At 45.3% G+C, this 1,027,827-nt stretch overlaps 2 protein-coding genes across 8 annotated transcripts; one reads left to right on the top strand and one right to left on the bottom strand.

The window, feature by feature from the left end:
• The first annotated feature begins 105,926 nt into the window (after window positions 1–105,926).
• Window positions 105,927–110,609, top strand: LRRC10B (leucine rich repeat containing 10B). Its single transcript, XM_069223245.1, has one exon. The coding sequence runs from the start codon at window positions 107,556–107,558 to the stop codon at window positions 108,501–108,503; it is 948 nt and encodes a 315-aa protein (XP_069079346.1). The 5' UTR covers window positions 105,927–107,555; the 3' UTR covers window positions 108,504–110,609.
• A 109,026-nt stretch (window positions 110,610–219,635) lies between these two features.
• On the bottom strand, window positions 219,636–834,239 carry SYT7 (synaptotagmin 7). Of its 7 annotated transcripts, XM_069223238.1 has the most exons (13): window positions 833,026–834,239; window positions 609,864–609,967; window positions 467,577–467,659; window positions 454,036–454,167; window positions 453,105–453,329; window positions 432,476–432,844; window positions 414,539–414,652; window positions 351,548–351,680; window positions 274,205–274,475; window positions 272,939–273,108; window positions 272,269–272,383; window positions 270,579–270,778; window positions 219,636–221,575 (listed from the first exon to the last, which is right to left on the bottom strand). In XM_069223238.1, the coding sequence occupies exons 1-13, from the start codon at window positions 833,057–833,059 to the stop codon at window positions 221,471–221,473; spliced, it is 2,055 nt and encodes a 684-aa protein (XP_069079339.1). In that variant the 5' UTR covers window positions 833,060–834,239; the 3' UTR covers window positions 219,636–221,470. The 7 variants fall into 7 exon arrangements, with proteins under 7 accessions (XP_069079339.1, XP_069079341.1, XP_069079340.1 ...); XM_069223240.1 differs by lacking the exon at window positions 454,036–454,167 and having other exon boundaries at window positions 833,026–834,232; XM_069223239.1 differs by lacking the exon at window positions 414,539–414,652 and having other exon boundaries at window positions 833,026–834,110.
• Window positions 834,240–1,027,827: the final 193,588 nt, after the last annotated feature.

The following is a 1,027,827-nucleotide window of genomic DNA, read 5'->3' as shown; positions in this document are numbered from 1 at the left end:
TACAGGGGCAAGGACCATGCTAGAGTAAACAGGCGTAGTGTAGAGCTGAGTAAATTGTTATAAATTGGAGTGGCGTCTTGTACAGTACAATGGAGTGGTGTGTCGTAGAGTGTTGGAAAATGTTGTAGAGTGGAGTAGAATGTTGTAGAGTGGATTTAAGAGTTGTATGGTGGAGTGACGTGGAGTAGAGTAGAGTGAGGTACAGTATAGCAGAGTGGAGTAGGATAGACTGTCGTACAGTTGAGTGGTATAGAGTAGTGTATAGTGGAGTGCTGTAGAGTGCAGTATTGGAGTACAGTGGAGTAGTGCTTGATAGAATAGAGTATAATAACTGGGGGGAGCAGTGTAGAGGGAGTTACATAGAGAGTTGTAGAGCAAAGTAAAGTGTTGTAAAGTGCTAGAGAGTAAAGTAGAGTGTTGTACAGTGGCCTGGAGAGAATTACATTGCTGGAGTATAGTATCATACAGTGGAGGGGCACAGACTGTTGTTGAATGGAGTATAGTATTGTTGAGCCGAGCATAGTGGAGTGGTGTAGAGTGGAGTGGTGTAGTGTGGAGTGGTGTAGATTTGAGTTATATACAGTGGAATAGCGTAGAGTACAGGGGCATAAAATGGAATAGCATACAATGGAGTGCTGTAGAGTGGAGTGGCATAGAGTAGAATGTGGTACAGTGGACTGGCGTACGCTGGAATATCGGAAAGTGGAGTGAAGCACAGAGGAGAGGCGAAAGTAGAGTGGCCTAGAGTGAAGTTGCATAGAGTGGAGTGGGGTAGAGTGAAGTGGCATACAGTGGAATAGCGTACTGTGGGGTAGAGTAGAGATGAGTGCCATACAGTGGAGTGGCATACAGTAGAATAGTGTAAACTGTAGTAGCATTCACTGAAATAGCATAGAGTGGAGTGGCGTACAGTGGAGTGGCATATACTGGAGTGCCATCGAGTGGAGTAGGGTAGATTGGAATAGCCTACAGTAGAGTGGTGTAGAGAGTGGACTGGCATAGAGTGTAGTGGCATAATGTGCAGTGTGGTTTAATGGAGTAGCATACAATGGAACAGCGCACTGTTTAGTGGTGTATAGTGGAGCTGCATAGAGTGGCGTGGCATAGAGTGGACTAGGGTAGAATTCAGTGGTGTAAAGTGTAGTTGCATACAGTGGAATAGCATATAGTGAAGCAGCGTACAGTGGAGTCAGGTTAAGTGGAATGGCGTACAGTGCCATGGGAATAGAGTAAAGTGAGGTATTGTGGTGTAGAGTGGAGTGTCGTACAGTAGAACAGCGTACAGTGGAGTGGTGTAAAGTGTAGTGTGGTAGGGTGTAAAGCATACAGAGGAGTAGCGTACAGTGCAGTGGCATAGAGCGGAGCAGCATAGAGTGGATTGAGGTACAGTGTAGTGGTATACAGTACAATAGCGTAGAGTGGAGTGTTGTAAAGTGGAGTATAGTGGTGTGCCTGATAGTGAAGTGTCATAGAGTGTAGTGGTGTAGAGTGAAATAGCATATAGTGGAGTGGGGTGCAGTGGAGCGGTGTAGAATGGAGTGGAATATCATACTGTGTAGTGGCAAGAGTGGAGTTGCAAACTGGAATAGCATAGAGTGGAACAGTGTAGAGTGGACTAGAACAGAGTGCAGTGGCGTTGACTGGAGTGGCATGAAGTGGAGTGGTGTATACTTGAGTAAGGTAGGGAAGAATGGTGCAGAGTGCAGTGGCGTACACTGGTGGGGCGTACAGTGGAATACTGTATATTAGAGTGGTGTACAGTGGAGTGGCGTAGGTTAAAGTGGCATAGAGTGGAATAGCATAGAGTGGAGTGCCTTTCAGTGAACTTATGTACAATGGAATAGTGTAGAATGGATTGGCCTACAGTGTAGTGGGATACAGTGCAGTTGCATAGACTAGAATGTTGTAAAGTTGAACGGCATTCAGTGGACTAGCTCGCAGTGGTGTACAGTACAGTGGCAGTCAGTTGAGTATGTTAGAGTGGAGTGGTGTACAGTGGAATGGTGTATTGTAGAGTGGCATACAGTAGAGTGGCATACAGTTAAGTGGCATACAGGGGAGTGTTCTAGTTTGGAGTGGGGTAGAGTGGAGTGGCATACAGTGAAACAGCATAGACTGGAGTGGTGTAAAGTGCAATGGCATAGAGCAAATACCATAGAGTGGTGTGGGGTACAGTGGAGTTGCGTACAGTGGAATAGAATAGAGTGGATTGGCATACAGTGTAGTGATGTACAGTGCATTAGCATAGACTAGAGTGTTGTAGAGTTGAGAAGCATACAGTGGAATAGCAGACAGTGTTGTGATGTACAGTCCGTTGGCTTACAGTGGAGTGTGTTAGATTGGAGGTGGGTACAGTTGAATAGCTTAGAGTGGAGTAGCGTACAGTGGAGTGGCATAGCGTGGAGTGGCGTATAGTACAGTGTAGTGGCATAAAGTGGAGTAGCGTACAGTGGAATGGTATACAGTGGAATAGTGTAGACTTGATTAGGGTACAGTGGAGAGGCGTAGAGTGGAGTGGCACTGAGTGGAATAGTGTAGAGTGGAGTGTGAACAGTGGAGTAGCATACAGTAGAGTGGCATTCAGTGGACTGAGGTCAGAGTAGTGGCATACAGTAGAGCAGCACAGAATGGAGTTGCACAGAGTGGAGTGGAATACAGTGTAGTGGTGTAGAGAGCAGTGTTGTAAAGTGGAATACCATAGAGTGGAGTGTTGTAGAATGGAGTGTTGTAGAGTGGAGTGGGGTAGACTATACTGGCCTACAGTGTAATAGTGTACTGTGGAATGCTGTAGAGCAGAGTGCTGTACCATGGAATGGCTAGAGTGTAGTGAGTGGAGTGGTGTAGAGTGGAGTGCAATACAGTGGAGTGGTGTAGAGTTGAATAAGGTTGAGTGTTACTGGCGAACAGTGTAGTGATGTAGAGTAGAGTGGAAGATAGTGGAATAGAGTGCTATGGTGTAGACTGGAGAGGCACAGAGTGGAGTGGTGTGGAGTGACACCGAGTGGGGTGGCATAGAATGGAGTGTCATACAGTGGAACAGAATAGGGTGTAGGGAAGAGTGGTTTGGCGCAGAGTTGAGTGGCATAGAATTGAATGAAGTACAGTGTAGTAGAATACAGTGGAATAGCATATATTAGAGTGGAGTATGGGGGAGTGGCGTACAGTTCAGTGACGTATACAGGAGTAGAGTAGAGTGGCATGGAGTGAAGTGGCACATAGTGGAGTGGCACAGAGTGGAATGGGGTAGAGTGGAGTGGTGTACAATGGAGCAGCATACAGTGGAATAGTATATATTAGAGTGGCATACAGTGGAGTGGCGTAAAGTGGCTTGGCACAGAGTGGTATAGCATAGAGTGGACTGTCATACAGCGGAGTTGCATTCAGTGGAATAGTGTAGAGTGTATTGGCATATAGTGTAGTAGCGTACAGTGTAGTGGCATACAGTGGAGTGTTGTAGTGTGGACCGGCATAGAGTGGAGTGAGGTACAGTGTAGTGGGGTACATTGGAATAGCGTGGAGTGGCATAGAGTGGAGGAGCATATAATGGAGGAGCATACAGTGGAAAAGCGTACAATGGAGTGGAGTAATGTGGAGTGACGTAGAGTAGAGAGGTGTGCAGTGGTGTGCCATACAATGGAGCATAAGAAAATAAGGGCCAGATGTAGCAATTTGCATGTCGCTATTCCGAATGTTGGATGGTGTCCCTGACACCATCTGCGACTCGCAGGGGGGTCGCAAAAGCCCACCTGATGAATAATCATGAGGTGGGTCGCGCCCCCCTTGCGAGTGGCGGCCCTCACAGGGATGGTGGCCTGCTGCATACAGCAGACCACCGTGTCTGTGACTGCGTTTTAATAAAGCATTTTTTTTTGTAATGCAGTCCGTTTTCCTTAAAGGAAAACGAGATGCATTACAAAAACAAAAACTGAAACGTTTTTGTTTCATTTTTTCAGAGCACTATGGACCACTGCCTGCTCTGAAAAAATGTTTGCAGTGCCATTCACAAAGGTTCCATGGGGACCCCTTCCCTTTTGCGAATGGGTTACCACCCATTTCGAAAGGGTGCAAACTGCGAATGGTTTGTGACCGCTTTTGCGGTCACAAAGCAATCCTGCATTGCACTGCGACTCGTAATTAGAAAGGGAACACCACCATCCTAATTGTGACTCACAAACCCGTTTTGCAATTTGGTAACAAGGTTACTGAATCGCAAAACGGGGCTTGTGCATTGCAAAGTGCTTTTTACACGTCGCAAACAGCGAAATTCGCTGTTTGCGACGTGCAAAAAGCTTTGTACATCTGGCCCTAAGTTACTTACCTGTAAATGTGGTTCTCCAGTATTGGTATCTTTCATAGAGTCACATGCTTGAATCATTCCCCGTCATCGAAGTGGGAGTGGCACGGTACATAGAAAGCAGCAATTTCAATTTTTGAACATTGAAGTTAATGGGCAAATACATTCACTTTCATAGCTTATCAGTGTTATTAGAAATGACCCAAAGTCCAGCCAATCAGGCGAGAGCACCCTTTAGAGTCCTGAGCACAGAGGCTCCACTATCTCAGATTTTCCAGCACAAGTGATGTATAAAAGGAAGAAAACATGAGGTGAGCCTCTATGGGGAGGAGGGTGGGTCGCATGCAAATCTATGAAAGATACCAATACTGGGGAACCACAGTTCCAGGAAGTAACTAATTTTCTTCTTCAGTATTAGGGTATCTTTTATAGATTGACATGCTTGAATCAGAATAATTAGCAGTAAATGTAAGATGTCTATATATATTATAGGCAGAGGCCGTGGCTCGAGAGGCAGAGGAAGATGAACCTTGCAGCGAAAACAAGAAGAAGAAAAAGAAGGGCCCATGCCAGGAAGAATGAACACAAGGGCACGAACACTCATACAAGAACTGTAGTCAGGAGACATCTGATGGCCGACGAGAATACCCTATTGGCTTTGGGACTATCTTTTTGTCCGACTAGATGTTTAGATTACGTACAGACTAGAATTGATCTTTTTCAGTTTGTGAGAAAGCTTAAACTGAAGAAATGGTTTCAAACTAAAGTAACAACACATTCAGTAACAGTGGATAAGTAATAAGTAGGTTATTGATCTCAGATATAGACATGCTACATACATTATCTATTTTGGATACCAATACACAGGCACATGATGACCCCATTATGAATTTGGAGGTCTTAGGCTTAGATGTAGATGCTACTTGTCCTAGCCCGTTTAAACCTAAATCTACTTTTCTACCAACTATACAAAGTGATGCCATATAGGTGTTTGGGAGGGATGTAATTGGTCAGTTAAAGAAAATGAGGTTCAGTGCATCCAGTAATAAGTATTACAATTTGTCACTTAATCGACGCATGGCATCAGACACACTATCTAAGGATTCGAATATTGTAATACGTGAATCAGACAAAGGTGGCAATGTAGTGGTTTTGGATAAGACTCACTATTTGCAAGAAGGAGCTAGACAATTTAATGTAGTGGAATGTTATGTCAAAGCCGATAAAGTTGACTTGAAGGGGTCTACTGTGACATATCATGATATGCTGACAAAATGGAGGGACATGGGTTTGCTTGAATGGGAGGAATATTATTTCCTCAAGTGTGACCATCCTAAGACACCAGTATTGTACTTATTACCCAAGCTCCATAAGGACAGTCTCAATCCCCCTGGCAGACCTATTATGTCTGCAATGGGTTCATTATTAGAAAATACATCTAGATATATTGATTACTTCCTACGACCATTCGTGGAATGTTTGCCCTCGTATGTCAAGGACACTACACCGTTTTTTTAATTGATGGATGGTTTACATTGGGAGGAGGATTTTCTGTTACTAACCATGGATGTTACTAGCTTGTACACATGCATTCAACATGATTTGGGTTTTAAGGCTGTTAAACATTATATGAGGGCCCGATCCATTTCATACTTGAGGCACACAGAGATGATCTGTGACATGGTTTGGTACTGTTTATCAAACAATTTCTTTCTGTTTGACAATGTAATATATAAACAACTACAAGGGACAGCAATGCAATGCTCCCAGCTATGCAAATTTGTTCATGGGCTGGTGGGAGGAGCAGGTATCCGTTGATGTAAAAGATTTTGAGGACAAAGTGATATTATGGTGTCGATATATCGATGACATCTTTGTTATATGGAGAAGGGATGAGAAGTCAGCTATGGAATTTGTAAGGTCATTGAATAGTAACACGCTTAAAGTCATAAAGGAAGCAATCCGACTGTTTAGTTACAGTGGGAAGCTGGAATCTTTTAGATGCTCTTTCCATCACACTATGGAACCCCCCAATGTCCTGTGGCGGAGAATCTACTGGTGGTGGCAAAGAGGGGGGTGGTGTTTGTGTCTGGCAATCATCCCATTCAGTGGGGAGTGAGGCAGTGTCCCGTATCTCTCCATCTTCCTGATCTTCTTCCGAGGAAGGTGGATCATTTTTGGGAGGTGGAGATGGAGGTGGCAATGGCACTGCAGGTCCTTGAAACTCTGAGGATCGGTCCCTGGAAGGACTTAACGGTAGTTGCGGATGCTGAAATGAAGTGGTTGGTCCTTGTGGTGGGAATCTACTGTAATATTCTTGCATCGTATGCTGCAAATGTTGGCTCACACTGATGTTCTTGGGTGCATGTTTGCTGTTGATAATGAAACGATTGCTGAATATATGATCCTTCCCACTCTTCTTCCTCCTCTTCCTGGCATTTAATTTGTAGGTCTGAAGGACTATGTGCCACCAGAAACAGACCATCTGCAGAGTACTCATCTCCATATTCCTCTTCATCCTCGTTAAGGAGATGTTTTGTCGGTACAGGTGACACCTTACTAGGTGAGGTATGTGAAGGTAGCAATGCCTCTTGAGAGGACTTATGCTTTATTGTTATTACTCTTAAGGGCAGAAAGGAAGATCTTCCTGAATCCGTTGTCGTCGACGGTGCATCTGCGGTCAAGAAATGGGCCGTCGATGAAGTTGTCTTCGACTGTCTCATCGACGGTGTGATCGTCAATGGTGCCCTCGTCGTCAGAGCCATTGTCGATGGTGTGGTCATTTTTTAAGTTGCCGTTGACACAGCTGTCATCGACGGAGCTGGAGTCGTATGAGCTGATGTTGACGGGGTTGTCGTTGACGGTATGTGCGTCGACGATGTAGTAGATTTTGATTTCTTACCCGTCGACGATGTTGATTTCTTCGACATCTTTATACCCTGGGTCGATGGTAAAGAAGTCCATATTTAATGCTCACCGATGCTATTGTCTTTGATAACAACGGCGACCACGTTATTTTCATCGGCGACGATGGAGCTGTGAACATTGCCGTCGCTGTGGTAGCAGATGGTACAAAACCTGTCGTCGATGAGGCCTCGTTGGCAAAACAGAATTTTTTTATGTCGATGGTGGCAAAGAGCTAGATGGTTTCTTAATTTTTATTGAAGTGGCAGCTGGAGTGGAAGGTTCAGAATTAACTTTCTCACCATGTTTCTTTAAAGTAGACGGATCTCCCTGCGTTTTTTCCTTCTGAGAGTGCACTTTCTTGGCTGCCTTACTCCTTGTTGGAGAAAAACTCTCCACAGATCTTTTCCTCTTTTTTGATGCCACAGAGGTGGCGCTGTCATCATCCTCAAAGAGAGTTTCTCTGGATTTAAGTTTTTGAAGTCAAAGCAGGAGCCTGGCCACTCTGTCTCTAAAAGTTTTATGAGGGAAGGTTCTACAAATGTTACAATCTTTCACCTTGTGTTCTGGGTGAAGACAGTAAATGCAATCCTTGTGAGGATCCTCACAGTGAAGCCTTAGCTTCCCACAGGTGTTGCAGGGTCGAAACAGACCTTTCTTGGCTGTAGACATGTTGTAGAAGTCACAGCTGTCAAAGTAGAAAACAATATTCAAAAGATTTCCTGTCAGGAAAAGGTAAACTGAGCATAGCTCAGGGAGACTCCCTTCACATGACGTGTGGTAGAAAATCTGAGAGACTGGAGTCTCTGTGCTGAGGGTTCTAAAGGGTGCTCTTGCATGATTGGCTGGACTTTGGGTCATTTCTAATAACACTGATAGCTATGAAAGTGAACGTATTTTCCCATTAACTTCAATGTTAAAAAATGTAATTACTGCTTTCTATGTACTGTGGGACTCCCACTTGGATGATGGGAAATGATTCAAGCATGTTAATCTATCAAAGATACCCTAATACTGGAGAATAGTATAGACCAGGGGTCTTCAAACTGGGGGCGGCCACCCTAGGGGGTCTGCAAGTGATCCCAGGGAAGGCACTAGGCTCTGGCCAAAAGAAGAATTATGCAGATAACTGTAGAGTGGTGTAGAGTGGAGTGTTCTAGACTGGAGTGGCATGCATTGGAACAGCGTATGATGTAGTAGCATACAGTGCAATCATGTAGAGTGAAGTGGCATACAGTGGAGTAGTGTACAGTGGAGTGGTGCAGAGTGGAATAACATTGGATATCGCTGGCATACAGTGTAGTGACAGAGTGGAGTGGCATACAGTGGAATAGCATAGCATAGAGTGGTGTAGAGTGTCAGACAGTGGAGTAGTATACATTGGAGTTGCATACAGTGGAATAGCGTGGAGTGGAGTAGAGTAGAGTGGCATAGAGTGGACTAGGGCAGAGTGGAGTGGAATGCAGTGGCACATAGGAGAATACTGTGTATTAGAGTGGTGTACAGTGGAGTGGCAAAGAGTGAAGAGATACAGAGTTGAATAACATAGAGTAGAGCGCCGTACAGTGGACTTTCATACAGTGGAACAGAGTGGATTGGTGAACAGCATAGTCGTGTACAGTAGAGTGCTGTGGACTTGAGTGTTGTAGACTTGAGCACAGAGTAGAATAGCATATAGTGTGGAAGTGTACAGTGCTGTAGTGAACAGTGGATTGTGTTAGAGTGAAGTGGGGTACAGTGGAATAGAGTTAAGTGCAGTTCCATACCGAAGAGTGTTCTACAGTGAACAGCTGTAGAGTGGAGGGAGGTACAGTGTAGTGGCAAAGAAGTACAATCGCGTAGAGTGGAGTTGCGTACATTGGAGTGGCATACACTGGAGTGAAATACAGTGGAATAGTGTACATTGGAGTGGGGTAGAGTGGAGTGGCATAGAGGGGAGTGGCATAGAGTGGAATAGCATAGAATGATGTGGTGTACAGTGGAACAGCATACAGTAGAGTAGCAGACTGTAGTGAGATACAGTGTAGCGGCATACTGTGGAACATCGTAGAGTGGAGAGGGAAGGAGTGGCATAGAGTGGAATAGCAAAGAATAGAGTGACGTATGGCATACAGTGGAATAGTGTAGAGTGGATTGGCATGCAGTGTGTACAGTGTAGTGGCGTACAGTGGAGTGTGTTAGAGTGGAGTAGCGTACAAGGGAATAGTTTGAAGTGAAGTGGCGCACAGTGGAGTGCCATAGAGTGGAGTTGCATACAATGGAGTGTTCTAGAGTGGACTGGCACATAGCGAAATAAGGAAAAGCCTACAGTTTAGTGGTCTAGAGTGGAGTGGCATAGAGTGGAGTGGGGTAGAGTGGTGTACAATGGGTTAGCATAGAGTGGGGTGATGTAGATTGGAGTGGCATATAGTCTAGTGGCATACAGTTGAGTATGGTAATTGAAACAGACTTAGGGGCATATTTACAAGAAATTGGTTCATCAGCTCTGATGTGTCACTTTTCTTGCGTCACCCTGCACCCCCTACCATCTCCAGGGTAGCGCTGTATTTACTATACAGCACACCACGTCGCACATTAGCACAATAGTGTCATAATTTATGGCGCTATTGTGGCACTTTGCGGGATTAGTGCCATAAATAATGGTGCTAGTCCAGCAAAGCACAGGTAGGCTCATAGGTCATTATGGGAGCATCACTTTAATGCCTGCCCTAAGCAGGCATTAAAAATGATGGCTAAAATGGCGGAGTGAAATCTTGTAAATTTCACTGCGCCATTTTTTGGGCCTCCCTGCGTGGCAACGTCCCCCTTGCATACATTATACCTGGTGCAGGTATAATGTGGCCCAAGGGGTTACAAAGTGGCGCAGTGCATGCATTGCGCCACTTCGTAAATCTGGCGCATGTTGGTGGCCTCCTTAATGCTTCCTTAGCGTAAAATAAATTATGCTTGGGCGGCCCAAGATGCTTGTAAATATGCCCCTCAGTGTGAAAGTGTGTTAACAGATGCAGATGTGATGTGGCAGGAAAATCGATTATTTGGTGTAAATGGTAATTTTTGACAGTATGTGTGAATAATGTAAGCACTGTTAAAGTTTTCGTTTTTAAAAAACATGTAGAGTCTGATTTAGATTTCTGCAGACAACAGTGACGGATAGCCCATCTACCAAAATATAAATACCATAAGATATAATGGTGTTTTTATTTTGGCACACAGGATATCCGTCACCGTTGTGACTGAGTAACCCATTCACCGTTATCTAAATCAGGCCCTAAGTTATATGTTGTACCACAGTGTACAGAGGTAAGTGTGCAGTATACCGCAATATATGCACATGATACAGCAGCATGTGATTTGCTGATTGCTATGTTTATGAACCTAAAAGGCATCCATGTTGTTTTCAGCACATTTTGACTAAATTCTGTGTTTCGCTGCTTTTTGGGTTAGGGTCTTAGATCCAGGTAAGTAGTAGGTTATTGTTGTTCCCTACCTATTACCACTTTGTTATTGTTAATAGGTAAAGGTATTTATAATTTTCTATAATTTTAGTGAGAACTGCACATTTTAAATATTACTCCTGTGTATTTTTAATATTTTAACATATTTCCCTTTTTAATTTATTTTTAGTACCATGGTACTTCAAAGGTTGTACAGTGGTACTCAGTTCAATAAAAAAAAAAAAAAAAAATATATATATATATATATATATATATATATATATATATATATACACACATATCTATATATATATACATACACACATATCTATATATATATATATATGTGGAAGCATCCAACCATTTTTCTGTGCCTATAACTACTTTATTAAAGTAGTAACAGGTCAAGAAAAATATCATACCCAATACTAACCTACATTCAAGAGTGAAACGCAGAACACAGGCAAAGTGTACCTAAAAACAACATGGCTGTCAATAACATTAGACAATGACATAATACCTTGTCATCAATATGTACCGTAGTACTTTGGCGAAATACTGTGAAATTTTGCGAAAATACCACAACAACTGATATCACTAAGTTAAAATGCCTTATAACAAATATTGACCCTACTTACCTGTAGTACCCAAAAGGATCATCTGCTTTTCATAAAGTAAAATCCTGCCAAATTTCATGGAAATCTGTTCAGCTGTTTTCGTGCTACATCGTATCCAAAAGTCCATGGGAAATGCATTGGGTGGAAAAAGCATTTTGGAACACCTCCCTCTTTTATCTTTGTACCTCCTTACCAATCACATTGAAGCTTTTTATCCGCCGCCAATGTAGAAAATGGTATAGGTCTGGAAAGTTTTGAGGAGATTCGTCAAACAGGGGCAAAGTTATTAGCAAGCAAAAATCCGAGGAATTCCTCTACCTGTACCTGAGAATCCTCACTGTATGTATTCATTGATGACAAAATAAACACCTGACAGAACGCACTGAAGTTGGGCGTATGGTGCTTTCTTTTCCCAGAGGGAGAGGAAAAAGTATATATATGGAAAATTTTGTGAAGATTCATCAAACAGTGCCAAAATTATAAGACAGCGCTGCATGCCCAACTTTAGTGCGTTCTGTTAGATGTTTATTTTGTCATCAATGCAAAAGCTATGGCACGAGATGCTTTTCAGTCCACACTACCTGAGACTTACTCACGGATGGGCGTGGCCAGTCTCCCCATCCATTTTAAAGTGACAGTGCAAGATAAAAGAACAAAGAAAACATACTCATTTCATGTCCCAAATTTTTTCATGCCCCTTGTGTGATTTCACTTTTTGATATCTTCCATTTCTGTGAGGGAGCCCTTGCCCATTTGTGGATGTGATTGTTGGCAGTAGGAATGATTAGCAGACTCTGTGATAGTGAGTATCACCTACCAGGGTTCAATTGTTGTATATGGAGCTGCCTTACAGGTTCCCCCTTTTTTCCATTAGGAGAAAAATTATGAGAAATGTAAATATGATTCCATGACATTAATTCGTATATTACATATGAATTTTTAAACAAAATAAATTCCTTATTTGAAGGGAAGTGAAAGAAAAAGTTTGGGACATGAAATTAGTCTTTATTCTGCATTCTGCAGCACAAAAAGAAAAAGGAAGCAGCAGCTCAGGATTGTTTTTGTGCAGGAAGGTGTCCCTTCCTGCACAAAAACAATCCTGAATGCACTGCAGGTACTCTTGCACCATGGTGCAAGGGTGCTTGCGTTGGCACTAGGCAGCCAAAAGGGTGCCAGCGCTGGGCGAAAGGACAGGAATGTGCAGTATCGGATAAATACAGCGCATTCCTGCCCTTTCCCTGTGACGCAGGGCAGTGTAATAAGGTGACTTACTGCGCTGCCCTGTGCCACAAAATCCATACATATGGGCCAGTGGATCCGTTATGGCTCCATCATGTAAAGGTTGTAGGAAGTAGGATGTGTTTGGCGCGAGGCCTGGCCCATCGACCCAAGATCGCGATAAAATATTGAGAGAATTCCTTTCTCTATGAGTTTAAAACCTTCTGTGTGTATAGGCTGTCACTCTCTCTAGACTAGCGTGATTCCATGCTGTGTTTTACGAGTCCCGCAACGGTTCGAAGGATGGGCCTTCAGCGAGGGTCTTCTTTGTGCAGCTCCGAGAGTGGTGTCGCAGGCTCAAGAAGGATCTCGCCTCACAGCCATTCAGGAACTCTCCTAAAGGGAGAGCGGCTGCACTACAAGAGCTGTGCGTGGGTTGCAGCACCAGAGCAGCAGGGCGCCGCGGGTAGGACTGAAGTGCAGCTGTCGCAGAGCAGGGCGCCATCCCTAGTGCCGGAGAAGCAGGGGGTGCTGGAGGGTGACTGAAGTGTATTGGCAGAGCTATGTGTGGGCCCAGTTCTCGAACAGCACTGTGGGATGCTGCAGGTCAGGAATGAAGGGATTTGGCCGGTGTGTGTGTGGATGCAGCTCTTGAACAGGAGTGGGGGGGGGGGGGGGGAGGTGCAGTTCAGAGCTAGTGAACTGGCGGAGCTGTGTGACTCCAGTTATTGAACAGCAGTGGGCGATGCTGCAGGTCACGACTGAGATGAAGTGGAGGAGCTGTGTGTGGGTTCAGTTTTTTAACAGCAGCGGACATTCTTCAGATCAGGAATGAAGAGGGCTGGCAGAGCTGTGTGTGGGTCTACTTCTTGACCAACAGTGGGAGTACAGAAGGGCAGGACTCAGGTGACTGTGTGTGGGCCTCGTACTCCACAAGCAATGGGGGACGGTTTTGCCTCAGGTCAGGACTGATGCAAAGTCGTGTCTGAGTCACCCTATGCGTACCAAGTCAGCACTAAAGTGCATTATCAAATCTACATGTGGACTGCAGCACTAAAGCAATGAAAGAAGTGCACGGCAAGGATTGTGTGCATTGGGAGACCTGCGTGTAATTCCAAGTGCAAGAAAAGAATGTTGTACTATAAGCGAGGGTGGGCTTGGCGCCATCAGCAGAGCTGTGTGGAGTCCATCCACTGGAAATGTTCTTCATGTAAGGAGTCATGTGCAACTTGGGAACAGTGTGTGGGTCCCCTTGCTGGAATAGCGTGGGTGGTGCAGGCCAGGAAGAGCTAAGGGCTGGTCTGCACTGGGAACGCTTTGCGTGGGGTGCAGTGCTGCAATAGGAGTGATTAGGCTGGGCACAGAGGCATCGGCGGAGCTGTGCGTGGATGTCATCACTGGAGACAAGGGGATGGCTCTAGGGGAAGTGACTTCTGGGTCCGGGATCCTGCCATCTGAGGAAAGTGCAGGAAGAGTGGGTGCTACAGGTTTGTGGATGCTGCTGCTCAGTGGGTGTTTTTGGGGTATAGAGATGTCTTGGCAGTGACAACTTTTCCCGCCATGACTTGCACACTCTTTCCATGCTATCAGTGATGTTCCCTGTGTGTCAGTGGCACATCTGGTGATGTCTTTCCTCCAGTCACAGCCTGGGCCGGAGAGAAACTGAGAGAGCTTGTGGATATCTGGAAACCAGACACTAGGGGATACCCTTACTGATCTCCAAGTTCGGATGGGTTTAGGGAGTTCAGGTTTCCTTCAAAGGTAACTAGATCGCCACATCACACCATCCCACACCGACAGTCAGTGCTGCTGGCTCGACACAATAGGTAACTGGAGGAAGCTGCCATATGAAACTCGGGCGCTGTGACCCCTGTCAGGGCAGGTTACTGGCTTTATAAACAAGTTATTTGATGAGGGTTCGGTCGTGGAAGAACTAAGGCCTGTTACATTTATTAATTTTCATTATACCGTTCTTTTTTGTATTCTCCTATTCTTTTGCTTGTCTGCTCTACATTTAACATTTTTTTCTTCCTGCTATCCGTATTTTCCTGTCTTCACCATCCATTTTCTATATTTTTTAACCTTTGCAATGGGATTCTGTGAGAGCTTCTGGGTTTAGAATGTTGGGAATGTGGCATTATGTGGCAGGTCCTCTGTTCACTGGTGGAAGGGAAAAGGATGGTGCTGAGTGGAAGACGAAGAGTGCCTATGGGGATAACATCTGGATGATCTAGCCAATGTAAAAGCTGGTAAAACTTGTCGCTGTCTCCTACTTAAAGAGAGCCGTTAGCGTGAACACTTAGATCCTGAGTCCAGTAATTCACTGCTATGAAGTAGGAACAGTGGGTTACAGAACTTGTTAACCACTGTTGCTATGTCACACTAAAATTCCTGGCTGCTCTGGCGGGGTTTCCTGAGAACCTATTAAAACAGTAATGGAAAGCAGGGTGCAGAGTTCCTGGAGGGAAGGCACAGAGAGTGGTGGCCATAGGTGTGATGTTATGTATGGCTCTCTCATTACTCCTGTGAGCGCCATGTACCCCTAAAATTTTACTGCTCAATTATTATGTCCACGAGTTGGGTGGACGGCGTTAACCTCAAATCCCGAGGCAATGTGTCCCACAGAGAAAGTTCAAATAGCAACTGAAAAATAAAGTGATATAAAGAAACAACTGACTCAAAAATTTAGTACTAGAGTGTAATGTAGGAAAAACGTAAGTGTTTATTACACAATCTTATAAAGGTATGATACAGAAATAGTAAAACGCAGATGCAACAAATCTCACTTATCTACATAAAGTCATTGCCATGAAGGCTCTCTGTAATAAAAACAATTCAGAGTAACAGGCAAAATCAATAATAGGCTAAGGGGCATATTTACAAGATAGTGGTGCAGCAGACCTGATGCACCACTTTTCTTGCGTCCCCCTTTGCCCCCCCTAATGACACCAGGGTGCACCATATTTACAATATGGCGCACCATTGCGGTTGTTACTTTTGGGGCTGTTATGGCGCTTTGCTGCACTAGTGCCAAAAATGTTGGCACTAGTGCAGCAAAGCACAAGGAGACCAATAGGCCAATACAGGAGCGTCACTTTATTGGGCAGGCATTAAAAATGACGGAAAAAAAGGCTCAGTGAAATCTTGTAAATTTCACGGAGTCATTTGTTAGGGCCTCCCTGCAGGGGAACACCCCCCCCCCCCCCCCTATTGCATACAAAAATGTGGTGCAAGAGGTTACAAAGTGGCGCAATGCATGCATCGCTCCCCTTTGTAAATATGGTGCAGGGGAAAGGCCTCCTTAACGCTGCCTTAGCATAAAAGAAAATGACGCTAGGGAAGCAAGGCGGCGGTAGGGGCTTGTAAATATGCCCCTAAGTCCCAAATGTGCACCAAATCAGTAAGAAATCGAACAGCATCCCTAGTAAAGACTCAAAAAGAGCTGTCTCTCCCCCAAATTCAAGAGTTTTATATAGTCATTTTCTCTACTGAAAAGCAGGACTGCAAACTCATTGTAGTGTGAGCAAAAAATGACATTTTCAACAAATCAAATTCTAGATTTTAAAATCGCTACATAACCCTACCTACCACCTTAGCGCTAATCCACGGATTGAATATTGATTCAGCCCCTCTGAACTAATATCGTCCGGAGGCCTCAGGACAAACTAGTTAACTAAACAGCGAACCATTATGAATCAATGCAATGCCACATGTGCATGCAAGTGGAAGGTCCTTGAAAAAGTTATAGTAGGCTCTTCAGCAGGCTTTCTTCGAGAGCGGTGCCATTCTGAAATAAACAAATCCACATCTTGCATGACTACGTGCAGCAGAACTAAAAACAGAATAAACATGATGCTATGACATCCATTTTGAGGAAGGTGTCCTTGAGGCCTAGACTTGTACAAGTGAGCATAAGGCAGAAAAACACGCTTTGACACGTCATATTAAATTAATTTCAACTGCAAAAGTTTTATGTCAGTATACACATGTGAGGTTTATAGCTTTGCACACTACTTTATAATGTACATTTTGAATAAAACACATAAAAGCGCAATCACTCCTCTATTTTTGTGTAGCAGTTGAAAGCAGGGGCAGATGATTTTGGGGGCCATACATTTCATAAAATTATCAAGAAGGGCTGACTTACCAAATGACTGAATTATTGAAACACTATCATAATGTTCAATGTTCTTATTTATTTTACTTTTTATTGCCACTATTATATTTATAGTTATGCCTTAGCCTTTTATAGTATTGCCTGTTAAAGTTTTGCTTATTTATATAGTTACGTTGATACATATACATATATTCTGCATTGGATTAGAATAGTAATTTCAATAAAGTGTTTAAAATATATATGGCCTCATTAGGACCCTCACGGTGACGGTCGGACCGCGGCAGTGTGGTGGCCAGATTACAACTTCAAGTCAGCCTGCCGCTGCTGGCGGTCCTAATCCACCAGGGCAGCACTGCAAGCAGCGCTGCCCTGGGGATTATGACTCCCTTCTCCACCAGCGATTTCATGGTGGTAACACCCGTTGGGCCTTGGGCGGATGGGCTTTTCCATTTGCCGAAGTCATAGTTAACCCCATAGTGTTGCTTTCTTGTGAGTGTTTGCAAAGGCAAAAAGAGTTTTGGAAATCACTAATTCAGCAAATAATTCTGTAGTCACACAGGATTGATCGTTGCCCTTGGCACACCATCTTCAGGTAATGCTTAAGTGGTTCTTGGGTTATAGTCCACTGGATTCTCTTACTCCAGTTAGTAAGTTGGCGAAGTCTGTACTTTGCCAGAGGGTTTAGGTTTTGCCAAAATCTGGACTGTGTTTTTCAAAAGTGCAAAATAATTCCCAATATTCTAAACCCAGAAGCTTTTGGAAAGATCTGACAGAACTCCAGTGGAATGGTCCAAAGATATAGAAGAGAGGGTGCGATATGGGTGTCAGGAAGTGAAAACATTGAAATGTAGAGGAGATAAGAAAGAGAATAAACAGGAAACCACACACCCTTCCTCTCGTTGGTGCAGCTAAAAAGCATGCACCTCTCTCTCATTCAAATGAGTTTATAGCTAATTCTGCCCCACAGAACATGTTTACAAAATAGGCCGACACTGCAAATGCCAGACACTGTTCCCATCGCACACCATGTCAGTGCAGATACTCTCATCAGAAACATCAGTCATTTGTGAATGAGAAGGGTCCAACTCATTTCCATCCAATATGTATGCATTCTACGCTCATGATGCAGGTGTAACCCGAGTTTCTTAGCATATGCATTATCTAACACTCCTCCTCTCCCCACACTAGACGAGATCATTTGTGGGTTTTGGTGCTAACTGTTTATTTTTAAAGCCCATATTTATCACACATCCCAGGGCAATGACCAATACCTATACAGTTATTATTTTTAATTATTATAAATAGTTTATTAAGACAAGGTCTTATAAAACATTACAATGAGAAGCAAAAGAACAACATTATCACTTAGATATATATTTTTTCACACAAAATTTGGCCTTAACCCATAGTAATTTCAGAAGAAGCTATCGCCCCAAAAAGTACATTGCATCGAAATGGTTTAAAATATGATATCTTACAAATAATGATCAAATATAACTATGACATTGGGGTAAAACAATAAATAGTCTAATAAAATATGTCATCCATCAGGCCTTACACTCCACAATGACAATACTTATCATTTGCTCGGGACTGTGCTAAGAAACAAGTATTTTTTGTAAATATGGTTTAACATCTATGGGCTTATGGGAGGAAAAAGTTACCAACAAATCAGCCAACCAATTATTGAAGACTTGGGCACAATCGAACTGTCTTTCTTGCAGTGCCTTTCAGCAATAGTTAGATATTTTGCCTAAGGGTATCACCTGTAAAGAATAAATGTACATTAAACAGCAAATCGTAGCCAAAATGTTCCAGGAGGTCAGACAAGTCCCATTCTAATAGTACAAACCATGACAGTAGAGAACAACTTTAATAACTTTTAAAACTTTCTAAGATGTACCAATTAGTATGAGGATCTAAAGACAGCAAACCAGACCCATAAAGGGCCTGATGAATCAGCTTTCACAGTAAAGCTCTCAAGAGTGGATCAAACGAAACCCCCCTCCTAGTGGTTATCAAACCGAAGGAGAACGTTTATGTTAGATGGTAGGCTATAATTAATTGCGGTCTGGTGAGAATCCCACTTCATATTGGACAAGAATAAAGGTTGATGGTATATATAATGACCCAGATTCGACCCACCAAACCACCAGGAATATTTATCATCTCTGGAGGCAAAGATCATAGTCTCGTAGGTATTAACAACTAACTTGTTCACTACACATTACTTTTTCCATGGAGACCAATTGCCACTGAAATCCAACAGGTGTGTAATCCATTATTGGAAGGTCAGTGGCATACAGTAAGCAAGCAACATAAATTCCACCTATTCTGGAGGAGACTAAGTGAACGTTCTGCAGGACTGAGGGAAAATCAACGAGATAAATGCCAAGATGCTGTCCTGTGCAAGGCCAATAAATATAAGGATGCGCTCGGACAGCTAACCATGAAGGTCGTTTTTAACATGGGCCCAGTTATCATTCTGCAAGTGTTTCAGCATGCAAACAGCTTTGGGAGAATAGCCCTTGGCTGTATTTTTCCTACAGTTGGCTCAATCATTCCAGTTAAATGCCACTTAAAACCCACAAAGGTGCCTCTTTGCCATCTGAATAGCTCTTTGGGTGATTAACAAAAGGGCGAAACAATGATCCATGGCTGAGTGTTTTGGGTGAAATCCCTCCTGTGACAGGGACAATGTATTTGTCTGAAAGGAAGGCTAATAGTCTAGTTAAGCTGGTTTTAGAGAATAATATTGAAAACGGAAAACAATAATTGTTTTGTGGGGCACATCTGTTACACTTTTTAATCATGAGTTTGATCATCATACCCCTCCAAGATGCTGACATTTACCCTCAAGACACAACCACCTGTCAAGGCAGAAGCCAACCAAGTGGGGCTCTGACCCAGAATCTTTACAGGAAGGGTGTCAGGTGCCACAGCAAGGGTTATGCGTTCCAAATAAAAAATACCTCCAGGAATAAATATGGCTCCATCACGGCTAACAAATCATGATCACTTTTAAAACTGTACTTATTACCCTTTACTACTTAAAAGAAGAAGTTTCACTTCTTCATTTTACTATGTTAGTATTAAACACAGGAAACTCTGGCGCTGTTGGAGTGTGCTCTCAACCTGCAAAGCAGCAAGGATACCAGTGTCAGAATTAATTTATAGAAACACTGATAGTAGCACAAATACACATTTACAGCACTACAAAACAATTGTCACTGCGGAGCTTCACAACAGCATTTTGTTGGACGGGTACATCTAATATATTACTGCACACCACTTCTCAACGCCCTCTTTCTCCTTTGTGTTCTGGCTGGTTCTTAGTTTATGTAGCTCTTCAGCTACTGTCAGTGCAAGACATCATTGCACCACATATTCAGTGAAGGGCCAACTGCCCAAAACTCTTGCTTATGTTTTGAGGTGTGACTTTGAGCATTAAAGGCATACAATGTCAAAATATCTTTGCTGGGCGCTGGAAGGGAGCACAAAATGATACCAATGGGCTTCTTGTCAGAGGTGATTCACTGGATTTTGTGAGGAAGTTATAATGAGTGTGCGAGCAGAACAAGGGCAGCACAAAAGGATACAACACCCTACCTTGACACTTCCTGCTTTATAAGGCATAGTTGGGCTGGGGGCCAAAAGCAGCCATAGAAACCTGTTTAATCCCAGTCCTTAGTTGCACAGACTGCAGCAAGAGAGTTTGACCCACATAAGAAATGTTTTCTCTTATCAAAGCATTATGAAACTAATTCTGGGTTTATATGATTCAGCACAATCGTCCCCATGCCTATACTGGATAAAAAGAACAGATATTGGACGAAATGCTGAACAATGCATTCACCCCCAGTCACAAAGATCTGGGTTTAATCCATCATTTTTTTGCTCACGCCATCCCAGTTTGAACCCAGCCATATGCAAATCATTCTTGACCCTGTTCCCCAGGTCCAGCCCGAACTGCCAAGCCAGATCCTCCCTGGACTGGAAACAAGCCTCCTAGGACCGGTTTCAGGGTATCACCCTTCATCAGCTAGACTAGCCTTAATCCGATGGCGCAATGATCACAGGACCCAAGTCTGGGCATACCCTTCCTACTTGTGGTGAAAAACTCAAAAAGAACAGATGATGGACGGAATGCTGAACAATGCAGATATTCACCCTCAGTCACAAGGATCTGAGTTTAATCCATCATTTATTTGCTCACCCCGCCACCCCAGTTTGGACCAAGCCATATGCAAATCAGTCTTGACTCTGTTCCCCAAGGGAACAGTCCAGCCCGAACTGCCAAGCCAGGTCCTCTCTGGACCGGTAACAAGGATCCTGGGACCGGTTTCAGGGTATCACCCTCATCAGTCAGGCTAGCTTGAATCCAGTGGTGCAGTTAGCCATTACAAAGAAAAACATAGGCAAAAAACAAAAGATTTACAATAATAAGCATTTGGTAGGGGTACTCTGCACATTGGTAAGCATTTACTGAGGGGTTTAAATCAAAAGCATGCACACACATAAAGCAAAGGTAAGACATATTTTCAATGAGAAACAGTTGGAGTCCAAGAAAAAACACTGAACAGCACAAAGAAGGCAACATTTCAAAATTTTGAAACACTTAAAGCGTATATGTAATATTAGTCTGGGTGATTCCACAACTGTGTTCCGACTTGAAAAGGCTAAATTGTTTGTCCAATAACGATCCATCAACAGAATGGCAAATTGTTTTTTTGTGTAAAAAAACACACATGAACACAAACACACATTTAACTGACTAATTTGGTTTCTACCCACCAGAGATCAGGAATGTTAGAAATCGGGTTGTTAGTTGAGGAGGGGGTGAGCCCTTCTCAAGCAACAGCAACAAAACCTGCCAGGGTGTGCCACTAAAACCACAAAATGAACCTGTGCTTGACCCTCTGGTAGCTTAGCACAAAAACAATCAGGCCTAACTTAGCAGCAATATAAAAACTACTTATGCAGCACACATACAGTAATAAAGTGAAAACACAACACAAGAAGAGTTCCAGTCTAATTTAGAAAAAAATAGTAAATTTTAATACATTATTCAGCAACAAAACAACAAAAATCCACTCAGTAGAACCGGAGTTGTGAATTTAAATAAAAAAAAAAAGTTTAAATGAAATCTAGCGCCTAAAAGATCAAATTGCCAACGTGGTTATCTAGTCGCACAAAGCCATGGCCAAACTGAAAGTTATGGCCTACCATGATGGAACACGGGTCAGATACAAGAAGTGGACTGGGCCAGTCTTTTCTTACCTTCGGACTTTGAAGAAATTTTGTAGGAAAATGTCTGAAAAGGTAAAGTTCAGCAGGGCAAGGCAGCTGGCAGTGTCTGAGGAGGAGGCATCATCATTATGGAGTTGCTAGCGAGTCAGGCTGAAAAATCCTTTGTTCGGACTTAGGGCCTCAATGTGGCGGCCTGGACCGCCGCCTATATGGCGGTCTGACCGCTACATAACAACCCTCGCGGTCTGACCGCTAGCTCCACCAGGATCTTGGATCCCGGCGGTCTTGAGGTGGTGGGGATCCTAATTTGCCAGGGCAGCGCTGCATGCAGCGCTACCCTGCAGATTAAGACCTCGTAAATTTTACATCCGCCGAACCCCTAATGAGGCCCTTACTTTCTTTTTTGCAAGTCGATCTCCCGTGGAACAAAACTCCAGGCTGTAGCAGACGAGGGCTCCAAAAGAACGGATACCCCTTCTGCTAGGAGTTGCTGCTTCGGAGAAGAATGTGGCAGGAGCTGTTGCAAAGTTGCACCCACAAAGATCGATGAGTAAGTTGGTCCTGGTCTCCTCTCCGTTCTTAGAGCATTTGTTTGGTCCAAAATGTTCTAACTTCCAAGTTTTGGATTTGGGCTATCAAGGCAGGTTCAGCACCACTCCCCAGGGACCAGGACTAGAGGGGAACCAGGTGGAGGGTAGGGCTCACTCAAGCTGGCTCCAGGTATGGGTTCAATATTGTTGGAGCCTTTTCTGTCCCTGAGGGTCTGATCAGGAGGCCAGACAACTAGCCCTTGGAGTCACTCGGGTAGTCCTGTGGTCAAGGAGAAGTGCAGGACACAGCAGCAGGGCAGAACTTTGAATTTGTGAGTTTTTCACTACAAGAACACGTAAAACATAAATGTACATGTCCACCTTTTTATTTACAGTGCCCCCTTCCCTATGGGCTGTCTAGAATCTACCTTAGGGGTGACTGATATGTAATAAAAAGGGAATTTAAGGCTTGACAAGGAGGTTATTTTGCCAAGTCAACCTGGCAGTTTGAAACTGCTAACGGGCTGCAATGGCAGGCCTGAGATAGTCCTGCCCTGGGTATATGGTCTACTACTTTTCTAGGGGCATAAAGGGAAATTAAATATGCCAATCAGGTGTAAGCCAATTTGACCAGGTTTAGGGAGTAAGCAATAGAACCTTAGCACCGGTTTGCATGGTAAAGTACACAGAATATTTAGGCCAGCAAAACACATTTAGAACAATAGGAGGGTGAAGGCAAAAATGTTAGGGGTGGCCCTGCAGAGAGGGCCAAGTCCAGCAAGGAACATACAGCATTTCTCTAGTTTTACTCTAAACAGGAGCTAGTTAGCCAGGTATGTATTCTAGACCCATATATTGGAATGCACAGTAACATGCAAATTGTGTGAGCAAACTGCTCCCCGTGCAAGCAAATGCCTCGTACTTTATTACAAATGGGCCAAACATTGAAATTCAAGTGAAAATGTGCACAGCTGTCCAGGACATTGGTGCAGCTGTTTCGATGTAACTCCCTAACACCAGACTCCACAGAATGGGAGGAGTTGGAAATTGTACTAAATATAAGGTAAAAAGGAAAAAAAGATCCAGACAAAACAGGTCATTGAATGCTGAATACCCACTTGTTAAAGAAGCTTGATAGCCACATCTCCCTAGCCACATGTGCTTCTCACATTCTCAGAAAGAGAAATTAGTTCCCTAAATGTGAGTAGTAAGTGGATACAACTCATCCAATTAAAAGAATGGTAAAGAAGTTTGCTCCAAAGGAGGGAAAAACAAAGGAAGAGGAAGGAAAACCACTGAAAAAGAAGCACGCAAATAAGTGTGTCATGTAAGACAAAAAGTGGTAAGTAATGGGGTGGCTGTACCCACTGTATCTTTTGATATGGTACAAAGCGGTCTTTGACAAACAGACATCTCTTCGTAGGTGAGATCTGAAAATTGTGACTACAAATAAGAAAAAAGAGAAATTGGTGTCAAGGATTTCCCCTGTAATTTCTTCACACTGAAGGACAATCCATAAAAATTATATACCATAACATCTGTTACATGCTTATGGTTGCAAACATGTATAATGTTTGTAGTTTGTTTGCAATCCCACGATAGAGTCAACAATTAAGCTATGGTTTGCAATGTTTTTTCACTGATTACTGTTCATGCATCACTCGATAATGAAACGTTTAATGAATAGAAATTGGGGGTTAATAAAAACGGTCTATTGTTTAAATGTCCTCAAGAATCTAAGTTTAGAGGTAGAGTTAGTTGAGCTACCAAACAATATCAGGTAATTCAGGCGAAGTGTTTTGTGTACACTAATTTACAATAGGAAGCCAAATATAAGTAACTACAAAAGTGATTAAAAAGGTACCTCATAAGGGTGGGTGGCGTATTCCCAGGATAGAAAAGTCTCCAGAACATGACAGTGGAGGGCACAGGAATTAAATTTGGAATTAGGTCGGATTGTGGGTTGTGAGTAGCTGTAGCATTTGGGCTCTCGGACGCCCGGCACCTATTGAAACCTACTTACCTCAGTAATTTCTGAATGCTAGATGCCAGGAGAGTCCTGTCTGGTGTTGCTTGCATTGAAGCCACCAGGTTTTCCTACCCAGAATAAATATCCTTTTTTATCTGAATATCCCTAAACGTGTGAATAACAGCAAACGTTCACCACCCAATGTACATACACTTCTACTGATAAAAACAATAGCTAACACGTGGGTGAGGTACCGATTGTAATGTCTAGGAACAGGTTAAAATTGTGACCCTGTAACATCAATTTAGTGTCAACATGGTCGTCCCATGGTCAATGTTTTGGCCTATTCTTGTCCCGTACAGACATTCAGGACAACATTCCCTTGGTTAGTGTTCCTGGACCTATGCTCAACCATTTGATAAGTGAAACAACACACTGAGCAAATTTGTTAAAAAAATGAAAATATCCACATTTTCCAGTATGATTTCGGGCTGCAATGAGATATTGATGTATGGTCTGCATCAATACATAGACGTGACGGTGGTGAAAAATAACATAGGTTATACGGGGCAAAAAAGACCAAAGAGATATTTGTCAACCTAACACCTATTTCTTGAAAAGAGTTGAGGCACAGAGGTCCACAAACACCCCAGCAGTGGAAGGGTTGAGCAACAGCATTCTGACTTGCCGATCTATATTTGCCATATGTGTTTATATTTCACGTCACTTTTTCACCTTAAAATTCCATACTGCCAAGTGTTGTAAGAACATCATTTTTCTATTTCTGGAGGGCGGAGCAGTGGAACGGGTAGCATTTTTATTGACCAAAGGCTTGTGAATCTTATTAGAATTAAAGGTTACAAAACGGATAGCATGGACATAGGACAGAAAGTATAATGGCATCAGAATTTAGAGTGGAGAATGGAGCACTCCTGTCCAAACTTAGGGTTTGGAAGTGTTTTTAGTGTTATTGTATCAATAGAATTTTCATCTGACAATGTCTGAGTAATAAGTTGTTAAAAAGCACTAAATGCTGCAGTTTCTGGCATTCCAAACACTGTGCTCATATAACCTAGTGCATTACCATTTGGTTTATCAACATCAGAAGGATGAAAGACTGGATTGATTTTGCAGGGATTCAAATTCATCTCTTCTGGCTATACTAAAAAAATAAGCAGCAATGGCTTAACACTGAGACATTGGGCACATAAAACCCATGCTATATCTATGCCCTCATCCTCTAATCAGTAGCTGCAAGAATTACTCCGGCATTCCAGAAGCTAAATTTATAGTTCCTTCAAGGGAGTCAAACCCCAATATCTACCTGAACCCCTAATATTTAGATCACCCACCAATTTTACCTTTAGTGGCTCAGCACCGCCACTCTTGAGCTAGCGCTAAAAGTCACCACCCTCCCTAACATCAGGCCCAAAAAAAGAATAATTAATAAATGACTGGGTCTACTCAATAACTGAGTGCTAGTCCAAGACAGTTTAAAAAACATATTGCAAAATCTCAAAATAGGCAACACATGCCAAAAAGAATGCAGTGCCATGAAGGCGCAAATACAAGTAAGTAGTCAAAAATCAAAATAGTTCCCAAGTCTCAGTGAGCAGCAAAAAAATCTCTAAGTTTCAACTGTCAGATTTGCACAGAATATTGACAGTAACTCTAGGGGAAAAAAAAGTTTCATAATAATCGGACAGAGTCCTGTGAGGAAAACCAAAATTCCCATGGCTCACTCTTCAAACCAAGGGTTTTAGTACATATATGATGCATGGATAATAAGCAAAAACTATCAATTCAGCATGGTATGAATTGTGATAACACATACTAGACAAATCAGAATTTGGGATCGTCCTGAAAATATTATCGTGCTATCCCATTTCTAAGGTAGAGGAAACCTTCCATTAGCTTCCACAGCAACAACATAGTCCTGAGATGTACAACATAATATGAAAAAGTTTCAGACAAACTCATACATCCGTGTGCTAGCATGCCTGCATCAAAACCTCCAGCTGAAATGTGTTTCAGAATGATACTTTGGGAACATGAAGAAAGTTTCATTCACATAACATGCTCTCTAAGGAAAATAACCAATTGCATCAGAGTGTCCTGTGCTCCATGAAAACTATGGAGAGAGAGAAGACATGCAGGAGGACATTGGTAGGGAGGAATAAAATGGCGTCTACAAAAATGTAGCATTACTGAACTACACTAAAAACAAACCTTCAAACAAAATTGTTTTAAGTGCAACATTATGAATTCATCTGTTATGTCTATATTCATTATAACAATCATCAGTATTAAAAAATATTTTCGTAACACAAAATTGTGCATTTAGAAAAGAGAAAAGCGTTAACAGCCTTCTCCTTCTGATTATTTATTAATAATCACTTAAAACCCATCAGTAAACTTTATTAATCAGTCATCAGTTAGTAGGCTTATTCATCCTTGGTTTCTCCTGTGAATTTCACCCCCCCATCTTTAACTGGTTGTAGACATGATCCTTAATATCCTCCATCTCCATCAATCTTTTCCTCTTTTTTAATCTAATTTCACCTTTATATATATTAATAATACACATGGAATTTTTTAGCAAAAGAAATAGAAGAATTGCACAAATCATTATGATCGTAACAGGAGTTAGGATAGTCTGGAAAACACCACCATCTATAATACCTAACCACTCTCCAACCTTAGCAAAACTCTTTCCTATTTCACTAAAGCATGAACCCACAGGTTTCCATAAACCAGGAGCCTCAAAAACGTAATCTCATGTGACAAGTTAGCTAGATTAGTAATAGAAGAATCAATAACTTTACTACTGTCAGGAATCAATGTACAAAACCTCTTACCTTGCAGACTCTCCTGTTTTGCCAAGAGCATATCTAAAGTTCTGTATTACCAAAGCCCAAATAGCTTCCATTTCTACATTCACTATCTTAAATGACCCTGTTGTATCCACCCAAAGCCTATCTACAATAGTAGACAAATGCCTAATATTCACATCATTCACCCCCACTCCTCCAGAAGGAATAATAGCACCAAGTATATCTAAAACTGCTTGACCAAAACCACGTTTCTCTTTCTTCAAACTATGCTCATTATCTAATTCCTTCAGATGATGTACTCAAGGAAGCACTAAATCTAAATAAAAAAGAACCAATCCAATTTCTCTGGTGATTAAAATAGGCAGTTTTCCAATAAACACAAAAAAATCCTCTCAAAATAAGTTATTTACCAACGAATGAATAAATAAATGTTATTGCCAGGTTAGTTAAAATCATTGCAAAACGAGACTGAACAATGGTATAGCATACAGGCTTTGACACCCCAGAGTGGTGTCGTACTACAACCAATGGTCTGTAACATTGTAAAAAGTTCCTTGTGATTATATATTTTCCACTCGATTTTCTCCCTTATCTACCGTGTGGTTTAATCTAAAAGGAGATTAATTGAGTTCTTTGATCTAATGTTAGATAAAAATTCATCTGTGCAAACTATTAAAGAATTGTTAAAAATTGTATGGTACTGTGTGAGATGTTTGTGTGCATTTATTAAAAAAATAAAAGTGTGTGTGCGCAAAATTAAAGGATAAAGGGGCATATTTATACTCTGTTTGCGCCGGAATTGCGTCGTTTTTTTTGACGCAATTCCGACACAAAACTAACTCCATATTTATACTTTGGCGTTAGACGCGTCTAGCGGCAAAGTCCATGGAGTTTGCGTCATTTTTTAGCGTGGACACCTACTTTGCGTTAATGATATGCAAGGTAGGCGTTCCCGTCTAAAAAAGTGACTCCGAGGCATGTGCGCCGTATTTACACTCCCAGGCAAAAATGTCGCCCGGGAGTGGGCGGGTCCAAAAAAATGACGTCCAGCCGCTTTTGCGTCGTTTTTTAGCGCCTGGTCAGGGCAGGCGTTAAGGGACCTGTGGGCTCGGCAGGAGCCCAGAGGTGCCCTCCCATGCCCCCAGGGACCCCCCCTGTCACCCTTGCCCACCCCAGGAGGACGCCTAAGGATGGAGGGACCCATCCCAGGGAACATAAGGTAAGTTCAGGTAAGTATTATTATTATTTTTTTGTGGCATAGGGGGCCTGATTTGTGCCCCCCTACATGCCACTATGCCCAATGACCATGCCCAGGGGACTGGAGTCCCCTGGGCATGGTCATTGGGCAAGGGGGCATGACTCCTGTCTTTGCTAAGACAGGAGTCATTTCAATGGGGGTTGGGAGTCGAAAAAAATGGCGCAAATCGGGTTGAGGCGATAATTTTGCCTCAGCCTGACTTGCCCCATTTTTTGGCGCCCAAGCTCCATATTCCCCTACGCCGGCGCTGCCTGGTGTACGTCATTTTTTTTTACGCACACCAGGCAGCGCCGCCGGCTAACGCCGGCTAACATCATTGAATAAATACGGCGCCCGCATGGCGCTTCAGAATGGCGTTAGATTTTTTGACGCACAACTGCGTTGGCGCAGTTGTGCGTCAAAAAGTATAAATATGGCCCAAAGTGCTGGAGAGCAAACACGTCAATCACTCTTTTGGACATGAAACTTGGTGTGTGCAAAGCTGCATAGCAGATCATTCATTGAAGTATTACCAAATGCACACAGTTTGATGCTGAGCACTCCCTGCATGACATCTCAGAGTCTAATTTGACTTGAGAGTGTATTTCGTGTAACATGCCCGAATGTTCTTTTCTGTTATGTCCATAAATTTTGGGAACCTCACTGTGACAATAGGAGGGCCACATTGCAGGCTGAATGTTATCATGTGTTGGCATGTTCTGACTCCAAATTGATTAATTTATGGAGCCAGAAGCGCCGGTCATTGAGCAAAAACAGACAAATACATAAAATGGATGCTAGTGATTCTTCCTGGTTGTTGCAAAGTTGGCAAATCTTTGTTAAGGTTTTTAGGAACCACTTCGTCCAACGATCAAGTGCCAAAGCATTACCAAAATGGAGATGCATCAGCTGGGTCTTACAACAGATTCTATAATTCTCTGTCAGATACGCCTGCCCCGTCAGATGCTTGTAAGTATGACAGAATGACTCCTTATCGCTGAGGAATGAAGTACTTCTTACTTGTTTGTTTAGGGAGTGTTCAAATTGATTTTTTGTTTAGGGTTAGTTCCACAATGATGCAGCTTCAAGCTTTCAAAGTGCGTCTGTTAGTGCAGTTGGCCGGGCATTTTTAGATGGATCTGTTGGAATTTCTTACCAGATTATGGGTTTTTAGGGTTTTAGAGTCTGCCCTGCACAGCACAAAGAAATATTTCAAAAGCCCTGACTTGTGGGCCACGTCTTGTTCAATTTGCCCAAACTCAAGCCTATTTTGGGACTGCCCAGTGTCTCCTGGTAGGCCAAAAAGAATGTGGAAGACTTTGCACTGTGAAACGTTTAAACATTTTGTTAACTTGTTCGGGAAAGCTTTGGCCCCATAGGCCAACGTTGGAACTAGTTTGGCTTTTGCCACATAGAGTAATGACTCAGCAAAGGGTGTGCAGTGTTGGTCAGGAGTTCCTGAAAGGCAAAAATTAGTGCTGTAAGCTTGGGCTTCAGAGTGGTCAAGTGCTGAAGGTAAGAGGTGCAGTGCTGAAGCCAGGCTCCCAGATATTTATAAGAGCTTGTTCTCTTTACGATAGTGCCGCTAAGTGCCATGTGCACTTTTTAATAAGACGTTTCCAGAAAATTGGGATGTTTATCTTCTCCAGGTTAACAATCATTCAATTTTCTGTGCAGTACATATTCAGGATGTTGATTAGTCTTTGGAGACTGAAGCTAGTCTGACTTCGTAGGATTACATTGTCTGCACTGCAGGGTTGAGGTCAATTCTTGAGTTAGTTTTGGCGAATGAGAGTCTGCTTGATCTAATCGAGTTGTGAGATCCACTAAAAACAAGGTAAAAATGAGGGAGGCCAAGATGCATCCTTGTATGCAAGAGCTGAATTGCACGGAGGATATTTGAAAGAATATTCATCCCTTGAAGTTTTTTTCCAGGCTAGATCCCTATCAACATGGTCAAATGCCTTTGCGAAGTCAGGTGCAAAGTAATTGACTTTTGCTGAATGCTTTTCCCACAAGCATTTGAAGTGCCACTAAATTATTCATGGTGCTTGTGTTGGGCCTATCGCCAGTTTGAATGAAGGGGATTGCCTTTATGGACACTGCCCACAATTCTTTATCTCCCAAAAGAAGCCTTGCAAAATATTTAGCCTCCGTGTCCAACAAGGCAAACAATTGATACCTTTCTGGATTTGTGTAAGACCTCTTTTTTATAAATTGGGTGAAGCTCCGAGCCAAGCCAGGAAGCGGGGACTAAGTTAATTGGCAAACAACAGTTCAACATTTTCAAAATTGTCTAATAGGTTATGTGTTGTTTAAAAATATTCGCTGGCAGGCCATTTGGGCCTTGGGCGCCTTCGCCCCTGTTTGATGAATGACTGACTGGGCATCTGGTGTGTCCCTAAGATACAAGGATTGGATGTGCAATATCCAGGGCCAGAAATCTACAATATTTCCTTCAATTCTTGATCTTCATTTTCTTTATTTTGCTTTGCTGCCCAAAGTGATTTTTATAGGCTTTCCTTAGCAACAACATTGTTTCCTTTCCACCTAATGGGTCTTCTAAGGTGTTAATGACCTTGGCTTGCTGGTCCATATTTTTCTTCTTTTCTCAATGTTTTAGTATAAAAAAATGTACTTTGAAGTTGTCTTTGGGCATATAGAAGAGTTGTTTGGATTACAAGAATTTTTTTAAGCTCTATTTTAACTTGATCCCAGATTTGGAGCAGGTTTTCAGTGGCCCAGGTGGTGGGATTTGTGGCTGCTCGCCATTCATTAAAATGACCCTGTGATGTAAAGTTCCAAAGAACAAGCCCTCTTCAGAGTTTATTGATTTGTGTTCTGATGTGTAGTATGGGGTAATGGGGACTCGTCCAATTATGAAGTCATATTTTTTGCAGATAGTTGTCGTTTTCACATCTGGGGGTAATTTCAACGACGACAATCTTGGTGAATAAGGGCAGGCATACAAAAGTTCAATCAATTGTTGAACTGCTCTTGCTTCCCTTGTGAGGGCAGGCCATTGATGTATTGGGTGCTATGCAGACATTAAGAGTGCAGAGGCCAATGCCCTCTAGGAAGCGAAGGAAAGTGTAACCCAGCTTGGGCAGGTTCATGAAAGGCAAGAGTGCCAGCAGAAGCCTCCATTTGGTGCCTACTTTGTTCAAGAAACCTTCCATTGCACCCTGATTGGCAAAATGTAAATTGAAATCTTGGTTAGTATCCATGCAAAGGGACCATGCAAAGGGACCATGGACTGATAGTCAATGATACAATAAGCCCTTGATTTGTGTTATTGTGCATTGTTTTTCGAGTGATCTTGGGTTTACATAGATGTCCAGCATCTGGACATCTATGTAAACCCAAGCATGGCTGTTGAAACATTTCTATTTCTTAATTTTAGGGCCCACCATGCATGAAGTGTTTAAATTCAGATTTGCTCTTATTATTTGCTACATAAATTGACCCCCGCCCCCTTCAAATGACCTCCTTTTTCCCCCTGCTCAGCAGGTGAGTGGGATCCTGTAAAACCCTTTAAGGGAAAACTCTTGTTTGCTCAGGTTTCTTGTAAGCATGTAATTTCACTGGATAATAAAATATCTTCTGGATCTGGATCCCGCAAGATCTTTTTCATTCCTGCTATATTCCATGAGATATTTGAGAGGTTGTTTGTGTTGTTTACACTTGGAGTTTTCTCACTGCCATTAATTCACGATAAATCCATTTGGTTCAAGGAAAATGGGTTCCCGCCCCAATCATCTTGTGACATTTTCGAGTCATGCAGTAGTTTACAATTGCGTTCTTGAGTTTTCAACTATGTAATCATTATGGTTGCTGCTGGTAGAATGTTTATGGGTGCCTGAGTTCCAACTGCATTTATTAGCATTGATGATGTTTGCTGTGTTAGTAATTGTGGTCTTGAAGGCTCCTTTAGTGAAGGTTGTAAGACAATGAGGAAGCCTTTATCATAAAAGAAAGGAGCTGGACACGTGGGGGACAAAACTTCACTTACTTTTACTTTCCACTCTTCAAAGAGTTGACAGTTTCTATTGTTGGACGGGCAGCAGGAGCAGAAGACCATGCGTTTCGTTCATGCAGTTCACTGAAGGTGGTGTAAACTCTATTATTTCAATGTCTGAGGATCTCAGGTGGGCTACATTTTTTCTGTGTGCCTAATAAGCATAAGATGTTGCATCTGTTCAGGATGTCCCAAGGGGCTCTTGATTTGTATTCTGGGTAGAGAACAGTCTTATTGTGTGCAACTGGTCAGCTCTTGCGGCTACAAGGTTAGACTGGAAGGGTAACCAATGAGTTAGCACTCAAGGTATTCCTTGGGTTTGCTGTTAATATCTTTTCTAATCCTGGGCCTGTGCCGAAATTCTCAAAGGGGGCTGTATTCATAGCAGACTGGATGGTTGGGAGGGGGGTTATCGTGATCAGATTGTCAATTGCTCCTTGAGGGTCGTCTTCTTGGGGACTGTATATTCTAGGGTCATCATATTTTTGAAGTGCTATAAGCTTCGCACATTTACTAGGGGACACTGAGTATCTCTTTAGTGGGTTGCAACTGCTGATGTCCAAAATAATATGTAAATTACGTACCCCAGTGTCTGTACTCATCTCCATTTTTTCACTAAAGTGCACCTGTGAGGAGGCTGATCTGGGGACTGTGTGAGTGGAAGTGAAGACTGGAAAATATTTAGCGGTTGTCTGTTTTAATTATAAAGCTTTTGCTGCATTTTCTTTTTTCGAAGTTGTTTCATCCTTCTTTTTTTTTGATCTTCAACATTTCTGGAGCTGTTGTCTCTGATGATTCCATGGACAATACCTGTGGCACAGGGATACTATGTGAGTGTTCTGAAACATTTTGATCATTATTTCCGTCATTTGGATTCTCTATCATCAATTGCTCTTTAGGCATGTGGACTTCTTCTTGATTTACTAGAGTGTTGAACTGTGGTATAATCATTGGATAATGTCTGAGGGATTCCGCCTGTGATGTAGCATTAGTATGTTTGACCTAATTAATCAGACTGACTAAGAGAGATGATAGAGATGTTAATTTTTCCAGGATTGGTTCACATGGGCAACCAATGTGTGTATGTGAGAAAGGCTGTGGGAGAGGAGGTGGAGGCATGGAGGTGTGAAGCGGCTGCCCTAAACTACACCAAGGGCAAGCAAGGCCCACAAAACTTGCAATTCAACTCACCAGGCACCCACACGTCTGCCTGCCTCAAGTGCTCCAACAAGGTCCTGTTGAAGTTTTGGTTTGGGAGGATGGGTTGAATAGGGCTTGCAGTGGCTGAGCTATACAAGCTGGCTATGCTGTCATGAGCCACATGCTCACCTGCAGTCTGTCAAGCCCTGGGGGCTAATGAGATCCTATGCTGAGTTCTCCATGATATCCGAGAGAATGCTTCGACCTGTCGAGGCCTTTTGCCTGGACGCATATCACCCCCAACCAGAAGCAGAGCAAGACAGCAGGGAAGACAGCATACAGTGTGATGCACATGAACCACACAAACTGTATTGTGCCTCATCTGATTTTGATTTAATTTATAGAGTGCAACATATGCCTGTAGGCATCTAGGCGCTGCCCCTTCCTGAAGGCTTAAAACTGCATGTGGTTAAAGCTACAAGGGAAGGGTAAATAACCCCAAATTTTTAGATGGTTTCTAAAAGTCTGTATGTTAGGCTGACTTCTCAAATGCCACAGCATTTGGTTCCAGAGATGACATGTGGGCTCTATAAGCAGGAGTGTCCACTACATACCGCACAACACTGCATGCTTGTGCACTCTACCACAGCTGGTAGTTCCGAGGAGGGCTGAGGAGGTGTAGCAGCACAGTTAGTTTACCGGAAAGCAGAAGGCCACAGACCTCCATAAAAAGACAAGGACCGAGCTAATAGAACAGCACACGGCCCGAAGCAAGGACCGGGCTGGGCCCGTAAAGAGTGTGGATTGAATAAACCAGATCAGTAAAACAGCAATATTTACAAAGGAATGAGATCAGGGAAGTCGCAACAACAACCAGCCTGCAAGGAGCGCAGGCAACTCGTGCCAAACGCCTCAGATTCATCCATTGAAACCCCCCAAAAAATTCAGATTGAAAGACTTGTTGCAACCCCCCCCGCCCCCCCCCCCCCCCGCCATGGTCTCCTCCTTTGGGAAGATAAATCCGCATCAGAAAGTCTCCTCCTTAAAAGATCCAATGGCTGCAATATACTCTAGGCCAGAAGAGGCATGTGCTTTAACCTACCCAAATAATCCCCAAAATACAGATCAAAAACAGGAGCTTTGACGATCCGAGTCTCCCGAATGAAACACCTCACACAGAGCCCGCAGACACAAAGAGGCCAGAACAGCATCAGTGTGATACAGTGGACAATCAGGGAAGCTTAATCCATCGGAATCTGTTTTTAATGGCAAAGTAATACAAGTAACTGCCCAGGTACACGCTAGTTTGTCAGCCCAGAGAACAAATAAACCAGAGGCAAATAAAGGGTCACAATAGTACTTATCAGCAATAAGGGGATTCCACCTAAGGAGGGAGATAATTAAGAAGAGATAAACATGGATAGCTATAACAACAAAAAAGCTTGAGGGAGCAGCCGGTCCGAACGGGCTGCCAAATGCATTGTTTAAACAAAATGTGGGATATTGGGCTAAGTATTTAGCTTCCTTCTTCAATTACATATATACCCGGACTATCGTTCCAACATCTCGGAAAGGAAGCATCTTCCACCCAATATATAAAAATGGAAGTTATACATCGCCAGCCAATTATAGGCTAATTGCCTTAATAGACATGGAAGCAAAACTCTATGCCTCTTGTATTTTCCTAGCTTGGTCAGAGGAGAAACATCTGATACCAAAAACACAAAGAGGGTTTAGGCCCAGCATGGGAACAATGATTAATCTAGCAACCCTGGGAATTTGGATAGAAAATGCAATAAGGAGGAAATCCAGGCTATCCGCCTGTTTTTTTTTTTTACCTCAAGTCAGCATTTGAGCGAGTGTTGCACAAATGCCTATGGGCATAATTGGAAGGATGGGGTATGCCAGGGAATATGCCTAAGGCAATTATAGCATTATATACTGATATGTGGGCCCAGGTGAAAATTGAAGATGGCAGTAGAGCAACGTAAGAAATAAACACTAATAATGGCCTGAAACAAGGGTGTATCCTTGCCCCATGTTTATTTAATTTGCATTTAGCTGACCTAAATATTAATCTGAAAGAAATCAATGGCCACTCTCCAATCTTGGGAACTGATGGGATCGTATGTCTGCAATATGCACACAATATAGTCATTCTGAGCCAAACCACAGTTGGCCTGCAATGATTGATTAGTGCCCTGGAAAGCTGTAATGAGTGACAAAGTTTTGAGCTGAATCTGCAGAAAACCGAAGTACTGTGGTTAGCAGACTCAAAATACAAGGCACATAATTGGTTCATCGAAGGTGAGCAGTGGAGTTTGTTCAATAGTACAACTATTTGGGCATCACCTTAGGGCAGAGGTCTTCAAATTGGGGGGTGGGCTCCTAGGGGGGCCTAAACTGGTCCCGGGGGGGCACCAGACTCTGGTCAAAAGAAGCATTATACAGATAAAAGGCCTTTATTTTAAGCAAAAACATGTAATTGCCCTTTTAAAAAGGCAACAGTACTTAACTGCAATGTTTAAATAGGTCTAGACATATTTAAACATTGCCATCTTTATCAAATAATTGTGAAAAATTCTGAGGGGGGGCCCAATGATTTTTTTTTTCAACTGGGGGGGCGCGGCATTAAAAAGTTTGGAGACCACGGCTTGAGGGCATCACCTGTTGTGCGCAAACCACTTTACGTTAATGCAAGCAAAGCCCAGACCTTGATATTTGCCTTCGAGCTCTTGAAACGAAGCTGAATGGAGCATCATACAGCCATCTTTTGACCATGATGGCGGCTCAACTGTCACCCTCATTGACATACGGTTTGGAAATATTTCAAGGCAAGGAAATAACTATCTTCAATCAGCTGCAATCAAAAGTCTAGAAAGCAGTTTTTAGTCCACTCAAAGTGGCTCCACTGGCCCAGGTCCGTTTGGAATTCAGCCTTCAAAACCGCAAACATCAACGTCTTAAACTGTGCTGGCGACTTCGCGCAGCGGAGCAAGGAACTCTGAGTAGCCTATGATGGCTTGATATAAAAACTCAAATTGAGCAAAAATATGCCAACTCGTGGGTCTCCCATCACGACAATGCCCTTATGTGCACGTGCCTAAAAGTAATGGTTCAAAGGAAGGCTCTGCTGAAGCAAATATTCCTGGAGCTGAACATACGCAGACAAGCAGTTATAAGTTGGCTCGAGGGCTCATCAATCCCAATGGTATGTCGAGGAGTAAAATTCATGACTTTTGTAAACAAGCTTTAGCGAAACGCGGCCTGACACCTAACAGTTACACAACTTGGAGAGGCCAATCAAGGACCACTGAGTACAGTGCTGCAAAAAAACTTGTCAATATGACCCCGTCCCCTGGTGCGGTGGAATTCCCATGTTCACTTAAGCGCTTTATGGCTGATAAAAATGGAATCCAGTAGTTTTTTTATGTTATGTGGGGGAGGGGTGCATTAATAGATGGATCTTATTTAACAGACATGGATTAGTACTGTTTTTCAAGGCTTCCTCCCATTCTGTGAGGTTAATTGCATTGTGGAAGTAGGTCCTTACATGTTTAAAGGAAATAAGCACAGGGTTTAATTCCCCACATTCAGGACATTGTTCAGTCACAGTACTGCCAGCTATGAGGAAGTACTGTTTTGTACTGTAAGCTATGCATTTTAAGACAAATTTGTTAATTAGCCATGCATTTTATCAATAAGCCTGAAACTTGACAGGTACAATAAGAGAAGCTCTGCCACCCCAGGAGACTTTATGAATTTTTAGAACAGTCACTTTCTTGGATGTAGTTTAGCAGAAGCATTTATTGGGGGTGTACCATGTAGTTTTGCTCTTGAGAAAAACCATGCCGGAGTGATTGAGATCTTTATGTGCCATGCAGAGCGCTTTAAAAGCTACTCTCTTTTTGATGGGGAGCCAGTGTAGTTATTCCATAGCCTTCAAGACTGGTTCAAACTTCCGAATGTTCTAGAGGAGCTGGGCTGCTCAATTTTGAAGTAATGTGCCTAGCTGTGCACCAGCATATAAGGTGTTGCATTAGTCCAACTTTGATAGGTCAAGAGAAGTGGTAACTGTTTTCTGCAGCTCAAGGGTTAAGAAGAGAAAAAGTTTCATTTTTTGTTTGTTTTTTAATTGAAGAAACAGGAAGATGTTAGTTCCCTTGTCTAATCTATAAACGTGAGATTGGAATGAAAAATAAGTGTCAAGTTCCTTATTTTCGATACTGAGCTAGGGAGAGTGCCGAGGGGCTGATGCCACCAGGAGTTATTCCAGAAGGACGTGCCATGTCCAAAAAGCAAGTATCTGCTTCTCACTTCTCACCTTTTCTTCCACTTTCCTGGCTCTGGCTCTGAGCCTCTGATGCTCCAACACCAGCTCCCAGTCCTGGCTCTTCCTCCTCCCTGCTTGCAGATACTCACTTCTGTCACTTCCTTTCTCTAAGACGTTCAGGGCCCCATGTTCTTTTCCAAGCAAATGATCTCCACTAACATCATGAGTTCTATCACACTCGCTCTCTCCTATTAATTCTACCTTACCCTTCTTTGAGGAGGTACTCCTTAACATACATAATTCACTTCTCATCTCCTGTTCCATTCTCAAGCCAGGACGTAGACCCAAAATCTACAGGGAGTGCAGAATTATTAGGCAAATGAGTATTTTGACCACATCATCCTCTTCATGCATGTTGTCTTACTCCAAGCTGTATAGGCTCGAAAGCCTACTACCAATTAAGCATATTAGGTGATGTGCATCTCTGTAATGAGAAGGGGTGTGGTCTAATGACATCAACACCCTATATCAGGTGTGCATAATTATTAGGCAACTTCCTTTCCTTTGGCAAAATGGGTCAAAAGAAGGACTTGACAGGCTCAGAAAAGTCAAAAATAGAGAGATATCTTGCAGAGGGATGCAGCACTCTTAAAATTGCAAAGCTTCTGAAGCGTTATCATCGAACAATCAAGCGTTTCATTCAAAATAGTCAACAGGGTCGCAAGAAGCGTGTGGAAAAACCAAGGCGCAAAATAACTGCCCATGAACTGAGAAAAGTCAAGCGTGCAGCTGCCACGATGCCACTTGCCACCAGTTTGGCCATATTTCAGAGCTGCAACATCACTGGAGTGCCCAAAAGCACAAGGTGTGCAATACTCAGAGACATGGCCAAGGTAAGAAAGGCTGAAAGACGACCACCACTGAACAAGACACACAAGCTGAAACGTCAAGACTGAGCCAAGAAATATCTCAAGACTGATTTTTCTAAGGTTTTATGGACTGATGAAATGAGAGTGAGTCTTGATGGGCCAGATGGATGGGCCCGTGGCTGGATTGGTAAAGGGCAGAGAGCTCCAGTCCGACTCAGATGCCAGCAAGGTGGAGGTGGAGTACTGGTTTGGGCTGGTATCATCAAAGATGAGCTTGTGGGGCCTTTTCGGGTTGAGGATGGAGTCAAGCTCAACTCCCAGTCCTACTGCCAGTTCCTGGAAGACACCTTCTTCAAGCAGTGGTACAGGAAGAAGTCTGCATCCTTCAAGAAAAACATGATTTTCATGCAGGACAATGCTCCATCACACGCGTCCAAGTACTCCACAGCGTGGCTGGCAAGAAAGGGTATAAAAGAAGGAAATCTAATGACATGGCCTCCTTGTTCACCTGATCTGAACCCCATTGAGAACCTGTGGTCCATCATCAAATGTGAGATTTACAAGGAGGGAAAACAGTACACCTCTCTGAACAGTGTCTGGGAGGCTGTGGTTGCTGCTGCACGCAATGTTGATGGTGAACAGATCAAAACACTGACAGAATCCATGGATGGCAGGCTTTTGAGTGTCCTTGCAAAGAAAGATGGCTATATTGGTCACTGATTTGTTTTTGTTTTGTTTTTGAATGTCAGAAATGTATATTTGTGAATGTTGAGATGTTATATTGGTTTCACTGGTAATAATAAATAATTGAAATGGGTATATATTTGTTTTTTGTTAAGTTGCCTAATAATTATGCACAGTGATAGTCACCTGCACACACAGATATCCCCCTAACATAGCTAAAGCTAAAAACAAACTAAAAACTACTTCCAAAAATATTCAGCTTTGATATTTATGAGTTTTTTGGGTTCATTGAGAACATGGTTGTTGTTCAATAATAAAATTAATCCTCAAAAATACAACTTGCCTAATAATTCTGCACTCCCTGTAAAGTCCTCTTCCTCCTTTATCTCTTCCAAAGCAATTTTCTTTCCTTCCCAGTGTCTCACAACCATTATTCCTCTTTCATTGTAATTGCTAATAGAATTATGCTATTCACTACTCAAAAGACACCCATAATCTCGAACAATGTTAGTATCATACTTGTTTTGTGAAAACACTCTCAACACTCTCAAAAATCGACCATATTACCAAATTTACCTTGTTGAATTCCTCTAAAGAAATTAGTCTTGATTAAAAATTGCAATATGAGTGCTACATGAAAGTAAATATGAAATTGGCAACTGCACATAAGTATATCCCTTATTAGCAGACATAGGAAGATAGGCTCAAATGTAGAACCCACTTACTTTCATGATATCCATGTATTATCTAATCATTTTAGTATACACATTATCCTTAAATCCACTAACCTAATATTCTCTATGCACTGGTGCAACATGTTTTAGCTCATTAGTAGTGATTTCAACATTAGGATTAGTAATACAATCTGAAACAATCATACAGGAGTCAGTAAGTACAAGAACCGTCCCACTAAAACTATTAATTTCGTTGTTAGTGTTCGTAAGACCACAATTGTACAGCATTTGCTGTGTTTCATCTTCTAATGAGATAAAAATGTTTTATTGTGGTAAAATTAAAGAAATCAACAACAATTGTCTTTAAAACAATACTATTTTTCTTTTTTTGTTCTTATTTTTTTAAAATAATAATCAAAACAAAACTCAAGATAATCTTCTCAACTTTCTTTTCCCACAGTTAATTTTAAATTTCACTTCAAACTTGTTTCAGAATTCACTTACCTTTGTTCAACAGCAAGTCTCAAATATTGTATTTCAATAATGCTCTTCATTCAGTTCAAGGTGGGTCTTTTCCTGACTCAAATTCAGTCTCCAATTCACTTTCAGACTTATACTGGTGCAGATTCACAAAAGCATAGTCATCACATCTTCTGCTTTTTCTTCAGAAACTGTAGCTAAATACACCCATTCAGGTGAGGCATGTTTTTATTGGGAACTCTCTTTCTCAACGATCTCTTGGCAACCACTTCTATTAGTTTCAATATCTAGTTGTCTCTCAGGTTCCTTTTTTGGCTCACAGTGCGAGTTCTCTTCCTTGGAATATCTTCCTTAACTCTTTCTCTCTCAGGAATAGTGTTTGTTAGAGACTCTTTATTCTCCAAGGAACTCTGACTCCAGGCAGTCTTGTCTTTGTCTGCTCTATTCACAATTAACTTTTTCTCCCCTTTGGTGGTCCTTATACCTTTAATCTTCAACTGAAACATTTCACTGCTTAGATCAGATATTACTTCTTCTTGCTGCAATTCATGTCTTTGAATTTTGCACTGTAAGAGCTCTTCACTCTGTTCTTTGTCTTGAAACTTGACTTCAGCAATTTCAGGTTCTTCATCCGACCTTTCACTAACCTGAAACTTTACCCTTTCAGTTTGCTTTTTCCATTTGTTTTATAAGTTTCAACATTTTTAAAGTCACCACCTCTGGATACATGCTGTGAACTCAAGCTTGGGTTTGAGTTTGATCTTGCACTTGAGTCTGTGTGCATGTCTCTGTACCAACTGATTCATTCACTGCTTTAGCTACTCCCACTATCTTTGTGTGAGCAATGTGGATCCATTGTGGCACACCTGCACACTTCACAGTAGTATTTTTTGTCAAGATCACCTGATATGGCCCTTTCCAGACTTTATCTAAACATCACTTTTGGATGTGTGTTTGGATGACAATCCAGTCACCGGGACTCAATCCATAACATGTAATATCCTTGTATTCTTCTTTTGCCACATTCACCTGATGGGAGATGGTTTTCATCATATCGGCCAGACCTTTGCAATAATCTAGTACAATGTAATCAGTTGTGGAAACTAGTGCCACTGAAAGTTCATATGCAAGCATCATTGCTCTACCTGTGACAAACCAGTCTTTCTGTCAGGAGTACTGCTCATACTCATCAAAACAAAATGAAAGACATCTGGACATTTTTATCCAGTCGAATCGCAACTTTTACCAATTTGTTCTTAAGATTTCAATTTGCTCCTTCCACAGCACCAGAAGATTGTGTCCAATTACTACAATGAAATTGCTGGTTAATTTCAAATGCTGCACAAATTATTTGTGAAACTTCAATCTTAAAATGTGTCTCATAATCATTCTCAATAGAAATCGGCAGGCCAAATCTCAGTATCAACTCCCTCAAGAGCTATTTAGTTAGTATAAACCTATCTACTTTCCTTGTGGGAAATGTGTCAAACCATTTAGAAAACAGGCAGATAACTACTAAGAGGTACTTCAAACCATTACAGTATAGTGTCTTTAATAGAATCCATTTGGAGCCTTGTAAATGGACCTTCTTTTTTGCCAATATGATTCATAACAGTAGCTGTTCTCTTTCCTTGATTATTTAAATGACACACCAAAGATCTGCTACAAACATCTTCAGCAACTTTTCGAAATCCTGCATTTTCCCAGTACTTTAAAAAAATCCCAACTAGAGTATCTCTTCCCACATGCATTTGGTTACGCACATACTTGCACATATAATGTAACGTTGAGTCGGGAAGCACATATTTATGTTCTGCGCCTACATATAAATCCTGAGAATTCTTTTTGTAGCCTAATCTCTCCCATTTTCTTTTCTCATTCTCTGGGGCATCTTCCTGCAGGTCTCTCAATTCACTTACAAAAGTCTGCATTGGATTCATTAAGAAACAACTTACATTTTCTGAATTTTCTAATGTATTTGTTTCATTCCCTTGTACAACTGTCCCAACTTGTAATGGACAATATTTTGTCACTTGGTCTGCATATTTGTTTCCAAGAACAACCATGTCCTTTCTAAACTTATGAGCTATGTGATTTACAACTGCAATCTCTTTTGGCCCCAATTTTTATAAGGGCTCCGGAGGATGTCATAAAACTCCTTTGTGACCATAGCTGACCATAGTCATGGGCAAATCTGAAACCATACTGCCTGTCTGTATAAATTGTTGCATCTGAATTTTCTGATATGCTACCAATTCTGCCTCTTGTGCTGAAGTTACATTTGGCAGAGAAGATGCTTCTAGTGTCTTAGAAATAGAGCATAGGCATCTCAATGCTTCATATTGGTCTTCTAAGCAAGAACCATCAACAAGTAGTGCCAAAGTAGCTGTTTGTAAAGGTATTTTTAATATCTGGTCAGTCAGTTCCAAACAATCACGTTCTGGTTCACTATCACTTTCTTTATTTTCCTTTTCCTCAGAACTCTTGTCTGAAATAGGAAGCTGCGTTGTTTGGTTCAAAACACTACATCTGCTACAAGAGATATTTTATGCTGCAAGTATGATCTGCTCATAATGAGTTCGTCTACTGTTTATCATATTCTGGGTTCTCGTCCTTGTTAAAAGGATTTCAACAGAATGTGGGACACATGCAGTTAAGGTATGGCCCATCACAATCCCTTAAATTTGCCCAATAGCAATACAAATAGCTGCAACCTATTTTAAACAGCCTGGAAGACTTACACCTTCTGGAAACAATATAACATAAACATATGCCACTGGGTGCATAAAACCTTTGTGTTTCTGTGTAAGAATTGAAAGTGCACAACCATTTGTCTCATAACAGAACAGAAAAACGTAAAATTGTGATCAGGCATATCGAGTGCAGGAGCATGAAACAAACTCACTTTCACATTTTTAAATATACACAATATATCCAATGGATCTTGGACATCACTGCATGTCAACTTAATAAAGGCTTTGCAATCAAGGAGAAGTTTGGAATCCACTGACGACAGTAACCAACAATGTCAAGAAACATCCAAACATCTCTCTGGGTGGTCGGCTGTCTCAACTTCAATTGCAAAAACACATTCTTTTAATACTTTCCTCACATGTTTTTCAAAATTGTATCCAAGATAGATGACTTCCTTTTTACAATACTGCATTTTAGTTGTGGAAACCTTATGTCCATTTTCAGGTAGATGATTCAGCAAGACAACAGTATCAAGATTACAGTACTCTTTGATCTTAGATGTGACCAGTAGGTTATCAATGTATTGCACCAACACTGAACTACCCAGCAGCTTCAAACTCCCTGGGTCTTTTTTGCAGGATTTGGCTAAAAATCGTAGGATTTTTCAAATACTCTTGTGGGATTCTACTTCACATGAGAACTGTATTCAAACATTTCTCATGCAAAGGAACTGAGAAGAATGCTTGGCATAAATCAAGAACCATATACCATTCTGCTTCTGATGGACTCTGAAACAATCTCACTGCTGGATGTGGTATCACTGGACAACATGGAACAGCAATCCTATTAATCTTGCCGAGATCCTGTACTATTCTCCACTTTCCATTTTTTAAATTTTTTGAAATTCCCATCACAGGAAAGTTACAAGGACTAGCAAGGAACTCCCGGTGGATTCCCTGCTCAATCATTTTTAAATCACTGGCTTCATCCCTTCTTCTGCCTCTTTTGTAATCTGTATTGTCACATTTTAGGAAATATTGCATCAGGTTTCATCTTTATTTTAACTGGCTTTGCTCTTTTAATTAATCCAATCTGTTTTCCATAAAAATCCCATACCTCGAGTTTAACAGCATCTGTTAAATCCAGAGGCAGGTCTTCCTTTGTTAAAACTGGGAACAACTCAACTGGCAAATCTGATTAATTAATTTTGAACAAAGAAGTGTCATCTTGTGTCTAAATTGCAATACCATCTTGTGTACAATAAATCACGCAATTTGTTTTGGGAAAAAAGTTTCTTCCCAACAAGTTCACAGAACTTCATTCATACAAAATAAATTGGTGCTTATTCTCCATCTGGCCACTTTTAACTGGAATTAAACTTGATTAGCAATCTCTTTATGTTGATCCCTCCAACTAGGACTTCACTTTCAAAGAGGGGGTAGGTTTGGGGCTCCTGCAGAATGAACTGTTGAATGGGGAGCCCCCGTATTGATCAAAAACTTAATGGGATGGCCATTGATTTCTCCATCAACATATGGCCCACTGTGATCTACCTCTAGTCCTGCACCAAACATGCAAACCTCCTTCCCCATCAGGCACCATCATTGCAAACTATGGCCCTCATTACAACATTGGCGGTAAATGCCACTTACCGCCGTGCAGAAGACCGCCAACACACCGCGGCAGCCGCGGAATTCCGCCACACCTATTACGACCCACAGGTCGGAATCCGCCAAAATCTAGACACCCACACAAGTCTGCCACACCAAAGGTCAGTGATAAACTGGCGATAACAAAACCTCCACCGTCACGCCAACAGGAATACGCCCACACTTTCACGACCCACGAATCCACGCGGCGGTCTTTCAACCGCGGTAAACCATTGGCGGTAGACACCGCCGCGCTCAAAATACACACACATTTACAAAACACAACCACATTGGACAATTCCAAATACACACACCTGATACACATACACACAACACTCCCACACACCCAATACAATAAAAAACACCTGCCCACATCACCCACAAACCCTTACTACCAAAGATTTTGACGAAGGCCAGAGAGACAGCACAGCAAAGACAACACCAGCATACAGAGGCACACAACACCATCACACATACACATCCACGCACATCACCCCACACATCACAACACACACCACCTCACACATCACCCACACCACCCCATGGCACCACAAAGACACCCCAGGTTTTCTGGGGAGGAGCTCAGGGTCATAGTAGAGGAAATCATCCTGGTAGAGCCACAGCTATTCGGATCACAGGTGCAGCACACCACCATAGCTAGGAAGATGGAGCTATGACGCAGAATCGTGGACAGGGTCAACGCAGTGGGACAGTACCCAAGAACACGGGATGACATCAGGAAGAGGTGGAACGACCTACAGGGGAAGGTGCGTTCCGTGGTCTCCAGACACCACATCGCGGTTCAGAGGACTGGCGCCGGACCCCCACCACCTCCCCCACAACTAACAACATGGGAGGAGCAGGTGTTTGCTATACTGCATCCTGAGGGCCTTGCAGGAGTAGCTGGAGGAATGGACTCTGGTAAATCAATTCTTAACTATTACATCCCCCACCCTACCTGCATGCTATCCCATACCCCCACCCTCACCCCATCACTCCAACTCCTCACATATGCCCCACTATCACAAACCACTCATCCCAACACCAAGCCCTGCATGCAACAACAAAGCATGGACACCCATCACCAATGCATGGCCACTACACATACCCACACAGACCCCTAAACAATCAGCACACAATGTCCTACACAGGAATGCAAGCACTGGGGTACAGGGTCACCCACCCATTGCACACTATGGTACACACAGATGCAATAATCATGCCTTTACACCCGTGCAGGACCCCTACCCAATGTCACCGGACAGGAGGTTACAGACATGTCCACTCCAGCCACAGAAGAGGCCCACAGTGATGACAGCAGCTCTGTCCAACTGGATCTAGATGACCAGCCCGGCCCATCTGGGACCTCGGGACAGTCGGTTCCCCTCACACTGGCACAAGCCACCACAGAGCCTCCCCCTCAAGAAACACAAGCACAGCACCCACCCAGCGGGACCATACCTCTGTCCCCAGGACACTTCAAGCAGCAGTGTGTCCACCACTACAGGGAACCCAGGCTAACCCACAAACTTAAGAACAGCAGGGACCTGGGTGCAGTGGGAGTGGGCACACAGTTCAGGGGACAGAGGCCCAGGAACACAGGGGAACTGGGAGGGCTGCTGTGCGACAGGGGGAGGACAGGCCCAGGGAACCCACTCTCCACGAGGCCCTCTCCAACATCATGGGAGCATACCATCATTCCCGGGAGACGATGGCAACGGTACTGGCCAAGTTTCAGGAGACCCTGGGGGTATGTGATGGCATGCAGGTAGGGTGGGGGATATAGTAGTGAAGATTTGACTTACCAGAGTCCATTCCTCCAGCTACTACTGCGAGGCCCTCAGGAGGCAGAATAGCCAAGACCTGCTCCTCCCATGTTGTTAGTTGTGGGGGAGGAGGTGGGGGTCTGCTGCCAGTCCTCTGTACAGCTACCTTGTGTCTTGAGACCACGGAACACACCTTCCCCCATAGATCGTTCCACTGCGTTGACCCTGTCCACGATTTTTCGCCATAGCTCCATCTACCTAGCTATGGAGGTGTGTTGCACCTGTGATCCGAATAGCTGTGGCTCTACCCGGATGATTTCCTCCACCATGACCCTGAGCTCCTCCTCAGAGAACCTGGGGTGTCTTTGCCGTGCCATGGGGTGGCAAAAAATGTAATTTGACACGGGAACAACTGATAATGGTGAAGAAATAAACTAGCTCCATCATGCTTAAAACTGAAAAGTTTGAAAAGTTGCCTTTTACTGTGGCGGAAATGCCATTGTCAGTGTGGTTAATACATGGAGTGAATAATCTACCCATTTCCACTTTTCAATTCACTTAGCGTTTAAAACATTTTCCTGTTGGTAGATTCTAACAGCTAGGAAACAGTTACGTTCATGAGGTGTGGGATTTACCTTTCGGTTACAAATGCTTTAACAGCGAGAAACAGGTCTTTCTTTGCCGTAGTGTATTTGAGACTTCTGTAAGCCATTCCTTGATTTGTAAACAGATGTCATTGCACGAAGCATGCAATGCTTTCGTCACAGATTTGGCTTGTTATGTGAAGGATATTCCTGTCCCTTTGATTAGCCCAGTGTTTCAGTTGCTTTCGAATGGGAGTTACTTAATGCTGAGCAATCAAGGCTGCTGTAGAATGAGGCCAGGGTTTCCCTATGTCATTTTGGTCCCTAAAGTTGTGACTTGTTGAGGGAACATACTCCCCCCCACGCATAAGATAAAAATATTGACTATGTGGCCTCACATTGCTACTTATAATGTAAATTATGACAAGCTGAGCAGACTGAAGGCTCTTTCGTTTAAAAAACAAGTGGCTTTCACATCATCCCCTGAAACCTATGACCTTCATGTGGCAAGGTAGTCCGCAGAGATAAAGTCCCTTTAAAATACCAACTTTCTAAGACATTTCAGAGGATTAATAATTCACTTCTTTAATGCATCTAACACCGCTGGGATTGTATACTGTTGGTTCTGGTTTTGTCAGCACTTTCAAGGCTGTCTTGGGAGTTATACCTTCAGCCATGCATCCTTTCTTTTCAAGTGTTTCTGGAGGATTTTCAATTACATTGGCATTCATTTTCGGTATCCTGCTTTTGCTATGTTTGATTTGCAACCGCTGCCCCATCTCAACAACGAGAAATGATAGGACTCCCATCAGCCAATCTGTGCAGTGAACACATGATGCAGTACTTTGGAGCATCACTTTTGGAAGAACTAGACAGGAACTGGTCACTGTCATTTTGACCCGTTCTCAGTTATGTGCAGCCTATCTGTTGCTGTTTGTGATGCCCTTTTGAAACTGCACTAGAGGTGTGTCTTGCCTTACTACATGTACCATCTTTGGACATAAATCTGATTATGTACTCAATGGAGGTTCTTTGCCGGAACTGTTCAATGAGAATACGGTTGTTGCGGGATGCCTTCTATGAGCAGCTCTTTGTGGATTTGCTGGCTCCTGGTGCTTCAATATCTGGCACTCCGTGAAAATCTGCTTCCTCTGCCGGACCTGCGGTTGAGGCAGACAGAACATGTGTGCTCCATTTAGCCTTTATCTGATGGGCTGAAGGCTTTTAAGTAGTTAGCTTTAGTGTAGTTTATTTTAGAGCTTGGACCCTGCACTCTTGTACCAGCAATGGGGAAGGTGTTGTGGGTTCCTTTTAGTGCTTAGATTGTGCTTCTTTATTTTAGCTTCAGGGCTGCGGCCTGTGCCCTTTTATTTGAGCACTCATGTACCAGCAATGGGAGGGTGTTGTGGGTTCCTTTTAGTGCTTAGATTGGGTTTCTTTATTATAGCTTAAGGACTGCGGCCTGTGCCCTTTTACCTATATACACATTTTATTTGTTTATTCATTTTATGATATTTCAGCACTGCTTGCTTTTTAGGAAGGCTGTTTTCATATTCTAATTAGCTGCCTTTCTGCGAAAGCATTGTTGTCAGTTCCTTTGCACGGCCTTTCATTCTGTGCCCTGCTCAAGACTGTCATTGCACATGATAATTTACTTGATATTGCCGACCCAAGAGTTGCAGAGTCAACCTACTAACCACAGACATATTATCAGGTCAGACCTGTTCTCAGAACACAACATGTTCTATTATATAAGCACCACACAGGCTGAAGAAAGGTATAGGGGACATTCCGGACAACCATGTTATATTGTGCGCCACTTCATCGACAACTTCACTGATCTTGCCCTTGTCTCTTTAGCCAACTGAGAGGACTGCCAGCAGAACAACAGTCAGACCCTTGCCTTCTCCCAGGTACGGGGTTTGGGCTCCTCCCATAGACTAGTACGGGCAGAAAGACTAACACTGCTGTGCTCTCATGTTAGATGCTAAAAGTGTAGGTGGGAATTCTTACACTCATGATTATATCAGGATGTTGGGACTGTTTTTTTAAAATGTTTTACTCTGATGGTTACAATCATCAATGTATTATGTTTCATCTTGATTATAATTGCAGCTCATGCCTTTTATCATAGAATGCAGTTGCTTCAATAAATGCATTGAAACCTATCCTGCATTTCTTTGTCTGCCTTTGCATTTGTGAGACCTGTGCAAATGAGAGAAAGGGGTTAGATTTGTTCCATCACATGTTCCATGAGGAGTCCTAGTGTGATGTTTTTAGGCTGCCACAAGTCACCTTTACTTTCTAGGTTTGGGTGAGGTGCCGCTAGTTAGCCGAGAAGGTCAGGCTGACCGCTTCTAGTCATGTGGGACTGACTACACGCGGTGGTACTGCCACCCGTAACCAAGCAGTCTTACCCCCATGGTAAGAGTCCTACAACACTCTCTGGCTTGGTCTGAGTTCAGTTCTTGTCCTACTCTTGGGTAAGTTGACAGTTTCCACAGCAGATGACAGGTGCCTTCTGATGCTTCAAACCTTAGCATTATCAGAGACGGCCTCTTCCTGAATTGGGGGTAATGTGCCTAGTGGCAATCTCAAACCCTATTTTACTATCATCCCCTCACTCACAGCTAGATGGGTCCCTGGTGAGTGGTCAGTTCAGAGCCTTTTCAAACATCAAAGTCCTTAAAGGGTAAAACATGATGTTGACAGAAAAGGCAATTTAAATGTGCTCTGTGTATAGAGTGCCCTTATGCACATTCTGGTGCTGAATGTAGAAAAAAGAATTGGAGAGGGAAGCCTTTTGGAGCTGAAAAAGCCTATTTTTCAAGACCTTTCTAAATTGCATACAGCTGATAATAATGGTAATGCATAATGCAGAGGGAAGAACATTAAAAAAGAGGCTGCTTTGAAGGAGAAAGCATGACCACCAAAGCATGATTGATTTCTTAAACCTAGATATACATACCAGGAAGCAGGATTAGGATGAAAATGACATGGGGGAACATCATAGAGAAGAGGGGTTGTCACAGGAGACCATTTCAAAGCAGAGACACAGATTTTTAAACATAGAACATTTATAAATTGTAGACCAATTAAGTTTCTTTAAGAGATTAGAGATGGGATGATATACGAGGGATTTTGAGAACTAAACACGCTGTTATGTACACATTGGAAGTGGATGCTTGCAGACCTAAATAAAGTACATTAGCATAGTTCAGATGAAAGACAACTACGGCCTAAATGAGTGAGGTCTAAGTCTTTCAGGTGAAAAAGCAAGCAGCCACAAACTTAGTGACCTGTAGCTTTAAGGAGAGTTTGGATTTTAATACAAATTATTTTTCATGTACCAGCTCTTGCCACTTCCAGAACAGAAAAATGTAAAAAAAAAAAAGGCCAATGTTTGTTTCTGAAAAAAGGGTGAAAACCATACCTGTCATCCACAATTGATTTTCACAGGACCAACGTCCTGTAGGGCTCTGTGTGACCAGCTCCCAACAAGTACTAAGCTCCTTAGTCTCACACTCACTTCCAATACTTAGATACACATGCACACCAGTCACTTGTCTGCAGTAGAACTCCAATCATAATGCTGCAGGCACAACTGCTTACCTCATCCTTCCTACTTGAGATATTTGTTTTATCGCAGGACTCTCAATGGTAGGTCACCCAAGGCTCTATAAAGCACTGAATATGCTTCAAGCACTCACTACATATATCATATTCACTTTTTTTATTTTCTTAGTTTTACACACCACAAACTCAGCCAAAAGGGTTGGGGCACTTACACAAGCACCAATTACATTACACAAGGTCTTATTTGTGTTTTTTAGGTCTCACCTACACAGCACATGCACAGTGCTGCGAGATGTATTGTTTACAATTCAGTTGGCATAAAACCACCTGCAGCATAGCATTAGTTGTTTTCGTTTTCACTCTATTTTACAATCTTTAAATTGCTTAGCTCCCGTAGACTTCCCTTCCTTTTTCACTTTAGCTACTACCTGGAGCAATGATCAAGTACAATTGTTCTTCCTCGACTTCGCTATGAATCGTCTTTTCACAAAGCACTTTTGTTTACTCTATGCCCCTCCACTGTACACAATGCCACTCTCTTGCAATCTACTCTATGTCACTTAACTCCATGCCACTCAACTACACAGCACTCTATGCCACTCTTTTCCATGCCACTCTACTCCACAGCACTCCATCCCACTCTATGCACTCTACTCTAAAACATGCTACTCCACTCCACTCCTCTCTATGCCACTCTTCTCCACTCCACTCCACACAATGCTGCTCTATGGTACTCTACTTCACTCCACTCTCCATCACTCTACTCTATGCCACTCACCTGTACACGACTCCACTTTACTCTATGCCAGTGTACTCCACTCTATGCCACTTCACTCTACTCCATGCCACTCTATGCCATTCTACTCTATGCCACACCACTCTACTCTGTGCCATGCCACTCTACTCCATGCCACTTAACTCTACTCTATGCCACTCCACTGTACGCTACTCCACTCTATGCCACTCTACTCTATGCCATTCCACTCCACTCTACACCATTGTACTCTAAGAACTCCTTTCTATGCAACTCAATGCCATTCCATTCCACTCTATGCCACTTTACTGCACAACACCCTACTTTTTGCTACCCTCACTCTATGCCATTTTTCTCTAAGACATGCTACACTATGCCACTCCACTCTACGCCACTCCACTCTTCACCACTCCACACATTGCCACTTTATGGGACTCAATGTTGCTCTGCTCTACGCCATTCAACTCTCCATGCCACCCTTTGCCATTCTACTCTATGCCACACCACACCACTCTACTCTATGCCATGCCACTCTACTCCATGACTCTTAACTCTACTCTATGCCACTCCACTCTACGCTACTCCACTCTATGCCACTCTACTCTATGCCATTCCACTTCACTCGACACCATTGTACTCTAAGAACTCCTTTCTATGCATCTCAATGCCATTCCACTCCACTCTATGCCACTTTACTCCACAACACCCTACTTTTTGCTACCCTCACTCTATGCCATTTTTCTCTAAGACATGCTACACTATGCCACTCTACGCCACTCCACTCTTCACCACTCCACGCATTGCCACTTTATGGCACTCAATGCTGCTCCACTCTATGCCATTCAACTCTACATCACTCTACTTTACATCACTCAACTCTACATCACTTTGCTCTGTGCCACTCCATGCCAATTAATTACACGCCTTTCTACTCCACTCAACCCACTCTTTGCCATTTCACTCTATGGCACTGTACTCTATGTCACTCTATTCTATGCCACTTCACTTTATGCCCTTCCACTCTATGCCATTCTATGCCACCCTATTCCAGACGATGCCACTACACCACTCCAGTCTATGCCACTCCACTTTAAGCCTCTTTATGCCACTACCTTCCACTCCACACTCCACCTCTATACTCCATGCAACTCCACTCTGTGCCACTCTACTGAATGCCACTCTACCCTACTCCACTCTAGGACACTCCACTCTGTGGCACACCACACCAATCTACTCTATGGCACTCACCTCTACATTACTCTTTGGCACTCAAATACAGTATATGACACTCTATGCCACCTCACTCTATACCCTTACACTGTATGCCACTCCACCCAATGCCACTCTACATCACTCGACCCTACACTACTTTACCCTACCCCACTCTATTCCCCGACACTCTGAACAATGCCAATCTAGGGCACTCTACACCGCTTCACACACTATGCCACACCACATCACATTACCCTACCCCACTCTACCCTACGGCAATCCACTCCTCTTTCTATGCCACTCCATTTCATTCTGTCACTCCACGCCACTCTACTGTACGCCACTTTGCACTAAGCCGGTCTACACTATGCCACTCTACTCTATCTCATTCTACTGTATGCCACTCAACTCTAAGCCACTCCACCCTAAGCCATTCTAATCTACGCCACTTCACTGTATGCTGCTCTACATCACTCCACTCCATGCCAGTCCATGCCTCTCTACTCAACTTTCCTCAATGCCACCCTACGCCACTAACTTTTAACCATGCTATACTGCAGTGACACTGCTGTAAAACATGGCTAAAATTCACTGACAAAGCCAATACTGCTCACTTAGGAGAGACCTATTGGCTCTGTCAGTGCTTGTTGTTTTTGGCAAGGGGTGATTAAGTGATTTGCTGGAATCATAGGCTATCTAGTTGATGCCTAAACTTGAACCTGGTTCCCAAGTTCTAAAGTCAGCAGATCTAGCCATAATACCACAGGTCGTGCATATGTGTGTGTCCTTCTCTCTCTCAAGGATGGGGCTAAAATGCACTTATAAAGAGAAAATACATGCAAAACGACATCAAGTAGTCTGGGATCAGTCATGTCTTTGGAGTCAGTGCTTCACATGAGAAGGTATGGTTAGGATATCTCTCCATATCATCACTAAAGGTGTGGGGTAGTAGGAACTGAGGGTGGGACTGGGTCGATATTCCCTCAGTGTACAGTGTTAGAGTCGCTTTAGATTCTGAAGTGGGGAAGTCATGGTGGGAAAATGTCCAAGTAAGGGGGTGCTGTGTTGTTCTACAGGTGGAGGGGGGAGTTCCCTTACGGACTAGGTGGTCTCACACACATAATAGTGTCTTGCTTCATCATTTGACCACCTAGCCCCACCCAAGTAAGATGATACTACTTGGGCGGACTCAACCTCTTGGTTAAAAGAACCAGAGGGAGTGCTGAAATTAGACTGACTTAATGATGATAACCAGACTGGCTGCTCAAGTCAGACGGCAGAGAGCGTCTCTGGTGCTGGTGACACCAGCATGGAAATCACAAGCCTGGTTCCTGGTGCTGAAGGAATCTTCCTAGGGTTTCTCGATAAGACTATTGTCATCGCCAAACATCTTTCAAGATTTTCAAGGTAATCCACATCCGCTGGTTCTGCAGTGACATCTCAAACTCATGGCCTGGAGGATTTCAGGGGATGTTGGGAAGATAAAGAACTTTCAGATGTTTATGAAATTTTTATTAAACAGGCATGGGCCACAGGAACAATGAAAAGATATCATTTGGCATGGAGATCATTAGTCTATGAAGAGAAATCAGGATCCCACGTAAGCTGGAGTTACCCATGACTTGAATTTTCTGGCAGAGAATAGGCAAGTCGGGACTAGCTTAGCGAAGGGTGAATACTTTCAGATCTTCAATTTATGGAGGCCAAACCATCATGAATGACGTTTTGGTAGGGGAACATCCTTTGGTATGTAAACTAATGAAGAGAGTATGTCTGACAAAATATTCGGAACCCAGACACTCCGGATTGTGGATTGCCCATCTGGTTTTACAACTTCTTATGAGCTGGCAGCACAATCAATATCTCAACAGAAAGGTATTATTAGCCAAACTGCAAGTTTATTATGTTTGATCTCATGTAAAAGAGTTTCCGATGTCAGGGCATTGGATATATCTAGATATATCTAGTCTGTGTATTGACCTATGGAGTTTGAATGAAGCTATTTGGGTAGATCAAAACCCTCTTCCATATGTACACAAACTGGCCTCAACCTTGGCAAAGCTCCTGTTTTCAATACTTTGGGTTTAGCCAGCACCTTCCACCTGGTAGTTCTACATCAAGACACTAAGGCCCATATTTATACTGTTTTAGCGCCGCATTTGCGCCGCTTTTTGAAGCAAAAACGGCGCAAACTCACAAAATGCAATTGTATTTTGCAAGTTTGCACCGTTTTTGCGTCAAAAAAAGATGCAACTGCGGCGCTAAAACAGTATAAATATGGGCCTAAGCATTTAGCATTCATTACACCAGAAGGCTGTTTCCAGTATAAAAGAATGCCTTTTGGACTAGCAGGTGGAGGCACAGTTTTCTAAAGGATAATGAAAGAGACATTGGAAGGAGTGAAGAGTGCGGTGGCATTCCAGGACATTTGCCTGTGATCAGAATAACCATGATGAAACTCTGAAGAAAGTACAAGAAGAAAGTACAATAAACTAGACTATTATCTTTGAAAAGGATAACACAGAGAAGTATGGGAAAGTATGGATTCCATGGGTCACGACAACTCATTCAAAGGAATCAAGCCCAATGATGACCACGTGAAAGCAATTCAATGAGGTCCTGCACCAGAATCTAAGGAACAATTAGCTGCCTTTTTAGAGCTCATTGAGTTCTACTCAAGTTTGTACAGAACTATGCCGACAAAGTGGAACCTTTGAGAAAACTGTTGCAGAAAAATGCTAACTTTCTATGGAATAATGAACAAAACAATGCCTTTTTTATGTTGAAGGAGGAGTTAACTAATGCATCATGCTTAAAGTCATTTGTAGTTGGGAACAATTGCATCATTGGTGTTGTTGCAAGTAATCTTGATCTTGGTGCTGTGTTAATTCAGAGTGATGGAAACAGTGAGTGGATATTTGCGTTCCGGAAGGTGTGACTTTCACAGTGTCTAGGAGAACAAAAACAAATACTAGGCTGGTATAATATCCTACTTTCAATGATATACCTAAGTAACGTGCGGTTTGATGCATTAAGACTGACGGGGGAAAGAGCAGCAGGAGAAAGCGGGTAAAATGGATCATGTCAGAAACAGGAATAGATGTCACGAAGTTTGGGGCCATTCAATGAGAGGGGTGATGGCATCAAAGATAATTAAGGTAGGTGGCAGACTGGAAAATATTATGAATGCTGTAAATTAGTCATTGGAATTATCCTTTAAGAAGTTCTTTTTTAGGTCTATTTCTGAGGCAGCAGCATTTTAAATATGCATAATCCTTGTCACCGGTCCTGACATAGAATGTAAAATTTCCTAGTTATTGAGAATTAAAGTTTCAATTTTATTAAGGACACAGAGGTGAGGATTTTGCCTCCAAAGAATCTTAAAAGAAGAAGACCATTACCCAAGCCAAGAGACATAAAGCTGACAGTAAAGAGATTTTCAAGGTACATTGATAATGTTTTCTTTTGTATAAAGACAAAACACTTAATACTGTTGAAACCAGTTATTGATGAGTAATCGAATCAGATGCTTTACCTTTTAGCTGGTTCCAACAATCGTGTATTTGGTAAAGATGGAAGGAAATTATTGATATTGTAGACATGTATTTAACCGATCTTAAAATTGAATTGGGTTTTAATGAAGACTCGGATGATGGTTTTAATTTACTCCCTTGGGTGATGAACAGAAAAATGATCAATGAAAGGAACAAAGGATAACCTCCTCACATGAGGAACAGAAACAGGCAGGAACAGGACTATACAAGAGGGAGCAGTTATGTGATTGGCAGACTGTTGTTAATGGGTACTTATTCCCATGTGTTTCTGGTAAATGTATTTTGTGTTTATTAAGGATGTGAACTTTAAATTGACTGCTATGGTAAATAAAGAGAAGAAAATAATACATAATCCTTGCCTCTGTGCTCTTAATAAAATTGAAACTTTCCTTTTCGACAGCTAGGAAATTTTACATTTTGCAAAGGAACAAGAGCAGTTGTTGGAAAACAATCTCTATCAGCTTGAAAAGCATGTGTCTAGTATGTGGCAGCCACGTAAGTGGCTTTTTAAAATGCTTAGCTCATAAGAGTATTCTTTTTTCATCACTTTGAGACATTTGTCAGGACACAATTTCTAGATAAGTGAGACTACACAGCAGTGATATCATTAAAATTGGAGTGGAAGAATATGAAGCCTGTCGTATGGTGACCGGCACATATTAGAAAGGTTACCAGCATCAGTCAAAATTGTATATTTACCATACATGAAGCCTGTCATATGGTGACAGGCACATCTTACAATTATTACACGGTGACAGGCCCACTTTATCAATACAGTTATCTTTGATTTAATATCATTTGCAGGCTTGCTGGACATTTCAAGATAAGCAAGTACCTTGCTTTGCTTAACCTCTTAGCTGCTGGGCCTATCCCCACCCCCCCAGTGCTGAGCCCATTTTTGGCTATTTGGGGTGGTTCGCGCTTAGGCCTTCATAACTTTTTGTCCACATAAGCTATCCACGCCAAATTTGCGTCCTTTTTTTCCAACATCCTAGGGATTCTAATGGTACACAGAGTTTGTGGTTTCCCCTGGAGGAGACCAAGAAATTAGCCAAAATACAGTGAAAATTTCGTTTTTTCCCAAAAAATGGGGAAAAAGGGCTGCCGAAGAAGGCTTGTGGTTTTTCCCCTGAAAATGCCATCAACAAAGGGTTTCTGGTGCTAAAATCACCATCTTCCCATCTTTCAGGAACAGGCAGACTTTAATCAGAAAACCACATTTTTCAACACAAATTTGGCATTTTAGTGGGACATACCCCATTTTTACTATTTTTGGTGCTTTCAGCCTCCTTCCAGTTAGTGACAGGAATGGGTGCGAAACCAATGCTGGATCCTGGAACGCTAAACATTTCTGAACACTAGGCAAAATTCTGAATCCAGCAAGGGGTCATTTGTGTAGATCCTACAAGGTTTTCCTACAGAAATAACAGCTGGAATAAAAAAATGTTGAAATTGAGCTGAAAACAAAAGCCATTTTTCTTTATGTTTTACTCTGTAACTTTTTCCTGCGATGTCAGATTTTTTAAACCAATATACCGTTTTGTCTGCTGGACTCTTCTGGTTGCGGGGATATAAAGGGCTTGTAGGTTCATCAAGAACCCTAGGTACCCAGAGCCAATAAATGAACTGCACCCTGCTGTTGGTTTTCATTCTATATTGGGTATACAGCAATTCATTTGCTGAAATATGAAGAGTGAAAAATAGGTATCAAGAAAACATTTGCATTTCCAAAATGGGCTCAAGATAAGGTTTTGAGGAGCAGTGGTTATTTGCACATCTCTGAATTCCGGGGTGCCCATACTAGCATGTGAATTGCAGGGCATTTCTCAAATAGACATCTTTTTTACACACTCTCTTATATTTGGAAGGAAACAATGTAGAGAAAGATAAGGGGCAATAACACTTGTTTTGCTATTCTATGTTCCCCCCAAGTCTCCCGATAAAAATGATACCTCACTTGTCTGGGTAGGCCTAGCGCCCGCGACAGGAAATGCCCCAAAACACAACGTGGACACATCCAATTTTTTTGGCAGAAAACAGAGCTGTTTTTTGCAAAGTGCCTAGCTGTGGATTTTGGCCTCTAGCTCAGCCGGCACCTAGGGGAACCTACCAACCCTGTGCATTTTTTAAAACTAGAGACCTAGGGGAATCCAAGATGGGGTGACTTGTGGGGCTCCGACCAGGTTCTGTTACTCAGAATCCTTTGCAAACCTCAAAATGTGGCTAAAAAAACACGTTTTCCTCTCATTTCGGTGACAGAAAGTTCTGGAATCTGAGAGGAGCCACAAATTTCCTTCCACCCAGCGTTCCCCCTAGTCTCCCGATAAAAATGATACCTCACTTGTGTGGGTAGGCCTAGCGCCCGCGACAGGAAATGCCCCAAAACACAACGTGGACACATCACATTTTTTGACAGAAAACAGAGCTGTTTTTTGCAAAGTGCCTACCTGTAGATTTTGGCCTCTAGCGCAGCCGGCACATAGGGAAACCTACCAAACCTGTGCATTTTTGAAAACTAGAGACCTAGGGGAATCCAAGATGGGGTGACTTGTGGGGCTCTGACCAGGTTCTGTTATCCAGAATCCTTTGCAAACCTCAAAATGTGGCTAAACAAACACGTTTTCCTCTCATTTCGGTGACAGAAAGTTCTGGAATCTGAGAGGAGCCACAAATTTCCTTCCACCCAGCGTTCCCCCAAGTCTCCCGATAAAAATTATACCTCACTTGTGTGGGTAGGCCTAGCGCCCGCGACAGGAAATGCCCCAAAACACAACGTGGACACATCCCATTTTTTGACAGAAAACAGAGCTGTTTTTTGCAAAGTGCCTACCTGTAGATTTTGGCCTCTAGCGCAGCCGGCACATAGGGAAACCTACCAAACCTGTGCATTTTTTAAAACTAGAGTCCTAGGGGAATCCAAGATGGGGTGATTTGTGGGGCTATGACCAGGTTCTGTTACCCAGAATCCTATGCAAACCTCAAAATGTGGCTAAAAAAACACGTTTTCCTCACATTTCGGTGACAGAAAGTTCTCGAATCTGACAGGAGCCACAAATTTCCTTCCACCCAGCGTTCCCCCAAGTCTCCCGATAAAAATGATACCTCACTTGTGTGGGTAGGCCTAGCGCCCGCGACAGGAAATGCCCCAAAACACAACGTGGACACATCCCATTTTTTGACAGAAAACAGAGCTGTTTTTTGCAAAGTGCCTACCTGTAGATTTTGGCCTCTAGCGCAGCCGGCACATAGGGAAACCTACCAAACCTGTGCATTTTTGAAAACTAGAGATCTAGGGGAATCCAAGATGGGGTGACTTGTGGGGCTCTGACCAGGTTCTGTTACCCAGAATCCTTTGCAAACCTCAAAATGTGGCTAAAAAAAAAAGTTTTCCTCTCATTTCGGTGACAGAAAGTTCTGGAATCTGAGAGGAGCCACAAATTTCCTTCCACCCAGCGTTCCCCCAAGTCTCCCGATAAAAATTATACTTCACTTGTGTGGGTAGGCCTAGCGCCCGCGACAGGAAATGCCCCAAAACACAACGTGGACACATCCCATTTTTTGACAGAAAACAGAGCTGTTTTTTGCAAAGTGCCAACCTGTAGATTTTGGCCTCTAGCGCAGCCGGCACATAGGGAAACCTACCAAACCTGTGCATTTTTTAAAACTAGAGTCCTAGGGGAATCCAAGATGGGGTGATTTGTGGGGCTATGACCAGGTTCTGTTACCCAGAATCCTTTGCAAACCTCAAAATGTGGCTAAAAAAACACATTTTCCTCACATTTCGGTGACAGAAAGTTCTCGAATCTGACAGGAGCCACAAATTTCCTTCCACCCAGCGTTCCCCCAAGTCTCCCGATAAAAATGATACCTCACTTGTGTGGGTAGGCCTAGCGCCCGCGACAGGAAATGCCCCAAAACACAACGTGGACACATCCCATTTTTTGACAGAAAACAGAGCTGTTTTTTGCAAAGTGCCTACCTGTAGATTTTGGCCTCTAGCGCAGCCTGCACATAGGGAAACCTACCAAACCTGTGCATTTTTGAAAACTAGAGACCTAGGGGAATCCAAGATGGGGTGACTTGTGGGGCTCTGACCAGGTTCTGTTACCCAGAATCCTTTGCAAACCTCAAAATGTGGCTAAAAAAACAAGTTTTCCTCTCATTTCGGTGACAGAAAGTTCTGGAATCTGGGAGGAGCCACAAATTTCCTTCCACCCAGCGTTCCCCCAAGTCTCCCGATAAAAATGATACCTCACTTGTGTGGGTAGGCCTAGCGCCCGCGACAGGAAATGCCCCAAAACACAACGTGGACACATCCCATTTTTTGACAGAAAACAGAGCTGTTTTTTGCAAAGTGCCTACCTGTAGATTTTGGCCTCTAGCGCAGCCGGCACATAGGGAAACCTACCAAACCTGTGCATTTTTTAAAACTAGCGTCCTAGGGGAATCCAAGATGGGGTGATTTGTGGGGCTATGACCAGGTTCTGTTACCCAGAATCCTTTGCAAACCTCAAAATGTAGCTAAAAAAACACGTTTTCCTCTCATTTCGGTGACAGAAAGTTCTGGAATCTGAGAGGAGCCACAAATTTCCTTCCACCCAGCGTTCCCCCAAGTCTCCCGATAAAAATGATATCTCACTTGTGTGGGTAGGCCTAGCGCCCGCAACAGGAAATGCCCCAAAACACAACATGGACACATCCCATTTTATGACAGAAAACAGAGCTGTTTTTTGCAAAGTGCCTACCTGTAGATTTTGGCCTCTAGCGCAGCCGGCACATAGGGAAACCTACCAAACCTGTGCATTTCTTAAAACTAGAGACCTAGGGGAATCCAAGATGGGGTGACTTGTGGGGCTCTGACCAGGTTCTGTTACCCAGAATCCTTTGCAAACCTCAAAACGTGGCAAAAAAACCACATTTTCCTCACATTTCAGTGACAGAAAGTTCTGGAATCTGAGAGGAGCCACAAATTTCCTTCCACCCAGCGTTCCCCCAAGTCTCCTGATAAAAATTATACCTCACTTGTGTGGGTAGGCCTAGCGCCCGCGACAGGAAATGCCCCAAAACACAACGTGGACACATCCCATTTTTTGACAGAAAACAGAGCTGTTTTTTGCAAAGTGCCTACCTGTAGATTTTGGCCTCTAGCGCAGCCGGCACATAGGGAAACCTACCAAACCTGTGCATTTTTAAAAACTAGAGACCTAGGGGAATCCAAGATGGGGTGACTTGTGGGGCTCTGACCAGGTTCTGTTACCCAGAATCCTTTGCAAACCTCAAAATGTGGCTAAAAAAACAAGTTTTCCTCTCATTTCGGTGACAGAAAGTTCTGGAATCTGAGAGGAGCCACAAATTTCCTTCCACTCAGCATTCCCCCAAGTCTCCCGATAAAAATTATACCTCACTTGTGTGGGTAGGCCTAGCGCCCGCGACAGGAAATGCCCCAAAACACAACGTGGACACATCCCATTTTTTGACAGAAAACAGAGCTGTTTTTTGCAAAGTGCCTACCTGTAGATTTTGGCCTCTAGCGCAGCCGGCACATAGGGAAACCTACCAAACCTGTGCATTTTTTAAAACTAGAGTCCTAGGGGAATCCAAGATGGGGTGATTTGTGGGGCTATGACCAGGTTCTGTTACCCAGAATCCTTTGCAAACCTCAAAATGTGGCTAAAAAAACACGTTTTCCTCACATTTCGGTGACAGAAAGTTCTCGAATCTGACAGGAGCCACAAATTTCCTTCCAACCAGCGTTCCCCCAAGTCTCCCGATAAAAATGATACCTCACTTGTGTGGGTAGGCCTAGCGCCCGCGACAGGAAATGCCCCAAAACACAACGTGGACACATCCCATTTTTTGACAGAAAACAGAGCTGTTTTTTGCAAAGTGCCTACCTGTAGATTTTGGCCTCTAGCGCAGCCGGCACATAGGGAAACCTACCAAACCTGTGCATTTTTGAAACCTAGAGACCTAGGGGAATCCAGATGGGGTGACTTGTGGGGCTCTGACCAGGTTCTGTTACCCAGAATCCTTTGCAAACCTCAAAATGTGGCTAAAAAAACAAGTTTTCCTCTCATTTCGGTGACAGAAAGTTCTGGAATCTGGGAGGAGCCACAAATTTCCTTCCACCCAGCGTTCCCCCAAGTCTCCCGATAAAAATGATACCTCACTTGTGTGGGTAGGCCTAGCGCCCGCGACAGGAAATGCCCCAAAACACAACGTGGACACATCCCATTTTTTGACAGAAAACAGAGCTGTTTTTTGCAAAGTGCCTACCTGTAGATTTTGGCCTCTAGTGCAGCCGGCACATAGGGAAACCTACCAAACCTGTGCATTTTTTAAAACTAGAGTCCTAGGGGAATCCAAGATGGGGTGATTTGTGGGGCTATGACCAGGTTCTGTTACCCAGAATCCTTTGCAAACCTCAAAATGTAGCTAAAAAAACACGTTTTCCTCTCATTTCGGTGACAGAAAGTTCTGGAATCTGAGAGGAGCCACAAATTTCTTTCCACCCAGCGTTCCCCCAAGTCTCCCGATAAAAATGATACCTCACTTGTGTGGGTAGGCCTAGCGCCCAGTAACAGGAAATGCCCCAAAACACAACATGGACACATCCCATTTTATGACAGAAAACAGAGCTGTTTTTTGCAAAGTGCCTACCTGTAGATTTTGGCCTCTAGCGCAGCCGGCACATAGGGAAACCTACCAAACCTGTGCATTTTTTAAAACTAGAGACCTAGGGGAATCCAAGATGGGGTGACTTGTGGGGCTCTGACCAGGTTCTGTTACCCAGAATCCTTTGCAAACCTCAAAACGTGGCAAAAAACCCACGTTTTCCTCACATTTCAGTGACAGAAAGTTCTGGAATCTGAGAGGAGCCACAAATTTCCTTCCACTCAGCGTTCCCCCAAGTCTCCCGATAAAAATGGTACCTCACTTGTGTGGGTAGGCCTGGTGCCCGCGACAGGAATAGATCACACAACGGTCAATGTTGGTTCTTACATGAGGCAGCTGTTGACCCTGGGGTGATCCATTCCCGACTCAGGCACTAGGTGTAGGCACTCAAGTGGGGTAGTGTTTTTATCAGGACAGGTGAGGAATCACTGGGTGGTAGGAATTTTGTGGATCCCAGCATATTCCTGTAGTTTGTGTGACAGAAATGCGAGAAAAATAGAGTTTTTATTCAACATTTCAGCTTTGCAGGGTATTCTGGGTAAGAAAACTTTGGGGAATCCACACAAGTCACACCTCTGTGGACTCCCCCGAATGTCTAGTTTCCAGAAATGTTTGGGTTTAGTGTGTTTCTCTATATGGCCGCTGAACCCAGGACCAAAAACACCAGTTTGTTTTGCGATAGATAATTTTTATGTCTCCACAATACGATTTGGGCGGTGGAATTTGGGGCTGAACTAAATTGGGGAGCTCCCAAGAGAGCACTCTCTCTCTCTCTGCTTGCCGTAGCATTCACCTGCTCTCTGGGTTGGGCTAACCCACTATTACCTAGTTGCACAGACTGCTTGCGAAGGGACAGCAGGACTGTCCTCATCACCTCCCTCATAATGTACTGGAAGAGGAGTTACCGAATGGGACTCCTCCGAATGAAAAATCACTCCCAGAGTCTGCGCCATTGTCCTATCTCTCAGATGCTGTCTCAGTATCTGATGTCTCAGTCTCTGATCCTATGTCAGAGCTGTCCTCTATAACCCGAGTGCCGGCAGCAGTCATCCATCAAGATGCCATCTCTGCTATTGGCTAAACTGTTGCTCTAAAACACTAGCCTACGTAGACAGTCCCAAAATCGATGGTGTGTGTGAGATACGTGCAACAGTAGAGGCTACCTTACCTGCGCTTCTTCCCTCAATCAGCACGTTCTTTCAAGACACTCAAAAAACACCTTGTCACATACCATTCGTCACAGTCTTTAGCACCTCCTGCGCTCAGTCCAACAATCATTATTGGTGCTCCCACTCCCTCCTCCTCGGATTCCCTCATTACCACCCAGCAAAAGTGCCCTTCATCTCTCCATAGCCGCCCTCCACCCCGCACATACATTTCATTTGTATTATAGCGCAGGTAATGGCTGACTTTACTAATGTACTCAGCTATTTACACAAAATACAGATTTGCTCTTTGCAGTAGGCATATAAACCTTCTGCGCTTCTTTATGGCACCTAAACTGCCACTAGACAAGTCTGACCCTTTTGTAGCAGAAACATAGTCACAATACTTACTTGACTTTTTTATTGCTGCCTAAAAGCTACAGTTGAAAAGCATCAGTTGAAGTATGTGCATTGCTTTGAAGACGCAAGCTGCAACTGCAAGACAACTGGTGGCAAATCTCTATATATATATATATATATATATATATATATATATATCACTTTTATATGTGGGTCTGGTTTTCCTGGGGGCCGATCGCAGTCCCCAGGGAAACCACACACATATTGACTAAAGTGATATATATATATATATATATATATATATAGATCTATCTCGATATATATATCTATATAGATATATCTATAGATAGATCTATATATATATATATATATATACATATATATATATATATATATATATATATGTATATATATATATATATATATAGATCTGTACATAGATATGTCTATATATATAGATCTATATATATATATATATATATATATATATATATATATATATAGATCTATTTTTTGTAGCTGTTGTATGGTTTCCTTGGGGGCCAAAATGGCCCCCAGGGAAACCCTACAGCAACTAAAAAAAATATTGCCCCCACAGGGGGTCGCCCTGCCCATGGGCGATCCCCTGTCCATTTTTTTTTATTTAATTTTTATTTTATTTTTTTAAATGTTGCCCCTGGGGGTGGGGGGCGCCCAGGGTGCACCTACCTTTTAAAAAAAAAAATATATGCCCCGGGGTGGCCCGGCCTATTTTCCGAGGGGGCTGGCCCTCCCAAGTGAAATCCCTGGCGTCTAGTGGTGTTTCCTGGCCACCGCTGCGATCGGTGGCCAGGAAACACTTTCAGAAGGCCTCGTAAGACTCTCCTGTTTCTTACGAGGCCTTCCTAAAACTGTTTCCTGGCCGAACATGGGGAAGGCCGTTTTCCCTATTGGAGCAGGAAGCGGCCGCAAGGCTTCTTCCTGTTCCGATGGGGAAATCAACTTTGTCACGTCAGCGCGCCTCGCGGGGCGCTGATGTCACAAAGGGGCGGGTGGGGGGAGACACGGAAGAGCTTCTGTGTCTCCCTGGGGCAAAAAATAAAAAATAAATCCTCGGGTTGCGACGCACCCCCCTCCCTGGTGTCGGCCACTGGTTGTGACCCGCACCAGGGAGGTAGTGCGGGCGTCGGCCATTGCCTTGGAGATGCTGCTTTAAAAGAATGTAAGAATCTACCTCCTTTGAACCCTAAAACTAACGGAGATATAGGTGTTTTCGATTGTGCTACCAAACAATTGGGTGTAAGTATGGAAAAAGCATAAATATCGTCATAGAGTGCTATAACTTTTATTCAAGAAATCAACAGGAAAATTAATCTACTTGAGTACTTTGCGGTTTCCAGGGAGTTAGCTGTCTATTGTAGTTTTCAATGTATCAGTTATGACCAGGTACAAAGGAAATGTAAAAGCAGAAAAATACAAGAAGGTTTAAGGGTTTAATCAGATTTAGCACTTAGCACTTTTTTGGGCTCTTTGAGTTCTGCTCTAAGTTTGCATAGAACTATGTCAACAAAGTGAAACCTTTGAGACAACTGTTGTGGAAAAATGCTAAATTCGTATGGATTAATGAACAAAACAATGCCTTTTCTATGTTGAAGGAGGAGGTAACTAATGCACCATGCTTGAAGCCATTTGTAGTTGGGAAAAATGCATGATTTGTGTTGATGCAAGTAATGATGGTTTTATTGTTGTGCTAATGCAGAGTGATAGAAACAGTGAATGGGTATCTGCGTACTTTCTAGGACCTTAACCGCGGTTGAAAGAAGATATTTAGCCATAGAAAGGGAACTGCTTGTTTGTACTTGGACATGATTTTAATACAAAATGCTTTTTGGGGGAATGTCTTTCAAGCTAAGAAGTGATCACAAACCATGGGATAGCATTCTTTCTACAGGTGTAGTCATAAAACTCACAGCAAGATTAGCCAGGTTAATTGCTAAATTACAAGCCTTCCATTTTGAAATAGAATATGTTCTGGGAAACAGAACGTGCATGCAGATATTATGTTTGGGTCTCAGATGGGTGATTCTTTGGATGTTGTTAGGGCAGAACTGGGACCAGAGTGGAATGTAGCCTTTACCACAGAGTATGTCAGAAGAAAGACACCTTTGCCTTCCATGGGCATCTCTAAAACAGAGTGGAAGTGATCCATGGACTTGGATGTTGCCTTAAAGAAGTCACTGAGTATTTGGAAGATGGATGGCCAGAACAGGATTAACGGAAGGGAGAAATGTCATTGAGTTTGGGAAATGGAATTGTGACTTGTGGAGATAAAATCGTGCAGCCTTTTGGTATGAGAAGGAATATTTTTGAACCATCTAAGTTTTGTTGTATTACCACATAGGGAAGCATTTGGTATATGTTGATTGATTATTTTTCGAAGTGGCCTGAGGTCAAGATGGTCAAGAAGGTGGATACTGTGGTATTATTGGAGTTTCTCAAGGATATATTTTTAAGAGAAGGGTTACCAGAAAGTTTAGCCTCTGATAATAAGCCTCAATTTACAAGCAGCTGCATGAGTGAATATCTTAAACATTTGGGCAATATTCACAAAACAGGTTCTGTTTCCATCCTGAAGCTAATGGGCAGGGGGAGGGATTTTACAAAGTGCTTAAGGATACCATTCAGTTAACCACAAATAATGGGTTGAGTTGAAGGAACTCAGTCCAAGTTACTGTCATGCCTTAGAACTGTCCATCTCACCACAGGGTTCACACCATTCCAGCTTCTTAAGGGCATGCTTCTAGTTCTAAACTTCATAGGGGCATGCTTCTAGTTCTAAATGTTTCACTTGGTGGCTGAAGGAGTGTTGTAGAAATAATCATGAGGTAGTTTCTCCTAACTATCAAGTTTTCAGATTGCTTATGTGTGACATTTCCGTAGTTTTCGTGCACTTATGAGTGACATTCAACTGCCAAATGTACGACATTTAGAGTGACACTTTGCCGCAAGTAAAATCAAGCAATAAAGGGCATGGAAAGAGACAAACATCACAAATTACACCCTTTTGTGAAATGAGAAGCACTAAAAATATTTTGAAACTGCTGCAAAACCCTTAAAATGGAAAGTTAATAATTGCTTTATAATGAACTCCAATCATCTGCATATTTTGTGGCCGGCTATCGTATTCAGCATGTAAAACAATTTTTAAACAATGTGCATATTCACAGTGCTTTCATTTGCTGGCTGGACCTTGTAGCCTTACAGTACAGAAGCCACTATACCCCACTGTGCAAACTAAAACAAAGTTATGTTTCTCTGTGGTTACACACAAAACATTTGCAGTGATTGCATTAACCAATTGAGGTTTCATAACCTTAACATAAAAGAATGCATTTCCCAACAATTTTTTAACTTGTGTGATTTATCATCTTTCATTTAGGTATGTGGTTATTTTGTATCTACTTACCTAAAATGAAAGACAACCCACATAGTTACAGAATATTTTTCTCTGTTTCTGTTTTATCTTGAGACCGAGACTACATTTCCCACTGGAACAGAAAGCCAATTTATGCCTTAACACATCTGCAGTATCACATTTCAGCAGATATTCAAGACTGGCTTTAGTGCAGGGCATCCTAGCAGCATATTTCATGGGATGCTGACAGGCTGGCTTTTCAAGCTGCATGGAGCTGGAAATTGCCACACATCTTTCATGGAAAATAATATAGTAATACTATTCATTCTCTTTGTGAAACACAAAATAATCCCCCTCCTCTGTCTCTTTGCTCTCCCCCTGCATTTCTCTGCTACCGGACTGAAAACATGCCCCTGAACACAATACACTATCAGTAATTGTGGCCTAGTATAAGTACTACATGCTGCTGAGATCAGATGAACACAGTACAGTCATTAGACTGAGAGTACGACTTACCTGATTGCTGCCAGTCCGGCTTACTTTATCTTGAGATGTGACATGTCTTGGGGCTGACGTTCTTAAGCTGGAATGGGCAGGGGGTGAAGGGCTGCAGCAGTAGGCGTCCATATATGTTTGTGTCCTAGCCGATGGAGAGTCACAGTCATCAACTGCTCTCCTCTCCTCACTCAGGAGAGTCTCACTGATATGTGAATTATAATAAAAATAATGTGTTTGGTGAAATCCCGGTTCAAAGCAGTGAAGAATACTACCAATCAAAAATGGTGGAGCGGGGAGGTGTCATGGTGTAAAAATAAAAAGTACCTGTCGCTGCTACTGCCGGTCCCGCTGCCAGCCGCTCCATCTCCTCCCAGCAGTCACCACAAAAGCACAGGCTTCCAATCCAGACGCTGCTCTCATGCTATACCATCATGAAAGTAGAGCCAGAATTGGGCTGGGTGGGCTGGTCTGACGCCCGCTCAGGCACAGGGAGCCTAGGCCATTTCTCCACCTGCCTGTGCAATACAGCTGGGTTGGAGAAATGTAAGTGCACGTGTCGCTTTGGTAGGCCTCAGACCGCCGTCCAAACCGACATGCACACTTCACAGTGCCCACTGCTCCTCCTCCCTGCCTTGGCCTGGCCTCGCCCTACACTTGCATGGCTCAGTCAGAGAGTGACAAATAAAAAAATAATACAAAAATGTTTTTTTCACTGCCTGACTCTGAACTGGGGGGAACCTCCTCTGCTATTACGGAGAAGCCGCTCCTGCAGGAGAGACTGTAGAGAGCAATCACGTGTCTCTTCCTGATGCATCCTCAGGTACGTAGCTTCAGGGAGGGTGTTTGGGGTGTTACATCCCCCGCCCCCCAGTAAATATATTCTTGGATGAATAGCTGGGTACAAGAGCTTTAAGCAGGGTATAGTTAAGTGCTTGCCAGATTTCACTTGGTATTACATACACACACAAACACACTATTTCTCTCTCATCTCTGTTTTGATGGTCTGATTTTTTGACACAATGTTGAGTTTTAACTAACCCTATCAATCCGCACTCCTCTCCCTTTCCACTGCTTAAGCTCCCCTCATGCCCTGCTTTTCATATAATGTATTTTCACCAGTGTAATTATTGGGAAACCTGAAGCTCCCACTCCCCCTAATCTTACTGACCAAGCTGCAACCCTGAGCATCATGCGCCTTCTGTCGTTGCCCGCTCTGATCAGCTGCCATCACCAGTCAGTGGTGAACTTCCTGGTTGCAGAAGGACTGCCTGTGACAGTCAATGAGTACAGCCTCCTCCAGGTGCGTGGGGGGAAGGCACTAGTTCGGCACCTGCGGGCGCAGGGAAGGAAAAGCAAAGCTGCCGCCGCATCAGTGTCTGCCTCTGGGGCCAATCAACCTACGTGGTAGTGCAGTGGGGCAGGCACCTGACCAGGAAATACGAACAGGCAAGCGCTGTTCCTGTAGGCCACCTTCACCCAGTGCTCCCCCCCCCCCCACCTCCCCAGATATACGTGAGGCACTGCATGGTCTAATTATTGTCTGTGAATGCTACGTGCGCCCCGCTCACTGACAGCACATATTTGGTAGCTGGGCTCGCCTCATAGGGGTGATTTAATGATTCTCCTGGGGTGGCCAGTGTTGATTCATTGTATATTTGTTTAGACAGTTTGTGTACACACACGCTCTCTCCATAGCGTGCTTTACCAGCTGCGCACTTGCTGCAGCTCCTCCTAGCACACCCCAGGCTGGTCAGAGGGGCACTATTTATGTGTGCCTAATGCATGTTAGTGTGGTGATGCTGTCACCAGCACTAAATTATGTTAGTCTAACCACTGATGTGTGGTACTTGGCAGAGCTGGTTTCTAAGGATGTATGCAATCACATGGTCAAAACCAAGTTTAAGTTGGGAGTACAGATAGGGAATGTTAAGGAAAATAAAACTTTTAAATTCACTGTCTCCAAGCACACAACCCCGCCCCATACCAATACCCCATTTTCTACCCTGCCAACACCAAAAACAAAACTATTGAGGCTGCCTCCTATGTCCTTGGGAGATATCACACATTGTAACGGACGTCGCTGTGCAGAACCTCACAACAAGTAGCTGAAAACCTGCTCTAAGCAGGGGTTTCCAGCTAATTGTTTGCACACCATGTGATATCGCCTCTATAGTATTTGTACGGAGGTAAAATGCAGAATGTTTCTCACTTCTATATTCTATATCTTGGATTCCAGATATATATGAAGATGTTAAGAATGTTGGTTTAGCAACACACAAGGATGATGGATTGGAGTGTTGAAACTTTTCAAACACTCACCCCCATTCACAGATCTGGGTTTAATCCATCATTATTTTGCTTGCCATGTCACCCAAAGTGACACGTTTTTCCGGAGACCAGACTTATGTCTCCTGTAAGCCCTAGGATGGCCATCAATGGGTAAGAATGAGTCAAGTAACCATGAGGGATAGGGTAGTCTTAATCTCCTTCCAATAGCTCAGAATTTGGGGAGATGCAAAACATCTGCTCCTTCCATCCCACATCTGCCATCTGGGAAAAGATGATATCTATGTTACCTTACCGGGTTGTAATACATCCCATGAATAATGGATGATGCGCAATATACAACTAGAAGTGATGCACCCTGTTTGTCTGCAGCAGTATAGCCACTGTGCGTCAGTGGGAGGAGTGCCAAGCTCCAAGTCGCAACCCTTACTGGCTCTGACTCCCACGTGTGCCTGTTCGCGTTGTGCTGTGTGATAAGATTGACGCCAGGTGGCGTGGTCCATCCGTATTAAGCAGTGTATGTATAGTGTGTGGAGTGTTGGGGGGGTTCTTTGGGAAAACCTGGGGTATTCGCTATAACGTCATGTTGCAATCTAATGTATAGGACGATATCAAATAGTGTCTGTTAATTATCAGCGAGTAGTGTCGCATGATCAACAAATTGGCCATCTCTATAGAGTTTCCCCAGGTATGGACCCCAGCCCCTTTTAGCATGTTGTGGTATGCAACTTCACAAGTAACAGGGATGGCAGTTTGGTAGTGAATTAGAATGGAGGGTGAGTGCAGTAGTGACTTTCCGGCCCTTTTTGTCAGCTGTCTCCGCGCTGCATCAGTGCAAGCTAAAGTGGAGTCAGGGAGTGCTACAGAGCGTGTTCTAGGTCCCAGGTATGCAGTGGAGGGGATAGGAACCATGTAACCCTATTCAGTGGCCAGGTGTGGCATGAAGGGAGGTGGCTTGTACCAAAAAAATGGCACAGTGAGCTTAGGTGCATAAATGATATAGTTCCATTTCTGAAGCCTCAAAGCTGCCTTGTTAAAAATAGTTCCCATTGGAAACGTGGTTGCTTGCCCGCCCAAGCCAGGCAAATTAATTGTGTCTTGGGCAGTTTAAAGAACTCCCTCCCCAGTGAATGGGATATGTTAAGGAACAGGCACAACAGCGTCAGTAAAATAATAATTTTCATGAGAGGCATACTATTAGAAATGGGGTCTTTACTTGGCAGGGGTGTACACCCTTGTCCAAATAAGGACCACAATCCTAATCAGGGGAAATCACACACAATCCAAATTATCCTGTGCCCACCCTAGCTTGGCACTGAACAGTCAGGCTTAACTTAGAAGGCAATGTGTAAAGTATCTGTGCAACAAATCTTGCAGTAACACGGTGAAACAGCACAAAAATACACCACACAGGTTTAGAAAAATATATGATATTTATCTGGTTAAATTAAGGTTAAAACAATAAAGATTCAATAAACAGAAGTCGAGATATCACTTTTGCAAGATTAAAATGAGTCTTAATTCATAGAAATCAACAGTTGTCTCCTGTTTGCACACAGTAACTGGTTTGCTTCAAAAATAACACGCACGATGACCACAGAGGAGGAGATGGATGGAAAAATAGGCTATGCGTCTGAATTTCAGGCGCGACACAGACAATGCATAGTTTCTTTCCACGCTCCAAGGGGCTTTGCGACGATTTCTGGTGCACAGTCTTGGTTCCACACTGAGATGCAGGGATCTTTTTGATGCCCACGGAGGATGCAGGGAAAATCCTGGGCGTGCAGGAAGAAGTCATAGGAGTTGCGTTGATCCGGTAGGTTATGTGGAATGTTTCTGTCGCACGCCAGGCACTGCGTTGAATCTTCACTCGGGAAGTCAGGCTGTGTCATTCCGGTTCGGATGTTCGGCGATTTTCTTGTCGCAAGGCAGGCTGTGCATTGTTGCCGGCAGGTTGCGCATCGATTTTCAGTGCACAAGGAGTTTCCTGAAGAGATGAAGACTTTTTGGCCCTGAGACTTCAGAAAACAGGAGGCAAGCTCAATCCAAGCACTTGGAGAAAACTTCTCAGCAAAGTCAGAGGCCAGCAGGGCAGCAGTCCTTCTCAGCAAAGCAGTCCAGATGGGTCCTTTGGACAGCCAGGCAGTCCTTCTTGACAGGCTGCATTTTCAGGTCCAGAAGTGTCTGAGCTGGTGGGGTCAGTGACCCAGTTTATATACCCAAAATTGTCTTTGAAGTGGGGGAGACTTCAAAGAGTGGTCTTGAATTGCACATGGTCCTCTTTTAGTATAGGTCTGCTTGCCAGGGTCCCAGTAGGGGGTTTGGCAGTTCATTGTGTGAGGGCAGGCAACTAGCCTTTGAAATGTCAGGTCCTCCACCCAACCAGTCCAGCAAGACCCATTCAGTATGCAGATGAGTGCAGGTGTGACCGAGTATCCTGTGTTTGCGGTTGTCTGGGTGAAATGCACAAGGGAGCTGTCAACCAGCCCAGTCCAGACGTGGATTGGAGACAGGCTGTAAGGCACAGATGGATTTTAAGTGCAAAGAAATTTACACTTTCCAAAAGTGGCATTTCTAAAATAGTAATATAGAATCCAATCTCACCAATAAGCGGGATTTTCTATTACCATTCTGACCATACTGAACATGACCAGTTTCTGATCAGAATCTGCTACTCAAAGAGTATGTGAGGGCAGACCTAATGCTACCCTATGAAAGGAGCAGGCCTCATAGTAGTGACATATAAAACACACCTGTATATGTCCTTCCTTTTACCTACATAGCACCCTGCCCTATGGGTTACCTAGAGCCTACCTTAGGGGTGACTTATATGTAGAAAAAGTGTTGTTTAAGGCTTGGCAAGTACTTTCAAGTGCCAAGTTGAAGTGGCAGTGAAACTGCACACAGGCCTTGCAATGGCAGGCCTGAGACATGGTTAAGGGGCTACTTATGTAGGGGGCACAAGCAGTGCTGCAGGCCCACTAGTAGCATTCAATTTACAGGCCCTATGCACATGTAGTGCACTTTACTAGGGACTTACAAGTAAATCAGATATGCCAATTGGGAATGAACCAATGTTACCATGTTTAAGGGAGAGAGCATTCACACTTTAGCAGTGGTAAAGTGTGCAAAGTCCTAAAACCAGCAAAAACAGTGTCAGCAAAGTGGAGGGAGGCAGGCAAAAAGTTGGGGAATGACCACCATAAGGCTGTCAGGTCTAACACATAAGTAGTGCTAAGGATAGGGGCATCGATATCCAGTGAGTTATGCTGTCTGTTACTTTAGACAGAACACTGCCATAGTTCGCTCTGAGTAACTCCTCCCTATTTCTGGAAACCTCGATGCTCAAATGTTGGAGGCCTGATTCAAACCACCTCAGTGGGAATTCTTGCTGGAATTTCTGTGTGTATGCAGTTGGGGGGAAATGTTAGATTTCTCTCAATGTATCTGGATGCCTGACAGCCCGCCAAAGCGAACAAATTCACAAAGTGCTCTATTTAAACTTTGCTCTGGATTTCTAAGGTACAGTGTAATGTCATCCATGTAAAGCGAAACCAAAATGTGCCTAGTTGGAGACCTGATGGCATATTGTTGATGGTGTTATCAAAGTTTGGGAGCTAATGGTTCAATCGTGAGGGCAAACAACAGGGTTGACAAAGGATATCCCTGCTAAGTGCCCATAGTGATATCAAACGGGGCCAAAAACATGCCATTAATTTGAAGTCTTGCAGTGGGGTTGGAATATTGCAGGACAATCCACAATAAGTATGCCCCACCATAGGTATGCCAGGAGGAAGCCCATTCTCCAAAGCACGACCATCAGGTAGTCCCACTCCAGTTAATCAAAAGCTTTCGTGGCATCCAGAAAAACTATGATGGCTGAGAGATCTGGGTCGAGCTCTGTAGCAATCCCAAAAGGGTGCGCAGGTTGTGAGTGGCAGCTCTGCCTGGAATGAAACCGGATTGATCTAGCCTTTCTAGAAATGTCATCCAGGGGCTGATACGATTTACCAACACCTTTGCTAGGATTTTACTATCACAGTTTATAAGCAAGAGGGGTCTATATGAGTCACAGGCATCTGCCCGCGCTTGTTAGGTTTAGGCAGAGTTGCATTCATGGTTTCCCTTAAGGAGGGTGAAAGAGCAACTTTCTGTTTTGCTTCATAGTAGACCGCCTTTAGCATTGGCATGAGACTGTTGATATATGTTTTATAGAAGTCTGCTGGCAGTCTGTCCAGCCCCGGGGCCTTTCCAGATTGCAGTTGCATGATTGCTTCTCTTATTTCATCGTCCTCTATATCTGCCGTCAAGTATTCCTGATGTGCATTGCTAAGCCTACCCAGTGCAACATCCTCCAAGTAGGATGCAAACAGAGATCACAGCACACAGTATGCAATGTAAGACAAACTCGAGTCAAATCATCATAGTCATTGTCAAGTAGAAATGAAAGAGAAACGAGCACATCAGTGTTCAAATCTTGTCTCCAAAGAAAAGTTCATTTATTCCGAATGAAGTGAAATTCCATTGAGCAGGGAACAATTTTTTCCAAAGTAAAAAAGCAACAGCCAACACGTGTTTCGTCACACCAGTGACTTTTTCAAGGCTGCAAATAAGCATATACATGCGTGTCAGATTAGGCGTGACAGATCATCACATTGCATGAATGTAGAACAAACAAAATTATATGGTATATAACAATCTATGCATAAACAGTGACAGCTCCAAGGAAGCGCAGAAATTCAAATACATATTCCTAGGGACATGGCTAGGAAATTTCAAAGGAAACCGAAGAGCAGTGTAAACCAAGGTGCCCGGATACGGAAATATGCTGGGAAATGTTAGAAACAGTAAACTGTCCCATAAACCCTAAGGTGGGAGATGTGTAAAAAGAAAAAAGAAAGAAGAAAAGACACCCACCTTGTGTTAATAAAGTAGAAAGGGGGGGGGGATGCTAGGAGAATAGGGACTAAAAGTCAAGACAAGTATAAAGAACGAACGGGTCTCTAAACCTACCAAAGAATGATGACGGGAAGGTTCCAGATACGTGAAGTAGGATACGTCTGAACGAAAGTGAACAGTCAAAGCAAAACTAAGTAATCTAAAGAAAAAGATTATAAAGTTGAAGAGTTAATATATACATATATACCTGGTCGAGTCAGGTTCAATCACTTAGAGTTACCAAACTTCCAGAAAAAAGGTGTGGAATAACCAAAAAAGATTAGCCGGTAAAATACCTCTATAGTATTGTCGTCAAAATGTAGCATAGGTAGTCCATAAGGCATGCGAAGCCGTCCAACAAACAGAACCCCGGTAGGTCCAACCGTATGTCTCTATGGGAAAGTAAATAAGCCATAAGAAACTGGAATGCAAAGATCTAGCCGTCCATTACAAAGGTCCCAGTAAAATGCCAGTATCTGAAAGTGGGGGAGTTAAATTAAATTTAATTAACCAGGAACGGTAAAAAATGCGAAAAAATGCGAAAAAATGCGAAAAAACCCGTGCCACAAAAAACCGGCCATAGAGGGTAGTACATACTAGAAGGTAATTAAACCCAACCAACTGTCCGTGTATGGGCGTCTAAGCCCTTAATCAAAGACGGAGCAATGTGGGAGCTTGACCGTATACGGTAGCTAAGAGCGCAACTAACGCGTGCCTGGTATTAAAAAGAAATACGAAACGTATACGGACTGTGAGTCCTAGTCAATATATGTTAAGTGGTATGATCGCAGCACAGAAAGACATTTCCGTAAACCAAACGGAATGAAAGACGCTCAAACGTAACACCGACAAGGTAACATACACATTAAATTCCAAACCATAGTCTCTACCGAAGGATAAAATCTGGAGATTCCAGCTCACCGAGAGTAAATATGCTGCGGTCTGGTCGTGTGTCGGCGTCTTTTAATCTGTAACTAACGGTAGCGTTGAGAGTCTAGTTTTAAGTCGTGTGCGTCAGTGAGCCACGTGACTAGAAAGGGCACCGAAAATAGTGAAAGGACTAAGGTAGTAGAGATCAACAAACGGGTAATGTGAGGAAGCAGTAAGAAGGAGGAGCCATGTTATGTGTGGGTACTAGAACAGATGAAAACAAGTTAGATGCACAAGTAGGCATCAATATCCACCCCTCCTGTTCTGGTCAAGGAATATAGCTTGCTATACTATGCCTTGAACACATGCAATATATATAAGGTGTCCTGTATTGGGATCCCATCTGTAACTTTGTTCTCAAGAGTAGTATTCGTTGATCGAGGTGTATGTAGCATGGTAGCTAATGCATGTCCTGGTCTTTCTCCCTCCCGTAGGCTCTTGCCCGTGTGTGTTTGCCTCTATATAGGTATTCACGTTCTGCACTTTCTTGGAATTCTGTGAGGGTGGCTCTAATTTATGTGGCTACCTCTAAATCATTGGGTGTCCCCAGCTGGGTCTCCAGTGATTTGATGTCCTCTTCTAGATGTTTAAGTGTGCCCCTAAGGACCTGTAGCACACCACCGCTCTTGGCCAGGCATAAGCCCAAAATGTTAACTCTAAAGGCCTCACAGACAGTGCTCATCATAGGTGTCGAGTCTCGATTTCTACGAAAAAAAGCATTGGATTTCTTTCTGTAATTCCTCTCTGAAGGGTGCATTCAAAAGGACACCTGGAGAGAGTTCCCAGTATGGGAAAGGCATAGTGGCAACCGGTGCGCTCAATTTAAACAAAACTGGGGAATGATCCGAGTATGTGCATGCCAAATGTGCGACGTCATGCATCCAGAGCCCCAACAGGCGAGAGATGAGCCATTAGTCCAGTCTGGACCAACTGGCATGCACCCCAGAGTAAAAGGTCCCATCCGCCTTTAGTGGATGCAACATGTGCCATGTGTCCGTCAGCCCCTGCTCCAACATAATGTTACAGACATGGTGTGCAGCTGTAACGTGTGAAACTGGGGAGCTATTCATTCTGTCTAGATCTGCGTTGAGGGCTAGATTGAAGTCCCCTCCCCAGAGTATGTACTGGATCCAATACGAGCTATGTAGACCCATAGTCAGTCAAGGAAAGTGGGGACGTCAGTATTAGGACCATAGCAGTTGACTATAGGGAGGGAGGTTTGTACCAATGTGCCCGAGATTATTGTGTGTTGTCCCCATGCACCATTCCAAGCACCCTAGGGTATATATGGTGGGCCCCTTCGTATCAGTACGGCCGTGCCTCGGGAGTGAGGTAGTAAATTGTCTTTAGGAGGCTCATTGTATACCTAATGTGGTGCCCGCTGTATCATTGAATTGTGTTTCTTGCAATATTGCTAGGTGTATGCTATGTCTGTCTTGGTAGGAAAGGATGTGTCTGCGCTTGAGGGGATCTCCCAGGCCCCTCATATTCCATGTGGGACAGTTAATATGAAGTTTAGGGCAAGTGGCCTGCATGTATATGGCTCCTGTTAGCTACTGTGTGTGTACGATAGGACCTGCTGAGTGAACCAAGTGCGGCTAAATGTTGTTATTATGCGCGACCGTAGCAATAGCACCAACATGGTGATGCATGCATCCAGAAACAACCATTAAAATCCCACTCTCTCCTGCCTCCCACACTGGCAGCCCAAATCCGCCAGGAATACTGTAATACTCCCTTCAATGCCCCAAAAGGAAAAAAAACTATTTGAAACACCAGAAGTTCCAGTCCTGTGAGGACAGAAAGGTCTGGTCATGATTAAATAGATTCAGTTGTGAACAACAAAATCAGGGGTATGCTGCAGTGGGGTCACCAAGAGAGTCATGCGATAACCCCTCATTAGTGCGAGTGTATCCAAGGGATAGCTCAACGTGCCCCAGGCAGTAGTCAAAGAATTTCACTGGGACTTGCAAACTGTTACCTTTGGTCAGTGCATATCCAGGGAGTAGCAGTGACATATCTATGTATCTGTATCGAACTCCTAGTCCCGCACTTCTATGCATTTATGCTACATGTTGTCAGGTCAAGCAGTGTAGGGTAGATAATCTCTAAACAATATTGGATCTGTCATTGTACAGATGTTAACCCCTACTCAGACAAGGGAGATGAGGGCCTGGACTGAGATGACTCGGGATCTACAGAAGGGTCCCATGAGGTGTTTCACTTCAAAAAGTCACCCACTTGTTCTGGAGAGGTGAAAATATGGTCTCTACCCTTCTGAGAGATTCATAGTCGAACTGGATAAAGCATAGCATATGCAATGTTGGCTTGCCGAAGTCTCTGTTTGATGGGGAACAACGTCCTGCGATCTTCCTGCACCATGATGGTAAAGTCTGGATAGATAGACACTGCATTGCCCTCGAAATGCAACTTTCTCTTTTCTCAGGCCACCTGTAAAGTGACATCCCTGTTGCGATAGTTCAAAAGTCTAGCAATTATGGGTCGGGGAGCACAGGGCTGGGGTTTGGTCAGAAGCACTTCATAGGCTTGTTCCACTATCTGCATTTTGGAGAAGGAATCTGCACCAAAGAGGGTGGTCAAGAGGAGCTCTACGAACTCTTCTACATGGCCCGTAACTGTGGATTTGTGGATCCCCGTTATTCATAGGCTGTTTCTACGGAATCTGGCTTCTAAATCCTCAGTTCTTGCGGATATTATTTTGAGTACTTTTTCCATATTCATTAGCTGTTCCCCTCTGAGTCACCATTGTGTCCTCAACAGTAGCAATTCTGTGTTCAGCCGCCATCAGACGTCCATCTTGTTTTTCCAGTTTATTAGTGATGGTGTTCATTCTCATGCTCATATTGTCCATTTTATTCTCAATAGATGTTAAGCTTTGTTGCATGGCCATAAGTAGAGATTTCATATCGGACGTACCACACACTCCCTCAGTCAACATGTCCTCTGAGGCTGCAGAGTCTGACCCACTTCCCTAGGTGTGGGTTGGCTTGCGGGAAGCAAAATGCAGTTTGATTGCCGTCCACTTTCCCCATGATTTGGTGTCACAGAGTATGTGCAGATCAAGCCCCAGAGGCACTATGCAGCCATTGGGGGCTATAGAGGCATTAGCAATGAGCTGCATGTCGTCAGAATATCCTCTGGAGCCTAATTTATGGGCCGCACTCTCCCCTGGAACCAGGGGTCCTGCCACACCTCAGCCAGAGGGGCACGAGCAGACCCAGCCCATGGGAGTGGGCGAGGTGGTCTACCCTGTACAGAGTACCTCACCAATTGATGAGTGCGGACATCCATGTGACCACAGCACAAACCTTACCTCCAGGGTGCCTGTTGCTGGAGCCGCGTGTTTAGGCATGGAGTATATAACCTTCAGTATTGAGGTGCAGGATTGGCGTAGTTCATGATACACTTGTAATGAGTACATTACACGGGGCTTAGGAATTTCTGAAAATTGGGGTTGTTAAAGGAGATGGTGGCCAGCGGACAATATTGCAGGGATTTCAGGCTGTTAGGTAACTTGGTATGTTGTCCCAAGGAGGCTCTCACCTCCCCACGATCAGCATCAGTCTCTCAGGCACCCAGAGTGTGCTCCCCACAGTGCGCTGGCTTCAATCAGTCTAAACTTTGGATTCTAGATGTTCCATGTTGGTTTACTGCAGGCCTAGGTGCCGATATAGTGGAGGCTGGGCTGCCCGTGAGGAGCCTCATCGTTTGGCCCAGAGAACCTAGGCAAGAAGGCATGTCATGCGGCCTCCAGTCAGCACACTGTGGCAGGCCATGTACCCTAGCGCCGCACAACACTCAGAGGTGCCGGGCCTGGGCCCAAAGGCAGACTCCAAAGGTGAGCAACAGCAGGGGTCTCAATATTTTTGTGGCCACATATGTCGCAGGTGCATTTCTCACCTCCCTCAAGTGTTTCACCGCCAGCCAAAGGTATCAGATGCTGTTCACCTCATTGTGCCAGCACCTCTCGCTTTCCTCACCTCCGCGGTAAGATAATTTTTGCCTGTATTTTTCCCACCTCAGAGGCCGGCAGCAGACGTCCCGCTGCCCACAGGGTCTCCGATATTCGCTATTGGAGACTTGTAGGCACCCCAGGCCTTTTATGAAACGCACAGCCCACTCTCTCTATAAGCCGGCCTCACAGGCCCAGGGCTGCATGGCTGCTGTCCAGGACGTTTCTATATTCTTGCAGGGTTTTTCACACTTTGAGAGCTCAACAGCAGAGCTACATGTCTTCCTGCATTGTGTTCTTCACCTGCAAGTGGAGATGTGTTGCTGTTGGAGACTTTCGGTAGGATTTTGTTAGATTTAGGCCCCGGAACGCAGGAGCCTCATGTCTGTGTGGCAATCTTGCTTGCCAGCTCTCCTGCGCCCCCAAAACTCAGACAACTTTTAACCCCTTCTTTGCCCAGGACGTAATGGTTACGTCCTGAGGCACAGTGCTCGTGTGCCCAGGATGTAACCATTACGTCCTGGGCACAGAGCCCAGAGGGAGCGCTAGCGCTAGCGCTTCCTCTGTGGGGTTCCCCCCCCCAAGGCAGGGATGGAAGGGGAAGCCCTTCCCCTTCCAGCCCCGATCCCCTCCACCCCCACTGTGACGTCAGCGCGCAATTGGGCGCTGATTGTCACAAGGCCTCCTCCCATCGGAAGAGAAATGCAAAAGCATTTCTCTTCCGATCACGTGGAGGAGGCCGAGAGGCTTCAAAGGGAAGGAAAGCTATTTCCTTCCCTTTGAAGTTTCTCAAAGGCGTTTTAGCAGCCGGATTGCAGGCAATCCGGCTGCTAAAACGGCCACTAGACACCAGGGATTTTTTTTTTTATGAAATTGTCATGAGGTAGCGACCCCTTGGGCAAGGGTCGCTCCCAGGGGGGGCATTTTTTTTAAAGGCCTATAATTAGGCACCAAGGATCTTTTTTTTTTTTTTGTATTTTTTATTATTATTTTTTTGAGGTTGGGTGCGACCCCTTAGGCAAGGGTCGCTCCCCTAGGGGGCAAATTATATTTAGGACATTTCTGCCCCTCTTGGGGGCAGATTGGCCTATTTTTATGAGGCCAATCTGCCCCCAATGGGGACAGAAACCACTAGACACCAGGGATTTTTTTTTTCTCGTGAATTTCACGCAAGGGGAGCGACCCCTTAGGCAAAGGTCGTTCCCCTGGGGTGCAAATTTATTTTAGGCCATTTCTGCCCCCCTGGGGGGGCAGATCAGCCTTTTTTAATTAGGCCGATCTGGCAGAAACCACTAGGCACCAGGGATTTTGTTTGTTGTCGTTGTTTTACAGATGGGGAGCGACCCCTTAGGCAAGGGTCACTCCCCTGGAGGGGCAAATTGTATTTAGGCCTTTTTTGCCCCCTTTGGGGGGCAATCGGCCGATTTTAGGTCAATCTGCCCCCAAGGGGGGTAGAAACCACTAGGCACCGGGGATCTTTTTTTTTGCGCCAATGTCACGCAAAGGGAGCGACCCCATAGGCAAGGTTCGCTCCCTGGGGGTTGGGGGAGTGGGGGGGCAAATTTATTTAAGGCCATTTCTGCCCCCACTGGGGGCAGATCTGCCTATTGTTATTAGGCCGATAGGCGCCAGGGCAATATTTTTTGTGTGTTTTTTTTTGGTTTGTTTGTTTTTTAGAGATGGGGAGCAACCCATTAGGCAGATCAGCGGATTTTGGGACAATCTGCCCCCAAGGGGCAGAAACAACTAGGCACCAGGGATTTTTTTTTTGCGCCAATGTCACGCAGGGGGAGCGACCCCGTAGGCAAGGGTCGCTCCCCAGGGGGGTGGGGGGGCAAATTTATTTTAGGCCATTTCTGCCCCCCCTGGGGCTGGCTGAGCTAGAGGCCAAAATCCACAGGTAGGCACTTTGCAAAAAACACGTCTGTTTTCTGTGAAAAAAATGTGATGTGTCCACGTTGTGTTTTGGACCATTTCCTTTCGTGGGCGCTAGGCCTACCCACACCAGTGAGGTACCATTTTTATTGGAAGACTTGGGGAAAGCTGGGTGGGAGGACATTTGTGGCTCCTCTTAGATTCCAGAACTTTCTGTCACCGAAATGAGAGGAAAAAGTTTTTTTTGGGTCAAATTTTGAGGTTTACAAAGGATTCTGAGTAACAGAACCTGGTCAAAGCCCCACAAGTCACCCCATCTTGGATTCCCCTAGGTGTCTAGTTTTCAAAAATGTGCTGGTTTGCTAGGTTTCCCCAGGTGCCGGCTGAGCTAGAGGCCAAAATCCACAAGTAGGCACTTTGCAAAAAACAGCTCTGTTTTCTGTGAAAAAATGTGATGTGTTCACGTTATGTTTTGGGCCATTTCCTTTCGTGGAAGCTAGGCCTACCCACACCAGTGAGGTACCATTTTTATCGGGAGACTTGGGGGAACACAGAATAGCAAAACAAGTGTTATTGCCCCTTGTCTTTCTCTACATTTCCTCCTTCCAAATGTAAGGCAGTGTGTAAAAAAGATATCTATTTGAGAAATGCCCTGTAATTCACATGCTAGTATGGGCACCCCGGAATTCAGAGATGTGCAAATAACCACTGCTTCTCAACACCTTATCTTGTGGCCATTTTGGAAATACAAAGGTTTTCTTGATACCTAATTTTCATTTTTTATATTTCAGCAAATGAATTGCTGTATACCCGGTATAAAATAAAAACCCATTGCAAGGTGCAGCTCATTTATTGGCTCTGGGTACTGGAGTTCTTGATGAACCTACAAGCCCTATATATCCACGCAACTAGAAGAGTCCAGCTGACGTAACGGTATATTGCTTTAGAATCTGACATCGCAGGAAAAAGTTACAGAGTAAAACGTGGAGAAAAATGGCAGTTTTTTTCACCTCAATTTCAATATATTTTTATTTCAGCTGTTATTTTCTTTAGGAAACACTTGTAGGATGTACACTATTGACCCCTTGCTGAATTCAGAATTTTGTCTACTTTTCAGAAATGTTTAGCTTTCTGGGATCCAGCATTGGTTTCTCACCCATTTCGGTCACTAACTGGAAGGAGGCTGAAAGCACAAAAAATAGTAAAATGGGGTATGTCCCAGTAAAATGTCAAAATTGTATTGAAAAATTGGGGTTTCCAATTCAAGTCTGCCTGTTCCTGAAAGCTGGGAAGATGGTGATCTTGCCACCGCAAACCCTTTGTTGATGCCATTTTCAGGGAAAAAACCACGAGCTCCCTTCTGCAGCCATGTTTTCCCATTAAAAAAATAAAATTTCACTGTATTTTGGCTAATTTCTTGGTCTCCTTCAAGGGAACCCACAAAGTCTGGGTACCTCTAGAATCCCTAGGATGTTGGAAAAAAAGGACGCAAATTTGGCATGGGTAGCTTATGTGAACCAAAAGTTATGAGGGCATAAGCGCGAACTGCCCCAAATAGCCAAAAAAAGGCTCGGCACAGGAGGGGGAAAAGGCCTGGCAGCGAAGGGGTTAATCCATGTTTACGCTCCCTAGGTTACCCAAATTTACCTTGGGAAGAGGTAGCTTTGGATATAAATGGACATATTAATTGGCAAGATGGTGCATGCAAAACTATTTTAGTCCTAATAAATATGTTCTCACGCTGGTTGGAAGTGGAAAATATAGACAAAGTTAACACAAAGACTGTGATAAAGTTAGATGAAATATTTTTGCAGGACCTTTTTTGCAGTTATACTTTATGATAACAGAGTAAAATTCAAATCCAGAGAAATGCATGAGTACTTACAAGCATTTGGCATTAAACAAACATGCACTGCCCTCTATTATCTCTGTGGTAATGGTGCTGTGAGAAGTGTAAACCAATGTATCAAAGGCATTTTACAGCTCTCTAATAAAAGTAAGATTTTATGGGAAAGTGAAATAAAGAAAATGACGTGGGCATACAGAACAACGTGTAATGGTTCTATTGGTAAGAGCCAGTTTTCTGTAATGAGGGGAAGGATACTGTATTCCAAAATCAATCCAGCATGGATGAAGAAAAGTGAAATGTTGAACTGTGATATTCAACAACTTAAGAAGTGTATCATGGATTCACAAAGGGTAAATACATTGTACTATCACTGTCAATATGGAATAAAAAAGTAAAGTTGGTAGCTGGACAATGGGTCAGAATAATAAGTGTGAGAAAAGTATATTTGGTGAGCTAAAAAACGTGAACGTGATGAATAACACTGCTTTGTTAGACAATGTTGAGGTATGGCACTTAAGTCACCTTGCATTAGCTAGAAAAAATATGAGTCAAAGAGAATGTGAACAGAATGTAATTAGGAGTTATTAGTGGTTGAATCAAGATGGCATAATTCCAACAAATTGCTCAAATGAGAGTGTCAATGCTGATGTGAATTCAAGTTCAAATTGGGTTTCACAGAAGTGGACATAGTCACTGATGGTATACAAAAGGACGCCAAATGCAATGATTCTATCCAAGAGACAATGATCCAGAAAACTTCAAAAGGAAGAATTGCTAAGAAACAAAAAAAATGGAAATGTTTTGCGATTGAACATTTATGTGTTCTTTTTCTATTTTGATTTTTGTGTATATTCATCTTATAGTAACCTCTATATGTATATTAAAAAAGGTGAAATTGTGTAGTATTTGTATGGCGGTAGAATGCAGAATGTTTTCCTCTTTTTTATTCTATGTTCTGGATTCCTGTTAGAAAGACCAAGTAGGAACCCTCACTTTAGTCAGGGCAAGAGAGTCACACAGCTAAGGTAACCCCTGCTCACCCCCTTCGTAGCTTGGCACGAGAAGCCTGCCTGTATTTGTACACACGCACCAACACAGTGAAACACCACAAGAGTACTCCATACCAGTTTAGACATACCGCCGCCCGCCTCGCGGGAACCGCCATATGGCCGCTCCGCGGTCGAAAGACCGCGGAGGCCATTCAGGCTTTCCCGCTGGGCTGGCGGGCGACCGCCAGAAGACCGCCCGCCAGCCCAGCGGGAAACCCCTCCCCACGAGGAAGCCGGCTCCGAATGGAGCCGGCGGAGTGGGTATGTGCGACGGGTGCAGTTTGCACCCGTCGCGTATTTCAGTGTCTGCATTGCAGACACTGAAATACACAGTGGGGCCCTCTTATGGGGGCCCCTGCAGTGCCCATGCCATTGGTATGGGCACTGCAGGGGCCCCCAGGGGCCCCGCGGCACCCCCTACCGCCATCCTGTTCCTGGCGGGCAAACCGCCAGGAACAGGATGGCGGTAGGGGGTGTCAGAATCCCCCATGGCGGCGCAGCAAGGGCATTCCAAGGGATTCCAAGGGCAGCGGAAAACCGGCGGGAGACCGCCGGTTTTCCTTGTCTGACCGTGGCCAAACCGCCGCGGTCAGAATGCCCGGCGGGGCACCGCCAGCCTGTTGGCGGTGCTCCCGCATCCCCGGCCCCGGCGGTCCTTGACCGCCGGGGTCGGAATGACCCCCATAGTCAATATTTATCTGAGTAAAACAAGACCAAAACATTTCAAAGATTAAATCTTAGTAAAGCGCTTAGAAACACAATAGCACAAACTGGGGCTACCATGGTGTCTTGACGGAGTTGTTCCCAACAGTTGATGCCACTGGCAATAGAGTGTGGGCCGGTCACAGAGTCGCATGGACCCCAGGTGCAGTACCTTAGAAAACAAAGAGGAAACAAAGGCGTTGCACGGAGTCGGGGAGGTGCGGCATCGATAAAGCTGGTGCAGCGTCAGTTTCTTACTGCTACAGGGGAGGTGAGGTGTTGGTTCCTTACTGCTAGGCATTGGAGGGGAGTCGTCAGTTCCCTACGGTTGCAGGACAGGTGATGCAGTGGCAAGGCTTTGGTTCCTCACAAGCCGGTGGGGTCGCTGTATCCAGCAGGTCAAGATGTGAAGCGTCAACTTTACAGTGTTGCCATCACACCATGGGGCCACAGGTGCTGTGGCGGAGTCAGGTGTCATGGATGTTGGTGACACGGCAATGGGGAATCACGCCATGGCAGGAATTTGGATGCGCTGCAGCGGTGTCAGGCCTGTGTTGCAGGTCGTGTTGCAGGTCGTGTTCGTTGCACTCAGCTGGGACCACAGCTCCTGTGCAGGTGATAGCGCAGAGTCAGAAAGTGGCGCCAGTTCCAAAGTAACTCTGAATTCGATGTGCTTAGTTTCTTCTTAGATGCACCAGAGCTCAATTCCAAAGGCCCAGAAAGTGGATTTGGCACCACTTGGCAAGTCAGGACTCTCAGCAAAAGAGCCCAGATGAAGTCTTTGATGGCACTGAGACTTCTTAATAGGAGGCAAGCTCAGCTCAAGCCCTGGGAGAACCTTGAAAAGCAGAATGTAGAAAGCAAAGTCCAGCCCTTTCACTCTCAGGACAGAAGCAGCAAGCTGCAGGCCAGCACAGCAAATGAACAGGCAGAGTGACAGTCCCTCCTACAGCATCTAGCACTTCTTCCTGGCAGAATGTCCTCAGTCCAGAAGTGTTCTAACAATGTGGTGTCAGAGGTCCAGTACTTATAGCCATTTCTGTCTTTGAAGTATGCAAACCTCAAAGAGAAGTCTTTGTAGTGCACAAGACCCTGCCTTCCGTGCCCTGGCCCCAGGCTCATGCCAGGGGTTTGGAGACTGCTTTGTGTAGGGACAGGCACAGCCCTATTCAGGTGCAAGCGTCAGTTCCTCTCACCACTCTAACACAGGAAGACCCATCAGCCTGGTGATGTGCCATTATGATATGCAGGGCACACATCAGCTTCCTTTGTGTGACTGTCTAGAATGAATGCACAAATAGCCCAACTGTCATCCTGATCCAGGCGTGATTCCTACAGACTGGCAAAGGCGAAGAATGGTTAAGCAAGAAAATGCCCACTTTCTAAAAATTGCATTTTTTAACCTATAATTAAAAAAACAACTTCATCAAAAGACGTACTTTTAAATTGTGAGTTCAGAGACCCCAAACTCCAATCTCTATTTGCTCCCTATGGGAAATTACACTTAAAACGTATTTCAACACAATCCCCATGTTATCCTGTGGGAGAGACAGGTCTTGCAATAGTGAAAAACGAATTTAGCAGTATTTCACCATCAGAACAAATAAAACACACCAGTACATGTCCTACCTTTTAATTACACTGCCCCCTGCCCAAGGGGCTGTGTTGGGCCTACTTTAGGGGTGACTTACATGAAGCAAAAGAGAAGGTGGGTGCACTTGCCAGGTCGAAATGACAGTTTGAAAGTGCACACATAGACACAGAGGTGGCTGCTCTGAGATTTGTTTACAGGGCTACTCGTGTGGGAAGCACAATCGGCAGTGCAGGCCCACTAGTGGCATTTGATTTACAGGCCCTGGGCACATATGGTGCACTCTACTAGGGACCTACTAGTAAATGAAATATGCCACTCATGGATAAACCAATCACCAATACAATTTAGACAGAGAGCACTTGCACTCTAGCACTAGTCAGCAGTGGTAGAGTGCCCAAAGTCATAAAGTCAACAAAAACAGGTCAGATAAAATAGGAGGAATAAGGCAGAACGTTTGGGGATAACCCTGCAGAAAGGGCCAGGTCTGACAACTCCAGATATATATTTCGGTGTTAAGAATGTTGGTGGTGTTCCAGGTTGGCTGAATGCTGCAGTTATATTTTCTAATAACGGAGTACAATTCAAATCCACAGAAATGCAACAGTACTTAAAATCATCTGGCATTAAGTAAATTTTGCTGCCCTCTATCATCTCAGTGGTAACGGTTCTGTGTAAAGGGTAAACAGATGTATCAAAGGCATTTTACAACTCTCTAATAAAAGTAATATCTTATAGGAAAGTAAAATAAAGAAAATGATGTGGGCATACATAACAACATGTCATGGTTCTATTGGAAAGAGACCATTTTCTGTAATGAAGGGAAGAATACTGTACTCCAAAATCAATTCAGTATGGATGAATAACAGTGAAAAGGTGAATTGTGATATTCAACAAATTAAGAAGGGTATCATGGATTCATTAAGAAAAAACAAATTGTACTATGATTGTAAACATGGAGTAAAACAAGTAAAGTTTGCTTCTGGAAAATGGGTCCAAATAAAAAGTGCAAGGAAAGTTGCTAAAAGAGAAAGTAAATTTAGTGAGTCAAAAAAAGTTGTGAAAGTGATGAATAACACTTCCCAGTTAGACAATGGTGAGGTATGGCATTTAAGTTCTTTTGCATTGGCTAGAGAAAATATGAGTCAAAGAGAATGTGAACAGAATGTAATTAAGAATTATTGGTGGTTGAATCAAGATGGCATTGTTCCCACAAATTGCTCAGATGAGAGTGTCAATGCTGATGTGAATTCAAGATCAATTTTAGGTCACAGAAGTGGAGAAAGCTCTTCCGATGTTATGCAAAAGGACACAATTGTAATGATCCAACTCAAGAGACAATGATCCGGAAAACTTCAAAAGTAAGAATTATTAAGAAACCAAAACAACTAGAAATTTGTATTTGTGACTGAAAATGTATGTGTTCTTCTATTTTTATTTTTGTGTATAGTAATCCTATAGTATTCTCTATATGTATATAAAAAGGGAGTGTTGTGTAGTATTTGGATGAAGGTAGAATGCAGAATGTTTTCCCCTACTATATTCTATGTTCTGGATTCCAGATATTACAGATATTTAGGTTTTAACAATGTTGGTAGCATTCTGGGCTGGCTGGGCGCAAGGCTTATATTTGTGATTAAGTGCCTTCTATTAAAGAAAATGTTCAGAAGTTCTACCTTGTATGGATATCGTTATTGCAAGGTGTTACTACAATCTCCTCACCGGGTGACCATGTGAAGGGAGCTGATATTGTGATACACACAGTGGTGCTGCTGTGTGAGTTTGCAGATCTGTTATAGTCTTGTTTATGCCACTATAAAACAGGAGTACCACTCCTGGAATTCAAAGGGAAACCCTGGACTGGAGCAGCACATCATGTATGGATCTCGCAAACTTGCCACCAGTGCCAACAGTGTTTCTACAAATGTACTAAATAAAGTACTTACCATGTTACTTTCCAGCTGTGCAATCCTCCTTGTTTCAATTTCCTCAGTTTTATGGAAGCTGGGGGCATTGAGGCAGTATCCTCTCCCAGTGGGTCAACAGGCCGGCATCTTCTTCCGGCTCCATCAGCTGTAGGGGTGGAAGGATCCTGTGTCTGTGTGGAGACCTTCATCTTCTGAGGCCGGAGACCCCCTCAGGCCTGGGATTGTCATCTTCACCCTCCCCGGGGTCTGTGGAGGCTTAGGCCCAGCAGACTACTTCCTAGCACCAGAGACGGACTAGAGCTCCACCTCCAGTATCCTCAGATTAAAGGAAAAGGATTGCAACAGAGAAAGCTGCAGTGAAAGCGCATCTTCAAGGTTTATCCTTCTAGGCTGAGCGTCACTTCTCACCCTTGAAGTTGTCCTCGCCTTAAGGGAAGGTCCAGGATTCTGCTGCACCATGAGGTCTGGTAAAATAAGGAAGGAGCATCCAAACCCTCAAAAGTGCAAGAAATGCCGCTGCACCGTCAATGTGGGCAATGCCTCCCCGCCTCTACCACCAGCTTCACCGTCAGCCTCTGTCATCCTAGTGGCTCTCTTTTCACCAGCTGCTGATCCGCCGAGCTCAGAGATTTTGAAGCCTCAACTTTCTGCTGTTCTTACGCCATATCCACGTCCTTCGAAGCTTTGCAAGTCCTCTCTACTGTCATACTTTAAGAAAAAACCTAAACTGGAACTCCTGATAAATGGTGGGGAGATTAAGTCGGAGCTAGGCCAGAGTGTTCTTATGAAGCCTGCAATTACTGATCCTTTACCTACAGCTTGTGGCACATGTTTATCGTCCGTTAGCATCTCAGAGCGAAGTGAGGCATTCACCACCCCTTGAGGACCAGCGGGCTGTACTTTTGCCAAAATAAAAACTCTCCCCGATCATTATCTCTAGTGACAACTCCTTGAATGCAGGGGAAGGGGTGCCTTCTTCAGCGGTTTCCCCCTCAGTTCTCCATCGGTTGGCCGGGCTGGATGGGCCGACTGTAGGTTGCCACGACTCCCTGCAGGACCATGGCACCTTCCTACCACCCAGTCCCCCGGCAGCCCAATGGATCCGGAGTTCAACAGGCAGCATCCATCCAATGTTACCACTAAGGTCTTCTAGTGGGGCCACTTATAGCTCTCAAACAGAGTTGTTTAAAGGCAAGCTCAACGACCAATCACTCCTTGACCTCTCCTGTCCTCAATCTGATTCTCGGAGTGGTGCTGCCAAGAAATCTAACCCTGTGCCCCCTCTTATGCCCACGGAAGCCAGCTCGGCCTGGCCTCAGCTTTTGCAAACTCTTCAATCCACTGTGCTGACTCTGAATTATCACTCTGACAAACTGGACGTTCAAATTAATCTGCTCAACACACTGGCTTCTTATGTAGCTGGTATTGATCAAATAATTGAGAATCTTAACCAGCTCATTACCAGAGCACAGACAAGCTCCAATTATGTTCAACCAACATGTTGCTGTTCTCCAATCATCGAAGGTCTGTCATCCTTACCTACCTTTTGAAGTTCAGTTGTATGTGAAATTAAGAGGCTATCTTCAGTGCCCGTGTCCTCGGCACTCCCGCCGAATCCAAGTGTTCCCTCGGATTTGGATTTGGGGGCTCACTCAACCAAAAACATCAGAAAAATTCTGTCCTCTCAAGAGTGCAACTTTGACCAATTCTCTTCGGTCAGCTGCTTCGGGAGCTCCGGAATTGGTCACCGAGGTTAGGGGTGCCTCTACGTTTCCCTTATCTCCCGAACTTGAGCCGGCGGTGCTTGCCTCTTCTCACCCTCCTCGCATCCCTGCACAGCCTGCCTTAGTTCAACCAACGTCCCCATGAGTTGATTCTGTGGCTCAACCTCTGTTTAGCAAGAGGGAAAAAAAAAAGGCTCCACAAACAACGGAACAGCAGGCGGAGCCAACCCCTTCAAGGATCTTTGATAAATGTCCGACCATCGGCTCACCCCGAGGTGCAGCTGCCCTTGCAGTCCCAAGATGCATCTAGGGTGACTTCACCTCCCACTCCCCTTCAGCTTGTACCTGTCAATGTCCCCTTGGTGGGAACAACTGTGCAGGAAACCAATTCTTTCCTTAAGGACTACCTGGTTCCAGATGAGAAATGCAACTCTGGTAGTGTGTTGGGTTCGGCAACCCCATGACGGGGTTGTGGAGGTTCTACTCACCTTGTCACTACACTGCCTGTATCCAAAACTGTCCATGGGAATATGAATGGCGATGCTTTGGATCCTGGTTCCCCCAATTCCTCTAAATTGCCGTCTGTCAACAGGAGCAGTTCTCCTGCAATCCTGCCACCAAGCCTTCGGACAGTCCCCGTCGAAAATCTGGTCCTGGGGGGTCCTGCAGGTCTACCGAATGGAGAGGAACAGCCACAACTTTCAGTTTTAAAACTTGTGTTTACCCGAGAATACTGCTCCAGGGGCCCCCACGACATATTGAACAGGGGGAATATTTTAAGACTCCTTAACGCTATCTCGGATCTCAACAACATTGGTTCTAAGGACATTGGGGGCCATTACGACCTCTGCGGTCTTTTTGCAAGACCGCCGAGGGACCGCCGTGCGGAAGCCCGCCTGTGCACGCGGTTTGCCGCTCGGCGTATTATGACTGTTGGCTGCTCTCCGTCGTTATTCCGACGGAGAGCTGGCAACAGCCATAGTGACGGGCGGCGGGGAAGTGGAGGTTGCTCCACCTCCACCGCCACGTCAACAGAACACCGCCCACCGAATCACGTCCTGTGATTCGGCGCAGTGGTGTTCCATTGGCGGTGTGGTGTCGGCGGAGCTGCCCCCATGGCTCCCGTCCCCTCCCGGAGGATCGACGGACCAGGTAAGTCGATTGTCCGTTAGGGGGGTGGGGTGGTGTTGGGTGTTGTGTGCGTGCACGGGGGTGTGCGTCTGTGTATGTAGAGGGGGGTGTGAGTGCGTGTATGCTTGCGGGGTTGCTGTGTGTATGGGAATGAGTGCGTGTATGTCTGTGGGTATGTCTGTATGGATGTGTGCGTGTATGTTTGAATGTGGGTGTGTGTGTGTATGACTGTGTGTGTGGATGTAGCCATGTATGTCGGGTGTGTGCGTGTGTGTGTTGGTGGTGCCTGCATGCGTGTCGGGTGTGTGTGAGTAATGTTATGTTGGGGGTCGGGGTGGGGAGGGGGGCCCTGCCACCTTTAGGGGTTGGCATGGGTGGTGGGGGGTGTAGGTGAGGGAGTCGGGGTGGGGGGTGGGGGAGACCCCTATCAGTGCCAGGGAATGAATTCCCTGCCACTGATAGTGCTTACCGCCATGGATTTCATGGCGGTTCAAACCGCTGGAAATTCACAGCAGTAAGCCGGGTCCAAATACAGCCGGTGGTATACTGCCGGCTGCCGGGCTGGAGACCCAGGTCTCCAGCCCGGCGGTCGTCTCCGCCCTGGCTGGCGGGATGGAAAACCGGCGGATGACCATGGCGGTAACTGCCATGGTCATAATACACCAAGGTAAGACCGCCAGCCTGTTGGCGGTCTTACCGCCGGTTTTACGCCATCCGCCAGGGTTGTAATGACCCCCATTGTGTCCATTAAATTCTTGGACTCTAGGGGGCCTTACCCAAGAGACTCTACTTTGGTCACACTCATTTCTGCCACAATAGCTGAGTCTATTCTTGCTAGGAGAGATTTATTTTGCTTGTGGGGTATTACAATAACTCCCTTCAAAGAGTCTGGCTATCCTGTGTTACTAGCAGAACCTCAATGTTTGATGGCTCCCCCAGCTCCGAAACCATTCTCAATCTTGAAAGGTGCCCTGGGTGGCTCCTCCACTTTTAATGGTACCTCCCACACTGGTTTTGGTTCTAAGGGGTTTTCCAACCAGGACTGGTTGCCACCCACTCTCCTGCACGGTCGCCCCCATTGACCATTACGGGTGGGTGGTTCTGCTCTAACACCTGGATATCCGTCCCTATGTTCATGGAAATGGCCCTTTTTGCAGGGTTATCCCCAAACCTTTTGCCTTCTTCCTCCTATTTGTTCAGGTCTGTTTTAGCTAGTTTATTGTCTCTGCGCACTTTACCACTGCTAATCAGTGCTAAAGTGCAAGTGTTCCCCATATAAATTGTATTGTGGATTGGTTTATCCATAATTGGCATATTTGATTTACTAATAAGTCCCTAGTAACGTGCCCTAGAGGTGCCCAGGGCCTGTGAATCAAATGCTACTAGTGGGCCTGCAGCACTGGTTGTGCCACCAACATAAGTAGCTCTGTAATCATGTCTCAGACCTGCCACTGCAGTGTCTGTGTGTGCAGTTTTGACTATAACTTCGACTTGGCAAGTGTACCCACTTGCCAGGCCTAAACCTTCCCTTTTCTTACATGTAAGGCACCTCTAAGGTAGGCGATAGGTAGCCCCAAGGGCAGGGTGCAGTGTATGTAAAGTAAGCTGAACAGGAGAAACCAGCTGTAAGAACACGATGTAAGTTGAACAAAAACGTTGTTTATTTCTCCGTGCTTCAGCTACATTTGAAAATACAAATGTTCAAAATATCACCCCAGCGCTGCGCCGGCGATCTCTGCCTTTCCGCTCCACCAACTGCCGTCTTCTCGATGTCCTGAATCTCTCGCGCCCACACACGCGTCAGGAATCGAGAAAACGGCTCGTGCGAGCAGCTCCGCCGCACGTGCAATAAACTAGAAGAATTCTAGTTGCACGCGCGGAAAACACTACATTTAGTTTTCTCTTTTTTTTTTTCTCTTTTTTTTTTTTAATGAAACCAATCAAGACCAACCCTCCCATGAAAACAAACCATAAACATTTATCCCATTACCTTATCATAAAACATTGAAAAACAAACATAAAAAAAACATTGGGTATACTTATATACATTTCGCTAGACATTTCTAAATATAGGTAAAGATACATTTTACGCTTTACATTTCCAAAAATCACATTTTGAATTTCTTGAAAGATATTAAAACTTGAGCAATCCTGGAAAATTCACTTAACGGTACCTCATCGGTAATTTGTGGACTCTACAACTTTTCCTAATAGGCAACAGTTCAGAGCAAGCATCCCCTACCTTTGGATTTAATGGTTCAACCACACCAGGTTTTTGTACAATCGAGGACTTTTTCTCCCTCCCATTCTGCTCCAACGGGTCACTAAGTGACAAAGGAACATCTCTTGGTAAAACTTTTACCACTTTTCCCACATTCCACCAATTACGCCCACCAACCCGAACAGCATTACCACACACTTTGTCAACTCTCAAAGGTTCAGAAAACTTTGAGTCACCTTTCTTTACAAAACTAGATAGTTTGATCCGCACTAAATCTCCAACCGTAAACCGTAACTCTTTTACACTCCTTTTCTTGTCATAGTAAGTTTTTTGTCTCTCTTGAGCTTTCCTCATACCCAAACGAACCTTGACATCAATGTGTTCTTTACACATAGAATGTTTGAGAAATGTTGACAACCAAGCTGGTCTAAATAATGTGGCCGGTTTCCTCCCTTTCAGCGCTTCAAACGGAGACACCCCCGTGCTAGTATGGGGCGTTGTTCTGTAGAACCAGAGCATACTCTTTACAGCTGCATCCACCACACACGCATTAGCTAAAGCCCACTGGACACATTCACCAACAACTCTAATAAAGTGCTCAACCAAACCATTAGTTTGTGGTTGGTAAAGCGAACTTTTCAAATGTTTGACAGCACAATCATTCAGAAACCGTTCAACCTCATTTGAAACAAATTGGACTCCATTATCAGATACAAGTTCCTTGGGAAATCCTTCTTCCAAAAATATATCTTTCAGAAAGGACACAACTGATGAGGAGTCAGCATGACCTACAAACTTCACATGCGGCCACTTTGAAAAGTAGTCAATTGCAACATAAGCGAAACGCAATTTAGATGGAAGTGAGTTGAACGTCCCTAACAAATCAATACCGATCTTTTCCCAGGGACCTGACGGACATTCAATGGGCTTAAGCGGAGGCGTTGATGTCTTGAGAGACTTATCACTATTGGAACAGATGTGACAATCTTTGACTAATGTTTCAATGTCTCTGTCCATTTGCGGCCACCAATAGTATTCTCTCACTCTCTTTTTTGTAAGAGTAGCACCCAAATGACCTTATTGTGCTTTTTCCAAAATAATAGATCTTATAGTTTCTGGAGGTACAATTTTATCATTTCTCAGTAACACCCCATCTTCAATCGACAGCTCATCAGATATCTTAAAAAATGGTTGAAAACTAAAATGCAAATTTTTCTCATGTGGCCACCCTTCCTCAACAAACTTCACAACTTTAGTGAGTACAGAATCATTTGTCGATGCTTCCTTCCAGCACTTTTCGGAAAATGACCCAGTACGTTCTAATTCGATGGCTGCAATGAAACAATTTTCATCCTGAATATCCTCTTTCCCACCAGCATCTTCAGTGATGGGATACCTAGAGAGGTAATCTGCTCTCACATTCCTTCCTCCAGAAATGTGCACAACGGAAAAATCAAATTGTAACAACCTGGCTGCAAATCTTGCAATTCTTGGTGTGCTACTCCTGATGTTAGTACCATTCAAAATAGGAACTAAGGGTTTATGGTCTGTCTGAAGTAAAAAATGTCTTCCCCACAGATAAGGTTTAAATTTTTCTATACCCCACCAACATGCTAATAATTCTTTTTCTATTACAGAATAGTGTCATTCATTTGGTCTGAGCACCCTTGACGCAAATCCAATAGTATGCTCCAGATTTCCACTGATTTGCGTCAAAACAGCTCCAACCCCAAACTTGCTGGCATCCACAGTCAAACAACACTCCAAATTATGATCATAGGATCGTAACACACCAACACCACCCAATCTTTGCTTAATGTCATTAAATGCTTCCGCACATTTAGCATCCCAGACAAAATCTGTTTTTGTTTTGAGTAGATTCGAAATAGGTCTGATTATGGTCACAAAATTCTCAATAAACCTAGAATAGAATTCACAAAGTCCCAAAAAAGATTTTACACCAATTTTGTCCTGAGGTGCAGGTGCTTTCACAATCGCTTCTACCAAACCTGGTCTGGGATAAACACCTTCTGCAGTCAAGACATGCCCCAAATATTCAACAGACGTTTGGAGAAACTGACATTTTTCTCTTTTCAACACAATTCCAGCATTATTGAACCTTCTCAGTACTTGCATTAAAATCTCATCATGTTCACGTCGATCAGCAGCATGGATCAAGAACATCATCCTGGAACACACACACCTTCATTATATCCTTGAGGAGCGTAGACATTATCCTCTGAAACACTGACGCTGCCGACGCCAGTCCGAACGGCATGCGACAATATTGGTACGTCCCCCACGGGGAAACAAAAGCAGTGAAATGACGAGAATCTGGTGTCAATTCTACCTGGTGATAAGCAGCAGCTAGGTCAAGTTTTGTAAAGAGTTTAGCTCCAGTAATGCAAGAGAGCATCTCACTGATCTTTGGCAGAGGATGGGAGTCCACCCAAATCTCTCTGTTAAGAGCCCTCAAGTCAACACATACTCTTAGTTCACCATTTTTTTTCTTTGCGACAACTAAAGGTGACAACCATAACGAAGAATCAACCGGTTCAATGATTCCCTTCATTCGTAAACTTTCCAACTCTTTCTCTAATTCGTCCCTGACACTAAATGGTACACCTTTCAACTTATTCTTTATTGGAACAGCATTGTCTTTGTCTTTTATTTTATGTGTACACCCTCTAATTCTACCCAATTCGCCTGAAAAGACTTTAGGAAACTCATTAAGCAGATTTTCAATATCGGCAGAATCTCTTATAACAGTTACCTGATCACCTGTACCTGGATGCAACACAATGCCAAACAACCCTTGATGGAAACACCCCAAAATGTTCAATCCTTTTACAGCAACATACACTTTCCCAAAAATGCGTCGTCCTTTGAAAATCAAAACATCTTCGAAGAACCCCACTAAATCAATTCTCCTACCTTCGTACGACACAGGTGACCTGTCTGGTGGAAACAATTTTCGTGTTCCCCAATTTTGTTCAAATACCTCCTGAGTTATCATAGTGATTCTGGCGCCAGAATCAGCTAGCAAGTTTAAATGTTTATCACCAACCTGTATTAAAATGTAAGGATCAACGCAGTGATCAGGATTTCCACTTTTTATGTCATGGTCACCCACAGCCAAGATCATATCTTGCATTTCATTCATCAACTCACTCATTTTGTCATCACCATCACCAGTGACAACATTGACCTTAGTATTGTCACTTTTGCTACTTTGACACACTTTAGCAAAATGTCCTGTTTTACCACATAATCTGCACTGAACATTTTTTGCTGGGCAGATTTTTCCTGCTTTTAGATGTGAAGGATAACCACACCTAAAGCATATGTTAGATTGTTTGAAAAAACTATTGTGTTTGGCCACCACTCCTTTGCTGGAAGACGTTATGTTCATCTTGGGTCTGTCGTCAGACTTCTGGACTGCATTAATCTGTTCAACTTGTGCACGTTCTAATTCCTTGGCCGATTTGATCGCAGTTTCAATACTTTTCGCAATTCTGATTGAATCCAATAAAGACGGATCTCCCAAGGACAACAACTTTTGTTTGATGGACTTATCCGAACTGTGACAAATGAATTGGTCACGGATTAACTGATCAGTAAATGTTTCGAACCGACAATCTGAAGCAAGTTTCCTCAATGCAGATATACAGTATATGTATTGACGTCCTCTCCACTTTTCTGTTCCCTTTTGAAAAACTTATGTCTCGCTATAACCAAACTGGGAGGTGTATCAAATCTGGTAACAAGTTTCTTAAGAGCTTCTTCAAATTCGTCCAGCTCTTCGCCTTCCTCCAGCTGAAGATCATGTAAGTGTTTAAACACAGATCTTCCTTCGAACCCTAATGAATGCAACAACAAAAAAAAATTCCTTTCAGGTCTGAATCTTGACGCTCCGATAGTTCCTAAGTACGTTTCAAAAGCATCATACCACTGTTTCCATGGTATAACCGGCTCTCCAGGCGTCTCCAAAAATGGCGGTGGAGGGTTAACGGATTGCATGACAGCTGGATAGACATTTAGACAGTGTAAAAACAATAAAGTAAAGACTTTACTAACTTACTAGTTTCGCCGTACGTTGTATACTTTGAGAAAAATATAAAGTCCTTGTTTAAAATTGCCGCTTAAAGATGGCTGCCACGTTCCCTTAATGACTTAGGCTTCTTGTAGATACACCCCTTTGACTACAGAGTCATGGGAAACACAGCAGGAAGTTCCAGTTAAGTTTCCTGTAATTAACCTTTGATCCACCAGGACTAAAGATTTTAAAAAAAACAGCAGGCACATGTGGGTTACTGAGTTCCATAAAATAGTCTGGGGTGGTACAGCTCGTCGCCACATAAAGTAAGCTGAACAGGGGAAACCTGTAAGAACACGATGTAAGTTGAACAAAAACGTTGTTTATTTCTCCATGCTTCAGCTACATTTGAAAATACAAATGTTCAAAATATCACCCCAGCGCTGCGCCGCCGATCTCTGCCTTTCCGCTCCACCAACTGCCGTCTTCTCGACGTCCTGAATCCCTCGCGCCCACACACGCGTCAGGAATCGAGAAAACGGCTTGTGCGAACAGCTCCGCCGCGCGTGCAATAAACTAGAAGAATTCTAGTTGCACACGCGGAAAACACTACAGTATGGTTAAGGTAGGACATTTAGGGGGTTATTACAACTTTGGAGGAGGTGTTAATCCATCCCAAAAGTGACAGTAAAGTGACGGATATACCACCAGCCGCATTACGAGTCCATTATATCCTATGGAACTCGTAATATGGCTGGTGGTATATCCGTCACTTTACCATCACTTTTGGGACGGATTAACACCTCCTCCAAAGTTGTAATAACCCCCATAGTAATGTGAATTATATGTCCTGACAGTGAAATATTGCTAAATTCGTTTTTCCCTGTTGCAAGGCCTGTCCCTCTCATAGGTTAACATGGGGGCTACCTTTAAATCTGATTAAAGTGTAGATTCCCTTTGGGAGCGGATTGACATGTGGAGTTTGGGGTCTCTGAGCTCTCAATTTAAAAATACATCTTTTAGTAAAGCTGATTTTAAGATTGTGCGTTTGAAAATGCCACTTTTAGAAAGTAGGCATTTTCTTGCTTAATCCATTCTGTGGCTCTGCCTGTTTGTGGATTCCCTGTCTGGGTCAGTTTGACAGTTGGGCTGTTCACATCTCTCCTCTAGACAGTGACACAAAGGGGGCTGGAGTGTAGACTGCATATCTTGATTAGCCAGCTGTGCTGGAGGGGAGGGGAGGAGTGGTCACTCACACCTGAAAGGACTGTGCCTGCCCTCACACAATGCCATCTCCGACCCCCTGGTGAGCGTCTGGGGCCTGACCTGGACAAGGAAGGATCTTGCAAACACTTGAGACTTTGCTTTGAGGTTTGCAAACTTCAAAGGCAGAACTGGGTATAAGAAGCAGACCCAAAACCCCAGGCTTTTAGAATCTTTCTGGAATCAAGATGAGCCTCTGCCCAGGAGAAGAGCTGAAGGAGGAGTACAGTCCCTTTGCTGTGTTGCTTTGCTAGACTGGCCTGCAATTGCTGCTTCTGCCTGAAAAGAGTGCAAAGAGTGAACTTTGCTGTGTGTCCTGCTTGAGAAAATTCTCCAACGGCTTGGAGTAGAGCTTGCTTCCTGTTGGAAGTCTCAGGGACACCAAAGACTTCAGTTTCCTCTACCTGCAGCACTGGGAACTGTGTGTTTTGTTCTGTTCAAGAGGAGAAACCACTGCGACTCCGCCAACGACGCCTCTGGCCTAAACCATGACCTGCCGATGCCACACAGAGTCGCATTGCCCTGCTTCGCACCGCGACCCTGGTCTCCCTGACGCCATCATGGGACGACTTCACCGAGCCACTGCTCGCACTGCAACCTGTGGGCCCAGCACTCTGGCATCATCTGCTCACACTGCAGATTGGGCATTCCCGGCGATGCCGCTCCTGCTGACACCGGCGCTGCTGCCTGCACTGTGGCCTGTGGATACCGCTCGTGAGGGTCACGAAGCACCGTCCTACACCGCTGACTTGGGCTTACCGATGACAGCGCTTCACAAATGATGACACCGCTGCCTGCACCACGGCCTGTGGACACTGCATGTCGCACCGCCCCGCTTCACACCACAGCCCTGGTCTCACGGACCCCGCTGGACGCCGTCACCGAGCCACTGCCTGCACCGTGACCTGTGGACACCGCACGTCGCATCGTCCCGCTTTGAACCGCAGCCCCGACGCCATCCACGCCGGCGCACCTGACTTCATCAGCCTGGAGTTCGATCTGCAACCCGTGTGACCGCAAGGGCCCGACGACTCCTGCACTGACTCTGGAACCAACACTGCAACGTCAGTGACACCGCTCTCCAGAGCTCACCGCGAGGATCACGACGCCCTGCAAATACAAGGTACAGTTTGCGGGTCTTCCCGACACCGTAGCTGGCCCGCAACGCTGAGGCCGGCCTGAACTGTTGGTTTGGTTGATCACAATGCCGTCATAGCCCCAGGTGGAGCTATTGACTTCAAGGAACTGTAGTTTTGAGTAAATCTTGCAGAATTCATATTTTTCTTACTGTATGTTAGATTTTTATCGTATTTGGTCTTGTTTTATATAGATAAATATTGGCTATTTTTCTAAAACTGGTGTGGTCTCCTTTTGTAGTGTTTTCACTTATTACTGTGTGTTATGTGCAAATGCTTTACACATTGCTTCTGAGATAAGCCTGACTGCTCGTGCCAGGCTACCAAGGGGGTGAGCAGGGGTTATCTGAGCGGGTATCGCCCTTATCCTAACTAGAGTGAGGGTCCCTACTTGGACAGGGTGCAAACTGACTGCCAACTAGAGACCCCATTTCTAACAATGGAACATCAATGGGGTTGTGCATAAATTTGCCTCGGCCAACCTCTTAACATTTTTCAATAGTTACAATGTAATTGCACTTCAGGAAACCTGGGCTGAGCACAGCTGTCCACTGCCTGGGTACTTAGTAATATGGAAACCTGCCCATAGAATGAGCAAGAATGGCCGTGCCAAGGGCGGTTTAGCCATTTATGTGACCGTTAAACTAGTTGGGAGTATACTTCTTCTGGTTTGGGAGGATAACTGGATCCAGGGGGTTGTCATAAGGAATGGGACTGCGCAGGAGACCCTCATAATAATTAATGTTTACTTGCCCCCGGATCTAAGGAAAAAAAGGGGCAGATTGTCTCAACTGATGCAGATTGTAGCCAATCTAGTAGGGGACTACCCACAGGCTAGTTACCTTATAAATGGTGATTTCAACACGAACCTGTTCCAGGATACAATGGAGGCTTTAGAGGGTCCAGATTGTGGTAACTGCCAGCTAATTCCCAAACAATCAAGGCCCCAGGGCTGTCTGCACTGCCCGTTGGGAGAATACTTAGTAATGGATCTCAACAGTATGGGCTTTAAAGTTTTGAATGGTCGCTTATGTGATGATGTCCCCCCACGGTGGACAAGGTCTGATGGTCGATCTCACTCCTATTTAGATTACATCATCTGTAACATTGAATTGTTTCCCCGCATTGAAAGGTTTCAGATTTCCTCTCGGAGTGAGAGCGACCATCGTCCACAAATTGTATCTATTAAATCAAGATTTCCTGTTTATGATGTCACGAGGACAGCGAGCGGTGGCGCTTGTTTCGAATCACTAAAGCGTATAAAATGGAATGCTTCTATTAATGGCATAGTACTGGTTGAATGTATTACCTTTTTTAATTCTGAGGGATTGGGTTGTGCATCCCGAATTAAGTCATGGGTGAAACTTTCTTGCCTTTTATGGTTAAAATTTCACCAACCTGTGCGTAATTGTGCCCCATCTTGGTCTTTTGTTGTTTCCAGGGAAACCAAGAATCTAAAGAAAGTATGGAATAGGCTAGCAAGGGCAATCAGGAAAAGCCCTGATTCTGAGTGTCTATTTATTGAATATAAACAACTGAGGAAAGATTATAGGAAGGCTGTTTATGGCGACTATCAGACATATCTCAGTCAGTTTTGGGTTAAACTTTTAAGCGCAAGCAAAGATCCAAACTCCACGAAATTCTGGTCCTTTATTAATAACCTAAACAGTAATCAAAGGGGAACGGGCGTTGTTGACATTTCAGAAGGAGCATGGGCGTCTTACCTGACCACCCATTTCTCCGATAGCAAGAAGGATGCGGAATCATTGGATGAGGGGGTCCATAGATTTATTCCAGCCTTACTTAAAATGTGTCCCTCGTATACAGGGTCTCTAATCTCCTCGCAGGGAGTAAGGAAGTCCTTTCAATTACCCTTCCCCCATATCATCTTGAGGGCTAAGCAATTTGGAGCCCCCGGCCCCAATGGTATTCCACAGGTGTTATTCAAACAGGATCCTCTCCTTTGGGCCAATCATTTTGCAAATTTGTTCGAACACTGCCTCTTAACTTCAACAATTCCTGAGTCCTGGCGTGGTGCCATCCTTCATCCTTTATACAAAAATGGCTCAAGGTCAGATCCTGCCAATTTCAGGATGATAGCCCTGCTAGACAATGAGACTAAGTTCTATGCCAGCCTTTTGCTGCAGGATCTCCGTGTCTGGGCTGAATTGAAGGGTGTAATACCCATAGTCCAAACAGGGTTCTCTGCTGGCTCAGGCACCTCAACCAACTTATTAGCACTTTCTATCTTGATTGACAATGCGATTTCGTCAGGCCTGATGCTGAATTGCTGTTTTGTGGACTTCAAGGCAGCATTCGATTGGATTCCTAGGAGTGCCCTATGGGCCAAACTGCAAAGTTGGGGCATCCCTTCAGTACTCCTGGGTGCCATTATTGAACTCCATACTAATACCTGGGTCCGTATTAAGCTTGGCGATGGATGCTCCCTATCTAGGAAAATTCCTACCACCTGTGGTGTGAAACAGGGTTGTGTACTTGCTCCTCTTCTTTTTAATTTGTTTATTGCAGATATGTCAACATCTCTTGACGCTGTCAATTCTCATCCCCCTAAGATTGGTGGCTTCAGGCTTAGTCACCTGCTTTATGCCGACGACCTAGACTTGTTTAGTTGTACTAGGATCGGTCTTCAACGGTTGCTTAACCAACTCGCGATGTATACTTCCGCAAACCGATTAGAAGTTAACTTGTTGAAAACAAAAGTGGTCCCCTTTGGGAGGAAAAAATACTCGGGCTTCAGCTGGTACTATAAAAACCATAAAATTGTTTCTGACCAGTCCTACAAATACCTAGGGGTACATTTTGACTCCAGGGGCAGCTTTGTTCAACATAAGAAGGAAATCGAACTTAAAGCTGTGGCCTTGAAGGTGGCCTTTTCCAAATTAGCTAAAGTTTTAAAGGGGCCGACCCTTCTGCCCCTAATGAAAGTCATGAGAGCAAAGATTACCCCTTCGTTGGCTTACGGTCAAGAAATTCTGTTGGGCAAAGGCTCATGCCTATTAAATAGGTTGGTTAATAAAATTTATAAAAGAGTCTTTCATGTTCCACATCTGGCATCACCCGCGCAGGTACGGCTGGAGTTCGGGCTTCCGGATTTGGTTGCAGTTGACGCTAGCACTTTCCTGAAGCTGTGTTAGACACTGCGTCAGGCCTCGGACTGCCACCTGGAGGCAATCCTGTGGCAAGAAATTAGTTGGCTAAAACCAAAGTGCATTTATTCCCAATTTTTGGTTGAATGTAAACGGCGATTGGATGCAGGGGATCTTTGAGAAAGCAATCCCCCCTACTCCTTGTTTAAATCAGAGATTAAAAGGATTATATAACTGTACTCTTATCACTCAGACCGTTCTCTTCTTGTCCATCGGAAGCATGCCTGGGCAGTAATTGGCTCTTTTATGCCAGGTGTGTCCTCCAGTTTTTTCTCTTGCACATACGGGTTTTGGTTGAAAAAAGCCTTTTTGGCACTAAGGATGGGTGATTGGGGTTTTTTAAAACACTTATCCCAATGGCAGCTAACCCCTGGTGACAGTGTGACATGTAGAGGCTGCAGCATTGCAGATGAAACCATTGATCATGTGGTTTGACTGTGTCGAGCTTTATTAAAGGAGCGTAGACTTTTGCTCCGGAGTAAATGGAAAGAATTGGGAATCCGCTTCTGTCGACAGGCAATTATCCAGTCTCTGGACCGAGGCAATCCAATGTTAAATGTGTTACTGACTAAATGTATTAAAATTGCACGATCTAAATTTAATGGCACTGCGAGCAATGAACACGTTTAGTTGGAACTCTTCCGCGCTCTTGTCCGTTATTGGTTAGGATGAGGTACTCTAACAGTATATGTTGACGTGTAGTGCAATTACTATTTTTCGCACCATGCACTTTAGGGCTATGCATGAAATCGCTTTCTCTTTAGGGCTGTGCCTATGTATATTGCCTTGTGTTTTATGCGGGGCTCCGGGTTGGGTGGTTTGTCTTTTAATATGTTGCATGAAAAATTTATGATGTGTTTTTAGCTTGAACTCAGTTTTCCAGGGTACTTATTTTCGATTGTCATTGTTTTTTGCTTTGCTTATTGGTATTGGATTTTATTATCTGTACAATAAATTATTATACATACATACAGTGGGTCAACATACCATAACTATTCACACAGAATACATTCACTCAACCTTACTCTACCCCGGGAGAAGAATGGCTACATGAAGAACATTTTTCTTTTCTGTAAGCGTTTCTTTTAAATATACCAGATATCACGTATTGAAAGATAGTTTTCCAAATGCACGTAAGAACGCTTCCACAGCAAGATGGACACTGGAAGACGCCGTGTCCTTAACTTTTATCGCTAGTATGCTGCTGTTCTTGATTTAAAGCCAAGAGATAGTTCCACCAAAAACGGCGGCCATCTTAGAGCGTAAATTTATCACGTCCTACTTACGGCAGGCGCGGGCAGTGTAAGTGATCAAGTTCGAAGGAAGTTCACTTGATGCTAAATGGTTTTTCCGCATTATTTAGTTTTATAAGAGACAAAAATCGTTGAATTTAATAAATGATTTTCGAAAAAAATACTATTTCTTTTTAACGTTATTCTTGGCGTGATTTTACATCTGTGACATGTATTTGTTTTGATTTTTCGTGAAATACAGTCGTATGACTGCCTTACATCACACCTTCTATGGCGTCAAAGAACAGTCTTCAACCCTACAACGGCTTACCCGCGAGAGTTTACCCAGTCTCAGCGTGCAAATTTAGCTGCACCTGTCACTAGACCCCGCCTTTCCGTCTGCTTATTGGTTGGAGTCCGCGCGTCGCCGGTCTCCTTGGAAACGTGAGCCAGAGGGGGCCTCTCTGAGTCTGGCTGAGGGACAGACGAGAGCTGAGTAGAGTGCGACCCGGAGCTGGGACAGCACCTCCTTGCCATTGGAGTGAAGCGGTGAAAGAACTCTCCAGCCAATAAGCAGCGTGGAGTGCGGCGCGAGGACTTCAACCAATAAAGGAAAAGAATGAGGCGTGGACTGCCGGGTGAGGATGCTGCGATCTGGACTCCTGGCTCTGGGTTCGAGTTCAAACACGAGCTGCCTTTAATGCGCATAGACTAAAGAGCTCCCGGGGCTGGTCCTAATGACAAAAAGAAGACTCCTCCCGTTTTCTGTGAAATGCAGCATCTAAGGGATAATAATCTGCAGTTGCAGATGTGTCAGACCTTGTCCAAGCCCCATCCAGTGCGAGTTTTCCGTAGAGGGAACTTTTCATGCGTTCTTGTTGTGGGTGATTCATTAGTTAGATGGTAGGTCCTGGTGGGTTCTGTGCCATTGGCTAGTCATTAGGCCAGGTGCGCCTGCTCCGGGTAGGTAGATGTTATCTTCAGGTGTGATTGAACTTATTCGTAAATGTTACCTTAGTGTCAGAGACCTTAGCAGGTAGATGGTACTTCCTGGTATGGATGACCTCAATGGGTGGATGGTAGCACCTGGTGTGGATAAGCTCCTTGGTTAGCGATGGTGAGTGCCTTGTATTGGCAATTTAATTCGATGGATGCAATCTCTTATTGTTGGCAATCGTCTTGGTTCGATGCTAGCCACTGTGTGTTGCTTTCCTTAGGTGGATGTTAGTTAGTTCTTTGGGGTGGACAGTCCCTTTTAGTAGATGTCAGCTTTTATTTTGGGGGATATTCATTGGTAAGTATTGGTTCCTTCGTGTTCTCTTCAGGGCTACGTTAGCTATTGGGATGTGGTGTGCTTCTTTGGTAGATGTTGAATCATTTGTGTGGGTAATAGCCTTTCGTAGATGTTAGTTTCTTAGTATGGATGATTACCCTGGGTGGATATTATCCCCTGGAATGGGTGATCCTGTTTGGCCACTATTAAGTCATAGTTTGGCTGATCACGATTGTTAGGGGATAGCTTCTTGTGTGTGTGATCTAATTTTGTTTGATCATGGTATGAATGAACTTACTGGCAGATGGTAGCTCCTGATGTGGGTGGCCTCACCGGGCGGATGTTAACACTGCATGTGTATCTAACTGGGTAGATAGTAACTCTTTAGGTTAGTAATCCCCTTGTTTAGATGTTAGCAGTTGAAGTGTTGATCTGCTTCGCTTGATGTTAGCTCCTATTTGTGGACAATCTCTTTTGGTTGATGTTAGTTTTTATTTATTGTGGTTGATCTCCTGGGTAGATGTTCAATTATGTTGGTGTTCTCTTTTGACATATGTTAGCTCCTGGTGTGGGTCATCTTCTTGAGTAGATGTTGAGTTACTAGTATGGCTTATCTCCTTTGTACATGTTAGATCTTTGTGATTAGTGATAACCGTGGTAGATGGTCAATTTGGTAAGTTATGACACAGGTAGATGTTAGTTACTTACTGTTGGTGACCTGTCGCTGTAGATATTAGTTCCATGGTGTCCATGCATTCACAAAAAGGCCCTCTTCCTGTGATGCAGCAAGTGAGAGCGCTTGGGGTCCTCCCCACTGCCCAGCTTTGCCCAGGGCTGGCCCCCTGAGCATGGGTGGTGTGTGCAGTGCGATGCCAGTGCCCCTTGGAGAAGAGCAGTTGCCTGACGGTGCAGAAGAACAGCTGAGCAGTGGGGATCAGACACTGGAGCTGAGTGGGCGCCGGCTGAAGACTTTGCCGGTATCTGTGTGTGCCCTGGCTGAGCGCCTCCACAAACTCTACATAAGCAGCAACGGACTGCGAGAACTGCCGGACGAGCTCAATTTGTTGGAGAACTTGCGTATTCTGGCCTTAGACTTCAACAAGCTGGAGGAAGTCCCTGAGGCCCTCTGCCACTTGCCACGGCTCTCTCGTCTTTACCTAGGGGGCAACCGCCTCCAAGACCTTCCCCCCTACTTTGAACAACTGCAAAGCCTGCGCTGCCTGTGGATCGAGAAAAATTACCTGCAGCATTTTCCCCGGGTGCTTCTGCGTCTTCGGGGCCTCAAGTCCTTGCAGATGGGGGATAACCGTCTCCGCGGGCTCCCCCAGGACTTACCCACTGCTATGACTGGACTGCGGGGCCTGTGGCTCTATGGCAATCGTTTTGAAGAGTTTCCACCAGTGCTGCTTCGGATGGCTTTTCTGGAAATCCTTGACTTGGACCGCAACAAGATTGTCAACTTTCCGAGTCTTTGCCACCTGAGGAACCTCCGTCTTTTCTCCTATGACCACAATCCAGTCAAGGCACCGCCAGCAGTGTCTGACAAAGTCACCTTGGTGGGGGAAGGGGCACAGGAAGTGATGCAGGAGAGAGCTGAAAAGGAGCAGCGGCTGAAAGAAGAAGAGGAGCAGCAGGCCCAGGAGCCACTGCATGGGATACTGAAGAACAGCTCTACTTTGGGTGCTGGGGAGAGCTTCTCTGCCCTGGATGAAGCTGACCAGGACCAAGAAGACTTCGAGGAGGATCCTGAGGAGTTTGAGGAGGAGCTGGTCTTTGAGGACGATGATGAGACGTGACAAAGAGGTGGCTTTGCTGCTGCTAGATCAACACTTGCTCTGGGCTTTCAGGGCACCTGACGTCGCCAGCTACCTGGCTCGACTGATTCTGAGAAGCATCTTAAGCATGAAATGTGGCTACGTGGACAGTTTGTCAACAGGAAAAGTGTCCTCTTTGTACCACAGTTGGAAAAGCTGCAGGGATGCTGCCAGATATTGGAGGGGACACCAGCTAACTACTGGGCTCTATATGCTAAGTGGCACCGCAGTGGTTTTTCTGGAAAATATTCTTAGTGGGAATATGCATGGACCTTAGGCCTTTCCGTACTGGGGCCCGGCAGCATTCTTAGGGGACAGCAAACCAACAAACTGCCATCTAAAGTACTTTGGGTATCTGTTACAAATGCCTAAACAGTGCTACTCTGGTCTTCTACGTTGTACATGCAATCTCGAGTGAGACTTCAGAGGTGGACTCCAGAGACTGCACTAAAGAGAGTCTCACCAAGAATAGGACCACCAGCGCCTTGATTATGGCTTTGTGTAAATTCCTTTCACTGGAGCCTTTATCTTAAACATTCTATGATCCTGCAGACCTCAACTCGTTTGAACAAAGTACACATGGCGGCATGTACTCTTATTTGAGGCCACCCTCATCCTTGAATCCCCAGAAGAGAGTACCTTGACTCTTCTACAATGCACTTTTGTGTCTCCCAGGATACACGAGCCTTTTTGCACCCTCTTTCCCCACCAAGAATGTAAGTTTGTGGCCGTTTTGCACATTCTCTGAAGAGAGCCCCTAACCCTCGTGCACCACTGACCAAAGAATACCTTGGTCCTTATGCATGTTCTCGGAAGTGGAATCTGTGCACCTCCAGTAGAAAGAATGCAGGTCCTACTTCCAAGAGAGTCCCTCGTCCTTATAACTACCCCCCCGCACCCCCCTCAGAAAGCCTTCTTCACCGTTAGCGCTCTCTCTTTTTTCTGTCTGGCTGAAGGAGGCCGCATGACCCGTACACATCCAAAAGAGTACCCTGATCTTCAGGCGCCCTAATCCTTGCACACTTCAAAAAGAAGCACAGTTGTACACCACAGACACCTTTCTAAACCGCTGTTGTTCGTTTCATCACAAGGGAGAACCCTGGCCTGTATATGTATTTCCAAAGGAGTACAATTGCCCAGGTACACCCCAAGAAAGAAAACAACCTGGCCATTGTGCACTCCCACAAAAGAGCAAAACAACCTGGCCGTTGTGCACCCCTACTAAAGAGCCTGTAGTTCATATGCTTTTTCTGCCGAGAGTACAATGGTCCTTGTGTGGCCATCGCCCGCACAATAGAGCATCCTGACCCTTATGCCCCCCCAAAAAGAGAGAACATTGGACCAAACGACCCTTCAAAAGAGAACTCCTTGGTAATCCTCCACTCCTACAAGGGAGCACTATTTCCCTTAAGCCCCCCCCTAACAGTGGAGGGACGTTCTTGTCCAGGCACCCCAAAACAAGCTCCTGTGCCTTATGTATCCACTTTACGAGTCGACCGTGAGCCTCTTGCACAACCTAGAAGCGAGTACCCTGCCGGTTTTTCACCCCCTTAAGGGAGCACACAGATGAGTGCGCCCCCTCCCACCGACATCAGCAGCTGTCTACTGTGAGAAGAAGCGGCGCAGAGCCCGGGCCTTCCGAGCTCTGGCAGCCTTTGTATGGTGAGGAAGACGAAGAGACACTTCTCTGCCAGTCGGGACACAATTTTCCATTCCCATAAATGGGCCGAGAGCCTTGTGAGCTGGGCCCGTACCGGTACTGCGTGCGACAATCAAGAAAGACTACGTGGGTGGGGTGCGGGGGTTCAGTCATGAATTGAGGGCCGGCCCCACAATGTACTAAATTGCAAACATTTAGAATTTCACCTCAGGGATTAATCATCCGCCGTTTACCCTCAATAATCTATCTCTTGTCAGCAACACTGCCTTTACCCCCAAATCTCACCCAGGGCCTTACCTCGCAAGTCTACCTTTCGGACCTCACCCTGAGGCCCCCTCAGGAGCAAGGCCCTTAATCTCAGGGACATCGGGGAGCGGAGTGGGAACAGAGAATATACTCATTAAAAAGACAGCTCTCTCCCAGTGACAGTGTGGCTGTCTTACTTCAGAGACGGATATTGTTCCGGGTGTGCCTTGAAGAGTGTGCAGGTAAAACCGGATGGGAGGAGGCGTGTGTCCATGGGGATGAACGAGGGGAAAGGGAAGTGTGAGCTGAGAGTGCGCGCGTGCCCGCCTTTGGAGGTGCGTGGGCTCCTCGAGACGGGAAGCAGCTTATCTAGCACCGCGAGAAGCCCGGTTTGTGCTCAATAATGCTTACTCCTCGGGGGCGAAGCTGCGCGCCTGTTCCTGAAGAGGAGCGTGTGCATCTATGTGTATCCCTCAGTTTTAGGGAGCAGTGTGTGTACCCCTATGGATTGTTTCTGTGTGCATCACTGGAAGAGTGCGTTGGTGTGTGCGCGCTCCGAGTAAGCAATGGTGTGCTGCAATGAGGAATGGAGAGTTCATCTTTCCGTTGCCCTGGGGAATGTTAGGAGAACTTCAGATATCCCAACAATCACGCCGGCATATATTGTGAAAATACAATATAGGAGGAGCAGGGCATGCGGGGGACTTACGGGGCAGTGTATATTTTTAGGAGTACGTAAAACACAACATTTTCCTGCTAACCAACATTTTTAAGACCTTCAAAATAGAGACAAGAGGGCGTGGTGTGTGTGTGAGAGAGAGAGGGGGAAAATGCCAGGTGAACTCCGACACAGGCCTCACAATACCCGACCGAGAGCACTTGTACCCAACTATTCATTGCAAAATACATTTTTAGGAGTCAGTAACACCCCACACACGCCCTGTCCATTGCTCCTCAGGTCAGTATATGAAGGAAGAGTGGCCGCTCTTTTACTGTATAGTTCGAGCTCCAACATAACCGCCTACAAACCATGCCAGCTGAAACAATAATCATCCCTGAACGATCTTTCATTCGAAGAAGAAGGTTGGAATCTAATGACTGCACCCTTATTTTAAGTATACGCATTCAGGGTTGAGTATACTTCATGAGTTCAAGAGTGTGTAGAAAATAAGGTGCACCTTTAATCAGAGTATTTCATCAATAAAACCCAGATACGCGCACCTACCACTCCATTCAAACATGCATAATTGAACTCGATAAGATAAAATTACAGGTCTTTAATTATAAGGCTGAAGCATAGTGGCTTTCAAGTGTTAATTGCAGTCTGTTATTAATCCAGTAATGGCTGATTGCTGCGTGCGCTCCCAGAGCTGCCCGGAAAGGCAGATAAAGCTCTTGTTAGTGGCGAGTGGTCAGTTGCGGGGGATAATTAGCAACTCACTATCAGCCATCTTTGGGAGATCACGTGACCGACCGTTTATAGGCAGCTTTTATCCAAATCAGAGGAACCGCTCGAAGTGTAGAACGCAACATAGGCCCTTCTGGATACGGACACCACTGTCTGAGCCTCCCATTAGTAGCTTGACCTCACTGCGTTGTCAAATGGCATGCTTGAGATCGTCCTAAGAGTCATGCACACGTACACACACCCCGTCCTCTTTGTTAAACGGACCAACAACGAATCAACACAAAGATTTCACTCTGAAAACTATAACCATCGTCATGCTTATTGACGACGAACTGCATGGGTTTCCGCGCCTGAAAGTATTGGGTTTGAAAACACCAGATCCGGTCTCACTAGATTCCGATTCACACCCGTTAAAAACCACAGCTGGGGCTGCGGGCAGAGGTATAGCCTTGACCCCCTCCCCCCCCCCCCCCCCACCAATCACCACCACAGGGGAGCAGATAGGCAAGGGTGTAGCTTCAGGGGGGTGTTTGCGGTGTTACATCCCCTTAAAATGTATTCTGAAGTATATAGTTGGGTGCAAGTGCTTTAAATCGGATATGATACGGTGTCTGTCGGATTTCACCTGGAAGTTTTACACCCACAGGCGAGCACACACACACTCGCACCCCCCTTCTCTGTTTTGAATGCTTTAAAATATTGATTGATTTGAAAACTATGGAGTTTTAAGTACCCCTTGCAATCCACCATCCTCTCTGTTCACTGCCTATCATGTCCAGCCTCTTGTCAAATGTATTTTTAAATGATATTCCAGGAGATGGTTGGGAATCTGAAGATCACCCGCCTTCCTCCTACTCGTTCTGAGCAGGCTACGCCCCTGCAGACGGGCTACAGCCTCCCTTCAGCTCATGTACTCTCCCTGGCTACTCTATGACTTGCACTGACCCACCCCCACTGACACTTCAGCAGGTGGGATATGTCAGCAGATGTATCCGCGGAATTCAGGAAACCCACTAGAAAGAACCCGGCAATTCTGGTTCCGCGTGGTTATTCCCAATGCCAGTGCTTTAAATGGGTAACAATAAGTGAACGCACTCACCGAATTTGAGCTGTGAGCCCTGAACTGTGCAATGTGATACAGACACATTTCTGCCATTTTGCAGTATTCATTTTGCCCTTGCGTGTAAAAGGGTGTATTTAGTGTTCCTTTCGCTGCTCCATTCAGCATGATAATCTATTTCAGATTACAATGCCCTAATATTATCCTGGTGGTTTCACTGATTACTTTGCTGATAATCAGCACTCAGTATCCTGGAGATGTAAAACACAGCAGAAGCTCGATCATTTCACATCCTTAATAACAATTACTTAAAGGAGGAGACGTAGTCTAATGGCTATAGGAGCTGACTTTAGAAAAGGAGGAGAACATTGGAATGCTAGCCCTGGCTCGACATCTTGTGATTGTGGAGAAATTACATAGTTTCCCCCTGTATGAAAATGTATCATATAATCAGAATTTCACGTAAAGTGCACTAATTCCCCTATGCCAAGTTTGTGCTGTAAAAAACTACAAAATAAATACATAAATAAGTAAATAAACAAATACAGTCACTTGCTCTAAGCAAGTAGGTGACCTCAGTTGTACTAAATGCATTTTGCAACAAGGTAGTGGTATCAAGACAATAACTATTTTGGGAAATACATTGACTGGCAGAATAACTGGTAGCTTACTCCTTTGTGCATAAACCCCAGAGTCCATGCATACCAGATCTCTGTACCCTACCAAAATAAACACGTGGACACATTAGGACTTGCTAAGTAGCTCTTTGATGGAGTGAAATACCATGCTAATGTATTAATAACCATTTGTAAGTTGTTATTTGTATCACAATGCATGCACAAGGAAGCACATCAAGGTCATTTGGATACTTGCTGTGCCAGTTTTCTTTAGATACGATATTCGTTTTCTATTTTTCTAATGGAACAGTTATGTCGATAGTAGCCTAAATAATAGCTTTTTTTATTTGGAGCACTTCGTACCACATTTATATCGCTTTGAATAACAGATATTGTTACTCACATGTCACTTCATTTATTAACATAGCAAGGATGAAAGGCCGAGTCTGCCTCACCAGGTTTCAAACTTGTCACCTGCAGAGCATTGCATGTTTCAGTATGTGCGTTCAGGTCATTTTGACCTCCAAACAATCTACTCAGTTACCGACAACTAAATAGCTTTAAAACCAATCGATTTTCTGTTCCAATATAAATACAGTCTAGAAATGAATTAGTCTTTTTTTAGGTTATCCAATAACTCTGATTGTTGGTATTTAGTTTCCAAACAGACCTGAAAACATATGCCTGAACTGACCTTAGATTGGTAGGACATTGTCCTCCTGCAGGACATGTTTCCTTACATACATATGGGTATTACTAAGAGGACTAGACTAGCTGAGTCAAGGGTCTCTAACCATTTCTGTACCGAGAGCCATTTATGTCACTAGAAAATCATGCTGATCTACTGGCTAATATCTGGGTGTTAAAGAAGGGTGCATAAAGTCCAAGAACCTTATAAAATGTCCCTCGAGTATCAGTGTCCTACTCCAATGAGCATACAGCATATACGCTACATGAACTCTAAAGCAAACTTTACCCTCCGGGGTCCCCTAAGCATCAGTTTTGTCCCTTGTTTATGAATCACAATGAGAGGCGACACCCTCGTTTAGACTTGTATTCTCGTTGTCATGCAACACCAAAAGAGGATACTGCTCTCACTATGAGAGTTAGGGCACGAAGGACAACTAGCAGCAATATAGACTTCATGCAGACCATGCAACCTTCATAGATATTTGCAAGTAATCATTTCTCAGCAGTGACCGACACACTATACAACAGCCAGACAACAACAACACACAAATAAATGTATGAAGAGATTGCCTTAGGAAGCTAAGCACTCTTTAAACGATGGAAAAAGAAAAAAAGAAAGAAAGCAATGAAGAGAAACGAAGTAGAGGAATACATAAAAAGGAAGTAGAGGAAGAAATAAAAGGGAATGTGAGGACGAAAAAGGTGGAGAGGAAGGAAGCAAGAGACCGTGAGCAAAAGAAAGTATAGAGAGGAAGAAGGAAATAAGGATGAGGTAGAGAAAGCCTGGGAAAAAATTAGAGAAGGACACAAAAGATTAAAGCAATAAGGAAGGGCGGTGAATGAGAGAGAGAGATAAAGGTAAAAGGAGAAAGGCAGGGAGAGCATGGAAAAGGAGAGGAGAGAATTGAAGAAAAAAGGAAAGGAAGAAATGAGGACAAGACAACCAAATGAAAAGGAGAGCACGAGAGCAAAAAGACACAAGAGAAGGCAGAGTAACAAAGAAAGAACAAGAACAAACACGAGAAGTAGAAAAGAAAAAGAAGGCAGTAGCTAAACAAAGGAGAAAAAATAAATACAGGACGAAAGGGAGTAAAAGAAAGAAGTGGAGGAAGAAATAAAAAAAGAAAGAAAATAAAAAAGGTAGAAAAGATGACGAACAAATAAAGAGCATGTTAGAAAGAAAAAAGCTAAGGAAAGAGAAAATGAGCTAAAATACAGTACCGGTCGATAATCAGAGAAAGGTAGAATCCAGTACAGCAAGAAAAAAACTAAGTTAAAAGAAAGAAAAACAGCAAGAAAAAAACTAAGTTGAAAGAAATAATAACAGGAAAGGAGGAGGGATGAAAGGAGAAGGTAAAAGAAAGTAAAAGAAAAAAGAAACGGGAGAGAGGTAAAAGAAAGAGGAAAGGGAAAAAAGTGAAAGGAGACAAGACATCGAAAAAGAAACATGCAGAAAAAAGAAAGGAGACAGAAGAGAAGTTGATGAAAGATAGGAAGAGAAAGTGGGATGAAAACAAGAACAACAAATGTAGATAGGAAAGAGAAAGGAAGCAGATGAAACAAAAAGGAACTAACAGCATAGAAAGATGGACAGGAGAAAAAGAAAGTAGTGAAAGAAGGAAACAAAGAAGTAGCGAAGAAAGAAAATAAAAGGATAACGAGAAGAACATCACATTTCTCAAAAAGAATGGAAGGTAAAATACATGCTTACAAAACAATCACTTCCTCAGAAAAGTACACTAATTACTATATGCTCAGATAAGTAGTAGGGTGTACTCAGCAGACATTCGTTTTCGCCAACCTTACCAGGGCTTATTAAACAATGTGGGCACTTTTATACTATTTTACTAGATACTACTGAGTGAAATCCACACCAGTGGTTTTAAGAAAATCGTACTCAACCTTCACTGCAGTAGTAGGTGACATTCCCCTTAAACTGATGTAGAAACCTAAAATAAACAAGAAAAGCTTTTGCAGTAAGGTTTAAAGGGAATTTTTATACACGGCTGTGTGGAGCCTAGATTCAAGTGCCTCTGCACATTCCAAACAACATGTTACATGGGTGTTTATAGCTTTAAATACACCTTACTTAAGACACATAGCCAATCGGGGCATACGCCGGCATACCATACTTCTTAATATTATTCCAATCACTTATTGACTAACAACATTTGATTACATATGGTTACATGTTTATGCAATCGCAGAACAGGCAAAGCGGTAATTAATCACATATACATATGATTTAAGTTAGTAGGCATGCTATCACAGCCATGCTTTTAAAGCTGGCCATCAAACGAATGTGGGACTTTGATCTTGACTGTATTGCAGGATTTTGTTTTCAGTGATCTATGCACTTATGCACAGTGCTTAATTTGTGCTTGTTGTTTCCGGTGTTGTGCACCGAGACTTATTTTTGTGGGCCGGGGCTTATTCTTCTGCCTAATGCATTTGCTGCGAGCAAAAGACATGTTTGGGAAAGAAGGAGGAAGAGAAAAACGAAAAAACGTGACAAAGTTAGAAAGCAGAAAGCTGCGAGAGTGAGCTGAGGAGGCAGGGAGTGTCTGTAAATAGATGAAAGAGGCCCGAGATGGCTTCAGTATTATCCTGTCTCGGTATTCCGTGCTCGCACATTTAATTACAGCAGCCGCGTGTTTCAGAGGAGAGCTTTGAGCACTGGCACGTTTCTATTTACAAATAAAGCACTGCTTTTGCAGTTATTCGCTAAGTATAAAATGGAGGGGAAAAAACACCAACCACGTTTTGAAAAGCCATGCAGGCCAGAGCATCCCAAGCATACTTTGCGGCATCTTTGAGATTCTTGTTCCCTTAAGCTGCATAGAACGCTGGAAAATGTGCACTCCAAAGTATGAAACCTCTCGCTCCTATGCCTCGCACAAGCACTTTTATAGTTGTATGTATATTTTGATGTATAATAAACCTTTTCTGGACTGTCGCATGGGCAGGCCCTGCAACACACTCCTATAGTGTGATTCACTGCGCCAGGACGCGATTGTCCCTGTGCTGATATAGGATCACCCAGCTCCTGTAACCGATCCTATGCTAAATTATTCATCCATTCATCAGTAGCAGAGCTAATGCTTTGTCTCACTTCCCTTGGGCCGCTGCACATTCCAGAGCGTATGCTGCTGCCCCTATGAGTACCAGTACTCTCCCTGGCCACGGAGAATTTCCAGTACTTCAGCAGAGAAAATTCGGAAGAGGAGGCACTCAGTGCCTGTGAGCACCGGCCCATTTAAAGCACTGGCCAATGCCAGGGACAAAAACGTTTAACGATCGGATTTAATTGTGGAATGCGAACCGGAAACAGAAACAATATCCCCTCTTCCCTAAACTCACAAACCTGAACACAAACACCCAACACAAAAGAATATGGAGTAAAGTAAAATCCACTCTTGCAGCCTGGCCCTTTCTCATTCTCAATTTGTGGCTATCCATGCCATCTAGTGGAAGGAATGGAAAATGCGTGTGTAGGTGTTTAAATGCAGAGTTTAGCTCACCAGTATCACACTCTGCTCCAGACTTACTTTGCATGGTTAATTAAAATGAAAGTTATACTGAGATGTAGTGTGAACATTTGGTTACAATGAATGGAACGGCTTTTAAATCATCTGAGTGGATTATTCCTGATATTTGGAGTGCCTGAATAATCCGATCAATCCCTCAAAAAGTCCATCATACTTTTAATTGAGGATGTAATCGAAACCAGCGCCATTTCCTCTTTGCCCATTTTACCACAAGCTCTGGCCTATCATGCAGCATTTTCTTTCTAGTGGACTCACGTTTTAAACTGTGATCATTTATTGGGTGCACATGTAGGCCCTGATTTATACTGTTTTGCGCCGCATTTGCATCATTTTCTGACGCAAAAGCGGCGTAAAAAAGTAAAAATCAGGGCCGTAGTATCCAGAAGATGGTTGTAACATTGCTGGGGCTTTTCAAATAGTATGGTTCTAAACTCCATGATGCTTGAAGGGCTTCGTTTTTGGAAGTCCTGTATATAGGGCATTGCACTCATCCAAGTGGGTGGTTACCACTGAAAACACCAAATTGTTTTCATAGGAGTGTGTGGCAGTGCTCCTTAAAGATGATGTAGCTGGTAGAACACCATTTTGGTAACTGCATTTTTCTCCTCTCTGAAAGAGAGGTTCCTGTCAAATGCTTATGTACTTCTTGTAGAATTCTAGAGCTGAAATATTGGCACTGAAATTTCCATATCAGAGAAACGCTTTGTTACATGGAAACATGGTTTTGTTAAATGCGATTTTCTATACTATCCTATATTATTCCATTTCACAGGTACTGTGAATATAGGATGTCTGGCCTGTCTGGGAAAAGCCACAGTGCTTGGTGGGTCTGAAAATAGGAAAGTTCACTGGGGAGAGATGGTGGGTCAGAGAGTAATGGAAACTCACCATGGACACAGGAGGGTTGCTGCATCTGGGAAATTAAAGATTAACAGAGGACAGCAGGGTTGGTGGTCTATGCAATGGAAGCGAGTCGTTGGCTATACAGCAGGCTTGATTGTCTAGGTTTGATTGGATTATGGGGATTGCTGGTCTATCAATGGGAGAGTGCTCGAGGTTATAGGAGACTGGGTAGGTCTGGTTATGGCTGAGAGTCCCTGGGAATATAGAGGTCTCTTAAAATTAGTTAGTGGGAATAGTATTTTGGGAAATGCTTGGTGTGGGGACAGTAGTATGACCATAGTAGGATTGGTGGGTTTGGCTGATCGGGAGAGTGCTGGGAATTACGTAAAATTGGGTTGTATATACAAGGGTCTCTTTCAAAAGGAGTCAATGAAGATACAGTTGTTTTTGTGCCTATGCAAGGGGGAGCGTAAATGGTGTACAGACTACAAGGTGTGCCAAAAAAGAAAGAGAGTGGCCAGGGAAAACAGACAGGCTTGATGTGTCTGAAAGATTGTATTATTTTAGCCTGGAAATCCAAACCTTCCAAGTTTTGATATCATATTGCACTTTTTTCAATTAACATGCATTGATGATACAATTCATTAGATTTCAAAGTCGCACTGGCTTCTTCAGATGGCACTGGTGTAATGGTCAACATATGAAACTGGCTTCAAATATTATTTTCTCAGACAGATGATTATCCCACCCGTTCAGAACCAATCCCGATGTGTTTGGAATGTATAGGGTGCGGCAGCTATTGTCTATTACAAGTTTTGCCCTAAAAAAAGGACAAAACAGGCATATTTTGGTGCTCACTTCACCAAATTTTGCATATTCCCGTATTTTTCAGGTATTTTCCTTTAATTTCCGGCGTGTTTAATCAGCCAAAAATTAACTAGTCTTAATAGGTCAACACATTTTTTGCGATACATTTAATCACTTCTTAAAGGACATACCTTTTACATTTCTACATAAATAATGCTCACTTTTTTCGGAATCAAAAGTATACCATTTCTGTTAACTTCTTTTCCACTTGGCCTGGTTAGTAATTAGGCGTGGTATCTTTCAGTGGAAAATCGGATTTAGTGTCCCTTTCTGATCCCTATTATGAGCCCTGAAAAAGTGATCAAATCAATCACAAAACACGTGTTGGCCAGTAAAGATTTGTAAAATGATATATAAATAAATTATATATGCTAATAATAAAATAAAACAGTAATAATATAATCTGTATATACATTTGGAACACATTTGGGTTTCTAATGATGCGATTTATAAAAGGTGAACCGTACTTTTGCTTGTTCATGTGCTGACTATGGTATATCGATAAGGCAAGTCGACATGAGGGTGCACAGTGCCAGTATCTCATTTGCAACATAAAAAATACATGAGACTTACTTCAGTTATTAAAGTGTGTCCTCATTTCTACTACTGAATATCTACCCCAAGAATATTGTGATAGAAGAATACTCAGGTCAGAATACAGAGGGACACAATTATGAAAGGTAAATGCATATAAGGAAGTATAGATTTACTATTCCTAACTCCACATCTACTCACCTGGGAGATATATGTGCAGCGTAGGTACATATATGTGGAGTTAGGTATAGAAAATCTAGACTTACCTATCAGTATATTGTTTTGATATTTTATCCTCAATTTTGTGTCCCCTCGATATTCTGGGGTGAATATCAGAGTACACACGTGTTCTGAAACAAAATATTTGTCTTTTCCATCTTTGAAATGCAGGTCACAAAGATCAACAGTGCCACGGTATAAGAGAGATATTGGTGAGCTCCCAGTGCATCCACTCTAGCAAAAGCAGGATCTCTCAATTGGACCCGTAAAAGCCATGATCGCAGTTTAAATGTTTAATCATATATCGTTGATGGGCTTATGGGCTGGTAACCTTTGCTCAAAGACACACTGTAAGGATCATGGACCTTTTGCCATTTGGACACATGATGTATCCCTATGATATGGTCTTGTCACAAAGTATGCTTGGTTTGTGGGCAGTGAGAAGAATTGATAACTGTGTATATTTACAGACAGCAGAGTGTTCACAGCACTAGTGGCAAAATGGACAGGAAGTGTACAGTACTTAGAATGGTGAAGAGAATCATGGAGTGTGGACTGCACTTTGGATTAGCTTGGTATTATGGGCAGATATTGGTTTACATGTGGGATACAAGCTGGCATGCACAAGTTATACATAGTCCAGATGTAGCAGATCTACTCTTTTGACATCACTTTGTCAGATGTCAGAGGGTACATAGTTGTAGATTTAATGGCCATATGTCTTTCTTATTACTATAGCTACAAGAAAGTGCTTCTTACAGGACATAAATGTCGGGTATTCTGTTTTTGTGCTCATTCTTTTTTAAAACATAATTTAAAATATTCTCAAGGCTTATTTCAGGGGATATTGGTACTGATTAGATTGTGGAACTCAAAGGCAGACGATATGAAAAGAATACTGTTAAAGTGATACTGATTTATGTACACGTAAGCACTTTGTTGAACTACATGACCCTAAATGGAAGGGGTGTTTTGTATAGGTTTATACAGACTGAAAACTTCCCTTACATACTTCACGATATTTTTACTTTGTGGAGCTGCAAAGTGTGTCGTCTACAGGCAATGTTTCCTGAAAAAAGTCTCTAGATATCTCCTATTAAATGTAGGCCTTTGCAATGGCTATCTTCTGAGAATTATACATTTTGTGGGGTTTTCACTCTCTTTTTGTAGACTTCAGAACCTTTGCGACGCTTAAGGTTTAATTTTAAAGAAGAAACTTTACAAAATATGCAGAAACGGCATCTCACAATTTCACACATCAATAGTTTTATGAAAGGGCAGATCATAGAATATTGTTAGGTAAAGTGGTATTGAGAAGATTCAGCAAGCTTTTAAAATAATAAAAACTTTTTTTTTTTAATATGGCGCATTATACTGCGTTTCAGCCATTTCTCAACACTGTAAATACCCGTTGTTAGGTACAAATACACGGTTTAATGGCACCCTACTTAGCAACCGCAGGAGGACAGGAGACTGAGTAAGCTTTCGAGTTATATATGTGACATACGTTCACAGCAGTTGTCAAGCAGGGGGAACAGGAATGAACCCTGGTTTGTACTCATTTGTTTCGGATAGTGGTAGCTAAGATACATAGAGACTAAGAACGAGGTGAGAGTAACTATACAAGGGATATGCTCCTCCTTTGACGCATGCCAACTTGCATGTTCGTCCTATTTCCAAACACAATATCAAACAGACCAGCGAGGAAGGAGGGCTGGCTGTGCGGTGAGTCCATGTAAGTGAGCAGAATTCAAAATAGAAAGATGGAGAGGTCTGAGGGCCGCGGGTTTAGCTGTGAGCAGGTTCACATCCATTGGGCCGGAAGAGGAGCATTTAATGAGAGCAGTGGACGCCTTAGAGAGAGGAAATGAGGATAAGCAGGCTGCAGCCCGACGTGCTAGTCATACATTCAAGGTAACTTAATTGGATGCAGATTATGGGTATTGAGCTGATTAAGGCAATTAAAAGGCATCTGCTGGCCCAAGGGGACAAACCCTGTGCACTAGCTACCTTTAACTCCTTCTTGGGAGGGTTAGGAGTAGGGCCAGAAAGCCACACGTAATCTGCAAAGCAAGAAGAGTTGCTGAATGGTGAGATCTGGGTTTTATTCGGAAGATGGGATCTGATGTTTTTAGCCTGAGTGTATTACATGTGCCTTGGTGGGAATATTTTGCCAGGGCAGGGGCACTGACTGTACAACTGAACATCGAACCCCAGAATATTGCCATATAGCAATATTGAGGGACAAAATATCGAAAGGTAAGTGGATATAGGGAGGTATAAATTTACTATTCCTAAATGCACATCTACTCATCATGAAGATATATGCAATGTGTGGGGACATATTTGTGAAGTTCGGTATTGAAGTTCTAGGCTTACTTGTCAATATTTTCTGTGTTTATATTTTGTCCTCGATATTCTGTCCTGTTGATATTCAGGGGTCGATTTTCAGGGTGCTCACCAGTGCACTTGTTCTTCATGTATCTGTTTAGAAGAAAAAAAAAAAAAAATCAGCCTTGGGCTTTTTACAATGTTGGTCAAGCGGGGTGTGAGAAACTGGGGCTGATTGCAGAGGCCCCCTAACTTTTTGCCCCCATTTTCCACTTTATGCTGGTGTTTTCCTGACTCTGATGGTGCCCTGGGTACTGCTAACCAGTCCCAGGGCCTGTGCTCTGTGTAAAATGGATATGCAAATTAGGCTAATTATAATTGGCTAAGTTAACCTACCTATAAGTCCCTAGTATATGGTAGGGCATGTAGGTTTAGGGACCACAGCATAGGTGGTGCACACCTAGGTGCATTGCTGAGGTGCCCAGTGTCATTTTAAAAGCAAGCCTGCCTTGCTGGCTGCTTTTAAATTAAAGTTATATGCAAATTCGACTTTGGAATTAAAGGTACTTCCAAAGTCTTAAACTACCTTATTTTTACATATAAGTCACCCCTAAGGTGTGCCCTATGTGCCCCTAGGGCTGGGTGCCATGTAACTATAAGCAGGGACTTTATAAAAATAGATTTATAAGCCCTGGTGAGGTAAAAACAGCCAAATTCGTTTTTCCCTCATTGAAGTAAATGGCCTTCATAGGCTAGAATGGGCAGACTTTATTTTAAATTTTAAAGTCTCCTTAAATGTTACATACCAAGAATTTGGTATCAAATTGATTGTTATAATAAATCCCACAACTTCCAGTTGTTGGATTTAATATAACTAGTGCAGGTAAAAAGTTTAGACTTTACCTAAAAAGTTGCCAATTTCAGCTCTGCATTGTTTTTGCTGCTGTGCTCTGATTGGCCAGCCTGCAGCAGCTTCTGCCAGGCTACTTTAATGAGGTGTGAAGTGGCCTGACTTCACACAAAGGAATGTGCTTGGGGGAGAGAATCTCCCCTCAGCAGATGGGGAAGCAGGAAGGGGGAGGGCTGCCAAACTGGTCTTCAAAGGCAGAGAAGGACATCTGGAGCACCCAGCAACACCCCCACATCCTGCAACCCCAGACAGCTAGGTGCCCCCTTGATTAGATTAGGAGAGGGCAGGAGAGGGGTGTGTTTATGATTTTTAGCCACACCAGTGGGTGGGCTCAGCCAGATCTCTCCTCCAAAAATCAGATTCATCCATTTTGGATTTTTAGAGACTATTGCCTTCTGGGATGGATTTTTGCCACACTTCCCAGGAAGTGGTCATCACAGGGGGACGACCCTGTCCCTGATTGGAGGACCAGGGCCCCCCTGCTTTTCACCCAGGAGCAAGGATAAAACTGGCAGACCTGCACCCACGCCTCAGATCCCCACCAAATTTCAAGAAGAAAGAACTACAAGGAGAAGAAGGACTGCCCTGCTGGACCCCTGGCCTGCACCTGGACCCTGCACTCAGAAAGACTGCACCAGCTGCACACTTGGGCTTCACCACAAGAAGGACTTTGCCTGGCTTCCACTGGTTCAAGGAGGGACTCCCTGTTTGCTACAGGTGAAAAATTGCTAACCAGAGTCCCCTGCACCAACTCCTGAAAAAGTGACCAGCTGACCACTGCCCAGTGGCCAAAAAGGAGTTTGCGCCAGGTGCACTCTGGGAGTTGAAGTCCGCACTTCCCAAGGACCATCACAGAACTTCTGGACCCTTGGGGTGAGCTGTGGACCCCAAAAGAACCTTAAAAGAACATCTGGGTGAAGCCCCAGAAGTTTGGAAAAGATTGGAGAAATTTTAGAAAAAAGCTCCATAAAGTGACCGACTCGACGCGGAAATTCTAGCCGGCTTGCCTCAACCGCGACCCGGCCTGACTTCGTGGTTCGTCCCGGTCAAGAAAAACATCCGAAAAAGAGACTAAGTCCGAACGTAAAAAGTTGACCGGGACCTTCCAGCCATCGTATCCGAGAAGGGCTCCACGGACGTCGGATCAAGATCCAGGTTTACCCCGGTCGAAGGATTTTCATCTCGAAAAAACGACTAAGTCCGAAGGTAGAAATCACCACCGAGGAAACCGACTTCGCGTATCCGGACAAGGGCTCCAGGAGGTCGGATCCAACTGGCAGGTTCGTCCCGGTGAAGAAAAACTTCAAAATAAAGACTAAGTCAGAAGGTAACTTTTTAACCGAGGCTTCCCGCGACCTGTATCCGAGCAGGGCTCCATCGCGGTCGGCCTGAAAGTTTGACTTTGTCCCGGTCCTGGTGCAACCAGATGACCCGATTGGCGCTTTTTGTTTCTATGCGCTAGAAAATAATAATACTTTAAAAATTCATATCTCCGGTTCCCCTGAACCGATTTTAATCGTTTTTGTGTCATTTTAAAGATAAAAATATAAGCTATTTTTATAAATTGGTTTTGGATTTTTAAACTGTTTCCTGTGTTTTATTTAATTACTGTTTTGTGATATTTGAATGCTTTACACTTTGTCTCCTAAGTTAAGCCTTGACGCTCGATGCTAAGCTACCAAGGGTAGAGCTGGGATTAATTTACTGAGACCTAACTGTACTTTTGTGGAGGTTTGTGGCTTGTTGCTAGGTGTAGGTACCTACCTGCCCTACCAATAACCCATTTTCCAACATAATTGGAAGCAGCGACGGGATCCTGTACTTGTGTTCAATATCACGTTACAGTTTTAGATAAAACAAATTAAAAATCCTTTAAATTGTCCTAGTGCAAAAATTGTTTTTAATTTTTAATTTTTTTTTTTTTTTTAAATTAATTTGGATTAATTTCAATTATTGAATTTTTGTAATTTTTCTAAATTCTTGTTTCCAATTTTTGCAAAAAGTTTTTGTTGACACAAAACTAGGGAACCATGGAGCTTGATCTGGCTAGCCTACCCACACTGACAGTAGTCCAGCTTAGGGGGTTGTGTATTGAGAGGGGGTTGCCTGCAACCCCTGATCTCAGGAAGCAAATCCTGATTAAATCCCTGACAGCATGGGCTGAGGCACAAGAGGTAGAGACAGAGGAAGCTCCAGAGGAGGAAGAAAAAGAGGAAGATGCTAACTCTAACCACTCAGGGGAGGGAAGGCATCAGACCCCAAGTGAGGAAGAGGAGGAACGGTCCTCAATGGATACAGTCACTAGGGGCAGACCCAAAGCTAGTGGTAGGAAGAGGGTCCTTTCAGGAGGAGAGAACCCATCCATCAGGGAAAGAGAGCTGGAAGCCCAGCTAGCCTACATAGCTTTGGAAGCAGAGAAGCTGGCCCTAGAAAAGAAAAAGTGGGCATACAAAGAAAAAAGAGATGGAAGCAGCGATAAAGAAGCTGAGGTGTCCATGGGTGGGGGAGTTTGCCCCAGATTACCCAAGGGGGTGGTTCCTGCTTATGTAGAGGGGGATGACATAGATAAGTGGCTAGGGGCCTTTGAGAGGGCACTCCAAATGAGAAGGGTTAAGCCTCAATACTGGGGTTCCCTTTTGTGGGAGTTGGTCCCCAACTCAGGGAGGGATAGGCTTCTGACCTTAAGGGGGGAGGAGGCAGATTCATACCCTAGTATGAAGAGGTGCTTAGTAAAGAAGTTTGGTCTGACCCCAGAGCAATATAGAATGAAGTTCAGGGACACCCAGAAGGTCAGTACCCAGTCTTGGGTTGACTTTGTGGACACCTCACTAAAGGCACTGGAGGGCTGGATTATTGGCAACAAAGTAAATACTTATGAGGGGTTATACAATCTGATCATGAGAGAGCACATCTTGACCAATTGTATCCAAGAAAGGTTACGCCAGCATCTAGTGGACTCTAAGCTGACCAACCCTAGAGAGCTAGGGGAGGCAGCTGATGAGTGGTTGAGAACCAGGGTGGTTGTCAAGTCCCAGGGGGGAGACTCCAAGAAGGGGGGGACAGGTCCCCAAAAACCTAAGGAGGGAGGTGGTAAGCCCACCACAGAGACTCCCTCTGTACCCCAGAACCCTAAGAAGGAGGAGAGTAAATCCCACTCCCACTCTGACATGCAGAGACAGGGAGACCCAGGGTTAAAAAAGCTCTTGGACAGTAGGGCTTGCTTTGACTGTCAGCAGACAGGTCACTTCAGAGGAGATGCAGCCTGTCCAAAGAAGGTGGTTAGCACTGGGCTGTCCAGTGTAGCCATAGAGGAGGATTCCTCAGATGATGAAGTCCTCCTAGCATTGTGCTGGGAGACAGGACCAGATGGTAAGCTGGTGATCCCTGAGGGTGGGAGTAGGCACTTCCACCACATTCAAGTGAATGGGATCCCTACCACTGGCCTGAGAGACACCAGTGCCAGTCACACTATAGTGAGTGACCGGTTAGTGACCCCAGACATGTATGTCCCAGGAAAGACAAAGAAAGTCAGGATAGCCACAGGGGAGGTCACCTCCAAACCTGTAGCCATAGTGCCCCTAGAGAGGGAGGGTATCCTTGACTGGATTAGGGTGGTAGTCAGTGCTGACCTTCCCCTAGATTGTATCCTGGGCAATGACCTCCCAGAGGTGAGTCTGGTCACAGATGGGGTGGTCGCCCAGGGCGCCCCCCCAACCCAAAGTCCTGGGGAGTCAGTCCCTACAGTTAGGAGACAGGGGTCCCCAAGAAAAGGAAAGAAGAAAAGGAAGGGTAGGCCACTCTTAAAGAGAGTTCCAGGGAGCCAAAGGCCTTCTGCCCCAGTAGGGGGGGAGCCCAGAGTTGGCACTGGTGATGCCTCACCTGACCCCAAGGAAGTCCTGAGTAGTCAGGCAGCTGTCCAGATGCAAGGTGTTGCCCCTGCACTGACAGAAGGGAGAGTGGAAGGAGGGTGTCTGCCACAGGAGGTGGTAGCCCCCCACTCTAGACAGCAAGAGGGGTGCCAGGACCCCAAAGATGCCCCTAAAGCAGCTCAGCCACCTGTCAGTGGAGAGCTTAGGGTGTGGTTCTGGGTACTGACAGCTGTCAGTAGCCTCTGCTGGGTGCTAGCCTTCCTGGCAGCACTGTACTTGGCCTGGGAGGCAGACCCCAAGGCCAATAGCAAAGTAGGCCCCCTGACCCTGTTGGTCATGGTGGGGTTGCTCAAGTGTTGGGTGACCTCTTTGGGTAAGCTAGGTCTTGCCCTAGCAAAGTTAGGAGTAGGGGAGGTGGGCACCTCACTACCTAAGTTGGCAGAGAGAGAGGAGGAAGACCCCCCTAGAGGGAAGTTTCAGTTTGGGTTGGGTCCTTTTACTGTTGGGATGGCTTCACTACCCAGAGGGAGTGACCCTGACAGGAGGATATAAGGCAGAGTAGGCCCTGCAAAGGGACAGCCAGTTTTCTTCACTGTCTTCCTCGCCTAACAAGCCAGGAAGACTCTCCCAGGGTTGGGCTGAGTCTCCTGGGCGTGTGGGCTGGGGGGGGGGTTGTGTGAGAAACTGGGGCTGATTGCAGAGGCCCCCTAACTTTTTGCCCCCATTTTCCACTTTATGCTGGTGTTTTCCTGACTCTGATGGTGCCCTGGGTACTGCTAACCAGTCCCAGGGCCTGTGCTCTGTGTAAAATGGATATGCAAATTAGGCTAATTATAATTGGCTAAGTTAACCTACCTATAAGTCCCTAGTATATGGTAGGGCATGTAGGTTTAGGGACCACAGCATAGGTGGTGCACACCTAGGTGCATTGCTGAGGTGCCCAGTGTCATTTTAAAAGCAAGCCTGCCTTGCTGGCTGCTTTTAAATTAAAGTTATATGCAAATTCGACTTTGGAATTAAAGGTACTTCCAAAGTCTTAAACTACCTTATTTTTACATATAAGTCACCCCTAAGGTGTGCCCTATGTGCCCCTAGGGCTGGGTGCCATGTAACTATAAGCAGGGACTTTATAAAAATAGATTTATAAGCCCTGGTGAGGTAAAAACAGCCAAATTCGTTTTTCCCTCATTGAAGTAAATGGCCTTCATAGGCTAGAATGGGCAGACTTTATTTTAAATTTTAAAGTCTCCTTAAATGTTACATACCAAGAATTTGGTATCAAATTGATTGTTATAATAAATCCCACAACTTCCAGTTGTTGGATTTAATATAACTAGTGCAGGTAAAAAGTTTAGACTTTACCTAAAAAGTTGCCAATTTCAGCTCTGCATTGTTTTTGCTGCTGTGCTCTGATTGGCCAGCCTGCAGCAGCTTCTGCCAGGCTACTTTAATGAGGTGTGAAGTGGCCTGACTTCACACAAAGGAATGTGCTTGGGGGAGAGAATCTCCCCTCAGCAGATGGGGAAGCAGGAAGGGGGAGGGCTGCCAAACTGGTCTTCAAAGGCAGAGAAGGACATCTGGAGCACCCAGCAACACCCCCACACCCTGCAACCCCAGACAGCTAGGTGCCCCCTTGATTAGATTAGGAGAGGGCAGGAGAGGGGTGTGTTTATGATTTTTAGCCACACCAGTGGGTGGGCTCAGCCAGATCTCTCCTCCAAAAATCAGATTCATCCATTTTGGATTTTTAGAGACTATTGCCTTCTGGGATGGATTTTTGCCACACTTCCCAGGAAGTGGTCATCACAGGGGGACGACCCTGTCTCTGATTGGAGGACCAGGGCCCCCCTGCTTTTCACCCAGGAGCAAGGATAAAACTGGCAGACCTGCACCCACGCCTCAGATCCCCACCAAATTTCAAGAAGAAAGAACTACAAGGAGAAGAAGGACTGCCCTGCTGGACCCCTGGCCTGCACCTGGACCCTGCACTCAGAAAGACTGCACCAGCTGCACACTTGGGCTTCACCACAAGAAGGACTTTGCCTGGCTTCCACTGGTTCAAGGAGGGACTCCCTGTTTGCTACAGGTGAAAAATTGCTAACCAGAGTCCCCTGCACCAACTCCTGAAAAAGTGACCAGCTGACCACTGCCCAGTGGCCAAAAAGGAGTTTGCGCCAGGTGCACTCTGGGAGTTGAAGTCCGCACTTCCCAAGGACCATCACAGAACTTCTGGACCCTTGGGGTGAGCTGTGGACCCCAAAAGAACCTTAAAAGAACATCTGGGTGAAGCCCCAGAAGTTTGGAAAAGATTGGAGAAATTTTAGAAAAAAGCTCCATAAAGTGACCGACTCGACGCGGAAATTCTAGCCGGCTTGCCTCAACCGCGACCCGGCCTGACTTCGTGGTTCGTCCCGGTCAAGAAAAACATCCGAAAAAGAGACTAAGTCCGAACGTAAAAAGTTGACCGGGACCTTCCAGCCATCGTATCCGAGAAGGGCTCCACGGACGTCGGATCAAGATCCAGGTTTACCCCGGTCGAAGGATTTTCATCTCGAAAAAACGACTAAGTCCGAAGGTAGAAATCACCACCGAGGAAACCGACTTCGCGTATCCGGACAAGGGCTCCAGGAGGTCGGATCCAACTGGCAGGTTCGTCCCGGTGAAGAAAAACTTCAAAATAAAGACTAAGTCAGAAGGTAACTTTTTAACCGAGGCTTCCCGCGACCTGTATCTGAGCAGGGCTCCATCGCGGTCGGCCTGAAAGTTTGACTTTGTCCCGGTCCTGGTGCAACCAGATGACCCGATTGGCGCTTTTTGTTTCTATGCGCTAGAAAATAATAATACTTTAAAAATTCATATCTCCGGTTCCCCTGAACCGATTTTAATCGTTTTTGTGTCATTTTAAAGATAAAAATATAAGCTATTTTTATAAATTGGTTTTGGATTTTTAAACTGTTTCCTGTGTTTTATTTAATTACTGTTTTGTGATATTTGAATGCTTTACACTTTGTCTCCTAAGTTAAGCCTTGACGCTCGATGCTAAGCTACCAAGGGTAGAGCTGGGATTAATTTACTGAGACCTAACTGTACTTTTGTGGAGGTTTGTGGCTTGTTGCTAGGTGTAGGTACCTACCTGCCCTACCAATAACCCATTTTCCAACACGGGGGTATTTCTATGTTCTGAGAACATCATCAACAATTTGGTAGATTATATAAATGTCTTAGTTGAGAGGTGAATAAACTTAGGAGGGACATATTGGGGGAGCTTCAGGGCAGGGGAGCCTCCTCTTGGCTGCAGCACAGAGGCAGGAGCTACAAGATATGGTGTAGGCACCTTGAACGCTGCGTGCTGATGCTGGACTGCATCTTAAATTTCACTTAGAAGTTACAGATTGGCCAGAGCGTGCACCCCCTACACGAAGAGCCAGACCAATGGCAAAGTGTGGACAACTAGAGCAGAGGAAATACAGCAGAGGTGGAAAGGGCTCTCCCTGTCTGGAGATGACTGACTGAGAAAAACAAAAGTTCCAAAGAGGAAGTGCCAAGGGATTCAATGGGAACAGAAGAATGAATACCACCCGGTGGGTGGTGTAAGCAGGCGTAAATTTGCAAGGTCTTAAACCTGGGAGGGGCGTAAAGGATCCGCTTCATTTAGGAGAGCCACAGAACAACCCTGGGGCTGCAGGGCAGAGGACAATGGTAGCATAGTGGAGTTTCAGGAGGACTCATTTGAGTGTGATAGTAGGTAAAAGGTTAGGCTGCAGTGTTAAGGTAGGGGTGAGAGGAGGAACCAATGGAAGGAAACTGCGGCGGTGACCATTTTAGAGAGATGTAGATACTGTGCAGAGAGGATAGGCTGTCCAAAGAGCCGATGTAGCTCTGGAGATGAATATGAGGGCAGGATCAAGAGGCGAGCTCTGAGCAAGAGCCCGAGGAGTGGCACTGAGGTACACACTGGAGTTGCCATTGGGTCAGTCACATGAGACTGGATGTCTGCAATATAACTGAGGTGTTCAGTGGGCATAGGGCGTCCAGAGAAAGACCTGAATGTGAATTGGAATTGGTTAGAGTTGTTGAATGTAGATTCATGTGATAGGCTGATGAATATAGTTAAAGGAAGTATAGATATAGGTCTGGGGAATCCAGGACGGGGTTGTACTTTTTAGGACTCTCAAAGAGCCTTGTGAAAATGCTATACTATACTATAAGATTTATAGAACACATGCAAACCTAGAGGCATCCCAGCACTAGTTGAGAAACAAGCCTATCACTAGCTGTGAAAACACCTGGAATTAGAACATTATTTCATAAGGGCCTCGTTTTAAGGGATTTTCAAAAGTGGAGCTCGTTTTCAGCCAGGGGAGAGAATTCCAAAGCTTGCCTGCATTGTGGATGAAGGATTGACCTCCACTCCTTGTTCTTCTAGCAAAGGGGCTGATAAGAAAGTGAGATAAGAAGATCTTAGAAGTCTTGTGGGAGTGTAAGGAGCAACAAGCTGATGTAAGATGGGCAGCCCTCCTCCATGCAGGGCTCGGAAGGCAAAGGAAAGAGATTTAAAATGAATTCTTTGTGCATCTGGGAGCCAATGCCGGTCCACCAGGCCTTGTCTGGCTGATTTTGACCTTGGAATTAAAAGCAGAGTGTGAGCAGTAGCATTCTGCACCACCTGTAATTTCTGAATTACTATCTTCGGAGGACCAAGTTAAAGAGAATACTTGTAATCCAGGAGTGATAAAATCAGGGCCTGGACAAGGAGCATCCTTGCGGCCAAGGGAAGTAACGTCAGAGTCTTGCGTATCATCCGCAGGATTGCAAAGCAGCTTGCTGATAGTTTGGTAGCCTGGGTTTCCATAGTCAAGGTTGTGTCAAGCCATACACCCAAACTTTTGATGGTTGTCTTGGAGACCGGGAGAGGTCCAAGACAGACTGGCTGTCCCAGGAATTGTTGAGGAGAAGAGAAACTCCCAAGTATCATTAGTTCTGTCTTGTCTCCGGTAGAGTTAAACATGGAAAAGTGTTAGAGGAAAGAGAGAAAGTAGAAAGGGACAAATAGGAGGCAAAACTAGACCTACAGTGACCAGGCTGGTCAGGAAAGGCGGCGTAACTCAAAGATTAATGGAACGAAAGGGACTATGGGTGCGATAAGGCCGGAATAGTTAAGCTGAATAGATGCATTTGGTAGTCACAGTTTGCTAATAAAAGGTAAGACGCGTGTTTAGGCATGAGAGGTAGGGGATGAGGTATTTGCTCATCTCAGAACTTTAGGCCTTTGCAGTTTGTATGGCTAAGCTGAAGGACCTATTATGTGACCTCTAATTGCTTCCAAATAAAAACGGCCTTTTTCACAAAGAAGAATGTCTGTAGTTTGCCTCCCTCACGGCCTTCTGCTGTTCAACCTTAGGTTTTTGGAACGACAGAATGGCAAACTTTGGATCCCAGTATTTGTCCTGCTCTATACCAAAGGGGTGGGTGTCTTTCCTATGGAGGAGCAGGGTTTTCTTTGTACAGTGCATGCATGGACGCCAACTAGGGTTAGCCAGGTGCAGCTGCTACTACCTGGCAATGCCTTTGCTCCCTCTGGTCTTGGGCCCTTACGTTAATAACGTAAACAGAAAGTAAAGAGGTCTCTGAGACTCATTTTTAGATCTTACCTAGAGACAGCTGTAATGACTTCGGCAGCCCCATGTTTTAAAAAAAAAAATCATAGTAAAAATACATAACTATATACATAAGTACAGGGGTTTCAGTCAGCACTATTCATACATTGGTCTTTCAAAGTACCTTTCACATTTTGCATCCACCCTCACAATATACAGAGTGAAGGCAATAGGTCAGCGCAGTGGGTCAGCTCACTTCATCAATTGGCTGGATTGCACTCTGACAGCATTTTACCTGATCCCTTGTGCAAGGATGCCTGAAAAAGGGTACCATTTGGTGTCAGGGCAGGTGTGCTTGGACTGCTCCTTAATTTGTATGCTATTTTTATCAATATTTTGCATATTTAACATGCTTGCTTAAAAATAAAGAAAGAAAAGAAAAGCTAGCCAAGGCGACACAGCATGATTTTGCCAATGCTTTTTACTTTGTCTAGTTTCCTCTCTGTTCTTTCCCTCTCCTCTCAACAGTAAATCTTAGTCATGTGATGCTATCAGGGTCAGATAGTGCATGATGTCATATCCGCTATGCCTAGCATTTTGCTAGAGCAACGCTTCTGTGTTCCACTTTCCCGATCATGACAGTTTGCACTTATGGCAGGTCACCTGGAAGCAGGTTGTTGAAGTCATGCTTGTTTGGGTGATACTGGCTAATCTATGATTAATTAGCTCTGCAAATCGTTTAACATACATGTGGTTAGAGGACAGCGAAGTGGAGAGTGTATGTAATTGGCTGCAAAGCTTGACACATATGCTGACTCAATAGGCAGTGGCCGTTCTTGATTAAATATTACAGATACCACTAATCGGTGGTCGAGCTTAGAGCCGCAGGGTTAGACCTTCTCTTCTTTGAGTTCTAAAATGGAGCCCCTCTGCTGTCATCAGTAAAGGCTCACAAGCATCTGGTTCCTAACCAGTGCATGTACAGTGCAATTCATGTATGGCTGGTTGGAGTGATTCACTCGAGGGTAGCAAATGACTCACTTACACGTTTCATGTTTAGGCACAAGGAGACTAAGGGCCTCATTCTGAGTTTCGTGGTCGGACCGCCATGTTTGCGATCCCAAAAATACCACCATGTTGGCGGTCTTACAGACCGCCCCATAATGAGTTATACAGGCAGTACCTCCGACAGCCATCCAAAAAAGGCAGACCAGCAGTGGCGTGGAGCCTCGGAAATAGGCGGTCCAACCTCCAGCCCTCACAGCACAGGGACCAACCACTGACCGTATTACAAGTCCAAAGTCGCAGTTGCTGCTACCCATGGTGGTCTTAACCGTGGAGGTCTGCGGTCACCAAAGTAATACACAACTGCACATTGGATGGAACAACACAGCTGACACACATTGCCACACTGGACACACCTGCAAAGGACACTGTAAAACACACCCCTTCACACACCACAATCCTTTGCATTTACACTGAAGCCAGAGCAAATTATTAACCACACAGCACAGGTATTAGGCTCCACTTGTTTCTCACCACCTCTTTTCACACCCAGGACACACTTTTGTCCAGTCCCACCCTGTTGCACTACCCCCGTTTAGTAAGTCACTGTCACACGTTTTTTTTGTTTTCCCACCATGTCACATTTAAAAAAATCCCCGTTTTACAGATGAAGAGTTAAGAGTCATAGCAGATGAAATGGTAAGAGTAGAGCTGCAATTGTTTGGAGCACAAGTCCAGCACACTCCTCTCAGTAGGGAAATGGAAATGTGGGACAGGATAGTCAACAGAGTCAATGCTGTAGGCACCACCATGCTCACAAAGGAGGACATTAAGAAGCGGTGGAACGACATCAGGGGCAAAGTCCATTCCCTGGTCTCCAGGCACCATCTGCAGGCCAAGAAGACTGGCAGTGGCACTCCCACTCCTCTCTTACAACTTTATCCCTGATAGGCGAAGGTCTTGGCCATCCTGCATCCTGAGGGCTTGACAGAAATACCTGGGGGATTGGAGTCTGGTAAGTCACAGGACAAAAAATGTCACCAAAATGATATGTCGTGCATGCTCACTGCTCACCTTTTGCCACATTCACTGTCACTCCACTCACCAGCCCAGTGTCCACCTATCCAAAGACCCCTTTATGGCATCTCACAATTGAAGCAGGCTCACTTGAGGGAACAACATCTGTGTATAGTGTGTGTACTACAGGGAGTTACACGACTACATCTCCCAGCAGGCACTGTTCTACAGCTTCAAACACCAGATCAATGTTTCCTTCACCAAATACCCAAGTTTGTCAACTCCCAATTGTACTGTACCCACCTGAGAGGACAACATTTGTCAAGTGTGTGTAGTACAGGGACTAACATGACTACAACTCCCAGCAGGCAGTGTTACTGTTACTCAAACCACCAGCATAGTGTTTCCCTCTCCAAATACCCTTGTTTGTCAACTCCCGATTGAAGTGTACTCACCTGGGAGGATATCATATTAATAGTGTGTGTAGCACAGACACTGACATGACTGCCAAGGCTAGTAGGCACTGTTACTGTCACTCCACTCACCCAGCCCTGTGTCCTCTTCACCCAATACCCTTATTTGTTAACTCTCAATTATGGTGTACTCATCTGGGAGGATAACATTTGTATACTGTGTGTCTTATAGAGAGTGGCATGACTGCAACTCCCAGCGCACACTGTTACTGTTACTAAAACTACCAGCACAGGGTTTCCTCCTCCAAATACCCTTCTTTGTCAACTCCGAACTGAAGTGTACTCACCTCGGAGGATAACATATGAATAGTGTGTGTAGTACAGGGACTGACATGACTGCTAAGGCCAGGAAGCACTGTTACTGTTACTCCACTTAGCCAGCCCAGTGTCGCCTTCTCCAAATAGCCTTGTTTGTCAACTTCCAATTGGAGTGTACTCACCTAGGAAGATAATATTTGTATAGTGTGGACTAGAGTGAATGACATGGCTGCAAATCCCAGCAGGTATAGTTTCTATAACTCCAAACAAAAGCACATTGTTTCATTCTCCCAATACCCATGTTTGTAAACTCACAAATCAACTTTACTCACCTGGGAGGATACCATTTGTGTTGTATGTGTAGTAGAGACTGTTACATGACTGCAAATCCCAGCAGGCCCTGTTTCTTTAACTCCAAACACCAGACCAGTGGTCACTTGCCCACATGCATGTCTTAGTGAACTCTCAATGGAATTGTACTCATTAGGGGGGAGCACATTGGTTAAGTGTGTGTACAGGGAGGGAGTGACATGACTGCAACTTACGGCAGGCCTTGTATCTGTAACTCCAAACATCAACACAGTGTTCTCTTCTCCAAAGACCTCTGCATGTCAATCCCAAAATGAAGTTAACTCACCTGGGGGGCGGGTGGTAACATTGTCAAGTATTGGGGAGTAGTGAGAGTGAACTCACTGCAACTCCCAGGAGGGCCTGTTCCTGTAACTTCAATCACCTGCCAAGTGTGCACTTGCCCCCATGCATATCTTAGTGAACTCTCAAATTAAGGTTACTCACCTGGGAGGATACCAATTGTCAAGTGTTCGGAAAGTAGAAGGAGTGACCTGACTGCAAATCCCAATGGGCCCTGTTTTGCTAACTCAGATCACCAGCCAAGTGTGCACTTGTCACAATACATCTGTTAGTGTACTCTCAAATGAAGTTTACTCACCTGGGAGCTTACAAATTGTCAAGTGTTGGGAAGTAGCGGTAGTGACATGACTGCACAGCCCAATGGGCCCTGTTTTGCTAACTCCAATCACCCGCCCAAAGTCCACTTGTCAAGTGTTGGGAAGTGGTGAGAGTGCCCTGACTGCAACTCCCAGGAAGGACTGTTCCACTGACTCCAAACAGCAGAACAGTGGTAATTTGTCCAAAACCCTTGCCTGCTAACTCTCAAATGAAGTTTACTCACCTGGGAGTGAACAAGATACAGATCATGCTCAACTCAGAGATGTGCCTGGCTTCCTCGCTCCATCGTGAATTGCTAAGCCAAGATAAAAATATTGAGGACAGTAAGGACAGCTTAACCAATGTGCAACAAAACTTATCCCCAAGGCCCCAAGAGGCATCACCAGAATGATATTGGCAGCAGACACATTCACAATACACTGATCACAAGATGACTCCAATCACATATACAACAAACTCCTGGGTCTGCGTGTATAACAATCAACTGGGCCTCAAAATGGTCAAAGCCACATCCTGCCCAGCCACTGTTTTGCCTGCACTGGTAGCAAGATGTCATTTTCAACCCATCCTCCCGAGTGTTAATGACCTGCACAATTCAGCAGCTGCTTGACTGTCATTGAATTGGCATGTTTCACAAATGTCAGGTCAATACACCAATACCAATAGCATGGGTACCTTTCACAATAGTATAACCTGCAAATCAACTATGTACAAGGGCTTTGCAAAATGTCACCATCATCTTTTGGAGGTAGATGTTATAATACAACCAGTAACACTGTGGGGGTCATTCTGACCCTGGCGGTCATGGACCGCCAGGGCCAACGACCGCAGAAGCACCGCCAACAGGCTGGCGGTGCTTCCATGGGCATTCTGACCGCGGCGGTACAGCCGCGGTCAGAAACGGGAAACCGGCGGTGTCCCGCTGGTTTCCCGCTGCCCCAGGGAATCCTCCACGGCGGCGCTGCAAGCAGCGCCGCCATGGGGATTCCGACCCCCTTCCCGCCAATCTGGTTCTGGCGGTTTTCACCGCCAGAACCTGGCTGGCAGGAACGGGTGTCGTGGGGCCCCTGGGGGCCCCTGCAGTGCCCATTGGCATGTGCACTGCAGGGGCCCCCTAACAGGGCCCCACATAGATTTTCAGTGTCTGCGTGGCAGACACTGAAAATCGCGACGGGTGCAACAGCACCCGTCGCACCCCTTCCACTCCGCCGGCTCCATTCGGAGCCGGCATCCTCGTGGAAGGGGGTTTCCCGCTGGGCGGGCGGGCGGGCGGCCTTCTGGCGGTCGCCCGCCAGCCCAGCGGGAAACTCAGAATGACCGCCGCGGTCATTTGACCGCGGTGCGGTCATTCGGCGGCTCCCGCCAGGCGTGCGGTTACCGCCGCCGGCGGGAGTCGGAATGACCCCCTGTATCTTTCATATCAACAGGCTGAGCTGCCACTGGCCACACAGAGCCCACAGAAGAGATTGCCACTACTTCTATGGATGAAGCCCTCAGTGAAGAAGACACTCGTGGACGTCTGGACATGGGGGACAGTTCAGGCCCATCTGGACAATCTGGTCAGACCCCAACTGTGAGTCTCACTGTGGCCACATCAACACCTCCCTGCCCTGTTGCCTCAGCATCACTGGAAACCATTCACTCCCCATCTTGTGTCCCTAGGACAGTGGCAACCATCTTATGCCTCCCAGTCCAGAAGCCTGATTCGCAGGACTACACCTTGGACAATGATGGTCCTAGAACCACTGGGAGGGGACACCCTGTGGCAAGGGCACAGGCATGTGGGGGTGGAGTTTGTGTGGGGATGTTGTGGACCTGCAGGGTGAGGCCACTGGGGATGCTCGTGGCCAGGACACCATCAGCCACACCTTGGGGGTCTATCAGGAGTCCCAAGGCGTGATGGGCCTGGTACTTGCAGAACTCCGGGAGATCAAGCAGCTTCAGAGGGACATCCATAATGATATGCTTGGACAGTGAGAGGCCCACAATACCAACATGGCCTCCCTAACTGGGGTGTTGACATTAACACCACCCTGATCAGGGATCTTCAACAACAATCTACCCCTTCCTTTGTCGCAGCAACACCTGCCCTTTCATTGGTGTCATCCATTGGAATGGAGGCCCTGTCAGGGGAAGAATCCATCACAGATACCCCTGCCTCTGTAGCAGCAGATCACCCCCCTTAAGTGGGGATGTCCAGCAAAGACTCCATGAGGTACAGATGACAACACACCCACAACTGCTAACAAGTGACTTTTTCCAAAATGACCTCCTTTGTGTGCCACATATTCACTCTGTTGACTGTTCTTCAACCACCTTCCATTTCCTATGAGAGGAGTACACTGGACTTTGGACTTCCAAAGGTGTGGTACCTACTCCGATGATTTCATCCACCATGACTGAACCTTTCACTGTTCTTTTCAACCACGCTCCAATTAATTTTTAAAGCCACCTATCACAAAGTCATTGTCTGCTTGCATTTTGTTCAACATTTTGCTATGTAGAAATGTAAGACAATGTGAAGCAAACAAGGAAGACACAAGATACTAATGTAAGGAGGGATATGTAACAGGTGCAGTGTCCTGCTATGGATTACTAACTACGCGCACAAGCACATTGTGTCTGATCATACCAAACATTTTATTTCATTGTACAGCACATAGGCTGTCCCTATGTCTGGGCTGTTTGAGCCAAGGATGGCTGACTCGTAATGTGTCAAGGGAGATATACCAAGGTACAGCCCCCCCAAACCACAGAAGGAAGGGCCTCTTCAGACATTGACCTGTAGAATAGGAAACAGAAAAGTGGATGGCATCACCAGCTTTAGCCTTATCACATATCAAACCAAAGTAATCCAACATCACATGAACCAAGGTACAGAAAGAGTGCCTGACCACAGGTCCATCATAATCCAATGACCATGTATCTGGTGGTATGACACAAACATATGTCAGTGTTGTGGCGCAGGCACTGTGGCTTGCAATGATGAAAAACATCTGCAGCTACATACTGGTCATAGAAGAAGAGTGTTTGGCCTATGTGAAGGGTGAATGTCTTGCTTACACTTGATGACAACATATTTCATGCCCACATGATCACACACATGATGCATTCGGCACACCAGAGGACAATAAACTAGTACAATTTGCACTTTTGATCTTCCATCCAAATACTGTTCAAGCTGCCTTGGCACAGGTCTCATACACCTCAAACCTGTGATCCACATTACCTGGAACAATTCATGTCCACTTCATATGTCAGAACAGATCAGATATCTGTCCATGTCACAACTCTGGAATGCCCACATGAGGGTGACATTGTGAAGGTACCTGTACAAAGACAAAACGTGGAGTATAGGCTTGAAAAAATACCTGTTAACAAATCACATAGCAAGCATCTTGAAGGGCAATTACATTGCAGTGAGACTGACACAAACAATGTAGCTACGTCAAGGTGGGGATATGTCAAAGGCTAATCTTTCAAGCACCCTTTGGCTGAATATTTCCAAATATTGCCAAAACACTCTACTCCACACATTCTGACAACTACAGTTCTTCATACAGTCACAATCATTACATCACATGACATACTTACACTCATGAGACGAAGCTATTGATGAGATCTTCCTTCAAGTCAGCTCCTTCCTCTTCATCACTGTCATCCTCACTTGGCATTTCAGGAGGCTCACCTAGTGGCACTGCAGGCTCCTCTTCCTCTGGGATGTATGAGATATTCCTCTGCAGGGCCATGTTGTGAAGCATGCAGCATGCCACAGTGATCTGACACACTTTTCCGGATGAGTAGAGGAGCGCTCCACCAGTGCAGTCCAGGGACCTAAATTTGGCCTTCAGGAGCCCAAAAGCCCGCTCCACTACCCACCTTCTTCTTCCTCGGGCCTCAGTGAAGCAGACTTCCCCTGGCATAGTTGGATTCCTTAGTGGCGTCAACAACAAAGGACGGTTTGGAAATGCAGAGTCTCCTGTTAAGGAATGGGACAAATGTGCAACACAACAGGAGAGATTTGACTTACAAACCAGCCAGGCCCTCTCTGGGTACATTTGTGACATCGGCTGGGGGGATAGTGCTGTTCAATGACAAGTCATTTTAGAAGGGATAGATATGGCAATCAGATCACTTCACAGCTGCTAATAACACAAATGTCATATGTGAACCCCATGGTTTTCCACACGTATCCACATTATGTATCTGGACCAAACTCAAATATGTGCATCTCAAAAGCCCCTCGAAATCTGATTGGATATCCCGAATGCAAAAATGACCTTTTACAGGCGTGGACTGTGTCCCACTGTAAAATGCCATCTGTGCCCTGCAACATACTACAATGGTGTTTGAGTATTAAGACCTATATGACAAGACAGGATAAGCATGTTTTTGAGTTCCAACCAAACCTTTCTGAGGTGTAACGCAGTTTGTGAAGCCCAATACCACACTTCAGGCCTCTAAAATGGCGGCTGCCTGACTTACTCCACTAGACATTAGGAACCGCCTGTGACTGCCGGCAGAAGTCGTCATGGTGGTAGGCGGTTGCCACTGCGGCAGACACAGCCATAAGCTAACATTTTTGCTAGTGGCAGTCTCGGGCCAATGGCTGTGTCCGCCGGTGGTGACGACCACATATGTGGCAGACGTGACTGCCATGTTTTGCAGATTTACTCACTTGACTCCTGACACTGCTGCCCGCAAGACCTCCACTACCAAGCTGCTGTGTACCACCTCTGGGAGCAATCATGCCACATCTATCAAGTGATAGGGCCCCAGCCTTCTCACCAGAGGAGCTGGAGGGGCTGGTGACTGAGGCCCTACCTCTGTATGACCAGTCCTATGGGGGCAACAGAGGAGCAGGTAAGTACCTCATGTGCACATTTTTCTCTGTACTTCATCATCGTTACCTTCTCACAGGCTAAAATGTGCCCATGTGTGCCAAACTGACTTCTCATGTGCCTGTAGGTGCAGTCTGTGTGGCATCAATGGGAGAGTCAGTGTGCAGGTATTGGTAGACAGTGCCATATGGTGAGTTCATTCACATTATGTTGTGTATGTTTTTTGTATTCCTAAATCCTCCTTGTCTTGTATGTACATAACTAGGTAAGGTGACATCACAGCCATCCACTGACTTCTCTTTCCACATGATCGTTGTTTACGTGAGACAACATGTATGTGAAAAGACAGCATGAGCTGAGTATGCATGTTGTATGTGTCAGTTGTGAGAAATGTCAACTATGTGTATGTTGCCACAGAGATTTCTTGACACGTCTGCCCTTGCTAGACTGTCGTTTGGAAGGCATATCATCACCCTCTCTGCCCTTCAGGTTGTCACATGCACCACATAGCAATTAGCTGTTGGCTACATGATGTTCTGTCATGCATGGAAGTGATGGGAATGGAGTGTCATGTAGGTTCTGTCTGCTCAGCCAGCAGAGACCAAGGTCTGTCACCTGTATCTCCCAGTATGGGTCCTAGCCCAGGCTGGTTTGGAGTCACTGTGGCTATGCAACTGTGGGACTGTGACCACACCCTGTACCCCAGCAGATCCTGTCATTTGGGAAATATGAGGCTCTGGAGTATTATCCTGCCCAGAATGCCTCATTTATTTGATTAGATTAGGAATGGATACAGAGACAAGTTGCTGATTTATTACACATGTGCACTTAGCATGTCATGACAGCTCCCTTACTCCCACAGCCATGTTGTCACCTTTACGCAGATCATATTTGTCATGTGCAGGCTTATTGCATAACTGACATTCCCACAATGCAAACAGTGTGTTGATTCCTGGGAGGCCATGGTTTGTGACTCAGAAGCTTGCTCACATAGCAGAAACTGTACAATGCATCCCTTTTTTGATTTGAATGCCATCTCTGTAGGATGGACACATATGTCAAAAGGAGTGTTCTGTGGTACAAGTACATAGCACATACGCCCATCCCACTGAAGTGGCATGGGTCAGCATTTGTTGTTGCACGTTTCCACACATGGACAGGGTAGACACTTTCTGAACCCATCATGCCAATCCCTTCATTGTTAACCATGTGTGATGTTTGAGTTTGTACTCTGGCAGTTGCCTGTAGAGACTGTATGCAGAGTCATTCTCATAGAGTGTGAATATGTTGACCCATTCATGCTTACCCTTCAGAAGCCACACAGGTGTTAAGTATCCCATAGTGACTCACATCTCAGCCAGGCTGCTAGAGCATGTCCCACATAAAGTCAGTAAACTTTCTTTGACATTGTAGGGCCTGAGAAGGGTGGTGGGTTGGTCTGCAGATGGGGAAATGTATGTCTGTAATAATGTCCCTGTACTTATTGACTGGTATGTGCCACACTTGGGGAGATGTAAATAGGAAAATTCTAGCTTGATGTTACTGACATGTATGTGACTCAACCATTTGTGATGAGACTTGTGAATCTGATTTCTTGATGTGTCTTTTACATCCATGCAGGTCAACGCCCACCAAAAGAAGGGGATATGGAGAGCCATCGCCAAGAAGATGCGTACCCTGGGGGTCCACAGCCGGCAGAGTGCCCACTGCAGAAAAATGTGGGAGGACCTGAGACGCTGGGCCCGGAAGATTGTGGAGGCCCAGCTGGTACTGTCCGCCCAACATGGTCGAGGTGCCCGTCGGACCATGACTCCTCTAATGGCCCACATCCTAGCCGTGGCCTGTCCAGAGCTTGATGGGGATCTGAGGGCAGCACAGCAGCCACAGAGGGGTAATATTCCTGCCTGTCCCATTGCCAAGTGATTGAGTGAGGTTCTGACGACTCCCCCTGACAATTAGGGATGAGCCACGTGTCACACAGTAGATGAGTGATTGTTTGTGTAGACATGTCTTGTGGTGCATACTGATGGGCCTTGACTATTGTCCCGGGGACTAGGACACAACTAGGTGGAATCTACAAACCACTTGCTCTGCAGGGACCACATGTTGCTATGTACATTGATCAATCAAGTACTGTTTGTTGTTGTAGTGGGTGTAATTTCTATGCAACAGACCATTACTCCTAAATGTACCAGGTAAGTAGATGATGGGTCACTGTCCTCTGCCATTTGTATATATAGGCATCTGCCACCCAGAAGCTATTTGTCTTCAGCGCATGTTGGCCACTAGTGCCTGATTGCAGTCTGTAATGTGTGGATGTCCAACATACATGTGACAGGGATAACATAGGTTTTTGGATGCAGCAATGGATCACTACTTTCCATTCGTAAGTGGGCAATATCCATTGACATGATTTATGTGCCATCACTGTTGCCAACATTCCTTATGCCTATATGTCCGCATGTGTCACTTTCTCTATATGAGACATTTGTGAGCTGCAGTTTTGTGGTTTTGTGCATGGTCTACCTATTTTGATAGGATGATGTCTGCATTCCCTCACATATATGTGCATGGCAAACTGTGTGTGGAATAGGACATTTACAATAGGGGTACATTTCATGTTGTGCCACATACAGAGGGTGCCCATTGTTTATTGGCTGACACATACCCTCATGCATCATAGCATGTCATTTGGCATGTACAACTGCAGTAGCAATGAGTGACATGACAGGTAGGCCTAGAGTTTAGAGCCACAATGTGAATATCTATGCTGTTGATGTAGTATGCTCTGCACATGTGATATGGGGAAGGTTTGTAACCTGACTTTTGGCATGCATCATGGAGTGGCTTACAGTTATATAGAAATTACATGCTTTGAGGTACAGGCGGCATCCATCCAAAGACAGACATCTGGGTCTTCATGACCAAAATGTGTTGAGTGATGTAGTTTCCAATTAGGCAGCATGTTGAGGGACTTCAACAAGTACTGGCAAATCTCAGGGCCTCTGCAACATTCAAAGTACTAATGGCCTCTGTTGATGCACTCATAGTATGTCATAGTAATGGGTTCTGGACATTAGTGGTGACTACTCTGGAGCTTGCTAATTCATTGTTTTGTGGATTTTGGGGATGTCTCTCCCTCACATATTGCACATGATGTCTACAGTGTTCATTTGCATGCCGCATGTGTGGCCTATCTGAGCAACATTGATACTACGTTCTTGATTCTATTGGGACAAATATCACTCTGTGAAGTGTACATTGTTGATATGTTTCCAATGTGACACAGGTATTTCCATGTCACCTTCTCCAGGATATTGTACTGTTGTCATCAACATGGCATGATTTTGTATCATCAGTTCTGATTGTTAGGCCATCATGTATGTGACAATTAGATGTGTGCATGACCTTGTGTGGGACCTGTGCAAATGCATTTTGTATTGGCCTACTATTGTATGCCAACAGGTGATTGATGCGTGCTCCATGGCCCAAAGCTGTGAGGGTGATGGTGTCTCCTGATGGGTGAATGGTCATTGTGATTGCACAACTTTAGCTGTGCAATTGTAGTTGTGTGAGATCCTGATTTTCCTGTGGACAACTGTTGACAGTTCAAATGGAATGTATGCATATGATATGGGCCACTTAAGTGGAGTTTGTTTCTGGGGCCTACTTGACATCATGGTAATGTTTGCTAATCAAAGCTATTGTTGAAGTGTGATCATGGACACGTGATGACCCTATGTCTCTTTATCTTTGCAGCATCAGCACCAGCAAGTGAAGGAGATGGGGCAGAGCCGAGTGGGGAAGCATCTGGCCACGGGACCTTGGATCAAGACATCACTGACACAGAGGAACCCAATGACCCAGAGGGTGAGGGGAGTGCCACGGGGGAGACTGCAACATCATCCTCATTATCATCGGATTCCTCCTCCAGTGGACACTCCCTAGTGGTGACGTACCCATTGGGGCATCCCCCAGTACCATCCTTGTCCGCCACACCGTGTTCTATCACCGCCCTCCCTGTTGCTCCCCACCAAGTTGGCTGTGCCCTCTCACCCAAGAGAGTGGGCGTCTCCTTTGCAGGAGGCACCTTTGCCCCAGCCCCTGTTACCCCTGCTGCCCTTAGTGAGGAGGTTATTGACCTCCTGAGAACGATCCCTGTGGGTCAGGCCATCCTTTTGCACGGTCAGTCCATTTGAATAAATGTTCATATGTACATATGCAGTATGTCTATAGTGCAAACGTAGCTAAAAGGTAGCAGAGAATTTACATTGTCAAAGACAAACTTAAAGTCAGGGAGTAATAGGAGAAGAACCACAGGTTTAGACGGTTTTGCATTGTGATGTAGTGTCCTTGAAAAAGGTGAGTCCTCAACTCTTTCTTAAATTGAAGCAGCGTTGAGAAGGTCCCAATGGATATGGGGATGTTTTTCCAGATCCTGGGAAAAGTCCTGCTGTCTTGTTTTTTTCTTTTTTTACACTTCTTAGTCTGCGGTCTGACGGGGTCCTGTCTTTGGGATTGCCGAGAACCACCAAAGATGGTGAGCTGGCCTGCAAGATAAGCCGAGCTCCTGGTCTTGAAGGCTTTATAAATGATACACACAAATCAAACATAACAGCATGCTAACCATCCATGCCCCTTGGGCGACAGTTTTCTATTTATTTTAAGAGTATTTAAAAGTGATAGAGGATCACTTGGGATCACTGGAAAAGAGTTAAATAATTTGTACTATTCAACATAGCGGTAATGAGCCGAAACCTTTGGAAGGTAATTTGAGTCAAATACGATGTGAAGAATCGCTAGCTGACAATCTCGCTCTATTACGCAGGTCAGTCTGCAGCTGTAGTGGTTGGATGCAGCCCTTTGTGAGTCCTCACCTGGTTTGTTAGAGCAGCTAGATGTTGTCACTTCAAATAGAAACTACGAATTAATGTTGGGTTGGCACAACCGGGGCTCTTAGGTCTATAGTGATAACTTTAGGCCCTGCATGTTATGACCATTCAGCCACGCGGGCTGTTGGTTGCTAAGGTTGTAAAGGTCATGGGTGAGAGGGTGGGGCAGATGGCTTGTGTCTACACTTGCCATGCCTAGCTCGTTTGTCCTATGACGAGACCGGGATACATTCAATGTTGCTAAGACCTCATTTCACTGAAAGAAAAGGTCCCTTTCACATCGTAGAGTGCCACCCATGGTGTGCGGTGAGACATCGCTCCCCAAGGGTCGTGGGCGCTGCCCTCTCACAGATTCTTATGGTTCTGTCTACAATTCATCAAGCTGGTGGGGGCACAGGAGCAATCAGGCTCCATTACAACGCTCACCTTCTTTCTGTTTCTACCTGGATTCAGGGTAATCTATTCTCAAAAATCCGGGAGTATCCTAAGCGTCATCACAAACACACACACATCACCCTTGGTTCATCAATGACGAATGATGGCAATCCACATTAGCCTCCCATTTGCTGTTGGTGATTTAGGGCAAGGCCCTGTGGTGGATGGAACTATAAAAAGTCCACAGGGCACTTGGAGCTCTGTAGACTCCATTATTCCGTCCCTACCCCAAAGACGCCTGAAGCGACTGGCAGCAATGGCAGCTCCAGTGGTGGGTGCTGGTCCTCCTTGCTACCTTTAATTGACGGCCATGCATCCATTCTCAGTCAGGGAGGGAAGGTTTGTAGTCCCGTTGCCTGACTTCCTGTCCTTCCCTGCACCGTTATGTGGGATTCCTGTGGCAGCAGGCACGGTTGTCACAGTCCTGCACAGTGCTCACCCTCCCGTGCCCAGCACCGCAGCTGCGGGCAGCGCATACTCGGAGTATTGAGCGCTCACTGTTCAAACAGTGCTGCAGCAGTACACAGCGCATTGTGTCCTGTCTTCTGCTACAAGCGCTTTGGCGTTGGGGAGCAATTCAAAGCTCATATCTATCCACCTTGGAAGGATGGACGGAAGGACTTTTATTCGCAGTGGAAGTGGACGAGCCAACAAATTAGCAGAGCCGAGTCAAGGGTCAGGTTTGACTAATAGAGCTACTGCAAGAGCTGAGTCCTTAAAATGTATACGGTGTAAAAAAATCATACAGCAAAACATCACGTAAAATATGATAATGTCTCTTCAAAATTTAAAAAGTGTCCTTCTTTGTCACGCGGAAGCTTAGACATTAATACACCACATTATAGCACTGCACTGAGAAATGCTTATTAAAAGTGAAAGTTTTTTTGTAGCAAGAATTAGTGAGCTAAAAGGTAAGACTGTGAACACTGTATGTGACCCAGAGTATTATGAAGCTTCATTATTGTGTAATGAATCAAACCCATCAGGTTTTTGTGCAACTGGGAATTCTGATTCACATACTTGAAAGTGTTTTCATACAAGATAATGAAGAAAAAAGGAGTTTTTGTGAAACAAAACTTTTGCGTAAGATCACACAATTTAAGTGGAGAAGCCACCATTTATTCATGTTCTCCGATTTCATTTTCTACAAATCAGCTTCTAAGTGGATTTCGATTTGTTGTTCCTTTCTTAGGTCGAGCTCACAAGCACTTTGACCTCTTGTAAATATTGTGGGCTTTTAACCACGCCCACCTCGCGCCCATCTTTTTCATTTGTTCTTGGGCTTGCCTTTCAAAAATCACTTGATGTAATTGGTAAATGCTTTACGTTTGTACCGCCTTGGGGCGGTTTGGTTACCTCCTTGGACACGGACCCTGTTAAAGGAATAATTGCACGATTGCCGATATACTTCAGCGTGGACGAATACTTGTTTCTTTTGTCTGTGCTCCGTGGCTGCCATGGCGCTCACAGTGCTCAGAGCGTGAATGCGTATACATTGTTACCTAATAAGAGTAATTTCATTTTTGCTTGGAATTGGCAAATGCTTTAATAAAAAAAAAAAAACACAGACATCCTCAATGCGGTTCATCTGGCACAGCGGGAGAGCTGATTCTACAACATACACTACACTTGGGAAACGCGCCCCATAGTGCTTTGCAGGCATTTCTGGTTGTGTGCTCATTGCGTTTAGCATGCACGGTGTTCTGGAGTGTTCCAGCTTTCAGATGCATATACTATTACCTTCTCAGTATTTCCCGTCGGCTTGTGCTTCGGACCCATTAGCATGTACCTGTGGAGGCTCCCCTGTGTACCCTCGGGCTCTTTGTGCTGAAGCTGAAGCACCATTCAGATATGGCAGCTGAGCTACATAGGGGCAGATTTATGGAAAGTGGCACTGCACCAAATACAGCACCACTTTCCCTGCACCCTTAGCACCCCCCCTACCGCCACCATGTGTGTGCCGTATTTAAAATACGGCGTACCATGCCACAACGTAGGGGGCAATAGTGTCATTTTTTATGACGCTATTGATGTACTCTGCATGAGTAGTGCCAAAATATTGGCGCTACTCCTGCAGAGTACATTGGGGCCCATTCTAAAGAACAGAAGCCCCCTTTTAATGCCTGCTCTTGAGCAGGTCTTAAAATTAAACATAATAAATGGTGCAAGGAAATCTCATAGATTGCATGCATTGCACCACTCTGTAAATACGGCGCAGGGATTTTGGCCTCGTTGGGCCACATTAATGTCAAAATAAATTACGTTAATGTGGCGCAAGGTGGCTTAGTGTTTCACGCTCCTCTTCCTTCTGCACTCTTTTCCGGTGACATGAGGCAGTGGCCGGATGTGGATGGGATTCCAGGATGGTGAATACCCTGTATGTGACTGATAAGTCTGGTGAGTTAGGTTCACATACCTTTTATAGCCTGCTCCCTTAACCCTAGAGTCTGACCTTTCCTTTTCAGTGCCTGATCCATCTTGCTTCTCATATCAGGATCGCCTCTATTAATCCCCTAGTACCAGCCTTATATTCAGCTTCTCCCTCAACACTGTCCATGGCCTCAGTGCCCATTCAATTCTTCATACCCTGACACCTGTCCATTTTTCTTCCTGACAGTTATTAAGGTTTCCACATGGCTCTGTGACATCTGACAGAGGTTAATTTTTACTTTCAGCAAATTTATTGTAACCATCATAGCCCGATTTAGGCCAGGCAAGAGGTAAGCCTCGATGGTTAAGCTGTCATGAACGGGTGTCTTAGTTTTTTTGGGGCTTAAAAATGAATTAATATATTTCTACGCAAGTTACATTACATTTAACAAATGCCCCGATGTTGAGAGAGGGTTGACTAAACACACAGAGAGACAAATTTTCATGTGTTCCTGTGCAGAGTAAAGTGGCGTCCATTAGCACAAAGCAATTTAGTTAACTGACGTGGTGCTGTGTGTACACACTGCATTTAATTCTCGTTCATGCCCCATTGTCTGTTTTACATGTTGATGAGCATTGTCAATGAAATAATTCTGCATCCCTTGCTCGATGCACAATTATAGTCCAACTACTATGTACGTGGATTGGTTTTCAAACTCTTCTCAACCCATATAAACAAATGCTAAGGACATGCCCTTGGTGTGCCTGCTAGCCCTTTAGTTATATGCAGGACCACTGGAATTATGTGACAAAAAAAGTGCACTTATCCATTTACAATGCCAATCAAATGTGAGACCTATTGCATTGTAAATGCTTGATTTTAATGTTGCTGCTTTGTTTTTACCTCGAAGCACAGTTTTTATATTGCATAAACTCAACCCAAAGGTATTGGAGCTTTATGTGAGCACCACCAGTTAGGCATGGGAGGTTTAGGGGCTCATGAGGAGTTTGGCGGATGGAAACATCTGTCCGCCAAACTCCCAAAGAGGAGACCGCCACGTTGCTGGCGGTCTCCCCACTGCCCCCATTACAACTTTCCTACTGGCCAGGTTTCCGCTGGTCAGCCCAGTGGGAAGGGTGCCACAGCATTGTTCCTGGCTCATAGAGCTGGTGGCAATGCTGCCGCACGCAGGGTGCACCAACACCTTTGAAATGCACAATGTCTGCATAGCAGACAGTGCACATTTCAAGAGTGCTGGGCAGAGGGACCCCTGCACTGCCCATGCCAATGGCATGGGCAGTGCAGGGGCTCCCCTGTGGCCCCCTGCACTTGTTCTCCGCCAGCTTTTTCATGGCGGATGAACCGCCGTGAAAAGGCTGGCGGAGAACAAGGTTGTAATCAGCACAGCAGCGCTGCCTTCAGCACTGCCGTGGCTGATTGCAACCACGACCGCCGTCATCCTGTGAGGATCACTGATCCCTGCAGAGATGGTGGTCTTTTGGTGGTCTGACCGCCAAACTCTTAATTTGACAGTTGGACCGTCAAAACCGTGGTGGTTGGGACCGCCACAGTGAGTCTGCCAGTCTAGTGACCTCAAGGCTCATAACAAAGCCCTTAGTGATTTGTCCAGAACTACTTGATGTTGAGGCAACGCCGAGGCTCAAACCTTATTCCCCAATTCCGAAGTCTGCAACTTTGGCCATAACGCCACATACTGGGTGGACGGAGGCTTGCAGGCACAAGTCATGTGATAGCTTTGATCTTTATGGGCTCACAGTTCCAATAGGAATTCGAGCTGAGCCAGAGCCACACTTCAAGACCTGACTTCAAGAGCCTGGCTCGAGCTCTCAATGGCCTGCCCACCTCTAACTTGCAGCAGTATTCAGTTCACGCTCCAAGGTGTCTGCATTCTCTCACAGAAAGTGGTGGTATCGTTCCCATGGAGAGGTAATATGCTCTGCATCAAGGACGAGCCAGGAAGTGGCATGTGTATATCTTCTTTGGCTGTTTTGGTTGTGGACAGAAATGCAGGTCTCACCATCTTACCGTATTTATCGGCATATAACACGCACTTTTTCTCCCTGAAAATAGGGGGCAAATGATGTGTGCGTGTTATACACCAATAAAATGTAATGGGTTTTTTTTCTGAAATTTCCTCTTAAAATGAGGTGCGTGTTATACGCCGGTGCGTGTTATACGCCGATAAATACGGTAGGTGTTTGTGCCCCTAACAGCATAGCACAGGGGTCTTCAAACTGGGCCGGCACCCAGAGGGTCCTCAAATGATCCTGGGGGGTGGGGGCAAGCTCTGGCCAAAAGGAAACAATATGCTGATAACAGGGCTTTGTTTTCAGCTGAAAAAAATGAGCAGCAGTAAGCCGCTCTGCAATGGGCCATCACTAAAATGTTTTGTCATATCTATCCAAGCTGGGAGTATGTGTCAAAAGGGAAGGGACGCCAAGTACTTTTTAAAAACCCCAACCCCAATAATCACACTTTGGATACTTTCACATGTTAGTAAGGTCTGCCTGACCAGAACAGTATGTTTGGCATCATGTATTTGATTGCATTTTAAACAGTAACAGAATTTAATTGCAATGTTAAAATAAGTCTAGGCGTATTTAAACTTTGGAAATTTAATAGAATATTTGTGAAAAATCTGTAGGGGGGGCCCGATGATTTTTTTCCACTAAGGGGGGAGGGGCATAAAAAGTTTGAATACCACTGTCATAGCATATGATAGGGCTGAATCACCCGAACCCAGCAGGCACTTGGGCAGAGATGTTACCTTAGCTACCTCTGAAGCTTTAAGGGCATTGCAGGCACGGGGCCCAGGTTCACCAAATTATTGGTGTGGCTGGGCTACATTACCAATTTTGAATATCAGTGAGGGAAACTGTAAGTGGGACAGGAGTAAGGCAGGCTTATTTACTCATCATATGTATGCAATTTTTGTGATTCGTTTTAGGATTGGACCATGCCACTAATTTCATTGCTGTATCTGTTTCTGCCTGGTTTGTGCACACACTGCCTCTTTTACTTGTACATTACCCACTCTGCTGCCTCCCCTCCTGCTCTCACAATGCCCTGTTGGTCTCTGTAGTCTCTGAACACTCACCGCCCTTCAGTGCTTATTTGTAAAAATATAAGTGTTAGGGCCCATGGTATTGCTTTAGAGGCCACTACAGCTTGCACCATGTCATATGCCAGTATGTATGGCTTGGACCAGCTGCTCTTATTTTTTTGTGTATAATAAATTGTTAAACTAATGTGATGTGCTGAAAATAGGAAGATAGTGCCACCACATGGTAGACTGTCATAAAAAAGTACATTGTTAACAATTAAGTTCTGATGCCTAGCACCAGCAAACACCAGCAGAAGTTTAGCAATGCTGCCCTCCCTGCTGCAGAGGCATGGTGTGTCGCAGACAGTGCAGGCACGTTCAGACACTTGTCTCAGTGGCTAGCAGATGTTCCTGACTTGAATATTCAATCACCCAAATCAACAAAAATGATCTACACATCTATAAAAAGAATTAAAAACTACATTTAACAAAATAAAAGTGCAGGTTTGCTGAATTAAAAAAAAATGTCACAACGTGGAATCCCCTGATTGCACATTAAAAAAAGAAAAAGATATGTTACAAATATTTCAGCACTAAGCTGTGCAGTTAGAATAGTGTTTAGTCTAAAGACCAGTTGCTTCGGTGTGAATGGGCAAACGTTTACACTTCTATAACCGAATGGGGGGTAGCTAAAAACCATAAATACTATCAGAATGCACGGTCCCCACTGGACTGTAGTTGCTACGACACAAGGGGCCAGATGTAGCAATAAAGGATTTTGCGAATCGGTGTGACTCGCAATTTCCGATTCGCAAAATCATGTGCAGAATGGTGTCTCAGACACCTTCTGCGAATCGGAAGGGGGTCGCAAAGACCCACCTTATTATTATTAATGAGGTGGGTCACAATTTGCGACCCCCTTGCGATTCCCTGCACTCACAGGGATGGTGGCCTGCTGGAGACAGCAGACCTCCATGTCTGTGACTGCTTTTTCAATAAAGCATTTTTTTTTTTTTGTATTGCAGCCCGTTTTCCTTAAAGGAAAACGAGTTGCAATACAAAATAAAAAATGAAACCATTTGGTTTCGTTTTTTCAGAGTAGGCTCTGCTCTGAATTTTTTTTTTTTGCGACATTCACAAAGTGGAAGGGGTCCCATGGGGACCCCTTCCCTTTTGTGTATGAGTTAGCACCCACTTCACGTGGGTGCTAACTGTGAATTGCTTTGCGACCGCGTTCGCGGTCACATAGCAATTCGGCATCGCGGTGCGACTCGCAAATAGGAAGGGAACACCCCTTCCTATCTGCAAGTCGCATTCCCATTTTGCGAGTCGGTGCATCGCGATGGCCGTTTTGCATGGCGCAAACTGTGAATTTCGCAGTTTGGGCCATGCAAAACGGTTTGTACGTCTGGCCCAAGATCTCTGCTGGTACCTCTGTCCTCCCAGAGCCAAGCCTTGATGCCGATCCAAGTGCCTCACCTACAGTGCTTGGGTGACACGATGCAAGTGCTGCAGATGGGGCCTGGTGAGCTGCACCAGTGATATCCCTCCGAAAGCAGAGTGCCTCCGATGAAACACTGGTGGGCCTGAGCGCCTGTGCCTCACAGAAGCTGGCACCAGTGACTGCATGAAGGAGCTACAGTTGCCTCCATCGAAGGATAGTGCATTGAGGTGGATCCCATGGCGGACACATCAGGGATTGGGCTGTGAAGGCCCATACAGCGACAGCAGGTTGTTGGAGCATCCTGTAAGTCTTGCTCTTGGACAAGGAACTCTAACATCCAGCAGGAGGTGAAGCACTCAGTGACACCCTGAAGCTCTGTGAGTGCAGTGGTTCGAAGGGATGTCTCAGACAGGGGATAGGCTAAGGGGCGTGAGCAGCTCCTGGTTCAATGCTAGCACGAAATTCATGGCCTTCTTGTTCTGCTTCAAGCAAAGTCCCAAAAGTTGTTTGTTCACTTCCTTGACTGAAAGGTAAAGGAAGTGTCAGCTGGAGAGGAGATTTTTTTTCTTCTCACAAAATGATGGCTGTACGCAGACACCTTTTTGATAAGGTTCCAGAAGGGGGTGAGTGCAGCACAAAAGTCCGGCTTCGGCATTGTTTACAAGTATAAGAGATATTTGTGTTTGTGATGAGTGGGGACTGTAGGACTGACTTACAAAATACCTGTGAACCGGCGAAAGAAGTCGCGATATAACAGTGCTGAAGTGGCGCAGTCAAGGTGCAGAATGCTTCCATGAGATTAGATCGCTGCAATGACAAGCAGGTTTCCTATGGTTGATGGGGTAGCGCAATGTCAGTTCTGAGTTCCTGCACACAAAATGGAGGACAGAAGACCTTAGGTAAAGGAAAGCAACACCCAACCCCGGCACTCACAGGACCAAAGTACCCACTGAGAGAACACAACATACATGGCCAAAAGATATGTATGGGTGCCACTCAGATGAAGCATGTGCCTTGCGCTGAATGTCCAACTCAATACACGCCTATGCAAATACTTTGGCTGTAGAAATTGTATCAATTTTAAATTCTGTGTCAGTGCGTGGGGATCACCACGTTTCTGAGGTCAGACCATAAAAAAACGCGCGTGCTGCTGCAAAACAAGAAAGGGTCCACAGGCTTTCAGAGCCACCTCATAGTAACCCATTCAGACCTAAAGCAGCCCCAAATCCTGCAGCCCCCTAGTCCAACTTCTCATAGCCTAGGTTGCCCCTCCTATTCTCTCCATGCACACTTTCTAGCTCTCATGGCTCCCGTGCTTGTGGTCTTCTCTCGCCCCATGCGCGCTCTCTCTCTCATACACACTCTCTCTCGCTTTCCGTGTTTCTTCTCCTGCCCACCTTGCTCTCCATGCGCACTTCCTTCCCCTCCCGCGCCTTCACTCGTACTCAGAAGCGAGGGAGGGATGAGCGGTATTGGATATCTTCTTTGTCCCTTTCAGCTTTTAAAGTGCGTCAGAAAGGCCGCCAGATTTTAATAAGCGGGTTCATCTGGAACGTTCCCCTGAAATTCGCCACTAGTTGGAAATGCTGACAAGGAGACAGGGCCATACGGAGAGAGTTTTTGTATTCGGCCGGTGTATTTATATTCTTTGTTTGTTCAGGTTACTTTTTTGTGCTTTCAATCTGTGTACTGAAGATTTTTATTACAGGTGTATTTTTCACTTTTTTTTAATACAGTGTGTGATTTATGTAGATTATTATATTTATAAATATTTTTGTGTTGGAATATGTCGCTTTCCCCAGTAAGAAATGAATTTTATCACAGGGAGAATATTTTAGAGGATGACCTCTGGACCCGATTCTCAAATAAGTTACAATGAAGGTTAGACCCTCCAAACGTGAGTCACTTGTGAAATACAACTGCGGTGTACCACTTTAATCAAAGCCTTTGAGGATATTATGATAGTGCAAGTCTGGGGGGAGGGGATGAAGGGATGGGGGAGGGGCCGAGAGTGAGAAAGAGGGTTGAGCAGTGTTTATTCATTCCCAATCTGTTTTACTTCTCCCTGTACTAGGAGGGCACAGACAGTCCCATGTTTATCTTTACATTTTCACAGCTAACCACCTTGTTTTAAACCTTTGCAGAACTAGATGAATGCATTTCTCTCCATGGACCTAAGCGATGGAGGTTTCCTTTGAATTTTCAGGAATGTGCTTCTGTGAATTTATTTATAGAGTTTAGATGAAGAAGAGTTCCTATAAAAAACATTCCATTGTTCTCGAAGTAAAACAAGCTCAGCCGGTTATTTGTAAAACGCTGCACTATTAAAGACTCCGTGTGTAACAGAAGGATCAAGAGACCGAATCTTATAAATAGCTCCGCCAAGAGAAATTGTATAATGTCAAAGAAGACAGCCTTTTTCAAACATTTTCGCAACAATCATAAAGTCAGAGTACAAAGAGAGAGATGTACTTTTAGGGCCTCAGTCTGACCTCTAAGGAGTCACAGTGTGGAAACTGCTCATGGTGAATGTATTACCTCATATTGTCCGTTTAAAACGCACAGTTCCGAGTTTTCAAGGTCAGATTGAGGAATAGCATGCCGGTTTGGAACTATCACAACTAATTTCCACTCTGTTTTTGACTGTGCAAATTTCAGCATCTATTCTCGCTCTCTCTCTTAAACACACATACACACACCCAAACACCCCCCTCCCCCCACACACACCCTCCTCCACCCCCCCCCCCCCTTGACTATGTAGCTACATACCTGACTCCAGGACTCCAGACTACCTCTTGTATGTGTCACCAAAGATGTTTTTCTGGTTTTAGAATGTCCTACCTTTCAAGGAAACATTGGAAGCCAAAATATGGATTTGTTGTACATTCACAATGTAAAAATATAAAAGGAAAAAAATATGATTTTTATTGAGAGCGGTGGGTCTTTAATGTAGAACTCACTATAGCTTGTGTTTCAGAGTTCCAGACTGCAACATCTCTAACATCAATTCATGACTGCGTTTAGATAATTTAGGCAAGTAGTGACCTTATAAACATATACACAATACACAAAATAATAATTTCATACTTTAAGTATTTAAATAATACTTACTTTAAAAACCCCCAACCTGTGTTGCTCCTAAAACTGTACTCAATGTGAACAAGTCAAGGCCTAGGGAATTCCACAGGGAATACCACTTAGTTTTAGTAGCAGGCATAGATATAGTTTACTTGTTGGAAGATGCATAAGGCAAATCAGCAACAAGTGAAGTAGCTCTTTTGAGGTCTTATAGGTACAGCTCAAAAGTCCCTTAAACACTGTACTGGACTCCTAGGTAATGGAGGGTTATGTATGAATGTGTCCCATTCACTTCAGCAATTGAGTCTTCAACAAACAAACAAAAGTACCCTCTCATTCCCATGTATGTTCTTTTAAAGAAAACCTCCTGTGGTCATACTTTGTTCAGTGCAATTTCTTCAATTACCGTAAACTCTCATAACAAGGCACCGCCATCCTCTTATTTGCTCAATAACTTCATGGAAAAAAGAGCTATAGGGCACATCCATTGATTTTCAGGCGTCAGCAACTCCATAAAACAAAGACCAACAATAGCACGAGTAGTTCCTTTGACAAGACACCGAGAAATGTTATTCTAGGGATCCCCGGATTCAAATTTAAAAACTCAAATCTCCAGTTCTGAACGGACAGCCAGTAACCAAGCTGCTCTTTACAAAGAAGGGGTTTTTGAGGAGTAGAGCAAGATTGTGGAATGTATCCGCATGGAACGAATGGGCGTAGGTGAAATGTAGAATATATATTGTGAGTGATGAAATGTGGAATGATGCTTGTGAGTCTGAACAGGGGATGGTTAGAGGAAAGACTAGAGGAAGGAGGACATCAGCAACATAGAGCTTTGTTGCTTATGTTTGTAGATAAATTATACTTCAAGCATGAAACCTGTTACCTCGTCTTTCCCACAATGACGATGAGTGGACAGAGCAACAGAGCAATCGGCCATTAGTGGGTCGTTCAAAATGGTACTGTGTTGGCACCAACCCTCTCAAAACCATCAATGGTGTCAACTCCCTACTCTCCGTCAGGAGGTCATTGCATGTATATCATTGTATTTGCAGCCGACAATACTGCGCCCTGGTGACTGCTAAAAGCAACGTCAGACCCGCCGTGGAATGTTTGAGCCATATATATTGACCATGTTGAGTGAGTGACAGCTGGAACTGAGTAGCACATTATGCCCAACCAACGGTGGAAACAAATTTTACATGTTAGTGAACTCTTTGTGTCATTTGTGGAAGCCATATTGAGGTTTAGGGTCGTGAACAATCAACACATCTTTTTTTTTTTTTTTTTTTTTAACATATTTTTATTAAATTTTCAATAAAATCAAACATTTCGATGCATCCATTTAGCAGCAGTGATAGGATGTTTACAGTTACAATAGTTTGCTGGGCGCTTATTTATTAGATTTAACAAACAACCAATAACTTTCGTACACCGCTAGATCCGCGCTTTTATGTCTGTACTTACAGGCATTGCTAGTTCGCGCATTTGATACTATCTTTCGTGCGGAGGTTTCGATGCCTGCAAGAGTTCTAGTTCAGGACGAACCCTAAGATGGACGGGAGAGAGCGGGGGGCGGGGGAAGGGGCAACTTAACTTCTGAAGACCCTGAGTTTACTAGTTGGGGACGATGGGCTGTGTGTATTAATTGGCTAGTGTGTATTTGGGGGTGCAGTGTATTTATATCTGTGCTTAGGCACCATTGGCAGGTGTGTGCGCTACTCATGATTACTGTGGTATTGCAACCGGGGTGAAACCTACAATTGTCTATGTTATCGCGTCTGACTGCTATTCAGGGAGGTTTTTCGTCATTCTTTGTTTCTAGTTTGGAGACCAATGTGCCCCAGGTTTCACAGCCCGAGTGTCGAGGACCACCTCGCGCCAGTTTCGTTAGTACCTGATATTCAGCACGTGTCCAGCGAAGCGTAAGAGCGAGCCAAGCACCATGGTCAGGGGCCTTAGAGGCCTTCCAGTTCATGGCTATTAGTCTTTTGTACATTGCATAAGCCAGGTCTACGAATCTGTGCATAAATTTGCTCCTTTTTGTTCTGGTCCTGAGGCCAAGTAGACAGGATTTGGGGTTCGCGTCCAAGCCCAGGCCAGTCATTTCCGACAGTGCAGTGGTCAGCGCGGTCCACTCCCCTCTTACCTGCGGGCACTCCCAGACCATATGATAAAACTGTGCTGCTGGGGTTTTACATCTAGGGCAAGTTGGGTCCGATCCAGGGAACATACGTTTAATTCTGGCTGGCGCTAAATAAGTCTGATGTAAGTAATTAAATTGTGTGTATCGGAATCTGGGGTTCCTTGAGACCTCGCGTGTGTGGCTCAGGGCTTTTGACCATTCTGTCTCTGTGATCGGGTCAGGCAGTACGGCATTCCACCTTTCTCGGGCTTTCTGCAGATTAGACTCCGGGGGCTTATTTAGTAGTTTGTATGTATTTGAGACTACTTTTTCACGTGTGTCGTAGCTCAGCATATGGTGTAGGTTTATTGAGATGTCTGGCTCAGCGTCCCCGGGCCCCCATGTACCCTTTAATTGCATGACATATAGCGTGGTATGTCAGAAATTGCCCTGGGCTGATCTCTGTGAGGGCCTGTATATCTTCGAAGGACATTAGTTTTCCTTCCTCGAAGCATTCTCCTACCGTGCTTATGCCCGCTTCTATCCAGGTTGCGGATAGGTGAGAACCAGTTGTCACCCATCCAGGGATTTGTTCTAGTGGTATGAGAGGTGAGTAGGGAATTTTTTTGGCATCTTTTTGAATATACTTCTTCCAGTATGCATGTGCTGCTGCCATCAATGGGTTTGCGCATGTGCTTTTAGTTTGCTTGCTCGAGAGCCACTCAAGCAGGGGGACTCCCCGGAGTCGGGTTACCAGCCAGGCAGCTTCCGCCGACCCCGAGTTATGAATCCAATTTGAGATCCACTGCAGCTGTGCTGCCGCAGAGTAGAGCTCAAAGTTAGGGGCTCCCAGTCCACCCGCCGCCACTGGGTGATATAGTGTGTTGAGTGCGACTCGCCTTCTGCCATCACCCCATACCAGCTGCACCAATGCAGAATTTAAACTGTTGAAGAAGCTTTTAGGAATTATGATCGGCAGGGCAGCGAAGTGATATAGCAGCCTGGGCAGCACTAGCATGTTGGCTATGGCAACTTTTCCCAATGGTGAGAGCGGTAATTTATTCCAGAAACGCAATGAGCTCTTTATAGATGTCACCGCTCTCCCCAGGTTGCCATCCCTGAGGTCTTCAGCACTGTGATAGACGTTAACCCCGAGATATTTGAATGTGTCGAAGCACCATTTTAATGGGCCTGGTGAAGTGTTCTCTCGTCTCTCTGGGGACCGGCCAACCAGTGGGAATATACAGGATTTCCCCCAATTAACTATCAAGCCCGATATCTCTCCAAACTCGCGTAGCAATGACATCACCGGGGGCAGTGCCTCCCCAACACTGCGTATATAGATCAAAGCATCATCTGCATACAATGATATGACGTGGGATGTGCCGTTCCTTACCACCCCCCATTCTTCTGTTTTTGCACGGACACGCGCGGCCAGTGGTTCCATCGCCAGGGCGAACAACAGGGGGGAAAGGGGACAGCCCTGCCTTGTTCCCCTGCTAATTGGGAAGCTCTCTGATATGACTCCTCCTGTCTTCACCCTGGCCTGCGGGTTGGTGTACAGTATGCGTACCCATCTTATAAATTTTGGGCCTATGCCCATTCGCTGCATGGTGGCAAACAGGAAGTCCCATTCTAGTGTGTCGAATGCTTTTTCGATGTCTAGCGAGATCACTGCTTCCTCAGATGCACTCGGGGGGGTATCGCCCATTACGCTTAGTAGCCTACGAATGTTGAGAAAGGTGTTGCGTTTTGGGATAAATCCATTCTGGTCTTCGTGTACTAAAGTGTGCATATGAGGAGCTAGCCTGTTGGCTAGTATTTTGCCAAGTAGTTTGCAATCTAGATTTAGTAAAGACAGGGGTCTATAGGACCTAACGTCAGTGGGGTCTCGCCCCTGTTTCGGGAGGACCACTATCATTGCCTCTCTCATTGTGGGGGGGAGACTTCCCTTGATCTCTGCTTCTTCCATGACTTTTAGGAGATGTGCGACCAGGTGTGTTGCAAAAGTGGAGTAGTATTCTGATGGCAGGCCGTCTGCCCCTGGAGCTTTGTTTCTAGGTAGTTGTTCAAGAGCCTTATTTAGTTCTCCTAGTGTGATGGGGGCCTCTAATGTCTCCCTGTCATTTTGTGTGAGTTGGGGCAGAGAGGATTCCACCAAAAAGGACTCGAGTTTTTGGGGGGTGCATGATGTGCGTGTGCTGTATAGCTGTGTGTAGTATTTCCTGAACGCATCATTAATTTAATCCTGTGTGGTTGCTATTGCGCCTACGCCTAACACTATTGCCCCTATTGGGGGGCATTGCCGTTCCTCCCGCAGGAGCCATGCGAGCAGCCTACCTGATCTGTCGCCTTCCGCTTGTAATCTGGTCAAGTGATATTTGTAGTCATGTAGGCGTAGTGTGGCGTCTGCAGCTGCGTATTCTGCGCGCGCATCTTTTAATGACGTATATGGTGTTTCGCTGCGGGCCACTGCGTTTTCTAGTGCTCTTAGTTTCTTTTCTAGTTTGGTAACCTCTGCATGGAGTGTGCGTCTTACCCCCCATGTAGTGGAAATGCAGTGCCCGCGGGTCACTGCTTTATGTGTGTCCCACTCTACTGCTCTTAAGCTTGTAGTGCCAGCATTCAATTCCCAGTACTGCTTGAGCGCTGTACTCAAAGCGTCTTTAAATGCAGGGTCCTGCAACGCTTCCACTTGTAATCTCCAGGTTGGGATCGCTTGTCGCCTCCTGCCCCAATCTAAAGTTATTTTAAGCGGTGAGTGGTCTGATAGTGACTTAGCTAAGTATTCAATCCCGTTGGTTACTGTGCAGATGTCCCGGGTACCCCATAGCAGATCTATCCTAGTGTATACTTTGTGTGGTACTGAGTAAAATGAGTATTCTCTGCGCTGCGGGTGCTTCATGCGCCACAAATCGCAGAGACCCATGTCACTGGCCCATGTCACCAGTGGGCATGTCTGTTGGCCGCTGAATGTGTGGGGGGGCTTGACCTATCCAATGTCAGGTCCGGCGTATTATTGAAATCACCACCCCATATTGCAGGTGCTGCAGGGTTAGTCAAAAGAGCTGGGGTGAGCGTGTTCAGGAACACAGGCAACGCAGTGTTCGGGGCGTATACTCCTATGAGTGACAATTGTTTTCCGTCTAATTTACCCTCCACCACCACGTACCTACCTCCCTGGTCTATCCTGTATGATGTTAGAAGAAATAGAACACTCCCTGCCATCCATATCAGGACCCCCCTCGCAAAGGTTGAATAAGATGTGCCTACGATCTGACCTCCCCATCTATTCCGCAGTTCTTGTAAGTCTGGGTCCAGTAGGTGGGTTTCTTGTAAAATTGCAATGTGTGTGCCCTGGCGTTTGAGTCTTGCATGCACCCTGGACCTTTTTCTGTGGTTCCCTAGACCCCTGACATTCCAGGTGACTATGATATATTTGCTTATGTTGTGGGCTGTTTGCTGGGCCATGTTTGTTTCGTAGTGGTGCATCTAACAGTCTGGTCCCTGATGGGGTCCAAGCAGTCCTCCCCCTCCCCATCGCCACTACAGCCCGTTCCCCAACCTCCATCTATGTGTCTTGTGTTATGCGCAGACCTGCGGTGTACAAACTGGTAATTACCCTCCCTCCCTCCCCAACTGGATCCCAACCCCAACTGTGAACCAACAAAAAAACAAACGCACACCCCAGAGAGGTGCGACCTAGGCAGTGTCCGTGTGGATGCCTGCGGGGGAGCTATAATACTATCCGGGTGCGGCTCATTATAGGGGCTCGCATCCTTCTGCAGATTCAGCCTGCAAGTTGTGTGGGGCATCCCCGGGGCGCAGCAAGCCAACCCTCCCCTGCCGCGCGTCACCTCCAATTACACGCAGGCTAAATACAGGAGTTGACTCTGAAAGCAGAGAAACAAGGATACATAATTTCAAGCGATATATCCAGCCGCTGTCGGCGGGACACACAATATTCAATCCTGTTCTCCTTCTGTGGCAGCGGGTCCCGCCCTGGTGGTGGGTCAGCATCAGTTGTTCAGAGTATGTCCGCAGTCCGGGGAGTAATCTCCGGGCCTTTCAGCGACCCCGTCAGTGTGGAATCCGAGCTTATTGAATCCGATTCCGAACCCTCCTCCGGATGGGTTCTGAGTGTCTCAAAAGCATTTTGTGTCAGCAGGGGAGTTTCCTTCAGGACCCTGGCTCTCTCTTCCGCAGCCTGTTTCTCCGTAGGTTGACCCCCGGGTCGTCTTTTGGGGCGTTTCCGATTGGATGCTGTGGACCAGTTGTCGTTAATACCGGTTTCTTCTCGGGGTTGGGCAAACCCCTTGGCATGTAGCCATGTCCAAGCGTCTTCCGGAGATGTGAACACGTGGGTGCGTTCATCTGTTAGTACTCTTAATTTAGCGGGAAATAGCAGAGCATACTTTATGTCATGTTCACGGAGACGTTGCTTAATTTGAGCAAAGGAGTTGCGTTGTCTTTGCACTTCCTGAGTGAAGTCTGGGTAAGCGTGAACAGTTGAGTCCTCATATTGAAATGGACCATTGCTGCGGAATTGTTGCAGTATCGCATCCCGGTCTCTAAAGTTCAGGAACCTGGCTATCAGCGGTCTTGGGGACTGGCCCGGTACTGGGGGGCGCCCGGGAGTCCTGTGTGCTCTTTCTACTGAGAAGAATTTCGACGGGGCTCCGTTCAGGACCTCTTTGGCTAACCACTGTTCCAGTTGAATCTCTGTGTTTTGTTCTATTGATTTTTCCGGGAGACCAAGAAACCGTATGTTGTTGCGGCGTGATCTTCCCTCCGCCTCTTCTGCTCTCCTCAGCAGTGTTTTTACCTCTAGGTCCAGGCGGAGAATTTGTTTTTGGTTGTCCGTTACTTTGGGGCACATGTCATTTAGCGTCTCTTCCGTTGACTTCACTTTTTCGGATAATTTGCGGTGGTCCGCTCTAAGAATATTTAGATCTTGCGATACCGTATCTATTCTATTTTCTAATGAAATTTTAGTGTCCATAATTGCTTGGAGTACTCTCTCGAATTGTGTAGAATGGGCCAAAAGTGTAGATTCCAGTGATTGTAAGGTAGGAGTAGGTTGTTGGTCCCCAGGCGCTGGTCCCTGCGTGCCCCGGTCCTGATTCCTCGCTGATTTTGATCTCCCTGCCATTTTGACTCGATTTATGGGTCTCTGTTTCTACTGCGCTTACATGAGCTCCTCGAGCCCCAGGTTGGACGGATATGGAGGGCTGTGTGTACTCACGGATCCCCACCGTCATGCGCTTTAAGTTTTTTGGATTACAAACTGCCTAATATTCCACGAAATGAGTTCCTGCTTGGTTGCCCGTTTCCAGGTCCCTCACCCGGCGCCAGCGGGGGGCGACGGATAGCGGGATGATCTCCGAAGTCAATCCAATATGCCCATCATGTCGGCTCCAACGATTCAGGGCCTGGGCGTGGGTCCCCCACCCTCACAAGGTCAATTGCCATATGCACTCACTTCCAATTGGGCTTCCATGCAGGGTTCTGCTCCTCTTACCGGGGGAATGGTGGAGTCATAATATACTTCGGGGGGGGCCCCACTCGTAGCCCGCAGACGTTCATGAATTGCAGGAGCCACTAGGAGTGACCAGGGGGGCGTGTAGAGCAAACCGCCAGGGCTCCAGATGCGCACCGTGACTTTTACTGCGCGACCCCCCTAAGTCGAAGGGGGGGGCACGCCTTGCAGCCGGAACGCAGGCCAAGGGGGGGGGAACCGCCAAAGGTCCCCAATCACGGCTTCACTGCCCCTCCGCTCCTCCCCACCACGGCAGTGGAGAGGGTTGTTCAGCGGTAGAGGGGGGGGGGGGAGGGAGAGCCCCGAGGCAGGTCCGCTGCCCTTCCGCAGCGGGATCCCCCCACCGCCGCACCCCCACCTCACCTCAGGGGCTCCGGGACGGAGCTCCGAGCCTCGCACCGAGGCAAAATGGCGGCCGCAGTCCTGAGGCGATGTCGTCCCCCGGCGGCTCCTCCGTTCAGCCCCGTGACTTTTACTGCGCGACCTCCCTAAATCGAAGGGGGGGGGCACGCCTTGCAGCCAGAACGCAGGCCAAGGGGGGGGGAACCGCCCAAGGTCCCCATTCACGGCTTCACCGTCCCACCGCCCCTCCCCACCACGGCAGTGGAGAGGGTTGTCCAGCGGTAGAGGGGGGGGGGAGAGCCCCGAGGCAGGTCTGCTGCTCTCCCGCAACGGGATCCCCCCACCGCCGCACCCCCACCTCACCTCAGGGGCTCCGGGACGGAGCTCCGAGCCTCGCGCCGAGGCAAAATGGCGGCCGCAGTCCTGAGGCGATGTTGTCCCTCGGCGGCTCCTCCACTCAGCCGCCCCAGCGCCCCCGTGGCCGTCAGCAAGGGGAGAGAGGCTCCTAGAGCGGGTTACTCCTCTGTATGAGGATATTGGCGACCCCAGGGTGCCCCGCAATCGTTTTGGAGGCGAGCCCGAGACGGAGCGCTTTACGAAGCGTCCTTCCCGGTCGCCATCTTGGCTCCTCCCCTCAACACATCTTGAGTGTCTTTGCTCTAATAGTGGTTCAACAAGTACTTAAGTTGTAAAAAACATAAATGTCAGGGCCCTTGTAGAAGGCCACATGAGCTTGCACCACCCATTGCGCCTGCCAGTGCCACCACTACACAACCAACACAACTACTAACCATCACACCCTACAAGTGTGACAATTCAGACCATTCCATGACCCCAAAGCTATACAAATAGATTGGGCAGCAGATATTAGTTAATTGAAGTGATTAATAACTGTTATTGTATTCATTGCGAATTTAGAAGCAACTCCACCATGCCAGACTGTCAAAGGTGCCGGTGTTGACAATTAAACGCTGGTAGTGAGCACTGGAAGTCACTGGCTCTCGAATTAAGCACTGGGTTCAAAGCAGCAGAGCTGGAATATTTCAGTTGCCTGCATAATTGGTGATGGGCACACCAGATTACATTGACAATGAGAAATAGTAAGGAGTTATTTTATTATTCTTGCCAGCCTGCATCATTTGGTGACAGGCACACAAAATAGTTTCTTGAAACTGGGTACTTATTCTGGTGTTTGAACTATTCATTGTGACTGTGATATTTCATAAGTTGATTCAAATATTGTATTTCTGAAGTGTCTTGCAGGTATGTCATCTGTGTCATCGTGTCAAATGCTAACCCCCCTCCACGATTTTGACTGAAACTATCGAACCACTAATTGAGAGGTATATGTGGGTGTGCTTATTCCAGGCATATGTTTATATTTTGGAGCATGATGAATGCACTTCTTTTAGATCATTAGCTTTGTTAAGGTTATCTTTGGGTGCAGTGAGATTGACAGAATTAAATATCCTGCCATCTGTGGAAAAGGTTGGGGATTTGGATATTTACCAAAAAGCTGCTAAACAACTACTTACAGAATGATATTGGGGGAAAATTAAATGTAGTCCTAGCAAAGTTCAAATTTTATTTGAGAAGTCAGAGTGAGGGAGAAGGCATTGACAATTTTTTTTTCACATTGAGAGCTTTAGTGAAGTCTTGTGACTTTGAACATATTACATACAACCAAGTTTTAAGGGATCAGATTTTAAGGAAAACAAATTTAAAAAGAGTTCAGAAAAGACTGTGGACAGTGATGGATACTGCAAACCTAAAGCGGCTGAGAAGTGTTGCTAAGACAATTGCATTATTGAAGAGGTGTGTGAAGGAAATATGTAAGGATACAGGTGGATGGGTTTCAATGTTGTAACTATAAATGCAGGCTCCAACAAGAAATTTGAGAGGGAAAGGGACAACCAGCAAGAGTATGGCATGAATAGTGTAAATGGTGTGAATAACAAAAAGAATAGCACTGGCTGCTGTAGGCGTAGAAGTTTCATCCATATAGCAATTGCCAAACATTGTCCAGCTATCAGTAAAATGTGCAATCAATGCAAAAACCCAGGCCATTTTGGCAGAGTGTGAAGTAGCAAATACGAGGTGTGAATTGTATGTTCACCGAAGAGGAGGACAGATAGAAGAAAGGTAGAAAAAAGAATAGAGTTATTTGTGCAGAACACTTGAAGAAACAGTGAGGGTAGGGTGCCTGTGAAGGTGATATTGAATTCAGGTACACCATTATCAGTAATTATGTGTTCAGAAAATGATGGGGTGCAGATGGGGTGCAGGAAGTGCAACCATGGTGTAACCTGGGAGCTATTCAGGCCTAAGAGTGATTTACGAGGATGTTTTTGGGTAGAGTTCAAGGGGAGGAGGACACTGGGTAAGCATTCCTTGTGGATAAGGATGTGTCAATTTTGGGTTGGCCACATCAATAATAATTAGATATGGGGCTCGATCCAATAGCAAATCCACCTGTGTATGCTGTAGGTATAAGTGTGTGTGTGGAGGGAATATTTACCAAGTTAAATGAGGAGTATAAGCAAGTGTTTCTAGGAGGAATTGGTAAAATTCTGTGATTACAAACATTAGATTGTACGCATGAGAATGTAAGGCCAGCGAGGCAGCAGCCATAAAGTGTTCCACTGTCTTACTTGAGCAAGGTTCAAGCTATGTTACAAAAATGTTTGTGAAAGATATACTCAAACTAATGAGATGCTTTGATTGGTTGCCATTGTTATTTCTCTGAAGAGCTCTGGGAAATTGAGGTTGTGTGTCGACCTATAATACTTAAATGATGCAATGTGTATAGACAGAATCCTCACCAAACCTACAAGAGCTGTTAACACCTGTGTCAGGAGCTACTGTGTTTTTAATGATTGACTTAACAAGTGCTTACCATCAGGTAGAATTGGAGGAGGAGTCCAGGCATTTCATAGCTTTTATTACACCAGAAAAACATTACAATATACATGCATACCATTTGGATTGGCCAGTGTATTGGCCGTGTTCGAAAGACTTATGTGTATAATATTGAAGAGTGTGCAAGGAGCCAGAGTGTTTCGTTATGATGAGTTAATGTTTGGCAAGTGTCTAGAAGCACATGATGGTAACCTGAGGAAAGTTTTGTAATTATTGCTGGAAGTAGGGTTAACAGCGAAACAGGAAAAAATGAAAATTTGGTCAAGAGCAGGTGGAGTAGTTAGACATCAAAATTTCTAGTTTGGGAATTATGCCAAATGATGACACAGTGAAAGCGATTGTTGATGCGCCACTTCCTATGGTCCTGTTTGAGCTTAGTAGAGTTTTATGCTAGGTGTATCCAGAACTATTCTAGCAAGGTGGAAGTTTTGCAAAAGTTACTTAAGAAAAATGTAGGGGAAGTTTGGGGCAGTGAAAAGGAAGAATGTTTTAAAAGGATAAAATTGGAAATTGTCAAGGCACCACGTTTACAACCATTTGTGAATGATAAAAATTGTATAATTGTGGTGGATCCAAGAGGTTACAGGTTGGGGGCTGTGTTAGACCAGGGATGTGAAAATGATGAGCCTAAGGTTCACTTGCTTTGCAGTCAGTGGAAAACAATTTATTCTGTCATTGAATGAGAAATGCTAGTGTGTACTTGGCCTGTGAACCACTTCCGGCCACTTATGAAGAACTGATCATAGACCGCTGGTACATTTGTTGCCTCCAGTGGAAGGAAGGTCGATGCCTTCAAGATTGGTGAAACTAGTATCAAAGTTGCAGGTGTACCATTATTCTGTGGAATATGTCCCTGGGAAATTAAAGGCACAAGCTGAGGGATTATCCAGATTGCTGTTACAGTGGCATGAATTTATTGATGTTGAATGTTACGAAGAATGTGAAGTAGCTGCCACATTTGAAGATGTGGAGGAGAGTTTGGTGATACACTGTGATGTGTTATCAAGGATGAATGCGAGAAGGCAATGCTGACGGACCATGATTTATTGCTGGTAAACCAGTTTCTGATTAATGATTGGCTCTGTGAGAAGCAGTTGTTAGCAGTGCTTAATTTGTAAATAAAAAGGTGCCGGTGCCCAAAGCCCTCCTCTTAAACATGTGGTTGCTGCAATTAACTGTGCGAACACAGAATACTGAGGTGGCGTAATCCTGAAGCCATCTCGGGCCTCTTCAATCCATATAAAGCCATTCCCTGCCCCTTCAGCTCACTCCTGCAGCTTTCTACTTTCTCCCTTTGTGACGCTTTTTCTTTTTTCTCTTCCTCCGTCTTTCCCATCTGTGTCATTTGCTCGCAGCAAATGCTTGAGGCAGAAGAATAAGCCCCAGCCCTAAAAAATAAGTGCTGGTGCTCAACACCGGAAACAGCAAGCACAAATTAAGCACTGGTTGTGAGGCGTTTGTATTGCTTCCGAGACAGGGGGGAACAAATTGACATTTAAAGGAAATGTATTAACAAGGGTAGCTAAGTTGAAGCCTCTGGTTGGAATGCTTGAAAGCATAATGAGTTTAGCAGATTGTGGGATATCTGAGAACAAGAGGAAAGTGAGGGAACATTTCTGGTGGCCGGGAATGGATGCCAGCTCGTTCATTACCTTCTCCGGTATGCACAGCTGGCTTGCCAGATGAACCTTGGAGTTAGGTGGCTGTGAATGTAATGACCCTTTTTTTGGTTTAGCCTCAAATGGAGTTTTATGCGTTGGTCCTGGTTCATTATTCTTCCAAATGGCTGGAGGTACAAATGAAAGATAGCATACCCATGGACATTTTCAATAAATTCTTGTAAGATCTTTTTTGCTGAGAAGGTATTCCTGAAGAGGTGGTCTTGGACAATGGTGTCCAGTTTTCATCCGAAAGATGCAGCTGTCATCTAGTGTGATCCAACATACTAGGGTAGCTTTGCGCCATCCAGAGGTGAGCGGTGTGATAAAGTGGTGAAGTACGCAGAGGGGGACGCTGTAATAGAGTGGTGAAGGAAGCAATTTAGTTGCCTCTCAGGTCAGGTTGTGCATGGGAAAACGTTGTAAGCCTCACTGCCATAACACAGGTTCAGTCCTAGTGCTGTCACTGGCAATCTACAGTTTTCTTCCAGGACTTACTCTACGTTGCTTTGTAGCATTTTTTAAACTAGAGGCGTCGAGTCATATAAGACTTTGGGTAATTTTAAAGCTGTAAACTCTTAGTAGGGATTTATAGACAATAGAGCACATAGGCCCCACTTTTGAGGCTGTTCCTTAATTCCAATGCCTGTGCAAACTCCTCTTTATGTAAGGATCAGAATTGTGTCCTCGAGAGTTAACACATTGGTTAATGACTGGGTTCAATAAACATCACACTCCCACATTTTCCTGTAGGTAATATTTGGCATGTCAAAGCCTGATGAAACTTACATGGGGAAAAAAGTCCAACAATTAGACCCTCCGGTGGAATCTGGTGAAAAAAAGGCACGGAACTTTATATGTTATGTACCATTTCCTATTTAAAACTCAGGGTAGGAGGTATTCACCTGACCTTGCACTGTGGAATTAGTATTTGCCTTGCTGGGAAAATCCAAAATACCCCATCCCTCAGGACCACTTGTAATTAGTACCATAGCGAGTTAGACATTACTGAGCTAATTATAGCAGTCAGAGCATTGCACGATGTAATTGCACGTCAGTGTTCCAATTAATACCCATCTCAAAGAGAACACTCAAATATTTGTACGGTCCACAATCGAAGGCCCATTCCTCAAACTCAAGAGAAGAGATGTTAATTTCCCCCAAGGGAAGCTTTAATTTATTGATAGTTAATATTTTCACACAAGTAATGCATCAGTAAAATTCACACAGAGTTGTGAACCTCCACTGAAGGCTGTAAAGACTTGTCTAAAAGAACAAGGAGATCAGCATAAGACAAGATGTTACTAAACACATCAAGTTATTTTTGGGGGACTCTTGGGCTTTAGACCAGTGGTTCCAAACCTTTTGAGTTCTGTGGACCCCCATTTTATCAATAGTGGAGCCCGGGGACCCCCACTGAGTCATTACTGATAGCTCGGTCCTAATATTATAAAAATTTTTAAGCAGTCGCGGACCCCCTGAGGAGGCTTCGCGGACACCCAGGGGTCCCCGGCCCACAGGTTGGGAACCACTGCTTTAGACAATGCTTTAGCTGGATGGCTCAAGTATAAAACAAAGAGTAGGGTGCTAAGTCACACCCAAGATTGAATCCATTTAGGATGGAGCTTTTACTTGATAGCTGCTCTCTATTGCACTGGTAAACTTTTGCCAAATAACTTGAATTAATGGTTTTAACCATAGCTAGCAATGCTTGGCAAATGCCCCCTAGCTTCAATTTTCTGCAAGGACAGTGATCCATAGAGTCGAAAGTCCACAAAACAAGCATGCAAGTTGTCATTCAAGGTAAACAAATGTCTGGCGGACAGTGCGTAAACTCTCCAAAACCTCACCTGATCCAGGGGAATGAGGCTCCTATTCTTAACCTATTTTTCCTGGCACTGCCGTAAATTTATCCCAAAGTGTTTGGCCACTGACTTCAACATGCACATTAGTGTGAGTAACACAGAATCAACTATTTTCCCTTCTTTAGCATTAGGTTTAATGATGATCCTAATCCTGATCCTAATCATGTAGATATAATCTTGTCACATGAACAAAAATCAAAATACACCATAGGCTAACATTAACCCCTTTGCTGGCAGGCCTTTTCCCCCTCCTGTGCCGAGCCTTTTTTTGGCTATTTGGGGCAGTTCGCGCTTAGGCCCTCATAACTTTTTGTTCACTTAAGCTACCCACACCAAATTTGCATCCTTTTTTTCCAACATCCTAGGGATTCTAGAGGTACCCAGACTTTGTGGGTTCTCCTGAAGGAGACCAAGAAATTAGCCAAAATACAGTGAAAATTTAGTTTTTTTTAAAAAAAAATGGGAAAAAAGGGCTGCAGAAATCAGCTCGTGGGTTTTCCCCTGAAAATGGCATCAACAAAGGGTTTACGGTGGCAAAATCACCATCTTCCCAGCTTTCAGGAACAGGCAGACTTGAACTGGAAAACCCAATTTTTCAATACAATTTTGATATTTTACTGGGACCTACCCCATTTTTACTATTTTTTGTGCTTTCAGCCTCCTTCCAGTTAGTGACCAAAATGGGTGAGAAACCAATGCTGGATCCCAGAAAGCTAAACATTGCTGAAAAGTAGACAAAATTCTGAATTCAGCAAGGGGTAATTTGTGTAGATCCTACAAGTGTTTCCTACAGAAAATAACAGCTGAAATAAAAAAAAATGAAATTGAGGTAAAAAAACAGCCATTTTTCTCCACGTTTTACTCTGTAACTTTTTCCTGCGATGTCAGATTTTTGAAAGCAATATACTGTTATGTCAGCTGGACTCTTCTGGTTGTGGGGATATATAGGGCTTGTAGGTTCATCAAGAACTCTAGGTACCCAGAGCCAATAAATGAGCTGCACCTTGCAATGGGTTTTTATTCTATACCGGGTATACAGCAATTCATTTGCTGAAATATAAAATGTGAAAAATAGGTATCAAGAAAACCTTTGTATTTCCAAAATGGCCACAAGATAAGTTGTTGAGAAGCAGTGGTTATTTGCAAATCTCTGAATTCCGGGATGCCCATAATAGCATGTGAATTACAGGGCATTTCTCAAATAGACGTCTTTTTTACACACTGCCTTACATTTGGAAGGAAAAAATATAGAGAACGACAAGGGGCAATACCACTTGTTTTGCTATTCTGTGTTACCCCACGTCTCCCGATAAAAATGGTACCTCACTTGCGTGGGTAGGCCTAGCGCCCACAAACGGAAATGGCTCAAAACACAACATGGACACATCACATTTTTTCACAGAAAACAGAGGTGTTTTTTTTACAAAGTGCCTACCTGTGGATTTTGGCCTCTAGCTCAGCCGGAACCTGGGGAAACCTAGCAAACCAGCGCATTTTTGAAAACTAGACACCTAGGGGAATCCAAGATGGGGTTGACTTGTGGGGCTCTGACCAGGTTCTGTTACCCAGAAACCTTTGCAAACCTCAAAATTTGGCCAAAAAAAAACTTTTTCCTCACATTTCGGTGACAGAAAGTTCTAGAATCTGACAGGAGCCACACATTTCCTTCCACCCAGCGTTCCCCCAAGTCTCCCGATAAAAATGGTACCTCACTTGTGTGGGTAGGCATAGCGCCCAGGAAAGGAAATGGCCCAAAACACAACGTGGACACATCACATTTTTTCAGAGAAAACAGAGGTGTTTTTTACAAAGTGCATACCTGTGGATTTTGGCCTCTAGCTCAGCCGGCACCTGGGGAAACCTAGTAAACCAGCACATTTTTGAAAACTAGACACCTAGATGAATCCAAGATGGGGTGACTTGTGGGGCTCTGACCAGGTTCTGTTACCCAGAATCCTTTGCAAACCTCAAAATGTGGCCCAAAAAACACTTTTTCCTCACATTTCGGTGACAGAAAGTTCTCGAATCTGACAGGAGCCACAAATTTCCTTCCACCCAGCGTTCCCCCAAGTCTCCCGATAAAAATGGTATCTCACTTGTGTGGGTAGGCCTAGCGCCCACAAAAGGAAATGGGCCAAAACACAACGTGGACACATGACAATTTTTCACAGAAAACAGAAGTGTTTTTTACAAAGTACCTTCCTGTGGATTTTGGCCTCTAGCTCAGCCCGCACCTGGGGAAACCTAGCAAATCAGTGCATTTTTGAAAACTAGACACCTAGGGGAATCCACGATGGGGTGACTTGTGGGGCTCTAACCAGGTTCTGTTACCCAAAATCCTTTGCAAACCTAAACATGTGGCCAAAAAAACACTTTTTCCTCACATTTTGGTGACAAAAAGTTCTGGAATCTGACAGGAGCGACAATATTCCTTCCATCCAGCGTTCCCCCAAGTCTCCCGATAAAAATGGCACCTCACTTGTGTGGGTAGGCCTAGCGCCCACGAAAGGAAATGGCCCAAAACACAACGTGGACCCATCACATTTTTTCACAGAAAACAGAGGTGTTTTTTACAAAGTGCCTACCTGTTGATTTTGGCCTCTAGCTCAGCCGGCACCTGGGGAAACCTAGCAAACGAGCACATTTCTGAAAACTAGACACCTAGGGGAATCCAAGATGGGGTGACTTGTGGGGCTCTGACCAGGTTCTGTTACCCAGAATCCTTTGCCAACCTCAAAATTTGGCCCAAAAAACACTTTTTCCTCACATTTCGGTGACAGAAAGTTCTAGAATCTGAGAGGAGCCACAAATTTCCTTCCACCCAGCGTTCCCCCAAGTCTCCCGATAAAAATGGTACCTCACTTGTGTGGTTAGGCCTAGCGCCCACAAAAGGAAATGGGCCAAAACACAACGTGGACACATCACATTTTTTCACAGAAAACAGAAGTGTTTTTTACAAAGTGCCTACCTGTGGATTTTGGCCTCTAGCTCAGCCGGCACCTGGGGAAACCTAGCAAACCAGCACATTTTTGAAAACTAGACACCTGGAGGAATCCAAGATGGGGTGACTTGTGGGGCTCTGACCAGGTTCTGTTACCCAGAATCCTTTGCAAACCTCAAAATTATGCCAACAAAAACACTTTTTCCTCACATTTCGGTGACAGAAAGTTCTCGAATCTGACAGGAGCCACAAATTTCCTTCCACCCAGCGTTCCCTCAAGTCTCCCGATAAAAATGGTACCTCACTTGTGTGGTTAGGCCTAGCGCCCACAAAAGGAAATGGCCCAAAACACAACGTGGACACATCACATTTTTTCACAGAAAACAGAGGTGTTTTTTACAAAGTGCCTACCTGTGGATTTTGGCCTCTAGCTCAGCCGGCACCTGGGGAAACCTAGCAAACCAGCGCATTTTTTAAAACTAGACACCTAGGGGAATCCAAGATGGGGTGACTTGTGGGGTTCTGAGCAGGTTCTGTTACCCAGAATCCTTTGCAAACCTCAAAATGTGGCCAAAAAACACTTTTTCCTCACATTTTGGTGACAGAAAGTTCTGGAATCTGACAGGAGCGACAAATTTCCTTCCACCCAGCGTTCCCCCAAGTCTCCCGATAAAAATGGTACCTCACTTCTGTGGGTAGACCTAGCGCCCACAAAAGGAAATGGCCCAAAACACAACGTGGACCCATCACATTTTTTCACAGAAAACAGAGGTGTTTTTTACAAAGTGCCTACCTGTGGATTTTGGCCTCTAGCTCAGCCGGCACCTGGGGAAACCTAGCAAACCAGCGCATTTTTTAAAACTAGACACCTGGGGGAATCCAAGATAGGGTGACTTGTGGGGCTCTGACCAGGTTCTGTTACCCAGAATCCTTTGCAAACCCCTGAATTTGGCCAAAAAAAACACTTTTTCCTCACATTTCGGCGACAGAAAGTTCTGGAATCTGACAGGAGCCACAAATTTCCTTCCCCCAGTGTTCCCCCAAGTCTCCCGATAAAAATGGTACCTCACTTGTGTGGGTAGGCCTAGCGCCCAGGAAAGGAAATGGCCCAAAACACAACGTGGACACATCACATTTTTTCACAGAAAACAGACGTGTTTTTTACAAAGTGGATTTTGTGGATTTTGGCCTCTAGCTCAGCCGGCACCTGGGAAACCTAGCAAACCAGTGCATTTTTGAAAACTAGACACCTAGGGGAATCCAAGATGGGGTGACTTGTGGGGCTCTGACCAGATTCTGTTACCCAGAATCCTTTGCCAACCTCAAAATTTGGCCAAAAAAACACTTTTTCCTCACATTTCGGTGACAGAAAGTTCTAGAATCTGACAGGAGCCACAAATTTCCTTCCACCCAGCGTTCCCCCAAGTCTCCCGATAAAAATGGTACCTCACTTGTGTGGTTAGGCGTAGCGCCCACAAAAGGAAATGGCCCATAACACAACGTGGACACATCACATTTTTTCACAGAAAACAGAGGTGTTTTTTACAAAGTGCCTACCTGTGGATTTTGGCCTCTAGCTCAGCCGGCACTTGGGGAAACCTAGCAAACCAGCACATTTTTGAAAACTAGACACCTGGAGGAATCCAAGATGGGTTGACTTGTGGGGCTCTGACCGGGTTCTGTTACCCAGAATCCATTGCAAACCTCAAAATGTGGCCAGAAAAACACTTTTTCCTCACATTTCGGTGACAGAAAGTTCTCAAATCTGACAGGAGCCACAAATTTCCTTCCACCCAACGTTCCCCCAAGTCTCCCGATAAAAATGGTACCTCACTTGTGTGGGTAGGCCTAGCGCCCATGAAAGGAAATGGGCCAAAACACAACGTGGACACATCACATTTTTTCACAGAAAACAGAGGTGTTTTTTACAAAGTGCCTACCTGTGGATTTTGGCCTCTAGCTCGGCTGGCACCTGGGGAAACCTAGCAAACCAGCGCATTTTTGAAAACTAGACACCTAGGGGAATCCAAGATGGTGTGACTTGTGGGGCTCTGAGCAGGTTCTGTTACCCAGAATCCTTTGCAAACCTCAAAAGGTGGGCAAAATAACACTTTTTCCTCACATTTTGGTGACAGAAAGTTCTGGAATCTGACAGGAGCCACAAATTTCCTTCCACCCAGCGTTCCCCCAAGTCTCCCGATAAAAATGGTACCTCACTTGTGTGGGTAGGCGTAGCGCCCACGAAAGGAAATGGCTCAAAACACAACGTGGACCCATCACATTTTTTCACAGAAAACAGAGGTGTTTCTTACAAAGTGCCTACCTGTGGATTTTGGCCTCTAGCTCAGCCGGCACCTGGGGAAACCTAGCAAACCAGCGCATTTTTGAAAACTAGACACCTGGGGGAATCCAAGATGGGGTGACTTGTGGGGCTCTGACCAGGTTCTGTTACCCAGAATCCTTTGCAAACCTCAAAATGTGGCCAAAAAAACACTTTTTCCTCACATTTTGGTGACAGAAAGTTCTGGAATCTGACAGGAGCCACAAATTTCCTTCCACCCAGCGTTTCCCCAAGTCTCCCGATAAAAATGGTACCTCACTTGTGTGGGTAGGCGTAGCGCCCACTAAAGGAAATGGCCCAAAACACAACGAGGACCCATCACATTTTTTCACAGAAAACAGAGGTGTTTTTTACAAAGTGCCTACCTGTGGATTTTGGCCTCTAGCTCAGCCGGCACCTGGGGAAACCTAGCAAACCAGCGCATTTTTTAAAACTAGACACCTGGGGGAATCCAAGATGGGGTGACCTGTGGGGCTCTGACCAGGTTCTGTTATCCAGAATCCTTTGCAAACCTCAAAATTTGGCCAAAAAAACACTTTTTCCTCAAATTTCGGTGACAGAAAGTTCTAGAATCTGACAGGAGCCACAAATTTCCTTCCACCCAGCGTTCCCCCAATTCTCCCGATAAAAATGGTACCTCACTTGTGTAGTTAGGCCTAGCGCCCACAAAAGGAAATGGCCCAAAACACAACGTGGACCCATCACATTTTTTCACAGAAAACAGAGGTGTTTTTTACAAAGTGCCTACCTGTGGATTTTGGCCTCTAGCTCAGCCGGCACCTGGGGAAACCTAGCACACCAGCACATTTTTGAAAACTAGACACCTGGAGGAATCCAAGATGGGGTGACTTGTGGGGCTCTGACCAGGTTCTGTTACCCAGAATCCTTTGCAAACCTCAAAATGTGGCCAAAAAAACACTTTTTCCTCACATTTCGGTGACAGAAAGTTCTTGAATCTGACAGGAGCCACAAATTTCCTTCCTCCCAGCGTTCCCCCAAGTGTCCCGATAAAAATGGTACCTCCCTTGTGTGGGTAGGCCTAGCGCCCACGAAAGGAAATGGGCCAAAACACAACGTGGACCCATCACATTTTTTAACAGAAAACAGAGGTGTTTTTTATAAAGTGCCTACCTGTGGATTTTGGCCTCTAGCTCAGCCGGCACCTGGGGAAACCTAGCAAACCAGCGCATTTTTGAAAACTAGACACCTGGGGGAATCCAAGATGGGGTGACTTGTGGGGCTCTGACCAGGTTCTGTTACCCAGAATCCTTTGCAAACCTCAAAATTATGCCAACAAAAACACTTTTTCCTCACATTTCGGTGACAGAAAGTTCTAGAATATGACAGGAGCCACAAATTTCCTTCCACCCAGCGTTCCCCCAAGTCTCCCGATAAAAATGGTACCTCACTTGTGTGGTTAGGCCTAGCACCCACAAAAGGAAATGGCCCAAAACACAATGTGGACACATCACATTTTTTCACAGAAAAGAGAGGTGTTTTTTACAAAGTGCCTACCTGTGGATTCTGGCCTCTAGCTCAGCCGGCACCTGGGGAAACCTAGCAAACCAGCACATTTTTGAAAACTAGACACCTGGAGGAATCCAAGATGGGGTGACTTGTGGGGCTCTGACCAGGTTCTGTTACCCAGAATCCTTTGCAAACCTCAAAATGTGGCCAAAAAAACACTTTTTCCTCACATTTCGGTGACAGAAAGTTCTTGAATCTGACAGGAGCCACAAATTTCCTTCCACCCAGCGTTCCCCCAAGTGTCCCGATAAAAATGGTACCTCACTTGTGTGGGTAGGCCTAGCGCCCACGAAAGGAAATGGCCCAAAACACAACGTGGACCCATCACATTTTTTCACAGAAAACAGAGGTGTTTTTTACAAAGTGCCTACCTGTGGATTTTGGCCTCTAGCTCAGCCGGCACCTGGGGAAACCTAGCAAACCAGCGCATTTTTTAAAACTAGACACCTGGGGGAATCCAAGATGGGGTGACTTGTGGGGCTCTGACCAGGTTCTGTTACCCAGAATCCTTTGCAAACCTCAAAATTATGCCAACAAAAACACTATTTCCTCACATTTCGGTGACAGAAAGTTCTAGAATCTGACAGGAGCCACAAATTTCCTTCCACCCAGCGTTCCCCCAATTCTCCTGATAAAAATGGTACCTCACTTGTGTGGTTAGGCCTAGCGCCCACAAAAGGAAATGGCCCAAAACACAACCTGGACACATCACATTTTTTCACAGAAAACAGAGGTGTTTTTTACAAAGTGCCTACCTGTGGATTTTGGCCTCTAGCTCAGCCGGCACCTGGGGAAACCTAGCAAACCAACACATTTTTGAAAACTAGACACCTGGAGGAATCCAAGATGGGGTGACTTGTGGGGCTCTGACCAGGTTCTGTTACCCAGAATCCTTTGCAAACCTAAAAATGTGGCCAAAAAAACACTTTTTCCTCACATTTCGGTGACAGAAAGTTCTTGAATCTGACAGGAGCCACAAATTTCCTTCCACCCAGCGTTCCCCCAAGTCTCCCGATAAAAATGGTACCTCACTTGTGTGGGTAGGCCTAGCGCCCACGAACGGAAATGGCTCAAAACACAACATGGACACATCACATTTTTTCACAGAAAACAGAGGTGTTTTTTTACAAAGTGCCTACCTGTGGATTTTGGCCTCTAGCTCAGCCGGCACCTGGGGAAACCTAGCAAACCAGCCCATTTTTTAAAACTAGACACCTAGGGGAATCCAAGATGGGGTTGACTTGTGGGGCTCTGACCAGGTTCTGTAACCCAGAAACCTTTGCAAACCTCAAAATTTGGCCAAAACAACACTTTTTCCTCACTTTTCGGTGACAGAAAGTTCTCGAATCTGACAGGAGCCACAAATTTCCTTCCACCCAGCGTTCCCCCAAGTCTCCCGATAAAAATGGTACCTCACTTGTGTGGGTAGGCCTAGCACCCACGAAAGGAAATGGGCCAAAACACAACGTGGACACATCACATTTTTTCACAATAAACAGAGGTGTTTTTTGACAAAGTGCCTACCTGTGGATTTTGGCCTCTAGCTCAGCCGGCACCTGGGGAAACCAAGCAAACCAGTGCATTTTTGAAAACTAGACACATAGGGGAATTCAAGATGGGGTGACTTGTGGGGCTCTGAGTAGGTTCTGTTACCCAGAATCCTTTGCAAACCTCAAAATTTGGCCAAAGAAACACTTTTTCCTCACATTTTGGTGACAGAAAGTTCTGGAATCTGACAGGAGCGACAAATTTCCTTCAACCCAGCGTTCCCCCAAGTCTCCCGATAAAAATGGTACCTCACTTGTGTGGTTAGGCCTAGCGCCCACAAAAGGAAATGGCCCAAAACACAACGTGGACACATCACATTTTTTCACAGAAAACAGAGGTGTTTTTTACAAAGTGCCTACCTGTGGATTTTGGCCTCTAGCTCAGCCGGCACCTGGGGAAACCTAGCAAACCAGCGCATTTTTTAAAACTAGACACCTAGGGGAATCCAAGATGGGGTGACTTGTGGGGCTCTGAGCAGGTTCTGTTATCCAGAATCCTTTGCAAACCTCAAAATGTGGCCAAAAAACACTTTTTCCTCACATTTTGGTGACAGAAAGTTCTGGAATCTGACAGGAGCCACAAATTTCCTTCCACCCAGCGTCCCCCCAAGTCTCCCGATAAAAATGGTACCTCACTTCTGTGGGTAGATCTAGCGCCCACAAAAGGAAATGGGCCAAAACACAACGTGGACCCATCACATTTTTTCACAGAAAACAGAGGTGTTTTTTACAAAGTGCCTACCTGTGGATTTTGGCCTCTAGCTCAGCCGGCACCTGGGGAAACCTAGCAAACCAGCGCATTTTTTAAAACTAGACACCTGGGGGAATCCAAGATGGGGTGACTTGTGGGACTCTGACCAGGTTCTGTTACCCAGAGTCCTTTGCAAACCTCAGAATTTGACCAAAAAACACTTTTTCCTCACATTTCGGTGACAGAAAGTTCTGGAATCTGACAGGAGCCACAAATTTCCTTCCACCCAGTGTTTCCCCAAGTCTCCCGATAAAAATGGTACCTCACTTGTTTGGGTAGGCCTAGCGCCAACGAAAGGAAATGGCCCAAAACACAACGTGGACACATCACATTTTTTCACAGAAAACAGAGGTGTTTTTTACAAAGTGTCTACCAGTGGATTTTGGCCTCTAGCTCAGCCAGCACCTGGGGAAACCTAGCAAACCAGCACATTTCTGAAAACTAGACACATGGGGGAATCCAAGATGGGGTGACTTGTGGGGCTCTGACAAGGTTCTGTTACCCAGAATCCTTTGCAAACCTCAAAATCTGGCCAAAAAAACACTTTTTCCTCACATTTCGGCGACAGAAGATTCTGGAATCTGACAGGAGCCACAAATTTCCTTCCAACCTGCGTTCCCCCAAGTCTCCCGATAAAAATGGTACCTCACTTGTGCAGGTGGGCCAGGTGCCTGCAACAGAAAAAGGCCAAAACATTGTAGAGATTGAGGGGATTGCACAGCGAGTTGATAAGCACATATTTTTATTTTATACATCTTTTTGGCTGAATCTGCTTTGGGGTCCCATGCAAGTGAGGTATCATTTTACTTGGGGGACTGAGGGGAACGCTGGGTGGTAGGAAATGTGTGCGGCAGCGGTGATCCTAGAAAGAAAAGTGAGGAAAATGTGATTTTTTAATGCACATTTTTAGGTTTGCCGAGGAGTCTGGGTAAGAAAATGTTGGGGGATCCAGGCAAGCCACAACTCCTTGGACTCCTTGTGGTGTCTATTTTTAAAACATGTCTGGGTTTGGTAGGTTTCCCTAGATGAAGGCCGCACCCAGGACAAAAACCATAGGTGCCAACCCCCCCAAACACAGGTAGTTTTCCAATGGATCATTCTGGTGGGTCCACATACTTATGTGATGTTCCAAACACTAAAATTGTGAAAAGAAACGCACTTAGGTTATTTTAAAAAGACCCCTCACCCACCAACCAAGTTGGTGGCCTGCTTCATCATCAGGGTCCCACCCGAGGCACATAGCGTGTCACAGGTGTGCTGCGACGCCTGATTACAGCGGAGCAGGTTTTGTCATTTTTACCACACATACTGGTTGGATTTGGCACGAGGGTGAGTGATGGTTCAGTGGATAAAATTTTATTAACAAGAGATTTCACAAAAATGAAATGCACTGTTAATAACTGAAAGGCCAAAAAACGGAACCAATGACTCACAGCTCGTGAGCTGTAAAGCCACGGGCCCAGCACATTACAACACTCGCATCGACAGACAGCGCCACTCAAGGGCCCATCACTTACATATGCCCACATGCCTGATACAGCATTCACACCAGCTGATGGGAGTGTGTGGACTGGTGTTTGGCTTGCAGTGTGTTGCAGTAGCCAACAGCAAGTCAATATGTACAAAATGTACACCCTCAGCCAAGCCCCACTCCACACACAATGGCATTACTTTTTTTTTTTTTTAAACAAAGAAACCACTAACTAATTAGAAATAATTACAAAACTACAAACACAAAAGCTCTAACTAAGTACATGACAGAAATGCTAACCATCAAACTGAAAACATGAAAATAGAAAACAGACATGAGTTTACACTCATGGTTGTTCCCAGTAATTCTTCTGGGTGTGGTAATTCTTAAAACAACCACCCACACACAGCCCAGGCTTTGAAGGACAATCTGGGCAGTACATTCGAGTCTCCCTCCGGATACCTCTTCGAAAACACACTCTACATTTCTTAGCTGGAAAGTCTTTTTTGGGTGTGGGAGGAATGTGCTCAGCAAAGTGGCAATCTTTCAATCTAGCCACATCCTCCACCACTGCTTCTCTAGGAACTCTGGCCTGTTCCACCACAATAAGGCTCTCTATCACTGACTCCTGAAATTTCACAAATGTCATCTTTGACTCTGGAGACCTATCCTTAAACACAATAAAAGCATTAAAAGTTGCTAAGTGGAAGAGGTGAATTTCTAACTTCTTATACCAAACGTAAGACTTACAAATAGCAGTATAAGGTTCCAACCTTTGATCAACTCTATCTGGACATCTCTCATGTGCTTATTATAATCTAAAATGCACACAGGTTTGCTCACGTCAGCAACCTGGCCCCAAACAGTCACGGGGGAAGTACTCTCATCATGGATGGTACTTAGCACATAGACATCCCTCCTGTCTGAAAACTTCAAAGCTAGCAGCTCATCATTCCGCAAGGCACTGCACTGTCCCCTCTGAAGTTTTTTACAGACAAGCTCCCTTGGATAGCCTTTACGGTTACAACGAATTGTGCCACAAGCAACAGTGTCCACTCTAAACAATTCCTTGAACAACTGAAGTCCAGTGTAAAAGTAATCTACATACAAATGGTGACCTTTGTTGAACAGTCGTCTTCCAAGTTCCCACACAATTTTCTCAGTAACTCCAAAAGTGGGAGGACAACCAGTGGGGTCAATACTGGAATCCCTACCAGTGTAGACACATGTATAAAATTTAATTCCACATTGTCCCCTCTTGCTAGGAATGTACTGCCTAAAAACCAAACGACCCTTGAAGAGGACCAAAGACTCGTCCACAGCTATTTCTTTGCCTGGAACATAGACCTCTGAAAACCGATCTACAAAATTATCAAGCCTAATCTTAAAAAGACGGTCAGAAAGTGCTCGTGGCAACGCTAATGCATTGTCAATAAAATGCAGCATCCTAAGAAGAAGCAAATACCGATTACGACTCATTGTTGCAGGAAATATAGCTGTTGCCATCAAGGGACTAGTAGATCAATAAGAAGCCAGTGACGGCCTCCTTATCAACCCCATCAAAAGAGTCAAACCTAAAAACCTTTTCATCTCCTCCAAATTTGTGGGAATCCACTGGGCAGCTCTAGAGTGCGGCCTAAGTCTAGCAGCGTTGTCCCTCAAATACTGCCCAGCATACAAATTAGTCTGCTCAACAATCTCTTCCAAAAACACATCATCCACAAATAACTCAAAGAAATTGACAGGCAAAAAGTTCTCTGTATTGACTCTACACCCCGGGAGACCAGTAAAGGTAGGCAACTCTGGCTGCTCCATGTTTGGGGCAACCCAGAGTACAGTTCTTCTAACGGGAAACCTTTCAGCCCCAGGTTGCTGCACTAATGGCACATCAGTGTCCTCCTCTGAAACAGGCCCTTCATCTGCACTGAGTGTGGCTTTCTCATCAGAAGATCCCTCTCCGACAGAAACTTCACTGCCAGAATCTCTCACTTCCTCCTCTGCCTCAGATGCAGAGTCCGTCTCATAATCATGATCAGACAATGGCTCAAAAAGCATACCAACCACCTGCTGAGTGGTCATCCTGCGGCTAGCCATGATCTTTCCTACGAAAATTAACTGGACAAATGCACCACCAACAACCAGCACTGTGTAAGATAAGTAATAAAGTGTAGCTTTATTAGTAAGAGTTATAAACTCAAAAACTATACCGCTCACTTGCCTGAAAAAGCTTGAATCACCAGCAACTACTCTGCACAGACACAGCAATCACCAATGATATCGCACTAAAAGAAAGAAAGAAAAGCAAATTAGAAATAAGACAACACAAATATCATTGTGCACAAATCTAAGGACAATTTCACACAAACCTGCATTTAGTACACCACCTACAAACATGTCATTCATGCATGGCAACAATACTCCTTTGGAGTTAATTGTTTTTACTTACCTAAAACATGCAACTATGCAAACCGCAGGTCAACCACCGCCAAAACTGCAAGGAGCCACAGCAAAGAAAGCAAAAGCTTTAAACTAGAACAAAAAGGAGGAAAAAGATTATCACAAATGCAAATACTTCGTCAGTTGACAAACATCAAACCATCAAGCATTTAGAAATTGGTGCCTCAGTGGATTCTGCCATAGGGGCAGATGGGCCTACTAAAAAATAGGCCTATCTGCCCCAAGGAGGGCAGAAAATACCTTTAGTAGTGTGTCCCCAGGGGGAGCGACCCTTGCCCAAGGGGCCACCCCCAAACAAAAAAAAAAACACACACACACTATCCCTGGTGGCTACGTGGCCTCTGCCCCCCTTGGGGCAGATGGGCCTAAAAAAATCGGCCCATATATCCCCAAAGGGGGCAGAAATGGCCTACAGTTCAATGCCCTCCTTGGGGGGCACCCCTTGCCCAAGGCCCCCCCAACAAAAATAAACATATAAAAAAATCCCTAGCATTCTAGTGGTTTCTGCCCCCCTTGGGGGCAGATCAGCCTAAAAATAATAGGCTGATATGTCCCCAAGAGGGCAGGAAATGGCCTTGGTACAAGTGCCCCCAAAGGGGGGTGACCCTTGCCCAAGGGGCCGCCCCCCCTCCACTAACACACACACACACACTATCCCTGGTGTCTAAGTGGCTTCTGGGCCTAAAAAAATAGGCCCATCTGCCCCCAAGGGGGGCAGAAATGGGCAACAGTTCAATGCCCCCCTTGGGGGGGAGGTGCCCCTTGCCCAAGGGGACGCCCCCCACATAAATAAACATATAAAAAAAATCCCTGGCGTTCTAGTGGTTTCTGCCCCCCTTGGGGGGGAAGATGAGCCTAAAAATAATAGGCCGATCTGTCCCCAAGGGGGGCAGAAATGGCCTTGGTACAAGTGCCCCCAAAGGGTGGCTACCCTTGAAAAGGGGTTTCCCCCCCCTCCACTAACACACACACACTATCCCTGGTGTCTAAGTGGCAGGGGCAGATGGGCCTAAAAATAATAGGCCCATCTGCCCCCAAGGGGGGCAGGAATGGCCAACAGTTCAATGTCCCCCTGGGGGGGCACCCTTGCCCAAGGCCCCCCAACAAAAATAAACATATTAAAAAATCCCTGACATTCTAGTGGTTTCTGCCCCCCTTGCAAACATCAAAAAAAAAAAATCCCTTGCGTCTAGTGGATTCTCGGCCTAAAAATATTATGCCGATCTGCCCCCAAGGGGGGCAGAAATGGCCACAAGAAACATGCCCCCAAATGGGAGCGACCCTTGCCCAAAGGGCCGCTCCCCGACACACAAACAACAAAGTACAACAAAAAAAGAGAAAATCCTTGGCGTCTAGTGGGCATTCCTGCTGCCCGATCGCAATGCGATCGGGCAGCAGGAATGCTCAAAGAGACACGGGGGAAAGGAAAAGCCTTTCCTTTCCCCCGGTGCCTGTTTGTCCCAAACCCCCGACCCGCCGGAGAAATAACTGACCTGTTTCTCCGTACTCGCACTGGAAGCAATTGGCTTCCAGTGCGACCGGCAGTGTGTAATGATGTCAGCGCGTGATCGTGCGCTGACGTCATTACGGGGGGGTGGGTGGGGGTGGGGGGTAGGGGTGGAAGGGGAAGGTCTTCCCCTTCCATCCCTGCCTTGGGGGGCTGAGGGGGGGAACCCCACGGAGGGAGCGCTAGCTCTCCCACCGGGCTCCGGGCCGAGGACGTAACCACTACGTCCACGGCACAGAAGGGGTTAAGGGAATTTCTTTTTACCTAAGTTGAGGATAACATTCAGGCAGTTGGTACTACCAGCTCCACATAAGTTCATAGTTTTAACCAATTGTTTAGGTTGGAGAGTATGCTATAATTGATAAACAAATTCATTACTTATATATGTAGAGATTTCGGAGGCATGATATAGCTGCAACAAATAGAAATTCTGTGCTCATACCACAGATGCTATGGCATACAAGGCGATTAGCTCCTTCTAGCTCTTATACTAATATCACGCTATAAGTTACACTTGATCAGATTCACATCAGTAGAGAAGAAGTTTCTAGTAATGACATTCCTAATTGAAAATACCAGACACCATTGCAGACAAGTAAGAGGGATTGTGTAGCTCGTTCACTGGGGCTATTTGTACCTCGGCCATTGTTTGTTTTTCCAGTTACATCATCTTGTTATGCCAACAATGTTATGTTATGTTATTGGTTCCTGTATAGCGCGTGGCTACTTGTAGGCCTCCGAGCGCTAGTCACAGACCAAAGAGATACAGTCTGAGGCATCAGCTTTAAAACAGGCAAGTTTTGAGTGCTCGCCAGAAGGTAAGTTTATGGCTAATTTGTGGAAGACCAAGCGGAAGAGAATTCCACAATTTGGCTCACAGATAAGCCATATAACTTCTACCCCATTTAGATTGTTTTACTCTAGGGATTGAGGGTAACGTGGCTGACAAGGACCTGAGCTGTCTGCTGGGCTTATGGAAAGAAGCAAGAGTCCTTAGAACAGGGGGGGGGGGGCTTTATTGTATAGTGACCTGTGGACACAACACAAAGTTTTAAATTTTATACGTTGTTCCACTGGGAGCCAATGTAGAGAAGAAATGGCTGGTTTGGCAGATTCATGCCTTGGTATGTCCAAAAGGAGACGGGCAGAAGTGTTCGGCACCACCTGCAGCTTCTTTTTCACATATTTCAGGGCGCCAAGATACAATACATTGCCATAATCCAAACGAGAGATGGTAAGTGCCTAGATGATAAGTCTTTTCGCAATAAGTGGAAGAATTTTAAAAACCTTCCTTAGGAGCCTGAATAGACCAAAGCAAGTTGAAGAAATTTTCTTAACGTGATAATCCATAGTAAGCCGTGGATCAAGCCAGACACCCAGGCTCTTGATATATTCCTTGGGCGGGGGCAGATCCCCTAGAGACTCCAACATAGGGGGATTAAGACCTCGATGAGGGCAATGTCCTAAAATCATTACTTCGGTCTTATATCCATTTAGCTTAAGTTTACATTAAGACATCCATCCTGACACAGCCTGCAAGCAGGGGGAGAGTGACGAATCATAGGTGCTGGGATTAGTCAAGAATGAGACCACCAGCTGAGTTTCATATGCATACGACACTAATGATCCACCATATGGCTCCACTATCTTTGCTAGGGGGGACATAGTGATGTTAAAGGGGCTGAGAGACGAGCCCTGAGACACTCCAAAGCTGCTCTTGAAGCAGCTGGAGAGGAATGACCAGTCTAGCACCTGAAATGATCTCTCCTCCAAAAGTGAGCAGCCTCTGCCTGTAACTCCAATATCCCTAATTTCTAGAAGTACTATATTGTGATCGACTGTGTCAAAGGCAGTGCTAAGATCAAGAAGAATAATAGCCAACACAAATCCCTTATCAAGATGCTTCCTGACCTCTGCCGTGAATGCAACATGAAAACTCTTAAAGTACATTCCTTAGAAACCAAAAAATGAAACAAAATGTAAATCAGAAATGGATTCTGTGGCTTACTGAATGTAATATTCGCTATACTTATCTCTAGTTATGGGTACTTTGAAATTTAAGGTACATAAACATGGAGTTAAGAATATCTACAGTTCTTTCCTAGTAGGATAAAGCTAGTCTATGGTATATGACATTTCATTTCGGCCTCCACTATATTCAAATGGGAATAACATTATTTGCACATAAATGTGTCTAAATGTCCTCATATAAAATAATTGTGGTAACATCCTAAATTACTCTTGCAGAGTCAAATACTCCAAAAGAATTGAGTAGTGAGTACACTCATTCATTAGTCTTCCTAAATGTGATTTTATTTAATACAAGTTTGCTTATTGTGTTCCCTCTCTGTGCAAATTTAATTATCGTTTTTCAATGTCACTAGAACTTTCACTGTACACAAAAATAATGGGCCAAACTGTCCAGTGCAGTGGACATATTTACAGGCCTGTTGCTTGAAGTTTAAAATCAGTTTTCAATGGTTCACCACACCCTATTCCAACATCCTTCCACAAAGGTTGACCACTACTCCAAATCCACACACTGCTAAAAGCCTGCATGCACCCATAATTTCTTTACAGTTAACACTAACCTATTTATCACAGTAGGACTAGTGTACAAGCTGAGGTTTTTGGATGGCTTTTATCAATGGCTGAATGTACACATTACAAATACATTGAGGTATCCTACAGGTGGTAAAAGTACTTTGGAAAAATGTCTCAGTAGATCTTCTGGACCCATCTACTTGAAAAAGATTTAAACTATCTAATTGGCAGTTGATTGAAGCCAATATAGTGTTATCTCTGGTGTTGACGATTGTTGAGAGATTCAACAAGAGACACTCTAATCCCTCCACCATTAATCAAAATTTCCAATATACTGTCAAGCATATCAAGGAGGATGGTCTCAGTTCCATGAGTATGTGTTAATTAGGATGCTAAACCCCAGCACGTTCAACATGTGTTTGAAGCAGTCTAGTGAGATTATTCCTCAGGATCTTGCTGGTAATGAGAAGTTCTGCATTGGGTCTATAAGTACATGGGCCCAATTTTTTTTTTTTTTAAACAGAATATATCAGTGGCCTGCCTTAAAAGAAGAGATGCTACACCACCACTAAAGGCCATTTTAATGACAGAGAAAATTGTTTTAACCAAGTGATCAAGACATTGGCATATCAGCCAGCTGTGGCTAGAGAGTCATATGGATGTCTGTCCATTTAATGAGTATGATATGTATAATTTGCCCTCTCCAGGAAGACAAAGATAAAATGTTACTTGCTCCATAACTTATATTGAAGTATATGTACAATTATAAGGCAACACTTATGTCCTCTGAAATCTGGGTATAGGTATAGTACAACACAAGGGGATCCCTAATTGTAATTGCCTAGCAAAATACTACTGTTAGTATTGAATTCCATTGTATCTCCATAACATTATATTGAAAAACACTTGTCTAAAGTATAGGAAAGGTGTCAAAGGTGTTAAAGGTGTCAAAAAAAGAGTGCTTAGTCAAGTGCCAGTAAAGTAAGTATATAGAAAAGTATATCTTATATATGGCTTGTTGAATGGCTGTGCTCAGTTATATACATAATAATAGCTAATGGTGAGTTGGTGTTTCAAATTAATCATCATCAGAATTATATAATTATTACTATTATCCACAATCCTATGACACAGGCAAGAGGTTATAATAAGGCACTGTACGCACAATTGGACCCTTAATCTTTAATGAGCAATCATGAGTTTGGTTTTCTGACAAAATATTGTGATCGAACATAACGAGAGACACACATATTGTGTCAAAAAAACGGTTTACGATAATTTTGTGTTCCTATATTTATAACAGAAACAACCAAAATATTGTTCCAAAAATATTGTGGAAGCAAATATCCACCCAAAACAGGTAAGAATATCATCAATTTAATTGCATATATATATATGTGTGTGTGTACATATATATATATATATATGAAAAGTATGTAAAGAATATATATGTGCATATATATATATATATACGTATATATATATATATATGTATATATAGATATATATATACATTTGTTATCTATCTATCTATCTATCTATCTATCTATCTATCTATCTATCTATCTAAGTTTTCTCCACATGATCAGTTCCCAGTGGGAGTGGAGTATGCTGCTGGAGGAGCAAACCAGATACAACCCATACAAAATCCTCAAATAAACACTTTGTCAGAGCCAGTTGCAGTGCACAACATATGGTTTACATTTTTACTTTTCATTCATAGTTCCATCATCTTTTGATGCTGGAAAAATAAACCATATCATAGCAGATAAATACACAACAAACAAAAATATGCAACCTAATTTATAAATTAAAATGAATATATAAAATAGTTTTATTCATGTTGTAAACAGAAATAGTATACACAGATCATTTTTAAAATGAGTTAAACAAATTACGCTAACAGTGACAGAAACAATACATTTAAAAACTGTATATATAAAAAATATTAATTGTCACATAAATATAAAAATAATGAAACACATTTTTCTAAACAGTATATAATCATTAAAAAAGTACTAAACACAAAAAACAAATACAAATAAATTGCAATATTAAAAATAATATAAAATCAAATATAAATTCACTCTAGCCAACATAGGGGTAACTATATTGGATTTTCGAGGGTCTTTATTTATTATTCCCAATCCAATGTATGTAATAGTTTGGAAGGTGTTGGACTTCAGAGGGGTTAGATTTATCATTCCCACTCCAGTCTACACAACAGTAGGGAAAGAGTTGGACTTCATAGGAGATAGATATATTCACCATTCGTTTTCCAGTTTAAGAAACAGGAGGGAAAGTGCTAATCTTCGTAAGCATTCCATATACCATTCAAACTCATAATTATTTTCTAGAAAACATTGAAGTACCTAACAATACATTTTTAAATCATATTTGATATTAAAAAAATGCAGAGAATAAGCTCAAACCAAATACAGAAATAAGAAAAATAACTTAAAGGCACTTCCCACTCAACAACCCTAAGAAACTACAAACACCCGAAAAAGTACTGAATTTAAAAAAAATTAAAATATGATTTAAATTAAGCAAACACAATTAAAAAATATTTAAAATACATTCAGCAAATATTAATATTAAAACATGTAGTAATAAATAAAACAAATAATTTAAATAATATATAAATGTTTAAAATCGACATATTGTTTTATCAATAAAAAGTTGATATTAACAATTAATTAAAAAAATATAATTTCATTAACTTCCCACCCTATTCCCCTACATACAGAACAACATGCTACTAAAATATAAATTACTTACAAAAGTATAAAAACAAAAATATAGTTTATAATTTAGAAATCAAACAGGATTTATAAAGCGTGGCTAATCACCCAACAGGTTATCCAGGCGCTTGCAGGTCCTGGAGGCTCATTAGAACAGCCAAGCTTAAGGGCTCTTCGAAATTCCAGAAGTGAGGTGATGTCCCAGAGTTGCATGGGGAGGCTTCACAAAAATTGGGGGAAAGAGCCAGGAGAAGCATTGAGAAATGAGGGGAAGATAAGGAGAAGGCACAAAAATAGGGGAAAAGCCATGGAGAGAGCAGTGAAAAGGAAGGAAAAGCTAGGAGAAGGTACACAAAACAGGGGAAAAGACAAGGAGAAAACAGTGAGAATGAGGGAAAAGCAAGGAGAAGACTCACAAAAAACGGGGGAAAAGCAAAGATGAAGAAATGAAAACAAGGAAAATGCAAAGAGAAGGTACACAAAAAATGAGAGAAAAGCAAGGAAAAGGCACTCATAAAATGGGGGGAAAAGCAGGGGCGATGCAGCAGCACAGGGAGAGCTGGGCCTGGGACTTGCTCAATGGGATCGCACTGCGGCCTCCATTGAGTAGGTCCTGGGAGGAAGGAGGGTAGGGGAGAGGCAGTGGGCAGGGCTATATGGGAGGCAGGAAACAACAGGAGGCATGTGACAGCGTCAATAAAAAAAAGCAAGGAGAAAGTAGTGAAGCTGAGAAAAAGCAAGGAGAAAGCACACAAAATTGAGGGAAAATCAAGGAGAAATTCAGTGAAAATGAGGGAAAGGCAAGGCGAAGGCACACAAACAATGGGGGAAAAGCAAGGAGAAGGCACAAAAAATGAGGGAATACAAGGAGAAAGCACTCAAAAAAGGGGGAAAAGCATGGACAAGGCAAACAAAAAATGGGGAGAGAAGCAAGGCGAAAGCAGTGAAAACAAGGGAAAAGGAAGGCAACGGCACAGAAAAAACTGGGAGAAAAGCAAAGAGAAAACAGTGAGAACAAGGGAAAAGCAAGCTGAAGGCATACAAAAAACAGGGGAAAAAGCAAAGGGATGACAGGAACAAGAGAGATGCAGCAGCACAGGGAGAGCTGGGCCTAGGACATGCAAACCCAACATTCTGCTAATAAAATATAAATTCCTAGAATAATTTTGAATATGAAAATAATAATTAAAATTAACAAATTAAATGTAATCAAATAAAGGAGCAATTTACCAATAAAACATTTAAATAATAAAAAATGAATCAAATATTTAATTAATAATGCAAATAATTAACATTAAAATTAAATTAGTTATAAATTAATTAACTTCCAACCCTCATTCCCTACAAACGCAAAAACCCACTACTAGATTACAAAGTACTAATTAAATCAAAAAAATAATTGCTCTTTTAAGTACAAACTATATTTAAAAATAATAAAATAATGTTAATACTATAAGTTAAAATGAATATTCTAACTAATTAATTAACAAAAAACAATATTTATCACAACTATATTAAAGTACAGTATTTTAAATGCATCAATATTCTTAAGAATGATATCATGTACCAAATAAATTACATTCTTACCTTAGATATTCTGTTCCACAATATTTTGGTGGTCATGATACACAATATTCATATCACACAATATTTGTAATCCGATATTCTGATCATTCAGCATAAGTTTTGCTAAATAGTGGAATCACATAAGGGAGGCATAATTATTGATTCTACCACATTCATAAGGTAGAGTAATCAAAAGTCTGTGGCATTCTAAAGGGCAGTGGGAAAACCAATTGAATGAACAAAAAATATGTAAATGTCTCAAACATCAACAAACATTTAGATACATGAACCCAGCTTATCGAATCATTTTAGTCTGGCCAAGAGATCCAGACTGATAGAGTGCACAAATTTAAATTTAATAATTTAAAAATTACTGCTTTAAAAGGTAATTGCAATCAGGAAAGAAATCCTTTGCATAATAAGTCACATTCATTCAAAATTAAGGCAGGTTTCAAGGTGGCTTCTTAAGTGCAATAATCACAACTGTGAAACATCTCCAGAAGTGATGCTGCTGTAATAAAAATAATTATCAGGAACAAATATTTGTAAGAAGATTTCCAAGCAAGGACATTAGGATTTATAAAGCTTGCTTAATGGTTCTCCGAATGCTTGAGCATAATACTGAGTATAACAGTGTGAAGAAATATATATATAAATAAATTAGATTGTTGGTGGTAGATACTGTGTTGATGCAGACCTTGATTTGTTCAATGGCATGCTGGCCATGCACTGTTTGATAGCGTTCTTCTTTGAGACCAGTTGTGTTTAGAGGTCACCATGAATAGGTGTAAGTGACCTCTCCCATTGATTCAATGGTCTGATTCTGCTTGCAATATCCGTAACTTCAATCATTTGCCTTGCAGATGAGATGATGGGCTGCAAACCATTGTGATTTATACTTTTTTTTTTTTGAGATACACACTCTATCTGTTCAGAACTAAGAGCCCCATTATGAGTTTGGCAGTTGGTGTCAACACCAGAGCTGTACGCACTCTGTTGGAGACAAAAATGCAAAAACCCAGCACTCTCAAAACAATGTAATTTATGCATTGTGCTGATATGTTGTGGTTTAACCTTTTGCATTGCAGAGTTCAATCCCGAAAGCTTATTTTTAATATGCTTACAAATACTGTTCCTTTGCAATGTATTGCTGCAGGTTTTCAGAGTGTGTTAGGGTGTGGCCCGTTTTCAGGGCCTTCCAGAGACTTTCCCTGCAACATGCCTGGGCGTGGTTCTGGGCTGGGCCAAGACTCTATAAAAGAGAGCCAGCCCAACTCCCAGTGCTCACTATTCAGAGGTCCCGGTGCAGAGCAGCAGCTTCTTCCTGAGCTCTTGTCCCGGCGGCCTATTTGGTCATTCTTCATTGGTGATCATTGTTCCAGGCGGTAAGACGGTGGTTGGACTGTTCCAACACCGTTATTGAGAATTTTCATATTCTTGGTTTAATTCTTAAATGAGTAACAGATTACTTGCGCGCTACCATTTCTTGACATTTATATGGTAGTTTACAAATAGGCAAGACGCGCAATTTGTTTCATAAAGGTTTGACTTTGTTATTCATTGCGTGCTACCATTTCTTGACATTTACATGGTGGCTTAAGAATCGTCAAAAGAAGCGCGATTCGTTTCATTGTACTTTGATCTTGTTATTTATTGTGAGCTGTTATTTCTTGCAGTTACATCGTGTTTTACGAATCGGCAAGACGCGCAATTCGATTAATGATGATTTGACTTTGATATTCATTGCGTGCTACCATTTCTTGGTATTTTACATGGTGACACTCGAATCGGCAAGACGCACGATTCTCTCCTCGAGTTTATTTCATGTTGTTTATTGTATGCCACTATTCTAAGATATTTATTATGTAATATTCAAGTTGACAAGTTATGTGATTTGTTTCCTGAATCCATATTGTGTTATTCATGGTGCACAATTCTTTTATGGTGTTTAATATATATATATCTGCAATATGCGCAATTTGTGTTGAAACATTTTAAGAGTACACAGAAGGCCAGAGTTTCTAGATGCAATATTGTATGGTCCTAGTGTACATTCTCAAAACAGGATTTATATGACTGGTTTAAAATTTAGTCAGAATGTTTTTTCTGATTCTCATGTAAAGGAAAGTACTTGAATAAGAAAGTTTTCATTTAATTCATCTTGATTCCCTTACAGGTATCCAGCCATCTTGAAACTTAGTCATTTTAAACTTAACTCTAAGATTGTTCATGTTTTCATAGTCTAGTATTGATTTCAGGAGATATAATTTTCACATCGTGTGTTCTAACCTTTTTCTTACTACAGGTCTCCTTCCCAGCTGTTCCCTTCCTAATCCCCTCTTCCCCTCTTGAACTCTCTCAGTCTCTGTGATTTATCTATCAGAGTCTTGGAGCTGTTCAGTGGTGGACGTGTTGGGAACGTGCACAGACCCTGAGGATCTGGTGACTCTGACAGTTGGACTGCCAGATCACCATGTTGGCGGTCCCAAAAAGACGGCCACGCTGGCGGTCCCCAGACAGCCGTATTATGACCATACGCCACCACCATGCAAAAAAGTGGCACAGTGGCTTGGCTCTAGGTGGTCCGACCTCCAGTGCCGCGGCCATCCACCAAGCCTATTATAAACACACAGTTGCCATGGCAGTCTCCTTGCGGCGGACAGCCAATGGCAGTCAACCACCGTGGTCCGCTTTCAGCAAAGTAACAGTGCACATTGGATGAATTAAAAAAAAACACAGCTGATACACATTGGCCAAGTGGACACACCTGCAAAGGACACTATAAAACACAACCCTTCACAGACCACAATCCTTTGCATTTCCGCTGCAGCACAGCAAGATGGACCGCACATCATTTCTTCTATTTTTTTTCATAAGGTAGCCCTTTTTTGTCCCCATGCCATTTTACACCTTTCACACACATCATCTATTTTTTACCATTATTCACTTGTCTTGTTTAGTTACTCACTGTCATCCCCTTTAATTTTCAATCATGACACAGGCCAAATACCCACGATTTTCGGAGGATGAGTTGGATGACATCATTAGAGTAGAGTCACAATTGTTTGGAGCCCAAGTCCAGCACACTCATCTCAGTAGGAAAATGGAAATGTGGGACAGAATATTCTATAGAGTGAATTCTGTAGGCACCACTCTCTGCATAAGGGAGAACATTAGAAAGAGGTGGAACGAACTCAGGGCCAAGGTCTGTTCCCTGGTCTCCAGACAGCACTAGAGGCCAAGAAGACAGGCGTTTGCCCTCCCAGTACCCTGCTGCGACTCTTTCCCTGGAAGGAGAAGGTGCTGGCCATCGTGCATCTTAAGGCTTGCCAGGAATGCCTGGAGGAGTGGAGTTTGGTAAGTTACAACACAAAAAGTGTCCCAAAAATACTATATCATGCATGCTCACAGCTCAGCTTTTACCACTGTCTTGTTCATGTACCTCACCAACATTCACTACTCAGAGTATCTGAGATTTAATTGAACACTGTCAATGTGTATAATTGGATCCAACATCACAGCTACCAAGGCCCAGCACATGCCATATGTCCTAATGGTGCCTGTAAATCTCACAATACCAAAAGAAATTCCAAGATTCACGGTATGTGCCAAAATGTAAATATATGCTCAAACTTAAATGCAGTCTGAATACATATATGTACTGTATTATCAAACATTTATCAAGTGTTGGGGAGTAGAGAGAGTGACCTTACTGAAACTCCTAGGAGGCCCTGTTTCAGTAACTCCAACCACCAGCCCAGTATTCACTTATCCAAATGCACAGTGCCTTAACTCTCAATTCAAGTGTACTCGCCTGGGAGAATACCATTTGTATAGTGTGTGTACTAGAGGGAGTGACTGGGCAGCTAATCTCAGGAGGCCCTGTTTCAGTAACTCCCAAACACCAGACCAGTGTTCACTTGTCCAAATACCCCTGTTTGTGAACTCTCACTTGACGTTTACTCACCTAGGAGGATATAAATTTGTGTAGTTTGTGTAGTAGAGGGAGTGATCTGACTGCAACTCCCAGGAGGCCCAGTTTCAGTAATACCAAACACCAGCCCAATGGTTATTTGTCCAAATACCTCGGTATCTTAACTGTCAATTGAGGTGAACCCATATACGAGGATACCATTTGTATAGTGTGTGTGGTGGAGCGAGTGGCCGAACTGCTAATTGCAGGAGGCCCTGTTTCAGTAACTCCAAATACCAGTCCAGTGGTCACTTCTCTAAACAACCCTGTGTCTTAACTCTCGATGGAATTGTACTCACCTGGGACAATGCCATTTGTATAGTGTGAATAGTAGAGGGATTGATCTGACTGCAACTCACAGGAGGCCCTGTTTCAGTAACTCCAAACACCAGTCCAGTAGTCACTTGTCCAAATACCCCTGTTTATGAACTCTCAATTGAAGTGTACTCACCTGGGAGGATACTATTTGTATAGTGTGTGTAGTAGAGGGAGAGGTTTGAATACAACTCCCAGAAGGCCCTGATTCAGTAACTCCAAACACCAGTTCAGTGGTCACTTGTCCAAATACCACGGTGTCTTAACTCTCAATTGAAGTGTACTCACTTGGAAGGATACCATTTGTATAGTGTGTGTAGTAGAGGGAGTGATCGGACTACAACTCCCAGGAGGCCCTGTTTCAGCAACTCCAAATACCATCCAAGTGTTCACTTGTTCAAAAACCCTTGTTTGCTAACTCTCAGTTGAAATGTACTCACCTGGGAGTGACCAAGATACAGATCATGCTCAACTCAGAGGCATGTCTGTCTACCTAGCTCCTTCTTGAATGGCTAACCCAAGATTAAACTATTGAGTTCAGGAATGACATCTTACCCAGTGTGTGCAACAAGTATTCCTAAGGCGTCAAGATGCATCACCAGATTGCTATTGGCAGTAGACGTTTTGACACAGCACTGTGCACATGATGACTCCAGTCACATATACAACAAAGTCCTGGGTTTGCCTCCATCCCACTCAACTGGGCCTCCAAATGGTCAAAGCCATATTTTGCCACTCCACAGTGTTGGCTGCACTTGTGGTAAGATTTAATTTTCAGGCCATCTCCCAAAGTGTAACTTAATCTGCATATCTCATCGACTGGTTGAGCCAAATCAGTTTGGCATGCTCCATACATGTCATGTGAAATCACCCAATACCATGGTTACTTAGCACAATAGGAATACCTACAACTTAACTTTGTCCAAGGTCTCTGCTTAATGTATAACAAAACCTTTTGAGGTAGATGTCACAATTCAACCAGTAACAATGTATGTTTTTCATCAATAGGTGGATCTGCCTCTGGGCACACAGAGGTAACAGAACAGACTACCACTATCCCCCTGGATGAAGCCCTCAGTGACGACAACACTACTGGACTTGTGTTATGGAGGATTGTTCTGGCCCATCTGACCCAGCAACAATGAGTCTCACTGTGCCCAAAATGTCACCTCCCAGCCCTGTTGCTTTGACATAACAGGAAACCTGTGTACCTAGCACAGATCCAATCATCTTGTGCCCCCCAGTCCTGAATCCTGAGGTGCAGCTCAACACTTCAAATACTAAGGTTCCAGGACCAAGTTGGAGAGGGCACCCTGTGCCAAGGGCACAGGCTCGTGGGGGTAGGGTACATGGGAGGGATGCTCTGGGCCACCGGGGTGAGGCTACTCATGCTGTTTTCAGCCAGGACACCATCAACCACGTCTTGGGGGTCTATCAAGAGTTCCAAAGCGTGAAAGGCCAGGTGTTGACTGAACTCCAGGAAATCAAGCAGCTACAGAAGGACATGTATAGGGACATGTGTGAACAGATGGAGTGCCACAGTTGCAAATTGCCTTCCTAATACGGGTGTTGAGGGACAAACACCCAACCCTGAGCAGAGGTTTTCAAAACCAATCTTCCCCTTCCTTTGGCTCATCAACAGCAGGCCCATAGACATCGGTGCCAGTCACAGAAAGGGAGGCGCTGCCAGAGGAGCAACCAGCCACAGACACCCCTGCCTCTGTAGCAACTGATCCCTTCTTCCCACAAGCGGGACGTCCAGCAAAGAATCAATGAGGTGCGGATGGCAAGACACCCGCCACTGCCAGCAATAACCATCTTCGTTAAGGTCCTCCTCTGTGTGTTACACATTCAATCTGTGGACTGATCCTGAACCACCTTCCATTTCCAATGGGAGGAGTACTCCGGACTTTGGACTCCCAATAGTATGGCATCAACTCCAGTGATTTCATTCACCATGACTGACCTCTTCACATTTCTTTTTTTGGTTGATTCATGCCACATATATTTTCTGTTTGTCATAGCTTCACAATAAAATCACCAATCACTGACTCATTGTCTGCCGATTTTGATTTGATATTTAGCCATGTTTATATGTCAGACCATGTGAACCATACGATGATGATCCAAAGTACTTGTTCAGGATGGGATATGTTGCATATACACAGTTTCCAGCTCAGGATTACAACCGTCTCACATAAACACATACATACAAGTGTCTAGTCAAACTAAATATTTATTTCAGTGTTCAACACATAGGCTGGCAATATGTCTGAACAATTGGAAATCATAAATGATTTACTTATACTGAGTAAATGAACATATTTACAGGTGCATACCTTCAGACCAAGGAAGGATGGGATTTGGCAGGCATTGTCCTATAGAATAGGCAAACATTGAAGTGGTTGAATTCACCAGCTTTAGCCTTATCACATTCCACACCAAAATAATTCAACATCACAAAATCCAAGATACAGACTGATGGCAGTACAACAGTCCCTGATCATAGGGCCATCATAATCCAATGCTCATGCATCTGATGGTATGACACAAACATATGTCAGTGTTGTGGCATATGCACTGTGGCCTACAATGATGAAACACATATACAGCTATATAAAGGTCATACAAAAAGAGTGTTTAGCCAATGTGAAGGGAAAATGTCTTGGTCGTAAGCTAGGGCTACATATTTTATGGCCACACGATGACACACATGAGGCATCAGGCCCACCACAGCACACAAAACAAGCCCATTGGGCACTTCTGACCGTCCACCCAAAGACTGTTCAAGGTCTCTTGGCACGGGTCTCATACACCCAAACTCCATGACCTACATTACCTGGACCAATCCATGTCCACTTTGTATGTCAGTCAGCATCGCACACCTGCCAATGTCACAACTCAGAAATGCCCACATAAAGATGTCATGGTGAAGATACCTGTACAATGAACAAAACAAGGAGTTTAGGCTTGAAACCACACATATGACAAGTCACATAGCAAGCATCTGAAAAACAAAGTACATTGCAAGGAAACCGATACAAACAAAACCACGTCATCAAGGTGGGGATGTGTCAAAAGCTATCTAATCAATCGTCCTTTGACTGATTTGCAGAGTAGCAACTCCCTAGCTGTTTCCAAAACACTCAACTCCACACATTCTCACAACTGTAGTTCATTGTACAGTCAGTCATAACATCACATGACATACACTCATGAGATGAATCTGTGGATGAGATCTTACAAGTTAGCTCCTTCCTATTCATCACTGTTATCATCAGTTGGCATTTCATGATTCTCACCTGGTGGCTCTGCAGGCTCCCCCTCCGATGGTATGTACAGGATATTCCTCAGCAGGGCACTGTTGTGGAGCATGCAACATGCCACAATGATCTACCACACTTCCTGGGATGAGTAGAGGAGGGCTCCACCAGTCCTGTCCAGACAGCGGAATCTGGCCTTCAGGAGCCCAGAAGCCCACTCCACTGCCCGCTGTTGTTCTTCCATGGGCTTCATTAAAGTGGACTTCCCCTGGCATAGTTGGATTCCTCAGCAGCGTCAAAAACCAGGGATGGTTTGTATATGCTGAGTCTCCTGTTAAGGAATGGGACATGAGTGAAACAATGAGTCACTCACTTCATGATTGTAGCACCTGACATTGCTCACACACAGTTAGGACAGACGTGACTTACCAACCAGCCAGGCCCGCTCTGGTTGCAGCTGTGACATCATCTGGGATATGGTGCATTATGAAGGAATCATGTGCTGATCCTGGATAATGGGCACACACATTTGAGATGTAGAGATCTGCTAAACAAACAACTTGCACGTTGATGGAATGGAAGTTCTTTCTGTTGCAATAGACTTGTCCAGTGGCCTGCAGTGGCACCAAGCCAACATGTGTGCCATCAATGGCCCCCACCAAATGTGGGAGGCAGGCAAAACCATCGAAGTTAACCTTCACATTGGCTAAAACCTGATATAGCTGTCAATGTGTTTCAACATTGCTGAGAGGAAATTCTTCAACACCCGACTGAACATAGATTGGGACATACCAGCAGGGCTCCTGTATGTTGGAAGGACCATGTAGCCAGGAAGTGCAATACTGACATGACTTGCACAATGGGTGGTATGCGGGTTGGATTACTGGCAACAGATCTGGCTCCAACTGACGACATAAGTCCACAATTGTTTACCTAATCAGACGGTATAACTGGATGACGAGGTGTTCCTCCATGGTCTAAAGGTCTGGCATTGGACGCTAAACAGGAGGCTGTCGGATCCGCCCTCTCCCAGAGTACCTATGTGTGACAAGACATGATTTGTAACATTAGTCAGTATGTCCCCAGCAACATACATGATGCATGCCAACAATATCATGTGACAAAGCATTTCTGACTGGATAGACATGACACCCAGTACACATCACAGCTTGCAACTACACAAGGGTCAAATAATGTGAGCCCCTTGGTTGTCAACACATGTGTCCACAACATGGATTTGGGCAACACCCAACCATCTGCTACACAATAGCCCCTCGAAATCTGACTGTATTTTCCAACTGCCAAAAAAAACATCAGCGGTGGTGGTCCGTGCACTGCTGTAATAGGCCATCTGTGCCCAGCAACACACTACACTGGTGATTGTGTAGTGGGTCCTACAGAATGAGACAGATTTAGGATGTTTCTAATGATATGAAACATATATTGTTGTTGTGATCCATTTTACAGGGCCATATACAGCATTTCAAGTCACCAAAATGGAGAATGTACACTGGACATCAGGAACTGCCCACAGAAGTCATCAGCGCAGTAGGCAGTTCCAACCGCAGTAGACACAGCTATTGGCTACCGTTGTTGCCTGTGGCGGTCGTGGCCCAATTGCTGTGTCAGTCGGAGGCGGTGACCACATATGTGGTCTAGGTGTGCAAAATCAATCACTTGACTCCTGACACTGCTGCCAGCAACACCTCCACCACTTCAGCTGCTGTGCTCTGCATCTGGGAGCAATCATGCCATGCCCACCGGGTGAAAGGGCCCCTGCCTTCCCTGTAGGGGAGCTGGAGAGGCTTGTGAGTGAGTTCCTTCCCCTGTATGGACAGCTCTATGGTTCACCAAAGGAGCAGGTCAGTACATCATTTGCACAATTGACTCTGTTCAACCCCATACTTTCCATCCTCACAGGCTAAAGCGTGCCCCTGTGTGCCACACTGTAGCCTGTGAGGATGGAAAGTATGGGGTTGAACAGAGTCAATTGTGCAAATGAGGTACTGACCTGCTCCTGTGTGCCAGACAGACTGCTTGTGTGTCTGTTGTTGTAGTCTGTGTGGTATCAATGTGATTTACAAGGTACAGGTATTAATGACCAGTACTATATATTGTGTTCATTCATATAGTATTGTGTGATTTTTTGGGGGATTCTGGATCCCCCTTGTGTTTGATGCACATAACTGGGCAAGGACACTTTACTGCTATACAATGACATTTCTTTGCTTCTGATGGTTGTAAATGTTAGACAACATGTATGAGTATGACAGCATGAGCTGTGTATGCATCTTGTCTGAGCCATTTGAGGATATTGTAAGCAATGTGTATTATGCCACAGATCTTTCACTCCACATTTGACCTTGCCAGACTGTAGTCTGCAAGGCATATCATGACTCATTGTGCCCTTCAGATTGCGACCCAGGCCGCAAGCCACAAGCCACAAGCCACAATCCACATTGCTGATGGCCACATGATGTACTGTCATGCATGGAAGTGATGGAAATGTAAGTGTCATGTAGGTTCTATATGCTCAGCCTACAGAGACCAGGGCCTGTCAAATGTATTTCCCACTATGGAACATAGACATGGATGTGGGCAAGTAACTGTGGCTATGGAACTGTGGCACTGTGCCCACTCCCTGTAGACCAGCAGATCCTGGCACAATATGACGCTCTAGTCGCAACACTTGCTCTGAATGCCTCAGTCTATTGACTAGATTAGGAATGGGCACAGAGGTAAATCACAGAACTAGACCATATGTGCATTTTGCATCATTGTCAATGTGTGTCTTTGATTCATAACAGGCCCTTTACTCCCACAGTGTGTTGTCATCTTCACAGGAGTCAGATTTGTCCTGTACAGGCTTATTGCACAAATGACAGATCTACAGTGCAGTCAGTGTGAAGATTCCTGGGAGACCATGACGTGTGATTCAGTAGCTTGGTTGCACACCAGTAATTGCAGAATGCATACCTTTGTATGTTGGATACCTTCTCTATAGTTTAGAAACATATGTTCAAAGGGGTGTTCTGTGGTACAGGTGCATACCACAGAAACCCACCCTGAAGTGGTATGAATCTGCATTTGGTAGGCCACATGCCCACACATGCACAGGGAAGACACTTTCTGTACCAACCATGCCAGCCCCTTTATTGTCACTCACGTGTAACGGTGAAGTCTGTACTTAGGTAGTTGCCCATTGGGATTGTATGCATTGAGTCAGTGTTGCAAAGTGTAAATATGTTTGTCAAGTCAGGCCTAAGGAGTTTACCTTTCAGAAGCCAAATTGGTGTGTGGTGTTTCATTGTGGCTCACACACAGTACATGGTGCTGATGCATGGGCTACCTGTTGTCAGTAGGTTTGCTTAGTCATTGTAGGCCCTGAGCAGGGTATTGGGTTAGTCTGCAGAGGTCTCCAAAAAGGACACAGCATTGGTGAGCATTGGTGACCGGGGGCCTGAACTTCATTACCCGGCTTTACCAGCAACAGGGAGATGCCGCACCTCAGTCTTTTGCACCAGGAGGCACTTAATAGTGACTGCTTGGACCCGCTGCTTGGGACACAGCATTGGCGAGCATTGGTGATGAGGGACCGGGGTCCTGAACTTCATTACACAGCATTACCAGTGGCAGGGAGAGACCGCACATCAGTCTTTCGTGCCAGGAAGTGCTTAATCGTGACTGCCTGGACCCACTGTGAAGAACGCAGCATTGGTGAGCATTGGTGACCGGGGGCCTGAACTTCATTACCCAGCATTACCAGTGGCAGGGAGAGGCCGCACCTCAGTCTTTCACGCCAGGAGGTGCTTAATAGTGACTGTCCAAACCCACTGCGCATATGTGCCTTCAATCTGATGACATTCCATGGCATGTGAGCAATGTGAGGGTGTCAGTTGAATTGGTAGATGTAATGTTGGTATGGTGTTGCTGTTGTGTGACACAATGTTCTGTACACTTCACTGTCCCTGTGCCAAAGATGAGCAGGCGTGTGTTATTTTGGAGTGTGGGGGTACAGTGTCAGTGACCTGCCCAAAGAGGGCGTGTAATAGCTGTCTATGTGTCATTGTTCATGAATGACTCCGACCTGGGACACAATGTCAACTGTATTTGGTGCCCATAGCATGAGCCCCATATCATGTGGATGAATGCGCGACGATCTGTTGTTGATCTTCATGACACAGGTAGGTGTGTGTTCTTACCACTGGTTGCGTCCACTGTACTGTGGATTTGGGGCTTCATCTATGAGCAACAGTAGCGGCAGGATGTGTGTGATGGGCTCCATACCAGCACAGGATGTGTAACGGTGCCTGCAGGTTAGTTGCTTCCTTTATGCTCTCTGTTTCCGCCTGCTGGGATGCAGTGGTTGGACCACCACGGTCACATTGGCGGTAGGCAACAGCATTATGTGCACATCAGAAACACTGGCTCCATCGGCCTGTTTGGCCTGCCTCACCAGCCCCAGCAGTCTGCACTGCCTGGCGGTGCCAGCGGGACCGAGGCGATCTTTCCTCTATGGGACTGCATGCATCGTAATATGGTCGTCTGACCGCCAATCCGATGGCTGTCGGACTGTAGCCACCACCATGGCGGCCACGGACCAGCAAACTCGTAATCAGCCCATTGGTACCAAACTACAATGATTCTATAAGCCAGGTTTGTGTAAGTCCATGTTTGAGAGTGTTGGAGTTGCTCGTGCTATTTCAGTGTATTCAGTTTGCTTTCCAACTATTACCTTATACTATTGGAAACTTCCAGAAACGTTAACTCACAAATGGGGCAGAGTTTACATTTCAGTCAGCTGCTTGATTTAGGATTCATTTCCTTTACTTGTTAAGATTATGTTTATTCATAATCACTCAATATGGTTTTACATGTGGCTTGTAGTGTCTTGTTCTGTCCTGTTTAGTACTGGCTATCATTGCATGTAACTGTTTTTGACTTTGTAAATAACATTTGTGTATATATATATATATATATATATATATATATATATATATATATATATATATATATAAAACTCTTCACACAGCACTCTTTTTCACAGCGCTGTTCCATTTTACTGCTTAATGATTATTATAATAATGTTTGGATATTTGAATAAATGCATGTTGTTAGCAGTCTTAGATGCTTTCTTATTTGCTACTTTAAACTCATACTTGTAAATGCTATGAAGATATAATCCAGTTATAAGTCACAGTTTTTTGGTCTGGCGTTCAGGACAGCCCTTTCCTTACCTAATGAGATCAACCTAAAAAATGGCATTCATGATTAAATAGAGGGGCTTTGACTCTGCCCACATGTTGGTGGACAGGGGAACATATTTTGTTTGGGTAGAACTTGTGTGCTTCAACAGAAAATAGTGCATTTGTTCATCAATTTGCAAAAGCCAGAGCTCCTCATCAAGTCTAGCTAATGTGTTACAACAAAGCATGACCTTTAGACCAAACATGCCACTGCAATGTTATATATCTCCTAGATAATTATATAATTATGGTGTTTGCTCTTCGTTCACAGCAGGACAGACGGGAGGAGGGAAGTCAAGAGTAATGTTTTCCAAGCCACCTTCTCCTTGCCTTTCCATCACCAACTTCAGAGATACCTTAACATGACACTCCTTGAGAGAATGATGTTTTCTCTTTCTAATTCCTAGATTTAAGACGTAGGGATTGGAGAAATGTTTTTGTGCTTCTTGGCTCCCAAACGTTTATTTAATCAATTTTTATTTATTAATTCTAAACAATTACATTACTGGCATTAGATAATTTACTTCAAATGTAACATTTTACACTTTAAATTAAATCAATTTACCTAAATAATATACTATATTTTTAAGTACCCCTTCTCTGACTCTTAAAAATCCCTAACTGCTCCATAACATTCCTAGAACTCTACAATCTCTGTACTATTCTAGAACACTACCCTTCCCTGAACCCTAACAAATTCCTTGCTACCTCTTACAGCTCCCCCACCTGAACCCTAAAATATCCACACTCCCCCTTATTGCTACCCTTCTCTGAACTGGAAAACATTGCTACCGTTTACACTACCCATCCAGGAACCCTGAAAGCCACTTAATGCTCCTTAGCACTAGTTTTCCCTGAACCATAAGAACTCCTGGCTAATCGTAATGCTACCCATCTGTAACTATCCCTTACCCTTATCCTTCCTTCAACCCAGAAGACCCCTTACTACAATTTAATTGAACCCATCCATAAACCCCAAAAACACTTACTAGTTATTTACGCTAACCTTCTGCGAACCATGAAAAACCCATACCCCCCTTAAAGCTACCCATCCCTGAACCATAAAACCCCATTACTGCTCCTTATCCCTACCCTTCTATGAACCCTAAATACCCTATACTACTCCTTAACTTTACACTTCCCTGAGTTGGAAGGCCTTGCCACCCATTACTGAATCCTAAAAACTCCTTACTACTCCTTACAATTGTCCTTCTCTGTACCCTAAAAACTCCTTACTGCCCCATAACGCTACCTTTCCCTGAACCCTAAAAACGAGTTACTACTCGTTAATGCTACCCTTCCATGAACCCTACAAACCCTTTATCGCTGCCCTGCCCTCAAACTCACAAACATCTTACTATCCATTAACGCTACCCATCCTTGAATGCTAAAAACCCTAGCTAGTCCTTAAAGCTACTGTCCTTGAACCTTACTAATACCTTCTTAAGCCTTAATACTATGCAGCTCTGCAGCCTAAAACCCCTTACTACCTCTTAACACTGCTCTTCCCCGAACTACATAAACCAGTTGCTACTACTTAAATGCTGCTTTTCCCTGAACCCTCAAAGCCTTACTACCCCTTAGTAGCACCAGTCCCTGAACCCTAAAAATCACTTACTACCTCTAAGTTACCCTTCCTTAAACCCTAAAAGCCCTTACTGTCCCTTCATGCTACACTTTCGTGATCCCTAATACCACCCATGGTACCACTTACAGCTACGCCATCCTGAACCCTAAAAACCTTAATACCCCAGAAAACGACCATATGCCTGAACACTAAAGAAAGCTTTACTACCCAATAATTCTACCCATCTATTAACCTTAAAAACCCTTACTATCCCATAATGCTACCAATTCCTGAACCCAGAAGAAATGTGTACCACCTCTTAAAGCTACCCATCTCTGACTCTATACTATCCTTTCCCACTACCCTTCCCTGATCCTTTCAAACCCTTATTAACAGTTAACACTACACATCCATGAACCCTAAAACTCTTACTATCCCTTAATGAAACACATCCCTGAAACCTAAAACTGGTTACTGGCTCAACAACACTACTCTTCCTCAGACCACAAAAACCCCTTTCTGTCCATTAATGCTACTCTTCTGTGAACCCTTAAAACCCTTACTAATGCTGAACGCTACCCTTTCCTGAATTCTAAAAATTCTATACAACTTAGTGCTATTCTTCCATGAACCTTAAAAAACACATACTATTCCTTGACGCTATCTTTCCATGAATCCTTAAAACCTGTTACTACCTCTTAACAATATCTATCCATGAAGCCTAAAAACCACATACTGTCCCTCAATTCTACCCTGCCCTGAACCAGAAAACCTTGCTACTCTGTAAAACTACCTACATCTGAACATCAAAAATCCTCACAACTCTCTATCTCTTCGCTTCCTCAGCCCCAAAACTGCTTACTACATCTTAATGGTACCCTTCCCTGAAACATAAAGCCCCCGTAGTGCCTGTTAACACTACCCTTTCCTAAACCTACAAACCCCTTATTACCTCTTAACGCTACTGTTCCCCGAATCTGACAAACCCTTTAATGCATCCTTTCCTTGAACCCTACCGATCCCTTACTATATCTTAATACTACCCCTCTCTGAACCCCGAAAACCCTAACTACCCTTTAACACCACTGTTCCTTAAACCGTAAAAAACACTTACTAACCTTTAACCGCCCTTTCCCTAAACCTCAAAACATCTGCTCGCTCCCACCTAATGCTACTGTTCCCTAAAACCTAAAAACCTTACTATTCCTTAATGCCACACATGCCTGCACACTAAAACATTTGACCACCCCATACAGCTAACCCTGTCTGAGCCCCAAAAACTTTCATCACCCCCTTAAGGCTCTCTATCCCTCAGCCCTAAAACACTCTTGCCACCCCTTACAGTTACCCATCCCTGAATCTTATAACCCCCTTACTACCCTTTAACACTACCCTTCCCTGAACCCTAGAAATCCCCATTGCCCTTAATTCTACCATGCATAACCCCTAAAAAGCCTTACTACCCCTTCATTTTAACCTTTGCTGAGCCCTACCAACCCTTTACTATCCCTTAATGCTACCCATCTTAGAACCCTAAACATCTCTAACTACCCTTTAATGCAACCCCTCCTTTAATCCTAAAAACTCTGTACTACCCTTTAATACTATCCTTGCCGGTACCCTACAAATGCCTTGCTATGACTTAACAGTAGCCTTCAATGAATTAATAAAAAATCCTTCCTAACCCTTAATACTACTCATGCCTGAACGCTAAAAATCCCTTACTGCTCCTTACAGCTATCCTTCCCTACAGCCTAAAAACCCATACTATCATTTACTGCTACCTTTCTCTGAACTGGAAACAATTACGGACCTTAAAGACTACCATCTCCTCAGAACCCTTACCATTCCTTAGTGCTACCTATGCTTGAACCATAAAAGCCCCTTACCACCTTTTTTTACACCATGCTTCCCTGAACCATATAAACCTATCACTACACCCTGATGCTACCCACAACTGAACCCTAAAAGCCATCACTAGTTCTTGATGCTACCCATTCCTGAAACCTAAAATTATTTTACTACCATTTAACGCTACCCTTCACTCAACTCTAAAGACTCCTTATTACCATTAGCACTATCTGTCCCTGAAACTTAAAAAACGAACCCTACAAACTCAATAAACCCTTAATGCTCACTCAAGGAATCTGTCTGCTGAAAGCAGGGAGAGGCTAAGTGTGAAATACTAGGAAGAACTGGGAATCATATTACTGATTCAACTGGTAATTCCTCACTTCGAAGGTGACCCTCAGGGAAGCATGTGATCCTTTTTATTTCTATTGTCATCTCCTTCCCCTCAGTTAACAATGCTCTAGGTATGTGGAACTTTGGACTGGAGTTACTGGGTGATAGCTATCAAGGACATGGTTACGAGACCCTTAGGGCCTGATTTATGAAATGTTAGCGATTTATATTTTGTACGTTTGTGCTGTTTTTGCGTCACAAAATGACGCAAAGGTGGCGCTAACTTTTCATAAATCAGGCCCTTAGTGGTGTAGAGCAACAGAGAAGAGCTTACCTCTTTAAAGAGTTAGAAAAACTATTTACGGCATCAGTGGAAGCACTTTTAAGACTGCATTCTGCTGCCTGTGTAGAGTGGAGCTGTGCTGAATTGTCATTTTTGAGAAATGAGCACTGCCCCACCAATGGAGTAATTTACAGAATGTCGGATGTTTTGCAGTTAAACCACAATTTCACATTACTGCAAATTTAAAGATAAATGTGCAAGCATTGTTTCTGTCTCTCTTGCCGTAATTATTGGTATAAAATTAACACCAGCTTTTTGCTTCTGCACTGCTACTAATAGGCCTGAAATTTAATGCTTTACTCCTAATGCAAAATTAGCATTAAATGCACAGCAAACCGTTTTCCACAATTTTTTCACAACTTCCCATATATTCTAAATGAACCCCAAAGTACTATATCTGTGAATGAAAAAATACACCAGATAATAGTGCTATTCTAAATTGATCATAATCATGGCTTATCTAGGCTTTTCTAGGTAAGGCATATGGCTTATCTATATATATAAGGTAAACTTACTTTTTTAGATCTGGCTTGACAGGGCAGCTGTCTGGGTGACATATTCTTAACAATTCTTTAAAATATAAATTGAGTGGGCATGGCTCTACCCAGAGGAGTTAAAATGCTCTCACCTCATCCCAATAGCTAGCAATGTATCATTCCACCTTCCTGGAAATGCTTCCACAAGGGATTATAAATCTGAACATTAAACTCAACTATGCTGTTTGTCACCTTCAGTTCATTTTCTCCTATATGTAGTCAGAAAGCAATATGTTTTACTATCCTTTCCCAGAAATGGCAAAACTAGCAGGACAGGCTTTAATGTGATAATCAACCTTTATGCATACAATGCATATAAACAGTTTTTGTCAATACCTCTGTTTACATTTGTGGAACATTAAAGTCAGACCTATTGTCTCTGACAATGCTTGTTAAATTAATATATCATTGTTCAAAGTCATTTCCTTAGGCAATCTCTTGTATTGTACTGTAATAAAGTGCAGAAGCTAAATGCATGTTTTGGCCCAAAATACGTGTCTCTTGCTTGAATAGAGTTCCCAATCATTTCTATTTTGTTTTCTAAAGGATCTGGAATGGCATCAAATACTTCTTCAAATCTGCAATTGAAAGATGAGCAGTCGTGGCTTGCGGGAGGGAAAATGGGTGGTGCTGGACAAGGGTGCCTGTGCTGTACGCAGGATTGTATTTGTGCAGGAATCCTGAGAGTCTTTTTCATCTGTCTATGTATGCTGCAGAATGCAGAATGCAACATGCATAAAAAGAAGAAAAAACAAGGAGAAATAAAAATATTTCACCTCATCACGCCTTTCCTGGGGTGTCTTTTTGGTGCATTCCCAGGTTTATCAAATTTAGTAAATTTGGAAAAGTGCCAAAAATCATGGGAGTTGCATGAGAACACCCACGCAATGCCCATGGAACACCTCCCTTGCGCAGAGTAAGGCAATGCAGCGATTTGCACTGCATTGCATTATTCCAGATTTTTACAGCTATTCAAAGCCAAGCAAAGTGGCTTTGCTTGGCTTTACAAATCTGACTTAAGGCTTGCAAAACAAAGCAGGTCATAAATATGACCCCAACTCTTTTGTGCCCCCTCACTCTGTCCAGTTAATGACCATTTTCTTGCTCACTCAGTCAAAAGTCATGCGGAAGCTGGATACTGCCAAACTGTCTGTTTTTTTTAGAAACCTTACATGCTTGATCACTGTTAGACTTTTCATCGTTGGTGTGGTTTCCCCTAACTTTTTGACTCTGTTTCCCAGGTTGTGATGTGTGCTGGACTCTGTTTTTGTTACTCTGGGCACTTTACCACTGCTATCCAGTGCAAGTGCTCCTGTACAAAATGTGTATGTAATTGGAGATCCATGATTGGCATATTTGATTTACTAGTAAGTCCCTAGTAAAGTGCACTAGAGGTGCCCAGGGCCTGTAAATCAAATGCTACTAGTGGGCCTTCAGCACTGGTTGTGCCACCCACATTAGTAGCCCTGTAAACATGGCTCAGACCGGCCTCTGCAGTGTCTCTGTGTACAGTTTTAAACTGCCAATTCGACTTGGCAAGTGTACCCACTTGCCAGGCCTACACCTTCCCTTTTCTTACATGTAAGACACCCCTTAGGTAGGCTGTAGGTAGGCCCATGGGCAGGGTGCAATGTATGTTTAAGGTAGGACATATACTAATGTGTTTTATATGTCCTGACAGTTTGCCAAATGTGTTTTTCACTGTTGCAAGGCCTATCCCTCTCATAGGTTAACATGGGGGCTATCTTCAAAAATGATTAAAGAGAAGATTCCCTTTGGGAGCAGACAGAAATATGGAGTTCGGGATCCCTGAGGTCACAATTTTAAAATACATCTTTTAGTAAAGTTGGTTTTAAGATTGTGTTTTTGAAAATGCAGAAAGTGGGCTTTTTCTTGCTTAAACCATTTCTATGACTGCCTGTTTGTGGATTCCCTGTCTGGGTCAGTTTGACAGTTGGGCGGTTTGCACCTCTCTTTGGACAGTGACACAAAGGGAGCTGGGGTGTAGTCTGCATTTCCTGATGAGCCATCTGTGCTAGGAGTGAGGGGAGGAGTGGTCACTTACACCTGAAAGGGCTGTGCCTGCCCTCACACAATGTAGTCTCCAACCCCCCTGGTGAGTGTCTGGGGCCTGGCCTGGGCAAGGCAGGATTTCACAAACAAGAGAGAGACTTTTCTTTGAAGTAAGCCTACTTCAAAGGGCAAAATGGGTATAAGAAGGGCACCCAAAACCACAGACTTTAGATCACTTCTGGACATCAAGAGGAACATCTGCCTGGAGAAGAGCTGAGAAGAAGTGCCGCCCTGCCTGAGACTGTGCTTTGTGGAGCCATCCTGCAGTTGCTGCTTCTGCCTGTGCAAGAGGACAAAGACTGGACTTTGTGTGTCTTCCTGCTTATGAAGAAATCTCCAAGGGTTTGAAATAGAGCTTGCCTCCTGTTGTTGAAGTCTCAGGGACAGCAAAGCCTTCTCTCTGCCAGCACCTGGAGCCTGAGCTGAGTGAGACTGCTACCCTGCCAAGTGGTGCCCATCCAGTTTCTGGGACCCTGAAAGGAGAAGCTGGCAGAACAAGACTGAAAATCCACGCACAGACTGCTGTGCTGGGAAAAATTTGGCGCACCTTCCGAGACGCGGCTGAAAAACAATGCGCCGCCGGCTTCGCAGCAGAAATCACAGCTTCACTGGCATTGCAGCTGGAAAATCGACGCACGGAGCTGGAAGAATGACGTTCACACACGCTGACAGAGGCTGTTAACATCGCAACCCACATTGTGTGGTTTTTCTGAGACTGTGCAGCAGGATTTTCTACGCAAACCTTGCTCGGTGTGGAAAAACGACGCAATGCCTACCCGGACCCGAGTGCTACTCGGATTGACACATCACCCTCCTGCGGGGAGGAAAAACAACGCACGCCGGTCCAACCGGAGAAAGAGAAATTATGCTTGAGCTCGCTTGCGGGTGAGAAATAGACGCACCGCTTACCTTTTTTGACACACACTCACCCGTGCGGGTTATTTTGACGCAACCCAGGTGCATTTCCACACTAAAAGCGTTAGTGTTGTGTTTAAAACCACATGAAGACTCTTTTTGCTTTTTAATTAATAACTTGACTTGTGTATGTTGGATTTTTGTCGTTTTGGTCTTGTTTTGTTTAGATAAATATTTTCTATTTTTCTAAACCTGTGTTGTGTCATTTTGTAGTGTTTTCATTGAAGTACTGTGTGTGTTGGTACAAATACTTTACACCTAGCACTCTGAAGTTACAGCCTTCCTGCTCGTGCCAAGCTACCAAGGAGGTGAGCAGGGGTTAGCTGAGGGTGCTTCTCCTTTACCCTGACTAGAGTGAGGGTCCTTGCTTGGACAGGGGTCAACCTGACTGCCAACCAAAGACCCCATTTCTAACAAACACAATGTGACTTTCGTGCCACTTGCAACACAGAGTTTGTTCTTGCTGCTACCCGGGACACACTATGTGATATCCTGGATGTGGGTGCTGTCAATGCTCTGATTCTTTTCATCGCGTCAGCCGTTTTCCGTACTGTCAATCATTCAATCAACCTAGTGCTCCACACCTTTGGTACCCAGGAGATGCCTCTTACCACCATTTCATTTTGCGAACACTGGCTGTTGTCCTCCCTCCTTTCAGGAAGTCTTTCACGACTGTACTCTGTGGAACATCTCGGGGCTCTTGCCATAGCCAGAACTATCTAATGAGCTTGTGGCACACATAGCATCCAGTATTTGTACCATTAGCTTGTCTTTCTACAAATTGGTTGCTCTGCCACGCAGTTTCATTAATATATGCCATTTATTGCTGATTGGATGGTGGTGGTGGATCCCTTAAAACTATCTTCAAATCAAACCTAAGGCGTGATCCTGGGAGCCTACTCCAGCATATTGGATTCTTGCTTCCTGGCCTCATTCCCTCCTCAGCAAGCTAGGCTTAATTAATGATGCTAATCTTAGTTTGGCTGCTCAAGTGAGTAAAGTAAGTTCCACATGTCTCTTTGTTCTCAGCATTCTCAGGAATCTCCTTCCACTTCTCACTACTTTATAATCCTGGCAGGTACATTTTCATACCTCGACTTCGGGAATATTCTCTGTCTTGACCTTCCCACTACCTTACCTGGGTTGTACTGCTGAATGTGGACACCAACAATATTGTGGAACAAGAACATTGAGGGACAAAGTATAAAAAGGTAAGTGCAAATAGGTTACATATAGATTTACTATTCCTAACTCCGCATCTACGTACCTTAAGAGTATATGTATCGCCTAGGTACATATATGTGGAGGTAGGTATACAAAATCTAGACTTACTTACCCGTTCATATTTTTGTCAATATTCTGACCTCGATATTCTGTCCACACCCCTTAGCTCCAGATCTACATTTGTTCAAAATGCTGCTCCATGACTTCTTCTTGGACTGAAATGTGGCGACTCTATTTCTACATACCCCTTAACTCCAGATTTAAAATTAGCCAAAATGCTATTGCATGACTTCTTCTGGGATTGAAATGTGACGGCTCTATTTCTGGCTATCTGTCAAAATAACTGCAATTAAGCATCTTTACAGGGCTGTGTAGAACTTGTAAAGCTATTTATGTCCATGGGCAATGATTTCCTTGAGTCGAGTGATGTGCTTTCTTTCATCTTCTGGCCCTTCTCTTCGCCTTGCCTCTGCGGTAATCAGGAAGGGGATCGCCACTATCTTATACTAAAGCCGTAGCTTTTATTTTGTGTTGATTTTTATTGCAATTTTGGTTCTGCCAGTACCACTTTGAACCTTTCTGCCATACCCTTTGAGCCACCCTTTGTGGTATCAGTAATGGTCCATACTCGCTATAGCGCCGTTCCTTTCATGTGACCTACTTGACACTCTTCTCTCAGGTGTTTTTAGTTGCATTTTCTCCTTCTTGTCCATTGATTGCCTATCCTTGTGCATTGGCCTCTCACCCTTATGGGGAAATTCAATCTAGGCTCTGTTGGTACGGATGACTATTTGTACCGCCTCCCTTAACCTTGGGCTGCTTAGCTTGTAGTGACTGAGTGTAAAGGACTACATCCCTTTACTTACATTTTCATATCTTAAAAGGATTTTCTAGGATTGAATGCTCATAATGTAGCCAATTGCTTTGGCTGTGTGACTTGGCCATTGAGTCTTTAGTCCCCAAAAAAGAAAGACCCCCCTTTTACTGAGCGTTGTGTTCTTAACCTTCAGAGATAAGAGTACGGCTTTTGTTGATGACATTTTGTAGGCTGTCTCCCATTCCGGCCTGATAACGTCCTTTCTGTCTGTTGTGCATTTTGCTCCTAAAAGTAGTTAGTGCTCATTAACATTCCTGACCATCTACAGTCAGTTAATTTGTGTATTGTGCTCTTTTGGAACACTATCTGCTTATCCTACTGGGCTATTTTCTAGTGGATGGTTCACTTAATTCCCATCAAGAGTTCTTACTGTTGAATCTTTGTTTCCACCTTCTTCATATGATTTTGGTATAACGCACCCAGCTCATTTCTTGCTATAGGTAAGGTTAGATACCCCTTATCTGCCCCATGTATTGCCCCTCCAGTCTTGAACCAGTTTTCTCTCTCAAGGCAAAGTCATGCTTAATTTGCCTTTCTTCAGGATCACTGTCCCCATGATTAGTGGATTTGTTGCTTTCAATACCTAGCAAGGTTGCCTGACCTTAAGATGTCCTCTCTCTCTTTATGCATAGGGTATTTTCCTTCTGGTGGGCCAGTTCTTCCCTTCCTTCATGTGTCAGCAAATGTTTTCTTCTTGTGGACTAGAAGTCTCTTTTTTGATAGCGTGTGCCATAATAAAACAGAGAGTTGAACATTCTCTCCTCAAATGTGGCTGTCCACTGGTCACAAGTTTGATTTCTGGACTCAGACTTCCGTCCTTACCAGTTTGGTGAATTTACTGCCATTGAACTATGTAAATGTAACACTTGTTAATTGGAACCCTTAGAAATGTCAGAAGTGCTGGATCAAGCGCTATATGAAATCACATTATTATTAAACATATCTTAAAACGTTTTACAGGTGCGTGTCTTACGCTTAATTTGATGTTGGCTCTGGTTCTTTCTTTTGCCTCATGTTGGCTTTTTTGCAGCATTCCTTTGTATTATTCGTAGACACAAGGAGACCCAAAAACATACTTGATATAATTTTGTTATTAACAATTAGAAAAATACATTCTCCAATCGGGAAACCAATGTTATAAAATAAAAATAAAACTTCTCTCTTGGAGGTTTGTCTAAAATCAGCCTGCCTTGAAGAGGTATTAATTCCTCACTTTTTAGTAGTGTTTTTGATGAAGACTTATTATAAGCAATGGATTATGGCGCCCCACAAAGTACCAAAAGTAAAAGCCACAGATTTCAGTCAGGAATCCTCAACATGTCCTAAGAGTTGTAGCTCAAAGCGGCAGACCAGCCTCACATGAGATGGTTGTAAAGTAGATTAAAAGCATCAAAACAATATTAAAGGCAAGACATGGAAATAAAGTCCCAAATCACTTTAGTAAAAAGAAGAAACGGAATGATGAACATGACATTATAATGACAACAATGTGTAAACGAGATTAGAAAGTATGATTATTTTGAAGAAATTATCAAATGACACCAATAAGGAACAATGACAACCAATATCCAATGAAGTAGTTGAGTATTATCAAAAGTGGCCACTGTAGACTGCGTTTGCACCATAAATGAAAAACAATGACTAGAAAACTGCTCAGTCGCATAGATGCTGGGAGAGTGAGTACAGAGGCGGAATCTTGCAGGAAGTGCTCCCAAAACTCCAAGGGGGCTCTTCTACTGGACTTAGGCCACCGGTTTAAGTGAGAGACAGATATCTGTGCCCCTCTGTTTCAGGCCACATCTAATATTCCAGCCCCAACTGTTTCACGAGGCTAAATACCCTGTCTCTGGTCACTCACGTTTCCAAAGTGTTAGGGACAGCTCTTAGATACACAGGGCAGATGGAAGCTACACACAGCTTGAACCTCTCCCTGCATACAGGGTTCCAGCATGTCTCCCAGTTCCCATTGGTTGTCTTCTTGTCCTCCACAGATGCTCTTTTTTTCCTTTATTTCCAAATGGGGGCTAATGAATGCCTGTCTCCCTGGTCCTTTGGGGCCAGTTCCAGGGTTTGGGTATAACAAAGAGCAGGAACATAGGCCTCAGTCATCTCCGAGGCAGACAGCTAATAGCAACCATACTTATTCTCCTTCTTTCTCTTATGCCCTGTAGCTCCTGTAGTGTTCTGCTTTCCAGGTCGTAGGAGCTCCAAGCAAAAATAGTTCATCAGCAGTGGCTGGTGGAGTCCCCTGAACCTCTCCTCACAAAATCTCCCCACTAGGCACCTCTAACGTTTTCAGCATCCCTCCTGACTTTTTATACACTCAATCTCAGGAAGCTCTCCAGGGCTTCTCCTCTGTATGAGTTTTCTCATCTTGCCCACTAAGTGGTCTATTAAAATTAGGTACCTCCCACATGCCTCCCCTTTGTGTGGACAGATGCATTTACTTCTCTCCCCTCACATGCCTTAGATAGTATAGATCGGTGTTCCTGAAATTAAAATTCCCCCATCTTCCAGCCATGAATCTTCTTGTGGGCCAACTGCTTCAAGAGACCTTTAGTTCTCCAATGAGAACTTGGTGGGGAGTAGTTCACCCTTAATTCAGGTCAGTTCTGGACTTGGGAATCTACTTAAAGTCACTGCAGGAGGGGGCAGCCAGGCATTAATTTTTATAGCTTGTGCCTAGGCTGAGATAGGCGTTTAGAGATTTTAAACCCAAAGATGGCTTTTGCAAATGACAAGACTGCTTTAGGATGTGCAGTAAGTGGCATTTGAAAATTATGGTACTGCAGAAAAACTGCAACAAGCCTACTTATCATGTCTCACTTCTACACATTATACACCCAGGCCTTGTGGGCTCCAAGGCACAAGTAGGTAATGTTAGAAGCAGCAGACGTTTCAACATGTCAAAAGTTTTCATTCTGACATGACGTAGCTGTAGCTTTGGCCTTCGTGGTTTATGCCAAGATTTTAAAACCATTCCCCTAAGTTATACAAATGCATCTTGCAGTTCATATATAATATCTGATTTGTATGCCACAAGTGACACTTCTGTGCAACCTTGCCATAGCTTTACCTGAAGAGTAGATATGCAATAGGCTAGCCAGTTCTTCTTCATGTTTTGTTGTGCATTTAGAAGGCTTCCAGTTAAGGCAGTCGAAATATACCAGAATGACTAGTAGACAAAATAGATTCAATTCGTACTGTTTCCTTATTGGACCTTATATTTGTCTTCCTTTTCATTGTTCTGTTCTCAAATTACTCATCATTAGGCTTTGAATTGTTCTTGGCTTTGGGTCCAGACAGTTCGTTCACACACCTCCAAACAAACTCACTCATTCTGAAATACTGCAGGCTAAGCACACTACACACACATGATATTTATGCACCTTGTGTCAACAACAATTATACCCATGCTCTTTTCAGGACTCCCTTCCTATAACTATCTCAAACCATCTCTGGACGTGTCAATACCACAACATTCTCTTGAGTAATGAGGCTGTTTGGGAAACATTGTGAACTTTCAATTAAGGAGCACAGAATTGTTACATGATTATAGAAAGTGTGATGGGATCTCTTGAGCGATGCCACTGAGCATGTCATATGAGATATCACTGACCATGCTATGTGAGGTCACATGCAAGATACTGAGGGCAAAAAGAGCAAGGGTGTGCGGAGTTAGCTTAGCTGTTGAATTTGGGGATGATTCGGTTGTGTATTGTGACCTTAAATCAATTCAGCCCGTTTTCTTAGATAGACTCTATATATATAGTTGTTAACTTCTGTGAGTGTGTGCGCTTTACAACTACTGGTTGCTTTTAGATTCATGGACACCATTCACCACTACATAAAGAGGGCTGCCCTTTATAGACTAAATATAGAAGCAACAGCAATTGCTAAATTCCCATCACGGATCCCGTGGAACAGCAGAACACATACCTAATTTATTTCAGTCCCAAACTTAATTACCAAAAATCTAATCCGGGGTAAGACACTGCTTATTATTTTTGGGGCCACATTTTGCCAAGCTGGAAAGAGGGGACTGACTGATGACCGAGCAAATGAAAGATCAACAATTATTCTATTACCCAAAAGTATTTTATTTGTGTTTTTGTTACATATATTTTGAAACAAACAGACAGCTTAACAGTGGGATTCAAATAATTCTTAAAGTGCCATCTCCTCATTAGATGCAACACACTTCTGACAGAGAAAAAGGATGTCAAATGTTTATTATATTTGAAAAACGTCCACTTTGGCTAACAGCTAGCTCGGACCAGCAACTTATTGGCAGTTACCAGGTTGAGGAGGAAGGTGGAATTTGGACTATATGTAGGATTCAACCAGGAAAATCAAAGTTAAAGTGCAGCCAACTTGTCCCTGTGCCTTAAAAGTATTGGTAGCAGCAGATTCAACTTGGCTGTGCAGTTTCCTTGTGGTGTGATCTCTACTAAATCTGGAAAAATACTAATTCCTGCCATAGTTAAAAAATAAACCTCACACGCACGCACACACTAACAAAACATGTTTATTACAAGGAACCACTGTACAAAGATACAAGATGTTCCCACCAACTAGGGAACCCCACTGAGAAGAAAGAGAAAACAGTCAAACAGGAAATGTAAGTCCCCCACCTCATCCTGCTTTCTTTCACCCCCAGACTGAGTATGTCCACTCCACAGGGGGGTCATGGGTTTTGCCTGCCGCTTTTAGGGGTGAGGAAAGTCCCTCATAGGGAACTAAAATGGCTATTGCTTTGTTCTTTTGAAATACTCATTACCCACTTGCACTGCATATAAAAGGAGAGTTCGAGACTATTTAACAGTAAGACCTAGGCTCTCCTTCACCTTCTCTGTGCATTTTGAGTGAGCATGGAAGTTTCCTCGGGGTTTCAATAACCCCTCAAATTCCCCCATCTCCTTGAGTAAAATCCCCTTATTAAAAAACATCCAGATCGTCCTTTGAAAGAAAAAGAAAAAGAAAAATATTAGCATCCAAAGAGCTCTGAAAAACTCTTTTCCCAGACACCCTCAAAACTAGTATTGAATCCTGATCACGAAAAGGCGAACAGCCCTGCCTTCGCTCCTTCTACAGTCATGCAAGCTGACATTCGCATGTAGCTCAAAAAAGACACCGCCTGAATACTAAAAAAATACACCAACAGCAATGGTCTGTGGAACTGGAAGTTGACCTGCTGACAAGGCAGGACTGCATTCTTCCGCTCAACCCTTTGATTCTGAAGACCTCGAGCCTACACTCTCCTTCATAGTTTCTTTCTCTCACTGGCGGCCATCTTGAAAAGAGTGCCACCTGCCATGATTTAGCAAAGTCTGTATTGTCTTTTCTAGGCAAAATACTACCATTCGATCTAAGCTTTCCTGATATTTCTTTTGTATCTCGTCGTGTAAATGTAGACGCTATTGTAGCTTGGTCTCAGATTGTTCATGTTTGCCCAAAAATGCCCTACAAAGCAGATTCGCAAAGGTGGTGACCAAACAACTAAAACAAACCACCAGGATTCTGCAAAGGAGCGGGGGCTGGCCTGCACAAGCATGGGAGATGACAGCTGAAGGGAAGACAGCAGTTAAAAGTTATTTAAAAAATTAGAATAACACTGCAGAGTCTCTGGATGTTCCCTCTCTATTGCAACTGCCTCAATAAGACACCCTCCTTCCAAAAAAAGTCTGGAGGAGGAAAAAGTTATTTACATTAATTAATTAATAATAGTCTGGCTATTTTGTTAAAAAAAATATTACAACAACAACAAAAATATCCAGATTTCCTATAAGTCTGATCCTCTATATCTGCACCAGTGCATCACAACAAATTTGCTTCCCAAGCGTTTTCCTTCCTGGACAGAACAATGACGACGGCGACGATGACGACGACACGGACGTGCTTTTCTCAGTAGCCTGCTTGCTGGAAGAACAGTGAAAATTGGACCATGTGGTCCGGTGTAGCAGAGTCTCCCGCTTCTTGTGGCTTCCTGTTGTGCCCTGGCTGGCTGCTGGCTAACACTGCACTAAAGGCATGGCTCCTGGATCACACCATCGGGAAAACAAGTGCTGTTCTCTATTTGTTTTCTTTATTTATTTCAAACAAGTAGCAGGAAAGGTTGAAGCAAAACGTGGGAGCCATGGTAAGATCAGCCAGAGGCCAGCTTGGCCTCAAAGGCTCATGATTCCCCACACTCCTTCAAAGATGCCAACAATTCCTTGGTTACGCTCCAAATTGTTCAGTTGAAGGAGTTTGAATACTCCATTGTCACTTTAAACGGGAGCGAGGCTGGTGGAGTCCAACCCAGAGAACAGCAGACTGCTTTGGAGTCTTCTAGGGCTGGCATTCAGGCTTTCAGTTGGTGCCATTGTGCCACTGGTTGCCTGGGCCGGGCAATCATATCCTTCCAGTGTTTCACTTCTCCAGGCCCACTCTTCCAAGACAGGTAGATCTATGGGAAAAAAAGGTATAGCGTTACATCTTGTGGAGACCAAGGTGCCCTCTGCTTTCTGAGAAAGAAAGCACAAGAATATAGACACACAAAAAAATAGACACAGAAGTTAATCATATATGAGATCCCAAGTCCAAGAATGCAAAGTCCATCTTCCCACAGTTAGCATTAGGAACACATGCATCAGTTACACACATAGGCCCTCATTACGAGTTTGGCGGTCACTAGACCACCAGACTCGCGTATTGTGGTTAGACCGCCACCAATGAGGCTGTCCGAGTGCTATATTTCAACCCTGGTGGTCAGGCTGCAGTTGGACAGCCAGCTCTGCCAGGATCAGGGATCCTGGCCGTCTGGTGGTAGGTGGCGGTCCATCCGACAGGGCAGTGCTGCAAGCAGAGCTGCCCTGGGGATTACGACCTTGTTCTCCACTAGCCGATTCATGGCGGTAGCACCACCATGAAATGGAGAACGGGTGCAGCGGGCCCCAAGGGGGGGCCCTGCACTGCCCATGCACCTGGAATGGGCAGGGCAGGCCCCCACCAGCCAGCATCCTCGCAATGTTCACTTGCAAGGGTATTAGGGCACCCTGTATCCTACAGCAGTGCCGCTGGCTCGATTACGAGCTGGAGATAATGCTGTAGACTGTTTCCCACTAGGCCTGCGGGGGGGAAACTCAGGTTTCCACATGCTGACCTAGCGGGAAACTCTTAATGGGCCTGGTGGAGAGGTAGCCAGTATGGTGACACCTCCCGGTCTCAAGTTCGGCAGATGGTGTAAACCATCCGCCAACCTCATAATCAGGCCCATAGTGTCATTATTTCTAATGAACCAGTGGCTTTCCTCCTTCAATCAGCCTCAGGCTAACATCATCTCAAATAGAGGATTCCTTGTGGAAGACATGATCCTTCAATGCGCTCAAGAACAACAAAGATGATGCATCAGTTTAACACATGGGAGACCGGATTGCAAGGGAGCTAACCTCATGTTAGCATGTGCCTTTTGCACAATCTTTTACCTCGCATGGGTTCTTGGGGGCAATTGGGAGTTGTGATTGTGTCTCACACCCCTTTGTCTGTAAAAAAAAAATACATTGCCTTAAACATTGTGAAACTAGGGTGGCTTTCACACCGAAGAGGGAGCGTTCAATGTATGATTTCTGTTGTGGACTGTTGGCTCAGAGTGGGAGCATCTTGCTTGCTTTAATGGAAAATCGTGTTCCCAAAAAAGGATAAAAGGTGGTTGTCAGTTACATTTCATGAGGGTAACAATCCAAGAACTGTAGATCAAATCAAATCTTCGACAGAGAGCTGCCTGCTAAGAAGATGATTTTCTGAAACAATCAAAGTAAGAGAGGCCGGAATGCGAAGAGATCAGTCTCTTTTGACACATAAATTTTAGACTACCCAATATTTGAGTCTACCTAATCTATGAGTCTGCACAAATTCAGAAATCGTAGACTTTATTCATAAACAATTTTTAATGAGTGGCTTAACTGCGTTTTTGTTGCAGCATAAGAGCCTATGTTTTAGTTTTTATTAAAAACTGATTGGTGTGTTTTTTTTTCACCTCTGAAGTTACTTCCCATATGAATGGCCAGCGGCAGGAAGCGTGAGGCTGCCTTCCCTTTAAAAAGTTACAAAAACAAGCAGGACTTTCTGAGCAAGGCGTTGCTGGCTAATAAGAAACAGTAAACGACAGCTACCTCAATCTTCAGTTGCCAATGGGGGATATTTGAGTAAAATAAACCATGACCTTCTGCATACATCTTCAGCAAGCCGTGAGAGCAAAATGCACACTTTAGTTTATTTTTCTTGGCATTTATGTAATGTGCTGCTAAAAACTCCACATATGGGAGGATCACCTCTAGGGGCTAACTATTGGGCAGAGAGGGTACTCAATTGCACATGCCACAGAGTACCTTCTCCAACAAACTCTCGGATTTAGAGGTGGTCAAACCAGCTGGGTCATGGCAACAAAACTAAACGCACTCCATCATTGTAAACCTTTCTCTGATGGCTTGAGGAAGTAGGGCCTGTTGATGGTAAGCCATCCAACCTACTTAGAGTGGGCAGTCAAATGATTCTTTTTTTTATGCCACTTTCAATTAAATCCTGCCAGTGAGGGGCAGTAAAAAGCAGAAAAATTACCCCCAGACCATGGGAGGTCCTAGAAGGCACAAGGTTGTGGCAGGAAGTGGGACTGGAGGTTTCTCAGCTATGTCTACCAGTACCAGATTGTGTGGTGTACAAATGCCAATAACATAACATAACACCACTATTACAGTATCTGGCAAAAACATTTTGTCCAGGTGCTTGGAAAAATGAGCTTATGAATGGAAACTGAACACACTTAAAATGTTTGAGATATTTAATATGCTAAAAAGAAAAACTAAACGTTAACAATGCTGTAATTATTTCCATTTCTTGGATAATGTATGCCTCCTTGGACTAAAAATCCGTTAAATATTTTAACTATCTTATTTACCAATATTTCTATGTTTTTGGATTATTGTATAAAAAAACTATGCAAAATGAAGTTCTTGCACTCTTTTTCAGTTTCTCCTTCTGTTCTCAATTGAAATGCGTGGCTTACCTGCACTGTTTTACTTGGCATGTATTAACTGAGATAAACTGGACTTAATGACTTTTTCTGAGGAAATACCCTCGATACCCTCGAGACGCACAGCAATGTTTCAGATTTCCTGCAATGTTTGAGATTTCACATACTAACCGGTGGAACATATGTTATTTTGGTGGACCTCTAAATCATTTCATGCAAATGGAGTTTAGCATTACAAATTTGGAACACTGGTGTTCCAGTTTCTCAGTTTCTCAGTCACGCAGTGATATCTAGTTCCACAGAGTCCTTGAGATGATCCCAACCATGTCATAGTATGGCAAAAGTGCCTTTACTTCACTCTTGGTAGTTCGGTTAATTGTTTTTAATTTTACTTGACTTGAAAAGCACTTTCGCCAAAATGTTAAGTAGACAGTGTTAAACAGACAGGCACTGATGACTAACCATGAGAGCACCAGGACAACAGGTGACCTTTTAGAACCAGATAGAAGTAATGTTAGTTCCAGGCAGGGTGAATAGAAAGTAGCAGGAACAAAGGTACTTAGGACCCACAGTTAGAAAAAGAGGAAACATGATTGGTTGCAACTATGATGTGGGAAAACATGCAAGAATTAGGAGGCTGAGCAGAGATTGTGATATGGACATATGGACATACTACGAGACAAGCGATGACAGCTGGGGTAAGACTTTGGATACTTGTAAAGATGACACTGGGAAAATGAAAGCAGATACAAATGATGAAGTGGAGACAACAGGAAGTGATAGAAAAAGTGCAACTTAGATGGAAAACAAGCCAAGTAGAAGAGTTGAAGACGGATTGAAGTGGAGTAAGAGAAACATCGATTGGTAGTGGAGACATTCTTTGAGATATTAGGTAGTGGGTTGACTGAGGTGATAACCCTGGTCAATCAACAGCCACAATCCCTGTCGGGTGAACCACAAAAGTCATTAAGTTGACCTGTGCTTAACCCTCTGGTAGCTTAGCACAAAAACAGTCAGGCGTGCCTTAGAAGCAATGTGTAAAGCATTTATGCAGCAGCAAACAGCAATAAAATTAAAACAAAACAGAAAGAAAATCTCCAATTTAGAAAAATAGAGTACATTTTAATACATTATTTGACACCAAAACAACAAAAACCCTATTAGTATAAGAGGAGTTATAAGTTTAAGGTAAAAACTAGTGTCTTAAAAACACAAGCGTCAACCGTAGACATCTAGTTGCATGAGACAGGGTCTAAGCCGAAAAATATGATCGACCATGATGGAGTGCAAGTTGGATGCAAAAGTGGATTGGGCTCGGTCAGCGCTTTCCTATATCTTAGAAGAAATTTCATCAAAAATGTTCTGAGAAGGTAAAGTTCAGTGGGACAAGGCTCCAAGCGGTGTCCGAAGAGGGAGAATCATTGTCGGGGAGCTGCTGGATGAAGTTGCAGTGAAGGTTTTTTTCTTTCAGACTTGGTCACTTTTTTTGGACAAGGCTGGAGGCTGTGGCTGATGAGAGTTCTATGAGGCCGCATACCCCTTTGGCGAAGAACTGCTGAAAAGTATTTGCTGCTGTGGAGAGGAGCGTAGAGGGAACTGCCATGCAGTCCGGTCTGACCGGCGATACACCTCGGGCAGATAGACAAGCATGTTGGTCCTGGTCTTCCCTCGGTTCTGAGAGACATTTTTAGCCAAAAAATTTCCAAGTCTCAAGTTTTAGATTTTGGGCTATCTTGGCACCTTAATGAAGGGTCCGGGTCCAAAGGGGCAGCACCTGGGGATTTAGGACTCACTCAAGCTGGACCCAGGTGCGGGTTTAAGATGGTTGGAGTCTTTTGTGTCCCTGAGGCTCTGATCAGGAGTCCAGCCGACTAGCCCTTGGAGTCACTATGGGATTTCTGGGCTCAAGCAGTGGAACAGGGTTTAAGCAGCAAGGCAGGCCTCTGAGGGTTTAAGGCAGGCTCTAAGCAGAAAAGCACTCTTTCCAGCTGCAGCAAAACAGTCTTGTGGAGTACACAGCAGACCACAGCAGCAGGTGGTCTTCTGACAGCCCTAAAGCAGGTCCAGAACATGACCTGAAGAGTGGGTTTGGGGGTCCTATTTTCATACGTGGTGCTTTCTTTGAAGTAGAAAAGGTTTATCGAGAATTCCCTTTGGAGTGAGTGAGTTTTCCTGCTCCCCCTGCCCTGGCTGTCTACATGAACAATGCAGTGCTGGCAAGTCCTTTGTGTGAAGGCATAGCACAAGCTAGTCAGTTGGAGGCGGGGCTGTGCCCAGTTCCACCCTCCTCCCATCCTCCCAGTTGATGGGCCATTCAAGCACACCTAATCCCTCTAATATGTAGATGTTTGCAAGGAATAAACACAATCCAACTACCAACTAGACCTAGTCATGTGACCAAGGAACAGACTGCTGCAGGCACCAAATAGTTAAGCCAGGAAAATGACAACTTTCTAAAAGTGGCATTTTAAAAATTGTAAGTTAAAATCTGACTTTACCATTTAACGGGCGTTTTAATTAATATTTCTCAGATAACAAACATCAAATGTTTGCTTGTTCCCAATCAAAAGTTAGCACTTAAAAGTATTAAAACAACCAGATGTTACCCTATGGCAGAGTTAGGCCTCACAGTAGTGAAGAATGAGTTTAGGAGTTGTTCACTACCAGCACAGGTAAAATGTAAAGGTCCATGTCCAACCTTTAAATGACAATGTATATGGGGCTATCTTAGGGCTGACATATGAAATAAAAGGGGAGTTTGAGGCTCCGGAAGTGGCTTATATTGCCAAGTGGAATTGACAGCTTAAAACTGCATTCAGGCTGCAATGGCAGGCCTGGGACATGTTTCAAGGGGTTACTTATGTGGGTAGCACAATAAGTGCTGCAGGGCTACTAGTAGCATGCAACTTACAGGGCCTCGGTATATGGTATCCCACTTTACTAGGGTCTTATTAGTAAATTAAATATGCCACTCAGATGTAATACAATTTTACCATGTTTAAGGGAGAGAGCACAAGCATGACTTGTCTGAGGAGGGCGGACCGAGGCCCAATTACTGTGCAACTTGTAAGTCGGTAAACAGGCCCCCAGCCCTGCACATGGAATTAATCAGAATGTGTTGTTGCCAGGTATTTGACAATCCTGCACTATATTAGGTTTGTGTGGTGGTGCTGTAGCTACTGTGATGCATGTAATTTGTAATGTGTTATGCTGCAAGTTTGAATGTGGAGTTTGATGGTGGAAAGTGCAGTTCGGTTCAGTGGTAGTCAACTGTATGGCATATTTATGCTGGTGTGGGTTTATGTTAACTGCTCTGATCAATTTGTTTTGTCACATATCTTTTCATGAGGGGAGGTGCAATTGTCAGCCCAGTCAAAGCCAACCTGAGCTGGTGCTTCCTTTAGGCAGCTGCCTTTCAGTGTCCCCTCAAGAGGATGCTAAGCTGCAACAAATAGCATAAAGATTGCCTTCTTGAAGAGGTGAATGAACGCCTAAAGGCATGCTGTAATTTTGCCTTAATATGTGAAAATCCTTGCAACAGCACAGCACCCCCTATACTGCATAGCTATTTATGATGGATGTATCAAGGTGTTCTGTCTAGTTTCTCCCTTCTGTGTGGCATATGTTGTTGAAAGGTGCTGATGGACGTCCTGCACGAGCTGACCATGTGATGTAGCTAGACAATGTTGTGTTTATGAAAGATCATCTGTATAATGTGTTATATTGGGTATTTGTGTTTGGCTTGCCTTAGTGCTAGGTGCTTTTGGGAACTGCATGATAGCCATGTAATTCCCAAAAGCACTGTAATGTAATACACAGTCAGGGTTCGTATGAGGTCATGTACACATGCACGTGCATGTTAAGAATTTCCTGGGGTTATCTTTCATGTTTGTTATTGTTTGAATATGTGTTCTGGCTCGCGGTGTTTTAACTCCCTGTGCGTTCCGAATGTGAAATTGACAGTTTTCACTCGGAAGGCACAGGAAGAGGTCGTTACGCTGTGGGCTCCTATTTTTAGTAAGAATAAACTTTAATTTGAAGTTTAACCTCACTCTGCTTCCGAATAATTTATTTATTACCTTGTACTTTTCATCTGGCGACGAGCGAGGTACTTGGTAATGTTCAGGAGCCCACCAGCCCTTCTTTCCTCTACGGTGTTGATTCACTTCATTTGCTTCAAGGATTTTGTCCACCTTTGTTGGAGCCTGTGATTCGGGTGATTTATTGCGGACTCGAGTGAGGTGATTTTCAATATATTTGTCTGGATTAGGGGATTTACTCCTCTCTACATCGTGAGGCAACTTTAGTGGCCATATTAGATGAGTATTGAGTATTTGGTGAAGTGGTTTAGACTAATTTTAAATGTCAAGAAATCAGCAAATGCGAGTCTGTTCCATTTTTAAGCGTTTTTTTTTGTGACGCTTATGTTTATTGCCATTTTGCGTTGGATCCAGTATTAAGAAGAAGTCTCAATTTTCATTTTTTAAAGAAGTCATTACATTTTTTTTTTTAAACCAGATTTTACAAATATTTATATATTTGTAGTTATGGCTTCTTCTCAACAAGTTATTCAACTTCCTTCATTTTTACCTCTACCTGGGAAACCTAAAATACCATGGAGAATTTGGTATCGCTCATTTGAAAATTATTTAATCGCTATTGATGCTGAAAATTATACTCCTAAAAGAAAACTGGCAGTATTGTTTGGTTATCTTGGCACAGAAGGTCAACAAATTTTTGATAACTTACCTGTTGTGACACCTACATCTGGAGATGGAGATAATTGGTCTGTGTATACGGAAGCAGTAGAAAGGTTAAATAAAAAATTTCTGGAAGAGCCAAACGTGATGCTGGAGCGTTTCAATTTCATGAAAAGGAAACAAGAAGTGGACGAGACTGTGGAGGAGTACATTTCAGCTCTGAGAAATTTGGCTGCAAATTGTAATTTTGGTTCAGTGCTAGATACCTACATCAGAGATCAATTTGTGTACAGTTGTTTCTCTAAGAAAATACAAGAGAGGATTTTAAGCTGCAGGGATCCTCTTCTTTCTGAAGTAATTGATATGGCGAAAAGCATTGAAAGAGCAATGGTTTCATCAAAATGTATTTCTTCTGTGTCTTCTAGTAACTGTGTGATTAATTCCATCCAAGGTTCTGATTCAATTAATGCGCTTGCGCTCAAAAATAACTTTGTCAAACCGGTATATAAAAAAACAAATTTAATATGTTTCAGATGTGGTTCTACTTCGCATGTAGGCAACAGTCCTAAATGTCCGGCTTTAGGAAAAAAATGTATTAAGTGTCACATAATAGGTCAATTTCAATCTGTGTGTAGAGGTAAGAGTGTACTTCAAGTTAGTAGTGTTCAAATGCATGATGACATTGTCACACTGCAAAATGATTTTGATAAGATGGTTTTAACCGTTGAGTCTGCTGTTTCTATTCAACCAGGTTTCAAGTATAAAGGTCCTTTTTGTGAAGTTATCATTGCTAATTGCTACACATTGAGTATGATGGCTGATTCTGGTGCACCAGTCTCTATTATCTCGGATCAGCTTTATTACGCTCAATGGTCTGATAAGTTTCATTTGCATAAAACTGATATTTCTCCAAAGGCATATGGGGACAATGATATCGATATGTTAGGATTTTTCATTGAAACCTTGTCATGTTTGGGTAGACAAATTACGTCTAAAATTTATGTAGCTGTCAAAGGCAAAAATATTTTGGGCTGGCAAGACTTAGCTAAGATGGGTTTGAAACTTGTTCCCGGTTCTGAGAAACCTGTACAAGTCAATGACACTCCGATTTCTTATATTGGTGATACTATTGATGATTGTGCTTTAAAATCGCTGCTAGATGATTTTCAAGATGTTTTTAACTCTAAAATTGGAAAAATAGACAAGTTTGAGCATGTGATAAAATTGAAGCAGAATGTTATTCCTGTAGCTCATAAGGTCAGAGCTGTTCCGTTAAGTGTGAGAGAGGATCTAAAAAAAAAATTGGATGATTTGATCCGTGAAGGTATAATTACTACCACTGATGCTTCTGAGTGGGTCAGTCCTATTGTTCTTGTGCGCAAAAAGGGTGGCGAGATTCGTTTGTGCGCTGACCTGAGATCTCTTAACAAGAATATCTTAGTTGATTGTCACCCTTTACCAAAGATTCAAGATCTTCTTACAAATATTGGTACTGCAAAATATTTTAGTTTATTGGATCTTAAATCTGCATATCACCAAATACCTTTAGCACCAGAGTCAACTGATCTCACTACGTTTGTGACTCCATTTGGAGCATATAAGTTTTTGAGATTGCCTTTTGGGTTGGCTTCTGCTGCCAGTGTCTTTCAAAAATTTATGGATTACATATTGAAAGGAATTGAGGGAGTGCAGGCTTACCAAGATGATGTACTCATTTTTTCAAACTCTATTGCTGAACATCTTGTCATTCTAAGAAAAGATTTGAACTTGTTCAAAAAAGTTGGTATCACTTTAGGACTTAAAAAGTGTAAATTTCTAACTAATGAGTTGGATTATTTAGGTCATTCCATTTCTTCAGAGGGCATTAAACCTAAGGTATCACTTACTCAAGCCATCACTGAAGTTGATCCTCCAAATGATAAAGATACACTTAGGTCGTTTCTGGGCATGACAGAATATTATTCACGATTTGTTCCAGGATATGCTCAAGTAGTACAACCTCTACGGTCGTTGCTTAAAAAGGGCATATCTTTTGTTTGGGACAGTTCTTGCGATCAAGCTTTCAATGATATCAAACAATTGATTATAAAGGCACCAGTTTTATCATCATATATTTCGGGTCATAAATGTACCATCACGGTTGATGCTAGTCAAAAAGGGTTGGGTGCTGTTCTTTGTCAGTGGGTGTCAGGGCAGGAACGTACCATCGGATTTGCTTCCAGGAGTTTAAAGCTGGCAGAATCTCACTATAGTACAATTGAAAGAGAAGCTCTTGCGTGTTCTTGGGCTGTTGAAAAGTTCAAAACTTTTATATGGGGTACTCGATTTGAAATCTTTACAGACCATAAACCGTTATTACATTTGTTAAATGGAAATGGAACTGGTAAAGCGTCTTCCAGATTGGTTAGGTTACTTTCTCGGCTACAAGAGTTCAATTTTGAAATTAAGTATATTTCTGGAGGTCGAAATGTCAGGGCGGACTGCCTGTCCAGAATGCCACTACAAAGTGTTGGTTTAGATGATGGTAATGATGAAACAGAAGCAGTTGTGGCAATCATTGAGGATGTTTTGGACTCTGTGGGTAGTATTCAATATAAAGATTGGATGGATGCATCTCAAAAGGATGCAGTTTTGCAGAAAGCAATAAGTTATGTAAGCCAAGGGTGGCCAAAAGAACACTCTTTGCCTGACTCTTTAAAACCCTTTGCCCAAATTTCAGCTGAACTTTCATTAGTATAAGGAGTTTTGATGCGTGCTGACCTTTGTATTCCACCAGCATCTTTACGCAGTAGTTTAATTGAGTCTGCTCATCAAGGGCACCTAGGTATTGGAGGAACTTGTAGAATCTTAAAAGAATATTTTTGGTGGCCTTCAATGGATAAGATGGTGTCTCAATGGATTGACAAATGTGAAACTTGCTTGTTATCTGATAAACACTGGAAAACTTCACAGACACCATTACATTGCGTTCCGGTCCCTGTTGAGTCTTGGAACAAAATTGCATTGGATATTGCAGGTCCTTTTGATTTGCTACCCCATGAACAAAGATTTCTTATGGTAATGGTTGACTACTATTCTAAATGGGTTTATTTTGAGTTCACTTATACGCCCAACACAGCCTCTGTGATAAAGTTTTTACACAGGATTTTTAATATTGAGGGGGCACCAAAAGAATTGTTTACTGATAATGGCTCACATTTCACTTCAACTCAAATGAAAAACTTTTTAGATTCACATAACATTAAACATCTCAGAGTTGCATTGTATTCCCCTTCTTCTAATGGTCTGGTAGAAAGAATGAACAGATTTTTGAAGGAGGGGATACAAACTGCGCTTGCTATTAATACTTCGGTGGAAAATTTTCTGAATAAAAAGGTTTGGTCTTATTTGATCACCCCGCATTCCACTACAGGGGTTTCTCCGTTTAGGCTGTTACGGAAAAGGGATCCTAGGACTGTAGTCTGTCCTGATTGGATTAAAAACTTAGCAGGGCAACCAAAATGTTATTCTTGTTTAGATTCAAATAGAATGAGAATTAATGCAACAACCAAACAAAATTTGCAGAAAAGTCATTTTGATGCCATGCATCGTGTAAAAGAACAGAGTTTTACAGTGGGTGATTGGGTTTTAATCAAAAGTCCTGTTAGAGTTAAAAAAGGATCTTCTATTTATTCTTCACCAGTACGCATACTGAAGGTATCTAAAGGGTCCTTATTATTGGATAAAAAGGGGTGGTGGAGTAAAAGATGTGTAGTTAAACTGTCTTCTGAACAAGCAAGAAAGATTTTGGATAACAAAAACATCCAGGAAGATGGTTTACAAGATACATCTCATCTGTTTTTTAATCATAAGCAAGGTGTTGATGTACTGAATGGTTCGGAAGCTTTTCATTCATTAGAGCATGGTGTAGAAATTTTAGACTCAAGTTCTTGTGATTCAGAATTTAATCGCTCTGTTGCAGAGTCTTCACAGGTTGTCAAAGAAAGTATTCACCCTCGTGATGAAGCTTGCAGGACATCACGTAATGTTTCTGTACCGTCAAGATACAAAGATTTCTTTCTGTACTAAGGTGCTATAAAACAGAATGTTTTGTTTGCAAAAGGGAAAGAAGATGTAATGTAATACACAGTCAGGGTTCGTATGAGGTCATGTACACATGCACGTGCATGTTAAGAATTTCCTGGGGTTATCTTTCATGTTTGTTATTGTTTGAATATGTGTTCTGGCTCGCGGTGTTTAACTCCCTGTGCGTTCCGAATGTGAAATTGACAGTTTTCACTCGGAAGGCACAGGAAGAGGTCGTTACGCTGTGGGCTCCTATTTTTAGTAAGAATAAACTTTAATTTGAAGTTTAACCTCACTCTGCTTCCGAACAATTTATTTATTACCTTGTACTTTTCAAGCACCTAGCACTAAGACAAACCAAAGACAAGTATCCAATCAACAGCCGTGAGACAATGACGAGGCACAGCGCTGTGGAAGGAAGGGTGTTGCTGCAAGACCAAACTTTAAGAGGGAGTGACTCATGGGAATCCTCCTCTGCCAATGCTCAGTTTCCGGAATATGGTGCATGTTTATGCAGTGGCACGAGAGAGGCACTGGTGCCGCCCCCTGTGCTCATTCCATTGCGTCACTGAACGAAACAGTGCACATTCCTTTCTAATACAGAGCTGAGCCAGTGCGCATTCATTGTAAATACTGACTAAGTATTTCACATCAGTTCCATTTCTGGATCCCAGCAGTGCTCGTTCGTTTCCATCACTGGATAAATTACTGGGTATTTCGTTTTATATCAATGAAGCAGTGCACATTCTTTTCCACTACACTATAAAGCAGTGCATGTTCCTCTCCAGTACATAAAAGAATGTGCTTTCTATTTTGTTACCCAATACAACAGCGCACATTCCTTTCGGTTACTGAATAAAATAAGGAGTAATCAGTTTTGTTACAGAATAGAGCAGTGCACTTCCCTTCCCCTTACTGAATGATACAGTGCGCTTTTTATTCTGTGCATATCCTTTCCCATTACTGATGATACAGTGCACATTTCATTCTGTGCACGTCTCTTCCCATTACTGAATGATACAATGCACGTTTCATTCTGTGCATGTCCCTTCACATTACTAAATGATACAGTGCACATTTCATTCTGTTAAACAATAAAGCAGTGCACTTCCCTTCCCATTACTGAAAGATACAGTTCACATTTCAATCTGTGCACGTCCCTTCCCATTACTGAATGATACAGAGCGCATTTCATTCTGTGCACGTCCCTTCCCATTACTGAATGATACAGAGCGCCTTTCATTCTGTGCACGTCCCTTCCCATTACTGATTGATACAGTGCATTTCATTCTGTGCACGTCCTTCCCATTACTGAATGATACAATGCGCATTTCATTCTGTGCATGTCCTTTCCCATTACTGAAAGATACAGTGCACATTTCATTCAGTGCACGTCCCTTCCCATTACTGAATGATACAGTGCACATTTAATTCTGTGCACGTCCCTTCCCATTACTGAAAGATACAGTGCACATTTAATTCTGTGCACATCCCTTCCCATTACTGAATGATACCGTGCACATTTCATTCTGTTACTGAAAGTTACAGTGCACATTTTATTCTGTGCACGTCCCTTCCCATTACTGAATGATACAATGCACATTTCATTCTGTGCACGCCCCTTCCCATTACTGAATGAGACAGTGCACATTTCATTCTGTGCACGTCCCTTCCCTTTACTAAATGATACAGTGCACGTCATTCTGTTAAACAATAAAGCAGTGCACGTCCCTTCCCATTACTGAAAGATACAGTGCACATTTCATTCTGTGCACGTCCCTTCCCATTACTGAAAGATACAGTGCACATTTCATTCTGTGCACGTCCCTTCCCATTATTGATAATACAGTGCACATTTCATTCAGTGCACGTCCCTTCCCATTACTGAATGATACAGTGCACATTTAATTCTGTGCACGTCCCTTCCCATTACTAAATGATACCGTGCACATGTCATTCTGTTAAACAATAAAGCAGTGCACGTCCCTTCCCATTACTGAAAGATACAGTGCACATTTCATTCTGTGCACGTCCTTTCCCATTACTGAATGATACAGTGCACATTTCATTCTGTGAACGTCCCTTCCCATTACTGAATGATACAGTGCACATTTCATTCTGTGAACGTCCCTTCCCATTACTGAATGATACAATGCACATTTCATTCTGTGCACGTCCCTTCCCATTACTGAATGATACAGTGCACATTTCATTCTGTTACTGAAAGATGCAGTGCACATTTCATTCTGAGCACGTCCCTTCCCATTACTGAATGATACAGTGCACATTTCATTCGGTGCACGTCCCTTCCCATTACTGAATGATACAGTGCACATTTAATTCTGTGAATGATACAATGCACATTTCATTCTGTGCACGTCCCTTCCCATTACTGAATGATACCGTGCACATCTCATTCTGTGCACGTCCCTTCCCATTACTGAATGATACAGTGCACATTTCATTCTGTTACTGAAAGATACAGTGCACATTTCATTCTGTGCACGTCCCTTCCCATTACTGAATGATACAATGCACATTTCATTCTGTGCACGTCCCTTCCCATTACTGAATGATACCGTGCACATCTCATTCTGTGCACGTCCCTTCCCATTACTGAATGATACAGTGCACATTTCATTCTGTTACTGAAAGATACAGTGCACATTTCATTCTATGCACGTCCCTTCCCATTACTGAATGATACAGTGCACATTTCATTCTGTGAACGTCCCTTCCCATTACTGAATGATACAGTGCACATTTCATTCTGTGAACGTCCCTTCCCATTACTGAATGATACAATGCACATTTCATTCTGTGCACGCCCCTTCACATTACTGAATGATACAGTGCACATTTCATTCTGTTACTGAAAGATACAGTGCACATTTCATTCTATGCACGTCCCTTCCCATTACTGAATGATACAATGCACATTTCATTCTGTGCACGTCCCTTCCCATTACTGAATGATACCGTGCACATCTCATTCTGTTACTCAAAGATACAGTGCACATTTCATTCTGTTAAACTAAAAAGCAGTGCACATTTCTTTATTGTCACTCAATGAAACAGCACATTTTACAGTAAGAACGGAAACAAGGCAGCTTCCACTTGGCACAAACTTTCCTAACACTGAAACTGGTGTTTCTTTGCAAGTTACCCCACGCACCTTTCAACCCTCTAAACACGGTCCCTTTTGTAGATTTATAATCATTCCTGCTGTGACTACCAGATGCTTTTAGTAATCAGTGATTCAGCTCTTTTATTTCCACTCTGGACTGAAGGTAGCCTTCTGATAACCCCACGTTCCCTTTCCCGCGGTTTTGTGAGTTGAGTAGTGCATACTACGATTACTACAACGCCGCAGAGGAGTGGTTCTTTTCACCCAGTCTTCTGCATCTATCTCAGGTGAACAGCCAACAAATCCTGACAAGCATTGACAAAGCAAATAGGGCTAGCTTTGGCTGTTATGTGTTTTGCAAAAAGTTATTTTTGGGGAAGCTGTCAGGCACTTGTCAATCTACAAAAATATTGGCTACAAACAAAAATATTTTTGGTCTCAAAAAACAAACATTCCCGTAGCAGTCCCTGCCAATGAACAACTCAATTTCTGTGTGGATGTGCAGTCACTCACAGTGAAGTTAGCTAATGGCTAAAGGTGGCTGATTCACTGCCCCATGCTGTATGCCAGTGGTTCCCAATCTTTGAACTTCTGTAGACCCCCACTATATCATTACTGGAATCCGGGTACCCCACAGAATCATTATTGGAATCTGAGCGCCCCCCCAATGAATCATAACTGAAAGCTGGGGACCTAATCTGATAATATTATTTAATTTTTTAAGCGGTCGCGGACTCCCTGAGGAGGCTTCACAGACCCCCAGGGGTCCCCGGACCACAGGTTGTGAACCACTGCTGTATGCGCCAGAAGAAAAGTATGACTGTTACAACAACAGACCAAAATGGGAAGCGGGCTGGCTGAAAGCCCCTGTAAGTAAAAGGATTATATACATGATTTAGTGAAATCAAAAGGTTTTGCTTAACACCAGACCTAAAAATGAAGCAGCCAGCACCAAAGTGAACTCACTTACTCACACTTCCACTGCTCTTCTGAAGCCTATCTTGGTAATATCCTTTTAAAAGGAACCTAAACAAAAGTTCTGTTTTCAAGGCAAGAAGAACGCAAGCACAATTCTATAAAATACATTTTAACCTTAACAAGAATCTACGTGGCCACATGCTTTTGTCATGTTTCTCTCCAAAATGACATGTGAGGGAAAGAGCTCCACATCATTTGGACTTATCAGAGACCTGATCACCCTAGGAGCTCATGTCAGTTCGCCTTCACTGACCCTGTGAAAATAGAAGAAAGGCCCAACTTCTGTGACAAGCAGAAGTAATGGCCACAATTAATACAGTGCCAGAGAAATAATAGCAATTGGTAATATAGTTGCATCGTTTCAAAAACTTAAGAAAAGTCATTAGAAATACTGTTTCAAACATAATGCTGCCTTCAGAAATATTGGGCTCCCGATAGAAATCATGCATTCTCGTATTTCTATGCAACGGTACAATGCTCTTTAGGACACTGAGCAAGGAAACAATGCCCTTTAGAATAATGTGTCAAAATTATTATACTATTATTATTATATATGCCCTTCAGAATACAGTGCCATGAAGTAATGGTCCTTAAAACCCTATGCTATTCCACTATGCTTTTCAGCATACTGTGCCATTAAAAAATGATTCTCAGATTACTGTGACATGAACAAATCCCCTCAAAATACAGTGTCTCAGGCATTGATTCCAGTCCACGACCAAATGTCACAATCCTATGGAATATTGGCTCGGAAGGTAAAATAAAGTCCTTAGCCTGGATTGCTGAAAAAATGTGTTCATGCCAGTACCTTCAACAGAAATCTTAATCAACTCATGAAAACAAATATGACAACAAAGCTTTGACCATGAAGAAACGTATGTAGCTATTCCCTGCAGTCCAGAATCTCCTTCTGAACCTGCTACCTCACCAACAAAGCAGTAACAACCAACACCCTACCACGCAGGGCTGCATATCCCACCATGTTGGGTTGCAAACTCATTGAGTGAAGAAAGAACATCACCCGAATGGGAGTCTAGAGGTGCAAAGAAAAAAGAAAAAAAAGGAACAGGGCTATTTTCAAGCTGTACCAAAGTGATGGAACAAGCTTTCATCTTTGTTAAGGGAGTTTTACCACTTCTCCATTTCAGAACAAAATTGAAAATTCATCTTTTCATATTACAGCTCATTGTCACCATTAAGGAACCAGAGGACGAGCTCTACGAGAACTACTTTACTACTATACAAGACTGTGAAATGTCTCATTCCTTTACCTTAAACAGTGCTCGATTGCTGGTTAACTATGCCAAGTAGGCTCCGCCTTTACAAGTGCGAACACGTGTAGGCTCTCTTAAACATAGGGCCTCATTTATAAGGCCCTATTGGCACACTGTGCCACTGGAGGACCAGTTTTTTATGCTCCGGTGGCGCAGTGTGCCGGTCCATATCTACGAGGCCATGCAAAGCTGCCTTGTGTGGCTTTTCATGGCCTGTTAAATATGGTCCCCTTTCATGCATAACTGCGTGAAAGGGGCAGTCCATGGGTTTTTCTGTGGGTGTTCCCATGCAACATGCATGGAACCTGATGGAATCTGAAGCATTCCCCTATTTACAAGGGTGGGAATGCGTTAGATTCCTACGTCACCTCAGGGGTGGCGTTAAAGTGGCACAACGGGAAGAAATAACATTATTTCTCCCTGTTTTTTCCTCTTTCTATGTGAGCTGCATTTGCATTTTGCAGCACACATAGAAAAAGGAAAAAAACCATTAATGATTGTTTATGTGCAAGAATGTGTCCCTTCCTGCACACAGAAAGAGAAAAACGCTATTAATTATTGTTTATGTACAAGACGGTGTCCCTTCCTGCACATAAGCAATCCTCCCTGCATGGTCCACGGGTGCCTGTGTTGGCACTAGGCAGCAGTTTGTGTGCCAGGGCTGAGGAAAGTACAGGGATGCATTGTATTTCTGTAAATATGACAGATCCCTGAACTTTCAAAATGACGCAGCATGGCACAGCAAGCTGGCTTGCAGTGCCACTCTGCATCATTTCCTCGTAAATGAGGCCCATAGTTTTTAGTTTCCCTCAGTTCAATATATCAGAGTAGGGAAAGGGAAAAGTATTAGTCTGGACATGAGGCTGGCACTGCATGCAAGTGGTGTGTTATTGCTTTTTCTTGCTAGAGCACAGTCAGTGGCTGTAATTCTGACAAACCCCAGACTTACTTATAGGTCTGCCGAGAGAACAGTTTCCCTCACAGCACTGTTTTTGATGATGCCCAGAGTCTCTCAGAACTCTGCTCTTGATAATACACAGAGCCACTCTGAGAACAGCTTGCGCGGTTTTGTCACCGCCCACTGTTAGAGGAGAGAGCATGTTGCGAATTGATGAGATGGACATGCCATCTCACTCGCCCAGTGCTTAAGTATTAAGATAAGGACTAGGTGTTGCGGCTTTCAAATAGGAATGGCCAAAGAAGCATAGTTGAGAATCTTTTACAAGAGGCATGTGGCGTAAAAGATGTGAACTTGTATTCTGTAATTGGCACACCAAGCAACCCGACTAGTATTTTTATGTTTGTATTTGTTTTTTCTGTTCATAAATCCAACCTTATCACACAACAAACACAAACCTAGGGGTAGGCGGAATGTCTAGGTCCGCCCCCAGAATTCTGGCCACCGCATTACTCCTTAAAACAGAGTTCTGGCCAAATTCCGACAATCACCACGTGGGGGAACTTTTTTCCCTTAAGGGTCCAGGAAATGAAAGCATGAGCGATATTTGGCATCCCTTCGCAGTATTTTCTAACACAGGAGGTCATGGGCAGCAGAGGGACGGCTCTTGGCTAGACATGCTGCCACTTGAATAGACTTGCTACTCAAGAGGCAGCAACATCAACTCAAATGGCCGCGCATCCTTGCGCAATGCATGGTTCTGTTTGTGCTGATTTTTCAGCGCTGCTTGCACTACCACCACAGAGTTTTTATGTATCTCCACGGAATCCTGTGGCGTGAAACACCCAGAGTTCTCTCTACCCCTACACAAAACTACAAGCCAGACCTATTGACTTTGTCAAATACAATTGTACACTTTTTCATTCAACATTAGATAAATGAGTAACAACAATATCATTGAGAATATTTAGTACTGAAAATATTATAATTCTAAATATAGAGTTTCGAAAAATTCTTAACATCAGATTGCTAATTAAATATTTTAGAGATCTGTTGCTGTCCTGTGCAGTCTCTTACTCTGCGCTAGTCACTTACCCCTCTTCTCTCTCCATATCCCTTTTCACCTTCATCTATATGCATGTCTCATGATTCATCTCCTCCCTCTTAATCCCTATAGTTTCACTATCTCTTCTGCATGTATTTCCTTTTGACTCGTCCCTTTGCATTTTTTTTGCAGGTTTATATTGTCCAAACATGAAGTGACAATACTGCAAGTACTGTACGTGAAAGTACTGCAGCGGTTTACATGAGCAACAGTTACATTAAACCAGGGCACTTTTTTGTTTTTTAGGCATGGGGAGATTAAGTGATTTGCCCTGAATCACAGGATATTGTGCCAAAGCCAGGACTCAAATCCAGTTCCCCAGTTCCAAAGATAGCAGCTCTGGCCATTATGCAACATCCTCTTTTTAACACCCTCTCATCTTTCTCACAAACACACATAAATACACACCATCCCAGCCAGAAAACACTGCAAACTATTCCTTTGGTGCTGTCAATTGTTCAACAGAGGTGTACCTCTTTCACACACTCTTCCTGAGGAATTGCCACCAAAGTTGTCATACAAGTGAACACCACTCTGTATGCTCTGTAGAGGGCGCACAGCTGGATGAGCATGTAACCTGGGCATGCTGATGACCCATTGACAAGCACCGAGGGAAACTCACACCGCTGTCAGCCTCAAGTTCAAGCTTTCAATCGTGTCCTGTCAGAATCTGCCTTTCACACCCTGAGCTCATCCAAACACCTAGAGGCAACCCAGGCCACAGTATGCACTACACAGATCATGACAAACAAACCTACAGAAACACATCTTAGCAAAAAGAAATATATATATTGTGGAGAAGGTACAGAAAGGCCATGCAAAATGAAGTAAAACGTGTGAAATGTAAACATTGACTTTGAAAACCTTAAACATTCTTATGCATATGGTTGAGAAAGAGATAAGTGTTTTGTTCTTACAATAAAAGTTATGGTCTAAGGGTAAGGAGAGAACTGATTCAATAGCAGTTGTTTTATTACTGCTGGTGCTGAGTACTGCTAGGACACACCTTACTTGAAGTCCTGCACGCACCATTAAATCCCCTAATGTGAATAAGGCGATTGAACAACAGAGCCATCAGAGTTGAGTCCCCACAAAAAACCCTGGCCAGCCTGCCCCTGCTGAGAGGTGGTATGACTGCCTTTGCCAGGGTGAGTCTACTGACCAGTGAAAGGCCCCCTGCCTTAGGAACAGGAGTTGAAACCGGCCTGCCCCATAAAAAACGGAAATCCTCCAATCATCTCAACTCACCCAAAAAAACTGGATTATGATAAATGCATATTGCTCATGTAATTGTGTGTTTTCCTACTTTTCATAATGAAATATCTATTATTATAAATTCATAACTTTTGATAATTTTGTGTAATTGGGTGCAACTCAAATTTAAGTCAACTACCCATGCCACTCCTTGCATCTAGCTACAAGCCTGAAGATTTAATCCTTTTTTTCTATTTGAAATTTGCGAATTTCTCCAAACTCTTGATTCCAAGATGTCAAATTTTGATTTATTTGGGACTTCATTCTATATGTAATAATGTTTTACTGTACACAAAGATTTACCTGTCGCTTTGTTCAGCTACTCTCGCTTTCTGTTCTTCATATGAAGTATAGTGGTATGTAACCTGTATTCAATTTTTTTTTTATTTGTGACATTTTTTAATACAATGAAACAAATGAATTTTGGAAAATGGCATCCACTCCCAAATTTAGAATGGTGGCGAGGTACTCTTAATGTTTTGGGAATTCACGAGTTTACTCTCCTCTGTTCTTTTGAGAAAGAAACTTTCCCACACCACACCACTGAGTACCTGTTACCTCCTTTTGTGGCCTAGAACAGACCCCTTTTCTTTGTGATAGTTTTACCGTGAAGTGAAACACACAATTTTGTGAATATATTCAAGTCGTTCGTCAGACAATCACATTTCATGAAAAACCTCGAAAGTGATTGACAGAACTCACGTTTTGTTGTCTTGAGTTTAACAGCCAAGATATCTCTAACTGTTAACCCTTTCGAAGCACGCCAACTACCTCTATAGTAAAAAGTACTAAGTGGATTTACCAAACCACTTTAAGAAAGCTTTCTGAGTGAAATTCTTCTTTCATGCCGAGTTTGGTGTAAATCTGGCCAGTGTTTTTTTCGTGACAGGGAGAGTAAATTTTCTGATAGCAGCTAGAATGGTAAGTGCATCTTTTTACACAAGTATACTTAACATGAAATATAAAAAGAAAGAAAACAAAATGTAAAGTCAGACAGTGTAACTTTTTGGTGACACAGTTGCATCAAGGCTGGGCCTGGAAGGATGAGCTTAGCAGATGGGCTGAATAATGCTCTAAAAACAGCACTTTTTTTTAACCGACATATGCCCCAATATACATCCACACAACAAGCACAAACAACCTTAAAATCAACTTTTGTATTTTCTCTATACTTGACCATACAGAGATCTCCACCCCCATGGTGGATTTTCACTATGATAAAGTAGAGGGAAAAGTAAAAAAGTGTATTTAACTAAAGAAATAGTAAAAGTATTTTTGTGTTAAATATTAGTGTAAAATGGTTTTATGTATTCATTTAAATGGAGAACAAAAGACAACAATGCTACAACACTGTTAACTTAATTTTAATTCAATCTTTAAATTATTCAGCTATGTCAAAATAAATGAAATCTATTTCGCTGACGTTTAAATTAAAACATTAATTCACATAAAAAATATTTTTTATTACTCAATAATAACTACTAGAAGTGATGCATAGAAATGGGAGTGGGTCTGGAGTGGCTAGAGTACCTGTCAAGGTTACTATCACTTACAGAGTCATGCAGGTTGGGGTGCTACGACCGTTGCTCACCGTGATGTGGATGTGCACTAAGTGCTTACTTTTTTCTGGTCCTGTGTCCTGAGAAATGCTATACCACAGTCCTGTATGATAAATCACTATGTTTTTCTGTAGTAATGATGACTGTACTATGGTTTGCGGTTGCACTTGAAAAAAGGTTAAAAGATTTTTTTTAAGTGATACATAGAATTAATTCGTAATTTAAACATGTTTTAATAGAATTAATGTTACATTCATTTTTAAATTAAAAAAGGTTGTTAAAATGTTTAAAATGCTTTACAATGAAATAATAGATGTAAAGTATTTTTATATATTTAATTAACATTAAATTAGATTTAGTCATGTTGTAAACATTTTAATGCATTTCAATTTTATTTAATTTAAGATTATTTCATATGGAGTTGTTTTTTAAGTCCCTACCTCTATTACTTACTTTAGGAGGGTGTTGCAATACCAGTGGCCATGTGTAGTGCTAGACTTAATCCAGCTCTGATCTGGAGTAATTTACTACTATTTTGGGTCTCTGCACAGAAAAAGATAGAGGCAGATGTTCTGCACTAAAGTTTGTGAATAGTACTTTGTAGTATGTTAGTAGTACTACGGCAGTACTACTAAACAAGTTACAAAATGACGCCTATGAACAGGCCCTATTTATGGAAGGCGGAGCCCTCCATAATCTGTGAGTGGATTTATTTTAATTTTCATTATGACAAGCTTGAGAGGACATGATCTGTTTCTGGTTAGTCACAGGATTAGCTAGACCATCAATCCCAATATAAGGCTCTTCAGGTACGTTTTGAGCATGGGTGATGCACATGGAATAGTAATTCTATTTGGACAGGACTATGTGTAGTTTCTACTTCATATCTTGGTGCATTGAGACCAGATTTAGGGTCATAGTCAATGTCTTTCTGTCTTGTACCTCTCACTGCAAGAGGGCGAGATGGCTGATAGGATGTATGTGAGTTTCCAGTGGTAGGATGGTCTCAAAGAGAAGAGATTGCTTTTGATCAAAGTAGTTAAAAGGCCATTAATTCCCCCTGACTCAGTTGTGGATAGGCTGGAAGAGAATGAGGCAGACATATAATTAGAAGCCTGTTGTAGAGAGAATGATCCCCAAAGTCATTAAACTATTAAAGATTTAAGGGGTGCTGTAGTTGAGTATTGGGCATCTTCACTGAAAATGGACACCTTGATGGTCAGACCGTGCCAGTGGAATACACTGGCAAGAGTCGCAGAAAAGTTCAGTGCTGGAAAAATGTGCATTGAGAAGATATCTAAGTCTATGAGTAGATTCTTTATTTACAAGTGAGAGTCTAAATACTTCTACATTTTTCATGAAGCTAAGCACTGCCCCCAGTGGTTGGTCCAGTCTGTAATAAAGTCACTGAGTACAGAGACATGGTTGCTGTTAAGAACATAATTGTCAATGTTCTTGATAATGGTGGCAGATGCATCTGTTGTGATTTGTGGGAGGTGATACATAAGTAACAATTTCAGAATAATAGATCCTATTTTACATCAGTCTTCCAAAAAGGTTTAATGTTGAGAACCAGACTGGTTTTATACATTTTTGCTACTACTCCACCAGTTTTATTTGGGTAATTGTATCTAATTAGAGAGTAATTAGAAGGAACTGATTTTGGATTGGCTGTGTCTTGTAGTCAGGTGTTCAGTGGTGGCATATTTCTATTATTTTGTTGCTATGTAACAGAGTTGCACTATGTTATCCTCATACATAGGTATTTCTCATAAATTGTCTGATTTTAGCCCCTGAATGCTCCTGTTTCTGATAACAGGAGTCTTTGTCTTGCTGTCTTTTCTTTCCTTCTTTGTTATTGATTTATCTTGCTAGTTTACCTTGCACTCTCTATGTGCCTCTACAGTACAGCTTTTACTTTCTACCTCTGCCCCAGTCTCTCTCTCACGTTTTTTTCTGTCACTGTCTTTCACATACTTTTTAGGTCTTGCCTGAGATAGTGCATGCACTTCTGCTTGCCTTGCAAGACATTCACTTTACATACAGGGGGCTTATAACCCGCCTTTTGCTTACAGTTTGTTGGCTTCATTGTCAGTCTCATTTGATGGATCCTCTTTTGGTCAGTGCATGCTGGCTTCAGTTTGACTTCACTTTTGTGTGTAACTTATAAAGAAATGTCAGAGTGTGAAGAAGGGGGTGGGGCTTTAGGGTACGAGGCCTCATGCCAAGAGGTACCGAAGAGGCTCTCTGCTCTGCACCAGCCTGCCCATCCCCTCACACCAAAAAAACTAAAAAATACAAAGGGTCACTGAGGCTACAGGCTGTTACAGTCGCTTTTAACAATGATTTCAACATACAATAATGGTTTCATGCTATCGCTATTTATCACTCATGCAGTTTGTAACAAAGTGCTTTTTTGGTACATATGTCTTGGTCATGACTGAAATATTTTATGCAAGAAAACGGGTGTGTTCTAAATAGGTTTATGTTTGCAAGATTAAGGGCCTGATTAGGGGTTCTGTGGACGGATTTACCGTCCACGAACTTCCGACGGGGAGGTTGCTGCGACACTGGCTACCTCCCCTCTGGACCCATTAAGAGTTTCCCGCTACGTCAGTGGGAAACAGCCTACAGCATTGTCTCTAGGTCTTAATCGAGTGGCAATGCTGTAAAGCACAGGGTGCACCAGCACCCTCACAATTTGCAGACAGTGAACACTGCGATGGTGCTGGCCAGGGGAAGCCCTGCACTCCCCATGCCAAGTGCATGGGCAGTGCAGGGGCACCCTGCAGCCATTCTCCACCAGCATTTTCATGGCGGTGGTACCACCATGAAGCTGCTGGTGGAGAAGGGAGTCCTAATCCCCAGGGCAGCGCTGCCCTGGTGGATCCGACTGCCACCACCTCCAGAGATCCTGGCAGAGCTGGGCGCCATGGTTAAAATGTGTTGCTTGGACCGCCGCCTTTGCGGTGGTCCAGCCGACATCCATGAGCCTGGCAGTCTTGTGACCGCCAGGTTGGTGATGAGGCCCTAAGTGTTGGATTGAACATTCTCAAGTGAAAATAAATTTATATTGTATAGAGCTTTTTTGTATGTTTGGCCCCTGCTATGGTGCTTCCTTTCGTAGGTTAATGTGCACACTGTGACACAGATTACCATCACATAGCATACAGTATAATCACAGACCATACCTACCATCCCATACTGAACTCTACCATACCATACAATGACAGGTTATATTCAACCCTATTCTAACCTACCCTATCCAACTCTACCATACCATACCATACAATACCATACCCTACCGTACCATATCATACAATGACAGCTATACCCTACCCTATTCGACCCTACCCTACCCCATCCACCTCTACCATACCATTCCATAAAAGGAAAGGCTATACCATATCAAAGTTATTGTATAATCATATTATAATATTATATATTATATCATCATATAATATGCTGTAATATGATAATTTTTTTATACAGTAGCTATACAACATGGCTTAAGAAACACCGGGAAAGCTAATAGATCTAGCACGGGTGAGACCTGTTGGCTCTTCCTTCATTTGTCCCTGCTCTTTCTGCTCCATCCCCCCTGTTCCCTCTTCCCTTCCTCTGTTCTTTCCTTTATGTGCCTGTTCTTTTCCTTTGCTTTCTAGTCTTTCTCTTCTTCGCAACCTCCCTCATCTCGTTCTCTCTTGCCCATTCCCTTTCACCCCTCCATTCTCTTCCCCCTCCTTCTCTCGCTGTTCTCTTCCTCTTCTGCTCCTTTCTTTCCATTTTACTTAGAGCTTCTCCTTCTTCTCTTCCCTCATCCTTTTTCCATTAATATCTCCGTTTCTTTATGTCTAGCACATCCTTACCTTCCCAACTCTCCCTCCTCCCCCATTATCAACCTCTCACTTGTTCTCTCTCTCTTGCTTTGCCTCGTCCAAGTCACCTCCCTATGTTCATAGCGTCCTCTTTCTCCTTTTCTTCAATTCTTTCCCGTTTTTGGTTTCTCTTTCATCCCCTCTTCAGTTTCTCCCTCTATTTTTCCTTTCCTCCCCCATCTCTTCCATGTCCACCTTACCTCTCCTTCACCCGCTCTTTCTCGCCAGTCACCTTTGTTTCTGATTATCTCTTTAGCGTTGCCAGTTCCACGCCACCCATTCCTTTTCTCTCCCCACTCCCTTTTCTGCCCTTTACTTCTGTTCTCGCTCCTTTCCCCCGTCTCTCCCAGACCCCTTCATCTCTCTGTAATGCTGATTTGCCGCCCTCTGGGAGATGTTGCCTCTTGTTTGGCTGAGCTCGCAGCCGGTTTTACTTCATGTTTCATTGATTTCAGATGCATAATTTACACCTCTCAGGACCGCGTGCTCACCACGGGCCCTCGGTAAATACACACCCCAGAGACCCGCGGAGCAAAGGCATTACTTATTCATGTGAGTTCTCTTTGTGTGGCGAAAAAACACAAAAGTAACCGGAAAAGTCTGACCATCCTACGCTGGTGCACGACGTTGGAAATCAGCGTCCAACAAGTGGCTGCCAGGTCCAAACAATGTGATGAGAGCCCTCATTACATCACCGCAGGGCGAGACTATGGCGCCCCGGGCGCTGAGGTTCGGCATCCCCAAAACTGAGCAGCGAGAATACTGGGTTACAACATCAAAGGCCCAGTACAGGGCTACAGCTTCCGTAGTACTGAGCTGCAACATCAAAGGCACTGAGCTACAGCAATCCCAGTGCAGGGCTAGAGCATTCGTAGCACTGAGCTGCAGCATCGCTGGTACTGATCTGTAGCATCTCTTGCACCAAACTACAGTATCCCTTGTGCAAATGTATTGCACAACATCCTCACTACTGAGCTACCGCATCCCTGTTACAGAGCTGCAGCATTGAAGGTACTGAGCTACAGCAGCAAACGTACTGAGCTACAGCAGCAAAGGTACTCAGCTATAGCATAGCTGGTACAGATCTATAGCATCCTTAGCACTGAGCTACAGTATCCCCAGTGCAAATGTATAGCACATCTTCACTGCTGAGCTAGAGCATCCCTGGTACAGACCTAGCTACATTATCCCCTATATTGAGTTGTAGCATTCACACTATTGAGCTATTGCAACAAATGTACTGGGCTACAGTAGGCCTAATAAGGAGCTACAGCATCACCAGTACACAGATACAGCATTTAGGTACAGCAACCACGGAACAGAGTTGTACCGTCCCCACTACTGAGCTTACAGTATCGTATGACTGAACTATGGCATCTCCAATACTGAGTTACAACATCCCCAGTGCAGAGCTGTAGTATCTCCAGTACTGACTTACAGCTTCAAGAAATACTGAGCTGTTGCGTCAACGAGACTGAGCTATAGCATCTTTAGTGCTGAACTGAAGAATTCCCAATGCAGAACTGATGCATTCCGGTACTGAGATACAAAAGCAATAGCGATGAGCTACAGATTCCCCAGTACTGGGTTACAGCATCGCAAGTACTCAGCCAAGCATCTCCAGTACTGAACTATAGAATGATGAATACTCAGCAGAAGTATCACGTAGCAAGTTTTGAACTACAGCATCAACAACACTGGCAAAGCCAATAGGTCTTGCGTTTTGGACCTATTGGTTTTGCCAGTGGTTTAAGACATGCTCCAAAGCATCCCAGATGCTGTGCAGCATGGCTAATAAACTGGAAAGATACACACATGGCTGTTTGTGGCATTTTGTAGCCATGCCTGCATAATGGAGCAAGCTTCTTATTTTTTTTATGCAGAGCGAATTTGGATCAATAAATTAAAAATGTAACGCAAGCAGGTAGGAAAAAGAAAGCGGACGGGGTAAAGAACGCAGGTGATGGGAAGCAACATGATGTATGGAATCACAGAGGGGTTGTAAGCAGCAGGAGAGCGGGGGAAGCAACACAGATGGCGGGTGAAAGCAACAAAGGGGGGTCGAGAGGAAGCAACATGGAGAGCATAGTTAGGGGAAGAACACGGGATGGAAGTGAACAAACACAACGTGGAGTTAAAGCGCACAGGAAAGTGGCTCGGAGGACGAAGCTGTAAAACAAAGATAGTGTTTGTAAGAGTGACTGAAAAGACAAAGTCGTGAAGAAAAACCATGGCCCATATTTATACTTTTTTAGCGCCGCATTTGCGGCATTTTTTGATGCAAAAGCGGCGCAAATTTACAAAATACAACTCAAAATTCAGCTCACTCTAGCAGCTTTCTGCTTTCTCTCTTTGTGACGCTTTTTCGTTTTCCCCTTCTTCCGTCTGTCCCATATGTGTCTTTTGCTCGCAGCAAATGCTTGAGGCAGAAGAATAAGCCCCGCCTCTCAAAAATAAGTGCCGGTTCTCAGCACCGGAAACAACAAGCACAAATTAAGCACGGCTCTATGATGTGCTCTTAGAAAAAGAAAAAAAGTACCTGAAAACCAGACATATGTGGAAGGAAAAAAGCCTGTCAGCAGCTGGTAAACAGGTTATGCTCCACAGGAGGAAAAAAGACTAGATGGACAGGCTAAAACAAATACAACCATCAAATAGAAAACCAAATAAGAATTACAAATCAAGAAGTCAATAGAAAGCAAATGGCAGGGTTGCTTGCTGGGTCAGCTATCTACATGTCCCTAATAAGTCTTTTGCAACTTGCAGACTTCGACCTGAAAAGCAGTACTTGTACAGTACTATTGGGATGGAGGAGTTTGGAGGGGGGGGGTTGCTTTTGGTACTGGGGGTCGATACTGGAGCACTTCTGCAAAACTGGCTCCCAGGAACAAAACTGACCCCCACCACTGTAAACTAGCTCCCACCCTTCCAGCCTCCTGGGAAAACGCCTGATGCCCGCTACTGCCAGTCCGGCCTGGTTCTCAGTACTAGCCTGTAACATCCATAGTACTGTAACATTCATCACACCTAATAGTGATACACAGCATCTCCCAGAGATACAGTATCTCCAATACTGAGCTACAACACAGAAGTACTAAGCAGTAGTATCAATAATATAAAGGTTTAGCAACCCGAAAAAAAGTTATTGCGTTCTCAGTATGAAGTTACAGCATCACAGTTACTAGGTTAAAGCATTAAGTCAGACTTCAAAATTATAACCTCCCCAGTTAAGAGATATAGCACTTCAATACTGCGCTACATCCCCAGCCCTGAGCTATCATACCTGTATTTACTGGTCCAGGTACTCATTTAATGTATCTCAGGTACTTCATTTTAGTATCTTGTGTGCCAATATTTGTCATATCAAGTACACAACTTTAAAGTACTCAGCTTACTGAACAACTCGGTCCCAGATTTATGAAAAGTGGCGCTGCAAGCAGTGCAGCGCCACTTTTCTTACACCCTTTAGCGCCCCTCCTCCCGCCACCATGTGTGCTCTGTATTTAAAATACGGAGCACTATGGTGGTAGTCAGGTGGACTAGCATCATCATTTTTCACGCTAGTCCGGCCCTTTGCAGGACTAGCATCAAAAATGATGACGCTAATCCTGCAAAGCACTCAGAGGCCCCTTGAACAAAATGGGAGCCCCTTTTTAATGCCTGCACTTAGTAAGCGTTAAAAAATGCAGATAAAAATGGCGCAAAGGAATCTGGTAGATTCCTTTGCACCATTTTATGGACCCCGAGTGCCGGAACACCCCCCCTTGCATACATTATGCCTGGCGCAGGCATATTTTGGTGCAAGGTGTTACAAAGTGGTGCAATGCAAGCATTGCATCACCTTGTCAATATGATGCGGCTTTTTTGCCCTTCCAACGCCACATTAGTGTAAAAAAATGCCGCTAATGTGGCATTGGAATGCCGCTTGGACCATCATAAATCCTGGCCTTGGTATCCCATTTATGTAAGCTTACCATCATGTGCACTGTGCATTTCAGGGAGGTGGCTTTAACACCCCCCCCCCCACCTCCCAATGCACAGCTTTACGCTCGATACTCATTTTTAATCATCGGGGTTTTAACATCTCTGCCGGCTCTGGCATTCCAGCATAACGTACAGTCATGAACTTTCCCTCAGCCTTGCATACAATGGCCAAGGCTCACAATATTAATAGTTACTTTGGCTGCTGATTGACCTGGAGGGCAGCCAGAATAAGCCAAAAGAAAATGTTCCATTTATTAGAGGCATGTCTGAGACATTTATAAGGGTCTAGGGCAACACAGCAAGCCAGAATATAACAGAGCGCTGGAACGAAACATTAACCCTGGAGAAGACATTTGTTTTGTTCAAAATCCTGTAACGCTCTTCTCCAAAGAAGGGAGTTGTAGGAACCACCTACATTGTTAGAAGGGGGCCTGCATTAGTCCTATATTCACCAGATTGTTGGGTCTAAGGTGGAAAGTTGTGTCTCCAAAACCTCGCTAACTGCCTGGTGTAGCTTGGTGCGCAGTCAAGGCCTTGGTGATTGGGTGTGTGTGAAGTTGAGGCAGCTACAATACAACAATGCTGTTTGAATACACACAATACTTTAGTTGTGAAGGTACAGGTGAAGTCAGGCTTCTTTTTAAAAAAAAACAATACTTCAGTACACATTGTACAACTGTACTTCAGTAGGAATAATGATCAAGAGTGAAAGTCATAAGTCTTTAACCCTAACCTTTCAAAAGGTATTCAAGAAAAGAGTTCTAGGGTTTCGTTGTTTACAGACTTGTACAGGCCCTGTATTTTGTTTCCACAGTACGTCTTTCATCAGGTGTTCTAGGCTACTGTTATCGTACGACAGCTTAGCAACAGCTCCAGGGAAGTTCAGACTGTTGGACGTTTTTATTATGACTGCCTATGGCAAGGAAAGCCTGATGATATACCCTGAGGTACATACTTGCCTCTTCCAGAAATGTTAGACATCTTTTTGGGTACTTAAGGATTAAGTTGAACTCCAGTTATTTAATTTTAGGGGCAAATAAAAGTCCAGTCTAGCACCTGGCCACCATGATAATATTTGAGTATGTCTAGGCCACCCACTACCTTATGGATCAAATGAGAGGGCACTCTAGGCTACCAGAAATAATATACTCCTATTTGCCACAGTAGAAAAAACTCTGTGCCCCGAGGTCTTGTGTATTGGGCTATCCCCCTTAATCCTGGTCTGAGTAAGTGACCCAGAAACTAAAATGGCTGGTCTTGTTTCAAACACTGCAAGAAGAGTGTGCTACTAAGTCACCTACCTGTCCCTACAAAGGTGGAGAGGTTCCTTAAACCTATGAATCATTGTAGCTTTGGAACTGTAGGCAATAACCAGCTAGTAAGCCCCTGTCTGCACACATTAGGTTCCCTATGTACTTCTGAAGAATAGGTCCTTCCATGGCATGATGACTCATGTTTCGCTCTCTGTATTGTTGCTCTTGAACTTTCTCAAGGCAAATCTTGTTTTAATATTACCCATGTATACAGTTGTAGCAAACTTCATTTTCATCAAATATAAGAAATTCAAAGTGCATACTAATGTTTTCCCAAGGAGTTGTGGAATCTAAAGTGTGGTCTGTTACCAAATCGCTGAAATGGATCGTTCTAAGGAGACTATGACTTATGGATAAAGTAGGTTAAAATTTTATTTCCGCCAAGGAAGGCCTTTGACTTGCCAAGTACCATGTGCTGAATTCAGTTCTTTCTGAATGAAGCTAAGGCCTGAGTGAGAGATCCAGTCTAGAGACCCAAAGAACTGTTCCCTGTGAAGTCTGTAGGGCTCAAGACATCTGAAAACCATCTTTAAAGCACGTTGCCAGCAGTTGGTGGGGTTGACAGTGCTTTATTGGAATTACTTACAAGGGCGATGGTAATCAGTTAAAAGAATCAGGTGCCATTGTGCTTCCAATATAATTTTGAATGATTCTTTAACGAGTGTCCAATTAGATTTTGTTTTCAATTTGGTGGCATGCCTAAAAGTTAGAAGTTCAAACTCAGAACTCTATAAATTCTTTGTCTACTATCTTGGAAATTTTGAAGGACTCTTAGCTTTCTAGTGTTTAGCAATTGCCATTCTACTTACTCCTAATGAAAAACATCTGAGCTATCTATGGTGCCATCTGTATTGAGGACTGTAGAGTAGCCTCACAAAAAGTGAAAACTTGCAGCTAAAATCATTCAGCTGTGGAGAACATTAACTTGTCCACTTTGGGAGCAGTAAAACATATTATGTGGATACTTTTTGATACTGATTTTGGGGCTGAGATGTGTGACGAGATCCTATGAACGGTTGGCAACAACATCTGATATTAATGAAAGTGTTCTAGTCATTGCCAAGGTGGCGTTCCAACCAATGTCATCAACTTGTACTTCTTCATTCTTCCATTCTGACACCAGATTTTATTCCAGTCACTAACTACAAGTTTTTCGTACAATTGAAAAGCAATCCATTTTGTATACTCAGCATCATAAATACCAATTAGGAAACTATGTAGGGGAAGATAAATACTCATATATTTTTAGTTAGATATATGTATTCTTCAATCTAAATCCTTTAGACATGCTATTAATTATGTGGCCATATTTTAGCTGGTCAAAAGATTTAAGCTGGCTACAATTATTAACAACATCCCTGTTTAGCAGGCATCTAATATTTAATGTAGACTTCAAAGGAATACTGGGAAATGGAAAATCTAAATTTCTCTGTGTTACAGTATATTTTATCAATCACGTAAGTTTAAGCTCCTGCTGAATATATATCCCACCAAATGTGGATTGTATCACATATGCATTTTAGTTTACATTATCAAAGAATTTAGGGTTGTTATATTTTGTCAAATGTCTTGCTGGGCTAATTGGATGATTTATAAAGAAATAATACTGAAATTCATTACTATCACACTGATAAAAAGTCAATCAAATTTGAATGGTGTGGAGTTTAGGTACAGAGTAGTATTTTCAGAAATCTTGATGTAGCTTCTAATTTGTGCTATTTTGCTCTAGGCAATTCTAGACGTTTCACTTTCTTAAATAAATCTATTAGCATGGGCTTCCAACTTATAAAAAAATGAATTTAGGTGTATTTGTGAGAAGGTGTTGAAAAGGATATCCAATCCAATCCAATAATCTTTGATTCAGCCTAATGGCCATAAAAGAACATGATACAGATAATTAAAATAGTCTAGAATAAAATCATACATAAAACAAACAATACATAAAAAAAAAATATATTAAAATGAATTTTAAAAAATACAAGGTACATAAAAATAGGTAAAAAGTTCAATTCATCCTGTAACCACCCTTTTCCCACTAAGCCTCCACATGCACAACAAGAACCTAGAAACGGCAAATGCAATACACCTCCTACTGTCACTTCTTAGTATTCTGAATGCAATTTGAAGTTCCTAAGCCCCAGGTTACGACACGATTTGTCACCTTATATATTTGACTCATCCCACTAATGACATTGCAAGATTCTGATTATGGTCTAACAGCTGTTAATTGTCACCCCATTCTGAGTGTTAGTTCAAGGAAACATAAGCTTATATATTCTTAGGAATAATAACTTCCAAATATTTCACATTTGTCAAGTTGAATATTGTCCACGTTTCTCCACTTGCATTATTCCATGACAAGATCTATGTTTTATTATTTAATATGTAGCCAGATTTTTAAAAAAATCTGATGTCCTTTAAGACAGCCATGAGGGTCAATACTGACTATGAAACTTGGCTTAACCCAAAGAGATCATCTGCATATTTGACTTTATGATTTATGGTACTCAGCAAGAATCCTTTGGTTTCAGAATTCACGTAGAGCATAATTATCGAAGGTTCTATAAAAAGATCAAAGAGTAAAGGGGACAGAGGAAATCTGGGTCTTTTAATCACAATGGTTGGCATAAGGTGACTGATATAAAGCTCTCATGGCTGCTCTAAAATGCTCAGGGTATCCTTAGTGCTTCACAGTAACCAACAGGCATGGCCAATAAACATGGTTAAACACTTTGGGCCTCATTATGAGTCTGAAAGTCATGAGTCCTACAAACTCACAGTGGCGGTTGGACTTCCATGGCTTTGGCGGTCGGTTCGCCAAATTACAACTTTGGCAGTCGGACGGCCAGAGGACCTCTTTTCCTCCTGTAACATGGTTCAGACGGCATGATGGCAGTCGGGCTTGCAACCAGCCATGGCAGTGCTGATCTCAGTGCCACCTGGCTGATTGCCGCCCCTCTTTCCGTTAACCTTTTCATGGCCAAGAAAAGGCTGGCAGAAAAGAAGTGCTGGGGGCCACAGCACGCCCGTGCACTGCCCATGACCATGCAGTCATGGCAAGTGCAGGCCCCCCCGCCCAGCACCACCAGAATGCGCACTGTCTGCTTTGGCACTGTCCTTAAGGGAGCCGAGGCCAAAATCCCAACAATGCTCCCGTCGGTCAGCTTGGCGGGAACATGTATTACAATGTTCCTGCAGTCAGCCTGGCAGCAACATTGTAATACGCTCGGGGGGACATCACCCCTATTGCGGTGGCATCCTCACCGTGAGTTTGACGGTCCTGTAGTAGGACCGCCAAACTCATAATGAGTCCCTAAGTCTGTGCTTGTTAAAGTAAAGTTCTGTTACTCTTCATATATCAGTTCTAAAAAGAGTCTTGTAAACAATTAGCAAATAGTTTTTTATGGTCAACTTTTAATGATAAAATTGGGTATTAAGAGGATCAGTTGTCGAACATCTGTGCTAAGACATAGGAGAAACATCCAACTGAAAGCATTCTTGACATACAGTAGACAACATCTCAGAAATAATTTGTCCTAAGAGCATTTTTCAGACTTTCGTAAAGGTCCCATCATGTCCAGCAGCTTCCCATTCATGAATGTACTTATTGTGGTAATACCCTCTGCTTTAGTGATGGGGTTTATCATCTTTGTAATGCTCTCCAGGAATTGTGTTGGGAATTGATAAAAAAATGTATCAACCTTGTTAGTTTCTGACAATACTGATGAACAGCATTTGTTAAAAATCTTAATTTTAGTAGTTTAGTCTTTGCCTTCTACATGAATATGAGTCACCTGGTCTTTAGCAATTTTGACCTTGGTTTTCCAGACATGCATTTTTCCACTCTGTTTTCATTACAGTTAAAGTCAGACAGTTTTCCTGCTGCAGTATGAACCTCTGTGGTGCATTATCATTAGACTATTTGTTAAAACTGCTCTGAGCTTCTTGTTACTTTGAAAAATAAATCTTTTGCATAATTAGATCTATCTTATTCTCTAACAACAGATACTGGGTTGTAATCTTATTTGATAGTTTATCACGTTTGGCCTATTCTTGTTTTTTCTTTCTTCATATTGGAAAACTGAGATAAGCTCCCTTTAAGGTATGCCTTGAATGAGCCCCATACAGAAAATATATGAGTTGAGCATCGAGTGCATGAGGGAAAATCTGATGTTTAATTTTTAATATATATGTCACATACCTGTTCCTAAAGAAGTGCCCAATTAAATGACAAAGCATTATACCCTCTGTAAATGCCCATACCTCCTAATGCAAGTGTTAAAACAGCATGGTCCTCCCAATGTCAGGGTGCTATATCTTTAAAAAAAAAAAAAAAATCAGTTCTCTGGAGAACAGAAAATAGTCAAGTCTGTAAAATGACTCACTCTGGTTAGAGTAAAAGGTAACACCAGGTGTTTTAGGCTATTTATGCATGTAAATGTCTTGCAATACTAAATGGGTCATTACCTCAAAGATACTCTATTTAAGCCTTTTTTGTGTGGCCACTCTTTTTTGATCTTCTGCCCAACTGACTACAATGTTTGTGGTAATATCAGGGAAATTAGCAGGAACAAACAGCCTACCAGACCATAAAACACACACAAAACTGTCGAAAAATGGCCACCACACAGACGTGTCAGACCAACCTTTCTAACACTGCCAGATTGTTCTACAAGCCAGCCAGACCCTGATTAATGGCAATAATTGGGTTGGATGGTTTGACTAGATGCTACCACTTATTTTGGACAAAATAACTATAGCCTGTTGTGAATAATTGAAATATACTTTTCCTGCCACAAAAAATATTGTCACCAGCATTTTGAATAATCGGACCCACCGCTTGTCACGGGATCTCCAACACAGACCTGGAGGAGGAATCGCCATCATTTTCAAGGATGCCATCAGCTGTATCACCAACACAGAAACCTGAACCAACTACATGAAACCCTTCCACTTCAAATTTCAAATCACAGTTAACTTCACCTTGACAGAACTCTGTTCAACCAACCCCCTGAGGACCCTGAGCCGACTTAACCAGCAACGTCTGGACTTCGTTGTCCCACTATTCATTGACTCCAGTGCCTACATCCTCCTAGAAGACACCAAATTTCACCTAGAAGATCTGAGCAACCAAAGCTCAGTCATACTCCTCGAAAGCCTCTGAAACCTCAGACACTTGCAACAAATTTCAAGCCCCACCCACACTGCCAGACACATCCTGGACCCTGTTTTTACATCATTCAATGGAATCACGATCAACACACCCACTTTTGTCACTTGGACCGACCAGGCCATCATCAGCTTCTCAATCGCCATTCTCCACCACAGAAGAATCATCATGACAGAATCTGTCTGTTAACACTGGAGCAACATAGCAAATGTATATTGGGCTTCAGTCCCCCCCCCAACAATCCAACCAGAGCACCCAGGTCACCTATCCAGTGACATCCACAACTTTAACAACTGCATCACCACCTGTGCTGAAACCCTGCCCCTTGGAAAAGAAGACAATCAGCAAGGATGCAAACGCAGGCCAGATGGTACATGTAAATACTCAGAATGCCCAAATGGTACTGCAAGCATCTAGGATCGAGGTGGAGAGCAAACCAGGAAGAATTGGAAAAGGAAGTATTCAAATCCTCACAGAGATGCTACCACCAGCAAATTTGGGAAACCAAAAGGATGGCTCTAGCGGAACGCATCAATAACAGCTCCAACAGCAGAAAAAAGGTTTTCACAATCATCAAGGACTTGACCACACCAGCAGCAACCACCAATAACATCACCCAAATCAAAGAGCTGTGTAGGACCTCTCAAACATCTACTGCAACATAATCACAGCCATAGACACCAGCTTTGGCTCACAGCCGGACCCCTTCAGCCCTGCAGTACGTCTCCTGGTATCGGAGAAAGGCGACACCCTGACATCATAAAACCCCATCATCACAGAGGAAACCATAGCAATCATGATTACTATCCACACCGATGCCCCATCAGACCCAAGCCCAAGTGCCTTCAAAAAAAGGTTCAGCCATATCAGCAAAGCTGGCATCCCCATCCTTTATACCTCCATTTGCACAGCCACCTTTCTGGAAGCCTGGAAGCATGCAGAGGTGAACACCCTCCTGTAGAAGCTCTCAGCAAACCCAGCCGAACTCTTGAACTACTGGCCGATCTCCATCCTACCATACCTGGCCAAGGTCCTAGAAAAAGCAATCAACATGTGCCTTGCCGACCACCTCACCAACCACCAGTTCCTTGACGCCACACAAAGAGGTTTCAGACCAAACCAAAGTACAGAGACAGCCCTCATCACAGCAATGGATGACATTTGGATAATCCTCAACGAGGAGAAACAGCAGCCCTCATCCTACTTAACCTCTCTTCAGCCTTCCATGGAGTCTCCCATCCCATCCGGATCAGACTACTTTATGAGGTGGGTATCAAAGTTCTTGCCTTTCAATGGGTTTTCACCTTTCTCACGGAAGAACATGTCTACATGACACCAGTGGTACATGACACCTGTGGAGACAACATCATCATACTCACCAATGACAAAGACTATGCTATTCATTCAGGCATAGCAGCTGCATGAAGGGCAAGTTAAATGTAAGTTTGAAGGATGCTGACAAGGACAATATTGTGGAGGATTCTGAGAAACAGAGGTTAGGAGTGTAGCTTTCTGCTTTAACCTGATTGAGAACTTTCATCGTCCGACACCTGGCAATCTACCTGCCTGCATTGCTGTAGCCTTTTTCAAATGCTGAGGTGAGACTTCGTCCCCTAGTGTGCACCATGAACAGGTAGGGCCTCTGCATACTATATGTTGGCCTCCAGCTCCCCGATACGCGGGGAACTTTCATCGGCGGACACCTGGCAATCTACCTGCGTGCATTGCCGTAGCCTTTTTCATGTGCTTTGGTGGGACTTCGCCCCTCAGTATGCACTGTGAGCAGGAGAGGCCTTTGAATAGGATATATTGGCCTCCAGTTCCCCCGCTGCGTGGGATGCGACAGAGGTCGGGCCCATTCTCTTGGCTGGACACTAATCGGATAATGTCTACCAGATGATTTTAATTCTTGAATGACACTAATCAACCTTACCAGTAATTTTAAGGTATTTTGACTTTTATCTGATACTTCGTGCACTTTGGTACTTGGGAAACCATTAAGGAAAAGAAAGGCTGACTTTGGAGTTACCCCGGGCTTGTGGGTTTATACTCGCTTAACTATAGACAATTTTCTGATGCGGACAGTAGATCTCGTATCACATGAAATACAACTGGCGGAGCGTCGACTTTCGCTTGAGTCCGAAACTTCGGAGCTTTTGTAGCCCACCAATTTGCCCCCTTTAATAACTGATGATTTACTTGTTTCTGTCACTCAGGATACCCTTGGACACAACATCAGCATACTTACCTATGTCAAAGACTATGCTATTCATTCAGGTATAGCTGCTACACTGAAGGGGGCAAGATAAATGTAAGTTTGAAGGATGCTGACAAGGACAGTATTGTGGAAGATCCTGAGAAACAGAAGTTAAAGAGTGTAGCTTTCTGCTTTAACCTGATTGGGAACTTTAATGGATGGACACCTGGCAATCTACCTGCCCGCACTGCTGTAGCCCATGTGCTGGGGTGAGACTTCATCCCCCAGGGTGCACCATGAGCAGGAGGGGTTTCAGCATATTATAACTTGGCCTCCAGCTCTCTGCTGCGCGGGGAACTTTATTTGGCAGACACCTGGCAATCTACCTGCCCTACATTGCTGTAGCCTTTTTCAGGCACTGGGTTGGGGCTTAGCTGGGATTACTGGGTTTGTAAAGGATAGTCCAGAGGAGGGGTCTATTCTTGTTAATAGTACCAGCAATGGTGTTGCTAATAATGATCGGTCCTGTCTCCGAGCCTGCGGTAAGGAGAAGGAAAAAGTCACAGAAGTTAAAACCAGTTAAACCGAAACAGAATTTGGTGACATCAGGGCGTGATAACACGACTACTCAGTATTTTTCCAGCACAGATCTTTGGGAAATTTTGTGCATTGGCCTTGGCAAACTATTGGATGCAAAGCCGGGACCGGTCCATGATCGGCTAGCCACCATTAAGGCCAAATGTGATCATTTTAACCAATGTTCCCTGTCTCCAGACCAATTTGATTAAATCAACGTGGGCCCTCAAATATAAGGTTACCCACTGGCTAAATAGCAATGTGGGATGTAAATGGGACTTCTATAATGAGATCCTCTATGTCCGAAGAGTGGGAGGTATACACCATTTGGTGAGTTTCTGGGAGACATTATAGTTGTTAATGTTTGCAATTCTGCGGTGGCAGGGGAGATATTGGCTTTGGCTAGAGCGGCATGGTCAAAACAAGCTTGATTCGAATCCTGACACTTGCATTTTTTATAGAAGCGTAATCCGGCCTATTAATAGGAGTAAATGGGACCAGTTTGTAGACCAGTACCTGGTCAGGCGACAAGTACAATTTGGTCTTATTCTCCAAAATATATTCCAGGCCCTTTCAAGTCTGGAAGATAATGACTGATATGTTGGACAGGATGGCGGCTGCATCTGTGCTAAAGTTGATAGAGTAATTAAGAACTGTGAGCCTGAAAGATCTCTTGCTGGCGCATCAGCCCTTCTGCAGCCCGTATTTCGTGGCCCCTCTTGCTTACTTATCAGACCTAACCCCTTTGTACTGATTAGTAATACCTTACCTGGGGATGATTGTGGAGGTGTGGGGGACGAGAGTCAGGGTGAGCCTGCTGTATTGCAGGAAGGAGGCCTGGTCGGGTTCTAATCCACTGTACTGCGTGCTTTAGTTTGCACTAGTCTTGTCCCTGCAGGGTCTGGGTCTTCAATTGTCTGGGATGCCATTAGGGAAATGGCACTCAAGGACAGGAATGGGGATGATTTATTAACCCTCCGATGAAGTTGAGGGTGTGGGAATGGATGTAGCGGGGCCACCTTAATGTGGTTACTAGGTTGCTATCCTGGAAAGTAGCAGGTCTGTCGTCAAAGATGGCCTGCTTTGAACGAGCTTGACACTCCTCTTTCCTGTATATTCCAGGAAACATGGTCGACCACACCAACGTACTGTACTGGTTTTGGGGTGTTTAGTAAGGAAGCCACTCTAAAGGTCAGGGGTCAGCCTTTAGGGGGTATAACAATCTGGGTTAAAACAACATTGAGGTGTAGTGTTAAATAAATTATGTTGGATTCCCCAGACTTCTTGTGTATTTCACTAACACTGCCAGGTTTGTCCATATGTTACATTTATAATACCTCCTGCAGGCCAACAGGTAACAAAACTGAATCTAGTGTATTACAAATGTTATCTGCTCATATGGCTGAGCTCACAAGGGAGGTTGTCAAAATTGAGGGGGGTGATTTTAATTGTCGGTTTGAACCTTTGGGTACTCAAATGGAATTTTATTCGTATGAAGAAGATCTATGGTGGTATATCCCCACATTATCTATCCCTCCATAAAAAATGGTCCCTTTTGGCCCTGCAACTTTATTCTTTGGTCTTGAATGCAGAGCTAAGAGCATGCAATGGTAGGTCTTGGTCAGATAAAGGTGGCAAGCATACTTTCAATAGAGTACAGTGCACAAGTCTGATTGATTATTTTCTTCTTGACCTCCGGCTTTGGTCTAAACTAATTGATATGGCAGTCTTATCCTGACAAGATAGCAAATACAATGTGCTGGTTTTAGAACTTCTAACTGCAGCTCTGCAAATAGATGGCAATGAACCCTTTCTCAGAAGGCTAGTGGTGGTCTTTAATAAATGAAGGGTCAAATGGAGTGTGTTGTCATTCTCAAGAGAGTTAGATGGTGAAGTTTATAATGTGGTCTTGGGGGTGATAAGGGAAATGTTACGAATGCTAGACATGCCCATGGACCATAGCTCCACTTTGTACAGCGTCATACATGCCCAAATGTTTTTTAGCCTAAGAGTTCATTTTCTTACAGAGGCTAATGACTCTACCAGAAGGCGCTGCACCCCAAACTGGTACAATGAAAAATGTAGCAAGGTTTGGAAGGCATTAATGGGCACAATCAAATTATGTGATAGGTCTTTCATCCAAGAAACTAGATGGGCATATAAAGAAACCATACGGGTTGCTAAGAGGGAATGGGAGATCCTGAGATTGGAGGGCATTCTTGGAGCAGTTAAGAGACAAGGCTCTCCTTGCTTCTCGAATATGACAGCTACTGGCTCTACAGGGAGTGCAGAATTATTAGGCAAATGAGTATTTTGACCACATCATCCTCTTTATGCATGTTGTCTTACTCCAAGCTGTATAGGCTCGAAAGCCTACTACCAATTAAGCATATTAGGTGATGTGCATCTCTGTAATGAGAAGGGGTGTGGTCTAATGACATCAACACCCTATATCAGGTGTGCATAATTATTAGGCAACTTCCTTTCCTTTGGCAAAATGGGTCAAAAGAAGGACTTGACAGGCTCAGAAAAGTCAAAAATAGTGAGATATCTTGCAGAGGGATGCAGCACTCTTAAAATTGCAAAGCTTCTGAAGCGTGATCATCGAACAATCAAGCGTTTCATTCAAAATAGTCAACAGGGTCGCAAGAAGCGTGTGGAAAAACCAAGGCGCAAAATAACTGCCCATGAACTGAGAAAAGTCAAGCGTGCAGCTGCCACGATGCCACTTGCCACCAGTTTGGCCATATTTCAGAGCTGCAACATCACTGGAGTGCCCAAAAGCACAAGGTGTGCAATACTCAGAGACATGGCCAAGGTAAGAAAGGCTGAAAGACGACCACCACTGAACAAGACACACAAGCTGAAACATCAAGACTGGGCCAAGAAATATCTCAAGACTGATTTTTCTAAGGTTTTATGGACTGATGAAATGAGAGTGAGTCTTGATGGGCCAGATGGATGGGCCCGTGGCTGGATTGGTAAAGGGCAGAGAGCTCCAGTCCGACTCAGACGCCAGCAAGGTGGAGGTGGAGTACTGGTTTGGGCTGGTATCATCAAAGATGAGCTTGTGGGGCCTTTTCGGGTTGAGGATGGAGTCAAGCTCAACTCCCAGTCCTACTGCCAGTTCCTGGAAGACACCTTCTTCAAGCGGTGGTACAGGAAGAAGTCTGCATCCTTCAAGAAAAACATGATTTTCATGCAGGACAATGCTCCATCACACGCGTCCAAGTACTCCACAGCGTGGCTGGCAAGAAAGGGTATAAAAGAAGGAAACCTAATGACATGGCCTCCTTGTTCACCTGATCTGAACCCCATTGAGAACCTGTGGTCCATCATCAAATGTGAGATTTACAAGGAGGGAAAACAGTACACCTCTCTGAACAGTGTCTGGGAGGCTGTGGTTGCTGCTGCACGCAATGTTGATGGTGAACAGATCAAAACACTGACAGAATCCATGGATGGCAGGCTTTTGAGTGTCCTTGCAAAGAAAGGTGGCTATATTGGTCACTGATTTGTTTTTGTTTTGTTTTTGAATGTCAGAAATGTATATTTGTGAATGTTGAGATGTTATATTGGTTTCACTGGTAATGATAAATAATTGAAATGGGTATATATTTTTGTTTGTTAAGTTGCCTAATAATTATGCACAGTGATAGTCACCTGCACACACAGATATCCCCCTAACATAGCTAAAACTAAAAACAAACTAAAAACTACTTCCAAAAATATTCAGTTTTGATATTAATGAGTTTTTTGGGTTCATTGAGAACATGGTTGTTGTTCAATAATAAAATTAATCCTCAAAAATACAACTTGCCTAATAATTCTGCACTCCCTGTAGTGACAAATTTAATTCCAGTGGAAAACCATATTGCTATGGAGGATGGGTTGCCCATTTTTCCAACTTGTTCCGTGGATGACCACTTCGATCATTCTGGGCCCACTTCCCGTGACGCTGCCACGGTCAGTCGTGATGCCGCGCAGCTTAATCGCTGAGCTTTTTTTTTTTTAACATATGGTCCTCAAGAGAACATTAGTTTTAGTCCTGAAGAAATAAGCCAAGCTGTCTCTAGGATTGCGCGCCATAAAGCCCCTAGGCTTGACAAAATTCCTGGGGACCTCTTTCTGGATCAAGTCGATGTATGGGTACCCTATTTTACTGTTCTACTTAATGCTATATTGAATGGGGTCCTCACTCCGTCAACCTCGGCTGGTGCTGAGATTGTACCTGTTTAGAAGAAGGGCCCAGGGGTGTCCCTTCGAATTACAGACCAATACATTTATTTGATAGGGCCCAAAAACTTTTTGCTAGGGTCATCTTGAGTAGACTTCAAGACTGGACGACCGCCTCTGACATATTGACCCCACTCCAGTCAGGTTTAAGAGAGTGCACCAGCACATTGGACCAGGTTTTTCACCTTGTAATATTGCATTGGAAGTTTGTGCAGCTAGGGGGTGGGTGACCATACGTAGCGTTCGTAGACCTTTAGTCAGCTTTTGACCTTGTTCCCAACTTCATGTTGTGGCAGACTCTGGCAGGTATGGCGGTACCACTTTATCTTTTAAATATGATTATAAAAGTGCATGATAATAATTATGCACAAGTCAGATGTAGGCAGATGGGGGAGCTAAATGATAAATTTCCGGTGACAAGGGAAGTCAGGCAGGGATGCGTCCTGGCACCCACTTTATTTTCGTTGTTTGTAAATGGCTTGGTTAAGGATGTAGATCATTATGAATCTGATGCCCCCTCTTTGGCAAACATCAGGGTTTCTGCCCTGATGTTTGCAGATGATACTTTGCTTTTATCTAAAGCTCTCATGGGCATCCAAAACATTATTGATAGGTTTGAAAATGTCTGTAGGGTGAGAGGCCTAGATATTAACCGTGCTAAGACAAAATGTATGGTACTTAATCCTGGTCATTCCACTTGTTCACATCCAATATTGAGACGATGCCCCCTTAAGAGAGTCCACACATTTGAATATTTGGGCATAATTTTGACAGAACATCTCAAATGACAGGCCCACATTGCAAGATGCGGCCTCAAGTTAGATCAAGCTGTTGGGGGCCTGTTGAAGATACTTATTACCTCACAATACACCCCTGTCTCCACAGTCCTGCAGGTTTATTTATAATCAGCAGCTGTTGGGAGCTGCTCTGTATGAAGCTGAGTTATGGGGACATATGGAGGCGCTATCTCTGATTAAAGCAGAGAACCGCTTTCTGTGGTAATCAGTGGGATTACCAATTAGTACACCCTTGCTTGCCTTGCTGATGGACTTGGGGCTTAAATCTGTCTCCGATAAATCAAGATTTCAGCCGCTTTTGTTTCAGAGTAGGATTTGGGCAACTCTGGAATTAAGTTCTTACCACAGGGTCTGGCAGAGGTTTTGTGCCTGCCAGGGGCAGGTAACATCCAATGGGCCAAGTATGTGGACAACACAGACGGATATAAGCCTTGAGCTTCTCTGGACCAACACAGAAGATGCATGTGCAATCTCCAAGGGGCAGGTCAAGAGAGCATATTGGTCATACCAAATGGGCCTATTGTGTCAACAACCCAATTTGGGCTCTGTGACTCAGGCGTGCCTTTTCAAGAAAGATGTATTTAAATTGGAGCTATTTTTAGACGAAGTTGAGCCACACATAGCGAGAAAGCTTTTTCTTTAATGCAGGCATGGGACCCTGCTCCTTAACTCGTATACCACCAGGTGGGACCGGTTGGTATACGACGTGAAACCAACCGATAGTTACTGTCCATCTTGTAACATATGGCGGGAAACCACTGAGCTTGATTTATTCACTTGTCTGCTGTACTATAGCCTAAAGATGAAGTGGACTGCTCCTTTATGTCGTAACCTTGGGTTGAAGGAACATACAGAAGCCTTGAGAATTTGTCAGACACCAGGCAAATTATTGTTTTAGCTGTTTCAAGGTACCTGGTGTCATTGTGGAGGATTAGGATGAGAGTGACTAAATAAATTTCTCTCTCGTTGTAACCCATTTAGCATGGTCCATTCTTTTATCCGATATATATTGGTTTTATAAAATCTGTGTTATTTATTTTTATGTGGTTTTATTACGTTTTTTGCTGTTTGTTTTATCGTTTTCCTTTTTTCTTAAAGCATATGATGTTTTATCTCTGTTTTATTTATTATAATGTTTATGTACTTGTTTGATATTTTTGATTTTGATGACGAAATTCACCAAATAAAGATAAAGACAAAGACATACAACTGATATTGCCCCTCTTAGACAAAACACCCAGCACCAGAACAACTGCAACTCCTGCATGACCGAAGAGGCCACCTAGATGAAGTCCAACTGCTGCATACTAAAGAAAGACAAGACTGAAGTAGTGATCTTTGGAAATGATGTTTCACCGTGAAATTCAGCGTGGTGGCCTACATACCTCAGACCCATTCCCATCCACAGCACACAAGCAAGAAACTTTAGGATTATTATTAACACCATGCTGGACATATCCGTCTAGGTCAATGTGGTCGCCATGGCCTGCTTTCATTCCCTGACAATGCTGAAAAAGCTATTCAAGTGGCTACCTAACAACACCAGGAAAACCGTCACCCAGGCCCTCATCACTAGTAGACTGGACTACATGAACACTCTATATGCAGGAATCACCAACTAACTCACAAATAGATTTTAGGCTATCCAGAACACAGTAGCCAGACTGGCCCTCAGCCTCCCTTGCCAGTGTTGTGTCACACCACAACTTAGGGAACTACACCGACTCCAAATATATAAACAAGCACATTTAAAGCTTCTCACCCACTAATACAAAGCACTACCAACACACACCTAGCCTACCTGAACAGCATTGTGCAGATCCACCAACCCTCCAAGCACTTCGGCTCAGCAGACTCTCATTAACTCATGTCCCACGCATTCACAAAAGTAGGGCAGGAAGACATGCTTTCTCATACATTACTCCTAAAACATGGAACACGCTGCTACAGCACATTAGAGCCTCCTCATCTCTTCTTGAATTCTGCAAGAGCTGAAGTCCTCACTCTTCGAGTAATTCCCCTCAAGACTACTCTCACACACATGCACCAGGATACCCTCACGGGTGATAGGGCACTATGAAAGTCCATTTAACAAACTTTTTTTGCTGTGCAAGAAAACATTCAGGTTTCATAAAATGACTCTAAGTTTTTTATTATTCATTAAAACGTTTCATGCACAGTTCTACTACTTGACGCATTCTTAGGACTTTTACAATGTTATTTTTCTTTTTTAATACCATTGTACACCAAAGGGCACCGACACTTCCCCACTCCATCACTCCAAACCTAAGCCCTCTCCATCCCTGCAGGAGTCCCCATAAATCTTCTAACCCAGAGCTACATATAATTCTCCGAAACTATACAACAAGCACCAAAATAATGTATTAATCAAGAGTGCTAAGAAATGAGATTGTCACAAATCCTTACCTTGTATCAGTTACAATTGCGAGAATGATATCTCTTCTTATGTGTACGAGTGTTAAGTCATTCAGTAGTAGAAAATAAAAATGTTCTTTTTCCATATCTCATGACCTTCAAAGAGGCTCAGAAAGCTCACAGACTCGGCAAGGGACTGGTGGTTCATGCTGGGTTCTCCTAAGTGGAACTGATAGCTACTATGAGAAGCCAAATTGCTTCCTCTGGCTTCACTATGAATCACTATGTGGCACTGCCAACATGAGTTCATTGCACTGTTTCTCCCTTCTGTGTGTCAATATTCTTCTCAGAATAAAGTGCCATGGGTCTGCATTTTGGAAAGATGGTATTCTCAACTCAATGCACATTATGTGTATTTTTTAAGTGTTTTTACACTCTGACGTATTTTGGAACTGTCACTGGGGTGGATCGAAGGTGCAGACCTAATAAAAAAGGCCCAGGGCAGGCTAATCCGTGGCTGATGGGTGAAGGCCTAGAAGGGTCTGTTGTCTCGACTTTGATGAAAATGCAGAACTCGCGCTGAACTGGCAATGGCTGATCTGAGCAGTATAGATGGTGCAAATACTTAAAGTTGTTGCCATTACGAAGAGGATTTATGTATTAGATCGGATTTCTGCACCAACGTAGGAAGTTTACAGTGCTTTTGAAGATATAGCAAAATTGGTTGAATGTGATGGAAATGTTTTCGTCTTGTTATTGTCGAGAACAAGCTCCTACTTATTTTGGGCCACATCAGCACAAAGCACCAGAGCGAGGGGTTTGCATGGACATCGCCAACTGATGCCAGTGTCACATCCCATATACTCCAGCTGCTCTCGGATATCTGAAGAACTTGGTGCACCAAGTGATCTATAAGGGCCAGCAAAGCACTGACATGGCATTCCATAATGGCAGGTATGTCCTTTAGATGTCATCATGAGCAGCAACCCTCTGCCCCCTACCCCTTATGACCCCTGTGTTCACCATTTATTTATGTCTGTGTGCGCCTGAAGTCATCTCTTAGTTTTACACTGATTACAGGATTTTTACACCCCCTTCTAGTGATTTCACCAGACTCCAAAGATATATCATGCCCCAATTTCAAAAGCTATGTGATTTTGCATAATGCAATGTTGTCAGGTTTACAAGCTGTGGCTTGTGATGTCATTAGGAGTACAAGTTTGGAGAAGCAACTCAAGTAGGGATATGAAGGTTGAAATGTGCGATTCGAACATGTCAAGCCTGAAACGAAATAACTTTTTTTAAAAAGTCCTGCAAATCACCCGTATACTAATCACAATAGCCGCTGGTGTTCTAGGTCCACAAGCGAGGGAGGTACATCTTATGTTCTTCGTGAGCACTTGATACTCTTCGCAATGTGCCTGCTAATGCATCGTCAAGGAGTTAGGGCTGACTGCTTTGTCTTATTTTTGTCTACTGCTGAAGATCCAACAAAAACGGTTTAATCTCGAATGAATCAATACACCCACAAGTTATATTGCCATGAATGAGCCACAAGATATAGTTTGTAGTGTGCATTATAAAAGTAATCAGTATTATTCTTATTCTCCATGGAGCATAGTCCATTGAGCCATATCCAGTAGGAGTTAGGCCTTTGGTTTTTGTGCACATTCTGTGAATGGGAACTATTCCCTCGTGTTCTCACTTTGGCACACATGTGCATTGTTTTCTACATTTTTATCTTTCTAGAAGGAAATCAGTAGTCAGAATTGAAACTATCTAAAACACCCATGTATTCTGAAAGCTGATGGTGCTACAGCCTGCTAGCTTTTGCTCAGTATATAAAGACATTCTGAAAAAGATGGCCACATTTCTGAGCATTTCCCACACGTTTTGAAGTTGTGATTTGTTTAAGGCAAAGACCAGTTCACAAAGTACTAGAATTACAATTTTGCAATGAAATTGTCAATATGATAGTTATATGTTTATGACAATATTGCTTTTTGATTCTTTAAAAGGAGTGATCTGGTAAAACCGATTTGTCTGACTGCGAACAAAAGTACTTGCTAGGTATAGAAAGAAAGTAAATCAACTTGACACACAGTTAGGTCAAAGTCATAAAGACAATTAAACATACAAATAATAAAAATCTTCCAGAAGAGTCATATGTTCAATAAGTAAGCTGAAAAATTTCAAATGCTCGGTTCTTCCTGTGCTTTCATTTACTGCAATATAAACTCACTAATACAAAGTGACCTACGGCTAGAAACAAAGTCAGCCAAGAAACCCATACAGTACACAACCAGACAACAGTGTGTGACATGAGGCCAACAATCCTTCACCCCACGGACTCATACAAGGGACATCCCTCTCTTCTGCACTTTTTAGCTCTTCACAACAGCAAAGATGAGCCACGGGAAACCTCACTGTAAAATATATTGGTAAAGATTCTAGTTGAGATAAGCTGTTAATTTAACTCCCTTTGTTTACACGACCTGCTTCTACCTTTGTTGTTTTTATGAAGTGTGTGTTCAAAATCTCATTTATCTTTAAAAAATAACCCTATTTTACCTTTCACAGTAACAACGGGCCGCTTCTTTCTTCAAGAAGCAGAGGTTGTCTGCTGATGGACACACACTATCTCAGGGCTTTATAGCGCTTTAACTCCTCACCGTAGGAACCGAGGAAGATGTGTTCTCCAAACTTTGACAGGACACATGCAATCTATGCAAGCCACCTCTCTGCTCCGGCCCAGAGAGCCCGAGAGGAAGGGCTGCCTCTGTCACGGGGAACCAAGGGTCTTGTTAGTGTTGAGGCACACAGCATATTTCACTTGGGACACTTGCTATTTTAACATAAAAATGCCCTATAAATTTGCAGATTTTTAAAACCCATTCTCTTCTATACACTTGGCGTTGGTTGGTAGATGGGAGCCCACTCTGGTCTGAGCTCACCTTGCCAATGACGTCGTTCCGGCTGAGTCTGTCCTTGTCCATCACGGTGATAATGATCGTGGTCTCCCGCAGCCTCTCCGTGGGGATGTCAAAGATGAAGGACTCGTTGAAAACAGGGTTTAGACAGCGTTTCATGACGACCGTTTTCTTTTTCTCCACGCGCTTGTCCTTGTGCATCAGCCACACCTTGACATAAGGGTCTGTGGTGGAGAGAGAACCGAAGACGGCATCATTAGACATGTTCTACAGACGGAGACCTGAATAAAACCCGCTGGAGCACAAGGGCTTTATAGACGGCTAACTCGACTTGGGCAGTCCCTGTGAGAGGCCCAACTCAACCCTACTCTACAGCATGAAGGTGGAAGGGAAACCCCCTGCAGGTAGGGGGCCGTTCTATACAAGCCAGAGACCTGGGGCCTACTACGTATGGGGTGCACTTTCCCTGCTTGCGCCACAATGCACCTTCGTACAGGTGCTCTGTGTGCAAATAGGCAAAGAGCACCCTAACAGGTTGAATGCACTGCCCTTTGGGCAGCTGCAAACTTGTCCTGCTCTGGGGGTGGGGCATTCAAGTCAAACACGGAGCGGCTGCTTCAAAGCTGCTTCACATTTCACTGTCCAGGTGGCCCCCGCCTGCACTTTAAAGAGAGGAGAGAGATCCTGTTGCAGGCGGGTGCAGTGAATAACTGCACCCGCCTGCAAGGTGATGTCTGTGGGGGTCCATATGAGCCCCTTGTCACTTTCCAGAGGGCTGTCATCAGGGGGCGTACTGTCAGTGCACCGCCTGACAGCTTCTTTATGACTGCGACCATGTCCATCATACGGCGTGGAAGCAGAAGTAAAGAGATTCCATCATTTGCATGGAGCCACGCCCCCATGGAAATTAGAGACTGCCCTCTTGAGCTAGCACTGATGGAACATATGCGCTAGCACTATCTGTATTCTAGAAGTGGCTGCACAAGCATGTGCAGGCCCCTTCTGTAATACCAAAGTGCTTTGTGGGTGCCCAAAGCAAGTGCAAACATCCATTGTGCCCCTGGAGCACTTCTGTGATGCGGGTCCTGTTGTCCTGCTGTTCGATGTCCCGAATTACAGTCCTGACTGAACCCTCTGCCTCCAGCATGAAGGCCACAGAGACAGCTCCCACTGGTCTGACGCCATTGTACCTAGTCTTGCTGAGCTCCTCCCTGGTATGAGGTCCTCAGGGACAGCACCCTCAGGTACTGCAGGGAGCTGTCCTAGTCAGAGGATTGATTGAACCCTCCCCCGCAGCATGAGGACTACAGAGACCTTCAGCCAGCACATCATGATTCCTGCCCACAGACTCCATTCGACCACTTCCCATCATGAGCATCACAGATCCTGGGTGTGAAAGAAGCAGAAATTCACAGAAAATGGGGCCTCAGAAGAGATACGAATTAAGCAGGGGGAAAGACAAGAGCAAGAGAAAAGGGAAGGAGGAGGAAAGAGAGAGGCCATAGAGAGAGTGGTAGTGGTAGGGGCAGAGCGAACCAGTTTTTGTGTGGTCTGAGGGTGCACAATGGGTCAACCATACTTCCGACCCATATGTCTCAGGTTTCTTGCTGTGCACCGATTACACTTAACGAATCTTGATACTGAAGAGAAGTTTTCTCCCCCGCAATCTTAGTGTCTCGGAAAAGCCTCTGGCCCTGAAGTGTCCCTTTCATACCTGACGTCCCACCGATGTCCATGGCTTTCAAGTTTCGTGCTTTGATGATGTTTACAATGATGGAGTTGCCGGATGGGTTGTAGCACAGAGACAGGAGCAGCTCTCCCCGGCTCCCCTGCAGAGAACAAAGATGGAAATTCAGCAGCTGAACAACTCAGATCTCTGGGAAGGTATAAGAACAGCCCTCCCAGAATCCCAGGGCTGAAACCACCCACAATTGTGAGGTGACCTGACAGGAGCAATGTACAGGATTGAACTGCCATCCACTAGACAGTTGAGATAGTGGCAAGTGATATATACATAATGGATATCAAAATATTGACCCAGGATGGGGTATAATTGGCATCAAAAACAGATAAAGACTCGAGGTCAATAAGAAAGTTTAGTAATGTGTATGAAATCATAGCATTTAGACGGGCTGTCACTGTGGAAATGGGGCTTGGGATAACTAGATGCAAACAGAGCAGGGTGTCACAATGAAAACTATGTGCCCAGGGACAGTAGGTGGCTACTTCTGGGCAGTGATAAGTCCCTAGATCTGCTGAATGTTGTGACGTGAGAGAGGCTCTTGCACACCACCTCTAGCCGCCTGCAGGAGGCCCTCATTGGTAGCATTGCAGAGGATCCCAGTTATAGGGGCTTGGGCGGCACCATCAAGATGGGGACTTACACTTCCATCGCTGCACGGCTTCAGTTCCTTCCAGAAAGTCTGTGTCTGCCCCAAGTCCACCTTGTTCAGTGGGATGTTCACCTCCCCAATGGGATCATTGCGGCTGAACCGATCATAGTCCAGGACTTGAAGGTACAGAACCCGTTGTACCACCTTCTCGTAAGGAAAACCTGCAGTTAAAGAACAAAGGACACCTAGTTTCACAGCACAGGTGAAGGCTAGAGGATATTGATCTGAAGCCTATCATATGTCTTACACAAGAAAAGCCTCCTTCATATTCTCTGACCTAGTCCAGGAATAGATCACATATGATTCAAAACACAAGGGGTTCTGCTTTTTCTCAGAGTCCCTGCACCTACTCATCCATCTCAGTGACAAACTCGATGATCGCCATCACCAACCTGAGGGGTTCACAGTGAACTGCTACCCGGACTCTGAAAATTATCACCAGACTTTAATACCTCACATACCCAGAGCACTATTCAGCTCTGACTTTGACCTTCATTCTTTGTTAAATCAAGTTCACGTTTTAGTGCATGTTGTGGATACAGATTACTGACTGGGAGAAGGCATTGCACCTACTAGCAACTGTCACGTTTATGTGCTAGGGAGGCTAAAGGCCTTACTTTCAGCTTTTCCAAATAACAACAGTTCTTCATTCAGCCTTTTGGTCAGCCGGTATCAGTTCCTGGTGTTGCTACAGCTGCTGGACTTGGCTGCAAGCTGAACTCAGATGGCCTTGATTAACTTTTTATTGTCCTTAGTCCAAATGGCCCAAGTTTATCCAATATCTTATTTTGCAGTGCTGCGCCCCCCCCCAACTCCCTTTTTGTGGCTATCCCTAGCTGTCTACCTTAATTAGCTGAGTCAGAAGACGGAAAATTTATGAAAAATAAACCTGTCTTTTGTGGCCTACTTCTTCTCCAATCACTATTTAATTCTCCCTACTCTCGGTTTAATCTCGTTGGGCGAAATTGCCACATTACCTCTAGGCGAATAGCATTTTCCAGGATGCTTACCTTTTGTCATGTTTAAGGGTTTTCTTACCTGTACCTCCTTTCACATGAGTGAAAGAGCTAAGGGCAGTACCCTGCTATCACTGGAGAAACATACCTCATACTGTAGAGGCGACCAAATACTCTCAGCTGTTGACCTCAGCCCTAGCAGGAACAGCTGCCAGGCTGGCACACTCATCATCACATGTATCAATCAATGCTAGTGGTTCCAAGCACGTTCGCTGTGCTCAAAGTGTCACGATTCACTCACCTTCGAAGAGGAAGGTCTCGTTCCAGTGCGGATTAAGGTTCTTGCGCTTCACCTTGGTCTCCAGCTTGTTCTTCTTGTCTGGCAGTAAGTAGATCTTCACAAATGGGTCACTGGTACCACTGAAGTCTTTGGCGGGCAGCTCCTGGGCTTTCAGGATCTTGACCGTCAGTGTGGACTCTTGGAAGTTGTAGCCCACGCTGAACTGAATACGACCCAGGTTCTCCCGGCCAGACGTCTCGTGGCCTTCGTCCTCATCAGAGCCTGGCGAAAGCTGGAGAGAACAGAAAGAAACCTCTCAAACATCTGAGCTAATTTTATCTTAAGTACCTTGTGAAACAGCTCATCTGCATCATCTTAATACTTATTATAATATGGAAAGGGGGGAATTTGATCTGAGATAACAAGGCATGCCATTGAAGCCTGCCATATATAAACTTGTGCTTGATACAACATGATCTCTAACGCTGTCCCCTGTGCAGAGTCGATCCCTTCAGGTCGAGTGGCCAGGTGAGCACCATGACTAGTTACAGGCCATCTGTCATAATTATAAGGGTTACATATTTATGCTTCTCTTGGCTGCCTTAGGTGGCAGCACTACACATGGGCTACTGTGTATTGGGTAATTGCATGTTTTTCCTGGCAATAGGAGGGTTTCTTGATGAACTGCATGAGCCAGTGACTGCTGGTGGGTACAGAGAGAGAGAGTGTGTTTGGCCAGGTGGAGGATGGAATGGCGTGCCTGATGTTTGTCTGTATTGTAATTTTACCTGATGATGTTATAAGAAAACAACTTGAGGTTTCTTGGAGCAGGATGTCCTATCTTGGGTTAAGCATAAACAGTGTGTTGGTAGGCCGTAGTGCCAGATGGTAGGGAATGGACATAGGTAAAGTTCTCCTAAAGACAGTGTTGACAGAGTGGGGCCAAGTCGGGCATGAACAGTGAGTAGAGGCTTCCAGGGGTACCAACTGATACCTCTGACTTGCAGGTTACTTTTGGATGTCCCTGTTCTCAGGGATCACGAAGGCAGCAGAGATAATCAAAAGCACCCATGGCTCTTGGAGGCTACTCTTTGTAGAGTCTGTCCATAGCCCTTACTATAGCTCCTCAGGAACAACTAAAAAGCTGCTGAGGGGACAAGAGGACAATCCTTTGATATCGTGGTGGGCAAGGGATGCATCATGTTACTTCAGATGTTCTTGGTGTTTTGGTGAACTGATGTTCATAATGCAGGATCTAGTTGCATAAATGGAAACTATATGCAGCATTTTAGACCTTTGCTCAGTGTGTATCAAAGTGGTAGAGCATGTGCTGGTTTGGCTAAAGATGCACAAGCTGTAAAAGCATTTGTTAAGAAAGAAGAAGCAATCCTCGTGCTCTGTAGGAGAGCTGACAGAGCGAATGGTCTAAGAAACAGTCATAAAATTCATGAGAATGCAGGAAAGTGAGCAGTGGGGCAAGAGCGTAATCTGTAAATAAAAACGTGCCGGTGCCCAAAGCCCTCCTCTTAAACACGCAGCTGCTGCAATTAAATGTGGGGACACGGAATAATGAGGCGGCGTAATCCTGAAGTCCTTTCGGGCCTCTTCAATCCATATAAAGCCACTCCCTGCCCCTTCAGCTCACTCTAGCAGCTTTCTACTTTCTCCCTTTGTGACGCTTTTTCGTTTTTCCCTTCTTCCTTATTTCCCATATGTGTCTTTTGCTCACAGTAAATGCTTGAGGCAGAAGTATAAGCCCCGGCCCTCAAAAAGAAGTGCTGGTGATCAGCACCGGAAACAACAAGCACAAATTAAGCACTGAGTGGGGCACACTGGATTGGCACGGAGAAAGTGAGGGTAGACTTTAACAGAGATAATGCAGGACTGTTTCTAACTGTGAACATATATTTTAAAATGTGACTATAAGAACTAAAAACAAGATTAAGAATAGTAATTTGGGTCACATGGCAATAATCAGGGACTGTCAGACTTCACTACACAAGGTATGCCTTCGGACAATCCATTCTACGCATATAATAGCAGGTCTGAGTTTATCTGTTTTAGAGGATGACTCGAGATTCTTACTGAGGAAGACGTTAGGGAAGAGGAACACATACCTGAAAAAAAACCCACAAGAACCCTGGACAGTAGTTCTCCTAGATATGCATCGAGAAACAAGCCACAGCATTCTATGCACTTGTATAGTCTTTGTTAAATATAGAGCCTATGAGAATACATTTGAAACCTGTTGTGTTGATTATGAAGCTGCTTTAATTTAACAAGTTTATAGATCTGGCTTGACCGATGTAATGTGATAAATCTAAAAAGGGTCTTTCAGGAGTACTAGAGAAAGGGGCTCTGGCTCCATCCATATTAGTAATCAGTGTAGAGTCTTCACCAGCCCTGGAGCATGCAAATAGATTACGCCACATACTGGAGATGTGGTTGAGCATGTCTTTATTCTTCTATATCCATTCATACACTGCACATTAGGTCATGCAATCTGTTTCGTTTTAGAGTTATGGATTTTTTCTTGCTTTGTCTGAATAGTTGCTCCATGTTATGGGTGCAGTGCAGCATCTCTGCCGACAACCTCACTGGCAGTATTGTCAGGCATTTTGAATATGCTCCTCTGCAGGGCCTTTGCTTTGGCAGCCTTGTATGGACTGGAGCAAGGATTTGACTCCACATGTGCTGGTCGAAAACTGCTTTGCGTAGATTCTGGGCACATGCAGCACACACAAGCAGTTTTCCGTACCATTGCATACTTTCAGGAGCAGTCATGTTTTCCATAAGCACGTAATCCCCTACTCGTCACCAGTTGTAGCATCTTCCCCAGACCTGGAACATGCAAATAGATTATGCCACACAATGGAGATGTGGTTGAGCATGTCTATATTCTCCAATATTTATTAATACACTGCACATTACGTCATACTTCCCAGAACCACACCCTGACACCTCCCTGCACATCAAGTAGTTTCTGTTCAGAGTCTGCCCACAACCACAGGCGTCCTAGTGTGTATAGTATCACAGTGCTACAGTCAGGAGTACATGTTTTGATTGAGCATACGTTATGTGTTTCCTAAGAAAAATGTGTGATCCCTCTACACAGATTATTTTGTTAATTTATCCACCTGCCTGAGCCAACAGCAGCATGGTTGCCTGAGCCTGAACTTTCAGTGGTACACATGTGACGTTATAATGCTGCTTAAGTGTTTTAGATGTATAGCTAATTTGTAGTATTTCTTTTTCTCTGGCAGCAGCACAGCTGGGCAGCTATGATGAATGTATTGCAGTCCCAGCACTATCCATCCATTTTTAAATATAGATTTCATTGTGAAGTTTTGAGTTTAAAAGTAGCACAGGATGTACAGTCATCTACATGGAGTTTTCGTCCTGACTTGACAGGGCAGCTGGTGCATGATCCCACGTGTTCAACAAAAAAGAGCTTTCAGAGTACCAAAGCGGGTCGTAGTCTACATCCACATGTTGATACCCGAGTACAGGTTTTGATTGGGCCACTCAAAGACAGCTTGTATTACATCTTGTGCCAAAACGTTTACTTTATATTGCAGGACTGAGTTGGTTATGGTGGCAAGCAAATTATCATTGCTATAGGCCTGATCTGTTTATTATGAAATGTTATGATAAAGGCAGTAAGCCTGATATATTTATTGTGAAAAACATATGTTCAAGTCAATAGGCATTTGTATGTAGATTGTTATCACTATGGGGGTCATTCTAACCCTGGCGGTCCAAGACCGCCAGGGCTAAAATGACGGGGGCACCGCCAACAGGCTGGCGGTGCCCCGCTGGGCATTCTGACGCGGCCAGAAAGGGAAAACCGGCGGTCTCCCGCCGGTTTTCCGCTGCCCAATTGAATCCTCCATGGCGGTGCAGCTCGCTGCGCCGCCATGGGGATTCTGACAGCCCATACCGCCGTCCTGTTCCTGGCGGTTCGCCCGCCAGGAACAGGATGGCGGTATGGGTTGTCGTGGGGCCCCTGGGGGCCCCTGCAGTGCCCATGCCAATGGCATGGGCACTGCAGGGGCCCCCGTAAGAGGGCCCCACAAAGAATTTCACTGTCTGCATTGCAGACAGTGAAATTCGCGACGGGTGCCACTGCACCCGTCGCACCTTCCCACTCCGCCGGCTCAATTCTGAGCCGGCGTCCTCGTGGGAAGGGTGTTTTGCACTGGGCTGGCGGGCGGCCTTTTGGCGGTCGCCCGCCAGCCCAGTGCAAAACCCAAAATACCCTCAGCGGTCTTTCGACTGCGGAGTGGTATTTTGGAGGGGGGAAGTCTGGCGGGCGGCCTCCGCCGCCCGCCAGACTCAGAATCACCCCCTATATGTTAAAACCTACAGATTGGTACTCATTATGTGGAATCTCACAGATTACCACAGTAGGCAGGGAGTTTTGGTGTTGGTTACCCCCAAGTGATACCCCAAGTGATAAACCGTGGATCTAAATATTTTGCTCTGAGAAAATTCCAGTTAGGCCTTTTTAAAAAGAGATAGTATTTTGCTTAGCCATCTGTAATTGTGCACACCTTTCTAATAGAATGACTTGGTGCCTGATGCTTGCTTTGTGCAAAAGTTTACGCTTGAAAAAAAAAGGCCTGAGGTAGGTATGGTGATAAACTGTTGATAAGACATAGGCCAGATTGGTGTACTAGGGAACATTACGTTCAACGTCTTAGGTCTGATCAGCTTATTATGAAACATTAAAACAAAGACAGTTGGTCTAGCTTACTTATTGCAAAAAGTGTTTGTTAGAGCCATTAAACCTTTAACAGTTGGTTGTTATGATATTGTATGACAGGCTATAGACAGGTATTTTGTGACATGTATTCTCACAGATTATTGTGGCAGGCAAGGGTTTTGGCACTGGCCACCGACTCTGAGAAACCCTGGGGGTTTTCACTGTGATTATTCTTGTTAGGCCTTGTAGAGGGGTTGTATAATGTTTTGCAAGGTGTATTTTTCTACATATTTGTAATTTTATAACTGTATGAGTGATTGTTGCCAGTTTATGCACGCTTGAACAGGCCGATGTTGGCTAAGGTGTAAAGCCAATGGTGAAGGGTATAGACTTCATTGGTTCATTGGGAAAGTCATGTTAGGTTTTATAGGTTTGATCTGTTTATTCTGAAACATTATGACAAAGCCAGGAGGCCTGACCTACTTACTGCAAAAGGCATGTGTTAAGGATAATAATTTCTAAGGATGGGTTGTTATTGCACTTTGCTAAAGCCTGTAGGCAGGTATTTTGTTACACAGAATTTCACAGATTACCATACTAGGCAAGGGTGTTGGTGATCCACCCGAACAAACCATGGGGATGGAAGGTATGCCCATCAATAATTCTTGTTAGGCTCTCAGGATATATAGTATTTTGCTTTGCCAACTAATTTTGTATACATTTGCAATTTTATGACTGTTTGCCTGATGGTTGCTTTCTGTGCATGTACAGTAGACCTGATCTAGTTATGGTGATGAGTCAACGATGACCTGATGTGCTGGGAAATGTCATGCCAGATTCCATAGTTCTGGTCTGTTTGCTATAAAAGGTTAGTACAAAGAAAGAAGGGCTGGCTTATTTATTGCAAAATATATCTGGTAACACCAACGGGCCTTTGACCGTTGATTGCTACCACATTATGTTACAGGTTGTATGAAGGTATTTGGGTGCATGTATTCTTAGAGATTAGTATAGTAGGCAAGGGTTTTTTGCTTTTGGCCAATCACTCTGACAAACCCTTGGAGTAGCATTTCACTGTGATGAAGCTCATTAGAACTCATTGAGGGATCTTGTATACTGTTTCCCAACTGTAATTTTGTACATATTTGGAGTTTTATAAAAGTATGTCTAATAGTTGCCAGCCTATGTGAGCTTCAGTAGACCTTTGATGTAAATAGTGTCAAGCTATTGGCAAAGGCTAAAAGCCTTATTTGTTCACTGGGAAAAGCTATGTAAAATTCTTTAGGTGTGATCTGTTTATAATGACAAGTTATGACAAAACAAGTAGTGCTTTCTTACTTGGAGTGAAACATGTGTTAAACCCAATAGGTTTTGAAGGGTGGATTGCTATTACACTGCTAAGGTTTGTAGGCAGATATTTCGATATGTATGGAATCTCACAGATTCCCATAGTTGCCAAGGGTTTTGGTGTTGGTTATTCACCCGAAAAAAGTCACGAGCATAGACAATTTGCACTACATAATCCTTATTAGGCTCTATTAGTAGAGATTTCATATTATTTTGACACCTCTTCTTTGCATATATTTGTAATGTTATTATGATACACCTAATGGTTTCCTTGTGGGAAGGCTCATGAAGAAACACAGTAGGTCTGAGTGGGTTATGGTGACATGCCACTGATAAAGCTAACAGGCGGGACGGTTGAGAATGAAAATTTACAATAAGGGACGTGTGACTGACATATAGATCGTGAAAAACATATGTTGAAGTCAATAGACATTAAACGGTAGATTGTTATTGCCCTGCTTTAAAGTATGTAGATAGGTATTTTGTTACATGGAATTTCACAGATTACTCTAGGGAGCAAGAGCTTTAGTGTTGGTTACACCCCCTCGCACAAATCATGGGTTTAGGATATTTACACTGTCAGAATCCTTGTTTTGCCCTTGTAAGAGCAATAGTATTTTGCTTTGTCAATTGTAACTTTATATACTATGATATTTATGACTATATCCTTGGCGGGTGCCTTCTGAGAAAGTGTAAGCTTAGTACAGGAGGTCTCAGTTGCTTATGGTAACAAGCCAGTGATAACTGCGAGAGATCTGATTGGTTCACTAATAAATAAAAAAATTATGATACCATAGGTTTGATCAATTTTATTATGAAAAGTTATGTTAAGTGTTGTAGTCCTTACATATTGATTGTGAATAGCACATGTTAAAATCAATACACATTTAAGAGTGGATTGTTATTTCTCTGTATTAAAGCATACAGATAGGTAGTTTGATCCATGAAATTTCACAGGTTACATTTGTAGGGACGGATTTTGATGTTGGTTACTGCTAACGCTAGGAGTAGATGATTTACACTGTAGTAATTCTGCCAGAATCTCTTCTTTGCTGTCTGCCAGGATCTTGTACGAAAAAAATCATTACATAAAATATATATATAGATCATACATACATACAAAACATACATCAAAATATATATATACAGATCCATATAGATCCATTGAGGGCCTTTGGGTCAGCTCTGTTCTGCCATCGGTCTGTCTGAAGGTTATGGTGTCCTTTCCATTCATACTGTATGGTGTATTGGTTAAGTCCACTTCACTCACTGGCTTTCTTGCCCTGTGAATGATGGCGCTTTCTGATCACATACGTATCCACCTGAAAATGAGTGTATTTCAATGACAGGGCCGGTTGTTTTTCAAGTTTCTTCTTTTATAGTCCTCCTTTCCTTTCTTTGTTTCTCCTTGTTTTATTTTTATGTTTCTTTGACGTATACCGCAGCCCTTCAGGCAGGGCTAACGGGTCGCTTGCTTGCACTTCATATCAGCTGAAATGCGATGCATGCCACATGGCACTTCCTATAAACTAGGATACCTTTATGGAAGGCTGTTGTCCATAGTGTATCATTGTTTTACCCATTTCAAGATGGTAAGAGTAATAGTTTTAAATTTGACGGGAAAGTAGGAACTTTAAGAAAACAATCATCTATTTGCAATACGTCTGTAGGACAGACACCCCCTGCTATATTTTGTTTTGATATTGCAAACATATGCCAACTGTGTTGAGATGGCAGCATCTTTTTTTCTACTTGTAATCTTTTAATTTATCTTGCATATGTTGTTGAGTTTACGTGTGCTTTTTTGTAGCTTGTCAGAGGGTGAATGAATGGACACACGAGTGTGAAGATGAGCGACAGAGTGTATGTATGATGACTTACTGAGTGCCTAAACCCATCAATGTTACAGAGGGCACTTTCATTCATAAGCTAGACCTTTTGGCACTGGCAATGCTTGTCTTAACTGTACATGTCCCTAGTTAAAGTAGTATCATCGTACACAAACCACAAAATGAAGACAACTCCAATGACTTGATTTAGATCCTGGTGGAGGGAGTACTCCGTCACAAGTGTGACGGATATCCTGTCCACAGCATTAAGATCCCCATAGGCTATAATGGAATCGTAATATGGCGGACGGGATATCCCTCACGTTTGTGAAGGAGTAACCACCTCCGCCAGGACCTAAATCAGGCCCCTTGTTTCTAAGTCTGTTTCATGTTCTCACAAAGTAGTTGCTGTTTTATCCAATTACTTTTTATCCCAAACATTTGTGTCGTTTTGCTTATACTGGGGAGATAAGATTCTGTGTAATTGTTCTAAAGATTCGTTTAATTGATGTATTGTTTAGTTTGGATTCTTGACAAACACAAGTATTGCATTTGTTGTGTAGCAGAGCCTGCCTCCCCAAATCACCGCTCTGTGAATCACCAACTCACAGTGCAGCTATCAAACTCTGCACATCTGATGTGCAGGGGAATATAGTTTTAAGACTCCGCGTGCTGTTCACGTGGATGCATCACCTTGAAACAAAATTGCCTGCAGAGCTTTAATGCGTTTATGGTACAAATGTAGCTCCAAGGGCTAAATGTACTGAAAGTTGCAAAAGGTCTGGCTCACTGCTTATGACTGCAATAACTTTTTGCCATGTCCCAATGGCATTTTAGGAGTCAGTACATTTTTACTGACTTCCGTAAGTGGTTTGCAGCTCCATACGGAATCGCTATTCGAAAAGGGGTTGTTTTAGGTGTCTTTTCCAACTAGCAGTTAGTTATGAGATGTATCAGTGTTTTCAGACCAAAATTTCCAACTCCCAAGCTGGGTTGGCACGCCAGTTGCAAAGTGGAAAGGGTCCATTTGTCACTCCTTTGAATGTAAAAAAAAGTTTGTTGGGGAGAAGGCTGACATAAACTTGAAAAAGGTAAACTTCTATTTTTAAACAAAGTGCCATTTACTTTAAGAAAAATGGGTTTCTATAAAAAAAAAGTTGATTTAAATGTGATAACAGACATGGTGGCCTGCTGATCCTGGCATGCCACCACCCCCGTGAAGGGCACAATTTGGAGAGAGTTGCAATTTGCGACCTACATCATTAACATTTATGAGGTAGGTCGGATTGTAACACACTTCAAATTGTGATTTTTGAAGCCAATTTTTGAGAATATAGGGCCAGATGTAGCAAACGTTTGCGACTCGCAAACGGGCCGAATCGCAATTTGCGACAGTGCAAAATCGGAAATGGGATGCAAAAAGCCCATTTCCGACTCGCAAAAAGCGATGGGATCCGTTTGCGAGTCGCATCTGTTGCGACCCCATTTTGCGACCCGCAAATTGCGAGTCGCAATTTGCGAGTCGCAACCCATTTGCAATTGCAACTCGCAAATTGCGACTAGTCGCAAAAAGCCCAGTTTGCATGTCCCATTTACCACTATCTCAGAGCAGGTGGTAACCATTACCAAAGTATAAAAGGAGACCCAGAAGCCATCTGGGTTACTCAAGATGGCGGAGATATACCTGATAGCAGTGAGGAGGAGAGTCTACGCAGCCCAGCAGAGGAGGAGGAGGGGCCACAGACAGGAGAAGATATATAGAACCAGGCAGACTCTTTTCCAGCAAACTGAAGAGGAGATCAATGATAAATACCGCCTTAGCAGCGCAGCCATTCTAGAATTAATAGATTTACTCAAACCACAGCTAGAACACAAGACTCTGCGTGGCTGCGCCATCCCTACGCATGTGCAAGTACTATGCGCACTGCACCTCTTGGCCTCAGGGAGCTATCAGGGGGTCATTGCCGTGGCAGGTGGGGTATCCCAAAGTGCAGTGTCAAGGTTCCTCAGGGCATTCCTAGATGCCTTAGTCACGCACAGGTCTCACTTCATATACTTACCAAGGAATGAGGCAGAAATTAACAGCACCAAGCTGGACTTTTACCGCATTGCCCACTTTCCCCATGTCATTGGATGTGTAGATGGGACACACATTCAAATATGCCCCCCTGCTAATCTGGAACACATTTTCCGCAACAGAAAGTGTACCCACTCACTCAACATACAGGTTGTTTGTGATGCCCATTACGTCATCACGGACATCGTAGCTAAGTTTCCAGGCAGTACCCATGACTCATACATTTTTAGGCATAGTGGGATACATCAACGCCTGGAACGTGGGGAATTCGGAGACGGCTACCTCCTAGGTAGAGCCACAGACACTTGCAGACATACACACAGGTCACTGTGCACGACTATCTGGACTTCCTAACAGTGTACTTTTGTGCCCAACAGGTGACAGTGCATATGCTCTAAGGCCTTGGATCATGACTCCGTTTTTAACACCAAGAACTGAATCAGAGAGGCAATACAACAGTGCGCATAAGAGGACCAGGAACCTGATCGAGCGCACCTTCGGACTGCTGAAGGCAAGATTCAGATGCCTCCACCGCAGTTGAGGCGCCCTCCAATACACCCCCATTACCGCTTTCAAAATTGTGGTCGCAAGCGCCATCCTCCACAACATAGCCACCCGAAGTGGGCTACCTCTCACCCCTGCAGACCCAGATCCTGATGATGAAGAGCAAGAACAACCACATCGCCATCATGGGGATAGGAGTCTAGCTAATCAAGGCAGACTGAGACGGGACCACATTGCAACGCAATATTTTGGACGGTACGTGTCAACTCCCACCATACTCACCTATTAACCATTTGTTAAGTGGAACAAAAATAACTGTTTTATTAATGTCACGAAGAAACTATATACAAGTTGAAATTGTCCATGGGCAGGAAAATGCCAACCAGTCATGTGGCACATTAACGCCATGTGCCACATTAATCTGTCCTGGCTGTTATCTATGATCTCCTGCCCCTCCTGCCAGCCTGGCTGGTCCCTGCTGCGTCCATGATGCTGTGCCTACCACTCCTCAGCACCCTACTGTCAGTGGCAGAGACACTGCTCACTGTTGAGCCCCCCTCCCAGGTGTATTTGTTAACTTCCTGGCTGTGATGTCATCATCATGTGCCAGGAAGTGTTTCCAGAGTGTTCTGGTATGCTTTATGGAGTGTTCTGCTGCACCTGCAAGCAATTTTGAAGGTAATCGCAATTTGCGACACCCACTCGCTAATTGCGAGTTCGTTTTTTGCACACTCGCAAACAGCGACCTCGCAAACTGCGGACTTGCACACAGCGTTGCGAGTCCAGCTGCGAGTCGCAAAATCGGATCGCTTTTGTTTCTGACATTCCAATTTGCGAGTCGCATTTTGCGAGTCGCATCAACTCGCAAAATGCGAGTTGCAATTTTTATTTTTGCTACATCTGGCCCATAGACCGGTTCAAAAAATTCCTTAATGGTCGCAAAAATAGTTGTTGCAAATTTTTACGATGTTTGCAACCAGAGTTTTGTAATTGTGGCCCTAGTATACTGTATGGCGTATAAGAGTGTATCTCACTGAAAAGAGAGACACTTCGGGTTATTACCCATGGAGCTGCTACACTTTAAGTCATCAGTCACATGAAATTCAGCACCTCCGTTGTTGCTGTGCCGGACCACCTCTCAGTTCTCATACCGTATAAAAGATCAAGTACCCTGCCCATATATATTAAGGCTATCACAAGTCATCAAAGACTTCTGTGACCATGCATGAGGCTGCCCTGAAGTAAATGTATAAATTCACGGAACTCTGGGTATGCTGCAGTTTTCCAACACTGTGGGGGTGATTCTGACTATGGCGGACGGCAGAGGCCGTCCGCCATAGTACCGCCGCCAAATGACCGCACCGCGGTCAAAAGACCGCGGCGGCCATTCAGACATTTCCTCTGGGCCGGCGGGCGCTCTCCAAAAGAGCGCCCGCCGGCCCAGAGGAAATGCCCCTGCAACGAGGACGCCGGCTCAGAATTGAGCCGGCGTAGTTGCAGGGGTGCGACGGGTGCAGTTGCACCCGTCGCATATTTCAGTGTCTGCAAGGCAGACACTGAAATACTTTGCGGGGCCCTCTTACGGGGGCCCCTGCAGTGCCCATGCCATTGGCATGGGCACGGCAGGGGCCCCCAGGGGCCCCGCTGCACCCCCTACCGCCATCCTGTTCATGGCGGGTTTCCCGCCATGAACAGGATGGCGGTAGGGGCTGTCAGAATCCTCATGGCGGCGGAGCGCGCTCCGCCGCCATGAAGGATTCCCCCGAGCAGCGGTAAGTCGGCGGGAGCCCGCCGACTTGCCGCTTCTGACCGCGGCTGAACTGCCGCGGTCAGAATGCTCGTGGCCGCCAGGGTCAGAATGACCCCCTGTATGTTTATAAATACATTATTGCTTATAATAATATGGCTCCTTAGATCCCTACATGCATCTCCTTTTCTTTCATTCTCTTGTCTCCAGTGCTTTAAATGGGCCGGTACTGTCCAGTACGGAGTACCAGCACTTTTTTATTTTGAGAGGGCGAGTACCTGCACTTCTCAAGAAAAACGTAATACTTTTAATTAGAGAATACCAGCACTTCTCAGAAACAAGCAGGTATTCTGGTAAAGAGTACCTGCACTTCTATTTTTCCACCATACCCGACTGAAAGCACCTGCACCCAACTATAGATCACAAAATACATTTATTAGGGGGGGTGTAACACCCCACACACACCCCTGAAGCTACGCTCCTGACCAGATGGCAGAGTCCCAGGTGTGACACCTCCATCCAGTCCTAGTCACTTTGCCTGCTCTTATTCTTGGAGCTGTAAAACAAAACTGCATGTACCAAAATTCAGTTTAGTGTTCGAGTGAAAAAAGTGCTTCAAGGTGTCATGCTCCTTCCTCACTGGTCTATCCATCCAATGTTTTCATAAATGCCTTCCTTTTTTGCATCATTAGATCCCGCGCCGGGTTACATTTTTCGAAATCTCTCAGACTAGGTGAGACAGATTTTAGGGTGGGCTCCATCCTTTATTTGGAGTTTGCGAGGGAAAATGACCCTCAAGTACCAAAATACAGCTACTACTTTGGTTGCAACAGTTGCTTTTTTCCTCCTCTAAGGTGCAGACTACACATATTGTTCCATAATAGCTTCTCAGGGAAAGAAGCCATCCCCTTTGGCTATATCCGGGACAAGGACTCTGTGACATCATTAGCCCCTTGTGATAAGTTATTACTGGCAGAGGTTTAATTTTCTTATTACAGGTGAATTCCGATGTTAGAACATATCTGCAATAAGACAACAAGTATTGGCAAGGCCAATAGGTCTCACATTTATGGCCTGTTGAGCTTGGTATTTGCTGATGCTGTGTGTCATTAGCAAAAGAAATAGAAGAAGCACAATGAGAAAAATATGTGCATGTATACGTCATGATGCTTCTGGTGGTCATGTCATTTCATATGCATACGCCTGTCACCATGCATTTGGGTACGAATTGACATGGGTGCCATTTTATTGTTTTTTTTTATTTATTGTTCCAAGACAGCGGATGCCATTTGCACCACTAAATAATAAAATATTACATTTTAGTTGTGAAAAAGTGTTTTTTTTCTTCAGAAAATGGAGCAGCTTGGCAGCAAATGGCAGGTAACAAGGCTCCTCAAAAAATGTAACTTTAAAAGGAAAAAATATTTTGAAAAAAATGTTGCTTCAGGATGGGAGTGATGGGGGAGCAATGAAGGAGTGGGGGCTGGAGAAGACAATGCCAGGGGTGAGAGTAAATGGAAGTGGACTGGTGAGCAACAGACAATGTCTGAACTTGATGTGAGGGTTTGTGGGAAGCAAAGAGAAATGCCTGGGTGGGGGAAATGAGGGATGAGCTTTGGGTGTGGAAGGAGGGAGCAATATGGAGTCCGCTGCTGCTATTTGAGGGAGGAAGCAACATATGAGGCTTAAAGAAACAGTAGTTCTCTGAATGTGCGCAGTGGAAGGATACAAGTCATCCAATGAAAGGACGGTAAAAGGCAATGCTATAGACAAAGGGCAAATACAAGAAGAGGAAAGAAAGTAATTAAAAAAGAAACAAGCAAATAAGAGGGGCAAGAGAGTCAACCAATGGTATGTAATAGACTGGCTCTAAGCCCACTGCAAATTATTGTCATGGTTCACAAAAGGTCGTTCACAAGCAGATAGCTGAATGCTGTCTGTAGGCGAAACTGAATAAATGATTTCCCATATATTATATACAAAATACTAGCTGATCAACAGCAATCCCAGTAGGTTTGTGTGGAGCCATTTTAATCAAATTACAGCCCTCTGGCTGTTTGCAGTCTGACAGACCATTTAGTGCAGTCTTGTAGCAGTGGCACTCTACCGATTTACCTGGGTCAGTGACAATCAAAATGACAGCCCCAAACAGCTGCAGGCTGTAAAGACTCGAGATGTCCAGTAGGATGCACCTCCGCAAGTGAACAGAAACAAAGCTGCCTATTAGAGGACCAATGGTAAACCTAATTTAAAGTAATTGCACTTTTTGCAAAAAACAGGAGCAAAGGAAAATATTCAAAGGGTGGTTGCCCAAGAACACACAATGGTCATATGGAGAGGTTAGGATTAAACCCACATTCTCTGGTTACCCAGTTTCCAGCTTGCTTACTATACAACAACTGGGGTGAGAGTAGTTCCAACAGTGAGGCCCTTCCCAGGAACATTGGTGGTGATGAGGGCCGTGTCCAGATTTGTTTAGATTGTAGGTCTTTTTCAGCCAGTCCAGCTCCCCCCTGGACTGCATTTAGTGGTGGGCTTGATTTTGTGGCTTCTGCTAACATCAGTAAATTCTGTCTTGTTGGGGGTCCTGTTAAAGTTTTTCTATAAATTCACTAAATCAATTTTCTTAGCACTCCTAATACTTTTACTGATTTAAGGAAATAACAAGGATGAGCGAGGTTGAGTCATTTCTCTGGCTCTGTGAGCAGAAAGTGGAGATTGGGCAGCATCCATGTTGGTGTTTGTTGTTTAGCATTGGTGTCCCAATATTAAATCCCAATTGTACAATGAAGGCACTCCTGCTGTACACTTGACTGGGGATAGCAATAGCGCACATTCAGGGCCAATTGGAAAACGATAAAGGAATTGCCTCTCACGTGCGGTACGCCACAGTAAGCATCCTTGATACACTCAATGGTTTTTTAGATCGATATGTCTTAATAGTCCTATATTAGAAAAGGAAACTGTAAAATAAAACTCCAAGTATGTACCACGTGACTTACATGTTTAATTCTGCCCTGTGCCTGCCGCCAGCATCAATGAGGCCCTCATGCACACCTCAGACCATAGGTTCTGGCCCCTGAGAAAAAGTCTGTGAGTAACTATGGTGCAGAGTAAAGTAACGTCCATGATAAAAGTCTTCTCTTTCAAAGAAAAGTATTTATCTTAGGAAAATAAGAAATAAAAGGCCTAAAACTCGTTGCCCTGCTCTATTTAGAGCTGGGGAAACCATTGGATAACCATCAGTGGAGCCTCCACTGGGAAAGTTATTACTTATTTTAGGTGGCTCTAAAGTTAAAAACACTGTAATAAAGTGCTCTAGGATACATGGACATAGCTACCTTAGCACATACTCTGCGCTATTTTATAAAAACATCCTTCTGTCACTTCCGGATCAGAGAGCCTGATTTCCGGTGTTTACATATGCCTCACTGGCTCGGAGGGAAGGCTCGGGACTCGCTGTTCAATCTGCTTGTCTGCAGAGCGATCTGTCCTTCTAATGAAGAGTACTGTTGAAGTTCTGCATCCTTTACAGCTCGCTGCCGAAACACAACCATCAGTCAGAAGCGTGAACAGCAAACATACATCTGTGTACCAGGCTTTGACTGTTCTAAGGAATAAAACCATCAGTGCCAACACTTGACAAAGTTGGGCTGTCACCCACAAGCGCACGTTCTACTTGGAACGACCAAAATGAATGGGAACAGTTGTGTTTTTAAGTTGCGTCTTAGTCTGTGCCCCTGTTTTCAGGTCAGACTTGCCAGTGCAGCTGTCTGCAAAATCTAATGCTACTAAATCTTTCAACTATAGATTGAGTGAGCTCTAGTTGGACCCTTAAGTGGTATTCCACTCTAACCTCATGCTATTGGCTGTTTGGTGTGTCATTCCTCCTTAAATGGAGTGCTTGCATTACAATGTATGAGGGGCTAGTTTACATCTCGAAAGTGCTCTGAGTAATCTGGAGAATATTAGCTAGATGCAATGTATATAGAAAGATTTATTTTCTTACAGCGGTAGGCTTTTCTTTACTGTTTGAGTCAGGACTCAAAATACAAGTCAGACCTACTATCTTTGCCAGCACATGCGCCATTTAAAAATACATTTTCCATATGCCCAGTTATGCGTGAAGTGTTGACACAGCTATGGCTGGAAAATGTTTCATTGTGGAAGTTAGAGTTTAGTTTTCAGCATGGTATATTTGGAATCAGAACACTCTCTATGGAAAGTGCTGTAGGTTAAACAGTTAGCACTACCTGAAAGTGTCACATGTGACACACTATCATTTGGCAATTAAGGAACAGAGAAAGGAAGAACAATGTCTTCAGGAATTCAGACAAGGCACCAGGGTTATATATTAGATGAAATAAAATACCCTCGACAGTACATGAAAGTATATTGCAAGTCACCTTAAAGTTTTTGGGGTCTTTTAAAGGCATTCAACCTTTAGCCTTGGCATCTATGTGGTCACACAACCAGTTGTTGATTTGGCGTATCCTTATAACGTACACTTGTGGTGCTTTTTCTCACAAAAACAGTACTTGTATAATGTAGACCTCATTGAAAGGGCAGGGGAACACTTTAAAACACAGAATGAGCTCCAAAATACACAGGAGTAAAATATCAGCCAGATTAGAGATAAGCAGAGTGAGTTAAAGGTCTGGACAGTAGAGGTCTGTTCATGGCCTTCGTTTGTAAACCTCTAAATAGTGAGAAGCCAAGCTGTAAAGCATTTAGGACACTCTCCAAATTTGACACTAGGACCCTTGTTTTGGGGTTTGTTGTAATTCTTATTTGGCGAGAAGCAGGAGGTTCTGTCCTAAGTGAAATTAAAAGTTATGTATGTTAATTGCACTCTCATTTTTTTTCCTAGGGCAGAAACCTGGTGAAATCTGCACTTGTAAAAGAAAGTGGATTGCAGAGTACAGGAAAAATATTTCTGTACAAGTTCTGATTCCCGCAGTGTATTCCACATTCCAGAGGGAAATTCTCATACTGGGCCAGTAATTCCACATCTTGGAATTACCCCATGGTATTAGCATTTGTGTACTGCTGGGGCAACAGACCAGTGTACATTATGGGTGCTGCCACATGCCTCACGATTGCATACACTAAACGGAGATTTACATCTTTGAATTACGCATGAACAGTACATTTTCCATATTTACAATTACATTTCCTTTATTTGTGCACAGGGCGTTGAAGTGGTTTTCCCAGAATCACATGATTTTTAGCCAAGTTCTTAGGCCAGGATACAAACCACGTACCCACAATTCCAAAGTAAAGGATTAGCTAGTAAAGTACATCTTCTCTGCATCCCGATTCTGTAAATTGCTGGAATTCTGTATACAGTTCTCCCCACACATTTGATAATAATGATCGAGGTGTTTTTAGGTGTCACCTAGGCAGCGCATGCGCTGTCTTTTTTCAAGACGTGCTGTGTCTACTGTATGGGCTTTTAGCATGCCTCTGCTTTTTCTGTTGTTCCTTCGTGTGCCTTTGTAAATCCGGTTATTTTGTGTTGTCAACTTTGTCCCTTCTTTTGTTGTTTTGGTCATGCCCATGGCGAGTGGCCCTGTTACATATGTTATTTCTCCTCTAGGCATTTAGGCTACTTTCGCTGGACTACTTTTTTCTTAGACCATGCAAGCCACACCACTGCCTGGATTAGTTTCAATGCAGCTTTTATAAGGCTAACACACAAAGAGAATTGGGGGCGAAAATGTTTGCTTTTAATCAGTGAATACACATGAAAGTGCACCCCCACCCCTTCCTGCCACTCTGCAGCCACTAACTGCTTGCTGGAGTTACTGCTGCAATGCCGCTTGCCCTATCGGTCATCCCTCTACTGCGCTTCCTGCTGTTTTAACCCCGGGCATTTGCAAAAGCGGGTTTCTTTGAGCAAAACAACAAAGGAATCAAGAGAAGAGCAGCGAGCATCAAGTTCTCTGGTGAGTTGCCTGATAAACACAAATAACTTTTAGCTCCTCCGCCGTCTCTAGGAAGCAGTACAGCCCCTTATGAGGCCCCCCTCTCTCATTGATCCTTCCTAAGCCTCCACTGTCCTCTGTTCCCCCTCCTTCCAAAATGCAACTCAACCTTTTTGGCACATTTGCTTTTAGCCGCGGCCTGATCTTGCTGCAAGCGCCAATGAAGGGCTTCCTTTCCCCATTACTATGCAGCACTCCTTGTGTGAGCTAAGTAAAAGAGAATTTCCAGCCTCCAGAAAAAGATTTGATTGCGCGACGATTTCTATGCTTTGACATGCAAGGGAGGGGCATTTATTATGTGTTTACATGTTATGTTATGCAACTGACCAACCTAATAGGTCGCCAACCGTCGAGACCTATTAGATTTGCCAATGCTTGTTGTTCTGGCCGAGGGTTTCTGTCAAGTTCTTGAAATGCAGGACACAACGGCTTTTTACAGCCTTTTCATGCTGAAAGGAGTCAGGGTCTGCTTCCTGTGAATTTGGAGCATCAAGCAATTAGCAAAGTGGAATGTTTTGAGGATGATCCGCTCTTCCCGAGAGACCGCCGGAGCTTTATAAGAGGAGGAAATGATCTGACTTCTTAGTCCCTATGTTTCAAAGTGTAGAATGCCTTTGATGGGAGTAAGAGATGGTTTACCACATTACCACCGATAACTTGGGCTGGTGCCATGGCTGTGCTACTATACCTCAGTTTTCATGGGAAAAAAGAAACTATACTTTTCATAAAAAGAGGAGCTGGAATCAGGCAGCTTTTGTTATTCTTACAATAGGTGATAGGAAAGCCAGACACTAGTCCAAGAAAAAGACCAATGATTTGGCCTGACAAAATGACGTAGGCATTATAAACACCCGGACTTGTTTATGAGGGCATTAGTGTATGTGGGTGAGGCCGGTCTCCATTGCAAAGATGTGTGAATTATTAATGGGTTCTATTTTTTAGAGAAGGACCCCAGTATTGTGATGCTTACATTTTAACAGTGCCTCTTAGCTACTCAGTCGCAAAGAAAATTGGGTGCTATCCACATATTGGATTGCAATGTCTCTTCCCGATCCAAGGACTCAGGACAACAAAGGTGTTCCACATGGAAGGACAAGAGGAGAGGAGGTCAGTGATCCAATCTTCACAAACTGTCCTGTCTGCTAGAACAAAAGTTTTTTCAGGATTGGCGGCAGATGGCGCTCTATGCCGGTAGGTTCTTTATTATTCACAGTGTCAAACATGGCCACTGTTCCCTTCATAGCTGTCAGGTGTTAAGTCAGCTTATGTGTCACATCTGCATGCTTGTGAAGTGCTCAGGTGTGATATTTTTTATCTCTTATGTGTGAACCTTTGTGACACATTTTTGGCACCCTTATCATGATGCGCTGTAGATGTATTGTCCCAGTTTGTAGGGTCTATGAAGTCCAAGCAGAGCTGCTGTTTCCAGCAGAGACAGAAATTGTCACAGCAATAACATAGCCCAACTACCCGAGCTGCAATTCTTGATTCCTCTACCAGCACTTTCTCCAGGCCCCTGCCAGCATCAGAGACTCACCGCCATCAGCCTTTCTTTCCAGGTTTCTGCAGTGATTATGTTCTTTTCAAAATACACTAGCAATTCTTTCCCACCACACAGCACCAGTTTCCCTCCTCTTGAGCAATTCCTCACTCACCATCCTACTTTTAAGATCTTGAATATTCTACTTTACTATTCCTGCAACATTACCTCATTTTCTTCTGCCTCCCGTATTGTTTACCCTCATAAGGCTGTAGCATTTCTACCTTTATTTTGGTTCGTGTAACCCTCATTTCATTAAGGATTATATAGTGCTTTCTCTGGTCAGGCTCCTGCAGCATTATTTACCTCCATGCTCCTGTAGCGCTTCATCTATTCATACTCCTGCATCCATATTTTAGCATCACTCTCTTCTACATGCTCCAATAACATTCCTTCCAGCACACACTGCCCTCTGTGCCAGTACTATGGACTCCATTTTGTAATATGCAGCTTTCCTTTACATTAAACTTCAGACTTCTGACAGCCCCCCTTCCCCTCGGGTGTCTTTAGCACTCTCTTAACTCAAGGTCCTTTAAAAGTTCCTATGGGTGCCTTCACTTCTCCCTTCATCTAGGTATGTAAAACACTGTTTCCTTAATTCTCCAAGCTCATCTTCCTGTTCGCCAGAAGCCTTCTCTCAAAGTAGCCAATTGAAATGGCTGACTGAATGACAAGTGGGGCAATGTCTGCCAGTGCTGCCTATTAACCTAAAGCTCTTTGAATTCTGGGACTTGTAGTTTAATTGTTACAATTATATATAGGAAGGCTATCCTGTTTTAGGTTTAAACCTGTGTCTAAATTATAGAACACCACTGGACAGGAAATGGCCTTCTTCAGTGTAAAGAATTTAACAGCCAACAAGTAAAATGTCATTCAAAGAAAGGAACGTGAGAGAGAATGAGTCTCTTTTGTTTCTTTCTGAAGGGCTCAATGTAACTTTGTTACACACGAAAGCAGCAAGAAAGGCTGGACTATGATTATTCTTCTCGAGTTTTGCTGTTTGTTTCTTCTTCCTTTTGTTTCCTCCAGTTTTGTGTGCTTCAATTAAAGGTGCAAGGGTTTTGAAGCATGTTTGAGGTCTGATCTAATTATTTTATACAGTGTAAATAATCTAGTAATATTAAAATGATAATTGATCATTTGGCAGTGTTTAATTCTCTCACTGATTGGTGAAATGGCAGGTTCATAATAATCTAGTCCAAAATAAACTACAAAATGTATCCACAGACCAGAATGGGTAAAACCCTTTGATACACCAACCCCTTTCTCAAACAAGGCAGTATTGATAGCAGGTCACCTGCCAAGCACCGCAAGTGTTAAACATTCAATACAAGGTATAGTGACAGGTACCTGGGAAAAGAGTGCTGTCACCAGGTACAAGGGTTAGTGATGAAAACATGACACAGGAGTTTCCACATGCCAACAATATTTATAGGTGCAAGGTGTCCTCTTGTCATGTATGATACCTTCAGCTAATCCTAGCTTTTTACCCAACTGCACTTTACTGCTGTTTTTTAACCCATCGTTACAATATTAACAGCAAAATGCCAAGCCTCAGAATACAATGTGATATTTGCTAAAAAGTGAGACATCTGCCACAGGGACACTTGGCAGCTATGAATGTCCACACAACAACAGCAGCATCACCTTGATGTAGTCAGGCAATGAGTGTAGAAAAGCAGTGATGACCATGCTTAAAGCATCAAGTTTCAAATGCCTAAGAATGTAAGGCTGCAACTTATTCTGCCATAATTCAAAATTGTAAAGGTTTCACGATGCACTAAGCTGTTGGCAGGGTTGACCACCTCTACTATGTCTTAATATTTAGTAAAGAGTAGGTGTGTCCAATAATTTGTTTATTAAAACATTTGAATATGGCACTCAAACTTTTTAACCCATAATTAGTCCTGCAACCATACAGAGTCCTGACAGAGTGAGTGGGAAGGGGAGAGATTTGATAGAGGGTAATGAAATGTAATGTTAATGAGAGTGCAATACGCAGACTTTCTATTCTTAAAACAGTCTAACATAGGTCCATTGGGCACACTACAAATGGGAAGCAACTGCGTACCCTGCATTATGCCTCCTTTAAATTAAGTAAGTGCTTTATACCATTTAATGCAAACACAATATGTTGTATAAACACTGGAAACCCACTCTCTAAAAGTAATGTTTTCAAAAGGTTTAGAAAAGACTGAATAAACACCACTGAAATCCACAAAAAATAAACTGTGAAAACAAGGCTGTCTATATTTAGGTGTATAAAATCTTAACATGCACAGGGCTGAAAGTTAAATAGCTATGGCTGACTGGATGTGCAACTTAACAACTGTGCTGCCAATACATATCACCTAATCACTACTTCAGTGCTAAGATCAAGAGCACTAGCTATTAAACATTACCAGCACACACACTCAGCCAGCACACAGGCTAATTCATTATTGGGTATGACAGGACAATGGAATCACAAGGAAATATTACTGGTGCTGTTATTTCTTGCTGTTTGAAGGATCCTCTGCAGTGTTCACTCTTCGTCAAGAACCATGTGACACCCTGCCTTGTTTAATATTCAGGGGTCTCATCGCCACACCATAATTAACCTCTGAAGCAAAAGAGAATTCATGTCTAACTCGTATCTGCAGTTTCTGCTTGAGTTGATGGCGCAGATCACTGTATTTTCCTAGTTGTGTCTCTGCATCTTTGGTAATCGAGGATTGTACTGAACCATCAGACCAGGTGTGGAGGGAGAAGCGAAAGGGCATTCAAATGCTCAATTCCTTTCCCACAGGCCAAAAGGAGAGTGTCCATCTGTCGCTCACACTAAATAGGCCACAGACAGCTGCAAGTGAAGCACTTACTGCACATTCACAACAGCCATCGCAGATGCGCCAAGGTCACATGGCAGAGGCATGCCCCAAGGCAGTGTGTGACCATTGGTGCCTGCAGAAATACCTACATTAACTAAGAGAGGGTACGTTAAGCCCCCAACCTGGACTATATCTAGACTGACTGGGCTTGGCCCTGTTGTCAGAGGCTCCCATGAGTATAAAACCTGCTACACGTTTACAGAGGTAGTTTCCATTCTGTATTGGAGAGCTGTAAGCTTCTTGAGGACAGGGACTTAGTTTAATTCAACTTCTGGGAAGATCACTATCTCTGCAGCAGACACAGTAAGGCCAGCATGACTCTTACTGCACTGAGAAGGTGGTCCTCTACATGGCTCAGTCAGTAAAGTGAAGCGCTGGGCAGCTCAAGCAGAAGGTGTTTTAACAGAGTGGGAACCATTGGCCTAGGCACCAGTCATGACTCAGTCTACCATTCTCGGTATAGTGTTTCTCCCAGCTTCCTGGCCTGCTCACTCTTTGACATCCTGGAGGGGCCTGCTGGAGTCCTGTTTAAACATGCCCAGACATGAGACCTGGTCTCCATACACACGCTGTTATGCAGGCATGCAGGAAGGGGGAAAAGGCTCCCTGGAAGCATCTGTGCTTTTACTCAGTTCACTTTGTTGTCAACAGGCTTTGATGAGGGAGGCAGCCAATGGCTTAGCAGCAAAGGCACATGAAGTAGTTCATGCTAGACTTTGAAGCACACTGGAGATGTCACGTGGTTGGAGACCGAAAGAATCATTTAGATCCGATAGATGTTGGATGCTGGGTTGACAGAGAATGTCAATGTGTGCAAGAAAAAAGTAACATTGTACAACCTTCCTCCAGCACTCCAACATGATTGTCACATGAAGTTTCTCAGTTTGCAGTCAGAGAAAGAAAAGTAAACACTAAACTCCCTGGAAGACACAGCCTGACAAGTGTGGCAAGATAAGAATGAAATTTGCACACCTATTTACAGAAAGCATCGCTTGTGGAAGAATACTGTAAAAAGGCTATACTTCAAAGAGGGGCAAAGATATGCTGGACAGCCTAAAACAAATAAAGCGAGCAAACAGAAAGTAAGCAACTGTTAGTTACAAAACACAAAGGCAACAGTAAGCAATGGGTGGAATGCATTCCCAGGGCAGTTTTCAGAATGTGCCCAAGAAGTCTTTTGCAAGCCTCATTTCACAGAAGCTTCGCCAGTCTATGGTGGGGCTCGTGCTGTGCCAAGCTCTAAATGAGCCCCACAGTCTCTATCTGAGAAAAGGATGGCACGAGTAATTACAGCACCTGCTAGATGTTATTGTTCATATCGACTTCCTTGCCCGACGGAAAGAAGGCAGTTTACTTTATTTGGGCGAGGTCTAAAAAGAATCTTCAAGCATGTGGTCGATCGTGAAGAAATGCCCTCAGTGCTTTAACGAGTAAAGGGAGACAAGCAAAAGTCATCTTAACTTACCCCGAGGCGAGGCTTATTCATCTACTTTTATTTCACTCCCTTTTCTTTAAAAGTGCTCTTGAACTGTGAACTATTCAACAGCAAAATAAAAACTGTGCTTAAAGGGGCCTCATACATACTGATCTCACAATGGATGTTAAAATCCCAGGTGACCTCATCAAACAGACAAACCTTCCAGAAGCCTATCGTTGGTGATTGTTAGAGATGCAGAACTGGCCAAAGACAAGTGTTTTTCTCAAAACTGGAAGGCATTATGTACTCATAACCACATATAACAATGATTGAAAATGCTTCAGTTTGGAAGGCCGATCGTGTCGTTGGCCAGAAGGGGGCGTTTGGTTCTCTTTGACGTAGGTAAATGTACGCACAGTATTTTATTTTATTTCTTGGTGTTAAGAAAAATGTGGTCCTATTAGGAGGGCCTGTCCCTTAAGGGGATGGAAATAAGTACTGGCCAAGGGAGGAGGGAGGGACACGTGAATGCAGGAAACGCGGTACCTCTCCTGGAGCGGTCAGAGAACAGCCGGAGAGAGAGGTAGAAAGAAAGACAGAGAGACAGAGAGAGCGAGAGAGCCTGAAAGAGACCATCGGGAGAAAGCCATGAAATGAAAGGTCGAGAAAGGTGCAGAGAAAGAGAGAGTAAAATCTAGGCAGAGATAAGAGAGACGAGCGAGAGAGCGACAGGGAAAGTTGGGGACGCAGTGAGAAATAGTTGTGCACAGAAGTGAAGAAAATGAACTACGGAAGAGGAAGAAGGAGATTGAGAGAATGTAGGGTCCTGCTGAATCTCAGTAAAGAGGAACAGAAGACATGGGAAACACAGAAAAAAAGAGATTTGAGTGATTCCCTTCTCACATAATACAGATCGCAGTAAATGTCGCCTTGCTGCCCTATCAGCATCTTTATACGCCCTCTTCCCGCCTACAGTAAACAGACTTTTCGTTACGAATCGTGTGTAGATGAGATTTCATCCACTGAAGCGTGAGGAAAGAGCAGCCTCCAAGAGTTAGTAGGAGAAAAGCTTTATTACAACCAAAAGTGAGCCAACAGAACAATGCAGGCAATACTCAACACTACCCACGTCAGGCTCGCCCTTCATAATATCCTGATTGGCTGCTCAGTCCCTCCTTCTAACCCCAGACCTCGCTGTCATTTATTTTCCATAGAGCACAAAGCCTGGACCAGAAAATGTCTGGCGAGATCGGCTAGAAGCATACAGATGTATACTACGCAGAGAGTAACAAAAACACGCACACTAACAAATTAACTATAAAAATCCTTGCAGGCAGTGCTTAATTTGAGCCGGTGGGGGCACCGACACTTATTTCTGGGGGCCGGCGCTTATTTTTTCTCATCAGACACTTCCCAAGACAGAGGGAAAAACGAACTAAGCGGAAAGACTGAGGAACGTAAATACAGAAAGTAAGTTCAAGGGAGAATGGAGAAAGCACAAACCAGCAAGAGTGAGATAACTGGGCAGGGAGTACCTGGTAGCGGGCCTGAGGTGGATTTAGGACTGCTCACTCTTGGTATTCAGCAAGCTGACATTTTATAGTGCTGGTCACGGGTGTCTGAGCAGCGCTTTGGGCACCAGCACTTACCATTTTACAAATACAGCACTCAGTGGCCAGCTTTGGGAGGGGGACGGGCGGGGCACACACACACACACAAACACACACACACAGACTCATTCTTTCACACACAGACACGCACGCACGCTCATCCATTAACACTCATTCCATTCAAACATGCACGCATGCACCAAACATTAATTTTACAAGATCACACACATTCATTCTTTCACACACAGGCACGCACATCCATTAACAACACTCATTCCATTCAAACATGCACGCACGCACCAAACATTCATTTTACAAGATCACACACATTCATTCTTTCACACACACACGCACGCACATCCATTAACAACACTCATAACACTCAAACATGCACGCGCGCACCAAACATTCAATGTAAAACATAACACACATACATATACACACACACACACACACACTTACCTTTAGCCTCCAGGTCCCAGGAGGGTTGGGACTGCTGCCTTCCCTCATTGGCTGACCTGAGGTCAGCCAATGAGGGAAGGCAGCAGTCCCAGCATCGTCACAGAGTGGGATGGGGTCAGTGAGACTGCTGACCCCACCCCACTCTGTGACGAAGTGTCACTGATTGACACTCGCCCTGGGCGCTTCAGGGCTTAAACTGAAGCGCCCAGGGAGAGTGTCAATTGGTGACGCTATCCTCCTCACCCAGGAGAGGGCCTAGAGGCACCTTTGCTGGGCCGAGGAGGTCACGCCCATAGGAGCTGTGATCTCCTCAGCCCAGCAAAGTTCAGCTCAGGCAGCCAGGAGTCTGCGTAAATTGCGCATGTCTGCTCCTGGCTGCCTGACCTGAGCATGAAGGGTGTCTGTCAGGCTGACCTTTGTTCAGCCTGACAGACACTCTTCATGGGGTGGGGGGGCGTGGGCCCTCCGCCCTAAAGGACGGGCCGCCACTGACAGCACTGCTTGGAGGTTTACAATAACAGACCAGGTCAACCTACCACATAACAACATCCCATCAGCAGGTCGGTATTATGAAGCTTATTGCCAAGCGGAGGAGGGGATGAAGCAGCTGTTGTGCCAGCAAAGATTCTCTGTGTGAACCGCCATGTTGGATGGAGGGGTCCGACACTCAGCATTGGCCAACTGCTGCTCACAGTGGGATAGCCAGGATTTAAGAGGGATGATTTGGCTCTTTGGATTTCGAGCCATATTAGAAGACTGCTCCTGCGTAGCGACCAATCAGACCACTGGTTCAACGTATCAGAAGGCTTCAAGCTTCAGGAATGGAGTTTCATCCTGTCAGAGGGATCTGCAATCTGCACACAGGGGGTTTCTTCCTATGAGAGGGCTCGTGTAAGTCTCAGACAGGGAGCTGTATCCTATCAGAAGGTTCAGCAAGTCCCAGACAGGGAGCTGCATCCTACCAGAGGGCTCTTGCAAGCTCGGGAGTTTCATCCTATAAGATGGCTTGTGCAAGCTCCAGATAGGGAGGGTCCTCTCTCATCAGAGGGCTCTAGTAATTTCCAACACTTGGAATTGTATCGCTGCTGGCAATAGGAGAGAACTAAGGGGAGGAGACGAAAATGCCACACCACCTTTTGTCAAGTAATCTGTGGGAAAAACGAGGTTCAGTACCTAGACTGTGGTGTTTGCTACTTCTGTGGATACGTGCTGGAAAGAGGGTGTGAAACGCTGAAGCTCTTCTAAGAAGGCCTTCCTAAGCGTTGATTCCCCATAAGCAAACAGTGGGATGGAGAGGAGAATCGGAGCAACTCTGGCAATTCTGCAAGGTAGGGATCTCTGGCAGCTAAGCTACTACTTCAGCTGTAGTAACTGCCCATGCACCAGATGGGCATAGGAGAGCACAGGTGAATTATTAAAGCGTTGAGTGGTTGCATTCCCATCTTTCAGTGCTCCGGAGACTCTACAAGAGGCAGGTCTGGTAATCCAGGGCAAGAGGAGCCACGCTAGACTGATGGGAGGCCTTGTTTCCCTTTATCTACTGTTCACAAAACTGGCACCTCAGGAAGCAGTCACATTACCTACTGCAGCAATGCACCTCTGGACAGAAAATGAGCATTACACGAAGGGAGGAGGCAGAAGGACTTGGAGACAGCACCAACTCAAATGGCAACAGAGTGGTGGTCTGCAAAACAGCAGTCACAGCTGTTGAAGGACGGGCTCAAAACCAGTCCGCCTCCTACATCACGACATGGAGATTATTGAAACCCTCTCCAGATCTCTACCATCTTGCCTGTTGACTCTACAAAGGCTTCTGTGCCTGAGTAGGATCCACCTACAACATTCAAGGCAAGAAGGCTTCGGGTCAAAGACATTGTTATCATACTGCCACTTTCAGCTGCATTCAGATGGGGAGGGTGCTGGCATTCAGAGAAACAAATGCTTGTTCTTTGAGCGTGGGCGGGGCCTGTCACTTTCAGAACAGACTAGACATGATGATGTCGTTCTTGATGCTCAGCTCCAACAATATGATTCTTTCAGTGATCTTCAGGCCATTTCTCTGGCATTACCGAAGGCAAGGCTGTGAAACTGAACCCACCTGGAAAGTCTCTTGTTTATGGAAGTCGTTCCTAGCCTTCCAAGATTATAAAATGCTTGGGGCTTTGCAGCTTCCAGTGAAGGGAAATTCTCATTCTAGTCGCGAGATGGAGGTAGATCTAGAGGGTTTTGCTGGCAATTTTCGCAAGTAGCCCCAAGCTCGGTCCAACCCTCCCCTCAGAAAATGGCCAGAGCTACCAAAACACACCCACACGTATGCAGTGCCCGTGCTTGCAGGAGATGGGCACAGACACTAGTTTTTTGGGCATGGGGAGCTATTTTTCATCATCAAACTGAACCAGAGCAAGAGAGAGAAAGGTAGAAGAGAGTGAAATAAATTGGATGAGAAAGCAGCAAAACATTGAGAAAGGAGGAGGAAGCAAGGCGATCTCTAAACAATGTTCAGAAACGAACTAGATAGAACTTTCAAAGTCTCAGTGGCTTTCCATTCTTTTCTGTTTTCCTAAGTCATGAATATAGGCCACTTGTGTAAATCAGGTGTCATTCTGTTCGCCCCCCAACTAACTTTCACCACTTTCTTTTCAACCTCAAATAAGGGGTGACATAGCTTCTGAGTTCTTCAGGAAAGTCATTCTTTTCAATGAGCCATGTGATTGATTGTTAAATAGTGATGCTTTACTACGTCATCTCTTCTATTCTGATTCATACATATGACCTTTATTCATTGGACTATTTGTCTATTTTTACAGTTGACAAAGCGTGCAAGAGACTCTCCGCTTTAATGATCGATAGAATGGTTTGGACAACTGAGCAATCGATCACAGTTGTGATCCTTTGCTTTCAATAAATAACCCACTTTTTATGTTTGTCCATGTAATTGTTTATCACATTGAAAATGAGGTGGCACAAAATGGAATGCGATCGTAGGTTTCAATTGCTGATATATTTACAAAGCTAAATTCCAGTTATTTTTGGAGTATCTCATGAAAGTGCTCAATGAATGTTTTTAAATATATAAAATATTTGGTAAAAAAAATACTACTAATGCTAAAAGCACATCTGACAACCAGCATTAATCTAAGTAAAGCAATAATGATTTAAGGCTGAAAGGAACAGCATTTTTCTACTAGGTGCCAGTATTATATGCATTTGGGTCGCTTTATTTGAACGAATGGATTGCTCAGTTCTAAATAATAAAGGTTATAAAGCTCAAACTAGGAAGCACATATATACAGTTTTAAAATAAACAAGAACTCCATAATTAAAAATATAGTTTCCAATTCTTTTAACAAATTGGAACACCTGATTCATGAACAGGAAAACAGTAAAGCAAAATCTCTGGTCCTGGAAGAGGAAATACCTGCAGCCCAAATTTAGATTAGAAATAAGAGAAGTCTGTCCCATTTACTAGGTAAGTAGACATGTAAAAAAAACAAATAATAACCCCTTAAAAGAACTGCTGTCAGAAAAGGATATGACAAACTTTAAGTCACTGAAACAGAATATTTATAAAGATGGATCAAAGATTGGAAAAACGAGCAACAATTTCTGTGTGGGATATTTAGTGCTGGTTTTGAAGAAATGCAAATTAGGGAAGTGATGCAAGTTAATCCTAGCAAAGTCCGAAAGGTGCATGTTAGCCTGTTTGTTCCCAAACTGAAGTTATTACCTCCCGTCCCTCCCTCGCCTTCCTTAGTAACCAATGAGGTTCCCATGCCACTCCTAGACCCCTCCCTTCCCAAACATAACACCCCACTCCCTACTTCCCTCTCCTGTTCTTTGTTGTCTCACCAGTCAACTTACCTCTTTCTTCCCCCCACAGCAGGGGCTGGGGGACTTCCGTGCTGGATCTCGGAGGGGTGCAGTGCTCCCTGAGGCGATCTCCCGGCCTGGCGGCATTCTCCTGGAACAGCGCAGCTCTCGTATGGATGCAGATTGCGGGCGCTGCGCTGGAGTTGGGCATTTTCTGCTATGGCTGTGGCTGCGCTAACGGTAAAGTGCCTCGGAGAGGTTAGGCGCTGCTTTGGAAGAGTTTCTTCCTATGTTGTGCGGTAGGAACCGGTTTTTGTGCCTGTTTTTTGTTACGTTTTGGGGGGAAGTCAGAGGGCTACGATTGGAGGCACCAAATGTTCAGCTGGTATTTCCCCATTGGTGTTTTGCAAAGGTTGCATCCATTATTTAAGGTGGGCAACAGTGCTTTGGGACATTTCCTTTGTACCATGGAGGGAAAGAGAACTGCTAAGAGAAGGCATGTCTTGTCTACAACTTCTTCCTTGGTGGAGGAGTAAGTCCCTGCGCCTCAGAAGAGGTATTGGGACTCCAGGAGTTTGGGAATGGGAAGCGTGCCTCTCATGTCCAGGGAAGAGGTGCAGGACATGATTGAGGTGGCAGTGACAAGGGCTCTTCAAGCTCGTTCAGCACAGCGCGGGAAATCATCCAGGTCTCTGACATTGGGGGTAGACGCTGGGTCCTCTGATCCAGATTGTGAGTCTCCTTCTCCTTCCTCTGTAGGGAAATATGCTTCCCGGGAGGAGAAGTGGGACATTCTGGCTCATGTACAGGAGAACCTGGGTTTTCCTTCTTTTCACTCATTGGAGATGGACTTTACTTTGTCTCCTTCTCACTTTGCCATGCCTTTCCAGTGACCAGTAAAGGATATGGTCATCCAGGAATGGAAGGAGGTGGATACGGTTCAGGTCCCAAGGTTCCTACAGAAACTGTATTTGTTGGAAGGGGAGGATCTCCTTCCCCAGTCTATTTGGCTGGATTTGATCCTGGCTACTTTAATTGAGAAGACAGCTGTCAATCCGGAGGACTGTACCGCAGCTGATGCTACTGATCCGAAGGTGGACTCTGGTCTTAAGAAAGCATTTGTGGTTGAGAATTTGGCATTGGGGGCAAGTATGCTCTCTGCCTATTCTGCCCAAACCTTGGTGCAAGAATTTGATAAACTGGCTGTGGCGGTTCCGGAGGGGTCTGAGTGTTCAGGCTTATTGGGGGTAATCGAATAGCAGGTGAGGCTGACATTTTCTCCGATATTCTACACACTTCTGCTATGGCTTCGGGGGCCTTGATTGCTGCCAGACGTTCCCTGTGGTTGAGGCAATGGAAGGCAGACCATGGCGAGAAGGCAGCCCTCATGAGGATTCTGTTTGAGGGTCAGGTGCTCTTTGGGGCCCATTTGCCTGCCATGATCTCTAAGGCGTTTAATGAGAGGAAGCATGCTTTGCCTTATAAAGTGGGTTCCTCGGCTAGCAAAGGTTAAAAAAAGGCTTATAAGTCTTCCCCTAAGAATGAGTCCAGATCTTCCTTCACTAGGAAAAGGTGGTTACAGGCCCACTTTTCTCCAAAATGTTATGTTCCGGCACAGTAGGGGGCCTCAAACAATGGCTCCTGACTATCATTGTGCAGGGGCAGCTTTGCCAGTTGGTGGGAGGCTGCATAATTTCCTACCCATGTAGCTGTAGGATGTGTCAGACCAGTGGGTTCTGAACATTGTGACAGATGGCTACGTTATAGTGTTCAACCAAGTTCCTCCAGATACTGGTGTTCGGCCGACACTGGTTCTGGTTTCTGGGGCAAAGCAGTCGGCTCTTCTAGATGGGGTCCAGGACTTATTGGTGAATGGGGCCATCTCCAGGGTTCCGGTGGCACAGCGAGGAGAAGGGGTTTATTCAATCTTGTTTCTGGTTCAGAAAGTGACCAGAGGTTTTCGCCTGGTACTAGATCTCAAGTGGGTCAATTCTTGGATCAAGATGGTTCATTTCTGGATGTTGACTTTTCAAGCAAATATCCAGCTAATTGATCCAGGAGATGTTTTGGCATCTATGGATCTCCAAGATGCCTATCTACACGTCCCTGTGGCAAGGCCCTTTCAAAGGTTCCTCCTGTTTGTGGTAGGGGACGAACATTTCCAGTTCTGTGCTCTTCCATTTAGGCTTGAGTCCTCTCCTTGGGTGCTCACAAAGGTTCTGGCTCCTCTGATTGAAATCCTTCATGAAGAAGGGGGTATTCGTGCATCCTTATTTGGATGATTTCCTGGTTCAGGCCCCAAGCGAAGCCCAGTTGCAGATTCATGTGTCAAGAGTGTAGAAGGTCATGCAGGAGCATGGATTTATGATAAACTGGGTGAAGTTGGATTTATACCCCTCTAAGGACTTGGTGTTCTCCGGGGCTCGCTTTATGACTCGAGAAGGGTTGGTGACCTTGTCAGAGAGGCATTTGATCAGTCTGCAGGCACAGATTCTGCCTTTAGTGGCTCAGAAGGCTCCCTGGGCTCGGGAGTGGTTAAGGGTGCAGGGACTTTTGCATCAGCTGTGTGTCTGGTGCCGTGGGCCAGATGTCACCTGCACTGTCTGGTCAACTGGATGCTCTCTCTTAGACCTGACAGCCTTGGGGTGTCACTCCTAACTTTTTGCCTGCCTTTCTCCAATTTTAAGATACTGTTTTTGCTGGTTTTAAGACCCTGCACACTTTACCACTGCTAACCAGTGCTAAAGTGCATATGCTCTCTCCCTTTAAACATGATAACGTGGGATCATACCCAATTGGATTATTTAATTTACTTATAAGTCCCTAGTAAAGTGCACTATATGTGCCCCGGGCCTGTAGATTAAATGCTACATGGTGATTGTGTCACCCCACTTAAGTAGCTCCTTAACCTTGTCTCAGGCATGCCATTGCAAGGCCTGTGTGTGCAGTTTCACTGCCAATTCGACTTGGCATTTAAAAGTACTTTCCAAGCCTAAAACTCCCCTTTTTCTACATATGTCACCCCTAAGGTGGGCCCTAGGTAACCCATAGGGGAAGGTGCTGTGTAGGCAAAGGGCAGGACATGTACCTGTGTAGTTTACATGTCCTGATAGTGTAAAACTCCTAAATTCATTTTTACACTACTGTGAGGCCTGCTCCTTTCATAGGCTATCATTGGGGCTACCCTCATATATTGTTTGAGTGGTAGCTGCTGATCTGAGAGGAGTAGGAAGGCCATATTTAGTATGGCCAGAATGGTGATACAAAATCCTGCTGACTGGTGAAGTTGGATGTAATATTACTATTTTAGAAATGCCATTTTTAGAAAGTGAGCATTTCTCTGCACTTAAATTCTTCTGTGCCTTACAATCCACGTCTGGCTGGGTTCAGTTGACAGCCCCCTTGTGCATTCACCCGAACACACCCCAAACACAGGATACTCAGCCTCACTTGCATACATCTGCATTTTGAATGGGTCTTCATGGGCTGGGAGGATGGAAGGCCTGACACTTACATGTCAAAAGACAGTAGCCTGCCCTCACACAAAGGACTGCCACACCCCCTACTGGGACCCTGGCAGACAGGATTGAACTGAAAGGGGACCTTGTGCACTTCTAAGCCACTCTTTGAAGTCTCCCCCACTTCAAAGGCAGATTTGGGTATTTAAACAGGGCCTCTGCCCCTACCAACTCAGACACTTCCTGGAGAAGAGAACTTGAACCAAAACCTGCATCCTGCCAAGAACAACTGCCTGGCTGCCCAGATGACTCACCTGACTGCTTTCTGTAAAGGACTACTGCCTTGCTGTTGCCCTGCTGCTGTGCTGCTCTCTGGCTGTGGTGAGAAGTGCTCTCCAGGGGCTTGGATAAAGCTTGCCTCCTGTTCCCTGAAGTCTCAGGACCAAAAAGACTTCATCTCTACAAGAAAATCAACACACAGCCTGCCAGAAACAACACACAGCCTGCACTGTGGTCAAAAATTCACTACACGTTGAACCAGAACGAAGCAGCCCGACTTTGCAACGAGAAGTTCGACGGAGCTCTAGCGTAGCGACCGGAAATTTGACGCACTGCCCACTGGATCGAAGCACAGCCGAGCTGGAACGATGCAACCTGACTTCCAGAGAGGAATCAACGCAGCGCCTGCCGTGCGGTAGAAATTTCCACGCAATGCCCACTGAATCAGCACAGCCCCTGTGACTTCGTCCTGTCAGCGAAGGAAATACGTGCATTGTCCCCGGGGCATCCGAAAAAGCACGCAACCCTAAGAGGATCCATAACCAACACCAGAAATCGACGCACAGCCATCCCTGTGTGAAAACTAAACGACGCATCACCGTGTGCGGCCCGAGATATCGACGCACACCTCCCTGTTTTCCACGCATCTCCTCCTCTATGGTTCTTTGTTGAGATTTTAAACGCAAACCAGGTAGTTTGTGCTTGAAAGTGAAATTTATTGCTTTTAAAAGACTAAAGACACTTTATATCACTTTTACAGTGATATCTCAACATATACTTATTGCATCTTAATCGTTTTGACCTGCATTTTCTCAGATGAATATTATATATTTTTTTATACACTGTGTGGTATATTGTTGTGGTGTTCTACTGTGTTATTGCATGATTTATTGCACACATACTTTACACATTGCCTTCTAAGCTAAGCCTGACTGCTCAGTGCCAAGCTACCAGAGGGTGGGCGAAGGATAATTTGGATTGTGAGTGACTGACTGACTAGAGTGAGGGTCCTTGGTTGGACAGGGGTAACCTGACTGCCAACCAAAGACCCCATTTCTAACACTCTTCCATTGGTCTCCTGGGGCCCTGAGTCTTAAGAAGTGTCTTCCTGTGGCAGATCCAATGCACAAGAAGCTGATGTGGTGGTTGGCGAGAGCGCATCTAGTCAAGGGGATTACCCTGTCCCATCCAGCTCCCGTGATTGTTACGACAGACACCAGTCTCTCTGGGTGGGGGGGGGGCATTGCTGGGGTCAGAACAGGTTCAGGGGTTCTGGTCTCTCCAGGAGTCTCGGAGGTCCTTGAACTGGAGGGGGTTGAAGATTGTCCTTCTGGGACTGGTGCACTTTCAGGAGCTCCTGAAGGGGAAGACAGTGCTGGTGCAAACGGACAACCTGGTCACTAACACATGAATCAACCAGCGGGGGGCGGTCCCACTCTCTGAATTTGATTGCTTGGAACATTGTCTTGTGGGCTCAAGTTTTGGTTCTGTCCCTTCAGGTCCAGTACATTCGGGGGGTAGACAATGTCAGGACAGATATTTTGAGCAGGATGATTCTGTCCTCCAAGGATTTCTCCCTACACCTGTGTCTGTTCAATCTGCTACCATGGAGGTGGGGCCTTTCAGTGGTGGATTTGTTTGCATCTCCTGGGGATGCAAAGGTGGGGAGGTTCTGTTCTTGGACAGTGTCCTCTTGCTTGGGTGGTGGACGAGTGACTTGTCGCTGGCCTCCGGGACTTCTTTATGCCTTCCCTCCCCTTCAGTTGGCCGAGTCAGACAGGAATGGGCTTAAGTGATTTTGGTTCCTCCTCGTTGGCCTCGAGTGAATTGGTTCCTTTATCTGCAATTGTTGAAGAGCGAGCTGGAGTGGGTTCTTTGAGTGCTGCCATCTCCTCTGGTTTTTCTGAGCCTATACTGTGGTCGTTGAGGTGCTCCATTTGACATCATGGAGGTTGAACTGAAGGATCTGATGGATATGGGGGTCCCAGAGCAGCTGGCTGTGACTTTGCAAGCCTTGTGGAGATCGTCTACTCAACATGTTTATTTCAGGCATTGGAAGGTCTCTTCTTCTTGTTGCATGAGGAAACAGGTGGCTCCTACGGTGGCCTCTTCGTTTTTGGTGGTGCAGTTTCTGCAGGATGAGGCCAGCATGGATTTATCGGTGGCAACCCTGTGGATGCAATGGGCGGCGATTCAGGCGTTTCGTGGTCATTTGCAGAATTTGAAGAATGAGAGTGGATTGATGCTGAGGTTTTTTCAGGGTCTGGGGAACATGTTTCCTAGGCCGGTTCGGTCTTTCCTTAATTGGAATCTCCAGTTGGTGTTGGATGTCCTGACTGGGCCTCCTTTTGAGCCCCTGTTGTGTCTTGATTTGAAGCTTTTGATATTTACAATCTGTTTTCTGGTGGCCATTACATATGCCAGACGTTTAGGGGAAATGGGGGCTTTATCCTGTTAGTTCCCTTTCTGCAAGGTCTTTCAGGGTAGAATTGTGCTGGTTCTGGTTCCCTCATCCTTAAGGTAAATTTGGCTTTCCATGTGGGCCAGGAGGTGATCCTCCCTGTTTTTTGTTTTTTTGCCCTGAGCCTTCCTCCTCCGAGGAGTACAGATTGTATTGTTTGGATGCACTGCAGTCCTTGCTGTGGTACCTGGAGGTGGTTATGTCCTTCTGAAAGGGGGACTCTTTGTTTGTGAATTTTGGTCCTGCTAAGAAACGGGAGAAGCCTTCAACTGCTACTTTGGGTAGGTGGATCCGGTCTCTGGTCTTGTTTGGCATATAAAGTGAAGGGTGTGATTCCTCCTCAGGGGATTTAGGGGCAGTTCACATGTGGTAGGCGGCTACGGTGGCTGAATTGAAGGGGGCTTCCATGGTGGAAATTTGAAGGGCTGCAACTTGGTCTACTCCCTCTACTTTTGGCTGATACTATTGGACTGCTGAGATACAACGTTTAGATACTGTATTGGGTCATATGATTTTGTCCTCTATGAGGGAATATAGTTGTTTCTGTATCTCTACTGTGAGTTTTATTAAAGTTTGATGATTGCAACGCAGTTGTATGTGTCTGTTCTACTTGTTATGTCTCATTGGTCACTGAAGAAGGCGAGGGAGGGACGGGAGGTAATGCATCGATTATTTACTGATAATGGCATTACTCCTAGTCCTACCCCCATCGCCTTCCTTACAGTTCCCTCCCTTCCTCCTGGCACAGGATAGCTTGAGTTTATGGTTGGCTTGTTTACCTACAGGAGGGGGACGGGGCGAGGGGGGGGTTATGTTTGGAATGGAGGGGTCTAGGAGAGGCAAGGGGGCCTCACTGGTCACTAAGGAAGGCAATGGAGTAGGACTAGAAGTAATGTCATTATAGGAAAGTGATGGACATATTTCATGAGTTCTGGAATGCTTACTGCCGCCCATTACACTGTGTAATGCTGATCACTTTTCATAAACCTAAGAAATAACAAAAATAGGGCCTTTAACAACCTAACACTTTAGTGATAATAGGTTAAAAAAAATCTCCGTAAAGTTGATTTAAAATTGGCTGACAGTAAATCACACATAAATTGATATTTGCGCCCAGGTCAGGTGCATTCCTTGAAGGCTAGTATCAAGAAAATGGTTACCTGTTGGAAACGCTAGATCACGCAGAGTCACAAGGACCCTGTTGGCTGTGGCACTAATAGATGTAGCCAAGGCTTTTCACACAGTAAAGTGTGTGCATCTGTTCCAAGTAATGACAGATAAAGAGTATACTTCTGTGTTCTCTGGGCAGTTTGCTATTTGTTTTTCAAATTACCCTCAGCATTATTTTGGGATTGAGAAAACTGAGAGACGTTCCTCTCAAAAGAGTTGTGCAGTATGAGCCAAATCCCTCCCCATTAGCTTTTGGCAGGATACGCGAGTAGGGGTAGCAATGATACATAAAGGTTTCCCACAATGCGTCTGTATGCAGCCAATGTGGCTGTCTTTAAAACTGAGAGGAAAAATCTTGTTAGAGTACAGGTTGTGATCAGGATTTTTCTCAAGTTGCAGGATGTAATATGAACAAGAATGTACTTAGTTTTAATACATGTGAAACCTGAAATTATTCCCACTGAACTCTAGGAAGGACGAAAACCTCTCTTTACCTATAGGTCATTTGGGGGTTTATGCGTGATCGGAAATCTTGAACTTGACTTATGCCAAGCACTTGAGAACATTAGATTCATTTTTATTTTTTTCTGTCCCATTTTACTGTCTATGGTAAAGCAGCTGTTTTTCATGAAAATTGAGCTTCTAAGCAATGTTTCTGTCCCCAGGGCCTATCCTCCTTAGACTAAATTCTATCTTGTTTGGTAAATTGAATCAGAAAATAATGGACATTTATCTGGCAGATAGATACATCAGATCAGCTGCAGGAAGATCTTACAGAAGGCAGCTGGTTTAGGCCTGATTTTGTGATCCATTTAGTCTCTGCTGTACGACTACACCGGCGGCAGCTGGTAATTTTGGATTCTCTAACATCATTTCATTGTTCAATCCTGGATTAAAAGATGGGGCAAATGTCCCATTTGACTTCGTCAGTACATTTCATAATGCAAAATGTTTAGAAATTATCAGCTCCAGATTCTACCAAATATTTGTGAAATGTACCATCAAATCAGAGTTCACTCAAATTGTCTGGTGAGCATGTAGGTATGTTAGTCTGGAGGAACCCAGCCCTTCCACAGGATGAACTTGGTCAGGTTTTAGAGAATGACTTAAAACTGTACAATAAAAGACTTGTGGTTGACATTAACAGATTAACTGTAGTTCACCTTTCCATGAAATGACTAATTTTGTGTACATAGTTAAATGGTTTGACTAAATCAGAATCTCAAGAAAGTGGTAGGATGATTCTCTTAATGTCAGCAGACAGGACAAAGTTATGACATACCTTGCATCATGTTGTCCCGGGATCTAATTTCCAGAGAATTCAATATTTTTTCTTGTTCTACCGTCATTAGGTCCTCAAGAGATTATTAAAATTGCCAGAAGGAAATAATCTCAATATTGATGGGTGATATAACTGTGGCCATCGTGGCTTCAGCTTGGTGTTGATGTTGGAGTGAAATAAAATCAACAAAATATGTTATAAAAAAAAGAAGAGAATCTCAATATTACGGGTTGCATTTGGTTCTCTTGCTTCTGGCAAGAGAGGGTCTTGTATTGCGTATCACTGGACTCCTTTTAGCCATGGTATATCTAAATTAATTTGTTTCATCCTCTGTACTGCCCTGCCCTAGTTCCTGATAGTGTTACGTCTCTTCTACTGAGATCCAGGAATAGGCAGAAATATAATTTGATCTTCAATTCAATAGTCAGAACCTTATAGCTCCAAACAAGCACTATTGTTGGCTGCTGGGACTGATGCAGTGAAATTGATTTTGCTACTGGAAGAGATTTTCACCAGATTAAACTGAAATTGGATATGTTTTATGATGTATGGTGAATGTTAAACAAACCTATTGACAACTTGGAATGAAATGTGTAGACTGCAAATTCATCTTTCACAAGCGAAACTTCCCATCACTTTACTGCTGTTTAAAGTAGCGTTTTGATTTTCGAAGATTACGAGGTTTTAGGGGGTTCTTTTTTTGTTTATACATGATGGTATTCATCAATAAAAACTAAAGTTAGAAAATATTGCCAAGATGGCACATGTGCCAACAAGATATTTATTATGTCACACGTGCCCCACAAAAACGGTGCATACACGCACAAATACTTCGAGCTAACCTCCAGGACACAACCATCTGAAGATAGACATGTTTGCATCTACTGGCAGTAGTGCATCTCTTACCTGTAATTACACCAGACCTACGAGAATTCCCGCGCAGAAAGGTATTTTGATAACAGTTACTCAGACCAGGAATTTGCTCAAAATTCAAAAACCATCTTAACAGAAAATCGCCAACAAGACACTAAGAAACAGATCAGAGGATGCAGATCCCCAGTACATGGAAAGAGGACGTAACTCACCAGGCAACATGCAACGCAGAAAACCAGAACAGCAGTGCTTAATTTGTATATAAAAACGTGCCGGTGCTCAAAGCTTTCCTCTGAAACAGGCGCCTGCTCCAATTAAATGTGGGAGCAGGGAATACTGAAGCAGCCTAACCAAAAAAGCCATCATGGGCCGCTTTAATCCATTTACAGCATCTCCCTGCCCCTTCAACCCACTCTTGCAGCTTTCTCCCTTTGTAAAGCTTTTTTCATTTTTCTCTTCCTCCGTCTTTCCCATATGTGTCTTTTGCGCGCAGAAAATGCTTGAGGTGTAACGCGCCGGAAACCACTGGCTCGAATTAAGCATTGCAGAACAGAGAAAATCCTTGGTTCCCCCTGGCTTAACCCATACAGACAGGACCTTCAAAATGCAGTTTAATTCATGGGGCCTGATTCTCGAAGAAAACACCCCTACACGTACATCCATGCACTTATTCCTATTCACAAGAGAAATTTGGGGAATTCACATGACTCACAGTACAACGCCTGCAAATCTGTGGCAGCCGCCGCTTTCCATGCATTCCACTTGGACTACAACAGGTTTATTTGGGGAGAGAGAGAGCGACTCACATTACTATAAATAATCAAAGAAGACTGGGGGGGGTTCTTAGAGCTTTGAAGGAAAACTATTCAAGCTAGCTCATATGGTTCTAACTTTTCTAAGCCAATACCTAGTCAAGAATATGCCATATTGGTGTTTTATTAAGTATTCTTTCTTTTAAAAAAAACAGAATGGTATCCCTTACTTACAATCGGTGTCATCAGCACCCTGTTGATGCAAGGTGAGCTCATCCTGAGATCTTTCAAAAGTGACATGTTTAGGTTTTGTTTCAGTAGAGGGTGCAGTTAAAAGTGAACTAGGGTAGGAGAATAGACACGATTTTTTTTTTTTATGTTTTGTCCTATACAAGAATAAAAGGAAAGAACTGGTACAACTCTGTTTTGGGGGAAGTCAGATTGCTGTGCACATTTATTTTTGATTGACATGGCAAGACGTTTTCCAGCTGTGGAGATGTTCCCTAGCAGTCCACCCATAAGGGAAGGAGAGTTACTCCAGGCCTTTGCTTGAGTGAATCTCTGACCATTTTCATGGGTAGGAAGGCCCGGAGAGCAGTCAGTGAATGCCCCCAAACGGACATGGAAAAACTCTCAAGATGACCCATGTCTCATCCGCCCACTCCCCACCCCTTGCCTGGGCTGACCCATGTCTCATCCGCCCACTCCCCACCCCTTGCCTGGGCTGACCCATGTCTCATCCGCCCACTCCCCACACCCCTTGCCTGGGCTGACCCATGTCCCATTCGCCCACTCCCCACCCCTTGCCTGGGCTGACCCATGTCTCATCCGCCCACTCCCCACCCCTTGCCTGGGCTGACCCATGTCCCATCCGCCCACTCCCCACCCCTTGCCTGGGCTGACCCATGTCTCATCCGCCCACTCCCCACTCCTTGCCTGTGCTTTACTACTGCATAATTGTATGCAGGCGTGGCGTATAAGTATGCAGTACTCATATCATTACTGGTGGCTAAATATCCTTGTGGGTACATGGCCGGCGTAAATAGAACTATTAGGGCCGTAAATGGCTGATCGACTCAGGCCCAGGGATAATGAAGTGTAAGAATTAAAGCAGCTAATACTACGAAGCGGAACTGAAAACATTCGACCATGAACAAAGATACTGCAGTATTAATTGTGAAAACACATTGCAATGGAAAGTTAAATGCGCAAAGAAGAACGTTAGATTAAAATGCATCATATGCACCTTGGAATGATAGCAGCATACTAATCTCAAACCTACCAGCAGCGAAGTATTTATATAAAGTAATATACTCTTCCATTATGACTGTATTTCACAGCCAGCCTAATCAAAGTATCACTCAAAGTGCCAGCTTTCTTAATAGGCCCCTGGGAACATTGAGGAGGCTTCACTGGAAAAACAGAATTACAACATTTTTCACTGTGACATGTAGAATAAGACTGTAGAAAGTCATATTAAGAACTGGAGAACGAATCCCATAAAACACAGGGCAGAAGAAAACTGTAGAGATACAAATCTGGTAAAAAACAAAAGGATAAATATTTAACAACAGTTAAAAGACATTCAGCCCGCCGATGGTTTTGCCTCCCTCGGGATCCGCACCGACCGTAGGCGGACACCAGTGTGACCCACACATGCACTACAACGCTCCACACACACGCAGAACCTCCACATTAGGAAGAGATCTTCTGCATAAGAATCCGAAACTCTCATTTTCCAAGCGAAGGACAAGGTACTGGTGAATAGAGAACTAAATGCGCGAGCATACAGGAAACGACACTTCCAAGCAGATGGAGATGCACACATGCTGTAGCTCACACGCCATCTGCACACACCTGACACTAGGAGAGGGGTAGATCTAAGACCACAAAATAAATATGGAAAGAAACTAGGACGTCTGTGAAAAAAACTGTGGACCAAACGATTTGAAGCAATTAAGGAGGCACTGGGATAATTTATATTTAACAGCCTTGAGGTCTGTTGTGTGGTTGATTAAATAATTACTAAGGTGGTGGTCAGATCGGCTTCAACTAATAATCTTTACACGATGCACGCTAAGGCAGTGGCGAAACTTGTGGGGCCTGCCTGCAAAGTCCATGTAGGGGCCACCCTCCGAACTCACTCAGGAGCTCTCAGGCCAGGGTACTGTGGTGAGGGGGGGCCCTGGAGCTCAGGCCCATCTCCCCGCACTGCATACAAAGGTATGCCACTGTGCTAAGGAGCTCCACAATGCGAGATACGACAAGTACTATGAGACAGAGGGTGGCCACCTCTGACCTGCCCTAGGTTGATTATATCACCCTGATTCGAGTCAAAGATGGTTTGAGTCAAGGATTGTTCGAGTCAAAAATAACAGATATGTAGTAACATGTTAAATGGATGTGACACCCCATCTAGACAGTTACTCCTTGTATGGTATCTCGTATTAGTCGAATTATAGTTGAGGGTCGCTAAACTGGTTGAATATTATCATAAAGATGATGATGCTGTTGATGACATGTGCCAAACTCTGCAAAACTCAGCCACTGATGAAAATCTTGATAGCACCATGGGAATGGTGCAAACCAATGGGCATACTAAATCAAAGACCAGTAAAGTCCAGCTCCAAGCCATGATAACACTGCTATAGACATTGTGTTGTAGACAATTACTGTCCCAACGTAATGTCTTGAGAACTTTAATGTGGGAGATAAGCTGGAAAGTTTCCTATAAATGCAGGATATACTTTGTTTGACTCTCTTGCAACAAAGATCCAAAAGGAAGAGCGAGTGGATGGTTAATGATATAGGTCTCTAGAGGTTTGAGGCACATGCATCCCAAAGTACTTTGTAGCACAAGCGATATTTTGCCCATTGCGATTGATTTGTACAAACAGTTATGTTAAGGTGGGGTTTGTGAAAAAATAATACGTTTAACTATATATCTACCTTCTGGTGAGGGTACGGCCTCTCTTATAGTGGATCTCGTGAATTGTAATGAAGAAGTAATACAGGAGCAACGGCTGTGGCTGCTAATCACAAGTGATTACAATTTCAAGAAGACTGTTCATCTGGTGTCAGAGAGTACCTCATTTTGTATGTTCAACTCCCAAGTTTTTGAACTAATGCTGCTGGTTTCTCGACTCTGCAGTGCACTGGTCCCTGCTGACCAGGCCTGAGTGCATGTGCTCTGGCCCCTCAAAGCGTATATATAATTGGCTAACTCCTGATTGACATCTTTACCTTAGATATAAGTCCCTAGTATACGGTACAGAGTGAACTCACGTTAAAGGACACTAGTGGACTGCAGCACTTATTGTGCTACCACTACAGTGACAAGGTGAAAGCATGGATCTAGGACTGCCACTGCTGTCTAGCTGGGCAGATTTTAAACTGTCAACTTGAGATAGAAAAATAAACTCATTGCCAGGTGAGAACCTTCTTTTATTATATTATACATATAATATTTACAAGCTACCTCTGGGGATGGTCTTAGTAGCCCAAAAAGGCCGGGTTCTAAATGTTAAAAAGAACATGTTTCTTTTCTGTAGGACATGTCCTGGCAGTGAACACTCAAAATTGTTGTTTTCACTGTAGCAAGGCGTATGGTCCCATTGATGAACATGGGGTTACATTGACCCATGTGCTAAGTGCTAACTTCCATTTGGGACCACAAACATAGTACTCCAAGGTATCAATTTAATCATTACAATAAACCTGATTTAATTCTGAAGTTGGATTTAAAGTAACTTTTAATAGTAAGGTGACTTTAGAAAGTCACCACTTTCGTGGCCCAAACTTCTGGTAGACATTGCTGTTTAACTACAACAGTTGTCACCTGAGTCAGCCTGCTGCCTCAGGACCAAACCAGACCCACATCTGACCTTGACTGACATCACAGTTGGCCTGAAACTGTGTAATGTGCAAGAGGATTCACTATAGAGCACTCTACATAGCTCACCATGCACACATAGCAGGCCTCGTATTCTTCATCACCTTATTAGCCCATACTGTGCCAACAGAGAGCTATGGTCACGCAGCCTGAGTCTCCTCTACGCTCCCAGAGTAAAAAGATACAGATGCGGGGACCGTTGTTTTGCCCATCTAGCCCCCAAACTCTGGAATACATTACTGCTAACTCTCAGACAAAAAAATCTATCTACTTGGTTTCAGAAAACAACTACAAACCCATCTGTTTGCCTAAGCTCTTTGTACCTGAGTCAATTGATCTTAGTCCTGGGAAGCCCGTTCCGGGTAGCCATGCGCTTTACACATCATTGGAATTGAACCTAATTGAAAACTTTGACTTTGCTCCAGATCCTCACGTTTGATGCTCATAAACTACCTGTAAGAGTGAAAAGCAGTGCTTTACAAACTTTAAAAAACATTTTACAACGAAAAGCGATGACTTCTGAAAATCTTGAAAAATTCAGAACTCTGGTTTCCTTTGTCTGATTTTTGCCATTTGTATGTCTATCTAAAGATAAAAATATATATTATTTTTAGAATTTGGAGTGGGATTTTTTTATTGTGTTATGGTACTTTCTTATAAATTGTTTTGGTACTGATAGATGCTTTACACTTGTTTTCCTTTGAGTTCAGCCTGACTGATCCGTGCCACACATGCTCAGGACTGAGCTAAGGTTTGATTTACCAAAACCTAAATGGACCTCATACAGAATAGTGACATTATTACTTAATGAGGTCTCAGAACCACCACAACTAATTATTAACTTTCCTCACACCTGGATAGTGATTTAATTAACAAAAGCAATGACTAAACCTGGGAGACTCCTGATAATACTTTTATTTAGAGAAGGCTTAGCTCTCTAGGTAAACTATTGCTCCGCTGAATTACAAAAGCTAATTGCAAAATGTTAAATGATCACACCTCGGGTACTTTCTCCTGGCAAAATACCTAGTACAACTGCAGGATTTACTTCTGCCTGGACTATACTTTGAGTAGCACCACTGTGACATCAGCTCCTATGTAATTTGTGCATTGCTAGTTATCATTTCCACAAATCATGGGGCTCACTAAGTGCATTTTCTCAATCTGCCGCTTGTCATGTGAATGCTTCCCCTACCTAACCTGTTGCTCTGAGGATATTCTTAGTTCTATTGAAGGCTAGGCCAATAATGGCACCATCGTGCACATGGGCCTATCATTGGAAAATCTTACCCTTATCCCATAGGGGAATTTTAACTTTGGAGAGTGCTCTACGGTTAGAGATATCAATATTAGGGGTAGCCATAGCTGCATTCCCAGATTTACAACCCATTGTTTGATACTATTTGATAAAAACACTAGACTGTTTCACAGGAACATAAAACATATATTGAGAGCTTCCTTGTGGTGCCAGCTAGCTGAATAATTTGAGCTAAGAAGCTTAAAATCAGTCTCTCCAAGACAAAGTGAAAGGCAGTGGCATTACGTGAAATGATGTGGCCCCTCCTGCAGAATGTGATGAAAGGCCCCTGAGTCTCCGATATCTCCAAATATAAATTGGCAGCGGGCCTTGAGTGGTTGGTGGCCCCTTAAAGGCCTGAGCCCCCTCCCTGGACTATAGGGGCTGCAAGGGCCTGCATTATGCCCATGGAGTAAAACTGAATTGCCGAAGATCTTGGCTGAAAGCTACTGCACATGAGAAGGTCTCTGAAAAATGTTATTTGTGCATTTCGAGACACAATGTAAAACATTTTGAATACCAATATTGCTCTGATCTTAAACACAATATGTTGGCCAATTAATGGTCATATTTAGAGTTTGCGGGAAGAGACGCAGCCACCAACATAGCGTATCTCTCATCCGCCATACTACAAGTAACCTTGACTATTATACATCTGTAATACAGTGAACAGGGCATCCAACACGTTTGTAACAGAGAACTCTGTCTGCCAACCTTCAAATCAGGCCCCAAATTCCATCACAGATTTGTAGGGTTGTCTCTTTATCTATTAGTAATTGCTTACAAGTCAAAGTCATCATAGCCCAACTAACCTTCAGATCTCCCCTCAAGTGGTTTCAGAAGCATTAGGATCTTGACAAAGCAGGAGGTTCGTTCTTGACTGAAGGGGTGCTTTTCTATCCACAACTTCATTTCTGTGCAATACCTAAGACTCAAACTGATGTCTGACTTGTCTAGCTGGTGGTTGATGCAGGCTGTCCTATTGGAGCATGATGTCAATAATGTTGATGATGACAGCTTCCGAGCACTCCTGGGGCAAGATTCAAACCTTTGGAATGTCATTGACAAACCTGAACAAAACCTGGTACTGTCAAGTTTGGTGACGAAAACGCTTAGCAATAAAGTGCTACTGAAGGTGACAATGAGAGAATATGGCCCAGATAACGACATGGTCCGTATACTGGCTCAGGCGTCATATGTAAAATTACAGCCTTATTTAGAGTTTGGTGAAAGGTATACTCCATCAAAAAGTGATGGATACTCCATCTACTATGTTACAAGTACCACTAGCCATAATGCACTTGTAATACGCCGGATGGGACCTCCGCCTTGTTGGTGACATAGTACCTGAACCGGTAAACTCCAATTGAGGCGCTCAGTTACTTTCACTTCTGTTGATACCCGTAATGTAAAGCAGTGTGAATATTGGCTACGGCTTCTTGCTGTTTCGATTAGGACAATTGCTACTGTTATTAGTAAATAGATATGGAAGAGCCTTCTTGAGGTGGGGAGGTCTGGGTCTTTGTAATTTGGAACTTAGAACTACACCCCACATAATGTTACTGCGCCGTGCTTTGCTTTCTATGATTAAACATTTAGAGAGTTAATCTGAATATTTATATCCATAGCAATGGTATTCTAGCGATTTTGTATGATTGTGTAAATAGGAAACTGTTTCGTTCAGCAATGGTGCACATTAACCAAAGCACTGAGCGCAGCTAGTGCATTTTACGTTATAATGGGTTTAAAAGTAAATCAATTAAAACGTATTAAGAAGTCCTGAAATACGAATACACACGATTAAATCCTCAGTCATAATACCAACCTATTCGTGTGACCTCAGGTATAACTGCACTTACAGGGGTTAGGATGGGCTCACCTATATAATACAGCAAAGGAAAGCTTACTTGGGCTGTAGAATGTACAAAAACAGCAAATTCAAACTTAAATGGCAGCGAAACAGAAATCTTAATACAGCCACTCGTCCCTAAAAACTGCTGGACTGACATAAAAGGCATTGGACCGAAATTGAAGAATTGTAAAAAACTGAGAGTTTGGACTAATGGAAAACCCTTTATAGTATAAAACACAGAATCAACTAGGCACAGCACTTCATTTTATAGCAATGTTGACAATAAAGCAAATGGCAGCTGTTGAAATGTTACACCATTCAACCAGATAATAAAAGATCCGAAGGCACCATCAAACTCACTAATAACAACAAATAAACTGAAAGATCATACCAAAGGCTTAGAACTGAAAAGCCCTGTGCTCTGCATCACTGAGATATTAAAACATGCCACAGCTCAGCTAGAAGTGTTGGTAAGACATGAGACAACTGATTGGCCTTCATCCCAAACACTGAACAACAGACCACATGAAAAAAATGCATACACCAATAGACTTGTATGCTAGGGGAACTCACAAATGGATTGTATGCCTTGTGGACTTACAACATTCGTTAGACTCCATCTGCCACTGTAAATAAAATTCTTTGAAAGTGCACAAGTATATAATCTTATTAAGGAAAAGCCAATGGGAACAATGGGTGTGGTGTCAGTAAGTAAGGAATGGGTGTTGTGAGTGAGACGGGTCTGGTGTGAGTGCGTCAGCAGTATGATTGAGGAGTGGTAGTGTGTGAGTGAGCTAAGTGTTGCGTGAGTGAACACAGTGTGACCTGCAGAAAGAGTTATGTGAACAAAGTGTGAGAATGTTTGGGTGGTTTATAGTTTAAAAAGTTATCAAGAGCAAGTCTACATGGGCTGATCTGAGTATGCATGGAAGATGTATGAGTTGGAGCAAGGAATGGCGTGTAGGAGGGGCAGTGTTAAGGAGCAGTGCATGCTTTGTGTGAGCGGGGTGTTAGTGAGTGGGGAAGAGTGAGTGAGGGTGGTGGGAAGGAGTGAAGTGCGGGCTGTGAGTAAGCAGCAAAGTAAATGAGACAGTAAAATGTATTCTATTAGCGAATGGGTTGGTGTGTAAATGAGTAAGGATGTTCAGCGAGTGAGTTAATAAGTGACAAATGGAAGTGAATGAGCAGGGTGTGGCATATGAGTTAACAGGGCAGGAAATAATAAAGGGTATTGCGCCTGTGAGGAGCGGGTAGAGTGGAAGTGAGGGAGGACGATCCGTGAGGCATCATGGTGTAGTGTGTGTGCAGCGGGCAGTGTGTGAGTGAGGCTGGCTAGTGAGAGGTCAGGGGTAGTGTGTGAGTGAGCAGTGGGCAGTGTGTAAGTGAGCCGGGATGGTCAGTGGTCATTGGGTAGTTTGTGAGTCGGTCTACCTAGTGAGTGATCATGGGTAGTACCTGCATGAGTAGGGATTGGTGTGTCTCAGGTGCCATCTTGAGCTGGATATTATAGCACAATCGTGAGTTTCTTTTGGAAGTTGATACTGCAAGAGGATGAATTTCAGGCTCTCCTAGGGCCATATGTACGAACACTTTTTCCCCATAGACACAGAATGGGTAAAAACCTTTGCTACATTTGGCCCCTACTGCCTCCGTTCCATAACAATACTTACACAACAGACTGACAGGAAATGCAGGGCTATCTGAAGAGACACTGGACATGGCACTCGTGTGGCAGGGCAAGCTGGGAAGCTATCATGACAGCTCTGCCCGCCCTTCCTCTCCAGCCCAGGTGAACTCTTAACATAAAATAACTTGTATTTGTAAAGCACGCGTATCACCCAAGGGCATCAAGGTGCTGAATAACAGATGTTTATTGTTACCCAACTCAATGGTACTCATTTTATCGACCTCAGAAAGATGGAAGGCTGAGTGGACCCTCTGGGATTTGAACCTGTGATCATGAGGTCAAATACAGGCCCCTAGAGGGGCCGCATTAGTCCTCGGAGCCACCAGACCCAGCTTAATCTCTTCCTCTGCCTCTCTCAGGCATGCATTTCACAGATCCAGAGCATACAGGCAGCACCAGCAATGGAAATAATAGGCACACAGGAGCACTATTTCGCTCCTTGGACTGCAGACCTGAGAAGTCCAGTACAGAAAGGGAACCACATGTGCACTCACTGCCACACCGGAGCACCAATCTTATCAAAGGCATGCAGAAATGGGATCCACAGGTGATAGTCCCAGGCTTACAACGTAGACTCTTCCTCATAAGTCATGGAGACTGCAGCATCTTGGGATTCAGTGGGAACTCAAGTTAGTTGCACTAGGGGCACACAGGAGCATGTTTCTTCTCTCAAGCATGCAGACAGGAGAACCACAGGACAGAATGGGAACCACAGGAAAGGGCCCTGGGATCACGTACGAGCACTATTCCTCTCTCAGACATCTAGACACCAGGACCACAGGGCACAACAGGAGCCAAAGGTGGTGGTACCAAAGATACGTAAGAGCAGCATTCTTCTCATTGACCTGCAGACCCAATCCATCCAGCACTTGGAACTGAAAATGGAACTACAGGCGACAATCCCAGGGGCACACATTACCACCCTCCCTCACCTAGGCCCATGGAGCCCCACAGTGTAATTCACACAGGGAACCACAGATTGATGATCCCAGGAGCACACAGGGCGACCCTTCCTCTCTCAGGCATGCAGGCACCGCAGGGCACAACTGGAACCACAGGCAGGTGTCCCAAAGGCATGCAGGAGCACAATTTCCTTCATAGATCTGCAGCCCCCCAAATTCTAGTACACACTAGAAACCACTGGTGAAGGTCCTAGCGGCATTCAGCTGCGCCATGTCTCGCGCAGGCGTGCAGACAGCTACACCCCAGCACACAAAGGTAACTGCAGATGGTGCACTAAAAAGACCAGACAGGGTCCAGGAAGTTAACAATTTCAGGGCCCACAGGTGGCTCAGGCAGTCCCACCTGCAAGCGAGTTATCTGGTAAAATAATTCTAGTAAAACTGTAGCTGTTGAACTCCGTCCAGCACATGGCTCGGACTAAATTAAGTTATTGGTTACAGAGTTCATGGCCGAGTGGCCTGATTGCTTGAATTAAGTGCCTAGTTAGAGGCATGTGGGATCTCATGGAGGCTGAGCACCTACCTGGCTGTGTTCAAGATCTATTCTGAGAACACCTGCTGAGGAGCCATCTCTGCCAGCAGTAGAGATCCCAGCACAGTCGCTGCCCACATTGCCAGGTCTTCTGATTAATTGGAGGGCATGGCAATTTTTTCTCAACTCTAGTACATGCAGTCCATGGTACCCTGAAACACTGAGCCATGCCGCAGGAGAAAGAACGAGGGGTGAGCGAGCTCTTCTTTAGGGTGACACAGACAAGGAAGACTGGGGCTCGTGACCAGGGAGTAACTAAAGAAGTTCTGAGTCAGGGGAGAGAGAACCCGGGATGCCTAAAGCCAAAGCATATATGAAGGGGAATATGACATCCCCAAGGCACAGAGGTATGGGATAGTGACCAACCCCCAGGGAAAGAGGCACGCAAAGCGGAATAAGGGATGCACACAGGCCGGGTGCAAAAATTAAGAGATGACTTCGCCATACAGCAAGGGTGTGGGAATGAACGAGATAAATGAGGTGCACATGTAGGAGACAGAGCATATGAGATGGGAGAGGCCTTGAGGTAGGAGATGGAGAAGAAGGCCTCAGGTCTGAGGCCTGTAGATAGAGAATATGAGATGTTCACAGGTCACACGTGTTGGACAGATAATGAGGGGGTTTGAAGTCTACAGCCATGGAGTGAAGAATATTATATGCCCAACCTGTAGGAACGTAAGGGGAATAGAAGAGGAAGACCTTGTACAGGACCCACAGACACCAGAAAAAATAAACGAGATAGAGAGCCCACAGGCAGGTAATTGGGAATAGAAGGTGAACAGCAGAGGCTACCAGGCTGTAATCAAATCTAAAACCTGGGCAACAGATTCAATTCTGCAGGCAGATAATGGGAATGAAAAGATGAATAACAGAAACACTACCCTCATGCACCAGGTAAGGTGGAATAAAAGACGAACAGAGATGAGAACCAACTAGAGAGCCCGCAGGCAGGTAATGGGGAATAAAGATGAAGAGTAGATACAGAACCAACAGGCATCAGGTAACAGGGAATACAAGATGAACATATAAGATGAACACAGATGAGTAACAGATAGAGAGCCTGCAGACGGGAAATGAGGAATAAAAGAAGAACAACAGATACAGAAACAACAGGCATCAAGTAACGAGGAAATAAACATAACAGATGCATAGCCTGCAGCCTAGCAATGGGGAATGAAATATAAATAACGAATGAAGAGCCTGCAGGCGGGTGGGGGAAGGAATAAAAGATGAACAGCGCAAGTGGTAGGTCTGAGGCAGAGATAAAAACAAGGAGAGGCAGGGGCGACACACAATCAAAGAGTGGGGAAGAAAGGTTCGAAGTTAGACCACGAGAACACTTTTTTCTCATTGCCAACCACAGCGTCTGGGCGGTGGCGTCACGGAGACATTTCTGTCCGCGCCGCCCTCAGCCCGTGGTGAGCCGCCAGTGTGGCAGGCCAGGCTGGTTTGCCCTCCATGAGCAGCAGGCAGGACACGGTGTGAGCGGTTAATGTCCCAGCAGCGCCGATCTGGACCAAGTCGTTCCTGGGCCGCGCGCCGATGGGAAGCACTTTAGCGCCTCAGAAGCAGCGCCTGGAGCCAGCAGACGCCTCTGCCGCGCCTACCCGTGAGCACAGCTCATTAAGGAGCAGTTTGAGGGTTTGTTTTGATCATAAAAGGAGCAGAGAGGAGTGAAGGCTCTTTGCTCGCTATCTATAAATAAAATTCATTTCTCTCTATAGGGCCAGCTCCAGCCTCCCCACATCCATCTGGAGTTAAATCACTCCATGCCAGCTGCTGCATTCATAATGTGGTGGGGAGGGAGAGAGTCTTTTCTGGGCATCCATTGGCTTCACGGGAGCACATGGCAGCTTGAACGTCTAGAAGAGAAAGTACAATCCCATAGGACCTTCCTACGGAGAAAGGGCAACCCGCCCCCCCCAAAGACCCTCCCGGCAGAGAAAGTGCCACTGCCCAGAACTTTCCTGCAAAGAAAGTTCAACTATTCCGTTTCACAACAACCCTAGAGCTTCTTACAGACAAAGCGTCACTGCAGAGAAAGTTCCACCACAAAGGACTTTCCTATAGACAAAGTGTCTTGTGCAAGCGCATTTGACAGAAAAAGTGTAACCACTGCGTGAGTGGAGTAAGTTCAGGAAGTGCCCTCATACATGATGTTCCTGCAGAGAAAGTGCAGCTCCTCAAGACCTTACTCATGAGAAACTGTCACTGTCCTACCTTGATGAAGAGAAAGTACCACAGCTCAAGACTTTCTTGTAGAGAAAGTGCCACTGCCCTGGGCCTTCTTGCATAGAAAGGACAACCATTTGAAGATTTCTGCAGAAAAAACAGCCACCACCTAGGACATTCCTGCAAAGAAAGTGTACCATATCGCACAGAAAATACCACAACAGAGAAAGTTCCACCTCCCAGGACATTCCTGCAGAGAAAATAGCCCTGCCCGTGACCTTTCTGCAACAAAAGTGCACTCTGCAGGACTTTAAGGCAGAGAAAGAGCCATTCCAAGACCTTCCTGCAGAACTTAAAGCAGAGGTAGTGCAACTGCTCGGAACCTTCCTGCAGAGTAGGTACCACGTGGAGACATTCCTGCAGAGAAAGTGCAATCACTCAATGAGTGGACGAAGTGCAAGCGTCCCAAGACCTTTCTGATGAGAAAGTGCTACCGTCCAGGACCTTCATGATGAAAAGGTCTAACCCTCCAAAGCCTACCTTTGGAGGAAGTCCTCCCAACTATGGACACCTTGCTAAGACATTTTTTCTGATGAAGATGTTGCAATCTGTCATCCACTCTATAACCTTCCTGCTTACAGCCTTTGAGCTGCTATGAGACACAACTACTTCAGAACTATCTGGTTGAAACGTGCAACCACTCCAGGACCATCCTAGGGAGAAAGTAAAGCCATAGAAGGTCCTTCTTTTTAAGAAAGCAACACCACTCTAGAACCATTATGCCAAGAAAATACAATCACTCTAGAGGTGTCCTCCTTAGAAAATCCACACAACCTGCTGAGAAAAATAATTCATTCTTGGACCTTCCTGCAAAGTGCAAAGATTCTGAGGATGCAAGACCATGAACCATTTTCAGCAACAAAGTCAGAACTAGATGGTCTACATAAAACATTCTAAATTAGATGGCCAGAATTAGTCATTCTGAGTGAAATGTGAAAAGGAAAGGCATTGTAACTGACACAAGTGCAGTGCAAGACACAGAGAGAGAATTTCAGTGATGTTGGTCCTTCATAAGTAAGACATTGTAAGTGAGACACTGTGATGAAGGAAACAGTGCCACAGTAGTGGAGTTGGAAGAAAGCAAGGATCCATCATCCATTCATTCCATCAGTGCTGCTTCAGAGGAATAAATAGTCCGTTAGAACCTTATCCAATCACGTTGCAAAAAAAGAAGACTAAAATCTTGTTTTGTGATGCAGCACTTAGAAGAAAATTCTGATCCGGCACTTAGAATAGTCAATGCATCAGCCTTTGATAACAATGCTAGTAAAAGTTGGTCCTACCAATGTTGCCCCTCTTTAAGCACTCCCTTTAGTTCGAACTAAAAAATAATGAGGGGTGCTGCAAGTACTGCCACTGGAGAGACTATATTCCATAGCGTAACTACTAATCCTGTTAAACAGCCCTTTGCAATGACAGTGAATGGTATTCTTTCATTACAGGTGTAGTATGTTCACTAGTATCGTTCTGTGCTGCTGTTAAAAAACACTTCCCTTAACCCTACAAATCCAAAAATCTGAGGTCAATCTCTTTGCTTTCGTTTTTCGCCAAAGTAGGCAAAAAAACATGTGAATGATCAGTGGATGGATTTTAATGAAGCAAAGGAGCTACTTCATGAGACTCATTCAGGCTTTTGCCCCCTTATCAGCATGGAATCTGCACTGCTGCTAGCATCCGAATCTTTGAGAAAGATAGCGGATGAGGAGAAAACTGCGCCCTGATTATGCTGGATCTAAGCGCAGCTTTTGACACCGTTTCCTATAATACACTGCTGGATCGGTTGTGGAAGTGCAGTGTGTGGGAATTGGCCCTGCAGTGGTTAGCTTCCTTCCTTCAGAATCATATCATTCAGGTGGCTCAACAATCGTTTTCTTTGGAGGCTGTGTCTCTGCAGCAGGGGGTGCCGCAAGGCTCAGCACTGAGCCCTACCTTGTTTAATCTATACATGCACCCCCTTGCTGATGTCATTGAGTGTCACAGATTTAATATTAATATTGTTTCATATGCAGATGACACACAGCTTGTCATTATTCTCTCCCAGGATGGAGGAATAACTGCATCCTGGTTCAAACCTTGCAGAATGGATGTCCCAAAGTTGCCTTAGGCTTAATGGGGGCAAAACTGAGGTTCTGCTAGTGGGGAAACAGCCTTCAATCTGGTCCTTTGCTTGGTGACCTGAGGCTTTAGGGTCCGTACTGGTACCCCAGCCGAAAGTGAAAAATCTTGGTGTCTGGTTCGATTACAATTTATCTTTCGAAAACAAGATCTCCTGTTTGGCAGGAAAATGTTTTGACACCCTAAAAATGTTAAGTAAAATCATAGGCTTTCTTCCAGTGGAGTCCAGGAAATCTGTAATCCAAGCCTTAGTGATCTCAAGGCTGGACTATTGCAATGTGTTGTACCTTGGTGTTTCACAAGGCAGAATGGCTAACCTCCAGAGAGTGCAAAACGCAGCCGCATGCCTCCTTCTTAATATCCCTAGATGGGTGACTATGAGGGCGGCTCTTAATAAGTAACATTGGCTCCGTATTAGTAAGAGAGTTCCCTTTAAGGCTCCCTGCTTCTGACACAGAATCCTAAATGGGAAAGGACCCCCACTATCGTCACAAACTGGTAAAACGGTATGTTCTGAACAGAGGTCTTAGATCCGCTGGTTCTTCCTGTGCAGTTATTCCAAGAATCTCAAGAGTGCGCCTGGGGGGAAGTTCTTTTAGCTTCTGTGTCTCTCAGTTCTGAAACTCCCTGCCCTCTGATCTAGGACTGGAAAGGTCTGATGCAGCTTTTCACAAGAAACTTTAGATGTGTTTTTAAGCAGTCGTAACTGACTACCCTTGGCCTAACGTGGAGGGGCTGCTGTATCCGCTTTTAGCACTGGGACACTCCGTTCGAGTAGACATGCGCTTTACAAATTACTTTGTTATTATTATTGTTGATGTTGAATATTTCCTGCTTATCCTTTTAAGAACTATTTCCAAATGATCAGGGTAATCACAGTGATTTCCAGTCTCATCTTAATAACAAGCAGAACCCAAACTAAATTATGGTATTTGCTTTTATGTTGGAATTTTCTACCATTTACGTTGTCTTATACCGCTTGTAGATTCTGGGTGACATTTAGGGGGTCATTCTGACCCTGGCGGTAAAATCCGCCAGGGCCAACGACCGCGGGAGCACCGCTAACAGGCTGGCGGTGCTCCCTTGGGCATTCTGACCCAGGATGGCGGTATGGGGTGTCGTGGGGCCCCTGGGGGCCCCTGCAGTGCCCATGCCAATGGCATGGGCACTGCAGGGGCCCCCATAACAGGGCCCCACCAAGATTTTGACACTGAAAATCGCGAAGGGTGCAACTGCACCCGTCGCACCCCTTCCACTCCGCTGGCTCCATTCGGAGCCGGCATCCTCATGGAAGGGTGTTTCCTGCTGGGCTGGCGGGCGGCCTTCTGGCGGTCGCCCGCCAGCCCAGCGGGAAACCCAGAATACCCGCGGCGGTCTTTTGACCGCGCAGCGGTATTCTGGCGGTCCCAGCCAAGCCGGCGGCTTCCGCCGCCGGCCGGGGTCAGAATGACCCCCTTAGTGTTCTAGGGTATTAGTTGACCTGAGTCAAAGTGGTCTGTTGACATTGTATTTGATTGTGCTTTGATTATGATGTGCGTAATATAGACTAGTGGCCTGCAAAGTTAGAATTGACTACTGTATTGTTTAGTAATAAATTGTATTCAAAAGTGGCTGGCTAGATCCTTTTATGGATATGTGTGGAGCATTATGTGCATGGATGTGTGTACTGAGGAATACTGCTATTGTTTTCATTCTACTGGGGTGTATGGTTGCCCCTTAGTCAGTTTCTAGTGGCTGTTAAATTTCAAGGCATCTTTGCCCATTATGCGACTTTGAATCAATGTTATGTGCATGTGGTTGTAGTAAGCAGAAGTTAAATTCTTCAGGATCGTTGGTATAATCATTTATGAGTGAATATATATGTATAAATATGTATGCTGTTGTGGTGACTTAGTCAACCTTAATCAAGGACATGTGTTATGTGCATGATGATGCCAGAAGTTATATCTAATGAATACTGCTGTATGTGTGATTATAACTTTACCTAGATGCGAAGTCTGAGTGTAACCTTACCTTTGGTTGTTATGTCTAATGTGTGTGTAATACTCAGCGTGCATCTGGGATTTGTTAGAGATACTAGATGGGAATGCTGTGATGAGGGTGAGTTTGGAATGCTCATAGTTAAGTACCACAGTTGAACTGTAGTTGGCAGCAGGGTAGCTCCTGTGTGTACGTCCTCCACTTCCATGTAGCTCTGTTGTGGTAATAAACATACCTGAAAACTTCTGGCTTGATTACTAGAGTGTACTCTGGGTGTGGTGTGAAGTCAGATATAACCTGAATGGTTCTACCACTGAAGAGGCAAACACTTAGCCACTATCTGGCGTGGAGTCATTTTGTCTGCATGAAGGTTCGAGGGGGTGTTTAATGCGCACTGCTGGTGTAGTGCGAGGTATAAGTGCTCCTTGATATTGGCAAACTATTGCAACACCAAAGGTTATCATCTGTTAAGAACATGCCTCTCTTCCCATTGATTAATTTGGTATTCATCTTTGACCTTTCCCAATTTAACAATAGCATTTCTTTGCATGGTTCCTTGGAGACAGAGATGGTTCTACCTCAGCAGCTACTCAGGGATACCCCATGCCCCTCCCGCAAGAGTTTACAGGGATAGAGCACTCCCTCTCATTCCGTTTTCCTACAATCCTTTCAAGCAGAACAGAAAAAAACAGCAGAACACCCAGGGGCCCTTGTTTAAACATTGTCAGTCGAAGAAATGGACAGTAACCGAAACCACCGGTAAAGGAAAATGGAGGTTATTCACAAAGAGAGAGGCGGGAGAAACGTCTCCCTTGTTTATAGAACAACATCCTAGCTTGAAATATATTTGGTAAATTGCCATGGACAGTACGCCTGCTGTTGATAAGGTGTGCAGTCCCTGGGGGCATCGGTGGTTTGCAGACACAGTTTCCTGGTCTCGCTGAGATGGTTGCAATTAGGTTAAATGGATGACTAGCTCGGGAAAGGCCGCTCCAAACCAGGCCATGCAGGACGAGCGCACTGCAGCTGTCCCTGCAGTCTTACTAGTCCAGCTGACTGACTCTCAGATTCGTATTTAAAAGCAGGATTTCACACCTCGCCGTCCGCCCTCAGATGCTCTCCGTGGAAGAAGGGGGACACGCCACGGATTCATAATTAGTACAAGAGTGGAAACCTTCAAAATGCCAATCCCCGATCCAGAACCTGTAACATGAACCCGAGCCCATGATGTGGTGTGTTCAAGTTTACCACATAGCGACAGCAGGCTGGGAGCAGTGTGCATGGAAAGCGTTCAGGTGTACCGCCGCCAGAGACAATATTCACCAGTTTCGTTGTGGAATGAGCCACTGTGAGATATTGTGGTCTGGGTCACACACATAGCAGCTGCTTTCCCTTACATGGGGAATGCTGTCTTTGAGACCGATGAGAGAGATTGGTCATGGACTGTCGATTAGGCGGAATCCTTTCGCACTGGGTGACAAGGGAAGACTGCATTATTGAACTACATTTCCCAGAACCTCGTTCCCCTAGACTTCCTCCAGCATGCACACACACACCATCGTCATGCCCACAGCAGCCCCCCCACATGGGGTAGCATTCTGTAGCCACACATGCTGCATATACCCATGGGAGCATGCCACCACACAACCACACCTACCCATCGCTGGCTCGTTATATCTTCTGTTTCCTTCTCCGAAAATCAAATGTAATCAAAGTTAAGAAATGGGGAACAAAAAGACACACGCGCACAACCACATGCGCCCCCCTCTTGAAGCAGGGCTTAGCTTGATGTGTGAAAGTGCTCCAAGGAGTTGGTCCCTTCCCAGACCACTAGTGGCCAGCCGTGACCTATTTTTCCCCAATGAACATCTTCTACGTCAAGTTCTGTGCCTCGCTCAGAGGGAGGATGCACCCCCCCTCCTCATTTACTCTGCAAAGCTAAGTGTCCAGGACCACTGTTTCCCTCACAGGTGTTGTGCTGGGCATGTACCCAGGATAATTCTCCCTTCTATGCATTTTACCTGTTCCGCAGGAGTGCAGCTCCTTCTGTGGGTAATGTGTAGGGGTGGTATGGACTAATTTAATATATATATTCTTAGGTATTAAGTGCCTCCTAAACACTGTGAAAGAGCTTAGGAGACAATGTGGGGATATAGAGTTGGCCACCCTACTAAGATGTATAATCATGCCACACTCTACAAAGGGTAAACGAGACATCTGGCAATTTGTGGTGGACATTCCACATCTGTCAAGCTCTAAGCAGCTTTGGGTTAGGAAGTTGCAGTGGGTTAAGAAGGTATCCTGTGCATATGATCCCTATTCCAGCTCATTTCCGTCACCTGGCCTAGCGGCCAATAGCATTGTTTGTCTTACGGCATCTCTGTCTCTCTCAGTTGCTGCATCCGGACCAGACGTGGTGTGCCTGTCCTCTTGCCCTCATAGGGGATGTGTCCGGCTGGGTATGCAGGAGAACGTCCAACTCTCTTTCCGGTTCGCACAGGACACGGCAATGGTCATCTCTGCTCCACAAGCTGTCAAGTTCTATCAATATCATGGCACGGGCGGCTCTGTTCTAGAGTGCGTTGCCTTTCCCCTGCCAGTGCAGCCACAGACGGCCTGCCCAAACTCATCCAGCGGATCCAGGCAAATGCCTTCATGCAGATTATGCCCACCACGTGACCACCGTCCGGGGCTGCGCGAGGCACTACTGATAACTTTGCTGTTGATCCCTACGCCACTGATGCCTGACTCTTCTTAAGCTACCTATCCCAAACGGCCTATCCCTGAACAGCCCTCTCACTGGGCGCCCAGTCTCAGGGTCACCGACTGGGGTGGAGACTCTTTTACCATAATCATTGGCCTCTGAGCTGCCCATCCCCAGTCACTGCTCATCAAAACTGGAATATTCTCCAATCTGTGAAAAATATTGCTCGCTGCCTTTTCCATCTTGCTTGATAGAAAACCACTCAGAATTGCTGTCTGCTGTCGGTGTCCCTCTTGATGCCTGTGGGTTCCCACTTGCTCACCAGAGTGCTACTCTTGCTGGGCATGAAGCCCCTCTTAGCATGCCTTGTTACAGTTTCCTATCAGCCCTGAAAAGTGGTTACTGTCCTGAGCACTGAGCCTTCAGGTGGGACACCAAAACTAAGAAGAGACCTCAGGTAGCCAAGGACATGTATAAATAGGGCCCTTGGTTTCATGGTATTAATATCTTTTTATATTCCCAACTGTATTTATTACTATTTGTTTTCTCACATCTTACTGGTATTTATACATATTTAAGCCCATATTTATACTTTTTTTGAGCCGCATTTGCGTAATTTTTTGATGTATAAGTGGCGCAAACTTACAAAATACAAGTGTATTTTGTAAGTTTGCGCCGTTTTTGCGCAAAAAAATGACCCAAATGCGGCGCATTAAAAGTATAAATATGTGCCTTAGTGTGTTAAAAAATTAACTTGCAACTACCATATGTCACCATTTACGTCCTGTGCTATAGGGGAAACACGAGATTTCCCTTCTTACTTCTACTTCTGTTTTCGAAGTGCTTTTTCCATAAGTGCTATAGGATTTTATATTAAAAGTTATTAATTATTTCTTTCATGCATTTAAAGCTAAACATGTGGAACTTTCTATCTAGATTATTGAGGAGTGTTTGTAAGTGCTGAATTAACACTTGAACTGCTACCCAGCTCATGTAGTACCGTCCAAGTATCAAATCTGAATCAACTGGAGTCTTCTGTAGAATTGTTTCTTTTCCATTACAGCTGAGGTTCGAAGGTTAAATAGTTTGTTATCACTCAATGGTAATATCAAATATATAATATGTGATCAGCACAGTATCCACCCTTGCGGAAAGAGATATCTTACAAATAGTGAGGTACTTTTCAGGAAAATGCTAAAAGACTCTTCTGTGGCTGGAGAGGGTAATGGCAATGATTTAGGGCAAATTACAGACAACTAGTTCCATCGAATAGAGCTGACCCCTCCTCCCCCTTCCCCTCTCGTACCAGGTTACTGAATAATGGAGGATCCTCACCAGGAAGCAGGTGGTGGCAAGTAAAAAAAACTCCTAAAGTGTTTAGGAGAAAGGGGGTGATTTAGAGTTGGCAGATGTCTCACCCACCCTACTTAGATTTGTAGCCATGTCACACTGTACATAAGACAGACAATATATCTGCCAATCTGAGTCGGATATTCCACATCTGTCAAATTCTAAGCAACCCCCATATTAGCAGGCATTTGCAATGCAACGGGTCTCGCATTATGTCGAGTTAGAGCTATTAGCATTGTAAACTCCTAACCGGACTTTTCTTGCCACATGAAATGGAGAAAAGAAAAAAACGAGCGCGATCGTGCTGTGTAAAACACAGCGCGATCCCGCTGCGAAATAAAGAGAAAAAGTAGTCCAGAAACCATACGGAAAACATGGAGCCTGGTATGTTTCCAGTAGTTTACCAGTGCTCTGGAGGAGGGCTAAACACCGGAAAAGGCGTTCACGAATGAAAACAAGAGGATTTTAAAAGGCAAGCCCACGGACCAATGAAAGTGACTGACGTAACATGAGCGTGGTTAAAATCCCCCTAAAGAGAGGTTAGAAGACTGACGGAGGGCTTTGCACTCGCCCCTAAAAATGACTTCCATTATGTTGCAGTGTGGTAGGAAGGTATTTAGTGTTAGGATCGTAGTGCACCCAACCAGATGATAGAGTATCTAGCCTATGTAAAGCCATGGATGGTAAATCACAGATTCTTTGACATGGTAGCCAACAATACCTAACATTCCAAAATCCTAGCCACAAGGAAGTCACCCAGAGAGTGAAGGAAACTCAAATGAGGGACTCAAATATTCTGCCCCGTGCAGCACCACTGCTGCAAGACTCTGCTATCGGCCATGTCTGCACACAAAGGGTTATAAAAAGAGGATCCAAACAATGGAAATTACTGAAAGTATTTCAAATGGCATTAAAATGTAACTTAATGTATTGCCCATACTATGCATAGTAAACAAACCACCTCTTTTCTCTTTTTTCCTGTAAGGAACAAAGGTGTTTTGGCAAAAATGCAAAGATGTAAAAAAGTGATAATTTAGGAATGGTGTAGAGCTGCAGACTTTATGTAAGAAACCAAAGTTTGGTTTGATAAAGGAACAGAAGAGAGTAGACCCAAAGCAGAGTGCGGACATTATTTGTGACTGTGCTATGAGGCGTGACACTGCTTTAGGTACCGTGCAGGTACTGATTATACATGAGCTTTAGGCACATTGAAGGGGTCACAAGGGTTATCCCCAAGTACCAGATCACGCACAACACAAATGTTAACTCCCTTGGTATTCTCTTATACCCACACAACGAACAGCTTGATTTATGAAGGATCTATGTCGCTGACCCTCACTGCGGCGAGAGAGTGAGACACCTCACGCCTGTTTACTGTGCCCGTTCCAAAGACTATGCCTGGTGCATGAAAGTAGAATGGCAGTGCTTAGACACCACAAAGAGTGACAACTGGCTTACACTTTGGAGGCACTGCTGGGATTCAAACCCAAGAAGCTCCAAAAGGACAAAGGGCTTTATTCCGACATTGACGGAGGGGTTTTCTCCATCACAAATGTGACGGATATCCCGTCCGCCATTTTACGATCTCCATAGGGCATAATGTGATCATAATTCGGGAGACAGGATATCCGTCACATTTGTGATGGAGGAAACCCCACCATCAAGGTCGTAATAAAGCCCTTAGTTTCTATAGAATAACAAATTCGAAAGTATTTGAATGTCGAGAAAATGAGTTGTAGCTTACATGAAGAATGAAAAAATATCAAGTGAGGAAGAGAATAGAGAAATAATTAAATCCAAAAATAGGACTGAATTGGTAACATTATTTAACAATGTTTTTGATACATTTTGAAAAAATGAATGTGTCTATGATTTATTTAAATAATCAGTGTCTACAAAAATGGCATCTGTACTGCAAGATAACTTTCTGTAGCAGAAATGAAGGCGTTACTTGGTAAGCAGTGGATTTGCCTTGTTCGGTAGCAACAGACCTAGACAAGGGGTTCAGTTGCTGTGCACCTGTACTTCTACGTGGGTCATTTTCTAAACTCATGTCAACAAGCTTTAATAAGAGTCATAGATAAGGAGTAAAACCTCCCACGCTGTTAAACAATTAAATTAAATTATATGTTCTACATCAAACAACGTTCTATTGCGACTAGACCTTGGCCCCTGAAATTAGTATGCCAGCCTGCGCACAGGAAACTGGCAAACTGCAGCGTTGACGGTGGCTTTAGGAGAAGTGGTCATTCATTTTGATCTCACTGAGAAATGTAGAGGTGTTTAGATGAGTTGTATGAGTACCACCCCGCGAGCTGTAGGTTGTGGTTAGTTGGCAGACTCCCTTCAAGTTTCTTGTGGCACAAGGCACGGTTGCCACCTTTCTCCACGTTTATATCTTCAAGCAGATACATCACTGGCAGTGGTTCGAGGTGAAAGCTGTGATTTATAAAGCACCGAGGACGATACTTTTCTAAATACTCTTCGGAGACTTGCAGCCTAATAGGCATTGATCTAGGTGGCGTAATGCAGATTTCACCGGCTGTTTCAATTAAACATGGTTGTAAAAGCTTTCCAAAGGAGATATAGGGGCTCATTCTGAGCCCGGCGGGCGGCGGGAGCCGCCCGCCTGGAGGGAGCCACCAAATGGCCGCTCAGCGGTCGAAAGACCACGGAGGCCATTCTGGCTTTCCCGCTGGGCTGGCGGGCGACCGCCAGAGGGCCGCCCGCCAGCCCAGCGGGAAACCCCTCCCCACGAGGAAGCCGGCTCCGAATGGAGCCGGCGGAGTGGGTATGTGCGACGGGTGCAGTGGCACCCGTCGCGTATTTCAGTGTCTGCAAAGCAGACACTGAAATACAAAGTGGGGCCCTCTTACGGGGGCCCCTGCAGTGCCCATGCCATTGGCATGGGCACTGCAGGGGCCCCCAGGGGCCCCACCACACCCCTCACCGCCATCCTGTTCCTGGCGGTCGGAGCCGCCAGGAACAGGATGGCGGTGAGGGGGTCGGAATCCCCCATGGCGGCGCAGCAAGCTGCGCCGCCATGGGGGATTCCCAGGGCAGCGGAAAACCGGCGGGAGACCGCCGGTTTTCCTTGTCTGACCGCGGCCAAACCGCCGCGGTCAGAATGCCCTGCGGGGCACCGCCAGCCTGTTGGCGGTGCTCCCGCATCCGAATGACCCCCATAAACTCTAGCTTGAACAAATACTTGGAAAATAAAGCCTTGAATACTTGCCATTGTGGATACTGTCTTAAGACCACCTTCACAGCTACCTGAACAAAATACCTGTGGCAATGCAGACCTGTTGGTTGAGTGCACAGTTAATAGTTCAAGGTAGTTGGGAGGGGATTGCTGCAGACAAAACTGGTGTAAATTGTGCCATATTGATTTAGAAAGTGAACAACAAATGGTATTAAGTCTAAGGGAGGCTAAGAAAAAATGATAATTTCTCCCATTGGTATGGGGTGGGGGAGAGGTCATTGTACGTCCGGGAAGTTACAAAGAATTTATAAAATAAAGTGGATCGGAAAGCAAGGTTACAGATGCTTGTATTCTTTAATAAAACACACAAAGGGTGGAGGGAAGAATGCTTGTTATACGAATAACCACTGGCAATTGCTCCAGGTAGCCCTCCAACCCATCGTTCTTTTAACCACTATGCCGCCTTAGTTTGAATCCGCTCATATGGAAATCAGCCTTAACCCCACTCCAATACGAACAGTCCAGCATGAGCGGCCAGGCCAGGTCCTCCCTGAACCACAAGCAGTGCTTAATTTGTGCTTGTTGTTTCCGGTGCGGAGCACCGCCACTTATTATAGAGGGCGGGCGCTTATTCTTCTACCCTAAGCATTTGCTGCGAGCAAAAAACACTTATGGGAAAGACGGGGGAAGAGAAAACGAAAAAGCGTCACAATGGGAGAAAGCAGAAAGCTGTAAAAGTGAGCTGAAGGGGCAGGGAGTGGCTTTAAATGGATTGAAGAGGCCCGAGATGGCTTCAGAATTACGCTGCCTCAGTATTCCCTGTTCCCACATTTAATTGCAGCAGCCACGTGTTTAAGAGGAGGGCTTTCAGCACCAGCACGTTTTTATTTACAAATTAAGCACTGACCACAAGTAACCCAAGACTGGTTTCACCCTGATTAGGGCTCTTCAGTTGGGTGCAGCCTGGCCCAGTGGCACAGTGAACAAGGGATCCACGTCTGGGCATACCCCTTTTTGGGGCTATTTTTTGTATACTACAGTAAACTAAATTATGCAACAATGGAAAGTGACCAATATATTTATGTAATTTTTAAATGTATTATTTTGCTGTGCAATTCCAAGTTTGTCAGATTTACTGTATTTGAACTAAATACCTTTTTTTCCTAAATAAAGTGAAACTGCTTGTAAACTCTGTGGTCTGCTTGTGTGCCCTTTTATCCAGAATTACAGTGAGCCATATTTGCCACCAGCCCTGCTCCCCCCAGTTCCTAGCTGAGAGAACTGAGGAAAAGAACAGACTGGGATGAAGGAAAGAAAACACCTAGAGAGGGGCCCTATTCCGAAGACCCCCCCATTGTTTCAAAGGCACAGCTTATTCTAGTGCAACGGGGTCGGCTTGTGCCACACACTTATCGCCCGCTGCACGTGAAGGAACAGGGGGAATGCTGCAAAATGAGGGAAATGCCCAATTCCTCAAACAGGTTCATCAGAAACCTGTAGAATTAGCTGGTAGTTACAGCTATTCAGATTCTATTTTTTAGGGTTGGTTCCTGCTCAGTATGTTCTACTGCGCCTCTGTCCAGGCAAGGGCAATGACCAAGCATCAGGAATGAAGTATGTAAATGCTGAAAGAACTGGCTGTGATGCCCCTCTTTCTGGATGTGATGTCCATCTTTAGGGGTGCAATGGCTGGCCATGATGTTCCTTTATGAGCTGTATTCTTCCCCCATCGCCTGCCCATCATTGAATCCCTTACGATGGTTGTGGTGTTCCTTTCATTGGCCTGGATCACCTGGTCCAACCCACTAGCTGACTGTGATCACTTTCTCACAAGCTGTGATGGCACTCTGCAAAGTGTCACTCACTAGTTGGCGATATCCCAATGACCTGATGCTCTCTCAGAGCAGATTGGTAGCTCTGGCAGATTGGTAGCTGAGTCTGGCAGATTGGTAGCTGAGAGGTTTTTCTGGATATTCATACCCATGAGGATGCTGCGAAGTGGTTGGGTTAGTATCGGTGTACTCTGTGCCCTTTATAATATATGATTGGTAGGTTGCTGAATGTAATTTGCCAATTTGAGAAATAGTGGGTGAGTTATAAGAGGTTCAGATATGTTATTCAAGTATTGTGCTTTGGACGTCTAAACATTTAAAAACTCCGAGGAGGAAGGAGGTTTGGGCTTACTCCTGTCCTTTATTGTTCAAAGGCAAGGATGTTGCTCATAATGTACTCCAGTGGCGGCCCGTCCTCTAGGGCGGAGGGGCCATGCCTCACCCACTTTTTGCCCCTCATGAAGAGTGTCTGTCAGGCTGAACAAAGGTCAGCCTGACAGACACTCTACTCTCCATGTTCAGCTCAGGCAGCCAGGCGCAGACATGCGCGATTTGCGCACACTCCTGGCTACCTGAGCTGAACTTTGCTGGGCTGAGGAGGTCACAGCTCCTATAGGCGTGACCTCCTCGGCTCAGCAAAGGTGCCTCAAGGCCCTCCCCTGGGTGACAAGGAAAGCGTCACCAATTGACACTCTCCCTGGGCGCTTCAGTTTAAGCCCTGAAGTGCCCAGAGCGAGTGTCAATCAGTGACACTTCGTCACAGAGTGGGGTGGGGTCAGCAGTCTCACTGATTCCATCCCACTCTGTGACGAGGCTGGGACTGCTGCCTTCCCTCAGGTCAGCCAATGAGGGAAGGCAGCAGTCCCAACCCTCCTGGGACCTGGAGGCTGAAGGTAAGTGTGTGTGTGATGTTTTAAATAGAATGTTTGGTGCGCGCGTGCATGTTTGAGTGTTATAAGTGTTGTTAATGGATGTGCGTGCGTGTCTGTGTGTGAAAGAATGAGTGTGTGTGTGTGTGTGTGTGTGTGTGTGTCCCGCCCGCCCCCCTCCCTCCTAAAGTTGCCGCCGCCACTGATGTATTCACACATTGTGTGTGTAATCTTTCCTGACATCCTGACCTGAGCACCTTGTAACTGCGATCATGAACTAGGCCACTTGCACAAGTCACAGAACTTTCTCAGGCTGCCCTCAATACACAGCATTTCTGCAAACATGGCTCTAGTCACAATAAACAATATTGTTTCTTTCTACAGTTGTGCATCCTCAGAGTGCATGTTTTCTCAAAAGTTTACTCTATGCTCCTAAAACTCTGTATGAAAAAACCTGACCTTGAATAAAAACTTTAGATTGGTGCCTCTCCTTTTTTGCTTGAGTGCCGCTCTCTTTACTTTCCATCCTCTACATGCCACTTTTATATGAGCACAACCTACCCGGTCACGTGCATGAATACCGTAATCCCTTTTACTGTATTTCTGCAAATTTCGCTCCCACCTCATCTCAAAATCACAACCTCTCTTTCTTTGGAAGTCAGTAAGGAAAAGTCATTACTATCGGCCATGTCAGATGTTAATAGTTCATTAGGTACTCGTTTTCTCATTTGCCTTGTTTTTATTGCTCTGAATGCGAGATTACAAGAAGAAAAAGATCTATGGGTGAACTATTCAAATCAGACGCTCTGGGCATCGGTTGTTTATCTATGCCCGTATTTTAGCAATTATTTACGTATGTTAGGCTCCATTTCCTCAAATTGCCACTAGAGGACACCCATGGATTGTCTAAGGCCTGCCAAGAAGCCCGAAATTACTGACGGCCAAGCCGTACTAACCATAAAGTGTTTTATGTAGCACTGGCGTGCACAGCCCTGCGGCTTCATTGCCCGTCAAATTACAGGTGTAAACGAGATAGCACTCAAGGGCCCCAGGGTTTAATTGACATCTGGGAGGTAAACTGTATCCTCATCGTTTTCCTATAAATATGACTGCCATGTGTGGTGTTTCTGGAGTCCTAAATTAATGAAAGTTACTCAAAATGCTGAACACAGGCACCACAGGTGCCATATTGCGGTAATCATGAAGGGAATCTCCAGGTGCTGGCCATTTTGTTGGTAAATGTGCGGTCAACACTAAAAACAAAAGATATGGGGGTCATTATGACAGGGCGCTTTGGCGGTGGTCTGACTGCCACATTAGGACAGTGGCGGTTTCGTCACGGTTGGACCGCCAGGGCAGCACTGCATGCAGCGCCACCTTAGGGATTACGACCCCCCCCCTCTCTGCCAGCTTTTACATGGCGGTAGTACTGCCATGTAAGGGCTGGTGGAGACGGGCTGCAGGGCCCCCATGGCCAGCTGTATTGCGCAATTCAGACAGTGTACTGTGTGATGGGTGCTGCTGCACCCTATGCACCACGACATTGCCGCCAGTTCAATGCTGTAGGCTGTTCCCCGCTGGGCCAGCAGGCAGAAACACTGTTTCCATCCGCTGACCCAGCGGGGAACTCGTAATGGGGCTGCTGAAAGGAGGCTGTGCTGGAGGCAACCTGACCGTGGGAGTTTGGCAGACGGCCTTTTCCGTCCGTCAAACTCAAAATGAACCCCCTTGTGTTAGGACAGGATAGTAGAACAGGAACACGTGCTTCATTGACACCACATTTCTTCAGTTCTTTCTCCTGCGCAATGTTTGCCTCAGTTACACGAGCAGCACCATCAAGGCAAAGTCCTGACTGTCCTTTGGGAAAGACCCAAAAATGACCACAGGACCCAGATTCCAGAACCATGGCTGAGTCCAGGGCTTTAAGTGGAAATTAAAAAGGGGGGGTTCCTTAAAAGGGGGGTGGCCTATGTAGTTAAAGGCGTGGCTTAAACACAGAAACTAAAGCCCATATTTATGGCCTTTGTGGTGCAGGGCAACACAGCAAGTCACCTTGCTGCACTTCCCTGCATCACACGGAAAGGGCAGGAATGTTTTTTTATCCAATACAGGGCATACCTGTCCTTTCCACCTGCGCTGGGGCACTTTTGGCAGCCTGGCCCCAAGGCAGGCACCCTTGCACCATAGTGCAAGGGTGCTTGCGCTGCATGCAGGATTGTTTTTGTGTAGGTAGGACCACCTTCAGGGTTTATCCTCTTTCTATGTGTGCTGCAGAATGCAGCACACTTAGAGGGATAAAAGAGGAGAAATAAAGATATTTCTCCTCGTTATGCCTCTCTGGGGAGGGAATTTTTTTTGGCACATTCCCAGGATTACAAGTTCTTGTAAATCTGGGAATGTTTCAAAATCCAAAGATGTTGCGTGGGAACGCCCATGCAACACCTATTGAAATGCCCCCCTGGCGCAGCGTAATGTAATGCAGTGATTTGTGCTGTGCTATATAACTCAAGATTTATGAAGCCACTCAGGGCCACACAAGGTGGCCTTGTGTGGCTTCATAAATCTCACTTAAGATTTGCGTCGCTCTTGCACCACACTGCATGGTGCAAGAGCGAAGCAAGCCAGGCCATAAATATGGCTAAAAAATTCTGTGATTCCTGTAGTGTGCCACCCGACCGGGATTTTGTTGGCTCTCTGATCTTTCTCCTATTGCATCCAGATATAAAACACAATAACTGACACACAACTAAAATCAGCCTGGACTTTTGGCTTTGTCAATGGTTGTCTGTGTACACTGATGAGAGGCCAGGAATTGGATGTCCAGGTATTCTGAACACCCTTTTGACTCACTGACCCTTGAACTTGAACCCCAGAGCTCTCTTTTGGTGACCCTTGTTAACACCTGGAGACGATTCACCTCAAATAATGCGCTATATAGCAGTGGGAATATCTAATGGTCTACTAAAATACAACATTTAGTAAAACGTGAAAAATAAATGTAAACTAAGTTGCTGACCTGGACCATCTGAACATTTATATCATTAATAGTTCAAAAACGGTCATTGTTGTTCCCATTAAACTTAAGGGCATGAATATAGGGCCCAATAGGGACCCATTTCAATGTCAGTTCTAAAATACTACTAGTCTGAGACCTGGAGGGACCCGGCCCATTTAAAGACCTGCTGAGCAATAAATGTATTCCATTTGTATAATGCCACCCAAAAAGCTGGACACCCAGGCTGCCCTCCCTTGAATATACAAAGTAGACAAAGCCCTAAAAATAGACGCGGGACTATTTAGTATAAACAATGATGCAACTCTGTCATAAGAGGTGCTCTCACATCCTCATCTTTTCTTTTTTAGCAGTAACAGGCAGACTGCAAACTTTGCTGTCTAGTCTACATTGGCCCAATTTATGTTTTAATATAAAACGCATAGTCCTATCTATCCGCCGCTCAAGGCAAAGCAGCAGTAAATAACTAAGGCAACACAAGCACCAATAAATACTTAATCATACATGCCTGGTAATTAAACACAAACTAAGTTGTGCAATGTTGTATTTAAGAAGCTATGCACTGCTACTATGCTTTATATATGGAACTCATCAAGTTAATAACAGTGATTATGCTTCATGTCAAATGCACTCGTTTGTGATACACCATAGAAAATGTACTACAGGATATGAGAACAATTTTGCATCCAGGGAAGTCAAAGGCCTGTAATTATGTTATCTTTTTAGGTGTGAAGCTAGCTAAGCCAAGATTGTTTTATTTTACTAAAAGCAAACATTATTTGTTGGGACTTTCAGTTAGCCGTCTTCATCCATAGGTCTGTTGTTGTGCCATTCACATTTTTTATCTTTCCACTGCAGCGTGCAGCATTTGGTAAATGGTCAGGCCACGTCAGCCATTGGCTAACTTCTCTGTGTGTGACAACATTCTTCTCTTTTCAGAAATAGAACAGTTACCCAAAATAGGGGTCTTCTATTGCGAAGTGTGGTTTGTGAGACCAAAAATGTTTTTTTTCCCTTTAACCAGTATTTATTTTCTATAAATTAGTACGGGCCTGGCAGCTCCTTACAAATAAAGTCTAACAGAACCTTAATAGAGAAATCATTGACAAAGCCTATAGGCTAGCAGCTAATTCCATACCCATTGACGTTGTCCATGCTTGTTGATCACAACCGTAATTGCGAAAAAAACATTTAAAATGTGTTTTACCCATGATAAAGCACATGCACCTTTCCCTCAGATTAAGAGGTAACTGTCATTATAAAACCTCATTATGACTACATTTTGAAAGAAAAAGGAGTAGGTTTGGTTCCCACATTTTAACAAGGGGTGTTTTACAACGAGTAAAACAAACGTACTGAGTTTAAAGTGGCAAGACCCTGGTGCACAGAATCTGATGAGAGTGGGTTATGGGTTGCGCTTGCAGATTTGCGTGGGTCTCTCACTTCCTAAGCACCCTTTAGTCACGTCCATCAAACTATTTTACGTTAATGCTATGGCGCCAGTGAAGTGATATGAGTGAGGTGGTGGCTTACACTGCAGCCCTAAGTCATAAGTATGGCCCTGCTTACTATCATCTGACCTTCTTGAGAAATCAGGCACCTGTCAATAAACTGAGCTGGAGATGAAAATGTTCTCTCCTGTTTTCCTCAGCTACCCTATCCTGTTGTCCTCGGGTCACAGTAGGGTAGGATATGTTTACTAGTCTCTCTCTGTCCTTTGCTAAGCCCTTCCCCAAAGAGGCATGTTTCGACCTCTAAGGATGGGATCTCTGTGTCTTTAATACATTTTCTTTCCCCACCATCTACGTTTGGGGCCCTGTGCCACCTGCTTAAGGCATCATCTCAGCTTTGAGCTGCCCCATAAACACCCTGTCTATCCTCTTCTTTCTCCCAGATCTAGTTCTCTGAGAAACCTCTCAAGGACCCTCGGTCAGTCTTCCCCTGTGTACCATGGATGGGCCTTTTGGTCCCGTAACTTGTCACCCTTCGTGGGCCAACAGGGACGAAGCCTTCCACACCCCTGGTGTGTTTTCCTCTGCACCAACATTTGATGTCCTTTATTCTCTCAGATGCAGAAGCTGACTGGGCAGTGCACTGCGTTGCTGCAGCTGGCGGTTCAAATCCACCTCAACCCCCACTAGTAGCTCACGCTATGCCAGACAAGTGCACACCGCCTCCGTGCACATGACTGGCAGCCTGCACCCTCTCTGTGACTCGTCTAATTGAATATTGATGAGCAGAGGGCTGGGTGTCTATTTTTATCAGTCCCACATAAATGCCATTTTTTATATCACTGCAAATAGCAAAGAACGGAACTGGGAACTGAGGAACAGGCGTAGGTGGGAAGATCCGTGTCTACAACCTGGATGATTTCTTGAGCTTGGGAGGAAGAAGCGGAAGCCACAGGCTCTGGCAGATGTCCACTCCCATGTCATATGCCCCGCTGTCACTCAAGATCCACCCATACTTGGCTTCAGCATTGCTCCTGACATCTGCTATGTTCCTGGGACAGGTCTTTCTCTCTTCCTACTTTACCTTTGCTTGCATCGGGAGGTACCTGGAGTCATAGACATGACTGTCATCATATGTGACCTTCGACAGCCCCTGGGGTCACTAGTTGTAGCTGCTGACCGCTTAGTCTAGTGATCCATCTGCGAACCTAGGCAGATATCTTTTGTGCCCATCAAGCACCATCTAACCTAGTGATGCATTTTCCTTCTGTACCTGGAAGAAGACAATGGAAATAACACGATAGGAGGCAGGATTTGGCTGACTGCCTGGGTTTTAGAGGGAGATGGCATGTTGGAAATCCAGGATGATTTCCAATATATTGCTACATCTGAAATGCTGCTAAAGCTGTAGTAGGTTAATCAGGTTGCAGGATGGTCAGCAGAAGGTTAATGTTCATAGTCAAATCTTAAGGGTCGCCCAAACAAGAGGTATGAAAGCTGAGTCAGTCACTACTACATGCAGAGTGATCACAGGAGTTAAAGTGGTCGAGGTACACTTCGCAATGTGATGCTAAAACAGATTGACGAGGTTGAATCAGCCAGTGATGTATGATAAACTTTAGAAGGGTTTAGAAGGGGGTTAAGCATCGATCTTGGTCGCCACGGAAGGGAATGGATGTTGTTGACTTGAAACTTGAATGAACTTTGAAATGGCCACCATCTTCATGGTAGGTGTGACCAGACGAAATCTGACAGAATGTCCCCCACAATTATTTTTCATCTATTTAGAATCATTTCAAATATTTTTTTTCAATTTTTTTAAATCCTCAATACACGGATGAGACGCCTGCACTCGACATTCCACACCCCCACCGTAAATCCTGCCTCAGTCTCATCCAGTGAAGGATGTTTATTTATTTAAGTAGTTTCACAGAGCATGGGACTTGCCTTTTCGTCACTTAAAAGCGGTACCTGCCACATAAATTAAATCAAACCAAGCAACATTGAATATGTTCTCCTCTGAACGAGAGTAAACCAAAAATGCAATCCTAGATGAACCTTGGGGGTTTCACCTCTACACTGATGCAATGTGAAAAGCCACTAGGATTCTAAACTAACTCTGACTTTGCAACTAAGTGCCACATCACCAGGAAAAGCACATAGAGTTTTGTATCATCTGAGTTTTATATGGAAAATAAACTCATCTTTCAAACCACTGATCAAGTTCCCCCAGTCTCCTCCCCCATAGCTGCATGACTATTCATACAACTTGGATGGAAGAAAAACCCTTTGTAATGTCATACCAGTACTCTCACCCATGCCCGGTCATCAGCAATAAAGAAGGAGTCTGTATCACTCATGTCCTCTCAGTTCTGCACTTGCTGCCAGCAACAAACCACATCAGATGTAAAAAATACAACAAAATCTACACAGACTGTAATACCAGCCTTGAGGACTTTCTAAATGACAGTACATGTTTCTTTTCTTAATTTTTTTGCTTTTGTATGATTTCAATAGTGCATGCCAGTCCAAAATGTTCTGGGTCAGTTCCCTGGGGTGTTTGGGGTGAACTTTCATGAAAAGCTTGAAATCTTATGCAGGTAAGGGCAATCTTACACAGAACTGTCATAGATGTCCAGGGTTTAGCGGAGAGCTCTCAGGAATATACTGTACTTTCTGCCCCTCTGCACAAACATGCCATATCCCAGATATATTCCACACTCTAGGTGTAAACCCTCACTACCGACTCAGAGAGAAATGAGAAGCTGACGTAGGTAGGTTGGAAGCGGAAGAAGAGGGTGCAGAATGTCAGTACCCCAGGAAGATGGCCATACGGTTGGGGTTCCGGCTGGTCCAGTTGAAGATACTTGATAGGGCCTACTACACAAAAACATGTCTGTATGTGATGGGAGTGGCTGGCTCCAACTGTTGTTGGGGGGAGGTGGTCAGCAGGGTACTCTTTAGAATACACTGTGTGAGTGCCCTTGATTATTGAGGATTTGGACTGGAGTGCGGAGACGACTCCTGTGGGTGGTGGATGATGTCTTCATGCTCACCCCTGAAATAGTGATACTGGGCATTTGGGGACAGGTGACCCTTGATAAATATACACTGGGCCTTTGCAAAACGGCCCTGGCAGTGGCAAGACGGGATATAGTATGTTGGTGGGGGAGTACAGACATGCCTACTGTGCTGGAGTAAACATCCAACATGGAGTGGTGTAGGCAGGCATAAGAACCCATACACTGGGTGACGGGCTGGCCTCAGAAACACGTAAAAATATGGGGGCAGTGGCAGGAAGATTTGGAAGAGTGTAAGGGTTTGTCCTGTGACCCTAATCTATGTTGTACTTCTGGAGAGTATGACATGAGGGGGCCAGATCAGGCTCTTGAGAAGAGGAAGGAGGGGATCCATGGCCACTGATGGGAGGAACAGGATCTGCTTGCTACCATACAACTTACCGTCTAGCACCTCAAACTGTCATTCTGTATCGACACACACTGCAACACTCAAGGTGGTGCGTACGTTGGATTTGTTTTTTTGTCTTGGTTTTATTATGCTTAATAAAAAGAACTTTTTAAAATGCGTGAAAGCTGTCTAGCGAATCAGATTCATGCAAAAAAATGGTTGATCTGTTCCGCGAGTAAAATTTCTACACAGGTAGATTTTAGGTGACGCCAAAAAAGTTCTCCCACTGGTACTATAATTCCAGAGATCCCACACGGAAAAAGCTTGAAAACAGTGATTTCTTGATGCACTCCACACTGTGGGATTATTGCTCTACACCAGTTAGTGTCCCCTTTCTGCTTCAGTTCTGGACGAATCTGAGCATATTCTTTTTCTGGCAGTTATTATTGCTCCTTCCACCAACAAAGGATTCCCTTCAGAAGATACCCGCTTATACCATGGACCCTAGTTCGTCAAAAATGTAAAATTTAAATCTTATTATGGAAACCTTGTGCCACGTCTGGAACTCTTTACAAAGCTCAGTAGTTTGCTTGTAAACTGATGCGGATTTCAGCATGATTCTAGGACCTGTGTAACCAAATCTTAGTTAAAGTGCTACTTTGACACACTTCTCAGTATCCACCTTACTAATTACAGTGCTCCACTAACCCCTTGGACCAACTTTGTGCTTAACAAATACCACAAGTAAAATATGACCACTTACTGACTGTTTTTGTACCAATGTTAAAACTTCCAGCTTTTGCTACCTTTGTTTCTTCTCAGCTGACATACACCAAAGCTTTGTTGTGTTAGGTTTTGCCTCAAGTCAACCTTTGAGTTGGTTTTCACTGTGGTCTCTATAGCAGCAGTAGTAGGTTATGTTTAATGTCATCCTAGGCTGTTCTTGATGGATGTTGAGTACTGCAGCTTTTGGGCGTGGACTGCAGCATTGTTATTGCTCTGTGGGGCATAGTGATCCTTGAACGCGCTGTGAGTTTTTCCTAGAATTTACTTGTCAACTATTCACGTTTCTGAATGCTTCATGCATCTAATCTTATTGACTGGAAATTCGCTTAGCTGCAGCACCTGGAAATTATGTGAGAGCACACTGCTACTCCAAGTGTTCTGTTTAGTATCACTCATCTTTCATTTAAAATATATGGGCTGATTAGGAGTTTGGCGAATGGAAACACCCGTCTGTCAAACTCCTGACAGGGTGGTCGTCGTCATGCAGACGACCTCCCTGTCGCCCCATTATGACTTTCCCACTGGGCTGAAGGTTTCCGCCGGTCAGCCCAGTGGGAAAGATGAAGCAGCATTGTCGTCAGCTCATAATAGAGCCGGCGGTGATGCTGCCGCACGCAGGGGGCACCAGCATCCTTGAAATGAGCGCATTTCGAGGGGGCTGGGCAGAGGGACCCCTGCAGTGCCCATGCCATAGGTATGAGCAGTGCAGGTGGCCCACCTGTGGCCCCTTGCACCTGTTCTCCACCAGCCTTTTTATGGCAGTGGTGCAGCCATGAAAAGGCTGGCGGAGAACAAGGTTGTAATCAGCAGGGCGGCGCTGAGTTCAGTGCTGCCCTGGCTGATTATAACCTGCTCTGTCATCAGCCCATTGAGATCTGAGATCCTGGCGGACACGGCAGTAGGTTGGCGGGTCTGCCCGCCAATCTTGTAATGTGGTGGTCAGACTGCCATAGCCGCGGCAGTCCGACCGCCACAGTGAGGCTGGAAGTCTTTGGACTGCCAGCATCGTAATCTGGCCCAAAGTCTGCAATGTTAGCATGTTATGTGCTTGTTTTTTGGGAGTTACCAGGGGCTAGATGTACATGCAACTTGCGACTAGTATTTTTGCGAACAGTGTGGTAATTTGTGAAGCAACATATGTACTAATAGGTCATTTTGCAAGTTACCAATTTGTAGTGTGTCGCAATTCGACCTACTTCATGAATATGAATGAGGGAGTTTGAAAATTGTGACCCACTAGGAATTACAGCCATCACAGGGGTGGAGGCCTGCTGAGATCAGCAAACTACCATGTTAGCGATTGCTTTTAAATAAAGGAGTTTTTCTTTAAATGCAACCAGTTTTCCTTAAAGGAAAATGGAATATGTTTAAACAAACAAAAAAAATAATTAAAAGTGTAAATTCTATTTTTTAACATTCACAAAGGGGAAAGGTTCCCATAGATACCCCTTCCTGTTTACAAACGGGTTACCACCTGCTTTGAGCTGTTGGCATTTCGATCGCAAAACATGAACACATATCACTACAATTTGGAATTTGATGTCCCACATACGCCCCTTCCAAAACCCGAATAGGTATTTTGGTCACAAACCCAAACTACAATTCCTTAACAAGTTACAGGCTCGCAATTTGGTGTTTGTACATTTAAAAAGCATTTTTACAGTTGCAAACGGTCCTGTTTTACAAATTGGGCTATTTGTGACCTCAAAAATGCTTTGTACTTGTGGACCCAAGTTGTGCAAGCGTCTCTACTGCCGACACTATGCTCAAGTCTTGTCAACTGGAAGCACAGTATGTGTAATTGTGCTATTTTCTGTTACTTGACCCATGTGCACGGTAGTTTACTGAAATTAAGTGAGTGATCTTATTGTGTGGGTGGACTCTATGTAGGTGCTGTGTTTATTGTTGGGGACAAGTCGTTTTTTTGTCCATTCTTTTGTTGCCACTTCAGCTTCATGGTGCAAAGCTTAGTGGAGATCTTTCTTAATTGTGCATCCATCTTCTGAATGTATCTTTTACTTACCATGAGCATCTCGCTGGTGAGAGAGTTCACCAGATCTGACACTGATGAGCGGGCATCTGGCTTCCGGTCTGAATCCTCCTGCTGCCCCTGCCCTGAGACACCTGTTGTGTTCATTTTCCCACTGCTAGGTAACCTGGAGGAAGGAAAGGAAACAGTCAGTAATGGTGCGACGATCAACTGTCCTATTAGGGTACAGAAGCCCGTAGGTGCCACACACTCCAGACAAGCAACCTTTAGCCAATGAGCTTTCTGTGATAAATAATAAACAAAAAACTCCATTTGTCAACAGCCAAGTGTTCAATCAACGCTGGGACTTGAGTTGTTTCATATAAAGTTATTGCTTGCGCAGGAAGTTTTATAGACATAAAAGAAAGCTGGTGGGCTCATGTGATTTATGCAAATTTATATGTAAAACATTCTAGGTTGGAAGACTCTGACAAGCTGACACCATTTACTTGTCACAAATCTACACGGATTTCAGACTGGCCCCTCACACCTTTCTGCAGATAGGTGGAATTTCACAAACCTTATCTTTGTTTGAATAAAACATGGGCTTTTTGGAAGTATGACTGAGAAAATACAGTGGGACCGTTTCCTTTTTCGGTGTGGATCTGAAGCACATCAGTTACTAATGAACAGTATCTTTTCCTAAAGAAAAGCAGGAGTGGGCTCGATACGCAATGAAATTTAATAAACAATTCTGATTTAAGGATTACAAATTTTTAAGACAAACCAAACGCAGCCAAATAATTTTCTGGGTAATCGAAGGCTATTTAAATCTATTTAAAGATTACTGATGTTCAGAATAAAAATGCTTGAATCACGTTAAATTGCATGGACTTCTAACCTTCAAAGTTGGGCGCAAGGAAGCACTCACAGCTGTCAATTGAAATTCATGCTGTTAGCTCCAACCCCTGAAGGGTCACTTCTCACTGCAACACACATTCAAATTTCAGGAGTTTATAAAAGTGTGTAATACCTAGATGTGCTTTAACTGTGTCATGAGAGCCAAGATGAAAAAATAATAAGGCTGCGCTTGCCCATTCTCTTTGGAAGCCAGGGGCGTAGCTTCAGGGCGGTTTTTGGGGTGTTGCACCACCCTAAAAATGTATTTTCTGATAAACAGTTGGGTGTAGGGGCTTTCACTCGGGTATGGTGAGGTGTCTGTTGGATTTCACCACACATTTTTACATACACACATACAAAAATACACACACTCTCTCCATCTCTCTGTTTTGGAAGTCCTAAGAAATGTTAGTTATTTACAAAATATTAGGTTTTGTTTCAGTCCTTTGCCACACTCCTCCCTTCCACTTCCTCTTAGGCCCCTCTCGTGCACCCTGCTTGTCGCATATCGTATTGTAACATTATATGCCAGTGTGATTGTTGGAAAATCTAAAGCTCAGAGCCCCCCAAATTTACTGACCAAGCTACTCCCTTCTAAAATACACATCTTACACAACTCACAGAAGGCACTAGTTCTGAGTGGCAGGAATGCTGATGGCATCAGTAATTCAAATTTGCAACCAGGGTAAGTGTGCAGCGTGGTGTCGTGTGTAATTCCCAGCCCATTTTAGAATGGTAAACGGGTACACACAAATCTCAGAACACAACGTACTGTGGGTTAACAAATAATGACTGTCTGAGGGCTCCACCATGACACGGAGCCACTTGCAGTAATGTATCTGCCCCATGTCTGCATGTTTGTCATTCTAGACGGCTCTATTCAAACCTTCACAACTGGCGCTTCTCAGGTGTGGATTGCTCTGTCAGGCACAGAGGCTCACAGATTCAAAGCAGAACCTGGGAGATATTTGAGCAGGTTGTGCTCCTGTGGAAGACAAATAGAAGGAGTCTGTCTCATTTGTGGATGCCAGATTCGTCCATTCACGTCAAACACCATGGGGCATATCTACAAGTCCCTTGCACTGCATTGCGCTGACCTAGCGTCATATTTATTTTATCGATAAGGAGGCGTTAAGGACGGCCCCACTGTGCGCCATAATTACAAAGTGGTGCAGTGCATACATTGCACCACTTTGTAACCCCTTGTGCCACATTATACCTATGCCAGGAATTATGAATGTAAGGGGGACGTTCCCAAGCAGGGAGGCCCAAAAAAATGGTGCAGTGAAATACACAAAATTTCACTGCACCATTTTTTCCATCATTTTTAACGCCTGCTCAAAGCAAGCATTAAAGTTCCCATAATAATCTATGGGCCTCCCTGTGCTTTGTTAGACTAGCACCATAATTTATGGCGCTAATTTAGCAAAGCACTACAGTAGAATCATAAATTATGATGCTATTGTACTAACGTGCGCCAGTAAATACAGTGAGACCATGGGGACGTTGGGGGGCGCGTGGCGATGCAAGATAAGTGGCTCATCAGAGCTGATTCGCCACTTTCTTGTAACTATGCCTCCATATTTCCAGTCCAATGTTTTCATTTCGCAGAGCGGGGGCTCCGAGTACTGTAGTGTTTATTTTTTTCGATGAAAACAAGGGGATTAATACACCGTCAGTAACAATTCGTAAAAGAAAAGCAGAGGGCTGGATAATTGGTGGTGGGCATGCGGGGAGCAATCTGCCAACCCTACATGTCATGACAAGGGGAGCAGATGGTTCTTTGTCACAGGGCATGACGTTTCCGGTCCTTGGCTTTCCCTTCATATTTCACTCTTTTACGGCGTGTTGCTCCAATTAGTTCCACAGAACTAAACAAAGACTCAGGACGCCCAGGGCGGGAAAGGTGTTGTTCCAATGACGTGGCGTCACGTAGTCATTCGTGTTCGACATGAAAGTGACTGCTTCTGTGTGACACCCCTTGGTGTTTGAGGACACGGGCGCTGTAGTCATCCGTATATTCGAGATACAAGCCTCCTGTCCCGGCCCTGAAACCCGAGCTCAGCAGCCGGTGACTAGCACTCATCTTTTTAAGACACGGTTCACTCTGAAATAATAATTTCACGCGTTCCTTGTTTTAGTGCCCAGAATATTTAAACAATAAAAACCGCGCCCCTGCGCCGTGTTCCATGGTCAACAAGGCTTGGATGTTGAAAAGGGGATATCTTTTGTGAAGAGCTGTAAACACCAGCAGGGGGAGTGAAACCTCCAAGGTTTTTGCATTATTCTAAAGATAAAACTAGGACTGGTAAAGCCAATAAGTGTCGCCTCTGTGAGAGCTATTGGCGTTGCCAGTGTTTTTAGCCATGTTGTACAGCAGCATGGATGTTGTTAGCATAGCTAAAAGCTAGTGGCATAGAGGTGAGTAGAGTGGCGAGGAGTGCAGTGGCATAGAGTAGAGTGGCATAGATTAGTGTAGACTGGCATGGAGTAAAGTATAGTGGTATAGGGCCAAGTGGTGTAGAGTAGAGTGGCGGCAGAGTTGATTGGTTTAGAGTGGTACAGAGTAGAGTGGTGTAGAGTGGAGTGGCAAAGAGTGGCATTATTTGCAGTAGAGTGGTGTGGAGTAGAGTGGTGTAGAGTAGCACGGAGTAGAGTAGCGTGGAGGTTAGTGGGATAGCGTAGAATGGAGGGCGTACAGTGGAGTGGCACAGAGTAGGGTAGCGTGGCACAGTGTAAAGGGATGTAGAGTGACAGAGTGAAGTGGGGTAGATTAGAGTGGTATAGAGAAGAGTGGTGTTGAGTAAAATGGCACAGAATACAGTGGCACCGAGTGGAGTGGTGTAGAGTGGCTAGAGTAGGGTGTTGTAGAGTGGCACAGAGTGGCATACAGTAGAGTGCCACAGAGTGGCATTGTGTGGAGTGGAGTTATGTAGACTAGAGTAGAATGGCATACCGTAGAGTGGCGTTGAGTGGTATAGAGTGGAGTGGCATAGAGTGGAGTGGCATAGGTTAGAGTGGTGTGGCACAAACCAGTGCAGAGTTGAGTAGAGTGGCGCTGAGCAGAGTGGCATAGAGTGGAGTGGAGTCGAGTGGTATGCAGTAGAGTGGTGTGACATAGAGTGGTGTAGTGTAGAGTAACTTAGAGTGGCATAGAAAAGACTGGCATAGAGAAGAGTGGCATAGAGTTGAGTTGTGTGAAGTGGTGTAGAGTAGAGTGCTGCAGTGTAGAGTGGCACAGAGTGGCACAGAGGGGAGTGTCATTGAGAGTCATGGAGGGGCATAGAATAGAGTGGTGTGACGTAGAGTGGCATAGAGTGGAGAAGAGCGGCATAGAGTGGCATAGACTGGATTAGAGTGGCATAGAGTGGCGTACAGTGGTGTAGAGTGGATTGGTGTGGAGTAGAGTGACCTAGAATACAGTGGTATAGAGTGGGGTGGAGTGGAGGAGTGTGGCGTGGAATGGAGTGCCGTGGAGTAGAGTGAAGAGGCATACGGTAGTCTGGCATGGAGTGGCACAGCGTAGAGTTATGTAGAGTAGAGTGGCAAAGAGTGGAGTTGAGTGTCGTACAATGGCATAGAGTAAAATTACAGAGTAGAGTGGCATAGAGTGGAGTGGTATAAAGTGGTGTAGACTGGCACCGTGTGGAATGGCGTAGAGTAGAGTGGAGTGGTCTAGAGTAGCAAAGCAAAGAGTGGAGTGGCGTGGAGTAGAGTGATGTAGAATGATGTTGCATGGAGTAGTGTAGAGTGGGTCTGGGTAGCGTAGAGTGGCATAGAGCGGAGTGGCATAGAGTAGCATAGAGTGGGGAGGCATGGAGTGGTGCAGAGTGGAGTGACATATAGTGTAGGGATGTAGAGTGGAGTGGCGTAGGGTGAGTGGAGTGGCGTAGAGTTGAGTGGAATGGTATAATGTTAGAATGGCATAGAGTGGAGTGGTGTAGAGGTGTCTAGTGTAGAGTGCAGTGGCACAGAGTGGAGTAGCACAGAGTGGAGTGGGATAGAGTAGTACAGTTGTGGTTATAAATAACTTAAGCATCATTAGAGATGGCAGAGAGGATGACTGCAATATCACTGAGAAGTTGTATGCCTTTTTAAAAAGTAGGAAATTACATTGCACACCTGGGAATAATATTGAAATGCTTATAAGATTAAAAAAATAGTGTGTGGGAAGAAGACGAGGAAGAACATTTGTACTTGGCCCATGCTCCAGGGAGAAGTTAACATGAAAGGAAGGGAAGCCTACAGGGGCAAAGCAATCAAAAGATTTCAAATGAAAGTGACAAAGAAAACAAACTAATATTATGTTTCGGGCAGGTTGCAAGCCCACTGAATTGTAAGCAATAGGTATCATAGCACAGCACACATGCTGTGTAGGCGAGACCTAAAAAACAACTACGACTTCCAGTTCAAATATATGCCAAGGGTTCAATATATGTTAGGGTTCAAATATATGTCAAGAGGTTCAACTTTTATTTTTGTAAAGTCCTAAGTTATATTACTTAGAAAGATGCAAAGAGGCCCCTACATATGAGAAGTGTATAGTCCGCCAAGTCACAGATCTTTTATTTGACACCTTTAAACAGTGATAGGTTTTTTTATTTAGCCTACAACATAATGTTTTGGGACTTGTAGTTCCACTTTTGAAAATATAAATATGAGCTAAAAAATCCAATTATGTAGATTGGTGTTAGCTGAAAAGCCTAGGCTGACTGAAAATGTCACACTGGGCAGCAGTGGAAGGGTAGGCTAATATTCTGGAGTTCCAGGACATGGACTAAGGGGCACTTTTCCTTGGAATATAGACCTGATACACACACTGACGTCTGAAGAACTCCGAAGAGGAAACCCAAGAGCTTAGAAGCTACTCCGTGGTCTAAAACTCTATCTGCAAATACAGAACTCTGAGCATTTTGAAGAATAAATCTGCAGTGTGTAATTAACTAATCTGGTGGATGGCCCTGCTATCTGATGCTTAAGCCATTTATAGGCAAGTAACTGGAGGGACATGTGTTCTGTCTGAAACCAAGACATTGAGGTCTACCTAACCTAAGTGATGACTCTGCTCTATGAGGCTTGGCACACTAAACTTCATCTAATCGATGTCTGTCGCTGATCACAACAGGGCAAATATAATTCTTATAATCTAAGACATAGTTCTGCTGTCCGGTGTGTAAGCCAGCAAGAGAATTACAGCATCGGGGGACTTCACTTCTGTCTAAAGCCTTAGGCAGAAGCGAACCCATGCAATCCCTTCAAGTAAACCTGTTTGGCAGCTGCTCTTTAATGGATGGTACAGTAAAATGCATGCAACCTTAGGGTTAGCTCTGTTGTATGAAACCTGATCTGGTAACATAAGTTTAATATGTGAGAAAACTGGGCTGTGTAAGGCCTCAACCTGTGTTGCAATCATTCGGAGAATTTATGTAGTGTTTCGTTTCAGCGCCAAGGCTGCAATGAGTTACAGTGGTTATCAAGTAACTGTATAGTCCTATTGACACATGAGGTTGGGAGGGTATTGGTTTTCAATCTGGGCTTTATGGGAAGAACTGAGTGTATTGCCTGCAGATTGGAGCTGTGTACACTGGAGCTCCAGTGTTCTTGTAGCTGCCCTTAAACATGAAGTGAAGATGAAAAGTATAATAAAAGTGATGGTGCCAAGCATATAAAACTGGTATGATCTTTTTAACCTGCAGGATAGTTCCACGGTTTATAACTTGTCAGTGACACCTCTGAAACATAAGGGATAGATCTACTGTCTGTAGTTTAAGACATTAAGATCTTAAAGCCTCATTTAGAATTGAGACCAGTGGCCTGCTGTCCAGTGGGGGGATGGACAGAGGGACGTCATGGTGGACTACTGGTAGCATTGGATCCTGATCTCTATGCCCTCACGGCGGCTCTTCTGAAGGCATAGAAAGTTTGCTTCGACAAGCAGCAGCCATGGTTCATGCAAACTTTTTTGTCCTAAAGGAGGACTTTGTTTTAAAAACCAAAATACCAAAATATCAAAATGCTAATGACCCTCACACCCCAGGAGCTTTCTCACAAGGTGTGTGGTCAATTTTCGTTTTTCTGTGCAACGCCACCAGGCTTTTCCTGGCCTCCCTAAAGTAAAAAAAAACAACAACTAAACAGGATGAATGATCGGAGGTAGTTCCAACAAAAACCAAGCCTGTTAAGCCCTTGGTGCAAGGTTTCCACTGGTGGATCCAGTGGTGCCTCAGTCAGTGAAAACCTAATGGTCCACTCAACTCTAAATAGAGCGAGCGTCAGTTTGCAGACAGAGGGCTCTACCACGTTTGTGGTAGGGTACTCTGTCCATCAGACTCTAAATGTGGGCCCCGGTTACCTGAAGGATAGCTCTCCTGTCTATATCATGCACCTTTCAGATCTGCATTTTTGGGGTATCTCTGCTGTCTTAGTCCTGAGCGTGTAACATTTCTGAACTTTGAGGGATAACTCTGTTGTATGCGGCCTGATCTAGCCATTTTAGAGTAACATGGGTGTAGCTCTGATGTCTGTGGCCAGAGATTTTAAGATCTACTTAACATCAGGGACTTCTCAATTGTATGAAGCCTAAACCTGGGAGATATGTATACCTTGAGGGATAGCTCTGCTTTTTGAGGCCCAAACCTGTAAAATACATGTTATCTGAGTGATATCAGTGTAGTGCGAGGCCAGAGCATGTTCTGAAATCTGTGTAACAAGACAAATACATTCCAGTGGTCAAAGGCCCAACCTGTGAGAATGAGACAACAACGTTCATCCAAAAAAAAACCTCATTTAGATATTTTCGGGCCATTCATAGTATTACTCCCAATCTGTTAATTGTTGTACGCCAACCACTATGATTTTTTCTCCGCATTTTTGTCCATTTGAAGGTGCAGAGTTTGACTAAGAAGCAGTACTACTATTTTTCATGCAGTAAACAGTAATATCACTTTTTGTAGCTAGATTGTGTAAAATGCACAGAAAACGATTTTCAACACACAGCACAATTTTTAGGTCCTGAATTAGCCAAGAACTTTTAATTTGACTAAAATGATATATGTTGTATACTTACTTGTTGGAAATGGCCCTTTTTGCAGGGTTATGCCTAAACTTTTTGCCTTCTTCCTCCTATTTTTTCAGGTGTGTTTTTGCTGGTTTATTGACTCTGCGCACTTTACCACTGCTAATCAGTGTTAAAGTGCAAGTGCTCCCTATAGAAATTGCACTGTTGATTGGTTTATCCATGATTGGCATATTTGATTGACTAGTAAGTCCCCGGTAAAGTGCACAAGAGGTGCCTAGGGCCTGTAAATCAAATGCTACTAGTGAGCCTGCAGCACTGGTTGTGCCACCCATATTAGTAGCCCTGTAACCATGGCTCAGACCTGCAACTGCAGTGTCTGTGTGTGCAGTTTTAAACTGCCAATTCGACTTGGCAAGTGTACCCACTTGCCAGGCGTAAACCTTCCCTTTTACTATATGTCATGTCTCCCTAAGGTAGGCCCTAGGTAGCCCCAGGGGCAGGGTGCGGTGTATGTTTAAGGTAGGATATATACTACTGTGTTTTATATGTCCTAACAGTGAAATACTGCCAAATTCTGTTTTCACTGTGCAAGGCTTTTCTCTCTCATAGGTTAACATGGGGGGCTGCCTTTAAATATCCTTAAAGCGTAGATTCCCTTTGAGAGCAGATAAAAATATGGAGTTTAGGGTCCCTGAACTCACAATTTAAAAAATCATATTTTAGTGAAGTTGTTTTTTAAATTGTCTGTTTGAAAATGCCACTTTTAGAAAGTAGGCATTTTCTTGCTTAAACCTTTCTGTGATTTTGCCTGTTTGTGGATTGTCTGTCTGGGTCAGTTTGACAGTTGGGCTGTTTTGCACCTCTCTAGACAGTGACACAAAAGGGGTGGGGGTGTAGCCTGCATATCCTGATGAGCCATCTGAGCTAGAGGGTAGGGAGGAGTGGTCGTTCACACCTGAAAGGACTGTGCCTGCCCTCACACAATGCAGTCTCTGAACCCCTGGTGTATGTCTGGGGCCTGGCCTGGACGAGGAAAGATCTTGCAAACACTTGAGACTTTGCTTTGAAGTTTGACAACTTCAAAGGCAGAACAGTGTATAAGAAGACCTAAAACCCCAGACTTTTAAAATCTTTCTGAAATCAAGAGGAACCTCCGCCCAGGAGAAGAGCTGAAGGAGCAGTACTGTCCCTTTGCAGTGTTGCTTAGCTGGACTGGCCTGCAGTTGCTACTTCTGCCTGAGAATAGTGCAAAGGGTGAACTTTGCTGTGTGTCCTGCTTGAGAAAGTTCTCCAAGGGCTTGGAGTAGAGATTGCCTCCTGTTGGAAGTCTCAGGGACACCAAAGACTTCAGTTTCCTCAACCTGCAGCACTGGAAACTGTGTGTTTTGTGCTGTTCAAGAGGAGAAACCACTGTGCTGCCGCCAATGAAGCCGCTAGCTTCACCTTGACCTGCTGATGCCACACGGAGTCGCATTGCCCCCCTTTGCACCATGACCCTGGTCTCACTGACGCCGTCATCAGATGTCTTCACCGAGCCGCTGCTCGCACTGCAACCTGTGGGCCCCGCACTCCGGCATCGCCTGCTCACACCGCAGCCTGGGCCTCCCCGCCGACAACGCTGCTGCTGACACCGGCGCCGCTGCCTGCACCGTGGCCTGTGGACACCGCTCGTGGGTGCACCGTCCCATCCCGCACGCAGCCCCGGTCCACTGACGACAGCACCATTGACTCCAGTGTCATCACCAGGCATCCCTGCCTGCACCGTGGCCTGTGGACAACGCTCGTGAGGGTCTTGAAGCAACGTCCCATCCCGCACCGCTGGCTTGGGCCTACTGACGACAGTGCTTCTGCAACGACGACGACGCTGCCTGCACCGTGACCTGTGGACACCACATGTTGCACCGCCCCGCTTCACACCGCAGTCCTGGTCTCACCAACGCCGCTGGATGCTGTCACTGAGCTGCTGCCTGCACCGTGACCTGTGGGCACCGCACGTTGCATCGTCCCGCTTTGCACCACAGCCCCAATGCCAGCGCTCCTGACTTCATCAGCCTGGAGTTTGATCTGCAACGCGTGTGACTTCAAGGGCCCGACGACTCCTGCACCGACTCTGGAACCGACACCGCGACGTCAGCGACGCCACTCTCCGGAGCTCACTGCAATGATCACGATGCCCTACAAATCCAAGGTATTGTTTGCGAGTCTTCCCGACACCTTAGCTGGCCCACGACGCCGCGGCCTGCCTGAACTGTTGGTTTTGTTGATCACTACGCCGTAATAGCCCCAGGTGGAGCTATTGACTTCAAGAAACTGTTTATTTTGAGTAAATCTTGCAGAATTCATATTTTTATTACTGTATGTGGGATTTTTATCGTATGTAGTCTTGTTTTACACAGATAAATATTGGTTATTTTTCTAAAACTGGTGTGGTGTCCTTTTGTAGTGTTTTTGCTGTATTACTGTGTGTTGGTTGCAAATGCTTTACACATTGCTTCTGAGATAAGCATGACTGCTCGTACCAAGCTTCCAAGGGGTCAAGGAGGGGTTCTCTGAGCAGGTATCTCCCTTATCCTGACTAGAGTGAGGGTCCCTACTTGGATAGGGTGCAAACCAACTGCCAACTATAGACCCCATTTCTAACATTGGTTGTCAGCGGTGAGGAAAGGACTTGCATTTGTACTTGATCCACAGTGATTGGTGTACACTACTACCATATTGTAGCCCATTACGTGCCAAATTGAGATTTCTGTTTTTTATTTTGGTCCCTGAGATAAGCCTGACTGCTCGTGCCAAGCTACCAAGGGGGTGAGCAGGGGTTATCTGAGCAGGTATCTCCCTTATCCTGACTAGAGTAAGGGTCCCTACTTGGACAGGGTGCAAGGTGCAAACCAACTGCCAACTAGAGACCCTATTTCGAACATTACTTATAAGTGTTTTAGACAGCACTCCTTAACAATTGGTATGTTGTGTTCTTCTGCCTACTACACATACATCATGGGACAATGGGTTAGCCCATTTCAGCCATTGGCTAACTTCACTGTGACTGATGGCATTTTGCTTTTTCTTAAGATGCACATCCACACACAAAGTAGTTCCATTAGGTGCATGTGACTACTGAGCAATGTATCCTTTTTGGGACCAACAAACATTTTTGCTTTTGGTCCAGGCTTTTTTTTTTAAGGCAACGACTAATCCGTTATCCCATCAATTGAGTTTAACAAAAAAGATAACAAAACAATTTAATAAAGCCAAAAGGCTGACACACAGTGCAACCCTGTGGGCTTTGCCATGCTTCTTTATACTGCCTGAAAATGTATTAACGAAGGTCTATGTGAGTTGGTATATAAAGGCTCACGTTTGCACTCAGGTGCGGTCATTCCCTGGGCATTTGTGAGACCTGCTCTCAAACGTTGGCCTTCTGCCCGCGGCACAGGGTGTTGTCTCTGTTGTGTCCTTCTTCACTTTCACACATTGTGCTCCTGAAAATCACTGCGATTTCACGGAGCTCGGAAAAAGTGACAGCGGCGTTGAAATGTAATTATTTTGTTTAACCCGCTCTGAGCACAAGAAGCACTGAGAGCTGATGAAAGGATCGCAGTCTCCGAGAAGAGAAGCAAGAAAACAATATTGGACTCTATTGGAACAAAGACGAAAGAAAGCGAGAAAGTTGATCAAAACATATACAGAGAAGTACAAACAGGAAAAGAGAAAATAGGGAGAGAACAAAGGAAGAAGGAAGCTAAGAGGAACAATACAAAAGGAGGAAATAAAGAAAGTACAAATAAAAAGAAAGAATGATGGAGGGAAGAAAGAAATTAAGAGATCCCTAAAGAATATGAGAAACAGTGAGACATATGTGGAAAGAAAAACATGAAGGGGATATTGAAAGAAAATAGGAGAACGTTGAAAAAAAGCGCAGACTAAAGATAGGACAAGAAAAAAGCGAAAGGACAACCAAATAGAGGCAGTATGTGATCACGTGCAACACAGGCCTGCCCGCGGTGTTGATATCCACCTGTCTATGCAGGTATTTATAAAGTGGAGGCCTCCTGGCGTTGAGCTGGGGTTGCGCCTGGATGGAGTTGTAGTCAAAGAAACATCGCACTTTGAGCGTAAGTGTGCTTTGCAGGAAGGGTGGAGCTTCCTGTCAGCTTTCTAGCGAAGTGAAAAACATGTTGGCACCCCTGCCTCAATGAACCCTAAAAAACATGCCCACGCACACTCCCAGGCTACCCCAGTCAGACCAAAGGGCGGGTGCGTAGCCCCGTCTTCCGTGGCCTCTGTGCAGGAGTTACCTCGCCAGATAACACCGAAGGCCACACGGGGAACAGTGCCACACTGCGCATGGGCTTCAAGTCCCTTCACACGAACCGGACCGGGCATGTTCCGAAGAATTCTTCCTTTACCTGCACGGGAGCAGATATGTTCCGAAAGACTAGACCACGCAGGCGAACATTTAGCAAAAGACGCCCCCGGGCCATCTGCGCACACGCAAGATACGGAATGATAATCACAGCTAAAGCTCACCCCGCTTGGAAGGCAAGCGTGGCAGGGCCGGATTGGGAGTCCAAGCCAGCCCTGGCAAATGTTGTCAGACAGCCCCCATGGGGTGCACTGGGCTTGCGAGGCTCTGCTCCCCAGGACAATTTGGGAAAAAATGACAAAAACTGCATTCTGCAACGCAATTTCACTACATATTATGTACATACATCATATATTCAATTGTATTAGTTTTTAAAGCATGGTAAATGATGACCTTACAGTGCACCGGGACATGGCAATCCTTATTGGGGTTTTTCAATGATTCCCTCGCCATCACCCTCTAACAGTGCCTCATCTCTCCATAGCCCCTGTCTCACATGTATTTCATGTGTTTTATAGCGCTTCTCTTACCAGCGTAGGATAGTGAAGCACTTTACATCACACACACATACAGAGACAATGAATCATACCTGAGTAGAAAATGTTACGTAAGTCAAAGGGGACAGGGTGTAGGATTCACATGTCATCCATACTGGCAAACATTTTTTAAGAGTGTTTGGTCTGGGGAAGCATAAACTCAGGATTCAGAACGTAACACAGTGATTAGGTTTGACTTTACTAATAATTTATTTCTACCCATCAAACGCTTTTTAGCAAAATTAGGACAATCGAAGAATGGGAAAAAAACATAACTTTTTAACCTGTATCATGCAGTTTGCATGCAGCTCTTTGATGGCAGTTCATAGCTCATTGCACTATATTATGATTGTAACTTATGAACTGCACAGTAACTAAAGGATCTATGTGACAAAAGCAGTATCCCACTGAGCATTGCACAAAAAATAATGTTCTGTTGTCTGCACAATACACGTTATTTCCAACAGGCATATTAACCCAGTGAGCTACCTTAGATGAAAATTGCCACTGGACAAAACTTGGACTCTCTCACACGGGTACATTAATCACCAGAGTTATCTTGGCACTTTCAGTGTTGTCTGTAAACTTTTGGATATACAAGGAACTCTGCAGTGCTTTTAACACTGCTGCACTTCTATGAAACCGTCGCCCCAGTAACCAAAGTTGTCCCTACCCTTCCAGCCTCCGTGAAAACGCCTAATGCCCAGTACGGCCAGTCTGGCCTTGGCTATACTATGGAGAGTCCACCTCAAATTCATGCCCTCTCCTGTAGTGCCCTGGCTCTGAGAGATTGGCAGAGACACCACGTATTGCTACCCGGTGCCCTGGCCCCACCCCCCCAAAGCAGTGCCAAGACGTGTGTTTCAGAGCTCTAACATAAACCCAGCAATGCCCAAGAACATCTCCATGGATACCTGGGGTTAGAAAGAGACACCTACTTAGTCATCGAGAGAGGTTTGCCTTACATACCTGACTCTGCCCCTGCAATGATGTACATTCACTCACTTGTCAGTGACTGATCCGCACTTGTAATGCCCTCCTTTCAGACATCCACTTGAAATTACATTTATTGATTTGTGGCCCCTGGGCACAATATATTTTGAGGCCCCTGGTTTGAAAGAATTTTTGGTTAACTGAAGTCCTCCTGGTGCTAAATAAATATGGAATTGTGCGTTAAACCTTTAGAAACAGGTGCCAGCAAAATGGTAGAAAGTTAATGCTGCCAGGTGTCTGCCAGACAAATATTGCCAAAAAAAAGATTGAACAAGCTTTGAGAAACCTATAACAGTTTTGTGCTAATCAGAGGGTGCAAATTTCAGTGACGGTTGCCTAGCATTACTGGAAGGAGGATCTCTAGTAGTGTGCAACGTGCGGATACGAGGGCTGCAAGGGGAGAGAACCGCTGAGTTGTTACACTGCCATGCCCGTAAAGGACTGCCGTTGGCTGGACTGAGCCGGCACAGAGTGGTTCAGAGGCTCGGAGTCAAGAGAGCCACCGGGCTCTTGGGCCACTGCGCCCGCTGCACTCACTGAACACCCGTCGAGCACCTTCTGTGGGAGAGCCACAAGCAAGAATTGAGCCCATGCGGGAAGCAGGAGCTCAAGTGCACAGCATGGCACGGAGTGGAGCCTTGGTGCCTCTAAGTGTCATCGAGGGAGTACTGTTGCTGCCATGTTAGAAGTGGGACTATAGAGAGGAGCCCTTGAAGTGCTATTTCGTTTTGAGAGTAGTTGTAGATTTTTGTACTTGCAAGAATAACATTTTGTGTGGAATTCAGTTTCTAACTAGCTTGTTAAATTCAATGTAGGAAAAACATGCTAAGGGTGACCTGTTAGATGTTTAGTGGGCTACTGCATAATATTAAAATAAGATAGAGATGATATAGAAAGATACATGAGGTGGGGCAAGAAGTAAAGCGAATAGAGAAAGGTGAGGTAGCCAAAAGGAAAGACAATGATGTATGTAGAGAAAAAGAGGTAGATAAATAGGTAAGGTCTTAGAGTGCCCTACAGAGGTGACTAGACATAGGGAAAAAGAATTGTAAGGAGAAGCAGAGGGGTACAGCATTCTAAGGGGTGAGGTACAGATCAAAGTAATGCACAAAAGGAGATGTAAAGAGATCTAAAAAACAAGTGAGGTAAAGGGAGTGGTGGGAGAAAGAGAAAGAGAGAGAGAGGTGAAGGGTAGATAGAGAAATGTGGTGTGAAGCATCAAGAGGAAATTGGGAGACATATCAGAAAAAGAGGTGAGAATGACAGAGAGGTAGAGATTCAAAAGAGGAAGAGGTGGTGAGGTAGAGAAATCCATAAAGAAAGCGATTAAAATAGATAGTTGGTGATGTAGGGGTGAGTTGAAATGGAGAAGGATGTCTAGATGTAGGTATGTATTTGTGGGTGTGTGTGAGAGAGAGCGAGCGAGAGAGATAGCAGGAAAGAGAGAGAGAGAGAGACAGTTCTGGACTGGGGATACCGGGTGCCAGGCATTTTCCAGGTGGGCTGGCAGAGTGGGGGCTGGTCTCACTGCTGGTGTGGGCTGGATTTGTTGCTGGGGAAGGGTTGGTCACATTCCTCCTTGCAGCACTTCAGCACTTAATAATAATCAATAACAATGCAAAACAAAAAGGTTGTGAAGCAGTGTTTTTGCATTTGGGTGGTACCTGTCTCCTGCAGTGTTGCCATGAGTGTCCCTGACCTTCAGGGCTTTGATTGTGGGGGGGGGGAAGTTTGGGAGGATGGCAGAGGACTGGGAGTGGAGAGGTCTGCTATTGCTTGGCTCAGAGAGTTCAGTACATATATAATAAAGGATGATATGAAAAAGGTTCTCCAGAATTCGATTTACAGTGTATTTCTTTATATTGTAACCTTTAGTTATAATTGCAGTTTAGTACTTTAAATTATACCAATGCACATTGCATTAGGTGGCAACTGTTAGACTTGACAGGTTGTAATCATAAATTTAGAAACAGTCTTGCTCCCTCCACCACCCTACAGATTATGCTATTATTGAACCAAGAAGAATGATGTCATTTGTCCCCAATCCATGGCCTAGGATATTACTATATATGGCATAACATTTAGCCTTTTGCTTTTGCGCAGCACACATCCCAAATTGATGTAGCTCATCTCATGTGATGTTGTAGGAAAAGGAGGCACTGTGGAAAAAAATATTTGCCTAGGATCACACAACGTGGTATCATGGATCCTGGGATTCAGGAAACGTTTTTGTGTGATTGTGATTCTGCCACTACTTGTTATCTAATTGTCTCGTCCAATTTATATTAATGTTTAATGCTCTGTCCTTAATTCTTCGAGGTGCTAAATCAGTGCTCTGCATTAAACACATTCAGGTTATGCATTTATCATAAGGAACAGTGGTAGTGTTTGGGGCGGGCGATGCTTTTATTGAAAGCTAAAATGAAAACCATAGCACCCACCCTTGGTCTGTGTATTGAGACTGTTTGCCCCATGAACCTAAAAAGTCATTTTTCCTTGTCATCCATTCATGAATTAACTCATCTACCCTCCTTTTCACCACCCAACTACTCATTCATTAAGCCATGCAACCCTCCAGTCTCCATCCATCAATGATTGGTTCAATAAAAAAATGTATTGCGAAACCTGCCATATTTGCACTTCTTTTCGAAAAGTTCTTGGGGGGGGATCCCCCTAAGCCCTTCTAGCAGTGGTCAGGCTCACTCGCTGCACTCACTTCCTACATGTAGTATGGTGAATGGGGGGCTTCTATGACAACATTTGCCAGGACTGCCTTTGGTTCCCAGTTTGGCTGTGGAGAGAGAGGGGTTGATGACAGAGGAAAAAGAGGTAGCTAGAAAGGAGTAAGATATTTAGAGAGGTGAAGGAAGGAAACAGGAGTAGAGAAAGGGGAGGTGGAAAAGTGAGGTAGTAACTAATGGTGACGTAATTCAAGAAGTTAGATAGTGAGGAGGGATGGTGGAGTAGAAAGGGGTGAGGTAGTGAGTGAAATGTGATATAGAAGGAGAAATGAGATAGAAAGGTGAGGGGGAGTGGTGAGGTAAGAAAGGCCTGAAACAAATGTAAAGAGATAAGGTAAGGTGGTACAGACAAGGAATGAGGTGAGATAAAGATAGCGATGAGGTTGTGTGAGAAGCGAAGTAGATGGATAAAAGATACAGGGAGGTCAGATAGAAAAAGAGCAATGAGGCCCAGAGAGAGGAATGAGGTGGAGAGAGGGGTCGCGAGTGATAGATGTAGGCACAATGAATGATACAGTGAGGGAGGAGAGGGAGGTAACGAAAGAAGGCAAGTGAAACTGATTGGGCGTATTAGCTTGAAGCTGAATATATAAGGTGGACATCTGTGTGAGGGGATGCCACTTGGGCCCTTTAAAGAGGTCAAGCACTTTTTGTGAAAAACGTACTACTTCAATTAATCCTGCTTGTGAATCTGTCAGGAAAGAGTTGATTCAGGCAAGGCAAGCATCATGTGTCTGATTGAGACAGGTCGACCACATCACAAGAAGTTGACTAGAGCAGAAGACTCGGATGCCTGAAGATCTGAGTAAGTGTTTTCAGTAAAGGCATGGAATCCAGATTCCATCCCACGTACTGGGAGGATTCCTGACTGGTGACTATCCAGCAGCTGGTTACCACCACACGAGTTTTTTGGTTTTATTTCTGCAACCGCGCACTTTTTCATCCCAGGCTTCATTAGCTGGATGCTCGTTGGTTGCTAGCAAGGCCGTAATGGACACTCGCCTGAATCTACCCTTTGACTAGACCAATGACTTATATGGCAGGAGGATAGCTGTGCGCGAGATAAATAGAGACTAACCCTTGCAGGATAAGGGGCAAATCCACCTTGGTGCAGCCTCTCCACTGCAGAGCAGGTAGGGAAGAATTGGGAATCTGACGGTCTCTGTTATAATCTGCTGCAGGAAGGCCCTCACAGTGTTTCGCCAACCTCCCTCGCCCTCACTCAGGTACTCCAGCCTAGCGATGGTGTCATTCTTTCCTCAATTTAAGCCATACCTTTCTCACCTGAAACCACCTCTGCCCACTGAATACTTTCTGAAGCTTGTTTAACAAGTGCTGCTTTAAAGGTTTCCCTTATTTGCTCTTTAGAGAATAGATTCCATAAGCCAATGCGTCACAGGTAGGCGGTGACATATGATAACTTGTTGTGTAACCCTCAAGGTAAACTTTATATAATTGCAGTTGGCCTCACACATACAATGGTTTACCTACGAGCTATTCATCCATGACATGCCTGTCTGAGAGTGATTGATCTGTGTGAGGAGTCTTACTTAGGAGGAATTAACCCATGAGAAGTACCAGGATAGACCATAGACATAAGATATCGGAATACAGCACACAAATAAGACAATAAAATACAGTATGGAAACTAAGTGCCAGGATATAGCACACACCTAGGCAACCAGGATAAGATAAATGACAAAGCAGGGTACAGAACAAAGACAGGTAGAAGCCAGAAGATTAGATGGCGATGCATTATGATAGAAATCAGGGATAAGGCACAGATATAAGCACCATAACAGAGCACAACAATGAAGTAACATGATTTAGCACAAACATAAAGTACCACGATACAACAACGAGATAAATCAGAGACAGAAGACATCAGGATACAGCACGCAGACAAGACACTGGAATATAGCACAGAGGAAAAGGTGCTAGAATACAGCACATAAATCACACAGCATGATGCAACACAGAGAGGAAGCGCTAGGGTAAAGCACATAACTAGGACACCAGGATACTGCACAGAGATGAAGTGCCAGGATACAGCATAGCAATAAAGTTCCAGGATACAGCGCAGAGATAAGACAGCAGGGTACACTGTACAAATACGAAACCAAGATACAGAACACAGAGGAGAAACCAGGATATAGAACAGAGATAAAGTACCAGAAAACTGCACAGCAAATAGACACCATGATACAGCTTAGAGGTAAGAGACTACCAAATCAAACAATGGTGCAACAATTGGGGGCCGAATATCGCACAACTAACTCCAATAAGGCATTCAGTCCTTATTGAGACACAAATCAATCAATCAAAATGCATGTAATGTGCAAACTGCATGTAATGTGCAAACTTTCAGTGTTGCCTTCATGTATTATACCCAGAAGGACCACGTAATCCCCGGGTCCAACTCAACATTACAATTAACACAAAAGCATATATTCTAAGTACACAATTCACAAAGTCCTTATTCTCTAGTCTCCTGTCAATAGTTCATGAGGTGGGTATTCCAAAATTGAGACCACGCCAAAGCACTCTCCAGAGGTAGTCAGTCAGGAGGGGAAAATATAACCCAATGTCCTCTATTTGCTTCTCCTCCTCTTCCTGCCTCTTGGCCGGATAATTTCATCTGTCCTTGACTTCTCTAAATACAGTCGACGCATTTCGGCCTAGTTACATTCACGGCTTCCTCAGGACATAATTGAAAAGACAAGAGGCAATATGCCTGACTCGTTCGCCCAATTCAACAGATTCCACATAAAGGCCCTCATTCAAGGCGGTGCATCATTAAACTATCTAAAAAACACAGACAAGTCACCAAGGTGTCAGCCCACCCAAGCGTCCGAGCACTCAGGAGACGTACCCGGGACTCACCTCAGGTACATGTAAGCATTGTAAGGGGATAGGGTCCAGCCATCTAGGCAAATGGACAACAAAGCCTGTGCTGAAAGCGCTCCCCGACCTTGTCACAATTTGGCACACGTCAGTGTTTTTCAGCCGGTGCCCAGGGTACAAGCGATCCGATCGCGGTCCATCAGTCTTTTTTTAATTTATTCTGTGTTTGCAAAAGTCAAAATCTTTGAAAATGAGTGAATGGTGTCCTGATACTTTGCGGCGCTCAAATACTTTACAGGGTGCGGTGAGCTGCAACTAAGGAAATGTATTCCTAGATAAGAGAGATATAGACATATAGAATGTAAATACAAATTGACAGTGTCCTCGCCCTAATCACAGAGGTATCGGAGCAGCTCTGCCTGGAGCCATGTGCATGTTCTGCAGAGTGACTATAATACTTCTTCTGTACGGACGGTTCAATATTTCGAAGCATGTTAACAAACAGGTGATATTTACCAAAACACACACTGATGACTGATTTATTATCAGCTTCAGAAAGAGCAAAGGCCGAATCTCCCATTCCACCTTTCCCCTGTTGTTCAGGGTTTCCAAATCGGGCCCTCAGCTGTGTTGCATTCTCTTAGCAGCCTAAATATGCCGAGCGTCTCAGTCCCCGGGCCCCGGGGTGTGAAAATAGAACATTCCCCAACACCTTTGCCAACCGTTGTGTGCTTTGCTCTCCACTTTCACTAGTAACATCAGGGTGACCACCCGTCCGTAAATTTCACGGACTGTCCGTAATTTCGTCCTGCTGTCCGTTGTCCGTGATGAAAGCTTTAACGGACGGCATTTGTCCATAATTTTAGCCTTTCACCTAAAGCAACGGAGTAGGGCGAAATTACGGGCAGAGGAGTTTCCCCAGCTGGCCTGGAAGGCAGGGGGTCTCCTGTGCTCTGAGGGAGGGAGGGGCAGACAGATAAGAAAAGGCCTTCTTGCCAGGGGGTCTCCTTCCCTAAAGACTTGCAAATGTGGGCAACTGGTAAATCTGCAAATACAAAGGGGCTTGAAAACCTGCATTGACTTTACTAAAAGGAGCCACTTGAAGTTTTCTGGTGGCAAAGATATTTCTTTCAGAGAGGTATTGTAATGGTTTTCCAAGGTGAGCTGTGGAGTGTGTGGTTTTAATGGAGTGTTATAACATTTTTTTAGCACTAGGTATAAACTGTATATTATTCAAATCTGTATTTGAGAAGCGCTTTTTTTTAAAATTTAACTGAAATGTATTTGCGCATTTTGTAGCAGCCTTTATTATAATGTAATTGTATTTTTTACAGTTCTTTCAGGTACTAACAAACATTGGCAAAGCCAGTTGGTCTCATCTACGAAAGAGTTATTGGCTTTGCTAATGTGTTTTAGCCATTAGCCATGTTATACACCAGAGTAGCTTCTGTTCAGCATGGATTAAAGCTAGTGGCATAGTGGTGTGGAGTGGAGTAGAGTAGTATAGGAGCAGTGGCATAGAGCCCAGTGGTGCAAAGTACAGTGCAGTGGGGTACAGTGCAGTTGTTTAGAGTGCGTTAGCGTAGAGTGCAGTGGTTTAGAGTGCAGTGGCATGGGACCGAGTAGAGTTGCATAGAGTGCAGTGGAGTAGAGTAGCATATAATAGAGTGGCAGAGAGAGCAGTAGTGTAGAGTGGTGCAGGGGCATAGATTGCAGAGTAGACTCACGTTGCAGGGAGTGCAGTGGCGTAGTGTAGAGTGGTGCAGAGTAGGGCAAAGTGCTGTAGAGTGGAGTGATGCAGAGTAGAGTGGCATAGAGTGCAGTGGCATAGAATGCAGTAGTACATAGTACATTGGTGTATAGTATGGTGGTGGAGAGTGCAACACTGCAGAGTAGAGTGTCAGTGCAGTGATGTAGAGTGGAGTAGAGTGGCACAGAGCAGTGGCGTAGAGTACAGTGGTACAGAGTAGAGGGCAGTGGCGTACAGTGCAGTTGTTTAGAGTGCATTGGCGCAGAGTGCAGTGGCATAGAGTGGCATGGGGTAGAGTTACATAGAGTGCAGTGGAGTAGAGTGGCATACAATAGAGTAGCAGAGAGTGCAGTAATGCAGAGTGGTGCAGTGTCAGAGTGCAGAGTAGACTCATGTGGCATAGAGTGTAGTGGTGTAGAGTGGTGCAGAGTGGAGTATTGTAGAGTGGTGTAGAGTAGAGTATAGTGCCTAGAGTGCAGTGGCATAGAGTAGAGTGGTGTAGAGTGCAGAGTTGCAGAGTAGAGTGTCAGTGCAGTGGTGTACAGTGGTACAGAGAACAGTGGCATAGAGTACAGTGGTGCAGAGTAAAGTCCAGTGCAGTTGTTTAGAGTACACTGGTGTAGAGTGCAGTTGCATAGAGTGGCATTGGGCAGAGTAGAGTGGCATAGAATGCAGTGGAATAGAGTATATTGGTGCAGAATGCAGTAGTATAGAGCAGAGTGGTGTAGAGTATAGTGGCGGCCAGAGCAGTGTTGCAGAGTGTCAGCTTGCAGTGGTGTAGAGTGCATTGAACTAGAGTGCAGTAGTCAGAGTGGTATAGAGTACAGTGGCGTAGAATAGATTGTTTCAGAGTAGAGTGCAGTTGCATAGAGTGGAGAGGTGCAGGGTAGAGTGCAGTGGCATAGAATGCAGTGGCACAGAGTGCAGTGGCATAAAGTAGATTATTTCACAGTAGAGTGAGGTGGCTTAGAGTGGAGAAGTGCAGGTTAGAGTGGAGTTGCATAAAGTGGCATAGAGTGTGATGGCATAGAGTAAAGTAGTGTAGAGTGTCGTGGCATAGAGTGCAGAGGTGGAGAGTAGATTAGAATGATGTACAGTGTATTGATGTAGAGTGCAGGGGCATAGAGTTGAGTGTTACATAGTAAAGTGCATTAGCATAGAGTATATTAGCTTAGAGTGCAGTGGCGTACAGTGCAGCGTTGCAGAGTGGCAGAGAGTGGAGTTGTGCGGATTAGATTGGTGTTGCCTAGACTGGAGTGGTATGGCGTGCAGACGAGCAGAGCGCAGTGGCTTAGAGTAGAGTAGCACAGAGTAGAGTAGAGAGGCATAGTGTGAAGTAGCATAGAGAGCAGTTGCATAATATGGAGTGGTTCCGAATGGAGAAGAGTGCAGTGGCACGGAGTGGCGTAAAGTGGAGTGATACAGAGTAGGGTGCAGTGGTGTGGAGTGGTGTAGAGCAGAGTGGAGTGGAGCATGCATGGTGTGGGAACACACTGCCATTACAGACAACACATTTTTGATTGAAATGACCATTACATTTGCACAGATATACAGTTTTTCAAATCAAACTATATTGTGCAGAGATGATGATGTGTGGAAATTGCATCACCTAATGCAATGATTTGTTTTAATCATGTGAAGGTATTTGTTTCCAGCACAGTTCAGAATTAAATGTGCTTGATTTGTACTTCTAATTCTGATATATTCTGAAGTCTATTTAAATGTTGTCATGCGATAGAAAAAACTCTTTCCTATCCCCAGTATCCAGCAAGATTGTCGCATAAATCCTCTCACTTTGAAGTCAGAGAAAGGAAAGTAAACACTAAGTTCCCACCGAAGACAGAGCCTGACATTTGACTTTGTTCTTTGAATGCACAGCAAACATGATAAGATAAGAACAAGATTTACAGGCCTGTTTACAGAAAGGGAGCACTCGGCAGGATACTGTAAATAAGGTTTTGGCAAGGGAAGGGAGGAATTCAAGCTACATAGCCTAAAACAAATAAAGCCAGCAAATTGAAAGCAACAAATTGTGAGTTACAAACCACAAGGCCAATGGCAAGCAACGGGCAGAATGCATTCACAAGGAAGCACTATGAATTTACTTAAAGTGACAGCTGTGGGATACTTTGTGGGGAAAGTCCAGTATTTTAGTCCATATCTTGCAGAGGTTTGGTACATCAATCACCCAGGCAGTATGACAAGAAGACCTAGAGTGGTTTCCATGTTGCAGGATAGGTCTGTACACCCATTCCATCAGTTTGCCACCATTTCCTATGGTAGAGAGCTTCTGGCACACCTCTTGTAGGGTTAGTGCTAGGTAGCAGACATGAAATAGGGCATTTAATGATTATTTAAGGTGGTTGTAAGTAAGAAGTTGACCGGGGTGAAGATGGTAGTCTGCCACAAGGGTTTGGAAATTTAGTAGCTCACTGTTCAGAAACAAAGTCCCCAATTTTAAGACACCTGCAACATGCCACTGATGGAGTTGCTCCGAGCACAGCCATCCTGTGCACGTGGGAAGGCTTAGCAAAGGTAGTGCAGGAGCATAGGGTTTCTTCGTGTCAGTGAGTTTACAGGTTCTGGCAAGGCAAGAGAAAGCCATGCATGATAACCCCGGATGGTGATCCATAGAATGGTCAGTAGGAAACGATGAGCAGTGCATTAAGCCTTCCTTAAAAGTCTTTACTGGTAAACCCCATCTCATGCAGGGAGGTGGGCAGAAAGCCAGTGAGCCACCCATTGGACATCTGCAGCTGAATAAAAGCATTCTAAGTCCAGAAGATCTAATCCACCCGCAGTCACAGTTAGCTTTAGAGTGGAAAGAGCTCCCGATGGCGCCGCAGTGACCAAACCAGATGTGTGGCCTGTCTGAAGAAGGAATGAAGGACGAGCAGGGGAAGGTTTGCAAAATAATACTATCATTGGGGTAGCACACCATCTTCACTAGTGCCACATGGCCTCTACAGAAAGCAGAAGAGAAGACCAAAAAGCAAACTGGGCTTGGAGGGACCGTTCGCTCTGCCGAGATTTTCATCCTGGAAATCAATGTAAGAATGGTAGATATTAATCATTAGGTATCGAAAGGTAACTGGTTCCCAGTTCAATCTGAGATCTAATTGTGTATGAAGGCGAAAACAGTGCCATGTGTTAAAGAAACACTAATTAAATTTTAAAATTTGTAAATTTTGTTTGTGCAATTTACATCCCAAATATTTTGAAGATTCTGTGTGTACTTGACACTTAGGGATAACCCAGATCTCTAGTTTGGCTTTTGCTCAATTTCAAAACCATATAAAGACATGGACAAAGTGGGCAATTGCCTTGCACAACCTTGCAAGGGATCTGGCCCTGCTCGCCCTTCACAAGCACTAACATGCGAACCATTGCACCAGAAGAGTTTGCCAAGGTGGATGGGTGTTGATTGTTCAACCACTTGACAGTGCCCCTTTTGTTTCGCTCCTGTGTGCAGACAACTCCCCAGGTACTCAATACCTTCAAATAGTCTTGGTGGACCCATCTTGTCTGATTTTAGGAACTGTCCCACCTTGTTCTTCTCTTCTTTATTCATCCAGTTGTTAACAACAATCCTTTGAATTACTTGCCGTGGATCTCCCATTTGATCTCGATTTCATCCTACTCTTTTATTATCTTTGATTGGTAGTCCGGGCTCCCAGCTCTGAGATAAATGTAGAGTCCCAAACATACACTCTAGTGCAGTGAGACTACAGACAAGTTATGGGTACATCACATCCTGTCATTAGGTGTGAGACTGTCACCCAGACCATCTGCCCTGCCTCTTTAAAAAAAATTAGGTTGAAAGTCCATAGGCGGTTGGGGTAAGCCAGATGTTTTTGTTCAATTTGTTTAAACTAGCATAAGGTTAATTACCTTAATGTTTCCCAAACTGTTTGCCAGGGGTTTTGAAATGTTCATAAACATAATCAAAATGTTGCTGTTACTTTCTCTTCAGGAAAGATCGGGTAGATTTGGGTAGAGGTGATGGCCTTGCCGTGAAGGGCATTCATTTACTACTGAACAAGGACATAATGTGACACCTGAATGTAGCACACCAGTGTGAGAAAGTAGCCTCTTTCTAGCCTTGTTACCCCCCACTTTTGGCCTGTTTGTGAGTGTATGTCAGGGTGTTTTCACTGTCTCACTGGGATCCTGCTAGCCAGGGCCCAGTGCTCATAGTGAAGACACTATGTTTTCAGTATGTTTGTTATGTGTCACTGGGACCCTGCTGGTCAGGACCCCAGTGCTCATAAGTTTGTGGCCTATATGTATGTGTTCCCTGTGTGGTGCCTAACTGTCTCACTGAGGCTCTGCTAACCAGAACCTCAGTGGTTATGCTCTCTCATTTCTTTCCAAATTGTCACTAACAGGCTAGTGACCAATTTTACCAATTTCATTGGCTTACTGGAACACCCTTATAATTCCCTAGTATATGGTACTGAAGTACCCAGGGTATTGGGGTTCCAGGAGATCCCTATGGGCTGCAGCATTTCTTTTGCCACCCATAGGGAGCTCTGACAATTCTTACACAGGTCTGCCACTGCAGCCTGAGTGAAATAACGTCCACGTTATTTCACAGCCATTTTACACTGCACTTAAGTAACTTATAAGTCACCTATATGTCTAACCTTTACCTGGTAAAGGTTAGGTGCAAAGTTACTTAGTGTGAGGGCACCCTGGCACTAGCCAAGGTGCCCCCACATTGTTCAGGGCCAATTCCCCGGACTTTGTGAGTGCGGGGACACCATTACACGCGTGCACTACATATAGGTCACTACCTATATGTAGCTTCACAATGGTAACTCCGAATATGGCCATGTAACATGTCTATGATCATGGAATTGCCCCCTCTATGCCATCCTGGCATAGTTGGCACAATCCCATGATCCCAGTGGTCTGTAGCACAGACCCTGGTACTGCCAAACTGCCTTTCCTGGGGTTTCACTGCAGCTGCTGCTGCTGCCAACCCCTCAGACAGGTTTCTGCCCTCCTGGGATCAAGCCAGGCTCGTCCCAGGATGGCAGAACAAAGGACTTCCTCTGAGAGAGGGTGTTACACCCTCTCCCTTTGGAAAATGGTGTGAAGGCAGGGAGGAGTAGCCTCCCCCAGCCTCTCGAAATGCTTTCATGGGCACTTTTGGTGCCCATTTCTGCATAAGCCAGTCTACACCGGTTCAGGGACCCCTTAGCCCTGCTCTGGCGTGAAACTGGACAAAAGGAAAGGGGAGTGACCACTCCCCTGACCTGCACCTCCCCTGGGAGGTATCCAGAGCTCCTCCAGTGTGCTCCAGACCTCTGCCATCTTGGAAACAGAGGTGCTGCTGGCACACTGGACTGCTCTGAGTGGCCAGTGCCACCAGGTGACGTCAGAGACTCCTTCTGATAGGCTCCTTCAGGTGTTGCTAGCCTATCCTCTCTCCTAGGTAGCCAAACCCTTTTTTCTGGCTATTTAGGGTCTCTGTCTCTGGGGAAACTTTAGATAACGAATGCAAGAGCTCATCCGAGTTCCTTTGCATCTCTCTCTTCACCTTCTGCCAAGGAATCGACTGCTGACCGCGCTGGAAGCCTGCAAAACTGCAACATAGTAGCAAAGACGACTACTGCAACTCTGTAACGCTGATCCTGCCGCCTTCTCGACTGTTTTCCTGGTGGTGCATGCTGTGGGGGTAGTCTGCCTCCTCTCTGCACTAGAAGCTCCGAAGAAATCTCCCGTGGGTCGACGGAATCTTCTTCCTGCAACCGCAGGCACCAAAAAGCTGCATTACCGGTCCCTTGGGTCTCCTCTCAGCACGACGAGCGAGGTCCCTTGAATCCAGCAACTCTGTCCAAGAGACCCCCACAGTCCAGTGACTCTTCAGTCCAAGTTTGGTGGAGGTAAGTCCTTGCCTCACCTCGCTAGACTGCATTGCTGGGAACCGCGACTTTTGCAGCTACTCCGGCCTCCGTGCACTTCCGGCGGAAATCCTTTGTGCACAGTCCAGCCTGGGTCCACGGCACTCTAACCTGCATTGCACGACCTCCTAAGTTGTTCTCCGGCGACGTGGGACTTCTTTGTGCGACTTCGGGTGAGCACCGTTTCACGCATCCTCGTAGTGCCTGTTTCTGGCACTTCTCCAGGCGCTACCTGCTGCTAAGAGGGCTTCTTGTCTTGCTCGACGTCCCCTCTACCTCCTGGTCCAATTTGCGACCTCCTGGTCCCTTCTGGGCCACAGCAGCGTCCAAAAACGCTAACCGCACGATTTGCAGCTAGCAAGGCTTGTTGGCGTTCTTTCGGCGGGAAAATACTTCGACACGACTCTCCAAGTCGAGAGGGATCCGTCCACCAAAGGGGAAGTCTCTAGCCCTTTTCGTTCCTGCAGAAACCTCAGCTTCTTCTGTCCAGTAGAAGCTTCTTTGCACACGCAGCTGGCATTTCCTGGGCATCTGCCCATCTCCGACTTGCTTGTGACTTTTGGACTTGGTCCCCTTGTTCCACAGGTACCCAAGATTGGAAATCCATCGTTGTTGCATTGTGGGTTTGTGTCTTTCCTGCATTATTCCTCTAACACGACTTCTTTGTCCTTAGGGGAACTTTAGTGCACTTTGCACTCACTTTTCAGGGTCTTGGGGAGGGTTATTTTTCTAACTCTCACTATTTTCTAATAGTCCCAGCGACCCTCTACAAGGTCACATAGGTTTGGGGTCCATTCGTGGTTCGCATTCCACTTCTGGAGTATATGGTTTGTGTTGCCCCTATCCCTATGTGTCCCCATTGCATCCTATTGTAACTATACATTGTTTGCACTGTTTTCTAAGACTATACTGCATATTTTTGGTATTGTGTATATATATCTTGTGTATATTTCCTATCCTCTCACTGAGGGTACACTCTGAGATACTTTGGCATATTGTCATAAAAATAAAGTACCTTTATTTTTAGTATAACTGTGTATTGTGTTTTCTTATGATATTGTGCATATGACACTAAGTGGTACTGTAGTAGCTTCACACGTCTCCTAGTTCAGCCTAAGCTGCTCTGCTAAGCTACCATTATCTATCAGCCTAAGCTGCTAGACACCCTATACACTAATAAGGGATAACTGGGCCTGGTGCAAGGTGCAAGTACCCCTTGGTACTCACTACAAGCTAGTCCAGCCTCCTACAACCAGGAGGCAATCACAAAAGGTCCACAGTGAATAACTAGTGCTATGTTAAAAAAGAGTAAATAAATGCACTGACAACATAGTGAGGCATGGCCTCTCTTGCGTGTCTCTGTAAAACTGACGTTTGTTCTTGAAATTTTGTCCTGAATTTTGACCCTTTGCCCTGAATTTTTGTCCTGAATTTTGACCCTTTGTCCAGAATTTTTTACAGTCCTGTCCAGAATTTGCCTCAGTGCCAGGTGGTCACCCTAGTAACATGGCTCAGTGGGATCATGCACCTCGGCTGTCATGAGGGCCTCCTGTGCAGTCTTACAGCACTCCTCCACGCTGCAGGGTGATCTTCCACGCCAATTGGTATCTGGAGCAATTCATGTATTTTTACTGTGTTTACTTGAACACATTAATATGGCTATTAGGAAAATAGAGTGATTTTATTTTTTAAATCTCTAAATGAGAGCAAATGTATCCCTCTCTGTGTGCCATCATGCTATGCTTACAGTGATCTGATCATGTGCCCGGAACTGCATCATGGTCAGCCACCATGCATCTGCTCTATGGTGATTGGACATGCGGCAGGCCTGATGCTGTCAATCACACTGTGTGCGAGTTCGAAGCTGGGCTACAAAGAAGCATGAATCAAGGATTACTACCGGGCCCAGCTGGGGAAAGGACAATTAAAACCTATCGATTCATTGTGGGAGGGGTCATTCTTCTTCTTCCTCCACTCTCGGTGTTCTCGCCAACCTTCATCCAGCCACAATCTCAGCCTGCACTGACAGTAATCACAGCCACCACCAGAGCTTCCCTCCTGTGGAGGTTAGGCATAGGGCTGTCTATTGCACAAAGGTGGTATTTGCTGATATACTGTAGGCACCTATAGCAAATCGTTCTCCATGTTTGACATAATACCGGCCCTGGGTGTAATATGGTAATTATTACTGATATATTGTGGCATGTTTGTGGCTACCTCTAGCATAATGCTGAGCCTGTGTTAATAATCGTAGTTCCTAATATATTTTGGGCATCCATGGTGAGCTGCTGCCCACCACTGGTATAATGTTGGTCCTGGCATAATGGTGGTAATTCCTATTGCATTGTGGGCTTTAGGAGTATGATGATGCACACTCTTGACAAAATGCTGATTCTGGCATGGCATAGGTTATTATTGGCATGGTGATGGCATCCATGGTATGAGACAGTGACACATGGGCATGCAAGACAGAATCTGTCCAGATATGGCGGTAGTACATGTGAGCACTTGTTCACAAAACATGCATTTACCAAACATTACCAATTGGCCTTTCAGATCAAAAATTGAGATTTAATAAAAAAACATGAAGTTTTTGTTTCCGGGGATTGAGTTAATTTCTTCAAAAATGTGAAGCTTTTATTTGATAGCAGCTCATATGTATTTCGATAAAGTGACATATTGATGCTTGTGAACCGAGTTATTACATTTCCATGTACATAGCTCAGTAATAATCTTCAGGGGGTTCGAAACCAGAGTGACAGTACTGTTAAATGAGCATGGAAATCAAACTATCTGTGCTGCCTGAGATTGTAAAGCCTGCGTATTTCTTTTTATTCCAGTCTGATCCTTCTAAGGATATTATCATCCATATTTATTAGGAATGAAAATCTATTTGGAATTGGCAGGGTACGTAAATTAAAGAAACTCAGTTTTCAAAATGTGGACGAATGCTATGAAAAACGATAGACCATGGGGCAAACCATTTCCTGAAATACCTGTAGACCCTTTGGCGTGTTGGCCATTTGTAAGAAATTGGGTTATTAATTGAGGAGGTGAGTACCCACCCCAAGTAATATTCATAGTCAGGGTGAATAACGAAAGTCACTAAATAAACCTAAACAAACCTCTGGTCTGGCAGGGGGGGGGCAAAAGAAGGGTGAAGGCTTGGGTGCAGGCTTGGGTGTTAGCTACATCTGCTTGTGACAGGATAGGCCTCTTTGAAGTTAATTAAGTCCATCAGCTCAGCCCTCAGGCCATACTGTCAAGGGCACAACAACACCTCCCCACAATCAAGGCCTTTTGTTCCTGTACTGGAAAAAAGTTCACACCTTGTTCACACCCACTGACATGCTAATTAGTGGTTGATAGAAGAGAGAAGAAAATGCAGATTTATCTTTAAGTGGCTTCTGAGAGGACAAAGGTAACTTTTTAAAGACTGCTTTCCAAAATGTTTATTATAAATCCAACTTCACCAATGAATTGATCTTGTAATAAGTATTCCAAAACATCCAGTTGTAGCTGTTTCCTAGGTAGAGATAACATTTATTAAACTTAATATATTAAGTCAATGCTTTCCTATGGAACAGCTGACCCTGATACAGACAAAATAATGTGTAGGACTTTTTCACTGTAAGGACAAGTTTGACATAAAAATTTCAAATTTTTACATGTCTACTTCGAAATACAATGAACCCACCTTATGAGCAATAAGTTCTACTTAGGGGTGACTTAATAATATTTAAAGGAAAGTTTAGGTCTTTACAAGGGGATTCTTTTTACAAGTCGATTATGCAGTTAAACCCTGCATAGCTAGGCTACTGGTGGCAGGCCTGCAGTCATGTTTACATTGTGACTATAGTGAATGGCACAAGGGGTGCTGAAGTCCATTTGTAACACTGAACTTACAGGTCCTAGGTACACTTTGGTACCATATACTAGAGACAAAGCTAAATGTGCCAATCAGGGGCATACCTATTTAACTATGTTGAAAGAAGGAGCACAAGTACTTTACCACTGGATAGCAGGGGTAAAGTGCAAAAAGTTCTATAGCCATGAAAGACAGGTTTCAGTACAAAGGCAAACAAATCCAGGCTGGCCCTGCAGAGGGAGCAAATTTCCAATTCAATTTAACTGGGAAATTGTGCTTAAAATGTACAATTTTGTCACTGTTTTTCTCAAAGTTTTCTTTTGGCTGGTGAACCTTCAACCCTCCTTGAGTGGGTTAGATTTGCTTGGCACATCATAAATGTACTTGATTATTTCATTAGTGCCCTTTCAGAATCTATGGCTTTTTTTGCAAATGTATTTGAAAATAGCCTTGTAAAATGCACAATTACATCAAAGATCACCAGCCGCAGATGCACACCAAGAAAATGCCAATGCCATTAAATGCCTCATTAAAAAACACCCTCTTAGCCCATCTTCCCCCAGACTCAATTTGGTGAGTACTCACACTTATTTTTTCCATTTCAAACATTTGGTACAGTACATGAATACTGTTCAGAGTCAGGGTCCATGAATATAGAACAGACAAGAAAAGAAACAGAACATTCATGGGGTGCCAGTTGTTGAAAAAAGTCGTCAAGGCAGGGAAGAGGTAACTGCATGAGGAAACAGCAGATACATGTGGAGACATATCAAATCAATCACCAGCATAAACAGAGGGCGAGAGAGAGAGAGACAGAGAGAGTTAGAACGAGAGAAAGAGAAAGAGAGTAGTAATTTGGCAGCAAGAAAAGAGTTAGCTAAGGTGACAAACAGAAGAAGACTCGAGCACAGACGGCAAAGAATTCTGAAATTCTGATACCACATCCGTGTGTGCTGTTGGGTGCCAAGAAGCCTGGGATCTGGCAGGAGGAACTAAACATGCGGTGATGTGAGAGATCGTGGGAGAGAAAAAAGCAAGGGGGAACGGTGGGAAAAAGTGACAGTAGATAAAGAGGGAGAAATGAAGGACTGCTTGGATTAGGGAATGAATAGAATTATAGAGGATGAGAGGGATGGAAAAGGAAGGAGCACCGTAAGATAAAGATGGCAGGGAGAAAGGAAGAGGAGAGACAGAGGCTATGGGGGTGGAAGTGGGATATGGGAGGATAAGGAAGCAATGAGTTGGAGGGGATACAGAAGAAGGGGAAAGAAGGTATGATTGGATAGGATGAAAGGGGCATGCAGTTCAGAGATGAGGAATGGTGAAAAGAAGCTGAAAAGAAGCAAAGGAAACTGGGGAGAAGGCATGGGCAGGGCTGGCTTTAGTGCTGGTGCAGCAATCTTTTTTGAAGCCCTTCAGTGGCTTCCTCTAAAAGTGCCCCTCATCTCTCCACAGCCACTCTTCCACATGCCTTTTATTTGTTTTATAGTTCTGCTCATATCAGTGTGGGGTGTCTGAGCACTTCTCATCATGCACACATTATTCAGAGACAATGCATCATACATGTGTAAATCAGTCTGTAGGAAATGTTATGCTAGACAATGTAGATTACAAGATGTAGGAATCACTTGTCATCCATACTAGTAAGCAATATATTTTAAGAGTGCTTGGTCTGGAGAAGCACAAACTCTGAATTTCAAATGTACCACAGTGGTTGGGGATGGCTTTACTAATAAGAATGTATTTCTGTCCAAGGAAGCATTTCTAGCAACATTAGGATAATGAAAGACCTTGGGAAAGCTTGACATTCTAACCTACAGCATGCAGTCTGCATGCAGATCTTTAATGACAGTTTAAAGGTCAGTGTGCTATATTCGGATTGTAACTTAAGAACTGCAACTAGCAAACATATTTCTGTGACCAAAGCAATAACCCACTGAGCTATCCGCATAAAGTATAGTGCTGTAATCTGCACAGTACAGGTTCTTTGCAGCAGGCATATTGACCGTCTGCAAAAACAACAAGTGATGGACGGAATGCTGAACATTGTCAAACATTCACCCCCAGTACAGTGATCTTGGCCTAAATCCATCGTTTTTTTGCTGCCCATGCCATTCCAGTTTGGACCCAGCCATATGCAAATCAGTCTTGACCCTGTTCCCCATGGGAACAGTCCAGCCCGAACTGCTAGGCCAGGTCTTCCCTGGACTGGAAACAAGCATCCTGTGACCGGTTTCGGGGTTTCACCCCTCATCAGCCAGGCTAGCTTGAATCCAGTGGCATGGGAAGCACGGGACACAAGTCTGGGCATACCCTTCCCACTTAGGGCGACAAAGCAAAAACAACAAGTGATGGACGGAATGCTGAACATTGTCAAACATTCACCCCCAGTACAGTGATCTGGGCCTAAATCCATCGTTTTTTTGCTGCCCATGCCATTCCAGTTTGGACCAAGCCATATGCAAATCAGTCTTGACCCTGTTCCCCATGGGAACAGTCCAGCCCGAACTGCTAGGCCAGGTCTTCCCTGGACTGGAAACAAGCATCCTGGGACCGGTTTCGGGTTTCACCCCTCATCAGCCAGGCTAGCTTGAATCCAGTGGCATGGGAAGCACGGGACCCACGCTTCCCACTTAGGGCGATAAAGCAAAAACAACAAGTGATGGACGGAATGCTGAACATTGTCAAACATTCACCCCCAGTACAGTGATCTGGGCCTAAATCCATCGTTTTTTTGCTGCCCATGCCATTCCAGTTTGGACCCAGCCATATGCAAATCAGTCTTGACCCTGTTCCCCATGGGAACAGTCCAGCCCGAACTGCTAGGCCAGGTCTTCCCTGGACTGGAAACAAGCATCCTGGGACCGGTTTCGGGGTTTCACCCCTCATCAGCCAGGCTAGCTTGAATCCAGTGGCATGGGAAGCACGGGACCCACGTCTGGGCATACCCTTCCCACTTAGGGCGACAAAGCAAAAACAACAAGTGATGGACGGAATGCTGAACATTGTCAAACATTCACCCCCAGTACAGTGATCTGGGCCTAAATCCATCGTTTTTTTGCTGCCCATGCCATTCCAGTTTGAACCCAGCCATATGCAAATCAGTCTTGACCCTGTTCCCCATGGGAACAGTCCAGCCCGAACTGCTAGGCCAGGTCTTCCCTGGACTGGAAACAAGCATCCTGGGACCGGTTTCGGGGTTTCACCCCTCATCAGCCAGGCTAGCGTGAATCCAGTGGCATGGGAAGCACGGGACCCACATCTGGGCATACCCTTCCCACTTAGGGCGACAAAGCAAAAACAACATGGACGGAATGCTGAACATTGTCAAACATTCACCCCCAGTACAGTGATCTGGGCCTAAATGCATCGTTTTTTTGCTGCCCATGCCATTCCAGTTTGGACCCAGCAATATGCAAATCAGTCTTGACCCTGTTCCCCATGGGAACAGTCCAGCCCGAACTGCTAGGCCAGGTCTTCCCTGGACTGGAAACAAGCATCCTGGGACCGGTTTCGGGGTTTCACCCCTCATCAGCTAGGGTAGCTTGAATCCAGTGGCATGGGAAGCACGGGACCCACGTCTGGGCATACCCTTCCCACTTAGGGCGACAAAGCAAAAACAACAAGTAATGGACGGAATGCTGAACATTGTCAAACATTCACCCCCAGTACAGTGATCTGGGCCTAAATCCATCGTTTTTTTGCTGCCCATGCCATTCCAGTTTGGACCCAGCCATATGCAAATCAGTCTTGACCCTGTTTCCCATGGGAACAGTCCAGCCCGAACTGCTAGGCCAGGTCTTCCCTGGACTGGAAACAAGCATCCTGGGACCGGTTTCGGGGTTTCACCCCTCATCAGCCAGGCTAGCTTGAATCCAGTGGCATGGGAAGCACGGGACCCACGTCTGGGCATACCCTTCCCACTTAGGGCGACAAAGCAAAAACAACAATGACCGCCTGCACTTATGATTAGTTGAAACTGCCACTAGGCAAACGGATCTCTCTCCAACAGGAAGATTATTCACCAGAGTTATCTTGACATTTTTATTGTTGCCTCAGAACTGCTGGACACACAAGGAGCTCTGCAACACGTTTTTAAACCCATATATTATTTCTAAGCCCATCATCCCCCTAGTGCTCAGCACCAGGTGCAGCTGTGGTGCAGCTGCACCAGTCTCACTGCCATAATACCAGCCATGGGCATGGGTGAGGGAAAAGAAGAAGAGGTGACAGACAGCATGAGGTAGGCAAGAATGGGGGGCATTGTTTAAAGAGATGTGAAGTGTAGATGGAGTACGGAAGATGAGGGATAAAACAGGAAGTAAAATGAAGGGACAGAATGAAAAGCTAAATTAAAAGAGGAAGTTATGATGGGAGGGGTATGAGAAAGTAAGGAAGCGGGACATTCTACTCCTGCTCCATCAGGAAGATACAATACAGACAGGTGACCCTGATGCAGACCCTGTGATAATGGACACTCAGGTTGCCCATGGGTGAAACAAACAGAAGTGGAAACTCAGGCACGGTCTGCATCCCAGGGCCTGTGGAAGGTGCTAAGGGATCAGGCTCCCTAGCACCTGAGAGAGGGAAGCCCCAAGGAGACCAGGCTCTGCAGCACCTGAGAAAGGAGAGCCCCAAGGAGACCAGGCTCTGCAGCACCTGAGAGAGGAGAGCCCCAAACAGACCAGGGTCTGCAGCCTCTCGAAGAAGACAGCCCCAAAGACATGAGGCTCTGCAGCTCCACAGAGAAGAGTGTCCCAAAGAGTTGAGGCTTTCTAGCGCCTGAGAGAGAAGAGCCCCGAAGACACCAGTTTCTGCAGCTCCTGACATGGGGGAAGACCAAGGAGGCCAGTCTCTGCAGCTTTTGAGGCAGGAGTGTAAGGTCTACAGCCTCTGAGAAGGTGGGGGCCCAAGGAGACACATTGCTGTAGCTGCTGGGCATGGCCTTCTAAGGGGATTTTCCTGAAACTTTTTTAGCTTTTTTTCTCCCAGTTGTTTTTTTTTGCTGACTCTCTTCCTGTGGCTTTAGGACTCTGGGCACTTTCTCAATGTGCTGCAGTGGGAAACTGCGTGCACCCTTCCTACACATGCCAGGAAGGAGCGCTCATCGGCATGGTACCCAAGAGTGACCTGTAAAAAGGTACACCACATACCCGGGGCGAGTACAGCCCTGGCTACTAGTGGGGCACCACCCACAAGAAGTGCCTGTCAACCATGTCTTAGGCCTAACAGTGCAGGCCTGTAGGTGTGCATGTGCGCCTGTGCTCAGGGTGGCATCTCTCATGGCGTGGACACCCCTGAGCATGCCTTACGCTTCCCCAGGGCAGGTAAACCAAGGTGTGCCATGCCCTGGTAGGGAAGAACCCCCATGTGGGTTTTCCCTACTTAGGGGTCAGCCTTACCCATAGAGTTGACTGATTCTCTTGTAGTGGGCTTAGGGCCCGAGGCACTATCCCCCTTTGTGTACTGGGTGGAAGTGCATTCGCCCTTTCTCCAGCTGTTTGAAGTAGCAATAACCAGCGGGTATGGAACCTGTTGCATCTGGCCAGTGTGTGCGCACTTACACAGTAGTGCTTTACTATGTGCTGAACCTATCCTGGCAGGCCCCTGTCTGTGCACTTGAACAATAGTATTCAATATGGTACTGAGCCTGCCATTGTGTCAAAGTTGTGCACACCTGTACCATGAGGTTTTCATATATATTGAGCCTGGACTAGCTGGTCAAAATGTGCACATTTGCACAATGGTGTTTTCATGTTTACTGTGCCTGGAATCCCTTGCCAATGTGTGTACCAGGGTGTGCACACTTGTGTTTTTATATATACTGAGCCTGCCACAACAGGCCTGTATGGGCACACTTGCACCTTTTTGGTGATCCTAAACTTGTGTCCAACCTGCCCGTGCAGGCTTGTGCATGCATCAGCGTACATGTGCCCAGGGAGTGCAGAACACCCATGTGTGTACTCACCGCCCATGAGGGCTGCCCTGCCCATAGGTTAACATGGGAGGAAGTTTATAATTAATCCTGGCTGCAATAGTGGATTGCAGAGGAGTAGCCTCATTATGTTTACTATCATTGGATTCACAATGACAAACATCTTCTCATGGTAAAAGTGGATTTGTCAATAATACCGTAGAAATGCCACTTCTAGAAAGTGTGCATGTCCGTGTTCTAAAAACTATTTTTTTGTGTGTCTTTTAATTCAGCTTTATTCCACTGGAATCTGGAAAAGCACATCTGTGCATTCCCCAGTGACAGCTATAAAACTTAAGCAACTGGAATGATAGAATTTTGCCATTTGAGGGCCCCGCTGGATAGACTGGAGGGAGAGGTTCTGAGACTTGGCCTCTCCGAGCCAGATCATGGCACCACTAAAGATAAAGATTTCTATTTCACAGCCCCATGACTGGAACTTAGGGGAGACATCTGTGGTTCAAAGGGGACCCCTTTGAACCACCCCCAACTTCAAAGGCACACTTGAGTATAACTATGAGTACCACACTTCAGCAACTTAAGGATACACTAGCAGGGGCGTGAGACCAGTAATGGTGGACTGCGTGGTGCACACTTCCACAGGAATCTGTTGTGCACAGGAGTATTTACTGTCCTTGGAAGGGATCTGCACACCCTGCATTATGGCTGGCCTGGGCAGCCTGGTGTTGTGTGGAACTGTGAAGTGTGCTCTCCAAGGGCTTGTTGGCTTGTCGCCTGTTCTATCTGGAGGACTCAGGGACATCAAAGATCTCCTGTGAAGGACCTACACAATCTACTGGTGTCATCTGGAGAGCAGTGCCCACATCCGTGCCTACATCCTCTGCTGGACTCCATCTGGTAGCAGCAGTGTGAGCGTAGAATAAGTATTACACCTGGAGACCGGAACTGCCTGGTGCAGAGCCTTCAAAGTACTGCCCGCACTTACAGAGTGTGACACTTTATTGTGAAGCCACTGCACGCCTCAGCGCCTTGTTTGTTGTGAGCGGGTTAACCAGTTGCAGGCCCCCGCGTGGCCCACTTTTGGTGAGTGTGTCACATTTCTCTCGTGCAACACCTGACAGCATGCTCATTGTATGGGGTGCCCGATTCATATGTTGCGACCCTTGGAGGTGCATCTGGAGCAGTGCCGCATTCTACCTCGTGTGGCACAGTTGAACTTACATCTTTGTGTGTGACCAGATTGTCTGGTGCGACTCATGACATCTCACACCATACCTTTTGGTCTGGAATGAGGTTTTGGAACCTCATTCCAGGGAGGTTTGGAATTGGAGTTCCTGGTGTGTGACTGGATTGTCTGGTGTGACTCAAGTCATTGCACCCCAGGAGTTGTGCCTCATTCCAGGGAGGTACAGCATCGAAATTCTTGGTGTGATTGTCTGGAATTGTCTGGTGCGACTCAAGTCATCACGCACTCGACTAGTACCTCATTTAGGGGAGGTACTGCATTGGAACCCTTTTGGTGTGTGGTCGACCAGTCTGGGGTGACTTAAGTCACTGAGCACCAGGTGTTGTGCCTCCTTCCCTTGAGATATGGTCCTGGTAACTCTTTGTGTACACCCGGAATTGTCGGGGGGCTCAAGTCATCTCACCCAGATGTGTGCCTCCTTCCCAGGAGGTGCAGATTTGGTAACTATTTGGGTACTGGAGTGCCTGGCTGGGCTGGGTGCCGCTGTGACTAGTGTGTGGCCCCAGTGACCCTCCCCTGTGCTTTGCAGACCTCTGAGTGAAACTCCTGATTGGGGACCAAGCCTCCATATGTTAACTCTTGTCTATTCAGCCGTTATCTCTGTCTTCCCCCCAACCTTGTCCCCGGGATCATGAGAAGTGTGACTTTGGCCTAGTACCTGGGGAAAGGTTGCTTCATCTCCTGCTCAAGGGGGTGCGGCTTATGCGGAACCTATTGGCTTGTGGAGGGCGGTTTGGGGCCCCGGGTATCTGCGAACACAGTGACATTAACCAGACGGATATCAGTGCACATCATTAGGGTGCTAGGAGCGAGTGTGTGCAAGTGTGTGTTTACAAGCCTCCTGATATCCATGGCACTGCGTAGTGGTGTGGGGTGAATGTAAGGGAGTGAGTGTGGGTGACTGACAGAACAACACAGTGATGTGCCATACACATCATTTCTTGCCGTAGGCCTCTCACGGTTGATATTGAGTTTTACTTGTGCGGCCCAGGCCACGGAGCTAATTAAAAGTGCTGCAAGTCTTAGTATGTACATATTGCTGCTAACGTTGTTAACCGAGCTGCACCTTGCAACAGTGTACTATTGAATTGGGGTAATCTCTAGGGTGGATCGCATTCTGACAACCGCTGGCACCGCATGACGGTTCTGAGAGGGAAAATATTATTTCTTCTCACAGGTACATACTGTTTATGGTGTTTAACACAGTTGGGCCTACAACTGAGAGCAATAATTCTAACAGTGATGTATGCCCCATATTACAAGTTGATCATGCTGTGTTAATAATGTGTGTTGAATGCTAATTTTATTTACTTACACCTCATGTGGTGTCTATTTTGTGACGCTCGGTGTAATTGTTGTGTGGAAGTGCTGTGCCATTGCTTTACACATTGCCCCTGTGAAAAACCTGACTGCTCTGTGCCAAGCGACCCAAGGGATAGCGCAGGTTATACAGTGAGTGTGATCACCCACCCCTGACCGGAGTGGTAGGTTCTGCCTGGCTAGGGCCTCGCCTCAGCCATCCAGAACGTGCTGCCTCCAACAGTAGCCAACTGGAAAAGGAATGGGACACACTCTGGAGCCATTGTGTTGAGCAGTTAAGGGGAAAGACCGACACAAGAAAGAGGATATTAAAGAGAAAACAGTCCCTCGCCTAAGTAATGTGCTTTCATGGATAACTGGAAGGTCTCACAGACTGGACTCTGCCTTTTTTCACCTGCCATTAACAAACAGAGGACATTCTCTTCCCCGTTTGCTTTTCTTCCATCCAACTCACCTCTGCGCTAACAGCAGAATTTATTTTAATCATCCTGCATGCACCTTCGTGCAGTGAGTTTTTTTTTGGGGGGGGGGGAGGGAGGAAAGATTAAACTCCTTTTGCTTACATTTTGCTATTTATGACTGTTATTATTGACCATGTAGCAGTGCGGTATGTGCATGGACGTACAGCGAATTTGTTTTCTTACATTAAACCCTGCCTAACAGTAATGTCAACTGACCAAAATACTGGGGGCACCAGAAGTGAGAACATGCGGCCTTTTCCTCTGACAACCTGCTCTGGCCCACCTTTAGCCTCCAACAGTCTTCTATCTGCCGTTGTGAGTCTAGGAAGTGGAAAAAGAGCAGAAACTTGGAATTAAAGATTACCTGTTGAGCCCTCTTTACTTTCTGTTCTTATCTCCGACTTTATGACAGCTGAAAACACTGGTAACAAGGACGGTCTGGGTGCCGTCGGGCATTCCAGGGATATCAAATGGTACCTGGTGGCTACCCGAAATGATGGCCTTGGAACTGGCACTAGACTAATAAAATAGGCGAGTGTCAAGCCATGTTCTGACATTAATCATCGATTGAGCATGGGTGATTTCCCTGTGCAGGTTGTTCCAGAGGTGAGGTTTTGCCACCAAAAGGCGTTGCTCAAACCTAGTTCTAAGGGTGAACAAGGGACATTTCACCCTCCCGGGCGCATGGTGCCCTGTGGAGTGTCATTTGCTGGCGTGTAATTGAGTACTGTGCCTGCCATGTATTTAATATTGACTGAGATTGTGTCGTTAACTGGAAGCCAATCTAGGCTTCTGAAGTGGGTTCATCTTCTTCAGGCCAAAGATGTGTCCCTACTGTGCTTTGCACCTTATATAGCCTTTAAAGATGGTGCCTGGCAGATCAATGTACAAGGCATTACTACATGCTCGGCTTGAGTATACTAGGGCATGGAGCCGGGGGACGATGAAAGATATATTTTTAATCGATATGATTTCAGGAGCAGGTGGTTTGATTGCTCTTTCCGGTTGCAAATTGAAGCTGAGGTCAGCACCCCAAAGTACTCCCATGTTTTGTACTTTGATTTTGAGAGAAAAAACACACTCTCATTGAAGAAGGCAGGGCAGGGCAGAGGTTGCCTGTGTTTTTGATGTGTCTAGGACTTAGACTTATGTTTGGAGCCATTTGGTGTATAACACTCTTTCTGAGATGTGAAACTTCCTTCATTCTAACCCCAGCGACTCTTCTGGCCCTACCCCCGCCTGCCTAAACTAAGCAAGATGTCAAGTGCTCGGTATTAGGAATAGCGCCTCCTAGCGGCTAGAACCCAGAAAGCTGTTACCGTGCCTAGTCTGTCTCATGCCGCGTTTCTGTGCCTTTAGAAGCGCAGATGGCCTGCTACGAAAGTCTGAGATTGAACACGAGCCTCCAAGGCCCTCTTCTGAGAGCGGACTGCGTTGGTCTGACAGAGAGCTGCAGAGCGTCTGTTCCACAGAAACTGGACCCTAGGAGCCAAAAATCTGAAGCCAACCTGTCCTTTTACGCAGGCTCCTTCCGTCACCGGCGAGAAAAGGCAGCTCTCCTCAGCCTGCCGCCAGACTGCCAGCGAGCTCAGGCTTCATCGAACCGAGCTCCCCATCTCGGAGAATTCCCCAACAGGCGGCGAATCCATAACTGCATTCGCTCATTGATCTTTCGTTTAGGTCTGTGGCGCGTGTGCTGCATGTTTGGAATGGACGTACCTTTTAATGGTACCTATTTTAGCGTGTTTGCTCCTCCCAGCTCGCACTGCCCCGCTGCACTACTGAGAATTTAAGGCTGAACTAATTACTAGCGATTTTCTCTCGCATTGCTTCGCAGGATTTCAGTACAAAGCAAAAACATGGGGTGCACTCTAATCCACCCTCACCCCGCCCCCTTTTCTGAGAGGCAGATTGCAAGCTGCGCCTTTGGGCCGGGCCCAGAAGCGTGCGCCTTTCCTCCGCACAGAACAATGATTCAGCGCAGGGGACTCAACAAATATATATTTATTTTATTTTATTGCTAATGGCCAAACCATTGTGATTAAGAACGATGTACAAAAGAACGCTGGAGGTATAGAGGACAGATGTGAATAGTTGACATAAGGCAAAATAGTGCGAATGTGGGAGCGAAGGGTACAAAAACAACACGACGCTCGCATTAAATGCCCGAGCCAGAGAATTAAGGCCCGTATTTATACTTTTTTTGCGCCGCATTTGCGTCGTTTTTTGACGCAAAAACGGCGCAAACTTGCAAAATACCATTGTATTTTGTAGGTTTGCGCCGTTTTACGTCAAAAAGCGGCGCAAATGCGGCGCTAAAAAAAGTATAAATACGGGCCTAAGTACCGGCCCTCATACATAAGTGCCGGTCCTCCGCACTGGAAACAACAAGCACAAATTAAGCACTGTCTCTGTGTAAGAAATAATAGATCTGGAAATCAAACAGCAAAAGCTGCCTGTAGCAGAAACCAAATAAGCAGTTTGCTGAATTCAAGGAAGGTCAGCAGGGAAAGGACACAAGTCAATCTTTAGGACAACGGGGGAAAAAACGGTCCAGAGCGAGTCAAGGTATACACATGAATAGGGAGGTGAGCCATCAAATAAGGAGTAGGAATGGGAGATAAAGACCCAAAGCCTGTGACATGCGTATTAGAAATACTAGCTCCGACCAAAAGCCATCTAGAGTTGTCTATGATCCAGATCTACAAAATGAGAAAGAGCACGGAGGATTAAAGACACTGCTAAGCTTACATGAATAGCGATGACACAAAAATAGACGTGTCTAAATCTACTATAACATAGTGGCAGCAATACACGTATTTACAGTGTACCACTCCGAGGAGCAGGAGATGGGAAATGTACCCAGCTGGCATGGAGGGACAGGCACAAGAAGTGTACAGAAGACATAACTTAGCCAGTAGGCTAAAGGTGCTAGTGCAAGCAAGGACAATGGACCCACCTGCTCCACCCCACACTGGTTGGGTAGTATAGGGTAGATGTACGTGCAGTGCAGTAGGCCCTCAATTCCTGGTCCTGGTGCCATAGTGCCTGCTGCATGAATGATAGCTAGATTCCTGGCAGAGGAGAGGACATTAAAGCCAGGCACAGACCAAGCAAGCAGAAGAGCAAAAGCAAGCAATCCAAGATATTGGTAGACTGAAACTATGAATTAAAGAGTATGTGGAACAGGCACACAGTTTCCACTGCACACATATTAGGTCAGGGGACTTGCGGGAGAACACGGAAGGTTAAAGCTTCTGCACTGGTTCCTACCCCCTTCACTGTCCAGGTAAAAGGTAACAGATTTTTGAATTTTTGATCTGGACCCTAAGGCACACACAGATGGTAGATTGACTCGTGACAAGCCTAGAACAACCTATCAGGAAACCTGCAGTGGATGCTTCCTGTGAAAACGGGAAGCAAAACAAAGATGCAGAAAGGCATCATGGATATAAGCTGGCAACTGGAACCCCACAAAGCAATCTCTACACAAGGGTGTATGCAGCGGCACAGATGAAAACATTTAGCAACCATTATCAATCAAAAAGAAGCTAAATAAGGTAGGTTGCAGAAAGGATCAATAGAGTACAAGGTAAACACGAGGGTAAAAACTGAGGGCAAGTCCTGTAGAAGGGGCTGGAGATCAGGCAAGTTGAAGCAACCTGTACCACAGGCAGAATACAGGCTGTCAGAGAAGAAGGTCAAGGGGGACCGGTCACTGAACCCAGGGACTACCTGCAAAGCTGCAGAGTAACATGGTGCTGGGATAGTAATGATGGTGGGAATGGTGAAAGCAGAACTTGGAGAGATGGAGGCTGAAGTGGCGGCCATGGGAGCTGGAGAGGTGGCATTCCCTGCCTCACTGCATTCCTGTTTCCAATAGGATGACATGCATCCTCCTTTTGCTGTGAATATTTTCATACATGATTATTAATAAACCAGCAATAGCAAAAATTTCAGGTATTGATAAAGTACAAGAAAAAAGATCTCTTGTAAACCTGAAACAATTTATTTGGATTTGTCAGCAACGCAAATTGATCACCTCCATTGGAGGCGGCTACTGAACCAGTGATGTAGACGTGTCTCTATAAAAAAAATTTGGGCTGCATCGATTGCTGAGGTGCAAGATTTGCGAACGGTCTCTTATGGTCTTTTCACAATGTTGCTTAGCACTCCATTACTTTCCAAGGAGGTTCTCGACAAATATATTAATTTTTGTACAGATATATATGGATACCGAACCGAGAAAGACGGGGGTTGAAACCAGGCCCGGTTCCAGGAATTTATATCTGGATGGGCCAAGGGTGCGTTTGGGTGATCCAATGTGTGCCCAATTGTCGACAATTCTGGGGGTAGTCTACTGAGCTCTGGTGCCACTGCACCTGCTGCATCATTGGAAGGTAAACCCCTGTTTCCTCTTCCCCAACACACACCTCCCCACTGCAGCTTGCCTGAGACATCACTAAGGGCACCACCGGGTATGTCCAGAGTTTTGTCTCAGACAGTAGAAAAATAGAGAAAATCATCTAAAGGCCATATTTTTCTCCCTATCATTACACAAGTAAAGGCTATTATTAAAACAATGCACTATAAATTGACCAAGTTTAAAAAAACACATTTGCCTACATGGCGGAGCACTTAGCAGTTGCTTTCACTGTGGCCTCTTTTGCTGTTACTGGGAGAGCCAAAGGTCATGTTTGGGTGGGCCTGGCCCACCCGCTAGAATCAGGCCTGGTTGAAACAGGAGAGGCCTGATGGAAAGAACATCGACCACCCCCACCATTCCGCATGAAGGAGAAACGTACCCTCGTGACAAACACGAGTTCTGCGGTGCGGACCTGAAACACACCACGTAGTTCTTGCGTTGGTCTCCGTCACTGGTAGCATTTTCACCGACGTGAGGCGCGCGGCAAAAGCGGATCAGGGCAAAAATAAACCCGCTAAAATATGCGGTGTCAGCTCACCGCGCTGAGGTAAAAATAGGCCCTGAGAGCGAAAGTGGGCCAGTTAATTAGCAGGTGGGAAAGAACGTCTCATTTACAGTCACACGTCTGAGGTTTCCTTTCACACCTTGGCCTAGTGTGAGCACCACTTAGACACGAGCACAGCACCAAGACGAGTACCTCGCTGACAATAGCACTTCCTTGCCAAAAGCGCCTCGCTGATAGGAGCGCCTCAGTGACCGGTTGACCTGACTCATTCTGTACCACTGGCATGAACACGTCACAGATGCCAGCACGCGACAGACACAGATCCACCATAACCTCACATTATCAAATGGATCTCTAGAGCTCAAGGGACACGTGACAGGGGGTGGGCAGAAGGCCACTGACCTCCCAGACACTACCCCATCCCTGCTGGCCTAATCTTGCTTGATGTATCCATTCCCTAGAGGTCTGAAATCTGTTTCCTGTCTGCATAGCTCCAGAAAGCTGACTGGTCAGCGCCTCCATAGGGCGCAGCGGAATAAACCACTTCTGCAAAATCATTTTCACTTTCAGTTTTCTGACTGGTGCTTGCTGTTAAGTAACGTCACCTGCCACATCTAGAGACTAGCATTCCCCCCGAGGCTTTCCCGTACATCATGTCCTTACTCCCTGGTTACTTTATAGCGTTTGCTGCCACTCACTGTCAACACTACCATGAATATCAGGTCTCCTACCTACCTCGGTGGTGCCGATTTTATTGATTTCAGCAGGCTAATTCTGCCCTACTGGGGTTTTACCTCTAACTTGAAGGGTGCTTCTAATTAATATATTTAGAAGTTTCACGGAGCGGCATAAGTTACCTAAGGGTACTCCACTCCAGAGCGCTAAAGCCCTAGGCAGGCACTGCCGGGCTGGACCTTCAGTTCTCGTGTACATTTTATCTAGCAGGTATTTTGGTGGCTGGCGGTTCTTCCATCAAGAGACCAGAAAGCAACGAGCCCACTGCTTAATTTGTGCTTGTTGAGGAAGAGAAAAACGAAAAAGCGCCATAAAGGGAGAAGGTAGAAAGCTGCAAGAGTAAGCTGAAGGGGCAGGGAGTAGCTTTACATGGACCGAGGAAGCCCAAGATGGCTTCAGGATTAAGCCGCCTCAGGATTCCGTGTTCACACATTTAATTGCAGCAGCCGTGTGTTTAAGAGGAGGGCTTTGAGCACCGGCACCTTTTTCTTTACAAATTAAGCACTGAACGAGCCACTGATCTGCTTTCCATTGCGAGGACTTGATTCCCAGGAGGCAATGGCGAGGCCCTAATTTGGTCAGCTAGAAGGTGAATGCTTCTTTAAATTAAAAAACAACAACAGACTATTTCGATTCTTCTTAGGTGGAGAATATTGTGGAAGGATTTTTAGCAGCGGTTCAGACATTTCGGGGATGCTGCACGGTGACAGGTCCTGCTTTCTGCATTTTGTGCTCCTTACAAGGCAGCCTTAGTCCATGTGAACATTCCCATGAAGCAGGGTTCACAATCCAGGGCAATGAGGGAAGAGAAAAACACCCCTTCCAGACTCATATTCGGTCACTAAAGGAGTGGTCGCAGATAAAATGGCAGCTGAGAACAGGGAAGATCTGGTGGCTGTTTCACAAAAGGCAGGACACCCTCTTTAAACATATGCTATGACTACCAGCCCAGCAGAGGTCTAGCCACACAGACATGCATGAGAACTCAGGGCAGAATCCCTGGCAGTAGACGCTTTTTTAGACAGCATTAGAAGTCAAAATCAAAAATCAGGAGAAACAATACAACAAAGATGTACAGCATCCCGAAACAGGGAACAGGTTCTCCCGAACAGTCATAGGACGGTGACTGTACAGTAGCGGCTATTACAAAGATGAATGAACTGTAAGCGCTTTGTGCTATGGGCTAATGGCACATATACACGTTGTATTCAGGAGACAAAAATACCATGTATCCATTTGTGAAGGTTCTTCTTGCCGCCCAAAAGGCATGTATGAGGTTAGCATGGTTGATTAATTTATGGTTTCCAATATTTAAGGTGTTTTGAAGATGCCAAGAAAATAAAGCCGTCAATAGGAAATCCGGTGACAGCATTACATTTAAACACACTATAATCACAACTAATTTAGATTATGTTTAAAAGTGCATTAACTAATAATTCGTGGCGAGCATTTTTCTGGTAACTGTTAATTTAATAAGAGTAATTGCAGTGCAAGCTTTAACTAGAGCTGCCCCATGTCTTCAGATGTATAGGGAAAAACATACATTGCCCAAATAGGCCGGATTCATATCCCAGGAGATTTCCCCTTTATGTTAATCAGAGTATTGTGTTAGTAACTTTTTTCAAAGAGACACAAATTAGTGCAGAGAGGATCTCCATACATCAGGTGTCTGTAGAAAAATTGTTTATTTCTTGCATTTTTCTAAGGAGAACAGATAAAGTGCTTGAATCGTATGGACATAGCAATAAGGGGATGTCTGTGGGCACGTCTGACCTGGATTATTCAATGCACTGAGACACGTTGCTTATTCACTGGTCGGACATTACCGCAGTTCCAGGACCAACTACACCGTTTATGCAGAATATCCCTTTTCGATTAATCTGAAAGACAACCACTTGAAGCTGTAGTCACACAGGGCCTTATTTAGAGTTTGGCAAGTGCAGAACATCTGCTAAAAAGTTTGCAGGAGTCTCACCCGGCCTATTTAAAATGCCTCCTTACTGAAGCCACCTGGGGCCCTGGAGACCCCATCCCCTGGGACCTTTTTTTAAAATTAAGGTGAATAGGGTGCACAACCCTCTTCTCTGAGCCACTAAGTGCCCCAAGGACTCCATCTCTTGGCGCTTTTCTTTGAACTATGGGGAAGACGTTCACAGCTCTCTTTCCCGAGCCAATAGTGGCCCTGGAAATCACATCCCATGAGGCCAAAATATATTTGTAAATGGGAGGAGGGCACATGCCAACCCTCCCCATGCCACAAGGGGCCCTGAGGCCAAAACATATCCTTTAAGGGGAGGGAGCATGCAGCCCCCTTCCTCTAGCCACTATGGGCTCCGGGGACATCATCTCCTGGGGCCTCTTTTTTATAAAGGGGAGGAGGTGCATGGCCTCAAATTTCTCAGAAAAGGAGAGGGGCCTGTAACCCACTCCCCAAGACTTAATAGGCCCTGGGAAACCCATCCCACGGCCTGATGACATAGTGGGCAGATGACGCAATGCCCACCTGGGCATCCAGCAAACAATTATCTGGGGGTCGCAAGGGGAGCCCCAGAGCCCCTGTGACCCCAGTCAGCTCCCCGCATGCACTCAGCCTGGATGCTGTAGGAGCTAGCATTGCTTCTGCCCGGCAGGAGCAGCTGATTTTGTTTGCTCCAATCAAGTGGGAGCAATGTTGTTTCTCTGCCTGAAGGAGCGTGGGCAGGGAAACAAAAGTCTGCTCCACCCGGCAGTAGCATTTTTAAAGCTCCCGTCGGGTGGGAGTAGGCATTTCTTCACTGCCGAGATTCCTCTGGGCAGGGAAAGCATGCCTGCTCCCAATGGGCAGGAACTTTAAAATGATCCAGCCAGGTGAGAGAAAACATATGTTTCTCTGCAGGGCCTCTTTACGGCAGGGACACTACTGTGTCACTGGGGTGGGCTCTCCATGGCACAGTGACTGAGCCAGCCCCAGGGGATGGGGTCCGCAGGGCCTCAGTGAGACTCAGGGAGGAGGGACATGTGTCCCTACACTTTTGTAAAACTTTCAGCTCCAAGGGATGGGGTCCTAGGAACTTTTCAGGTTCCGGTACTGGGGATGGGGAGGGAAGGTGCTGCCTATCTCCCCTTTATTTCAAATCAGCCAGCAGATGGGATCCCCAAGGGCTCACTGAGACTTTGGGAGGGGGCTGCATGACCCTTTCACCTTACTTTGCATTTGGTTCTGGGAGATGGAGTCCCTGGGCCCTAACTGGTTCGGGGGTAGGCCCACTGATGCCCGCACCCCATAATTTTAATAGTAAATGACCCTGGCCTGGTCCACCACAGGTGCAATTTTGGTCTACAATTAAAACGACAAACAATTTCTTTTTTTTTTCTTTTAACAAACATATATATATTTTGGCCTCACAAAGAGTCCCTATGGGTTTTCCCCCACAGGGGTTAGGGTGCAGGGTATCCCTATCATGCCCCTTATGTTTTAAATTTTTTTTGCTCAGGAGATGGGACTAAGGGCCAGATGTAGCAAAGGTTTTTACCCATTCTGTATCTATGGGAAAAAGTGTTCGTACATATGGCCCTAAGTCCCCAAGTTCTGTAATGGATGCCTGCAATATTTTTCTCCATGCTGCAGGCTGCCAATCAGAGCACTCGCTCCTGCAGGAGTGTGTCTCCCATGGGAGAGAACTGGCCCAAGGGAAAAAAGCCACCTGGGCCAATCAGAGCAACCTATTTTTTTAAATTGGGTTTGAGGGACTCTCACAACAGTCCCTCAAACCGAATCATCCGGCTGTACAAATACTTTTTTAATGTGATAGTTCAAATACTACTAAACTGATTTGCACCAAATCACAAAAAGTACACTTTTTGGAACAAGAAATCTAGCTTCCTGCTAAATTTGGCATAATTCCGTTTAGCAGTTTTTGCAAAATCGCTTCACAGAAAAGACTATGTAAAATGTATGGGGTTTGTGTTTTGGGATCCCCCTTTTTTCTCAGCCCTACTTGATGGATCACCCTGAAACTTTCCAGGAAGGAGCTGAGGTGGATAACCTTTTTTTGGAAAGTTTTATGAAGGTTCGTCAAATGGCACCAAAGTTATTAGCAAACCAAAAAACACTTCCCATGAAAAGCAAAGATCTATCTATCTATCTATCTATCTATCTATCTATCTATCTATCTATCTATCTATCTATCTATCTATCTATCTATCTATCTATCTATCTATCTATCTATCTATCTCCTGAGATAAAAAGATAACAATTCAAAATCTGACAGTGTTAGTTTGGAGAGAAAAAGTCTTTAGGTTTCTGTTGTTGAATGCACATTCATAAATTACTCTAGAAATTCAATTTTTGGTGCACACTGTGGGTAACGTGATATGCTTTTAATGGGAAAGTCTGGCACTTCTTAGGAGCAAACATGTAATACCGTATCTTCTATCTTGTTTGATACAACTTTATCGAGGCTGTTCTTTTCTTCTACTTCTGTAAGGGATGTCTCACACAACTGTTTGAAATTAGAAAAGTAAAATAATTGAAATCAAATATATATATGTGCAAAAAAAAGAAGAGAGAACTCTGGGTAGTTCCAAGTTTAGGTGGAGAGCAGCTCTAGTAAGGAGCACCCTGCAACAACAGCGACACTCTAGATTTGCTCACCTCAAATGTCTGTTTATCTCTTCTTTTTTGCATAATTTATGCGTCACCCTAACCCTGAAAGGGATTTGTTTTGACTTATACTGGGTGCTCCCTTGTGTCTGGACAAAGCTAAACCTCTCTGATGAGAGCGAAACACGTGTCAGGGGTTGCCTTTACTCATTCCAGGTTGACTTGGACGGTACGTTACCAGTCCAAAGCTGTAATACTGTGCCTGGAGTGGTAAATGGCTTTTGTCATTTTACAGCTCGGCAAGGTTGGCACTGTGTCTGGCAAAAGACTTTGGCCCATATTTATACTTTTTTTTTGCCGCATTTGTGTCGTTTTTTTAACGTAAATTCAGTGCAAACTTACAAAATACAATTGGATTTTGTAAGTTCACGCTGATTTTGCGTAAAAAAACGACGCCAATAAGGCACAAAAAATGTATAAATATGGGCCTTTGTCAATATCTAGCTCGGCGTGGTTATCCAATGTTTAAAAACTTTGCTAGATAAACAGACATTTAAGGTGAGAAAATCTAGAGTGTTGCTGTTGTTGCAGGGTGCTCCTTACTAGAGCTCCTCTCCACCTAAACTTGGGAACTACCCAGAGTTCTCTCTTCTTTTTTGCATACTTTATGCGTCACTCTAACCCTGAAAGGGATTTGTTTTGACTTATGCTGGGTGCTCCCTTGTGTCTGGACAAAGCTAAACCTCTCTGATGAGCTCTAATGAGAGCGAAACACGTGTCAGGGGTTGCTTTTATCCATTCCATGTTGGCTTGGACGGTACTTTACCAGTCCAAAGCTGTAATACTGTGCCTGGAGTGGTAAATGGCTTTTGTCATTTTACAGCTCGGCAAGGTTGGCACTGTGTCAAACCTATGCTTAAAGACTTTGCTGTACAAATGGCAAAAGACTTTGTCACTATCTAGCTCGGCGTGGATAGCACTGTGATGATCCAATGCTTAAAATCTTTTCTAGATAAACAGACATTTGAGGTGAGCAAATCTAGAGTGCCACTGTTGTTGCAGGGTGCTTCTTACTAGAGCTGCTCTCCACCTAAACTTGGGAACTACCCAGAGTACTCTCTTCTTTTTTGCATAATTTATGCGTCACTCTAACCCTGAAAGGGATTTGTTTTGATATATATATATATATATATATATATATATATATATATATATATATATTCGTTTAGGTTTTTTTTTTTTACCATGTAAGGTGTCCTTGCTCCATTCTCTTTGTTATCTGATTTCCAGTGTGTGTATATATATGTAGGAGGCACCCATCTGCAAGAGTTCGGTAACAATGAGCAGCATTTGGGGACTGTATTACTGTTTGTCACCTGAACTGCCATAGCCCCGTGACTGAATATATGCCTGCTGCACAGACAGAACATGACTTTCATGGAGTAGCGTGAGTTACGATAACCTACGCTTCCAGGTTTCATAACAATTGGGGGGCAATACATGGCAAGATGAATGGATCAATTTTACCATTTTCAAAAGTGACACCGGCACGTTTTTTGAAGTGACAATTAAAAATGTCGAGGCTGGAAGTACGTTTGATATAAAAAGTAAAACTATGTGCCCGAAAACCAGCTTTGGTGATACATTCTACCTGAGAGAAAGTACTTTTGGGACTGTGAAATTACTTTGATAAGTCAGGATGGTGGTATTTCCATCATGTGCATTATGGGAAATGAAGTCCAACTGCATTTATGAGTCAATCTAAAGAGTTAAAAAAACGTATTTAAACACCTGTGCTTGTGTGTGTCTTTTGATTGCCAGCATCTGAGGAAGGCAAGTCGCCGAAACGCGTCATGCTGGGCTAATATAGAGAATAGAATGTGAATCCTAGAGGGCCCTGGCTCTGTATTGGAGTATATATATAATTTCAATTATTTTACTTTTCTAATTTCAAACAGTATATATATATATATATATATATATATATCTACTGGAAATCAGATAAAGAGTATGGAGCAAGGACACCTTACATGGTAAAAAAATAAAACAAAAAAACAAACAAAATCTTTGTTCCCTCTCTTCAGTGTAAAACATGCAGAGAAGGTCTTAAAAACGGGCTCAGGGAGCACAGCCCCCCGTGACACGGATACGATGGAGTGGCTCTCGAAGGATGGTGCTTGAATTCCAATGTCCTCGTTTCGTCCCTTCAGTAGGTTCTGAATATGTGTATGCGAATTAAAGCTTCCCCCGGGCCAGAGTAGGCTCTTGAAAGCTGTATGAAAATCACTGTCACTACCCGAATGTGTGCTGCTATGAAGCATTCAGAGCTAGTTATGCCCCCTTCTCATTCAAGAGTCAGGCAAAGACTGGCAGCTAGCTATCTTGAGAGACATCCCTTCTGAAAACGGATGCCACGTTATTCTTTACGAGCAACCAATCACTGCTTTCTTTCGCTCATAGATCCGACTATAATGTTTTATTCCGCCAGTTAGAGGATTCATTTAAAATTACTTTTTAAAGGATTATATCGATATTCTGCCCTTTGGCCATGCAGGATTTATATCGCTGCACTCTAGCACTGGCATTTTAGAATCACAGGGCTTTAAAAAGACTCCTCAAAAGGATGCCACTGGCACATTGTAGTCCAGTGTTCCAGCCATGATTTTGTGCAGCATTTTATCGTATTGCCTTGTAATCAAGTACACATTAGAGGAACCATTTAATAAGATTTTTAAAGTGATGCTACTGATAATCTACACTTTAATGACGTAGCTTTAAAATTATTGCACTTTAGCATTTACCACTTTAGATTCACAGAGTTGTAAATAAATACTTTAAAAAGGATGCTGTTGTCACTCAGCTCCAGTTCGGTGCAACATCTTAGTACCATGTCATTAGAAGTGTGTGACAGAAGGCTCACCTCTGGTTGAAATGTCCTGTTTTTCTTAATCCATATCGCATTCCAACCATTTGGGAGAAGTAACTGCACATTGGTGAATGAGGCCTTCTGTTTGCGGTTCAAATTGTTTACACTATTGCTGTATCACAAGCTTATAGTTTTTTATTAACTTTAATAAAGTTTTACCTTATTACCTCCGACTGGTGTTGCAAGTAAATGTAAGGTTAAGGCTGTGAGCTCTCTACTTGATTTCCCTTTTCTTGAGTGGATCCAAGTCTGGCAGAGCAAATGGGGCTATAGGGCTACATAACAGGTCAAAGTCAATCAATCAATCAAGGAATTTGTAAAGCGGACTACTCACCTGTGAGGGTCTCAAGGCTACTGCTCAAACAGCCAAGTCTTGAGAAGTCCTGAAGGTTAGGAGGTCCTTGGTCTTGCACAGGTGGGTGGAGAGAGTGTTCCACGTCTTGGCGGCGAGGTGCGAGAATGGCTTCTTCCTTCTCAGTTCCCAGTTTCAGCAGTGAAACCAAACATTTCCAGTGCTGTGTTATCGAATACCAGGTCACACACAAATCCATGCACATGTGAACCATGTGGGTCATTTAGGGGGTCGCAGTTGCGACCCCTGGATTGCCCTTTGCGACCCTGACACTGTCTTTGCGACTCCTGGCCTCAGAGGTGGTAAAGTCAGTGCGAGGAACACAGTGGGAACTCGACCTTATGGAGGTAATGGGCGCCTGCTCTGTTTTCTCTCAACGTTTTATTACACTAACAATGAATAATGTTTCATTGTTCACGGTTAGAGTGGTAAAAATGAATGGAGTGCAATTAACTAGAATATAGCCTTCTCTGGCAGCTAAGATGAGTAAAATAAAGTGCTTTTCAAATGTATCTTGTGTGAATGCGGGTGAGTGCTAGTATATGTGTAAGTGTAAATGTGTGTATGTGTAAGAATGTTTGAGTGTGAACTTGAAGGCCAAAGCATGTGTGTCACTTCTGCCACCCCTAGCATTTTGGTGAATTGACGTTCATGATGAACCGTTTCAGATCATGTGTCTCCAACTCAAAGAAAGACTTTTAAGGGCATCAACTATATCCACTGAGCTTGAAGTCAGACTCATATTTAGAGCAGTTTTATATATGACACTCTAATGGCTAGTGTTTAAGCAATTGTCTATCTTCGTCTTCAACTGTGTATAATCTGGTGTGTTTTACATTTATGGATTATAGATATGTGCATGTACTTGGTTAACAAACCTATAGGAGAATACAGTGAAAATTCAGGTGGTCCAATAACATTCATTCGCCATAGAGTTCCTGGAGGCATTACAGGTTCTGTACCTCGGAAAAAGGAAACAAGTGTTTCAGGGGCTTTAGACTCCGAGAACCGACCACATGCCTCACGGCACCTCTTCTTGAGATGCTCTCTCTGCCTCCCAAAGATACTTCCTCTCCTCAGTCCTGTCCTCTCCTGCCTCCCTCCGTCTTCTCTTCCTAGTCCCCTCCTGAGGATGGCGTCTTTCCCTTTCTGAGGATAATATCCCTTCTTGTCACAGCCCTCCTCTGAGATTGTATTTTCGCTTTCTTGAGGATGTCACTCACCTCTGTCCCTTCTGCAGATGCTCTACTGCTTGAGCATAATGTTTCATGTGTTTCTCTGCTCAATCCTCTCCTGAGGATGTTGCCTCCTCTATCCCGAGGCTCGCGTATCTGCTTTTTCATTGCAACCACCCCCTCCCTCTAGGGTACTCTCTCTCCCACCCAGAGTAACATGTCTCTCTTCCGCCCTGTACCCTCCTGAGGATAGTGCCTGCGCTCCTAAGAATAATGCCGGTTCTTCATCCCAGTTCCAACCAAAAGATGTTATACCCGTCCCCCCTCCGAGAGCCCCCCGTTGACCTCTCCCGAGAATGCTGGCTCTGTGTCTCGCGCTACTCAGGATAAAGTCTCTTCACCCAGTCCCCTCCCAAAGAGATGTTGTCTTCCCCACATGAAGTTAAACTCTCTTTTCGCGCAGTTCCCTCTCGACGATTCATTCATACTCATTCTCGTTTTGTGTGCCCCTCCCCCCCCGTCTTCTCCTCGCCACCTCCCGCGCCCCCAACTCAGGATACCACCCTTTGCAAGACCTCCCCCTGAAAATGTGGTTCACCCTCCTGAAGATGAAATCTCTCCTCGCCCTTGTTCCGTCGTACAGATGCTGTCTCTCCCTCCTAAGGATAATGTCTCCTTCCGTCCTCCTGAGGTACCCCAGCCCCTCCTGTCTCCCACTCCCCCGCCACCTGCTCCGCTACCCTCCTCCCTTCCCTCCCGAAGGCCGCAGACATTGTACCTACCGACCGCCAGCGAGATTACAGAATGTAATGGAACGTTAATGAAGCAATTTCCCAAATTAGCATCTATTTCTCCCCCCAACGAATACACACGGCCAATTATCTGCTGGATGCTTTGACGGGGTCTGAGAGCGGCGATTATTTTCCACCTACTCTCGGAGAGCTCAGCGATCTGAGGGCGAGAGCAGAGCTTTCAGGGCAGCACTGCTTGTCCACACTGAGGCCACGAGGCGCTGAGAGATCACGCGACACCCATGGCTGCGCACACTCGGGCCTTCTCTATGTCTGGTCACACATATAGGGCAATGCACGGCTCCCTTGGCTGAATGCACGCTCAAAGCAGGAAAACGTTTACATGGCTGGTGCACACAGAGCAAAGCAACTCCTAAGTTCTGTAGACATTGTTTTGAATTGCATTGCAACGTGCACACCGCCCTACGTGAGGGCTGAAGGACTTGCCTGCATGGGCAACATGCCGCAGCTCCTATGGTGTGTTGTTGACAGTGTGTAATCTTTGACTTTATCTTATATGGGAAGTCTTTCCATGATGTCAGGATCCTAGTAGGGTTGGACGGGGTGAACGGTGTCCCCTCTCTCACTATTCTTCGAAGGGGGCTGTTCCCCTTAGACTGGGGCTGAGAAGTGTGCTGCTTCCCTTTATAAACACTGGCTTCAGTATGTAAGCCTCCGTGCCATTGGCAGCACCCCCTTTATTTGTGAGAATGGCACAGGACAGGTTCTCTTTCAATCTCTTATCTAGGGGACATAGGCCTTGAAAACGAATAATGTCACTTTCATCCATTTCTGAGCTTAGTTACAAACAGGTGGAAAAAATACATGTGATGCACAAAAAGTAAAACCAAAAATGTTCTTTTCACATAGTTTTGTGATTATGTATATTTGTTGTTTTTGTAAAACAGGCCCTTGACTTTTTAGTAGAATTAATATAAGGGCATAACAACACTTCTTGTGACATCACTACTCATGAGTTCATTGTGACTTGCATATGATAATTAGGCCCCCCACTGTTTTCCTTACGACTTGTCCCCTGCATGCTGTGCGTGATGACTGCTTAGGTGTGGTTACTGTGGTATGGAAAGCAGCACGTAGTAGAAGTGGGTGAGAAGAGAGTGGCTCCCTTTGTGGTTTTCAGTAAGCTGGCGGCTTTGAACAGTTCAGCAGGTCATTTTATGATATTTTATATGGTCACAACCCACAAGGTATTTGGCAGATCTTTTCAGTTATTCAATGCCTGCTCAGTTAGTGATGGGTGGTTTACTGCTGTAGACTCGTACATTGGTGGGCGAAGGGCATTTCTCATGCGAGGGCAAGAGCATCAAGCAATATAAGGAAATTATTATGTATTCTGTATAAACTACAATTGAGTGCACAACCACTGAGTGTTATGGTATTAGTATTAATGTGAGCCAGGAGGGTTAAATATTGTATTGTAACTGCAGTTATGTAGCGCATGCTACCCTTGATGAATCATCAAAGTGCTTTATGCTGGACAGCACAATGCTCCAGAACACAAGGTTGATGTTTTTTTCAGAGGTTACTGTTCGCACTTGGGATTAGTCTTGTCCTTCTAAGGAAATCCTTCCATGGATTCAGTTTCTATGAGGTAAATTAAATAAACAGAAGGTTGTGGGGGTATGTGAATGAATGCAAATGGTTAGCAGTTTTAATAGGTCAGCCACAGGAGATTAGTTATTAGGTTGCTAGGTGTTTACGTTTAAGGTGATTTTTGAAATTAGGTGTGTATTTAAGCAAACACACTTGTGACAAGAGTAAGCTGTGCTCAGAGACAGGATGCATGCAGAAGATGTAAAGTAAGTAGAAAGTAAATTGAAATAAAAACAGAGGCAACAATTGGATGCTTTAAGTCAAGGTGTGTTTCTTCAGAAAACCGACAAGGTCTTTTTGAGATTGCATTAAATATGAGCATGTAAACTGTCGAAAGGAACAACATTATTTACTTGTGAAACCGAGCTATATTAGATAATTTTGTGAACCACTAGAATATGGTAAACATTATATCCCCAGAAAGGCTACCACTATATCATCACTTCAGCAAGAACAGTTGATGAGTTCAAAGTTCTAGAAGCATAAAGAAATGGCTGGACCCATATATGGGGGAATGTGGAGAGATTTTGGCTGCCCTCAAAGGCAGCAGTAACCTCACGATAATAACAACATGAGAGAGTATGTGGGATAAATATTGCAAACATTGAATAGGAGATTCTGCAAATGCTGGAGTGGATGATTTCTGACGTTCACCCTTAAAGTTTGGCTTACAGTATTAATTACGCACAACAAATGGAATCCATTTTGTGTGTCCTATGCTGTGGCATAGCACAAGATGGGAGGTGAGAATAGCTTCACCAGGTGTGATCAGAGTCAAATAAGCCTTCAGGGCAGTGGCATAAGAAAACTTGAGGGAGACCCCCTTCACAGTGCATGGTGGACCCTCCCTCCAGAATCATACAGGAGCTCCCAGGCCAGAGTACTGTGCTGAGGGGGCCTGCTGGAGCTCCAGGCCTCCCTGCACCTCAGAGGCTGCGGTGGCCTTTGTTATGCCATTGCTTAAGGAGGCACACTGACCCACAAAGTGTAAGCACAGTCAGTTTGCCCCACCCTCCCCCAGAGGGCACTCTGAAATGCATGGATCCCCACCCCAACATTCACCAATTGGTACATTAGGCCACTAAAGGCAACAGATAACCACACAAGTAAAGGCAGTGATTGGAAGAGACATCATTCCTAATCATGGCCTACACATGTGCAGTTTCTGTGGGATCTTTGCAAAGCACCAGTGTGGATGGCCTCACCCTGACATCAAAAAAGTAGAATTGTTTCCGCTTAAAAGTTACTGGCCCTTAGGGTTTGTGATTTCATTCTTTATTGAATATTTTAATCATAAGGATAAATGATGTAGACAAAATGTTGAGATTTATCACTGAAATACCCAGCTACATTTAAAACCTCTGCAGTCTCATAGTGCTACGTCAGAAAAGAATAACAACTACAACAAACATGATAATAAACCATTTCCCCTTTCATCTTTGTTCTCGTAGGTAACTTAAGTCAAACATAAATGTAGACATTTGTCTCCTTATAAAATAAGATTAAATAGCAAATAGGAGTAAAATTGGTTAAATAATAATAACATATCTCTTCATGCCTAATGTTTAGCTCTGTAAGTAAATGGGTCTGCCACTCAGATATTGATTAAGATCCTATCAGGAAAGACGTATAATTAATGTGCTGTATTTTATGAACAAGTTACCCTATGCCCAGCATGGCATTATTGCACTTTCTAAGATAATTTCATGGAAATAATAGATATGGTATTAAATCTATTTTTTTTAAATCTGTTTATTAAACTTAATACAAAACAAGGTACAAAAGTAGCAGTACATTACATATGACTTGGTGAGAAAACACCCAGCTTCTCTCCTTGTGCTTTTCTTAATGTTTGTACATTACACTGCACAACACTGCTGTATTTTAGTGTACTGGCTTTCCATAAACTTTATATAACTAGTAACACTTGACATGGTGGTTATTATTCTTAAATATGTATGTTGGCGTCAAATATTATAGTGGGAGCATATGTCTATACAGGCCCTAAGGGCTACATTTCTATGTGTGTGCTTTGGTGTGGGGGGATAGCAGTATCAAGGGGTGGCTGACGGGTAGATATATTATGGTCTAGGCATGGTGGTACAATAGAATGGGTCTGTTTTCGGCAAACTCAATTGTTATGGATAGTTTTAGTAATAGCGTATCCCAAGAATGTTGAAGGGACTATCTCATGGTGGATATTTGTGATATGGTATTAAATCTAATATATTCATTCAGGTTCTAGAAAATGTTTCTACATAGAATCAAAAATCTCAGTCTAATTATTCAGTTTGTATATAACTCTCTTGTGTCCCATCATGATTATCCTTTCGCTAAACCAGTTTGAGTGAGTAGGAAGCATGGGGGATTTAATTACTGTAAAATCATTTTCCAGCAGATAATGCTGTTGCAAACCACCTCAGCATAATTCGTCCAGTGTGGAATGTTAGTCATATCAGGCAAAATGGTCAATGATGATGAAGATGGAAATTTTTGACAATATGCTTCAAGTGCGTCCCAAATTTGTGTCAAGTATTGTATTAGTTTGGTGCAGGACAAGACCGTGTGTAGAATATCACAATTAGGGTGTCCGTAATACCTCCAGAACTTCGAATGTGGACACATTCATGGCATTATATGGGATCTTTAGTGACCGGTGCTTTTCATGTAGTATTTTGTAACAGCTACACCTACCTCTAGCTTCTCCAAGATCTTTTGCGTGAAGGGTTAAAGTGCTTGCACACGTTATCATCTTCAAACAGTACTAGCCACATTTGCCTGAGAGTAGGTGTTGTTCTTGATAAATAAAGGCCGTCCACTAAAGTGCGATAAAGGTCAGAGATAACTCCTGTAAAGGTTCCCTAGGTCTTTAGGTATGCCCTGATGGATGAGCATTAGAATGCGTATGGAGGAAGGCATAGTCTGAAACGTAGACAATTGATTAATTCTGTGTACTTTCAAACTTGGGAGGGGGGTAAATCAAAGTTTTCCCATAATTCTTTGAAAGTTTTCAGTGTACCTCCCTGCATATATCTTCTAGTGTTTGGATACCAGCCTCTTCCTAGAGTGACTAATGCAAAGTTGAACCTCCTGCTTGTAAACCTTAATTCCCCATGGTGGTGAATTCAAATGTAAATGAGAATCAATTCTCAGGAGCCTGTGCATGCCCCTCCATGCTTTCTGTTTGGCCTCCAGAATAGAGTAAATATTGCCTTCCCTATCTACACACATTTGCATTTCACATCTGCAGCAGTGTCTAGAGTGCATGAAATCTCAAGTCTGCGCATCACACAGTGTTTGCACTCAACAGGACTAAACTGTTGTACTTTGACCTTTATTTCTCTTTTGTGCTTTGGCCTTTTGTTTCTCTTGGATCTTACAGCCCTATTCTCACGTTAACGCCTACTCATGTTTAAAGGCCAGTATTAGATTTGTCCTGTTGAACTCACTAAAATTTCAGTTAAGTGACAATGAAAGAATAGAGTAAACTTCACATATGAAAGTCTGACAAACTGACCCAAGAGCGCAAGTGGTGTGACCCCCATTGGAAGTGTCTTTGTTCATACTTACCTGCAGAAAATCTAGACCGGTGGGAGGACAGGTTCACTTAGGTCCTTGTGAGTGAGCTCTGTAGCCATCAGCTACGCCTGCTGAACAATCGGATTCCTACAGATTTAGCCTCTGGGCAGAAAATCTCACGAGCTGAAACCCTAGTCTCATGTGTCTTTTTGCACATTTTCTCCCCCACACAATAGGTGGTTATAAGAATTTAAAGTTATGAATTCATATGGTTTTCTTTTGTGACAAACACCAAGTTATTTGAAGTTAGTTTTGTTTTCATATTGTGCTATCTGACATCCAACTGGAATGCGTGGGAGGACAAAATGAAGCAGATTAGTTGAGCTCAGATCACATGTGAAAGAAGCCTAGTTTGGCCAACAATGGTTCCCCAGGCCTTTCATGGCACTGCACTGCCAGCCACTCTTTGCATTTTGGTCTGGCTTAGGCAGCTTTGCAGGTCAAATATGATATCATACTTCTTGGAGAGTAAAAGCGGAAAAGAAGGTCAGACCCATATTTCTGCTATCCCCGAGGATTAAGCACAATGTATTCAATTCAGTTCTCAAATTTACTGTGAGTCAGTGCAATTACCAAATCAGTCGGTGTATAAAACGCTTGAGCGTCATCAGTAAAAGAAGGTGAACAATCTTATGTTGTGCTTACTGAAGTCCTATTACAGCTTTTGGGCAGAGTCACTTTCGCTTAATTATAATACTTAAGGTATGATAAAATGTAAGGACCTGGCAAGTGTACTCTGATGCTGGGTAGAGATAGGCTGTGATCCTCTTATGTAGTTTAAGCTGATGATTGAAGGCCTTGATCACCTGACCCACATGTATCTTGATGATGGGTTTCTGACAAATGTTGCCACAGAGGAGGTCTCTTCTCTCCACTTCTCTTCATATGTTGTGCCACCAAAGAACCACAATGCCCAGTTACACCAATGATAAGGGTGGTGGTTTATTTCTCTCCCGACACTAAATGCAGTGGTTAGATACTGATCAAAGGAATCCCTCCCAAGGATGTTTCAAAGTCTCTGCTATGAGCAACCACTTATTTTGGTGTACATCCCTACAATAAGGTGAGAGGAAACTCACCCTAGTAAGAAACCATGTCACCTCAGGCACTAGTGAAGGTCAGGCATGTTGACTCTCAGGTCAAGCACACGAAGGCTTCAGACTAACCTCTCGTCTGGTGGACTTCACAGGGAAGGTATTAACTGTATCTCTACTGTCTCTAAATATAGCAGCTGTTTATCTAGACTGAAATCCCAAAGAAGCAATTTGGAAAGGCTAAGGTTTGTATATGACCTTGTCTACGCACAACATCAAGTCTTAAACTGGGCACATGTTAATAAAGGACACAAAGTATTTAAAGTATTTATTCAGGGGATATACATCATTAGGGAACATATGGGAATTTAAGTTTGTCCTGATAGGGAGGGGTTGTACAGTTGTCACTTTCTGATACGCACAGCTACTTACTCTTCACCCTGACCAAAAGAAGCCTTTCCTACATCGGACTTGGAAGGGTAAAGTCATACAGGAAGATGTGGAGATCTCCAACAAAGACAAAATCCAGACCTCCGACAAGGCCTGGTGTGAAGTCCATCTAAACAAAAGCCACCCTGCAGTGAAAAGGACCTGCCAATTACATAAGTCACAGGATGGAAAGAACATGTATCAAAACCTCATCTGTTGGTGCTTCAAAAATAGGACAAGCCTAAGCCACACTGAAATGTCATTAAGCCCCTCTGCTCAGATGTTAAATCACTGTATGGGGATAACAGATCTTTTCCCCAGAGGAAGTCCTTTTTTTATAATACTAGATGTACAAAGGCATTATGTGTTGTCTAGCCTTTCACACCAGCCTGTGTAGTACTCTGGCTGGACGTGCTCTCACACCACCATGATTTCTAAGCTGTAAGGGCAGCAGCAACTTTTATGCAAGGACCTGTGCTCAGGAGCCAAGTAGTTTCCAATGTAGGAGGCACTTTCAGGGAACACACGATTTTAAGGATCGGACAATTTCTTAAGGTGAGACACAATGTAGATGGCTGAGTGCACATGCAAAGTAACATATGACATCAATTGCTGAACATGGTGTTAGGAAAATCCAGAACCACCATAATCCATGACCACCATAGTTCTGTTCTCAGGACAAGACGTAATATAATTGGTTGGTTATTGTATAAAGGCAGACAGCAATCTCTTCACTGTGACCACACTGACCAGGAGCAGTGACTGGTGCAGGCCGTGTATTCACCTCTACCCCTGTAGGGCCTGGTGTAAGAGCGGCCATGAACCTTGAACCCAGACTGCTAGTGAAGAAGAAGGGACCTTCAAGTAGAAGGTATTTGCCTTCCACGTCTGTTACAGTTTTTTCACATGTTGCTCCCTTGGAACATCGCCCAAAGAGGTTTCCCTGATCATCCCCTCCTGACCCCAAAAGTGAAAATGCCTTCCTGGCAGAGACCCTCTATGCACCATCATACCTTTTGTCCCCTTGGGAGTTCTGGTTTCCGGATGATTGCAGGTCTGGAATATTGGCAAAGTCATCTTGTTCGGAGATTCCCAGGACCAGAGAAAGCACCACCATCCGGCCTTCCCTGCCAGGTCAGAGACCAGGCGCAAAAGAAGGTACCCAAGAGGCAAGTGGGAAGTAGGAGAAAGGAGAAGAAAAGAAAAAGATGTAAGAGACAGAACAAGGCAAGCAGCAAGAGCATGAGAAGCAAGCACAGCATTGACCTCTGATCTCATCAGGCTGACTTAGCACGACAACCTTTTATATATAGCATATGACCTACAACTTCATCGGACTGACCTCTATCTGTCAACTTTATTGTCCTTCAGTTTCACCATAGCAAACTCTAATGACCAATGTCTGGCCTCACTCAGCTTCTCTCTAAACTATTAACATTTATATCTATTGATCAACCGCTAACCTCATTGGGCCAACCTCTGGTCTCACTTTGCTGATCACTAACCGTACTAGGTATACCGCTAACTTTCAGGGTTGACCTCTATGCCCTCACTGAGCCAACTACTGGCCTCACTTTGTAGATACGAACAGGCTGACCTCTGATCTCTCTAGCTAACCTTTGACTTCACCTAGCCAACCTCAGTAGGACAACCTTTTACATCACCAAACTAACCTCTATCATCATCTTGCCTACCTTTAAACTCAACAATCTTTGGAGTGCAGGATTTGCGTACAGAATAGCACAGAGAGGAGAGGGGTAGCTGAGAGAGAGTGTGGAAGGAGAGAGTACTAGGATGGGGTACAGTTACAACCCATAAATCTCTTAAGTTTTTACCCCCCTAAAGAGTAACACAACCATTGTATCCTGGAGCGAGGTGGCATCAGAGCACTGTCAATGTCACTGTCAACTGGTAAGAAGGGACAGGGCCCGCAACTCTCCAAGCAGATTTCCCTGCAAACAGTGGGGGTGACCTCTAGGCACATCACAATGTAGTTGAAACACACACAAAGAAGATACGGACGGTGACTGCCTCTTTGATAGAGGAATATTGCAACTGCTACCACTGTTGACCAACACATGCACCAATAGAAATCTGCTAACAGAAGAGAAATCTGCCTAGAACACAGAGGTGCGCCCAAAAGAATAAAAGTTGCATTGTGTGCATAACTTATTTAGCAATTTTATTTATATAGATTTGTATTGCACCCGCTGCATAACTAAATTTCTTCTAATCGCATAAACCACTTAAAAGAAATAGTGCTTTCCTTTCGTTTACCTGAGTGTTTGAGCTGCATGTCTTGACGGGTGACTGGCTATGTCCCAGACATGCAGCACCGGTCTGTCAAGCAGCCACTAATTGCCCCTTGGAGTAGCCTTCCACTGCTCATCTATGTCAGATTGCAGGCAGATTTCAAGGCTAGGGGCAGACCCTTCCCCAACTGTGCACAAAAATAGAGGTCCGCCGGAATCTCATCCCTTTGGAAATGCTGCTGACCTCATTTTTTATGTAAAACAGTGATGGCATCGCAGGCACTGATATGAAACATTAGCAAGCTCTTCTCAGTTGTTCTTTGTACACTGCAATAGACTTAGCTTAGCTTGCGCGACATATGTGCAGTTTGATGGGTTTTGTTTTACAGAAAAGCCAACGTGTCTCAGAATTGTAACATTTCGCGCCATTTACGCACAGAAGCACTTGGGTAACCTATGTTAGCACACTTAAGATAACTGAACTAGTTAGAACGGAAGGAAAGGGAAGAGGGGTCGTGGTGGTATTAGCCCTTAGGCGAATGCACAGATGTCAGTATTTTCAAACTGGAAATGGAAAGTGGGAAGTTTTCACAAAAAAGGCAAAGGCATGTGTTTTCCACATTCGCTCATATCAGAAGAAAGGTATTTTAGGGGAGACAGCTAAAACAAAGCATTTTCCCCTATAAAAATCGGGAAACCCCCGCCTGAATCGGGTCAGTTGGCATGAATGCGTATATCTCGTGCGTACGTCTCAAAGGAAGGACCGAATGGCCCGTCCTTCCCCCACAACTCTCCCTCGCCTGGAGCAGAGACGCTGACGCTCCTAAAGAAGGATGAAAGGCCGGCGCCATATTTGAAAGCAGCAGGCGCTCATGCCGACCGGCTCTTGGCGTCCACGCTCGACAACAGCCCTCGGCCCCGGCCCTTTTATGCAGCGCCCGTTTCTTCCGTGCCACCCGTGGCTCTTTTCTTGCCACGAGGACAATAGGAGCAGTGGTGGGCCTGGCTCAGATGCCTCTTCCGCAGCACTGAGGCACACAGGTGCGCTCCAGTGCTCTTTCCGGCTCAGAGACTGGGCAGCGTTTTAGGTGGCAGGACGGATCAGTGCTCCTTTTCCTGGTACAAACGACGGAATGCTGCCCTGGGCACCGTCCGTACCGTAATTGAATCTGAAGCAAAGCAGCTAGCAGGCTTCCCGCCTGTCAATCACGTCTGATGTAAGGTATCAGCTGGAGCATAAAGGCTACACCCCAGGGAGTATGAAGCATGTCACTGAACGTCTCTTCAGCAAATATTTTATGGAAGGCCAGATCCCGCCTCTACCAGCTACTTGTTGACCTCAGGGGAACTGGGGGCTTTTAGGGGTATGGAGAAGGCATTTCTTGGGAGCGATTACTGAAGAGAAATGCTTCCATCAATAACCACTGTGCTAACCATGCATACAAGCCTGGCTTTTGGCTAAAAAAACAGGGATTGGGGGCTGAACCATTGGTAGTAACATGATACATAAATGCTAAAAACCAAAAGAAATCCTTCAAACATGGGTCCATGAGCCTTAATTGTGTGCCCACCACAATCTGGAAGCACTGGTAATGGTAACAAACTTGTGACATTCATTTCCTGTGGCTGGAAAGCCCACCTCTGCCTTTCATGGGCTTTTTTCTATGATGACTTGAAGGGATAATGTCTAAGATATGGAAGACTTGCACACAGTGACTGCCTTCAGCTCTGACTATAAGCTAGGTGCTGCTCTTACAGGCGTAAGACATGAACTCATTTGTAGTTAGGAAGGCACCAGGATTGTTTCTGACAGGGATAGTCCAGGGGTCTCCAACTTTTTTTGCCGTAAAAGCTACTTATGTTGATGAAAATCATCCAGAGCTACGAATATTATTAGAATTTTAATACTGACCACACAGACAAGTTTATATGTTTGTTTTAAATATAAACCTCTCAGTTTTTGTAGGCTGGGCTGCACACAGGAGAGCTACTTATTGGTAGCTCGAGACCTACTAGTAGCTCACGAGCTCCTCGTTGAAGACAAAAATAGGCCAGGGAAGTGAGTCAGCGTTTATCTGATAAACGCTGACTCACTTCCTTGGCCTGTTTCTGTTTGGTCAGCTTTAATTGCCCTGATGGCTGGACTGATGGATGTCCCAAGTTTAATCCTGAAGCACTTTATCATTGGGCTGACCTATCACATGAGTTTGTTTCTGAAGCTCCCAAAATCTTGCTCAAGTTTATGTCTGGTGTTTTTATGGAGGCTCTCATATTTGAGTAGACCAATGTGTCTGTTTCTGGTGATCCCCATTGTTAGAGCTGTCTCACATCCTGTCTGTAATTGTCCTCAGCCTTTGTTAACTGTCTTTTGCTGGACACACCCAGTGTTTTGATGACCAGTGCTCTTGGTCTGTTTCTGAAGACCCCCCAAAGCTTTGGGTGATAAATGACTGAACTATGTTTTGAGTCTGTTTTTGGATACACAAACATTTGGCCTTGCTCCTGTTCCAGATCTGTATCTGGAGAGTCCGAATCCTTGGCCCGACATCTGTCTCTGCTCTGTTCTTACAGACCTCAACCCCTTGGCATGACTCATGTTCAGAGTATGTTTCTGAAGACAGTAAGCTCCTAGGTTGATCAACGTTGCAGGCCTTTTACTGGAGAGACAAAACTCCTGTACTGACCCACATTTTGGTTCTTTTCTAGAGCCTATAATGCTTGGGCTGACCAATATAAGGTGCCTGTTTCTAAAATACCCAGAGCATGGGGTATGGTCTGTTTCTGCGAGCCCCAGGGGCTGTCTTATGTCTTGGTTCTGTGTTTGGAGCCCTCCACGGTGTCGCTGGTCCATGCTTCAGACTATTTTCTCTAGGACTGACCTACCTCTTGTGTCTCTTTGTGGTGCCTCAATGATTGGCTTCACACATGCCACAGTCTCATTCCTGGTTAACCCAATCACTGGATTTCCCTATGTCTTACCAAATCTGAGTTCCTACAGCGAGGTAGTCAACTGACCCGAACAAGGTAACGTTCTCTATAGACAGGTGTTCTCCGAATGAGACAGTAATGCACTAACCTATGCCGTCAGACCAGGAGAGCGGGTAGGCCCGTCCCTACAGGGAGCATAAGGACATTTGGAAGATGCGTATTTCTTTCTGAGCTCTTTGAAAGAGATGCTCGCTCTGCTGCAAACCTGCTAAGACTTGTTCTGTTAACAAGTGGGGCATCTGTAACATCCGTGATGCCAGTCACAGGCAGGAAACAGGTGTGGTCTGAATCTCTTGTCACAGCCCTCCTTCACTGTACCACCAATACACCATGACTGACTGGGGCAGTGAAGGCTGAGGCTCTTGTGATTACCAGTACTGGCCATTTGTACATTATGTACATACAAAATGACACAAATAATGTCAGGTAATGTCAAGCAAGTGGAGATATGGATTTCTGCCAGAGTAGTCAGCCTCTCTCTTCACCAAATTCCCCTTGGAATGAAGGGGTGAGTGCTGGGCTCAAAGGACAGGCTGTATCTAGGACACAGGGGATACAGCTATGCTTAATGTGAGCTGGTGGTTGCTGGTCGGACCCCTGATACTAATTATTTCGGACCAGCACTTATTTCTCCTTATTAGTTATCAACTGAGAGCAAAAGGAAAAACACAGAAACGGGAAAGAAAGAGGAAGAGAAAGACGGAAAAACCATCACAAATGGGGAATGCAGGGCCTGGCAAGAGTGATATAAGTGGGCAGACAGTGTCTGGAAATGGATTAAAGAGGCCTTAGAAGAATTCAAGGCTTCTCAGCCTTGGTATCCCCCTCTGCAACATTTACTAACGCCAGCTGCGGGCTCGTGACCGCAGCTTTGAGCACCTGCACCCATTCTTTAACAAATTAAGAACTGTGTCACAGTACCAGTTCACAGGGGCTGGGGGTGCCTGCCCAGCAGGCCCGGACACTGGCTGAACCCAGGAAACAGCAGTGTGTGCAAGCCTGAGGGGATTGGCTGCGCTCAGGAAAACGGGAGAGGAATGTCAGGTTCAGGCTCTACATGTACCCATTATAAAGGGAAGTTTTATGCCAGGCGCCAGATTATGGCTGAGTTTACGATAATAAAGCGAGCATTGACTCACAGAGGCCCTCTGTGCCATGGAAACATGGTGGTAGACCTATGATCCAGTTATGCCCAAACAACAAGAAGTTAGCGAAAGTCTTGGGGAGCAGGTGGAACCAGGAAGCACCGAAGTTAATGCCAGCTGGCACTAGGTAGCTTCTGAGCTCAAGAAAAAATGGAGTGGCGCGTGGCTCAGAGACAGACCACGCCCACGATTAAAAGGCGAGTGCAAGGGACAGTAACCAGCTCTGCAAGGGAATCACTCGGGTTAGTACCAGCCCCTATGGACTATATGTGTTCAGGAACCAGGCTGTAGAAACTGGATGGGTCGAGAAAATAGGGGCGTTAGTGACAAGCGCCTGGGGACTGATTGTGGCCAGGGAACAGCGGTAAATGCCAGGCCCTGGAGACCGGCGCTACGCATTAAAGATGGAGACAGGCGGTAGTTGTAGCCCGTGGCACTGTGCCCAGGCTATGAGGTTACTGACCCACAGCTGAAGGGAGCCTGGGGTCATGCAGGCCCTTAGTTTGCGTTTAACGGGGCCTGCTCCCCACCAGCTATGTTCAGCCTCTATATCAACAAATCACCCCGTGGGTGGTAAACCGGAAGCGCCTTGTGCCTGGCGACTGAACAGCCCGGCCTCGCACCCTTCACACAGACAGCGAGGAGACTCGTGGAAGGGTGGGGAGTGGAAAGACGGAGCCGCTGTGAGCTGCTAGTAAACATTGCCATAAACCCAGTGCAAACACCAGAAACTGGCTGCGGGCCCAGTCTAAATCTTTTGAGAGCCGGTTCCCATGGAAAGCGCCCGCCTCCCCATCCTGCCGCGTGCCAGGCTCACCGGCATTCACTCAGCTCCCCGACAGAGGGACAAGGCCCATGCAGAGGCGCACAGTAGTGCGTGAGGATAGAGGGGTGGGGCGCCTGACAGGAAATACATTTTGTCCAAATTAATTGGATGCTGAGATCCCGGGAGAGGGAATGTCGGAGTAAGAAGTGGGGACGTTGAAGGGGGTGATAGTGAATGAAATGTTGGTATTCTGAAAAGTAATAAGTAATTTCGATACCATTAATGTAAATGAACATAAGAATGTCTATGAGGCACTTGTAAAGTGCAGAATACAGAGCCTTAAATGTTGTCTGTTTTATTGTGCACTTTAAAACGGTATATTGGAATTTGACGCATCATAGTACACACCTAGTTGGCCCGTACCAAGAATTGTTAATTTACAAAGTGAGTCTATTTAATAGATTCACAACGGCCCTTTCTTTTGTCTTGTACCCACTCATACACAGTTGCTGAGCAATTCAACAGGCTTGCCTCAGACACAGCTATTCTACCACTGAGGAGGCATCCACGAAGCTGGTACAATGCACATAAGTCCCGTGTTCCGTCTGTCATTACTACATAAATATCACGATATCTACAAGGGTCTCAACATGCACCTCAATTGCGACTCGCGTTATGCACAGGTATACCGAGACATAGCAGTGCTCTCACAATTCCACCCCACAGGCATCTTAATACTACGATGCACCTCTGTCTTGGCCCACAGTGAGCATTTGTCCCCAGTACCATGATGTCATCAAACCCCTCACAATGGACCTCTTTCCTTAAACGCCTGTACTCTAGTTTCTCTTTATTGCGGCCTATACAAAGCTTTTGCAATGCACCCCTGCCATTGCATCGTGCACTAGTGTGGAAGTACTGAGGGATTCACAGAACTCCACCGATGCACAGCCACCCTGATGTGCAGAGTGCACTGGCATCCCAGAACTGACACATCCATTCTCGAGTGCTTTAACACAGAAAGTTTGTTCTGAGCTGCAGGGCGTGATGGCATCTTGTTACTGAGACAAGCAGAGCACGCTTAATAATCAACCTGGCTCAATGCATTCCAGGAGGAAGCTGAACAAAGACCCTTTTCTGGCAAAATACTTCGAGAGTTAAAACCTATTTGCAGAGAGTCACTCACCCTGCAGATTTCATTTACAATTTCAAATTCTTGAGCAGCCAGCTTAGCATTTCATAGTTTTGTGGTTGAAAACATTAGTGCAATTAAGAACACTAATAGTGGCAACACCTTTTATTTAGTGCCTGATGTATTTTACGTAAAATGTTCGACTCAAATATTGCCTGTTTCATCTGCGCGCTTCAACACTATTATAAACTTCTGCGTAGATTCAGGTAAACATTCGTTCAGAGGTAGTCAAGCATTCAGGTCTCGGTGTGTTGTATACAAAAAGCTCCCCCCCCCGAGACTCCTTCCCTTTTGGGAATGTTAAAAAAAAATGTTTAGGAGTTGTCAGGGGATCACTGCCAAGTCATTTTTTTTAAAAAAAGTATTTTTTCTTAGTTGCATTACTGTTTTCTTTACTGAAAGCAGGCTGCATTAAAATGTATTTATATTTAAATATAATCACAGACATAGTGGTCTGCTGACCCCAGCAGGCCACCATCCCTGTGATGGCATCCAGTCGTAGTGAGTTGCAATTTGTACCTTACCGCGTGGATTTTGATGAGGTGGGTCAGATTGCGACACACTCCAAATGGTGATTTTGCAAACTGACCAGTAAGGGCATAAGTTGGTTCGAAAATGAGAACTGATTCACCAAAGTCTGTGCTTAATTTGTGGAAACCTTTGGCATATCGTTTCTTAGTACATCTGGCCACCAGTATGCTAAATACATCTGCTCCAGGCATGGGCATGTGCAACCTGTAGTTTATAGCTTCTGATGTTGATAACATAGCATATCAGGGTAGTGCAGCTGGGAAATAAGAACAGAAAGGTGGAAGACTCTGAAAACGTCTGCTATATCCCCTAAAAAAGATAGAAACCCAAATAGGACTGTACAAACCTTTGTTCTGCTCTCTCCCGCTCCACCTCTCCTCTCAAAATACAGAAAATCATTGGAATATTCTGGTATCTCTCCATTATACCCTTCACCCAAACACAAACACATTTTGACATTGTTTTTATGTGACCTTCCAGGTAGCTCTTCAGAAAATGAAGTAAACAAAATCCTCTTGGAATAGAGAGGAAGAGAACACAATTTTCACATTCCTAAGGCTTCCCTGCAAGTACTGGAGTTTCCATCCATCAAATCAGTGCCTTTACTTTTCCTTTCCCAAATGGAGCATAGGTCAAAGTTGTGAAAAAGAGTACTCCAAAGGCTTAGGGGTGTAGGCGCCTGCGCCTGGAATGTTGCGGACACTAGACAACCCCTTTCATGAACCCAGACACTGGAAAATCTAACTTCAACCTGAGAGTTCCACTTCACCACCACTAATCTAGGCTTCTGCATGCAGCCCCTGCATGGTTAAGGTGTCTAATTAGTGCCATGTGCCGACCTAGAACGACAGACACACCACACCCAGCTATCGTTGGCGGGTCACAGCTATCGGTGACACTGTGTGAGACAACTTTAGCCTAACCTTGATTTTTAGCCCACGTAACTTGGCGTGTTACAAACGATGTGAAAAGTAAGACGATAAGTCGTAGAGCAGAGAGTGTTTGGGCTAAAGTCACGAGTAGCCGGGGTGTCACACATGACACGAGCCCCTTTGCCATTCTGAGCGACATTCCGCTGCTGCGGGGCACGAGAGGCGTGCAGCACAGCATTACCAGGGGGTAGGAAAGAGCAGGGGGCGTGAGAGGCGAGGTGCCTATGAGATCACACAACACCCGTGGGGGCTTCAGAGAGGCACAGACAGGTATGATGAACTCTCAACTCGCCTCGCAGAATGTCTCAGGACAGCTACCCAATGATCTGAGCTGGCTTACAGAATAGACTGGAGGCTGTCAGTCGATTCGAGCCGGAGCACAGACTTCCATCCTTAGATGCTGCCTGAAGGACGCAGCAGGTACACAGAATTCTTTAGAAGCTGCCTGCTGATCCGAGCAGGCCCACAGAATTCCCTGGAAGCTGTCTGCTGATCCTAGTAGGCCCACGGAATTTCCTGGAAGTGGCCTGCTGATCCGAGCAGGCCTACAGAATTCCCTGGAAACTGCCTGCTTATCCGAGAAGGGACAGATAATTCCTTGAAACTCGCCTGCCTATCCGAGCAGCACACATAGCTCCTTGAAAGCTGGCTGCTGATATGAACAGGCGCACAGAATTCTCTGAATTCCTTGAAAGGTACCTGATGACCAGAGCTGCGCACATAATTCCTGGCAACTGCCTGAAGATCCGAGCAGGCCTACAAAATTCCTTAGAATCTGCCTGCTGATCCAAGCAGGCCCGCAGAATTCATGGTAAGCAGTCTGCTGAGCTGAGCAGGCCCACAAAATTCCTTGGAAGCTGCCTGCTGATCCGAGTGGGCACATGGACTCCTCTGTCCCCATGCACATCGAGGCGACTGTTAACAGTCGAGAAGAAAAGATGCATGGATGAAAAAAGGATGAACGAATATGAATTATCTATCCCCGTACGCAGGTCCTCATAATATTCTGCCGGGGGGGCACCTTTTTGCGTTATGCCAGTGCCCCTGGGGCCTAGCTTCCATTGATGTAGCAGGCGCCCACTTAACCATGTTTATTGCTGTATTTCACAGTTCAAACAGCGGCAGGTGGCCCATTTCCTTTCTTGCACTAAGGCCAGTGACAAACTAACTACGCCACTGCACTGCCCACGCGCTTCAAGCTTTGCGGTTTACACGTTTATGGTTATTATTATACAGCTTTTGGCTGGTTCGTTGATGGCTGAATCCCGTTCTGCTACCCATCCATGGACTTTCCGCTTCGCTTTATTCTGGGGGCCTACGGGAGTTTATTATTATGAGGCCGGTGAGCTTTTTTATATCATGTACTTTATCCTAATTGCGTTCTTTGTCTGTTTGGATCTAATTGCCCTAGCAGTGCCCATTTTGTTTCCTACCTTCAACGGTGTTGTTTATTAACTGTGACTGTCCATCAGTGCTGAAGGGAGGCCGCGCAGGTTGGCCGGCCACCACAGCACTGTGCGCCAATCTGTCACAGCCCCTAAACTGATGACTGCGGAAAACACGTGGCACATGCGGTGTCTTCACTGGAGAGACGCATCTGGCACCTGTGGTGCCTTTATTGGAGAGACACATCTGGCACTTGTGGTCTCTTGACCAGACAGACGAACCTGCCACTTGCAATGTCCTTATTGGAGAGACACATCTAGCACCTGCGATGCCTTTATTGGAGAGGCACATGTAGCACATGCGGTGTCTTCACTGCAGAGACGCATCTGGCACCTGCGGTGTATTTATGGGAGAGACACATCTGGCACCTGTGGTGCCTTTATTGGAGAGGCACATGTAGCACATGCGGTGTCTTCACTGCAGAGACGCATCTGGCACCTGCGGTGTATTTATGGGAGAGACACATCTGGCACCTGTGGTGCCTTTATTGGAGAGGCACATCTGGCACATGCAGTGTCTTCACTACAGAGACGCACCTGAAACCTGCAGTGTCTTTATTGGAGAGACACATCTGGCACCTGCATTGTCTTCACTGGGGAGACGCATTTGGCACTTCCAATGCCTTTATTGGAGAGCCAAATCTGGCACGTGTGGTGCCTTTATTGAAGAGACACCTCTGGCACCTGCGGTGTCGTTGCTGGAGAAACATTTCCGGCACTCGTGATGTCTTCACTGGAGAGACACATCTGGCACCTGTGGTGTCTTCGCTGGAGAGACACATCTTGCAACTGTGGTGTCTTCACTGGAGAGATGGATCTGGAACTTACTGTGCCTTTATTGGAGACACATCTGGCACCTGCGTTCTCTTCACTGAAGAGGCACATCTGGCACCTATGGTGTCTTCACTGGAGAGATGCATCTGGTTACCTGTGTTGTCTTTGCTTGAAAGACACATCTGGCACCTGTGGTATCCTCACTGAGGAGATGCATCAGGCACCTGCAGTCTGTTCGCTGGAGAGATACATCTGGAACCTGATGTCTTCACTGGATAAATGCATCTGGCACCCATGGTGTCTTTATTGGAGAGACACATCTGGCACCTGCTGTCTCTTCACTGGAGACACATATTTGACAACTCTAGAGTCTTCACTGGAGAGATGCACCTGGCACCTGCAGTATCTTTAATTGAGACATCTGGTACCTGCAGTCTCTTTGCTGGAGAGTCACATCTGGCACCTGCGGTGTCTTCACTGAAGAAGAGAAAAGTGCCCCCCGAATATGGGGAGAGCGTGGCTCCATAGGAATTGGGGCAGCCGTGGCCCAAACCCTTCGCACTAGTTGTGTGTCAAGCTGGCCAGGAACTTACGCCCTCACACCTCGCGAGGTGTGGGGGCGGAAGTAAGTTAGGGGAGAAGAATGTAGGGGCAGCGTCCACCAATCTGGTTCCAGCCGCCGTGCTCCAGATGGGGGGCTACTTAAGCGCTCCTCCAGAAAGGCTCAGCCTTGTTGTTGGCGCGACAGCGGGGGATCGTACGGCCATCAGGAGATGGTCATCCAATTGTTATAAGCGTTACATTAGACCTCGATTGGTATGATCAGTGCTCCCTCGCTCTACATCCTGTAAATTACGTGTTGGTTTCTCATTCAATTTTCTTTCATTACAGGTCAATGGCGCCATACGTGGTTTGGTCTTAGGACATTCGTTTGTTCGACGGGCGGCCTACAGGTTACAACAGCTCCGTAAGCCTAATCCGGCGGCAACCCAAGATGTGGCCTTTCGATGGTGCGGGGTTGGAGAAATGGGAATCAAGCTGCTTCAACAACTCGTCGCATTGGCAAGGAGATACAAGGGACTTCATTTCCTGGATCTCATTATAATTCATCTTGGAGGCAATGACTTGGTGCGCATGGGACGCAAGGCACTCAGGGAAACAATTGTTCTCAAAATTACCAAATTGTCTAAAGAATTCCCAAACGCGGCCATCGGATGGTCGCATATGGTGCCTCGCCGCAAGTGGGGTCCAAATGTTAAATCAAGGACAATCAATGTGTCAGTTCGGAGGCTCAATGCGGAAATAGCAAAATTATGCCTGGGTCCCAGACACTTATGGAACATTCCGCATAAACTTTTGAAGGGTCCTGATATGTTCCACAGGGATATAGTGCACTTGGATGCGGGTACAGGCCAATTTATTTCAGATATGTGGTTCTTCTCTCACAGTTTGTTTGCGGGTCGGGAGGGCGAAGGACCTTTGGGACCCTGGTTGCCCTCGTGGTGGGAGAAGAAGTACTAAAGTAACCAGAAGCAACAGAGGGGTCCCCAAGGCTGTGGCCCCGGGATAACACCAGAGGTATGATCCTGAAGTCCTGAACCAACCTGCGGATGTACACACCAGATTAGGGGGTAGGGTGGCGAGATCGCTGGGGTGGCCATGGGCCTCCCACTCATGGCTGCCCCTTTACACCCCTTGGCAGATTGGTGTTTGGAGAGGAGGCGGAACCCTGAGCGTGAGGACAAGGAACGGTGAAGTCAGGGGAGCCGCCGCCCCCAGGGATACAGGTGAGGTACGGTTCACTTGTGTTGTCCAAGGGAGGTTCAGGACAGGAAGGGATCCTGTCCCAATGATTTATGGTTACAGATTAAATCTTATGAATATGGTTATTTTATGGTAAATATATTTTGAAGTTCCTTTGAAGTGATTTATTGCTAAAGATGTGTTATGAAATGAACAATTAAAAAGTTAAAATAAACTTCTTCTAACAAATACGTTTGACGGTCTGCGTATAGCCGGTGTTGGGGTGAGGGCTTGCTGGTGGTCTCCAAGTTCTAATGCATCCGGCCCCTGGAGTGTCTTCAATGAAGAGACACGTCCAGCACTTGAGGCGTCCTTATTAGAGAGACATATCTGGCACCTGCTGTGTCTTCAATGGAGAGACACATTTCGCACCTGCAATGACTACACTGGAGAGATGTGTTTTGCACCTGCGGTGTCTTCACTAGAGAGATACATTTGGGATCTGCGTTGTCTCCACTGGAGAGACAACACCTGGAATGTCTTCACAGGAGTGATGCATCTGGCGCCAGCAGTGTTCTTACTGGAGAGACATCTGGCATCTGAGATGTCTTCATTAGAGAGACACATTTAGCAGCTATGGTGTCTTCACTGGAGGGCCACATCTAGCACCTGTTGTGTCTTCACTGGAGAGACGCATCTGGCACCTGCCATGTCTTTATTGGGGAGACAAATCAGACACATGTGGTGTCTTCACTGGAGACACACCTGGCACCTGCGGTGCCTTTATTGGAGAGACACATCTGGCACATGCAATGTCTTCACTGGAGAGGTGCATCTGGCACCTGAGGAGTCTTTATTGGAGAGACATCTGGTACCTGTGGTCTCTTTGCTGGAGCGACACATCTGGCATCTGCAGTCTCTTTGCTGAAGAGACACATCTGGCACCTGCAGTGTCTTGACTAGAGAGACACATCTGCCACTTGCAATGTGCTTATTGGAGAGACACATCTAGCACCTACGGTGCCTTTATTGGAGAGACACACCTGGGACATATGGGGTCTTCACTGGAGTATCGCATTTGAAACCTGCAGTGTCTTTATTAGAGAGACACATCTGGCACCTGTGGCCTCTTTTCTGGAGAGACACACCTGGCACCTGCATAGTCCTCACTGGAGAGACGAATTTGGCACTTCCAGTGTCTTTATTGGAGAGCCAAATCTGGCACCTGTGATGTCTTTATTGAAGAGAGACATCCGTCACCTGCGGTGTCGTTTCTGGAGAAACATATTCAGTACCTGTGGTGTCTTCACTGGAGAGACACATCTGCCACCTTTGGTGTCTTCGCTGGAAAGACATCTGGCACTTGCTGTGCCTTTATTGGAGAGACAAATCTGGCACCTGTAGTCTCCTCTGGAGAGAGATATCTGTCACACGCGCTCTCTTTACTTGAGAGGCACATCTGACACCTATGGTGTCTTCACTTGAGAGATGTATTTGGCATGTGCATTGTCTTTGCTTGAAAGACACATCTGGCACCAGTGGTATCCTCACTGGAGAGAGGCATCTAGCACCTGCGGCCTTTTCGCTGGAGAGATACATCTGGACCCTGCTGTGTCTTCACTGGAGAAATGCACCTGCGGTGTCTATTGGAGAGACACATCTGGCACCTGCTGTCTCTTCATTGGAGAGACACATCTGACATCTCTAGAGTCTTCACTGGAGAGATGCATCTGGCACCTATGGAGTCTTTAATGGAGCCTTTATTGGCGAGACACATCTGGCACCTGTGGTCTCTTCGCTGGAGAGATACATCTTGCAACTGTGGTGTCTTCACTGGAGAGACGCATCTGGCACTTGCCATGCCTTTTTTGGAGAGACACATCTGGCACCTGTGGTCTCCTCTGGAGAAAGATATTTGGCACCTGTGGTCTCTTCATTGGAGGGGCACATCTGGCACCTATGGTGTCTTCACTGGAGAGACGCATCCGGCACCTCCGTTGTCCTTGCTTGAAAGACACATCTAGCACCTGTGGTATCCTCAATGGAGAGATGCATCTAGCACCTGGGGTCTGTTCACTGGAGGGATACATCTGGAACCTGCTGTATCTTCACTGGAGAAATGCGTCTTGCACTTGCGATGTCTTTATTGGAGAGACACATCTGGCACCTGCTGTCTCTTCACTGGAGAGACACATCTCTAGAGTCTTCACTGGAGAGCTGCATCTGGCACCTGCGGTGTATTTAATCGAGAGACATCTGGCACCTGTAGTCTCTTTGCTGTAGAGACACATCTGGCACCTGCGGTGTCTTCACTGAAGAAAGGCACCCGGCCCTTACAGGTTCTTCATTGGAGAGACACTTCCGGCATTTGAGGCGTCCTTATTGGAGAGACACATCTGACACCTGCTGTGTCTTCACAGGAGAGACACATTTGGCACCTGCGGTGTCTACACTGGAGCGGTGTGTCTGGCACCAGCAGTGTCTACACTGGAGAGGTGTGTCTGGCACCTGCAATGTCCTCACTAGAGAGATAAATCCGGCACCTGCGTTGTCTCCACTGGAGAGACAACACCTGCAAAGTCTTCACAGGAGTGATGCATCTGGCGCCTGCAGTTTTCTTACTGGAGAGACGTCTGGCATCTGAAATGTCTTCATTGGAGAGACACATTTAACAGCTGTGGTGTCTTCACTGGAGGGCCACATCTGGCACCTACAATATCTTTATTGAAGAGACACACCTAGCACCTGTAGTGTCTTTTGTGTAGGAAAACATTTGGCTTTAAAAGTCTCTTCACTGAAGGAAAAAGGCTAACAGCAGAGTGCATCTTCTCTGGGAGAAAAACAACTGGCATTTGTGGTGTCTTTATTAGAGGGAAACACCTGACACTGGAATGTCTTCACTGGAATAAAAGCACAAGGCACTAAAATGCGGCATCTGGTGCCTGCTACTGATTTACTGAAGGATCAGCTAGTGGTGAGTGCCTTACTTGCAGCATCTCTTTTGGCATCTGACAGTATCTTTACTAGACTTGCTAGTTCTTCACTGGAAGAGACACATCCGAGAGTGTTTTCTTTGGTAGAAACACATCTAGCACCTGCAAATGTCTTCACTGAAGGATGAGTGCGTGTAACCTGCAGGTGTCTTCTCACCAGAGAGAGGAAGCTGGCACTCCCTTCAACTGACCTTCAGTGGAGTGGACATTCTGGTGTCTTTACTGGAGGAGGCACATCTGGAATATTAGATTGCAGAGGTACCTGGAGCCTGAATATGCTTTCAACTGAGCAGACACCTCTACCACTTCAATGAAATCACAGCAAAAACAGGTGGAGAATGCCAGAGGCGCTCGCACATCGACATAGGTTTATCTAATGTCCATCAATAATCGTCTTTTTCAAGCAAACAGCTAGTAGTGGGTGCCAGGCTAGCCATACACCTGCCACCTCAGGTGTCGAAGGTACACACACTGCAAGCAGTGAGTGGTAGCCTATATAATAAGAACATAAAGGCCAGGGCACACCCAAAGTGAAATTTCGTATAGTAGATCCAAGTAGTGCTCCAAGAATTGAATCGAAGTCCGGCAAGTAGGTGACACTGGATATTTATTGCAGGTGAGAACAGATGGTCAGGGTTTCAATCAAATGACCACAATAATACAAGTCCATACAGCAAAACAGGCGACACGTGTTTCGTCTTCAAGACTTTGTCAAGGCTTCAGCTATGCGGACATATGAAAGTCACAGAAATATAACAGAGTCCACATAGGGGACCTGATGGTTTCTTTCCTGAGACACACCAAGGGCAGAGGTGTGACTGTGCCTCAGTGCGAGATCTTAAGATGTCTTTCCTGGAGCAAGTTGTGATGCTCTCAATTGTGTTTGACCAATGACTTTGTGTTTCACCATTGCACATATTAGTTGCTCAATGTTCACCAGTAGCACATTACATGTTGTATTCAGTTTAGCTGCCTATTGGCTTTGACATGGCATTAGACATTACATTCTGTATTCAGTTTAGCTGCCTATTGGCTTTGACATGGCATTAGCCATTACATTTGATATTTAGGTTAGCTGCCTATTGGCTTTAACGTGGGGTTAGACATTGCAGATGAGCTGTGTTTTTCCAAGCTGTATTTTTCCACAAGACAGACCAAGCTGTGTTCTTCACACCAGATTAGACCTGATAAGAGAGAGTACATTTGGTGTTTTCCTTTCTGCTCAGCCTTGGGAAGAGGAGAAGTCTAGGAGATCTGGCCAGTCTCCAAAGGCTTGCATAGTTTTCCCGAATCTGAGAGGAGGGGGCACGCTTTTGGAACGATGGCTCTGGACAAAGGCAGAGTGAGTGAGATTGAATCTGGTTGACTTCAGACAGGAACTGAGACGGCAGTTGCCTGTCTCCCGTTTGTATAGAAAATCTCTTTCTCGCAGTTGACCGGAGTCATCAACTTGCAGACCCCAGAAAGATGAAGCTGAGTTATAGGCCCTACAGCCTTGCCCTACGGTGATGAATTTTAACTTTTATGCTTTGCTTTGAAGTTATGCTATAATATAATCACATGTATTTGCTGTGTACATTGCAACTGAGAAGTACTTTGATATATTTTGCTTTCATTGCTGCGACTACTTTTGAACGTGTGCTTCCAATCTACTAATTTTGTCTCTCAAGAACCTTGTTGCGAAGTAATAATAACAATAAATGTCTTCTTTAAACTCAGAAGTGCATTCCAGAGAGGTTCTGTAAGCTCGGTTATGAGATAAGAGCAGGAAAGCAGAACACAAGTGCAAATGAGACTTCAAGTTATTTTGTCTGAAAAACTACACCAGAGACCCTCAAAATATCCCCTGGATAAGCCACATTTGATATCTGAATATATCTATCCTTTCTGATAAAGACACACCTGACAAGTGAAGGTTTTTCTCCACTGGTGCTGACACCTGATACCTTCTTGGGCTGGCATACAGAGATGTGAAAATATCATTTATGGAAAGGGCATACCTGACACATGCATGAAGCAACAGAAGGAGATATCATACAGTGTAAGCATGCACCCTACGTGGTGAGCAAACATCACAGATGGTGGGGACAAGCATGAGAAGGGGCTGCCATGGCAAGAATGCATGAGGATAAAGAACTGATGAAGACTACCAGGAAAAGGGGAAGCAGGGAGAGGAAAGCAAGACTTACAGGAAAGACTTCATGTCCATGCCACGATTCCGGACCTGACCCACCACATAGTCCCAACTGCCTGGAGAGGAGCGACTGCGTCCCCCGCTGTTGGCTCCGCGGTACTTGGATCCAGCTGTGCTTCCTTGCCGGCCTGGACCACTGCGCTGAGGCCTTGGGTTGCTGCCTGTTGAGTTAGGCTGGAGCTGGAGTTGACCCAGGCTCTGGCTGGTCGTTGGTTGCACATGGAAGGGCTTCTGCTGGTAGCTGAGGGGCTGCTGCAGACTCTGCTGGCGCAGCAATGTCCGCGGGCGCTGGCACTTTGGGTCTGCAGCTGAAGTAGAGATGTGCTGAAGGGTGGTGGCAGCCGGCAGGGTGGGCTCCTCAAAACTTGGGGAATGATGCCATGAAAGGAGAGAAAGAAGAGAGAGATGGGAAGGGAATTGAAGGAAGGAAACACAGAAGAGTTAGACACAGGATAGACAATTGTACAGAAAGCATTGCGGACGTGCAAGGACAGGAGTACCTTTGACGGGAGTGCTTTGATAGGAGTGCTAAATTAGCAGCATTAGGACTGGAGCATGTAGAGAGTTGGGCCAGAGCTTAAATCAGGTAGTGCCAGGAAGGGCGCACCAGGAAGAGAGCCCCAAGTACGGAAGCCAGGATTGGACCACTATGAAGGGAGCATCAAAAAGGCAGTCCTTAGAGGGAGCACCAGAAATGCGCGCTGGAATGTGTGCACTAAGAAGGAAGCACCAGGAAGGCAGTGCCAAGATGGCAGCACTAGGAAAGGAGCAAGAGGAAAGTAGCGCCAAGAAGGGTGCAACAGGAAGGGAGCGCCAACAAGTGAGTGCAAAGGAGTGAGTATCAAATTGAGACACTTAAGAAGGAAGAACAAAGGCAAGAGCACCAAGAGTCCATGAGTGGTGTATCAAGAGATAGCACAAAGAAAGAAATGCCAAGATGTTTTCCCATCATAAGGAAACTTAGAGGAATGCACAAGATGCACCTGGTGGTCTGGCACTCTCGTGGCAGAAACTGTGCCCCTGCAGACAGCTACCCTGGGCAAGGCTCCCTGTCTGCTGCCTCTGAACGACAGGGACAAGTCCTAAAGTATGACATTGATTGTCTTGGAGTTTTCTATAAGTGACCACAAAATGCACCCTGGGAATTGGACTGCTACCTGCACTCGCCCCAAGGACTTTGTTGAATTTGATGAACTGCTGGAGCTAAGGTATATAGGGCAATTTTTCCAAGGGGTTTCTGGCCTTCTCCGTCTCTCCCATTTAGAGTACATCTTTATCGAAAGTCCTGGCCTGCCCCTTTTCACCTCCTGCACATATGACCCACCCCATCAGCTCTATACGCGACCGCAGACTATAGCTAGTTTAACCAGTCTTATTACTTCCACTGAACTGCTAGACTCAAATGTACAAGGTAGTAATCTGAGCAGGAGGTCCTCACCAACCTTAACCATATCACTGTCTAGGTTGGGGGATGCTGGGTACAAGCCTGAACTTTTCCTACAATTTTTCTGTCTGTACTACTCCCATCCACAGGCAAAGAACCACATCCCACCAGGTAGACACTCAGCTCAAAATACCAGGAACCACCCACCCAAGCTGCACTAGAGAAAATGGAAATACCACAAACTATCAGTGTGAGTAAAACGGAGATTACCAGGGTATAAGAGCAAGCCTACATCCTGGCGGTGGCTATTCTCCCACACTGCTGGTACTCACAGTCACAGACACCTGGAGAGAACAAAGATCATAGAGCACCTACTGGGGTGCCAACCCAGAGAGCAGCCTCACATGCCTCACCGGAGAGCAGCCACAGAGGCACAGAAATACGGCACCCACATACAAACAGAGTAATTATAGCATGAAGGGAGGCCATGTCTGTACATGTGTGGCAGTTCTTCAGTAGACATCTGGTGCATCAGTGCTTGTGGCAGTCCATGATTCCACCTTTCACATTTTTTGCACCTGCTGCTGCGGTTGCTGACGAGCGTTATTAATATGTGCTACAAGAGCCCTGATTCCTAAAAATTCAAGTGCTTGGATTTGGGGATTCCATGGGGTGAAGAACTTCAAACCACTCCTCCACTGAAACCCCTTTTCCGTCTTTGGCACTTTATGCGGCCTCCTGTTGATGAGCTAATTCTGAAGGTGTGTGTTGCCAAGAATGACCTGGGTAGAATAACTGTCTTCCCACTTTGACAAGTTGTGTGTGTGACCCCTCTCACCAAGTATCTAGAGTAGCTTGGACAGGGGGTGGCTCTCAATGTACAGCACTGTGTGCCTTTGAATCATGCTCCTTCACAGCACCCCCCTCCCTACGCTTCAGGATTGCGGTCCTTGTAGGGATCTGTCTCCAGAAGACCTACAAAAACTATCTGCTGCCGCCCCCCTTCTACCTTGACATTCCATATGTGGCCTGGACGTGCTGTTCTTGCGCTGGTGGGTTTGGATGCTGAGCCTCTTGCCTTGGTTTCGCATATGTTGCTCTGTGTTCTTGCCTGGCCACCAAACCCACTTTACACTGGTGATTTTTTATGCTGGGGCTATTGCTTTAATAATCACAGTTTTAAAAAAAAAGTCTTCTTGCCCTGTTACATTGCCAGAGTTGTACGACTGAAGGCAATGACTAAACCCGGTTTGTAGTTTTTGCAGCAGGGTTTTCTTGATCAGTATATTTACTTTTTTACCTGGTTCTTCAATATGTCCAGGCATACAGTACAGCAGGAGTGTAATATGTCCAGGCATACAGTACAGCAGGAGTGTAATATGTCCAGGCATACAGTACAGCAGGAGTGTAATATGTCCAGGCATACAGTACAGCAGGAGTGTATATTAATGCTAAGATTGATTTGTTTGCACCTCATATTAACCACGCGTGGTGACTAACTAGAGGTTTTAGTTTTCATATCATAGGGACCACAAGGGATATTTTTCAGATATTTTTAGTCATGTTTTTATGAATTAAATGCCAATGTATTAGTGTTGAATGTATGGTTTTCTTCTGGTTTTACAACACTGGTGTGTTCCATTGTCGTACAAGAAAATGCTAAATAAACTATATTTTTGCTTAACTATTTTTTTGTGAAATTTTGTTCCTGAACTGCAGAAGCTACGCAGCCAGCATCCCAATGGCATTTCACTGTGGGAATCTGTTGTTATTGTGAATGACAGTGCTGGTGCTTGCAAGCAGACTCGGATTATTTTTATCTCTGTGGAGATGTTGTATGTGTTGTTACTGACAGTCTCTCCCCAATTGGAAGGAGTTTGCTAGGAATGTGCAATAACAACCTTTATGGCTTTAATTTTGCTCACATTAGGTACCGATCTTATCCTCGGGATTGGGTACAAACCTGCCAGTTTGTCGAACTCCCTCTATAGTTTTTCTCAATGTTGGGGTTAATGCCCACTTGATGCCGACCTGCAGGTGTTCTCTAGTGTGTTCACTGGAATCCAGGATTATTGTTGTCTTCCTGGTGTACAAATTTAGCTGCTTGTCATTGTGTTGGCAAGAGCCGGCCAGAAAATCTCTGGTCTCTTTTTTCATTACTAAAAGACCGAGAAACGATCAGTACTGGGTGCCAGGTCAATATTCAGAATATTTGTAGAAAAGTCATTTGTGAGAGGATTACACAGAAAATGGCAGTTTTTGATCCCTGTGATACCTCTAAATTGGCAGCTAGATGGAGACTGTGTTTACTCACATCATTGAGAAGCAGTGTAAACTAGTCAGTGGAAAGTTTTGAAACATTATTTCGTGGATGAATCCTGTGCCCCCGCCTCAATAGAATACAGTGTCCACGTCTTAGAAAACAAGATTAAAATGGATGCTTTGGGTATCCACAACTCCTAGCAACTGATGACTAGTTGAGATTTAATTTTGTAACATAACCTCTGGATCATTAGGATGGTCCCCTGATAGGACCTTTTTGGAGCCTTGATGAGCCAGTGTCATGGTGTAAAGGGTACCTTCCGGGCAAACTCTTGATCATTAGGATGGTCCCCTGATAGGAACTTTTTGGAGCCTTGATGAGCCAGTGTCATGGTGTAAGGGGTACCTTCTGGGCCTCAAAAATATGAGTTGCACATCATTCCATGACGTTCGGAAGGGCTGAGTTAGAGGATTGCATTGAAGACCTCACTGCGGCAATCTATATAAGCTGAAGCATATTGATGCTTAAGGTGGTATTTTGCCCACTGATTTTTATCAGGACTCGCTGTCTTTCTCTTCAGCTACGGAGTGGAATAACTATGGCCTCATTACGAGTGGCTCAGTTAATTGAGATGTGTGGTAACTACTGTAACTGGAATTACTGCAATTAGGAGTGTTGTGGCTAATACTGCATTGCAGCAGTTTTACTCTGATAAATTTCAGCAGGTCAAACCTGCTTGATCATATGTTAAATGGCAAATAAATAACGCACCAAAATCTGCAAGTTATTCCCCTTTTTGAGAGCCAAACTCTTAATTGAGAGTTATCTTTCAGATTCAATAAATTCCATCCCATTAGAGTCCGATTTTGTTGGGTGCGATAAATATCGTCCCAAGCACCTGACCACTTGTAATGAGGGCCCTAAAGTTTAGGTTGAGGCTTTTGACACTGAGACTATCCTCTGAAGATGGTACTGTCCCATCAGAGGCATGACATGTTTTTCTCTGCCTTGAATTTTTTGTGTGCATGCATACGTAACATACGTGCTGCCTCTGCTGACCGTGATGTTATATTATAAGGCATCTGTATAGTGCACACTGAACCACTGTTAAGGCTGTGTGGTGCTCTCAGCAATTCTACGCCTTTCGAACTTGTTCATAGCGTATCATCGCAGACTGAAGTCATATTCGACCTGTAACGATGTGTTACAGGCACTGTGCTCTAGTCTTATGCAAGGTGAAGTGGCTATGTCTTATTTTTTCATCTAGAGGTGTATGTTTTTGTGTATGGTGGAGGCTTGGGCATCTTCTAAGCACATTCACCAGTGGAAAAGGATGTGTGCTTGGAGATTCTTGGTGATATGTGTTGTTGTTTATAATGATATCAGTAGGATGGCCTCTTGTTGTCTTGTACCCAACTGAGTTTTGACTAATATACTCAGCTGGGTGTTAGTGTATAGGGTGTCATGTCAAACACAGGTAATAGTCACCTATTTGATATATCTCTGCTGGATGTATGCAAGGTGCTCTATCTAATGTGTTCTAATGTTATGCTAGAAGTTTCCATGTTTTTTTTTTGTGTGTTTACCACTGTTGTGATACCCAGCATTAAAGGCACACCTCGGCTGTGCAGGCTACTTTAAGGGTTCTGTGTTTAATATGTTCTGTTGAAAGCTTCGGTTTGTTCTGTGAGTTGTTAGTCTTATGTCCAAACCGCCGACGACATCTGTGATTTTTGGATGTTGAACCGAGTTCATGGGTTCTTGTTTGCTTATGTGAGCTGTTGTGGGAGTCCAGTTGCCTTTGTGAATCGAGCGTCGCGGGGTCTGAGGTCCGGCTATTCCACGGGGTTGAGCAAGATTTTGAAGGCTACATTGGAAACACCGCTCAACGACAGCCTTTATCTCCACAATCGTGTCTTGTTCTGCTTATTGTGTAGTTATGTTAACGCAAATACAAAAACACGAAAATAAAACGTCGCCGCGGTGGCAAGCGAGCCTCAGTGCGTCACAGCTGGCTCCCAGTGTGCTCCGGAGCAGGCAGCGTGCGGCCCTGATTAAGAGTGTGCGGTTGCGTGACTTATTTCCCGCTCTAGGGCGAGGGCAGCATGGCCTCTCATTAGACCGTCCATCTTGTCTTTTTTGAAGGATGTGCGTGGAACAAGTGAGTGAGAACACTGACTCCAGGCGAAGAACAAGGAATGTTCCTGCTCATCTTCTCTGTAGGCCCTTAATTTGTCTGCCTCTGAAATAAAGGGGCTTTCTAGGTTAAATGATGTTCAGCAACCATTTGAAGTAGACTGCGCAGGAGAGGAACTGGTGGCACTGATCCCAGCCACACGCAGAGCCAGAGATACGCACAAAGAGGCGAACACACACACACACACATATAGGCATAGACACGCAGAAGAAGTCACACACGCGCACATACATGAACACAAAGGCACACGTGCACAGACAAGCACATTCATAGGACACTAGATATGCAGACATAAAAACAAGTAGATACAATGCGACAATAAAAACAATAATGAATAGGTCTTCAAACAAATAGCACACACACACATGTAAATATGCACGCACACAAGAAGATGAACACATCTTGAAACAAACACACATACGCATAGATATACAAACGCATGTACGAACAGACAGGACGTGTGATATGTACAAATACAGCCCCACACACAAGCACAGATACACTACAAAGACACAGAAACAGACAAAAAAGCTTGGGACTTCTCAGAAGCATGCACAGCAACCGGAAGAGACAGTCAGAAAGAGACAAACGCATATGGAATTCTACAGAAGCAAAGATCTGTATGCAATCACATATGGATCTGTACTAACAGAGGCAGTTCTGCACACACACCAGTCATCATCATCATCATCACCATCATCATCATTTTATTGCTTGACCACTTAAAAGCTTCGCAAGATTCACACACCAGTCAGGTAGCAACACAGAAGAGTGCAGATCTGCTCGCAAGCATGGCTAGGTGCACACAAACACTTGCATACCAACACAACCAAACACATAAATATATAGGAGACACACACAAGACACAAACTTGCACACACCTACACCAGTCTATCTCACTGGTAAGCCTGCACACATGCATACACATGCAGCTCACATATATGCAGCCACAGATGCACACAAACAAATATCTGCTCACACACGGCCACATATGACATTGAAAAGTATGCACATCTGCTCCTTTTCCCTCTTTTACGCACACCCTGTCTCACACCTCACACACACATACATTGCTGTAATGGAAATGTCCCCTCCATGGCTCCGAAGAGTGTGCAAGCCTGCCCTGCGGGCAGTGCATAACAAGTTCCTGAAGGTATCTGCAGGTTCAGTGAACACAAAATTAACACATTGGAACTGAGGGCCTCCCGTATAACTGCGACCACAGAGCATCACTCTGAGGCAGGGGGGGCACATAGTTTGCACCACTCATGGGGAAGGTTACTACTGTCTTCCCACCAGTCTGGAAGAGAGTGAGAATGGTGGCACCACTGATTGTCAATGGAAAGGGCAGGCCCCTTTTGCTTGTCGGCTTCAGGGGAGAGATGGCTCCTGGTTTTTCCTTTAAAAGTTCTGTCAGCCTCATTCAGCTGGTTCCTTTGGTCCACTCATGTGGGCCATCGAAGGAGAGTCAATGTACTCTTTGTACGTCTAAGATAGAGTGAGTGTACTTTACTGACTGAGCATAGGGATTCACTGTGTGGATGGGCAGCTAAAATGTGTAGTTTAGGCGGGGCAGTTCAGGTACTTTGTTTAACATGAGAACAGGCTTGGAACATTGCTGTGCTTTGCCCAGAGAACACAGGGTCGCAAGACCCCAGTAGCTGGTGGGCAGAGTTAGCATACCCCCTGCTGAGTTGTGTGGGTGCAGCCCCTGCAACCTTCCTACGCCTTCCCCTAGATTTTATTTGTGGTCAGGCTTCTTAATTGGTGCGTGGGCATGCAACATATTTCCCTTAACAGTATAGCCTTCGGTCCCTATCAAGGACCACCCACCCAACTCCATCCTTCCAGCTTACACATCACCTTAACAAAGACCGTGGCTGGACCAGTCTGCTTGGAATATACAAAATATATCAACTGGTCCAAACTAGCTCCATGGAGGATTCCTGGAAACAACATCAGACATCTGTAAACTCTATGGGGACCATCCTCCCCCAATATTTGAAAAAGGCACAAATATAATTGATCTGTCTGAGAAAAATACTTGGCAGATGCTCTAAGGGTGCCAGGAAATCACTTGACCAGGGATAAAGACACACACCAGCAAATCTGAAACATCCACTAAGCTCCAGTACTGGGATCTTGATTGCCTTTCATACTTGTCAAGCTGGAAACTTTGCTTGGGTCCTGAAACCTGCTGGAAGTGCTACGTGGATCTGCCTTGAGAGAAGAAGTTGACTTGGTCTGAGGGAATAGGGGTGGTTGGAGGGGGTGGAAGTTACTGGAAGTGAACCCTGGCAGAAGGAAGCTTTCTAGAAGAGGAGACAACAACACAGTTGCTTGGTGACTAGGAAGCTGCCAGAAAGGAAAAATAACTATCCACTTAAGATCAACACTGTTTGTAAACTGTGGGAGGTCAGATCTGTAAGCATCTCTGTGGTAAGCTCCCTCTGAACCTCCAGTAGGCCCCTAGCGGCTCCCAAAAGAGCCCTGAGATTTCAATAGCCCACCATCTGGCCTTGAGGTGATTGGTAAGGTTGCTAGGTGAGTGTTTGCAGTATAAAATCACACAAACTGCATGAAAGTCTGAGCATAAATTGCAGAGAAGTTTCACTCTAAAGCTCTTCTTCGTGAGAGCTCCCTTTGTGCTTTGCTGTCTTTGCCTCAGCTCCATGGGAGCCCCTGATGCCGGAAAAGGAAACTGCTTTCGGCATTTTTGGAGATTAGGGCTTTTAGCAGCTTACCAAGTATTGCCAAGTTTCATGAGCACTTCTGTAGCCTCACAGACTCTAGTGCATATGTACTGGACACTAGCTTTACTCCCCATCTTGACTCCCACCTGTTCTCCCAGACACTCCCCTCTTTCTGATGCTGACGATCAACTGTGAGCTGTGAGTGGGCTCTTCACTTTCTTGATGTGTGAGGTTGTGTCTGGGCCAAAGGAAGTGCTGAATATCTACCCAAAGTACATAAGTACTTGAGTCAATAGGAGAATCTTTAGTGATCGTGTGATCCCCTTTGCCAGATTGTGTCCCTGTCTGTTGGTGACTATCCTGCTCCACCAGACGGCCAGCCCTGAGCTGTTCCTATGTGTGCATGCATACGATACCAAACATGGACCAAGTATAAGACTGCAAAGTCGTGGACTAAATTTGTGAATCTTGCACTGTGCGTGAGCAGAGAGTGAGCCAAACATTAACCTTTTCCTACCCCTTAAAAGAGTGTGTCCAACCCAATCATGTGTCTAAGGCAGTGGACAGGGTCTACTATATTGCGATCATCTGGTTTTCTCTGCATTGTTATTTCTTGTATTGTTTATTCCTGGTATGTAGCTTATCATGTAGAATAAAGTGATTTTTCTTTTTTAAAGTTAAAGCAATGGTTGGATTGGACGCACTGTGCTTTCTGAATGGTGAACAGCACACTGGTGGGCTGGATGTTTGTGGCTGCCAGTTCGCGCTTCAATGATCCCCCTGTCATTAGGTCAGTACTCACTTGCAGGTAGATGCCTGGTAGTCCCAAGGGGTACCCATGGGCACTGCACTGACCATGCACCACATCTAAAAGGTGAATACCTTCTGATGGACGCTATGCCTTTACAGTGGCTCTGTAATATGGAGCAGGCTCAAAGGCAATTTTTTACCTCATTTGCATGGGGCCACATGCTCAGGCAAATGAGGGAGTGCCCCCTTGAGATCGCACACGCATATTTTTAGGGTGAGTCATATTATAGTAGAGGTCACAAACCCTTGCGGCTCTATTTGTAGTACCAAAGTGTCCCAGTGGGGCAACAACTGGAAACTCATCCCCACTATGCCTCTGGGGCACTTTGTGTAATGTGGATGAAAGTGGCTGTGTGTAATACTCTTATTTGAATGGTTGAACCAAGTCTCGTGGCTGGGGGAACTAATGCATCTACTGCAGGAACCTGTGTTGGCCCTCATATTCATATTTGTGCATCTTGGTGGGCCACTCAGCCTTTCACCCTTCTGAAGTCAATAAAATGAGTACCATTGAGATGGGTAACAATAAAAGTGTTATGTCACCTCCAAGAAACCCAAGGGGGAATGTGTGCTTTACAAATACATTTTATGTTAGTTTGACCTGCCATCAAAAATGACTGGATTTCAAGGGCTGGGTTGCCGGAGACTTGATGAAATGCTTTCTTTGGACTTTCTGTCACTGTTTGAATATAAAATAGCAACTACTAGGCACCAGAGATGGTATACTGGTTGAAACATTCAGCGTCAGTCTTTTCAGTGAGTTTTTACCAAGTCTCCAGTGGATAAAGGCTGTGGAGGACCTTTTTCTGAAGTTTAGTTGAATCTTTCTAAGGAAATTTACAGTTCTGGCAAAAAGAAACAGCTACTCATTCAGAAAAGTCTGTTGCTTTACCCCTGAAGTGCGGGTGTCAGCCAGTGGCCGACACCCGCGCTACCTCCCCAGTGTGTGTGTTGGCCTTAGGCCAACACATGGGATGTGTATAAAGGCCCTTCTCGTGCTCTGCACCTGAGGGAGTCCTTTATTTTATTCCCATCATGGAAAGATAAGGGAAACACATGATTTCAGGCACAGCATATGAGGTTTGCAAGGCAGTGTCGGTAAAAGAAAAGCTCATGAGATCCATGCAAGGCACCCCACCCTAGAATTCCATGGTTGTTTTGTTTACAAAAAGTTCTGTGGTTCATAGGTTTGCATGGGTGGCACCACAGCATAGCCCAAATACTGCTGCTATACTTATTGCTTATCTAATGATGTAGTGCTTTTGACCCTTTTGTGTCATGGTCTTGCCCCATCCACTAAAGTGGGGTTTAGAGCCTTTTGTGTCATGGTCTCTTGCCCCACCCACTAAAGTGGGGTACCATGCTTACCAAGGGACATGAGGTAACTCAGGGTAGTAGGAAATTTGAGGCTCCCGGCAGATTCCAGAACTTTCCCTCACCGAAATCAGAGGAAAATCTGTTTCTTTCTTAACTAAAGTTTGATGTTTGCAAGGACTTTTGGGTAAAACTACCTAGTGAAAGTCAGGCAACTCATACAGCCCTAGAAGACCCTACTTGTTTAGTTTTCAGAAATGTCCAGGTTTGCTAGATTACTCTAGGTGTTGGCTGAGTTAGGGCCCAAAACCTACAGCTATCCACTTTGCAAGAAGTGTCCATTTTCGGTGAAAAAATATGATGTATCAATGTTGGGTCTTAGGCCCTTTCCTGTTGCGGCCACTAGACCTACTCACACAAGTGTGGCACCATCTTTATCAGGAGACTTTGGGGAATGCTGGGTAGAAGGAACTTGTTAGCTCCCCACAGATTTCAAAATGCTTCATCACAGAAATGTGAGGAAACATTTTGTTTTTGTAGGGAAAGTGTGAGGTTTGCAAGTGATTAAGGTAAAAAGAACCTAGTTAGAGCCATACAAGTCAATCTGTTCTAGAGTCCCTATATGGCTAGTTTTAAAAAGTCTGCAGGTTTGCTAGGTTTCCATAGGTGCTGGCTGAGCTAAGAAACAAAAACCACAGCTACCCTCTTTGCATAAAAAGGGTCAGTTTGGAGCTGAAAAATGTGATGTGCCCATGTTGCGTTTTGGACCCTTTTGTATCACATGCGCTAGGCTTATCCTCACATGTGAGCTACCATCTTTATTGGGAGACTTGGTGGAATGCTGGGTAGAAAGAAATTTGTGGTTTGCCACAGATTCTAGAACATTTCATCACAGAAATGTGAGTAAAATGCGTTTTTTGGTCAAAGTTTGAGATTTGCAAGGGATTCTAGCGAAAAACAATCCTAATGAGAGTCAAGCAAGTCACTCACCCTAGGTTTCCCTAGAAGCCTAGTTTTAAAAATTGTGGGGGTTGGCTAGGCGTCCCTAGATAATAGCCAAGCTAGGGACCAAAATCCACAGCAACACACTTTGTAAAAAAAAGAAGTGCTAGGCTTACCTACACAAGTGATGCAACATTTTTATCTGGAGACTTGGTAGAATCCTAGGTGGAAGGGATTCTGTGGCTCTCTGCAGATTCCAGAACTTTCCATCGTCGAAATGTGAGGAACATGTGAATTTTTAGTCAACATTTGAGGTTTGCAAAGGATTCTGGGTAAGAAAACCTTGGGAACGTCATGATGGTTATGCCGTCCTAGATTGCCCCTGGCATCTAGTTTCCAGAAATGGGCAGGGTTGCTTGGTTTACCATACATGCTGGCTGAGCTAGGGCCCACAGCCCAAAAAAGGGCTCGTTTTCAGTGGAAAAATGTGATGTGTTCAAGTTTTATTTTGGGTTGTTCCTGTCACTGCACTAGGCCTACCCATACAAGTGAGGTACCATTTTCATTGGAAGACATGTGGGAGCATAGAAGAGTTGAACATTTGTTATCATCAATTGGACTTCAGGGAATTTTCGTCTTCCAAATGTAAGCCAGTGTGTAAGAAAGAAGGCAATTCGAAAAATACCCTCCAAATCACATACTATTACAGGTACTCACAAATTCAGAGATGTATGAATAACAACTGCTCTTAAACTCCTTCTCTTGCGCCCAATTCAGAAACAAAGAGGTTTCCTTGAACCAATTTTTCACTCTATCATATTTCACCATACAAATTGGTCTGTATTTGGTACACAGTGAAAAACCATTGTTTGGTATAGCTCAGTTGTTGGCTCTGGGTACCTTGTATTTTTGGAGACCCTACAAACTAGATATATCCCCACAATCAAATCGATCTACCAGATGTAATGGTATATTGTTTTTGAAAATTGCCCATTATGACAAAAAGTTACAGATGAAAACATTGTCACAAATGGCTGTTTTTTCCTATTCATGTTTCCTTATTTCAACAGTTAGCTTCTTTGGAAAAACTTTGAGGGATCTACACCTATGGCACCTCAGTGAATAAGAGATTGTATCTACTGTTCAGAAATCTATGGCTTTTCTCGATCATCCATTGGTTTCAAGCTGGTTTCCACCACAAACTGGAATTAAGTTGAAAGCACAAAAAAAAGAAAAATGGACCACCTTGTTGAAAAATGCCAAAACAGCTCTGTATGCTCCTGAAAGCTGGGAAGACAGTGGCTCTACCACATCAAACCACTGTTTATTTTTAGGAAAAAACACACTTTTATCCAGAACACTTTTTTCCTATTTTCCCCCCAAAAATCAAAATGTTGCTATATTTTGCCTCTTTTCTCGGTCGATTCTAGGTGAATTCACAAACACTGGGTACTTTTAGAATACAGAGGATGTTGGAAAAAAGGACACACATTTGGCGTGGGTACTGTGTGTGGAAAAAAGGTTATGGAGCCCTAAGCACAAACTACTCCAAGTAGCCAAAAAGGGCTCTGCACTAGGGGTAGGGGAGAGTCCTATCAGTTAAGGAGTTAAAAGCACCCTTCAGTGTTTTTGTTTAGCCTTTGTTTGCATAATATATGTACTTTTATGTGTTTCACTTCAATACATATTTTTTCTAAATTACTTTGCTAAATTTTAAGTAGTCTGGGACCTTTGGCAATTATTATGTGCCATTCAGCCAAATGACCTCATTTTAAACCTCGCGATTTTAGCAATGAGGAAGCAATTACGTGGAATTTTTGCAAAACTGTACACTACTGTGTTTTGGAGACTGAGAGGAAAATTCAGCGAGTTGAACCTTTCAGCTTGTGGCTCAGAAAGGGCAAATCGCACAGGGAGCCCATTTCACTTAAATGACAGCACAGGAATTGGGGCTTTAAAAAAGGCTCAATAACAAGCGGAGTGTGAATGATTTATATGTCAAGTGTCGACCAACACTGCTCACAACCGAAGACTCTGTCCTTAAAACTGATCTTTCCCCTCACCTCTCTCTTTGATTTCATTACACTAGCCCAGCAATTTAATTTGGCTGCCTTAATTACAATTCATGGAATAGCTCTTTAGGAACCCCTATCAGCAATCAAATATTTATTTGGGGAACTAATAATTATATTGGGCAAACCTTCGAACGTGTCCTGCTTGCAGATCTCACTTTCATGCATGATCTCTCCATATGCTTTCTAGTAGCCGGATACTGTGTGTGTGGTTTCTACAGACTCATGGGACGTTCTTTGCAACTAAGGGCTAAGGGTTCAATTCCTTTGAGGCCTCATTCTCTGGCATGTGTTCAAAAAGTTAATACTTTCTGCTCAAATAAGATTCAAAACATCTGTGCCAATATCGCCATGTGAAGGAGACCGAGTGTGCAACATGGGCCAAGACTAATGTTTATGTGGATAGCCCCAGACTGTAAAGGTACAATTGAAGTAAAATGATGGAATGGAATGTGGCACAGAATTATCATAATTAACTAAGATGAATTAAGGGATTTCATTCATCACGGTTTGTGGTTTCCATGTATGTCTTTAAAGGTTTCGACGTACCTGATTCTGCATATACAACCCTGAATTAGTCAGCTACTTCACTTTAAGATTTTCTGCTACTTTCTGAACCTTAATCAATCAATCAATCAGAGTTTATAAAGCACAGCTACTCACCCGTTAGGGTCTCAAGGCACTGGGGGAGGAGAGGGGTGTAGCGTGTACTGGGGGTGGATTAAAAAAGCCATGTCTTCAGTTCCTTCGTGACGCTGGGGAGGGAGGTGGGTTGTCTGATGTGGATGGGTATGGCGTTCCAGGCGGTGGCAGTGAGGTAGGATAAGGAGCGTCCTCCTGTTCTGTTTTTCCTGATGCAGGGCACTTCTGCGAGAGAGAGCTGGGCTGAGCGTAGGGTCCTGTGTGATACGTGGAAATTGAATCGCTGGTTAAGGTAGGCAGGTCCGGTGTTGTGGAGGGCTTGGTGTGTGTAGGTGGGGATTTTGAAAGTGATTCTTTTTTCAATGGGGAGCCAGTGCAGTGTGCGTAGGTGTTGTGAGATGTGGCATTGTCAAGGTAGGTCGAAGATCAATCTGGCAGCGGTGTTCTGGATGTTTTGCAATTTGGGGGTGAGTTTTTTTGTTGATTCCGGAATAGAGTGCGTTGCCGTAGTCCAGTCTGCTGGTGATGAGGGTGTGTGTGACGGTCTTTCTATGCTCGAGGGGGATCCATTTGAAGGTCTTGCCTAGGTTGCAGAGGGTGCGGAAGCAGGTGGAGGTGGAGGTGACTGAGTTGATCTGATGGTTCATGCTGAGGTCGGGGTCCAGGATGATTTCGAGATTGTGGGCTTGGCTGGCTGGGTGGGTGGGTTTCCGAGGGTGGGTGGCCACCAGGAGTCGCTCCATGCATTGGGTTGAGGGCCCAGGATGAGTTCCTCGGTCTTGTTTGTGTTGAGTTGAAGGCAGCTATCTCTCATCCAGTTGGCGACTGCTTTCATGCCCTCATGGAAGTTACTAACTTATTACTTATTAGTTATAAAGCATGACAATGATTCGGCTCTATCCTCACACAAGATTAATTTCAAATCATTTCTGTTTTGCTGACTTATTTTGGGCAGTGGGATGCGCCCTTTATCTGCAAACTTGCTCAACTTTACAACCGGGGAAGTGAAAGACAACTCGGACATCTCAATTTGCCAGAATGGTGTGTTGACACCCAGGGCTAACTAAGAGTGTTACCAATGGAGGACCTTTTTCACCAGAGGAATTGCCTCTGACTCTGATGCCTGAATGCTCAGTTACTTTCTTTAATTAAATTCGATAAGTGGAAATTCTTTTGTTCATTCCCCTCGTTTACTCCTCTGTTGAGCATTCTAGCCCTTCTCGTCTCTCTGCTCTGGGTATAAATGTGGCTGCAGGACGAATCACGTGCCAAGTGTGTTCCAAATTGGCACAAAATGCCAAAAAAAATACAAGATTGGTGGAAAAAGATGTCCCCTGTGAGGAAACCTTACGCCTTTTTTAAAGGCTGCACAATTGACTTTGTAGAAAGCATACCATATGGCAGATTGAGAAAGGTACGTGTATTTGTCAGGTGAACTACAGCCAATCCTGCTGCTCCATTTTAGGAATCACCGAACATCTCAGAAGGATTTTCACGTTTGTGGGTGTTTAGATCTTGATGAATGAAGGTCCACAGCTGTTTGTACCAGATGTTACTTAATTGATGAAATCTTCTTTGCATTTGCCCCTTTTGCGGATAATTATTATTTCTTATGTCTTCTCTCAAACGCTGCACCTGGTAGAGAAGTTCCAGGTCATTGTCACATCCGGAGTAATCTTGAGTAATGCTTGGCTTTTCCAAGCCTTTGCTGTTAAAACATTTTCAGTTGCACTTTGTCTGCTGCTGCTCCAGTTTCGATGCAGAGGGCTTAACCAGAATGGCAAGGATTCTAGCTCCTTTTCGGAAAGCCCTAAATTATATTTTTAGACTGGAATTTCTTCTACTTATTTAATAATTTGTAATATTTACGTATGTCACCTAAGCTTAAAGGGACTCTTATTTTTTGGGTTTATTTTTATTTGACTATAATGTTTATTTTCTATCCCATTAAGCAGCATCGTGGTATCTTTAATTTTTTTTGTGTTTATTCGTTTTGTACATAAAATTCTACAGTTACCTGTTATACTACATCATTTTCTGAAATTAATATATGAAAATGTGGTGGAGATTATTTAAATATAATAGAATTGCAAATGTTTGCCGAAGAACAAGCAAATTATTATTATATTCATTCGGCACGCTATCAGGGAGGTATGTGGGCATTAAGAGCAACCAAAAATAAACCATCAAGCAAGGAGGAACCCCCTCACCATTAATAAATACTAAAAATACAGGGCAGAATAACCTAAAGAACAATCTAAAAGTCAAAGTGGAACTATTGAAAACAATGGCTATTTCTGGTCTCAGCTTTGCAGCCAGGGCGCTATAGACTTAACAACCCCACCCAGACTAATCAACAAGCAATGAGGTATCTGAGGTTAGTGGGTAGCACCACCACAACAGGGTGGGTGGGATGCGCCTCCACGGGTAGAACCACCCAACATGTAATGAGGCATCTCAGTGGTTAGACCTACCCCAACCCACAAAGAAGTGTCACCTTAGGTAGAACCTTCCCCAACACAGCATGAGGGGCCTGCTTAGGTAGAACCACTCAAACATACTTTGACAAACAGGGTCACAAGGTAGGGACAGCCATAGCAATGCCGATAAACTCTTGTTAGTGAAGCAAGATGACACTCTTGCTGGGTGGGATGCGCTGTCCGAATCAACTTCAGACTAAGGGAAGCTTGGTGAATCCCATCTGCATTTTTGTTTTTGACTAAATGACAATGAAAATGGCTGTTATTTTTGCCTTTTTTTGCAAGTACATCTTTCAGTCCCAATCACCCCAACTCTCTCTCATACTCCATCAATCTCATCTTCTCTCAATGAAACCAGTTATCTGAGCACTATTTGTAGAAATAATGGTCGATTCCGAGGGGTTGTTTTAGGAAAGTCTTTTCCTGGATGACTGGAAGGTCCTGCTACTTCAGTTGCATTATGCTCGTATTTTACTTTACTCTTTCATTTGTCTACACTTACCTGTCATTTTGCCCTTACCGCTCGGAATAAAACAACTGTACCACCTGTGGCGAGTGTGCATTTTGGATACGGCCCATGGATTAAAATACAACATGGACCGAAAGGGGCAGGCACACCTCCCCCTTAACCCTGGTGTATTCTTAGGCCCATATTTACAAGGAGCTTGCGCCGTTGCTGTGTCATTTTTTTTGATGCGGCAACGGTGCAGGCTGCTGAGCCATATCTTCAAGGCCATTCAAAGCTTCTTTGCAAGGTTTTACAATGCCTTGTATACATGGAGTAAGGCAAAGCAGCACAAGTCACTGCGTTGCCTTACTTTGCATAAGGGAGGCGTTTACATTGGTGTTGCGTATTTGTTCCCACACATCTATGGATTTTGACACATTCCCAGATTTACAAGGATTTGTAAACCTGGGAATGCATCAAAAATTGTTGGTGGTGTAAGACTGAAGCTACGGGGAAAAATATATTAATTTCTCCACGATTGTTCCTCTTTCTATGTGTGCTGCATTCTGTGCCACCCTACGCAACGAGGCCATGTAAATATGGCCCTCAGTTCATTGAGCCTGGATTCCGGAGCCCTCATGTAGAGAGCATGAGAGAGACAAGTGGTTGGAGGGAGGGATCTGGGGATTGTTGAACAGTGGTGTGTAGCCATTGAAGGAGCCCTCTTGCCACCAACCCCTGATATGCTTGTAACTGATTCTTGATAACACCTCTTGCCCCATTATCCTAGAACATGCTCACCTCCTGTTTGCATACATAAAGACCTCCTTTCAATGGACACCTGCTTAATGGGATGGAATGTATACTGCCAAAGTATGTGAGACACATGTTACAGAGTTTGCCTTTTCATTTTTTAATTTACAGCCTTTGGGCATTCCCCCTTCTTGGCTGCAGATAAGTATTATTTCTCTTTCACACCCTGCCACCAAGGTAAATCAGGAACCTTCTAAGTTTATCTTTAACCGGCTACATGCGTGAAATATTTTGATTTACTTTTGAAAGTCACTTCAAGAGCTAGGTACTTAAATCTAGCACTTATAAACTGTAAAAGTCAAAACATTTATTATTGAGTGCAACTTGAAGAATACAATCTTGTGAAATTGTACTTCTGCATTGACGCACCTAGAGTGGAAATAAACCAGTGGACTTTCCTTATCTGATGCCGTAAGGAGCAGTGAGCATGATGTATCCACCCTCGTGGCCCTCAATCTCGTCTATTCTACTGGTGCCCTATTTGATTGTTGCGACCCTCCTGTTTGCCCATTTCCTGCTAAGTATTCTGGACCCTGAGCATGGTCACTTCTGTCCAGACTGCACTTCTATTTATTTCTTCCTGGAGGCTCTAAGTTCTTTTTTGATAGCCTCGTAATAGCCTTGGAAAAGAAGAAGAGGTGGGTTCATGGTTCCTCTACAATCTTCTTGTTCTTTGTCCATAATCATCATTCACCCCTCCCCACCACACAACTTATTTTCCCACTTAAGAGGATAATTACTCTCTTCGCATATACCCCACCTCTTTCCTGCATGAAACGTGAGTGTCTCCCTGGTTCTTCTATATTATTTTGCTCCTTTAGGTCCTGATTTCCTGGATCCTTTCCCGTCTTTATATGCATGCCTTGTTGTTCTTGGATTGCCCTCAAACTTCGATTTTCACTTGATTTCCCTCTGTGAAAGGCCATGTGCATACTGGTTGCTACTCCAACTTATTTTGTCATGGGTTGCAGTAGTCCTTTCAGTACACTTTCCATTTTTTTTCCCTTGTTCAGCTCCTCTCATGTTAAAGCGTCTGTACCGCTTTTTTTTTTAGTTACCTTTCTCTCCTATTTTTCATTCGTGAGGATGATTTTCTACAAAGTTCCACTCTGAGCTTACTGTTCCTGTGGTTAACATTTTGGATTGTCTCCTATCTTCCTTTCTACTGAGATAGTTGGTTTCCATTCGATTCCTCTCTCACTTTGTCCATGGAGATGGTTGTTGATTTTCTTATCATCTGCTCATGTAGGAAATCACATTCCCTTTGAATAATACTCTTTCTTTTAAGTTCCCTGTCATAACCAATCATATCCAGGGCTGAAGACAAGCTTTTCACAGCAGAATAAATGCACATTTCAAATAAGCACAAGAGGTTGCAGTGGATTTTTCTCTGTTTAAATGGCTGATCACCCAATGAAAATGTTTGTGAATTTATTAATGGACTGCCCTGCAAGCATAATCCTATAGGTCTGCCGTTGTGAAGAATGCCATAGTTTCTTTTACATTAATTTATTTATTGGGAACGTGCAACAGCTAGCACTAATTAAACGTAAAAAATATAAAAATGCTGCCAGCTGAAGGGTATGTTTGGAAAGGAAATGAATTAATAAGTGCACTCTTTTTCAGGCGGTTGTGCACATGTGATCAGGCAAGATGCATATATCACAGTGCACATCAGCCAATGGAGGAAGTGGGCTGACTCGTTCCTCCATACTATACTGTGTGGTGAGCAGAAGCAAACTATGAATGACACTTTTTTTAAAAGATGATGCTGGTGAGCCATCTAAAGCCCCGTCTTAGCCAGCCTTAAAAAGGCTAACCGGGGCATATTTCTTCTAACTTGATTATAAAAAAGCACGCACAATAATGAAAGAACAAGGCACAGGTTGGAATCTTGGGTTCCAAAAGATGCAACATGCTCTCTGCATCTCCCAGCGAGTACATAGAGTGTGCAGGAATGTGTCCTACCAGTTTGTCTATCACATATTGGACTTGTCCCCAAAACCTGGCAGCAAGGCATCCTTTTAAGAAAGTGAGTGAAAAGTGTATATAGTCGAGCTAAAGTGTTTGCCTTTGACATTATAGATCTCTAGATTGTATTTATTTTTTGTGATTCCTTGAAAGGCCTTTGAAAAATATCCTTGATAAATTTGATATATCTGCACTATCTTCGGCAGTCGTTTATCACTGAGCACCTTTCGGCACATATGAATGATTTTAATACACTGGGATTTTAGCAAGCAGCATTTGACAGAGTGAAGTTGTTGCATAACTAAATAACCGCTAAACGACCTCTTCGATGTTGTGGTTAAGCGGGGCAGTAAGTCTGTGGACCACCCGAGGCTGTGGCACAGAGTGGAGTGGGAGTTCGTGGTACTTGTCACACCTTCTTCCTGGGTGGTATTTCCCCTTACCTCCTCCCTAGACTCCTGGTCACTGGGATCCGAAGCTGCCCTGCTGGTTCCTCTCCTGCTCCCTAATGCCCTAGGAAACTGCGGATGCCCTTCTGCTTCCTCTCCCTTCCTTGTCCACTGGAGCCCTCCCGCTGTGTGTGACGGACACTCACTTGGTGCGGCTGAGTTTCCCTGTGGCCAAGTGGCTCTGCACGGTGTGCCAGCGGCCTCGGCCCGCCTTGCCGTTGAGGGGCTCCCCCTGGTGGCTGTGTGGGGCAGACAAACTGCTCTTCAGGCTCTCACTGCGGACTTGCTTCTCCCCCAGGCGTCCATCTTTGTCCAGCAGCCCCGACGCAGAGCAGGCTGCAGACTTACTGCCCGACAGCAAGGTGCCACCGCTGGTAGGGTGGCCCCCAACATGGGGCAACAACAAATCAGGCACAGGCAGGACAGACAGAGAGAAAAGGAGGAGAGAGAGAGGGAGAGACAGACAGACAAGAGACAGACAGAGAAAAAAAGAGCATCATCAGCATAGCAAAGGAAAATATTCAGAGCATCTGTCACGGGATCAAGGAGAGAATCTGCAGCCCGGGAATTGAGCTATGATGGAGGTAAAAGTGACGCCATTTCCACAGCCAAGGGTTCACAAGGAGAGAACTGTTAAGGAGAGGCACCAGACAGCCAGCCACAGGAAGAAAAAGAAGCTATGTTAGTGAGTTTCACCACCACACAGAGTGCAAATGTGAGGATACTCCAAGTGACCAAAACGGGCAACCCTTCCTTGCACTAGAGAGGTAGGGGGAGGGAAGGAAGGAGGGAAGAGGAAAGGAGGTAGGTGGAAGTCCAAGTCAGCAGCTCCATCAGGGGCCTTTTATCAGAAATTAATTAGAGTTGGGAGGGGTAAGGAGGAAGGAGAGGCAGGAGGAGGGGTTGCTCGTCTCCATGGCCCATCAGCCCATGGGGTGGAGTGTGCGGCCAGAGTGGGGGAGTGGAGCGAGGAAAAGAAAGGTAAGGAAAGAAGGGGTGTGTGGAGGACGTAGGGTGGTGGTGGTGAGGTGGGTTACATACTCACTACATACGATCAGACCAGGCAGAGAGACTCACTTGAGGGATAGTCTCGGGTCGCCGTAGGGCGTGTAAGGCGACATGTTTAGGATAAACTCCTTGGGAGGGTAGGAGCTCCACTTCTGGTGGACTGTGCTGTCATTGTTATTCCAAAAGTCTTTGTCTAGGTCACTAGATTGGCAGAGACAGAGAAAAAAATAAAAAAGAGGGAAATACATGGAAAAAAAACTGAATTCCTGAGAGGAGAGGAAGGGAACCCCACTCCCACGCCCCTAAAAAGTCAACAGGCCAGTAAATAGTCCCCACTCTTATGGAGACATGTAGTGGGCGTGGAACACATGAATTCTGCTGTGGAGGAAAGTGAGTTAATATCTACAAGCTGCCAGTGAAAGGAATGAGGATGGGGAGTAGGTGCTGATGCAGAAGCAGAGGACCCTGTGCTGGTAGAAAGAAAAGAATTGAGTTAAAAGGGAACAAAGAGAGATCCTTGAAAGCAACTTTGAAGCAAATTGATGGTGCAATGGTTTATCGTCGTTCCTTACTTCTTAAGCGTAAGTTGCTAAAACTGTTGTCTTTAAGGGTGTACCAGTTCTTGTTATTTGGAAAATGTCTTCATGATCTCTTTGGGGATCTCGCCAAGGAAAATAACCTCTTATTGCTTTAAGTGGATCACCATGAAAACTGCAAAAATGTGGAGCTTTAACCTTAACAAAAAAATTCCAACTCCTTCTCTGGGAATGAAGCAATCGGACTAAACATTTGATAGGCTGAGGCCAGTAAGGAAGAAGAGGGTTTGCAGAAATTACATCATTACCCACCTATACCACAGCATGGCTGAGTTACAAGCTCTGGATTGCTTCAAGGGCCCAAGTACACAACGTCTGTTCATGCAGTAATCTTTGCCACATGAGTTATGTTTTTTTGACACCAGCGTTTATGTGCGTGGCTAAAATGTACTCTTAGGATATATACATAAATATTAAAAATATGTCAATACTCTGTGGCATTCATGCTTAGAAGACACAGTAAGAAAAGTAAATATTTCCAGAGTGGACTCAAACTTAGCTTGTAGGATGGGACAATAGGTTACAGAACCTGAACTTGCTTAGAACCTGACCTAACTGTCGCTTATAGGGCCTCACATCACATTTAGGGGTCTGGACTTGACCTTACATTTTAGGTACATAGGTCAGGCAGGCGAAATAAACCTAGCTGCAGAAAGTGAACTAACTCGTAGGACCATGACATTAGCTATACTTGTTGCACGTAGCCTTGGATTGGAGGACTCACTTTTGCTTTTATAATGTGACCTCAGTGAACAGGCCTCAACCTCAGCTTATATAATTTGAGCCTTTGCTTGCTGGACTTGAAGTTAGCTTCGAGAACCTAACATAACTTTGTGGGAAATTAGCTTAGTTTGAAGAACAAAGCACTTCCATGAAAACACTGTAGTACGTGATGGTAGCCTTAGGGCCTGGCTTTAACTTGTAAAGCCTGACATAAACTCGTTGGAACTGACCTTAGCTTGTTGGTCCTGACCTGAGTTTGAAAAACTTGCCGTATCTTGTAGAACTAAACGTTGGCTTGTAGAAACTGACCTAATCTTCTATAACCTCATATTAGCTTGTTGACCCAGAACTTAGCTGCAGGGACTGAAGTGCAGCATGAAAGGCCTGATCTAACTTATAAGAACCGCTCTTAGCTTAAAGGGTATGCCTTTCAATTGTAAGAAAGGACATTAGCTTGCAAGGCCAGATATTAGCTTGTATGAACTGATCTTAGCAGTAGGACCCTCACTTAGCATATGCCACCTGACTTCAGCTTCTATAAATTACCCTTACTGAGTGACAGAATCTTTGTAAAAAGAAGGCCTTTTGAAAGCATTACCTTATCATGTATAATTTTATCTTGAAGGAAACAACCTTAAATTGAATGCCTTTTCCTTGTTGTGAAAAACACAACTGTAGTGTGAGAGGTAGACATCACTGTTACTTCCACCACAAGACCTTATATTACAGTTGGCTTGAAAGAATCAGCTTTAACTTGAAGGAAGTCGCATTCGTTTGCTAGAGAAGGTGTGAGCTTGCACAGACACACAATTTCCTTTTTCACATGGTGGGTTGATTCAGGGAACTTCATGAAGAACAACAGCCTGCAGTGGCAGCTCTATGGATATCATGGACAGAAAGTGCTTTTCTTGCCAAATACAACTGCTTTGTCTCAGACGAGAAAGGGGAGAGCAAGGTCGGACAGTGCGGATAGTGGATTTGGGCAACATCAGCAGCCTCCAAGCATCCGACAAGATCAGAGGACACCATCAGCCCTTGAAGTAAAAAGGAACATCTCCAAACAGACTTCAAAATCACCCACCAGACCAAGGCCTTATTCTCGGCTTTCATCCGCAGGCATCCCTGAAGTCCCCTGCAGCAGAATGCAGCAGCAGCATTGTAAGGACCTGCAGAACTGAGAGCTCAGAAGGCGAGGGAGGTGACTGCATGAATTATCTGCACTTAAGGAGAGAACTCTGAGGTTCAAGTGTGCATACTAAACTACAGGGGGGCTTGCTGGTACCTAAGCATGCATACTAAACTCACTGGAGGTAACGACTCACTGGGTTCTGTCTACGTCTGAATACATACTAAACTCACTCACTCAAGGGGGCTGCTGGGGCCTGGTAGTGCATGCAATGGAAACATACTCATTGGAGGGGGCTGCTGGGCCTTGCTATGTGTGGGCACTACACCTACTCACTGGAAGTGAGCCTCTGGGGTCTGGCTGTGTGTGCATACCAAGTTCACTCACTGAAAGGGGGTCTTGGAGTCTGCCTATGTGTACACAAAAAACAGGAGGAGTGTTAGGGTCATGGCTATGTATTAACACTAAACTCACTCACTGGAGGGGGGGCTCATCTGGGCCTGGCTAAGTATACATACTGAACTCACTCACTGTAGGCGGCTGCTGGAACTGAGCTAGGTGTACAAAATGAACCCACTCATTGGAGGGTGCTGCCTGGCCCTAAGTGTGTGTGTACTACACTCACTCACTGGAGGGGGATTTCTGGGGGCTGGCAATGTTTGAATACTACCCTCACTTAGAGAGTGTGCTGGGGCCTAGCTATGTGCAGATACTAAACTCACTCACTGCAGACGGCATGAGGGGAATGGGCATATGTTCAGCGCATACTAGACTCACTCTCTGTAGGGGGGTTCTGGCTATGTGTATGTACTACATTTTCTAACAGAAGGGGAATGGTAGGTCCTGGCTACATGTACATTATAAACACACTCAATGGTACTGGCTGTTGGGGCCCAGCCATGCGTATATCATAAGTCTGCTTAAGGGGTGGGAGCTTCTAGCATCTAGCTTTGCATGTTGTAAGAGATCTGATTGTTTCAACTGGGTCCTCTTCTTATTGTCTACTAGATACTGGAGGTAATTTTATCCTGAATATTAAGATACCACGAATGGGTTTCTCACTGCATATGTTTCCTTGAAAGACATGAAGAGACACTGTAAGACTCATTATATGAGTGCTACTAAATGAAAGTACCAGTGCTGTGTTTGGTTTCTCAGGCAGACAGCCAGCCTGTTCTTTCCACGGGAAAGCTCCAGAACGCCTGGGCTTGCTTTCCTTTGCAGGATCCTACAAGGGGATTTTGTCTTAATCTGGGAAGAGGCTGACAGCACCTCCATGTGAGGCAGATGACATAAGGAAGGTATATGCAGCCCACTATTGCAGGGAAGCTTCGGACCATGGGGAGCTGTCAGGCTCAGAGACAAAGAAATACAGTCCTGAGTCTGTTCTTTCACGGACGCCCAAGACCAGGGGTTTACAAACCACTTTGAGTGGGACAGCTTTGGTTTTCCATGGGAGCGAATAGATGTAAATGGCCTACGCAAGGACAGGCCACAGTTATAAGTGTGACATTAAATTGTGGGTGGTGGATTAAGGGTAAGGGTGCTCCCCTACCTCTATTAGACGCTATATCTGATTGCGTTTCAAATGGCAGAGTCAGATTTGACGCAGCTGGACTGAGGGCCTCTAACGAGAAGGAAGTGGAGGAATGTTGTCTCTGTGGCTTGTTATCCACCAAAGTCAAGCCCTGTGAGGTTTCCTAAAGACAGAACACAGATGGAAGTCTGAACACGGAGGGCAGACAGACAGATCCGCGAACACGCAGGGTGCAGAACTTGGAAACGGATACAATTACTGGATTATAGGAGGGGATTAGGCTGCCCCGACCAAATTCTGCATATTATGTTCTACTACACAGCACCCTGAAGGCAGTTCTTATGGAGCAGACCAGCTCACCAATCATGACTGGTATGGCTATGACTTGGTGGAAGTTCTTTGTTGGAACGGGGAAGTGACTGACAGAGCCACCTTACACTCATTGTGAGGAGGTACCTGGAGCAGGAGCATGCTAGTGGAAGGCATGGGAGAGAGGTTTGGTCTGTTATGGAGACGCAGGCCCGAGACAGCCCCACGAGAGCTCTGTGAAGCATGGAAGCTGTGCACCGCGTGTGCTTGCACAAGGTGACTACACTTATCTAAGCCCTCCAGCCTGACTGAGGGTTAGAGGCAAAGGCACTCTAGAACTGTGATCTGTGCTGGGTTACTGGAGGAAGAAGAAGCCTCCAGGGGCCACATGTGAGTACTGCACCGGAATTTCATTGACTGACCATGCAGAATGGTGAAGCTTTGTCGAATGTAGCTTTAACTCTGAAACATTATGGATTTGCAGCGATTGATTGTTTTCTGTCATTCGTTTTTAACTCGTTTTAATTGTAAACTATTTTTTGATGTTACTACCTTGGCATAGGAACTTGACTGAGGGGGAGTCTTGATTCAGGTGTTACACTGGTACAACTAACTCTTATAGCACACCTGCAATAGGTTCCAATCTCAGCTCTCTGCTACTGAGGGACAAACAAGGCTGTCTATGTTTCCACCTGAACAACTCGGCTTCCTACAGATACAAAATAAACCCCCTGACTGGAAGGGCCTGCTGGAGCCGGCCTATGGATACATATTAAATGTACTCATTGCAGGCAGCGGCTGGGGGCGGTCTGCATCCTGCGCGCCGTGGTCCCTCACTGGAGGGGGCTGCTCGACCTGGCTGTATATATATTAAATTCATCTAATGGAGATGGATGTTATAGAAAGCTGATGACGCATACTAAACAGTAGGGAGTGGGTCCACGGGGCACTCAGTTTGTATGCGTAGGAGCGCTGCCCGCTGGGTAGAGGGCTGCTGGGACACGAGCATTCACATTTCCGCCCTTACTGAAGGCGACTGCGTGCCCTGGGTAGGTATGCATGCTGAACTCACGTACTGGCTGTGTATGTGTAAGAAACTCAGGCAGAGGAGAGGGGGAAGATGCCGAGCCCTGACTATATGTGCATACTAAACTAAATTCACTCACAAGAGTGGGCAGGTGCTTGCCTGCGTGCATATTAAACCCACTTAGTGTGGGTGGCTGTTAGGGCCTCACTCTGTGCATACTAAGCTGACTGACTGGAGGGGATTCTGGGGGCCTGATTATAAATGCACCCTAAAAGGAATGAAGGGGGGCTGCTCTACGGACATTGACTAATTATGCAGAATACATGAAGTTACTGGAGGTAAAGTGTGTCTTGCGGCGTTTGCGCGCTCTGGGTTGTCTACGGATGAACATTCTTTTGCCTGACGCAAGGTTAGGGGTGCTGGGACATGGGAGTGTCTCCACACAGTGCTCTTTCACCGAAGGGTGGGGGTTCTTATGGAGCATCTAAGAGGTGCTGTGCCATCACTGAAATAACTAGCCCAGAGGTAACAAGTGCTCGCCTTTCACTGAACTCATGAGCCCTGAGATTAGAGGTGATGTCCCATCACAGACTTCGCTAGTCCATCTATAAGAGCTGGTGCCCCATCGCAGACGTAACTAGCCCTTAGATATAAAGGAAGTGGATTGCCCCAAGACACCAGGATGATGTTTATCCTGGAGCTGTCAGTGGCATGAGCTTCCGTATCCCACTCCCCAACTTTTGCAACGTTATAGGTATGGACTGCAGTACCCAGGGGCCTAGAGCCACAAAGATATATGGGTTGTGATCATGGTTCCTAAACATCTACTATGAGGGCCTTGTGGTGTAAGTAGTGCTTCGAAGTTTCCTAGGCACGGCAAGCCGGTGAGTGCTTAGACTACTTCTAAACATTATTGCTTTCGCACTGCTTGGCTAATGCTGCAAACTACCTTTAACACCCATCGCACCTCTGGATTATACTATGCCATGTCCAAAAAACTACTGACTTCTCCAAAGTACCTATCTTTGTCGTTGGAGATCAGTTGATTGTCATACCATAGAAATACACCAACTAGAGAGTTTGCAGACTCACAAATCTTCAGCTTTCAATCTGCATGCAGGGGTAAATGGAAAATGAAGGGATAGGGCACAAAAAATATGTGACCAATGATATCCCCCTCGTCACTTATGCAATGGAGGAATATCCTAGAAGGAGCATTCAAGTCAAGCTATCCTGCTTAATCACAATGACCGATATATCGGGGTGCTGTTCTACCTTTGCTGTTAGGCCGTCCATGGAGGGTGAAGACATATGTTTGAAGGAAGGGATTCCATGAACTCTACAGAGATTCAGAAGATCTGAGGAATGCCTCGAAGGAAATGAAAGTGAAGCAATATTGGCATGGTGGGGCAGGAACCTTGGGAGTGTGATCCCACTGATGTTCCTGCAGAAGAACAACCTTATTGGACAAATAAACAATGAAAGGCAGGGCAAGTCCATTGAAGTATACCTTTGAAGGCATGTGGCTGCTCACTGACAAAGGAGCATGTGAAGATAACTGCAAGAACTGTGATAGCCAATAATAAGGACGAGTTGAGAGGAATGAACTTTCAGACACTCTCCTCCCAGGATCTTCTGATCTGCACAGATACTAATGGTAGGTCAGAATGAAGAATCTAAGAAGAATCACACTCATCACTACCAACTTTGCAAAGCTTAAGACAAATCTTTCAGCATTACCTGTAGTGGAGCTGATGATAACCAGGACAGTCCCATTGACAATCAAGGTGGTTATGACCCAGGATGGGAGCACCCACTTTTAAGCTAGACTGCCCCTTAGCAGACAAGTTCCCTGTGATGTTGTCTTCGAGCTATGCATCTTTGAGCTAGGCATCACTCAGACATTCACGAGGCAGGTGTGCCATCAGCATCATCCCAGCATGCAATGGCCTAGCCGAGGGTCAACATGATAGAGAGACCCCATGTGCTGCTTAGTCGCTAACGCTGCCCTGAAAGAGAACTCAACAGAAGTCACCATGGTGTGATATCCAGCCTAAGGAAGCACCAGATGGCTGACTATCCTGGAATCGAAGATGAAATGGAGTGGTCACCATTGCCACATCGTTCCATGACAGGAGGATGCCAGGTATACAGATCCGGGTTTTCCCTTTGCAAATAATCATTGCATGCCTCACTCTCATTTGTTTAATTGAAGCAAAGGTGCAAGTTCCAGAAAGGTGCAGTGATTTGTAAAAGAAAGCCTAGAAATGGATACATTGTGTCCTCCTAACTGGCAGTGATAGAGCAATCCTACCGACGGTGAGGGATAAGAAGACGAGCCAGAGCTAGGGAAGGCACTCGCATTTGTGATTCCTTCTGCCCAATTCCCTTTTAAAGTAAAGGCTTTTGTCCTTCCCGCCGATGTGGGTTAACATGGCTTGCTCTCCCAAGGCAGCCTCCTCGCTAGGGGCCTCTTTTTATCTTTGTCCCATCAAAGGAATGTCCTCTGGGATGGGCGTGAAACAGTGGCATCAGTGGTGACAACAAAACAGTACTGCTTCACCTGACCATTAAGCCCAGGGGCAGCCATTTCATATCGCGCTCTTGTTTCTTGTTAACCATCGCAAACCAAATAACCAAGATAGCCCTCATCTGACTATCAGTCTCACTGGTGGTCATTAGGTCGAGCGGGCAAGCGCTTTGACCTGTTGTAAGAATTTGGGCTTTTAACCCCGCCCACCTCACACCCAGCACTTTCACTCGTTCGTGGAAATGCCATTCAAAAATCAGTTGTTATCATTTGGAAATGCTTTACGTTTATCCCGCCTTGGGGCGGTTTTGTTACCACTTTGCAGACTGACCCTGCTACATGGATAACTGCACAATTGCCAATACGTTTGACTGTGAGCAAGCTTCTTTTCCCTTTTGTGTCTCTCTTTCATGCTCACGGCGGCCATGGTACTTTGAATCGGCTCGCTAATGTCAACTGATGTTTTACACTTCATTTTCAATTTATGTGGCAAAGAAAGTCCAGTTAGGAATTTACAACGCCAATAGCTCTAACTCGAGCAAATGCGAGACCCATTGCATTGCAAATGCTTGTTTTCAAATTCTTGTCCCCGTTAAGTCAATGGGTAGGTCTGCTGTTAGAACCACTGCTCCACTTGTATCATCCACTCAACGGCAGACTTCCTCTCCATTGAAGGAAAGCAGAGGAGACCCCTATGTGCATGGGAGACTGATTGGATCATGGCACAGTGGGTAACCTTGGATTTAGAGTAGCTATGCCTCAATAAGCAGCGTTTGTAGAATACCAAGAGCACGCAGGACACTGGCTAAATAGCAGTTCTCATTACTCTTAGGGGCGGATTCCACTACAAGGAACATGATTCAGCAGCCACAAGTGCTTGATCCACGATGGGGATGTTGTCTCTCACCTCTTCCACAAAACGACACTTCCAGAGCCCTATGTTAAGGAAATAAGATGCATTTGTCCCTTGCCTGCTTTGAGGCTGGTACTTTATAGGTCTCCTGTTGGCTGCAGACTGAGCAATATCATTGCACCTACTGCTTGGGGGGATGAACCGGAAATGAAAAGTGAATTAGACAGATTTGCCTTTGGGGTCTGCCGAACCCTTAGTGGCTTCCCTTGCAACTAGGGTGGCTCAAAAAAGGCCCACTTGTTTTCAATTAGGCTCTCCCAGAAGGCTGACGTGGTGCGGGGCAGTGGGAGAGGATGTCCATCAGGAATTGCGCATAATGGTTTCATGTTACTGAAAGCCAAAACATTTTTGACATGGAGTTTACATTTGTAGATTACAATCCATCTAATAGAATGAATTATGCAGGCAGACAGCGTTGCACAAGTCTCAGAAAGGAAGTGTGGTACAGCCTTAGAAACATATTTTGATGAGGATATCCAGTCAAAGAAATAATGTAAAGCAAGGAACGTTTACCCACTCAACCTCCACATTTTCCCACGGCCCACTAAAACACTTTTCAGAGGCTACAGGTTCGAAGCCACACCCTAACATCCCCGATGCAACCGGCAGACTCCAAAACCGGGGACCAGGTCATCTGAGAAGAGCATGTGACAGTCAGTCATCCATCTGAACAGCAGCTAGCCAAGCCATCTTCAGATCTAGTGACCCAAAGCTAATGTAGGGGTAGTGATTAGGAAAGAAGTTCAACTGCAGATTGAGAGAGAGATGATTTCGGAGTTCATTAACAGAGGACTTTCCTAACGCGGTCACTTAAATTCAGCCGTAAATGCTCTCTTTCCTGATCTATTTTGGAAGGAGATCAACAGTGAACTTTTCAGGTGCCTTGTGAGATTGTTTTGTCAGTGCCACCTGAAGTGGCAAGTGGGTTGACACATGAGGCATTTGTCCACCCCACAATGTCCTGACTGCAGAGGTGGTGAAATTCTTCCTGTTTTGACTCTAACGTGCCAGCTCACCACCAGAAAGCTGCATGCATATACTGGTATTTATTTAGCTAAAATGCACCTGGAGAGCAACAAAGTGCAGTACACAGCAATATGGCAGCCATCGATACCAGATAGGTAACAAGGGAAGGAGTGGACTAAGACTGATTACAACAGCAGGAGGGATTTGGGAAGGAGAAATAATTATTGAATGATTGAGGCTGGTGGAGCAAAAAGGATCCTTATCAAGGAACAATGAGGTGCCCTTTGAATTAAGAGAGAAATGTCTTGGCTCTTAGTCTTTTCTTTTTTGCATTGTTTTTTACTCTGCATTTGCAATATCCTGATTCACTGTTGTTTCGTTGGGTACTTGAGATGCTTGTTTAACAAGACATGTATAATTGTATTCAGGTTGATGCAGATTTGTAGTTGGTTGAGGAGGCCTTGATGATGGTGATGGTGCAGGCTTGGAGGGGGCCAGAGCATGTGCTTCACTGCGGGAGAGATCTAGTATTATGTCTCAATTATTTGATTTTAGTAGGACCAGCCTTGAGCGAGTGATGCCAGCGACTATAGTGTTGCTGTCGTCCAGATGGGAGGAAACCCGGACTTTGGCAGTTCTTCTGAATCGGTGAAACAGGGTTTTATTGACCTCTCCACATTTCAAGAAATAAATCAAAAGTTGGTAGGGCATGTTCTGTACTCCTCCTACTACTCCTTCTTTGAACCTGAGAAAAATCTCTAATATATTTTATTATGTAACTCTCTTAAGACATTCCTGTTCTCCTTCTGCTAACGCATACTAAATGTATGCATTGCTGCCTCACTAGCACACTGATCACTAGCACCCAAAAAACATTTTGGGTGGTAGAGCACTTCACACAATTCATTATAAAATGGCATCAAGGTAGGTCTGCCACCATCTTGGTTATTCTTGTCTGCCTATTATTGAACATGTTCTGCCATCTTCTGAGGAACAAAATGGTGGCTAGTGCAGACATGATTAATAGGGTAAAACTGCCTGTCTTGCATAGATTTCCTCAGTGCCAATGAATGGATGAGTGGTGACATGGAAGCGTACGATGTAGCCCATAAAAGCCCAAGTCACAATTCTTATCACTCTCCTGACTTATAAGACCCTGTGATGCTGGGTCGGGGAACCTCCGTCTTTGGAGGAGTCACAGGTGAAGTTGTGAAAACCTACCTAGGGATAATTTTACTCTGAAAGGCAGGGAATGCTTTCTCATGCTCATGGGCTCATGCTCATGGGCGATCGGTGTTGGTGAGGGTAGAGGATATGCTTGTGGTCCTTGGGTTTCTCTCTAATACTGTGTTGTCCATAGAGACTATCAGCATCAGCCATCCTGTGTTTGACATGGGACCAGACTCTCTGGTATTTGAAAAAGACTCCTTTGTAATATATTCCCTAACTAGATAGTTTGAATATGTAAGCTACTTGAGGAGCCCTTTACCCAGTGATTCCTTATTTGTAAATAATAATAATAATTCATGGTTTACATAAAATCACTGGAAGAATCTAATTTAGGGTTACAGATCAGCAAGCAATCTCTTATTACTGACATCTGTGTCACATGGCAATGATAGAGATATGACGTCTGTGCACTGGAATATGAGACTTAGAAAAGTCAATCAATCTATACCTTCAGATCCTGAAGAGACTTGGTCTGGGCATTAGATCAGCTCTTCCTCTTCTCCCTTGATGTCAGGCCATTATAGCATGCATTGTCCAGCCCAAAGTTTCTTACATGTAGCTTGCTTCCTTTGTCTACTTTCTTGACCCTCTTGGTCACCTCTTTGTGAGGCTGTCATGTTGAATTACATAAACGTTCTGTGCTTTTACTAAGAGTGCAGATTGTTTGTCAGTTCAAAAGGCAGATGTTTTTGCATAGAGTCGCGCTCAGAAACCAAGGACGAGGATCATCTCTGAAAGGAACATAGGACAGAGTATGACTTCTGCTTCACAAGGTCTTTACTGTGGCTTTCTATCAGAGAGTAACACAAAGAGCCTTGTTCTTGAGGAATGAAAAGGGATACATGACAGTCTGGTTGCAGGGCACAAAGCATTGTGCTTTACTGACTATCCCTAATTTTGGGAACAGAGGAACAGTTCTATCCTAGCAGAAGCTAGTCATGAGGCAGCTAGAATGAGGGTAGTACTGCAGTTTGAGCTGGTGTCCCATTCCTGATGAAACTAGTCCCAGGGTAACAAGATGCTCTTGCAGAAGAAGGAAGTCTTCGGGACCTATTTTTCATGGTGCTGATGCAGAGGTATTAGGTGTGTCCCATATTACGTTTAGCTAGTTCCTGGATAGCAAGGCACTCTCTCATCTTGGAAATGTCTGACCCTTAATACCACTGCTATTAGCTGGATTAATGTGGTCCAGATACTTCTTGGATGCAGTTAGTATTTTTGGTATTTGAATATTTGCTTTTCTGAACGTACACTCACAGCCAGGTGCATGGAGGCTTGGTGGCTTAACTGATTGGTGGATGGGCCTGTTTGTGAAATGGATGGTCACTAATGGAATGGTAGCTTATGGCGTAGCGGGCAAAGTTGTGGTAGTGGAAGACCTGGTATCTGAACGTTTAGTGCCTAAAGTCCTAATCACTGAGGGCAGTTTGGAAAATGTCACAGAGGATAAAGACCTGGTTGCTGAAGTGCTTTGGCTGAAAGGCTACTAGTTGAAGGCTGTTGTCGGAAGGCTTGGGGTAGGCTTAGTCCTGGAATGATGGGCTGTCAGCTGTGATCTGAGCCCTTGGGAGTTCAGACTCCTTGCTATCTGATCATATTTCAACCGCCAGTCCCCTTGCATTAAGGGGACCTCAGACCGGCTACTGCAGGCACACACCTGATGATGGCAGGAATAATAAAACTTAAACATTTGGCACAATAAATCCTTCTTTCAGCATCCCGTCTTTTTTCTGCTCCGTCTTGGCAGACACTAGATTTTTAATGATTTGAATGCTAGTGCACACTGTCCCCATCCAGGGGTCTGTCATAACCCACAGAAAAGAGAAGCATAGTTCCTCCTCCCCAGCATTCCTTTGTAGGTCCTGGAATGCCTCAATGTGATGGGCAAAGAAGTGGAGAGGTGTACTGAGTGACAGTGACAGCTTGGACTTGGAAGATGCAAACCCTATTCACTTCCCAGAAAGAAAAGGCAAGCATCAGAGGCTCAGAGATGACTTCCATTAGCAGGTCGGGTCAATGGGCAACGAAGAACAAACAAAACAGTCACAGCATGCTTCCACAAACTGCAAAGAGGAGGAAGCGAGATAGAGTGAAGGACCTCAGAAAACTACAGAAGACTCCCCTGAGAAGATAGGCAGCCAACAAAGAAGGCAGCATCGAGTTACAGTCTGCTTCCACCAATTGAAAGCACAAGTAAGATACAACAAGAAGGCCTCAGAGAAGACCCTTTGAGCAGGCATGAGCAGATGATTCACAAGGAAGCCACCATCTCAGAAGTCTAAAAAATATCCATCTTAGCAGGCAGAACACACCCTGCTTCTATTGAGACGTATGATAAATGGTTGCAATGGAGAGAGAGTAACCAATGGTAGATGTCCCTCCTGCTAGGCCTAGTGTAGGAGGTGGCCGTGGGGTACTGTACAGTCCATAACGTCAACTCACACCACATTTAAATAAGGAATGAATGACAATAACAGTGAAATGCCACAAGATGCTTCTTGGTTGAAGGCCTTGTAGGGCTTGAAGTCCAAACTTTAACTGTGCAACCAAGACTACAAGTGCTAATAAGTTTGATCTTTCTTCCCTGAGTCTTTGAACCCCTCCTTAATCCACACACCTTAAAAAAAAGGTCCCCACCCCCCACAGCACTTACTTGATGGCTTTCTTTTCACTTCGGCCCCCGCGGCTGGAATCAGGGGTCCCCACTGTCTCCAGAGTGTTCTTATACCGTTTACCCTACAAATGGTAAAAGAAGGAACCATGAGAGTTACATTTTTCAAAAGGTGAGCATGTAGTAGCTGACAACCTAGAGTTTGGTGGAAAAGAGATGAAGACTCGCCTCTTTAAAGAACAGTACATCACAATGCATTAACTGCCCACAACGCAGCTTCCTATTACTTGCCAACTTTAAACTTGCCTTTGGCCATGTTCAACACTCCACTGTCTTCTGGCTAGGTTTGCACCATAGAAATACCACATACATACATGCAGAGCGTATGAGGGGTGAAGGCATGCAGAAGGAAACTGCCTGTTCCATTGGCAGTGCATTTTGAATTCCTCACGTTTGCAGTTTTCTTCCACTGATCAGTGTGTGTGGAACAGTTGCAAAGGTTTTACCTCATCTGACTGCATGTCTCATGATGGACACACAGCCCCGCATATGTGACCCTCATTTCTGCGGACCGGCCACTACACACACCATTTTTAAGTCCAATTGCCAATTTGCTCCTGTGTCTCTCCAAATGATTCATTCTGTCAAATGCATTTACCAGAAAAAATGTCATTTATCAGAGGACCCTGATCATTATGACTCATACAGGTTCAGAGATATGAAGGAAAACTGAGCACATGGTGTCACCTCCATTACGGCATCACTGTACGTGAACATCAATGGATCTGAGTATGTGCAGCAATGGGACTCTGATGGAAGCAGGGATGGTTATTCATATACAGAGATGAAGTCTATGCGAACCTATGAAGTACATCCCAGGACAATTCCTGGTTCCCTCCCGTAAGAGGAAAGGAGTGCCCACCAAGATGCAATGTTTGGTCACCTTGCTCTCATTCCTTACAGTGAGGAAGAAAGTGCCTTAAACGTTTTGGTTTTCATTCCTTTACTGTGACTGACTTAATGCTTCTAGGAAGAGAGCTAACATGTTTGCCAGACAATTGAAAGTTGTAGGTGAATTTCTTTTAAACTCTGTAGGCTTGGAGCTATACATTATATCAAGTTTCTCCTTCACAGTTTTCCAAATAGGGATGGGGTCTCATAATTTTTCGTCACTGCTGCCATAGAGAATAGCATCTTTTATAGGACGGGCACAAATTATTTGGTGACTCGTGGAAGCTGCCTCAACTGAACAGCTACACAAAATAAATTCAAAATTTTAAGAACATAAATTGTTTTTCCGTGCTCAAACATATATCTATACAATTTGGTTAGGATACTCGAATGAAAACAACTCTGGTAATTTCACTTGCCGACTATGTGAGGGGCTAATCTTGAGGTCTATACCTACTGGGCAACCACACTGCCCAAAAGAGCCGAGAGGCAAACTGGTTCTAATGAATGTCATCTTGGTTCACCTTTGGTAGCTTGGTCTGAGCGGCAAATCAATTCTCATAGAGATGTAAGAAGGCACTTGCATGTAACAGCCAAGCAAGTTTTATTAAAACAGACATGGCCCAGAGAACTAGGTAAAGTCAACATGCAGAAAGTCTCAGTAACCGAGAAAGCGCTGTGCTGTCTCTCCCATAAAGACGGCACTTTGATCCCCTCCCCTCGTTTTGCCGTCTCGCAACCGTGTGCTCCGTGTGCCTACGCCTGAGACACGATGCAACCAAACGCAGTATCCCACCTCGTCACTGTATCATTCTAAAACATACATGTCGGAAGAAGAGAATGGAGTCTTCATGAGACAAAGCACGTCTACGGCCAGTTCGTTTGCACCAAAATTGAGGCAAATGACACTAGAGACCACTTAAACACGTTGGAATTGCCATGTCCTGAGCCGCAGTCCCCTCTCCTCAGCTTGAACTGAAATACAGGCCTTATGGCGCGCCCCTGATCCCCATCTGTAAATTGTATTATTGTTTCTTTCTGCATCTTTACCAACAACCCCAACTGGAAAGTTCTTTTGTACCCAGGTTCCTACGTATACTGCGTCCTTTGGCAAGGCTTCACAATTCTAAAAAATTACATAATTACATTCTCCCACCATTGCCCAGCTGCCATGCACTGTTTCCTGGGCATCTGGACTGCCCTGTGCTTTGGAAGATGCCAAACTGGCATTTCAACTGTTCCCCTTTAGCTTTGAAAGGAACAAGATAAAGGAGATGGGAAAGACGGTGAAGTATAGGACGGTCGTTGAAGAATGCTGACACCTGTCATCTCTCCCCGGGTTTCCTGTCTCTGTGCACCCGCCCTCTCAGAGTTCTACACGTTCCGGAACATCACGTCACACCGGTGTGGGTGGGGGAAGGGTGTGTGTGTGGGGGGGGGGGGGGGGGGGGGAGTTGAGAGTAGGGAGAAAGAGAGAGAGCGAAAGCGAGGAGCTGAAAATTTGAAGATTCTCGTCCATGATTATTCATTCACTCCAATGTCAGGGCAACAGTAGTAACGTCATGCATCCTTTGACCCCGATTACATCACAAAATTGATCACGTGTTTCATTACCCCAAAAGTTCCTGTTTGCTGATGAGAGGCTAATTCTAAGAAAAGCAATGGGAGCTTTTCGAGCACAGTTTACTGCCAATCCCAGACACTCCCTTCAGGGCCTCTGAGAAAGGGGTTCTGAGGAGCAGAGACAGGGTACCAAAGTACAAGTTAGTGCTAGCAGCTGATGCCCATAACTGACCTACGTGTGAGCATCCACATTCTGCGCTGAGGCCAATGCTGCTCTGATAACCTAGTGTTGTGTTATCACCCCTTCGGTTCATCCAAGGACCCCTCTATGCTGCACTTCACTGTATGGTACCGAATGTGCCAGTCAGAAGTCACAGAGAAGAAAGTGACGGTGGGCGATTATGTGAGAGTTGTGGAGATGAGCAGCAACCATTGTTTACCTTTACCCAACCCAGTGGTGCTCAATCATTGTTGCTGCCAGGGGCGTCGTGAACACCCCACTCCCAAGCACCTTTCCGGTTTAGCAGCTAAAACGGTTTTGGAGTGCTTAATGGGCCTCTTCTGTCTACAGCTTGGCAGACAAGGGCCATAAATAACGTGAAAGAGGGGTGTGAATGGTTGGTTGAGTGAGTAAAAGGACTGATTGATAGGTGTGTGAGTGAAAAGTTGGATACGTGAGTTAAAGGGTGGATGGCTGGATGAATGAGTGAAAAGATGGATGTAAGGATGGATGAGTGAAAGGGAGGATGGATGTAAGGATGGAAAAAAGTGTGGATGGGTGGATAGGTAGGTGAAAGAATGGATGGATGAATGAAAGAAAGAGGGCGGGTGGATAAAAGTGAGTGAATGAGTGAAAGGATGATAAGATGGACGGGTGGAGTAAACGGATAGATAGATGGATGAAAGGATAGATGGATGAGTGAAAGAATGAAAAGATGGGTGATAGGGTGGGTGGATGGTGGATGGATGGATTGATTGATGGATGGACGAGTGAAAGGGTGGATGGATGGATAGATGAAAGAGTGGATGGATGAGTGAAAAAATGGATGAGTGAAAGGGAGGGTGAATTGTTGAAAGGGTAGATGGATGAATGAGTGAATGAGTGAAAGAATGGATGGATGGATGAGTGATAAGAAAGGTGGATGGATGGCAGATGAGTGAAAGCATGGACGGATGAGTGAGTGGATGGATGAATGAGTGAAAGCATAAATGGATAGATGGATGAGTGGTTGTGTGGAAGGATGAGTAAAAGGATGGATGTTTGGATGGCTGAGCGAAAGGATGGCTGATTCTAAGTGAGGATAGATGGAGTGCAAGGCTGGAGGGATGAGTGAATGAGTGGGGTGATGGATGGATGACAGAAAAGATGGATGATAGAAAGGATGGATGAAGAATAAATGACTGAAAGGATGGATGAATGACAAAGGATGGACTGATGGACGGATGGGCTTGGAGATGAATACATACGTTTGGATATGGATGGGCAGATGGACTGAATGGTGAAGAATGAATGGATGACTGTGTGGGTATCAGCAGGTGGCTAGAAGGATGAATTGATCGATGCTTGGATGGAAGAGACGTGAGCGCTCTTTTGAGGAGGGCTAAGATGACATGCTTCGTTTGCTTGGTGCCATATGAGCTTTGGTTCAAAGCAGGGGATATTTAAATTTTCTGGCCTGCCTAGGTTGAGGCTTAAGACTGCGGACCGTCCCTGTGTGTTGGCTGCTCTTTCTCTAGCGCCGTCCTGTTATGAACGCAAAGCTGTGTTTTCTTTTGTGTTTTGTGCAGAGACACTGTTCTTCCAGTTTGAGTATCCATGTTGGGATATATCCCATGTACCCGTGTGAATTTTTTCCATCTGTTCTATTGGGAGTTCCTGTACAGAAGGCAATGGGGCCCTGATTCCATCCAGGACCGCACGGGAAACCAAGCTCAGCCCTCGCAAAAATGTTGAAACAGCCGCTCAATGAATGTTGACCGCCTCGAGAATGCGTCAAAGGGGGCATGATGGAGTCATGGCAGCCTATTTTACTGTAAAAACAGCCCCCAGGATTACAGCGCAGCGGGGAAATGCCAGGGTGCCAGAAAGATCAGTTCAGTCTTGTCTCCACCCACAGCTGTTGGTGAAGCAATGATGGTTATGGATCATTTGGGAATGGTTTAGGGACAATGGATTTTTCAGCGGGTGACGTTCCGTGCCCTGGGCACCCTTCAATGCTCCCTGCATCAGAGGCAGTTTGTCAGAGGCTTCCAGCCTTATTTTCTGCCATTGCAGATTGTACTGTGCTTCTTGGTTTAGAGTGAGTGATGAGACATTCAAGGCCTTAAATTTAAAACAGCTTCGCCAGAAGAAGTCATAAATGCAGGGAGTGATGGAGAGGGTGATTTTCGGTTTTCACATTTCTCGCAGGACTGATCTTCACTCAAGCGATGCTCACCTGGAATAAGAAACAGTATTTGTTTTATTGTATTTTGAATGGCAAAGGATTGGCTGCTGGGTTATCCTGACAAGGTTCGAGTATGTGACCTACAGTTCCCACATGGATGGACTTGGTCTCCCAGCACCTGCTGTACCATTTGGCCCTTGAACACGTTATTTGTCCTTTGCCCCTGTCGTAGTAATGGATGCTATGTATAAAGCCACCAAGAACATTGGCCACACTTGAGGGCTCAGATAGAGGGAATTCCTGTTTTGGGACAGTTGAATCCGAGGAGGGGAGCTGCAGAACCAGCGCTGGAGGTGGGCAGTGCCAGAGGCCGTAATTAAAAGTCGTCTCCTGGGAAGGGCATGGGCATATCAATCACAGGTGTAGGAATCAGGAGCCACGCCCTACTTTTTGAATGCGGTGCATTTCCTCCCTCTATATTTGGAGGCTCCTATTCTTAAGTGGGGGTGCTTTCTCATGGGTTATAAGAGGCTGAATGATGACATTAAAAGGAACGAAGCACTACATGTGTTTGGGAATCCGTATGTTTGAATGCCACAGTTCTTTCTGTAGGTTGTGCTATCTAAAGGCAAGTATCCTCTAGAAGTTGCAAATTGCACTGTCATAAGTTTTGTTCTGGGCCACTTCAGTCCTGAGACACTGGACAGACAGGATTACACAGTAGAGTTCAGTGTCCCGTTGAAAGGCACCGTTGTGGTCAGCTGACCTGGAGGCTTGTACTGACTTTCATGGGAGAGGAACCAAATATGCCATTTTGCTTGTAGTACGTTCAACTGAGAGAGTACCACAGCGCTTCTATCAAATCCCAAGTATGTCTTGCTACAAAGAGTGCTTTACAAACTGCATAAGGCCACTGTGCTTCATCTGGCCCCAAGAAAACCTACATCAAGGGAACTGTTTGTCCTGCTCTGTCTGCTGCCACGGGCTCAGCTACCTGCAAGTGCAATATGAAGTAGCCCAGTAGCAACTTAAAGCTCAGGGCCTGCCCTCTGAGTAGTACCTACTTGTCTGTCCTTAAGTACCTTGAGGTAACTATGACTGGTCAAGTCAGAGGTCAGGCGAAAGAGGCTGCTTCAGTGCTCTAGTACTGTACCCCTAAATTCCTACTGCACCCATAAGTATGCTAGTCACACAAGAGGTATGTGAATTTCAATTTTCCTGTATACATTAGCAACGAATGAGGTATGTCTTGGCCATGAACCTTACAAAACCAAACACTTTTACAAGCAACCTTGCTTTGGCATCCTCTGTAGAACCATGAGGATGAAGTGCTGAAATTAATGGGGACTTGTTGGAAAATGGCCATCTCTGAAGGGTCACCCCAAATTTTTTGCCTTCCTCTTCCTCTTTTTCTGATCTCATTTTCGCTGGATTTTGGACTCTGTGCACTTTACACCTGCTAACCAGCGCTAAAGTGCTTGTGCTCTCTCTCATAAACATGCTAACATTTGGTCCTACCCAATCAGCATATTTAATTTACCTACAAGTCCCCAGTAAAGTGCACTATATGTGCCTAGGGCCTGTCAATTTAATGCTACTTGTGAGCCTACAGCACTGATTATGCTACTCAAATAGGTAGGCCCTTAACCATGTCTCAGGCCTGCCATTGCAAGGCCTATGTGTGCATTTTACTGCATTTTACTGCCACCACGACTTGGCATTTAAAACCCTTTGCCAAGCCTTAAACTCCCCTTTTATTACACATAAGTCCCCCCTAAGGTAGGCCCTATGTGACCCACAGGGCAGAGTGCAGTGTATTTAAAAGGCAGGACATGTACTTTTAAGTTTTACATGTCCTCATAGTGAAAAAACCCCAAAGTAGTTTTTCACTATTGAGAAATCGGCTCCTCTCATAGACTAGTATTGGGTATTCCTTAATATACTTTTCAGCTGTAATTCCTGATCAGAAGGCAGTAGCTACCTCATGCTCCTACCCACTGAACCACCACAGATCCTGCTACACTGGACCACCCTCACCACGGATGAGACCTGCACCATCATGAGCAGTATCCACTCCGGAGCCCCTAAGGACCCCTGTACGCACCACATTTTCAACAAATCCAACACCTCCATCACACCTGAGATCTGCCACACCCTCAACTGTTCCATAGAGATAGCCACCTTCCCAGAGGACTGGTAGCAGGCCGAGATTGGCTCACTCCTGAAGAAACCCACGGCCAACTCCCTGGACCTCAAGAACTATTGCCCCATTTCTCTTCTGCCTCAGGTTTCAGGAGCAACCACAGCACTGAGGCCGTCCCCTACTTGCCGCCACAGATGACATCCACTCGCTCCTCGACCATGGCCATACAGCAGCCCTCATCCTACTGAACCTATCGCCCGCCTTCGACCCGGTCTCGCACCTCACCCTCTGCTCCAGACTCCACGCAGCTGGCATCCACGGAAAGGCCCTATAATGGATACGCTCTTTCCTTTCTGGCAGAACACAGTCAGACTCCTGCCTTACCTATCAGAACATACAGAGTTCAGCTGCAGAGTTCCACAGGGCTCCTCCTTGAGCACCACACTCTTCATTATCTACATGGTCTGCTTGCATCCATCGACAGGAACCATGGGCTGCACATTATCTCCTATGCCGACGATACCCAGCTAATCATCTCACTGATCGAAAACCCCACAACTGCGTAGAAGAATTTCCACAACTGGATGGAAGCCGCCACCAACTGCATGAAGGACAGCTGCCTCAAGCTCAACCAAGATCCTCATCTGGGGATCCTCCTGGTGGCCATCCACCCTCAGCGCACAACCTCAGCTTCATCCTGGAGTCATCGCTCACCATGACCCGCCAAGTCAAGTCAGTCACATCCTCCTGTTTTCCCACACTTCGACGTCTCCGGAAGATCTACAAATGGATCCCAAAGGACTGCAGCAGAACTGTAACCCATGCCCTGGTTGCCAGCAGACTCACTATGGCAATGCCCTCTACGCCGGCACCACCCAGAAGAAACTGAAGAAACTACAGCACATCCAAAATGTCTCCGCCAGACTCATCCTAAACATTCCCTGTCGTGAACACTTCTCCAATCACCTAGGAGACTTCCACTGGCTTCCTAATGAGAAAATAATTAACTTCAAAATCCTCGTCCATACATACAAGGCCCTCCACGACCTAGGACCCGCCTACCTCAACCGCCGCATCACCATCTACTCCCCTACCAGACCTATCCGCTCAACAAGCACAAGCCATCGTGTCCCACATACGGAAGACCTCCGCTGGGGGAAGATCCTTCGCCTGCCTCACGGTAAATAGCTGGAACACAGTGCCCCTGCACTACCATCGCTACCCCAATTCAGGAAGGATCTTAAAACCTTAAAACTGGGCTCTTCAACTGAAGCTCAGAGGACAAAACCCCTCAGAGCCTTGAGACCCTTACGGGTGAGTAGTTGTGCTCTATAAACCTGATTTGATTTGATTTGATGGTTCATATCTTTGGAATGGTGATGATAAATTGTCTTTACTGGTAAAGTCGTATTTAGCATTACTATTTTAGAAAGTAGACATTTCGCTGGTCTTACTGTTCTATGTGCCTTAAAGCCTGTCTTCAATCCACGTTTGGGCTCTGCCGGGTGACAGCTCCCCTTGTGCATTCCAACAAGAGAGTATTAAACATAGGACACTCAACGGCAACTGCATTAATCTGCATACTGATGGGTCTTCCTGGGCAGGAAGGGGGGAGGGGCTCACACTTACACGTCAAAGGGTGATGGCCTGACCCCACACAAAGGACTGAAACCTCCCCCCATAGATAGCCTTGCACAGAGGACAGGGCTGAACGGGAACTGGTGCACTTCAAAACCACTCTTTGAAGTCTCTCCCACATCAAAGGCACATTTGGGTGTAAGTACTGGGTCTCTTACCCCATCAAATCAGACATGTCTGGATCTGGAACTGAACCTCTGTCACAAGGACTGCTGTGCTGCTCAAAGGACTCAACTGGACTGCTCTTCTTAAAAGACTACTTTTCTGCTTGTTGCCCTGTTGCCTGATACTCCTTGACTCTCCTGGAACGACTCGGCCTTCGCACCACAAGTGATCTCCAAGGGCTTGTTAGCTTGCCTCCTGCTCCCAATTGTCAGGGACGTCAAAGAGTTGAACCAGCTACACCTGGAATCTGCAAGCCTGCCTTGGAAGTGGGTCTAAGGTATTCTACCTTCTGTGGTCTTCATCGGAGCTGCAGCAAAGCAATGCAAACCCCTGCAAAGCCTTGTCACTCAGCTGCCAGCCAATCGGAACTGACGCACAGCAATGAAAGCCCTGTAAAGCCTTGCCACACAGCTCCCCAAGGTTGACGCAAAGCAATGCCAACCCTTCAAAGCCTCCCTGCGCAGGTCCCCAGGATCAACACAAAGCAACGCCAAGCCCCACAAAGCCTCACTGCTCAGCTTCTCTGAACCAATGCCGCATGACAAAAAGCCTTGCAAAGCAATGCCTCGCAGATCACGCACCAGGATCTAAGCTACTGTGTTCAGTGGGCCCAAGTGAGTCCCTGTAGCCCGTCCGCACTCCAGCGCGGTCAGCCTGAACTTGTGACTTTGTCCCGGTCCAGTGCAACAAGATACCCCCACAGGTAGTGCGTTGTGCTGCTATGCACTATTTTTACCTAAATCTTTAAAATTGCGTCTCTCAGGATCAACGTATCGGAGTTTTGTCACTTTGGTCTTGTTTTATTTATAAAATGATAATCTATTTTTCAAACCTAGCGTGGAGCCTTTTTGGGGTGTTTTCACTGTGTTACTGTATGAGTTATTGTGCAAATTCTTTGCACATTGCCTTCTAATTTAAGCCTGCCTGCTCTATGTGTAGCTACTGGAGGGCGAGCACAGGATAATTCAGTTTGTGTTGTGACTTACCCTGAGTAGGATTGTGGTCCCTACTTGGACAGGGTGCACTCCTCTGCCAACTGGAGACCCAATTTCAAACAGGATAATATTGAGGCAGTAGCGTTGCTTTCCCTTTTATTAGCTTCTACCTCTATATTTTCCCCAACAGAGTCACTTGACCGTTTCCTATTTGGATGTTGCACTCTCTTTTGTTACGTAATTAAAATCTGTGACCCTGATTAAGAGTTCAGTGGCAATAGAAAATCCTCCAGTGTTTTAAGTATATACTAAATAAGGTCGCAAATCCACCAGCTGAGTTTCGTCTGTCACTGAGGCAGTCTAGTGGAGAAAAATATGCAGGTGAATTATACTCTGTCTTGAATATTTTTTCTAGAATGTGGAGGATTTTTAGTTCCCACCAAACTCTAAATCAGGCCTTCTGTATTTTGAGATCTGTAAAGATAATGCTGATTTATGGACTGTTGCACTGCGGTGGCATGCTTACTTCACCACTACTTACCTCTTGTAGTATCCCATCAGGAGGTTGCTGATCTCGTAACATCCCATCCTGGATTCCAATGCCCAGATGTAGGCTCTTGTTCCTGGAGCCACTTCAAACACTGCTGTTAATGCCAAAAGCAGACAGCCACCTCACATCAGCCCTGGGTAGTAACTACACACTGCTTCACACACACTCAGGTGCACACACTCGGACATACACACACCTAGGAACACAACACAGGTACAACACACACACATACGCGCACACACCGAGATACACTGACCACATCACTCAGACCAGTAAGTTTACGCTGTAAATATACTCGTCAAGTTATAAAAGCCCCGGTCTCCCACACAGGCAAAGCTGTAAACTCACATGCCGGTTATACTTAAGGCCACGGGAATTATGCAGTAGGAGAGGACCGCATTATGCAGCAGGGTGGACTGAATTATGCAGCATGAAATGCAAATTATGCGGCATGATGTTGCATATTTTGTGATAGTATGGTGATCATCCGACATTTGTGAAAGGCCTTTCACTAAGAAGCATAAAATTTTTCTTTTTTTTTTTTAGCAAATTTTGATCCGTTTAAGCTATAAGCAAAACTGTTTTTTGTGAAAATCTACAAGTTATAGAGCAGATACTGTATTATGTTGCAAAATTCGGCAAATCCATAGCTACGCAGTAAATGCCATGGGTGCGGAATCACATAATTTCAATGGCACTTGCTATACTAACCAGAGCTATTAATGTCAGCACTTAAAGTTAGCTAAGCACCTATCAGCATCTGTAAGCTCGGCTACAAATCTAAACACCAGACAGTTAACTTCGACACTGAGCTGTAAACCAAGTACTGGGTAGTGTTGTGTCATGGGACCACTCCACTGGTGTGGGAGTGGAGACCCACAAGGAAATGTGCCGGACCCCTCGCGGAAATGGAATGATGGTTTGCTCCTGACGTAAGGAGCCTAGGAAATAAGGGACCCGCGGTTTGGCACCAAGGGTCAGAAAGTGAACTCATAACCTGGTGTCCGTGTATTATTGCTCTACAGCGTTATTCCCCAGGGCCTCCCAAAACATAACAAACTGGCAACGAGGGCCAAGGAGACGGCTCTCGCTAACTGCGTCCATCGCAACTGACCAGTACGAAGGTTTCACTCGCCCATTCAGCGCTGCTCTGGCGGTCTCCCTGCCGTGTGCCTGCCATGCGAGAGAAGAAGTAAATATGCTGCGCTATGAGGCAGTAGCACCGACCCCTCAGACGCTCAGGGATTGCAGAGGAGCGCCGGGAAGAAAATCAGCTGGGAGGACATGCTCCATGTTCAAGTGAGTCCTGCCCAGCCACCTCAGCAGTGTCGGCAATGACATGTGCACTCCCAGTGGCCCAAAAAAAAAAAACCTGCAGCAGAAAAAAATAATAATAATAATAAACACCTGAATACCCAGCCAGTACAAATACAGAAGGAACACATTAAGGACAGACCTGTCACTCACTGAAAGCACTACACCCACAGAGTGACGCACTGTAGCACCTGCCAAAACCTCAACCATTTTGCAAAAGTATGTCATTCCATGCCTGCGCCAAAGACTACCAAGACCAAAACTGTGCATGCTGCTCATGCCCTCCCCTATCAGGAGGAATAACAACACATGGATGATGGTGATGACCAAGAGGGGGCCGTTCACGTCATCCACGCCACGCAATGCGGTGGCCTTCCCCAGAAAAGAATTCCACGGTGCCAAGTCCAGGTCGCAGGTCAACGTGTGTCGGCCCTCATTGACACAGGGGCATCCATTAACATCCTATCACCTAAAACGATGCCAGTTAGCCCCACACTAGGCCCTACCACAGTTCAAGTGTATGCCTTTGGGTCCTCGACACCGCTTCCACTAGCAGGAGTCTTCATGACAGACATCACACAAGAAGCCATGACCACCCGTGATAAAATCTATGCCACCAGAGTGGGGTAAGGAATGCTACTGAGCTGACACACTGCGGAAAAGCTCAGTTTGGTGTTGTTCGCCTTCAGTGTACACATAGAGCCCCTCGATGACCTGGAAAGAGAATGCTCCTCACTGTTCAAGGGCAATGGGTGCCTGAGAGGATGGCTCGTGAAAATGCACATTGACAATTCCATTCAACCTGTGGCGTTGAAACATCGGCGCATAGCGTTCCACCTGCGCCTCAAAGTGGAAAATGAACTGCGAAAGCTGGAAGAAGCGGATTTCATTGAGAGAGTGGAGGGGCCAATTCCATGGGTCTCACCCATTGTCGTGACTCGCAAGCCGAAACAACCCGGCGAGGTGAGAATCTGTGTAGACATGCGCAGACATGCACCTACCCAACCTGGCCATTCAGCGGGAACGTCATCTAACCCCGACCGTGGATGACATTGTGGCAGAGGTCAGTGGGTTGCGATGGTTCTCTAAGATGGACCTCTGAGCGGGGTACCACCAGCTGATGCTAGCACCAGAGTCAAGGGTCATAACGATGTCTTCGACACACGTCGGACTGAGACGATATAAACGCCTTAGCTTTGGAGTGTCAAGCGCTGCAGAGGTGTTCCTGGACACCATAAGAGACGTGTTGGGCGGACTTAAAGGAGTCATCAACGTAAGTGACGATATCCTGGTGAATGCCCCCACCATCGAGGAGCACTTCAAAAGACTACGCGCCACTTTCCATCGCCTACATCAAAGTGGTCTGACATTACATCAGGAGAAGTGCGATTGCGTTCTTCAGATACCACTTCTCAGAAAAAGGGGTCTGACCTGACCCTGTGAAAGTCAGAGACTTACAATCAGGACCCGCACCCACCTCTGTCCCGGGCGTCTGCAGCTTCCTAGGGATGGTCACCTACTGCGGAGATTCATTCAGAACTTAACATCCCTTACTGCACCCCTAAGAGAGCTTACCAAGACAACCACCAATTGGGAGTGGGGACCCTCGCAAGAAGCTGCCTTTAAAGCGACCAAGCAAGCCCTGTACGCCGACACCACACTGGTATACTTTGACCCGTCCAAAGAAACAGAACTGTCTGTAGACGCCAGCCCAGTGGGACTTGGGGCTGTTTTGTCAGAAAAAGGAGAGGAGGGAGAGTGGGCTCTGGTCGCATATGCCAGTTGAGTCTTAACCGAGACTGAGCAATGGTACTCACATATAGAAAAGGAAGCGATAGCGGTACACTGGGGTTGTTGTCATTTTCCCATTTATCTCGATGGCCAGCCCTTCACCGTACACACTGACCACAAGCCCCTCATTTCCCTATTCCAGTGGTTCCCAACCTTTTGACTTCTGTGGACCCCCTCTTTATCACTACTGGAACCTGGGGACCCCCACTGAATATTATTGGAATCTGGGGACCCCCCACTGAGTCACTACTGAAAGCCGGGGACCTAATCTGTTAATATTATTTAATTTTCTAAGCAGTCGCGGACCCCCTGAGGAGGCTTTGAGGACCCCCAGGGGTCCTCGGACAACAGGTTGGGAACAACTACCCTATTCAATGGGTCGTTCTCCCAACCACCCCCCAAATTGAAAAATGGATCCTCCAGCTAGAAGAGTACCAATTCTCGGTGGTGTATCGACCGGGAGCTCAAAACCCAGCAGACTATCTCTCAAGGCATGCCAGACCTGCCATGGCCCAGGAGGAGGCTGATACTGCGGATGTGGAAAAATACCTAAGGCTAGTGGTGCAGAGATCACAACCACTTTCAATTTCGGTGGAAGAAATAAAGACAGCCACCCAAGCAGATGAATCCCAGCAGCTGGCCATATCCTGTGCTCTCAGTGGAAAATGGCACTTAATGAAGCACCACCTATCCAGGAGAACAGCTGAAGCTCACACCACACTGTCCTCTTTGCATCATGTTCGACAGGAACTGGACATGTCTCCAGAGGGCTGTCTATTGCGAGGACCCCGGCTGGTAATCCCGGAGTCCCTGCGGCAACGGGTAGTTGATCTGGCTCATGCAGCTCTCCAGGGCATAGAGAAAACTAAAGCTTGACTACAATGCAAAGTGTGGTTCCCTGGCTTAGACCTACAAGTGGAGCAGAGGGTGCAACACTGTCACTTCTGCCAAGCCCTTGGTCCGTCGGATCCCCCAGGCCCCATCATCAGTGAGCCCATTCCCACGGCTCCTTGGCATCGCACCAGTGCTGACCGAGGGAGCCTACCAGATGGGAGCCATATGCTAGTTGTCATTGAAAATTTTTCAAAGTATCCAGAGGTGGGGATCCTAGACTCTACCACGATGGAGCATGATATCCCCCACATCAAGAAGATGTTAGCCACCCACTGAATCATCCAAGAACTTTGGACGGACAATGGCCCTCCCTTCTTGAGTCAGGATTTTGCATCCTATCTGGCCTCACATGGCATTCACCACAGGAAGATCACACTGCACTGGCCCCAAGCCAACGGAGAGGCTGAACGCTTCATGAGGACTCTCAACAAGACCCTCCGAATTGCTGTGGATCAAGGAAAGAACCTTGACTAAGCCCTGTACGCATTCCTACGGGAGTACCGGTTAACTCCCCACATCACCATGGGTGCTACACCCAGTTCAGTGTGCATGCAGTGCCTGGTATGAGACACCATTCCGCATGTCGAGAGTCCCACCAGGATCTAGGACCAAGCAGCAAAGAAGTTGGGCCAGCGTCATATCAAGAATGACTGAATGTCTAAGAAAAGATGCGTACACACCCAAAAATCCCAGGTGGGTGATCCTGGAGGAAAATTTAAACTTTCCTTCGAGCCAGAATTGTGGACTATCTCCAAAGTGAGGGAGACCCTAGTCACGGCCCAAAGAGGCCATGAGCTGTTGACCAGAAATGTGTCATTCTTCAAGCCATACCACTCTCCCCTCTCTGGGTCTGGTTTTGAAAAGAACACTGCATCAGAATCAACCAAGGAAGCGGGTAAAGCTGAAGTTGTTCATACCCCCCCTGGCTTGAACAGAAGACCCCCATGAGAATAGATTGATGTCAAGGGACTCAAGGATGGAATCTGGTGTGCCATCCCCGCTAAGAAGTGACGAAAGAGATGTTCCCTCTGAAGCACTGTTGCCCCCTGTTACGGATAATGCTGACCATTCAAGGAAGGGTCTGGAAAGGTATGACCTGCTTCCTCGCCCCAAGGTCCCCGTGAGGTTGAGGAATTTTGGGCTGACTTACGAGGTCCTCTGAAGCATTTCCCAATGCTCCAGGGACTACCCAACTGCAGCGGGTGTCTCCTGGTGACAAGGGACATATGCCAGATCCCATAAAGCAAACATGCATTTTGAACCTGTTGTTTTGTTTTGAGGAGGAATGTTGTATCATAAGACCACTCCAATGGTGTGGGGGTGACTCACAAGGAAATGTGCCGAACCCCTCGCGAGAACTGAATGATGGTTTGCTCCTGAGGTAAGGAGCCTAAGAAATAAAGGGACCCGCAGTTTGGAGCCAAGGGTCAGAAAGTGAACTCATAACCTGGTGTCTGTCTATTATTGCTCTACATCGTAATTCCCCAGGGTCTCCCAAAACATAACAGGCAGTTATTTCACACATATTTGTAAACCCCAGCAGCAGCAGTAACTTTGACCGCCCAAGTGTTATCGTAGCAGGCATGTATTACAATCACAAGCAGGTATAAACTCCAGTTCTGTGCAATATATTTACAAACTGTTACAAAGTAAACCACGGCTCTTTGTAACACATTCAAACACACAGTTATAAACTCCAGCTCTCTGCAATGCATATACCGCTGCTGCAAATCCCATTCTGTGCAATACGTGTATAAACTGTTATAAACCCCAGTTCTTAGTGATACATTCACACACTGTTATAAAACCCAACTCTGTGCAATACATTTACAAACTGCTATAAAGTAAACCCTAGCTATTTGCAATACATTCAAACACTTAGTTATAAACCCCAGCCCTGTCCAATACATTTACAAAGTTTTATAAACCCCAGCCGTTTGTAATATATTCACAAACTATTATAAAACTAAGAGTGGGTGGAATTCGTCGAGTTTCAGTCTGCCCAATTTCACTGAGTTACATAATAACTCCATGAAATTCCATGAGTTCTGAAAATGGACGGAAAAAAAGCATGTTGCATTATCAAATGCGTGTTGCAATATCAACACAACACGCACAACGCATTGTGCAAGAGCATACCGCCATTTGAGTTCACTTTGCTGCTGCCCGAGTACACAATTTACTCGAGCGGCAGCAAATCTACTGAAGAAACAGTCCTATGACCACAACCGCTCACCACGGCCGGTGTTAGAAAATCGTGCTAGGGTATGCCAAATCCTGCTCGCAACTCTGTAGCCTCACAGTAAACAAATTCTACCATTGGCGGAATCAGCAAACTCCCCCAATTCCAGAGGGGGGGGTGAATCATTCCGCCCACCCCCGTTAACACCCCTGCTCTGTGCAACACTTTTACAAACTGTTAGAAAGTAAAACACAGCTCTTTGCAATGGATTCAAAAACTCCGTTATAAACTTCAGGTCTCTGCCTTACATTTACAAACTGGTATAAAACCCAGCTCTTCGTAACACTTTCAGTTAGTTACAAATCACAACACTGTACAATACAGTGACACACTGTTATAAAATCTCAGCCCTGGACTTTTACAAACGGCTATAAACCACCACTTAGTGCTTTGCACTTACAGTGAGGTAAACCCCAGCTCTGTGTAATACATTCACACGCTCAGCTATACACCTCATTTCTGAGGAACACATTCACGTGCTTGGCTATAAAAGCCATCCATCCTTGTGAAATCCATTCACCCTCTAAACTATATAGCCCCAACTATGAGCAACACACTAAACTGTACACCCTATCTCTGGGGAGTGCATTGATTTATTTGGCTTTGAATTGTAGTACTCTGAAATCCTTTCACACCGTCAGCAGTAAGCACCGAGGGCCAGATGTACCAAAGGATTTTACCCATTCTGTGTCTATGGGAAAAAGCTTTCGTACATATGGTCCCAAATTACTGCAATATGTTTACTCACTTGGCTATAAATCCTAGCTCTGTGCAATTCATCATTCACACAAACAACTAAAAAAACACCCAGCTCTGTATAACTAACTCAGACACTTAACTATAAACCAGGCTTTGTGCAGTTCATTCATACACGAAGCTGTGCACCCAGCTGTGTGGGTGGCATTGTCCATTGCCTTCCTGCACCAAGTTAGGAATGAGTTTACCAGTCGACTCCTTTTTTGTTTTTAATAAACTTTTTAAATCTAGTATTTGTTGCCCAATTGTTCCAGTTAGGACTATAGCTGCTAAAATGCGTTGGGTTTTCAAACTAAAGTCGAGTGCTAGAAAGCTGTCCTAGGTGACATGAAACCATCTTGTTACCTTGACCTTAGGAAAGAACAACTCAAGTCTCCACCCAAACAGGGTACCTAGTGTTGTACAGAATAAGACTAAGAGCTCCATAAACTATAGACCACAAACCAATAAATTGAACAAACACATTGCAATGACTTTGGGAAAAGGTGTGTCTTAAGAATGAGGAGGTGCATAAATCTACCAGCTTACTGAAAACCATAAACTGCACACCTCTCCATCACGCTGCTAAGTGATGCAGGGATGCACCCATCACACGATAACCGCAGATTGGTGGTCTTCACGCCCAACATGGAAACACTTTCCACATAGGATCAAAAGAAAGACAACATGCCTCCAGCCACACGCCTACACAGTGTAGCGTGTTGTCCATTTAGGCAACTGCTTCAGTGCCCCACTTACAGCTAGTAAACACTATAGAAATGTTAGCAAACAATACTTGCACTCAAACCTCGACTAACACAACAAGCAGCAAGCCCAGCTTGTTCGACCCCCTCGCACAATTCTTCTGATTGCACCACTTGCTTCCTGCCACTTAATTTCCATCAGTAGGCTCCAAGCCAGCCACCTCTCCCTGTGGTTTTTGGGTGCTTATTGCATGTTCCTGGCAGTGAATTAATCATAGGGATTAGGGAGGGCAAGGTGCCACACAGCGCTGAATCATGAAGTGCCCCCGTAGTCAGGGGAATGAGAGGAGGTACAATCTGCATATTCATATCACACCACCAGGAGGTCTGCATCCAGACATCCTGCCAGCCTGGGGAATAGAACAGGTCTGCACACAGGAAGCATGCATATTCAGTGTGGCAGGGCCCTGGCCATACAAGGGCAGTGTAGTGATGGGTACCACAGGCTCTAATGCAAGCAAACAAAATGGCTCCTCTGCCTGCGAGTTGAGTAGTAAAAGACTACCACATTTGTGGTGCAGTTGGCCCCCCACACTCCTCTTTCTATGCTGTGCCATTCAGTAAGCACTGTGACACAGCCTTGAAAAGTGCAGCAAGTGCAGTGGCAGCAGGGCTCAAGAGTGCAAGCCCCCCAGAATCCCAATTGTCCTACAAGTATCCTATTAATTGACCTGGAGATCCCTTTTAAGGGAGAAAGGTAGCCATAGAAAAATATTCTTATATTTCTTAAAGACCTTTTTCCATTCTGTTAGTGGCATGCTTTATCATCGGGTCTCATTCCGGTCTTTATCAACCAAGATGGGCTCAACCATGTCCAGTGGGCGCTTTTGATGTTTTCTGACAGGGTTGAAAGACAGAGAGCCGGCTTTAGCATTGGTGGCATCCTGTGCCACAATTTGTTTGCCTCCCCCCAATCACCTTCTCCATTACTTCACTATCACCCTCCTACAGTGCCCCTTATCTCTCCATAGCCCATCTCTGATGTACATTTCATGTGTTGTAAAGCACTGCTTGGGATTGACTTTTATAATAAACCACTATTTCTACCCAAATGAATTCTTTTCAGCAGCAGTAGGAATAGATAATGAAAGACTAGGGAAAGATATAAAGTGCTAACATATTCTATGCAGTTTGCATGCAGCTCTTTGGTGACAGTCAGTTCTTAGCTCAATGTGCTATTTTAGACTTGTAAATTATGTACTGCAATTAACCAAAAGATCTCTGTGACAAAAGCATTAATCCACTGAGCTATCTACATAAAGTTCAGTTCTGTGATCTGCATAGTACAGATTCTTTCTCCCCTATGATCTCTCCTCAGCAGGAACATCAATCATCAGAGTTATTTTGACATTTTTATTTCTGCCTGAAATCTGCTGGACACACAGGAAACTCTGCATCACATGGTTGTAAACCCATAAGTTATTTGTAAACACAGTGCCCCACCATGTTAGTGTCAGGTGGGGCTGCACCAATCGCAGTGTCCTAAAGCCGGCCCTGGAAAGAAATAAAAAATATAAGGGTCACTGCAAACTGCTAGAAGAGCAGCTCATTAAGTTCCTGCACCATGGGGTGTATGCACCTAGAAATATCCTACACATGATACTGTGGTCTTTAATTAATGTTTTAAACAACTGTTTACATAGTACTAAATAACTCATGTATGTCATTTCAAAGTACTGTAGTTCTGCCAGACTGTTCTCCAGTAGTGACCGCCATTTGCATGTAATTCAGAATTTAGGGAGCCATTTTCTCAATAATATTCTGGTACTATGAAGCCAGACTGCATTAAAATGCAACGGTCTAGGACACATAGTCCATGTCAAAGATCATCTGATGTTATTTCCTGTGATGTCGTTGAGTAACAGATCATGTGATGTCACTTCTTGTGATGTCATCAATAAGTCAATGGGCATGTGATGTCAGCTTTCAGGCTTGTCCTGAAGTGTGTGCAGTCAGGTAATGGTCGCAGGCTTGGAGGTCTAACATTCCAAGGCCTGGAACCTCAATGATTCAACCACTTGAAGGCTCTTTGCCTGATCAGTTGTGTAGCCACAACTGCATAATCCTGTTAAGGGTGTAGTGGGGTGCTAGTTTCTGCAGGGAAAATTGATAATTTACCACAACAGGCTCTGTGCCTGGTGTTTTAAGTTTGAATCCTTGCTCGACCAGGAGCACGGGCAGCTCCACTGTGGCAAGTTTTATGCGGTCGCTCTTTCACAGCATGAGACACATTTCCTTACTATTATTAGCAATACATGAGAATCCAGCCCATGTGGTACATGTACACCGAGCAAACTGTGCAGTCTGTAACAAACTGTGAAGTCCTGCCGTGGTGCACGGACAGTTGTAATGAGCAACACCCTATTCTAAGAAAAGGAGGCACTTGGCCTCAGCATCACAATGTCCTATTTAAATTTACAACCGTCAAAACGTTTGACTGCTGTGATATCAGGTTTTACTTTCTACTGTTCCCATTGCAAATGGTTCTGGGTGAGATAGTCCTCGGGCAAGAGGGGTAGAATGGTGTGAAACCAGTGATTAATTTGTGCCGGTGTTTTCTGGTGCTTAGCACCAGCACCTATTTAAAACAGTGTGAGGAGAACTCATGAGCAACACATTCAACATACTTAAAAAAATAAATGTAATAGGTCCAAACCATATTGACACTGCTAGGTGGCATGGGGTACTCAAAGTGTCACACCTGTATTGTGTAATGGTTAGTATTTGGCAATGCTGACAGGGACAATAGGTAGTGTCAACCACCTCAGGCTCTGGCACTTACATTTGTACAACTTAAGCATTGTGTGAAATCCATTCTCACTGAATCCTGCATAGTTTCTTCCCAGTGGTGGATGCAGACGTGCCCTGGACCTACCGATGAGGCAGCAGGTTGTGGCACCAGTGTGTCTACTGCCTCTTACATGTATGCAGTCATTCAGTATCCAGGGAGCTGCATCTTGGATATGTTTCCAGACTGGGTGTGGGCTGTTATCACAACACGATTCCTCTCACCACAAGGGTGTGCATCTGACTCCAGGTTATTATGGACCCCGTGTCCAGCCCTGAACATTTCACTTACAAATTACTGATTTCAGGGGTGTTAGTCTAATTAGTTCAATAAAGGCAAAACAAAACTACAAGATCTAGAATGAAATAGGCTACCACACAAAAAGTATAGGACTGGAAAATGTTCCTGTAATTACCTAGAGGAAAGTGGCTACCCTACTGAAGATACCGGTGCCTCTTTTGGTGATAAGCAGTAACTTCTCTGTCAAATTTGACACTTTGAATGCCTTGAGTACATAGTCATGAGCCCTTCACAAAGCAGAATAGCATAAACCTCCATTAAGGTAAGTTATATTTCATTTTATCTAGCTAGTGAACTAAGTGAGGTAAAGCTCCCTACTGACATCAGCAATGAGCTGAAGGTCACAAGTTTAAATCCTGGCAACATTTTTTAAAGGGCAAAAAACTGAGTACCATTTTTTTAGGTAATAGTACGATTTGTTATTTACAGTGTTTAGAAGAGACAGAAGTTGCAGTATGAAACACCTTATAAACATTTTACATTATTGTTTACAGGCTGGCTCCCGCGGAGAAGTGACTACTGGCCAGGTGGCTAATTTTGTGGTGTTGTTAACTAGTGCTTGTGTGCATATTAATGGATCTTCAATAGCCTTAGCAGCAGACAGTAATTGTTGTCTAGCCTCATTATCATTCTAAAGTAAATTGATCAGCCTATAAAGATCAATTTGTGTTTTATAACCTAACAGCAAGTTATCTGCATACATTAAAATACTTCTGGTTTTTGATCTGAAGCAGAGTGACACAATTTGGGGTCTTTCCAAATAGGATACAAAATGTACAATGATGCACATCAGACATTCATTGATGGAGGCCATTTGTGTCTGGTTGTATATCTTAATAACGCATTCCATTAACACCCATGCCTTTACCATGCATGTAATAACGCACATTGGCCTTTATAACTCAAGTATATATATATATATATATATATATATGTTACATATGTGTGTTTGTAAAGAGAAAATATACATACACATACGTGTGTAACAACACATATCAGCATGTAATAACACACATTGACCTTTATGACTCAAAAATAGATATATACATATATGTGTGTGAGTGTATAGACAAACATATAAATGCACATGCGCATAAATATATGTGTGTGTGAATGTTTGTCTATACACACACACACACACACACACATACATATATGTAACTATATATCATCTTGTGGGGAATCCCCCAAACCACTCTTTTTGATTCCGTACCTCCCTTTATCTCTAAAAACCCAACCCTAAAATCACCCTTACCTCCTTTTAACTCTACTCAGCCCTAAACCCTAAAATGACATTTAACTATTTTACCTCTACCCACCCCTGAACCCTAAAATTACCCTTACCTCCCTTTACCTCTACCCACCCCAACCTAAAATTACCCTTATCTCCTTTTACTTCTACCCTCCCCTGAACTCTAAATCCACCCTAACCTCCGTTTAGCTCTACCCACCCCTAAACCTTATAATGACCCTTACCTATCTTTACCTCTACCCACCTCATAACCCTAAAATCACCCTTACCTTCCATTATCTCTACCAATCCAAAACTCTAAAATTACCCTTACCTTCATTTACCTTTAGCCACCTCAAAACCTAAAACAACCTTTACCTCCCTTTACCTGCATCAAAACCACATTTTAATAAAATAACATGAAAATTATTCTATGTTTAAAAAAGCAAGCGTGGTAAAGTACTGTGTGGCAAAGGAATAAATACTTACACGTGTGGCATAGGCATGCATGGTGATGGATGCATGGTAAAAGCTGATTCCCCTTTTGCATTGATAACTTGTGACGGTTTATCCACACTGTCTATTTATAAATTGACTATTTGCCTCATAATGCCCAAAAAAGGCAAACTTCCCCCATAACCGATGTACAATTGAGTTACTACTGACTTATTACTGTATTTATTTGTTCAAATAATTCTTATTCAGACTATTGTGTTATAAAGCAATTGATTTGTAAACCTGACTCATGGTAAACAGAATATTTTCTTAAGTTTGGTCCTAAAGATTAAGTGGCCCCAGTCATACACAGACATGCCCTTGGTGCAGGCCTATTTGATAACAGAGATGAGTCTGTATCCCCTTCAAATAAAGTCCTCAATTGCCTGAATAACATTTTGACAAATATTTTACCTTCGGTGTCTAAATTCACAAATATAGGGTAAGTGCAATGAGATAGCAATGGCATTTTTAATTGATTATCAAGAGGATACTACTCTTCCAGAATTTGATAAAGAAATTCTATATCTATTGTGATATATAAGAGAAATGTTAAGATGGCAGCTGAAATTCTGCCCATGACTTTACAATCAAGCTTGAAAAACCCCAGGTTCATTTTAGAATTGCCTGAGCGTTTCAATAAAGTATAAATTATTTAATTTAATTATTTCTTAAAGCTGACTTGTATGGTCAGTAATTATGTTTTATAGCTGGGCTCCACAGAGTGAGTATCAAAAACGCCGTTGCCACATTAAAGGAACAATGTTTTTTAATTTGAAATGGTACATGCACAACATTGATAAAAAAGATGATAATAGAATTTTACATTTTGGTGACTAACATTCAAAACATCCCCCTCTTACTTTATTCAAAAATTCCAAAGTCCAGGCAGCACAATTTCTATTTATAGGATTTTTGTTAGAAGTATTTCAGTAACTATTTAATAAATATTTCTGTGGAGTGGGACATAGATCCAGGATTTTCCTACTCAAACCAGTGTTCACTCATTGCTCTTCATTTCTTAAATTTAGCTCAGAGGCATGAAATGTTTGACAAATTATTTAACTAAAAAAAGGTACTTAGATAGCAGCAAATGATTATTAGCTCTCTTAACGCTTTCACATATATTAAATCCCTTTTGTATGCTGTTAAGCCCAGAAATAAAAAAAAGCTCCAAAAATACGGTCTGGAAGTTAAATACTTAATAAATTGCATTTTCTAAACAATGACTCAGATTTAGAATCTTGGAAGTATTCATAACCTGGCAGATACCCATTTTGTTTCTTTCAATGTCAGTGTGATTCCTCCCTCTGTTCAGACTAAAGAGTTCCACAAATTCCATTTGTTGCTTTTCTCTTTTGCTCTCAGAACTGAAAAATATAAACCAAACGGATTCTGAAAGGCACCTCACCCAACTACTAATACCCACTTTTGCTGTCTTAGATTGTTTTTCACTCACAACATATTAGGTATGTAAGTATGTACACATCCAAAAAAGTGGAATGAGTTCCATGTATCGAGGCATGGACTTGCATTTCATGACATCTTATCCGAAAAGTTAACCAAAGCTCAATCTCAATCAGTCGCCGTGGGAGAACTTCAAATTGGATTGAATTTCAGTAAATGAGTGGCCACCTGAGGCTTCCTTATCTACATTTGGCCATTCAGAGGGATAATGTGACTTACCTACAGCAGTACAGGAGGACTGAGTGATTTGGGTTTCTAAGTAAGCTGAAAAGGCTGCAGTGTTCAAATGCATAGTTTAAGATTTAGTACCCCAGAAATATGGGTATAACTTGTGACAGCCTCTCCTTAAATCAGCCATTTAGGACGTGTAATTTAATTGATTCCGTTTTTACCAACAATTTATCTATACTCTCCCAGATAACACAAACACAAAATATGGTTGAATTAACTCAACTTATTTAAAGGTGCTATATGGGGACTGATTGTAATATTTTATAGGTAGGAGTTAAAATTTGTAGTAACTTGAACAAGCTCATTTAATCTCGGTTAGGGTCTCATGTTAGGATTTGAATATATTGCCTCTTTTTATGCCCCCACTATTTGGGCTTAGAGAAAGGGCAGCTAAAAACTTGATTTTATTATGAATACCATTGAATAAGCCCTGGGATGAGGACTTCCTTAAAGAATAAAAGCAGAATCCACAAGCTATTCATCCTTCACCAGAGCTTTAGATTTATACCGCGCAAGCATATAAAAAACGGCTTTCAATGAGTATGCCGTATGTGCTGCTAACCCATGCTATGTGTATGTGATTTGTGTTCACACTGTTGCACTCACTTAGCCTTATCAGATTATGCCTCAGAAATATTTCATTCTGTTGACCGTACTATCTCAGAATCCTCTTTTTGTGCGCCCAAGGGGGCTGATCTGTTATTGGGCTTGCAAATCGGTTATTATTTTTACATTTAAAATAGCAATGAGGAAAACCTTTTTCAAATTGCTAAATTTGTTTAGAAATGGACATAGAATCGATATTTGGAAGAGGTGTGGTTTAGGTGTCCATCCACATTACCGATTTGGTACCCAAAGTATCAACGTTTTTGCAATCAAAATCCAGTCACTAAAAAATAAAAAAATATTGATTCCCGATTTGGGGTGGTAATGTATTATCAAAGGTAAGAGGTGCTAAGTCAACCCTTCCCCTTTGTAAATGTAAAAAAAAGGTTTGCCTGGGAATAGGCAATGGTCCAGGGGATTACTGCAAACTTTCAAACAAACTTAAAAAAGCTTCATTTATATTTACAGGGTAGGTCGTATTGCCACTGACTTTCAATCATAATTTTATAAGTACATAGGTCTGTTTGTAAAGATCTTTACTGAGCACAAAAATACCAGTTGCAAATTATGGCCAATTTTTTTTTAACTAGTTCCAGCCCAACATTATATGGAATACCCTCAATCGTTTTAAGGGTCCGAGCTGCAGTTAGAACTAACCTTTGAACCAGTGTAAAAGGTTTCATTTTTAGCAGAGAGTGCATATTTGTTGATATCCCACACCTTCCTCATTCTCCCTGCCTCTCTCTAGGTAGTCTTCATCATGGCAACCCCCACTAGTAAACCATCAGCAGCCACTGCAGACTGCGCTACTCCCACTGCGGAGTGTAGCAGGCAGCACTGCTGGGCCGTCTGATCAGAATATTGTAACCTTCAGCTACTGCTGTGTTGTAGGTTACCACCCCCTTAACAGGCCCTTGCATGAATAGGCCGTATTTGAAACTACTGAAAAAAACTGATTAAATTGCTTCTCTTATAATGATTTAATGGATGAATTACGATTATGGGCGTAAAAAACAAAAATGAAGATGGCAGACCTCTGCGTGAAGATTATGCCCTCCATAGATTTTCATTTCACAATATGTATTATCTATTGACTACCTTGCACTCCACTAGTGGGAATTTCATGGTGTGGGCGTGCAATGTCATGCACTCCACACAGTGATGGGTTCTGGTCCTTCTCCTCCTCAAAGTTCTCCCATGAACTCATCTATCTGTCTGACAGTGGGGCCTGCACTCTGTTCACTCCCAGTAAGTCTTCTGCCTGGCTGGAGCAGGGCCTAGTTCTGCCACAGACCCATGATTAGTCTGCCTGGTGGTGAGAAATGGGCCTGCGTTCCCACCAATGAACTCCTCTGACTGGTAGTGGGGTCTGGATTATTTTCTGTTTCAAGGTACTCTTCGGCCAGCAGGGAGTGGGTCTTAATTCACAGGCATGAACTCCAGGTCTGAGTGCAGGCCCAATGGTGTGGATTCATAGATACAAACTAAGTGACAGCAAAAGATACCACCAGTCTCTTGCCGTCTTGTCATATCCCTGTCTATTGCAGTATTTAGAGATCCTATCTAGTCCTTTCTTCACTTCAGCACTGACTATGCTGAAGGCACCCGAGCAGATTTCATTGTCCAGAGCCCTCTCTATGCCTCTTCAATGCTCCTAAATATGTTCAACCCTTAACCTGGTGAGCTTCTGTTTATTCCACCCATGTGCTGCAGTTGTGTTGACATTAGATGCCAGGACATCTAGAGTCCAGAACCTGAAATACTGAGGGCCTTCTCTCATCCCCCATCCTACTTTGGATCCAAAACCTCACGGGGTAGCTGTTGGGAAATAAAGGGGAACTGTTCGCAGAACCTGTGGACAGATTAAACAGGCTGTGAGGGAATAGTGGATGACACACCTTGTTGAATGCAGAAAGTATGCCCTTCTCCAGCCACCTGTATTGCAAGTGTTTATTCTGTAAGAACTGCCAAGTATGTCTTTAAAACATTGCCAGCACCCGGAGGACACCGTTGAAGGCTCTTTTTGCCTGGATCATTGCGAAGGCTCAAAACGGGTCTCTGGATTCCCTGTGCTTGAAATGAAAATCAATGCGTTTAATTCCAGATGTCTGGACAGCAGTATTTTGTGCGAAAGGCTATTTTTTTTTTAGCATCTGTCAATGGACGGAGCAATGTGGTTGCAGTATTTGGCCCTGGGCACCAGTGGAAGTGGAGGTGATGAAGGGCACCATTCCCATGCAGTAGGAAGATCAGATAATTATATACAAGGTAACCGATGGAGTTTACGTGAGCGAGAGGGCTGTATCAACAGAACCCATACACTGTATTTGTTAACTTCCAGAAAAAAGGAAGGGGCGCCGTGTGAGGAAGATAAATATAAAATCATTTTAGAACCATGTTGAAAAAGGGAGTTTTTCTGCGGCAACCCAAAGTTGAGAATTCTTCATTGGGAAACCGTTTCATCAACCCTTCAGAGTTTTACCTAACGTCAATGGTTGGAAACCTGCTACCCTTTGCACTAATTAATTTTCTAACATTTGTGCCTTCCTGCGCTGCTTTGGTTACTAAGGCCCTCATTCTGACCTTGGCGGGCGGCGGAGGCCGCCCGCCAAAGTCCCGCCGTCAGGTTACCGTTCCGCGGTCGAAAGACCGCAGTGGTAATTCTGACTTTCCCGCTGGGCTGGCGGGCGGTCGCCTTCAGACCGCCAGCCAGCCCAGCGGGAAAGAGGCTTCCACGATTAAGCCGGCTCGGAATCGAGCCGGCGGAGTGGAAGCTGTGCGACGGGTGCAGTTGCACCCGTCGCGTATTTCACTGTCTGCGCAGCAGACAGTGAAATACATGTAGGGGCCCTCTTACGGGGGCCCCTGCAATGCCCATGCCAGTGGCATGGGCACTGCAGGGGCCCCCAGGGGCCCCGCGACCCCCCCTACCGCCATCCGGATCTCGGCGGTCCGACCGCCGGGATCTGGATGGCGGTAGGGGGGGTCGGAATCTCCGCGGCGGTGCAGCAAGCTGCGCCGCCGCGGAGGATTCAATGGGGCCGCGGTACACTGGCGGGACCCCGCCAGTGGTGCCGGTCCGACCGCGGCTTTACCGCCGCGGTCGGAATCCCCATTGGAGCACCGCCGGCCTGTCGGCGGTGCTCCCGCGGTCCTCCGCCCTGGCGGTCAAAGACCGCCAGGGTCAGAATGACCACCTAAATGTCCATTTTCCCTTTTTCAAGAGTTCCAATTGCTGTTGTGAGGGTAGTCCAAGTGCCTGGAATCCTCTCAGGTGATTACTGCGCAATAGAAATCAATATACCATTACAAGATCCGGTATAGGGTTTCTTCCTTTCCTCAGTTTCACTTTTATATACTTGCATTTTCATGGGTCTGTTCTGTTTGGATACTTACGATTGCCTTGCTGTGTTAATCTGTGTTGCATGCTTAGTTGTGCCTGTTTATCATCTTCAAGGGGGGAGCTTTGACCTCAACTTGCTGCCAGAAAGCGAGATTACCATTCAGAAGGCACTGTCCGCTTTCTTCTGGTGTCATTCAGCCTAACCTGGAAGAGGCTTGACCTAGTGCTTTCCTGAGCCTCGACCTGGCCAAAATTCGCAAATTCAGCTGTGGTTAAGGCTTCACAATGTCAGCAGCTCCAAGAGGCGTGCCGGCACTCAAAGCCTCAAGATGAGCTCTGACCCTCCCTGGGAAGAGGGCGATTGGTGTAAGGCAGCCCAGGTCTTTTATGGTATGGGTCTCAAAGGGATGGACTGAGTGGTGAGGCAACTCTCAGATAACCTCATTCTCTGGGTCTTTGCTCTGCAGGTCTTTACAGTTGATCTGATTTATTCATAACAATATGTGAGTGAAAATATGACCTAACCCTCAAGTTGAATCATGGTCTCTAGTCAGGTGCAATTTCTTAAGTAGGGTAGAGCCACTTAGTGACTGATGCATGAAGGCCTTACGTGTTTGCCCCGGCAGAGCCTGACACCACCCGCTTCCAGATTCAAGGATCAGCCCCAGCTCCTCCCCAACCGTCACCTTGATGTGTCCTGGTGTGGCCTGTAGACCCTTCACACTGACTGATAGGATATGAAAGAGCTTCCAAAATGTTTCATAAAAGCTCATTTACTGAGACACTGCTGTCTTCCTTTTCCACAATTCTCCTCTCTCTCTCTGCCATATGAACTGCTCGCCCATGGAGAACATCAAAGTGGGCTATAAAAACAATTCAGACAATACAATAATGAACAATACGTAAACAAAGCTGTTCATGCATCACCTACATGTTCTAGTTTGAAAATAATAAGGTGGAAGGACAGTCGTTACCTTTAACTGATTTGCATATGGCTAGTCCCCTGCCTACGACACAGTGAGGAAAAACGATGGAAGAGAATGTTCCTAGAGTGACAGTATTCGGGCATTCAGTCCATCAATTTGGTTTTCTAGCATAAATATCTGAAGCAGGCACATCAACCAGCTGAGCTATTTTACCGACATCAACTATTCAATATGCTAAGACAGACTGCCCGAGAGAAATTACTCTATAACAGAGCAACTCAAGTAAGTGACTACATTTCTTTTCATGGATAAGACGATGAATCTTATACAATGGCATGCAGCCAAACTCCGCGCGGCAAAAATCCATGTATAATATCTTCAGCATGAGCACTGTAGCCCAGCGTTAAATCACGCGTGGCTTGTGGCTGATGTTAACCAATATAACCTGTTATCGCCTTCTCCCAGTGCCAGCTACTTGTGTATTGCAGCCCGATGCCTGAACTAACCTAGTCCCTAAAATAATCATCAGGATAATAAAAAAACAGTAGCACCAGTAACAGCGATTATTATTATATGTCAGCAGCAACATTTTTGATTGACAGCAATCCCCCCGGGGCTGCCATATGGTGGTAAGTAGTGCTCTACGAAAAAATCTAAAATTAACGTAAAACAAAAACAATTTAGAGGGGGCGTGGTGGTGGGACTCCTTTACCTGGTCAGGAAGGAGGAACCTTCCACGGGTGTTTCTTTACCTGCCTTCTGAACTGGAGGAGGGAGGCGCGAGCCTGATGTGAGCAGCAAGGTCCATACAGATCACCGGTGCATGGGGGAGAAACTTTGACTCCTGATTTGCTCTTTTGTGCAATTTTTGTTTGAAGCTGGTAATTTACTTGCTACTTGTGTGACACTGGCTGCATGAGTGATACATATTTGGGGAAGGTATAGTCATGAGCTCAGTGGTTAATTTGTAAATAGAAACGTGCCAGTGTTCAAAGAGCTCTTCTGAAACACGCGGCTGGTGCGTTTAAATGCAGCATGTTTTATTTTATGTAGAATCCATCTTGTCTTGTTTACATTTTGTGATACTCAATGATGACAGAAGTCTGCAAAGTGTGTTCAGAATTGAGATGACCGCAGATAAACTAAAGAAACTAAGACAGATAGATTGTAATGCAAGGATTGCTTAAAAGAGACACCTCACAAGACATTCATTGCTTTAGTCGCCCAGCAACAGACAGACATCGGGATGTCCACATAGGTCTGCACAGGGGTTGTGAAGAAATTGTTTTGTTGATGCCTTGGAAAGTCCCAACCATTTGAGTAATGTAAAGGTCATGCTTGTGGTAATCTTGTATCACGCAGCTGTCACAAAACGTTGTTTTACTGTGATTGGTTAGATGCCTAATATATGTGTAACACAATAAATCTTCTGATCAACATCACGCCATGTATTTGATGAAGAATTCCCCTTTCTGTTATTCTGATTGGAAAATGTACTTTCCCGCCTTTGTGGTCTTCATGCATAAAAGATCTGATGGAACTTCTCCAAATTGGATATGCTATTTCTAAACACATGGCCGCGTGAATTCATGAATAATACAGTTGCGTTGGATACTTGACTTTGACTGTGTCTCTTTATTAAGCTTTGACAACGTGGTGAAGAATGCGGACCTAGGTTTGAATGCAGTCTGGTCACTAAACACAGCTCCTTGAATTCACTCTTGATCAGTGGATGGGCGGTGTGATGCCTCTGACTTCACAGCTCTGCCCTCTTTATCCATGTGGTGTGAGATTCCTGTTTTTTGAGCCTCTCCACAGTGAACAACTGTGAGCATCACTGGCCTTGCAGCACTGACCTAGCAGTTTCCTGCTCTTGCACAGGTTTGCTTTTCACATTATAGTGTGCCATTTCCGGTTTCATACGTAGCTGTATTTCAGGATATCCTGTCAAATGTGATGTTTTAATGTTTTTATTTGTTGGTTATTTCCTTGCTGTGGTTTCTCTGCTGTATTTTTCACTCTATACATCACCTACCTGACACACTGGCCTCCAAGCACTTTGAACTGAGAGGGTATCTGACTGTTGGGTATTCCCTCGCTTAGTTTATGAACCATATGACACACCTCGTACTGAGATAGTTCCCGACGGTTGAAGGTCCTTCACTTGAGTGCCTGGGTGGTTAAAGTGTCAGAATGGACTGTGGGTTTGCTCCTGGTCACCAGAGGCTGGTGTTTTCAATGTCGCACTGGTGGGCTATCCCAGCAGATTGACTAGGGTTTTCAATTTTGTGATGTTGGGTTATCCCAGGCGATTGACTGTGGCCCACTAGGGCCCTGGGCTTGACACCTGCCGGTTAAGTATACTGCTCAAGTTCAATATACTACCGCATACTGAGGCTTGGCCTGACGGTTAGGTATCTCACTACGCACCGAAAGTTGGTTCTGCCGTGTATCGCTTTTGCTGTGTGCTGGTGGTTATTTCAGGCAATTGTATGTGCATATTTCGGCTGTGCACTAGTTAGTTAGATTTTGGTATACCAGAAGTTTGATGAATGAAATAGTGGCCAACAGGAGAAGGTGAATGTCATTCTGGAATTGCGGGAATCAGTGTGTGCTCCACTGCCTTGGCTTGTCTCCTCCGTCGACGTTGTGATTCACTCGACCAAGGGTGTGCCTGGCACTTGAGTGCTTACACTTGGTTCTGGACACCTGGCATCTGGGGGGTCTTCGGTTGTAACCGTGGTCAGAACACCATGGTTACAAAAGGAGGTTGGCAGAAGTAAGTTGAGGTGATTTTTTTTTATTTTGTTGTTGAATTGGTATATTTTATGTCACATATGCTTTATATTGCATGTTTGTATTGTGGCCATTCCCCTTTTTCCCGCCCATTGCTCTCCAGGATAGGGCTTTGGGATTGATTTTGTTGTGTGGGTTGGACAAACCAAGGCTATTCTACATGTCTGAATGAGGGTTCACCACTGTCTGAAAGTTCTGTGTGTTTCAGGCACTAAACTTATTCTGACTTTTCTGTCTCCTTTAGTTCGATGGCCAGGGTGCTGGGAAACGAGCACCTATAGCACCTTTTGTCTCTAAAGACACTTTTATCCTTGTGTCAAGTATGTAAGCTTATGGTGAGCTAGTATCACAAGGCCAGTCTAATGAATATGAGATGAATGTGAATGTGTTTTTTTCTTGTCGTCAATGAGTATGAGCTCAGAGAACTAGTCCCAGAGATGATATACTGCATCCTTTGTCTAGTATGAGTGAAAATGTCCTTGATGCTGTAGTGACAAATTCTATATTCTGGACAGAAGAAGGGGCACGTAAGAAAAGTGATGGACAAGCATAATAGTTTGTTCTGTGAAGTGATTACAGCTCTGAAGTTTAATTAATTGCAACAATCTGCAGATGTTGCAGCAGGTGCAGAACCCATTGAGTAGCTCTCTGCTCAGAATGAACACACAATGTTGAAACACAGCAGGAGGATACCATTTCAATTGACTCTCTCTCTGTGAGGGAGATTCACAATTTGGCTCAGTCGACCTGTGGCTTACTGACAGAGTGTTAGGGACTATCAAAGAGGATGTCCGCGGCTGGGACCAAAATGCAGTTCGGACAGGCTAGTGACTATATTTTGACAGTGGGATCATATTGATCCCATGTTTCTACTGTCTCTTCACATGAAGAAAGTTCGGTTGAAAGACCTATCGCTTCATGACAATATCAGTTTTATCTTTGGCATTCACTGATCAGCACTGAATACAAGTTTTCCATTTATTTGCAAAGAGAATAGTGACAATTCACACCATCTAAAATTAATTTTGATATTAATAGTAGTAAAAGTTGCTAAGGCCTCTGGATCAGATATGGAAGTTAAGATTGACTTCACCGAATGGCTCCAAGTGCAAAGCCACAGATTGTTGCAATATCCTGTAACCGTTCAAATAGAAGTGTATTGTACATGGTATACAGTATAGCATAGTGGGTTTAGCATGTGTTCTTTGAAGTGGAGAAAGCACAGCAGATTTACAAACGGAATGTTGATGCCTAATAGATATCTGGATTCCCTTAATTTTAAGGTTTGTATGATTTTCTCACACACCCTGGATGCAGGGATGCGTATATATATATATATATATATATATATATATATATATATACACACATATATATATACAGGGTACCGCTCGTACATTCGTCCAGCTCCCAAGTGGGGTGGAGTACCAGGCCAGACGAGCACACTGGTCCAAATATATCAAAAGTCCCAAATCATAAATGAAGCACTCACTCAGGTGTAACATTGATCGCAAACTTTAATCACCCTGAGTGAGTGCTTGATTTATGGTTTTGGACTTTTTACATATATATCTATCTATCTATATATATATATAGATAGATATATATATATGTATATATATATATATATATATATATATATATATATATATATATATATATATATATATATATAAATAATTGGTTGCTGTAAAATTATTTTTCCATTTTTTACCTAGGTTTCAGAACATGGACTTCTGTATATGTATGTCTGTGTGCCGTTTGATGTTGCTTTCATTGTTTGTGAGAGTTTTGTAGGCAATCTTAATGTATAAAGTACGGTGACGTGGATTATTGCCTTCATGTGCTGGTAGACTGCAACTATATACTTTCCATACTGTCTTTGAGTATTGAACATACCTTATTTAGAATATTCTTTTTTTTTTCTCTTTCTACATATTCTCTATTTCCTTGTTCCCTAGAACGTAGAATGCCCCAATGTGTCAATGACGCTGAATATACTTGCATATGTTAGTTGCATCAGCTGCCTCGCGGTGCTTGCACTGCTGAGTTTTGAGGTTTGGGCAAGGTGTAAATGTAATGATGTGTGGCACCTGCAATACTAGGTGCAGAATTCAGGGACTATACATTGTTTGGGAAATGAATAGAGTTGTTCCTACCTCAAGATGCATGTGTGGTACTACAGTACAGCTATTAATAATCCACTTCTGAAGATAAGGGTGCCAAATGTGAATTCCCCCTTATGCCTCCTATTTTAGTTTTTTTGCACTATGGAAGAGTGTAGCCACACAACTACGGACCCTGTGCACAGACTAAAGACTGGTGTGTGCTCCCTGCCCCCATATATTTCTGAAGGCAACATCTGAATTTCACATCATTCTTAAACAAGAAAGGGGAAGTGGCATCTGACACTAGTGATGCCTGCCGTGCTCCAACCCCTCTAGCCTTGATTCAACTATTCTGTTTGTTGAAGGCGAATAATACGATAAAATCTGTGTTCCAAACATACTTGCTGTATCCATGTGTAACATTAGTTTTTTCCTGACCTTTGGGGTTACCATTTGTTTGGTGAAATTGTTTGTGTTTTATTTCTGCATACAAATTTGTGTCATGTTTCCATATACCTTTTTTCTTTCAAAATGATGTGGTTGTGGACAGATGAGAGAACCTTCCCCCCCCCCCCCCCCACATACCTACACTGGGCTTTCTTTTCTTGATTTAAAAACGATATAGATGCATATTCCCCCTAGCACCACTTCAGCATCACCTAGTTGAGTTACAGGTTTCCAATGTAGTACAAGGATGGTTTACTTTGATAATGATCGTGCCCTATATAAATGATATGTGGATAAGAACCTATCATTACTGGCCTGCCCACATTTAGTTGAAAGGACCTGTCCTATTAACGGCGATGCTGTATGTTACATGTTTTATGATTCTGCTGATTTTACTATGGGTCACACCTCACACGTGGTAAAATAGCCTATGAGATCAGACTTGCACAAAGAGGAGGGGGTTAATTGATGCAGTGAGTGTTAACATCAAATAATGACTTATTAACACCATTGGATCAGGATTTCCGTTTATAAGGCTTTGTTTTTCCAGATTTCTGCAACAATCAGAATGACCTAGAGACATACTCTACAAGAGAACAGCAAACTATGACTGTGGTTAAATGTTTGATTTTTTGAGTTCTGACATTGGATCAAAGTTAGTTCCATAGTGATCAAGTTTCTTTTGCCAAGGTCTTGGGAAAACGCAAAGTTGCACTGTGCCTACAATTCTTCAGCATAGGGCACAGCAGATTGTAGGACTGGTGTACTTAAACTGAAATTGGAAAGATTTGTATATCTGCTAAGCTGTTCTGGATTGATGCGTTAGGACTTGCTTCATTGGTTAGGAGAAGCACCCCTGACAGCGCAGCCAAACTGAGCATCAACTGAAATAGTGTTTGACTGGCCTATGCACATGTCCATTGTTCCGCTGTCAGTATCTGAGTTGTTTTGACAGTCACATTGAATTACCTTCGTCGTCAGGTGCTGTAGGCCCTTCCTGACTCAATAACACCAGCTGGACATGATCCCCAACTGGCAGATTGGGCCTGGGTCACCTGTGAAGTGTGAGGGGCTGACCTCCTGGACGCATGGCTCTCACACCAAGAAGGTGTCCTCAACCGGAGCAACAACGAGGACTAGGGGCACTGTCAACTACACCAACTTCATCGCCTGTAGTTCTGGCTGAAATACTTTGTTAGAACCTCAGTCCTGGAGTACCTAGCCTCCATTGTAGAGTACCTTTTTCCTCAAGTACTGGTGACCTTTGAGCCAGGACATAAGGTTCAGGAAATTGATAATTTTGAATGTCACTTTGGAAATTCATTGAGGCAATGATGCCCGTCATCTCTTCAAGGCCCACCAAGAAATGGCTATGAGTACTAGCGGTTTTCTTTGTACTACTAATCATGATATCTGTTAATTTCACATGGATACCTCTTACTTTAAAATAGGGACATTGAATGACAGGGAGACTTTTGAACTTTGACACTTTGAACTTCATTCCCAGATTTACAATACAACTAAACATCAAGGGGACGAGCAAACATGCTCTGAGGGAAAAAGAGCCATTTTGAATAGAAAATTAAGTATTATACAAAGTTATATATATTATGCCATTTGATGTTTGCCCACACCTGCTCCAACAGTGACACACGTCACCTTTACCAACTATAGCTGTGAAAGACATAGAACAACATGGATGTTCAAATAAGAGTTGTCAATAATAGCAGTGCATTATAGAAAGTACAAGGGTGGGGGTAATAATAGGAGGAGTGCGTTGTTGTTAGGTTACGAATAGATAAGTAAGTAGTGGCACAACTATGCATCACAGATTCCAGGTGGAGGAGACACATGTTTGTTCCTAATTACATACACAACAGGTAGCTAATGACTATCTAGGGTTTGTTAATGTCGCATGTGCAAAATTCTCTACACAAACTACCACAGATATTGAAACATCAGGTATCCATCAAAGGCTGAACAAGAGGTACTAAGGAAGATGCAAGACAGCATTAGTACTTATTTCCCAGGGTGGTAACAGCACACATGCCAGACACAATATCTAGATCTAAACACTGATGGAGGCAAGACAGTGCCAGGTGGATTAGGAACACCATTTTATCATTGATTATCAGAGGAGGAGATGAAAAAACATGTTTTATTCTATGAAGAATCCATCTTATCTTGCTCACGTTTTGCGATATTCAAAGATGACAAAGGCCTGCAAAGTGTGTTCAGAATTAGGCTAATCGCAGATAAACTAATGAAACCAAGACAGATAGCTCATAATGGTAAAGCTTGTTTAAAAGAGACACTTCCATTGACATATACTGCTTCACATGCACAACAACAGACAGACAACTGGATGACCACATGGGTCTGGACAGGGGTTGCGAATAAATTGTTTTTTGATGCCTTGGAAAGTCCCAACCAATTGGTAAATTGGTAATGTGAAGGACATGCTTGTGGTCATCTTGTATCACATGGCCATCACAAAATGCTGTTTTACTATGATTGGTTAGATGTCTAGTGTATGTGTAACACCATGTATCTTCTGATCAACATCACACCATGTATCTGATGATGAAATCACCTTTCTGTTATTCTGATTGGATAAGGTATTTTCACGCCTTTGTGGTTTTCATGCATAAACGATCTGATGGAACTTCTCCAAATTGGACATGTTATTTCTAAACACATGGCTCCCATGAATTCATGAATAATACAACTGCATTTGCAACTTGACATTGCCCGTTTCTCTTTATTTAGCTTCACCACTCGAAGTTCCTCCCAGGCCACAGTTCTTGACTGAAAGTGCCTGATATGAGTCCTCAGGAGACCCGCGCAACTACCTAAATACAGCAGAACTTCTCCAAAGAATACTCAAAAACAGGTGACAGAGAGATAATGATCCCCACAAGCGGCAATTCTGTGTGCTGGACACACTTCCCTCCATTGTTATTTTTAGAACAATCTTTAGTCATTCCAGGGAACAGGACACTTGGGCCCTCATTACGAGGCTGGCGGTCTTATGATCGCCAGGCTCGCAGTGGCAGTCAGGACCGCCACTGCTGCGGCAGTCTGATTGCCACATTAAGACCCTCGTGGTTAGACCGCTAGCACCGCCAAGATCTATGATCCTGATGGCCTGGCGGTGGAGGAGATCGCAATCAGCCAGGGCGGCGCTTCATGCAGTGACACCCTGCTGATTATGACCTCGTTCTCCTCCAGCCTTTTCATAGCAGTTTTACCACCATGAAAAGGCTGGTAGAGAACAGGTGCAGGAGGCCACAGGAGGCCTCCTGCACTTGGCATGGGCAGTGCATGAGTCCCCCTGCCCAGCACCATCGCAATGTTCACTGCTGTGCAGACAGTGAAAATTGTATGTGTTGGGTGGGTAAGTGAGGACGTTTAGCTGCCTTGGGATGAGGGGGGTGGAGGTGCTGGGGGATGCCGTGGTGGGTGACTGTCTGTTGGGGTGGTGACTCCAGGTATGGTGGATGTGCTGCAGGTAGGAGTGCCAGTGGTTGTGGTGTCTGTGGGTGTAGTGACTGGGGTGAATGTCTGAGAGTCTGCTGTGGTGCTGTCTGTGGGTAGGATAGGTGTAGTGGCTGGATCTGTGAATGTTGGTGTGGTGTCTGCAGGTGTGTCTGGTGTGCTGTCTGTATTGCTGTGAGTGGTGGGTGTGTCAGGGCTGGTTGTGACTGTTGCTGTGTGTGAAGGTGTATGTTGCTTGTGTGCATGCCAGTGGTGTGTCTTGTGGTGCTTGTGTTTGTCTGAGCTACCCTTGGATGTTGAGGTGGATGCATGCCTGTCTGTTTGTATGCTTTGGCTGGGTTTGGCAAGAGGGTTTGGGATTGGGAAGAGGAAGGTAGAGGGGGGAAGAGTAGACATAGGGGGACCTGCTGCAGTCAGTGTGGAGGCCACAGCCTGAAAGGATCTATGTAGGCCAGTCAGTGCAACGTGAATGCCCTCCAGGAACGCATTACTCTTTTGTATCTGAGTTGCCAGTCTCTGGATGGCATTCACTATGGTCGACTGACCCACAGAGATCGACCTTAGGAGGTCAATAGCCCCCTCACTGAGGGCAGCAGGGCTAACAGGGGCTGGGGCGGAGGTGCCTGCAGCAAAGGAGAGGCCCACCCTCTTGGGTGAGCGGGCACGGCCGTGTGGGTGGGGAGCTTCAGGGAAGGCGGTGGTAGCAAGGGGCGTGGCGGACAGTGATAGTGCTGGGGTGGTGCCAGATGGGTCTGCCACGGAGTGTCCCGTGGAGGAGGATTCCGAAGATGAAGACATGGATCCTGTCACCCCCGTGGCATTCCCCTCGCCCTCCTGGTCACTGGGTCCCTCGCTGTCGGTGGTATTATGGTTTTGGGTCCCATGGCCAGCAGCTTCCCACTTGGATGGGCCCCATCTTCTTCAGTAGCTGATGCTGAGAAACAGAGAGAGAGGTAGGGTCATCACAGTCTTTCCATACACTTACATCATACTTTATAGAACACTAATATCACATACATGTGTGATACCCCCAGATAGAAACAGTTTTGAGCCATCAAGCCACAACAACAAACTTTCCACAACCCTATATGACAACAATGTCATATACACCACATAAGCCACCTATTTGACAACAACATCACCATCCCATCAGTACAGCTATCACACAAACAATTCCTGCACAAGATGAATTGACAACATGAAAATCGGTCCATACACACAGTATCACTGTCAATCAACAAACCAACAATGGGAATGATTATAAACATTGAGTTCCACATTACACATACTCCAAATTTACACATGCTCAGTGGATTATCAGATTTCATGTTCCACGAACGTTAGCTCATCAAATGCCAATAACAAGGCTGCATTCTGCTTAGAAATTACATACATCACGTCACTGTGTTGATAACCTTTGAAAAGGAAAATAGCTCAGATGCACCTACTCCATTTGGCATGTCCAAATTTGGAGTATAATAGACTCCAAACCCATTTTAGCAACACATGTATCAATTGTGTTGTTGCAAGGGTTGATACAAACTTTGTAGACTTACTCATCTTAGTCATTCTCACCTAGATAACAAAGGCATGTACAATAGTAGAGGCCTACTTAGCACACCGGATTTAGCCACAGACAACCCAAGGGACCATACAATCATCCTAAATACAATGGACACCTGTCATGTGCATGAAGACCACATACAGTTCAACTTATGATGAGTGGCAACATCAAAATAACATTCTCCAAGTACAAACATCACTATCCACACTTCAGACATGAGTAACCTTACATCTTTAGAGTAAAGTTACACTGACATAAACCACTTCTAAGGTAAAACGAGACAATTGACTGACAACGTATACCGTTCCACCAACATGTGATTGTCAACTACAACACAATTAAGTCAGTGCAAATTTAGGTTTGCCATACTAAAATCCTTCAAAACAGAATCAGAATACCAAATGTAAGTATGCCAAAGTTAAATCACAAAGCTGAAAACTGGCAGGATGTTCCAATGTACACATGATGTTGGCTATATTGTACCTATATGGAGGGTGTCCTGCCCTATGTACCATGCCTACAAAACATTGGCTAAGTGAATAGCAGAGTAGCCTTTTACCTTCACAAGAACATGTACGTGGTGCAAATAGTCTGAACTCACATGTCAATGATATGTCTTGCACTAGGAATGTAGTAATACCACCATGCTTCTCAGCATGTAGGATTGCCATCCTGATGAAACTTCACAGATGCCAATGTACAGTCCACACTTAATAATGGAGACACCTCCTCACACATCTGAGTAAGTGTAGCAAGTATGCCATGTGAAATTTCAGATAGAGATCACACCCTAACAAAAACTTGACATTTATTTCACAACTCAGGGATGTTTGGACTGTTACTCACCTGTCAGACCCTTTGTTGCACATAGAGCTAGATCCAGGGGCAATGGAATGGAGAGAGGCCAAAGACCTGGACAACTTACCTACAGGATATTTGGCATATGGATCAGTAGTTGTGGAGGATGAACCAGCAGGGTATATGTAGAGCAGTATAGTGGTGCACATATGACACAGTCATATGTGCGTCACCACATGCTTTTATACAATAGGGTTAACATAGGTAAGTATTATGTCCATATACACAATAGAATGTCCACACCTGTGTATCAATGTTATAAACTGTTCATCTAAGTGTTCCTAGGAGACCCTTTACCTTCAGCACTTACTACATTGTCATAGCTTAAATACTTACACATCATACACTGAACTGGCAGAGGGATGTGCATGTGTCTAGTCAGTACTTACCCTCATGTGGCTGCTGTGCTGCCCTAAAACACCCATCCAACTAAGGGTAGGCCACTGCCCAAATGCGGGCCATTGGTGGGGGGTGGTCAAGGTCCGATGGTCACCCCGTCCTAATTGGGAGGACATCCCCAGCTGGGCCTGTAGGATCTTCCAGGCCCAGAGTCTCAGGTCCTACCACTGCTTCCTACAGTGGGTGCTCCGCCAGCTGTGTACCCCCAGGGTCCGCACTTGCTTGGCGATGGCACACCAGATTCTCTTTTTTTGAATGGAGTTGACCTGCATGGATGACACAGACAAGAGAAAACTATGTCCACATGCAACATCCCAACACAAGTGGTAAAAAACTTCAGTCATAGCAAGTAAGCAAACATACCTTTCCACACAGCTCAGACTACTTACCAAATTACCATCAGCAGCCAGGCCATGTGTGAAGTTGAGTCAGCCATACAACATGCATGATCAGTACCAGTTATTGACTAGCAACATATGACCAGGTCACAAGATTGTCCATAACATGGTATGGCTGAACTATTATTTCTCACACCATTATTGATGTACGTGCTGCAATATATGTTGTGGCTCAAGGAAGCTATATCACACACTATCTACTATGTATCAGTACTGTATATCTGTCTATGCACATGTACACATGTCCATACACCCAAACATGATAACTCAATCCTTCAGTCCTGCACATTTCATGTACACCATCATATACTCCACCTTTCACACATTGGTATATCATTTGACTCACCTGCTCCTCTGGTGCACCATATCACTGTCGTACAGGGGTAGGACCTCATCCACAAGCTTGTCCAGCTCTTCTGGAGTGAAGGCTGGGGCCCTATCACCTGCAGGATGTGGCATGATTGCTCCCAGAGGCAGTACACAGCAGCTCAGGTCGAGGAGGTCTTGCTGGCAGCAGTGTCAGGAACCAAGTGAGGAATACTGCAGAAGATGGGGTCTCTTCCGCCACATACAGGACCGTCACCACCGGGGGACATTGCCATTGGTCCAAGCCGACCAAAGGCAGCAATGTGTTCCAATGGCAATGTCCACTGCGGTTGTAACTGCCTACTGCCATGACGACATCTGCTGGGCAGAGTTAGGTCACTTCTCATGTTCAGAAAAGTAGGTCAGACAGCTGCCATCTCGAGGCAATTATATGTATGGAAAAGTAATGGAAGGTGCTTCACTTACTGTTTAACTAGTCTCTACGAACACGTTTTAAGGGCTGCTTTCATGTTTACTCGTCTCATTATGCATGTGAGTTGTAAAGGCTGTGTAAAAGAGGTATGGCTGGTTATGGAGATGAAAATCTATTGTCAACATCATATTTCAACATAAATGTTGTATAGGTGCAACAAATATGTCTCACATGTAAACTAGGTAGATCTGTAAATTACTGCCTGTCACATATTTGTGCATGTAAAGTACATCTGAGGGTTTAAGGGACCTGAATCAAGTAAACAGTCATGGACTGCATAGCTATGTGCTGCAAATCAAATTTGATATGTTTCATCTGACATCATATTGAGATATGTATGACCTATATGTGAATATATACATGGTGTATAGATTGAATCATTCAACTGGAATCTGTTTTTGTCCAACATAGTTACCCTGGCATGAGGACAGGAAGACAACCTCCAGTGTACCGCGCACTAGTAGACCTGCATACCATGGAGGAGAGAGATATAATACACATCTATTGCCTGAATAGGCATACAATCACAGATCTATGTTGTCAGCGGGAGCCAGATCTGATGCCTGCCATTCACAATCCCTATAGCATACCTCCCATCATTCAGGTTATGTCAGTGCTACACTTCCTGCTCACTGGGTCCTTTCAGAATACAGTGGCCTTAACTGCAGGGATATATCAGCCCATGTTCAGCTTTGTCTTGAAGGCTTTACTGTCTGCATTGTTGAAACATCTGGACAGCTAGATCAGATTTCCCCAATGTGAGGATTTGTCCCATGTGAAGGCGGAGTAATATGCTTTGGGACACATTCCACATGTGGTTGGAGCCATAGATATCCTGGATCAGTCCATGATTTCTTCATCATTCGGAACAGCAATATCCCACTGCTGCTGACATGACTGTACACAGAGAGGGCCTGGCTGGTTGGTAAGTCACAGATATCATGTGTGTCTGTAAGGGTTTTCTCCTGCTATCACAAATGTGCATGGCCAAGATATATGTTCATGTTGTTGTACCTATTCCCTACAGTTGACGTTGGATATCTAAATTGTCCTTCGTTATTGACACCAGTGAGGTACCCAACCACGCCAGTTGAAGTCCCCCTCAATGAGGCCCACAGAAGAACACAGCATGTCGTGGAGCAGACTTTTGTGCTCCGGAAGGCAAGATTTTGCAGCCTTCATAAATCTGGAGGAGCCTCCTCTACTCACAACAAGGTATGTTTCACAACCTTGCCCTGAGACGTAAGATACCATTCATACCAGATAAGGGCGAGCAAGTAGATCCTGTGGGTGGAAGTGCAGATTTGCCAAGTGAGGAGAAGCATGATGAAGATGCAGCTGGGGACTCAGGGCAGATCTCATCAATCAGTACTTCAACTGACTAAAGGTATGTAATGTGTTTGTACAAATTAAGGTCCGCGGAGTATTGTATAATTCATGCCTGGCATGTCAACTCCTATTTACCACCATCTGTGAGGTCTTAGGTTGCTCCAATGTCAATAACTCAAATATGCATGCAGATTGTTACTTGGTAATGTGTACAGCACAGTTAGGTATACAGTGTCAGGATCTTTTAATGCACAAGCAAAGTCACACATGTACTAATGATTTGTCAAAGTGATGTATGTGTACAAATCTGTCCAATCCCTTATCTTTGTCGATCACAGATTAACTGAGTTTTTGTTTGGCTCATCCTCATGTGGAAATCACAGACAGTGTCACGGGCAGATAGGATTTGCAGGGAGACATGAGATGTGGAAATGGATAAGACAAGGTACTGTTTATCTTGAGTTTGTGGAGTGTGACTTATATGGCCAAACTGCCAGGACAGTGGGATGGCAGTGTGCTTTTCCAGTATGGTATTGGAGGTAGACAAATAGTGTCATGCATGTGTACACATGTCTGTCACATGCCATAATCTGGATTCCAGAGCCTCTGCCATCACACTGGTTTCTGTTGTAAGTGACCTACCTTGTACATAGCTGTCAGTGTGTTACTACTTTGCAGCCCAATGTGCATGTCTCTGAGAACTGACATTGGTGAGTGACAAGCCTACAGCTACTTGCCCATGGTAAGTGAAAGGTTCCAGGACTTTGGACATAAGTACTGATCTCTGTCTGTATCATGGGGTATGGTTATTAGGAAGTAAAGGTATGGGTATGTGATAAGGCTTTATCTGATGATACATAGCACCAATCTGTTTGCCTCCTGGGTTGTAGAAAGACTAACATGCCCCCAACTTCATTATCTTGTAGGTTCGTAGTGTAGGAGACCTGAGCTGACATTCCGAAGTCACCAGCAGTGCTATCTGCTGATTGAAAATCTACAAATAAATGTGTGGAGATGTACAATACAGCAGCATTCTGTCATGACTATGTAACAATCCCAATGTTGAATGTATCCTGGTCATACAGTACACATGTGATCACCCTAACAAAGGTTGTACATTAGAGAGGGGCATTTTGGTACAAGAGTTGTCATAGATGACAGCTGTATATGGTTAATACATCACACACAGGATCAGTTATTGGAGACTGCACAGCTATATGAGTGATTGAAAACAAAATGGCACAATTAAAACAGTGAAGAGGTCAGTCATGGTAGATGAAATGATCTGGGTAGCTGCTACACCTTTTAGAGACACAAGTCCAATGTCCTTGAACCACTGGAAAATGGAGTTAGGTTTCAAAACAGTCAACAGGGTGTATTTGTTGCATACAAGGGGAATCAGGAGAGGGTCACTTCCTGGCAGTGGGTTTGCTCTTGGCATCTGCTCCTTCTGGATGTCTGGGTGGACTTCCACATTTGCAGGGAGCTTCAGCTACAGAGGGTGGGGTGTCTGAGGCATGTCCTATCCCTGGCAGGGCCTCCAATCCACTAGCAGACGCAGATGCTGAATGGCCTGAAGAATCCTTAGTAGTAGAAGAGGCCTGATGTTGGGTTCCAGACCTACTCAGGGTAGTGTTGATGTCCCTCAGCACCCTGCAATGGAAGTCCGGATGGCATTTTGGGTCTGCAACTGCTGCATGGTTTCCTTGTGGTTGTTCCTCTGCAGCCATTGGATTTCCCCCATCATGGTGAGCACCTGGCCCAACATAGCTTGTGAATTTTGGTAGGCTCCCAAAACTTGGGAGATGGTGTCCTGGTCAGTAGTGTCCCTTAGAACCCCATCATCTGGCCCACACCATCCCTCCCACGCACCCTACCCCCACGTGCCGGTGCCCCTGGTGTTTACATTTTTTGTCTAATAAAGTGTATGCTATAATAGATCCAACTAATAGCTGACCAATGCACAATGGTGTCGGAGTTGGCACACAGTATATGAGTTAGCAGTTGACATTGGCCTCTATCTGGATGTACTGTAAGTGCATCTAGTTTGGCATCTAGTTTCCCGCACCAGGTGAATCACTGTCAATCTTAGGAAGCATTTTGTAAGGGAAGTTTGATAGGGAACTCAGCTATAGCTGTGTTTTGCCTGTAATGATAGTGGAAGCAGGCAATTGTATTGCTGTCATTGCCATAAACTGTTTCATGGTATAAGAGTCATGATTGATTACATTGCTTGTTAGTTTCACATGCAGAACTTCTCAGATTTAGTGCACTGTTCTGGTTTTCTTTATGGTGGAATAGTGCCTTCTGGGAGTTGTAGTGCTGTCAGTTCCCAGTACATCACATGCCATGTCCAAGGACTGTGGACGCAAGTGAGTTTAATAGACATGTGGTATGCCACAGAGGGATATTTGTACATTTGGCACCAAGGGGTGGTGGTTGGTTTGGTAACTGAGGTGGGGAAAGGTGGTGAGGGAGCATGCAAGACAAAATTTTTTGGTGATATAAATGTTGTGGGGGCTTACCAGACTCCACTCCCCCGGATATGTCTGTCAGGCTCCCAGAATCCAGGCTGTCCAAGACCTGCTCCTGCCAAGATGTGAAAGTAGGGGAAGGAGATGGGGGTCCACTGCCAGTCTTGACTACTGCCAGCTGGTACCTGGATTCCATGGAAAGTACCTTCTCCCTGAGGTTGTTCCACTTCTTCCTGATGTCCCCCGTTGTGCGTGGATAGCTGCCTACTGAATTCATCCAGTCGACTATTCTTTGCCACAACTCAATTTTCCTGGCTATTGATATTTGCTAGACCTGTGCTCTGAAAAGGTGTGGCTCTATCCTGACAAATTCAACCACCATGACCCTCAACTCATCATCCGTGAAACATGGGTGTTTTGTGGGGACATGGTAGTGGTGGTAAAGACAGTGAGGTAATGTAAAAAAGGGAGATGGAATGAAATCTTAGTGATGAGGTGTAGGTACTGTGTTGTGAGTGTGTGATGGTTGTTGTATATTGTGTGGTAGTACATTTTGTGTTGTGTATGTTGTGCAGGTGTGGGATGTGTGCGTGGTGAAATGTGTATGGTTGCCTAATTTTGCTTTTTGTTTCTCTGTAAAAAGTTATTTGTCTGTGGCTGCATGTGCCGTTTTGGTTGCAAAGGGTTGTGGGTTGTGTAAGGGTATGTTATATAGTGCAGGATGTAGGTGTATTGGGTGTGTGGATATGTGTCAGGTCCGGGGTATTCAAACTATCCAATGTGGTGTGGTGTTCTTTGTGATGTGAGTTCAGACTGCTGCGGTTTGCACCACCAATGGTTTTCTCCCATGGAAGAACCGCTGTTGTGATTTGTGGATCGTAACCTTAAGGCTTCCCTTGCAGTGCCATTGCTTCAGCAAGCGCAGAGCTGCTTTGACAAAAGTTTCATGCTTGCTAAAGCATTTCATATCTGCCCCCTGCCTGGGTGCAGGAGACAGAGATGAAAGCTCTGGTTTTTGTCAGCGGGACCTCATTTACAGGTCTCGCTTTAAAAAAACAGAGTGTTTGCTGTGGCTGGGCTGCAGCTACATAGCAGGAGCTGGCTCTGGGGGGTGGTGGTCCACAGGGCCATCTGTGGCTCCAAGAGGGGGGGCGCAAGACCCCCTTCCAATAAGGAGACAGCTCCGGGGAGTGGTGTGGTCCCCGGGGCATGGGGGTCTCATAGGGACGCCCTTTCATTTTTAAAGTATATGCCCCAATGGGGTGGTGGGTCCCCAGAGCAGGGGGGACACTCAGCCCCCACTTCAAATATAGTGTAGCCCCAAAGGGTGGTGGTCACTGGGGCCACAGCCCCCCTGCATTAATTACTGCGGAAGGGGCTCCCTCCCGCATTTTCACAGAAAAGCCTCCAGGATTTGTCCCACCTGGGGACAATATATAAATGAAGCACTGGAGCACGTGCTTCATTTAAATATTTTTTACAGTGGATCCACTGCGACTCTGCTCGTAAAATAAAAATAAAAATGCTTTTTAGCCCTGGGGTGGGGGTCTCTTTGGGACCCCACCACCAGAGCTAAGGGCCAGGGTGTCCGTACCCAGGCCCTTTTCTTTATTCTTTACTTTTCTTTAGGACTCTGCTTCAGCAGAGTCTCAAAATGGTTGGCAACACTTCAACATGTTCTGTTGTTGGGGCGCGGCCGGCAAGATAGCCGGCACTAGACTCGGAATCCTCCGCAATCCTGCAGCCCTGAGCCCCCGCGGACCCAGCATATGGTTCCTGGAGCCCCCTGGAGCGGAGGGGAGAGTGAGGAGTGCACCAGCGACCGAAGCGGGGCACCGTGAGGGGAGCGCATGAGGTGAGCGCCTGACCCCGTGATGGTGGGCGCGGCTTGAGCAGGCCGTCAATGGTCTGTTGCGGAGCCGGCAGTGGGGTCTTGGAGTTCGGCGCTGCGATCGCGCCGCGGGGGGAGCACATTTGGTGAGCGCCTGACCCCAAAATGGCATTTTTGAGCAGCAGTTAAATTCGGCTGCTTGCAAAGAAAGTGAGGCGCAGTTAAGGGGGAGTGACCCAGTTGGGGGTCCTTCAAAATTTGGACACAGTGGTGTTCAGGTGCTGTGCCCCACCTGGCGCCCCGCCCCCACCTCTGCATGCAGCTGGAGGGGCCCTTCCTGTAGGCCTGGAGGCCCATCGTAGTGACCTGAATTTTGCAGGGTGTCGTTCCTTGAGCAGCTGAGGACGACGTTTGGGCTGCCGGTGGCGGACGGAACTGCGCAGCATGTGCGACGGTGGCGGGGGACTTTTGCTGGACTTGGCCTGGGGGCGTGCCAACCCCCCTTCTGTGGCAGAGTGCTGATTGGGCTTCCCTATGTTGGCCTGCTCCTGGACTGCGGGAATGGCTGGTGGTGAGACGGACTAGTTGAATGGAAGTTGACGCCTGTGCTGCTCCTACCGGTGCCGGTGTTCACCCCGCAGTGATCTGGTGTGGGTGAGACAGTTGGGAACCAGGCGGTGGTGTGTGGCAAGGACACGAGATTCGACCACTGCGCTACGCCTAGTGGTGTGGGGCACGACATTGTGAGTATCCGCTTGTCGCGGGTGCCCCATCAGGTGCGCACCATGTGAAAGGACAGAGCGAACAAGGGAACACAGCAAACACGGATGGATCAATACACAGTGCAGAATGCAGGAGTGAGTCTGAAAAAAGATCCACCTGCCACCTCGGAGAAGGGAGTGGAGCATTTAGCCGGGCAATGCAGACTCAGATTGCAGCCATAGCGGTAGATGTCAACCTGCTGAGAGCTGAATTGAGAGTAGTGGTGGAACGATCGGTGGCCACTGAGCAAAAAGTGACTTGCATGCAGTCTGATGTGGACACACTGAAGGCTTTGGTGGCCAACCTTGAGGCTCAAACATGCAAACTGGAAGCGCGTGTCGAGGATGCAGAGGGTTGGCCGAGGCGCTGTAACCTCAGTATAGTGGGCTTCCCTGAGGGAGTAGAGGGGGCGAATGTTGAGGCCTTCCTGGAGGACTAGATCCAAAAATCATTGCCTGCTGCCCCTTTGTCGGCTGTGTTTGTGGTGGAGCGTGCGCACCGGGCCCTGGTGCCGCCGCCGGGGGCCCCTCCGCGTACGATCATAGCCAAGGTCCTTAACTACAGAGACCGCGACGCAATCTTGCAGGAGGTGCGCAAACATGGAGATCCCACATTTGAGAACCCCACTATCCGTTTTATCCCAGACTACACCAGGGTGGTGCAGCTCCAACGACAGTCACATGCTGAGGTAAAGCGTAAGCTAAGAGACCTGGGCTATACTTATATGTTGTTGTATCCAGCCAAACTGAAGGTTCCTCATGCGGGCCGTGCTCATTTCTTTCAGTCTCCTGAAGCAGTGTGGGACTTTTTAGAGCGGAGCGATGGGACAGGAATGCCGGAATCCCCGCAGGGGGAGAGTAGTAGGAGACTCCGAGGGCCAGAGGAAGTGTGTACTGCAGCGCTCAGGAGTACCAGGCGCCATTGTGCCGGCCGTGGAAGCCGAGTGATTGTGCGCTCGGACGTCACTCTGAGCCTTGAGTGGAGGCGACAGGAGCATGAGGAGGCTAAACTGTTGGTACAAACTGTCACGTCGGAGGCCGCCTTGCGCTCCAGCTCCCCATGTCGCAAATGGTCTGTCTCCAGAAGGGGAGGCCGAGGTCACCTGAATGATATACTGGACCTTTCGTTGTGATAGGAATCAAGTACTCACTCGGGGTCCTCCCTCTGTTGGCTCGCCTCTGGCACTATGGCCTCTGTTTTTCCTCTGGTCTATTGCCGCCTTTTAGGTGCTGGGGAAGTGGGGTTCCGGGTTGGTGTTTGAATGGGGGCCGCGGCAGAGTGGTGAGCCTGTGAACCCCCCTCCGTTTTTAGTTTATTTGTTGGGGGAAGTGTGTGTGCGGGCTGGACGATTGGTGGGAGGTGGCAGTGTATTCTGGACCTGACACTGGCTATGGAGTGGGAGAGGTGATTGTTCCCCACTTCTGGGTGCTGGAAGTGATAGCGGGGTACGCACACGATTGGGCAGACACTAGTAGTGGTTGGTGTTTACCCGGGGTAAGATAGGGGAGTGTTATGTGTGTTCTAGTTGGTGTTGGTATTTTGTTTTTGATGAGGTGAGCACTGTGAGCATTCTCCTGCTGAGAAAATATCGGATCATCGGGTTGCGCGTGCGCCGTGGCGGGGGGTGAAGTTGGGAGGCTGCATGTGGGTGAGGAGGGAGCGGTCGAGCCCTGTAGGGGTCCAGGCGGTGTGGAACAAAATATGGCTGGTACCCTGACACGCATAGTTACATGGAATGTTAGAGGCTTGAACTCCTTTGTGAAGCGCTACAGAGTACACACATATCTTACGCGGATTGGCGTGCACATTGCGCTCCTGCAGGAGACGCATCTAATAGAAAGTGAAGTGCAAAAAGTACAGAAAAAATGGAGGGGGCAGTTTTTTCGGCGACCTACTCCTCCTATGCTAGGGGGTCTCTGTTTGGATTGCTCCCGTGACTCCCTTCACGTTAAGAAGCTTAAAAGCAGATGTTCAAGGCCGAGATATATTCTTACACAGGGTATTAGATAGCCGGGAGCTCTGTCTGTTGAATGTTTATGCCCCTAACACTGATGATGCAGGGTTCTATCATCAGCTCCAGAAAGGAATTAATATCATACACAGGGATGCCTATTGTGTGGGCTGGTGACTTAAATTGTGTCCTAGACGGGGCCCTAGATAGGGACCCGCCAAAGCTGAACACTGAGTCGCAAATGACTGCCAAGTCGCAGTTGTTTATGAGGCATTTAAATTTTGTGGATGTGTGGAGGGAAATGTACCCTACTTCTAGAATATTTTTGTGTTACACGCCCACCCATGGGGCTTATAGCCGCCTGGAACGATTCCTCCTTGCCAATGACGGATCGCTTGACGTTCACCGTGTTGCCTATCACGTCCGGTTCTTATCAGACCATGCCCCTCTCCTTCTGGAATGTGAAACACATGTACTGAAGCCGGCAATCCCCCTGTGGCGTCTGCGGCCAGACTTACAGAGTGATCCCGAATATAAACAAGACCTCCAGGAGGCACTGAATGGTTATTTTAGTACTAATTGGGGTACGGCTACAGCCCGGGGCATCGAATGGGAGGCATTGAAAGTAGTTATCAGAGGGGAAAGCCTTAGTAAAACATAGGGTATTAGGAAGCGTTTGGACCAGGAGCTCACACAGCAGGAAGATGTATTGACAGCCTTACAGTGCCAAATAGATAATGGGGACGCATCAGAATCGGCGTGCCTTGACGTGCGTGGCAAAATTGTAGAACTCTGGGATAGACTGGATAGTTATGTCCGCCAGAATAATAGGCAGCGGCTGTATCGGGAGGGGGACCGTTCGGTGCATATGTTGGCTTGGCTCCTTTGGCGGGAACGCCCTGTTCCCATTATTCAGGTGATCTGTGGTCCTTCCGGTGAAATGATTTTGGGACAGCTGCGGGTGAATTCGCACCTGCAGGAACACCTGTGGGCTATTTATACCGCACCATGTGGTTTAGATGTGACCCGGATAGGGGAATACTTGGATGGTCTGCGGCTGCCTCGCCTTACAGAGACCCAGTCGGAAGAGTTGGAGGGGGAGGTGTCCTTGGACGATCTGGTGGAGGCGTTGGGAGAAATGGCGTCCGGAAAAGCACCTGGTCCTGACAGTCTACCTGTTGAATTTTATCGTAGTTATCCCGCTGCGATTCTGCTGCGACTGCTGGAGATGCTTCATGAGGCACGGGGTGTGGGCCTTCTCCCAGAGAATATGCGGGAAGCACTGATAGTCATACTGCCGAAACCTGGGAAGGCAGTGGATGACCCGGGCTCCTATAGGCCATTATCTATTTTGAATGTGGATGTTAACTTGTTGGCCAAGGTTTTGGCCTCTCAATTGAGTCGAGTGGTGACCCATTTGGTACAGAGTGATCAATGCGGATTTTTACCAGGGAGGGGAACTCATATGAACATACGGCACCTATCACATATACTGGATGAGACCCGTGGCTCCGCGTTTCCCGCAGGTCTGGGAATACTTATGGAAGGTGATGTGTCGGATGGGTATTGGCCCGGTCTTTCTATCCTGGGTGCGCCTTTTAAATACAGCGCCCCAGGCAAGAGTGCGTACAGGAGCGATAGTGTCTGAGTCTTTTATTATCGAACAAGGCACGCGGCAGGGATGTCCCTTATCGCCACTGCTGTTCTCGTTGGCTATGGAGCCTGTTAGAAATGGGGTTTCTGGTTGGCTAGGGTATGCACCTCAGCCAGGCAGAACTTACCCACTCTAGTCAGGGCAAGGGAGTTACACGTCCAAGATAACCCCTGCTCACCCCCTTGGTAGCTTGGCACGAGCAGTCAGGCTTAACCCAGAGGCAATGTGAGAATATCATAAAATGCCCATAGTAGGAACATTAGAAAACATATGGCAAGTTAGAAAAACATATTAGCAAGCATGTCCATAAAAGGAACATTTGCATACACATATGTAAAAACATCAAACGCAGGTAGGTAATATATGAATCAAACAAAAGTCTGTAGAAAGAACTTTGGATTGCAACTATATTGGTCCTTTAAACAGTACCTGGTTGGATGAAGGCACCTCCAGTGCCTAGAAGGCGAACAATGGGGCCCCCGGCGCTCCTATGCGCAAAACGGGGGCCTCCCTTATTCTCTGGGGTCAGAGGAGGGCGACATGCACCTCCTCTCTTTTATAGACAGGCCCCTCCGGGGACCGTGATTACTGGGGGCCCCCCAGGGCCTCAACCGGCCCTCACGAGGGGGGCCAAAGCCAGCAAAAACAACTTAGGGCAGGAGGGGGGCACCACGCACCCCCTCTGGTTTAATGACAGGCCCCTCCCGGGACCCGCGATCTCTGGGGTCCGCCCCCGGGCCTCCACTGGCCCTTCCACCAAGGGGGGGGCCCACAATAAGGCCAGTTTTACCTAACAGCAGAAAAGGAGCGTCCTGCTCCTAACGCAGAGGCCAGGGGGAAGGGGGCACTCCCCGCGCCTTCCCCTGGTCCTGCCGTGAAGCCACAAGAAGATCAGACCCCTCCTGGGGCCCGAGCAGACACTCGCCTGCACCAGATGCCGTGCGCGAGTGTTCTCCCAGCTTCCCGGGCCGCTGCGGTGATCTTATTTAAAGGGGCACAATGCAGCAAGGAGCCTACGAGCTCCCAAGGCTCCATAAACACGCTGCAATCAGCGATATGGCAGCCGAAACCACGGAGAAGCACCCCTCATGAAGAAATGGATGCAGGGGTCAGGGGCCACAGCACCCTGCCCCTGGGAGCAGAATTTTAAGACAAGGCAAGTGGCAAGTCCTTCACAGCGACCAGGCAGGTCACAGGTCAGCACAGCAGCAGCAGTCCATGGCGGTTCCTGCTGAGTCCTTTCAGCCATTGGTGTCCAGTTCCAAGATGATTCCAAGAGTCTCCAAATTGTGGGGAAAATTCCCCTGTACTTATAGTCAGTTCTTACAATGGTATGGAGAGGAGGTTCCAGCCATTTACAACTGGTTCTTGGAGTTCCCCTCTCTCCTTTCAGCACAGGCTCCAAACATCAGTGGGGGGTTAACAACCCTATTGTGTGAGGCCAGGGCACAGTCTTTACAAATGCAGGTGTGCCCCGCCTCTCCCCTCTCTCAGCCCAGGAAGACTATTCAGTATGGAGATGCACCTCTGTGACACCTCCACCCTCCCTGTGTACAGGCTGTTTGAAAAGTATGCACAAAGCCCCAACTGTCACTCTGCCCAGACGTGGATTGGAGTCAAGCTGCAAAACACCAGAGTCATAAGTACAGATAAATGCGCACTTTCTAGAAGTGGCATTTCTGTGATAGTAATAAAAAATACACCCACACCAGTAAGCAGTATTTATTATCACCATCACAACCATACCAAACACGCCTACGCTACCCCTCATAAATAGACAATACCCCTTACACATAAGGCAGGGCATTTCTAATGCAATCCTTTGAGAAGGCAGCACTCACAGCAGTGAGACACCAAGTTAGGCTGTTTGTCACTACCAGGACAGGCCATGCAATATGGCACATGTCCTGCCTTTCTACATACATGGCACCCTGCCCATAAGGCTAGCTAGGGCGTACCTTAGGGGAGACTTACATGTAGTAAAAGGGGAGTCCTGGGCCTGGCAAGGAAGTTTAGATGCTAGGTCCCTGTGGCAGAAAACTGCGCACACAGGCCCTGCGCTAGCAGGCCTGAGACAGGTTTAAAAGTCTACTTCAGTGGGTGGCGCAAGCAGCGCTGCAGGCCCACTAGTAGTATTTAAGTTACAGGCCCTGGGTATAGAGATACCACTGTACAAGGGACTTATAGGTAAATTAAATATGCCAATTAGGTATATGCCAATCATACCAACTTTAGATGGGAGAGCACCTGCACTTTAGCACTGGTCAGCAGTGATGAAGTGCTCAGAGTCCTAGAGCCAACAGCGAGAGGTCAGAAAAACCAGCAGGAAGGAGGCAAAAAGACTGGGGATGACCCTGCGTAAGGCAAAAAGTCCAACAGAGCCTCTGGCCATATGACTACGGTCTGGGTTGGATGGGTGGGGCATCCGTGTGGGGACCAGAACGCATATAATATCACTGTATGCTGATGATGCCCTGGTGTATGTCACTGATCCGGAGCGAGCGGTCCCCCTCTTATTGTGTCTGATGGATATTTTTGGGAAGGTGTCAGGCCTCCGAGTCAATCGCCACAAAACTGTATTATTCCCAATATCAGGGCTGTCGACATTCGGCGGCGCCTGAGCTACCCAGTTTGGGGCTATCTTGGGAAACAGAGTCCTTTACATATTTAGGCGTTCGAGTGACGCACTCCCCGCAGCTGCAATTTACGTTAAACATGGGGAGACTATTGGAGGGCCTCTGCTCCTCTGTTCAATTCTGGGCCTCTCTTTCATTATCGGTTATGGGTAGAATCGCACTCCGCAAAATGATTGTTCTCCCCAGATGCCTGTATGCTATGCAGAACTCTGTGAGCTTCCTCTCTCATTATTCCGGCAGCTAGATAGATTATTATTATCCCTAGTCTGGGTGGGTAGACACTGCAGAGTCCGCTTGGAGTTACTGAAATTGGACCTGGCTAGTGGAGGTCTGGGACTGCCAGAGCTATACCTATATTATCTGGCCGGGTTACTACAGTACACAGTCCGATGGTGTGAGGACACTCCTAACTGGGAAAAAGATTTGTTGACTGGCTCGGTCTGTGTGGAGCGACTCCCGCATATATTGATGGGGGCTCTAGGGTTCCGCAGAGTGCCCCTTATCTGATAGAGCAGGTGTTGAGAGCTTGGGAGAGTGCGGTTGTGCGGGTTCTCCGTAGGGCCCGTACGCGCTTCTGCTACCATTGTGGTGGGTCCGGCCTTTTGACAAAGCCGCTAAGGTGATGGATTTTGAGAAGTGGGGTGCAGGGAATTGTAATAATGCAGGTGACCTGTACCAAAATGGCATGTTTATTACAAGGGAAGAAGCGGAATCCCTGTTTGGAGTGGGCAAGGGGCAGTTCCTACATTATGCAAACATTTCGCGGATGGCCAGAGAGATCTGGGTGACTTTTCCGGAGGAGCCAGCAGAATCTCACCTCCTGGTGACTATTCTGGATCCGGGAGGTGAACGGGTGTAAAGATAAAGTCCACAGCGTTGAGTTCTTCAGAAGACGTTTATTGTGATCTAAAATATCCCATCCACATAAGTCCTCAGAGCAGCACAGCTTTCTTCCACCTCCTCCGCCACCTTGCTCCAGCTCTCCCAGAATCTAGAATCCTCCTTTACATTCTACTTCTTGGAAGATGCAGGATAGGCTTCACAGGAGATTCCACACACCTTTCCTTCAACAAATTTAGTAAAAACCTAGCAGTTAGTGTAAACCTAAGCTAGAAAAACTATATACAGAAAATTGTTACAACTAACATGCAAATATACATTTCTTGAAAAAGGCTTGAGATGACATTCAAAAGCTAAAGGCTGAAAAATAAAAAATAAAACAGAAGAATGTTAACCATCCCTCTTCTTGGAAATCACACGGTTAAGATTCCAAATACTTCCATCACTAACTTTGACCGCATTCCTGAACAACCCAGGACCCCAATATTTACTCTCAGTTTTGCACAATGTTGGTTTCCTAATCAACACTGCGTCACCTACTTTCACATTGAGGGTAGATGTCCTTTTTGTTCTATCAAAATACTCCTTCCTCATTTCTACTCGGCCTTCTTCATACTTTCTGTCATGCTCCTCCTGAGACCAGGACACAGCTTTGTTCTTGTCCCCAGTTATCCATCCAGGCACCAAAGTAGTATTGGCCTTTCTGCCTCTAAACAACTCAAAAGGAACTGCACCAGTGGTCGAGTGCGGAGTTAAACGGTAAGCTACCAGAAACTTTTTTAGACCCTCTTTCCAATTTCTCCCTGCCGCCACCTCCAGTTGCACACACTCCTTAATACACTTATTAAATCTTTCTACCACTCCATTTCCCTCTGGGTGATACAACGAGCATAATTTATGTCCGATTCCCAATTTCCTCAAATATTCTTCCAGCTCCTTCTAAACAAATTGGGGACCATTGTCTGTGAGGATGGAGTTGGGATACCCTTCCTGAGAAAAGATTTCTTCAAGGAGACCAATTATTCTTTTAGTTTCCACACTACTGAGCACACCAATCTCGACCCACCTGGAAAATTGATCCACTAACACTAGAATATAGTTGCTACCGGTTCTTGCATAAATTGGTCCCACAATATCCATAGCTACCACATCCCATGGCCTGCTTGACATACCTCTGACACACATCAATTGCACCCTTGTTTTATAGATTTTATCGCTGTTACAACAGTCTGGACATTCTCTAATCACTCTCTCAATACCTAAGTCCATTCCTGGCCACCAATAGTTTAAGCAAATTCTAGCTTTGGTTTTTCTAATTCCTTGATGTCCCGTGTGCCCCAATTGTATTATTCTGTCGGAAAGAACACTTGGAACCACTAACCTTCCTCCCCAAAACAATAGCTCTCCTGACATAGATAATTCATTTGTGACTCTCCAGAAACTCTTCAATGTCTCAGATTTCTTTAAGTTCTCAGAGTCCCACGTGTTCTTGAGACAATGACGTACACGCTGCAAAACAGGATCATTAGCTACTGCTTCAACCAACTTATCCTGTTCAATTACACCTTCAGTGATATTACAGACACTGAACTCAACTTCGTGACCTCTACTGCAGTCTTCTTCTACTTCAGAAGCAAGTTTGGACAAGCAATCAGCTGTGTTGTTATATGCTCCTGGTACATAAAACATTCTAAAATCAAAATCTTGAAGGTTAACAATCCATCTACTGATTCTAGTCGAAATTTGGTCTAGTCCTTTTCTCATGAAAACCTCCACTAACGGCTTGTGATCTGTATATACATGGAACTTCCTACCCCACACAACATTCTTAAATGTATTAATACCACAAAAAACACCTAAGGCCTCTTTCTCAATGGTAGAATAATTGACCTCTGCTCGTCTCAGTGTCCATGAATTGTATATTACTGGTTTCCACTCTTGATCTTGTCCTTTTTGCAAGAGAACCGCTCCTAAACCTTTAGTACTGGCGTCTGTCATGATCACACACAACTCATTGGGATCAAACGATTTTAAACATCCTACATTAGATAGCTCACTTTTGACAGAATCAAACTCTCTCTCACACATTTCATCCCACACAAACTCAACTCCTTTCCTGAGTAACCTACGCATGTTTTCTGTTTTAGAGGCTAAGTTGGGCAGAAATTTGGCGTGGAATTCTACCATACCTAAAAATGCTAATAATTCTTCTCTCTTCTCTGTGGAATGTAACTTCAGGATGTTCTCAACCAAATCTTGCTTAGGATACAACCCAGTCGAAGTAATCCTGTGCCCAAGATATTCAATCTCTTCCTTACCAAAATAAAAAATTTTAAGCTTCAATGTCAGTCCATGATTCCTTAAGATGTTCAAAACTTTCCTTACTCTTTCTTCATGCTCGTCCCTCGTACTAGCATACACCAAAATGTCGTCCTGAAAGTACTTAACTCCTAATTCAGAGGCAAATACATTATGCATTAAACACTGAAATACTGAGGCAGCTGACACCAACCCAAAGGGCATCCTAACAAATCTAAAAGTACCAATAGGTTTGATGAACGTGGTGAGATCCCTGGAATCGGCATGTAACAAAATCTGATGGTAAGCCGAAGCCAGATCCAAAGTGCTAAAATATGTTGCTCCATGTAATAAAGTTACCATCTCCGTGATGTTTGGCAGGGGAAATTGGTCACTAATGACTGCTTTGATAAGATTCCTCAAGTCTACACATAATCTTATCTCACCAGATGACTTACGTGCAACGACTATGGGAGAAACCCATTCCGATACCTCTACAGGTTCTATTATACCTTCACCACACAACATACGTAATTCTTTTTCCTCATCATCTCTCATTGATATGGGAATAGGTTGCACCTTGCATACTACAGGTACAGTCCCCTCCTTGATTCTAATACGATTTACATATTTAGTTAGGCATCCCAAAGTGTCACTGAAGACATCACTGAACTCACGCACGAAATTAGGAACACATTCAACCTTACTGGCCGCAGAAATCTCACGCACACCACTTGACATTTGCACTAACTCCTTCTTAAGCAAAACTGGTGTTGGGTTATTGGGATCCAAAATCACCTTCAGTTCTTTCTGATGAGGCCAACTTAATACACTATCCCCCTTCACTGGGACGTAGATTTTCCCTACAATATTGTTAGACTTGAAGGTAATTTCCGATTCAAAGTAACCCCTTAAATCTATGATTTGTCCCCCATATCCTCCAGGTACTACATCTGGATCTTTGTGTTTCACTTTGTCACTCAAATACTTATCAAACACTTCATCTGACAACAAAGTCAGCCATGCTCCTGAGTCAAAGAGAACCTCACTCTCAATGCCACACATGGCTACAAAGTCCTTAGGATATTTCTTCTTCTTTCCTTGCGTGTCCACCATCAATATGCAATCCTCTACGACTTTAACAGATGGAGAGTCTTTTTGTGACCTACAACACTACGCAAAATGTCCACGTTTGTTGCACAGTTTGCAGATTGCATTGACCGCAGGACACTTCTTGTAAGAAGCGTAGTGTCCTAGATTTCCGCACCGGAAACATTTTGTATCCTTAAACTTTGACTTTTGAACTTGACTGAGCTTTGTCTCATCTTTTCCTCCATCACAGTCTCTGTGGTCCTCCTGTAGTTCACTCTTCTGGGAAATTTTATTTATTGCAGGGTGCTTGCTCCTCTCCAATTCTTCCACACACGCTAGGGTGTGCTCTATACTTTTAGCAATTGTTACAACCTCCTGTAAAGAAGGATCGTCTTTGCTCCAAAGCTCTTGCCTGACTTTGTCACTAGAGCATTTTAACATGAATTGATCCCTTATGCGCTCCTCCATTGTCATGCCGAATTTGCATGTGGCTGCTAGCTTCCTCAATGCTGTTAAGTACTCCTCAATAGATTCTCCTGGTTTCTGTTCCCTCATACCAAAGTGGTAACGTTCCAGTATAGTGCTAATTTTTGGCAGATAGTGTAGATCGAGTTTTTTTAGGCACAATAAAAATTTGTTTAGTTCAGTCCCATCATCATCCGGTTCAGGAAGAGTTTCAAAGATTTCTTGTCCTTCACTCCCTAAGCAATGCATAAGAAGGGAAGTCTTTCTTTCATTGGACACATTTGTACCACACACTCTGGTATAATGTAGGAACGATTTTTTCCACTCGGACCATATTATAGGTGCTTCGCCTGGAATGGTTAAGAAAAAAGGGGGCGGAGGTATATTTTGCATTGTGAGTAGAAATATTTATTTTAAAAAAACGAAATATATTTTAATGAAAGGAGAGGAAAGAGAAAAAAAAAAGTTCCTTCTCTCCTTTCCTCTTTGCTTCTCTGTTGATAAAATAAATATATATCCTTTTTTAATCCTTTAGTTGATGTAGACGCAAAACAGCTGTTTTCTAAAGGAATTCTTGGTTGTTTTTTAATTTTTAATTTTAATTTTTTTAGCTTCTTACAGTCTGTCAGCTTTCACACGGAAAGAACCCTTAAGATTCAGGAGAAGGTAAGAAAATAATGTTTTCCATTATTTACTTTGCGTATTTAGTGTAAAAAAATATATAAATTGGAGCAGTAGAATCAACACAAAAAAAAAATGACGCGTGCGAGTTGAAACGCGCATGTTGTATCGCTTGGTTTGACAGTAACCAAACGGTGCACGAGAAGGAAGCACTCGCGCGTATCGTTAGGTTTAGCAGAGCGCGAGGGCGAGCAGGAGGCAAGGTGCAAGATGAGCACATGCGCTGGGGTTTTTAAAAACAAGTAAACGGCAAACGCGAGTGCTGTATGCAGTTTTGTACGAGCTTGCAGCTGTTAAATAAAGCGCGAGGAGAGCACTCGCACTAGCATTAAAGTTTTTAAAAAATGTCGAGCGGTATGCTTCTAAAGCAAGTAGGTTTTGATTGAAGAATGAAGGTCTGTTATAAACGAATAAACACAGCACCGTTAGAAATCTAAAGAATATCCAGGTGCCGGTAGCAGAAATGTCCTTTGATTGAATTAGCTAGTGCCATATAGATGTCAAATAAAGAGTAGAAATTCACAACTCACCACAATGATTGAAGACTTTGAATGAGTTGAATTGAAGGACGAGGATATAAAAGTAGGGTAGCACAAAGCCAACACAATAGTGTAGTCCAAAGTTCAATTTTTTGTGTTGGGATATTGTCACAGGAAGACAGACTCCCTCGTCGCCAGTGTAAAGATAAGGTCCACAGCGTTGAGTTCTTCGAAAGAAGTTTATTGTGATCTAAAATATCCAATCCACATAAGTCCTCAGAGCAGCACAGCTTTCTTCCACCTCCTCCGCCACCTTGCTCCAGCTCTCCCAGAATCTAGAATCATCCTTTACATTATACTTCTTAAAAGATGCAGGATAGGCTTCACAGGAGACCCCACAACGGGGTCTCCTGTCCCGAATGTATAAAGCTTTTAAGGGAGATAGGCTAACTGGGACACAGAGAATCAGGGGCTGCTGGGAGGCTGACCTGGGTGTATCGCTTACGGACGGGGAATAGAATAGGGCCTGTTCGTTGGTACAAGATGTGACTAGCAATGCTCGGTTTAAATTGACACACTTCTATTATTTGCATAGAGCATACCGGTCGCCCCAATGCCTGCATAGAATATCCCCCTCAAGACATGACAGCTGTGGCCATTGCGGGATGCCGTCAGCTTCATTTGATCATATGGCATGGGTCTGTAGCTCTGTCCAGCCCGTTTGGCGTCAAGTAGTGGTGGCGCTCAGAGAGGTCACGGCTGTGCGAGTGCAGGTAGCAATGAAACACTGTTTACTGGGCCTGCTCCCTGTCCCTAAGAAAGGTCGTAAGACGGCATACAGATTTGCGCAATCGGGCTTATCTTGACAAAAAGGCGTATTGCGATGAGATGGGCTAGCCCGCACCCTGGGGCATGCTGACTGGCTGAGTGACTTGGCTAATGGGTCACTGCGGAGGAGTGTTGCCTGCGAAGGGTGCGAGTGGATGAACATGCTGCCTGCGACATAGAGCTCTGGCACGACATGATTATTGAGTTACCTGGTGAGCGGAAGAGTGAGGGGGAGGACTCCTTAACAGACGCTTCCAACTGCTGAGCTCTGACTATAGTTTGTCTATTTGCGCATTAAGGTTAGCGGCTATAGAGGCATGGCTACGAGTTTTTGAGATATCATGATGGGTGTAACTCCAGGGTTGGCTGTTGATGTGGGGGTCGTCACGAGTGGAACTCCTCCTCATCCTGGCCCTTGATTTATATATGGACTGTTTTGCGGTTAGCTCCCTCCCCGGGCGTTCCACCCCCCTCCCTGGCTGCGTATGCGTGGTACCTTCGATGTCATATGGGCGTTGTTGCACATTTTATCTGTTCTGTCAGTGCTCATCATAATCATAGTGTTCTTTCTGTTTGATAGTTGTGGGACTGAAATGCACTGCACGAGCTGTATAGTGGTTGGCGCCACTAATCGATGTGCCCATTAGGTTTATGATGATTGGCTTGACCTTGTCTGATACTATAAATGTTTATTTCCTTAAGCTTACTAGGCCAATGCACAATACGTGAACCTAGGTGGGGACCTCGAATGGGTACAGTTGTTGGATGGTCGACTGACTGTATTTTTCCTTCAATGTAATATGCTATGATGTAGTGCATAGTTATAGGAGTCCCTTTCTATGCATAAATAAACAAGTTAAAAAACATCTTTTATTGTTGAAGTGTTATCAGTCAATCAGATCTCTGCATGAGATCGGGAGGGGTCGCAAATCCTTTGCATCCCTAGATATACACATTTGTTTCCCCCTTAATTTCACGAAAACTACTGAATGGAATTATACCAAAATGAAAAAGGCCACTTTCTGGACCTACCTTCCTGACAAATTTGGGGTAAGTCCCTCCAATAATTTTTGTGCTACTGCTGTTCAAAATCCCTATGGAAAAATTGATGGTGAAAAAGTGTTTTGGGACCCCTCAATTTTTCTTGCCCCTCCTTCCCCCTCTCCAAATCCCTCTCCCCCCTCCAGACAGATCACCCCAAAGCTTTCCAGGCAGCAGCTGAAGGGACTGGCAAATTCTTTTGGAAAGTTTCATTACGATTTGTCAAGTGGCGCCAAAGATATAGGCAAAAAAAAAACATTTTATATAGAAACTAGGTCCTAACTATAACTACCTAGCGGCTACTGCATCACAGCTGCCAATTATTTTTTTGCTACATTTCACTATAATGAAGTGACTTGTTCTAATATAAGCTACATAAAAGCAACAGTACTCTTAATTCATGATGATTTCCAACACATATTGATCATGTGCAAGCCTGAATCAAACCTCTGTTTTCATGGTTCAGGTTTTACACATACTCTTATGGTCATAAAGTACACTCTGCAGTGCTTTAAAATTCCACAAATTATACATAGTTAGTTAGAATCTCAATCCAATTCTAATTAATTTAACAAAATATAACACATTTTTATGGATTTTTTAAAGTGACGGTGCATCATAAAGTGACAATAATGTTTTGTAATCGAAATATTATGATTTTTGAGATCATTGGGGGTTGTAGATAACCTCTCCCAAGGTGTCTGCATGCCATTAACAGTCTAATAGGTTCAACACTTTATTATATTTCATAACATTTCTACTCTTCACTAATATCTGAAGTGACAGGTACTTATCTCTGAGATGATGGGTGTCCTTTTCATTCCTGTGTGTTCATACCTTCCCCCTCCATCATGTTGTTATGTTCACTGAGTTATAATATAAAGTGACCCATGCCGAACTAGAAAATTATGATTTATAAAGTGACACGTGCTAAACCAAAAGGAGATGGGCGCACATTTCTTGTTTATATTGCCAAATCCTACATCATGATCAATGCAATTGACATTTCTTATCAACTAAGCCCCTACTCCCCTTGTCCCTTCATGACACATAGGGTATGTTCTCAATCTCATCAAACCCAATGTTCACCTTTAACTTCTGAATATGTGTCCGCCATCTGTTCAAGCTGTCATACAATTCCCAACTTTCATTACGGCCATTTCAGAGGATACTTTGGCAAATAGAACTAATCCTACACAAATAGTGAGATCAAGTTAACTTTGTACAAGACCAATAAGTCACTGCTGCCCCCCTGTTTTTTGTTCGATTCCTCACTCACTGTAATCCACTTGGGTTTATTAAGTCTCAATATTCACTTTATATTTCAGACAAGTGCATTTTAAGCAGTCAGAGCAAACTTAACGTAAGAATACATGTAGTTCTACATCAGAGTTCAAACCTCATGGTGTCTCCCAGGTGAACTGTCAACATTTTTATGTTTGGGCAAAAAGTATTTGGTAGGTGTCACTGGGTTTCTCAAATATACATACTCTTGATCATCAAGGAGGCATCTTTCATGCCATTCTCTAATTTTCTGATGATATATCTTGGCATGTTCATCTCTTGGGTCAGTGTCCAATAGTTTGTAATCCTCTTGATCCCCAATCTGTCGCATTGCCTCCTTAATATAGTCCCCAAGGTTCATGACCACAATGTTTCCCCCTTTGTCTGAAGGCTTGATTATTATCTGATCATCATTCAGTTCTTTTAGGGCTTTCCAATACTCTTTGGTCATGCTGGCTCTGTTCATGTATTTTCGCCTACCCTCTCCTTTTTTCATCTAGATCCTTTTCAACTCTTCCATCATTATATCTTGAAATATATCAATTTTATTGCCCACTGGTAGTTGAGGGCAAAATGGAGATTTCATTTTACATCCACTGGTTATGGTCACATATGTGGATATGCCCACTGATTCACAAACGTCTTTGGGGCTCATTACGAGTTTGGCGGTCAGACAAACCCACCGACAAACTCACAGGGAGGAGACAGCCGCAGAGCTGGCGGTCTTCCCCAAGGCCCATTACGAGTTTTCCACTCGGCTGACCGGCGCAAACCTCTGAAATCGAAGGTTTCCTCTAGGAGCCAAGGCCGTCACACAGAGGGGGCCTCCGACACTCTCAGACTGCGCACCGTCTGCACAGCTGGAAGGGGGGTCCCTGCACTGTCCACGACATGGTCATGCAGGGCCCCACATGCCTCCCTCTGCCCCTGTGTTCCTGACAGCCTTTTCATGGCAGGGTCCCTGCCATGAAAAGGCTTGCAGAAACTGGACTCATGATCACCTCAGTGGCACTGAACCCAGTGCCGCCATGGCTAACCAAAACTCCGACCGTCACCTTGCCACTGGGAACATCTTCCCAGTGGGGACGGTGGCCCTCTGGTGGTCCCACCACCAGGGTCGTATTGTGGTGCCAGACAGCCTGGAGTCTGGTGGTCCTTGGAAAGCCAGACTCGCAATAAGGCTCTTTTTCTGGTAAGGGGCTTATTGCTAAAGTGCCCACTATCCCACTGTATTCAACTTCCACACTAAAGGGTAGTCTCAGATCATTTATGTCACTCATCATTATGGGTAAAATATTAGACATTTCACAGTTAGATTTGCTCGTTCCCAACTGCCTGTAATTGTGTTTTGTTGCATAATATTTTTTCAATTTCAATTTTTGACAACATTTATATAGGTTAATCCTCGCATTTGGGAGGTCCATGCTGATCACTGGGACAAACGTGAGGCCCTTATTCAGTAAATTCAAATGATGCTCTTTCAGTTTTTTAGAGAACAGGTTAATGGCCAGGCTTTTATCCATCATCACTATTCTTTTTTGTTTTCCCTTCTTCTTCCTCTTCACTTTGAGCCTTCTGTCACGTTTGTGTATGTGGGTGCTTTGTGAGGTTCCCCTCTGCAACCCCTCCCTGTTTGCATCTGAAGCAGGTGCATCTCCCCGGAAAAATCTAGTTTTAATGCTCCCACAGCAGGGTTCTCGTCCCCTGAACTTGCAACAGAAAATAACTTTCCACACTGGATAATGTTGCTTCTTTCTCTAGGACTTTGTCCATCGCGTGTCTTTATGGAGTCATCAAACCTTTTAGCAAACGTGTGGACTCTTCCAGTCTCATAATCTATTTTCTCTTCCGTGAATTTCTTTGATTTTTTGGCCTGTACTTCATTTTCATGTTTTTCAACCTTTAATTCTATTTCACTCAGGGTCCTCATAATTCATATAAATATATCTATAGATAGATATATAGATATATATATATGAAACCAGTAGCCACTAGGTAGTTATAGTTAGGAGCATGTTTCTATAGGAAAAGTACTTTTTGACTTCGAAAAAAGTGTCCCATGATTCTTGTTGTGCATGGAAAGTTTTTGGGTGATCTGTCAAGCGACGGCTGAGAAAAAGGGGGCTCAAAATAGGTTGTGTTTCCCATGTTATGTTAATTTGCGTAGGCCGAACCACTGGACAGAATTATACCAAATTTGACAGAAAGCTAGTTGTCGGTACGCAGATTATTTGGTGCAAATCTGTTCAATAGATTTTGAGATATTGAAGGGAAAAGAAATTTGTATATCTCTGGCCACAAATAATTCCCAAAATTCGGAAATTCTATGTGAATGCAAAAAGAAGTGTTGCAATTGGCTGACCGCAACCTGACTCAAATCACAACAAGTACAACTCTCCTATCATATTAACAGAAATTGACATCAATAATTCTGATACGTTCTTAGAATTTATTTATTTTTATATATAATATATTTTGTTAAACAAATACGAAATTCGGTGCAGCGCCTGGCTTCCGGACACGATTTTCTAGGCATAACTACTAAACAATTCATACAACATAAAACTAATGATACTCACTACAACAAACAAACAACATATAGACAGGTCGTGGACAAGTAATAAATCACCACACAAACACGTAAAGACAAGCACAAACCAACAGATACAGTTCAATCACAGATATCAAATATAGACCAATACAAAACTTAAGAAAGCCTAACACATAAATTCAGTTATATGATAACAACTGATAACACAAGCACAACCTAGGGTCCTCATATAGAGATAAATATCCTTTCTCAATGGTTGCAATTCCACATTAATTGCACAACAAAAAGTGACCAAAGGTTTATGTCTTGCCCCTTTCCATAAATCCTTAGAACTTATATCCAAATTAGTGCATTTATGTTGTTTTTTATTGATTTTCTATTATTTTTAATGTCTGACAATTTTTGGATTCCGCATTTACGTTATTTGTCTTATAAATGCAATAGTAGACATCCAGTACTCCTTTGCCACATTCAGTACTCCTTTGCCTGTTTTAAATGTCTGCCAATTTTTGGCTTCCACATTTACTTTGTTTGTCATATAAATGCAATCGTAGACATCAAGTACTCTTTCGCCACGTTTCGGTGGATCCAGCTCTTAAGTATAAATATAATTTCTGAAACAAAAACACTTAGAGTACCAAGTTAAACAACATGAATCTAAATAAGAAATAAACCACCATGAAAAGGCTTTTGGGAAACAAGGTTGTAATCAGCAGGGCGTGCTTAATTCAGCGCCACCCTGGCTAATTGCAACCAAGACCACTGTCACCCCATCAGGATCTAGGATCCTGGCGGAGAAGGTGGTCGGATGGTGGTCCGACTGCCAAGCTTGTAATTTGGCAGTCAGACCGCCACAGCCACGACGGTCTGATAAACCACAGTGAGGCTGGCAGTCTTGTGACCGCCAGCCTTGTAATGAGGCCCTAAGGTAATTTATAAAGCCATGTCAGAAAAAAGGGGCAGAAGCATAGTTGATGAATCCCACTCTTCTCAAGATCATTTGGAGAAATAAGATTTGTGTCTTTACTTCTGAAATAAGACTTGTGTCTTTACGAGTGTGATTAAAGCTAAGGAGTATTTGGAGGAACTTATAGGATTAACCTGATTGGGGAGCAATACTGTATTTTGATTAATTTAGACTGATTGTTGTGGTTATATTGTTTTGCCCCCTCTGGCACCTTAACTAAGCACTCTGTTTTTTCTATTGTTTTTGGTTTGTTTTTTTGCTTTTGCAGGATTTGATATAAACCATCTAGTTATCCTTTGGAGCTTAGCTACATGAATGTATTTGTAGGCCTCACATTGCTCTAGATGAATATTTTGATTGATTAATTTAGTGCTCTTAGTCCGCACTGTAGGAGAAGTTGATTGGTAGACGTATATGCTAGCTGGAGAGGAGGGTGAGCCCTGTGAACCAGTGGCGGCCGGCAGCTTTAGGAGGGAGGGGGTGGACGGGAAGCACACACACACACACACTCATTCTTTCACACACAGACACGCACGCACGCACATCCATTAACAACACTCATACCATTCAAACATGCACACACACACCAAACATTCATTTTAAAACATCCCACACACTCATTCTTTCACACACGCACATCCATTAACACTCATAACATTCAAACATGCACACATGCACTAAACATTCATTTTAAAAGATCACACACACTCATTCTTTCACACACACATGCACGCACATCCATTAACAACACTCATAACACTCAAACATGCACGCGCGCACCAAACATTCAATTTCAAACATCACACACATACACACTTACCTTCAGCCTCCAGGTCCCAGGAGGGTTGGGACTGCTGCCTTCTCTCATTGGCTGACCATAGGTCAGCCAATGAGGGAAGGCAGCAGTCCCAGCCTCGTCACAGAGTGGGATGGGATCAGTGAGACTGCTGACCCCACCCTACTCTGTGATGAAGTGTCACTGATTGACACTCGCCCTGGGCGCTTCAGGGCTTAAACCTGAAGCGTCCAGGGCGAGTGTCAATGGGTGACGCTTTCCTCGTCACCCAGGGGAGTGCCTTGAGGCAGCTTTGCTGAGCCGAGGAGGTCACGCCCATTGGAGCTGTGACCTCCTCAGCCCAGCAAAGTTCAGCTCAGGCAGCCAGGAGTCTGCGCAAATCGCACATGGCTCACTCCTGGCTGTCTGAGCTGAAAATGAAGAGTGTCTGTCAGGCTGACCTTTGTTCAGCCTGACAGACACTCTTCATGAGGGGCAAAAGGTGGGGGTGGACCCTCTGCACTAAAGGACAGGCCGCCACTGCTGTGAACATGGGAGCCATCACTGAGCTAGCGCGGGCTGATTGCTTCTAGTTTTAGGAGAGGGTACGGGAAGGTCGTAATGGGTGGACAGGTTCTGGCAGGACAGCAGTGTGGGGGTGAAGGCTGGGAGTGGGAGGAAAGGGCACATAACCCAAGAGGAGAGGGGAAGATCAAATGTTTTTTTCGAATTTCAGTAGGGCTTTTTGTTTTTCATTTATCGCTATTTGTTTCAGGATCAAGGAAGAAAGATTATTATACAAAGAAGGACTGGGATATAGAATACTTAAATGGATCAATTAACAAAGTTTCATATAACTACAGTCAATATTTGTGCTTTTAAACAGTGAAACGAAGGAATGTTGCAGAAGAGCAGCACGTGTGTTTTGTATGCAAGCAACTCATGAAAAGGGCTCGAGAAAAATCCGTGTGGAGTATTTAGGCTTTATGTTGGTGGAGTACACTACACAAGGAACAGGTACACAGGGGTGGCAATCCTGGTAGGCAGGAATACCTGCAGGTTTATACGCAGTATCTCTGATAAATACGGGAGATGGATGGTAGTGGAATGCCCGTTTGGTACTGGAATGGTCACATTTTGCTCTGTTTATGGACCTAACTTAGATGACCCTTCTCTGCTAGATTATTTGAACATTGAATTGACCTCATGGCCAGCACCAATTATATAGTGTAGAGATTTAAACGTAAAACTGGTAGGCGGTTCTAATTTCACAGAAAAACATTATTTAGACAAGAAGCCCAGGGTTTTTTGTGCACTTCATTATCAAAAGAATAATTTCAGTCAGGTAGATACCTGGTAGTAAGTCAAAGCACCAGACCTGGGTTATACTTTTGTTTCACACCCCTATAGAAAGCATGCTAGATTAGATTACTTTCTTACTTCCCTGAGTTTGGTCACTGGGCTACAGATTGAGAAATATCCTTGAGTCATGTCAGATCATAATCCCTTGGTCACTGAAATCCCTTTTCGGGGGAGGTAGAGTGAAAAGGGTGCAGACTTGGTCATTTGAAAGGGGGCTATTAGCAAGCAAATAGTGTATATCCCATATGAATAAATGGATCCTTGATTTTTTGGACAATGATGGAGGGAGCACCCTGCCTGGCATAGTCTGGGGTGCATTGAAAGTGAGCATGTCGGGGGACTTTTAGTTTCAGTTTAAATCAGCAAAAGACTCAATCTCAGTTTTTGAAGATAAATATAAGGAACTAAGCAATTTAGAGACTCCCTTGATTGTAGCTGTTTTGGAGGAAGTCGAGTCAAAAGAAATTCAGGATAGGTTGGTGATAGTGAAATCTGCAATTAATAGTATATCGGGAAACAAGGGGCTCGTAGGAAAGAATGCTATGAGTATTATAAGTGGGCTGGTCATTTGCTGATGGTACGCACAAGGCAAATGTTGGTGGCAGGGAAAATTTCTGAGGTCCAGGATAAGGCGTGTCAGGCTGACACCACTCCAGAGAGAATACTAGGGGTTTTTCGGGGTTTCTACAAGGTTTTGTATCAAGGGCACCTGGAGGTAATCATAAAGGTAGTAGAGTTGACTCCGAAGAGCACACATTTCTGGATTCCCCCTTCTGTAATGATGAAATCACTGAGGCACATGATGCACTGCCTTCCGGAATGGTAGTGGGCAGAGATAGAGTTCCCTTGGAGTTTTACAAGGTCTTTTTTCTGGTTCTTGAGGCAGACATGGTTAAAGTTCTACAAAATATACAGAGGCCAGCCTGCCCAAGATTCTTGGGGCACTACTATTATAGCAGTATTTAAAAAGAAACTGAAGCCTCCCCCAGACCCCAGGTCATACAGACCTATCACTTTAATGAACAGTGACACTAAGCTTTTCTCAAAAACCTTTCTCAAAAACCTTAGCAGCAAGGCTAAGCCAGGTTATCAGTAAGTTGGTATCTCTGAGACAGCACAGGTTTATCCCTGACAAAGGAACTACTGATCATATTTGCCATACTACAACATTATTTGATGGGGTGATGGTGTCAGGTGACTCCAAGCTATTGCTTCTGTTAGATGCCGAAAATGCTTTTGGCAGGGTAGCCTGGGACTACTTGTGGGCAGTTTTAAAGTGATATAATATCAGCCCGGATTTAGGGCTATGCAAGCAATCCATAAAAATCCTACAGTCAGACTCCAAATCATGGGTGGGTGCTTTGATTGCTTTCATGTAATGAGAGGCACAAGGCAGCGGTGTTTCTACTCACATTTACTGTTTGCTTTTTACAAAGACCCTTTTATATGAAAGTTGGAATCTAATGTATTGATCAAACCGTTAGGATCGCCGGGTGGTAATACAAATGTGTTGGCATATGCGGATGATATTGCTATTGTGACCCAATGCCCGGGAGAGGCAATCAAGAAAGTCGAAAGTGAAGCTTTCGAGTTTGAGAAATTTTCTGGCTACACCCTGAACCATGATAAGACTCAGTTCATTTTTAAAGATTGGGTACGACTGGAGGATGACTGTATAGTAGAGCACGCAGTTTAATTGGGGACAATATTACTTCTAATATAGATCAGATCCTGGACCTAAATTTAGCAGCAGTAACTGATGAAGCAAGAAAAGATTTTAGGAGGATGATAATCTTCATCTCTTGATTATAGGTCAGTGCAATGTGAATAAAATGCTATTCCTAATGAAAGTCTTGTACCTCCCAAGGGCCATTCCTTTGGAGTTTAAAAATAGCTGGTTTACGTCAATGAAGGGTATGTGTAGCTGTTTTATTTGGTCCTATGCTAAGATGAGGAGAGTGTTTTGGTTTCTGACTCTGCCCAGGGTAAGAGGAGGTTGGGCTGTCCAACGTTAGGTACTGCCAGTGGGCGGCTGCCCTACAATATATGAAGCCTCTCCTTAAAGGACGTGAGACTTGGCATCAATTGGGGGTTGGGGTCCTACCCACATATGAACTATTAATAGGAGATGATGCCAAGTCCTGCTTTTTAAAATTGGTTGAACCAAGCTAATATAAAAAAAGTAAAATTTAAGACCCTACAAGTGGCCTTTAGGATCTAGGCAACTATTAGAAAAAAGAATGACAATGGCAGATATAATTATTACACTCCTATTTGGCGGTCCATGCTTTTGCCAACAATATTCAAGGATTCTTGCTGTCTTAAGGGGGAGGCGAGCTTGAGAATAGTATGTTGTCATTTGGAGAGCTACAATCAGACTATGGGATTGATAAGAGAGATTTCTTTCAATATTTTCAGGTTCAGGACTTTCTGTAAAAAAAATCCGCAGATGTGCCAGTGGTTTTACTAAACAATCACTGATGAAGCTCTTCCGCAATAAAGCTGGCTGTAGGATAAGACAAATTTATGATTTTCCGAAGTGCCTTATGTCAGATTATCTGGAGAAGCACCTTGAAAAGTGGGAGAATAGACTTGATATTACAGACTGTAGTTTCCTTGAACCACGTGTGCTTAGGAGGAACCCTACTTCTGTCAGTGGGACTTCAGACGCAACATCATAAAATTATTTTCAACTTGTATTATACCCCGGCAAAATTGCTAAGTGGGGAGAATTGCAGGAATTGGCTGTCCACTGTGTCAAAGTCAGAAGCAGATCTAGTGCATATGTTCAGTTCTTATCCAGCATTGGATTTGCTTAAGCAGGAGATAACTAGCTTTTTGAAGACAACTCACCATCTCAATGTGAACGTAACATCTCAACTGGTAGTGCTGGGAGTGCATAACAATGCAGGTGGCAGCTTTTTGTCTTTATAGTCACTATAGCCATGGCAGTACCACACATTTGAATAGCAGCAGCATGGCTCAATCTGTCCCCTCCTATATTCCAGAAATGGTTAGCAAGGCTACTCTCGATGTTTAATCTGGAATGGAGCCGATGTCAATAGAAAGGCAAAAAATTTAAATAAAGGGACAAGCAGATTTGGGCTTCACTTCAGTGTTGGATAGAAGGAAGGTCCCTTTGTCATGAGGCACAGGCGTGATTGAATAAATGATTAATTATATCTTGAGAGGCACTTTGTATTTATCCGGAAAATGAATTTGGCGAATTCCATTCTTTCATCTTCTGTGGTATACTGATGTATCAATGTTACTTCATGAATTTTACATCTTTTAGTATATGATTAATTGCTTCTCATATAGAAATATATGGTTTTGCTTAATAATGATGTATGTAATCATGCTCCTCTTCTGGGGAAATAGCTATAATACAAATTTTTAAAAGAAAATAAAACTAACAATTTATAATTTGGGAGGAGTTGGGGTGTTGTCTTTATACCATAATTTGAATGTATCACATTGTCTTGAATGCCCAAAAATATTTATACTAAATATATATATATATAAAATGTTGATAATTTCTCACTCTATTACCCTAAATACCTAAAAACCTACTACTAAACTCTAAATTAATAATTAAATGTAATAAACGTAATTACACATTTAAACTTACAATGTATACTATAAAAACATTAGATACCATAAAGCAGTGGTTTCCAACCTTTTGAGTTCTGTGCACCCCCACTTTAACATTACTGGAGCCCAGGGACCCCCACTGAATCTTTATTGGAATACAGGGACCCCCCACTGAGTCATTACTGAAAGCTGGGGACCTAATCTGTTAATAATATTTAATTTTCTAAGAAGTCGCGGACCCCCTGAGGAGGCTGTGCGGACCCCCAGGGGTCCCCGGACCACAGGTTGGGAACCACTGCTATGAAGTATACTGAAAAACAGTTTTTAAAATAGTAATACCCACAATTATGGAGCCCCATGATTCTCCTATATAGTAATAAGGAGCATGCATTTTATATTCTTTAATCCACACTTGATGGGAATATCACCATGAAAATTAGCTAGTAGCAATTTGGTTGTTTCTAAACCATATTGCATGTGGCCAATGGCTATTTTCACTTTAGAAAGATGGCAGGGCAGTGGCTTTCTGCAGGGATAAGTAGCAACAAGTATTGCCAGATATGAAAGCATTAGACAAACAGATAATGCATGCCAATGTACATTGAGTCACATCTTTGGACATCTATCCACGAAGTGGAAAACATTTTGCACAATATCTTGGATCATCTGTGGGGATGGAGGCACTAACTACAGTCTCTATATCTCCCTTCTTTTTATTTTTCCATTAAAAGATTCCCTTTCCTAAGACGCCTACAGAGGAAAAATCATACATTTTTTGAGGGTTTGGAGCCCTATGATTTTCCTATACAGCAGTAAGGGGCTTGCGTTTTATATACTTCAATCTACGCTTGATGGGAACATCACCATGTAAATTAGATAGCAGCACTTTGGTTGCCTCTAAACCATGCTCCATGAGGCTAATGGCTATGTTTACCATTAGAAGCTGGCAGGGTAGCGGCTTGATGCAGTGATAAGTAGCAACACGTACTGGCAGGTGTGGAAGCACTAGACTAATAGATAATGCATGCCCTTGTACATGGAGGCACATCTCTGGACATCTATCCACGAAGTGGAAAACGTTTTTTGCATGAAATTTGGGATTAGCTTTGGGGATGGAGCCACTAAGTATAGTCTCTATTTCTTCTTTTCTTTATTTTCTTCTTATTTTGTCCTTCTTTATCTCTTTTCTTCTTTTTTATTTACTTCTTGTCAAGCCATCAGCACTAATACTTTATATTACAGGTATAGGGCCTATAAATGCCATGACTTCTCCTGGGAAGGTTCTATTTAATCCTATATAATTTTACAATTTGTTGTGTGCCCTGAAGAAGGTGAGTGACCTCTTTTGGTCATTTTTCACCGAAACGCACGTCGGCACCACCTTTAAGGACAAGGGCGGTCTATTGGAGTTAAACCCACTCTTCACAAACATCTCCTGCTACCTAAGGACCTATGGATACCAGCCTCTACTACCAAACAATCATGATCACTGTGTATATGCATTAAAACAGGAGCAGATAAAGTATCATGAATATATAGTCTCTCAACATTGAGGACCTGCAAATCAAGTGACACTCTAAACACAAAGGGATCATTATGGGCTATTAGCATTGAAAATGTATCTGTGTTTTTCCATTTTTTTGTGGAGGGTTGTGAAGTGTCCTTAGAATATCTTGTATATGCTGGCCTTGTCGTTTGTAATAGTATGATTGTGGTGGTATGAATGTGTGTTTCTCTATGTTTTATTCTTTATTCTTCTGTTTTTTGCCCAGGAGTTATAGGATTCTTTGCATTACATATATATATTTATAACATTGAAATAAGCAAGATGTTCATAGTATAATGAATGGATACAGAATAAATTGCTGTAAAACATATGGATATGTATGTACATGTAGGACTTTGGCTTGAGGTGTTTTCTTTATATTTGGGGATTCCGTAGCCTCGGAACCATTCGTGAAGGTGGGTTATTCTTATTTTGTTGATTTATTTTCCCTGTCCCACTTCCATATCGCTTGGTAGGGGAACCCTGGATTTGCTCTACACAGTTTTGAAACACACACATAAACATGAATGAAGTGCACTTACTTCTGCATATTTATTATTCAGATTAATATACTCCGCTGCCAGATATGACAGATGCACACTCTTTTCAACACCCGATATATACACTCTATGCAATATCCACACTCAACACACAAACAACAGAATTCAGGCACCACACCAATAAAATGGAGACACAAACACCTGACCGTACGTCTGACGGTAAACACATTTCGAAGAAATTTTATATTTCTTTAAAATGTATTATATTAAGTGTATTTAAAAAGGTACACTAATTAAAAAACATTTTTTTTAAAAGCATACGTGGAAATGGAGGTTAAGGTGACCAATATGTTAAAGGTGTTGTGCCGTTAAAAAATAAGAAAGTCAGGACATTGACGAGTTAAGTGCTGCCTTCACCTTGTTGTATTATCAACTCTAACTTCCACCCCTGTTAGTATTTATGAAAGTTAAAAACGAGATGTGTTTTGAAGCGTCATTGATTATGGCCCTCATTCTGACCTTGGCGGGCGGCGGAGGCCGCCCGCCAAAGTCCCGCCGTCAGGTTACCGTTCCGCGGTCGAAAGACCGCGGCGGTAATTCTGACTTTCCCGCTGGGCTGGCGGGCGGTCGCCTTCAGGCCGCCCGCCAGCCCAGCGGGAAAGAGGCTTCCACGATGAAGCCGGCTCGGAATCGAGCCGGCGGAGTGGAAGCTGTGCGACGGGTGCAGTTGCACCCGTCGCGTATTTCACTGTCTGCGCAGCAGACAGTGAAATACATGTAGGGGCCCTCTTACGGGGGCCCCTGCAATGCCCATGCCAGTGGCATGGGCACTGCAGGGGCCCCCAGGGGCCCCGCGACCCCCCCTACCGCCATCCGGATCCCGGCGGTCGGACCGCCGGGATCTGGATGGCGGTAGGGGGGGTCGGAATCCCCTCGGCGGCGCAGCAAGCTGCGCCGCCTTGGAGGATTCAATGGGGCGGCGGTACACTGGCGGGAGCCCGCCAGTGGTGCCGGTCCGACCGCGGCTTTACCGCCGCGGTCGGAATCCCCATTGGAGCACCGCCGGCCTGTCGGCGGTGCTCCCGCGGTCCTCCGCCCTGGCGGTCTTTGACCGCCAGGGTCAGAATGACCGCCTATGTCTTTTAGCATAATCATCCATTCCGTAGGTACATCCGATTGTTACTTAATAAAATAATAAAGAGTCTGTTAATGATCAAACTCATTTTATTCAGTGAAAATGAACTGCGTGGTCACATGGTACCCCCTAAATACAAGTAAAATCAGCCCGGGGGCACTATGAACAAATCTGTAGGCCGTGCATGGGTGAGTCCTGAAGTGCGAAGTGAACAGACAAGAGTCAGACTGGTCAACAGGACCAGCAGAGTATGAAGCAGTAGGATGCAATCAGTCGTCAGGGTTACAGCCCAGCCTATCACGGATGCCAAAGAGGAACACCTTTGCAAACCTTAAGGCCATGTAACAAGCCTCAGGCTGATTTCACCCAGGAGTAGGCCAGATGCATGAATCTATGAACAATCACTGGACAGAAGGGATAAGCACTGACGTCTACAGAGTACCTGCATTTTCTAAATTTGGCTTCTCAGCACTGTAGCACTTAATGGGTGAATACCAGCACTTCTCAGGAGCAAACAGGTACTGTGGATAGTGAGTATAATCCCTCATAAGTTTCCATTAAAAGCATTGGGGATAACCCTCAGTGTAGTACAGTGATCGGTAATAAGTGACCTGCCTTTTCTGGTGCCCTGTAAATAATAATGGCATGCACGGTCATGTATGTACACATCGAGTAACTGACGCTAACAGGAATATACAAAAAACTCAATAACAAATCCATATGAATCACTGTTTTCTGTTCCAACAGGTAGATGTTACATACAACTGATTTCTAGTACAATCCATATGTGTAGATATACCAGTAAGTCATGTTTTGTAGCCACAAATCAGCAGACAACCAGTCGTGGAGGAAGTGTGCGACCAGGCATACTTTCCATGAGGGGAATGGGAATCTCAAACTAGGCAGTTCTTGGCTAACACTTTTACTTTATTCGAAAAAAAAAAAAAAAAAAAACAGGGAGAGAAGTTGTGCTGGCAGCAGGTGGTCAACGCCCACCTCTGCAATGGAAAGCCCTAGAGTTCATGAGTGTGAACACGAAACCCCACATGTTGGTTCAAATGTGCCACCATAAACCTACAGTTTCACACTTGGCCATCTGTCTTCATGACATTCCGGTTGTACTTGTTTCTGAACCCACTTTCTCACACTTGGCCATCTGTGCTCCCAGTCTGTGGCTTGAGAGGGGGTGAAGAGCGTCTCGGATCAAGGAGTGGGAAGGAAGCAGCAAAGCTTGTCTCACTCTGACATTAACAGATTGTGGCAGCTCAGGGAAGAAGAAAGTAGACATTTTTACTGGGTCAAGGAACTGCTTTCTCTTAGCTAAACATGAACTAGTACACCTAGTGTGACTGACGCGCCCATGATACCCAAAACATGGATCTACAGGAATACATTTTTTAACACAATATTCTTTCCAACCATCCAATGGGCTACAAAAATAAAAGTACAAGAGATCTAGTCACTTTGTATTTTCTGGAAGGTCATTAAATCGATAACTGTGACCTTATAGGCTACAGTTTAGATAAATTTAAAGTTGAAGGTCACAGTCTTCAAAAACGGTGATGCTGACTCTTGCTTTTGCTATGTTCTCAATGGCTTTTGATATTGTTTACCACTACAGTGTTGTAAAATTCAGGATTTGTAAAGTGTGGCAAATCATCCGTGAGGGTCTCAAGGCGCTGAATTGTAGGCCTGGGGGGAATAAGGGATTTGCCCAGAATCACATAATGTTGAGCTGACGCTGAGGCTCGAACCTGTTTCCCCAGCTCTAAAGTCATCAGCTTAGGCCATTATGCTTAGGCTATACTCTCTCCTCCAACACAATTTCCAAGTGTGGCATTTCCAGTAGCTGTGCCTAACTGGTTCTTACCTTCTTCAATGGAAGAGGCAGGTAGAACAAATTAAATCCTAACGATACGAGATGTTTGAATTGGCTTGCCAATGTGTACCAAAGGAATCAACTCAATCAACCACTATGTTCATCCGAAACTGCTCGGGTCCACAATCTGAAGAGACAATGAAATAGCATCAATAGGCAGATGATACCCAGGTAAAGCCCTAATTGTCCTTTCTGGATGAGAATAATAGGCTGAAACTTTTTCTCTAAAATTTGGAAAATTCCATAGCTAAATTTCCCAGCGCACATTACTAGGGCTCTCCGATGTTGCAAAGCCTGCTGGCTGACACCATCACTAAGCAAAGCTAATAAAACATTTTTGGGGAAAAATCATCAAAGTAGAAAAGGGACCACTGCCGCATTGGAACTTTCCTACTGCTATCCAGGATTCTGGATACCTGTATCAGCACCTTGTCTTGACAATGCAAATCTTTCTCTCTCTTTCCTTATCCTGGAAGTCGCCTCCTTCCGAAGATAGAGAAGCTCCACAAGACCTGGAAGTGGGGGGCTGTGGGCATACTCTCGAACAGCCCCAATGTCAGAGAAAGAGAAGAAGGGCTAAATGGAATGGCATGAAAAAGAGTTTTATGCACAACACAAGGATGTCTTCCCCAGGAAGGGTTGGCAGTGGATGGAACCACCAACCAGTAAGCGTGGTGAGGTGTAACAATGCTTTTTAAAAATTATGTTCTAAATCCCACTAATCTTAGCCTGCTCTTTCATAGCACTGCAAATAAATGCCGTGGCTTACCAAGATGAGCTCGATTAAACGCAATTTGAGTCTAATGAGACTCATCTCTAATGAGACGGGCTCTAATGCAAGCAAGGAAAATGGACCCTCCATCGCCGAAGTTTGGAAGTAAAAGCAGCTACTATTGGGGTGCTGTGTGCCACAGCACCAGCTACATTGTTGATAGCTGCTCCCCAGGAGCACTTCTTACCCGCTAACCTCCCCTTCAACCTCCATCGAGAATTAAATGAAAGCCTCATGAAGCAGAAGAAAACTCGGTGGTTTAATCAATAATTCTCGTGGACTGAGCTTGATTCAGGGCCATCCAGATTTAATTGCCCTGGCCTTGTCTTGTTTCCTTATTTTTGGTAGACTTACACATTTAATATCAAGTATTATTTGTGCTGTTTTCTGCAGCACCAAGAAGACTGGTGTATGAGGGTCTGATAAACAAACATACATGGGCTCCCATGTGGGACAGATTAGATGTTCCAAAAACAGTTCCTGACGTTCTGAATTGCAGCGCAGAGAGCCTTGTGCACTGCACTCATTATTAAGAGCTAAAACTGCTGAGCTCCCTCGAAGCGAAGTACATTGTGGCTGTTATGCGAAACGTGTTAACCTCTTGCAGTTTTCTGTCCTATCAATGACTGTGAACTGGAAACATAGACACAGTCGTGTCCCTGAAGCCACTGGGAAATGTTCAGAAAACCAGCCCGCTCGTCCTACAGGGACTTGTGGTGCCATAGAGAAGCGCTGGATTACTTGCGCGCTCTCATCAGCCATCAGTGGAGCGCACTCTGAGTTTTCAGATGTCCTTCAGCTGCCCTCATTGTTTCGATTATAGGTCTGGTTCTTTTTAAAGAAATAAGCCTGACTGGATAGTCATCTGTAATAATAGTGACAACTATTGTGTTGTTTTATATCTGACGCAAATCCCTAACCGTGTTGTGAAGTAAGCCGTGACTGGTTAACTACTGCTACAACAGGAGGGTCAAGAAAACTAAGGGGGAACTTGGAGAGAGCCCCTGAAATGATGAGATTCCCTCTCATCTGCGTTTTACCTCCTGCTGTATATTTGCTACATAAGTGATCACATACTAGATAAATGGCAAATTTCAACAGAAAACAATTCTTGCTCACACAGGTCAGAAGTCACTAGAACACTGTTCTCCAGCGTTGGCAAAGTTAACAAGCAACGTTTCAGCTCTTGATCGCTGTATTCAAGCGTCATGGAGGGGAGTACTTTGCTTCTAGATAGCAGTATGAACCCGAATTGATGGGCTGAGGGAAGGACTTTTGCAGGAACAAGCAACCATGCTATTTTATGTTCAATATAATTCAAGCCAAACAATCATTTTTAGTTTTCCTACCATATTGTTTTACAACGTCTTGTTTGCATTAGAGTCCTATCGAATAGAGAGGTATTTCAGGAGGAAACTCTGAATTGAGAAGAACCCTACATATTTTACTTCTCTTATCAAGGTCTGGTGTTTTGAAACATGAAGTACCTTTTTTGTGAGGTATAATAAGTAGTATTGTAAATAATGTTCTACACTGTTATATTTGTTGGGAAGATATCCTATCGAAGACCATGTAGTGACACTAAGCATTAAAGAGAACATGAGTCCAGAAGAGAGGTTTAAAAAAAGCCCAGATGCTAATGTATTTACGCATTTATCCGTTTTATAGAGCACTTCATGAAGACTTTCGGTTACTTCAGAGCGCTGAAGGTACTGAAAAAGAATAATTCGCTTTGACGCTTGAGAGCGTCTTTACATTGTGATCAGTTAGGTAGAGACTAATTCATTGTTCTTCACTCACAACCCCTTTAATGCATAAAAACTTACTTGTAGACAAGCTTGAAAAGGTCTGTTTCTGCTGAATATTTGCTGTCAAAATGTCACTGTTACATCTTATCCTCAAGTATCCTGCTTGCAACAGTGTCCTGCATGCACACTGCAAGAAGTGAAAACCTCTGGAACAAGACAGCTCTGTGAGCCAAGGACTAATGTGGACTGGAAGTGAGTGGGGCCTGCACACAATACTGGCTGCTCCCGCCTCCATGGAAATCCAGTGGCTAGACTATGCTAAATCACCTGGGAAAAGCTATGGAGAATGACCCCTGATGTGCCATGTGCTTGCATAGGCACACTCTTGTACAGTCTGCCAACCTGAAAGTAGCATACTACATGCACAAAGCAAAGGACCTCAGGGTTCAGCCAGAGCTGCTCCCACATACCACCGACAGCAGACTACGACCTTCCAAATTACCATGCCGTACAATGAACCTGCTCCATTGTGTAGCCACCCCAACTTTAACCTGGAAGCACCTGCAAGTAAGTCAACTCAAAACGCTATATTTTACAAGTTCTTTATTTACTCATCGAAATGGGTGACCAATACATGTTTGAGTACAACCGTCTTGGATCAAGGGGATGAGCTGGAAAGCATTATATCTCATCAAATATTGGTCACATTTTAACAATAGTCAAGCACAGGGATGAACTAATTCTGGCACCTTTCTTCTGAATTATCTAGACGTTTCTACATGAGTATCTAAGTGTTACTTTATAACCAAGTGCTAAAATGTCAACATACCTAGGTAATTATGCCAGGTTTGTGCTGCCTACTTTGCCTTCTATCGCACAGCACATTTCATCATATGCCTTTCCTTGCCATACAATTAGGCAAACCCTTAAACCCTTAAATATAATTAGCTTCTCCGTTGTGGCATGATTGCATTAGCCTTAGTCTCGCCTAACTCTTGCTACCAATAATATGTATGGCTATAGGACCGTGAGGCGTAACAATACCAAACAAACAACAATACTGCCCAGCACTCACACTCACTCTCTCTCTCACACACACATATATATATATATATAAATATATATATATATATATATATATATATATATATATATATACACATATATATATCACAGTGCTGATGTTTTCGTGGAATTACCAAGATTTTTTTTTACATCTGCTTCACACATTTATCCAGAACTAGCCAGAATTGTTCAACTGATAGCTTAGTTCCATGGCCAGCATTGCATTGTCATAGCCTGATAAAACAAGCATTTCCAATGCAATAGGTAATTTGCTTGAGTTAGAGCTATTGGCGTTGTAAATGCATAACTGTACTTTTCTTGCCACATAAACTGGTCAATCCTGCCACATAATTTGGTCCCCTCTGCCACATAATTCCAGTGGCCCTGCATATAACTAAAGCACCTCCACTTACCTTCTTTCTCTATTTGCAGCAAAAAATTGAAATATTGTTATTTATTATATTTATTTATACCTAGTTTGGGGACCCAGAGATGGCCTAGACAGAAAGACCACGTGGTGTAGACCCTTTTGACGGTGGTCCCATTGTCCTAGGACAACCACGTGGTTAGTTATGGGAAAAATGTTTTGTAAAAGGAATGCCCTGCAAAGTATTATTTCCCGAGTGCACTGAATATTCTAGCGTTGTGCATTTGTGTTTCCTCTGCTTAAATTGCGCCAGTTTGTGTATTTTTCAACTGCTGAACTTGTACATAAGTGATACTCATGTAAAGAGCTCCTCCGATCGAGTTTGAGCTATATGAAACTTCATGCATGTAAGAAGTACTCATGTAAAGTGCTCCTCCGATCGAGTTCCTGCTATATGAAACTTCCCTAAAAAAAAAAAAAAAAATGCCCTTCCAGCTTGCAGCCTTTGTGCGCAGACACCACAAAGAAACAGCAGCATGCCCAAAAATAAGGAAGAGGAAGAAACAACATAGCGACACAGGGCGTGAAGGGAAGAGGCAAACAAAAAAAAGTAGAAAGTAGAGTGCCACACTATGGTATATGTCCGATTGTGCAATAATCCATGTAACAGGGTCAGTCTCCAAGGCGGTAACAAATAAACCTCTGGGCGGGACAAATGCAAAGCATTTACCTACAAAATCAAGGGAATTTTTAAAGGCAGGCCAAGGAACGAATGAAAGTGATGGGCATGAGATGGGTGTGATGAAAGCCCACAAAGTAGATTACAACATGTGCACTGCCTAGGCTTGACCTAAAAAGGCACTTGAACTAGCTTATAACAAAATACCAATTATTCAGCACTTTTACCTCAATTATCCATGGGTGTTCCACTATCAGCCACAAGGATTTAACCATCTAGGCTTTTTCACAAAATGATTCCATGTATCTCAGTTTCAGTATTTCTTTATACTTTATAGTTCGTTTTCCTGGAGCATGAAGCAGGCATGTAAGTGAATCTGTGCACTATGACATATAACAAATCGGATCCAAGAATGCAACCTTTTTCACATATAGCAGAATAAATCACTCTTACTATGACTATCTAAAACCAGAGCAAACAAGTAAAAATAATTTTCAAAAAACGATGAAAACTCTTGCAAAAAAAAAAAACCCTAACAAAACCCGAACACATTTGCACCCCCTCAACAGGGTAAACACAACCAAGCTTTCAAATATTTCTTGTGAGGAAGAAAGTCCGGGATCATCTTCAACAAAAAGGGGCGGGATGGTAGATTACATACCCTCACTGGAATATTGGAAACAAACCCTTGCCAACACTTCTGAGCAACCAGCCTGAGATTACCTTTGCTTAATTCCCTGTAGTCGGCAGAGGCCTTTAATATGTTTGCCAAATAGGGCACAATTCTAGCATGCACTGCTTTGTGAGCAAGACATCGTCAAATAGTTAGTGCAGCGGTGGCAGCCAAATAACTTTTGGAAGGAAACTATTGTTGTTTAATCTGCATACACCAGAGAATTTTCCGCTCAACTACAGGACTGTGAACACGTTTCAACAGCAGTATCTAGAGATTTCTGACAACTGTCCGGGTACGCTCTAGAACTGGAAATTGTTAACAGTACTCTAGAGAAATGTTCTGAAGTGAACAGAATTGACCACACATTTCTGCAGAATCTTTTACATGTTTTTACAGGTTTATCCAGTGGTCACCAGGGAATTAGCCAGAAGCTTCTTCGGGGTTACCCAAAAGTTTTTACTGAAATCTTCACATTCTTAGAGCTTTAAACATACATTTCTATCGAATTATCAGAGTTTCATTCAGAATTGAACTGTGATTTCTAAACATTAGTTCACTGGTTATACAATTTTCCACAATAGTAGTGACATTTTGAACAGAGTCTGCCAGACTTTCTAATCTGTCTCTAGTAAGATCTCCCACTTCTATGATCACTGGGTGAGCAGGTACAACATCCACCCTGACACCAGAAGCAGGGGTGTAGTCCCGCGGACTGAATGATGTGGTAACCTATGTAAATTGTTCGAGTTGGGTTGGAATCCCTGCAATATGGGAAAGGAATTGAGTACACATTGATTTAGTAAATGAATCATCTGAACACACATTTAGCCAATAACACTGGCCTAAACTTGGAAGGACTAAAAACTCACTTTCCAGGGGTCGTGGTTTCCCAGCCTCAAAGATGTTTGTAAAGCTAAGAGACAAACGGGGCAGTTTGAAGCAGATTAGGCCACTGGAACTGACATTGATTTTGCGTTCATTAAGTACCCTTAGGTAAGTGGTTTTAAGGGGTTTGACTCTAAGGAATTGTGACATTTAATGAAAAATTATTGTTTTTAAAACTCATACGTCAGTGACGTTGATCAAAGCTTGGTAGTATTCATAGACAACTACGGATGGTTAAGTTCACACAATGCCACAGAGCACTAAGCAATTATCCATAGTGCCCTTGTAATTATACACTTTGCAATAACCCATGATCCACAAATTATTATACCCTTTGCAAAATGTCATGATGCCCCAATTTTGCCTCATTTAGCACATTCTTCAAGTTTGCATAATATCCCAGTTCCAACATTTGATGACCCACTTAACAGACTTGACATGTTTCGGCACACCCAGTGAGCACAGTTTTCATTAATTATATGGTTTGCTAGTCCCCTTACTTGAAACATCAGTAACTATGCACTTCCAAGACTGGGCAGCTTTCTGAATTATTGCCTGAGATAGTACAAGATCCGTGTTTCTTTATCTCAGTGGACACACTTTCCAAATGTCCATAACGCCTCAGTTAGCATACTTTTCGAATTGTCATAATTTACACCTTTGCTTCTCTGCAAATTCCAATAGATCCCCGAGTAGTAACATATACAGCAGGATTCCATAATGGCTCAGCTAGAAAAGTTAGCCACATTCCTTAATACCTGACCATGCCTTGTCGGAGAAAAGCGCTTTTGTCCCAGTCATAGCGCAGAAACTGCAGTGCCTGGTTGGAGAGGATTTGCAAGGGTCTTGTAGTTTGCACTCTTTGCCATGCAGTTCACTGCTGAGTGGCAGCTCCAGTGTGTGCAGCAAGCAGGTGTATTGCCATCAGCACAGACAGGTATTGCCGTGTCTTGGCACACACGAGTGCTGCCTCGGCTGCTGTGGGTCATCTGGTTGCTAGTAATGCCGGAATCACAGGACAGTCCTGCAATCATGTGACAACCCCCACTCCTCAACACTGCAAGCATAGCCCAGGCTAAAACACGGAAGGAGGAAGGAGCCAGACTTGGAGGACAGCACGCTCAGAGGAGTGTCCGTCATGGTTTCCCAACAGGCAATGAGGAGAGAGCGTTCCTCGAGGGGATGGGGACATTTGTTGTGGCCCACAGAGACCTTTCATGGGGCAGCACAGCTGGCAGATTGTCAGGTCTTGAGAAAAAGCTAGCTGTGAAATTAGCAAATTGCAGACAAATAAGGCGCGTAGAATCGTTACCTAAGCCTGACTGTCGTAAAGCTGCTGGGGCGAACCTGGGCAATCTGTCTTGGTGACAATCAGGCCCGGGTCAGGCGTGGATGAGTGATGTCTGATGGCATCGCTCAGACTGGGGCGTCCTTCACGGCTGTCCGTATCCACCCTGTACTTCAATGCACACTTAACTCCTCGACCTCTGTGTTTCACCTTCTACCTCCATCCTCAGTCAGAGCTTCTTATGGTCCGATCCTCCCGAGCGCGGGATCCAGCAGCCAGGCACCGGCCCATCCGGGGACATCAGTCACCACCGACCTCCTTCGGGATCTTCTAATTTTTGCAAGACTAGGTTCTGACGCTGTATGAAGCCTGCAGTGTTATCCAACTGACAACTCCCTCGTTTGATCTCAAAGGCACCCGGATTCGTTATTTATTAGTCTTTCCTTGCCGGTCGACAGCGACCGAGATCCTCAGGATCTCAGCATATTAATGGACTCCTTGTAGACATACAGTATGGAGGGTTAATGTAAAGAGTATTACCAGTGAGATAGCTCAGTGGGTTGTGTTATGTCGAAGCCATTTGTAAAACACAGTGCTGCGCTGATGTGGGCTCCTATCTTTGGGGGTGCCTGTGCACGTGACTCCTAATTTTTTTTAGAGGCTGGGGTCTGAGTCGCCCTCTGATGATGTCTTGAAGGGTGTCTTGTGGTCCGTGTCTGGGTAGGTGGAATCTTCTTTGTCAAGGCATAGTGGGTGTGTGATTTCCATCCTTGAAAAATATGCTGGAGAGCATTCACCAGATGCTCACACACCTAGGACAGCTCAGACACTTTTGGTGCTAGGCTTAATGATGCTGGCGTTGTGGCATCTTTGAGCTGCGTTGGTTTATGTGGGATGGCCATCAAAAGTAGGCTAAATTGGTGTTGTGGGCACTGTAGCATTTTTGGGCTATATTTACGCTGGTTGCATGGCATCTTTGGCTATATTGGTGATTTTGAGATGTTATATTTGATGTGACGTTTGGATGATTTGTTGTGGTTTGCTGTGATTTAAGTGTTTTAGGAACAACATGATAGCTGAACATATGGCTCACAACTGCTGTGCTGGATGTGTGTGGGATATTCTGTCTAATGTGTATTGCTAAATGTGAGCATGTGTGTTTTGTGTGTTGTCAATATATGGTGGTAATTATTTTTAATATTTCATATTGGTTTGAGTGTTTTGTTATTTATTTAACGCAAAATCCACTCCGTTGTGGCATCTTGGCGCTAGCTTAACAAAAGGGCTAGACATGGGCATGTGCAACTAATGGGCTAAACATCGGGGAGCAACTCAATGGGATTGCAGGGAATTGCAGCTAACCCTCAGATCGCACGAATGAATCATGCAAGCGCTAACTCCACCTTTCACCCTCCTGTGGCCTATAAAACAAGTAACTTTAAGTCTATTTACAGAAGTAACTGTTATTTAAGAGTCAAGGTTGTGTGTAGTATGGGAGATGCTAATGAGCAACATCATTATTTAACATTCAAACAGCAGGCGCAATCCAATAACGTAAAATACCCGTGTCTCGGCGCTGTTTTTGTTTCGGGAATACAAGCAATCTGTATTAAAAGCTGCCAGAGGCAGTGACAGCGGTGACTAATTCTCTCTATTCACAGTTACACAAAGGCCTATTCTCTGAATAAATGTACAGAAAATAACACACGAACACTGGCATTGTTGTGTGGGGGACGTGGGGATGCAAGCTTAAAGGAAAGAAACATCACCGCCCTTAATTCATGTATTAGTGGGAGAGAACATCTATACACTGAGAAAGGCAATGAGCACGCCAAACAAGTGCCCAAAGTGCTTCCAAGCACTGGCAAAACCAATAGGTCGGGTTTTAATGTGCTGATGCATGTAGAATTAGCAATTTAGAGTGAGAAACACTTGAGAAGAATTAACTTATAAGTATGTCCGTGTGCAGCTCAAGGAAATCACTCAACTGGAGGTAGACGAATACACCCACAGCAGGAGGCAAGAGATGCATAGTCCACTGGGTTCAGACAAGATGTGATTGACAAATTCTTATGCCAAAGGCTGAAAAAGGCTGGTTGAAGAAAGCCATTGAATGAAAGGGAAGGACATGAAGCCCGCTTTATCTATATTGCAAGCAACAGTTTTGTTTGACACATCTGTTGTCAAAACACATACCTAGAAAGGAGAAAGGGAAGTGTCAAAGTGAAAGTGCATTGTAAACTCTCAACATGCTTTGGCCAAGAGGGCTTTTACACAAAGTCCCCACCTGCCTCAAGCACTTTTTCTATCACACATTTTTTTTTCTCATTTTGTAACACACCATGTTACTCTTTTGACATGTTGTCACTGCTCAGATCTTATCTTTCATTGTACATCACCGTTGAACTCTGTTTTGTTTATTTTTTAAGTCATGGAATCTCATGTGATGCAATGGACTATTTACTCCATATCCCCTTATGTATTTCTTTATTTATATTTGTTCCCTAACAGCCTTGAGAAAGTCCATGGGGATCTGTTGACCAAGCAAAACACGTCTTGGCCGATGTTTTGGAAGATTTAAGTCTTCATTGAAATTTGAATGAATTTCAGTGATTGTAATCAATAAACATCACATATAGCACTGAAGATCAGTGCTGGAACACCTTTCGTTGAGGTTAGTCATTTCATTCCTTTCCAAAAAATGTCTTCAGCTTGTGGTTGGCGGGTGTTTCTATTGTTTAAACGCATTCGTCACAAGGAGGAAAATCTGAGTTGTTAACACCATAATACTCAAGTTTTGTAACCATTTTACCTGCATATTTGCTTTCTTTTTTATTGTTTATATATAAAGAAAACGTACTGTAGTTTTCACTAATTACTACGGCCCTCATTACGACTTTGGCGGTCTTTTCGTAAGACCGCCGAAGCCGAGGGTGCCAAAAGACCGCCAGTGTTGGCAGTCTTAAGACTGCCTTATTATGACTGATTTTGGAATTCCGTCCAAAATCGGGGGGAATTCCGACATCAGTCATGCTAGCGGTCGGCGGTTCCACCGACGGCACCGCCACACTGAAAGGATGCCACACGCCGTCTTACGACATGTAATATGGTGTGGCAGTGTTCTGTTGACGGGGTGCTGCGGGCGGTGGGAGCGCCGGAACCCGTCCCCTTCTGGACGACCTCCTCGACGGATGAGGTAAGTGGATCGTCCGACAGGGAAGGGGTGTGTGTATGTGTGTGTGTGTGAGTGCGTGTGTGAATGTCGTGAATGTGGGGGGGGTGTTTGTGGGTGCGTGTCTGCGTGTGTGAGCAATTGTGGATGGGATGAGGGGGGTGTGAGTGTTTGTGGATGGGAGTGTGTGAGTGTGGATGGGGTGAGTGCATGAGTGCGTGTGTGAGCGATTGAGGGCTTGGGTGCGATTGAGCGGATGGAAGGTGTGAGTGCATGTATGCGTGTGTATGTAAGTGGACGGGGAGGGGGTGCATGTTTGTGTGAGTGAATGTGGAGAGCGGGTGCATGTGTGTCATTGGATGGGGAGAGCTGGTGAGTGCATGTATGCAGTGCAGGGGGGAGGGTGTGTGAATGTATGTATGCCCTGGAGGGTGGAGGGGTGTGAATGTATGTGTGCAATGGAGGGGGGAGGGGGCGTGAATATATGTGTGCCCAGGAGGGTGAAGGGGGTATGAATGTATGTGTGCGCTGGCGGGGGGAAGGGGAAGTGAATACGTACATGAGTGGTGTTTGTGCATGTATGTTAGTGTGAATGGGGGTGTATGACGCAAGTGCACGGGTGAGTGGGGGTGTGTTTGTGAGAGGGAGTATATGGGTGCATGTGTGCAGGTAGGTGGACGTGTGTGCAAGTGTATCCCGGTGACACGAATGCTTAATCCTGTCGCTAGGATGCAAGACCGCCAGATTTTCTCCTGTGTCGTATTAAGGCATCTGCCATGCTGGAGGTGCTTACCTCCAGCCCGGCGGACCGCAGAAAAGAGGCGGAACGGGAAGAGAAGCAGCGGTTTGGCTTCAGTCAAACCGCCAAACTCGTAATTTGACCATCTTCAGCGCTAACCTGTTGGTGGTGAGACTGCCAGGGTTGTAATGAGGACCAATGCCTTTTTGTATGATGATTTTCAACCAAATAATTTTAGGAGCATTTCATTAAGAAAAATAAAAATTTATAAATGTGCAACAGATTTCAACCTGAAAAAGTAATAAATACCATTCCTTCAAAATATTCAAAAGAGCCCTGAATATTTTTTAGGTCTTGGCTACCTCTCGGCATTACGAGTTTCCTGCCAGGCTGACAGGCAGAAACCGAGGTTTCCACCCGTTAGCCTAATGGGAAACTAGCGGCAGCAGTGTCTCCGGCTCTAAGTCGAGCAAGGCGGCAATGCTCTTGCATGCAGGGTGCACCAGCACCCTTCCAATGTTCACTGTCTGCACAGCAGACAGTGAACATTGTGAGTGCTGGGCAGGGGTACCCCTGCACTGTCCATGCCAAGTGCATGGGCAGAGCCGGGCCTCCCTGCACCTGTTCTCTGCCAACCTTTTCATGGCGGTAATACTGCCATGAAAAGGCTGGCAGAGAACTAGGTCATAATCAGCAGGGCGGCGCTGGCTGATTGTGACCTCCACCAGCCGTCAACCCATCGGGATCACTGATCCCAGCGGAGACAGTGGAATAATGGCAGTCTGACCACTAGGGTCCTAATGTGGCGGTGAGATCCCCACAGCAGTGGAGGTCCTGACCGTTACCACGAGGCTGGAGGTCTCAAGACCGCCAGCCTCATAATGAGGCCCTTAGAGTGGGCTTTGCATCGTGCCATTGCTTATCATTTGCTGGCTTTCCAGTCAATGTCATTTGATATTTCTTATTTGATTGCTTTCCTTCAACTTCTTGTGTTTGTCCCTCCCTGGAGCATAGCTTCTTTACCATGCTTCTGACTGAATGACTTGCATCCTTCCACCGCTAGGGCAGAGAACTACTTTCTTTGAGCATTCTTTGGAAGTTGTTCTTTCTTACTCTCTCCCCCATGCGCTGCTCCCTCACATCCCTCCAACTCTGCAGAGACCATGTTGCTCGTCAGCCTCCCAGCATATTCACAAAAGCAGAGCAACGGGTATATTATTAGCATATTCTTGCCAAGTTTGAATAAAAATCAGGTTTGTAATGCTGCTTTTCTTTTTATTTCATACCTTCCACTTCTTGCCTCAAAGTCCAGGCCACCGCATCAAAGGCATTTGTCCTCAGTCAGCCTGTGTTTGAGGCAGAAGAATGACCATAAAAAATCTCATACCAGAAGCATGTAAATCTGCTCTAAGGGATGCTGCAGTGCACCAAATGGCTACAGCGTTTGTTCCATTTCCTAGTTGTATGGCACTTAAATGGAAAGCATTTTCTTTTCAATGTGACAGTTCTCAGACAGCTGTTATGTTCCTTCGAGTACAGTTAGCCGCTTAAGTTATTTTTAACCAGGATCAAGGACAATACATTTCTTTTCATTTCTGTTCAGAATTTCTTGTGTGAATTTGAAAAATAAACCATGCTATTCATAAAGATTGAAATATTGACTTAAATGTTCAGTTTTACAGTATCTTGTGATAAGTGATTGCTTTTCCCCAAACATTTTATTTATTTATTACTCTTTTTTAAAAAAGATAATGCTTTACAAGCAGGCACTGTTAATGTCCCCAATTTGGCACACATTTATAAATGCGAGACCCATTGGCTTTGCCAATGCTTATTTCTTCATAGTTCCAATGGGTACCGTCTTATTTCAGTAAAACTGCTCTGTTCTCGGTTTTGCTTCTGAAGAGCTTCTTGCTCTTTTGCGGTATTTTGACCCAGAATAGCTGAAACTTATTCCAAGAATGGAATATCATTGTGCAGGTGACAGGGTCAACCGGGGGTGTTGAGGGAGGCGGGGCAAGTTAAATTAGAATGTTTTATGACAGGGGTGCAGGCGAGAGCCAATCGGGGTTAAAGCATATTCTACAGACCACTGGGTAAAGCGTGCTTAACAAATGCAGCTAGTAATGGTAGTCTGAGTTGCAGTGAGGCCGAGCCCTTCACGAGTAAGGCCTTGGTGAGGTGAAATGCATACAAGGGTATCCGTCATAGGTTCAGGAGGGCCCGAAATAAGCCAAGAATAGTCACTAACTATGCAAAGGATTTCCATTTTGATCCACTGTATGTACATATCATTTAACAGCGATCCTACTGATCTGGCCCTCCTGGGCCGATGTTGGACATTTCTGTCCAGGAATCTCACGTGCCGTGCTGCACGCTGCTACTGTGAGGTCACTGAGTAACGTCTCTAACCGCATGACCTAGACAAGATTTGCATACATTTTATGCGATTTGCTTCCTTGTACACATATTTCAGCAAGGGGAGCAATGACAGTACTGCAACAACCTCTTTCTCACAGAATGAGCCTGTAGCAACTGCGAAGAAGTGGAAGGGACTCGGCCTGTCAGTATGCACGATGACATATTACACCCCCATCAACTTCCTTTTAACCCGAAAGGACTGAGAACCCTCCGTGTCTCAAGAATGAGGAAAGTTCACTTTATGTTTTTTTAAAGAAGCGAGTTCATCAGTACTAGGGCAAGGCGAGCCAAGGATCTGGATGGACTCAAAGTGCTCATGCAAGAGCCGAGCTCTGAAAATGTTAGGCCGGTAAGCTGAGAAACTAACACCATATGCAAATATGATGAAGACACTTCACCATTTAAAAAAATGCCTTTCCTAAATATGCAGAACCTGTTCAACTCGATACATCAGATTTTATCACTGCATTAAAGGGCAGTTATTAAAAGCGGTCGTTTTCAGACAGGAACTTACAAATATTAAAATGAATGTCTCCCCAGCCCTCTCCATGCCCTTAGCCATGTGCACCCAATAGGTGGTCTGGATTCTTACATGGAACATTATAGTCCACTTAAATCAGGCACAAAGGAGGTGCTTGTATAGCACACACCCTCAACTCATATCTCAGGTGCACAGACCCTCAACTCGCATATCTCAAAGTGCTCTCAAATGCAATAAGGAAAAAAGGAAGCACAGTGAAATAAAATATGTGCCTAGGACTACAGTTTGGTCAGAGGGGGTAGCCGGGAAAATACTTCGTTTTTGTGATTTAACAATGTGCCTTTCAGCCACTAAATGGGTGTCTATTTGCGCTCTTGTTTTTGCATAAAAAGTTAATGCTTGTTCTCTAATTCTTGGTGCATTAGGTTGGGGCACGGGAGGCAGGCAGATGCCCCATTAAAGCTCGGCTTGGGTTCCAAGGTACAAGAGGAATACGAGTCTAGCCAGATCCCAGCATCTGGTTTGAGTTTTCAGCGGCTCGTTCACGCCTAATCAGTACCCTGAAAGTAATGGACAGATTTCAGGGAAACATTTAAATTACTTCCAGCAAAAGATGATCTTAAGACCACCACAGTGGTGGACAGTGAGTTGCAGGGATTTCGAGTCCCAGATTTGCTGTTTCTGGACAATAATTCCTCTTCTCACTGTGCAGTTACAAGGACGGCAAATTACCCAGGGAGTTTTCTTAATGATTATTCCCAATTTCAGGAATGTGTCCTCCTCCATTTACAATCTGCTCTCAACAGGTAGTAAATAGGCAGGGCCAGTGTTAGGCATGGGCAGTGTGGGCAGCTGCCCAGGGCCCACAATTAATCCACCAACTTGGCCGGCTAATGGTTGTCTTCGACCAAGTGGCGGCTGGTGGCCTTTAAAAGTGGTGGGCGTAATCCTTAGCTTGAATTCCAAAAAGCTTTTTTCTTGAAGGGTTCTCTCACACTTTCTTGCACTATGTTTACAGTCTCACTTTAACTCACTGAGTCTCACTTGATCTCACTAATTCACACAGTCTCGCTCATTCTACCCTGGCCCACTCTGTCTCACTGAGTGCCACTCATTCTCACTCAGTCTGAATTACTCAGTATGAATGTGACTCAGTACCACACATAGTAACACTCAGTTACTACCATACTCCCTCATCCACTTACATTCATTCTCACACATAGTGGTCCTTTCTGTCACTCATTCTTACTCACTCTGTCTCATTCCTTCACTTACTCTCTCTCACTTTAATTCAAACACACAGTCACACAGACATGCTCACAGTGCTGCGATTTCGCCAGCTCTGAACAGTATTGCTGATGGCAGGTGTAGGCACATTCATGCACCTGTGGCAGCAATCAAACAATGTCACTAGCTGCCTACGTTTGCTGAACCCGAAGCGGGTCTACATTTTATTTTTAATATAAGAAGAGTGAATAATTATTTACTTTTGATACAATAAAATGGACCACAAAACAAGGAAGGTGTTGTATAGGTTTGGAGCCCATAAAGGAGAGCCACCACTGGTCCTATCCTCCAAACCAATCCATCCACTCAATCATCTATCCTTTTTGCTTATCCATTCCCCCCTTCATCCATCCATTGATCCATCTATTGAATCATCTATCCATCTTTTCATTCATCCTTCCACCCTTTCGCTCCATCTATCCATCCTTTCACTCCAGCCTTCCATCCATCATCCACCCTTTCACTCCATCTATCCACCCTTTCACTCAGCCATCCATCCTTACACACATCCGTCCACCCTTTGTCCCATCCATCCATTCATACATCCCTCCATTTAGCCTTTCACGCTTCCATCCATCCTTTCACTCCCTCATCCATCTATCCATAAATTCACCTTTCCCTCATCCATTTCATCCAGACATCCATCTACCCTGCCTTTCATTCATTCATCCATTGTTTTACTCGTCCATCTTTACATACATCCTTTGACTCATCCATTGTTTTGCTCATCCATCCATACTTTCACTCCATCCATCCATTCATCCATCTACCTTTCCACTCATCCATCCACCCACACATTCTACCATCCACCCATCCTTTCTCTCATCATCCATCAACCCATCCTTTCCATCCACCCATCCATACTTCTTTCCTTCCATCCATCCATCCACCCCCCTTTCACTAATGCACCCTCCCAGCCTTTCACACATCCATTCTTACAGCCATCCTTTCATTCAGTCATCTATGGATCTATCCATCCACCATTTCATCCATCCATCTATCCACCCATCAATCCTTTCCCTCACTCACCTACTCAAGTTAATTATAAACCTCTGTCTGCAGCACTGCAGACAGAAGAGGCTCATTAGGAACCCCTAGGAGCACTCTGTCATGCTCAGCTCGATAATGTTTTTTTCAAAGTGAAACCAAATGAAGTACTAAACTTGTTACTTCCAGGAGAGCAGCCCCCTGCATCCTTCCTACAGCCTGACCCTCTGTGATGATCAACAAATTGTTGCCACCCAACCCCTCTTTGTCTTATCGGCCTGCCCCACCCCCAGCCTTGAAGCAGATGGAGTTTTGGTAACTCTTCCCAGGACCACTGTTTATGCGCCCCAAAAGCAACCAGAGCAATTGCATTTTAATTCCGCACTCCCTCTCCTGTGATGTCCTGCTGTAGCTTGTGCCTGCAGGTTGACAAAAACCCTTGTCCTGCTGGCCCATGTGCAGTAGGACATCTGCAAAGTTCATTAGAGTTCACCCAGGAGGTTCAGCACACTGTTTCTGAGCATTCAGCTGGTCTGTGTTTATTTCTCTATTTTTGCATCTCCTCGGACGCAGGGCAACACACCTTTTGCTCATGAACAGCAGTCACCCGTGCCATTCACCATCCCTTTCACTCATACACCTTTCCAGACTTTCACTATTCCATTCTTACATTCATCCTTTCACTCATTCATTCATGCATCTATCCATACCCCATTTCATTCGCCCATCCATCCACCCATCTTTCCTTTCACTCACTCACCCAACCAGCTACAAACAAAAGAGGCCCATCAATAACCCCACTCCACTGTAGCTGCTAAAGGGGGGACGACTATGCCCCGGATGCAGGCAGAAGCTTAACTGCCCACTTACTTCTTAGTCCACTTGTGCAATTGCTGTCCAAAGCTGGTTACTTCCCTCTCTTGGGCCTCTAACGTCCAGATAAGGTGCACTCAGTCATGCTCAGCTCCATAACGTTTTTTTCACAGTGAAACCAAATGGAGTCCTAAACAGGTGTTACTGCCAGGAGAGCAGCCTCCTGCACCCCTCATACAGCCTGCCCCTCTGAGATGATGAACAAACTGTTCCCACCCAATCCCTCCTTGTCTCATGGCCTGCCCCACCACAGCCATTGAAGTGGGTGGAGTTTTGCTAACTCCTGCCAGGACCACTGTTTATGTGCCCCAAAAGGAACCAGATCTATTGCATTCTAATTCATTACTTCCTTTCCTGTGATGTCACTGCTGTAGCTTGGCGTTTGCACAGTAGGACATCTGCAAAGTTCAATGGAGCTCATCCAGGAGATCCAGCACACTGTCTCCTAGCATTCAGCTGGTCTATGTTTTTTTCCTTGTTCTTGCCTCTCCCTGGCGGGTAGCAGGGCAATGCCCCTTTTGCCAATAAACACCAGTCAACCTGCTTGTGCCCCCTGCATTCCAATTGAAAGAAAGGCGTCTACTGCAATTGGACCCACAAGAGGGGGCTACCTCCTCTGGGTCTTGCCGCTATGGTGCAGGGAGAGAAGGCCCAGTGGAGGAAGGACCCTCCTATGATGCCAGATGCAAGGAGGACATTATGCAGGTTTGTCTTGCAATTAGACCTACTGCCCAGCTGTCCAGCTTCACACACAGTGACACCATGGGATGTCTATTTTCCTGCGGTTTACCTTCACCCTCTCCCCACAGTACTAACACACAAGCAACTGTCACACCTTCAGCCCTTTATGAGCCATAAATAGGTGCTTGCAGGGGGCTGAGATGGAGGGGCTGCAGCCCAGGAGGGGTCGGCAAAAAACAGTTTCAGGAGCAGAGGGCATCTATTAAGATGCCAACAGCTCTGAATAAGTCCTACTGTATGCAAACTAGACGGGCTCCTCACATTCTCTTTCTGTCCTGGGCCCAAAAGTATGCTAGAACTCTCACTGTAAGTAGGAAAGCAGGAGCCAATGCGGGTGTGGGCGGGAAGGGTAGGCTCTATTTCAGCTCGAAGAGGTTCCTGGGCTCCTCTCGTGGTGCATGCGAGGGTCGCCTTGGAGGCTCTGTTTGGTCCGTGCCAACAGCTCCTACTATGGCTCTAAGGTGACTGTGCCAGGTACGTAGATGCCAACATTTTAGAAGGGAAATGTGGGAGTTTTAAAATAATTGGCAAAATATATTTTCCCCATTTACCTCTATTGAAGCAGAGGCAATTTCAGGCGGGAGACAGCCACAATAAAGCGATATTTTGCTTTAAATATCAACAGTATCTCTACTGAATGGCGTCTATTGCCATGTATGTGGGTACAAAAGTGCGAACAGTAAAACCGGATCTGGTAATTTCAGGTGCAGGAACAGTGCCGCACGGAGTTTACCCATCGTAGCATATGAATTAATAGCAAAGGAGCATGCATTTCAGCTACTCTTGGCGCCTAAAGAATGACGGTGGCAGATAAAGGCGAGCAAAAAGCTTTGGTTATCCCAGCTTGGAAGGCAGCCGTGATGGTTTGGGTGAAACTAACAGTCTCATGGCGGCCTCGGACGGTTTTGTCAAAGTTTGGAGAAACGTGGAAGACATTAGGAAGGCCAAAACATACTAACAAGCCTATCCAAAAGGCATTCTCTCAAGCTTTCCTGTCTTCGAACTAGGAAGTCACTTTGTAGTCTCACATTTGCTACTGCTGCGAAAATGTTGCTTACTGCGTCTCTTAGGGAGAGAAAACGTCTCCTACGATTTATTGATTTAATATCACTTTATGTGAGTTTTGAATGCGTCTGCTTAAATGGGGGAGAGAGCCTAACTGTTGCATCAGGGGAAGGAGGCTGGTGGTGGGAGGAGGAGCAATAGCAGAAATACCATGAAGAGTAAGACCAGGCCGCTTATCTGCACGAGGTCACGCCGGTGGTCATCCTCTCGCCCCAGCGATCTAGCCTAAAATAAAAGTAATGGTGTGCGAACTTTTTTTTTTCGCAGCCTTTGCATAATTCTTATGAATACTAAGAACAATACTGTTATGAATGCAAAGTTCTCCCTACGTATATTGTCACATGAATATCGGACGTTAGTGCCCTTTTTATGGGTTTTTGCACGAAAAAACAAGCATTGGTAAACCCAATAGCTCTTGCCTTTTGGACCGCTAGATTTTGCTAATGCGCATGCAGCATTGGCAAAAAGAAAAAAAAAACAGTGAGATGATGCAGCTGCCATTTTGTAAGTGCAAGTATGCGCGATGACGAATTTGTGTGCAAGATGAATCTGTAAATTTAAAGAAAATGACATCTGACTAGCACTTTGGAAGGCGAAGTGGCCCACAAGCAATTTGCTGTATGCCTTCCCAAAAAATATGAAGAAAAAAAAAAAAAGAGACCATAAGGTGTAGGTCAATGGAAGAGCAGGTGGGGGAGTAGGAGGCATGCAACGGGGAGTGGGTGAGGTGACAAGTGAGCAGTGGAGGCATTTGCAGCTGGGCGGTGGGGGAAGGGGGCAATAAAATAAAAAGCCGCCATAGAGGGAAGGGAAAAGCAATGGACGAGCTGAGGGAAGGAATTATAGAGCAACACGGAGCTCATGGAGGGCTTGGTGTCCGGGCAGTGAAGCATTACACGAGAGCGAGCTCGATAACAGGCATTTTCACAGAGTGCAGAAGCCCTAATTGTCAATGAATGTGCTGGTAGAGCCTGGCCAGAGGCCTTCATCTGCCTAGCATGCCTTTCAGTGACCAGTGGTGCTGAGGCAAAGGCAATCAAGAGTGAGATCTGGCTGTGGTCCACCTGATCAAACATGGAAGTCTGGTGCCAAGTCAGTCATGGCTCAAGTGCACCTCTGACTGGCCATCAGTGCTCAGAGCACAGACAGCCGGTATATCCTCACTACATCACATGACAATAATATTGCATCGAGTGCTGCGACCTACCCACTACATCAGATGTGGAGTATAGTTATGTAGCTGTAATTAAGAATGGTAAATATATGTTTACCTTGACAACGTAGTGGTAGGCAATCTAGTGTTTTCAGATTACTGAATATTGATATTATCAACCTTGATATAGTGCATTCAAGCAGAAAGCCACATGGCATACTCATCTTTAAAAGGTGCATAGGGTGGGTGAAGGGTATATATATCAGGAGACCTCTGAATGACCAGTAGGGCTGAGGCAGAGATAGCCACATTCCAAGCTCGCCTCCATAAGGTCAGTAGGGCTGGTGAATGGTCAGTCCTACATCAGGTGTGCTTCTAAATGGAGAGAAACAATGGTGTAGTTAGGGATATGTGTTAAGTATGTCAAAGCCAGAATATCGATGATTCATAATATTGTGACCAGAAAATTGAGTTTGTATAGATTTTTTATGTCTAGCTACACATATAAAGACCTTGGTGATGTATATTTCTATATTTTTTCATGTTATTTGGATGTGAAGTTAAGAATACCTCACTTTGCTATTTTTCCCCTCGATGTTCTGGCCACCATACTGTGATCTGTCGATATTTTGGCTTTGAAATTCCCTACCACAATCATATTTATCCACATGTCAGGTTCCCTTCTAAAGGGTCACTGGGGCTGCTAGAAAGTCCATGCCTTGCCATGGGGAGCAGGGCTAAAGCAGAGCCAGTTACATGTCAGTTGTGCCTCTAAAAGAATAATACAGATGGAGCAGAGCCAGCAGCACGTCAGGCTAACCTCCAACTGGCCAGCAGGCCTGGGGCAGATTCAGCCACTTTATTTACATCTGAAAAGTCAGTAGGATTGGAGCAGTGTTACTCATGATAATCTCACCATAGAACAAGCAGCATGTGGTACTCGGTTCTATTCCCATGAAGAAGGTTAGATGAGCTTCATAGCCCAGTGTAAAGAAATGGTCACCAGCAGGATGAAAACAATTACTGAGGCATTTGCGTGAGCAGCATCTGGGGAAACTTGTGCAGCATCAGAAAGTGAGGCCACACTGCAGCCAAATACGATTTCCTCTCAATTACAGAGCAACTAACCACATATAGCAAAGAGATTAACAAATAAGTAAGTCCACAGGGCTCAGACAGCGAGAATACAGCCTGGTTAGTCGAGTTTGAGAAAGCATCTATTGTTCTTTAGCATACAGAATGTTTTCTTATTCTGTTCAACTGTGGTGACCACAGAGGCAAACTGCCAGCCTGAATACAGTGAGAAAATAGCCCAGATGCTGACCCTTCAAGAAGGCAAAACGGGGTATTCTAGGAGTTGTCTTAAACTAGAGGTGTCCAACTAGGACCAAGGAGGGCGAGTTCTCAGCAACATTTTTAGGGCCTTCCAACAATATAGACTTACGTGTAATGGATCCAGATGGGATTCATCTATTTAGTCAGTTGTTATTTATAACCTCCTGAATAGATCCAATCCACCTGGACTTGACAGACAACAACCTGTTTTAGACAAATGTATTCAATATGGACTTGATGCCACTTAAGATGAAAATCAATGAATACTGAATGTTCTTACTAACTTACAGTAACGTATGCAGCCTGGCATGCAGGACAGCAACAAAAGACCTTCACTCCTGTGTCTTTTGGGAACATTTCTGTATGGTGCCCCAGCTGTGGCTCAAGGTCTTCTTTCTGTTTCCACAATTCATCTCCAGGTATTCTTTGGCCAGTCTCTCTTCCACTTGCCTTCTGGGGTCCGGTGGAGAGCTCTTGATGAGGGTAACTATCTGCCGCAATATGTCCTAGGCTCTCAGTATACGCCAGACAGTGTCATGGTGGATATTGTCAAAGGCTTTCTCAAAATCAATGAAGCCGATCTGTTGTTCTTTCTGGCACTCCAAGCTCTTCTCTATGATGTTGTGTAGAGTAAGGATCTGATCAACACACCTTCTGCCCTTACAGAAACCTTCCAGTTCTTTTAACTGCTTGTCAACGGCATAAGAAATTCACTGTGTGATGATTTTCACCAAGGTTTTACTTAGGACTGACAGAAAGGTGATTTGATACCAATTGTTACAGCTGGCCAATGCTCCCTTCTTTGGAATTCTGACAATGATACCTTGGTTCTAGGCAAACTTTTCTTCCTAAATCGATGTAAACGGCGGTTGGAGGATCTTGGCTGATCTGTAAGGGTATGGCTCGAACATTTCTGCATTTGGTTGTTGTGGCCAGGAGCTTTTCCTTTCTAGGGAGATCCGACGTCAGTGACAATTTCTTTTTTCTGTGGTGGGGCGTGTTCACACCCAAGTCTGTCTCTGCTCCTTGGATGTCTGCTTCACTTATGGTTACTGGTCTGTTCAAGACTTCTTTGAAGTTCTTGGCCCAGCATGCTTCCTCCTCTCTCTTTGGTGAGTAGTCTGCCTTGCTTGTCCATAATAAACATGTTGTATGTTGAACAAGATTTACCACTGGCTATCTTTGTATTCTTGAAAATCTTCCCTTACTGCCCTCTACTGGCTGCCTCCTTTGCTTGTCTGGCAAGCCTATCCATGTATGCCCATCTGTCTTCTCTTGTCATTCTTTTGATTGCTCTCTTTTCCTCTATGTTCTGCTGCTTGTACCCCACCTGCAGACTCTCAGCTCTGGCCTCTATGGGTTTCTTTTTTGCTGTAGGCCTGTCTTCAATAACTTGTACTGTGTCTTGTCTTATCCATTCTTTCCTCTCAGTGTCTTGGTCCCCACCTTGAAGTCACAGTATGGCCTGACCAGCCCACCATTCAGGTTCCAGTACTCTCAGAGGATGGTGGAAATGTTCTTCTCCATACCATCTCAGATTCCACACTGAATCTTCTTAGGTGCATCCTAAACACTGCAGTAATATCATCAGGGGGCCTGAAGAAATATGGTCACATCACCCCCATCCTAAGCGAACTCCCTTGGCTCCGCTTGCTAGCCTGCACAATCTTCAAAATCAGCGGAATCATTTACAAAGCCATTATAACCAGTACCCCTGCTTATCTTGTAGACAAGCTTACCATTTCTGGTGGTTCGTGACACAACCACAGTCAGGACAACATCAGACTGCAGACTAAGGGGAAAAAACTAGACAGCAGGGCATTTCGATCTATGCACCTAGGATCTGGAAATACATCCCATAGCCATCAGTACCACTCCAACACTGCTCCAATTTAGGAAAGAAATGAAGACTCGCATCTTTAAGGAACACCACATCACAATGCATTACCTTTCCACATTCCAGCTTCCTCTTCTATTAATCATTGACTTTATACTTGCCTTTGACCATGTGTGGCGGACCATTGCCTTTTGGCTGGGATGCAGCTATAGAAATAACACATATATATATTTATATATATATATATATATATATATATATATATATATATATATATATATTGCTTCTGCACAGGTGAGGTGGGCCAATCATACTCAACAAGGTCTGTAACAACCTTGTGGTGCCAGAAAATAAAAAATAAGCGTTGACAGAGCGAATACGTTTTGCCTTTCAGTAGTGTTGCCCTACCTTTGGCATTTTTTCCAGTGCTATGTTGCATCATCAAATATTTTTCTTTAAAAACATGCCTGCTTGCTAATGCAGAACAGCACAATCAAAAACAAAAACATTTATATTTCTGTGTTATAAACGGCCATATGTGTCATGGTATAGTCACCATTTTTATGCATTTCATTTATTGCTCCAAGATGGAGAAACAGTAAATTAATACAATATGCACAGAAATTCAAAGTGAAAGCACGAGTCCAGTAGCAAAATCCAGCAGCTTGGCCCTCCATAAAAATAAACCTATATTAATATCTTTTTTATAAAATAGTGTGACAGGAAGAGGAGATCAACAGAGGAGTGGGTGAGGGTTTAAAGGGCAGCAAACCACTAAGTCGCAGGAGCAACAGAGGGCAGGGAAGCAATGGAGGAGTTAGGCAGAGGGGTCTCAAAAAACACATTTTAAAGCAGGAAAAAGCTGTGAGGGGAAGCAATGGATGAGGTGGGAGTGAGGTGGAGGGAGAGTATAATGGGATGAAGATTTGATGGTGGGCAGCACATGAGGGAAACACAAAGAAGACACAGGGACTCACATGCAGTGCTGATAGAAAAAGAAAAAAAGTAGTTCCTGGAATGCAAGTTGTCCAGTCAAAAGGACGGGAATGAAGCTATGTTCCCAGGGAGAGACAAACACAAGAAACTTTAGGTAAGCCATTAAATAGTAAGCAAGCAAAGGAGATTGATATGAAAAACAACCATTGGTAAGCCGTGGGCAAATCCAAGGCCTATTCTGAGTATTGGTATTCTCCACAATAGATCTTTGACAACACACTGTTAGAAGCTGTCAGTATTGGGAGGTTTGGGGGGAAGCTCTGTTACTGGTTGTACTTCTCAAATAACCTGTGGCAAGCAATTGTACCTATAATGTTTAATAGTGTAAAAAGAATAAAAAGATCGATGTTTAAATGGCTGCCTCTAGGCAAGTCCAAAAATATTGAGTCACTGTTTTGTTAAAAAAAAAAGTAGCAAATGCAAGATTTGAATGGATGTTGAGATTATAGAACACAACACATACCCAAATACCTCGCTATGAGGGGTTCCACCAAAGTAGTGATTCTAAAATATCATGGAACACATATCAGGAGGTGAAGAATGTAATGGGTTAGAATATTGCTGATAAAACTATTGTTTATCTAAGCATTTTTTAAATGTTGTGGTTAATATTGTTTTGTTTAATATTGCTGTAATGTGTGCAGTGGTTTTAACTGTATAATGGCTTGTTATTGTTTTAAGATATTGTTTAAAATTGTGTAATAATGTTATATTTCTTGTTATAATTTAAGGGGCAGGATGTAGGGTTTTCAATGGATAAAGGATGCACAGTAAGCTATATATATCTATATTATAATTTTTTAATTGTATATTTCTGTGCAATTATTTTACTAACAATACAAAATTGAATTTTTATTTAACTATACATTTTTGGACGTTTTTTCTATGATATTTAAAAAAAATTATGTATTGTGTTTATATTATGATTTTTTAACTGTAGGTGATTGGTTGTAGGATTTTAATTTATTTGGATAGTTCATTTATTTCCTGTTTGTGGTTGTAATTAATGTCATATCATTATAAGTTCATAGGGAATGTTTGGATGTTGGTTAAACCAATCATATAATAATTTAATTATGCCGCATAGCAGCAAATATATATATATATATATATATTTATATATATATATATATATATATATATATATATATATACAAATGTACATACACACACAGATATATATATATCGCAAGCTGTATTAGTTATTTTCGGTTTGTGCTGTAGGCCTTATTTTAACTTATCATATTACTATGTATTTGGTATGTGTTTAATATTACTGTTTCTTCTAAATTTATACAGTGCTGTTTTTTAATTGTAGGTTTAAAAGGTTTTGTGGATCTGAATATTGCTGCTTTACAGGTTTTTATTTTGGATGTTGGAGATGATTTTATATCTGGATGCATTTTTTTTTTTACAAAGGGAAAAATGTCATAACTATTTTTAATTTATCCTTGATGGTTTGGTTTTCTGAGAACATGTATTGTTAATTATACATAAGTTTCAGGTTTTTGATGTATTATCTGGATTACCCCTGTAGCTACCGTGGCTCTTCTACCCCAGTGCTAAGCCCTTTCTTTGACATTTGGAGCACTCTGTGCTTAAGCCTTCATAACGTTTTTCCACAAATGGTATCCACGTTACATTTGTCTTATTTTGACCAGATCTGGAGTATTCTAAAGGTATCCAAGGTTATGGATTTCCATGGGGGGGACCTGAGAAAAAAGACAGAATATAGCTACTTTTTTGAAATGGGGAAAAGATATGTGCAGAAAAGTGCTAAGATCACAATCTTTATCTGTTAATTTAATTGGTAGACATTTGCTTTGTAAAATGAATTGTGTGATCTATTGCACACTGGATGGTATTGCAATTGAAACCCAAGATGAAGATTCAGTATGTAAAATAAACTCACAAAAGTTAAGAGTTCAATTGTCCCTAGTCTGTGGAAAAGATAGCCTGCCTCTTGATTCAAGACATACAGTGAAAGAAGGAGTATGGGATGTCACAGGTAAAGAAACAGGATTAATAAAAAGTGTGGAGCCAGTGAAAATTCAGATCAAACCAAATGCAGTTTGTCTTGGAACTCGACAATACAAGCTTTAGGAAGCAACCGAAAAAGGAACGAACCTTGACATAGAAAAAATGCTAGAGCAGGGCATTTTAAGGGGGGTGCTTAGAAGGCCATGCAATTCATCTATAATGGGAATTAAAAGACTGAGAGGAAAGAGGAGGGTAGTTCAAGATCTAAGGAAAGTAAATAAAATTGCAGTCCTATGTTTTACGGTAGTACTGAAACCTGCTGTGTTTTTGTTTGAGATTCCTGCAGATGCAGAATGGTATACAGTGATTGACTTATGCCAAGCAATCTTTCCCATTCCGCTTCATGAGGATAGCAAATATATTTTCACATTTTGATTTCTAAATAAAGTTCTCGGTTGGTGTTGAATCCTAGAAGGGTATACAGAAAGCACTTACATTTTTAGTCAGATTCTAAAGAAGGATTTGAAAAGTTTGGCACTGACTTGTAACTTAATGCTGGTACACATATGATCTTTTAGTGGCATGAAAGGCAAAGGAAGATTGCAAGTTGGATACAGTTGTATTCCTGAACCATCTTGCTGACAGTGGTCTTAAACTTTAAACTACAAAGATGCAGTACTGTAAGAAAAGAGGGATTTATCTTGACTATAATACTGAAAAAAAGAAATGGAAAGAGACCAAAGAACACATTTCTGCAATCCTAAAAATGAATCCTTTAACTACCCAAAGAGGGTGTTCCCGGGAATGGTTGGGTACTTTCATCATTGGATTCCAAAATTTTCTGTGACTGAAAATCACTTAATGAGGCTTACTCACAGGGATGTAAAGGATCCGGTGTCATTTGATAGCAAATGCATGAAAGCTTTCCAAGAGCACAGAGAGAATCTTTGTGGCGCATCCGCTTTAGGAATGCCTAATTATGATACAAACATTTTGCTTTACTGTCATGAAAGAGAAGAATTTACTTTACCTGATCTAACTCAAAAGCTTGGTGAGGTAAAGTGGCTGTTGCTTACCTCTTTGCTACATTAGAGCCAGTAGCCGCAGCTCTTCCTGGTTGTTTCAAGTCTGTAGCAGCTGTGTGCCTGGCCAGGAGCAGAGTCAAGGGATTGTTATGGGTTATCCATGTATTGCATTAATCCCTCACTCAATTGTGATTTTGCTGACTCATTCACAAACTCAGCATCTGCAAGAACAGGTACCTTCCAAAATATAAAAAAATAATACTGGCAGCATAGAATATTTCAATAGGAAAGTACAAAACCTTAAATCCTGCAACACTGCTACCAATTCCAAACAATGGTGAGGATGAAGGCCCATATCATGATTGTATCAATGTAACAGAGTTGTGCACCAAACTAAGACCAGCCATTAAAGAAGTTTCTCTTGAGATGGCTGACCTGACTTTGTGGATGGTTCATATTTAAGAGACCATCAAGGAATAATGAGAGCAGCATGTGTAGTCTGTTCCATTTCTGAAATTGTTGAGGCATCATACTTGTATGATGTAATTTTAGCACAAATAGCAGAGCTGATTGGCCTAACAGAAGCCTGTTGTCTAACCAATGAACTGAGTGTAATGATTTACACAGACAACCAACATGGGGGGTGGAGTTATACATGATTTTGGACAATTATAGTCACCGAGGATGCTTCATGACATCCTCTGGTACTCCTGTTAATAATAGAGGATACATTTGTAACCCTTTTAGAAGCCATAAAGCAACCTATGGAATATTGGTTGTGAGGTGCATTGCTCATTAGTCTGGTGATCATTAGAGGTGGGTGGAACTCACGGAGTTTCACTCTGCGAAATTCCATGCAGTTACATGAAAACTCTGAAAAAGTCTGTGGAGTTCTGTGAACAGGCAGAAATCAGCACATTGCACTGCTCGTGCTGAGTTTTAGTGCAGAAAAATCAGAGTGAACAGCACTACACAGCTTGCTAAAGGGTGCTGCTGCTTGAGTTGCTTTTGCTGCTGCTCAAGTAGATTTTCTACTTGAGCGTCATCTTTCTAATCCCGAATGGTCGCAACAGCCTGTGACCGTTCATGGTGAGAAAATCATCACCAGGTGCCACCCTAGCACCTACAAATCACAGTAGGCACTGCCAATTGTCACTCACGTTTGTCAACTTACTGTTGGTGAGCCTCGTGTGAGAAAAAAACTCTGCCAGGAGGTGGTTGGCAGATTTAACTAGAACTCTGCGCTACAAGTGTAATGCGGAGTGGCCAAAATTACGCTAGTTCCACAGGCAGAGCAGAATATATTGCCCACTCCTAGTGATGATATAATCACAGGGGGCAATCAAGTCACAAAATACTGTGCTCTTGAAACTGTAACTATTAAATCAAATGAACTAAAATGAGAACAAGGATCAGAACAATGAAAAGCTGCTACAAAAGTTGATGATGCAGATATTGTGAATTGTTTTCCACTGAATCCAAAAGAGATACCATTAAGCGAATGTTCAAAATTACAAGAGGCGGTACCAGAAGATGAAAAGAAGAGGTGAGAAACAACAGGTTGTAACAGGTATTATAAAGATCTTTGGGTAACACCAGATCATTAGTATATCCTTACAAATTCGGTGCTGCAGCGCATGGCAAGGTTCCTACAGGGACAAACGCTTATAGGGAGGGACAACATGGTCAGGATATTTGAAAAATACTGGCACAACACAATGTTCAGAAGTATAGCAAAAGATTTATGTCAAAGATGTATTACTTCTCAGCAGATAAATCAGAGTGAAAGGACACTTGATACTATGAGTCACATAGGCAAATCTGAAGGACCATTTACTAGACTTCAAGCAGACTTATTAGAAATGCCTGTCTACAATGGGCTTACATGTATTCTCATGCCTGCTTGTTTTTTAAACAGATTAGGACCTATCCAACCAGGAAAAGTAACAGTATAACTGTAGTCAAACACTTGTGAAGAACATTCGTTCCAACGTTTGGCATGCCTACGTCTATTGAAACAGATCTAGAAACTCTCTTTAAAAGTGAGGTCCTAAAGTTTCTGGATACAGCTCTACCAATTCAGCTGCAGTTACAGACCAGAAGCATTAATTGAAGGTGACAAGAAAAATGGCACATGATGTTCAAGCTTGCAATGGTGTGTGCCTCAACAATCTTAAAATGTCTATATGCTCTTTCTCTTTTCCTGAAGAGCATTAGAAGCATGCCAAACAGACAGACAGAACTCATGAAATAGTCAGGGGAAGAGCTATGCGGATCCTGCACATTGCTTCACCAGCACGTATATCAATAAGTGATAACATTACATTAGATTACTAAAGAGGTCTATCTGATAAGTTAAAATGTGTCTCATATCAGGTGAATTTGAAAATGCTGTCAACAAAAGAAGTCTAGTCATGCAGTCCAATCAGGAGACTAGGTCCTGGTAAAAAAACACGTCTGCAAGAACTGCTTGGAGCCATGGAGGAAAGGGCCACATCAAGTTATACTGATGAAGAACTGTTAATAACAACCACCAATTCACACTATCAAGCTCACGTTCACTGCGTGGATCAATCAAGTGAGGAAAAAGAAGATCCTGTTGAAAGGTTCAAGTCACCAGATGACATGTCGACAAATTGAAAATCAAGATGAAACATTGTTGCAAAGTCATGTCGACAAATTGAAAATCGAGATGAAACATTGTTGCAAAGTCATGAACAACAAGAAGAAATAAAGAATGATGTTCTAGTTTGTGAAAAGTAAAGCTCAAAAGCTGAGTCTCAAGAACACCTAAGGAAAAGCGGTTCACAGTGAGCAAAGTTGCTGATGTTGATTGAAGCATAAGTCCAGCTGTGAGTGAAGACGATTCAGCAGTAGTCACAAGTGAATAAACAGAAGTTGAAGATGCATACTGAGGAGACAAGTGACCTGTATCTGTGAGAAGTAGCAAAGGATTCCATTGGAAGACTAAAAGACCAGAATCAATCGGTAAAGAACCAGAAATAATCAAAATTGATTCTGAGAATAGTGAACGAGAATCCCCTGTACCCAAAAGACCAATGAGGTAAAGAGTGCCAAAAAAACGTGCACATTAGCTGAGTGTCCGTATCTAGTATCTGCAGACTCTGATGCAGATTTAGAGTCAGATGTGAAAGACTACGATTTGACAAACTGCTGTCAGTTCACCTTTGAAGATGAACCAGAAGAAGAAAAACCACTGTGAAGATTTGCTAAGTCCTGAAGAATATCGAATATTGAATTGAAATGTTGAACCTTATGAGAATTGACTGATTTTTGTTTCCTACTGTAGGTATCCAGATGAAGATGATAGGTTCCCTCTATCAATGAACTGAAAGAATTAAAAAAGCAGAGCTTGAACTTTTGTACCCTTTTTGTACCTTTTATTTTGTCCAAGTAGAAAATGGAACACATTAGGTGCTGTAAATATTTTAATATATTTTTGTTGATAATTATATTAATATTTTAGTATGTTTAATGTTATGCCTAATTTCCCCTAGTAGAAATGCTTCTCCTTCACAGAGTGAATTAACTACCATACATAATGAAATAGAGCACATGAGATTACACATCGGGATAAATCAGTAGGTAATTACAAGGATGTTTGTTAAAATCTGTTACAGGAGCTTCTTAGAGATTGGTATGTGTGTGTACCTATCTTACACCCTCATCATGTAATGTTTTTGTTAGCACTTTTCGTAAGCAAAAGTTTTATTGCCATATCATTGGAACTTTAATGCTTTGCTGTAAGAACTTCCTATATCTGAAGACTCTGGAAACTGAATTACCTATTCTAAACATGCAAAGAAGATTGCACAGCCTAATATAACATTAATAATGCTAAACATGTGCATGTATTTAGTCAGAGTGAAAAGCAGTATGAGATTGTTAAGGAATTTTGTGAGAGGAGAGTGAGAATCCTGAGAAATTTGAAGGATGTGAGTCAAATAAGAGAAGAAATTGAAGCTGAAAACAAATTTAAAAACTCAAATGCGCATCAGAGACTGAGCATGGAGCATAAAAGAAAAGGAGTGTTGTGTCTAGTGAATCAGGAATCCCCAAGAATGAGGTCAATACAGTTTGTTGGCGTGAGTGAGTGTGAAAGAAGTTATGTGGTTGATAATGTGTTTTTGATTGGAAAAGAGCCAACATTTAGAGGAATTTATTATGTGTGGAGTAAGACTGCATATTTTAATCTGCTTAGTAATTGGGTGAGTAGTTGCTGTCTTGCTTTGGTATTTCCCCCGGGTTTACCACGTGAATTAAATTAGTGATGCTGTTAGTTTGAAAAGAATGAAGCATGGATTTGTACATTGTGTTTGATGTATTGGTTGCTATGATTCCGTCTATTGGTGTGGCTATGAATGATTAATGCCTATGCGTGCTCTGATTTTGCACAACCTCTTTGCGCTAGGTATCTGCTTTATGTAGCAGGGTGGGGTCTTTCAGGTTTTCAGGGTGTATCTTCATCCCTGATAACAGTAAGCTTATTAATGATTATGTACCCCACGTAACTAACATCTTTTGTGAAGGGGGGTTTTGTGAAAAATATTTCACATTACAAGTGTATATGTCCATTAATATTAGCCAATCCTCATTTGAATTTATGCATGTGTTTTAAAATGGTACTATTGCAATTGAAACAAAATCATTATGATGTGTTTTTCTGGCTTAACCTAAACTAGGCCTCACTAAGGCTTTGACACCATTTTTGTTAAAATGGCTGCTATATTATGATGTTTATTTTGTTTTAATATATTTTTCCTTGACCATGCACGCTACTTTCCAAGGCTCTTCCTGCCAGCATACTATGCTACCTTCATTCATGATTGTTTTGTTGATGTGTATCAATATTCATGTGGTGAGTTAGTGCTAAGATGACAGGGTTATATGACATTTTAGAAATATGAAATGTTATTTGCTATAGTAATGCTCACTACATGCTGACCTTTGCAGTTTCTGTGATTTCCTACACTGAAAATGGGTATAATAATTCCTGAACTTTGAACTGAGTCAGATCGTTTCTCCTGAGCCTCTTGGGTTGTAGCCTAATTGTCTTCTGAATTGCCACCCACAAGTGAGACAGCTCAGTTTCCTTGATTTTGCTTATTATCATTATTCCTGTAACTGGTAGCCTTCACAGAACTTAATTTATATATCCTGATTGATTCGATGACATTGCTGCTGCATATACACTTTTCTATTTTCTGTATTGCAATATTACATTTTATTAAACCTGATTATTGATCTCAAAATCCCTTTTTGAGTTAATTTTTTGCTCATTGACTGTATTTGAAATACTGTTTTGATGTTGTCTCTAAGGACAACCTAGAGATTCTGAAACCTCTAAGACTCTATGACTGTGCGAATCCCAAGTTTTTAAAAAAAATAAGTGAATCATCTTGGAAGCACTTGACTCCTTCCATCTCACCCACCAGATTGTCAGGTGAAACAAGTCTGAATGGTGTCCTTAAAAGCATATTAAATCCCACTGGTATTAAAAAAGCTGTAAGGTGCTATGAGTTCTCTTCTAACTTGATCTGGTTGTACATCAATGCAAAATCTAGGTCAGTGAAATATTTCCCACTGGATACAGTAAACAGCATTGAGCAACTGCAATGTGTCTACAATTACTCCCTTATTCAGGATTCTTAATGTCACAATTAGACATGTGAGAAGCAACTACTGGAGCCAACCACTCAGTTGCCTCCGCTGGACCTATAATCCATTCACCAGAGTCTTTTCAACTCCTGTTTCAGAGATCCTCGCACATTGAGAAGTATTCTCCACCCTCTTGCCACTGTAACTGTGTCTTCATTAATTAGCACAGTTCTATGAACATAGTCCTTAACACAGCCGAATTTCACATTGAACATATTCAGAGAACTCTGTGGAAAGCACCAACACCTCCCTTCACTTGAAGCAGACAAATCTGAGGTAAAGCATTTCGATCCAATATTATACCAAGATTTTTTTGATGGAGCCAACCCAAAATATTGTTCCCATTACCTTCTGTAAATCTTTCCTTCTACTCAATCATGAAAAAAACTCAATATTTTTATTGAGTCCATCTATACCATTTAGGTTTGACATCCATTTTGTTGAGAAACACATTTCCTTCATAAAACCTTTTAAATACCTGTAGGGAGTTTATGCTTGTTTTTCCACATGAATCAAATATTAGCTCAATACAGTTGTTGATGATTTCAACAATATCAGCCAGATTGCTCAAATCTGAGACACCAACTTGTAAAATGACCTCTTAACACACACTCCTTTCACAGTGCACCTCACTTTTTCTTAACTCGTGCAACATTTGTTAAAGTGACCACATCTGCCACACTTGTGACAAACAGCTTTGAAGCTGGGCTCTCGTTATAATGAGACATATGTCCTGCTATATCATATTAGAAACAATTGCCTTCAAATTGTGACAGTAGTTTTTCTGCATTAGTCTCAACAACACTCAGGTCAACTTTCTTACTAACATCCTCTTGCAACTCTTCTATACAGCTCATCAGACCTTTCAAATGCTTTGCTGTTGAAAATGCATCAGCTAGAGGAGGCTTATCTTTGAGACAGAACTCCTCCCTAATTTTCTCCAGCTTGCAACGAAGGAAAAACTGGTATCTAATTATTTCTTCCAGAAGTGCCCCTAAATTACAGGAAGACGCTGGCTTTCTTAAGGATGTCAGATATTCGTTCACAGACTCAGGCCCGTATTTATACTTTTTTGGCGCCGCATTTGCGTCGTTTTTTGACGCAAAAACGGCGCAAACTTGCAAAATACCATTGTATTTTGTAGGTTTGCGCCGTTTTGCGTCAAAAAGCGGTGCAAATGCGGCGCTAAAAAAAGTATAAATACGGGCCTCAGTGTCTTCTTGTGCACGCCTTCCCAAGTGGAATCTCTCTAAACGTGTACTAACTCTAGGTAAATAGTGGAAGTCTACTTTTTTAACTGCTGTTTAAAATTTGTTTCGACCATGGGCATCCTATTCTGAAGACAAGCTCTTGAGTAATTGATGAAAACATGTTTCCACTTGTTCTAAATTAGATTAGGTTCGCCAGGATGTGATAAGAAAAATAGTGGTGGTTTTACGATGAGCATTATTCTACTTTTCAGTTAAGGGTTGAAAAACGCCAAAGAGTACATATATTGTAATATCCAAGCAGATTTTGTGGCTCTTAAAAAAAACTTGTAATAGAATGTTTTCTAGTTTCAAAATGAAACCAAAAAGCAGATCTGTAAAATGCGCTATGTAACATTTTCCACCAAGAATGGAAAGTTTATTATAAAAAAAACGTAAGTACTACCTGTAAAGTAAAGTATATGTTTTCTCTAAATAATCCTCTGCCGCAGTTCAGGATGTACTTTAATACTGGCCCATAAGGATCATAAAAATATGGACGCAAGGTTGTAAAACCAGTTCAAAAACAACACGCTCTGTAACTGCACGCTAGGGGTGTCTGAGATCTGGAGAAAAATGTTTGTGTCAGCGCAAGAAAATAAACAGCAGGCAGTAAGCCATTTTTCAGTCAGAAGTTTTTCTTATGCCACATTTAGAATTCATGCAAAGTTCGTTTCGGAACACCATCTCAGATCATCTGCACTGTATGTGTGTAGATCCTTACACTGCTTTTACACAACACGCTGTTGCATGCGGATGTTGTAGGAGGCTGGCCTGGCTTGTAGTGGGTACCAAGGGGTACTTACACTCTGTACCTGGTCCAATACACAATACACAGATATACTAAAAATAAAGGTACTTTATTTTTATGACAATATGCCAAAAGTATCTCAGTGAGTACCCTCAGTATGAGGATGCCAAATATACACAAGATATATGTACACAATACCAAAAATATGCAGTAATAGCAAAAGGAAGTAATGCAAGCAATGTAGAATTACAGTAGATTGCAATAGGAGCACATAGGTATAGGGGCAACACAAACCATATACTCTAGAAGTGGAATGCGAACCACGAATGGACCCCAAACCTATGTGAACTTCTAGAGGGTCGCTGGGACTGTAAGAAAACAGTGAGGGTTAGAAAAATAGCCCACCCCAAGACCCTGAAAAGTAGGTGTAAAGTGCACCTATATTCCCCAGAGAGCACAGAAGTCGTGATAGGGGAATTCTGCAAGGAAGACCAACACCAGCAATGCAACCAAAGTGGATTTCCGGACGAGAGTACCTGTGGAACAAGGGGACCAAGTCCAAGAGTCGCGACAAAGTCGAGATTGGGCAGATGCCCAGGAAATGCCAGCTGAGGGTGCAAAGAAGCTGCCACCGGATGGTAGAAGCTGTGGATTCTGCAAGAACGAAGAGGGCTAGGAACATCCCCTTTGGAGGATGGATGTCCCACGTCGTGAAGAAGCTTGCAGAGATGTTCCCACGCAGAAAGACCACAAACAAGCCTTGCTAGCTGCAAGGGTCGTGGTTACGGTTTTTGGATGCTGCTGTGGCCCAGGAGGGACCAGGATGTCGCCACTTGCGTGAGGAGACAGAGGGGGTGCCCAGCAAGACAGGGAGCCCTCACAGAAGCAGGCAGCACCCGCAGAAGTGCCGGACCAGGCACTACGAAGAGGAGTGAACCGGAGCTCACCCGAAGTCACAAAAGGAGATCCCACGACGTCGGAGGACAACTCAGGAGGTTGTGCACTGCAGGTTAGAGTGTCGGGGACCCAGGCTTGGCTGTGCACAAAGGAAATCCTGGAAGAGTGCACAGGAGCCGGAGCAGCTGCAAATCACACGGTACCCAGCAATGCAGTCTAGCGTGGGGAGGCAAGGACTTACCTCCACCAAACTTGGACTGAAGAGTCACTGGACTGTGGGAGTCACTTGGACAGGGTTGCTGAGTTCCAGGGACCACGCTTGTCGTGCTGAGAGGGGACCCAGAGGACTGGTGATGCAGTTCTTTTGGTGCCTGCAGTTGCAGGGGGAGGATTCCGTCGTCCCACAGGAGATTTCTTCAGAGCTCCTAGTGCAGAGAGGAAGCAGACTACCCCCACAGCATGCACTACCAGGAAAACAGTTGAGAAGGCGGCAGGATCAGCGATACAAGGTTGCAGTAGTCGTCTTTGCTACTTTGTTGCGGTTTTGCAGGCGTCCTGAGCAGTCAGCGGTCGATCCTTTGGCAGAAGGTGAAGAGAGAGATGCAGAGGAACTCTGATGAGCTCTTGCATTCGTTGTCTAAAGAATTACCCAAAGCAGAGACCCTAAATAGCCAGAAAAGGAGGTTTGGCTACCTAGGAAGGAGGATAGGCTAGCAACACAGGTAAGAGCCTATCAGGAGGAGTCTCTGATATCACCTGCTGGCACTGGCCACTCAGAGCAGTCCAGTGTGCCAGCAGCACCTCTGTTTCCAAGATGGCAGAGGTCTGGAGCACACTGGAGGAGCTCTGGGCACCTCCCCTGGGAGGTGCAGGTCAGGTGAGTGGTCACTCCCCATTCCTTTGTCCAGTTTCGCGCCAGAGCAGGGCTGGGGGATCCCTGAACCGGTGTAGACTGGCTTATGCAGAGATGGGCACCATCTGTGCCCATCAAAGCATGTCCAGAGGCTGGGGGAGGCTACTCCTCCCCAGCCCTGGCACCTTTTTCCAAAGGGAGAGGGTGTAACACCCTCTCTCTGAGGAAGTCCTTTGTTCTGCCTTCCTGGGCCAAGCCTGGCTGGACCCCAGGAGGTCAGAGACCTGTCTGAGGGGTTGGCAGCAGCAGCAGCTGCAGTGAAACCCCGGGAAAGGCAGTACCCGGGTCTGTGCTAGAGACTCGGAGGATCATGGAATTGTCGCCCCAATGCCAGAATGGCATTGGGGTGACAATTCCATGATCTTGGACATGTTACATGGCCGTGTTCGGAGTTACCATTGTGACGCTATACATAGGTAGTGACCTATGTATAGTGCACGCATGAAATGTTAAGGGTAGGGAATTATAAGGGTGTTCCAGTATGCCAATGTGAATTGGTGAAATTGGTCACTAGCCTGTTAGTGACAATTTAGAAAGTAATGAGAGAGCATAACCACTGAGGTTCTGGTTAGCAGAGCCTCAGTGAGACAGTTAGTCATCACACAGGGAACACATACAGGGCACACTTATGAGCACTGGGGCCCTGGCTGGCAGGGTCCCAGTGACACATACACTAAAACAACAAACATACAGTGAAATATGGGGGTAACATGCCAGGCAAGATGGTACTTTCCTACAGATGTGGTCCCTCCCCGATGTAGCTGAAACCAAAACTATGGACCTGATTTTTATTTTGGCAGATGGGATATCCATCACAAACGTGACGGATATCCAGTCCGCCGTATCACAAGTGTGTTATATCCTATGGCACTTGGAAAATGGCAGACAGGATATTTGTCATGTTTGTGATGGAGTATCCTGTCCGCAGAAATATAAATCGGGTCCTATGCATTTCAAACCTCCCCTGGATTTGAAGCCTTCAGGAATTGGGGATCGAGGGCGTTCCCACAGGACCCACTATGAGGAGGAAGAGGAGGAGGCATCTACAGGGGTCCCTCAGAATCTATTATGAGTTGGAGGGAACTGCAGGGCTCAGTGCAGGATCCATTATGAAGAGCAGGCATTTGCAAATTTCCCTTCATGGTCCTTTATGAAGAGACAAGATCTGCAAGCCTCCCCCACCCCCCACACCCCACACCCCCCACAGGATCCTTTGTGAGGAGGAGCCATCTGCAGGGCTCGATGAAGGGTCAGTTCTGAGGAGGAGACACATGCAAGGCCTCCCGGCTAATTCTTCTTATATGAAGAAGAAGCAATTGCTCTGGTCTCTTCAAGGTCTATTTGATGACACAGGATCTCCAGAAACTGTTCTGAGGGAGATGAAACTGCACAGCTCCATTTAGAGGAGGTCGGAATCGTTTAGAGGAGGTGGGGTTTGCAGGGGTGCCTACACATCTGTTCTGAGCAGTGGGTATTTGCAGGCATCAATGCAGGATCAATTATGAGGCGTGTGTCTGCGTGGCTCCCTGCAGGTTCCATTATCCTGCAAGGAGTTGGGTTCTGCACATTCTACGAACAGTCAGCTGCTCATCACCAGTGAAAAACTGATGTTTTTAGTGGCTTCTCTGGATAACTGGGCAATTGTTTTGTTATGAAAATTGTATAATGCATTTCTTACAGAAAAATATTAAGTGATATGTGATTTTTAGCATGTAATGATGGCAGCGTGTATGGTAATTGTGAAACAAAACGTTTTCAATTGAACATGGGATGCCCTACGGTTGAAAGGTGCATCACCTGTATTGTGCTGAGAATTTGTATAGCACAAATATTAATGTTAAAGGTATGCGAATCATGCAGTAAGCAGGGAAAGCCCTGTGAAACTGAGGTGAAATGTGTCACTATCCAGAGAGCAACACTACATTCCAGCCTGCATGGTGGACACATGGGGGCATTGGGTGGGCTTGCGTCCCTTTCTCTTCTACTGTTATTCCCCTCTACGTCTATAGCCCACGTCCCGTGCCTCTCCTGGGAACAACATCGATCTCATCTAAGCGGTGCTTAGAGGATACAAAGATGGATGCGCATTGTGAGAGCAAGAAAGACACTTATCTGAAAAGATGGGCACTGGGGAAGCACTAATTAACTCCAAGTCCTATCGGGCATGTTAAAGAGACAGGAGAGACACTGTTCAGTGATCGGCACCGATGAGCATGTCAGAGACACAGGAGAGCCACCAATCAGTATCTGACATCACTGTGCATGTCGAAGAGACACTGAGCAGCATGTGACTCTACTGACCATGTCAAATATACAGAAGAGACACTGATCAGTGACTGACACCCCACGCATGCCAGAGACACACGTGATGAAAGCCCTTCACTACTGAGCAATGAAGAGTCTGGATGGAGTCTTGTGGAGAGGAACCCTGCTGCCACACTGGGCTCACCAGGTACGGGATGCAAATGCAACACTCAAACACAAAAGGGAAAATAAAGAACAATATTTAAAAGCGTACTTTATGATTTATGAAGTAGTACTGGGCTAAATGAAGTAACGTTTTTTGAATGCTTTGATATGCTGTTTTTTTCAAATCATTAAATAACTATTAAAGTCTACTATTATTAGGGCAGCTAATCAATATCCACAGATGTTATTTTAGTTTGTGAATACACGTTCTTTTCAAACCACAAAAAGGGTCTAGTGATATCGTTATGATTTTACTAGCTAAAAAAACATATCCCAAAGTGTTATCCGTAGACATCCTCAGTGCTTTCCAAGAAATGCCCTTCCCTACTTCAGAAGGAGAAGAGGTACATCACTGCTAAACAAAGGTCAATTCGAACAGACCTGAGACACCTTTTCACTGTGGGTTATTTTCAAAATGGTGGGACTCCACCATGTCATCAGTGTGCCAAAGCAGAAAGGATCAACCAACTACCTGGAAGGGATCAATGTTACAGGTTCATCCTGATGGAAGTAGAATTACAGACCCGCCATTTTAGTACTCCATAGAAGCAACAATGACGTTTGAACATGTCAATTCACCAAAATGCCAGGGGTAGCGGAAATTACATCACACGCCCATCACGCACCCTTTGTCCTTAAATTTCACCGTCACACAAGTGTTTACACACACACTCACACCTAACACACACTCTCGCACATAAACACACCCACCTGCAAGCTAGCACACAACATACATTTAAAACTATTCGTTTTAATTATGAGCTTCCACTGTGTTCCAGGCACTGGCTTTTCCACTTCTGAGGCCAGGGGTCGTAAGGGTAGTGTTAGGGGTCGCAAGGGGCAAGCCAGGGGTCGCAGCTGCGACTCTTGGTGACCCCTCAATGACGTCCATGCGTTTGAAGCCTAAATAATCCATACAAAAGAGTGGAAAGGGAAAGGTATGGCAGATTTTAGCATTAAGAGGAAAACTACATTTGCCAGGAGGATGGCAATTGTGTGAAGAACTACTAAGAAGGAAATGATACAGATTGGGAATCGATAACATGCATATACAGTTTCTCATAATTAATACATTTGTATTTTAATATAAATGAACAATAAATCGATTCAAACATTCTATTCTAAAACAGTAAATTAAAAAAATTATATAAAAACGTAAAACGAACATAGAAATAATCAGCAAATAAATTGAAACGTCGAGATGAGCTGATTAGTATTTTAGGATGATACCTTACAAATAATTACTTCTAGTACTTAAATAAAAAGTAATCTGTACACCTCAATTCGGCTGCCGAAAGCCAAAATAGATCGTCAGGCAAAATTAACAGGGGCTCTGTGAGACATCAGTCATTTCAAAACTGTGCTCCTGGTTATGAAAGACCTCGTTGTTTTCGAGGTCAAATAGCGCGCTATACGTCCCGATGCTGCTTAATGCAATATTTAACGAGTATGATACCACCTCATCTTTCTGAATTCAGCATCCTGGAATGGGGGACAACAAACTGATATTGTATATTTCCCCCATTAAAAAACGTCCTAAACTTCTTACGATGTTTCCGAGTACAATATCGTCCATGTATCACAAGTAACCAAAAAGCATTAGGGTAATTTTCTTGCCTAAAAATGGATGTATCACAATTTTGTCTGATCTCACACTGTAACAAATTGAACAAGCTAGTTTGTGTATGCGGTTCTGCGAGAAATTGTTCACAATTCTCTTAGAATATTTGGCTTTTGTCACATTGAGCTTAATATCTTTGCTCCCACTACATGACAAAGCGAGTATTTCTTTAAATAATTAATTCAGATTTTAATCAAATTCATAGCTCTTTTAATGCTACATGTTGACATACTTCTTTGTTTTACTTTGAATTGAATGTGAATTTGGGAGGGTTTTTTGGGTCTCTTTAGCACCGCGAAATGTTTATGTGGAAAAGAAAAATATTCAGTTCAGCTTTCGAGCTCTATTCATGGTTGCATCAACATCAGAACTGCATAACCTTGATATAGACATTTCTCTTTCATTTCTTGCATACAGCTCGGTAATTGTGTAGAATTTGAGATATGAGGCATAATGTTGCCCACATAACAACTGATTCTAGCTTAGTCCTTGATACATCACCAGATGGATGAAAGTACTAGCACACAAAATATTAGCTGTCATTCTTTTCAGCTTAAAACAAAGCCTTTTTATCAACATAACGCTTCCTTTGGCCAGAGCCTGGCGACCCCCTTCCTCCCCCGTGCCAGAATCAGCTGAAGACCCCTATGGGGGTCTGCCCTCAGTTTGAAGACCCCTGTTTTAGGGTATTAGCTCAAGGGCGAGAAAGCGTCTGTGTCAATGACTCGAGAGAACACCTGAAAGGAAGCTGCAGTTTTTTTATGTATAACATGAGGAAATAGGGTTGTTGCTAGTTTGTTCATACAACACTTGTGCACGACTCTTAGGGGTTGTAGAGCAGTATATTTTGGTCTAAACACAAGTGAGGAGGAATGGAGGGGATGCTGATCACCACGTGATGTGTTTTGACAAAGTCACACATGGCGGCCAGTTGTGCTGAGCACCACGTGGTGGTTTGACAGTCACAAATGGCGGCCAGTTGTTTACAATTAGCACGATCTGAGCTGTAAAGTCGCGCTTCCGGACTGAACGTGCATGTACGTAAGTTTGGATGTTGTCATGCATGAGTCAAGAAGATACGTTATTCCTATCCTGAGCCTCGTACCAGGTAAAGGCCTTGTCGCGATAGGCGTGAACACCGTTCTCCTACTTGCCGTGCTAGGACCAGGTCCTGCCGTGGACACTGCTGAGTGTTGCTAAAGGTGCCTCTGAGAGGTAGGACCAGTACATCATCTTTATACACTTATAGCTCCCAGCCGACTGCATCCTTGGTATGAAGTCACTACACAAATTCCTTGATATTATACAGCATCTTTATATTCCTCACAGCGCGTGATTTATGTGTATGTCTGACGTGTGCGTTGGTGCTGTGGATAATAGGAAACACCTCTGAGGCCTTTACCAGGCCACAGCACCTCTTGCAGCCCAGGCTTCCGGCGGCAGTATCTTCTAACCCTGGCAGGAATTACGTCAGCTTCCTTGTGAGCGCGCCCTAAACATGGAGCGTCGGCGGCGCTTTGGTCCCACACCCACCCCAAGGAGCAACAGCGTCGTCAGATGCTGTAAGGAAGGTTAAGTGTAGTAGACCAGCTCCGAGCCTGAAGTCCAAAGGATTATTTCAGTAAATTGTCCGCTGAAAGAAATCAGCACCGTGGAGGGAACCACAAGGATTCTGAAGAACCAGCTTTAATATTTCTGCATTAAATAACATTAGTCCTGCCTGTTGCCCATTTTCCGAAATTTCTTGCTATGACTGTACACGATTGAAACGTCTAGCGGAACATAATCCTGTTTTCAATTCGTCATGTTATCTTTACTATTTGATTTTTAAAGGGTAATTAAATGTGTGCATTTTTAAGTGAGCACTCTGGTTTGGCAACTCTTCATACACATAGCTTTCCCTGCTGTGCAAACTGGGGTCTCTCCAACCCGCCACCTCCTTTAGAACACTGGCCTTGTCATTTGACTCTGTAGTGACTCAAAACCAAGGAAACGTGGTAGGCCCTTTTTGCATTACAGTGACAGTAGCTGGACCACCAGGTTTCAATAGCATTATCCCTATTCACTAGTGCACACCAGAAACATGGTTCCATGGACTTCCCTGAAAGATCAGAATTACTTAGCGCAGTGCAGATGGGCATGAGGAAAACCAGCAGATGGACAAGAGGACTCTGCAGCACTAGACAATACCTTCAGTCAATTTGTACACATACATGTTGGGCAATGTGCAAATCAAATAACCTAGTAGCAACTAGGCTAAAATTCAGGCAATATGCACAAACCTACAACACATCCAGTGATAAAACGAAAAAACATGAATCATCTTGACAGTGACTCTAGCAAATTACAACAAACAACAACAGACTCTGGTGTGAGACAGAATCCTTGAAACTAAGGCGAGAAGGTACTAAATACCATTGGCGTGGTGAAGCCAGTCCAATCGCAGAATGCATGTCTAGTGACACAATATATGCCTCACTTGCTCTCAATAGGGATGCTGGAGCTGCTGTACTTACGGACAGCTTTTGGGAGATCTTGTCTCTTAATACCCTAACATAGGACTGCTGTTGTTAGCAGACACAGGCTGGGCTCAGACATCACAAGGTGACGAACCAGTGAACAAGCTCACGTAGTCAGCAGCTTTCTATAGAAATTGCAGTCACACAGAACTCTGTGTACCGTTTACATAGACCCTACTCCTTCTCTTGCTCATCTTTTTATTTTCTTCCTTACTCTTGCCAGTTCTTGGGTCTGTGCAGTCCTCCCTCCCTATTCCTTTAGGCATTCCATGCTCATTGAGCACATTTGTATCCATTTAATGCTCAATTCTGGCTCTCCACCTTGTAGGACCTGAAATTGGATACTGTGGGTTTTGTCCTCAGACTGTATACGTCTGTACAACGGAAGCCTGCCTACGTTTATTTCAGAAGAGCGCCTAAGGGAATAGGTTCACTATTCATTTTTGGTCTGAAGGGACTGATAGTTGAAAGTGTTAGTTTCACACTAGAAGAGGGAGGATTTTAAAATACGTTCTATGTGCGGATTTGAATTAAATGTTTGCTAGAATTTCAGATTTTCTCTGATGTTAAATTCCTTTGTTCCAGGCTAATGCCAAGCTTATGTTCTTTGAGACAGGATTAACACATCTACCTAGTGGGAACTACGGAACAAACATGTCCTCTTGCCCAATAACAGATTTCCTAATGGATAATTGATGCTAGATCTGGCCTCTGTTCTGAAGAAGGCCCATAACCAAGGTGTGATACTGTTAGCACCAGACTTCAATAAGCTACAATTGCAAAAGCAGCTCCAACAACTCTTTTTATATCAGCCTTAAATTGCAGCAAAGGACTGAGTCTGACTGTCTCCAGAAGATTTTATGGGACTAGAAATGACTTTCCAAGAACATTTTGCAAAACTTGAGACTGAATAGTCCATTTTAATGCACAATTTTTAAAATATATTGACTGAAAAACCATAGCTTTAACAGACGGTTTTGAAGAGTCTGATAATGCCAAGTCCACCAACTTTCAAAACATTGCTCTTTGTTATCGCCAACCTCAACTTCCACATACAATTAATGAGCCAATCTTTCTGCCACACACACATTTCAGTCATCCTTTACTCACAGCCAAGGTGTTTGCAGTATACATTTGCTCCTTCGAGGCTGCTATTATTAATGACTCTTTCAATATTTTACATATTGCCACTCCTTCTTCTTCCTTCCTACCTCTAGACCACCCCTACTCTGCTACTCTCTCGCACCTCTCCTCTTGAGATAAATTCCATACTCAAATCCACACACCTATCATGCTCTCCATTTTACACTATCAGCCCACAAAATATTAAACACACCTTTAGCTCTTGTCTCTATTGTGCCTCTCTATCTAACCTGTCTATTCAATTTCTTCTTCGCATCTGGTACTTAACCACCATGCTTCAAATCTGCTGTTGTGCTACCACTACTGAAGAAAAACCTGCTAACTCTTCCTCTTCCTCTAACTGCCCAGCATCCAGCTCCATTCCTTTTCCACAATACTGGAATGCCTAGTTTCAGCTGAAGTACTGCAGATATCTCTTGTTAAAACACATGCAACTCCTCCCATTTACATCTCTGTGTCCTTCATCATCACAGTCACCTACCCTCCAAGCTTCTTCTACTCGAGCTATCTGCAGCGTCCGTCACTGTAGATCACCCCACAATATGTATACTGTCACACCTTCATACCAGTAGTATCAAGGGATCTGATCCACAATGGTGCTCCTCATATCTATCACTCTGCTCCTCCTCAGTAGCATGGGACTACAAAATATCCACACTGACTACTCTACCACTTGGAGACCTTCCTGGGCCAGTCCTAGGTTAGGTCCCCTCCAGTTCTCCCACTCTCTCTCCACCATCTCTCTTGGGGGTATTCTGTTTTTGTTGTTGTTTTGTCCTGCAGTCTGCAGACTGATTTCGCAATACCTTCCATTCCTCTTGCACCCTTCCCTTCAGTCTCTAATCACACATCTATAGTTTACTCACCTTTCTGTCAAGATCCTGCAATCCTACCACTGGTGGCACTTCGTGACGATCTTCTGGGTGCCTGCTGCCACCATAAGTACTAGTTTGGAACCTGTGCCGAACTTCAGTATTCACAACCTCTCGAAAAATCTGATCCACTCCAGATTCCATTCCAGGGTTTACTTACTAGCCACTGATGCATTATGATATGCCTTACCCGATCGCTGGAGAAGAGACTTTGGGTGAATTTTATTATACTTGGAAGTGTAGCTTACTACTTCCAGCATACGCATGTGCGCCTTTGCATGAAGCCCTGACATATTACAAAATAAGATCTGATCAATGTTCCACTCTGGATTTTCGTTCTGGCCACTGGTTGCTTCCTGGAACCTCTGTGCTCTCCTTCAGGCAGAGAGCTGGAGATGGGACTTTGATTGCTCTCACCTGCACTGTGCTGCTGCCTGCTCATACACACCTGTTCTGAATTCCCATCATCCCGTGTGGCTGTGAGTTGGGAAGAGGGATTTAAGCCTTGCTTCATCTTTCAGTACTCATGCTTCAACTGCTTTGCCAGATGCTCATGCTTTCTACTCCAGTTGCCTGCGGTTCTGAAACCTTGAGAGGAGTTCCCGATTCCTGCTACTGCCTTTTGAGGTATCATGTTTTCCTGTTGCTGCACTGAGCAGCATTGTGTTTATGTGTTTTCCTTGTTTCTCAGTCTCACCTTTCTTTCTAGCCTGATATCCTGATTTCTCTCTTTTTCCTGTTGGGCTCTGACCACGTATTTGCTGTGTTGGCAGCAGTTTCCTGTATTTTCCTGTTCTGAATCTCTGTTATGATTTCACATTCCTGTAATTATCCTCTGTACAAGCATGGCATAACGTGTTCCAGTACCTGTGGAGTACATCCTTGAGTTCCTTTCTCTGAATCATACTTCCGGTTTCCCTGTACTTCCAGTTTCTCTGTACTAAGAGGCATTTTTTGTTCCAGTGCCTGCAGGTTACAGCCTCAAGTTCCTTGCTCTGAATCCTAGTTCCAGTTTCCCTGTACCAAGAGGGTATCTCACGTTCCAGTGCCTCTTGGGGGTCAACCTCGATTTTCCTTGCTCTGAATCCTAGCTCGAGTTCCCATGTACCAACGGGTCATTTCTTTTTCCCTTGCTTGTAAAGTACAGCCTGGAGTTCCTTGCTCTCAAGCCTAGTTCCATTTCCCTGTACCCGTGGGCCATTACTTGTTCTATTACCTGTTGGGTACAACCTGCCCTTGATTCAGGCATTTTTGTTCTTTATTTACAAAGCCCTGTTCATAACTCCTTGTCCTGTTTTTTCCTTATATGATTGTTGTATTGTCTGTCCTGTATTCTGGTTAGACTTCCAATCTGGTTTTCTGTTCCACTCTAAATTCGGTCCACTCTCTGTTGCAGTCCCCATCTGTTTACAGTGTGACCTCTGGCTTTGTCTCTGATCCAATCAGGTAAGGGAAAGACTTGTGTGGTTGTACCCAGGTCCTTTGGAGTCTTACATGCCTCAGTGTTGTTGACTGCTTTGGTTCACCTTGCATGGAGTACAACCGTCTCTATACAGCAGGCCGCACTATGACTTCATTGTATGGCTGTTGTTAAGACTAATCTGCTGCTGACAGTCCAAAGGGCTTTCTCTAAGCTACCAAGAAATCACTAATTCATATACCAGCAGATCCCTTACTTTGATCATGCTTTGTTCTTGTCTCTCTCCTCTTCTGTGTTGTTTAGTGGCCTCAGATACACCTTGAGTAGCCTGCTATTACCTTGGCATGTCTCCTTGCTAAGTGTTACCTCCAGAATCTCCCAGCCCTGACTTCGCTCCTTGACCCCCTTATATGGCATGTTGTAGCCCTCGGAGACTTATGTTGAAATCCTCAAAACTGAGTCCTCTGGCTTTCCTTCGTCTCTTCAGCACCCACTATCTGGATCTCTCCACTTCACATTAACATCTTAACCTTCACCTCCTCAGTTACAAAACACTGCACTTTCAAATCTATAAACATATAGAATTATTACTACCAGTGCCACAGCAGCATGGTTCTGAGTACCAAACATTAGAAGAATAAACCCTTTTCGTTAATGCACACATTGGTCCACTACTCCAACATCTACCTCAAGAGATCTGCCTCAATATTCCTCCGCCCCAATGGATAAGTTTCTTAACTGTGTTTCCAGAATCTCATTCAGTCTGTATAGGCACACGTCCATCACTATCTTTCATTAAGAAGCTGAATGCCTCTACAAGTTGTTGTTTTCAAGGTGGTCCAAGCAGTGGACTATTGCTTGGACTACTTTGCCAACATATTGACCTCCAGCACATCGGCATTTATGATCACCCTAGCAGAACTGGCTGTTCAGACCCAATGCACCCAGGTTGTGATTTCTCTGCCCTTTAGGTCCCAATTACTGAAACTGAAGCATCCTGAAATTCGAGCCTGACCCTTCACTCGTTGAGTTTTAAACAACCCTGAAGTGTTAACTCAGACTGTTAAACAAAGGAACAACCAGTGATACACAATATACCAAAAATGTAAATAGGTGTTTCCCAAAACTCCAGCATTTGTTGTGTTGCAAGGTCTAGCAATTAAACACACCATATTTGTGCAATACCTTAATCACCCAGTCTGGTGTGTGCCATCCAACCTCTCTGCTGCCCATACTGGATATGGCTGTTGCCCTTTTGTACAACACTTCTGTGACGAGTATCATGCTGCTCATGTCCATCCATCAATACATACTTACATCACGAAACATTTGAATAGATAGTCTGTCAGAGTATTCACGAACACTACTTTTCCATTGAGAGAAATCATGCAAATGCCTCTGATAAAACCGTCTGTCTGATACAAAACACTGGGTGGACAGCAGGCCGTATACTTATCTGAAAATAAGTAGTGCCTATCTGATAAAGCGTGCACTGCTGGATGTATGGATGTAGAAAATCGTTTGCCAGGAAACTAAAAAACAGATAACATTTCTTCCCAGTTCCTGGTCAGTTAACGGCCGATCAATTTTAATGCACCAGTAAATAAAATACCATCTAAAATGGAACAAATGTGCTGTCATCATATGCTGGAGTACATCGAAATATGAGCATTCTTCAACTATTACAGGATGCTCAATCAACATTAAATTTGACTTAAAATATTCCAAGATAATGGGAACAACAGGATGGTTAATAAACCAACCTACTGGGAAAATGTTCATGTGCGAGCGTTGTGGCATCTTCCACCTTCTCTTTTTTTGCATGTGGGAAAATGTTCATGTATGCCAGCACTTTAATACTTCTGTGGTCACGTCGATATAGACAAAAGCAGCTCATTGTGTCATGAATCTACCTGAGATGACTGTCTGCATATCAAGATGCTGCATAGGTGTAGGTCCCAGAATACTTTGGGATTACTGATTATGCAGGTTCCGGTGCAATAATACAGGACAATCCATCAGCTCTAATGATTCCTTGACGATAGATCCCACACTGGACCGCTATATATATTGCATGCAAGGAGCGCGGATTCATCCCCACGAGTCGAAATATCGACATATAACCAATGGAAATACACGATGCAAATACGATTAAACAGCTCACCCCACATAATCAACTTTTTGATTATTTGCATATATTTTCCCTTGATACTTGTAAATACCACTACGTGACATCACTTGTCATATCTTCTGCACACGCACCCTAAGAGAAGTGCGAAACAATTTCACTATAAAATGTTTGAATTGGTTGAAATATATAATACAAATACAAATATATGTCACAAAACAATCAGACTAGAAAATTGTTTTGGGAAATGATTGACATATGACATATCTTGTGGTCTGGAAGTGTTTACCATCAGAATTTAGTTTACTGACACTGGTATCGACTGCATATAGCTATTTTACGATTTCCTATATTTTAGAAATGATAAACAAATTAAAAACTTAAAACAATAGGGAACACAGGCGCCAAGAATGAGAAAAGCCTCACTAACATAAATCAAAGGGACAATCCTGCATTCGTTTACCTTTTAATTTCAAAACACAATGATCGAGACTAAGTAACATCCGCACACAGAGGACCTCGGACACAAAAAATGTCACAGATCTTACTAATAACAGTTACATGCAATGAATTCACAGCCCAATGTCAGAAACCACACATCGTCCACATACAAGATAAAAACAACACTCCAGAAACAAGCAGCTTGGCCATAACCGCTATGTACTATGGGCCTATTCCTGTATGGAATTCCATCCGGGCGCGGTAGCACTGGACCTGATTTTACCAGCTGGTCATTCTGGCAGTAAAGCCGCATTAGGATAGGATGCTACAGCAACTAAGCCTTGTCCTCTTTTCACCACAATGTTTTTCTTTGGCAATGGGAGACCACTGAATGCCCCTCCTGCCAGAAAATATCCACCCCCTCCGTCCCCTACTCACCCTGCCAATCACCCTTGACCCCCGCCGTAGACAGAAGCCTACGCACACATTTACCCACTGCTCACAGCACAATGGGGGTCATTTTGACCCCGGCGGGCGGCGGTCGCCGCCCGCCTGGAGGGAACCGCCATATGGCCGCTCCGCGGTCGAAAGACCGCGGAGGCCATTCTGGCTTTCCCGCTGGGCTGGCGGGCGACCGCCAGAAGGCCGCCCGCCAGCCCAGCGGGAAACCCCTCCCCACGAGGAAGCCGGCTCCGAATGGAGCCGGCGGAGTGGGCATGTGCGACGGGTGCAGTTTGCACCCGTCGCGTATTTCAGTGTCTGCTAGGCAGACACTGAAATACACAGTGGGGCCCTCTTACGGGGGCCCCTGCCGTGCCCATGCCATTGGCCCCGCGGCACCCCCTACCGCCATCCTGTTCCTGGCGGGCGAACCGCCAGGAACAGGATGGCGGTAGGGGGTGTCAGAATCCCCCATGGCGGCGCAGCAAGCTGCGCCGCCATGGGGGAGTCCAAGGGCAGCGGTAAACCGGCGGGAGACCGCCGATTTACCCTTTCTGGCCGCGGCAGAACCGCCGCGGTCAGAATGCCCTTTGGAGCACCGCCGGTCTGTCGGCGGTGCTCCCGTGGCCGGTGACCCTGGCGGTCACCGGCCGCCAGGGTCTGAATCAGGCCCAATGTGTCTTAACTCCCTCGAAAAAGGGCATCCCATGCAGAACAGTGCACGGCAAATCCATGTCGGCACAGTAATTCACCATTCTGAGGGGCTTAACCTGTGGTCAAAGTGGGCAGGATCAGAGGGGCATAACGTGCCCCTACTTTTCTGATTTAATACAATCTGTTACCCTACTTTTTGTAAAAAGACAACCGTTCCGGGACCCAGTAGCGTAACAAAGGCCCCCACAGTGTGGGGGGGGGCTCAGCACAGTGCTCTGGCCTGAGAGATCCTGCGTGCCTCTGAAAGAGGGGCTTCCTCCATGTACTGTGCAGGGGGGACCCTCAAGTTTAGTTACGCCACTGCTGGGATGGTTAATTCCGATATTTTAAATACGATTCAGCTGAAGTGTCATGCAATGGGTCTGCTGTGCTGTGAAACAGAAGCTGGGAAGAGAGCTAAACAAGCCTTTTTTGCAGGGTGCCTCCTTGTTTTATAGAAAGAAATGCAAATGTGCTCAACAAGTCAATCTGCAAATGTATCAGTTAACCTGAAAATGTAAAGGACGCTTAGGAGTCGGTACTAGCTTTAATCGATAAAATCACTCAAAGCTTTGGATGATAAATATATTTTTTTTGACTGATAGTGCAAAGAGTTAGCAACTGAGTTGCAAAGTGTGTGCTTTTAATTGAAACTGTATATATATTTGCACTTACTACCCATGAAGAGGTGTTGAAGGGACAGTTATGTGAAGGAATTGCATTAAATACAGTCTGGGTATTACTAAAATGTATATTTTGGAAGCCCCATTTAATCAAATCTTTTTGTGTATTTTGTAGCAGTCTATATTATACTATGTGTAATGCAAGTTTAAAACAATAACTTACATATTCACTCACGCTCTGATCTCGTAGCCCTACAAATATACAAGTCGCTATTCTTCACTGCACCAACCAAGATTTAATTCTGTGGCTCTCCAGTTGCACAAAGACCTCTGCAGTCCATTAACTAATAGAGTTTTCATAACGTACTATAACACATTTCCCACTGAGTAGCAACTTTTTGTTATTTATTTTACATTTAAGCTGCATGTTATTTTATATGTAGCTATCTGACGGTGAAAGACCAAAAAACCTAACAGAATATTTGGGGTCATTTTTTGGACACACCCTTGATCCCGCCCCATTGCATGCAGCATCACAGTTCCCATACATTTTAGGTCGAGCATAGCAGTGCCCAAGCCCTGCTTTTCCAATGTGCTGGTATGTATCTGGGCTTTTAACCACGCCCATCGCACGCACATCACTATCACTCCTTCATGGGCTTGCCTTTCAAAAATACTTTTTTTTTGTTGGTAACTGCTTTATGTTTGTCCCTCCTTAGGGCGGTTTTGTTACTGCCTTGGCCATCAACCCTGTTACATGGGTAATTGCACTATTGCTGATTACTTTGACTGCGAGCTAACTTATTTTTCCTTTTGTTTCTATCATTCGCACTCGTGGTGGCGCTTTGAATCGGCTCGCTTGTGTCAACTGCTTTACTTTTTATTTTCAGTTTGTGTGGCAAGAAAGTTCCTGTTAGAAATTTACAACACTAATAGCTCTAACTCGAGCAAACGTGAGACCAATTGCCTTGCAAATGCTTGTTTTTTAAGGCACTTCGACCACTGGACATACCTCATTAACAGAGTAAACCAGATACCAGTGAGAAACGTTGATTCGGGCCAACCAAAATCTTCCTAACTAGTAATCGGCCTATGAGGGCTGTTGGCCAAAGTACTGAAAGAAACTTGCTGTTATACACATGAGATATTGAGTCTGACCTTTACACTCCAAACCTTGCCTACATCTCCTTGTTACTTTTTTGCACTACTTGCCAGATTCTATGCATTAAATCATTTTCGATTGGATTGTGGATTTGTTGTGTAATGGTAATCGTTTCCGGAAAACCAATTTGGTTAAACACATTTCTAGTACGTCTTGACCGAATGCAACACATATATTTGCTATAAGTAACTTTTCTGCAGCTGGAAGGACCATACCCACGTTTTGTGTCCGCAAGGAAGAAGGGAGATGCCTTTACACCGGTCACTATACACACCAGGACGCCATGTAAAGATTCTGAAAATATTCCATGCGTTCAGCGTGCATGTGCGTATGTAACCTCTACACATCATGTTAATATGCGCATGCTCAGCAGTTTAGTGTATGGACAACATCTGTGTTTACTGGCAGCCTGACACGGCAACATTAGACCTTTGCTTGACCTTATGGAACAACTCCTTAAATGGGACACCTATAACAAACTCAGTGGAGGTCGTGACCTATTGGTGAATATCCCCGAAGCCTATTCTACCCACGGAGCAACCCTCTGAAAGCAATATTTTATTCTTCATTTCGAAGAAGTAGCAACTACTGTGTTTACATGTAGGTTAGACGGAATTTCTATTTCTTTCTATCTCTGGAATTTATTGCACTGATTTGTAGGACTCTTTCTTGATGTGGACCCCCGCTCTAGCGGAAAAGTGTGGTAGAATAATCCCCACCTTCTCCGGACTCATGTGCCCTTCCCAAGATAAAGGGCTCTATGCATGATTAGGACTGCCTGTAATCACCCCGTGGAGGTTAGTACAAGCCATGAACCTTCCCTCCAAGCCAGGGCCTGCCACTGCTGGGTCCGTCAATGAGCGAGTCGTAGGACCGTGATGTGTTGCCGTGTTTGAAAGAGAGGCTCTACCTCTCAGTGAGTGGCCATTCGCAATGCAAAAGCATTTGATTGGTGCTTTCCCACAAGACGCAAACATCGCGCGCCTTAAGAGCTGTATCTGCAGAGCTTGGGACATGAACATCACAGAGGACATTACGAAGTGAGACCAACATCGCCGTGGCCTCTATTTGCCCGCATGTCCGGCTGGTTTCCTTCCTGTGGGCTGCTCGGTCTGCATCTGCCTGCTTACGCTAGTGACCCTTCGCTCCTGCCTGTGGCGGGTCCGGATGTCTGGCTTTTCTTCCTGGAGCCTACCCTCTTGTCACAAACAGCAATCGTCGTGCCTCCCTGCGGCGTCAGGTGCTAAGCCACAACCGGAGGCGAGGAGCAGCCGCGGTGGGAATGAGTCAACTGCACCAGAGTGAATTTTCAGCACCGAGGACAGAGCTTGAGGGTTGGGGTGCTAAAGTCGGGTTGACTAACAATGTTCCATAGAATAACCTTCTCTCCTGGTAACATATGAAAGACTGCTTTCTTATTTTATATGCTGAGCTCTGCAGTTTCCAGCTTTGTCTGTGTTTCTTCATGACGTTGATGCTCGAGTCCCAAGGCTCTCACCTTATGTGCCTATTCTTTATTTTATATCAATTTATTTTGGATAAATAAACAGCCACTTTTCCTGACCAGAAAACTCGTTGATGGGACATTAACTGTCAGAAATCCAAACTACTTCTATCAGAGCGTCGGCCATTGGTTCGTCAATGAAATAAAAAGTCGTTTTTAGCCCGATCAGGAAAAATTACTCACACCAGATGAGGTAGCAAACCCATACAATACTAAACGCTATGACATACTAAATGTTGTAATGTCAGGCGCTCCTTTCTCGATAACAACCAAACAAAAGCAGAAATAATAGGCTTCCAGAAGTAGATCTACTTAGATTAAGATTTTTTACAGGCGATGTGTAGGAGTAAAGGTTTACATAATCAGCACCACAGGCCTCAGGAGTAAATCACTGATTACAGGACAGAGAATCAAGAGGAACACAAAGCTGGCAGACTAGCCCTGCCTTGCCCAGCTTCATGTTGAAACACAGCCTGAAATGTCAAACGGCAAAAACATACACTAAAAAATATAGACTTTACATAAAAAGGTGGCCAGACATCTCTCTTCTGCTTCAGTACAACTTTGACCTTGCCCTGCCCTTCTGACTCCCGTTGATGTCTGTCTCCTGCTATTTTCCTGTTAGCTGCTCATTGTGCCCGACTCAGTAGCTACTCTTTCTTTGTTTGAGCCGTCTGTTCTATCTGCACCGTCTCTGTTTACCTGTGCCTTTTTTGCATCTTTTGCTCCTCTTACTGCTCCGTTTTGCATCCTGGTCTCTTGTCAGTTTTTGCTCCCAACTTGCTCCTCTGATCACAGTTTCCCACCTTACCTATCCCACTGGACTTTCCTGCTCTCTTCACCGGACTTTCCTGCTTTAGGCTGAGCTTGCCCACCACCCCCGCACTCCTCCCACTCTCCAAGGTCCTGCTTAATGTAGATCACAATGCGACCCCATTGAGTAGGTGTCCAGACATTTCTCTTCAGCTTCAGTGCACCCTTGACCTCACCTTGACCTTCTGACTCGTGTTCGTGTCTACCTCCTACTATTTTCCTTTCAGCTGCTTGTTCTGCCCCCAACTCCGTAACCACTCTTTCTTTCTTAGTGCCGCCTGTTCCATCTGTTCCCGTCTCTGTTTACTGCTCCTTTTTGCAATCTTTGTTCCTCTCAACTGCCCCTTTTTGCATCATTTGCTTTTCCTAGTGCTCAGTTTTGCATCTTGATCTCTTCTGTCAGTTTTTGCCTCCAAACTTGCACCACGGATCACGTTTTTCCTGCCAGACTTTCATACTCTTGTTGCCCCCCATTCCTCCCACTCTCTAAGGCCTTACTTAATAGAGGATGCAGTGCAACCACGCTGCTGGCTCATCAGAGGCACACTAAAGGCAGGCCCATGTTCACCCGTCCCTGCCTGGACCACGACCAGTGCCAGGAACCCTAGTCCAAATGCCTCCCACAGCTATACTGCTGATGAACTCTAGCAGCTCAAACTGGATGCTGCCACAAATGCTGCTGCTGAGCTACACCTCAGTCCCCAGTGGGCCCCTTTGCCTGCTCATATTGCCACTTCACATAACTTCACACACACAGTCCCATCGCCCACACACACATCGCAACCCTCACCAAGTCAAAACTCAAGATCCGCAATAACACAGCACCACACACCCACCCCGCACAACAACATTTACTTGGCATGCATGCTCCTCAACACATGCTCACTCAGCAAGCACTCCATTGAGATTTGGGACCTTATTGACTCCCACAAATCAGACTTCCTCTTCCTCACTGAAACCTGGCTCAACCCCACATCAGTGTCGAACTCTGCCACAGCCATCCCTACTGGATACAGAATCCTGCCCAGGACTGACCCCGTAAACCGGGAGGAGGGCTCACCATCATCTACAGAGACACCTTCAAGTGTACCTCTCACACTGACCAAGAAGTCACTTGTATGGAACACATGCATTTCAAGAATCAGACAGAAAACCACTATAAAAGGCACCCTCATCTAGGGGCCCCCAGTAGCTAACACACACTTCCGCAACTTCCTTACCAACCTCACTGCACACCTCTCCATGGGCACCAAGGACTTCATACTCTTAGGCGATCTTAACTTTCCTCTTGATGACAACACAGACTCCAACTCCATGGACTTGCTCAGAAGTCTACACAACATCGGCCTCACCCAGCTTGTACAAGGCCCTACCCACATTGCCAGGAACACCCTGGACCCATCTTCATTTCCAGCGACAAAGTTAATGTCAGCCACATCACTCCACTCACATGGATGGACCAATCCATCACCCACTTCCACATAACATGCCACCAACCACCCCTATGGAACTTAGAAACACCCCAAGCCCATGCTGGAAGAAAGTTACAGAAACAGAATGGCTCAACGGCCTCCAACCAAACTACCCAGACACCACCAATGACCTCATCAATGACACAAACAACTTCAACAACTGGATCATCACCTGCGCCAATATTCTGGCATACTGAAAGACAACAAACCCAAAAGAGCCAACAAACAAGCTAGCTGGTACAACACTGACCTCAAAGAACTCAAGAGAGTTTGCAAACAACTCAAAAGGAAATGGAAAACCAACTGAGTAACCACTACAAAAAACAACTACAAGGTCACACCTAGACACTATCACTATAAAGTAAAAGGGACCAATAAATTGTAGCTCCAACAACTGTAAGGAATCTTTTGCTATTGTCAAGAAATGTACTAACCTAACAGCCGCAACCAACCCCATCATCCCTACTCCAGAACTCTGCAACAAGCTCTTCAACTTCTTCCATGAAAAAATCACCAAGCTCTACAACACCTTCAAACCCAAGCCATCATCCATCAACCATCCCAGCCTGCTAACCTCATCAACCAAAGACAACCAACTGGCAGCATCGAACCCTCTAGTCATTGAGGGCACTGCAGCAGTAATGATGACAGTCCACTCAGGGGCACCCACAGACCCCTTCCCCCGCTATATCTATGACATGTGGAGAGCTACAATCAGTGTTGCACTCACTTCCATCATCCACATCTCCCTCAAGACCGCGACCTTCCCAGGTAGGTGGAAAGATTGCAAAGTTACTGCTCTCTTAAAAAAAAAAATCAGCTGACCACGAAGTACTCAGCAGCTGCCGACCCACCTCGCTACTTCCCTTCCCAGCCAAAGTAATTGAAAAGACCATCAACAGACAACTCTCTGACCAATTAGAATGCTGCAAATGCCGCTTTCAACTATGTCTCCCACCACACACTCATCACCAGAGTAAACACAGCGGGAATACAAGGACCAGCACTCAAATGTATAGCTTCCTTCCTCTCCAGTAGAACACAATGAGTTAGACTCACGTCATTCACATCAGAACCCAACGACCTCATCATCCACAGGGATCATCACTCAGCCCCATATTTTTCAACATGTACATGACTCCTCTGGCTAACATCAAAATCAACATCATCTCCTATGCTGACGACACCCAGCTATTTTTTTCCCTCTCAGATGACACCGTTATCACCAAGACACATTTCAAACTATGCATTACCAGGGTGGCCAATTTGATGAAAGAAAACTTCATCATGCTCAACACTGACAAAATGGAAGTGCTGATCTTTGAGAATAAGAGCTAAACTTGGGACTCCACCTGGTGCCTGCTGAACTTGGACCCACACAACCACCCCAACTGACCACGCTCTGAACCTAGGCCTCAGTCTGGAAACCAACCTCATCATGATGTCCCAGGTCAATGCTGTCACCTCCTCATGCTTTCACTTCCTCAGCATATTATGTAAAATCTTCAAGTGTCTCCCACTGGAAACCAGACGCACCATCACACAGACCCTAATCACAAGTAGATTTGACTTCAGCAACACACTCTATGCCAGGATTCCAACCCATCTTCTCCACAGACTTCAAATGATCCAAAACACCGCCGCCGGACTCGTCCTCAACCCCCCTTGGCAAACCCATACCACACCACTCCTCAGAGAGCTCCACTGGCTCCCCATCCAGAAGTATTCCAGTTCAAACTTCTCACACACACATTCAAGTCACTACACAACAAAGGGCCCACATACCTCAATCACCTGCTTCACTTCCACCAACACACCAGGTAACGTCGCTCAGCATTGCTCTCACTCGACACACACCCTCAATTGGCAGAAGCAGAACGGGAGGTCGATCATTCTCCTACCAAGCCGCCAAATCATGTAACGATCTCCCCAAACACATCAGGGCCTCCTCCTCACTTCGAGAATTCCGCAAGAAGGTTAAGACCTGGCTTTTTAATTCGTTTTCTTGCAGGACTACCGGGACTGCCTGTACTCAGGCCCCACCTCACCACAAGCCTACTCTCGTCCATTAACCCTGCATACTCTAATGGGTGACAAGCAGCGCTCTACAAATCCACCTTACATTACATTACAAATATTTTCCTCCACGTTCCTTTCAATGCAAGACTGGGTTAACTTCAATTCTTACTCTACCTTACAAATATCTCCCTCCACTTTCTTTTCAATGCAAGACTAGGTCAACTTCAAATCTAACTCCTGTCACGGCATTTGTAAGTAGGTCCAGGTGCTTAGATATTCTGTCCGCATTTTTTGAAGAAAGCTATTTATTTAATACAGTGATTTTGACAGTCTATATTTTTTACTAGATGTTTTTAAGTCTCTGTTCCTTCTTCAGTCTATGTTTTCAACTGGCTCGATGACCTCGTTTGACACCTATCTGGAGTTCTCAGTTTTGACAGTACCATTTATAGCAAGTGGCTGACTTGTACTACTGAAAGACCTTGGAGTACCTCTATTCAAGCGTGATAGCTCTATACCTAAAGCATCTGGAAGTCAACAGCCAATTCTGCACTATTACTTACAACAAGTCTCACAGTAAGTTTGAGCAGGATGGACCCTAGGTAGAGAACCCCCTGAAAGAGAGTAAACACTTAAGGAGAAGGGGCAAGCCACTGGCGTAACAATAGACCCCACAGCACCAGTGGTGCGGGAGGGCTGAGCTCCGGGGGCCCACTGTGCATAAATGGCAGGCCACTGGCCTGAAAGCTCCTGACTCGGTGGGGGAGAAGGTAACCTCTATGTAATTTGCAGGGGACCCCTCAAGTTTCATTGCAGCACTGAAGCAAGGTGATGTTAAGGACATGCCAGGTGGGAAAAGCCCTGCAGTAGTTCATCCACTTGGACAAGCTTGCACCATTACTAGCTTTACTGGTGATGAGTCTGGGCTACTACTGTCGAATTCTCATAGGCCTGGAAAAGAAGAGGCCAATATGTCGGGACAGCTGCACATTCTTTTAGCCAATGTCATTAATGCTCCAAGAGATGATCCTTACTGGAGGTACAAAGTGATGCGACCAGATCCCACTTACCACCTTGTCTGAGAAGGTGGTAAAGGGAAATGGGGACCACTGTGTGGGTCATGGGGTGGGGATCAGGGCGGGAGGACGTCAGAGGGCTGGGCATGCTCTGGACCACCTGAGGAAAACATTCCATGCTTCCCCCATGGTGATGGATTAGGTTGTGTGGGAGCTGGGCTGCGCCTCTGTCTGCAGTTCCAGACCCAGCCTCACATATGAAGCTACCTGGTGCATGTCCGTCCTGTACAAGCGAGCCACACTTTCATGCACCCCTCATTCTCAGGAGCGCTTAAACCGAGGCACTTAACCTGCCCCTGTGTGTGAAGGTAGGTGGATTTCAGCAGAATAACTAACTTGTGATAACAAAAGCAAGGGACTTTTTCTGCTACACTGGCATGCTTTTGTCTTAGCTACTGAACCTGAATCACAAGGGGCCAGTTTGCTATTATTAAATGTATTCATTTGCAATACAATTAGGTATCTCTATTTGCGCTGATTGTTTTTTTCTCAATTACTAGGGTTTAGGCATTATTAAACCTTTCTTTTTCAAATCATTCCTATGGGATTGTCCGCACCTTTCTCCTTGGTTTCTGATTGTTTTGAAATGATATGTTGAATTCAGTCGTATCACTCCCTCTCACCTCCAACCCTCAGCAGAGTTGGTGTGTCCTAGAAATGCTAATGAAGAGAGAACACCGGGGCTTTTTACAACAGTGTATGGGCATGGGCGAGGAAGGCCATGTTTTTTAATCAGCTTTCAGTAAAATGCAGCTTTGATCCGGGCATAGCAAGGAGAATGTAAAATCAAATCAGGCTTATATGATTCTTTGTGTCCTCTGCGCAACTGAAAGGAGCAAAAGCGCAGCCTTTGACATGGTCTGGGTGACCCAATTAAAATCATACATTGAAATACCTTGAAGACTTAAGTAGCAATTACAAAAAAGTGTTTATAATCATAGAGAAAGACGAACCATCCAAATACTGCACGTGTGAAAATGTAACTGAGCTGTTCAGGTACACAAGGAACCAAGAACAGATCATCTTTTTTATTACAAGCATAGCTGAGATGCGTCACAATCATTATAAAGTTCACATTTCTTTAAAAACCGGCAGTGACTTACAGTAATCTGGCAGATGTCTGGTTAATGTACAATAGAGGAAACCGGGAAAAAGTTAAGGATTGGGTGAGTGCCTGCTGCAGCCGTGTGGCTCCAGCCAGCATCACAATTACTCTTGCAGATGGGGAGGGGTGGCTTTTCCAGTTCTTTATAACGAGGCTTGGGTCTAGGGGGGGCAGATAGAAGGTGGCCTGCTTCTGATGCACCCGGGGCAGCCACGACTGCAATCCTTCCATGCTAAACACCCTGCTTACAGCTTGTCAATTTATCCCCTTGCTGGGGAAGGTCCTCATTGGGAGGATCTATGCAATTTCCTTCACTGTGCATTGTGTGCGCCTTCCATCCAACGACTTGGACCAGGCTACAACACAGTGCCAGGGTTGAATTGATAAGCCCAAGTTCTACTCACAGAGGCCTGAAACACGGTTGTGGTTTAGCCCCGATTTAGTCTGTACTTCTTTGGAAGGCTTACCAAGTATATTAAGGCCGGAACGTGCTTTTCCTCCATTAATTCAAGAGTGTAGTTATTAATTTATTATTCTGTTTGGATGGCCTTGTGGCGCTGTATCGAATGCCCATAGAACTCAAAAGACATAAGTACTGTCTTAAAAACATTTGATTATAAACATGGATAAAACACAGGTTCTACTTTTGGGCAGGAAGAAACTTTCATTTGCCTAGTATTTAGTTTCCGTTAAAAAAAGGAAATAAGGTTTAAATCTGGATATTTATTTATTTATTCTGAAGTTATCAAACACCAAAATTGTTAAAGCATTTGGAATTAATATATGTTCTTGTGTTTTATGATGTTGTAAGTGCATATATTTTGTGTAATCATTTGGAGCTTTTCTGCTCATTAGGTTTGACATTTTGGAGCAGATTTTCAATCCAGATCAACATTAAAATAAGAGAAGACCTAGCTCCACCTTGCTGCTCTCTGGAGTGGGAGGAGGTCGTGGATAATGGAATAGATTATACCATTTGCAGCCCTCTAGCATGAGAGGTCTCTGGACAGGTCTTGTTTCAGGCACACGTTCCAGATATAAATTATATACACAATCCGCACCCTGAGACCATTCCTAGATAAGGCACAGCGTGGTGCAAATATCGACAGTATGAACACACCAATCAGGAAGCACAGTTCCTTTGAGCAGAATAGGTTGGTTGGCTCTAAAGTGTATCCCAAATGGCAGGGTGGCAAAATGACTGAATCAAAATGCCACCCTCCGGGACTGGCCAGAGTGTAGTTTAATTTCCTCCAATAGCTGCTAGCGTTTCTGGTACAGTAACTCTGCTCTCCTCTACTCATGAGATAAAGGAGTGGTCTGGATGGAGAAGTTTCCCAGAAAAGTCTGTTGTTTCTCAGTCCTGTCTGATGTGGGACTCATCTTCAAAGGACCCCATCCGGTTGTTAGAGCCATCATCTTATTAGATCAATCACAGGTTCTGCTACTAATTGTGGGCCTGTGGGCCTCAAAGGGACGCTGCCAGGCCAGATGGCTTTGCTTATATGCACAGAAGTGCCAGACTAGTGTCTCACACGTAGACCATGGATGTCCAATACAAGTCTGGGAGGGCGGGTGCATGCCACATTTCCAGGATAGACAGGCAAGATAAATTTGCATACTACCTTAGTGAGACTTATTTATACAGTCAATGGTTATTCTGGTCCATCCTTCCTGAGATTCCACTTGGCACCCTGGACGTAGAATGACTACAGGAGCTGCAGCTGCACACACTCAAAGTGCTAGATGAGGCCCTTCCCATGGTGAAGGTTCTGGAGACCCATTCTAACGTCCTCATCCCTAGGCTTATTGCCTTATGTTACTAGCAGCCCACCTCTGTGCTATGGCAAGTGAGTGTTTCCACTGACAAATTACACATCATAATCAGGCTCTGAAAAAACCGCACCGGATCCCAGGGAACTAAGGAGAAAACTGAAAGTACAGTGCACTTCAACAAGTCATTTGGGAGAAAGTGGTGTGCCTATCTACATAAAGACAGCACCCCCAGCCGGGGCCTTAGGCCCGACTGCACTGTTTAGTCAGCTCAAAGGAGAGAGACCGAAACAGAGGAGAAACCAGGAGAGCCCATGCGCACTTCTTTGGAATTCTTTGCACCCATGCCTGATGGATCTCGCCAGCTCTGGATTCTTCTAAAGAGCAGTGATGCCAGTTTATGCCAGAGGTCTTTGAGTCACAATCTGGCCTCACAGGGACCCGCCTGTGGTCATCCACCTGCCCCCAGTCCTCACATTAGACTGCATAAACTGATAATGACAAGGGAATTTGGTTTGATTAACCACGTAACGACGCCTTCTCTTTCAGATTTAATTTAGGTCAGTCCTGCAAAGTGGCCTTCAGGAAACATGTTCAGTGCGCATAGTAGGGAACTACAACATTTAAATAGCGCGACGAGGCACCTAAGTGCTCGGCAGGAAAGAATTAAACACAGAAATAAGGTCAATAAAAGCCTGGATCCAGCCCTAGTTGTGTATAACATGCATGCTTCAGGAAGACCGAAACATCTTTAGAAAACCAACAATAAAAAAGTAAAAACCTAGGGGCAGATTTATTAAAATGTCAAGTCACCTTGCTGCACTGTGCTGCATGCTAGGGTAGGCTTCTGCCGTGCTTAACTTTGTATGGCACATTCATGGCTTTTCCCTGCGCAGGCACCCTTGCACCACGGCACAAGGGTGCCTGCGTTGTAAGCAGGATTGTTTTTGTGCAGGAAGGGGCGCGTTTCTGCACAAAATCAATCCCCTGAGGCATTTTTCTCTTTCTATGTGTGCTGCAGAATGTGCTTCACAGTATGCAGGCAGAATGCAGCACACATAGAAAGAAGAAAAAAGGAGGAGAAATAAACGTATTTCTCCTCCTTACGCCTCCGCTTGGGAGGCGTAACAATTTTGGCGCATCCCAGGTCTACCACTGTGGTAAATCTGGGAATACATCAAAATCCATGGGTGTTGCAACACCATGGAAGCCCTCTCGGGCAGAGTAGTACAGTGCAGTGATTTGCGCTGCGTTCTGTTACTCTGGATTTATCAAGCCACTCAGGGCTATGCAAGGAGGTCTTGCATGGCTTGGTAAATCAAACTTAAGGGTTGCATCGCATTTGCTCCCTGTTGCATGGCCCAAAAGCCTTTGATAAATAAGCCCCTACGTCCACAGAAAGACCTTCCACCCTACCAGAGTCTGGACATGACCGACGTCCTGCAGCACGCAGCATGCTGTTTCTACAGCCTTCGGGGCCCCTGATTTTAAGCGTGACACAAACACAACACGAAGAGTGCTCGCAGTCTCACGCTACGTACAGAGAGATACAGAGAGACCTTTGCAGCCCGACCCATTCCAAACCAGGAGAGCACCCCATCACTCCAACTCGACCCCCCATACACAAACACACCAGATCCTACTCAGAGCCGCTCCGCAGCATCAAGTGCCATAAGAATGAATGAAAGTCACTTACCATCTTCCGCTGGCACCACTGGCAAATCCCACACATGACGATGGTGACGGTAAGGCTGATAGTGATGATGGCAGAGACCAGGAGGACGTCGCGGGAAAGGGCCCCTGTCAAATAAGGATAAAGCGTGAGCTTGCACATCAGAGCTGTCTGTCAGAGCGCATTCGCATCACCTCAGCTCTTAATTATGTAGAGAGGCATGAGTGCTGAGACCTGCATCCTGGGGGTGTCTCTTACAGGTCCGTCGTTAATAGACAGGGGCCCTCTGACAGCAGGGGCGGTGCAGAGGCCTAGTCCATCCCTGGCTGACTCACTTACAGGCCCATGGGGCTCAGACAGAGTCCTCGAGACAGACTGGAACAGAGGCCCGGACAACCCCAGGCTAAATGAGGAAACAGAAAGACACAACGAGCTCTAGTAGTGTGCAGTGAGAGCACCGCCCATACAAACAATAATGATAAAGATATGGGCTGGTTCCGCTGCGCGGCGGTACACACCTCAACAAACTGCACACGGACAACTCACCGGGGACTGGTACATACATGCCAACATTTTTTAACAGGTAAGTGGGAGGTTTTGGAAGAAAAAAACTGCGGGAACAGATTTTCCCCATTGATTAGAATCGAAGAAGAAGCAATTTCAGGCAGGAGCCAGCTAAAATAAAGCCTTATTTGGCTTCAAACATGGGGAGTTTCTGGCCTGAATCGGGTATATTGGCGTGTATGATATTATTTGCACTCCAGGCAAGGAGGTGGTGTGGTGGGGGTGGATGGGGGGAGTGGGACCTTGCTCATGAGAGCCCCAGCTTAAGGCGGCCGAGGTTCTCAAGAATACAATACAGGTAAAATGTGCGTCAAATGCTTTTAACGCAGCTCATGGATGTCCTACTCAGCTGAATGAGTGCAGTGCTCGGTGATCATCCATTACCAGCACCCCAGAGTATACTTCCGCCCTCACATAATGACATAAACAAGACAAACACACTGTGAAACAAGGGGGGAGGGGCTGTAGGGTGGGTTGAGGGGAGAGGTGGAGGGGAATTGTTTAGATCTTCGTTTTTTTTTTGAGGGAACAGAATTATAAGGATCCGGATTGGCTTCAGGCATTAGATAACAAGATTATTTTGTATTGTATTGTACTGTATTATGTCTACCCACCAATGGTTGAATAAAACTACAATAAAATATGTTTAAAAAAAACACACTGTGAAATAAAAACTGTTCTATGGCACAGTACAACATTCTTAGATCTACATAGAGAGAGCTTTTTATTTCTAGGTTTAAGCTAACATTAATAATGACATGGGAAGATGATGTTCTATCTCAAATTGTATACCAAGATGTAACATGCTTCCTCAGTGACACGGTCAACAGTTTCATGACGCACTCTTGTGTGTACCTACACCATAGGTATACAGGAAAAATGTTACAATGTTTATAAAGCGTATTAAAGTTGTTGTGCATTCTTAGAAAAACATTTTTATAGGTTGAGGAAACAAGTTCCACGAGAACTATGTCCGGAAAGCAGCTGCAAACAGAGCAGGACTTTTCCACTCCCAAACATAGATGACTTAAAGTGTACTCTGTGACAGAGGTAGGATGGAACCGCCCCCAGCCAGCCCCGCTTAAACAAACAAGGAAGGCTGCCCTACGTCTGTCCTACACCTCTCACCTTTGAAATCGATTAAATGAAAGAGTATTTTGCCTTTTCTTCCATCTCCTAAAATCGATATAGCTGCAGTCCTCTTCTGGCTGTTCTCAACCAGTAGCTGTCAATTGACCTCATGCCAGGAGGGTCACCTTCATCTATTCCCGGCTTTTATTCAGTGCTGCTGGGACTTCTAAGTGTGTTGTTTTCATTTGAATATATGATGTTTAAATTCCAAACGTGCTGGGTGCAATTAGCTTAAAAAAATAAAAGAAAACTAGCAATGGCAAAGCCAATGGGCATCACTTATGCAAAAGCTATTGGCATTGCCAATGTATTTTAGCCATGTTGTAGAGCAACGCAGCTACTGTGCAGCATGGCTAAAAGTTTGAAAAAGGCGCTCTGATGTGGCCAGCGCTAGCTGTCTCATAGAGCTTTATTTTTTTTTATTTTTATTTTTACTTATGACGGGTGGGCGTGGGCAACATGGGTAATGGAAGGGAGGGTGGGATGAGAAATGGAAACACAGACAATGGAAGGGAGCTTGGAAGGGAATGGGCAACACAGACAACTGGATGAGGGGTGGGAGGGAACGTGCAACAGGACAGTAAAAAAAGCTCTATAGTGCAACTATTGCCAGCTGTATCAAAGCACTTTTTATCTTATTGGCTGGTGGGGGGAGGCAACACAGACAACATGAGGCTGTGGGAGTGGTTAGGAAGAAGCAACATGGACAACCGAGTGGTGGGGATGGGAGGGACAACACAGAAGGGGGGAGAAACACGGACAAGGGGGCAGGGAAGCAGGGTTTGGGAGCAGGGAGAAGCAACGCAGACAGGGGATGGAAGAGTAAGATGCAACACAGAAGGGGGAAAAAGCAACACAGATAAATGGTGATGGGAGGGAAAAAGCAACACCATCAAGGATGACAGAAGAAGAAATAAAAAATAGTACCTCAATCACAGGGCGAGCAGTGGAAGGATATTAATCAAGATGAAACAATCAGTATTTGCTCTGTGCTCCACATGAATGAAGAGGAAGTGAAGCTGGCCCGAGCTGGCAAATTAGGACTGAAGTATACAATAAACCCCATCTATATTCGGCCACTAGAGCCAATCTATACCTGACTGATGTGCACTAGAAAGGGCAAAATCTGTCTTGGGTTACTTGTGTTCAGAGAGGACCTGGCCTAGCAGTTCAGGCTGGATGGTTCCTATTGGAGCAGGGTCAAGACTGATTTGCATATGGCTGACTCCAAAATGAGGTGGCCAGGTGTGCAAAATAATGATGGACTGGGGTGCGCCCCAATTGCCAGTGGCTCAGATTGTATACTTCAGTGCAACGCCCTAGGTGGGATAGATATTCCCAGATGTGGGTCCCGGGCACACTGTGCCACTGCAGTCAAGACATATCCAACTATTGAGCCCTAATAATGGTGAAACTGGTCTTGGGTTGCTTGTGTTCTGGTTCAGGAGGGACATGGCCTGGCAGCTCAGGCTCATCGCTTCCTATTGGAGCAAGGTCAAGACTGATTTACACATGGCTGGGTCCAAACTGAGGTTGCATGGTGTGCAAAATAACAATAGACTGGGATGTGGCCAGAGTAATTGCCAGTGGCTGGGATTGATTCATGCTATTCATCCATCACTTCTATACTTCAGGCCAATTAGCAGGAAGCAAGTAAGAGTGACAATGAAGCCAATGAATTTTAAGCAAGGGGCAGACTACAAGCCTCTTGTAGCATACAATATCTCTTGTAAGTGACAATGCATGCACGCTGTCTTAGCCGAGACCTAAAAAATAGAACTGGCTGACAGCTGAGCCTCTTAACACTGGGACAATTAGCTTGTATGCTCTCATCTGAAAGCAGTGTAATCCACATCTGTCCTTCACCATCCTGTGATCCGTGCCCAACATCTTCCTTTTCTGCCATCCCTATACAATCATTGCTCTGCCATCCTGTTGGTGACAGGGTAACATGAAACTGGCTCTTTAACCCGAAATGCAAGTGACAAACACTGGCAAATGCAAATGTGTTTTTATTGGCTGGCTTTTAGCTGCTATTTGTCAATTAATTCAAAACTAGAATGTATAAACTTCATCCTTCAATTCACTACAAGCAATTCCACAGCAACGGTTAGTGCACTACTTATCTCACCACACAAAGCCATGAAGAGACTACGTCCAAAGCATATTTTAATTTTTGCCAAACAAAACACTTCCAATCTAAACTCAGAGCGAGAGTGGTTAGCTGTGTGTATGTGACATCATCAGACCCTGTCAAGTCTAACCCCTATTGACGAGTGATTTGTCTCTTGCGTCAGATTCAAACCCACTACTCCTTTTGCCATGTTTTTATGTTGTCCTATCCCCTATTTCCAGCCGCATCCCTCTTTTATCAACCTCCTTTTTTCTCTACTGCCCTCCCCTTCCTGCCCATGCATCCATTTCCCCCCTAACAACCTTTAAGGGGCAACTTCTAAAATACCCTTCCGCCTTCTGGGATGCAAGGCTCAAAGGAGTGTTTGAGCGACAACAGTGGTTGCTGGTGGCTACACCAGCACCCATTTTTGAGAACCTTGGTTTTGACCTAGAGCAAGAGAGAAGAACATTAAGAAAAGGGAAAAAGAGAGAGGAAGAAAAGATAGGAAAACACTGACAAAGGAAAAACCAAGGATAAAAGGCGGCAAGAGCAAGATGAAGAGACAAAGTGAAGGTCGTGGAATAAAAAAGCATAAGGTAGAATGGAAACTAAGCATCCTTGGTATTTTGAAACCTTTAGTAGGAACATAAGAACATTTTGGCTCTCTGCACTTACTGACTTCCCTATTATATTCTTTAATTACAAATTAAGCTCTGCGCAGCAGTCATTATGCCCTCTGAAATAAAGACAGTTGCACCAATAGCTCTGCACCATGCTAAGTCGCACCACTGGCTTTGTGCCATACTCAGTAGCATCAAGGGCTCTGTGCCAAGCTCAGTAACACGAAAGGCTCTTTGCCATGCTCAGCCACTCCAATGGCTCTGTGCCATGCTCACTCACACCAATAACTCAATGAACGGTTAGCTATTGCAATGGTTCTGTGTAATGCTCAGTCACACTAATGCCTCTGTGCCATCTGCAGTTCATGATGAATCCATCTGAATCGCTAGTGAAGAGGGGGTGGAAGGCTTGCAACAAGATGTCAGGGGTCCACAAGTGCCATGGCCGTCTGGATAGCCATGAAACAACACAATAAAACACCATCCCAAGGTACAAATTCTCTTCCCCTCATTCTGTCCTGGCATTAAATACCCACTACAGGTACAAGGCGATTCACTGCAAAGTTGTCGCCTCCACCATCGTCAGATGCACTTCCTCCCTCTTCCTTGGGCACATGGGACTCAAATCCAGAGTTGGCTGCGTTCAGAGATCACTCTGTCCAAAAGTAAATTTTGTGCTCCCTTAACTGCCAGTACGCAAAAAAAAAACATAAGATGCTTAGGGCGAAGGTGAGGGGAGCAAGAGAAAGGAGACCATGACAAGAATATAAGGTAAGGACAGACATGAGCACCAGCAACCTCCAGAAACAGTGTTTAAATGCACTTTTCTTTGGAACCATATTGGAAGAAGACTGCTCCAGGCAGCTCCTGGCCTCTCTCAAGGTCGGTCCTGCTCAGATCACCTCCTTCCATGATGTATGTACATCAGGTGGCAATCAGGCACATCCTGATTGGTAAGCTCAAAGTCCTGACCCTCCAGAGTTGGCTGGAAGCTTAGACTCCCAGAAAAAGGAGCTATGCTTTGGTACCAAGTTAAGTGCTAATTGAGGTTCGACCCATTCCTTCCTATGACAAGATCACTCCAAAGCTTGCAACCCATCCATGATGGCAGAGCCAGGGACCATGGCACGTGGCTGCCCGAGTGGTAGCGCCCTCATTTCTGCTCTCAGACACCAGCATGGCTGATCAAGCTGTAAGTACTTGCATTCACTTAAACATTCAAGCACACACAGACATATGCAAGCTGGAGCCCACACATGTTCTGGCTCCTTGTCCTGATACCTGCTCTCTCGCTGCCAGTGCACGCTGAGAGACCAGGCATTAATTCTGATCACGAGCTCAGACATACTTCCAACACGCTAGGACACACCAGCCACATTGTGCTTTCAAACCTCCCCCCTCCCCCTCTTCATTTCAACCCTCACTCTTACTTTCAACATTTTTCTCCCTTCTTCACCCTCATTGCTCTCACCCTTTTTCTCCCCACTCTCTCTTGTCCCTCTCTCCGCACCTCCTGCTAGCTTGTACCCCCACTGCTTGCCATCTAAGAGAATCCACAATGGAGTTCTTGAGGAAGAGGTCTTTGAACATCATGCTCTGTCCTCGCAATCAGGGGCGGAGGAATGACTCCAGGGAGATACAGCAGTTATTCCTGCAGATATTCATTATTCCATACAACACTTTACCCTCCCTCAACAGTTCTGGTCAGTATGAGGCACGGCTACAAAGACGTGATGCCTGCGCAAGGGAACACATGCGTTACATGCTGTACTTGTTCAAGGTAGGGCAGTTTCAGGTCTTCCATCTAAATCAGGTCAGCCTGTAGGTCGCTAATGAGCGTCAGCATGTTGTTTTTTCTTTTCTCAGTGTCTCGCCAGACACTTTAGCTGCTTAGTTGGGTATACATCATTCTAGCACATCAATGTGTTTATCGGAGGAATGTTAATTAGGGGTGGGCGGAACTTGCGTAATTTGTTGTAGTGTAATCATGCAAAATCACAGCAAAAGTATGCAAGATTATGCAGAATTATGCGAGGAGCTTAACCCTGCATTTAGTGCTATTTTCTTAACTCAAAATGTACTCCCACGCTAAAAACCAACCAAAGGATACATCTTGTGCTATGAAAATAGAGTTAAATGCAACAGAACAGGATCAGCAGCAGTCTCTGTTCCTGTGGTCTTTGGTGAGCATTTTTGCTACAATTTACGCGAATAGGAATAGTCACGTAATATTTGGTCATTTAATGTCACAGAAGTACCGCAAAATTAGAAAAATTACTCAGATTACTCTGGTGTAATTAAAATTGCGCCCACGCCTCATGCTAATGTTTACAGTAAGATGCTCCCATGTGCATTTGAAAGACTGTGTATGGTCTCTCATCCACTGTGATGTTTAAACTTTGACTGCCTAAAATAAAATAAGTCAGAAAGTAAGGAACTAGATTTTATTTTGCAATTCAGAAGCCTGACATTTGGCACTATGACATACAATGGAATAACGTGTTTCTGCGACTGCAGCACTTTCCACATAATCATTGGGCTTCCTCACTTGCCACATAATGCATCATCTGCTGCACAATTTAAAGAAATGTAGTTTCTAGTTTGAATGGATCCAAAGTTATTAAACCTAATTGAGAGCAGTGTCTGATTCTTTGCACCGTTTACCCGGTCACCTTTCAGATGCTGATCGCTGTAGTTTCACATTAAACTGGACACTAATAGGGTGCAGCTTTCACGGACACTTTTAATATTTGCTAACCTTTCAAAATAAAGAAACAGCACTGCAAAAAAATGAACCGCTTTATGAAGCATAATTTGCCTTTCAGGTCTGCATTTATTTTCTACCTTTGTTAAACTCAGACCTGTATTAAAGTTGTATGTAGGTGAGCTAAAATGCTTTTACTGATGTCTCCCTACTAGAAGATGAAAATAATAGGGTTCAGCAACAGACATCTCTTCTCCTTTCTGTCACCCTATATCAAGGCTAGAATATTGCCTCTATGAGGTCTGAGGCCTTCCTCAGGAGTAGGGGTATTGGTAACTTGAACCAAATAAGATGAAACAGTCTTTGGTTCATAGGGTATGTTATCCCTGTGCATTCAATAGATCTTTTCTTTTTTCATAAGATGGGACAACAGCAGTGGAAACACCCCTTCTTCATAGAACAGGCACACCGTGGACAGAAACAGTGCAAGCTTCTGTCCATCAGAGGACAGGTACAGCTAGAACAGCAGCAGTGCAACTTTCCCCTGTCATAAGATGCATACAAAGCCTCCTAGCAGAACAGCTGCAGCTTGGCAGCAGCAAAACAAGCTTCAATCTCTCACAGAAAGCAGATAGTGCTATCTTGCATTCCCTGCAGAACAGATTCAGCAAGACATACTAGTACAAGCTTTCAGTGCTCCCAGAACACGCACAGGTAAGGCATGAATGACATGTAGGCTATAGACCAATCTCTGAAGTGGGTGCTTAATTCACTAAGAGTAATGTTTAAGTGGATGAGTGAGTAAATATGCAGGTTCTGACACCATTCTCGCTTAGGTGATATTCCATATCATATTCATCTACCCAGTATTCCCTTCCTAAAAAATGCCCCTCCTATCATTACTCAGTTTCTTCTATTCTCACAGGCACTTTTGAACTTTTTTTTTATCATTCATCCCCTTCCTTTTTAGGGTCGAGCCTGCGTCGCATGTGCTCGTGCATGCGTATCGCTAGCGAGACGCTTTAGGTATTAGAAAAGGGCTCGGAGCCCCGTCAACGTCACGTCAGTGTATTTCATTGGCAAGTTGGCTTGCCTGTTAGAATGTGCTTCATTTGATTAGTGGAAGGCACGCATACATCATGCCTTTTCCGTGGTTAGTCCTTCTCGAGCGCAGCGACCAAGTAGAGAAAACATGCGAGGCTCGCTGGGGTTGTGGACTACTTCTTCTCTGTTTTCGGAGTGCGATCTCGCTGGGCAGAAGTTGAGTGCTTCGTCCGATAATATTTGCACTTTGTGTGAACTGTATAGCGCAATGGCGCTGTTTTTTTTACTTGTAATGCAGGGAAAATCTGGTTGGGAGTTTACAACTGTGAACAGTTGTAACTCCGACAAATGCGAGGCCCTAGTGCATTGCAAATGCTTGTTTTAAATGCAGAGCCTCACACTTTCTCTTCTCAACAATTTCCCTCCTTTTCTCTTTTACATACTGCCCTCCCTGTCGCTCTTACCTACCATCCACTCTCATACTTTTCAAGGTTTTCTTTCACACACCTGTTTCTGTCCATCCTTTAGTATCCCACTCTCTGTCCTTCTCAAGTCTCTCTAGCTCACCACACAGTACTTTGCGTGGCATCTCACTATTCTATACCAAACTCTTTTCTCACATCTTTCTTTCACACATCTAGTTCAGCCTTCCCACACCCTTTTCCCAAAGGCCCTTATTTCTGTCCCACACTCTGCTCTAAACTCTCTTCACTCACACGTAACCATACCCTCATCTGTCACTGAAATGCTCCTCTCACAAACACATGCACACATTCCATTCCCTCTTCCAAATCCTCCTTTCCATCACTAACCCCGTTGTTTACCTTTCTCACACATTTAACCTCCCTTACAGTGAGGCTTTTCTTGGTCATATGATTCTTTTTCTCCACTCTTCTTTCCCACTAGCCCTTTCACTTTTTCACGCTTTTTCTCTCACACACACACACACTTACAGCTGTGATTTTTATGATCTATCATCACTATAAATGCAGAGTGAACTTTTTTCAAATTACACTGGTGAAACTAAAGCTCTGTTTCACAGTTTGGCAGTAGTGACTTACAGGCCCAGCTGATAAGGTCTGAAGAGAAAATCCTATGCAGGATTGTGGACGTAAATCAGCGCATTGGTGATTTCAAGGTTAAACACGGATATTTGGTTGGTAAACTGAAGAATGGAAGTTTGTGGACGTTTACAAATTACTGAAGTTTTGGGGGATTCATTGTTTTTCCACATATTGAAAAGTAGCTGTGCCTAGTAAGTCATTGTTCCTTGGAGCAGCCAAAGCCACAGCCAAAGTTACTATGGGCGAGATTCACAAACGTGACGGGTATCCCGTCCGTGGTATTACAAGTGGCATTGGATACAGCAGACTTGCAATATGGCTGCCGGGATATCCATCATGTTTGGTAAGAGTAACCCTTCTGCTGCCCATGGATATTTCCTCTAAATCATGCCTTATGTTCTAGTCAGATACACATGTGCCAACCTTTTAAATTTTTTTTGAATGTGTGTGCACCAGGCACTGTGAAATCCCAGCCTCTGTGCTGCATCTGTTCAATATGCTGAGGACCGCCAGTGATGCCAGCTCAGTTGTATGCACATGTAACGTCTGAGAGGCCTGCCTGTACTCCTTTTTCATTAAATCAGTACTGTATATCCTTATGTGTCTTAACCAGGGCCGGCCCTAGGGTGGCGTGACCGGTGCAGTCGCATCTGGAGCTGACTTTGTGTGTGTGTGTGGTGGGGGGGTGGTGAACTGGGTTTAGAAATAGCACAGGTTTAAAAGCACCTGCTGCAGAGTTACTTGTATTTCCTGCAGTTTTCAGACAACAATAAAAATGTCAAGATAATGCTGGTGATGTTCCCGCCGGAGAGAGATTGGAGTTGTCTAATGGCAGCTTCCACTCATGTTAAAGCAGTGCAGGGGATTACTATGCCTGCTGCAAAGAAAGTGTACTACACAATTCAACACATTATATTTTATGAGGCCAGCACAGTAGGCTACTGCTTTTGTCACAGAGATCCTTTTGTTACTTGCAGTTCATAAGTTACAACCTGTATATAGCACAGTGAACTATCAGCTGCTACCAAAGATCTGCATGCAAACTGCATGGAATGGGTTACCATCCTGCCAAATAGTTAAATACTTATGCTTTTCCCCAGTCTTTCATTACCCTAATGTTGCTGAAAGGGATAATTTGGCTAGAAATACATTCTTATTAATAAAGTCAACCACCGTGGTACATTCTGAGTTTGTGCTTCTCAAGACCAAACACCCTTAAAGTAAACTGCCTACTAGTATCAGTGACTTGTGGCTCCTACACATTGTAATCCTCATTTTCTTATGTAACATCTCCTATGAACTGATTTGCACACTTATGAGTCATTGGCTCTGTATATTGTGTGTGTGTGATGTAAAGTGCTCGGAAACCCTAACTGGCTTTGAGTAGTGCTAAAGGTTTCTGAGGGTAGGGGGCGCCAACAAAGATTTTCGCACTGGGCGTCACAAGCGCTAAAGCTGGCCTTGGCCGGAAAAGATGAGTCATGTAACCTCTTAGCACAGTTTGCCCACAGGACAGGGAGGGCAGAAACTAAGCTGTAGAAATGCAGCCACCTTAGCAAACCACGACTGGAAAATAAATCAAAATCCAGGATCTGGCAACAAGTTGCTGGGAGAACATGGAAGGGGTGAGAATGGAATAAACTGATCATGGGACCATGATATCATCATGACTGACCCTCATAAAGAGGTACATGTCATGTGATAGAGAAGAGGAGAAGAAACAGAGGTGACACCCTCTGTAAGCATAGCTGTTGACACAGTACGACACAAGGTACCTCCTGAGCTCTGTGCTAAGCTCTGTACTCCTGATGTGTCCTAATCAGTCAGCCCAAGGACCAGGGCTGGCTTTACCGCTTCCTCATGTCACCCCTCTTCCCCACGACCTCTTCCTCAGATTCCCCCACTGGCAAAAAGTGTCCCTTGTCTTTACATAGCCCGTTGCTCACATACATTTCATTTGTTTTAAAGTGCAGGTAAAGCCTGGGTTTACTAATCCACTCAGCTATCCGCATAAAAACAAACAGCTCTGTTCTTTGCAGCTGCCATGTTACCCCTCAGCCCTACTTTATAGCGAGTCAAAACTGCCTGTAGACAAAACTCTGATCCCTCTCTCTAGCAGGAGTTATCTTGATATTTTTATTGCTGCCTGAAAGCTGAACGCACAAGGAACTCTGCAGCTGGTGCTTTTATACAATATGTTACAGCTAAACACTGCACCCCGCCTGAGGTCAGTGCCTTCCTCCCCCCCAACCAGGTCAGCACCCAGTGCGTTGCACCGGTCGCACCCCTTGAAAGCCAGCCCTGCCCAGGAGTATCAAAACACACAACACTCACACACACCAGTGGTGTAACGAAACTTGATGGGGGCCCCCTGCAAAGTGCCTTGAGGGGGGGGGGCTTCCTCCCTGGACCAGTCAGGGACCTGACGCCAGTGCACAGTGCCCTGGAGCTCAGAGGTCCCCCGCACCGTGGGGGCTGCGGAGGCCTTTGATATGCCACTGACACACATGCAAACACATTTTCGTTCAGTAGTGTGAGGGTCAGCCTAGTTAGGCTTTTAGGGGGAGGCGTCGTGTTTGAAGTGACCAATGGAAGACCGCAGACTCCTGAGTCTACCCGCCCTACGAGCTGCACTTGCACATCCGAGGGGGCCTATGGACGATCCCTCACCCACACTTGCCGAGAATGCCGAATAAGGAAGAGCTGAAGTAGGAGAGATCGGTGTTTTTCAAGATCTCTGTATGGACCTGTGGCACACCACTTTGAAGAGGATGGATGTGTGAAGCAGGTGGTATGTGCAAGAGGGCCTGCTTAAGTGCAGGCGCAGGAAGGCGGGATGGAGATGTGTGTGCAATAAGGTGGGAGGAGAGGGCGCTAGACACGGCCCTCTCACCTCATTAATCTGCTGTCTATTAAAGCCAGCGCCAAGGAGCTCATGTGAGGAGAGAATGGGGACACAGGTGTGAGGAGGCAGCTTCGCTCACAAGGGGGAGGAGGAGGAGGAGGAGGCCCGCGCCGTGGATGGATTTAAGGACCCTACTCAGATTCGGCTTCAGGATCTGGAATCTGCATTTTGGGGAGCAGTGAAGGGCCTGAAAAATGGAGTAGTAGGAGAGAAAATACAGGAGCGGAGTCAGAGAGTCCCAGTTTTAGGTGCTCTGAGACATTTGTCAAAATCCACATAGGACTACATGAGCATGATTGAATATATGTACATTCTTCAAGACATGTAAACTAGAAATGCTCTCCAAGAGACTGGGCCACGGGCCATGGATCTTGAAGACCTGAATTTTATTGTCCTATTTGTCACTTGCCGACCTGTTGTGCAGTTCTGGGCAAATAACGTTATCGTCCAGTAACTCAAATTGTTTCATTCTTGCAGACAGCCTACATGCTAGTAGTCTGTCATGGAGATTTGCGTGACCTAGAGCGCCTGAGAAGCACAAGGGAAGTTCTCTGCACAAACAGAGTTTCCAGCTGCCAGAATGGCCAATACTCTACCATTTGTCCGCCACTTTTTGGCAGAATAAGAAAGCTTCACAGCTCGTCAGAGTTTGTATCATTCTTGCTACTTATACACACAAGGTTCAGCTGATGTTCATGAATTCGTTGGTTAATGGTGCTGAAGTGGAACAAGCTTAGATCGTTGCACATCCTTCTGTTCCCAGCCTCCCGCAACAGTGGATTGACCCTCCATCTACATTAGCCTGTCTCTTCCTGACAGTGTGATAACAAAGCTCTGCAAGGTGATGCCACTGCAATTCTGACAGTTCTGCAGACAGAGACCCAGTGACTGAAACCCTGGTATCTTCAACATTTTCATTTAGACAGCTTGCAATGAACCAGACTGCACTTCAAGAATCTAAAGTGTCCAAGCTGTATTTTCCTCTTTTCCTATTAACGAATCCTATTCGGTAACATAATTTCGAGAAGGCTGATGCAAAACAACATCTCTATGGATTATTAGACTCCCTATTATATAAATATACTGTCAATAAGCAGTACCTGATTAAGGGCCTGATTTAGGTTTCGGTGGACGGGTTACTCCGTCACAATGGTGATGGATATCCCACCTGCCGAAATATAAATCCCATAGGAAATAATGGGATTTATATTTCAGCTGATGGGATTTCCTTAAAGGTTGCGACGAAGTAACCCATCTGCCGAAATCTAAATCAGGCCCTATGTCATCAAAGGCTCTTCTCCACTACCAGGTTTGGATGTAGGCACACCTCCATAAAGACCTCTACATCACAATGCAGTAACAATCCAATAACCAGCTCCCCCTCCTACCACCCGTTGAATGTATCCTCGCCATTGGTCCTGTACATCACTTCATTGCCTTTTTGGCTTGGTTTTCACTGCACAAATACCACATACTTACATACCACATGCTGTTTCTTCGTGAAAGCCAGCCAATGAAAGACTGTTTTATGAAGTTTAATACTGAAAACAAGTGTACAGTGAATGAAGAGATGCAAATCTCTTCCTGGAAGGTTCCAGGACAAGACTACATTTAAAGAGAGCCTTTGTCCACGTCCAATGGGAGGGAAATTAAAATCATCCACCTTGTCTTGTACCATTGTTGAAGTGCCCTGATTACTTTTTTCCCCATTATGCTATCGACCTAATTTTGTAAACTTTTAGCCCAAATTCTCTTTCGCACAGAAAAAGAACACCAGTTACAGACTGATAGCCAGCTCCAAAAATGGCAAAACTACACCCTCAAGAGCCTGTTTCTACACTGCCAGACATATGGTGAATTGTTAGAACTGCTAATGATTCTTTACATCTCATGGATCCTGCATGTCCTTACAGAGACCAGACCTCTACTAGCAAGAACTGGGGACATTGCCTTGGGGCACGCAGAGATGACAATGATGCTCCTTGGAGCACTTCAACAGCTACTTTCAATTATTCCTTTATTTGCTGTGTCTTTGAAGACTATTCCTGGAAAGGTTCTCTTCGGATCAAAGTCACCATGACCATGCAGACTGGCAATGTTCTGTGAGGAGCAATCACAAAAAACACTATAAACATAAAAGGCTAAACTTGAACATAATTCTGGTGGGTGGAGAAATGAAGGTAGATTCAAAGTAACAAATCAGACCTTTCCATTAATCACTACATTTGCAGGATCAAACTACTGGTACCTCTCAAGGTTAGTGGTATGGTATTCATAAAGTGGAAACTGTCCATGTGGAACAGCTTACACTCCGTAAGTGTGGGGTAGGAAATTGGGGGCAGCATGCAGGTTGATTGTGGCCCTATTAGAAAATACAAATGTCTCCTGTAGAACACCATCCCTGCATTCCTAGTACTTTCCGTAGGATCTGCACACAGAATACGTGTCCCTGGATGGGGCATTATTCTGTCAATCCTACTAAAATATTATTTTAGTGCTGTAACACATTCTGTGACAGTGCAAAAATAGTATCAGGTTGCAAACACATCTCTGTGCAAAAACAGGTATTGCTTTGCGAGTTGAGAAAGATACAGCAGCCCCTAAGGCGTTAGCCTGAACTTTCTCTTTGACAGGAGACCTTTGTTGTATTGAAGAAACTGCTGAAAACCTCTGTACAAAGCAGAAGTTCTATGCATGATTATAACTCTTAAACGAAAATATATCAACTTGATTACCATGTGCTTATTTGCAAAGTCAGATACAATTTTATGTAAAAGCATTTTTTAATCCATAGACACATCATTATGGGCGAGCGCTAAGTGCTCTGTCTATTCTGTAATCTCTCTTTGGGCTTAAACCACACCCATGTCACGTCAGTCACTTACATTAATTTGTGGGCTTGCCGTTTAAAATCCACCTGCTTTCATTTGTGAAGGGCATGCATACCTCATGCCTTTTCCAGTGTTTAGCCCACCTACACAGCACCGGTAAACTACTAAAAACATATGAGGCTCGATGTTTTCTGCCTGGGGTCCGGACTACTTTATCTGTTTATTTTCCACAACGCTAATAGCTCGAACTCGAGCAAATGTGAGACCCGTTGTATTGAAAATGCTGGTTTTTGTGGGCGAGCGCAAAGTGCTCAGTCCATTCTGTAATCTCTCTTTGTCATTCAAACCACGCCCATGTCATGTCAGTCACTTACATTGGATCGTGGGCTTGCTTTTTACAATCCGCTTGCTTTCATTTGTGAAAGGCATGCATACCTCATGCCTTTTCCAGTGTTTAGCCCACCTACACAGCACCGGTAAACTACTAAAAACATATGAGGCTCGATGTTTTTTGCCTGGGGTCTGAACTACTTTATCCGTTTATTTTCCACGCAGAGCGATCGTGCAGCGTTTTTTTAAAATTTACAACGCTAATAGCTCCAACTCGAGCAAATGCGAGACCCATTGCATTGAAAATGCTTGTTAATATTAATTTTAAATCAAGAGGAATGCCCTTGCTTTCTTATATTTATGCATGATTAAGACAGACTAGTGTAGATCAAATTTGTATTGTTTTAACTTTTGATATGCCCAGTCATTTTTCTGGTGCTATTTGTACATCAATTTTAAATTGTTTTCAGTGGAGCAATTTCGACAAATATTTGTGGACAGAGAAGGGAGAAGAGAGGATGATGCATCAATTTTAGCATATCCTCCTGACAATGAAGTCATAGTAAACAATAGGTGACACGGTAGGTCCCTGCCCATTATTATATGTATTTTTTATTATTATATGTACAGCATCTCACGTAGCATCGCTCGTTTGAGATGCAAATGCTAAAATATAAATACTTTTTTTGTAAAGCTCTCTTATAAGCAAATCAAGGAAGAAACACAGAGAGCAGCTGTGATAAGAAAAATAAGGTATGGTCCTCAGATGAATAAGAGCTATTTTGACCAGTGAGGAGTGAGGCAGATTAACTCATAGTTTTTGAGAGTGATTAACAAGTAACATATGACATATACTTTGATACAACAACTGTCATCTTTGGGTAAAAGGTAGGTTGACTAGCCTATGAGGCCGCATGGTCAGGGAACGTGGCGAGCAGAGAAGTGACTAAGGGCAAGAAGCCAGTGCATGAGGCAGGGTAACCAATGAGAGCCCACATGACTTAAATCGCAATATTGCGCCTCCATGAACAATTGGCTTCCAGCACCTACATTAGTTGAAAGAGCATTTCTTTTAAAGGAATATTCCTTATATACATGCCAAGTACATTTCTTAATCCATTTCCTATTACCAATATGTTTCTCAACTTACAGAAACTTTGAAAAATATGTGCCCGCTAAAAAGGACATTTGAGTTCATGTAACCATTTCTTGTAGGTGTATTACACAGAGATTATACTTTAGTGAGTATAAGCATTTTTTAAGTCCGACATAAAGGTAATTGTCCTTTTTGAATAGAAAACAAACAATTGGTGTTGACTGAGTCACCTATTTGATTTATCACAGCCTACTGTAATCAAAGTGCACATCGTTACCATACACAAGGCAAACATTGGCACCTTTTACAAATAGGCAAACATTCTAAATCTTTTATTTCTGCCAAACTACAAATTATTTATCCACTGTGTAACCCACATAATTCCCATTCTTCTATAAAACTCTGTGTACCAATATACTTAAACATAAATAGTCCCACACTCAAGGAGTACATTTAGGAATGCACAGGGTTTAATGTGAATGTGGATGAGAAAAATATAATATGAGTTCACATGGAATCAGATTTCATTGGATATAACATAATTTGGAAGTGAACATGTTCCCACACAGTGCAGCGATGAAAATTAATAACATTCTTCATCTGTTCTGAAACTAAGTCATATAGACCATTAAACCTAAAGCAATGAAAATGACTCAGTATTGATTATGAACTACAAGCTTTTGTGGAGATTAATTCTGCGTATTGATAAATGTTCGCCTGGGCTCTTAGGAGACCAGTGTTCAATGCAGTTCATGGATACTGGTCTCCCACTAGTCTTCTAAAAGTGAGAACTTTTCTTAATAGGTCAGAAAGGGTGAAATCAACTCTCAGGCTCCCCATGAATTGCCACAAAATATAAGCAGTTTATATTATAGGAGAGCTCTTTTGCAATTCAAAAAGTGATTGCAGGTCTTTGTTTCTTTAATATTTTTTTAGTCGCACCTTAAAAATGAATGGATTTGAATCATTACTAGCTATTGTAAGTCTGTCTTCCACTTTTGGAACCTATGAGTATGAAATACTCCTTATGCTAGTTATAGCCAGAGCCGCATTTTGTGTTTGGTCCCATTGACTTTGTTTTTGGCCTTGAGACAGCACTTATAGAGCAAATTAGTTTAGCTTCTAAAAGCAATATCAACATTTAATTAAATGAAGTGATGTCTTGTGTGGGTGGGCCCCAGTGCCACCTTTGTTTAAACATTAATTTCTTTCACTAGCATGGGCTGTTGAGAGTTGACAATACACAAAGGGATTCTGTCACCATAGCTGTGACACATCCTCACCAGTCAAAAGCACTAAGCAGCTTTAAGCTTGTTGGATACATTTCAAACCTCTATTGCAAATTTTATAATTCTAACCTGACATTCTAGTCTCCCAGGTAGAAGACCAAGGGCCTTATTTAGAGTTGTGTGGTATCAAGTACCTGACAGAAACTGGCCATGCTACATCCGATCAACTCTCTGTTTCCTGCCTCATTTAGAGGTGGAAAAAACCTGTGTTTCCGACAGTGGAGCTGCTGTTGTCTCCCTTGTTGGGAACACCATCATGGACATGCCGATGCTGGATTTTGGCGACCAACATATTGCCAAAAGCCTTGCATATAAAGGCCAGGGCTTCTACCACCACTTCTAATATGCTAGTTTATGCCTGGGACTGCCAGATTGTGGAACAGCATGGATTTCTTAAAAATTACCCCCTACTTTGGGTTTTTGTCTGTAAAAATCGAAAACAAATGCTGATCAGTCTGCATGACATGGTAGGCTAGCAAGTATTGTGTGTTTGCACCAAAAGTGTTACCGCCATGCCAGTAAAAACGTTTTTGGTAAAAAACCCTACTGTGTTGGTGGGGAACTCTACACATGGCAGTGGGTTGTGGCAAAAAGAGCGGAGGCAGCGTCTTTAGCCCCAAGGCCACGCGGTGCCCTACCCTCCCAGGTCTAAGTGAGGTCCAAGCCTGTGTTTACGTCTGTTATGTTATTATTTACCACTGTAGGTTGGAGTTACGGACTACCTCCTGAAAGCATATGCAGATTATGCACAATGATTTCTAAAGCTGAACCACATGACCTACCGATCGTTTTTTTTTGGTGTTCCTGGACATGGGACCCCAACTTCAAGTACAGATCTTTCCCTAATCCAAACAGAAGAAATTTATGCCTAACATTGTTATCCATGGCCCCTGCAGGTATCTCTGCGGGTTAAAAGGTATAATTGTTTTTTTAAACAATTCTATGAAGCAAAATCTGGCGTGAGCAAACAATTCTTCACATTATTTTTGACTTACCCACTCAGAGATTTCTGTTGAAATCTCGTCTATTTCCTTTAGAAGCAAGGAGACTCCTTGTCTGGAACATATTCTGATAGTAAAAACAGCAGTGACGACACTCTGCTTTGGCTTTCGTTATCTAAAGCAAGTTTACACCCAAGAGAGTGATTGTTCCCTTATCTCATGCCTTTGCAAAATAGGCTATTTCAGCAACACATATCAGCAAACTGAGTCATTCCCTTCATTGTTTCACAAATTAATGAAGGCTTTCTTGTTCGTCTACTGATCCCATTTGGGACCAGCCTCGTCTAAAGTCAGCTAGGAAAGAGGTGTGTTGTTAGGACAACGTGGCAGATATGTCCTGCCTTTTGATTTGAGTGCACTCTTTGCTTAGGAGCCCTCCAGTGTTATTAATGCTCAAAGTAAGATTGCAAGAATTTTGATGTTGTAGTCTTTAGTCAATGATACCATCACACAATCACATTATAAATTCTTAAATCTGCTCAATTTCTATTAATGACCGAGCCTTCTGGGGGGTCGGAGGAGAGCTTGAGCTCAATGTCAGTATTATTGTTACTCCTACAAAGGTGTGTGATTTTACAATATTATGCTTTATTCTTCTGAAGCAAAAAAACTACAAAGATTCTTTAAAGATGTGCAGAGGTGAACCCTGAAGACACCTGAAGGCATGAAGCATGAATGCTGATCTACCCTTATCTTGCTGTCTTCAATATACTTTCCATAACCCTTCCATTGCACCTTCTCCATTCCTCTCCTTCCTCCTCATGTTTTTATCCTTATCCCATTTTCTCCCTTTGCCATTCTTGCACCTCCCATCACATCTACCTGTATGTATTTACAAAATGGTTGCACCTTGACAAAACTGCCACATAATGGGTAGCAAAGACTGCATTGGACCAAGCCATTCTGTGGATATCCCCGTCGTGGGAAGTGGCGAGGATGGATTTTGGAGGGGTGTAACAGACTTGCATAAGGATACATAACATTTATTTTGCCGAGAGTCGAAGGAGATGTGTTGGCATGGGAAGGTTACATAATGTTGCAAAATTATTACATAACCAAATTAATATTGCTGGATGTTTGCTTTCTTTTTGGCACACATGTGAATAAAGCCTTTGCAATAGTGTAGTGTGTGTGTTACAATTACTCAACAAACTGGTTCTGCTTTGATTACTGTCCAAAGATCCTCTGCCTCTCTTTCAGACGTCAGTGTCGCAACTATCTCTTGTCTGGGCTGTGGAGAGTTTTGATCCTGTCTCCTTGCCTTACTTTGGGCTCTGTTGTCAGGCTCCATTTGCAGGTAGGGTGAACTCAGGCCAAAGGATGCTGAGACATTTACGGGGTTGCTTCAATAATGAGGGGAGTAATGATCTTGCCTAATATGTTATAGTGATTTGGATGGCACTATACTGCCAAAATTAAGGCCTCACAGCACTGTTTGAGTTTGGTACCTTCCCACCCTTGTCTCAAAGATTTCATCTTCAGCCAGAGTCCATTCATTTGCTGATTGCTTGAATTTGGTTGCCAGGAAAGAGTGAGTTTCGTATGGTTTCGTGGATATTTTGTAACTATTCTTTTGTGTTTGGATCTTCTAGTGAGAGTTCTTTCCTGTTCTGGATTAGTCCCATGTGGTAGAGATGGTATGTACATTTCCGGCTTTAAGTATGGATGGGGTTTCATAGAGTGCAGTGGGGGAGTAATGCTGTAGAGTGGATTTGTTGGAGTAGAGTGTTGTAGAGTGGAGTAGGGGGAGTTCAGTGGCAGTGTGCCACAGAGCGCAGTGTCTTAGAGTGGAGTGGTGTAGAATAGGTTGGGGTGGAGTGGACTGGGTGGAGTGAGGTGGATTAGAGTGAGTGGACTGGATAGGGTAGATTGGAATGGGGTGGATTGAAATGGGGTGAGGTTGATTGGAGCAGGGTGGAGGGTGGGTTGGGGTGAGCTAGATTAGACTGGATTGGGGTGGGTGTAATGAACTGGTGTGATAGGACAGGGGTGGGCTGAATTGGATTGGGGTGGGTTGGAATGGGGTGGTTTGGAGTGGGGTGAATTGGAATGGGTGTATTGGAGTGAGGTGGATTAGACTGAATTGGAATGTGGTGGATTTGATTGAACTGGAGTGGGGTGGTTTAGATTGGAGGGGGTGGATTCGATTTATTACATTTGAGTGGGTGTGGGGTGGATTTGACTACAGTGGGGTGAATTGGAGGAGGTGGATTGGTTGGAGTGGAGTTAGGATGAGTAGGTTGAAGTAGACTGGATTGGAGTGGAGTGGAATGGGTCGGGCTGAAGTGGGGTGGGCAGATTTAAGTCAGGTGGAATGGAGTGTGGTGGCCTCAATAGGGTGAATAGGATTGGAGTGGGTGGATTGAAATGAGGCAGGTTGGACTGGATTGGGTGGGGTGAACTGGAGTGGAGTGCATTGGAGTGGGGTAGATTGGAGTAGGGCGGATTGCAGCAAGGTGGGGCAGGCTGGAGTGGGATGAATTGGATTGAGGAGGTGGATTAGATGGGATGGGGAGGAGTGGGGTGGAATATAGTGCAGAGTGAGGTGGACTGGATTGGAGTGGGGTGGGCTCAAGTGGGTTGAATTGGAGTGGACTGCAGAGGGGTGGATTGGATTGGAGTGAGGTGAGGTGAATTGGATTGTGTTTGGTGGATTGCGGTGTGTGATGGATTGGGGTGGGGGCTGGAGTGGAGTGGACTGGAATGGATTTGAGTGGGGTGAATTGTGGTGGACTGGACTGGAGAGGGATGGATTTTTTGATTGTGCTGATTGGAGTTGGGTGGATTAGAGTGAGATGCATTTTTGGAGTAGAATGGATTAAATCGTGGGTGGGACAGAGTGGACTCAGTTTGAGTGTGGTGGGTTGAGGTGGACTGGAGTGCGATGCATGTTTGGAGTGGGGTGGATTTGAGTGGGACAGATAGGACTGGATATGAGAGGACAAGGTTTGAGAGGGGTGGATTAGACTGGCGTGGGGTGAACTGGGCTAGTGTGGGGTGGACTGGAGTGGGTGCATTTTTGGAGTGGGATGATTGGACTGGGGTGGAATGGAGTTGGGTGGATTGGATTGTGTGGGGTGGATTGGATTGTACTGTAGTGGATTAGACTAGAGTAGGTGGATTAAGGTGAATTGGTTTGAAGTGGGGTGGGTGGTCTGGAGTGGGGTGGATTGGACTGGGTTGGATTGGTCTGGAATGGATTGGACTAGAGTGGGATTGGATTGGAGTGGGGTGGACTGTGGTGGATTGGGGTGGGGTGAAATGGGATTGAGCGAGGTGGATTTGATTGGAGTGGGGTAAAATGGAGTGGGGCATATTGTTTTGTAGTGGAGTAGGGCAGATTGTTTTGGATTGCAGTTGGGCAGATTGGAGTGGGGTAGATTGTTTGGGATTGGAGTGGGAGCATTGTTTTGGATGAAAGGGGGGCAGTGTTGAGTGCTGCGGATTGTTTTGGATTGGAGTGCGGCAGATTTTTCTCGACTGGAGTGGGTCAGATCGTTTTGGACTGGATTGGGGCCATTGGAGTGGGGCAGACAGGAGTGGAGAAGACTGGAGTGGGCAGATTGGAGTTGGGCTGATTGTTTTGGAGTGGGGTGCATTGTAGTGGACTGGAGTCGGCGGATTGGGGTTGAGTGGACTGCATTGCGGTGAGGTGGACTGAATTGGGTTGGGGTAGACTGGAGTGGGGCGTATTGTGGTGAGAGATTATTTTGGATTGGAGTAGGGCAGATTGTAGTGGGGCAGATTGTAATGGGCAGATTTTTTTGGATGGTAGTGGGGCAGATTGTTTTGGATTGGAGTGGGGAAGATTGTTTTGGATTGAGTTGCGCAGATTGATTTGCACGGGAATGGGGCAGATTCTTTTGGATTGGGGTGTGGCAGATTATTTTGGATTGACTAGGACAGACTGTAGTGGGGCAGATTGTAATGGACAGATTGTTTTGGATTGAGAGGGGCAGTTTGTTTTGGATTGGAATGGAGTATATTATTTTGGATTGGAGTGGGGCAGATTGTTTTTTATTGGAGTGGAGCAGATTGGAGTGGGTGGGCTGGGAGGATTGGAGTGTGGTGGGATGGAGTGGATTGAGGTGGGTGGTTTCGAAGGGTTGAATGAATTGGTATGGGTCAATTGGATTGAGTGGGTGGATTAGAGTGAGTGGGATGGATTGGTGTGGGTTGGGTTGCCGTGGACTGGAAGGGGGAAAAGTGGATTTGAGTGGGGTGGTTTGGGATGTACGGCACGATTATGTGTTAAAGCATAATTTTGGAAGTTACACATAAGAAAGAAACAATACTGCTTTGCAATATTTCGAACAAGATAATTGTCATCTTTTGAGAACAGCGCCCTTGTCCAAAAACAGAAAAAAAAACGTGAGTGCAAATTGAGAAAAGAAGCCTTGGCAAAATACAAGAAAAAAACTTAACTAAAGAAAATAAAACTTTGTAATTTTGTTTGTCCTGCTGGGCACATTTGTTCCAGTCACACACCTTCTGTTTACAGGCTGTAGAAGTTAAAAAGAAGTACCTCAATCACAGGAACGGGAGACAGGCACTGATTAAGCTGAATCAGTCAGTGTTTGATCCCTGCTCCACAGACAGGAATTAAAACGTTGCTGGTCTGCAGTGACGAATTATAAGCCTTTAAAGAAGAGCCCTTTTTAGTTAACAACAGTCTTGCAAGTGCCATACATGTGCTAATGCATGCTCTTGCAGGCTTAACCCTAAACAAAGGGCCTTGAGTGTGTAGCGAGTGGAAGGACACTAGTCACTAGCCAGGGACCAGATGCTGTACTAGGGTCAAGCTCCACGCCACAGTATGGACAGGAAAAGCAGAGGAGGAAGAAGTGTAAAGTGAAACCAGACAATGTGCTGACCAATCAGAAGCATATAAATTAGAGTGACGCTGGACTCAACAAATGGTAAGTAAAATAAGTATTGAGCGGGCTATAAGCCGCTTCTAAGATTTTTTTTTAATTTCAAGAAAGTTCACAAGCACAGCATTGTGCAGGCAAAACCTAAAAAGGGGCTTGAGGGAGGCATCCCACCCAACAGACTTAGTTTGTATGCTTTCTTTGTGCTATATTGGGCTATAACTACTACATTTTCCAGAACTGTTTTTGGGTTCCAGTCTGAAGTAGTCAGGGAGCGGGAACTTTAAGTACTGTCTCAATATTTGCACTGTCCATACTGTTGGTTCACAGTGCACACCTTGTGCAAATATCAAATCAAGCAAAAGTAAGACATGAGCTCAAATGTTCGACTTCCCAACCTTGATGCCCCAGACAAGAATCTTCTCCCCCCTTCCATCTGTCTACCCAAGCAAAGCTCGACTGAGGAGGCAAAGTATTTTGACTCAAACCCCTTCACAGAAAATCTAAAAAAGAACTAAACAGTGGAATTTCCAATATGTAAAATAAAAATCTCACAATAGAAAGCAACCAACATAAACACTGTATCTGTGAGTAAACCCTGATTTCTCAGAATCGCTATGTACACGTGGGACGAAGGTCTTGTGGTTGTAAATCTGCTTGTGAAAACCTTGTCGTTCATATTTCATGTTTTAAATTCTTTCATTCACAACCCGTTTTAGCAAGATGTGTACCTGTAAATAAACAGTAGGAGGACCTTAAAGTGGATCTCTCCGGGCATGGTTTGATATTGCTTTTATTGCAAGCTGCTGGGAAGTCCGGCTTTAAAACGTTCTATTCCTAGCCTGGAAACCAAAAAAAAATAGCTTTTCTTCCTGAGTCGGGATCAGGAAGGGGCAAGGTGTGAAACATTGTCTGTAAATTAAGATATTTGATGGTCGCTCCTAGGATTAGATTGCAAACTGCAGAAGAGTTGGGGAGTGCTGTGACTGACGTGGGGGATAACAGGAACACCTTATTCTAAGACAGCTATTTTTAAATGCACTGTTTGGCCTACGGGAGCGCAAACACAAGATAGCCCCCCCTGGAAATCAAACCACAAGACAATGAGCTCTTAAATCTCCCCGTTCCATGCCTGAGTAGATTATCCAGTCCATGAATTTTCTTTTGATTATGAGACTTGTCACCCTGGCTTCATTATGGATCTAACTTGAACACGAATGGCACCAAGAAAAATCTGGACTGGATGGTACTCGGGAAGAGAACAGGTGTAACTTGAGAGATCTAGAGATAGAGATATCAAACTCCACATCTAAATTCTCTGAGGTACCGGAAGGACTGAATTCAGCTAAAACTTCGAGCATAGTTCACCAACATTTCTGTATATAAGGCACCTACCTCACTCCAGGACACTTACCAGGGCCCTGAGCTCTTCACTTACAAATCACTGATTTCAGTTGTACTAACGTAATCGATTCAATGTATGTAATGCAAGACTACAGCACCCAGAATGCATTAGGCTATCAAACAAAAGTCCAGGGCTGGGCAAAGTGTCCAGAATGTCCTGGAAGGAGGTGGTCACCCTGCATATAATGCTTTGCGCCGTCAGCCTGCCCTGGTATATGCGCCAAGCAGGCCAGCTTTAGCCTAAATGCCAAGTACTCTATGCAATGTATGGCACCTCTAGCCAGTCCTGGCTTTTAGCCAACCGTGCATGGCATGCTGTGATTTTTGTACCCACAGTCATCAATTACAATTACCAGAATGCATAAAAAGCAAGTACTGGCACATGAAAGTTACACCAGATATATTGCGCCCCTTGAAAGCTACAGCCCTGTAGCAATCATATACAAGCCTAGCAGAGTTAAACAATTGAGTGTCTTGTCAGATATCTCTCGCCCCCTCCACTCGACACACCTTCAGCAAAAAAATCAAACACCGACAGCGTATTTGGTCAGTTTTACCTCTTGTGCGAGAAGACAAAAAGAGATTTGATTAGGGCCTTCTACACTAGGCCCGGCCCACTCTCCTGTACACCCTTTCACGCGCTCATTACCGCTAATTAGGGCGGCGCGAGCTCATCTGCCTCATGATCTCTTTATGGGTGTTTTATGCACAGCTGAAGATTAATGCTCTTGTCACCGTTGGCTTGAACCCAGTGCCAGTGAATCGATGGGAGACGCGCACTACCAGCGCTCTACTTATTGACGGCTTTGTGATGAGTGTTTAAGGGTGTTGGGGCGGGGGGACGGGGTGCCTGGTCTTGAATCTCTCTAGCTGTAATTGGCGCTCGTTCTGGGGGGGTCCATTAATTCCCGCTCAGAGGAGCGGCCCCCTCCCGTGCCACGTCCTCCTGGGCACGGAGGCGCGCGCCTCGGATTCATTCTGCTCCACCAGCTCCTCAACAGGCAGCAAAATGACCACTTCCCCAACTCCGGAACACATCAAGTCAGACACCGTGCTCGCGATAATTGAAAGGGTTTTTATGGGCGGCGAATAAAGCTTGCAAATAAGCCAGGCGCCGTAGGAGGGCATCAAGGACAGAGCTGAAAATGGAAAGTACTTCCTGATAATCAAACTTGTCACAAATAATATGCCTTTGAAATATCTTGTAGGGTTAACTCACCTGCTGGGTAGATGTTTGTGTATCCAGCAATTTCCAGATTATAATAACAGTAATAATGCACCTGAGAGATCCGCATTCAATCTAGTCACAGGTTTAACTCATAATAAAAAAACATAGAGGGTTAATGTGCAAGCTGCAAAGCAGATGTGTAACATGCAGGTCGCTTATTTGTATTTTAGGTGGATAACTTGGTGGGTTACTGTTGTCTTAGAGATCCTTGTGTTACCTGTAGGTCATAAGTTACATTACTTGAAATCAGCACAGTGAGGCATGAACCAGCATCAAGGAGCTGCAAGAAAGCTACAAGGAGTGTGTTTTGGAACGTAGTTGTTTTTTTCTCAATCCTTTGTTATTGTAAGGTTGCTAAAAAGGTTCCTTTGGGTAGTAACAGAGTTATTAGTACAGACAATCCCAACTACTGCATTCTGTAGACCCCACAGATATATTTTTAATATTGATTATGTATTTCTTCTGGCCAAGCGCTCTTACGTTGTAATGGTTGACATGTGACTCATACACCCTGTAACCCTTGTTTTATGGAAAGTGTACTGCTTATTGACTTGCACATGTGTATTGTTCATTGAGTTGGTGTAATATATTTGTGGAAGTAAAACACTCTGACACCCTACATTGGGTTATGTGAAAGAACTCAAGGTGATAGGCTCCAGCTAGCCTTAAGCCAGGACGAGGCTTTAATAAAATGTGTACCAATGGCCCCTTAAGTGAGGCATTTGGGTTAGGCCCAGTGCAAAGTGAAAATTTGAAATCTCCCTCGCAAATTCCTCTACTGAGAAAAAAGCAAATCAAGTGTATGCACTGCAAAATGTGTCCAGGTGGCACTGTTGAATGTTTTCTGGTGCCAGCAAACTACATTCAGTCACGTGCAGCATAATTCATAGGGGCCAGCCCAGATCACGTTCATTCAATTATAGGTGCTGGATCAGCAATCTGACTCGACCCCCCTCAGTTCTTGCACTGCTTAGGGATCAATCAGAACCAGATGAGCCCCTGCATGAATAGGACTGTATTCCTGCTCAGATAGCCTGAGGTGAGATCCTGCAAAGCAAGAGAGCTAAGCTCTTGAACAGAGAGAGCTGAGCTCCAGCAGAAACAGGGCTGAGCTGCTGCAGAGACAGGGCTGATCTCCTGCACAGATAGAGCTGGGCTCCTGAAGAGATAGGGGTCTGCTTCTACACCGATAGAGCTGCTGAGCTCCTGCAGTGACAGGGCTGAACTGGTGAGATGAGTTCGGGTCAAATAGAGAGCTGAGCTCCTGTACATAAAGGGATGAGCTTCTGCACAGCGACAGCTGAGTTCCTATTCAGATAGGGCCGAGTTCCTGCACAGATAGACAGATAGCTGGACAGAGCTGTGGTCTAGCAGAAATAAAGGGGTGCTAGCTCCGGCATGGATATGAATCAATTCCTGGACAAACAGAGATCTGAGCACATGCCGAGGTAGAGAACGAGTGACGAGCTCAGGTCTTTTGCACAGGGGGAGCTGAGCTTTTGCATAGATATAAATGAGTTCCTGGAGACAGAGGGAGAGAGGGGGGCTGAGCTCATGCAGAGCTAGGGCTATACCCATGCACAGATATGAATCAGTTCCTGAAGAAACAGAGGGAGTTGAGCTGATGCTCCTACAGGACTGAGCTCCTGCAGAGAGAGAAAGAGAGAAAGACAGTTGGAGAGAGCTAGGCTCCTTCAGTGACATGGCTGCAGAAATAAAATGTGCAGGACAGAGAAGGCTAAGCTCCGATATGGCTATGAATCCATTCCTGCACAAATGGAGAAAGCATGGATAGAAATGAGTTTTTGCACAGATATGGAGCTCTTACAGAGATAGTGCTGAGAAGCCCTTGCATTGATAAGCAATAGTTTCTGCTCGAATTAATAGATCTCTGCAGCAGCACAGATAGTGAGAGCTGAGCTCCTTCACGGGTATGAATGGAGAGAAAGACAGAGAGGCATGCTGAGACATTTGAATGTAGGGTGGGGAAGGGGCTTGTAACCAGCACTGGATGGATATTTATACTACCAAAAGCAACAACAGACCTTCTGTGGGATTGGTTTCTGCTGTCAGCGGCAACTGTCACCCGATCCCTTTTAGAACAGACACTGAGGGTGAGACTGCCCATCCTGAGATACAGACCTATAGCCTGATTTAGATATTGACAGACAAGTTACTCCATCACAACGATGACAGATATCCTGTCCGCCAAAATCTAAATCCCATAGGATAAAATGGAATTTAGATTTCAGTGGATGGGATATCCATCACCGTTGTGACAGAGTAACTCGTCTGCCGATATCTAAAATAGGGCCCTAAGTTTTGGTAGAGCCCATTACTCAGAACAGACGAAGCCTTGAGTCAGTCTTAAGGTCCCTTTCCCACTCACTCTACAATTGTATTGAATAGCATACTACTCTTTGTGTGCCTACGTCTAAAGTTGATGCCATGTTGTTGTTTTAGTGCATTAGTTATAAACTTTGGTATTTAAGCAGAACCAAGGCAAGATTTTAATGCATCTGCCCATGGTGTGAAGAAGTGATGTTCTAGGGCAGGATCAAGGTCTTTGATCCGACAATCAAGAAAATGCAGCTCTACTGTGGACAAAAACATGGGATTTGACCTCTGAAGTTAGTAATAAATAGATTATACTCAGTGCCAACAGGTTTATGAATTGGTAATTTTTTCTGCATGCTTGATTTAACAAATGGCATTAACCGAAAACAAGGAAGCAATGGATTCCATTTTTGCAACATGTTAAAACCACATTGAAGAGGCCTCATGGCTATTAGAACAGTTGTTCGCTCTCTAAAGTAATTGTTACATGCTATCTGTGAGGTAATGGAAAGTGGTTTTCCATGTCAAGTTTTCTGTACTGTGGTCTCAATGCCAGCTTAGTTATGCTGCCCCTCACGGCTGTTTCCAGCCTACAAGTCATATCTTGAAATGTATCAATTTGGGTGAGGGATACCAGAATAGATAGACCCCTGGCTACAGGGTATATTATCCTTAAGCCCACAAGTCATTGGGGGAGGTGGCTACCACCAAACAAGAGGCTTTTCAGGAATACTTCATCATAGGTGGGAGAGATGGGCTATCACCATACAAAAGGCCTTTCAGGAATACTTCATCATAGGTAGGAGAGGTAATAGCATAGAAGATCCTTTGAGGAATGCATCATTCTAGAGAGGATTACTTCCATGGAATGGCTCTTCTAGAACACGATTCCAGGGAGGAACCTGTGGAACACATAATTCTAGGAAAGGATATTTATATTGAAGGACCCCTGTGCAATATCATCCCCAGGAGAATTCCTAGCATGGAAGTGTACATATTGAATATACCGTAATAGTGAGGATTGTCAGCATATCCAGCTATGTAAGTACCTGTCAATGCAGAAACCTAAATCTGCATCACCCTTCTCAGAGGGCTGGCTGTGTTTCACTTATTCATTCCCCTTGATGGCTGTGGTGGTATTGGGAAAACTGAATGATGGGAAGAGAGAGCCGAAAGGTAGACGAGCAAAAGGAAGACATGTGGGATAGAAAGAGAGAGGGAAGATAGAGAGATAGAAAGAAACAAGGGAAGGCAGAGAATAAAAAAAGAGGAAGGAAAAAAGAGAAAAAATGAGGAAAACAAAAAACAGAGAGATTAGATGGAGAATGTGGCGAGAGAGCAAATGAGAAAGTGGGGGAGACGGAAGACAGAATGAAAGGAAAATAAAGAGGGACCGAAAAGGAAGATGCAAGAGGAAAATAGAGAGCAGATGACATAAAGACAGAGCGAGAAGAAGAAAAAAGAGAGCATAGAGGGCGAGCAAGTGAGAGATAAATGGGTGTTAATGCGCATTGGCTGCACTTTGAAATTGAATTCACAGCGCGTTAATCCACGGTTGCCTGCATAGCAGCCATTGTCCGACAATTGCCATCGTCTATTAACCAAACACGCTAATTACTCTCTATTTTGCTGCTGCTAACTGGAAAAATTGAAAGCTAGCCATTTAGCTACAGGTATTGATACCCGCTCCTAAGGCAACCTCACAAGAGTGAAAAATATACCCACAAGTACTTGTGGTAGACAGCGCATATCCATAAAAGACATGACTGCCTTCAGAGTCAGTCTCTATGACTTTTCTACCTATCAGGTGGAGGGCCCTGGATTGCCAGCCCATCCATAACTGTGTGAAGATGGCACTGAGTGATTGCCTGTGTCTGAAGTGTTAAATGAAATAAAGTAATAGACTAAGTAGCAGGAGTGATCGCTGGCCATAAGTACACACCAAATGAGTTCACAATAAATGTCAGACCCACTGCATTTTATGGTATATTTCCATAGGAATATGATTAGACCTATGACCCCTGACATAACTTTTTCCAATAAACCAATTAGGCCTATAGCCTTTATCATTTGCTTGTCATCATAACCAACACAGGCCTATTGTGTTCTGCATAAGGTTGCCCTCAAACCAACTATGGGTATACAGTTATAGAAATACCAATATGTACAAAACTTAGTTGGCAAAACAATATAAAACCCTTACTAAAATAGCATTACAAGTATTCTCAAAGTGAAAATCTTCTCAACAAAAGGTTTGTCACAGGGCATAGTCAACTCTGTAGGAAAGCACCCTTTTTGACATGGTTAGCCCTCACTTTTTGCCTGGTTTCTGATGTGGCTTTGACTGTTAGTGCACTGGGTCCCTGCTAACCAGGTCCCCGGTGCCAGATCTCTTTCCCAAAAACTGCAGAGTTGTTTTGCAAAATTGGCAAACTCTTTAACAACCACTGTAGGTCCCGAGTAAATGGAACCCCTGGTAACTAGGGCCTAGGTTACTAAGGAAGGTCTCTGAGGACTGCAGCACCAGTTGTGCCACCCCCAGGGACCCCTCACCAAACCCACACAGTGCTGCTGTTGCAGACTGCATGTGTTGGTGCAGGCTAAATTGAAAACACAATATGTCACACACCCCTGTGTGTCAGGTCGTCAGATCCCCTATCACTGCATGTGCCAGGTGTAAGTCATCCCTAAAGCAGGGTGCATCAGGAAACAGGTGAGGGCATAGATGCACAAGCAGATATGCCCCTGCTATGTCTCAGTTGATTCAGAGACATAGTTAGTGAACAGAGAAGCCATTTAAAAAGCATGTGCTGGTCATTGCGAGTTCCCCAGCTACATGATGTCTTCTCAGAATCCTGGGGTGTTTGGTATCAAACATTTCAGAATAATGAACCCTCACTGATGCCAGTGATGGGTGTATTAATTCATGCACAGAGAGGGCACCTTAGAGGTGCCCCCTGAAAACCTACCAACTACTAGTGTATTGACTGACTGGTCCTGACCAGTTCTGCCACCACAGACGTGTTTCTGGCCCCCCAAGGTGGGAGCCATTGCTCTTGAGGACCTGAGACAAAAACCTGCACTGTGCGGAGGTGTTACCACCTCACCCAGGCAGGATGGATCTTCCAGGGCAGGAAGCATCAAAGGTCTTGCCACCTTTGTAATGTGATCCAGGTCTCTCCAAATGGCAGAGGTGACCTACCCCCCTATCCTGACCCCACTTTTAGAAGGAGCACAGGCGGGAAAATGAGGCAGATTAGGAGGAGTGCCCACTCCATGCCAGTCCCACCCCTAAGCTCGACGAGCTGAAGTGGACACTACTTTTTAAATTTCTCTATCTTGTTTGGAAGGAATTAGGCCACTAGTGTTAAGCCCACTTCCCAGCAGAAGTGGTCATAAGAAGGGTGTAGTCACCCTAAGGATGGTCAGCTCATTGGCTACTGCCTGGCTCTCCCTGTAACACCCCTAAACTGAGTTTTTAGGTGGCACCCCTGAACCCTAGAACTCAGATCCTGATGACCTATGAAGACAGGGACAAAGAAGAGTTGCACTCACAGAAGAGGAAAAGACGAAGCAGCTGACCACGCTAGACTGCTTGTTCAAAGGACACTTCTCAAGAAGCCAACTCATCCAGTCTTCAATAAAGACTCAAGTCTCCCATGAGCAGCAGCTGACCTGCTCTGCAACAAGAAACTCCAAGGAAAAGACTCTGCAGCTGCTGGAACTCCAAAGACCCAACACCTGAAGTGACCACTCCACCCGATGTCCATGACCCTAAGTGGAGCCAACCAACAGTGCCAATGCGGCTCCCCAGTTGCCCAGAGACTGAGTCCAGTGTGGTCTCACCCATCTTGGACTCACCGAGACACCTGCTGCCTCTGCACACAGGTCCCCTGTCCTACAGCCTTGTGTGAATGAAAACCCAACACCTCCAGCACACAATGCACCCGTCGCCACTAACCTTATCTGAGGTGGGCCACTGGTGCCAACAATGTCGCCCAGCTCCTAAGAGCTCGAATCCACCCTAGTTCTACCCCTGCTGGACTCCCTGATGATGCCTGCAGCCTCAACACACTGGGCCCCTGGACCGCGAGTGTTCCTGGATGAGAAAACCCAATGCCTAAAGACATAACTGCATTCATCGCCCCTGGGCACAGGAGAAGAGAACCAAAGGTGCACCTATGTCCCTGAGCACCCCAAGTCTACTACATACCTGCTTCTTGTTCTTGACTGGCTTCCTAGCCAGAGCCTGCAGCCTGTTTGTCATGAGGTCCAACTCCCACAGAGAATCATTTGGCACCCGACGCCTCACTGCAACTCTACACCCGGCCGCTCCAGTGCCACCCGGTGTGACCTGTTGGTGTGGCTCTGATCAGTGCCCAGTACTTACCTTTGCTCCCTGAGCTTGACCTGGTAAGTATTCGTTAACCCTGTGTTTGTTGAGCATTGTTTTTCCTCAATAGGATAACATTGAGAGAACTCTGAAAAAGTGTTGATTTCTGAAACTGAAAATAATTTATGCTTACAAGTCTACTTACTTGATTACAACATTCTTGGGTTTGAAACATGTATAAAAATAACTGTTATTTTTCTAAATTAGAATCTGATTTATTGTTTGAGTGTGTGTCTCATTTATTGCCTCTGTGAGTACAACAAATGATTAGCACTAGCCTCTGAGCCTTTTGCCTCAAAATGGCTAAAAGTTAGTGGCATGGAGACGGTTGGGGTAGGGTGGGGTTGAGTGGGGTAAATTGGGGTGCTGGGGAATGGAGTAGATTAGAGTGGAGTGAGGTAGAGTGGGTAGACTGGGGTAGAGTGGGGTAGAACGAGGTAGAGTGGAGTAGATTGGAGTGGGGTAGATTGAGAACGATTGTAGGGAAATGGACTGGGGTAGATTGGAGTGGAGTGGGGTAGATTGGAGTAAGGTATTTTGGAATTGAGTGGCATAGATTGGGGTAGGTTGGAGTGGAATGGGGTAGATTGGGATAGAATGGAGTGGGGTACATTGGGTACATTGGAGATGAGTGGAATAGATTGGGTTAGACTGGAGTGGAGTAGGGTAGAACAGGGTGGAGTGGATTGGAGTAGTGTAAACTGGAGTGGAGTAGATTGAGTGTAGCGGGTAGATTGGCATGGATTGGAGTGGGCGGATTGGGGTAGAGTGGAGTGGGTAAATTGGAGTGGCATGGGGTATGTTGGGGTGAAGTGGAGCAGGGTAGAGTGGTGTGGAGGAGATTGAGTGGAGTGAAGTGGAGTAGATTGGGGTAATGTGGGATAGATTGGGTGGAGTGGGGTAGATTGGAGTGGAGTAGACTGGGGTAAATTGAAGTGGGATAGATTGGAGTAGACTGTTGTGGAGTTTAAGGGGTAGATTGGAGTGTGGTGTAGGGTAGATTGGAATGGAGTGGAATGGTGTACATTTGAGTGGAGTGGGGTATATTAGGGTAGATTGGAGCTGAGTGGGGTAGATTGGAGTAGAAAAGGGTAGATTGGGGTAGATTGGAGTGAGATAATTTGGAGTGTGGTAGAGTGGGGTGTGGTAGAGTTGGGTGAAATGGATTGGGGTGGATTGGTGTGAAGTGGGATAAATTGGAGTGGGGTAGATTAGGGCAGACTAGGGTGGAGTGGGGTCGATTGAAGTGGAGCAGGGTAGAGTGGGGTGTGGTACTGTGGTGTGGACTAGATTGGAGTGGGATAGATTTGGTTGAATTGGGGTGGAGTGGTTTAGATTGGAGTGGGGTAGATTGGGGTGGAGTGGGTAGATTGGGTTAAATTGGAGTGGAGTGGGTGGATTTAGGTAGATTGGAGTGGGTGGATTGCATTGGAGTGGACAGGAGTAGGGTAGATTGAACTGGACTGGAGCAGGGTAGATTGGAGTGGAGTATAGTGGGGTGAATTGGAGTACTCTGGAGTGGAGTGGTGTAAATTCTGATAGATTGGGTTGGAGTAGAGTATATTGGGGTGGAGTGGGGTAGATTGGGGTAGATTAGACTGGCGTGGGGGTAGTTTGGGGTAGATTGAAGTGGAGTGGATTAGGATAGATTGGAATGCAGTTGGGTAGAGTGGGGCAGATAGAGTGGATGAGGGAAGAATGGAGTGCAGTGGTGTAGATTGTGGTAGACTGGAGCGGAGTGGGGTAGATTTGGATAGAAGCCAGTGGAGTGTGTTGACTGGGGTAGATTTGAGTGGAGTAGATTGAAATGGAGTGGCATGTTGCTGTGGCCATTAGGCAACATTTCTTGCACCTACTTGCATATGAATATAGGGCACCTGGGAGCTCTTTTGGTGGAATACATATGAGGGGGAGGACTTAGGTAAGGATTTTAAGGAGAAATAGAGTAGTTGCTGTGATGCACAGAACTGAAGCGCTTTAAGCAGACACATACTTTGTATGCACAGAGAAGAGGTGGAATACATATGGGGCTGACGACACAGGTTTTAAGAGAAATTGATTAGCTTCAACGCTTCCCAAAACTGAGGCACTTTAAAAAGCCACATATTTTGTGTTTGAAAAGGCACAGATGTTTCCAATAATGTTTATGTTGCTTAGTGGCAGCTTGGCCAGAAGCATGAGATGAGAATGCTTGCTTGGAAAGACTAGTATATGCTTTAAACAGGTAAATACTTTGTATTCCCAGAGAAGAAGCGCAGCCTACAAACACATGCAGTCACATGGCCTGCTCTATTATTCCGTGCCATTTGTTTGGTGCTATAAAAGGAAGTACTAAACTGTAAAACAAAGTCACGAACTGCTTTAACATTCTGTGCCATTTGTTTGGTGCTGCAAAAGGAAGCGCGGGCTCCCAAAACAACGTAAGGCAACAATAAACCAAACCTGTATGACAGAAGTTAAACGCAAACCAAAGGTGTAGCATGGAAGTGGAAATGATGAACAGAAAAATGAATAAAGTACCTGGACTCAGAGCGAGTGGCAGCTAAGTACCAGACCAAAGCCTCCCATACATGCACACAAACCTGCAGTACAAAAAGGCTACACTGGAACCCTACACTCTTCTAGTCAGAGGAATTCATTCCAGGGCGTGCACAGAGAGTTCTCACCCAGGGCTTCGGCTACATATTTAGTTGCACTGACAACACCTCCCGTTTAGTCGTCTCCTTTCCCGTTGTCTGCCTCATCGCTCACATCTGAGCTCAAGCCACAGACGCTCACAACCCCTCTCTAAACCTCAAAATCCTGACAAACGATCAAATACAGCACTGGTCACATTCTGCAGCGGTGGATACAGCACTAACAGGCAGGGCTGATACAGCCAGGCAGCACGTGACACAGGTAACGCACAGAATTGTGGGTCCTGCGGCGCAGGACGAGTTCTTAATGCAGATTTAATGCACATTAAAATAAAATAGAATAGCTTTTGCCAAGAACGTTATGGTCGAGTTATTGCTCCCCAGAGATAGGTGGAGGGAGTAAGGAGAGGTAAGAAGCGATGGGGGAAGGGGAGGCTGGTTATGGACCAATCAGGATGTGGTTGCAAGGATTATATCACATGGTCTTTTAAAAGCACGGAACACATATTACTAATGTGATCGGGACCCTCAGTGCCCTCTGCAGATCATAGCGGCCACTTTCACTACACTGCCGTGCCCATGCCGTACCCAGTGGAGGGCAGAGGAACCATTTCTGCAGACCTACCAACACTGTCCAGTGCCTGCTGGAGAATACAGTGGTCTCTTTAACACTGTGGCCCTGATTACAGACTGCCAGTTACGGGTGGAGTGCAAACTGTGCATGCAGAACTAACCCTACCATGCAATAACACCACAACAGTATTGTGCAATTATGAGTTAAACTTCATGGAATGAGGACTACCCGATTGGGACCGGATTTACCAGTTGCAAAATCACAAGGAATTCCCAGTCCAAGGGGATTAACACACGTTCTTTCCACATGCACTGCACAGTTGGTAAAGGGACCAGGCCTGGGATTGGATGAGGGTGTAGGGAATAGAGACGTGAAAGCATAAGCTAAATTCTAACAGGGTGTGAGCATTGTAAGCACCACCTGCCAAAACATTGTGGGGAAAGAGGCTTGACGGCTGCTACAGCCAGAGCCCCATGCCATTTTTCTAGGCGAAATTGCCCCCCCAGTAAAATTAGTTCCTTTGTTCCAACACCTGGAAGAACTGGGTGTGTGAACACCGGCCCACTCAGAACCAGGTGGACCAGAATTCCAAGCAGGCATTCTACTACACAACATAAGCTGGTGCCATCTCCTAGGCACAGTTCTGATATTTAAAACAAGATCAGCTGACTATGAATTAATCTGCCTAGAGGCTCTGTCTATAGGCTCTTCTGTCCCAAGTTTTTTATTTGCTTTTGTTGTCTGACATGACACTGATATCATGTAGCTGCAATTAAAACAACGCAAAGAAGAATGTTGGAATGCTTACAAAAGTCTCAGCCAATGGCAATCGTAATGATGTCTATTGTTTTTCACCCACTGTGCCACTTCAGAGAAAGGTCAGCCATATGCAAATTAGCCGTGGTCCTGCTACGATAGCAACCGTTCGGCCCAAACTGCCAGGCCATCTCCCTTCTGGAGGGGAACGCAAGCAATTCCAGACCCGTTCCAGCCTACTTAGGCCTCTTTCATGAGTCTTAGCTTGAGTCCTGTGTCGCAACAACCAATAGTGTAACAAGGATGCTACGGGCCCTTGTGCAAGCAAGGAAAACAGCCTCTTTGACTTCTGCTGGAGCAGTAAAATACAGAATCTCCCTCTGAACCCCAGTGCACTGCACCTGCTGCACCAATGGTAGCTAAACCCGTGGCAGCAGCCTCGGGATCCATGACTACCAACCTCGGGATCCATGACTACCAGCCTCGGGATCCATGACTACGAACCTTGGGATCCATGACTACCAGCCTCAGGATCCATGACTACCAGCCTCGGATTCCATGACTGGAAATACTCATTGGACTATGGATGTGGCACTAAGGGAGACACAAAGGTTACCAAAGGTTACAGTTTGATTGTTGGCAAATGTCGCAGCCACTAATAAACGCTCAGCCTTCATTCCAATCCATCATTTTTCACCAGTGATGCTACTTCAGGCAGACAACTGCAACCTGCATACCGCACCCAGCAGTAGCAGACTGCAGACTTCGTTTTAATATCAGGTGAGGGCGCACCTTACATCTCCACTACATTTGTTGACACTTTTCAGGTTTAAATCTTAAACATTTTATTTATTTTCGAATCACAGTCTGGGCATTGCCTGCAGCATTTTCATCTGGTCTAACTATAGTACTTATTCAACTGTACTCTCTCTCATTTCCCAGAAGTGTTGTGTTGCACTGGCAGGAAACAGCAAGGGTTCTTTCGGGGTACCCATCCTCTCCCTGAGAAGAATAATTCAGCTGGGGTTGGCACGAGACCCGACCTCGTGTTGGCCGCGACTCTGTCATTGCCCTTTTAAACAAAGCAAACAAAAGACTTCGCAGGGACAGATGTTAACTGACAGGAGCCAAAGAGTGGCCTCCGACTCACTTGCTGGTGATGCTGGTGACCTAGGAATGCCATCCGACGCACTCGCAACAACACTGGGGCAAACTAACGACCCTTAGGGGGCACCGGGAGCCCTCTGCAAAACATGAATGACCTTGAATAGCCTATAGTCACCGCTCCCGGAAGAGAACGGGAGACACAGCCCTGGGTCTGCAACAATAAAGCGGGGCCCACTGCGGGTCAGAGCAGCGATGGGAAGAATGTTCTGCCCCAGGTGCTCAGAGTGCTGACAGGGACGTGGCGTTAGAGCTCTCTCCGTGCTGCTAAGAGTGTTGACGAGGGGTGGGAGGGAAGAGATATATAATGCTATCAATGTGGAGGGAAGAAAGCTCTGCCCCTGGTGCTCAGAGTGCTGACTGGGAGTTTGGGAGAGAGCTCTGTCCGTGCCGCTAAGAGTGTTGCCAGTGAGGTGAGAAGGAAGTCCTGACTGTTCGCAGGGCGGTGGGGAGGAAACTATGTCCATGCTGCTAAGGTGGGAAGAAAGCCCTGTCCACGGTGCTGACAGCTCTAAAAGAGGGTCGGCAGGTAGCTTTGTGGGTGGTGCAGATATTGCTGACTGTAGGTTGGGAATAGAGCTTTGCTCATACTGCTAACCGTGCTGCCACTGAGCTCGGAGGAAAGGTTTGTCCATGGTGCTAACTGTGCTGACACATAGGTGAGAAGAGAACGCTGTCCATGGTGCTAGCCCTGCTGACACTACGGCCAGAAGCGAGCTCTGCCGACGGGGCTAACCGTGCTGACACTATGATCAGAAGAGAGCTCTGTTCATGCTGATAACCGTGCTGACACTCAGGTGGGAAGAGAACTCTGTCCCTCACGCTAACCCTGCTAACACCAGGATAGAAGAGAGCTCTGTCCATGGTGCGAACTGTGCTGACACTGAGGTCGGAAGATACCTCTGTCTATGGTGCTAACCGTGCTGACGCTGAGATCGGAAGAGAGTTCTGCCCACGGGGCTAACAGAGCTGACACTGAGTTCGTAAGAGAGCTCTGTCCACGGGGCTAACTGTGCCGACACTGGGGCCGGAAGATACCTCTGTCTATGGTGCTAACCCTTCTGACGATGAGGTCGGAACAGAGCTCTGTCTGTGGTGCCTACCGTGCTGACACTGATGTCGAACGAGGCATCTGTCTATGGTGCTAGCCCTGCTGACACCAAGATCGAAGACAGCTCTGTCTATGGTGCTAACCCTTCTGACACTGAGGTCGGAAGAGACCTCCGTCTATGGGGCTAGCCCTGCTGACACTGAGGTCGGAAGAGACCTCCGTCTATGGTGCGAGCCCTGCTGACACCACGATCGAAGAGATCTCTGTCTATGGTGCTAACCGTGCACTTATTTCTACGGTGCTAACCCTGCTGACACCGAGGTCGGAAGAGAGCTCTTCCCAGGGGGCTAACTGAGCTGACACCGAGATCGAAGAGAGCTCTGTTCATGGAATTAAAATGGCTGACCCTGAGGTTGGAAGAGCTCTGTCCGTGATTCTCACTATGGCCACAGGGAGGTCGGAAGAGCGCTTTGCTCATTGTACGAACAGTGTTGACACTACGGCCATGAAAGAGCTCTGTCCATGGTGCTTACAAGGCTGACAAGGAGGTGGATAGAGAGTTTTGTCCATGGTGGTCTCGGTGCTGACAGGGAGAGGTGAGAGCTAGTGTTCATGGTGCAAACTTAACTGACGTGGTGCAAACACTGCTGCTGCTTGTGAAATGGGAATAAACGCACATCTAAGGTGACGCTGGCGCGCTATGGAAAGCATTACACATGGTGCCGACAGCGAGAGGATGGGAACATCTTGTCTATGCAACCTCACACAGCTCAAGGTGCATCTGCAAAAGTCCCAGGTTCAAAGACCAGCAGGTCACGGGTTTTACTATCTCCAGAGCTGACTCAGCCATTCATCATTCAGTTGTAATATAACGAGTAGATCGTCATTAAGCTGGACAATGTGGCAACACAAATGCAGAGTGTGCTGTGTAATTTGTAAACGTTCATTAGTATTGTTCTATATATTATCATATCGGAGAGTTCCTGGCAAGTTAGCAATGCAGTAACGGCCAGGCTGTCCGTGACGTGAAAGGTTAATGCACGGCACCGTGGATGTTTTGCCCTCAAATAATTATTAAGGACGCTTTAATGCACATTAAGACACAATCAAACAGTCGGTGTCCTGCCAAGACCTTTGTGGTGGGGGCGATTGCTCCTTCTGGAGGGGGGGGTGAGAGTAGGCGGGCACCTCCAGAGCTGCTGGGAGCACACAGTAACTTCCATATAACAGAGAGAGGTAGTACTTACCTACCAGGGCTCCCAGGCACCCCATGGGAAGCACATGAGTTCATTTCCCAACCACAGACCAAGATGGCCGCCCAGTGGCCTCAGCAAAGAACAGTGGAGGATCTCACAAATTAGAATGATCACTTAGTGACCGAATCAAAAACCATGGGCGGATCTCACCAATCCCAAAGATCACTGGGTGACCTCAGCAATATACAGGGGCGGATCTCACAAACCTGAAAGTTTACCCAGTGACCTCAGAAGAGAACAAGGAAGAATCTCACAAATGTGAAAAGTCACTCAGCGGCCCTAGCAAAAAAACACAGGTGCAGATCTCGCCAGTGCTCAGGATCACTCGGTGACCTCAGCAATGGGCAGGAGTGGATCCCTCCAATGAGAAAGGCAACTTTGTGACTTGTGAAAAAACACCGAGCTGAAAGCTCAATAGGTGACTTCAGAAAGAGCAAAGGTAGATTCGACGAACATGGAATGCTAGTTGGTGAACCTCATAAAGAACACATGGGATCTCAAAAACCTCAAATGTCACTTCAAACCTCTAAGAAATGCACGCTGATCCTAAAGTGGCGCCAGTTCCCACAGTACAATAAAGGGGGCAGTATCAAGGACAGAAATGTGGCAAGTGATCCATGCAACGAGGGGGATCGATAAAACTTGTTCATGGCTCTGACACTATCGAACAGCAGAGCCCGGGCCAGAATGCCAAGGTTGTAAGGTGGGATTGATGGGTGAGGTGGTTCCGTACAACAGTTTGGATCTGGCAGCCAAGTTGAGGGAGGGGGCAGAGAGAAAGCAGCTCGGCTTGTAAGTATTTCTACTACTAAGAATTCAGACAACAAATATCTATTGTTAAAGGTTTCAGAAATGAATGGCAATCATGCATAACACGGGGCAAATACATTTTAACATATTAAAGAATGTTCCATGTTTGAGGGGAATGCAGGTCAACAATTCTAAACCATAACCTTGGAAGATATGGCCAACTGAACATGATCTTGTATTGTCCCTTTCCATACACTATTGTAAAACACTGCTTCCTTGGCATGGCTGCACTCTAAAAATATGAACACCAAAGCAGGGGCTCCATTAGGGCGAAGGAGCGTCGCCCCCACCAGCAGCGGCAGTGTTTATTATCTTTTTCTTAAAAAGGGGTGGGGCCACGGGGGTGACGCTCACTTGAGGGAAATGCACAGAGCACTCGCCTCAGAGCGCATGTGTGTTTGGTTGGCCGTCTTGGGTCGGCCAAACACACATGCACACAAGGCTCTCTCCAGCCCAGCAACACAGTTGCCAGGCTGGAGAGGGCCTGCACAGGCTCCCAGTTTGCCTGGGAGCGCCCTGACTGGGCACTCCCAGCCAATCCTGATGCTGCTCTGAGCAGAGCCAGGATTGGCCGCAGGGCAGGCTAGGAGCCTGCAGCATGCTGAGGAGACGGAGGAGCGGCAGCCGACAGAGCACGGCGTTTAGGTACGTTTAAAAAAAAAATTTATTCATATTTTTCCCCTCTCTCCACCCCTCCTCCCCCCGTACATGGCACCCAGCCCCCTTTAACACCCGCGAGCCGCGACTGCACCAAAGAGTTTCTTGCAAACATAAATATTTGACGTTCAAAAAAGCATAAGCACACAAGGGCACTCTGCACATATCCAGCACACCCTGAGACTTTGACTGTCTTGAGGAAGGGTTGTCTCTAACAACAGAGTGCATGGAAAAATGTGTACTAGTTGGAACGGTGGCCCTACATTGCATTCTCCCCACCTATGTGATCAGAGCCATCCCTATGTCCCTGTGCTCGACCTTGATACAGTCCCTCCTGGAATACTGATACAACTTGCACACATGAACCTAGCATGGCCCTGGCAAGACGTTGAGGTTGAGGGGGAGTCGGGAGGGGTCATAAAGGATACATACAGGGTTTTCCACAGAAAAGCCTGAGCTATTATCTGACAATAGAAATTTAAAGGCCTGGAAGTCTGTTGCCTGCTCCCACCAATATGCTCACTCAAGTGAGTGTAGCTGGAAACCATTTGCAAGGTGCCTGCAAACTCTCCAGTCACTTGCAGGAATATATCCATCCTAGAGAAAATCAAGGAAGTAAGACACGAGGAGAAGGCCACCTTGCAAGCTCCTCATGAAGCAGGTAGAGTGCCTAAAGGTTAGAAGAACATTTCCAAAAATACCCATTGTAACCGAGACAACTTACATCGGTTTCATCGCCACCCATAGTTCTCCTTGCTGTCAGCTTTCAGTTTTTCGTTCATTACAATACAATGGCACAGATGTTGGAACCTAACCTCATCCTGGATTGCTGCAATAGTTCTCTGACTCATTTACCTAGATCCCAAAGCATTAGGACCTCCCAAAACATACTGAGTACTGCTCTGAGGAAAGAGTGTGGGCCTTCAAAGTCTCATTGACTTTTGTGGGTAGCTAGCTTGGTCAACAACTCAAGGTCTAGCTCATAAGATGGAGTCTGAAGGGCAGTACTTAATTTGTACAAAAATAAGTGTCAGTGCCTTTGTCAGGAATCCACTGCAGAGTGCGCCATCCATTGCCAATGTCAGCGCTACCAATGACAATTCAGACTTTTTATAAATTGAAGATGTATAATACCTGCTGCCCAAGCTATTCTTTCATGCTTTGGGTTACAGGTATTAGTTATTTTTAATGCATATAGAATTATTAAACAACTATTGTTGTTTCATCACAAAATTAGACAAGCAGCGTTACAATTTGGCTGGCTGTCATAAGTGCTGGTGTTGACAGTTAAGTGCCTGTGCTGAGCACTGAAAACCACCGGCTCAAATTAAGCACTGATGAAGGGGAAGTCACATACAGCAATACACTCATTAAAACACACACATACACAAGCACACATTGAGTATGAACTTTCTATATATTAAGTATTAATATATTCCATTTTATTACTTAGAAATAAATACATATTTAATTTAAAAAAACATGTTTAATTACAGTACACGAACAGCTATTGAATGGTAGTAATGTCCTGTTCTAACCCTTCCTTGTATACTGAAGCAGATACATGTAAAGTTGACCCTGCTTAGCAGTCAGCGATCTACAGACATGTTCAAGGTCTATGTCACACATTTCAACAAATGTGTGCTGCACAGGAACCTGCCTTTCTCTCTGGTTGGGCTGGTTGTTTTGGACTGTGAAACTCGAGTCCTTCCTATGAAAGGAACATTATAGGTGGTCAACAGTCCTGGGTTCAGTGGAAAGTCCTTTTTAGGACATTGAAAGCTAGGACTTGCTTCAGCCCCAAACATCAACCTGTAGTCCTAGTCTAGAGGGGTTTAACGTTTTGAAAACATGCCTCCTGGTGGAGGACCACACGCTCTGACTCCCAGTGGAAAGGGCCACTAAGTTGTTGGATCTCTGTAGAGACGAGTGGCATCAGATGGGCCCCTAGAGTGGTGCAGGTGCTGGCTTCTGGTAACCGGTCTCAAGGTTGAGGAGGACCATGCTCATATTAGTCCAGGTGAAGATGAACGAGAAGGCCACTTGGCGGTTCAGTGACATGAAGGCAGAGTCAGAGCTCCAATGTCTGATATCCTTTGCTTGGTAACATTGCTGCAGCTCTCCGATGATGCAGTTCTCTGATGAGTGTCCACTGAGGGTGCAAGGTGCTTTGGCTAGGTGCCTTCTCCTCTGAAGCAATTACATCCAGGTGGCAGCAGCAGGGCCACAGGCCTGACATAAAGGGCACACCCAAAAGTATATTGCAAGTAGGGGAAAAGGTGAAACTCGCTATTGAATAATCAACACAAATTCCCACTTAACCTGAATTGTTTGAAGCCCAGACTCAATCACACACTGATTGATGACCCAGGTGTATTTTTATACTTTTGTACACATGTAATTACTTTCTCATTATTTTTATCTTTTCCCCACAGCTTTCAATATTAAATACATTAATTTCTTGTATAAAGCATTTCAGTTCAGTTAAAAAAGACCAAAAAATGTTTAATATGTTCATTATATAATGAAAAAACACAATTTCATCATTACAAACCCAGTCAACTTTCAAACCTCTCGTACATGCCGATCTCACAGACTCGTACACATAACGTCCATGCATATGCCATCAGAATTTCTTTAACACAACAGCCAGGAGGTTACTATTTTTTATTCCACAGCTTTTGTGTCATAACTGTGCACTTCGCAAACGATAAAGGCACATTTTGAATTCTGGTCACCATCTTCAGGACCCAATTGTATTTATCTTCCTTCCAGTACGAATATGGGGTTTGTTCTCCTTACTTCGCCAAGAATATTGATATAATGTGTGTACGTGTAGCTGATGGGGAACCGCGTACTTCCACGTCCGATGTCCAGTTTTCCTCTTTAATTATTCTGCTTTGCCATATTAGATTCCTATGGATGGCTGGATTAGCTCTTTGTGGCTTTGGTGTCTTCCCATAATGTATAGGAAGATGGCAGAGGTCAGCTTTTTTGCAAAGAGTCAAATGTTCAGCTTTTTAGTGAACCTAGCTCAAGGAAGAGAATTCCAAAGTTTGCCTCCTGCAACCGCTGAACAGCCACCGCCCAGCCACGAAGTGCAGTATCTGGGAGCTGAATTAGAAAAACATTAGAGGATCTAAGTGATCAGAGTGGAAAATGACATTTAAGCATTTTCTGAAGACTAAGTGGACCAGATTGAAAAGTGGTCCTATGTATAGGCGCCAAGATTTTAAAATGAACCCTCTTAAATTGAATTTTGGAGCAGAGAAATAAGAGAGGCCCCCGGATCCGTCATCACTGAACTGTTAACTTGGCTAAATAAACGTGCTTCACATAGAGCACAATTTTCTCCACTGTGATCATGACCTGTCTTCCATTTCATTCTTTGTAAAAACTCCACGCCCCCTTTCCCTCAAGGGCCAGTAGCAGAACTCTATTAGAAATGATGACTGTGCAACATTGGAAAGTTTTTTTTTCTCCCAACCACCGCAAGTTTCCGAATTTTTCTTTTTTTTACGCGTTAGGAAGTTCCGCAAATTTGCACTTTTGTATATGTGTGTTCAAATTGCGACTTTTGAGGCTATTTGCAGGGAAATTGGTACACGTGCAGGGAACATTTTGCATAGTTTTCCACAGTGTGTAGAACTGCAAAAAAAAAGTCTGCTAACATTTGTCAGTCTGGCTGTTTTTGATTAGAGTGAAAAGGTTCTCGCAATGTTTGCAGAAAGGCTAATGTGAACACCAATATTTGCTAATAGTGAAAATCACAAACTTCTTAACACACCACTGGTACATAAAAATCTTTGCACATCGCTACTAAAAACATCTGACTTTGATACAAATAAAGCGGTACCTGCTGTAAACATTTCCACAGACTCTAGGAAAGCAGTGGACATTACATTTTAAATGGGGTTAGTAATACCAAACAACCCGTCTAGAACAGGGGTTCCCAACCTGTGGTCCAGGGTCCCCTGGGTGTCTGCGAAGCCTCCTCAGGGGGTCCGTGATTTTTTAGAAAATTAAATAGTACTTACAGATTAACAAAGTGTATATCCATAAAGTGGCTAAATTCACAACAGAAAATTTTAAAACTTACTGTAAATGTTAAGGAATATAAAATTGGAGACTAAAAATTAAATTAGTATCCTCAGATTGATTCGTGGGAGCAGTGCAGGCGCACCAAACAGCAAGTAGTGTGGACAATGTGTGGTTTCAATTGAATTGAAAAAAGCTCCAACCTTCCTATTAAAATATTTTTTTTATATATTTGCAAATGAAATAAAATGTGGGACCATTTGTATACGCGTGCGATGAATGCTTGTTTCTGTATTTTATGTGTATTTTTTTGTGTTTCAAATCATTAACAATGTTTAGACTGCGGTCCCCGGCGTCCAGTAATGACTCACCAGGGGGTCTCCGGATTCCAATAATGATTCAGTGGGGTGGTCCCTGGGTTCCAGTAATGATAAAGTGGGGTTCCACACAAGTCAAAAGGTTGGGAACCACTGGTCCAGAAGGTTCATGAAGTATAAGATGCTGTCCCACACCAACGTAGAAACCCATTCAAAGTGGCATAATTATTTGACATTTACTTCCAGCACAGTGTGACACCTTTGGCATAACAAGGATCCTTTCAGTGTGGTGTGCAGCCATTCAGCACAGCGTACCATTGGTCGGCATAATGCAGATCCCGTTAGTAAAGCTGTCAGCAGGAATGGTGTTATGTGGAGATGGGGTTCATTTCTAGAAGTGGACCCCACCGAATCTGCCTCCGAAAGCCTGGAAGGATGTTGAAGACCGGTCCCTGGCATTGGGGCTTCAGGATCCCTACTGCTGAAGGTCAAGGGAAGGGACTTCCAGATCGGAAGTGACTGCAGGGCTTTAGAAGCAGTCCACCTCTCCTTGGAAGGTGCTTGGCAACTTTCTGTGTTGTACTGGCTGCTTCATGGTGGTGCAAATTTGAAATTTTGTTTTTGTATAGTTACATGACAATTCGGTGAAGGCGCATAAAATTATGCGTATTTATGTGAAGTGCAACTCCGACATTAGCGCTATGCTTCGGTGCAAAATGCATCCTTGCTTCAATATTCTGATGCCCAAAAACATTTAATGGTAAAGAAAGTGCAAACATCAAAAGTAAACCGAGCAACAGCTACTCACGTTCTGTTGGTCTTGTTCATCCGCAGAACATTTTTACCACAAATGGCCCGTAACGATGCAAAGTGGCATAACAGCATAATTTGGGGAATTCTGCATAGCAAGCAAAAATCCCCAAATTATACAAATTAGTCTTGCAAAATGTGCATTTGCCGTTGGCCTGCTCCTTCAGTATAGCTTCAGTTCGTATTTGCGCTCCTCCTTGTTTCCTTTCTCTTCTTGACCATTTTCCCTGAGCACGGACTTGTTGCTGGATCACAGTTTGGGTTTGTTTGTCACTAGTTCCCTGAACTCCGATTTGCCTCCGCATTACTGCTTGCTATTGGCTTCTTTTGGCTGGGCTTAGATTATCAGTGGCTGCCTCTTTGAAACCTATGAGCATTACCACCAATACCTTCTTTTCTAAAATAATTCCAATGTTTATGAATGATAGGAAATTAAATCCTCGTGTGATTTCCATGCCTTCAATGGACGTTTCAAATCACTAGCGTGACTTCCCTGTAGAATGAGTGACGTGTGGTTGACGACACCGCAACACTCCAGCTGTCTCTTATTTCTCATTCCCGTTTCCATCCCTTCCAGGGTTCAGTCCTACTATTGGTGCTCACTCACACATGGGCAGAGCTACGTATTAAGAGTATTGGGAGTGGGGTGGATAAGTTTCCTTTAGACTCAGTCAATCAAGACAGGCAGTAGTGTGCTCTCTTTCAGCAGTCTTGTACCCTTCTGTATAATGTGGACCCCTCCAGCCTAGCGGGAACACTTTCAGCACAGTGTTGTAACTTCCTGCATAATGCGGACCCCTCCAGCCCAGCGGGAACACTTTCAGCACAGTGTTGTAACTTCCTGCATACTGCGCACCCCTCCAGTCCAGCAGGAACACCTTCAGCACAGTGTCGTAACCTCCTGCATAATGCGGACCCCTCCAGCCCAGCGAGCACACCTTCAGCACAGTGTTGTAACTTCCTGCATAATGCGGACCCCTCCAGTCCAGCGGGCACACCTTCAGCACAGTGTTGTAACTTCCTGCATAATGCGGACCCATCCAGTCCAGCGGGCACACCTTCAGCACAGTGTCGTAACCTCCTGCGTAATGCGGACCCCTCCAGTCTAGTGTGAACACCTTTAGTACAGTGTGGCACACTCCTGCATAATGCAGAACCCTCTAGTCCAATGGGCACACCTTCAGCATAGTGTGCGACCCTCCTGCATATTGCGGACCCCTTCAGTGTACTGTGAATGACTTCAGCACAGTGTGGCACCCTCCTACATAATGCGGGCCCCTCCAGTCCAGCAGGAACACCTTCAGCACAGTGTCGTAACCTCCTACATAATGCGGGCCCCTCCAGTCCAGCAGGAACACCTTCAGCACAGTGTCGTAACCTCCTGCATAATGTGGACCCCTCCAGTCCAGCGAGCACACCTTCAGCACAGTGTCGTAACTTCCTGCTTGATGCGGACCCCTCCAGGCCAGCAGGAACACCTTCAGCACAGTGTTGTAACTTCCTGCATAATGAGGACCCCTCCAGGCTAGTGTGAACACCTTGAGCACAGTGTCGTAACTTCCTCCATAGTGCGGACCCCTCCAGTCTAGTGTGAGCACCTTCAGCACAGTGTTGTACCCTCCTGCATAATGCGGACCCCTTCAGTCTAGTGTGAACACCTTCAGCACAGTGTCGTAACGTCCTGCATAATGTGGACCCCTCCAGTCCAGCAGGCACACATTTAGCATTGTGTGGCACCCTCCTGCATATTGCAGACCCCTTCAGTCTACTGTGAACACCTTCAGCACAGTGTGGCACCCTCCTGCATAATGCGGACCCCTCCAGTCCAGCGAGCACACCTTCAGCACAGTGTCGTAACTTCCTGCTTAATGCGGATCCCTCCAGGCCAGCAGGAACACCTTCAGCACAGTGTTGTAACTTCCTGCATAATGAGGACCCCTCCAGGCAGTTGTGAACACCTTGAGCACAGTGTCGTAACTTCATCCATAGTGCAGACCCCTCCAGTCTAGTGTGAGCACCTTCAGCACAGTGTTGTACCCTCCTGCATAATGCGGACCCCTCCAGTCTAATGTGAACACCTTCAGCACAGTGTTGTAACGTCCTGTATAATGTGGATCCCTCCAGTCCAGCAGGCACACCTTCAGCATTGTGTGGCACCCTCCTGCATATTGCAGACTCCTTCAGTCTACTGTGAACAACTTCAGCACAGTGTGGCACACTCCTGCATAATGCAGACTCCTCCAGTCCAGCGGGCACACCTTCAGCACAGTGTTGTAACTTCCTGCATAATGCGGACCCCTCCAGTCCAACAGGAACACCTTCAGCACAGTGTCGTAACTTCCTGCATAATGAGGACCCCACCAGGCTATTGTGAACACCTTGAGCACAGTGTCGTAACTTTCTGGATAGTGCGGACCCCTCCAGTCTAGAATGAGCACCTTCAGCACAGTGTTGTACCCTCCTGAATAATGCGGACCCCTCCAGTCTAGTGTGAACACCTTCAGCACAGTGTCGTAACATCCTGCATAATGTGGACCCCTCCAGTCCAGCAGGCACAACTTCAGCATTGTGTGGCACCCTCCTGCATAATGCGGACTCCTCCAGTCCAGCGGGCACACCTTCAGCACAGTGTCGTAACTTCCTGCATAATGCGGACCCCTCCAGTCTAGTGTGAGCACCTTCAGCACAGAGTTGTATCCTCCTGCATAATGCGGACCCCTCCAGTCTAGTGTGAACACCTTCATCACAGTGTGGCACCCTCCCGCATATTGCAGACCCTTCCAGCGTAGTGTGCTCTCCTTCAGCACAGTGTGGCCCCCGCCTGCATAATGCAGACCCCTCCAGTCCAGTGTGAACACCTTCGGCACAGTGTCGTACCCTTCTGCATAACGCGGACCCTGTCAGTGTAGTGTGCAGGCATCCGGGACAGTGTGGTATGAACTGCTCCAGCACAGAGAGGGCCCTTCACCAAGGACGGACGTGTCCTCACTGGGATGCCGAGAGCCACCGCTGCTCGCCTCACACCAGCTGGAAGCAAGCAGTTGAGGTGGAGAGGTGCAGGCCCCACAAAGCAGTGGGGATGGCAGCGGTCACAGAGGTGGAGTGACTGGGCACCGCCGGGCACGATTAACAGAGAGCGGCGTCACCCGCACGCGCACCACGCTGCCTCAACCCGCGCAGTGTCATGGAGCTGCTTGTTAACTGTAACCCATAGTAATGAGGTGCAGAGGGGAAGCAGTACCTGTGGCACAGAGCACTGAACCGGAAACCTTAATTACTGCACACAGCAGCTGGGAGCTCAGTGAGCTGCCATCTAACCTCACCACCACACCCGAGAGGGTGGGCGGCGCAAGGTGGCTTGTACGCACTCTGGTTTATACTTTCGTCTTCACTTATTTGTTTGTAAATTTAATTCACTCTTAACCGGACTTACTGTATGTATGGTATTTTTACTCTCATTTATATTCTATGTGGTAATTACCTTATCTCTTTGTTTTTATATGCATCTTTGGTAGTTGGAGGAGAGTTGTGGAATTCTGGGAGGGGACGGTAGTTACCTGTGGATTGCACGCTGAGTTGTGGAATTCTGGGAGGGGACGGTAGTTACCGGTGGATTGCACGCTGAGTTGTGGAATTCTGGGAGGGGACGGTAGTTACCGGTGGATTGCACGCTAACTGGACGCTCCACAGGTTATGGTTCTGATTTAGCAATAAACTTCCATTTTAGTCACAGTTTGGACTTCTTGGCTTTTTGGTGTTTCTTTATTGTGACCCCATTAGAGAGTGGCCTAGAGTCAGAAAACTGCACAACACACTTAAGGATGCTTAATGTAGAGATAAGTATAGGGGAGGCATCAAAGGTCAAATACAGACGTACATCAGAGATCAGCAACCACTGGTTCACCAGCGAGATATGCTTCCGGTGTGAGCTGTCCGACTCCAGCAGCACTACCTTTGCAAGCTTCATGTACAGGACTCAAGCCATCAACACTCCGTCTACATAGAGAGCAACAGCCCTGGAGCATACCGACAAGTGTCCTATTATACATAGAGCAAAGCCTCATCTGTCCAGAGAGCAACTGCACATCACCAAACAAGAAGATGTACCGTCTCTATAGCGAGGAACAGTTAATGCATACGAAGAGCAGTGTCCCATCTCTACAGAAATCAACAGTCAAATGTATACACAGAGCATTGTCCCAGCTCTATACAAATCAATAGTCAATGTACACACAGAGCCTTGTCCCATCTCTACAGAAATCAACAATGTATACACAGAGCACTGTCCCATCTCTATACAGAACAGTCAATGTATACACAGAGCATTGTCCCATCTCTATACAAATCAACAGTCAAATGTATACACAGAGCATTGCCCCATCTCTATACAAATCAACAGTCAATGTATACACAGAGCATTGTCCCATCTCTATACAAATCAACAGTCAAATGTATACACAGAGCATTGCCCCATCTCTATACAAATCAACAGTCAATGTATACACAGAGCATTTTCCCAGCTCTATACAAATTAGCAGTCAATGTATACACAGAGCAATGCCCATTTCTATAGCGAGCAACACTGCATACACAGGGCAATGCCTCATCTCTACAGAGTGACATGCAGTGCATACACAGAGTAATGTCCCATCTGTACAGAGAATGACAAACACACAGAGCAATACCACATATATGTAGAGAGCGACACACAGTGCATACACAGATCAGTGACCCATCTCTATAGAAATCAACAGTCAATGTATACACAGAGCAATGCCTCTTCTCTAAGGAGACCCACTCTCAATGCATACACAGAGGAATGTGTACCTCACCTCTATAGAGGGTGACACTCAATGCATACACTGAGCAATGTTCCAACCCTGCAGAGAGCAACAGTCAATCCATATACAGAGCAATGCCCCATCGTCAAAGAGAGTAACAGTCAATGCATACAGAGAACACCGTCCCATCTCTATGAAGAACAACAGACAAAATATACACAGAGCAATGTTCCAAGCCTGCAGAGAGCAACACTCAATGCATACACAGAGCCATGCCCCATCTCTATAGAGAGCAACACTAAATGCATACACAGAGCAATGCCCCATCTCTATAGAGAGCAACACTCAATGCATACACAGAGCAATGCCCCATCTCTATAGAGAGCAATACTCTGTACTGGAAACAACAAGCATAAATTAAGCACTGGTGTAGGGGTATATTTAAGAGCCCCTAGTGCCACTCAAACACCACATTAGTGTCATTTTTTTTTACACTAATGGGGTGTTTGAAGGCCAAAAACGCTGTGCCATACATACAAAGAGGCGCAATGCATGCATTGCGCCACTTTGTAACCCTTTTCACTACATTATGCCTGCGCCAGGCATAATGTATGCAAAGGGGATATCCCCCATTAGGGGAGGTCAAAATAATGACACAAAGAAATATGTTAAATTTCTGTGCGTAATTTTTTTCTGCCACTTTTAATGCCTGCTGAGAGCAGGCATTAAACGGAGGCATCCATTGGTTACAATGGGCCTCTGGGTGCATTGCAAGATTAGCATAAAAATTGACGCTAATCCTGCAAAGCGCCGGAGTAGCGTCTGATGCTAGTCTCCTAACTACCGCCATGGTGCACCGTATTTTAAATATGACGCACAGATGGTGGCATTAGGGAGGCACTAAAGGGTGCCACTTTTCATCAATATGCCCCATAGTTCTGTTTTTTTGCAGCAAGCATATTAACCCTGTATGCTACTTTATGTTGAGTCAAAGCTGCCACTAGGCAAAACTCCCATCTTTCTCTCTAGTAGGAACATTAATCATAAGAGGTGTCTTGGCATTTTAATTGTTTCTTGAAGGCTAAACGCACAAGAAACTTTTAAGCAGGTGTTTTTAAATCGCAAGTTTCGGAAGTTATAGATAAACACAGCGCCCCCTCAGGTCAGCGCCCGGTGCGGTTGCACCGCTCGCACCGCCCAAAAACCGGCCCTGCATACACAGAGTAATGCTCTATCTCTATAGAGAGCAGCACTGAATGCATACACAGAGCAATGCCCCATCTCTATAGAGAGCCTCAGTCTATGCATGAACAGAGCAATGCCCCATCTCTATAGAGAGCGACAGTCTATGCATACACAGAGCGATATCCCATCTCCATAAAGAGCGACAGTCTACGCATACACAGAGCAATGCCCCATCTCTATAGAGAGCAACACTCAATGCATACACTGAGCAATGCCCCATCTCTACAGAGAGCAACACTCAATGCATAAACAGAGCAATATCCCATCTCTATAGAGAGCGACAGTCTACGCGTACACAGAGCAATGCCCCGTCTCTATAGAGAGCAACACTCAATGCATACACTGAGCAATGCCCCATCTCTACAGAGAGCAACACTCAATGCATAAACAGAGCAATATCCCATCTCTATAGAGAGCGACAGTCTACGCGTACACAGAGCAATGCCCCGTCTCTATAGAGAGCAACACTCAATGCATACACTGAGCAATGCCCCATCTCTACAGAGAGCAACACTCAATGCATAAACAGAGCAATATCCCATCTCTATAGAGAGCGACAGTCTACGCGTACACAGAGCAATGCCCCGTCTCTATAGAGAGCAACACTCCATGCATACACTGAGCAATATCCCATCTCTATAAAGAGCGACAACCTACGCATACACAGAGCAATGCCCCATCTCTACAGAGGGCAACACTCACTGCATACATTGAGCAACACTCAATGCATACACAGAGCAATGCCCCGTCTCTATAGAGAGCAACACTCAATGCATACACAGAGCAATGCCCCATCTCTATAGAGAGCAACAGTCTATGCATACACAGAGCAATGCCCCATCTCTATAAAGAGCGACAGTCTGTGCATACATAGAGCAATGCCCCATCTCTACAGAGAGCAACACTCAATGCATACACTGAGCAATATCCCATCTCTATAGAGAGTGACAGTCTATGCATACACAGAGCAATGCCCCATCTCTGCAGAGGGCAACACTCAATGCATACATTGAGCAACACTCAATGCATACACAGAGCAATATCCCATCTCTATAGAGAGCGACAGTCTACGCATACACAGAGCAATGCCCCGTCTCTATTGAGAGCAACACTCAATGCATACACTGAGAAATATCCCATCTCTATAGAGAGTGACAGTCTATGCATACACAGAGCAATGTCCCATCTCTGCAGAGGGCAACACTCAATGCATACATTGAGCAACACTCAATGCATACACAGAGCAATGTTCCATCTCTATGGAGAGCAACACTCAATGCATACACAGAGCAATGCCCCATCTCTATAGAGAGCAACACTCCATGCATTCACAGAGCAATGCCCCATCTCTATAGAGAGTGACAGTCTATGCATACACAGAGCAAAATCCCGTCTCTATAGAGAGCAACACTCAATGCATGCACAGAGGAACACCTCACCTCTATAAAGGGTGACACTCAATGCATACACAGAGCAATGTTCTAACCCTGCAGAGAGCAACAGTCAACACATATACAGAGCAATGCCCCATCCTCAAAGAGAGCATCAGTCGATGCATACACAGAACACAGTGTCCCATCTCTATAGAGAACAACAGTCAAAATATATAGAGAGCAATGTTCCATCTCCATAGAGAGCGACACCCGATGCTTAGACAGAGCAGTGCCCCAGCTCTACAGAGAACGACACTCAATGCATACACAGAGCAATATCCTGTCTCTATAGAGAGTGACAGTCTGCGCATACACAGAGCAATTCCCCGTCTCTATAGAGAGCAACACTCCATGCATACACAGAGCAATATCCCATCTCTGTAGAGAGCGACAGTCCACACACACACAGAGCAATGCCCCGTCTCTATAGAGAGCAACACTCAATGCATACACAGAGCAATATCTCATCTCTATAGAAAGCAACTCTCAATGCATACACAGAGGAACACCTCACCTCTATAAAGGGTGACACTCAATGCATACACAGAGCAATGTTCTAACCCTGCCGAGAGCAACTCTAAATACTTAGACAGAGCAATGCCCAAATCTACAGAGAACGACACTCAATGCATACACAGAGCAATATCCTGTCTCTATAGAGAGTGACAGTCTGCGCATACACAGAGCAATGCCCAATCCTTATGGAGAGCAACAGTCAATGCATACACAGAGCAATGCCCCATCTCTACAGAGAGCAACACTCAATGCATACACTGAGCAATGTCCCATCTCTATAGAGAATGACACATACTCAGAGCAATATACATTTCTATGGAGAGCAACACTCAATGCATACAGAGATCAACGCCTCATCTCTACAGAGACCGGCACTCAATATATCTTTATAGAGAGGAACACTCCATGCAGGTACAGAGCAAAGTCCCATTTGTATAAATAGCACGATCCCATCTCTATAGAGAGTGACACTCCATGTATACAGAGAGCGATATCCCATCTCTATAGAGAGAAACACTGTATGTGGATACAGAGTAATGTCCCATCCCTATAGAGAATGACACACACAAAGACCAGTGCTCATCTCTATAGAGAGTGACACTCAATGGAGATAAAAAGTAATGCTCAAGCTCTATAGAAATGAAGATCCCACCTCTATAGAGAGTGAAGATACAGACCACATACAGACCACATCTCTACAAAGAGCGACACCTTTTGAATATACAGAGCAATACAAAGTCTCTATGGAGAGCAGCAATCAAACAAGCAACCAGAGCACGGATCTAACCCTTAAGTAGAATTACAACCCATCTCTCCATAGTGTAACATCCTATTTCAATCCAAAGCAACATTCCAGTGTTATTCAACGCAGTGTGCCATTTGTATACATCTTATTTTTCTGCAGTGCAACATTATATCGCTCTACAAGCAATTTCCGATTCCTACACTGAGAACCAACCCAGTTCTGTAGTCAACTGCTCTTCCCTTTTCAGTTCTGTAAAGACCTGAACTCCTTTTTTTATTGTCAAAACTCTCCCACTAAATGTTCAAGTCCATGTCCAGCCTCATCTAAAAAGGTGTCCCCTGTCTTTTTCTCTAGCACTCAGTTGGCCGGAGGCAATCAAGTTCATTCTAGATGCTTTAAAATCTGAATATTGCCCTAATGATCATGCCCCACATGGCTTCTCAGCGCCCATGGTCCCTCTATTTTCAACCATGTCCTTTTCATAAATAACAGCTCTATCATGCAGTGGCTCAACCGTAGCTCTCCAGAAAACTGGGATCACCCCAGCTTTGGAAAATGGCTATTTTTGTGTGGTCGGTTCATGGACCTCACCACATGAGATTAGGTGTTGGGATGGTAGGGGTAGAATGGACTGGAGTAGCAGAATGCGTGTGATGTTTGAGTATGGATTGGTTGGTGATTGAATGCTGGTGTGCAGTCCAAGGCCGGCAGGATCTCCTCCATCCTTGATTTGGGATCCTTTTGCTAAATAAAGCCTCTTACCATTCCACATTGTGTGGAGTTAGTGATCACTGCCCTTGATCTTACGACGATCAAGCTTTAAGCCCATTATCAAGTTGGCTGTGATAGCCAAGATCTCGAAACAGGTTGTTATCACTCAGCTACAATTTCACCAGGATAACAACTGCTACCTATTCCATTTCAATGTGGCTTTCACATTCACTATGGCACAAAAAGCACACAGACTGGCTTTTGGGGTGAGGCAATTAGGCTTGCTGGCGGAGAATCTGGCTACATGTTAGTTGTGCTGGACTTGTAAAAGGAATTTCATACCACAGAGCTTTTGATTTTATTGGGCACGTCCTCTTTAGTGTTGCACACTGATGAACACATCTTCCACTGGTTCAACACGTTAGTTAAGAACTTCGCATGGGATTCCCTGGCTTCCGGCAAGAGGTTTTTCCATCATGCAAAGTTCCTCAGGGTGTTCTACCACGACATCATGTTAGATGCATCAAGTTACAGATATACCAAGATCATAAATGTCAGCTACCAAAATATCCCCACCAGAGTTAATAACAGTACACCCATGCCTGATGATATTTTGGAATTTCAGTAGATCCATTGGTCAATATTTCGGGATCGATATTGTGACATACAACCCATCCTCTGGGGTCACCTTTCTTTCACGCTATAAGTTGAGTTATACACTTGAAGAGAATGTGTCTTTTGCATCAGTGTATCATCACAGCTCCAAGTAAATGTGTAAAGTATCACTCAGGCCACACCGAATACTTCAAACACAACAAAGAAACTATAAGCAACATACATAATTCCATGGCATAATACTTCACAACATAGCTCACAAAACATGAAGTGGCCTACGTCATGCACCTCACCTTCCAACCCCACACCATATCAAAGCGCTCCACTGAACAACACAACGAAAGACTTTAGAGACACAGGCATTAGAAAATTCTGAATTAGAAAGAAAATTGCCAACACTAATCAGGTCTGCCAGCTCGTACAGTATCACTAAGTGGCATGTGATTTCAGGCCTCATTATGCGGCCAGCTGATAAAGAGGCACAGTCATATAGTGAGCTGGAAAGCTATGCACAGAAGGACTTTCCAGATCAAGTGTTGGCTCCAATTATAGCCCCATCCTCCCTACCCCCGGGACATGGCAGTTAGTGGTAGATGAGTTCCTTATTGCTGTGAGAGAGGGATCTTTGGCCGTTTAGGCAGAGAAGCGGGTCAAAAGCCCTGCTTGCCAAGACCCCGCTCCTCACCAAGGCCATGCCCCCATCTCCCAGTACACTCCATGGTGAACAAGATTCTTGTTTTGGCGGGCCTCACATATGCAGACAGTTGTACACAATGGAGATAAGCATAAACATATGTTAAGAGGTAAGATCTTAGCAAGCCATGCAAGGCTGCAACAACTGAAGCCACAAAGCCTTTGAGCAAATCTCAAGCTTGATGGACAATTTAGAACTACAGGCAGGAGACATCTTCGGCGGATAGAACTCTAGGGGTGTGCTATGTTTTTTGCCCGCATATTTTTGCAAATTCCCTTAATTCTTTGCAAAGTCTGAAAAGTTTTCCATTTTGCTACAGACTTTGCATGAGCAAAGTTTCTCTCTGAATTGTAGGATAATTCTCACCACGTTATGAGATGATTCTCTACGACTAAACTAGCAATAATGGAAAAAAGAGAATGCAGCACTTGTCAGCATGTTTACTTCTTGCGTAGCTGTCCTATACACAGAAGCTTTGGACAAAAGACGCATATTAACTGTTTTTTTTCTGAGTACATTGTCTGCGGAATAATGCTGCTAGTGCTTTGAATGGGACACGTTTTTTGTGAGTTATGCTCTTTTTAAAACCAGGCAGGTCACCAGCAAAGCACCTGCTCTCCTCAATCACCAGAAAAAAGCCTGGTAATCGAGGAACCTCAAAGGAACAACCAACACTGCCTGATCTCCCAGTGAGCAAAAATGTCCTCACCCACTTCCACTGACAATCAACCCTCATCACCTGCAACAGATACTCAGTGGCTACCGGGAAGGTCACAAGGCTCAACCCCGCCCGGATTCATCTAATGGGAAAACCCACCTAGAAGCAAGAGGCTCTGTGCACAAAATCTCTGGAAAGGGGACAAAACACATCCGTACAAATCAAACAACTCTAACATGCTTTATAAAAACCCATTGACTGCGCTGTACAAACAAGTGTAACATACTGTAACAGAAAGTGATATAGTAAAATAAAAAGGAAGTTGTAATCAAGTTAAACACTAACAATGAAAGGAAATGGAAACTGCCATTTACCAAAGTCTTTTTATTTCTATAATCATCCCAATGTCGCTTAGAAGTACCAAAGCTGGACATTCATATAATTCTACGTGGGATAGGGTGCCACATCGATGAGACTGCTGATCAATGATGAGAAAAATGAACAACACTCAACATGCAGGAGAAGACTGGGATCAAGCGTGAGGGCCAGGTCAGACGCTTTTGGTGCCAAGAATGCCCCAAGGCAGCAAGTGACCAGGGTAGAAACATACTGTAAGTTCTGTATTAGCTAAAGACACATTGAGGCGCTATTCACCCACAATGTGTTTTAGGACCCATTGGAGGAAAGTTCCACTTGGTGTGAGCCAGTTTAACGTCTTCACCTAAAGTTAGGATATTCTATGGGTCTCCGAGGTTAATTTCAACTCTATTTCTGCTACAGTTTTTCAGGCTAAGAAGGCGAGAGTGGTCGGATTTCACCCAAAAGCAGTATGCACAGCCTTTGATGCTGGCCCTCATTCCACCTAGACCTAAGCTTCTTCTGAAAGCAGAACGGGATATTAGTAAAAACACCAATTACAGACATGAATGACATTGTTACGGTAGTCAGATCATTCAGATCTAGGTTCACAAGCTCCTCTACCAATGGGTTTCCATTTTTCCGATGCTGAGAGAATTCACATTTGGGAAGCAGGAAGTACTGCTCTCAAATCGGACAAAGGATGCTGGCGGACTCCCCACATCTCCCTATCTTTGTTAGCATTATCCCATCTCTAACCAGAGCAACGTCCTATCACTATGGAGAGCAATGCCTGATCTCTAGGGAGGGCTGCATCTGATCCCTGTGGACAGCCGCAATCCCATCCCTACAGACTATAATGATCCCATCTCTATAAAGAGCAACAAGTGCTATAACCGCTCTCTACGGACATCAAAGGTCCCATCTCTATAGACAGGAATGATCCCATCTCTCTGGACAGCAACGATCCCATATCTATAGACAGCAATGATCACATCTCTCTAGACAGCAATGATCCCATCTCTTTAGACAGCAATGATCCTGTCTCTGTAGACAGCAATGATCCCATCTCTATACACAGCAATGATCCCATCTCTATACACAGCAATGATCCCATCTCTATAGACAGCAATGATCCCATCTCTATACACAGCAATGATCCTGTCTCTATAGACAGCAATGATCCCATCTCTATACACAGCAATGATCCCATCTATATACACAGCAATGATCCCATCTCTATACACAGCAATGATCCTGTCTCTATAGACAGCAATTATCCCATCTCTATAGACAGCAATGATCCCATCTCTCTAGACAGCAATGATCACATATCTCTAGACAGCAATGATCACATCTCTCTAGACAGCAATGATCCCATCTCTATACACAGCAATGATCCTGTCTCTATAGACAGCAATGATCCCATCTCTATACACAGCAATGATCCCATCTCTTTAGACAGAAATGATCCCATCTCTATACACAGCAATGATCCCATATCTATAGACAGCAATGATCACATATCTCTAGACAGCAATGATCCCATCTCTATAGACAGCAATTATCCCATCTCTATACACAGCAATGATCCCATCTCTATAGACAGCAATGATCCTGTCTCTGCAAAGAGCAATGAGTAGAGAGTGCTGTGTCCGCTCTTTGTCGACAGCAATGATCCCATCTCTTCAGACACCAATGCAAATCTATGTGGAGAGCTGCATCTAGTGTTCATGGCAGCAATGTCATACTGCTTTGGAGTGTTCCATCCCATCTCATCCCGCCTCCATGCCTGCGCTCTGTGCTGTACACGGTGGTCTGGCACCTCCTTCTTCCACCCTCAGCTGGATCACAGGGAGCGCTAAGCTGTGTGCTACGTACCAGCTCTCCCTCTCTGTACTCTAGGCAGGGGGTCCCTCAGGATGTGCTGTGTACTGTAGTCACTCTCTTTGGGTAGGGGGACCTGAGGGGGCTCATCCAGTTGTAGTCCATACAGTATCATTTGTGCTGGGACTCTGTATGTGTGTGGGAGGAAGGCTTCTTTCAAAGGTCCATATAACAGACTATATAGTTTGGGGGCTATAGACGGCCCCTCCTTCTACAGTCCACACAGTACCATGCACACTGCAGATGCCGCTCTATGGTAGGGGCTCCAAAGGAGTCTTCCTACTGACTCGTTGCAGTAGGCTGTTGGAGGGGGCTGCATGGGGTTCTTCCAGCTGTGGTCCTTATAGTTTGAGGAGGGCTCGGGCTCTGCTGCAGTGGGTCTTCATTCTGGGGTCCATTAACAAGCTGACCATTTAAGGCAGTGGTTTTCAAGCCTTTTAATGCTGAGCCCCGCCAAGTGGGAACAAAATATTAATCGGGCCCCACCCTCAGAATTTCGCACAATTATTCTATTAAGTTGGCAATGTTTATGTCTAGATTTGTTTAAACAGTGCAGTTAGGTTCTGTTAAGTTTTTTAAAATGCAATAAATGTTTTTCTACTTAAAATAAAGCACTGTTATCTGCATAATGCTTCTTTTGACCAGAACCTGGCACCCCCTTAAGATCACTTGAGGCCCCCCTAGGGTGGCCACCCCCCAGTTTGAGGACACCTGATATAAAGTCTAGGAGCGGGGGCTGCATAGGGCTTCTTTCTGTGGTTTACAAAGTACTATGCTGCCTGCTGAGGACCCCTCTATGGGTAGGGAAGCTGTGTGGGGCTGGCCTTGCTGTACCCAATGCAGTGTGATGTGTGTTAAGGCTATTGAGGTGGGCTGCAGACTCCATGTAGTACTATATCTGATGAGTATCTGTCTCTCTCTCTCTCTCTCTCCCTATTTCCCTCTGTGTCTCTTGCTCTCTCTCTCTCTTTCTGTCTCCCTCTTTCTGCCCCTCTCCCTCTCTCTCCTCTCTCTCTGTATCTCTGTCTCTTTACCTTCTCTCTCCCTCTCTCCTCTCTCTCTCCGCTGTCTCTCTTTGTTTCGCTCTCTCTCTCTTTCTCTCACTCACTCTCTCTCTCTTTCTCCCCTTCTCTGTCTCTCTTGCTTTTTTTCTCTCTCTCTCTCTCTTTCTCCCTCTCTCTGTCACTTTCTCTCTCTCTCTCTCTCTCTCTCTCTCTCTCTCTCTCTCTCTCTCTCTCTCTCTCTCTCCCCTCCCTATCTCTCTTTGTTTCCATTTCTCTCTGTCTCTCATTCTGTCTCTTTCTCTCTGTCTGTCTCTCTTTCTCTCCTCTCTCTCCCCCTCTCTCTTTTCCTCTCTCACTCTTTCCTCTTCCTGTCGCTTTCTCCCTTTCTCTCTTTCTGTTACTTTCTCTTTCTCTCTGTCTCTCTTTCTCACTCTCTCTTTGTCTCTTTATCTCTGTCTCTCTCTCTCTCTTGTCACTCTCTTTTCTCTGTCTTTCCTCTGTCTTTCCTCTCTCTCTGTCTCTCTCTTTCTCTCTCTCTCCCTGTTTCCCCCTCTACCTTCCCTCTCTGCTTCTCATTCTCTCTTCTCTCTCTCCCTGTCTCTTTCTGTCTTTCTCCCTCCCACTCACTCTCTCTCTCCCTCATCTTTCTCCCCCCTCTCTCTCTCTCTCCCACCTCTCCTCAGTCTGTATTGCTTTCTCCCTCTCTTCTCTCTCTCTTTCTGTCACTTTCTCTTTCTGTCCTTTTCTCTGTCTGTCTCTCTCCTCTCTCTCTCTCTTTCTCTCTCTTTCTTTATGTCTCTCTCTTTCTCTCTCTTTCTTTTCTGTCTCTCTCTCTCTCTCTCTTCTCTCTCTCCTCTCTCTCCCTCTCCTCCTTCTGTCTTTTTAGGTCTTTCTTTCTCCCACTCTCTCTCTTTCTTCTCTCTCCCCCTCTCTTTCTCTCACCTCTCTTTTGTCTGTGTTTTCTCCCTCTCCTCTCTCTCTCTTTGTCACCTTCTTTTTCTCTCTGTCTCTCTCTTTCTCACTCCCTCTGCCTCTTTTCTATTTATCTGTCCCTCTGTCCCTCTCCTCTCTCTCCCCTTTCCTACTATCCTCTCTCCCCACCTCTCTCTCTCATCTCTCCCTCTCTCTTTCTGTCTTTCTGTCACTTTCTTTTTCTCTCTCTCTTTCTCACTCACTGTCTGTCATTCTTTCTCTCTCTCTCCACTCTGTCTCTCTCCCTCCTCTCTCTTTTTCTGTTTTTCTCTCGGTCTCTCTCTTTCTCTCTCAATGAGGGGTTCTTCTTACCGTGGATTCCCCGAATTCAGTGGATTGGAGGGTCTCTCTGTGCAATGCCAGGAGCTCCGGTGGCACCTTGGCAGGGTGGCTGCCTCTCTAATTGCGGCAGCCGCTCCACAATGGGCACTAATTGGCCAGACCTGGTGCTTGTGCAGCTGTAAAGAGAGGACGGCTCCGCCTGCTCTGCCATATCAAAGCCCCATTATCCAATCGAGGACGGCAGGCAGTATAAGCAGGCGGGCGGTAACGGGCCGTGGCGCGATATTAGTGAGAGAATCAATCAACTGACAAACAAAGAAGGGAAAACAGATCATTAGTGCATTAACCCGCACCATCCACCACGCCTTGTGTCAGTCCTGACGCATGCGCAGTCTCCACACCGAAACCATGAGCTTCTGCCCTGGCATTTGCAGCTGTCTATACCCAAGAGCCCCTAGCCCCCACCCTTCCATCAGCTTCTGTCTGTACTCGAGAGCACGTCACTGGGCCCCGCTGCAGTCTGCACCCCAAAACTCTCCAGGAACTGCAGCTTCCCAAGAGTCCATCAAGGATCTGCAACTACGGATACTGAAGAGCCTCTGCTTAAGACTTGGAGCCTGTACCCAAAGGCACCTACCTGGCTCCTGCAGTTGTCTATGCCCAAGTACTACCACCATGCTTCATTCAGCTGCTTGTACCCAAGAGCCCCAAACATGAACTTTGCAGCTACCAATTATCCAAGAGTTTCTACTGTGTGGCCGGCAGCTGACTATACCCAGGCGCCTTCTACTAGTCTCTAAAGCTGCAGCTATCCAAAGTCCTCTCTCCGGGATGCACAAGAGACTGCCCCATGGGATGGGCAACAATCCGTACCCAAACAAGTCCCCTCCACACTCATACTTGCAGGTGTCCCATCCCAGGAGCCTTCATATGAGATCTGTAGATGTGTGTAAGGATCCCATCCATGAGCCCTCTTGCCTCATGAGATCTTTAGATCTGTAAAAGTCTCATCCCAGGAGCCCCCCACCCCATGACGTCTGTTGTTGTGTGCAAGGGGTCCATCCGTGAGCTCCCTCACCCCATGAGATCTTTAGCTCTGTAAGTGTCTCATCCTAGGAACGCCCCACGCCCATGAGATCTTTTGCTTTGTAAGTGTCTCATCCCAGGAACCCCCTTCACATGGTCATGAGATCTGTAGCTGTGACTAAGGTCCCATCTGTGAGCCACCCCACCCCATGAGATCTGTAGATCTCTCTGTGGCAGGGTCTCATCCCAGGAGCCCTCTGCCCCCATAAGATCATTATCTGTATGCAAGGGCATTATCCCTGATCGCTCCCTATATGTGATCCATATCTGTGTGTAAGGGGACCTTCCCGTAACTGCCGCCACCTCCAGGAGATCTGCAGCTGTGTGTAAGTTTCCTCCTAGCTCTATGTTGGGGTCTGTGCAGTTTCTCCAGGCCGGCTGTTAAAAACAGCCGGGCTGGAGAAACCTAAGTGCACAAGTGTGTTTGGCTGGCCTCGGATGGCCGGCCAAACACACATGTGCACTTAGGTGCATACTCCCCTTTTCCCCCCTCCCACCTCCCGGGGCCCATCCCAGTGGTTAAGTAAATAAAAATGTGCCAGTGCTCAAAGCCCTCCTCTTAAACACGCGGCTGCTGCAATTAAATGTGCCACTCCCTGCCCCTTCAGCTCACTCTTGCAGCTTTCTGCTTTCTCCCATTGTGGAGCTTTCTCGTTTTTCTCTTCCTCCATCCGCATGAATGCTTGAAGTAGAAAAATAAGTGCCGGCCCTCAAAAATACGTGCCGGCCCTCAAAAATACGTGCCGGTGCCCCGTACCGGAAACAACAAGCACAAATTAAGCACTGGCCCAGCCCCGTCCCTCCCTATACTGCTGGCTGTGCCATAAAAATACAAATACAACGATAGCTTACTATAAGCTATCGTTTTATTTTTCTGTTTCTGGCACAGCCTATGGGGCGACGCACCTTCGCCACAGCGAAGGAGCCGCCCCTGTTTTTGAGCCTCAGGGTTTCCTTTAGAGCCTTCTGGTCGAGATATAAAGAATATCCTTTCTCGCTGAAGATAAGTCTGGAGAGGTTGCAGCCTGTACCTTTTGTAGGTGCCGCCTGTCAACAGTCAATCGCTTGCAGGAGTTGCATTTGCTCCTTTTGTATCTCGGGAAGCTGCCCCTACTCGTGGCACCCTCTCAAATAATCACAAAGCCAAGACCAAACCAGCACTAAGATCTGCGTTGACAACAATGTATGCTCATCTGTTATATTTTGTGGATGGAAATATTTTGAAAATTATTGCAAACGAGGGAGGCTACTATATATCGAGGAGAACCCATTCTATTTTGCTTATACTGCAGTACTGCAACAGACCGCTACGGAAGGCAGGCATCCCATAATACTATTTCCACCCAAGGTTACACTTTGGGAGGTGTCGGGTGATGTGTTGAACTGAAGTGCGTCATGACGTGTGATACTCAAGAATCCCAGAATGCCCCAGACCCCTCCGTGTCTTTCTTGGATGAGGATGTTCTGCTATGATAGGGAAGTTTAAATGGAGACTCAGTGTATGCTCTGTCGTGTTTTGTCCTCTTTCAGTTTCATTGCCCCTTCTCTTCATAAACAGTACTCGTTCGTACCAGCATTTGGATCCATTTAGTGAGATGCAAGGTCCTACATACCCAGCAGAGGCATGGAGCTAATTGAAGGATGCGGAGAACTGGGGTAGTTAGGCAGGCTTGTCCCAATCTCGTGGAAGCAGTACCAAGGTGATACTCCTCCGGTGCCCCAAAGCAGGCACCGCTATGTGCCTGCTGCACCGGGGCCCGCCAGCTCCAACAGCAGGTGCAGCAGCTGCAAGGGTCCGTGAAAAAGCAGAAACCACATATTCCTGAGAGACCTCTGGGACACAATCTTACCCCAGCCCATGTCACGACTTTGAACCATACGCAAGGAACTGGTGCCTTCAGAGCCATCCCTAGAGGCATATTCAGCCTTATGGAAAGAAAGATGATATACTGGTGCTGTAGTTCTAGTTTAGACAGTACCAAGAGGATGACATTGGTCCATTTCATTCCTATAGACCTGGTGTGGCCAGAGACCATGTAAATCTTTTGCTTTGTTATTGTGGTAAGATTTACAGCACTTTAAACAAATCTGAGGGCACCTTGCCCTGAAAAATGTGTAGGTCTATTTGAAAGTCCTTTCATTCTACGTACGCATTCCTCAGGTGATCTACTTTTTCAAAGAAGAGAGAGTTGTTCCCTTTTTATATTAAAAAAAAGTCCTTAACTGTTTGGACGTCATACTTTCTAAAGTAGCAAAACCTCTGTCGGAGGGCTACTCTTATAATGGCTATAGAGGGAAATGATAAGTGTCCATATCGCATTTGGACCTGCAGTCTCTTTGTTGTGTGGGGATATTTCAACTGGATTTGTATATGACCTGTCATAGTGTGGCTGTCCCAAGCCTAGGGTAGCCTTTCTGTTTACAAAAGGATAAGACAATACCTCACGCCCTGGTAGTTCACAGGCTGCTTCTGCCTCTTGGGACTCCTCTTCACACCTCTTGTGTTCAGAGTCTACTCCTGGTCTTGTGACTCTTCTTCCCATCTATGCTGTTCATAGTCTGCTCCTGCCTCTTGGGGGTCCTCCTCACACCTCTGTTGTTATGAGCCTGCCTCTCGGGGTTCTGTTCTGCTTCCTTGGGACTCCTCTTCACACCTCTGTTGTTCTGAGGCTGCTCCTGCCTTTTGGGACTTTGTTGTTCTGCTTCCTGCTTCCTTTGGACTCCTCTTGACACTTCTGTTGTTCATAGCATGTTCCTGCCTCTTGGGACTCCTCTCCATATCTCTGTTGTTCATAGTATGTTCCTACCTCTTGGGACTTTTCTTCACACCTCTGTCGTTCATAGCATGTTCCTGCCTCTTGGGACTCCTCTCCATATCTCTGTTGTTAATAGTATTTTTCTACCTCTTTGGACTCTTCTTCACCCCTCTGTCATTCATATCATGTTCCTGCCTCTTGGGACTCCTATTCACACCTCTGTTGTTCATAGTATGTTCCTGCCTCTTGGGACTCCTCTCCATATCTCTGTTGTTAATAGTATTTTTCTACCTCTTGGGACTCCGTTTCACACCTCTGTCATTCATAGCATGTTCCTGCCTCTTGGGACTCCTCTCCATATCTCTGTTGTTAATAGTATTTTTCTACCTCTTGGGACTCCTTTTCACACCTCTGTTGTTCATGGTATGTTCCTACCTCTTGGGACTCCTCTTCACACCTCTGTTGTTCTGAGTTTGATCCTGACTCTTGGGGCTCCTGTTAGCACCTCTGTTGTTCTGAGCCTGTCTCCGTTGTTCTGCTTCATTGGGACTCCTCTTCAAACCTTTGTTGTTCATAGTATGTCCTACCTCTTGGGACTCCTCTTCATACAACTGTTCTTTTGACTTTGCTCCTGCCTCTTGCGGCTCTGCTGCGTTGAGGCTTCTCCTGCTCCTTTGGGACTCCTTTTCAAACATCTTTTGTTGTGGGTGTGCGCCTGCCTACTGGCACTCCTTTTGATAGGAGGAAGGGGAGTAGATTTTTGAATGTTTAAAGTTCTCTGCCTTTATATGATGGATTCTGCACCTGAAACTTGGGAAGGCAACTCCTGTAAGGGAAGTCCTCGAGTGGGGTTTGCTGAAGTAACTGATTGAGGTCCTGATATAGATCTTGGCAGAGGGGAATACTCCATCACAAACGTGATGGATATCTCGTCCGCCGTATTGAGATACCATCACATCCTATGGAGATCGTAATACAGCAATGGGATATCCATCATGCTTGTGACAGAGTATTCCATCTGCCTAGGTCTAAATCATGCCCTGAGTCTGACCTTCTCCAAGAGTGGGGACTTCTTGTGTCCTTGGAGAATTCCCACACACCTCCTGTGTGTAGTCTGCTCTTACCTGCAGATATTTTTCCTCTTCTGGGGAGGAAGTATGCTTTTCTGAGGGACTCCTATCCTTCTACTGGATCGGACCCGCACCTTTTAACCCCCTTATTCTGGGATGAAACTTATTCTGTAAGCATGAAAGTTGTCTTTTGTTGTTGGGCGTGGTGTGCTCTTGTTCTTGTGGAAGTGTTCTCTTCTCCTAGGGTGGAGTCTGCTTCTGATACTGAAGAAGACCTTTGCATTAGGAAGTTATCTTCTCTCCTGGGGTATGATCAAGTCAATGGGAAGCAATTTCTTCTGAACTAGTATTTGTCAGAGTTGATGATGAAAAGTTCAGATCTCCTCATTCAGCTCCTGTCAGTAAGTCAGAAATATAATTTCCTGAGGTTGTATGTCAAAATATTGATAACAAAAATATGATCTGACATAAAGATCATGGCCTAAATATTGTTTAAAAATATTGCTCCATTGGTTGTAGATTTGTTTTATTAACTTCAGTCGGGTGATAGTTTCGTAAAAGATGTTTAGGACACATTTTTTATCAAAAAGTATTTAGACCACAATGTTCTAATACCATATCCTGCTTGGATCATCTGACCCTATCTGGGAGGGTGTCATCTCCGCCTCTGCGACAGATCCTCTTGTACAAAGAAGGGCTCATCTCTTGTGAATCTGCTCAAACCCTGGAAAAGACAATATTTATTGAGCAAGGTCCTGCAGGGATAACCTTGATGCAAGATCTTCACTCAATCTGTGGTGTTCTCTGCTAGGTTAAGTGCTTGGAAACATGTGTCAGACAATAGTTTAGTCTGGCCTCACCTATTTGGTGTTTGGATTTTATGAAGGCCGCTGAATGCTGCAGTTTGTGCTCATGGCTGTAGTTGAGTCATCGTTTATTTTCTGACCTGTGTGTTGTGTTTGTGAGCTCCTTTGAGAACCATGAATTACATCTGAAACGTAATTTGCTGGTACAGCTGGGAACCTTTATTAGCAGTTGGTCAAACTGTGGTCAGAAGGTTATTGCTATCACCTGTACTGTCTTCTGAAAGCACTTGGTGAAAAGAATAGTAGGATTTCACTGTTTACTTTCTGAGGGGAAAGGACTTCAAGCATATATCAACAAGTAGGTTAATTGTAGGCCACATTAGAGGAATGCAAGGCCATGGCTTGCGATGAAGACTGGGGGAGATGAACATCACATCAGGGAGTTGACCCAAATGATGCGTAGGGCAACTGTCTATCAATTTGTGATTATACACCTCTAAGGCTTTTAGAAATCACTGTGCAACCCCTGCTGGGTGTCCTAGCTGGTAGATGAAATAGCCCAATACAATATTGTAATGTAGCCTATTTTTAGAGCAAAATTCCCAATGTCTGCAGGTATGGCTGTCCAACCCTCCAAGGCAAACTGAGGGAGGCGATAGATAAGAAACAGATTCGAAGACATTAAACCAGTGAAGAAATCCTCTGCTCTCCCGGGATCTGCCTCTCTTCTGAGTAAGGCATCTCCTCCTGCAGGATCTGCCCCAGTCAATCAAGAAGGTTGTTCTCTTATGGGATCTGCTGTATCCATGAGGACATCACTCCTCTCATGAGATCTGTTCCTACCCACGAAGACAGCCTCTGATTCACTGCTTCCGCCTCTATCCTGAGAATGAACTGGTAACTCCTACAGTCTGCCCCTATCTTCGATGAAGGCCTCTGCTCTCCTGATTCTTCCTATGCCCTCTTGGATCCGCCCCTGTTTATGAGGAAGAGACCCTCTCCCATGAGATTTGCCGCAGACCAGGAGCCAGTCCTCTGGATCTGCCTCGTCTATCAGGAAGGCCTCTGGGCCTGCCCTGTGTGGAGTAGGAGCTCCCCTTTCTGCTTATGAGGAGACCCTCTGGGTCTCCCTCTGGGGAGGAGGTTTGCCCCCAGGAGATCTGCCTCAGACAATAGCCCAGTCCTTTGGGTCTGCCCCTTTCCTGAGGAAAAGACGCCCCATGGGAGATCCGCTTTTATCTTGGAGGGCTGGCCCCCTCTCCCGAACCTTCCCCTCTCCACGTTAAAGCCCCTCCCACCTGGCGAGGACATGCGTCCCCAGAGGCGACGCCTGCAGTTACTGCCATTAAGCTGCAGCTCTTCACAAGCAACAAAAGCGGCGCCTCGCATGTAACGAGATAGCCATAACTCTCAATTACACTCTGCAATCTCACGGAAACCAGACAATTCCAGTTCTCACGGGCTACACTTTTGTAATTTTGCTCTAAATGGCATGTGCTCGCCTTATTACCGTTAGTACGGCAGAGAAAGATGCACTGACTCGTAAGCTACCAGGAGCTTGCCTTCCCTCTCCTGGGGCAGTCCCTTTAGACAGCTGCACAGATTGTTGGCAGCTGTCTACTGCTGTGAAACCTGCAAACTGAGAATAGGGTTTAAAATCTGAAATATGAATTCATTCAAACAAGTCACACACAGCTGCCTATTAGCAGTCAAACACAACATGTCTGCGCCATTAGCCGTTTTGAGATATTGATTACATTACTGTTTACATTGATTTTGGTTACAGTGTCGATACCTCTGTGTTCTTTCAAAAGCTTCCGTTTCCGGAATGCCGATAATGGCTGCCTACTACCTAGCTTTAAAATGGCTCCCAAGATATGCCTGTAGGCTTTGCTTCTGTGCGGACCATTCATTTCCCATGAGTGGCCTTGCATTGGGACCATCCATTCTGTTGAGTGGATTTGTGTGAGGACTATCCATTCTGTGTGTAGTGATGTTATTTGAGGACCACACTTATCCCATAGACTGTCATAGTGGGGTGCCTCACTTTTTCTGTGGTGGAGGGCTCAGGACGCATGCTTGTTCTGTGGAATGTCTTTGTGTAAGGACAAACAAAGCTCTTTTTTTGTTTTAGAATATTTTTCTGTGAGAGCTACATTATTCTGTGAAGTGGCCTGGTGTGGGTACTACACTTTTTCTGTGAAGTGGCCACATGTGTTTTCTTTGAAGTGGATTTTTGTGAAGACCAGCCATTCGACGTTAAGTTATTTTGTATGATGGACCATCTACTCTGTGGAGTGGCTATTATTTTCTTGAGGACCATCCATTTTTGGTGGAGTGGTCTTGTGTGAGGACCACACATTTTCCGTGGAGTGGCATAGTGCAGGGACCCTCTTTTTATGATGAGGGGGCTTGTTTGAGACTCGTGCTTGTTCTCTGAAATAGCTTTCTGTGAAGACCATGTTTTTGCTATGAGTCTTTTTTCGTAAGAACCACATTTTCTGTGACATAGTCTTGTGTGGGGTCGATGCTTTTTCTGTGGAATTACCTTTTGTTGGGACTACGATTTTTCCTTTGTAATGTCTTTGTGTGAGACCCTTTCTTGTTCTGTGGAGCGGCTTTGTGGGAAGGCCACACTTTTTGTGTGAAGTGGCCTTGTGTGAGGATCACATATTTTCTATAGAGTGGCTAGTAAGGACCACACTTTTTCCTAAGAGTGACCTTGTGTGGAATATGATTTTTCTGAGGAGTAACTTTGCCTGAGGGCCACACTTTTCTGGTGGAATGGCTTTGTGTGGGGACTACACTTCTTCTGTGAAGTGTCCATGCGTGAGGGTTGCACTTTTCTGTGGCGTGACTTTTAATGAGGATCACTCTTTGTATGTGGAATGGCCTTGTATGAACATCATGTTTTTGCCATGTACTGGTCTTGTATGGAGACCACACTTTTTCTGTGTCATGGCCTTTAGTGGGGGCCATGCTCTTGTCTGCGGAGTGGCACCGTGTGTGAATCACAATTCTTCTGAGGAGTGACTTTGTGTGGAATGACGCTTTTTCTGCAGATTGGCCTTGTGTCGGGCATGCTTTTTCTGCAGAGTGGCCTTGTGTGGGGGGCATGCTTTTTTGAAGGAGTGGCCTTGTGTGGGGGCCATGCTTTTCTGCAGACTGGCCTTGTGTTGGACTATTCTTTTTCTTCAGAGTGTCATTGTGTGGGCGACCGCACATTTTCTCTTAAGTGGATTTCTCTGAGGCTTTTTAGGCAAACGTTTCTAAACTGCACTGTGTTCTTGCTAGCTGGAGCTCTTTGATTTTTCTCGTTGACCCGATAGCAACTAAATGGAACCTCTGCAAAGACAGCTGACATTTTTAAACGCAATTGTGTTGTGAAACCGCCGGGCTCCCTTAGAGGCCTGATGGCTAGATATATCTCATCTCCCTGTAGAGTAATTCCTCTGGATTTGTCACATGTCCCTTTCGTTTTGACACACGTGACAAGCCCAAGTGCACGCATCCTCTGAGAGAGCAGCCGAGCTTTGGAGCCGCCGGTGCTGAAGCGGGTCCTCCACTCAGGGCCATCTTAGTGCTCTGTCGCCAGACATAGCATCCTGATATCCACTTTTCATCTTTGAGGCCTACATCTTTACCCAGACTCAAGCTTGTATCTCACACAGTCCCGCAACAGGCGGTACCCACAGACTTCCAGTACACTAATTCACGAGACTCTGAAGAATTGTGACGCTCTGATACGGAAATCCCTATTTCTAAGATCGGCCCATTGTTGCCCGGTAAGCTGTAGTGCTCGTTTTTATTCAGCACTATTGTGGGTCTGGTCTGACGGAGAGTCAGCACTAGAGAGTACTAGTCACTTAGTTCGACCTGTGCAGCTGTTTCCTTCAGTATACTTTCGGTGACATAATTAAAGATATTTTCATGGTAACTTTTTCGGTGGCGATATTAATATATGTTGTCCCATGCAGTGATCCGAGAAACACCCTTACCTCTGACCTCTTCCCGTGGAACAAGGCCTTGATCCGTGGCCATAGCTGCCCCAGGTGAACTAAAAGGGCTTAGAGGGCCGGCCAGCTACTTCACAGGCGTTCCTGCGGTGACGAGAGGCCCTGCTGCGCCGCAGGGGCGTCAGGGGGCTGCGTTCTGCCCCTGTGTTAGCGTTGAAGCAGTGAGGCGTTGATGATAAAGTGGGACAAGTAGTCATATCATGTTTACAGTAAACACCTCCGGCGGCAGAAGGTGATTATTTACATTGTCCGCCATGTTGTGGGCATGGCAGGTGATGGAGCACAGTGGCTTTTTGGTGCACAATGTTCCCTAGCAAGTCGAGGTTGCCGAGGCCGTGCATTTTAAGGGATGACGTGTCACAGTGAGCACATATTGTACCACCTTGCCCCCCCCCCACGGCACCCACCGTCGCCAGGATCATTGAGATATGTCGGCTGTAGAGAGAGAGGGTGGACACACACTGGTTGGATGGGGGCACGTGAGGGTGTTACTAGCAGAGTGAAGGGCTGCTGGGTACAGAGTGGCCCACAAGAGGGGAGTTTGGTTACTTATTTAGATAATTCCAAAGTGCTATATAAATGAAAATGGCAACAACAATCCAAACCATGCCCTGGGCGCCATGATAAGTGACGCCTTGATAAAAGTCTGCTCTCTTTCAGGTGTGGCCTAGAGACAGCTTTATGTGCCTAACTAGCACCATGTAATAAAATGTTAAAATTCATAAATAAAAAATGCTTATATATAGTCTTGCATAGAGGGCTTTGGGTCAGCCCTTTTTATCTATTGGCCTGTGCAAATGTAATTCACAGTTTGTTTCTGCCCACCACAGCAGATCGAATGAGATGAAGAGCCAGCTAGTCATTGGCTCCCTTCAACCCGGGTTGACAGCATTTTGGCTGTTCATGTTGCATCCATCTAAAACATGGATACTCAAAGTACGGCACCTCTGACCTTTACATGCGGTCCTTAGAGCAACAGGAGCACTGGGCAGCTGTTTGCTCGACTCTGCACTAATAATAAAAATATAAAATACAAGCATGATCATTTATTTCAAGCTCAATTGGTCTTAAAGAAAGGAAGTAACTAGGGACTCCTGCACTTAACTTTAGAAACGCCTTCATTTTTAAAGGCATCTTGCAACACAAGTGTAAAACCAAGACAGCCTCTTCAAAATTAAAAAAGTGTATTTAGTTAACATGCAGAACCTTTTCACCTAAGTACAATTTATTTTATCAGTGCACTGAGATGTATCCATTTAAAAGTGATAGTTTTCAAACATAAATTTGAAAACATAAATTTGGAAACATTAATTATTTCCCTTACCCTGAGAACACCACCAATAGTAAATGAAAGAGACAAGTCACTTGGTATGTGCGCTTTATGGGTGGCCTCGGTTCCTATCATACACGAACGACATTACACTTTAATAAATCAAACATAGAAGCTGGTTTTGTGCAGCACACACCATGAATCATGTATTTCAAGGTCATCTTAAATGTGACAATGCAGAAAAAGGAAGGAAAGTGAGACTAAACAATTGCCTAGGATCACACAATTTGGAAAAGTGGGTAAGCCGGGATTAGTTCCGGGTTTTCTGGGTTCCCATTGTTTATTTCAGCCACTAGATGTATATAATTTGCTTCTCCTACACCTACCTTGCCACCAATCCCCCCAGCCACCCCACCCGACCGCCACTGCCTCAATGCGGCCCCCAGGCATGTCACATACCAAACGTTTTGGCCCCTGGTAAAATGTTTGCGAATACCCATGATCTAAAAACAAGTGCACTTCAGTGCTTGTGCGGGTGGCCCAATACTCCACTAATTATTTTTGTTCTTTGTATTCTTTATGTTTTTTTTAGGTTGACACATAATAATGGACATATTCTATAATACTCTAAGGGGCAGGTTCCTTCAGTCATTCGTTTTGGCTGAAAAATCTACAACCAGGGGGTGGAGACACTGTCTATCCCTTCTTGAAACAGACCATAAGAGTATTTTAGTTTCACATTCCTTTTATTGGCTGTTTGGATATATCCTTCCATCTCCATAGAGATATATGCAGGGCTATATTCTATATACTGTCATCACATATTAAATATTTTTCTCAACAATGCATTTTGCACAAATGTTTTTTTTTAAATGTATTGTACTGCACTGCATCAATCATTTTGTATTGCTTTAGTCAGTGTCAAGAATCATTTTTTTCTATGATGCACATTAAAATTATTAAGGGCTTCTCTATTTGTGTTCTAAGTACACCTGCATATTAGGAATCACTCATAATGATGTACTATAATGCTATGCAATGTTTTTTTTTTGCAACCATTTGACAGCCAAGTTTAGGTGGTGGCATTTTTTGTGGCGTACGCTTGCAGTAAAAAATAAAATAAAGAATATTCATCATAGCGTAGCACTAGTTTGACAAAGACAAACCCATTGGCTTTGTCAAATGCGTGTTTGTGTAGTGTCTTTGAGACCCACAACCATTTTGAGAGGTAATAATGTGTTCCACGCTTTCTATGGCAAGGTTGATACCAGGAGAAGCCCTAAAAGGTGCTTTAAGCCACCCATGCACTGGGCTGGCACTGTTAGTGCCTTCCAACCCGGAATAAATACTAGATGAACCACTGACATCATCTAACCCTGCTGAAGTCTTGCCCAGCACTAGCGCTGATGATCAATGGCAAACCGTGAATCCACGCCCAGTGTTTGCACTGACAGCCTCTGGTCATTCTGTTGTCACCCCCATGGCCGACATTGCCCGTCTCTGCCCATTTCTACAGCTGGCGTTGCCATCATTACCCATTCTGCACTCAGCCCTGAGCTGGCATTGCCAGTTTCTAACTATTCTGAAGTCCCATTCAGGGCTGGCACCGTCAATCACTGCCCGTTCTGGGGCCATCACCATGGCAACTCTAAAGTTGTCTGTGGCAGGCACTGCCAGTCCCAGTGCAGTCTCATGACTGTCGCTGCCACTCCCCATCCAGCTGCAAGTCTGGCATTGCCACTCCCTGCTCAGTCTGAAGGCTGGCACTGCCAGTCCCGGCCCTCGTCATGGCTTGCACCACTTGTCCGCGCATGGCTGGCACTGCCAGTCTCCGTGAGCCCCCGTAGTTGGCTTTGGTTTCCTGTCCATCTTCATGGCTGGCAATTCCAGTTCTGTCCAGCCTCATGGCTGGCACTGCCAGTCTTTGTCCATCCTGAACCAATTCTCCCGCCTAAGATCGTCCTTGACTGCGAGTGAAAGTCACCGCCTCCTGCCGAACGCTGCCAGCTCTCCAGGAAAAACCATGGAAACCAGCAATGCCCGTGCTGTAGAAATCAGAGCCCTTTACTCAACAACCCCCCGCCCCCCACACACACTCCCCCCTCCCACCAAGCGGGAATACACAGACACGCACGTGCCCTAAAGGATAAATGTACAAGGCACCCGCATACTAGACATGAAGATCCACACTGATGTGGCACAAACATCTGCAGACATAGACATACATAATCAGATACAAACATAGATATCTAGACCTAAAGACGCACAACTACACATGAAACATGCAGAAATCCACAAACAGACCCAAGCAGGTACATGCATGCGCAGGGAAACCTGGAGGGACAGAAGTACACACGCATATACACTTATACCTACACAAATGTCTGCAGAAACACACATATAGACATTCACAAGCAGATATATGAACATGTATTCATCCTGACCTTCAAAAACACACACAGGCACACAAATACACACAAAGACCCACAGGAACACAGATACAAACATGCACTAGCATACAGACACACACACGCAGGCACACACGAGTGCCCGCACGCAACCCTCAGAAAAGTGATGTGAATGGAATCCATTCCGAGAAAGCGGGAGGTGCACGTGACCTGTCACAAGGATGGTTCTCGGCTCGGTGCTCTCCGGCGAATTCGATCAGAAGTGACATTGCAGAGGAGCGGGGAGGTAAAAAAAAAAACAGTTTACAGCGGTCTGCCCAAGAGTTTATGCACAAGATGAAATGAGGTAAAATGAGATCTAATTGAGAGCTGCTGAAAAAGGAGCGTGGGAGGGGGAATATTTCTGTGTAGTTCATAGCTAATGCGATGGGCGTGAGGCTTTTAAAGAGCAATGAGAGGTACCTTGAGGTCATCACCTGGATGACCTAAAAGTGACAAACGTGACAAGGCCGAGGGGGAAGGTATACCCAACAGAACAAGCCCTGAGAAGGCCAGTGGATTTGCATTGCCATTACATCGTGGAGCATACGATTGTCTTGGGGGGAGGGAAACGTCTTGATTCCACAACTTCTTATTTTAATTACTAGGCTTGCCCTATTTCTTGAATGACCTCTTCCCTTATCTTATTATGATTACTAACCTTCAAAGATATAATGTCCCACAAACTAGTGTTGGCGGCGTAGTGCACCCATGATGTTGTGGACTCGATGCAGTGAAAGTAAGCCTTTGCACAAAAAATAAGTACTGAATTGTGATACTTGCACACCTTCTTCACTATCTTGAAAAGGCCAGGCCAATCAGCGTTAGTAGTATTTGTTTATAGGTATGCAATTAACCAAGACCTCCCCCCAAAAAAATTCTAGAAAGAATACATTTACATATATACATACATTTAATGAAAACATGTGGTTCTAGCTCAGATGCATATAACCAGTGAAATTATCCAGTTATGTTTACGAATGCACACACCATATGCCACAACTCACCGTGTTGGCCATGTTGTTCTTCTGATATCTGTCTTTGTGTATCTGTACCAGTGGCAAGTAGGTGTTTTGTGTATGATAGTGAAAATGAGTTGTGGCGTGTGATGTGTGCATTCATAACCATAACTGGCAAATTCCAGTGGCTTTATGCATTTGGGCAGGAATCTTACATCAGGTTTTAACTGTGTTATTGTTTAGTGAATGAAGTAAGACCTTTGGCGTTGGCCACTATATTTGCCTTAGCCCTGCTGCTCATGGTCTTGAGCCAAGTGCAGCGGGGGTTGGGGTCAGGGCCTGACCTGCAGCTAGGCCCTTCACCCAACCCTGACATGGGTGCCAAATCATTGCTGTCCATGGCCTTCAGTTATGTGCTGTAAAGGTCAGGCACAGGGCCCTTGCCAAACCCTGCTTCCAACCGGCCACGGGTGCCAAACACCACCTGTGTGTGGCCTTTGGCCGTGTACAGCAGGAATGGCAACTAAGCAGCAGGGAGTGAGAATTTGGCCTGTACATTCAAAGCAAACACGCTCCGTCAAAAAAAGAAACTCAGCAGCAAAAGCCATACCTATTTGCTTTGCCACTGCTTTTTCTAGCTGCTACAAAATATTTACCATGTTCAAATTTAGCGACCGCCATTTAGTAAGTCAAACATGAAAAGGAGGCAGTCATTCTAATGTACACTTCTCTAGTAAAACCTCATCTGAGTGCTGTGTTTCTGGTTCTGGAGGCCATAACTAGAATGCTCTCTTAATTGTACTAACCCTTGGCAGCAATATTATGTACAGTCTGGGAGGTGAATATGTAGGATTATCTGCATACCCAGGCAAGTTATCTGTGGTATTGTGTCTAGTTCTATAGACCTTTTCTGGAATTTGTTTTGCCAGTTTTGGAGGCCTTGTCATCATTACTGTGTCTAGGTCTGAGGGGCACGACTGTGGTTTGATGTTTAGTTCAAGATGCATTCTGTGAATCAATGTATCCAATTCCACATGCCTCATGCAGTTTTGTCTCTAACCAAGATTCCCCATCTGCAGTATTGTCTTCAATTTCAGAAGCCACATTTGTAGAATTGTCTGTAGTGAAAATACATCATCTACAGTGGCGTCTCTGGTGGCCACATCTGGAGCATTGCCTGCACTCTAAAACACCATGCCAACAGTACTGTCCAATTCTGGAAGATTCAACTGAATAAATATCTGCAGCCCAAGGTGCTTTATTTAGAGTTTTGTATCAAGTTCTGGAGGCCTCACCTAGACTATTGTGTTTAGCTCTGCGGGACACAGCTGTCTTATCGTGTTGTACAGTGTCTAGCACGGTATCTAGTTATAGATGTAACCAAAGAAGATTATATCCATCTCTAAAGGCCAGATCTGGATCCCTGTGTTCAGTTTTGGAGTTGTCATATAGAGTAGCATGGCTGGTTTGAGAGGCTACATCATCACAATGTGAAAGACTGATTAGAAAGAAGCTAGATGTGAACTGCTAACATTGAGTATGAATTAAGGTGCAAAGCCCACAAACTTTTCCAATAATGTAAATATTTGAAACCTGTAAGAAATTGAAAGGGGTGATTGAAATATTTACATTACTGATATGAAAACCATACGGGAATAGGCTGACTTGTTTAACCAGTGGTGTGACATGTGCCCTTCAACCATATGGTGTAGTGGGGGCCTGCTCCGTCAGGGGGCCTCTACCTCAGCAGACAAATGTGAACACTTTGTCATTAAGGGAGGGGAGGGAAAGACGTGGTCACTATTAGCCATTAAACCTTTGTTGTCAGGAAGCTCATATGCCCTAAATATATCTTGCAGTGGTCTCGCTCCAATTTTAAGTCTGGCTGGATAAACATTAGCTGTCTTCAAGAGTTGCAGTAATGAAAAAAGAACACATAAAAAGGGAAAGCTTTGCGTCAGCCTTTTTCAGCTAATTGTTGCTTTGATTTAGCTGGTATAACCAGTAATCACGAAATGAAAATAGAAAAGAGGGATGGAAGAGGCTTATGAATGAAAGGTCACAAACTGAGACTGAAGTGGGCCAGGAATAACATTAGGAAGACTATATTCACAGAGAGGACAGTCAATGCGTGGAACTGCTGCATTCAGCAGAAATTGAGAATACACAACTGGCTTCTAGTAGGCCTGTGATAACCACACAGAAACAACAGCAACAAAAGACGTCATATAAAGCTGGATACAGGATAGGTCACTGCTCCCAAGTGGGAGCAGGTAAGATGCAGCCGGGACGGGCCTGCCCTCAGAGTCTGTTTCTATGTTTGCAGCCACAGTCATCAGCAGACACACTGACACACCTGCGGCCTCCCTAGGGCCTCCTCCCCGGGCTCCCAGATGAGATCATGGTTCCTGGTCCTTGTCGGATTCTTCCTTCCTTGAGAGGCAGAGACTGGCACTGGTGGGCCTGAAGAGGTAACATGCCCATGGCAAGATCTAAGGGGGCTGCGCTTAAATCCCACCCACCTCTCTCATCATGAACATGTCCACTCTCCGAATGTTGTCTTGTGCTATTAAATTCTCATAAAGCGCACACGATCACATTAAAGAGTGTCTTGGCGCTAGGGCATTATGCTAACAAAGAGTGGGGAGAAACATCCTAAACAGGTATTTATAACAGGACGAGAAAGATATATTTTCAAAGACTACCTGAAGCTAAGTGGACTGGCTTTTGGAGACCCAACCTCCCTGTGGCAGGGCGGCAGCGGCTGCTGGTTTACTGAGCTGCGAGTACCCTGAGCAGTCACGGGACTAAGGCGGCTTTCACTTGAGCAGGTTCTGGTACTCCATGCACGGGAGCACCTGCAATTTGAAATAATTGAAAGTGAGAGAGAAGTGCTTTCGGAAGGGAGCAAATAAAGGGCGTGTCATTAACATATTCACGAGCCATTAATGACTACAACAGTCATAGTTCTTCACTCGTCTCCATCCTAGTGTTGGCATCTCCCTCCTGTTTCACTCCTCCATTCTCCTTTGCTTCTCCCTCTATCACTCACTTCGTAGCTCACTCTTTCCTCTTCATTTATCTTCCTTCCATCTCTACTGCCTCCTTCCACCTGACTGTCTTCTGTCTGGCTCTTCATCTTTCCTCCTCCTCTGGTCTCCTTATTATTCTCATACTCTCACCTTCTCTTTAAGCCTCCGACAGCCGATTGCCCTTTAGGTGACTGATACACTAGAATACACAAACAGCTCAAGCAAACATTAGCAAACCCAATCAGTCTTGCCTTTTGTCTTTGCCAATGCAAACCTATTGACTTTGCCAATGATTACAAGAACGGAATGAATGGTTATTGCCCACGTCGAACATCATCAAACAAAAAAAGACTGCTATATGAATGTGCACACTTGCATGATGACACATGCGTGCGTATGCATTAAGATACGGTGGCCATTTTTTAAACACCAGTCTTGGAGTGGTAGATTAAACAAAAAGTGCAAAACTGAGGGAAAAATGCATTTCGGAAGCAAAATGCAGATTCCAATTACTCCAATTTTTTTTTTAAAGAACGGGACAGGGAGGAGCAGGGAGCAACAAAGGAGTGGGTTGGGAAGTGAGGAAAGAAACGCAGCTATGCAGGAGGAGCAGGGGATGAAGGAACAACAGACGAGCGGGGTTTGTAAATTTAAGAAAAAGGCCTTTGGGGGAAGCAATGGAATAGCTATCGGAGAAATAGGGATATTAACACAGAGAGCAGTGGCAGGATTTGAGGCGGGAAGCAGCACATGAGGGAGAGAGCAAAAAAATGTATACAGCTATGTTATGCCATAAAATAAAAAAACAACATTGATAAAACCATGCATTTTGAGTGCTGACAAAAATACTTCGAGAAAGCCTGTTACAGCAAAAAAATAGATAACTGATTGATGCATAAGATTAAAAAAAAAATATGTCATGATTCAGTGTACTCTTAGGATGTAGAGCAGTCTTCAAGCAGTACAATGCATGCATTCATATGTGGTGAAGTGATATAGCAAACAGCAAATAGCTTGTGTTGAGAGAAATCCTCTGGGCAAAGCTAAAGTACACTATACATATGTTTTAAAAAATGCATAACAGTTGGTAAGTAGACAGTTGCACTATTAAGCCAGACCTAAAAAGTAGTTAATTGAACGTGATGTAGTAGAAACTTTAGTACTGTCCCTCATGTCACTGGAATCATCTATATGAGACAATATATGCATTATGTTAACCAAATGCATATATTGTCACATATAGATGATTGCAATAGTATGACTGCAGAATGACGCACTGAGATGTCGTTTTTAAATGTGCATTCATTTAGACTGATCATTTACATCCTGGTGGTATAGAAGTTTAATGACATGTTAGAAAGATTTAACTGACATTATGGTATAATCTAGAGGCTATACTATTAGTCTCTATCAAAGAAATATTGAATTTCTAATAATTTCTCATAACTAAAATATGAGTGCAAAAATTGAGAAATTTAGTTCTACGTTATACTGACTGAAATGTATTAACTGAGTAATCTCATTTAAAAGTCACTGTAACATGAGTGCTAATGGATAATTATTAATGCTGAATTTATAGTTTGCATATTAAAATGTGTTTTATTTGATGTATTAATGTGCTGTATTAACTCACTTGCATTAGTTTAAGTGAGGCCTGCTAGGCCCCGTATTTCGTTACTGTGCAGAAAATGTCAAGTCATTCTGTTAATGTGAGCTTTCCTTTCAGACTTCGCTCCCTTGAGAAGACTAATTTGGTAATAGGCATCTGTTGTTTTACACATAGAGAGCTGTGAGAATTTGACGCTGGATGTGGAACACCGTGGACAGTGGACTAGCAACTGAAACATTTGTTTCAATTTTGTGTGGAGCTACATGGATAGATGCTATTCCCATGTCAGACCTGGGAAAGGATGGAGTTGTTTCAACTTCGAGTCATGTGATCGATTTCTATTTGATGATGCCCCTCCAATGTAAATGAACTGTTGTCCTGACAAATCAGATTGCCATATGAACTTTGATAGGTCATGACCAGTTGGACTTTTGTCAGATCTTCCTGCAGACAGATCTGAGATGAAGAACCCTGCATGCTGAGCCCCTTGGTGAGGTATCTTCCCCACTGCCTTGCCCTTTTGAAATGCCTTGCTGAGACTTAGAGACGTTCATCCTAACCCTCACAGAAGACTCTTAACTGAGCTTCAGACATGCTGACGCTTTCCCTTTTTACATACTTTTTGCCCAGCTTAGTCAGTAATTTGTTGCCTGAGATTACCTTTTTCCAAATTCTTTTTGTCCTTTTTGTTCTTTTTGTTTTTTGCTCACACGTGTTCCACCCTACACGTTTCCCCCTGATTTGGTTAAGCTGTAGGGTTTCTCTGTGCTCAGCTAAACTGAAACTGATGATTTGAAATTGTCTTGATGCTCATTATAACAAAGCAATATTTATTTTTTATATCTCAAATTATCCTGTTGATGTTTTGCTTTGTCCTTGTCAAATGCTTATTCCTTCTAATGTAAGTTCTTTTGAACTTGTTTCGTCCCCTTGGAAAAGCCTTGGCGATTCTGTGTTTTTATAACTTTGTTTTTCAAGTTGCAAGTTGTCTACATGACTCTGAGCTTAAGTTTGTAATAAATCCCTTAACTTTATCCTGACTGGTGTTTTCCTTGTATGGCTAAATTGGTCATACTCTGTAACTTAATTGGTTTGCATTGAAATTTGGTTGCATGGTTCTACCACATCCTATGCAGGGTCCAAAGATCTGTTGACCTTGAAGAGCATTGATTCTTGTGAAGAATGAAAATGCTCCAGCAGATCCAAGCATTAGGAGGAAACATGTATTCCAAACAGAAGCCAAAAAGGAAGTAATGGTCCAGAGGAAAGACAAACCAGGTGTAGCAAGAAAAGTCACTGAATAAGAAGCAAGAATATTAAATAGATAAGAAAGTCATCGGATTAAGAGAAACCATCTGAGTCAAAACTACAACATGACTTTGATGATTGTACTACTGAATATCGGCATGAAGAATATCGGCATAAAAGACTATCCAGAACCAAATATCAAGGGACAAAACATTGAAAGGTAGGTGCATATAGGGAAGTGTAGATTTACTATTAATAACTCGACAACTATGCACCATCAGCATATATGTGCCACATAGGTACATATACGTGGAGTTAAATATAGACAATCTAGACTAGTCAATATTTCCCACATTTTTGTCCTCAATATTTATACCCTTGATATTCTGACTTTGATGTTTACTATGCACACCAGTATTCAACAGTATACAGGTAAAGCTGTAAGCAAGACGTAAAAACACAACAGAGACCATCAAAAGAAAAAAAGACAATCAAAACTAAATTAGATGTTCTTGAGCCAAAACGACCTCTAAATAAAAAGCTGAGCCACAAACACTTCCAAACATCCAACAAGCCCTTTCCTCTACGTACAGAGGAGTCTGAAGTTGCCACTTAGCTGGCTTTTCCAGAAACTGATTACGCAAGGATGATCTTTGAGACTGATCTCAGTTGGCCCTAAAGTTTATTATTTTTGTGGAATATTTTTGGCTGGTAAACTCTATAGGCAGTAACAATAAAACACAGTTCATCTCAAATACTCTTCCAGCCCTCCCCTTACTTTTACCTCTTGTCTTGCCCCCTCCTTAAATTATTTCCTACCTCTCCCACCTCGGTACATATACTTCCCACCCTAGGCTGTTTTCTTCCGTTTTAATATTCTGTCTTCTGGCTCTATTGTAACTTCCTCTCCTTCCCTTCCTCTGCTATCTTTCTCTCCACCTTCCCCTCCCCTTCCCTTTTATCCTTTACCATTCTCTTCACACCTCATTCACTCTGGATCTTGCTGTCTTACTTCTTTATTTCCTTTCTTCTATCCTCCACGCCAGTCACGTCATGTTGTTGTGCTATGTTATGTTATGTGTATTTGTAAAGTGCACCATCACCTGCGAGGTTATCCTGAAGCTGAGCACTTGTGTGTGCCTAGCCCTGTCTATGGTAGGTTGGTTAATTAAAAGGCCAGGTCTTCAACTTATTGAGGCATTAAAGAAGAGAGGAGGAGGCTCTGAAATGGAGTGGGAGGCCGTTCCACGCTTCAGGAGGAATGTAAGACATTGCCTGTCTTCCTTATCTGGTTCTGTTTATGCGTGGGATGTGTGTGAGTAGGAGTACCATGGAGCGGAGTTGTCAGAGGGGGGTTTGATGGAAGGAGATGCAACTGTTCAGGTAAGTGGGGCGTAAGCAGTGTAGTGCCTTGAATGTGTGTGAGGAGTTTGAAATGTACGTGTTTAGGTAAGTGGGGCGTAAGTAGTGTAGTGCCTTGAATACGTGTGAGGAGTTTGAAATGAGCATGTTTATGAATCAGGAGCCAGTGTGGTGTGATTTTTTGGTGGGAGGTTGAGGATGAATCTGACTGTTGAGTTCTGGATGGTATGTAGTCTTCTGATGCATTGCTTGGTGATCCAGGTGTAGATGGAGTTCCTGTAGACAGTTTTCTAGTGTTGCTTGGGAGCCATTTATAGATTTTCCTCAGCATCTTCAGGTTGTGGCAGCACGATGCAGTGATGGTGTTCACTTGCATGGTCACGTCCTGTTTGCTGATAATGATTATTCAGTGGTTCCTGGTGTGGGCAATGGGTACAGTGGGCGGAATAGGTGGAGTTTTATTCTGTGGAATTCTGCAGAATTATGTTAACATTCCATGACATTCCATGGAATTCTACAAAGGGGCAGAGTGGGCACTACAATTCCACAAAGGGGCAGAGTGGGCACCACAATGTGCAGTGCATACCCCTCAGTGCCCTTACATAAGTATGTAAGGGCAACTAGGGGTATCCACTTCAATGCAGTGCATACCTTCAATGCCCTTACATACTTCAGTACGAGGGGAATGCATTGCAGTGCATACCCCTTGGTGCAATACATAGTTATGTAAGGGCACTGAGGGGTATCCACTCCAGTGCAATGCATACCAACAGTGCCATTAAATACTTATGTAAGGGCAATGAGTAGTATGTGCAGCCCTGCAGTGCATACCCCTTGGTGCCCTTACATAGGTACGTAAGGGCACCGAGGGGTATGTTGCGCACAGAGTGGTATGCACCCTTCGGTGCCTTACATGAGTATGTGTTGACACTGAGGAATATCAACTCCAGTGCAGTGCATACCCCTCAGTGACATTAAATACTTATTTAAGGACACTGGGGGGGTATCCACTGCACAACAGTGGTTTAAACAGTGCTGGAAAAGGGACATCCCTCTTTGTTTAAATCATTGCAGAATAAAGTTTAATCTGCAGGGGTTTTTAAACACAGAGGCACTGCTCCCTCTTCCAGCCCTGTTTAAAAAACAATGACAAGTGCTGATTAATTCCCCCAGTGGAGTGGTGGAATCTAAATTCCTCCAATCCCACCAGTGGAATTAAAAATTCTGCCCACCTCTAGTGCTGGGTGAGGGCGTGGGCCCAAGTTCAGCTGGCTACCACTTAGAGTCCCATGGTGAAGTCACTTGCCAAATATCACTATTTCTGTTTTGTCAGTGGTGAGCTTAAGTTAACAGCTTCGGTCCAGCATGGGGTGAACTTGTTGCTGTATTGGGGGTTTTGCCCGAGAGGGAGAGTATGAGTTGCATGTCATCCACGTAGGAGAGTATGTTGATGTTGTTTGCACAGATGATTTTGACCAGAGGGATCATTTATGCGTTGAAGAGGGTGGGGTTGAGCAATTAACCTTGAGGCACTCTGAAGATGAGTTTGCAGGCTTTCAAGGAATGAGGTGACAGGATGCCAGCTTGTGTTCTGTCCATGAAAAAAGGAGCAGATTCATGGGAGAGTTGTTCTTAGATGCCAATCTTGCACAGACCCTCATAAGGACAGGGTGTGAGACGGTGTAAAATACTATGGAGACATCCAGAAAAAAAAAAAGGGCTGTCACGTCTCCTTTTAATGATCATGTGGATGAGTTCTGTTTGTGTAAAGGTTATGGTGGGCCTGAATGTGGACTGTGTGGCATTGAGGAACTGGTGGTTGCTGAGGTGGTCGTTAGGCATTGGTTGCTTAGTTTTTCCTAGAACTTTTCTCGGTATAGCAGCAGTCAGACAGGCCTGTAGTTGCATCAGCGGATGGTCTCCTGAGCAGGAACCTGGCAGTGGCATGTTTCCTGGAGTCTGGGGATGTGGTTAAGTTAATGGAGGCATTGAAGCTGGATGTTAGTGCTTCTCTAATTAGTAGGAGCCCTTGGTGGCGGCATGGTGGGGGCAAGGGTCAGATAGGGCCCCCAAGTGGATGACCTTCATGGTAGCATCAATTTCGATGGCGGTGACGGTGAGCCACAAAGTGAGGGTTCATTCTTCAGTCATGATGGGAAGTTGAATTGTGACAGTGACAAGGTCAAAATCACTGGTGATGATTTTGTTACAGAAGAATTGTGAGAGCTTGTTGCAAAGGTCTTTTGAGGGGGAGATGTTGCAGGAGGCTGCAGGGGGCCCAGTGAAATCTTTGATAATGGTGTATATTCCTTTGCTAGTGTTAGCGCTGATGTCGATGCGATCTTCCAATGCTATGCGCCTGTTATTACGTGTCTGCTGGTGGTAGCATCTCAAAGCTGATTTGAAGATGACTTGACTTGTTGTGCATGTGAGTTCCAGTTGCTTGCAATGGCACATCATCAGCCTAATTTCTCCTGTGTTCCAGCTGTCCTGCAGTCGAGCTCTAGCTGTTGCATTGTGCTTAAGGGGAGCAAGGGTGTCAGGTGCTGTTGAGCTTCTTGGCGACTTTCGGCAAGTTGCTCATGTGCTTGGGGCAGTGCGTGGAGAGGGCAGAGGCCCACTCCTCTTCTGTGATTTTTTTTCAGCCGAGCAGGCGATTCCAGTGGTGATAGGTCTGTGATGGTGTGGTATGGGTATGCTATAAATGATGAGGGCATGGTCTGTCTTGGTCATAGTTGCTGGCCTGTCGACTGTGATATTCCTGATTGAGGAGAAAATCTGGTCCAATAGGTGTCCAGTAGTGTGGGTGGGTTCGGTAACCTGATGGGTAAGGCCAAGGTTTGCACAGTTTTCTAGAAGGGTCTTTAAGTTTGGGGCAGTGCGGCCTTCTAGGTGAAAGTTAAGGTGTCCGAGGAGGGTGAAGGTGCTGGGATTGATAATGAGGGGTGTAACAAAGTCTGTGATTTTGATAGTGAACTCCCACAGAGAAGTTGGCTTGGATGCATATCTTGAAGGTGAGTTGTTCCATGTAGCTGGTGGTATAGTTGAATATGATGGCGACTCCACCTCGGTGCTTGTGCTGATGGTCTTACCAGGTAATCTTGTACCCGGCAGAGATAGATCTAGTTTTGTCCAATGCAGAGGCAGGGCTTAGCCATGTTTCTGTGAAAAAGAGCAGGTCGGAGTGTAGTCATGCAGTAGGTGACATATCTTCCTGAAGTTTTTGGTGACCTTAGTCCTAGTCTGTCCCTCCTTCTTTGCCCACCTTTTCTCCCTCTCTTCTCCATCCTCCTTCCATCCTTTTCATATGACGTTATGATGCTCACTTTTTTCCTTTCTGTTTCAGTTTGTGCCATTCCTATGCTTTTTTGCATTTATTTGCCCTTGTTCTTCCACGTCTTTGCCCCTCCTCCTGTTGCCTCCTCCTCGACTCCCATCTCCTCCTCCCCTCTTTTCCTGTATTCTTATTTCTCCTCTTCTTCACCGTTCCCTCGCTCCTCTTACCGCCCTCCATCTCGTCCCTTCTCCTGTCCTCTGCTCCCCGTCCTTCTCGCCCAGTCTGCCTCCTACACTCGTTGCCGCACCCGTGCTCTTGTCTCCCACAGACTTGTCTTCATTAATAAAATACAATCTTGTACAGCGCCTCTGTTAGTATAATTGCAACTTAACGACTCCTTCCTTACAAATATTCATTTGTAATTAGAAACCTCCGATGTGTCACTCAGACGCAGGCTCTGGTGGGAAAATCCATAATTGGCGGCCCGGACACGGCTTCCACTCGGCATGCTGGCACAGCCCTGGCACAAAGCTCCTGTCCCGCTTGCTACCAGTGCCCTATCTGGTCCCGCACACTGGCACAACCTATGCACCCATCACTGCAGGCTGCCACCACTAGAACGTGTGCCCCTGTCCCTACTCCCTGGCACAGCCAGTGTGCTCTGCCCCGAAGACTGCCACAGTCCATGAATCTCTCACTGCACGCTGCTAAAGGCCTTGCCATCTGCCCCTAAACACTGCCAGTGACCACGCCCCCTGTCTATAAACGGCCACGGTCCATGCATTTGTCACTGCACACAGCTAAAGTCCATGCCATCTGCCGCTACAGACTGATGCCACTGGAGGCTGTGCCTCCACAGACTACCACTGCGCATGCCATCTGCCCCTACAGACTGCCATGGTGTGTGGCACCTACTTCTACAGTTAAGACTCACTCTGCCTGACAATCCTAGGTGTTTCGGAGGTGGCCCTACTGTGCACTTTAACCAATGCCCTCTAAAATGCCTTCCAGTGTGGAGATGATGGTCAGTTCAGTTTACCCAACCCCGGAGCTCTAATAATCACCAACAAGAGGCATTGCAGAAGATTACTTTGTTTGATGATGTCTGTTTGGCTTTTGAGGTGACCAGTGGCATTTTTAGGCCTGTCCAGTCTTTCGGAGATGTAGAGAAGGGGAGTGAGCAGGGGAGATGGGCCAGACCAACTCACCTCCAGACAGGCCATTCAGCAGTGTGGTTTCCGGTGGCCGGAACGGCATCGACTATGTTTAGAGGTGTGTATCTGTAGTTTGATTTCCATTACAGATGTGGGGCTGGGTAAATGCATAACTGCACAAAGGCAGTTGAGTGACGTGCAGTGGTCAGAGTTTTCCCATTTTCACCAACTACTCACGAGCACACGAGTCCTGACCATTTCTTTCTCCAAGATACCCATTAGTGGGACATTCTAAAAGTGTAATGGCTTCTGAGACCCTGTACCATTCTGAGGAGCACTAGCAGGTGTAGGAAGGACACCTGGAAATATGTGGGCATGAAACACAAGGTGAGGTTGCCAGGCTTTCAGAGGGATACTGCTGATGGGTGAGCATACAGAACCAGGTAGAACTGTGGCCGGGCCTATGCAGTTTTTAGGTCTGCAGAGACGGGGTTCACAGCAGAGGGAGGGATGGACAGCTGGTCAGCCATGCTGCCCCGCCCCCCCTCCCCCAGTACCCTATTTCCTCCCCTATCCCCTTTAAATCTACGAATAGCTACTCACTTTGTGCAGCTACCCATAGTTTTTAGACAAGTTAGATGGAGGTGTGATCCATGAACCTTTGCACACATCCGTATAAAGGGCCGCCTACAAAGGCAGGAGTGAGCGGTAAGGAGGCACTGGACAAGTTACTCACCCCAGGCATGTAACAACTCTGGGGCAGTCCATCCGTGCATACATGGAGAACCCTGCTTTGTGAAACCCATGGCAATACAGTGGATGCACTGACGTTTCTATTGCGCTGCACACATCTAGCTGTGGATGAAGGGAGTATTGCGCACAGTAACGGGGTCACATAGGCAGTAACTCAGAGAAAGGGCTAGAATGATAGGGGCTGTTGAAACGGGCAGTGAAACATCAGCGTGCGGGGCTAGGGTGAACATCTGTGGGGCCTGGCCTTGTGAAAATGTTGACGCTCCCTGTTCTTTCGATTGGCCGTTTACCTGCTTCCAAGCACTTCTAGTTTTGTGCAGAAAATGAACTGTGGAGAAATCCTTGCTGTCTAATTGATCTAACTTCTGGGTCTTTAGTGCATTGAACCATCCACGTTATTTCAACATAGGGAGTGTGAGTTATCTTCTGAAGGAACAACTTTTCTGGCAAAATAATATAACAAATACAACACAATATACTCCTGGGTTTGCATTTGTAAGAAGAAGTGGCAAGCGCTGTCTAGTTCCTCCTACTCTCCCAACCCTGGCAGACTTTATGGGGGTCATTCTGACCCCCGCTGGCGGCGGAAGCCGCCCGCCTGGCGGGAACCGCCAGAAGACCGTACCGCGGTCAAAAGACCGCGGCGGTCATTCTGACTTTCCCGCTGGGCTGGCGGGCGACCGCCAAAAGGCCGCCCGCCCGCCCAGCGGGAAAGCCCCAGCAATGAGGAAGCCGGCTCCGAATGGAGCCGGCGGAGTTGCTGGTGTGCGGAGTTGCTGGTGTGCAGTTGCACCCGTCGCGATTTTCAGTGTCTGCCAAGCAGACACTGAAAATCTTAATGGGGCCCTGTTAGGGGGCCCCTGCAGTGCCCATGCCAGTGGCATGGGCACTGCAGGGGCCCCCAGGGGCCCCACGACACCCGTTCCCACCATCCTGTTTCTGGCAGTGAAAACCGCCAGAAACAGGATGGCGGGAAGGGGGTCGGAATCCCCATGGCGGCGCTGCTTGCAGCGCCGCCGTGGAGGATTCCCTGGGGCAGCGGGAAACCAGCGGGAAACCGCTGGTTTCCCTTTACTGACCGCGGCTTTACCGCCGCGGTCAGAATGGCCCCAGAAGCACCGCCAGCCTGTTGGCGGTGCTTCCTCCGTCCCCTGCCCTGGCGGTCCATGACCGCCAGGGTAGGAATCACCCCCTATGTGTCTATAAAACTGCACCCTGACGTAGATGGTACCGGAGGATGTGTATTTAATTAAGAGGCCACAGTAAGCGAAGAGAACATGTCAGGTTGCTGAGCGATGACTCCTTAAACAGGTGTTGTTAGCGCTTTGCGAGTGATATGTGGATAAGAGTTTTATGGCCTCAGATAAATGACTCCCATACTCTGAGGGGGTAGCAGGAAAACTCAAAATGATTGTGAAAGAAGAGATATGGTCAAATTGCTTCTGCTACCAGCTAAGCACTGATAACCTTTTCTGAGTGGTGTTAGGGTAACTGACTCGCCTGGCATGAAGAATGATTTCACCATTCAGGTTGTAGAGGACCTTGCGCCTGGCTTTTTCCTTCACACTTTGTGGCTTCTGGGAACAACCAGCAGTATGATTTAACTTCCTAGTCCAGGTTGTTGGATTCGAGGTGTCCAGTGGACCAGTCAACTCACCAGAGGGATCTGTCGTCACGCAGTCAAGTCTTACTCATAGCTGCCAGTGTGAATGTTTGTACCAAACACAGAGAAGCCAAGGCTGTGATACACAGTGAAGGTCAATCTGCAACCAGAATATCACATTGTTTATTTACTCTTGGTGTGGCCCAGTGATCATGTTTGTGGTCAAAACTTCAGTTTTCTATGGGAATTATAGTGAATTGGAATGGAAACTGGAGTGGATTTCAGGAAAACATACGGTAATGGAGCAGCATCATCCCATGTTATTTACTATTTCACAAGTAATACCTCGGAATCAGTAGCTAAAGTCACAGTAATACCCAGTATAAGTATTACTGCATGTGTTGCTGCTGGTTCACTTGTAATTGGCCCCTTAAAGTGACTGAATATATTACGTTTAGCAATGGTGAAAACTAAAACACAGTAATTGGCGTTATTCTTTACATATAACGCAAGAGGTTCAGATTATCATTTCATAACATAACCAAGATGGTGGCTGCCTCCTAGTCAGTGACTAGGACTTTCTTAAACTATGGAGAGGCTTCACTTAGCTTCAAATCAGTAGTTCATGTCTGAAAAGCAGCCAGACTTTCACTGCATCACTACTGGTCGACTATTTGCAGACATTGTGCCTGTGGAAGCCATATAGAAGCAAGAGGCGGTAGGCAGTCTAACTCAGTGTGACAGCAGTTGAATTGTTGAAGCCTGCAGTGATAAGGTAGCAGAGAGGTTCTGCTGCCGAGGTGACAAAAATAACCTTTCCGCAGCAAAATGGGTTTTCTTGATATCAACTTTATTTCTTTTGATCACCATTAGTGTTCACCTTGGCTTGTGGTCATGGCTAGAAGCGCAAAATGTACTTTTTGCTTGTAAAGTTTTGTCATGATGACAAACCTCACACTTTATGAAGGTTGTAAAGTTTGCTACCTTTGCAAATCTTGATCTGATTTGTACAAAAATGTTTAAGCAGCTAAATGTTCCACCAAAATCTTTTTGTGACATAAATTAGCCACAAAATTCTCTTTTGTGGGGATTTTGACCTGGGAAACCGCATTTGATGTTTTTTATTTGCTTTTTTCAGAAAATCATGGATTTTGTAGAGGAACATCTTTAGAACTTTGCACCTCCTCAGTTACTGTTTGTGATTATTGTGAAACAACAATTGGATACTATTTATAAAACTATGCACACCTGCATTTTTCTCATGTGTCAAGGGCTTCTCTAAACTTGATGTCAGGACTTGGGGGAACAGCACCAGTTCAGGGGCCTGCATCTTCCAATCCGCAGGACATGATCCAAGATTTTCAGGCATTATGTGCTGTGGGTTCCAGGCGTCTCTTGCTTAAGGCCAAACAAGGCATAATAAAGGATGGCTTTGCAAAAGTTGCAGGTCACAGTAGAATTTTTTCTTTCACTGGAGGATTCTTGTGGTCCTCGAACTCCCTTTGGGTATGGTTTGTACACACCAAGTTGAGGTGGGGGGTGGCTCGATGTCAATATGGGCTAAGCATGTTTACAGTCACATGGGCTAGCAGTTCCCGCACCTCTACTACAAGTCACCCAGGCCAACCTCAAAAGTAGTACCCACGTTCCTTTGAATATTTGAGAGTGCAGATGGCTGCACAAAAACCCTAGATTGTTAGCAGAATCAGGAAAGGGAGTGTTCAGTGGTACAGAGTAGAGGAAGACATGACAATGTATGAGAATCCATTTGTTCAGGCTCATTAGTCCACTAGGAATGGTCAGTCACTCTGAGCTGCTCACCTAAACTTGTCAGCATCGATTGCTTAGCCTGTTTATGTCTCCAGGGGGCCAAAGTCACTCTAGTTCTTTCTGGAAGCTCTCATCTTTCTTGGGACTGCCAGGCTGATTATGCTTGGCCCTGATGTTCTTTGGTATGTGCTACTCCATGCATAAGGACAATACAGCTATGTCATGGGGATTATCAAGTTATGAGACCTAGCTTCTTTGTTTGCTAAAAGCTCAGTTTTGATACGGATATTATGTTGTAGAAAATATTCCCTGTGGTGGTAGCAGGAGCATCAGGATATGCAATATGATAAAGTGGAACCGGATTAGCACAGTGTTTAAATGAGTCAAATATTGTGTGCAACTCGTTTGCTGCGTGGGAACTTTGTGTTGCAAAATGTATCTGTCTTTCTTTATATTAACTTATTTTATTTCATTTCTTTGGAATTTGAGGTGGTGGGATCCTCAAGGTCGTGTGAGGAATGCTATTTTTAGGTTTGACATATATAAGATTGCGCTTTAACAGTCTTTGGGTCAGTCTACTTCAGCTTTTGTCATATTTTATTCCAGAAACCAATAGCCAGTGGCTTGAGACAGTACCAATCACATCTTGGATCACCCCAGAAGAACATTTAGTCTGACCATTTTTCATTTTTTTCAATCAGTTGAGTCCTTCTGTCTGCAAAGGCATTCTGAAACGCTGTTTTATATGTGAAATCAGTCAGTGATTGTCCCTTTCACACTGGTGAGAAAGTGCTGATAAAACCATCTGAAAAATAGGCGCTACAGATAATAAATGGATTCCTTATTTTCCGTAGGATCCATATTTCAGATACCTTTGTATGCATTTTAATATACATCTGTACGCTGTGGGCATGCCTGAGCCAAACACCATGCATATGTCAAATCTTTCGGCTTTGCCAGTGCTTGTTTCTGATGTTTCCCACTTTTAATTTATCGTTTAGAGTACCAGGGCGTTGGAGGGTTTGGTTTCTTGTCCTTTAGTCTTTCTGGACCCCTGGTCTCTATTTCTGATTTGATGTCAGGTACAGTAAGATCAGTGATGTCCCAGACAAGTGTCTGTTTGGTGCATATCGGCCTACTGGTCCTTTGGAAGATGTGAAGACAGCTCACTGGCTGAACAAGGGAGGCGAAGCCCGGAAGGAGGTAGGGGGCGGTGGTGCGATAGTAGGGGGCAGGGATCCGAGAAGTTGCTCACTCTGACCCAGGACTATCAGCTTCTAAGAGGCAGCGAACGTTTGTGAAACGTCCATGCGAGCCCAGTTCTTTCTTCTAAAGCATGAAATGGAGGGGGTGGGAGCGAGATGAAAATCACTGAGGCCTTCTTGAGGGGTGGGTGTGATCGATTGGCTCAAGTCTTCGATGCTGTCATTGCACTGGAAGGCGTGATCGGGCTCCTCCGTCGAGGGGTGGGATCTCGGCAGTGAGTATCGAGCGATGCGCTCCTTAGGGCACGCAGTGACCTTCAGCGCCCCCCAGAAGCAGCTTCAGTATAGCGTCCTGCAGCAGGTGGACGGGGTAGCGGTCCAGGGCGAGGGGCGAACTCAGAGGGGCTGCAACGATTAGAGTTCTGGGCCCTCGAGGCCTCTGATAATAGGAGAGTGATGGAAGTGTGCCTTTCACCAGCCCGCGCGCAGGAGAGCGCACAGCATTGTTGTATGGGCAGCGATAAAGAGTAAAATACATAGGTTGATGACCCTTCCAGCATAGGCCTGCCGCTGATAGAATTTTCATCCCAGTGCAGACCTGGGCAGGTAGCATTCTGTCCTGCGATAGCCATGACTCACGTCGAGTTCTGTCCCAGGACAGACTGGGCAGGTGGCATTTATTCCCGGGCTGGCCTGGGTCCTGTGTTTAATGATAAACTTAAATGAGGTTTGATTCTGGCCTGTGATAGACCTAAGGTATGTGGAGTTCTATATTACTACAGACATGGTGTGATTCTGTCCTGAGAAAGACTTGGCACATGTGAAATTCTATCCCAGAACAGGCCTGAGGGAGGAGCGATTCTATCCTGAGGCAGATTTGGCACATATGGAGTTCTATCCCAGGATAAGCCTGAGTGAGGAGTGATTCTGTCCTGAGATAGACTTGGCGCATGTCAAGTTCTATCTCAGGCTAGTCCTGAATGAGGAGTGCCGCTGTCCTGAGATAGACGAGAATGGGTTGTGATTCTGTCCTAAGATAGTCATAGGTGAAGAGTGATTCTGTCCTGAGATACACTTCATGCATGTGGAGTTCTATCCGAGGCTAGACCAGAGTGATGAGTGATTCTTCTCTGAGATAGATATGAATGTGGTGTGAATCTGTTTTAAGGCAGAATGTGATTCTGGGTGAAGAGTGAATCTGACCTGTGTTAGACCCAGGGCATGGTGCACATGGAGGAGGTGTGATTCTGTCCTGTGATAGAACAGGACAAGTGGAGTTATATCCCATCTTAGACCATATTGAGGAGTATTTCTGTCCTGAGATAGATGTGAATGTGGTGTGAATCTGTTTTAAGATAGAAGTACGAAGTGTGATTTTGAATGAAGAGTGAATCTGATCTGTTATAGACCCAGAAAATGTGGAGTTCTAGATTACCACTGATATGGAGGCAATGTGATTCTGTCCTGTGATAGAACCGGGATATGTGGAGTTCTAGCCCAGGATAGACCTAAGTGAGTTGTGGTTCTCTTCAGAGATAGGCATGAATGGGGTGTTTCTTCTGTTCTATGTAGAAGTGGGAAGTGTTATTCTGGGTGAAGTGTGATTCTGACCTATGACTCGGGGCAAGTGGAGTTTTCTCTTAGCACAGGCCATCAGGTTGTGTGATTTTGTCCTGATTTAGAACTAGAGCTTTTGGAGTTGTAGTCCAGGATAATCTTGGATGATGTGTGATTCTGTCCTGGGATAGATATGCAGCATCTGGAATTCAATCTTTAGATAAACATTGGTGAGGTGTGATTCTGTCCCAGTAAATTGCCATGGCCTGTGGATGTCTCTTCTATGATAAATATGGGTATGATTCTGTTCTGGTATAGACCTGCAGCATTTGATTTGTAGCTTATTGTAGACCTGGGTGAGGTGTGATTCTGTCCCAGGGTAGACCTGCAGCATGAGGAATTTGGATAAAGCTGTGGCGCACTGGAGTTCTGTTTTATGATCGAGCTGGAGGTGGTGTGATTTTGTCCTGAGATAAACCTGTTGCATATGGTGTTTTATGCTAGGACATACCTGGATGAGGCATAATTCTCGTCTGGGATAGACCTGAATGAGCTGTGATTCTGTTCTGGGTTAGAGGTGTTACTGCCTTACAGTAGACCTGGCTGAAGTGTGCCTCTGTCTCTATATCAACATGAGTCATGTAGGACTCTGTATTATGATAGACCAGGGTGAGGTGTGATTCATTCCTGAGATATACTTGGATGAGGTGTGGTTCTGTCTTACAATAGTCCTCAGTGAAGTGTGATTTTGTCCCAGGACAGACCTGGGGCATGGAGACTTGAGCCCTCTCGTAGTCCTGAGCGAGGTGTGATTCAGACCTAGGACAGGCAAGAGTGAGTTGTGATTCTGTCCTGGGATAGACCTGATGCATGGAAACATTGTCCTATGATAATCCTGGGTGAACTGTGATTCTGCCTCTGGGTCAACATGAATGTATGGAGTTATGCCCAGGACATACCTGGGAGGAGGGTTTGTGTAAAGGGATAACACAGAGGTATGTGTAACGATAGACCTTGGTAAGGTGGTATTGTGCCTTGAGATAGACATGGGTGAGGTGTGTTTCTGTCCTGGGATTGACTGGAGCATATGGAGATCTGTCTCTCTATTGACCTTGGTGAGAATGATTCTCTCCTGGGATTGCCCTAGAGTGTTCTTTTCTATGATAGACCTCAGTGAGGTGTGATTGTGTCCTGAAACAGACATGGGAGGTGTGATGCTGTCCTATCAAAGAACAGTGGGAGGTGTGTTTTTATTTTGGCTTCGACCTGTGGCCTGTGCAGTTCTGTTCTATGATAGACATGTGTTATTCTGTCCCGGGATAAACCTTGTGCATACAGACTTCAGTCCTGTGATACTTCTGGGTGAGTTATGATTCTGTCCTGACATTGACCTTGATGAGTTGTGATTCTGTCCTGGTATAGACGTGCATGGTTCTGTCCTCGTATAGAATTAGGAGAAGTGTAATTGTGTTGTGGAATAACCCTGGGGCATGAAGGCTGCACTCCTATGACAGCCCTAGGTGACGTGTGATTGTATCCTATAATAGATCTCAGTGAAATGTGATTCAGTCTTGGTATATGTTCCTTGCCAGTGGAGCTCTGGTCTATGATAGGCACAAGTGTGATACTATACTGCGACAGTTCTATGGCAAGTGGGCTCTATTGCAGGGCAGACCTGTATGAGATGTGAGTCTGTTTCTTGATCAACATGTGGAGTTCTATCTTACGACAGACCTGGGTGAGGTGTGATTCTGTCCTGAGATAGACTTGGGTAATGTGTGGTTCTAGCCTGAGATAGACCTGGGTGAGGTGTGATCTGTCCTGAGATAGACTTGGGTAATGTGTGGTTCTACCCTGAGATAGACCTGGGTGAGGTGTGATCTGTCCTGAGATAGACGTGGGTAATGTGTGGTTCTACCCCGAGATAGACCTGGTTGAGCTGTGAACTGTTCTCAGATAGACCTGAAGCATGTTCAGCTCTATCTTACCATACTTCTTTGTGAGATGCAATTCTGTCCTTGGATCGGCCTGGGAAAGGCAGGTTCTGCTCTTGGACAGAGGTGTGGCGTCTGGAGTTCTACCTTATGACAGACCTGGGAATGGTGAGCTTGTCTCCCGCGATAGGCATGGTCCATGAAGACTTCAGTCCTATGATAGACCTGGGTGAGGATGACTCTGTCCCCAGAAAGACCTGATGTGTGAAGACTTCTCTCGTTTGATTGTTCTGTGTGAGGCGCGATTCTGTGGCGCCTGCTGTTCTGCCTTATGATAGACCTGGGCGAGTTTCATTATGTCCCGGGATAGACATGGATGAGGTGTGATTCTATCCCAGGATAGGCCTGGTGCTGGAAGTACCTCACTCTGGTATAGACCTGGTCCAGTTAACTTCTACATCTTTGGTTATCCTCTACTATCGACAAAAAACCAAGGATAAGTCGCCTAACGCATCACTTGTTCAATAAATGGGCCAGCTGTCAAGTCACTCTTCGCTCCTTGGTGTCTCGTTTATAAAAGACCCAACAAGGCCCTCCATGTGGGGGTTAACAAATCCGACTTGAAAGATTATTTATCAAACATCTTCTCCCCAGTAGAACGAGAGGTCTCGGTGTGTCAATTCCGACAGCAGAGGAAGGGCGATGGGGTTCATAGACGTATTGTAATAGAGGCATGTGCTAAAGATTCTGATAACACTGCTTACTTGAACGGATGTCAGTTTTGAGTGCGTATTTTTTAAAAAATAATTGGTCTGCTTGGCTTCAGCTACCAACTTGGGTGCTTTTTTTTTTTTTTTTTTTTTAAAGTTCCGGCTTCCAACTGGGGAGCGAAACCGCTTTAGCCAGTGGCGTGTGTTCAGGACCAGGGACAGCGCCATGCTGAGGGTTAGAAATACGTAACCGTGGCGCTGTCCATCCGGTTTTTTTTAAAGTTATCGGACTCTCCCTAGACACTGCTCCCACTTCCCACGGATGCCGTCTGCGCCCCAACTCCTAAAGGGGCCCGCCAGTGTAGAAAAGTAACAATGTCAACAATATGCACTCTAGAAAGTTCCTTTGTCTGAGAGGACTTGCCTCTCCTCTCGTGCCCTCACTGATGAGAACCCATCTGTTGTGAGAGCTTCCTTCCATACAATAGCGCCCCCTCCCTGCGATTGCACTGCCTGTCAGTACTGCAGTCCCAGGAATACCATCCTCGGTCAGTACTGTCTACCTGGAATTATCGCTCTCTGTCAGTTCTCCCGACCCCGCGATAACACACTCAGTCAGGGCTCCCCTCTGAGTAACAGCGCTCGTGGTCAGTACTGCTGTCTAGTAGAGATAACACTCTCGGTCAGTGCTTCCTTCACAAAGGTAGCTAGCAGTCTCTGTCAGAACTCCTTCCTGCGACAGCAGGCTGTGAGAGTGCTGCCACGGCTAAGGTTAAGGGCGCTTCCCTGACTCTCATGCTCCCTCTGGTGAGAGCACCCACCGCACTCAGCGCTTCCCACCGCGTGATGGCACTCTGTTAGACTCTCTCTCTGTGACAGCACTCTGTGATTGCCCCTCTCTCTCTGTGACGGCACTCTCTGTTAGTGTCTCTCTGCCTGTGCCACAGTTGCTGTTTGGGCTCGCCCTCATGTCATAGTGTCATCGTTCCTATCCCGAAAGCAGCACTCTCTGTCAGTGATCCTGTCACTGTGCCAGCACTCTCCGTTCTACATTCCCGTGACAACAGTCTCCATCTCTTTGAGAAGGGTCCGCTGTCAGTCCACCCTGTCTGACACTGTCAGTCCCGTGCTGCCATTGCTCTCCCTCGAGCCAGATTCAGTGCTTCCATCCCAGCGAGAGACCCCTCTGGTGTCAGTGCACCCCTGGAGAGGTTTCCCCTGCCGCGAGCGAACCCCTTCCGGACGGAGCACCCACTGCTATTTACACACAGACAGGCCTTGTCGCTGCGAGCTTCCCCGGGACTGGGCTGGATGCGCAGTGCTCAGTGAGCACACCGGAAGCACGGGGTGGACACAGCGAGAGCAGACAGTGCCGCGCTCACAGCTGTGCTTCCCGGAGGCAGCCGAGCCCGAGGCCCAGACGGCAGCTGTTCTCATTCACAGTCACTGTCCCCGCCGAGGTCTGATGCTCACTGGACCTGCCTGTGACAAATGACATTACAAGAGTAATGACAAAAAGAGACAGAGCACACAAACCCTAAAGAGAGAGCGACTGGGAGGAGACGACACCGGAAGTGAGCGTCAACTCCCAGTGAGGGGTGAAAGTAAGACAGAGTCAGATACCACTGAGGGGGCACAGGGTCGAGCTGTCAGTGGCAGAGCAGCTGGCTTGACAGGTCACTCTGTGCTGCAGTGGGCTATTTTATGGTCTGGTGGGTTGGCTGTTTTTATTTTTGATATCCCTGATATTATCATATCGCCTGCAGCAAGCACAAATGCAAAACGACTACACCTAGGCCCTAATTACAACCCTGGTGGTCTTGAGACCGCCAGGTTCGCGTTGCCGAACGGGCCGCAACCAATGTGGCGGTCCGGACTCCACATTACGACGTTGGCGAACGCGCCACGGTCAGCCTGCCAGCACCACCACGTTTCCACCGACCGAGGGCCTGGCGGTGCCAATGGTCTCAACCTGCCAGGCAGCGCTGCTGGGGATTACGACCCCACTCTCCACAGGGGTTTACATGACGGCTGCACCGCAATGCAAATGCTAGCAAGGACGGGGTTCAGAGGGCCCTATGAGGGTCCCTGCACTGCCCATGCACTTGACATGGGCTGTGCGGGGGCCCCATGGCCAGCCCGATTGCGACTTTTACTGTCTGCTTTGTGGACAGTGAAAGGCGCGACATGTGCTGGTGCACCCTATGCATATGAGCTGGCGTCAATGTTGTGGACTGTCTCCCACTGGGCCAGCAGGGGGAAACTCTGCTTCCACTCGCTGATCCAACAAGAAACTCTTAATAGGGGCTGCTGGAAGGGGACTGCACTGGCGGTAACCTGTGCATGGGAGTTTGGCAGGCGGCCTTTTCCACCCCCGCCAAACTCTTATTGAGGGGCATAGTGTCTTTAATAGTTTAAAACTACCCCATTTGCAGAATTTGGGACACTTTTTAGCTATCTGATTTCTGAAGTTTAATTTTGGTGCCTGGGCCTATTTTCTGGCGTAGACCGACCATGATAGGAAAGAGATTATTACCACTGAATGGGAAACACAAGGCAGAGACAGCTCCTACTGAGGGAACAACATGAAACAGAGCCCTGCTGTTAGTGAGGGCACCACACAAACCAGTACAACATGAGACAATCTGCTACTGCTGAGGAAACCACATAGATGGATCCTGCTACCAGTATGGAAACAGCCTAAGGAAGAGCCTACCATTACCACTGAAGGGCAACGCAAGACAGGGTCTCCCACCACTAAAGGAAAATCTAGATATCCCCAAACGTCAAAACAAATCTTTAGTTGAAGAATCAACATTGCAGTTTTACTTATCAGACCTCTAACACACCTCTCAAATCACCTATTTTTCTAAGGCCTACCAGCGCACAGCCACACACACATACTAATTGTAATTGCATTTTTATAGAATATACGTGCCCAGATGAGGTGTTGAATAGCTTCACTGTGAGTAGTGTGCCTCTCAGGAACCCAAGGTTACTGGTTAATTCATTTGTTTTTGGTCATTGTTGGTTATTAGGATTAGCCTTGTGCTTTCATGGATATCATTCCATGCATTTACTCCAATGTCTTAGTGGAAGAATGAACTAGCAGAAGTGAGGTGTAATCATTATTGGGGGCTCTGTGAGTTTATGCAAATGGCTAGTGAAATGAACAAGTAGGCTAAGGAGACCAGATATTGTTGTGTTGCAAGGTATGGTTTCAAGAAGGAGAGGTTGTGATCTATAAAATGAGGTATGGCAATTTTCAGAAATACAGTAATGACTAATAAGAGAGATAGACATGTGGCTTAGAATAGGCTAGGCTTAGAGAGATGCAAGGTACCTAGAGGGTCATTCCGAGGAAAGAAAGGAGAGGGAAGAATAGAACGTTTAAGTCAATAAGGTGCTCCCAGAACAAACTACATCACTGCAAAATCCACAAAGCAATAAAAACTGCTGTTAAAGGAAGGAAAATATTATCTTCTAAAATCACAAACTAAACTACGTGTTGTATAAAAAAACCTACAAATTCCCTGAAAAAGTTCAGACGTTGTTAACTAAAACCTATAAATCACTCAAATGTGCCAATTCGGTCAACTACGCAGCTATATCTTCCCTTATTCACTGCTTATGACCTTGCACATTACATCACAAATGCCATTAATGATTCTTACACAGGACATTGCTGATTGCATCATTGACATTGAGGCCCATGTTCCATTGTGCACAATTACCTTGTATGTACGATTCAGAGGGCATATCCAAAGTTCTGACATTTTATCTGGGAATTCTACATTTGTTTAATAGTATAGGTTGCCATGTTATCTTAGCAGGGAACTTTCCACATGCATTTATATTCTCTAAAAGATTATCCTTAAAGAGACATTGGTTCTGTTTTAAACCAGTAAAAACCCTGAAATACAGCCATTAGTGTGATCTACAGAACTACAGCAACCTACAAATCCACTACTCATGACCTTACACATTTAGGAGTGGGCAGAACTCATGAAGTTTCACTCTGTGGAATTCTGTGGAGTTACAGATAATTTCTGTGAGATTCTGCAGAATTCTGCCAAAAGGCAGAAAGTATGCAGCTCATGCTGCAATTTAGCACTGGTAGCGACAGCAGTACTGCAAATCAGTGTGAACAGCACCATGGCGTTGTGCAAGAGTGAGCAGCCATACAAGTTGATTTTGCTTGTGCTACAAATCTACTCAAACAGCAGCCTTTGATGGCAACTACTCACGAATGCTGGTGAATGCCCACATTAGAAAATTGCACAAGGGGATGCCAAATCTCACTTGCGCTTGCCAGCCCACATATTCTGAAGCCTCACAGGAAAAAAATTGCCATGCTGCGATTGGCAGAATTTGGCCAGAACTTTGTGATAAACAGTAAGGCTGAGTGGCCAAAATTCTTTCAATTCCATTGGTGGAACAGAATATTTTGTCCAACCCTACACATGATGTCAAAAATTATATCAACGGTGGCACCACTATGAAGATTTCAGTGGTTCATATGCCTCCTGTACCCAGAAAGAGAACAACATGCTGCTGTGTGGGTCTCCAAAATACACTAAGTTCCTTTGGTACCCATACAACTGTCACAAATCTACACAACTGTCACAGATCTACTACAAAATAGTGCAGATGTGAAGGGGTGTGATGTAACAAAAGGCAGGCACCCTCAGACAATACATTATGATACCCAGGTATTTATTGGCACAGTGTATGGAGGACTGTCCAAGTAAATATGTGTCGTGCATGAAATGATGCTCTAACTAAAAGTAGGCTCATGTGGCTTGCAGGTTGTTTCCTGCACAGTGCTGGTGCTTTCGTAATGTACATAGTCTACAACAGTGACATGCACGGCACATTTTGCTTTCTTTCCTGCTTTTTCTGGTATTTTACCCAAGAAAAGGACATTGTTTTTCTTCTGTCTTTACTCAAGAACTCTTCCTCACTAGAGGGTGAAAGACACAGAGATTGTTTTTTTCGGCAAACTATCTATGAAGACGGACTTCAAATCTTTAACAAATCCTTCTTTATTTGTTATTTATATCGGCACGTTGGTTCAATACAGGAGCCGATGTCAAGCACTCCTCTTCCAGCCCGTCGTCCTCCCATCCGTCACCCTTAGAACCCTTGCTTCCCTGGTATTCCTCTCTGAGGTGGATCGAATGTAGGTCTACACTCGATCCACGAGCCACACTATCAGACACACACTATTAATCTTGGCTCCCCTAGAAAGTGAAACCCCAAACAGGACTATAGTACAGGGCAGCAGCAAGGTTTTGTGGAGCTTTTCACACCAACAGCCATTGGGGGTTAAACAGAAGGAATGTCGCAGGAAACCAATCACATTCTATACCTGAACTTCCTCGATCTGGAGCCCCAAAACGAAAATACATCAGTATCAGCAAGATGAGTGCAGTCCCTCCACACAGCATAGAAGTGGTAGCAACATCACCCAGCACCTCAGACCTCCACAGGCTCCCAGTCCACTAACGAGCACTCTTCAAACTCCTCATGCCTCAAAGCCGTGCACAACATTGGCCCCACCTACCTCAACAATTGCATAAACTTCCACAAACATTCCAGACACTTCGCTCAGCTGGACTCCAACTTGTACACATTACCGGCATACAGAAAACCAGGTCTAGATCCGAAGGTCACACATTTTCCTACCTTGATCTGAAAGCCTTGAGTGACCTGCCCTGCACAAAAGAGCTGCATCCTAAGTCTTTGAATTTTGCAAGAAACTGAAGATGTAGCTGTTTACCTAGTCACGTTCCAGGCTTGACCGACACAGATTTTGTTTTGAGCGCCAGGATACCCTCCCAGGTGAGTGGTGTACTAGATAAGGTAAGATAGCATAAAATACCAAAACATAACATAAAAGTGACAGAATCCAACGCTACAGGAGGACATGAAATTGCTGCATTTTGCTTAGAAAACAAGGCAGATTACTGTCACATAGACAACCAGGAAGGTGAGTCTGTGGGACCTATTGCCTTTGCCAATTGATTTTGGTGACACTGTACAGCATGAGCAAGATTCTCTGTAATATAGCCAAAAGGGAAGAAAAGCAAGCTGCTTAATTTTGTAGGCACGCATGCATACCTTGAAAATGATGGTGGCACCATTGTTTATATTTACTGTTCTGAAATAGATCAGTAAGTTGAAAAAAATAAATAGAAGTAATACAAAAGTGCTGTTTTTAAGCTGTATGGGTCACCTTGTCGCACCTCCCCCCACAACAACAATCAAAATAACATAAAAAAAACAGGCAGGGAGGACCAGGAGTGGAAGAAACTAGGAGGGGGTAGAGGTAGGAGAGAGAAGCAGCAAACAAGGAAATGCAATGTAGGAGGTGGTAGACGAAGCATACGAGTGAGAAAGCAACATGGAGTGGAGGGGGAGTCTGGCAGGAGAAGCAGCACACAAAAGAGAGCTTGAAAGATGAAGGAGGAAGCAACATGGAGTATAGAGAGGTAAAAACTTGGCAGGGGGAGAAGGACATGGGGGAGAAGCACACGAGGGAGTTAGCTGGAGAAAGTGCACTCTCATGGAGTGCCTAATTAAAAAAGAAAAAAGTAGTTCCCTAAGAGTGAGCAGTAGACAGATACAGGTCTGTCAAGTCAAAACACACAGTAAATAGACTAAAACCCTGTGTAGGGACAAGCACAAATTGAATGAAATGAACAAGGAACACCATCAAATAAGAAGCAATCAGATGGTGCTGACAATAAAGCCAGCCAATGGTAATCAATAACCACTGTAAGTTCTTGGTAAGCCCACAATAGGTCTTTTTCCACCAGATAGTTTGAGCTGTCTGGTAAGCAAGACTTGAAAAAGCAATAACTGTGTGATCAGTTAGTGGAGCACATGGAGTGAATCAGAAGAATAGATTTTAACTACTGGCTCTTCACGCCAGTGGGGCTGCAGGTTTCCTGTTCTTATTGAACATGCCCTCAATCTAAAGGTGTTTGTGAGATTGTATTTACAACTGTCTCTATATCTAGTAAATGCTTTTTATTAGGTTTTTTAGAAACAGCATGACAAAAAGGCATTCCATATTGCAAACAGCATGTAAGAAGCACCAGCATCGCATGGGCAATGTAACAGATGTCTATTCATTTGGGAAAATTCATAATCTACAAGATAATGGCCCTCATTACAACCCTGGCGGTCTTGGACCGCCAGGATTGTTTCGGCGGATTTCACCACCAGCAAGCTGGCGATGAAATCCACAGTCGCCGTGGTGGCACCGCCGGGACCGGTGGTTTCTCGCCACAATGGTCCCGGCAGATTTAATCCGCCAGGGCAGCGCTGCTAGCAGCGCTGCCCAGGGAATTACGAGTCCCCCTACCGCCAGCCTTTTCCTGGCGGTTTGAACCGCCAGGAAAAGGCTGGCGGTACGGGGAGTTGCGGGCCCCCTGACACGGCCCCATGCAGCTTTTGCCATGTCTCAGAATTCATAGAAAAAAATAACTATTCTCAGGCTGGTAAACATGATTCTGGCCACTCAGAGGGACCAAATCTTTCACAGTTGCAATTTGTAATTACATTAAAACACAGTCAACACAAATGGTGTAGCTACATTACTACTTCGGAACCTTCCTGCAGCTTTTGACACAGAACACCATGATACATACATTCTTAGACTCAAATAAGTCAGTAAGGCAACATCATTGCTACTTGGATTTCCTCTTAATTAAACAACTGATCCTAACTGATTGATAGACCCCCTTTTTCGTCAAATCTTTGCTGCACAAAAACAGAAGACATACAAGGATCTATGATTTCACCTCTATTTTTCAATACATACATGAAACCACTGCTAGAGTATATTATCAGTTTTGACCTCACCTCACAGATGCCAAACACAGATAATTCTCAAATTGTAAATCCCCAGTGACATAGCAAAATCAAACCTCAACACCTGGCTTGTAGTCCGAAATCAATGGACGACATGGAATCACCTCAAGTTACATGCTTCAAAAACTTAAATACAGACCTGTGTTGAATGGAAAAGTTATTAAATTCTATCTTTTGGGCCTGATACAATGGGACCTCTGCCACTTCTATCTTTCTGACCAGATGAACAGGGACCTCTACCAAAAATAGCAAAAGAAGTACTAAATCTTGAAATTATCTTTGCCTCTACAATTTCCTTGGATGCTGAAGTGAACAGTCTACCTCAATCAACTTTCTGCACAATGAAAACACCTAGCTACATCTTTCCACATCTTGGCTTTCCTCCAAAAATACAAGCAACATAATCAGTCCTCTTTAATCTTGATTATGCTAACTGATTATACCAGAGGATTTCACTCCCAAACATGAGACAGTAGCAAAGAACCCAATGTTCAGCAGCAAGGCTACTTGTAACACAAACCTACATCTCGCCAGTCTTGAATGCTCTACTCTGGCTCTCAATTGCAAGACGATCTTCTTTCAAGCTAGTATGCATCACTCGCAGAGCAATAACCAACCAAGGATCAAAAGTCCTTCAGTCAAAAGCCACCATATCCTCCAAGCAAACGAACTATGTTCCAGGTTGGCATCCAGATCATAAATCCCGCTTTCATGAAGAAAACATTTGGTGGCAGTACTTTCTCTGTTAAAACCACCAAACTATGGAATACCCCACCTGCAAAGATTAGAGCCACTGGGAATCATTTAGAGTGCAAAACAATGTATAAACATTGGTGCACAATTTGTGATCATTATTCATACAGCTTTTAAGTATGTCTAGCACTTAATTATTAAAAAGCCAGGGTTTCAACTGGTTTTAAAAACAGTGTGCAATTATTTCTGCCCAAAAACATAAAGGGATCTGTCAAAGTAATTATATAATTATAGAATTTATTTGTGAATGCAAATATACCCTTTTGCAAAGGCATTTTTGCATGTGAACACGTAATAGGTGTGTCACCAGGCATGCACAAACATTTCACAACGGTGTAATTTATTTATTTGTGTCAATGGAGAGGCCCCTTCCTATACTCCTCAACCAGTTGTTCACGGTGTTTCCTCTCCTTCATCATCTTGGTTACAGTTTTACTCTTGCCTTTGACAGAGGTATTCTGACTGTGTCTAGGGTGGTAATGTGCCTTTGAAGCATTTGTGAACACGAACAATTCACAAGTTTGTGAGTGTTTTGCAGCTTTTCAAGGCATCCATGACCTGAAATGCTCACTCCCTTCATCTGTGAGCAGTTTTGTTCATGTGCTATCTTATGTCATAATGTTGCAAGACTATGCATGTGTGAAGCGCCTTAGCAGGTGTAAATTTACATTTGACAAATATACTACAGATCATTATTTGCAACCATAAACAGTATTTTGCGCACTGAAGTTCATCATAGGTCACAAATAGCTTTGGAACTAGGTACTTAATAAAGAAGCAGTCATTTTTCTAAGTAAAAAAATGTATACATCAAGGAAGGACACTCAATGAAGGTCATTAGAGAGTTAAGAATGAAGGACAAATCAATACCATCTAGTTTCTTCCTCAGAGTTTCTTTCTTGCACAGGCACACAGCTTTAGGATTAGGGGTGGGTGTTACTCGTGTACTTCTGTGTAGCAGAATCACATGGAATTGCCTAAGAATTACACTAAGTTATGTTTGAATTATGAAAGAAGATTCATTCTGCCTTTGCACTATTTCTTAGTGCATAAATTCTCCCTTGCATCCACAAGTGGACTCAAAGATACTTTGTGTGCTATGAAATAGCGCTTAATGCAACAGAACACAAATAGCGAGCACAAACAGCCACTTGGTTGCTCTTTGGGGTAGGGTTTTTTCTTAAATTATTACCACCTTTAGCACTATTTTCTTAGTGTAAAATTCACTCTTTCATCCAAAATGGACGCAACAATGCATTTTGCACCAGGAAAGAACACTAAATACAGCAGAACATTAAATAGACAGTGCGAGCAGCTGTTCATGTTTCCTTAATGTGCCCTTGAAGTAGAATATTTCCCCCAAATTACTCTTAATTACGCAAGCAGCAGTAATCACTTAATCAGAAATTCTGCGCCAAAGAGTAACGTGGATTAACCAACAATTACCATGGCCCCGATCTAACTGATAACTCTAGGTGTCTTATGTAGGTTGCACCACGCAATGCAGGGTTCAGGATACAAATCTGCTGCTCGAAGTGGGAGGGATGTCAGAAAGAAAAGGCAAGCAAATATCAGGAGTGATAGTAAAGAAAAGAGATGAGAAAAAACAGATTGGAGTGAGAGAGTGGGACTAATAACAGCTGAGGTGAATGACATAGTTGGAGAAATGAGCAAAGGAAAACCAACAAGAGTACTAGCAGTGCTTTAAATGGCCAGGTACTGTCAGGTACTGAGTACCTGCACTTCTATTATTTGAATGGGAGAGTACCTACACTTCTGAGCACTGATGCAATACATTAAATGGGTAGCGTACCAGCACTTCTGCGGAGCAAACAGGTACTCTAAATAGTAAGTACCTGCACTTCTATATTTTCATTTAAAGCACTGAGTATGAGTAGGTTCCAAGAACAAAGACAAAACACCAGAGAATGAGAAATACAAGAAGACAGGTGTAACAAACACGGTCAGAGGGGAAGAGTTAATTGAGAGGACAAGAATGGGGAAGAGGAAGAAAGAAAAAGAAAAAGAGCAAGAAAGAGAAAGAGGGAAGAGAAGAAGGCTGCAAGACAGAAGAGAATGAGGGAGAGTGAGAGACATAGAAATGGGATGGTAAATTGAAAATAACAGACAGAGGAATAGAGAAAGAGAGAAATGTTGAATATTCAATTTAATGAGACAGGCAGGTGGATTGAAAACAGACATGAAGAATGGTATTGAAGGCACTGTTTTCATTTACAACAGCTAAAGGCTGCATATTTACTAATTTTGTATATATTTTAAAATAATTTGTATGGGTAGTGTATATGGATAGTAAGGAGTTTTAAAGGCTCATAGATAGGTAATACACAGTGATAGTAAGGATGGTTGAAGACTTAGATGGATAGTGCATAGTACGAAGTATTTAGAGTTCAGGGATGAGTAGTGCTAAGGTATAGTAAGATGCTACTAGGGCTCACAGATGTGTAGTCCATAAGGCTCAGGGATGAGTAGTGCAGTGGGGTATAATGAGGAATTTTTAGGGCTTAGGATAAGTATTTGTATTTTTTATATAGATGAAAAAATATTTGAATAGTATATTTATAGTAAATTAAAAATTAAATTAGCGCTCACTTAGTAAAAAGTACATTTATTCTGCCATGATGCATTTTCGCAGCTTACTGCAGCCTTGTTCACATGAATATAAATATAGTATACAGTGGTGCTCGCCACTGGTTAGCTATAGTTAGGTCAGAGTTTCCAGAGGAAGAGTGTTTTATGTTTTGTCGCTTCATGAAACGTTCCCAAAAAAAGTTGATTCCCCTTAAACTCCTTCCTAGAAAGAACCATGACAAATTGTCTGGTGAGGGGGGGTACAAGAAAAAGTGGTAGTGCAAAACATTGCTTTCCCATGTTAATTCCCATAGGAAATTTTGGGAAGGGATACAGAAAAAAACAGTAGAACTGCATTACACCAGTTACAGAAACAACATAGAACTTTACTCAGAAAGTGTGCTTTTCATTATTTGTTGTAAATCTGTCTAGCCATTTTCATAAAAATTGTATTTAAAGACATGCTCGAATGGTAATGAAGAGTTTAAGTAAATAGTGATATCTAGACTGTTGATGTCCGGATATGCTCTGATCAGCCATTTTAAGTAGAGCATTGGCTGGCCACAACCTGAGCAATATGTTGTGGCTGCCATTACAGGTTGGGATGATTCATCAAGCAAAACCAAGCAATAAGGGGTTTGGGGAGGGTGACTCCAAAACAAGGATTCACCATGCTAATTGCCATAGGAAGGTTTGGGAAGAGATGCGGAAAAAATAGATGAACAAAAACTTTATGCATGCTTTTAATGATTTTGTGTCAATTATTTCAGCCATTTTATAGGATTTTGCATTTGAAGGGGTCCTTTCTGTGGGCTTTAAAGGTCGTTGGTCCCACTGGACTCCTGCAGTACCATCATTTATAAACATATGGACTTCTGATTGTCTGAGAAAGCTTTCCAGAACATCTGATTTGCTGGCCGCAACTGGAAGATACATCTTGTCACTGCCATTAAAGAACATGTGTCCTGAGCAATTTTTGAAAAAAGATATAAGGGGGAGACAAGGGACCCCCTGACCCCCTTGGCACCTATGGGAGGGACTAAAAGGGACCTCCCTAGAGATCAAAAGATAAAATAAATGGTACTACGGGTGCTGCGGTACTCCATTGGAACCCAGCACGGCCCTCCCGCAAAGTACCATTGAGGCACCGAAAAGGATAAATTGCAAAAATGTGGGGTGGAGGGTTTATGGGGGTAAATGTGAGGTGGGGTACTGTGGGGGTGGTCACCTGCAGGGTGTCAGCTGTGAAAACAAGTTTTAAAAACCAGACAAACTCAGTAGCAACACAAAGTATAAAGTTCTAATTATAGTCAAAGGTTGCAGTAGACCAGGACATAGGCACAATTGGACGCTGACAGAAGAAACGTATATATATACCAACCTGGTTCATCCTAATCAAAGATTTTACATTATGATACTAGCCTTTTAACTCCACAACAGTACACCTCTAAAGTTCCCAATACTTCAATGGAGCTACTTACAGACTCAATGAGTGTCAGACAGAGGCCAAATAGCAGTGTCCTGTTGCCACTGTCAACTAGGCATTTGCAATAAAATGCCTCTTGTGGTTTGTTGTATAGTTTGTCTTGAGTACAATAGAGTGCAGGTCCATTCCTTCAGGGATCTTCTCAGGTCAGTCATCTTTTGATCTTCCTTAGATCCAAAGGACTCCTAAAGTGGGTGCCTGGAAGTGCTACATTTATGGCTGCAACAAGGTAGTATGTGGAAATTAGCATGTCCTAAACAATGGAGAAAACATTCCCCAGGCCAATCCTATCCACATTTAGCACTTTCACACTAAACATGGGGTCTGAGGGCTGGGGGTGTATGTGGAGAGTGTATATGGTAATCCTAGTGCCCTCACATGTGTAACCCTAAAGTCCACTTTGGTGTAGTCGCTGTATCCCCATTGAAACCAGGGACAGAAACCAGTCTGTGGATATGCATGAATTGTTTTTCTATTCTGCTTCTCATCCCTTGAAGTGTGCACCAAATGCCATATGTAAAACCCTAGCAGACCTGGCGAACAGTATTTGACATTCCAAAGGGATATGGCACAATAATGTCAAAAAGAGACCCACCATGACTTGAGTCTACCTCGCTGGGGGACAAAGAAAGGGCCGTGTCCAGGTGTTAGCTAACCATTGCCTGTTACATGGGGAGGCCTCTTTGACATTATCCAGTCCCTGGCCCAAACCCCACTGCTCATCCTGTCAAGGGAACAACACCTCCCTACACCCAGGTGTTTATTCTCTGCACTAGGAGCAGTCTCACACCTCTTCAAATGTACATCACTAGCTGGCAGAAGTGGGAGAAAAAATGCAAATGGGCCTGCTGAGGCTTTAGGCAGGGAAAAGGAACCCTTCCAAAAGTACAGTTCCCATAATAGTTATCACAAATCTGACTTCACCATTGAATTGGATTTCAATAACTGTTAAAAAATTGTTGTTTAATTATTTACTAGCTGTTTCCTAACCAAAAGTAGCATTATTAAATGATGTACTAATGTAACCCAGAGTTTTCCTGTGAAAAAGGCAGCCTTACAACTTTTAAAATAGCTTTTGTGGTGTTTCACTTTAAGGACATTAACATTAAATTCCTACATGTCCTACTTTTAAATATAATTCACCTTTCTTGTGAGCAATAAGGGCTACATAGTGCTGACATACATATTTAAAAGGAAGGTTTTGACCCATCAGAAGTATTTTTTTGACAAATCAAATTTGCGGTTTAAAACTGCAACAATCAAGCATAGCATTTGTATTTGTAAAACGTAGCACCCCTAAGGGAATGTAGGCGCTGAGGGTTCCGTGTATCTTTCAAAAAGCCACGTCTTGAGTCTCCTTCTGAAGTCTGCCAGAGAAGGAGCTGTTTGGAGCTGTTTTGGAGGTGGAGGCGCAGGCTATTCCAGGACTTGGCTGCTGTGTAGGAGAAGCACCCGAGTATTTCCTTTTCTTTAAAAAGCCCTGGGAGAAACAGGAGATCTTCTGTGTCTCCCCCCGCTCTCCCAGCTGACGTCACTGTTTTTCTCCACCGGAGCGGGAAGCGGCCTTGCAGCCGCTTCCTACTATGGTGGGGAAGACAGGCCCAAATGACCTCCCCTACGTTCGGGAAGGCCTTGTTTGAAAGGGGAGATTCTCCCCTTTCAAACAAGGCCTTCCTAAACCGGTTTCCCTGCCCGCTACGATCCAGGGCCAGGAAACCCCACTAGACACAGCGGATTTCACTTGGGGGGTCGGCCCCCTCGGCAAATGGACTGGTCCCCACCGGGGCATTTATTTTTTTAGATCTCGCCTCCAGGGGTTTAAATTATTATAATTTTTTTTTAATTGACAGGGGGTCGCCAGTGAGCAGGGCGACCCCCTGTGAGGGCAATACTTATTTTTTTTATAGTTGAACAAAAACTCAGGGGCATATTTATACTATGTTTGCGCCGAATGTGTGTCAAAAAATTTGCCGCACATCCGGCGCAAACCTTGCCCCATATTTAAACTTTGACGCCCGACCCCGAGGACGTCAAAATTCCACCATGAGCGTCATTTTTTGGAAGCGGAACCTGCCTTGCGTTAATGATATGCAAGGTAGGCGTTCCCTTCTAAAAAATGACTTTAAGGCCTGTGCGCCTTATTTATACTACGGTGTCATTTTGACGCATAGGAGGGGGTGGGCCTTAAAAAACGGCGCACAGCCTGTTGTGCGCTGTTTTTTAACACCTGGGTCAGGGCAGGCGTTAAGGGGCCTGTGGGCTCGGAAGGAGTCCAGAGGTGCCCTCCCCTGCCCCCAGGGACACCCCCTGCTGCCCTCGCCCACCCCAGGAGGACACCCAAGGATGGAGGGACCCATCCCAGGGAAGTTGAGGTAAGTTGGGGTAAGTATTTTTTTCTGTTTTTTTTAAGTGGCATGGGGGGGCTGATTTGGGCCCCCCTACATGCCATTATGCCCAATGACCATGCCCAGGGGAGGAGTCCCCTGGGCATGGCCACTGGGCAAGGGGGCATGACTCCTGTCTTTGCTAAGACGGGAGTCATGTCAATGAGGGTTGTGCGTCAAAGAAAATGGCGCAAGCCCGGTTTGAGGCCTGATTTTTGCCTCAGACCTCACTTGCACAATTTTTGACACACAACCCCCATTTTCCCGGCTAACGTCATTCCATAAATAAGGCGCCTGCATGGCGCGTTGGAATGGCGTTAGCCGGCGGTAATTTTTTTGACGCACAACTGCGTTGGCGCAGTTGTGCGTCAAAAATTATAACTATGGCCCTCAATCTTTTCTTGCATTTCTGTCACACAAACTACAGGAATATGCTGGGATCCACAAAATTCCTATCACCCAGTGTTTCCCCACCTGTCCTGATAAAAACGCTACCCCACTTCTGTGCCTGTACCTAGTACCTGCCTCAAGAGTGGATCACCCCAGGGTAAACAGTTGCCCTCATGTAACATTGACCGTTGTGTGATCTATTCCTGTCGCGGGCACTAGGCCTACCCAAACAAGTGATGTACAATTTTTATCAGAAGACTTGGCGGAATGCTGGGTGAAAGGAAATTTGTGGCTTGTCTCAGATTCCAGAACTTTCTATCACCAAAATGTGAGGAAAAAGTGTTTTTTTTGCCAAATAGTGAGGTTTGCGAAGGATTCTGGATAACAGAACCTTGTGAGAGCGTCACAAGTCACCCCCTTCTAAATTCCCCTAGATGTCTAGTTTTAAAAAATGTATAGGTTTGCTAGGTTTCCCTTGGTGCCGGCTGATCTAAAGGCCAAAGACCATAGTTAGGCACTTTGCAAAAAACACGTCCGTTTTCATTCAAAAAATGTGATGTGTCCACGCTGTGTTTTGGGGCATTTCCTGTCGCAGGCACTAAGCTTACCCACACAAGTGAGGTACCATTTTTATTGGGAGACTTGGGGGAATGCTGGATGGAAGGAAGTTTGTGGCTCCTCTCAGTTTACAGAACTTTGCAGCACTGAAATCTGAGGGAAAGGTGTTATTTTGCCAAATTTAGAGGTTTGCAAAGGATTCTGGGTAGCAGAACCTGGTGAGAGCCCCACAAGCCACCCCATTCTGAATTCCACTAGGTGTCTAGTTTAAAAAAATATATAGGTTTGGTAGTTTTCCCTAAGTGCCGGCTGAGCTAGAGGCTCAAATCTACAGCTAGGCACTGCAAAAAACACGTCCGTTTTCATTGGAAAAATGTGATGCATCCAAGTTGTGTTTTGGGGCACTTCCTGTTGCGGGCACTAGGCGTACCCACATAAATGAGGTACCATTTTTATTGGGAGACGTGGGGGAATGCTGGGTGGAAGGAAGTTTGTGGCTCCTCTCAGATTCCAGAACTTTGCAGCACCGAATCTGAGGGAAAAGTGCTTTTTTGCCAAATTTTAAGGTTTGCAAAGGATTCAGGGTAACAGAACCAAGTGAGAGCCCCACAAGTCACCCCATCCCGGATTGCCCAGGTGCCTAGTTTTTAAACATGTACAGGTTTGGTAGGTTTCCATAGGTGCCCGCTGAGCTGCAGGCCAAATTCCACAGCTAAGCACTTTCCAAAAAAACCATCAGATTTCAATGTAAAAATGTGATGTGTCTATGTTGCGTTTCCTGTCGCTGGCGTTATGCCTACCCACGCAAGTGAGGTACCATTTTTATAGGAAGACTTGGGGGAACACAGAATAGCAGAACAAGTGTTATTACCCCTTGCCTTTCTCTACATTTTCTCCTTCCAAATGTAAGACAGTGTGTAAAAAAAGACGTCTATTTGAGAAAGCCCTGTAATTCACATGCTAGTATGGGCACCCAAGATTTCAGAAATTTGCAAATAACCACTGATTCTCAACACCTTATCGTGTGCCAATTTTGGAAATACGAAGGTTTACTTGATACCTCTTTTTCACTGTTTATTTTTCACCAAATTAATTGCTGTACACCGGGTTTACAATAAAAACCCATGGCAAGGTGCAGCTCCTTTATTGGCTCTGGGTACCTAGGGTTCTTGATGAACCTACAAGCCCTATATATCCCCACTATCAGAAGAGTCCAGCAGACATAATGGTAGATTACTTTTGAAACTATAACATTGCAGGAAAAAGATACAGAGTGAAACCTGGAGAAAAATTGCAGTTTTTTTACCTCAATTTCAATATTTTCTTTATTTCAGCTGTTAATTTCTGTTTGGTAACCTTGTAGGTTCTACACAAATGACCCCTTGCTAAATTCAGAATGTTGTCTACTTTTCAGAAATGTTTAGCTGTCCAGGATCAAGCATTGGTTTTACACCCTCTTCTGTCACTAACTGGAAGGAGGCCTAAAGCACAAAAATAATACAATTGGGGTATGTGCCAGTAAAATGCCAACACTGTGTTGAAAATGTGGTTTTCTGATTCAAGTCTGCCTGTTCCTGAAAGCTGGGAAGATGGTGATTGTAGCACTGCAAACTCTTTGTTGATGTAATTTTTAGGGACAAAAAACACATGCCTTCTTCTGCAGCCCTGTTTCCCATTTTTCTGAACAAAACTAAAATGTAGCTGTATTTTTGCTAATTTCTTGGTCTTATCCAGGGGAACCCATAAACTCTGGGTATCTTTAGAATCCATAGGATGTTGGAAAAAAAGGACGCAAATTTGGAGTGGATAGCTTATGTGGACAAAAAGTTATGAAAGCCTAAGCGTGAAGTACCCCAAATAGCCCAAAAAAAGGGCTCAGCACTGGGGGCTCAGCAGCTAAGGGGTTATTGATAACATCACTAAGGACATCTGAAATTACATCATTGATGACAACACTGTGCACGGCAGGGGTGTGAGTTATGGTTACTTCGGGTAACTATCAGCTATATCATTTGTGTTTATATATATATATTTATATATATATATACACACATATATATCACCAGGTCCCAGCAAGAATGTCGTGCACTCAGAGAGTATTCTTAGCAATAATTCATTTATTCGACCACCAAAAAGCAAAACAAACACGTTGCATCTAGAAACAAAGGCTTTTTAGCTGAAACACATTTGTTTTGCTTTTTGGTGGTTGAATATTCAAATTACTGATAAGAATACTCTCTGTGAGTGTGCGATATTCTTGCTGGAACCTGGTGATATATATACTGAGTCCGCACACATGAGTCACAGCACCCGCCACATTGGTGATCGGCAGCCTTTGGCGGAGATAGAGAAACGGTGATATATACACACACATATATATATATATATATATATATATATGTATATTTGTTGAATAAAAAAAAGGTTACAGGGATATTATAGCTGGGTTGACGCTTTACCCATAGAAAACCATAGAAATTCAGCAGTTGCAGTTATACTTATGTTAAGAAACTATAACTCATTGCCCAAAGCTACTTTCCGACAAGAGTTATAGTTTCTTCATATAACAATAACTCTAAGTATACCTATAACTGCTGAATTTTATGGTTTTGTATTGGAAAAATGTCAACCTAACTACCTAACTATAATGTCCCTGTAACATTTGTTTTTTTCAATTAATTTCTATGTTAATATTTCTGTCAGGTTGCAGCCAGCCAATCAGGGCATTGCTTTACTCCTGGACATGAGGAGGATCCGAGGAGGATTCGAGGATCTGTAGATCAGGTGCCAAAAAAAGGGAACCCCTCTGTGTGTCATATGGGGTCAGGTCAACTGTATCCTGACCCCTCATGTGTTTTTCCACTGTTTTTTCCACCCCCAGCCAATGCAAGAAACAAATTGGTGGCCACAACTTTTCTGTCACTTGCGGCCAGCCAATCAGGGCCTTGCTTTTCCGCTGGATTCAAGGAGGATCCAAGGAGGATCCAAGGAGGATACATGCCTCCACAGATCTACATTTCTTTTTCCTTTAGTAACTCCAAAACTACTGAATAGATTTACACCAGATAATAAAAAGCGTGATCTCTGGACCAAAAGCTACCTTTCTGTCAAATTTGGGGCAATTCAATCCAGCAGTTTGGGCAGTAGTTGTGTTCAACCCTCCCCTACTGAATGAAGGCCGGGCTCCAGGGGATGGGGTACCCAGGGCTGAGATCAGTCCGAGGAGGGGGGGTCACACTGCCCCCTTCCCCTATTAAAATCTGAAATCCTTCCTGAAGGTAAATGTATTGTTGGTCTATTTGTGGGCAATCTGTATGTGATTGTGACAAGTGGGTTCTTTCTTGTTCTCTCCTGGGGAGACCAGAGTCCATGGTTCTCCATTTAAATTGCTACAAGTATGCAAATGAGCAAACCACCTGGAAGCTACACCCACTTGGCCCGCATTGTCAACCTTAGTAGTATGCAAAGGTCATCCCGCATTTTGCTAGCTTGATGAACAGCTTTCCAAAGAGCCCCCCAGTGCCTTTTCCACCGATTTTGGTGGTGCGTTCTTGATGCGGGAAATATGAGGTTCTCTCACAAAATGAAGAAGCACTTGCATCATATAGATAAAAGGAAGAACCCTGGTTGGGTGGAGATTTACACCTTTGTAGTCTTATCAGTCTCTCTATAGGAGGATTCATGTTATCACAGAATTCTAAAGAAAGACACACCAGGAGAAACCATGTTGCCAAAACGCACACAAGGTCCCGGTGACATTTTCTTGTGCTCCATTACACAGCTGTAGTGTAGAATACATACTAGAGATTTACCCAAGGAGGCAGAAAGAACTTTACTTGGCGAGATATTTTGTGCAAAGCTGTGGACTCTTGTTGGATAAAAGGGCAGGTGAGGTTCCTGTGTGGCCAAGTCACTCAGACAGCTACTGACACACCCACACAGACACACACATGCCCACTCACAGATACACTTAGACACTCACTCGAACCCTCATGCACCCACTCACAGACCCACTCAGAGACTCATGCACTTAGCCACAGTAACTATAACTCGTGCCCTAGCCATGCACTGCTATTTACCCCACATATTACATCATATGTATTTTATTTTTAAAAATTTATTTCTTGTGAAGTAAAGTACAAAAGTATTGATATGTAAAGGTACTCCCGATGTAATGAACATGATGTAATGATGTAATGTCCATCGAGATGTAATGACTTGCGATGTAACAACTTACATTTGTTAAAACTCTATGGGTATATTAAACATACTGCTTAGTATCTTAATCTCCTGATAGTCTATCTTTTTAGTGCTGCACTTCTGTACATTACATTACATTTCCAAATGCTTCTGATGTGCAGCCCAAGATATATTCTGGTGTGCGTCACACATCACAACTTTGTAGATAACACCCTATGAAGCCTCGCCTTTCTTATGTATAGCAGCTACAGGCAAGGAACCTTTCATTCTTTTACTACTTTCAAGCATTCATCACTGTTTCCCTCTGATAGTTCTTTCCCAGAGATGGAAACAAGCAGCCACTAACATGCCGTAGAATACAAACAATGGTAAATAATGACTTAAAACAAGCTGAGTTAGAGGCAAACCGTGACAAGTACATACAGACCAGGGGATCCAGTCAGAGGCTGATAATAATGACCAAGCACAGGAAGATTATGGTCCTCATTATGAGATAGCTGGAATTTGGTGTGGGGTTCCTGTGTGGCTGGAATCTCTAAATCTGCCCTAAACCCCCTATCCACTTCCAGAAAGTATATGGTTTCTCCTGGGAATGGGGAATAATTGCACCAACCTGTAAGTAGTAGATCCTTTTACATGCTTGTTACCCCCATTCAGAGAATAGAGGAAAACACTGACATTTTCCACCTGGTCAGAATGTCATCAGGATGGCTTGAAGAGAGTGGACGGGTTGGGTTGGCCTGCAGGGGAATGAGGTCAAGCATAATTCTGTCTGGGGGAGCGCAATCCATTCCCCATGTGCTGCTATAGGTGTCAGGCAGGGACCGGGCTTATCTGCTGCCTGCAGCTCCTGTCCCTGCAGCAGCAAAGCTTGTTGTGACCCAGAATCATTGAATTTTTTGAACCTGATCATTCCAGGCCTGAAGAAATTTATAATTACGGGTGGCAGAATTCCACTCATTGTTATTACCCCGGGTCGATTTCCATAACACAAAGAGGGCCTGGAAGGCTAACGGTCCTACAGTGAGCACCTTTCAGCAGTCCTAATTTTCTTTGCTTTATTCCCCTATAATTTATCTAGCTTTTACCCTTACCCTGGAGGCCTGTCACACCAAGAGCAATATGAAAGACATGAACAGGACCAAGACAACTTAAATGCCAATTTATCAGAAGGATTTGTTACAAGAACTGAGATGAAAGTACACATCTGTGACGTAGGTTTTGGTCCCACACAAAAAGAACATCCCTTTAAGTTAGTTTATCAACTAGCACCTGTCTTCAAAAAGATAAAGTTACATTCTTCTTTAAAGACAGACCCACACTGAGGAAAACACCAACACAGGATTGAAATATCCCTTGACCTTCAGCCTCCTTACCCCCTTTTCACTAATTCCCATTGAAATTAAAACATTCGAGAAAGCAGTCCTAACGGAAATCTCCAGACTTGGCTCTAAAACAACTTTTCAAAACAGCACTGGAGAAGAAAGGGAGGCCATTTTATTCCCCTCAAATGACAGACCTAACACAATTGAACCAGTTGACAAAGGTGAAGCAATCAAGATTAGGTCAATGGAAGACCAGTTCCTGATGGAAATAGTTACAGAAGAGTTATCAAGGTTCGCATCCCAGTCCTGAAAAACAGAATTAAGACAATAGTCCAGAGACCATGGGGTGGAGTTAATCCAAAATCAGAACCCTAAAACACCCTACTTCTCTATACTCCCCAGAAATTCATAAATATAGTATACCACCTCCTGAAAGACCCATTTTTTTTTACATTGATTCCATTCTGGAACCATTATCGATCTTCTCTGATTTCTTTCTTTGCCCCCTTCATCCCCTGATGACAGCTGTCTGTCATTTCTAAAAGATACAAAGGGCATCTCAAATCTTCTCAATAGCATACACTTAGAAGGGAGATGTTGATGTTTGATCGTGACGCTCTGTGTGGAGGATCTTTTCACAAGCATTCCACAAGAAGCACCATTATCTGCCATTGAGGGATTATTGAGACCTTCTACTTGTACATCCATAATACCAATGAACTTCATCTTGAAACGTGCCACAATGGCATTAAATGAAAATGTCTTTCAATTTGAAAACAGTTTATACCTACAAGCCCACGGCACGTCAACGGGAAGCACATTTGCATCGAGTCTGGCCTGCCTCTATATGCCCAACTTTGAAAACATCTTTATTTAAAAAGTAAACAATTCATTCAAACCGGAAATTACTTTATGGCACAGATTTATTGATAATAATATAATCTGGCAGGAGGATGACTTTTTTCAACTTGATAAATATACTGAATCCTTACTTGACATTCAAGGAAGTGATATGGAATTCTGAGCACCAACACATAATAAACGCACACTGACTGAAACAGCCTTCTGTGATGTGACTGCCACCACATCTTAGCCTTGAGTATGTATTTACCATATGGACAATTCTTGTCAATACACAAGAATAACATCACACTAGAGGATTATATCTAAAATACCTTGGAATATATTATTTGCACAACTACATTCACTTCCAGATCCAATGAGGTAAAAAGGATCATTAATAGAAAATGGAATATTCTTAACACGGTAAGCTGAATTTACCTAAACTACTGTTCACATTCAAAAGATTCAGTAACTTAGGAGACCATCTGATCCACACCAAAAAACTCTCCCAGAGGGAATCACTTACTACACTCTGGGAATTTCCTAAAATCAGTTGACACCGCCTCTGTGGTGACTGCAATATCTGCCATCTCACTCAAGCAATGAAAGACATTGGCCTTGGTTTATCCCATAAGTGACACATATGCAGTCATACCAATTTTAATACCAGCAATTTCATTGATTTTATCCGATACCCATGTAGCTTGCTACATATAGACATGACTACAAGATCAGTGAAAAACGGAATTACTGAGCAGAGAAGCACCATTCAACGCCACTAAACAGCAGCTATGTAAACTAATCACTAAATTACAACAAAATACACTCAGTGATATGAAGTGGCTGGTCATAGAAAAGCTTCAGGACGTGCCAAAGATGCAGGTGAGGCCCTGAGTGTTTAAATGATGTACTGAAATAGATGGCTTAAATAATGAGGTACCACTGACTCTCCCTTCGATAAATTAAGTTCTTCTGTTGTTCTGGATTCAACTCTTTTGTGGAGCGTCAGTACTTTTTCTAAAGACGGCATACCAAGGGTTCAACTCATAAGCATAAAATTCGGTTTTTTGAACGATTTTCTTTAAACATGGGAGATCTGAGACAATCACAACTTTGCTGTCCCAGTATGCCACCCCTACGGGGGTCAGATTGTATCTGAGGCTTTGTGAGAAAAAAAAAACACTCCATCATTGCAAGAGCTTCTTATTACTTTCCAAACTGGCAAAAGCACTGCAGAGATAGGAACGTTGAGTTTCTGGCACTGGGCACCATAATAGTAGCAACCACATTTCACCCTGAAGCATTACACACTTGCAACTACTCCTGATAGCATACAAAAGATAATTTTTACTTTAGTTTGTCTTACATTTCTTTGCATTTCTTTTGAATATACACTCTAATGATGGAGTGTTGGACTTGGCCCTTTCTGCATGGTCAGCCCAGAGCATGTTCCCTTCACCCTTTCACCCTCCAGTTTTCTGTGCCTATTTTGTGTGCTTTTAGGACTCTGCACACTTGCTAATCAGTGCTAAACTGTGTGTGCACTCTACTTTTAACATGGTAGAATTGGCTTGTAATGAATTAGTACACTTAATTTACTTGTAAGTGTAGGAGGCTGGCCTGGCCTATAGTGGGTACCTTGTGGTACTTGCACCTTGTGCCAGGTCCAGTTATCCTTTATTAGTAGAATAGAGGTGTTCTAGAAGCTTAGGCTGATAGAGGTAGCTATAGCAAAGCAGCTTAGGCTGAACTAGGAGACATGCAAAGCTCCTACTATATCACTTACATCATATAGCATTATATCATAAGAAAACACACTACTCAGAGTTAATAAAAATAAAGGTACTTTATTTTTTGTGACAACATGCCAAAAGTATCTCAGAGGATACCCTCACTTAAGAGGTAAGTAATATACACAAATTATATGTACACAAACTAAAATCCGGTAAGTAACAGTAAGAAAAGTAGTGCAAAGAATGTAGAATCACAATAGGATGCAATAGGTAGAAATAGGCCTGGGGCAACAAAAACCATATACTCCAAAAGTGGAATGTGAACCACAAATGGACCCCGGGCCTAGTATAGGTTGTAGAGGGTCGCTGGGAGTGTCAGACAACACTAAGGGTGTCCAAGATACCCTACCCCAATACCCTGAAAAGTAGGGGTAAAGTTACCCTTCTACCCCAGAAACACAGTAAAGTCGAGATAGGGGATTCTGCAAGAACAACAACTGCCAGCAAAACACTGAAGACAGATTCCTGGACCTGAGGACCTGTAAAGGAAGGGGGGCAAGTCCAAGATTCACGCAAGTGTCCGGGGGAGCAGGAGCCCACAAAACACCAGATGAACGTGCAAAAGGGCTGCCTCTTGGTGGAAGAAGCCGAGGATTCTGCAACAACGGAAGGTGGCAGGAACTTCTCCTTTGGTCAGAAGATGTCCCACGGCGTGCTGGAGGATGAAAAGTTGTTTCCACGCAAAAAGACTTCAAACAAGCCTTGCTAGCTGCAAGAGTCGCACTTGAGGATTTTGGGTGTTGCTGGGTCCCAGGAAGGACCAGGAGGTCGCCCCTTGGAGGAGGAGACAGAGGGGGCGCTCAGCAACTCAGAGAGCCCTGACAGAAGCAGGCAGCACCTACAGTAGTACCAGAACAGGCACTTAGAAGATGTGAGGACAGCGGTCAACTCAGAGTCACAAAGGAGGGTCCCACAACGTTGGAGTCCAACTCAGTGAGTTGGGCAATGCAGGACGGAGTGCCGGGACCTGGGCTAGGCTGGGCACAAAGGAAGTCTTGGAAAAGTGCACAGAAGCCCGAGCAGCTGCAGATCACGCAGTGCACAGGATTACTGTCTGGCGTGGGGAGGCAAGGACTTACCTCCACCAAATTTGGACAGAAGGGCCACTGGACTGTGGGAGACACTTGGACCCAGCTCCTGTGTTCCAGGAACCACGCTCGTCAGGATCAGAGGGGACCCAGAGGACAGGTGATGCAAAGGTTTGCTGCCTGCGTTAACAGGGGAAGATTCCATTGACCCACGGGAGATTTCTTCTTGGCTTCCAGTGCAGGGTGAAGGCAGACAGCCCACAGAGCATGCACCACCAGGAAACAGTCGAGAAAGCTGGCATGATGAGGCGCTACAATGTTGCTGGTAGTCGTCTTGCTACTTTGTTGCAGTTTTGCAGGCGTCCTGGCGCAGTCAGCAGCCGATCCTTGGCAGAAGTCGAAGAGGGAAGTGCAGAGGAACTCTGGTGAGCTCTTGCATTCGTTATCTAAGGAATAGCCCTGAGGAGAGACCTTAAATAGCCCTCAGAGGAGGACTGGCTACTGAGAAAGGTGAGCACCAATCAGGAAGGGTCTCTGACATCACCTGCTGGCACTGACCACTCAGAACTGTCCATTGTGCCCCAACACCTCTGCATCCAAGATGGCAGAGGTCTGGGACACACTGGAGGAGCTCTGGGAGACGCTGCTCACGGGAGTGGTCACTCCCCTTCCCTTTGTCCAGTTTTGCGCCAGAGCAGGGCTGGGGAATCCCTGAACCGGTGTAGACTGGCTTATGCAGAGAGGGCACCATCTGTGGCCATCAAAGCATTTCCAGAGGCTGGGGGAGGCTACTCCTCCCCATCCCTTCACACCTATTTCCAAAGGGAGCGGGTGTAACACCCTCTCTCAGATGAAATTCTTTGTTCTACCTTCCTGGGACCGGGCTGCCCAGGCCACAGGGGGGCAGAAACCTGTCTGAGGGGTTGGCAGCAGCAGTAGCTGCAGTGGAGACCCCGGAAAGCAAGTTTGGCAGTACCCGGGTTCTGTGCTAGAGACCCGGGGATGCATGGAACTGTCACCCCAATACCAGAATGGTATTGGGGTGACAGTTCCATGCATCCTAGACATGTTACATGGCCATGTTCGGAGTTACCATGGTGACGCTACATATAGGTATTAACCTATATGTAGTGCACGCGTGTAATGGTGTCCCTGCACTCACACAGTCCGGGGAATTTGCCCTGAACAATGTGGGGGCACCTTGGCTAGTGCCAGGGTGCCCACACACTAAGTAACTTGGCACCCAACCTTCACCAAGTGAGGGTTAGACATATAGGTGACTTATAAGTTACTTATGTGCAGTGAAAAATGGATGTGAAATAACGTGGACGTTATTTCACTCAAGCTGCAGTGGCAGTCCTGTGTAAGAATTGTCTGAGCTCCCTATGGGTGTCAAAAGAAATGCTGCAGCCCATAGGGATCTCCTGGAACCCCAATACCCTGGGTACCTAGGTACCATATACAAGGGAATTATAAGGGAGTTCCAGTGTGCCAATGAGAATTGGTAAAATTAGTCATTAGCCTGCAGTGACAATTTTAAAAGCAGAGAGAGCATAAACAGTGAGGTTCTGGTTAGCAGAGCCTCAGTGATACAGTTAGGCACCATACAGGGAACACATACAGGGCATACGTTATGAGCACTGGAGTCCTGACTAGCAGGATCCCAGTGCCACATAGGCAAAAACAAACATACATAAAGTAAAAATGGGGGTAACATGCCAGCAAGATGGTACTTTCCTACAGTAAGTCCCTATGAAAGTGGTACTACAGGAACCCAGGGACTGTAAATTAAATGCTACAGCTGGGCCTGCACACTTAGGCCCTCATTCCGACTTTGACCGGCGGCGGTCGCCGCCGGCCTGTCGGGGGCCGCCAGAATACCGCTGCGCGGTCAAAAGACCGCCGCGGTAATTCTGACTTTCCCGCTGGGCTGGCGGGCGGCCGCCTTCAGGCCGCCCGCCAGCCCAGCGGGAAAGATGCTTCCACGATGAAGCCGGCTCGGAATCGAGCCGGCGGAGTGGAAGCTGTGCGACGGGTGCAGTGGCACCCGTCGCGTATTTCACTGTCTGCCAAGCAGACAGTGAAATACTTGTAGGGGCCCTCTTACGGGGGCCCCTGCAATGCCCATGCCAGTGGCATGGGCACTGCAGGGGCCCCCAGGGGCCCCGCGACCCCCCCTACCGCCATCCGGTTCCCGGCGGTCGGACCGCCGGGATCTGGATGGCGGTAGGGGGGGTCGGAATCCCCTCGGCGGCGCAGCAAGCTGCACCGCCTTGGAGGATTCAATGGGGCGGCGGTACACTGGCGGGAGACCGCCAGTGTTGCCGGTCCGACCGCGGCTTTACCGCCGCGGTCGGAATCACCATTGGAGCACCGCCGGCCTGTCGGCGGTGCTCCCGCGGTCCTCCGCCCTGGCGGTCTTTGACCGCCAGGGTCAGAATGACCGCCTTAGTGTGCCACCCACTTAAGTAGTCATTTATACATGAATCAGGTCTACCATTGAAACCTATGCATGCAGTTTTACGCTCCCATTTTGACCTGGTACAATAAACCTTTTCCCAGGCCTAAACCTTCTTTTTAATACACATATCACCACTTGGGCCAGCCATGAGTAGCCAAAAGGGCAGGGTACAGTGTATTTAAAAAGTTGGAAGTCTTTTTAACTTGTACATATCCTGGTAGTGAAACACTCTTAAATTCGTTTTTCACTATGGCAAGGCTTACCACTCTCAAAGGATAACATTGGGTTGGCTTATTACATGTAATAAGTTCTAACTTTCAATTGAGAGCAGGTAAGAATGTCGAGTTTGGTGTAAAAAGAACTTTAATTTAAAGTCCTCTTTAATGGTAAAAATGGATATTAAGTCACAGTACTGAAAATGGCTCTTTTAGAAAGTTTGCATGTTCTTGTCCGAACTTTGTGGTGCCTGTAGCCTGTTCCTGGGTCACATGACTGGGTGCACTTGGCAGTTGAACTTTATTTATTCCACCCAGACAGCCACAGAATAGAGGGATTAGGTGTGCCCGAATGAACCATGAACTGGTAGGATGTGGGGCAAAGCTGGGCAGAGCTCCACTTGCAACTGAATAGGCTGTGTCCTGCCTTCACACAAAGGACCTGTCACCACTGCATTGTTCATGCAGCCAGTTCGGAGTCAGGGAAGGGGAGGCAGGGAACTTCAAGGACTTCAAAAGAAATCCTTTAGGAAATTCTCTTACTTCAAAGAAGGCACCAGATTTAAATATTGGACCCTCAGACCGAATTCTTCAGTAGAGTCCTGGAGCTGTTGATACTACAGAAGAAGGACTGCTGTGCTACTTTCCTGCCAGAAGGACTGTCGCTCCGCTGCCCTGCTATTCTGCTGCTCTACAGCCTGCTTCCCTGCCTGCTGAGAAGCAAGACTGAACCTGCATCCTTCATCCTATCCTGAAGTGACTCCAAGGGTTAGAAGACTGACCTCCTGCTTTGAGCTCCAGAGACACAACAAATCTACCTGCAACTGCCCAGCAGATCTCCTGCCTGGACATGCCACTGGACCTGAAACTGGACCTGTCTGAGCCCTGCTGCCGTGAGTTCCTGACACCTAAGAAATGCCCCTCAGGTACTGGACTCATAGTGGGCCTCATTTGAGCTCCTCTCCAAAGTAAAGGAGAAATCCTGCAGTTTTAGGCTTTTCGTGAATACGAACAGGCCTGTCCATGCCAAAATCTTGGCACCCATCAACATGAAGTTCCGGCTATACCAACTCTTCACGCCATAGCAACTGCCAACGACACCCAGCAGCATTGACTGCTTGGGGTGCCCATCAAGGTGAAGCTGTAGCATCGACCATTCATGATGTTCAATTGGAACTTCACACTATAGCAACGAAGCCCGGCCTGCTCTTCACACTGCACCGATGATCATCCACTACAGTTGCTCTGCTCCGCGCGGTCCCTTCCATGGTGAACGGAACTCTTCGAACTGGACTTTGAAGGTTACTCTTTTAGCAAGACTCACCTTGTCCCCGTATCCAGCCTGCACTCCATTGCAATGGGCCTTAACTTGTGATTTTTACCCATTCTTGCACGACTAGATAACAGTGTGTGGTGCTTTGTGTATTTAGACACTTTACTTACCTGAAATCTTTAAAATTGCATATCTCTAGCGCTAAAATTTGGATTTTTGTTGTTTTAGTCTCAAATGGTTTAATAAAATGTACTCTAATGTTCTGAATTGTTGTGGGATTTTTCTTGTGTTGTGTTTCTCATTTATTACTGTTTGAAGTGCTAAATAAATAATGTATTTATTGTCTCTAAGTTAAGCCTTACTGCTTTGTGCCAAGCTACCAGAGGACGAAGCACAGGTTAATTTTGGGTTTGCTTGTGTTTCACACTGACAGGGACTGTAGTTCCTGCTTGAGTAGGAGTTTACCCCCCACCTCTACCGGTAACCCAATTTCCAACAAAGTGTGGAGCCAATATGAAATATTCTCTTTTTTTAATAAAGGTGCAAATGCAACACAACTATTATTTCAATATTTTCACATAAAATGTTTTGTGTTGTTTGTATGTCTTTTACATAAATGGTGCATCTGAAACAACTAACTTCATTCAAAAATATACATACAAATAAGAAGTTTTTTGCCTCCCCACGATGGTGTCCGCGTAATTTGATGCACCATTTCCTTGCGTAACGTCACTTCCGCCTTTCGGAAGCGCCAACTATGGGAAGTGTTTAAAAACATTCCTTCGTTAAAAACTTCTCCTTTCAGAGCCCATGGGAACGGGTAGACTAAACGCGACGCTCCTCCAGAACCAAAGTAATGACTTTTCCAGGATTAATATTGAGACTGACTCCTTTCTCAACTGGTCATGGTGTCCCTGAGTGTTTTTAAGCTGCTGTATAGAGAGACGTTGCTCTGTGGTACTTCAAGAGGCCCGCTTCGTTCGGGAAATAGACAAGAGAATATCTTCCTGTTTTTTAATTACTCTCATGCTGTGATCACGCCGGTCACATGCTGGGGCACACAAGTGTTCACATGAATAGCAACATTTTTCTAAGATGCGTTTGTCCTTGTATATATTTACATGTTCTTTGTCGAATATTTATTTTAACAGGTCATATGAGCAGGAGAACTCCAAAGTGAGAATTATTTATCAGGCAGGAAGGTGCAATTAACCAGACCAGTTAGCGAGCAAAAGGCTCCTTTATTAGGATAAGTAAGCAGACTGTAAAAAACATATATTACAATAGCATCCATCAACACCCTGCCTCACTAATACAGTCAACAATCCTAACTCCCTACCCTTAAACATCCCCCCAACAATAAAACAGTTGCCTCATCCATCATCCAAACATTAATTCCTCGCCATCCCCTTTCTTTCCATTCACTGTCCTTCACACCCATCCCAACCATTGTTCCCTGTATTTCCTCTGCCCTGCTTACCCTGCAAGGTCACCAACCCTTCTGGCCTGTCTCGTGCTCCTTGCTTTCTGCTACCTGTTATAAGCAACATCTAACCAACCGTCTGCCTACCTACCCGAACAAGCCTAACCAGAATTATAACTGAAAAAAAATCTCACTTTTTGGAGAGGGAGGGAGCAAAAACTTCACAGCAACAACCAGGACCACATTGAACTAAGTGGGATGTTCCTGAGCTGACAAAGGACCCAACTGTCATTAGAACATTCGAACGTTGGCAGCTCCATTGAAAACAATGGAGTGCTGCGGGCTTTTACTGGCTGGCTGTGAACAAAGCCTCAGGGAGCCCGAGGGGATTTTAATCCCCTCGGGCTCCATGAGCAATTTGTTTTTTTTAATAGAATATTCTGCCCTGAGTGGCAGAATGTTCTAATAGCCTTAGAACCCGCCTTCGGCTCGGGCATTTAACACGGGAGCGGGCCTTTAATAGCCGGTAGAGCCCGCTACGGCGGGTTCTAAGGCTATATTGAAACCCCACCCCTGAACTATCCAATGAAGAACCCCTCTGGGCTTGACTGCACCACCAGCCTGAAGAACCCTGGGGGTGGACACCTTTGGATGCACCACTGGGACCGCCATTCCGCCATTCACTTTCATAATAGATGTGTATACTGGCATTATTGGAGTAAACAATAGCACTGCCTAATACATATAACACTGGGTAGGTTAAGGCACTAACTACAGGTCTTGAAGAATTGCCGCTGACTCATTAGAGCACAATAGGCAAGAAACATGTTGACCGACATATAGAACCTAGGGTCCATTATCCCCCCTATTGTTTCACATGTTGTTTTAACCTGCCTCTCGTATGAAACGTTTGACATTAGGCAACCCATACCCAATTTTAGCAGAAGCACTTTCCCTTTTTACCACATCCCCTCCAGGATTTAGTGAAGGGCTTCATTCTATTGTCTGGCTAACACTGGGCATGGAGATCATAAAATCTCTGCAAAGACCCCTAAGAAGGGCCCTTCGGGTACTGCAGCACCCACCAAATGAGGAGCACAACCCAATGATGAAGCATGCCACTTTGGTGGGTAAGCGCTGGGCATCCTATGTGGGTTGCCCACATTGACTGTAAGGATCCTGCTGACCTCAGTGTAGCATAGGTGGGCCAGCTAAAAAGCACACCTTAGTTGTTTATTTGCACCCCTAGAACCTGTCAGTTTGACAATTCTGATGTTCTTCAAGAACCTCGAGGTTCTGCTGGCTGGGGGTTCCCTAGGTACTCAGTGGTTACTGAACTAGTATTCATTTTCTTGTATCTGCGGGGTAAAGCACGTCCTGCTGTAGCATGGGATGATGTCTACTCCCCCCCCCCTAAAATCCAAGGAGAACCCCTACATAGAATGCACTGTGCACTGACTTCCTTCACGAGTGACATCTATGAGTAACACCTACCTTGAAATATGTGTGATTTTGTTTGGCATTTGGAGGCGTCTATGGTGCATTAACAGTCTGTACCAGAGTCTCCCTCTGATTCTGGAAATCTAAGCACTAAAGAAGCCTGTTAAGTGGCAATGGTCCAGGGATAGAAAGAAACAGATTCAGTGAGACCTGGGGATCTAGACACTAGCAGAAATACCAAATGCAAGCTGGACAATAGACACAGGAAGACTGGATAACCAAACATAAGCAAAACACCACCAAAAAACAGGATGAGTAAAAAATGTGGTAACAGAAAAAGTAACAGTAACAGACTAACCAAGATTTATCAAAATGGGAAAACATGCCCAATTACAAAGATAAGACTTGGAGAGAGAAGAAGAAGCTGACAAGGCAGACCTGAGATCCAAAAACAGCCAAATCAATGATGTGGTAAATGCTGCATGAGTGGGTAAGGCTGGGAGATGAAAAAGTGCAGAATGAGATCGAACTGGAAGATGGAGGAGCACAGGATCTGTGTCTAGATCATGCGCTACCAAGAGCCTTATCAAACCTGGAACTCGTGTTCCCTTCCTTTGCATTGCATCATTGAGAATGTATAACAGAAAATGGGGTGCTCCGGAAATTGTAATGAAAACCACAAAGTTATGGAAGCTGAGAGATAAACTCAGATGCAAATCCTTACTGCAAAACATAAAGGATCCCAGGAAAAGCAGCAAGATGCTTTCTACCGCAACAGATCAAGAGGCCTTGAATCATAACCGAGGAGCTGACACTGGTCTTACCTTAAAATCTCAATCCAACACACGGATCTGATAAACTAAAACCAACCCTGTTGTCTCCTTCAAAATGTACTTCAATGATTCGAAAAAACAGCTCATGACCCACAGATTCTATGTGCAGCCCATCACTGACAATAGCTTTGGCACTAACTTCTGCTTAGTCACGGTAATCAAGCCCTAGTATAATGTTTCTTATACTACATAAGGTATTTACACTATTTTGTATGACTATTCTGTTAGTGCGTACTGTAATTGATCATATATTGCATTGTATACTGTATAGAATAGTGTATGGTATCCTGCATTCCATGGAGTATAGTTTATTGTGCATTTCATTGCACACTGTATTGTATTGCATAGTCTATTGTATAATATATTATACTGTATTGCATATTATAGTGCAGACCGTATTGTTTACTACACACATTATTTAAAAAGCGAGCGACAACTAAAGTTTTTTGATTGGCATATCATATTGTACAGTATGTTAAAACGTATTATATAAATAAGACTTTGTATATTGTATTGCAGGCTATATTTTACAGGATACTGGATACAATGCTGTACATATGTATGCTATCATATTTTGTAGGATGATGTTATAATATAGTCTTTGGGGTATTATATAATGTAAATCATGCTGTACTGTAGTATATACTTGTAGCGGGGTGTATGGCTGACACCTTGTTATGAAGGTATCAACACAGGACTAAGGTAAGTAATGTCAGAGCTCCTTTATTTTCTATTGTGATTACACATCTTGAGCTGCTTTTATGGTTGTTAAGGGGTGTTGCTTAACACCCCGATTTTCACAGTCTTACTATTCTGTTCTTCTTTCTCCTTTAGGGTCTCCGGCCTCCTGGTGTCTTGGCCCTCTCTCAGTTGGATGTGGGCCTCAGGAAACAAGTAAAGGGACAGGATTTCAGGTAAGTGTCCTCTAGCTTTGGGGATTTTCAAGGGAGGGAAAGTGCTTGTGAGGGGACTAAGGCATCATCAAGGAATGCCCCTGTTCACCCATATGGCCACCACTGTCTGTGCAGCAGGTTGCTCTGATCAAAATGTTCTGGGCAGCCTCCTGCCTTAATGAGTGCTCCCTGAGTGCTCCCTAGCCGATACAGGTGCATGCAGGTGCTGGTGGCATTGTGTGTGCCTGCAGTGCCCGCCCACATGCGCTGACAGTGTTTTGGCTTGAAGCCATCCTGCTCACCTCTCCACCCCCCAATCTCCCGCAGTGGTCGCATACACAAACCAATACATGCGACAGCCATGTTCCACCAGGAATGTGGCAGGAAGGGTCGTCCTGTGGCTGTCTTTCGCGATGGATTGCGTAGCCTCCCTTCTCTGCTCCGCATCTTCTCCTGCAACGGCGTTCTGCGTCACTTCAGCCACCTCAGTCCGCCTCGTTTCTCTGTCACTTTCTCTTTCTGGCCTCGATTCGTCTACCACCCTCATTAGCCGTCCCACCTCCTTATCAGCAGTCCATGAGTACTGGAGGTGTGTCTCTGAAGCAACAGCTAGTCCCTCCTACCATCTCTCAGTAGTCCCTCTGGGGTACTGATTTCTACATCCTCCTGTCCACTCAGTCTCCGCTGCCTCGTTCTCTGGCTATGCGGCCACAGACCCGCCACAATACTCTTCAGTATATTGTACTGTCAAAAATATGTTGAATTACATACTGCAGTTTATATTGTATGGTACACTATTATTACATCAAACTGCATATTGTTTTGTCAGGAACTCACACACCACACCCAACTCATCTCACACAGGACATACAACAAACATCCACATACTCTCAAACTAAATCACAATAGTTACAGTGCCCCAATGCCACACTAGGTCAGTTGTGTGCTACACAAATGCTAGATATCAGAACTGTTTTCTATAGGATATGTTGTATTATGAATTATATATTGTATTGTGAGTGGATTTGCATAATCTATATTGTATAATTTGTATTTGTAGTGCTGACATTTTCTATTTTCCTGCCCTGGAGTGCATTGTATTGCACTGCATTGTACTGTACCACACTGGATTGGATACCATTTGTATTGCGCACAGGCATGGCTCGTGGGAGGGAAAAGGGGCAGGGCAGTGTGGCACGTTTCAGGGGAAATATCTAATAATCTCTTTTCCAGCGCCGCTTCGATCGGCTCTGCTCGGTTTCGGTCTTGCACTGCAGGCACAGGCTCCCAGACATCTCTGCGTCCAATCCAACTGCTCTAGCAGCATGAAAGCAGCGGTTGGATTGGACGGAGCGCACAGCGAGGGCGCTCTGAGGCAGAGTGGGACCCTCTGCCTACTCTCTCCAACCCAGCACTGCGTTGCCTGGTTGGAGAGAGCCTAGTGCGCATGAATGTTTGGCTGGCCCAAGACAGCCAGCCAAACATACATGTGCACTGAGGGGGAGTGCGTTGCACTCCTTCATCCCTGTCATGCCTGTGGCACGCCCCTTTTACAGTGTGTTTATTATGTTTTTACTGCTGCTGCTGGCTGAGTGGCGACCCTCCACAGCCACAGTGGAGGAGCCACCCTGCGTGGATATTGTTCTGTGCTATGGCAGAGATGGCGAACAAGGGGCGAACTGTTAGAGGGAGACAGTGAGCTAGACAAGGAGCGAGGGGATGAAAGACAGATAGGAAACCACTGAATATGTCGGGGGGAATCGGGTAGGGAGATTGGGAAGGAGACAGGCAAGAGACAGACTAGAGATGTCACTGTGAGCAGTGGCGTAAAGAAACAGAAAGGGGACCTCCCGCGCAGAACATGGAGTGGGCCTCCGCCTCCAGACACACTCAGGGCAGGTGCAGTGCTGAAAGCGACCCCTGGTGCTTGCCCACCCTGCCTTCCGCAGCGCGGAGGCTGCAGGGGCCTTTGTTACACACCTGAATGTGCGACAGAGAGAGTGGGGGCGTTGATAGAGGTACATGTAGAAATGGCGGGGAGTACAAAAAGGAAACGAGAGAAAATGGGAAAGAACACTGAAAAGTAATGGAGGCTAGGGAAAGGGCGAGGTGAAAGAGGAGATATCGCCGAGGCGCACCAGGCCGCCGCGGGTGTGCAGAGCTGGGCCAGGAAGAACGCAGCTCTCGGTGCCAGGGTTCATTTACCCACGAGCACTTCTCCCCCTCGCTGGCAGTAATTGCTTCTGCCTGCCGCACAGAGAGGCGGCTCCGGAGATAGGGGTCCTTTTTAGTCGCCTCCCCTCCATCTATACCAACAACTGCAAGCACTCCGGCTGCGAGGGAGCGGAGGGGACCGGAAGGAAGGGACTCGACGGCTGGAGGGAGGGGACCGGAAGGAAGGGACTCGACGGCTGGAGGGAGACAGGCAGACAGAGAAGGAAAGGCAGAGCCAGAGAAAGGGAGGGATGCAGGAAGGAAGGCCCGCGGTAAGAGACGGCAAGAGGGAGTGAGACGGCGAGAATGAAAGGAAGAGATGGGCAGAGAGAGAAAGGAAGATGCGAGGGAAAAGAGAAAAGAAGAAGGAGCGAGACAAGAAGCGGGGATATGCGCGGAGGCAGAAAGAAAGTCCACAGGAAAGAGACATCGGAATCTGGAGAGTGACAAAAATAAGGAGACAAGGACATGGAAGGAGACAGAAAGGAAGCGGGAGAAGCGAGGAGGAAAAACGGAAGGGATGGGCAGAGAGAGAAAGGCGCTGCGCCACAGGGCACACTGGGCACGATTCCTGGGCCCAAGGCACCAGAGATTTCCAGTGTCCCAGGGGGTCCGGTTGTCTCCCACATCTTCACACCTCCAACAGCAACAATTGTTTTGCATCGAAACAGGTCCGAGATGATTCAGCTTTCCAGTGACCAAGAAATCTCACCAGAAGTATCAATATCATGTCTGTTCCAAATGGCTTCTGAAATCTCTGCAGAGGATGAGTTCTCACTCAGCAAGTGATTTTCTTTTGGAAAGAGTTAAAGGTCTGTGTTATAAGAAAGCGTCCCCTCACCTGTTCAGCAAGCTTGCTGAGGGCCTTGCTGCTAGGCCCCTTACTGTGTGATCAGTTTAGCTCCCCCCCAACAGAGAAGAACTTCCAGTTAAGTCTGAGGAAAAAAAAGCTTGAACCTTCTGGTGCAACCCTCAAAGATACCAGCAGCTTTTGGGGATTGGTAGCAGTAAGGCAACAATACATGTTGGACTGGAGCAGGGTGAAACTTCATAACAAGCATTAGTAGAGCTAATTGATCTGGCTTACATTTGAGTCCCAACTAAAACATCTAATGTTGCGCTTCTAGGACAAAAATCATTTAATTTGAATTCATCCAGATTAACGTTGAGATTAAAGTGGTCCCTCGTGCATTACAATTCAAGCAGTCCATAGGAGTCAGAATGATGCACCAAATATCCAATAGCATGAGGTGACAGAGGAATACTCCGCTGGACAGAGCCCCAAATCACTCTGTGTATTTTAAAGAACTGGCAATAATAGATCTTGCAAACGGCTACTTTGTCAAGTCAGACCTATTACCGTTACTTGCACTTGCCTTTTGGAAATAAACTTTACTATAAACAAGTATAATCACCAGTTTATTCCTGGCCCTCTCGAGTAGCACTGCGGAATTATATCTGCTACCTTTCAAGTGTTTGTGTGAAGTTTGCATGGTCTAAAGTGCACGAAGCAGCTGTGGGTGTACAGTGTTCTGCATCTGTAAATTAGAAATTATGTTGGCAACATTCCAGTATTAGATTTCCGAGAACACCAGCACATGCCAGTGAAATGACCATGTTGGATGTTCAACTCAAACATGATTAAACAATATTTGAAGAGAATTTAGTAAACAAACCACTTAATCCCTTGAAGGTTGCTATTGTTCTCGGATTTTGGCTGTGGTTCAGGCAGAAAAATTGTACAGGTCACATACCCCCTTCAGTTCTACGTGACCTGTTCTGCTGGCTGGACAGGCGGTAAGCCACTATGTAGGCCTGCTGTGCCAATCTATTTGTGCCCTCAGCAGCAGCATGGCAAATGACTAGGGAACGTCATGCCAACTGCCTGGGAGGCTGATAGCAGCGACCAGCGAGTAGGAACATCGATGGCAAGTAACCCTAATAGCACACTGACATCATTCTATGTATGCCATTTCGTATATGAGGCACTGGGTTGAACCCATGCCCTCGATTAAGGTCCAAGATGGTGAAGATGGAAACAAAATATGTACAAGACTCAACAGAGCAAATATACTTCACACGAATACCTGTGACTCTAAGATATTTGGGCAAATGGGCAACATGTAGAATTCCATATACCATGTGGGTAAAGAACAAGTTAATTGCATTGAGGGAAAGAGGAAAAAGACAGAGGGAAAGAAAAAGAGAAGGTGAAAGTGAAAATAATACAGTGAGAGTAACAGAGAGAAAAAGGAGGCAAGAGGATGAGAGAACAAAACATTAAGAGAGAGTAATCAAATTAAAAAGGTTGAGGTTAAAATAGAACCAGAAATGAAGTGAAATGAGAATGGAGGGAAAAGGAAAAAAACACGTAAGCAACAAAAAAGAACGACTGTTTCCAAAACACAGTTCTAGGCTGTGTGTGTGAAAGTGAGTAAAAGAGATAGAGAGAGACAGGTGGAGCTACCAATGTCGCAAGACAGTGATCTAGAAGTGTGTAAGGAAGTTGTAAGATCTAAGAATGGCTAACTATGGTTTACTGCAAATAAAAATACCCGACTAATGGGCCAGTGATACTCAATGAAGCCAGCTCTCACATGAATGGCCTAGCAGAGTGCCATAAAATGGTCCATTCTAGGAACAGACCAACAATGTGCAACAAAGTTATCTACCCCAGAAATGGACCAGCAGTGTGCTACGAAGTTGCCTGCTTGAGGAATAGGTCTGCAGCGTGCTACTAAGTTATCCACCCCATGAATGGCCCACCAGTATGTTACTAAGTTAGCTACCCCATGAATGGCTCATCAATGCGTTACTACGTATTCTACCCCAGGAATGGCCCAGCAGTGTGCTAAGAAGTTATCCACCTGAGGGATGGGCCAGCAACTTGCTACAAATTTACATGCCCCGGAGTGGCCCAGCCCAGTCTTAAAAAGTTATCTACCCCAGGATTTGACAAGCAGTGCGACAGGACGTTAAGTACTCCAAATTACCTGTCACAAGAATGGGGAAGCGGTATGTCACGAAGTTTAAAATCGAGGAATGGGTCAGCAGCCTACTACAAAGGTACATGCCCCACTGACGAAGAATAAAGCTGGAGACCATGTACCATATGTGTAGGACGAGCAGTCCGGTTTCCCAATACAAGAAACTCCCAGCGTGGTCTGGCTTCGTGCCCTAGTAAGATATGTTCCTTGTTACATCCTCTGAAGTCACCCGAGTATTCCCAGACAGACACCTTATCACTTGGACATGCCCCAGAGCACACAGAACGAGCATGGCAAAGTCCATCCGGAGCGGAAGGGTGCACTTCCGGAGGGCCAGGCACGCAAACACAGCCTTCACCTGGTTGGACTGTGAGACGGGAGGGGCTGAACGTTTGGGGTTGTCTACTGGCGCAGCAGTGGCTTGGTGGGCCTAGCACTGTTGGGAGGAGTTTACAGCAAGCTGTGGAGAGAGGGAGGTGGCGTTCGGCTGAAGAATGGAGATGGCTGATGTTTGACTGGACAGATGCGTTGCCTTGTTGTAAGAGCTGCTGAGAAGGGACATATTACATACTGTTCCCAACGTGTTACCATCCTCTGATTATTTCCTGGTGCAGACGAGCAGCTGTGCTGAGACACATTTGGAAATGTACCTCCGATAGGAACCCGAAAAATATGCCTTTACCTCTCACTGCTATGCTTTCACCATGTTTCTTCCCTATTCTCTCCTCACTCCTTTTGAACCCACTTCTCGCTTTCTCTTCACCTTTCATCTTTTTCCCAGTTCTTTGTATCCTCTCTCTCCTCTTCGCACCCTACCCTTCTCTCCTCCACCTAAGCTTAGTCAACCTCTTCTCTGTATCTCCTTTCTCCCTTTCTTTCACATACATATCTTGTCTTGGCTTTCCTGTATCTATCTTCTCTCTCCTGTTCCCTCTTTGATATACTTATTTCTGGACCCTTTCTCTTCCTCTTTCTCACTTTCTCGTTCCTATTTTCTTGTTCCCTTTGTTCCCCATTTCTGATCTTTTACCATCCCCTTTTGTTTCAGCCCCTTACCCTTCCCTCTCAATTGTTCTCTTATCCTCTCTTCCCCATTCCCTTCACCCCATCCCTCTAGCATAGGAAGGCTCTGTGTCTAAAGCATTCAGAGTGGGTGACCTGTAATCTAACTACAGCCAGTGGAGGTCAGGCTCCCACCTCTGGGCCCCAGTGCCACTGCACCGGCTGCACCACGTATGGCTATTGCACAAGCGTGAGTCAGATTAACTTGTGTGGACAATGCGCAATGCCATAATAGTAAGTAGTGTTACTGCCCTGTCATACCCATACCTTAATGGTAATAACTAGGGGTGGAATCTCACTCCGTGGAATTCTGTGGAGTTAAATAACAACTCCACAAGGTTCAAATCAAATCAAATCAAATCAAATCATTAGCATTTATAAAGCGCGCTACTCACCCGTGCGGGTCTCAAGGCGCTAGGGACAAAGGGGGTGGTTATCGCTGCTCGAACAGCCAGGTCTTTAGGAGTCTCCGGAAAGCGGAGTGGTCCTGGGTGGTCCTGAGGCTGGTGGGGAGGGAGTTCCAGGTCTTGGCCGCCAGGAAGGAGAAAGATCTCCCACCCGCCGTGGAGCGTCGGATGCGAGGGACGGCGGCGAGTGCGAGGCCAGAGGAGCGGAAGGGGCGGGTGGGGACGTAGAAGTTGAGGCGTCTGTTGAGGTATTCCGGTCCCTTGTCTTGGAGGGCTTTGTGTGCGTGGGTGAGAAGTCGGAAGGTGATCCTTTTGCTGACTGGGAGCCAATGCAGGTGTCTCAGGTGTGCGGAGATGTGGCTGCTGCGGGGTACGTCGGAGCTCCGCCAATGCACAGAAACATACATGTTGCACTGCTCGTGCTGCAATCTAGCAGGGAAAGCACGTTCTGAGCTGAAAAATCAGCATGTATGACACTACGTGGTGTGCAAGAGCGTGCACGCTTTCAAGTTGATTTTGCCGCCGCTCGAGTAGAAAATCTACTCGAGGGCCAACCCTCTCACCACGCCAATGACTGATCGAAAATCTCACTGGAAGATAGCCAGTGATCGGAAACTGTGCTAGGGAACGTCAAACACTCTTGAGTTCATCGGCTCACATTTCTGGAGCCTCACAGCAGAAAATATTCCACCATATGGTGATTGGTGGAATTTGGCCAGAACTCTGCGCTACAAGAGTGGGCCCAGTAATTACTTGATTTTTCAGTTCAAGATAGACTATATTTTGTGTTTTTGCCTTCGGAGCATTGTATTTAGTCGGCTAGAAAGGACTATGCCCACAAGTGTCAATAAATCTCAAATGTAGATTTTATTTCAACTTTTATTAGTAAGATTGTAACATTGAAAACACATTCAAATGTTTGTATAAAGAAGTCCAAAACAAACATTTACCTCCAATTAGGGAAAAGGGAAGGGAAAGCCTTCACCTGCAAAATAGAGGGTTTTCAGAAACTTCGCCATGGCAAAGCTGGGGGAAGTTTTCAGATTGTGAATGATGTTGTTTGCAGCTCCAGGATGTGCTACCCACGAAGGGCTTGTGTCCCTACTTAGAGGGGACTTGGCCTGCCAGTTCATGCTGGACTGTTCCTTTCGGAGCAGGGTCAAGACTGATTTGGCTGTAGCTGATCCTTGTCCGGAGTGGCATGGAGAGCAAAAAAAAGCAAGTATCGAATGCAACTTAGATAGACTGAGATTAATTCAGTCTTTCCACCCATTCTTCTTTTGTTTCCCCCCACAAAGGATGGAGCATACTTCAGGTGGAAAAATCAAATCAGGAAGTGTGGCTTCAGAAGAGGGTGATTAGAGGGCTGGGGCTTGAGAGTAGGGGAGTGTAACACACTGGAACTGTATCATGAAGTCCGGGGGCACAATGTAAGAGGTGGGAGTGGTGCAAACTGGTACCTTATTGGAGAACTATTGGAATTATCACAAAATAAATCTAAATGTATACATTTATTGCACAACAATTACATTTTTCATAAAAAGTGTTTCTTTGTTTATAATTATTGCAGCACGATCCTTATATTCCAATATCCGAACTGCCCAGTATCCAACACGTGTTTCCAGGTAATCCTCTTCATCAACCTTTTCATCGAGAATATTTTATGTGATGGCCTACAAACAGAAAAAAATTCTATTGGTATAAACAAAAAGTCATCCTCTAAGTGATGACATTTTTGTTTCCCACCTTTGTAACAAAAAGTACAACAAAAATACCTCGGTACCCATCTCCTCTAAATGACCCTCTGGCTTCATTGTCTTCTTTCTCCAGTCTTCCGTCGTCTGCTGTCTTCCTCTGGCACCGGCTGCCTGCCCTATAGTTGCCTTTTCTACTATGTCTCTTTTTTTTCTTTCCCCATCCTTCTATCTACTCTGTCTCCGATTCTGATGTCTGTGGTATTCGTTCTTCTCTTACACTCTGGTCTTTCTGTCCATTTCTCTCTTGTTACCTTACTCTCTCTGTCATTTTCTCAGCTCCTCGTCCTTCTATCTTCTTCTATCTTCCCCTTCTATTTCTGTTTTTTCTCTCTCTTTCGACTTCCTTTCTTCTCTCCTGACTAGCCTCTTCGTTCCTCTTCCACCCATCACTCGTTTCACTTCTTGCATTCCTCTCCTCTCGAAGCCTTTCTTCTCTCTTCCACTCTGCTCCCCGAGCACTCGTCTCCCTTGTGCTTCCTCTCGCCTCACTCCACCCCGCTGAGTTGGCCTATTTTTAGACTTCGGATTACTGTGCTGGTCTCTGACACTGTATGAGGCGATGCCCAAGGGGAGAAGTAACTGGAGGGAAGAGGAGGAGGGGGGGTTGGGAGGGACACAAACAGGCGCACCTGAGTCTGCGCTCTCAGGCTGATCAGCTTCAGCACAGGTGCGGGTGTGAGCAATGGAAGGTGACCTTGTGACTATCTATGTAGGCCGGGGGCCCAAAAGGAGGTACCCACATTCAGTTCTTCCAATACATGTGCAACCAGGGAGCAGAGTTGTAATCGTCAGCAGAGAGCCCCATCCATAACTCCCCATTAAGATCATCAGGCGATCCCCAGTGGCATAATGCTACCAGTGCATCAACTCCCCAGCCCACCACTGTCACCGGCAGCCTATCAATGTCAACAACAGTCAATCAATATCACTGGCAGCCCATAATTGTCTCCAGCCCACCAATGTCACCTGCAGCCTATCAATGTCACAGGCCTACCAATGTCACCTGCTGCCTATCAATGTCAACAGCCTACTACTGTCGCCAGCAGCCCATCTAGATCACTTGCTCACCAATGTCTCTGGCAGTCTATCAATGTTACAAGCAGCCTTTCCATGACACCAGCCCACCAATGTCACCCTCAGCTTTTCAATGTCACCAGCAGTCTAGCAATGTCATCAACAGCCTATTGATGTCACCTGCAGCCTATCAATGTGCCCAGCCCACCAATGTCACCTGCAGCCCATCAAGGTCAAAAGCTCACCAATGTCACACGCAACATATCAATGTCAACAGTCTACCATTGTCACCAGCAGCCCATCTCAGTCACAGGCCCACCAGTGTCACTCAGTGTCTATCAATGTTACAAACATCCTTTCAATGCCACCAGCCCACCAATGTGACATGAAACCTATTAATGTCACCTGCAGCCTACCAATGTCACCAGTACCCTATCAATATCATGAGCCCAGGAATGTCACCCACCCACCAATGTCACCTGCAGTGTATAAATGACAGCCTACCACTGTCACCAGCAGCCCATCTAAGTCATCAGCCTACCAATGTCACTGACAGTCTGCCAATGTCACAAACAACCCTTCAAAGCCACCAGCCCACAAATGTCAGATACAGCCCATCAATGTCAGCAACACACTAATGTAACCGACAGCGTACAATGTCACCGGCCCACTACTGTCACGCGCAGCCCATCACTTTCAAAAATCTGTCAATCTCTCCATCAGACCATAATTGCCATTGGCGCACCAATTATCAGACAAGGAGTCCAGCATACAAATATTTCCTAGCGGTATAAAGTGTGCTTGCTACTCTTAACAGGATCATCGATTAGACATTAGAGGAGAAAGTTACAGGACATTATGTGAGTCATGAGAGTTTCAGTTTTTTCTTATGCAGTAATGCACTCTGATTTATTTACGAAATCCCCTAGGTTTCTAGCAGCCCACCAACTTCACCATTATTCCATGAATGTCACTGACAGCTGTTCAATGTCATCAACAGTGGGTCAATATCTCCAGCAACTCATCTGCCCATTGACCATGTACTGGCAGGGTACAGAGAGCACCAGCGATGGTCCTATGTGCTGCCAATCAGCCTAGATACCGTAAACCAGGAATGCTGAGATTTTTTTGATCTCTGGGCCCACTTATGGTAGCGGTAACACACAGACAGGTGCTAATACTTGGGAAAGGAAATAACTCTTTTAAACAAGAATGTGAAAATGACAAGAGTGCAGAACAAAACCAGAACAATTTACAAGATAATGTGTTCATTTTTCCTCAAAACTATTTTTCAGCATAGAAAAGAATGGCAAGAATGAGAGATGTTGAAGTGGGCAAATTGTTCGCCAAAGACAAAGGAGAAGCGCGCCTTTGTTTTAGCAGAGGCCACTGGTCAGCCTGGCAGAGCTTTGTAGGCGCTTACAACATGCTGAGTGCTCTTGCATCCAAGTCAGAACTGAAGAATCCATCATTCAACCACTCTCTTCAGTCTGGCGTAGGTTCTTTCTTGATCTGCTTAGCTCTTGCAGTTTGCCCCGGTCACCCAGTTGCTTTCGGGCAGGTCATTTTCTTGACTTTTCATAAGTGGGCCATATACACGGCACCACTGAATGTCTGCTCGTGATGTTTCTGGGGTAAAGGTTCACTTCTGGAACTAGAAATATCTATCGGGTACATATGTGCTTTCTTCAATTTTAAAGTCTTATTTTATTTGTAGTCATAGAATTGATATAGCGCCCACTCTCCAGCGAGACCGTCAGAGTGGCAAGGAAGGGTGAGCAGGACATGGCAGTTCTCATAGGCGGAACAGAGCTGTTTGACGCCCGAGTCAAACTGGAAGTTATTGACCCAAGGTCATTGTGAGGAAGAGGAGGAGTGTAAGAGGTGGCTGGAAAGGATCTCCCTTACTCCCAGAGATCAGGGTTCAAGCCACTAGATGTAAGCGGTTTTTCTTGCTTGCGAAGCCCTGAGATGCAAGGATCCTCCTAGACTTTCCACGTCATTTTAAAGAGGCACAGCAGGGTCAGTTATGCCAACCGTAGGCGTCTGCTTGCCGTCTTGGCTTTATTAAATTCTTCTTTCCTTTTTTAATGGAAGTGTCTGGACATTTCTTATTGTTTCATTATTGTGTTCACCCATGTTACCAGTTTAATGGCGGTTTTGCTCCTTCTCCGAGAGCAGCGGTGCCCTTGGAGGGCTGGGGCCGCCGACCCTGCTCTCATCTGCCTCGCTCCATTAACTAGATGAGAGGTGGCCAAGATACTCCCCAATACGGGGGGCGGAGAGGGAGCGAAGTGCAGGGAGGACGGGGGGAGGGCAGCAGAGTGGAGCGGAAGGGATGAAGAGAAAGCAGGCCCACAGGGAGGGAGAGTGCGGAGAATGAAACTGGCGTCAGAGACTGAGGAGGGAGCTGCAACCAGCCTGTGTGCAGACATTCCCAGCCCTGGGAGGCCCTTTATCTCACACAGATTATTGCAATCTTGTTCTAGTGCCTGTGAGGCAGGTATCGCTTCCACTCCCGCACGATAAAAGCTTCAGGCAGAGCCGAGCAGGAGGGCGAAGAGGCACCCACCCTTGGTATACATGTGGCAGGGCGGCAGGGCAGTGCCATGCATGCATGCACCAGTGTGCAGAGCAGGGCCCATACTCACCCTGCAATGAGCACCAGGGCAGGGCAGCACCACCCTCTGACTCAACCATAGGAGGGCAGAGGGAGTCAGTCTATACCCGGAGCGCTCTCCAAGCGAAGGCCTCCAATGGCCAACATCTGGATGGCAGAAAAATACGACTTTTACCATTCAGTGAGACAGCATTGCGGTCATGTCTGTACAGAGCACGCAGTGGCATCCTCAAAGGGCAGCAGGTAGGAGGAGGTGGTCAGTTTCCTAACGTTGGCGTACACTGTGCTGGGTGACACAGCAGGGCCCTTCCTCTCCTCATATGACGCAGAGGGAACAGTATTGCCCAGCCTCGGCCTGCACCGGACAGGACGTCGCAGTGATGCAGCCTACATCAAGCGGGCAAAGCAATGCAGAGCCTCGGCTTGCACCGGGGAGCAGATGGTATATAAACTTGGCTGAAACCACGGACGACGCCGCGCACTCGCTTTGCAACACGTAATGAAAGAGGCACTTGCTCTCGGCCACTGCACAACCTTGACACGGAGATTGGATGGAGGGACACGCAATTAGACAGAATTAACCAGGGGCCATATGTACGAACACTTTTTCCCATAGACACAGAATGGCTAAAAACCTTTGCTACATCTGGCCCCAGATACGCACTAGGGATCTTTCTCTCTGTCTCACACAAACACACAGCACTCTCTCCCTTTCTCTCTCTTTCAATCTGTCTCCGTTTCTTTCTCTCGCTCTCTCTACTCTGATACTAGACACACGCTCCTCCTTTGACAGTACAAATACACATTAGAATCTGGACATTTAATTGAGATCAGGCAAACGTGCAAAAGCACGTGCACATGAAAACACACACAGCCCCTGGGGCATTGTTCTGGCTCTTGGACAGGCACCAGCAGTGCAAGGTGATGGGCTCTTCATTGATGTGGGAGGTGTTGAAAGCCGAGGCCACTGGTGCGGTGAGCAATGGCTCTCCTCCTAGAAGTGGGTGCTGCTCTTGCAGATCAACTACCATCACTATGATGGGGAGTGAAGCTGCTGGACTTCATGATATTTACACAGCAAGATGCCCTATGCGAGCCACCTCTCAATGTGCCACAACCAAGCCCCGTTCACAGTCAAATCATTCCTCAGACCCTTCTTACAATGATAAAGCTCAATCCGAGACACACTCCTCTCAAAGCCCTTCTTACAGTGAGCTGAAGCAAACCTGGACCACCTTCAAAGTGGCACAACTCATTCCCAATCCAAGTCATGATTGTAGGAAAGTGCCCCTTTTGGCATGGTTACCCCCCACTTTTTGTCTGGTATTGATGCTAACTTGACTGAGTGTGTACTGGGATCCTGCTAACCAGGCCCAGCACCAGCGTTCTTTCCCTAAACTGTACCATTGTTTTCACAATTGGCACACCCCTGGCACATAGCTAAGTCCCTTGTAAAAGCTACCAGTGGTACCAAGGGCTCTGTGGCAAGGGATATTGTGCCACTCTAAGGGACCCCTCACCAAACACATGCACACTGCCATTGCAGATTGTGAGTTTTGGTGGCGCGAAAAATGTAAAGTCGACATTGCACCCCTTCCAGGGTGCCATGCACACAAACCACTGCTGGTGGCACTGGTAAGTCACCCCTCTAGCAGGCCTTACAGACCAAAGGCAGGGTGCACTATACTACCAGCGAGGGAATAGCTGCTTGAACAATATGTCCCTACAGGGTCTAAGTCAATTCTTAGATATTATGAGTGCAGTGTGGTGATATTAAGTATATGGGCTGGGAGTTTTTTCATTACGAACTCCACAGCTCCATAATTGCTTTACTGAAGACTGGGAAGTTTGGTACCAAACTTCTCACAACAATAAACCCACACTGATGTCAGTGTGGATTTATTGTAAAATGCACACAAAGGGCATCTTGGAGATGATCACTGTATTTTACCCAACCCTTTAGTGCAGAACTGAACAGTCTGTGCCAGCCTGCCACTAACAGACCGGTTCGTGATCCCAAAGGTGACAGCCTTTGTGCTCTCTGGGGTCAGGAACAAAGCCAGCTCTGGGTAGAGGTGCTTCACACCTCCTCCCTGCAAGAACTGCAACACTTGGCGGTAAGCCTCAAAGGCTCAAGCCTCCTGTTACAGTGCCCCCAGGGCACTCCATCTAGAGGAGATGCCTGGCCCCTGGACCATGTCCCATTTTCGGTGGCAGATCCTGTGTGAAAATTAGGTAGAACAAGGAGGAGTGACCACTGAAGCTAGGACCACCCCTTAGGTGTTCGGAGCTGAAGCGATCCCCTCCTTGCAAAATCCTTCATCTTGGTTCAGTGCAGAGGGACCAATAGAGATAGAAATGTGCCTCCCTCCACAAAGGGAGTGGGCACAGGAAGGGTGTAGCCACCCTCAGGGACAGCAGCCATTGGCGACTGCCCTCTGACCCCTGTAAAGCACCCCTGAATCTAGTATTTAGGGGCACCCCTGAACATTTATCACCAGATTCCTGGTGACCTCAAGAAAGAAGAAAGAAGAAGGACTGCAAAGCCAACCCCAGCAGTGAAGACTCCAGATGACAACTGACTTGGTCTCAGCCCTATCGGCCTATCTGCAGCTTCAAGACTCCTGCTACAAAAAGGTGACACATCCTGCAGGACCAGTGACCTCTACAAACCCCCAGAGGTGTGCCTGCCCAGAAGAGGACTAAGAACTCCAGAGGAAAGTGGCCCTGTCCAGAAGAAACCCTCCAAAAGGACTCTAGAACCACCCCAGATCCGCAAGCCCTGCCCACTCTGCACCCAATGCCCACAGCCCGAGTACAGTTGGCCTAGCAGTCCAGAGAAGGTACCCAGGCGATTCCAACCTCCGGTCTACCCAGGGTTAACCCCTCCTTGCCAGCACAAAAATCCGACGAAGATTCCAGACGCCCAAAGGTACTCCTGCATCCGCAGCCCCCTGGCCTTGGTGAATCCAACTACCTGTGTAATGACACTGTGGGTACTTATCTGCGATATGTTTCCTACCGAGCACCCCCAAACCTCATAGAATTTTATTGAAAACCCAATGCCAAATTTGACCTCTGCACCCACCTGGCCTCATGTTGCTGATGGTGCACTTTTGGGGTCAACTTGAACTTTGACCTCTGGGAATGCTAACCTCCGAAGGCTAGGATCATATGTTGAGTACTTACCTGTTACATTTGTTAACACTTTTCCTCCACTAGGACAGCATTGTTTCTTATGACAAATTGCACTGTGTCAACTTTTAAAATTGAAAAGTGTTACTTACTTGTCAACTGCTTTATCTGCAAAAACCAAACAAAGTACATTTGATATATATCCCTACTGATACCTACTTACAGCTGTACTTACTTGCATCAAAGACCTATTGGTTCTAGTAATAAAGTATCTAGTAATAGAGTAACAAAATATATTTTTGATATATAAAAACATTGGCCTGGAATTAGTCATTGAGAGTGTGCCTCATTTCTTCACTGTGTGTGTACAAAAAATGCTTTGCACTACCCTCTGATAAGCCTAAGTGCTCGACCACACTACCACATATGAGAGCGTTAGTATTATCTACTTTAGTCTCTGTTAGGCCTATGGGGAATCCCTGGACTCTGTGCACACTATACCTCCTTTTGGTATAGTATATGCAGAGCCAGCTTCCTACAGTGATGACCTAACTGAACCCCTAGTCCCATTTCAAGGAGAAGGATTCTCACTTCTTACAAGTAGTGGCACATTGCAGTACAGAGCTACATTGCCACACAATGCAGAGGTAAACTGTGTGCTACAGTCAAATAGTATAACACAGTGCCATAACACAGTACTGATATCTTAGGGCTGTGCTCAAATATGTCACTTCTAAATCATCAGGTAGTTTAAATCGAGCCTGCAAGTTGTCTTACAGTTGCCTCAAGAGTGCTTAAACACGCTGTTAGTTGAAAACATGGTTATTTCCTAGATAACTGCACCACCAGTATCAGCTGCCACAAATCTCAAGGGGAAGGGCGGGCAGGGGGCGGGAATGGGGGGAAGAATAAAAGAAAAAGAAATAAAGACAAACACACCTTTTGCTGTCGCCACCGCCTCCTGTAGTGTTGCTCCTCTTCCTTCCCTCATGTGGTGTCCCAGCATTTACTGAGACACCAGCACAGGCTCTCCAGAAATCCTGGTGTTGCTTTCATGCTAAAAGGATTGTTCTGAGCGGCTTGGACTGCCCCCAGACACAACCGCGGGGTCTATGCAGTTTCTCCAGCCCTGGAGAAACCTAAGTGCGCATGTGCAAGACGGTCAGCCAAACTCACATGCGCACTTAGGTGCACCCTCTCCTCCTCCCCCCTTCCACCTCCTGTGACCCAGCCAACTCCTCCCTTCACATGCTTCTGGCTGAGCCAGCAGAAGAAAAATAAACAATAGTGAACTATAATATTTTTTCAGCTGCTGGCTCAGCCAGGTAGGCGACTCTCTTTCGCCATTGAGAAGGAGCCGCCCCTGTTCACCACCTGACATTCCTGCAACAGAGCCTAGAAAACAGTCCCACCTTCAAGCGCAATCCTCAGATTACAACTCACAGGTTGGCAACAACCTAACCAGCAAACTCTTTTCGATATGATAAGAAGAGCTGACATGGTTCGCTGTGGCATTGTATAGTTATGTACTTACATATATAACAGTTATGGTCCACAATAATACAAAGACCATATTATGCAGTGGTTAGCAGCAAAATGTAACTTATACCTTCTACATCAATATATGACATACCTGCTACGAGGGTTGTTCATCACTAGCACTGTAAGGCGAAAAAACAGACATCACCAAATGAACAGTAGGGCAATAACTGAAGAAATCTGTCACACACTGCTGGACAATTTGGAGGACTTTCATCTAGTCTTCTACTGCAAGTCCCAAATCACTATACACTCTGACCACTACTTTTCATCTCACAATGTCACTCAAATATGGGATGATAATAAAAATGTTCATCCCAACAGATCACCCCACTTTTCTGTCTGTCTAACCATGCCAGCTCAGGACCACAAGTATACACAAATCTCAGATTGGACAACCCATTGCATCAGCCAGCTAAGTAGACTACATCATAAGTAATACCATGAAGCGATCCATAGAGCTGTTCAAAGACACCAATATACAGAAAACCATGAAACTGCACTTCTGTCTCTCACACTTCATCATCCACCACATTACTACACTCTCCACGTCCCATAAAATGATAACCAAACCTTGGTGGTTATGAGGCACACCTTGAAAGCACTTCCCACATAGAATCAAAACCCAGTCAGCATCTTTCCAACCATACATCCTGCATGGTGTAGCGTGCTTCTCATTTAGGCAAGCGCTTTTGTGTCCCACCAAGGGGTAATAAGCGCTGTATAACATCTGCAACAAAAATACTAGTAGGATAAAAAGCAACCATGTAAACACAGGTAAACACAGGCCGTGCCTTGGGGTGCTCTATCTTACCCATCACCAGACTCTTCACTCGGAGTCACACAGGGTGGATTAGAAAAAGATAAATCAATTTATCACAAAGAATACAGCAGTCTGTCCTGCAATTAATGACTGGGAGATGATGTTGCTTTTGTACTGCTGTATTTTTGGCTGGGTGTGTTTTCACACGTAACCTTGAGAAAGTTTGTGGGAGTAGCCAACTGACTCATTGGCATTCAGGCTTTGGGGCAGAACTTGAAGAGAACAGGTGTCAGACTGTTCCACGCCTGCAGAAGTTATCTCAATGGCCGTGCGACAGCACGCTGTGTTCTTTCTGTTGTCTACACCCATAGGGCCGTGGATTTAATGCATTCCCATGCGTTTTAGGGCCTCTGTGTACAGATCAGAAGTGCACCGAGGGCTGCCAGAGACTCTGGGATTGTAAATATGGCGAGACATACCAGTGCAAGGCTTCCTGAACAGGGAACACGGCCACGAGTGCAAGTCTTGAAGCAATGGGAAAAGAGTTGAGTCTGCTCAAAATAAGAGCAGTTATTTCTCTCTTCACTTCATAGGAATTTCCCACTTTGAACTTAAGGCCGGCACAAAATGATTTAAATAGAATGAAGACAAAACCAGTTTTTCAGGCTTGACATATGAAATCATCACCAATGCACCTCATATCTGAACATGAAGGTTGCAGTGTGCAGGTGCAATGGAGACTGAATGTCTAGAGCACAATGGGATGTTCCAACAGTGGAGCTGAACAGTGGCCCTCAGCAGTGACCCTTCACTCTAAAGGGGGCATTTTCGGCCGGATCCCAACTCTAGCCTTCAATTTGTGGCCACTGCGAGAACAGTAATCAATTGTAAAACGGGTTCCTTACCCTTAGGACTGACAAAGTGAATACCCAGGAATCATAATCAGTTGTTTGTGAAAAGCTACACCAGAGGTCGCCTTCTCTTAAGATGGAGACAAAAATGAAATGTCAACAGCTGTTTGATAAGGGGATTAGGAGGGGGCTAGATAAGGTAAAATCACCCATAGCGCATCAGAAAACATACTAGAGCTGATATATTAGAACGCGTGCTCCGTGTGAATTTCTCCTTGCATAATTTTGCTGGACGAGACAGGATTCAATTTTAACCAGACCAAACACTTTAGACTTTTATAAAACTCACATGAAGAACATTTGAAGAACATTTCCTAACTTTTTATTTAGCAATCCAAATTATACTACGTCTTGAAACGGTTCTATGTGTTTTCTCTTTGCAGTAGGAATACATGGTATTTCTTCGAAAAATCACTGGTTTTTGTTACCTTTTATGTTAAAAGGGATTTTAAATAGTGCTATCAAGCTGCGTCCTGTTTCTACAGCGCTCTTTGACTCATTGCAGGCACGCAACAATGCACAGACTAAGAAGGTTTGGGCAATCATAATGACTACATTCCTCCAAACAATAAACACTGTCACTGCACTTAAGCTCTAGATACATTGCAATTTCCATGCAGTAACTGCATGGAACAATGCAACAATGGTTGACACAGTGGTTCCCATCTTAACAACACACCATTTGCTTTATCACCGGAAGAGTAATAAAATCTGGCTCAAATTACAGTGCAGAGCATCAATGAAGAACACTAGGAGATTCCACTACTACTGTCGCATTTCTTAAACTTCTTGCCGCTTTTCAAGATACTCTCTGAATTCTCAACAGGAACAGAACACACTCATGAGCTTGGCAACTCTTTGGCAGGCATTTGATAAAAAATTTACATTCTAAAAGTCAACTTTCTTTTAAAAACAGGCAGAAAGAGCTTCCTAACTTCAAACCTTGCTAAATCACTCTACATCCATAACACAACCCACATTGTGCTTCATCAACCTGCTAATCTAAAAGGAAACCAACTAACTCATCAAAGAGATACATTTGTCAGGCTCTCCCACCGATTCTTGCCCTCCGAACAATATAAAAGCATTCCCCAAGAAACCTCTGCTGCCTTACTGACCAAATCAATCATCAATATATTCCGATCAACTGGAAAGTGTCAGAGAGAGTGAAAAGATATGACATTAACCACATACTAAAAATGCAGAAACTTGATTAATCAAATTTAGCAGATTACATGCCAACATCCAGCAGACCATTCCTAGGTAAATTACGACTACCACTAACCACACTGAGTGTGCTGAAGAACCTTGGCGTGGTTGAGATCCTCAACCTGTTTTTCCAAGCTCAAGTTAAGGACAGATATGATTTCATAAGAGAACGATGAGGTTTATCTTCTCTTACTGCAGCCTACCGCACAGTATTGAGGAATCAATAGCCCTAGTGTTGATGCTTCTAAACTGTATGAACGGCATCCGTATCGGACTTCATATAAACATAAAAGTCAAGTTTCAGCAAATCCAGAATATGGCAGCTAAACAAATCCTTCACCTCAGCAAACAGGGCCACATTAACCAAACTCTCAATGCTCTACACTGATTGCCCATAGCACAAAGAATCTCTTACAAATTGGTCTGTCTCACACGTCGGGTGATCCATGGGACTATCTGCTTTCTCAAAGTAGATACTCAAACTGTACAAAAGAGAAACCTTTAGATCCAAGATGTGTCCACTCCTAACCATCCCTCCCCTTTTTACTCTCATTAGAGGGACCTCATTGCCTGTTTAGACGACATCAGCTCTGAAGAGGGTTCCCAAACCGAATAATGATCAGCACAAAAATGTAGAACTCAGAAAAGCAATAATACATGGCTATTTCCAAAATCATCACGCTGGTTTGTATACGCAGACTGTAAAACTATCCCTCACACTCCATTTGCGCGCTGCTCCAAGTGTATGATGCTACCACATGCCACCGCATAAAATCTGGAGAACATATTCAGGGCTCCTGCACCACAACAAAACACACTACCCATAGGTGAAACATAAGCTAACACCCGCTTAAAACACTGCAACAAATGGAGTAGCTCTAGACTCCATCAACTGATGAACCGAAAGCACTGCGGGCCTTTGTCAAGCGGTAGAAAGGTGCTGCAATTCAATACACAAAACAACATAGCATAGTATATCAAAGAGTAGGCACTTGGCATGATAATCTTTCTCCTGAATCCTCTAAAACATGAACACCCCTATTTCTACAGGAAGGTTAAATACTTGGGACTAGAAATACTCTCACACAAATATCAGTTTCATCAGTGAGTTTTGTTAATACAAATGCCATGCACATAGTGTCCTGAGGTTGCCCATAGCTTAATGCACCCTTTCGAAATGGATGTTGCGACAGTGGCAACTGACCTTTCTTAGACCGCGGTTGGGCACCTATGAGTTTGGAGTGGCGTCTGTCAACCACATCCCTTGTAATGCAGTTTCTGCTCCTTCTTCTAAAAGAGGGACTCAAGGAGCCCCTCAGAGTATATAGAGGACTGGATCAGCTTACTGAGAGATCAGTTCTTTCCACCACACCTACTCAGAGGATCTAAGGGATTCAAGGGTTGTGAGATGTGTGAGTGAGTGACTAAGCAGGTAACATTGAGCTGGATAAGAAATATCCATTTAAACGGTAATGAATGAGTATTTAGTTAAATTAGACTATAATGTTACTTAATTTGTTGAGTCGAAGGAAGTCAAATCCTGTACTAAACCGCTGTCAAATCCCATATGCCACTCTGAGGTACAGTCTAGGGCAAGTAGAACACTTTGGGGAAGGGGCTGAAAAATATTTAAACGTGACCATTGCATCGGACCTCTCCCATCACTGCCACTTACCAGTTTCAGGTTCAAGGGCTGCCTCTTGATGTTCAATCAAGAACTGAGCACAAGGGAAAAGAGACCGTTATTTAAGGCCCACACTTCCCAGAAATTATTCAGCCTAACTTATATACAGCGCTCTAACCGTCAGAGGCAACATTGTAATAGACCCCAAATGTGTACTCTGAGGTGAGGACAACCTCCTCGATGTGCATCATGAATCCTTTGAATACTGTCACTTATGAGTTTCAGTGTTTTATATAGTGCTTAGATGCCAGCTTCTAGCCGCTTCAGAGCACTTTGACACACTGTCACATGTAGGCAGTTGACTTCAGACAGTGATGGTGAACAGATTGAAAAGTTATGTGCTGGGAGGTGGTCCCCTCATTGATGACTTCTATCTCAGTGCCCACTTTTGCCCAAGACTATGGACAGGTGAGCGGATGTGGATGACGTTGAGCCAGCAGGTCTTCTGAGTGTAAATGCGCTGCCTCCTGTCTTCTTGTTAGTGCTGCTAGTCTACATGTCGGTGGCTGTTGTTTACTCCTGGTTTGAGGCGCCCGATGCACGTTATGAGTTGTGTTCATGCTGCTTTCTCAGCCACATGTATTTAAATTCTGCTTTGTATTTAATGCCTTGTAGAGAACCAGTCCTCTGTGGTTTCGGTGTGCTTTGTCTTTAACCACGTTTACATCAGTGCGACTGTCAAGCACGCAGCATTCCTCAAGCCCATGCAAAAGCTGAGGAAAACGTACTCTTCCAAAACAGCTCAAAGGCCTCAATGAAATAGAATCCAATGAGCAATCAGAGGAGCAGAACCAGTGCCGGCCATCAGCAATGACTCAAATTTCAATGGCGAAGAACTGCTACGATAGAATCACCTCAACCAATGAGTTGGCGCCACATAAAATGAGGAATCCCAACATGGCACCAAAGCTCTGACAATTCATTCAGTCTCAAACTCCCGGAACTGAAGAGGTAATGCAGAAATCTAGAATGCCAATGGCATAAATCCCAGCCTGAAACTGACAAAAATGCAGAACAAGCATTTGCAATGCAATGGGTCTCACGTTTGCTCGAGTTAGAGCTATTGGTGTTGTAAATTCCCAACTGAACATTTCTTGCCACATAAATTGAAAATGAAAAGTAAAACAGTTGACATAAGCAAGCCAGTTCAAAGCACCATGGCCACCATGAGCATGAGCGCGAAGAAGAGACACAGAAGGAAAAAGAAGTTCACTGGCAGTCAACCATATCAGCAAATGTGCAATAATTATCCATGTAACAGGGTCGGTGTCCAAGGTGATAACAAAAGCGACCCATGGAAGGACAAAAGTAAAGCATTTACCAATGAAAACAAAGGATTTTTAAAGGCAAGCCCAGGCACGAGTGATAGCGATGGGCGTGGTTAAAAGGCCATAATACTTACAACAGGTGAAAGCGCTTGCGCACTCGACGTAAAAAAGGGCAGGAGTGACTGTCAAAAAGCAACCAGGAGAGCAGAGAAAACCTATGTTCTAAATGCTGTGAAGACTTTGCAAATAAAAGAGAGGAACAATACGATATCTTCTGGGAACTGACAAATCCAGAAGGAAAAAATAACCTTTTGATGATTTTTAATCAAAAATAAGAAAGATGTGCAATGCAATGTTAGTTCCCAACCTCCAAACCTCTCGACCCTCACCTGCCCAACTTCAATCATTCTTTACCGATTACATACCTACCGTGCAGGAAGAGATAACTAAGTCAGCCTATGAAACATCTTTTCTCCTCTGCAGAACTCAACATGACAAACGTGATAAGCTCTTCCCTTAAGAAGAATGGCTCTGGAGAGCGTGCACCACCTCCCTTTAAATCGCCATAGCAAGGGCTAGTGTTTGTGTCCCCTACCTCAGCACAGATGATGATCATGCATTTGAGCTGAGAGGCCTTTCCGTGATGTGGAATGAAACCCAGACCTGGGCTCTGTGGTGGGGAGGTCACACCAAGTGTACATCCCAGTCTTAAGAGAGTGAGGACTGTCATCCGTACTCTATGTAGAGTACTGACACTGGTGGCAGTGAAATGATTATACTACAGGGCAGGCTCTTTTCCCTGTTGACTGACCTAAAAGAGCAGCCTAGCAGCCACACTATGTGGGAAATGATCTTGTAAGTCGCTTGCAATCAGGCCCTTTGCTCATCTGGAAGAGGAATGTATTTTGTGCGAGTGTAAAGAGAAGTAAATGTTGCATGTGCGTGTGTTGCCTACGTGTGAAGAATGCATATGGAGAGCAAGACGTTGCATGTGACTACAGCCACAGTGGTTCCATTTTGTATCAGACATACTCTGTAGGGATGTACAAAATTAATTTAATTTCTGTTTGCACAATCATGCAAAATTTCTAAAAATTGTAATCAAAATTAAGCAAAACTCAAATCTGCCGTTTTGTATTATTTTGTTAGCACAACGTCACGTGCATCCTCGCATCCAGAATTGATATGAGGATGTCCTCTAAGTTATAACAATAGCACAGAAATACAAGTGCTGCAAAGATGAGCCTCTCGCATTTAGTCGAGATGCATTGTTCTGGTGCTAATACAATAGAATTTTTTACCCAAGCAACCTTCAAGTATGCCATGTGGAATAATTACATATTTTTATATAAAAACTGGAATGCGAAATGACAGGAATTACGCAAATTATGTCAATGTAAGTGAAATTTTGCACAAGCCAAACACTCTGTATGGGACACAAAATGGAGATTTGGATGGAGAGCTGAGACAGCAAATGTATATTGTAGGGCTTCCACTTAGAACATCTCAAGGATTACTTTCCATAGGTTAGACAGTGCAGTTGTGTTGAAACTAAAAAGGAGACACCAGGTCCCATTAAAATTAGGGCAGTGGTTCACAAACTTTTTAGAACCACGGCCCACTTTTTAAGACAACACTCGCAACCCACCTACCTTAAATAGAAATGATGGATGAGGAGAGGCGATTTTGGAGTGTAACTAAAGCTTTGAGTGGTAACACATTGTCATTTACAAACAGCACATTGTCTATTGAAATGCCCACTTACTTTGCACAGACATGCAGTGTGAGAAGGTAGCCTCTTTCTAGCCTTGTTACCCCCACTTTTGGCCTGTTTGTGAGTGTATGTCAGGATGTTTGTCACTGTTTTCACTGTCTCACTGGGATCCTGATAGCCAGGCCTCAGTGCTCATAGTGAAAACACTGAGGGCCTGATTCTAACTTTGGAGGACGGTGTTAAACCGTCCCAAAAGTGGCGGATATACCACCTACCGTATTACGAGTTCCATAGGATATAATGGACTCGTAATACGGTAGGTGGTATATCCGCCACTTTTGGGACGGTTTAACACCGTCCTCCAAAGTTAGAATCAGGCCCTATGTTTTCAGTATGGTTGTTATGTGTCACTGGGATCCTGCTGGTCAGGACCCCAGTGCTCATAGGTTGGTGGCCTATATGTATGTGTCACTGGGACCCTGTCACACAGGGCCCCAGTGCTCATAGGTGTGCATGTATATGTTCCCTGTGTGGTGCCTAACTGTCTCACTGAGGCTCTGCTAACCAGAACCTCAGTGGTTATGCTCTCTCATTACTTTCAAATTGTCACTAACAGGCTAGTGACCATTTTTACCAATTTACATTGGCTTACTGGAACACCCTTATAATTCCCTAGTATATGGTACTGAGGTACCCAGGGTATTGGGGTTCCAGGAGATCCCTATGGGCCGCAGCATTTCTTTTGCCACCCATAGGGAGCTCTGACAATTCTTACACAGGCCTGCCACTGCAGCCTGAGTGAAATAACGCCCACGTTATTTCACAGCCATTTTACACTGCACTTAAGTAACTTATAAGTCACCTATATGTCTAACCTTTACCTGGTAAAGGTTAGGTGCAAAGTTACTTAGTGTGAGGGCACCCTGGCACTAGCCAAGGTGCCCCCACATTGTTCAGAGCCAATTCACTGAACTTTGTGAGTGCGGGGACACCATTACACGCGTGCACTACATATAGGTCACTACCTATATGTAGCTTCACCATGGTAACTCCGAATATGGCCATGTAACATGTCTATGATCATGGAATTGCCCCCTCTATGCCATCCTGGCATTGTTGGTACAATTCCATGATCCCAGTGGTCTGTAGCACAGACCCTGGTACTGCCAGACTGCCCTTCCTGGGGTTTCACTGCAGCTGCTGCTGCTGCCAACCCCTCAGACAGGCAGCTGCCCTCTTGGGGTCCAGCCAGGCCTGGCCCAGGATGGCAGAACAAAGAACTTCCTCTGAGAGAGGGTGTGACACCCTCTCCCTTTGGAAAATGGTGTGAAGGCAGGGGAGGAGTAGCCTCCCCCAGCCTCTGGAAATGCTTTGTTGGGCACAGATGTGCCCAATTCTGCATAAGCCAGTCTACACCGGTTCAGGGACCCCTTAGCCCCTGCTCTGGCGCGAAACTGGACAAAGGAAAGGGGAGTGACCACTCCCCTGACCTGCACCTCCCCTGGGAGGTGTCCAGAGCTCCTCCAGTGTGCTCCAGACCTCTGCCATCTTGGAAACAGAGGTGCTGCTGGCACACTGGACTGCTCTGAGTGGCCAGTGCCACCAGGTGACGTCAGAGACTCCTGCTGATAGGCTCCTTCAGGTGTTAGTAGCCTTTCCTCTCTCCTAGGTAGCCAAACCCTCTTTTCTGGCTATTTAGGGTCTCTGTCTCTTGGGAAACTTTAGATAACGAATGCATGAGCTCAGCCGAGTTCCTCTGCATCTCCCTCTTCACCTTCTGATAAGGAATCGACCGCTGACCGCGCTGGAAGCCTACAAACCTGCAACATAGTAGCAAAGACGACTACTGCAACTCTGTAACGCTGATCCTGCCGCCTTCTCGACTGTTTTCCTGCTTGTGCATGCTGTGGGGGTAGTCTGCCTCCTCTCTGCACCAGAAGCTCCGAAGAAATCTCCCGTGGGTCGACGGAATCTTCCCCCTGCAACCGCAGGCACCAAAAAGCTGCATTACCGGTCCCTTGGGTCTCCTCTCAGCACGACGAGCGAGGTCCCTCGAATCCAGCGACACCGTCCAAGTGACCCCCACAGTCCAGTGACTCTTCAGCCCAAGTTTGGTGGAGGTAAGTCCTTGCCTCACCTCGCTGGGCTGCATTGCTGGGAACCGCGACTTTGCAAGCTACTCCGGCCCCTGTGCACTTCCGGCGGAAATCCTTCGTGCACAGCCAAGCCTGGGTCCACGGCACTCTAACCTGCATTGCACGACTTTCTAAGTTGGTCTCCGGCGACGTGGGACTCCTTTGTGCAACTTCGGCGAGCACCGTTTCACGCATCCTCGTAGTGCCTGTTTCTGGCACTTCTCCGGGTGCTACCTGCTTCTGTGAGGGCTCTTTGTCTTGCTCGACGTCCCTTCTCTCTGCAGGTCCAATTTGTGACCTCCTGGTCCCTCCTGGGCCCCAGCAGCGTCCAAAAACGCCAAACGCACGATTTGCATGTAGCAAGGCTTGTTGGCGTCCATCCGGCGGGAAAACACTTCTGCACGACTCTCCAAGGCGTGGGGGATCCATCCTCCAAAGGGGAAGTCTCTAGCCCTTGTCGTTCCTGCAGTATTCACAGTTCTTCAGCCTAGTAAGGGCTTCTTTGCACCAACCGCTGGCATTTCTTGGGCATCTGCCCATCTCCGAGTTGCTTGTGACTTTTGGACTTGGTCCCCTTGTTCCACAGGTACCCTCAGTCAGGAATCCATCGTTGTTGCATTGCTGATTTGTGTTTTCCTTGCATTTTCCCTCTAACACGACTATTTTGTCCTTAGGGGAACTTTAGTGCACTTTGCACTCACTTTTCAGGGTCTTGGGGAGGGTTATTTTTCTAACTCTCACTATTTTCTAATAGTCCCAGCGACCCTCTACAAGGTCACATAGGTTTGGGGTCGATTCGTGGTTCGCATTCCACTTTTGGAGTATATGGTTTGTGTTGCCCCTATCCCTATGTTTCCCCATTGCATCCTATTGTAACTATACATTGTTTGCACTGTTTTCTAAGACTATACTGCATATTTTTGCTATTGTGTATATATATCTTGTGTATATTTCCTATCCTCTCACTGAGGGTACACTCTAAGATACTTTGGCATATTGTCATAAAAATAAAGTACCTTTATTTTTAGTATAACTGTGTATTGTGTTTTCTTATGATATTGTGCATATGACACTAAGTGGTACTGTAGTAGCTTCACACGTCTCCTAGTTCAGCCTAAGCTGCTCTGCTAAGCTACCATTATCTATCAGCCTAAGCTGCTAGACACCCTATACACTAATAAGGGATAACTGGGCCTGGTGCAAGGTGCAAGTACCCCTTGGTACTCACTACAAGCCAGTCCAGCCTCCTACATGCAGTTTTACTGATAAAACTGTATAGCATTCAAATGATAATATGTGGAGATAGGGTTTCTGTGAATATTTATCATTTGTTCTCAATAAGTGTCTTGATTTGTTTTGATCTTATTAAAACCTCTAATTTAAGCACACTCCAAAATTACAAAAAAGTGCTTCATTTTTGCTTTCCTAGCTGATGAATATATGAGTTAATTTGCAGGTATTTACATTGTTTTGTGTTTTGTGAAAAAATAACCAATATCCTACAGCCTTTCCTTTCATATTTCCTGTACTCCAGCAAGACTGTCACATAACTCACTTTAAAGACTCCTCTCACTTTGCAGTCAAGGAAAGGAAAGTAACACCAATCCCGTGTTAAAAGAGTAAGCAGTAATTTGTCAGAAGGTAATGCCTGACATTTGACCTCTGTTTGAAAAGCACCATCAAATGTGGCAAAATAAACACAGAATTGAAAGGCATCTTACTTTATTGCCCAGACTTTCCTGAACAATGCACAATCAGCTCAGGTTGTGACCCACACTCTGGGAAACATTGAGCAAGGGAGTTCGCCCTGCCTATTCCTGCCTCATTGGTGCCTAGGAGAAGCCACCACCAACAGGTTAACAGCTAGCTGAGTGGAGCAGCCTCACCTGATTTATTGACCTTTTGTTGGGTTATTCCTTAGCGGAGACTTCCAGTCCCCTGATCTTTCTGCTCCCACTTGCCAGAAAGACCACCATGGCTGGACCATTCTGTTTAGGACTCACAGAAATGTATAACTGCCCAGCACCAGCCACAGAACCGAATTGGGAATACATAAGGTCTTCCAGTCTGTGTGACAACATTTCTTGATCAGAAGCCTGGGGTCCCACATCAGTGGCCACCAGGAGACTTCTTTGAGCTACAGGGCTGGGGTACTGACCACCAACTCCCCTCGCCAGGTTCGGGACTAGTAACATGGAGTAGTATTGCTTAATTTACCCGTAAGGCTGTCTGCATACTACTTCAATAGCTAACTGGTTGCTCAAAGGGACACTAGAGTTGTCCTTTCACGATATAATATGCTGCTCAGAAGAGGCAGTTTCTGAAAGGAACTGAAGTGAGACAACAATTTAGGCCATCATCTCCTGCAAGAGGCTGCTACTGAGCTTTGTGCATAGTTTACAGCATTTTTCTGTAAACTGTAACATGCTGGCATGGCCAATTGCCGCTCTTTTAATACCCTTTCCAGATCCTTATGGTCATAAAATGTATTATTATTGAAGATCGCTTAGATCAAACAAGAATAAATAATTGTACACTCTTTTCAACTACTTGGTCTCAAACTGTGCAACAATCTTCCACTGCAGTTACATAAGAAATAATCCTAATCTTACCATTATCAACCATTGGCCCATTAGTCCCTCCACCCAAATAGAACCGTGGGACACAGCCTGACCCAGTCAGTGAACTGTAGAAGAGGGACTCTGACTAAAGGTTAGTTTGGATGGAAAAGTCTCCTGCATGGCTGTACTGCATGAGTCCCTGCTCTGTGTTACACTGCTCAGAACGTCATGCTGTGGTTCTGCAGGGTTTTGGTCCTTGCCCCTATGACCAAGACAATCATGCGTGTACCCTGACGGGCTCCCCAGTGCATGGCTTTGAGATGATGTGCCTCCATTTTGAGAGTTACTAGTGTTGTCTCACTAGCCAGAGAGGGATTGGCTGTGGCTGCAACAAGTGGTCAATAGCTCAAGGTAGAAAGTGATCTCCATTTTAAGTGCAGAGGCCAACCCAGCCCTTTCACGATAACCCTCTCTGTGGGAGTGTCACTGCAGGCAGGTTTGTGTAGCGGACAAGGAGAATGCCCTTTCCTCCTTTGCCACTTTGTTATTCACCTCCTGTCAGGGTACACTCAACACAGCTCCTTATTCCTGCTGATTATGCAAGAAATTGATTGTGGATTGATCTGCCTGTGTGAAATTCTCTAACACCTGTGTCTGTAAGGCAAATATAAATACTGGGCAGAAACCTCAGGTCAGTGTTCCTCTGATTTCTCACTAGGTGGTATGCAGGTGGGGATACATTTCTGAGTTCTGAGGCTAATGTCCTTGACAGCCAGCTGCCCTGTCAAGTTAGGAACACAACCTGAAACCAGGTCCTGATAAGAGCGCTGCTGACAGCCTGGAATAGGGAGGATCTCCCTGCTCGGTCAGGGAATTCCCGGACTGTGCCTCCTCAATCTTTAGGAGCACCTGCCTTGTGGAGTCATCAGTCCAGCTGCCTGGGGACTAGAAGCTCGCATGACTAAGCCAGAAGGGAAGCCTGACTCTGCCTTGAATGACAAAGAGGTTGATTAGAACGCCGTCTTTCAGATGGAAAAGCTGTCTAGGAAAGGAAATCACAGAGCAGCACAGTCTGCTGTGTGTCGAAGCACTGCAGAGGAACCAAGGAATCATCTCTACATCATAACTACGCGACCAGGGGAAGGATCAGCCATTCAAGCAATGTGTGGTGAGTCACTTCCACCCCTTAGAATCTCATGTTTAAAAGTCTGTTTTACATCACATGTTGTTTCGCCGAGTTCATGCATAGTGTTTAGCTGTATGCAGAATAAAGTACATTTTCTGGTTAAAGTAACAGAGCTATTAGACGTGGTGGTAATATTGCTGTGCTTTGTAGGCCAATCCTGATTAAACATTGAACAGTTCTGTCTTGTTACCATAATGATCAAGTGCCAATGAGGTACTCGATGCTCAGTTTGGGGTCGAGTATCAAGGTGGCAAAAGTACCTCAGTACACAATTGGAGTCCAGTAATCCCTGATCACCTAGCAATCTTTTCATGTGAAAACACTGTCTGGGAAATCGCATTTAACTGTGTGTAATAATATGTCCCTAGAGCAGGGGTCTGCAACCTAGGAGGCTGGCCCCCCTAGGGGGGCCTCAAGTGATCCGGGGGGGGGGGCGGTGGCTTCAGGCTCTGGCCAAAATAAATATTATGTAGATAATAGTGCTTTGTTTAAGCAGAAAAATGTTTATTACATTTGTGAAAAAGGTAACAGAACTTAACTGCAATGTTGAAATAAGTCCAGACATATTTAAACACTGCCAACTGAATAGAATGGTTATTAAAAATTCTGAGGGGGGGCGATGATTTCATTTTTCCCACTGGGGGGTGCAGCATTAACAAGTTTGAATACCACTGCCATAGATCATTGGTCTCAAACTTCAACAGAACTGCACATCCAGTAGGCATTGAGAGTTTCACAGTGGTTTCAAAGTAGGGTGGCCACTTTACTCCATGTCATCATGGACATTGTCTTAACTTCCAAGTCACTGCTCTCATGCTTGTTAGTCTACATTGTTTAATGAAACCCGGACAGCACCACAACATACAGATTGCATTAGTTTGTCCCGTGACAGCCCAGGTCTGGAAACTGTGTTATTGGTGATGTGGGGTGATGTGTTCACCCTATCCTCATGAGAGTCAAGGAGCCTTTGGAGTCTCAGCATTCCCTCACCAACCAGGTTCCCAGCGTCCTGCTCAGTAGCAGTCTCAAACTTTGTTTTAAATGGTCCTTATAGCCTCAAGGATCTGCAAAAGACTTGAGAGGGGGGCTGTTTGTAAATAATGTGCTTTGGTGTTATTGGATATCATAAGATCGTATCAATGCAACTGACACCAGTGACCATTAACACTTGTTTCATTGCCTCTGTCTGCATCACTCCTCTCTCCATTTGTCTCTAGCCTATCTTTCCTTATCTACATTTTTGTATTCTCCTCAGATTGAATGTCTCTAGTCCTTCCCCCTTCCTGTTGATGTCTCTAGCCCGTCTCCTCTCCTAAGTGCATCTACCACATCTCGAGCCCCTCACAGTCATGTTTATACTCTTTATAGATTTTGCTAGCCTTTCTCACCACTTCTATATCTCCTAACTTCTAGATGCCGCAAGCCCCTGTTACCTCCTCTCTCTTACATTTCTTCCCTTCTGCTAGATGTTTCTTTCTCATTTCCCCCTGATCCATAAAGTTTCTATCCCTTTCCCAACTTTCTGATACTTTGTCTCTCTTCCTTTCCAAGAAGTCTCTAGCTCCTCCTTCCCACCTTCATTTCCCCTCCTTCGTACCTGAAGAATGTCCCTAGCACTTCTCCCTCTTCTCTGTGCCACTCTTCAGTTCTCCTAGATGGTTTTAGTTCCTCTCCAATTCCATTAACATCCTCCCCTGGATGTCTCTAACTTCCCCATCCTCCAGTCCATTTCCCTATCTTTCCTTTACCTAGATGGCTCCAGCTCCTCTTGCCTACTCCATATGTATTTGCTCTTCATCCGCTATGACTTTCCTCTATCATTCTAAGCCTGTGACTCCATCCTTATCCTAAATATTCCTAGCCCTCCTTGAATGCCTTTAGACCATCTTTCCTCCATGTTCCTCCCTCCCCTTCCCTAGATGTCATCAGCTCCTCTCCAACACCCTACATTGGAAACAGCATTAATAACACGGTCAATGCATCGATATGCATTGACCACGCTCTCGTTACCACGCACATGTGTTTACTACGCATGCGTTTACCACGCATATGCGTTGTAGCGGTAGAGAGAGCAGTCGGGCGGAAGGAAGGAAGCAAGCAGGAAGGATTAGCGACCATAGGAGAGAGGTAAGTGGGGCCTGGGTTGGGAGGGAGGATTGTGGTAGTTTTTAGAACAGGGTGGGGGATCAGGGTAGGTTTTAGGACAGGGCAGAGTAAGGTTCAGGGTGGGGTGTGGGATGGAGTAGTTTTTAGGACAGGGTGGGGTAGGGTTTAGGGTGGGGTAGGTTTTAGGATTTACGGTGAAGACTAGGGTCGGGGTCGTTTTTAGGACAGGGTGGGGTAGCTTTTAGGGTTTAGAGCAGCGGTCGGTAGATTTTAGGACAGAACGGGGTAGGTTTTAGGACAGGGCAGGGTAGGTTTTAGGGTTTAGGATGAAGGCAGGGGTCGGGGTAGTCTTTAGGACAGGGTGGGGTGGGTTTTAGGACAGGAGTAGAGTAGGTTTCAGGGTGAAGGCGGGGTCAGGGTAGTTTTTAGGACAGGGTGGGGTTAGTTTTAGGACACAGTAGGTTTTACGGATTAGAGCGGGGGTCGGGTACTTTTTACGACAGAGCGAGGTAGGTTTTAGGACGAGGCAGGGTAGGTCTTAGCGTTTTGGGTGGGGCGGGGGTTGAGGTAGTTTTTTAGGACAGGACAGTGTAGGTTTTAGGGTTTAGAGCAGGGGGTCGCGTGACCCCCTATTATAAAGTTTTTAGGACAGGGCAGGGTAGGTTTTAGGACCAGGTAGGTTTTAGGGTTTAGGGCGGGGGTCAGGGTAGTTTTTAGGAGAGCGTGGGGTAGATTTTAGGACAGGAGTAGGGTAGGTTTTAGGGTGAAGGCGGGAGTGGGGGTAGTTTTTAGGACAGGGTGGGGTAGGTTTTAGGACAGGGTAGGTTTTAGGGTTTAAAGCGGGGTCAGATAGGTTTTAGGACAGAGCGGGTAGGTTTTAGGACACGGGAAGGGTATGTTTTAGGGTTTAGGGTGAAGGCGGGGTCGGGGTAGTTTTTAAGACAGGGTGGGATAGGTTTTAGGATTCAGGGTGGGGTGGGGGACGGGGTAGTTTTTAGGACAGGTTGGGGTAGGTTTTAGGACAGGGTAGGTTTTAGGGTGTAGAGCGGGTTAGGTAGTTTTTAGGACAGAGCGAGGTAGGTTTTAGGAGAGGGCAGGGTAGGTTGTAGGGTTTAGCGTGGGGTGGGGGGTTGGAGTAGTTTTTAGGACAGGACAGTGTAGGTTTTAGGGTTTAGGGCGGGGGTCCGGTAGTTTTTAGGACAGAGCAGGGTAGGTTTTGGGACAGGGCAACATAGCTTTTAGAATTTAGGTGGAGGCAGGGGATTGAGGTCGTTTTTAGGACAGGGCAGGGTATGTTTTAGGGTTTAGGATTGGTGCTTCGGTAGTTTTTAGGAATGGGTGGGGTTAGTTTTGGGACACAGTAGGTTTTACGGATTAGAGCGGGGTCGGGTAGTTTTTTACGACAGAGCGAGGGAGGTTTTAGGATGGGGCAGGGTAGGTTTTATCGTTTTGGGTGGGGCGGGGGATGAGGTAGTTTTTTAGGACAGGACAGTGTAGGTTTTAGGGTTTATTGCAGGGGGTCGCGTGACCCCCTGCTCTAAAGTTTTTAGAACATGGCAGGGTAGGTTTTAGGACCGGGTAGGTTTTAGGGTTTAGGGTGGGGGTCAGGTTCAGGGTAGTTTTTAGGAGAGCGCGGGGTAGATTTTAGGACAGGAGTAGGGTAGGTTTTAGGGTGAAGGCGGAGTGGGGGTAGTTTTTAGGACAGGGTGGGGTAGGTTTTAGGACAGGGTAGGTTTTAGGGTTTAGAGCGGGGTCAGATAGGTTTTAGGACAGAGCGGGTAGGTTTTAGGACAGGGGAAGGGTATGTTTTAGGGTTTAGGGTGAAGGCGGGTCGGGGTAGTTTTTAAGACAGGGTGGGATAGGCTTTAGGATTCAGGGTGGGGTGGGGGATGGGGTAGTTTTTAGGACAGGTTGGGGTAGGTTTTAGGACAGGGTAGGTTTTAGGGTGTAGAGCGGGTTAGGTAGCTTTTAGGCCAGAGCGAGGTAGGTTTTAGGAGAGGGAAGGGTAGGCTGTAGGGTTTAGGGTGGGGGGTTGGGGTAGTTTTTAGGAAAGGACAGTGTAGGTTTTAGGGTTCAGGACAGGGGGTCCGGTAGTTTTTAGGACAGATCAGGGTAGGTTTTGGGACAGGGCAACGTAGCTTTTAGAACTTAGGTGAAGGCAGGGGATTGAGGTCGTTTTTAGGACAGGGCAGGGTATGTTTTAGGGTTAGGATTGGTGCTTGGGTAGTTTTTAGGAAAGGGTGGGGTAGTTTTTAGGACAGGGTAGCTTTTAGGGTTTGGGGTGGGGAGGTGTAGTTTTTAGGGCAGGGCAGGTTAGGTTTTAAGACAGGGAAGATATTAGGGTTTAGGGCATGGGGTTGAGGTAGTTTTTAGGACAGGGTGGGGTAGCTTTTAGGTTTCAGGGTGAGGGTGGGAGTAGTTTTTAGGGCAGGGAAGGGTAGTTATAAGCCAGGGTAGGTTTTACAGTTTAGGGGCAGTCAGTGTAGTTTTTAGGACAGGTGGGGTAGTTTTTAGGCCAAGGTAGGTTTTAGAGTTTAGGGCAGGGTGGGGGGGTCAGGGTAGTTTTTAGGGAAGGTTGAGACAGGTTTTAGGAGATGGGCAGGGTAGGCCGGGAGTTAGGGCTCTGGGCAGGGGTTTGAAGGGGCAGTTTCTAAGGGCTTGGGCTTGTGGAGTGTGATGTCAGGTTTAGGGGGCGGGGTGGAGGAGAATTTACCATGCATGTTACCTTACCAAACATGCTTTTACAACTAAAGTTGTTGTAAAGGCATGCATGGTAAAGGCATGCATAGTAAAGACGCGGTCATTGTAAAGATCGCGTTGTTAAGACATGCGTTGTAAACGCATTCGTTGTTCCATCATACATCCCCCTACATGGCTTCCCTGTCCCCTAGAAGTCCCCTACCAATCACCTGCTCCCTGGATGTCCCCAGCCCGCTCATTCTCGAAGGTCATAGCATCATTGCCTTAGATGTATCTAACTTGCATTGCCCTCATCTATGTCTCCCATCTTCCCCTAAATGTCTCAAGCCGATCTCCTTCTGTATCTAGCTTCTCTCTCCTCCAGACTCCTCCCTACCGCACCCAAGATGTCTCCAGCCCATTTCCTCTCCAGGTCCCTCCCTCACCTTCTCTGGACACCTCTAGTCCTCTGAGCTCCAATTCCCTCCTTTAGTTGTCTCTGGCCCATTTCTCTTCCAGGTTCCGCCCCACCCCACACCTTCCATTAGAAGCCTCTTGCCCCCTCCTTTTCCTAGATGTCTCTAGCCCACACTTTCTTCCAGTGATGTAAAGGAAACTTGCGAGGGACCCCCTGCAAAGTGCATGGAGGGGGCTACCTCCGGACTTACCCTGGAGCTCTCAGTTTCGGGTACTGTGTATAACTGCCAAGTTTCCCACGTCCATGAGTGATGTGCTGCTCTAGTACCGACATTTTTCTTTGAATTATGGGACTTGTTTACAATGCAATAAACATGACTACAAGTCAGTGGCATAATGAAACTTGAGGGGGCCCCCCTCCACAGTGTATGGAAGGCTCCGTCTCCGGACTTTCTCGGGAGGTCTCAGGCCAGAGTACTGGAGCTCGGCCCCCCCCCCCACCTGCATGGAAGGGGCTGTGGGGGTCTGTGTTACGCCAAATCTACAAATCCCAGAATCCAAAGGAAAGAAAATGGATTAGAGCAGCACATCATACATGGAGCTGGGAAACTTGGCAGGGCAGATTGTGCAGAGGGGGCCCCAGGAGCTTGTCCCCCACGCCTGCACCGCAGGGGCTGCGGGGGCCTTTGTTCCTAACTGCTCCCTTCCCTTCATGTTACTCCTGCTCCTTTCCCTCGATGTCTCTAATCCCTCTCTCACCCTTCCCCTTCGCCAAAATGTCTGTAGCCCCTCTTGCCTCTCACTCCCTGCCCCTAGATGCCTCTGGCCCCTCCCCTAAGCCCTCCCTTCCCTACTCCCCTCCGTGCCATTCCCCTACACGTCTCTAGCCCCTCTCCCCGCCAGGCCTTTGCTGCCTCTGTATCTAGGTTAGGCTCCCTGGGAATCGTCGCCGCTCTCAAGCGCGCCCTCGCGCTCCCTCGCGCTCTTTCAGACTCAAAGATTTTCATTTTTTTTTAATAATCTTTCTGGACTTTTTCTTTTTTTTTGCCTGTGCTAAATTTAGTATCTGAAGAAGCCCCGAAGGCCCGCCTGTTCTGCGAATGAGAAGCTCAGCAGGTCATGAAATATATATAAAAACCAAAGCCACAACAAGCACAACTTCCAACGCCTCACGGGCGCAGTGATGCTGGCTGAAGGGGCCCAGAAAAAAATGGGGCGAACGCTGAATAAAGGGGCATTCGGATATGTAGCCATATCCTATTTCTTATCAAAGGATACATGCGGCCTTGGCGAGACACAGTGTGAAATTTGACACATAAATACAAACGTTGACGTATCTATGGCTTGCCGATGACTAGATTAGAAATGAATGAATATGAATGAATGCATTTTTTGCTTCCAAGTAAGCATTTTTGAAATGCCATCCATGGGCAAAGGACACCCACGTGGTGGTTGTGACAAATTGCCTGTGAAATGCAGGATCTCTGCAAAAAGCACTTAGACAACGTTGCCTTCCTAAGAAGGTGTCTGCCAAAGAAGCTGTTAGCATGTTGTAAACTGTGGTCGTCTGTGGGAGGCAAGAACACAGAGACAAACCATCTTGAGAATTAAGCCCATATTTGTGGCCAATTCATTTTCTTCCTAGATTCCGTATACATATTTGTTTATGTAGATGTATACGCATGCACACGTTTGTACATGGGTGTATGCACATATGTATGTGTCATGCGTATCTCTGTGCATGTCTTTATAAATATGTGTGCCTCAATGTATATGACTTTGTGTGTATGTCTAAACGTGTCAATGTGTGCTGGTCTGGTGTGTGTATTTATTACATGCTGCTTGTGCTCCTGTTAGGAGGGATCATGACCTGTTGGTTTGGTCTGGGCTGTACCGACTAGGACCAATGCTGATTTGCATATAGTCTTAGAGTGAAGCAGCATGATGGCCAAAAAAATGATGGAGTGGAATCCCCCCCTTTCAATTTTCAGGTGTTGATATATGCAAGCTTGACTGCTCCCTTTTTATTTTCCTTAGTATGACACGTTAAGTCGAAAAGGTATGCCCACACAAGGACCATGTGCTTGCTGTGCCATGGAAGTCAAGTTAAGACTCACTGTTAAGGCCTAGTAGGGCTATCTCAACAGGGGTTGTTTGTTTTGTTATCCGGAAAGGACGTGGCGTGCCACTTTGGGCTGAACTGTAACTTTTGGAGTAAGACTAAGATAGATTTACATACGGCTGCAATATGCAGAAGTGGCTTCGTGACTGAAAAACAATCGACTGGGGAACGTACTTTCCTTTGACAAGAGTCAGTGTTTACTTTTAGCCAGTGGTTGCCAATGAGGTCACTGCACTCATTTTTGGGGTGGCACTTATTATTCCTCATCAAATTTACTGAGAGAAAAAAGGCGGAAGATAAGGGCAGAAAAGGCATCATAATGGGAGAAAGCTGGGCCTTGCACAAGTGAGATAAAGGGGCTGGGAGCCTCTGGGCGGGGATTAAAGAGGTATTAGATGGATTCAAAGCTACGCAGCCTTGGTATTCGGCGTGGCAACATATAATAGAGCCGGCATGAGTATTCTGAGCAGACCTTTGGCCACTGACACTGAGAGTTCCACCCATTGCTTTGTATTTGCCTGTGGTATTACCTGTGCCAGGAGAGGGACCAAAAACTGCTCCCTCTCTCTATCCTCGTATCTCTCACATCCCTCTCACAGTTCCAAAATCTCTTGCTTCATTAGGTAAAGGGATGTGTTCACTCCACCAGCTCCATTATAGTTCACAGGGTTGATGCCTCCTGAAAAGAGGGCTTGAGCATCACAAGGCAGTCGCAGATCTCAAATGCATCAAAGCTCGTCCCATCAGAGTAGGTACAATGAGTGTTAGACCTATGGCAATATTCTCCCTGTTACACTTTGTACACTGCCTACAGGTACATAATACAGTACTTCCGCTTTTATTATGGTTCCCTAAGACATATGCTTCATTCCCATCTCTGTCTCACACTGCCTCCATTCTAAACATCTGGGGTGGATTTCTATACAAAACAATACAAAGAACGTTTGTGGCATGACAAATATTGACAAAGCACTCAGTCTCATATGAATAACTGTGGCTTTTCGAAGGCTGTGCACAATCTCTCCCAGTTGCTCCTTGTCTCCACTTCTTTCACACAAGCCCCTCCCCTACTTCATCAGTCTTTGCTTCCCTGCAGCCGTTCAAGGACTGGAAAACTCTAGAAGCAACGCAGTTTCCCATACACTGTCTTGAACATTTCGGCGCCAATTCACAATGGTAGATCTACAGGTGCAGATGTACTACTAATAAGTTTGCTCTTACACTTTTAGAGAACTTTACTACTTTTGGTTATTCACAAAATCTGATTGTCTAGTTATGCACAAGTGTAGATTTACATATACCCCCCCTTGAAACAGGGGGCGGAACCAAATTTACGAGTGTAAAGTTGAAGCTGCCAAAAAGGAGCAACAGTAAGTCCAGCACCGCATATGGCCAATCATTGACATTGCAACACTCTCCTATAGAAAATAATGCAGGCTGGGACTTAAAATAGAATTCTAGAGGAAATTATGTTAAATTAAATTAAGTTCATTTATTTCTTCTTCATAAACAAAGTATATATATATATATATATATACAATTTTTATATTTTTTTAGCACGCACATTTACATTGTGCACTGCCTTTGTTAGTGCATGGTGGGGGTTGGACGAAGGGCCTGGCCATTGGTCAGACCCAGCAGCCAACCCTCCTGCATGCACCGGTCTACAGATGTAGATTTACTACTAAGTTGTACCTGTATCCTAACCCCTTATGTGTTTTTGCACTCTTACTTTCCCACACCCCCACAGCCGATGCGACAAACAAAATGATGGCCACAACTTTTCTGTCAGGTTGTGGCCAGCCAAACAGGGCCTTGCTTTTCCCCCAGATCCATCGGTCTGGATCCCGACCCGCATGTCCGGATCTCGGGAGGATCCGCGTCCCTCTATATATATATATTTTTAAAACACTAATATATCAGAAACTACTGAATTGATTTACACCAAATCACAAAAAGTGTAATCTGCGTACCAACATCTAGTATTCTTCCAAATTTGGTGTAATTCCATTCAGGAGTTTGGGCTGCAGGCGTGTCTAAAGACCCTATGGGAAAATGAATGGAATGTGTTTTGGAACCCCCCTTTTTTCCCAGCCCCCTTGAAGGATCACCCTGAAACTTTCAAGATAGCAGCTGAACTGGGCAAAGTATAGGTTTGAAAAAATTTGTGAAGATTTGTCAAGTGGTGCCAAAGGTATTGGCAAAACAAAAAAATGCCTTTCCTATAGAAACTAGGTCCTAAGTATAAGTACCTACTGGCAACCGCCTGTATATATATATATATATATATATATATATATATATATATATATATATATATATATATATATTCACTTTATAAAACAAAAGTTACAGAGACATTATAGTTTGGCTCACATTTTAAATGTGCAAAACCATATATATTCAGCTGTTATAGTTAGAGTTATTTTAAGTAACTATAACTTGTTCCCTAAAGTAACTATAACTCCCTCCCTCGCCATGCACAGTTTTTTCCTCAAAACTTTGACTGCAGATATTACATTGATATTATCAATTATGTTATCAAAGATGTCATGACTGCTGTAATATGTAAGGTAATTAGCAGTACGTGGTGAAGGCGCGAGTTATAGCTACCTTAGGGCACGAGTATTAGTTACTTGAAATAACACTAACTATAACAGCTGAACTTCTATGGTTTTGAACATTTAAACTGTGAGCCTAACTATAAAATCACTGTAATCTTTTGTTTTTTTTAGTGAATTTCTATGTTTTTTAACTTAAAATAAGTTTAATTACTATACATTAATTCAACATCTGTTGTGCACAGCCAGTTTCCCGCATGGCCTGTGCCCAGGACGTGCGGCCATCCACCTATTACCACCCAACCCCGAGCCATGTGAGGCTTTTGGACCTGGGCAGCAGGGTTTGGCCTAAAACCACCCAACCCCACCCACAGCGTTTGGCTGTTTGCGTGGGGGGTTGGCCAACCCACTATAACCACTCATGCCCACATTGCGCGCTGCCATCTGCTGTGGGCGGCGGGGTTGGGTCTCCATCAAAGTTTACAGACACCCTGTAAATGCAGAGAAAAAACACCTGTTTTGCCTTGACCATGCACTAGAAATTTGGATGATTAGTACTTTACAGAAGTGGAGCTTCAACTTGAGCACCTGGTTTGTTTATATCTGTAGGTGCTTGACCTTGAGGTTTAATTTCTGTGAAATGAGCGTGGTGCCAGAATGAATCCTACCTTTGGAAGTAGCAGGAGCCGACCCTGGTAGGGTGGCAGTCCCCAGGGCCAACTATAGCTCCAGGAGGAGGGCTGCACGGCCTCCCTACAGCTTTTAAATGTTGCACTGGGGTGGTCCCAGGGGCCAGGGGTCCATGCAGACCCTCTTCTTATATCTATTTGTAGCCCCAGGGAGGTGGCAGTCCCAGAGGCCCGTGGAGGTCCTCAGGACCCCCTATTATTAATTTTTATATGTTGCCACAGGGAGGTGGTGGTCCCTAGAGTATGGAGGGCTGTGCACCCTCCTACTTATTTCTAAATAATAGTCCCAGGGAGGTGGCTGTCCCCAGGGTCATAGGAGCCCACTGGACCCCTCTATTAAATGTATATGTTGCCCGGGTGAGGTGGTGATTCTTGGGGCATGGGGGAGCATCATGCCCCCCTGTATACTTTATGAACATAGCCCCGGGGAGGTGATGGTCCCCAGAGCCGGGGGATCCACAGGACCCTCCCATATATTATTATTAATTAAGCCCCAGGGAGGTGGTGGGTCCTGTGTTGCGGACAGTGCCGGAACCCCCTCATATTTATAGTGCATAGCCCCAGGAAGGTAGTGGTCCCTGGGGCATCCATAAGCCCTAGAGGGGGTGCCTTGTGTGCCCCCCCCATATTTTTCCCACAATGCCTCCAGATCTGGCCCAACCAAGGGCACACTTAAAAGCAAGTGCAGGAGACCGCAATTGCTTTTTTTTAACAAAAAAATCACAGTGAAATTCACAAATATTCACGAATTTTGTCTATGAATTTGAAAAAAAAAAATGCTTTTTTGCCCGTGGGGTATGAGGCGTACACCTGCACCAAGGCTAGGGGCTAGGGTAAATGTATGTGCTCCCTTCTCTTTTATTTTTTTCATTTGTTTTTGAGACATGGCTGAAGCTGAGTATCAAAATGACTGCCAACATTTCCTGGTTGAAGTGCTAGCAGGCAATCAGATCTCCACACAAGATCGGGAGGATTTGCAAAGCATTTGGGCCTGTAGATATACAAATTTGGTTTTCCTTCAATATCTCAAAAACTACTGAACAGATTTATACAGAATAAGAAAAAAGGGAGCGTTCTGGACCAAGAGCTACTTTTCTGCCAAACTGGGTGTAATTCCATCCAGCAGTTCGGAGTGTAGTCATGTCTAAAATCTCTCTGGGAATTAATATGGGAAACACACTTTTTAGACCCTTCCTTTTCTTCCCCCCCCCTCTTGACGGATCACCCCAAAACGTTCAATGCTCAACAATATTCTTGGGCACATTTTTTTGGGAAACATTTCCTGAAGATTCGTCAAATGGTGCCAAATATACAGGCAAGTCAAAAAACACTTTTTCTATGGAAACTAGGTCCTAGACTACCTACTGGTGATTATTTTAATGTTAAAATATATATAATTTAAAACTAAATAATCTTTTGAATAAAATATTTTAATAACTTTTTCTATTCAAAGATAAAGGTAACCTTAATTTATTTAAAAAATCATCAGCCAGTGGGGAGAGGCACCAGTCCCTGCTTTGTCACAGAGTAGGATGGGGTTTGAGATACTGCTGACTCCACCCCACTCTGTGATGAGGTGTCAGTGGTAGATAGTCAGCCCTGGGTACTTCAGGGATTAAAAATGAAGCACTAGATAAGAGGCTATCACTGACCACCCCCCCCCCCCCTTGTCACATGGGGAGGACCTTGATGACATTTGCTAATCTGAGGAAGTCATGCCCACAGGAGCTGTAACATCCTTAGCCCAGCAAAGTTCAACTCAGGCAGCCAGGATGCTGCACATTTAGTGCATGTCTAGCTCCTAGCTGCCTTACCTATAAATAAAGTGTCTATCAGACTGACATGTGCTCAGCCTAATAGACACACTTTATGTCCAAAAGGTGTGAGGAGTGTTCCTTCCACCATTAAGGACGGGCCGCTGCTGATGACTATATAGGCAGGACCATCCCAGCCTCTCTATCTGGGTCTGACCAACCAAGCCTGACAACCCAAACCTGACTATTCCACACATATAATCCTGAGCACCTCAGGATGACCATCCCAGCCCAGACTTTCAACCTGGCCCTTTCTACTTAAAATTCTCTACCTGGCAAACTCTTAAATCAGGGATGCAGCTTCAGTGGGTGTGTTTGGGGGTGTTACACACCTAATAAATGTATTCTCTGGTAAATTGCTGGGTGTAGGTGCTTTCAGTTGGGTATGAAGTGTCAGTAGGATTTCATGAGGAATTTCTACTCACACAGACAAAAATGCACACTCTCGCTGTCTCTCTGTTTTGAAAATCTTCAAAAACTTTGGTTACAAACTCTGGGCTAGATAGCATTTTTCAGCCCTTGCGCTTGTCTTTACTTTTTCACATAAAACAGGGCTACTAATTTGGGTAGCGAATGTTCTGATGTGCATTCCTTTTCTTGAGTGTCAATGACGAGAGAAGCTGCCGGCCTTATTGTGAAAAATCGAAAATGAGAAAATGAGAGCTATATGATGCACTACTTCATTGAAAGGACTCGACACCAAAGCAACCAGTGGAGTATGTTGCTAAATCTTGTTTTATTATTATTCAGCTCACAGAATACACTTGGGTGTATTGGAGGAGATGTGATTTGTCTGTGAAGAACAGCAGTAACTTTGGAATTTTGATCACGCCTCTGTAGTTGTTTCAACCTGTGATGATGTGCCTAGTAAATTATGTATGAACTGGCAAATTATTTAAACAAATGTAAATCGCTCAAGTCTTTAAATTGGATGCAAGAAAGAGTTGTCTGCAGCTGAAAGTCTGCAGAATTAACCCTCAATCAAAGTGAGCGCTGAGTCTCAGAGGCAGGGGAGTTCACGCAGCAAGTTCAGGCTGCAGCGTTTTATCGCATGTTAACTGAGCTGCTCGCCTTGTAGGCGAACTCATGTATATCTGCCATCTTGTAACTATTCCTTTTCAGGCGGATGCGTTTTTAGAAAGCATTTCCGGCTACAATGGAATTCTAGTCCTGAAGGAAATTTAAGTCCTGACTAAAATATTCAAAAAAAGCCTGTTGCAGTGAAAAACAAAACAAACAAGCACTGGCAAATAAAATAGGTCTAGGCTGTAAACACCACCAGCTTTGCTAATGCAAGTTGCTATTCTAGATAGCTACTGTGATTGCGGGCACATCAGCAGTAGCCATCTTAGACTGGTATTTTGTTAAAATAATAAAAATTGCATGCAACGATGATCACCACGGGTGAGCCAGACTCTACAGTAGCCATCTTTGAATGTATTCTGTTTCATTTTAAAGAAATTTAATTAAACGTCAGTCACTGTAGAGGCACGCACATCCACAACATCCATTTTAAAACTTTTGTTAAATATTACAAAATATTTTTTTTTAAATGGCCACAGCGGATGCACACACATTCACATTAGCCATCTTTGAATGTGATTTGGTAAAATAAAACAAAACCATTTGAAGGAGCCTTCCCCACATGCATGCACAGGGCCAGTCGGCCATCTCTGAATGATCACAAACCCATTTTAAGATGGCCACATGCCAATAACGTGGTTAGCAGAAGTAACTGTTTAAAATTAAAGGGCTTCTGGTGCAGGGCTAGAGGACGATGGGAGAAAGTCAGAGGGAGCAAAGATGGGAATGGAGAGAAGAGGGGGCAAGGGATAGAGTGAAACACAATATATAGTCCCTCTAGAAAACTACAAAGCAATATCTGACATCAGTTGTGGAAACATATCCTATCCTATCACAACACTGTGAGATCTATATGCTCCTGGATAGGACAAACACAAGAATAGTGAGGAAAGACATCAAATCAGAAGCAAGGAGTTAATATACACAAAAACGCCATCCAATAATGATCATGGAGCTGACCAAAAGTCCACTAGAAGTATACATCATTTATTGGAAACAATAGGTGTGACTGACAGACAAATAAATCTATCTCTAGCTGAAACCTAAAAGCAGTTTCCTACTGTATACATCTATGAGATAACACATTTAATGTGTGATGACTGAGTGTACTTTTGAGATGAGCTCCTCACTCTTTGAAAATCGAGTGATTTTAGTAAAGCTAAATAAAATGAATCCCTAATTAATACGAGTAAAAGCTAGGCCTAACCAGAAGCCGTATTTTAAAGGAAGCATTTCTTTCTGAAGCTCTACATGACCTGCATATGATGTAACTGCATGAATTACTAACGCTAACAAACTCCAACATGTTTCAGCTAATGTGAAGTGTTTCTATCATAACCTTAGCATGGTCGCTGCATGACATATACTTCCTGCTTAAATAATGAGAGCTACATCTTTTACACCTTTTCTGTCTAACTAATCTGTTGTTGGTATGCTGACATTTGCTAAATTAAAATTACTTGCTCCTTTATGAAAAAAGCTTATAGAGTGGAAATGCATGAGAAGGGAAGTGATGAACTTGGAATGCATTATGAATTCATTCAAGTGTTTTGTTTTCTAGAGAGTCAAGCAAATGGGAAAGTATTGCAGGTACCTTTAGTAGACGCAAGAACAAACAAATCCCGATAAACTCTGTGCATTAAGTTTTTTGCTTGACTACTTTCTCAAGCTGAAGAAAATTATTTCACAAGCATACTCGAAAGCTGATTGGTTATGAGCTAATGCTTGAGATAATAAATTGAAGGTTTATTAATGTTCATTTCTATGTATATAAAGGTCCCAGGGAAAGAGCAGAGGAAATAGAGGGGGAACCTAATGGGAAAGGACTAGCATGAGAGAAGAATAGGCTCAGACAGATATGAGACGAGACTCAAACAGATCTCTCTCTTTGGACATTCAGTTGTTTTCAGCCTAGCTTATTTCTGATACAGTATTCTTCATGAGTACTGATAATTTCTCTCCTGACTAGACTGCTGAGAAATATTCTGTTAGTGGAATTAGATCATTAGAATAGGGATTGGTTAAGGGACTTGCTTAATACAATGTTCTGTAATATTAATTGATAAATAAATATCGAAAATTAGGAGAAAAATAAAACTCTTAAACTAACATCAACTCTCATCATTGACTATCGATTAAGGAAAATTAGAATATTTATTCTTAAATTGATATTGTTGAGAATTTTCGGCTTATTTAGACCTATACCAGCTCCAGAGATCCCTCTGGGGTTCGGTGGTGTGGAGTATCTTATTTTAATTCGACCACTTTGGGCGCTTGAACCTACAAGCACTCAACAGGAAGTAGAATGATGCAGCCAATAGCACTGGGTGATAGAGCAATACTCCTCTGTGTGGAGCAAAGTCCACTCTGCGTATTTTTAAATAGTTAATATGAACATTTCTTGCAGACAGCTGTGCTGTCAAACCAGACCTCACAACCTCATCTAAACATATCTCATCGTTTCCTTCTCTACACACCAGAGTATGACAAGGGATGTCTCACCCATCTTGTCCTTCTTGTTGACCATGACTATAGTTGTTGATGTAGCATGTGTAAAATAATAAGTTATTTTCTTTTTCCTTTCAAATGTAAAGCACGATGAATAAGATGGCCTCTACCTTAACCTAAAGGAAAGCACCCATTCTTCCCCAGCCCTCTATCACGCCAGCAGGCAATTTTCATTCTGACTCACCATGAGAATCTCAGGCAATCATTTCATTCAACTATCTCAGTACAGCCATCCCAACAACACCATCTCAGACCAAAAACCTCAAATTTGCCACTCAATCCAGCACCTTATCTTTTGACCATCACAGCTAAAGTATTTCATACTGGTCATCTAAGTAAACTCTCCTGTAGCAATCGCTACATAAAAACAAGGTATATCAGACAAACCATCTCCAATAACTCTTCCGATGAGCCTTTCCAACAGTAGCTCTGCCTTCCCATTTAAGGCAGACTGACAATGTAAACTGACCTCTTTCTTTCCGCTTCCCTCTTTTGTGTGCTCTTCCAACTTCCCTCCCACTTACGGTGACCAAATGTCCCTTATTAGTCCAGACAGTCCCCATTTTTAAAGGAACGTCCCAGCTTCCAGACACTTTTTAAATAATTGTACACATGCCCGGTTTTGAGCAATCACAATTGCTACTGTGCTGTGAAGGCTCACGTTTACACCTGCCCTCTCAACACACCCGGGACACAGTTTACTAGTGCATAGAGTTTCCTTAGTCAGGCAGCACAGCAGGACTTCTCTAAGGACCCCATATATATATATATGTATATATATATATATATATATATATATATATATATATATATATATATATATATATATATATATATATATATATATATATATATATATATATATATATTATTTTGTTTTCTCACTGAAAAAGCCAAAGGTTACAGGCATGTTATAGTTAGGAAATAGATTTTTCTTTTTAAACATAGAAATTCACTTAAAAAACCAAAGGTTACAGGGGTACAAAACCATGGAAATTTGCCAGTTATAGTTAGTTACCTCAAGTAACTATAACTCATGCTCTAAGATAATTATAACTTGTGCTCTCACCATGCACCATTTTTTCGTCAAACATTTTACTGCAAATATTACATTGAAATTATGAATGATGTTATCAAAGATGTCATGAGTGCCATCATTTGTGGGGTAATTAGCGGTGCATGGCGAGGGCGTAAGTTATGGTTATCTTAGGGCACGAGTTATAGTTACTTAAGGTAACTCTATTTATAACTGGTGAATTTCTATCGTTTCTATCATTTCTATTGTTTCATACATTTGAAATGTGAGCCTAACTATAATGTCCCTGTAGCCTTCGGTGTTTGAAGTGAATTTCTATGCTTTTTTAAAATTCTATTTCCCAACTATAAGGCCCTGTAACCTTTGTTTTTTCTGTGAATTTCTATGGTGTTTTTTAACGTATAGTAATTTTAATTACTATATTTTAATCTAACCACCGCCACACACAGCCTTCTGCTGTGCGCAACTGCGGTTGGTCACAGGGCCTGCAGCCCCTGAGGCCAACCCCCTATAAGCACCCAACCTTGCACCATGCACAGCCTTTACCCGTGCACAGCGGAGCTTGCCCACAAGACCTGGGCTGCAGCCTAACCCTGTAGCCAACCCCCCTAACCATGCAACTGCATGCTGTGCACGCCCCTTTGGCCGTGCATGGCGGAAGTTGGCCGCGGTCTCGCTGGGTGTCAGAATAGGTGTGAGAGTGTGTATATGGGGGTGAGAGTGGCTGTGAGAGTGTGTACATCAGTATTTTAGTGGGTTTGGTCTGTGAGTGGGTGAATGAGGGTGTCAGTGGGTCTGTGAGTGGGTGTGGGAGAGTCTGAGCGGGTCTGTGAGTGGGTGTGTAGCTGTCTGAGTGAGTCTGTGAATAGGTGCATGAGGGTCTGACTGGGGCTGTGACTGGGTGTATAAGGGTCTGTGAGTTGATCCGTGAGTGTCTTAGTGGGTCTGTGAGTGGGTGCTTAACTGTCTGATTGGGTCTGTGAGTGGGAGAAAGAGATTGAAAGAGAGAAAAAGAAAGAGAGCGAGAGGGAGAGATGATAGAGAGTTTTTAGGCTTTGATGTATGATATACTTAGAATGAGATGTTTCTGCACAATTTGAAAAGAAAAATGTATTTGTCATTTAAAAAGAGTAAGTTCAACTTTCATATGAGCCTTAAACTTTTATACTTAAAAAAAAGGAGGGAAACGATTCCGGATGGACTCAAACTCTCAACGCTCAGTGTGAAGGTCTGTGACCTTCATACTTGAGCTATTCGTTTTTGTAAACATTTTTTAGCTCTTTATGGGCCCTCAAGGGCTTTCCCATGGTCCCTACAAGTTTTTGAAATTTTATGATGTGCCCTTTATGGGCGATCTGGTACAGCGGAGGAAGCCTTAAGGCCTCCCCCACAGTCCCATTGTTTCAGCAACCAAGGAGCCGCTTTAAGTAGCAGCTCCATGGTTGCTGAAGCAAAGTTTTCATCTCTGTTCCGTGCATGCATATCTGCGTGCAGGAAACAGAGATGAAAACTCCGCTTTCTGGCAGCAGGACCAGCTTGACAGGTCCTGCTGTCAGAAACCGGAGTGTTTGCTATGACTTGGACGCAGCTGTGAAAGCTGCAGCCAACCCAGAGCAAACAGCTATGTCCTGGGGTGGGACACAGCAGGAGCAGGCCCTGATGGGGTGGCTTTTCGAGGAGGGCCACATGACACCCCTCCAGCAAGTATAGCCTCGGGAGGTGGTGGTCCCTGGGGCTAAGGGTGTCCAAAATGGACCCCTTCACTTCTTTTTAAACTTTGCCCTGGGGAGGTGGCTGTCCCCCGTCCAGGGGGCGGGCCCCCCATTTAATCTCTAAAGCCCGAGGAGGTGGCGATCCCCTGGGCAATGGGGGGCCCGATGCCCCCCCCAGCTTGTTAATTAATTAAAGCCCAGGGAGGTGGTGGTTCCTAGGACTGTGATAGAGGCCAACAGGCGTGGGGGCAGTGTGCCCCCCCCTGCACATAATTTGTGCTTCATCCCAAGAAAGGGGCAGTCCCCGGGGCTGCGCGAGTCCAGGAGGTCCCCCCTCGCTCCATTTAGAGAATGACCCTGGGACTTGGCCCACCCGGGGCCTTCAAAAAGATGAAGAACGGGAGCCGGTCCTTCGTTCTTTAAAATGTTTTCGCTGGATCCACAGTGAATTGCAGCAAAAAATGTGGGACCCCACCACCAGAGCTAAGGGGTCAGGGTGTTTGTACCCTGGTCCCTTTTCTTTTTTGTTTTACATTTTAATCTGGGACACGACTGCTGAGTCTGAAGATGGCTGCCAACACTTCTTGGTTGAAGTGTTGACAGCCAATCAGATCTCAGCACGAGATTAGGAGGGGTTGCAAATCCTTCAATATCCCTATATATACAAATTTGTTTTCCCCTTAAGTTCTCAAAAACTACTGAAAAGGTCACTTTCTCGACCAGGACCTACCCTTCTGCCAAATTTTGTGTAATTCTGTCCAGTAGTTAAATTTTTTCTATAGAAAAATGCATGGGGAAAAGTCTTTGTCTCAGCCCCCCCCGGACGGATCACCCCAAAACTTTCCAGACAGCAGCTGACATGACTGGCAATTTCTTTTTAGAGAGTTTTGTGAAGATTCGTCAGGCGGTACCAAAGATATAGGCATCTAAAAAAACATTTTTTATATAGAAACTAGGTCCTAACTATGACTACCTAGTGCTGACCATGGAGACCGCCATTAGGTAATAAATATATATATATGGATATATAAATATAGATATTTTTTTCTTACTGAAAAAAACTAACGTTAGGAAATAGAAGAAAAAAAAAACCTTAGACATACACTGAAAAAAACAAAGGTTAGAGCGATGTTATAGTTAAGTTCAGATTTTACACTTACAACACCGTAGAAATTTGGCAGTTATAGTTATCTCAAGTAACTTTAACTCATGCCCTAAGGTAATTATAACTCACCCACCGGGCAGGCACAGTTTTCTCATTAATAATTTAATTACAACTCTTGAGCTACTATGCTTGAGATAACTATAACTGCTGAATTCTTTTCATTCTATTTCCAAACGATAATGTCCTTGTAACCTTAGTTTTTTTCAGTGAATTCCCATGGTTTTTAATGCTATTTCTTAATATAAAGGCCTGTAACCTTTGGGTTTGCAGTAGATCTCACAAGTTTTTAAATATAAATTGTACTACCATTTGACTCATAAGTTCAATTTACTAATATACATTTTCACAAGTTTATAAATACATTTTATTCACACCTTCATTATTGTTATATACTTTAAAACTACAAATTAAAAAATTAAGGTAAGGTAACTTATGTAGCCTTTCCATGAATACAATGCACCAAGTCTTTCTTTAAAAAAAAATCATTTTATGAATCCACAGATCTGTTGTGAATTCTCAGACAAATAAGGGGTTTGCCGGTTATATTGCACACATTCAATACTTTAACACCAACACTTTTAATACAAACATATGCTATTGCAATTTATATAAGTGTATCACTGCCTCTGTATGGGTGCATTGGTGGATGGATGAGTCACTGTGTGGGTGTGTGAGTGGCTACCTGGGTGTGTGAGTGTGGCTGTGTGAATGTGGCTGTGTGGGTGTGTGAGCAAGTATGGGAGTGGGTGTGTGAGTGGTTTTGTTGGTTTGTGAGTGGCTGTATGGATGTATGAGTGGTAGTGTGGGTGTGTAAGTGGGTGTGTGAGTGGCTGTGTGGGTATATGAGTGAGTGCGTATGTGGTTTTGTGGGTCTGTGAGCAGATTTGTGAGTGGCTGTATGGTTGTGTGAGTGGTTGTATGGGTGTAAGTGGGTCTGTGAGTGAGTGTGTGAGTAGGTGTGTGGGTATGATTAATTGGGGGTCTGGTTAAGGGATCCACTGGAGACTGTGAGGATGTGGATGGCTCTGCATATCCTTGTCTGCTAAAAAAAAAAAAATTTGGACAATTTCTTGTGCTTAGAGGGTCCCTCACAGACCCCTCCATCAGTTCCATGGGGGTCATGGTAACTCAACCCTGACCCCTTCAATCAATTTTTTTTTACCTCTCTGGGAACCAAGTCCCAGTGAACAAAATGGAGGCCACAATTTTCCTCTTAGATTGCGGCCATCCAATATAGGCATTGCTGTTGGTGCATGCTTATCTTCTCGGATCTGTAGCAGACCCACATCTCTGAATATACTTAAATCTTTTTACTTTAGTTACTCCAAAGATTTACATCAAATTACAAAAAGCACTCTGTCTGGAACAAGATCTAGCTTTCTTCCAAATTTGGCGTAATCCTGTTCAGCGGTTGTGTCTAAAATCCCTTGGGGAAATTGTACTAGGAAAATGCATTTTGGGACTCCCCTTTTTCTCATCCCCCACTTGATGGAATCACCCCTAAACTTTACAGACAGCAGCTGAAATGACTGGCAAACTGATTTTGAAAATTTTGTGAAGATTAATCAAACAGTGCCAAAGTTATAAGAAATAAAAACACTTTTTCTACAGAAACTTGCTCCTAACTATAACTACCAACTGGCGGAATATTGATGGATAAAATGCATCTGTCAAGAACAGGATTTCTGCCACATTGGGGAGTCCATAATTTGGGATAGCAGAACTTGTGAAAAATTGCAAAAAGGTTTTTCCAAAACTACCAGTCATTGCTTAATGCAGAGCTTCCAACTTATGATTTCTTATTGTGAGAGCTGAACTCAAGCAAGCTGTAACAAATGCAGTAGTTCTTTGCTGTGACTCTAAAAGGTGCATCTCATGTGAATACTAGGTCTGGGTGGAGTTGACGGAGATTCACTCTGCGGAATTCTGCAGAGTTGATTAAAAAAACTCTGTGGAATTCTGCAGAGGCCGAGTTCTATGTGCCGCGGAGTGGCCCCCTCTCCCGAATGCGCCCGATCTCGGAAGCTCTAAGCAGGGTCGGGCCTAGTTAGACAGGCACAACCCTCTTTAGTGCCTCTGATATCGAGCGCATTCAGGAGAGGGCCATAGGCAGTGAAAGTATGCGGCAAGCTCTGCTCTGCTGCCGGGGCTAGTGGAGTTTTTGGGTATGCTAAAACTCTGTTAGCTCTGCCAGCGGAATGGAGCTCGCCACCCACCCCAGTGAATACCTTTTACAAACATCATCAGTAAATAGTTCTACTACGAGAAGTACCTATGGAACAAGACAGCATCTTACATGGCACTCAACATGCATTATTTATGTGATTTAATACCAAAGCTGTAGAAAACAATATGTAAGCCAAACAATGAATGACCTCCATACACAACCCAGGAACCGCAAATCAGCAATAATAAAAAACTTGACCAGCCTGTAGCCAATCATTTTAACCTTGTGTTAGATTTGAAGACTTTCCTTGTGAAAAGGAAAAAACTACTGGACTCCAGAGATTCGCTGCATCTAGATGGACTGAACATCACTGACAATACCACCTGATTACTGCAAATCTCAAGTGATCTCAACTGCATTGATTTTATATTCCAAATGGAATCTTCACTCACGATTCCTTTTTGAAAATCCAGCAGTGTCAGCTGTGCGGACACTGAGCAAACCATCTTGTACTACCTGAAGAAGGCCAGAAGTCAAAAAGTTGTAGTGTATTTCTGTTCTTTGATTAATCCATCTTTTTGAGTCACTTTTTTATGTACCGCTCTTTGATTTTTTAAATATATATATATAGGTACGGGTCTGTGCAGTGTCTACATTTAGTCCTATTGTGGACTGGATATCAGGTCACCCCATGGACGAACGTTATTTGGGGATTGCCAGGGGTCAGGGCCCCTGCTTTGCCTCTTGCAACCCCTGGCACTATATTTGTGACCCCTGGCCTCAGAGGTGGCAAAATCAGTACCAGGAGCACATAGGCAGCTTAGGGTGACCACCCGTCCGTAAATTTCACAGACTGCCCGTAATTTCGCCCTGCCGTCCGTTGTCCGTGATGAAAGGCTTGTCTGTAATTTTTGCCTTTCACCAAAAGAACAAAGGACGGCAGGGCAAAACTACAGGCAGATTAGTTTCCCCAGCTGCAGTGAAAGCCAGGGAGTCCCTGTGCTCTGAGGACAGACCTTCTTGGCAGGGTGTCTCCTTCCCTAAAGAAATGCAAATGTGGGCAACTGGTAAATCTGCAAATGTAAAGGGGCTTGAAAACCCGCATCCACTTTAACCAAAGGATCACTTGAAGCTTTCTAATGGCAAATATATATTTTTTTAGAGAGGTAGTGCATTGGTGTTCCAAGGTGAGTTGTGGAGTGTGTGGTTTTAATGGAGTTTTATAAAAAATGTTAGTACTAGGTATAAACTCTATATTGTTCAAATCTGTATTTGAGAAGTGCTTTTTTATTTAACCAAAAAGTATTTGCGCATTTTGTAGCAGCCTATATATGATGTAATTGTATTTATATAGCGCTTACTATCCCTGACGAGGGGTCAAATGCATGTTTAAAATAAGGACTTATACATTCACAGTTCTTTCAGGGGCCTCGGTACCTCATAGAACTAACAAACATTGGCAAAACCAGTAGGTCTAGTCTATGCAAGACTTCTTGGCTTTGCCAATGTGTTTTAGCCATGGTATACACCAGAGTGGCTGCTATTCATGGATAAAAGTTTGTGGCATAGTGGTGAGAAGTGGAGTAGAGCCGCATAGGAGCAGTGAGTAGAGCGGCATAGGAGCAGTGGCGTAGAGCCCAGTGGTGCAGGGTACAGTGCAGTTGTTTAGAGTGCACTGGCTTAGAGTGCAGTGGTTTAGAGTGCAGTGGCGTGGGACAGAATAGAGTGGCACAGAGTGCAATGGAGTAGAGTGGCATACAATAGAGTGGCAGAGAGTGCACCAGTGTAGAGTGGTGCAGTGGCATAGAGGGCAGAGTAGACTCGTGTAGCAGAGTGCAGTGGTGTAGTGTAGAGTAGTGCAGTGCAGAGTAGAATTTAGTGCTGTAGAGTGCAGTCGCGTAGAGTGGAGTGATGCAGAGTGCAGTGGCATAGAGTGAAGTGGCATGGAATGCAGTAGTACATAGTAGATTGGTGTACAGTACAGTGGCAGAGAATGCAATGTTGCAGAGTAGAGTGTCAGTGGAGTGATGTTGAGTGGAGTAGAGTGGCACAGATAGCAGTGACGTAGAGTACAGTGGTGCAGAGTAGAGGGCAGTGGCATACGTACAGTGCAGTTGTTTAGAGTGCATTTGCTCACAGTGCAGTGGCATAGAGTGGCATGGGGTAGAGTAGCATGGGGTAGAGTAGCAAAGAGTGGAGTAGAGTGGCATACAATAGAGTGGCAGAGAGTGCAGTAATGCAGAGTGTTGCAGTGTCATATAGTGCAAAGTAGACTAATGTAAGATAAATGTAGAGTCCCTGACATACACTCTAGTGCTATGAGACTACAGACAAGCTGTGGTACCTCACATCCTGACATTAGGTGTGAGACTGTCGCCCACACCATCTGCCCTGCCTCTTTCATTTTTTTTTAGGTTGAAAGTCCATGGGCGGTTGGGGTAAGCCAGATGTTTTTGGTCAATTTGTTTAAACTAACATAAGGTTAATTACCTTAATGTTTCCCAAACTGTTTGCCAGGAGTTTTAAAATGCTCAGAAACAATCAAAAATTTGCTGTTACTTTCTCTTCAAGAAAGAGTGGGTAGATTTGGGTAGGGGGGTGGCCTTGCCGCTGTACTGAAGGGCACTAATTTACTACTGAACAAGGACGTAATGTGACACCTGAATGTAGCATACCAGGAGTCAATCGCAAAAAGACCACAGTGAATAAATAGTGCTATGTTAAAAAAGAGTGAATAAATGCACTGACAACATAGTGAGGCATGGCCTCTCTTGCGTAAAACTGACGTTTGTCCTGAATTTTGACCCTTTGTCCTGAATTTTTGTCCTGAATTTTAACCCTTTGTCCTGAATTGTTTGCAGTCCTGTCCAGAATTTGCATCAATGCCAGGTGGTCACCCTAAGGCAGCTTGCTCTTATTGACGTTGTTTAGTCCTCCATTTTCCTGTTAAGTAATCATTTTTATTACACTAATAGTGAATAATGTGTAATACAAAATTAAGTAAATTAGCTGGAATATGACCCTCCCTGCCAGCTAATGTAAGTAAAAAATGCTTTTAAACGTATGTTGTGTGCATGCATACAGGTGGGTTTGTGTTTATGTGAAAAAGAGTGCATGTTTGTGTGACTGCGTGTAAGCATGTGTGTGTGAGTGAACGTAAAGGTCAAATGGCATGTGATGTCACTTCTGCTACTCCTGGCCTCTAGGTGGATTGACGTTCATGGGTCACCCTACTCCCGTTCTATCTGCATCTCTCATTCACTTTCTCCCTTTCAGGCTCATCACCTTTCTGTTTCCCCTATTTCAATCAACAACCTTTATTGTCAGCCCACCCTTTTTTGCCTCTAACTCGCCACCACCCCGAATCACCCAGATCTTCCTCCCCCCTCGTCTCCAGCGAGATACAGACTCAATTGGAACCAGGAGGCAGAATTTATTCCCAGCGTGTCCTCCACTCCACCCACACGCGCAGAGGAGGGGAGTGACATCTCCCAGCTCCTCCATCACAGATAATTGGTAATTTGGCAGCTGTGTAAAGTCAGGCTCCATCAAAGGAGACATGGGCTGGGAGCATAGGAGCTGAAATGAGGGGTTCTGGGGTGTCATATAATTCCAGCATTGGAGTGCCCGGGGACTGTGAGCATTGTTTATATTTCGCAGCTCGAGAACGTGGATTTCAGCACCCTTTCTCTCAAAGAAGTACATCGTCCGCGTTTGGGGAGGACTCCTTCAGCCCCACCATGAAGATGAGATCATGACACCCAGTCCCTAACGAGGGTTTCCTCGTTCAAGCCCATAAACCCTTCATGGCAGCTATACGCCTTTTGTTTTTCATTTACAACTGGTCGCTGTTGCTACAAATCATCCAAAGTCACTTTTTACTGTTGTCGAACACTGTTCAAATATTTGCTTCTCTGTTTTTCTTCTGATGACTACACCTCTCTCTGTAATTTGGACGGAATTCTGTTTCCCATGAGTCCCTGGTTGATTTGTTGGTGTCCAGCACAGTCTTACAAGCCCCCCACAATTCTCGAATGCAGTTACAGTGGTTTTCACTGCTCCTATCAACGGCCGAGGTATTCACTCATCCAAAAGACCCACCTTGGATGGCATGTATGGGCAGCTTCTGGCCTTCATAGGTCTTCCATTTCTTGTAACCTCTTTGACAGTGTGCAGAACTGCAAGTCAAGTAGTCAGAGTTTATCAGCCCGATTGGATCCACTTTCTAGCGCTCAGACATCCTCCACCTAGGTGTTGAATAACACCATGGGCACACTGGGTTACCGTGATGCTTGTTTGCTTGTTCTTGTTTTCTTGAGGGCATTTGACTTAATAGATCATGATGCATATTAGTAGTGTGCACATGAGACCATCCTACAGACACGGTATTGGTTGGGTGGCTTGGCCACAGACTAGTACTGCTCCTTTCTTCCCAGTCAAACCAAGATAACCAATTTCAAAACCCTTAAGTGTGACTCCTTTAAATGGGCACTAGGTGGAGTCGCGCATGAGTCAACCTTGTCTCCTACATTTTATTTCTATTCATTTTCAACTTTTATATATAGTGCACCTCAGCCCCCTAGGTGTTAAGGCACTTTACAGAGAAAACAGATAAATAACTGTAAGGTTATAGTGAACCAGCAGGGAGGATATATATATACAAGGAAGGACAAACAGATGCACTCAACATGAGCTGAATTGCATCCAGAGGCGTTAGTTTAGAAATTGTCTGAATAAATGTGCTTTGATGTATCATCTTAATGCAGCAAGTGAAGCCTCAGTTTTTTAGTCAATGGGTGAGAGTTCCAGTGTAAGAGGCTGCGCTGGTAAATTATTGTTGTTTAGCAGCAGGGATTTCTAAATTCAGGATCTTCCATTAGCAATGAGTTTCTGCTTCTTAGCTCTCTTGACCTTCCAGAGATGTTGAGTAGTTTGGCAACGCAAGGAGGGCTGCCATTATGGATGGCCTTGTGGATTAGACAACAGATTCTGAATTGTATTCTTGAAGCAATATAGAGTCAGTGCAGATCTCAAAGTATGGTGGAGATGTGGTCACATTTCTCTGTGATGTCAGCCTACCTGGTTGCTGACTCCATAATTTTGGACCCAGCTACCTCAACCACTGCATCACCTTTTACTCCCCTGCCAGACGTCTCCGCCCCTGTCTCTCTCTAGAAAAGACGAGTGCATGTACTGCTGATTTATGTTATTCGGGTGAGATCAGCTGGCATATTTCTTGAGAGTGTGGATGTGGAGACTAGCTGGTTTGGTCATTTATACATTGGGTGAGAGAGATTTGAGTCCAGGGTGAATCCTAAAGATTCAGCAGAGAGGGAAGGTGTGGGACCAAAGCCATCTAGGTTTAGCGTGTTTAGGGGTGTGTAGATTTTGTCCTGGTGAGAGTCGGATAACAGTAAGAATTCGGTCTTCAGAAGAATGAGAAGGGGGACCTTTTTTGTCTCATCCAAGTTTTTAGTCATTTGAGGTACTTTCTCACTATTGATATGTTCTCAAATGTGGAAGTTTCAGAATATAGTCGAATGTCATCTATCAGGACTTCTGGTGGAGGCTTCAGATCTCTTAATTCATCAGTATCCAACCGATGCATATCTCAGTTTCATGTGTTATCCCGGACTGATATCCATCGATTGAGGGACAACCTGCATGCCAACAAGGACTAGATGTATTCTCAGTAAAAGTGTAAGTATAGCCATCTAACTCAGATTTTCTTCTCCTTGCAACTGCTACCTTTTTATCTATGGCACATGTGGGTCTTACCTCATGGGGTACAATGCATTTTCAGTTTTCCCCCTGTAACGCTTTCCATGCTTATTATTCACTCTGATACACGGGTGATACCCAGTTCATGAAAATAAGTTCACATGACATTCATTTTATTTGATCACTGGCTCCTACTTCAATGTTAGCTTCACTTCAAGCTGTACTGCATCAGCTTCAAGGCACTTTTACTGAAACAGCCTGAATAATTGGCAAAGAAGAAGTGAATTTCTTCAGACTCTCAGACTACTTTCCGCTCTGATATCTAGATGCTGAAATTATTGAGTTTCAAACGTGATAAGTTTTCGAATCAGACCTTTTCGGCAGTTCCCCCGCGCCTCTGGAATTTCCATCCTATTAACGTTCAGCTTTCTCCTGATCTCTTATTTTTAGGAAATTCAAAGCGCACATCTAGCTCTCGCTTTCATCTTCTTTGGATTTTCGTTTGCCTCTATTATCTCAAGCATTTATTTATAATAAATGTGCTTTCTTCCTGAATTCTATTCCTGTGCCCTGGTTTCCCTTTATTATTAGTTTTAAAATTGCTTTTTGATTTGGGTTTATTTCCATTTTTCACTTTGTTTTGATGCACGGTTATTGGTTTGATGTTTTGCTATCATGTGTATGATCTGTCCCAGCAGGGGTGATGTTTGCAGTCCTCATTGCCCTTCAGGGTGATGAGTTTTGCTATGGGTCAGGAGAACAGCTTCAAGGCACGTGTTGAAGCTTGTTGCTTCGGGGCTTTGACTCAGAGCTTTTGCTCATATCAAGAATACAGCTCTGTGGCTTTAGCGCATGCCAATTGGGCAGGTCCAGGAATGTTGTTCAGACAGGGTAGATGACAGGTCCAGAGCTTTGAATCAAGCCTAACAGATAGTTCCAGAGCGTTGACTCCGTGGGGCTGATGGCTTCAAGGTTTTCACTCAGATTGACTCGAATTTTGACTTACTTTGAAAGTCCAAGTTTTTGCATTGGTCAGGTGGTAGGCACACCCAAGATCAGATCATAGATACGATTTAGTACCCTACTCACCCCTGTAGTTTGTGGTTGAGAGTTTAAATGGTCACAATAAGACTCCCGGCTTCAGTCGAACCTTCTCCCTAACTATGGAAGACCTTGCAGGGCTCCAAGCACCACGGTCTTCACAAGGTTGGCACCATCAAAAGGAAAATGGAAAAATTAGAACAATATTTTTATAAAGTGCTCACTTCATAAATGATCACACTAACTCAAGCGACTCAATATAAAGTTACATTTGTTCTTCCTCTCTAAAACAGACTTACGGTGAAGTAGGACAGCTGCCAACAGGGCTGGACAGCATTCTCCCTACATCAATCTGCCCTCAAGTCTGCTTGACTCTGCATCCTGCACTCCCTACTAGTGGGTCTTTTGAAAGGCCTCAATGACACATAAAGGCTAGACATAGGCAGCACACATATAATAACATTGCTCGAACTTCTTTCCATGCTCTCTACAGCCATCAATTTTGCGTCCATTGAAACGCACAGACACAGACAGTCTCTGTGTTTGATGCAGGAAATACGGACATAACTAGGTATACCAGGGATGGACTTCATTTTTAGGGGATACAAGAGCCTCTGATTGGTGGGTGGTACCTCAACTTACATCAATGCATTTCCACAATGAACCACAGTAGAAACTGAAGTAGGCCAAACACATCAGGCCATAAGGGTCCTCACAATCTTTTACTGCCTGTGATTGACGGGGCTGCAACACAGATATCAGTTGCATCTTCACCGAAATGGGGACCACAGAAGGCAGTGAAGCAGGCCAGACACATAAGACCGTAACCTCCCAGCAAATCTCTTCTGCTTGTGACTTCTGAGTCCACTATACACAGGCCAGGTGCGTCTCCCTGGAAATGTACTCCCTTCGGGTCTTAACACAGATTCAATATATAGGGCTCAGAGAAAGCGGAACAAAATTGCATTTATCCACATGCAGACTTTAAAACACACATTGGCTATAATTCCTATGAGATAAACGTCTATATACGAATGTACAAATTATTACATAAGCTGCTACTAATAAAACTCTCGTGATAAGACACATGAGGCTGACCTTGCGTTTATACAGGGGACTCTGTGACGTTGTGTAAATAACAATTACATAGATGGACAGGTATTTTGGTCCTCAATTCGTTTATATGTTTACAAAGAAGGTTCCTGTAGAAGTGTGCCTGCACTCAGTGTATGGTCTGCTGTCTGGATATTGATTTGACTTTGGACAGCCTAAAAGCTCCTCATCCTTCCTTTTTACAAAAAATTAAGGGCCTGATTTAGATCTTGGTGGAGGAAAATACTCTGTCACAAATGTGAGGATATTCCATCCGCTGTATTACGATCCCAGTATATCCTTTAGGGATTGTAATACAGCGGACAGGATACCTGTCACGTTTGTAACAGAGTATTCAATCCGCCAAGATCTAAATCAGTGACTATGGCCCTCATTATAACATTGGTGGTAAATCCCGCTTACCGCTGTGGTGACGGTCGCCAACATACCACTGCGGTGGCGAATATCCATTTGCCATATTATGACACACACACACCAATCCGACAGAATACAGCCACATGCACAAATACGCCAGCCCAATGGTCAGTAATAAAGTGGTGGTACGAACACCCATACCATTACGGCAACAGAACAACGCCCATCACATTATGACCCACGAATCACCACAGCAGAAATTCAATGGTGATAAACCATTGGCGGTACATACCGACGTGCTCAGAATGTACACACACATACAAAACACCCCCACATTGGCCAATACTAAAGGCACACACCTGACATTCATACACACACCACACCACTATAAAACACACACCTACATTACCCACAACCCTTTACGAATACAAATCATTGCCACGAGACAGACACCAAGCCCATTGCGACAACTAGACACACACACCACTTACACCCAAACATCCCTCACACACCCCACATCACACACCCCACCACATTACGCAACACACTCATCAACACACACCACCCACAGAGATCAATTCTGCTCTAGCCTCCTCTGATGGCAGCCATTGTCCCTGTTTCTACCATCCCCCTCCAACTACCACTTCCCAGTCCCAGTCTCCTCAACCCCAACCAATCCCAGGCACACATACTGACGAGCATGCACAAAAGACAACACCCAAGAGTGGCATAGGCAAACACAAGCAGTAAACATAAAAATCACATCTCTCTGCCAGGGACACAGTAAAACACTCAGATTGGTCTGATGTTCTTTGCTGAGCATCGAGTACTGGGAAGGTTGGCTTAAGCACGGAGGACATCAGGTCAAAGCACTGCAGCGGGCCAACCCCAAATGAGAGTCACTAAGGCAGTACTTCTTTTGGCCGGGGGTTGCTGGTGGTGGGCACCTACACTCATTTTGGGGTCCGGCACTCATTTTTTAATAACAGATTTGATTATATTTTCCAAATAAGCCAGCCAGCAGGCCAACAGGATACAGAAGGCATTTTGCAGTAAGGAACCCAAACCATTAACATAAATCAGGCATGAATAACCACTCACCCTCTACAGTAGATTGCCCTGGTCATATCATGAGGCACTGTAATTTCTGATCTCTTCTTCCAAACAGGATTGAGGATTATAAACAGGTTCCAGCACTATGCCCTTTTCGTCGTCTGACCTCTGACAGATTTTGGGGTGTTTGTGTGGGCAACCCTTGCCTGGAACACCCCAATTTCGAGCCGCATGCAATGGTTCAGACCCCGCTTCCATTCATTTATAGAGGGTACGCTATCTGATTTCCAAGCCTGTGATACGTCCCTCTTATTAAAACTGAGGCCCAGGAAGAGGAGTGCCCTTTGTGTCTATTTCCATTAAGTCTATCAGTGATGTGTAGTAGATTTAGTCTGGAGTCTAAAGGAATGGTCCATAAGAGCACCTCCCCTAGGCAACTAGTGACACCACACCAGTAATGATCCAGGGCGTGGCAGCTGAGTACCATGTGTATAAATGTCCCCACGGCCATTTGACACTGGAAACATAAAGGGGAGCCCACCACCCCGCTGTGCCATAGGTACTCCTGTGTACTAGTCCCTGTGAAGGTACTGAGTTAGATAAGGTGGCGGCATGCCAAAACGGCCACCTCTCAGGTGCCCGCATAGCCTTCGACCAGTCATTGTCATCTAGGGTATCTAAGTCCACCTCCCAAGATGGCCGGAGTGCTGTGAATGTGTGTGTGTGTGTGTGTTATTGATGACCAAGGAGTGATATATTTTGGAGATATTTGTCCCCTAAGACTCCTAACAGTAGCTTGCCCTCCAATTGATTGAACTGTGAGAGTGTATCAGTGTATGCTGGGTCCCATGGTGGTCGTACCACCACTCATTGATTATCAGAAGTTGTGAAACTGCATACTAGGAGTGCACATCAGCCGAGGCAATGCCTCCACTATAGGTGGATTAGAAGCATGTGGAAAGTGCTATGCAAGGGGTTCCCCATTAAAGAGGAACTCTGAAAGGATGGAATTGATCTGTCAGAATAAACCTCAAGGAACGGCTCAGGGGTAATTTTCTATCAGGTACAGTAGTCTGGGAAGGGATACCATCTTGAAAATGGCCGTTCGATATGTTAGGGGCATTCACGTTTTAACCTCATCTTGCTCCCGCGCAACCACTGGGTCAAAATTTCTCACTCATGAACATGCCATGTATGGAGACAAGTACACGCCAAAGAACTTGGGTCCCTCTCCTGCCACCCATAGGGACTTATTTTTACCATCAGACTTTGATCCCAAGGAAAAGAAAGAAGTGCAAAAAAGCGAGAAATGAGAAGGAAGAAAAAAGTGGGAAACAGCAACAGAGGGAGAAAGCTGTGATAAAGCAGAATATGCAAGAGTGAGATAAAGGGCGGCAGTAGCCAGAGACTTCTGATGGAGTCATATGGAGTACACAGCCTTAGTATTTGGGCCCATATTTATACTCTGTTTGCGTCAAGTTAGCGTCATTTTTTTCAGGCTAATTTGACGCAAACCTAACTCCATATTTATACTTTGGCGCTAGACCCGTCTAGTGCCAAAGTTATAGAGTTAGCGTAATTTTTTTACTGTGAAAACCTACCTTTCGTCAATCAATGAGATGCACGGTAGGCGATCCCGTGCAAAAAATTACTCAAAGTCCCTAGCGCCTTATTTATCCTCCCATGCAAAAATCAAGCACAGGAGGAGGAGGGCCTTAAATAATGGCGCTGAGCCTGCTTAGCGCCATTATTTAACACCTGCGTCAGGGCAGGCGTTAGGGGACCTGTGGGATCATTTCCATGGTAAGAGACCATAGAAACAGCCCACAGGTACTCTTCCCTGCCCCCAGAGACACCACTACCCACCCACACCCACGCCTGGGAGACACCTAACGATGGGGGGACCATCCCAGGTAAGTCCAGGTACGTTTAAAAACAAATTTGTCACATACATTTTAAATGAAAAGGAAAACAGCTCACAAAAGCAAGTCAATTCTAAAGCGCCACGGCTGCCATGAGTGTGAATACAAGAGTTATTGGCTTCCTGTGTGAATGTCTAGAAAGGATTCAGCTGGGATGAAAGGCAAACTGAAACCGGAGGAGGAGCCATCACACGCTGTAACAGGAGAAAGTATGACGTAGTGTGATGGCCAAACCAAAATGTTCACTCAGTGAAATCACCAGGGAGGGAACACAGCACACAAAGAAGGGACATTTCACAATATACAATAATAAAAATGAAGCATTTAAGACAAGCAAAACAAAGAATGAATAGTAGTAGTGGGCGTGGTTAAAAGCCCACAGAGGGATTAACTCTGGCCAGAGCGATTGTACGCTCGACCCTAAAAATACATTATTATGCTAAAACCTGGAAACAGAAGAAGTACGAAGCTCACCTTCCTAAAAGTATGGTAAAGTGTACCCTTTACATCAACTAAAGAGGGACTTTGAGTGATGATGTGTAGACAGGGCTGCAAATATTCATCAGCGTTTGGAAAAAAGTAAAAAACAAATGATTGACTCCGACCAAAGATACACGTCTAGGACCAACTGAAAAGGTCAGGTTAATGACTTTCAATGCTTCTTAATCATAACTAAAAAGAAAGATGGGAGAATTTGAGAGTGCAAGAAAGGTGAGGAAATAGACAGAGATGGATGGAGCACAAGGAAAATGGGGTGTGATCAGAAAACAGAATATTGGAGCAAAGAAGCCTTGATGGAGTAAAAGGGGTGAGTCACCTAAAGTATAAAGAAAACCAGCAGCAAAAGAATGAATGCACCTGAATACAAATGCGAAAACAAAATGTGAATCAAAATGCAAAAAAGATAACAATTTCTTGAAATTTTGGGAACAATGTGAAGAATATGGGAAAACCAAATTGTATACTTAAACAATACTTAAAAATGAGCTGCAGAAGAGCAATTGCTTAGTTTGGAAAACAAGAAGAGTAAGTAGTGTGAGAAAAACAAGGGTTTGCAAGACAAGTCTCAGAAATGAGAATGGATTTAAACAGTGGTGGCTCGCAGGAGGGAAAAGGGGTGGGGACAATGCAACCTGTGGCAGGGAAAAAAAGAAAATATAATAATTAAAAACAAAAACTTACCTTTATTGCTGCGCCAAACTGTGCTGATCCACTCCTCCATCCTCAACTGCAGGAACAGGCTCCCAGCCTGCCCTGCATCCAATCCTAATGCTGCTTTCATGCTGCTGGCAGCATTAGGATTGGTCGGAGCGCCCAACCAGAGCCCTCCAAGGCAGAGTGAAAGTCTCTGCCTGCTGTCTTCCACGCAGCAATGCAATGCCAGTGTTGCGGGGATGGTGAGAGCCCAGTGTGCATGTGTGTTTGGCCTGCCTGAGATGGCTGGCCAAACATACATGAGCACTGAGGGGGAGTGATGTGATGGTTTATTATCGTTTTCTTGTAAAGGGTTTGCAGCTGCTGCTGCTGGCAGGGGGGACGACGCTCCTGGGGGACGCTCCGGGGGAAGCCACCACTTGATTTAAACAGTAAATCTTTCAGCTACTGTGGAAGAGAACCCACTAAGTCTGAGTTTCTCTGAAAATGTGCTCAGAACATTTCAATATAATGGAACTTGTAATAGGGCGGGCAGGATATCCGTCACATTTGGGACAGAGAAATCCCCTCCGCCAAGGTCGTAATCAGTCTCTGAATGTACCAAAGATGGATAACAGACCAAACTGAGAGCAGCAAAGCTGGATATTAGAGAAGATCTTATCAAGGGTCATTAATCAGAAAAATGGTGGGCCCAACTAAGTAGATCTGCTTTGATCAAATTATTTGAACGCATTACAAGTACATGTACGCTACATGATATTGCAACTAAGGGTGAGAATGCTATGCAGTTGTTTTTCCAGGACATTGTAAACTGACTTAAAGAAGACTACGGCCCAGATTTAAGAGGGCCTAGCGCTTCCATGCACAACATTAGCTTTATATTTTTATGCTAATATGGCCTAACGAGGCCAAAATCCCAGAGTCAGATTTACAAAGCGGAGCAATGCGTGCTGCCAAAATGCTGCCGTTAAACCCCCCGAAGAGTACATCAATAGCATCACAAATGATGACGCTATTGCCCCTACCCTGCACCATGCTGCACTGTATTTTTAATATGGCACACACGGGAAACATCCTTTTTTACTACTTTTTTTTGCCGAAAGTCGTGGTTAACGAAAGCGCAACAACGCTTTTTTTAACCACGACTCCGGTTTTTTGTGCCTTAACTACGAATGTTCTGAACAACGAACATGCGTGGTTAAGGTACAAAGAAGGGAGTTGGCGAAGGTAAGTGGTGGGTTTAGGTTTTGGGGAGGGGGTGGGGGGTCAGGGAGTTTTAGGTTTTGGGATGGGGTTGGGGGGGTGGGGCGTTTTTGGTTTTGGGGAGTGGGTGGGGGGTCAGGGGGTTTTAGGTTTTAGGGTGGGGTTGGGAGGGTGGGGCGTTTTTGGTTTTGGGGAGTGGGTGGGGGGTCAGGGGGTTTTAGGTTTTAGGGTGGGGTTGGGAGGGTGGGGCGTTTTTGGTTTTGGGGAGTGGGTGGGGGGTCAGGGGGTTTTAGGTTTTAGGGTGGGGTTGGGGGGGTGGGGCGTTTTTGGTTTTGGGGATTTGGTGGGGGTCAGGGGGTTTTAGGTTTTGGGGTGGGGTTGGGGGGGTGGGGTAAGGGATGTAGGGTGAATGGTGCCTATTGCTAATGATTTTATCAGGAATGCCTTTACAACGAAATATCATTGTTAAGGCATTCGTGGTAAAATCATTAGTAGTAGCAACAAGGTCGGTGTTCTGACCTCGTTGTTAAGTCAGTAGTTGTTTTTTAATTCGTTGTTTCGTCGTACAATCGGCACACACATGGTGATGGTAGGGAGGAGCTAAGGGGTGCAAGGAAAGTGGTGCTGCACTCAGTGCAGTGCCACGTTTCTTAAATCTGCCCCTAAGAGTTTACCTCAGTAGGTGACACTGTCCACTTTCCAAGACTGGAGAAAATGAGGTGGATTGCGAAACGTGTGTCAGCTGTGGTGAGAAGATAATAAATTGCTGCTTGAGTAAATACATTGTGAAGAACATGAAATAAATTGATAAAAAGAAAAACAAATGAAATTCATTTCTGAATTATGTAGATATTGTCTACAGGAATAAAAAGCTTTCCATATAAAAATCAAATATGTAATGATCATAGTTCTGTGATTTCGAGAATGTGTATGCTGTGTGCCTCTGCTTTTGAATTAATACAATGTCAAGATTTCCTATTTTATCTATAAGTATTCTCCAGTGAACATAATCAAATATCTCACAAAACCTCATTGACAAATCACAGCCATCAAAGACTCTACGTAAAGTCAGCATCAAAAACTACCATGAAATTCAACATTGAAGGGTTTTGTGAAGGTTATTGATGAAGGCTGTACTGACACATAACATTTAAGTTTTCACTTGAATGCCATATCAAGGATTTTCCTGAACTCTCTTTTGAAGGCTTCACCAAGTTAAGTTTTGGGGGGTGGCAGAACTCGACTAAGAAGGAATCTGTAAAACAACATAATCGAAGGCTTCACTAAAACTAATCAAGGAAGAATTCTGTAGACCTTATTAACAATGTCATTACTTAAGCTTAACAATGAAGTCTTCATTAAAACTCAAAGATAAAGGCTGCCTCAAGCACAATACCCAAACCCTCAGTGAAGCATAACATTGAAGGCTTCACTGAAACTTATCATTGAAGGATTTACAGATACTTAAAAGTGAAGATTTAACTGCAACTGAACTTTAAAGGCTTCCATAAAAAATTATTCAAATCCATTTTTAACACTTGACATTGAAGAAGTCACAAAAACTCAATACCAAAGCCTTCAGTAAAACGTGTCCTTCAATGCTTCATGGGCACAGACAATTGAAGAACTGAATGAAATTGAACATTGAGGGCTTCACTAAAACAATTAATAAAAGTTATTAGTCAAGGCACACTAGACATGGAAGGATTCACAGAAGCTCAATGCCAGACTCTTCAATGAAAGTGTTCTTTGGATTCTTCACAGACACAGAACATTGAAGACTTTGCCAAAACTCATTATTGAAGGCTTCACCAAATCTCGAAATTGAGGGCTTCTTCAAAAGTCAACGTTAGGGTCTTTACTGGGCTGCAACATTGAACAGTTTTTGGAACTTAACACTGAAGTCTTCGGCGAAACTCAATTTTGGGGGTGTTATTGAAACTGAACATGAAATGCTTATAACACTTTCACCATTGAAGACTTTACACAACTCAGTACTGAAAGCTTCACCAAAGCACGTCATTCAAGGCTTTCTAATACACATTATGGAAGGCATCACTGCAAAACTGAACACTGCATGATTCCCTAAAACTATTTTTTATATATATATTTTATTGATCTGTAGATAAACCAAACCGAAAGTGAGTACCCTAAAAAAAACATGAGAATGCAGGCATGATTACAGGCGCTATTGTGTCCCTTTCAAGAATCACTTGTCTTTAACAGAATCTGAAACTAGTTTTTGAAAGATTTAGTTTGGGTTAAAATTGAAGGCATCATAAAATCCTCAACATGGAAGGCTTCATAAAACACAGCATTAAACGGTTCATTAAAACACAACACCAATGTTATCCCTAAAACTCGAAATCTAAGGTTTTTTTGAAACTCAGTATCAAACTCTGTACTGGAGCTTACCAATAAAGACTTACCTAGAACTCAGCACTGAACACTGACCCAGTTGGAATTATGTCTGGACTTAACCCTAGACTGAAAAAGATGAGGGTGGGCTTCAGTTTTTTTTTAATGGAGTTAGTATTAGCTAAATGAATTATTGTCATGCACTGGAGATCCCAAAGGGTGCGCCTCACTGAAAGTGGGAGAAAGAACAGTGGTGTATGTTGAAAGGAGTAGCTCTCTGGAACAGAGGAGAGGACTGCATAGAAAGCTCATAGCAGACAGTTGGGCGGAAAAATTAGACTCCCCTGCTGAACCTGACACATTGAAGTATGTTCTTAGTACATTCTTGAGAATATGTGATTAATTTGGAAGTATATACAGTGACAGTTTACACAAGACTTCGGGAAAATCCAAGATCATGGCCGTAGAAGGCTTCACTGAAACTCGAGATCACAACCATACAAGGCAGAGCTAAAAATCAAGATCACAATGATTCACTAAATCTGAAGATCTACTCATACAAGGCTTAGGTAAAAATCATAATCACAACTTGAAGACCACACCCATACAAAGCTTTGACAAAACTCAAAATCGTTACCATACAAAGTGTCACAAAGCCTCAACTTCATAATCATACAAGGGTTCACTAAAATTCAAGATCACTACCATAAAACACTTTGTTAGCCCTTACTAAATTTAATCCATGCAAGCCATTTCTAAAACTCAAGACCAGAACGATTGGGGCAGCAAAAAATTAAGATAAAAAAATTCTAAGGTTTCATCAAAAGTCAACATCAAGACTTTAGCATCAAAGGGTTTACTGTAACTCACCATCAAATGCATCAAAAAAACAAAATCAAAAGCATTAAAGGTTTCAAGAAAAATCAACATCGAAGTCTTCAACAAAAATCAGCAGTATAACAATTGCCTGCTTCATGGTAGCCAGAGAACAGGCAGCATCATTCAACCACAATGTCACAACCAGTTAAACGTTTCACCGAAATTCTGGATCATGAATGCACAAAGTGCTGAAGATCAGAACCTTTGGAAACTTTACTGAAACTAATGCGACAACCAACAGAGGCTTAACTTAAACTCAGCACCACAACCACTGAAGATGTCACAGAACCTGAAGATCACAACCATCGAAAATAACAACCATTGAATATTTAACTGAATTCATCATCACATGTACTGAAGGGGCCAATATCCCAATCATCAATGGTTCACTGAGTTTCCCCATTACAAACAGAGTTAGACTGGCATATATGGCAATTGGGCAGTACCCGGTAGGCTGGTCTGACAAATCAGTGTGTGGGACGATTTTAGCAGTTTATTTGACTGTTTTATGGTGAGGTGGGCCAGTTTTTACAGCTGCTTTCCCTGATATTACCACAAACATTCCCTACAGCAAACACAAATGAATGCAATCTCCAATACCCTTCAAAGTCCCCAAACAGCATGTGTTTAAAGCTGGCTTGATTGGTAAATGTGGGCCATTTAATTAGTGATCCGATTTGCTGATGGGGCCACTTTCATTTCCATGCCCGGGCCCATTTTTTTTCCCAGTCTGACCCTGATCACAACTAGTGACGTCACTAACATCACAATCAATTAATATTTTGCTGTGAAAAGAGCACAATGACCAGAGAGTGCAATTAAACTCACAGTCACAATCATCAAGGGCATCGCTGAACACACCATCACAAAGTACGAAAGGCTTCATGAAAATTCACTTGCAGACCCATTGAAGGCTTTGTGATAACTCACCAAGATAACAATAAAAAGCTTCACCGAAATTCATCAAGAAACCAAAACAGCTTTCTCAAAACTCACCATCATGACCTTGAAAGGCTTCGTAAAGACACAACCTTACAACCATCAAATGTTGGTTTTATGTAGGAATATTATGGAAAAAAATGTTGTGTTACAAAAGAATTGTAGCCAGAATATCACGTGACCAAACATTGTCAAGGTAAACTATATAGGTATGCTTAGATTTACTTGTTTCCCCCCACATCTGTGTAGCTTCAAGGCATATATGGTCATGATACGTATATTTGGAGGTAAAGAAAGCAAATCTATACTTACTCTGGCTAAAATATTTTTGTAGCTCAATTTTTAAAATGTGATATTCAGGTAGTGTACCCAAATGCTTCTCTACATATCCTCATAAAAACTGACAAAGACCTCACTCAAACTCACCATCACAACTATCAAAGGCTACACTGAATATACCATCTTACTATTGAAGACTTCACTAAAATTCATCTTCACCCCATTGGAGGTTTCACTACAACTCACCTTAATAACTATCAAAGTATCCAATTCAACAATCACTCCCATTACCAGCTTCACTACACTTGCTATCTCAATGACTGATGGCTTTATTAAAATTCACCGTCAAAGTCAATGAATTATTCAGTACACTTACCATAACAACCATGAAAGGCTTTAGTAAAGCTTGCAGTCACAATCATAAAAGGCTACTCTGAAGCTCACCATCACAACCATCAAAGGCTTCACTGAAAGTTAAAATCACAAACAACAAAGGTTTCACTAAAACTCTGTATTGCGCGCATTCACCACCATTGAAATCTTCACTTTACCATCACAACCATTAGCAGCTTCACTCATTCATTCATTCATTCTTTTATTCGGCACTAGGACATAAAATGATAAATAAGATGCAAAACATGCTGTTGAAACACAAAATAAAACAATTCATGCATTTCATACACTGGGCATCCGGCAGCACTGTAGTTATTGTCTGTCCCAGACATGCAATATATAAAGATACTAAGACGGGGCCAGAGAGCCCATTAACAACAAAACAGTAAAATTGGTAATGAAAATGGATTAGGCATCAATCTTGAATAGGGAACACCACTTTTCTGATTTAAAAAGCTTGACATACATAACCTAAAACAGAACCACAACAAAAATGATACGCTACTGTTAGAGATGGTGTAAACAAACAATAAAAGATCTAGAGTCAAAGGTGCTCAACAAACGACGTAAAAAATCACCCTTGGTTTAGAGTAAAAAAGTACAAAAGAACATAACATGGGCCAGGATTTGCTTGGAAGAACCGTTACAGAGGCAAGGTGGTAAGGTGGAAAACCAGGAGCCTGGCTTGGGGTGGACAACCAGGTAGTGCAAGGTGTCCAATCTAAAGCAGGTCAATAGAAATCTACTTTCGAGGTTTTTGAGCCAGGTAAGGTATGGTTCTGTGCCCTCCACCTGCTTCAGGTTCAAATAGTGGGCGACTGAAGACACTGGCTGACATTTTGCAAGTCTCAATTGCATTCTAACAAAAAGAAATGTTGATTTCACCAAAGTTCTCATGTTCCTGTTAATTTCATTAGTGCACGGGAAAAAGCTGGACAGCCCTAGGACCGCAAAGGTCTTTCTAACATATGCAAGTCAGGGAATTGAGGCTAAGTGATCCTCTGTGAGTCAATCTGTAAGAATCAATTGAAAAAAAAAGTATGAGTTGAGGACCAAATCTTTAACCATAATAACAACTGGGCGACCTAGACTATATCCTCAATGAAGGCCAGACCAACTTCCAGGTGAGTAATAATGGTGGCAGTACTCCTAGGCACTGCAAGCAGCCTACACAAAAATGTGTTTTGAATCATTGGGAGGTTACTCGAAGAGGAATAACCCCAAACACCTGCTCCATAGGTCCCTTAGCACATGCACTTGCTCTTATAAAGGGAGATTAATTCTCTGATAGGTTTGTTACTGAGTCTTTCTGAGGACCTAAAAATTGTGTCTATTGCCCCTTCAAATTTACCTGCTCTCTGGGACAAAAGATTACCCCAGCTCAGGTCACCAGACATCCAAACCCAGAAGTAATTAAAATTAGTTACCTTGGAAATGGAAGTCACGCTATATTATGAGAGTGGCTTCACTCAAATTATTATCTCAAAGAGATCGATTTAAGCAGTGCTTAATTTGTAAATAAAAACGTGCCGGTGCCCAAATCCCTCCTCTGAAACTCGCGGCTGCTGCATTTAATGTGCAAGCACGGAACACTGAGGCAGCGTAATCCTGAAGCCATCTGGGGCCTCTTCAATCCATTTAAAGCCACTCCCTGCCCCTTCAGCTCACTCTGGCAACGTTCTGCTTTCTAGCTTTATGATGCTTTTTCGTTTTTCTCTTCCTCCGTCTTTTCCCATATGTGTCTTTTGGTGCTCAGAACCGGAAACAACAAGCACACATTAAGCACTGGATTTAAGGGCTCATTACAAATCACCATCACACCCATTAAATTGTTCAGTACAGTCACCATGACCATCATCATAGACTATTCTAAACCTCACCTTCACACCAAAGGCTACATACACTTCAACTCACCATTATGACCAACAAAAGCTCTAAATGTAACATCTCAGCCATTGAAGGCTTAATTAAAATTCACCACTACAACCACTGAAGGCTTCAGTGAAACAAGGAAGGACAACCATCAAGGGGTTCACTACAACTCACCATCACAAGAATCTAAGGCCACTCTATAACCCACCATTACGCTCATCGAATTGATCAGTAGACCTCACCCTTCACCATGACAGCTATTGAAGACTGTTTGAAACCTCACCATCACTGCGAGCGAAGGCGTCACTAAACCACATCAATAGATCAACACAAGCTTTACTACACTTATCATCTCAGACGCTGAAGGCTTCTGAAAATACACCCTCACAGCCACAGAAGGCTTCACTAAAACACACCAGGGCAGCCATCAAGGGCTTCACTGAAGCATCCATCACAGGTCCCTTTGAAACTCACTATCGCAGCCGTTTAAGGTTTTAATGAAAGTCTGAAACTCAAACTGGCTCCGCGCACACTCCGCTTAAGGCGTGACTGAAACTTGCAATCACTACTAGTCGCCCAGTGAAATAAGACAATCACATCAGTCCTTGATAAGTGTTGCTCCTCGGCGGTGACCCTTTCCGCTGTGACAAAAATCTACCGTGCAGATTCTAGATATTATCGAAAATGCCGAGGGCGGAGCAAAGCCGGGGGAGACAAAGGGACTGTCGGGGAGAGTTGGGAGGGCCGTGAGAAGAGTGCGGGAAAGAGGCTGTGAACAGGCGACGAGCTACACACTGGGGGGAGGGGGTTGAGGGGTCGCAGAGGAGAAGGAATTCGCTGCGAACAAAGGGAGTGGAGGAGATCTAGGGAGAAGGGAAAGACGGTGGGTAACTGGAAAGACGGGGGGACAAAAGGCGGAGGGGAAAATACCGTGAAGGATGCGGGAAAAGAAAGGGTTGATGCGGTGGGTGGGTGGGGGAAAGTGGCGCTACGGGAGGGACAGGAAAGACAGGCAGAAGGAAAGCAAGGAAGAGGCGGGGTGCGGAGGCTTGGAGCGGGGCACGTAGATGGCAGCACGCGGGTGACAACCCATCCCTAGACAAGGCGTAATGGGGGTAGCACGGAAGAGAGACTAGCACAGGGGGGCATCCGGTGGATGCTGGGCAAAGGTAAGCTAGCGGGCACGAACCGTGGACTCGGGCATTGGCAGGGGGTCGCCTAGGTTGTGGGGAGGGAGGCACAAGTAGAGGGCATGCCCAAGTTGTTGGACGTGAGCTCAGTTTGAGGGAGACCACAGGCTGCCCAGGATCACGTAATGCCAGCTATAGGGAGGTGGCAGGGGAGCATGGGCTGGGAGCGTTCCAGGGATGATAAGGGGCACAGGAGAGGGGGGGGGGGCACGAGGATACATAGTCAGTATCTCCTTTAAGAAGATCAGAGAAAAGGTGCATACTGCGCTTTGGACGTCGTCAAGCTGAGGTCCGGGACTGGTACACTGCCCGAGGTTCTGGGAGCTCGTAATGTACAGCCGAAATCACAAAGGGTTAAAGAAACGGAGCGACGAACTGAACGACTGCTGCGTTTATAATTCACACCGCTGCGAAGTTGAGTGGTTTCATGAAGGCGTCCTGTCCAGCGCAGATCACCTGGAGGGTCAGGGGCTGCGCTGGGAACAAGCACGCCCCTGTCCACAGAGCCCTGAATTAAACTCGCGCCACGCATCCTGTTACACAGTGTAACCGCACCGTGCCTCGCCTTCCTGGAACCAGTGGCCAGGGGTGCATGCGAGTCCGTATCTTCTTCTCAGCGCCCAGATGACAGCGGTTCCAAGGACGCCCGACTCGGCCGGGCTGGCACTGCGCGTTCTTTCAAATGCTATTACAGAGGAACAAATGGAACAAGATCGTCACCCCTGTCTGCATTGTCAGCAAAGGGGCCAAGGACTGGTCGTGCCAGGAGTTTAAGATCTCCTGTCAGCAGGAAGGCTGCACTGGAAGCCGGTGGCAGCCAGGGAAGCTTGCAATGGTGGGCAGCGCGAGCCCTGCAAGGGCGGCAGTTTGAGGAGCGGGAATAAGCTTGCAATGGTGGGAAGTGAGAAGGGTGAGGTGGCGGGTGGTGTGATAAAGCGTGGGTATGGAGGTGGCGTGTGTTGTGGGGAGTGTGAACAGTCCGCACCCGTGGACAGTGTGGAACGCCTGTTACATACTCCTGAAGTCCAGGCAAAAGTAACCTGCTCCTCCACCGAATGCCCACCACAGATAGGAAGTCCCACTAGATCCCACACAATTCCAGGCGGACCCATCTCGCCAGCAGCAGAAGAACTTAGTGTACCGAGGTCGAAAACCAAACCATGGAAACATTAATACTCATGTTTCTATCACACCAGCCCTTTCAAAATATTGCACACTTACATGGAGACGCTAGAGGCACGTGGGTACAAACCGTACTTTTTATTCACATACACATGACACAGGTGGGTTTAACCCCAGTGAGACCCTACACAACAGTTCCCACGTGAACTAGTCTCTAAACCCCCTCTCTGCAAATCACGCACAACGGACGAGGGTCCTTATATATCAGCGCCGTTCCTCAGAGGCACAGAATGGTTAAAACTCTTAGATACATCAGGCCCCAGACTGTTAGTCAATGACGTCACTACATGCAAATGTGACCCTTCTTTATTCTTCACTCCATGCTTCAGTGCAGTCCCAAGTGTGTAGCAGCCCAGTTTTAGTTCCCTACCAATCAGGGTTGCATTGGGATCAAAATTCGGCCCGGGCACTCCAAAAAAAAGTGCCCCACTTTCCCGAATCGTTATTTATTTCCTTTTTTAGGGTCGAGCGCACAAGCGCTCCGTCCCTGTTGTAATCTCTCTTTGGGCTTGTAACCACGCCCATGTTAAGCCTGTCACTTTCATTGGTTCATGGGCTTGTCTTTTATAATTAGCTTGATTTTATTAGTGAAAGGCATGCATAAGTCATGGCTTTTCCCGTGTTTACCCCTCCTCAAGCTCACCGGCCAGCTATTGAAAACTTATGAGGCTCGATGTTTTCAGCCTGGTTTCTGCACTACTTTATCTTTTTATTTTCCATGCAGTGCGATCGCGCTCATTTTATTTCTTTCAATTTGTGTGGCAAGAAAAGTCCGGTTAGGAGTTTACAACGCTAATACTTCTAACTCGAGTGAATGCGAGACCCGTTGCATTGCAAATGCTTGTTTTCTATAGGGTAAACCCGGCCCGAAGGCACTGGAGCAATTTACGCGAGCAATAGTTACATTGCACTAGACTAAATAAATGTTTGTTTTAGTTAAGGAGATTAAGGGATTAAGGAGCTCCCTCATTGGCCCTCATCACAGCCCCCTCCACCCTAACTCTGTATTCCTACCTACTCCAATTCTCTGCAAAGCAAGTGCTAATAGATACCCATTAGCCTATCACACCTGGAGGGAGCCAGGGGGCAAGCACACCTCATAATACGACTGAAGGCACAGTCCATTGTCACTCTGCCTCTGGCAATTATTTGGCCTGACGTGGTTCAGGCTCACTATATGTATACAAAGGCTGTGAAAACAGCCTTTCACGTTGTGCACTTACAGTGGAGAGTGGGCTGCCCTGGCTAATTGGACTACTTTGCCCACCAAAAAAACAGCCTACCATTGGACCTCGGCAACAGGCCCTTCATCCCAAGACCGATTGCCCGTTTTGTCAATCCGAGCCTGCTACCAACCCTCATGCATGACACCACATTTCTTTTTATGGAGCCCGCTCTATGAAGAACCACTCTACAAACTGCACAACATATTTAGGGTCAGATGTACAAAGCCATTTAGCAGTCATAAAGCTTGCAAGACACTAAAAAACACAGTTTGCCATTACTGTGCAGCTTTTTTAAATGCACTAAACACATTTTGCATATCAGGAAGGGATTGCAGAAATGTAAAATTGGTTTAAAAATGCATACAAGTCACATTAAGGAAAGGGTGCGTTTAGGGTGCCCCTTCTAAATTGTGATTGGCGGTGCTATGAATCAATGGTTTGCAAATGCAATTTCATAAACAAATCATTGATAGGTTACCAACTCCACAAAGGAGGCGGTAACCATCTGCAAATGAAAAATCGTCCATTTGGGTCTTCTTGCCCTTTGTGGATGTAAAAAAAAGTGTTTGGGAAGGTACAGTGGTGAGGAGGACCATTGCCAGCTCTTAAACAAACTTTAAAAAAGCAGTTTTTTGTCAACGCAGGATTGTTTCATTTAGGGAAGACAGGTTACATTTAATGAAAAGAAAATATTTAAAAATTAATAACAGGCATTGTGGCCTGCGACCCGCAATAGGCCACAATCCCTGCGATTCGATTGGAATGAGTCACAATTTGCGACCCACTTCATCAATAGTAGTGAGATCAGTTGAATTATTTTCTCTCTGAATGGTGATTTTGTGAACTGACATAGTATGTCATAGGTTGGTTCACAAATAAGAATTGATTTCCAAAATGTCAGTCAGCAATTTACAACCACTTTTTAGGTTGAGCATAGAAGCGCGCAAGCGTTGCATTTCTGACGTGTTGGTAGGTATCTAGGCTTTTAACAACACCCACCTTACGTCCATCACTACCATTCGCTCGTGGGCTTGCCCTTCAAAAATCCTTTGATGACATTGGTAAATGGTTTATGTTTGTCTCTCCTTGGAAAGGTTTTGCCATCGCCCCTGTTACATGGCTAACTGCACTTTTGCCAATAAGTTTGACTGTGAGCGAACTTCTTTTTCCTTTTGTGTGTCTCTTCACGCTGATGCTCATGGCGGCCGTGGTGCTGTGAATCGATTCCCTGATGTGAAACTGTTTTACTTTCAATTTTCAGTTTATGTGACAAGAAAAGTCTGGTTAGGAGTTACCAACGCTAATAGCTCTAACTCACGCAAATGAGACAGCCATTGCATTGCAAATGCTTGTTTTTAGTACAGCTGGCCCTAGATTCTTAGACAAAGACACCAGCTATATTTAAATGCAATTAACACCTTTTTTCTACATGCTAAGCACATTCCCTGGTGGGATGCAACATAACTTAAGTACCCCCCACAAAACATCAATCATGACATCAAATCTCTTCGAAGATATTCTACTTCATGAAGACACCCTCTACAAATAATGCACATAATCAGTAGCTTTTAAGTTGAGGAAGGTAAGTGCATGTCATTGTGACTCTGTCTCTTGCCCTTGTCAGAGTCTACGCACAAGGGCAAACACAAGTCTGATGTGTCTATGGTAAATAGTGAAGCACATTTTTAAACATGACATCAAAACTCTTCCCACAGAGCCAACTCTATGAAAATGTTCTGTAGCAAACATCCATTAAAAATACACCTGCTTCTTACAACAAGATGCTATGTATAAGCAAATGTGGCTCTGTGTCTTAAACTTTTCTGCTGCCCGAGCACCCTTGTGAATCCTGCGTAAGACCATCTATAAATCTACACTTTACCATCCAAGTATAACTAATAGTGTAGGTCTTACCTGACTACTAGGAAATGCTTTGGAGCCTCATCAGGGGTATTAGGTAATCTATAATTTCTACTGTGAGTAAACCATGAAGGTCAGACAGTAGTGCAAGGTAAAATTGAATGAACATATTTCTGCCACTAATCTTAAGAAGAGAAAGTTTATTGTTATGTGTATTTGTAAAGTACACTATCACCTGCGAAGGTATCCTGGTGCTGAGCATGTGTGCATGCCTAGACCTGCCTATGGTTGTTTAATTGAAAAGCCAGGCCTTCAGGTTTTTGTGGACTTTTGGAAGAGTGGAGAAGGCTCTGATGTGGAGGCTGTTCCATGCTTTAGGGGTGATGTAAGTGAACTCCCATTCTTCTAACCTGATTCTGGGTATGTGTGGAATGTGTGCGCGTAGGAGTCCTGCAAAGCAGAAGTGTCTGGGTGGTAAATGTAAGGAGATGAGACTGTTCAGGTAGTTGGGGCCTAAGCTCTGTAGTGTCTTGAATGTGTATGGAAGAAATTGGAAATGAGCACGTTTGTTTATTGGGAGCCTGTGGAGCTCCTTCAGGTGTGGTGTAAGGTGAGGTCTGTGTGAGAGATTAGGGATGAGTCTGGCTGTCGAGCTCAGGACAGTTTGTAGTCTTCTAGTGAGTTGCTATGTGAACTCATTGTAGAGGGTGCTCCTCTAGGCCAATTTACTAAATAAATATTCCTGGGATATATCTGTGTTTGCAAGTTCCATGTTTGATTGATGGAATTTTTCCACCATATAAAGCCTACAGCTTGATCATAATCCCAGCTGACGTCCCACACTTTCACTAGCCACTTGAATCTGAGACTAGTGGTTTCAGCATCCGCCAAGATTCTCTTTATGGGTAATGACAGGCTAGTCATATAAGGTCAATAACCTCAGGCTCAATACAATCTACAGCACAGGGAATGCTTCGGATAAAATATCAGTTTTGGTGGTTGTTTTTACATAAAGCTCAGTCAGACTTTCAGCATTCCTCAGATCCCATAGAAGCAGGATTGTGTGGCTGTAATTGGCCACCTACCAGGGCTCCGGGCAGTTTGGGCAGGACAGAGCTTGTCAGAGCAAGAAATGTCAAGTCTTTGAGCAGGGAGCCACCATTATGGATCGCAATCAAGTCCCTTGTGGGACTGTCTTTGCTTATTAAACAGTTACATATGGCTGCAATTAATGTAGCCCCATGACACCTTAGCCAGTCTTAGCTGTTCAGTCAATAACAATTTACTCACTGGGATGTTGAAGGCTCACCTCCAGAATACAAAGTATTCCTGCCGAAAAATGCAGGGCAGACTGAAGGTGTTGGCTATGACATGCCACCTTATATTTGAACCAGGGCTTATATAAGCTCTGAATATTATGCCTTAGCCAGGACTTTGAGCGGGCTGGATCTAAGAACAGGTAGTATTTAAAAACAGACAGTGAAACGCGTCCCTTTAGGGACTGCCGTGTGCACATCCACCAATACACTGACCACTTCAAATTCTGAAAATATCTTAAAACACTGCTTTTTTAGCCTAACTAGTCTGACTATTTGGTTATGTGCTGTATGGCGCCGAGACACCCATCCTGTGCATTATAAATTAAATCAAAATAACATAACATAACAAACAGGTCCCTTTTGGGCAAAACAGTGATACTTGTTGAACAATCAATGCAAAACATTTTAAAGTAATCCATGTCATCGGTATAGTTCCTGTTTATACGTCACATTTTACTTAACCTTGCATTCCACATGAGTGTTAGATACTTCAAAGATGTTGTGCTTCTTTATTTTTTCGTGTAGCATATTACTCTTCTATAGTGCATACTTCCAAGTGAGGCGCCCCTAGGTGTTTAATGCGGGCCATGATTGTGGTGTATGGCATTGAGGCTGAAGGCAGTGCGAGTTTCACATGGAGAGTCAGTGGGCCAAAAAGGTGTTCAGAATACATGGCCATCCAATCCATGGCCTCTCTACAGAGAGCATATAGCAAAGGTCATGTATACCCGTGCACATGCATATGAACAGTTGTCAAAACATTGACAAAGTGAATGTTAAAGAAAATGCCGTGCTTACATGTGAGTGGTGCATTGTATGTTTGTGGGGTGGTGAAGTGAAAGAAATGCAAGGAAGAAGTGCATCAAAAGAAGGCGCTGAAGACAGAGCTTCCAATGGGCTAGTACTGTCAGGTACTGAGTACCTGCAATTCTTTATTTGGAGAGGGAGTACACCTGCTATTTTCAGCAGAGGTTCAATATTTCTAATTGAGGAGTGCTGGCACTTCTCAGTTGCAAGTAGATACTCTTGTATGCAGTATCTGCACTTCTACTTTTTCTATTTCAAGCCCTGGCTGAAGAGGAAAGAGATGAGGTGTAGGATATACAGATGGGCGAGATGTGGCCAGGGAAAGGTGATACACTTACAACAGAGTGAAAATAACGGGAGGGTTGAGACACTCCGAAGACTTTCCCCAGGCCTCAGTAATGCCTAACCCACAGTCTGACAATTTCAGAATTGAAAAATGATCAGTGATAATTATTTACAACAGTATCTTTGTTGTGAGTCGTTTAGCTAACAACCATTGACCAAGCCAATAGTCCTGGCTGATTTTATATATTTCACCTGTTGTGGTATATACTTATGTATCTGGATGCAACAACAGAAAGCTCAGAGGGGAATCAAAATGCCGGTCGGGTACCACACTAGGGGAATCACAGAAATGTAGTTTCCATGTTTACGCCACATCCTTCATTACATAGGCCTTGCCCATTTCGAGACCGCCTATAAACTCCCCAAACCCCCTCTCTTTGCCTCCCCCCCAACACCTTCTTCATCCCACTTAAAGCTCTGGTCTTGCCAACGCTAAGCCCGCTAAGCATTCATTATTCCAGTTAGTGACCTCACAGGAAGCACCGGGACCCTGGGTTGTAGTACGGCGCTTTACATAAACTGGAGCTTGCATTTACACTACTTGCATAGGTAGTGCTCCTTCAACAAGAACGCGCGATCAGCTGTTTCCATATTATCCTTCTGCGTGACCTCAGCAGATGAAGAGCCCGAGCACATATGTCCCATCAGTGCGCCCACATATGTCAGCCTGTGGGTGTGTCTCCATAAGACGCCTTCCTGCCACGGCCAGGCCCCTGTACCACTGCGATCTTGCAGCAATGTGCGAGATCCACTCCTCTTCCTCTAGACGGCCCCCCCAAATCCTACCCTCCCATGGCCCCCGGCATGCCACGCTTATGAAAACTGGCACCTACTTCACCCACTCTCACACTGAACGCAAGCCCCCTTTCAACATGCACTACATTTGGTGTACGGCTGTTTGTAAAGCGCCACGTTGTGTAGAGGTCGCCTCATAGCGCTGGGGTGCACTATGCAGGTGGGAATGTTTTGACATTGTGCCCTCAGGCCTTAAAGTAGGTGGGCTCTGTACATGGGCCTCGGGCCTCAAGGGGTCCACACACCTCCTTCGCGCCTGCATAATGTGAGGGTCGGAGGCTTTGGGCTCTCATTCTTTTTTGTAATTTAAGAAGGCTATGCTAGCATCAGAGTCTCATCAGCGACAAAGGGCGGCAGCTGGGGCAGCGTGGTGTGTAGATGAGTAGTATGGTACACCTCGTTGTGACATCTATTTCAGTGCATTTCTTTATTATTGATTTTCACTGTCACACTCACTCGACAGTTCCCTAAGGTTCGCAAACCACACCTCAGGCTTTTTTTTTTTTTTTCAAACCATGTCAGCTACATCTCCTAGAAAAGTACAAACAGGACAAAACACATCAGTGATTGTTGAACACCTCTGAGCGATGCCCCTCTATGTCTGATATCTATGTGGAAAACCTCTAAGCTTCACGATAAAACGTTATTCAGAGTTTTTTCTGGCTACTACTTAAGAAGGAAAGTAAGTCAGCTTCCAAGAAAGTGTGACATCCCACTCCTGCTTGTGTCCTATTTGTGGGGAGAATCCCCCAATACGTGGCAGAAGGAGGATCTGTATTGTATGTAGATAAAAGAGAGTGAGCGAGAGGGAAGAGAGGGAGGGGGAGACAGAAAGAGAAGGAAGGAGAAAGAGACCAAGAAGATGTGTAGCTGGATGGCTGCCAACAAGCTCTGCGCCTAAAGTCCTCTTCTCCACCATGGCTAGGTGCCCCTCTGCTATGGTTAGATTCCTAAGCCCATATTTATACTTTTTGACGCAAACCAGCGTAGGCTAACGCCATTCCAACGCGCCAGGCGGGCACCTTATTTATGGATTGACGTTAGCCGGTGCTGCGGGCTGGTCAGAGTAAAAAAAATGACTCTAACCAGGCAGCGCCGGCGTAGGGGAAAATGTGGGTTGTGCGTCAATAAATGGTGCAAGTCAGGTTAGAGTAAAAAATAATGTCTCTAACCGGAATTGCGCCATTTTTGACGCACAACCCCCATTGAAATTACTCCTGTCTTAGCAAAGACAGGAGTCATGCCCCCCTGCCCAATGACCATGCCCAGGGGACTTATGTCCCCTGGGCATGGCCATTGGGCACAGTGGCATGTAGGGGGGCCCAAGTTAGGCCCCCCATGCCACTAAACAAATTAAATAAAATACTTACCTCAACTTACCTGTATGGGATGGATTCCCCCATTCATGGGTGTCCTCCAGGGATGGGTGAGGCTGGCAGGGGGTGTCCCTGGGGGCAGGTAAGGGCACCTGTTGTCTGCTTCCATGGTCAGAATCCATGGAAATGAGCCCACAGGTCCCTTAAACCCTGCCCTTACCCAGGCGTTAAAAAAAGGCGCACATCAGGCTGGGCGCCATTTTTTAAGGCCCACCCCATCCTGTGCGTCAAAATGACGCAGGAGTATAAATAAGGTGCAAAGGCCTAAAGTCATTTTATGGACGGGAACGCCTACCTTGCATGTCATTAACGCAAGGCGGTTTCCCGCATCCAGAAAATGACGCACACGGAGGAATTTTGACATTCGTGGGGTCAGGCATCATAGTATAAATATGGTGTAAGGTTTGCGCCGAATGTGCATCAAAATATTTGACGCACATTCTGCGCAAACAGAGTATAAATATGCCCCTTAGTGTTCCACCCTGGAAGGTCACTGGTGACCAGACCCTCAGTACACCACCAGCATGGCCTCTTTTACTTCCCTGTCTTGATGCATTTCCCCTCCCCCTCATTCTGCCTGCAGAAGCAGTCTGGCCTGAACCTGGGATCGACTTCCAGCGCTAGAGTCCTCTCAAACAGGATCTAAGGCGGGGGCTCCCAAGCAAAGCCCTTGATGCAGTCATTTACTCCCATAGGCTCTGATGTGGAAGAAAGTTTCCCATTTGATGACTCTAGTCATATCCCCATGAACTGTATATATAGTCGTTTACTTCAAACTTAGCAGGCCATGGAACTCATCTCATGGAACCCACTGCCCTCCTGCGGGACAACATTCTGCCCAGAGGGGCATTGCTGTTTGTCTTCTGAAGCCATGCCTAAACACCTTGGGGCACTTGTCTGCTGTGCTCCAGAGACTGTGACCTGAGCCTGAGTGAGTGACAAGTGAGCAGTGAGGCGGCGCCTGAGACCAAAGGAGAACCCCAAGGTCAATCTACAACCTACTGATGCGCAGTTCTAGAGTACTGATGGCTTCCTGGTAAGCTTACTCCGTTTCATTGGAGAGGGATACCTAGAGGTGTGCCTCTGCCCTCTGCCAGACCCTGCCCTGCCAGTCCCTGCCATCAGGGCTCAGACCCTCCTGATGGGCTGCGACGATGTCCTGAAGAACTGATGAAGTGTTGAAAGTCGCATGATCACTGCGCCACACTCAGAACTAGAGACTTCTAAATCTTCTTTGCTACCTCCAGGTTCATTTTATTGTGAAACTTTAAAACCTTCCCCCTAGGCCTTCGGTGAACCCACCAGTAAGGGATTTTTGGAACTGCATCACATGGTTCCAAAACACCAGCCTCTGCAGTAGCCCTTAACTAGCTTCGTAGGACCAGTAAAATCCCAAGAACAAAAAATGTTTCACATCCACTGGTTCATTTCAAGATATGGGTCAGTAAAAACTTAGGGCCAGATGTATCAAAAAACCAAATTGCATTTCTTAAATAGCGAATTTTAAGAAATCGCTATTTAAGAAATGCAAAATGGTATGTATGATTTTTGCGATTCGGTAATAGCGATTTCTTAAAATTCGCAAATGCTATTACCGAATCCATTTGCACCTATGGGCCTGCTGCGAATGGTTTTGCATTTCCTAAATTGCAAATTCCAATTAGGAATTCGCAATTTAGGAAATGCAAATCCCAGGGTGCTGGGGGCCTAAGGCCCCCTCTGCTGCACCCCAAAAATATTTTTACAGACATGTGAAGCACACACATGCCTTAGGGGCATGTGTGCGCTACATGTCAATTTTAAAAATGCATTTAAAATGCATTTTTTAAAATTGCACATGGTTACCACCAAACTTTTGTTGGTGGTAATGGCATTTCCTAAATGCCCAATTCGCATTTAGGAAATCCTTGATACATATGCTTAAGAAATCGCAAATAAGGATTCCTTGTTTGTGATTTCCTATTTAGAGAATCGCAATTTGCGATTCTCTAAATGTGGTCGCAATTTTAAGGAATTGCTATTTTAGCGATTCCTTAAAATTGCACTGCGAATGCCTTTCATACATTCTGAAAGGCATTTTTGCATTTGCAAACGGCCGAATTTTGCGATTCGCACCGTTTGCCAATGCAAAATCGCTTGATACATCTGGCCCTTAGTACACTGGAACCCAAAAACACCTTTTATTCATCAAATGATGCCTCACCTACTACTATTTAATTTACTGAAATTAAAATGAGGAATACATTTTATGTAAATTAAGTGTTTATTTTCCACCTAATTGAAAACAAAATACTTCCAAAATGTTCATAAGCTGGCCTCAAACACTTGCGTTGAGTGGAGTTGTGGTTCCATAGACTTACATTGCGTCGATTTGTAGACCCTTACACTTACATTGTGTGGAGTTGAGTCTCCATAGACATACACCAAGTTCAGTTGTGGGCTCATAGGTTCAATGAATGGCGTTGTGGTTGCACAGCCTCACGCCTAAGTGAGTTATGGCCTCGCAGACTTACATTGAGTGAAATTGTTGCTCTATAGGCTATCATAGAGCGGAGTTGTGGACCAATAAACTTATACTGAGTTTAGCTGTGTACCCATAGACCTGCAGTGAATGGATGTGTGGCCCTATAGATCTACATTGAGTGGGTTGTGGCTCCATGGACTTACAGTGAGGGAAGTTGTAGTGCCACCGACTTACACTGATTGGAGTTGTGGACCCACAGACTTCTATTGAGTTGACATGCTAACCTATATACTTTCACTGAATGGAGTTATGGCCATATGGACTTACATTGAGTGGAGATGTGCTACCATAGACTTACACTCATTGGAATTGTGGCTCAATAATCATACACTGAGTTGCAGTGAATGTTGTTGTGGCCGCAGACTCACATTGAATGGACTTACACTGAGGGGCGTTGTGGTCCCCTAGGTTTACATTTAGTGGAGTTGTGAACCCACAACCTTACACTGAAAGGAGTTTTGGCTGCATAGACTTAGATTGAGTTGAGTTGTGGACCCGTGACTTACATTGATCTGAGATGTACACACACATATTGACATGATTTGAAGTTTTGGTCCATAGGTCAACACGAGTTTGTGTTTAGGGTCATTTTCAACAACCATAAGTGGTAGACACTTTGACTGTTGTACTTTATATTAACTGCTCTATGTTTAAATGTGTGCATTGGAGAGGCAGTCCCATTCAATGAATTGTCTCTAGCTAGCCATTAACATTTACTGGGTTTGATAATATCTGTACTAAAATGTAACAGACAATATGCCTAACCTCAGTAAATCTTGAATTTTCGAACTCTTCTACCACTAAAGAGTCCTCAAAAACATTGAAGGTGTCTTAGGTGTCTTTGCAAGACCTAATAAATATATAGCTGGGCATTGAAAGTACTACATGGTCTTGGCATGTGAGGCACAAGAAGGTCACATGGTCTTGGCATGTGAGGCACAAGAAGGTCACATGGGATGGTTCAAGTGCACACAACAATGAGGACACATTCACCGAAATTCACCAATATACTCCTGACTGCCAGGTGAGACATAATGTCATCGTATCCCCTGTTGTTGTTTGAGGCTACTTATGGCCTTGTGTTTACCGTCAGAAGAAACTAAACTATGCATTTGAAGACCAGACTTGATGCATAATGTTTTGATTACATTTTCTGTCAGGAATTCCTCATTTGTGTACAGTATTTAAAAAGTTCATTTTTCGCCAGCTTAGTGACTTTTGCAAACACCACTATCCAGGGAGATGGGGCAGTGAAGACACATACAGAGGAAAACCCTGAGAAATGGCAGTATAACTGCCCGAGTCGGTCAAGAGGAATGACAGCACTAAACACTGGGGCAGTGAGGAGATAGAACTTCTCTCAGCACTGGAACAGTCAAGGGGGTGACAGCACTAAACACTGGGGCAGTGAGGAGATAGAACTTCTCTCAGCACTGGAACAGTCAAGGGGGTGACAGCACTAAACACTGGGGCAGTGAGGAGATAGAACTTCTCTCAGCACTGGAACAGTCAAGGGGGTGACAGCACTAAACACTGGGGCAGTGAGGAGATAGAACTTCTCTCAGCACTGGAACAGTCAAGGGGGTGACAGCACTAAACACTGGGGCAGTGAGGAGATAGAACTTCTCTCAGCACTGGAACAGTCAAGGGGAGGTGACAGCACTGAACACTGGGGCAGTGAGGAGATAGGACTTCTCTCAGCACTGTGAACAGTCGGGGGGGGGTGAGGGCACTAAACACTGGGGCAGTGAGGAGATAGAACTTCTCTCAGCACTGGAACAGTCAAGGGGGGTGAGGGCACTAAACACTGGGGCAGTGAGGAGATAGGGCTTCTCTCAGCACTGGAACAGTCAGGGGGAGGTGACAGCACTGAACACTGGGGCAGTGAGGAGATAGGACTTCTCTCAGCACTGGAACAGTCAAGGGGGGGGTGAGGGCACTAAACACTGGGGCAGTGAGGAGATAGGGCTTCTCTCAGCACTGGAACAGTCAGGGGGAGGTGACAGCACTGAACACTGGGGCAGTGAGGAGATAGGACTTCTCTCAGCACTGGAACAGTCAAGGGGGGGTGAGGGCACTAAACACTGGGGCAGTGAGGAGGTAGAACTTCTCTCAGCACTGGAACAGTCAAGGGGGGGTGAGGGCACTAAACACTGGGGCAGTGAGGAGATAGGGCTTCTCTCAGCACTGGAACAGTCAAGGGGGGGTGAGGGCACTAAACACTGGGGCAGTGAGGAGATAGAACTTCTCTCAGCACTGGAACAGTCAAGGGGGGGTGAGGGCACTAAACACTGGGGCAGTGAGGAGATAGGGCTTCTCTCAGCACTGGAACAGTCAGGGGGAGGTGACAGCACTGAACACTGGGGCAGTGAGGAGATAGGACTTCTCTCAGCACTGGAACAGTCAAGGGGAGGTGACAGCACTGAACACTGGGGCAGTGAGGAGATAGGACTTCTCTCAGCACTGGAACAGTCAAGGGGGGGGTGAGGGCACTAAACACTGGGGCAGTGAGGAGATAGGGCTTCTCTCAGCACTGGAACAGTCAGGGGGAGGTGACAGCACTGAACACTGGGGCAGTGAGGAGATAGGACTTCTCTCAGCACTGTGAACAGTCGGGGGGGGGGGCAAAAACACTGGGACTACTTTAAACACTGGAACAGTCAGGGGGGTGACAGCACTAAACACTGAACTGGCGAAGAAAAATGACACTATTAATCATTGGGGGGTTGATAAGAAACGACAGCACTAAACACACTGGGACACTGAGGAGAGAGGACAGCTCCAAATCCTGGCACGGTGAGGAGAAATGGCAGTACTACACACCGGGACGGTGAAGAGAAACTACAGCACTAAACACTGGCAGCGATGAGAAACGGCAGCACTGAACACTGCAGTGGCGACGAGCAATGACGGCAAAGCTCTAGGACATTTAGGAGGTGCAACGTGCACCAACCCCTGTGCTGGTGACGAGAAATGACACCACCAAACCCTGGTACACTGACGATTAACCAACAGCACCAAATCCTGGTACGCTGACGATGAACCAACAGCACTAAATCCTGGGATAGTAAAGAGAAGTCACAACACTAAACAGCGGGTCGGTGAAGAGAAATGACAACAATAAACAACGGGACTCTCAGCAGAACCGACAGAACTAAACCCTGGGATGGTGAAGAGAAATGACAGCACTAAACACTTGGACGGCGAAGAGAAACGACAGCACTAAACAGCGGACTGTGAAGAGAAATGACAACATTAAACAACGGGACACTGAGGAGAAACGACAGAACTAAACCCTGAGGTGCTGAGGAGAAATGGCAGTACTAAACACTTGGACTGTCGAGAAATAACGACAGCACTAAACACTGGAACACTGAGGAGAAAAGAAAGAAATAAATACTGGAACAGTGGGGAGAAATTACATCACTAAACAGCGGTTTAGCCACGAAAATGACGTCAGTGCATGTGATGCTCGCGGTACTTCTCGCCGACGTGCCCTGGGCCCAGCCAAGGGGACGAGTGTCACTGAAAGCCTCGAATGTGACTTACATTTTGTACGGGGTCCTCAGTCCAGGTTCATCACCTGCTTGGGCGAGTGCTAACTAGCCAACGTAGTTTCAGGTGCGGTTTTGTCTTTCAGACACACAGGGCTTCACGACTGACCAGTTTCTAAGAACCAGGGTACACATCTGGTATGTTTTACCTATCACTACCTTCGAAGTGTGCCATTTAAAAAAATAATACTAGACTCTTCTTGGGGGCTGCATCCCTCTGGGGGTGGCCTAGAGGGTCCTTCGCTTCCGATCACTGTATTCAGTGACCACCGGCAGAAGCGGAGCCACGGAGGTAAGTGGTACTTTGGTTTACGTGAAGGGGGGCCTCGGTGGTATTTCTGCAGGCAGCCCCCATGCCCGCTGTCGAGGAAGGGTAGGCAGTGTCGTACGCTTGGGCTGCGTTGTTTTCTGTCATGCCCTCCCTACTGTAAAATGGTTTTTGGAACCGTAAGGGTGCACTAGCAATTTAGGATTGCTAGTGAAGTCGTGTGCATCAAGTGTGCATGCACGCAGCAATGCGTAAGGGGCAGCAAGCCCCGAGAGACCGGAGGTGAAGAGCTCCTGACGGGATCCGATGTGGGCATGCCAGCCCCTGTGAAGAGCCTGGCGGTACCTGGTAACAGCGAGGACCCTAGTAATGGGGACGCCTGGGGGACCGGGTGATGGCGACAACCTGGTTGGAAGTCCTGATAATAAAAACCTCGAAGGGACCGGGTAAGGGGGGTCCCAAGTGTGACCTGGATAATGGGGACGGTGTAGGGACTGGGTAAGCAGAGGAACCGGGTGGGACCCCTAATAATGAGGGCTCTGTAGGGACCGGCTGAAAATGAGGACCCATGTGGAAACCCGGATAACGAGGACCCCGTGGGTACTGGGTGAGTGGAGGACCTTGGTGGGACCCCGGATAATGAGGCCCTCTTGGGGACTGGGAGAGGGGAGAACCATGGTGGGACCCCTGATAATGAGGAGCTGCAGGGACCGGTGTGATGCCGTGGGGACCATGTGAAGGTCACGATGACCTCAGTGGGGCTCCTGATAAAGACAACCTGGGTGTAATTCCGTGAACCCATGGTATTAGGAATGGTCACTGACAGTCCGTGGATACTGGAGACGGTCCCAGCTGTACCCCTGACAATAGGGAGAACCCCCAGTTGTGCCCTTGATTTGGGGGAGGACTTTTCTGGCATGATGATATTGAGAACCGTAGTGACAGCCCCGAAGGAGGTTTCTCACATCACCCCATATCTGCAGAACAAAGTACTGGCCTTTCTTTTTATAAACCATTTTATCACGACATTCACCCTATTGATGAAGAAAAGACTCCCAGAATGCCTTGGCCTATTAAACGAAATTACAGGATTGGATGCATTGTGAACGGCAACAATGTGCGATCTGGCAACCTTGAATGGGCTCTGCTGTTACCCACATGTTGTGCTTTTCGACGGGACCCTGGTGCTGTGGACCCTGTTGGACTGAGATGTGGCTATTCGACGCGCTCCTGGCCACTCGGCGGTGGGCCAGGGGCTTACTTTAAGTGGGGAGTCCTTCAAACGGGGTGGTGTGTACTAAACACCGCATGCCCTACCGGAAGCGATCTAAGAAAAGAGGTACCTGCGCTGCCTCCAGAGGGTCTCCGTGCACATGCTTGCACAGCTGCGCTGTAACCCCGTGCACATGCAGAGGTGGGCGCACAGGTCATTACGCCCCCTCCCAGGGGTTTTAGGCAGAAACACACACACACTCTCAATGTCTCAGAATGGTAAATTGGTGCTCCCTGCCCCCACCCTTCTTCCTGGTCGCAAGTGAGTAAGTATCCCACGTAACCCCTCAGAAAGCACGAACATGCATAGACTTAAGTATCAGGGCACAGGTGGGCACAGCCCGTAAGTCTCTCAGAGTCTCTCCGGGTGCATTGAGGGCAGCGAGGGCTGCACAGTTAACTTGAGGGTTTTGGAGTGCTGGTGGGTAAACAGCTTTCAAAGGACAGTTGGATGCACAGCCCACCTTTTGTCTCAGAAGAGAGGTGGGTTCACAGCACCCTAGGCGGGAGGGTACAGGCAACTGAACACCCCCTTCCTGCTCCGGAGTACAGGTGGTCGGTCTCACAGTCTCTGGGCGGCAACGAAGATCTAGTGGAACCGGCGACATAGTTTCGAGGTGCAGGCAAGCGCTGTGAAGTCATGCACACGTCTTAAATAACATTGTCTCTTACCTTTGGTGCTGGAGGTCTCCTGATTAATGTACATTTTCCCTCCTGCCCGGCTCCTCTCCTAGGCTCCTCTTCTAGATGGATCAACACTTCGCCTGCCCTGGTACCGTTGTGAGGCACCTTCCAGAACTTGCCCCCGGTGTGCACTCGGGGTCTCTTGTGACTGTCAGTCCTCCGTACACCAAAGCTCCCCGCAGCACGGCTCTCAGCAACCACCGCTCTCGGCGAGCACTGCCTACGGCGGCGCCTCTTCTCCCCGGGCAGCGCCTCGCTCCTCTGGGCAAAGTGGTCCCTTTGTACCCGACGGTGTTGCTCTCCTCCCCAGGCAGCGCCTCTCTGCCCCGGTAGCGCCCAGTCTTCCGGAGAGCGCTCCTCTCCTCTGGGGCGCAGGAGGTTCCTCTGCTCCTGGCAGCGCCTCTCCCCGGGCAGCGCCTCTCCTCCTCGGGCAGCGTGCCTCTCTCCTTCCGGGCACAGGTGGTTCCTCCGCTCCCGGCTGCACTACACTTCTACGCGCAGCACCGGCCACCACTAAAAGCGTTTGGTCGCTACACAGAGGCAATGAGAATATAGGCTGTGAGACCCTTTCGTCCTAAACCGGGATCCCTGCGCCCCTCGGTGCACCTGTCCTCTCCGAGGCACGGTCCGTTCTTCTCCCGCCTTCAGCAGGTGCCGCCGCCAGTAAGGGACGCGGACAATCCTCAGAAACTCCCACTCCAAACACGTCCAACAGGTCCTGGTCAGGGAGTGGGAGGAAGAGCGTAAGGTGGCAGCGTCCTCGGGAGAGCACCGACCTCAGCGGGGGCTGGAGCCTGTCAGAGCGCTGCCAGAGAGGGGTATCCGGGCTCTTCAGTCCTCCATTGAAGCGTGGATCTGAGGCAGGCGAATGCTCTGTTTATTGTGCAGCGAGCAGGCCGGTGTAGCTGGCACCACCCGCGCCCTGGGCCTCCTCAACTGGGCACGGTAGCGCACGCCTTCTGCTGCCCTCTAAGCAGCCTCGCGCGTCTCCCGCTGCCTCGCCCGCTGCGCCTGGGTCTGCGCGATGCCCACTCTGCTGCCTCGCACATCTCTCGGTTCTGGAGGCTGCGCGCACTGGCGGCGGACGCTGAAACTGCACGCCGCGGAGCCCGGGGCGCGGGCGGACCCATCCCTACCTACCAGCACCTGGGAGGGGGGCGCGGTCCCCAGCGTACACCTGACAATACTAATGTGTGTAAAACTGCGCCGCTGACACGCCTTGAGGCTTCCTAAGGCAGTCAGTGAATTTACTCATCAACATAGTGGTGCCCGCTCCATGTTCCTCGAAAATTTGACTTAGTGGATCTCAAAAGGGTTCAGATTCTTAACTACAAGGTAAATACAAATCTCTGCAGCTGACTTAGTATTCGAGAACCCACCGAGCTATCTTGTTACAGCGACCTGCTTACTTTAACCCTCCAAGTTACCATACATGTTTTGTAATAGTTCTCAACTTCTTTACCCAAAGACCCATCACAATAGAAAATGAAGAACACTCCACATCAACAGAGTGCTGTAGACTCCAGTGAGTTTTGAAGCCTAAGTACTTTGGCCATTTCTGTGTATTTCGACAGGGTCTGCATGGTTGATTTTTCCCCCCAAAATCCTGTATTCTTTTTGACAGACAATTGGATGTTGGCCTATTTTGGGCCTATACATTCATGTTTCTACAAGTAACATGCCTATTGAACAGAACTCCTTATTAGTGTCTATGGGCCTCATTAAGAGTCTGGCTGTCACTAGACCGCCAGACTTGCAGTGGCAGTCAAGACCGTCGCTGCTGTAGCGGTCCGACCGCCACATTACGACCTAGTGGTCAAACCGCCAGGGTACCACCATCTCTGCCAGGATCAGTGATCCCGACGGCTGATGGTGGTGAAGGTTGGAATCAGCCAGGATGGTGCTGAAGTCAGTGCTGCGCACTGATTACGACCTGGTTCTCCTACAGCCTTTTCATTGCAGTTTCACCAGCATGAAAAGGCTGGCGGAGAACAGGTGCGGGGGGCCACAGGGCTGCCTCTGCACTTGGCATGGGCAGTGCAGGGGTTCCCCTGCCCGGCTCCCTCTCAGTGCTCGCATTGTGAGGGTGCTGGTGCAACCTGTGGTCTGCAGCATTGCAGCTGTCTCGATAACGAGCCGGCTGCAATGCTGCTGCCACTTTCCCTCTGGGCTGACGGCAGAAACCTTGGTTCCTGCCAGTCAGTCCAGTGGGAAAGTCATAGTAGGTCTAACAGGGAGGTCTCCAATGAGGCCGTAGCCTCCACGTCGGAAATTCAGCGGAAGGGTCTTCCCGTCCGCCGAACTCATAATCAGCCCCTTTATCCTTAAGCACTACACAGACTCTATTCCTGCTGAGAGCACAGAGCAGAACACAGGTTCATGTCAAGGTTATGCACACTGACATTAAGGGGCCCATTATGAGTTTGGTGGACGGGTAGACCCCAGGACTGCACGCAGAGTTTAAACCAGGGGCCTAGAGTCTACAGCCAGGGCCGGCTCTAGGGCGGTGCGACCGGTGCCACCGCACTAGATGCTGACTTCGGGTGGGGGCGCCCTGTTTGCAAGTATATTATGATTTAGAAGCCTGTGCTGCAGAGTTTCTTCTCTCCGGCAATTTTCAGACAACAACGAAAATGGCAAGATAACTTTGGTGATTAATGTTCTGCCTGGAGAGGCATCAGAGTTTTGAGCGGCACTGTTATAACGTAGCAGTAACAATCCGTGGCGGAGGTGGTAATTCGGGAGGCGCCAACAAGCATTGTCGCACAGTGAGCCACCAGTGCTAAGGCTGGCCCTGTCTACAACCATGTGTCTCACACCAGGACTGTCGAGTCTATACGAGGGGCCAGAGTCCAGGCCCATGTGTTGTTCATCAGGACTGCACACAGAGTCCATTCCAGGGGCTCAGAGTCAAGGGCCACGTTTCCCTCACCAGGACTATACACACAGTCCATACCAGGGGCCCAGACTCCAGGGCCACGTATTCCTCATCAGGAGTGCACACAGAGCCCATTCCTACGGTCCAGAGTTCAGAGCCACCTGCCTCTCACCAGGACTGCACACAGAGTTCATTCCTGGGGCCCAGAGTCCAAAGTCATGTGTTTCTCACCAGGACTGCACACAAGTCCATTCTAGGGGCCCAGAGCCCAAGACCACATGCCCCTCATCAGGACTGCACACAGAATCGATCCCAGGGTCCCACAGTCCAGAACCACTTGTCTCTTTCTAGGGCTGCTACAAAGTCTATATCAGGGGCCCACAGGCCAGGAGCATGTGTCTCTTACCAGGACTGTACACAAGTCCATTATAGGAGCCCAGAGGCCCAGAGCCACCTGTCTCTCACCAGAACTGCGTAAAGAGTCCATCCTATGGGCCCAAAGTCCAGTGCCACATGACTCTCACCAGGACTACACACAGAGTCCATTCCAGAGCTCAGAGTCCAGGGCCATCTATATTTCACCAGGACTGCACAGAGAGCCCATTCTTAGGGCCCAGAGTCCAGGGCCCTGTAATCCAAGGCCATGTGTTTATCCGCAGAACTGCACACAGAGTTCATTATAGGGGCCCAGGGTCAAGTGCCAGTTGTCTCTCACCAGGACTCCACACAGTGTCTATTCGAGGCTCAGAGTCCAGAGCCACTGGTCTCTCATCAGGACTGTACACAGAGTCTCTATGAGGGGCCTAGAGTCCAGAGTTATGTGTATCTCACCAGGACAGCACATAGAGTCCAGTGCTGGGGTCCTCCTATTAGGACTGTAATACATCAGTGGACTAGTTCTGTGAGCACACTATTTACTGTCACATTCAGAGGGGTTACTTCTCATGCACTACATTAGCTGTATAGCTCTCAGGGTGTTGGAATATGGTTGGCCTATACAGCCTAAAACACAGGCTCTACATCTCATAAAAGCATAGTTGAAGTGTCAAATGGGCCACATAATTTGGAGGTGTGCTTGACCTTGAGCATAACTTCAAAGACTTGGCCTCAACTGTGTGGAATAGAGACTCTAGACCTCGTAATGATCACAAAGCAGAACACTTGTTCTCCTTCCGTCATCCCAGGTCTCAATGCACACAAAACTCTCTCAGGAATTTCCACAGCTGCACCAGTGTGAGAGCTGTTGGAGAGGAAATGAAATGTGAAGAAATTACACTACATCAGACATTGGCATAAAATAATACAAAATCCTATGTGGTGAAAGAACAGTGTAGGTGTAAAATTTGTGTTGAAGGCAGAGATGTGAAGAGTTCACTTGAAAATAGAATGCAAGACCAGCAAGGTCTTAGTTAAAGGAAAATCCATGTTTGCAAACTTGAAGGAATTTATAGTCTTAAGCACACATGCACATATTCTGTTGTCCCAGTAAATTAAAAACACGATTGAAGAATAGAAGCAGGAGATTGAAATAGCTAGGGTACACAAAATCTGATAAGAGGTCTTGGGAGCAGAGAGATAAGACACACAGGCAAATATACATGCATTCAAGAGTAATTAATAGTTCGTTTGTTAGGCATTGTTAGCACTGCAATAAATAATTTGTCAGAAATAGGTTAAAGGTTTAGGGACACCGGCGAAGTGACATTTTGCAACAAATATGTAACTGCTAAGTAACTTATTAATTGACCTTTTGTAACAAACACTGTTCATGTTGCTATATAAGTGGCTCCCTGTGAAGCAGCATATTGAGACCAGCTGTTTACCTGTATGGAGATAGCTGCTCTCCCTGCAGGGAAAATAAAACACTCTGTTTGCTTTGCCTAGATGAGTCTTGTCTTTTTTATCTTAAGTTTCCCCACAAAATTTGTTGAGCTAGCATAGGAGGCCCTTTTGCCCTCAACCGACTGCTGTAACTGGGATACCGCCTACTCCTGCTGCATAGATAATTGTGCATCTTTGATGAGGTAATCAGACACCATGTTCTCTAAAGTTCTTCCTTTTCATGGGGGTGGGTAGGCCCCAGTGATTTCTATCTTTTGAGGTTCGGACAATGTGGACTTCATTCCATGTTTTGTATGTATTGTGTGAAATCTCTCTGGCAATGTCAAGCACAGATGTAATGTAAATATGAGGATATAAGGGTATCGCATGTACATGTGTTGCACAATATTAAGTTAAGGCACTGCATAGTGGGTAGAGTGGGTTCACTGACAAAATATTGAAACCGTAAATATCGTAATACAGAAATATCATATCAAAAACATTGCACAAAAAAATCATTTTCCAATACTTATAATTGAAAATAGAAAAATATCAAAAAAAGAATATTGTGTTACACTAATATTGAAAAATCTAAACAAAAATATAATAATAAAAACAAACTGTTACTTAACCTCTTAGGTGCGGGCGTCGGCCACTGGCCGACGCCCACACACCCTCCCTGGTGCGGGTCACGACCAGTGGCCGACACCAGGAAGGGTATTAATAAATCCTCGGGTGCGTCGCACGAGGATTTTTTTTTTTTAAATCTTCCCCCGGGAGACACGGAACCTTCCGTGTCTCCCCCCGCCCCCCACCCGCCCCTTTGTGACGTCAGCGCGCCGCGAGGCGTGCTGACTTTTCAAAGGTGTTTTCCCCATCAAAGCAGGAAGCAGCCTTGCAGCCGCTTCCTGCTTTGATGGGGAAAACGGCCTTTCCCACGTTCGGGAAGGCCTCGTAAGAAAGGGGAGACACTCCCCTTTCTTACGAGGCCTTCCTGAAAGTGTTTCCTGGCCCCCGGTCGCAGCTGTGCTGCGATCGGGGGCCAGGAAACACTTTCAGGTTTCCTGGCCCCACGATCGCAGCACAGTTGCAATCGGGGGGCCAGGAAACACTTTGAAAAGGCCTCGTAAGAAAGGGGAGACTCTCCCCTTTCTTACGAGGCTTTCTGAAACTGTTTCCTGGCCCCCGATCGTAGCTGTGCTGCGATCGGGGGCCAGAAACAGTTTCAGAAGGCCTCGTAAGAAAGGGGAGAGTCTCCCCTTTCTTACGAGGCCTTCTGAAAGTGTTTCCTGGACCCCGAACGCAGCACAGCTGCGATCGGGGGCCAGGAAACACCACTAGACGCCAGGGATTTCACTTTGGGGGGCGGCCCCCTCGGAAAACCGGCCGCCCCCCCTTGGCATAATTTTTATTAAAAAAAAAAAAGGTAGGTGCCCCCTTGGGGTGGGGGGGGGGGGGGAGGGGGCTGATCGCGCCCCCCCCCGGGGAAATTTTTTTTTCTTCAAAAAAATAAAAAAATAAAATGACAGGGGGTCACCCGTGGGCAGGGTGACCCCCTGTGGGGGCAATATTATTTTTTTAGATGTTGTAGGGTTTCCCTGGGGGCCATTTTGGCCCCCAAGGAAACCATACAACAACTAAAAAAAAACAGATGTATATATAGATCTATATATATCTATGTAGATAGATATATCTATGTACATGGATATATCTATAGATATATCTATGTAGATATATATATATATATATATATATAGGTAGATCTATATCAATCAAAGAGATTTATAAAGCGCGCTACTCACCCGTGAGGGTCTCAAGGGGCTGGGGGGGGGGATGGGGGGAGGGAAAGGGGCTGGGAGGTTCACTGTTCGAAAAGCCAGGTTTTGAGGCCCTTCCTGAAAAGAAGTAGGTTTGGGTCTTGCGAAGGTGGGTTGTGAGGGCGTTCCAGGTTTTGGGTGCAAGGTAGGAGAAGGATCTGCCCCCGGTGGTGGCGTGTTTGATGCGGGGGACAGAGGCGAGAGAGAGGTCAGCTGAGCGGACGTTTCGTGTGGGGGTGTGGAAGGTGACTCTCGTTGAGGTAGGCAGGGCCTGTGTTGTGGAGTGATTTGTGTGCGAGGATGAGGATCTTGAAGGTGATCCTTTTGTCAATGGGGAGCCAGTGGAAGGATTTGAGGTGTGGAGAGATGTGTTCGTGTCGGCGGAGTTCGAGGATGAGTCATGCTGCTGAGTTCTGGATGCGTGTAGGTTGCGCTTGAGTTTTAGAGTGGTGCCGGCGTAGAGGGCGTTTCCGTAATCAAGCCTGCTGCTGATGAGTGCGTGAGTGACAGTTTTTCTGGTCTCTGTGGGGATCCATTTGAATGTTTTTCAGTATACGGAGTGTGTTGAAGCATGAGGAGGTGAGAGCGTTGATTTGTTGGGTCATCGAGAGGGAGGAGTCTAGGATGATGCTGAGGTTGCGTGCGTGGTTGGCGGGGGTGGGTGCAGGGCCTAGCGTGGTGGGCCACCATGAGGGGTCCCAGGTGTTTTTGTGTGGGCCAAAGAGGATTATTTCGGTTTTGCTTGAGTTGAGTTTCAGGTGGTTGGCTGTCATATATATATCACTTTTGTCAGTATGTGTGTGGTTTCCCTGGGGGGAAAATGGTCCGACTTGTCTAGTGGGAGTTTTAGTGCCATAAAGAAGCGCAGAAGGTTTATATGCCTACTGCAAAGAGCAAATCTGTATTTTATGTAAATAGCTGAGTACATTAGTAAAGTCAGCCATTACCTGCGCTATAATACCAATGAAATGTATGTGCGGGGTGGAGGGCGGCTATGGAGAGATGAAGGGCACTTTTGCTGGGTGGTAATGAGGGAATCCGAGGAGGAGGGAGTGGGAGCACCAATAATGATTGTTGGACTGGGCGCAGGAGGTGCTAAAGACTGTGACGAATGGTATGTGACAAGGTGTTTTTTTGAGTGTCTTGAAAGTAAGTGCTGATTGAGGGAAGAAGCGCAGGTAAGGTGGCCTCTACTGTTGCACGTATCTCACACACACCTTCGATTTTGTGACTGTCTACGTAGGCTAGTGTTTTAGAGCAACAGTTTAGCCAATAGCAGAGATGGCATCTTGATGGATGACTGCTGCCTGCACTCGGGTTATAGAGGACCGCTCTGACATAGGATCAGAGACTGAGACATCAGATACTGAGACAGCATCTGAGGGATAGGACAATGGCGCAGACTCTGGGAGTGATTTTTCAGTCAGAGGAGTCCCATTCGATAGCTCCTCTTCCAGTACATTATGAGGGAGGTGATGAGGACAGTCCTGCTGTCCCTTTGCAAGCTGTTCGTGCAACTGGGTAATAGTGGGTTAGGCCAACCCAGAGAGCAGGTGAATGCGGCGGCAAGCAGAGAGAGAGAGTGCTCTCTTGGGAGCTCCCCAATTTAGTTCAGCCCCAAATTCCACCACCCAAATCATATTGTGGAGACATCAAAATTATCTATGGCAAAACAAACTGGTTTTGTAAGGCAGGCACCTGTGTTTTTGGTCCTGGATTCGGCGACCATATAGAGAAACACACTAAACCCAAACATTTCTGGAAACTAGACATTCGGGGGAGTCCACAGAGGTGTGACTTGTGTGGATTCCCTAAAGTTTTCTTACCCAGAATACCCTGCAAATCTGAAATGTTGAAAAAAAACTCAATTTTTCTCGCATTTCTATCACACAAACTACAGGAATATGCTGGGATCCACAACATTCCTACCACCCAGTGACTCCTCACCTGTCCTGATAAAAACACTACCCCACTTGAGTGCCTACACCTAGTGCCTGTGTCAGGAATGGATCACCCCAGGGTCAACAGCTGCCTCACGTAAGGACCAACATTGACCGTTGTGTGATCTATTCCTGTCGCAGGCACCAGGCCTAACCATACAAGTGAGGTATCATATTTATCGGGAGACTTGGGGGAACGCTGGGTGGAAGGTAATTTGTGGCTCCTCTCAGATTCCAGAACTTTCTGTCACCGAAATGTGAGGAAAACCTGTTTTTTTAGCCACTTTTTGAGGTTTGCAAAGGATTCTGGGTAACAGAACCTGGTCCGAGCCCCGCAAGTCACCTCATCTTGGATTCCCCTGGGTTTCTAGTTTTCAAAAATGTGCTGGTTTGCTAGGTTTCCCCAGGTGCCGGCTGAGCTAGAGGCCAAAATCCACAGGTAGGCACTGTTTTCTATGAAAAAATGTGATGTGTCCACGGTGTGTTTTGGGGCATTTCCTGTCACGGGCGCTAGGCCTAACCACACAAGTGAGGCATCATTTTTATCGGGAGACTTGGGGGAACGCTGGGTGGAAGGAAATTTGTGGCTCCTCTCAGATTCCAGAACTTTCTGTCACCGAAATGTGAGGAAAACTTGTTTTTTTAGCCACTTTTTGAGGTTTGCAAAGGATTCTGGGTAACAGAACTTGGTCCGAGCCCCGCAAGTCACCCCTCCTTGGATTCCCCTAGGTCTCTAGTGTTCAGAAATGCACAGGTTTGGTAGGTTTCCCTAGGTGCCGGCTGAGCTAGAGGCCAAAATCTACAGGTAGGCACTTTGCAAAAAACACCTCTGTTATCTTCCAAAAATTTGGATGTGTCCACGTTGCGCTTTGGGGCGTTTCCTGTCGCGGGCGCTAGGCCTACCCACACAAGTGAGGTATCATTTTTATCGGGAGACTTGGGGGAACGCTGGGTGGAAGTAAATTTGTGGCTCCTCTCAGATTCCAGAACTTTCTGTCACCGAAATGTGAGGAAAACTTGTTTTTTTAGCCACTTTTTGAGGTTTGCAAAGGATTCTGGGTAACAGAACCTGGTCCGAGCCCCGCAAGTCACCCCTCCTTGGATTCCCCTAGGTCTCTAGTTTTCAGAAATGCACAGGTTTGGTAGGTTTCCCTAGGTACCGGCTGAGCTAGAGGCCAAAATCTACAGGTAGGCACTTCGCAAAAAACACCTCTGTTTTCTTCCAAAAATTTGGGATGTGTCCACGTTGCGCTTTGGGGCGTTTCCTGTCGCGGGCGCTAGGCCTACCCACACAAGTGAGGTATCATTGTTATCGGGAGACTTGGGGGAACGCTGGGTGGAAGGAAATTTGTGGCTCCTCTCAGATTCCAGAACTTTCTGTCACCGAAATGTGAGAAAAACTTGTTTTTTTAGCCACTTTTTGAGGTTTGCAAAGGATTCTGGGTAACAGAACCTGGTCCGAGCCCCGCAAGTCACCCCTCCTTGGATTCCCCTAGGTCTCTAGTTTTAAAAAATGCACAGGTTTGGTATGTTTCCCTATGTGCCGGCTGAGCTAGCGGCCAAAATCTACAGATAGGCACTTTGGAAAAAACAGCTGTGTTTTCTATCAAAAAATAGGATGTGTCCATGTTGTGTTTTGGGGCATTTCCTGTCGCGGGCACTAGGCCTACCCACACATGTGAGGTATCATTTTTATCGGGAGACTTGGGGGAACATAGAATAGCAAAACAAGTGTTATTGCCCCTTATCTTTCTCTACATTTTTCCCTTCCAAATATAAGAGAGTGTGTAAAAAAGACATCTATTTGAGAAATGCCCTGCAATTCACATGCTAGTATGGGCACCTCGGAATTCAACGATGTGCAAATAACCACTGCTCCTCAAAACCTTATCTTAATCCCATTTTGGAAATGCAAAGGTTTTCTTGATACCTCTTTTTCACTCTTCATATTTCAGCAAATGAATTGCTGTATACCCAGTATAGAATGAAAACCAACTGCAGGGTGCAGCTCATTTATTGGCTCTGGGTACCTAGGGTTCTTGATGAACCTACAAGCCCTTTATATCCCCGCAACCAGAAGAGTCCAGCAGACAAAACGGTATATTGCTTTCAGAAATCTGACATCGCAGGAAAAAGTTACAGAGTAAAACATAAAGAAAAATGGCTGTTGTTTTCAGCTCAATTTCAATATGTTTTATTTCAGCTGTTATTTTCTGTAGGAAAACCTTGTAGGATCTACACAAATGACCCCTTGCTGAATTCAGAATTTTGTCTAGTTTTCAGAAATGTTTAGCATTCAGGGATCCAGTATTGGTTTCACACCCATTCCTGTCACTAACTGGAAGGAGGCTGAAAGCACCAAATATAGTAAAAATGGGGTATGTCCCAGTAAAATGCCAAATTTGTGTTGAAAAATGTGGTTTTCTGATTCAAGTCTGCCCGTTCCTGAAAGGTGGGAAGATAGTGATTTCAGCACCAGAAACCCTTTGTTGATGGCATTTTCAGGGAAAAAACCACAAGCCTTCTTCGGCAGCCCTTTTTTCCCATTGTTTTGGAAAAAACTAAATCTTCACTGTATTTTGGCTATTTTCTTGGTCTCCTCCAGGGGAAACCACAAACTCTGGGTACCATTAGAATCCCTAGGATGTTGGAAAAAAAGGACACAAATTTGGCGTGGTTAGCTTATGTGGACAAAAAGTTATGAAGCCCTAAGCGCGAACTACCCCAAATAGCCAAAAAAGGGCTCAGCACTGGGGGGGAAAAGGCCCAGCAGCTAAGGGGTTAAAATAGTAAACATTAAGAATAATAACCCCTCGGGTGCCCGGGACGTAAAGGTTACGTCCTTGTTTGCACTGCTCGGGTTCCGAGGACATAACCATTATGTCCTGGTATGGGCTTCGGGGGAAGCGCTAGCTAGCGTTTCTCCAGAGGGCTTCGCACCCTACTCCCATGGGCTGGGATGGAAGGGGAATCGCTTCCCCTTCCATTACCGCCCCCCCAGACTCCTGGTGTGTCTAATGACGTCAGCGCGCAATCGCGCGCTGACCTCATCAGAGGCTGCCCCCTCTGCGCTGGAAGCTCAGCTTCCAGCGCGGATTGGAGGAGAAATGCTTTAGCAATGCGATCAGGCAGCAGAAATGCACACTAGACACCAGGGAGTTTGCTTTTTTATATATTTACATATATGGGGAGCGGCCCCTTGGGCAAGGGCCACTCCCCAGAGGGACAATTTATTTTAAGGCCATTTCTGCCACCCAGGGGCAGATCGGCCTATTATAATTAGGCCAGTAAGGGCGGACAGAAACCGCTAGACACCAGGTTTTTTTTTTTTTTTATATGCGGGGAGCGACCCCTTAGGCAACGGATGCTCCCCTGGGGGCAAAATAAACTTTAGGCCATTTCTGCCCCCTTTGGGGGCAGATCAGCCTACTTTTATTAGGTCAATCTGCCCCCAAGGGGGGCAGAAACCACTAGACACTAGGGATTTTTTTGGTCAGTTTCACGTGGGGGGAGAGACCCCTTAGGCAAAGGTCGCTCCCCTGAGGGGAAAATTTGTTTTAGGCCATTTCTGCCCGTCTTGGGGGCACATCGGCCTATTGTACTTAGGGGGGGATGGGGGAGCAGAAACCTCTAGGCACCGGGGATCTTTTTTTGTTGTTGTATTTTTTTAGACGTGGGGAGTGACCCCTTAGACAAGGGTCGCTTCACAGGGGTAAAAAATATTTTTAGGCCATTTCTGCCCCCTTTCGTCGTCCCAGAAACCACTAGACACCAGGGATTTTTATGTTTTTGAGTCAGTTTCACTCAAGGGGAGCCACCCCTTAGGCAAGGGTCGCTCCCCTGGGGGGGCAAATGTATTTTAGGCCATTTCTGCCTAGGGGGGCAGGTCGGCCTATTTCTATTAGGCTGACCTGCTGCTCCCGGGGGTAGGACAGAAACCACTTAAGCACCAAGGATTGGTGAGTGTGTATGTGGGTGTGTTTTGTTTGGGGGGCAGCCCCTTGGGCAAGGGTCGCTCCCCATGGGGGCACAGCACTGTTGGCCATACCTGCCCCCTTTGGGGGCAGTTCGGCATATTTTTGCAAGGTCCATCTGCCCCCAAGGGGGGACAGAAAGCCCATCAGAGACCAGGGAAGATAAAAAAAAAAAAAGAGGATGGGGGTATGGCCATACCCCCACCTCAGATAAATGGGGCCAAGGTTGTTCTGCCCACTGGTGGATAGATGGGGCAATCACCCCCGACCCACTCCCTGGGGTTGCAGAAAGCATACTAGATGCCAGGGAATAAAAAAAAAAAAAAAATAGTGGGGTGGTGGCTTCCAACCAGTATGGGCATTGTTGTGCCCCCACCCCAACTGAATCGAGTAACAGTCTTTCAGCTCTTCCCCGCACACTAAAACATCTTATACCACAGCAAGCAAGAGGACATTTGATTATTTTGGGTTTTGGGTTTACATTTGGACTATGAGAGCTTGTCTAACTCTCAAAATCGTCCCACTTGGAATTGTGAGGGCTGCACTTTTTGGATTTTGGGACGCTGACATGTAGAAAAATCCATAAGACCTACACACATCTGAAAACTAAACATCTGGGTGAGTCCAGGGTGGTGTGCTTCACATGCACCCTGCACCATTTTCTTATCCACAATGTCCTGCAAACCTCCAACTTTGTTAGAAATCACACATTTTTCCCAGATTTTTGTGATGGAACCTTCCGGAATCTGTAGGAATCCACAAAATTCCTGCCACCCAATATTGTCTCATCTATACCGATAAAAAGTCTGCCGCTCTTGTCAGCCTAAATGATTTTTTTTCAAACTGCCCTTTTGGACTCGCTTTGGATCCCCCTCAATTTCGACATGTTTTTGGCTCTTCCCTGTCACATGCACTTGGCCCACCTACACAAGTGAGGTATAATGTCTACCAGGAGACTGAGGGGAACGTTGGGTGGTAGGAAATGTGTCCTGGTGCGGTCATCCCACACAGAAATGTGGGAATATGTGATTTCTTAGCTATATTTCAGGTTTGCTGAGGATTCTGGGTAAGAAAACACTGGGGGATCCACACAATTCACACGTCCCTGGGTTCCCTCAGGTGTCTAGTTTTCAGAAATGTTTGGGTTTGGTAGGTTTCCCTATATGGATGCTGAGCCCAGGACACAAAAACGCAGGTGCCACCCAGCAGAAACAGGTAGTTTTGTATTTGATAATTTTGATGTGTCCCCCTAGTGTTTTGGGGCATTTCCTTTCGCGGGCACTAGGCCTACCCACACAATTGAGGTACCATTTTTAACAGGAGACTTTGGGAAACGCTGGGTAAAAGGAAATTTGTGTCTCCTCTCAGATTCCAGAACTTTCTGTCACCGAAATGTGAGCAAAAAGGTTTTTTTTGGCCACATTTTGAGGTTTGCAAAGGATTCTGGGTAACAGAACCTGTCGAGAGACCCACAAGTCACCTCATCCTGGATTCCCCAATGTGTGTAATTTTAAAAAATGCACAGGTTTGGTAGGCTTCCCTAGGTGCCGGCTGAGCTACAGGCCAAAATCCACAGCTAGGCACTTTGTAAAAAACAGCTCTGTTTTCTTTGGAAAAATGTGATGTGTCCATGTTGTTTTTTGGGACATTTCCTGATGTGGGCACTAGGCCTACCCACACAAGTGAGGTACCATTTTTATAGGGAGATTTGAGGAACGCTGGGCGGAAGGAAATTTGTGGCTCCTTACTGATTCTAGAACTTTCTGTCACCGAAATGTGAGGAAAAGTGTTTTTTTGGGAAAATGTTGAGGTTTTCAAAGAATTCTGGGTAACAGAACCTGATGAGAGCCCCACAAGTCACCCTATCTTGGATTTCCCAAGGTGTCTAATTTTAAAAAATGCACAGGTTTGGTAGGTTTCTCTAGGTGCCGGCTGAGCTAGAGGCTAAAATCCACAGCTAGGCACTTGGCAAAAACAGCTCTGTTTTCATTGGGAAAATGTGATGTGTCCACGTTGTGTTATGGGGCATTTCCTGCTGCGGGCACTAGGCCTACCCACACAAGTGAGGTACCATTTTTATTGGGAGACTTGGGGAAGGCTGGGTGGAAGGAAATTTGTGGCTCCTCTCAGATTCTAGAACTTTCTGTCACCGAAATGTGAGGAAAAAGTTTTTTTTAGGCCAAATTTTGAGATTTGCAAAGGATTCTGGGTAACAGAACCCAGTGAGAGCCCACAAGTCACCCCATCCTGGATTCCTCTCAGTGTCTAGTTTTAAAAACTGCACAGGTTTGGTAGGTTTCCATAGATTCCGGCTGAGCTAGAGGCCAGAATCCACAGCTAGGCACTTTCCCAAAAAACACATCGGATTTCAATGTAAATATGTGATGTGTCCATGTTGCGTTTCATGTCGCAGGCACTAGGCCTACCCACACAAGTGAGGTACCATTTTATCAGGAGTCTTGGAGGAACACAGAATACAAGAACAAATGTTATTGCCCCTTGTTTTTCTCTACATTTTTTCCTTCCAAATATAAGACAGTGTGTAAAAAAGACATCTATTTGAGAAATGCACTGTAATTCACTTGCTAATATGGGGACCCCGGAATTCAGACATGTGCAAAGAAACACCGCTTCAGAACGCCTTATCTTGTGTCCATTTTGGAAATATAAAGGTTTCCTTAATACCTATTTTTCACTCTTTATATTTCAGCAAATGAATTGCTGTATACCCGGTATAGAATGAAAACCCATTGTAAGGTGCAGCTCATTTATTGGCTCTGGGTACCTAGGATTCTTGATGAACCCACAAGCCCGATATATCCCCGAAACCAGAAAAGTCCAGCAGATGTAATGGTCTATTGCTTTTAAAAATCTGACATTCCAGGAAAAAGTTACAGAGTAAAACGTGGAGAGAAATGGCTATTTGTTTCACTTCAATTTCAATATGTTTTTATTTTAGCTGTTATTTTCTGTAGGAAAACCTTGTAGGATCTACAGAAATGACCCCTTGCTGAATTCAGAATGTTGTCTACGTTTCAGAAATGTTTAGATTTCTGGGATCCAACATTGGTTTCACACCACTGCTGTCACTAACTGGAAGGAGGCTAAAAGCACAAAAAATAGTAAAAATGTGGTATGTCTCAGTAAAATGCACAAATTGTGTTGAAAAATGTGGTATTCTGATTCAAGTCTTCCTGTTCCTGAACCTTGGGGAGATGGTGATTGTAGCACCAGAAACCCTCTGTTGATACCTTTTTCAGGGAAAAAACACAAGCCTTCTTCTGCAGACCTTTTTTCCCCTTGTTTTTTTTTATTTTAACAAAATCTTTGCTGTATTTTGGCTAATTTCTTGGTCTTCTTCAGGGGAACCCACAAACTCTGGGTACCTCTAAAATCCCTAGGATGTTGATAAAAAAGGATGCAAAGTTGGCGTGGGTAGCTTATGTGGACAAAAAGGTATGAGGGCCTAAGTGCGAACTGCCCCAAATAGCCAAAAAAAGGCCTGGCACCTGAGGGGGAAAAGGCCTGGCAGCGAAAGGGTTAACATGTAACAACAATATAATGTATTTAAACATTATAAAAAATATATATCAATATATACTTATTGAAACAAACACACACACATATATGTATATGTGTATGTTTATTTACACATATATAATGTATAACTTATTAAAATAATAATTTTATTGTATATGATAATTACATATTTTTCAAGTGTATTAATACAATAATCAAAACTACTAAAAATATTTTATATATTACAAACATTATTAATGAAAAGAAATACACTGAAACTTAATAGTAATATCATTTTAAACAATATGAACAAAACATTTCTATGAATATAACATATATTATAATCCCACTCCACTCTGTGAAACAGTAGGGAGAGCTTTGGACTTTGGAGAGGTACAATTTATTATTTCCACTCCAGCTTGTGCAACAGTATGGAAAGCATTTGATTCAGGAGAAGAAAAAATTACTATTCCCACTCCAGTCTGTGCAACAGTAAGGGAAGTGTTGGACTCAGGAGGGATAACATTTACTCTTCCCACTCCAGTCAGTGCAACAGTATGGAAAGTGTTGGACTCAGGAGGAGTAAAATGTGCTATTCCCACTCCAGTCTATGCAATAGTAGGGGAAGTGTTGGACTGTGGAGAGGTAACATTTACTATTCCCACTCCAATCTGTGCAACAGTAGGGAAAATGTTGGACTCAGGAGGGGTACAATTTACTATTCCCACTACAGTCTGTGCAACAGTAGGGGAAATACTTCACTTCAAACACATACCTTATTTTAATACAAGTATTAATTTCATAAACTTATAAAACTATTAGCATAAATTAAATATATACATTAAACAATTAAATAATCATCAATGTTTTAAAATAATTAATATAAGAACATTTTTTATTTACTAATTACTTCAATAAATTCCCACAAAAGATTGGCCCATTAAACATATAATTAAATTTAAAAATTATAAAATTGCACAACTTGCATAATTAATTAACACTTAATTAATTATAAATAAATAAATGATAATGAATCAATTATTATTTAATTAACTTCTCACCTTTTCCCCTACAAACCCAACAACCCACACCCAAACTGTAAATTAAAAAATATATAGTTACACAAATTACATAATTAATTAACAATTCATTCATTAATACTTAATAAATAATTGTTAATTTATTATTTATTAGTTATTTAACTTCATACACTAAACCCCAACAAACCCAACAACCCGCACCTAAAATATAACTTAAAATGTTATTTGCACTATTTGAATACCTAATATTTAAATAAATAATTTATATTAATTAAAAATATATAAATTAATTATACTTAATTAACTTTTCACCCTATACCCCTACAAACCTCACAACCCGCTACAACACTATAAATTACTATTTTACAATTAAATTAAAAGTATAAATAACTTAAAATTGTAAAGTATATTTAAAAACATTAATAACACGAATGCAAGCAATATAAAACATTGACAATTAAAATAATAGTTATATACATAAAGAAACTTAAAAAACAGTATTTCTCAACTTAAAACATCAATATTTTGATCAACGATATTTTTGCTCACAATATTTCTGTATCACGATAATTAAAACTCAATATTTCTGCAACTCAATATTCTCAAAACAATATTTTGTCCGAACACCAGTAAAGTGCTTATCCCAATGTAAAAATTGGAAGTGGTCAGTGTGGGTGATTCTAAATTTCGTTTTCATTATGTGTTCCAATATTTTGATATAGAGGGGTGACCTAAAGGCCCATATCATTGAACTTTACCTCCAAATACAATCTGAATACTCAAATTACTGTTCTGGACCTAGGTGGCTGATTACGAATTCGGCGGATGGTAAGATCCGTCCGCCGAACTTCCAGCAGGAGAGGTGCCCCCTTACTGGCGACCTCCCCGCCGGCCCCATGACGACTTTCCCACTGGGCTGATGGATAGAAACCAAGGTTTCCCAGCGGGAAAGTGGTGGCAGCACTGCGGCCACCCTCAGGGGGCTCCAGCACCCTCATAATGTGCGCTATTTGCAGCCGCCAGCACCTGTTCTCCGCCACCCTTTTCACGACAGTGAAACCGCCATAAAAAGGATGATAGAGAACCAGGTTGTAATTAACATGGTGGTGCTGGCTTTAGCGCTGCCCTGACTGATTCCAGCCTATACCACCATTAGCTCATCAGGAACATTGTTCCCAGCAGAGATGGCGGTCGTTTGGCGGTCCAACCTCCAAACTCTTGATTTGGCAGTCGAACCGTTAAACGAGCGGCAGCCATTACCACCACCGCAACTGTGGTGGTCTGTTGACTGCCAGACTCGTAATGAGGCCCCTAATGTCCAGAAGTTTCATGGTCTATGAGATGCATGGTTTGAGGGTTATCTTCTCTTGAGCATGGAGGGAAGTGACCAGTTACTGCCAACAGGATTTACCATTTAGAGTCAAAACAGTTGCGATTAACATTTAGAAGTAGTTGAAGTGTTCATATTTTTGAAATGTTGATGATGAGTGCCTGTGTATGCATGTAAATCAAAGCGTAGCCACTGAGTGAGGCTGTTGTGTGATATTGTATTGTGTTATTAGGATATTTAGGGGGTCATTATGACCTTGGCGGGCGCACCCCCGCCGCGGCCATTTGGAGATCCCCGCTGGGCCGGCGGGGATCACGGCCGCAACATAGGAGCCGGCTCCACATGGAGCCGGCAGTGTTGCGGCCGTGCGACGGGTGCAGTTGCACCCTTTTCGCTTTTCACTGACTGCATAGCAGACAGTGAAAAGCCGCATGGGGCCCTGTCACGGGGCCCCTGCACTGCCCATGCCAGTGGCATGGGCAGTGCAGGAGCCCCACGACTCCCCGTTCCGCCAGCCTTTTCCTGGCGGTGCAAACCGCCAGAAAAAGGCTGGCGGTCGGGGACTCGTAATCCTCTGGGCAGGCGGATTATCACCACCGGGGCTAAAGTGGCGGAATACCGCCGGCTCCGGCGGTGCGTCTGCGGCGCTTCCGCTGCGGTCGTAATACGCCTGGAAGCACCGCCAGCCTGTTGGCGGTGCTTCCGTCATTTTTGCCCTGGCGGTCTCGGACCGCCAGGGTCAAAATGACCCCCTTAATGTTTAATATATGACTGAAAAGACAAATGGACGGATTTCTTGTTTGTAAGGACTAGTGTAAAAATGTTAAAAAGAGAAATATTGAGATGACAGGTAAAAGTTTTTAGGAATACGGGGGGATTATGGAGCCTTCATTAGAGCACATGCAGAAGAACTTTCCAGGTGATCTGAAAAAGTTATAGAAATATTGTCAGGAGTGGGTTAAGGCTACTCAGAAGAATACGTGTCCCTGGCCAAAGGAAGGGACAGTTGATGACAAAATATTAAAGCACATTGTTACATACCTCAAGACTAAATATACAGGAGCTATGTTGCAGAAGCAAGAAGCCACCCTAGCCTTATGGTGAGTTTTTTGCAAGAAGTTTAAGGACTCCTCAAATGTTGATACCCCTAGTACTCTGTCCACTCCCCTACCTCCGTAGGATTCCGTAAGTACTTCCTCTAAGATAGTATTTATCCACTGACACAGCTACAGGATGCCGCAGTGGGATTTGAGAATACTGAAGTTGAAACCCCTTCACAGTCCCCCAAGGGATCCCCTAATATTACCTCACAGATGTCAAAGCCAAGATATACAAATACTCCCTGACAACAAGTAGGGGTGGGTGACTTTCATGGCCTCATTATGAGTTTGGCGGCCCAACTGCCATTGTGGCAGTCCTTCGCATGGCACCTGGCCGACAGTTCTAGGACCACCATATTACAAGTTCTACACAGGACTAGAGGGACTGGCCGACGGAGGCATGGGGCAGTACAATGGAGCTACTGCCGGTCATTCTCTCCTACCTGCCAGCACGATGGGCAGCCTGTTTCCCATGCACCATGCCATGCACAGGACACAGTGCGCTCCAGAAACTCAAATTTTTTGGGGGCCCACATTGGGCATACCTTCCCCTCGCGCGACTGTGAAGATATGCAGATGATGCTAGATGGAATGACTATGTAGACAGGGCTGTTAAAATAGCACTATGGCCAGTATCCCAGGAAAGAGGTGAGGATTTTTGGAGAACTGAAGATAATTTACCACCCTGACAGAAGGAGAAGGTGAATGTAATAGCTTTGTCAGAAAGTGTTCAGGAATGGTATCACAAAGTGAGGACAGAGGTGATGCGAGAGAAACAAAGAGAGAAGGATATTATGATAATCTTTCAGGGCAGATTCAGGGAAGTTTGGGAGACTGGCAAATAGAGTAGAGTCAAAATTAACAAACACCCCCAAAGGCAACTCCCTCTCGAAGTGGACAGGGAGTTGTGATTGTGAAAGGATGACATCCTTTCCAGACAAATTATATGTGAGGATACACAGAGTGAAAGTTCCCACAGAGTAGTTCCATGTGTTGAGTGTTGTCAGTAATGCACAGGCAAGGTGAGGAACCCACTGTGAATGCAGTTATCAATGACAAGAGGTATGCATTCTTCATAAATACGGGAGCAACCCCAATTCTTACTACAGAGAGAGATCTTTCAATTTCTAATAGATCAATGGACACACAAGGATTCTATGGGGCAGTAATAAGGGTTCCATTTCCGAAACCAGTAGAGATGGAAATAGGAGGGAGGTACATTGATGGCTGTTTACTTTTTTCTCTAGCTGCCCCAGCTAACATACTGGGGAGAAATCTCTCAAATATGACTGTTCGTTTTGAGTATGATGGAACTATGATTCGTTCTACCCCGGGAGTTCCACTCTCCAGGATCATGGCTATAACAGTAGATTATTCTACTGAAGATCAAATCACAGCTTAACCCACTCATGTAGAAGCATTCATTACAGCGGTGTATGCAATAATAGCAAAAACACCAGAGTTATTGGGAAGAGAGGTCCAGCTACCTAAAGGGTTTTTTGTCCGGTGACAATGGCAAGATTGTTGGATACCTGACAATGAGCTGATATTACAAACAGAGGCCTTAGAGATAACACCAACGTATGGCACTCTGATACCCAGTGATCATAAACATGTCTTGTGGGCATGTGTTATATTCTTTGAGCCAGGTAAAATGGTTAGGGTAATATTGGATGATAATCTATTTGATGATGATTCTCAGAAAACAGTTGTAGCCTTTCAGGATGACACACCATTAAGAACAGCATTGGATGAAAGGATGCCCACACAGGTAGGATTTTTGATTCTGTCAGGGATGTATATCTTTCCCAAGTACCAGACACCTTGTAGACTAAGAGTCCTGATGATGTAGGTCTTATTCGTACTGCTACTCCATTTAGAATTAAACTGAAGGAAGGTACTATTCTTCCTAGGGTGAGACAATGTCCCCTTTCTACAGAAGCAGAAGAGGTCATTGCCCCTATTATACAGGCATTGGTAGAGTAAGGAACAAGTTACCCTGGAGTGTCTTCTTGTACTACTCCTATTTATCTGGTTAAGAAATCTAAGGGTAATACTTGGAGTATGGCTCAAGACCTGCGCCCCTTGAATGATATAGTAGCACCAGAATTTCCAATTGTTCCTGACCCTTCCATCATTTTGATGAATTTTCCTCAGAATGTGAAATATGTCTCCGTTATAGATCTCAAGAGTGCTTTTTTAGCATCCCTCTTCATCCTGACTATTTGACAGTGTTTCCTATTGTGGGACTCTTGTTCACCTCAAGGGTATTGTGAGTTTCCTTGCATTTTCAACAGAGTGGTGAAAAGTGATCTGCCAAACATCCAGTGTGACAGTACCGTATTGCAGTATGTCAATGACATATTAGTTTGCAGTCCTACAGAACAACAGTGTAGAAAGGATACAATATCTCTCTTGGACACTCTCGCACAGAGAGGATACAAGGCAGAAAAAGACAAAGTTCGGTATTGTCAGGTAGAGGTCCATTGCGTAGGACAATTATTGTCAGCTTCTGGTCGAAAAGTAACTCCTGAAAGAGCAGCATCTATACATTTAAATGAATGAGCCAGAAACTGTTAGGGAATGCAGAATTTTCTTAGCCTCTGTAAGTATGTGAGACAATGGGTTTTTGATTTCAGCACTTTAATAGTGCCTTTGGTAGCTTCTATTAAACAGGCGAAAGAAATAATAAGATAGCGTGTACACCAAAAATGAGGAAGTCTTTCCAGAAATTGAAAACTGAGATAACAAAATTCCCCCGTTTTGGGGACTCCTGAGTGCACCAAGGAGTTTTATCTCTTTTGTCATTGCAATGGTCAAGCTGTCCTTATGCAGAAATATCCCTTAGAACACAAATTAATTGCATATTTTTGAGGACGGTTGGATTCAGTAATGAGAGGACATTATCATTGTGAGCCAGCTCTTACCACTTTAGCCTTTGGAGTGCAGAAGAGCACCACCATTGTTATGGGGGCACCTTTATGCAGTGTTTGCCATCAATCAGAAGGCTAAGACTACTCTAAATACACAGAGAGTATCAGGGTATGAGGTGATACTGTCACTACCATCTTTGAAGGTTGTGAAATGTCATACAGCAAACCCTGCAACATTCTTTGGTTATCATATTTAAGACTCAGAGGATGACGTGCATGACTTTGCAACGTATATCCCTAATAAACCTAGCCAAGCAACAGAGGACCCTATTTCAGGTAGCATTGTCTTTTTTGTTGATGGTTCCTCTACTATTGTTTAAAAAATATGAGTGAGACGCACGGGTGCTACAATAGTCAGAACCCAACAGCATGGTTCTTCAGACATACTCCACATAGAAGAGCAGTTAAAGCTACCAATACATTATTCTGCACAAGCAGCAGAGTTGATAGTCTTGATGGTGGCTCTCAAGCAAGGTGCAGGAAAAGTCATCAGGATATATTCAGATTCGGCTTATGTAACTACCACTGTACATTCTAGCATTATGAGATAGAGCAGGAGAGATTTCCTCGTTAGACGGAAGTGCTGTTATGCATTGGAATCTTTTAGAGGCTTTAATAGAGGCACTTGCCTTACTGCAAGCAATGGCAGTTGTGAAGTGTGCAGTACATACACATGGTCAGGATTTTTTGTCATGAGTAAATGCACTAGCAGATTGGACAGCTAAAGATGCAGCTAGGCGTACACCTATGCGTGTACCATATGGTTCATAACATGTCCCTGGTTTGGTGGCCCAGACTGCCTCACTGTCTGAGTGTGAATCTGACACTACCACTGATAATGTCACACCTCATTATGCTGAAACAGCAGGGTTATATCTTTGAGAGTTAGAGGAAGTTGCTCCACCACATGAGACACAGTTATGGGAGACTAGAGGATTCACCCAGTCAGGGAATGACTTAATTTATAGCCAAATCTCTACAGTTAACCAGTGATGTCTCAGGATTCACTTAAGATAGCTCTTGTTCAATTGCATTCACCAGTTCACATATCGAGAGATCATTTGTCTATGCAAATACAAGAAGATTGGTTCATTCCCAATTTACATGATATGCTCACCATGTACCTTCATAATTTAACAGTTTGTGAAAAATTCTCTCCAACTCCCACACTGAAGGTGATAAATGCTACCATTCCACTACCACAAGGTCCTTTTAAAGCTCTCCATCTTGACTTTGTGGACATGTTAGAAAGGTGCAATAACTTATCAGTATCTCATAGTTGTAGTTTGTCCTTTTTAGGTCGAGCCTAGGCACTGTGCAAACACTGTCTGCAAGACATACCATAATCACTTCTATGGGCTTTTAACCACATCCACTATTGTCATTTGTTCTTTGTTGTGCCATTGAGAAATGCTGGTGCATTGGTTCTGATTCTCCCACCTTTGGGTGCTTGGTTCACGCCCAGGGGATTTCACTCATTGTTCCTTTTTTGTTGTCCATCCCAACACGTCCACGGTTCCTACTGGTCAACTATCGGAAATGCATGATTACCAGATGGCTCCACATCTTCGCAGGTCAGTTACTCTCCCAGTGCTATCCCTCTCACCCCTCCCACAACACTGCTTGTCTTTTTTCCCACTGGAGTACTTCCACCCATCTCCAGGTTGCTTCATTCTGCCCCTCCACTCCTACCCCAGCTGCCATTCTCACACATGCTCTTTCCGAGATGTGCTTCGTGCAAGAGAGCACTTGTGAGTGCATTATTAGTGCACTCCTTGATGTGACTCTCACAAGAGAGCACTCCACAACCTGCTGTGTGCATGCCCTTCTCACAGGAGAGCGTTACAAGCTCCCCGGTGTGCATTACTAGTGCAATCCCCATGCCCTTTTAACAGGAGAGCACGCCAAGCCCTGCTGTGTGCATTAATAGTGCACTCCCGATGTGCTTCTGAGTGAAGTACCCTCTGCCCCAGATGTGCTGCTCAGTGGAGTGTCCCGCAGCTACACTACTGTCTTAGGTGGATTTAGGGTCCACCCCTATCCAGATGTGCTCCTTGTATCATAGCTTCAGCTGTGCTGCTTCCGGGGGAGTCCTTGGGTCAGCTTCACTCCCGCGTGCATCCGTCCCATCGGTGCTACGCGTTGTGTGGTGGGGTTCAACCACTTCTGGTCGCTTGCCACCGGAGGTCTCTTCGCTGCTTGCTAGCTGTGCTTTACTCTCAAGTGCCTATCCCCCACACATGACCATTTTTTTTTATCAGATGCTTTCCTTTCGGATTATGTTTTTGATGTTCAGGTCCTCTTTCCAGCTCTGATATCAAGGAAACACTATGCATTTATTTCTTTACTTATAGTGAAAATCAACGACTGGCTATGACATGGCATGCATGCGGGTGTGTGCAGTCTTAACTGTCTAGAACAAGGCACTAAACCAGCATGTAACATGCTTCTAGAGACTTTTTATCTCTTATCAAAAATGTTGGGCCTCTTGAAGTGTTTTTCTAAGCACTTCAATCAGAGTTGGGAAAGTCCTTTGACCAAGTTTTTGGTAATATCATCAAGGGTGCCAGAGAGCAGCACTTTTGCTAGGGTTGGGGGCCTCATTACAGGATGTGTGTGTGTCGCAGCATCCAATAGAGAGGCAGTGCCCCGGAAGGGATTGTGTTTGGGTGTGTGCTTGTGTCTCCAGCATTCTGTGTCTAATTTCAGTGCTAGTTTTCAGGGTCGCCACACTGCTCAGCACTATAGAAGGCTGGAAACTGCACACTCTACCTCATTTATTTTATTTCTACCATAACCAAAACCTGTAAAATAAATATTATTGCCATTTTGGTTCAAGGCACTAACAATTCTGTTTCTAAAACAGCCACTCACAAAAGGCGTGTTAACAAAGCAGTCCACAAAGTACAAAACAGAGAGCCCAGCTTGCTCACTGAAACTGAAGTATTGTAATGTGAGATTGTTGCTGCTGTTTTAATGGCTCTCTCTTCTTCTGTTTGCTGGCAATTGTCTGGTCGTTCTTTAATAAGCATGTTAATAGACACTGAACAAACGTAGAGTTAGCTGACCTTGTTATGAAGAAAAAAAACATGAACAGCTTCAGTTATCATTATTGTTTATGTGATTGGAGGAATTTGTGACAATTGAATACCTCGTGCCTTTCTCACTTGTTCCGCATGATGAGCCGATGTGTTGGATTTTGAAGAAGGAGGAAACTAGCCACGGTTGTTTCAGCTTTTTCTTAGTTCGCTGGACAGACTCACTTCATTTAGCAGGGACAGGTCGAATTCCATTCATGGAAAGAGGGCATTACTGCAGACATTGTCCATGGCACCATCATTCTCTGTGGGATAGCCACCTTTTATCCAGGTTTTGGTGTTTGGTTAGGCGTAAACCCCAGGAAGACAGAATTCTGCTGGATAGAGATAAAGATAGAGTAAGATGGTAAGTGGGAGTGCTTCAGTTATATGCAGGGCCACTGGAATTATGTGACAGACAGGACAAATTATGTGGCAGGGTGGACTAATTTATGTGGCAAGAAAAGTCCAGTAATGGATTTACAATGCCAATAGCTCTAACTCAAGCAAATGCAAGACCTATTGTATTGCAAATGCTTGTTCTAAATGGATTGGAGAAGTACTGTGTGTCCATTGTGATGCTAAATTAGCTGCTACTTTTCTGATTTATAAGGTGATTACATGCTGGGGAATTCCAGAAGGGATAAGATCTGAAAATGGCACACACTTTGTTAATCTTCATATATCCCATAACAATGCTAGGGATTAAGGATAACCTATCTTCTGTTTATCATCCACAGAGCAATAGCATCGTTGAGCATCGTTGAGCACCTTACTGGCCTCCTAAAAAATAAGATCAGCAAGCTTTGCACCATGTTGAATAAGAAGTAGTTGTATTGCTTGCCATTGGCACTCTTCTCCCTTAGGAACACACTTACAACCCTGGCAGTAAATCCCGCCTACCTCCGTGCCGACGGTCGCCAACATACCGTGTCCACGGTGGAAATCTGCAACGGGTGTTGTAGGAAGTTGGCTCTGTATGTGCTATTTCAAAGTAAGGAATAGCATGCACAGAGTCCAAGGGTTCCCCTTAGAGGTAAAATAGTGGTAAAAAGAGATAATACTAATGCTCTATTTTGTGGTAGTGTGGTCGAGCAGTAGGCTTATCCAAGGAGTAGTGTTAAGCATTTGTTGTACATACACATAGACAATAAATGAGGTACACACACTCAGAGACAAATCCAGCCAATAGGTTTTTATATAGAAAAATATCTTTTCTTAGTTTATTTTAAGAACCACAGGTTCAAATTCTACATGTAATATCTCATTCGAAAGGTATTGCAGGTAAGTACTTTAGGAACTTCAAATCATCAAAATTGCATGTATACTTTTCAAGTTATTCACAAATAGCTGTTTTAAAAGTGGACACTTAGTGCAATTTTCACAGTTCCTAGGGGAGGTAAGTATTTGTTAGGTTAACCAGGTAAGTAAGACACTTACAGGGCTTAGTTCTTGATCCAAGGTAGCCCACCGTTGGGGGTTCAGAGCAACCCCAAAGTCACCACACCAGCAGCTCAGGGCCGGTCAGGTGCAGAGTTCAAAGTGGTGCCCAAAACGCATAGGCTAGAATGGAGAGAAGGGGGTGCCCCGGTTCCGGTCTGCTTGCAGGTAAGTACCCGCGTCTTCGGAGGGCAGACCAGGGGGGTTTTGTAGGGCACCGGGGGGGACACAAGCCCACACAGAAATTTCACCCTCAGCGGCGCGGGGGCGGCCGGGTGCAGTGTAGACACAAGCGTCGGGTTTGCAATGTTAGTCTATGAGAGATCTCGGGATCTCTTCAGCGCTGCAGGCAGGCAAGGGGGGGATTCCTCGGGGAAACCTCCACTTGGGCAGGGGAGAGGGACTCCTGGGGGTCACTTCTCCAGTGAAAGTCCGGTCCTTCCGGTCCTGGGGGCTGCGGGTGCAGGGTCTCTCCCAGGTGTCGGGACTTTAGGTTCAAAGAGTCGCGGTCAGGGGAAGCCTCGGGATTCCCTCTGCAGGCGGCGCTGTGGGGGCTCAGGGGGGACAGGTTTTTGTACTCACAGTCTTAGAGTAGTCCTGGGGTCCCTCCTGAGGTGTTGGATCGCCACCAGCCGAGTCGGGGTCGCCGGGTGCAGTGTTGCAAGTCTCACGCTTCTTGCGGGGAGCTTGCAGGGTTCTTTAAAGCTGCTGGAAACAAAGTTGCAGCTTTTCTTGGAGCAGGTCCGCTGTCCTCGGGAGTTTCTTGTCTTTTCGAAGCAGGGGCAGTCCTCAGAGGATGTCGAGGTCGCTGGTCCCTTCGGAAGGTGTCGCTGGAGCAGGATCTTTGGAAGGCAGGAGACAGGCCGGTGAGTTTCTGGGGCCAAGGCAGTTGTCGTCTTCTGGTCTTCCTCTGCAGGGGTTTTTCAGCTAGGCAGTCCTTCTTCTTGTAGTTGCAGGAATCTAATTTTCTAGGGTTCAGGGTAGCCCTTAAATACTAAATTTAAGGGCGTGTTTAGGTCTGGGGGGTTAGTAGCCAATGGCTACTAGCCCTGAGGGTGGGTACACCCTCTTTGTGCCTCCTCCCAAGGGGAGGGGGTCACAATCCTAACCCTATTGGGGGAACCCTCCATCTGCAAGATGGAGGATTTCTAAAAGTTAGAGTCACCTCAGCTCAGGACACCTTAGGGGCCGTCCTGACTGGCCAGTGACTCCTCCTTGTTTTTCCCATTATCTTCTCCGGCCTTGCCGCCAAAAGTGGGGGCCTGGCCGGAGGGGGCGGGCAACTCCACTAGCTGGAGTGTCCTGCTGGGTTGGCACAAAGGAGGTGAGCCTTTGAGGCTCACCGCCAGGTGTGACAATTCCTGCCTGGGGGAGGTGTTAGCATCTCCACCCAGTGCAGGCTTTGTTACTGGCCTCAGAGTGACAAAGGCACTCTCCCCATGGGGCCAGCAACATGTCTCGGTTTGTGGCAGGCTGCTAGAACTAGTCAGCCTACACAGACAGTCGGTTAAGTTTCAGGGGGCACCTCTAAGGTGCCCTCTGTGGTGTATTTTACAATAAAATGTACACTGGCATCAGTGTGCATTTATTGTGCTGAGAAGTTTGATACCAAACTTCCCAGTTTTCAGTGTAGCCATTATGGTGCTGTGGAGTTCGTGCTTGACAGACTCCCAGACCATATACTCTTATGGCTACCCTGCACTTACAATGTCTAAGGTTTTGTTTAGACACTGTAGGGGTACCATGCTCATGCACTGGTACCCTCACCTATGGTATAGTGCACCCTGCCTTAGGGCTGTAAGGCCTGCTAGAGGGGTGGCTTACCTATACTGCATAGGCAGTGAGAGGCTGGCATGGCACCCTGAGGGGAGTGCCATGTCGACTTACTCGTTTTGTCCTCACTAGCACACACAAGCTGGCAAGCAGTGTGTCTGTGCTGAGTGAGAGGTCTCCAGGGTGGCATAAGACATGCTGCAGCCCTTAGAGACCTTCCTTGGCATCAGGGCCCTTGGTACTAGAAGTACCAGTTACAAGGGACTTATCTGGATGCCAGGGTCTGCCAATTGTGGATACAAAAGTACAGGTTAGGGAAAGAACACTGGTGCTGGGGCCTGGTTAGCAGGCCTCAGCACACTTTCAATTGTAAACATAGCATCAGCAAAGGCAAAAAGTCAGGGGGCAACCATGCCAAGGAGGCATTTCCTTACACAACCCCCCCCCAAACGAAAGAGGATGAGACTAACCTTTCCCAAGAGAGTCTTCATTTTCTAAGTGGAAGAACCTGGAAAGGCCATCTGCATTGGCATGGGCAGTCCCAGGTCTGTGTTCCACTATAAAGTCCATTCCCTGTAGGGAGATGGACCACCTCAACAGTTTAGGATTTTCACCTTTCATTTGCATCAGCCATTTGAGAGGTCTGTGGTCAGTTTGAACTAGGAAGTGAGTCCCAAAGAGGTATGGTCTCAGCTTCTTCAGGGACCAAACCACAGCAAAGGCCTCCCTCTCAATGGCACTCCAACGCTGCTCCCTGGGGAGTAACCTCCTGCTAATGAAAGCAACAGGCTGGTCAAGGCCATCATCATTTGTTTGGGACAAAACTGCCCCTATCCCATGTTCAGAGGCATCAGTCTGCACAATGAACTGCTTAGAATAATCTGGAGCTTTTAGAACTGGTGCTGAGCACATTGCCTGTTTCAGGGTGTCAAAGGCCTGTTGGCATTCTACAGTCCAGTTCACTTTCTTGGGCATTTTCTTGGAGGTGAGTTCAGTGAGGGCTGTCACAATGGATCCATATCCCTTCACAAACCTCCTGTAATACCCAGTCAAGCCAAGGAATGCCCTGACTTGAGTCTGGGTTTTTGGAGCTACCCAGTCCAGAATAGTCTGGATCTTGGGTTGGAGTGGCTGAACTTGGCCTCCACCTACAAGGTGTCCCAAGTAAACCACAGTTCCCTGCCCTATCTGGCATTTGGATGCCTTGATAGAGAGGCCTGCAGATTGCAGAGCCTTCAAAACCTTCTTCAGGTGGACCAGGTGATCCTGCCAGGTGGAGCTAAAGACAGCAATATCATCAAGATAAGCTGTGCTAAAGGACTCCAAGCCAGCAAGGACTTGATTCACCAACCTTTGGAAGGTGGCAGGGGCATTCTTTAAACCAAAGGGCATAACAGTAAACTGATAATGCCCATCAGGTGTGGAGAATGCTGTCTTTTCTTTTGCTCCAGGTGCCATTTTTATTTGCCAGTACCCTGCTGTCAAGTCAAAGGTACTTAGAAATTTGGCAGCACCTAATTTATCAATGAGCTCATCAGCTCTTGGAATTGGATGGGCATCTGTCTTGGTGACAGAATTGAGCCCTCTGTAGTCCACACAAAACCTCATCTCTTTCTTTCCATCTTTGGTGTGAGGTTTGGGGACTAAGACCACTGGGCTAGCCCAGGGGCTGTCAGAGCGCTCAATTACTCCCAATTCTAGCATCTTGTGGACTTCCACCTTGATGCTTTCCTTAACATGGTCAGACTGTCTAAAGATTTTGTTCTTGACAGGCATGCTGTCCCCTGTGTCCACATCATGGGTACACAGGTGTGTCTGACCAGGGGTTAAGGAGAAGAGTTCAGGAAACTGTTGTAGGACTCTCCTACAATCAGCTTGCTGTTGGCCAGAGAGGGTGTCTGAGTAGATCACTCCATCTACTGTACCATCTTTTGGGTCTGATGACAGAAGATCAGGGAGAGGTTCACTCTCTGCCTCCTGATCCTCATCTGTTACCATCAACAGATTGACATCAGCCCTGTCGTGGAAGAGTTTAAGGCGGTTTACATGGATCACCCTCTTGGGGCTCCTGCTTGTGCCCAGGTCCACCAAGTAGGTGACCTGACTCTTCCTCTCTAGAACTGGGTAAGGGCCACTCCATTTGTCCTGGAGTGCCCTGGGAGCCACAGGCTCCAGAACCCAGACTTTCTGCCCTGGTTGGAACTCAACCAGTGCAGCCTTTTGGTCATACCAAAACTTCTGGAGCTGTTGGCTGGCCTCAAGGTTTTTGGTTGCCTTTTCCATGTACTCGGCCATTCTGGAGCGAAGGCCAAGTACATAGTCCACTATGTCCTGTTTAGGCTCATGGAGAGGTCTCTCCCAGCCTTCTTTAACAAGGGCAAGTGGTCCCCTTACAGGATGACCAAACAGAAGTTCAAAGGGTGAGAATCCTACTCCCTTCTGTGGCACCTCTCTGTAAGCGAAAAGCAGACATGGCAAGAGGACATCCCATCTCCTTTTGAGCTTTTCTGGGAGCCCCATGATCATGCCTTTTAATGTCTTGTTGAATCTCTCAACCAAGCCATTAGTTTGTGGATGGTATGGTGTAGTGAATTTATAAGTCACTCCACACTCATTCCACATGTGCTTTAGGTATGCTGACATGAAGTTGGTACCTCTGTCAGACACCACCTCCTTAGGGAAACCCACTCTGGTAAAGATACCAATGAGGGCCTTGGCTACTGCAGGGGCAGTAGTCGACCTAAGGGGAATAGCTTCAGGATACCTGGTAGCATGATCCACTACTACCAGGATATACATATTTCCTGAGGCTGTGGGAGGTTCTAGTGGACCAACTATGTCCACACCCACTCTTTCAAAGGGAACCCCCACCACTGGAAGTGGAATGAGGGGGGCCTTTGGATGTCCACCTGTCTTACCACTGGCTTGACAGGTGGGGCAGGAGAGGCAAAACTCCTTAACCATGTTGGACATATTGGGCCAGTAGAAGTGGTTGACTAACCTCTCCCACGTCTTGGTTTGTCCCAAATGTCCAGCAAGGGGAATGTCATGGGCCAATGTTAGGATGAACTCTCTGAACAGCTGAGGCACTACCACTCTCCTAGTGGCACCAGGTTTGGGGTCTCTGGCCTCAGTGTACAGGAGTCCATCTTCCCAATAGACCCTATGTGTTCCATTTTTCTTGCCCTTGGACTCTTCAGCAGCTTGCTGCCTAAGGCCTTCAAGAGAGGGACAGGTTTCTTGTCCCCTACACAGCTCCTCCCTTGAGGGTCCCCCTGGGCCTAAGAGCTCAACCTGATAAGGTTCAAGCTCCAAAGGCTCAGTTCCCTCAGAGGGCAGAACTTCTTCCTGAGAAGAGAGGTTCCCTTTCTTTTGCTGTGTTGCAGTTGGTTTCCCAACTGACTTTCCTGTTCTCTTGGTAGGCTGGGTCATTTTTCCAGACTCCAGCTCTACTTTTTCACCCTGTGCCTTGCACTGTGCTCTTGTTTTCACACACACCAGTTCAGGGATACCCAGCATTGCTGCATGGGTTTTTAGTTCTACCTCAGCCCATGCTGAGGACTCCAGGTCATTTCCAAGCAGACAGTCCACTGGGATATTTGAGGAGACCACCACCTGTTTCAGGCCATTGACCCCTCCCCATTCTAAAGTAACCATTGCCATGGGATGTACTTTTCTCTGATTGTCAGCGTTGGTGACTGTGTAAGTTTTTCCAGTCAGGTATTGGCCAGGGGAAACCAGTTTCTCTGTCACCATGGTGACACTGGCACCTGTATCCCTCAGGCCCTCTATTCTAGTCCCATTGATTAAGAGTTGCTGTCTGTATTTTTGCATGTTAGGCGGCCAGACAGCTAGTGTGGCTAAATCCACCCCACCCTCAGAAACTAGAGTAGCTTCAGTGTGGACCCTGATTTGCTCTGGGCACACTGTTGATCCCACTTGGAGACTAGCCATACCAGTGTTACCTGGATGGGAGTTTGGAGTGGAACCTTTCTTGGGACAGGCCTTGTCTCCAGTTTGGTGTCCATGCTGTTTACAGCTATGACACCAGGCCTTTTTGGGATCAAAGTTTTTACCCTTGTACCCATTGTTTTGTGAAGAGGCTCTGGGCCCACCCTCCTGTGCAGGTTTTTGGGGGCCTGTAGAAGACTCTTTACTATTTTTAGTTTTGGTTGTCTCATCACCCTTCCCCTGGGGAGTCTTTGTGACCCCTTTCTTTTGGTCACCCCCTGTTGAAGTCTTGGACACCCTTGTCTTGACCCAATGGTCCGCCTTCTTTCCCAATTCTTGGGGAGAAATTGGTCCTAGGTCTACCAGATGCTGATGCAGTTTATCATTGAAACAATTACTTAACAGGTGTTCTTTCACAAATAAATTGTACAGCCCATCATAATTACTTACACCACTGCCTTGAATCCAACCATCTAGTGTTTTCACTGAGTAGTCTACAAAGTCAACCCAGGTCTGGCTCGAGGATTTTTGAGCCCCCCTGAATCTAATCCTATACTCCTCAGTGGAGAATCCAAAGCCCTCAATCAGGGTACCCTTCATGAGGTCATAAGATTCTGCATCTTGTCCAGAGAGTGTGAGGAGTCTATCCCTACACTTTCCTGTGAACATTTCCCAAAGGAGAGCACCCCAGTGAGATCTGTTCACTTTTCTGGTTACACAAGCCCTCTCAAAAGCTGTGAACCATTTGGTGATGTCATCACCATCTTCATATTTAGTTACAATCCCTTTAGGGATTTTCAACATGTCAGGAGAATCTCTGACCCTATTTATGTTGCTGCCACCATTGATGGGTCCTAGGCCCATCTCTTGTCTTTCCCTCTCTATGGCTAGGATCTGTCTTTCCAAAGCCAATCTTTTGGCCATCCTGGCTAACTGGATGTCCTCTTCACTGGGGCTATCCTCAGTGATTTCAGAGGTGTTGGTCTCTCCTGTGAGGGAACCAGCATCTCTGACTATTATTTTTGGAGTCAGGGTTTGAGGGACCCTGTTCTCCCTAGATAGGATTGGTAGGGGGGAATTGTCCTCCAAGTCACTATCCTCTTCCTCTGAGTTGCCACCCTCAGAGGGGTTGGCCTTTTCAAACTCTGCCAAAAGCTCCTGGAGCTGTATTTTGGTAGGTTTGGGGCCCATTGTTATTTTCTTTATCTTACAGAGTGACCTTAGCTCCCTCATCTTAAGATGGAGGTAAGGTGTGGTGTCGAGTTCCACCACAGTCACATCTGTGCTAGACATTTTGCTTCTAAAAGTTGGAATACTTTTTAAGAATCTACAACTGGTTCTAGAATCTAATTCAAACTTTTACAAACTTTTAAACTCTAAAAGAAATGCTAAACAGGATCTAACACAAGGCCCTAGCAGGTCTTTTAAGAATTTAGAAAACTTTTCAAATTGCAAAAATCAATTTCTAATGACAATTTTGGAATTTGTCGTGTGATCAGGTATTGGCTGAGTAGTCCAGCAAATGCAAAGTCTTGTACCCCACCGCTGATCCACCAATGTAGGAAGTTGGCTCTGTATGTGCTATTTCAAAGTAAGGAATAGCATGCACAGAGTCCAAGGGTTCCCCTTAGAGGTAAAATAGTGGTAAAAAGAGATAATACTAATGCTCTATTTTGTGGTAGTGTGGTCGAGCAGTAGGCTTATCCAAGGAGTAGTGTTAAGCATTTGTTGTACATACACATAGACAATAAATGAGGTACACACACTCAGAGACAAATCCAGCCAATAGGTTTTTATATAGAAAAATATCTTTTCTTAGTTTATTTTAAGAACCACAGGTTCAAATTCTACATGTAATATCTCATTCGAAAGGTATTGCAGGTAAGTACTTTAGGAACTTCAAATCATCAAAATTGCATGTATACTTTTCAAGTTATTCACAAATAGCTGTTTTAAAAGTGGACACTTAGTGCAATTTTCACAGTTCCTAGGGGAGGTAAGTATTTGTTAGGTTAACCAGGTAAGTAAGACACTTACAGGGCTTAGTTCTTGATCCAAGGTAGCCCACCGTTGGGGGTTCAGAGCAACCCCAAAGTCACCACACCAGCAGCTCAGGGCCGGTCAGGTGCAGAGTTCAAAGTGGTGCCCAAAACGCATAGGCTAGAATGGAGAGAAGGGGGTGCCCCGGTTCCGGTCTGCTTGCAGGTAAGTACCCGCGTCTTCGGAGGGCAGACCAGGGGGGTTTTGTAGGGCACCGGGGGGGACACAAGCCCACACAGAAATTTCACCCTCAGCGGCGCGGGGGCCGGCCGGGTGCAGTGTAGACACAAGCGTCGGGTTTGCAATGTTAGTCTATGAGAGATCTCGGGATCTCTTCAGCGCTGCAGGCAGGCAAGGGGGGGATTCCTCGGGGAAACCTCCACTTGGGCAGGGGAGAGGGACTCCTGGGGGTCACTTCTCCAGTGAAAGTCCGGTCCTTCCGGTCCTGGGGGCTGCGGGTGCAGGGTCTCTCCCAGGTGTCGGGACTTTAGGTTCAAAGAGTCGCGGTCAGGGGAAGCCTCGGGATTCCCTCTGCAGGCGGCGCTGTGGGGGCTCAGGGGGGACAGGTTTTTGTACTCACAGTCTTAGAGTAGTCCTGGGGTCCCTCCTGAGGTGTTGGATCGCCACCAGCCGAGTCGGGGTCGCCGGGTGCAGTGTTGCAAGTCTCACGCTTCTTGCGGGGAGCTTGCAGGGTTCTTTAAAGCTGCTGGAAACAAAGTTGCAGCTTTTCTTGGAGCAGGTCCGCTGTCCTCGGGAGTTTCTTGTCTTTTCGAAGCAGGGGCAGTCCTCAGAGGATGTCGAGGTCGCTGGTCCCTTCGGAAGGCGTCGCTGGAGCAGGATCTTTGGAAGGCAGGAGACAGGCCGGTGAGTTTCTGGGGCCAAGGCAGTTGTCGTCTTCTGGTCTTCCTCTGCAGGGGTTTTTCAGCTAGGCAGTCCTTCTTCTTGTAGTTGCAGGAATCTAATTTTCTAGGGTTCAGGGTAGCCCTTAAATACTAAATTTAAGGGCGTGTTTAGGTCTGGGGGGTTAGTAGCCAATGGCTACTAGCCCTGAGGGTGGGTACACCCTCTTTGTGCCTCCTCCCAAGGGGAGGGGGTCACAATCCTAACCCTATTGGGGGAACCCTCCATCTGCAAGATGGAGGATTTCTAAAAGTTAGAGTCACCTCAGCTCAGGACACCTTAGGGGCCGTCCTGACTGGCCAGTGACTCCTCCTTGTTTTTCCCATTATCTTCTCCGGCCTTGCCGCCAAAAGTGGGGGCCTGGCCGGAGGGGGCGGGCAACTCCACTAGCTGGAGTGTCCTGCTGGGTTGGCACAAAGGAGGTGAGCCTTTGAGGCTCACCGCCAGGTGTGACAATTCCTGCCTGGGGGAGGTGTTAGCATCTCCACCCAGTGCAGGCTTTGTTACTGGCCTCAGAGTGACAAAGGCACTCTCCCCATGGGGCCAGCAACATGTCTCGGTTTGTGGCAGGCTGCTAGAACTAGTCAGCCTACACAGACAGTCGGTTAAGTTTCAGGGGGCACCTCTAAGGTGCCCTCTGTGGTGTATTTTACAATAAAATGTACACTGGCATCAGTGTGCATTTATTGTGCTGAGAAGTTTGATACCAAACTTCCCAGTTTTCAGTGTAGCCATTATGGTGCTGTGGAGTTCGTGCTTGACAGACTCCCAGACCATATACTCTTATGGCTACCCTGCACTTACAATGTCTAAGGTTTTGTTTAGACACTGTAGGGGTACCATGCTCATGCACTGGTACCCTCACCTATGGTATAGTGCACCCTGCCTTAGGGCTGTAAGGCCTGCTAGAGGGGTGGCTTACCTATACTGCATAGGCAGTGAGAGGCTGGCATGGCACCCTGAGGGGAGTGCCATGTCGACTTACTCGTTTTGTCCTCACTAGCACACACAAGCTGGCAAGCAGTGTGTCTGTGCTGAGTGAGAGGTCTCCAGGGTGGCATAAGACATGCTGCAGCCCTTAGAGACCTTCCTTGGCATCAGGGCCCTTGGTACTAGAAGTACCAGTTACAAGGGACTTATCTGGATGCCAGGGTCTGCCAATTGTGGATACAAAAGTACAGGTTAGGGAAAGAACACTGGTGCTGGGGCCTGGTTAGCAGGCCTCAGCACACTTTCAATTGTAAACATAGCATCAGCAAAGGCAAAAAGTCAGGGGGCAACCATGCCAAGGAGGCATTTCCTTACAGGTGTTATGACCCAAAGTGAGAATTCCGCCACTATACAGACACCCACACAAGTCTGCCACACCAAAGGTCAGTGATAAACTGGCGGTAACTAAACCCACACCGTTACGCCAACAGGAATACACCCACAGTATCACAACCCACGAATCAACGCAGCAGTCTTTCAACCGTGGTAAACCATTGGCGGTACACGCCGCCGCCCTCAAACTACACACACATGAAAAAAACTACACCACATTGGACAATTCAAAATACACACACCTGACACACATACACACACCACACCCACACACTCACACCACTATAAAACACACTCCCACATTACCCACAACCCCTTACAATGAACATTTTTGACAGAGAGAGAGAGAAAAGCAAAGACCACACCTGCATCAAGAGGCACAGAACACCATCACACATACACCATCCACGCACCTCACACCACACACCCAACACATCACCCCACACATCACATCAACCATCACCTCGCACATCACTCACACCACATCATGGCACCTCAAAGACACCCCAGGTTTTCTGAGGAGGAGCTCAGGGTCATGGTGGAGGAAATCATACGGGTAGAGCCACAGCTATTCGGATCACAGGTACAGCAGACCTCCATTTCAAGGAAGATGGAGCTATGGCGGAGAATTGTGGACAGGGTCAACGCAGTGTGACAGCATCCAAGAACAAGGGATGACATCAGGAAGAGGTGGAACGACCTATGGGGGAAGGTGCGTTCCGTGGTATCAAGACACCAGGTAGCCATACAGAGGACTGGCGGTGGACCCCTACCTCCTCCCCGAAGACTAACAACATGGGAGGAGCAAGTCTTGGCAATCATGCATCCTGAGGGCCTGGCAGGAGTAGCAGGAGGACTGGACTCTGGTAAGTCAAATCTTCACTACTTTATTCCCCCTCCCTACCTGCATGCCATTACATACCCCTCCCTCACCCTCCCTCCCATTACTCCACCACCTCCCACACATCCCACCATCACAACCCACCACTCCCACAACCAAGCCCTGCATGCAACAACAATGCATGGACACCCATCATAGACATGCATGGACACCCATCACCAAAGCATGTCTAATAACGAGACTCACCCAGGGCACAAGATGGCACATACAGATAAAATAACAATGCATTTACATCCCAACAGGACCCCTACCCAACGTCATCGGACAGGAGGTGCCAGACATATCCAGTCCCCCCACAGAAGAGGCCCACAGTGATGACAGCATCTCTGCATGCCTGGATCAAGATGACCAGCCTGGCCCATCAGGGACCTCAGGACAGTCCGTTCCCCTATCACACTCCCAAGCCACCACTGTATCTCCCCACTCAGGAAACACCAGCACAGCACACACCCAGCAGGCCCATGCCACTGTCCCCAGGACACGTCAATCAGCAGTATGTCGACCTCTACAGGGAGCCCAGGCAACCCCACTAACCCAGGATGAGCAGGACCTGGGGTCAGTGGCAGTGGGCACACGGTTCAGAGGACAGAGGCACAGGACAACAGGGAAGCTGGGAGGACTGCTGTGTGACAGGGGGAGGACAGGCCCAGGAAACCGACCCTCCACGAGGCACTCACCAACATCATGGGAGCATACCACCATTCCCAGGAGACCATGGGCACGGTACTGGCCAAGTTCCAGGAGACCCAGCTACTGCAGGAGGGACAATACACTTGGATCAGGGAGGACCTCACAAACATATACACCATCCTGGTCACCATTGCAGGGGTGCTGGCTGAAATAGGCAAGACCATGAGGGAGGCAGTGGCACAACAAAGGGCCCCTGACACTAGCCAAATCGAGGAACAGCCCTCCACCTCCGCTGGCGCTAGTGGATAGGAGGCCCCGCCACAGGACCAACAGTCCACCAGCACCCCACCCCCTGCAAGAGGAGAACCACCCCTCAAACGGTCCCTGCGATCCAGGCAGAAGACAGAGAACATTGCCAAGACCCCCGCCAGGAAATAAGTCCCTCCTGATTGTCACCCTTCTGTCCCACTATGTCACCCTGTCCACCTTGAACTGCCATTACTCCCCTTCCTATGCCCCATTGAACAATGCACCTGTGATACCAAGAGACTGGACTCTACTATGGACCTTCCTCCACCATCACCCCAGCCCTTTGCACATACCCCTATGCTCATTAGCCCCTAAATAAACACCCTTTAATCAAAAAACAATCTGGAGTCAGTCTGATCTTTCACAAATGTATTAGTACAACAGTAGCAACACATTGCAATGTAAATGTTCATTTGTTCATACCAATGTATGACAGTAGTTAGGCACCAGTACATATAGCAGAAGGCAGAATGAGGTACCCAGATCTGAAAAATGTAAAGCCAAAGTGAACTGTCAGTGTCCATAGACAGAGGTTAAGAGGCTGACTTATACAATGTCCTACAGTATTCTGAAATGTCAGGAGGAGTTACAGTCTCTTACCTGTGTGTCACTGGAAATACTGCATGATGATGTTGGTTCTGTTGTAAATATCTTCTTCCTCTGCCTCTTCTTTCTCACTGTCCACAGGCTCCACCGCTGCCACAAGTCCATCACCATGCTCATTCTCCTGCAGAAGAGGCACCTGGCGTCGCAATGCCAGGTTGTGCAACATGCAGCATGCCACGATTATATGGCACACCTCCTTCGGTGAGTAGTATAGGGAGCCACCTGTTAGATGGAAGCACCGGAATCTGGCCTTAAGGAGGCCGAACGTCCTCTCAATAATACGCCTAGTTCGCCAATGTGCCTCATTGTAGAGGTCCTCTGCCCTTGTCCTGGCATTCCTCACTGGGGTCAGTACCCATAAGAGGTTGGGTTAACCAGAGTCACCTACAAATGTCGAGGGATGACTGTTAGACACACACTAACCCTTAGGGACTACCCCATACCCAGACACCTACTCATACTATGAGGGTACCTTGAGCTCACCTATTAGCCACACCTGATGCCTCTGGAGTTGGCCCATCACATAAAGGATACTGCTATTCCACAAGATATAGGCGTCATGCACAGATCCAGGATACTTGACATTCACATGAGGGATGTACTGGTCTGCCAAACACACCATCTGCACATTCATCGAATGGTAGCTTTTTCTATTTCAGTACACTTGTTCAATGATGTTGGGGATATGTCCCAGGGCATAAAAGTCTGCCTTCACTATGGGCAAGTCCTCCACCTGGGGAAACACGATGTAGCTGCGCATGTGTTTCAGCAGGGCAGACAACACTCTGGTCAACACGTTAGAGAACATTGGCTGAGACATCCCTGATGCCATGGCCACTGTTGTTTAAAAGGAGCCACTGCCAGGAAAATGGAGCACTGACAGGACCTGCACTAGAGGGGGGGATTCCTGTGGGGTGGCGGATAGATGACATCAGGTCTGGCTCCAATTGGGCACACAGGTCTTGGATTGTGGCACGATTAAGTCTGTAGGTGATTATGATGTGTCCACCAGGGGTCTGTACACCAGAGGATGCCGCCATCTCATCATCTGCCCCAGAAGTTGTGGCCTATGGAGGAGAACGGTGAGCAGAGGGTCATGTACTACATAGGTTACACAAGTGTGTCTGCATTAAAGTGAGTAAATCCGTGTGTGGTGTAGTTAGCCCGTATATGTGCCAAAATGTGCTGTGACGCAGTTAGGTGCCATGCCATGTGCCCCCCTGAAATGGTGGGTGCCTGACTTGTGAGGAGGGACAAGGGGAAATTAGGTAACTGTGCTGGCATTGTGCTGCGTTGCGGTAGGCGGTCGAAGACTGCAGCATAATTCAGCATTGGTTATCATTGGGCCCTATGGGTTGCAGGAGCCAATGGCGATGTACGCCAGCGGTGACGGTACGCACCGCTGCAGACGTGACTGCCATTTTCTTTCTGTTCACTCACTTGATACCTGACCTTCAACAGGAGAGGACCTACACTGCAAGTGCTGCTGTGACCTCAGTCTGGAAGCGACAATAGCTCGAGTGTCTGAGGAAAGGGCCCCTGCCTTCATCGCGGAGGAGTTGGACAAACTGGTGGATGGGGTCCTTCCCCAGTACAGGCTACTCTACGGTCCTCCAGACAAACAGGTGAGTACACTGTGAGCATGATGCGTGGGCAATGCCTGTTTGGAGTGGTGTGGATGGAAGATACATGTGGGGGGGGCTGAGGGCTGCCTGTGAGGATGGTGAGTGTATGTGCGTCAGGGCATGGTTGGGAACTGGTGGGCAATGAGTTTGATGGTCCGGACGGGTGAGTAATGTCCTTTCCTCATGTACCTTTCCTCTAGGTCAGCGACCACCAGAAGAAAGGTATTTGGCGTGCCATCGCCAAGGAAGTGCGGACCCTGGGGGTCTATCATAGACGGAGGACCCACTGCCGCAAGAGATGGGAGGACCTGCGCCGATGGAGCAAGAAGACGGCGGAGGCCCAGCTGGGGCTGGCCTCCCAACATGGAAGGGGTGACAGTCGCACCATGACCCCCCTAATATTCCGCATCCTGTCGGTGGCCTATCCGGAGTTGGATGGGCACTTGAGGCCATCACAGCAGCCACAAGGGGGTGAGTACACTGTCATAAATCTTTCTCTGCGTGGTTTATGAATTATCTGGGTGGGGGATGTGGGCTGTGGGTGCCCCTAGGCCAGGGCGAAAATGGCAGTGTAGGTCCCTTGTTGGGCAGGCTCTGAGGCACTCCAACCCCAATAGTGTTAGTGGGCATCTACTACTGGGAAGGCTCCTGTGGGTTTCAGGTGTGCAGCTAATGGCGTTAGGCATTGTACCCAATGGCCTGGTGACTTTCCTACTAACTAGTAGTGCATGGCCTAGTGCATAGGGCTGCTCCCTGTGTGTTGTGTCCGCCAACGGTAGTGGAGTTGCTGGCATTGACCATGTGTGTTCTCTGTCCCCCCCCCCTTCTTGTTTTGTCACCTGTCCTTGTGTGCATTAACATCATCTGGCGGAGGAGCAGAGGCACCGGCGACGGAGGGAGCTGCATCCCACATGGCCCAGGAGGGTGAATCCACAGAGGGTGAAGGCACCAGTGGGACGGAGGGCGAGGGGAGCTCCACGACGGGGACAGGCGGGGATACCAGTGACATCAACTCCTCCTCTGATAGAAGCTCCCTGGCGGTGACAGACACCTCTGTGCCCACCCCAACAACAGGTACAGCCACCACCCCCCTACAAGCACCGCCCTCCCAGCAGCCCCTCAGCATGTTTCCTGTGCCCGCTCACCCAGGAGGGTGGGCATCTCCTTCGCCCCAGGCACCTCAGGCCCTGCCCCAGTCAGCCCTGCTGCCCTCAGTGAGGAGGCTATTGACCTCCTGAGATCCCTCACTGTTGGGAAGTAAACCATACTGAATGCCATCCAGGGTGTTGAGAGGCATTTGCAGCAAACAAATGCATACCTGGAGGGCATTCATTCTGGCATGGCGGCCCAACAGAGAGCATTTCAGGCTCTGCCCTCAGCACTGATGGCAGCCATTGTCCCTGTGTCCAGCCTCCCCACTCCAACTTCCACTACCCAAACCCAATCCCCTCTACCTCAGCCTATCCCAAGCACACCATCAGACCAGCATGCACACATATCAACACACAAAAGTGGCTCAAGAAAACATAAGCACCACACATCCCAGAGGCACTCACACAAGCACCATACCCATGCACACATACCAACATCCACCTTCTCCACTGCGTCCCCCTCCTCCACATCCTCCACGTCCCTCCTTGTCTTGTCTGCACTCACACCTGCATGCACTACATCATCAGCCACTGACTCCATCTCCAGCACGCCCATCCCTACCGCTCACGTGCAATCACCACCTCCACTACCATTCAAACGTCCCCTGTGTCCTCTCCCAGTCTGTGAGCCCTCCTCTCAAAGTACACAAACGCAGGCACACACCCAGTCAACGCCATCCACCTCACAACAGCGTCCAGCCCATGCACCTTCACCCAAATTCAGCAGACGTACACCTCCTACAACCACTACCTCTTCCTCCACTCCCACCCCCCCTCCATCTTCCCGTCCCAGTGTGTCTAAAAAGCTTTTCCTAGCTAACATTAACCTCTTCCCTACACCTCACCCCTCCCCTGACCTTCCCCTAGGGCCAGGATGTCAAGATCCCAGTCCAGCACCCCAGCCACCAAATCTGCATCTGCTGTGGTTCCTGGAAGTCCGGTACGATCGAAGGGGGGACCCGTCAGAGCTGCCAGTTTGCCACGACAGATAAGAAAGACCACCCTATTCCACCACCTGCAAAGGTCAAAAAGGGGCCGGCTTCCAGCAGGGCAAAGTCACACCACCAACCCAGCAAGGCCTCGTGCAAACACTGAGAGGACAGTGCCAAGGTCCCTGCAGCGACTGTCAAGATGGGAAAAGGCCACAAGCCAAAGGGCAAGTCACCTCAGGGCATGATGTCTCCTGGTGAGGGGCTGACGACCACCATATCATCAGGGATGGCAGCCACCTGCACCACAGTCACAACCGCCGCTCCGACTGCCACATGCACCGCCACCTGCACCGCCACCTGCACCGCTACCTGCCCCTCCGCTGCCACAACGTCAGGCTGCAGCATCCTCCCCGAGGATCAGCCATCCGAGTCTGCCGGAGACGGTATGGTGTCTCCATCCACCACAATAGACACTTGTGTCACGGCCAGCACTGGCAGCATCTCCGCCGCAGCCACCGCCTCCTGCACCACCATCAGCACCACCACCTGCACAGCCGATGCCACTCTGTCGGACGTCAGCCCCATCCCCAGTGGGAAGCTATCAGAGTCTGAAGGTGATGTCCTGGTCTCTGGACACTTGAGACACCACCTCCAGCACTGACACGAACCAGCAATTGGCAGCCTAAGTCGCCACAGGATGGAGTGTGGCTCTGCCTTCATGGAGTATCATGCTACCTGTTCCAGGTACATTGTGTAGCTAAGACACCCAGGTGAGAGGATGTTAACTGCCACATCCCCGGTGCAGCATCATTGGGCACAAAGCCCCCTCCAGAACCAGTGGAGAAATGCATCCACTCACCCTATCCTTGGCAGGATAAAGCACTCTGGGCACAAAGCCCCCTCCAGAACCAGTGCAGAAATGCATCCACTCACCCAGTCCTTGGCAGGATGAAGCACTCTGGGCACAAAGCCCCCTCCAGAACCAGTAGAGAAATGCATCCACTCACCCAGTCCTTGGCAGGATGGGCACAAAGCCCCCTCCAGAGCATGTGAACAAACCACCCACTTGAAAGACTGTGGCTTTGCACTCCCCAGGAGAAAGAAGTGGGCAGTGCACCCACTTGAGAGACTTTAGAGGCTGTGGTTGTGCACTCACAAGGACCAATCAGTGGGCGGTGCACCCACTTGAGAGACTTGAGAGACTGTGGTTTTGCACTCCCCAGGACCAAGCAGTGGGCAGTGCACCCTCTTGAGAGACTTGAGAGATTGTGGCTTTGGACTCCCCAGGACCAAGCAGTGGGCACTGCACCCACTTGAAAGACTTGAGAGACTATGGCTTTGCACTTCCCAGGACCAAGCAGTGGGCATGGAGCCCCCTCGAGGAGCAGTGGCGTCGTACCATGGGGGTGCTGCGTGCCGTGTGTGTGTGTGTCACTCTCTTTTCCCTCCTCCCCTCCCCTGTGTGCTACGTGCAGTACTCACCGTTGTCGTCGTCGCCGCTGCCTTCTTTCCACTTCGTGGTGTATTAGTAGACATGGGTAGGATCTGCAGTTCGGGCTCCATGGTGTCCTAGTTCTTCCTTGGGTGTCGAAAGGTGAGTGGTTTCCGTTCAAAGTCCTGTTTCCACTGTGCTTTTGATGGCGTTGTAACCCGCCCCGAAAAAGCTGGCGGATTGGTGCCTTGTAACAGTGTGGGCGGTACATTGTCTTCCGCCTGTCTGTTAGCGGTTACTGCCGTGGTGTTTGTTGCTCTCGCCGTAGCGGGTCAGAGTGTTAAAGTGGCTGTCTGTGACTGCGGTTTCCATCATGGTGGTGATCCCATTTTTTTTTACCGCCGGCCTGTTGGCGGTATTACTGTCGCTTTAACACCGACCACCAGGGTTGTAATGAGAGCCTTAGTTCTGATCATCACCTGTGTTGGGCATGGCTCTACTGAGGGAATTTTCCTGAAACTGTTTGCTTTTCTCTCCCAGTCTTTGCTTGACTCTCTGTGCATGACCATAGGACTCTGGGCACTTCCCCACTGTCTGGCTGTGGGAAAGTGGGTGCGCCCATCCTATCTATGATAAGAAGGGGTGGGAAGGGACATGGTTGAGGTGCTGTAACAGGAAGCCGCTGTTGCTAGGGGGACATGCACTGAGTGTGCCACTCCCTAGAAGATCCTGTTAGCCCTGTTCTAGGCCTTTAAGATAGGCCTGTAGGGGCATTAGTTTGCATGTCCTGAGCTGCCTTACACCATCCCTGGAGGGGGCCGTGGGCCATGGGAACTATCCGTCTGTATGGGCAGTGTGGAAGTGCGCACACATGTCCTCCCCTGGAGCGGAGGTGGCACTGAGCAATGTTTGTGGGCCCTGCCATGGCAGGGCATGGGGTGTGCACAGAGACCATGGGGCCTTCAGAGGTACTGAGCCTGGCATACAAGGCCAGTGGGTGCACACTTACACGATGGGGGATTTCATGTAAGTTGTGCCTGACACAGCTTACCAATAGGTGCACCTTGAAGAGGGGTGCCTGATCTTCTAGTGAGCCAGGGCCAGGGGGCCTCTCCATGCCCATGTGCATGTGGGAGTTCACATACATGGGGAGCTTGGTAAAGCAGGCCTCTAGGTTCCTACTTGCACCAGGGCATCATACACTTAAAGGGTATTGACCCAACTTGGAAGGGTGTGCATACTTGCATACTGGTGTTTCCATGTGTACATGGAGACTGGCATCACTTGCCCATGTGTGCATACTTGCACCTAGGTGGTTTTCCTGCACCCGACTGGAGCCGACATCATTTGCCGGGGTGTTCACATTTGCATCCGGGTAATCTAATATAGGAACTGAGCCTGACACAGCAGGCCAGTATTTGCGTACTTGCACCTTTGTAGTGGCTTTAATGAAAGTGTCCCACATACCCCAGCAGGTATAGGGTGTGCCATTGCCTACGTGCCCCAGGGAGTGCCGAATACCCATGCGTGTTCGCACAACCTAGGAGAGCTGCTAAGCCCATAAGGTAACATCAGATAATGAGCCTTATTAAGTCTGGCTGCAATAGTGAATTGCAGGGGAGCAGCCTCATGATGTTTAGTATTGTTGGATTCAGAATGACAAACCCTTCTGATTGTAAAGGTGGTTTTGTCATCAATGTCCCAGAAATGCCACTAGGAAGTGGGCATTTCTAGGTTCTCAGATGGTTCTTGTGTCTTGTAAATTAGGCTTCATTCCACAGGTCACAGGGGAAGGGCACGTCTGTGCATTCCACAGGAGACTACTATAAAACGTTGGCATCCAGAATGACAGATCCCTACCATTTGGGGCCTGGATAGATAGTTTGGGGGAGAGGTTTTTGACACTTGGCCTCTTAGAGCTAGAGCATGGCAACACTAAAGATAAAGATTTTCATTCCAAAGCCTCAGGGAGGAAATATAGAGGAAGCATCTATGGTTCAAAGGAGAACCCCTTGAACCACCCCTAACTTCAAAGCAACCATCTAGTATAACGAGGGGTACTCAATGTCTGCAAGGCAGAGTAACCTTTACAGTGAATGACAGGTGCTGCTGGACCGCGTGGGCACACTGCCAGAGGAATCTGTTGTGCCCAGGAGGATAGCTGTCCTAGGAGGAGATCTGCACTCCCTTCCTACTTAAAGACTGTCCTGGGGTTGATTGCCTGCTGCTGTGAAACATCCCGATGAGTACTCTCCAAGGGCAGGTTGGCTTGCCCCCTGTACACTGAGGAGGTCTCAGGGACATCAAAGACCTCTCGAGAGGGACCTTCATCGCTGACCAGTATTATCTGGAGAGCGGTGCCCTCTGTAGCATCTACATCATATTCTGCACTTCACCTGGCAGCAGCGGCATTAGCATGGCCTAAGTATTGTGTCTGTAGACCAGAATTGCCTGATGGGGAGCTTGCCGAGGACTGCCCGCACTTCAGGTGAGTGGCCCTTCATTGTGGGGACCACTGCACACCGAAACATCTTGCTGGTGTGAACAGGATCACCCAGTGCAGGCCCCGTGGGCCCCGCTATTGTCTGGTGTGTCACATTCCTCTTGTGTGAGCCTCGGCTATTGTCGAGACGGGGCCACTCACTTGAAAAGCAGGATGTCTGCAGGGGTGATGGTATGCTCCCTGAGCTCCTGGAACACCTCTCGGCACTTCCTGGTGGACACAGAAACCCTGGCAGGTGTCCCAAAAGGAAAGGGGGAGTGGAAGAGAAAGAGACAAAACACTGCCACGTCTTGCCGGTCCAGCCAGGCAACCTGTATCTTCGGGGGTGCAGGTCGTTGTCAACAGAGTGATAGTAGAGTTAGTGCACTCAACTTCCTTGAAACTGAGGGCCATATTTATACTTTTTGACGCAAAACAGCACCGACGCAGTTTTGCGTCAAAAATGTTACCGCTGGCGAGCGCCATTTATTTGCGCCGTTCGGGTGTCAAATTTATACTTTGACGCATGGCGGCGCAAACCACTGGTGTGAGTAATTTTTTTTTTTACTCAAACCAATGCGTCACGTCGTAAAGAAAAACGGCGTTAACGCAGTGAAAATTACTGTGAGCCGGTTACGATGTCGCAAACCGGATACGCGCCGTTTTTTGACGGAATTGTGTCAAAAAGCGGGCAAACACAGCAAAATGTGCAAAGGACAGCCAAAATGGATCCCAAATGCTTGCACAGACCTCAGGAAGATGACAACAGACCAGGAACCCGCCAGGAGGATCCACAGAAGACCCAGGACAAGGAGAAGAAGAAAAGAAAGTGTCACTTCAATGCAGAGGAGCAGGAAATTCTGGTGAAAGAGGTGACAGAACACCAGCACCAACTGTTTGTCACCTCAAAGTTGCCAATTAGTAAGAGAGAGGCAATATGGCAACAAATTGTTGACAAGACCAACAGTGTGGCAGAAGTACGGAGAACAGTCATCGAGTGCAAGAAATGGTGGCATGACTGCAAGCGCAGGACCAAGGAAAGGATGGCAAGGAACAGGAAGGCAGCACTGCAGACTGGAGGTGGGAGTCCAGCACCGCAGGAGGCTCTGGACCACATGGAGGAGATGGTGGCAGCCGTCATCCCTGAGGAGATCGTCACAGGGATTCAAGGACAGGACAGTGCAGACCACCGGGAGACAACACAGATGCAGGGTAAGTTGCATGGGGAACTAAAATGCCTAATTGTTAACTGCAACCGGGGGGGGGACATACCTACTACACAATGCATGTAAGTCATGATATTCAGGGAGTGGCATGGGTAAAGGGCACAGTATGGGGGCATAGCCCATTCAGAGGAAACCTGGGGCACAGTACTACACTACACCAACAACCTTTGCATGGGGGTATGCTGCCATGCCAAGGATGTTGGAAAGATAAAGCCAGGCAAGGAGGGTAGGGTACAACGTTAAACTAGCCTGCTGTCACACGTCAGCTAGTATTCTTCCTACATGAACTAGGGCTCAATTAACAATCTCAGGCCATATCTGCAAGTGGAATTTAACATTGACAACGGTTGCCACTACCACATCTGCTGTGTGTGCAGGTCAAGTAGCTAATGGCAGTAACGTCCCCATGGATCAAGCACACCCAAATTAGAGGGTTCAGGATGACAAAGTTATAAATCCCCTGAAATCAATACAAATGTTCCAATCCTGTCAAATGTGATTGCTCATAGTTGCTACAAACATCAGCCATTGTCATAAACATTATGAGGTACACAGCACTAATGTCATACGCATGCTGCATATGTCAGGGTCCACCCTGTGCCTGGGTCACAATAGTTCCAATGACACCATGCAACATCCCAAATGTCATACTGCTCAGACAACAGCATTATGGGGGAGGACATATGTAACTGGCTAATAAAATACACCCGCACAGTCAGAAGAGGAAATGGAACACTGCTAGGACCATCAGTGCAATCCAATGTAGCACACATTTCCCAACATCGGCAGTACACACTACCAATGCTGACACCCGTATTGTGCCATGCCAATGCAATACATAGTATATGCTAGGTCTCAGCAACATATAGGTGGATGTGAAATATCTGAGATTTGGTCAGTTCCAGAATGTTAAGTGTGGTGCAAGTGCCATCAGAACACCCACAGCCAGTGAAAGGCCTCACCATGAGAATGGAAGTAGACGGAGGGTTGAGTAGGACAAGAAGGTGGCACTTCATAAATTGGCCAGAACCAACACCTAGAGGATGTGATGCTGACAAGTCCCCAAACTGACCACAATACATGCGACATGCAGGTGGGGCATAGGCCTGGGAGAATGCTAATATGAAAGACAGGAACAATGAACAGGAACCAAGATCACAATGTGCAACTAATAGGAAGGCAGGCATGTCACATTACAAATCCCACAACACAGACACACTAATTGTACCATATCTCATTGCAGAGGATGATGGCTCTCCTGCGGATATGCCTGTCCTGGACTACCCTGATGACATGGATGATGAGCTGACAAACATCAGCCAGCAGACCCTCCAAGATGTCCTTGGGACCCTCCAGACCCCACCTTCAGTCACAAGGAGGAGCACAGAAGTAGCAACCATCACAGAGGACCCACCCACCACCCTAATTGTCTGACCTGCGAGCTCCAACCCAGCTGAGGACTCTGATGACACTGGCACCAGCTTTGAGAGAACTGTAGTTGGAGTACAGCGGGAGCTGGCCAAGGAGTTGCGGTGGGGATGGAAAATATGGCAGCCAGCCTTGAGGGGGTGCGTTCGTGCATGATGTCAAACACAGGTAGCAGCCATGCCAGGGCGAACATCAATCTTGCAGGAACTTGATAAAAGGTTGAACGAAATCAGCACAGCTGTAAGAGAGTTGACACAACACCTACAACAACAATCCTGTCAACGTGTGAACAAATGCAATATTGAACCCCTCAGGGCCGACCTGGCTGCCTACCACAGTGATGTGGCTGATATACTTAAGAACCAGCAGCTCCTCGTTGCTGCAGTACTGCCCTTAATAGCCCCACAGTTGGCAGCTCCCGGGATGTCTGACTCCACGTCTTCAAACACTGAGGTGTGTGTTGCCCCTTCACAACCATCACCATTAAGGGCAGAGGAGACTACACACACATCTGAAGATGAAGACGTGGAACAGATCACCTGTACACGTAAGAGTACCCAGTAGCACTAGTCCCTGCCACATGGCCACCTCTAACCAAGGTCTTGTGCTTTGTAACATGCCAGTCTTGCAACAACTGCACTCAAGCACTGTTCTTCAGCCCACTGTTTATCTTGTCACCCTGCCCTGTGATTGTTTCTCACTAACTCATTGGCAAATCCTGCCCCTCTGCACTGTCTGACACTTCACCCCAGCATGTCCAATGACATGTCCTTTTGCACTTGTGTAGGATCACAATGGAAAGTGTCACACTAATGGACTCACAATCATGGACAATGTACATATAGCACTACAGCACTTTCAAATAAATAGCACTTACACAACAACTTTGTCTCTGTGTAATGTGACATATCAACCGTGATGGCCATCAGTGATGTTTACCTCCGGTCAATGATTATAGATTGTCAATACAACTGACCTGAAAGACTGTTGGGTGATAACTATGCACAGTGGTCTGGATTGTACCATCATCTGCCCTTCCCGAGGTTTAATTCTACGGAAAATAGAAACTATACACCATAATGCTGTGTTGGACAGAATAACGCTTCCTCAAGGGATGTCTAAGCCAAAAATTATTGCCTTCAACTTTTTCTTCAAGCCAAAACTTACGTATGTGACGTTTGACCCAAATTGTACCTAACACACACCATACTGCATGAATGGATGTGCATGCGTGTACGAACAAAAATGTAACCTAGTTGAACATTGTTAAAAATGATAGGTGTGAGTTATGTATACCATACTATATGAGAGCATACTACCACTCACCTTATAAGGCTTCGCTTGGACATCAGGCTGCAGGCAGACTTAACACAGTGTCCTCAATACCAATTCCAGTCAGAAAGTATGTGAGATATAAAACATACATCAAAAATGAACAACACTTTGGGATACATTGTAAACTTGAGTGGTGGGTGCAATGGATGGCAGAATCTTAGCAAAGTAGCTTTGGTGTAGCTGCCAATGTAACAGCTCAATTGGGCTTTGGTTGCAGGATGGGGCACTAAAAGCTAATACTAAAGAGACACTGTTCACCCATGCCAAGGCCATGATCCCCAAGCATGTGACACATACTGTAAAGGGTTACCTAAATATTTATTAAACAGTAAAAACAGAAGCTAAAACCAGGGGACACACCTTACCTAACCTAATCTATCCTAACTACACATTACCCACAATTGGCCCTACCTAACCTAAGCTAAACGTACCTTTCACATTTAACGAAACGATCTAAACATCAACTCCCCACCCCACTTATAAGACGGGACACATGGAGGACAACATATACTAACCTAAACACATACTATCTTATACTAAACAAATATATATTTTTTGTATTTTTATATTTTATATATATATATTTTTTCAAAACACCAAAACCCCAACATCATCAACACATAATAAAAAACAGATATTAAAAATATCATACCCCCACCCCACCCACTACTACTAACTAAACTAACAACCTATTCTAACCTAAAACTAAGCCCCCTAAGCCCACTAATTAAAAGAACCAGGAAAGAGGAGGGATGGGGAGGGAATCATGGCTGAAGGTAAAATGTTTACAAGTTCGCCCTCCGCAGGGTCTTCCTTATGGCACGCACCCTGCTATTAACTTGTGCCACATCCTGCTGCAGCCTGGTCATTTTCCTCAACATATGGTCAATGTTCCGTTGCATCCGCTGAAAATCTGATGGGTCAATGACTGCAGCAGGGGTGGTCTGGGTGCCAGTTGAAGATGTATGTCCTCTTGTCGGTGCCATGCCTGTAGGAGGAGGTGCAGGTGGTGCTGTGGTCCTGGAGCAGTGGAGGTTGACAGTCCAGCAAAGGTGCCTGCTACGGTTTGTGCCACCTGGGTGGTAGTGGTGGTGCTGGTGGTGGTGGCCGTGGTGGACACCGAAAGACCCCCTTGGGCAAATGCCCTCCACACTCCGGAGGCTCTTTCATGGCGATAACGCCTTGCCATGTTGCGGGACCCAGACTCCACATCCAGAATGTGGCGGTAACGCATCGCCCTGCGCTGAAACTCACGAATCTGGATGGGATTCATATTGGCAGCTGTTAAAATAAATATACAACCAAACATTAGGTACTTCATTGTTTGATATGGCTCCAGTAGTAAATCAGACAATACATCTAATGTGCTGGAAACAGCCCATATCATCATACAGATAACTGATTGTCCCTGAGGAAGTACATGCCAATGCAGCCTACACATGTCCTATCAAACAGCACATCAGTACTCTAAAAGATGGGTAACAACTTAAATGACCTATGCATCATTGTTCAGCCATTTGTCACGTAATAAATGCTGCAAGTCCTCCACATGTGACAGGCCAACTAATGACTAACTTCTGGATGTCAATCAAGGGCTACAAGATCTGTGAGTTGTAAATGGAATTGCCAGGATAGAATGCAGTTGCTAATCATGAGTGGGTATCCTAGTTTTGGACAAGTGACTTACAGATTTACATGTGTGTGTATTAAACTTGGATCATCAATCCTAGGTACACTTTTCCCAACCCTACGCCTGCGCCTGAGGGGAGGGGGTGAACAAGCAAGAAATACTTTCAAGCATCAAGGACACCCAGGAAGCTTTGGACAGCTGTACATGGGTTTGGGCAGTCCACCACAGGTAAGGAGGATGTCTAACTAGGTACATCCAAACCTTGGACAATCCCATCCATATCTATGTTTGGAAATGCAGACAATTGTCAACATCATTTCTTACCAGTAACACATGACTTACAACAAGCAGATAGATGCAAGCACACATCTGGCCATGAGCTGCATGCACACCTAGGACATTGTACTCAAGTGCCTCATACACGTAGCACAACATGTGGAGCTACATGCTGCTAGGAAGTCAAACATACAATCAAACATGTTCATTAGTGAATAGGAACGCTCAAGTCTGTGGGTAAGACTTTGGCATTCCTATTCTGTGAGAATCAGGGTCTGACTTGCTGACTAAATCACAAATATGGTCCTCAGCTACATTTTATGAATTTAAGTTTTATCCACAAAAGTCACCCTATTCACATGGCCGTGCCTACAGGGCTGTCCTACAATCCCAAAATATGATTATATGCTAATGATTGCCCAAATCAAAGATGGAAAAAAAATGGTACTCCACTCAAGGAACATATCCGATCATTGACCAGCGCATCACACCTTGCTATGTGTCCAACACAGAGGAGTCAATCACACAACAGCAGCAAACACAACACAGAACATAAATATCAACACTTACTGGAGATGTCTGGATCTGCAAATCAAGCCACCTCTCCGATAGTGTATGGGGCAGGTCCACCTGTAAATCATAGAAGGGAGAAATGTGCTCAATGTCTGTGCACTGTGCAACACTTCCAAATACAATTACTGTGTGTAAGATTAAATCAGAAAGTCAAGCCTCTCAGACATGATGATACTGCGTCCGACATACCACTGCACTCCAGTGAGGGAAACACACACATATCTGCACACATGCAGTGGCCCTAACTATCATGTGGTGGCAAACATGCTCCATCATTTGTTTGCATACTCATTTATAGAGTGTATTCCTCTCATCATGTGTATCCATGAGAGACATGCAAAGCCACTTTCCTGGAGGACTGCAATACCAGTCACCCAGCTATTGTGACTAAGACCAATGTAAAACACACAGGTACAATGTACAGAGGGCCAGGGATAGTTGTTACCCCTCAATTTGTATCATTTGCTTCATTTTATGTGCCACAGCTATGGGAAGTTGCACCAAACATTTTGATATTAACCCATGTGCATTACTTTTGGCACCCATCCCTAATTTAATTGTTGCACAACAAAGTCCAAATATCAGTCTAAGATGTTACCTGAGGTCAGCTATAACTTGTTACGTATGTGTCAGAATGCAGTTTAGACATGTATCAGAAATAATTGAGGGACACATTGGGGGTCATTTCAACTTTGGCGGTCTTTTCACAAGACCCCAGAGGGACCGCCGTGCTGAAGACCGCCTGTGCTGGTGGTTTTCCGCTCGGAGAATTATGACTGCTGGCAGCCCTCTGTCCTTTTCCGGACGGACAGCCACCAGCAGCCATACTGGCGGTCGGCGGGGAAGTGGAGGTTGCTCCACCTCCACTGCCCGTCAACAGAACACCGCCCACTGAATCACGTTACGTGATTCGGCGTGGCGGTGTTCTGTTGATGGGGTGCTGGCGGCGGAGCAGCCCCCATGGATCCCGTCCCCTCCCGGAGGCTCAACGGACCAGGTAAGTTGATCGTCCGTTAGGGGAGGGGGGTGAGGGGTGTTGTGTGCATGCATGGGGGTGTGCGTGTGAGTATGAAGAGGGGGTGTGTGAGTGCGTGTATGCATGCGGGGGGTGTCGTGTGTTTGGAAATGTGTGCGTGTCTGCCTGTATGTATGTCTGTATGGATGTTTGCGTGTATGTCTGAATGTGTGTGTGTGTGTATGACAGTGTATGTCTGTTGGCATGTTTGTTCGTGTGTGTGCGGGTATGTGTGTTGGTGGTGTTTGCATGTGTGTCGGGTGGGTGTCTGTATAGTGATGTCGGGAGTCGGGGTGGGGAGGGGGGTCCTGCCACCTTTGGGGGATGGCAGGTGGGTGGCGGTGTCAGGGAAGGACTTGGGGTGGGGGTGGAGGGTGGGGGAGACCCTATCAGTGCCAGGGAAGAGATTCCCTGGCACTGATAGTGCTTACCGCCATGGATTTTATGGCAGTGCCCGACCCCATGAAATCCATGGCGGTCAGCCGGGTCATGATACCGCCAGCGGTCTTGTGATGGCTGCCGGGATGGATACCCAAGTCTCCAGCGGTCGGTTCGGAGAAGTGGCGGATGACCATGGCTGTAACAGCCATGGTCATTATTCCGATTTTTTTACCGCCAGCCTGTTGGCTGTAAGACCGCCATTTCTCCGCCAACCGCCAGGGTTATAATGAGGACCATTATTTATTGGAAATATCTGGATTAAAAACATGTTTTTCCTGGTACACTCACAGATCATGCAGAAAACATATGTTAGAGCCACATGTGCATCATCTATTGAGGTGAAGGCAGCACTAATTTACAGGCTCCTGTTGTGTTTTGTAAGTTAGTGCAGCTGTTGCGTCAACAAATGACGGTAATGTTTAGGAATTATTGTATAGCTCACGGCAACTGTATGTTTAACTTGCATTCCACATGTCCAAAAACATTGCCTGCAGCATATGAACAAATCGGCAACAGTCACTACAGAGCATTTAAATGTACACATTACTCTGATTTGTACTCACCAACAGAGCCACCAATCACAGTCCCCAGGTGGTCCAGCAGGTCTTGCTCCCTGGCAACCAGGTCAGCCCAACAGTGTTTCATCTGGTGGTTGTTGCGCGCTGTGTTGTAGATTCTTTGGAGATGGTACAGGACCTTTGCCCACCGGACCCTCCTTGCCTCTGTGTGATACCCCTCTATCACACGCCCACCAGCTTCAATCATTAATGGTAGGAAGTGGCACACCAGCCAAATAAATCCCCCCAGCTCCTCCTCTCCCATACTGCCAAGACAAGGCCTACCCAACATGCTTGCAAAAACAAATGTGATAAATGGGTACAGAGGATAATGAAGGGAAAGTAGGAGAGGGAAATGAAAATAAATTAACACAAAACAGGCCAACTATCTCCAAACAAACACTACCCACAACAGACTCCCAACAATACAAAGACAAATTTATACACCAGAAATGACAAAAATACACTAACACTCGATACCACAGACACTTAGGAAACACCAAAAGACAACTTAAAGACCACACAGGAGACAAATTCACAAAATGCACAGAGAGACAAGTCAAAACACAGCCACACAGTCAGGAAATATCACAGACTGCAAAGTGAAAGTGAAAGTACACCCACTGTACCAATTCTGTAAACAGGATATCCTATTACATCACTTTTTGCCTCAAATATGGTGTGCTTTTATTCTTATGCGTGAAAATATTATAACGCTTACAGTCTGTGCATCACATGCTTAGAAATTACCCTGCATCGATATTTTCAAATATTTTTCATACTTAACCAATTTCATGGGGTACAGTGTGGGAATTACCGCTCAGGGCCAATGGATGTATCAGGGCAATGAGCGTAATTTTTCAATGCATAAGCGTAATTTTTTTTACGCATGTGCGTCTTTTTTGACGCATGTGCGTAAAAATTTCTGTCTTTGACTGGGTTTGGGTCATTTCTCATTTGTAATAGTACATGACAGGTGTGACAATACAGAGACAGGCTGTTGTCACCTACATTGTGCATTCCGCTGTATGGGCACATGTTACAGGTCATACTACTGCGGACCATGAACCTCTAGTTTGCACTCTTCACTAACGCAATAGATGGCCAAACATGTGGAATACAAATAGTTATTACCCCGTTGGGCATGTTTTACGTCAATAGAGGATAGCAAGGCTACGCAACTCAATACAGTAACTCAATGCCTGTGTGTCAGTGTGTGTGAATTGGCTCTTACTAATGTAGTTGTCCCACTGTGTGAACATCACAAGACGCGTTTTCTCAAATCTGCTAGTATGCATGTGTAGTCAATGTGTCCAACCATCAGATGCTATTCAGTGTGGAAATGAGAAAGGAAATGTGTTTGTCATACGCGTAGCAACAGATGCTGTGTGAACTTCCAAGGTATTTTGGGACATAAGCATCACCAATGACAAACCATGCACAGGATAGACAGAAGACGGTTGATCATGGCAATGTTCCAAGACTAAGCCATCACATGTCCTGGAATGTTGGATACTACTTCGTAGGCACTTGTTTGTATACTACCCATGAGTCAGGCATTGGATAATGCTATGTGGGTACGGTATTTGTGACACTGAGTCCCAAAAACAATCCACAAATGTCATGTCACGCCACAGTTTGAGTCATATAAAGGAGCCATGTTTCTCCTGTGCACAAGGTGTCCAGTTCAAGTGTGTGGAGCCATGTGTAGCCTGAGTCATTATTGGGGTCCATGTTGTCATAGTTACGTGCAGGTCTAGTCATGAGTCTGTGGAGCCATTTCCTGCACTTACAAAGTATTCTTCACAGCTGAATTGAAGGAAAGCCGAAGAGGAATTGAGAACACACATGGGGATAGTCCAGCTATGACACTGCAGACGTGTTATGAGACTGACAACAGGGCAACCTTGGTGTGCTGACAAAGTTAATGGATCAGGAATTTCAAACCGGCAGGTTTCCTCACAACATTTGTAGACAGGGTGGCCTCTAAAATTCCCACTGCATCTGGGAGCATCAGTGCCTCTATGCTGATTAATCTCACAGCTATTCACCACGCAAGCCCCATCAATATATTTGGGGCAATGTGAATCAGTGTGTGGACAGTCAGGGTCCTAACATGTGTTGACACTTCATTCACATTATCTGACGTTGTTTGTTGTGCTGGAGGCACCATACCCAATCCATGCATACAGCCATGATACACTGTCACTATTTGTCACTAATGCATATATGAAACCCAGATAAGGGATGAGCCATGATTAGGCTATACAATGTATTTGAGTATTCATTGTAGACCTACCAGACACAATACCCCAGGAGGAAAGTGAGGGCATGGAAAGCAACTATGAGACAAATGTAGCCACAGGGAACCTTTATGGTGACGCTAAGACAGGAACCAGTCAGGCTAACAGGATGCAGGGTCAATCAGGAGCAAAAATGAAGAAAGGCAAATACACAGTGAGCAGACTGAGACTGGTCAAAGCTGGAACAACACTGTGGAAAACGAAAACTGTATTTGTCCTGCGTGTTGGAACGTAACACAATAACCCAAGGCCTGTGTTACACAAGTGATTTATACGGCAATGCAGTACAGTGTTAAACATATAATGGTAGTTTCTATGCTGTTCCAGGCAGCTGCAAGGGCAGTGCATGTTCAAATGGCTGGTCTGCATGGTGGTGCTCACAGGTGTGTGCAGCTTCAGCCTCTCACAAATCCTGTAGGTGAGAATCAAGTTCAAAGGGCCAACAGTATCTTTCACATGGGAAGCAATGGACAGGTGAGTACAGGTCCTACCGACTACAAGGCAGTGCATTATTTAACCAGATGTCCATGCAGACAGAAGAACAATGACTATGGCATACCATACTAAAGAGGGAAGCACACTGGATTCAGAATATGAGTCTGGGTGTGTGTAGATGAAGGATTATCTGGGTACAAATATTCCATTTCCAGGGCACTCTGAAGAAGGGTGGGGTGAGACAGGGAACATTGCAGTGACAGGACTTATGACCTGGGCTGGCATGTGCAGGGGATGTCTTGTGAGCAATGCTAGTCATACCTGCCATTTGCTGCTTGTATGGAATTCTTGTCACACATATTCCTTGCAAAGGTAGCTAATGTAACACTTTCTGATGCCAAGGGCCTGGTCATACCTTCTTGTTACCAATGCAATAGCACATCCACTGCCTCATGTGTGAGGCATTTGTTTACCTTATTGATTGATGGTGTCTTAGTTGTGTGCCATATGCTGCAATGAACCATGTTGCCAACATGTATGTGTGAAATAGCTGTGGTCCTCTGATATTGTCCTTCAAATGTGAAATGGACAGGATATATGTCATTTACAGTGTGTGTGAAGTTGGGTGTACATTCATACCCATCAAATATGATGTGGATTTTTCTGTATCCTAATCTGTATTTCTGCAATGCTCCATGAGGCTACACTGTGATTATGATTCTTAGGGATAATGTTATGCAAAAATGATTAACCAGACCATGATATAGTGAACAGAATAGGTGTTTATTGACATATGGTAAGACAGTGGTGATGGATGAGAAGAGGTAAAAGAAATTTCGGACAATATGTTGTCGCCGACGCAATCCTGCAGCTGTGTTTGGATGGTCACCCTCATGTTGATGGACAGCATCCTCCTCTTCCTCCTCTTCAGGGATTTGTGGGTCGGGTCCATATAGGGTAATGTTCCTCCTTACACATATGCTGTGCAGGATGGCACAGGTCAAAATGATTTTGCAGACCATTTCTGGTGAGTATAGGAGGCTGCCTCCAGTGATGTCGAGGCACCTGAATCTTGACTTCAGGATGCCAAAGGTCCTCTCGGCTATGGTGTGTGTCCTCCGATGTCCCTCATTATAGGCACTCTCTGCTGCTGTGCTTCGGTTTGCAAATGGGGTTATGATCCATGGCTGGATCCCATACCCCTGATCAGCTGAAAGAGAAAATGAGTGAGAAAATGTTGATGTTGCTTGCACCATGATTCTCACTTTGCATGGCAGTTGTTCTCTTGTGTTGTCTGTGACTCATCTGTGTTTGTGTTATTGTGTGGAATCCTAGGCTTCTAGGATGTACCATCAGCATTGGGTTGTTTCCTTATCTGAACTGGTGTTTGGCTGATTGACTGGATGTCAGAAGTATTTTTGTTGAGTTGCAGTACATTGTGTACTCCCTTGCATTATGTAATGTGAAAGAGGTGTCCATGTGTCTTAACTGGGGGTGACATGATACTTCCATACACAGATTAAATTCCACAGTAGTGGTAACACGGTTGCATCTATCTGGCCTGGACATCCCATCCAATTTAACATATGCAATAGAATTAGTTCAACATCAGTGAGGCCCTTAGATTTGGCAAGGTGACAATGTACAACACATCTCCATATGTTGTCAGCACTGACGTGTTGACAATTGACTATGCACAAATATCCCATGTGTGACAAATTCTCTGCAGACCTATTTCTCTGCCCTTGCCAAGTCGACTCCGGTTCTAACGTGTACCTATACTACTGAACATGTTCTAGTTCAGCTGGCTAACTTGGTTGTGAGGTTGCCATTTTGAGTGTCAGAAGGTCCGTATGCCTGTACATCTGTTGTGTGTGTGTGAAATTGTCTCAATCCATATGTGTAGGAATGTGCACTTTCAATATTGTCACATCAATATGTGTTCTTAGCACAGTCCACTTGCTTATTGGTAGTGAGCAATGTCAGAGCAGGAGTGATGTGAGATATTGGTACAGCCTCAATGATTCCATGTGACCTTCTTTGTAGTCATCATCATGCTATGTGTGTCATGGTGTTTGACCTGCATCTAAACACATTACACACCCCTTACACAGTACTTATTGGTTGGAAGGGTGTTTGATTGAGTGTTTGATGTGATATTGAAAGATTAATCTTCCATGTTGTACTGCCAGTTAAGGCCATGTCATTGTCATTGTGTTGTTTTAAATTGTTCCCTTGTGACTGTGGAGTGGCATCTGTTGTTATTTGGTTCTGTCATTTGTCCATAGGTGTGTATCCAAATGGGTGAGGATATCAAACATGCCTCGCGGTGTCACAACCTCAGTGTGTTCCTGGCCACGTGTCAATGTATTGGTGTATGTGTTGTTTGTCCTAGAGGGTTGTTGTGCAGTGTGTATATAAGTAGGTTTATGTACTTACCAACAAGCAGGCCATTTCCATATCATCCATCCTGGAAGTGTTGATTGATGGTGCAGTGGTGGAAGGATACTTTGCCACGATGTTGGTGATCAATCCCCGGTGATCGACACTGGCCTGCACATTGATGGAGTGTGTGTGCTTCCTGTTGCGGTATAGATGTTCGGTTGCAGCAGGTGGCACAAGGCGTACATGTGTGCAGTCAATGGCACCAAGCACGTGTGGGAAGCCGTTGATTTGGTAGAAGCCCTGTTTGGTCTCCTGCTGCTTCTGCTGTGTGTTGGGGAATCTGATGTGGTGGGGTTGTGATGGAGATGACGGCATCCAGTACCTTGGGTAGGAAGGCGGAGAATGAGGGCTGTGAGATCCCGGCAACCAGGGCACCAGTGGTTTGAAAGGAGCCACTTGCCAACATGTGGAGTACAGCTAGTAGCTTGGTTTCTGGTGGAATGGTGTGGGGTGTCTGCAAGCTGGGTGCCAATTGTGGCTCAATGTCGCGCAGCAGCTGCTGAATGGCTTGCCAATTGAGCCTGTACCTCTGGATGATGTCTTGTTGCCGGAGTCCCTAAAGGGTTGTCCTGGTGCGGAATATCCTCTCCTGCCTTCTGCGTTGCCTTTGGGGTCCCTGCTGGTGTTGTAGAAGCTGCTGTTGTTGGTCCTGTGCTCTGCGTCTGCGTGCATGCTGGATGAATAGCACCCCATATCTTCCTTTTGGAGCTCTGCTGTTGCTCGTGTGTGTTTTCCTTAAGTACTGGTGTGTTTGCCCTTTTTTGACACAAATTGGGCTGTGTGCCATTTTCCGCCTCCGCCTCCCGGCCGTGCGGGATTTTTGCGCGGTTGCATAAATATGGCGCACAGGTGTTTAAGTCATGTTTTGGATGGGAACACCTACCTTGCATGTCATTAACGTAAGGCGGTTTCCCGCATCCAGAAAATGACGCACATGGCAGAATTTTGGCGTTCACGGGCTCGGGCGTCAAAGTATAAATATGGTGCACGGTTTGCGCCGAATGTGCGTCAAACTTTTTTGATGCACATTCGCGCAAACAGAGTATAAATATGGGCCTGAATCTCTCTTACTGATATGGGCCTGGGAGTGGTAGAAGAACACAGGGATGCTCCAGCACTTTTCTTGCATAATAATAATTGGTGGCACAATTACTAACACTGCATTACCAAAAACCCAAACTGAGTACCATAACAATAAGTACTGCAACACTAGGGCTGGCTTCACAGAGATTCACTGTTGCATACTACAATTAGAACTGTGGTTGCACTTATCATGCACAAGAAAGACAAACAAGGGCATTAATTATATCACATATAACTTTCCGGCATGCCTAGGGTTAAACTAAAAGGAACAAAAACAATCCAAGAAATGTCCACTATGGGTTCAAACAGTTAGGGTGGCACAGTTTGGTTTGGTTTCACTCTGTGTATGAAAAACCCATCAAAAAGCATATTCCTCAAACCTGAAACACAGGCATGAAGGACACAATTTAAAGCCAAGAGTTATGCTATTTGAGAAAGAAAAGTCACGTAAATGCTCTTTTAAAATTGCACTGTCACTTTTTGTAGTACTTGAGCTCAAACGGATTTCCTGAAGCACAGTTAGGCAAGTAACTACAATAATAATGTAGAATGTTCAAAAATGCATTTGTCTCTTCAAGATAAGCACTCTGCCAAAATACGAGGTCTGAAATACACCAGCTGTTCTAGGAAAGCGCAGCGCTCAAAGAACAAACTCCCTCGAGAATACTAGTCACTTAGCTGCAATCTTTTTTGGAGTGCTGGAGGAATGCCTGGTGTCAGCTGGTACAGGAACGAAGAAAAGAGTTGCCTCAAAAAGCCCTGAATATGAGGAGACAGCATGGGCTGGACTGCCAAATCAGATGCTGAGATCAGGAAGCAAAACAAAGCAAAGCAGGGAGGCATGCTTCACTCTGCTATTTATATCCAATGAGGAAAGCAGTTGAGTTTCCACATGTGGATGAGTCACCACACCCAATTAGAAGCACATGTCTACACCACACCCAATTAGAAGCACATGTCTAGACCTGCTCACATTAGCAAACAAGCATTGTTAAAAGGAGCATTGATAAAACCAATTGTGTAACACAGCACATCATGTTTACTTAGAAACATGAAGGTTTAACCAAGAACAGAGATATGATTTAACCCTAACCACGGGGATGCTGACAGATAACGCAGGAGGCACCTTGGGGATTCCTGACAGCAAAATGTTTTTGCGTGTGGTGGTGTGTTCATTGGTTCTGATCCTTGTATGTGGGGTTCAACCTGAGCTGTGCTATTTTTGGCCTCGTATGGCATGGCTGAACTTGCGTCGAAGTGTATGATCGGGAAGTTATCATGTACTAGACAGTGTACCTTTTTCTAGAGAGGTACAGAAACCAAGTCCCGAGTGTGACCAGATGGTCTAGTATGACTCAAGTCATCGCATGCTAGATGTTGTGCCTCCCAAGGGGTGCAGGATTTACATCCTTTATGACAGAGTCCAGGATTGCCTGGTGTGTTTCAAGTCATCACGCACCAGACTGGTACCTCTGTTTGGTCTTGTAACTTATTGTGTGCAACTGGAAGTGTCGAGGGTGACTCAAGTCAACAAGCCCCAATGGCTCCTTTCAGTTTTTGTCAGAAAGTTTGTCCAGAAATGGAGAGAGCCAATGGTCAAGGGACCTTTCACATTGACAATGATTACCCGCACTACTCTCAAGGTAGATGGCAGGAAGCTTTGGATTAGTTTATCAGACATTTGATTGAACCTTGCATCGTGCCAATAGCCACCAGCTATATAAATGGAACAAGAGGGGAGAAGAAGATTGTGATTGTAAAAATAAACCCTCCACCTCTGCCTTTGGACAATTTTGTGCTTTTGGACAATCTTTGTAACCAGCTAAACAAAAGTTATATAATTTTGTTTTATTTTTCCTTTTTGTCTCTTTTTACTATCACTCCTACTATTGTTTTTTTACAGTAATGTATATTCTAGCTCTACTAGTTACATCACTGGCAAAGAGACATCGCTACATATCCTAATGTGTCCCATGGTATTCATATCAAATTATTAGATAACGTGGTATCAGAACATGTCAGATATACATTCAGAAAGTACTAATGAATAATGTTTTGTTGTGCTCTTTAATTCCTCAGGCTACATGATCAGATAGGTTACATTCAATTAGGGAAATACTCCAAACCACAGCTCTATTTCTTTTAGATCTTTATCTGTGTAAGATTAAGGTCCGAATGGAGCCAACAAATGTTAGGGTAGTACAGTTTTTAGTTAATGCCTGAAAATATGACTCTTCAGCAGAGGTTTTATACATTCCTACAGATAGACAGGGCATTTAGGATAAAATCGCATGAATGAAGAAAACAGGTCATCCGAGCACTGCAGTGGACACAAGTGATCTCAAGTGTAGGGTTTTTAGGAGTAACACACCTGCCCACTGAGTGTAGTATATATTTAGTAAATCCTTAACACCAGTTTGTGTTCTTAGGGCAGGATTTAGAGATACTGGATCAGTTTATGCCAGTGACCAATGGCATCCTGATATTAAAGTTTCCTGTAAGGGCATGTCTTTATGCAACAGAACTGATCTTAGTCACAACGCAGTAAGAAAGTGTGCAAGTATTTGGGACAGCAATGTTGCACGTTACACTAGGATAGATAGTACAGTAAGTCCTCAGACAATTATGAGATTAACATTTATTTCTTTATCTTTGAGAGGAAATGGCACCATTAATGTAGGCAAGATTATCAACTGCAGTGCCACAACAGATAATGGTGAAATGCAGGGGGGCACTTTCAGCCTCATGGACTATTATTCGCTATGTGGCGAAATACTGTATGCTTAGCTACCACTGAACTGGAATAGCCTATGTACCATGGTCACCTTGAACACCCATGTTTTGGTAATCGCTGTAGTCAAATTATCAACACTCCATGAACACCCCATGAGCAGTCCAACATCTTTGTGACATCATCATCGAAGAAGAAGAACTGCAGAATATTATGTCACTACCACTTGAAATTATGTTCCCCAAGAGTACCAGTTGTTTAATGATGCATAGTTGTTCTTTGGAAGTATTCTGCTGTTTGTTCAGGCAGAGGCATCTGCTCGATGGCTACAGATAACTCAATGGGAACTTATGAAGTCTTTAAATACTATAAAAGTAGGATTTAATACGGTCACATGGTCTGGCAAATGGCTCGGTAGACAGATAACAAAATGTATTGCACAACTTAATTATTTGTTTATAGGTCACTATAATATTCTCTATACGTCCTGCGTTTTCCTCCTTTGACTTTTGTTTCAGCACAATAGTCTTTGTTTTCTTCTTCCCTCTAGGATCGACTGGACCAGAACACCATGGTTGGCATGCCCCTCAGAATGTTTCTTAATGTTAGCTATAGTATGGGGGGTGGACGTGAGGGATATAATCACTGACTTACTCTAGCCTGTCACCATGTTGTACATTCCTTTCTATTGGTTACAAGTGGGGCATATGACTCTCTTTCCCATCTCCCAAACAAGATGGGGAATCCACTGCTTAGACGGGTGACCCCGCTCCGGTTGAAACGTTCCCGTCCCTGCAGCTACCTGTTTCCCACCCACCAGTTAGTCCCAGTAGACGCCAACGTACCCGAGCTTGACATACTCCTTCGGGAGCATGGCGAGGCGATACGAGGTAACGTTGGTCTCCCGGCTTACTCTGTCGACTCTCGTCCGGGTCCCTTGAGATCTTAGATGGAAGGCTGCGGCTTCTTGAGTTGTCTTGCCCCCGTTTGGTGTTGTTCTAGGTCTATTTCCTCAAGTGTCTTCGTCTGGTGCTTCTCTCCCATCAATACTCCTCACTTTCGGGTTAGTCCTGCCTCCTATTTCAAGTCACCATTCATCAGGGGGCTGATCAGCTTCTCACACAGTACCATACCCCTACACCTCCTGTACCCCGGTCGAGGCTTTAAAGGAACAGGTGCCCAAGGTAGTCTGTAAAAAAAGACAGGTGCATCTCAGGGTATGGAAAGAGAAGGGAAGGGATGGGCCAGGGTAAAGCCCCAGCAATACTGTGGTCCTCATCACAAATGCCATAAAGGAAGAGCTGTGTGCTATGAGAATGATGATAATGCAGCACCGTTATGTACTTGACCTTATGATGGCCATGGAAGGAGGGGTATATGCAAAATTTGGGAGTGCTTGTTGTACCTATATCCTGGCAAATGATGCGGACAATGGAACCTTATCAGAGGCCATACAAACTTTGCATAATCAACAGGAGAAAATGGTAGATAAAGGAGGTGCCCCAGGTAATTCGATTATTGAGTGGTTTTATATACAACCATCCTGGATGCAGGAATTGTTGCAAGTCATGTTGCTAGCTCTTGTGGCCCTGTCACAGATATGATTTGGTATTCAATTAAGTTCGGCATGTTGTAGGGGGAGGAGCCAAGATGGCGACCGGGAAGGACGCTTAATCAAGCGCTTCATCTCGGGCTCGCCAAGGAATATCTGCGGGGCGCTCCTGGGGCGCCGCTGCCGCATCCCGGAGGTGGGATCCGCTTCTGGGGCCGCTCCCCCCTCGCCGACGGCTTTGGAGGTGATCGGGCGGCCGGGAGGAGAGGCTGCCGCGGAGCGACTTGTAACGGGGAGCTGCGACCGCCATCTTGTCGGCCGTGACGGCCGTGACACTGCCCTGGAGCCTGAATGAGAGGTGGGTGCGTGGAAACGGGAGCGGCCCACCTCGCGAGGGCGATAAGCCCATATTCTGCCTTCACATCGTCCCGGGCATTCCCCCCCCCTCCCCGCCCACCTCTCGGCTGCCGGAGTTTCTTTCCCCCCCCCCCACCAGGTGCGGGGGCCCCGAGGAGCAGCGCAGGACTATCGGCGGGAGCTGCAGGGGCCCCGGGCGGGTGCCCCCTCTACGGCTACAGACAGGCAGAGGGACGCGCTTCCCCCTCCGCGAAAGGCCCTGTGGGACCACAATAACAAGCCAGGGGTGAAGGCGCCTCGGGAGCGGGGTGGGACCCGCTCCCTGGACCCCCCAGCTGTTCTAAACTATTGCGAGGCCTGCCGGGTGGCAGTGAACCCGGCCGTAAATGACGCGCCCTTTCTAGGAGGCCGCTGGCGCCGTCTCCCTCTGAGGCGTGGACCCGCACCAAATCTGGAGTACTGGACGGCGAGGCGGGTGCACGGCGGCTGTGGGGACCGCCACGGAGGGGACTGGGAGCCATTGCCTTCTTCTTGCACTGAATACCCCCTCCCGTCCATGAGGGGGGACGGAGGACGGGGGATGAATCCTGTCGGGGGCCCCTGGGAGTGCCTCCCTACCCCATGGCACGGTGCGCCCATCCCTGGAGAAGACCCTGGGCCTGCAGCTAGATACCGAGATCACCACAGACGGGGTACACGCAGGGCCGGACTGGATCAGGCCAAGCTATATCCTCTGTTAAAAGGTGCCGACCTGCACCACAGCGCGGAACAGTGCTTAAAGAACTGTGCGAGCCCGAATCATAACAAGCGAACACACTCGGGAACGTCACTCCTCCACTCCATACCGACAGAGGACCCAGGGCCTGGAGTTGGCTGCCGGCCGCGGGCCCGAAGCACGCGAGCGGTCCTAGCGACGGGAGGTCCCAGACCTCCTGAATAAGATCTCACCTGGAGGATCACCAGCAGGGCCGGAACCTCAAAAACTGAAGTGCACACTGCCGTGGCCCCGCGGGGATATATACGCCCTCCTTGCTTGAATAGCCCAGAGAACGTGGGTGAGCGCGTAATTGCAGGTGGAACCAGGCCACAACAGATAAGTCAAAATGGCCGGAAGGCCCAAATCAGCTAAAAACCAGGATCGGAACACGCATGGCCAGGCACCTGGCGATCAGCAACATACGCCCTCCCTGCAGTCGTTGGAATCCACACTCCTGGCCCACTCCTCGCAATTCGAGAAAGTACTACAGGCAATCATGGACACTAAAACCTCACTGGAGACCAGGATAGACACGGTGTCGCAAGATCTGAACATCCTCAGAGTAGACCATGGCAAATTATCTGATAAAGTGAAGACAACGGAGGTGGCGCTCAGTGAACTGGCCCCCACGGTAGCGGATAACCAAAAACAAATTCTCCGCCTAGATGCCGAAGTAAAGTCACTGCTGAGAAGAGCGGAGGAGGCGGAGGGCAGATCCCGCCGCAACAACATACGGTTTCTCGGTTTTCCTGAAAAATCACCGGATCAAAACTCAGAGCTCCTTCTGGAACACTGGTTAATTAAAGAGGTCCTGAACGGAGCCCCATCCAAATTCTTTTCAGTGGAAAGAGCATACAGGATTCCCGGACGCCCCCGGCACCGGGTCAACCTCCGAGACCGCTGATAGCCAGGTTCCTAAACTTCAGAGACCGTGATGCGATACTTCAACAGTTCCGCAGCACAGGCCCATACAGGTACGAGGACTCGCCTGTCCATGCTTATCCAGACTTCACTCAGGAAGTGCAAAGGCAACGTAACTCCTTCACCCAAGTTAAACAACGCCTCCGTGAACATGACATAAAATACGCACTAATGTTCCCCGCTAAATTACGTGTACTAACAGATGAACGCACCCATGTGTTCACCTCACCGGAAGATGCCTGGACGTGGATGCATGCCAAAGGCATCACCCACCCCCGCGAGGCAGCCGGCACGAGAACTGGTCAACGACATAATCACGGAAACGATCCAAGAGGCGCCCCAGGGGTCAACCCACGGTGGAACAGGCTGCAGAGGAGAGAGCCAGGGCTCTTAAAGAAACCCCCCTACTAACACAGAACTCCTTTGAGACTCTAAGGGCCCATCGAGAGGAAGGCTCAGAGTCTGACTCGATCAGCTCGGACTCCACATTAACGGAGGCACTGAGGGGCCCGGAGCTCACCCCCAGGTCCGCCGACACACTCTGAACAAGCACCACCGAACCGTCCCCCCAGGGGGACCAACCGCCACAGCCGGAGTACAGAATTGAACTTTGCGACCCCCACTCGAAGTGGGTGGTTACATCACCTGAACTTATGTATCCTTACACATCTGCTCCTGGAGATAATTCCTTTATCAATATTGTGCGCAGCTGGCGGCGTAGAGCGGGGGGGCGGATGGCCGTGCCCTGGGAGAGCCCCAATCCACTCGCAGGCCATGTCTGCAGAAGGATGCGAGCCCCTAAAACGAGCCGCATCCGGATAGAATCAATGCTCCCCCGCAGACATCCATATGGATACACTTCAGCTCGCACCTAAATTGGGTGTGTAGCTTGTTGCAAGTTCACAGCTGGGGTTGGGATTCAGTTGGGGAGGGAAAGAGGGTAATTACCAGTTTGTGCACTACCGGTCTGCTCACAACACAGGATATGCGTCCGGAGGTAGGGGGCCCGCCCGCAGGGGTGATGGGGGCAGAGGAGACCCAATGGGCCTTCCCGGGGAGCGGAGAGCAAGTCACACACTCACAAATTGAACATGGCCCAATCTATAACCTACAGCACAAACACATATGACATAGTCACCTGGAATGTTAGGGGACTGGGGACTCCAGGCAAAAGGTCCAGGGTGTATACACAACTCAAACGTCATGGCACACATATTGCAATCCTACAAGAAACCCACCTGCGGGACCCAGACTTGCAGGACCTACGCAGTAAATGGGGAGGACAAATTGTGGGCACATCCTATTCAACCTTCGCGAGGGGGGGTCCTCATATGGATAGCAGGGAATGTCCCCTTTATCCAAACATCACACAAGATAGATCAGGAGGGCAGGTATGTGGTAGTGGAGGGTAAGCTGGATGGCAAACAATTGTCAATTATAGGGGTATATGCCCCTAATAGCGCGCTGCCTGATTTCCTGTGCACACTCACTCCAGCGTTATTAACGAATCCCGAAGCACCCGCCATATGGGGTGGAGACTTCAACTGCACGCCGGACCCAGCATTGGACACGTCAAATCCCCCCACACATTCAACAGTTATTAGACACCCCAGTCGCCCACTGTCAACATGGGCTAGTAACATGAGCCTCCATGACATATGGCGCATGAAACACCCACAACACAGGGAATATTCATTCTATTCAGCACCACATAAGGTACATACCAGGATAGATTTGATGTGGGGCACCCAGGAGATCTTCACAGCGACCAGCGGAATAGAATACCTAGCCAAGACACTATCAGATCATTCACCGCTTAAAATAATTTTGGATTGGGGCAGGAAGCGCCAGGCTATCCCAACGTGGAGGCTACAAGCGGAAGCCTTACACGACCCTGCATTTACAGACACACTGAGAACAGCGCTAAAACAGTACTGGGAATTAAATACCGGCACCACAAAATCAAGAGCAATGGAGTGGGATGCGCATAAAGTGGTGATCCGCGGACATTGTATTTCCACTACATGGGGGGTGAGGCGCACTCTCCACGCAGAGGTCAGCAAGCTGGAGAAGAAACTAAGAGCACTAGAAAAAGCAGTTGCCCGCAATGAAACGCCATACACGGCGCTTAAGGATACGCGCGCGGAACACTCAAATGCTGATGCCACATTACGCCTTCATGATTACAAACACCACTTGGGTAGGCTACAGGCGGAAGGCGACAGATCTGGCAGGCTGCTCGCATGGCTACTGCGGGAGGACCGGCGGTGCCCTCCAATCGGGGCGATAGGAGTAGGCGCAGGCGCAATGGCTACCACGCATGTAAAAATAAATGATGCGTTCAGGGAATATTATACACAATTATACACCAAAAGCACATCATGCTCCCTCCAACAGCTCGAGTCCTTTCTGGCAGACTCTCCCCTGCCCCAACTAATGCACAACAATAGAGAGACACTAGAAACCCCCATCACATTAGGGGAACTTAATGAGGCCCTTGAACAATTACCTAGGAATAAAGCCCCAGGGACAGATGGCCTGCCATTAGAATACTACTCCACTTTCGTGACACACCTTAACACACATCTCCTAAAAGCGTTCGAAGAAGCAGGGATCAACGGTATCCTGCCCCCCACAATGAGGGAGGCAATGATAGTGGTCCTTCCAAAGCAGGGGCACGACCCCACTGACGTTCGGTCCTACAGACCTCTCTCACTGTTAAATCTAGACTGCAAGATACTTGGCAAAATCCTGGCTAACAGACTAGCTCCTTACATGCATATCCTGGTACACGAGGACCAGAATGGATTCATCCCGAAACGTAACACCTTCCTAAATATCCGGAGGCTGCTAAGTGTAATAGGTGACACCCCCCTGACCGCATTCGAGGAAGCGGTGATATCGCTTGATATAGAAAGCGTTTGATACATTAGAATGGGACTTTCTGTTTGCCACCATGCAGTTAATGGGTATCGGTCCAAAATTCACAAGCTGGGTACGCATTCTGTACACCGCCCCACAGGCCAGGGTGAAGACGGGAGGAGTAATATCAGAGAGCTTTCCGATTAGCAGGGGAACAAGACAGGGATGCCCCCTATCCCCCCTCCTATTTGCCTTAGCGATGGAACCACTAGCTGCACGCGTCCGTGCCAAAAAAGAAGAATGGGGGGTGTCAAGGAATGGTACTATCCACTCCATATCATTATATGCAGATGATGCCTTGATATACATACGCAGAGTGGAGGAGTTGCTGCCCCCGGTGATGTCGCTGCTGTCTGAGTTCGGCATGGTATCCGGTCTAATAGTTAACTGGGGGAAATCCTGTATATTCCCACTGACCAGCTGGCCCCCTGCGAGGCAAGAGTGTGCCCCGCCAGGCCACCTAAGATGGTGCTTCAATACATTTAAATACCTAGGGATCAATGTCTACCATAGTGCGGAAGACCTAAGGGATGGAAACTTGGGGAAAGCGGTGTCCTCTGTAAAGAGCTCAGTACGCTTTTGGAATAAATTACCACTCTCACCACTGGGTAAAGTAGCTATAGCAAACATGCTGATATTACCAAGACTGTTGTATTACTTCGCAGCCCTACCGATAATTATCCCCAAAAGCTTTTTCGTTAGCTTGAATTCCATCCTACTACAACTGGTGTGGGGCAAGGGCAGAAGGCGGGTCGCACTTACCACGCTGTATCATCCGGTGGCAATGGGCGGACTGGGCGCACCAAATTTTGAGCTCTACTCTGCGGCCGCACAGCTGCAGTGGATCTTAAATTGGCTTCATAGGCCCAGCTCAGCAGAAACTACTTGGCTGCAATCTCGACTCCAAGGAGCTCCCCCACTAGTATGGCTGTTGGATAAGCAAGCCAAAAACACATGCAAAAATCCATTGATGACAGCGGCACACGCACACTGGAAGAAGTATATCCAAAAGGGAGTCAAAAAACTTCCCTACTCACCGCTTCTCCCATTAGACCGGCTCCCCGGATGGGTGGAAGCCGGCTCACATTCACCCACAATTTGGTCAGATGCGGGCATAAATGCAGTAGGAGACTGTTTTGAGGAAGGAAAATTAATGACCTTTGAAGCGATACAGGCCCTTACAGAGATCAATCCGGGGCAATTCCTGGCATATCACGCCATATGTCACGCAATCAGGAAAACATGGGCATCTGGTGACGCAGAGCCAGATATCTCAGCCACCCTGCATCACATGCTGAACTGGGACCTCCAGGGAAAAGCAATCTCAAGCCTATATAAACTTCTGAACAGACCCCCGGAAGTCAACCTGCAGAAAGCTTGGGAGAGATGGAACATCGTATTGCCCTCCCCGATCTCAGGGACAGAATGGCCAAAAGCTTTGAGTCACACACGTGAGGTCTCAAGAAACCCCAGATTCCGATATACACAGTTTAATTATCTACATCAGATATACCTGGCGCCAGCCAGGATTAAACGTATGTTCCCCGGGGTGGACCCAGCCTGTCACAGATGCAAAACACCAGCAGCACAGTTCTACCACATGGTCTGGGAGTGCCCGCGGCTACGGGGGGAATGGGCAGGGGTGGTCACAGCTTTAGCGGAAATGACGGGGCTCAAACTGGACACGAATCCCAAATCCTGTCTACTTCGTCTCAGGACAAGGACGAAAAGAAATAAACACTTGCACAGGTTTGTAGATCTAGCGTATGTAATGTACAAAAGATTGATAGCAATGAACTGGAAGGCTCGCAATACACCTGACTTAAAAGCCTGGCTTGCCCTCACGCTTCGCTGGGCTCGCGCTGAACACCAGATATTAACAAAACTAGCACGTAGGGGACTGCGACAAGCGGGCTGCGAGGCCTGGGGCGTTTTAGTATCCAGGCTAGAAGCCAAGAATGATGAAAGACCCCCCTGAACCACAGACAGCTGCACTCAACTGGAAGGTCACGGGCCCAGCCCCGGCAGTAAGGCAATACTACATTCGGGGAAGCATACATATCCGCCATCAATGCCTCGCCAACACCGATAGCACATTAGACCCCCCAACGCACATATGCCAACAGCGCCAAAAGGCCTGCACACTCAACCAATAGACACCAGTGCAGTGATCCACTGTGCCACATCCTCCCTCCTTGCTCCCCCCCCTGTCTCCTCTGCCCCCCCATCCCCCCGTGTGGCGGCAAGGGCCCCCGTCAATAGCGGCAATAGAACCTTATCGCAACTGTACACTTCAACCTACATGGCGACAAACTCCGGAAATACTGGGCAGATTTAGCAGACCGGGGAGTGCACACAAGTTCTCAGATCTTAGTTATTTGTTATATATAGACTTTAACATGGGAGAACTTAACGAGAGACTGCAACCAATAACAAATTGCTATCAATGACTTTTGTATGCAATATAATCTATGGCTCTTTTGCAAAACTAATAAAAACATGTTAAAAAAAAAAAAGTTTGGCATGTTGTAGAAGGATCAGTACAAAGCCAGGAGGTATGGTTCCAGTTAGGACAGCAACACGAAAATATCAACTAGAGGGGGGAATGTTGGAGAGGAAATGAAATGTGAAACGATTACGCTACATCAGACATTGGTAGAAAACAATACAATATTACATGTAGTGAAAAAGGAGTGTAGGTCTAAAATTCATGCTGATGCCAGAGGGGTGAAGAGTTCACCACTTGAAAATAGAATGTATAACCAGCATGTTCTTAATTGAAGGAAAACCAGTGTTTTCAAGCTTGAAGGGATAAAGGGCCATATGTATGAAAAAATGGCACTGCGAATCGCAAATAGCGATTTTTAAGAAATCACTATTTCCGAGTCGCAATTGGCCATGTAACAAAATTGCGATTTGGAATTAGCGATTTCTTAAAAAACGCTATTTGTGGTTTGCGAGGCCCATTTACCGAATCGCAATTTGCATTTTCGCAAATTGCGATTTTTTTGCGATTCGGTAAAAAATCGCAAATTGCGTGAAGTTTCGAGAAAGCACACCTGGAGGAGCTTTATGACATCACCAGCAGGAAATGAGTCATCCCAGGCAGTTTTAGGTGCCACACCCAAACCAGCATCCTGAGAGAGAGTAGCCCAGCCACACAGAGCAGCACTCAGAAGGAGCCAGCACACCTGAGCAAGGATGGACACCCCAGGCCAAGCACAGGAGAAGGGAGAAAGAAAGTGCAAGCTAAAATTCAGCGAGCAGGAGCTTGAGGTGCTGACTGAGGAGGTGGTCAGCAGCCATGACCGCCTTTTTGGAAAAAGCTTACTCCAGGTGCCTGAGAGCACAGTGCTCCGTTGAAGAAATCAAGAAGAGGTGGTATGACCTGCGGTCCCGTGCGAAGGAGAGGGTGGCAAGGAGACTGCAGAAGGCCAGGGGCACAGGAGGCGGTCCACCCACAGAGGCACCATCCACACCATTGAAGGACCTAGTCGAGTCCACACTCCTCCCTGAAGCTGTGACAGGGGTCACAGAGATCGACACCTCCGGCACACCAAGTATCAGCCAAGGTAAGTGCAATATTGATTTGTAACCCCATATGTGTATGCACAAAAGCCCCTTAGGAATTAGCAAGTAATGTAAAACATTGCGAGAAGTAGTCCAGTCCACATCTTAGAAGCAGCACAACAATGCATTATGGGAGTGGCGGTCCACAACCCAGAGCTAAAAGTAGCACATACAATGTATTTAAGTAGAGTGACACCCAGAGGAACACAACACACACAACACAGTTTAGAGAAGTACCTGTACCTTTATTACCATTGTCTGACCGTAATTGTAACATACATAACTGACATGCTGCATATTGTCGTTGCAGGTGGGCCAGGCCCAGCAGCCACAGCATCAGCACGGGTGGGTGAGACTGACACCCATCTGGCCTCCGATTCAAACACCAGTGGGTCCCTCAACATTGCAACTGTCCGATACAGGCCCAGGGCACTGCCACTGCCAGAGCTCAGCAACGGCTCAGATGAGCAGCAGGAAGGCCAATTTCCCCATCAGCAACAGGCAGGCTCAGCCAGATGCAGGAGGTCAGGTGTCATCAGACCACAGCACCACGCAGGATGGCGACAGATTCCGGGGCACAGCAGCATGAGGCAGGTGAGGGTCCCTCCTTCTTTGGTGGGCTGGAAGCTGCTATGTTGCAGCAGCAGCGCCTACAAAATAAGAGGATCCTTGGATTAGACAAAAACTTGCGCAAACATAACCGCAACATGGTGGGCCAGCATTGCCAACTTGACTCCCTCAATAACAACATAGTACAGCTGCGTGAGGGACAGGTGCAGGCATCACAGGACACCAGAGAACTCACAAGTGCTGTCCGTGAACTCTGCCAGGAGCTGCCCCATGAGAGGGTGAACCAGCGCAGACAGGAGTGCAGATTTTGGAACATGTTTGGCAGCTTCTGTCGTTCGTCTAACAGGGTGGCAAATTCAACTGCACTGATTGCCCGTCGTGCAGTGGCTGCGCAAGTGGAGGCAGCACACAGCAGCAGGGACATTGTGAATGGACTGGTGCAGATCAAAAATGTGATCGAACACATTATGGGACCAAGGTCAGCCACTTGGAGTGAGCTTGCACTGGGGGACACTGAGGACAGTTCCAGCCTCAGCAGTGTAGCTGTACCGGCATTGGACACCAGACGGCGCAGTGCCAGGCACAGCACTGCCACTGAGGCTGACATTAGAGGTGCCAGTGATGTAATTGGGCACCCGAGTGGTGTGCGTGGGCGCAAAAAATTACTCTAGCTGCCAGTGGATTTCTGTGTTCACTATGAAGTAATAGTGCATTACTCAGGTCCTTCATTGTTTTGAGTTTCTCACTTAACCTTTTTTTGTTCTTCCTCACACGAACATTACCTGACTTGAGGTAATAAATTTATTTCACTACAGGTACAGTTGTCAGAGGATTTGTGTAATTTATACTCACGTCTGAAATGGTTGTGTGTGATGTCGGCACGCCTTTACCTTCCATCTGCTGCACTGGTCCTGCCTGCTGGATATAGGGATGGTATGGGATCATCATCCTCATCAGATTCAGTATCACATATTTCTACAGGTATGCCCCTGGTGGTAGCTATATTGTGCAAGATAGCACAAGTAGCCACTATTCTACATGTCGTCTCTGGACTGTACTGTAGTGCTCCTCCACTTTTGTGGAGGCACCGGAAGCGACTCTTCAGCAGTCCAAATGTGCGCTCCACCACATTGCGGGTTGCCCTGTCTGCTGCATTGTATCTCCGTTCAGCTGGTGATGCAGGATTCAGGCAAGGCGTCATCATGTAGGTGCGCACTGCGTAAGCACTGTCTCCTGGAAGGGACAGAGGGTATGATAAGAAGTGGGGCATCTGACATCAGCACGCCATCAATGCGCCATTGTATAGAGGGACAATACCTAGTAGATATCCTTCACCAAACTCCCCAGCTAGCAGTCGTGTGTGAATCCTGCTGTGGCGAAAGATGTACGAATCATGTGTGCTCCCTGGGTACCTGGCCATGAGTTCAGTAATGATGTAGGAGGCATTGCATATCACCTGTATATTCATTGAATGTTGGTATTTCCTGTTGCGGTACACATACTCTGTGGCGGATGGTGGACAGATTGCCACATGTGTCCCATCTATGGCACCTAGGACGTGGGGGAACTGTGCTATCTGGTAAAATTCAATTTTTGTCTACTGTATTTCCTGTGGGGCGTGGGGGAATCTGATGTACTGGTGTAGTTTGCTCAGCATGGCGTTGATAAATGCATTGAAAAATCTGGAGAGGGTACTCTGTGAGACCCCTCCAGCTGCTGCTATGACCCCTTGATAGCTCCCTGAGGCGAGTAGGTGGAGGGAGCATAATACCTGCACATGGGTGGGTATGCTGTGAGTCCTTAGTGTTCTGCGCTGCAGCATGGGTTGTAGCTCAGCTATCAGATCAAGTATCATGGCTGAGTTCAACCAATACCTTTCATATATTACCTCCTCTGTCAGGTTAAAAAGTGTAATGCGCACTCTGAAAATGCGCTCCTGTCTCCTCCTCCCTCTCCTCAAACCTGCTAAGATCCTCATCCTCCTCGCCATGACGTAGAGTGCAGCCATTGTGGAAAAGAGTCTGAGGCATTCTGGGCCTCTTTATATAGGTTGCACCTGGTTACCACCTGGTTTCAGTTAGTGGTATTTTGCATGTGCAAAATGCCATTCTGCGAAAAATCGCAATTTGCAATTTTTTGATGCATCTCTTTGCGACTTGGATTTTGCGAGTCGCAATTTGCGCCTCGCAATTTCCTACTGGAAATACCGAATCACAAATTGTAACTCGCAAAACCAGGTCGCAAAGCAAAAAATCGCAATTTTTGCAATTTCTTATTTTTGGTCAGCGAATGCCTTTCATGCATCACAGACCACTGTTTTGCACTTGCAAACGGCCGAAGTTTGCGATTCGCACCGTTTGCGAGTGCAAAAAAGTTTCATACATCTGGCCCTTATAGTCTTAAGCACACAGGCACGTATTCTGTTGTCCCAGTAAATTAAAAACATGAGTGAAGAATGGGAAGAGAAGATTGAATTAACCAAGGGTACACAAAATCTGATAAGAGGTCATGGGATCAGAGTGATAAAACACCCATGCAAATACTAATGCATTCAAGAGTGGTGAATAGTTAGTTTGTTAAGCATTGTTAGAACTGCAATAAAGAATGTGTAAGAAATGGGAAAGGTTTAGGGACACTGGTGATGTGATGTTTTTCTGCAAATAAATAACTGCTAAGTAACTTGTTATTTGACCTTTTATAACAAGAATTGTTCATATCGCTATATGAATGGCTGCCTCTGAAACAGCAGATTGAGACCAGCTGTTTACCTGTATGGAGATTGCTACTCTCCCTGTTGCGACAGTAAAAGCTGTGTTTTCGTTGCCAAGAGAAGTCTTGTCTTTTTTATCTTGTTTCCCAACAACAGAGCCTCATCACCTGCCCCTGTAAGACAGTCTTTATGGTTTGCTGTCTCAGGAGTCACCAAGATATAAGTAACGGTACAATGTAGTATTTGCCATTGTAATGCAGCTTCCCGTGGTACAACCCAAAGACATTTTAAGACATAACCAAAGTAGGCCTTGGCTCAGGGCAACAGTCTTTCAGGGCCCCCATAATAGGGCCAGCTCTGTTCTGCAGAGTGCCTTGCCCTGATTAGCTTGAATAATTCATAAACAGTTTGTTTTGAATTCCGTTTTGCTTTAATTTATGTTTAATGCCGATTATTACTCAGAGACTATTACAGATATTTTGCAGAGAAATGTTGTGTTCATGGTTCAAGCAACATCCATAAAAAAGGTTGCTTTTAGAGCAAATGTGAGGGCGTTACAGAGATTATGGGTATATGGGAAATGTGAGGGTGCCACAGAGATTACTTGTAGTGATATTAGTGAGCTGCTGCCTTGTCACAATTTTGAAAACACACATCAGTATCCCTGACACTTTTTGTAATCAATTCTTTGTTCATTTTGGATAAAATCCATAAAACAAAACAAGATCAATTAGAAAACAAACATTTCATATAGCAATAAAAGCTAAAAAAATCACAATTCATCGAGACGAGCCTCGATCAGAACCATAGCAGCATTTGGCCATAGAAGCAGTAGGGGGGCGTGGCCGGCCACCGCTGAACATGGCCATACACTAGAGGAGCTCCCTAGTCATCTGCCCTAAAATCCTGTACATCTGCACAGTGTTGGGCACCACTGCACCCCTGATTGACTAGGTCCCCCGTTGTTGGATGCAGCAGCGGCTTCGGGGCGGCCTGGGGATGTGAGCGAAGGTTCGCCTGCCACCGCAGCTCTGCATAAAATGGCAGCTGTGGGCCTACGAGACTGAGAAGCATGGGGAAGGGCGGGGGCCGCAGAAGAATCCCAGGTGGCACTGAAGTGGCAGAAAAGAACAGATTGGAGACGTGGAGCGCCACTGAGATTGGATGGCGGCCTTTAGGAGGAGTGGCGGCTGGCCTGGCCTTACCCAGGGGTGCCGTCCGTGAGCCATGCTGAGAAGTGAAGGACAGGATGGAATCACGTCCAGGATGGTCCGGCAGCTGCTTGAAGGTGGAGAGGTGGGTTTCCTCTGCAATAAACCCCCAGGTGTGAGAGCTGGGGGCTCTGCACCAGAAACAAACCTGCTCGAATGACCTGTATCCACCTGAGAACGGGGGCCGCCCACATGAGAAGAGGTGCGGCCACAAGGAGGCCCCCCCCACAGAGTGCCAGTGGTCATACCAGCCGTCTTCTCACGCTGCGAGGAACAGAAAGAAGATGAGTGTAGCCCAGATCACCTGAACAGGGCCTTGAGAGCGGAGGCTATCTGGGTGCCGTGCTGAGGAGTACAGGAGCCAATTGCAGTTGCACCTGAGATGCCCAGGGGCCACAGGTGTGCGGAGCAGTGCCCTCCTTTGGTGCTATATCTCCAGGCGATTGACAGAGAGTGGGGGCCCAGGGATTGATGGCCAACGGTTGACTCAGCCAAACTATGCCTGGTAAGGAGGCGTCTGAGTGTGTAAAAGTCCATCCGAGAGGAGAGGCCTGAGACTGGGTTGCTAGAAGGGAGTCAGGAGCACAATGCTGGGAGGCCTAATCAACCCCTCCTCATAGAACCCCAGAAGCACCTATCTTCCACCCTGCACAGTGAAGACTGGCCACAGAACTAACGTGGCCTGGAACTATCCCCAACGGGGTGCCCCCGAGCTCTAGACCCTGAGAGTGGAACAAGGGAGCCCTGTTGCAATCTCCCCCTCCTGCTGGCCGCCGACTGTTGACGGCTGGGTCGAGGTGACCTTGGGATCCCCTACCCTTCCCTGTGGGAACTCTGGGTCGCGGGACAACTCCTGTTGCTCATTGGATGGGGGCTTCAGCGTGCTACATCTAATCAGATAAGACTGTTTGCCTGGGCTGGAGTGCTCATTGCGGCTGGGGCTTCACCCCTCCCTCCAGTAGCTACTACAAGTCGGCAAAGGGCAGCTTCAACCCAGGTCTGTAAGCACGTAGATGGTCCATAATAGGGGTCCAAGGCCCACTCAGAAAAATAAATTGGACAAATATGCTGTAGTGATGTACGCATCGGATGTCATGATGGGGGCTGCGAGTGATGATGATCAATCACCAATCACACTGTCTTAGGCTGAACCCTTTCTGAGAAGGATAATGATGGAAATTCAAGACCTCAAGACATCAGAGGCACAATTGAGCTGAAAATAGATGCAGTCACAAACTCGGATCAGTGGCCTGCAATCCTTCACTAAAAGACCCTGATGAAACAAAACATAGAACTTGCGGCAAAGCTTAAGGACCAGAAGGGCAGGGCCTGGCACAACAACATTACAGTGGTGGGGGTTCCTGAGGGGGTGGAGGGATTTAGTGGTGACCTCTTTCTGAAAGATCTAATCCTAAACAGTCTTTGTCCAAAACACTTGTCAAAAATGTTCTCCATCGAGAGGGCACATCGAGCGCTGGGGCCTCCACCTTATCTGGGTGCACCTACGAGGATGACCATAGCCAGGATAATTAATCACAGAGACCACAACACAATTTTACAGGCAGCACATACTTAGGGAGACCTCAAGTATGAGAATGCATTGTCGTATTTGGACTCTCACTCCTAGGCGAAACTGCTGGTTTAGGAGAGACAGCACTTTTTGTTTGTAGGTGACTTAGTCACTCCTACAACAAGTCCTAACTGTTGGCCCAATACTCCCGGCTCACAAGCAGTACCTGACCAAAAACCCAACCAGTAACAGGTGATTTCTGGCAGCCTTACGTATGGACTCAATTGCGACATCTCAGGGGAGTCGTGGTGGAACGGAAGTTATCATTTTTTCTTTTTAGCATAATGTCTCAGTCACACACAGGCAATAAAGGCGATGCAGGTAAGTTTTCAATATAATCTACAGTAAAATGCATGAGCTGCAATGATTAGGGTAAGGAACAATAAAAGAAGCATAATTGTGAAGATGAGAGTTGTGAATACAATACCCCCCAATATCTTGCAATAAATATGAATGATAAAATCCCTGGCAAGGAGAACCTAATCTCTAACCTAATGAGAGCTATTTATGATGAACCTAATATGCCAGTAACATGTCCATGAGAAACACCCCCCAACCCTTGTTACCTTGGAATGAGGTCTCTAGCTCAGACTCCGTGGTGAGATGAAGGCTGAGTTCTGCAGTGAAGCATAGATGTCAAAGATGGCATCTGGAAGGAATTCCTCTAATGACTTTGTCCATGTAAGATGTATTTATACCGATCATGTAGGATCCCTGATACTGGTATGTTCCCAAACAATTGAGCCAGACCTGTGGCAGCAATTATGTAAACAATCCCCAACAAGTGCACATTATGTTCCTGTGACACGTAAGTGAGAAAGGGACATGATGTGAATACCTGCGTATATCACTTGATTATGACGCTGATAGTGACGCCTTCACAGAGTGGCACTAATAATGCAAATCAAACCATTTCTCTAACTATAACCAAAGGCAGTCATCTTAAAATACATAATAAAATAAATGGGCTAAAACAGAGCAGGACAATTAGGGGGCACAGGCCTGCAAGCCAAAACGCTAAGCTAACCTCCTGAGTCTTAATAAAAACTAAATTGGATTCACTACACCCTCCGCATTGCCGGAACAAGGATGCAACACACTATTGAGGGTGTTTGAGTCCAAGCTAAAATGCTTTGAGCTAAAAACACTCTAAATCTAATTAAAAACTAGGCTAAAAACATACAAAGAGATAAAATGTCAACCATGACAAGCACAGCAGGCCAAATGCAAATCAACTTAATAAGGCAATTAGGCATTACATTTTAAAATCTTTTAATAAGGCCAATGGCCAAATTATTTAACTATAGTCGTGATCTTCAAGAATGTCTCCGAAGACATCAAATGGGAGCGCATCCAGGAATGATTCCACATCATTAGATCAATCACAGGATTGGCAGATGGATCCATGGAGCAGAAGTGCGCAGAAGCCTCAAGCACAGGATCACCCACGAAGGCAGCATGATCCATAATGCCTGGTGGAGCCAAATAGTTTACCAGCTGTGGCTTATAAGTGGCCTTGTGAGTCAACCTCAGTCTCATGGGGCATGACCGTGAATTAACCCTTATCAGGAACATCAGCAGGTCCTTGTCCACAGGAGGCACTAGCAAGACACACGATGATAGACACTCGAAGAGGTACCAGGTGCAATGTAAGACAGGTTGCACGCACCATAGGACTGGTTGGAATGACAATGACCGATCATTCTCCAATTCCTTCAGCAATGGAGCACTATACCATGCGATTATGGCACAGGTGGGCAGGTGGTTGTAGCTCCATCACTACGCTTAGCTGGGAAGGCACAACCACTGTGTATTAGGAATAGCAGCAGCAGTATCCTGCCAATCAGTGCCAAGGTCACAGGAAAGTGCCAAACACAGTTGAAAAGAGTGAATGAATAGCTGATGGAATGACTCTGAAGACAGTCTGGAAGATGGAAACACATCCAGACCCAACAGCCTTGAAGAAATGCACAATCACCACAGTGCTTGAGGCATTGAATATTCGGAAGACCAGCTCTCCAAAGTGCTTGGGGAAATTGGTATTTAACAGGGATTGTATCTCAGCTGATGATCTTGCTATCTGAAGAGCATAAATCTCTCTGGCCGATGTCAACAATATTATTTTCGGAACAGTTGCACTTTTAGTTTGCTCAGCTTGTCATAATTTACATTAGTAGTGTCAATGTGAGGCCACAGTTCTGCTACTCTTATCTCTTGTGTGGTGGGAATAAAATACGTCCACACCAAGTTACAATTTGGGAAACTGAAATTGCGTAGGCAATTCCTGGTCTCAATCTGCAGCAGCTCTGATCGTTCAGCACCACATAACTTCCATTCAAAAGTATATGAAATGCTGGAAAATCAATGCAACGGGGGTACCCTTTAGAAAGCATGCTAAGTTCGCGATCCCCAAACCATGAAGTGGCACCTATTTGCAGCTTACTGAAGGACTAACAATAGTCTTACATTCGCTTCCACTTAGGAAGACCTCTGTTTCACTGTTCAGACATTTGAACGCAAAAGACAACTCCCACTCTTCTTTAATATAGCTGTCTCCACTCATACCTGCCCACAGCAAAACGTGTCAAACTGTTTGTGAAACAAAAGGTGGAAATTGGTAGCTTTATAACACCATGGACGAGCCTTACTGTTAATGGTGTCTCTGCTACGGTGAAAGGCAGCTTTTCTAACTTTTCTATATTGAGGATAGTGTAACTCACTTCCTTTTTAGCCATTATCTGTTGCTCCCTGGACAAATTAAAAACAGCAAACAAGTCACTAATGGAAATGTGTTTCCAGGGGACACAGCCATTTTTCAGAATCTGCGATGTCTAACCCAACTGCGTAATAGAACGCAGCTGACGTTGCCCATGTTGTAAAAGGGACATGACATTCTGTATGATATGAATCGCAGATGACACTATGGCCCTCATTACAACATTGGCGGTAAATCCCGCTTACCGCCGTGCAGAAGACCGCCAACACACCGCTGCGGCGGCGGAATTCCACTACAGCTATTACGACCCACAGCTCGGAATCTGCCAAAATCCAGACACCCACACAAGTCCGCCACACCAGAGGTCAGTGATAAACTGGCGATAACAAAACCTCCATTGTCACGCCAACAGGAATACGATCACACTATCACGACTCACGAATCCACGTGGCGGTCTTTCTACTGCTGTAATCCATTGGCGGTATACACAGCTGCGCTCAAAATACACACACATATACAAAACACAACCACATTGGACAATTCGAAATACACACACCTGATACACATACACACACCACTCCCACACACCCAATCTAATATAAAACATACACCCTCATCACCCACAAACCCTCACTACCAGAATTGCGATAGAAGGCCAGAGAGAGACACCACCAGAAACAACAACAGCATCCACAGGCACACAACATCATCACACAACATCCACGCACCACAGACAACACACACAAACACTTCCCCTCACACATCACAACCAACACCACCTCACACATCACCCACACCACATCATGGCACCTCAACGACACCCCAGGTTCCCTGAGGAGGAGCAGGGTCATGGTGGAGGAAATCGTCCAGGTAGAGCCACAGCTATTCGGATCACAGGTGCAGCACACATCCATTGCTAGGAAAATGGAGCTATGGCGCAGAATTGTCAACAGGGTCAACGCAGTGGGACAGCACCACAGAACACAGGATGACATCAGGAAGAGGTGGAACGACCTACGGGGTAAGGTGCGTTCCGTGGTCTACAGACACCAGATTGCAGTACAGAGGACTGGCGGTGGACCCCCACCTCCTCTCCCACAACTAACAACATGGGAGGAGCAAGTCTTGGCAATACTGCGTCCTGAGGGCCTCGCAAGAGTAGCAGGAGGAATGGACTCTGGTAAGGCAAATCTTAACTATTACATCCCCCACCCTAACTGCATGCCATCACATACCCCCACACTCACCTCCATCGCTCCAACACCTCACATATGTCCCCCTATCACAACCCAACCATCCCAACACCAAGCCCTGCATGCAACACCAAAGCATAGACACCCATCACCAAAACATGTCCACTACAGATACCCACACAGACCCCAAACCAAATGCACACAAGGACCTAGACAAGAATGCAAGCACTGGAGTACAGGGTCACTCACCCATTGCACACGATGGCACACACAGATGCAATAATCATGCCTTTACACCCCTACAGGACCCCTACCCTACGTCACCGGACAGGAGGTTCCAGACAGGTCCAGTCCCCCCACAGAAGAGGCCCACAGTGATGACAGCATCTATGCACAACTGGATCAAGGTGACCAGCCCGGCCCATCTGGGACCTCGGGACCGTTGGTTCCACTGACACTGTCACAAGCCACCACAGAGCATCCCCCCTCAGGAAACACCAGCACAGCACCCACCCAGCGGGCCCATCACCTGTGTCCCCAGGACACGTCAAGCAGCAGTGTGTCCACCACTACAGGGAACCCAGGCAAACCCACTACCCCAAGAAAATCAGGGACCTGGGGGCATTGGCAGTGGGCACACGGTTCAGGGGACAGAGGAACAGGAAAACAGGGGAACTGGGAGGACTGCTGTGCGACAGGGGGAGAACAGGTCCAGGGAACCCACTCTCCACGAGGCCCTCTCCAACATCCTGGGAGCGTACCATCATTCCAAAGAGACGATGGCAACAGTACTGGCCAACATTCAGGAGGCCCAGTGGCTGCAGGAGGAACACTATTTGGGGATCAGGGAGGAACTCAAATCCATCAACACCACCTTGGTCACCATTGTAGGGATGCTGCAGGACCTTGTCAACACCAGGAGGGACACTGTGGCACAACAAGGGGCCCCTGACACTAGCCTGGATGATGAACGGCCCACCAACTCCGCTGGTGCTAGTGGACAGGAGGCACCGCCACAGGATCACGCCACTAGCACCCCACCCCCTGCAGATGGAGAGCCACCTCGCAAACGGTCCCTGAGATCCAGGAACAAGACAGAGAACATTGCCAAGACCCCCACCAGGAAATGAGACCCCCCTGAATGTCATCCTTCTGTCCCACTTTGTCACCCTGTCCATCCTTCAACTGCCCTTGCTCCAATTCCTATGCCCCTTTGGACAATGCACCTGTGAAACAAATAGACTGGACTCTGCTATGGACATTCCTCCACCATCATCCCTGACCATTTTACAACTCCCTCCACTTATTTGCACAAAAATAAGCAAAATTCAATCACAAAAAAATCTGGAGTCAGTCTGTGCTGTCACAAATCTGTCATTGCAATAACTATGGAACATAGCGATGTCAATTTAAATGTCAACATACTGATGCAACACAGCTCCAGTCCATGAGGTAATATAGCAGAGGTCACAAAGTGGGACCCACAATTGTTAAATGGAAAGGCAAAGTGACAAGTCAGGGTCCATACACTGGGTGAAAATGACAGACTAATGATAGGTCAAACAATAGTATGAGATGTGAGAGGCAGTGATATTTTCTTACCTGTGTCTCACTGGAAGTATTGCTGGATAACGTTGTTTCTGTTGTCGATATCCTCTTCTTCTGCCTCCTCTTCTTCACTGTCCACAGGCTCCACAGCTCCCACGAGACCTCCAGCTGGACCATCCTCCTGCAGAAAAGGCACTTGTCGTTGCAAACCCAGGTTGTGCAGCATACAACAGGCCACGATGATCTGGCACACCTTCTTTGGTGAGTAGTAGAAGAACCACCTATCATATGGAGGCACCGGAACTTGGTCTTCAGGAGGCCGTAGGTTCTTTCTATAATCCTCCTAGTTCGCCCATGTGCCTCATTGTAGCGTTCCTCTGCCCTTGTCCTGGGATTTCTCACGGAGGTCAGTAGCCATGACAGGTTGGGGTAACAAGAGTCACCTGAAAATATGGAGGGACAACTGTTAGACACGCACTAACCCGTAGGGACAACCGCAGACCCAGACAACTAGTCACAGGGTATAGGGTCCTTGTCCTCACCTATTAGCCACACACGGTGCCTGTGGAGTTGCCCCATCACATAAGGGATGGTGCTATTCCTCAGGATGTAAGCGTCTGAGCCAGGAAACATTGGAGATGTACTGGTCGGCCAAACACACCATCTGCACATTCATCGAATGGTAGCTCTTCCCATTTCTGTACACCTGTTCACTCCTGCGGGGGGTACCAAGGCCACATGTGTCCCATCAATGGCACCTATGATGTTGGGGATATGTCCCAGGGCATAGAAGTCACCTTTCACTGTAGGCAAATCCTCCACTTGAGGGAAAACGATGTAGCTGTGCATGTGTTTCAGCAGGGCAGACAACACTCTGGACAACAAGTTAGAGAACATTGGCTGGGACATCCCTGATGCAATGGCCACTGTGGTTTGAAAAGACCAACTTACCAGGAAATGGAGTACTGACAGGACCTGCACTAGAGGGGGGATCCCTGTGGGATGGCGGATAGCTGCCATCAGGTCTGGCTCCAACTGGGCACACAGTTCATGGATTGTTGCACGATCAAGTCAGTAGGTGACTATTACGTGTCTCTCTTCCATTGTCGACAGGTCCACCAGCAGTCTGTACACCGGAGGATGCCGCCATCTCCTCACCTGCCCCAGCGGACGTGCCCTATGGACGAGAACAGCGAGCAGAGAGTCAGCCAACACTGAGGTATTACAAAATGTCATTACCACCCATTTCTTAATCCGCAATGTGCCCGTTACTGTCTGTATACAAGGCCTAGATAGGTGTGAAGCAGTTATTATTAATGCCATGTGGCACCCTGAAATGGCGGCTGCCTGACCTGTAAGGTGGGACAAGGGGATATTAGGTAACTGCGCTGGCATTCAACACGGTCGCAGTAGGCGGTTGAAGTCCACAGCGCAAATCTGCATTGGTTAACATTGAACCTTATGGGTCCCAGGAGCCAATGACGATGTACGCCGGTGGTGACGGTACGCACCGCCGCAGACGTGACCGTCATTTTCTGTCTGTTCGCTCACTTGATACCTGACCTTCGACAGGAGAGGACCTACACTGCAAGTGCTGCTGTGACCTGGGTCTGGAAGGGACGATGGCTCATGTGTCTGGGGAAAGGGCCCATGCCTTCACTTTGGAGGAGTTGTAGAAGTTAGTGGATGGGGTCCTCCCCCAGTACACGCTACTCTACAGTCCTCCAGACAAACAGGTGAGTACACTGTGAGCATGCTGCATGGGCAATGCCTGTTTGGAGTGGTGTGGATGGAAGATACATGGGGGGGACTGAGGCTTGCATGAGCCGACGGTGAGTGTCTGTGCGTCAGGGCAAGGGTGGGAACGTGGGCCAATGAGTATGACGGTCCGGACGGGTAAAGATTATCCTTTTCCCCTGTATTATTCCTCTAGGTCAGCGCCCACGAGAAGAAGGATATTTGGCGTGAAATCACCAAGGACGTCCGGACCCTGGGGTTCCACCACAGACGAAGCACCCACTGCCGGAAAAGATGGGAGAACATTCGTCGCTGGAGCAAGAAGACAGTGGAGGCCCAGCTGGGGATGGCCTCCCAACTTGGGAGGGGTGCCCGTCGCACCATGACCCCCCTGATCTTCCGGCTCCTGTCGGTGGCATAACCGGAGTTGGATGGGCGCTTGAGGGCATCACAGCAGCCACAATCATCTGACTCTGCGCGCATTACGAGGTGTCTGGGTAGGGGAGGTGGGGCTAGGGCAAGCTTGGTAGGCAAGGTCCCTTGTGAGGCAGGCTCAGTGGCACCCTAACCCCACTAGTGGTTAGTGCCATCTACACCTAGTCAGGCTCCTGTGACTTCCATATGTGCAGCAATCGGGCATAGGGCATGTGATAAATCTAGGAACTATAAGTGCATGGCATAGTGCAGAGTTCTGCTGTGTCTGTAGTGTCCGCCAAAGGTAGTGGTGTTGCATGCACTGAACATGTCTTTCTTCTGTCTTTCCCCCCCTTTTTGTGGTCTCCCTGTTCTTGTGTGCAATAGCATCATCAGGCGGAGGAGCAGTGGCACCGGAGCAGGAGGGTGCAGCATCCCACTTGGCCCTGGAGGGCAAAACTACGAAGTCTGAAGCCACCAGTGGGACGGAGGGCGAGGGGAGCTCCACAGCAGGGACAGGAGCAGAGAGCAGCGACAGTGACTCCTCCTCTGATGGGAACTCCCTTGCGGTGGCGGGCACCTCTGTGCCCCCGCATCAACAGGTACAGCCGCCATCCGCCCTACCAGCACCGCCCTCCCAGCAGCCCCTAAGCGTGTGTCCCGCGCCCGTTCACCCAGGAGGGTGGGCATCTCCTTTGCCCCAGGTACCTCAGCCCCTGCCCCAGTCAGCCCTGCTGCCCTCAGTGAGGAGGCTACTGACCTTCTGAGATCCCTCACTGTTGGGCAGTCTACCATTCTGAATGCCATCCAAGGTGTTGAGAGGCATTTGCAACAAACAAATGCATACCTGGAGTGCATTCATTCTGGCCAGGCAGCCCAACAGAGAGCATTTCAGGGTCTGGCCTCAGCACTGATGACAGCCATTGTCCCTATGTCTAGCCTCCCCCCTCTAACTTCCTCCACCGAGACCCAATCCCCTGTACCTCAGCCTATCCCAAGCACACCATCAGACCGGCATGCACACACCTCAACACAGAAGGGTGGCTCAGGGAAACATAAGCACCACACATCCCACAGGCACTCACACAAGCATCATACCCATGCAGACATACCATCATCCAGTGCCTCCACTGTGTCCCCCTCCTCCACGTCTCCCTCCTCCCTCCCAGTCTCGTCTCCACTCACACCTACATGCACTACATCTTCATCCACTACCTCCATCACCAGTAAGCCCATCACCACACACCGCTCACGTGCACTCACCACCCCACTACCATTCACACATCCCCAGTGTCCTCTCCCAGTGTGTCAGTGAGCCCTCCTCCCAAAGTACACAAACGCAGGCACACACCCACCCAACAGCCATCCACCTCACAACAGCCTCCAGCGCCTGCACCTTCACCCAAATCCAGCAGACGTAACCACTCCCTCTTCCTCCACTCCCAAACCCCCTCCATCTACCCGTCCCAGTGTGTCAAAAAAACTTTTCCTGGCTAATATTGACCTCTTCCCTATGCGTTCCCCCCCCGTCTGTCCCCTAGGGCCAGGCTTTCAAGGTCCCAAACCAGCACCTCAGCCAGCACATCCCCAGGCACAGTGGTGCCAGCAACTGCGGGCTATTGGAGTGTGCCAACCATCAGGGCTGCCAGTGTGTCATGGAGCGGGAGCAAGGACATTCCACCACCTGCAAAACTAAAAAAGTCACCCACATCCCAGAGGGAGAAGCAGAAAACAACTGCCACCAAGGGATCAGGGAAAACAAAAGGCAATAGTGCCAAGACAGCTGCGCCACCATCCAGGGTGGGGAAGGACCAGAAACTGAAGGGCAGGTCAGGAGAGGGCATGGTGGCACCGACTGAGGGACCAGTGTCACACCTTCTGTCCACGTCGACCCCAACCTGCACGGCGGAGAAGACTGCCACCTGCACCGCCACAGAGCCGCCTCCAGCACCACTGTCATTGAGCCCGCCGCCAGCACCGCTGCCACAGAGCCCACTGCCAGCACAGCTGCCACAGAGCCCGCCGCCAGCACCACTGTCATTGAGCCCGCCGCCAGCACCGCTACCACAGAGCCCGCCACCAGCACCACTGCCACAGAGCCCGCAGCCAGCACTGCTGTGACTGACACCGCCGCCAGCACCGCTGCCACAGAGCCCGCAGCCAGCACCGCCACGACTGACACCGCCGCAAGCACCGCCAGCGGTCCCGCGACATCCTGAGCCAGTGGCACCACCGCAGACATGGCTGCCATCCCCAGTGGTCATTCGTCCGATGAAGCAATATGTGGGCACCAAGCCCCCTCCAGAACCAGTGGAGAGATACATCCACTACCTCAGTCCTTGGCAGAATGAAGCACTCTGGACACAAGTACCCCTCCAGAACCAGTGGAGAATCACATCCACTACCTCAGTCCTTGTCAGGATGAAGCACTCTGGGCACAAGTCCCCCTCCAGAACCAGTGGAGAATCACATCCACTACCTCAGTCCTTGGCAGGATGAAGCACTCTGGGCACAAGTCCCCCTCCAGAACCAGTGGAGAGATACATACACTACCTAAGTCATTGGCAGGATGAAGCACTCTGGGCGCAAGTCACCCTCCAGAACCAGTGGAGAATTACATCCAGTACCTCAGTCCTTGGCATGATGAAGCACTCTGGGCACAAGTCCCCCTCCAGAACCAGTGGAGAAAGGCATCCACTTGTGATACTGTGGCTTGGCACTCCCCAGGATGCAGCAGTGGGCAACCCACCCACTGAAAAGACTTGAGAGACTGTGGCTTTGCACTCCCCAGGATAATGCAGTGGGCAACCCACCCACTGAAAAGACTTGAGAGACTGTGGCTTTGCACTCCTCAGGATAATGCAGTGGGCAACCCACCCACTGAAAAGACTTGAGAGACTGTGGCTTTGCATTCCCCAGGATATTGCAGTGGGCAAACCACCCACTGAAAAGACTTGAGAGACTGTGGCTTTCCACTCCCCAGGATACATCAATGGGCATGAAGCCCCCTCGCGGAGCTGTGGCGTTGTGCATTCATCAGGCTGAGGTGCCCTCCCCTCCCCCTGAGGTGCCTGTTTATTTTCCATCTGATGCCCCTCCAGTGTTCTCTCCGTTTGGAGTCAGGTATCTAGTGTGGGCCTCGCCCATGCATTTTGGGCCCAGTGGTCCACGGACATTGATTTGTGCACTATCCGGACTTGTGTAGTTGGTGTACATAATTGTGTATACTGTATTTATAGTTTTGACTACTGGATGTTTATTGATTACAATCATTCAAATCAATTCCTTTTGTCCTTGCGTTATTGAAGGGGGGTGGGGGGGCGTATATGTAATGTTGCAGCATGTATTTGTGTGTCTGGTGTTGTGGGTGAGGGTGGGGGTGGAGGTGTTGCGTGTTGCGTGTGTGTGTCACTCTCTTTTTTCTCACTCCCTCCCCTGTGTTATAGGTGCAATACTCACCGTGGTCGTCGCTGCTGTCTCTGGAGCTCCTGACAGAGGAGCAGGAAGACGATCGCTGGAAGGATCTGCAGTTCTGGCTCCATGGCGTCCTGGTTTCTCGTGGGGTGTGGAGAGGTGAGTGATTTCCCCTTCTGTGTACTGTTTCCGCCGTGTTTTTGATCGCGTTGGTTCCGCCCTGGAAAAGGTGGCGGATTGACATCTTGTGATAGGGTGGGCGGTACTTTGTCCTCCGCCTGTCTGTTGGCAGTGAAGACTGCGCTGTTTGTTTCTACCGCCGTGGCGGTCGGAGTGTTAAAGTGGATGTCTATGTTGGCGGTTTCCGCCGTGGTCGTAATTAAATTTTTTTTCCGCCCGACTGTTGGCGGTGTTACCGCCGCTTTAACACCGACCGCCAGGGTTGTAATGAGGGCCTATGTTCTTAAGGATGTATATTCTGTTGGGCAGAGTATTTATTCCATTATCAACAACAGCTAAAGCCTTTCCCATATTTTCCTCATCTATCTGCCTTAAATATGCAGCTGCTTCCATTTGAGAAAGCTTCCATTTTTCATTGTATATAACATACAGGAATCATTCTAAGCGTTGTTGTCATTGACCTAGCAATAAATCTTGCAAGTCTACTTCCTTTGATAGGAGACTAAAGTGTTATTTAACTGCTGCTAAGGTGTTAGTGCGTAACCATTGTAGCACAGTTTACCCACACTGTATGTGGTAACTATATCCGAGTGTAGACCTGAGACATAGCGAGGGTCCAGCTGGCTAATCTTGAAGCACCCTGAGGAATTCACAAAAGGTGCCAGAAACCTATTTGTGTCTATTGGCTACAATAACTACCCACTGGGACTTGAAAGTGTGAAATTATAGATACAATTTTGAACCCAAGCATTTAGTTCTTCCTCTAAGACATTTAGAAATGATTGCCAGTTGGTGAATTTGGCTGGTGTGGGGATACTGGGTGCATTCATTTCCTTTATTTTTGCTAACCCTAGGCAGGAGTTTTGTTGAACCATGTCATTCAAAAAATGATTTGAACAGGAATGAGGCATGTTCTGAACAAAGCTCCCCTACTCTGAATTTGCCAATCTTGTGTTCTCCATACACTTTTCACATCATTAGTGCTCTTCCAGTATCCATAACCTCCAACAGCAAGTAGGGAGACAAAGGAATCTGAGTGGATTCATTTGGTGTCAGATAGCAACATCTTTCACATTTTGCATGGTGGTAATTTAAAATAATATGACTGCATTTGTACTTTCATGCCCAGAAAAGTATGCTAATTTGTCTATATATGTTTTGGGGCTCCCCACAGGTGGATTAGAACAGTTTTCTCACTATGTGTGCTTAAATACTGATCTATGTCTAGTTGATCGGTGCAGATAGCAATGTCCCCAATGATGATAACAGAACATTTCCCTATAATTTGCTGTGTTCTTGCATACATCATCACTATCAAATACAGCATAATCATGCAGCTCAGCAAGCATAGAATCAACTGTTTTAACATCCCAGACATCAGAAACAAAACCAGGCGTAATTACATCAGTCATTGAAATTTTGAATGCATAAGGAATTTGAATAACCTCAGTAGGATCCATATATTTAAATGAAATGGAACTTTATCCCAAACAATCTCATCTGGAATTGGTACTGCTGAAGTGTTCACAAGAGACAAGACTCTTCGGACCTTATGTGAGGAAAGATAGGGTGTTAAAACTTCATCCACTGGCTCAACAGAAGAGTGTTCAGGAAGATAATGACCATTTATTAAGAGAAAGAAAACAGTCACAAAACCAATCCATAACAGAAAGGCAAGCAATGTCAGAAATATCGATGGATAAAACAAATAGTTGTTTTAAAGCCATATGTCCAACTTACGTTCTTTGAAACAGTTTCAGTTGCAGATGTAGATGAAGTTGTAGAAAAGTCTTCAAGGTCGATGAAGTAACTAGAAGCAGTCTCTGTGAACACAAGAGCTGGTACATTACTGGGGGGGTGGATCCACTTCGTGTGGAGGTTCATAGTAGACAATGTCATCAGTTTGTGTTGCATTGGAGTAAAAACAGCCACATCTTGGACAGTTCTTGTCAGTTAAGTGGTGACAGGAATCAGAAGAAGCTTATTTTCTGCCCTACCCATGCCTGAGGAGGCATTTATAGCATTGTTGTACATGATGGTATATTCAGAAGTGTTGTTTCTTCTTTGAAGAGATATGTCCTGTTGGGTAGTGAGAAGGGACTAGGGACTACCCAAGGGACCTCTGGGTCTACTGTCCAGGATTGGCCACATGATACAATTTGAGGTTGTCTTTGGAGACAAATCTGTTCCCTTTGGAACCTGGTGGCGGTGGTCGGATGATAGTTCTGGTGTCTTGTATTCCAAGGCCTGGAACCAGTGCTCTGTTAGATGGGCTGAATTCTTTCTTCACAGCAATCTTCTCATGAACAGATCCCCAACTTTAGGAATCCAGCATGTAGAAGTTGTTGGCAACTCCCTTATCCCTAAATTGGCAGCACTGGTAGATTAATTATAATCACAATATTTTTAAATGCTCCTGTAAGACAGTGAGACGTTCATTTATGTCAAAAGGTGTATTTGCTGCCACCAAACCAGGCCCATCTAGATCTGGGACATACATAGGTATCCCAAAGAGGACCTCATAAGGAGTGCATCCTCCCAAGGACTGTTTTGGCAGATTATTCAGTGCTCTCTGGACCCCATATAGGTGATGAAGCCAACTGTGGCCTGAACCTAATATTCTAGCTGTGAAGGTCTGCTTTAGGTCATGATTTCTCCTCTCCACAATAGAATTACCCTCGGGAGGATATGGGGAAGAGCAATGAAGTTCAACACCCATCGTCCTTATGGTGTCCCTAAATGACCTAGAGGCAAAAGCAGAGTCCTGGTCCGAATGGAATGCTGCAACAGCATATGTACAGATAGAGACCAGCAAGTCTTTTATAACAGTTTGAGCATCAGTCGGCTGCTGTGGCCATACCCTCAGGAATCTAGAATAAGAATCAACAGTGACTAAGATGTATTTGTTTGCAAAGATTGTAACGGAGCACAGTGGTCCAGGTACACAGATTATAGTGGCCATTAAGAGGGATGTCTGCATCGTGCGTTTGATGTTTGAGCCCTTTATTTGCTGGCAAATGTCACAGCAAAGAACATAGGGGGTCATTACGACCCTGGCGGACGGCTTCTCTGTTCCGCCCGCCAGGGCGGAGACGACCGCTGGGCTGGAGACGGTGGCGGTATTTGGACCCGGCTGACCGCCATGGATTTCATGTGGTGTGGAACCGCCATGAAATCCATGGCGGTAAGCACTATCAGTGCCAGGGAATTCCTTCCCTGGCACTGATAGGGGTCTTCCCCAACCCCTCAACCCCAACCCAACTCCCTCCCCTACACCCCCCACCACCCCTGCCACCCCCCAAAGGTGGCAGGACCCCCCTCCCCACCCCGACCCCCAACATCACATCACTCATTCACACACGACACGCACGCAGGCACCACCAACACACATACACGCACACACACGGACATACATGCCAACAGCCACACACACAGTCATACATGCACACCCACATTCAAACATACACGCACACATCCATACAGACATACCTACAGACATACACGCACTCATTCCCAAACACACAACACCCCGCAAGCATACACGCACTCACACACCCCCTCTACATACACACACGCACACCCCCATGTACGCACACAACACCCCCCAGCCCCCTCCCCTAACGGACGATCGACTTACCTGGTCCGTCGATCCTCCGGGAGGGGACGGGATCCATGGGGTCTGCTCCGCCGACACCACACCGTCAACAGAACACCGCCACGCTGAATCACAGGACGTGATTTGGTGGGCGGTGTTCTGTTGGCGTGGCGGTGGAGGTGGAGCAACCTCCACTTCCCCGCCGCCCGCCACTATGGCTGTTGGCAGCTCTCCGTCCGAAAAAGGACGGAGAGCTGCCAACAGTCATAATACGCCGAGCGGAAAACTGCCACCACTGGCGGTCTTCAGCACGGCGGTCTCTCGGCGGTCTTTACATAAGACCGCAAGGTCAAAATGACCCCCATAGTGCTTGGTCCATTTGTATAGACCTGGCCACCAGAAGCGTTTCTGTAACAGTGATATTGTGGCTCCAACACTAGCATGAGCAGATACAACACCCTCATGCGCTTCTTTAATGAGATCTAATCTCTGGTCCTGTTTATGGATCACTTGTTCCTGGATCTGTATGTTCCAATGCCAATATGAGAGCTTTTGAGCTCAGCCAACTGGGCTGTGCAGTCTCCTAGGGTCTGCGTGTAGTTATTGTGAGGGTGGAATATACCATCCTTCATCATTCCACTCATGGCTGCACAAGCGGCTGAGTATTGGTGTTTTGTACGTACAGCTGGTTGTGCTGAACCATCAGTGTCAATGACAGTTTGGAATCTGTCAAGTGGCAAGATGTTAAGAGGTGCGGGGTACTCCTGTTTGTATTGGAAAAATTCTTGTGTTTGAAGTTTTGGGTCAAAGATGTAGTCAACATCAATGGCAGTCAGGGAGCTTGCCCATTGAATCCAGCGTGGATATAATGCTTTAGCATTAGGAACACTTGTTTTGGTGACAGTCTCTAAAGCCGGCACCGGGGGTAATGACAATAATGCGATTCCCTTGGGCAAGTGGCCTCTCCTTGATGCCATCTGTACAGCAGTCAGAATTTTTTCTGTGGTTCAGATTTTTGTTTTGCGTTGGACTATAAGTGTGATTTACATGCTATGGGCACCATGTCGCCCTCATTAAAGGTGACACAGGTGAACCCAATGGCACCACCAATTATTCTGATTCCCAAATTTGTTTTATTGTCATGTGTGTGGAAGTTTTTTGCTTCTAGCATGTCTTGTTGCAGTCATCGAAGGATGCACATGTGTTCAACTATCCAGTGTTTGCTTGAGAACACTGGGTGAATTAAATCATACAGTGGTTTGACGCATTGTGAATAATCTGGAATGCAAGTTCTGCCAAAGTTAAAGAAACCAAATACAGACTGCAGTTTGTTGATTGTGTTTGGTGGTTGAAGTTGAGGACATTTTTCTAAAAAGTGCGGGGCCAGGCTCTTGCCTTCATTTGATAGCTCGTATCCCAGGAACAATATGCTGAGAAAGGCTATTTTAATTTTCTTGAAATTGAATTTGTAGCCAAGAGCTGTGAATCCTTGAACAATCCGATCGACCCTGGCAAGATGGATGTTGAGGTAGTCATCTGTGAGATAGATGTCATCCACATAGAACAACAGCTCGGGATCAATATCAAGCAATATTGATGTTACTCAGGCAGAAAACAACCCTGGACTGATCTTATAGCCCAAAGGCAAACAGCAAAACCATTTTTGTGAGCCAAATGGGAATCCACTCAGGTCCCGACTGTTATGTGCTCAGTTTTCTCAGAAAAAGCCTTCGGAAATATCCAAAGTTGTTTTGTATTTTTTACGCACTATGTTGTTAATTAGTGCTATGCTGTGCGCATTTTGAATTGCATATGTGCGTGTGTAATTGTTTAGGTGTCTGTAATCTAAGACTATACTATATGAGTGGTCTGGTTTTGCAATGGGGAATAATGGGTTATTCACTGCAGAGGCACAGGGCTCTATAACTCCCTGGTACTCGAGCTGAGTGAGGCTCTCTCTCACTGCAGCTTTAGCCTCATGTTAAACAGGACATTGGGTTTGAGGCTGGGGTGCAGATCTATTAGGTATCACATTGTAGGGGGAATCCTTAACCCTTCCTATGTGGTTGCGGTATATGGCAGTTGCCTGCGCCAACACTTCCAGCTTCCAGAACAAGATCAGAGAAAGAAGGCAAAATGACAACTTCACCATGTGGGAGCTTACAGATGTGTTTGGGTGGCCAGTCTCTTTCTGCCAGTAGGCTATCACAATTGAGTTCTATCCAAAAATTAACATTAATGGTGCACTCTATGTTTCCCTCAATCTGGATATTTAAATCATAGATCCTGTTGGGTGGGAGAATGTGCCGTCCGCAGTCTCGACTGTAAGAAAGTAATTAGTTGCTGTCGCATTCAGATTATCTTTCAGACTCTAACGACATATAGTGACTTCTGCTCCGCTGTCCAGCAGAGTCACTGCCCAAGACTTGTTCTTCAGCAATGTTCTCAAGTTTGCTGGCGTGTTTAGCTGAAATTACTGCCATCTTTTTCTTTTTAAATGGTGGCTTTTGTTGTGAGGATTTGCCTTCTTTCTTGTCTGAAGACCACTGTAAGCCTTTCTTCTGTTTCATGAAGTCAGGACGTTACTGCCTGGAGCAGACTCAAACAAGACAGAGAGAGACAAATGACCAGGCAAGCAGGACGAGGCATGCGACGACCCAGCACCTACAAGTTGGGGATCGAGTGATCATCAAGGAGCAAAAACCCAGCTAGAAGTTTTGTACACCATACTAACCAGGAGTTTGGACCATCAGTAGGCTGGCCGGCACCATGGTGATGGCACAGAAAAGAAGCAAAACAGTGTCCTGAAATGTCTCATGGTTCCGGTGACATTTTCAGAGCCCCAAGCTGAAGAACCAGATCCGGTCTACCCTTACCAGGTGCCCATGACAGAAGATCAGGAACCCCAGGACATGAGGGACAGAGAGCCATCAAATGAACTGGGCGCACCAAGCTCCCCAGATGCCACCCAGTCCAAGACCCAGGACGAAGGACACCGATCACGGCCTCAGCGATACAACCTCAGACCCAATCCTCCACCAAGCCTATAAGACTTTGAGCCTGATTTATGAAACCTTAGCGCTGCCTTTGCGTCATTTTTAGACACAAAAGTGGCGCAAACTTACAGTTATATTTTGTAAGTTTTCTCCACTTTTGCGTCAAAAAATGATGCAAAAGTGGCACTAACTTTTCATAAATAAGGCCCTTTGTGTGTCGCCTAAAATGTTGAGTTTGACTAAAGTTAGGGAGGGATGTAATAGAATTGCCACGGTCTAGTGTCAGGCCAGTGTTGTGGTTGTGATCGACGACCCAGTTGCGGGGGGAACCACTTCATCTGGCCACCCGTCTAGAGATATATAAATAAACGGGAAGAAGAGAGTTCATGGTCTTCCACCCCCAAACAGTGTAAGAGCATGGCCCGTGTCTTTATTACGGCAAACACCAGCCTAGTTAGGCTCCCAGCTGGTGCTCTGCTACACATACAACCAATTGCAAAAGGTTGATAGTGAACGATACAGACTGCTCAAAACCACAAATTCTATCAGCCCACGGGAATTGGTCTCTATGTCATATCATCACGTGACATATGACATCAAAGTAACGCACAGCTTTGCCTGGAAATGACCATGTACAATAATCACATAAAGAAACTTCCCCATCCTGGCAATTTGAAAATGATGGCAGAAGGAGAGAATAGCAGGTTGAGTTAGGTATTCTCTTGACAAAGTTATTTGGTGTCAGCATACAAAATACAGATGGCAAAAAACCTGGGAAGCTCCATAATTTCTGATTCATTTATGTGTGTCCCATAAAAATGGTGGATTGTTTAATTGAGATGGAGTGAACTGCATGGCAAGTGACATCTCCCCAGAAGGGCCACCACAGACCCCTGATTTGATTTCATGGCCAGAAAAATTAGAAACACAAAAGGATGATGGACAGAGTGCTGAAACCTTTCAAACACTCACCTTCAATCACAGACCTGTAGAGTGCATTGGCATAGAGTGTTGCAGAGTATAGTAGTGTAGAGTGCAGTGGCATTGAATTCAGCCGTGTACAGTGCAGCATTGTAGAATGCAGTGGCGTAGGTAGTAGTGGTGCATGGTAGAGTGCAGTGGTGCAGATTGGTGCAGTGTGGTGCAGAGTAGAGTGGCGCAGAGTAGAGTGGCATAAAGTGCAGTAGCATAGAGTGCTGTGGCATAGTGCAGAGTGGATTGGTATAGATTTGAGTAATGCAGAGGGCAATGGCACAGAGTGGAGTCAAGTGGCATAGACTGCAGTGGTGCAGAGTGCAGAGTAGAATCAAATGGCACAGGGTGCAGTAGTGTAGAGTAGTGCAGAGTAAAGTATAGTGCCATAGAGTGAAATGGCATAAGATGCAGTGGCACAGAATGGAGTAGTGCAGAGTAGCGTGGCATAGAGCTGAGTGTTGGAGAGTCCAGTGGTGGAGAGTGCAGTGTTGCAGAGTAGAGTGACAGAGTGCAGTGGTGTAGAGTGGAGTAGAGTGGTGTACAGAGCAGTGGCGAAGAGTACAGTGATGCAGAGTAGAATGCAGTTGCGTAGAGTACAGTGGTTAAGAGTAGAGAGAGGTGGAGTGGCGCAGAGTGGAGCAGAGTGTAGTGACATAGAGTAGATTATTTCAGAGCAGAGCGAGGTAGCATAGAGTGGAGTGGTGCAGGGCAGAGTGCAGGTACGTAGAGTGGCACGGAGTACAATGGCATAGAGTAAATTGGTGTAGATTGCAGTTGCATAGAGTGCAGTGGTACAGAGTAGATTAGAGCGGCGTACAGTGGACTGGCGTAGAGGGCAGGGGCATAGAATTGAGTGTCATTGAGTAAAGTGCATTGGCATAGAGTGTATTGGTATACAGTGCAGTGGCGTAAAGTGCAGTGTTTGCCGAGTGACATAGAGTACAGTGGCGTAGAGCAGTGTTGTGCAGAGTAGATTAGGGTGCCCTAGACTGTAGTGGTGTAGAGTGCAGTGGCGAAGAGTGCAGTGGTGAAGAGTGCAATGGTGCAGAATAGAGTGGTGAAGAATACATTGGCATAGAGTAGAGTTGTACAGGGTAGAATAGAGAGGCAAAATATGAAGTGGCATAGAGTGCAGTGGTGTAGAGTGGAGTGGTGCAGAGTACAGTGACATGGGGTGGTGTTAAGTGGAGTGGTGCAGAGTAGAGTGCAGTAGTGTGGAGTGGAGTAGTGCAGAGTAGGTTGAAGTGGCGTAGAGTGGACGATTCATGGTGTGGTAGTACATTGCTATTACAGACAACATATTTTCAATTGAAATGGCCATTACATTTGCACAGACCTACAGCTTCACTACTAAAACTTGACAGTGCACAGACAAAAGTGTGTGGCGATTATATCGCCTGCTGTAATGATTTGTTTTGATCATATTAAAGTATTTGTTTTCAATACACTTCAGAAATACCAAAAAATTAAATTAATTTTTGTTCCTAATTCTGATATATTCTGAAATATTTACACAGTTCATTTAAATGTTGTTCCTGTCATTCTCTTTCTCAGTTTCTCTATTTATTTTTGGTCTGTCATTCCATGTCCCTCCTCATGTATCTCTCCAGCTCTTTGTCTTTATATTCCTGTTTCTCTCTTGCGCTCTGTTCTTTTTATTTTCTAATCTCTCTCTGTCTTTATCTGACTTTGTTTCTCAGTATCTTTCTCTTCTCTTGGTTTTCTATCACTGTCCCCCTCTTTCTTCTTATCTTTCCCAGTCCCTTTCTGTCTCCCTGTCATAAGCCAGTGGTTCTTAACCTTTTGGCTTCTGGGGATCCTTACTAAATCATTACTGAAGTCAGGGGACCCCTGCCAAAGCAATGTCTATTATTGGAACCTCAAACCAATACATAAGAATACAGAAACATGTGTATATTACACAAGGTATGACATATTTTTATTGAATTCACAAACAAAAAGTATACAAAAATCAAAAATGTAATTTTAACTGGAATGTTGGAGCTTTTTCCAAATTGTGGTTTTCGCTCTAAAACACAAAACAGTATGGTAGATGCTAGTATAGCACTTTGCCTTTTTGGCTCCTAAAGCATTCTCTCTTTTTATTTGTGCATATAATTGCTTCAATCAAGGACACCAATAGTTCACATTAGGTTATTTTTTCTGTACTTATGCTGCTCCCCTAAACCAAGCTAGGGATACCAACTTAATTTTTAGCTTTGAATTTCAAATTCCTTCAATTTTACAGAGTGTTTAAACATTTTTTATTTTACATTTTCCTTTATATACATATATACTTCATACATTTTTAATATGACTTATTTTGTTAAACCATTGAAGACCTCCTGAGTATACCCTGCACACCTCCCAAGGATCCGTGGACCATTGGTTAAGACCCACTGTCCTTGGCCATTCTTAATGTCATGGTATGGGTGTCTTTTGGAACCTGGTAACTAGTTGGACTACAGGGAAAGGCACTCGCATTAGGGCCCTAGTAGTTGTAATTCCTTGCTCCCTTGCATGCCTAACAAAGCAATGATGTGCAGGACAGAAATCAAAGATTTCTTGATGTACAACATTGTCAAGGTTTTGTTTGTTTAAAACTCTTCTTTGGAATTTGTGAATTATTATATCTTATTGAAGAAAGAAAGTAAAACTAAAAAGAGAACACTAGTTTCATGATTACCCTCTCTTTGTCAATGTTTCATGGTGTGAGCTAAATTCATACCCTCCTACATAATTCTAGACTTTTGACTGGCTTTTATTTTCAAGCAATGCTTGGTATTGAGCAGCTTTTTGGATATATCATTCGAACTTACCTAAGTTCTCTTCTTTCAGTTTGCAGGTCATCTGTATGTGCCCGCCTTGATTCAGTTAATGTATTTGGTTATGGCATTTTTAAAGTTGTTTCTAATAGTTAAAGCACAGCTTTAAGAGTTGGATTGTCCATGAGGCCTCCACGTAGTATTGCTAATCTTGATGTGTATGAGCCATCTAAAGCCTCAATCGCATGAGAGGTGGATGAGGGTTCAGCTCTAAAGATTAAACATGAAGAGTTTCCATGAGTGAAGATATTGAGCTGTGTGGAACTATATCTACATTACCCTAATTCCCTTGATGCAATCATAGGACTGTATTCTAAGGCTTCATCTCTGTTGTACTGTACAGGTTCACCATCAGCACTGAGGATATAAGTAATATTAGAACATTGGAATGTTGAGAGCTCCATTGAAGACAATGGAGTGCTCAAGGCTTCTAATGGCTGGTAGAAGCCCCGAGCTCCAACATTCCAATGTTTGCCTGTTGCTCTGAACAAAAGGCTCTAGGGGTTGAATGGTCTAATAGCCTGATAGCCTGCCATTAAAGGTCTGCTCCTTTGTTAAAGGCCCTCGCCGGAACGCTGGCTAAAGAAGACAGTTCGTAGGTAGACTTTTTAAGCATTAATACTATGTGTTAGCAGAATATCCCTAATACCCATGTTAAACATACTCCCATTATCATCTCCAGAAGGATGAAAGACTGAGTTGGCTTTGTCAGGAATTCAAACCAATGACCTAAAAGTTACACCCTTCCAAGGGATCTTAATACATACCAGTTTACTCCTGTCTTTATTCCCCTTTCTGTAAACACGTATTTATCAAGATCCCTTGCAATGCTGCAACATTTAGTTCATTGGTTGAATTCCTGACAAAGCTAGCTCAGTCTTTCTTCCTTATGTGGACGATAATGAGAGTATGTTTAAAATAGTTATACCAGATATTTAGGACATTTTGATTTTGATTCTGGAACTTTAAAATGGATGACATTTTCACAAAAAGTGTATACTATAATAAAAAAATGTGAATAAAAATATGTCACCTGCTTTGAAATCACTTTAATATAGCAGATTTTTTTCCCACAACTTTAAGACATTAAACCTGGCTGGAACTTTCTCTTAATGGCCCCCAAACCAAATATTCCTGGCTATGGGTCTGGTACATATTCTTTGACAGCTGTCGTAAGACATACTGCACAGCAGTGCTGTCTGCTGTGCAACATGGCTTAAAGTAAATCAAAATAAAGTGCTATGACGTTTTCATTTACTTTAAGCCATGTTGCACAGCAGTCCACGCTGCTGTGCAACAGCTCTGAAAAACCTTGACAATATCAAAAAGTCTCCCACTGGAGAAACCTAATGGCTTTGCCAATGTTCTTTTTTCTTTTCAGTGTTCATTCTTTTGTCTCTCTCCTTTTCTTCTTACTTGCATTCGAACTTGCCTACTTTCTTCTCCATGCCGTCGTCTCTCTTCCCCATTTTTTTGTTTCCAATCTCTTCTCATTTTCTTTCATTTGTTTCTCTCTTCCTTATTTGCCTCTATTTTCAATTCTTTCAATTTTTTACAGTTTCTCTGTCATTGTCTCAATCGCTGTGCGTAACTTCTTTGCCATCCCTAAACTCCCAGACAACCCTCCTCACAACTCTATCATGGTATTTCCCATCAAATGCTATTAACCCATTCTATCCCATCGTCCCGGCGTCTTACACCATTCTAGCCTTTCGTCCCTGCTTCCTGTGCTCTCTTGACCATGCCCTCTCCTGGCTACCATCTCTATCTTTTTCACTCTGACCCCTGACTCTGGTAGCCCCTTGCACGGGAAGTGAGGGGCACCAGTCAATCTACACCAGAGGTCTCCAAACTTTTTAATGCCGCGCCCCCCCAGTTGAAAAATAAAAATCATTGGGCCCCCCCTCAGAATTTTCCACAATTATTTTATAAAAATGGCGATGTTTAAATATATCTAAACCTATTTAAACATTGCAGTTAATTCCTGTTACCTTTTTAAAACTGCAATAACATGCTTCTGCTTAAAACAAAGGCCTGTTATCTGTATAATATTTATTTTGGGCAGAGTCTCGGGCCCCCCCTGGGATCAATTCAGGCCCCCCTAGGGGGGCCCGCCCCCCAGTTTGAAGACCTCTGATCTACACGGATTCCAGAACGCGTACGCCGACCAAGCATGGAGGTTTACAGGGTGCATAGCCCTACACTGTTACCCCTCGCTCCCAAGTGTGTTTCAAATAATGTTCAGCCGGCTTCCTTCGGTGTGCATCTAAACTCAGTGAACTTCGAAACTCTATGGATGGACGAACACGAGCACACTTCCTCCCTCACGTCACATTAGCAATCAGTATCAGCGCCACTGCTGTTGGTATGTCCTCGTCAGTTTGTCCAGGACCCGGTGTGTGAGTAGATCCTCACTCCACTGGCTGTTCATCAGAGCACAGAGAGTGAGCTAAAGGGGTGTGTGGATGGGAGTGAACCCGCGCGGGCGAGAGAGACTGTCCGTCCACCCTCACACCTCTGGAGAAGATATGCACTGCTTGATGTTAGCAGAAACCTTGCAGTTGAACTGCAGGCGCGGCCCGTCCTTTAGGGCTGAGGGGCCATGGCCCCCCACCTTTTGCCCCTCATGAAGAGTGTCTGTCAGGCTGAACAAAGGTCAGCCTGGACAGACACTCTTCATGTTCAGGTCAGGCAGCCAGGAGCAGACATGCACGATTTGCGCAGACTCCTGGCTGCCTGAGCTGAACTTTGCTGGGCTGAGGAGGTCAGAGCTCCTATGGGCGTGACCTCCTCGGCTCAGCAAAGGTGCCTCGAGACCCTCCCCTGGGTGATGGGGAAAGTGTCACCCATTGACTTCGACCTGGGTGCTTCAGGTTTAAGCCCTGTAGCGCCCAGGGTGAGTGTCAATCAGTGACACTTCGTCACAGAGTGGGGTGGGGTTAGCAGTCTTACTGACCCCATCCCACTCTGTGACGAGGCTGGGACTGCTGCCTTCCCTTTTTGGCTGACCTAGGGTCATCCAATGAGGGAAGGCAGCAGTCCCTACCCTCCTGGGACTCCCGAGGCTGAAGGTGAAGTGTGTGTGTGATCTTTTAAAATGAATGTTTGGTACATGCGTGCATGTTTGAATGTTATGAGTGTTGTTAATGGATGTGCGTGCGTGTGTGTGTGTGAAAGAATGAGTGTGTGTGCTTCCCGCCCACTCCACTCCCTCCTAAAGCTGCTGGCCCCCACTGTTGAACTGGATGTCTTTGTGTGTGAGGCGGTGCGGAGACATCCCCTCCCCTCCTCCTCCTTTCAGGGCCTAGTGTTCTGTGGCAGCCCAAGGCCAACAACAGCCGTGCAGCTACACGGTGCGCATCCTGAGTACCAATTATCACATTGCCGGGGGACTGGCTTTGTGACAGGGATGCCAGAAGGCCACTCCATTCTCCTCGTGGTACACGAGGTGCATTTACACAACCGCACACAGAGGCAGTACAAACACAGTACACACTTGTGCACAGTGTCACAATCTCACGACAACATCCCCACAAAGGGGCGAAGCGCCAAAAAAATCTTCACTCAAAGGACAAAACACATGCCGGCAGACAATCACTCACGGAGAAACGTAGGTTTAGCCTCCACAATGAGAGATATACAAATTCAGAAAAGAGCCTGGCATAGATCGCAAAAACTCAAGTAACACCCGAACACATGCAACACAAAGGCACATAAACATTACCCAACGGCTCAGTGCACATAGAAATAAAGGAAACACCTAAAGACAAATGTGAACACAAACACACTACAACTAGCTGCTCTCATCCCAACATGTGCAATTGCAAGGCGAGGATTAAATGGCATGCACTGTACGCGTGCACAAGTATCAGTGATGGGGTGTCAGCTGTGTGTATGCACTTGCGTGTTTTCTTATTTCTTACACTAAGAATTTAAACAGTGTGTGCCCCAACAAAGAGTTAGATGCTTGTTGGATTTTTTATAACTGAATACCTCCGACAAGAATGGACCAAATCAGGACAGTGCAAAGACCACATTGACTTCATAATAAGGTTAAAGTTTTGGGGCCTATTATGTTACATGCGATAACCCCATACACAAAAGTGGGGTACCGTTTTTATCAGGAGAAGAATTAGAACATTGGAGGATAGGAGTTTTGTGGATCCTTCTGATTCTGGAAATTGACCTCACAGAAATGTGAGGAAAATCCATTCTCCTGGCCAACGTTTGCAGTGTGCAGGACATGGTGGGTAAGGAACTGCTGTGAGATCTAAGTCAGTTATACCACCCTGCATTGCCCTAGGTGTCTAGTTTTTAGAAATGTCTGGGTTTGGTAGGCTTCCCTGAGTCAAAGCTGAACCCTGGCCCACATACTACAGCTACCCACTTTACCAAAATAGGTACATTTCATGGTGAAACCTTGATGTTGTCATACTGCATTTTGGGGTCTTTCAGGTTAGGGTGCTGGACCCAGCCACATAAGTGGGGTACCGTTTTCATCAGAGGTGTGTGAATGCAAGACAGCAGGAATTTTGTGGATCACTAGAGATGCCAGGGCTTTCATTCACATCAATGTGAGGAAAAGGTGTCATTTTGGCCAAAGGTTTGAGGGTTGTTGAACGTTCTAGGTTAGAAAATGTTATGGGATCCACAAAAGTCACTCCCCCCTTGGCTCTTCTGGGTGTTTAATTCAAAGCAATGTGTGCAAATATTTTGATGGTGTCCAGGTGCCATTTTGGGGCATTTCCTGTTGCGAGTGCTAGGCCCAGCCACACAATTGGGGCCCCTCTCTTGTCTGTCATGAGTGTAAGTTTAGAACTGAACATGCATCCAATCTCAGACTCCCTTCGGGGAAAACAGAAAAAGTAACCAATTTCAGCAACCCTGAGGAATTTATTTAAATTGGTATATAAACAGGAATTAAATATACCAACTGAGCACAACACTAACAACTGGACTTTGTTGATTGCTAAAGAAACATTTTTTATCATAAATTTCCTAAAATAGGGATCCCATTGTTTTATGATAGGGTAGTCCCATAACCTGAGAGGTTTATATGTATTTTGAGTGCCCCGCCTCTGAGGTTTGTGTAGTTCTTGAGCTAGGATCAACAGTCATTTCTGAGGTCTTAAGTGACACATTGTGGCAACGGATGTGACAGGGGAGTATGAGCACCAATCTTGTGTTTACCATGTTTTGAAAAATAGGTGATGTGCAACAGTTATATCACAGTTGCCTTTTTTCTGTAAAAAATGGTATTGGTTGATGTTACTGCCAGATCCCCTTTTACAGGTAAAACTTGAGCTCCTTTTACATGCTGAAAGATGGTAAACCATTCTTGTGAGACTTCTGAAGCCTCATGTGAGTGGCTGCGATCCTTGGCATGGACGGAATAGAAACTGCACTAGCTCGGGACCCTGTCATTGTTATTCAGTGAGCCAGAGGAGTGAAGAGCTCAGTCTCTGTTCTGCTTACATGACTCTGTGCCTCCAGGAAATCCAGTTTAGTGAAGTTGCTGCACCCCTCCGTGTCTTCCACTGACACAGTGCTCTCAGAATAAAGACCTGTTAAAAAAGACAACAAAAAACATTATTACTCTCTGCTGAAAGTAAAGTGACATGTGCAGGTGTCAATGCAACTAATTTTGAGTTCTTGTCTCAAGCAGCTGTGGTCACCTCAATGAACTGCAAGAAAGAGAAACAGACAATTAGGCTTGTATTGTGTCTTTGGGATAACTATAACTTATAAATAGTTTAGACAATCCAATTTGAGGAGGTCACCACATCATCTCCTGTATCTTCTGCTGCAGCAGGGCTTTCAGGTTCTGGGCCTGTCAAAAAAATAAGACAACAAACATTACTCTGCTAAAAGTAATGTAGTGTTTGCAAATGCAGGTGACTGCAAGTCACCTCAAGTTCTTGTTTCAAGCAGCTCTAGTCACCTCAAGAAACTGGAACATAAAGAAATACACAACTAGGCCTGTCATATGTTTTTGGCATAACTTAGAATTTGCAAACAATTTAGAAAAGACAATGCACATGCAACAATAGATTGAACAGTTTAATGCTAAAGCCTTAAGTGTTTTTTTAAAGTTTGTGCAATATTGTATAACCCTGTTGAATTTTTGAAAGCTGATTGCATTTATGCTCAGACTAAACAGTAAAGATTAGTTTACATTCAGTGACTAACAGGGTTGAGAAAAAGTCTGGAAAACTGAAACGTTGAGAGCATGAGGGCTCATTATCAAAGGGGAGTCTGTGCTACTGAGTAACAGTTGAAAACTGCATTCCTTCTTCCTCACGGAACAAATCTGAAGGTGTAAGAAAAGTGTAGACACAAGTTTGAGAGACAGAGGAAATAATAGGTAAATAGTTGTTCTTCTAGAAAAGGAGTAAGCAAATAGATTTAGCAAGCTTGGTTGGTTTTCTGCAAAGAAAGAACACATTATTATTATTTGACATTGGTAATGGCATGAATGATGTAATGTGTGAGGTCATAAGCAGTGTATGGACGGGGTGCAAGTTATAGTTAGCACAGTACACTATAACTAGTGAATTTCAGTGGTTTCCTTTGTTTACAATTGTATTTTTAACTGACACTTTCACCTAGCTATAACCTCACTTTAACCTTTGTTTTTTCCACAGAATGTCTACTTTTTCTTTTACATAATGAAGAATACTATTACCAGACCTAACTATAACTCACTTTAACCTTTGTTTTTTCCAGTGAATGTCTATAGTTGTTTTAAAGTAACATAAAATATCACTGAAATACCTACATTTATGTAAAAAGGCTTGTGTGTGGGAAGGGAGTGAGCTCTTTGTGAAGAGTTGCACAGAGAGCTCAGCTTCTCTGCAGTAGTAGTGGCTTAGCCACCTAATTGGGGTTGGGTGCCTAGAGGAAGAGGGCTCAACATGGAGAGTAGTGCAGTGAGTGAAGCTGTGCACAGCACAGGCTTGCCCACCTACGGGGATTTGGTTGTCTGGAGTGACACAATTGTGTCATTGTTTACAATTGTATTTTTAACTGACACTTTCACCTAGCTATAACCTCACTTTAACCTTTGTTTTTTCCACAGAATGTCTACTTTTTCTTTTACATAATGAAGAATACTATTACCAGACCTAACTATAACTCACTTTAACCTTTGTTTTTTCCAGTGAATGTCTATAGTTGTTTTAAAGTAACATAAAATATCACTGAAATACCTACATTTATGTAAAAAGGCTTGTGTGTGGGAAGGGAGTGAGCTCTTTGTGAAGAGTTGCACAGAGAGCTCAGCTTCTCTGCAGTAGTAGTGGCTTAGCCACCTAATTGGGGTTGGGTGCCCAGAGGAAGAGGGCTCAACATGGAGAGTAGTGCAGTGAGTGAAGCTGTGCACAGCACAGGCTTGCCCACCTACGGGGATTTGGTTGTCTGGAGTGAGAGCCTCTATGCACAGGCTTGTCAAATAATAGGGCCTGGGTCTCTGCAGGGACTGGGCTCTATGCACAATTTGCACACTGAGCACGGACTGTGCATAGCAGGATCTTTGCCACCTAATGAAGCTTGTGTCTTTGTAGGACGTGAACTCCATGCACAATCTGTGCACTGACTGTGCATAGTACGGGCCTGCCCACCTAAAGGTGCTTATGTATCTAGAGGGAGTGGGCTCTATACACAGTCTCCATATTGATGGCTGACTGTTATGTAATGATACAAATATTTATAGAGCGCTCGTAAACCAAACAGTTTCATGGCGCTAGGTAACGGAGGCTTAGCCCACCATCAAAGCAGTTAATCATATGCTGGCCTGAATAACTAAGTCTTCGGAATATAAATATTAGATAACAAGAGGTGGATCTGACCTCTTGGGGGAAGGAGTTCCAAATGTAGGAAGCAAGGACCGAGAAGCAAGAGCCTTTTAGCCTTTTATGATGGAGTGTAGAGTAGATTTATGTGTTGATAGACCTTAGATTCTGGCTGGGGATCTATTTTTTAATTCTAGATGAGATGAAGGCAGGAGTTCTTCCATAAATGGATTTGAAGATGATAAAGCCTGTCTTAAAGATGGTATGTTGTACCACTGGTAAACAACTGAGGTTTTTCATCAAAGGAGTAGTATGACTATGTCTTGATTGTTTGAATATGAGTCTAGCTGCTTGATTTTGTACAAGTTGGAGTTTGTGAGAAAGACATTTAGGAAGGACGAGATAGAGGGTGTTTCCATAGTCAATTCATGAAATGACTAAGGCAGGAATAACCTGAACTAGAGCTTCAAAAATGAGAAACTTGCTGATTTTCTTAATTTTCCTCAGCTGTAGAAATCAAGCATGACAGCTTCACTTGAATAGTGCTGGCCGGAAGCCTGCCGGGTGAGGGTCAATAAATTTAGATTCTACGAATGAACAGAGCTGTCTGGCAACATGTGTTTCAAGCACCTTCACCAAATATGGCAACAGGGAGATGGGGGCGATAGTTTTTTAAAGATGAGAGGATCCTAGCTGGATTTCTTCTGAAGAGGGATCACTATTGCCTCCTTAAAGGTGTCTGGAACCATACCTTGATTAAGGGATTGATTGAGGAGCGAGAGGGATAAATATGGAAAATGTGAACAAATTATTTTTAATATTTGACTACATGTACTACTGATTTGCCTACTTAATGGGGTTGCGTGTCTGGAGGGAGTGAGTCCTGTGCACAGTCTGCATAGTGAGCACAGCCTGTGTGTAGTGGGAGCTTGCCCACCTAATGGGGCTTGCGTCTCTTGAGGGAGTGGGCTCTATGCACAGTTTGCGAACTGAGGGCTGATCTGGCATAGTAGGGACTTGCTCACTGTAGGACCTGGCTCTCTCTGCAGGGTCACCCCCAAACTTTTTGCCTTCACCCCTCCTGTTTTGCTGAATATGTTTTTGTTGGCTTTAGGACTCTGTGTACTTTACCACTGCTAACCAGTACTAAAAGTGTTTATGCACTCTCCCTAAATCATGATGCAATTGATTTACACCCGATTGGCACATTCCATTTATTTGTAAGTCCCTAGTAAAATGGTACAACTTGTACCCAGAGCCTCTAATTTAAATGTTACGAGTGGGCTTGCAGCACTCATTGTGCCACCCACTACAGTCTCAGGCTTGCCACTTCAGCCTGTGGTGCAGTTTTAGCCTTCCATTTTGACGTGGCAAAATAAACTTTTGCCATGCATAAATCATCCATTAAACTCACATAATCACCTCTAGGGTACGCACCAAACAGCCCAGAGGGCAGGGCGCATTGCATTTAAAAAGTTGACATATACCTTTAAGTTTTACGTGCTCTGGTTGTAAAATACTCTTGAATTTGTTTTTCAATACTTCAAGGCCTACCTCTAACTATAGGATAACTCTGGGTTACCTTATTACATTTACTAAGTGATAACATTTGCGTAGGAAGAGGTAGACATGTCATGTTTGGTTCTCAAGAATTGTAATTTAAAGCCCTCTTCAATGGTGAAGTCAGATTTTGAGCCACAATTCTAAAAATGTGACTTTTTTTTACATCATTGCTATTTTCTTGTCCTAACCATTTGGTGCCTGCACCTGACCTCGGGTCACATGACTAGGTGTAATTGGTAGTTGGCCTTTGTATATTCCCCCCAGACAGTATCACAGAGGGGGCCTGGATGTTGGAAGGATTAGCCATCCTAACCTGATGGGAGGAGCAGAGCTGTTACTTACCATACTTGCACTTGAGGTGAGCTGCCACCAGCATACACGCAAATAAATTCACATTAGCCTTTTGTGACTCAGGACATCCTAGGACCAGGGCAGGGGGGAAGGACATTCCAGAACCTGAGGTTGGGGGAAGTCTACAAGTTTCTCCCACTTCAAAGATGGCACCAGGTATAAGTATTGGACCTTCAGACCAATTTCTCAGATCACTTCTGGACCTGTGGAAGGCTCAGAGGAAGAACTGCTCTGCTGTTGGAAAGGCTGTCTTGCTGCAAGAAAGACTGCCCTGCTGCCTGAGAAAGGAAGATAGGACCTACTCTTCGAAACCCAAACCACTCAGAGTGACTCCTTTTTTCCTGAGCTATAGGGGCATAATAAGTTCCAGAGACCTGTCCTCTATCTGCCCAGCTGGGCAGACCTAACTGCATCTGCCTGTGCCCTGCTGTTGGCTTCTGATGGAGCGAGCCCTGATCCCCTAGAAGTGCCCCCAGGTTAGCATCAAAATGTATCCTGTATATCTCCATTTCTACTAATTTGATGTTTGTTGTTTAGGTATCATTTTATCTATTACAGTTTACTCTATTGGAGTATATTGGTTTGGGACTTTTCTTAGGCTGTGTTTTTCACTTCAATACTGTTTGAGTGCTACATAAATATTTTATAAATTGCCTCTAAGTTAAGCCTGGCTGCTTTTGTGCTAAGCTACCAGAGGACTAAGCACAGGTTAATTTAGTGACTTTTTTGTAGTTCACCCTAACTAGGACTCTGGTTGTTGATTGAGAAGTGTTTCAACTCCCTCAGCAGGTAATACCCTAATTTCTCACACTCATGTACTGGGCCTTTGTAATGTATTGGCAGTGCACTCTCCTGGTACCGCAGTACTCCTCTGGGACCGAGCCACATTTATTCATTTTTTTAAATATTTCAGGTCCAGTGGCCCTACAAAGGCTAGGAGGTCAGGGTATGCCTACCCTGCCCCCTTCTGTCCTTTTTTTTAATTTTTCAGGAGTTGGGGACCGACTTCGGTAATGTTGTCTGCAACATTATTTTTTCATCTTGTGGCCACCAGTCAGATCCTTCTGCCAATGGAACATCCACTAGACCAGCCAATCATATTTCTATTTTATTTTATTTTTTTCTGTGGGACTCCCGCAGATCTCCCATGGGAGTCCAGCAGCAACACACATCTATAAAGTTTGAACCTTAATTTCTCTAGAATGGCTGAAGAGATTTACTAAAAATCATAAAAAAGCACAGTTTCGGTGTAAAGATCTAGATTTCTAAAAATGTTTATGTAATTCTGTTAAGCCATTTTTTCTGTATCATTGTCTAATTTACCTTATAGAAACTGCATAGTGAAAAGAAGCATCTGAAATAGATGAACTGTTTGTCTGGAAAGTTTCATGAACATTCGTCGAATGGAGCTAAAGTTCTTTGCGAAACAATGTACACATGGAAAGTCTGACTTACCTATAACTAGACAGTGGTGACTGAAACTGTGTATTGCTAACACAGAGGGAATAAAAACTGAATGGGAGAGGTAGCAGCACTCACACATTAGTTCACTTATTCATCCATACATACATTTTGAACAGTGGAGTAAGCATGTGCTGCAGAGATCTGTGATTAACCTACATGTCACTGATGCCTGACCTGTACATATAATTTTGTAAGGGATAGAGGATTGCACACATTTTACCATGCTGCATCTGTTCTAGGAGGTTGATGAATGCTTGCACTGCTGCTATCTGAGCTGTACATATTCTGTTAACAAAGAAAGCTTGTATTGCTGATGCTCTGCTATACATATTCTGAGCTGAAGGAAATGGGGTTGGCTGCTGCTTATTCTATACACGTTTTTGAAGAATAGAACATCTGCAGCCAGTCCACTATTTTTTGCTACTTCCATTTTGAATGCTTGGATTTGTAATCTCATGTTTATATTGGGAAAACACCACTATAACACCCATAATTCACAGTATTGTTAGCTAACAATGTAGCACTTGCTAACATGCCAATAGAGCACATGTGGCACATGTGTGAATCACATACTTTATAATGCGTGTTAACAAGAAATTATTGTTTATTTAACATTTTCAGTTTTTGTCTCTCATCGCTCAGCATGCTGCGTACCTCTTCCCCATCCACACTCTCTGTTTTGCGTCAGCCCATCCCTGCCCTCTTGCTTCCCCATCCTCACCTTTCATAGTGTTTCCCCCATCTTCTTTGTAAAAATTACAATGCTCCTACTCAGATCGGTGGATAACAAGAAAAGAAACCACCTGCGTCATTTTGTTGGTGCAGTCATGCATGGTTCACATGCCGACAAAATGACCTGGCGAAGGAGTGGAGCTTGCCTCCGAGAGAAACAACGGCTCCCCTCTGAGGCTCTGTGGAAAGGAACAAGACCGAAGTCGATATCCGCCTGAAAAACCACACCTGGTCATCTTAAAATGTGAAAAATGATAATCGGACTACTGCCGGCATGTATGGAACTTTTATTTCCACTCAACACACATTACTTATCTTGAAACCCTGACTTTGTTAAGTTGCTATTGGGACACAATTCAGCGACAGCCATTTAGTGTAAAATGTAATTTATTAGGACAAGATTGCAAACAAGCAACATAACCTTAACTTTATTTTGAAACCGCAACTTTAATAACGCCCTCCCTTTAACATCTCCTCGCTCATCCTTCCACTCCAAACCCTCATTTTGTTTCCATTTCCCTACACACTCCCCTTTTCCTTTCATGCCCCATTTGGTTCATGCATACCACCACTCACAGCCTTCACCTGCTTGTTTATTCCCTGGAAGGGTGGCCAAGCCTGCAGCTGACTCACCACCCTCCCCCATCTACTGTCTACCCTTCCCTGCAACCTGCCCTAACTGACAATCCACCCACTTACCCCTTCATTCGCTTAATTCAAAATTTTACTCCTCTCACATCTCTCGACCTTTGCCGGGTAGGTGGGAGGCCGAACCAACCGCGCAATGGGTTACATGGAAAGAGGCCGATCCCTCCCCCACAACCCCTTCTAGCCCCATCCCTAAAGCCCACCTCCCACTTATCTGTAACCCAATCCCGTCCCGCGCCGTCACTTCCCCTATCCCGAAATAGCCCGCGGAGAGACTAGAGCGGGTCTCTTCCTCTCCGCGGGCCTCTCCATCGGGACACAATTCAGCGACAGCCATTTAGTGTAAAAGGTCATTTATTAGGACAGGATTGCAAACAAGCAACATAAACTTAACTTTATTTTGAAACCACAACTTAAAAAACAACCTCCCTTTAACATCTCCTCGCTCATCCTTCCACTCCAAACCCTCATTTCGTTTCCATTTCCCTACACACTCCCCTTTTCCTTTCATGCCCCATTTGGTTCGTGCGTACCCCCACTCACAGCCTTCACCTGCTTGTTTATTCCCTGGAAGGGTGGCCAAGCCCGCATCTGACTCACCACCCTCCCCCATCTACTGCCAACCAGCACAAACCCATTTGGTGTTTTGCTGCCCCACCCCCACAGACACGCTACTGCAACCTGACCACTTCACTCTTTATCCCTGACCCACATGTTTTCTCCCCACAAATCCCCCACCAACAACCTCAAGTCCATCAAATAATATGCGTTCCCTAACATGGACAAATGTACACCATCATCCCTAAAGAGCGCCTCATCCTGCTTTGTAATGTCCTCATGCTTCAGGATTTTTATCCCCTGCGCCCAGCAAAAAACTCTCATAGCTCTGTTAAGTTTCCTGCGAGCCCGCTCCATGGCTCCATATTTGACTGCCCCTCTCCACACCCTACGAAGTACAAATTCCGTCCACACCAAGCAGGTGCCATGCAACTTCTGCTTGATGAGTTCCAAGTCTCTCTGCATGTGTTACAGTGGCGTGAGTCCTGATAGATTAAGAAGGTCATTCTCACCCAGGTGAATGATTAGCAAATCCGGGCACCCCCAATTCATTAAGTTAGATGTGATGAAAGGAAGCAGGTTACCCCATCGCACGCCGCTCTTCCCCCACCACAACACCTCGTGCCGTTTACTGGACAGTCCCAAAGCCCGGCCATAGATTTGTTTCTCCGCGAACTTCGCTGCCCAGTGGACAAAGGAATGGCCTACAAGCCACATGACCATTTTGCGATGCGATAGGCCGGATGCCTCTCCTGTAATGGAAAAAGAACTGTAAAACATGTTTTGCCTATCAGGCACCCCCCTCGCCTTGTTAATAAACTGCTGTTGCTCCCCTGCCCTTCAGGGCGTCACATAACGTTCACAGCACTTTGACTTCCAGCGTCCTATCGCCCTGATCTTCGCCCAGACCCAACCCAAATGCGCCACAGCCGTGGCTGCCCCGATTCTAAACGAATGTGTGCCAATATCCATGGCCCAACGGCCCGTCCATCCCAGAGCCAACCTCAACACGTGTAAGAACTGAAAACTGGTAAGCTTGGACCCAGACCTATGTACAAACACCCCAGCCTCTCTAGAGGAAAGATTTAATGTTTGGAAATTCATCCATTCCAGAACAGGACAGGCCAGAGCGTTGCCCCCTCTCCCCAACCACACCCACTTCCCCCTGCCTAGCTGATCGGTCTTAGAGCGTCTAAGCCAAATCCCTAACCGTTCACCATGTAAACAAACCTCCTTATACTGCACCCCTACCGCTCTTCCGACCCCCAGCAATTCCGACACACGAAATGCGCCAAAAAACATCCACACCATACATAACCGAAACAGAACTAACTCATGCTCTTCTGCACAACACTCTGGCAGCACATGCAACAACTCCAGTAACAACTCAAAACTAATAGGTTCTCTGGCCGCCCTACCTTCCGCTGACCTAATCCTGCACCATCCTTTTAACATCTTACCCAACAAATCGTTTCTAGCCGGGTCGTGATCAAAAAACAGTTTCCCGTAAAATGAAACCCCAGCCAATTTTCCACCGATAGTCGCTGATGACAAACCTTTCTGAATCATGAACAGCATGAAACGCAACGCACGATGCTCCAACTGTTTACCCTTCTGCAACCAAAAATTTCCTGCAAACCGCTCAAAAAATTGAAAATCCAACCAAGCCAGCCGGTAACTTCGCCGAGTGGATTCCGCTAAGGACATCTCCACCAGCCCTATGATCATCATGCCCCCCATTCCCAAATGTATGTCGGGACCGCTGTCTTGTTCCGTTCTGCTCCTGGTGCCAGGTTGCGGAAACGCTGCCACTGTGAATGAGACAGGGAATCCGCGATCTCATTGAATACTCCTGGTATGTGAGCCACTTTATAAATTACATTCAATGATAAACACTGCAGTATAAACTGGCGCAACAAGCGCAAAACCCTAAGGTCCTTGGCCCTCTGTCTGTTGACCAGTTCTACCACTGTCATGTTGTCTACTCTAAATAAAACTGTTCTAGTCGCTAACTCCTGCCCCCAAACTGCCATTGCCACCAAAAGGAGAAAATATTCCAAAAAGGCAATACTCCTCCCTTGCTGTAACCATTGTGCTGGCTACGATTCAGCGCACCACCTGCGGTCCCAAAAAAACTCCAAATCCTTTTGCTCCTGCCGCATCCGAAAATATCTGCACTTGCCACACTGTCTCATGCTCACAGAAAAACATGTATACCCCATTAAAATGCTTCAAGAATGTTTCCCACACCCTCACATCTTCCCTCAAACCTATTGAAACTCGTATTCTGTGATGTGGCAGTACTGCCCCAGACATAGCCAGACCTAGGGGGTCATTACGACCTCAGCGGTCTTTTTGCAAGACCGCCGAGGGACCGCCGTGCGGAAGAACGCCTGTGCAGGTGATTTGCCGCTCGGCATATTATGACTGTTGGCTGCTCTCTGTCGTTATTCCGACGGACAGCTGCCAACTGCCATACTTGCGGGCGGCGGGAAAGTGGAGGTTGCTCCACCTCCACGCCAACAGAACACCGCCCATTGAATCACGTCCTGTGATTCGCCGTGGCGGTGTTCTGTTGGCGGTGTGGTGTCGGCGGAGCTGCCCCCATGGCTCCCGTCCCCTCCCAGAGGATCGACGGACCAGGTAAGTCAATCGTCCGTTAGGGGAGGGGGGCGAGGGGCTGTTGTGTGTTGTGTGTGTGCATGGGGGTGTGCGTGTGTGTATGTAGAGGGGGTGTGTGGGTGCGTGTATGCTTGCGGGGGTGTTGTGTGTATGGGAATGAGTGCGTGTATGGCTGTGGGTATGGCTGTATGTATGTGTGCGTGTATGTTTGAATGTGGGTGTGCATGTCTGACTGTGTGTGTGGATGTAGGCATGTATGTCGGTGTGTGTGTGTGTTGGTGGTGCCTGCATGCGTGTCAGGTGTGTGTGAGTAATGTTATGTTGGGGGTCGGGGTGGGGAGGGGGGCCCTGCCACCTTTGGGGGGTGGCAGGGGTGGTGGGGGGTGTAGGGGAGGGAGTCGGGGTGGTGGTGGGGGTGGTGGAGACCCTTATCAGTGCCAGGGAAGGAATTCCCTGGCACTGATAGTGCTTACCGCCATGGATTTCATGGTGGTTGAAAACGCTGGAAATCCACGGCGGTAAACCGGGTCCAAATACCGCCGGCGGTATACTGACGGCCGCCGGGCTGGAGACCCAGGTCTCCAGCCCGGCGGGCGGGACGGAGAACCGGCGGATGATCATGGGGGTAACCGCCATGGTCATAATTCACCAAGGTAAGACCACCAGCCTGTTGGCGGTCTTACCGCTGGTTCTCCGCCATCCGCCAGGGTTGTAATGACCCCCCTAGTCTCCTACAAAAAGTCCTCCTGCCTCTGACTACTCTGCAGGCAAAGTTGAGGTAACCTAACAGCTTCTGTGCGGTTCGCAAATCAATTTTGAGTGCCTCCTTCACGGTACCCAAGAATTCCAGCATTTCTTTGACTTTTTGTGTTGGTAGCCTGGGAGTCTAGCTCGATCCCCAAAAAAGTGAGTACCGCTAAAGGTCCTTCAGTCTTTTCGGGAGCCAGAGGCACCCCCATTTGGCGCACCATATCTTGAAAGGCCCACAAAGCCTTCCCGCAAGCCCCGGAGTCTCGTGTGCCTCCAAAAAGGAAACCGTCCAAGTAATGGGTCACCGCACAATGCCCACTCACCTTGACGAAGACCCACTGCATGAAGGTGCTAAATGCTTCAAATAGAGCACAAGATATCGCGCAACCCATAGGCAGGACCCTGTCCACATAAATGGACCCTCAAATTGCATCCCCAACAAGTCAAAATCTCCTGGGTGTATAGGCAGTAGCCTGAAGGCTGATTTTATATCACACTTTGCCAATTCTACCCCGTTGCCAAATCCCCTGATCAATCTTATCGCATCGTCCACAGATGCGTATACTACCCTGGTGTCCTGTGCCGCAATGAAATCATTGACAGATGCGCCCTCCGGCCATGACAGGTGGTGTATCAACCGAAACTCACCAGGCACTACCCCTAACGGGGAGATCATCAGAGTTGGACTCGGCCAATCATAAAAAGGCCCTGCAATTCTGCCCAATGACACTTCCTTATCCAGCTTACTCCTAACTACCTGTGGCAATTCTTTTGCAGACCGCAAGTTGTCTGCCCAACGCCTCCTATGCGGACCTTGGTAGCTGACCCGAAAACCGTCTTGGAAACCATGTGCTAGCTTAATCGCTGTGTCCCTTTCGGGGTATTTGTGTAGCCAGGGTATGATAAAGTCTATCTTAACTGGCGTAGGACCCCTTTGGAACAGGAGCGTTCTGCGCGCCTCTGCCCTTGGATGCTCTCCATTGTTCTGATGGACTGGATAGCGAAAAACATTGTGTAACCGGGTGACGGCCGCCGCATTTGGAGCAATCGTGTTTGAATTTGCAAGGCTGTCTGGAACAGAAACCTTTGTGAAGTTCCAGCAAGCTCCTGTTGTGTTAGTCGTGGTTCTCTGACCCATGCCCGCCCCTCCCTGGGCGGGACGAGCCTGAAAAGGCTTATAAACCAGAGGCAGGCCACTGGCAGTATGTGTAGACGCTGTGGATTGCGACGACGCCATCCACTGCATCCATAATTCTGGGTCTACATCTCCCCATGGCTTGTTGGGATTGACGCTCACTCTGGCCCTGAACTCCTCATCATAACTCAACCAAGCGAAACCCCCAAAATGCATTTGCGCCTTTCTAATGATGTCCATATACTTAAAAAGTGCTATGACCCTATCTGGGTATTTTTCGCAATATATGCTTGCGAAAATCAAAAATACCGATGTCCAAATAGCCATTGTAATTGGGACCCTTGGTCTACGTGCTAGCTCCCACTCCTCTTCCTTGCAGCTTTCCTTAGCTTGTATGTCTCTATGTAAGAGTTTAAAAACGTCCACATACTCATGTCTCCATATTCGTGCTTTAGTTTTATCTACCACATGTGATCCCAATGGCATAGCCAGACCAATATATGGAAGCCTCTTTTTGTGACTTCCGCCTTCTTTATCCTCTGTCCCTGTATTCTCCCCCGTTACCTTGGCCCCACCTTCATCTATAGCCGCAGCACTTCCTTGTAGCTCCTTCTCCTTTCCCCCCCCCGCAAAACTTTGTCCCCTGTTGTGTCCAGAATAGAAAAATCACCCACCCCAATGGACTTGCGTGCAGGTGCCTCACCGCCTCAAAAGCAATCCCCCCAAACCTACCACCATTGCCCTTTACCTCTTCCTTGTGTTCCTGAAGGCCGTGAAACCTTCCGGGCCCCATGACCACGTGCCGGCCCCTGCCGCCCTTCTTGCTGTTCTCCACCAACAGCCCGATCCTGCAAGATAGAAACGGAAAGAGGGGTTGCACCGCTCCTGCGTCCTCTCTCCCTCCCTCTTATGCTGCTCACCTCTACCTCCCGAATCTCCCCATCTTCCCATTCATCCAAATCCTCCTCATAGTCGAGTTACAATGCATCTTCTTCACCCACATCCAACCTATTGTCAACACCACCACTCGTCATCATGTAGTTGGCTGAAACCTCATCTTGTCCCTCATGGCGCACACCATCTCTGTGGAAACCCCGATCCTGCGGAGTAGAGAAGGCCGCCGAAGACCCATCTAGCGCTTCAGACCAACGCGCTGGGGCCGTGTTGCGCCCCGGTGGCATTGCTTTCTTTCTGCCAACCTCAGGTAGTGGCATCGATTTTCCGCGCCAGTCGTGGCCGTGTGCGCCACTGGCCCCCATTGCGCTGCCTAACCCAATGGCCGCTCCAGCATCCTGCCCCTTAACACTCAGTACCCAAACCCAGCTGCCCTTGCTAGCTTCCTGTGGCATTGTCCCTATGCTCCCTTCGCTCCCTGCGCTCTCTGCTGGCCTCTTTAGCTGCCTGCCGTATGGCGTGGCCACCTCACGCTCCGTACATAACTGGGCCCACCTGTCCTCCGTCTCTGCCACTATGCGTTGTTGTTCCCGTATCCTGGCCTCTAAGTCCCATGCTTCACCCATATCCATCCTGCGTAGCCTGGGGCCACTCTGCTCCGTTCCTGTAAGGGGCTCCGTTGTTCCGCCCCCCCCAGCCTTCCTGGTTTGTACCTTGTTTGCCTTCCCTTTCGCTGAGCCACCCCCCTGCCTGGGGCCCTTACCCTTCTTCTTGGTTGTCATGGGGGCGCCTGCTATATTGGTCCCATCTCTGGGGAGGGACAGGTCCATTGGAGTCAACTCTGCACTGGGGCTCGGGAGCTCTTGCACTACTAACTCCTCCAGGGGGTCGTTTTCCCCCACTGGTTGTTCCAGCTGGGCCTCATTGCCCACATCTAGATGTTCGGATGCTGCCCCCTCCTCTAATAGTTCTGCCTCGCTGGGGGGGCCCTCACCCTCTCCCATTTGGCTGGTGGGGGAGGCTACACCTCGTGCCCGCCCCACCGCCGCTTTTTGGGGCTTTTTAGCCCTCTCAGGCGATGAACAAGCTACAACTGCCGCTACCCGGCCAGATGCGCTGCGCGCTGGCCGCACCATTCCAACCCAGGCCTGGCCCAACACCCCAGGCCTTAGGAGGTCAGATCGGCCGGCTTCGCCTAAGACGCGAAGCGCGGACTTTACCACCTCCGAGTCATGGCTGGTCGCCATTGCGCAAAAGCGGAAAAACTCTCTTGTGCCTCCAACAGTAAAAAATACCGTGAGCCGGTCTTCGTCTCGGCAACCGCACGTGTACACTGGCGGTCGGCGCTATGATTCAGAGGCGCGCCGCCGCTTGAGCCCAAAAAATTATTTGTACCACCGAGCGATGTGGATAATGCCTGGCGGTTTACATTCTGTATCCTGTGCTGCCCTACAGGATATAAAAACTGCTGCGAGCCGTCACTCGGCCTGGCAGACGCACATGTGCGCTGGCGGTTGGCGCGACAGTTCAGAGACACGCCGCCGCTTCTGCCCAAGTACTCTGTGTACCGCCGGGCGATGTGAATAATGCACGGCAGCTTATGCACTGCAAAAACAGGCTCCCCCTGTGGCCCAACCCACCCTACACTTGCCTGTTATACTGCTCCCCTAGGGACCGGCCAAAAGAACCGCGCAATGGGTTACGCGGAAAGAGGCCGATCCCTCCCCCACACCCCCTTTTATCCCCACCCCTAACGCCCACCCCCACTTATCTGTAACCCAATCCCGTCCCGCGCCTTCACTTCCCCTATCCCGAAAGAGCCCACAGAGAGACTAGAGCGTGTCTCTTCCTCTCTGCGGGCCCCTCCATCCTATGCCCAGGTGGAACAAAGAGCACGCTCCGAGAGGGTTGTCTTCGCCGTGCTGGCCGAGCAAAAGCATGAGAGTTTCTCATTGCTCTACAACACAAGCTCCTTCAGTACGGCGGTCAACGCATTCTGCACATTGTAACGGGCCCACTGGAGCTTCATTTCATTGACTTTCTTCAATTGAAACTTAATGCTCCCCCTTCTAACTTTTAGACACGCAACTCGTTAACTTGTATGTGAGAGAAAGGGTCTCTTTTGTGGCCTTACTGGTTCTTACTTCACGAAATATGGAACCCCCTAGGAACTCTCTCTTCAATTTGTCACTTTTTAAGGAATAAAAATGCTGACTTCATTTTCCTTCAAGTCCTTTAGGAAGACTTTTTCAATAATGGCCCCCTGATTTTCAATCACACATGACTTTAGCTGATATTTAACATATCATAATTGGCACACCTGAAGGAAGGATAGAACAATGCTTTGAAGGAGAAAGACTTATTAAAAGATTACCTTCCTCCTCAGTCTACTACTTCAATAAGAGTTTTTTCTTTTCTGACTAACAAAAACATTTTTTTGCTTCTGCATGACTGTGGCTGTTACTTGATATATTGACATTGATCAGTTTCTCCTGCTATTACAGCAATGAGGAGTTTTGGATTGGTGCTTTAAGAGTTGAGAAGTATTATTATTATGTTTTACTTGAAATCAGTCACATCTCTATGTTGAAATTTAACCAGATCAGATACCTGTTGTATAGGGAGGCTCTGACGACAGCCCCACCTAATACGGCTTCACCTCCTAATATGGCAACCTCCCAAGATATCTCTATGACGGCAATAGATACTATTCTTTTTTTTTGATAACCAGTTTTTTTTGTTTTATACATAGAAAACTTGTCACATTTACATGATATAACAGTGACAATTAATAGTCTCAATACCCACTATTTACCCAGATTTCGTTGGTAAGGATACCTCCTACAGAGCCTCACTAATGGCTCAGTGCTGAATCCGTCCACTGAGGTATTAAACTGGATCTTTAACCAGTCCTGCGTCATCCAGCATTTGGACCAAATCTTGGCGTGTTTCCGCGGGCAACCCCATGCCACATAAATTGGCAGTTTTATTTGGGCACACCAGTCAACCCCTCTCCTCCACTTCGAGCATGCTGGTGGAGTGGGGGCTTGTCAATGTGCTGCAATGTCTCTTTTAGCTACCAAAAAAAACAGTAGTCAGTAACATCTTATCTGCCCTCGGTTCTACTACCCATAGGTCCAGGATCTTACTCAGTAACGCGGATAGTTCGGACTGTTGTCTTTGCCTGTATGAGACCTATTGGTAACTGAGAGAAAGGGAAGTGATATGATCGACCACAATTCTCCTGAGGAGTCTTCTTGTCATGCGCCCAGTTGCCACAATCATCTTGGCCAAAGATGAGGCGCTGCTAGTTAGCCAGAGAACCCGGATTAGGCCGACAGGTGTCATGTGGTGTGGAATTCTACTGAGTAGCCACAATCCAGGTGGTCCTGTCTCCCAAATCCAGTAGCCTCATTACCATAAGGAGAACCTATGCAACAGTCTTCCCATAGTATTCAATGGTCAGGCAAGCCCAAGTCATGTGGAAGAAATCGACATGGGAGTGTGAGCAGCATGGGCACTGCGAATTAGGCTGAAGGCCTGCTTGGAACAGCCTGTCAGGGGTGAGGTAAGAACAGTGTAAATAGTATGCCTGGACGAGTCGCAGTCTGGCGAGATTGTTATACCTCTGGTGCCATTAAGGCATTTTCCCAGTCCTTGTCATCTAGGGGTCCAAGCCACATCTCCCACTGAGATTAAAGAGCATGAAGATCTGCACCAGCATTCAGTAAGATTGAGCGATATATCTGGGAGACCCCCACTTTGCTTATGGCCCCCAACATCACCTAAGCCTCCCGGGGGCTGAATTCGGGTAAGGAGGTATCTGGAGGAATATGGACTTTCAATGTGTGGCATAGTTGTTAGAATTTGTGAAATTGCATTGTGGAAAAGGAGAAGGTCTATTGAAGTTCTTGGACAACATCATGCTTGTGCCTGACCATGTATCTCCAACCAGAGAAATTCCTATAGGGGGTTATTACAACCCTGGCGGTTGGTGATAAGGTGGTGACAATACCGCCAACAGGCTGGCAGTAAATACCACCAAATTAAGACCATGGCGGAAACCGCTCAGACAGTCAGCCACTTTAACGCACCGACTGCCAGGGTGGAATTAACAGGCACCACGGTGGTAACTGCCTACAGCCAGACGGAAGACAATGTTCCACCCACTGAATTAAGACAGTCCAATCCGCCACCTTTTCTGGGGCGGTACCAATGACATCAAAAGCCTGGCGGAAACACTGCACAGAAGGGAAACAACTCACCTGTGGAGACTCAGGGAACAACCACGCCGCCATGGAGCCCGAGCTGCATGTCTTCCCTATGATCTTCTACGTGCTGCTCCACTACGAACACCAACGACGACGAAGACGACCACAGTGAGTACAGCCAATTAGCACACAGGGGAGAGGGGGTAGGAAAAAGAGAGTGACACACACACGCAACACCCCCAACACCATACACACAAGCAGATACAGCAACAAAACATATTTACCCCGTACCCTTCAGGAATAATGCAAGGACAACTACAATAGAGTAAAAAGAGTGTAATAAGATAAAATAGTAGCAATACGTGCATCCAAATCAAAAAAGTATATACATATTTACAAATGAAGGAAACACTGTCCAGTCCTCAATGTTCGTGGGCCACAGGGCCACATTACAAAGTCCAAGGCCCCACTTTACTCCTGCAACAACACGGACAGAACACTGCAGGGGCATCAGGTCGAAAATAGGCAGGCACCTCAGGGGGACGGGAAACAGGTGGCACCTCAGCTGGAAGACGGTACAATGCCACTGGTCTTGGAGGGGGCAACATTCCCTGTGTGTGGTTCTGGGGAGTGCAAGGCCACAGTCTCTCAAGTGGGTGACTTGCCCACTGGCTCTGGAGGGGGCAAAATGCCCATTACTCTGTCCTGGGGAGTGCAAAACCACTGTCTCTCAAATGGGAGTCTTGCCCACATGCTCTGGAGGGGGACACATGCCCATTACTCTGTCCTGGGGAGTGCAAGGACACAGTCTCTCAAGTGGGTGTCTTGCCCACATGCTCTGGAGGGGGCATCGTGCCCTGTGAGCTTCATCTTGGGGAGGATGGGGTGAGTGGATGTCCTCTCCACTGGTTCTGGAAGGGGCATTGTGCCCAGTGAGCTTCATCCTGGGGAGGAAGGGGTGAGTGGATCGCATCTCCACCGGTTCTGGAGAGGCATTGTGTCCAGTGAGCTTCATCCTGGGGAGGATGGGGTGAGTGGATGGCATCTCCACTGGTTCTGGAGGGGCCATCTTGCCCTGTGATGCAGATCTTGGGGAGTGCAAGGTCACAGTCTCTCAGGTGGGTGTCATACCCACAGGATTTGCACGGGGTAGGCCACACAACAGCCCATGGATGCAGATCTACAGAATGCCCGCCGGCAGTGATGGATGTTCAGTGGTGGCAGTGGTGGTGCTGCGGCTGGTAGTGGTGGAGGAAGGCTCCAGCCCATCCCCTGCAGCCTCGGACGGCTGCCCACTGAGGCCCCAACCCATCCCCGGCAGCCTCGGACGGCTGCCCACTGGTGCTGCTGCTGGTGGTGGTGGCGGTGCTGGTGGCGGTTCTGCTGACAGAGCTGGTGGTGGTGGGAGGCTCCAGCCCATCCCCTGCAGCCTCGGAAGGCTGCCCACTGGTGCTGCTGCTGGTGGTGGGGGAGGCTCCAGCCCATCCCCTGCAGCTTCAGACGGCTGACCACTGGTGCTGGTGCTGGTGGGAGAGGGAAGCTCCAGCCCATCCCCTGCAGCCTCAGACGGCTGCCCACTCGTGCTGCTGCTGCTAGTTGTAGGGTGAGGCCCCAGCCCATTCCCTGCAGCCTCAGATGGCTGCACCACCATGGTTAGTGGTGGTGTCTCCGACTGAGTCCCATTCCTGCCAGCATATGGGGATGGCTCCTTGCCCTTCCTTCCTGCAGCACTTGTAGCTGGCTCCTTGCCCTTCCTTCCTGCAGCACTTGGGGCTGGCTCCTTGCCCTTCCTTCCTGCAGCACTTGGGGCTGGCACCCTCTCTGTCTGGATGGCTGGTGGCCGGGATACTTTTCCACCTTCAGTTGCTGGGGACACTACTGTGCCCGTGGACTGGGTGGCTGAGGTGTTTGCCTGGGTTTTGACCACCCTGGCCTAACGTGACGGACGGGGGGGAGCGGTAGGGAAGAGATCAATGGTGGAGAGGAAAAGCTTCTTAGGGACATTGGGGCAGGAAGAGGGAAATGGTTTGGAAGTGGAGGAAGAGGGAGTGGGTGTAGGAGGTGTCAGTCTGCTGTGTTTGGGAGCAGGTGCATGGGCTGGATGCTGTTGTGAGGAGGATGGCTGTTGGGTGTCTGAGTGCTTGGGTTTGTGTACTTTGGGAGGAGGGGGCACAGACATAGTGGGTGAGGACACGGGACGTGTGCATGGATGTGGGGGTGGTGACTGCCAGTGAGGTGTGTGTTCTGATAGGTGTGCTGGTGATGGTGGTAGTGGATGAGGATGTAGTGCATGCAGGTGTGAGTGGAGACGCAACTGGGATGGAGGTGGATGAGGAGAAGGAGAGGTGTCAGTGGAAATAGCGGATGTTGTTGTGTCTGCAACTGGATCATGTTTGTGTGAGTGCCTGTGGGATGAAGTGTGGTGCTTGTGTTTGCCTGTGACACTCTTGGGTGTTGTCCTGCGTGCATGCTCGTCAGGCTGTGTGCTTGGGATAGAAACAAGGACAGTAGCTGCCATCAGAGGGGAGGCCAGTGCCTGGATTGATCTCTGTTGGGCTGCCAAGCCAGTGTGAATTCCCTCCAGAAATGCATTGGACTGTTGCATTTGGGCTGCCAGCCCCTGGATGGCATTCACAATGGTTGACTGCCCAACAGAGATGGATCGCAGGAGGTCAATAGCCTCCTCATTCGGGGCACCAGGACTAACTGGGGCAGGGCCTGAGGTGCCTGGGGCGAAGGAGATGCCTGCCCTCCTGGGTGAGCGGGCACGGGAAACTCACTGAGGGGCTGCTGGGAGGGCGGTGCTGGTTCGGGGTTGGCGGCTCTACCTGTAGCTGGGTGGGCACAGAGGTGTCCGCCACCACCAGGGAGCTTCCATTGGAGGAATTATCTGTGTCTGAACTGTCCCCTCCAGTCTCGGGCTATTGCTCTCCTTGCACTCCGTCCCACTGGTGCCCTCACATTCGGTGGGTTCGGCCTCCTGGGTCCTGTGGGTTGCAGCTCCCTCCGTCGCTGGTGCCTCTGCTCCTTCGCCAGATGATGCTAATGCACAGAAGGACAGGATGACAAAACAAAAAGGGGGGGAGACAAAGGATACACTGGGTCAACGGCGGCACCAACATCACCGTTGGCGTACACAACACACTAACACACAGGGAACAGCCCTACACACTAGGCAGTGCACTACTAGTTACAATACTATTCACCAGGCCATGGGTAGGGACACATACCACCAACTGCAGCATACCTGAGACCCACACACCCCTGCCCAGTAGTGGATGCCTACCAGCTAGGTTGGAGGAATTTCACATCAGAACCCTGCCCAACATGGGACCTACTCTGCAATGTCAGCCCTGGCCTAGGGGCAGCCACAGGCCCATATCCCCAACCGGATACCACCCCACCAGGCATAAGTAGTAATGAAGGGCACTGTACTCACCCCCTTGTGGCTGCTGTGATGCCCCAAAGCACCCATCCAGCTCCAGATAGGCCACCACCAGTATAGGGGCCATCAGGGGGGGTCAGGGGTCGACGGGCACCCCTTCCTCATTAGGAGGCCATCCCCAGCTGGGTCCCCGCCATCTTCCATGCCCAGCGTCTCAGGTCCTCCTACCGTTTCCGACAGTGGGTGCTCCGCCTGCCGTAGACCCCCAGGGTCTGCACGTCCTTTGCGATGGCACGCCATATACCCTTCTTTTGATAGGTGCTGACTTGCTGAGAAATACACACAGGGAAAGGTATTAGTCCAACTGTCCTGCCTGTTACACTCATAGCCCACCATACCCTCTCCCATCCCCATTAGCACAGACATGGCCCAGCATACATGCTGCACGCTACCCAGGGCCAATCCACCAACCCCCCCCCCACACAAGGCCTTCACACACAGCACTCCATGCATTCATACCCCATGCATCGTACTCACAGTGTACTCACCTGTTGGTCTGGAGGCCCATACAGCAGTCGGTACTGGGGTAGGACCCCATCCACTAATTGCTCCAACTCAGCTGAGATCAAGGCAGAGGCCCTTTCCCCAATCACACGCGCCATGGTAGGTTCCAGACACAGGTCACAGCAGCACATGCAGTGTAGGTCCACTCTCATTGAAGGTCAGGTAGCAAGTGAGTGAACAGATAGAAAATGGCGGTCACGTCCGCGGCGGTGCGTACCGTCATCGCCGGCGTATATCACCATTGGCCACTGTACCCATAGGGCCAAATGATAACCATTGAGGAGTTGCACAGCGGTTCTCGACCGCCTCCCGCAACGGCACACAACGTCACTGGAATTACCTCATTTCCACCTGTCCCTCCATACTGGACAGATGGATACCATTTCGGGGGGGGGGGCAGGCCATGGATCGTAACTAGGTCACAGTTCACAATTCAACATTCTGGAAATATGCCACCAAACTATTGTAACAATCACAATATGCATTGAACTGTAGTGGTTATAATGTACAGATAATGACCAGCTGCTCACTCTTTTACCCCATAGAATGCAACCCCTGCGGATGAATAGGAAATGGAGACATCCCTCTGAGTACAGACCTCTGGTGGACTTGGCAACAATGCAGGACAAACACATTATCCTCACCTGTAGACGGGACAGGGCAACAATCACAGAGCTGTGTGCCCAATCGGAGCCTGACCTGATATCTGCTATACCTCACCCCACTGGGATCCCCCCCTCTTGTGCAAGTGCTATCAGTTCTCCATTCCCTGGCGACTGGTTCTTTCCGAGTGACAGTGGGCTTGGCAGCAGGAATGTCACAGCCAATGTTCTCAATAGTGCTGACCAGAGTGTTGTCACCCAGGTGGAGGATTTGGCAACGGTGAAGTCTGACATCTATGCAATGGGACATATCCCCAACATCATTGGTGCAATTGATTGGACACACATTGCATTTGTCCCCCCCCAGCAAAATGAACAGCTCTTCAGAAATCGTAAAAGTTATCACTTGATGAATGTGCAGATGGTCTGTATGGTGGACCACTACATCTCCCATGTCAATGCTAAGTATTCTGGGTCAGTGCATGATGCTTTTATCCTAAGGAAAAGCAGCATCCCAAATGTAATGGCCCAACTCCAGAGGCTAATAGGTGAGCCCTGGTTCCCACCCAGTGAATGTTGGTGTACGGGTATCGTGTGGGTCATAATGGTTAGTGTGTGGCTAAAAGTTGTCCCTCAATATTTCCAGGTGACTCTGGCTACCCCAACCTCTCATGGCTACTGACCCCTGTGAGAGATCCCAGGACAAGGGCAAAGGAACGTTACAATGAGGCACATGGGCGAACAAGAAGGATTATTGAACGTACCTTCGGCCTCCTGAAGGCTAGGTTTCGTTCCATCTAACAGGTGGATCCCTGTGCTACTCACCCAAGAAGGTCTGCCAGATCATCGTGGCATGCTGTATGATGCACAACCTTGCCATGCGACGCCATGTGCCTTCTCTGCAGGAGGAGGAGGCAGGAGATGGCCGTGTGGCAGCAGTGGACCCTGTGGACAGTGAAGATGAGGAGGCAGAGGATGAGGACAGCAGAAGTGCAGTCATTCGTCAATACTTCCAATGACACACAGGTAAGACAGTGTAATTTCACATTTCATTGAGTTTGATGTGTGACATTGTCACTGGCAGGCTGTGAATTCCTACTTCTATGCCCACTCACTGTACCCATTGGAATCTCTTTTTGCAGATGTTGGTGCCTGGTGTGTTCAGTGGAGTCAACTACAGGTCTTTCCTATGTAAACATTACTGTACAGTTGAATTGCAATTTTTGAACCTTGTTGAACGAATACATTTTGAAATCATTTGACATACTCCACACTTGCATTTTTTCAAAGTGGATTTATTGCAGCGCTCTGAAGAAAAGGGGGAAGTGAAATGGGCTGGGGTGATGATGGAGGAAAGTCCAGGTTAGAGTCCAGTCTATTTTTAGCACAGATGCATTGTCCAAGGGGGCATAGGAAGGGGAGCAATGGCAGTTCAAGGTGAACAGGGTGACAGAGTGGGACACAAGGGTGACATTCAGGAGAGTCTCATTTCCTGGCGGGAATCTTGGCAATAGTCTCTGGCTTCTGCCTGGATCACAGGGAACGTTTGCGGGGTCGTTCTCCTTCTGCAGAGGGAGGGGTGCTGGTGGCCTGTTGGTCCTGTGGCGAGGCCTCCTGTCCACAAGCGGCAGCAGAGGAGGAGGGCTGTTCAGTAGTCTGGCTAGTGTCAGGGGCCCTCTGTTGTGCCACTGCCTCCCTCATACTGTTGGCCATGTCTGCCAGCACCCCTGCAATGGGGACCAGGGTGGTGTTAATGAACTTCAAGTCCTCCCTGATCTCCAGGTACTGTCCCTCCTGCAGCTGCATGTTCTCCTGCATCATTTCCAGAATCTAGCCAAGCGTATCCTGGGAATGTTGGTATGCTCCCAGGATCGCGGTGAGTCTCTCCTGGACAGTCGGTTCCCTGGTCCTGTGGCGGGAGTTCCTGTCCACTACCCGGCGGACGTGGAAGGCTGCTCATCTGTTGGGCTAGTGTCACGGGCCCGGTGGTATGCCACTGTCTCCCTCATGGTGTTGGCCATGTCTGCCAGCACCCCTGCAATGGTGACCAGGGTGGTGTTAATGGACTTCAAGTCCTCCTTGATCCCCAGGTATTGTTCCTCCTGCAGCCGCTGGGTCTCCTGCAACTGGGCCAGTACCGTGCCCATGGTCTCCTGGGAATGGTGGTATGCTCCCATGATGTTTGAGAGTGCCTCGTGGAGAGTGGGTTCCCTGGGCCTGACCTCCCCCTGGCAAGCAGCAGTCCTTCCAGCTTCCCTGTTGTCCTGTTCCTCTGTCCGCTGAACCATGCGCCCACTGCCACTGACCCCAGGTCCCTGATTGTCCTGTGTTTGTGGTGTGCCCTGAGGTCCCTGTAGTGGTGGACACACTGCTGATTGACGTGTCCTGGGGACAGAGGTATGGGCCCTCTGGGTGGGTGCTGTGGTGGTGTTACCTGAAGGGGGAGGTTCTGTGGTGGTGTGAGAGTGTGCCTGGGTAACCGACTGTCCCGAGGTCCCTGATGGGCCAGGTTGGTCATCCAGATCCAGGTGACCAGAGCTGCTGTCATCACTGTGGGCCTCTTCTGTGGGGGGACTGGATGTTGCTGGCACCTCTTCTCCAGTGACATTGGCTGGGATACCTGTGGGGATGTAAATGAAGTGTTATTGTTTCTGTGTGTGACATCTTGTACATGGGTGGGTTGTCCTCTATAGTTGTTATTGCCCTGGCATCTTTGCCTTGTGTGAGTTGTTAGTTGGTGGGCTAGGTGATTCTCTACAGTGTGCATGCTGTAGTGGTAGGTGTACATGCAGGTGTGTGAGTGGTGTCCATGCATTGGTATGGCATGCAGGGCTTGGCATTGAGTTGAATGGGTTGTGATGGGGTGTGTGGGAATTGGTGTAGTGATGGGAGTGAGGGTAAGGGTGGGGGTATGTGATGGCATGCAGGTAGGGGGGTGATAATAATAGAGAGTTGACTTACCAGAGTCCAGTCCTCCTGCTACTCCTTGCAGGCCCTCAGGATGCATGATCGCCAAGACTTGCTCCTCCCATGTTGTTAGTTGTGGGGGAGCAGGTGGTGTCCACCACCAGTCCTCTGTACTGCCAGTTGGTGTCTTGCTGCAATGGAACATACCTTACCGCGTACATCGTTCCACCTCTTCCTGATGTCATCCCTTGTTCTGGGGTGCTCTCCCACAGCGTTGACCCTGTTCACGATTCTCTGCCATAGCTCCATCTTCCTAGCAATGGATATCTGCTGCACCTGTGCTCCAAATAGCTGTGGCTCTACCCGAATGATTTCCCCCACCATGACCCTTAGCTCCTCCTCACAGAATGTGGGGCGTCGTTATGGTGCCATGGTTGTAGTGTGAGTGGTGTGGGTGAGGGTGTGTAGGGTGATGTGTTGGGGTGTGTGATGTAAAGTGTGTGGGTGGCGTATAGGCGCTGGTGGGATGTGGCTCTGGTTGTGTGAGTGCTCTTGCTGTCTCTCTCTGATGGCAATTATTTGAAGTCGTAAGGGGTTGTGGGTACTGTGTGTGTGTGTTTTATAGAGGTGTGTGTATGGGTGTCAGGTGTGTGTAGTTTGAATTGACCAATGTGGTGTTGTTTTGTATGTGTGTGTGTATTTTGAGCGCGGCGGTATGTACTGCCAATGATTTACCGCCATTGAATGTCTGCCGTGGTGATTTGTGGGTCATAATGTTGTGGGCGTAGGTCGGTTGGCGTAACGCTGTGGATTTTGATACCGCCACTTTATCACTGACCTTTGGGCTGGCGGATTTGTGTGTGTTGCTGAATAGTGACAGATTGGTGTGTGCGTGTCATAATATGGTTAGCGGATACCCGTCGCGGTGGCAGTATGTTGGCGGCAGTCAGCATGGCGGTAAGTGGGATTTATCGCCAATGTCATAATGAGGGTCATAGTGTCTTACGGGGAGAAGCACTTGAGCGCAGCCACATCCCGTAACCATGCCTCATGCCATAAAGGAGCGTGATGGTTGATCTTCCCCCACCACATCATGCGCCACAGCACCGCTATCCATCTGTGAAACACCACCCTGTTGACTTCTGGAATGTTACAGGATATAGAGCCAACGTATAGCAGCTCCATTACCCTGGAAAATCTCAAGAAGGTGAGCTCCTGTCTATAAGTAGAGTCAGCCCACCCTCCGGTGAGCCAATTATTGATGACCAGAATCTGAGAAGCCAGATGATAATAGTAGAAGTTAGACAAACAAGCCCCCCTTCGTACGTGTTGGATTGGCTAATGGGCAGAGCCAGACATCCTCCATCATTTTGCCAGAAAAAGGAGCCAATCTATGAGTGCATCTCCTGAAACTAGTGCTTTGGGATAGATACAGGAAGTGAGGTAGAAGCATCATTTTGAAAAGTGCAATGCACCCCATGACATTCAATGGTAGTGATAGACATCTTTTGAGGTCTGCTTTGACCTTACAAACTAGCGGGGTCATATTAAGGGACTATGTAAGAAATGGTTTGAGGGCCACCATGATACCCAGATACCAAAAGCTGAGGAGCCAGATCGGGATGTTCGCTCAGGTGTACCAGAAGGGACTTTGCCGGGTTGACAGCCAGATGAGACTTTGGCAAATTATTGCAGTAGCTAGAGGCAAAAGTAGCCGCTGTCCACCAGGTTTGAAAGGTATAATAAGACGTCATCAGCGTAAAGAGCAATGCAGTCTTCATGTCCCGCCCTCCCCCATCGCCATCCCTCGACCTGGGCCGTGCACTGCGCAAGCAGCGCAAAACACTCTATGGCCAATGCAAATAGGAAGGGGGTTTAGCAGGCAGCCCTGACAGGTGCCGCGGGTTATGGGGAAAGCCTCAGAGACCACTCCGGTAACTTGTACATGAGCAACCGGTTCTACATAAAGTAGATGTATCATGCATCTGAAGCGGGGACCAATGCCCATCCTCTTTAGGACCCGGAACGGATAGTCCCAATCCACCATATCAAACGCGTTTTCAAAATCAGGCAGAAGCAGGGTTCATAGGCCTGAGACGGTGCAACACTGGGCCAGTGCCACGTGTAGGCATCGCAGGCAGTGTTTGGTGCCCCGGGTTGGCATAAAGCTGCACTGGTTGGAATGCAGCTGAGACCCAATGACTTGCCACAGCCAGGCTGCAAGGACGGTCACATAGAGTTTTGTCTGTCCATTATTAAGTAAGATGGGGCTATAAGCGGAGCAAGAAGCCGATGGGGGTTGTGTCTTTGGTAGAACCACTACGGTCACCTGGTCAAAGTCATGCAGGAAGGTGCCCATTGTAATCGCCTCCTCATATCAGTTGAGCAGATGGGGAAGGAGGAAGTCCCTGAATTTAACATAAAATTCAGTGGGATAGCCATCTAGACCCAGTGTTTTGCCGGTCCTGATAGCAGAGATTACTTCCCCAATCTCATCTAGTGCCTTTTGTTGGGCACGTCTTAGGCGAGGCAGCGGAATCTCATCAACAAACTGGGTGGTTCTTTTGGGTTCAGGCAGAGGAGTGGCCATGTAAAGCTTGGTGTAGTATTCAGCAAATGCTGAGACTATATCCAGAGAGGTGGTCTGCATTGCTCCGTAGGAATTCATTACTTCAGGTATGATTTGTGTCATCCGTAAGCCTCTGGTGAGCCAGTACAACAGTTTGCTCTTCTTAAAGCCCCAGCCTTAGATGGGTGCCTGTGAGGCGAGGCAAATTTGTTTTACTGCTTCTAGTGATTGGTCTCTGATTTCTCATGGTACTAAGGCTAGGGTCCTGGCATTTTTTTTAGGTTGGTTGGTAGTGTTTAGCTTTGCTTCAATATGGGGTGCACAAGCCTCCAGCTGAGCCAGGTGGTCCTGTTGGGGCCTTTCTTTACGCCTGAGGAGTGCCTTAGCGTGGCCTCTCACAGTCACATGGGCTGCCTGTAAAATCGCTTTGCAGGGAACCAAACCAATGTTCGTTGTAAAACAGGTCTTGAGTTCTTGCCTATCCCGTACGTGCCAGGTCTTAAGGTGCCACACGGGGTGTCTACTATTGTATGGGTAGCCAATGGTAAGGAGCAGAGGGGCGTGATCTGAGATCTCTCTGGGTAGTATTTGTATTTGTGTGAAGGCAGATAGGTCTGTGGCTGTCATAAAGAACTTGTCTATGTGCACATGGGTACGTGTGCCGCTGAGGTATGGGTATATTTCAGAGTTCTGGGGTGCCAGGTGCTCCACACATCACAGAAACACAAGCTTTCCACCCAGCCATGTAGAGAGGCTGACCAGGAGCAACATGCGGTTAACGGTGGGGGGCAGTGGAGTCTCAATCAGGTTCTAGAACAGCATTTAGGTCACCTTCTATGAGGGTGAGGATGGTAGGGAAGTGGGTTAGTACCTATGAGTGTGTGGCTAGAAAGGAGTCTAATGCCATGGGGGGCTGTGTAGACATTCAGTATTTATAGGCCCTCCCTCCAACACTCCCATAAAGGCAAGATAGTGTCCTTGGGGATCGGCCTGGGATTGGTGCGCCACTAGAGGGAAGGAACAACATAGGAGCTTAGCTACCCCTTGGGCCCCACAGGCAAAGCCGGCATGGTATATCCGGTCAAAGCTGTAAACGCCCAGAAACGGGCAAGATGTTCTCAACAGGTGGGTCTCATGAAGCAGCGAGATGGAGGGGAGGAGTCTCAGTGCATACCGAAGGAGTGCTGAGCATTTAGTTTGGTCAAGCAGACCATTTATATTCCAAGACAGTACTGAGTATGGGACCTTGAGGAGTGTGGTGGCCTGAATGTGAATTGGAGTAGCATTGATGTGGTGGTGTGGTGAGATTCAGAATGCAAGTGCTGTGTATATGCTGATGGGCATGTGTGTGATGCAATGTGCTTTGTGGTATAATGACCATGTGACAACCTAGAAGAAAACAATGTTAAACCAATAGCTACGAAATACAGCTGTAACAAAACAACAAACCTCAAGATCCCCCCAACAGCCCCACTCCTCGCACTTCCCCCCCTTGAAGCATTTCTCACCCCAGAAATTATACCCCGACAAGAAATCTGACTGAAACAAGTGACATGGAGTGGTGGAAGCCTCCTCCTTGTAGGATAAATGTACCAACATTTGTTTCAACCAGATAGTGCAGGCGATTTGCCTTCCCTTAAGTGGGGACTTCTGCTCATAAATTGTTGTCTTTAGTAGGGAGCTCTGATGTCCCTAGAGAGGAGAAGGTATCCAGCTTAGTTGGTGGTCTCCTGGGTAGCTTGCTGCTGATCCGTGCCTGTGATCAGAGACTGTTCACAACGCTGTGTGGCTAGGGGGGCTGAGGAGCCCGAACTTGGAGACCGCGACCCCGGGTGCAGTCGTGCTTTTTCTTTCTGTCGTCAGGATCTCGTATGAGCTTGTTTAAAGCCATCATTACCTGTACCTCTGCCTGCCACCGGACGATTTAAGGATGGGATGAGATGGGGAGAAGTATGGTTCATACACAAAGCCACTCCCATGTGGCTTCAAGTTTCTCAAAGAAATTCTCCTTGTCTTCATGTATTACTTTGAGTCGATCTGGAAACAACAGCATGTAGGATAGGTGTAGGCTCGTAGCTTCTGTTTTACTGGTTCGTAGGTGTGGCGACAAGCTTGGACCTCACACATGCAGGAAGATAAGGATGCGTGAATTCTAGAAGTGAAGATCAGAGTGTAGGTCTTGGTCCCTAAAATTGAGGAGGCGTGCCATTATGGGCCTAGTCACCGCTCCCAGAGTAGGCTTAGATGTGAGTGCTCTATGGGCCCGTTCTACAGCAAACCAGGGAGGAGTCTGTCATTTGGTACCCAGGATTTAAGCCAGTTCTCAAGGAAGTCCACCCACTGAAGGCTCTCTGCCTCCTCTAGAAAGCCGATGAAGTGCAAGTTGTTAGGCCTTGAGTGGTTCTCACCATCTTCAGCCCATTGTTGAAGTTCCTAGGTTTGTGTGAGCAAGCGGTTCACCTTGGTCTTAAGGTCCACAATGTCATCTTCAGTTGTGGAGATTCTCCTTTCTGCTTCCCTGAGACGGTTGGTTGCATTTTTGAGGTCTTGATGCAAGAGGGCCAAGTCCACACTTGCCTCTCCAATCTTGGTCTCTAATGCTGATTGAGAGTCTTGAATCGCTTGAAGATTTTTGTTAGTGGCATCATCCGACATAGCGGGGATTGCTGTGGACTCTTCTCCTTGTGTTGCAGTCGAGGTGGTGAAGCAGTCAATGCATGGTTGAAGAGAGTGGGGCTTTGCTAACTTGTCTTTGCCCCTGTCAATGAAGTCCAGATTAGGGTGCAGGATGCCCACTCCGAGCCCACCCACCACAGGGTGCAGACACGAACAGTTGAGTATCTGAGAGAGTCTGCAGTCTCACCACTTATATCTCAGACTGTATTATGGGGGAGTCTAGTTCCCCATAAGGGATGTGTTGGCAAGGGAGAGCAAGCACCTCCTTCAGGAGCAGAACCAGAGTTGGGCTCTTTTGTGTTGAAGTCCCTTCAGCAAAGGGGTTGTGGCTGGCACTGTGTATCTTACCCCCTGGGGCCCCTTACCTCCAGATTCGTTGGTGGGTAAATAGCCACTGGCTACAGAGGTCAGGTCGGTCTGATTCCAGCCTGCCTAGAAACACAGCAGGCACCTCTTTTATTTGAAAGGTCAGCCGCATGGGCCCTACCGGCCGGCATGCCTCTGAATCCAATTCGGCCAGCCGGGGACCAGGGTCCCCCCTGCAGTGGTCCGCGTGGGACCAGAGTTCAGGCAGCAGGAAGCATCTCGGTGTTCCAAAGAGTTGCGGCCTTACCCCTCCGAAGTGTCAGGTGCAGCAGAGGTGAAGTGTTGGCACTCAGCACGGCCCATCCACAGAGTACCAGGCAGTCCTTTCAGGCATTCCATCTCTGGATAAAAAAGGGCCCCATTGAAGGTCTCAGATAAATGCCATAGGGCTCGCCTCAAATAGCATCCCCAGCAAGCAGGCAGGGCCTCAGTCACAGTGCGCATCCACCATTTTGAGCGACCGTGCACTGCCTGCCTCTGTCTCTCTGTTCATCCCCTTGACGCCCCAGTGGGCGTCCACCAGCAGCCAAGCTTATGCTGTGAGATAAAGAGGCTCCACATGGTCAGAAAGGTTTTTGTGAGCATCTGAATGTTGGATTGGATTGCGGTGGATGAGGGAAGGGTCCGGAGCACTCTAAAAGTTTAACCACCATCTTAGTTTCCCAAACCACACCCCTCAATGAATACTGTTCATTGAGAACTTTTAGACATTAAAAATTCCAAATCTTTGGTTAACAATGTAGTATCAGCGAAACCTCAGGAACTACAATTTCTCAGAGGTAAAGTTATTCAGTTTAATTCAAGTATGCAAGTAACAGAGGGGCGGTTATCTGAGGTTGAATCTCAACTTAATAATGGTCATAACATATGGTACCTCCAGTAAAAGTGGATTGACTTGGAAAATCGTAGTAGAGGGGATAATCATAGAATTATTGGCCTTCTGGAACAATTGGAAAAAAATGATATGATACATTTTCTCACTAATTTGATTCCTAACTTGATGAAACTTACTTTCTCCCCACAACTTGAACTTCAATGTGTGTACCGTGTATGATCAAAAAGCTCTGCTCATACTTCTCAAACTCGTCACATTCTGGCCTGTTGTCTTTGTCATCAGCAGGCTCATCAAATCATAATGGCAGCAAGGAACCATGGTCCATACAATCATGATGGAGCACAGGTAATCATCACTGCTGACTTTTCTGCTCCACAATCACAAAAGAAGACAATTTTTGGCTTTACATCCCAGGTTAAAGAAAAGGGACATCAAGTATGGTCTTTTGGAACACGCTACTATAATTATAATGTATCAATGACAAATCTAAGGAATGTTTTGACCCTCATGACTTAGAATCCCTTTTGAACAATCTAGAAGAATGAAACACAAATCTACAGGAATGAAACACAAATCTACACCTTCTACAACAACTCAAGATTCGAAAAGTGGTCCTTCTACAGACTTGCAAGATCATGGCGATTGGGAAACTTTGTCTTGCAAATGGTCATCTGGTAGTAAATTTTAAACTGGGAAGGGTTTGCAACAAAGAGACAATTTGAGATCATCCTTTTTTCTTTTCTTTATATATTATTAATTTACTTAATTAGTTCAAAATGTCGCTCTTCTTTTCATCCTTTTCTTTAATCTTCTTTCCCTTTCTCTTGATATTTCCTGCTCCTTTTTCCGATGTATATCATCATTCATATTTTGTGCTTTTTATATTTGACATTATTATCAGCGTTACTCCACTAAAAACAATTTTATATATAAGATTTGATTATAATTAGCTTGACCTGTACTCCTAAATGTTATATTAGTTTATCGTACCTATTTATATACTGAATTTTGGTATTGTTTATTTACAAGACTCTAGGTCTTTCATCCCTCTCTCTCTTGCAGCATTACATGCTCTACCCTGGTTTAAAGATTCAAAAGTTTACAAAGTTCTAAGCTTGTATTACTTGGTCTGAACAATTGTTGTTGTGCTTACTTTTTTTGATCACTAGTTTTATACTTCCTTTCTATTATAGTATATTCTTTGAACCATATCCATTTTGAATCACTTTGACATTGATTTAGATTACTCCGAAATTCTCTTATACTCACATTATCATTAAATTATTATACTTACATTCAAACTTTCTCATTACCAATCACTTGCAACTCACTATTCTCTCCTGAAATTGACCCTAGGAATAGACCCTGGAACAGAAACAAAAATTGGAGGGAGAAGTCACTAATGATGAGGTATTAAGGTCGATTGATTCTTTGGTGACCGGCAAATCACTGGGGGAAGATGGACTTCGATTGAATTTTATAAAATAACCAAAATTGGTATCTGTATTTAATAAAGCTTTGCTTCTAGGACACTTACCCTTTGATTTTTTTAAGAGCTCGAATTACGGTAATTCGCAAAACAGGTAAATATCCCTTAAAATACTCTTATTATAGAGCAATATCACTAATTAATTTGGGTGTTAAGATTCTAGCTAAAATTCTGGCGCATTGCCTTGGTTCAGTAATCACCTCTTTAATACACATCTCAGAGGTTGAATTTGTCCCAGATCAATCCTCTACAAACCAGCTTTGTACTATTTCACATTTATTATGGCAAGTTTAGAACCGCAAAGGGGAGAATGTTCTCCTTTCATTGGATGCTGAAAAAGCCTTAGACAGAGTAGAATGGGGATATTTATTTTGTACAATGGAATTGTTGAATGAGAGTATTTTTTTTGTATAAAGGAAATGTTGGCGGTTTGACGACCTAAAGTCCATCAAGCTCCTTCCATCACCATTGCGTGCACACTCCTTTGCTGATTAAGTTACAGCAGAAAAGTGGCTGACGGAGGTATTAAAGCCACACCACCACCATCCTAACAACAAAGTTGGTTTGCATTGGCGTTACCATGGCAGCTAAACCTCCATACCTGAGCTGGTAGTATAAATCTGATAAAAATGGGAAAGCTACCTTTACCAACCTGTTCGTCTCCACTACTCACAATGAAAATGATGTTGCAATGTGCTGCGTTCCTGCTGTTTGATGTGGATGACGAGCCACCACGTTGCCGCCGTAATAGGAGTAATGTACACCTAAATGCATACAGTAGTGTTAAAATAGCATATATCATGACCATACCCATATGTAACATACTCTGTTGAATGTATGACAAATTTAAACCTTGACATTTCAAAAATAGTTTTTCTTTGTCATGTCACAAAACTGGTAAAAGTGTTTTGTAGAACCTTAACATGAAATAAAGTGTGGTCATACACATTTTCTACATGTACATGTTCATCCCAGCTGTGTATGTAGTGTAATCGCCTTTAATTATGAAGGAAGTGCATACAAAATTTGACATGTAGATGACAGCTTTAAATTACTATTAAATTAATCTTGGCCTGGGCGCCTGGAAGTGGTCTTTGAGAAGAGTGACACCGGTCTAAACTGTTTTCACTAGGTATGGGAAAAAGAAAGGCAAGTGCTAGCGCTATGAGCTCTAAGGGAAATTGTGCAGCAGTCCCTATTCCGTCTTTTATAACTAACGCTATGTCTGCCTTAAACACTGAAATCGAATCTGTAGAAGAGAGACTGGTTGTAACCAGTAAATCAATTCCTTTCTTGTCTCTGAAGGAACAATCTCACATGGTGACAGCTGTGGCTGCAGGTGGTAACACTCAGTGGGATCTTGCGAGTGAGCCCAGAGGCAATATGATACACATTTCAAACTGCTGCATCAGTGAAAGGGATTTTGGGATCACAACTATGTTGTTGAACATTGAAACCCTGCCCCTTGCTGATATTAGTGAGCATCCTGTTGAGAGTGAGTCGCCCCCTTTTAAAAGGAAGTAAGCAGGACTGTGGAAGATGTGCATCTCTAAACCAGACAGTAACAAGTCCTCTAAGTCTGTTAAGCACATACCCTAAATGGACTGCCCCCTGACTAAGGCACAGCTTAAATTACCAGACCCCCACAGGAGTATTAACTGAGGAACCTAAGTGTATGGAAGCTGGGGGTCTTGAGGCTCTACTGAAGAAGGTCCTGAGACCCCTGGTGGTGGCTCTGAACAACACTCACTCTAGTCTGAAGGAACTTTTTGCACGTCTCAAAATCAAGACGCTAGTCATTTTGGGGCAGGAGGTGCGGTCATACGGGTGGTGAAGTATTGTGGCCATCTATGCTTCCAAAGCCAGCCATTAGTGGTACACTCAGGGCAAATAATCAAATCAATGAGGTGAATCAGACTACCGGTGCTCAACAACTACCTAGCACCTCAACAGCTTGTGAGGGAGAACTGGGGAAGGTCGGAGGAGTTACCACTATTAGAGTGTCAAAGTCTGAGCCTAGTACTAATGTTAAAAACAGACATTTGTAGGTGCTACAGCTTCCACCTGAATGCACACCTTACAATGTTGTTTTAAAGAATGTTCCTGCTCTTGTTCTACCATTTCAGGAACAGGATTATCAATTAAAGAACAAGATATTACAGTGGTTTTCTAAGTCATTGGTGGTTGTGACCGGTGAGGCACTCTGTAGGGGTATAATTGGTGTAAGGAGGCTTAACTGGTTGGGATATACCCAGAAGCGGGTGCCTGGTGATTGTGCGGTGGTCAACTTCTGGTACGTTTGCCAGGTGGATTTTGAACAAACCTGATAATCAACAGGAGTCCTTGCAAAGAGTTCCAGCTGTACCCTTGGGGTTTTTCTATCAACCAGGATTTTCTGACCCTGTGTATCTATAAATATTAAGTTTGCTGTACCAGCGCAGAATCATCATGCCTCATTGGGGGAGGTTGACGGACTCTCATGAATTAATGGGATTGCTTTTTTAAGCAACAGCAGTAACTGTAGGGATGGTGATAACGATAGGGTGGACACTTTTATAGACATTGGTATTTTTAGTGATTATTCAAGTACCCTGATGGTATAAGGAGGCTGGGAGGGAATGTTCTGTCCTCACCGTATTGGATGGGCAGGATGAAAGGGATTATTCAGCTAGGGTAGCTAGTGTAACCCGTGTCGTAAGTAGTAGTGGGGTTTTACATCTGATTTGAATATACTTTTCTGGAATACTGTGGGCATTAGAGGTAAAGAGACAGACAGAAACTGGACTTCCCTGATTTCGAACCAGCAGGTATTTGTCTGCAGGAAACCTGGGCAAAATCAAATGTCTAGGTTAATAGTTTTAGGTCTATTTCAACTCCAGTGACACTTACTCCTGCAGGGTGCAGTAGTGGGGGACTGTTAAAACTTATTAGTACTTCTCTGTCGGCAAAAGTGGTTAAGATCCAGACTGATTCTCCCTTTTTCAGCTGATAGCATTGTCTATGAAAAGGTGCCCCTTAATGTTGCTTGTTAATATCTACCAAAAATGTTTCTCAAAAGTAATGTGCAAATTGTAGACTCTCTTGCTTACAGTTTAGAAGAGATGGTGGTAGCACTGAAGGGTGACCCTGTAGTTGTGTGTGTGGGGGGTGTTTTTAAACGTAACCCTTGGTCTATTGGGGATTATAGGGTGTGTGGGTTAGTTGAGAGTTAATCTTTTAGTTATTTGCACTTTGTGCATAGCCCGTGTAGGGAAAGATAAACAGATTATTAAGGACATATGACCTAATTTTGGGGATTGATTTATTATTGAGGCCTGCTATTCATCAAGTAACATATACAGGAAGGGGTAGAGGATCAGTAATTGATTTTGTTGAAGTACCCAAGATGTGGACCAATAAAGTTGTTGACTTCCAGGTCCTTGATAGTAGTCTGAGTGATCACAATCCTTTGGCCTTGTGATCAAAGATGGGGATAAGATAGAATGCCCTACTGAATATGCAAGAAATAGGGGTGTGCAAAGAAAACGGCAGAATGTTGACCCGAGGTCTTTCTGGCCAATTGGTGGGGAGTAATAGGGATAAGTTTGGTCTTTGCCTGAGTTTTAATCCCGCTTCAAGGCTGGTGCTAGGTGCCTTTGCGGATATTTGTCTGTCAGTTAGTGTACACTTAGCATCATCTACAAGAAGTCAATCATGGAGGCCTGTAAAATGGTTTGACAAGGCTTGCTCACGAGCCCATGATGAACTCATGCGGGCCCTGAAAAGTAATCAGAGGATCCAAGTAGAAGAAAGGAAATGTAGATCTCTTTAAAAAGAAGCTATCAGGAAGAGGAACATGGAGATGAGAGAGGAGGACTGGGAGAATCTGGCTCATGCTGCTGTGGCAAATGTTTCCCAGTTTTGGAAAGTGGTTAACACTCCTTTCTTTGCCCCTAACTCTAATAATGGGAAATAGGTCTTCATTACAGATTATGCCTGGATAGCCTTTACAGAGGTATTTGATAGCAATGAGGTGAGCCTCCTAGATTATCTATTGATGTACTTGTTTTGGGTGATAGTGAGGGACTACTTATTAACCTTGGAGATGTAATATTGACTATAAACAGGTCTCCTTCCAATAAAGTCTCAGGTACTGATGGGGTCCCTGTCGACCTTTTCAAGGTCGACTTGGAATTGTGGGCTCCCATCTTGGTCAACGATGGTTAAAGGCAACTATTGTCCCAAAGTTTAAAAACGGTGACCAAAATGATCCCCCTGATCGCCCCATATTCCTGATTGTCGCTACTGCTAAAGTTTTTGGTAGGATTCTTTTAGATCATTTTGAATCTTGGGTGATTGCCAATAGTATTCTCTCACCTACCCTATATGGGTTTAGATGGGATTTAGGAATGTCCGATCAATGTTTGAACCTGCATTTGTTGGTTGAGAAGTATGTAAGAACCAGGGAGCTTTGTCTGTACCTGGCGTTTATGGATCTAAGAGCAACGTTTGATAAAGTCATTATGAGCAAACTATAGGAAATGTTGATCAAGCGAGGAGCCAACTCTAAAATACTTCACCTTTTGGCACAATTGCACAATTATGTAGAAGCCAGGGTCAGGTATGGGCCTAATGGGGAATACTCTCAATATATCAAGGTTAGGAAGAGGGTCAGACAAAGATGTGTTCTGGCTCCCTTTCTTTTTAATTTTTATTTTAATGACCTTGAGGACGTTTTAATGGATGTTGAGGTGGCGCCTCCAAAGATAGGTACACGCCAACAAACTTTGTACGCTGACGATTGTGTCCTTTAGCACAAACTGCTAAGGACCCCTAGAAATTGATAGACAAATTTGTTGTCTTTATGTCTGCTCTGGGCCTCTCCACTAATAAGGCGAAATCTTATACTATGGTTTGTGGTCACCCAAGAAGTAGGGTCACCCCGTTCCACATTGGAGATACTCATCTCAAATGTGTTTCTAAATTTTTTTAGTTGGGGGTAGCCTTAGAGAGGAGCTGCAAGTGGGGCCATCTCAAATCTGTAAGGGTCATGCAGTATGAGCAGGTGATTGCATCCTTGTGAAAGTTCATCTCCAGATTAGGCTCTGTGCCACATGATGCGTTTATCACTATCTATAAAGCCAGGCCCACTTCTATTGCCACATATAGGTCAGGTGTGTGGGGGTACACTGATTCATCCTCACTGGAAATTAGCAAAAACACATTTTTGAGAAGACTCCCTGGTAGCATACCTGCTATTATAGTTCATGAGGAACTAGGTCTGTCATATCTGGAAGATACAGTAAGGTTGCCACCATTACTATTGTGGCTTTCAGTGTGGTCTAGACCTGAAGCAGTGCTAACCAGGTCTCTGATTTTAGATTGTTTGAATCTTGATGGAGTGCATAAGTATAATTGGCTCATGTATGTGAAGGAAACTCCTGGCATCACTAATAGATGTGAGCTTTTTACAAACCCAGGGCTTTTAAATAAACAGGTCAGTTTAGCTGTTAAGGACAAGTTGGTTAGTCGAATAATAGAAGAAAGATAGAATAGTGACCTAGGTAATGGCATGGTGGAGGCTCATGTTTCTTTAAGTACAACCCCTAAAATTTAACTGCATCTACTAAAGTTGCAGCGGCACTATAGATTTTATTTGGTGAGGTTTCGACTGGGTCTAACACACTCCTTGGTGGCTTACCCGTCCAATGCACGTATCGCTAAAGATCTAATTTTATGCCCGTGTGGCTCTCTTACGCCTCAATCCCACTTACATATGGCTTTCTTTTGTGGTTTATATCATGAGCAGAGAAGGGGCATTTTAATTCCATTTCTTAGAGACCTAAACATTAGGTGCACTAAGGAAGCAATGATTTCTTTGCAGCTGTTGCAAACTGATTTAGTATGTGCCACTATGTACAATTTTATCTCATCTGTTGTGAAAGCTAGAAAAACTGTTGCACTTTGATATCTTAGGTTCTGTTTTGATCATGTGTTTTGCATATTGTGCTGCAACTGGTTTTTGCCACTCATTGTAATGCCTTTTTATGAAATAATGTTTTATCTGTTTTCCCTGCATGTTTTTATTAATAGTTTATAGGCAGTTATATTGTTTAATATGTGTTTATTCTGTGAATGTATTTCGACTTTTTATGGCCTTTTGGCCAAAATAATGTTTCTTTGTCTGACTGACTAGTAAATGACTAATAGAAAGGGAAACTAGCTCAAACTTGTGAAAGTGTTAGTCATTTAGACCTAATTAAAAATGTGTAAACTCCACTATCTAATCAGAATAGTTTTAAAAAATGTACAGACCTATGTAATGGGTCATTATACTAATAATTATACTTATATAATAATTATAGTGCTCTACTTCATTTCCTGGGCAAAAGAACTCAAAAATATGGAGGAGAAAGAAGGGGATTGATTGCATTTTTCAACAATGACATCATAAATTGCCACTGGACTTATGCTATTTTTATGACCTCTCACATTAATATTATTGTAAAACTCCTTGTCCAAATTTGTCATACACAGGTTATTTCTATGGGTTGCATGTTCACGGCGTGTGGACACAAGCACATTAAATGCATCATGCCATCCTTTAGTCAGTGGTACTTTCAACTATTGGCCTTATTAACTTTGACAGTTTCTCTGGTGGAAGTGTATTCCTCCCATGCTCTTCTATTTTTAATCTTTATTCTATCTTTAATTTTTTTTGCAGCTCACAATAGTTCACATGGAAAACAAACTTGAACAAGGATTTCCTCTTCTTTTCAGGTCTTGTTTTCTTGACTTCCATGGTCCTGCGGAGGCCTTAAATCTTCATATGCTGAAACACGTTGACATTTTTTTTGAAGGAATCCAACAATAACAATTAATAAGATTAGGGTTAAGTTAGGAGGATTAGTAGGCCTTAGGTTTCTCTTTCCCCATTCAGTTAAGGACTGCTTTCAGGTGCATTGCTTTCAGAACAGTTTAGAACAATCACCTCTCCATCGGATAATTACAGGACGTCACAAGGAAATTTCACTGCAACATAATATAATTTGTTTGTCAGTTCTTGTTTATGTCTTTGTATTTTTTGGTGAGTTGGGTCAATACAGACTCTGGGCCTCATTACAACCCTGGCGGTCAGCTACCGCCAGGGTTGTTTTGGCGATTCGACCGCCAACAGGCTGGCGGTACAATATGCCTTATTACGACTGTGGTGGTAGTGCCGTGCTCGCACCGCCGGGACCGGCGATTTCCCGCCATGGTTGTCCTGGCGGTTTGAATCCGCCAGGGCAGCGCTGCCCAGGGGATTACGACTACCCTTCCCGCCAGCCTGTCCATGGCGGTAGAGACCGCCATGGAAAGGCTGGCGGGAAGGGGAGTCGCGAGGCCCCTGGGGGTCCCTGCACTGCCCATGCACTTGGCATGGGCAGTGCAGGGGCCCCCAGGCACAGTCTCACCCTGCTTTTCACTGTCTGCACTGCCGCCCCGTCTCCAATGTTACGGCCGACATCTCCGCCAGCGGGGTTGTCGTAATGCAGCTGGTGGGATTGCGGCCGCATAGGCGGCCGCGTGGCGGTCCAAGTATTGAGGCCCTCTGTGTTTGATTTGTACATAATATTATTATGAATAATGTGAGAAATCATTAAAATAACACATCCAGTGGCTATTTATGGTGTCATTGTTGAAAAAGAAAATGTCTACCACTCACCTCATTTCCCATCTATAGTTTTGATATCAACATCCCAGCCAGATTTAATCCATATGATTCCTTTACCTATGCAATCCATGTATTAAATAATTTTCAACACACATTTACCTTACACCTTTTATTTACATCACACTGACACATATATGTCCAGGAAACTGTGAATTATTGTAGTTATGGCCTGTGCATCTGCTGTTACTTGTGTCCTTGCAGCACGTGTCGTAGAACATACCAACATAGAGGTAAATAAGGGGTGTGTGGCATGCTATTACAGGCTATGTGTAGACAAATATAAAAAACTCGATGTAAATAATATAATTTTAACAATAAACCAATCATATACTGATATGTTTTAGCCTGAGAAGGATATTGCTTTTGGTTATAGTAGGTTCCTATTGCCCTCAACCACTAAACAATTTCTTTATAAACAGATATGACCCCAAAGGGAAGGAAGATTAGATGTGCCATAAAATAATGTAGTCTAAACAACATCAGAATCTAGCAGTAAGAGCGGATAACCAAAGGTGTGTTTAGACATTCAAATAGATGAAGAGTAGAATTAACAAATCATTGCATTAAAAAATACACCCCCAACAATGGGTCTGTGCACATCAATATTTTGTACTAAATTTTGAGATAATTCTCTTAAAATTAAAATGTAAAAGCATAAGAAAAAATCAACGAAAATCAGCATTCAAACCCTAATAAAGTGCAAGGCTGTGCTGCACAATATAACATATTGTCATCTTGCCAACTAATTCAATGGTGTCTAATGTGACCTTCTTGCAAAGGAGCAAATGTCAGTCCAGTTAAGATGGAAGCCAGACACCATTCAGTGGGTCTTTTCTTAAGGAGTTTGAGAGGAGTAGAGATGGTTCTGGAGGGAGGAGGGAGTGTGGCTAGGGTGGGGGTAGCAGGTGTTGGTGTTGGGAAGTAGAGGGTGTGGGAGCTGTTGCAGTGGTGGTGGGCGTGTGCATGTTGTTGTGAAGCTGAGTGAGTGTCTGTAGTAGGCAGATGTTGTGCTTTATGTGTGCTTTAATGTGGATGAAGTTTTAGATTTAGATGATGTGATGTGTTTGTAAATGTACTGGCTTTAGGTGTCTGTTTCTGTGGTGTGGTGTGTTTGATGGTGAGTGTTTGTCTGAGGTTGTGGGTTTCTGTGATGTGGTTGGATGAGGTTGAGGTGGTGGTGGTAGCAGAGGGTGTGGTGGTGGTTGAGGTTGTGGTGCTGGTTGAGGTTGTGGTGCTGGTTGAGGTTGTGGTGCTGGTTGAGGTTGTGGTGCTGGTTGAGGGTGCTGTGATTGTTGTATTTGTGGTGGTGGGTGTGGTTGTGGTGGTGGTGGAGGGTATGGAGGTGGTTGAAGATGTGAGAATGACAGTAGAAATTATTGGTGGAAGGATGGGGGTATCTTAGTCTTTGTGTGTTGTGAATATATCTGGTTTTGGGGTGTGGTGCTAGTTTGTGTGTCTTAATGTGTCGCTGTTTTTTCAAGGGCTTTACTTGGGATGAAAACGTGTGTGGGTGGGGGGTCCTTGAAAGGGGCGTGGCCTGTGTTATTAAGGCCATGGTTTAAACAAGCAATTTGCAATTATGTCAGAGTCACCAGATCCTCGGGGTCTGTGCACGTTCCCAACACTTCCACCACAAGACAGCTCCAATACTCTGATTAGATTTGTCACAGAGTCTAAGAGAGTCCAAGTGGGGAAAAGGGGATTAGTAAGGGAACAGCTGGGAAGGAGACCTGTAGGAAGCAAAAGGTTAAAACACACAACATCAAAATTACATCTCATGAAATCGATACTAGGCTATGACTCTAAGCATCGTCATTCTGAAAACATGAGCAACCTAAGAATTAGACTTAAAATTACTAGGCTTCAAGATGACTGGATACCTGTGAGGGAATCAAGAGGGGTTAAATGAAACTTTCAAATTCAAGTACTTTCTCTTGCATGAGAATCAGGAAAACAATCTGAATAAGTTCTGAACCATCACATGAATCCTTTTTGAGAATACATACTAGGAACACACAACAATACATCTAAAACTCTGGCCTTTTTTGTTCTCTCAAAATGTTGGAACATGAATTGCGCACATTGCAGATTTTTACATAGATAGTAAACACCATAGAAGGATTGTGCACCATGAATAACACAGCATAGATTCAGAAATAAATCACACGACTTGTGAACTCGAGTACTACCAAGTAAATGCCTTAGAATGGTAGCGCACAATGAACAACATGAATTAAGCACGAGGAAAGAATTGCGCATCTTGCCGATTCAAATGCCACCATGTCACTGCCAAGGAATGGTAGCGCACAATGAATAACATGAATTAAGCACGAGGAAAGAATTGCGCTTCTTGCCGATTCGAATGCCACCATGTAAATGCCAAGAAATGGTAGCGTGCAATGAATACCAAGGGTTAAATCACTAGAGAACGAATCGTGCGTCTTGCCGATTCAAATGCCACCATGTAACTGCAAAGGAATGGTAGCGCACAATGAATAACATGAATTAAGCACGAGGAAAGAATTGCGCGTCTTGCCGATTCGAATGCCACCATGTAACTGCCAAGGAATGGTAGCGTACAATAATCATCAAGGGTTAAATCATAGGAAAAACGAATCGCACGTCTTGCCGATTCGAAGGCCACCATATAATTGTCAAGAAATGGTAGCGCACAATGATTAACATGAATTAAACACAGAGAAATAATTGCGCGTCTTGCCCATTCGAGTAACAGCATGCAAATGCCACAAAATGCCCAAGCGCACATTCACACGCACAAGAGTAATTTGTTAATCATGCAAGAATTAGGCCCAAGAATTCGAGCGTCTTCGATAACGGAGTCGGGGGCACAGCCCAAACTCTGTCTTACCGCCCTGAACAAGGATCACCAATGAAGAATGAAGGGCAGAGGACTGGAAGATCAGAATAGGCCACTGGAACAAGAGCTCAGGAAGTTGCTGCTGCTCTGCACCGGGACCTCTGAATAGTGAGCACGTGGAACTGGGCTGGCTCCCTTTTATAGAGTCTTGGCCCAGCCCACAACCACACCCAGGCATGCTGCAGGGAAAGCTTCTAGAAGGCCCTGGAAAGGGACCACACCCTGACACACTCTGAAAGCCTGCAGCAATACATTGCAAATGAACAGTATTTATAAGCACCTTAAAAATAAGTCTTCAGGATTTAACTCTGCAATGCAAAAGGTTAAACAACAACATATCAGCACAATGCATAAATTACGTTATCTTGAGAGTGCTGGGTTTTTGCATTCTAGTCGCCCGCAGAGCGCGCACTGCCCTGGTGTTGACAGTACTCCCTTCTCCCAGACGCGCTCTAGGGCCTGGTTTGTCTGGATTGAGACGATGGAAGCGCCTCACAAGTACTGGAGCATGAATATCAGATACGGAAACCCATGAGTTACTTTCAGGGCCATAACCTTTCCATGAGATTAAGTACCATAGGTTATGCCCTCTCAGTTTAGAATCCAACACTTTCTTGACTTCGTATTCTTCTTCCCCCTGTACTAGAGCAGGAGCTGGATGAGGGCGGACCTTCTGGAGTGCCTTTTTCAAGAGGGAAGTGTGGAACACTGGATGAATCCGTAATGATCTTGGCAATTGCAGTTTATAGGTCACAGGATTGATTTGCTGAAGGACAGTGTAAGGACCTATACATTTGGGGTTGAACATGTGCTTCTTCTTGAAGTCTATGGTGGTCATTACAACCCTGGCGGACGGTGTTAAAGCAGCGGTAAGACCGCCAACAGGCCGGCGGTAAAAAATTTGAATTACGACCGTGGCGGAAACCGCCAACAAAGACAGCCACTTTAACACTCCGACCGCCACGGCGGTACAAACAAACAGCTTGGCGGTCACCGCCAACAGACAGGCGGAGGACAAAGTACCGCCCACAGTATCACAACCTACCAATCCGCCACCTTTTCCGGGGCGGATTCACCATGGACAAAAACACAGCGGAAACAGGACCTCGAAGGGAAAACGCTCACCTCTACACACCCCACGAGGAACCAGGACGCCATGGAACCAGAGCTGCAGATCCTGCCAGCCCTTATCTTCTTGCTCCTCTACCAGGAGCACGAATGCCGGCGGCGAAGACCACGGTGAGTACTGCACCTACAACACAGGGGGGGGGGGAAACAGGGACACACACACGCAACACGCAACACCCCGACCCCCACCCTCACCCACAACAACACACACACTAATACATCATGATACATTATAGTTACACCCCCGACCACCCCCAGAAGAATGCAAAGACCAACGAAAATGAGTGTAACCATTGTAATATATTAAAATCAAGTATGCAAAAATATATATATACACTATAAACAAAATATACACCAAGAATAGTAGTCCAGGTAGTGCTCCATTGAAGTCCGTGGAACACTGGGCCCACACGGTCTGGGCGAGGCCCACACAAGATCCCCGACCATGACGGAGAGAACACTGCAGGGGCATCAGATAGCAATAAAACAGGCACCTCAGGGGGAGGGCAAGGGGGAGCACCTCAGCCGGTTGAGTGCACAATGCCAAATCCAAGAGGGGACCACATGCCCACTGTTCAATCCTGGGGAGTGCAAAGCCACAGTCTATCAAGTCTCTACAGTGGGTGGTTTGCCCACCGTTCAATCCTGGGGAGTGCAAAGCCACAGTCTCTCAAGTCTCTACAGTGGGTGGTTTGCCCACTGTTCAATCCTGGGGAGTGCAAAGCCACAGTCTCTCAAGTCTCTACAGTGGGTGGTTTGCCCACTGCTGCATCCTGGGGAGTGCAAAGCCACAGTCTCTGAAGTGGACGGATCTCTACACTGGTTCTGGAGGGGGCATGGTGCCCAGAGTGCTTCATCCTGCCAAGGACTGAGGTAGTGGATGGATCTCTCCACTGGTTCTGGAGGGGGCTTGGTGCCCGGAGTGCTTCATCCTGACAAGGACTGAGGTAGTGGATGGATCTCCACCACTGGTTCTGGGTGGGGCTTGGTGCCCAGAGTGCGTCATCCTGCCAAGGACAGACGTAGTGGATGGATCTCTCCACTGGTTCTGGAGGGGGCATGGTGCCCAGAGTGCTTCATCGTGCCAAGGACTGAGGTAGTGGATGGATCTCTCCACTGGTCCTGGAGGGGGCTTGATGCCCAGAGTGCTTCATCCTGCCAAGGACTGAGGTAGTGGATGGATCTCTCCACTGGTTCTGGAGGGGGCTTGGTGCCCAGAGTGCGTCATCCTGCCAAGGACTGAGGTAGTGGATGGATCTCGCCACTGGTTCTGGAGGGGGCATGGTGCCCAGAGTGCTTCATCCTACCAAGGACTGAGGTAGTGGATGGATCTCTCCACTGGTTCTGGAGGGGGCTTGGTGCTCAGAGTGCCTCATCCTGCTCGTGACGGACTCAGAAGCGTCAGTGCCCTTGGCGCTCATGGGCCAGTAGTGCATGTGGCGGCGGTGCCCTGTTCAGCGGTGCTTGTGGCGGCGGTGTCCTTTGCAGGGACTCAGCTGCTGGCGGTCCTTCATGGCCCAGCGGGGCTGGTGCTGGCGGTCCTCTCTGGCCCAGCGGGGCTGGTGCTGGCGGTCCTGTGTGGCCCAGCGGGGCTGGTACTGGCGGTCCTCTCTGGCCCAACGGGGCTAGTGCTGGTGGTCCTGTGTGGCCCAGCGGAACTGGTGCTGGCGGTCCTCTCTGGCCCAGCGGGGCTGGTGCTGGGGGTCCTGTCTGGCCCAGCAGGGCTGGTGTTGGCGGTCCTCTCTGGCCCAGCGGAGCTGGTGCTGGCGGTGGCCTCTTGGGCAGCAGGGCAGGTGCTGGCGGTGGCCTCTTGGGCAGCGGGGATGATGGCTGTGGGCTCCTGGGCAGCGGGGATGGTGGCGGTCGTCTCCGCCGTGCTGCTCTTCCCAGACCTGCTGACTTTCTTGCAGCCCTTCCCCACCTTGGAAGGTGTTGCAGCTGACTCCACACCTGTACCCCTGGGAGCGGCTTTGGTGGCTGGAGTCTTCCCCCTCTCCCGCCGGGCACTGGCCAACTTTTGATGCTTCACAGGTGAGGGACTGTCCTTGCTGTGGCTCCGTGCCACACTGGCTGCCTTGGTGGGTGGTGCACTAAAGATTCCGGGGACTACAGGCACCACTGGTCCCGGAGATGTTGTGGCTGAGGTGCTAGGTTGGGACCTGGAGAGTCGGGCCCTAGGAGACGGACGGGGTGGGGGAGGTGTGGGAAAGAGGTCAAGGTTGGACAGGAAAAGTTTTTGGGAAACACTGGGACGGGTAGCTGGAGGGGGTTTGGGAGTGGAGGAAGAGGTTGTGGTTGTAGGAGGTGTTCGTTTGGTGACTTTGGGTGAAGGTGCATGCGCTGGAGGCTGTCGTGAGGTGGATGGCTGTTGGGTGGGTGTGTGCCTGCGTTTGTGTATCTTGGGAGGTGGCATCACAGACACAGTGGGAGAGGAGACAGCGGACATGTGAATGGCAGTGGGGGTGGTGACTGCATGTGAGCAGGGTGTGGTGGTGTGTGTGCTGGTGATGGCAGTAGTGGCTGTAGATGTAGTACATGCAGGTGTGAGTGGAGACGAGACTGGGAGGGAGGAGGGAGACGAGGAGGAGGGGGACACAGTGGAGGCAGTGGATGTTGGTGTGTCTGCATGTGTGTGATGCTTCTGTGAGTGCCTGTGGGATGTGTGGTGCTTATGTTTGCATGAGCTTCCCTTGTGTGTTGACGTGTGTGCATGCTGGTCTGAAGGTGTGCTTGGGATAGGCTGAGGTAGAGGGGATTGGATCTGGGTGGAGGCTAGACACAGGGACAATGGCTGCCATCAGTGCTGAGGCCAGAGTCTGAAAAGCTCGCTGAAGGGCCGCCTGACCAGAATGAATGCCCTCCAGGAATGCATTTGTTTGTTGCAGCTGCCTTTCTACACCCTGGATGGCATTCAGAATGGTAGACTGCCCAACAGTGAGGGACCTGAGGAGGTCAATGGCCTCTTCACTGAGTGCAGCAGGGTTGACTGGGGCAGGGCCTGAGGTGCCTGGGGTGAAGGTGATGCCCACCCTCCTGGGTGAGCGGGCACGGGGCAAAGGCTGAGGGGCTGCTGGGAGGGCGGTGCTGGTGGGGGGGTGGCGGCTGTACCTGTAGATACGGGGGGCACAGATGTTGCCACCACCACAAGGGAGCTCCCATCAGAGGACGAGTCTGTGTCACTGGTGTCAGCTCCTGTCCCCGCCGTAGAGCTCCCCTCACCCTCCGTCCCACTGGTGAACTCCGAGTCCGTTGTCTCGCCCTCCAGGGCCATGTGGGATGCAGCTCCCTCCTGCTCCGTTGCCACTGCTCCTTCTGCCTGATGATGCTAATGCACACAAGAACAGGGAGACCACAAAAAGGGGGGGGGGCGACAGAAGAAAGACATGTTGAGTGCATGCATTACCGCTACCTTGGTGGACACGACAGACACAGAAGCCCCCTGCACTACGCCGCGCACTTGGCCTCCACTGTTCAATCCCTGGGACATGGCCTACAAGGCTATGGATGACATCTGCGCACATGGATGACACAGGAGCCTGACTAGGTGTACTTGGCACTGTACACAGGTGGGGTGGGGTGCCACAGGCTCGCCAGAACAAGGGGACCTTGCCTCCTAAACTCGCCCTGGCCTAGGGAAACCCACAGCCCACCTCCCCCACCCAGACACCTCCACTGCGCTCAACATCAGCAGAATGAGAGTGCACTCACACCCTTGTGGCTGCTGTGATGCTCTCAAGCGCCCATCCAACTCCAGGTACGCCACAGCCAGGATCCTGAACATCAGGGGGGTCATAGTGCGACGGGCACCCCTCCCACGTTGGAAGCCCATCCCCAGCTGGGCCTCCGCCGTCTTCTTGCTCCAGCGGTGAATGTCCTCCCATCTTTTCTGGCAGTGGGTGCTCGGCCTGTGGTAGACCCCCAGGGTCCGGATGTCCTTGGCGATGGCACGCCAAATATCTTTTTTCTGGTGGGCGCTGACCTACATGAATTTTACAGGGGGAAAAGAAAAGTTATTACCAAATGCACCGTCACAGTCATTGGCCCCCATCCCTACCCTTGAAATGATGCACATGCACTCACCTTCATTTCATGCACGCCTCAATCTCCCCCGCAATCTTTCATCCACCCCACTCCACACAGGCATCGCCCATACAGCATGCTCCCAGTGTATTTACCTGTTTTACCTGTTTGTCTGGAGGACCGTAGAGTGGCGTGTACTGGGGAGGACCCCATCCACGAGTTTCTCCAACTCCTCCGATGTGAAGGCAGGGGCCCTTTCCCCAGTCGCACGAGCCATTGTCTCTTCCAGTCCGAGGTCACAGCAGCACTTGCAGTGTAGGTCCTCTCCTGTCAAAGATCAGGTATCGAGTGATTCAACAGATAGAAAATGGCGGTCATGTCCACGGCGGTGCGTACCGTCACCTCCGGCGTACATCGTCATTGGCTCCTGTGACCCATAGGGTCAATGTTAACCAATGCAGCATTGCGCCACAGTCTTAGACCGCCTACCGCGACGGTGTACAACGCCAGTGCAGTTACCTCACATCCCATTGTCCCACTTTACAGGTCAGGCAGCCGCCATTTCAGGGGCCCACATGGTTTCATTTGTAACTGCGTCACACATACCTAGGCCTAGCCTCAACACACATACAGGCCAATTTTCGGATTATGATTCGCGTTCTGTGTAAGCTGTGGGTACGTACCTCTGAGTTGTTTGACTCTGCGCTTCATAGGCACCGTCCGCTGGGACATGTGAGGAGATGGCGGCACCCTCCGGTGTACAGACCACTGGTGGACCTGTCGACAATGGAGGAAAGACATGTGATCATCACCTACAGGCTTGACCGTGCCACAATCCAGGAACTGTGTGCCCAGCTGAAGCCAGACCTGATGTCAGCTATCCGCCATCCCACAGGAATCCCCCCTCAAGTGCAGGTGCTGTCAGTACTCCATTTACTTGTAAGTGGGTCATTTCAAACAACAGTGGCCATAGCATCAGGTATGTCACAGCCTATGTTTTCCAACGTGTTGTCCAGAGTGTTGTCTACCCTGCTGAAACACATGCGGAGCTACATCGTTTTCCCTCAGGTGGAGGATTTGCCTACAGTGAAAGGAGACATATCCCCAACATCATAGGTGCCATTGGTGGGACCCATGTGGCTTTGGTACCCCCCGCAGGAGTGAACAGATGTACAGAAACCGGAAGAGTTATCATTCCATGAATGTGCAGATGGTATGTTTGGCAGACCAGTACATCTCCCATGTGAATGTCAAGTTCCCTGGTTCAGTGCATGATGCCTACATCCTGCGGAATAGCAGCATTCCTTACGTGATGGGTCAACTCCAGAGGCACCGTGTGTGGCTAATAGGTAGGCACCTGGAAGCTAGTCAGTGGGAATAGTTGTCTGGGTCTGGGGATATCCCTCCAGGTTAGTGTGTGTCTAACAGTTGTCCCTCGCCATTTGCAGGTGACTCTGGTTATCCCAACCTGTCATGGCTACTGACCCCAGTGAGGAATCCCAGGACAAGGGCAGAGGAACGGTACAATGAGGCCCATGGGCGTACTAGGAGGGTGATCGAGCGGACCTTCGGCCTCCTGAAGGCCAGGTTTAGGTGCCTGCATATGACAGGTGGATCCCTAATGTACTCACCAAAGAAGGTGTGTCATATCATCGTGGCCTGCTGCATGCTTCACAACCTGGCTTTGCGACGCCAGGTGCCTTTCCTGCAGGAGGATGGTCCAGATGGTGGTGTTGTGGCCGCTGTGGAGCCTGCGGAGAGTGAAGAGGAGGAAGACGAAGAGGACGACACAGACAACAGGGACAGTATTTCCAGTAACACACAGGTAAGAATCTACTCCTGCATTTTATTATATCTGTAACAGTACTGGCTCTCTACTGTCTGACCTTTCACCCCAATGTATGGTAACTTAGTTGTGAATTTGCCTTCCTATTTCAGTGATCTGGGGCCAGATGTAGGAAACAGTTTGCGACTCGCAAACGGCAAAAATTGCCGTTTGCGAGTCGCAAACCGGAGTTTCCTATGCAGAAATGCATTTTGCGAGTCGAAACCGCATTTCCGACTCGCAAATAGGAAGGGGTGTTCCCTTCCTATTTGCGAGTCTGAGTGGTATGCAATACCATTTGCGACCGCGTACGCGGTCGCAAATCGTATCGCAGTTACCATCCACTTCAAGTGGATGGTAACCCACTCGCAAATTGGAAGGGGTCCCCATGGGACCCCTTCCACTTTGTGAATGGACCCAAAAATATTTTTTCAGGGCAGGGAGTGGTCCCAGGGACCACTCCCTGCCCTGAAAAAATACCGAAACTAAAGGTTTCGGTTTATTTTTATAAGTGCAGCTCGTTTTCCTTTAAGGAAAACGGGCTACACTTAAAAAAAAAAAAACTGCTTTATTGAAAGCAGTCACGAACATGGAGGTCTGCTGACTACAGCAGGCCTCCATGTTTGCGAGTGCCTATACTCGCTATGGGGCCGCAATTTGCGACCCACCTCATGAATATTCATGAGGTGGGTCATTGCGACCCCATAGCGAGTTGCAGTCGGTGTCTGAGACACCGTACTGCATACCAATTTGCGAGGTGCAAATTGCGAGTCGCATGGACTCGCACTTTGCACCTCGCAAATTTTTACGTTGCTACATCTGGCCCCTGGTCCCCACGGAGTGCCCTCTGGTTTATTTCCCCATGGACTACCGCTGTGTGACACTGGTATGTTGTCATCACAATGTATTTGGACATTTTTGGTTGGTTATATCGAATACATTTGGTTTAAAAAAATAAATAGCAGACTCCTGATGGTTTTTGTGCAATAATTGTGTTTATTGAAGTGCAAAAATTGGTGTATAGTTCAAAAAGGGTGATGGGTGATGGTGGAGGCATGTCCATGGCAGAGTCCAGACTCACGTTCGCACAGGTGCATTGTCCATATGCCTGTGGAAGGTGGAGCAGGGGCAGTTCAAGGTTGGATAGGGTGAACAAGTGGGACAGTGGGATGACATCTGGGGGCATCCGTGCATGGAGGGGGTCTTGACATCCTACTCTGTCTTCTTCCTCGATCTCAGGCCTTTCTTGCGGGGTGGTTCATGTTCTGCAGGGGGTGGGGTCCGGGTGGGCCGTTGCTGTTGTGTCGGGGCCTCCTGACCACTAGCGCCGGCGGAGGTGGTGGGCTGTTCTTCCTCCATGCTAATGGCAGGGGCCCTTTGGGGGGGCCACATGGTCCCGCAATGTGGTGACAATCTGGTTGAGTGCCACCACAATTGTACCCATTGCGGAACTGATGCTGCGCAGTTCTTCCCAGAACCCCATGTACTGGCCCTCCTGCATGGCCTGGATCTCCTGGAACCTGGCCAGGACCGTCGCCATCGTCTCTTGGGAGTGGTGGTACGCTCCCATGATGGTGGTGAGGGCCTCTTGGACAGTGGGTTCTCTAGGCCTGTCCTCCCTCTGTCGCACAGCAGCCCTCCCAGTCCCCCTTTGTTCCTGGGCCTCTGTCCCCTGGACGGCGAGCCCACTACCACTGCCCCCAGGTCCCTGTTGTTGTTGGGGTGGTGGGTTGCCCTGGGTGCCCTGTAGTGGTAGACACACCGCTGCTTGACATGTCCTGGAGACAGAGGCATGGGCCCGCTGGGTGGGTGCTGTGCTGGGGTTTCCAGAGGGGGGTAGGTCTGCTGTGGCCTGTGGCTGCCTGAGGGGAACCGACTGTCTAGAGGTCCCCGATGGCCAGGGCTGGTCATCAGGTTCTAGGTCGACAGAGCTGCTGTCATCACTGGGGGCCTGTTCTGGGGGTGGGATGGACATTTCTGGACCCTCCGGGCCGGTGTCTTGGCGTTCGGGCCCTGCAGGGGTAAAAGAGTATGGTTATTGCTTCTGTGTGTGCCATGGCGTGCGAATTGTGGGTGCCCTTGTCCCCCAGTGCTGGCATTCCCTTGTGGGAGGAGTTGTGAGGGTGGTTTGGGGGGGGATGGGTGTGTGCAGTGGTCATGCTTAGGTGATGGGTGTCCATGGTTTGTGTTGGCATTCAGGGGTTGGTGTTGGTTTGGGCGGGTTGTGCTGGTGAGACATTAGCAGGGAGGATATGTGCTGGGGGGTTGGGGGTGAGGGTGGGGGTGGGGGTTGGCATGCTGGTGGTTGGGGGGGGGAGTTGTTGAGATTAGACTTACCAGAGTCCATTCCTCCGCCTACTCCAGCGAGGCCCTCAGGATGCAGGATGTTCAAGACCTCTTGCTCCCATGCTGTGAATTCGGGTGGAGTGGGTGGGGGTCCGCCGCCAGTCTTCTGCACAGCGATGTTGTGTCTTGACACCATCGCCCGCACCTTCCCCCGTAGGTCGTTCCAGCGCTTTCGGATGTCTTCCCGATTTCTGGGATGCTGTCCCACAGCGTTGACCCTGTCGACGATCCTTTGCCATAGCTCCGCCTTCCTGGCTATTGTGGTGTGCTGCACCTGTGTGCCGAAGAGCTGGGGCTCTACCCTAATTATTTCCTCCACCATGACCCTGAGTTCTTGGTCCGAGAACCTGGGGTGTCTTTGGGGTGCCATGGGGTGGTGTGGATGAGGTGTGGGGTGGTGTTTGTGGTGATGTGTGTAGTGGTGTGTGGTGTTTTGTGCGTAGATGTAGTGTGGGGGATGATGTTGGGTTCCTGTGTTTGTTGTGGTTTGCGTTCCCTGTGCTCTCTCTCTGTGTATTGCGCCTTGTCTCTGAATTTCGATTTGTGGGGGTTTGTGGGTGATGTGGGTGTGTGTTTTATATTGTATTGATTGTGTGGGAGTGGTGTTTGTATGTGTATCAGGTGTGTGTATTTTGAATTATCCAATGTGGCTGTGTTTTGTAAAGGTGTGTGTATTTTGACCGCGGCGGTGTGTACCGCCAATGGGATACCGCGGTTGAAAGACCGCCGCGTGGATTGGTGGGTCGTAATGGCATGGGCGTATTTCTGTTGGCGTGACGGTGGAGGTTTGGTCATCTCCAGTTTATCGCTGACCGCTGATGTGGCGGCCTTCAGTGGAGGTCGGGTTTTTGGCGGTTTGGCAGTTGTGGGTCAGAATGACCCTGGTGGGTTACCGCGGCCGCGGCGGTGTTATGGCGGTCTTCTGACCGGCGGTAACTGCCTTTTACCGCCAGGGTCAGAATGACCCCCTAAGTCCTGATTCCCTTGGCGTAAGTCTAATAATTCACAATCTGCTGACAGTGTTACAGTTCACGATCAAAAACTCACTCAAATTCACGAACAAAATTTCTCCAGTTGTACAACAGGGGACTATCTTTACGCACAAGAGGAATTGCCCAGGTAGTTGCATCTCCAGACAGATATGATAACAAGAAAGCTACTTTGGACTGGGCATTGGGGAAAGTATGTGGTCTGCAGGTGAAGTGTAGTTCCACTTGAACCAGGAAAGATTGCGATTTCAAGGGGTCACCTGAGAAACGTTCTGGGGGAGCTAAAGGAATGGCTGAAGGAACATTGAGGGAAATGTTTGTCGGATTACTTCCAGAAGTCTGAGGAGAAATACCTGGCCAAGACACACCTGTGGGACTTTGTTCCTTCTTCTCTACCTTATCCTGTAACTGACTCACTCTCTCAGCTAGGCTAATCGCCAAATCTTTTGATGATATCACCTCTGCCTGGAGATGGGTGATAGCCTTGACTAGCTCGTCCAGTGTGGCCATGTTGAGAACATACACAAACCAGGAGGATAATAAATCGTGGGCTCACTATTCTGTCAGAGTCACCAGATCCTCGGGGTCTGTGCACGTTCCCAACACTTCCACCACAAGACAGCTCCAATACTCTTATTAGATTTGTCACAGAGTCTAAGAGAGTCCAAATGGGGAAAAGGGGATTAGGAAGGGAAAAGCTGGGAAGGAGACTTGTAGGAAGCAAAAGGTTAAAACACACAACATCAAAATTACATCTCATGGAATCAATACTAGGCTATGACTCTAAGCATCATCATTCTGAAATCATGAGCAACCTAAGAATTAGACTTAAAATGACTAGGCTTCAAGATGACTGGATACCTGTGAGGGAATCAAGAGGGGTTAAATGAAACTTTCAAATTCAAGTACTTTCTCTTGCATAAGAATCAGGAAAACAATCTGAATAAGTTCTGAACCATCACATGAATCCTTTTTGAGAATACATACTAGGAACACACAACAATACATCTAAAACTCTGGCCTTTTTTGTTCTCTCAAAATGTTGGAATATGAATTGCGCACATTGCAGATTTTTACATAGATAGTAAACACCATAGAAGGATTGTGCACCATGAATAACACAACATAGATTCAGAAATAAATCACACAACTTGTCAACTCGAGTACTACCAAGTAAATGCCTTAGAATGGTAGCGCACAATGAACAACATGAATTAAGCACGAGGAAAGAATTGCGCGTCTTGCCGATTCGAACACCACCATGTAACTGCCAAGGAATGGTAGCGCACAATGAATAACATGAATTAAGCACGAGGAAAGAATCGCGCGTCTTGCCGATTCGAATGCCACCATGTAACTGCCAAGGAATGGTAGCGTTCAATAATTATCAAGGGTTAAATCACAGGAAAAACAAATCGTGCGTCTTGCCGATTCAAAGGCCACCATGTAATTGTCAAGAAATGGTAGCGCACAATGATTAACATGAATTAAACATGGAGAAAGAATTGCGTGTCTTGCCGATTCGAGTAACAGCATGCAAATGCCACAAAATGCCCAAGCGCACATTCAACGCGCAAGAGTAATTTGTTAATCATGCAAGAATTAGGCCCAAGAATTCGAGCGTCATTGATAACGGGGTTGGGGGCCCCGCCCAACCTCCGTCTTACCGCCCTGAACAAGGATCACCAATGAAGAATGAAGGGCAGAGGCATGGAAGATCAGAATAGGCCACCGGAATAGGAGCTCAGGAAGTTGCTGCTGCTCTGCACCGGGACCTCTGAATAGTGAGCACATGGAGCTGGGCTGGCTCTCTTTTATAGAGTCTTGGCCCAGCCCACAACCACACCCAGGCATGCTGCAGGGAAAGCTTCTAGAAGGCCCTGGAAAGGGACCACACCCTGACACACTCTGAAAGCCTGCAGCAATACATTGCAAATTAACAGTATTTATAAGCACCTTAAAAATGAGTCTTCAGGATTGAACTCTGCAATGCAAAAGGTTAAACAACAACATATCAGCACAATGCATATATTACGTTATCTTGAGAGTGCTGGGTTTTTTCATTTTTGTCGCCCGTTGTCAGGATACTTCAATTCGATTTCGTCAGAAGCAGAAGATAACTCCTCAGTCCCGACCCGAGCTACTCACAACGAATATTAATCCTTCGTGCTGAGTACCCCGGAGGGGGAAAGGGGAATGGGATGGTAGAGAGACTGCCACAGAGATGATGAACGCCAGTACTCAGTCTGCCTCTTCACATCTAAGATTGGATACAGCACCTGCAAGAGTCACAGTCGCAATTACTAGGGACATACAACATCAGTTTTTCACTTTCTACTCTCAACACTTAATTCTCTTTAATTCTATTATTTCTTCACTCACCCTGAGTTCTCTGTAGCCTTGCTTCTCTCTATAAATGATAGCTCTTCTTAAAAAAATGCTTATTACTGATTCTGGAAGAACTTCTCAACCTTTGTTAGAGATTGGTTTTATGTTGCTATATATATATATATAGTTGGTGATAATGCGTTCTTCAAATCAGCTGATGGTATTTCATTTCTCCTGTCTTATTGTGACTTCTGTCAATACTTGTATTTGTAAATGCTTGTTTATTAAAGTTCGTTTCTCCTTTCTTACTTTGACATTTGTTGATAAGTTGTATTTGTAAATGCTTGTTTATTACAGTTAGTTTCTCCTTCCTTACTTCGACATCTGTCGATTACTTGTAGTTGTAAATGCTTGTTTATTTACGTTCGTTTCTCTTTTAAACTCTATTTTGGTTTATTACCATTGAATTTGTAAATGCTTATTTGTTAACAGTTTGTTTCTCCTTTAAACTTGGCCTTTGTTTATAACCTTGACATTTGTAGATACTTGCTCTTTTAAAGTTAGTTTTTTCTTTGACTTTAATATCTTAAACAAGAACCTTGTAAACATAAGGTTAATTCATACATTAACTCTGTAGCCTTGCCGACTTCCACGGGAACGGTCTACTATCAAACTCTTCGAATAAACCTTGACAATATTTATCCGTTTTCTGTAATATAATCTTCAAATGTAATTTTACCTCACAGGAGTTTCTGTTCTGAAGCGCGCTCTCTCTCCACACAGCTGATTCCTGTCAGACCTCAGTTGAAGTGCAAGGCTTCCAGCTGGAGAGCTCGTAACCTAGCAACCAACCGATTGCAAGACTAGAACTGTAACTAACCTTCAGGACTCATAGCGGCCATCTTGGATTTTCTCTTCTTGATTCTTCCTTTGAAATAAGCGCAAGATTACTCTGCAAACCTTCTTCGAGTTTGGGCTTTGCTGTCTCCACTGAGGATATCTCTTTACTTTTCTCATGCACTTCTTTGATTTGACTTGGCAAGTTTGTGTTGTCATGACACCCGTAGAGCGCGCACTGCCATGGTGTTGGCAAATTATGTGATTCCCCGTACATTACAATGTTTTTTAGATGCTTAAGTTAAATGATTAACAACAATGATTATGTTTTATACAATTATTTTTGAAAATGTTTCAATTCTGAAATTGTGAAACTAATAATTAAATATGACTGAGGCCCATTGAAGGGCTAGTGGTGTACACAGTGTCTTAAACACTCTTGTTATGTTCAGTCTATGTTACACATGTTTAACTTTTTGTCTCTGCATTTCCTCCATCTACACATCACACACCTAATCTTTCCTCTTCAGCATCTTCTTTTCACTCTCTCCTGAATGCACTTCCTCACATCTTCTTCACCTCCACAAACACACAACATAGTCACTCACCTATAAGTATTGCATTTTCTTCTACTTTAACCCTGTACATATTTGGACACCTGTGTACCTCCTTCACACAATTCTGCATGGAATCACAATTGCAACTGAAATACCTAACCTTTGCTTTGTGTGCTCTGCAGAGAGGACAAGGACTAGATGTCTTTCTATTCTGAACACTTTTCTGACCCACTGTGAGAAAATCACCCTGCCTTCAGCCTCAACTCTAGAGCACTCAATCATAGTTGATTATAAATACATGGGGGAGACTTGGTTCAAAGTATGCACTGTATAAGTGTAACATGCTAAATGAAAAAAATATAGAAACACAACATCCTGTAAATAGTTAACACTCTTAGAGAATGCAATGTTAAGTAAAACATGTAAAATGAACACCAAAACTAAATCACTGACATGGATGAGCTAAACATTTTCTACATTCGTTGTTTTTACCCTTACAGCAAAGACCATCACTATAGGGGCCGATAATGACCCATTTCAACTTCCATGTTTAATTAGTACCCTGCATGTATTTTTTATTATTTTTTACTAGGAGTGTTTCTGTGTGTGCCTGTGTGTTTGTCTGAGTTTGTGGTTTGGGTGAGAGGATAGCCGGTGAATGATCTTGGGGTTTTTACAGGTGATTGGTTGGGTTATGGTGGTGGCGTAAAGGATTAGGAAAGAGGAAAGATCCTGAGAGGAAGAGGCAGGTGCTGTTGGGTGGGAGTCAGTAGTGTCTGAGGGGGGTCTGAGATGTGCCATGCCTTTTTGAATAGCACACACATGTCTGCCCTATGTATGCCATACTGAAAGGCCAGTACATTGATTGTTGACTGATCCCCTTGTTGACAAACAACTGTGCAGTATGATCCACAGACATGTTGTGCAGTGCATCCACAGCCTCCTCAGACATCACTGATGGATGGACAGTGGCAGGACCTGAGGTGCCTGGCTTAAGGAGACCCCAGCCCTTCAAGGGGCTGGGTGTTAGTCTGCATTGGGAGAAAAAGGAGGGATGCTGCTGATCTTCTTGGTGGTGGTGCTCGATGTAGGAAGTCTTTGAGATGGTTTTGAGTCCACCACCACTTAGGGTTGGTTTGATATGGAGGCCTTTAAGTCTGTCGAACGTGAGTCCTCTTCTCCAGCCCCATCACCTCCCGTGCCGCTGGGACCTTTGGTTTTGGTGTTTCCACCTTTTGACTCCCAGCAGACATCTGCTGCCCCACCTTTATGCCCAATGTCTTTTTTGCGTGTCCTGGAGAATGGTGAGAAGTGAAAATCGTTATGAGCCTGTATGTACCTGATGTTCTTAACATAAACCAATTTCTAAAAACATTTCCTAAATTGAAAGCATTGAGCTGCAGTGCATACCACCAATGTATCATCACACAATATGCTAGTTGTAGAAACTCATTAGATTCATACTATAGTCTGATTCATACAGTAGAAGAATCCTTAGATAACATATGTGGCTGAGAGAGTAAAAGTGACTCAAAAACTTTCATATGACAGAAAGACATGAATTAATGTACACATAATATACGAAACCATTCCGGTAGATGAATGCCTACAGCATCATCAGCATCAATACATACATTTATGTGATAATTTTGCATTCACCAACAAGAAATATGTAATCGCCTTTGAGATATTTGCACATATTTATTGTGAATGTGTTCATGTGTTGTATATGTAGACAACACGTTATTTAAAACTAAAAACATGAAGTCAGTTATAAATATTTTCCATTTATGACAAATCTTCAGGTTATGCACATATTTTCAAAAAATCCCTTTTACTATTATGTACAAAGACCATGTAGGTGGATCAATCATCTGATCATACTATTGCACACACTTACTCCATACATCATAAATAAGTACCATTTATTTTTTGGAAAAAGTTACATGATGTTACCTCCATCATATTGGTCCTGCTGTTCTAAAACCTAAAGGACCATATAAATGATCATAGAAACTCATTTTTTACTTTATTTCATATTCAATTTCATGATAGTGGTGTATACATTACAACTTGTGCAAGGAAACACATTTTTGCAGTACGGACATCACACATGGAGGTGAATACCTACACATTTATGTATGTGTAGTAATGTGAGTGTAGACATCAAGAACGTCATCATGGTGCTTTAATGCCATCTGTGTAAATGAAGTTAAAATGTACATATTTTATTTATTGTACATTTATACTTATAATTTTAAATTCTGTGTTTCAGAGACATCCCCTAATTTTCGCAGAAAAACCATGCCAGAGTGTGCAGAAACCAGTCTAGAGTATTTAGACCTTTGCCTGACCTTGCTAACATGCAAGAGGGTGAAGTCATAAAGAAAAATAGGTTAAAACAGAAAACAATACTGGATTTATGCCATCAGCTTGGCCCACAACTTCTGCCTCTGACCCAAAATCCTACAGCAATCACACCACATAACATCCACGCACCTCACACAACACACCTCTAAATATCACCTCATACATCACAACACACACCACCCCACACATCACCCACACCACCCCACGGCCCCGCAAAGACACCCCAGGTTCTCTGAGGAGGAGCTCAGGGTCATGGTGGAGGAAATCATCCGGGTAGAGCCACAGCTATTCGGATCACAGGTGCAGCACACCTCCATAGCTAGGAAGATGGAGCTATGGTGCAGAATCGTAGACAGGGTCAACGCAGTGGGACAGCATCCAAGAACACGGGATGACATCAGGAAGAGGTGGAATGGCCTACGGGGGAAGGTGCGTTCCGTGGTCTCAAGACACCACATTGCGGTACAGAGGACTGGCGGCGGACCCCCACATCCTCCCCCACAACTAACAACATGGGAGGAGCAGGTCTTGGCTATACTGCATTCTGAGGGCCTCGCAGGAGTAGCTGGAGGAATGGACTCTGGTAAGTCAAATCTTAACTATTACATCCACCACCCTACCTGCATGCCATCACATACCCCCACCCTCGCCCTCACCCCCATCACTCCAACTCCTCACACATGTCCCAATATCACAAACCACACATCCCAAACCCAAGCCATGCATGCAACACCAAAGCATGGACACCCATCACCAAAGTATGTCCACTGCACATACCCATACACCCCCCTAAACCATCATCACACAAGGTCCTACACAGGAATGCAAGCACTAGTGTACACAGTCACCCACCCATTGCACACCATGGCACACACAGATGCAATAATCATGCCTTTACACCCCTGCAGGACCCCTACCCAACGTCACCGGACAGGAGGGTCCAGACATGTCCACTCCACCCACAGAAGAGGCCCACAGTGATGACAGCAGCTCTGTCCAACTGGATCTATACGACCAGCCCGGCCCATCTGGGACGTCGGGACAGTCGGTTCCCCTCACACTGACACAAGAGCCACTACAGACCTTCCCCCCTCTGGAAACACCAGCACAGCACCCACCCAGCGGGCCCATACCTCTGTCCCTAGGACACGTCAATCAGCAGTGTGTCCACCACTACAGGGAACCCAGGCTAACCCACCACCCCTACAACAACAGGGACCTGGGGGCAGTGGGCACACGGTTCAGGGGACAGAGGCACAGGAACACAGTGGAACTGGGAGGGCTGCTGTGCGACAGGGGGAGGACAGGCCCAGGGAACCCACTCTCCACGAGGCCCTCTCCAACATCATGGGAGCCTACCACCATTCCCAGGAGACAATGGCAACGATACTGGCCAAGTTTCATGAGACCCAGCAGCTGCAGGAGGAACAGTATTTGGGCTTCAGGGAGGAACTCAAATCCATCAATTCCACCCTGGGCACCATTGTAGGGGTGCTGAAGGAACTCATGAACACCAGGAGCGACACTGTGGCACAACAAGGGGCCCCTGACACTAGCCTGGACGATGAACTGCCCACCACCTCCACCGGCGCTAGTGGACATGAGGCACCAACACAGGGCCAGCACCCCACCCCCTGCAGAGGGAGAACCACCCTGCAAACGGTCCCTGAGATCCAGGACAAAGACAGAGAACAATTCCAAGACCCCCGCCAAGAAATGATACCGCCCTGATTGTCATCCATTTGTCCCACCTTGTCACCCTGTCCATCCTTAAACTGCCTCATCTCTACTTCCTATGCCCCTTTGCACAATGCACCTGTGAGACTAATAGACTGGACTCTACCATGGACATTCCTCCACCATCACCCCTGACCATTTTACAACCCCCTCCAATATTGTGCACTGAAATAAACACCCTTAAAGCACAAAACAATCTGGAGTCTGTGATTTCGAAATAGTGTATTAGCAATTACAGTGGCAAAATGCTCTTTCAAATGTAATGTCAACATACCTATGTCACACAGCTCAAGTCCATGAGGAAACAAAGCAGATGTCACACAGTGGGACCCACATCTGTGAAATTGTAAGGGAAAGTGACAACTCAGTGACCATACACTGGGTGAACATGACAGACAGTAGAGAGGCAGTAGATTTAAATTAGATGTAGCAGGCAGTGTTGTCTTCTTACCTGTGTCTCACTGGAAGTATTGCAGGATCACTGTGTTCCTGTTGTCGATGTCCTCTTCTTCACTGTCTACAGGCTCCACAGCTGCCACAACACCTCCACCTGGACCATCCTCCTGCAGAAAAGGCACCTGTTGTCGCAAAACCAAGTTGTGAAGCATACAGCAGGCCACGATGATCTGGCATACCTTCTTTGGTGAGTAGAATAGGGAACCACTAGTCATATGCAGACATCGGAACCTGGCCTTCAGGAGGCCGAAGGTCCGCTCTATAATCCACCTAGTTCACCCATGGGCCTCATTGTAGCGTTCCTCTGCCCTTGTCCTGGGATTCCTCACTGGGGTCAGTAGCCATGACAGGTTGGGGTAAACAGAGTCACCTGCAAATGTCGAGGGACAACTGTTAGACACACACTGACTCATAGGGACATCCACAGACCCAGACAACTATTCCCACTGTATTGGGTCCATGTGCTCACCTAATAGCCACACCCGGTGCCTTTGGAGTTGCCCCATCACGTAAGGGATGCTGCTATTCCGCAGGATGTAAGCGTCATGCACTGAGCCAGGGAATTTTGCATTAACATGGGAGATGTACTGGTCTGCCAAACACACGATCTGCACATTCATGGAATGGTAACTCTTCCGGTTTCTGTACACCTGTTCACTCCTGCAGGGGGTACAAAGGTGACATGTGTCCCATCAATGGCACCTATGATGTTGGGGATATGTCCCAGGGCATAGAAATCACCTTTCACTGTAGGCAAATCCTCCACCTGAGGGAAAACGATGGAGCTCCGCATGTGTTTCAGCAGGGCAGACAACACTCTGGACAACACGTTGGAAAACATAGGCTGGTACATCCCTGATGCTATGGCCACTGTAGTTTGAAAAGACCCACTTGCTAGGAAATGGAGTACTGACAGCACATGCACTTGAGGGGGGATTCCTGTGGGATGGTGGATAGCTGACATCAGGTCTGGCTCCAACTGGGCACACAGTTCTAGGATTGTGGCACGATCAAGCCTGTAGGTGATGATCACATGCTGCTCCTCCATTGTCGACAGGTCCACCAGCGGTCTGTACACCGGAGGATGCCGCCATCTCCTCACATGCCCCAGCGGACAGTGCCTATGGAGGAGAACAACGAGCAGAGAGTTAACCAACTCTGAGGTACGTAAACACAGCTTACTCAGAAAATATTAGCAATTCGAGTTTTGCCTGTATGAGTGTTTAGGCAAGGACTAGGTACGTGTGACGCAGTCAAAAATAATGCCATGTGGGCCCATGAAATGGCGGCTGCCTGACGTGTAAGGTGGGACAATGGGATATGAGGTAACTGCGCTGGCGTTGTACACCGTCGCGGTAGGTGGTCGAAGGCCGCGGCGCAATTCTGCATTGGTTAACATTGGACCCTATGGGTCCCAGGAGCCAATGACGATGTACGCCCGCGGTGACGGTACGCACCGCCGCGGACGTGACTGCCATTTTCTATCTGTTCAATCACTCGATACCTGATCTTCGACAGGAGAGGACCTACAATGCAAGTGCTGCTGTGACCTCAGTCTGGAAGAGACAATGGTTTGTGTGTCTGGGGAAAGGGCCCCTGCCTTCAGCTCGGAGGAGTTGGAGAAACTCATGGATGGGGTCCTCCCCCAGTACACGCTACTCTACGGTCCTCCAGACAAACAGGTAAGTACACTGTGAGCATGCTGTATGGGCAATGCCGATGTGGAGTGGGGTGGATGAAAGATAGGGGAGGTGAGAATGAGGCGTGCATGAAACAACGGTGAGTGCATGTGGGTCATGGCAAGGGTATGGATGCGGGCCAATGACTGTGACGGTGCAGTTGGTAATTACTTCTCTTTTTCCCCTTTACAATTCCTGTAGGTCAGCGCCCAGCAGAAGAAGGACATTTGGCGTGCCATCGCCAAGGAAGTCCGGACCCTGGGGGTCTAGCACAGACGGAGCACCCACTGCCGGAAAAGATGGGAGGACATTCGCCGCTGGAGCAAGAAAACGGTGGAGGCCCAGCTGGGGATGGCCTCCCAACGTGAGGGGTGCCCGTCGCACCATGACCCCCCTGATGTTCAGGATCCTGGCGGTGGCGTACCCGGAGTTGGATGGGCGCTTGAGGGCATCACAGCAGCAACAAGGGGGTGAGTACACTCTCATTCTGCTGATTCAGCACGCATTGGAGGTGTCTGGGTGGGGGAGGTGGGCTGTGGGCTGTGGGTTCCCCTAGGCCAGGGCGAGTTTAGTAGTTAAGCTGCCTTCTTCAGGCAGGCCCTGTCACACCCCACCCCACCTGTGTACAGTGCCAACTACACCTAGTCAGGCTCCTGTGACATCCATGTGTGCAGAAATCGGCCATAACCTTGTAAGCCATGATCCAGGGATTGAATAGTGGACTCCAAGTGCGTGGCGTAGTGCAGGGGGCTTCTGTGTCGGTCGTGTCCGCCAATGGTAGTGGTATTGCATACACTCAACATGTCTTTCTTCTGTCTTCCCCCCCCTTTTTGTGGTCTCCCTGTTCTTGTGTGCATTAGCATCATCAGGTGGAGGAGCAGTGGCACCAGAGCAGGAGGGCGCTGCATCCCACATGGCCCTGGAGGGCGACACTCCGGAGTCTGAAGTCACCAGTGGGATGGAGGGCGAGGGGAGCTCCACGGCGGGGACAGGAGCTGACACCAGTGATACGGACTCCTCCTCTGATGGGAGCTCCCTTGCGGTGGCGGCCCCATCTGTGTCCCCCGCATCTACAGGTACAGCCGCCACCCCCCCTACCAGCACCGCCCTCCCAGCAGCCCCTCAGCGTTTGCCCCGTGCCCGCTCACCCAGGAGGGTGGGCATCCCCTTTGCCCCAGGCACCTCAGCCCCTGCCCCAGTCACCCCTGCTGCCCTCAGTGAGGAGGCCATTGACCTCCTCAGGTCCCTCACTGTTGGGGAGTCTACCATTTTGAATGCCATCCAGGGTGTAGAGAGGCAGTTGCAACAGCAATGCATACCTGGAGGGCATTCACTCTGGTCAGGCAGCCCTTCAGCGAGCTTTTCAGACTCTGGCCTCAGCACTGATGGCAGCCATTGTCCCTGTCTCTAGCCTCCCCCCTCCAACATCCTCCACCCAGACCCACACCCCTGTACCTCAGCCTATCCCAAGCACACCATCAGACCAGCATGCACACACCTCAACAAACAAGGGAAGCTCTGGCAAACATAAGCACCACACATCCCACAGGCACTCACGCAAGCATCAGACACATGCAGACACACCAATATCCACTGCCTCCACTGTGTACCCCTCCTCCTCGTCTCCCTCCTCCCTCCCTGTCTCATCTCCACTCATACCTGCATGCACTACATCCTCAGCCACTACGTCCATCGCCAGCACACCCACCACCACACCCCGCTCACGTGCAGTCACCAACCCCACTACCATTCACACATCCCCTGTGTCCTCTCCCAGTGTGTCTGTGAGGCCACCTCCCAAGGTACACAAACGCAGCCACACACCCACCCAACAGCCATCCACCTCACGACATCCTACAGCCCATGCACCTTCACCCAAAGTCCCCAAACGTACACCTCCTACAACCACAACCTCTTCCTCCACTCCCAAATCCCTTCCAGCTACCCATCCCAGTGTTCCTAAGAAACATTTCCTGGCCAGCCTTGACCTCTTTCCCTCACCTCCCCCACCCCTTCAGTCTCCTAGGGCCCGACTCTCCAGGTCCCAACCTAGCACCTCAGCCACAATATCGGCGGGACCAGTGGTGCCAGTAGTCCCCGGATTATGGAGTGCAACAGGCAGCAGGGCAGCCAGTGTGGCAAGGAGCCACAGCACGGACAGTCCCCCACCTGTCAAGCATAAAAAGTTGGAAAGTGCCCGGCTGGAGAGGGGAAAGAAATCAGCCACCAAAGCCGCTCCCAGGGGTACAGTTGGGAGTGTGGAGACAGCTGCAACACCATCCAAGGTGGGGAAGGGGCACATTAAAACCGGCAAGTCTGGGAAGATCAGCACGGCGGACAAGACCGCCAGCAGCCCCGCTGCCCAGGAGAAGACTGCCAGCAGCAGCCCTGTTGCCCAGGAGAAGACCACCAGCAGCAGCCCCGCTGCCCAAGACAGGACCAACAGCAGCAGCCCTGCTGCCCCGGAGAAGACCGCCAGCAGCAGCCCCGCTGCCCAAGACAGGACCAACAGCAGCAGCCCCGCTGCCCAAGACAGGACCGCCAGCAGCAGCCCCGCTGCCCAGGAGAAGACCGCCAGCAGCTGAACCGCTGCCCAAGACAGGACCGCCAGCAGCACCGCAGGCCAGGAGAAGACCGCCAGCAGCTGAACTGCTGCCCAAGACAGGACTGCGAGCAGCACCGCGAGCAGCACCGCAGGCCAGGAAAAGACCGCCACTAGCTGAACCGCTGCCCAAGACAGGACCGCCAGCAGCACCGCAGGCCAGGACAAGACCACCACCAGCAGAACCGCTGCCCAGGACACCGCCGCCAGCAGCACCGCAGGCCAGGACAAGAGCGCCACCAGCAGAACCGCTGCCCAGGACACCGCCGCCAGCAGCACCACAGGCCAGTGAGCGCCAATGATTCCGACGCTACTGAGGCCGCCACGGGCAGGATGAAGCACTCTGGGCACAATGCCCCCTCCACAACCAGTGGAGAGTTACATCCACTACCTCAGTCCTTGGCAGGATGAAGCACTCTGGGCACAAAGCCCCCTCCAGAACCAGTGGAGAGTTACATCCACTACCTTAGTCCTTGGCAGGACGAAGCACTCTGGGCACAAAGCCCCTTCCAGAACCAGTGGAGAGTTACATCCACTTGAGAGACTGTGGCTTTGCACTCCCCAGGATTGCACAGTGGGCAAACCACCCACTGTATAGACTTGAGAGACTGTGGCTTTGCACTCCCCAGGATTGAACAGTGGTCAAATCAACCACTGTATAGACTTGAGAGACTGTGGCTTTGCTCTCCCCAGGATTGATCAGTGGGCAACCCACCCACTGTATAGACTTGAGAGACTGTGGCTTTGCACTCCCCAGGATTGATCAGTGGGCAACCCACCAACTGTAGAGACTTGAGAGACTGTGGCTTTGCACTCCCCAGGATTGAACAGTGGGCATGGAGCCCCCCCGTGGCGTTGTGCACTCAACCGGCTGAGGTGTCCCCCTTTCCTTCCCCGTGAGGTGCCTGTTTTATTTCTATCTGATGCCCCTGCAGTGTTCTCTCCGTCTTGTTCGGGTATTGAGTGTGGGCCTCGCCCATGCCTTTTGGGCCCAGTGCTCCACAGACTGTGATGGTGGAATCCCTTGGACTTGTGTTCTTGGTGTATATAATTGTATATAGTATAAATGTATATATTTGTAAATATTTTTGATTTATGTAATTGAATATATCACAATTATTCAACTCATTTCCTTTTGTCCTTGCATTCTTCTGGGGGGTTTGAGGGGTGTAACTGTAATGTATCAACATGTATTAGTGTGTGTGTTTTAGTGGGTGAGGGTGGGGGTGGGGATGTTGCGTGTGTGTCACTGTTTTTTCACTCCCCCCTCCCCTGTGTAGTAGGTGCAGTACTCACTGTGGTCTTCATCGACGGCGTTCGTGCTCCTGGTGGAGGAGCAGGAAGATAAGGGCTGTGAGTATCTGAAGTTCCGGTTCCATGGCATCCTGGTTCCTCGTGGGGTGTGTAGAGGTGAGCGTTTTCCCTTCGAAGTCCTGTTTCCGCCGTGTTTTTGTTCGTGGTGAATCCACCCCGGAAAAGGTGGCGGATTGGTGGGTTGTAATAGTGTGGGCGGTACATTGTCCTCTGACTGTCTGTTGGCGGTTACTGCTGCGGTGTTTGTTTGTGCCGCAGTGGCGGTCGGAGTGTTAAAGTGGCTGTCTATGTTGGCAGTTTCCGCTACGGTCGTGATTCCATTTTTTTTACCGCCAGCCTGTTGACGGTTTTACCGCCGCTTTAACACCGACTGCCAGGGTTGTAATGACCACCTCAGTGTTACAAAAATAAAGGTACTTTATTTTGGTGACACAAATACCAAAAACACCATGGAGTCTGTACTCCCTTAGGAGGTAAGTAATACACAAATTATATAAACTAGTATGCAGAAATAGGCATAAAAACAGATAGAAAACAGTGCAATTAGTGAAAATCACAAAAGCTGGAAATGCTCCTGGGGGAGCACAAAGCATATACTAAGAAAGTGGAATGCGAAAGTCGGTTCCCCATCTAGGCAAGTGTAGTGTGTAGAGGGGAGGTGGGAGTACAAGGAAAGCCCAAAGGTAAGTACCACAACCCACTCCAGCGACCATGAAAACAGGAGTAAATCACAGTAAGTTTCCCAGATCACACGCAAAAATGAGAAGAAGAATTATGCGAATCCCAGAAGAGACTGAAAGATACCAACAGTAGATCCTTGGACAAGAAGACCTATGGAAGAAGGGGACCATGTGAAATAAGCACAGAAGAGTCCAGGAAGAGCAGGAGCCCCTGCTAACCCGGATGAAGGTGCAAAAGGAGAACCAACGGTAGAGAAGAAAAGTCAGTACTTCACCCAAGAAGATGAAGTTGGGTTCCTAAAGGGTGTAATTGATGTTCCACGCTGGATGAAGGATTGCAGTCGGGTTTGCATCGTTGGAGTCCACCAACAAGCATTGGCACATGCAAAGCTTGCAGTTAGTAGAAAATGGCGCTGCCCGGGACCAGAAAGGACTAGGTGGACTCTACCCAGGGGAGGGAGTTAGAGGGGGCCCTCAGCAACACAGAGAGCCCACAGAAACCCAGGCAGCCCACAGGAGGTGGACAAGAAAGTTCCAGAAGAGGCACACGCAGCACTACGACAAAGGCTGCCACGCCGCTGGAGAACTACTCAGGAAGCTGTGCGTCCACGATAGAGTGCTGGGGGCCTGAGCTTCAAGGTGCATGAAGAACTTGGTCGAAGGTTGCCAACAAGCCATGGCAGCTGCAAAAGACACAGTGCACGGGCTACTGTCTTGCGTGGGAAGGTAAGGTCTTACCTCCACCAAAGTTGGACAGCTTGAAGAGAACACCATTGGGACCACTTCAGTCCACCACCCATGATGCAGGATCCAGGCAGCTCAGCAGAAGAGGGGATCCACGCAGGCGGTCATGGTTGCAGTTGGTGCCTGCAGAAGCAGGGGAGTGACTCCTTCACCCCAAGGGAGACTCCTTCTTCCTTCTGATGCAGGCTGAAGACGCGCTGTCCTGAGAGGATGCACAACCGGGAAACTGTTGCAGTTGCTGGCAGGAGCCAGAGATACAATGTTGCAGGAGGCGTCTTGCTTCTTTGTTGCTGCTCTTAGGGTACTGAAGAGGGTCCTGAAGAGTCCAGATGCTGTTTCTTCAGTATGAAGTCGAAGTGAAGGGTGCAGAGGAATCCAGCTGGAGTCTTGCAATCTGAATCTGAGGAACCACCCAAAGGAGAAACCCTAAATAGCCCTGAAAGGGGGACTGGTCACCTAACCAGGTAAGCACCTATCAGGGGAGGGCTCTGATGTCACCTGCTGGCACTGGCCACTCAGATGCTCCCAGAGTTCCCTGCCATCCTTGAATCCAATATGGCAAAACCCAGGGACCCTCTGGAGGAGCTCTGAGCACCACCGCTTGGGTGGTGATGGATAGGGGAGTGGCCACACCCCTTTCCTTTGTCCAGTTTCGCGCCAGAGCTTGGACTGGCAGTCACTGAACTGGTGTAGAATGGTTTATGCAAAGAGGGCACCAAATGAGCCCTTCAAAGTATTGCCAGTGGCTTGGGGAGGCTACCCCTCCCCAGTTTGTTTCACCTATTTCCAAATGGAGAGGGTGTAACAACCCTCACTCAAAGGAAATCCTTTGCTCTGTGTTCCTGGGCTCGAGCTTCTCAAGCAACAGGAGAGCAGAAACCTGTCTGGGAAGTGGCAGCAGCTTGGGCTGCCTGGAAACCCTCAGAAGGCTGAAATGGCAATACTGGGGGTCCTCTAATGAGCCCCCAAAGTGCATGGAATCATACAACCAATGCTTGAAAAAGCCTTGGGGTATGATTCCAACGTGTTTGATACCAAACATGCCTAAGTTCAGAGTTACCATTATGTAGCTGGACATAGGTAGTGACCTATTTCCAGTACACGTGTAAAATGGCGTCCCCGCACTCACAAAGTCCTGGAAAATGGTCCTGGAGTTCGTGGGGGTACCTCTGCTAGTGCAGGGGTGCCCTCACAGACAGGTACTTTGCACCCTGCTCTCTAGGCTAGAAAGTGTGCCATAGGGGTGACTTATAAGTGACCTGGTGTAATAAAAAATGGCAGTGAAAGAGTGCTTGCACCTTTTCATGCAGGCTGCAGTGGCAGTCCTGCAGAAGCCTTTGCTTGGACTCCCTATGGGAGGCAAAATACATGCTGCAGCCCATAGGGATCCCCTGGAACCCCAATGCCCTGGGTACCTAGGTACCATATACTAGGGACTTATATGGGGGCACCAGTGTGCCGATTGTGGGTTAAATGCAGACTTTTAGGGGAGAGAGAGCATAATCACTGGGGTCCAGGTTAGCAGGATCCCAGTGAGCACAGTCAAACACACTGACATAAGGCAGAAAAAGGGGGTAACCATGCCAAGAAAGAGGGTACTTTCCTACACCGATTGACAAAAGCAATATACTGTTATGTCGGCTAGACTCTTCTGGATGCAGGGATATATAGGGTTTATAGATACCTCAAGGACCCAATGTACCCAGAGAAAACAAGTGAGCTGCACTATATAATGGTTTTTCATTGAATGCTGAGTACAGACCAATTCTTATAGTGAAATAAGCAGAGTGAAAATGAGTATCAAGGAAATTTATGTATTTCTGAAATAGGCACAAGATATAGAGTTTAGGAGCAATGGCTATTTCTATGTCTCTGAATTTGTGGGTACCCGTACTATCACATGAAGTTCCTTCCACCACTAAACATAGTGCCGGGACAGGAAATGGACCAAAATGCAACATTCACTCAGAAAATTTTTCCTCGGAAAACTGACCCTCTTTTTCCGATCAGGGTAGCTCTAGATTTTGGACCCTAGCGCAGCCAGCACCTAGGGAAACCTAGCCAACCGGTAAATTTTTGAAAACTAGACACCTAGGGTAATCCAGGATTGCATGACTTCCATGGATATCAATAGGCTGTTTTACACACAATGCCAAGCAATCTTTAAACTTTGCCTCAAATCACGCATGTTCTTGCATTTCTGAGATGAAAACTTCAAGAATCGGTAGGAATCAACAAAATTCCTACCACCTAGCATTGTCCCACGTGTGCAAATAAAAACACTGTCCTACTTGTGTGGCTGGGCCTAGAACCACAACAGGAATGAATCAAACCAAGAACAATGGCATCCCTTGTGTGGAGACTCCTACTGACCACGGTATGGATGGTTGTAGATAGTGATGTGTTTTACTGTCTTTACTACACGGCAGAGTGGCAATCCTTGTATTTGGTAGATGGCCTTATTTAGATTTTGCCAGATGGGTTACATCCTCACAACAGTGACAGATATCCCATCCGCCGAAATATAAATCCCTTTATTTCCTATGCGATTTAACTTTCGGCAGACGGGATATCCATCATCGCTGTGACGGAGTAACCCATCCGCCAAAATTTAAATCATGATCATAGTCATTTTGTTAACTGCAGCATGAGAATGTGTTTTTTTAAGTTTCAACATTGTAGTTTTGAGAGTACCTAACCATTATTTTCACATCACTTGTTAATTGTAAACATGTTTATTTTCCCATAGGTAACCCCTAACTGTCCTTTTCAGTGGCACAAAAGAATCATTTGTGAACTTATTGAACTGATAAGTTACCTTAGTTGTGTTGTACAGATGTAAAACATCCTTTATATTTTTCATGTTATAGTACTTTGTATTTTTCTAACATCAACAAATATTGTCTAGCATTATTGCTTTGTGTGTTAATAGAAATGGCTAATACTCCTGGGTGAGTTTATAGAGTATCTACATATGTAATGTGATGGTAATGATATATATCTATATTGTTAAATCAGAATATATTCTAATACATAAAGGACATAACTGGATTATTTTTTATTTGTAATAAAATGATTTTTCATCTCCAAAACATCAATGTTTCTGCCATTTTGGGAGGTAAACCATGAAAATCTTAGTAAATATCAGTATTGACCGTGGTTATTGAAAAATGCTGTATGTGAAGTGCTTGTAAACGTTTGCCCCAAAATTATCATTTCCTAACACATTTATACAACCAACAATGAGTAAAACAAAAAACATTCTAAATGATTTGAGAAACATTTTCTGATTAACATATATATTAAATTAGGTGGGATAAGATCATATGAGATATAACAGAATAGAAATAATAGACTATCCAGAATGTTTTTTATTTATATCAAACACAGAATTGCCATTGATGATGGGTGACATTTTTAGGGGTATAGGTGGAATTATTTAGCGCACATATCCAAAATACATATTTTCCTCAGAAAGCAAATGTGTTGGAAGAATTGTCCCAAGAGTTAATGTTACCGTTTGACAGGAGGACATTACTTGTACCCATTAGTGATGGTTTTTATCCTCTCCCTCTGGCCCTGACAAACAATGCCAGGGGTGCTGAGCCTCCCTTTCTATCAATGAACCTGGGGATGGTACTCAGATGTTGAGGATGCACAGAACCGGGTAGGAGATTGACTAATAGCCATGTATATGTCACTAAACTCAAACCTGCACCACCTCGACTGAGAACATAGAACATATATCTGCCTCTCAATTAGGCCATTGTGCTCGCTCTGCAGCTGATTGATGCCATCTATGAGCTTGTTGTTGTCTCTGATGCGCTTTATGACTTGGCCTATCTGTTCTTCATGTGAAGAGGCTGCTCCAATGATGTTCTGACCCATAATTTCCCTAAAACTATGGCCATCAGTGGCCTCACTCTGTTATCCAAATGATAGCATTCCCCTACCAGCACTGCCTTGTGGCATTTGCACAGTTGGCAACACAAAAGGATGATGGACGGAGTGCTGAACAATGCAAACACTCACCCCCAGTCACAGACCTGGGTTTAATCCATTGTTCCTTTGCTCACCATGCCACCCCAGTTTGGACCCAGCCATATGCAAATCAGTCTTGACCCTGTTCCATCATGGGAACAGTCCAGCCCGAACTGCCAAGCCAGATCCTCCCTGGACCGGAAACAAGCATCCTGGGAAGGGTATGCCCAGACGTGGGTCCCGTGCTTCCCATGCCACTGGATTCAAGCTAGCCTGGCTGTTGAGGGGTCAATCCCCGAAACCGGTCCCAGGATGCTTGTTTCCAATCCAGGGAAGACCTGGCCTGGCAGTTCGGGCTGGACTGTTCCCATGGGGAACAGGGTCAAGACTGATTTGCATATGGCTGGGTCCAAACTGGAATGGCATGGGCAGCAAAAAAACAATGGATTTAGGCCCAGATCTCTGTACTGGGGGTGAATGTTTGACATTGTTCAGCATTCTGTCCATCACTTGTTCTTTTTGCATTTGCCGCCCTAAGTGGGAAGGGTATGCCCAGACGTGGGTCCTGTGCTTCCCATGCCACTGGATTCAAGCTAGCCTGGCTGATGAGGGGTGAAACCCTGAAACCGGTCCCAGGATGCTTGTTTCCAGTCCAGGGAAGACCTGGTATTTCAGGCTGGACTGTTCCCATGGGGAACAGGGTCAAGACTGATTTGCATATGGCTAGGTCCAAACTGGAATGTCATGGGCAGCAACAAAACAATGGATTTAGGCCCAGATCTCTGTACTGGGGGTGAATGTTTGACATTGTTCAGCATTCCGTCCTCACTTGTTCTTTTTGCACTTGTACTTGTTCTTTTTACATTTGCACAGTTGGCACCATCTCACTGGTTTCTGGCTCAACTGCAGATTTTGCTGTTGCCAATACAGGAGCTAGCATGGGGTGTGCACTACATAAGTGGTTTGGCATGTTGGGCCACAGGGAGCATTGACAACTAATCCCTATTGCGGAGGGGGAGATACAACATGGGTGGTGTTGCTTCTGGTAGGCAGAGTGAGGCTCACCATAGCAGCTTGCCCAGACACACTTGATGGAACAGGCTGCTCCTCTATCAGAACAGGAGGATCAGGAGTTGGGTCCTCACTAAAGGCTTCAGCAAGACTTAGAATGGTGAGAGGAGTTGTAGGTGCTACTTTAGGATCATCTGCTCTTGGAGCAGGTCCTATATACTGAAATAACATGATGATTGCTAGGACAACTGTGTATAATAGTGTACTGTTAATTTTAGGTGTGTGCACTTTTATACTCATTATAAGAATTTATAAAAGTTGAATACAACATTGCTGAACATGCTAATTTCTTTGATTCTAAGAGAGAGTAGAGAAACATAAACCTTGGAATATAACAGAAATGCACGCTTCGTCAGTAAGACGTAGAAACACAAACTGGACGTGACCATGATCAAGTAATACTGTGAGAATTCCTATAAGATAACACTTGTAAGTTACCTGCTTAGAGTTAGATTCAATCCTTTATCATGTTAAGCTTCCTTACTTATCCAGATATTGCATTTAGCATTTCATATTTGATCACTACATCATATTAATTTCACATTTATATTACTTGAGGCATAGCTTGTAAAAGGAAACACCAAATGTAAATAGTTCAGAATGTTCAACACACAATAGCCCCATGGAGCACAATAAAGTACATAGGTTACACATTGTAAATATGCAACCACAGGTACAAGTAAGCCTGCTTAAGCTAATGATGTGGACAAGGGACATACAGAGAACATAACATGCATTTTCTTAATTTATATTTAGGTGCAAGAAAAGAGCCCTGACACACAATGGTTACTTGTTAGCTCACTATAACACATGTATTCTCTGACTAAATACATATGGATGTTTTGAGAACATTCTGAAAAGGAAATTACTTTATTACATCATAAGGCATTATGGGGGTCAGTACAACATTGGCGGTAAAAGGCGCTTACCGCCGTGCAGAAGACCGCCAACACACCGCTGCGGCCGCGGAATTCCGCCACAGCTATTATGACCCACATCTCGAAATCCAACAAAATTCAGACACCCACACAAGTCCGCCACACCAAAGGTCAGTGCTAAACTGGCGAAAACAAAACCTCCACCGTCAGCCAACAGAAATACGCCCACACTATCACAACCCACGAATCCACGCGGCGGTCTTTCAACCGCGGTATTCCATTGGCGGTACACACCGCTGCGCTCAAAATACACACACTTCTACAAAACACCGCCACATTGGACAATTTGATATACACACACCTGATACACATACACACACCACTCCCACACACCCAATACAATATAAAACACACACCCACATCACCCACAAACCCCTACGACCGCAAATTCTGAAAGAAGGCTAGAGAGAGACACCACCATCCACAAACTAGCATCCACAGGCACTCAACACCATCACCCACACAACTTCCACGCACAAAACACCACACACCACTACATATCACCACATTTATCACCACACACACCACCCCACACATCACCTACACCACCCCATGGCACGGCAAAGACACCCCAGGTTCTCAGAGGAGGAGCTCAGGGTCATGGTGGAGGAAATCGTCTGGGTAGAGCCACAGCTATTTGAAGCACAGGTGCAGCACACCTCCATTGCAAGGAAGATGGAGCTATGGCGAAGAATAGTCGACAGGGTCAACGCAGTGGGACAACACCCAAGAAATCGGGACGACATCAGGAAGAGGTGGAACAATCTACGGGGGAAGGTGCGTTCCGTGGTCTCAAGACACCACTAGGCGGTTCAGAGGACTGGCGGCAGACCCACACCTCCTCCCCCACAACAACATGGAAGGAGCAGGTCTTGGTGATTCTGCATCCTGAGGGTCTCGCAGGAGTCGGTGGAGGACTGGACTCTGGTAAGACAAATCTTAACTATTACATCCCCCACCCTACCTGCATGCCATCACATACCCCCACCCTCACTCTCACCCCCATCACTCCAACTCCTCACAAATGTCCCAATATCACAGACCACACATCCCAACACCAAGCACTGCCTGCAAAACCAAAGCATGGACACCCATCACTAAAGCATGCCAACTGCACATACCCATACACCCCCCTAAACCATCATCATACAAGCCCCCACACAGGAATGCCAGCACTGGGGTACATGGTCACCCACCCATTGCACACCATGACACACACAGATGCAATAATTATGCTTTTCCACCCCTGAAGGACCACTACTCAACGTCACCAGACAGGAGGGTCCAGACATCTCCACCCCACCCACAGAACAGGCCCACAGTGACGACAGCAGCTCTATCCAACTGGATCTAGATGACCAGCCCGGACCATCGTGGGCCTCAGGACAGTCGGTTCCCCTCACACAGGCACAGGACACCACAGACCTTCCACCCTCTGGTAACACCAGCACAGCACCCACCCAGTGGGCCCATACCCCCGTCCCCAGGACACGTCAATCAGCTGTGTGTCCACCACTACAGGGAACCCAGGATAACCCACCACCACAACAACAACAGGGACCTGGGGGCAGTGGCAGTGGGCACATGGTCCAGGGGATGGAGGCCCAGGAACACAGGGGAACTGGGAGGGCTGCTGTGCGACAGGGGGCTGACAGGCCAAGGGAACCCACTCTCCACGAGGCCCTCTCCTCCATCATGGGAGCATACCACCACTCCCAGGAGACGATGGCAACGGTCCTGGCCAAGTTTCAGGAGACCCAGCACATGCAGGAGGAACAGTATTTGGGGTTCAGGGAGGAACTCAGAACCATCAGCTCCACCCCTGGGCACCATCGTAGGGGTGCTGAAGGAAATACTCAACACCAGGGGGGACACTGTTGCACTCCAAGGGGCCCCTGACACTAGCATGGATGATGAACTGCCCACCACCTCCGCCAGCGCTAGTGGACAGGAGGCACCGCCACAGGACCACCACACCAGCACCCCACCCCCTGCAGATGGAGAACCACCCCGCAAGTGGTCCCTGAGATCCAGGAACAAGACAGAGCACGATGCCAAGACCCCCGCCAAGAAATGAGACTACCCTGATTGTCAAACCACTGTCCCACTTTGTCACCCTGTCCATATTGGAACTGCCCCAGCTCCACTTCCTATGCCCATATGGGCAATGCACCTATGAGACAAATAGACTGGACTCTGACATGGACACTCCTCCACCATCACCCCTCACCATTTAACTTCCCGCTCCAATATTTTGTATGTAAATAAACACACCTAAAACACCAAAAGATCTGGAGTCTGTCTGTGATTTTGAAATAGTGTATTTTCAATTTCAGTGACAATATTTTCAGGAAATAGTAATGTCAACATACCTGTGTCACACAGCTCTAGTCCATGAAGAATCTAAGCAGATGACACACGTTGGGACCCACACCTGTGAAACCGTAAGGGAAAGTGACAACTCAGTGACCATACACTGGGTGAAATCGACAGACAGGAGAGAGGTAGAAGTGTAAAAATACTTGTAGTAGGCAGGAATGTATTCTCACCTGGGTTTCACTGGAAATATTGCTGGATGACTGAGTCCCTATTGTCAATGTCTTCTTCCTCTGCTTCCTCCTCATCACTGTCCACAGGCTCCACAGCTGCCACAACACCGCCATCTGGACCATCCTCCTGCAGAAAAGGCACCTGTCGTCGCAAAGCCAAGTTATGAAGCATACAGCAGGCCACGATGATCTGGCACACCTTCTTTGGTGAGTAGAATAGGGATCCACCTGTCATATGGAGGCACCTAAACCTGGCCTTCAGGAGGCCGAAGGTGCATTCGATCACCCTCCTAGTGCGTCCATGAGCCTCATTGTAGCGTTCCTCTGCCCTGGTCCTGGGATTCCTCACTGGGATCAGTAGCCATGACAGGTTGGGGTAACCAGAGTCACCTAATAGCCACACACGGTGCCTATGGAGTTGACCCATCACATAAGGGATGCTGCTATTCCGCATGATGTAGGCGTCATGCACTGAGCCAGGGAACATGGCATTCACATGGGAGATGTACTGGTCTGCCAAACATACCATCTGTACATTCATGGAATGATAACTCTTCCGGTTCCTGTACACCTGTTCACTCCTGTGGGGGGGGGGGGACCAAAGCCACATGGTTCCCATCAATGGCACCTATGATGTTGGGGATATGTCCAAGGGCATAGAAGTCACCTTTCACTGTAGGCAAGTCCTCCACCTGAGGGAAAACGATGTAGCTCCGCATGTGTTTCAGCAGGGCAGACAACACTCTGGGCAATACGTTGGAAAACATAGGCTGGGATATCCCTGATGCCATGGCCACAGTTGTTTGAAAAGACCCACTTGCAAGGAAATGGAGCACTGATAGCACCTGCACTTGAGGGGGGATTCCTGTGGGATGGCGGATTGCTGACATCAAGTCTGGCTCCAACTGGGTACACAGTTCCTGGATTGTTGCATGGTCAAACCTGTAGGTGATGATCAAATTTCTTTCCTCCATTGTCGACAGGTGCACCAGCGGTCGGTATACTGGAGGATTCCGCCATCTCCTCACAGGTCCCAGTGGACGGTGCCTATGAAGGACAACAGCGACCACAGAGTCAAACAACTCAGAGGTATGTACCCACAGTCTAGACAGAACACGATTCATACACAAAATCTGGCCTGTATGTGTGTTGAGAGTAGGCCTAGGTATGTGTGACGCAGTTGGTAATTAGGCCATGTGGGCCCCTGAAATGGCGGCTGCCTGACCTTTAAAGCGGGACAATGGGATGTGAGGTAACTGCGCTGGTGTTGGACACCGTCGCAGTAGGCGGTCGAAGACCGCGGCGCAATGCTGCATTGGTTAACATCGGACCCTATGGGTCCCAGGAGCCAATGACGATGTACGCCGGCGGTGATGGTACGCACCGCCGTGGACGTGACCGCCGCGGACGTGACCGCCATTTTCTATCTGTTGAATCACTCGATACCTGATCTTCGACAGGAGAGGACCTACACTGCAAGTGCTGCTGTGACCTCGGTCTGGAAGAGACAATGGCTCGTGTGTCTGGGAAAGGGCCCCTGCCTTCACTGCGGAGGAGTTGGAGAAGCTCGTCGACGGGGTCCTCCCCCAGTACACGCTACTCTACGGTCCTCCAGACCAACAGGTAAGTACACAGAGAGCATGTTGAATGGGCTATGCCTGTGTGGAGAGGGCTGGTTGTAAGAAGGAAGGGGGCAGAGTTCTGCGTGCATGAAAGACGGTGGGTGCATGTGCCACATGGCAAGGGTAGGGATGGGGGCCACTCACTTTGACGGCGCAGTTGGTAATGACTTCTCTTCTTCCCCTGTACATTTCATGTAGGTCAGCGCCCACAAGAAGAAGGATATTTGGCGTGCCATCGCCAAGGACGTCCGGACCCTGGGGGTCCACCACAGACGGAGCACCCACTGCCGGAAGAGATGGGAGGACATTCGCCGCTGGAGCAAGAAGACGGTGGAGGCTCAGCTGGGGATGGCCTCCCAACATGGGAGGGGTGCCCGTCGAACTATGACCCCCCTGATGTCCCGGACCCTGGAGGTGGCCTACCCTGAGTTGGATGGGCGCTTGAGGGCATCACAGCAGACACAAGGGAGTGAGTACACTCTCATTCTGCTGACTTTGCGCGCAGTGGAGGGGTCTGGGTGGGGGAGGAAGGCTGTGGGTTTCCCTAGGCCAGGGCGAGTTCCGTAGGCTAGGCCCCTTGTCAGGCATGGCTCTGGGGCCGCCAACCCCACCTCTGTAGAGTGCCAAGTACAGCTATTCATGCACCTGTGTCATCTATGTGTGCAGATGACGTCCATAGCCTTGTAGGCCATTTCCCAGGAATTGCACTGTAGAGCCCAACAGCGTGACGTAGCGCAGGGGGCTGCTGTGTCTGTCTTGTCTGCCAACGGTAGCGGTAATGCATGCACTCAACATGTCTTTCTTCTGTTTCCCCCCCTTTCTTTGCGGTCTCCCTGTTCTTGTGTGCATTAGCATCATCAGGCAGAAGTGCAGTGGCACCGGAGCATGAGGGAGCTGCATCCCACATGGGCATGGAGGCCCACACTACGGACTCTGAATACACCAGTGGGACGGAGGGCGAGGGGAGCACCACGGCGGTCACAGGATCTGCAACCAGCGACACGGACTCGTCCTCCGATGGGGGCCACCCCACCTACCAGCACCGCCCTCCCAGCAGCCCCTCAGCCTTCACCCCGTGCCCGCTCACCCAGGAGGGTGGGCATCACCATCGCCCCAGGCACCTCAGCCCCTGCCCCTGTCACCTCTGCTGCCCTCAGTGAGGAGGCCATTGACCTCCTCAGGTCCCTCACTGTTGGGCAGTCTACCATTTTGAATGCTATCCAGGGTGTAGAAAGGGAGTTGCAACACACAAATGCATTCCTAGAGGGCATTCATTCTGGTCAGGCTGTCCTTCATCGAACCGTTCAAACTCTGGCCTCAGCACTGATGACAGCCATTGTCCCTGTGTCTAGCCTCCCCCCTCGAACTTCCTCCACCCAGACCCAATCCCCTGTACCTCTGCCTATCCCAAGCACACCATCAGACCAGACTGCACACACCTCACCACACAAGGGAAGCTCAGGCAAACATAAGCACCACACATCCCACAGGCACTCACGCAAGCATCACACACATACAGACACACCAGCATCCACTGCCTCCACTGTGTCCCCCTCCTCGTCGTCTCCCTCCTCCCTCCCAGTCTTGTCTACACTCACACCGGCATGCACTACCACTACAGCCACTACGTCCCGCACCTGCACACCCACCAGCACACCCCGCCCACGTGCAGTCACCACCCCCACTACCATCAACACGTCCCCTGTGTCCTCTCCCAGTGTGTCTGTGACGCCCCCTCCCAAGATACACAAACGCAGGCACACACCCACCCAACATACATCCACCTCACGACAGCCTCCAGCGCATGCACCTGCACCCAAAGCCACAAAAGTTACACCTCCTACAACCACCTCCTCTTCCTCCGCTCCCAAACCCCCTCCAGCTACCCGTCCCAGTGTCTCCAAACAACTTTTCCTGTCCACCCTTAATCTATTTCCCACCACCCCCCGTCCAACTCATAGGTCCCGTAATAGCACCTCAGCCACAAAATCACCGGGACCAGTGGTGCCTGTTGTCAGAGGTATGTGGAGTGCACCGGCCACCAGGCCAGCCAGTGATTCACAGAGCCAGAGCACAGCCAGTCCCCCCCCCCCTGTGAAGCACTAGAAGTTGGCCAGTGCCCGGCGGGAGAGGGGGAAGACTCCAGCCACCCAGCCGCTCCCAGGGGTCCCGGGGGGAGTGTGGACTCAGCTGTGACTCCTCCCAAGGTGGGGAAGGGGCAGAAGAAACCCACAAAGTCTGGGAGGAACAGCACGGCGGAGAGCGCCATCATCCCCGCTGGGCAGGAGGGCACCGCCAGCCCCATCGTCGCTGCCCAGGACGCCACCGCCAGCCCCATCGTCGCTGCCCAGGACGCCACCGCCAGCCCCATTGTCGCTGCCCAGGACGCCACCGCCAGCCCCATCGTCGCTGCCCAGGAGGGCCCCGACAGTCCCATCGTCACTTCCCAGGAGGGCCCCGCCAGCCCCATCGTCGCTGCCCAGGAGGGCCCTGCCAGCCCCAGCCCAGCTTCCCAGGAGGGCCCCGCCAGCCACAGCCCAGCTGGGCAATGAAGGACCGCCAACTCAAGCACCGCTGAACAGGGCAAGGACCGCTGAACAGAGCAAGGACCGCCAACTCAAGCACCACTGAACAAGGCAAGGACCGCCAACTCAAGCACCGCTGAACAGGGCAAGGACCGCTGAACAGGGCAAAGACCGCCAACTCAAGCACCTCTGAACAGGGCAAGGTCCGCCAACTCAAGCACCGCTGAACAGGGCAAGGACCGCTGAACAGGGCAAGGACCGCCAAGGCAAGCACCGCTGAACAGGGCAAGGACCGCCAACTCAAGCACCGCTGAACAGGGCAAGGACCACCAACTCAAGCACCGCTGAACAGGGCAAGGACCGCTGAACAGGGCAAGGACCGCCAACTCAAGCACCGCTAAACAGTGCAAGGACCGTCAATTCAAGCACCGCTGAACAGGGCAAGGACCGCAGAACAGGGCAAGGACCGCCAAGGCAAGCACCGCTGAACAGGGCAAGCACCGCTGAACAGGGCAAGCACCACTGAACAGGGCAAGGACCGCCAAGGCAAGCACCGCTGAACAGGGCAATCACCGCTGAACAGGGCAAGGACTGCCAACTCAAGCACCACTAGCCCATGAGCGGCAGGGGCAGTGACGCAACAGGGACCGTCACAGGGTGAGTGATGCACTCTGGGCACCAGTCCCCCTCCAGAACCAGTGGAGACCTGCATCCACTCCGTCTGACCTGCACAGGATGAAGCACTCTGGGCACCAGTCCCCCTCCAGAACCAGGGGAGACCTGCATCCACTCCGTCTGTCCTGCACAGGATGAAGCACTCTGGGCACCAGTCCCCCTCCAGAACCAGTGGAGACTGTTATCCACTTGAGAGACTGTGGCTTTGCACTCCCCAGGATGCAGCAGTGGGCAACCACCCACTGTAGAGACTTGAGAGACTGTGGCTTTGCACTCCCCAGGATGGTACAGTGGGCAAACCACCCACTGGAGAGACTTGAGAGACTGTGGCTTTGCACTCCCCAGGATGGTACAGTGGGCAAACCACCCACTGGAGAGACTTGAGAGACTGTGGCTTTGCACTCCCCAGGATGTTACAGTGGGCAAACCACCCACTGTAGAGACTTGAGAGACTGTGGCTTTGCACTCCCCAGGATGGTACAGTGGGCAAACCACCCACTGGAGAGACTTGAGAAACTGTGGCTTTGCACTCCCCAGGATACAGCAGTGGGCATGGAGCCCCCTCGTGGATCTGGCGTCGTGCACTCATCCGGCTGAGGTGCCCCCACTTCCCTTCCCCCTGAGGTGCCTGTTGTATTTCTATCTGATGCCCCTGCAGTGTTCTCTCCGTCATGTTCGGGTATCTTGTGTGGATCTCGCCCATGCATTTTGGGCCCAGTGGTCCACAGACTATGAATGGTGCAATACCTGGACTACTATTCGTGATGTATATTTTGTTAATAGTGTATATATGTATATATTTGCTAACTGAATTTTGATATATTACAATGGTTCCACTCATTTCCTTTTGTCTTTGCATTCTTCCGGGGGGTTTGGGGGCAGTTACTGTAATGTTTGGATATGAATTGGTGTGTGTGTTGTAGTGGGTGAGGGTGGGGGTGGGGTTTGGGGTGTTGCGTGTGTGTCCCCCTGTTTTTTGCCTCCCCCCTCCCCTATGTCGTAGGTGCAGTACTCACCGTGGTCTTTGCCGCCGGCGTTGGTGCTCCTGGTACAGGAGCAGGAAGACTAGTGCAGGAAGAATATGGAGTTCCGGATCCATGGTGTCGTCGGTCCTCGTGGAGTGTGTACAGGTGAGCGTTTTCCCTTCGAAATGCCTGTTTCCGCCATGTTTTTATTCACGGTGAATCCGCCCCGGAAAAGGTGGCGGATTGGCCTGTCATAATAGTGTGGGCGGTACATTGTCCTCCGCCTGTCTGTTGGCGGTGACTGCCGCGCTGTTTGTTTGTACCGCCGTGGCGGTCTGAGTGTTAAAGTGTCTGTCTTTGTTGGCGGTTTCCGCCACAGTCTTAATTCCAAAATGTTTACCGCCGGCCTGTTGGCGGTCTTACCGCCGCTTTAACACCGTCCGCCAGGGTTGTAATGACCACCTATATTTTTAGTAAAAAAGTTCTCAAGCATTTTTCTTTAAAAGTAGCCATGCATTTATGAGGGGATATAGGTAAAACTACATTTATTGAGTTACAAGACACATTTACCCCTAGTATAATGCAAATGCAAAAATATTAGGTGATGTCTAATATACTGGGCTAGTACTTATCTGTCTCAGGTCCACCAGGGATTCATGCAAAGCATTCAAAGTGTACAGTCTCATACACTGTTTCCTTCCAGACAAGAGATTAATCAGCCTGGGAGAACCTGGGAGAACCATAACCAGTCTGCTGGTCCGCCAGGTGGGCTTTGGAAGCCAGGGTTCTTACCCTCCCCAGCAGATCATTCCAGTGCTTGCAGAGCTCTTCCTGCGAACACCTGCTGTTAGTTATGGCATTCACTCGAGACAGTTCTCTCCCACAGTTGCCTTTTCTGTGTGATAACAGTAGGTTGGACAAGGGCTCCAAACAAGTGTGGCTCTACCTAATGATCTCAGCCACTATGACTGTCACTTCCATGTCTGTGAATCTGGGCTATCTTCTGCCAGCCATTGTTTTATACTAGGAATTATGAAAAAGTAGCAAGAAAAATCGAACTCCAGGATAAATGGAAGACTAAACACAGGGAAATCATCTTAGAATTGAAAAAATGCTTAGCTGCTGCTGGTTGCTGTGTTTTAGTGTGCTCTGCAGGTGTGATCACATTGCACATTATTGTCACGTGCATGACTTATGCATCTGTCTTCAAGATACACAAGTATACTGCGCCACAATAGACCTCAGTCCTGGAGAACGGATGTCCCGACCTCCAAGATGGAAATCAGAGCCGCAGTTTCAAACGTACAGCAAAATCTGTAAGAAATTGGGCAGCATCCCTAGTAGAGAACCAAAAGGATCTGGCTCACCCCCACATTCTAGGGCTTATATGGATATCATCTTCATAGAGATGCATCAGAACTTCAAAGTCACTGTGGTGTAAGCAAAGAAATACATTTCAAATTACAGCATTTTAAAACGTCACAGAACCCTACCACCTTAGGACAAACCCACTACATGAGTATTGATTTAGCCTCTCTGATCCAATGTCATTCAGAGATGTAAGAACAAACTAGTCACATAAATAAAATTGAATCATAGTGAATGAATGCCATATCGCACGCGAGTGAAAGGTTCTTGAAAGAAAATGTTACAGTAGACACTCTAGCAGGCTTTCTTCAAGAATAGTGTAATTCTGAAATAAACAAGTCCACATCTTGCTTGACTAAATGCGGCAGAAAATAAACAAAATACACATGATGAGCTGTCAACTATTTTGAACAAGATGGCATTGAGGTCTAACTCATTCGTAGCTAGCATAAGCCTGTATGAGAAAGTCATCCTTTTTGCCATGGTCACCCCAATTTGTTTGGTCTGATACTGGTGGTTACTGACTCTGATTGTGCCCTTGGCTCTTCTAACCAGGCCCAGGGTCAATGCGCTGGTTAAAAAGTATATGATAATTAGGCATAATTACAATTGGTACTCACAACCTACCTATAAGTCCCTAGTATATGGTAGTGTATGTAAGTTTAGCAGCCCAGCAGATTTTATGCACTTAGGTGTGTACTGCTGTGTCGCCTGCTGTCATTTTAAAAGTCAGCCCTGCTTTGCAGGCTGCTTTCATGTTGAAATTATATGCAAATTCATCTTTGAAATTAAATGTACCTCCAAAATCTCATACTACCTTATTTTAATATTAGTCACCCCCAAGGTCTCCCCTAGATGCCCTAGGTGGAGGGTGCCTTGTAACTATAAGCAGGGTAATTATAAAATATGTTTTATAAGCCCTATTGAGAGAAAACTGGCAATTTTGTTTTTCCCCATTGTAGTGCATTAGCTGCATAGGCTATCATGGGAAGGCTTTATTTTTAAATTAACAAAGTCTTACTTTTGACAAGAGTGAGCTAAAACATCATTAAAGATATTGAATTAATAAAATAAACCAAACAACTTGCCAGCCGGTGTTAGGTATATTATCATTATTACAGGGAACACGTTTTAGAACTCCTTTCTAAAGTTACCTAAAATTAGCCCTATAGTAGCCTTTCCTAATTGGTCAGCATTTGGGAAGCTGAGCCAAGCGACCTTAATGAGGCATGAAGTGGCCTCGGCTGAGACAAAGGAACCATCAGGTGGGAAGAGAACTGCAAAAGATGACCTGAGCATGAAGGGGGCTGGGTGGCCAGACTGGTCTTCAAAGGAGGGAAAGACAGTTGGGACAGAAACCAGACTCCCCCGATTTCATGCACCCCCAGCCAGATGGGAGCCCCAGTAATTAGATTAAGACAGGGTCTGGAAGGGGAGTGTTAGGTAAAACTAGCCACACCAGTAAGTTATGTTAGGCAGACCTCAACCTCCAGGACAGATTTTCTCTATTTTAGATTTTGAGGGCCAGATGTATGAAAAAAGCCTTTTTGCGAATCAGAAATAGCGATTTTTAAGAAATCGCTATTTCTGATTCGCAAAATGCAATGTATCATACTTGCGATTCAGTAATAGCCATTTCTTAAAAATCGCAAATGCTATTACCGAATCGCGAATTGCGATACCGGCCCTCATTCGCATCTATGGGCCTGTCAGCCCATATTTGCAAATATTTTGCATGTCCCAAATTGCGAATTCCTAACTGGAATTCGCAATTTTGGGAAATACAAAGTCCAGGATGCTGGGGGTCTAAGGCCCCCTCTGCTGCACCCCAAAACATTTTTTAACAACATGTAAGGTGCACACATGCCAAAATGCATTTTAAAATTTAAAAAATGCATTTTAAATGCATTTTTAAAATTTGCACATGGTTACCACCAAGTTCAACTTGGTGGTAATAGCGATTCCTTAATGCCTAATTCACATTAAGGAATTGCTTCATACATGTGCTTTAGAAATCGCAAATAAGGATTCCTTATTTGCGATTTCTTAGTTAGAGAGTCGCAATTTGCGACTCTCTAAACAGGGTCGTAATTTTAAGGAATCACGGGCCAGATGTAGCAAAGAAACATTTTGCGAGTTGTAAATAGCGAGTCATAGCGACTCGCTATTTGCAACTTGCAAAATGTTATGCAGAACGGTGTCTCAGACACCGTCTGCGAGTCGGTATGGGGTCGCAATGACCCACCTCATGAATATTCATGAGGTGGGTCGCAAATTGCGGCCCCATACCGACTATGGGCACTCGCAAACATGGAGGCCTGCTGTAGTCAGCAGACCTCCGTGTTCGTGACTGCTTTAAATAAAGCAGTTTTTTTTTTTTTAAGTGTTGCCCGTTTTCCTTAAAGGAAAACGAGCTGCACTTAAAAAAAAAAACGAAACCTTTAGTTTCGGTATTTTTTCAGGGCAGGGAGTGGTCCCTTGGACCACTCCCTGCCCTGAAAAAATGTTTTTGGGTCCAGTCACAAACTGGAAGGGGTCCCATGGGGACCCCTTCCAATTTGCGAGTGGGTTACCATCCACTTGAAGTGGATGGTAACTGCAACACCATTTGCGACCGCATATGCGGTCGCAAATGGTATTGCATACCACTAGGAATCGCAAATAGGA

The sequence above is a fragment of the Pleurodeles waltl genome, chromosome 3_1, assembly GCF_031143425.1.
Source record: "Pleurodeles waltl isolate 20211129_DDA chromosome 3_1, aPleWal1.hap1.20221129, whole genome shotgun sequence".
Taxonomy (NCBI): Eukaryota; Metazoa; Chordata; class Amphibia; order Caudata; family Salamandridae; genus Pleurodeles; species Pleurodeles waltl.
Note: the sequence above shows the minus strand (reverse complement) of the source record. Positions and strands in the feature narration are given on the sequence as shown.

Excerpts from the sequence above, each read along its gene's own strand:
- SYT7 (XM_069223238.1), bottom strand. The coding sequence starts at position 833,059 with ATGTACATTAATCAGGAGACCTCCAGCACCAAAG. Across the intron at positions 454,168-467,576 it reads AGTGAAAAGAAAGCCATCAA|TGACCTAGACAAAGACTTTT; the intron begins GTAAGTGCTGTG and ends CTGCCAATCTAG. Across the intron at positions 351,681-414,538 it reads AACTCCCAAGGGGACAAAAG|GTTACCTAGCAGTGGGAAAA; the intron begins GTATGATGGTGC and ends TCCTTCCTCCAG.
- LRRC10B (XM_069223245.1), top strand. The coding sequence starts at position 107,556 with ATGGGTGGTGTGTGCAGTGCGATGCCAGTGCCCCTTGGAGAAGAGCAG.